This window comes from Bos javanicus, chromosome 18 (genome assembly GCF_032452875.1).
Source record: "Bos javanicus breed banteng chromosome 18, ARS-OSU_banteng_1.0, whole genome shotgun sequence".
Lineage (NCBI taxonomy): Eukaryota > Metazoa > Chordata > Mammalia > Artiodactyla > Bovidae > Bos > Bos javanicus.
The window spans coordinates 65,043,009-66,159,363 of record NC_083885.1 but is presented as its reverse complement, the minus strand read 5'-3'; the positions used below and the strand labels follow the sequence as shown (position 1 = coordinate 66,159,363).

At 44.8% G+C, this 1,116,355-nt stretch overlaps 43 protein-coding genes, 4 long non-coding RNA genes, 4 other non-coding genes and 7 pseudogenes across 114 annotated transcripts; 31 read left to right on the top strand and 27 right to left on the bottom strand.

Moving 5' to 3' along the window:
• The first annotated feature begins 12,642 nt into the window (after window positions 1–12,642).
• Window positions 12,643–16,856, top strand: A1BG (alpha-1-B glycoprotein). Its single transcript, XM_061386599.1, has 8 exons — window positions 12,643–12,800; window positions 12,873–12,908; window positions 12,993–13,271; window positions 13,900–14,172; window positions 14,396–14,692; window positions 15,138–15,434; window positions 16,063–16,350; window positions 16,680–16,856. Exons 1-8 carry the CDS (start codon window positions 12,767–12,769, stop codon window positions 16,685–16,687), a joined length of 1,512 nt encoding a protein of 503 aa, XP_061242583.1. The 5' UTR covers window positions 12,643–12,766; the 3' UTR covers window positions 16,688–16,856.
• Window positions 16,857–21,227: 4,371 nt separating this feature from the next.
• ZSCAN22 (zinc finger and SCAN domain containing 22) lies at window positions 21,228–21,858 on the bottom strand. The gene is given in 3 exon segments (XM_061385878.1): window positions 21,228–21,283; window positions 21,286–21,339; window positions 21,342–21,858. Coding segments are annotated over 3 exon segments (627 nt in total).
• Window positions 21,859–44,081: 22,223 nt separating this feature from the next.
• On the bottom strand, window positions 44,082–55,807 carry LOC133229815 (zinc finger protein 8-like). 4 transcript variants are annotated; one of them, XM_061386580.1, is made up of 5 exons: window positions 55,599–55,800; window positions 50,280–50,406; window positions 49,892–49,987; window positions 49,584–49,652; window positions 44,082–45,700 (listed from the first exon to the last, which is right to left on the bottom strand). In XM_061386580.1, the coding sequence occupies exons 1-5, from the start codon at window positions 55,662–55,664 to the stop codon at window positions 44,346–44,348; spliced, it is 1,713 nt and encodes a 570-aa protein (XP_061242564.1). In that variant the 5' UTR covers window positions 55,665–55,800; the 3' UTR covers window positions 44,082–44,345. The 4 variants fall into 4 exon arrangements, with proteins under 4 accessions (XP_061242564.1, XP_061242565.1, XP_061242566.1 ...); XM_061386581.1 differs by lacking the exons at window positions 49,584–49,652; window positions 50,280–50,406 and adding an exon at window positions 49,150–49,294 and having other exon boundaries at window positions 55,599–55,807; XM_061386582.1 differs by lacking the exon at window positions 49,584–49,652.
• A 7,346-nt stretch (window positions 55,808–63,153) lies between these two features.
• Window positions 63,154–73,630, bottom strand: LOC133229827 (zinc finger protein 544-like). Its single transcript, XM_061386614.1, has 4 exons — window positions 73,422–73,630; window positions 71,184–71,275; window positions 66,368–66,474; window positions 63,154–65,954 (listed from the first exon to the last, which is right to left on the bottom strand). The coding sequence occupies exons 2-4, from the start codon at window positions 71,214–71,216 to the stop codon at window positions 65,633–65,635; spliced, it is 462 nt and encodes a 153-aa protein (XP_061242598.1). The 5' UTR covers window positions 71,217–71,275; window positions 73,422–73,630; the 3' UTR covers window positions 63,154–65,632.
• Window positions 73,631–73,811: 181 nt separating this feature from the next.
• LOC133229828 (uncharacterized) lies at window positions 73,812–81,876 on the top strand. 2 transcript variants are annotated; one of them, XR_009730649.1, is made up of 2 exons: window positions 73,812–81,430; window positions 81,554–81,876. It is a non-coding gene; the product is annotated as an uncharacterized LOC133229828 (long non-coding RNA). The 2 variants fall into 2 exon arrangements; XR_009730648.1 differs by having other exon boundaries at window positions 81,523–81,876.
• A 2,835-nt stretch (window positions 81,877–84,711) lies between these two features.
• On the bottom strand, window positions 84,712–108,594 carry ZNF274 (zinc finger protein 274). Its single transcript, XM_061386559.1, has 8 exons — window positions 107,697–108,594; window positions 107,206–107,281; window positions 106,349–106,475; window positions 105,517–105,612; window positions 90,322–90,804; window positions 87,475–87,560; window positions 86,430–86,556; window positions 84,712–86,024 (listed from the first exon to the last, which is right to left on the bottom strand). The coding sequence occupies exons 1-8, from the start codon at window positions 107,948–107,950 to the stop codon at window positions 85,114–85,116; spliced, it is 2,160 nt and encodes a 719-aa protein (XP_061242543.1). The 5' UTR covers window positions 107,951–108,594; the 3' UTR covers window positions 84,712–85,113.
• LOC133231239 (U6 spliceosomal RNA) lies at window positions 100,253–100,354 on the bottom strand. The gene has a single exon (XR_009731111.1). It is a non-coding gene; the product is annotated as a U6 spliceosomal RNA (small nuclear RNA).
• Window positions 108,595–121,912: 13,318 nt separating the features above from the next.
• ZNF329 (zinc finger protein 329) lies at window positions 121,913–135,160 on the top strand. Of its 9 annotated transcripts, none has more exons than XM_061386589.1 (4): window positions 121,939–122,004; window positions 124,507–124,654; window positions 125,314–125,444; window positions 132,568–135,160. In XM_061386589.1, the coding sequence occupies exon 4, from the start codon at window positions 132,588–132,590 to the stop codon at window positions 134,202–134,204; it is 1,617 nt and encodes a 538-aa protein (XP_061242573.1). In that variant the 5' UTR covers window positions 121,939–122,004; window positions 124,507–124,654; window positions 125,314–125,444; window positions 132,568–132,587; the 3' UTR covers window positions 134,205–135,160. The 9 variants fall into 9 exon arrangements, with proteins under 9 accessions (XP_061242576.1, XP_061242573.1, XP_061242569.1 ...); XM_061386585.1 differs by having other exon boundaries at window positions 121,959–122,233; XM_061386588.1 differs by having other exon boundaries at window positions 121,988–122,004; window positions 124,464–124,654.
• A 9,451-nt stretch (window positions 135,161–144,611) lies between these two features.
• On the bottom strand, window positions 144,612–158,302 carry LOC133229809 (zinc finger protein 135). 4 transcript variants are annotated; one of them, XM_061386564.1, is made up of 6 exons: window positions 153,765–153,851; window positions 153,417–153,514; window positions 152,473–152,626; window positions 148,631–148,757; window positions 147,792–147,887; window positions 144,612–147,018 (listed from the first exon to the last, which is right to left on the bottom strand). In XM_061386564.1, exons 4-6 carry the CDS (start codon window positions 148,662–148,664, stop codon window positions 145,301–145,303), a joined length of 1,848 nt encoding a protein of 615 aa, XP_061242548.1. In that variant the 5' UTR covers window positions 148,665–148,757; window positions 152,473–152,626; window positions 153,417–153,514; window positions 153,765–153,851; the 3' UTR covers window positions 144,612–145,300. The 4 variants fall into 4 exon arrangements, with proteins under 4 accessions (XP_061242548.1, XP_061242546.1, XP_061242547.1 ...); XM_061386562.1 differs by lacking the exons at window positions 152,473–152,626; window positions 153,417–153,514 and adding an exon at window positions 157,161–158,300 and having other exon boundaries at window positions 153,765–153,849; XM_061386563.1 differs by lacking the exons at window positions 147,792–147,887; window positions 152,473–152,626; window positions 153,417–153,514 and adding an exon at window positions 157,161–158,302 and having other exon boundaries at window positions 153,765–153,849.
• Window positions 158,303–166,369: 8,067 nt separating this feature from the next.
• On the top strand, window positions 166,370–191,318 carry LOC133229803 (zinc finger protein 606). Of its 5 annotated transcripts, none has more exons than XM_061386553.1 (8): window positions 166,370–166,803; window positions 167,844–167,953; window positions 168,708–168,764; window positions 169,233–169,321; window positions 179,833–179,959; window positions 180,188–180,286; window positions 184,727–184,844; window positions 191,263–191,318. In XM_061386553.1, the coding sequence occupies exons 2-8, from the start codon at window positions 167,923–167,925 to the stop codon at window positions 191,300–191,302; spliced, it is 561 nt and encodes a 186-aa protein (XP_061242537.1). In that variant the 5' UTR covers window positions 166,370–166,803; window positions 167,844–167,922; the 3' UTR covers window positions 191,303–191,318. The 5 variants fall into 5 exon arrangements, with proteins under 5 accessions (XP_061242537.1, XP_061242539.1, XP_061242538.1 ...); XM_061386555.1 differs by lacking the exon at window positions 184,727–184,844 and adding an exon at window positions 181,603–181,669 and having other exon boundaries at window positions 191,263–191,293; XM_061386554.1 differs by lacking the exon at window positions 191,263–191,318 and adding an exon at window positions 181,603–181,669 and having other exon boundaries at window positions 184,727–184,815.
• On the bottom strand, window positions 175,789–175,895 carry LOC133231220 (U6 spliceosomal RNA). Its single transcript, XR_009731095.1, has one exon. It is a non-coding gene; the product is annotated as a U6 spliceosomal RNA (small nuclear RNA).
• On the top strand, window positions 191,263–204,460 carry C18H19orf18 (chromosome 18 C19orf18 homolog). 3 transcript variants are annotated; one of them, XM_061386603.1, is made up of 8 exons: window positions 191,263–191,318; window positions 192,968–193,054; window positions 195,064–195,162; window positions 195,749–195,787; window positions 198,766–198,849; window positions 200,177–200,279; window positions 203,202–203,368; window positions 204,083–204,460. In XM_061386603.1, the coding sequence occupies exons 1-8, from the start codon at window positions 191,312–191,314 to the stop codon at window positions 204,229–204,231; spliced, it is 735 nt and encodes a 244-aa protein (XP_061242587.1). In that variant the 5' UTR covers window positions 191,263–191,311; the 3' UTR covers window positions 204,232–204,460. The 3 variants fall into 3 exon arrangements, with proteins under 3 accessions (XP_061242587.1, XP_061242589.1, XP_061242588.1); XM_061386605.1 differs by lacking the exons at window positions 191,263–191,318; window positions 192,968–193,054 and adding an exon at window positions 193,061–194,940 and having other exon boundaries at window positions 204,113–204,460; XM_061386604.1 differs by lacking the exons at window positions 191,263–191,318; window positions 192,968–193,054 and adding an exon at window positions 193,061–194,940.
• A 9,246-nt stretch (window positions 204,461–213,706) lies between these two features.
• On the top strand, window positions 213,707–230,879 carry LOC133229832 (uncharacterized). Its single transcript, XR_009730653.1, has 3 exons — window positions 213,707–214,182; window positions 216,392–216,824; window positions 230,645–230,879. It is a non-coding gene; the product is annotated as an uncharacterized LOC133229832 (long non-coding RNA).
• Window positions 230,880–234,930: 4,051 nt separating this feature from the next.
• Window positions 234,931–245,243, bottom strand: LOC133229512 (L-aminoadipate-semialdehyde dehydrogenase-phosphopantetheinyl transferase-like; annotated as a pseudogene).
• A 9,439-nt stretch (window positions 245,244–254,682) lies between these two features.
• LOC133229831 (uncharacterized) lies at window positions 254,683–257,582 on the bottom strand. Its single transcript, XR_009730652.1, has 2 exons — window positions 257,494–257,582; window positions 254,683–255,064 (listed from the first exon to the last, which is right to left on the bottom strand). It is a non-coding gene; the product is annotated as an uncharacterized LOC133229831 (long non-coding RNA).
• Window positions 257,583–259,210: 1,628 nt separating this feature from the next.
• Window positions 259,211–264,528, bottom strand: LOC133229817 (zinc finger protein 154-like; annotated as a pseudogene).
• A 9,709-nt stretch (window positions 264,529–274,237) lies between these two features.
• On the bottom strand, window positions 274,238–292,990 carry LOC133229802 (zinc finger protein 850-like). Of its 3 annotated transcripts, none has more exons than XM_061386547.1 (3): window positions 289,432–292,990; window positions 287,984–288,110; window positions 274,238–279,077 (listed from the first exon to the last, which is right to left on the bottom strand). In XM_061386547.1, the coding sequence occupies exons 1-3, from the start codon at window positions 289,462–289,464 to the stop codon at window positions 276,754–276,756; spliced, it is 2,484 nt and encodes an 827-aa protein (XP_061242531.1). In that variant the 5' UTR covers window positions 289,465–292,990; the 3' UTR covers window positions 274,238–276,753. The 3 variants fall into 3 exon arrangements, with proteins under 3 accessions (XP_061242531.1, XP_061242532.1, XP_061242533.1); XM_061386548.1 differs by lacking the exon at window positions 289,432–292,990 and adding an exon at window positions 285,623–287,533 and having other exon boundaries at window positions 287,984–288,069; XM_061386549.1 differs by lacking the exon at window positions 287,984–288,110 and having other exon boundaries at window positions 289,432–289,513.
• A 103-nt stretch (window positions 292,991–293,093) lies between these two features.
• Window positions 293,094–324,016, bottom strand: LOC133229810 (zinc finger protein 256-like). Of its 3 annotated transcripts, none has more exons than XM_061386566.1 (3): window positions 323,552–323,987; window positions 303,776–303,902; window positions 293,094–299,140 (listed from the first exon to the last, which is right to left on the bottom strand). In XM_061386566.1, the coding sequence occupies exons 1-3, from the start codon at window positions 323,585–323,587 to the stop codon at window positions 297,330–297,332; spliced, it is 1,974 nt and encodes a 657-aa protein (XP_061242550.1). In that variant the 5' UTR covers window positions 323,588–323,987; the 3' UTR covers window positions 293,094–297,329. The 3 variants fall into 3 exon arrangements, with proteins under 3 accessions (XP_061242550.1, XP_061242551.1, XP_061242552.1); XM_061386567.1 differs by lacking the exon at window positions 323,552–323,987 and adding an exon at window positions 307,603–314,592; XM_061386568.1 differs by lacking the exons at window positions 293,094–299,140; window positions 303,776–303,902 and adding exons at window positions 313,310–318,492; window positions 320,030–320,156 and having other exon boundaries at window positions 323,552–324,016.
• LOC133229826 (large ribosomal subunit protein P1-like) lies at window positions 314,722–315,173 on the top strand (annotated as a pseudogene).
• On the top strand, window positions 323,289–325,802 carry LOC133229830 (uncharacterized). Its single transcript, XR_009730651.1, has 2 exons — window positions 323,289–323,477; window positions 324,770–325,802. It is a non-coding gene; the product is annotated as an uncharacterized LOC133229830 (long non-coding RNA).
• An 8,273-nt stretch (window positions 325,803–334,075) lies between these two features.
• On the bottom strand, window positions 334,076–352,004 carry LOC133229800 (zinc finger protein 585A-like). Its single transcript, XM_061386545.1, has 3 exons — window positions 351,544–352,004; window positions 346,179–346,305; window positions 334,076–338,947 (listed from the first exon to the last, which is right to left on the bottom strand). Exons 1-3 carry the CDS (start codon window positions 351,574–351,576, stop codon window positions 336,189–336,191), a joined length of 2,919 nt encoding a protein of 972 aa, XP_061242529.1. The 5' UTR covers window positions 351,577–352,004; the 3' UTR covers window positions 334,076–336,188.
• A 43,495-nt stretch (window positions 352,005–395,499) lies between these two features.
• On the top strand, window positions 395,500–483,335 carry LOC133229746 (zinc finger protein 850-like). 6 transcript variants are annotated; one of them, XR_009730635.1, is made up of 5 exons: window positions 395,500–395,796; window positions 397,591–397,720; window positions 453,039–453,350; window positions 454,153–454,191; window positions 462,543–462,857. XR_009730635.1 is itself a non-coding variant. In XM_061386462.1 (5 exons), the coding sequence occupies exons 1-5, from the start codon at window positions 395,764–395,766 to the stop codon at window positions 483,333–483,335; spliced, it is 648 nt and encodes a 215-aa protein (XP_061242446.1). In that variant the 5' UTR covers window positions 395,514–395,763. The 6 variants fall into 6 exon arrangements, 4 of the variants coding, with proteins under 4 accessions (XP_061242443.1, XP_061242446.1, XP_061242444.1 ...); XR_009730634.1 differs by having other exon boundaries at window positions 395,501–395,796; window positions 453,039–453,240; XM_061386462.1 differs by lacking the exons at window positions 453,039–453,350; window positions 454,153–454,191 and adding exons at window positions 464,418–464,697; window positions 483,250–483,335 and having other exon boundaries at window positions 395,514–395,796; window positions 462,543–462,661.
• Window positions 455,308–880,971, top strand: LOC133229775 (uncharacterized). Its single transcript, XM_061386521.1, has 2 exons — window positions 455,308–455,322; window positions 875,333–880,971. Exon 2 carries the CDS (start codon window positions 879,263–879,265, stop codon window positions 880,523–880,525), a length of 1,263 nt encoding a protein of 420 aa, XP_061242505.1. The 5' UTR covers window positions 455,308–455,322; window positions 875,333–879,262; the 3' UTR covers window positions 880,526–880,971.
• Window positions 471,723–472,186, bottom strand: LOC133229787 (histone H3.3C-like). The gene has a single exon (XM_061386536.1). The coding sequence runs from the start codon at window positions 472,169–472,171 to the stop codon at window positions 471,761–471,763; it is 411 nt and encodes a 136-aa protein (XP_061242520.1). The 5' UTR covers window positions 472,172–472,186; the 3' UTR covers window positions 471,723–471,760.
• Window positions 489,227–498,604, top strand: LOC133229768 (zinc finger protein 501-like). The gene is made up of 3 exons (XM_061386508.1): window positions 489,227–489,317; window positions 495,353–495,479; window positions 495,962–498,604. The coding sequence occupies exons 1-3, from the start codon at window positions 489,285–489,287 to the stop codon at window positions 497,260–497,262; spliced, it is 1,461 nt and encodes a 486-aa protein (XP_061242492.1). The 5' UTR covers window positions 489,227–489,284; the 3' UTR covers window positions 497,263–498,604.
• Window positions 522,389–526,615, bottom strand: LOC133229766 (zinc finger protein 154-like). Its single transcript, XM_061386503.1, has 3 exons — window positions 526,311–526,615; window positions 524,908–525,034; window positions 522,389–523,803 (listed from the first exon to the last, which is right to left on the bottom strand). The coding sequence occupies exons 1-3, from the start codon at window positions 526,341–526,343 to the stop codon at window positions 522,479–522,481; spliced, it is 1,485 nt and encodes a 494-aa protein (XP_061242487.1). The 5' UTR covers window positions 526,344–526,615; the 3' UTR covers window positions 522,389–522,478.
• Window positions 537,876–538,488, top strand: LOC133229786 (large ribosomal subunit protein uL22-like; annotated as a pseudogene).
• On the top strand, window positions 538,841–539,626 carry LOC133229788 (succinate dehydrogenase assembly factor 3, mitochondrial-like). Its single transcript, XM_061386537.1, has one exon. The coding sequence runs from the start codon at window positions 538,887–538,889 to the stop codon at window positions 539,262–539,264; it is 378 nt and encodes a 125-aa protein (XP_061242521.1). The 5' UTR covers window positions 538,841–538,886; the 3' UTR covers window positions 539,265–539,626.
• On the bottom strand, window positions 545,140–548,088 carry LOC133229776 (zinc finger protein 551-like; annotated as a pseudogene).
• Window positions 561,994–563,459, bottom strand: ZSCAN4 (zinc finger and SCAN domain containing 4). The gene is made up of 3 exons (XM_061385876.1): window positions 563,073–563,459; window positions 562,784–562,949; window positions 561,994–562,691 (listed from the first exon to the last, which is right to left on the bottom strand). Exons 1-3 carry the CDS (start codon window positions 563,457–563,459, stop codon window positions 561,994–561,996), a joined length of 1,251 nt encoding a protein of 416 aa, XP_061241860.1.
• Window positions 577,402–586,983, bottom strand: LOC133229761 (zinc finger protein 211-like). Of its 2 annotated transcripts, none has more exons than XM_061386487.1 (4): window positions 586,900–586,983; window positions 586,447–586,485; window positions 585,507–585,633; window positions 577,402–581,302 (listed from the first exon to the last, which is right to left on the bottom strand). In XM_061386487.1, the coding sequence occupies exons 2-4, from the start codon at window positions 586,477–586,479 to the stop codon at window positions 579,855–579,857; spliced, it is 1,608 nt and encodes a 535-aa protein (XP_061242471.1). In that variant the 5' UTR covers window positions 586,480–586,485; window positions 586,900–586,983; the 3' UTR covers window positions 577,402–579,854. The 2 variants fall into 2 exon arrangements, with proteins under 2 accessions (XP_061242471.1, XP_061242472.1); XM_061386488.1 differs by lacking the exon at window positions 586,900–586,983 and adding an exon at window positions 586,791–586,871.
• LOC133231183 (zinc finger protein 211-like) lies at window positions 612,369–619,951 on the top strand. 3 transcript variants are annotated; one of them, XM_061389481.1, is made up of 3 exons: window positions 612,369–612,743; window positions 614,626–614,752; window positions 616,743–619,951. In XM_061389481.1, exons 1-3 carry the CDS (start codon window positions 612,708–612,710, stop codon window positions 618,119–618,121), a joined length of 1,542 nt encoding a protein of 513 aa, XP_061245465.1. In that variant the 5' UTR covers window positions 612,369–612,707; the 3' UTR covers window positions 618,122–619,951. The 3 variants fall into 3 exon arrangements, with proteins under 3 accessions (XP_061245465.1, XP_061245467.1, XP_061245466.1); XM_061389483.1 differs by having other exon boundaries at window positions 612,657–612,743; window positions 614,631–614,752; XM_061389482.1 differs by lacking the exon at window positions 612,369–612,743 and adding an exon at window positions 612,750–613,821.
• On the bottom strand, window positions 627,426–639,325 carry LOC133231184 (zinc finger protein 211-like). The gene is made up of 3 exons (XM_061389484.1): window positions 639,053–639,325; window positions 636,432–636,558; window positions 627,426–629,158 (listed from the first exon to the last, which is right to left on the bottom strand). The coding sequence occupies exons 1-3, from the start codon at window positions 639,083–639,085 to the stop codon at window positions 627,534–627,536; spliced, it is 1,785 nt and encodes a 594-aa protein (XP_061245468.1). The 5' UTR covers window positions 639,086–639,325; the 3' UTR covers window positions 627,426–627,533.
• LOC133231181 (zinc finger protein 211-like) lies at window positions 662,328–672,332 on the top strand. Its single transcript, XM_061389477.1, has 3 exons — window positions 662,328–662,865; window positions 663,999–664,125; window positions 667,605–672,332. The coding sequence occupies exons 1-3, from the start codon at window positions 662,833–662,835 to the stop codon at window positions 669,074–669,076; spliced, it is 1,632 nt and encodes a 543-aa protein (XP_061245461.1). The 5' UTR covers window positions 662,328–662,832; the 3' UTR covers window positions 669,077–672,332.
• Window positions 673,841–701,643, top strand: LOC133231178 (zinc finger protein OZF-like). 3 transcript variants are annotated; one of them, XM_061389474.1, is made up of 3 exons: window positions 673,841–674,215; window positions 675,312–675,438; window positions 685,669–689,889. In XM_061389474.1, exons 1-3 carry the CDS (start codon window positions 674,183–674,185, stop codon window positions 685,740–685,742), a joined length of 234 nt encoding a protein of 77 aa, XP_061245458.1. In that variant the 5' UTR covers window positions 673,841–674,182; the 3' UTR covers window positions 685,743–689,889. The 3 variants fall into 3 exon arrangements, with proteins under 3 accessions (XP_061245458.1, XP_061245456.1, XP_061245457.1); XM_061389472.1 differs by lacking the exon at window positions 685,669–689,889 and adding an exon at window positions 698,141–701,643 and having other exon boundaries at window positions 673,868–674,215; XM_061389473.1 differs by lacking the exons at window positions 675,312–675,438; window positions 685,669–689,889 and adding an exon at window positions 698,141–701,643 and having other exon boundaries at window positions 674,134–674,215.
• On the top strand, window positions 707,445–715,551 carry LOC133231180 (zinc finger protein OZF-like). Its single transcript, XM_061389475.1, has 2 exons — window positions 707,445–707,533; window positions 711,207–715,551. Exon 2 carries the CDS (start codon window positions 711,326–711,328, stop codon window positions 713,021–713,023), a length of 1,698 nt encoding a protein of 565 aa, XP_061245459.1. The 5' UTR covers window positions 707,445–707,533; window positions 711,207–711,325; the 3' UTR covers window positions 713,024–715,551.
• LOC133231182 (zinc finger protein 211-like) lies at window positions 718,727–732,282 on the top strand. 3 transcript variants are annotated; one of them, XM_061389479.1, is made up of 4 exons: window positions 718,727–719,097; window positions 720,210–720,336; window positions 720,574–720,790; window positions 728,082–732,282. In XM_061389479.1, exons 2-4 carry the CDS (start codon window positions 720,229–720,231, stop codon window positions 728,930–728,932), a joined length of 1,176 nt encoding a protein of 391 aa, XP_061245463.1. In that variant the 5' UTR covers window positions 718,727–719,097; window positions 720,210–720,228; the 3' UTR covers window positions 728,933–732,282. The 3 variants fall into 3 exon arrangements, with proteins under 3 accessions (XP_061245463.1, XP_061245462.1, XP_061245464.1); XM_061389478.1 differs by having other exon boundaries at window positions 718,727–720,336; XM_061389480.1 differs by having other exon boundaries at window positions 718,728–720,790.
• LOC133231177 (protein LLP homolog) lies at window positions 736,744–737,235 on the bottom strand (annotated as a pseudogene).
• On the top strand, window positions 737,188–739,924 carry LOC133231176 (zinc finger protein OZF-like). The gene has a single exon (XM_061389471.1). The coding sequence runs from the start codon at window positions 737,958–737,960 to the stop codon at window positions 739,689–739,691; it is 1,734 nt and encodes a 577-aa protein (XP_061245455.1). The 5' UTR covers window positions 737,188–737,957; the 3' UTR covers window positions 739,692–739,924.
• Window positions 753,989–768,091, bottom strand: LOC133231174 (vomeronasal type-1 receptor 1). Its single transcript, XM_061389469.1, has one exon. It carries the CDS (start codon window positions 757,902–757,904, stop codon window positions 756,960–756,962), a length of 945 nt encoding a protein of 314 aa, XP_061245453.1. The 5' UTR covers window positions 757,905–768,091; the 3' UTR covers window positions 753,989–756,959.
• LOC133231175 (zinc finger protein 530-like) lies at window positions 785,466–807,144 on the bottom strand. The gene is given in 6 exon segments (XM_061389470.1): window positions 785,466–786,895; window positions 802,792–803,085; window positions 803,087–804,016; window positions 804,018–804,105; window positions 806,024–806,150; window positions 806,619–807,144. Coding segments are annotated over 6 exon segments (2,565 nt in total). The 5' UTR covers window positions 807,018–807,144; the 3' UTR covers window positions 785,466–786,168.
• On the bottom strand, window positions 812,332–814,559 carry LOC133229510 (zinc finger and SCAN domain-containing protein 4-like). Its single transcript, XM_061385875.1, has 3 exons — window positions 814,164–814,559; window positions 813,122–813,278; window positions 812,332–813,029 (listed from the first exon to the last, which is right to left on the bottom strand). Exons 1-3 carry the CDS (start codon window positions 814,557–814,559, stop codon window positions 812,332–812,334), a joined length of 1,251 nt encoding a protein of 416 aa, XP_061241859.1.
• LOC133231237 (U6 spliceosomal RNA) lies at window positions 820,007–820,113 on the bottom strand. Its single transcript, XR_009731109.1, has one exon. It is a non-coding gene; the product is annotated as a U6 spliceosomal RNA (small nuclear RNA).
• Window positions 867,944–874,916, top strand: ZNF416 (zinc finger protein 416). Its single transcript, XM_061386470.1, has 4 exons — window positions 867,944–868,206; window positions 868,775–868,813; window positions 869,227–869,353; window positions 872,240–874,916. Exons 1-4 carry the CDS (start codon window positions 868,174–868,176, stop codon window positions 873,808–873,810), a joined length of 1,770 nt encoding a protein of 589 aa, XP_061242454.1. The 5' UTR covers window positions 867,944–868,173; the 3' UTR covers window positions 873,811–874,916.
• A 7,556-nt stretch (window positions 880,972–888,527) lies between the features above and the next one.
• On the top strand, window positions 888,528–888,599 carry TRNAE-UUC (transfer RNA glutamic acid (anticodon UUC)). Its single transcript has one exon. It is a non-coding gene; the product is annotated as a tRNA-Glu (tRNA).
• A 4,673-nt stretch (window positions 888,600–893,272) lies between these two features.
• On the bottom strand, window positions 893,273–901,612 carry LOC133229756 (zinc finger protein OZF-like). The gene is made up of 4 exons (XM_061386475.1): window positions 901,321–901,612; window positions 898,629–898,667; window positions 897,641–897,767; window positions 893,273–896,390 (listed from the first exon to the last, which is right to left on the bottom strand). Exons 1-4 carry the CDS (start codon window positions 901,351–901,353, stop codon window positions 894,916–894,918), a joined length of 1,674 nt encoding a protein of 557 aa, XP_061242459.1. The 5' UTR covers window positions 901,354–901,612; the 3' UTR covers window positions 893,273–894,915.
• Window positions 901,613–909,612: 8,000 nt separating this feature from the next.
• LOC133229759 (zinc finger protein 550-like) lies at window positions 909,613–931,764 on the top strand. 8 transcript variants are annotated; one of them, XR_009730639.1, is made up of 5 exons: window positions 909,745–912,613; window positions 913,415–913,510; window positions 921,921–927,342; window positions 927,819–927,854; window positions 929,772–931,764. XR_009730639.1 is itself a non-coding variant. In XM_061386486.1 (4 exons), the coding sequence occupies exons 1-4, from the start codon at window positions 909,712–909,714 to the stop codon at window positions 922,925–922,927; spliced, it is 1,257 nt and encodes a 418-aa protein (XP_061242470.1). In that variant the 5' UTR covers window positions 909,613–909,711; the 3' UTR covers window positions 922,928–931,764. The 8 variants fall into 8 exon arrangements, 4 of the variants coding, with proteins under 4 accessions (XP_061242470.1, XP_061242468.1, XP_061242469.1 ...); XM_061386486.1 differs by adding an exon at window positions 909,613–909,738 and having other exon boundaries at window positions 912,487–912,613; window positions 921,921–931,764; XM_061386484.1 differs by adding an exon at window positions 909,651–909,738 and having other exon boundaries at window positions 911,936–912,613; window positions 921,921–931,764.
• Window positions 931,765–931,847: 83 nt separating this feature from the next.
• LOC133229779 (zinc finger protein 552-like) lies at window positions 931,848–944,501 on the top strand. The gene is made up of 3 exons (XM_061386524.1): window positions 931,848–937,877; window positions 938,840–938,966; window positions 940,954–944,501. Exons 1-3 carry the CDS (start codon window positions 937,857–937,859, stop codon window positions 941,769–941,771), a joined length of 966 nt encoding a protein of 321 aa, XP_061242508.1. The 5' UTR covers window positions 931,848–937,856; the 3' UTR covers window positions 941,772–944,501.
• Window positions 944,502–948,355: 3,854 nt separating this feature from the next.
• Window positions 948,356–961,627, top strand: LOC133229762 (zinc finger protein 550-like). The gene is made up of 4 exons (XM_061386490.1): window positions 948,356–949,174; window positions 952,622–952,748; window positions 953,636–953,731; window positions 957,755–961,627. Exons 1-4 carry the CDS (start codon window positions 948,854–948,856, stop codon window positions 958,786–958,788), a joined length of 1,578 nt encoding a protein of 525 aa, XP_061242474.1. The 5' UTR covers window positions 948,356–948,853; the 3' UTR covers window positions 958,789–961,627.
• Window positions 961,628–971,707: 10,080 nt separating this feature from the next.
• Window positions 971,708–978,890, bottom strand: LOC133229767 (zinc finger protein 773-like). Of its 2 annotated transcripts, none has more exons than XM_061386506.1 (5): window positions 978,801–978,890; window positions 977,032–977,070; window positions 975,156–975,282; window positions 974,595–974,693; window positions 971,708–973,308 (listed from the first exon to the last, which is right to left on the bottom strand). In XM_061386506.1, exons 1-5 carry the CDS (start codon window positions 978,888–978,890, stop codon window positions 972,197–972,199), a joined length of 1,467 nt encoding a protein of 488 aa, XP_061242490.1. In that variant the 3' UTR covers window positions 971,708–972,196. The 2 variants fall into 2 exon arrangements, with proteins under 2 accessions (XP_061242490.1, XP_061242491.1); XM_061386507.1 differs by lacking the exon at window positions 978,801–978,890 and adding an exon at window positions 978,709–978,795.
• Window positions 978,891–979,263: 373 nt separating this feature from the next.
• ZNF772 (zinc finger protein 772) lies at window positions 979,264–1,002,146 on the top strand. 3 transcript variants are annotated; one of them, XM_061386517.1, is made up of 3 exons: window positions 979,264–979,449; window positions 990,423–990,549; window positions 991,814–1,002,146. In XM_061386517.1, the coding sequence occupies exons 1-3, from the start codon at window positions 979,432–979,434 to the stop codon at window positions 992,959–992,961; spliced, it is 1,293 nt and encodes a 430-aa protein (XP_061242501.1). In that variant the 5' UTR covers window positions 979,264–979,431; the 3' UTR covers window positions 992,962–1,002,146. The 3 variants fall into 3 exon arrangements, with proteins under 3 accessions (XP_061242501.1, XP_061242500.1, XP_061242502.1); XM_061386516.1 differs by lacking the exon at window positions 979,264–979,449 and adding an exon at window positions 986,200–987,209; XM_061386518.1 differs by lacking the exons at window positions 979,264–979,449; window positions 990,423–990,549 and adding an exon at window positions 990,571–991,179.
• Window positions 1,002,147–1,011,329: 9,183 nt separating this feature from the next.
• LOC133229758 (zinc finger protein 548-like) lies at window positions 1,011,330–1,019,334 on the top strand. Its single transcript, XM_061386482.1, has 4 exons — window positions 1,011,330–1,011,421; window positions 1,011,489–1,012,441; window positions 1,015,654–1,015,780; window positions 1,016,934–1,019,334. Exons 2-4 carry the CDS (start codon window positions 1,012,427–1,012,429, stop codon window positions 1,018,400–1,018,402), a joined length of 1,611 nt encoding a protein of 536 aa, XP_061242466.1. The 5' UTR covers window positions 1,011,330–1,011,421; window positions 1,011,489–1,012,426; the 3' UTR covers window positions 1,018,403–1,019,334.
• A 3,483-nt stretch (window positions 1,019,335–1,022,817) lies between these two features.
• Window positions 1,022,818–1,035,672, top strand: LOC133229783 (zinc finger protein 304-like). The gene has a single exon (XM_061386531.1). It carries the CDS (start codon window positions 1,027,482–1,027,484, stop codon window positions 1,028,166–1,028,168), a length of 687 nt encoding a protein of 228 aa, XP_061242515.1. The 5' UTR covers window positions 1,022,818–1,027,481; the 3' UTR covers window positions 1,028,169–1,035,672.
• On the bottom strand, window positions 1,035,665–1,044,399 carry LOC133229757 (zinc finger protein 501-like). Of its 5 annotated transcripts, none has more exons than XM_061386478.1 (4): window positions 1,044,120–1,044,398; window positions 1,040,303–1,040,341; window positions 1,038,417–1,038,543; window positions 1,035,665–1,037,098 (listed from the first exon to the last, which is right to left on the bottom strand). In XM_061386478.1, the coding sequence occupies exons 1-4, from the start codon at window positions 1,044,132–1,044,134 to the stop codon at window positions 1,035,711–1,035,713; spliced, it is 1,569 nt and encodes a 522-aa protein (XP_061242462.1). In that variant the 5' UTR covers window positions 1,044,135–1,044,398; the 3' UTR covers window positions 1,035,665–1,035,710. The 5 variants fall into 5 exon arrangements, with proteins under 5 accessions (XP_061242462.1, XP_061242464.1, XP_061242460.1 ...); XM_061386480.1 differs by lacking the exons at window positions 1,040,303–1,040,341; window positions 1,044,120–1,044,398 and adding exons at window positions 1,037,289–1,037,887; window positions 1,040,136–1,040,221; XM_061386476.1 differs by lacking the exons at window positions 1,040,303–1,040,341; window positions 1,044,120–1,044,398 and adding exons at window positions 1,037,289–1,037,409; window positions 1,040,136–1,040,221.
• A 10,741-nt stretch (window positions 1,044,400–1,055,140) lies between these two features.
• Window positions 1,055,141–1,065,343, top strand: LOC133229754 (zinc finger protein 548-like). Its single transcript, XM_061386472.1, has 4 exons — window positions 1,055,141–1,055,401; window positions 1,057,182–1,057,223; window positions 1,059,970–1,060,096; window positions 1,061,719–1,065,343. The coding sequence occupies exons 2-4, from the start codon at window positions 1,057,188–1,057,190 to the stop codon at window positions 1,063,299–1,063,301; spliced, it is 1,746 nt and encodes a 581-aa protein (XP_061242456.1). The 5' UTR covers window positions 1,055,141–1,055,401; window positions 1,057,182–1,057,187; the 3' UTR covers window positions 1,063,302–1,065,343.
• A 2,517-nt stretch (window positions 1,065,344–1,067,860) lies between these two features.
• Window positions 1,067,861–1,080,012, top strand: LOC133229782 (zinc finger protein 154-like; annotated as a pseudogene).
• On the top strand, window positions 1,079,946–1,087,593 carry LOC133229770 (zinc finger protein 239-like). Of its 7 annotated transcripts, none has more exons than XM_061386513.1 (4): window positions 1,079,946–1,080,012; window positions 1,082,585–1,082,623; window positions 1,084,195–1,084,321; window positions 1,085,614–1,087,593. In XM_061386513.1, the coding sequence occupies exons 2-4, from the start codon at window positions 1,082,609–1,082,611 to the stop codon at window positions 1,086,783–1,086,785; spliced, it is 1,314 nt and encodes a 437-aa protein (XP_061242497.1). In that variant the 5' UTR covers window positions 1,079,946–1,080,012; window positions 1,082,585–1,082,608; the 3' UTR covers window positions 1,086,786–1,087,593. The 7 variants fall into 7 exon arrangements, with proteins under 7 accessions (XP_061242497.1, XP_061242493.1, XP_061242499.1 ...); XM_061386509.1 differs by having other exon boundaries at window positions 1,079,950–1,080,012; window positions 1,080,793–1,082,623; XM_061386512.1 differs by having other exon boundaries at window positions 1,080,012–1,080,967.
• A 1,997-nt stretch (window positions 1,087,594–1,089,590) lies between these two features.
• On the top strand, window positions 1,089,591–1,104,160 carry LOC133229764 (zinc finger protein 776-like). 7 transcript variants are annotated; one of them, XM_061386501.1, is made up of 4 exons: window positions 1,089,591–1,090,448; window positions 1,091,926–1,092,023; window positions 1,094,206–1,094,353; window positions 1,102,040–1,104,160. In XM_061386501.1, exon 4 carries the CDS (start codon window positions 1,102,159–1,102,161, stop codon window positions 1,103,209–1,103,211), a length of 1,053 nt encoding a protein of 350 aa, XP_061242485.1. In that variant the 5' UTR covers window positions 1,089,591–1,090,448; window positions 1,091,926–1,092,023; window positions 1,094,206–1,094,353; window positions 1,102,040–1,102,158; the 3' UTR covers window positions 1,103,212–1,104,160. The 7 variants fall into 7 exon arrangements, with proteins under 7 accessions (XP_061242485.1, XP_061242486.1, XP_061242483.1 ...); XM_061386499.1 differs by lacking the exons at window positions 1,089,591–1,090,448; window positions 1,091,926–1,092,023; window positions 1,094,206–1,094,353 and adding exons at window positions 1,094,975–1,096,818; window positions 1,098,857–1,098,927; window positions 1,100,667–1,100,793; XM_061386500.1 differs by lacking the exons at window positions 1,089,591–1,090,448; window positions 1,091,926–1,092,023; window positions 1,094,206–1,094,353 and adding exons at window positions 1,096,826–1,097,145; window positions 1,098,857–1,098,927; window positions 1,100,667–1,100,793.
• Window positions 1,104,161–1,116,355: the final 12,195 nt, after the last annotated feature.

Below are 1,116,355 nucleotides of genomic sequence, written 5' to 3'. Positions count from 1 at the left end.
GGATCTAGTTCCTTGACCAGGGATCCAACCCTGGACCCCTGCCTTGGGAGCACAGAGTCTTAGCCACTGGACCACCAGGGAAGTCCTCCTGGCCACCTCTTAATCGAGGTCAGCCTTGGGAAACCCCTTCCTAATCCCAGGTAGGCATTAGGAATCTAGGAATCAGACCATTTGCTCTTCAGAACAACTTGATTAGGTAGTCATGGAGGCCCAGAGAGGTGCAGTAACTCACCCAGGGTCACACAGCAAAAGGGGGCAGAGCTGGAATTCTAAGCTGGTTGCCCCAGAACCTGACCTCTCCTCCCTCAGCTGGCCTCTCCACTTCTTTGCATCATGTCTGCCCCAGTGCCAGGGAGCCCAGCACCTACAAAGTGCCCAATAAATATGTGTCCAATGAACAAATGAGTCCAATCAACTCTAGGCCTTTCCACTGGATCTGGCATGATTCAGAGAGGGTCTCTTTCTGCCCCCTAAGCTCCTCCCTTATTAAAGAAAAGGTTCATGAACCAGTAACCATATACTTACCAAGGAAGGATGGTCTCTTTGATTTCAAACCTGCTCAAAGGAACAAATGAATGTGAACAAACAAGCATATTTATCATTCCTCTAACTCCTGCAGGACTATTAGTCTTCCTGCCACCCGCCCACCACCACCCCCCACACATACACAACACCCGCACCCATCTCCTTGGCAGAGAGCAAGTTGATCTTTCCCACTGCCCTGGCCACTGAGCATCAGTCTGGGCTCACAGGGATGGGTGGCTTGTCCAGGATGCTTGTTATAGGACTAGAGCTCAAGGCAAGGGAGGTGCCTGGACCAGCGCACCTGCTAGGTGGGCTAGTCTAAGCCCAATCCCCGTCTTCAATTTGCTTAGTTGTAAATCAGGACCACATGTTCAGGGTGGCTCTTCGGAATGAGGGCCAGAAGGGGCAACGGGACAGAAAGTGCAGGGCTGGGATGGCGATGCCCGAGCAGCTGCAAACCTGTCTCCTCATTTGGCAGCACTTGGGATGGAGAAGAGAGGGGAGGAAGAACTTAGGACAGGGTATTAATAGGGGCTCTCAGAGGCTTGGATGAAGGATAAGTCCAGAAACACATTTCGAACATCCAAATGTCCAGAGTTAGTGGGTACAGGATCTCAAATTTTGGAGGCCAGATGTATGAGTTCATAAGTCTCACAGATACAGACACTAGCGGCTGCGATCTGGAGATGCAGGGCACAAATTCGGAGAGAAAGGGGGACCGGGACTCGAAGAGGGGAAACCAACGCCTTAACTGGGCGAGAAACGGATACATGGATTTGGGCGGTGGGATCCAATGGCAGAACTGGGGTAGAATCTGGCATCCGGACTCGTCGGAACTAGAGGCGGGAACTTAAGTTAGGCCGGAGCAGGAGGACCCGGCCGTGGGGATTTCGCGGCGGAGCGGGGTGGGGGGGGGGCGGTCTAAGGACACAGTTCAAACATTCGAGGGAACGCTCGGGCCTGCCTGTCCTGCGAGTGGACCCGACTAACAGCCGGGACCCACACCGAAAGCCCCGCCCTCCCCTGGGCACGACCAATCACTAGCGTAGAAGTGATTGTCAGCTGTGTGACGCCACATGTCTCCAAGGCGATGGCGAATCGCAGGAAGGCTCCAGCTTTACGCGGACGCTGGACTACTTACCGCCGCCTTCAGAGAGGGGCTGGGCTCGGAAAAGGTGGTGGTCGCCAAGGTAACCGGGAGGCCTGGCCAAGCCCGGAGACGATCGCCGGCTCCTCTCTCGCCGGGTGCTCAGCCGCTGAACGCCGAGAGGGGGGCGGTAGCGCCTGGGTGCTGCCCTGGGGTGGGCTGGGGGTCGTGCCCTTAAGCCCGTAGGGGATAGGGCGGGGTCACGGAGCCGGGGTGAGGGATTGGGGCAGATCAGCCCCCGGTCGTGGGCCGTGGATACGAGTCTGGCTGCATGGGTCGAGCCCAGGATGCGTGGCTTTCTTGTCTGGGCCTCGGTTTTCCCATCTGTGAAGTGGGGATGTAACTGGTGATAGAAGTAAAACCCAATGCTGCAAAAAACAATATTGCATAAGAACCTGGAACATTAGGTCCATGAATCAAGGCAAATTGGAAGTGGTCAAACAGGAGATGGCAAGCGTGAACATCGACATTTTAGGAATCAGTGAACTAAAATGGACTGGAATGGATGACTTTAACTCAGATGAACATTATATCTACTACTGTGGGCAAGAATCCCTTAGAAGAAATGGAGTAGCCATCCTAGTCAACAATAGTCTGAAATGCAGTACTTGGGTACAATCTCAAAAACGACAGAATGACCTCTGTTTCCGAGGCAAACCATACAATATCACAGTGATCCAAGTCTATGCCCCAACCAGTAATGCTGAAGAAGCTGAAGTTGAGCGGTTCTATGAAGACCTACAAGACCTAAAACTAACACCCCCAAAAATGTCCTTTTCGTGATAGGGGACTGGAATGCAAAAGTAGGAAGTCAAGGGATACCTGGAGTAACAGGTAAATTTGGCCTTGGAGTACAGAATGAAGCAGGGCAAAGGCTAACAGTTTTGCCAAGAGAAAGCACTGACATCCTCTTCCAAAAACACAAGAGAAGACTGCACGTGGGCATCACCAGATGGTCAATTCTGAAATCAGATTGATTATATTCTTTGCAGCCAAAGAAGGAGAAGCTCTACACATTCAGCAAAAACAAGACCGGGAGCTGACTGTGGCTCAGATCATGAACTCCTTATTGCCAAATTCAGACTTAAATTGAAGAAAGTAGGGAAAACCACTAGACCATTCAGGTATGACCTAAATCAAATCCCGTACACTTATACAATGGAAGTGACAAATAGATTCAAGGGATTAGATCTGATAGAGTGCCTGATGAACTATGGATGGAGGTTCATGACATTGTACAGGAGGCAGTGATCAAAACCATCCCCAAGAAAAAGAAATGGAAAAAGGCAAAATGGTTCTCTGAGGAGGCCTTACAAATAGCTGAGAAAAGAGAAGCTAAAGGCAAAGGAGAAAAGCAAAGATATAACCGTTTGAATGCACAGTTCCAAAGAATAGCAAGGAGAGATAAGAACGCCTTCCTCAGTGATCAGTGCAAAGAAATAGAGGAAAACAACAGAATGGGAAAGACTAGAGATCTCTTCAAGAAAATTAATGATACCCAGGGAACATTTCATGCAAAGATGGGCAAAATAAAGGACAGAAATGGTTTGGACCTAACAGAAGCAGAAGATATTAAAAGGAGGTGGCAAGAATACACAGAAGAACTATACAAAAAAGATCTTCACGACCCAGATGATCACGATGGCACGATCACTCACCTAGAGCCAGACATCCTGGAATGGAAGTCATGTGGGCCTTAGGAAGCATCACTACGAACAAAGCTAGTGAGGGTGATGGAATTCCAGGTGAGCTATTTCAAATCCTGAAAGATGATGCTGTGAAAGTGCTGCACTCAATATGCCAGAAAATTTGGAAAACTCAGCAGTGCCCACAGGACTGGAAAAGGTCAGTGTTCACACCAATCCCAAAGAAAGGCAATGCCAAAGAATGTTCAAACTACTGCACAATTTCAGGCATCTCATACGCTAGCAAAGTATGCTCAAAACTTTCCAAGCGAGGCTTCAACAGTATGTGAACCATGAACTTCCAGATATTCAAGCTGGATTTAGAAAAGGCAGAGGAACCAGAAATCAAATTGCCAACATCCGTTAGATCATGGAAAAAGGAAGAGTTCCAGAAAAACATCTACTTCTGCTTTATTAACTAAGCCAAAGCCTTTGTGTGGATCACAATAAACTGTGGAAAATTCTTAAAGAGATGGGAATATCAGAACACCGTACCTGTCTCCTGAGAAATCTGTATGCAGGTCAAAAAGCAACAGTTAGAACTAAACATGGAACAACAGAAAGTGAAAGTGAAGTCGCTCAGTCGTGTCTGACTCTTTTCGACCTCTTAGACTGTAGCCTACCAGGCTCCTCTGTCCATGTGATTTTCCAGGCAATAGTACTGGAGTGGACTGACATTTCCTTCTCCAGGAGATCTTCCCAACCTAGGGCTTGAACCCGCGTCTCCCGCATTGTAGACAGATGCTTTACCGTCTGAGCCACCAGGGAAGTCCAACAGGCTGGTTCCAAATAGGGCAAGGAGTACATCAAGGTTGTGTATTGCCACCCTGCTTATTTAACTTATATGCGTGTGCTTCCTCTGTCACTCGGCTCACTGCAAAACAAATGGGGGATGAAGTTTTCCCTTTTTAACTTTTCCTAAAGGTGAAAATCCTCTTCAAAGATTCTTTCATTTAGCAAAAATAGATTCTAATGTAGAACTTTCTTCACAGCTAAGTGGAATAAAGCAAACTTCTTAAGAGTGGATGATACATATATTGGGGTGCTTTGCTACTCAATCGTAGATAACTGCCCAGGTGTTAGGACAAGTGGGCCACTGAAATGTTGTAAAAGCAAAAATGGGATGCCTTCCAATTTCCTAATACCTACTTGTTGGAGAAGAGATGGAAAAGTTATGATCACAGAGGTATAAAGAGATGGCCCACAGCCCCAGACCCACCCAGAGTCAGCTACAGGGAGCTACAGGGAGCTGAGCGCCAGAAATACTTTCCCTGTGAGCTCTGTTTTGCATCCTTTGTTTCCACTGGGCAACTTCAGTGTGGAGTTTCAGGTCCCTCAGGGGTCTGCGTGGAGCTGAATGGGGAGGGACAGGCCAGAGGCCCCCGCTCATTCCTGCGGCTGCGTGACTCTGCCCTGTTTCTGTCATCACACCTCCTCTGCTGACTGGCTTTCCACCTTCCCTCTTACATGGAGCATTGTGACCACATTTAGGGCCCTCCCAGATGATTCAGGACACTCTCCCTATCTCCTGATCGCTTATCAGATCTGCAAAGTCCTCTTTGCCATATGAGGTGGCACACTCACAGGCTCTGGGGATTAGTATGTGGATCTAGTTGCGGTCCGTTATTCTGCTGACCTCACGTACACATTGCACTTTCCACGCTGGTCAGCAGCAGGTCCATTGCGGGGCTGGCACAGCCACCAAATGACAAGTACTGGGTGTGGCTTGTCAGATGGGCTGTCTGGGAGGATGTTCAGGACAGCTGGTGAAGAGGGTGGGTCTGAGGAAGGCAGAGGTCAGCACAGGGCCAGGTGTCACAGGGGTGAGAGAGGACAGTGGAGGGGAGGGGAGAAACCAAGCCTAGAGAGGCCAGGAGTTCTTTCTTGACCACTTACTTCAATCCACTGAACCAGCTGCCTTCAGCTCCTGCTTTTTTCTTTTTTTGTTTGCTAATTCGAGCAGCTTGTGGATATTAGTTCCCCAGCCAGGGATTGAACCCATGCCTGCTGCAATGGAAGTATGGAGTCCTAACCACTGGACTGCCAGGGAAGGCCCTGAAACTCCTTTCTTTATGTCTTTCCCCTTTTTACTGCTTTCAAGACTCTTAAGGAAATCTGGCCAAGTCATCCAGAATCCCTCAGTCACTGAAGTTTGCTTTTCCCCTCATAGGAACGGCCAACCTCTCCATTCCTCAGCTCTTCCATGTCCTGCAAGGAGGACTCCTGAGTTGGAGGCTGGCCCTGGGATGGATGCTTGGACACCAAGTGCCCTGAGCAGGCTGATGCCCCACGAGCTGTCCTGGGACCTCAGGCGAGGCCGAGGTGGAGCCTGGGCCCCCAGCAGACAGAGCTGAGAGGCCCCCTCCTGCGTCGGGGTGGGTGGTAGGTGGCAGGACAGCTTGCCCAGGGCACAGGCTCCCTGAGCACAGGCTCCCAGGGCTGGGGCCCGGTGTGAGCCCTGGTCCAGGAGCCTGATATTTCAAGGGACCTCATGCGGGAGCCCCAGTCCCACTTCAGTTCCCAGTGTGACCAGGGGTCCTGCCCCTAAAAACCCCCTATAGCCCACCAGGGCACTCAAGTACTTCTCGGGTGCTGTTCCCAGCATAAGCCCTAGGGGGCAGGGGGTGGGACAGGAGGTCATCTTAGGCAACCAGTTTCTGTAAAGCAGACCCTGCAGCCAACCCCAGAGCAACAAGTCCCTCACACAGGTGCCCACGTCCACCCTCCAGGACTGCCCAACAGCAACAGGGCCTTTGGGAGGTGGGCCTGAGGCAGCAGATAATTCACTCCAGGGAGTGGCCCTTTCTGTGCACCCAGAGCAGGAGGTCCTTTTGCAAGAAGGAGAAGCTCCTTCAGCAGCAGTGCACCCACAGGCTTGAGAGGTCCCGGTTCTGTAAGCCTTTTGAGCCCTGGGAGACCCAGCAGTGAGAAGCCCCAGGGAGTGCACAAGAGTCTTCAGCTAGTGCTGGGGCCTGCCCACACCCCGGGGGCACCCACGCACCTTCCCTCCTCTGCAGCCACCCTAGCAAGGCCTTCCTGTTCCACCAGGGTAGGCACGCGGGCAAGCGGCCCTCCGCGTGCCGGTCAGCCACCGCTCCAACATCACGGTGTGGTGACCCCCACCAACAGCTTCAAGCAAGCCCTGACACTGCCGCTGGGCAGGGAGACAGGCCTCACTGAAGCAGGGCATTCTATGTCCAGACACCCACAAGGATGGAGAAGGGGACACACAGTGGGAGCAGACCGTCGGGGCCGCTGAGTGCCACATGGGGGCCACATCGGTCGACATCATCACGTGTGTCCGTGTGGTTGTGGCTCAGGAGTCCCGGGAAGGGCGGGCACCGACGCGGGTTACATAGTGGGCTGGGGGCCTAACCGGCACATCCCGCCCAGCAGAGCGAGCAGGCTCAGCGTCACCTGTGCGGCCCCGGGGCTCGCGGCTCTGGAACGCGGCTGCACATACTAGAATCTGCCCCAGAGCTCTGACACGCAGATGCTCGAGCCCCGCTCCGAGATTCTGATTTCACCTCTGGGAGCGACCTGCTCACCCGGACGTTTCAGAGCAGCCCGGGTGTTTCCACCTGCGACCCATCCACGCCTTTCCCAGTCCGTATGTCCCAGAAGTCAGACAGGGTACAAGGACTATTAAGCATCGTCCTGGCCAGTCACCAGCTTCTCCCGGGCCAGGTGCGCCCGGGAGTCCCAGGTCCCAGACGCCATCTCCTTGGCGACGACGCAGGCTCACTCCTTGCGGGAGCCCGTTACCACGGCAACCGGAGTCCTTGGGCGGACGGAGAGCCAAGCGCTGCAGGACTACACTTCCCAGCAGCCCCCGCGAGCGGGGCGTACCAGACGGCTCAGCGTGTCAAGAATCGGCCGGCAATGCCGGAGACTCAGAGACGGGGATCGAGAAGATCCCCTGGAGGAGGGCACGGCAGCCCGCTCCAGTGTTCTTGCCTGGAGAATCCTATGGACAGAGGAGCCTGCGGGCTGCGGTCCATGGGTCCGCAAAGAGTCGGACACCACTGAAGGGACTGAGCGCGCACCCGCGGGGGCGGGGGTCCCGCCCGTCCTCGCAGCCGCGCCCCTCTTCAGAGCCGTGGCCCGGAGCAGGAGGGTGGAAGGCTCCGCGCTGCGAGCGGGCGGGGACGCGGGGACCCACGCCGGCCACCCCGGCGAGTAACGGGCATCTCGCGCGTTCCCGCGACCCCAGCCTGCAAGCGGGGCGCCCAGGCGTCCGCCACCCCGGCTCCCACCCCAGCGCCGCACGCGGGGTCCCGGCGGGGCGGACCGGCGCACTTCCGGTCCGCGGGCTCCGGCCCGGGCGGGCACCGCTGTCGGCCGTTCAGTTCCGGGCGGGCCTGTCCGTTGTGTTTCTGGCTCCGGCTCCCGCGTCCCGGTCGTGGAGGCCGAGGCCCGGGCGGCTGCACCACCGGGAGGACGGGCGTGGGAGGGAGTTGGCGGCACGCAGACTGCGCTCCTCCCGCCCTGCTGTGCGTCCTGCTCCGCCCTTCCGCCGGGTGCAGGGACAGACGCTAGGGTTCTCCCGGGCCCTCGGTGGGGGTGCGGTTGGCTTAAGATAAGAGGTGGTGGAGCCGCCCCCGGCCTGCCCTCCGCGCTTCAAAGCTGCCTCTGTTGATTTCCAGGAAAATCTTATCAGCCTCAGGGGTCGTGTCCAGGTGCTGAGGACGCTGAGCCTCGCTCACCTCCTTCCCACGGAAGCTGGCGTGCGGTCTGCAGGACGCGGCCCGGGAGACATTGGCCCCCCCAGCCTCCCTGCGGGCCCGAAGGTCCTTGAGCCCAAATCTCATTCACCGGCAGCCAGTTAGGAAGGCTGGGCCAGCCCGCAGCGTGGAGGTCGTGGTCTCCCAGGGCAGACGGGAGGTTACTGTCAGACACCTGGAACAATTGCAGTTCGGGGTCAGGGACGGGCTCCCGGCTGCCCTCGCCAAGCGCAGCCCCAGATCCTGGGTCCGTGGCTGGCAGGTGGTCAAGTACAGGAGAGGTGGCTCGATGATGCAGCCTCGGAGCAGGGCAGCAGAGGCAGAGACATAGCCACGCTCTGCAGCTTCCATCTGCCAGCTCTAGTGCTGGGATGTGCAGAGGAGCCACTTGTGGGGGCAGGGTGTCTGGAGGCGCCCTCAGCCCTGCCTCCTGTGAGTCCACGGCTCCTTCCTGCAAGATGGGGCTGCAGCTTCCAGGTACCACCCCATCACCCGCGACCCTCTGTCTGGCACTGAGCAGTCATCGGAGGGCATCACTGGGGGTCAGGAGAGGCCCCCTCCCCAGGCAACCCACCCATCCCATCGAGGGTGCTGGGCTGGTCTCCGCACGTGTGGCTACAACTGACTGGGCAGCTTGAAACAACAGGACTTGATTCAGTTCTACAGGCCAGGCGTCTGAAATCAAGGTGTTGGCAGGCACAGCCTCCGAAGGCTCGGCACTCCTGTGGGGTCCCCTTCTCTGTGAGGGGCCGGGTTCACACTTGGGTTGCAGCTGTACAAAGAGAAGGGGTGGCAGGGTCCCCACATCAGCACTCATGGCTCCCTTGTGCGTGGGGACCCCAGATCCTCGCCTGCTGGCGTCCCTGGGCTGGCCCCGTTAGTAGGGGTCCTGGCAGCCACCCCAGCAGCTCTGCAGCTGGTCCCCTGCAGGGTCAGCCTGGCTTCTTGGAGGCAGACCAAGGAAATCTGTTAAACCTGCAGAGGCAGAGACTCAAGCGAGGCTGGGGAGGTAGCAGCCTGGGCCTGCCCTGCAGACCACCCCCTGCCCCACCGACCCCTGCCAGAGAGTAAGGCCGACCCCTGTGGGAGGCAGATGCTGAATGAGGTGGGCAGTGGTGGGAGCCAGTGCCCCCTGGGTGTGGAGCCAGGGCTCCAGGGTCCGACAAACTGAGCCGCACATCCTGCCGGAGTCAGGCCTCGTGGAGTCACAGCTCCTCATCTGTGGTGACTGAAGTGCCCTGCACTTGGCCTCCACAGGGCAATAATGGGCCCTGCGCCCCAGCATGCTGCCCATTATTCCCAGCAGGTGTCTCCATCTTCCCACAAAGCATTTTCTTCTTGAAGCGAGTGGATTAAGAGACACCTGGTTGAAGAGAAGTCTGTGCCCTGGGGAGAATGCTGTCAGATCAGATCAGATCAGTCGCTCAGTCATGTCCGACTCTTTGCGACCCCATGAATCGAAGAACGCCAGGCCTCCCTGTCCATCACCAACTCCCGGAGTTCACTGAGACTCACGTCCATCAAGTCAGTGATGCCATCCAGCCATCTCATCCTCTGTCGTCCCCTTCTCCTCTTGCCCCTAATCCCTCCCAGCATCAGAGTCTTTTCCAATGAGTCAGCTCTTGACATGAGGTGGCCAAAGTACTGGAGTTTCAGCTTTAGCATCATTCCTTCCAAAGAAATCCCAGGGGTGATCTCCTTGCAGTCCAAGGGACTCTCAAGAGTTTTCTCCAACACCATAGTTCAAAAGCATCAATTCTTTGGCGCTCAGCCTTCTTCACAGTCCAACTCTCACATCCATACATGACCACTGGAAAAACCATAGCCTTGACTAGACGAACCTTTGTTGGCAAAGTAATGTCTCTGCTTTTCAATATGCTATCTAGGTTGGTCATAACTTTCCTTCCAAGGAGTAAGCGTCTTTTAATTTCATGGCTGCAGTCACCATCTGGAGTGATTTTGGAGCCCAGAAAAATAAAGTCTGACACTGTTTCCACTGTTTCCCCATCTATTTCCCATGAAGTGATGGGACCGGATGCCATGATCTTCGTTTTCTGAATGTTGAGCTTTAAGCCACCTTTTTCACTCTCCACTTTCTGTCAACCCTGCGTTAATCTTCTGATGTAAAAACTGCTTGGTGTGTAGTCAGCTTGACCATGGACAAAAAGCTGATGTTTTATTTTACCTAACAATTCCCAAGACCTTGTTTTTATTATAAAAATATCGCTTAAACACATATGCACTCACCTCCTGTCAATGCAGTCTTGTCCCTGTGGCGGGGCTTGGATGACTTCTGGATGTTGGTGGGTGGGCTGGCCCCAGCCACCTCAAGTGGACACCCCAGCATGCCAAAGGCAAGAACACCTTATGCCCTGAGTGCCTTCTGGTTTTGAGATGCAATTCACAGAACATAATTGAACCATTTCAAAGTGTACAATTCAGGTTGGTTTTTGTTTTTGTTATATTTTTTAGTTCATGTATTTTCTGTGCTGTGTGATTGTCATCATCACTAATTCCAGTACATTTCCACACTCCAAAATGAAACTCTGCTTATTAAGCCATCACTCCCCTTTGTTCCTCCCCTCAGCCCCTAGCAACCACTAATTCACTTTGGATCTGCTTGTTCTAGATTTTTCATATAAATGGAATCATACAATATGTGGCCTTTTGGTGTCTGGCTTCTTTCCCTGACCGTGGTATTTTCTGTGGTCTGACCATGTACCAGTATTTCATTCCTTTTTATTGCTGAGTAATATTCCATCCTATGGGTAGACCACAATTCATTTAGCCATTCATCAGTTGATGGACATTTGGGTTGTTTCCACCTTTTGGCGGTTAGGGAAAATTCTGCAGTGAACATTAGTGTACAAGTGTTTGCTTGAACGCCTGTTTTCACTTCTCTCACGTAGGACTGGACGTGTGGTGTACTGTTTGACCACTGTGGGCACGTCCAGGCAGCCATCCACAGCGGCTGGCTGCACTGTTTTCCATTCCCAGCTGCCACATGAGGGTGCATTCTGCACTTGCCTTTCCCCGGCCAGCTCTTCCCGCCCATCTGTCCTCGGCAGGGCAGACTCTGTGTGGGCCGGGTGCTGGATGCCTGAGCAGTTAAGCCGCAGCGGGTGACACACAACAGGGCCTGCCGCCCACCGCTCTGCCCATCCTGGCGTATGAGTGACGCCTTTTGGAACCTGCGGCTGGTCTACTTACTTGCACAACAGGCTTCAAATTCTAGAGAAACACCTCCCTTGACCTCCCCCAGGAGTCACAGCTGCTGACCCCAGCTCTGTCAGCCTGGGCTGGCGTCCACTGTGGGTCAGGTTGTTCCCACCTGCTGCTGAGCCAGCGCACCTGGCTCCCCACAGCCCCATTCTCAGCATCTCAGGTGGACAGGCAGCATGGCGGCCAGCCCACGTCCCACCTGGGATGAGCATCCTCGGACTCCAGCCCACGAGCTCTGGGAAAGCAGAGCTTCTCGTCACATCCTCCCATGTGGTGACAGGTGATCATCAGGGCCCTGGGGACAGTTTGGCATGGGGCATGGCATGCCAGTATTCACCATCACCCCAATATCCTCACGCCTGCTTGGAGAAGGGGCTCCCAGCACCCATTCTTCAGTCTCAAGCTCCAGCTGGCTAATTTGTCAGGTGGAGAAACCGAGGGACAATGTGGTGAGTTGCCACAGAGCACGGGAGGCACTGGATTTCCAAGGAATTACCCGATCAATGCCACCAATGGGGGGAGAGGCCTTCACCTCCCTGGGTTGAAGGCCAGGCCCACACAGGCCCAGAGGGGACGGGAGATTGTGCAATGGCCACGTGTGTGTGTGATGAGTGTGTGTGATGTGCGACCTGTGTGAGAACCTCAGGTCCTGCCTGTCTGTATGGCCTCCTCGTTTCTCTGGGGAATGCCTCAGACCAGTTACTTGCCGAACGCAGGACCAGACGGGACGCTCTTACTCGGGGCCTTCAGCTTCCGGATTCCGACAAGCAGTCCCTGATGAGCACAGCAATTGCAGCTCCTGTGGCCCCTCACTGTCCGCAGGCCGCACCTTCCTCTGCAATCTCACCTTTAACCAATTCACCGTGGCTGATTTCCACTCAAAAACCTTTTCCCCAGAGCTCTGACCACTGATTCATCTCTGCGGCTGTAGTTGAGATTTTTTGTTTAGTCTCTAAGTTGTGTTGGCTCTTTGGGACCCTATGGATTATAGCCCTCCAGGCTCCTCTGTCTGTGGAATTTCCCAGGTGAGAATACTGGAGTGGGTTACCATTCCCTTTTCCAGGGGAGCTTCCTGACTCAGGGATTGAACCCGTCTCCTGTTTGGCAGGCAGGTTTTTTGTGGTTGGGATATCCAAGGGAAAAATAACCTGCCTGTGAGGGCTGCCAGCGGGATCCTGAAAAGAAGCCATGTCCAGTCTTTCTGACATGTCTGGGGCAAAACGTGTAACCTGACAGCCGCTAGTCCCCAGACAACTGCGTGTGAGTGATTTGCAAAACTGACCGGAAGGCAGCAAACCCATTCAGCTGGTTATTGACTGTTGCTGTGGCTGAGCCTCTGGGGGTCAAGGTTCGCCCTTTGCCCCTGGAGCCCAGCTTTCCGGGAAGGGCGCGGGGGTGAGCCCCGCCGCCCCGGCTGCACCTTATAACCCCACAGACAGCCCTGAGGCTGCGGGACGTGGACCATGTCTGCTTGGGCAGCCCTCCTGCTGCTCTGGGGTGAGGCTGGGTCCTGGGGTGGCCGGGGGCTGGGGGGAACGGCAGTGAGGCCTAACAGCTGGGTCTCTGCAGGTCTGTCCCTGAGCCCGGTGACTGAGCAGGCGACGTGTGAGTGGGCCAGCCTGGGCACGGAGGGTGCTGCGGGGTGAGCCCGAGGGTGGGTGCCCGGCTCTGACTGCCTCCCCTACGCAGTCTTTGACCCCAGGCCATCCCTGTGGGCCGAGGCCGGCTCACCGCTGGCACCCTGGGCCGATGTGACGCTGACCTGCCAGAGCCCACTGCCGACCCAGGAGTTTCAGCTCCTCAAGGATGGCGTGGGCCAGGAACCGGTGCACCTGGAGTCCCCTGCCCATGAGCACAGGTTCCCGCTGGGACCAGTGACCAGCACCACCCGGGGCCTCTACCGCTGCAGCTACAAGGGCAACAACGATTGGATCAGCCCAAGCAACCTGGTGGAAGTGACGGGAGCAGGTGAGTGTGGTCCACGGCCTGGAGGCAGGAGGCGGGCTGCTGGGGAGGCTCCTCTGCTCACGCCTCACCCTCCCTGTGCTCTTGCTGCCGCTCCAGAGCAGCTGGTGGCCTCGGACAGTTCTGGTGCTGTCTCTGAGCCCAGTGTCCCCATCTGTTAAATGAGGGTGACTGGGCTTCCCTGGCGGCTCAGTAGTAAAGAATCCACCTGCCAGTGCAGGAGAGGCCAGTTCAATCCCTGGGTCGGGAAGACCCCCTGGAGGAGGGCATGGCAACCCGCTCCAGTATCCTTGCCTGGGGAATCCCACTGTCAGAGAAGCCTGGCGGGCTACAGTCCGTGGGGTGCCAAACAACTGGACAGACTTAGTGACTGAACAAAAAGAGGGTGATGTTTTCACCAACCCTAGAAGGCTGTGAGAATAAATGATTGAATCCCCAGGAAGCTGCGGGCAGGCTGGCCCCATGCCTTCCACTTGTATTCCCGGCTCACTCCCCCATCGAGACGTCCATCTTGGCTCCCTCACACTGTCAGGAGCTCGGAGGTCCAGCTCGGGCTGGGCCCCCATGTCTCCCAGCTCAGGCAGAGTTACCCAAGACCCCTGTCCCGCTGTGACCCCTGCCCCATCTGCAGAGCCCCTGCCCCCACCCTCGATCTCAACCAGTCCCGTGTCCTGGATCACACCCGGCCTGAACACCACACTGCTGTGCCTCTCGGGACTTCGAGGTGTGACTTTCCTGCTGAGGCTGGAAGGAGAGGACCAGTTTCTGGAGGTGGCTGAGGCCCCAGAGGCCACGCAAGCCACCTTCCCGGTCCACCGGGCTGGGAACTACAGCTGCAGCTACCGCACCCACGCGGCAGGCACCCCCTCGGAGCCCAGTGCCACAGTGACCATAGAGGAGCTAGGTGAGTGGGTGGGCCAGCCCAGAGGGCTTCCTGGGGGAGGAGGCTCCTGGAGGACGAGAAACTACCCTGGACCCTGAGCAGCCCCACCCAGGACGGCTGTGGGAAGCAGCGGCCTGCCTGGGGAGCTGCGTCGGAACCCACCACAGGCAGGCTGTTCCTGGGACAGAGGTCTGGGGGCTGGGCGCCCCCAGCGGCCTCCCCAGTGACACACCCCTCCCTGCAGACCCGCCGCCGGCGCCCACGCTGACAGTGGACAGGGAGTCGGCCCAGGTCCTGAGGCCGGGCTCGTCTGCCTCGCTCACCTGCGTGGCGCCCCTGAGCGGCGTGGACTTCCAGCTGCGGCGGGGCGCGGAGGAGCAGCTGGTACCCCGGGCCAGCACCAGTCCGGACCGCGTCTTCTTCCGGCTGAGCGCGCTGGCCGCAGGCGACGGCAGCGGCTACACCTGCCGCTACCGGCTGCGCAGCGAGCTGGCGGCCTGGTCCCGGGACAGTGCGCCGGCTGAGCTGGTGCTGAGCGACGGTGAGCCTGCGGGACGAGACCGCGGGGCTGCGAGGGCTGCGAGAGCCCGGACGGAGCCCGGACGCGGCCCTGCCCGTGCCCGGGGCGCGCTCTCCCCCGCGAGCCTAAGGCGAGGAGCGCAGGGCCGGCCCCGGTGGGCCCTGAGGCCGCTGTGGAGGGAGCCAAGGGGGGGCTGCAGGACCCCTAAGGACTCGGGCCAGGGGCGTAAAGCTCAGGAGAGGTCGTCGGGGGCTCGGGGGTGCTCCTTCCACAAAACGCGCGCGCACCCGGTTTTCCTGAGCTTACTAGTGCGGAGAGCGTAGGAATGTCCGCGTCCGGCGAGGACCGGGCCGGGTCGGGAGGAAGGCTCGGGGGTGGTCCCCGCCGGCTTCCCGGGAGGGAGCAAGGCGGATCTTTCTGGGGGAGGATCCGGTTTGTGCGCCAGCCTCCCGCGCGCTCCCCGCAGGGACGCTCCCCGCGCCGGAGCTGTCGGCCGAACCCGCGATCCTGAGCCCCACGCCGGGCGCGCTGGTGCAGCTGCGGTGCCGGGCACCGCGCGCCGGCGTGCGCTTCGCCCTGGTGCGCAAGGACGCCGGCGGGCGCCAGGTGCAGCGCGTCCTGAGCCCCGCGGGCCCCGAGGCCCAATTCGAGCTGCGCGGCGTCTCGGCGGTGGACTCGGGCAACTACAGCTGCGTCTACGTGGACACGTCGCCGCCCTTCGCGGGCTCCAAGCCTAGCGCGACCCTGGAGCTGCGCGTGGACGGTGAGCTGCGGGCACGGCGGCCCGGAGCCCCCTTCTACCCGGGCGCCTGTCCCGGGATACGACGGGAGGCGCCCAGGGCCTGAGGGGGTGGGGTCGGCCTCCAGGGCCCCGGGGCGCCCCGCCTGGTGGCCTGTCTGCCGCCGCCGTGAGCGCCGGGCAGGTGGGGCGCTTTGGTGGAGATCGTGGAGGGCGGATCCAGTTTTTAGGGTTCAGACTCCTAACCGCTCTGCACTGGCTCGTGCGCCACGCGCCTGTCGGTGGTCGTCAGATTAGGATCCCGGCCCTCCTGGAGCCCAGGTGCCTACGCGGAGGGTCCAGGTGTAATTCTCGCCGAGCCCCCCCGGCCCTGGGTCTGTGTGCTCCTCGGATTTCAGCGTCCGGGACTCCTGGCCGCACAGGTCCCACCTCTGGGCCGCTGCCCCGGCTGTGCCCTTCGCAGGAACCCCACTCCGCTGGGCGGGTGGCGTTTTCCTCCTGGGCGCTGTGTGCCCGTGATGGGGACCCCTGGGGGGCTCAGACCTCATGGCAGGTCTGGGGGGTGGGGCGGGGAGGCCCGCCGGCTACAGCGCAGTGCCCAGGGTCGGAGGCGGGGCGAGGAGCCTCACTTGACCTCCCGCCGCTCGCCCAGGGCCTCTGCCCAGGCCGCAGCTCCGGGCCCTGTGGACTGGGGCCTTGACTCCGGGCCGCGATGCCGTCCTGCGCTGCGAGGCCGAGGTGCCCGACGTCTCCTTCCTGCTGCTGCGCGCGGGCGAAGAGGAGCCCTTGGCGGTGGCTTGGTCCACCCACGGCTCCGCGGACCTGGTGCTGACCTCCGTGGGGCCCCAGCACGCCGGCACATACAGCTGCCGCTACCGCACCGGCGGGCCCCGCTCCTTGCTGTCGGAGCTCAGCGACCCGGTGGAGCTCCGGGTGGCAGGTGAATTGAAGCCCCAGGAGGAGGGGGTTGCGATCCAGGTCTTTGCCCCGACGGTACTCTCCTCCAGGGCTGCGCTTTCATGCGCCCTTCCAGGGCTGACATTGGCTGGTGGGCCTAGACTGCTGGGTGTGTGTGTGCGTGTGTGTGTGTGTCGGGGGACTGCAAGGCAGGGCGGGGTGTGGTCACGAGCACCTGTAGGGGGCGGTGGGGGCATGTTTCCTCGCGGGCAGCTGACCAGTCCCCGCCCTGCTGAGGCCCCAACGAGGCCCGCCCTGACTCATCAGGGAGGACGCAGGGAGCCTCCATCTCTTTTGTCCCACTTGGTCCAGGAAGCTGACCCAGTGGCCGACTCGGGTGCTGATGGTATCCTCGGGAAGTCCTTTCTCCAGCCTGCCTCCGATGCCTTGTGCTGCAGCGGGAAGCTGGAGTTCTCCCTGGGAGCAGGGGGAATGGCCGCCTCTCCCTGGTCCATCCCAGGAACTAATAAATGTGCAGACAGCCTTTAAGACGTGTCTCTGGCCCATGGTGGTCCAGGTGCGGGGGGCGGGAGCCCCCGGGCTGGGATCCTGAGTCCTGAAGGTGGGTGGGCTCTGGGATGGATCCTGAGGGTGGAGGCCCCTTCTCTTGCTTTCTCCCATTAAGCTTCCTCCTGCTCCCCAGTCCCCTCCGCCCAACCCTCGCAGGTGTGGGAGGCAGCTGAAGCTCCGGACCTCCTTGACTGGATGGGAGGCGGTTCAGAGGCTGCATTTTGCAGCTCTCTTCCCGGCTCAGCGGCCACCAGGTGGCGATGCGGGGCTGTGTCCCGCGCCAAGGCCGGGTTGCCCACCCCGCAGCCCAAGGCCGCGGGAGGGGAGGGGTCCTCTCTGCTCTTCCCCACGGTCCCCGAACCGGACCCCTCCTGGACCACTGACCGGCCCTAGCCTGGCCCTCCAGGTGCTGACATACATCAGTTGTGAGTAAGGCTAGCATTATCAACTAATGCTTGCTGCTGCTGCTAACTCGCTTCAGTCGTGTCCGACTCTGTGCGACCCCATAGACGGCAGCCCACTACGCTCCCCCGTCCCTGGGATTCTTCAGGCAAGAACACTGGAGTGGGTTGCCATTTCCTTCTCCAGTGCATGAAAGTGAAAAGTCAAAGTGAAGTCGCTCAGTCGTGTCCAACTGTTCTCGACCCCATGGACTGCAGCCTACCAGGCTCCTCCGTCCATGGGATTTTCCAGGCAAGAGTACTGGAGTGGGGTGCCATCGCCTTCTCCAATCAACTAATGCTTGGTGAACTGTTTTTGCAAGAAATTTGCCTATTTCTTGAACGGAGAGGTCTGATTGACTGGCACAGAATTGCTCATAGCACAGCTGTAGTCTTCTCATGCCTGCAGGGTCTATAGGGATGCCACTTCTTTCATGACTGATGCTGTGTCCCTTCTCCCTCTCTGTCTAGCTGGAGGTTTATCAATTGTATTTATCTTTATATTTATCTTTATCAAAGAACAGATTACCTTTTGAGAGTGCTCATTTTGGTACTCTTTTCTATTTTGTGATTCACTACTTGTGTCATTCCCTTCCTTCTACTTAATTCTGAATTAATTTCTTTTTCATTTTCTTCAGGTGGGAACTTAGACCATTCACTTTTGGGGGTAAACATTAGTAACAGCTTAAAATCAGACTTCAAAAGCTTTATCTTAGTTTAAATCATGGGAAATTACTTATTTCTGGATAAACAAAGTTTGACCTTTGGCAGCTTCATCCATTACATCCAGTTGGTTGATGACATTGGTCAGTTCTTTTGTATCCTTACTGGTTTTCTGTTTTGTTCTGTTGATTCTAGTGAGAGGGGTGTTGAAGTCTCCAATTATAATTTGTGAATTTAAAATCTATTATTTTCTTTCAGCTCTATCAGTTTTTATTTCCTGTTATTTTAAGGCTTTGTTGTTAAATGCATACATTATTTGGAACTGTTATGTCTTTTTGGTGAATTGTCTCTTTATCACTATGTAAGTTCTCTCTTTGTTCCTAGTAATTTTCCTTGTTCTTAAGTCTACTTGGTTTGATACTTATATAGCCATTGCAGCATTTTTTGATGTGGAGATTTCATAATACATATCTTTCCCCACTCTTTTACCTTAAGCTTACCTATATAATTACATTTATTTTTTAAATATGTATTTATTTGGCTGCACTGGGTCTTAGTTGGGACCTGAGGGTCTTTGTTGCGTCATGCAGGATCTTCCCCTGGGACACATGAACTCTAGTTGTGGCTCAGCGGCTTCGGAGCACGTGGGCTCAGTAGTTGTGGTACTCAGTTTCTACGCAGCATGTGGGATCTAGTTCCCTGACCAGGGATCAAACCCGTCACCTGGATTGCAAGGTGGATTCTTAACCACTGGACCACCGGGGAAGTCCCTATATCATCACATTGAAAGTTAAGTTTCTTATTTTCTTTTTTAAAAAAATTCATTCTGGCAAATTCTTTTAATTGGTATGTTTAGATCACTTGTATGTAACAATGTATAAGCTTACGGTTTGGTCTGCCTTTTTCTTTCCTGTTTGCTCCTTTTGTTATCTGTCAGTTTTCCCTTTCCTGCTTTCTTTTGGGTTGTTTCTCAGCTTCCTTTTTAACTCATCTGAGTTTCTGATCATCTGTTTCAGTTCATTTTAGTCACTCAGTCGTGTCCGACTCTTTGCGACCCCCATGGACTGCAGCATGCCAGGCTGCCCTGTCCATCACCAACTCCTAGAGCTTGCTCAAATTCATGTCCATCGAGTCGGTGCTGCCATCCAACCCCCTCATCCTCTGTCATCCCCTTCTGTCTTCAGTCTTTCCCAGCATCAGGGTCTTTTCCAATGAGTCAGTTCACATCAGGTGGCCAAAATATTGGAGCTTCAGCATCAGTCATTCCAATGAATTCTCTTTGTATAGTCTTTTTAAAAGATTTCTCTTGGGATTACAGTATGCATACTTAACTCTTTGCAGTCTACTTAGAATTAATACTTTACCATTTAAATGGGATGTAAGACCTTAATAAAGATTCATTTCTTCCCCTGAACTCCTTCTCCTTTGGATAAACAAAGTAGATACACATCTCACAACAAAGTGGGTATGATAGTGCTCTGAGTGCTGGGGTGGGGAGGAGATTCAGCTCCTCAGTGAAAGAGAGCAGGAGGGTGAGTCAGATGCCAGCAGTCAGGGCCAGTGCTCAGAGCCTGCATCAGGTGCTGCACAAGGCGGGTCTCATCATCCCCTCTCCTGACCGAGCTGGTCACTAAGTCACTTCTCCTGGTCAGGGAAGTCACTTACCTGGGGTCCCCAAGGCGTCCTGATGTTAGGTTCATGTCTTTTCCACTCCCTGCAGCCTGCTGGGGGCCTAAGGGCAGGGGGACATGCATCTCTCGCCTCTCAGTCTTTCCTCACGTCCTGTCAGTTCCTCAGCATCTGAGCCTCAGCCATGCTGTGTCTAGGTACATCTAGGACTCTCTGAGACACTACAAGATCTCCGTCTCCCTGGGTCTCAGCCTTCCTGCTCTTAACCTCACTCGTCAGAGGTCTTTGTTTACTCATGACACAGAAGGAATGAATTCCAGACAGAGGGAGAAACACAGGGAGAGATGGTATAGATGACCAGTACACAATACACAACTGTATGGTGGGGGGTCAGGTTCACACGCCATAGAGTCATCAGAGAAACACATGAAAGAAGGCTGATGCCTTGACAGGAACTTGTAACCCATTCAGGAAGCTTTGCTGTAGAAGGTGACACAGTGGAGAGCTTCCCATGACTGTAGAGACACGATCATATTCGGGTTGTGGGAAGAGCCTGCTGGAGGCCCGTGTGGAGAAGGAAACAACCGTGTGTGTGTATGTGAGGAGTGTATGTAAGTGGCATGTGTGTGTGGTGTGTGTGTTGGTTTGTGTGTGGTGTATGTGGTGTGGGGGAAATGTGTTTATATATAGTGTGCATGTGTATATATGCGTGTGGTGTGTGATATATGTATGTGCTGTGTGTATATGCGTGTGCTGTGTGTGATATATGTATGTGCTGTGTATATGTATGTGGTGTGTGTGATACATGTATGTGCTGTGTGTATATGCGTGTGGTGTGTGTGATACATGTATGTGCTGTGTGTATATGTATGTGCTGTGTGTATATGCGTGTGGTGTGTGTGTGTGTGATGAAGGCAGGAAGGAGTTAGGAAGGAGACCCCCTGCTGGAATCCCGCGAACAGGGGATGTGGGCCCGCAGAAGGTAATGACGGTGAAGATGGAGTAGTGAGGTAAAACCAACAGCCTGACGACTGGTGGGCCGTGCACGGAGTGGGCAGGGAAAAATGGATGCTGTGCAGGGACAAGAGCACCCTCAGGGCGGGGAAAATGCCAGAGAGGCTGAGGGTCGGAGAGGGTCTCGTGGAAAAGGCAGCTCCCAGGCTGGCCTCGGAGTCGGACTTGAGCAGGCGGAGAGAACAGTGTGTGTGAAGAAGTAGGTGGGCGCGGGCAGGCCCCAGTTACACAGGAGAGGGGCGGGCAAGGAGGGCAGCCACGCGGGCGTGTGAAGACGAGCCTCCCGCCCGAGCACCTGGGGGCCCCTGAGTCCTGAGAGCAGCGCGACCTGGGCTGTCCCGGCTTCAAGGATCAACGCACCCCCTGGATTCAGCTGTCCTGAGACGGCCCTGAGTGGGGAACGGAGGGCTTCTGGAAGCTTCGCCGGCTGGCCTGAAGAGCCTCCCTCCGCGTCCCTGAATGAAGTGCTGTCCCCCAGCAGCCCCAGATTCTGCCCGTAAGCCCCTTGTCGTTTCGGGGACGCCCCAGTCCCCAGTCCAGCGTCCTGGCTCTTCTGGAATTCAGGTTCCTCGCCAGCGCTGCGCCGCGGCGGGAGGCGCGCTCGTCACTGGAGGACGCTGACGTGGAGGCGCAGGTGAAGCATGAGGGCTGAGCTGCGGGGAAGGCTTTCCCGCAGTCGTCGCACCGGTAGGGCTTCTCGCCTGTGTGCACGCGCTGTGCTCCGGGAGGGAGGAGCTCTGCGCGAAGGCCTTGGGGCACTCCCGGCACTGGTAGGGCTTCTCCCCGGAGGGCACCCGCAGGTGCCGCACCAGAGCTGAGCAGTTGCTGAAGGCTTTCCCGCAGGCGCCGCACTCACAGGGCTTCTCGCCGGTGTGCATGCGCTGGTGCTGGGTCAGATGCGTGCTCTGGCTGAAGGCCTGGCCACACGCGTCGCACGTGTAGGGCCGCTTGCCCGTGTGCGTCCGCCGGTGCTGGCTCAGGTGGGTGAGCCGGCCGAAGGCCTTGCCACACTCCATGCAATCGTGGGGCTTGGCCCCCGTGTGCATCACCTGGTGCTGTGCCATGTGTGCGCTCCGGCCGAAGGCTTTCCCACACTCGCTGCAGGTGTAGGGCATCTTGCGGGCCTGGCTCTTCTGGTGGGCCTCCGAGGGGCTCCGGAGGCTCTTCCCCCACTCTCCACACGTCGGGGGGGTTCCTCCCCGAGCACGTGCCTGGAGGCTCTGTCCCACAACCATCCGGCGGATCCCATCTTTCCTCAGAAGGAGTCTTCTCTCAGGAGGTGAGGTCTGGCCGCACGTGGGGGCTATCCCCCAAGGCACCAGCTTCACAGCTGGGCTGGGCTAGGCGAGCGTCCTTGTGAGGCCCTGAAGTTTTCCTGAAATCCATGTGGTGGGAGACAGACTGGGCCCACGTTTCCCCTGAGAGTCTGGCCTGCCTCTCTGGGCCGCCCTGGGATTCACAGTCACCACCAAAGGCGGCTCCCGAGGGAGTCCCTCCTTCCAGAGTTTCCGCGGCCCTGTCCCAGGGCTCCGACTCCTCCGAACCACTCCGCTTATAGCTGGTGTCTGTGAGCTCAGATCCCAGCGCCCAGCCTGCAACAGTTCAAACCACAGAGTCACCACTTTTCTCATACCAGGCCTCCCTAACTCTGCCGGGCCCTGGCCTCACCCTGAAAGGGAAGCTGTGGGCCACTCCTGACATTTGGTCCCCTCTCCAAAGAAAAGTTTCTCACTTGGTGTCTTGGATGGTGTCCTCCAACACCATCAACCACCTGCGTCACACACACAGACGGCCAATGGGCACATGAAAGGGTGCTCATCATCGCTAATTACGAGAGAAATGCAAATCAGAAGTGAGATACCACTTCATGCTGCTCAGAATGGCCATCATCAAAAAAGTCTACAAACAATAAATGTTGGAGAGGGTGTGTAGTGGGAATATAAATTGACTTGGCCAATATGGAGAACAGTATGACAGTTCCTCAAAACACTAAAAATAGTGTTTGCCATATGACCCAGCAATCCCACTCCTAGGCATATAATCAGACAAAACTCTAATTTGAAAAGGCACCCCTGTTCATATTGTATTTACAACAGCCAAGACATGGAAGCAACCTAAATGTCCACTGGCAGATGAATGGATAAAGATGTGGTATATATACACAATGGAATATTACTCAGCCATGAAAAGAATGAAATAAAACCATGTGAAACAACATGGATGGGACTAGAGATTATCATACGAAGTGAAGTAAGTCAAGAAGAGAAAAATAAGTATCGCATGATATCACTTATATGTTGAATCTAAAATATGACACAGGGACTTCCCTGGGGGTCCAGGGGTTAAGACTCCCTAGTTCCACTGCAGGGGGCGCGGGTTCAATCCCTGGCCAGGGAACTGAGACCCTGCATGGCACATGTCGCAGCCAAAAAAAAAAAAAAAGACAAAAATGAACTTACCTACGAAATAGAAACAGACTCACAGACCACAGACATAGAGAACAGACTTGTGGTGGCCACGGGGCGGAGGGGTGGGGCTGGACTGAGTTTGGGGTTAGCAGATGCAGACTAGTATGTATAGGATGGATAAACAAGGTCCTACTGTACAGCACAGGGACTATATTCAATGCCCTTGAATAAGACACAATGGAAAAGAATATGAAAAAGAATGTATATGTGTGCATAACTGAATCATTTTGCTAAACAGCAGAAATTAACACAGCATTGTAAACCAATATATTAAAAACCCTGTTATAGGTTTCTAGTCACCCCTCACTCACTACCTCCCTCTCAAACCCTCCATTCTTTAAGGCTCCTGATTTTGTCTCAAATATCAGAAGGAAATCCCCAGGGTTGAACTGATCTGAGAGAGCCAGACGCCTGAGGACATGCTTCCGGGGCTGGCTCGAGCTCCATCCCACCCCCTCATTCCCTGCTGCTTGGACCTGGACAAATCTGCAGAGGCTCAGTAAAGACTGGTTGGGTGAGGGAATCAATCCAAGCTGCAGGAGACTTGCCCTTGAAGCCCAGGCAGATACCTGGGGCTGTGGGTGGTGGGTGATGCCCACCTGGCCTCCCTGAGCCACCTTGGAACCCAAGGCCCACTCTTCATAACCTGCTGGGAAGGCAGTGCACACCTAAGGGGCAGCTGCAAGCTGGCCTGTGAATGGGGTAGGAGCGTGCCTCAACTGACCTGCTCTTGACGGGTGTGTACGGTCTGAGGACGCTTGACTGGGCATTGTTTGCTGGACATATTCCAGGAAGGGGGTGGCTGGAATAACTGTCGGTTAGGTCCACAGTAGTGCTCTAGCTCTGCCGCTGGCCAGCTCCAAGGGTTGGGCAGTCTTGCCCTCATTTGGGCCTCAGTTTCCTCATCTGGAAGACGGGGTACTATACTGCTTGCCTCTCAGGGCTGCTGGCCATCATCAGGCTCTTGTTCTATGCTAGGCTCCAACTACCCCGGCTGATCTAGGGAGTTTGAAGCGGGGACAGCGTCGGCGAGGATCAGGATACAATAGCTTCAATTAGATATTAATTAGCGATGTAAAGAGTAATAGAATAAGGATAGCTCAGTAGGAAAATTCAGTGGAGAAAAGAGGCTGAGTAACTTGGTTACACAGGAGACCAATAAAACTTCAAGACAAGAAGCTTGCACCACTTACATAGGCTGCAGGCGTCCTTCCATTCTCCTGAAGGAGAGGAGACACTTAGGCCTCCCCGGTCGGATCTTAGAAGCCCAGGCATAATTAGTAAGCTTGGTGGGTTCCGCACTCCACATGGAGACTCAGCCAGAGTTTGAGAGAGAGAACGACATGGGGAGACCAGTATTTCGAGAAACTGATCCCAATTCTTTATTTTCCATGGCCTACTTTTATACACTGAGATGTTATGCAAAAGTCACGTGGGGTCAGCAGTCCTGACTTTTATCAAAGTCAGGTGCTTCATACAAATGTATACAGAGGTCTTAGAGGTGTTACATCATCTTCTGGCCAGGGGGCCCTGCTGACAATTTATGACCCTCTCCTTGTGACAGCGGTCAGTCAACCAGGACACTTATTTCTCCAGGGGTGATTATTCTTAAAAAAGACTCTACCTTCCGAAGGTACCAGATAAAGTTACATTCCTATAGGGTGAGGGTGTACTGGGTTTTAATTAAGGAAAGAATTTACTTAGCCTAAGGTCTAACGTGATTAATATCAAAGGTTAATACTTATTTCTTCTATATATTCATTAATGTGTGTAAAGGCAGGGAATGTGGAGACTTAGCAACAAACATTGGCTCAACAAATGAAAAACCCTTCAGCAATACAATTTCTAATCAGCCCACTATACTTATACTAATGGTTTTCTAACTTTTCTAAGGAACCTGTTTTTAGAAGGTTTAAAGCATCTCGTGCCTCTCACGGTTGGGAGGCTGTGAGCAATCACATGTGGGTTTACATAGGCTGCAGGCGTCCTTCCTGTCAGGCAGGCTAGAGAACCTTCAGAGGAGTTTGTAGGTTGAAACACTCCTATCACACCCAAGAATTATTATTAACTGAAGCTCTAAGTTAACTCCTTCTCCGAAAGAGGTGGTGGGGGACAACCCCCTGTAAAGTCAGAGGTGTAGGTAAGAGCACAAAGTAGTAAAGTAGGCAGGCTCTGGTTATGGGGGTAGATGCTCGAGGATTTCCAGGGGGACTCCTGAGGCTCGATCCCGCCTTTGTGTATGTCGAGCCTCCTTCGTCATGACCTTTGCCATGGGCGGAGTACCTCACGCTGGCCCCCAACAAGTGGGTAACTTCCATTGCCTCGTGTAAGCTTCATTCTGCTCTCAGAAAGAGGCACTTTGACCACTGTGTTCCAGGCAAGGAAATGCACGCCCAACTGAGGGGAGGTCTTGAGTAACTGGTACAGGACCACATGATTAACACAGAGAGGTTGAGTAACTTTTACAATATCACACAGCTAGCTAGTGGCCAAGTCCGGATTTCAGCTCTAGAATCTTCTCCCCCTTTAAGCCCACTGTGCGTGCATGCTAAGTCGCTTCAGCCCTGTACAACTTTTTTGCAGCCCTATGGACTGTAGCCCACCAGGCTCCACTGTCCATGGGATTATTCCAGGCAAGAACACTGGAGCAGCTAGCCATGCCATCCTCCAGGGCATCTTACCAACCCAGGGATAGAACCCTGCCTCTCATTTTTCCTGCTTTGGCAGGTGAGTTCTTTACCACTAGTGCCACCTGGGAAATCCCTAAGCCCACTCAGTTCAGTTCAGTTCAGTCACTCAGTCATATCCGACTCTTTGCGACCCCATGAAACGCAGCACGCCAGGCCTCCCTGTCCATCACCAATTCCCGGAGTTCACTCAGACTCACGTCCATCGAGTCAGTGATGCCATCCAGCCATCTCATCCTCTGTCGTCCCCTTCTCCTCCTGCCCCCAATCCCTCCCAGCATCAGAGTCTTTTCCAATGAGTCAACTCTTCGCATGACGTGGCCAAAGTACTGGAGTTTCAGCTTTAGCATCATTCCCTCCAAAGAAATCCCAGGGCTGACCTCCTTCAGAATGGACTGGTTGGATCTCCTTGCAGTACAAGGGACTCTCAAAAGTCTTCTCCAACACCACAGTTCAAAAGCATCAATTCTTCGGCGCTCAGCTTTCTTCACAGTCCAACTCTCACATCCATACATGACCACTGGAAAAACCATAGCCTTGACTAGACAGACCTTTGTTGGCAAAGTAAAGTCTCTGCTTTTCAATATGCTATCTAGGTTGGTCATAACTTTTCTTCCAAGGAGTAAGCGTCTTTTAATTTTATGGCTGCAATCACCATCTGCAGTGATTTTGGAGCCCCAAAAAATAAAGTCTGACACTGTTTCCACTGTTTCCCCATCTATTTCCCATGAAGTGATGGGACCAGATACCATGACCTTCGTTTTCTGAATGTTGAACTTTAAGCCAACATTTTCACTCTCCACTTTCACTTTCATCAACACAAGAGAAGACTCTACACATGGACATCACCAGATGGTCAACACCAAAATCAGATTGATTATAATCTTTGCAGCCAAAGACGGAGAAGCTCTTTAGAGTCAACAAAAACAAGACCAGGAGCTGACTGTGGCTCAGATCATTAACTCCTTATTGCCAAATTCAGACTGAAATTGAAGAAAGTAGGGAAAACCACTAGACCATTCAGGTATGACCTAAATCAAATCCCTTATGATTATACAGTCGAAGTGAGAAATAGATTTAAGGGACTGGATCTGATAGAGTGCCTGATGAACTATGGACGGAGGTTCGTGACATTGTACAGGAGACGGGGATCGAGACCATCCCCATGGAAAAGAAATGCAAAAAAGCAAAATGGCTGTCTGAGGAGGCCTTACAAATAGCTGTGAAAAGAATAGAAGCAAAAAGCAAAGGAGAAAAGGAAAGATATAAACATCTGAATGCAGAGTTCCAAAGAATAGCAAGGAGAGATAAGAGAGCCTTCCTCAGCGATCAATGCAAAGAAATAGAGGAAAGACTAGAATGGGAAAGACTAGAGATCTCTTTGAGAAAATTAGAGATACCAAGGGAACATTTCATGCAAAGATGGGCTCGATAAAGGACAGAAATGGTATGGACCTAACAGAAGCAGAAGATATTAAGAAGACGTGGCAAGAATACACAGAACTGTACAAAAAAGATCTTCACGACCAAGATAATCACGATGGTGTGATCACTCACCTAAAGCCAGACATGCTGGAATGTGAAGTCAAGTGGGCCTTAGGAAGCATCACTATCAACAAAGCTAGTGGAGGTGATGGAATTCCAGTTGAGCTATTTCAAATCCTGAAAGATGATGCTGTGAAAGTGTTGCACTCAATATGCCAGCAAATTTGAAAAATTCAGCAGTGGCCACAGGACTGGAAAAGGTCCGTTTTCATTCCAGTCCCAAAGAAAGGCAATGCCAAAGAATGCTCAAACTACCACACAATTGCACTCATCTCACATGCTAGTAAAGTAATGCTCAAAATTCTCCAAGCCAGGCTTCAGCAATACATGAACCGTGAACTTCCAGATGTTCAAGCTGGTTTTAGAAAAGGCAGAGGAACCAGAGATCAAATTGCCAACATCCACTGGATCATGGAAAAAGCAAGAGAGTTCCAGAAAAACATCTATTTCTGCTTTATTGCCTATGCCAAAGCCTTTGACTGTGTGGATCACAATAAACTGTGGAAACTTCTGAAAGAGATGGGAATACCAGACCACCTGACTTGCCTCTTGAGAAACCTATATGCAGGTCAGGAAGCAACAGTTAGAACTGGACATGGAACAACAGACTGGTTCCAAATAGGAAAAGGAGTACGTCAAGGCTGTATATTATCACCCTGCTTATTTCACTTCTATGCAGAGTACATCATGAGAAACGCTGGGCTGGAAGAAGCACAAGCTAGAATCAAGATTGCTGGGAGAAATATCAATAACCTCAGATATGCAGATGACACCACCCTTATGGCAGAAAGTGAAGAGGAACTAAAAAGCCTCTTGATGACAGTGAAAGTGGAGAATGAAAATGTTGGCTTAAAGTTCAACATTCAGAAAACTAAGATCATGGCATCTGGTCCCATCACTTCATGGGAAATAGATGGGGAAACAGTGGAAACAGTGTCAGACTTTATTTTTGGGGGCTCCAAAATCACTGCAGATGGTGATTGCAGCCATGAAATTAAAAGACACTTACTCCTGGGAAGGAAAGTTATGACCAACCTAGATAGCATATTGAAAAGCAGAGACATTACTTTGCCAACAAAGGTCCGTCTAGTCAAGGCTATGGTTTTTCCAGTGGTCATGTATGGACGTGGGAGTTGGACTGTGAAGAAAGCTGAGCGCCGAAGAATTGATGCTTTTGAACTGTGGTGTTGGAGAAGACTTTTGAGAGTCCCTTGGACTGCAAGGAGTTCCAACCAGTCCATCATAAAGGAGATCAGTCCTGGGTGTTCACCAAAGGACTGATGCTAAAGCTGAAACTCCGATACTTTGGCCACCTCATGTGAAGAGTTGACTCATTGGAAAAGACTCTGATGCTGGGAGGGGTTGGGGGCAGGAGGAGAAGGGGACGACAGAGGATGAGATGGCTGTATGGCATCACTGACTCAATGCACGTGAGTTTGGGTGAACTCCGGGATTTGGTGATGGACAGGGAGGCCTGGCGTGCTGCAATTCATGGGGTAGAAAAGAGTCGGATACAACTGAGTGATTGAACTGAACTGAAAGAATCCCCATACCCATTAGCAGTCACTCCCTATTCCTGATGCCCCACCCCTGGACACCCACTCATCTGCGTCCTGCATCTGTAGATGTGTGTTCTGTATATTTTGTCTAAATGGTCCCTTTGCATTTCCTGACCACTGGTTGGCACACCAGGGACACCCTAATCCAAGGCATCCTTCACTTTACCCAACCAAGACCCACGTCACCTGTCAAGTGCTGGGCTTTGGCCTGTGGGTGGCACTGGTGGCCTTCACATATTTGGGTCTAGTTGGCATTCCTGTGGTCTTCTGTCCCACTTCTGTTTGCAAAGGCACAGCCCCCAAAATCATAACAATAAACCGTGTCTGCAGAGCTCCATTTGCACACCAGGCACTTACTGACCCTGGTCAGTTCATCTAGACTGCCAACTCTGCCTGTGACCTTCTCCTTTTTTGCACCAACAGGAGGCTTTCTCTTTGGCAGCTCCTGCTTCCGACCCTTCAGTCCTGCCCTCCCCACCAAGTCCAATTCCACATCGCTGATGTCTCATGGTACTTCCCTTTTTACCTCCCTGCCTCCAAGCGAAACTTGCCTCTCACCAGTAAAAGGAACCTGATTTTTCTGGTTCCTGTTTTATCATTTCTGTGAACTGTCATGCCCTTTTTCCTATTTTACACGTGGGTGGAGTTAGCTCTGCTAACTTGGCCTGGCTCCTGTCTAGAGAGGCTGTATTTGTTTCCTATTGCTACTGTAATCACAGCATGCAGTGGCTCATAACAACAAATCTATTATATTTCTGGAGGTCAGAATCCCCAGATGGGTCTCACTGGGCAAAAATCACCATGTTGGCAGGGCTGGTTTCCTCTAGAGGCCATAAGGAAGAAATCCATCTCATTGCCTCTTCCACCTTCCGGAGGCTACCTGCATTCCTTGTTCTGTGTCCCTGTCTTTCCTTCATCACTCCTTCTCTGGCTTGAACCTATCTCCTGCATCTCTTCTTCACTTATGTGGACCCTTGTGATTACATTGGACCCGCCTGTAATCCAGGATACTCTTCCCTTCTATGAATCTGCCTTTAGTGCAGTAGATGCAGGAGACCTGGGTTCCTTCCTTGAGGCAAGAAGATCCCCTGGTGGAAGAAATGGCAATGTGCCCCAGTGTTCTTGCCAGGAAAATCCCATGGACAGAGGAGCCTGGCGGGCTATAGTCCATATGGTTGCAAAGAGTCAGACACGGCTCAGCACGTACCCACACACGCATCCCTCTATCCAGCTGATCATGATGCCCTTTGCATCTCCATGTCCACGTGTTTGTTGTGCTCAGTCATTTCAGTCGTGTCCGACTCTTTGCAACCCCATGGACTGTAGCCTGCCAGGCTCCTCTGTCCACAGGATTCTCCAGGTGAGAATACTGGAGTGGGTTGCCATTTCCTCCTCCAGGGGATCTTCCCAACCCAGTGACCAAACCAGTGTCTCTTGCATCTCCTGCATTGGCAGGTGGTGTTTTTTTTTGTTTTGTTTTGTTTTTTACGACTGCCACCTGGGAATCTCCATGTCCAGTGAGTGGGAAGAAAAGTTGTGCCCACTTAGATATAGACACACACTTAGGCTCACACAGACATACAGACCCACATAAAGACACGCAGACACACAAATACACAACTAGCATCCAGGATATATAAAGAACTCTTACAACAACAACAAAACCCTTAAGTAACCCAGTTTAAAAGTGGGGAGGACATTCCCTAGCAGGCCAGTGGTTAAGCACTTCGTTTCCACTGCTAGGGTGGGGGTGGGGGAGCAGGGTTAGAACCCTGGCTGGGAAACTAAGATCCTGCAAGCCACCCAATGCAGACATATAAATATAATACAAATGGGTAAAGAAAACATGCAAATGGATGCTCAACATCCTTTGTATTCAGGGAAATACAAATCAAAGCCACAATGTGATGCCACTTCACATCCGCGAGGATGGCTGCCACCAGAAAGGTAACTAGCGCTGGTGAGGATGTGGAGAGACGGACACTCTCATACCAGGCCGGTGGAGATGTAAAACGAAGCAGGCCCTATGGAAAACAGGTTAGCAGTTCCACAAAAAGTTAAACATAGTTATCTTGTGACCCAGAAATTCCGGGGCTTCACAGGTGGCACAGTGGTACAGTGGTTAAGAATCCACCTGCCAGTGCAGGAGATGCAAAGATGAGTCCAATACCTGATCAATAAGTTCCCCTGAAGTAGGAAATGGCAACTTGTCCCAGTATTCTTGACTGGAAAATTCCATGGAGAGAGAAAGAAGCCTGGGGGGCTACAGCCCATGGGGTCACAAAGAGTCAGACACGACTGAGTGACTGAGAACATACACACCACCAATTCCAAGAGAAATGAAAGCACAAAATATTATACAGAAATATTCACAATAACACTGTTCATTAAAGAGGTAAGGGAGGAGCCAGGGTATAGAGAGGTATGTTTCATTTTCTGGGTGGGGGGTGGGGGGAAACACAACTTCTGATATAGTTGAACATCAAAAGGTTACTGCCAATCACAAAGATCAGACACTTCAAGTTAATTTTAATGCTTTTCCGTGTATGATTCCGGAGTCGGGGCTCATTGAAATTATTCCTTAGATAGGTATCTTAAGTATCCAGGGCCAGTATCCAAAGCACAGAGTGCTTCCTGTTTTTCTCCATCCTGAATTCCCTTCATGGCACAGCACCTGGAAGCAGCTGCACTGACGAGAGCTGATGCTGTGGACAGGAAACCAGAAGCTGGGCTGATGGAGGAGCAGGAAGGAGACAGGTTTGATCGTCCCGGGCTCCCCATGGAATGATGAGACATGAGTCTGGAAAAGGCGGGCCACAGTGGGGAGAGCAGGGGCTTCAAGGTTGGCTTGAGTCAGAATTTAGCTTGGTGGTCATAGGGAAGCCCTGAGGAAAGCTGTGCGGGAGTGAAGGGCTCATGCCTGTGATGGAAACACATGCATGGCTCTCAGTAGGCATTTCAACATCCGGATGGAACAAGGGCTGCCCGTTCCCACACTGCCTTTGCCGCGAGGTGGTCAAACGGACCAACTTCTTCTTAAGGCGGAACCCAATCCTCGCGTCATCTCCCGGTCTCAGGGCGGCGTTTATTCCAGCACCGCAGGGAACACATCTGGGTGTCTGCTTAGTCGCTCTGCGGCCTTTGGGATCTTCCCAGATCAGGGATCAAACTCGTGTCTCCTGCACTGACAGGCGGATTTTTTTTTTTTTTTTTTTTTTTTACCACTGAGCCACCAGGGAAGCTCAGAAAATATTTTCAATGAGAAAAGCCATACACAAAAAGAGCACATATTATATGACACCATTTACAGGAAATGTCCAGAGCAGAGACAGAAAGTAGGTTAACGTTTTCCAGGGGCTGAAGAATAAATGAACTGGGAGTGATGGCTAAGGGGTTCAGAGCATAGACCCACAGCCGCGAGGGCACACCTGCATCCACAGGTGGTTCACACAAGCGGGGTCGCACCTGGATACACACCTGAGGTCTCACCTGCCGGCACAGCACAGCTGGCTTCCCCGCCCCCTGGCACGCCCTGCGCCCCCTTCTGTCTCCCCAGTCCCACAGCCCTGGTGGGCTGCTGTCTATGGGGTCACACAGAGTCGGACACGACTGCAGTGACTTAGCAGCAGCAGTTCAGTTCAGTTCAGTTGCTCAGTCATATCTGACTCTTTGCGACTCCATGAATTGCAGCACGCCAGGCCTCCCTGTCCATCACCAATTCCCAGAGTTCACTCAGACTCATGTCCATTGAGTCAGTGATGCCATCCAGCCATCTCATCCTCTGTCATCCCCTTCTCCTCCAACCCCCAATCCCCCCCAGTATCAGTCTTTTCCAATGAGTCAACTCTTCACATGAGGTGGCCAAAGTATTGGAGTTTCAGCTTTAGCATCATTCTTCCAAAGAACACCCAGGACTGACCTCCTTTAGATTGGACTGGTTGGATCTCCTTGCAGTCCAAGGGACTCTCAAGAGTCTTCTCCAACACCACAGTTCAAAAGCATCAATACTTCAGAGCTCAGCTTTCTTCACAGTTCAACTCTCACATCCATACATGACTACTGGGCAAACCTCCACAGTTATTCAGCCTGCCTGTGAGGTTCACAACAATTTTCCCAGCCCTGTGATCATCAATGATTTCAAATTTGCCAATGTAATAATGCTTCATCATCACAATTAGAAACCTGATGATGACTTTGGAGCAGCGTATAATTCAGTTCAGTTCAGTTCAGTCACTCAGTTGTGTACGACTCTTTGCAACCCCATGAATCGCAGCATGCCAGGCCTCCCTGTCCATCACCAATTCCCAGAGTTCACTCAGACTCATGTCCATCGAGTCAGTGATGCCATCCAGCCATCTCATCCTCTGTCGTCCCCTTCTCCTCCAACCCCCAATCCCCCCCAGTATCAGTCTTTTACAATGAGTCAACTCTTCGCATGAGGTGGCCAAAGTATTGGAGTTTCAGCTTCAGCATCAGTCCTTCCAATGAACACCCAGGACGGATCTCCTTTAGAATGGACTGGTTGGATCTCCTTGCAGTCCAAGGGACTCTCAAGAGTGTTCTCCAACACCACAGTTCAAAAGCATCAATTCTTCAGAGCTCAGCTTTCTTCACAGTCCAGCTCTCACATCCATACATGACCACTGGAAAAAGCATAGCCTTGACTAGACGGACCTTAGTTGGCAAAGTAATGTCTCTGCTTTTCAATATGCTATTTAGGTTGGTCATAACTTTTCTTCCAAGGAGTAAGCGTCTTTTAATTTTATGGCTGCAATCACCATCTGCAGTGATTTTGGAGCCCCCCAAAATAAAGTCTGACACTGTTTCCACTGTTTCCCCATCTATTTCCCATGAAGTGATGGGACCAGATGCCATGATCTTCACCTCTGAATGTTAAGCTTTAAGCCAACCATTTCACTCTTCACTTTCACTTTCATCAAGAGGCTTTTTAGTTCCTCTTCACTTTCTGCCATAAGGGTGGTGTCATCTGCATGTCTGAGGTTATTGATATTTCTTCCGGCAATCTTGATTCCAGCTTGTGCTTCTTCCAGCCCAGCGTTTCTCATGATGTACTCTGCATAGAAGTGAAATAAGCAGGGTGATAATATACAGCCTTGACGTACTCCTTTCCCTATTTGGAACCAGTCTGTTGTTCCATGTCCAGTTCTAACTGTTGCTTCCTAACTTGCATATAGGTTTCTCAAGAGGCAGGTCAGGTGGTCTGGTATTCTCATCTCTTTCAGAAGTTTCCACAGTTTATTGTGATCCACACAGTCAAAGGCTTTGGCATAGGCAATAAAGCAGAAATAGATGTTTTTTCTGGCACTCTCTTGCATTTTCCATGATCCAGCGGATGTTGGCAATTTGATCTCTGGTTCCGCTGCCTTTTCTAAAACCAGCTTGAACACCTGGAAGTTCACGGTTCATGTATTGCTGAAGCCTGGCTTGGAGAATTTTGAGCATTACTTTACTAGCGTGTGAGATGAGTGCAATTGTGTGGTAGTTTGAGCATTCTTTGGCATTGCCTTTCTTTGGGACTGGAATGAAAACTGACCTTTTTAAGGAATCTCCACACTGTTCTCCATAGTGGCTGTACTAGTTTGCATTCCCACCAACAGTGTAAGAGGGTTCCCTTTTCTCCACACCCTCTCCAGCACTTATTATTTGTAGACTTTTGGATCGCAGCCATTCTGACTGGTGTGAAATGGTACCTCATAGTGGTTTTGATTTGCATTTCTCTGATAATGAGTGATGTTGAGCATCTTTTCATGTGTTTGTTAGCCATCTGTATGTCTTCTTTGGAGAAATGTCTATTTAGTTCTTTGGCCCATTTTTTGATTGGGTCATTTATTTTTCTGGAGTTGAGCTGTAGGAGTTGCTTGTATATTTTTGAGATTAGTTGTTTGTCAGTTGCTTCATTTGCTATTATTTTCTCCCATTCTGAAGTCTGTCTTTTCACCTTGCTAATAGTTTCCTTTGATGTGCAGAAGCTTTTAAGGTTAATTAGGTCCCATTTGTTTATTTTTGCTTTTATTTCCAATATTCTGGGAGGTGGGTCATAGAGGATCCTGCTGTGATGTATGTCAAAAACTGGAAATAGAACTGCCTTATGATCCAGCAATCCCACTGCTGGGCATACACACTGAGGAAACCAGAAGGGAAAGAGACACGTGTACCCCAATGTTCATCGCAGCACTGTTTATAATAGCCAGGACATGGAAGCAACCTAGATGTCCATCAGCAGATGAATGGATAAGAAAGCAGTGGTACATATACACAATGGAGTATTACTCAGCCATTAAAAAGAATACATTTGAATCAGTTCTAATGAGGTGGATGAAACTGGAGCCTATTATACAGAGTGAAGTAAGCCAGAAGGAAAAACATAAATACAGTATACTAACGCATATATATGGAATTTAGAAAGATGGTAACAATAACCTGGTGTACGAGACAGCAAAAGAGACACTGATGTATAGAACAGTCTTATGGACTCTGTGGGAGAGGGAGAGGGTGGGAAGATTTGGGAGAGTGACATTGAAACATGTAGAATATCTTGTAAGAAACGAGTTGCCAGTCCAGGTTCGATGCGCGATACTGGATGCTTGGGGCTGGTGCACTGGGACGACCCAGAGGGATGGTGTGGGGAGGGAGGAGGGAGGAGGGTTCAGGATGGGGAACACATGTATGCCTGTGGCGGATTCATTTTGATATTTGGCAAAACTAATACAATTACGTAAAGTTAAAAAAAAAAAAAAGAATCTATCAAAGAATAAAAAAAAAAGAAAAGAAAAGAAAAGAAAACTGACCTTTTATAGTCCTGTGGCCACTGCTGAATTTTCCAAATTTGCTGGCATATTGAGTGCAACACTTTCACAGCATCATCTTTCAGGATTTGAAATAGCTCAACTGGAATTCCATCACCTCCACTAGCTTTGTTGATAGTGATGCTTCCTAAGGCCCACTTGACTTCACATTCCAGCATGTCTGGCTTTAGGTGAGTGATCACACCATCGTGATTATCTTGGTCGTGAAGATCTTTTTTGTATAGTTCTTCTGTGTATTCTTGCCACCTCTTCTTAATATCTTCTGCTTCTGTTAGGTCCATACCATTTCTGTCCTTTATCAAGCCCATCTTTGCATGAAATATTCCCTTGGTATCTCTAATTTTCTTGAAGAGATCTCTAGTCTTTCCCATTCTGTTGTTTTCCTCTCTTTCTTTGCACTGATCGCTGAGGAAGGCTTTTTTTTTTTTTTTTTTTTTGAGGAAGGCTTTCTTATCTCTTCTTGCTATTCTTTGGAACTCTGCATTCAGATGCTTATATCTTTCCCTTTCTCCTTTGCTTTTTGCTTCTATTCTTTTCACAGCTATTTGTAAGGCCTCCTCAGACAGCCATTTTGCTTTTTTGCATTTCTTTTCCATGGGGATGGTCTTGATCCCCGTCTCCTGTACAATGTCACGAACCTCCGTCCACAGTTCATCAGGCACTCTTATCTATCAGATCTAGGCCCTTAAATCTATTTCTCACTTCCACTGTATAATCATAAGGGATTTGATTTAGGTCATATATGAATGGTCTAGTGGTTTTCCCTACTTTCTTCAATTTCAGTCTGAATTTGGCAATAAGGAGTTCATGATCTGAGCCACTGTCAGCTCCTGGTCTTGTTTTTGTTGACTCTAAAGAGCTTCTCCATCTTTGGCTGCAAAGAATATAATCAATATGATTTTGGTGTTGACCATCTGGTAATGTCCATGTGTAGATTCTTGTGTTGTTGGAAGGGGGTGTTTGCTATGACCAGTGTATTTTCTTGGCAAAACTGTTTGTCTTTACCCTGCTTCATTCCGTATTCCAAGGACAAATTTGCCTGTTACTCCAGGTGTTTCTTGACTTCCTACTTTTGCATTCCAGTCCCCTATAATGAAAAGGACATCTTTTTTGGGTGTTAGTTCTAAAAGATCTTGTAGGTCCTCATAGAACCGTTCAACTTCAGCTTCTTCAGCATTACTGGTTGGGGCATAGACTTGGATTACTGTGATATTGAATGGTTTGCCTTGGAATTGAACAGAGATCATCCTGTCGTTTTTGAGATTGCATCCAAGTACTGCCTTTCGGCCTCTTTTGTTGACCACGATGGCTACTCCATTTCTTCTAAGGGATTCCTGCCCGGAGTAGTAGATATAATGGTCATCAGAGTTACATTCACCCATGCCAGTCCATTTCAGTTCGCTGATTCCTAGAATGTCAACGTTCACTCTTGCCATCTCCTGTTTGACCAATTCCAATTTGCCTTGATTCATGGACCTGACATTCCAGGCTCCTATGCAATATTGCTCTTTACAGCATTGGACCTTGCTTCTATCACCAGTCACATCCACAATTGGGTACTGTTTTTGCTTTGGCTCCATTCCTTCATTCTTTGTGGAGTTATTTCTCCACTGATATCCAGTAGCATATTGGACACCTACTGACCTGGGGAGTTCCTCTTTCAGTATCCTACCATTTTGCCTTTTCATACTGTTCATAGGGTTCTCAAGGCAAGAATACTGAAGCGGTTTGCCATTCCCTTCTCCAGTGGACCACATTCTGTCAGGCCTCTCCACCATGACCTGCCCGTCTTTGGTGGCCCCATGGGCATGGCTTAGTTTCATTGAGTTAGACAAGGCTGTGGTCCTAGTGTGATTAGATTGACTAGTTTTCTGAGTATGGTTTCAGTGTGTTTGCCCTCTGATGCCCTCTTGCAACACCTACCATCTTACTTGGGTTTCTCTTACCTTGGACGTGGGGTATCTCCACGAGATATCCAATGATAGTCTAATTAGCACCGGGCATTTACCTCTTTTCCTCTTTGTTGATACTCTTGAGAATATCAGCTAGGACATTCACGTGCACCATTCTGGCAGCACAGAAAGATGGCAGAAAGGACGGGAGGCGCAAGCGTGTGGCATTCTCTGTGTCCTTTTAGCTATACTGCATATATATATTTTTTCCTCTTCCTCTTGGCCCATATACAAGTATTAACAAAAGGAATTTTTAATGTATCGAGCTATGGGGAAGTCATTCTGGGTTATAAATGATTTATCTTGATATTTATGCTAACTAAAACAGCCCACTTACAGCCTGTCATACATACACTCTCTGCTTTTATCACCAAAGAAAAGGGTGCACTGACCAGAACTAATGTCCATGTTAAAAATAAAGATTAGGAGAAGGATATGGCAACCCACTACGGTATTGTTACCTGGAAAAGTCCATAGACAGAGGAGCCTGCTGGGCTGCAGTCTATGGGGTGACATGTCTGAGCATGTGTGCATGAGGGTGGAGCGAGATGAGTTGGTAGCAATAAACTGGTAGAACTAAAAAAAAGATTAAATGCCTTGCTTCTTGGGACACCAATGCTGGTCCTCCTTCAACAATAAGGCTCCCTTCCCAGGTGCCAAGGCCATCCTGACTCATTGTTGATCTGGTGGTTTTTTGTTTTGAAACCTTGAAGGAATGTATCCTTGAGTTGTGTGATGTTTTTTGTTCTGACAAGACATAAAACTGCACTGAAACCATGCTTCAATGGAGCAGTTTCTCAGAGTTATCTGAGATGCTGTCTCCCAGGCTATAGTCCTCAGTTTGGCTCAAACAAAAATTTTTTTTTTCTATTCGTACTGTAGATTGGTTTATTGATTGGAAATGTGTGTGCAACAACTAGCTGGCAGGAAACTTCATAGGGCCTAGGATATCTTATTCTCAATTGGTACTGTTGCCTCAACACACACATGTACAAGGTCAGTCATGTTTGACTCCTTGTGATCTCTTGGGCTGTAGCCTGCCAGGCTCCTCTGTCCATGGGATTATCCCGGCAAGCATACTGGAGTGGGTTGCCATGCCCTCCTCCAGGGGATCTTCCCAATCCAGGGATCGAACCCACATCTCTTCTATATGACAAAGGTGGATTCTTTACCATTGTATCATATAAAACAGATGTGACCAAGACACACAGTCATGTGGACATTTAAGAAGGGGGAGACAGTGAACAATGAAACAAACTCAAACTTAGTTTAATTTGAAAGAACTAAGGTTTTGTTTAAATTTATTCTTTGAACTGGTAATATTTTTACATGTTTCAAAATTCCAAAAATATCAAAAGATATAGAGTGAAAATTATTCCTCATCTTCCCCCTCCCTCCAATTCTCCTCCCCAAAAGCAAGCAGTATGTCTGGTAACCTTGTACCCTTCAGATTCAGTGTGTTTGTGTATGTGTAAGCAATGGCTTCCTCTTTACACAAATGGAAACCTATCATACAGTTTTATACCTTTTCATAGACAATGTATCTTGGTGCTCTTTTCCATACACGTTCATAAAGACAGTCCTCATTTCAAGGGCTGTGTAACAGCCAGCCAGTCCACCAGAAATCACTTAGCTAGTCCCATGTGGTGGACACCAAGGCTGATTCTAAATGTTCACTTTCTGAAATCAATATCATAGTAAAAACTACACAAGCACAGTTTGTGCGGGTAGAAATGTATCTGTAGGATTCATTTCCAGCAAATGGCTTGCTGGGACAAAGTTTGCTGTAATTTAGATAGCAACCAACAAAGTAACCTTCACAGAGGCTGTATCAATTCATATCCCCTAAGAAATGTATATGAATCCCTTCGCCCCCTTTTAGATAAAAGTGAAAGTTTAGGTAAGATGGTGGGTGGAGATCACATGGCTACAACCCTCCTGAATGTTAATTTAAAAATCCATCTTCACAGGAAAATGTTCAAAATATAGTAAGAAGCACATTACAAGAGAACTTTGTAAACAAAAGATAACTATACATATTTTTGCTGTGTATAAGATTTAATGTTCACTCTATGTATACACACATGTATATTTCAAAAAAAGTTACAAAGAAAATTAACAAAATCTTAAGGTAATGAACAGCCCTGGATGGTGGAAGTATGAGGAACTGAATTTTAAATAAGACTTCATACTTTTGTGTATTTTACTTTTGTGCATTTTCCAGGTTTTGCTACAAAGATTTTGCATTACTTTGATAAACTGATAAAATGATACACTTTCTCTAGTTTACAGCAATTTCCCCTGAGGAGTTTCTTATCTGACTTGGTTTCAAAGTATCTGTAAAGAAATTAGTAGGAATATGATGCCTAGAAAAGGTGACCCGAAATGAGAAACGGAAAATTCCAAAAGAGCTGCACTGCATGGAGAGGGCCGCAATCGCTGATGGTGACAAGCTTGTTCCCAGCTTAACAGACAAGGTGACTGGAGCCTAAGCCCGCCCAGTGCCCACTCTAAGAACTGTGGAGACACGACCCTTCTGCAGCTGCCACTGTGTGGGCCGTGGCGGAGGGGACGGGGCAGTCGCAGGCCTGGCTTCTGAGCTGTCCAGTTACCGCGGGGTCTCCCCGAGTCAGAGCACGCTAGTGGTGGGGGCATTCCAAGTCTGCACCCCCACACCAACGATGGGGCCGTCACAAATGGAGGGCACTAGTGACCAGGCTTCTCCCGGTCATCCTGCGTCAGTGGCAGCAGTGGGAAGGAAATGGAACAAAGAAGACAGCCAAGCTGCTTACGCAGTAAAATCAACAGGGTGTCTATTGGTATCTTTTGGATTGAGGGATGGGATGGCAGGTGGCAACAATCCTCGAGAAAGGAAGCAGGGAAGGAGGCACAGGTTTGGGATGGAAAGTGGCATTTCCCTCTGGGTAGGCGGTTTCCAGAGTTTGCCAGGCATCCAGGGGCAGCTGCTGTTCCAGCCTGAAGTTGCGAGACCAGGACCTGGGAGTGAGCAGCACATAGCCACGGTGTTGACTGGGACATCTTGGGAGTGTGTAGAGCTCAAGATGCGCCTCTGGGACAGCAGCCCAGGGGCCCCAGGAGTTGAGGAGGGGAGGGCAAAAGGCCCCTTGAGAGGTAGAAGGGATCTGGGCAAGCACAGTGCTCCAGCATGCCAGGGGACCGAGGACTGTGGGGGGCCTGGTCGGCAAGCGGGACAAGCCAGGCGTTGAAGAGGCGGTGGTGCCTGACCCAAAGAGGGAGCGCTGCAGATTCCTCAAGAAAGAGACTGGGGAGAAAGGCGGCTGGCGCTGCCAGCTGCCCACCATTAACCTCTTCTGAGGCTTTTTCTCAGGTATAGTCTCAACCACGGAGGTTAGAGAAGCTAAGCGATTCAGTCTTGGCCAGCAAGACATGGAGGCATTGGATGAAAGCTTCTGGGAGAGTCGTTTTTTGAAACCTCACAGGTGATGAGTACTGGCTGCCTTTTCCCCTCCTCCAGTCCTGATGATGGTGGGTGCATCGGCTGAGGCTGCAGTGGTCTCCCTGTGACCATGAGGGACAGGCTGGGAGAGAAGCCACTGCCTCTGATGGCGCAGAGCCACTGAAGACACAGCCTTCAAGCAAAGTCTGATCGGTTTAAGCCACTGTTAATGGGGTGCTGACTTCAAATGCTGCCTCCAACTCCTAGCTGTGCAACCCTGGGAAGGTTATGTTTGTCCTGTGCCAGATTTTCCTTATACATAAAATGGCGCCACCTCACAGAGGTGTGAGTCACTGCCTGTCTGAAAACATACCTCTTCTGAGCCACGTAAATAGGTTATTTGCTAAGAATGAAATGGAAGGTGGTGGAGGCCAAGGCATGACAACAGAGGCGCTGTGATAATGAGTTGATGGAGAAGTCCACGAGACAAGCCCAGAGAGTGACAGGGTGGCAGAGACAAACCCGAGGCTGCGAGGCATCCTGAGGAACCTCTGGAGATGAGCTGCAAGCCTGGCTCTGCTACTGTGGAAACCCTGCTGGGTGTGACACTCAAGCATCCAAAGAACAGAACTGGACAAAGGAAAGTTCTGACAGGTCCTGAAACTCACCCATCACATCTCAGCAGTGAGTTCTGATGGTTGGACACTCTGACACTGTGCTTAGAACAGCCGCTGTACCCTTCCAGAATACTTCTTCCATTCAACTCGACGCTCTGACAATCCAGTATTCCTTCTGGGGGATATTTTTCTGGAACGATTTCTACAAGCTGACCTGTGCCATGGCCAATTTTCCTTCCTTCCAATTGTTGATGTTTATGTTTTGTATTTAACTTCGATAGGATGCAACCACAGTGGGAACAGCAAACAAACAAGAAAGGCAATTGTGCTGTGTAAGTGGAGCACACAACACAGCATCCCAGAGGGATGGGCATTTCACTCTTTCATTCTAGGTTAGAAAGCAGGCGGATTAAATCCTTAGTTTTTGCATCCTTTCTGCTGAGATACCAAGGAGCACACCTTTGAACACAATGTTCTTCTTTATAACAAGAACAGCATAGACAAAGATCAGAAGGCTTTGATTTCCTCAGGAGTAAACTTGGAAGAGAGCAAGATGAGCCAGGCGAAGTTTCCAATTGTGGACATGAAAATGGTCATATTACAATGTACTGCATCATATATAAATAAGCCATTTTCTCAGACGTCTTGCTTTTCTGGACATTGACAGCTGAAAGAAAGGTCTTCTGAAGGTCAGCAGAGACCCCAGCAAGATGGTAAGCTGTGCTTGAGATGGGGCAGATAAACTTAGAGAACAAAACAGAGTCATATCATTCACAAAGGGCCCTCAGCATAGTCCAGTGGGTCTGATGGGCAGGCTTGGGATAGGGACAAAATTTAGGTTATCCTGTTGTTTCCCCCAACATATAAAAGACTAAAAAAGAAAAAGAGGGGAGACCTATAGATTAAAAGAGACCTAAGTCAAGCAAATGCACGGTGTGATTTTTCTTTAGAGCATGATTAGAACAAACCAAACAGAAAACAAAACAAAATTTATAAGGAAACCAGGAATATCCACTAGATATTTGATGACATAGTAATTAGTTATTTCTGCTTAGATGGTAATATAGTTTTACTCGAGATTTAATGAAATTAATAATTTTTCCTGCTTCATCACAGACATTCTTAAGTGAAACCACCCCCCCACCCCACTCCCTTTACTGCAGTGCCAGGGAAGGAAAAATATGAACAGCGACCTCAGGGCAACTTCCCTGATTCTCACTGAGACTCTGGCAGTGTTACCCAGTGTTGGATTTGCACTATCAGTGCAAACATCAGTGTAAACATCAACTTAGTGAAAAAGGCAAATGATAGCTCAGAATGACTATAAAAATGGTTTTTGTCATCACGTGCCAACATGATTTTACATATATATATATATATAAGTCCATGCTTTATAGAGATATTAAAAAAATTTGATAAAATGACAAGATTTCTGGTGCTGATGTAAAAATAATCCTATGGCAACAGGGGTGCCATTTTGAAAATGTATCAGCACATGGAATGTCCAAAATAAAATGCTAAAATTACTCAGAAAAGTAAGTGGATTCTCTTCCCTCACACCAACTACAAATGTTGCAAAACAGTGGAAAAGAATTACTAAAAGAAAATGTGTACATGCTCAAGATAGCATTTGTTAAAATCAAATGTACAAGGCTGTTAACACAGCCCTGATTAACCAATTTCCAGAGTCAGGAAAGCCGGCTCTTATGCTGGGCGAGGGTTCTCCACCTCACGGCCAGGTGGCTCTTTGGTGATGGGGTTTTGCAGGATGCTCAGCAGCATCCTCGACTTCCTCCAGAGGATGCCACCGCCCTCCTCCGCCAGTCATGACAACCAAAATGTGTCCAAACATCACCAAGTATCTCCTGGGGGAACAAAGCCACTCTGAGTGAGTCCCTCCATCACAGGCAACATTGCCAATCTAAGGCCATGGTTTCTAACTGGAGCTGTGACACCCCCAGGGAAAGCTGTGGAATTTCACGGGGGAATCCTTTGTCCCTTGATTTGGGCATGAGTGTGGCTGCCATGCCTGCTCTAATGACTCTAAAGTGCAGAAATGGATCCCAGCGGCCATGGATGTATGTCTGAAACTCCTTTCTATAATATATGAACTGCGACTTGGGTTGACTCCACATATAAATTAATTCCTGCATGTTTAGAATTTAAACAAAACCTTCCAGTAACGCAGCTGCATTTGTTTTGTGCAAACCTTTCCCAAGCCTTAGTCACCACTTTGGGATATCACACCCACACAGGCCTCTCATGTTTCTGTGGGTAACACCACACCCCATGCACCAGATGGCAAGCCATAAGCAACGCCCCAAGTCTCCAGGCACGATGGTCGCCACCACAGGGAAAGACAGCAACTCAGCCGACGTTACCTACTGACCGTTTCTTTTGCTTTAATTATCCTTTACAAAACGGGGACATGTATGGGTTTCTCAACATTACACACGTGTGTAGGTTCCATTACCTCTGAATTCATTTGCGAGTACTGGGTTTGAGACTCAGGAGAATCAGTGATCTCAGGTGTTTGCAAGCACCACCGCCTTAGGAAATCTGAGGGCGTTTCTACCCTCAGCCCCCTTCCAGAAATACACCTTGTGGACGTACCACATTTCTGTACCTGTCATCCGCCGCGTTCCTTCCCTACGTGGACTCCCTGATGTCAAACAGCACGGACGTGCTCATGGCGGGCTCTTCCACCCCAATAACGCGCACCGGGTTCTTTTCCTGCATGATCTCGTGGAGGTCAAACAGCGCCAGTGCCCTGCCGGCGGGCGGCCCCGCCTTCGTCCCGCCCCCGGGGCTCTCCTCCGGGGGTCCGAGCGGGCGCCGCCCGAGGTGCGCGCCGCGGCTGCGGACCTGCGGGCGCCGGCGGCCCCGGCCCCGGGGCTGCTCTCGGGTGTGCGTGATCTGGTGGCGGATGAGGTGCGAGCTCTGCGTGAAACCCTTGCCGCACTGGCTGCACCGGAAGGGCCTGTCGCTGCGCGGCGGGCCCTCGCCCGGGCTCAGGGGCTCGGGCCAGGAGGGCGCGGGCGCGAAGAGCAACCTCTGGCGGCAGTCGTAGGGCCCGTCGCCCGCATGCTTACGCTGGTGCTGTGCCAGCGACGAGCTGTGCCTGAAGCCCTTGCCGCAGCGGCTGCACTCGTAGGGCCGCTCAGCCGTGTGCGTCCGCAGGTGCAAGAACAGGCAAGTGGTCCGCGAGAAGGCCTTGCCGCACACGCTGCAGGCGAACGGCTTCTCGCCGGTGTGCGTGCGCCGGTGGCGGCCCAGTGACGAGTTCTGGTTGAAGGCGCGCCCGCAGTCCTGGCAGGCGTAGGGCTTCTCGCCCGTGTGGATGCGCCGGTGCACCGTGAGGTGCGTGCTGTGGCAGAAAGACTTGCCGCATTCGGCGCATTTGTAGGGCTTGTGGCCCGTGTGGATGCGCTCGTGCTGCACCAGCGACGAGTTCTGGCTGAAGGCCTTGCCGCATTCCTTGCACGCGTAGGGCCGCTCGCCTGTATGGATGCGCCGGTGCACCGTGAGGTGCGCGTTGTGGTTGAAGGACTTCCCGCAGTCCGCACACTTGTAGGGCTTGTCGGGCGCCTGGCCGCGCGCCAGCTCCGCCTCCGGAACGGGACGCGCCACAGTGGAAGCCTCGCCGCCGTCGTGGCGGCTGCGCGGCTGCGGTCCCGGGGAGCCCGTCTCCTCACGTGCGGCGTCAGGGCTCCGCTCCGAGCTCGGACCCCGAGATTCCGGCACACACGCACGCTCCACCCTGGAGACCTCTGGGAGCCGACCGAGGCTCTCCCCAAGTCTGAGACTTCCGTCCTGAACCAGGACTTCCTTGAGTGGCCAATGACCCTGGTCCTGCTCGGGCCCCCTGACCCAGCCCGCCCGTTCCCAGTCTTCCCCCGACGAAGTGGGACACAGCGCCTCCCCCAGGAAGCCTTCCTGCCCCTTCTCCTCAGGAAGGCCCTGCTCCCAGGCTGGTGGTTGACCCTCCAGTGCAGCTTCCTGGCCTGAAAGAAAACCAAAGAGCTGTGAGGGGCTGATGGACACACCCTAGGTCGGTGTCCAACCTCCCAGTTCTGCTCACGTTGACCGCAGTGCTCTGTCTGCAAACAAAGCTTCCCTCACTCATTCTTTCAACAAAAACTTTTTGAGCACCCGCCATGGGCCAGATACTGGCCTAGATCAGGAGCTGGCCAAAGACAACCCCCAAGCTAACCACGCTAACGGGCGGACTCTGAAGCGGTCAGGTCTCTCTTGTCAGTCACAGAGGGTCTGCTGGCAGGCGATTCTGCAGGTGACACGTAGTCCACTCATCAGCTGGCTTTAAAAACCTTAGCACTGGGAGATGATGCTGGGTTAGCTGGGCGACGAGCAATCCCCTCAAGCTTTACAAACAGGAGGAGGAGGTAGAAGGGACAGGCTGGGCAGGGGGCCTGAGCCAGGGAAGCAGAGCCAGCTGTCAGCCTGCAAGGACAGGGGGACTTCTGTCCAAGGACCACGTGGCTGGACTCTGCCAACAGCCTGCCCGCATGGAGGCACAGCCTTTCTGAGCCTCCCAGGAAGTCTGCCGCCTCCACTGCCCGCCCACCGATACCCTGCCTTTGGCCTTGTGGGGGCCGCGGCAATGAACCAGTTGGGTCGGACAGAACCGAGAAGTAACACGTTGCCTTAAACCTCTGTGTTTGTGGTAATCTGCTACAGTGATGATAGAAAACAAACACAGAGACTGAACACTGCCCACAAAGCCTAAAATACTGTCTGGCCTGAGGTGCTGGGGATAAAGCAGTGACTCCGAAGGACAGAAAGCCCTGCTGGGGAGGCAGACACAAAGCACAGAAGGAGCAGGCTCAGGGGGACGAGGAGCTGTTTCAAACCCAGGTGTGACAGGTCAGATCCCATGTGGAGGTGCCCTCTCACCTGTGGGACACCTTGCGAGGAGCAGCCCCTGGTCCTGGATCCTCCAGAGGCCGAAGTGCCCCTCAGGCAGGCAAGGTGCTCCCTCCTCCCAGCACAGTGATGCACACTCTACCAACTGACCACACACGCAGCCCCTGCACATACCTATTCCTGGGAAGGCAGGGCGGCTTCCGGAGGCTGCGGGGGTGGGTTTCCTGGAGGCTCCAGCCTGCAGAGGCGCCCGCGGGCCTTGGCCCTTCCCCTCACCTCCAGAGCCAGCAGCGCAGCATCGGGCAATTCCCCTCTGACATCTCCCGTCCTCATCCTGCCCCCCTCACAAGAGGGCTGCTGTGAGGTCACAGGCTGGCCCAGCAATCCAACAGCTGGGCTAGGGGATTAGGACGTGGACGTCTTCGGGGCCAGCGGGCCTGCCCACCCCCAGCTTGAACCTCCTGACCTGCTGCAATTCTGGCCATAGCACACTCTGTGTTCATGCACTCAGGGCCCACCTCACCACATCAGAATGTCCACACGCAGCTCAGAGCTGACAGGAAGCAGGTTCTCAAACCTGCCTCAGATCCGAGGCAGTGCGGGAGCACTGACCGGGGAGAGGAACTGGAGGGGCTCAGGCTGGCCAGGCAGCTGGTGCGTCTCCTCACCTCCAGACCCCAGACTGGGCTCCATGCACAGCACCCAGCGGGTCTTCTAAAACACCAGTCAGCCCTCACAAAAGCTTGTACAGGAACGTTCACAGTAGCGCTATCCAGTAGAACCAAGGAGAAACAACCCAATGTGGTCCACCAACCAAATGTGGTCCATCCACACAATGGAATGTGATTCAGTGACGGAAGGAATGAACTACGGAGACAAAGTACAGCATGACTGAACCTTGAAAGCCTGATGCTCCTTGGAAGAAGCCAGACATACACAAACTATCACGTACTAAAGTAAGTTACAAGGGCATTCTGTACGACAGAGGGTATTCACCCAATATTTTATAGCTGTGAGAGGAGCAGAGCCTTTAAAAACTGTGAATCACTACACTGTATACCTGTATTTATTTAAGATGTTATACATCAACTACATTTCAAGAAAAAATAAAAGCTAGACACCAAAGGCCATGTTATAAGATTCCACTTAAATGGAATATCCAGAATATGCAAATTCCCTGATAGAAAGTGGATTAGTGACTGCCAGGGCTGGGTGGGATGAGGTGATGAGCGACTACTGTCATTTAATGAGAAATATGTATGTGGTCTTCATCCCTGGGCCCCAGCACACAGCTCCTAAAACCCTTGCAATTTCCTTAGTGAGAGGGGTTAGGACTGTCTTTTGTTAATTGTAATAAATTCCCCTCAACCATGAGTTCATGCTGAGAGGCGACTCTTGATGGGCCCTCAACAGCTTCAAGATGGGATGCTTCAGCCCCTCTCCCCTGACACTTGCCTGTTCATTTATATCCTTTACACTAGCATTTACAAAACACAATAAATGTAAGCAGTGATTTCCTGAGTTCTGTGGGCTGTTACAGCACACTACTGAACCTAAGGGGGGCGCGTGGGAAGCCCTGGTTTACAGCCAGTCAGTCCGAAGGATGGGAGGCCGACTTGTGACCCATGTCTGAAGAGGGGCCAGCCTAATAGGACTGCGTTCCTAAGCTGTGAGGTCTGCACCAACTCCAGGCAGGGCGGGTCAGAATTGGACTGAACTGTTGCGACACCCATCTCGTGCCTCAAGAGTTGGACAATCGGTGGTTGATGTGGAAAAAACCCACATATTTGGCATCAAGAGTGTTCTACGGGTAGAAACAAACCGGAGCACCTCTAGTGGGTGATTCTGGGGGGCTGCAACGTTCTGGACTACACAGTGGTGATGGGTGTACAATCCGCGAACATGCTCGAAACCAGAGGACCGTACACTTCAGATGGGTCAATTTTATGGCAAGCTTGGGACCGGGCAGCCAGAAGGGAGCTGGCCAGGTGGATGAGAGTTACCTCAGAGACTGGGGAAAGGAAGGCTACTGTCTGGGACTGAAAATACACAGGCTCCACACCCAGAGGAGACAGCGTACTTGGCAGTCCCGTCCCAGGTGGGGGCCACACCGTGTGTGGAGGGACCACGGACTCCCTGCGGATGGTGTCAGAGGGGAGCGGACTGTGGGTCTAGCTGCTTACGTTTCCCATGGCCAGAGCCCACTTCCTTCAAAATGTAGTCAGGGTACCAACACATCGGCCCAGGGACTGACGACAATCTAACCCCACCCCAGCCTTCGAGCAGCTGGGGCGTCCCCCTCCTCAACAACATCTGGAGCTGGAGAAAGGGGACAAATATGACTGGTGCCACTCTTCCCAGCTCCCTCAGCCCTCGCACGGAGCACGGATGTGGCGTCCAAAGCTGCTGCAGCCGCACCCAGCCCGGAGAAGGGCCAGAAGAATTGGGACCACCAGCCTGGGCGGCGCGGGAATGCTGAGCCAGCACCGGCACGATCCCCCCAGCTCTGCTTCGTGAGGGGCCTGCCGCTCCCATGCTGACAGCGCTGGGCCAGCCGTCAGGTACTCACGGCTCCCACGAGAACAGAAGCGCGTACGGCACAAGTGCACAGACTGTGGACGTGCAAGAATGAAATGGAGGTGAAGGGCAGGTTCACACTCAGAAATTATCCCATGGGACAGACACACCACATGCTGCTGGGAAAAGAGGAAGTGCTGGACTCTGGCCACTCGAGCAGAGCCAGTATCTCTGAGCTCAGAGAAAGGGGGGCATGAGTGAGGGGACCCCAGAGCACTGGGAGCACTGCAGGCAGGGGGTGAAGGACGGGGCCCAAGCCCCTGTGGAGAAAGGGCTCCAGGGCGGCCGAGGCAGCTGTCCCAGAAGGACAGCTTGAGGCCTTGAGGCCTGTCCCTTGAGCTTGTCCCTTGAGGCCGGCCTCTGGCTTGGTCGGGGAACTTGGATTTGGGGGCACTGCCCTGAACCAAACTGGGAAGAGAGACTCACTGTGGCTTAGGGCAAACACCTGCTTTCTCCTGGGAGCTTGGGTCTTGGTCTGTGCCAGGTGGAGGATGCCTGCAAGACCAGCCCCCAATCAGCCCCTGGCCCAGAGCCTACATGAGCCTGCCTAGTAGCCAACACCTCTCACGAACTGTCACAGCGCACTGCCGGGGGACTGAGGGGGTCCAGGCGGGGCTCTGGCCCCCCTGACTGGCCTCTTCCCTTTGCTGACTTTCCTCTGGGGACCCCAACACATCACCCCTTCCAAGGGGCACAGCTGCTCCTATCAGGGCTCCCACTCGGTGGGCTCTCACCTGGACGGCAGCCCTGGGGAAGTCCTTTCTCCGCCACCCACAGCTCAGCCCCTTGCTCCAGCTGGGAGATGACGTCTGGTTTGGGAAGCTCAGGCCCTGGAAACAGAGAAAGACAAAGGTGGTGTGGGTCTGCTCTGGAGAAGATGAGAACCAGTCCAGGCTCCAGACTGAGACTCCTGACCCTCAGGGGCCGGGGTGCCTCATAAGGTTCTGCATCCGGACACACAAGGGCAGAGTCTATAACCCATGTGTCCCGCAGGAGTGCAAAATCAAGCTCCGTGATCTCCAGCCCGAGGTCAAGTCATCACACGAGAAGCCCGGCAACCCATAACCCATGAAGAGTAAGTCAGCGCAGGAATCTGGTCAGCAGCAGGGGAAGCGGCCTCACCCACAGAGAGCAGGTGCCCAAAGGTCTCCAGCATCACGTCTCGGTACAGGGTCCTCTGGGCCGGGCCCAGCTGCCCCCACTCCTCCTGGGTGAAGTCCACAGCCACGTCCCGGAAAGTCACCGGCTCCTGAAACATCACACATGCTGCATCACCCGGACTGTCCCCATCGGTGTCTTCAGGATTAGGAGGAGGGGTGGGAAAGGTGAAGACAAGCAGGCCAGTGGCCAGGGAGTGCGTCCCGAGCAACGCGAGTCAGGTTTCCTGGGCCCTGCTGGGCTCCCGCCTGGGGTGGGCTGTCGGCCAGGATGCAAGAAGGCATCCGGGCAAGAACAAAGCCAACCAACCCACAACCAACCTTGGACAGGCGCAGGTGCTGACAGAGACCAGTCTAAACTGCTGACTTGCAGATTTGTGGGCTAAAGAAACAGTGACTGTTGTGTCTAAGCCCCCAAATTTTGGGATAGTCTGTTATGCAACAACGGCTAACTGACACACTAAAAAATCCTCAGAGTCAAAGCAAGGCTTATCCTCCTCCCCGAAAAGAGGGGTGTGCAGTTGGAGTTAGAAATTCACTGGCCTTCAGAGACTGGGCAGGCTCACAAGTGACTGAAGTGGGTTCGTGTAAGGGCCTGTAAGGGTACTTAACTTATGAGAGGTGGCACAGGAAGTGATGGTAACATGTGCCCTGTCTGAAGCGGCAGCTCGGACTCAGAACCAATTGACTGTGGCAAAATACAGGCCTCACGTGGTCAGAATGCCCAGTCTCTGGTGAGAAACTGAAAATTAGGCCACATTTTATGAGGGAAAAACTTGTAGTTCCATGTAAAAGAATAAAGTTAAGTCTCCTATCTCACGCCATATATAAAATTTAACTCAAATGGATCAAAGGCATAAATATAAGAGTTAAAACTATTAACCTCTTAGAAGAAAACATATGGCTAAATTTTTATAACTGTGTCTGACAAAGGATTCTTAGCTATAACAGCAAAAGAACAAGCAATAAAGTAAAAAAAATAAGTAAACTGGACTTCATAAAAATTAAAACCTTTTTTGTTTCTAAGGGACATTAACAGGAAAGTGAAAAGATACTCGTATGATGGGATGTGATGATTGCAGATCATCTCTCTCATAAGTGACTTGTATTCCGAAGATATAGAGAACTCTTAAGAATCAATAATGAAAAAAAAAAAAAAAGACTCAATAATGAAGACAATCCAATAAATAAGCAAAGACTCTAAATAGGTATTTCTTCAAGAAGATATAAAAGAAAATAAACAATCAGCTAATAAGCACCTGAAAAGATGCTCAAGGTCATTCGCCACCAGGGAAATGCAAGTCAAAATCACATACAAAAGACTTCAATTTTCAAGTGGTATTTCCTTTAAGAAAAACACAATTACATTTTTAAATATTTAAGAAATTACAGTACAGGTGGCATGTGGTTCGACCAAAAATTATGCAGCAAATTTACAGAACCCTTTGGTTGCGACCAAGGTCTCTGCTCCTGTCCCCGCACCCTCACCTCTCACTCTGACGGTCCTCCAGCCCTGAAAACACGGTCGCTGTGCCTCCGGCCGCCATTACCTGCTCTGCACGCGGCGCCAGTGACAGTGCTGGGCCCGCTGCGGGCTGTCTAGGCCACAGACCTCTCAGCGGCATCACAGGAGTCCCGCATGTCTCCTCCTGGCATCCCAGCAGAAGCCCGCTCCTCGCTGTCTTTGAACCTCCCCGCTGCTTCACCGCAGACCCCTGCAGCCCTCCTCCTGGTCTCCTGCTCTGCACTGTGGGCCCAGCGGGATGGGTTTTGTCAGACCTGCTCCCTCCATACATCCTCCCGGAGCTGAGCAGGCCAGCACCCAGTCACTGGACTCCACCGTTAGCTAGCTCTCGGTGTCTCTTACTCCCACGCGGCAATGCCTGAATGTATTTTTCAAACCCATGCCACTCCTGCTTAAAGCATTCAAATAGCTCCTTCCTTTCGATAAAGGATGACCCCCTTTAGCCTGGCTATGGGTAGCTGAAAAATGGCCCCTAAAGATATTCAGGTCCTAGTTCTTGGAACCTGTGAATATTATCATAAATGGCAAAAGGGACTCTGTGGATGTGTTAATCGAGTCCCTTAATGGGTTTTAAACCCATTTTAAACCTTTAATGGGTTTTAAAAATAGGGAGATTATCCTGGAATATCCAGGTGGTCCTTAAATTCAATCACAAATGTCCTTCTGAAGGGAAGGTATTGGGAGACTGAACTACAGGAGGCAGAAGATAATATGACCACTAAAGCAAAATGAAAGTGGACAAAGGCCCATGAGCCAAAAAATGCAACGTCTATGGCTCTAATAGCTGAAAAAGGCAATGCGAGACCAGCGGAGAGCCTTAACAGGAAAGGTGCAGCTGCCCACGCCTGATCTCAGTTCAGGGAAAGTGATTTCAGACTCCTGACCTCTGGAACCCTAAGAATCAACATATTAATATATATTTCAAACCATCACGTTTGTAATAATCTGTCATGGCAGCCAAAGGATGCTAACACACTGGACCTCAAAGCCCCCTGCTTCCAACCCTCGCCTCCTGTGGTGGCAGGCCTCCAAGATGGACCCCAGTGATCCCCAGCCCCTGTGTAGCCTCCTCCTATACTGAGCAGATCTGACTTATGTAACTGATACGATAATTCAGAGAGTGAATTCTGAGCCCAGGTCACAAGACACTGTGGCTTCCACCGAGCCCTCTCTTGGATCATTCCCTTTGTGGGAAGCTGGGCGCCATGTTGTAAGAACGCCCAGACGGCTCCAGAGAGAGTCCCACATCAGAAGGAACAGAGGCCTCCTAACAACTCTCATGAATGAGCCATCCGGAAGGGGGATCCTCCAGCCCCAGTCAAGTCTCAGGTGACAGCAGTCCAGGCTGACATCTTGACTGTCATGAACCCAGGCCAGAACCACCAGCAGTTATTACAGGACTCCTGTCATCAGCAACTGAGGTAATACTGATTGTTGTTTTAGGCCACTATGTTTTCATCATTTGTTGCACAGCAACAGATAACAAACACACTCTCAAGCCTCTCACTGCTGACAGATTCTCTCCTTGACCGAACTTTAGTCTGGCTCGCAACCTCTTCCCAAATAAGCTTTGACCTTTGGGCTTCTGCATCCATTTCTGCATCATTCAGTTTTACCGAAATTCTGGTCCCATTGGTTTCTTGGGTCCCATTGGTCCCAAGAATCCTACCCTCCATATCTGATCACTCTTGATATCTTTTCAAAGTCCTCATCCCCCACAGCCCTCCAAGTAACATCCCATCATTTGGCCTGATTCAGCAAGAACCCTGTTTTAGGTCAGTTTAGCAAGATATGCAGATGACACCACTCTAATGGCAGAAAGTAAAGGGGAACTAAGGAGTCTCTTGATGAGGGTGAAAGAGGAGAGTGAAAAAGCTGACTTAAAACTCAACATTCGGAAAACTAAGATCATGGCATCTGGTCCCACCACTTCATGGCAAACAGATGGGGAAACAATGGAAATGGTGACAGACTTTATTTTCTTGGGCTCCAAAATCACTGCAGAGGGTAACTGCAACCATGAAATTTTTAAAAGATGCTTGCTCCCTCAAAGGAAAGCTATGACAAACCTAGACAGCATATTAAAAAGCAGAGACATCACTTTGTCCATATAGTTAAAGTGAAAGTATTAGTCACTCAGCCATGTCCAATTCTTTGTGACCCCATGGACTGTAGCCCACCAGGCTCCTCTGTCTGGAATTTTCTTGAATTCTCTTGAGAATTCCTCTTGCCTGGATCAGGCAAGAATACTGGAGCGGGTTGCCATTTCCTTCTCCAGGGGATCTTCCCCACTCAGAGATGGAACCTGGATCTCCTGCATTGCGAACAGACATGCAGTCGTGTATGTCATGTATGGATGTACAGCTGGACCATAAAGAAGGCTGAGCGCCAAAGAACTGATGCTTTCGAATTGCGGTGCTGGAGAAGACTCTTGAGAGTCCCATGGACTGCAAGGAGACCTAACCAGTCATCCTAAAGGAAACCAACCCTGAATATTCATTGGAAGAACTGATACTGAAGCTCCCAATACTTTGGCCACCTGATGTGAAGAGCCAACTCAGTGGAAAAGACCCTGATGCTGTGAAAGATTGAACGCAGGAGCAGAAGGGGATGACAGAGGATGAGATAGTTGGATGGCATCGCCAACTCAATGGACATGAGTTTGAGCAAACTCTGGGAGATAGTGAAGGACAGGGAAGTCTGGCATGCTGCAGTCCATGAGGTCGCACAGTCAGACAACAACCAAAAATTACCTCTACCCCCACTATAAAAAATACCCACATTTGCTTGTTGTATTCACAGTTGAGCCCAGTTCTATACTGAAGTCTCTTTCCCCCTACTGCAACTGTCCCCAAAGAAAACCTGTTTTTACTGCTTTAACTATGGCCCAGCTCTGATACTCTTTGACACTGCTCACTCCCTGCCCCTTCTCCGGGATCCACAGCAAAAGCAAACAAAAACGTGGTTGCATCTCCTACACATTTGCAACAGTCTCCGAACACTGTGCACACCTAGGATTATCAACAGTCTCACTTTGCATACCAAATCTGAAATAAATGCAAAAGCCGGTAGGCAAGGACAGAAGGACAGAAAGTCTGGAACTTAAGGAATTATATACATTTCTTTTGGTTCCTGCCACGTGGAGTCAGCACGGTATGGAGAACACGGGCAGCAGCCACTTTGTCTAGAAGGGCCGGAGCTTTCAAACAGGCGCCTTCCCAGATGCCCTTGGAGACTGCTCTGAACTGAGTCCCCGACAGCCCGGCAGGGGTCAGACCCTAATAGTCGCTCCCGCCCCAATAACGCGGTGTGTCCTTACCCGGGAGGCGGTGCCCGGGGTTTCGGGGAGCGGGACTCTGGGTGGGTGTCGGTTGACTCCGCACGTTGAAGCATCTCTACTACAGTTTCTAAGACCCATCCTCACGGTGGACGGCCTTCGGGGCGGGGGAGGGGGGCAGGATATCGGCGGGGGGCCAGCCTGATGCTCGGGAACGAACCCAAGTCCTTTCCCTGAACGGAAAGGCCGGAGGACTCGCGGAGCACGCGCACTCGGGGACGGGAAAGCCCGGGTTCGAACCAGACGCCACCCCTCACCAGCTGGGCATGTCAGCGTACCCCAACCTTGGCTTCAGTCTCCCCGTCTGTCCAGGGGATAAGGCCCGACCCTGCCCACCGTGCGCTGTGAGGGCTAAAGGGGTAATACCCGGCCCGAAGCCCGCTGCCATCGTTGTTATTGTTGCTATTATTGTTCTGCCGTACCTGGAGCCGTTCTACCGGCGGCCCCATAGCCATCACCAGTGCCGCCGCTTCCTCCTCGGGGTCCATCCTAGGCTGACAGGTAGAGGACTGGTGCCCGAGGCGACCCTGAACACGAGAGCCGTCCCCGACACAAGAACCTCAAGACTCACAGCCCGCTGGACAATGGCGGCCGCGCTGGGGACGCCGAAACTACAGATCCCAGAAGGCCGTGCGGCACGCCGCAGCCCCGGCCAATGAAAGCTTTCGTTCGTCGAGCCTTCAACCAATGGGAGCCCGTTGGCTTCGGGCCAATGGGAGCTTCCTCCCTGTTGCCCTGAGGCCAATGGGCGCCTCCATCCTCCGGCCTCCAGGCACCGCAGGCGCTCACCGCAGAGAGCCGCGGGCCTGAGTGGGCGGGGTTCCTCTGCCCATTGCTGTAGTGCTGCGGGTCGTCGTCGTGGGGGAAGTCCTTCTCCCAGTCCAGCCGTTCCGCAGCCTTCGCCTTCGCAGCCCTGTCTCCAAATGCCAGTCTGCGCCCCGGGTCCCCTCCTCCAAATACAGTCTGCGCCCCGTGGCCCCTCTTTCAAATGCCAATCTGCGCCCCGCGGCCCCCATTCCGAATGCCAATCTGCGCCCCGCGGCCCTTCTTTCAAATGCCAATCTGCGCCCTGCGGCCCCTCTTTCAAGTGCTGTTTGTGCCCCGCTGCCCGCCTTCCAAATGCCAGTCGGCAACCTGGATTGCCACAGCCCTTGAAATCCGGGGTCTGCTCTTCCTAGCCGGCAACACAGAGGAGGAGGCCTGGGGCTTTCCTAGTTTCTTTCTGGATTGTATACTGTCGTTGTGCTCAAAATATTTCTATGCTTCAGAATAACACGAACGTTTAAACGTTTGTCACTGGAACCATTTTGAGGAGCCGTTGCCCAGAGCGGGCACCGCTCGAGATCTGAAAGCTGATCTTGTTCTGTTTCTCGATTGGTGGTGTTTCCCTTGCCATGGGTCATGTCTGTGAGTTTGTTAGAGTCTGTTAAAAAATTACTAGAAAAGAAGGAAAAAGCAGATGTTCACCGGGATGCAATCAAATAAGAATATTTACTTGACCATTTACTGTATGCTAGGAACCAGGCATAGCAAGCAGAGAACAGAGGTACTTGCCTGCCCTCACAGTGGTGCTGGTGTAGTGGGGAGAGACAGACAATAAAGCACAAACATGGCAAAGGGGTGAACAGTCACGGTCACTGCGGGGATGGGGCAGCCGGCCTCCAAGGGGCCTGAAGTTTCCACACTCTCTCCTGCTCCTCTCTTTTCTGCCCTTGAATCTCCGCTCCTCCAGTGACCCCTCTGCTCTTTACTGGGCATCCCCCCTGCAACCCTATCTGGGGCCCAACCCCACAAGGTCTGCAGTACCAGGAGGAGCACGTGGTCAAGCATCTTCCTTCACCACAGCAGGTGCCTGTGGAAACCACAAATCAGGCAGCCTCCAAGGAGACCAAATCTGGCCTCTGTCAGGAACCCAGCAAAATTTCCTGGCAGTATCCCTTTCTCTACAGTCACGGACTGATGAAAGGTTAGATAGCATCACCGACTCAATGGACATGAATTTGAGCAAACACTGGGAGATAGTGGAGGATGGAGGAGACTGCCGGGCTGCGATCCATGGGGTTGCAGAGTCGGACATGACTGGGTGACTGAATAGTCACTGACTTTTCTCCTGGTGCTGCTGAATCTTGGATGCATGATGTTTTCCTATTACTTTGACTGTTTCTTTTCTATTACTTGTAGTTTTGTTTTCTTCTTGATTATAAGTGTTAATTTCTCAATGGTGTCCAACTCTTTGCCCCCTGGGGATGGTAGCCTGCCAGGTTCCTCTGTCAATGGAATTCTCCAGACGAGGATACTAGAGTGAGTAACCATTCATTTCCAGGGGATCTTCCTGACCCAAGGATCAATCCCAGGCCTCTTGCATTACAGGCAGATTCTTTACCATCTAAGCCACTAGAGAAGCCCTGATTTTAATATAGGGTTTTGTCTATTGAAGTAGTTCTCAAAGTGTGGACTAGGGACAACCTGGGAGATTCCTGAGATCCTTTCTATGAGTCAGTGAGTTCCAAGCTAAGTTCATAATAATACTTCCCCCCCATTCCCATTTCTCACAAATGTATGGTAGAGGTTTTTTTTTAAGCTTCTGAATGAACAATATTGGGACAGACTGAAGGTGTCAGACAAAGCTGGATACTGGTTAACTTGGTGAAAACAGACTTTATTTAGTAACTGCTGACAGAAGAGGCAATAACTGAGCTCCATTTGAATGTGTTCAGAGGTGATTGGGCTTTCTTTAAAAAAGTAATTTTGTTTATGGCTGTGCTGAGTCTTCCTTGCTATGAGGTCTTTTCTCTAGTTGCGGTGGGCAGGGGCTGCTCTTTGTTGGGTGAGCAAGGTCCTCATTGCCGTAGCTTCTCTTCTTCCAGAGCACAGGCTACAGGCGTGAGGGCTTCAGGAGTTGCGGCCTCTGGGCTCTAGACCGCAGGTTCAGTAGTTGTGATGGGGGCTTAGTTACCCCACAGCATAGAGGATCTTCCTGGGCCAGGGACTGAACACGTGTTTCCTTCTTTGGCAGGCGGACTCTTTACCACTGAGCTACCAGTGAAGCCAAGACTGGGCAGTTGAAAGGGAGAATGAGGGAATCAGAAGGGGGAGTGTAGGGGCTCACATGAAAAATTATAAAGGGTTGTTCAGTGTAAATGTGATTAGGTCAGCTGCATCAGATGCTGGGCATTCTTGAAGTTAGGATTCTGTCCTCCTGGAGACTGGAGAGAGAGGCCCCGTCCTTCCTGGTGGTTGCATTTCTAAGGAGTGGCCTTCAGGTCCTTGAGAAAGACACTTCAGAGTTAAAGGAGATACAAATGCATTTGAAAGGGGCAGAGAAAGGTTCAAAACTGCAAGCCCTTTTTTGTCAGTGCTCTAAGGTGACTCAATGGTAAAGAATCTGCCTGCCAGCGCAGGAGACACGAGTTTGACCCTTGGGTGAGGAAGATGCCCTGGAGTAGGAAATGGCAAACCACTCCAGTATTCTTGCCTGGGAAATCCCATGGACAGAGGAGACTGATGGGCTTCAGTCCATAGGGTCGCAGAGTCGGATATGACTGAGCATACAAGCATGCTAAGAAAGGGAAGTCAGGAGACTATTCTCAGGTGATGGCTGGAAAAAAACTGTAAATTCTCCTAGCAGAATTTCTCAAGAAGACATAATAACGAGAGGTTGGGATCTTCCTAGCAATATAACGTTATGCCGCTAGAAGTCATGGTAGACTTTGGTTGTCTCTTAATACAAGCATTTGGACTGAGTTCTCTCTCCCCACACCCCTCGGCACTGGGAGGCTTGTGGGATTTTTAGTTCCCCGTTAGGGATCAAACCCGGGCCCTTGGCAGGGAGAGCATGGAGTCCTACCACTGGACTGCCAGGGAATTTCCTGGACTGAGTTCTTACTTGCTGAGAGTTCTGCAATTCTCAAAGGCATAAATCATTATGGAAATCCAGTTGCCTTCAGTCAGGCCAAACATTAAAGAGATTTGCAAAAATAAAAAGCAGTTTCCTACCTTGCTAGCTGGGTGACCTTAAGCAGGTTTTTGCACCTCTCTGAGCCTCAGATACCTCAATTGTAATGTTAGCTACCTCAAAGGATTGTGATGAGGGTTAAATAAATTAATGATACATACAAAGTACTTAACATTAGCCTAGCACAAAGTCAGTGCTTGATATATAATACTTGCTCCTGGCACAGAGCAGTTGACATGTAGTACTGCTACGGGGTGTATGTGTGTGATACATGAGGTGTGGTGGTGACTGGGATCCCCCACGCTGCCAGGTAAAGGCTCCTGCCGAGAGGTGGCCAGATGGAGAATCCTCCAGTGTGGATGGATGAAGAGGCCATTTTCCAGAGGGGATGGCTGGATGGGGGCCTCAGTGTGCAGTGAGCACAAGGTGGTCCCTCCTCACTAACTCTGAGCCCAGCATTATGAGGAGGGTTTCCACATGTGCAGGAGACACAGAAGCCACCCTTGAGTTATCTACATCTCCCCCACCTCCAGCTAGAGGGCTTTTTCCACATGTCCTATGTCTGAGAACAGAATAGGGCATGGCTCGGTGTTATGAGAGAAGCTTCATTTCTCCTCCAGAGATGAAGGGGAAATATCATGATGCGGCGGCACCCAAGAGTTCTGCTGATAAACTCAACCTGGACATCATTCAGAATGCTTAGTGTTAACACACATATTTGCATTTTATATTCAGGGTGTCTATAGGAGGAAAAACCACTGCTAAGCCTGGAGCAGCGCAAATGAGATTTACATCTACGTGATGGAATCACTGCTGAGGAATGTCCGCCGGGTCAGGGATGGAACGCGTGTCTCCTGCATTGCAAGGTGGATTCTTAACTGGTCCACCAGGGACGCCCCCAGAACTGCAGTTTAAACAGTTTAGTGGAACAGATACTATAAATACTGCTAGCTGTAGTCATGTTTAAAGAGACAGAACAGCTTGAGAAAAATGGATTGACACAGCAGGCCTGAGGCTGCAAGTTTTAGGAGATCCTGTGTGCAAGCCTGAGCTTCCCAGGTGGTGCCAGTGATAAAGAACCCACCCTCCAACGCAGGAGATGTAAGAGATGTGGGTTCAATCCCTGGGTTGGGAAGATCCCTTGGAGGAGGGCACGGCAACCCACTCCAGTGTTCTTGCCTAGAGAATCCTGTGGACAGAGAAGCCTGGTGGGCTTCAGTCCGTGGGGTCTCAGAGTCAGACATGGTTGAGAGACTCAGCACACATGCAGCACATGTGCCAGCCTGATCTCTAGCTGGCATCTGGGAACTTGGCCTTTAGTGTTGTCTGTACTGTGCCTAGGAGAAGGCAATGGCACCCCACTCCAGGACTCTTGCCTGGAAAATCCCATGGACGGAGGAGCCTGGTAGGCTGCAGTCCATGGGGTCGCTAGGAGTCGGACACGACTGAGTGACTTCACTTTGACTTTTCACTTTCATGCATTGGAGAAGGAAATGACAACCCACTCCAGTGTTCTTGCTCGGAGAATCCCATGGACAGAGGAGCCTGGTGGGCTGCCGTCTATGGCGTCGCATAGAGTTGGACACGACTGAAGCGACTTAGCAGCAGCAGCAGCAGCAGTACTGTGCCTAGACTGCGGAAACAATTTCATTCACACTGAGCATCTGCTGGCCTCCTGGGGGTCTGGATTGTGGTACTTGCTGGGCAGGTGTCTGCTTACCTGGTGCCTGCTGTGCTTTGTATGATCCTTCATGGGAAGCACAATGTTGAGAGCTGCACACGGATTCACCCAGACTTCGCCTGCCTTTTCCCTTATGATCCAACTGCCTGCATCCCTGTAACACCACTGCTGTAAATCTCAGCCATGAGTGCAACTATATGCTGAGTCTCATGAATTCCTCTAGAAAGTTTCCTCATGTGGGAATGGCCTTGTGGACCCGCAACAGTTCCACTGCTGGTTGTATCAAAAACATATTCAGCAATATTTTGATATCTCTCTGTTTAAAAGCAGGAAGAATGGACTTCTGTTAGAAGGAGCCCCTGGGTCATATGTAACACAGGTGTGGTGTTTTGGTTTGTGTTAGTTTCTCAGTCGTGTCTGACTCTTTGCTGCCCCATGGACTGTGGTCTGCCAGGCTCCTCTGTCCATGGAACTCTCCAGGCAAGAATACTGAAGTAGGTTGCCGTTTCCTTCTTGAGGGGATCTTCCAAACAAGGGATGGAACCTGGGTCTACTGTGTTTGTGTGCTCAGTCGCTAAGTCGCGTCTGACTCTTTGCAATCCCACGGACTGTAGCCCACCAGGCTCAGACTATGTCCATGGGATTTCCTAGGCAAGAATACTGGAGTGGGTTGCCATTCCTTCTTATATTTAGGGGATTTAAAAAAATAAGCCACAAACATAAGTGAAACCAACAAAAATGAAATAGATACATGGATATACAATTGTGAGATTACTCTTTACAATGTTAAAATGGGTCCAGGGACCTCTCTGATGGCCCAGTGCCTAAGACTCTCAATGTAGAAGGCCTGGGTTCGATCCCTGGTTGGGGAACTAGATCCCATATGCCACAATTAAAATTTTGCATGCCACAACTTAGAAAAAATAAAGACCCCAAATGAATATCAAAGATCTCACCTGATAAAACTAAAATCTGGTGCAGTCAAGTAATTAACTAATTAAAAAGACTGGCCCAGCAAGCTGTAATTCTAGCACTTCCTTTCATGTGTGTCTTATGCATGTTCCAATTTGGAACCACTGGTCTCTGGGTATGAGAACCATCTGGGAAGAAAGGTCTCAGGTTCCTATTTCAAGTGAGCCCGCTTCCTGGCCCCTGAAGTGTCTGCTTTGATTTATGAAAGGGTGAAACACTTCCCACAACAGGACCTGAAGCACTCATGTGTACACAGCAGCTGCTGTCCTTCCATTCGTTCCCGCCCCCCACAGGCATCCTTGTGTGATTCCCAGAGGGTGAGACAGAGGAGCTTGGTGTGCTAAAGACCATGGGGTGGCAAAGAGTCCGACAAGACTTAGCAACTAAATAACAACGTGAGAAGGCAAAGATGAAAGCATCCCCAGATGGGTGGGGCTGGTTAATGGCACACTTTGCTTTGGGATGAAAAGGGAAGAACTAACAATGATGACGAAGGTCCTTGGAGTGGCAAAATAAGGAAGCCCTTGTTCTGAAGCACAATACAGCAGATTCTCTAGTCCCTCAGAATTGTTTTCCCCGTTGTCAGAACATAACTCATTCTCTACTCTTTTTTTTTTTGCTGTTTTTTGCTGGCCCACAGCCAGATACTTAAGAGGAGAAAATCTGGAGTTTCACAGACAGTCCTTCAATGAACCCAACTTTCCTGCTCCCCCTGTGAGTCTACAGCTCTGCTGGGGTGGCTGTGACTTCCACTGCTGCAGCCCCTCTTTACAAGTTCCTGACTTCAACCTTTCCCACTCTGCACCTCTGGGTGCTGTCACCTCACTCAACCTGCAATTAACAGCCTCCCCTACTTGCTTCACCATTGTGGATTTACATTTCAGCCTTTTTTATGGAAGGCTTCCCAGGTGGCTCAGTGGTTATAAAAAACAGACAAACAAACCTGCCTGCCAAAGCAGGAGCCATGGGTTTGATCCCTAGGTCAGGAAGATCCACTGCAGAAGGAAATGGCAACTCACTCCTGTAGTCTTGCCTGGAAAATCCCATGGACAGAGGAGCTTGGTGGGTTACATTCCACAGGGTTGCAGAGTCTGATGCAACTAAGCACACACATATATATTGTTTTTTAATATGTTGCTGAGTTGATCTTAATCAACCATCTGCGCACAAATTTTTATGTGCTGTAACATTTTCAATACATACTGTTTTTGGTCCTATTTTCACTTCATTTGATATTTTTCATATTGCTCTGGACTCACTTAGTCAACCTAACTCAGCAAGAAAGTTAGAGCATAACGGAGTCCTTGGAAAACTGAGTCTACTTTTAACTCCAATAAAAACCATTTTACAAAACTTCCCATCCTTAGTATTCCTTCAATTTGTGTTTTTTATTGCTGGTTTACACCGAACATCAGTTCGGTCAGTTCAGTCGCTCAGTCGTGTCCGACTCTTTGTGACCCCATGAATTGCAGCACACCAGGCCTCCCTGTCCGTCACCAACTCCTGGAGTTCACTCAAATTCATGTCCATCAAGTCAGTGATGCCATTCAGCCATCTCATCCACTGTCATCCCCTTCTCCTCCTGCCCCTAATCCCTCCCAGCATCAGGGTCTTTTCCAGTGAGTCAGCTCTTCGCATCAGGTGGCCAAAGTATTGGAGTTTCAGCCTCAGCATCAGTCCTTCCAATGAACACCCAGGACTGATCTTCTTTAAGATGGACTGGTTGGATCTCCTTGCAGTCCAAGGGACTCTCAAGAGTCTTCCCCAACACTACAGTTCAAAAGCATCAATTCTTCGGCGCTCAGCTTTCTTCACAGTCCAACTCTCAGCCATACCTGACCACTGGAAAAACCATAGCCTTGACTAGACGGAACTTTGTTGGCAAAGTAATGTCTCTGCTTTTCAATATGCTATCTAGGTTGGTCATAACTTTCCTTCCAAGGAGTAAACATCTTGTAATTTCATGGCTGCAATCACCATCTGCAGTGATTTTGGAGCCCAAAAAAATAAAGTCTGAGACTGTTTCTACTGTTTCCCCATCTATTTGCCATGAAGTGATGGGACCAGATGCCATCTTAGTTTTCTGAATGTTGAGCTTTAAGCCAACTTTTTCACTCTCCTCTTTCACTTTCATCAAGAGGCTTTTTAGTTTCTCTTCACTTTCTGTCATAAGGGTGGTGTCATCTGCATATCTGAGGTTATTGATATTTCTCCTGGCAACTGAACATGGCTGGCCCCAAATTTCATCTCTAACACCATCTTCCTCATGTAATGGTTTCTTCTTAGGTGGAATGTTTGGAGCTCTGTATCAAGAGTATTTTTCGGTTCACTATCATTTCCAGGAATGTGTTACTGGGACAATGTCTGATTGAGACTGGTTGGCTGTTTGGACTACAAAAGATTATCTGGCGGGTACAGCTCCAGTCTGTGTTTTCTAATTCCTGCTGAGAGCTCTGACAATGTTTTTCATCAGTGGTTATATTCATAGCTTCTCACCTAACTGCAGAAGTAAATGTATTTTAGTGTACAAACAAGTCCTTCATGCTGCTTTTGGAAACTGTGGGCTCCTGAGTTTTACTGCTAGAGATTCTGATTTAGTAAGCTGAGGGTAAGCTTGGTAATGTGCAGTTCAACACAGACACTCCAAGCAATTCTGATGCCTGCAGTCATTAGACTACAGTGACAGTCATACCTTGGTCATCTGATGTCTAGTAAAGAAAGTCTGGCATCTTGACTATTTTTCATCTTGACTATTCACAGGGTTTCTTCCCTATAAGTCTTCTCATGTTGGAAAAAGGATGTATTATAACTGAAAGCTTTCCCACACTCATTACATTCATAGGGTCTCTCCAGTATGGTTTCTCTGATGCCTAGTAAGTTGACACCACTGGCTAAAGGCCTTTTCACAATGTTTACATTCATAGGGTTTTTCCCCAGCATGTATTCTCTCATGTTTTGTAAGGGTTGATCAATCATTGAAGGTCTTCCCACAGTCAATGCACTCATAGGGCTTTTCTCCAGTATGTGTTCTCTGATGTTCAATAAGGTGTGACCTCTGACTAAAGGCCTTAACACACGTTACACTGACAGGGCTTCTCCCCAGTGTGCATTCTCTGATGCACAGAGTGGAGCCCTTTGGCTGAGAGCTTTTCCACAGTGACTGCATCATAAGGTTTCTTTCCAGCACGTGTTCGTTGATGCACAAGCTGAGTTTGCTGCCGAAAAGCCTTCCCACAGTCACTACACTCATACGGTTTCTCTCCAGAATGAACTCTCTAAGGTGAAAGAAGGTAAGAGCTCCCAGTGAAGCCTCTCCCACACTGATGACATTCAAATGGTTTCTCTCCAGTATGAGTTCTCTGATATTCAATAAGGTGAGAGATCCCAGTGTAGGCTTTATCACATTGATTGCATTTATATGGCTTCTCTCCAGTGTGAATTCACAGGTGCCTAAGAAGTTGAGTGCTTCAAATGAAGGACTTACCACACTATATTCATATTCATAGGGTTATATTCATAGGATTTCTCTCCATGTGAGTCCATTTATGTGTGACAAAGTCAGAGCTCTGACTGAAGGACTTTCCACAATGAGCGTACTCATAAGCTTTAAGGCAGTGTGAATTATTTGATGTACAAAAACGTTAGAGTTCCACCTGAAAGATTTTCCACAGTCATGACATTTATATGGTTTTTCTCCAGTGTGAGTTCATTGATGCCTAACAAGTTTGGAACTCTGGGTGAAGGATTTCCCACACTGATTACATTCATTGGGTTTTTCTCCCATGTGAGTTTTCTGGTGTACAACAAGGTCATAGCTCTGCCTGAAAGACTTTCCACATTGAGTACACTCATAGGGCTTTTCTCCAGAGTGTTCTCTGGTGTACAAGCTTAGAGCAACAGCTGAAAGATCTTGCACGCTGATTACATTCATGTCTTCTTTCCAGTCTAAATGATGTCACAGTAAGTAAAAGATGAGGCCATGTGGAGGCATCACAGTCCTCCTCATATATGAGTAGTGCCTCTCCAGGATGACTTAGTTCAGTCTGTACAAGGCATTTGTCACAATTGAACTGACTCTCCAAATGCGTTGGCTTGTGTTCATTAAGCGACAAGCTATGATTAATGTTTCCATAGTTCTGACCATCTTTGCTGTTCTCTGCTGAAAAAATTCTATTAAGAAAACGAAAGGAGGAACCATAGTTGAAACAGTCAATATTGACAGTATAATCATAAGGCTTTTTATTTCCTGTTTCAAAATCTGCAAGTTTATTCAAGTAAATAATCTGCCAGAAGGCTCTAGCACTTTGATGATCTTCACAGGGCTTCAGATCAGCTCAGTCTTTTTAATGAAAACTGAGTTCTGTTTCAACTTTTTATGCTGTGAGTTAACCTTATAGAAATATGTTCTTGTAGGTAATGTCGGAGGTAGGAGGCTTAAACTCAGATAATTTTCCTAAGCTCAGGCTCACAACTCCCACCTTGAGCAAAACATCTCTCTGAGGTGAGTACTGTTTGATTCAGCGTCCTACTGGTTCTTCCCTAGCTGGTCCTGCCAAAGGTGCATTTCTCCTAATGACACCAACCTGGGGCCCTCCTCCTGAACATGGTGTTTCTTTTCCATGTGATAAGATGGCCCTTCCACAGCAATATCCTCTTCAGACACTGACTCCTTCAAGTGTAGTCTTCCAGTCTGAAAGAAATCTAAATGGCCTGAATTACTAGAGAAGCATTAGAAGGGGAGGGTGGGATAAAACAGACCACCAAGTATAAGAGATATATCTCTGGATCTGTTTCTAATCTATGGACTGTAATTTCATGCAGAATGTGAAATGGAGGGATGGCTCAGCAAACAGGAAATCAGTGTGTGTGTAAGTCCCTCAGTCGTGTCTGACTCTTTGCGACCCCATGCACTGTGGCCCACCAGGCTCCTCTGTCTATGGATTCTCCAGACAAGAATACTGGAATGGGTAGCCATTCCCTTCTCCCTGGGATCTTCCCAACCCAGGGATTGAACCCATGTCTCCTGCATTGCAAGCAGATTCTTTACAATCTGAGCCAACAGGGATGCCCAGGGATTATCTGGGTGGGCCCCAAATGTTATCACAACTGTCCTTATAAGAAGGAGGCAGAATGAGACTTGATACACACAAAGAAGACAATCTGAACACAGAGCAGAGACATGAAGGTGCTGGCCTGAAAGACTGAAGTGATGTGGCCACTGAGCAAGGAATCCCCCTAGCCACTAGAACCTGGAAGGAAAAAAGGAACAGCTTTTCCAATGAAGCCTCCAGAGGGAGAATGGCCTGTGCGCACTGATTTCAGCCCAATGACGCTGATTGTGACTTCTAGCCTCAGAGCTGTGAGAGAATCATCTATATTGTTTTAAGTTACCCAGCTGGTAATCTGTTGGAGAAGTCACAGGAAACAAGGTCCTAACATGTGCCTCAACCTTATGACTCACACTCAGTCTATTTCCTGGTGCTGGATCTTAAAACGAGATCTGGCTGTTCTGTCCATGGTATTTTCTAGGCAAGAATACTGGAGGGGATCCTCCTCCAGGGGATCGTCCCAACCCAGGGATCAAACTCAAGTCTCCTGCATTGCAGGAAGATTCTTTACTGCTGAGCCATCGGTTCAGCTCAGTTCAGTTCAGTCGCTCAGTCATGTCTGACTCTTTGCAACTCCATGAATCGAAGCACGCCAGGCCTCCCTGTCCATCACCAACTCCCAGAGTTTACTTGGACTCACATCCATCGAGTCAGTGATGCCATCCAGCCATCTCATCCTCTGTCGTCCCCTTCTCCTCCTGCCCCCAATCCCTCCCAGCATCAGAGTCTTTTCCAATGAGTCAACTCTTTGAATGAGGTGGCCAAAGTACTGGAGTTTCAGCTTTAGCATCACTCCTTCCAAAGAAATCCCAGGGCTGATCTCCTTCAGAATGGACAGGTTGGATCTCCTTGCAGGCCAAGGGACTCTCAAGAGTCTTCCCCAACACTACAGTTCAAAAGCATCAATTCTTCGGCGCTCAGCTTTCTTCACAGTCCAACTCTCACATCCATACCTGACCACTGGAAAAACCATAGCCTTGACTAGACGGACCTTTGTTGGCAAAGTAATGTCTCTGCTTTTCAATATGTTATCTAGATTGGTCATAACTTTTCTTCCAAGGAGTAAGCATCTTTTAATTTCATGGCTGCAGTCGCCATTGGTAGTAGGCCTCTAATAAAGAGTGCAATGGGCTCCCAGCTCAGGACACTCAACTGAGTCCTCCAAGATTCCCCCTTCACTTGTCACTCTGCCCACACAACTGCCCTTTTTAGGTGGGTAGCCACCCACACCCAGTAATATTAAGTCCTCTCTCCAGGTTCCCATCCCTTTCTCCCATACCTGCCAAGGAGACAAGCATCCTCCATTTGGCAAAGTATGCGTTCCAGGAGGATGTTTTCCTTGTGCTAAACACAGACCTTCTTTCCCTCTTGGGGAAAGCCCTAATCTCTGCCCAACACTCCCACAACCACACTGTCCTCCTTCCCAAGACCCTGCTGTGTTCCTTTGGGGTGCTGCCTTGGAATCTCTGATGAGACGAAGTTTTCAAATGAAACAATAGCCTCATGAAGGGGAGTGAAAGAGTATCTGGGGATGAAGGGGAGGAAAGGAATCTTTGCGTGGCTAAGCTATGTCTAAGATATGTCTGGCTGCTGAAAAAATGGGCAAAGGAGGTAAAAATTCTACAGCAGTATCTGCATCAGAATCTTGAAATAAGGAAGACAGGCTGTGTGGGTCAGCCAGAAAGTAACATCTAGGGTAGAAGAGAAGAAAGACACTGCTGGTAAACTGAATTCAGAATGATGTCATTTGAGTGCCAAGGGTAAGTAAAAGTAGGTAAGACTTCCAAGTTAGAAACAAGAGAGGCTGCAGACATGACAGTTATAGGGTAAGAAGGAGCAGGAACACATGGGATAAATCCAACACCGCTAGGCTGGCAGAAGGTGGTGTGATAGACATAGATGCTGCTTATTGTTAAGTGAAAGCAGTCTCTCAGAAAGGACCAAGTACTGCATGATTCCAACTATAGGACATTCTAGAAACGTAAACTTATAGAGACAGTAAATTAATCAGTGGTTTCCAGGAGTTAGGGTGGAGGGAGGGATGAACAGGTGGAGCACAGAGGATTCTTAGGGTAGTGGAACTACTCTACACTACACCAGTGGATATATAACATCACATATTTGTCGAAACCCACAAAATGTACAACACCAGAGTGAATCTAATGTGAACTATTGACCTCTGATGGTAATCATTAATTGATGTAAGATCATCATTTGTAACAAATGTACCACTGAATGCAAGATATTAATAATAGGGGAAACTGCATGGGGAGGGTTGGCATAGAGAAACCCTGTACTTTCTGTAAGGATGAAACTGGCTCTAAAAAATAAAGTTTATCAGTTAAAACAAAACCACACAAAAAATCAGAAGCAGCCCAATTAGTCGGGGAGATGACCATGTTCTAAAATAGACTGTGGTGATAAATACACAAGCTGCAACTATATTAAGAACCTTTGCATGCTTTATACAGATGAACTGTATGGTATGAGAATTGTTTTATTTCCATATAGCTGCAGGAGAAAAAAAAAATTCCAATTAGGCTGACATGCAGGGTAGGTGGTGGGCCTATGGGATGAGGGGAGGTGGGAAAGCAGGTCCAGGAATGGTGATTTAATAGGAATCCTTCTGGAAGGCATGGATTCTTACCACACCTTGGGATCATTTTGAAGTCATGAAAATGTCCAATGTGGAAGATGGGTGGACACCCAAATGGCAGAGCAAAGACCAGCAGGAAGGGGAGGCCTGAGGAGCTGGCACCCTGGATGGAAGCTATGATGAGGGGCTGGAGGAAAACAGGGGGCATGAGGACCTGGGAATGAGACATGGTAGCAGAGGAGTTAAGACCAAAGGGAGATGGGGACAGAAGTGAACTCGTGTGTGAGACACATGTTGACAACAGCAACAAGTATCCTCTGTGGGTGGGCTGGGCAGAGACAGCCTGACATGGATGAGAACGTGGCTGCCATGTTGGACATGAGGTAGCAGCAGAGAACACGTGAGCAAAATTCCTGCAAGCGGCCTCTCTGCTCCTTGGACTTTAACTGTTGAGCCGCTGGCTTGTTCTCACCTTGGGGAGGTCCCTGCCCCACTCTCCATTGGTCCTTCCCTTGCTCCAGCTAGGAGATCACATTTAGTTTTGAGAGCAGAAGTCCTGGTCAATGGAGGAAAAACAGAGGGCTTGGTCTTCTGCTGGGAGACAGGTCGAGCTCTCACCCCTGGGGTCAGATGTGGATGGACTAGGAGGGGCCCCCATCCTCCCAAGTAGACTCCCCACACCCTGAACCACAAGCCACAGACTTGCCCTGGAGGAGGGATAAGCAGCAATACCCAGACCTGCATCTCAAAGGGACCCACTTCCAGCACCTTCTGGGCCAGTCCAGGCATGCCTGAAATGAGCCACGCCCTGCGTCTGGTGATGGGTAGCGACTGCCTTAACCAGGGAGACCAGGCGACTGCATGTCTCAAGAACCACCTCACGGTACACTGTCCTCTGGGCCAGGTCCACATGTCCCCACTTCACCCATGTGAAGGTCACAGCCACGTCCTTGAAGCTCAGGGTTGGCTGAAACATCACTGGTATTACCATGGAGCCCTGCTTTCTTGATGAGGAAGTTGGGAATAGGACAGCACAGGGGAGGGAGAACCCCTTGCTCAGATCAGACTCGGACCCAGGTCCAAGGTGTTTTCATTTTTCTCTGGGTATCTCCTCTGCTGCTAGTTGCATCGGTGATCCTGATTTTCTGCTTTGGGAACAACGGGGACCCCTCTTGGAGATCTTCACCCCCATCTTCTGTACAATATCAGATTGGAAACCAGCCAAAGAGGATGCTCTAAATCAAGGGTCAGCACAGCCATGAGACAAATCAGGGATGTGGTGTGTTTCTAGGAAGCTAATGCCATGAGCTCAATTGCTTCCTCATGAAACCACATGTGAGCCATCTAAGGGTGCCTTTGGCGCTTTACAGGCACACTCTCAGCTGCCCTCCTGAGTGGTCTGCGGTAAGGGTCAATGGGCCAGAGTGGCTGCCTGTTTCTGGAGGCTCAGCTCTACTCGCCCTCAAGGGTCCACTGAGCAAACACCATGAAGAAGTCTGAAGAGACCTGGCTCAGAGACCCAGGTTTGGGGAATGCCTGGCTCATTCATGTGGGAGCCCGTGCACTTCACCCCAAGGCACAGGGCAGCATTGCAAGAACTCTAATGTGTGCTGACCTGAGGATGTGGGTGTTATTCCTGGATGCATTCTACAGCCATGGAGACTAAGGCAATGAGAACAAAGGTCTCCAACTCACCTGTGATGGGATCTGCTGAAAATATGCCTCCATTTCCTCCTCATATCTGGTGATGCTGTTGTGAAGAAGGCAGAGGTCCTCAGAAAGCAGGGCTGGGGTTGGGGGGACAATTAGGGGTTTAGCCCCTACCTCAGTGCCTCCACACTCCCAAGTCCACCCCCATGCCCAAAGGCGAGAGCAACCAGTGCCAGCTGAAGACTATACCCTGGGGAGTGAAGGGCAGGGAGGCGGGGCTCTGACCACATGATCTCCCTGTTCAAGGCTCTGAGGTCAGCCAAGGCGGCTAAACTCTCTCACTGAAGAGGGCCAGTCTGCCTAGCTCTGGGCCTGGGCTGTCATAGGCTCAAGGTAAATGTCTTGAGGCATGTGCTGGGGTGTCTGAACCATGAACCCAAAGACACACAACAGTACCTCAACAGTCAAATAAAGGAGGGGCCAGTTTTTCCTGTCATCTCAAGATACTAAATAGAGAGAAATGGAGGCAGTGTCAAAACAATTGATTGTACAATTAAAAAAAAATCTCAGTGAAACATCAGCCGGTTTCTAAAAATCGAGGTGGGGGAAGGGGACAAGGAGCATGTGAAAATTCCCAGGAAGACAACTAAGGGCACTCTGTGAGCGGGTATCAAACTTCTGGACCTGCTGGGATGCTGCCCAACTGGCCAGAAGCCATACCTATTATCCCGTTTCCCTTAATGCTGCTATTGCTTCCCATACTCTGCTTAGCTTATCCCAAACCCTTCCCCATGTTTGACTCTCTCTCACTCTGTGTACCAAAAGCACACCTATGCTGCACGCTTCCAGGCGAGCACACACACACACACACACACACACACACACACACACTTGTGTACACCACACCTAAGAAGACCGCTCAAGGCTCTATGTGAAGCTGTATTGTTCTGACATTCCTGTCCCTCCATGGGCAATCTACTACACGTGTTCATTTTCACCCTCGGGTCCTCTTCTTCCTTGTTGGAGACACCCAGGGCGAGGGCTGGGAACACCTCCCCTCCACAGCCAGACTGCCTGCTTTCAAAGTCCTACCTCCACCACTTGCCTCTGGAGGACCCTGAAAGGCCTCCTCAGCCTCTCGGGGCCTCATCTGCAGAAGTCTGGGAGGAGAGCAGGCCTGCTTTTTGGTGCTGCTGTGATGATTACAAGAGTTGCATTTACAGAGTTTAACACTCGTGCTGACACACAGTAGGGGCCACAGCAGATTTAACTCTATTGATTACACCTGGACATAAAACTCCTTTCCCTCGTGCTAGACCTCTTTCTAGAGGCCTCTCTTTCTCCTTCTCTTCCTAGTTTCTTTTTTTCCTGCCAGTGAGGGGGTGGGGCTTTCAAGTACTGCCCCCAGGCCTTAAGTCCAGCCCAGACCTCCCTCCCAGGCTCCCTACCATTGCCATTCTCTCCTCCATATCCAGCCACGCCTCTAAAGACTTGATGAAATAAAAATCGTATTTCATGGCAAGACAAAAACATTTAAACAGAAACTTTCGCGTTGCTCATTCGGGCCTCCTCCCTCCCATTAGTGTGCATGGTGCATCCGCATTAACCATACCTGCTTAGGGGACAGACAGACTTCCTTCGTTCTAAGGGGCCACAATGACCCACTACCCACTTTGTACTGCAGGGCTGGATTCTATCAACTGTCAATTCCTCATCTGACACATGGCCCTTTGTCTCAAAAAGTATATAACTGTGCTTTGACCTCCAGGGTGGAACAATCCTCAGAGCTTTCTGAAAAGCTGCTTCCTGAGTTATATAACCCAAAGGCTTGAATAAAATGTCCCATTTCTTTCTTAGAGCCATTATTGATTAATTTCTTCGTCCACAGACTCAACACAGCTGATAGCGTCCAGGGTTCCCTCATCCCTTGCACTGCGACCTCCATCCCGGCTCCCCACTAGAACCGGAAACTCAAGAGTCCTCCTCACACTTTCTACTCCCTCGGCACTGCCCCTCCACTGAGCCATCCACCGCCGGATTCTACTCTTTACTGAGGCTCTGAAACCCAAAGCCCAGCCCTCGCGCACCCGGCAATTCTGTGGCCCGCTCTCCACACCTCCAGGCACGTTCACCCCTCCAGCCCCTGCTCACACCGGTCTCTCCACCTGGGCCAGCATCACCAAACACAACCAACACGGGCCCCCAACACCCAGGTCCGGAGTCGCCGGTGCCTTTTGCTCTGCCAAGACTGCCCGTAATTCTCTGTCCACCAGGACAACGTACACTTTCTCTTCAAGCTGAGTTCGAAACCCGCGTACCAGTGGAAGAACTGTGTCCACGTACTGAGCTCGGGAGGCCTGTGGGGCACCGGGGCGCCTCCGCGCGGCTTCCCGGGCCAGTTCCGGAAGTGCGCCCGCTCGGCGCGAGGAACTACAAGTCCCAGGAAGTCGCGCGCCGGTGGCGGTTTTTCTCGCTCAGGTGGCAGTTTCTCCAGTTGCCGCGGCAGACGTTACTCCTCGCGGCGGCAGCATAGTGGCCTTTGGCGTCTGGGTGTGGAAGTCGGGAGAGACCACCTGCCGAGGAGCACGGAAGACGTTTTCACAGAGCCCGCTAGAGCAGGGGAGTCTGCCGCAGCGGGTGTTTGCGAAAGGCTCAAAGGCCGGCCGAGGAGAGGGAGGGCCTCGGGTGTGATCTGAGTGTAGAGTATGCAAGTTGGAGGCCGGCAGCTAGCAGTGCGTCATCCTGTGTGATGGCTTAGGGAAGCTTGTTTGGCTTTCTCCAGTTGGTCCTAAGTGGGACAGGGGCAAAAAATAGGGAAGCTGGCAGTTAGTGAGCAAGTCCTGGCTGCTTTGGACCTGCTGCTACAGAGATCGTGGGTCAGAGGGTTCTGTTTTATGTGGTCTGACCACTGTGTGCACGCACATTCAGCCTCACTGCCTTGTGGGGCTGAGACCACAGACCTGCTATCCCGCCCTGGCTTCAAGGTGGGAGAGACCACAGGAAACCTTCCTAGGGCGGCCTTCTGGCGGAAACCACTCTGGCTCTTCATGAAAGACGTTATCTGTGATAAGCTCTTCGCTGAATACTTTCAATATTTAGACGTCACTTAAAACTTAACTAATTTATAATTTATGCAAAGTACTTTCATGGTTCCAACATGAAAACTACAGACACAAAAGTGTACTAAAAGAAGCCTAGCCTCTTTGGCTTCTCATCCCTGTATCCCTGTCCTCTCCCATTGGTAATTATAAGTTTTGGATTATCCTTCCGTTTAAAAAGTGTAAGCAATACATTCTGTAAGTGTATCCCACACTCTTCCTTGGGTAAAAGCTTCACTACTATACATAGTGTTGTGACACACTTCATTGTTTTCCACCTAAGCGTTTGGTGAGAGATTGTTCTCTGGCAAATGCCAGGGCACCATTGTGTGTCAGGACTGTAGTTCTTCCACCAGCCCGCTACTGATGACACATAAGCTGTATTGAGTGTTTTACAGACGGTGCTGCAGTGGGTATTCCTGTGCCAACATCGTTTTGCATTTGTGCCAGTGTGAATTTAGAATAGATCTCTAGAAGTGGGATGTTGGGTCAAAGGTAAGTGTGTTTTTAATTTTGCCTAATTCTTGACCTTTGGAGTTACACCTGTTTCAGTTCAGTTCAGTGCAGTCGCTCAGTCGTGTCCGACTCTTTGTGACCCCATGAATCACAGCATACCAGGCCTGCCTGTCCATCACCAACTCCTGGAGTTCACTCAAACTCATGTCCATCGAGTCAGTGATGCCGTCCAGCCATCTCATCCTCTATCGTCCCCTTCTCCTCCTGCCCCCAATCCCTCCCAGCATCAGAGTCTTTTCAAATGAGGCAACTCTTCGCATGAGGTGGCCAAAGTATCGGAGTTTCAGCTTTAGCATCATTCCCTCCAAAGAAATCCCAGGGCTGATCTCCTTCAGAATGGACTGGTTGGATTTCCTTGCAGTCCAAGGGACTCTCAAAAGTCTTCTCCAACACCACAGTTCAAAAGCATCAATTCTTCGGCGCTCAGCGTTCTTCACAGTCCAACTCTCACATCCATACATGACCACTGGAAAAACCATAGCCTTGACTAGATGGACCTTTGTTGGCAAAGTAATGTCTCTGCTTTTCAATATGCTATTTAGGTTGGTCATAACTTTCCTTCCAAGGAGTAAACATCTTGTAATTTCATGGCTGCAATCACCATCTGCAGTGATTTTGGAGCCCCCCAAAATAAAGTCTGACACTGTTTCCACTGTTTCCCCATCTATTTGCCATGAAGTGATGGGACCAGATGCCATGATCTTCGTTTTCTGATTATTGAGCTTTAAGCCAACTTTTTCACTCTCCTCTTTTACTTTCATCAAGAGGCTTTTTAGTTCCTCTTCACTTTCTGCCATAAGGGTGGTGTCATCTGCGTTTCTGAGATTATTGATATTTCTCCCGGCAATCTTGATTCCAGCTTGTGCTTCTTCCAGCTCAGCATTTCTCATGATGTACTCTGCATATAAGTGAAATAAGCAGGGTGACAATATACAGCCTTGATGTACTCCTTTTCCTATTTGGAACCAGTCGGTTGTTCCATGACCAGTTCTAACTGTTGTGTCCTGATCTGCATATAGGTTTCTCAAGAGGCGGGTCAGGTGGTCTGGTATTCCCATCTCTTTTAGAATTTTCCAGTTTATTGTGATCCACACAGTCAAAGGCTTTGACATAGTCAATAAAGCAGAAATAGATGTTTTTCTGGCACTCTCTTGCTTTTTCCATGATCCAGCAGGTGTTGGCAATTTGATCCTCTGCCTTTTCTAAAACCAGCTTGAACATCTGGAAGTTCACAGTTCACGTATTGCTGAAGCCTGGCTTGGAGAATTTTGAGCATTACTTTACTAGCATGTGAGATGAGTGCAATTGTGTGGTAGTTTGAGCATTTTGGGGCATTGCCTTTCTTTGGCATTGGAATGAACACTGACCTTTTCCAATCCTGTGGCCACTGCTGAATTTTCCAAATTTGCTGGCATATTGAGTGCAGCACTTTCACAGAATCATCTTCCAGGATTTGAAATAGCTCAACTATTTCAAATAGTGAGGAATTCCATCACCTGACTAGCTTTGTTCATAGTGATGCTTTCTAAGGCCCACTTGACTTCACATTCCAGGATGTCTGGTTCTAGGTGAGTGATCACACCATCATGATTGTCTGGGTCGTGAAGATCTTTTTGTACAGTTCTTCTGTGTATTCTTGCCACCTCTTCTTAATATCTTCTGCTTCTGTTAGATCCATTCCATTTCTGTCCTTTATCAAGCCCATCTTTGCGTGAAATGTTCCTTGGATCTCTAATTTTCTTGAAGAGATCTCTAGTCTTTCCCATTCTGTTTTCCTCTATTTCTTTGCACTGATTGCTGAGGAAGGCTTTCTTATCTCTCTTTGCTATTCTTTGGAACTCTGCATTCAGATGCTTATATCTTTCCTTTTCTCCTTTGCTAGAAGGCAATGGCATCCCACTCCAGCACTCTTGCCTGGAAAATCCCATGGACGGAGGAGCCTGGTGGGCTGCAGTCCACGCGGTCGTGAAGAGTTGGACACGACTGAGTGACTTCACTTTCCCTTTCTCTTCTTTTCACAGCTATTTGTAAGGCCTCCTCAGACAGCCATTTTGCTTTTTTGCATTTCTTTTCCATGGGGATGGTCTTGATCCCTGTCTCCTGTACAATGTCACGAAGCTCCGTCCATAGTTCATCAGGCAGTCTATAAGATCTAGTTCCTTAAATCTATTTCTCACTTCCACTGTATAATCATAAGGGATTTGATTTAGGTCATACCTGAATAGTCTAATGGTTTTCCCTACTTTCTTCAATTTACATCTGAATTTGGCAATAAGGAGCTCATGATCTGAGCCACAGTCAGCTCCCAGTCTTGTTTTTGCTGAGTGTATAGAGCTTCTCCATCTTTGGCTGCAAAGAATATAATCTATCTGATTTCGGTGTTGACCATCTGGTGATGTCCATATGTAGAGTCTTCTCTTGTGTTGTTGGAAGAGGGTGTTTGCTATGACCAGTGCGTTCTCTTGGCAAACCTCAATTAGCCTTTGCCCTGCCTCATTCCGTATTCCAGGGCCAAATTTGCCTGTTACTCCAGGTGTTTCTTGACTTCCTACTTTTGCATTCCAGTCCCCCATAATGAAAAGGACATCTTTTTTGGGTGTTAGTTCTAAAAGGTCTTGTAGGTCTTCATAGAACCGTTCAATTTCAGCTTCTTCAGCATTACTGGTTGGGGCATAGACTTGGATTACTGTCATATTGAATGGTTTGCCTTGGAAATGAACAGAGATCATTCTGTCGTTTTTGAGATTGCACCCACCTGTTTGCATCCCAGCAAATCACTGCAGATGGTGACTGCAGCCATGAAATTAAAAGGTGCTTGCTCCTTGGGAGAAAAGTTATGACCAACCTAGACAGCATATTAAAAAGCAGAGACATTACTTTGCCAACAAATGTCCATCTAGTCAAAGCTTTGGTTTTTCCAGTAGTCATGTATGGATGTGAGAGTTGGACTATAAAGAAAGCTGAGCGCCGAAGAATTGATACTTTTGAACTGTGGTGTTGGAGAAGACTCTTGAGAGTCCCTTGGACTGCAAGGAGTTCCAACCAGTCCATCCTAAAGGAAACCAGTCTTGGATATTCATTGGAAGGACTGATGCTGAACCTGAAACTCCAATACTTTGGCCACCTGATTCGAAGAACTGACTCATTGGAAAAGACCCTGATGCTAGGAAGATTGAAGGCGGGAGGAGAAGGGGTGACAGAGGATGAGATGGTTTGATGGCATCACCGACTCAATGGACATGAATTTGAATAAGCTCTGGGAGTTGGTGATGGACAGGGAAGCCTGGCGTACTGCAGTCCATGGGGTTGCAAAGAGTCGGACTCGATTGAGCAACTGAACTGAACTGAACAGTGTTTGGTAGGGCCTGTTCCTCACAGTCTCATCAGCTGGTTATGGCATCATAGTTTTGAATCTTTATCTGATAGGTAAAAAGTGTTATTTCAAAATAGTTCTAATTTTCATTCCCCTAATGAGAATTTTTCTAGTTATGAGCATTTTTAATATATTTAAGAAGCATTTTTTTGTTTTGTGATCTATTCATATTGTAGCCATTTTTTAGTAGGTTTGTTGATCTTTTATTTTACCTTTGAAAGTTCCTTACTGGTAATAATAACTTTGCAAATTGCAATTTTTGACAGCTTGTAATCTGTTCATGTTAACAGTGTTGTGGGGTTTTTCTTCCCCAACAATTGGTTTTCTTCCCCAATAAATAGAAACATTTATTTTTACACTATCAAATTTATCAGTATTTTCCTTTATTGCCCTTGGATTTTGATTCATGGGTAGTAAATATTCTCAAGTTTTGGGGAAATTCACCCATGTTTCTCCTAGTGCTTGTATGTCATATTTTACATTTAAATCTTTAATCCACTCAGAATTCATCCTAGTATGAAGTGTGAGGAATGGATTTCATTTTCTCTTTTGCAGGTATACTAAGTATATGTGTATATGGTATACTAAGTAGTTTAGCTAAAGTCTACTTTTTCCTCACTGAGGTGCCCCTTTTATCACTTACTTTACACATGCAGTTAAATCTATTTCTGAATTTTCTTTTCTCTTGAATTGGTCTGTCTACTCATGTGCCAGTACTACAACTTTAAAATTATAGATGCTTCATAATATGGTTTACTATCTAGTAGAGTTGGCCCTCCCACATTACCTTTCATCTTCAGGGTGTTTCTGGCTTTTCTCTCTTGTTTATTATTTAGCCCTTATAAACTGACAGGTGTTGAAAGAGGAGCTAGTAATGACAGTAATAAGAATAGTAATAGCTTAAGATTTTGCCGACTACCAGCCTGGTAAAGCACACACGTGTATTGATTCAGTACTCCTCTTCAGATCAGATCAGTCACTCAGTCGTGTCTGACTCTTTGCGACCCCATGAATCGCAGCACGCCAGGCCTCCCTGTCCATCACCAACTCCTGGAGTTCACTGACACTCACGTCCATCGAGTCGGTGATGCCATCCATCCATCTCATCCTTTGTCGTCCCCTTCTCTTGCCCCCAAACCCTCCCAGCATCAGAGTCTTTTCCAATGAGTCAACTCTTCGCATCAGGTGGCCAAAGTACTGCAGTTTCAGCTTCAGCATCATTCCTTCCAAAGAAATCCCAGGGCTGATCTCCTTTAGAATGGACTGGTTGGATCTCCTTGCAGTCCAAGGGACTCTCAAGAGTCTTCTCCAACACCATAGTTCAAAAGCATCAATTCTTCGGCGCTCAGCCTTCTTCTCACATCCATACATAACCACTGGAAAAACCATAGCCTTGACTAGACAGACCTTTGTTGGCAAAGTAATGTCTCTGCTTTTGAATATGCTATCTAGGTTGGTCATAACTTTCCTTCCAAGGAGTAAGCATCTTTTAATTTCATGGCTGCAGTCACCATCTGCAGTGATTTTGGAGCCCCCCAAATAAAGTCTGACACTGTTTCCACTGTTTCCCCATCTATTTCCCATGAAGTGATGGGACTGGATGCCATGATCTTAGTTTTATGAATGTTGAGCTTTAAGCCAACTTTTTCACCCTCCTCTTTCACTTTCATCAAGAGGCTTTTTAGTTCCTCTTCACTTTCTGCCATAAGGGTGGTGTCATCTGCATATCTGAGGTTATTGATATTTTTATTATTGAATGGAAGGGGAAAGAAAGATAATAACTTAAAAAATTATTTGAATTTTGTTTTTTATAAATAAATAGAAACGTAAGTACGTTTGCAGGCAAAGAAGAAACTACAGCCAAATGAAAGTTCTGTCACACGGCAAGATTAGTCTGATATTAAAATATGAGTAGTAAAATACGAGTACTCCTCTTAGCAACCCTATATTAACTTCCGCTTGGAACAGATAGGAAAACCGAGGCACAAAGAGGTTAAGTAATTAACTTGAGTGGCAAAACTGGTACGCAAAACCCAAGATTTTGAATCCAGGGCATCTTGCTGCAGAGCTCCCCCCTCCCCAAATATATGCCAGTTCTAGACCAGACTCACTTGGAAATCTGAGATTCCCTTCACTCCTGGTTTGGTCTTGGCCATGTCTTCTCTTCTCTGGAAGATCAATTTTCTCATTGTTGCCAGGGGAGCCCTCAAAGTTGGGGTGTCAAAGCTGAGTGTTGGTGTCACTGGCAGGAACCACTCTGCCTCACATGATGAGTGGAGCTTGTAGGCAGAAACCCAGCACCCCACCCAGGAACAGATGGAACACTGCTGAACAGCTCTCCTACCAACCGGACCCTGCAGGCTTGGGTGTGCTCATAATTCCAGGAACAATCATTGCTCTGTTGGGCAGCGCCTCACACAACTCCAGGGGGTGTCCCTCCCATGCAGAACACTGCTCTCATCTCTTTCTTTCCCATTTTGTGAGTTTTTAGCTTTTCTTTCTCTTGGTGTCATGAAAGGAACTCCTGCCTTTGGCTGTTCCCACTGAAAAGGCAGCAGGGATATTCTCTGCCACTTGATAACCTGCTTTATCAGAGGATTACCTCTCAGAGGTAAGGAGACTTGTCAGCTACCTGTTGCTGCATCCCGTGTGAGTAAATGTTAATTAACCTCTAAGTACGATCTCTAATTCTGTCTCATCACCAGTGTGGCCCTGATGATACACTTCTGTTAAGATGTTAACAGCGCTGCCTGTGAGAATGCCCACCCTGAGACCCAGCCCTGTATTCCTGGAAACAGCAGCAGTGGAAGAAGCCTCTGCTTTTGTGCTCCTGGAAATATCTTCTTTGCTAGATGTCCTATATAAACAGTTTGAAAGTGGGCACCTCACACCAACTTAACACCTAAGATGCACCTTGGAGTAGTGCCAAGTGAACCTGGCAGAGGGCTTCTTGTTCCTGAGAGCTTGATTTCAACAAACAGTAGGATCCAATAGGGAAGCAGCTTTTGGACCCATTACAGAGGTGGGAACAAATGCCATTCTCTTTAAGAAGTTACATTGCTGGTGTCAGAAGAATCATCAAGCAGGCACTCCCATCTCTGAAGAGCTCTGGTTAATTTCTAATGTAGATGCACACTGCACATTAGGGAGAGGAGGTACAAACAATTTTAGGTTTAACTTTTTCTTGTTCCTTCCTAAAATACAGATTGTCTTTCATTAAGTGAAAGCAGCAAACAGTGACCACCAGGAAAACCATAGCCAGCTCGTGGAATGGATCCCAAGCTTGTTTCATGTCAGACACTCAGGTGAGATACACTCACTCAGGAGATGGGCAATGGTTAAAGCTGTTCCCTCCTGAGACAGGCTGGGACCTGAACCCTGGGATCCTTTGCTGCAGTGCCTGCACCTGGACAAATGGTCTCTCTCAGCAACAAAAAACTAAGAAGCTAAAAGGGACTACAACTAGCTGTGTGCCTACACAGTTGGGGCACGTTATCAATGAAGAGATACAAAAAGACCAAAATGAGCAGAAGCAGGGTACTGGCATGCACCCTGTACACAGTGCCACCCAGGGGGTGGGCAGACCACCTAAGTGACCCCTCCACCCCAACTCCTGGACACACCTCTGCTCTCTTGCCACATAAGGAACCAGCTGTCTCCTCCTCAGGAAGCCAGCAAAGGAAGCTGTTACTTGTTTTCCCTCCCCTGAGCTGCAGCGCGAATCCCAATAAAGCCTTGCCTGAATTTCTTATCTGGTCTCTTATCTGGAACTTTCACTTCTGTGATGAGATTCTTCAATGGATTTCAAGTCCCCTCCAGAGGAACTACTGGGTACTCTTAATGGTAAATTCCTGGAACCTAAGAATGATAGGAGGTGTGGCTGTCACACACTTTTTACTTACCAGAAGCCAGGTACACTTAGCTTCTCAGTTCCTTATCCTGGTTCTTCCTGATATCCTCAGACAAAGGAGGAGATAGTCCACACGATTCTAATTTTGTTCTGTTTTTTAAAAATGTGTTAATTATCATAGGAGCATTTAAATATTTTTAAATGGGACCAATCAACTATTTAGCCATTCCACTTTTATTCTCATCCATATGCAAACATTTTTTTTTAAACATGACAGCATGACCGTGTACATAATGTATTTTTCACTTCATATAATTACAGAATCTGCATAAACATTAGAAACTACAGAATCCACATAAAACAGATTAGAAACTATGCAAATATTCCCAAACGGAAAAATATCTAAGTGAAAAAGAACATTGATATTATAAGTAAAAAACATTGACACTACATTTTAATCAACTGTTTCCATTTTTAATCATCTAAGGAAACATTTACCCACATCAGAGCCTATTCTGTTGTCCTTGTTCCTTCTCAAATCTAGGCCTCAGTGGTACTAAGAACACTGTCTAGTTGATCACCTTTAGTAGATTGTCTTTTAAGGAGTCCTATAAAAGTAGAGGAGCAGAGATTGACCATATGTCATTACACTAAAAACTGTTAATGGTTTTCTTCAAGGATGAGTTCTCTGATATGCAACAAGGGAAGAGCACCAAGTGAAAGCATTTCTCCACTGATTGTATGCAGAAGGTTTCTTTCACTATGAATTCTCTGGTGTTCCATAACTCAGATGGTCTGCTGAAGGCTTTTTCATGTTACATTCATGTGGTTTTTCCCCCTATATATGAATTTTCTGATTCACAATAAGATAAAAATCTCCATCTAAAGATTTCCCACATTGGTTACATTTACAGAGATTCTCTCCAATATGGATTCTTTGATGTCCAATAAGGTGAGAATTCCATTGGGAATACTTTTCCCATGACATTTATGAAGTTTTCCTCCAGTGTGAGTTCTCTGAAGTAACACTTCAAAGTGAGAACTCCAACTGAAGCATTTCCCAACTGATTACACTTTCCCATTGAAGAGAAAGGCTTCTTTCTCTTCAGTGTGAGTTCTTTGATGTGAAGTTACATCAGAGCTCTGAAGGAAAGATTTCTTATATTAATTGTACTCATTAAGACTTCTCTCCATTCTTTGATAGACATTAAAATAAATGACTGAAAGACTTCCCACATTGATTGCAAAAGAACAGTTTTTCCTCAGTATGAGTTTTCTGATGCCTAATTAGTTGATAATTCCCACAGAAAGCCTCCCACATTCATGGCATTCATGGAGCCTTTCTGTAGTACAAATTATGTAATGTCAACAGGTAGGAGCACCAGGTGAAAGACTTCCCACCATTGATCACATTATGCAGTTTTTCTTAGATATGAGAACTCCACTTAATAGATTTACCACACTAATCTTGTCAGTCTCCAGTATGAGTTAAGTCCTATAATTCTAGACATAAACACACACCTCCAATTTTTAGTGTCCTTTGAGGGATTGTTTCAAATTTGACACTAACCTCCAGTAGGTCTTGACATACACAAATATCATGAACAATGCTGGAAGTGGCAATTGTGAATGAAGAGCAAGGAGAAGGAAGACCATATAATTTGGTGGATGAAGATCCTGAGGAATTGGTCATCCATTAGCTCATTCTATACTCTGAAAAAGTTCCACTCTCATACACCAAAGTCCTTATTTGACCCTTATTAGAGCCCTGAAAAATTGCTTTAATCCTGTTTCACCTTTACCTTCTATTTTCCGTTGGCCATATTTTTCCAATGACAATCTAAGCCGCTAGGGGCTGGAAGATGATTCTCACGTGGCCTTTGAATTCTTTCCTGTAGGCATTCAAGGCCTGCTTGTTGAGCAAATAACTAAATATATGTAGATCTCTTGGCTCTGCTGCTCACCGGTTCTGTCCCCACAAATAGGAAGAAGACTGCCAACCTGGGAAGGTTATTGTGCACACCAAGAAGATACTGAAGCCACTTGGGAGCTGTCTTGGTTGTCTAGATGGTTGGCATTCATTAAATTCCAGCTCCAAAAGAACAGCTGTAATGGTGGTTGTTTCTATGTTCTGTGATCTGTGGATATGAGACAGAAGAAAACCAGATCTTAGCTTCTCCATTTTCTCCAGCCTTCAGCTGACACAATGTAATAAATCCCGCATCATTTTATGCTATATTAAGTGTGAACTCTTACATTCACATCAGAGATGAGGTGTCTCTGGCCTTCCGAAGCAGTCAACTTATGACATGAAGTTACCCACAGCCTGAAATCTTTCCCAACTGAGCCTTTATTACTTTCACGTTTCCTTTAGTGAGAGAGTGGTGAGTACAGAGGCTCCTGCCATGAGACTAGGGCACTGCCTGCCCTCCTGGTGGCATCATCCACCATTCCCTGGTTGATCATCCTCTAGCTCACCATCCAGGCTGCTCATATAATCCTGACAGATGTCCATTCATCTGAAGGAGGTTCATGCAACACCCGCCCTCCTACCTGCTGATCATGCTCCCAGAGCATTTCCTTCACCTGCCTCCCCACACACTCCCCTTATGCACTCTGGGACAAATTCCCACATCCACCCAGGGCCCAACCTTTTGTTTTAACATTGCTTCTTTTAACTAAGTCATTAGTGAAAAGATGTTTAAATAGGTGGAAAAAAACACACAGAGACCCTACTACAGAAATATATAGTTTATTTATCCAAGTTCTCTTTCGACCCTTGTCCATATGCATAAATACCTTACCACAAACATCAGTGCACAGACTTCTTGGTATGTTTTTTTAAACGTACGTTACAAGCATTTTCAGGTTTCACTAGTTATTACTTTTAACAACCAATGAACAAACAAATTAGAACGGCAAATCAACTGAGCAAACACCTAGGAGCGACTGATGTATTCATTAGCAGTAACTCCCCACTGGTTTTCTTAGTGCAGGGCGGTGTTCCTGGTCGTCCTTGGGTCTTGAGAATTTCATCACCAGAGACTTTCATCATATCCGAATCCCAACCAGGTTTCCTCAGGTGACACTGCTGCAACGGTGACGCCTCCTCAAACGGCTTGAGAGCTGGGAGGTAGGCTATTTCTTCTTGCATTTCACCCTGCTGTGCGTTTTCTGGTGCCCTATCAGGTGCGAGCTCTGCGTGAAGGCCTTTCCGCACTTGCTACAGGAGTAGGGGCGCTCGCCGGTGTGAGTCCTCTGATGCCGGATGAGATGGGAGCTCTGGCGGAAGGCTTTGCCGCAGTCCGGACACGGGTAGGGCTTGGCCCCGGTGTGGGTCCGCAGGTGCTGGGAGATGGCCGAGCGGTCGTTGAAAGTCCTCCCGCACTCGTGACACACGAAGGGTCTCTCCCCAGTGTGAACCCTCTGGTGCTGCCTGAGGGAGGAGCTCTGCACGAACGCCTTCCCGCAGTCCCGACACACATAGGGCTTCTCTCCCGTGTGGATCTTCTTGTGCACCGAGAAGTACCTGGGATTCCGGAACGTCTTCCCGCATTCGCTGCACCGGCACACCTGGCTCCCTTTGTGAATTCGCGTGAAGGTGATCTGCGGGGCGTTCCGGGCGCAGGGCCTCCTGCCCCCGTCGCCGCCGCTCTCCACAGCCTTCCCGGCGCCGCCGCGCTTTGGAGGAAGCTTTACGCATGCGCCGCGTGTCCCCCTTTTAAGCCAGGGGTCGCGCTTGCGCAAGCGCTTTCTAGGAACAGCTTTCTGAAGGGAGACGCGGCCGCGGTCCGGGCCTGTGCTCGCCTGGGGTTGGGGGCTGTCCCCGGGCGGCTGCGGGGGGAGGGTATTTTCCGAAGCGAGTGTCACCGGTTTCCGCGCTGTGTCCCAGACTCCCGGGGCCCCGGCCTCCAGAGCCTCTCCTGAGGTGGAGGGCCGGGCGTCATCCGCCGAGGACCCCTCCTCCTCCTTCAGGGGGCAGGCGGGCCCCTCCTCAGGAGGTCCAGGCTGTGGCGTTAACTGCTTGCTGTCCAGGGTCGTCTCCCACCCTGAAAGAAACCCAGACGTGTGGACCGCGTTGAGAAAGTGCTGAAACGGGGCGATAATACGACATAATCAGATATCCAGAAGCTTCCTCCCGCCCCAAGTGCAGCCACGCAGGCTGGGGAGGGATACCGAAGCACTGAAGCAGCAGAGCTCAGCAGATGGCTGAGCGTCTGGGTTCTCATATCCCCTTGGAGTTTGGACAGCAAATCAGTCCTTCACTGGACCCGAGGCTGCCTCTGTCCACACCTTGCCTGCCCTTCTAGGTCTACAGCGTCAGCTAAAGGCCTGGAGGCTGCAGGGGACTCTTGAAGGCACATATAGGCCTTGCGCTGGGCCCAGAGGAGGTATAAGCCTGGACTTACAGCCTCTGGGGCATCCCAGTCCTGGGGACGGTGGCGGGGCCTTACCCACAGACACCAGGTGTCCGAAGGTCTCCAGCATCACGTCGTGGTACTCAGTGCGCTGTGTTGGGTCCAGCAGCCCCCACTCCTCCGTGCTGAAGTCCACAGCCACGTCCAGGAAGGTCACTGGATCCTGCAACGTCACACACGTGTCTCAGCAGGAAGTTCAGAGTCCTTGGTAGGTACACGAGAGGCTGGCAGGGACATTCCAACAGAGCTCACTGTGCTGGCACTCCCCAGCTTTGGGGGTTTACTGGGAAACACTGCCTGGGGCCTGTAAGAGGTCTAGTGAGTGTGTTCTGATGAAACCAGAGTCTGGGGCCCAGACTGGAGTTCCTTCACAAGGACTACAAGTGCCACAGACTGCTTCCTTTTCCCCACGACTTCCCACAGGGGACTACCCCTCGGGTTGCCTCGGGGTGGGGCAGCAGACCAGCTGCAGTATGGTCAGTCCTTTCGAGATGCTGACCAGGACTCTGGGAGTAAGAGGTCTTCCACTGCCCTAACCCAGATGGGAAGCACACTGCCCACAAGGGGCAGAGCCTGCTTGAGAAGCAAGAGGCTGGAACACCTGAATACAGCCATACCTGCCTGTACGAAGCCTGAAGCCTGCCTCAGACCAGTCGTTACACGAGACCACTTCTGTGCTCAAGCCAGGTGTCAGCCCTGACCAAGGCCATATACACACCATCACCGGCCACTTTCTGAGCCTCGACAGTCAGTAAGACAGGACCAGTCCTATTTTGTCTACAACCTGGCTCTGGTTATTTTGAAGCAAATACCAGGCTTTGTTTTAAACACCATAAACACCCAAGTCTGTGTTTCCAGAGAATGAAGTCTCTTTTGTTTTAACTGAGATCCAGCAGTCATCTGCATGCCAGGGCTCAAGGCTGCCTGCCTCTCACTTGGCCCTTCTTCTTCTTCCGTCCAGATTTCCTGACTCCAGGTCAGTGTGCCCCATCATGGTCTCCAATGACATTATGGACACTGGAGGGCAGACCTGCCGGGGAAGTCAGGACCAGAGAAGGAAAGTGCAGCACTCCCCACTCACCTCAGGCAGTGCCTTCACGGGCCAGGTAGCTGTGTCCTGCTGAGCTGCGGGAGGGAGGGGGCCGGGGGCGCCCTGGGTGGGCAGTGCTGGGAAGAGATGTCAGCACAGGGTTAGCAGGGCAAGGGCAGCCCACCTCTGGCTCTGGGATGCCTGGGGCCGGCACACACCTGCAGCTCATCCCATCAGTCCTTTCTTTGACCTGTACCCAAATCCCACTTTTGTGACCACAGGGCACTGGCGTCCCTCCTGCTGGCCCCTCTCCCTGCCTCTCCAAGGACTGTTCTGGAAGCAGGCCCTCCACTGAGGCAGCCGAGTCACCGCCACATCACCTCAGCAGCTGGCTTCACACCTTCTCCCCAAACACAGAGACCCACTGCTGGCCTCCGAGTCCTCCCTCCCTCTGTCCCCCCTCCCCACGAACGGTGGGACTTTCTCTGGCTGCCAGGACCAGACTCATTCTCTCAAACGTATCTTGATGCATTTTACCAAGTTTCTTCCACCTTAGAAAACAGCTCTGCCCAGCTCTGTGATGCTTTGACGTGACTCTCCCCATGTGTCCCCACACGATCCTTAGGCTTCTATAATGATGATGCGCTCCCCCCGCGCCCCCGCCCCCGCCACTATCACGGGGACACATGGTATGACCCAGGCTGGGCCGCCAGGCTGTTGCTTCCTCCTGGCCAAAATGACTGCCTCAGGGACAAACCCCGGCCCCCAGCCAGCCAATGAGAGCCGAAGAGGCAACTGCTGGAACATACAGGAAAGAGAAACCCCATGCTGGGAGCCCTATATGGAGACACTGTGCATTTGCGTGCAGCTCCCAGAGGAATGATATAGCAGACGACAAGCCCTGAAGATGTCTGGACTGCTGGGTCTAGCCATGCCCGAACCTGAATCACTCTGGACATTTTCAGTAAATTGTATTTCTCCCTTGAACCACTCTGTGCAAGGGTTCACAGCAGTCACACCCAAGTTCAACAGAATGCTGACCAAAAATGCAGGGTTCCTTGGAAAGCCTATTCCATTGTCTTCTGTAATACTAATTGGTTTCATTTGCCCCCGTGGTGTGACATGGACTCACTGACTTTCATCTCATGAGCTTGACAACCGTCTTCCTGGCACCTGTATTAGCTCCCTGGTTTAACAAGCTGCCATGACAGTGGCTCAAAATAACACGAATTTGCTGTGTTACAGTTATGGAGATAAGAAGTTTGATACAAACTCAAGGGGCTAAATCAAAGTGCTCCCAGGGCTGTATTCCTTCTGGAGACTTAGGGAGAATGTATTCCTTGCTCCTTCCAGTTCCCGGAGGCTCGCTGCCCATGACACTTTCCTTGTAGCACCCCTGCTTCAGCTGTCACATCTACTCTGACTCTGACCCTCCTGCCTGTCTTCCTTAGGATCCTTGCAATGACCTTGGGTCCTTCCAAATAATCCAGGTTAACCTGTCCATCTCTAGATCCTTAACGTTATCACACATGTGAAGTCCCTTGTCCCTTTCACCATGTGAGGTTCACAGGGTTCTAATGTGGATATCTTTGGGACCCTCAGCCTGCTGACCACAGCACCCCAGACTCGGTGCACGTGAAGAGACCACTCCTGCGGCTGCCAGCCCTGCTCTCTGCCCACACCTGTTTCTCCAGGAAGCCCTGTTCTCTGGATGCCACTCTCCAGGCTCAGATTCCCTCCCTCCTCCTCAAGCATCAGTCAGTCAGTCAACCATTCACTCACTCAAGAAGCATCTTTTGAGTACCGGTCATGGACACAGAAAATGGAGGTGAGCCAACAGGTGTCTGTGCTCTATAGAACTTAGCCTAATGAAAATCAAGTCTCATCAAGGCTGGATCCCCAGTACATCCCAAACTTGTACCATCTCCCTGGCCCACTGCTGCCGTCACCACTCTACCCACTGCTGTCAGATGCATGTTCACTTGTCAGACTCCCATCTTTCTTGCTAGGTTGGAGGCTTGTTGACCTCACGAGTCCATGAATCCTGTCTCAGTCATCACATTATTCACAGCCCCCAATGAGTGTGTGATGTTAGAAGCCCCTTCAGAAATACAGACACACACACCTGTGTGACTGAAGTGGACGCAGCAGGGATCCCAGGGCAAACATGAAGCACATTGTCTGCTGGCCTCCATCAGACATGTGTGGAGGGCTCAGTAAAGAACGCAGTGCCAGGGTGGGAGGGAGGTTCTAGAGGGAGGGGACATATGGATACTTATGGCTGATTTACATTGTTGTACAGCAGAAACTAACATAGCACTGTAAAGCAATTATCTTCCAATTTTAAAAAAAGGGACGCAGTGCCAGGCCCCACCCAAGAGTTTCAGCAGCTTTGAGGTAGGGCCTGAGGCCTTCCATTTCCACAAACAGGTCCAGGGATGAGGCCATTCTCAAAGTTCTTTGATCTAGTGGTAGTGACAGGTATGTCAGCAAGGAAACATCTAAAGTAGGGGTCCCCATTCCTGGGTTGCAGACAGGTACCAGCCCAAGGCCTGTTAGGAACCAGGCCACACAGCAGGAGGTGAGTGGTGGGTAAGACAGCAAAGCTCCATCAGCTGATCCCCATGGTTTCCATTACAGCCCGAACCACACCCTCCACGCCTGTCTAAGGAAAAACTGTCTTTCACAACATTCCTTGGTGCCAAAAAGGTTGGGGACTGATGATCTAAAACTGATTCCCCAAATGGGGTCGGGGAAGGGGAGGAAGCAGATGCCCTTGGCCTAGATGGAGTGGGCGCCACCCTTCTGCCACCCGTCAGGAAGGCTGGGTTCTTTTGCTCCCACCCTCGAGACACCCTCCCAGGAACAGCCATCTCCCCACCCTTCCATGGAACTCACTTTCCTCCTCAGAGATCCAGGTCACGTCCTCCACCAGGGCCACTGCCTGCCGGCAGTCCACTGGGTGCTGCGACTCCACCCATAGCCGCAGCTTCTCAGGCAGTGCGCCCAGGAACTGCTCCAGCACCAGCAGCTCCAGCATCTGGTCCTTGGAGTGCGCCTCGGGCCGCAGCCACTGGCAGCAGAGCTCCCGGAGTTGGGCCAGCGCCTCGCGGGGACCAGCCACCTCCTCAAAGTGGAAACCCCGGAACCTCTGCCGAGCCATCTCAGGATCAGCCGTAGGCTTATCCAGATGTTGAGGGGGCTCCCTGAGAACCTCTGGGCTCAGGCCCTCATCTTCAGCATACAGAGCCCGGATCTGGGCATTCCGGGGAACAGCCACCTCCTGGTTCAGGGTGAGGACTTCAACCACCTCGATGTTCATCAGGGGATTCCCAGCAGGAAAAGGATCCAACTGAGGTTCCAACTGAGCCTCAGGACACTCTGAAAGTTGAAAACAGAGCAAGACAGATGGGCAAAAAAATGCATGAAAAGTTTCGAAATGTTGTTAGCCACCAGGAAAATACAAGTCAAAAACCACTGTGAAATATCACTTCCCAGTCTCTAGGATGGCTATTATCAAGGATGGGTGGTAACAGCTGTTGGTGAGGATGTGGAAAACCTAGAACTCTTGCACACAGTAGTAGGAATACAGAATGCTACACTACTTTGCAAAACAGTCTGGTAGCTCCTCAACAAGTTACACATAGAGTTATATCATGATACACGGGTTTCAATCCAAAAGAATTCAAAACACATGTCAACACAAAAACTTGTACAAGAACGTTCACAGCAGCATTATTCAAAATTGCCAAAAAAGGAAAACAAACACCCATCAAATGATAAATGAATAAACAAAATAAGATCTATCCATATGATACATTTGTCTTTGGCAATAAAAAGGAATGAAGTTTTGATACATACTACAGCATGAATGAACCTTGACAACATTATGCTAAGTGAAAGAAACCAGACACAAAAGGCCACATATGTATGGTTCTATTTATATGAAATGTCCAAAATTAACAAATACAGAGAGACAGAAAGTAGAGTGGTTTCCAGGAGAAAGGAGAGATGAGGGGTTGGGGGGTGACGGCTTCTTTAGGATATAGAAACTATTTTGAAATGAGATCATACTGATGGTTGCACAACCTTGTGAATATAATAAAAACCACTGAACTGTTACTTTCAAAGGGTGAACTTTATGATATATAAATTATTTCTTAACACAGAATAACAACAACAACAAAAAAACCCCAAGAGACAACAAGAACTGTGTCGCTATATATGCCTGCCCATGAGGCGAACTGAACCTGATCCCACCTCCATGGGGGCCAAGAATGAAAATATCTGGGAAAGACAGGGGTGCTGGGTCTTGGCATAGAGTCCAGAGAGCATTTGCTAAACAGAATTCCAGGATGGCCCTGAAATGCTAAGGAACACGCACAAAGTAACAGGAAACAAGAGAGTTCTCTACAACTCCAAGAATAAATGCTAATTCTGAATGAGTTAAAGATTCAAAAAATAAGTTTAAAAAGGTGAATAACACAGATTATGATTTACTTTCAATTAGACTTGTTTTATAAAGACAGAAATGGCATAGCTGATATCCAGAGCAAACCCGTACTTTCACCGTTGCTATTTTAAGTATAAGTGGTTAAGCACAGCTCTACTTGGAAAGGAATTTATAGATGAACTCAAAGCCTAACAATGGATGCCTAGGAACTTTACCAGATGAATCTGCATATATCCGGGAGCCATCCAGAGGTGAAAACACAACTTCTGTGATACCCAGAGAATGAACACACAGACAATGGCCAGCCAAAATGAAAGTGAAAGTGAAGTCACTCAGTCATGTCCAACTCTTTGGGACCCCATGGACTGAAGCCTGCCAGGCTCCTCCATCCACGGATTTTCCAGGCAAGAATACTGGAGTGGGTTGCCATTTCCTTCTCCAGGGGATCTTCCAGGCCCAGTGATCAAACCTGGGTCTCTGGCAAGAGCCACCAGGCTCAGTGGTAGAGTCCGAGTCCACCTGCCAATGCAGGAGACATGGGATCCATCCCTGATCCGGGAAGATCCCACAGGCTGTGGAGCAACTAAGCCTCTGTGTCACAAATAATTAGCCTGTGCTCTAGAGCCAAGGAGTCACAACTACTGAGTCCACGTCCTACAGCCCCAGCTCCACAATGAGAAGCCCGAGCACCACAACAGAGAGTAGACCCCACTCTCCGCCCCTAGAGAAAGGCCAGAGCAGCAACAGCAAAATAAAAGTATTAAAAAAAAAAAAAAATGCTGGCTGAGGGGCCCAGTGGACAAAGCATTTACCTCAATTGGACTCATCAGTACAGCCATCCCAGCCGAGTCGGTAGGCGGAGGGGCCCCAGGAGGGCAGCTCCCGTTCCAGCCCGGAGACAGATTCTGGCCGAATGGAGCCCACGCTGAGCCTCTGATCCACCTCAGAACAGCTGTACCAGTGCCTACCCCACTTGCTATACCTCAGCGCAGCCCAGGGTTCCCAAGATCCCCACCATGCAACTGATTTGAGTACACAAAGAGTTCACAATGGACGCCTAGGAACTTTACCATACTAATCTACTTATGAGCAGGGAGCCAGCCAGAGATGAAGACGTGACTTCTGTGATACCCAGAGAATGAATACACAGATAAAGGAAAGCCAGTATAAGACAACAGAACTCGGAACTACAACTTCTGTGGCAACAAGCCCAGCTCTCAGGACTTGGTTGATAACTTCCAGTTTTTCTTTCTGACCCCCAAGCCAATACTCTCCAATCAGAACCTTCTCTTTTTTTTCACCATGATCTTCCCCCTCCCAATCTGCTTTACTCTCAGTTCAGTTAGTAAAGAATCTGCCAGCAATGCAGGAGATCCTGATTCAATTCCTGGGTCAGGAATATCCCCCGAAGAAGCGATAGGCTACCCACTCCAGTATTCTTGGGCTTCCCTTGTGGCTCAGCTGGTAAAGAATCCACCTGCAATGTGGGAGACCTGGGTTCGATCCCTGGGTTGGGAAGATTCCCCTGGAGAAAGGAAAGGCTACCCACTCCAGTATTCTGGCCTTGAGATTTCCATGGACTGTATAGACTCATTGGGTCGCAAAGAGTCGGACACAACTGAGAGACCTTCACTTCACTTCAAACACAAAGGATGGTGGTTGACCTCCCCTGCTAGGTTCAACTCTTGAGTAATAGCCTCTGCATGTCCTCTTTTGAGCGGGCTTTATTTCCACAACACTCACTTCCAGGGCAATGTGGTAAATGATGGAGTAAAACTGGAAGACACAGGGAGTATTCAAACACAGGTCAAGAAAATTGTGAAAGATCCCCTTGTGAGCATTATAAAATTCGTACGTTGATTTTAGGGGGACTATGACAACATTGGAATGTTCCTGTCACATGCAGTAAAAAGCAGAACAGGAAATTACTGTTGAAAACGAGTCCCCCTAAAAACGACTTCCCTACCGAGTTTACGCTTAACCTCTATTATCCAAAACTGTATCCCCTTTCTTGTCCCCTCTGACTTCAATTCCGGAATCCACCAGTGTCAGACGACCAAAACTGCTGTGATCGATAGCATCGTACTTTAATACAAACTGAAGCTGTCTGTCCAGGGCAAGATGAGCTAACAGATCCTGGAGCCATGGATCACCTGGCCAGAGACGTCGTGATAAGTCATCTCCAACTGTGCGACGCTATGGAGCCTACCAGGCTCCTCTGTCCATGGGGGTTCTCCAGGCAAGAATACTGGAGCAGGTTGCCAAAAAACAGGATTAAGAAATGTCCAGAAAAAAAAAAAAAATTATTAACCCCAGCCTCTCCAATCTTTCCCTTTAAAACACTCCTAGGATTTGTCTCCACATAATAAACCTTTACTTTGCTGCAAACTCCCGCTGTTGGAGTTTGGCTTTCTATGCCTGGCGCACACGAGGTCAGTTATATTACTGTGGAGTAACTGCAGCTGCTTAAAGAAAAAAAATCTGAAAGCGACTAGGAGTAGCGGCTGCTTGTTCGCTGTCTCCGTGCTTTCCCTTGCCGTCTGTGGCCACCCAAGCACCTGCCGCCTATGTCGCCGCGCACTTAGCTGCGGCGGCTGCGGAGCTGGTTTTGGTAGAGCCCGTGCCCATACCAGACGACTGTGTACGAAGTGCGCCCGACCCCTCCTCCCAAGGGTGAAGAATTTAGATGCCCACGCTCCCTTCACAACCGCACCAGCTCCTCTCCAAGTTCTAGGAGCTTAGGACCGCGACTTCCGGCCTGGACGGAAATGCGTCATGCTCCCGCCGCACTACAACTCCCAGGAGCCTCCAAGTCGTGCGACTTCCGGCGCCGCCATGTTGAGGCTTTGGGTTTCTCTGAGGCCTTTGGCAGGATTGCGGCTCACTCGCCTCTCACCTCTTCCTTTCGCGTTCCCTTTCCCGGTCTCCCTGGGTCAGTGCGGCGGAGCCTCCATACACACCTTCCCGAGCTGCAAGTCTGTCTTGTTGGGTGACGTTGGGTGTCGGGAGCGCGGCCACTTTGCTCGAGAGTAACGAGCACCTGGATTCCCGACCCATTTTCCTCCCCCGCTCCCACATTCTTTCCTTGTCTCCTTTGGGCTTTTTTGTCCTCCTTTCTCCGAATTTTCTGATTACACACCTCGACTGGGCAGCGGCCTCCACGGACCTCACGGGTTTTGCCCGTTGCTGGCGCGTAGTGAGTCAGCTCGGAGTCACGAGTCGCCCGGTGCCAGCTGGGGCCGCTCATCCAGACTGGCCTTGGGCGCTCCAGGGTTGAAAAACAGCTCCTGGGCCACGCTGTCACGTAATGGCCGCTGCCCGGTCACTCCTTTCCTACTTTTAAAGGATTTTTTCCTTGATGAAAATCATGACAGACATTTGACCTTCCATTTCCAAACCCTTCCCCCAACTTCCTCTCAAATAAGGCTTTGAGTTAGCTTCATGTGGATGCTTGCCTGCCTTAGTTCATACCTGCGTTATCTTGAACATTTTTTTAGTTCCCTTCCTGTTCCTCAGGATTCTGGAGGCTTATTCCCGCCTCGATGGACATGAGTTGAGTAAGCTCTGGGAGTTGGTGATGGAAGGGAAGCCTGGCGTGCTGTAGTCCATGGGGTCGCAAAGCGTGGGACCCGACTGAACGACTGAACTGAACTGATTCCCGCCTCCCCGCCCAGTCATTCTTGACTTGAAAGCACAGTTTTTTTCTTTTAATTACAGCTCTTAAGGCTTGGAATTTCTCTCTGAGGATAACAAGGTGGGGCTCCCTAGGGGCTCCGTGCTGGGCCACAAGCACCATTTTGAGCAATAATCATGCATGACACTTAAAAACCTTAATTCTCCAGATTGCTTAATAGCTTTTTACTTTATGAAATTTCCGTGTTTTATTCCTTGGTTAATCAGAGGAATTTTTATTTAGTGCTTTCTCCCTTAAAAAAAATTTTTTTTTTTTTGGTATTCTACTTCATTCTCTCTAACCTCACCCCTTCTTTAATCTGGGCCATATATTTACTTCCTCCTTATCGTTGTGGGCACCAGGGTGTTTTCCTTTGTTGCTGAATCCAGTGTATCCGCCCTCTCTCTGCTGTAGCAACCCTTCAGGTGGACACTGGTTATGCAGTTATCATAAACACCTACTGGATGCTGTGCAGTACCTGAAATGGCCGCGGGTAAGTGTCACTCCAGGCACCTCAGTCCTCTGTCTCATCTCAGGAACAACTCCCCAATCCCTCTAAAGGGAACCCTCAATGCTGTCTGTATTGGCCCCACTTGACAGAAAAATGAAAGCTCTGTGTAGGCTGAACCTGGATCCACACCTCACTCAGGCGGGGCTGACTAACCTACCCATCTGCCTTGGGAGCTGCATAAAATGATTCCTCAGCCACAAATCCCAAGTGCTGGCTTTCAATCCACCAGCTGAAAAACCCCCGGGGGTGGGGGGTGGGGTAGGATTGGGGAATTTAGTCCCTGCCACCTGCAATTCCCTATCTAGCTAGGGGGCTATTTTACAAACTCACTGAGCCTTTGGGCAAGGGGCTTAATCCTTCTGGGCCTCAGTTTCCCCACCCTAAGTGAATAGGGACCTCAAGGCAGGTACTGGGGAGTTGTAAAGGCTGATGGCAGTCGTTGTTTTCTTCTCTCATGCTCTCTCTGCTACCTTCAGGTAAGCTGTCTGTCTCACAGTGCCCAGTTTTCTAGTGAAAGCTTTGCTACAAGACCACAAAAATAATAGTAACTAATTACAATGTCCTTCTGTGAGCTTGTTGAGGGTGCAGGGGCAGCTCCCCTCATCCCTGTTGCACCTTCCCTTTGTCTAGGATGCCCTCAGCTCATCCTGTCTCGTCCTTTCCCCATTTCTTACTCCTCAGCTCTGGACATCTTGCTACATCACCTTCTAAACGTGTCTCCCCTCACTGGCCTGCTGAGGCTGCTAACTGGGTCTCATGCATTGGAAACTCCTAAGCCAAGCCCAGAGGAGGATGTGCCAAAGCTGTTGATGATCATTACACAGTCGGCCTTCAAATCAGTAACAGCAGCTACCATTTCATGAAACCCTCCAAGGACCTACCTGGGCTTTTACAACACCCCAGCCCCATTAAGCAAGTGACCAACTTTTACACAGATCCACGCTGGGAGAGGCTAAGAATCTGCAGAAGGGAGCACCTGGGAACCAAACCCTGTTCTTTCATGCCTTTTATACCAAAGAGGGCTTCACATAGCTACAATCTTTTCCTCAAATGTGCCCAAGAGTGTCTCATCCAGAAGTCACTGCACTTGCTACCTGCCTGCCAGGTGATGTCTTTCCTAACATCTCTGCTTCTCCTTCCCCATCCAGCTCTCAGGTCAGATGTCATCTAGGAGCTATCTTCCCACCCAGTTCTGAACTAGTATTGCCCAGCCATGCTTCCCCATTCCTGTATCTTCCCCATATATATACTCTATATTGTTTCATTTTTCTTCATACCATTGATTGCCACCTTTAAGTATCTGGCTCATTAATTTCTCTCTCCACCCTCTCTAGAACAGCACTGCTCAGTGGAACATTCTTTGGTGAAGGGAATATTCCAGATCTGCACTGTCCAATGTAGTAGCCATTAGCTGCAAGTGACCAGTGAACATTGGAAAGGCCAGCACAACTAAGGAACTGAACTGGTAAGTTTGTTTTAGTAGGTTTACATTTACTCAGCAACACAGGCTAGTAGCTTCTCTGGAATGAGTGTAAGCCCAGTGAGACAGGGGCCTTTCCACCCTGTTTATCATGGTGACCCTTCCCTATAACAGGACTTGGCATTTTGGCAGGTTTGTTCAGGAAGTATTTGTTGACACAGCAGAGCTTCTAAGTGCTTTGATGAACAGTGCACCAAGACATTGGGCCTTTCAAAGGCTTATGCTTGCCCATATTTCAAATTTCAGGAAATCTCATTGGTACTGAAATTGTGTCCATCTGTAAGTTATCATGGGAAGACAGCCGCTGCTGCAAAGTTCCCATCTTGTACTTGGGAGCCTAAGCAGGTCATGGGGTAAGAGGACCTTGGTTTAAACCCCCACCTGCTTCTTCCCAGACAGGCCAGGTCAGGGACTTGCCTTCATGCTCCCACAGGATGAATGGGGCTGTGGAGTTTCTCTGGGGCTGCTGGCTGGAATAATTATAGGACTTAAGAAAGGGACTTCATGCACTTCTAGCCTTTTAACCCCTCAAAAGAAGTCAGTGTTTTTACATACTTAAGTCTTACATGGCCCTCTAACATAACCTTCTCCAAATAGAGCCTGCTCATTCCTTACCAATTTATTCTTAGGTTCCATTTCAAAAAAGTATCAATAACAAAGTCTTTCCTCTATGTTGAAGTGGTTATTTCTGCTTTAAGCCACAAGTATTAAGTTTCTGTATTTTATACTCTGTTGTAAGTGCTCAACTCTATTTCAGAGGATACTTTTTTTTTAAACACATTATCTAAAAATAGATAAAATAGGTGTTCATTATTACAAGCTACAGATATTTTCTCCTTTTCATATTTTTCTCATTTTGTGCTTTAGTGAGAACAATGCTATGTATAGGTTGCAGAAAGAACCTGTTAACAAAGCACCTAGTGTTCTGTCATTGAGTAGCTCATGTTCTGTGGAAACCTATCTTTTAATAGGAAGCTAGAAAATATTCACTGCCTGGGTTAATACAGAGATACAACTAATTATCTACTTTGTTCTTAAGAAAAAGTTGGTTTTAACATTTCTCTTGGGCCAACTTTACACTTTTCCAGAAATCTTTCCATCTTATTGTTTGTTCATTCCTGTACTTAACAAATACTTACTGAGCACCTATGCTATGTCAGGAGCTGGTGACACAGCATGAAGATGACAGTCTTCCATTTTATGAGCATAGTTACTGGCAGGACCTCTGAAAGTGGAAGGTCACCCTCCCACCCAATTTCCTTCTCTGGAGACAATCACATCCTATAGTTTCTATATTCTCCCAATGGTAACAATTGGTATATTAATACCTGGTGTATGTTTGCATGTATATTTTTAAGTGGGAAAAAAAGACATTGGTATCCTGTATGTCTGTACACCTTTATATACATTAAGGTGGACTTCCCTGGTGGCTCAGATGGTGAATCTGCCTGCGATGCAGGAGACCCAGGTTTGATCCCTGGGTTGGCAAGATCCCCTGTTGAAAGGAATGGCTACCCGCTCCAGTATTCTTGGCTGGAGAATTCCATGGACAGAGGAGCCTGGCAGGCTACAGTCCATGGGTTGCAGTCGGACAGGAGTGACTAACACTTTCACTTCACACGTTCACGTTATCTATGTTAAAAGGTATATATTTGTAAGAAACAAATATCTCTTGGTGATTGTTTCATATCAGTACATAAAGCTGGCTTATTCTTCATTCTTTGGCCATACCACATGGCAAGGGGATCTTAGTTCCCCAACCAGGGACTGAACCCACACCCCTTGCAATGGAAGAGCTGAGTCTTAACCACTGGACCATCAGGGAAGTCCCTAGCAGGCTTATTCTTTGACAGTTGTTTAAAACACTATAATGGGAACATGTATTGCTGAATATCTACATAGTTTCTTTTCTCTGTATAGGTTTTTAACTTGCCACTTATTTATTCTTATCTATCCAGAAAATGGGCTCTTTTTTTCTTCTTCATTTCTGACTTACTACTGCTTTTATCTTATTTTTCCTCAGGACTCTTAGTTTTTTTTCTCCTCAAAAAAAGGTTTGAGTCCAATGCTTAGTTCATTTACTTTCCTTCTTTTTCAGTTAATAGTTTAAGCACTTCGGGTCTTGAAATTACTCCGGAGACTGTACCTAGACACTAGGGAAAGTGGTCCTCAGATAATAGGATTAAGGTTACATGGGTCCTAGAGAGCAAATGGATGGTAACAGAGAACATGAAGTATTCTTGAATAAAGACTGCACAGTATGTGACCACACCGTGATAGGCTGGATTCCTGCCAAAACATGTTTGATAGCCATTCAAGGTTATAGACTTTTGACCTTGTCCCCAGGAATGTGACCACTTCAAAGTTCTTTGTAGCACTATTTTAAGATTTCTTTTATCATCCTCTTGGAGCCTGGCCTAGTCTTCAGACTCTCCTGTTTGAAGATTTCCTCATCTCTTGTAATTTTTCCAACTGTTTATTCACTCAACGGTTTCCTGAGCTGTAACGTCAGTTATTTCCTAGCAACTGGGGACATGTGAAGGAAACTGAAATAAGGATGCCGGGCTCACTCGTGCTACTTAACATTTGTTCTAGATTTTCAGATAAGATAATAGAATCCAAATTGGAGAAACAGAACCTGTTTTACTATATATTCATACAGTTGACCCTTCACATCTGTCTATACTTCACAATTTTATTGTATTTTTTTAAAGTAGCATGGAGGGCTTCACGAATGGCCTGTTATCCTTGCACAGGGGCCATGCTAATCCTGTGTTGTTCCAATTTTAGTGTGCATGCTGCCGAAGCAAGCACTGTACTGCACCATTTTATATAAAGGACTTGAGCATCTAGATTTTGGTATCTGTAGGAGTCCTAAAACAATCCCCCATGGATATCAAGGGATAGCTGTCCTAATGTGATCAAGGTTTTAGAGTTTGTCTTTCTTATGACAATCTGGTGTAAAAACAGAATGAGACATTTCATTTGTACTATTCCGTGTGGGTCTCTTCAGTCTGTTTTTCTGTTCTGTCAAACAAGGGGAGAGCTAAGATGAATGATCTGCCTGCACAGATTACATTGAGAATCTGCTCTCATATGAGTCCTCTGATGCTGAACACAATGAGGACTCCTACTGAAGGGCTTCTGGTCAGTGGGTTCTGTGACTCCTCATGCCTAACATTGATTACATTCTCAGACACTCTTCAATATCTACTTCTATGATATTGAAAACAGCTATTTATGAAACCTCTCCGCAGCAACTATTTCCCTGTGATTTCAGAGTTCTCAGATACAATGATTTGATGTAAGAACTTTTCCAAACAGAATACAACTGGAATTTTTTGTCTAGTATGAATTCTCTCAAATCAGGCTATAAGCATTTCCTGCTATGATTCCTGGGATTTCTTCCGTTTGAGTTCTCATATTGAAAAACACATGATGAAAAGGACTTCCTCCATTTGAGGTTTTTCCATGTGAGTCTCCTCTGTAAGCTGAGCTAAAACTAGGTTTTCTCACACTAAACATATTTACTCTTGTTCCTGAAAGAATTATCCTTTGTATAAAACGAATAATTTCCTACATCCCCCACATGTTGATTTTATAGCCCATGTGAGTCCTCTCAGGCTACACAAAAAATCTTGAGAAGAATTTCCTTCTATTCCTCTCAACAATACAATCTTCTTGTACTAGCCTTTTTTTCCTACTAATGTCTATACTAATTTGAGTTGCCACATTCATATTTGCAGGGCTCTTTTGCTTAAATTCTTGACAAACCAAAAAAAATGTAACTGTCCTGCAAGCTTTCCTACAATCATGACCTTCAAAATAGTGTCTTTATTCCATTGCATTGTCCCTAATGTTTGAATCTATATAGATTATGTCTCAAGATATTCCACCCAAGCCACACATATGGTAGGTAATACTTTCTTGAAAGAACATTGAGTGAGAAGGCTTAAGATGTGAGTGCCATCAAATATTTCTCCACACTTATCTTCACAGCATCTTTTCAAATTAGTGCCTTCTTGAAGATTAATTCCATGTCTTAAGCATTTACCCAGGTTCCTTTCTACTTCAGCCACTGTCTGTGCTGCCATTTTTGCTGTCATGGAGAACTAAGACACATGCAAACTGGGCTGTATTAGTGAGGCCTAGCTTTTGTTCAGTTCGTTCTCTGCCTTGAGGAGAGGCACAGCTACATTAGCGCTGGGAGAAAGGGACCACTGAAGGAGATATTCTCTTAACAGTAAGCAGGCCATTCCAAACACCTCAGACTCCCATGTTTTTATGCACTGCCTGGACCTCAGACAGGGGCATGCCACTGGCTTCACAGACCTTTACATGGGTGTGACCTTTACTAAGACCTTTACTAAGTCGCCTCCTATTCATACTCCATTAATAGAACCAGTCAGGACATGGTACAGTTGCAAAAATATGTGAATTTAGGTGGAAGCTATTAGGTAGTTCTTTGTATGATTCATCTGTTTGCTTAAAATTATTTCAACATAAAAAGAAAAGCCAAAGAAAACATATTTCCACCCTTCAAAAGTCTTGGCCTTTACCAGACTTCCATGTCACTGACCAATGCCAAAAAGTCCAGAGTAGTGGTACCTCTGTTTTCAGTTCAGTCGCTCAGCTGTATCCGACTGCGACCCCATGGACTGCAGCACGCCGAGCTTCCCTGTCCATCACCAATTCCTGGAGCTTACTCAAACTCATGTCCATTGAATCGGTGATGCCATCCAACCATCTCATCTCTGTTACTGTATTTTAAAAATGAGATACTGATACATTTTAAAAGTGTGCATGAAAAATGCATATAAATACATACATTACAAGGAACAGTCACAAGAAATCCCTTGAAGCCTTCACCTGTGAGCAGTTCTTTGTAGCTTCCTTTCCGTGCCCTCCTGGTCAGTTACTCAACTGGCCGCATTGGATCCACCTCACATAGAGAGGAGCCAGCTTCTCCCAGCCCTGTTGGTACTCTCTTGGGGGCAGATATTAACCACCTCTTCCCTATCTGCTACCACCGCAGCCCCCCGCCTGCTGGCGTCTGTGCCCTTCTGTCCTCAGAGAGCTGTAAAAAGCACAGCACACACCTACTCAAGGAAGATCAAACCCCCCTGACAGTGGAGGCCCCAAACTTAACTCGCCTATCAGTACACCTCAGTTACTTCCTTCCAGCCTAATAGGTGACTTTCCATTCCCAGAATGTGCCACCCTTGCCCCATTCTCAGGGTAACCCCAGTGGCGTTTCTGCACCAGGAAACGAAGCTCTTCGCTTCTATTCTTGCCCGTCACTGCCGACTTTCTGTTCTATAGGCATTGGCTTAAAATCTTCGCCCTGCAGTGTCCCCTGACGCCACCTCTAGAGTAATTCCCTGTTGCTCCCTGCTTTACACCATGTTCTTTTTCTTCTCTGTCCATACCACTAGTTAACTGGCCTTTACCCAGTTAGATCTGTGTAGCGTGTTGGTAGAAGGTGCTCCTCTGTTAGACGGAGGAGTCTACAATCAAAGGGATTACACTAGGTCTTTGGCTTACTACCAAGTACATACTTTCTCTTTTTTATATTGCATAGGACACAAGGGGCCTTCTACAAATATTTCTAAGGTCAGGGGGAGACAGTGGAGAAAAAACATCACATAAAGGATTCTTTGTGACGAAGCATAAACATGTTAGGCACCTATCACCCCAGGCCTAGCTTGTAACACAGGATCTTTTGTTCTAGGACACCACCCCTGAAAAGCCAGCCTTTCTGACGTGCAGAACCATAAGTGCCCAATGACCCCCATGGCAGCTAGATTCAGGAAACTGCTAGATCATCCAGAGGTGCATGGCTGGAAGGTCGTCATCACCAAAGATGCAGGCCAGGTACAGATTTCACAGCTGGACACTGAAAGTTCCAGGTAGTTCCAGAGCCACTTGCATTAAAGCACAGAGAACAAAGGGGAACACAAGAAGTTCTCCTTACAAAGCCAGCACACTCTGATACAGAAGTGTCCAAAAATAACAAGCATAAAGAAAACCATCCACCTCCCCAATATAATTTATGAACACTGATGCAGAAATCCTAAAAGTTAATAGACATCAGGATATTACAACAGGGGCACATCTATAATTATGTCACTGTTAACTGTTCAAATCAGAAAATCTCCATGATCACCTTGGAGGGCTTTGGAGGGGGAAAATTGGGGCTCTTACTAATTTTCATTTACTAGAAAGGGTGAGATGACTGTTCCTTTATCCAGATAAAAAGTGATACGAATCAAAGCAGAATCCAGAAACTTTCCCTTTTAAGTTAGAGACCAGATACTTAAAATCATCACATTCTCAGCCCAGTGTTTTGGAAGCAGTAGCTGTGAGGAATGTAATTACCTCCTCACCTACCTTGAATGCAAAAGAAATAAAATAATAATACTTTATACTTGCCAATAATATGACTCCGTACTAAGAAAATTAATGATAACCTAAGAAAACTGTTACAAATAAGAATTTAGCAGCAGGATAGGTTCATCTGCAGCAACTACGCAGGACTGCAAGGGAGGAGTAACCTGAGCAGATAAGATAGCAATGGAGGGAATGCCCAACCGCACGTGGAAAGCCTGCCCCTTGTACACCTGAGCCGGAAGGTGACAGACCAGTTCTGATCAAATTTCTGAATGAAGTTAAATGTAATATACATCCTAACAGCATTTTCTCAATGAATCCTGACAAGCTGATGGTAGGTATTCATCTGGTTGAGAACAAATAATAGGTTTTTTTAATTAAAAAATAAAAGAGGGCCTACCGTTTATCCAAGATTGTTATAAAGCTACAGTAAGTACAGTAATACGGTGTTTACTAAGATACCGACAGAGATCAAGGCACCATAAGGGGCCAAGAAGGCCTGCATGCAACAAACAGTGACTATGAGAGGATATAGATGGTGTTCCAATAATCAGAAAACGGCATTGAAAAAACTTGTGCCCCACACCAATTACACAAGGAACCCAGTACACGAAACAGCTAAACAAAACCCAAAAGTACCAGAATAAAGTATTTGTACAATCTGCCCATGGATGGCATGAAACCTAGATTAGGAATAAAGACAGATCTGAAAGAAAAAAATCTGAAATCATAAAACTTTATGGAGACTAAATAAAGGTAGGAGATAGATATTGGACTGTTAACCTGCAGTGTTACTATCCGTAATATATAGTAGGGTCCTCCCCACCACCACACACACAAGACAAACCAACAGAGGAAAAAAAAAGGAAAATAGAAAAACTCACAAAAGCAAAAGTACAAATAATCTGTAAACTTAGAAACCAAACTGAATATATCTTTTCCTATCAGATCTGTAACCCTTAAAAACAGGACTATAAGTCACCATCTATCTTACGCAGCTATATGTATTTTAAAGGAACTTAAGACAACAACTTGTTGCTACCAAATTTTTTCACTTACATCTTGGTTGATTCTACATTCTATTTCTAGAAATGCTATCTACACAAAAAACCCAACTTGATTGTGCAAAAAACTGTATGCAAGGATTTTTTTTTTTTTGCAACCACTTGAATGTCCATCAAGAGAAAAAAGTAAAAGTCAAGTCTACACTGCATGTGTGAATGAATGATGCAAATCTGTCTCCACTGAGTATGGTCACCCCCCACCAAAACATAAACTTACATAAAATCTGGCCAAAGCCACACACCAGTTACTGGAGATTACAGAAGGGAAGGGCAGTAGACCATGAGTGAAGCAGGGTGAGGACGCCCCTACTGCCAACCTGGCACCAGCAAGAGGTTCCCATTCAGCCAAGCAGTGCCCCCCTGACTGAAGCCAAGGAAAATGCAGAGCTTGATTCAGCATGTTTGCAGCTACTCCTCACAACACCCCACTAGGGGTTTTCCCCATCCACCTCCTTTGCTAAGACACTAGTTCCTGCCTAACCAGGACTCCCACACCAGGACTCCCATGTGCCTGGTTCTCACCTGAAAAGGTGTCTTGAGGAATTCCTCTCTCCACCGACCACAGCTCTTCCTCTTCCTCTAACTGAGATACCACATCTGGCTTGGAAAGCTGATGTTCTGCCCAAGGGAAAAGAGACAGTGCTTGGGGGTCTGTGTTCGGGAGAAAGTACTTTCCTGCTGTAGCAATTCTGTCCCTGTGTTCTCCCTGGTAGAAACGGCTTCTGGTCTAGGGCAGTGTTGCTAACTTCACCCATCCCCTTTGCCATCTGCTTCCTTTTCTGGGTTCTCTTGACTGTAAAGGAGGTAGTGGGACTTGGTTCTGGTCAGTAAAACACTAAGGGAAGTTTGTCAGCTGGGGGCTTATTGCATTTTTGTTTGTTTGTAAAGTGTGCCAGCTATAGAAAGAGAACTAGTCAGGGCTGCCCTGGCTTTACTTTCTGCCTTAAACTTGGATGGACATAATGCTTGGCATCAGTCAGGCCCATGCTAACCTAAGAATGACAACTTCACGCTAACCATGCAGAGATGGAAGGGAGCAAGGCCTTTGATGATACACCTGAGCTGTCAGACACTGACACCACGTTCTGGAATTCTTGTTACAAAAATAGTAAGCATCCATCAGCAGTTGGAAACATCCCTGATAGGCCCACATCCCTGGTATTGAACACCTCTGAGGGGTGGACTACGTAAAGTTTCAAAAGTTATTTGTAAAGTTGCCCTTTCCCTCAGGCTCCAGGGCCTTGACCCTTGAACTCAGATCCCTGCAGACTGAGCCAAAGCAGACACACACTTCAAAGGCACCACATTCGGGCTGCAAAGCACAAATCTTTATTGACACAGAGGCCATCCTTACCCACTGAGACCAGGTTCCTGTAGTTCTCCAGCATCACCTCCCTGTACAGGGACTTCTGTTCGAGGTCCAGCTTTCCCCACTCATCTGGGGTAAAACCCAAGGCCACATCTTCAAAGGTCACTGGTTCCTAAAACCCACAGGTGCCTGTTCAGCTAGGGCCTGTTGTCACCCATGCTGACAGGAGGAGGAGGAGGAGGGTGACTGACCACATGTAGGCACAATTAACAAGGTGACTCGAGCATTCCAGATATCTCATCACGAGTTCCTGAATTTGAAACAGCAAACCCAAGCTTGATCCCATCAGGTCACAGCAAGTAGGACAACCCATGAGGTCAGAAAACATTGTTCATTCTCTGAAAACCTTTCCACTTCTTAGTAACCTGAGGATTCCAACAGTGATATCAGGTGTATCCTTTCTCCTACGGAATTCCGTGAGCTAAATCACCACACTTCAGCCTTTAGCCTCCATCCACTGGCTATTCTGCTGCTACCTTCACCTATCAGGGCTTCATGCCCATCTCGCGCTTCACCCAGTGACTAAGCTTTAATTCCAAAGTACTACTGAAAGCTAAGTGAAGCCTGATTTCTGCTTACACCTGCCAATGGCTTTCCCCGCTCCGTTTAAAAGATAAATTAGAATCCCCCGCGATTTGTCCTCTATTTGCTCCCTTGGAAAGCTAAGCAACTTGCTATCCCTCTGCCCACTAGGGTCTCTCCTCCTACAGTCCCCCACCCCTTACCTAGATGCAAGGGGGCCTGGAGGCACCCCAGGGAACGCGTGTGCCTGCATCACCCCTCCACCCCCGCTCCCAAATCCAGCGGTAGACTCTGAAATTTATCAAGAAACCTCTACTCACACGGAACCAATCCGTCGGAAGCCCGGAGGCCATAACTTCCTCTTCCTCAACGAGTCCCGTGGGAGTAGGCAGAGTCCTAAGAAGGTCGAATTTGGGAGGTGGAAGGGGCGTGAGGGTTAGATCAAGGCCCCCGCCCCCTCGGCCCAATCTACAGGAAATGACAGATCTAACTCCAACCTCGGAAAATGCTCTAAAAAGTCGTCTCCACCTGTTCTCAAACACCCAGAGGGGCAATTTCCCAACCTCCTCACCCAGATGGAGTCGGCGCCTTACCCAGCCCGCAAGCGCCCGGATGGGGTTGCCCCGCCTCGCGCCCCTATGGGCCCCGAGTCCCCGATTCACTGCCCTAAAGGCCCCACGGCGGAAGGACGGCAGACGAGGCTGGCTCTGGGCTCCTGCGATTGGCGGGGTAGGGGCCGCAACTGGGTGCTCCCCGCGGAGCAGCCCTGGAACACAGCCCCCGACGGGCGCAGGTTTCGCGCCACACTCACCCTGCGCGCGCGCGCCACACAATGGCGCCTGTCAGCCCCCAGCGAACTGCGTCAGTGCGTCCATTTGGACTACGACTCCCAGAAACCCCCGCGGCGCGGCGCACCCCACGTTGTGGGCGGCGGAGATCTTGGCGGCCAACTCGGGGCGGTAGGCGAAGCCCCGGGCGCGGAAAGAGTGCCCTTGGTGATCCCGCTGGACAGGAGGAGGCCTTCGAGGGGCAAGTCGGTCCGCTGGTGGGTCCCAGCACCTGCATGGGCGGCGACGCAGGCTGAGAGGGAGGCTCGCCAAGCCTCGAGGGCTGCAACGCGTGGGACGAATGGGAAATGGAGAAAGGGAAGGCATGGGAGGGGCAGGGCCGGAAGTGCTGAGGGGCGGGGCGAGCTTCTGACACCAAACGTAGAGAGAGGAGGGGCGGGCCGGAAGTGCCTTGAGGCAGCGGTAAAGTTGGTCCCCTTAGGCTCAGCAGTCAAGAGTTGGCCTGCAGTGCAAAAGATACAGAAGACGCGAGTTCGATCCCTCGGTCGGCAAAATCGCCTGGCGCGGGAAATGGCAGCTCACTTCAGTATTCTTGCCTGAAAAATTCCATGGACAGAGGAGCCTGATGGACTTCAGGCCAAAGGTTCCCATACAGCTGAGCACAAAGTCCTGCTAAGTTTCGGGAAAGAGGATACTATGTGTGTGTTCACACCTAAGGGAGAGGAAAAGGGGTCGGGTTGGGCCGGTGGGACGTGTTCTGAAAGCGGGACTGAAATCCTCCCGAGCTCCTGGGAGGAAAAGAGGTAAAGGGCCTGCCGTGAATTGTGCGGGTGTTAGTCGCTCATCGTGTCCAGCTCTTTGCGACCCCATGGACGGTAGCCCGCCAGGCTCCTCTGTCCGTGGGATTTCCCAGGGAAGAATACCGGAATGGGTTGCCCGGGGATCCAGGGGATCATCCCGACCCAGAGATGGAATCCGGGTAGATTCTTTATGGTTTGAGCCACCAGGGAAATGTGCAGAGGGTGAGGCTACATGTCCTGCAGGCCCAGGGAGGGGAATGGGGTCAGGACTAACTATCTACTCAAGTTGTGAAGAGAAGGGCAGAGCAAGTGGAACCCAGGCAGCAGAGTGGAGGGAGGATTGTCCACGGGTAAATCAGAGCTGGACGGAGGTTAAAGCAATGGAAGTAGATTTTGTTCAATAAACTTGCAACGGGGGAAGCGGGAGACTCCAGTGTAGAACAGCTCATTTCTGAATACAACTAGAGTAAGTGGGGATTTATGGCCTAGGAGTAAGGGGAGCCGTACCAGTGGGTAGAAAATGAGGAGAAGGAGACATCCTGTCTGGGGGATTCTAGCTGGACAAAGCTAATAGACTGTTTTAAGGAAGGCAGGCCAGGGTGATGATGTATCACTTGGGAGAGAGTAGGGGTGAGGAATTTGATCAGATATCAAGAGTAGGGGAGTCTTCATAAACTGACTTGGGATTCTTGCTCAAATGGGATTCTATGAGGAAGTACAGGTATGGGCCTTATGGGGAGAAGGTTCAGAGTAACTTTGCTAACGTTTGGCTGAGCAGAGAATCAGGGAGTTGGTGTGGTGTGGGGTGGACAGGAAGGCTCCTCTGCCCCGGGTCCTCATCTGTGAGCCAGGTGTCCATGTCTAGGAAATGGAAGAAGTCTTTGCCTGCCCAGGACCGGGTGTGTGCACCTCTTCCTTGAGCCCAGTCCACACTCATCTTTATTTGGAGCCCAGAACAAAATAGTCTCATGTCTTCCTCAAAGTCCAGTATCTGGTGTCCTTCCATCTTCCTGAGGTTCCAGGGCCCAGACTCTGATGTCCTCTCTCCTTCTTGGTGCTTGGGACTCTCCTGAGACCCAGGGCCCAGTGCATCCTCTCTCCACTTGGTAGCAGGTTTCAGTGGCCTTATGCCTCTGTTTGAGTCATCCTGTCCATTGCATGCTATGCTTGTTCCAGCAGTTATACATTTCTGTGGCCACTGTGGAGAATATTCACAGGTGCGCTGCACATTGTTCATCTTATTTGTTGCAGTTAAGACAGTGTGTCTGTTGACTTGTGCATATTAGCATTGAGTCACTAACTATGCATTTCCCTGAATTTTTCTTGGCTGTTATAGCTAAAACAGCATCCCCATTCATTAAATAACTCAAGCCTCTTTCTCATATTTTCACTTAAAAAAATGGTGTTCTATAGCCATGGGTAGTAGGACAAGGCAATTAGCCGTATTGTTTTCTTCTGGTTATGACTAGGGATCCTTCTAGTAGTTTACGGTCAATTTGATGGAGGCTTGAACATCTTAAGGAATTGGGCCTTCTTGGAAGTTCTTTCAGTTCTTTCTGTTTGTATACTATAGAGTAAAAACATGATTTTAGGTTAAAACGTGATCTTAAGTATATTATTTAAGATTGATTCATGAAACTCACTTTAGTACAATGTTTAATAATAAATTGCATGGGGTTTTTTTGCCATTTAGCAAATTAAGAATGCTGTTTAATTTGCTGTAACTTGATTACATTAAAAACATTTTTGGGGGGGTTTCCTGGTGGTTCAGTGGTTAAGAATCTGCCTGCCAGTGCAGGGGACGCAGGTTTGACCCCTGGTCCGGGAAGATCCCAAGTGCCGCGGAGAAACTGAGCCCACGTGCCACACTACTGAAGCCTGCTTGCCTAGTGCCTGTGCTCCACAACAAGAGAGGACGCTGCAGTGAGAAGCCGACTCACTGCAGCTGGAGAAAGCCTGTGCACAGCAGCGAAGGCCCAGCGCAGCCAAAGATGAAGAAGTAAATGAGCACATTTTTGGATGAATGTTAACTGTTACGTATGTAAAATGTCAAAAATGTTATGCATCCTACCTAGATGTCCATCAGCAGACGAATGGATAAGAAAGCTGTGGTACATATACACAATGGAATATTACTCAGCTATTAAAAAGAATGCATTTGAATCAGTTCTAATGAGGTGGATGAAATGGGAGCCTATTACACAGAGTGAAGTAAGTCAGAAAAACACCAATACAGTATATTAATGCATACATATGGAATTTAGAAAGATGGTAACGATGACCCTATATGCGAGACAGTGAAAGAGACACAGATGTAAAGAGCAGACTTTTGGACTCTGTGGGAGAAGGCGAGGGTGGGATGATTTGAGAGAATAGCATTGAAACATGTATATTACCATATGTGAAATAGATCGCCAGTCCAGGTTCGATGCATGAGACAGGGTTCTCAGGGCTGGTGCACTGGGATGACCCTGAGGGATGGGATGGGGAGGGAGGTGGGAGCGGGGTTCAGGATGGGGAACACATGTGTTCATGGCTGATTCATGTCAATGTATGGCAAAACCCACCACAATATTGTAATTAGCCTCCAATTAAAAAAAAAAATGTTATGCATCCTGTTTGCATACAGGGCCCTAACCCCTTGTTCAAAACCTTCAGAGCCAGAAGTATTTTGGAATTCATAAGCATTTGAATTTTAGCAGTATAGGAAGGTGAACACACCATATCACATGTGACATCCCCAACAGGTCTGGGGCAGCATCTGGGTGTATCTGTAGCAAAATATATAAGGGGTCACACTAAATTGGAGAAAAACTGTAAATAGCTGTGTTGTGCTCAGTCACTTCAGTCGTGTTTGACTCTTTGTGATCCTATGGACTGTAACCCACCAGGCTCCTTTGTCCATGGGGTTCTCCAGGCAAGAATACTGGAGAGAAGTTGACGGTTCTTCCTCCAGGGGATTGTCCCAACCCAGGGATCAAACCCGTGTCTCCTGCATTGCAGGAAGATTCTTTACGCACTGAGCTACCTGGGAAGCCCTACACAGCCTTGTCATTTCAGCTAAATTTTGCAGATGCATAATAGGGGAAGAAACTTTCTTCATTAGAAAAGGTTTTAGAATTGCAGAAAAGGCATTGTGGATCATTTATGAAAACAGCTAGATAAGCAATAATAGTTTCATTCAATTGCAGGGTTTAATTTGCACTTCATCTCTCTTTGTATACTTTATATAGTTTAACAAGCATGTTTACTGAGATACTGAATTGTTGAAATAGTATTCTTTCATATGCTTTTAAAATCAACAGTGTCCTATTGGTTGAATAAGAGATATGAAACTATATATTGACCAAATCACTATAGCAGCTGGTGGCATTCAGTCCACTCAACAATGGACCTGTGATTTGGTCTCCACTCATCATTATTGTCTTATTTCATCACACAGAACATCTCAGAGTGTTTCATGTGAAGGGGAACATGTGTTTAAAACTCATTTAAAAAAAGAAGAGGAAGAAAGATGTATGTTTTGTCTTTAAAACATGAGCATCTAGGACACTTCTCAGAACTCCTCAGAGCTTGAAACTTCAGCTTGGAGAAGCAGGAATAAATCAATCAGCACATTAACTGTAAATTATTAGTGTCATAACTGGTTCCCCAAACAGACTTTGGGGTCGTGACTACTACACATTTGTTCTATGCCTGTTCTCCCCAAGATAAAGGGTGAGTTCAAAATCAAGATAATCCAGACTGGGTGTAGCACATGGAGGAAAGGTAAAGAGTCTGAGGTCTGAGCAGAGACAGACCACATGCAGCTTCCAGAAGTGATCTGTTTCAAAGAGGAGTGTGGGAAGTCCACAGAAACTGGACAAACCAGTAAGTCGGGTTTGGTATCCCTTTCAATAGCTTTGTACCCTGTATCCTATAGGGTGTGTTTGGCCGTAAATGAAAATTTAGCTATCATAAACACCGTTTGCTCAAAAATGAATGTCCTGGGATTGGTTAAGCTGCCAGTGTCACCCAGGACCAGACTCTTAACTTTCTCTGTTGCTCTCATCAGTGTAGGAGTGTGTCACCCTTCCTGGCCACTGGAGGGTAGACAAAGAATAAGCCAACAACCTGCTTACTGCTAGTCCTTTTGTTATTCAGTTTCTCAGTCATGTCCAACTCTTGCAACCCCATGGACTGCAGCATACCAGGCTCCTCTGTGCATCACCAACTCCCGGAGCTTGCTCAAGCTCATGTCTATCGAGTCAGTGATGCCATCCAGCCATCTCATCCTCTGTTGTCCCCTTCTCCTCCTGCCATCAATCTTTCCCAGCATCAGGGCCTTTTCCAGGGAGTCAGCTCTTTGCATTAGGTGGCCAAAATATTGAAGCTTCGGCTTCAGCATCGGTCCTTCTAATGAATATTCAGGGATGATTTCCTTCAAGATTGACTGGTTTGGTCTTGCAGTCCAAGGGACTCTTGAGTCTTCTCCAGCACCACAGTTTGAAATCATCAGTTCTTCAGCACTCAGCCTTCTTTATGGTTCTGAATACCACCAATTTCTACATTTCTCTTTACCTTAGGAAATTGACCTTTTCCTCTCCCATGAAATCTGACCTTTCTTCATTCTCTTGCCTGTTCACTCTTCTGTTCAATAGCCATGGATTGATGTACACATCCAAAACAGAAGATGATATCTGCTCTCAGCAACCTTAAGTTTAAGATTTCCTGGTGTTCTTATTATCACAAGTAAGATAGGAAACAGATCTAAGGGCTGTAACTACTGGAGAAGAAAATATAAAAATGCTTTAACAAATAGGCAACAATAGAATACTTGGGCTTCCCATGTAATACTGGTAAAGAATCTGCCAGCCAATGTAGGAAATGTAAGAGGCTTGGGTTCAATCTCTGGGTCAGGAAGATCCCCTGGAGGAGGAAATGGTAACCATTCCAGTGTTCTTGGCCTGGAAAATTCCACAGACAGAGAAGCCCAGTGGGCTACAGTCCAAGGGGCTGCAAAGAGTCGGACACAACTGAGCATCTGAGCACAACATTATTGTATATACAAAATCCAATTGGAAATTAAAAAAAACAAGATTTCAGTAAATGAGGCAATAAAGAAATAAAGGTACGTGAATCAACACACATGTAACATACAAAATCTTTACAAACAAATATATTGAAAAGGAGATTCACAGATGAAGCATAAAGACAGATGTCTAGGATTAATTTGTTGGGAAATGCAAGGAATCTACAGGAAGATACGTTTCTGGAAAGAATTACAAGTAAAATTGTATAAATGAAGATGAATATCGTGCTCCAGGTTGGGAAGGCCAACTATAAGTCGCAGACCATCACTGGGCTCAATACAAGAGCAAGTGGGATTACAGGACCACAGTGGGCGCCTGGTCCCTGGACTTGGCTCTATGCTTCTTTCCTCTTGAAAATGTGATGGAACTCACCACCATCCTCACTGGGAAACTACTTGGATTCAAACTCATTTTCTCTAAGAAATGCCCCCAAAAGTACAAGTGCCAAAAAATTCGTTTCTTTCCTGTAAATTTAGACTTCAAAGCCATCAACAGCATGCGGTAATAATCGTGTAACTGTTCTTGTGTGTGTGGTGCTGGCTGCAGGGGTTTCATCTTTTCAGCAAGTTGGCACAATTTTTTCAAATTGAAGAGTGTGGCTTTTTTCAAGCACTTTTTTTTTCCCCATCCAGAGAGGACTCCTGTAACCCACTATGAAGACTCAGGGGGATACTGCACGCACGTCTGCGTGTGTAACTTGATGAATCCCCCATATGCCCTTGGTCCCGTGTACTAGCACATCGTATCCTTGGAGCCTGCAATATCTATCTGTGTCCTCTGTAGCCCCTTGGCAGTGCCTCTGAGACTGCAGCTGAGGTAGCTTGGCCCATCTTGCTTACCACAGTGAGTCTTTGCTCCTTGTGGTGTGTCCACCTCCTGAGAAAGGACTTTGAATCGGGTAAGCAAGGGTCAGCCTGAGCCTGTACAACCTGATTACCTGGGATGACTTCTTCTAGGAGTCCCTAAGGGGCTTCCCAGGTGGCGCTAGTGGTAAAGAATCCACTTGCCAGAGCAGGAGATGTAAGAGTTCAATCCCTGGGTCGGGGAGTTCCCCTGGCATGGGAAATGGCAACTCATTCTTGCCTGGGAAATTCCCTGGACAGATGAGCCTGGTGGGCTAGTCCATGGGGCTGCAAAGGGTCGGACACAACTCAGCACAGCGGCAGGAGCCAAGTCTATGGCTGAATTGGCTCAGCATGACTAAATGAGATTGCAGAGCAGAAGTTGGTTGGGAACAAGAAAGAATTATTGTGCAAGATGGGTGTTTTTTTTTGGCCACAAGTTGCAGAATGTGCCACCATACATTATCTTACATCACATGCATTTCAGAGGCAAGAGCTCCCGGGGTGGTTGCAGGCACTCTCCATCACCTGCTCATCACTCCTCAGTATATTGTCTTGGTTTTTCCAGAGGTTCCTGTCCTCATGGTCTCAAGGTGGTTGTTTCATGCATCGCTTGAAGCATACAACGTTTGGCTGAAGATATTGGCACCAGGGAGTGTTTGTTTCCTTTGACACTGTAACAAATTGCCACAAATTTTGTGGCTTGAAACAGCAAAAATGTATCATCCCACAGCTGTGAAGATCAGAAGGGAAATAGACGTTTCCGGGCAAAATAAACATGTTGGCAGTGCTGCCTTCTTTGGAGTCTCTAGGGGAGAACCAGTTTCGTCGCCTTTTCCAGCTTCTAGAGACTTCCTGCCAGTGGTGTATCATCTACGAGTCTCTCTCTGACTCTGACCTCTGTTTCATCATCACATTGCCTCCACTGACTCTGATTCTCCTGCTTCTTTTCTTTTTTTTTTTTTTGAAGAATTGGAGGGTTCTTACTTTTTTTCTGTATTTGCTGTGTTAGGTCTTAGTTGCCACATGCGGGATCTTCCTTCCATCATTCAGGATCTTTCACTGCAGTGTACAGATTCTCAACTGTGGCATGCAGGCACTGGAGCACGTGTGCTTCAGAAGCTGTGATTTGTCGGCTTCGTTGCTCCGCACCGTGTACGATCTTAGTTCCCCAACCAAGGATCAAACCTGCATTCCCTGCATTGACAGGCAGATTCTTAACCACTAGACCACCAGGGAAGCCCCTCTCCTGCTGCTTCTTAAACAAGGACAACTGCGATTACATCGGCCCCAAGATAATCTTCTCTCAAAGCCATAAAACTTAATTGCACCTGCAAAGAGCTCTTTGCCCTGTAATGAAACAGTCACTGGCTCCAGGTATTAGGATGCGAACAGCTTTGAGGAGCTATTCCTTGCCAACCACAAGGAAGGAATTCATTATCTTCTCGAGCCCTCTTTCCATAGACTTTCTCAGGCCCTGTTGGCTAGGGTTGATGCACGTATCCATGTCCTGCCTCTGATAAAAGCTGGAAAAGGGTGGCTCACATGTTGGCATCTGGAGCTGACTCTTCTCAGTGGTGGGCACAAAAGTCAGCTTGGGGGAAACTCATCGGCCCCAGAACCCTCTCCTCCAGTTGGGTTGTAGGGCCATGTGCCCCTGGAGAGCAGCTGGTGCTGGAAAATGCCGGACTTGCTAGCAGCAGAGGTCTGGACCACATCTTGTCCATTGTAAATAATGCTGCAATGAACATAGGGCTGCATGTGTCTTTTCAAATTAGTGCTTTTATTTTCTTCGGATAAATACCCAGAAATAGACTTTATGTTTTATTTATTTTTTTGTCCATGCCAGGTGGCTTATGGGATATTAGTTTCCCAACCAGGGATTGAACCCGGACCACGGCAGTGAAAGCACTGAATCCTAACCAGTGGACCACCAGGAAATTCCCTGATTTAATTTTTTGAGGCACGTCCACACTTTCACTTTTCACTTTCATGCATTGGAGGAGGAAATGGCAACCCACTCCAGTGTTCTTGCCTGGAGAATCCCAGGGACGGGGGGGCCTGGTGGGCTGCTGTCTATGGGGTCGCACAGAGTCGGACACGACTGAAGCGACTTAGCAGCCACACTGTTTTCCACAGTGCCTACACTGATTTACATTCCCAGCCACGGTGGATGAGTGTTCCCTTTTCTCCACGTCTTTGCCAGCACTTAACTATTTGTTGTCTTTCTGATGACGGTCATTCTGACAAGTGTGAGATGACATCTTGTGGCTCTGATTTTCACGTCCCTGGTGACTCATGATGCTGAACATCTTTTCAGGTGCCTGTTGACCATCTGTTTGTCTTTGGATAAATGTCTATTCAAATCCTCTGCCCTTTTTAGTTTGCGTTTTCCTTTTTAAAATTGTGTTTATTTACTTGTTTTTGGCTGCACTGGGTCTTCTCTGGGGCACAAGGGCTTCTCTCTCGTGTGGCCTGTGGGCTGCAGAGCACATGGGTATGTCTGTTTAGTCCTGCCTGGACACTGGCTGTGCCCCTGGAAACACGAAGATGCAGACAACTCTTTATGATTCCTCTCTTAAACTTAGTAATAGAATGCCATTTGTGAAACATTCGTGAGTTAGTATAAAACTCTGTAATTTGATGTGACAGGACTATGCAAGAAAGAAATGGATGGCATATTTTTCAGCTCTCTTCTGTGATTAGTATAAAATTGTACATATATTAATCCCTGTGATACTAAAAGATCAATGATCTTTGCATGACACTTCAATTTGATGGTTCTCTGGCTTTTATATGATACAAAAAATAGGGTGTTGCCACTGATAACATTTACATTTTATTATCTATAGCATCATTTCTATGAGACATTGTCCCTGAGGCTTAGACCCTAAGTCCCACTAAATGATGTTTCTACAGCAAATCAAGGGCATATATGGGGCATAACTGCTCATACTTCATCGTCTGTGACTATGGGGAGCTACAGGTGCAGTCATATTACATTCAGGGCTTCCATAGTGGCTCAATGGTAAATAATCCACCTGCCAATGAAGGAGACTCGGGTTTGATCCCTGGATCAGGAAGATCCCTGGAGGAGAAAATGGCAACTGGCTCCAGTATTCTTGCCTGGATAATCAAATGGACAGAGGAGCCTGGCTACAATCCATGGGGTCACAAAGAGTCAAACATGACTTAGTGATTAAACAACAACAACAGCCTATTTATGGGTCAAAGATAACTTGTGGATTCTGCCTTGTTTTTGGTTTCTTTATGTTGGCACATCGAATGAAATTCCAAGCAACAGCTTTTCCATATTGATTATGTTCAGTGAGTTTCTCTAATCTCTGAGTTTCCTGGTGTCAAACAACATGAAAGCCGTAATCAAAAGTCAGCCAACCTTGCCTCTATTCTGTTCTCCAGTATGAGTCCTCTTGTGTTGCATAAAGGGAGAACACCTCCCGAAGATTCTTCTACGCTGTGTACTTGTATAGGGTTTTCCCAGTATGAGTCCTCTGATGTCGTATCATAGTGCTGAGCTATGTTTAAAGCCTTTCCCACAATGCATATATCCATAGGTTTCTCTCCAGTGTGTTTGCTGTGATGTTGACTAAAGGAGAATAGCATGAAACTTTTCCTTGATGAGTATGTTGTAGGGTTTCTTTACAGAACCTTGTAGCATAGAGCAGTCACTCCTTGAAAATAATTTCTTGAATTCACTGCAAATATGAAATGTCTCATAAGTATAACTTCTCTCATGCACAGTAATGGATAGTTTGTGCCTGTATATTTATAGGATTTTTCTCCTGTATAAGTTCTAAAATGTACTGATAGGCAATCTTTCTCCTACACTCAGATATTTGTAAGATGTGTCTCCTGAGAGAATTTGTTCATGGTTTTAAGGCCGAGCTCTATTCATATTTCTGTAGTCTCGATATATTTGTATGATCCCTCTTGAGTATGACTTCTCTGATGTCACTGAATAGAGGAAGAAGGACGGACAGTCCTAATTAACTTTTCCCCCAAGTGTATTATTCTTGCTCCCGTTGTCTTGAAACAGTGTTTCCTCAAGGGCCATGTATTCCACCTCTCTCTCCTGGTTCTCCTACAGCTGCTTTAAGTGAGTCTTGTTCCTAGTCTCTGCCAAACGTGGAGGGATGTAGTTCATCCTTTACGAATCTTTCTGTTTTCAAGCAGCACATGATTCTAGGAGAAATGCTCTGCTTTCTGGTTAACTCTTTGCTTTTGAATTGGGTTTCCCGACCTGGAAAAAAAAGTGTAAGTGCTCAGTGCTCAGTCGTGTCTGACTTTTTGTGACCCTATGGACTATAGCCCACCAGGCTCCTCTGTCCATGGGATTTCCCAGGCAAGAATACTGGAGTAGGTTGCCACTTCCTCCTCCAGGGGGTCTTCCTGACTCAGGGATTCAACCCACGTCTCTTGTGTGTCTCCTGCATTGGCAGGTGGATTCTTTACCACTGCACCACCCATATGCAAATATAGACATTTATGTATAAAGAAAGTTGAGTGCTGAAGAATTGGTACTTTTGAACTGTGGTGTTGGAGAAGACTCTTGAGAGGCCCTTTGACTGCAAGGAGATCAAACCAGTCTATCCTAAAGGAAATCAGTCCTGAATATTCATTGGAAGGACTGATGCTGAAGCTGAAACTCCAATACTTTGGCCACCTGATGCGAAGAACTGACTCATTGGAAAAGACCCTGATGCTGGGAAAGATTGAAGGCAGGAGGAGAAGGGGACCACAGAGGATGAGATGGTTGGATGGCATCACCAATTCGATGGACATGAGTTTGAGTAAGCTCTGGGAGTTGGTGATGAACAGGGAAGCTTGATGTGCTGCAGTCCATGGGGTCGCAGAGTCAGACATGACTGAGCGACTGAACTGAACTGATGTATATTACACACACACACACACACACATATATATATATGTCACATATATATGCCTCCTTCCCACCTGCACAGGGATACTTTGCAAGTCACTAGCAACACGTCAGGACATGTAACCCTTCTTCAGGAAAGGCGGTGAGAATTTGGGACCAACAATCAACTGACTAGTGTTCAGCCAATGAATGTTCACTAAGCACCTAGTGTGTGCCAGGTAGAGTAAAGACTTAGAAGAAGGAAAGAGCTGAGCATGTATCTGGTGGAAACATACTCCGGGCAAGGGGGAAGAGCATGTGCAAAGGCCCTGAGGTGGAAGTGTACTGTGCATGTGAGCACCAGGGAGAGGACCGGTGTGGCTGGAGCTGAGGCAGAGAGAAAGATGTGGATGATGAGCTCAGAAAGGCAACTGAGCTGACCTGGCCACCTGTCAGGCTAAGTATGGTCTTTCCCCACTGAGAGAGCGGCAGCCCTTGAAAATTTTGAGCAAAGGAGGCAGGGGGCAGGAGAACCCTCTGGCTGCTATGGGTAAATTGAGTTGGGAAAAAGGACAGCAGGGAGGCTGATGACAGGATCACTGTAAGAGATGCTGGCTGTCAGGCAGGCAGAGACGGGTGCATTCTAGGTAGGGGTCGACATGATGCTGGCAGGACATGCTGTCCAGTCACAGGTAGGATATGAGTTAGGGGAATCCAGACACCAGTGAAGACTTGGCCTGCACCAGGCAAAGAGTGGAAACGCTAGGAACCCAGACAGGCAGTACTGTGAGAGGAGTTGGAGTTGAGGGTAGCACTGGCATTTGGTTTGGCACCAAACTTACGGTTACCAAAGGGGGAAGAGAGGGAGGCAGGGATGATTTAGGAATATGGGATTAGCAGATTCAAACTACAATATATAAAATAGATAAGCAACAGGATCTACTGTATAGCACAGGGAACTATAGTTAGTATCTTATAATAACCTATTGAGGGAAGGAATCTGAAAAAAATAACCGAATCACTTTGGTTTTCACCTGAAACTAAGGGCGTCCCAGATGGAGCCAGTAGTAAAGAACCCGCCGGCCAATGCGGGAGACCCGGAAGCCTAGCCAGCGGGCGCTCTTCATCCCCCTTCTGATGTCTCCGTCAGAAGCTTTCTCTGTCCTTCACGGTAATAAAACTTCTGCCACACGAAGTCTGACTGTCTGAAGCCTGGTCCCTGGTCCCGAAGCTAAATCTTTATCTTCGGATATCACGAATCCAACATTGTTCACCGTAAACTATCATCTTGATCCCTGAGTCAGATGCCCTGGAGGAGGGCATGGCGACCCACTCCAGTATTCTTGCTCAGAGAATCCCATGGACAGAGGAGCCTGGCAAGCTACAGTCCATGGGGTTGCAAAGAGTCGAACACAAATGAAGTGACTCAGCAGGCACGCACACCTGAAACTAAGGCAATATTGTAAATAAATTGTATTTCAATTTAAAAAAACCCTACGATCACCAATATGAAGGCAAAAAGGTATAAATATTGGGCGAGATTCTTTGAGAATTGTTTCCTTAACCTTGACTTTGGCTGTGTAGGGATTGAGCCTGGTCTCCTAGGCCTCCCAGACATGTCCTGCTTGGGCTTACTCTGAGGATCCCCCGGCCACACACATTCATGCTGGAAGTATGGCAATTTATTATTTTTTGTATATACATGAATGATTTGTTTTTGGATTGTTTTATATACATACACAAAACTGCGACCTTTTCAAAGCATACTTTCTAACTGCTTGTTATATTATTTTTTTATGGTGATTTTTCCACAACACATACGTTCATTCGCAGTCCTAATCCATCAAAAAATCCTTAACTAATTGTCACATCAAATCCAAAAATGTGTAGCTTCTGTTTAGATTTCTAAGTAAATAACTGTACTGTTAATTGATACTGAGTTGCCCTTATCTGAATTTGAACATATTTTTCTTAAAAACAACAAAGAAGGGATGGCATAGAATTATTTCGGCAATCTATGCAGTACACAAAGGAGATCAGCCCTGGGTGTTCTTTGGAAGGAATGATGCTAAAGCTGAAACTCCAGTACTTTGGCCACCTCATGCGAAGAGTTGCCTCATTGGAAAAGACTCTGATGCTGGGAGGGATTGGGGGCAGGAGGAGAAGGGGACGACAGAGGATGAGATGGCTGGATGGCATCACTGATTCGATGGACGTGAGTCTGAGTGAACTCCGGGAGATGGTGATGGACAGGGAGGCCTGGTGTGCTGCGATTCATGGGGTCGCAAAGAGTCGGACACGACTGAGCGACTGAACTGAACTGATGCAGTACACAAAAATAGGGCTGCACAATAATGATGTCCTCGGATGAAAGCCGTAGGCGAAAATAAATGTCGGCGAACCCACACTGATCGCCATAAATAACTGAATTAGTAGATGCGGCGAAAGGACATCTCTGCCCCAATGCACTTCTCTGAAGCCCCGGGCTAGAGGCGAAGGCTGGGCGCCGGGCGGGCAGAGGGAGCCCGGAACCCTGGGGCCGACCCCAGCCCAGGGAGCGGGGACCGGACCCGTCGCGGGCCCGCCCTGGCGCGGGTAGGAAGCGAAAGGCGCGGTTCTGTACGCGGGGCGGGCGGGGTCCGCGGAGCCCCGGGACGCGCACTTCCGGTCTCGCCGCGCGCACGCTCATTCGCAGGAACATGGCCGCCGCCGTGGCCGGCGTTGCCGACCTGCCGGGGGTGAGTTCGCCGCGCCGCTCGTTCTTTAGCGCCGCGGCTTCCCCTCGAGGGTGGGGTGTCTGTGGCGGGGGCGGTGTCTGCTGGGCTCGAGTGGCTCAAGAGCGACGCGTCGGCCGGCGGCAGTGAGGACGCCCGCGTGTATGTAGATGCCCCTCTCCTGGGGGTGAGGACGCCCCCTCCTTCTGCAAGTGAGGATGCCCCCCGGCGGGTGTGGACGCCCCCTCTCCTGGTGAGAACGCCCTAGCCATTTCCATCGCATGGCCCGGCGGTTCCGCGCTCGTGAGGAGCCAGCCGGCCCTTCGGCAGGGACCGTTTTGCCCCTGCCTGCTAGGTGTCCGAGCCCGGCTGCTGGGCGACCCCCAGGTCTGCCGCCCTTCTCCTGCCAGGTGTCGGGCGAGCCGGTGTGGGCATCGGTAGGTGTCTGGCCAAGGTGGCCCCATCGCGCCCACGGACTGTGCGGTTTCCGACCGCCCGGCGGACCAGCAGGTGTCAGATCACCTGTATTTTACCACCTAAGAGCTGCAAAATCAGGTCTTGGGGGTTCTCAGTGAAAACCGCTTTTCCCCACCTGTTAGTGGCCTTTTCACTTTCCTCTTCCTTGAATTTTTTTTTTGTAATATTTGTTTGTTTGGCTGCTCTGGGTCTTAGTTGTGGCATGTGGAATCTAGTTCCCTGACCAGGGCTCACACCTGAGCGCCCTGCTTGGGGAGAGTGAAGTCTTAGCCACTGGGCCACCAGGGAAGTCCTCTTTCTTGGTTTAGTGGTTCCTTTCCTTAGCTCTTCTTCACCCAGTAGGTTAGGGTAAGTTTTTCTACATATAGTGAGGTTGAGTTACTCGTACGTCCCCATACTAATCCATTAACACCTGCTCTGCTTGCTGTATGCTCTGTATTTGTTCCCTTTGTCCACCCTTTAACCATCCAGCAATCATTTTGTGTTGTTGCGCAGTTGCTAAGTCGTGTCTGACTGCGACCCCATGGACTACATGGCACCAGGCTTCCCTGTCCTTCACTGTCTCCCTGAGTTTGCTCAAAAATCTTTTGGGGATACATTCAAAATAAATGACAGATTATCATTATTACTTACCCCCTCAAACACCTCACTGTGCTTAACATCAGTTAGAGTTCAGTATTGCTCTTTACATTTTTGAGGGAAAACTGACTTACAGTGAAATGCACCACTGGATGAGTTGTGACAAATGTAATTCAAACTTTTGTCCAAATTACCATTACCCCAAAAGATCCTTTCAGTTCAGTCAGTCGTGTCTGACTCTTTGCCACCCCATGGCCTGCAGCACACCAGGCTTCCCTGTCCATCACCAACTCCAGGAGCTTGCTCAAACTCATGTCCATCGAGTCAGGAATGCCATCCAGCCACTTCAGCCTCTGTTGTCCCCTTCTCCTCCTGCCCTCTATCTTTCCCAGCGTAAGGGTCTTTTCCAGTGAGTCATTTCTTTGCATCAGGTGGCTAAAGTATTGGAACTTCAGCTTCAGTGTCAGGCCTTCCAATGAATACTCTGTACTGATTTCCTTCAGGATGGACTGGTTGGATCTCCTTGCAGTCCAAGGGACTCTCTCAAGAATCTTCTCCAAAACCACAGTTCAAAAGCATCAGTTCTTCAGTGCTCAGCTTTCTTTATAGTCCAGCTCTCGTATCCATACATGACTACTGGAAAAACCATAGCTTTGACTATATGGACCTTTGTCGGCAAAGTAATGTCTCTGCTTTTTAATATACTGTCTAGGTTGATCATAGCTTTTCTTTCAAGGAGCAAGCGTCTTTTAATTTCATGGCTGCACTCACTGTCCACAGTGATTTTGGAGCCCAAGAAAATTAAGTCTGTCACTGTTTCCATTGTTTCCCCATCTATTTTCCATGAAGTGATGGAACCAGATGCTGTGATCTTAGTATCTTGAATGTTGAGTTTTAAGCCAGCTTTTTCACTCTCCTCTTTCACTTTCATGAAGAGGCTCTTTAGTTCCTCTTCACTTTCTGCCATAAGGGTGGTGTCATTTTCGTATCTGAGATTATTGATATTTCTCCTGGCAGTCTTGATTCCAGCTTGTGCTTCATCCAGCCCGACATTTCACATGATGTACTCTGCATATAAGTTAAATAAACAGGGTGACAATATACAGCCTTGACATACTTCTTTATCTTTTGTCAATTTAAAAAAAAAAATTAAGGACTTGGGCTTGTAAAAATATGTTTGAACACCAGGCTTTTTTAGTTTTTTTCAACCCACAGCCAGTAACTTTTCTCCCTTCTATTGCTTGTTTCTCTTCCTCCTACCCAACTTTTTTTTTGAAAAGTATTACACTTACAGAAGTGTTGCAGGAATAGTTCAATGAACACTTGTAAAACCATCCAGATTATCAAGTTATTAACACTTTGCCTCATTAGCTTACCTTTCTTTTTGCCCTGCCTCAAACACACATATTGTGCTGTGCTGTGCTTAGTCCCTCGGTCATTTCTGACTCTTTGCAACCCCGTGGACTGTAGCCCGCCAGAGTCCTCTGTCTATGGCGATTCTCCAGGCAAGAATATTGGAGTGGGTTGCCATGCCCTCCTCCAGGGGATCTTCCCAGCCTAGAGATGGAACCCACGTCTGCGTCATTGCAGGTGGATTCTTTACTGTCTGAGCCACCAGGTAAGCCCCAAACACATAAAGACACACTCTTTTGTGCATTTTACAGACAACCCAAGAAGATAAAAGGTGTGTTACTCACAGGATGAGACTTATTTTGTGAGAGCAGGGCAGGCTTCCTAAAGTGATCCAGAAAAATCAAGAGAGACCACAAAAAAACTTGCTAGGCTTTATTTATTTATTAGTGAGAAGCTTGTGGGATCAATTAAGGATTGAACTCCAGGTCCTCGGCATTGAAAGTGCAGAGTCCTACTCACTGGACCATAATTGAAGTCTTTCTTTGGGCTTTTATAGTGAGTAGAGAATGGAATTGGGATGATGGTGGCCTTGCATTGATTGAGGCTTGGATGGTTTGAACTTCCTGCCAACTGCAAGGAGAAAGCACTTTGGTTCTGTCTCTCCTTTTTCAGGCTTTCTTGTTTGTTTGCCTAGTTTGCAGAAGGAGAAGGGGCAGTAGGTGGTGATGAGGACGGGAGTTGAAAGCTGCCAGCAGTTAGTCATCAAAAATGAAGTCAGACTGTTAATCACAATTGGTAATCAGATGGGTAACTTTATTAGGACAGGGCTAACATTAGTGGCAAACAGTTGATTTTTGTTAAAGAATGTATCCTTTGAACAAGTAAACATTTGAGCAAGTAAACGTTACCATGTTTGGTCCACAGAGATGTCAAGAACCATGCAGATGGCATCAGACAGCTGCAGTTTAGCAACCGCTGATGTTAAACATCCAGTCGTCGGGATTAAATGAATTCTTCTGCAGGGTCATAGAGACTGGGGGAAAAGCCCTTCAGAGGTGAGTACCTGGGAATGGAATTCTCCATAAACTTTATTTATTTTTTACTTTACACTATTGTATGGAATTCTCCATAAGCTTTAAATTTCAAGGTACCAGAAACATGCCAAGTGGAGTCTGGACCAGTAATTCTGACTCCCAACAGTTTCAGTACCTGCTTTTTTTTTTTTTCTTTAATAATTGTGTTAAAGTATAATTCACATACCATATAATACACCCTCTTAAGATGCACAGTTCAGTGCTTTCTGGTAAATTCACTGAGTTGTACATCCATTACCAATACCAGTTTTAGAATATTTTCATCATCCTCTGACAGGAAATGCGCATTAGCACTAGCTCTCACTCCCATTTGCTCTATTCCTCTCAGGCCTAGGCAATTACTACCCTGATTTCCGCCTCTGAATTTGCTATTCTAGACATTTCACATTGATGGTCATACAATGTGTAATCTGTTGTTCTGGCGTCTTTCACTTAACAGTGTTTTCTAGGTTCATCCACATGGTAACATGTGTTGGTACTTGGTTCATTTTTATAGATGAATAATATTCCATTGTATGAATATATTAAATTTTTTATCCATCCATCAGATGATAGCCATCTAAGTTGCTTTCATAGAATAATGCTTCTGTGAACATTCACATACAAATTTTGTGGGGGTTTTTTTGTGGACATATGTCTTCATTTCTCTTAGATAACCTAGGAGTGGAACTAATTGTAGCCATCCTCGGGGGTGTGAAATGGTATCTCGATGTGGTTTTGATTTATAATTCCCGATAGTTAGTGGAAGGAATTGGGGGCAGGAGGAGAAGGGGACGACAGAGGATGAGGTGGCTGGATGGCATCACCGACTCGATGGACATGAGTTTGGGTAAACTCCGGGAGTTGATGATGGACAGGGAGGCCTGGCGTGCTGTGATTCATGGGGTTGCAAAGAGTTGGACACGACTGAGCGACTGAACTGAACTGAACTGAACTGGTGGTTAGTGATATTAAGCTTCTTTTCATTGTGCTTATTGGCTGTTTGTTTATCTTCTTTGTAACACTATGTGGACCCTTTGCCCATTTATGAAATGGGTTATTGATCTTTTTATTATTGAATTGTAAGTATAGTTTATTCTGGATACCAGTGCCTTATCAGGTATATGATTTTCACATATTTGATCCAGTCTCATGGATTGTGTTTTTAACTTTGTTATAACATTCTTTGAAGCACAAGCAGTTTTAATTTTGATTAGTCCATTTCATCTCCTGTGTCACTGTGCTTTTGGTGTTATATTTAGGTTTCTGAAGATTTATGCCTGTGTTTTTCTTTTAAGAGTTTTGTGGTTTTAGCTTGTATATTTATGCTTATGATGCATTTTGACTTAATTTTTCTGTAATGTTCACTCTTTAAGATCGATAGTTGCAATGTGCCTTTTACCATCCTGAAAAGAATTCTATGGATAATATTAAATATCCGTACAATTTTAAAAAGTAAATGTAAAGAATCAATAAAAGGCATTTGTATTTAAAAATGTATTTCTGTGTTTAAATGCTTGGCACAGCTACCTAAAGACATAGGAAGATACCTGGTGCTGGAGATTATCAGTTCAGTTCAGTTCAGTCGCTCAGTCATGTCCAACTCTTTGCAACCCCATGAATCGCAGCACGCCAGGCCTCCCTGTCCATCACCATCTCCCGGAGTTCACTCAAACTCACATCCATCGAGTCGGTGATGCCATCCAGCCATCTCATCCTCTGTCGTCCCCTTCTCCTCCTGCCCCCAATCCCTCCCAGCATCAGAGTCTTTTCCAATGAGTCAACTCTTCACATGAGGTGGCCAAGGACTGGAGTTTCAGCTTTAGCATCAGTCCTTCCAAAGAACACCCAGGACCGATCTCCTTTAGAATGGACTGGTTGGATTTCCTTGCAGCCCAAGGGACTCTCAAGAGTCTTCTCCAACACCACAGTTCAAAAGCATCAATTCTTCGGCGCTCAGCTGGGAGATTATAGGTTTGAATTAAGAGAAATAGGACAGTCAGAACTCATTGTCCTCAGTGAAACTGAATGAGGGGAGGTGTGACTGGATCCTGCTGGAACATGAATGTTGTGGGTGGGTCCAGACCAGGTGTATTAAATAGGAATGGAAGAACGTACCTTGGTGGAAGCAGGTTCTAAGCACTTAATTCAGTTGAGGCAACCCAGGCTGTTTGGATGATCTGGGGTGACAGGTGTGGGATCCATCACCCCCTCTGCTGTGACCTGCAGCAACATCAGGATGATTTATTGCAGAAAACAGTTCTCCAGACAGAGCTGAAGTCTCAGCATGTGCTGGGGCAGCATTCCGTGTAAAAAACCTTTAAGACCACCTTATTTGGTGGCCATGGGAAAGAGAAGGCTAGGGGAAATTAGTCATGCTGGGGCTCCAGAGAAGTGGTTGTGAATATCTGAGGTCAGGTCAGAGGAAGAGTGTATGTGTGTGAAGGAAACAGAGAACTCCCCACATTTGTGAAGAGCATGAGGATGAATTTTTTACCACGTAATTTTTATATCATTGTACTGCCAAAAATAGCAATACACAGATATGTATGAGGGTAATCATAGATTTTAAAAACAACCTTAATTAATGAAATTCAGTTCAGTTCCTTCATTAATTACCCTAATTTAATACTGTTGCCCTGAAGTCTGTTCTAATGTCCTCCTATATACTTGAGATAATTTGTTCTGTTTGCAGTAACCACCAGGGCACTTCCCACCACCTCAGGGATTGAACCCAGGCCCATGGCAGTTAAAGCACTGAGTCCTAACCACTGAACTGCCAGGGAACTCCCAGTTATTGTCTGTTTTTCTTTTAATATTGGCCACACTGGTAGGTGTAAAGTGGCATCTCACTGTGGTTTTGATTAGCATTTCCCTAATGACCAGTGATGTTGAGCATCTTTTCATGTGCTTACTGGCCATCTGTTGGTCGTCTTTGGAGAAATATCCATTCAGATCCTTTGCCTATTTAAAAAATTTGGGTTGTCCTGTTATTATTGAGCTATCAGAATTTTTTTAATACCTTCTACAAGTCCTTTATCAGATTCATGCATTGTAAATATTTCCTCTGATTTGGTAGCTTGTCTTTTTACTTGCTTAGAGATATGTAAATCTCATTTCAATAAAAGAAGTATTTATTATAGATAAAATGGACACTGCTTTTGCTCCTCAAGGCCTGTGGCCTTCCACACTTCCAAAACAGTCATGATCACAGCTTTGTTAGGCATGTTGCCAGGGCATTTTAATATTTTTACTTCGAGAATATTTTGTGTGTCAAAAGTTTCACTAAGTGGTATCATCTTATATATGATGACTTACATATCTGACTTACCTCTTTCTTTTAAGTGCACACATTCATCCTCCCCTTCACACATGTAGGGAGATGCTCTCCATCTCTTGTTTCCACAGGACAGCTGTAGGATGCCCAGGCTCCAGTCTAATCAGAAGGCCAATTTGGAAACATGCAGCCTTAAAATATTTTATCAGTTTATTGACATACGGTAAAGGGGTCTGTTGCTTTAATCTGAGAGCATTTTGATCATGAGTCTGGGTGAGATTTGTTCAGATTACTTTCTGAATTTATTGAGATGGGGTGTAGGGAGTGTCTTCTGTGTTGATCTGAAAATGTGGGGAATCATATCAGTTCAGTTCAGTCCCTCGGTTGTGTCCAGCTCTTTGCAACCCCATGAACCACAGCACACCAGGCCTCCCTGTCCATCACCAGCTCCTGGAGTTTACCCAAACTCATGTCCATTGAGTCGGTGATGCCATCTAACCATCTCATCCTCTGTCGTCCCCTTCTCCTCCTGCCTTCAATCTTTCCCAACATCAGGGTCTTTTCAAATGAGTCAGCACTTCACATCAGGTGGCCAAAATATTGGAGTTTCAGCTTCAACATCAGTCCTTCCAATGAACACCCAGGACTGATTTCCTTTAGGATGGACTGGTTGGATCTCCTTGCAGTCCAAGGGACTCTCAAGAGTCTTTTCCAACACCACAGTTCTAAGCATCAATTCTTTGGCATTCAGGTTTCTTTATAGTCCAACTCTCACATCCATACATGACTGCTGGAAAAACCATAGCCTTGACTAGACGGACCTTTGTTGACCAAGTAATGTCTCTGCTTTTTAATATGCTGTCTAGGTTGATCATAACTTTTCTTCCAAGGAGTAAGCATCTTTTAATTTCATGGCTGCAATCACCATCTGAAGTGATTTTGGAGCCCCCAAAAATAAAGTCAGCCACTGTTTCCCTATCTAATTGCCATGAAGTGATGGGACCGGATGCCATGATCTTAGTTTTCTGAATGTTAAGCTTTAAGCCAACTTTTTCAGTCTCCTCTTGGGTGTAGGGGGTGTCTTCTGTGTTGATCTGAAAATGTGGGGAATCGTATCAGTAGATATTCTAATATTTCATAGTCCTTGCTTTCCTGGGATAAATCCAATGTTGCCGTTTTGGTAACTTTCTTCTCTTTCTTAATTAAATCCCCCTTAATTAAAGCTGAATATCACCTTGTATGCCTTCTTATTTTTTAATGATTATTCTTGTCAAAAATGATTTCATTAGTTGTTTCATGTAACAGACTTTTGGTTTTCTTCATATTCTTGGATGTTTCCTTGTTTTTGGCTTCTGTAATTTTTGCCTTTACCTTTATTATCTCCTTCTTACCACCTTCTGTTGGTTTCCTGTGTAGCTTCTTAAATTTGAACAATGATCTCACTACCTTTCAGCCTTCTCTTTAAAATACAAGCATTGGGGAATTCTTTGGAGGTCTGGTGATTAGGACTCTGCGCTTCGTTGCTGAGGGCACAGGTGCAGTCCCTGGTCGGGGAGCTAAGATCCACAAGCAGTGCTGCTGCCGCTGCTGCTGAATCGCTTCAGTCGTGTCCGACTCTGTGCGACCCCGTAGACGGCAGCCCACCAGGCTCCCCGTCCCCGGGATTCTCCAGCCAAGAACACTGGAGTGGGTTGCCATTTCCTTCTCCAATGCGTGAAAGTGAAAAGTGAAAGGGAAGTCGCTCAGTTGTGTCCAACTCTTCTTAACCCATGGACTGCAGCCCACCAGGCTCCCCGTCCCTGGGATTCTCCAGCCAAGAACACTGGAGTGGGTGGCCATTTCCTTCTCCAATGCAGGAAAGTGAAAAGTGAAAGTGAAGTCGCTCAGTCGTGTCTGACTCTTAGCAACCCCATGGACTGCAGCCCACCAGGCTCCTCCGTCCATGGGATTTTCCAGGCAAGAGTCCTGGAATGGGCTGCCATTGCCTTCTCCGTGCAAGCAGTGCAGCTCGGCCACAAACAAACAAATAAAAAAACCCAGCTCAGCCCTCTCCCCAGATGCCCAGCATTAAAGACCAACATCTTCTGCCGAGGAACTACTTTAGCTGCATCTTCCTTTGCCACGTGTTTTGAGCTGTGTCATCATCATCGGTGGTTCTGTTCTCTGTTTTCTAAGTCAGTGCTTGCTAATTTTCATCAGGATTTCTATTTGATCTATGAATTACTGAGAAACAAGTTTTCACTCTTCCAAATAAAGAGCGTTTTAAAAAACTTAATTATTTTCTTTGTATTTGATGCTCATTCTGTTACTGTATTTTTTTTCTCCCTTAACTTTAAACTTTTCATTTTGTACTGGAGCATAGCTGATTACCAGTGTTGTGGTGTAATAATTTCACGTGAACAGCCAAGGGACTCAGCTGCACATACACATGTATCCAGTCCACCCCAAGCCCTGCTCCCACCCAGGCCGCCACATCTCCTGTTACTGGTGTTTAACTTGACTGCATCTGTAGTCAAAAGACTGTGGTCTGGCCTTTGTTGAACCTGTTCTTTGGCCGGGTTTATGGCCAGTGTAGCATATGTTCCACTTGTGGGAAGCCTTGGGCTCTGATTGTTGGCAGTGGTCCTTCATGCAGCTGTGTGGCCAGGCTGACTAATTACATTCTCATGCGTGTCTGTATTCAGTCTTTCTGTATTTCCATTTCGGAAGGAGGCTTGTTGAACCCACCCAGTATGGTTATATTTGCTGACCTTGTTGTGTGTTTGCAGGCAAAATGTTAATGTAGACTGTGACAGAGCCCTGTTGTCATCTTTGAGGTTTGTTGTTGGTTAGCAAAGAACCAACAGTCTCTGTTTGGAGAGCGTGTGTCTGCTCAAACCTTTGGTTTTGTCTTCTGTGTTGCTTTGCTTTTGGTGTCTGTTACAAACACATTTTTTTAATGCAGTCTGACACAGTGTCTTTATCTTACCCATCAAAGTCATTTACATTTATTGTTATTGGTGATGTCCTATTTTATAGTTTCTATTCTAATGTGTCCTTTCTGAACTTTTACCCTTACCACCTTCTTCTGGATCAATCTGGGTTTTTTGTTTGTCTTTATTTTTTCCTCCTCTAATAGGATTTTTCTGTTGCAACACTGTTGACCTTCGGGTCTGGTCACTGTTGTGAAGGGCTGTCTTGTGTTTTCAAGGGTGTTCAGCAACATCCTTAGTTTCCAGTAGCATCTGCTCCCCAGTCGTGTCAACCAGAACTGTCCCCACATGGTGCCTGGTGTCTTTTGGGGGTTGAGAACCACTGCTTTGTGGACTTGGAAGTTTTACAGGGAGGTTGATGACAGATCTCGGAATGTCAGGTTTCAGGAAAGTAGGCTCATGCTGTGTCCAGTCCATAAAGGCAGAGCTCTGACCACAGAGGTGGTTGAGGACTGCCTGTTCAGTGCTGATGTAAGACCATTGTTGGGTGTTGCTCTGGAGTATGTGCTGACCACTGGTGGGGAGGGGTCATGAGGACGAGCACAGAGTGGCTGAGATGGTGCTCCCGTGTGAGCCGTGACATGGCCCCTGGTCTCCCTTGTCTGAGACTAGTCCTCTTAGTGACCATCACCCCCAGCACCATTCCTCCTGTCTGGTCTCTGGGAAGAGGGAAATGCCACATGGTTCTTCTTGAACTTGCTCTTGGCTCCATCCTTGACTTTCACTGTTCATATATGAATTTCAAAAAGAAAACAAGTGAAAAGACACAAACACACACCTGGCCTGTCACCGTTTTTCATTCCTCTTCTAGACTCAGCTTCGTGGACTTAAGTCTTTTTCACTCTTTACTTTCCAGCCCGGGACAGAAGATTGAAAATGACAGCTTGGAATGTGCCTGAGGAAGGACTGTCCTGCGACGTGGAGATGGAGGCATTCACGAGAGAGGCTCCTCGCCTTTGCACTCCAGGGGCCAGCTGGGACTCTGAGAACCCAGAGGGACGTTCGAGGCGATCAGCCTTAACTCAGGAGGAGCCAGGGGCCCGGGAGGCAGCTCCTGAACATCCTGGGTTTAGGAAGCATTTGAGCGTGAGCGCAGATCTTCCACAAGGTCAGAGAGTTCCTGCGACAAACGGTTTCCGTGTAGGTGGCTCAGATGTTAAAAGTCTGGATTGTGACCCAGCTTCACATAATGGTCAGAAGAGCTACACAGCTAAGAGAGCGGGTGACAGGGACTCCTGTGGGAAAGCCTTCGGCCATTCCGTGGAAGTGACTCAGTGTGGGAGAACTCAGACCCGAGAGACGCCTTATAGATGCCCTGACAGTGTTAGGCCTCTCAGCCACTTTACTCCCCTTGGCCAACAGAAAATCTTGACACGAGGGAAGAGACTGTATGAAGGCGAGGACTTTGGGGGCCTTTTTACCCTGAGTCCATCTCTTAGTGAAAGCAGGAGGAGCAGCCCTGGAGAGAAGTTGTATAAATGTACCGAGTGCGGCAAGTGCTTCAAGCGAAACTCTTCTCTTGTCTTGCATCACCGAACTCACACTGGGGAGAAGCCTTACACTTGTAATGAGTGTGGAAAGTCCTTCAGCAAGAACTACAACCTAATTGTGCACCAAAGAATCCATACAGGAGAGAAGCCCTACAAGTGCAGTAAATGCGGGAAGGCCTTCAGTGACGGGTCAGCTCTGACACAACACCAGAGAATTCACACCGGGGAGAAACCTTATGAGTGTCCGGAATGTGGGAAAACCTTCAACCGAAATTCGTCCCTGATCCTCCATCAGAGGACTCACACGGGGGAGAAGCCATACCGCTGTAACGAGTGTGGGAAGCCTTTTACAGACATCTCCCACCTCACCGTGCACCTCAGGATCCACACTGGCGAGAAGCCCTATGAATGCAGCAGATGCGGAAAGGCCTTCCGGGACGGCTCATACCTCACCCAGCACGAGAGGACTCACACTGGAGAGAAGCCCTTTGAGTGCACAGAATGCGGGAAGTCCTTCAACCGCAATTCCCACCTCATCGTGCATCAAAAGATTCACTCGGGGGAGAAGCCCTTCGAGTGCAAAGAGTGCGGGAAGACGTTCATCGAGAGCGCGTACCTCATCCGGCACCAGAGGATTCACACTGGCGAGAAGCCCTACGGCTGCGACCAGTGCCAGAAGCTGTTCCGGAACATCGCTGGCCTCATCCGGCACCAGAGGACTCACACGGGCGAGAAGCCCTACGAGTGTAATCAGTGCGGCCGGGCCTTCAGGGACAGCTCCTGTCTGACCAAGCACAGGAGGATCCACACCAGGGAGACGCCATACCGGTGCCCAGAGTGCGGCAAGTCCTTCCGGCAGAACTCTCACCTGGCGGTGCACCAGAGACTCCACAGCAGGGAGGGCCCCGGCCACTGTCCGCAGTGTGGGAAGACGTTCCGGAGAGGCTCCGCCCTCGCCCGACACCAGCGCTCACACCCCGGCGAGCAGCCCGTGGGCGTTTAGTGAAATGGGCCGCACTCTCCCGACTGGCTCTCAGACACCTTCGTGGGCGAGGAGGGTCTCCAGGGGTGGCTCCTCCCTGGCAGGGGAAGGCACTTCTCTGAGCCCTGCAGTGAACCGACAGATGTGAGGTGTTCCTGAGCCGCACTGTTCGGGCTGTAGGTTCGGGAACTCCTGAGGAGAATACAGGACGGTGATAGACACGGTGGAGTCGTCATGGATGGGCCCGCCTGTACCGCGTGTGACGGTGCACGTACGTGACGACGCACACGCTGGAGTAAAGCCTGCGCTCCCCTGGAGAAGCCACCCGCCCGAACGTTGGGATCCTGGGACCGCAAGGCTCTTCTGGAATCAGAGTGAGGAGTCCTTGACAGGGAGTTTGCCTCCCAGTCAGTAGGCAGACTCCTCCTAGAGCCCAGTGAGGGAGACTTCTGGCTGGGGCCCTTACGTGCTTTATCTGTATCAGCAAAAGCCTACACACTGCTACACCCTGCAACGACGGCAGAGTTACAGCAGATCACTGTTTGAGTGGATTCCCATGTTGCTGTCCTGCCAGGTGCTGTGGACTCGTTTCAGCAGGGGCAGATGGGTGAGGAAGTTGCTTGTGAATGAACAATGACGTTTCTTCTAAGAGGAGACTGAGTGGATTCCTCCAAGAGGGAAGGGGCTGCTGCTGAGAAACGCGAGGCATCGCTTTAGTTGCTGAGCCAAGCAAACAGAACACACTGAGTTGTCGTGTTTGTGTTGTCACCCGCATTGTTCATCTGGGACACAGGACTTGTGCAGCCGTGCCGAATCATAACGATAAAGATTTTGTTTTGTATTGAAAATACTTACAATATGGCTAGCAACTGAGCATAAAAGAGATTTGCATTGCTGCAGCCATGTAAAGGCACGCACACATACAGATGTAGGTTGGAAGTTGATCACAGAGAAATAAACGTGGTTTTTCTAAGGGACTGTTGACTGTGTGTGATTTTTCCTCCATCACAAATCATGTGTTGTTGTTTCAATAATTTGTTGAGGAGTGAAAAGGTGGGGTTTTTTTGGACCTTTTTCAGACCAGAAGTGCCTGGGTCAGGGTCTCAGGGCAGTTTATGTAAGAATGGACGGGGGAATGGAGGAGGGGTATCCAGGGGAAACCCCTGCCCCCCATGGACGGGAGTGTCCAGGCAGAATCTGTTCTGGGCATGAGGATAATTTCTCTCTTCAGAATCTGGATGATGAGAGGGTGTTCCCGTGGAGGATGGGAGGAGCAGGCCACAGAGAGGTCCAGGAGGACCTGGGGCCTCCCTCCTAGGCTGAGCAGCACTGACTGTGGCCTGCTGCCACTGGTCAGCGTGGCCTCAGAGCCCTGGGTGGTTCCTGTAGGGGGAGGCCACTGAAGTAATTAAGGCTGTGAGATGATAAATCTGCATTATATTAAGCTGCTAGGTTTGTGGTAAAAGAGCTGACTCATTGGAAAAGCCCCTGATGCTGGGAAAGATTGAAGGCAGGAGGAGAAGGGGACCACAGAGGATGAGATGGTTGGATGGCATCACCGACTCAATGGACATGAGTTTGAGCAAGCTCTGGGAGATGGTGATGGACAGGGAGGCCTGGCGAGCTGCAGTCCATGGGGTCACAAAGAGTCGGACACAACTTGGCAACTGAACAACAAAGCCGTGAGATCCAAGGTCCTCAACTTCGCCTTCTCCCAGCCTCTCCGGCTCCAGACCCTGTTCTTCTGGAACAGAGGTACGTCGTGGAGGAGATCAGAGAGGCCGAGCTCACAGAGGCCGAGTGGAAGCCGGAGGGCCCTCTCCTGGCCGCTCCCAGGCCCGTCCACCCTGGCTTGTCAGCATCTCCCCCCATCATCAGTGCACCCCCAGCCGCCCCAGGGAGGCCAGAGGAGGAGCAGGGTGGGTACCCAGGCCTCCACCTCCCCGGGAAATGGGGATGAGCTTGGTCCTGAGCTGAGGCTGGAGGTGGGGGAATTGGAGCTCCCCGAGATCGGGGAGGGGCTCTGACGCAAGCCCTCCCATCGCCTCCTGGGAGGTCCTGCCAAGTGGCCCCTGACCACACGCTGCCCCCCAACCCACTGTGGCCACTGCAGCCTCCTCTCTGCCCCTCTGGCCATGCCCAGTGTGCTCTTGCTCCCCTCCACACCCTTCCTGCTGCGTGTGCCTTCCTTGGCTTCCCGATCCCACCAGCCAGAACTCCCGATCTCATCTCCTGCCTGGCTTTTGTCGATGTCTGTCTGCCCTGTTGTGGCCCTGCCACCCTGAGCGCAGGCGCGGAGCCCGTGTGCGGTGGTGGAGGGACAGAAGAGCCTCTGGGGACTAAAGGACTGGTCCTCGGCGCAGGTGGTGGGCAGTGTCTGGGGGCCACTTCGGGTGTCCATCCTGGCATCTAAAAGTGAGAGGCTGGGGTGCCGTGCAGCACCCTGCGTGCCCAGGACGGGCCTGGCCCCAAGAAGGTCGGCAAGCTGCGGCCGCGGAGCCCTGGGCCGGGCCGGGAAACGGGGCCCCTGGGCAGAACCAGGACGGTGCTCCCCAAGCATCTCACTGTGGGCCTGACGCAGAGGGGCCGGCCTCTCTGGATCAGGAGCCTCAGTTGTGGCTGCACCGCTGTTTCAGGAGCTGAAGTCTCCAGAGGTACCTTCGTACAGGGGAGGGCGGGGTGGGGGACCAGCGAGGCCCCGCTGGAGAAAGATCCTCAGACTCCACCGCTGTGGGCGAGACCTGCCTCTGCAGCATCCCTGCTCACCCTCCCCCTCCCTGCTGGTCTCAGGAATCCTGACCCCACGGGGTCTTCAGTTGGGACCCCACCCTGTTTTAAAGACATGCTATATGTATTTGACATTGAACACGTTTCCCAAGGTCCTCGGTAGAGATCTCCACTTTGACCTCACTCATCCGCCCACCACCTGTCCTTCCCAAACGCTGGCCGCTGCAGTGATCTCCTGCCGTGTACTAAAACCACCCCAAAGCGTAGTCACTTAAGGACAGCAGTGTTAGGTACTATCCTTCTGTGGACTGACTGGGTCAGCCGGGCAGCCCTTCTGCTGGGCTGTGTCACTTGGAGGCTTGAGTCAGGCTGGCGTGTCCTGGGTGGCCTCACTCACCCCCTGGCAGTTGGCATTGGCCCTTGGCGCAGAGCTCAGCTGAAGCTGTCAGCCTGGGTTCTTGTTCATGTTGCTTCACTGCCTCACGGTGTGGCAGGCAGCTGGGTTCAGGAGGGAGCACTCTAGGAGGGTAGGCACTGTGACATGGCAGCCCTGTCCAGTGTTCTTGCCTGAATAATCGCATGGGCAGAGGAGCCTAGTGAGCTACAGTCTACAGGATCACAAAGAGTCGGACAGGACTGAGCGACCAACACAGCAAGTACTGTTGTACGGGTGCTTATCAAGCCTTTGCATCATGTGTGCTAATGTCCAGTAGGCTATATAGGTCACGTGGCCAAGCCACTGTGCGTGCGTGTGTGTGTGCGTGTGTGTGTGTGTAGGGGGTGGGCTCGGGCGTAGCAGGGGTGTACCCAAGGGCATGAATCACAGGAGACGGGCATCGTTGGGGCCTCCAGCGTAACACTAGTTACAACGTGGGTGCGTCTGGCCCTCCTGGTGACAGTCCCAGCTCAGACAGCCCATTGCCAGCGTCAGCTCGCAGTCCGGGCTGACTGGCCCGGCTCTCACGGCAGTAGGAGCCCTTCCGCTTGTGCTTTTGGGCCAGCACTGAATCATCTGGCCGCTTTAGCGATAAGGTGGGTGGGGAGCGAGGGTCTTTCAGGCAGCCACGAGCTCAGGGACTCAGAGATGGGAAAGCAGACGGGACCACCCTGTCCCGCGCCATGGCCCTCAGCAACTGATCCTGCCTGAGTCCACAGCTCCCTCAGTTCGTCGATGATGGCATGCCCTTGCCCACTCCTCCCTGCTTGCCCAGACCCTCCATCCTCACCCATACCTGCTCCCGCAGCCATCTCCTTCTCTGAGCCCCATGAGTCAGGTCCATTCACGTGACCTTGTTTCAGGCAGCAGGAAGCGGCGGGAAAGCAAAGACAGCATGTGAGACGTTCACGAGAGAACTTCTCATTTGCTCCTTGGGGGCACTGCCATGTGGGACGAAAGCCAGCTGCAGAAGTTTATGGATCCTCCGGAGGGGTACCAGGCCTTCTCACCATAGCCCGCAGCTGTCAGTCATCCAGGAGCCAGCCAGGAGAGTGGCGTAGCTGGGGAGAGCCCTACTGCCTGTCACCCCAGGCACCCCGCAGCAAGACTGGGGAAGAAACAGGCCTCACGTGGAGGGTGTGGGTGGGCAGGGCCCCAGGGTGTCTCCAGCAGGAGCAGCCGCCAGCAATGCCACACGAAGAAGGTGCCTGCTGTGGCCAGGCAGGACCAGGGCACTTCAAGCCATCTGCTGCCCTGCAGTACGTGAACCTGGGTGGGGGTCGGGGGTCCCAAGGGAAGCCAGGGGCCTGCAGGCCCTGTGGGGAGACCTGGCGGGGGGGACCTGCCATTTCACGGATCATCTCAAGAGCCACAGCAGGAAGCTCTAGGTGAGCAGGGCTGCTGGAAACTTCCACTTCAGCCTGGCCCTGGCCGGGCACCAGGAGACCATGAGAAGGAGTCTGTGCGTCTGAGAGGGCCCTGGGCCTCACCAGGCTGCACGTGGAGCCCGGACCAGCAGAGGCTTGGCAGGTCCCAGAACACGTGGAAGGTGACGTTTGCCCTGTTCACTCTGAGGCAGAGATGAGCCACTTCGCTGTACGTGCGGGCACGGAGGACAGCTGCCTGCCTGAATGTTCCGAATCACACATCAGGTTCCTTCCAAACCCTTCTGTGGTTTCCTGTGGTGTCTGTGTGGGTGTAAGTCCGCCCGTTTTCTAAATGAGCTAATGTGGCTAAAGCAGGTAGAACCCTGGAAGGGCTGCGAGGAAGCCCTCATCTTGCAAACAGAGCTAAAGAGGGCTGACCCTTGAACACAAGCCGTCAAGAATGAACAGACTCTGCTTTCTTCTATGCCCACTTCAGCACCACCCACACATTGGAACATTGGTCTCTGTGCAAAGTGTATAATTGCCTTAAAGTGCGTCATCTGCCAGCTCTTTCTCCAAGTCAGCCTTGTTTCTGTTCCTCTTGGTAGAACTTCTGAAGGCTGTTGTTCAAGCAGAAATCTTGCCAGCTGTTTTGGCCTTTTCATAAGCACGTGATGTCACATTCATGTCTGAATACTCAGTAGCATACTATTTTAGTTTAACTCACATGTCTTTATAGGTATGGAGTGGCTTATAAAGATCACAAAAACACTCAGAGCCTAGTAATGGAGTGTTTTCAAACCACGTTTCAGCTCATTAGTGAGTTGTGAAATCAAACCAGCAGGTGACCACCGACATTACAAAGTAATGACATAGAATAAAAAAGTCAAAATTCATAACATAGTAAAGGCAAATACTGTTTTATGAAACTTTTCAGCCATATATCTAAATATGAAAACTGGATGCCATGTAAAATGTGTATTTTACTTGGTAGGGAGTGGGGAGGATTGTGATTAAAAAAAAAACGAAAACACAAGTAAAGGCTGATGAGCTCTGTCTGCATGAACAAGGGGAACTTAACTCCTTGGGCTGCATAAGGTGACATTTTGATTTCTGCCTTTAGTCTCAGATTGTAGTATTGTTCTTTTTTTTTTTTTCGCCTGAGATAAACTTAACTGCTTTCTATAGATACCATTGCCTATTTCTGTCAGTTTTGGGGCAGGAAGTCTGTTGTTCAGTTGCTAAGTCATGTCTGACTCTTTGCAACCCCACGGACACCAGCATGCCAGACCTGTCTGTCCTTCACTAGCTCCCAGAGTTGGCTCAAACTCATGTCCATTGAGTCGGTGATGCCACCCAACCATCTCATCCTCTGTCACCCCTTTGTCCTGCCTTCAATCTTTCCCAGCATCAGGGTCTTTTTCAGTGAGTCAGCTCTTCACATCAGGTGGCCAAAATATTAGGGATTCAACTTCAACATCAACCTTCCAATGTATATTCAGGGTTGATTTCCTTTAGGATTGACTGGTTTGATCTTTCTGTCCAAGGGACTCTCAGGAGTCTTCTCCAGCACCATAGTTCTGTTGTAATCATGCCCAAATCACAGGGGCTTCATATAATCAAGGATTTATTGCCTCATTCACATCCCTGTCTTGTAGTTGTTGCTGCTGCTTGAGTGTCAGTGGGTTCACACGGAGTGTCAGAGTTTGTTTAGTCCCTAAGTCATGTCTGACTCTGCAAACCCCGTGGACTGTAGCCCACCAGGCTCCTCTGTCCATGGGATTTCCCAGCAAGAATACTGGAGTGGCTTGCCATTTCCTTCTCCAGGGGTTCTTCCCAACTCAGGGATTGAACCTGTGTTTCCTGCATTGGCAGGCAGATTCTTCACCACTGAGCCACCAGGTAAGCCTGTTGTGTCAGAGGGTGCCTATGTTCAAAGGGACGGGGGAGGTAAAATCACATAAAAGGCAACCTGGCAAGATGGGAATGAATTCCAATGTGCTTAAGTACCTTCTGTTATGGATGAGTCATGTGCTGCCATGCTCTGCCTCCCCAGTTCATGTGTTGAAGCCCTAACCCATAATTTAGAGGTAGGGCCTTTAGGGAGATAATTAAGGTTAAATGAGGTCATACAGGTGGGGCCTACTTCCATAGGACTGGTGGCCTCACAAGAAGTAGAAGAAAAAGCAAAGATTACTCTCTCTTGCCAAGTGTGCACAGAGGAAGTTAGAGAAAACGGTCTCACCAGAAACCAACCCTGACAGCACCTTGATCTTGGACTTTCAGCCTCTGTAACTCTGTAACTCCATAACTTGGACTTCCAGCTTCCAGCAATAAATTTCTGTTGTTTAAGCCAGCTGACCTGTTTGTTATGGCAGCCCAAGCAGACTAATACATGCCCCCATAATTGCCTGAGTTGATGAGCTTAGTAAATCAGTGTCAATCAGTGCAAATACTTGGAACACAAACAGCCCCATTGCTTAAGACTTACTTTGACACTTGTGTTTCTTGAAATGTAAAGACATGATGATTTTTCCAAAGAGTTAGTGAGGAGTGACTTCCCTGGTCGTCCAGTGATTAACACTCTGAGATTCCAATGCATAGGGCACGGGTCTGACCCCAGGTGGGGAACGAAAGTCCACAAACTGTGTGGCACGGCCAAAAATAATTTTTTTTTAAACAGTTAGTTGGGAGGTGGTGGGGCAGGGGAAGGAGAAAGCTGTATACATTGAGGCTGAAATCCTTCCTGGACCTATGTGGGATACTAAAAACAAAATAACTAGGATGTTCATTTACATGGAGTTAAATACCCCATTACAGAGGAACTAGGACTTGAATTTTGGTAGGGTCATTCGAAGGAATAATAAGCATAATGATAATTAAGAAGACTGTGGGAACACGGAAAAATGTATTTCTAAGCACTGCTTAGTAAGTAAATTATAAATATTTATTTTGTTGTAACTATAAAACAGTGAATGTGGTCAAATCATAGCAGAGAAAGTGTAAAACTTAAAATAGTTTTTTGGAGTCATGGAATTTTGGTTATATTTGTTTTGCTTTTAATTGTCTTGAATATTATTTACTGGGCTTCTATAAAATTTACTTTCCACTATTTTGAAAAAACTTCTCCCAATCATGGAAAACTTAAAAAAAAAAAAAAAGAAGAAGAAATATTTTCTCATGTTCCCAGAACATAGGAACTATTACTTTTGACTTTTGAGTGTATAGATGACTCGTTTTTCTGTGTACAATATTTGGTATGTATGTCTTCAGTGCATATATAAAATATATGAGCATCATCACTATAAATGTCTCTCAAGTATCTTGAGTCAGGGATCAGTCCAGATTCATTGGATTCGAGGCTCACACGACTGAGGAGTGCCTCTTTGGGAGGAAAAATTTTAAATTGCCAAGATGAAATTAGGTATTAGACCTTGGAAGGGGGGCAGGAGTTAGTGAATGACCTTGGAGTATGGCTTCTTTCACTTTTGTGACAAATCCATGAAACCCGAGCCTCGAAATATAACTTAACCCAGGACTCTCTCAGCCAACCAGCACCTGAGTGCATAGACAGGACAGTTTGCAGAAGTCTCAGTGATATCTACTAGCTCTCCAGCTCCAGCCTCTGGATGACAAAAAAAAAACTCTCTTGAGAATTGTGCTACTGAGAGGGCACACAAAACTGAGACAACTCTCCGAGAACAACGCTGCCAGTGCCCCAGCCCCGCCGGAAGCAGCCTACCCGGCAGTGTGGGTAAAGGGCCGTGGCTTCTGCAGGGGCGGTTCCGGTTTCCCCGTAGTGGAGATTTCTGAAAGGGAGACTGGGGCAGATTAATCTTCCCGTTTTGTTGTTTTTTAACCAAATTTGTTCTCAGTGATTCATTTCCCTTCACGTTTGGATGTGAGGTAAGACCCTCAGCACAGACGCCTAATGCCTGAGCCAACTCACTTTTCCCCTGATATTAACAAATGGGGACATTTGGCGATATTTTTCTCTTTGTAGAATCAAATCATCCATTGGTTTGTTTCACCATGTCTTGGACAGGATGGTAATAGTAGGGGAACAGCAAACACATCCTAAATTTCTTTGAAAAGAAAGGAAGTCTTCAGAAAATGATGGAGGCATGTCACAGGGATGCCAGGAACTTTCCTGAAGGGACTCTCATTGGCCACTTCTGGGACAACGTAAGCACCAAAAAGACTAAGAACAGCAATGCCATAAAACAGGTGTTCACCAAGGCATCAGGGCAAATCTCTGAAAAAACTGACAAACCACAAGTGCAGAGGCTCCTCATGTGAGCCCCCTCCCAACTCCCAATCCACCATACACAATAATCCAGATGTTAATATCTCTGGCCAGTTTTCACTTTGTCTCCTTTCTATTCTGACTACTTTGTTTCTGATCTTCCCAGCACATCTGATTTCTTTGAGGACAAGAAACTGCACAAAGATAGAAGCACAGGGAAACAGCAGAGGATACATGGGAGGAAAAAGACACCTGGCCAAAGGATCAAGGCTCTTGAGCTGCCCTGTTCAGTACAGCTACTGGCTGGCTATGTGTGGCAAAAGAGCACTTGAAACATGGTCACAGCAAATTAATATGTACTGCAGATGTCAAACACACTGGATCTCAAAGACACAGTATACTGAAAAAGCACATTATCTCATTAGTGCCTTTTTATATTAACATGTCAAAGTGGCAACATTTGTGATATATGGGAAAAATAGTAAATTAGTTTCACCTGTGTCCTCTTGCTTTTTAAACTGGACTACTACAATATATTTAATTTACATCTCTGGCTTACGTTGTTTCAATTGGGGAGTGTTGCTATGCACTACGTATTGATTCATAAGTGGTTTTTATCAATTTTTAAAAATACTTATTTGGTTATGTCGGGTCTTAGTTGCAGCATGCAGGATTAGCTGTTCCAAGGCATGTGGGATCTTAGTTCCCCAACCAGGGATCAAACTTGCATCCCCTGCAATGCAAGGTGGATTCTTAACCACTGGACTGCCAGGGAAATCCCCTTAAATGGTTTTCAAATGGCTCAAATTAATTCCATAAAGAAGAGGCATTCCACAAGGGTACTGAAGAACAGTATTGAAGACCATTTGCAAACATGGTCCCCTCCAATGGAGAAATTTCAAGTTAACTGGAAACATATTCCAGCATTGTGATTTGAAAAATCAAACTGATTGATATAACCCTAACTGATGGTTAGTTACCAAAATTAGCCAATGCCATTTACACTTGGGTTCTAATGAGGGTGACAAGTCACTGTCTAAGGATCATGGTTGTCAGGGCAACTGCTGTTAGTGGATTCAGGGTTCAGTGAAATACTATAGACTCCCTTCTAGTTGAATTTTATAAAAACAAAATCTTAATAAACACTAGGATAAAGAGTCAATTAAAAAAAAACAGCTCAAAAAAGATTAACTTGTACATTTCTCAAGAGATAAATCTTGCAAAACATAAGCTCCCAACGTGGATGTGCACTTGCCCATGAGATGGTGGCTCTGTTGTTGTTTAGTTGCTAAGTTATGTTTGACCCTTTTACAACCCCATGCACTGTAGCCTGCCAGGCTCCTCTCTTCATGGGATTGGGATCTCTCAGGCAAGAATACTGGAGTGGGTTGCCATTTCCTTCTCCAGGAGAGCTGGGAGGCCCCAAGATGATGACTTAACAAAGATAAAACCTTTTTGTGAAACAGCAACATCTGCATTTCTAATGCCTTTGAGTCTGGTAGAAAATTTTATAGCAAGAACAAAGCAGTAAAAGCCATCTCAGAATCTGCAAGATTCTGTGGAAGGGGCTCTACCTTTCAAGTCTTCCTATACAAATCCTTTCAGTTCCATTACGTATAAAAATTAACTTATTGCCACATAATGCATACAACTATTTTAAAATCTGTTTATAGTACATGGATAATTATCATATGGCATTCACATTTGTGAGGCTGGTGGCCATGTACCTTGTTCAAACAATTACACACAAATCAGAAAATTTTGTGCTAAGATATTTGAATATTTATGATTCCATAAAAACGCCACTGTCATGTCTGGAACATTCTGCCGTATTGGTTTTAGCAAATATGAAAGTCAACTTGCACTTTTCATAAGCACCTGAAGAATGTCATGTGCAATAATGACAAGTTCTGACTGCATCTGATTCTTTTATATGAAAGGCATTTGCTGAGTTTCTCACCACTTTGAAAATGTCTGGTTTAGAATATGGTGACTTCTTAGAAGCCACCCCATGTCCATTACATTTTTTCCATTTCTCCCTTTTGTAGGTTCTATAGTGAAGCATTGGTGGGCACTCATGGCTGGAGGTTCTCAACAGTGATTAACTTCACACTTCCCTACTGTCTGCATGACTGGCTATCTGGGATGGATGACCCAGAGCTTGCTGTTCCCACAATCATTTCTGTAAATGTCAACTCTGTGTGGGAGTCTTAGGGTGTGTTGAGCACAAAGGCTTGTTTACAGTGTACTGTTTATCAGGAGTATGACTGGGTCAAATGGAGTAAGTGATGTGCTATGGCTTAAGGCGTTGCTGGGTCCCAGCACACACACCAGAGTAGGCCTACCCAGTATGAGTTCTCTGGTGCTTGATAAAGGAGGAGCTGTGTGTGAAGGCCTTCCCACAGTCCCTGCACTCATATGGCTTCTCTCCCGTGTGGATCCTCTGGTGCTGAGTGAGGTGGGTGCGCTGCCTGAAGGACTTCCCACAGTCCTGGCAGTCATAGGGCTTTTCCCCAGTGTGCGTCCTCTCGTGTTGGCTGAGTGACGAGCTGTGGCTGAAGGACTTTCCACACTCATTGCACCCATAGGGTTTTTCCTTGGTGTGAATCCTCTGGTGTTCTATGAGGAGGGAGCTCTGGCTGAAGGCTCTGCCACACTGATTACACTCATAGGGCTTCTCTCCCGTGTGGATCCGCTGGTGTTGAATGAGTGGAGCAAGCTGGCTGAAGGCTTTGCCACACTCGTTACACTCATAGGGCTTCTCCCCAGTGTGGATCCGCTGGTGTTTGGTCAGGGATGAGCTGTGGCTGAAGGCCTTGCCACAGTCACTACACTCGTAGGGCTTCTCCCCCGTGTGGGTTCTCTGATGCTGAGTGAGGTGTGTGCTCTGCCGGAAGGCCTTCCCACACTGACTGCACGCATAGGGTTTCTCGCCTGTGTGCGTTCGCTCGTGCTGGCTAAGCGATGAGCTGTGACTGAAGGCTTTCCCACACTCGTTGCACCCGTAGGGCTTCTCTCCTGTGTGGATCCTCCGATGCTCAGTCAGGAGTGTGCTCTGGCTGAAAGCCCTCCCGCACTCACTGCACTCATAAGGCCGCTCACCCGTGTGTATCCTCTGATGCTGAATCAGTGGTGTGATCTGGGTGAAGGCTTTTCCACATGCCTGGCACTCGTAGGGCTTCTCCCCAGTGTGGATCCGCTGGTGTTTCGTCAGGGATGAACTGTGGCTGAAGGCCTTGCCACACTCTCCACACTGGTACGGCTTCTCCCCGGTGTGGATTCGCAGGTGCTGGGTGAGATGGATGCTCTGTCGGAAGGCCTTCCCACACTGACTGCACGTGTAGGGCTTCTCACCTGTGTGTGTCCGCTCATGTTGGCTGAAGGACGATCTAAAGCTGAAGGATTTCCCACACTCGCTGCACTCATAGGGTTTCTCACCTGTGTGAGTCCTCTGGTGCTGGATCAGTGGGGCAATTTGGTTGAAGGTCCTCCCACACTGAGCACACTTGTAAGGCTTCTCACCAGTGTGGATCCGCTGGTGTTTGGTAAGTGCCGAGCTGTTTCGAAAGCCTTTTCCACATTCAGGACATTCATAAGGCCTCTCTCCTGTGTGTGTTCTGTGGTGTTCAATGAGTGCTAAGCTGTGACTAAAGGCCTTTCCACATTCCTGACATCCATAGGGCTTCTCTTTTGCACAGGTTTTCTGTTGAGCATTTGAGTCTGGATTCTCCCTTTGTCCATGTGTCCCCCACGTTGGGGCACCCTGCCTTTCAGGAGTCATTGGTTGAGTTGGGAGATCTGGCCTCAAACTCAAGTTTTCCCCACACCCATCCCCTTGCTGATGCTCTTCTGTCAGTGTCTTTACAAGTGTGCAGGCTGCCTGTACCACACAGCTATCTGACTTCTCAGGGCCCTGTTCCCTGTGGCCTGCAGCATCTTCATCCTTAGAGTGCCACAGACTTTCCTGTAGGAACCTTTCTACCAGGGCACTGTTGGGTATTTCTTCAGTTACACCTTGATTTTCAGTTGATAGCTTGCTTTGGGGTCTGGTTTCCAAATCTGTAAGAAGCAGAGAAATGGAAATGTCCCCTAATCCTGGTTCTGAAGGAAGTCTGTGTGTGTGTTGTGGCGGGGGGGGGGAGGGGGGGGATGGTGAGTGGACAGAAGAATAAAACTCATAGTTCTGAAAGGTCCAGGGCACAGGCAGCTTTGTCCATTAAAAAGTACATTTTTACAAGTCAGGGAAGGACACACTGAGAATAATCATGGGTGGGGCACTGGTGTAGGGGGTGTGGATGGGGTGTTCAGGGGAGTACAGAGAATGAGGGCAGGAGAGGATGCTGAGGAGAAAGCACGCATCCAGGGAAACTATCAACAGATGTCCTGGGCCTGGAGTACCCCTGGCCCAGAGCACAGCTCAATGGCTGTGTTGAAGGAAGAAACAAATGCATTTCCTCCTCCTCCCTTCTGGCCCTGGGATCTGACTGTCTCTGTACAGCCATGACCTCAGTGCCTGACATCCCCACCCTGACACCAGACTTGCTTAAAAGTATGATGTGGGCACCTTTCCCATTTGTTACACTCCAGTGAAAAGTTATATAGAAAAGCTCAAGCAAGATGTGGTTGGCAGAACAGAGACTCCCAAACATATCCATGTCCTCATCCTGGAGACTTTGAATTTGAGGTTACCCTTCTCACAGCAGAACAGGTGCTTGGTGAATGTTCCCTGAGAGACTGAGTTGTCAATTTGCTCTGAAGAACCAAGGGTGGGTATGGAGAGAGAAGCTGGGGGGTGAACAGGCTCCCCCCAGACTGCAGGGCTTTCATCTCACCTGGGCACACACCTCGGGGGCCTCCCTTGTCCGCTGCCCACAGCTCTGCCTCCTGCTCCAGCAAGGAGATGACATCCGGCTTTGGGAGCCAGTGTCCTGCTCAGAGGGAGACCCACGCAGTGAACATCTGTGTCCTAGGAGCCTCCCTAACCCTCTGCCCACACCTTCAGTCTTCCAAGACCACGTGTCTGGGGTTCTGGAAGGACATGGTTGTTGTAACAGCTTCTGCCCTTCCTTAGAGGCCCCTTCCCCCCACTCAGTCCCTGACCCCATCCCTAGCCCCAGGGTAGCCAATCAGAGCTCTGCTTCTTCCTTTGCCTCGCGGCAACAATGACCAGCATGGAGGGGACCTGGCTGCCAAACCAAGACAACCTAGGGGCCTTCTATGGGCGCCCGGGACACAGACCCTGTCTCTCCTGCTGGTCTCAAGCCCAGGAGAGGCACACTGTTAGCTGTCTCATCACCTTCAGGGGGCCCATCTGTGAATAGAGGATGAAAGAGGCATGGGGGGAGGAGGGGGTTCCCAACAGCACCAAAGGCAGATCCAAGTCTGCCCTGGGATTCTGCAGTCACAGGACCGATATGTCCCTTTTAACCCAGGACTTCCTGCTTCTGGTATTGTTCACTCAGATCTGTATTTGCAACCAAAACGCTATAACTGATGTTACCTACACAATCGGGTACCTACACAACCTACACACCTAAGACAATCGGGTCCCTGAAGCCTAAGACACAGCCCAGATATCTCCATTTAAGGCCTAGATGTACGCCCACTTTTATCCCAGGAAAATGAGAACCTGTGCTGGGGGCAGATCGTCAGGGCATGGGGGTGGCCTCACCCACAGAGACCAGGAGCCCGAAGGTCTCCAGCATCACATCTCGGTACAGGGTCCTCTGGGCCGGCTCCAGATGCCCCCACTCCTCCTGGGTGAAGTCCACGACCACATCCTCAAAAGTCACTTGGTCCTGAAACATCACACACATGCATCCTCAGAGTCCCCAGTGTGACTGTCGGGAGCGAGCAGCTGGCAAACAGGGGCCTCGGCCACGTAGGTGAGAGGATCAGGGGATTTGGGTCAGGTTTCCCTTGGGCGGCCAGGAGCCCTGCTGGAGGAGAGACTCTTGAGATGAAAAAATGAGGAGTAACAGTGAAGAGGATGCTGGTCCTGACATACTGGGGTCACAGGAAGGGTGCTGGCGTGGGTGTCCCTCAGGGAGAAGGCAGGGAAGCAGCACCTAGAAAACTGTCAGGCTGTTTCCCTGCCTCACCCTTTGGCCAAAATCACATCTGAGGGGTCCGTGGTGTATACAGAATGAAACAAAGCCCTCTTTAAGAGATAAGAGGGTCCAAGCTGCCAGAAGCCCATTTTCCAGAGACTGGGAGAACGTTAAGTATCTTGCCCAAAGGTATAAAGCTAGTAAGCAGCAAGTCCAAGGGTGGAATCTGGGAGATTTTATTAAGAATCTGTTTACCGTGCAAATTAAATTCAAGTACATGAAGATCCATGCATTAGTGGAATGTCAGTGTGGTAGTGGGAGCATTTCAAAGCAATGGGGAACACTGGGGCAACTAGCCCTTTGGGGGAAAAACAGTAGATCTCTACCTCATACCATAAATAAATTCGAGAAATCTTAAAGAGATGAATATTGAAAAAGGAAAAAGTTGGAAAAGTATAGACCATTAATTTAATAAATGGGTGGCAGAGAAAGTCTTCACAAATAAAACAGAAGTTAGAAAGAAGAAAAATGAGTTTGGTAGGAAGAACTGTGTCTCTACCATCCCAGGATTACATAGCAAGGAGGAATTAGGATGGCAGATGGAATTAAGGTTGCTAGTCTGCTGACCTTCAGAGAAGGCAATGGCACCCCACTCCAGTACTCTTGCCTGGAAAATCCCATGGACGGAGGAGCCTGGTGGGCTGCAGTCCATGGGGTCGCTAAGAGTCGGACACGACTGAGCGACTTCACTTTCACTTTTCATTTTCATGCATTGGAGAAGGAAATGGCAACCCACTCTGGTGTTCTTGCCTGGAGAATCCCAGGGATGGGGGAGCCTGGTGGGCTGCCGTCTGTGGGGTTGCACAGAGTCAGACACGACTGAAGTGATTTAGCAGCAGTAGCAGCAGCAGTCTGCTGACCTTAAAATAAGGAGGTTATCCTGGAATATCCTAGTGAGCCCAGTGTAATCACAAGGGTCTTTCAATGAGGAAGAGGCTGAAGAGTCAGCCTCACAGTAATGGTATGTGAGGAAGACTCAAATGGCTGAAGCTGTCTTAGAAGATGGAAGGGGCCAGGAGCCAAGGAATGTGGGAGGTATCTAGAAGCTGGAAAAGGGAAGGCAGCAGATTCTCTCCTAGAGCTGCCAGAAGCAACACAGCCCTGCGGACACCTTGACTTCAGCCTAAGGAGACGTATTTCAGACTTCTGGTCTCCAGAAGTATAAAACAATAAATTTGTGTGGTTTTAAGCCACTAAGTTTGTTGGGATTTGTTACAGAATCAACAGGAAAATGATACATTCAGCAATCAAAATTCATGATTTCTAGATGACAGTGTTTACAAGCCACAAGGACCATAACAGCAGAATGAATATTTGCAACATAAATGGACGGAAAAGGATGACTGGCCAGCACACGCAAAGAGCTGACAGATCAGTAGCAAAAGGCAAACAACAGGACAGAGAGTCCAGCCCTTCTGAGAAGGGGGTGGCTGAGTACCCAGGCATGGGTTACTTGCACAACGGACAGGATTTTAAACATACATACAGCAGTTATGCTGGCAATTCCACTTCCCATCCCCCAAGAACCTCGCTCCCTTGCTGCACTGTCTATACGTGACAGACAACTGGTAACAGCCTAGACACCTGTCATGTGGGAGCAGCCAAAGTTGGTGTCTGGAAAGCCTGCAGCCGTGCACAAGATGGGGGCACTGACACGCACAGCTGGGGAATAACCTTCCAGGTGGAAAAATCCCAGGCGGGGGACATCACCAGCACAGTGCTATTTATGTGAAACAAAACAGAGTTCTAGTTCCTACTTGTCTGGAAACGTGTATATTAGCACCGGAAAGTGAGGAGCAGAGAGCGACAACAGCGGCAGCTTTGGACGGAAGCCTAGGAGGCTTGAGAACAAGGGGCTTTCTAAGTCTGCCTGGCACTTTCGCAAGGAGAAGATCATTATGGGACTGTGTGGTCTTAAAAAGCAGCCAACCATGGAAGACACCAGAGTTCTGACACACCAAGAACTTTAGATTTCTGAACCTTAAAAAAAAATTCAGAGCAAACATGCAGATGGTGCTGAGAGATGCACATGGATCGCTCACTTAATAGCCCCAGCCATGGGTGATCACATCCAGCCACTGTTCACCCAAGGAGGACGACAATGGAGTCGCCCAAAACCACCCGGAGAGAGGGTGGAGCCAGGATTTGACCTTAGGAAGTCTGGGTCCATCGATTGCCTGTTGGCCATGGGGCTAAGCCAATTCCCTGAAAGACAAGTGAGAGAAAAGCAGGCTCCAGAGGTCGGAATGGGAGTTCTGGGCCTGGGGGGTAGGCAGGGGACTCGCACCCTCCTATCTGGTTCCTCCTTGGACAAACAAGAACCCCTGAGATGTCACAGCAGAATCGACTGAGGGAGCCCCAGAGGGGCTGCGAACCCCACGCCTCAGGTGGACCATCCACTGGTGTCCATATGTGCAGGCACCAGGCTGCACACTCACAAAACCTACACAGTGCATAAACAATGCCTGAACACAAAGAGGAACTCTGGAGAGAAAGAGCAATGGAGAGTGGCCAGAAAAATGAAATGGTGGGGATATCCAGGGGCAGGACCCCCGTACTGCATGATCCAGGAATCCTACTCCTGGGTATGTATCTGAAGAAAACAAACAACAGTAATTCTAAAAGACATATGCACCCCAGTGTTCACAGCAGCAGTATTTACAATTGCCAAGATTAGATGAGGAAGTAACCCAAGTGTCCATCAGCAGATGAACCAGTAAAGAAGACTCGGTACACACGTGCACACCTACACTCACTGGAATGCTGCCCAACCGTAAAAATGAAATTTTGCCATTTACCACAACATGGATGGACCTGAAGAGTATTATGTTTAGTGAAACAAGCCAGAAAAAGATAAATACTGATCATTCTCTCACATACGCAGTCTAAAAATAAACCAGTGAACAAACAAAACAACAACAGACTCACAAGTGAGAATAAGGCCAGTTTCTTCCGTGATCAGGTGGGGAATTTATGCTTTTTTTCATAAGGCGCATGAGGTTTGGGCACTCACATTCTCCACAACAAGATTTTCACATCACTGAAGCAAGTATTACGGATGGCCAGAGTGGAGGGTGGAGTTAAGGACTTGGCCACGTGGAGGGGTGGTCAGGGACACAAGGCCGCCCACTTCCTGGACCCTGGTCTCCCGGCAGAATCCTCCTCTGCTAGAGATTCTCCCACCAGAACGGCCTGGTGGGGCGAGGGTGGGGTGGTGATGTGAAGACTGGCGGTGCATCCACTTGGTGGAGATTCCAACCCCAGCCCCAGGTGTCTTTGCACTACACTCCGCCCCTCTGGCTTCATCTGCAATTTGCTGGAAGCTCCCTGAGAAGGCTATTGGGAGGAATGAGGGAAGTCACAGGAAGTGTGCCCAGGACTCGGCACATAGTGGTTGCTTTACCTGCAGACCCAGCTTCAAATTATGCTGAGGGCAGGGCGGGGTGGTTTTCTTTTCTCTCACCAACCCTTCCTACTTGCTCCACACTTTCAAGAGTCATTAGATCTTGCTCAGTTATCTGCAGTCCTACTGAGCACAGGTCTGGACACTGCAGAGGCTGTGGAGACAAGACACACACACAGACACACACACACACACACACACGCGCGCGCGCGCTCTCTCTCTCTCTCTGCCTCCTGCTGCTGTGCGCTAGCTGCTGGGTTGGGGAGGGAGCAAAAATGCAAACTCCAGAAGGGCTCGGTGTTCTGGGGAAAGCGGGAGGGATGCTGCTGCAGCAGCACCAGAGGGACCTGGAGGAAGAGGCACGAAGGAGCAGGACGTGCACGGGGCCCTGGGGCCTCAGGCGTCAATGCTCAGGCCTAGCTCGACCGCTCCCAGCTGCGTCACTTGCCCCCGTGCCTTGGTCCCTCCTCATCCCGCCTCGTGGGACTGATGTAGAGGTCGAACCCAGTGAAACTTGTCCAGCACTGACCAGTGTTCAGAACACTCAGTCTTCACCCATTTTCCGTGTGCCTACTGTGTGTCACTCCTTTGCACATGGTAAAAATGGCCAGAATTGCTTCCTAAGGCCTTGGGCCCCTGCAGCTGGCTTAGGAGACCTGGCTCTCCATCTTCCTGCCACATGTGTGCCTGGTCTTCACATTAAGTTCCCACCCCCAGGCCTCTGCTCCTGTTGTCCCCTCCACCTGCAGCATTCTGCCTGTGGGCTTGACCCCACCCTCTCCCTTCCTGCAGGTCTCTGCCTGGGGGCCACGCCTCACGGAGGCCTTCTGACGCCCAAGCCCACCCTCTTTGGGGGCTTATTTCCCTGCCCAACACATGGTACATTTACATTCCTCACGAGCTCTGTGAGCCGCAGGGTGGAGATTTCCTGTCTGTTTCCGCACCTGCAGTACCTGGAACAGTGCCTGCTCGCGAGCAGTGCTCAGCACACGTTGGCCAAGTGACTGGAGGGAGTGTGAGCTGGGAGAACAGACTCTGAGCCCTGTGTTGAGAAAGTTCCAGGCCCGTCAGTGGGATGGATGACCGATGTCTGCCAGGGTGGCACAGGGCAGGGGTGGGGCAGGGGGACCCAGCTGGTCTTCTCGGAGTGGCAAGCTAAGATGTGGAGGGATGTGGAGCTGATGAAAGCACAGGCCGGGCTGGGGACAGGGTGAGGGCAGAGGCCCTGAGCGCAGAACGAGCCTGGTGGGGACGACGGGTGGAGCCTGAGGGCCGGGTGGCACTGTACTCACCGGGTCCCCGGCAGTGAGGAGCCCAGCGGTCATTCCCTCCTCCTCGGGCCTTTCGCAGGAACAGTCAGCTCCTCTGTAGGCAGTTCTGGAGGGAAAGGGGATATGAGAGACTGGGCAAGTGACAAGTGACCCAGGCCCCGAAAGGGCTGTGTCACGTAGAAGGAACTCCGTGCCCAGGTGGGATGCAATAGGATTGCCACCTCAGCGTGGCATTTCTTGAGCTCCTGCTGTGAGCCTGATGCTATTCCAGGTGCTGCTGAAGGAAGACCTCATTCCAGACAGGGAGACTGACGGCCAGAGGGTCAAGGGGCGCAGCCCAGGTCGCACGGATGATGCCCAGGGTGATAACTCTGTTACTATGCAGAAGGCAGAGACCCCAGGCAGTACTGGGTCTCTGGCACTCTTTGGCATGCCTGTTTCTACAAAAGGATTTTCCTCTTATAAAATGAGGGTGGTGACCCAGGACGGAGCTTACGAGAATTAAAATGTAAAAAGGCGGGGTTCCCTGGTGGGCTAGTGGTTAGGATTCTGGGCTTTTACTGCCGTGGCCTGGAGTTTAATTCATGGTTGGGGAACTGAGATTCCATGAGCCATGCAGTGCAGCTAAATAAATAAGTAAGTAAACAAAATGTGAAAGGAGCTGAACATAGAGCTCAGCAAGCAGCAGAACACAGAGGAAGGTGACTGCTGTTGGGGGAAAGCTAATGGCTTCAGTGAGCATCTGTTTAGCATCTGCTACATGCACAGCCTTATTCGCAGTGATTTACAAGCTCATCCCTGGCTGATTGCCAAATGAAACTCAGGCCAAAGGCAGCATGTGTTTCCCTTATCTCTGGACTGTCCCTTAAGGACCCTGCCTATGCACCCGATTCTGCCCCAGCCACTCTGCCCATTTGTTTTCATTGTAGTTTCCTAGATGGGAGTTAACATATTCAGTGATATTTTATGGCTTATCATCCTCTCCCTGACTCTCCTGTGGCATCCAGGGCGGAGACAATGTTGGGGATATAGGACAGGGCCTGGCACCCAGGACATGTAAACACTTGCTTGTTGAAATAATGAAGGAACCTGGATGGTGCCCGGAATGCACCTGATGCTCAATAAGATTTTAATTTGTCTGTTTCCTGGGTCCCGTGTGGTTAAGATCAAAATTCATTGCTTTGGGTCTCCTTTACCTTTATTCTTTATGCAAAGAAATAGAGGAAAACAACAGAATGGGAAAGATTAGAGATCTTTTCAAGAAAATTAGAGATACCAAGGGAATATTTCATGCAAAGATGGGCTTGATAAAGGACAGAAATGGTATGGATCTAACAGAGGCAGAAGATATTAAGAAGAGGTGGCAAGAATACACAGAAGAACTGTACAAAAAAGATCTTCACAACCCAGATAATCACGGTGGTGTGATCACTCATCTAGAGCCAGACATCCTGGAATGTGAAGTCAAGTGGGCCTTAGAAAGCATCACTACGAACAAAGCTAGTGGAGGTGATGGGATTCCAGTTGAGCTATTTAAATCCTGAAAGATGATTCTGCGAAAGTGCTGCACTCAATATGCCAGCAAATTTGGAAAACTCAGCAATGGCCACAAGACTGGAAAAGGTCAGTTTTCATTCCAATCCCAAAGAAAGGCAATGCCAAAGAATGCTCAAACTACCACACAATTGCACTCATCTCACACGCTAGTAAAGTAATGCTCAAAATTCTCCAAGCCAGGCTTCAGCACTACGTGAACCGTGAACTTCCAGATGTTCAAGCTGGTTTTAGAAAAGGCAGAGGAACCAGAGACCAAATTGCCAACATCCGCTGCATCATGGAAAAAGCAAGAGAGTTCCAGAAAAACATCTATTTCTGCTTTATTGACTATGCCAAAGCCTTTGACTGTGTGGATCACAATAAACTGTGGAAACTTCTGAAAGAGATGGGAATACCAGACCACCTGACCTGCCTCTTGAGAAACCTATATGCAGGTCAGGAAGCAACAGTTAGAACTGGACATGGAACAACAGACTGGCTCCAAATAGGAAAAGGAGTACGTCAAGGCTGTATATTGTCACCCTGCTTATATCACTTATATGCAGAGTACATCATGAGAAACGCGGGGCTGGAAGAAGCACAAGCTGGAATCAAGATTGCCAGAAGAAATATCAATAACCTCAGATATGCAGATGACACCACCCTTATGGCAGAAAGTGAAGATGAACTAAAAAGCCTCTTAATGACAGTGAAAGAGGAGAGTGAAAAAGTTGGCTTAAAACTCAACATTCAGAAAACGAAGATCATGGCATCTGGTCCCATCACTTCATGGGAAATAGATGGGAAAACAGAGGAAACAGTGTCAGACTTTATTTTTCTGGGCTCCAAAATCACTGCAGATGGTGACTGTAGCCATGAAATTAAGACGCTTACTCCTTGGGAGGAAAGTTATGACCAACCTAGATAGCATATTCAAAAGCAGAGACATTACTTTGCCAACAAAGGTCCGTCTAGTCAAGGCTATGGCTTTTCCAGTCGTCATGTATGGACGTGAGTGTTGGCCTGTGAAGAAGGCTGAGCGCCGAAGAATTGATGCTTTTGAACTGTGGTGTTGGAGAAGACTCTTGAGAGTCCCTTGTACTGCAAGGAGATCCAACCAGTCCATTCTAAAGGAGATCAGCCCTGGGATTTCTTTGGAAGGAATGATGCTAAAGCTGAAACTCCAGTACTTCCTTGGCCACCTTATGCGAAGAGTTGACTCATTGGAAAAGACTCTGATGCTGGGAGGGATTGGGGGCAGGAGGAGAAGGGGACGACAGAGGATGAGATGGCTTGATGGCATCACTGACTCGATGGACGTGAGTCTGAGTGAACTCCGGGAGTTGGTGATGGACAGGGAGGCCTGGCGTGCTGCGATTCATGGGGTCGCAAAGAGTCGGACACGACTGAGCGACTGAACTGAACTACCTTTATTCTTTACGGACAGAAGCCCCTCAAGAAAGCGAGGTTCCAGAGCTGACATGGTGGGGCTTCGTCCTTCCCCACCTCCAAACGTGGGAGGTCTCGCCCAGTCCGGGGAGGAATGCAGGTCAGGCTGGCTCCAGGCTCTGAGGAGTCAGGCCAGCTAATCTCTATGACTACGCTCCTGAAGCCAAAGACCTCAATCCCTTCCACCAAAGTCGTGACCCAATCCCCGCCCCAACTCCTCCCCTCGGACACTGACACCCGTCTCGAATCGGGCCCCGCCCACTCGGCCCAGGCCACACCGCCCACAGCGAGCCAAACTAGGCCGAAGCAGTAAAAGGCATGCGACACAGGCGCGCGCGGCTACATACACACCCTGGCCGGAGTCCCAAGGAAGACCCTGGACCCGCGCTCCGCCCGGCCTCCCGTACCCCGGCCAACCCAAACCTCACTTACCGCCGGACTGTAGGACAAAGGCTGAGGCTGCCACGGAGCGCATTGCGCCTGCGCACCGACGCTGAACTACACCTCCCAGAGGGCGGCGCGCGCCTCTGAGCGTCTTACGCTCGCCACGCCCCCTCCTGGGTGGCTGAGGTTGAGGGGCTCTGAATCTTGGCTCCGCCTTATTTTCCACCCAGGAATCCTCTCGTTCCGCACTCCTTGGAGGAGTGGCAGGACGAAGGCCACGCCCGCTGCTGGCCGAGATTGCGCCTAGCTGGACGGGCGCCGAACTACAACTCCCAGAGGGTGGTGCTCTCACCTCCGGTCGTTTCTCAGCTCGTCCCACCCCTCCTGGGACGGAGGCTGAGATGTTCGAACCCCTCTGAGCCTCACTCCTAGGACTGGAGCGGGAGGTTGCGACCGCGTTGCTCTGGGAGTGCGCCTGCGCGGAGGGCGCGGACCCGCATCGCCCAGGGCCACTCGCGGTTTCCCTGGGCGTCTATTCCCGCCCGTGGGATTCCTCTGGTACCTGAATTCGAGTCCTAACACCTCTGTGTCCCTATCATAAATATTCCGTGCCGCCGCTGCGGTGAGGCGCCTTGTGATTGTAGCCCGGCGCTCAGTAGGTGCCAGTATTTAGTACAGGGTTATAAGAAACATGGATATTTGAAAACTGCTTTACGCACTGCTTCGTAATGGTCAGAACTGTGCGTTTCAATAGCAGCATCAGTTCAGTTCAGTCGCTCAGTCGTATCCGACTCTTTGCGACGCCATGAATTGCAGCAAGCCAGGCCTCCCTGTCCATCACCAACTCCCGGAGTTTGCCCAAATTCACGTCCATCGAGTTGGTGATTCCATCCAGCCATCTCATCCTCTGTCGTCCCCTTCTCCTCCTGCCCCCAATCCCTCCCAGCATCAGTCTTTTCCAATGAGTCAACTCTTCGCATGAGGTGGAGTTTCAGCTTTAGCGTCAGTCCTTCCAAAGAACACCGAGGACTGATCTTTAAAATGGACTGGTTGGATCTCCTTGCAGTCCAAAGGACTCTCAACAGTCTTCTCCAACACCACACTTCAAAAGCATCAATTATTCAGCGCTCAGGTTTCTTCACAGTCCAACCCTCACACCCATACATGGCCACAAAAAACCATAGCCTTGACTAGACAGACCTTTGTTGGCAAAGTAATGTCTCTGCTTTTGAATATGCTATCTAGGATGGTCATAACTTTCCTTCCAAGGAGAAAGCGTCTTTTAGTTTCATGGCTGCAATCACCATCTGCAGTGATTTTAGAGCCCCCAAAATAAAGTCTGACACTGTTTCCTCTGTTTCCCCATCTACTTACCATGAAATGATGGGTCCAGATGCCATGATCTTCATTTTCTGAATCTTGAGCTTTAAGCCAACTTTTTCACTCTCCTCTTTCACTGTCATTAAGAGACTTTTTAGTTCCTCTTCACTTTCTGCCATAAGGGTGGTGTCATCTGCATATCTGAGGTTATTGAATTTCTCCCGGCAATCTTGATTCCAGCTTGTGCTTCTTCCAGCCCAGCGTTTCTCATGATGTACTCTGCATATAAGTGAAATAAGCAGGGTGACAATATACAGCCTTGACGTACTCCTTTTCCTATTTGGAGCCAGTCTGTTGTTCCATGTCCAGTTCTAACTGTTGCTTCCTGACCTGCATATAGGTTTCTCAAGAGGCAGGTCAGGTGGTCTGGTATTCCCATCTCTTTCAGAAGTTTCCACAGTTTATTGTGATCCACACAGTCAAAGGCTTTGGCATAGTCAATAAAGCAGAAATAGATGTTTTTCTGGAACTCTCTTGCTTTTTCCATGATGCAGCGGATGTTGGCAATTTGGTCTCTGGTTCCTCTGCCTTTTCTAAAACCAGCTTGGACATCTGAAAGTTCATGGTTCACGTAGTGCTGAAGCCTGGCTTGGAGAATTTTGAGCATTACTTTACTAGCGTGTGAGATGAGTGCAATTGTGTGGTAGTTTGAGCATTCTTTGGCATTGCCTTTCTTTGGGATTGGAATGAAAACTGACCTTTTCCAGTCTTGTGGCCATTGCTGAGTTTTCCAAATTTGCTGGCATATTGAGTGCAGCACTTTCACAGCATCATCTTTCAGGATTTGAAATAGCTCAACTGGAATTCCATCACCTCCACTAGCTTTGTTCGTAGTGATGCTTTCTAAGGCCCACTTGACTTCACATTCCAGAATGTCTGGCTCTAGATGAGTGATCACACCATCGTGATTATCTGGGTTGTGAAGATCTTTTTGTACAGTTCTTCTGTGTATTCTTGCTACCTCTTCTTAATATCTTCTGCTTCTGTTAGGTCCATACCATTTCTGTCCTTTACCGAGCCCATTTTTGCATGAAATATTCCCTTGGTATCTCTAATTTTCTTGAAGAGATCTCTAGTCTTTCCCATTCTGTTGTTTTCCTCTATTTCTTTGCATTGATTGCTGAGGAAGGCTTTCTTATCTCTCCTTGCTATTCTTTGGAACTCTGCATTCAGATGCTTATATCTTTCCTTTTCTCCTTTGCTTTTCACTTCTCTTCTTTTCACAGCTATTTGTAAGGCCTCCCCAGACAGCCATTTTGATCTGATAGATAGAATGCCTGATGAACTATGGACAGAGGTTCGTGACATTGTACAGGAGACAGGGATCAAGACCATCCCCATGGAAAAGAAATGCAATAGCAGCATAGTATTCATAGTATTCACCCAGGTCGGAGAAGGCGATGGCACCCCACTCCAGTACTCTTGCCTGGAAAATCCCATGGACGGAGGAGCCTGGTAGGCTGCAGTCCCTGGGATCGCTACGAGTAGTACACGACTGAGTGACTTCACTTTCACTTTTCATTTTCATGCATTGGAGAAGGATATGGCAACCCACTCCAGTGATCTTGCCTGGAGAATCCCAGGGACAGAGAAGCCTTGTGGGCTGACGTCTATGGAGTCACACAGAGCAGGGACACGACTGAAGGGTCTTAGCAGCAGCAGCAGCATTCACCCAGGTGGCGCTAGTGGTAAAGAACGTGCCTGACAATGCAAGAGTCGCGGGTTTGATCCCTGGGTGGGGAAGATCCTTTGGAGCAGGAAATGGCAACCCACTCCAGTATTCTTGTCAGAAGAATGCCTTGGACAGAGAAACCTGGGGGGCTACAGTCCAGGGACCCGCAAAGAATGGGACAGGACTGAAGCGATTTAGCACCTGCACATAGTATGCAAAGCTTCAGTGGCTTTGTTGGCTCAGTTCAGTCGCTCAGTCGTGTCCGACTCTTTGCAACCCCATGAATCGCAGCACGCCAGGCCTCCCTGTCCATCACCAACTCCCAGAGTTCACCCAGACTCACGTCCATCGAGTCAGTGATGCCATCCAGCCATCTCATTCTCTGTCGTCCCCTTCTCCTCCTGCCCCCAATCCCTCCCAGCATCAGAGTCTTTTCCAATGAGTCAACTCTTCGCATGAGGTGGCCAAAGTACTGGAGTGGCTCAGTGGTAAAGAATCCGCCTGCAATGCAAGAGATGCGGGTTTGATCCCTGGGTGGCGAAGACCCCTTGGAGTAGGAAACTGCAACCCACTCCAATATTCTTGCCTGGAAAATTCCACTAACGGAGGAGCCTGGCAGGCAACAGTCCGTGGGGTTGCAAAGAGTCAGATGCCACTGAGCATGAGTACATTAAAAATTGACGTCCACACACATGACTGAATTCGCCATATGGTGAACACTGATAGAGGCCAACCAGGTGGCATGCTCAGGGTACAGCAGCCAAGTGTACAAGGTGAGACTGTTCACCATTCCCCTACTTGAGCTGGACTTATTTTCAGTAATGCCTGTGAACATCCAGTGGAGCAAGAATCTAACCAAGGCTGAGACACCTGCCTTTTTCCTTTTAAGAGGGATTGATTGATTCAGATAAGTTGGGGCTTGCATGATGGATCTGAAGCTGAGAAAAAGTTTCAAGCCAAGGGCATCTTTTCTTTTGGAAAAACTCTGATGCTGAAAACAGCAGACAATAAGAATTCTTATGTTAGGGAAAAATATAGCTGGTGACATCTTTTTTTACACATAACAGGTGAAAGATTTGGCTGGTTCACACATGAGTGAAAGATTTCAAATCTAGTAAGCCTTATAACAGTGGTTGTTATGAAATGTGTCTGATCGGAATGCTCTCATGATGCAAGCTCTAGTTTTTCTTTTAAGGTGTTATTTAGAGACTATAAAGGATCATATTTGTGATTGTCATACTGAAAACTACTCTTCTGTCTGAAGTAAGAAAGCTTTAAAGTGTTCATAAAATGTCAATTACCATTTCCCTCACCTGCAAATCCAAATGAAAAATAAGACTGTTTTCCTTTTTCTTTCATAAAATGTGTACCCCTTTTCTCCCCAGTTTCCTTTTACCCGATCAAAAGGCATGAAAACTTCCCATGTGGCACTAGTGGTAAAGAACCCATCTGCCAATGCAGGAGATATGAGAGACGTGGTTTCAGCCCCTGGGTTGGGAAGACCGCCTGAAGGAGAAAATAGCAACCCACTCCACTATTCTTGTCTGGAAAATCCCATGGAGAAAGGAGCCTGGCAAGCTACAGTCTATGGGGTCACAGAGTCAGTCACGACTGAAGCAACTTAGCATAAACTCACTCATGACGACATCTTTGCTTAAAAAAATTGTTTCTGGCTGTGCTGGGTTTTCATTGCTGTGCGAGCTTTCCTCTAGTTGCAGTGCATGGGCTTCCTATCATGGTGGCTTCTTTTGTGGAGCATGGACTCTAGGGTGTTGTTTTAATGAGTATTTTTCAATGAACTTAAGTGGCCATCAAAAGTCCAAAGGATAAACAAATTGTGGTATAGTCATTCAATGGGAAACTATACAGCAGCGAAAATAAATGAAATTGAGTCTCACATATCAAAAAGGATAAATTTTTGGACTCTCCTGGAGGTCTAGTGCTTAGGAATCCATGCTTCCACTGCAGGGGGCTGGGTTTAGTCCCTGGTTGGGGAACTAAGATTCCGACAGGTAACCTGGCAAAACAAACAACAGCAACAAAAAACCCTACACAAAGCCAAAAGGATAAATCTTGTAATGATAAATTTATGGAGCAAAAAATGCAAGTTGTAGGTGAAATTCGATGCTTTTATATGAATGCAAAAAGTGCTTTGTATTGTTATGAAACAACACATTGTAAACTTTCAGGAAACACATGGCGTGATTCACATCTCATTCAGGACAGTGGCTCCCCTGGAAGAAGGGGGCTTTCTATTCCAGAGGGGAATGTTTTTCAATAGCTACGTTGTGTCCGACTCTTTGTGACCCCATGGACTGCAGCATGCCAGGCTTCCTTGTCCTTCACTATTTCCTGGAGTTTGCTCAAGTTGGTGATTGTATCCAACCATCTCATCCTCTATCTCCTTCTCTTTCTACCCTCAATCTTTCCCAGAATCAGAGTCTTTTCCAATGAAGAGAGGGGAACAAAGGGGTTTAGGCCTGTAGGTTGATGTTCTTTTTCATTTTTTTTATTCAGCTTAGGAGTCTTTTCACAGGTTTCATTGAATCTCTTACAAATTTTTGTCTTACATATTTTTCTTAAAAGAAAAAGGAGCAGACATCTAACATTAAATTCCAGGGACAGGAGAAATTGGATGCTGAATGTTGAACTGGTGGCAAAGCAGACCTGTGAAAGGGGAGCCTCTGCATGGTCACCAGCTATAGAGAAACATCTTGACTTTCACCTGGGGGCAAGGAGGGGTACTCAGAATCCCAAGTGCTGACCTTTGTGACTTTTAGAATATTAGCTGGAGAAAATGAGTTAATCCTAGGGTTTGAGAGCATGAGGTATTACATTGGTGCAAATGTACTTGCAGTTTCGGACCATGAATTTTAAATCATTATACTGGGCTCAAAACATCTTTATTAATCCAAATAGGAAACATTACAATCAAGATTTTGCCAATGAGAAAAGTTTGCTTATTCTTATAATATAAAAATCTGCACTTTAGGAGTCAATGCACTCTTGGAAAGCATTTTCTGCATCCTGCTGTTTGTGGAAGTGGTTTTCCTGCAAAAAGTTCTCAAGATGCTTGAAGAAGGGGTAGCTGATTGGCCAGACGTCAGGTGAATACAAATGATGGGGCAAAACTCTGTAGCCCAATTCATTCAATTTTTGAAGCCTTGGTTATCTCATGTTTGGTCAGACAACTGAACCTTTTCTGTTGACTAATGCCGGCTACAGGTGTTGCAGTTTTTGGTGTGTTTCATACATTTGCTGAGCATACTTCTCAGATGTAATGATTTCACCAGGATTCAGAAAGCTGTAGTGGATCAGGCCAACAGTAGACCACCAAATAGTGACCATGACCCTTTTTTGGTGCAAGTTTGCCTTTGGGAAGTGCTTTGGGGCTTTTCAGTCCAACCATTGAGCTGGTCATTGCTGGTTATCATATAAAATCCACTTTTCATTGCATGTCACAATCCAATCAAGAAATGGTTCACTGTTGCACAGAATAAGAGGACACTACAAAACAACATTTTTTTTTTTTTTTTGGTCAGCTCATGAGGCATCCACTGATGGATGTTTTTCACATTTCCAATTTGCTCCAAATGCCAAACAACCATAGAATGGTTGACGTTGAGTTCTTTGGCAACGTCTCATGTAGTTGTAAAGAATCAGCTTCGATGATGCTCTCAGTTGGTGTCAACTTCTTTTTTTTTTTTTTGGTGTCAACTTCTGATGGCCAGCCACTACACTCATCTTCAAAGCCCTGTCTCCTTTGCGAAACTTCTTGAACCACCATTGTATGTTCATTAGCAGTTCCTGGGCCAGATGCATTGTTGATGTTGCGAGTTGTCTCCGCTGCTTTATGATCCATTTTGAACTCAAATAAAAAAATTTCTGGAATTTGCTTTTTGTCTAACATCATTTCCACTGTTGTTGTTGTTCAGTTGCAAAGTTGTGTCAAACATTTTGCGACATCATGGACTACAGCATGCCAGGCTTCCCTGTCTTTCACTATCTCCTGGAGTTTGGTCAAACTTACATTCATTGAGTTGGTGACGCCATCCAACCATCTCATCCTCTGTTACCCTCTTCTCTTCCTGCCCTAAATCTTTCTCAGTCTAAAATAAATATAAAATCAACAGCAAGTAATATCATTACCAAAAAAAAATGAGAAATGTGCATTCAAATTATATATAACATAACCACATTTATTTAGAATGTATTCCAATATCAATATTTGAGCAAACTCCAGGAAAAAGTGAAGGACAGGGGAGCCAGGCGTGCTGCAGTCCATGGGATTGCAAAGAGTCAGACTCGACTTAGCAACTGAACAAAACAACAAAAACAGTATCAAATGGCAAATTTGAACAAGCAAAAACTGCAATTGCTTTTGCACCAAACTAATAACTTCGAGTCTAGATGACTTGTACTGGTTATTTTATTGTTGGTGACCCTACAACTCAGCTCATAAAATGCCCTGCTGCTGCTGCTAAGTCGCTTCAGTTGTGTCCGAGTCTGTGCAACCCCATAGATGGCAGCCCACCAGGCTCCCCCGTCCCTGGGATTCTCCAGGCAAGAATACTGGAGTGGGTTGCCATTTCCTCCTCCAATGCATGAAAGTGAAAAGTGAAAGTGAAGTCCGTCCAACTCGTAGTGACCCCAGGGACTGCAGCCTACCAGGCTCCTCCGTCCGTGGGATTTTCCAGGCAAGAGTATTGGAGTGGGGTGCCATTGCCTTCTCCGATAAAATGCCCTACTTTTTCCAAATAAGGTGTCCTTGACTCACCCTCCCTTTACTTTTCATTTTCATCTGGCTATGACGAAATGGAACCAGATGGAGCCCTTCACTTGCCATGGGGTGATCACATTTTGGACATCTCTCAGAGGGAGCATGTCCACGGAGAGCATAGATTCTACTACCGCTCTGGTCTTTTCCCATTCAGAAACCTCAGTAACAGCTCAGACACAGCCCAGACTTCTGTAACAGAGGCATCCAAAACGGCTGTGTGGCCCAGTCTTGGCCACCCCATCACTCAGAGAGAGCAGGGCACCATCCAGCAAGCTCCCGTAACCAAAATAGGAGGGGGCCTGGACAAAAGGGAAGCAGTTTCATCACACACGTGTAACACATTCTCCACTCACCCTTGGTAAACAGCTCTGCGTTGAGAGGCCTTCTCCACGCCTTGTTCTCCATATTAGGGGCTGGACTGCAGTCCATGATGCACAAACTTGAACCCCCTGCCTGTTGGCGCTACCCTTAAAATACTAACCTGTCCACAATCTGACCACTGATCCCCATTCACCTTGATTATTGCATTGGTTCAAAAGTCATCACGGTCCTTCCCTCACCCTCTTGAGCCTATTCTCCTCACAAAAGCCAGAGTGAGTGATCCTTTAATGAGGCCAGGGCCTGTGGCTCCTCTGCTCAGACCCATGCCCTGGCTCACAGCAGAGCCTTTCTGATGCCCCCAGGCTCTCTCCAACCCGTCACTCACTCTGACTATCTTGCTGCTGCTGCTGCTGCTAAGTCACTTCAGTCGTGTCCGACTCTGTGTGACCCCATGGATGGCAGCCCACCAGGCTCCCCTGTCGTGGGATTCTCCAGGCAAGAACACTGGAGTGGGTTGCTATTTCCTTCTCCAGACCATCTTACTGTTGTTGCAACTAAACAATAGAAACGTGGGTGGACAAATTAACAGGCGAGGCGAATGGGGAGGAAAGAGTAGGGGCCAGGAGGGCCAGAATCCTCTGGGCAAGGGTTCCTCCTAACTCCTTTCCTGGGAAGGAGGCCTTGGTTCAGCAGACTCAAATTCTATTCGTAACAAGGGGTAGGGCTTCATACGTGAGCCGAAGCTCAAAATTAGGTTCCTTGACCGAAAAGGGTACATAACAGCCCTTCCCTTACAACTCTTCAACTACTGAATGAAAAGGAAAGCGCTTCAACAGACTTCAACGAAGTTACCACAAAGTGCGGCTACCGTGAGCTGCCATTTTACGGACAGGCAAACTGAGGCTCGCCGGGCGGCGATTTACCGAGCTTCCCCACCCCCTTGCCGGCGCGGTCCGCGTCTAGGACGGTATAGCCCACCTCGTCAAGGCCTCGGACACTGCTGTCCCAGTAAATCCCTAGGAGGCGGAACTTGTAACAAGTGCCGCTTCAGGACTTGGCCAAGAACGCGCTTCCGGTCCAACCGGAAGCGCGCCCCTGGAACTACCACTCCCAGTAGCCCACGCGACGCGTCCCCGTCGAGGCAGGGGGAGAGGCCGCCATTGTCCGCGGCTGAAGTGAAGCGGTCGCCCGGGCGGTGGGGTTATTACTGTTGCCGCTGCCGCCGGCCCGGAGGATAGGGAGAACGGGCGGGGAGAGCTGGCGCCTACACTTGCGCCTGGCTCGCCTCCAGGGCAGGTCCCTTGGCCCGCCTCTGGCTTCGCGGAGGCGCTGGATCGACTGGGAGGGCCCGGGTGAGCCCCGCGCGTCGGGCCTTTGTCCCCCGGGCGGGAACCCTAAGCTCACGGCCGAGCCGGGACGAATGTGACCGCAACAAAAGCCGAACGCCCTCGGCGAAGCGAGCGCGAGCTTGTCTAGCTGCCCGCTGAGAGCAGGGGTCACCGGCCAGCAGGGGTGGGAGGCCGGCGGCTGCGATCCAGGTGAGGTCCGCCGTTACCGGGACGGGCTGTGAGCCTCGCACCCACAGCGGGAGTGCGGAGGAAGTCTGGGATGAGAGGCCAGAAGGCAGGTGGCGAGGACGCCTCCGAGGCCGTCCTTAGGAGTCCACCTTGTCTTTCCCGACGGGCGTTTCTCGTGAGAACCCGTTCTCATTTGTCATAGAGGGAAGTCAAAAGTGACCTGGGAACAGCCCGGGCCTCCTTTAAAGGTGCAGTGACCGGATGACTTGGTCAAGTTGCAAACAAGCGTGCAGAATATTTAGTGTGCCAACTTGGAGTTCGGGCGCAGATCCAGGTGCTCCCGGTGCCCATTGGGCGTTCCAGTGCTTTATACACGCTCCCAGGAATTCGCAGAGCTCTGCCAGTTGGCGTTGGTGCCCTCCGAGAGGTCGCAGAACTTGCATAAAAGTCTAGAATTTAGGGGGTTGGGTTGGTGTGGCCTCCAAATCTGGTTTTCTGTTGGCCCCTGCACCAAGAGACAGATTTTTTTTTCCTACCTAAGATTTACATAACTTAAAATTAACTATTTTAACGTACAAGTCCGTGGTTTTCTTGTGCGTTCAGAGCGTTTTGCAGTTATCACCACTATATAATTCCAGAACATTTTCATCACCCCTCCCCCCCGCAAAAAAAACAAAACAAAACCAACCCACCCTGAACCATTAAGCTGCCACTCGCCCGTTCTTCCCTCCCCTCAGCTCTAGGCAACTACTTACATATGAATATTGTAGGTAGGTTTTACAACAACTTTTGTTAAATCAATAGAAAAGCTACCTCTTCGTTGTCAGTACCCGTCTCATGAGAACTGTTAACAAATTTCTCCCCCCTCATCCTGGACCATGCCCTTTTTTCAGCTAACCCGAGTCATTCTTCATTTTTCTTCAGGAATTTGTTTTTGACTTGTAAATTGTTTTCTTTCAGTGCTCTGTAGAAGTCTTTTATTGTTTTTGTGGATGTGTTCTCCTTATACCCACAGTCTTTGAGAAAAACCATTTTTTGTCTTTTCCTACTTTTGTTATTAGTTGGGTTTTGCAGTTGGTTTTCAATAATCACCCAAATCCACTGCTCCTCGGCGAGCTTCTGGTGGATTAATCCTGCAAGATGGCTGCCATCAACCCGTGGGGTTCATGGGGTGAGTACAAATCCTGTTTCATCTGGGCTTCCCTAGTGGTGACCTGCTGTAGCTAGGGGTCAGAGCTGTAGAGGGCCTAAGGGTTTTTGGGATTGGAGGGGGTCTCTTTATCTTGGTACAGAATTAGAACTGAGTGAGGTTGTTTTGTTTTTTAATTGGTTGTTTGTATAAAAGATAATGTAATTTTCCTGTGTTTTATAGTTCTCTCCTGAGAAGTCTCATTAGTTCTAAGAGATTTTTCTGGTGATTTGTGGAATTTCTTGGAAGACAGTCATCTACAACCAAAATTTCTATACCATCCTCATGTTTTTTACTTGTTTTATTGTTTTTCACTGTATAGCGTTGGTTTATAATTTAAGAACAACATTAAATGGTGTCAGTAGTGTGTTTTATTTTTAAGTGACATTTCATGTATCTGTCATTAAAGACATCAAAAGACCAGTAATGTTTCTTAAAAATTAAATGATGTTCAATTTTATCAGATACTTCTCCAGCCACTTAAGGAGTTACGTTCTTAATTGTTCAGTAGCTGTATCATATCAATAAATTTCCTGAAAGTGACCCACTTGTGCATTTTTGCTATAAATCTAGCTTATGTTTTTTTTTCCCCCCACACGTCCTTGGGCTCTATTTATGGAATTTTGTTGTGCACATTAGTGAGATAGGTCTCCTTTTCCATCTTGTTGCCTTTAGTCACTAGGATCAGTGTCACAGTCCTTTCCTTTCCTTGTCCTAACCTGACCCTCTGGTGTAGGTATCCTTATGGACCAATCCTGGGGAATGACGACTGTTGACCCGTGGGCCTCCTGGGGTGAGTCAAGACCCTGTTTCTTCATCAGACACATTGGTTACTATGTGGTGGTCTCTCCCATCAGTAACCTGCCATTGCTGGAAATCAGAGCTGGTGGGGAGAGAGGAGAGGGTCTGGTCCAGATCCGTCTCTTGGTAGAGCTGGAACAGGGAAGGATCTGAACACATCACTGAGGAATCTAGCGATGAAATTTCCAGAGCAGGATGCATGTGTAGCCATTTAGGGCTCAGACCCAGAAAGGCTGTGAACAGGCACTTTCGCTACGACAGTGCCTCAGGACAACAGGGGATGGGTCGTGTGTTTAGATTTATTGTTTAACTTCTCTGGATCCCACTGCCTTCATCTGTAATGTGAGGAAGTGGATCTTTTCCCTTGCCCAAATGGGACGGACAGGGTCTGGAAGTAGTACTCAGCTGGGCCACTTCTGGCAGAGAGAGCTGCCTCTGTGACTTGACTTTCCTCCCCCAGCTCTGTGCCCTCAGGACTCTACCTGGCAAATGGAGGAGACCGCCGAAGAGAGGAGGAGGGCCCCAGGGCTCCCAACAGCCCAGGCCCAGGTGAGATGGGGCTTCTCCTTTTATCTGACGGGTTGCCTTCTTCCTAAGGTGTTGAGGGTGTCCCTGACCATCCCAGTTGATACGGCTCCTCAATTTACCACAGCTAAGGTTTGGATAGAGAAGGAATCAGCCAGAAGTTTATTGATTTTTGAGCATGGGTAGGGAGAACTCAGTTTTCCATGACTTGGAGCCTCACTGTCAACCAGCCTGTTCAGAGTCCTTGAGCCCCAGCTGTGCTGTGGGCTGTTTGGTAGATAAGGGTCAGTCCCTTTTGGCAAGCAGTCCCCTCTCCCTTTTCCCTTCCACCTTCCCCATGTATTCAGTGCCTGACTCACATTGGTCCTATTTGCTGAGCTCTGTGCTTAGGGAGGGGAACAAGGTCAATTGTGAGCCCCCATCCTTAGGAGCTCGCAGCCCCCTTTCCAGGGTGGTTTAGTCAGCTCCTGAGGCCTCACCATCTGCCTGGTGCTGTACATGTGATTCAGGACACAGGCCTGAGGTGCTTAGAAAGGCCCTGATCCCTGGAGGAGCTGAGCACAACGGATGCCTTGGAGGTGGGACAGAGTCTGCATAGAGGCCATGTGCCACAGCTGGGGTCCTTTTGTTGTGGAGAGGGAGGCTGCCTGGAAGATAGGATGCACCTGAGCCAAGAGGTGAAGGAGACACATCAGCCAGATGGGCATAGCCTGGTGAGAGAAACCTGCCTTCTCTAGCACCATGGGGACACACTGCATGGCCAGCATCTGGGTGAAGGCTGACCATAATTTGATTTTAGGCCAAGAAGGCCAGGAAAAACCTTGCTGTATCCTGAATGCCTGCCACAGAGTTGGAGCTCCATCCTGGTTGTAGTAAGGAGCCGCAGAAGTGTTGGGAGCAAGAAGCACCAGGGTCTAATATGTAGCTGGAAGGATGTTCCTGGCAGGGGAGTGAAGAGAAAGGGACTGGAAAGCAGGCTGGCGAATCAGGCTTCAGTCTGATCGGCACCTGGAAGCAAGATCTGATATGTATAAGGGAGGTGAAGCAGGAGGACTTTGTGATTATTTGGGTACAAGATTGGCTCCTTAGAGAAACAGAGCAGCAGAGTTGATGTTGGAGAGGTGTCATCCCCCTCCTCCCCTCTTGCCAAGCCTCCTTATTGGAGGCAGCCACTTAAGAACTTTTCTATAACTGTTTTGTGAAAATATTATTCACATACCATAAAGTTCAACCTCTTAAAGTGTGTAGTTCTGTGGATTTTTTAGTATATTGGCTGCAGAACTGCAGCCATCACCAGTATCTAGAATTTTCATCACTCCAGAAAGAAACCTTATACATATTAGTAGTTACTCCCTGTTTTCCCAACTCCCAGCTCCTGGTAACCACTAATTTACTTCTCTCTGTGTTTGCCCATCGTGGACATTTGATATAAAGGGAACCATATAATATATGGCCTTTTGTGTCTGCTTCTGTCACTTAGCATGTTTTGACAGGTTATCGATGTGATTATCATTTATCAATTTTTTCCTTTCTCATGACACAGAAATAGCCATTTTTAACTTACTGTTTCAGTTTTTTAGAAGTGTGTTGGTCGCTCAATTGTATCCAACTCTTTGCAACCCCATGGACTGTAGCCTGCCAGGCTCCTCTGTCCCTGGAATTCTCCAGGAGATAGTACTGGAGTGGTTAGCCATTCCCTTCTCCAGGGGATTTTCCCAATCTAGGGATCAAACCCAGGTCTCTGGCATTGCAGAGACAAATTCTTTACTGTCTCAGCCACCAGAGAAGGGTTACTTTTAAATGAGAGATTTTTATTTTAATTCTTTGAATTTAGGTGTATCCTAATGATTTTCTACTATGAAAGACAAAAATAGTTCCATTACTATATTTAGGTTTTTCATTCCTAAGTCACAATAATGAATCAAGCAAATGGGAGATACTATGATATAAAAATGTTAATAACATCTTTGCCTAACTTTGTGTCTCCCACCAACTTAAAAAAAAAAATGAACAAAACCTCCCACAGTTTAAAAGCTGACTGGTGAAGTTTGTCATAAGTGTGCTGTCCCCACATGGCAGCGCTGCTGTCTCTGGGAGGCAAGGCCTGAATCGTGTGATGCAGCGTGGTGGTTGTCTGGCATCAAAAGTTGAGTGACTGATGTTTGCTGCTGTTACAGTGTGCAGTCATTTTTAGATTCTGTAACATAATCAGTAGTGAAGCTAGACTAGGTTGAAAGATGGGCCCTGGATCAGTTGCTTGGGAATAGAAGTTAGCTGCAGTGAAATGCTATGAAGTTCTAATAACCACTGTGCTGCACTTAGCTGGCAATATTTGTGAGGGTTTCTGAGAATTATTAGAGTTAATGCCAAGAAAATAAAATGGAGAATTCAAATAACACCACCCTCCAGTGTCTGAAGAGTTGTAATTTATGAGCACATACTCCTGGCCCTCTCTCTACACTCACTTTGGATCTTTCCCTCTGGGAAACTCAAGCCTTGAATATGTGAGTTTTGTATTAAGTGAGGTTTTCAGAAACACAGACAAGAGCCCATTCCACCTCTGTTGTTCCCTCCAAATTAAATATTTATTGAAATAAAGTATTCACCTGGTGAAAACATCAAATGGCTGTCATCCCTTGTTATCGGTATAGTCTGATTTTAGAAACATATTGGTTAGTGAAGTTTTAGCTAGTGGGAGTCCAGATCCCATTATTCTGATGAACAGGGAAAATAATAATATTCCAGCCCATTAAAAAACCCCAGCCAGCCACTCCAAATGTGGAAACTCTTAAACCCCTCCTTAACAATCCACCAAAGTTTTCTGCACAATAAACTTGCATATAAGACATCAGTTAATGGAATACTCTGCCCCCATCATTGATTGTCTCAAGGATGAACACACTCTAGTTACATTTTCCTTTTCTGCGAAGAGCTTGCCCTAAAACAGTAATAAATCATGAAGTTTTGAAGATGCCGAAGAGTCCATCTGAATTTCTCTAGGTTCCATGAAGGGGCCAGTGGTCAGAGAATTCAGGTAATGGCAGGAACAATCAGATGAGATACCGCCAGGCAAACAGCTGAGACCCAGCTCATCATGCCCTGCGTCCTCCCATGGTTTAGAGTGTGGCTGGTGTATCAAATTTCATAAAGTGCCTTAGAATGTCTAGATAAACGCTTATGCTACTGCTGCTAAGTCACTTTGGTCATGTCCGACTCTGTGTGACCCCATAGACGGCAGCCCACCAGGCTCCCCTGTCCCTGGGATTCTCCAGGCAAGAACACTGGAGTGGGTTGCCATTTCCTTCTCCAGTGCGTGAAAGTGAAGTCGCTCAGTCGTGTCCGACTCTTAGCGACCCCATGGACTGCAGCCTACCAGGCTCCTCCTTCCATGGGATTTTCCAGGCAAGAGTCCTAGAGTGGGGTGCCATTGCCTTCTCCGATAAACGCTTATACATGTATGCAAAGCCATCTGTCCAAAAATGTTTACAAAAATTTGGGTGAAATATCTTTGCAATTCATCATGGCAGATAATAATTTGGAAGATGGGAATTCAGGTAAGGGTTACCTGAGAATTGGAAGGGCTCACTCCTACCTAGAGGTGGGCCCTTCTCTGCCCTGTCCCCTTGCTCCTGAGCATTAGATAACAGTGACACTCCTCTCCCAGCCCCACCTCTTCTCCACAGCTGGTGAGGCTAGGTGCCTGTCTCCTGCCATCTCTTCCTTCTGTTTCATCACCAGCCTCAGTTTCGCATTTTCCTTTGTGTCCCTAAGGCCTCCGTGAATTGTGGGCCCTGATGTTGGGGCATGTTCTGCTGGGGGTCTTTTTTTCTTTCTATTTAGCAGACCATGGATCCTTCAGTTTTAATGACATCTCTCAACTCTGGAAATATGTTTTATTTAGATTTTTTTGACAAATTCTATAGCTATAGAAAAATATAAAAAGTGATAAGCTAGACAGGGTCCCTCCCATCACTCCAAATGAACAATTGTTAATGTTTTGCTGTATTTGCTTTGCTTTCTTTTTTAGTCCCCAATTACATTCTTCTCCCACCCTTCCTGAGAACAGCCACTTACAGCGAGTCCATTTTCATACTATGTAGATAGTATGATACATGTAGATAATAAACTGTAGATATAAGGTAATAAATAATCGTATACTTTTTAACAAGGCTTTATACATGTTTTCTTTACACCTTTCAAGGTCAATTTTGAGGTCCCTCCATTTGAGTGTAAAGATCAGGTGCATTTCTTTTTGCCCCATCAAAGACATGCACTCTATATTCATCTGTTCTGTGGATAGGCTTATAAGTCCTCCCTCCCTCTACCATTTTTCCTATTTCAAACAAAGCTGTGTGGACATTACAGTTTTACTTGTATGCACATGTAAGTTTATCTAGGCATACTCCTGGAAGCAGAATTTTGCTAAGTTTTAGGCATATGTGTTGTCAGTATGACCTGTGCTGCCACATGGCTCTGAAAGAGCAAAGCCCCTTCTCAGTCTCCCCACTCTGAGGGAAGGTGTCTGTTTCCATCTTTGCTGCCACTTGACAGTATTAATATTGGGTCTTTTAATTTTTGCTTACCTTGAAACCAAGGAAGTGTATTACTTGAATTTGCATGTCCTTGATTGTTTGTGGGGTTGAATATCTTTGCATGTAGTTACTGGTCATCTGTATGGCTTTCTCTCTCTGTCTCACTCCCATGTCTAGATTTCTGTAGATTCTGTTGATATATAAGCATTTCATGCTTTCTGGATCCTGAATCCTTGCTGTGTATGGATTATCTTCTCCCAGTCTGTAGCTTGTCTTAACTTTCAGTTCAGTTCAGTTGCTCAGTCGTGTCCAGCTCTTTGCGACCCCATGGACTGCAGCACGCCAGGCCTCCCTGTCCATCACCAACTCCCGGAGTTTACCCAAACTTACGTCCATTGAGTCGGTGATGCCATCTAACCATTTCATCCTCTGTTGTCCCCTTCTCCTCCTGCCTTCAACCTTTCCCAGTATCAGGGTCTTTTCAAATGAGTCAGCTCTTCGCATCAGGTGGCCAAAGTATTGGTGATTCAGCTTCAACATCAGTCCTTCCAATGAACACCCAGGACTGATCTCCTTTAGGATGGACTGGTTGGATCTCCTTGCAGTCCAAGGGACTCTCAAGAGTCTTCTCCAACACCACAGTTCAAAAGCATCAATTCTTCGGCGCTCAGCTTTCTTCATAGTCCAACTCTCACATCCATACATGACTACTGGAAAAACCATAGCCTTGACTAGACGGAACTTTGTTGACAAAGTAATGGCTCTGCTTTTCAATATGCTGTCTAGGTTGGTCATAACTTTCCTTCCAAGGAGTAAGCGTCTTTTAGTTTCATGGCTGCAATCACCATCTGCAGTGATTTTGGAACCCCCCAAAATAAAGTCTGTCACTGTTTCCACTGTTTCCCCATCTATTTGCCATGAAGTGATGGGACTGTATGCCATGATCTTCGTTTTCTGAATGTTGAGCTTTAAGCCAACTTTTTCACTCTCCTCTTTAACTTTATGATGTCTTTTATCAGGGGAATGTTTTTTGGTATATTTTTGTCAGATGTATCTGTTTTTGCTTATGGCTAGCATTTTATGTAAAGAAGTCCTTTATTTTAAAACAAAATCCCTTCCTGTCCTCCTTTATATTGCTTTCCTGAGGTTATTTATATGACCTCCTGACCTGATTGCTGTGTTTTCTGTCTCTTCGTATTCTGTAGATTCTTGTACTCCAAGCCTCTTGTATCATCCTGTCGTGTTTTATACTGAAACTTTCCAATCTGGGGATTAGAATTTCAGATCATTGAAAGTTCTATGTGACTACAGCCTGGATTCTCTGTCCCCTTGGCTGCTAAATTCAGTCTCCACCTGTGCAGATGTTTCTCCTGTGTTCAGGGGCCCTCCGATCTGTTTGTGTTTACCAGAGAACTGTGTGACTGTGCAGCTGAGCAGCTTTGGTTCTTGACCTCACTGCCTCCTTGTCTCTCTTCTGTCTCTCCTGACAAGTCTCATTCTAAACTGCATGGACCTGGGTGGGCCACGATCACCAGGTCAGTTCTGCCTGCAGTTTCCTGGGTATACAGCTGACTGTCAGGTCATCCACAGACCCCCTCCTCTCTGCCTGTTTTGGGCTGAAGGGGGTCTCAACTCCAGGGCGGTCACTCACCTGGGCAACCTGAGAACCTCTGACACGCTTTCCCATCAGATAGAGTGGCTGGCAGGGGGGAGGGGCAACTGGCAAAGGTGACCTGAGTACAGGCCTTTAAGCCTGATTTTCACTCCTGACTTCAGTGGCATTTAAACCCAGAGCCCGGAGCCTCTCCTGGGGTGCTGCTTCCACTGCAGCCCCTTCTCACGTGCAGAGTAGGTCTCTGGTGTTTCATTGGTCAGCCACACTCCTGCTCCCGATCTTACAGGAATGTGTGGACCACCACATGCTGATGGCTTCTTTTCTTCACTGGCTTTTCTTTTTTTTAAAATATGGAATGCTTCACGAATTTGCATGTCATCCTTACACAGGGGCCATGCTAATCTTCTCTGTATCGTTCCAATTTTAGTATATGTGCTGCCGAAGCGAGCACCACTGGCTTTTCTTTAAAACTAGGTGGTTTTGGGGACTTTGGTTAGTTGGTCCAGTGACTGAGACTGTGCTCCCAGTGCTGGGGTCCCAGGTTCAATCCCTGGTCAGGGAACTAGATCCCACATGCTGCAACTAAGACCTGGCACAATCAAATAAATAAAAATAAATATTAAATATTTATTAATTTAAAATATTAAATATTAAATAAAATAAATATTTAAAAATCACCTATTTTTAAACCTGTTAGTTTCCTGTGGTGCTATAACAGATTACCACAAACAATGACTTAGAGCAACATGAATTTATTCTCTTGTTCTGGAGCTCTAAGTCTAGAATGGGACTACAGGGCTCTTATCTTCCTGGAGGCTCAGGGGAGAATTGGCTCCCTTGCTTTTACTCAGTTCTGGAGGCATCTGCATTTCTTGGCTCATGGGCCTTTCCTCCATTGTGCATCACTCTGAACTCTGCTTCCATTGTCTTATTTTCTCTGATGCAGACCCTCTTGCCTCCTTCACTTGTAAGCACCATTGTGATTACATTGAGCCCACCTGGATAATCCAAGATAATCTCCCCATCTCGGCATCCTTAATGTAATCACATCTCTGTAACTGTGACATCTTTCGTCATGTTGAGGTAACGGTCATTAGGATGTGGACGTCTTTGGCAGGACCATTATTCAGCTGACCACAGACAGCCACATTCATCAGCCTTAGCAAATGTCACCTTTCAGCTTTCTGCCTTTGCATCTATTTGGATACCTTAAAAAAATATAGATCCTATGATAGGCCATAATGGAAAAGAGTGTTTTTTTTAAATGTATATATATGTATAACCGAGTCAATTTGCTGTACAACAGTTATAAACAACATTGGAAATCAACTATATGTCAATAAAAATTTAAAAAAATAAGTTTTTTTTTAAAAGTTGAGTGTTAGGAAAAAATGTATTTTATAGCAAAGCTCAGATATTACATTGTTTCACCCATGTTTGTATCTGAGACATACCCACCTTTTAGGAAATGAACACAATACCTTTATCACACCCAACAAAATTAACAGTAACTTATTACTTAGTACCAAGCCTGCATTCACTTTTCCCCACTTGTCCCCAAGATATCTTTTGCAGTTGGTTTACTCAGATCAGGATCCAAGCAGGGATGGCACATTGCATGTATTTCATATGCTGATGAAACCAGGTCGCCTGCCTTATTGGTTTGCCTAATTTTGCCCTTGTGATGTCCTCAGATGAGTGCCTTCATCCTGCTGTCTCCTGTAGATGGATAATTGAGCTAGAGGCTAGAGCAGTTACAGGCCTTGTATTTTGGGCAAGAGTCCTTGACAGGTGGTGCCGAGCCCCTCCTGTGTTGCATCAGTGGCACAAGTCGTCTGTTGCCCCATTTCCAGACGACGTGATGGATTAGTGGGTGCAGGTGCAGCCGGCCTGATCCCTCCATCGTAAATTTCCACGTCTGCTTTTCACCTGTAGTTTGGCAGTCATCACTGATCATTCCCAGAGTGCCAGGGTCCACTGTTTTATTCGGGGTTGCGAATTCTTTCTAGTGATTTTCTTCCTTCTGTCTCTGTTAAAGGTGGTTGTTACTTTCTAAGTATTTGTGTGGGGATCTGCTGGGGTCTTTGAAGGAGTGGGAGATGAACTTGTGGCTCATTCCACCTGCTTGACTGTTGCCAGGGTGTGGGCTTGGACATTGGTAACTGTTGAACTTCGACGCCATGTAAGTAGTGCCACCTTCCAGGGAGATAGCATCCTAAGAGCACCCTGGGCAGGAAGCATGGCCTCCTGCCTGGGCCCCCTGTTTTGGCGAAAGCTTTCACTTTCATGTCAGATTCAAAGGATTTGTTAACAAAATAAGCCACTCGCTATATACAAATAAGTAATACAGATATTTGTCAGAGAATTATCTTACTTTCAATATACTAACATTAAAAGAGAAATAGAGTGGAGGATACATCACTAAATTGGGTTTTGACCAACATCCAGACTTAAACAGTGCTGCGAAGTCACAAGTCACAGCACATCCGGAGTCCCATCTGGGAAAAGGTTCCAGGCAGCGCATCCACTCTGTGGGTGAGACTTCAGAGACTGCAGTTCAGGTTCCTGCTTATAATCCCAGGACGGAGGCAAACTGAGATCATCATCGATATGTGACCGAACTGCAAGCCTTGTTTCATGTTCATGCTGTTTGTTTTGTCTTGTAAAACTTGGAATGTTGCTGGGGCTTGGGGTTTGGTTGGAGCTTGGTTGGCCAGGCCCCCTTTAGGGGCGCAAGGACCTCAAGATTCCTCCCTCATTTTATCTAAGGTGTTGCAAGTCTTGCACTCAGCACGCAGTTACTCCCAGTCAGGGCACTGTCCACACAGGTTAGAAGCAAGGTCAGAGACCTGTACTGCTTTGTCTCTGAAGCCTAAACAAGACTATTTTTTAAAAATTTCCCTAACACCCCTGAGTGTATCACTCTGGAAGTGCAGTGAGTTTATGCTTTGTGCACACTTAGGTTTTGTGCACTTCTCTACCTGAATGTCACATTTAAGTAAAAATGTTTACATTACCCAAAAATGTAGAGGCAGCTGCCATTAAGAAAACTGAGGCCTGGGCAGGTCTTCAAGAGGAAAACCCATTGTCATTGAGGAGTCCGAGTTTTGGGAGGGTTTCACCATAGGAGGTTGTGATCAGCAGTTGTAAATGTTTTTTGAAGTAAGAGAATCACTGGAGCAGAAGCAATTCTGTGTTTCAAGCCAGTTGTGTGAAAGGGGTGAGGGGAGCAGTTCAGACCAGTAGAGAAATCTATACTGAAGACCCAGCATGAGAGCTGGCCCTCATCAGAGATGACAGGCTTGGTTTATGAGCCATGACCCACAGGGATGGAAGGAAGGCGGCTGTATGTGGTTGGAAGAGAAGTGTTTAATAGGCTTTGTAGAGGTTCACCAGATGCTATGAGGGGAAGCACACCGCACACGTGTCCATTCAGTGGGTATTTGTCTTGAGGGAATTCTGTGCTGACCTGGAGGAGAGGACCATAGTGGATAGACAGGCCAAGAGAGAGGCCTCAACAGGAGCAGGGGCTGTGGGGTTTGTAGCACACGTCCCACAACACACAGCTCACTCCCCACCGCCCTCATGAGGGAAGACATGCCCCTGCCCCACGCTGGAAGTGCCCAGATACCTGAGACTCACTTTGATGGCTTCAAAGGACTGTGCAGGATGCATTTGTTGCAAAAATCAGACATCCTTTAATTTTTCTAGTGGGTATTCCTGGTTGTTTTTCTTAAAAACGTCAGTTTGAACTTTTTAGAACTCAAAGTGCTTTGATAGCAACTGTTAGTGGTTCTCCTTGGCTTGGACAGCTCTGCTCAGTCCTGGCCCACCCCACCTCCAGTGCTTGGGAGGCTGTCCTCAGAAACAGTCTGGGAGTGGAAACTTCTCTCTGTGCCCAGGAAGGCAGCCTCTGAATGTTTAGAGAGCCCTTCCAGGTCCTGGATCCACTTGTGGAGCAGATGTCAGCCCCAGGCTCTCTGCTCTGTGGTCAGGGCTCATGCTCTGCGTCCATCCTGGTCCTGGTTTTAGTCTTGGTCTCACTAAGTGTCTGCAGCTCTGGAAACGCAGGAAGAACTGTCCAGATACTACCCAGTGTTACTAGAACTGAGCAAGACTTGGGAGAGAGCTGCTCATTTTTATTGTGGTTACTGTGAGCCCAGGTATCCACTTGTCTAAGAGTACATTTCAAATGCAGGGCCCTGGCTGGCTCCCAGTGAGACCTTATCCACATCAGTCAGAATATTGAATACATTCAGGGCAATTCCTCTATGTTCTGTCTCCTCCCCAACGCTGTCAGCCCTACTCCCTCCCCAGAAAACACTAGATGGAATGGGGGGCAGGGAGAGGCGTCTCCAGGTTGAAGAGGAACATGTCTGGTCTTTTAGGAACCAGTGACCTTCAATGATGTGGCTGTGGACTTCACACAAGAGGAGTGGGGGCAGCTGGACCTTGTTCAGAGGACCCTGTACCGTGACGTGATGCTGGAGACCTATGGGCACCTGCTGTCTGTAGGTAAGCTGCTGGCTGGCTGAATAAATGAAGCTGTCCTTGCAATACCCTCTGCTGCTCCCTGTTTACCATCTTACATGAGCCTCAGGAGGGCCGAGGTGATCATGAGCCCTGAGGTTCAAGGATGGAGTCCCTACTGATCATAAAGTATGAAGTGAAGTCACTCATGGAAAGAGTAGGGGAAGGAGGGTTACATGACTACACAAGTCCATGTTTTTCCTCTTCATGTAGGGAATCAGATCACCAAGCCTGAGGTCATCTCCCTGTTGGAGCAAGGAGAAGAGCCATGGTCAATGGAACCAGCATATCCTCTTCAAGGCACTTGTCCAGGTGAGAGCAGGCCCCAGGTGGGAGTGAGGAACCTTCCTCCAAGCCCTACTTTTTGAGAAAAGGGCTGAGGCCATGAAGAGTTCACTTCCTCAGAAAGCATCACAGTTCCTTCCAAGAAGCTTCATCCCTTGTACTATTTTCAGAGCAAAAATGCCCACCTTCTTAACAAGGTAGCAATTTTTGTATCCTGCAGTTTCCCTCCTTACCTCTCATATTATCTGCTGTCCCTTTTGTCTAAAAAGACTTCTCATTCAGTTACCTGCTTTTTAATTTTTTATTGCAAAACTTGTATCCTTGTAGTCACAGACTCTGCTTTCCAAAAAAAAAAAAAAGTATCAAAAAGTGATTGTTTAATACAGATAATGTATCTACATGATTTAAAAACTCAAAGCTATATAAAATGGGTAAGTGAAAGGAAGTTTCATTTATACTTATTCACACTGTTCTTATCCTCCAAAGAGACACACAGAAACACACACAGGTAACCCCTTTCCTTTTACTATAAATTTTTGGTTATTTTACTAGTGGTTGTCCTGGGAATTATAATTAACATCTTAATTTGCAGCAGTTTAGTTTGGATTTTATGTAATTGTCTTTTAAATCAGATAGGAAACAAATAAAAATGCAGTTATACAGTCTTGGATTTTCCCAAGTAGTTACCTTTATTGGTGGTCTGTATTTTGAGTTATTGTCTTTTCATTTCAGTCTGAAGAACTCCTTTTAGCGTTTCTCATAGGGCAGCTTTACTAGCAAACTCTTACCTTTTGTTTTATCAGGGAAGGTCTTGATTTCTCTATTTTTGAATGATAGTTTTGCCAGGTATAGGATTCGTGGTTGACACATTTCTTCTTTCTGTCCTCCCTGGTTTCTGATGAGAAATAAGCTGTTAATCTTGTTGAGGATCCCTTGTGTGTGATGACTTGCTTCTCTCTTGTTGCTTTCTTTGACTTTTGAAAATTTAACTACAGTGTATATATATGTGGCCTTCTAGATTCCCAGGAATATGTTAGAACTTTTCAAAGCTCCTATGCATATCTCACTCCTCAGCTTTTCCTTTCATTTTTTGGTTAGTATATCGTTTGCCCCAACTATTTTGCATCATCTCGGACAGTAATTAAAAAAAAAAAAAAGACTTCTTAAAACTTGGCCTGGAAATGTTTGACAGATCCCTACTTCCTGGAAGCTTTTAGCACTGTGCAAGTTCCCACAAGTCTTTCAAGTGGGATCTTTCTGGGAATCACCAAACAGCTCAGATAATGACTATTCTTTGGGAGTGAGGCTTTGAAAAAGCTCTAGCTTTGTTCTGTTTCCTCCAGCACCAGAAATATGGGATGTTATTTTCCAAGGCTACTGCTGAGTTGAGGAGTCAGAGATGGGATTAGGGTAAGTTAAAATGCTACAAATCTGTTACTATCAAAATTAACTTATTCTCCTTGAATAAACTCTCTCTGGGTCACTGCACAGCTTTGGTTAAGCATATAGACACAATAGTTACTTTTCACCTTTCCAAAGGTGAAATACAGTACACATTGTTCTGTATTTTGTTATTTTTAATTTAACAATATACTGTGCTCTCTCTTGAGTCCTAAAGGTGGACATCTTCCTGTCCACTCTAACGAAGTGGGCTTTTGTGGGGTCTTACCTGTTGCCCCCATCTGGATCTGAAAGCCTGTACCAAGGCGTCATAATTTCCGGTAGCTTTTATGTGCTGACCTTTCTGAGTAATCATCCTGAGCCCTGTGGTTCCACCAGCTCCAGCTTTACACTTCTGCCTTCTTGCAGATCATCTCAGCTGTCTCCTTGATACTGATAGAACCAGGAATCTCACTTTCCCTTCTGGCTGGTGTCCCCGTCTTCCTGATGTGTATTCCTTGTTCAGCCTTCTGTGAATCCCCGGAGCTGGAAATGGGAAGGTCATCCTGACTCCCTGTTCTTTCCTCTCTAAGAAGGAATCTCTCTTCTCATCCAGCTCAAGTTGCTGAGTAAATTTTATTTGTTATGAGCCTCTCAGGTGGTATTTCTAGATTTACATCCCTGAAGTCTTCCATTATGAGGCCTCTGCCAGTAAATCTACAATGACTTGGATTACCTTTTAAATAACTGACTCAATTTCAAGACCTTCCTATTTTCTCTATTTTCTTTTTCTCTCGTTATTTCCTGCCTAATTCCTGGAGTTTACTCAGCTGGCATCCTTAAGGATGTGTGATGCCTTTGCTCATCACAGCTTGCATGCCTTTGCTCATCACAGCTTGCTTCTGCTTGTGCCATTCTGGCAGTCTGTATTTGAGCCATGCTCGAAGGCTGAGCTCATGTCGTTTCTTGTGGGTGAAACCTTCCTGGATGGCTTCTGTCATGCTGATCTCCTTTTCTGGCCTCCCACCTGCTTAGCATCTACAGCCCCACAGTCACAGTGATGTATAGTGTTTCGATTGTCCTTTCATCACAGAGATTATAATTTACAGGTGAAAGATATGCTCAGGCCACAAATACTGGTTGTAAAGCTGGTCAGAAATTGTTTGGTCAGTGACTTGGTCAGCTACCATTTAAAAAAGTTTTTTTACTGGGAAAATTCAAAAGCTATTTGAAGATCATTCCCAGACTTCTGGGGCTTCCCTGGTGGCTCAGCAGGTAAAGAACCTGCCTGCCAATGCAGGAGATGCAAATTTGATCCCTGGGTCGGGAAGATCCCCTGGAGGCGGAAGTGCAACCCACCCCAGTGTACTTGCCTGGGAAATCCCATGTACAGAGCAACCTGGTAGTCCATGGGGTCACAAAAAATTGGACACAACTGAGCACAAAGAGGGACTCTCTAACTTCTAGGAGTGAAGCTTAAAATTGATAATAAATGCCAGTTCTTTAGCAGAGTAGAATCTCTCTCTCTTGTAATGGACTTGGGTAGTAAAAGGGGAAAATAGTATATAGTGAAGAAAGCATAAAAACCTGAAGAAAACCAGGGTCTAGGTCCATATTGGGTTCCTGTAGCTTTTAGACACTGTGGTATGTTGAATAATGATCCCCTCCTCCCTCCACAAAATGTCCACATCCAAAGCTGAATATGGTGCTTTATGTGGCAAAAGTGGCTTTTCAGATGTGAGTTAAACTAGGAATCTTTTGAGATGCAAAGATTATCTTGGATTGTCCAGATGGACCCATTGTAATCATGAGACCCTTATAAGAGTGAGTATCAGAGACACCGATATGATTGACAGAAGTAGAGATAGGAATAATATACTTTGAAGATAGAAAGAGGAACTACAAGTCACAGAATGCAGGCAGCTTTTTAAAGCTGGGAAAAGCAAGGATATGGATTCTCCCCCAGAGCTTCTGAGGGAAAGCTATTCTGATTTTAGCCCAGTGAAAGCCGTTTATAGCCTCTGACTTTCAGACTGTGAGATGGGTGATTTGTTATAGCAGCAATAGGAAACTAGGAGACACCCTTCCGTTGCTGGAGGACTGATAACTCAGGGTGATGATAGGTGGCTTCCACGTATTGAATTTGCCAGACATTTTGTTGGTTTTACAATCTCATTTAGTCTTTGGAAAACTCACCTAAGGAGAGTGGCAGAGCCAGTAATTAAATACAGATTATCAGACTGTAACTCCTGTACCTTTTTCATTGCAGTATTCTGTCTTTCAAGTCTGTCTCTTCTGCCATCACTCTACAAATTATTCTGCAGTGTTAAAAGAACTTTAGGAGTATCCTTAAACTTTGTGATTTTTGCCCTTTGGGCAGATGGTTTTGTGTTACTGAGTGAACTCTGTGGAACAGGAAATAAGGCTTGACGCCTTGTTGGTGATACTTTCACTTAACACCCCTCCTTTTTTTGGTAGGTGTCAAAATAGGAGAGCAATAGGACATTATAACATAGAAATTAATTGACATGCTTTAATAATTTAAATATTAGTTGCTGAGGGGCTGCTTGTTCATATGTCTTTTGCTTAACCAGTTGTTATTTTTTCACCTTAGTAGTATTGAATGTGTCAGGATCCTCCAGACAACACCACCCCCCCTCCACCAAGTTCAGTAATTCTCTGGAAGTACACACTGGACTCAGAAGGCATTAAACTCAGGGTAGTGGATTGTTACAGTGAAATAATACACAGCAGCCTCAGCAGAGGGTAAGGTGTGTGGCGCCAAGTCCAGAGGAAACCAAGTGCAGGTTTTCAGTAGTCACTTGTTCTGGTCCTCCTTTACACGGGGAATGTCCCTAAATGGGTTTATTCATATTCATTACGCGTTGTGTGTTCTATTTAACTACTTACGCTCACTCTTTACTATTTTCCTCTTTCTTGTTATGACGTTTCTCTGGGTTACCAGTCTATTTGGAAACAAGTTCACAGTTGCCTTTTCAATAACATGGACAATAAATCTTACCTCGTCCACCCTACTCTTAGAATTTGTTTCTCTATACTCTCATGGACTTTTTCTATTTATTTCAGAATGGATGAAAAATCTTGAAAGCAAAGCATTGATCCCAACACAGAGCATACTTGAGGAGGAACAGTCCCATAGCATGAAGTTGGAGAGATACATATGGGATGATCCTTGGTTCTCCAGGTTAGAAGTTTTGGGATGTAAAGACCAATTAGAAATGTATCACGTGAACCAGAGTACAGCTATGAGGCAGATGGTCTTCATGCAAAAGCAGATACTATCTCAAAGAGGCTCTGAGTTCTGTGAACTTGGAGCAGGGTGTAGCCAGAGCTTAAACATTGTTCCATCTCAGAAAGTTTCTCAAGTAGAACATTTCTATAAGCCTGATGTAAATGCTGAAAGTTGGAGATGTAACTCAGCCATAATGTATACTGATAAGATTACCTGTGAAAATAATGAGTATGACAAAGCCTTCTACCAGTCCATGCAGCCTGTTCACCCTGCAAGGGTACAAACTGGAGATAATCTTTTAAAATGTACTGATACTGTTAAATCTTTCAATCATATACTGCATTTTGGTGATCATATGGGAATGCATACAGGAGAAAAACTCTATGAATATAAGGAATGCCATCAAATCTTTAACCAGAGCCCATCATTTAATGATCATCCGGGAATTCATATTGGAGGAAACCAGTATGATTACAAAGAATATGAAAACATCTTTTACTTTTCATCCTTTATGGAACATCAAAAAATTGGTACTGTAGAGAAAGCATATAAATACAACGAATGGGAGAAAGTCTTTGGGTATGACTCCTTCCTTACACAACATACAAGCACTTACGCTACAGAGAAGCCTTATGAATATAATGAATGTGGAACATCTTTCATCTGGAGTTCTTACCTTATCCAACATAAGAAAACTCATACTGGAGATAAACCCTATGAATGTGATAAATGTGGAAAGGTTTTTAGGAATCGTTCAGCCCTTACTAAACATGAACGGACTCACACTGGAATAAAACCTTATGAATGTAATAAATGTGGAAAAGCCTTCAGCTGGAATTCTCATCTTATTGTACATAAGAGAATTCATACAGGAGAGAAACCTTATGTATGTAATGAATGTGGGAAGTCTTTCAACTGGAACTCCCATCTTATTGGGCATCAGAGAACTCATACTGGAGAGAAACCTTTTGAATGTACTGAATGTGGGAAATCTTTCAGCTGGAGCTCCCATCTGATTGCCCATATGAGAATGCATACTGGAGAGAAGCCCTTTAAATGTGATGAATGTGAAAAAGCTTTTAGGGATTACTCAGCCCTTAGTAAACATGAAAGAACTCACTCGGGAGCAAAACCATATAAATGTACTGAATGTGGAAAATCCTTCAGCTGGAGCTCCCACCTTATTGCCCATCAGAGAACTCATACAGGAGAGAAACCCTATAACTGTCAGGAATGTGGCAAAGCATTCAGAGAACGTTCAGCCCTAACTAAACATGAAATAATTCATTCTGGGATTAAGCCCTATGAATGCAATAAATGTGGAAAATCCTGTAGCCAAATGGCTCACCTTGTTAGACATCAAAGAACTCATACTGGAGAAAAGCCCTATGAATGCAATAAATGTGGAAAATCCTTCAGCCAGAGCTGTCACCTTGTTGCTCATCGGAGAATCCACACTGGTGAGAAACCCTACAAATGTAATCAATGTGAAAGATCCTTTAACTGTAGCTCTCATCTTATTGCTCACCGGAGAACTCATACTGGAGAGAAACCATACAGATGTAACGAGTGTGGAAAAGCATTTAATGAGAGTTCTTCCCTTATTGTACATCTGAGAAACCATACTGGAGAAAAACCCTACAAATGTAATCATTGTGAGAAAGCTTTCTGTAAGAATTCTTCTCTTATTATTCATCAGAGAATGCATAGTGGAGAGAAACGCTTTATATGCAACAACTGCGGAAAAGCCTTTACTGGTCACTCAGCCCTCCTCCAACACCAGAGAATTCATAGTGAAGAGAAACTCTGTGAATTGAATTGATGAGGTTTTTATTTTATTGTACACTTGATAACACACTGAAAAAACCCTATAAGTATAATCAAGCGGGGAAATTTTAATAAGAGTTTAGTAAGACTTCTCCCCCTATTAATCAGTAGAAATTATCTTTGTAGAAGAAACCTGTGAATGAAAAGAATAAGTAAAAGCCTTCCACAGTTATGTAGCCCTTGCTTAAAATCAAATAAGTACAATGAAGAGAACTCGAGACTCCCCTCATGGTTCACCAGGAATCCTACTTGAGCAACATGAACATAGGGAATGAAACGGCTATTAGTGAGATCTCTACTGTTTGTGGCTCAGAGTGCATTGTTATGGAAAAAACTTTATCCTAGAAAAGTATTTTCAACTGGAAATACACTGTTTTGCATCCAGCTGGAGTACTGAATGGAAGCCTTACAATAACATTTGTGCATCATTATGGAAACACAGATTGTGCTATTGTAAGAGGAGGGTCTGGGTGCCCTTTAAGAATAGAATATGGAATACTAAACCTGAATTTAAGAAAAGAATAGTATTGAGTGGGATATTTACTGTTGATCAAGATTAGCCTTAGGAAAGAGTAGTAAATGAGATTACTAATGATGGAAAGGTTACTGTGCAGAAGTATGAGACTGATGTTCTTGGAACACAAGGTGATACTTCCTAACCCAGTGTGTCAGTGTCCATGGTTTACTTATGACTGCAGTTGGACAATTAGTTTGTAATCTGTTCTAGGCAATCACATAAGTTATAATTATGGACACTGAGTCAGAACGCATAACATAAAGGAATAAAAAGGACACGAAACTGTATATACATATCCACTAGAACATCTGAATAGTGTATTTGCATAAGGACTGGAAATACTCATGGGTAAATTAACCTAATAAGATTTTAAGTTTTACAAACACATACAGCACTTACTGTGTACTAGACTTTTTTTTAAATGCTTTTCAGATATTAACTTATTCAGTCCCCTTAATTCTATAAGATAGGAACTATTATTATCTCAATTTTACAAGTGGGGAAACTGAGGCACAGATCATAAGAAACCTACCTAAGGACACACAACTAGTTAGGAGTAGAGAGATTGACTCCAGAGTTCATGTTTATAACCACTGTGTTACGCTGCCTCTGCAGTGATTTTTTTTTTCCCCTTAATGTGTTTTTAAAAATTTTCTTCACTGTTTTTATAGTAGATATTTGGTAATAAAAATCAAATTCCTAAACAATGAGAAAGTTATCTGGCTCTTTGCCTGTGGAATTTCTGGTAATATGAGAGCAAAGCTCCCTTTGAAATATGAAGTCTAGATTGGATGTTGAGGATCACTGCATTTTCTGGGCTCTGGTTTCCCAAGAATTTCACCACCTCCATCCCTGAAGATTATAGTCGACCAGGGGCTGGAGGACTCGCTGGAGGTTTGGGCAAATCAGAGGAATGCCCCTTGATGGGTTTAGAATTACCCTTCATGAGGCAGAGGGCAAGAAACACCTCTGCACAGGAAATCCCCGTTTCTCAAGGTCTCCCTGGGATGCAGTGTTTCCTTATCTTCTCTAGATGAATAGATTGCTTGATAGTAGGGAGGACTCAGAAGGGAAGAGAGATCATCAATCATCTCATAAAGTGAGGAAGTTTCTCTGCTCAGAGTGGAAAGAGGGGGTAAGATGAATAGGAGGACTTGGGTGGTATTTCTTTGGTTCACAAATATTTCCTGTGTTCCCCTAAAGTTGGGCCATTATTTGGGACCAACAATCCTTCCTGGATAGGTTTCAACGGTATTGGTTAGAAATCCAGGGTACAGAAAGTTCATCTAGTTCTCTAGGGGTCCATGACGCTCCAAGGGGTGAGAAGCAGTCACCTGCTGGTATTGTGGGATGCTGTGTTCACTATCTGATGCCTATAGCTGGTGCTTATATAGGTGGTATCTGATCCTACCTTAATGTATAGTTAACCCAATAAATGTTGCAGGGGTAAATTAATTGGATTTCTCATGTGATTTGTGCAAAGATCATTGAAGAGTCTAGAGCTATCAGCATTATCTCTGTAAGAGAAAGCAATCTAATGTATCAAAGAGTTGTACTGCCAATATATGGGAATTGTATTCTAATACCCAAAGAAATACACTTGGAGTGAACCCAGATTCTCTTGATTTAGTGACTCCAGAGGGTTTTGGAAGTCATATACAATATTCCACATGCATCCTCCTAAGTTCTTCTGTAACTATATTACCAAGCCTAATATTTTTTAAAAAGTATTTCTCTTTAAAAATTTTGTTTATTCATTTGGCTGCGGCAGGTCTTAGTTGCGGCATGCAGGATCTTGTTTAGTTGTGACATGTGAGAGCTAGTTCCCTGACCAGGGATCGAACCCAGGCCTCCTGCATTGGGAGCATGGAATCTTAGCCACTGGGCCACTGGACCACTTTAGGAGGTCCCCAAAAAATATTTCTAAAAGGGCCTCCTGGACTTCTAAAGGGTTGTTCTAAAAGGATCCCAGTCTTGTGTTTCCTCCTAGGAGGATTCCCTATCTCCCTACCACCTATCATACAGCCTCATGTGTCCAGGACTCCCAGGTCCCCTCTTACCTCCCTTATTCTCACCAAAACATGGCTCAGTTCATTGCCCTTTTGATACCCCTGCTTCACTCTTGCCCAGCTCTGAAACCTTCTGGGCCCGGTGGGAAGTCTCCATTCATCCATCATCTGCTGAAACACGAGTCTCCTCTTTGCACAGCACCTCTCAAGATCCTTGCAGGGAGTGGCTGCTTTCTCCCCTGCTCTTCACTCGTTGTTCTCCCTTTTTGTTCTCTCGCCCTTGGATTGTTCTCCCTCCCTTTTCTCTAAAACAGTGCTGACTCTTGGAAGATCAGACTGTCATATCACTCCTGCTGCTTTGTTGCAGTCACCTTATGAATGGTTCGCTTGTCTGCAAAGATTTCTACTCTTGCAGTATTGCATCTAAGACCACCCCCATCATACTCCCAGTCCCACTATCCGTGTAGACGACCTTCCCATGTCCTGACCTCACAGCTTTTCAACCTCTCTGCTAGTGGTTTTGCCTCCCACCCAGCCTGCAAGACACTGCCATTGTCGTCCCTAGGACCATTCCATTACCAGTGGCTAGGACCTGCCCACCATCTGCTTCAAGTATCTTTTCCTATGCTAGTTGGCTATTTAGTACCAAGATTCCAACAATCCCTTGACTGAAGCTTCCTTCTGGGTTGCTCCCAGCAGATGACTTTGCTTCCTGTTTCCTGAGTGAATAGGAGCCACCAGCAGAGGCCTTCCATTGTAGGTCTCCACCTCCTCTACTCACTTTCGGTAACATCCGTGCCTTCCCACTGGTGCCTTTATACAAACTGACTGTGTTGGCGCCAGAGCCTGTTCCGTGTCCACTGCCTCAGGACATTGTTCCTGCAAGTTTCCCTTATCTCTTGTATCATCAGGTTTTCTATATATACTGAGTTATCCCCATTGATGTGCAAACATACTTTAAAAAAAGAAAACCCTCTAGCTCCTGTATCAGTCTCTGCCTCGTTACAGAATTTCTCAAAGGTGGTCTCTTTTTGCTGTCTTCATTTCCCTTCCATTCTTTCTTCTGCTCAGCCATTCAGTTGCGTCTGTCTCTGTGAACACATGGACTGTTGCCCACCAGTCTCCTCTGTCCATGGAATTTCCCAGGCAGGAATACTGGAGTGGGTTGTCATTTCCTCCTCCAGGGGATCTTCCCGACGCAGGGATTGAACTGACGTTTCCTGTGTCTCCTGCCTTGGCAGGCAGATTCTTTACCGCTGAGGCACTGGGGAAGCCATTCTTTCTTGAACTCACTCCAAAACCTACCTTGCTGCCACATGTCCTCCACATTGCTGAATCCAGGGGTCAGCTCTGTTTTCTTCCTTGACTTTAGCAGCAGCATCTCAAGTTCTCAGGTGATGGTCCTCTCCTCCCTGAAGTACGCTCACCTGGCTTTGGGGCTCGACCCTGCCCCTCTGGCCTGCACTTCAGGTCCCCTTTGTGTTTCCTCCCCACTTCCCGTCTGCTCACACTACCTTGGCCTCACCCAGTCTTGGGGCTCTGTGAACACCACAGGTATGCTGCCGAATCTCCCTTTACGTCTACAGTTTGGTGAGTTTTGGAAAAAACGTCCATGTCCTTGTAACCACCACTACAGTAAAACTAGAGAGTTTTTTCCCTTCTCCAGAAAGTTCCCCATGTCTCTTCACAGTTAATCCCCACCACAACCATAAGACCTGGGCAGCCACATGTCTGTTTTGTGAATATACATTAGAACTGTCTTTTAGAGTTTTCTAAAGGTAGAATTGTACAGTGTTCTATTTGTATCCTACATTTGTATCCAGATACTTTGGCTCAGCATGATTTTGAAGGCTCCTCCACGTTGTAGTGTGTGTCAGTAGCTTGCTTTCCGTTATGTGGATGAGCCACAGCGGTCATTCTGTTCACCTGTAGATGAACATTACCTTGAGCCCAGCTCTGGGCCAGTGTAAATACAGCTGCTCTGGATGTTCTTTTTCAGTGTTATTTGTGTGTGCAGGTTTTCATTTATCTTGGGTAAAACCCTAGCAGTGGAGTAGCTGAGTCATATGGTAAGTATATGATTAACTTCATAAGCTACTTCTATGGGCCTTTTCATCTGATGTCTTTATTCTGTTTTACATTCTGGGAAATTTATCTCTTCTTTTGTTAAGATTTCATGTATGTATTTAAATTTTTTCTCTTTTTAAGATTCCTATTATTAACACTTAGATGTTAGCACGTTTGTGTCTGTTGTCAATATGTCTTACCTTTGCTTTCATGTTCTCTAATTCCTTTTTCTTTCTTTCCTCTGGACATTTCTTGTTTGCTATGCTAGTTTGCTAATTTGTTTCTCAGCTGTCTATTTGCTACTTAATTCCTCTAATTGTATCTTCATTTCAACAACTGTTTTACATATCTAGTATTTCCTCTTGGTTATCTTTTATATGTTATTAGTCTCATTCCCTATTGTTAATGTCATGCCTTATCTCTCTAAATGTATGTTACTACTTTAAAATTTTGGTCCATCTGTTCTAATATATGTGCCTCTGATAGAATCTGTAATCCAGTGTGCTGTTTTTCTTTTGGAAATAAGTATGCTTAGAAACTTGCTTATTTCCTTGGCCAGTGAGCACATTTATTTCTCTTGTTTTCATCAGCTACTTGTTTTTATGCATACATGGGACGGGATCAGATCCTGGTCCCTATGAACCCCAGTGAGTTCAGGGTTGGGAGGATGGATCCTGGGATGGGGAGGTGAAGGCACCAGAAAGCTAGTCGGTGACTTCTTACCTCCCAAGGTAACTCTGAAGTGTGATCCGCAAGCCCGGGGCTTCGTAGAGTCAGGGTGGAAGAACACGTGCCTGGTGTCACGGAGCCTCTGCCTGTTTCTCAGCTACTCCCAAGCACGAGTTACTGCCCAGCCTTGACTCCAGCCCTCAGCGACCTGGACCGGGGCTGTTCATGGCCGTGTTGATGCTGGACCATGCAGCCAGCACGCTTTCCTCACTCCCACTTCACCGCCCTGTCTTCACTGGCTGCATTGCACGCGTCTCTACTTGACATCACCTCGTACATTTTCTCCTTTCTTACTGTCCACTCTGTCTCCCGATGCCACACACCAGGCTCTGTGCTCCCTGGGGACCTCATTGGTCCCAGTCTGCCGTGTCTGAGGTGCCCAGCATGGCACTCTGGCTCTGGAAGTGCTTGGGACACCCGCAGGTTGTCAGTTGTGCTTCTTGACCTCCTCATCTGGATCTCCTGACTGTGGAGATGTGGGGGGACTGAAGGGGTGCGGCACAGGGAGAAGGGCGCTGAGGTCTCAGCAGATGGTCACGAAGCCGTATATGTGGGAGAAGGCCTGGTCAGAAGGCTCAGCCATATGATGGGGTCCAGGGTGGATGGATATCAAGGAGGCAGTTACAAGAATTGGTCAGAATTACCAATATCCTTTTAAATGTGCTGGAACTGAATGACACTTTTAAGACAATGACCATTATCAAAATGTGTAATTTCTTAATTTGAAGAATAAGTGTTTAAATTCTTAAAAAAAACAAAACAGCAATTAACTCAGAAGCAACAAGGCAGCCTTGCCTTGTGGACAGAGGAGAGAAGGGCCTGGGGATGTGTGCAGTGCTGGGCACTCCCAGCAACACAGTCTCAGTCAGGAGAGCCAGGGCTCATGCCAGCCTCCCCCGCAGAAGCTGTTCTTTCTGCCCGGACAGGGAGTGCCCTCCCTTGTGACATCACAAAGACGACACCCCTCTGCAGGTGGAGCGAGCATGGCAGTTACGGGCAGCGCCCTGCTCAAGGTGGGTCCTCACAGTGGGAGGAACTGGTAAAGGGTCTGGAGAAGTCCTAGTGCCCTAAAGAAAGAGGGTCCCAGTGGAGAAACGGGGGCCCTGATGAGATTTTCCACCAGAAGCCACTAAGTTTGGTCTTGTTCCCCAAACTTCTTATCCTGACAGTTACCTGGGGGCATCTTAAAAATACAGGCCCCTCCCCCTGGCCCCAGAAATAATGTATTTTCAACCAGGCTCTGGAGGTTCTTGTCCTGGGAGCAGACGTTCAGTGGGACATGACACGGTTTATAACTCAAAAGGGAGGAAGCCAGCTTGGCTTGAGGTCACTGTGGGTCCGCTTTGGGCAGGACCCACGCAAAGTGCGGGGGACTCGTAACTTGGCCCCGTGTCGCGACAGCATAGAGGAGGGTGGTGGCCTAGGCTTCGTCTGGCCTAGAGGGGCCACTCAAAGGGCTCTGGGATACAGGTGGTACGAAACCTGGAGATACGGGCTGACGGTGTAGAAATTTACCTCCAGGTTCCTACAAAACACACAGTTAATTCCGTCCAGTATTTGGTGTTCGGGAAACCTGGACTGGGAGCCAGATGTTCACAGACCTAGGGGGAAGGACTGGGCAAGGCAGCAGTGAGCACAGGGAGATCGATACCCTAGGCCAGTCCCCAGGGACCTTGACAGTCCTAAGTCCAGTCTAAACAGTGCCCACAGGCAGGCCAACAGGAAGCTCAAAAGAGATGGGTTTGATTGGAGGCAGTTGTGAGACTGGGATTTAGAGCATGGGAGCTGCATCCTTACCAGGCTCATCCCGGGGGCACAGCAGAATGGGGGGAAGCCAGGTTGGGTGTTGAAAGAACAGAACAAGACCCTCTTGGTAGTTCACAGCAGGAGGAGGTCTTGGGGGGCGGGGTCCCAGCCTTGTCATCCCCCAGACATTTAGGAGGGGCAGCTGCCCTCTGGGCTGCAGCACAGGTGGAGTCGGCTCCTGGTCCTCGGGGCTGTGTAAGCATCAAGAGGTGTCCGGTCTGTTCTTACTATCATTGGTGGGAGGGATGAAAGCCTATTTCGAGTATCATGTGAACTACCGGATGGGCAGAGGACAAGTCCCGGGGACAGCCATCTACACCATCTCATTGTTCAATCCCCTTTCTACATGCTGAGATGATTCAATTAATCTCTCCCTTAAAGAAACTTTTGGAGACAGCCACTTGGGTCTAGGCTTCTGGATGCCTAGAGGTTGGAGGCATACCAAATTGCTTTTTTTCAAAGATTACACTCTCACATTTTACATCCAGAACTAACGCTCAGGGCCAACCCAGTTTTTTAGCTTTGTGTGGATTATTGAGCCATCGCTGTTACCCTGTGAAGTGGGCATTCTTTCCTCCTCCTGTTTTACTGATGAAACTGAAGCTCAGAGGGGTTAAGTAACTTGAAGAAACTCAAACATCTAGGAAGCTGGGGTAAGCATTAGAATGGGCCTACAGAGCCCTGCTGTCTCCGTTTGCTTCTGGTGAGGTGTCGCATTGAATTATAATTGATTCCCTTCTGTCTCCTCAAGAGTCAGGACACTCTGAGGGTCTTACTCACTCCCAACACACCCTCTCATTCTGTTAGTCTCCCCATTGGCTGACTTCGTTCCATCAAAGAATTCCATGTGGCAACATGAGCTGACCTCACACTGGTGGCTCCCAGTCAGAACTGAGACATTCTGTAGGGAGAAGAGCTCCTTAGTTTCTCAGAGAAATATAGGGCAGATGGTGGACAGCAGCTAAATACTTCCTTACACCCACACGATAACAAACTAGCAGTTTTGGAATGATGGACAAGGTTCAAAGTTCTTTTGCTGTTTTATTTTTGTTTTTAATGGAGTGCCCACTTCATCTGAGTGTGCCTTATGCAGGTGAGTTCCAACCACTCCGACAGACAACAGGCTGAATGGGTTGCCTCAACCATTGCTTTCACTCATTTCAGGGGAAGTAAAACGGGGTGATTACACCTCACTGCTGTAGGTTTTCTTTTCCAGATTATTTTCCCTTAGAAAGACGCCCAAATGTCACCAAACAACCCATACAGTTCGGTAAGCAATTTCATTTAGCCCATGGAGCTATCCCAAGACCCAGAGGTGAGTCATTGTTACTACTCGGTCAGTGAAATGGGAACTGTACTCTGTGGTCCTCCTAGCTGCTATTCAGTGTGTCTTTTCTTCTGTATTGTTAGTAGCGTGATCCATAAAATAATAAGATTAGATAGACATTGATTGGAAACTGGGTCCTGTGTGGTTCTCTCTGTAAGCTGGGCGATGGCAGGGCTGTCACTGTCGGGCCCTCCCAGCACCACCTCTCTGAGCTGATGATAGCACCGCACTTTCAGCTCCGCACCAAGTTTCTCTAGGTCCTCTGCTTGAGAGGAGGGTTCCCAGCTTGCACGACCGCAGAAGCGGACCAGGACCCAGATGCACTGTGTTGCTGACAGTCCATATGCATCAGAGGAAACGCTGGCTGTGAACAGAGCACCATGCTTTTGCAGACTAAGCCCCATGCATCTACTCGGCATTGGAGTAAACTTGCTAAGAACATTTACCATCTCAGCAATTAATATTTGGAAACTACATGTCATGCCCTTTCATCTAATACCAAGTTATATTGTAATTTTCCTAAATGTATCCTAAACCTCTCTCTCCTCTCTGATCCCCTTCAATGGCCATCTAGCTCCGAGTACCACACCCATGCAGCCCCCAGCGAGCACTGGTAAGTCGGGATCTGGGGGTGCATGTGGGATCCATAAATACCTGCAGAGCTCTTGTATCATATGGCTCCTCCAGGAGGGCGTCCCATGACGCTCATAACTAACCTGTACAGCTCCCCCCTGCCCTGTGCAAATTAGAAAAAGGCACGCCTTGCCTTCCACGGCTGGGTTAGTAACCATGTTGCTAGGGACAGATTAGAAAATAGCACAGATGTCAAAGTGTCAGGAAATATAGAAAAAAAAATCACAATTAATACATCTGTCTATCCCAAAGACATTCTTTATTACTCTTCCTAAAGCTCAGCTATGGGCTTCCTAGGTGGCTCAGTGTAAAGAACCTGCCAATGCAGGAGTCATAAGAGACGCACGTTTGATCCCTGGGTTGGGGAGATCCCCTGGAGGCGGGTGTGGCAACCCACTCCAGTATTCTTGGCTAGAGAACCCCATTGACAGAGGAACCTGGCTGGTCGCAGTCCATGGGGTCGCAAAGAGTTGGACACGACTGAGCAACTGAGTGCGCATACACATGTACACAGCTCAGCTATAGTGTTTCATTTCCCCATTCACTTCACCACCCCCAAAGTCCAGAGAAGGAAGCTGGATCAAAGTGTTGGAAGGCCCACATTCTAGTCTTGACATGAACTATCAACACTAACCTCTTGTGAGGTGGCCCTAGAGGTTTGCTGAGACCTCTGCCATCCCTGAGCTTTCAGTCCCAAGGGTAATTTCTGATAGAGACAGAAGACAAAATTGTTCGTCTAGTTGAATCACTGGAAGACTCCAATTTTCTCTTGTAACTCTAAGCTCTCAGTTACATGGAAAGATGCCTACCTCATAAAAAGGAAAATACACCTTGAAAATACACTCTAATTCCAGTTTTCAGCTATTATGTTGAAGATGGGTGAAATATCTCATAATAAACTGTACCGGCAAAGGAATAGGGAAATTTAATGTCCCGTCTTGTGCGTAAGCCAGGAATAAGTGCAGCTTCTACAGAGGGCAATTTGGGAGTTCTTATGAGAAGAATGCATTCACTTTTGACCCACAGTTTTGAAATACACCCAGGATTTGTTTTAATCAGGTATGATAAGACCCACAGACTCGGAAATGATCATCGTGAAGGAGGAAGGTTATACACACAGAATCCTAGAAACAGCAGGCAGGGCGCACCGTGCCAACCCATGTGGGGAAGTACCAGCCTTGTTAGGAGGCAGGGGGCAGAAAGGGCAGAAAGAGGAGAGTGTGACCCAGAGCTGCTGTTACCATCTGGGGGAAGGGATGCGTGAGGCAGGGTAGGTACATGGAGTAGGTTTAGTGTTGCCTTTGTTGTCATTCAGTCGCTCAGTCGTGTCTGACTGTTTGCGACCCCATGCACTGCAGCACGCCAGGCCTCCCTGTCCTTCGCTATCTCCCAGAGTTTGCTCAAACTCACGTCCATCAAGTCAGTGATACCATCCAACCATCTCATCCTCTGTCACCCCCTTCTCCTCCCACCTTCAATCTTTCCCAGCATCAGGGTCTTTTCCTGATGAGAGTCGGCTCTTCTCATCAGGTGGCCAGAGTATTGGAACTTCAGCTTCAGCATCAGTCCTTCCAATGAATATTCAGGATTGATTTCCTTTAGGATGGACTAGTGTTGAATAGTTTGAATAATTTTGGTGGACTCTGGGCTACAGGAGTGGCTATAAAAAAAATAGTGTACCCAGCCGTTCTGTTTCTAGGGAATTTTATTTACGCTGGTCCATTTTCCTAGTCCACTTACCCTCCCCCTTTGCTTGGTGACTTTCTCCTCTGTTTTTCTCATTCCACAAACACCCCCACCATATCTACCCCAACCTTGCTCTTGGAGGATGGCCTTGTTCCTACCATCACTGACAAGCACTTGAGCGAGCGTCTGCATCGCCCTAACTAGCAGTTGAATAACACTTTCTCATCTTTCCTCCGGGCCAGGTCAAGGCTGACCCTTCACCTGTGCACCAACTTCCATCCCCTCAGGCCAACTCGGGCCACTGGTCGATTCTTTCTCCCTTTCCAGTAGCATCACAATTTAAAGTGTGGTCCCTGTGCTCATGAGATCATGATGTCAATTTTCCTGTATTAAAAAGCAAAACCTGTCTCCCAACCCCTCAGCTCCTTCTGGGAGATGCCTTCATTTCTATTCCCGCCATGACAGCAAAACTCTTCAGAAAATTTTCAAAACTTTTGCTGTCTGTAATCCCTTTCCTTCTGTTCTCTCATGAAGCTCTGTCAGTTATGCACATGGGTAATATAACTTTTGACTAGGTCTCCAATGACCTTCCCATTGCCAAGTCCAATGCCCAGTTTTCAGTAGTCACGGTTTTGAAACCATCTGTAACCCATATCCCCCACATCAGTATTTCATTATGAAAACCTGAAAATGTACAGAAAAATCGAGAGAATCATTAAATGAACATCCGCGTATTCATTGGAAGGACTGATGCTGAAGCTGAACCTCCAATACTTCGGCCACCTGATGCAAAGAACTTACTCATTTAAAAAGACCCTGATGCTGGGAAGGATTGAAGATGGGAGGAGATGGGGACGTCAGAGCATGAGATGGTTGGATGGCATCACCGACTCAATGGGCATGAGTTTGAGTAAGCTCCGGGGGTTGGTGATGGACAGGGAATCTTGGCGTGCTGCAGTCCATGAGGTTGCAAAGAGTCGGACACAACTGAGCGCGTGAACTGAAAGCTTAAGCATTTAATCTGTGAGCATTTTCATAGTCCAGGTTCTTTTCTTCATGTCAAGCTGACTTCACGTTGAGGTGCCAGTCTCAAAGAGTTTCTCAGCTCAGTTGTTGAGCCAGGGGAGGGAAAGAAAGGGAGGGAGTGCTCCGTGTGAGACGAGGAGGAGCACCTCAGTTTGTCAGATTTCACAAACGGTTGAGTAATGTACTTAGTCGCGCCTTTGTTCAGTTTGTACCCGTAGTAGCTCTGTTTGTTTATTTTCATTTCAGATGAAGAGAAGAGTGAGCCTGCGAGGACCACCCTTGGTTTTATAGGATATTCCGTGGGCCTAAACACCAATCCCTGGAATGCAGGTTTGTGGGATTAGATCTCGAATTGCCCTGTAATAGCCTGTTTTATTTAAAAACAGCACTGTACAACCTAAGACTATCTGGCAACACTTGAGTTGTAAAACTAAGGCCACTCTCCTTTCAGCTATATCAGTGGCAGTCTCTGCTATACATCAGGGACCAGTCTCATAAGAAATGGCTTTGGCCAAAGACAGGAGACAGATGAAAAAAAGGAGTCAGGGTTTAGGTGGGAATTCAAATTATACTTGTTCACACAGGCTGTGCAATCTAGCTTGCATGGTTTTCTTGTAAATTAAGAATTTTTATTTTTAATGTTATTTCTGATTTTCTCTCCTATTCCCCTAAAACAATATGATTAACAAATATATTAACTGATACATGTATATGTGCTAGGTCGCTTCAGATCAGATCAGATCAGATCAGATCAGTTGCTCAGTGGTGTCCGACTCTTTGCGACCCCATGAATCACAGCACGCCAGGCCTCCCTGTCCATCACCGTCTCCCGGAGTTCACTCAGACTCTCGTCCATCGAGTCAGTGATGCCATCCAGCCGTCTCATCCTCTGTCGTCCCCTTCTCCTCCTGCCCCCAATCCCTCCCAGCATCAGAGTCTTTTCCAGTGAGTCAACTCTTCGCATGAAGTGGCCAAAGTACTGGAGTTTCAGCTTTAGCATCATTCCTTGCAAAGAAATCCCAGGGCTTATCTTCAGAATGGACTGGTTGGATCTCCTTGCAGTCCAAGGGACTCTCAAGAGTCTTCTCCAACACCACAGTTCAAAAGCATCAATTCTTCGGCGCTCCGCCTTCTTCACAGTCCAACTCTCACATCCATACATGACCACAGGAAAAACCATAGCCTTGACTAGATGTGTCTAATTCTATGCGACCCTGTGGACTGTAGCCTGCCAGGCTTCTCTGTCCATGGGATTCTCCAGGCAAGAATATTGGAGTGGGTTGTCATGCCCTCCTCCAGGGTATCTTCCCAATCCAAGGATTGAACTCAAGTTTCTTTATGTCTCCTACATTGCCAGGTGGGTGCTTTACCACTAGCACCACCTACGAAAGTCGCTTAGTCAGCGACTGACTAAGTCGCTAAGTCTGACTCTTTGCGACCCCATGGACTATGCAGTCCATGGAATTCTCCAGGCCAGAATACTGGAGTGGGTAGCCTTTCCCTTCTCCAGGGGATCTTCTCAATCCAGGAATTGAACCAGGGTCTCCTGTATTGCAGGTGGATTTTTTACCAACTGAGTTATCAAGGAAGCCCTAATAACTGATAGTCACAGCTAAAAATGAGAGTTTATGAAAACTTCTTTTCTTTCTATTTTTAGCATGGATTCCTCATAGACCTGCTCTTGTTAAAGTAATTACAATTGCGTGTATAGCCCTCACTATTGCCCTGATATTTGGGACCACTATTTCCTACGTGATATAGTAAGTCTATGCTAAGTAATCTTTACCATCCTTTAGTAAGACATACAGGTAACTAGATTATTTCATGGTAGTAATGTTAATAATGGTGATAATGTTGATAATTCTTATAATCACTGAGTAATTATAGTCATTACAAGTTTTCAGCGTTTTTCAGAATATGGCCTATATTCATGGTGGATCATGACATAAATGAAAAATATAAAAAGAAACATGGTGAAACATTAAAAAAAATAAAAGTTACGAATAAATAACAAAAAACAGGACAGAATGAATACAATTTAGTAAAATGGAAATGCTGATTTTCAACTTTTCAGACTGAAGATTGTGAAGTAAAACTTATCTCTTACTGTGGTTCATGATAAAAAATGTTCTGAGATGCTGGCATCCTTTCATAATGTGATTTTCTAGAGTGAACTTGATGCTTTGGAAAAAAATCTTAATAGAGCAAAGCAGAAAAGTGACCATTGTCTCTTTCACTAGAAACTTATCATCAGTGTGGTTGGGGTGATAGTAGCATTTAGGGAAGACACTTCATCTTGTTTACACAAATAAAGCTTGTGGCGAAGCTCAGTTTATGTGATCATCTTGAAATTAGTATCAGACAAAAGCAAGCCACTCTGTGACATCATGTGACTGTGATCAGGAGCAGCACGTTGATTCCTATTCTAGGATTTAGTTCCAGGATTCCATTATCTCCTATCAGAAACATCTTGAGGAAGTACTAAATTCTTCATTAGGATTAAATGTGCACATGGGCAATACATTGCCACGTATGGAATATCTTTTAAGGTAACCATATTAGGACTACCTTGAAGTATGTCAAATGAAGGAAAATTAAAGGTGAAATTAATGAGTGAGTGTCACCAGCATGTTTGGTTCTGGATTTTCTAATCTGACGATCTCCTTTGACTCAATTTATGGAACTTCAATTTCAGTTTATTTCATTAGTATAGACAAAGATGTTAACAAATATGAAGATTCCTAAAATAACTCACTAAAATATTTCATCCTGAACTCTTAGTGACCAATTAAGTTACTGAACTAATGTCAACGTTTACAGCTTTTAAGTTTGTGTTACCCATAGTGACATTTTAAAACCTGAGGCAAAAGGGAAAATATGTGCCCCAGAGTACATGTTTGTATGTAATTTTTAGCCATTAATTTTTTCCAGAAGTATATTTTGGATATATATCGATGAGGGACTTCCCTGGTGGTTCAGTGGTTAAGACTCTGTGCTCCCAATGCAGGGGACCTGAGTTTGATCCCTGGTCAGGGAACTAGATCCCACAAGCCACAACTAAACATCCTACGTGCCACAGTGAAGACCCAGTGCAGCCAAGTAAAATAAATGAATGAATACGAAAAGCGAAAATATATTAGTGAGTTTTATTTCATTTAAACCAGGAAAGTAAAATTATAATAGATTTTGTTTCTGGTATAAATTATTTAAACTTAAAATAATGCCGTGAGTTTTGATATAGGGCTTTTCAATTTTTAAAATATATTCTCAACTACTTTAATGTTTTAGAAAAGAAGAACCATAAAATAATACATAAAAGCGTGTATATAGGGACTCAACATTTTCCCTTTTGACTCAGGCTCTCATGCAGTTCATCACAGTGCTGATGGAGCCTGTTTTTTAAATTTTGATATTTGGTTTATTATGGATTTTTCCAGTTTTTTTCCTTTTTTTTTTTTTTTAACCTATATTGCATTGCCTGTGGGATCTTAGTTCCCCAACCAGGAATTGAATCTGGGCCCTTGGCGGTGGAAACACCGAGTCCCAACCGCTGGACGGCCAGAGAATTCACTCATTTCAGTTTTTAAAAATATTGAGTCAAAATATTTATCATCATCACTGAGTTTTTTGGCACCCCCTTAAATTTTGCACATGAAGTGAGCACCTCATTCTCCTCACCCAAATCCTGTTCCTGTCCCAGTTTCCTGATTATCTGCAGCAGTGTTTACAGTCAGATCAGTTCTTCTGCTGCACAGCATGATTCTGGAACGTTACCCCTACACCCCTTCCTCCATCTCAGCTCCTTAGAACACAGTTAAGCTGACCCTAAAATGATTTATTATTACATGTAGTGTTGCTCAGTTGTGTCCAACCTTGCAACCCCATGGACTGTAGCCTGCAGGGCTCCTCTGCCCATGGAATTCTCCAGGCAAGAATACTGGAGTGTGTAGCCATTCCCTTCTCTAGGGGATCTTCCTGACCTAGGGATCTAACCCAGGTCTCCTACATTACAGGCAGATTCTTTGCCATCTGAGCCACCCCAGAAGCCCATGAGCCAAACAATTAAGAAGGTACATATGTTACAAAAAATTAAACACTGTATTATCCATTTCCACTTCACACAGAAATATCTGTTCAATGATCCACTTCCAAGTTGGATCTAGGTGAGGTGAACAAGGCGCTCACTTCAGGTGCAAAATCTAAGGCAGTGCAAAAACTTGGTAGTCAAGATAAATAATCATATAGTATTTTCTTAATCTAAATTAATGCATTCATAACCCCATGATGAACATTTTAAATACAGGATCAGTAACAGTGCCAGGCCAAAAAATATTGGAGATTGAGCAAAAGGGAAAAACAACAGTCCCTATGCTATCTTCATTTAAAACATTGACACTTTGTTCAAAGCCTATTTCTGCCTCCTTCCCCATGTATTAGTACCACCACGAACTAGTGACTGCTTTTCAGTCGGAAAACCACAGGACTAAGGATTAAGACCTGATGATTTACTGTGAAAATTATGCTTTTCAAATTTATCTATTTGGGGAATTCTTGTGGTGGTCCAGTGGTTAAGACTCTGCGCTCCCATTGCAGGGGGCACAGTTTGATCCCTGGTCGGGGAGCTAAGATTCTGCAAGCCCCAGGGCACAGCCTTCCCCCAAATTATGTGTTTTGTTCTCCAGTCGACTGGTCGAGGCTGAGGAAAAGCAACAACTTGCATCACTTTATAAAAATATCAAGATCCCATCGTTAGGAGATGAAGAGGAATTCTTTGAGGATGAGGGCCAGGATGAGTCCACGTACCTCCTTCCGGAGAATGAGAGGGAACTGGAAACTTTCATTCATTCAGGTAGGGGGTCAACCAGTTTATCTTGTCAGATCGAGTTGCAGGAAAGCTGAGCTGACAATAATGGTTTGGTTTTCTCAAAAGCAAAGCTAAGTGGGAGGTAAGAAAGATGAATATTTCTAGCCACACCGGCAAGAGTGAACCATTCTCAGTTACACAGAGGGGCAAACAGCTGTGTGGGTGCTTGGTTCCTTTTGCAAGGCAATTCCAAGGATTGAAAAGAGAGTTCAGGAAACAAAACCTTTCCTGGACTAAATATTTTCCTTACCCATACTTATTAATGTTGCATTATTCTTGAGTTTTGAACGCAGACAGTCAGATGCCTTCCTACACCGTCTGCCTCAGCGTGATATGGAAATGGGATCCAAGCCCACAAAACAGGTTACTACCCCTGGGTCAGAGACCCCTGCTGAGAGTTGCCCACCACCCCTGCCAGTTCTTTGTGAGGAGATAACAGCATATATGCTCATGCGGGCAGGCATGCTAAGTTGCTTAAGTTTTAAAAACAAGTATAGTTGATTTACAATATTGTACATTTTTAAAACTGGGAATTTACAAAGCTTGAGTACAGAAAGTGGGGAAATAATTTCAAAGTGCAGTTTTCCTTATCAGGCAAATAACATTCAGTATAGCCTAAAAATTCCATTGTTCCTTCCTTTATTTTTCCATATCTTTCCTCACTTCTTTTGTCTCCATTTATAATTCCTCATTTATTAGTATCTCAGCAACATGATGTCTACATTTTAGTTATTAGATCAAAAAGGAGAAAACGTTTTGAAAAGCAGAGATTGAATGCAGCACAAAACTTAATAAAGGAAGTGAAAGTAAAGGATCCTGTACATCCTGCAAAAGCGGGGAGTCCGTGAAAGCAAGTGACGGAGATGCAGGACGTGCTAGCCAGTGCGGAGGAACACCCGCGGGAGGACAGATGGCTGAGGACGTGGGCCTGACTTCCTTCTGGAGAACCTTGTACAGAAGCACCCTGAATGATGACGACTAGACATGAGAGCAGAAAATAAATTCACATGATGCAGCAGTTCCTGCTTCCTAGCTCTCATAGTTTTATGAATAAATATAACTTAATTGGAAGAGAAATCTGACTTTTAAGTGTGAAAGAGAAATTGTCAGGATTTTCTTTTCTCACTCCTAACCAGTAATTTCTTGGGGCAAGCCTCCCAGACCATGCCAGGGAACCACTTTCATGAAATAAAGCTTCCCCAGTGACATTATCTGTCAATTCCAGTAACTTGCTTCCATTTTACTATGAGGAGAGTAAGAATGTCAAAATGAATATGATACTAGATTAAGATACAATAACCTTTGTTTTTAAGGATCTGGGACCTGGTGAGGGAAATAAGCCTGCAGGCAAAGAGCTGAAAACATTGTCAGATGTATTGTAAGCTAGGAGTCACCGAGAGCTGTGAGAAACATGAAAAGAGGCAAGATTTAATCTGAACAGGACTGTTGATTTGGGAAACAGTCTGATGGTTCCTCCAGAAGTTAAATATAGAAGCACTCCATGACCCAGCAACTCCACTCCTAGGTATATATCTGAAAGAATTGAAAATACATGTACCTGCACACAAGAGAAAGCTGTATACACATTCATAGCAGCATTATTCATAAGAGCAAAAAGGTGGAAACACCACTTACATCCATCAGCTGATACATAGGTGAACAAAATGTCTCCCTGTACAGTGGGATGTTGTTAAGCTGGACAAAAGGAGTACCCACACATACTCCAACACAGACGATCCTTGAAAACATTATGCATAACTTAAAGAGATTAGACACAAAAGGTCACACATCATATGATCCTGTTTATATGAAATACCCAGACTAGGCAAATCCATAGAGGGTGAAAGGAGATAAGTGGTTTTAGGTGCTGGGGGTGGGGAGAAAATGGAAAAATGGTTTGCGGGTATGAGTATTCTTTTGAAGGTAATGAAAATTTTTACCAAAAGAATTTAGTGTAACTGGACAAGGCTGGTACCAAACCCAAGTTCAGCTGCTCACTGCTGCAAAGGCCAATACTCAAGACGCAAGAGTTATATTGGATTTACAATATTACACTAATTTCTGCTGCACAGCAAAGTGACTCAGATATATGGATTTAAGTTGGGCCACTGCAACGAAAGTGTTGAGTCCTACCAGGACTGAACTACCAGGGAAATCCCTGGACTACTTTTTATCAGGTATCAAGGATATGAGAAGAGCATAAATTGTCTCAGGCAGACATGTCTTAGCAAAAACCAGGGTGGCAGGCAGAAGTCTGAGACGGCCCCTGGAAATCCTGCTCCCTGGTGTACGCAGCTGCGTGTACACACCTGCCATTGAGTGTGGGTCTTCGAATATGACGGATGTCAGTCTTGGGGTTAGGCCACGGTGATGGGACTGTCACTCTTAACCACTACATTAAACCATCTCTCCAAGTCTTTATGGACTTTATTCTTTAGCCCACCACTCCTCTGTTTATGGAATTCTCCAGGCTAGAGTGGGTGGCTGTTTCTTTCTCCAGGGGATCTTCCCTGGAGATCTTTCCCGATCCAGGGATTGAACCGCATCTCTTACGTCTCCTGCACTGGCAGGCAGGCTCTTTACCACTAGGGCTATCTGGGAAGCCACAACCCATGCAGGGAAAGACCTTTGCTGATTAACCCGCTGTGAAGGCTTCAGGCTTTCTCAGATTTTTTCTGGACATGCATCTTCCCTGGTGTGTGGGTATGAGTGTTTCCCCCCCATACTGCCGTACACAGTATGCTGCGTTAAATATCTTAATTTCCCTAAAGTCTCACTCCCCCACACTCCTGATTTTTCTCAGGGCATTAAACATTCTATTGCGTTCCTCTGCCCTAGTCTTTTTATCCCCAGACGTGGCAGGACTGCAGTCTCCCTGCTGCTCTCCCGAGGTTTGGAGTCTACCAGGGGTCTTACTGGCCTCCATCCTGACTTTCAGACTATCGCCACCGTTGTCGTTAGCACTGAGGCAAGCGATGCAGAAACCAGACTGCTGGCCAGCCTTCGGACAAGCCAGAATGTTGCAGTTAAGTGCCATGCTTTTCATTCCTTTCCCACAGTAGGATTGAGAATACGGCAGCCTCCACCTCACTCCGCTGTGCCTGGGAGGAGGGCCTGGAGCCGTTGAAAATGCCCTCAAGATTATCTTTTTTTCCGTTAGCTTTTGGACTCACGGCATGTGACATCTTAGTTCCCTTACAGAGATCAAACCTCTGCCCCCTGCACTGGAAGTGCGAAGTCTTAGCATTGGACTTCTGGGACATCCCCCCAATTTATCATTTTGATTTGTGGGATTTTTTTCGTTAGGGTGCTTGCTTAGTTTCTGCAGATCCTTCACTGGTTTCTACAGTACTTGAAAAACTATTTTGACCAGCGTGATGTTGTTAGAGTTTTTAGGGGGAACAAGGACCTATAATTTCCTACTCTGCTATTTACCGATGCCCCTCTGATTCAAGTTTGACCCTTTTTTATTTTTTTAGAACTCTTTTCCTTTTTAATAGTTAGTTTTATTTATTTGGCTGCTCCAGGTCTTGGCTGCAGCATGTGGGATCTTTGGTCTTTGTTGCGGCATGCAGACCGTATTTAAAAGCTTACATTTCTCACTGCTGTCTGGTGCCGCTCTACCCATAAATCCAGGATCAAAATATACACATGCCTTTAAATGTTCTCCATAATCTGTCCTGTTACATTTTTTAATAATGTAGGTCTTTCTAAAAAATTAATTTATTTTTTACTGGACTGGGTCTTCATTACTGCACACAGGCTTTCTGTAACTGCACTGAGCAAGGGCTATTCTCTGTTGCAGTGTGTAGGCTTCTCATCGCTGTGGCCTCTTGTGGAGCATGGGTTCTAGGTGCGTGGGCTTCTCAGTAGTGGTGGCACAGAGGCCCAGGTGCTCCTCAGCAAGTGAAATCTTCCCTGAACAGGTATAAAACCTGGGTTCCCTGCATCGGCAAGAGAATTCTTAACTACTGTACCACCAGGGGAGTCCCGTTCTGTTACGTTTGTGACAAATTTTACGTCTCTATACCAACATCCAGTGTTTGTTTCTGTTGACTTAAAAAACATGCACAACGTGGAAGTTGTGTATCAAGTTTTATTTGGGGCAAAACGAGGACTGTAACCTGGGAGACAGCATTTCAGAGAGCGCTGCGAAACTGCTCCAGAGAGGCAGAGGGGAGAGTCAGTACATATGTACTTCTGGTGAAGGGGGAGTACATGCAATCAGGCATATTTTTTGCAAAAGTTTTCTGCTAGTCTCATCAAGGTTAGTACTAGTCACAGGGAACAGTCGTCACAATGAAGGGTTTTGGTGGTTTTCTAGATATGAGGAGATATAAGAACTGGGCTCATAAAACTGGCTCCTGAAAACGTCTATCTGAAGACCTATCCTGCTAATTTTCCCCGAGCAGAGTGCCTCATTTCTGCTCTCCACCTTGAACTCCTTTCTGGGAGATGTTGAAAGTCAGCAGCTGCAGAGCACACGAGTTAATCCTTGTAGAGGTAGATAGCAATTGCCAATTTGTAATTGGCATTTTTTTACTCTAGATTTATGTCTCAATTTCTTGCAGAGCAATTACTCCAAATTTACATAAATTACTTTTGTCAATTTATGATCATTGTCATACGATTGTTAAAGATAATTTCTTGAATTTCAAAACATGGTTGAATTTTTATAATTTTGACGCTTGAATTGCACATGATATTTATGAGTCTTCTCTACTAGTGGACACACCTTTTGTGATTCTATGGAGGACAGGTACGTTATATCTATAGCTTCTGCGAGAATCTGAATCTGTTTAGCCTCTGAGAGCATGCTGAACTTCCTGGAGTCCAAACTAATAAATAGGTCGCCAAACACCTAAGAGTTTTGGTTGCTGACAGGACGCTCCAGTAATCTGAGTACAACCTCTTTAAGAAGGAGTGAAGTCCCGCCTCTGCCTGGAAACCCAAAAGCACCATTTCCCAGGAGAGCTTTGCCTCCTTTACTGGAGGATGATTCAGTTCAGTTCAGTTCAGTCGCTCAGTCGTGTTTCTACCCTTTGCGACCCCATGGACTGCAGCACACCAGGCCTCCCTGTCCATTGCCAACTCCCAGAGTTTACTCAAATGCACGTCCATTGAGTCAGTGATGCCATCCAGCCATCTCATCCTCTGTCATCCCCTTCTCCTCCTGCCTTCAATCTTTCCCAGCATCAGGGTCTTTTCAAATGAGTCAGCTCTTCTCATCAGGTGGTCAAAGTATTGGAGTTTCACTTCAGCATCAGTCCTTCTAGTAAATATTCAGGATTGATCTCCTTCAGAATGGACTGGTTGGATCTCCTCGCAGTCCAAGGGACTCTCAAGAGTCTTCTCCAACACCACAGTTCAAAAGCATCAATTCTTCGGCGCTCAGCTTTCTTTACAGTCCAACTCTCACATCCATACGTGACCACTGGAAAAACCATAGCCTTGACTAGATGGACCTTTGTTGGCAAAGTAATGTTTCTGCTTTTTAATAAGCTGTCTAGGTTGGTCATAGCTTTCCTTCCAAGGAGCAAGGGTCTTAGGACCAATTCGCAAGGCCGGGACTTCTGATTTCCCTCTCGTGGCTGACGTTATAACTGCCTTAGGTCTGTTTGGGCACCGGTGCCTAAGGCTTTGGACAGACGTGAGGGACGTTCTGGTCTGAGAAGACGCGCTGTCCCCACTGCACCGAGGCGGATCTGAGGCTCCCACGTGGCCCGGCGTCCCCCTCGCCTGGCCCGGGATGGGGATGGCCGCACCGAGCCCCGCCCTGCTCCGCCCTTCACGAACTCCGATGGCAGCCGGCGCTGCCGGGCCGTCTCAGGTAAACGCGCGTCCCGCGGACCCGCGCCGCCCTCGCCCCACCAGACACTGAAGCCCGGAGCGCGGGGCCGCAGCCCGGCCCGGGATCCAGGGCGGGGTGGGGCGGGGGGAGGCGGCGGTGGGTGGCCGTAGGTGTCGTAGGCGTGAGGCCGAAAGCGCAGCGTCTGTGCGCAAGTGCGGGATGGGATCTCGCGCTCGACTTTTCCGTGAAGCAGAGAGAACTGTCTGTACTGCTTTGCCCGGCGCAGGGAGACGCAGTGGGGACGTGCCCTGAAACAGTGCGTCCCAACCCCCGGGCTGTCAGTGGGGAGTTACTGGGTTCAGGGGGGCAGTTAGGACCAGGGCGTGTGTGCTGGGCCTGCGTTTCTTCAATCTGGCCTCGTCGGCTTCCTGATCGTCTCAGAAGAATGCTTCCTCATCGTCTCAGAAGAATGCTTCCTCAAGTGCTTAGCGTTTTCTATTTGTTGGTTGTTTTAGTTCTGCAGTGGAAATCAAGATATCGTCGTGTGTATCCCTTGACCGACAGACAAGAAGCTGGGGATGGGGAAAGGCTTCCGTGCCCAGGAGCCGCAGGGCGTTCTGTTGCAGTTTCAGGTGGGCACCTGTTTCTGAGAGCATTGTGGCAACTGGGGGAGGGTGACAGGCAGAGGGACACCTGATAAAAGGCGAAGTGAGCATTGAGGGTCAGAGGTTAAAGGGCTGCCAGACACCTCAGGGCCGTGCAGGAGTACACGGAAACACGAACGCGTCCAACCCCCGGCCATAGACTCATCACGTTCTCCACCTTTCCGGGGCTGCTTGTGGAACCAACACAGTAGAAGGTGTCCCATTCCCGCCCTGGGGCGTGACACTGAACCACGTGTTCTCTGGGGCAGGCCACCTGTGGGCTGTGACTTGAGTGAGGGAGAGGTGGACAGAGGAAGGTTCTACAAGGGGGCAGCAAGTGAAACACAGAAGCGGAGGAGAGCCATGTGTGTCTGAGACCCACAGGAGGTTCTGTGTGACTGAGTCTGAGGCAGGGAACAGAGCCAGGCGGGGAGAGCTTCATAGACAGTTTTGGGGCTGCGACTGCTAGTGGAAGACATGGGATGTCTGGTGTGATATCAAATCATGGCGAACTGTGTACAGCATGGTGTGGGTGTCGTCTGCTAGATTGGCACATAGGCCCATTATGGGTAACCTTAACGTGGGGGGTGAAAAATACAATGGCTCAGATATCCTGAATACAAGTTGCCCTCCCCACTCTGTTCCTACAGGTAAGCTCTCCTAGCCAGATACTCCCCCTCTTTTTTTCTTTTTTAATCAAGAAGACGAGAGCAGTTCCTGTTTCTCTCTTTGTAGCAGGTTTCAGTTTCTACCAATCCATGGAATTTTGCAAAAAGCCTATCACATCCTCCCATCGAAACCAAGGAACACTTCTCTTGACACTACAAAGCTTACGTTCCGCAGTCCGTGGCGGTTTACTCTTTTCTGTTCTATCAAACTGGGGGTCAGATTATTTGTAAACTAACTTAGTTAGTGAAAGTGAAAGTCAGTCAGTCGTGTCTGACTGTTCAAGACCTCTTGGACTATACTGTCCCTGGGATTCTCCAGGGCAGAATACTGGAGTTGGTAGCTGTTCCCTTCTCCGGGGGATCTTCCCAACCCAAGGATTAAACCCAGGTCTCCTGCATTGCAGGTGGATTCTTTACCAGCTGAGCCACAGGGGAAGCCTACTCTTTCTGAAATACAACCTCCATGTGGTCTTGTGTGGTGTGGTGTGTCCTCCTTTCTTAGGCTCTGCATCTATGTGATTTATAAACGTCTATCTGTGTCATATGTTCAGTGTCACGTATTTGGCTGTCTCCATAACTATACACTGGGAATTCCACCCGCAACAGTGGAGTGAAGAGATGCCAATTAAGGTACAAGTAACATGGGGAGACCAGGGACGTGCCTACGGTGTGAACCCTCAGGTGGTGGTAGCCATGGCATGCGGCTGTGGAATCTAGAGAAGTGAGGGATATGCACTGGAAAGAGTGGTGCATCCTTAGAGAGTGTACCTTATGGCTCTAGGATCTGGTATTGAGCCCTTGGTAATATGAGGGTAAAATGAGCAGCTGGATCCTTCTATGCCAGCGCATGGCTTAGATACACAGTTGACCCTTGAACGACGAGAGGTTAGGAGCACCAACCCTCTGCACACTCTAAAATCCACATGAAATTTACATTCTGACCCTCTGTGTCTGTAGCTCCATATCTGCTGACTCAACCAACCTGTACACAGCTCATGAAGTAGTATTTATTTACTGAAAAAAATTCAAGCATGAGTGGACGCTTGCAGTTCAAACCTGTGTTATCCAAGGTTCACCTGTATGTTTTTTCACCTTCCTCTTGTGGATGTCTGGATCCAGTGATTCACGGGCGCATGAAGGCACAAGGCATCAGTGGTGTCAAGGTCTAGTTTCTCAGAACCCTGAGTTAGGGAGTTTGCGCGGAGGTTGGGCATGGAATAGACGTGTGGGGGAAGAGACTGTGGCTCTGAAGTGGACTGTTCTGTGATGCTTCTGTCACCATCTTGGCAGGGTAATGTGACCTCTGAGGATGTGGCCATGTGCTTCTCTTTGGAGGAATGGAATCTGCTTGATAAGGCTCAGTGATCCATATACCATGATGTGATGCTGGAGAACTTGGCACTTGTAACCCCCTGGATAAGGCCCTCAAACCTACCCCATACTCAGAGTCAATCTCTGCCCGCAAATCTTAGCTAGTTCTAGCATCAACTCTAAATTCCAAAGTCTCATCTAAGTATCATTTAAATCAGATGTGAGTGAGACTTGAAATACAGCTTATCCTTCAACAGATTTGTCTCCAGCTGAGAATCTGTATAACCGAACAGGTTGTATGCTTCCAGAATATAATAATGGGACAGGCATGGGATAGACATTCCCATGTCAGAAGGAAGCAATTCCCATTCTAAAGGGAAGGAAGAAAGGAGTGATAGGTACCAGATAAGTCCAAAACTTACTGGGGCAAGTTTGTTTGAACTTTAAGCCTTAAGAATGCTCCTCAGTGGTTCAGTTTCTGCCCTCCAGGCCCACTGGGAGCAGTCCCACCTCTGTGCCCTCCTGGGTTGGAGTCTCATGACTGCAGCTCTCCCAGACTGGCAGTGTGAGCTGGTGGCTCTGTTGGTCTTGGGTCCAGGCCCCACAGCTCTGGAAATCCCATCTTAATAACTGCACACATAATTTTCCATTTTGCTAAAACACTTTACATCTGCTGTATAATCCAGATTAGCAAAATCTGAAAGCTGCAAGAAAATAGTGTGCTGATTTCTGTACAATCTACAAAACTCCCACCGCTGATCAGGGACCAGGCGCCACCGGGAGAATGTACAGGGCAGCGCGGGGTCGGCACAGTGTTCTGCAAATGGCACAAAAGGCCCCTCGGGAAGCCAGGCCCCGTTCCGTTCAAAGCGCCTCTGAGAACGCTCCCTCCGCAGTCCCGCACGTGGGACTCAGGTCAGTGGCCCGAACTGACGGGCCTCCTCTAAAAACTGAGGGGCCTCGGCGGGCATCTGCCGCTCCTGCCACCGGGCCAGGTCCGACCGCCACCTTCCTCCCCTGCTCTGGCACCCCTGTTCCCGAAGCCCCTGCCTGCGACCTGGGCAGGGAGAGGGTGGGGCTCAGGCAGCGCCCAGCTCGCGGCCTGCGCTCTGCGGGGAGCCTGCGCACACCCGGGAGCGCCGGCGTGGACACGTGTTCTGTCGGGGTCTCCCTCCGGATTCCAAACCAACCCTCCACCCCGGCACCCACCCCCACCAAACTGGGCCGGAAATAGTGCATATTCTACACCACACCGGTGTGTGTGCGGGTGTAAACGACTGTTTTGTCCCAAGAGTTAAAGTCCTGCAGTCAGGCTACTCTGTCTGAATAGCTTATTAAAAGATAGGTCGGCTTCAGGCTGGGAGGAGCTGTGGGCTCTGCGGTGCAGCCAGCCGCCTGGGCCGGGAAGATTCACAGTACAGAGCCCGGCGGCCGTGAGGCAGGACGTCCTCTCAGAGATCCGGGAGAGGCCGTCACGACGGAGCTGGCCCTGCGGAGCGGGGACCCCGTGGCCACCTCCACCCAGTTCTCCTGGAGGGCCCTGACCACCGCTGTCCTGCACGTTGCTATGTGAACCAGACCTGCATGATGACGCCAGTCAGCAAAGCCCCAGCAGAGGAGGGGCAGGTACCCAAGGCAAGAGAGGCGATCCGATGTCGGAGCACAGCTGGCCTAGGGGAAGCTGGGGCAAGGGGGACAGTCGGGCTCCAGAGAGCGGGGCTGGGCCGGGCGCTCACTGGTCTGGTCCCGTCTGGGCGGGGCCGGGTGGGAGGCTGCGGCCGGGCCACACCCGCAGCTCGCACGGAGCTCGGCGCTCTGGGGTGGGGGCGCAGCAGGCCAGCCTGGGGCCTACGGGCTGCACGCCTGCGGCGGGCTGGGGTCTGCGGGGCGGGGCCTCACCCCAGAGGCTCTCACACACGTAATTTTTAAGTCATTGAACACCAGCCACTCTGTCGCGGTTGCATTTTCCTGAGCCTAAACTCAGAGCCTAAACTCAGTGTTCTACATAACACACCCATGTCAGCAAACGCCCAGGTCTCCTGAGCGTTTTCCCCAGAGCAAGGACTTATAGACCCTTTCTGTCTCACAGTGGCAGTGTATTTAGCCTCCTGAGTCTGCCTCTGATCTGTGATCTTTAGAGGACCAATTCTGCTAAGTAGACCATTCTCAACCTGTCCCCACGTCTTTAGTCCTCAGAACAATCTCACTGATTGTTCTGGGTTTGTCCCACACACACTTTTCTACAGGTTACCCCTTCTCACCGGAGTCAACATGCACTTCACCAGCATTTCTTTCTTTCAGGTTGTCGGTGTGTAGCGAGGATAAGGAAGCATCTGAGCCGAGCGTTTCTGCCTGTCATGCCACAGGACAGGACCCTCAAAGCAGGTCTGTTTCCCCAGAAGGCACACCTGTGTGAGGTGTGTGGGCCCGTGTCGAGAGACAGTTTGCACTTGGTTGAACACCAGGAAATACAGCACAGGCAGAAACTGCACACGTGTGGGGCCTGTGGAAATCGATTTCATCTCGTGGAAAACCTGTATCAGCAGCACAGGTGGCATGTTGGCGAGAAACACTGCAAAAGCAGCACGAACAGAGCCTTGTTTTTGAAGAGTCGCAAATTCCAAGCGTCAGGGAAATCTTTTACCTTTAAGGAGGTCGGGAAGGACTTCCTGGGCAGCTCAGGACATCTTCAGCAACAGGCCCCTCACACCAGGGAGAAGCCAAACAGCAGAGGAGAGTGTGCGGTGGCCTTCCACACTGTAAAAAGTCACTGACTGGAGAGCGTGAGAGCTTGGAGCCCCAAACACATACTTGTTCAGCACCAGAGAGTCCTCACGAGGGAAAAATCTTACAGGTGCAGTAAAAGTACTGTATCTTCAGGGAGTATTTGAGAGTTCACACTAGAGAAAAGCCTTGTGTGTGGGGGGAATGTGGAAAATCTTTTAGACAAAGCTCTGGCCTCTTTCAACGCCAGAAAGTTCACACTGGAGTAAGACCTCATGAGTGTGATGAATGTAGAAAATTATTTAGCGATCATTATGCATCAGAAAGTTCCTCCTGGTTAAAAGCCATATGATTGCAGTGAATGTGGGAAAATCTTTAGCTATAAGTCTGACCTCATAACTCACCAGAGAATTCTTACTAGAACAAAGCTTTATGAATGCATTGAATGTCGGAAATATTTTAGCCAGAGTTCTCACATCATTATACAGCAAGGAGTTCACACTGAAGAAAGGCCTTATGAGTGCAGTGAATGGGAAGTTCTTTACTTCCTTCAGCCACCTGTTCCAACACCACAGAGTTCACACTTGTTTAAGATCTCATGTGATGAATGTGTACCAGCTTGTTCAACCTCTTTAAACATCAAAAAGTTCACACTGGAGAAAGGCCATATGGAAGGTCCTTTAGCTGCAAATCTTACCTCATTTCACACTATAGAGTTCACACTGGGGCAAAGCCTTATGACTGTGAGCAATGTGGGAAATCATTTAGCCATAGCTTGACACTGTTTCAGCACTGGAGAATTCACACTGGAGAAAGGCCTTATGAGTGTAGCGAGTGTCAGAGCCTTCAGTGACATTTCTAACCTCATTAAGCATTGAAGAGGTCACACTGGAGAAAGACCTTATGGATGTAGAATATGGGAAGTCTTTTAGCCAGAGCTCTAACCTCATTAATCACCAGAAAGTTCACATTAGAGAAAGACCCTAGAGTTTAGCGAATGGAGGTCTTTTACCTTTAACCCTAGTCTGCCAAAGTACCAGAATGTTCACAAGGCATAAAGGCCGTTATATAATATTGGTCAGTCTGTTGTAGACTGAATTGTGCCCCTCAAAATTTGTACGTGCAAGCACTAACACCCAATGGAACTTTTTAGGTGTCACCTATAAGGAGATGGGTGATTAAGACAAATGAGGGCATGAGAATGGCCTCCTAGTGTGACTTGTGTCCTTATAAGAAGACCAGACACCAGGAGGTGCTTGCTTGTCTCCGTAGAGGACAGGGCCATTTAATGACACAGCAATCCTGATGGCACCTTGGCCTTAGACTTCCAGCCTCTAGAAATATGAGAACGTACATCCCATGAAGCCATCTAATCAGGGGTTTTGTTGTGGCAACCTGAGAAGAGACAAAGATGCAGAGAAGGTACCGCATTATATCCTGTCAACTCCGTAATGCTACAGTAGACATGGATAACTTCAAGAACATATATATAATAGTAAAGCATAGTAAATTAGGAAGTTACAAATTTTAAGAGTTTGTTTAAAAAAAAAAGCAAAACAGCTTTATTGAAGTCCAATTAGTTGTCATTCACAATAGTCATTTTTTGTAATTCACTGAGTTAATAGATGCACAACCATTGTTTCTAGGGGAAATAACAGAATTAATTTCCTGAGAGCCTCTAGTCACAAAATTGTTGTCCACTAGTCAGTAAATAACATTGTTTTCCTGTTTTGTTTTTTTTTTTTAAGCAGCTCATTTACTATATACTGTTGATTTGTTAACACTGAAAGCATGGCCATCAACAGTGGTTCATGACTGAACGACTCTAACCTATCACGTATTTTCTTTACGGCACATTCTTTGTGCTTAGGAACACCAGGCGGCACGTAGGCACCAGGCTTGGAGGCCTGTTTGGACCACAGAATCACCGAGAAAAAGCATAAATGGGCACCAAAGACATCATGGGAAGAGTGCTTGTTTCCAGTACGAGAGCTGAAATGAGAAGGCAGAGCATCACTGGTGACTCAGATGTTTTTGTGTGTCTGTACATCTGTGAGGTGCCTCCCCTGTGGCTGAGTGCTACGAATTTGCCGGCGATGCAAGCCATGAGGGTTCGATCTTGGATCAGGAAGATCCCCTGGAAAAGGAAATGGCAACCCACTCCAGTATTGTTGCCTGGGAAATCCCACAGACAGAGGAGCCTGGCCGGGGAAATCCCATGGACAGAGGTGCTTGGTGGGCTACAGTTGATGGGGTTGCAAAGAGTCAGACACAGCTGAATGTCTGTGAACGCATGTAAAAATGTAAGTATTGATTTGAGGGGTTTCCACAGTTTTGGCAAGTAGGCAAGTTTACAAACACTGAATCTGTGAAAAGATGAGGACTACTAATTGTGTTACCATAAATTATGCACATGTGAAAGTGAAGTCGCTCAGTCATGTCCAACTCTTTGCGACCCCATGGACTGTAGCCTACCAGGCTCCTCTGTCCATGGGATTGTTTAAAGACATACTTAGGCTGAAACTTGGAATTCACCGTTTTGTGGACTCACCAAGATTTTGTGAGGATTTTGCCAGAGTCGTGGGTGTTTCATTCGGCCGAGTGCATGTGATCAGTCCTTTGTGGAAGTCACCAGACCGGGGGTGGGTTGCCAGTGTCACCGGGTTTTGGATGACAGTTGGATGAATGGAGGAAGGTTGTAATTTCTGAGGGCACAGCAAGTACAGGAAATGCAGGACTATGGGTATCTGAGATCACACTCGGTTCTCTGTGACAGCATATAGAGTGATTTGAGGCTGCCATCACTAAGGGGAATTGTGGGAGTCTGTGGTCAGCCTGGCTCCTGTGGAATTTGTTAGTGATATTCTGGCTGCTGTCTGTCAAGTTGTAAGTTTTCAAATTAAGGCCAATAGACATGGTGCCCAGATCTGCTGAAACAAGGATGCCCTCGAATGGCTGTAGTGCATTTCCCTCCACACTCTTCTCACAGGTAATATCTCCTAACCTTACAACCCTTTTCATCAAAGGGAACAGGCGCAGTTCCTGTTTATCTGTTTGTAGTGAGTTTCAGTTCCCTACAAACGTGCAGAGTCATTTAAACAAGCCAGTCACGTCCTCCGGGAGGCGGGGCATCCAACCCTCTTGATCCCACAAAGACTGCATCCCAGACCGCGTGGTTGGCCACCCTCCAGAGTGCAGCCTGCTGGTGGCCTTGCGTGCCATCTCCCACATGTTAACGTGGGATCAGTAAAGGGCTGGTGATTGCATCTGGCCACCGCCAGGTGTCACGTGTCTGGCCACATGCTGAGGGAATTGCACTGTCACCAGTGGGGTTACGGGCAAGTGACTGAAACACCAGTGTCGGGAGGGCAGTGAGACGCCAGGGGCATGGGTCGCGGTGGCCCTGGGCGCGGGGCCTGGCGCACGTCTGCTGATCTGCCTTGGGGTTACATGGCCGTGGCCACACCGCGGGGCTGTCCTGTGGAAGTCGCACTTCTCTCTCCACCCAGAGCTTAGATGCCTCCTGCTGCCAAGGGCTTTACCCAGTGAAGAGACAGGGGCACCAGGCCTGGTTTTCCTCCGTGTTGAGGAGTGTGGGAAGAGGATGGGGTCGGTGTTGGCGGGGAGGTGGAGAGTGGATCGTGGCTCCATGGGCGTGTAGCTTTTGTGGTTTCGTCTGTCATAGTCATAGCAGGATGGCCTGACCTTCGAAGACGTGGCCGTGCATTTTTCCTGGGAGGAGTAAGGTCTCCTTGAGAGGCTCAGGGATGCTGGTCCTGCGATGTGATGCTGGAGAACTGGGCACTCCCACCTCCCTGGGTGAGAACCTCAGGTCCACCATGTCTCCCCCTTTCCTCAGTGGCAGCACGGTCCTCCCGTCGGCCACGAGGGAAGGCACAGGGCCTCCGCCTCATTTACTGCTCCTGGTCTGTGTGCATCTCCTATTCCCCATCTGGCCTAACAGCTGGCAGAAGTGGGTGTTGCATGGAGGCCCTGGCACGCCGGGCAGTACGTACCTGCGCTTCGGTCCGGGTGCTTTGCTCTCCTTGCGTACAGCAGGTGGGACTATTGGGACATCCTTCCAGGTTAAATCAGAGGCCAGAGTCAGGCCTAAAACCTTTCAGCAGACTTACTAGGTTCCTTAGAAGATCGGCTTAGTCTCCATGTTGGGCTCAGTTGGTTAGAGAGAAGGGCACATACACTCTGATCGTCCTTCGCCATTTGTCACTTTCCCTGATCCTGGGCGAGAGGAAGCTCCCCTACTACGGAGGGACTGGCTTGCCCTCCTGGGGTAACGGAGGGTATGAAAGGTTTCAGGGAAGTGGGATTTGGGGTCAGTTGGAGGGGTCCAGAGGAGTAGGTGGCTCTGGAGAGGCTGCTGGCTCCTGAGGAGCAGGGGAGGCCGGTTTCCCCATTGAGGGTTGGGGAGCTTCGAAGGGGATCACCTTAGATGTCAGGAGTGTTTTCTGGTTCCCCAGGCCTCTAATTACAAAAGCCACGTAGGGTTGGACTTGGGGAAAGGATCTTGAAGACTTGAACGTAGGGAACCTAGGTCCGTTTTCTCCTCTTGTGATGGTAAAGACCCCATTGCAAGGTGATACTGTAATTTAGAGACCCATTTTCAGGCCATTTCCTCTCCATCCTCCCAGCTTCCATAAAGGACAGGCAGCATTACAATAAACTTTAAGTGTTTCCTTTCTTAGCCCAACTGTTTTTAAGAACTTCCAGTTCTTAAGGATACACTCCAGAGGTGTTTCTTCTGGCTTAGAAGGGGATCCTCCCATGCTGAACCCGCAACTGGACTCTCCTAGAATGGAATCCGGTGTCCGGGAAACGTTTACCAGGGGGCTTTGACCTGAAGGGGTCAGAGCACTGTCCAAATTCCCTCTGAACCTAATGGGTTTTTACATTTTCTTTGTTCCTGGTTGCACTTGGCCTTTGATGCTGCAGGAGGGTTTTCTGTAGCTGCAGGGAGCGCAGGCTTCTCCTCACTGTGGTGTGCAGGCTTCTCGTTGCAGTGCCTTCTTTTTTGGGGGCGCACAGGCATCGGGGTGCGTGGCTTCTGTAGTTGAGGCACACGGGCTTAGTTGCTCCGCAGCACGTGGAATCTACTTGGACCAGAGATCGAACCTGTGTCTTCTGCTTTGGCTGGTGGATTCTTAAACCACCAGACCACCTGGGAAGTCCCCCCAGTAGGATTTTGAGCATCCTCTACTCTCCCGTTGTCTAACCAGATATCTCTGGTTGACCCAGGCCTTTCACTGGTCCCTAGTGGGTGGGGACAGGGACGTTTGCACACTGCCAGGGCATTGCCAGGACTCTCCCTGAGGAGGCTCTGTTGTGTATAAAGGGTAGAGCCAACAGCAAGTTTCCCTACCCTGGGGTGTATTCCTCGCGACTGAGCGTCTATAAAGATTATAACGTGGGCTTCTGGGCAGCGGCCAGCCCAGGAGACTGGAGTGAAAGGCATTCAACGGATGCAGAGAGGAACCCCTGGAGAAAGTAGAGTTGGGCACTGTGGAAGGCAGCGTGGGGTTCAAGACCCGAGGGCCAGGAGATGAAGGTGTTCCTTAGACTCCTTGGACACTGTGTGAGGTGAGGGACTAGGCAGCAGGAGACGCCCGGAGTCCTCTCCCTGTGCGGTGGCTGTGATAAAACGGGACAGCCTCATGATTGCTTCTGACACAAGCAACGGCAAGTTCGGACAGTTTCCCAGGCAGTGTAACCCTCCAAATGAACCTAATTAGTTTAGGGTCTCTCTTTGAGATGCTCCAGGGCCCTTTGAAGCACCCCAAAGTCAACTGGAATTCAGAAGAACTTTAAATAGAACCTGATATTTGGGAAGTCTGTCCAATGTTCTTTTAAAAGTTTTGAAACACCCGGTCAGAGAGAATCATACCCAAAAGATTGAAAGCAGGGCCTGGAACAGATGTGGGTACATGTCCACACTCTGAGCATCGTGAATCAGAACAACCAAGCGGTGGAAGCCACCTGAGCGTTCACCGATGGATGAGTGGATGGACCATGTGTGGTCTGCACACAAAGGAGTGCCATTTAGCCTTCACAAGTAAGGGAATGCTGGTGCTTGCTATAGCACGTACCAACCTCAAAGGCATGGTCAGTGAAATAGCCCTGTCACGAGAGGACAAACGTGGTAAGTTTCCATATACAGGAGGCATCCAGAGACGTGCAGCTCAAAGGCACAAAGGAGACTGAGGGGGATTTGTGTTCGGAGTACAGCGTTTCAACAGTGAAAATGGGAAAGATCTGGACGTGGGTGCTGAGGATGTTTATACAACAGCATGCGTGTGGCTGATACCACAGGACTGTGTACATAAAATGGTTCAGATGGTAAGTGCGATGTCTGTTTAGTCACAAACAGTTAATGAAGCACTGATGCCTGTTACCGTAAGAAAGGGCCACCCAGAGCCCGCTCATCGGGTGCACTTTCAGTCCATCAAGGCTGTGACAAGGAGGGAAAGTATCTGTCTGTGGTCCCAGAGAAAGAAACACGGATCAGAATGGGAAAGACATTTCTCTAGAACTGGGGCAACTGGTGGAAGTGGACGTGGCTTTGTGGATTGGATTATAATGTAGAAACCAAAATAATGTCCTCACTTGGAGGTCACGTGCCACTTCCCTGGCAGAGGGTTTCTGCTTTGTGTAAAACAGGGCTGAATTCTGTGTGAGATGCAAATGGGAGCCCATTCTACTGCTGTGGACAATTTTCTAGAGTTCAGAAGTTACGTACATTTCTTTTCAAAACAACCACGTCAACGAAGAGCCAGAAATTAGAGAAGACGTCAAAACTTGTTTCAGAGGCCAAGCCCCACCCAGGCCGCTCCCCCAGAGTGGTACGCGGTTTACGACTGTAGGACGGCGTGGGTTCGAAGGGCGTGGTGTGTCTTGGTGTTCTGGATGACCTGGCTGTTGCAGAAACAGTGGTGTGCTAATTGTAGATTTCCGTGTGCAACTACCAAAAGCAGCAATAGTATGTGAAGCTTCATGATACAAAAATCAGTACACAAATACCAGTTGTGTTCCTACACACTAATTAGCATCAGAGAGAAAGAAAACCATCTCACAGTAAGGTCAAGAGGACATAGGCCTGGGAATAAATGTAACCCAAGAAGTAAATAAATGACTTGCCCGGAGAGGACCTCTCCTGCTGGCTTGGGGAGGTCGGCTCGCATCCGATGGGAGTGTCCGGGCCGTGTGGGCCTCGCTGCTCACTTTGGGCTGGTCGGTTCTGATGCAGACTCTGGCTTTTGTGAATTGCCCAAGGCGGGTGGTGGCAGGGCTGAGGAGAGCTGGCAAACCACCTTCCTCGTGACCTAAAGCTCCGTGCCCTGAGGGGCGGCCCCCTGCAGCACCACTGCACGCCAGGGGGTCTTACTGAGCAAGGCTCCCCTTCTGGGGCCTGGCATGTTGGAGGGGGAGGGTGGGCACCACGTGAGCAGCCCCACTTGGGGGTCAAGTCTCTCCTGAGCTTTCCTGGGGAACTACCCTCCGTCACGGGGAGGGGAGACGTTCCGAGACCCTTGAGGAAAGGAGGGGTCGCGAGGAAGCTGGAGGAAGCCCCCCGCCACCCGCACCGCGCCTCCTGTTGCACAACCTGCCCCGTCCTAGCCTCACGCAGCGCGCACTGGGGCCGCTGAGCCTCCTAGAAGGTCCCGAGAGTGAGGGTGGCCCAGTGGCCACCCCTCCCTTCGTGTCTGGCAGGTGGAAGAACCACCTCTTGCCATTCGGGAAGTGCGTCTCAGGTTTTGTGGACTGAGCCCTGTGCCCCAGTTCTGCTCAAGAGCCACGGGAACGAGCTGTCTGCCCTGGTGCCTGCGCTCGCCCTGACACCCAGCAAGAACTCAGGGGCGCCCGCAGCACTGTCTGCAGGCGGTCGCCGTCTGTGGCCGCCTCCCCCGGCCCCAGAGGCAGCATCACCCCACCTTGCCTCACCTTGCTCTCCCAGGGGTCCCTCCCAGAAGGTCCCGAGGAAACCTAGCCACCCTCTGCGTGGACAAAGCCCTGCATTTTCCCGAAGCCAAAGCACCGGCCGGTCCTGAGGAGACCTAATGCCCGTCCGCTGCGCCCTGGGCCAAGCCTGCGGCCTGAAGACACGGTCGGCCCTGGGAAGAAGCAGCTTGTCGCCCTCTGCGGGCCAACTGGGAGAATGCAGGCCACGCCCGCTCCCACTGCAGAGCGGCCGGGGTCTTTCCTGCCCGTCGTGCTCGAGGCACAACACTCTGGAAATAAACGGGTCGAGGCCACTATCCCAGGACTTGTGCAACCTAACTACAGGGCAATTAGGAACCACAAAAGGAATGTAGGAACAGACTTTACAACTCAAACCAAAAGACACTCCAAGTTGTCTAAAGGCAAATTTAAAATATAAAACTTTTAAAATTATAGAAGAAAATCGACATGGCTGTGGCTTTTGTCATGTAGACCACAAACTTTTATTTCCAACACATCACATGAAAATCCACAGAAAAGGGGAAAAAATAGCAAACTTTATAAAACTGAAAATTGTACTGGTGAAATCACTTATCCAGAAAGTCAAAACCCAGGCCAGAAATGAAGAAAAAATATTTGCAAACTACACATGTGACAAAGAACTTGTACCTGCATAATATAAAGTGCTATGAAACAAGCAGCTACGTTAAAAAATGGGTACCAGGAGCTTATTTAACTAATATGCAGAGTACATCATGTAAAATGCTGGGCTGGATGAAACTCAAGCCGGAATCAAGATTGCCAGAATAAAATTATCTCATACGCAGATGACACCACCCTTATGGCAGAAAGCAGAGAGAAACTAAAGAGCCTCTTGATGAAGGTAGAAGAGGAGAGTGAAAATGCTGGCTTAAAACTCAGCATTCAGAAAGCTAAGATCATGTCATCCGATCCCATCACTTCATGGCAAACAGATGGGGAAACAGTGGAAACATTGACAGACTTGTTTTCTTGGGCTCCAAAATCACTGTGGATGGTGACTGCAGCCATGAAATTAAAAGATGCTTGTTCCTTGGAAGAAAAGCTATGACCAACCTAGACAATATATTAAAAAGCAGAGACATCTGCTGACAAAGGTCGGTATAGTCAAAGCTGTGGTTTTTCCAGTAGTCATGTATGGATGTGAGAGTTGGACCACAAGGAAGCCTGAATTGATGCTTTCAAACTGTGGTGCTGAAGAAGACTCTTGAGTCCCTTGGACTGCAAGGAGATCCAATCAGTCCATCCTAAAGGAGATCAGTCCTGGGTGTTCATTGGAAAGACTGATGCTGAAGCTGAAGCTCCAATACTTAGGCCACCTGATTCGAACGAAGAACTGACTCACTGGAAAAGATCCTGATGCTGGGGAAGATTGAAGGCAGGAGGAGAAGGGGACGACAGAGGATGAGATGGTTGGATGGCATCACCGACCAGCTGTGTCCTGAAGGTCAGGATGGACGTGGGGCTGCAGCCCTGGTCTGTCTTCTAAGTATGTTAACTGGCCTACAAGTGGGAAACGATTTCTGTTTTCTGTAACTGAGCCCCTGGTGGGCGAGGATCGGCTGACCCGGGCAGCGTGACCCAGCTGGCCAGCCCTTCCCAGGTGTGCCTGCTTGAGGCCCTGGTTCCAGGCAGGAGGGCGCCAGCAGCGGTACCAGACATCACCTTCTCTGCCATCAGAGGCCGCAGCGCTGGGCTGGCGAGAGGGAATGAGGGGCCGTGGCGTGTCAGGGGGTCGCCTGCACGGGGCTCTGCTGGGCCTTCTGCAGGAGTTGCTAGGCTGCCACTTGATAAGGAAGAGGTTGTGTTGCTGGTACCTGCTGTTGGAAGTCTTCCCAGGCAGAGGTGAGGAAGCAAAAACACAGGCAGTGGGAGCAGGGCAGAGGAGTAACTCAGGTAAGAAGATGGAAAGCTTCCAGAAGAGCCCCTGGGGTCAGCACCATCCTGCCTGGCCTGCACAGCCAACTCGGCAAGCGTGCTGCCGCTGGGGTGGTTCCAGGCCCCTTCCTCCAGCCTCTGAGGTCTTTGCTCACATTCAGGTGTCTTAGCTGGGAAGGCTGGAGGAGGCTCAGGAGCCACCAGCCTGGGGGTCAGCCAGCGTTCACTTAGAGATGCCTCCATGGGTCCCCCAGCTTCGCACTGCAGACCCTCCTTGGCAGTGGGGTGGGAGGGCAGCAGGGCTGCTGGCTGCGTCAGTCCTCACCCTTGGCCACGTTCAGAGCTGTCCGTCCGTGTAGCAGGCGTCCTGATTTTCACCCGTGTAACCGGTGGGTTGTTAATTAGCAACGTGAACGATGACATTAAATGTCCTCTTCAGTTGGCTGAGATGTTACACCACGTGTACCGGTGTGAGAACCTGGGGAGGCCTGTGCAGCCCGTACCCCTAGGGACAGGCTTCAGACTTGACCCCTCAGCATTTTGCCATCCAGACACTGCTTCAGGATTTGGGGGGATCCCAGTGCTGACTCCAAGGGTTCTGTAATCCACCCTCCATCTTCCTTTACTGAGACCCACACTTCTAGGATCCTACAGAGCAGGGTCTGTGTGGCTGCTCTATGGCTTCTCTAACAAATGATCACAAGCTGGGTGGGTTAAAACAACAGGAGTTTATCCTTCCTCAGTCCTGGAGACCAGACACCTGAGATCAAGGTGGAGCAGGGTTGAGGTCCCTCCAGAGGCTCCAGGATGGGATCCTTCCTGCCTTTTCCAGCTTCAGGGGCTCCAGGGGTCCCTGGGCTTGTGGCCCCTCCCTCCCGTCTCTGCCTCTGTCTTCACGTGGCTTCTCCTCTGTCTTTCCTCATTTGTCTCATAAGGAACTGGTCAGTTGGATTGAGGGCCACCTTAACCGGAGATGACCTCACCTTGAGATCCTTAACTACATCTACAGAGACGTTTCCCCAGACAACGGCCCTGTTTTATGTGTTCTGGGGGGACTCAGCTTTTGGGGCCACGATTCAGCCCATTATCCATGTGTAAAATAACCCTCATTTTAGGAGATCACCGCAGCCCCATATAGACCAGCACAGATAGCTGTCATGTGGGTGGGCATCTGGGGAGAAGGAGGACCTGGGAAATACCAAGGCCTGGCTTCATCAGACATGATATCTCCCACCGTGGGGCCCGTGAGAACAGCCACCCCATCCTGTCCGTGGAAAGGAGCCCGGTGTCGAGTCCAGCAGGGCTTACCTTGCAAAGCTGGCTCTCCTAGGTGGCACCGTCAAAACCACCAGGTAGCCACTGGCTTATGATCATGAGGGCAGAGGCTCTCCCCTCGTGTGTCTGCCCTTCCCATTCCCACAGTGAGGAGCCTGGCTCCCACCATCTGCCCTCTGTGTGTCGCTTCTTTCCGGATTACATGTGCACAGGTTTCGGTGCTCTTAGCTACTGCGCTCTGGAAAGAACCCTGTAAAATAAAGCCCACTGTCTATGAAAGGTCCATTTTGCCTTTAGTCTATAGATTCTGTTCAAGAGGCCTATTTTGAGTCCAAATCCTTTATCAGACACAAGTTTTGCAAACATTTTTCTCCCCGTTTGTAGTTTATCTTTTGATTTCCTGAATAAGGTCTTTCAGAGTAGACATCTTTAATTTTTAAAGTCCACAATATTTTTTGTGGACTGACTTTTTGTGTGCTAAACCCAAGATCATGTCGATTTTCTGTGTTTATGTCTTTAAATTAATTGTTCCTTGACTATTTTGGAGAAGTTTTGGGATCCTTGGCTCTGTTTCAGTTTGAATTTCCACACTTTAATGGACCTAGTAGAACTGCCCTCAGGGGTGTGGGGTCCCCACTCAGCTGTGAGGGCAGCTCGGTCTGCACGTGCTTACTGGCTGGCAGGGAACGCACAGCTCCCCTCCCTGACCCACCAGGGCATTGAAGCTCTGCCCATGCACCTGGCTCCCGCTGTCAGTGGACAGAAGCCTGGTCTCCTTCGTACCTGCTGGGGCTTTGGCTTCTGGAACACTCGTGGCTGAGTCCATGCTGAAAGCCTGGGACCTTTGGGACAACATGGGGTCAAGTCCACACTAATGGGAGTCTGGTCTCCTCAGGACCCTCTGGGGCTTTGGCTTTGGGACATTGTGGGATTCAGTTCAGGCTGATAGGAGTCTTGTTTCCTCAGGACCTGCTGGGGCTTCAGCTTTGGGACATTGTGGGGTTCAGTTCAGGAAGACAGGGAGTCTGGTCTCCTCAGGACCTGCTCAGGTTTTGGCTTTGGCACATTGTGGGGTCCAGTTCATGGTGACAGGAGCCTGGCCCTTCAGGACCCACTGGGGCTTCAGCTTTGGGACATTGTGGGGTTCAGTGAAGGCTGATGGGAGTCTGGTCTCCTCAGGATTTGCGGAGAAGAGGTGCCATTGAAAGAGAAGGTGAGGAAATTGCGGAGAGAGTTTCTGTGTGTGGCTGATGCTGAGTGTGTCTCTCTTCAGAGAACTCAGGACTGGAAAAGTTTGATGTGGAAAGTCGTGGGTTTTTAGTTTTTGTCTGTAGTATAGGATGGTGACTACCCTGGTGGCTCAGACGGTAAAGCGTCTGTCTACAATGTGGGAGCCCTGGGTTGGGAAGATCCCCTGGAGAAGGAAATGGCAACCCACTCCAGTACTATTGCCTGGAAAATCCCATGGACAGAGGAGCCTGGTAGGCTACAGTCTATGGGGTCGCAAAGAGTCGGACACGACTGAGCGACCTCACTTCACTTTCACTGCGGGACGGTGTCCAGTGTTGTGTGTGGTGTCCATCCCCCAGCACTGTTTATTGAGAGGACTGGCCCTTCCCCAGTGTATTTACTTAGGTCCTCTCTTGTGAACTGACTGACCATGGGCCTGTAGGTTTATTTCTGGGCTCTCGTCTCTGCCTGTTTCTGTGTCAATTCCACACGTCTTGTGGTGTCATTAGCTGCTTAATGTGGGTTGAAGTCAAGGGGAAAGATGCCACCAGCCTCTTCTCATTTCTCAGCGTCACTTCGGCTCTTCCGGGTCCTTTGTGGCTCCATGCAAATGTTAAGATTGTTTCTGTGGGAAATGTCACTGAAATACTGGTAGTCATTGCATGTGTATGTGGCTTTGGGTAGAATAGATATTTTAACAACATTTTCACTCATGAGCATGGGATAGCGTGCCATTTTTTTGTGTCTGCTCAGTTTCTTTGATCAATGTCTTAGCGTTTTCAGTGTGCGGCCCTTTTAAGTCCCTGGTTAAATTTATTCCTAGTTTTTGGGGGACACAATTGTAAATGGTTTTTTTTTTTAGTTTCTCTTTCTGATACTTCATTATTAGTGTAGAGAATGACAAATGATCCTGCAGTTTTACTGAACTCATTTTTAGTTCTGGCATTTTTTGGTGGTACTATGTGGAAAACTAGAATTCAGAAATCCCACAGTTTCAGCTACATCAGGGTCATCCTCAGCACCCAAGACATGGCTACTAATATACTCTTCCCATGGTGCCTTTTTATACTATGCGGACTTCTACAAGGGCAATTAGCATCACTACTTTGGGTGAATTTGAATTGGGTAAGTAAGTCTTGGCCTCTATTAGCAGTGTTTGATGTCATCTCTGATTTTCTGGCATGTTACTGACATGTATTGAAAAGTAACTTATTTCCTAGTCAATTTCAAATATTTAAACTTTAAATAGCAGTACAAAGTTTGCTACACTCATACCAGGCACTACAGTGTGTTTTACCCAAAACAGGGCCTCTCTCCCTGCACATAACTCCAAAATGAGGGATAATTATGCTTTCCACATTGCAATCCTATCCACAAGACCACTTCAACTTTCGCCAGGTGCCCCCAACTTTGTGCAAAGGCCTTTCTCCATTCTAATGCAATTTTCTTTTCTGGAACCATCCCTGGGGTTTTCCTCACGTTAAAAGTCTTCATGGATTTAAAGTGTACAAGATGCATATGGTCTGGGTGGCTTTTCTGTAGGGCTTTTTCACTGAGGATAATTTCAGTGTGTTCCCTTGCACCATGTAGCAAGAGCTTTTCATTGTGATTAAGACATACAACATTTATCATTTGAATCATATGAACTATACACTTCTATACCATTAATTACATTCACATTGTTGTAAAAATATTATTGCCATTCATCTCTAGAATCTTTTCATTTTCCTGAAGTGAAACTGTAACCATTAAACACTCAGCACCCTCAATCCCTGGCAACCTAGAATGAGGCTTATCTGGATGTCTCATACTAGTGGAACGATAACCTTTGTCTTTTTGTGTCTGGTTTGTTTCAATTAGGATATTGACTTCCAGGTTTATCCACATGGAAGCCTGTGTGAGAATTACTTTAAAGGTTGAATTGTGTTCTATTTTGTTCATTACTACATTATGTTTATCCATTCATCTGCTGAAGGACACATGTTTTGATTTCACCTTTTGGCTGCTGTGAATATGGGGTACAAATACCTGTTCCAGTCCTTGCTTTTAAATATTTGCGGGCACAGCCTGGAGTGGAATTGAGGGATTCTTCCATCCAAGTACTAACCAGGTCAGACCCTGCTTAGCTTAAGAGGTCAGTCGAGATCAGGTGTGATCAGGGTGGCATGGCCGTAGGCAAATCCAGGCGTTATACATTAACTTCATGTTTCAGTGTTTGAGGACCCCACCCACTGATGTCCACAGATTCTGCTCCTTATATGGTAAAATAACACACCTAATGGATCTACCCTACTTTCCTTTTCCCATAACCCAATGATGGGCGTTTTGATTCTTCTTTCAGAGGGGCATCAAGAACAGCACTGCTGTGAATGTTGGTATACAAGTTTTATTTCAACATTTATTTAAATTTCTTTGGGTATATATGTAAGAGCAGACTTTTTGAAACTGATGATAACTGCATTTTTATATTTTTTATAAGATGCCAAAGTTTTACGTAAGTAGATTGAGCCATATCACATTTCGACAACTAACATTTAAAAGTTCCAATTTCTATACATTGTTGCCAAAAATTATCTTTATTTTTAATATAACAATTTTAAAGTATGTGAAGGTTGTGGTTTTAAGTTCCATATTGATGGCGACTCCTGTTATAGTCAGGTCTGAGAGACGAACAGAATCAGGTCAGAATGAGGACCAGAGCTGGGAATCAGTGAGGAGCAGAGCCGGGCCATACCGACGAGTGGAGCAGGGCCTCAGGGAAGAACAGCTGGGCCTCTGTGAGGAGCGGAGACTTGCCTCAGAGAAGCAGAGTCAGGCTTCAAGGAGGAGAGCGGAACCTCAGTGAGAAGTGAGCCAGGCCTCAGTGTGGAGTGGGGCGGAGCAGGGCCTCAGAGTAGCAAAGTCTGGACTCAGAGGGGCAGAGCCGAACCTCAGTGAGAAGCAAGCCAGGCCTCAGAGAAGCAAAGGTGGGCCTAAGCGAGGAGCAGAGCGAGGACTCAGTGAAGGCCGGAGGCGAGCCTTAGGACCAGACCGGGCCTCGGTGAGGAGCAGAGCCGGGCCTCATTGTGGAGCGGAGCCGGGCTGAAGACAGGCGAAGTTGGGCCTCAGGGAGGAGCAGAGGTGAGCCTCTGTAACATGTGACCTGGGCCTCAGGGAGGACCTGAGCCGAACCTTCCTGAGTAGCGGAGACGGGACTCGGTGAAGCAGTCAGGCCGCAGGGAGAAGCAGGTGAAAGGTAGTGAGAAGCGAGCCTGGCCTCTGTGAGGCCCGGGCCTCAGTGCTGAGGGAGGTGGGTCCCAGTGAGGAGCGGATAGGAGCCTCGGTGGAGAGCGGAGCCGGTTCTCAGTCCCTAGAGGAGCCAGGCCTCAGGGAAGTAAATTCAGGCCTCAGGGAGGAGGATAACAGAACCTCAGTGAGAAGTGAGCCAGGTTCTGTGTGGAGTGGAGCAGGCCTCAGTGCAGAATGGAGCCTTGCCTCAGAGAAGCAAAGTCTGGCATCGAGGAGGACCAGAGCTGGGCCTCAGAGAAGCAAAGTCAGGTCTCAGGGAGGATCAGAGGTGAACCGTGGTGAGAAGTGAGCCAGGCCTCAGTGAGGAGAGGAGCTGGGCCTTGTTGAGGACCAGAGCCAGTGTTAGGGCTCTCAAGGGGCTCATAGCTGTAGTTAAAATATGGCCCATGGTGGTGACCTGACAAACAAGGGGTGGAATCATGGTGGCCACGTTGCCCTGACGGCCTCCTGTTTTTTCCTTAAGGCGATACCCTGTTTTTCCCTGCTGGTGCCAGTTCCTCAAGACTACATGACCACCCGACCATGAGACCCCTTTGACTATGTGACCACAGGACTCCAGCTGTGGGCTAAGGATAAACCCCTCTGGGGCACAATTTCCCATCGATACGGTATAAGAAGGGTTGGCTGTAACAAGAGAGCACTGGTTTCTCTCTAAAACCACTTTCTTTCTTCCTATAATAAATATTTCTCTGCCTGACTGTCCGGCTCACTCTCTTTTTCTCCATGCTCGCCTTACAGCCAGGACTCAGAGTAGCAAAGTCAGGCCTCAGGAAGAGAATGGAACCTCAGTGAGAAGCGAGCCAGAACTCACTGAGGTTGTAGCCATGCCCCGGTGTGGAGTGGAGCCTGGCCTCAGTGAGGTCCAGAGCCGGGACTCAGAGCAGTTAAGTCAATCCTCAGGAAGAGGGAGAAGAGAACCTCAGTGAGAAGCAAGCTGGGCTCAGTGAGAACCCTAGCCAGACCCCAGTGTGGGTGGAGCCAGTCCTCAGTCAGAGAGAAGCTGGGTCTCACTGAGGAGCAGAGCCAGACCTGAGAGAGGACTCGAGTCCAGTCTCTATGTGGAGTGCAGCTGCGCCTCAGTGTAGAATGGAGTCTTGCCTCAGAGAACCAAATTCCGTCCTCAAGGAGGACCAGAGCTGGGCCTGAGTGAAGAGTGGAGGTGAACCTTCACTCTCAGTGAAGGAACGTTGGGCTTCAGTGAGGAGGGTAGCTGAACCACAGTGAGGCCCAGAGCAGGACTCAGTGCTGGAGCTGAACCACAGTGAGGCCCAGAGCAGGACTCAGTGCTAGAGCTGAATCTCAGTGAGGCCCAGAGCAGGGACTCAGTGCTGGAGCTGAATCTCAGTGAGGCCCAGAGCAGGACTCAGTGCTGGAGCTGAATCTCAGTGAGGGGCAGAGCAGGGACTCAGGACTGGAGCCAGGCCCCGGTGCGGAGCAGAGCCAGGCCTTCCTGAGGAGTGGCGCTGGCCCCAAGTGAGGAGGGGAGCCTGGCCTCAGAGTAGCAGTCAGGCCTCACGGAGGTGAACCAAACCTCAGTTAGAAGCAAGCCAAATCTCTGTGAGGACCAGAGCCAGGGCTCACTAAGGACCTGAGCGTGGACTGGAGCTGTGCTTCACTGAGGACGATACCGTGGCCTCCCCGAGAACCACAGCCAGGCCCATTGCAGGGTGGAGCTGTGCGGCGGTGCTGAGCGGAGCCAGGCCTCTGCAGGAGGAGCTGGGTCTCACTGAGGACTGGAGCCGAGCCTCACGGAGGAGCGGAGCCTGGCCTCAGTGCAGACCCTACCCGGGCCCCAGAGCACATCACAGGACCGGAGTGGAACCTCAGTGAGGACGGGAGACAGGCCTCAGTGGGGACCAGAGCCGGTCCTCACTGTGGACTGGAGCTGGTTCTCAGTGGAGAGCAGAGCCAGGCCTCAGAGGAGCAAAGTCATGCCTCAAGGAGGAGCACAGCTGAACTGCAGTGAGAAGACAGCCTGGCCTCTGTGGGGACCGTAACCAGGCCCGTGTGGAGCAGAGCTGTCCTCACCGAGGAGGGAGCCGGACCTCAGGGAGCAAGGGAGGCACACCTGATTGCGCAGTGGGGCCAGGCCTCACCGAGGACCACAGCCAGGCCCAGTGAGGGGCAGAGCCTTGCCGGGTCTCAGTGTGGAGAGGACCTGGAGTGCTGAGCTGAGCCGAGACTCAGGCAGGGTGCAGCTGGACTTCAGTGAGGAGCAGAGCCAGCTCTCAGCGTTGAGGTCCGGAGCCAGGCCTCTGTGTGGACCAGAGCCGGGACGTATGAGTACCGGAACCGGGACTCAGAGTAGCAAAGTCAGGCCTGAGAGAGGTGGAGAATGGAGCGTCAGTGAGAAGTGAGCTGGGCCTCACTGATCACCAGATCTGGACCCCCGTGTGGCACGGAACCAGGCCTCAGTGCGGGGCCCCACTGAAGACTGGAGTTAGGCCCTAGTGGGGAGCAGAGCCATGTCTTAGTGTGAAGCAGACCCGAGCCTCAGTGAGCTCTGGGGCTGGGCCTCTGTGCAGACCGGAGCCGGGGCTCAGAATAGCAAAGTCAAGCCTCAGGGATGAGAAGGGAACTTCAGTGAGAAGCGAGCCGGGCTCTGTGAGGAGCACAGCCGAGTCTCACTGAGGACGGAGCCTCAGGTTTTTCTCCCAGGGGCCCCTCCCAGCAGGTCCTGAGGAAATCTAGTTACTAGTTATCCTCCACATGTATACAGCCCCGCATTTTCCCAAAGCTAAAAACTGGCCTGCCCTGCGGAGACCTAATGCCTGTCCGCAGTGCTCAGGGCCAAGCCTGTGGCCTGAACACGCAGGTCCCGCCCTGGGAAGGGAAGGGGCTTGTCGCCCTCTGCGGGCCAACTGGGAGAATGCAGGCCGCACCCGCTCCCACTGCAGAGCAGGCCGAGGTCTCTCCTGCCATCCTGCTCAAAGCACTACACTACGGAAATTCAAACGCGTCGAAGCCAGGATCCCAGCACTTCTACAACCCCAACTTCAGGACAATGAGCAAACACGTGGCCCAAAACCTATCTAGGAACACACTTCAGGGCTCACACCAAAAGGCATCCAGGTTGTCCCCAGGCGATTTTAAAATCTACATCACTAAAGAAAAATTTGGACAGGATGCCCCGGAGGAAGATCGATAGAGCCACAGGTCAGGTAGATCATGAGTTCTGGTTGGGAACACACACGTAATTTATTACACACACAGAAAGTCCTGCATGGTGAAAAACCTCCTTCCAAAGACTAAGAGCTAAGCCACAAAGTGGGGAAAAAATGTATTCCCCATCACACCAGATGAATTTTTACTCACATTAGGCTACAAACCAGAAAGCAAACAACTATATTCAAAATGAGTACTGATCTGAAGAGAGCCCTCTCCTCAAAAGATAAAAAGGTAACAAAAAGTGGACAGGAATATGATCCACATGGCATTAGCCAAGGGAATGGCAAATTACAAAAGAAGACAGCGTTACACACCACTTACAAGTGCCACCTCCTTGGGAAGGTCAATTCGGATTACTGGAGCATGAGAGGGAGCAGGAACTCTACTTTCTCGAGTCTGGGACACCTGTAAAGGGTCCTCCAGTCAACCACAGGCAGCCTTTTCAAAGCCAAACAAGTCTCACCCCTGCAGACCAGCCATCAGGCCAACAAGCATTCACACAATTGTATTCCCAATCGGTGTCCAAAGAAAAACAAGAGAGCTCTTTTGCGTGGAGGCTCTGCTGCTGCTGCTGCTAAGTCACTTCAGTCATGTCCGACTCTGTGTGACCCCATAGATGGCAGCCCACCAGGCTCTGCCGTCCCTGGGATTCTCCAGGCAAGAACACTGGAGTGGGCTGCCGTTTCCTTCTCCAATGCATGAAAGCGAAAAGTGAAAGGGAAGTCGCTTAGTCGTGTCTGACTCTAGGGACCCCATGGACTGCAGCCCACCAGGCTCCTCCGTCCATGGGATTTTCCAGGCGAGAGCACTGGAGTGGGTGCCATTGCCTTCTCCAGCCTGGAGGCTCTACTACTCCTCAAAACCTTAAAAAAATCGAGGAGGTCCTCAGTGCATATGCACCAGTCAGGGGCATGGGATGAGAGTACATGCACTGAAGGAAAGCAGAAAATCACACCCCACAATATGAAACTACAACACAGTGCACTCCTCTAAAGCAACTGGAAAAAAAAGTCACATTTGAAGGCTGACGCCTTGAAATTTCAAATATGCATCCCACACCCACAAGAATAAAACACCATGATATTGGCATGAAGATGTACCTTTTGAAGATGATTGGAATTGAAAGGATATTCCAGGAATATACTCATGGGTCGAAAAAGAGGCATCAAGACACTCGAGGAAGCGACAGACATGTGTCCATTCCTTTAACAGCAAACTGGAGAGACCTGCTCCATTAAAGCGCCATCAGTCTAAGATGAAACCCAGAAAGCGAAACACCACAACCCACCCCCCGCCAAAAAAAAAAAAAAAACCCAAAACACACCTCCTTCCGCACCACACACAAGGCTAACTCAAAGTCAGAATTTTCTCCCCTAGCGTTCTTGTGCTGGTTGTGGGCATTTGGACCTCCTCCCTTCTCCTGCCGGCAGCCCCCAGCCAGCAGCATCTCCCCACAGTTTCCTCAAGTTTTCCTCCCAGGGAGGCGCCTCCCAGCAGGTCCTGAGGAAGCTTAGCTGCCTTCCCAAAGGACAGACTCCTGCATTTTCCCAAAGCCAAAGCACTGGCCTGCCCCGAGGAGACCTAACGCCTGTCAGCTGTGCCCTGGACCAAGCCTGCGGCCCAAACACGCGGGTCCCGCCCTGGGAAGAGGGGCGGCTTGTCGCCCTCTGCCGGCCAACTGGGAGAATGCAGGCCGCACCCGCTCCCACGCAGAGCAGGCCGAGTCGTCTCAGAGTGGTGATGGATCTATGGCAGTGAAAGGACCGTCACCCTAAGAAAAAACCTGGAAAACGGAATATCACAACTGTGAAAACCAAAACCAGAACAGGGCTCCTTCCACGCCATGCACAGGACTCACTCCAAGTCAGAATTTTCCTCCCCCAGCTCTTCCTCTGCTGGGCCCTCCAGGACGGACCTCCCTTATCCTGCAGGCAGCCCCCAGCAGGCAGCATCCCCCGCGCTGTTTCCTCATCGCTTTTCTCCCTGGGGGCCCCTCCCAGCAGGACCTGAGGAAACCCAGCCCCCTGCGAGTGGACAGAGCCCTGCATTTTCCCGGAGCCAAAGCACTGGCCGGTCCTGAGGAGAACTAATGTCTGGCAGCTGGGCCCCGGGCAAAGGCTGAGGCCAGAACTCAGGTCCAGCGCCCTTGGGTGGGTGGGGTCGGGTAGGGCTGGGTGGGACGGGGAGGCGGGGTTTTCGCCCTCTGCGGGCCAACTGGGAGAATGCAGGCTGCGGCCACATGTCAGCCGTGCAGGCAGACATCTCTCCGTCAGTCCTGCTGGGTGCTACATTCTGGAAATTCAAACGGGTCGAGGCCACTATCCCAGGACTTTGGTAACCCTAACTACAGGGCAATGAGCAAACATGTCCCCCCAAAGCAACCTAGGCGCACGCTTCAAGGCCCACACCAAAAGGCATTCCAGATTTCCCCAAGGCAACTTTGAAATCTACAGCAGTATGGAAAAAAATCAGACATGATCACCTAGAGGAACATCCACAAGGCCACGGGCCTGGTCAGGCAGATCATGAGCTCTGACTGGCAACACACATCACCAAGTCCTTTCACACGCTGGAAACAAAACTTAATAGCACACACTTTATTAAACGCACATACACAAATCCTGCAGGTCAAAAAAACCTATTTTCCAATCCTAGGTGCTAAGCTGGACAGAGGGGCCTGGGGGGCTACAGTTGATGGGGCTGCAGAGTCTGACACAACTGAGCAACTGAGCAGAAAAGCCACGAAGTGGGAGGAAAAAGTACTCCCCAACACACTAATGAGGAATTTTTACTGGCATTATACTAAGAACCACAGGCAAATCTACACTCGAAATGAGTGCAGGGCTTCCGCTGTGGTTCAGTTGTAAAGAATAGGCCTGCCAATGCAGGAGACAGGGGATTGATCCCCGGTCCAGGGAGATCCCACATGCCAAGGAACGACCAAGCCCGAGCGCCGCACTATTGAACCTGTGCTCTAGAGCTTGGGAGCCGCAAATACTGAACCCATGTGCCGAAACAACTTAAGCCCACTTGCCCTAGAGCCCAGTCCCGTGACAACAAAAGTCACTGCACTGAGAGCTGTGCAGGGCAACCAGAGTGTGGCCCCCATTTGCTGCAATGATCAGAAGCCACCTGGCAATGAAGACCCAACACAGCCAAAAATAAAAAAACTAGTCATAAAAATAAAGTTCCTTTTTTGTTTAAAAAATGAGGAATTTTTAGTCATATTAGACTAAGAACCATGAAGGAAAGAGTTACATTCAAAATGAGTACTAATCTGAAGAGGCCTCTGGCCTCCAAAGATAAACAGGTAACTAGCAAGTGGACAGAAAAATGATCCACATGGTATCACCCGAGGGAAAGGGAAATGAACAGCATCACACACCTCTTACAACTGCCTCCCTCCTCCAGAAAGGGTGGTTCTGATTACAGGGCAACAGCAAGCACCTCTCCTTTCTTGCTGCTGGGACACCCCTAACAGCCCCTCGAGATACCTTTTAGCAGCATTTTCCAAAACCAAACCAACCAAACCCTGCAGACCAGCCATCAGGCCACCAGGCATTCACACCATTGCTTTCCCAACCTGTATCCTAAGAGAAACAAGGATGCTCTTTTGCACGAAGGCTCTACCCATACTTTCTGAACCTTAAAAAGTTCAGCAGGTCTTCAGTGCTTGCGTGCATCAGACAAGGGGAGCAGCGAATGGTATATCCCAATGAATAGGATCAGATGATGACACCCCACAATATGTAACTCCAACACACCCACCTCTCTAAAGCAATTGTAAAATAGTCACATTTGAAGGCTCTTGCAATTTCAAGTGTGCATCCCACATTCACAGTAAATAAAACACTGTGATACTGGCATGAGGATGTACCTCTCTGGAGATAACTGGAATATAAAGGGCATCCCAGAATTATGCCCATGGGTTAAAAAACAGGTGTGGAGACAGCCCAGGAAGCATCAGACACATATGTGGTCTATTCCTTTAATACCAAGCTGCCAGGGACCTGCTTAGATAAAACCCCATCACCCTAAGCTAAAACCCCAAAAGCTGAACATCACAACCCCCCCCCCAAAAAAAAACAGGCTCCTTCCACACAAGACTAACTCAAAGTCAGAATTTTCTCCCCCAGCTTTCCTGTGCTGGGGATGGGCATTCAAACCTCCTCCCTTTCTCCTGCCGGCAGCCCCCAGCAGGCAGCATTTCCTCCCCCTACTCCGCAGTTTCCTCAAGTTTCCTTGCAGGGTGGCCCCTGCGCCAAAGCACTGGCCTGTGCTGAGGAGACCTAAGGCCTGTCGCCTGTGCCCTGGGCCAAACCTAAGGCCAGAAGACACAGGTCCCAGCCTGGGAAGAGAGGAGGGTTGTCGCCCTCTGCGGGCCGACTCACGAACTCCTTATTGCCAAATTCAGACTTAAAGAAAGTAGGGAAAACCACTAGACCATTCAGGTGTGACCTAAATCAAATCCCTTATGATTATACAGTGGAAGTGACAAATAAATTAAAGAGATTAGATATGATAGACGGAGTGCTTGAAGAACTATGGACAGAGGTTTGTGACATTGTATAGGAGGCTGTGATCAAGACCATCCCCAAGAAAAAGAAATGCAAAAAGGCAAAATGGCTGTCTGAGGAGACCTTACAAATAGCTGTGAAAAGAAGAGAAGCGAAAGGCAAAGGAAAAAAGGAAAGATACAAGTTTTGAATGCAGAGTTCCAAAGAATAGCAAGGAGAGATAAGAAAGCTTTCCTCAGCGATCAATGCAAAGAAATAGAGGAAAACAACAGAATGGGAAAGACTAGAGATCTCTTCAAGAAAATCAGAGATCCCAAGGGAACTTTTCATGCAAAGATGGGCAAAATAAAGGACAGAATGGTATGGACCTAACAGAGGCAGAAGATAATTAGAAGAGGTGGCAAGAATACACAGAACTGTACAAAAAAGATCTTGATGACCCAGATAATCACGATGGTGTGTGAAGTCAAGTGGGCCTTAGGAAGTATCATTATGAACAAAGGTAGTGGAGGTGATAGAATTCCAGGTAAGCTATTTCAAATCCTAAAAGATGATGCTGTAAAGTGCTGTACTCAATATGCCAGCACATTTGGAAAAGTCAGCAATGGCCACAGGACTGGAAAAGGTCAGTTTTCATTCCCATCCCAAAGAAAGGCAATGCCAAAGAATGTTCAAACTACTGCACAATTGCACTCATCTCACATACTAGCAAAGTAATGCTCAAAATTCTCCAAGCCAGGCTTCAACAGTACATGAACCAATAACTTCCAGATGTTCAAGCTGGTTTTAGAAAAGGTAGAGGAACCAGAGATCAAATTGCCAACATCTGCTGGATCATAGAAAAAGCAAGAGAGTTCCATAAAAACATCTAATTCTGCTTTATTGACTATGCCAAAGCCTTTGACTGTGTAGATCACAACAAACTGTGAAAAATTCTTCAAGAGATGGGAATACCAGATCACCTTACCTGCTTCCTGAGAAATGTGTTTGCAGGTCAAGAAGCAACAGTTAGAACTGGACATGGAACAACAGATTTGTTCCAAATAGGCAAAGGAGTACATCAAGGTTGTATATTGTAACCCTGCTTATTTAACTTACATGCAGAGTGTATCATGCGAAATGCTGGACTGGATGAAGCACAAGCTGGAATCAAGATTGCTGGGAGAAATATCAATAACCTCAGATGCAGATGACACCACTCTCATGGCAGAAAGTGAAGAAGAACTAAAGAGTCTCTTGATAAAAGTGAAAGAGGAGAGTGAAAAAGTCGGATTAAAATTCAACATTCAGAAAACTAAGATCATAGTATCTGGTCCCATCACTTCATGGCAAGTAGATAGGGAAACAGTAACAGACTTTGAGAGTCCCTTGGACTGCAAGGAGATCCAACCAGTCCATCCTAAAGGAGATCAGTCCTGAATATTCATCGCAAGGACTGATGTTGAAGCTGAAACTCCAATACTTTGGCCACCTGATGCAAAGAACTGACTCATTGGAAAAGACCCTGATGCTGGGAAAGATTAAAGGCAGGAAGAAAAGGGGACAACAGAGAATGAAATGGTTGGATGGCATCACCGACTTGTTGAATATGAGTTTGCGTAAGCTTCAGAAGTTCATGATGGACAGGGAAGCCTGGTGTGCTACAGTCCATGGGGTCACCAAGAGTCAGACACGACTGAGCAACAGAACTGAACTGCAGGCCAACTGAGAGAATGCAGGCCGCACACGCTCCCACCGCAGGGCAGGCCGCAGTCGCTCCTGCTAGTCTGGCTCAAGGCACTGCACTCTGGAAATTCAAACAGGTCGAGGTCACTATCCCGGGACTTCTATAGTCCTAACTATAGGGCAATGATCGAAAACATGCCTCCAAACCAATGTAGGTGCTTACTTCAGGGCTCATACCCAAAGGCACTCCTGGTTATCTCCAAGCAATTTTCCAAACCACAGCAGTATATAATAAATTAGGTCACTCAAAGGAACATCCATGCAGCCATGGGTCTGGTCAGGGACATTACGAGCTCTGATTGGAAACACACATCACCAAAAGCCTTCCCAGAGGGAAAATAAAACAAAATTACACACAATTTTTTAAACAGGAAAAAAAGATTCCTGTAGGTTAAGAAACCTCTTTTTATTATATATATATATTTAATTTTTTTATGTCTGAACGTAGAGTTTTGGGTTTAATTAGCAATAAGTACACAGAAACCTACGCAAACAAAATTAATTATTAAGTCAAGGAACTAAAAAGGCAGAACAGGGTAAGAGCAACACATCACTTAGCGGTACAGTGTTACATAAGCTCAGTCGTGCATACATCCTTAATCACAGTCAGTAATGAAGACGCTGAATTACATACACCGGGAACGGGGAGCAGGAAGAGAAAGTGTAATGGCTGGGAAGCAGCAGAACAAAGTTTTATATTAGAAATTAAAGAAATGCCTCAAACTAGAAACAGGTAAAGCAATATAAGCATGCTCTTTAGAGATACAGTAATAAATAACAACAAAAAAAAATCAGTGAAACAGCTCACTCTGGGGACAGGAAATAGGAGGTGGTCAAGGGAATGGTAATTTTTATTAGAAAAAACAATTTTTATAGACCTACTTGAGTCTAAACTATGTGTATTTATTTGATTCTGACTATGTGAATCACTACAGATGGTGACTGCAGCCATGAAATTAAAAGACGCTTTCTCCTTGGAAGGAAAGTTATGACCAACCTAGATAGCATATTCAAAAGCATAGACATTACTTTGCCAACAAAGGTCTGTCTAGTCAAGGCTATGGTTTTCCAGTGGTCATGTATGGATGTGAGAGTTGGACTGTGAAGAAGGCTGAGCACCGAAGAATTGATGCTTTTGAACTGTGGTATTGGAGAAGACTCTTGAGAGTCCCTTGGACTGCAAGGAGATCCAACCAGTCCATTCTGAAGGAGATCAGCCCTGGGATTTCTTTGGAGGGAATGATGCTAAAGCTGAAACTCCAGTACTTTGGCCACCTCATGCGAAGAGTTGACTCATTGGGAAAGACTCTGATGCTGGGAGGGATTGGGGGCAGGAGGAGAAGGGGATGACAGAGGATGAGATGGCTGGATGGCATCACCGACTCGATGGACGTGAGTCTGAGTGAACTCCGGGAGTTGGTGATGGACAGGGAGGCCTGGCGTGCTGCAGTTCATGGGGTCGCAAAGAGTCGGACACGACTGAGCGGCTGATCTGATCTGATCTCATCTGATGTGAACTCTTAAGACAACAGATCTCCACCCACTGCCCGCCCCCGCCCCACCCCCGGAAACGCAGCATGGTGCCTGATCCATAAAAGTTCAGAAATGTTATAACAAGACAGACGGTGGCATTTTCATATCACGATTACACTCATGCTACGGATAACAATGCTTCCTCTGCTACAAATGCTACTTGATCCTTTTATAACAAGTTATTTACTTAATGCTTGGAATATCTGTGCAGGCTTAATGAAGTAAAAAGTAAAATGTTCAAAATTTTTCTTGTACTTAAGCAAAATACCTAATTTTATATAATTTAAACACAACTTTTCACTTTAGTAATAGAAACAATGAAACTATTTCACTTCTGACATTTAACAATTATTAATATAAGACTTCAAACTCCCCAAGACATGCACTACAGCCATAGAATAGATTCTGTCATCAAAATGATGGTCTTGCATCTTACGTTTGTTTGCACTTTGAGTCTTATTTACCAGAATAAAAACAGGTTAAGACAATGAACAGGCAGTTCATACCAAAAGAATACAAACAGCCAATAACACTGCCATAGCAGCCTCGTTTGTAATGAAAGAAACACACTTTTAAAATATAAGGTACCATTTTTAATCTATATTGGCAAAGATTAAATTTTTTTTAAAAGATCCTATCTACAGATGACAAATCTGTAGGTTGATGGGGGGTGGGAGTGGTGAGAGAATGATCAAACATATAACACTAACTGGAAATATAAATTATGCAGCCTTTTTGGAGAAAAATTTGGCAATACTTATTGAGGCTCTAAATATATTTAATTCCTTTGGACATAATTAAACATGTAGTTCAAAATGTGGCTACAAGGATATTCAATAAACCACTGCTTACAGTAAAAACTGCAGACATTCAAAATGCCTAGCAGACAGGACAGAATGAGTCAGCTGTGGCACACCTTCCTCACGGCAGGCAGTGGGCCTCCCCTAGGTATCACTCCCCCAGACTCTGCCTTAGGCTTCTTCCTTACCAAAAGTAGTTCCCTTTCCACAGAAGCCAAGAGTGTCAAGTTCAGCTTTCTCAGTGACCTGACCGGGGTCACCAGAAACTTTGCAGAAATTTTCTGGGGGCTCTTAAGAAGAAAAAACCTTCCTCACTAACAAAACTGAGATGTGAGAAGCAAAACAGCCTTTTCTTTCAGATGCATGAGGGAGACCAGCCTAGAGAAAAACAAATAAGCTAAGAAGGAGGCAAAAAAAAAAAAAAGGCCCTAATGACAACTTTAAATTGTTTGTTATGTGACACAATAAATGTCCTTGGTTACTAAGTCAATTAGAGTTGAACTGTATTACCTCTGGTCAATTGCATCTTGATAGTAGCTGGAAAAGAGAATACTTAAGCAGCACTAAAAGTTATGCTACACCAGCATAGTTATGGGCCTCAGATGTAGAGTCAACAGAAAAATTAAATATAGTTCAGTTCAGTTCAGTCACTCAGTCATGTCTGACTCTTTGCCACCCCATGAATCGCAGCACACCAGGCCTCCCTGTCCATCACCAACTCCCAGAGTTCACTCAGACTCACGTCCATCGAGTCGGTGATGCCATCCAGCCATCTCATCCTCTGTCGTCCCCTTCTCCTCCTGCCCCCAATCCCTCCCAGCATCAGAGTCTTTTCCAATGAGTCAACTCTTCGCATGAGGTGGCCAAAGTACTGGAGTTTCAGCTTTAGCATCATTCCCTCCAAAGAAATCCCAGGGCTGACCTCCTTCAGAATGGACTGGTTGGATCTCCTTGCAGTCCAAGGGACTCTCAAGAGTCTTCTCCAATACCACAGTTCAAAAGCATCAATTCTTCGGCGCTCAGCCTTCTTCACAGTCCAACTCTCACATCCATACATGACCACAGGAAAAACCATAGCCTTGACTAGACGAACCTTTATTGGCAAAGTAATGTCTCTGCTTTTGAATATGCTATCTAGGTTGGTCATAACTTTCCTTCCAAGGAGTAAGCGTCTTTTAATTTCATGGCTGCAGAGAAAAATTAAATATAGTATGTTCTATTAAAAAAAAAGAGTAAGTATATTAATAGGGAATCATTCGCCAAGAAAAAGATCTGGGAAGATACTCCATGTTTTAAGGATAGGTACCTCTAAAATAGTGATCTCTGAAAAATAGGAATTTGAACATTCTCTATTTTGTGTATTCCGTTTTATCACTTTAAGACTCTACCATCGATTTCTATATTTTTTTTAAAATCAAATCCAATGTGATTTTGGGGAGGAAAAAGAGGCAAACATGTATTCTAAGCACCTATCTTGATCTGGGAGTCTGCCTTTTAATAGGAAAAGTTGTTTCTTCTTTTTAAAAATGTTTTGTGACATAAAATTTGATACTCTCAGGCATTTATTTTTTAGTGAATACAGAAGACTACAGTTTTCACTTCCCTTGTTACTCAGAAAATCATTTCATGAGTTAGTACCATTTCTTATTGAAATCTCTTCTGTAAAGCAAAAACAGTCCCAAAATGAAGGCTCTTCGGGGGTCACAGGAACTGCAGATGATATTAAATCATTAAAGGTGAGAATAGTAAACTGCCTCTGGGTTGCTTTAGAACCATCTTGAGATGTAACATTCTGATGTCTAGATCCACTGGGTTTCCTAATGAGAGAGTCATTTCCTAGGCAGGTTGATAAGGAGTCTAGGGGACCCAAAGAAGAGACAGGCCTGGAATTCTCAAGGAGGAAGAAAGGACAAACTTTTTTCCTTCTCTACATTCCTTAGGATTATATAACAATCATGTATCCTGCCTGAGGACAGTCTCTGGATTAAACCTTCTGGCTAATTCTGCTATCTTAAAATGTAAATTATGGAGTAGGTCTAGTGAGGTCTTTACAACCTTGACATTCTTTGGATTCATTGGAGAGTATATAATTTCATTGCTAACACTAGCAAGTGGGTACTTTTTCTGCCCCCTTCTGATGCCTATGTCAGAAGCTTTCTCTATCTCCTTTATACTTTAATATATCTTTATTACACAAAAGCTCTGAGCGATCAAGCCTCGTCTCTGGCCCCGGATTGAATTCTTCTCCTCTGGGGGCCAAGAACCCCAGTGTCTTCGCGTGATTCAACAACAACCTTTCACTAAGAGCTGCTGCTGCTGCTGCTAAGTCGCTTCAGTCGTGTCCGACTCTGTGCGACCCCATAGACGGCAGCCCACTAGGCTCCCCCGTCCCTGGGATTCTCCAGGCAAGAACACTGGGGTGGGTTGCCATTTCCTTCTCCAATGCATGAAAGTGAAAAGTGAAAGGGAAGTTGCTCAGTCGTGTCCAACTCTTCGCGACCCCATGAACTGCAGCCTACCAGGCTCCTCTGCCCTTGGGATTTTCCAGGCAAGAGTACTGGAGTGGGTTGCCATTGCCTTCTCCTTCCTAAGAGCTACTGCAACAAAATGGTGCTCATCTCTTTTGCTTTCCTCAAATGCCCATTCTTTTTCTTCTTCTCCATCCAAAAATAAAAGTGTTTCTTTATAAACTTGGCCTATACCCAGGTTTAACGGGGATATATCGAATTCAAGCCATTGCAATTCAAATCCTAATCCAACACCTATTGCTTTTATGAAGCTTTCTTTCAGTGCCCAATTCCTATAAAACATATCCAGCTGAGTCCATTCATCCTTAAAGCTTCTGATTGTTTCCCATTCTTCGTTGGTAAACTTTCTTTTCATAATATGAAAAAATTCTGGAATTGAACCACGACCTGGAAAACTAGTCTTCATTATATCAATTCCAACTTGTAGCTCAGATTCTGCAGCAAGTACAGCATAGTTTCCTTGATGAGAGATGTTAAAGTTGAAATTGGGGTAAGGATTCAATGAGTCTTTTGCAAGAACTGGTTTTCCTTTTGCAGTTCTTTGCAAACGAATATTATCCCAAGGTATATTCAATTTCTCTGCAACTAATTTCCTTATCATCAAACGACCAGCCAGGGCGGCCTTAGGTCCCGGGCGAAGACGAACTGGCTGATGCGTTCCTTCCCCGGCTGGATCGATCGCACCGCTAGCAGCCATTCGGCGCGGCTGGGCAGCCACGTGCCGCAGGGGAAGGCCCAGCGCAGGCCCTCCACCGCGGCAGCACGCAGAGCCGCCGGCCGAGGAGAACCATCCCCCGAAGGCCTCGCCGCCGCCCGGGCTGGATGGCGCGGACCGGGGCGGAGACCCTCCCAGCTGCTCCGGCCGTGCGGGGGGCGGGGCGCCGCGTGCGTCCACAGGACCTAGGTCACGGGGGCAAGAAACCTTTTTAAATCTCAGGAGCTAATCCAGACGTGAGAGGAAAAAGTATTCCCCACCACACACCTGATGAGGAATTTTCATTCCTATTAGACTGAGAACCAGAAAGTAAAACCTACGTTCAAAATGGGTACCGGGCTTCCCTGGTGGCTCAGCGGTAAAGAATCCACCTGCCAACACAGGAGACATGGGTTCAATTTCTGGTCCAGGGAGATCCCACATGCCTTTGAGGAACTAAACTCGTGTGCTGAAATGAGAGGAGGGGAAAAAAAAAAAAAAGGATACGTTTAGAGAAACCAGAAAGCAACACAGACACAGACATATGTGGTTACGTTACTTCTGACCAAGCTCCATGGACCTATGGCAGTGAGAGGACCATCACCCTAGGGAAAAACCTGGAAAACGGAAGAAAACCCCCTTGAAAAAAGAAACGAAATGAAGCAGGGCACTTTCCACACCGCACCCAAGACGAATTCAAAGTCAGAATTTTCCTCCCCCAGCTCTTCCTCTGCTGGGTCCTCCTAGACGGACCTCCCTTCTCCTGCAGGCATCCCCCAGCTGGCAGCATCTCCCCACTTTTTCCTCAGCTTTTTCTCCCAGGTGGAACCTTCCCAGCAGGTCCTCAGGAAACATGACTACCCTCCCTGAAGACAGTGTCTGGCATGTTCCCGACCCCAAAGCATTGGCTCTGAGGAGACCTAATGCCTGTCACTGTTTCCACTGTTTCCCCATCTATTTCCCATAAAGTGGTGGGACCAGATGCCATGATCTTCGTTTTCTGAATATTGAGCTTTAAGCCAACCTTTTTACTCTCCTCTTTCACTCTCATCAAGAGGCTTTTGAGTTCCTCTTCACTTTCTGCCATAAGGGTGGTGTCATCTGCATATCTGAGGTTATTGATATTTCTCCCAGCAATCTTGATTCCAGCTTGTGTTTCTTCCAGTCCAGCGTTTCTCATGATGTACTCTGCATAGAAGTTAAATAAGCAGGGTGACAATATACAGCCTTGACGTACTCCTTGTCCTATTTGGAACCAGTCTGTTGTTCCATGTCCAGTTCTAACTATTGCTCCCTGACCTGCATACAGATTTCTCAAGAAGCAGGTCAGGGGGTCTGGTATTCCCATCTCTTTCAGAATTTTCCACAGTTTATTGTGATCCACACAGTCAAAGGCTTTGGCATAGTCAATAAAGCAGAAATAGATGTTTTTCTGGAACTATCTCGCTTTTTCCATGATCCAGCAGATGCTGGCAATTTGATCTCTGGTTTGTCTGCCTTTTCTAAAACCAGCTTGAACATCTGGAAGTTCATGGTTCACGTATTGCTGAAGCCTGGCTTGGAGAATTTTGAGCATTACTAGCGCGTGAGATGAGTGCAATTGTGCGATAGTTTGAGCATTCTTTGGCATTGCCTTTATTTGGGATTGGAATGAAAACTGACCTTTTCCAGTCCTATGGCCACTGCTGAATTCTCCAAATTTGCTGGCATATTGAATGTAGCACTTTCACAGCATCATCTTTCAGGATTTGCAATAGCTCAACTGGAATTCCATCACCTCCACTAGCTTTGACTTTATGTTTATGGGCTCCAAAATCACTGCAGATGGTGACTGTAGCCATGAAATTAAAAGACGCTTACTCCTTGGAAGGAAAGTTATGACCAATCTAGATAGCATATTCAAAAGCAGAGACATTACTTTGTCAACAAAGGTCCGTCTAGTCAAGGCTATGGTTTTTCCTGTGGTCATGTATGGATGTGAGAGTTGGACGCCAAAGAATTGATGCTTTTGAATTGTGGTGTTGGAGATGACTCTTGAGAGTCCCTTGGACTGCAAGGAGATCCAACCAGTCCATTCTAAAGGAGATCAGCCTGGGTGTTCTTTGGAAGGAATGATGCTAAAGCTGAAACTCCAGTACTTTGGCCCACTCATGCAAAGAGTTGACTCATTGGAAAAGACTCTGATGCCGGGAGGGATTGGGGGCAGAAGGGGACGACAGAGGATGAGATGGCTGGATGGCATCACCGACTCGATGGACGTGAGTTTAAGTGGACTCCGGGAGATGGTGATGGACAGGGAGGCCTGGCGTGCTTTGATTCATGGGGTCGCAAAGAGTAGGACACGACTGAGCGACTGAACTGGAATGCCTGTCAGCTGCGCCCTGGACCAAGCCTGTGGCCTGAACACTCAGGTCCCGCCCTGGGAAGAAGCAGCTTGTCGCCCTCTGCGGGCCAACTGGGAGAATGCAGGCCGCACCCGCTCCCACTGCAGAGCGGGCGGAGGTCTCTCCTGCCATCCTGCTCAAGGCACAACACTCTGGAAATAAACGAGTCTCGGCCACTATCCCAGGACTTCTGCAACCTAACTACAGGGCAATGACGGAAAATGTACAGCAAATCATGCCCCAAATCAATCTAGGCACACACTTCAGGGGTCATACCAAAAGGCATCCAGACTGTCCCCAGGCAATTGTGAAATCTACAGCCTTACAGAAAAAATTAGACATGACCCCACAGAGGAACACTGACACAGCCATGTGTCTCATCATGGTGATCAGGAGCTCTGATTGGCACCACACATCACCAAAAGCCCTCACACATGGGAAACAAAACAACACAATTTATTAAATACACACACACAAATCCTGCAGGGTAAGAAACCTTCTGAAGCCCAAGAGCTAAGCCGCAGAGTGGGAGGAAAAAAGTAAAAAAGTTACTCACCACACACCTGATGAGAAAGTTTTACTAAAATTGTACTAAGAACCATAAAGCAAACACCTACGTTCAAAGTGAATACCGGGCTTTGTGGCTCAGTGGTAAAAAAAATCCACCCACCAATTCAACTCCTTGGAGCTCCTTCCACACCACACACAAGACGAACTCGATCAGCATTTTCCTCGCTCAGCTTTTCCTCTGCTGGCTCCTTTCAGACAGACCTCCTCCCTTTTTCCTGCAGACAGCCCCCAGCAGGCAGCATCCCCCTACTTTTCCCTCAGTTTTTCTCCCACAGGGTCCCCTCCCAGCAGGTCCTGAGGAAACCTAGCTACCTTCTGAGTGGACAGAGGGCTGCATTCTTCCCAAACCAAAGCACTGCCTGGTCGTGAGGAAACCTAACGCCTGTCAGCTGTGCCCTGGACCAAGCCTGTGGGCATAAGACACAGGTCTCGCCTTGGGAAGAGAGGCAGGTTGTCGCCCTCTGCGGGCCAACTGGGAGAATGCAGGCCCACCTGCTCCCACTGCAATGCAGGCTGAGGTTTCTCCTGCCAGTCCTGCTTAACACACTAGCCTCTGGAAATTCAAACATGTCGAGGCCAATATCCCAGGACTTCCCTGGTGGTCAGTGGTAGAGAATTCACCTGTCAATGCAGCTGACACAGGTTCTATCCCTGAGTCAGGAAGATCCCCTCGAGAGGGAAATGGCAACCCACTTCAGTATTCTTGCCTGGGAAATCCCATGGACTTAAGGAACCTGGTGGGCTACAGTCCATGGGGTCGCAGTGAGTAGGACACGGCTTAGTGACTAAACAACAACTGGCACCATAAATATAGGGCAATGAGCAAACATGTGTCCGAAAACCAATCTAAACACAGTTCGGGACTCACACCAAAAGGCACTCCATCTTGGCCTCAGCCAACTTTAAAATGTGCACAACTATATAGAAAATTAGAGAGGATCCCACAGAGAAACAGTGACATGGCCATGGGTCTTTTCAGACAGAGCACGAGCTCTGATTTGTAACACGTTATAAGAAGGCCTCACACATGAGAAGAAAAATCAATTAAATGCACTTTATTTTAAAAAAATAAAGTCAAAATCCTCTTGGGTGAAAAACCTCCTTCTGAAGGCCAAAAGTTAAGCCACAAAGTGGGAAGAAAAAATATTGGCTAAACACACACCAGATAAGAAAATTTTACTCACATTAATAAAGAGGTAAAAACCAAACAGCTACATTCAAATGATTAACGATCTACAGCCAGGTGAGTGGGCCTGATTTTGTCTGTCTGTGGGTTTTGTATTCTGTGCAGTTGGTAGTGATGAAGCCTTAGCCTGTTTGCTAAGTTGCTTCAGTTGTGTCGATTCTTTGTGAACCCACAGACTGTAGCCTGCCAGGCTCCTCTGTCCATGGGATTCTGCAGGCGAGAATACTAGAGTCGGTTACCATTTCCTCCTCCAGGGATCTTCCCGACCCAGGGATTGAACCCGCGCCTCTTAAGTCTCCCGCGTTGGCGGGTGGGTTCCTTACCACTAGCACCACCTGGGAAGAATGTTTGGCAGGTGTGAAAGAGCCTGTGGCATTCATGCCTTGGACTGAAGTAAGTTCAGGGAACTGGCTCCAGTGCCCGGCCATCATTCTCAGACAGTGAAGAGCACAATCGGGCACCCACCCGGCAGTAACATGTTTCAGCTGGCTGTCGTGGAGAGAATCAAGTGGAAGCGTAAAGTCTGGACACAGAGTCCTGTCTGGAGACTCCTGGGACATGCCTGTAACAGGTGGCGGAGGCCTGCTCCAGTGGGATTGTTGTGACTCTCAGCGATTTGGAAGAGGCAGCTACAGGAACTGAAGAGGCAGAATCAAGGAACAGGAGTCAGCTATAGGAGGGAAGGCAACCCGTATGATATTCAGATTTCTGGCTGAGACAAATGGACTTAACGCTGCACCAACTAGCACCTTGGAGGGAGTCAGCCTACAAAACAGGTGCACAGAGACAACAAACAGGTCAGTGACGAGTGTCAGACACGGTGTGAAAGCCCTGTTGGAATACACTTCTGCTTGCCTGAATGCTGACTCCTGACCATTCTGGCCAACCCAGTTTTATATATCACATCTCATCAATTTTAAGACACACATTTGTTTTCACATCTCCAAAATCAGCATGTTTTTAATTGAATGTGTAACATGATTTAGTTGGCTGTGTATTTTTTCAGTGGTACATATAATCATGATTCTTCTGAAAATGGGATGAAATCTTGCTTTTGATGAAATACAATTATGTCTATCAACCTTAAAAGGAAACAATACATGAGTGTGCTTATGACTTAAATTTTACCTTATTCTAAAAAGATCTGAAGTTACACACTCCCTGATTTTGACACAGAATAGAGAACCCAGAAATAAATCCATGTACTTATGATTAATTAATCTACAACAGAAGAAACAAGAATATACAATGGAGAAATTCTTCAATAAATGGTGCAGCAAAAACTGGACAGCTACATGTAAAAGAATGAAATTAGGACATTCTCTATGGCCATATACAAAAATAAACTCAAAATGCATTAAAGACCTAAGTGTAAGACCAGAAACCATAAAACTCCCAGAGGAACACATAGGCAGAACATTCTTTGACATAAATCATCGTGATATTTTTTGGATCTGTCCCTAAAACAAATGAAATAAAAGTAAAAACAAACGGACTTAATTAAAAAACACCTGCACAGCAAAGAAAGCAAAAAAAAAAAAAGACTGAATGGAAAAAATATATGCAAATGATGTGACTGTTAAGGGGTTATATATATAGTAGTCGTTCAATCATGTCCAACTCTTTGTGATCCCATGGACTGTAACCTACCAGGCTCCTCCATCCATGGAATTTTCCAGGCAAGAGTACTGGAGTGGGTTGCCATTTCCTTCTCCAGGGGATCTTCCCAAACCAGGGATTGAACCCAAGTATCCCACATTGCAAGCAGATGCTTTACCATCTGAACCACCAAAATAAGGGGTTAATAGCCAACATAAACAGCTTATATAACTCAATGTCAGTGGAATAGTCCAAATAAAAAATGGGCAGAGAATTGAATACACATTTTTTTCCCCAAAGGAAATGCATATGGTTAACATGCACGAGAAAAGATGTTTCACATCACTAATCATCAGGGAAATGCATGCCTGTCAGAATGATTACCATCCAGAAGAACACAAATAACAAACACTGGAGAGGATGTAGGGAAGAGGGGACTTGTGTGCACTGCTGTTAGGAATGCAAACAGGTGCATACCCTGAGGGAAAAAGCATGCAGCTTCCTCAAAAACTAATACTAGAACTACTATATGACTCAGCATTCCACTCCTGGGTATATGTGCAAAAACAGAAAAAACCACTTTGAAAAAAAGATGTATACATTGAAAAAACACATGCACCGCAATGTTCATAGCAACATTTATTTATAATTACTAAGATAAAGTGTCCATCAACTGATGAACTGATATATATTCACACACTCACAAGGAAAATGGAGTTCCACTCAGTCATAAAAAAAATCGATGAAATTTTGCCATTTAGAGACACACGGATGAACTCAGAGGGTTTACACTAAGTGAAACGAGTCAACTAGAGAAAGACGAATACTGTATGATTCCACTTATACGTGGGATCTAAAAAATACAACAAATGATAGTGAATGAAGTTTTAAGAAGAAGCAGATTCACAGATATGGAGAACAAACTAGTGGTTACCAGTGGGGAGAGGGAGGAGGGGTAAGAAAAGTGGGGAAGGGACTAGCGGTAGCAGATAAAGAGGCAGAGACTATTAAATACAAAATAAAGCTGTGTGCTTGGTCATCCATTTGTGTCCGACTCTGTGGCTCCCCTGTCCATTGGATTTTCCAGGCAAGAATACTGGAGCAGATTGCCATTTCCTACTCCAGGGGAACTTCTTGACCCAGGGATCAAATCCTGCATTGGCAGATGGATTCTTTACCACTGCACCGCCTGGAAAGTCCATAAAATAAGCCCATAAAATAAGCTAGAAGGATACATTGTACATGGTAAATACAGCATATATTTTGTAATAAGTAAATGAAGTATAATCTTAAGAGTGTTAATTACTATACACCTGTAATTTCTATAATATACATCAACTAAACTTCAATTAAAAAAAAAATACTGTCAGTGTGATTTCACTGTTGATGGGAGTTGGAGAGTTACCAGGAGCCCAACAATATATTCTATTTCCACCTTAGAGATAGTGTAGCTGCAATTAACCTCAAGAACACAGTAATAGAACTAAATATGATTAAGGAGTTGGAAGTTTTAATATTTGATTTTAAAAGTTGAATGTATAGGTATAATTGACAAGTTATTATTGACACACTTATTAATAAGTAATTTTTGATGCATTGATGCATGTTCAAAATCCCCAAACCAATTTTCCTCCTGCTTTTTAAAATTTATCCTACTCAGCATATAAAATTAATGATACAATGACATATTGTATATTTTGTTATGACTACTTTCAAATATATACCAAAAAAAGAGACTATTATGAAGCTAGATGAACCAATCATGCATCATTTTGTGGCCATTCTTTGCTTTTTTAAATGGGCTTATTTGCTCCATGGCATGTGGGATCCTTCTGGATCAAGACTAGAACCTGTGTCTCCTGCATTGACAGCAGGATTCTTCACCACTGAGCCTCCAGGGAGGCCTTCATGGCCATTCTTATTTCATCTATCCCATTTACACCAGCGGTCTAGTTTGCCAATTTCTTACCTATTCACAAACTTGCTTTTTAGGGGTTTCAGAGACCCAAGGTCAACAGAAGTCTGAAAATATTAAATGGAAAATTCCAGAAATGAAACAATTCACGAGTTTTAAATTGCAAGCCTTTCTGCATAAGCAATCTTTCACCACCCTCTTCATCTCTCCCACATGAATATACATTTGTCTGGTAACCCACACAGGCATTCTATCATCTCACAGTGTCACAGAAGAGGTGCGTACAGTAGTATATATTTTGAGAGACCACATTCACTTAACAAATACATAATTATTTGGCTGTGCTGGGTCTTAGTTGCGGCACTTGAGATCTAGTTTCCTGACCAGGGATCAAACCCAGCACCCCTGCATTGGGATCTAGGGGTTCCAGGGAAGTCCCTAAGTTTTATTACAGTTATTGTTAAAATTAATCTTTATCACAGGTACATATGTATAAGGGAAAACAGTGCATGTAGGGCTTGGTTTCAGGCATCCACTTGGAGGTCTTGGGATGTTACCTGCTGCAGATAAGGGGGGCCCAGTAGTAGTTCCACATACAGCGTCATTTAATGCATAATCTCTACAGAACTGACTTTTTTATTTATTAATAAACTATTTTTTTTAATTTTATTTTATTTTTAAACTTTACAATATTGTATTAGTTTTGCCAAATATCAAAATGAATCTGCCACAGGTATACCTGTGTTCCCCATCCTGAACCCTCCTCCCTCCTCCCTCCCCATACCCTCCCTCTGGGTCGTCCCAGTGCACCAGCCCCAAGCATCCAGTATCGTGCATCGAACCTGGACTGGCGACTCGTTTCATACATGATATTATACAGGTTTCAATGCCATTCTCCCAAATCTCCCCACCCTCTCCCTCTCCCACAGAGTCCATAAGACTGATCTATACATCTGTGTCTCTTTTGCTGTCTCGTACACTGGGTTATTGTTACCATCTTTCTAAATTCCATATATATGTGTTAGTATACTGTATTGGTGTTTTTCTTTCTGGCTTACTTCACTCTGTATAATAGATTCCAGTTTCATCCATCTCATTAGAACTGATTCAAATGTATTCTTTTTAATGGCTGAGTAATACTCCATTGTGTATATGTACCATAGCTTTCTTATCCATTCATCTGCTGATGGACATCTAGGTTGCTTCCATGTCCTGGCTATTATAAACAGTGCTGCGATGAACATTGGGGTACACGTGTCTCTTTCCCTTCTGGTTTCCTCAGTGTGTATGCCCAGCAGTGGGATTGCTGGATCATAAGGCAGTTCTATTTCCAGTTTTTTAAGGAATCTCCACACTGTTCTCCATAGTGGCTGTACTAGTTTGCATTCCCACCAACAGTGTAAGAGGGTTCCCTTTTCTCCACACCCTCTCCAGCATTTATTGCTTGTAGACTTATGGATCGCAGAGAACTGCCTTTTTAAAAAGGTATTTTTATAACTCAATAATCATAAAAATATAAGTATTTTATCAATGCTGAATTGTCTCAAAAATGTTTCTTAACTCAGATTAGTTGCAATCAGAATCCAAAATATATTTCAAAAGCGTTCATTAGCTGTCTCTCACAGATCTCTTAACACATGGGGTTACCTTGTAAAATTCTCATTTCTTACAGTTTGTTGTCATTAGTTCATCTGAATTTGGCGTATTCTAGATGTGTCTCTGATACTGTTGAACTGACCACCCTTCCCCCATATATCCTGTACACTAGATGCTGATGAGATGGGTGATGAGGTTTGATCCCTGTGGAGAGGTGCATGATGATGACTGTTAGGGAAATGAAAACAAAATTTCTCCCAATCAAGAAATCTTTTCCACAAGGTAATAAAGAGACAAAATAAATTTTATTGTTAAAATAAGTATTAAAGGATTACAGTGCATCACAGGCAATCCACTAGGAAATTGTAAAGACAGGAAAAAAATCTAACTCCCCTAATCCTCAAGAAAGAGGAGCTGACAATACCGTTTGTCACACAGCGTCCTAATTTTACCTGGTAATGGGGTGACTGTGTAGTTTACTGGTTTTATCTAGAGGAAACACAGACTTCTCATCTCTGTAACTGAAGGTAGTTTTTAAAGTTGGAGCACAGCATCCACTAAGATGAGACTCCTATCTTCCTACCTGAACTGACTGGTGAGCTATTTCCCTGTCTGCAGTGGGAGGAGACAGGTCCCAGGTTCTTGAGAAAGACATCTGAGTCCTAAAACTGGGGAAAAAAAAAAAAAAAAAGACCAGATGAAAAAAGGCCTTCTTAGAAGTCTTTAAAGACATGCATTTTAAAAAGATGAGACGGTTCCTACAAATTTTCTAAGGTAAATGTTCTGAGAGGAAGGAAATCTCATTCCCCATTTTCAACAAGAAGTAAATCTCTTGTTTTTTATTTATTTATTTTTGGCTGGGCTGAGTCTTCGTTGCTGCGAGGACTTTTCTCAAGTTGCACCAAACCGGGGCTTTTCTTCACTGCAGTGTACTTCTCTTATTGCGAAGCCTGGGCTCTAGGGCATGTGGGCTTCAGTAGCTGTGGTGTGTGGGTTCAGCAGTTGCGGCACATGGGCTTAACTGCTCCTCAGCATGTGGGATTTCTTGGAGTAGGGGTAAAACCAGGGTCTCCTGCATTGGCAGGTAGATTCTTTACCACTGATCCACCAGGGAAGTTCAATCTCTTGTCTTTTTAAGTGTGTATCTGTGGAATAAAATAATTTGTATGTGACCATCTGGAAACACGAACAGTGTGATTGTGTTTTGGTACCACACCATGACACAGCTTGGATACAAACATTTCACGTCCTGGATATGACCTGCCTCCATGTATCTAGGGACAGTGTGACAGTGTGGGGCACTGTCATCCCATTGTATGTGAAAGGTGCGAGATGTACAAGATGGGCCAGGCCTCATCTAGTCCATTCAGGGACGGGGGTCAACTTCAGTTCCCTACGAGGGAACAGGGATGTTCTTAAGGAATGTTCATTGTCAGTCACTGGTTTGCTTTTTACCTAGAAGGTGGTGAGAACTAAATTCACCAGCTGGAGGGGGTGAGAGAAGTGCCATGGGGACAGGGACTGGTGAAGGTTACAGTGGACATTCTTAGTCCTGAGCCTCTCTTCCAGGGTCCACAACAGTGACAGTGATCACTGGGTGACAGCTGAGTAGCGGGGCACTGATTGCAGGAGACACCCCGAGGCGACGTGAGGAGGCAGACCAACAGCCTTAGGATGACTCACATAGCGGGGCACTGATTGGAGGAGACACCCCGAGGCGACGTGAGGAGGAAGACCAACAGCCTTGGGATGACTCACATAGCGGGGCACTGATTGGAGACACCCCGAGGAGACGTGAGGAGGAAGACCAACAGCCTTGGGATGACTCACATGCGGCAGCAAGGGCCAGTCATGTGTTTGGGGTGACACCTGGGGAAGATGCTCAGACCATGTGGGAGGAAAGACCACATAAAGACAGAGGAGGAGGACAGCCATTTGCAAGCCTCCAAAAAAACCAGGGTTAACCCCTTGATCTCACACTTTGACCCTCCAGAAATGTGAGGAAGTAATCTGGTGCTTAAAACTCCCAGACCGTGGGGCCTTGTTTAGGCCACCTGAGCACATCACCACAGCGACCAGCAGCAGCTGGAGAGAATCTACAGGGCCCCAGGGGAGGCTGAGAGGGACCCTGAGAGGGGCCCGAGGGAACAAAGAGGAGAGGTTTCTTGGGATGGAACCAGGTCAGAGGGGATGGGGGATACAGTGGGTGAGCCTGGGATTGACGTCTGCACCCCACCTCCGCCAGGCTCACAGCAAGAGAAGCCCCTCTAGTCTCACTCATGACGTTTTCCCAGTGCAAAAGGGGGCTAATGACGGGGCTGCCTTGGGGGCTCTTAGAGGACAGATAGGGCCGGGCCTAGAAGGAGGCCCCCAAGGGGGCAGCTGTGAGTCGAGAGCCTGCAGAGAGGTGGTGGGGCCCACAGGGAGGCTACAGGGACAGCAGAGAGTTCCAGGAGCCAAGGGGCTCCGGCCAGTCAGGGAGCTCTTCCCAAAGTAGCTGGGATCCCTACTGTGGGTCCCACTTGGAGGCTGCACCTGCGTTTTCAGCAGACAGATAGCTACCCAGCTGAGACTCTTCTGCCTAGGGGTTCAGGTCTCTGCTCTGCCTCGTCCCAGCAGCAAGGCTGCCTGCTGGTTCTGGAGCCTCACTTTCCCTGTCTGTGGAATGGGGCCACTATAAAATAACAACAGACTCACAAATATATAGAATAGACCTGAGATTGCCAGGGCAGAGTAGGGGGAGGAGAGGGAAGGGCTGGGAATATGTGCTTAGCAGAGGCCATCTATTGTATATAGGATATATAAACGAGGTACTACTGTATAGCACAGGGAACTATATTGAATATCCTCAGACAAACCACAATGGAAAGGAAAGTGAAAAAGAATGTATGTATTACTGAGCCACTTTGCTGTACAAAAGAAATAAACACGGCATTGTAATCAGCTATACTTCAGTAAAATATTTTAAAAATAGTGGAGGCCACTCAAACAAAACCAGAGACAAAATCCTAGAGGACAGAAGTCAGCAACAAAGGACACCCTTTGCTGAAACTAGAACTTCTACCAAGGCAGGTGGCTTAAGTACAGGAAGACTCACCACCATGATCTGGGATCACCAAGGAGATGAAAAGCTCAACGGGGTCTTCTAGGCACCTGACTTGAATCCAAGGCAGTGTTAGAGTCGGTAAGGGCTTATGCAGGTCTGCATCCTGTATCCTGCTTCTGACACCACGTAATGCCAACCAAAAAACAACACAGGAGGCTGCAAGTAAGAAAAGAGTTTATTTGGAGTTTTAAGAACTGCAATTCAGGAGACACAGAATCAGGTAATTCCAAAAGAGTGTTCCGGGAGAAGAGACTCGGGGGCTTACAAAGACAGAAGGCCATGAGTTTCTTCAAGTTGCCTTGTGAGAACTGTGACTGAGTCTGATGCAATTTAGGAAATATTTGTCCTTAAGCAATTAGGAGTTTTTTATCTACCAAAAGGTAGATAGGCAATCATGAGTTACTTTAGGGTAAAGGTTTGATAAGCATCCTGAGTTCCTGGCAGATGTTCTAGGTGGCTTCATTAGGACAACAAGTCGTCAAAAGATCAGATTCCATCCAGGCTAAGAGGTGCGTAAATCACACTTCCGTAATAGTCTCTGCACCATTTTAGAAAGCCCTGCTCAATATAGACTCCGTTTTGATTTTCCTTTCACAATAGTAACCCCAATGGCTGAATAAATTTAGGAAGAACCACGTGTGACAAGTGGTGCTGTCAAATTCTTGACTTTTTTTTTGGTTTGTTTTCTGAGCCTATTTCTTACCTTTCAAGTAGACCTACTTCAATGGTTTTAGGATAAGGAATCAGAGCTCCTCTGTCCATGGAATTTTCCAGGCAAGAATACTGGAGTAGGTTGCCATTTCCTCCTCCAGGGGATCAAACCCATGTCTCTTGTGTCTCCTGAACTGGCAGGGGGATTCTTTACCACTGTGCCACCTAGGAAGCCCAGAAAACATCACTACAGAGGAAACACAATATACTGGTGTGCTGTCAACTCTCAAACTCCACGTTCAATGATATCACATTAGAAGTTTTAAATTGACAGCGGTGGGAATATTCATATTGGGGAAACTGCAAACAATGTAATTCTTGGCTTGATTATGGGGAATATGTTAGCAATACAGATTAAACTTAAAATATGCTGTATGGGGCCACTGCACTATATACAGCAGAAAAAAAATTAGAAAATAGGATTTCAGAATTCAAAAATAATTATTTCTTATGGCCAGGAATTACATCCCTAAAGAATGAAGTTTCAAATTAAGTCTTTGTTGTTTCACTATCTTGCTAATAAAAAAAGAAACAGTCAAAATTATTTCTATAAAAATGGACGAAAATTACCAAGAGGACATACACTAGTGGGAAATTGAAAAAATGAAAAAATGCTCCACATCATAAACATCTGAGGAATGCAATGAAAACAGCAGTGAGACAACATTACACATTTATTGTAAAAGTCAAAAGTTTAAAAAGACTAAACAGATTGGCAAGGATATGGAAGAACTGGAAGTTCCAAACTCTTCTATAAGAATACAAAACGAAACAGTCATATTAGATTACAGTATGTGCTGATGTGCTCAGTTGTTGCTGACTCTTTGTGGCTCCATGGACTGAAGCCCACCAGGTTCCTCTGACCGTGGAATTCTCCAGGCAAGAATATTGGGGTGGGCTGCCTTTTCCTTCTCCAGGGGATCTTCCTGACCCAGGAATTGAACCCAAGGCTCCTGCATTGCAGGCAGATTCTTTACCACTGTGCCACCTGGGAAGCCATGGAGAGATTAAATCACCCTCTATTTGGCTGTCCACCAACTCCAGTCACAGTACAGTCCACAGATGGAGAGAGGGCCAGCTGGCCAAGTCAGAGCAGAGCAGGCAGCTCCAGTGTCTACAAGGAATTCAGTTTCACCTGCTACATCAAGGGTGACCCAAGGCTCTGCCGGGGTAATGAAAATGGATCAAGAGGGATCTATATCCAGGCAGGCACTCAGGACTCATCAGTCAGTGTGTGGGCTGATCCAACTTACTCATCCAACTTATTCACAAAGAACTGGGGTTGGCCGGGGTTACCCCTTGGGTGTCCCCCAGGAGGGCTCTCAAGACATCCAGTGTCCCCCTTTCTGACAGAAGCACATTGGTTAAGGCCCAAGTGGCGTCTTGGGGGTCTGCCCAGCTTTCTCAGTCCTTCAAGGTCCCTTCAAGGTTGTGGCTGAATCAAAACAGCCAAGAGCTGCATTTTCTTTATTAGTCTCTTATCCTTATTGGCCTCCTCCATCAAGTCTTGATAGTTACAGACCTCGAAGGCCTCCTCTACCAAGGTTGATGATAGGGTTTGGGGCCCAGCTTAAGCTTTTGTAATTTTCTACAGATATCAGGAGTAGCCTGCATGATAAAATGCATGGCAAATAGTGTTCTCCCCTCTGTGGACTCAGGGTCTGTACAGATATAATTCCTTAATGCCTCTCATCACCTAGCTCAGGAAGACTGCTGGGTTTTCATCTTTTTCTTGTGTAACCTCTCCTATCTTAACATAGTATAATGTTCTTTAAAAAGTCATACATTCACTAAGCCTGTAACTCAGGCATCGCAGCCTGAAGTACAGGAAAATACAGGAAAAGTGAAACATAACCATGTGAAGAACTTTTACTGTATTCAAATGTCTGCAGCAGCTTTACTTGCAACAGTCAAAAACTGGGAACTCAAATATGGATAAACAGATGAATGGACAAAGAGTATATCCACAGAATATATTTCTCATCAATATAAAAAAACAAACTACTCACTGATAAATATTTCACATAAGGGTACCTGAGAGGAAAAGCATAAACACTTCATGATTCTAATCATACAAAATTTTAGACAATTAAAACTTATCTAAAGAAAAACAAACCAATGGTTGACTAGAGGTCAGAGTAACATCAAAAAAGGAAACAAGGTAAAAATGAAAGTAGATTTTTTTTTATGGATGTGATGATGGTTTCACGGATTTATATAAATGTCAAAACTTATCAAAGTGTGCATTTTAACTACGTGCATTTTACTGCAAGTATTTTTAGGTTATTAAAACTTAAAAATATATTCAAAATACAAATCTAGATTTCTTACTGTTTAAATAAAATCCCCGATATTGACTTCACCACTTCCTGCCTCATGCTTTGGGAGGGGCAGTTGGCCTCAGTGGTCAAAAATATAAGCAACAAAGACTGTTCCCAACGTGACTCAACAGGAATATTGTCACAATGTCTGTTACTCACTGAAAGATATCCCTTCTCTCTATCCTCAATTTTCTATCTGGACAGAAATGGCCTTGAGGAGGATAGCTCAGAAAGATTACAGAAACCACAAAACTTTCAGATTATTTTCTCCTGTAATACTCTCTGCTAATACAAGATGCACAATTTAGGAGGCCTGAGAATTCTGTACATATTCATCCTTCACAGCCACAATGACTGGGATACTGTGGAGGCTCTTTTAAATGGGCACATCCAACCAGTCTGTAATAGTGTCCTACTCCCACTATTAACTTAGTGCTTTCTGTAACAATTACCATTCCCACTATAACCTTACAGCCAGTGATACCACCTACAGAATTCTGCATGTGACAGCACACGGCTCCACTGCAGGGCCTGAGAGTGTGTTCCTCACCAGTGTGCACACACAAGGCAATATCTCCCGTGAACAAGACAACTTCATGCTATTTTCAGAAGCACTGAAGGTTGCCACAATGACTACTCCTTCCTTAGATGGACCTCTGAACCCAGAAAATACACATTCAGGCCACCGATTAGAACCAGAAAGCTCTGCAGTCTTTCCTTGGAAGCCTTGGGCAACAGGCAGAGTCCTCTGGGCCCCAAATGGGTCATGTCAGTGACTTAACTCATCAAAGCAACAAGAAGGAAATGAGTGCTGCTCAGGGTTCTCACAATCCCTCCCATGAATGGGAAAAATCAAGGTTCCTTCCCTGAACACCCTGGGGTGGCTGAATGCTGTACACTGTGAATACCTGCCAGGTGGGAGAAATGAAATGGCTTTGGCTACAGAAACTGTCAGCAACAGAAGTCTGGCAAGAGGCCAGGTTAAAAAGTACAATATAGCTCCCACACACCTGGGATATTTGCAGATGTTTGGATGTATGATGTTCAATTCAGATGGTACCACCAGGAGAGATCTCGAGTGTAGATCCACTGAAAAAGGAAACTCTACAATCCTACACATGTAAGGTGTTTTTTCCTTCTGAAATCTGTGGTTCCAAAGAGTCAAGACTTTGGGTTAATGGCCTTATCACTTTCATTGCATTCATAAGGCCTTGATCCAGTGTTTTAAGAGACTGGAGTTGTAGGTAAACAACTCAGCAGGAAAAAAAAAAAGAACTCAGCAGATCCCCCAAATTGTAAGGCCTTTTCCCAGTGTGAATTCTCCGATGTGTGATGAGGTTAGAGCTTTGGCTAAACGATTTCTCACATTCACTGCATTTATAAGGCCTTTCTCCAGTATGCACTCTCCGATGAGTAGTGAGGTTGGACATGTATCTAAAGGATTTCTCACACTGATTGCACTTGTAAGGCCTTTCTCCAGTGTGAACTCTCTGATGTTGAAGGAGGACAACATTTTGGTGAAATGATTTCCCACATTCACTGCACTCATAAGGTCTTTTTTCCAGTGTGAACTCTCCAATGCTGATGGAGTGAAGAGCTTTTCTTAAAGGATTTCCCACATTAACTGCAGTCATAAGCCATTTCTCCTGTGTGAAATCTCTGGTGTGTAATGAGGTTGGAGATATCTAAAGGATTTCCCACATTCACCACATTCATAAGGCCTTTCTCCACTATGAACTCTCCGATGCTGAAGGAGTGCAAAGCTTTGCTGAAAAGATTTCCTACATTCGCTGCACTCATAAGGACTTTCTCCAGTGTGAACCCTCAGATGTTGAAGGAGCACAGAGTTTTGGGAAAATGATTTCCCACATTCACCACATTCATAAGGTCTTTTCCCAGTATGAACACTCTGATGGTGAATGAGGCTGTAGCTTTTGCTAAAAGATTTCCCACATTCTTTACACTCTTAAGACCTTTTTCCAGTGTGAACTCTCCGATGCTGAATGAGGTTTGAGCTTTGGCTAAAAGATTTGCCACATTTGTTGCACTCATAAGGCCCTTCTCCAGTGTGAACGCTCTGATGTCTAATGAAATGGGAGTTTTGTTAAATGATTTTCCACATTCAGTGCACATGTAACATCTTTCTCTAGTGAGGACTCTCTGGTGCTGAACAACTGCATGTTTGCCACTCAAAGTTTTTGTGTAGTCTCCCCAATTATAATGATTTTTTCCCCTTAGAAAGGGAGCCTCACACTCGGTTTCACTATGTGACTTTTGCCAGGTGTGTGTGGCCTCTTGGTGAAGAAATCCTGAGTTGCCCAGGAAGTCCTTCCCAATATTCCCAAGGGTAAAAGGCTTCATTGATACATAGAATTTGCAGCTGCTCACAACCAAGGCTCTCCTCACATCACTTCTCAATGGTTTCTCTCCAATATGTGGCTTTTGGTGCTGATGAAGGTTTACTCTAAAATAGAATGGTTTCTCACATACCCCATTCACGCGGAGTTCCTGCCCACATTGTGTTTCCTGGTACTCAGCCAAGTGAAAAATGTCACTTGAGATCAGGCCACACATCTCATAGAGGTTGGCCTTCTGGGAGAGACAGACCTGCCTTAACAATCTTGATCTGTGAGCATCCTTGATCAGAAATACTCTGTTCAGAAAATGCCTCCTTATCCTCTTCTCCATGCCAACAACCCGAAAGCAGAGAAATGCTGGTGACATACACATTGACTTTGTGCAAAGAAAAAGGCCCATTACAAATGTGGGTATCATAAACCCTGGAATGAATCAATGGGATTGTTTGCAAGACAAGGTGGTTACGTTCAAGTTAAGGATGGGGCTGCTTAGCAGCACTGGGCTTTTAAAGATTACAGAATGGGGGAGTCCTAACAAAGTAAAGGACACAACCATGGAGAATAACACAAGAAGAGGCAGAGTCTACAGCACATTCTGCAAACAATTTTCAGTAGGACCTTGACTAGTAGTGACACATGAATACTATGCAGTAAGTTATATTCAGGCTCAGGAAATTCCAACTGTAACAGAGCAGCTGGTGTTGAAGGATTAAAGATGTACACACTTTATGACATAAAAGGTATAGGCTGATGTTGGACAGCACTGCAGAAGAAGCAGTGTGAAAAAGCACTGAGGAATGGAGTCCAGGGAGGTAAGAATTAGCCCTAAGTCGGAAATAAGAAATGACAAGTAACAGTGTTGAGAAGGTGGCTAACCGAAGAATGGGGAAGTACAGGGAGAAATGAGGTATGGCCACCATTGTGATTGGCACCCAAAGGCTAGTCAGAGAAAAGCTTTCTGGTATGATCTGTATATAGCCCTAACATTACACCCTCCCCCAGGGGTCACTTATTAGGACCAGACTATGTCCGAGTTCCATGTGCTGTAGTTGGAGTCCTTTCTATTCTGTGAACCTCTCCACTTCATCCTCTTGATGAACAACTATGAAGAACCTGGATGATTCAAAGACTATGGTAAAGACAGGACAGAAAAGTAGCCAGCACTGGCCAAAAATAACTCAGCACATGACAGAGCACAAGACATAAAATTAAATATTATAAAAAGAACTTCAGAGGAGTATCTTGCAAGAATAGCCCATGCTCCATATAAAAGGAGCAGATCAATGATGGCAATTTCTGGAACAAGCAAGAATGAGGAAATGTTAGCTACAGAAAGGAAACAGAACCTGGGGTACACTGGTACCTTGGATCTGGAAAATTCACCTGGCTATGGAGAGGGTAAACAAGGTGGAAAGACTCCTGACTCTGGATCCATCCCTGCGAGGCAAGGGGTAGCAGGTCTTGGATCTATCAAGGAGAAAAGAGGGCAGTGCTCAATGCTCAGTCCTACCAGCCACAACACCTACTCAGGGAACTGAGAAAGGAAGCAGTGCCCAGGGTCCTGACATGACAAGGGAGACTTGCCAATGGAAAAAGAGAAAGGGCCAAGACTAGCTCAGGGCACAGGCGTGGGTTTAAGGTTCTTACCCAGGGAGCTTTAAGTGCAAAGTTCTCCAGTATCTCATCATGATACAGGCGTTTCTGAGACTCGTCAAGGAGACCCCATTCCTCCCAGGAAAAGTTCACAGCCACATCTTCAAAAGTCACACTACCCTGTCATAGTCGGGAAAGATGAAATCACAAACAAGCCGCTCTCAAGACGACCTACAATCCACTCCCCCGTACGTCTATTCTATGACCATCCTCCTCCCAATCTCCCCAGTCAGAGGAGAAACTAGGCCCTGGTGCCATTGTGTCCCTACAGGCCCACTGATTATGGGGTCCAGCCATCAGCGACAAGAGACAGGTGCACAAACAGATACTTAAACTGTGGGCCTGACATGGAGGAATCCAACACTCCTGCCAGGCAATAACCCTGATACGGTCAAGGTCATGTAAGTCACAATACCAGGGACCTGGGACCATCAGACACACACCCTCTCCATGTACACATCACTCTCTAGATTGCACATCCCTCTTATCTCCAGACACCACAGTCATGTGCCCTCAGCCAGCACCACCTCACCATCCCGCTCTATAAGCCTGTCCTTGGCCTCCCCTGATGTTGAACTACGTTGATCACATCCTTTTCCCTCCACTGGTGAGGAGGGGATTCCTGCCTCGAGTTGTAGTGATGACCAAACATAGGACAACTAACACTGGACAGATGCTATCAGTAGCATCTTATTAATCCTATATATTCACAGCTAGAATAGGAGGACACCACACACCACACAGGGATACATGGTGTTACACTCTGGAGAAGAGTGGACAACCCAGAGCTGTGGGATGTAAGCTTTATAGTACCAAGAAGGTAAGGTGCCCGTGCTCTCCAAAGGAGGATGCAATTTTCTTTTCTAAATAACCCCAAAGGGCTGGCTGACAGGGCACTGAAACCCACTGCGAAGGGATAAGCAGGAACTATACCTCATCCCCTTTATGAAAAGGGTAGTTTAGTTAAGGAGACCCTATCCACTGGAGCAGAGCAAGGTGGGGAACTGGTGCTCGGGTCATTTGAGGTCCTGCCAGTTTTAACACATGTCCAGGCAGCATATAATACTGGGACTTAATTTTAGGACTTATACCACAATTTAGCAGACAGCAACCAGAGTTATGTTTGGCAAATTCATACAGGATCCAGTAATTCCCTAGACCTCTCATGGCTCCTAGTAGCAGTGGCAGTGCCCAAATCTTCTATTAAAGGCCTCCCTGACAGGATCCATTTCTTACCTGAGACTCAACCACACACAATCGTCTGTTCGTTTCCAACATCCGTGGCCCTACGCTATTTTGAGGCTGTACCTGCTGTCCCCTTACCTGTCACAACCTTCTTCTGTCCACCTAACTCTCATTCAAAGCCTAGCCCATTGGTGGTGTACCTCAGGCCTACTGATGCTCACAAATGACCACATTTCCCCCTGATCTTACTCTCCGGGCTGAATGAAACAGGCCAGAGCACCCCGGAGTCATCAATATGATGTCTCTGCATCTTTTTCCTTTGAACAGCTTTTGAAAACATTTTAACTTCCGACGTGTATTCTGCACTTTCTTCCTTAAAACTCCCCATGGCTTCTAGGGTTCTCACAGTAATGAACAACTTGCACTCGACTAGTCCAGGCCTAACAGCTGCCTCGTGTTGTTTATTCCCTGCAGACAATAGACGGACCCCAGGATGCCCGAATCCACCCAGCTAAGTTCCACGTCGAAGCCTCTGCAGTTGCGGGTGCCTCTGCCTGTCACTCTCTCCCAAGCGCCAGCAAACTGTCAGACGCAAGACCCCACTCACGACTGCCTCACCGTCCTGGACCCGGGGCCGGGACTGTGGGAGCGCAAACAGGCGTCTGGCGCTTGGGCTTTAGTGTCTGGTGGGCTGAGGGCGGTGGGGGCTCAGCCTATTTCAGGTGAACAGTGAAGGGACTCAGCCATACATATGTTAGGGGAAGCACACTGACTGAAACCGTCCACCCTGGCCAGGCACCATAGTAACCATTTGCATGAGTTATTTTCTGACAGGACATCCTGATAAGGAATTTGGAACTCATAAGCCACCACCAACCGGAAGAGCTGGGGAAAGGTCTCAAGGAGACATCGCGTGTCCGTGAACTTCCCGGAATCCCTCTTGCTAGCATCCATCTTGGCCGATCGATGCGTGCGGCACCGCGAAAGACTCTGAATTAGAATGGTTGTCCAAAGACCACCCGGAAGCTAATCCCATCACCATAAAACCCGAGGCTGAGAGGCACGCGGCAGAGCAGTTCTCCTGGGTCCCCTTACCCTACTGCTCTCCACCCGGGTGCCCTTTCCTGGGCACATGTGTACAATTCATTTCCGAGTGTTAGACAAGAGCCCAGTTTCAGGCCCTGGAAGGGGTCCGCCTTCCTGCAACAGGAGGACGAGCGTTTACCTGAGGCGGGTCCCTCAGTGCCTCCGCCGCCATCGGACTTCTAGGCGCAGGGGGGCCGGAGCGCTGGGGAGGCAGGGGATGCCCGCGCCGCGGTCCTGCTCCTGGGCCTGGCGCGGGGCACCCGGGAGGCGCTGAACCTCGGGCCCGCCTCTGTGCAGCCCAGACAGCACCTCCTCCCGGACCTCCTCAATCGCGTCACCTCCGTCCCAACCTAGCGTTCTGGACCTGGCACAAGCTTGGGACAGTTAAAATGGCCGCCTGGAGGCGGAGTCAGGAGGTCCCGCCCCGACCCTTTGTGCCCAAACGGAAACTCCATCTCCCTTAGCCTATACGCAAGGAATTCTGAGTCATGTAGCTTCCTTTTCCAGGTGAAAATGCTGAGCTGCTCCGCGAGGAGGCTGGGGAAATTGTGCGCAAACTATCTAAGGCTAAAGAAAGAGAAGGTATCAAGCATTTCCCTTTGAAGAATATGCAGAAGTTTTCTCTGGTGGCTCAGATGGTAAAGAATCTGCCTACAATGCAGGAGACCTGGGTCGGAAAGATCCCCTGGAGAAAGGAATGGCTACCCACTCCAGGATTCTTGCCTGGGAAATCTCCTGGACAGAGGAACCCAGTCCATGGGGTTGCAAAGACATGGGCACGGCTGAGCGACTAACTCTTTGACTTTCATGCAGAAAGAGTGCTCAGTCGTACTTGACTCTGCTGCCCCATGGACTGTAGCCCGCCAGGCTGCTCTGTCCATGGGGTTTTTCTAGGCGAGAATACTGGTATGGGTAGCCATTTCCTACTTCAGGGAATCTTCCTGACCCAGAGATCAAACCCGTGTCTCCCCCATTGGCAGGCAGATTCTTTACCACTGACCCACCAGGGAAGCCCCACCAATCAATTACTTCAATCCAATTAGCTGCAGCGGACAGTGGCACAAAAGAGAAAAGTACAGTGGGGGAAAAAAGATATTGGATGGAAAAAACCCTGATAACAATTGAACCCACTACGTCCTAGTAAAAGTAATGGGTCTGCACCTGCCTGGCAGACCAGGGGATAAGAGTGTGCGGTTGCAACAGAGGGACCACAGGTTCGACCCATGGTGGGGGAACTAAGGTTTCATAAAACGAAAAAATCAAAGAAAGAAATGGAACATTTTACTCAGGCCAAATAGGATTATAACCCAGGAACATGCTCTCAGAAAACTCTAAGAACTGTTACGCTTGTTAAAGATCAAAGCATTATGTAGGTTTTTGCGACAAAAGGCTACTTTAAATGCCATACATAATTGGCTAAATCCAGTTCTGTAAGTACAGAGTGGTAGGTTATCATGATCACTTACACCATCAAGGGAGCATGTTATCTTTCCTAAAACAATAATTTATTTACATTTTTGCCAATGCTGGGTCTTCCCTGCTACTTGGGCTTTTCTCTAGTTGCGGCCGGCAGGTGCTACTCTCCAGTTCTGGTGTGCAGGCTTCTCATTGCGGTAGCCTCTCCTGATGTGGAACATGGGCTCTAGGGCACAGGGACTTCAGTAGTTGTGCGGCACGTTTATTCAGTAGTGTGGCTCCTGGGCTCTAGAGCACAGGCTCAACAGTTGTGCTTATGGGCTTAGTTGCTCTGAGGCATGTGGGATCTTCCTGGATCACAGATGGAATCCTTGTCTCCTGCATTAGCAGGAGGATTCTTTACCAGTGAGCCACCAAGGAAGCCCAGACACGTTATCTTTTAAGGCGTTGTCTTGTTGGTGCTAGGAAAATGTTGGCTCTTTATGGGTTAAGCAGGTATTTCTGCCAATGGGGAGTTTTGGGGGGTGCATAATGCAGATATATGATATACAGTAGAGGGGAAGGGAAGGCCAAAGAACAGAAAAAATTTTTCATAGAAAATTTTCATATAATTTAATATGAAGTTTATTTCTTGACTTGCCTTAGAATACAAATTTTTAGTGCATCAGTCATTAACTTTGAAAAACACAGACACTCAGACTTCAGGGCATCTGTTGATGTTGCAGTCAAAAGCTTCAGCCCATGGGATTTCCCTGGCAGTCCAGTGGTTAAGACTCCACACTTCCAATTCAGGGGGTGCAGAATCAATCCCTAGTCAGGAAACTAAGATCCCACGATCCCACATGCCGCTTGGTGCAACCAAAAGAAAAAAAAAAAACAACAACTCAGCCCTGCCTATGGAGCACTGTGACCAGAGATCAATGGCCCGGGCTGTAATTATATACATTTATTGGAAGCAATGGAGAACATGTTAAAGCTATCAAAGAAATGCAATTATATTAGAAAACATGGAAAATTATCCCAAAGGACCTAGTTACACCATCATATATATGACAAATGGGGCTTCCCAGGTGGCACTAGTGGTAAAGAATCCGCCTGCCAGTGCAAGAGATGTTAAGAGATGCGGGTTTGATCCCTGAGTGAGGAAGATCCCCTGGAGAAGGAAATGGCAACCCACTCCAGTATTCTTTCCTGGGAAATCCCATCGACAGAAGAGCCTGGCCAGCTATTGTCCACAGGGTCACAAAGAGTCGGTCATGACTGAAGTGACTTAGCACACACACACACATATGACAAATACAACACAAGGATGTAAGACAAATTTTTGAAATAAAAGAGAACTAAGATGCATAAGTAAATATAAAATGGGAGTATGTTGCTTATGATTTAAAGATAATGATTATGAAAAATAAATTTTATAAAAAGCAGAAACATTGAATTTTAAGTTATTGGTATTCGTTAGTGTGAAATGTTAATGCACTTGTCATAATAAAAGACAATTTGTACTTTATAGACATATTCAAAAGATTTATAAGAGTGGTGATGTGTCTGGCATTTTCAATGCTATAATATTAGGAATATATATATTTTGAGAAAATGAAGAAGTACATCTTCATACTCAAAGCTGACCCATATATAACTAAGAATCATTTAAAATATTATAATTAACAAGAAATTATGGGCATGCATATATGCAATAAAATTAAAAATCAATATTAATTTTTAAGATGCTTTCTTCTATTTTATAATTTAAATGCAGTGTTACTGAAACAAACAAAAATTTGAAAAACATGAGACTAAGAAATGTGATGGAAAAATTGAAAAAAAGTCAAAACCTTTGAAATTAAACAGAAATTATGAAAACCACTTCTAAATGATAATAGATATAAACCAAGTTTCTATATAAGAAGGCTATTATGAATAAAAATACTGAGAGGTCACTTAACTTTATGTATTGGAAAGAAAATACTATTGTTGCAGACCTTATTAGTTAAAGTTTACTTAAAGAAATGTTTATTACAATAAACTAAATATATCCAATAACTTATTCTGGAAGAGAAAACCATAGTGAGTTAATAGTACATAGCAGAGTGCCTGGGAATACTGACTTGTACATGCTGAATAATTTATTGATGCATACATGTATTAAACTTGATTATCAATTTAGAGATAAAATATATAATGCAATAAAATATTAAAGTGGATTGAAAACTGAGATGGAAAACATTTTCTTGAATTGGAAAATAATTTAATCAAATCTATACATGAAAAATCATACCTGAATGATTGAGTAGAAATTTTCTCAGTGATTATTTTGATTTATGTAGCATTTTATAAAGTTGAACAAAATTAGGAAATTGGCAGGACAATAAATATGCCAAGAAATTAGAGTAAGAGAAGTATAAAAAGGAAAGAAATCTCACTCTCCACAAATGGATTGAAAGATCCCTATCAGTGTGTGATCAGGGTATGATTTGTTAGAATAAGCCATCTCATGACTGCTAGAAACCTACTGATTCACCATTGAATCATCAGAGATCTTTCCAGAGAGAAGAGAGCAAAATATTAACAATAATGAAGATATTATATATATATATAGAGAGAGACATGATATCATACTTAGATAACCTTTAGCTTTGAGATTCTTTATATCCCTGATTATCTGGTTATCTGTATCTTACAATCTTATTCACGTTGCATGACCTGCTCTCACTAAAAAAATCTGACAAGAAATTTTAACACTGGCACTCATCAGAAGCATCTTAGTAAAACTCTCCTACAGATTCCATTTTCAAATGATGCTCCCAAAAGGTAAACAATGCATATCCAACAATTGATACAAAGCCTTTAGAATGGACATTGTGAGGTTCAATGTGCTTGGTCAGCAATAAGAGCAAATACAATCCAGAGAGTTTGCTGAGGAAATTACTAGGTAGCCTTAAGGTAAGTGCAATAGATAAGGTGGCACCATGCCTCTTGGTTCCTCAGAATGCATCCCTTCTCTGTCACTTTGAATTTTCTGAGACATACTCTAATTCTTTTAAGAATATGACATGGATCTGTGGATATTGGCTACTCACCAAATTTATACTTCTCAGGATAGCTGAAATGTCAGCATCTGTGTAGCAGTAAAAAGTGGGCACCCAACAAGAGATAAAAGTTAATTCCATGATCTCACCTACTTGCTTGGAAGTGTTTATCATTTTACCTATAAAAGGAATCGTTGTCACTGCAAGAGTACATGAGAGTATCTCAGGAAAATAGCTGTAGAGTGAGCAAATTACAGTTATTAATGCTAATTAATTGGGTCATCCATTGGGCACTGTTGAAACCACTAGAAGAGAAAAAGGATTTGTGAATCCTGAAAAAAGTTTAAGTTTAATGGGTGCTAAATGAAGGACATTGAGTCCTAAATTTGAGAGAATTGAGTCCATGATTATGCTAGAAACATGGCTACCATGAAGATCTTATTTCCACAAAATGTGAATCCTTTCCATTTATGACATCTCTGAGGAAAACTAACTTGAAGAAAAATAGACCAGAAAGGGGAAGAAGAGTAGAAGGAAAGCCACATCATGTTTTGTTCTATTGGTAATCATTTATTAAACATCTCATCTGCCTAAGAGGCTCATCTAGATAATGAGTTATATACATCAGCAACCAAAGACATGTGTTTTCATGCAGCCTTGCTTTGCTAAGGACAGGATGTTTGAATTCAAGGAACACAGTTTTATCAGTGCCTGCAACAAACCCAACACCTTGTCTGTGCTTAGGGAAACTTGGCTGTGACCACTGTTGTAATTCTCTTTTAAATGACCTACCTTTTATTTTTCTTATGTAGACTGTATCTTAAAAAGAATATTTGTATCTGTTTGCTATTTGGGGAAACCAGTTTGATTTGCAACAAGTGGAAGTTTAACATGAAAAATGAAATCGAAATAATGAAGTCCCAGGGACCTCATGGGGTACGCTCAAGGCTGCTCCCTGTGTTAAAGAGGGACATTAGTTTCAAGTCTGTGTTTGGATGCCCCCTCCAAAAAAAATGGGGGATATTAGTAACAGTGGGTAAATGGAGATCTAGCACTATAATGCAGCAAAACTTTCTTGAGACAGCAGCAAGGGAAAGAGCAGGGAAAAAGGATCAGCAGCTTTCTCAGCATCCAGCCACACCACTTGATGTTGTATCTGTGCACACTCTAAAAAATGATCTCCTCAGGCTGCACAAGACTGTGGTCCAGGCCTTAGAAATAAGCAACAATGGTGTAGCACTGCAGAGCCCATTTCAACTGGGATTGTATGGTTTGGGAAGATACCCTTGGTGAACTGATAGCAAATGGCTTCCAAGAAGTACTGTCTGAATCACCCTATTCTCTGACACACCTATCATCCACGGCCCTGCAAACTTGGAACACGAGCAGGCTGGGCCAGTCAGCTCCTCTTCTGTGGAATCTGGAACAAGGACCTCAGACATGGCCAGAGCTTGCTGGGCACTCCAGTGAGGATTCATGTTAAGGAGTGTGTTTTTTTAAAAAAAGATTCTTGGTGTGGACACATAGAGGTTAAAAGAGAGGATGAGGGTTCAGAACATATGCAGAGTGCAGGGAAGAAGGTTGGTGTGTGCCAATGGTCTTCTCAACCAGTCAGTCTTCTCAACCTGCTCCAACAGGCAGTAGGTCCATGAATGGAGCAGAGGCAAGCTGCTACCCAGTGAGACCAAGAGCACAGATTCCCATTATCATTTACTGGTACCAGGTCCTCTGGACTGTCTCTGCTCTTCCAAGCTGAAGGTTACAAACACCTGAGAAAGTTAAACCTCCTACCTGGTTGTTAGATGATGTCAGAGGCTGTCAGTCAACCGCTGAGGGTGGAGACCCAGCTCAGAATCACTGATTCTTGAAGGTTGAGCTCTCTGCTGTGCTCAAATGGAAGATGTGGCCTTGGGGTATAAGCAGTTGCAGCTGAGAGAAAAGCCTCCAGTGGGGGAAGCTACTGGCGGTGACAGACAAGGGTATTACAGTGAGAACTACAAGGGCAGATGGTACATGGGTACCTTGCTGTGTTGATGATTCCAACAAAGCTAAAGGCAGCTGGGACTCCTTGGAAATCTCTGTGTGTCTGCCTCAGGCTGAGGGCTTCATGTACCGAGGTAAATAGATTAAACATCTCAAGTTTTGGAGCTAGACTGAGGGGTATGAATCCATCTTGACTCAGGTACTTCTCCACTGTGTGACTTTGGGGAACCCACTTCATTGTTTCGACCCTGGATTTTGCCAGGAGTAAAACAATAGTTCCTACTTTCTCAGTTGTGAGAATTAAAGAGAATATGTTTATAAAGCAAACCCTGGAATCTTGGCACTCAGTGTGACACTCACTTAAGTACTCAGTGTTTTGTTACTTCTATTGATTCTCACAGGGACGAAGGTAAGCACCTTCTTTACCTCCAGGTCAGTCAGCAAATAGGCTCAGGAAGCTCTAGTGAGTTGCCTAGAGATTCCCAGGAGGGGAACCCATACTGAGATACCAGCCCTCTGCAGCCTCTGCCTCCTTCAGGTGAGTGTGTCAGTGGCTTATGAGAAGCCCCATTTCTTTCTCAAATGCACTCGGCGCCAGTGGGGCTCAGGGACTTTAGGGGAAATGAGGGGTACCTGGCCAGGCTAGTGGGGAGGTCCAGTGAGATTGTGGGTACAGTCACGGGGCAGCAGATGGGTGCTCCAGCTCAACCTCCCACGGTTCATGGGTAGAGCCACACCTTACACCTGTCTTACAAGGGGTAACTGAGGCCCAGAGGTGGGGAATCATTTGCCTGTGAGTCATAATGATGTTTTGTGATCAGGATTCAAACCCAGGCTGCCTGATCCAGGGCTTGGGGAGTCTGATTACTGCCCTATTTCCAGCCCAGCTGGGCTCTGAGATTCTTCATTCTGATGCCATCTTGTTCCCCTTCCTCTAGAGTTCTGCTCCAACCCAAACCCCATGATGATAAATCAGGAAACTGGTCAAACACTATTAAGCAAGGGTTTGCGGTTTTATTAAATGCTTGGACTTTAGAAAGTGATGGAGAGTACATTAGTAACACAGATTAAAAGTGAATGATATATGTGTCCGTTACAGTGCACATAGCATAAAAAAAGTGAAAAAATTATAACACATTATTCCATTATTAAAATACTCCATAAATTAAAAAGTCACAAAATGAGTGAAATTCCAGTATGACTTGGCTGTTTCACTGTTCTTTTGTGAAAGGAATAAAATAGCCAAAACTCATAGACTAGGCGGCAAATATGAACATTCCACTAAAGATACAGAGATAGCAAATACATATCTGAAAAATGATCATGAATCCTTAGCGAAATGCAAACAAAACAACAGTGAGATAGTATGACGAACTTATCAGAAGGGTTAAAATTAAGAATAACTGATCAGAAGAAAAATAAAAATTAAAAAAATTAAGATAAACATATTCCTAATAAAATCACTAATATCCTGGAAGTTTATCCTCTACCCCATTTATGGAGAAAGATATATATATGTACAATATATTAAAGTGACAGCTTCCTTAAGAGGAAAAAAAAAAAGACTGACCAAATGAAGTATTCTCTAGGATAAAAGAGGAAATGGACCTTTCAAACACTGCTGGTAAGAATGAAAAACACAAAAATTCCCAGGCAATCCAGTGGTTAGGACTCCAGGTGTTCACTGCTCAGGGACCAGGTTCAATCCCTGACTGGGAAATTACGATCCCACAGCCATACAATGTGACCAAAAATGGAAGAACAGGTATAATTAGTTCAGATCAAAATTTGATAATTTAACACCCACCTATCTTATGATTCACACTTTGCACTCTGAGTTATTGAAGTAAAGACAAATGAAACATATACCCACATAAAGAATTATATACAAATGTTTTACCAGCTTTCTTTTTCAATAGTCAAAAATTAGAAAAACTTCAAATGTTCATAAACAAAAGAATGGATAATAGTGGTATATTGAAAAACAAGAATATTTCTTAGAAAAAAAGTATGAGCTGCTCATACATTATTGATGACTCTTCAAGTATTTAGGCAACTTAAATAAAAGCAGGAGAAAGAGTAACTTCCCATCATATGAATTCTAGAAAATGCAAAAGTTATCTGTTATAATGGAACATAAATCAATGGTTACATGGAGGGTTGTGAAGGGCAAGGAAAGAGAGTATAAAAGGTCGTGAGATAAATACACAGTAACATAGTCATTACCATGACTATGATGATGGTTTTACTTCCATACATATGTCAGAACTCATCAAACAGCGTTTGAAATGGTTCACGATTAAAAAACAACAACAACAACAAAAAACAAACCTCTATGTCCAACTTTCTGGAAAGTAGGTTTGGCAATTCTATATTCATTCCACTTTCTCAGGCCCTTTGTGGATCAGTTTTACCTCAAAGACAGCAAATAGATTGTGCAATGAATGACTTTCCACCTGAGTCAATAGGAATGTGGCCTGGGTCACAAATACATTTGTGGATGAGATTCTCCTTTTTTCTATATTTATTCTTTTTTGCCTGCCTCACTCTTGGTAGGACCTGGGGAAGAAATTCCCCTCAGCCCTAATGACATCCCCTGTGAACAAGGGAAAATATTTATGCTGCTCCCAGAAGCAGTTATGTTGTCACAGCTGACCCCTCCTCAGTGGGATCTAAGGCTCCTGAAACTCATCATAGCATCCAGGCCTGAAATGAGGACAAGAAAGTCCTGCAGCCTTTCACAGGAGGCTATGGGCAGAAATGCAAATTTGGCAAAAAATAGCAAGCCAATTTCTGCCTCTGTATTATCTACTCTGAAGCACAGAAAATTTGATACACCTATGAAGGCTGCAAACATCTTCATGCTTGTACAGCCCAATTTTGTTTATAAAGCAGATGACATGGTAAATGGAATGTCCAAGATTAAGGAGGACTTAAACAGTAAAGTATTTGTTATTGTAGAAACCAAAGCAATGGTCAGGCAGATCTGCCAGCAGTGGCTGGCAATTCTTAATTGGTGACTCGGAAGCTAGAAAAATTCATCACTAGTATCTTCAGAACAACATGTCCCTGAAAATGGAGGTCCTTCTCTGCAAGCTGCCAGATGAACTCTTGATGTTCTCTGGGCCAATATTGCATCAGGGCCATGCAAAAGCTGCTCAGAAAGGGAATGAAGACATCCCAAGGGTTTATTTAGGCTAATCCTAATTTCCTCCAACAAATGAGAGAACAGAGTACGCTTCCCTGAGCGTGTTGGGGTAGTGACTGATGCATACTGTGGAGACCTGCCAGGTTAGAGGTGAAATGCATATGGCAATAGACACTGGAAGTGATGTAAATCTATCAAGAGCAGATTAGTGTGCAACACAGTTACATGTACTTCCCACATAAGTGAAATTATGATGAAGATTCTCTTTACTCTTGGTGTTTGGATTTATGAGGCAATTAGTGTCTCACAGTTTGGTCCAGTGTCATTACACTGAACAATGAAACTATATATTTCTTATACATCTAAGGCCTTTTCCCAGTGTGAATTCTCTGATGCTGAGAGAGGTTAGATTTTCGGCTAAAAGACTTCCCACATTTGAGGCAGTCATACGGCTTTTCTCCTGTGTGAACTCTCTGATGATAATGAAGGGTGGAACGAGAGGTGAAAGATTTCCCACATTCACTGCATTCATAAGGCCTTTCTCCTGTGTGAACTCGCCGGTGAATAATGAGGTGAATTCTTTGGGTAAAGGATTTCCCACAGTCACTACATTCATGAGGCCTTTCTCCTGTGTGAACTCTCCGATGTCGAACGAGTATCGAGCTATTGGTAAAAGATTTCCCACAGTCACTGCACTTATAAGGCCGTTCTCCAGTGTGAACTCTCTGATGATAGCCAAGGGCAGAAACAGAAGTAAAAGACTTCTCACATTCACTGCACTCATAAGGCCTTTCTCCAGTGTGAACTCTCCGGTGTTTAGAGAGGTATGAATTCTGGCTAAAGGATCTCCCACAATCCGTACATTCATAAGGCTTTTCTCCAGTGTGAACCCTCTGGTGTTGATTCAACTGGGAACTATCCCTAAAAGATTTCCCACATTCACTGCAGTCAAAAGGCCTTTCTCCTGTGTGAACTCTCTGATGACAACGGAGGGCAGAGTTAGAGGTAAAAGACTTCTCACATTCGCTGCACTCATAAGGCCTTTCTCCAATGTGAATTTTCTGATGATAACGAAGGGCAGAGCCAGAGGTAAAACATTTTCCACATTCGCTGCACTCATAAGGCCTCTCTCCTGTGTGAACTCTCTGGTGTATGTTGAGATGATTTCTTTGGGTAAAGGATTTCCCACACTCATTGCATTCATAAGGCCTTTCTCCTGTGTGAACTCGACGGTGTCGGATGAGTATTGGTCCATTGGTAAAGGATTTCCCACAGTCTGTGCACTCATAAGGTTTTTCTCCTGTGTGAACTCTCTGATGATAACAGAGGGCAGAACCAGAGGTAAAAGATTTACCACATTCATTACATTCAAAAGGCCTTTCTCCAGTGTGAACTCTCTGGTGTTGAGACAGGTAAGATTTATGGCTAAAGGATTTCCCACATTCACTGCACTCATAAGGCCTTTCTCCTGTGTGAATTCTTCGGTGTATAATGAGGTGATTTATTTGGGTAAAAGACTTCCCACAATCAGTACACTCATATGGCCTTTCTCCTGTGTGAATTCTCTGATGATAACGCAGGCCAGAGCTAGAGGTAAAAGACTTCCCACATTCCCCACATTTATGAGTCTTTTCTCCAGTGTGAACTCTCTGATGATAATGGAGGGCAGAGTTAGAAGTAAAAGATTTCCCACACTCATTGCACTCATAAGGCCTTTCTCCTGTATGAACCCTCCAGTGTTCAATTACATCTGATTTTCGTTTAAAGGACTTCCTACACTCAGTGCATTCATAACTGATTTCTCCAGTGTGAACTGTCCGTTGTTGAATAAAGATGGAGCTATGGCCAGAAGACTGTGCACAATGATAGCACACATGGCAATTTTCTCCAGTGTTACTCCTCTGAGGATAAATGAGGACGAATTCTTGGCTAAAGGATTTCCCACATTTGCTGCACTTGTACTGCCTTGCCCCAGTATGAATTCTTCGATGTTGAATGAGGGCTGAGCTTCCTCTGAAAGATTTTCCACAGTCACCACACTCATAAAGCCTGTCACCAGTGTGGGCTTTCTGGTGCACAATAAATGAGGATTTATACTTGAATTTTTTCCCACATTTACTGCACACAAAACGTTGTCTTTCAGGGCAGGCACTGTGGTCCTGAACAAGTGTGTGTTTGGGACTGAAGGCTTTCTTGCATTCTCCCCTGGGACAATGACTTTTTTTGCTTTGTAAATTTTCCATGCAGTGGGTGACTGTATTTGGCTTCTCCCCAGTGTGACTGGCCTGTTGCTTCAGATGTTCTGAGGTGCTTCTGAAGTCATCCTCAACTTCCTTGCTGGTTAGAGGCTCTCCTGACACATGGAAATGGGAGCTCTTCACAAATGAAGATCTGTCCACGCTGATTATGGGTGGTTTTTCTTGCTTGTGCGGCTCCTGGTGCTGCCGAAGGTCTGTACTGAAAGAAAATCCTTTTGCACATGCCCTACACTTCAGTAATTTCTTGCTGTGTTGTGTTCCCTGCTGCTCAGCCAAATGGAAAATGCCTCTCAAGACTGGACCACACACTTCACAGGGGTGAGTCTTCTGAGAAGAGGAAGGTTCCTTGGAAGTCGTGGCCTGTGACACTGCCACAGAAACACTCTGTTCAAAGGAAGTCTCAACTTTCTCCTCTCCACTCCAGAAGCCTGAATGGAAAGAAATGCTGATGAGGTACACATTCACTTTATTGGAAGGCGCAACTCTTTGCACAAACATGCAAATGAAACAAAAAAAGACCTTGCATGTAACAATGAAGACCCCATGAGCCACAATTAAGACCCCATATGGGGCGTCCTTTGTGGCTCACTAGTAAAGAGTCCACCTGCCAATAGGAGACACAGGTTTGATCCCTGGTCTGGGAAGATCCCACATGCTGCAGAGGAACTAAGCCCATGTGTGCCACAGCTACTAAGCCTGTGCTCTAGAGTCCAGGAGCTGCAACTGGTGAACCCATGAGCCACAACCGCTGAAGCCCATGCACCTAGAGCTCATACTCTACAATGAGAAGCCTTTGCATTGCAATGAGAACAGCCCCCACTCACCACAACTAGAGAAAAAGACCACGCAGCAAGACAGATCCACCACATCAAAAATAAATAGAAAAATACCTATTTTTCAAAAGCAGGGATTAAATAAAACAAGCAGGGTAATCATACTATGTCAGATGAGATACTCTTTAAGTAAATAATTGTCACAAGAGACAGAGGAGGTCATTACGTAACGATAAAGCAATCAATTCATCAAGAGGATAAAAATTACAAATACATATGTGATATTGGAGCACCTAAATATATAAAGCCAATACTAACAAATCTGAAGGAAGAAATAGATAGCTGCAATAATATTAAGGGTTCAATATCCCACTCTGGGTAAGAAAACATTGGACTTGAACTGCACCTAAGACCAAACAGACCTAATAGACATGTACAAAAGATGCTATCCAATTATAGCAGAATACACATTCTTCTCGAGTGCTTGTATCATTCTCTAGGAGACATGACATGTTGGGTCAAAAATCAAATACTAAAAAATTCACAAAGATAAAAATCGTATCAAGTATCTTTTAAAACTACAATGGTATGAAACTAGAAATCATTAATAAGAAGAAACCTGGAAAATTAACAAATATTGGAATTTAAGTGACACGGTCCTGAATGACCTATGGGTTAAAAAGAAGTTAAAAAAAAATATATAGACAACTGAAAATGAAAACATAACACACCAAAATTTGTGGGATGCAGCAAAAGCAATTGTAAGAGGATTGTGTAGAGCAATACATGCCTACATTAAGAATAAAAGAACGATCTCAAATAAACAACGTATGCTTATACCTCAAGACACGAGAAAAAGAACTACGATTAAAATTATCAGAAATAAGCAAATAACAAAGATCAGAGCAAAAAAATGAAATGGAGACTAGGAATATGATAGGAAACATCAATGAAACTAACAGGGTTTTTTTTTGTTTGTTTGTTTTGGGCCACACCATGCGGCTTGAAGAATCTTAGTTCCCTGACCAAGGATCAAACCTGGGTCTCCTGGAATGAAAGTACAGAGTCCTAACCACTGGACACCAGGGAATTCCCACGAGTCAGTTTCTTAGAAGACATAAGGCCTTTAGTTAGATTGACAGGCCTTTAGTTAGATTATGAAGAGCGAAGACTCAAAGTCAGAAATAGAAGAGGAGATATCACAACTCATACTGCAGGAATACAATCAATCAGAAGAAACTACAATGAACATTTTTTCACCAACAAATTAGATAACCTAAAGAAATGAATAACATTCCTATAAACATAAAACCAACCAAAAATAAATCATGAAGAAATAGAAAATCTGAACAGATCTGTAACTGGTAAGGAGACGTAATCACTAATAAAAAAAATCTCCCAACAAAGCAAAGTTCAGGACTAGACAGAATCACTGAGAAATCCACTTAATATTTAAAGACTTAATATTAATCCTGCAAAAGTCTTCCAAAAACTTGAAGCAGGAACACTTCCAAGTTCATTTTATGAGAACAGCATTACTCTGATATCAAAACTACTTAAGCATAACACAAGAGAAGAAAATTATAGGACAATATCCCTGATAAACATAGATACAAAACTCTTCAACAAAATACTTGCAAATCAAATCCAACAGCACATTAAAAAGATCATACATCACAATCAAGGAGGATTTATCCTGGGGATGCTAAGATGGTTAAACATCATGTACAACATAAAAAAATGTGACAAACACATTATCAGAATGGAAGATAAAAACCATAATCATATCTATACATGCTGAAAAAGCATTTGATAAAGTTAAATATCTTTTCAAGATAAAAACTATCAACAAGTTAGATATAGAAGGAATGTACCTCAACACATCTGATATGCCTGCAGCTAACATCACATTCAGGGCTTCTCAGGTGGCCCAGTGGTAAAGAATCTGCCTGCCAAGCAGGAAACAGTTTTCATGCCTGAATCAGGAAGAGTCCCTGAAGAAGGAAATGGCAACCTACCCCAGTATTCTTGCCTGGGAAATCTCAAGGACAGAGGAGCCTGGTGGGCTACAGTCCATGGGGTCACAAAAGAGTGAGACACAAATCAATGACTAAACAACAACAACAACAACATTATATTCAACACTCAAAAGCTAAAAAGGTTTTCCTCTAACATCAGCAACAAGACGAGGATGCCCATCACTTCTGTTTTTATTCAACACAGTACAGGAAGCCCTAGCCAGAGTAAGTAGGGAAGAAAAAGAAAGAAAAGGCATTCAAACCAGAATTGATGTCACTGTTCAGTTGTTAAGTCCCATCCAACTCTGGGCCACCTCTGGGACTTCAACACACCAGGCTTCCCCATCCTTCACTATCTCCCCGAATTTGCTCAAACTCATGTCCAAAAAGTTGGTGATGACATCCAACCAGCTCATTTTCTGTTGCGCCGTTCTCCTCTTGCCCTCAATCCTCCCCAGCATCAGGGTCTTTGCCAATGGGTTGGTTCTTTGCACCAGGTAGCCTAAGTACCAGAGCTTCAGCTTCAGCATCAGTCTTTCCAATGAACATTCAGGGTTGATTTCTTTTAGGACTAACTAGTTTGATTTCCTTGCAGTCCAACTGACTCTCAAGAGTCTTCTCCAGCACCACAATTGGAAAGCATCAATTCTTCGGTGCTCAGCCTTCTTTAGGGTCCAACTCTCACATCTATACATGACTACTGGAAAAACCATAGCTTAGACTGTGCGGACCTTTGTCGGCAAAGTGATGTTTCTACTTTCTAATATGCTGTCTAGGTTTGTAATAAAGCTGTTCTTCCAGGAAGCAAGGGTCTTTAAATTTCATGGCCGCAGTCACCATTTGCAGTGATTTTGGAGCCCAAGAAAACAAAGTCTGTCACTGTTTACATTGTTTTCCCATCTATTTGCCATGAAGTGATAGGACCAGATGCCATGATCTTAGCTTTCTATTCGAGTTTTAAGCCAGCTTTTTCATTGTCCTCTTTCAACTTCATCAAGAGGTTCCTCTTCACTTTCTGCCCTTAGGGTGGTATTATCCGCATATCTGATGTTGCTGATATTTCTGCTGGCAATCCTGATTCCAGCCAGTGATTCATCCAGTCTGGAATTTTGCATGAGATACTCTGCATATATGTCAAATAAAGAGAGTGACAGTATACAGCCTCATCATACTCCTTTCCCAATTTTGAACCAGTCTATTGTTGCATGTCTGGTTCTAATTGTTGCTTTTTGACCTGAATACAGGTTTCTCAGGAGAAAGGTAAGGTGGTCTGGTACTCCCATCTCTTTAAGAATTTCCTAGACTTTGTTGTGATTCACATAGTCAAAGGCTTTAGCATAGTCAATGAATCAGAAGTAGATGTTTTTCTGGAATTCCCTTACTTTCTCTACGATCCAATGAATGTTGGCAAGTTGACCTCTGGTTCCTCTGGCTTTTGTAAATCCAACTTGTACATCTATAAGTTCTCAGTTCACATACTGTTGAAGCCTAGCTTGAAGGATTTTGACCATTACCTTGCTAGTGTGTGAAATAAGCACAGTTGTACAGTAGTTTGAACATTCTCTGGCATTGTCCTTCTTTAGGACAGGAATAAAAACTGACTTTTGCCAGTCCTGGGGCCATTGCTGAGCGTTCCAAATTTGCTGGCATATTGAGTCCAGCACTTTAACAGCAAGAATAGAAGAAGCAAAACTGTTTGTAGGTAGCACAGTCTCATATTTAGAAACCCCACAATTCTACTCTACCAAATGAATTCAGTAAAGTTGCAGGGCCAAAAAAAAAAAAACCCAATATACAAATTGGTTACAGTTACATTTATATACACGAATGTAAAAACTGTCTGAAAAGAAAATTAAGAAAACAACCTTATTTTAAATAGAATCAAAAACAAAATATTCAGGAATAAATTTAACCTAGGAGTTGAGAAATTTATATTCTGAAAATTATATGACAATGATGAAAGAAAGTGGAGAAGACATAAATACATGAAAAGATATCCAGTGTTCTAGGATTTCAAGAATTAATATTGTTAATTTTACCAAGAGCAATTTACAGATAGAAAACAATCCATATCAAAATTCCAAAGACATTTCTGCAGAAACAAACAATCCTAAAATTCATAGGGAACCACAAAAAATTCGAAATAGCAAAAGCAATCTTGACAACGAAGGACAAGCGAGAGGCATCATACTTCCTGATTTCAGAGTAGTACAAAGCTACAGTAATCGACATATTATGTTACTGGCATAAAAGAAGACACATAGACCAATGGAACAGAATAGTGAGCCCAAACTCTAATGGCAGAAAGTGAAGAAGAACTAAAGAGCCTCTTGATGAGAGTCAAAGCGGAAAGTGAAAAGTTAGGTTAAAACTCAACATTCAAAAAACTAAGATCATGGCATTTGGTCCCATCACTTCATGGCAAATCAAAGGGGGAAAATGTGGAAGTGGTGACAGATTTTATTTTCTTGGACTCCAAAATCACTGCAGATTGTGACTGCAGCCATGAAATTAAAAGACACTTATTCCCTGAATGGAAAGTTATAACAAACCTAGATAGCATATTAATTAAAAAGCAGAGACATCACTTGGCCAACAAAGGTCTGTATCGTCAAAGCTACATTTTTTGCAGCAGTCATGTATGGATATGAGAACTGGACCATAAAGAAGGCTGCGTGCCAAAGAATTGATGCTTTGGAACTGTGATGCTGCAGAAGACTCTTGAGAGTCAGATGGACTGCAAGGAGAGGAAAATGGTCACTCCTAAAGGAAATCAACCCTGAATATTCAATGGGGAGACCCATGTTGAAGCTCCAATACTCTGGTTATCTGATTCAAAGAGCTGGCTCATTGGAAAAGACGCTGATGTTGGGAAAGGCTGAAAGCAGGAGGAGGAGGAGGCAACAGAGGAGGAGATAGTTGGGTGGTATCACCAACTCAATGGACATGAGTTTGAGCAAACTCCCGGAGACAGTGGAGGACAGAGGAGCCTGGTGTGCTACAGTCCACTGGGTCGCAGAGTCAGACACAACTTAGTGACTGAACAACAACACAAGATCAAGCCAGGCATAACGTTCCCTAAGTCAAAGCCTAAGGGAGTCAATCCCTAACCCTCTCCAATTCTGTGATGACTGAGAGAAGTGAGAAGCTGGAAAAAAAAAAAAAAGTTTGATGCTAGCTCAGGTTAGTTCATGAGGTTCAAGGAAAGAAACTGTCTGCATAACACAGAAGCACAAGGTGAAGCAGCAAATGCTGATGTAGAAGCTGTACCAAAGTTATCCAAAAGATCTAGCTAAGCTAATGAATAAACACTGCGACACTAAACAACAGATTTTGAATGTAGATAAAACAGTCTTATGCTGGAAGAAGATGTCATCTAGGACTTTCACAGTGAGAGAGAAGTCAATGCCTGGCTTCAAAGGATAAGCTAAACTCTCTCGTTAGGGGCTAATGCAGCTGGTGACTAGATGTTGAAGCCAATGCTCTTTGATCATTCTGAACATCTTGGGCCCTTAAGCATTATGCTAGATTTACTCTTCATATACTCTATAAACGGGACAACAAAGCCCGGACGACAGCGCATATATTTATAATATGGTTTACTGAAGAATTTAAGACTACTGTTGAGACCTACTGCTCTGAAAAAAAGATTGTTTTCAAAATATTACTGTTCACTGAAAATGTACCCAGTCGCCCAAGAGCTCTGATGGAGATGTACATTAATGTTGTTTCCATGCCTAGTATGACAACATCCATTCTGAGGACATGGATCAAGTAGACTAGACTGCCAACCTTAAGAAATACATTTCATAAGGCTATAGACACCATAGATAAGAATTCCTCTAATTGTTGTTGTTGTTTAGTCTCTAAGTCACATCTGACTCTTTTTTGACCCCCGTGGACTGTAGCCTACCAGGCTCCTCTTTCCATGGGATTTCCCAGGCAAGAATACTAGAGTGAGTTGCCATTTCCTTTTCCCGGGGATCTTCCCAATCCAGGGATCAAACCCATGTCTCCTACGTTGGCACTTGGAATCTTTACCACTGAGCACTTGGGAAGGCCTGATTCCTCTCATATATCCAGGTCAAGTACATTGAAAACCTTCTGGAAAGGATTCATCATTCTAGATGCCATTAAGAATATTTATGAACCATGGGAAAAGATCAACATATCAACACTAACAGGATCTGGAGAAAAGTTGATTGAAGACCACTCTCATGGGTGACTTTGAGGGGTTCAAGACTTCAGTGAAGGAAGTAACTGTAGATGTGGTGGAAAATACAAGAGAACTAGAATTAGAATGGAGCTAGAAGAGAACTGAATTGCTGCAATCTCAGAACAAAACTTTAACAGATGAGAAAAGAAAATGACTTCTTGAGATGGAGTATACTGGTGAAAGTGCTGTGAAGAATGTTGGAACGATAATAAAGGATTTAGAATATTACATAAACTTAGTTGATAAAGCAGCAATAGGGTTTGACAAGATTGATTCCAACCTTGAAACAATTTCTACTGTGTGCAAAATGCTATCAAACAGCATTCCATACTACAGAGAAATCATTCATGAAAGGAAGAGTCCATTCATGTGAGAAATTTCATCGTCTTATGTGAAAACATTGCCATAGCCACCCCAGCCTTCAGCAACCTGATTAATCAGCACCTCGATCAGTCAAAATTAAGGGAAGACCCTCCATGAGCAAAAAGATACAGCTCAGAAGACAGTTAAGATTTTTCTAGCAATGAAGACTTCTCTTTAACTAAAGTATATTTGTTGTCATTTTATATATAATGCTATTGCACACTTAGGCTACTGCACAGCGTGAATGTAACACTTACATTCACTGGGAAACAAAACTTTGTCACTTGCTTTAGGGTCATACTCACTTTTTATTGTGGTGGTCTGGAACCAAACCTGCAATATCTGTGAGGTGTGCCTTGCCTGTATCTATACACGAATAAATGGATAGTCTGGTATTTATACACACTGGAGTTATCACTCAGCCAAAAAAGGAAAGCATGCATTGCTGAACCTGGAGGGCTTAACACAAAGTAAAATAAGCCAGAGAAAAACAAATACTGTATGACTGAATGAATGAAAGTCGCTCAGTCATGTCTGATTCTTTGTGACCCCATGGACCACAGCCCACCAGACTCCTCTGTCCATGGAATTCTCCAGGCAAGAATATTGGAGTGGGTAGCCATTTCCTTCTCCAGGGGATCTTTCCAACCCAGGGATCGAACCCAGGGCTCCTGCATTGCAGACAGATTCTTTACCATCTGAGCCACGAGGGAAGCCCAAATACTGTATGGTATCACTTATATATGGAATCTTGAAAAAGAGAGTTGAAAGCACAGAAACAAAGAATGGGGGCTCAGGTCTACAGAAAATGGTGGTTGGTTATAAGGTGAATAAGCTCTGGGGATCTAATATAGCACAGAGACTATAGTTAATAATGCTCAATTGTACACTTCAAATGTGTGAAGAGAGTAGATCTAAGTGTTCTCACACATATGAAAAAGGTAAATAGATCAGGAAACGGATATGTTAATTAACTTTATTATAGCCCTCATTTCATAATACGTGTGTATATATATAAAATCATAACACTGTATACATTTTTTTTTTTTTGGCTGTCTTCATTCATGACACCATCTGTCATGAATGAGATAGATGAAACCATAAGCATTCTCTGAGAACCCACAATTCAGTTCACATCTTCACATCTATTCCAGTCATCCTCCCCCAGAGTTCACCACCTCAAGGTTTGTGGGATCTTAGTTCCCCAAACAGGAATTGAACCCAGGCCACAGCAACGAAAGAACTAATCCTAATAACAGGACCATCAGGGAACTCCCTGTACACTTAAAATGTATACAGTACTGTTAATTATAACGCAATAAGAGAAAAGCAAAAAAGAAATCTAAACACTACAGACAGAACCATAAAGGATATCCTTGAAAAACAGCCCATGACCCAGGTTATGACCATGACAATGCCTTCAACTCTTGGCATACAGAGACATGAGGAAATGTAAGATAATAAAAGGGAACAAAACCAGGAACACAGAAGCGCCATGGATCTGGATACACCACCTGGTCAGGTAAAAGGGAAGGAAGATGCAATCCATTAGCCTCACTGCAAGATTGCTGACTTCAAATATATCCATATGAGGGTTGAGTACAGAAATCCCTATGCTTATTCAATTATTAGTATTGAAATAGTTTCAATACTATATATATTTCATATATATATATAGATATTTCAATAATATATCAGTATCTCATTTAATTCTTACAATGACCCTGTAAAGGAAAACAGTAATATTATTTCCTTCTATTTGGAAATAATAATTGGGGCTACAAGGCGAGACAAGGGCAGTGCAAACAACCCAGCCCTACCTATCAAAACAACTAACCAGAAAGCCGAGGAAACAAACAGTGCCCAAGGTGCATGTGTTTGAACAGAGCACCCCTTGAGGAAAGGAGGGTGAGGCAAGATCCAGAGCCTAGCCCAGGTCAGTCTGGGGAGGGTGACAGTCTTACCCAGTGAGGATATAAGTGCATAGTTCTCCACCATCACATCATGGTACAGGCGTCTCTGAGCCGCATCAAGGAGCTTCCATTCCTTCCAACTAAAGGACAGGGCAACGTCCTCAAAGGTCACACCACCCTGTCATGAATGAGATAGCTGAAACCATAAACATTCTCTCTCTGAAAACCCACAATCCATCTCACACATCTATTCCAGTCATCTTCCCCCATAGTTCGTCCACTCAGGGTCTGGTGCCAGTGATGCCTGATGTCTCTTCACTGTCCCGTTAATCACTGTTGAGCCCTCAGCCACAAAAGGCGGTGCCCAGGAGGGATAAACTCCACCTAAACTCTGGGCCTGGCTTACAGGGCCCCATCCCTCCCACCAGGTAATTCCCCTGAGGACTCCCACATTGTGCCTCTAGGACACAGCCAGCCAAACATGGTCTCATTGTTACCCTTAAGTCCCCAGCACCAGGGCCTGTGGGCCCTCAATTCGCACTTCCTGTTGATGTGCACATCAGCTGACCAAAACTCCTTCACATCTTCAGACCCCACAGTTGCACTCTCGCAGCTCTCCCACCACCCTGCCCCACATCACAGGCATCTCTGTGGACTCACCCATGTACCTGGAATATGACATCCAGAGCATGCTTAACAAAATCAAACATGATCTAGTATTATCCCAGAACTCTGAGGGCTCCCACACCCAGAGAAGTCCTGAATGCTGTTTTGAAGCACTGCCTACTTTCCCTCTGAACTTTGTTTCAGTATTAGCCACCCAGAACCAGAGAGGGGCTGGGACATCCTCTCCTGCTTTAGGTAGGTTCCATATGTGCCTTTTCAACCTTCGGGACCTGGGGGGAAAGGAAGGCAACCATGGCTGGGCTCAATGTGTATCAGCTCGCCTGTATCCCCACCTGGCACTGGAACCTAGTGACGTCAACCTAACTAACCTCTGCGCTTCAGTCCTCAGTGCTGCCTCTTATCAGACCCTGAGACCTTAGACGAAGACTCAACTTCCTGTGCCTTTCTCTGTCACCCCATTCCAGTACGTTCCTTCTCGGAGTAGGTTTTTGAAAACTTTTAAAGCCCTGACAGTGTTCCTTGTCCATTCAAAACTCTCCATGGTTCCCAAGTCCCTCAGAATAAAGGAACAACCTCTCTCTGCCAGGCCAGGCCTGATTTCACCTCACACTCTTGTTTACTGCACATGTAAGGCGGACCCAGGTTTCCCCATCCTCCTGCCTCAGTCCGACCTCCAAGCCTCTGCGCCTGGGGGTCCGTCCGCCTGTGACCCTCTCCCACGAGCCATCACACTGTCAGACACAGGGCCCCACCCACGACCGCCCCACCGTCCTAGATCCCGCGGCTGCGGGCGCTTGAGCTGGAGCCTCGCGCTCGGAGCTTTAGTGTCTGGTGGGGTGAGGGCGGTGCAGGCCCGGAGATCGAGCGTTTACCTGAGGCGGGTCCCTCAGCGCCGCCGCCGCCATCGGACTCTGGCCGGAGCGGGTCCGGAAGCGGCCTGAGAACTCGGGCACAGCAGGGCCTCTCCTGGGCCTAGAGCGGGTCACCCCGGGCGGCGTCGCCGAGTCTCAGATGTGGCTCTGTGCAGCGGGTACAGGCTCTCCTCTCGGACCCTCTTGGTGCGGCGACCTAGATCCCGACACAACGGTCTGCAGCCGGAAAGGACCCAACGGGCGCGAAAAAATCACTGCCCCAACGACGACGCCGGAAGTCCCTCCCCAAAGCGAGACGCTGGCGCAGGAATCCCTCGCTCTGATTGGTCTTTGCCTCTTAATTGAAGCTTCTCGGCATGCCCTCTTCTGGGTTTCTCGCTCTAGAGGCGCAGTGAACGGAGTTATTGTTCATCTGAAGCATTGGTTTTGCAACCCCCTGAGGGACCGTGGCATCCACTCCCAGGTGGCACAGTGGTAAACAATCGGCCAACCAGTGCAGGCTTCGATCCCTGGGTCGGGAAGATCCCCTGGAGACGGAAAGGGCAACCCACTCCAGTTATTCTTGCCTGGGAAATCCCATGTACAGAGGGGCCTGGCGCGGACTACAGTCCAAGGAGTCGCGAAGAGTCGGAGGCGACTGAGCACACACGTAAGCTAAAACGACTAGGGAGGAACGCTGGACTGCTGCTGCTGCTAAGTCGCTTCAGTCGTGTCCGACTCTGTGCGACCCCATAGACGGCAGCCCACCAGGCTCCCCCGTCCCTGGGATTCTCCAGCCAAGAACACTGGAGTGGGTTGCCATTTCCTTCTCCAATGCATGAAAGTGAAAAGTGAAAGGGAAGTCGCTCAGTCGTGTGCGATTCTGCGCGACCCCACGGACTGCAGCCCACCAGGCTCCTCCATCCATGGGATTTTCCAGGCAAAAGTACTGGAGTTGGGTGCCATTGCCTTCTTCGAAGGAGGAACGCTGGACAGTGGTTCTTATACCTCAAAGGAGGGAGAGGCTTTGCTTGTTGGCGAAAAGATACTATTTCAGACTCCATGAAACAGCCAGCTCATATGTGTGTGCTCATTCGCTTCAGTCGTGTCCGGCTCTGCGACCCCGTGGACTGTAACCCGCCAGACTCCTCTGTCCATGGCATTCTCCAGGCAAGAATACTGGACTGGGTAGCCATGCCCTTCTCCAGGGGATCTTCCTGATCCAGGGATCGAACTCTTGTCTCAGGGTTCAAACCACCTGCATTGGCAGGTGGATTCTTTACCACTAGCGCCACCACCTGGGAAGCACCAATATACAAGATGATTTATCCTAGATAATCCAATCACTTAGTGAGTCCCTAGTTGGCTCCAGAGGCCAAAAATGAGATTTTTGACTCAGAGGCTGAATCCTGCCTTTTCACTTCAGAGGCAGAATCCCAAGTGGTGCATGCTCTTACCAGGGTGCACCAAAGTTACGGACACGGGTTTCTCTGACAGGACAAGGGAAGGACAGGGAAGCCTGGCAAGCCGCAGCCCATAGAGTTGCAAGGAGTTGGACACAACTGGGCGACTGAACCACCACTGGATGCATGAGTGACGGATGGTGGGGTACTACTGGCTAAGTTGGAGAGCCTGTGGATCCCCACGAACTGCGCTGCCTCCCTCAGAAGCCTCCAGGGGCAGATCTGCCAGGAACTCTGGGCAGGGCCTAGCCTTTGGTGATTTTAGAGGGAGAAGCAAGGATTCAGCGCAGAGGGTCCTTTGTGCCTCTCCACAATGGGCAGACACATGCTAGGCGTCTCCTGCGGCCCCTGTACCATCCCAGCCTCCCCAACTGACATTTTGGATCTGGCACTCTCTACTGTGCTCCTCCATCACCACTGTACCCGTATTCCTCCTCCTGAGATACAACCTTAGATCACAGGTGTCCCCACAGACTTGATACATGTCCCTCCTAAGGTATAGAGCGAAGAGTGCATGCCCCAGGCCCCTGCCCTGTACATTCCCACCCCAGTTCTTGAGACCCTGCCCCAACCAGGAGTGAGTAGTGGCCCTGAAGTCCAAGTGTCTGGAAAAGCAGCCAAACGTGGTGAGATCCACAGAAGGTAAAAGCAGTTGCAAATAGCCAACAGTTACAGAAAGGGAGAGATAAAGAGTTTTGGAGAGTTTGGTGTAAGAAGCCCTTGCAAAGTAACCAGTGAGTCAGACGGGGCAACTCAGAATAGCATGACCACTCAGATACCCTGACGCTAAAAAGGTCAGGCCAGTGAGGGTTTCCAGGGATGCTCCAGTGTGTTCAGGGACACGCCTACCCTCTGGTCAGTAAGTCTGTCTTTGAGGCCTCTGAGCCTCAGTCAGGTCATGGTGCCCTGAGCTGTGGCCTGCCTGCCTTGTAAAGTCTCCTCCTGCACATGTGCAGTTTTCCACCAAAAGCCTGGTGGAACTTGGGTAGAATTTTTCGGCTCCACAGGACTTCCCTGGCAGTCCAGTGGCTTCACACTTCCAGGACAGTTAGGCCCTACTCTATAGCACAAGGAACTCTGCTCAATGTCATATGGCAGCCTGGATGGGAGGGGAGTTTGGGGGAGCATGGATACATGTATACTGTATGGCTGAGTCCCTTCACTGTTCACATGAAACTATCACAACATTCTTAATCAGCTATACTCTACTACAAAATAGAAAGTTCAAAAAAATAAAAGACTCTATGCTTCCATGCAGGGGGTGCGGGTTCCATCCCTGGTTAGGAAACTAAGATCCCACAGGCCACATGGCACAGCCAAATACAAACACATATACACACAAAGAAAGTTTCAGCTCCTTCTCTGACCACATTCCAAATTAGTGGTGATTGGGAAACACTATAAAGTAAGACTACATTTGTTGTATTATTGAATACCTGGGTTTAAGTAATGGAGGTCACGTTTATAAGGCAGACTGACCTTAAATATGTGTGGGGTGTGGTCATGACATTGTGCATAACTCAGAAAATTTGAAGAAAAATGAGGAAATATCCTACCTGTGTTAAAAACAATGATTCCATATGGCAAATGTTACTCATTTAAGAAAGAGTAAAATTCCACATGTCTTTGCTGTTTCAGTGTCTTATTTGTAAATGAATTGGGAAACTGTCATAATGCATATTAAAAAATAGCAAATAAGAAGTGAAACAGCACAGAAACAGATATACAGGTGGCAAAGACTTGCAAAGTGCTCAAAACCACAAATCATTAAAAAATGCAATTAAAGTCACACTGAGATAGCACTCTGTATGTGCATGCTCAGTCACTCAGTCATGTCCAACTCTTTGTGACCACTGGACTGCAGCCCACCAATCTCCATTGTCCATGGGATTCTCTAGGCAAGAATACTGGCATGGGTTGCCATTTCCTCCTCCAGGGGATCCTCCCAACCTAGGGATCAAACTCGTGTTTCCTGAATTGCAGGTGGATTCTTTACCACTAGGCCGCTGGGGAAGCCTCGAGATAGCACTATTCAGTTTTTAAAAAGGGCTGCTATAAATCATATCAAGCATTAGCAGGGATGTAGAAGAAGCATACTGCTAGTTAATATGCCAAAAAAAAAAGTACAATCATTTTAGATCTATCCTGTAACTCAGACATCCCAGTTTAAGTTACTGACACAAAATCAAAGAAACACACATCCATGTAAACTAACACAAATGTTTGTAACAGGTTTACTTCCAATAGTCACAGCCTAGAAATAACCTGAAGAACCATAAAGAGATGGATAAGTAAATCAACAGTGGCATATCCAAAGATAAGAATATTACTCAGGGAAAAAAAGAGATACCCATATCTCAAAGTAATTACAAAACAAACAAAACCAGGAAAAAAAAAAAAAAGAACAGCTTAGTCCCATGACATAAGAAAATGCAAAGGTTATCTATTATAAGGGAGAGTAAACAGTTACCTGGAGAGGTGGGAAAGCAAGAAGAGATGATAAAAAGACATGAGGTAAATACACCATGACAGATCTGGTCATTATCAAGAGTAGGATGATGTTTTCAGAGGTCTGTACACATGTCAAAATTTGTAAAACTGTATATTTTACTTATAAGCTGTTAATTACATGAAAATTGTATCCTTATAAAGCTTTAAAAACTGGCTCAAGAAAAAAAAACAACAAAAAGCCCATGTCCACTCTTTACGGAAAACAGGCTAAGAAGTCCTGTACTGACTCCAGCACCTTTCTCCTTATGCCCTCTGGAAGCTCAGTCTTGTCTGAGTAGCAGCAAATACAGGGAGCTACGAACACTTCTATCCATCAGGAGGAGTGCCACACTAGCCAAGAGCCACATCCTCGGAATATGAAACCTCTTCCCTTTTTTCCTCCCTGCATGGTAAGGGCCTTGAGGTGAACATCACTGAGAGGCTACAGCGATCCTCAAAGCCTGACTAATTTCCCTGACAGCATCCTTAGCTACGTAAGACAGGCGTGCCCACAAGTCCTGAGGTTTGCAGGATCTGTGATCTTGCAGAGTCACAGAAACATTGCTGGCTACACTTTTGCTTTATTTTGGCGACGCTTTGAGGTTTAAGGGATTTTAGTTCCCCAACCAGGGATTGAACCAGGGCCCTTGGCAGTGAAATCGTGTAAGTCCTAACCACTGGACCACCAGGGAATTCCCTCTAGCTACATTTTTAGAAGAGGTACATTTCATCTAATTGGCTGCAGTCTTCTACACTATATACCAGAGTTTCCATACTTATTATGGTTCCCCTTACAACTGTTCTGTATCTATCAGGGTTCTCTTACAACCAATGACAACCAGTGGATTGTGGCCATCAAGGAATGTGGATCTTTGTAGACCTCGGGAAGACATTCTGACAACAGTGGTGGGAATCTCTGTGATCTTAACTCCAAGTAAGAGAAAAAAATGATGTGGTTCTCAGAACCACTCCCCTTCCTTAAGAGTCATCTGAGACTCATAAAAAATATAGCATACAGGCTCCAAATGAAGAGAAAGTCCTTCAGTCTTTCCTAGGAGGCTCTGGGCAGTAATGCAAATTTGGTCAAAACCACAAAGTTATTTCCTGCCAAGATGCTGCCCCTCCTCAGGTACAGCATGTAAGATCTATAAAAATTTCTCCCCTCCTTCCTGCCTGTAGACTAGAAATCTGTACTAGTTTCTAAACTACCCTACACAGGAACAGAACTGTCAAGATTAAGGAAGACTTCAAGGGTAAGGCCTTTAGTTACTGTTCAAAGCAATGTGTAGCTGAGCTCTGGAGTCCATGACTTGCAAGCTGGACATACTCATCACAAGTATCACATGACACCAACATGTCCCTTAAAACTGTCGTCTTTTTTGGAGCAGTACCAGCAAACTCAAATGACGTTCTATGGATCAGTGTTGGGTTAGGTCTATGCCCAACACTGTAGAGGACGGAAAGACCCCCTAGGGCTCAGGTAACTCCTGATTTGGCCAATACATGGGAGGACAGAGTTCAATTTCCCTGAGCACCCTATGTGGACTGCGAGGTGGTAGGTGTGAGATGGCCTTGACCACAGAGATGGCTTAAATTGAAGAAAGTAGGGAAAACCACTAGACCATTCAGGTATGACCTAAATAAAACCCCTTATTATTACACAGTGGAAGTGAGAAATAGATTTAAGGGACTAGATCTGATAGGTAAGACTGCCTGATGAACTATGGTCGGAGGTTCCTGACACTGTACAGGAGACAGGGATCAAGACCATCCCCATGGAAAAGAAATGCAAAAAAGCAAAATGGCTGTCTGGGGAGACCTTACAAATAGCTGTGAAAAGAAAATAAGCGAAAAGCAAAGGAGAAAAGGAAAGATATAAACATCTGAATGCAGAGTTCCAAAGAATAGCAAGGAGAGATAAGAAAGCCTTCCTCAGTGATCAATGCAAAGAAATAGAGGAAAACAACAGAATGGGAAAGACTAGAGATCTCTTCAAGAAAATTAGAGATACCAAGGGAACATTTCATGCAAAGATGGGCTCGATAAAGGACAGAAATTGTATGGACCTAACAGAAGCAGAAGATATTAAGAAGAAATGGCAAGAATACACAGAAGAATTGTACTAAAAAGATCTTCACGACCAAGATAATCACGATGGTGTGATCACTCACCTAGAGCCAGACATCCTGGAACGGGAAGTCAAGTGGGCCTTAGAAAGCATCACTACAAACAAAGCTAGTGGTGATGGAATTCCAGTTGAGCTATTTCAAATCCTGAAAGATGATGCTGTGAAAGTGCTGCACTCAATATGCCAGCAAATTTGGAAAACTCAGCAGTGGCCACAGGACTGGAAAAGGTCAGTTTTCATTCTAATCCCAAAGAAAGGCAATGCCAAAGAATGCTCAAACTACCACACAATTGCACTCATCTCACATGCTAGTAAAGTAATGCTCAAAATTCTCCAAGCCAGGCTTCAGCAATATGTGAACTGTGAACTTCTAGATGTTCAAGCTGGTTTTAGAAAAGGCAGAGAAACCAGAGATCAAATTGCCAACATCTGCTGGATCATGAAAAAACGAAGAGAATTCCAGAAAAACACCTATTTCTGCTTTATTGACTATGCCAAAGCCTTTGACTGTGTGGATCACAATAAACTGCGGAAAATTCTGAGAGATGGGAATACCAGACCACCCGACCTGCCTGTTGAGAAACCTGTATGTAGGTCAGGAAGCAACAGTTAGAACTGGACATGGATCAACAGACTGGTTCCAAATAGGAAAAGGAGTACGTCAAGGCTGTATACTGTCACCCTGCTTATTTAACCTATATGCAGAGGACATCATGAGAAACACTGGGCTGGAAGAAGCACACGCTGGAATCAAGATTGCTGGGAGAAATATCAATAACCTCAGATATGCAGATGACACCACCCTTATGGCAGAAAGTGAAGAGGAACTCAAAAGCCTCTTGATGAAAGTGAAAGAAGAGAGTAAAAAAGTTGGCCTAAAGCTCAACATTCAGAAAATTAAGATCATGGCATCTGGTCCCATCACTTCATGGCAAATAGATGGGGAAACAGTGGAAACAGTGTCAGACTTTTATTTTTTGGGGCTCCAAAATCACTGCGGATGGTGACTGCAGCCATGAAATTACAAGATGCTTACTCCTTGGAAGGAAAGTTATGACCAACCTAGACAGCATATTCAAAAGCAGAGACATTACTTTGCCAACAAAGGTCCATCTAGTCAAGGCTATGGTTTTTCCTGTGGTCATGTATGGATGTGAGAGTTGGACTGTGAAGAAAGCTGAGCACCGAAGAATTGATGCTTTTGAACTGTGGTGTTGGAGAAGACTCTTCAGAGTCCCTTGGGCTGCAAGGAAATCCAACCAGTCCATTCTAAAGGAGATCAGTCCTGGGTGTTCTTTGGAAGGAATAATGCTAAAGCTGAAACTCCAACACTTTGGCCACCTTGTGTGAAGAGTTGACTCATTGGAAAAGACTCTGATGCTGGGAGGATCGGGGGCAGGAGGAGAAGGGGACAGAGGATGAGATGGCTGGATGGCATCACCGACTCAATGGACATGGGTTTGGGTGGACTCCGGGAGTTGGTAATGGACAGGGAGGCCTGGTGTGCTGCAATTCATGGGGTCGCAAAGAGTCGGACATGACTGAGCAACTTAACTGAACAGAGATGGCAGTGACATAAATGTGGCAAGAACTCTGGATAGGTTGGAGAGTGCAACACAGTCACACAGGCTTCACACATAACCAGGGCTTCTCTCACTGTTTATGCACAGATGGATGAAAGTCAATTAAGACAGATTGGCTCCTCAGAAAGTTTCCTCCAGTGCCCATAAACTGAATGCTGAAACCACATTTCCTGCCTATCTACGCCTTTGTGTGAACTCTGATGTTAAAAGGGGTTAGATTTTTCCTACAAAAGATATTCCACATTCAGTGCACTCTTAAGGCCTTTCTCCAATATGACCTTTCTGATGACAACGCAATTTGGATGTGGTAATAAAAGATTTTCCGCATTCACTGCACACGTAAGGTCTTTCTCCAGTGTGAACTCTCTGATGATAATGGAGAGTGGAACTACAAGTAAAAGATTTACCACATTCACTGCACTCATAAGGCCTTTCTCCTGTGTGAATTCTCTGGTGTATTATGAGGTTATTTCTTTGGATAAAGGATTTCCCACATTCACTACACTCATATGGTCTTTCTCCAGAATGAACTCTTTGATGATAATGGAGGTCAGACCTAGAGATAAAAGATTTCCCACATTCACTGCACTCATAGGGTCTTTCTCCAGTGTGAGCTCTCTGATGATAACGAAGGCTGGAGCTAAAGGTAAAAGATTTCCCACATTCATTGCACACATAAGGCCTTTCTCCTGTGTGAATTCGCTGGTGTAAGATGAGGTTATTTCTTCGATTAAAGGACTTCCCACATTCACTGCACTCAAAAGGCCTTTCTCCGGTGTGGACTCTCCAGTGTTGAATGAGTGTCCACCTATTGTTAAAAGACTTCCCACATTCAGTGCACTTAAAAGGCTTTTCACCAGTGTGGGCTTTCTGGTGTTGATTCAATTGGGATCCATACTTAAACAATTTCCCACACTCAGTACACTCATAAGGCCTTTCTCCTGTGTGAACTCTCTGATGTTGAATGAGAACCCACCTATTGTTAAAAGATTTTCCACATTCACTACATTCATAAGGCCTTTCTCCAGTGTGAACTCTTTGATGATAATGGAGGTTAGAGCTAGTGGTAAAAGTCTTCCCACATTGACTGCATGCATAAGGCCGTTCTCCTGTGTGAGATCTCTGATGATACCTGAGGGCAGGCCTAGAGACAAAAGATTTCTCACAGTCACTACACTCATAAGGCCTTTCTCCTGTGTGAGATCTCTGATGGTAAGTGAGGGCTGAGCTAGAGGTAAAAGATTTCGAACATTCACTACAAACATAACTGTTTTCTCCACTGTGCCATGTGTGGGGAGAAATGAGGACAGATTTGTGGCTTAAGAATTTCCCACATTTGCTGCACTTGTACTGCATTGCCCCAGTCTGAATGCTTTGATGTTGACACAGGGATGAGCTTTGCCTGAAGGATTTTCCAGATTCACCACACACATGAATCCATTCTCCAGCGTGGACTCTCTGGTGCACAACAAATGAGGATTTGTACCTGAATGCTTTCCCACATTCACTGCACACAAAACAAGGTCTGCCAGTGCGGACACCCTCGTCCTGAACAAGTGTACGTGGGGGACTAAGGGCTTTCTTGCATTCTTCCCATGTGTGATGACTTTTCCTGCCATTTGAGGTTGACTCGCACTGGGTGACTATGTTTGGCTTCTTCACAGCTTGTTGCTGCAGGTGAACCATGATGGTCAGGAAGTCCTTTTCAAAATCCCTGCAGGTAAATGGCTTCTGTGACACATGGAAGCTGCAGCTCTTCACAAACGAGGCCTTGTCCACACTGCTTCTGAGGGTTTTCTCTCCCATGTGCAGCTCTGGGTGCTGCTGAAAGTTTGCACTAAAACAGAACTGTTTCACACACGCTCCACACCTCAACAGTTTCTGGATGTGTTGTGTTTCCTGGTGCTCAGCCAAGTGGAAAACTTTTTTCAAGACTGGACCACAAGTCTCACAGGGGTGGATCTTCTGGGAAGACAAAGCTGCCTTTGAAGTCCTAGCCTGTGACACTCCTAGAGAAGTGATCTGTTCAGAAGGTGCCTCTGCTTTCTCTGTTCCACAGCAGCAACCTGAACAGAAAGAAATGCAGGTGAAGTACATATTGACTACAGGGAAGGGTCAAGCTCATCACAAATTTGCATCTGCATCAACAACAAAACAGCCAGAAAACAATAAACAGTGGCCACGATTTCCCTGGAGATCCAGTGGTTAAAACTTCACCTTCCAATACAGGGAGTGTGGGTTCAATCCCTGGTAGGGGAGCTAATATCCCACATGCCTCTGTCAAAAAACCAAAACAGAAAACAGAAACAATACTGTAACAAATTCAATAAAGACTTTAAAAATAGTCCACATCAAAATCTTAAAACAAAAACAGCAATCAAATTAGACCGAATTTTATGTTGTCAAAAAAAGACTCACACATCAGTACTAAGGACACACAGAGCTCAAAATGAAGGCAACATAAAGATATTCCATGCAAATGGAAAACTGGAAGTCAGCATAAATACTGTATAGCTTCAGACAAAACAAACATTAAGTGAAAAACTGCCACAAAAGACAAATGATATGATATCATGATATAATGATAAAAGAGTTAATCAAGGGTCTATAACAATAGTTAGTGTATATGCATTGAACATCGTAGCATGAAAATGTATGCATCAAATGTTAACCAATCTAAAAGCAGGAATAACAACCCAATAACAAGGGATGTCATAGAACTTTCCTGGTGGTCTGGTGGTTAGGAATTTACCTTGCCATGCAGGGGACAGGGGTTTGATCCCTAGTAAGGTAATTAAGATCTCACATGCTACAGAGCTACTAAGCTGGCATGCTACAATTTCTGAGCCCATGAGTTCCAGAGCCAGCTCACCACAGTGCAGGGCCTGTGTGCTGTGAATACTGAAGCCCATGCGCCACAACTAGGGAGTCCATGTACCTCAACAAAAGATTTCAAGTGATGAAACAAAAAAGATCCTGTGTATTGCAACTAAGACCTGACACAGTCAAACAAATAAATAAAATTAGGGAGGAAAAAAAAAAGAGCTAGAGATTTCAATATTCTCCTTTCAACAATAGGTAGATCATCCATACAGACATTCAGTAAAAAAACTTTGCACTTGAAAATATACTTTAGATCAAATGGACATATACAAAATATAACGTCCAACTGCAGCAGAATACACATTCTCCTCAACTGCATACAGAACACTGCCCAGAGCAGATCATATGCTATAGGTTATAAAACCAGGTCTAACAAATTTAAGCAGATTGAAATAATATAAAGTATCTTTGCTGACCACAATGGATTGAAGCAAAAAATCAGTAACAAGGAGGAAACTGGGAAAATTCACAAATATGTGGAAATTAAACAACAGAATCATGAAAAAATAATGGATCTCAGAAGAAACCAAAAAATACCTTAGCAGTTCAAAGAGGGAAATTTAGAGCAATAACTGCTTACTGTAGGCATATATAGGGAAATAAAAATCCTGGCTTCACAGGTGACTTCTACCAAACATTCAAAAAAGATTAAATACCTACCCTTTTCAAACTCTTTCAAAATATTGGCGAAAGGAATGCTTCCTAGCTCATTTTACAATGGCAACATCACCAGATACCAAAACCAGATGAAGACAACACAGACAAAATTATAGGACAGCATCTCTGATAAACACAGATGCAAAAATCCTGAACAAAATATTAACTCTGAATTAAGTGGGTAAAGAAGGAACATACCTCAACATAATAAAAGCCATAGATGGAAAATCCTTCAGCTGACATCAAGCTCAATGGTGAAATGTCAAAAGCTATCCCTCTAAAATCAGGAACAAGAAAAGGATGTCCACGATCTCCACTCTTATTCGATGTAGTATCGAAAGTCCTAGCAAAGAGCAGTCAGGCAAGGGGGAAAAAAAAAAAAAGGAAAAAAAAAACGCATCCAAAATGGAAAGGCAGAAGTAAAACTTTCACTATTTGCAGATATCATGGTTTTACACATAGAAAACTCGAAGGACTCCACCAATAATCTATTAGAAATAACCAACAAAGTTGCAGGGTACAAAATCAACATACAAAAAGCAGTTCAATTTCTAAACTTGAACAGTGAGCTAGCAAAAAATTAAAACAATGCCATTTATAATTCCAACAAAAAGAATAAAATACCTAGGAATATTTAACCAAGAAGGATGAAGACCTATACATGAAAAACTATAAGACATTGTTGAAAGATTGAAAAAGATACAAATGGAAAGAAATTACGTGCTCACTGACTGGATGAATTAACAGTATTAAATTTAAATAAAAAAAAAACAACTTGAAAAAAAATAAAATAAAATGTCCATACTACCTAAAGCAATCTACAGATTGAATGCAATCTCAATCGAAATCCCAAGGACATTTTCCACAGAAATAGAACAAAAAATCTGACAATTTATATATAAAACCACAAAACTTAGCAAGTAGTCAAAGGATTATTATAAAATAAACAAAAAACCTCAAGAAAACAAAGCTAGGGGAATTCCCTAGAGATCTGATGGTTAGGACTCAGCGCTTTCACTGCAATGACCCTGGTTCAATCCCTGGTCAAGGAACTAAGTTGACCTGCTTGCTGCAACTAGAGAAAGTCCAAATGCAGTAATGAAGACTCAGCACAGCCAAAAATAAACGAATCTTTAAAAAAAATTTAACCACCCCTCCCCCACCCCCGCACAGGGTGGTCCAGTGGTTAAGAACCCAACTGCCAATGCATGGGACACAAGTTTGATCTCTGGTGCAGAAAGATTCCATATGCTGAAGGGTGACTGAGCCCATGCGCCACAACTAGTGAAGCCCACTTGCCCTAGAGCCTGTGCTCCACAGCAGAAGAAGACACTGCAATCAGAAGCCTATGCATCTTTGAATCAGTTCCAATGAGGTGGATGAAACTGGAGTCTATTATACAGAGTGAAGTAAGTCACAAAGAAAAACACCAATACAGTATATTAACACATATATATGGAGTTTAGAAAGATGGTAACGATGACCCTATATGCGAGACAGCAAAAGAGACACAGATGTAAAGAACAGACTGCTGGACTCCATGGGAGAAGGCGAGGGTAGGATGATTTGAGAGAATAGCATTGAAACATGTATATTATATGTGAAACAGATCGCCAGTCCAGGTTTGATGCATGAGACAGGGTACTCACGGCTGGTGCACTGGGATGACCCTGAGGGATGGGATGGGGAGGGAGGTGGGAGGGGGGTTCAGGAAGAAGAACACATGTACACCCATGGCTGATTCATGTCAATGTATGGCAAAACCCACTACAATATTGTAAAATAATTAGCCGCCAATTAAAAAAAAAAAGAAGCCCACGCATCACAACTAGAGTAGCCCCCACTGATCTCAACTAGAGAAACCTCACACACAGCAACAAAAACTCAGAGCAGCCAAAAATAATTTCTTTTTAAAATGAGGGGTAACATGCTAGCAAGGACACACAGAAAAGGGAACCATTGCACATGGTTGCAAATAATGTACATTAACGTAGTCATGGAAAATACCACAAATATTCATCAAAATATTGAAAGCAGAACTACCATATTATCAAACACACCAACTTCTGGGTATATATCCCAAGGAACAAAACCAGTATCTTCATGAAACAGGTGCATGTGCATATTCATTGCAGGATTATTCAAAAGAGCCAAGATACAGAAACATTTTAAAGTGTTCATTACTGGATGAAGTGATAAAATATGGTACACACACAAACATGTACCAACTTTCCCATGATTATGTGTGCAGGAATATTCAGACAAGAAAAAGGAAAAACTGCCACTTGCAACAAGCATGGGCCTAGAGGACATTATGCTAAATGAAACAAGCCACAGAGAGAAGAACAAACAGTTTATTAAATATAGAATCTTTAAAAGTCAAACTTAGAGAAGCATAAAGTAGAATGCCAAATATTGAGAGCTAGAAAAACGGGGAGATGGTCAAAAACATTTCGTTATGAGTAAGTTCTAAGAACCAAATGTGCAGAATAGTGACTACAGTCATTAATATTGTATTGTATAATTGAAATTTGCTAACAAATCCTAAGTATTCTCACACACACAAAAGAAAAAAGGTTATGTCTGGTGATAGGTGTGTTAATAAAGTTCATGGTGATAATTGTTTCATTATATATATATCAAATCATTACATCATATATATTAGGTACATACAATTTTATCAGTTATATCTCAATAAAGTTGGGATGACAGGACGAAATGGCAACAAGAGGTCTAAACGTCATGAAAAGAGCTATACAGGAGAGAGGTCAAGAGTAGCCAATGCTCACGTAAGTAGTCACCATGACAACGGCTGCAATTCCATAAACAGGCAGAAACAGAATTGTCAGCTAAAGGAGGGGCAACCGCATGGATCTGGACACACTGACCCATTCAGGGAAAGGGCAAGAAAGCTGCACCCAAAGGCCTTACTGCAAGACTATGAACCACAAACCCTTCCCTGTGACAGTTCAGTATAGCAGGTATTAGGGCTGTAGGGGAGAAAAAAGGGCAGTGCAAACACCCCAGCCCTATTAACCACAACTACCCAGAACACTGGGGAAGCAAGCAGTGCCTACACCATGTGAGGACAGAGCACCTTCTGGGGCGTGAGGCAGGATACAGAGGCCAGCCCAGGTCAGTAGGGAGGCTGAAGGTCTTACCCAGTGAGGATATAAGTGCATAGTTCTCCAGCATCACATCCAGATACAGGCGTCTCTGAGCCTCATCAAGGAGCCTCCATTCCTCCCAGGAGAAGTACACAGCAACATCTGGAAACGTCACACTACCCTGTGGTGAAGGGGACAAATGAAACCTTGAACGTTCTCTAAGAATCCACAACACATCTCTCCAAACACCTATGCCATTCCCATCCTCCACTGGTGCCACTGATGCCTTCTCTCTCTTCACCACCTGCTTTACTCACTGTGTTCAGCCCTCAGCAGTAACTGGGCGGGGGGCAGTACTACAAGGCTTCTCCAGAATTGTGTGCACACAGATGCCATCTAAACTCTGGGTTTGGCCTGCAATGTCCTGTCCCTCCAAATAAGCAATTCCCCTAGAGTCTCCCAAATTATGGGAATCCAGACACAGCCAAAGATAAGCTCATGCTTCACCTGTAAATACTCAACAGGTCATCAGTTCACACTTCCTCTCAATGGGCACATCATTCTGTAGGTAGCACTTCTCTCACAATTTCAGACTCTACAGTTACACTTCCACAGCACTGCCATCTCCCTGCACCACACCACAGAATTCTTCCTGAACATACATGCACACCTGGTGCTTGCCATCCAGAGGATGCTTGAGAATTTAAAGAAGATTCACTACAACCCCAGTCCTCTGATGGATCTGACACCAGACTAAGCCACACATGCTGCTTAGATCTTGCCACCTGCTGCCAGTCCTTCCTTCAATATTCCCCACCCTAAAACCACATATGATTTTCACATTCCCATAACTCTCTTCAACTTCTTTACTGCCAGCTTTGCCCTTTCAACAACCACAACACGCCTCTCTCCACTCAACCTTTGTAAAAAAAATCCAGCCCTAAAAATCTCCCCTCCAGTCACAGTGACGCACAAATGACATCTGCTCCAAACCTTATCCGCTAGCAAGACTAAAACATCCCAGACCCTGTCAAAGTTCATTGCAACATTCTGGAGAAGCCATATAGTACTAAATGAGAAGCAGCCCCAGCCTTACTGCCTTCTTTTTTTTATTTTTATTTTTTTTCTTACTGCCTTCTTGTCTCAATTACTCCTGGGTCTCCTCAGCCATATCTCAGACTCCATTCATCCCACTGAAGCCTTGGCCGCCTGCCAAGCTGACGTCTCTTACACGGGTCCCACGGCCACTTCTCACTTCACTTGGGTTTGCAATGCCCTACAAACCCTGAGCAAAAGTACTACTCCTTAGCACACACCCTAGTCTTTCTGACCTACTAATACCACGGCCACTATAACCTGCATTCCCTTCCTAAATGTGATCCACAGCTCCACTTGTATCCACACAATGGTCATCACTTTTGAAAATTTCCATTCCTGAACATGTCCCCCAGTTTTCCATTCCTGCCTAGTCAACTGCCCACGTTGCCTACGCTCAGTCTTCTCGGAAACACTTCAGACTCTTCAGAGAGCCAAAACAAACTCATATTTCCAAGGAAAATTAACCTGCTGCTAAGGTCCCCATCCAGTTGCTGGGTCTTCTACCCCTTTGTCCACTAGGGCCAAAGCCCGAGTCACGCCTCACAACTGCCTGTCTCTTATCACCAACAACACCCACAATTGTGTTTGTCCCTTTGTATGAGAGCAGGGTGAGAACAGCCCTTAGCAGGCAGCCATGGCTGTGCCTCATTACTTTGCGCTCTGTAACTAGGCAACAAGTCTTGCTCAGCCACCGGTCAGTGCCTCAGAGGACCCTCCCCACAAGCAACCAACTGTCAATGAGTGACCTTTAGGGAAGTGATTCAGTCAAGGGTCAGTGGTGTGGTGATCATCAGTTGCCGAGTGAGCCAGGATGCAGATTCAGGCCTTCTTCTGGAGGCCCTCCAGCGCAACCAGGCTTGGGCCAGTGGGTCACCTGGAGAGTCCAGGAAACAGGCTGGGGATTATGTCCTGCAGGGCTTCAGCGCCCTCATAAGGCCCTCTACTAGCCGTGGCCCAGGCCGTGAGGCAGTAGTGAACCTCTCTCCCATCCTTGTCTCTGAGATGTAACAGCAGTTGCCGTTACATGGTTTGCAGTCTGTGAGAACTGGTTTCCCACTTTGGGCAGTCGGAAGAGCCCGAGTTGGATTATAAAGAAAGCTGAGGGCTGAAGAGTTGATGCTTTTGTACTGTGGTGTTGGGAGAAGACTCTTGAGAGTCCCTTAGATAACAAGATCAAACCAGTAAATCCTAAAGGAAATCAGTCCTGAAGATTCGTTGGAAGGACTGATGCTGAAGCTGAAACTCCAATGCTTTGGCCACCTGATGCGAAGAACTGACTCATTGGAAAAGACCCTGATGCTGGAAAGACTGAAGGCAGGAGGAGAAGGGGACGACAGAGGATGAGATGGCTGGATGGCATCACCGACTCAATGGACATGAATTTGAGTAAGCTCTGGGAGTTGGTGATGAACAGAGAAGCCTGGCATGCTGCAATCCATGGGGTCGCAAAGAGTCAGATAGGACTGAGTGACTGGGCTGAACTGAGACTGAGGGCCAGTTGGGTCGGGTGCCTGGCTCCCTCAGGGATGACAGCGGGGCAAGTCTGGGGACCTGGCCTTGAAGGAGCTCCCAACTGCAATCTGCCTCCTCTTAGCTAGGACTGAGACATTGGAGGGTTAAAGTTGTGCCTCGGGACTTTGCCCTTTCTTGTCAGGACAGAGAATAACATTCATCTGGTAGAGACTTATAGGAACATCCTTATCTGACCATGAACTGATAGCAAGAACAAAGGATCTGACATGAGAAATTTACAAAAACTAACCACACCCACACTTCATCTTTTGCTTTTAAAGGGCCTTGCTGAAAGCTTTCAGTAACTTTGGGGCTCTTAGGGCATGAGCCACCCATCTCATTGTACAAACCTGTAATAAACCTCTGTTCGAAACTCTGTTTTAATATTGATGGGCCTGACTGTGTGTAGGGCACAAGGACTTGCAATTTCAGTAACACCTTCTCAAAAAATGGATCCAGAATTCAACCACTTTTCACACATCCAAGGTAGTCACTCTGGCCCATCAATACACACCCAGGCTATTACAATTAATACCTCTGTGCTTCCTGTCTCCTTCCTCCCTCTCCTACTTTTTTTTTTTTCTTGCCAGTCAGAGGGAGCCTATTTTGGTCTGCATGCAATCACTTCCCGCTTACGATTCAAACCCTCTATTATCTATGAGATAAATGGTCTTTTCTTTTTTCTGGCCACACGGTGGGACTTGTGAGATCTTAGTTCCCCAACCAGGGGTTGAACCGGGGCCCTCGGCCAAGAGAGGTGGAATCCTAACCACTGAGCTGCCAGGAAATTTCCATAAATGGCCAACCTTTCTCGCAGCAGCACTGCAACCTTCACTGGCCCAGCTGCAACTTGCTCCTAGCAGAAACTGCTAGGAGGATGGAGAATTGCTATACCTTAGTCCCTGGTCTGGAGAAGGCAATGGCATCCCACTCCGGTACTTTTGCCTAGAAAATCCCATGGACGGAGGAGCCTGGTGGGCTGCCGTCTATGGGGTCGCACAGAGTCGGACACGACTGAAGCGACTTAGCAGCAGCGGCAGCAGCAGCAGCCCTCGTCAGGACCACCTCCAAATCTCTGCGCCCGCAGCTCCTCCGCCCGTCACTCTCCCCCACGCGCATTCACAGACTGTCAGACACAGAGCCCCACCCAAGTCGGCCTCACCGGCCTGGATCCCGGGCACGTGGGCAGGCGCCCCCCACCCCCTCGACGCTCGGGGCTTTAGTGTCTGGTGGGGTGAGGGCGGGGAAGGCCCAGGGGGCCCAGCGTTTACCTGAGGCGGGTCCCCTAGTGCCGCCGCCATCGGACTCGGCGGGCGGAGCGGGCCCGGAGCAGCTGGAGTACCCCGCCCGGGGGGCCCTCCGGATCTTGGCGCGGCGCACCCTGGGCGGTGTCACCGAGCCTCACACCCGCCTCTCTGCAGCGGGTACCTTCTCAGTCTCATCCCCGCTTCCCAGGACGAGTAACCGAAGCGCTTGAATTAGGAAAAAGCTCTAGCACTTTCAAAATGACGCTCATAGCGTCGCAGCCGGAAGTCCCGCCCAGACATTATTGCCTCACAGGAAAATGCGGCTTTGTCTTAATTGGCTGATCGTCGCAGCCACCCATCGCACAGCCGCCTGGGTAATGTATTTCCTACAGATATACGAACCAAGATCCCGTTTGAGTTATCCCTGACGTCCAGGAGAAAAGTCGAAGCTACACTGTGAGATTTGCTAAAATAACAACCTAAGTCCAGAGACTGAGGTGGGGCGTTCCTTCTTAAAGAGAATGCACTCAGATGTTTGAGGATTACTATCTGTAACTGATCACCCAAGTGTTTGGAGACATTTTTTTTTTTTCAAAGTCTTCGAAGCTCAGAGTGTTCCTAGAGTCTAAGAGCACCTTTCCAGATGCTCTCAAATGTATCAATCCAAATGCATCCTGGAACTACCCAGGCGGTCCAGTGATTAAGATTCCTCCCTTCCAAGGCAGGAGGCGTGGTTCAATATCTGATAAGGGAACTAAGATCCCACAAGCATCCCAGCACGTCCAAACAAACAAAAAAAAACCAAGTGACCTATGCAGAGTCACTTAGACACAGAATGGAGACACTGGAAACTGAAGCTAATAGACAATAGTGCACTGTTCATCTGTGTTTGATATAGACAAATACACAAAAGTGTAGATAAGGAAAAGGATGCTGAGCCACTTTGAGGAAGGAATAAAAAGATAGGTCTCTGACAATGATTCCCAAGACAACAGAAATCCTGCCTTTATAGTTGCTGGGAGAAATATCATAACCTCAGATACGCAGATGACACCACCCTTATGGCAGAAAGCGAAGCAGAACTAAAGAGCCTCTTGATGAAAGAGGAGAGTGAAAAAGTTGGCTTAAAGCTCAACATTCAGAAAACTAAGATCATGGCATCCCGTCCCATCCCTTCATGGGAAACAGATGGGGAAAGAGTGGAAACAGAGGCAGATTTTATTTTGGGGGGCTCCAAAATCACTGCAGATGATGACTGCAGCCATGAAATTAAAAGACGCTTACTCCTTGGAAGGAAAGTTATGACCAACCTAGACAGCATATTCAAAAGCAGAGACATTACTTTGCCAACAAAGGTCCATCTAGTCAAGGCTATGGTTTTTCCAGTAGTCATGTATGGATGTGAGAGTTGAACTATAAAGAAAGCTGAGCGCCGAAGAATTGATGCTTTTGAACTGTGGTGCTGGAAAAGACTCTTGAGAGTCCCTTGGACTGCAAGGAGATCCAACCAGTCCATCCTAAAGGAGATCAGTCCTGAATATTCACTGGAAGGGCTGATGTTGAAGCTGAAGTTCCAATACTTTGGCCCCCTAACGTGAACAGCTGACTCATTTGAAAAGACCCTGGTGCTGGGAAAGACTGAAGGCGGGAAGAGAAGGAGACGACAGAAGATGAGATGGTTGGATGGCAACACTGACTCAATGGACATGAGTTTGGGTAAACTCCAGGAGTTGGTGATGGACAGGGAGGCCTGGTGTGCTGTAGTCCATGGGGTCACAAAGAGTCAGACACAACTGAGTGACTGAATTGAACTGACTCTGTCCAATTCATTGAGCAATACTTTCATCTATTTAATATATATTACCTCATATCCTCACATATATTCAGTTCCTTTCTGAATCTGTTGTCAATCTCAAAAAAGAGAAGAACAAAACAAACGCCATTTTGACATGTGACAATGGCTGCAGCGTTTTGCAATATTCCAGCACTATTTGCTATTTCATGGTCAGTCTTGTTTCATCTACCCCATGCACCTTAGTATATTATTTCACCTGTAAAGGGGATGACAGAGCATGAGATGGTTGGATGGCATCACCGACTCAATGGACATGAGTTTGGGCAAACTCCAGGAGTTGGTGATGGATAGGGAGGCCTGGCATGCTGTGGTTCATGGGGTCACAAAGAGTCAGACACGACTGAGCGAATGAACTGAAATGAATCCCAGACAGCATGTATTTTAATGTATAAACTCTTCAGATTGTTTTTAAAATGTAAGGGTTTTGGGGACTTCCCCGGTGGAGCAGTGGTTAAGAATCTACCTACCAATGCAGGAGACACGGGTTCGATCCCTGGTCTGGGAAGATCCCACGTGCCTCAGCGCAACTAAACCTGTGTGCCACAACTACTGAGCTCACATTCTGCAACTACTGCATAATGTCTTTGTACCGCAAGATCTAAGTTGTTGTTTAGTCACAAAGTCGTGTCTGACTCTTTTGATACCTCGTGGAACGTAGCCCACCAGGCTACTCTGTCCATGGGATTTCCCAGGCAAGAATAGTGGAATGGGTTGCTATTTCCTTCTCTGGGGGATCTTCCCAACCCAAGTCCCTTGCATCACGTTAGGATCCTTTACCACTGAGCCACCAGGGAAGCCCAAGATGTAAGGTTCTGTTGTTGTTGCTGTTTAGTCACTAAGCCAGGCTCCTCTGTCCGTGGGTTTTTTTCTGGCAAGAAAACAGAAATAATGACAGATGCCATTCATCATAAGCACAAACTAGGTGTAAAACATCTGATGAACTGTGGTCCATTTTGTTTCTCTGGGAAGAAAGCATTGTCCTTACACCCCTTACATAGCCCAGGACAAAGAGAAACAGCCACACCAGCACTCCAGTGAATTTTACCTAAAGTCTCTGGGAAAATTCTCTGAAGATATTTTTTTTTAATGTTTGCAATGATTATTTTTTGGTGATTTACTAAATGTCAAGTGTTGGGAAGAATATTCCAGAGAGAGAAAAGTACACATGAAGGACAAGTATGTGGAAGGGTGTGAGCACTCAGGAAGCTGAGATAAAGGGTGGAAAGAGAATGAAGGGTACTTCACATTAAGATGCTGAACTGAGCAGACACAATTATTTGTGGAAATATTAACAAGTTAGCTGACCCATAAACCCAGTGGAGTATATTCATAAATTTCAAATCTTTAGATACTAAATTTTAGTCTTCTATAAATGACAATAGTGTGATAATATTTTTCCATGGTAGAAAATGTAGTTTCTGTTTTAAAATTAAAATTATGAAGTGTTCTTTGTTCAAAAAGTCATCCTGGTATGGCTACTGTAGAAACTTTTAAAAATATAAATTATAAATATCCATATACATAAATCAAATGCTTAAAGACACTTCAAATTATGCAAAAGCTCTGACAGTCTCCTGTTTCTTCTCACCTGGTAACCCATAAGTGGAAAATATTAAAAATTATACTTTTTAAACTTTTGAGAAAACAACTTTGAGCAAGATTGTGTTTACTAATGTGAAGTGCTGACTCCATCCAAACCATTAGAACCTAATGTTTATCGTTCCTTTACTAGCTTAGTATAATTTCTTACATTTTCTAGTGTCCTTTTAAAAACCTTTTTAAAGGGGGGAGGTTGTATTATTTTTAATCTTTAAAGTCTACAAGATTCATTAATCTTCAAATCCTTTTCAGGAAAGGTCTAAGAGATTTTCCAACCAATGTTGTTTTTCTTGTCTCAGTCAGAAGTTGCCTGGACTGTGTGCGCACAGAAGAGAAATGAATGTTCTAATAAACTTTCTTTTCCAACCTGGGATTTAGGAAGTCTTTGACAATGCCAGAGATCTGAACACAACCATGCTGAATGTACATGGAAGGTTTCCTCCATGTGGAAATTGCAAATTCAGGGGACACTGAGTGGCATTTCCCTGGTGGTCCAGTGGTTAAGACTGTGCTTCCACTGTAGGGGGCACAGGTTTGATCCCTGGTCAAGGAACTAAGATTTGGCAAGCCATATGGTTCAGCACACACACACACACACACACACACACACACACACACACACACAAAGGACACCGAGCTACTTCCACCTAAATCCTGCCCCTTTAAGTAACACAAAAGGGGCAGGGTTTAGGTGGTTTCACCAGTGAGAAAGCTTTAACTTATTCATAAATTATCTATAGCTAAGTCCCCCAGATGTTCAAGCTGGTTTTAGAAAAGGCAGAGGAACCAGAGATCAAATTGCCAACATCCGCTGGATCATGGAAAAAGCAAGAGAGTTCCAGAAAAACATCTATTTCTGCTTTATTGACTATGCCAAAGCCTTTGACTGTGTGGATCACAATCAACTGTGGAAAATTCTGAGAGATGGGAATACCAGACCACCTGACCTGCCTCTTGAGAAACCTATATGCAGGTCAGGAAGCAACAGTTAGAACTGGACATGGATCAACAGACTGGTTCCAAATAGGAAAAGGAGTACATCAAGGCTGTATATTGTCACCCTGCTTATTTCACTTACATGCAGAGTACATCATGAGAAATGCTGGGCTGGAAGAAGCACAAGCTGGAATCAAGATTGCCAGGAGAAATATCAATAACCTCAGATATGCAGATGACACCACCCTTATGGCAGAAAGTGAAGAGGAACTAAAAAGCCTCTTGATGGAAGTGAAAGTGGAGAGTGAAAAAGCTGGCTTAAAGCTCAACATTCAGAAAATTAAGATCATGGCATCTGGTCCCATCACTTCATGGCAAACAGATGGGGAAACAGTGGTAACAGTGTCAGACTTTATTTTTTTTGGGCTCCAAAATCACTGCCGATGGTGACTGCAGCCATGAAATTACAAGACACTTACTCCTTGGAAGGAAAGTTATGACCAACCTAGATAGCATATTCAAAAGCAGAGACATTACTTTGCCAACAAAGGTCCGTCTAGTCAAGGCTATGGTTTTTCCTGTGGTCATGTATGGATGTGAGAGTTGGACTGTGAAGAAAGCTGAGCGCTGAAGAATTGATACTTTTGAACTGTGGTGTTGGAGAAGACTCTTGAGAGTCTCTTGGGCTGCAAGGAAATCCAACCAGTCCATTCTAAAGGAGATCAGTCCTGGGTGTTCTTTGGAAGGACTGATGTTAAAGCTGAAACTCCAGTCCTTGGCCACCTCATGCGAAGAGTTGACTCATTGGAAAAGACTCTGATGCTGGGAGGGATTGGGGGCAGGAGGAGAAGGGGACGACAGAGGATGAGATGGCTGGATGGCATCACTGACTCGATGGACATGAGTTTGAGTGAACTCCTGGAGTTGGTGATGGACAGGGAGGCCTGGTGTGCTGCAATTCATGGAGCTGCAAAGAGTCGGACACGACTGAGTGACTGAACTGAAGTCCCCCTAAGTGGTTCCTACAGTATTGTTTACTCACAAGGAAAAGAAAATTCTGATTAACCAATGGACCACTTTCCATATATGGTGTGATGAGGCTTCCAGATGCAATTTAGACTAACAATGCCTCCTTTAAAGATGTTAGTTAAGGGTATCTCCTTAGATCCATTTGTTGCTAAAATGTCAATAACCTAAAATGGAAAATGAAATACAACAAACTAAATGTATAAAATGAATACTTGTATAATCACATAGTCAAAAACTATTTCAAATCAATTTATAACATAGAATTTTGACTACACTTACTTACACTTGTGGAAATAAAGATGGCCAACCAAATGAGAACACTCAAAGCCTATTTATTCAGAGCTACAAATCATGGCTTGAAAACGTTGAGTATCTAGATTTAAGAATTAATCAAGAAACAAGGTCAGGGAACTATATTGAATACTCTGTGTGATAAATCATAGTAGAAAAGAATATTTTTTAAAAAAGAACATATATATGCATATAACTGAGTCACCGTGCTGTACAGCATAGATTGGCACATGCTATAATAAAAAAAGTTTTAAGTGATCAAGAATATTAATGATTAAACTTTAAAAGTATATGCTGTATGTGGCTACTGCATTGTGTACAGTACACAAAGTGTTTATGAAATACTCCATTAAAAAAACAATTATTTTTATGCCAGAGAGGTCACATCACTGAAAAATAAATAAAATTCCAACATAAGTTTTTGCTGTTTCACTATCTTTTTTGTTAGGAAAAAAACAGAAACTTCAAAAAAAAATTTTTTTTAATATTTAATTTTTTTGTGGTTGCAGCTTGTAGCAGAGACTGAACCTGAGCCCTCAGCAGTGAAAGTGCCAAGCCCTAACTACTGAATTGCTAGGAAATCCCCCCAAAATTCAATAGGAATGCAGGGGTGACATTGCATTCAGTGGGGACAGCACATCCTCACTATCCTCATTTTCCTGCGCAGCAACACATCTGAAGTGAAATCACATAGACACTACAAAACCACTGATGATTTTTTCATCTCACAACAGCTTCCCTATACAAGATACATAGTTCTGAATGCCATGACAATTTCTGCACTGGCTCATCCTTCACAGCTAATAGCTGGAATATTGTGGAGTCCCCTTCAATATAGACACATTTCCACAAACTTGTGGTAGCCTTTCCCCCTCCCTACAAATTCAGTGTTCCTTTAACAGATGATTCCCCCTGTCTGTACGACTGTATAATCTATGCTGCCACTATCTGGAATTCTACATATGAGGATACATGGCTCCACTGCAGGACCTAGGGAACAGACTTCTCTTACTAACTGGATGCAATCCATGATCCCTGGGAAGAAGAAAATTTTCTTGCCTTAGGAAGCAGCAAAGGTATCACAACTGCCCGTCTGAAGACTGACATCTGAACCAACAAAATACCAATGCATCCAGGCTACCAATAAGAACCACAAATCCCTGCAGTCTTTTCTTGGAGGCCCTGAGCAGCAATGCCAACTAGGACAAAACTAGAGAGAGGTACATTCACAGCATACTGTTCCCTCTGAGGCAGAGAGTGTGCAATTCCACAAAAAAGCTTCTCAACCCTGATTGCTGCTAGAACCCAGCTGTTTTCAAGTCACCACAGTGAATAAAATCCCAAGATTGAAGGAACTTAGAGTAAGGTCTTGCTTTATCCTCCTCTGCTGCTAAGGTGCTTGGTTCTTCCGAGGAAGCGAAGGCCATTTTGGGATGAGGCCCTCACTTCATCCAGTGACTAGCACCATGCCTGGCAGCCCCCACCTAGCATTTGCCCTCACCATGGCCTCAATCTCAGAGCTCACCTGCATCTACTCTGCCCTCATTCTGCATGGTCATGGAGGATAAAATCAATGCCCTCATTAAAAGGCAGTCAGTGTAAATGTTGAGCCTTTCTGGCCAGGCTTGTTTGCAAAGGCTTTGGCCACTGTCAACATCGGGAGCCTCATCTGCAACCTGGGGGCTGGTGGACCTGCCATGGCAGCTGGTGCTGCACCAGCAGGAGGTCTTGCCCCATCTATCACTGCTGCCCCAGCTGAGGAGAAGAAAGGAGAAACAAAGAAAGAAGAATCTGAAGAATCTGATGATGACATGGGCTTTGGTCTTTTTGACTAAACCTCTTTAGTAACATTCAATAAAAATCTGAGCTGTTAAAAAAAAAAAAAGAGTAAGGCCTTCATTTTCCACACAAACCAGTACAATGGGACACAGACTATTCCTGGGCTTGAGGCAGGAAGAGGAGGAAAATCTCATCACAGGAGTCACAACAGACACTGAGAAAAGTAGGCTCAGTTTGCAAGTCACCAGCAGAGTAGTCTAGGACAAAAACTGGTCGACTCAGAGATGTAACCCATCAAAGGAATTAGAAAGGAATGAGTGCTCAGATTTATCACGAAGGCTCCCATAAATGGGACAACATCAAAATGTTCTTCCTTGGACTCAGGGTGGTTCAAAAATGTACATCATGAGCACCTGCCAGTCGTGAAATGGCTTTTGCTATGGAACTGGCAATGACATAAATCTGGCAAGGGCTCTGGGCAGGTTAAGAAATGCACTGAAGCTCCCATAAACCTGGAATATTAGTGGTTTGATGTCAGGAGCTGCATTAGGCATTGCTGACAAAATGGAGGCACGGCCCTAACCCCCTTCCCTTTGTCCCATAGGCATGGACCCGGAATGGAGGAGTTAGGCTTTGTGATTCTGACTTGTTTTTTCCTTCCCTAGGCTGAGTTGACTGAAGAGAATATTAAGGTGCTTATTGTTTTTGAGAGGAGCGTGAAAAGGCATAAAGCCTTCTGCAGCTGTGCTCAAAGAATAATTCATAAAGTTAATCACTGACATTTGTTCAAGGACTTTTACAAAAAAGTGTTCCAGAGTGAGCACACAGGCCACAGCTTGAAGCCATGGGAGGGATTGCTATCTGAAGCCCATTTGTGAGAAAAGTGTTTATGGCAAAGGAGTTTGCTGAATTTAGGGCTTAGGAATAATTAAAATAATTAGAAGCTAAAGATTTAAGGATTGCTGAAATGTTAGCATATTCTACTATAGCTTACAGAAATTAGGGACTTTAGAGATATTATTAGCTAGAAGCCCTTTCTAAGAAATATTTCTAAGAAATAGTGAGCTTAGGATACTAGGGGCCAACAGGACTTAGAAAGATAAGAATTAAACTGAGGAATGTGGTATGCAGCCCAGACATTAGCATGAATTACAGTGTTTTCACAAGGACACATAAGAAGAAGTTGATAAGAGAATCACTGAGGAAGGAGCTCCTTTTGAGGGGCAACAATGATTTTTGGAGAAAAATAAATCTGGGTCAATGGGAACTAAAAATATCAAACCTCTGACCTAATGCTTTTGTAAAAGTATAAAAGAGAATCATAAGCTTGAAATAAACAGGAAGTCCAAGAAAAATGAGAGGCTGCCTCAGTTTCTCGCCCACACCGCTCACCCCTTTAGGTTGAATCCCTGGCTGCTGGAGATGGACTCCGGCAGTTTATTGCATGTATGAGGTCAACAGAGGCAGACAACACCCTCATAAGGGATCTCCACAGTGTTATACTGACCAGTAATTCATCCCTGCACAACCCTTTTTTCTGAACTTTGTGGTATTCAATGAAATAAGAGTGAAGCCTGTGAACTCTCCAGTATGTCATGAGGCTAGAGTTTTGGCTAAAAAAACAACTTCCCACATTAGTCACATCTGCAAGGCTATTATCCAGTGTGAACATTATGGTGTTCTATGAGACTAGAGCTGTAGGTAAAGGAATTCAAACCTTTTCTACAATATAATGCCTTTCTGCAGTATGAACACTCCTGTGTTTAATGAACCTGAAGCTTTTTGCAAAGTATTTCTGACACTCATGGCACTCACACGGCTTTGATCCAATGTGAGTTCTCTGATTTTGAAAAACAGCTTGGGCTAACCAGCTTCTCAAATTTTCTTTACTTGTAAGATTTTTTCCCAGTGAACTCTCTGATGTCAAAGGAGTGAAGAACTTTGGGAAAACGCTTTCCCACACTTGCTGCACTCATAAGGCCTTTCTCCAGTGTGAATTCTCCTGTGTTTAATGAAGGTGGAATTATCAGCAAAGGATTTCCCATAATCAGTGCACTTATAAGGCCTTGAACCAGTGTGAAGTCTCTGATGCTGATGAAGGGCAGAACGTTGACTGAAAGTTTTCCCACATTCACTGCACTCATAAGGTCTTTCTCCAGTGTGGATTTTCTGGTGTTGAAGGAGCATAGAGTTTTGGCTAAATGATTTCCCACATTCATTGCATTTATATGGCCTTTCCCCGGTGTGAACTCTCTGGTGTATAATGAGGTAGGACTTCTTGCCAAAGAATTTCTTACATTCCCCACACTCAAATGGCCTTTCTCTAGTGTGAACTCTTTGAAGGTTGAGATGGGACTTATTGCTAAATAATTTCCCACACTTATAAGGTCTTTCTCTAGTGTGAATTCTCCAATGTTGAATAAGGTTGGGCTTTTGTCTAAACGATTTTCCACACTCTCCACATTCATAAGGCCTTTCTCCAGTGTGAACTCTCCAATGTCGAAGGAGTGAAGAACTTTGGGAAAACGCTTTCCCACATTTACTGCACTCATAAGGCCTTTCTCCAGTGTGAATTCTCCAATGTCGAAGGAGTGAAGAATTTTGGGAAAACGCTTTCCCACATTTACTGCATTCATAAGGCCTTTCTCCAGTGTGAATTCTTCTGTGTTTAATGAAGGTGGAATTATCAGCAAAGGATTTCCCACAATCAGTGCACTTATAAGGCCTTGAACCAGTGTGAAGTCTCTGATGCTGATGAAGGGCAGAACGTTGATTGAAAGTTTTCCCGCATTCACTGCACTCATAAGGTCTTTCTCCAGTGTGGATTCTCTGATGTTGAAGGAGCATAGAGTTTTGGCTAAATGATTTCCCGCATTCATTGCATTTATATGGCCTTTCCCTGGTGTGAACTCTCTGGTGTACAATGAGGTGTGACTTCTTGGTAACTTCTCCCCAGTTAGGATAAGTTTTTCCCCTCTGAAAGGCTGTCTCACACTCAGTTCTGTTTGACCTCTCCCAGGTGTTAGTAGCCCATTGCTGGAGAAACTGAGACCTGGTCAAGAAGTCCTTCTCAACCACCCTGAAGACTAATGACTTTCCTGACACATGGAATTTGCAGTTCTTCACAAATGAAGTTCTATCCACATCTCTTCTGAAGAGTTTCTCCCCTATGCACTGCTTCTGATGCTGATGAAGGTTTGTGCTGACATACAACTGTTTCCTAGACCTATGTAATTTTAGCTTTGAATGTATTGCTTGACATTCATCAAAGTACAGAAAGTCTCTCAATATTTGGACACATAGTTCACAGGGGTGGGCCTCTTTGGAGGATAGATCTGCCTTGGGAGTCCTGATCTGTGACATTCTTTGAAAAGAAACATTTTGCTCAAAAGAAGTCTTCTTGTTCTCCACTTCATGGCAACAACCTAAAAGCAAGAAATGTTGGTGAAGCACATGTTGACTTTAGTGGGGCAGGGGGAGCCCACACACCAGTGTGTGTCTGACAAACTCATGAATGAGTCCATGTGATTATTTACAAGAACAGGGAGTTGGCTTCTTGATGACATTATCATGAGCAATACTGGGCTATAAAGGCCACAGGATGGGGGAAGACCACATGAGAAAAAAGATAACCATGTGATGTGTCATAGAGAAGAAAAGCAGGGTGAAAAATTACTCAATTGTTGACAGTTAAAATATCAGTTACAGGGACTTCCTTGGTGATCAAGTGGTAAAGAATCTGCGTTCCAATGCAGAGGACATGGGTTTGATCCCTAGTTGGAAAACTAAGATCCCACAAGCCACAGGCAACCAAGCCCATGAGCTGCAACCTAGAGAAGCCCATGTGCCACAATGAAGACCCAGTGTAGCCATTAACAAAAAAAAAAAAAAAAAGGAAAAAATATATAAATTAGTTACAAACAACTGTCAGCAGGACTGTGTCTGCTGGTAACACATGACTGCAATGTAGATGAGTATTTCCAGGGCCAAGAAAAAAGAACTGCAAAAAAGTAGATTTTGGTCAGGAACATTTTAAGAATGGGTATGTTTGATTATAGAAAGTATATGGGCCAATGTTACAGAATGAACAGATAAAGCAGGGAGGAAACTGGGTGATACAGGAGTTCAGAGATATAAGGATTAGGTTGGACTACAAGTAGAAGAACCACAATGCAGAATTAAGTCAGCAATATTAAGAATGGAGGGGAAAAAAAAGGAGAAAAAAGTTGTGGTCACTGGAAATAGCCATCAAAATTCAAGTCGAACAGAACAAATTCCTGGTATCACTTGAACTAGCATCATGCACTCCCATAGGGTGCTACTGTACAGCAGCCCTTTGAGCCTACTTGGTTGAGTTGGAATTCATATCCAGCTTGTGGACAAATAAGAGCTCCCCACTCCACTTCCAAAATGAACAAGTGTATGGGACCTGGATGATGCAAATACAAGGGGAAAGACACCACATAGGAGCAGCTGACCCATATTCATCATATCATAAACCAGAGGAAAACATTTAAATACTATTAAGAGAACTTTTGAAAGGTTCTTGCAAGAAGTGCATGCTCTACACCATAGAATTAATTCCCAGCAAAGGCAGTTACATGGAAATGTTTATGAGAAGAAAGAAGTAGAACCTGAGGAGCACAGATTACTTGCATCTAGATGTCACGCAGTAGGAAGAGGGCAAGTATGGTGGAATATATTAGGCTGAATGGAAGATTCCTGACCCTGGATCCTTCCAGGGGAGGCTGCAGGGTAGCAGATGTGGGGCCTCTTCAAGGAAAACGGATGGCAGTGCAAATACCTCAGCCCAACCAACCACAGAACCAACCTAGAGTACTGGAAAAAAAAAAAAAAAAGGCAGTGACCATGGTCCTGACATGAGAAGGACAAGCTTGTCTCTGGGGAAAAGGAAAGCGCAGATACTACCTCAGGTCATGAGGAAAAGTTTGAAGTTCTTACCCAGGGAGGTTATAAGTGCCAAGTTCTCCAGCATCACATCACGGTACAGGCATCTTTGAGTCTCATCAAGGAGACCCCATTCCTCCCAGGAAAAGGTCACAGCTACATCTTCAAAGTTCACACTGACCTGCCATGATGGTGATAGATGAAACAACAAAGAGTACACCTCTGAAGAGTTGCAGTCCATTTCCCCACACATCTACCCTTTGACTGTCTATCACCCAGCCCTTCCAATTCAGAGAACAATCACACCCTGGCACCTTGGTGTGGTTGTCTTCCCACAGGCTCACTGATCACTATGTATAACCACCAGGAACAAGAGGCAGGTGGATGAACATATATCTCAACTATAGGCCTGGCATAGAGGGATCCACCCCCTGCTGACAAGCAATTTCCCCTGGTAAGGGCATTGCCCTGGACATGTTCGCACCATCAGACATGCTCTCTCTTCAAGCACACATCACTCCTTGGGTTGCACATCCTCAGTCGCTGTATCCCACAGCCATACATGACCATGGCCACCAAAACCTCACTCTCCCACACCACAGACATCTCCTTACCCTTCCCACACCTTATCTGTATTTAAATCACTCTCTCCTAATCCCAGCATAGGGCTATGATGGTGACCTAACACATGACATCTGAGACTGGACAAATGCAACTAACGGTAACTTTTTAATCACATAAATTCACCACTCACCACAAAGGCCCACAGGGAGCAGTACTCAAAAAACCCCAGCACAATCAGGGTCTGTGCGAAGGAATCTTTGTGGGATGAAGGGGTTGGGATACTCCAAGGAGGATGTGACTACGTTATTTGAATAATTCTGAGGGCTAGTGCTACCTAGAAGTATCTGGTTTCCTTTGTAAAAATGGTTGTTAGGCTGAGACATTATCCATAGGTGAGGAGAGGAACTTGCACTCAGGTCATTTGAAGGCACCCAAGTTTCACCAAATGTCAAAGAAGCACATCACATTGAACTTAGTTAGGCTTTATACCACAACTTGGCAGGCAGTATCCACAATACAAATGGCAAAGTCAAACAGAACCCAATATGACCACAGAACTCTCAACAATTCCCAATGGCAGTATCAGAAATCATCTATAAAGGCCTTACTGCATGACTCTGATCCTTGTCTCCGATTTAAAACAACAGAACCGTGTGTGGATCTCAGATACACATAGTCCCATGGTACTTCTGTACTGTCCTTGATGTAAGTCAGCAATGACAACCTTTCTCTGTTCCCTTACCCTCATTCAAACTCCAGCCCCATTACTCGCCTACCCCAAGCCCAGTGATTCTTACAGATGACTTTATTGCTCGTGGCCATATAACTAGGTTGAATGAAACACGCCAGGTATCACCGAAGTTCTCACAAAACTTGGTGAGCTGATAAAGTGGTAAAGAAGTACCAGTTCTGGCCTGAGTGTCATATGGATGAATTACCCCTTGCTTCTTCATCCACCTCGTGTTAACTCTTCTCTTGGAAGCTTTGGCTGCCTGCCAGACTATCCTGTCTCATACATCAAAACTTCTTGGCCATTTACTTATGTTTATGAAGTAAATGACACCATCACGTATGGAAGCAAGTAAGAAACCCAATCGTCTGCCCCCTTCTTCCATACCTCTTCCCTAAAAGATCTGCCACCACAGCCTGAAGCTTGCCTCTTCCAAATGTTGAGACACAGGTCATTCAGTATGGTCTACACTGTAGTTACATTTTGGATGTCTCTAACCAGAATCACTCTCAAGAATTCCAAACTTGTATGTCAGATGTTCATTTGATGCCTCCACTCATTGGTGTCTAAAATATCTGACTCTTAACATGGTTAAAACAAAGCTCTGAATAAACACACTGAATATTACACCTAGTACCAACCTGCTTATCTCTACTGACGCAGCTTCCAAATCTACAGCTGCAAAGCCAGGGGTCATCTCAGGTACCTGCGTTTCATTCCCTCACCACCCACTTTACAAAATCTAGCTGCCTCCTCTAAAAACATGCAGCTAGGGACTTGCCTGGTGGTCCAGTTATTAACACACTGTGCTTCCAGCACAGGCGGAACATGCAAGATCACAGATTGGGGAACTAAGATCCCACATGCTGCATGGGATGGCAAAAAATAAAAACAAAAACACGCAGCCAGAATACAGCCACATTTTCCAAGGCATGTCCCTGCTCCATTAACCCTCACCTGGACTATGGTAGTACCCTCCACAATGATGGCCCTTCTTCCTCTCTCAAGCCCACAGTTTGTTTTCCACTCTAAAGCCAAATGAAGCTTTAATCACATCACCTCCATCCCACAACCGAAACTTTTAATTTCCTCTAGAACACAAAAATTGACATCTCAGGCAGTTGTTCCTCTCCTGACTCCAACCCACCTGCTATTTAGTCCTACCTAAAAGAGACGAGACCTGTGGGTCCTGAATATTCCTGAGCTCAGTTTTACCTCTAGGCATTTGCACATCTTGGGTTAGGTTGACCTTACGCACGTTTACCGTGACTGCCAGAAATGGGAACACCTCTCCATATAACCTCTAGCATGGACTCAGGACGGTAGGTTTGACGTTTTTCAGGAACCTCGGATTCAAGGAGGGGATAAAGGACATTAAGCGTCTCCTGTGTGAGTGTGTGCTAAGTTGCTTCAGCCATGCCTGACACTCTGAAACCCCATGGACTGTAGCCTAACAGGATCCTCTGTCCATGGGATTCTCCAGGCAAGGATACTGGAGTGGGTTGCCATGCCCTCCTCCAGGGGATCTTCCCAACCCAGGGATAAAACCCGTGTCTCCTATATCTCCTACATTGCAGGTAGAGTCTTTACGCTGAGCCACCAGGGAAGCCCATTAAGTATCTCGGGGCGACAACAAGTCCAGGGAACATGGGGGTGAGAGCAGGCCAGTGAGGCAATGGGACACCCCCTACTTTCCTGTTCAGGTTCCATAAGCACTTCTTTAACCCTGAGAATTGTGTGAAGAGGAAGGAATGCATCCAATGTGGGATTCCACCGTTCACCGTCTGCACTCCTGCCTGGCCCTGGAAGCCAGCTGACCTCAGGCTGGCGGATTAACCTCTGGGCCTCAATGCTCAGTGCTGCGTCTTACCAGCTGTGGGGCCCTGAACGAAGATTCAACCTCCCAGGACCTCAATGTCCTCATCAACCCTCTCCACCCCGTTTTTCCCCTTAAACAGCTCTTGGGGATTACATCCCGTTAATGCACTAACCCGGGGCTGACTGCGCTAACACTCTTATTTCCGGCAAGCCGAAGGCTGATGCTAGGTCACGGAATTCCCCCGCCTCAGTCCGCCCTCCAAGCCTCTGCACCTACCGGTCCCTCCGAATGTCCCCATTTCCCATGCGTCATGACGCTGTCTGTGAGACGCAGGGCCCCACCCAGCACCGCCTGACCATCCTGGAGCCCAGGGCCAGGGCTGCGCGCAGGTGAGCCCCCGCCCCGTGGGGCTTTAGTGTTTGATGGGATGAGGGCGGGGCGGGCCCGCAGGACGAGCGTTTACCTGAGGCTGCTCCCTCAGAGCCGCCGCCGTCGCCATCGGACTCTGGGGGTAGCAGGGCTAGGAGAGGCGGGGAGACCCGGGAGCGGCGGACCCCGGGCGGTGCCGCCGAGGTTCAGACCCGTCTCTGTGCAGCAACGACAGCGCCTCCTCTCGGACCTTCCTGTTCTGGTCACTCGGGTCCTGACAGCCCTCTCACACCGAACAGGACCAGCGGACTTAAAATGTCCGCCTCGAGGAGGCGGCCAGAAGTCCCGCCCCTTAGTGTTGTGCCCCAGCGGAAATAGCTTTTTTCCTGCGCCATCATTGCCTCAGCAGCGTCGCCTTCGACGCTGGGCACTCTGGGTCTTGTAGTTCCCAGGTGCCAGGAGAAGAGGCCTGCGTCCGCCTCGTAAGGCGCCAGGAAATGACCTCTCCCAAGCCACGCCAGAGCAGTGACTCGCCGCCTTTAAAGGGGCCAAACACCAATTGGTAGGGATGCGTTCTGCAACTGATCGCCAAGGAATCCATGCCATGAATTAAGATGACACATCTTTCCCAGAACGCCAAGGGCGCCAATGCAAATTCGCACGAAATATTTTGTTAATTTTATTTTGAGTATCTGTAAATGTTTTTGGTTATAAGGCAAATATTTTTAAAAGGTTTCCTTTATGCCCTTAGGATTCTCATTTGTGGAATTGTAATTTCTTTTGGATACTAATCTTAAATATAGCAAACTTGTGGAAGTGTCGTAAATATGCCAGATACTCATGTTATTTTTTGAAACTCTTCTATGTAGATAATCATATTTTCAGATAGGCTTGAAAGTGAAAGAAAGTGAAAGTCGCTCAGTCGTGTCGGACTTTTTGCGACCACATGGACTATACTGTCCATAGAATTTTCCAGACCAGAATACTGGAGTGGGTAGCCTTTCCCTTCTCTAGGGAATCTTCCCAACCCAGGGATTGAGACCAGGTCTCCCGCATTGCAAGCGGATTCTTTGATTCACCAGCTGAGCCACCAGGGAAGCCCAAGTGGGTTTTCAATTATTTAAATTCTTTAATGTCTGTGTTAAGGTACCAGTTAGAATGTATAGTATATTTGATCTAGCACCAATAGTGAGAGCCTTGTTTGCTTGCTAATTTTAAACAAAGCGCTCTTATTTTATTACTAGAATGCTAATTTACTGTAGTGTTTTCTTTGGTACATTTTGACTAATTATATATATATTTCTCTGTATAGTTGTGTTGTTTTCTAACATGAATGGATCTGTTAGGGGAAGCACACTGATTGAAACCGCCCACCCTGGCCAGGCACCACAGGAGCCATTTGCATGAGTTGTATTGACAGGAGGTCCTGGTAAAGAACACAGAACTAAATAAATAAGCCTCCACCAACCAGAAGAGTTCGGGAAAGGTCAAAAGGAGACACCACAGGTCCGACCACCTCCCAGAATCCTTTTCTCTGGCATCCATCTTGGCTGAACAAGGCACGCGCCACCAGGAAGGACTCTGAGTCAGAATGATCAGCTAAGGACAACCCAGAAGCTAATCCCATCTGCATAAAACCGGAGACTGCAAGTCATGCAGCAGAGCAGTTCTCCTGGGTTCCCTTACCCTACTGCTCTCCACCCAGGTGCCCTTTCCCAATAAAATCTCTTGCTTTGTCAGCACATGTGTCTCCTCGGACAATTCATTTCCGAGTGTTAGACAAGAGCCTAGTTTCGGGCCCTGGAAAGGGTCCCCCTTCCTGCAACAGATTTATTTTTCTGTACCTATTAATATAAACATGTTTTATAATTCATTAGTATTATGTCGAATCTGTTAATGTATTTCTAATACTAAACCATTCTTGAGTTACTGAGATGCTTTCAACTTGTATTACATTCTGGAAACACAGCTGAATTTAATAAGTTTTATGAGACTGTTATTCTAGCACCATAAAATTAGTTGAGGAACATGAATCTCTGCAAGATTTAGAATAAGCTTAGATTCCTCGTTTCAGTGAATGATTCATGTGACTCCCTTCCTATGAATCAGGGTCTTTCTACAAATCTGTCAGATATCAAGTATCAGCAAGTATCAAAGAGATTTGGTATTTGTTAGTTTGATCAAGAAAGACATGCGTTTTAGGGAGGTTCAAGAGGGAGATGACATATGTATAACTATCAGGCATATGTATATGGCTGATTCATGTTGATGTATGGCAGAAACCAACACAATATTGTAAAGCAATTATCCTTCAATTAAAAATAAACCTTAAATAAAGAAAGACATGTCTAGGAGGTTGACTTATTGTTTTATTTTGTTATTTATTTTTTAATAAGATTTGCTGCTGCTGTTGCTAAGTCGCTTCAGTCGTGTTTGATTCTGTGCGACCCCATGGACTGCAGCCTACCAGGGTCCTCCACCCATGGGATTTTTCAGGCAAGAGCACTGGAGTGGGTTGCCATTGCCTTCTCCTAATAAGATTTATTGAGTTATAATATAAAACTGTAATGCATCAATGTGTACATCTTGCTGATCTGACGTATGTACACCATGTGAAACCATTCCTTCATCTAGTTAATTAATACATCATCACCTCATATAGTCATCGTGTGTATGAGAGAACATTTATGTTACACTCTTTGCATATATCAATTATAAAGTATGGTTTTATCAACATTATTCATGGTGTTTTACATTAGATCCTCAGACCTTAGTCATTTTATACCTGGAAGTTTGCTCCCTTTCACCAACCTCTCCCTATTTCTTCCACCCCGCCTCACACCAGTAACAACACTTATACTCTTTATTTCTATGAGTTTGACTTTTTAAGATTTTGTATAAAAGTGATACCACAGAGTATTCGTCTTTCTGTTCCACTTCTTTTACTTAACACAATGCATTGAAGGTCCGTTGATGTTGTCAGAAATAGCAAGAGTTCCTTCATTCTCATGGCTAGGTTGTTGTTCAGTCACTGTCATGTTCAACTCTTTGCAGACCCATGGACTGCAGGCTTCCCAGTCTTCCACTATCTCCCAGAGTTTGCTCAAACTCATCTCCATTGAGTTGGTGATGCTATCCAACCATCCCATCCTCTGTCACCCCCTTCTCCTCCTGCCCTTAATCCTTCCCAGCATCAGGATCTTTCCCAATGAGTCTGCTCTTCACATCAGGTGGCCAAAGTATTCGAACTTCAGGATTAGCATCAGTCCATCCAATAATATTGAGGGTTGATTTCCTTTAGGGTTGACTGGTTTGATCTCCTTGCAGTCCAAGGAACTCTGAAGAGTCTTCTCTAGCTCTGTATCTGGAATTGTTGGATACTAGGTTAGTTCTATTTTGTGTGTGTGTGTGTGTGTGAAAACTCAACTCTTTACCATAGTGGCTGCACTAATTTACATTCCCAGAATTGATGCACAAAAATTTCCCATTTCTCAACATCCTCTCTAAAACTTATTATCCTTTGTTTGATGATAGCCTTTCTAATGTGTGTGATGATATCTCATTACAATTTTGTGTATTTAGTAATTCTGAACACATTTCCATGTACTTGTTGCCCATTTGTAGGCTCTCATTGGAAAACATGTTTATATAGTTCCACTGTTCATATTTTAATTGGATTATTTATTTACTTTGCTATTAAGTTGTATGAGTTCTTCTTATATTTTACTTATTAACCACTTATCAGATGTATGATTTGCAAATATTTCCTGCTATTCTGTACATTCCCTTTTCATTTTGTTGATAGTTTTGGTTTCCTGTGCTGTGCAGATGCTTTTTTAGATTGATGTAGTCCCACTTGTTTATTAATATTTTTCTTTTATTAGTTGCTTTTGGTGTTAATCCCCCAAAAAATCAATGCCAAGGCAAAAAACAAGGAGCTTTCACTCTATGTTTTCTTCTAGAAGCTTTATAATTCCAGGTTATGTGTTCAAATTTTACATCCATTCTGAGTTGATTTTTGTGTGTGGTGTAAGATAGGGATCCAGTTCCACTCTTTTGTATGTGTCTCTCCAGTTTTCCCCAAAACCATTTTTAGAAAAGACAATCCTTTCCTCATTGTCTGTTCTTGATGGCTTTGATGTAAGCAGATTCACCATATGTGGACCTATTCATTTCTGGGCTATATACTCTGTTCCATTGGCCTACATACCTACCTCTATTCCAATGATGGATTTAAAAGCTTAATTGTAAACCCACATACTATACTGGGAGTATAACTGTGTGTTTCTAAATTTCTATACACTTTGTAAACATTTATTGGGGTTAAATTCCAGGTGGTAAAGAATCTGCCTGTCAAGGCAGGAAATACAAGAGGTTCGGGTTGGATCCTTAGGTAGGGAAGACCCCCTGGAGGAGAAAATGGCACCGCACTCTAGTATTCTTGCCTGAAAAATTCCATGGGCAGAGGAGCCTGGTGAGTTACAGTCCATGAGGCCCCAAAGAGTTGGACCTGACTAAGCAACCAGGCACTTCACAATAAGCTGTAATGAGGCTGTGTCCTTCCTATTCCTCCATTTACAGAATCTTTACAATAGAGTCAAGGGTATATTTCAGTAAAGCACAAAGACTTGAATGATTTCCAACTAGTGAAGTAGTTCACCAACTAACTTTTGCCCCCACTAGTCATAAAGTCGTTTCTAACCCAGCCATAACTGAATAAATTTATGATGAAACATTTTCCTAAGCCACTTCAGTAGTGTCCAACTCTTTATGACACTGTAGACTTTAGCCTGCCAGCCTTCTCTGTCGATGGGAGTCTCCAGGCAAGAATACTGGAGTAGGTTGTCATGTCATACTTAAGATCCCCTAGGTCAGGGGATCTTCCTGACCTAGGGATTGAACCCGCATCTCCTATGTCTCCTGCATTGGCGGGTGGGTTCTTTACCACTAATGCCACCTGGGAAGCATTAATATAACATTATTAATGTTAATGTATAATGAAATATTAATATAACATTATTATTTTGTCTGATGACAGATAACTAAGGGACACTGTTAAGCAATGAATCCATAGTAAATAAAGAGGTTTATTTACTACATATTTACCATGTGACATGACCACACCAATGTCACAAAATCAGAAATAAGTCCTGTCTTGGTTTGCTAATTTGTCTTTTCCAATTATTTCATTTCTTTCACTTCTATCCCAGTATGCATTTTTTCTTTCTTTCTTTCTTTTTTTTTTTTGGCCAAGCCATGGGCATGCAGGATTTTAGTTCTCCCACCAAAGACTGAACCCGGGGCCCCAGAAGTGGAAAGGTGGAGTCCTAACTCCTGGATTGCCAGGGAATTCCATGATTCATATTCTATTGCCCCTGTGGCAAATTGTTACAAATTTAGAAGATTAAGACCGTTTCTGTAGATAATACTTAGGATCTTGGTTTTCTACCTACCCTGGAAATCTCTTGTATTTAGTCTTTTGCTGTTCAAAGTGACTATGAGATAGTTGGATTGTTGGATTAATATCTACCATGCTGTGTTGTGCTCAGTCACTCAGTCACATCTAATTCTTTGCCACCCCATGGACTGTAGCATATTTGTTACTAATTTGTATTCATTGCCCTTTTCCTTTGTTTAAAGTAAATTCTTTCTTTTTTTTAAATTTATGTTTGGTGTGCTGGGTCTTTGTTGCTGCATGACCTTTTTCTCTAGTAATGGCAAGCAGAGGCTACTTTCTGGTTGCAGTGTGTGGGCTTCTCATTGCACTGGCTTCTCTTGTTGTGGAGCACAGGCTCTAGGTTGCACAGGCTTAAGTAGTTGAAGTGCATAGGTTCAGTAGTTGTTGTTCCCGGGCTGTACAGCACAGGCTCCATAGTTGTGGCACACGGGCTTAGTTGCTCTGTGGCATGAGGGATCCTCCTGGACCAGTGATCTCCTGCATTGGCAGGCAGATTCTTTACCACTGAGCTACCAGGGAAGTCCCTTTATTCCAATTTTTGTTTTCTACTCTTTTCCTGCTTTTGTGGCTTTCATTATTTTATGATTCCATTCTATCTTGTTAGCATATCAGGTTATACTTCTTTGCACTGATAAAGAACCTGCCTGCCAATTCAGGAGATACAAGAGACATGGGTTTGACCCCTGGATCAGGAAGATCCCCTGGAGGAGGGCATGGCAATACATTCCATTCTTCTAGCCTGAGGAATCCCATGGACAGAGGAGCCTGGTGGGCTACAGTCCATAGAGTTGCAAAGTCAGACATGACTGAAGCATCTTAGCACATGGACAATACAGTTTGAAGTAAACATTGACAACTAAACCAAGTCCACTTTCAAATAATATTCTCCATTTCACAGATAGTGTACCTCATAATACAACAATCCCAGTTCTTCCCTCTAGTCCCTTGAATTAAGGTCATTCATTCTACTTACAATCAAATCCTTTACGATTATACAGTGGAAGTGACAGATAGATTGAAGGGATTAGATCTGATAGAGTGCCTGAAGAACTATGAACGGAGGTTTATAACACTGTATAGGAGGCAGTGATCAAAACCATACCCAAGAAAAAGAAATGCAAAAAGGCAAAATAGTTGTCTGAGGAGGCCTTAAAAATAGCTGAGAAAAGAAGAGATGTGAAAGGCAAAGGAGTAAAGGAAAGATATACCCATCTGAATGCAGAGTTCCAAAGAATAGCAAGGAGAGATAAGAAAACCTTAAGTGAACAATACAAAGAAATAGAGAAAAACAACAGAATGGGAAAGAATAGAGAACTCTTCAAGAAAATTAGAGATACCAGGGGAAATTTTCATGCAAAGATGGGCACAATAATGGACAGAAACAGTATGGACCTAACAGAAGAAGGTATTAAGAAGAGGTAGCAAGAATACAGAGAAAAACCATACAAAAAAGATCTTAATGACCCAGATAACCATGATGGTGTGATCACTAACCTAGAGCCAGACATCTTGGAATGTGAAGTCAAGGGGGCCTTAGCAAGAATCACTATGAACAAAGCTAATGGAGATGAAGGAATTCCAGCTGAGCTATTTCAAGTCCTTAAACACAATGCTTTGAAAGTGCTACACTCAATATGCCAATAAATATGGAAAACTCACCAGTGGCCACAGGGCTGGAAAAGGTCAGTTTTCATCCCCACCCCAAAGAAAGACAGTGCCAAAGAATGTTCAGCTACTGAACAATTGTATTCATTTCTCATGCTAGCAAAATAATGATCAAAATTCTCCAAGCTGGGCTTCAACACTGTGTGAACCAAGAACTTCCAGATGCTCAAGCTGGATTTAGAAGAGACAGAGGAACCAGAGATCAAATTGCCAACATCTAGTTGGATCATAGAAAAGGCAAGAGAATTCCAGAAAAACATCTACTTCTGCTTCATTGACTACACTAAAGCCTTTGGCAGTATGGATCACAACAAATTGTGGGAAATTCTTAAAGAGATGGGAACACTAGACCACCTTACCTGCCTCCTGAGAAATCTGTATGCAGGTCAAGAAGCAACAGTTAGAACCAGACATGGAACAGACTGGTTCAAAATTGGGAAAGGAGCACATCAAGGCTGAATATTGTCACCTGGCTTATTTAATTTCCATGCAGAGTACATCATGGAAAATGCTGGGCTGGATTGAGCACAAGCTGGAGTCAAGATTGCAAGGAGAAATATCAATAACCTCAGCTATGCAGATGACACCACCCTTATGGCAGAAAGCAAAGAGGAACTAAAGAGCTTTTTAACATAGGTGAAAGAGGAGAGTGAAAAAGCTGGCTTAAAACTCAACATTCAAAAAGCAAAGATCATGGCATCAGGTCCCATCACTTCATGGCAAATAGATGGGGAAACAATGGAAATATTGACAGATTTTATTTTCTTGGACTCCACAAAATCACTACAGATGGTGACTGCAGCTGTGAAATTAAATGATGCTTACTCCTTAGAAGAAAAGCTATGACAAACTTAGACAGCATATTAAAAAGCAGAGACATTACTTTGCCAACAAAGGTCCATCTAGTCAAAGCAATGGTTTTTCCAGTAGTCATGTATAGATGTAAGAGTTGGAGTATAAAGAAAGCTGAGTGACAAAGAATTGATGCTTTTGAACTATGGTGTTGGAGAAGACTCTTGAGAGTCCCTTGGATGGCAAAGAGATCCAACCAGTCCACCTGAAAGGAAATCAGTCCTGAATATTCACTGGAAGAACTGGTGCTGAAGCTGAAACTCCAATATTTAGGCCACCTGATACAAAAAGCTGACTCATTAGAAAAGACCCTGATGCTAGAAAAGATTGATAGCAGGAGGAGAAGGGGACGACAGAGGATGAGATGATTGGATAGCATCACCAACTCAATGGACGAGTTTGAGCAAGCTCTGGTGAAGATGGTAAAGGACAGGGAAGCTTGGCATATTGCAATCCGACCAGTGAGTTGGACACACTGAGCGACTAAACAATTGTACTTACATAGAAGCATACATATACAGGATATGCATACACATAAGCATACATAATAGAATGTGTTGGTATTAGTATTTCAAACAAATTGTTATCAGATCAATTAAGAATGAGAAAAATAACTTTACCTTTATTCCTTCTTCAGTGCTCTTCTTTAACTGGACTTTTTGACCTATACAATTTTGCTCATCTCTAATGAAATTTACACATTTCTTACAAGGCAGAAGCTATGGTCTGAATGTTTGAGTTAGTCCTCCAAAAGTTGTGTGTTGAAAGAACAGTCCCAAAGGTGCTAGTGGGGTCTTTAAGAGATTAGGAGTGGGGTCTTAAGAGATGTTTCCGTTATAGGGTGATGGAGTCCTCGGAAGTGGTATTAATGCCTTTATAAGAAGCCCCAGAGAGACCCCTAACTCTATCACATGTGGACACAGCAAGAAAGCACCAACTAAGATCCAGGAAGTGGGGTGCCATCAGAAAACTCATCCATTCTGGTATCTTGATCTGGTACTCCACAGCCTCCAACTTAATAAGAAATATTCATTGAAAACAAAAAACAAACAAACAAAAACAACTAACAAGGTTGTGGTATTTTGTTATAACACCCCAAATGAACCAAGATGGTAGTCTTACTGGGAAAAAAAATTCCGTTTTTATTTCTCTTTATTTTTTTAAACTATTTTACATTGGAGTATAGCTGATTATCTTTAAAAGGCTTTGCTTTCCCTGCACAATTTTTGAAGATTATTTATTATTGGTTACAGTGGGTCTTTGTTACTGTACACAGGCTTTCTCTAGTTGAAGCCAGTGGGGGCTACTCTAGTTGCTGTGGGGCAGCGTTCTCATTATGGAGGCTTCTTGTGTTGCAGAGCACAAGCTCTAAAGCGTTCAGGCTTCAGTAGTTGTGGCCCGTGGACTTACCTGCCCCTGGCATGTGTAATCTTCCCAGACCAGGGATAGAACTTATGTCCCCTCCATTGACAGGCAGATTCCCAAACACTGGACAACCAGGGAAGTCCCCCTTAACTTTTTTTTTTTTTTTTGAGGTGGTGGCTGTGGTGGCGGTCTTTGTTGCTTCGTGCTTTCTCTAAGTTGCAGTAAGCAGGGGCTGCTCTCTATTTGTGGTGAGAGAGCTCCTCATTAGTTTCTCTTGTTCTGGAGAACAGGCTTAGTTTCCCTGTGGCATATGGGATCTTCCAGGACCAGGGAATCCACCCCATGCCACCTGCATTGTAAGACCAATTTCACCCAATCTGAAATTGGTGAATTGTTAACCACTGTACCACAAGAAGTCACTGAAATATTTTATTTCCTTTAATTTCAAAATGATGTCTACATGTAGTTTTTAATCTTTAATCCTTGATTTCCTGGAGTTTCGAACTGATGGCTACATGTCGTTTTTTACCATTTATCCTGCTTAGTACTAAAGTTCCTGATTTGTGCTTTCTTGTCTGACATTAATTTCTTCCTTAATGATGTAGCTTGGACAACCTAATCAATACCAAGATTGAGTCTCCACTTTGCTCCAAAGACTGAAACTCTTGATTCGTGCCTCAGAGGCTAAGCCTTGGTTTTTTGCCTCATCGAGGAAATCTTTGGCGTTTACACCATACATGTTGGGCACAAGGTGGGGCCTGCCAGCAGATCAACAAGACTGCATCCTGCCCTCACTGTCCTGCATTGCTCAGGAACCTCCAAGGGCAAGAGGGATCTGTGACTTTGGGCAGTGCATCACCTTAGGGATAAGCCGTGGTAACCTCACCCCAAGAGAATTGGTTACTCAGCCTGAATGGTCCTACCAAAATTCCCTTAGTGGGTGCCAACACACCTAGGTTTCTCCTGGGTCCCCATTACCACCACTACCTTCCTGCCACCTCCTGCTCTGCACCATACCTGGCTCACCCCTTTCCCTCTCCTGAGATGCCACCTCCAATCAAACATGGCCAGTGGTTTGGAGAATGTGGGCCTTGGACAAAAAGGCCACACCAGGTTCTGTTGGGGAACTTCCTGTGCTCTAGATTTCCTGAGAAGTCTCACCAGGGATGGAGAGACCCACAGTAGCCCAATCAACCAACTGGAGCCTTTGAAAAACATCCCAAGTGTTGGTGAACTTCACGTAGGGAAAATACCTGATGCCATGAGTTATTAATTACAGAGAAAGATGACAAGAACCTTGAAGAGAGCATTTAGAGTGTAAGAAGCCCATATCAGGAGATGGTGAGACAGGGAAGCCTAGTGTCCTGCACTTCATGGGGTTTTGGAGTTGGACACGACTGAGTGACTGAACAACATAAGAAACTGGATGCTAAGTTTAGTTTTCCACCGAACACCCAGAGGACCCAAGCAGAATTTATCAGCTGCTTCCCTGAGTACATCCCACTTTCACAACCTAAGAATTTTTAAAATTGGCAAAAGCTACAAAGCAGGGCTAGGTTTATTGTTTCACTGAATGCCTAGACTTAAGTGATGGGAACAGGGATGATACATATTAAAAAAGGCAAATGATACAATCAGCAATTATACAGAAGATATACAGCTGGTAAACAGCACATTAAAAATGCTCAAAATCATGAATCTCTAGGGAAATGTAGTAAAACCAATTGAAAGCTCACTGAGATAGCACTACTCACTTATTAAAAGGACTGATATTAATGACTGGTACAGATGTTGAGAAACTGGAACTCCTACAATGCAGATGGAAATGCAAAGGGGAACAGTCATTTTAAATGAGTTTCTTAGTTTCATCAGGTGTTAAAATTTATCTACCAAAGTGACCCAGACATTCCCCTGAGTTATCAATAAAAGGAACATACATCCACATAAAGAACTGACACAAGTGTTTACAGCAGCTTTATTTTCAAGAATGAAAACCTAGAAATAACCTAAACGCTAAGAAAAAGATGAATGGATAAACAGTTGTACATCTAAATATAAGAACGCTACTCACCAAAAACTAAAGAGATGAGATATTTATATATATCATGGATGAATCTGAAACAATTATGAAACAAAGGAAAACAAAAATAGTAAGCCATTTATGACTCCAATCAGATAAATTCAAGAAAATGCACATATTATCTATTCTAAGGGAAAGTGCACCAATGGTTATTGGAAAGGTGGGAAGGGCAAGGAGAGATAAACATACCATTAACAGATATGGGCATTATTAGGACTCAAGAGGTTCATACCTAGGTGAAAACTTGCTTCAGCATCAGTCCTTCCAGTTAATATTCAAGATTGGATCTCCTTGCTGTAAAAGGACTTTCAGGAGTCTTCTCTAGCACCACATTTCGAAGTCATCAATTCCTTGGCATTCTGCCTTCTTTATGGTCCAGCTCTCACAACCGTAGTGTTCACTGGGGACACCATAGCCTTGGCTATACAAATCTTTGTCGGCAGAGCAATGTCTCTGATTTTCAGGACACCATCTAGATTTGTCATTGGTTTCCCGCCAAGAAACAATGGTCTGACTTCATGGCTGAAGTTTGGTGCATGTAAATTATACTTTGATATAGCTTTAAAGATTGGCTCAAAATGAAAAAAACCTTTATGTCCTACTCTTTTTGGAAAAAAAAGGTTCTGCAACTGTATGCTGAACCCACCAACACACTCCTCATGTTCTCTGGAGATCAGTCTTCTATCAGTGGTAGCGAAGATGGGGTTAGGGTTTCTGCCTGAGTCAGCAGGAATGCTGCCTAGATCACAAGAGTCACATCCCCTTTTCCTTTCCTGCCTCTGCAGTAAGGTCCTTAAAGTAAAATTCACTAGAATCAGCAGATAAACTGATACTGCACAGTCAATGTCATATAAACATCAGGATGCACTTTAAGGAGAGGCACATTCCATCAAGTTGCCTGCAATTTCCCCCCACTCCCTATTAAACCAGAGTTTCTGTACCAATTGTGGTTTCCCTTGGACCCAGTTGTCATACAAATAATGAGATTGTACAAATAATGAGATTAGCTCAAAGATTTGTGGACATCAGGAAACACATCAGGTTCTTTTAGACTTGGAGAATACATACTTTTCAACAGTGCCTCAATACCCTATAATCTTTAATCTGAATAAGGAATAAAGATTCATGCTGCTCTCAGAAACACTTGAAATGAGATTCAATTCAGACCAATGGCCCCTCAATTTCCTCCAGTGTCCCTAAACTCAACAAGGAAATTGCACATTCACTGCACATTTATGACTTCCTGTAGGGTAAACTCTCAAATGTTCAAAGTGATTTGCTCGTAAAAGATTTCCTATATTTAGTGCATTCCTAAGGCCTTTCTCCAGTGTGAGCTTTCTTATGACAGTGCAGTTTAGTGGTGTTAATAAAAGATTTCCCACATTCACTACATTTAAAAGGCCTTTCTCCACGGTGAACTTTCTGATGGTAATAGAGGCTGTTGCCACGAGTGAAAGATTTCCCACATTCACTGCACTTATAAGGCCTTTCTCCAGTGTGAGCTCTCTGGTGTATAATGAGATGATTTCTCTGGACAAAGGTTTTCCCACAATCACCACACTCATAAGGCCTTTCTCCAGTGTGAGCACTCTGATGATAACAGAGGCCAGATTTGCTGCTAAAGGATCTCCCACATTCACTGCACTCATAAGGCTTTTCTCCAGTGTGACTTCTCAGATGTATACGGAGCTGGTAACTAGTGGTAAAAGATTTCCCACATTTGGTGCATTTGTAAGGCCTTTCTCCAGTATGAACTTTAAGATGACAACGAAGGTAGTAATTAAGGGTATAAGATTTCCCACATTCACTGCACTCAAAAGGCTTTTCTCCAGTGTGGGCTCTCTGATGAACACGGAGGAGGTAATTAGTAATAAAAGATTTTCCACATTCAATGCATTTGTAAGGCTTTTCTCCAGCGTGAGTTTTCTTATGATAGTACAAGGCAGAGTTAAAGTTAAAAGATTTTCCACATTCCCTGCATTCATAACGCCTTTCACCTTTGTGAATACTCTGGTGTTCAATAAACCTACACTTACTATTATAAGATTTCCCACACTCAGTACACACATAAGCACTTTTCCCTGTGTGAACTCTTTGGTGTTCAATTAAGGTACTCCTAAAGAGAAAGGATTTCCCACATTCACTACACTCAAAAGGCCTTTCCCTTGCATGTGATTTCTGATGACACTTGAGGGCCGACCTATACATGAAAGATTTTCCACATTCACTGCACTCATAAGGTCTTTCTCCAGAATGAACTCTCTGATGATTACGGAGAGAACTGATAGTCGTAAATGATTTCTTGCATTCATTGCACCTTACATAAGACCTGTCTCCAGAATGAATCCCCTGATGATAACGAAAGTTGAATTTAGAGGTAAAAGATTTCCCACACTCACCGCACCTATATGGCCATTCACTAGAATGAATTCTCTGATGGTAATGAAAAACAACAGGATTAAAAAAAGATTTCCCACATTCACTGCACTCAATAGGCCTTTCAGTGTGAGTGCCTTCATGAAGACGGAGACTAGTGCTACTGGCAAAAGATTTTCCACACTCACCACACGCATAAGGCCTTTCTTCAGTGTGAACTCTCTGATGACGATGGAGATGGGAGTTAGTAAGAAAAGATTTCCCACATTCATTGCACTTATAAGGCCTTGCTCCTGCATGAGATCTCTGATGATATCTGAGGGAAGGCCTAGAGGTAAAAGATTTCTCACATTCACTGCACTTGTAAGGTCTTTCTCCTGTGTGAGATCTATTATGACAAATGAATGAGGATCTAGACATAAAAGATTTCCCACATTCACTGCATTTGTAAGGCCTTTCTCCAGTATGAGATCTCTGATGATATTGGAGAGCACCGGTAGAGGTAAAAGATTTCCCACATTCATAACATTTATAAGGCTTTTCTCCTGTGTGAGATCTCCGATGATATTGGAAAGAATTGGTAGAGGTAAAAGATTTCCCACATTCATAGCATTTATAAGGCTTTTCTCCTGTGTGAGATCTCTGATGATTACGGAGTTTGAAGTTAGAGGTGAAGCATTTTCCACATTCACTGCATTTATAAGGCCTTTCTCCAGTGTGAGATCTCTGATGAGATCGGAGGATGCGGTTAGTGGTAAAGGATTTCCCACATTCACTGCAGTCATAAGGTCTTTCTCCTGTGTGAGATCTCTGATGATAAATGAGGGCAGAGCTACATGTAAAAGATTTCACACAGTCACTACACCTATAAGGACGTTCTCCAGAAAATACTCTCTTATGTCCAATGAACACAAAGCTGTCATAAAAAGACTCTGCACAGTCACTGCACACAGAACTATTCTCTCCATTGTGCAATCTCTGGGGAGAAACGAGGACTGATTTGTGGCTTAAGGATTTCCCACATTTGCTGCACTTCTCTGATCCTGAACGAATATAAATTTTTTGATCCTGACTAATAGTTGAGTTTTGTCTAAAAGATTTGCCACTTTTGATAAACAAATGAAGTCTTTCCCCAGGATGAACTCTCTGGTGGATAATAAACGTTGATTTGTACCTGAATGTTTTCCCGCATTCCCTGCACACAAAACATGGCCTTTCAGTGTAGACACTCCAGTCCTGAACAAGTGTGTGTTCAGAGCTGAAGGCTTTCTCGCAATTTCCGGAGGTATGATTTCTGCTTGGTGAAGTTGATCTGCACTGGGTGACTGTATTCAGCTTCTCCACAGTATAAGTGGCCTGCAGATATCCCACGCTGGCCAGAATTTTCCCAGAAGTAAGAGGCTTCCCTGACACATGGAATCTGGGGCTCTTAAAAGATAAAGCCTCATGGACACAGCTTCTCAAAGACATATAAAATTTTTTTGCACACGCCCCACACCTCAACAGTTTTTGGCTGTATTGTGTTCCCTGCTGCTCCACCAACTGGAAAACATATCTCAAGACTGTACTACACTTCTCACAGGGATGGGTCTTCTGAGAAAATGGAGTTGCTGTGGGAGATCCAGTCCATGAGACTCCTATAGGAACAGTTTTTTCACAGGGTGTCTCCCCACCTTCTGCTCCACAGCAGCAACCTGAATGCAAAGAAACACTAGTGAAGTGCACGTTGACTTCATAGGGAGGGAGCTAGTTCACCATAAATGTATAGCCATTTCATATAAGAATGACCTTCAAAGAAATGGGATACTTTTAAAGACTAGGGAGTTGGAAATCAGTTTAAGCAGCAGCTGCTGTGCATTACTGGGACTGAAACTGGTGGAGATCTCAACAAGAAAAGGATACAAAAATAGAGTGTGACACAAGGAAAAGAAGCAGGGTCTAGTGCTTGTTTCTCTGCCCACAGCTTCCTGTAGGACCTTTTCTACTACTGATGTGAAGCTCAGTAGAAGGGTGTATTCACAGCCACGAAAACAGAATCACAAATCATTTGCTTTTCAAGGTCAATTTAAGGATATATTCTCACCTCACAGCATGATGCACGATGGGCAAAGTTCAGAGAGTAATAGAGAAAGCGTGGTAAGAGAAAGAGGTAAGATGTTGAGTCCAGAGAGGTGGAGCTGATCCCTGTGCTGGAAGTCATAGCAGAAATGACAAAGTAACAGAAATGACAGGTCAGCAAAAAGTCAACAGCGGAGGAGTAAAGGTAGAAATGGGGTGTGGTCACTGGCAATAGTACCAAAGTTTTCATTGAACAAAGACAGTTTCCTGGTATATTTTTAACAATGCCCTGATGTCACAGTCTCCCCAGCTATAATTCAGCAGGACCAGGCCCACTAAGCTCACCATGCCATAGCTAGAGTCATGTCCATCCCATTATGCACAAAGGATTCCTTTCCCTAAGAAAGTCATAACCGCAATTACTGGGTACATGGAGCACTGAAGGAAAAAAAAAAAAAAAGAAACACAGAAAGGCTAGTAGTGTTCCAGAGCAACTCAGCATTACAGCAGACCCAGGAAAGAGCACAAGTTGAGTGACATCAATAAAATAGTAGAATAGGAGATACCACCCTTCACTACCAATGAAAAATAAACAGCTATCCATGAAGGACATTAATCAGCCTTGGAAGACACAAGAGTCCAGTGAAGAACGGACTCTTATATTCATGTATGGAAGTGAGAGTTGAGCCATAAAGAAGGCTGAGTGCCAAAGAACTGACGCTTTTGAATTGTGTTGGAGAATACTCTTGAGAATATTGTGGACTGCAAGAAGATCCAACTAGTCAATCCTAAAGGAAATCAACCCTGAATACTCATTGGAAGGACTGATGCTAAAGCTGAAGTTCTAATACTTTGGCCACCTGATACGAAGAGCCAACTCACTGGAAAAGACCCTGATGATGGGGAAAATTGAAGGCAAAAGGAGAAAGGGGCAGCAGAAGATAAGATGGTTAGATAGCATCACTGGCTCAATGGACATGAATTTGAGCAAACTCCGGAAGACAGTGAAAGACAGATGAGTCTGCAGTGCTGCAGTCCAGGAGGTTGTAAAGAGTAGGACACAACCTAACTGTTGAACACCACCACCACCACTACAGTGAAACATAATAAAAGGAAGAAACACACAGAAAGGATCACTGGAAAGTGTCTTAAAAGAGACATCTGGAAATGACTAGGAAATGAGGGCTGGGCTGCCACTGACCTATTTCTCTCAGCCACAGGGCAGGGGCCACTGCAGTCCCAGTGGCCTCTGCTGCAGAAGACATAGCTGCCTGCTCTACAGAGGACACTGGAACTTTTGCCACTGAATTATCTGACACTCATGGTCAGAGTGGATACCCTGGTGAGTATGAAGCTACTGGTTAACACCCTCGGCAGGAGCTGTTGTGCTGATTCAGAAGCAGGGCTGCCACACCCCCTAAACCTGTGCCAGCATTTCAGACCCTGACTCTACCACTACACCATGTACTTCTGTGTCTCAGGCACTAGAAACAACTTTGCTATAGACATGCCAGTTTGACAGAACCACAGCCACTGTCTACATGTGCAGCCAGGCAGATTCCATGGCTGCTCCCTGCACAGCCACATATCTCAAACAAAAGCCAAGGCTGCTGAGGCTATCCAATCACCCAGACCCCAGAACCACTGTCACTCCAAAAGTGCCTGTATACAACACCCCAAGTCTGTGGATCCTCAACAGATGCACACACCTCAGACACCAGTGCTACTACAACCAATCAGGTACCCAACAGTCGATAGGGCACCAAGAAGGATCCCCTTGGTGACAAAGTCCTCTGGGAGAAAAAGAGATCAGGAGTTTGCTAGCAGCCTTCTCCACCACTTTGGACACCCTCAGCTTTGCTGATTGAGGAATCTTGATTATCTTTACTGACACTGACTTCAGGTGAAGAAGCTGCACAGAGAACAACCTAATTGGGTCTTCCACAGAGCCAGAATGGCCACAGCCCAAACTTGAACCCACCACAGATTGAGATCTTCCCACACCAAAAACTGTAATGTGAAGCCTGGAAGAAATGACTAAACCATCAAATCAGCGTAAAGAAATGCAAGGCTACAGGAAACACACAAAAAATCAAAGAAACATGAAACCAATACAGAAATACCATAATTTATCAGAAACCACACTCAAGGAAATGGAGACCTACAAAGGGTCAAAGAGTTCAAAATAATTGTTTGACCACAGTTCAGTGAAGCAACAACAAAGCAACAATTCAACAAAGTAAGGTAAACAATATATAAACAAAACAAGTTGTTTAACAAAGAGACAAAAATGAAAAAGCAGGTCTTCACTGGTGGCTCGGTCAGTAAAGATTCTGCCTCCAATGCGAGAGACCTGGGTTCAGTCCCTGGGTTGGGAAGATCCCATGGAGAAGGAAATGGCAACCCACTCCAGTATTCTTGCCTGGAGAATTCCGTGGACAGAGGAGCTTGGTGGGCTACAGTTCATGGGGTCGTAAAGAGTCGGACACAACTAAGTGACTAACGATACCGGCACTCACTGAACTCATGAAGGTTGGCTGAGAGGAACAGGACTGAAGAATCGCCCCACACTTTCAACCAGTGATACTGGAGGTTCTGGTATGCCCACTCTCCAAAAAGGCCCATAGATGTGAAGAATCAACAGATAAATTGATAAGTGAATATGTGGGAAATCCCTATCACATCATTGATGGGATTCTTAATATGATATAACAGGGAGCTAAGACATATCAAAATAAGAAATGGAACAATACAAGATCATTACATATATTTATAATCAAACACTTTCATGCAGACACAAAACAACTATATCCTCTTAATACCAGTAGAGTGTCAACTAATACATGGGAAAGGCTGTTTTTACATTGACTGTCCTTATTGCACTGATCCTTTAGCAGAATTATTCTACTTGGTCTCCAAAAGAAAACAATCTACTATGCCGAAATAGCACAAACAACTTATGCTTTTACAGTCTGCTCTTACCTATTACCAGAACAGTTTATGTATTCTTACACCTTTGGACTTATATGGGTATTAAAAACTTGAAAAACTAAAGTTATGAGAACCAAGATGGTATATATATGAAGTATACGCCTTCAGTTCAATTCAGTCACTCAGTCATGTTTGACTCTGTGACCCCATAGACTGCAGCATGTCAGGCTTCCCTGTCCATCATGAACTCCCGGAGCCTGTTCAAATTCGTGTCCATTGAGTCAGTGATGCCATCCAACTACCCCATCCTCTGTCATCCCCTTCTCCTCCTGCCTTTAGTCTTTTCCAGAATCGGGGTCTTTTCCAGTGAGTCAGTTCTTTGCACCAGGTGGCCAAAGTATTGGAGCTTCAGCTTCAGCATCAGTCCTTCCAATGAATATTCAGGACTGATTTCCCTTAGGATTGACTGGTTTGATCCCCTTGCAGTCCAAGGGACTCTTTTAAGAGTCTTCTCCAACACCACAGTTTAAAAGCATCCATTCTTCAGTGCTCAGCTTTCCTTATGGTCCAACTCTCACATCCACACATGACTCCTGGAAAAACCATAGCTTTGACTAGATGCACCTTTGTTAGCAAAGTAAGGTCTCTGCTTTTTAATACGCTGTCTAGGTTGGTCATAGCTTCGCAAGCGTCTTTTAATTTCATGGCTGCAGTCATCATTTGCAGTGATTTTGGAGCCGCAAAAAATAAAGTCTGTCACTGTTTCTAGTTTCCCCATCTATTTGCCATGAAGTGATGGGACCTGATGCTATGATCTTTGTTTTTTGAATGCTGAGTTTTAAGCCATCTTTTCACTCTCCTCTTTCACTTTCATAAAGAGGCTCCTCAGTTCCTCTTCTCTTTCTGCTATAATGGTGGTATATCATCTGCATATCTGAAGTTACTGATATTTCTCCCGGCGATCTTGATTCCAGCTTGTGTTTCATCCATCCTGGTATTTTGCATGATGTAATCTGCATAGAAGTTAAATAAGCGGAGTGACAGAATACAGCCTTGATGTGCTCCTTTTCCAACTTGGAACCAGTCCGTTGTTCCATGTCTGGTTTTAACTGTTGCTTCTTGACCTGCATACAGATTTCTCAGGAGGCAGGTAAGGAGGTCTGGGTTCCCATCTCTTGAAGAATTTTTCACAGTTTGTTGTGATCCACACAGTTAAAGGTTTTGGCATAGTCAATGAAGCAAAAGTAGATGTTTTTCTGGAATTCTCTAGCTTTTTCTATGATCCAACAGATGTTGGCAATTTGATCTATGCTTCCTCTGCCTTTCTTAAATCCAGCTTGAACATCTGGAAGTTCATGTACTGTTCAAGCCTTGCTTGGAGAATTTTCAGCATTACTTTGCTAGGGTGTGAGATGAGTGCAATTGTGCAGTAGTTTGAACATTCTTTGGCATTGCCTTTCTTTGGGACTGGAATGAAAATTGACCTTTTCCAGTCCTGTGGCCACTGCTGAGTTTTCCAGATTTGTTAGCATGTTGAATGCAGCACTTTCACAGCATCATCTTTCAGAATTTGAAATAGCCCAACTGGAATTCCATCACCTCCATTAGCTTTGTTCATAGTGATGCTTTCTAAGGCCCACTTGACTTCACATTCCAGGATGTCTGGCTCTAGGTGAGTGATCACACCATCGTGGTTACCTGGGTCATGAAGATCTTTCTTGTATAGTTCTTTCGTGTATTCTTGCCACCTTTTCTTAATATCTTCTGCTTCTGTTAGGTCCACGTCATTTCTGTCCTTTATTGAGCCCATCTTTGCATGAAATGTTCCCTTGGTATCTCTAATTTTCTTGAAGAGAGATCTCTAGTCTTTCCCGTTCTATTGTTTTCCTCTGTTTCTTTGTAATGTATATCCCTTAGGCATCTATTTTTAACTAAGTGAAAACTAGATGGAAATATGGGAGACCCAGTTGATTTGCAGGAAAGATAATTAAGTTTCTATCAAAAAATTATGACTATGGGCTTAAACTTTTATTGTCTTTTTGTGCTGTCTTTGTGTTTTGAATGTTCAAACATATAACTGGTGTATTAGAAGAGTATAAATATCTGTTGAAAAGGGGTAGTATCAATAATCTGATGATATTATCAATCTTTTTGGGGGGAGTAATTGTTTCCCAATGTTGTGTTAATTTCTACTGTACAACAAAGTAAATTAGCCATATGTATACGAATATCCCCTCCCTGTTGAGCCTCCCTATTTCTTACCTTGTTTAACTAAAATTCAGTCACTTGGAATTCTGTTTAGATTGAAAGTCCTTGGTACATTCTTATGTTATGGCTATTGAAAATCATTCCAAAGCAGCTACACTGGAATATAATTAAGAAATGCTCTGACTAGTCTGAGAAAACCATACAATAAAAATGGAAATTTCACGTACTTGCAAAAACTCTGAGTTGATAAAATTACCTTCATCTGTTGGGCATTATGTTTACCTTAGTAATACAATCATGACACTCATTTAAAAGAAACAAACAAGAGCTTCCCTGGTGGTCCAGTCTTTAAGAGTCCACCTGTCAAAGATCCCTGGTCCAGGAAGATTATACATGGCCTGTAGCAACTGAGCCCCTGCACAACTACTGAGCCCATGCTCCTGGAGTCTGTGCTCCACAAGAAAAGAAACCACTGCAACGAGAAGCCTACACACCACAAGGAAGAGCAGTCCCCGCTCACTGCAACAAAGACCCGCATGGCCAAACTAACCAAATAAAAATGTGTTTTAAAAAAGAAAGCAAACAAACAAATGGACCCAAACAGAAGTTCTGCTGCTGAAGAATACAATGAAATAAAGCACAATGAAGACAGTACCAATAGCCAAATTTTATTAAGCAAAATAAGTCTAGGAACTTGAAAACAGGTGTTCTAATTATCCAGTGAGGAGAAAAGAGAGACAAAGATGAAGTGAAGAAAGCATACACGGATTATGAAACAAAAAGCAAAACACTATTTGTATTTTCAGAGTCCTGGAAAGAGCAGACAGAGAGAAAGGGGTAGCAAGCACATTTAAAGAAACAATGATTGAAAACTTTCTAACTAGAGAGAAAAGAGTACACATCCAGATACATGAGGCTCACAGGTTCAATCAAAAACTTCATTGAAGCATATTATAATAAAATGGTCAAAAAGCAATTACAGCAAATGCCCTGGAGGTCCAGTAGTTAGGACTGGGCACTTTCACTGCTGGGGCCTAAGTTCAATCCCTGGCCAGGGAACTAAGATCCCAAAGCCTCAAGGTGTGAGGTGTGTCTGGGAGCAGTGGGTCGAGGAGGGGCCGGGTATTACATACTAGTCATAAAAAGAATGAAATAATGCTATTTGCAGCAACATGGATGAACCTAGAAGTTATCATACTAAGTGAAGTAAGTCAGAGAAAAACAAATATATGTGATGTCACTTATATGTAGAATCTAAAAAAAAAAAAGTACGAATGAACTTTATTTACAAAATATACACAGACTCAGATAAAACAAACTCATGTTTACCAAATCAGAAGTGAGGGAGGGATAAACTGGGAGTATGGGATTAACAGATGCACACTACCATGTATACAATAAACAATGATGTACTGTATAGCACAGGGAACCATATTCAATAACTTACAGTAAACTATTTAATGGAAAAGAACTGAAAACACATGGATGTATACATATATATGTATAACCAAATCACTTGCCCTATGAGAGTTTAGTACAGCAAAGATTGGGGTTGGAGAGAAAAGAGGGCAGTGCCAACACCCCAGCCTTCTACCTACCCCAACTATACAGAAAACTGGGGAAACCAGCAGTGCCTATACCACGTGAGGCCAGAGCACCTCCTTCAGAAAGGTGGGATGAGGCAGGATACAGAGCCCAGCTCAGGTCACTGGGGAGGTTGAGTCTTACCCAGTGAGGATATAAGTGTGTAGTTCTCCAGCATCACATCCAGATACAGGAGTCTCTGAGTCTCATCAAGGAGTCTCCATTCCCTCTGGGAGAAGCGCACAGCAATATCTGGAAAGGTCACACCACCCTGTCATGAAGGGGACAGATGAAAGCTTGAACATTATCCCTCTGAGAACCCACAATCCATGTCTGCACAAATCTATTCCAGATATTCTCCACCAGAGCTCCCAACCTGAGGGAAGATGCCAGGCCCTGGTGCAACAGAGGCCACTGTCTCCTCACAGCCCATTAACCACTGTGTTCAGCCCTCAGCAGTCACTAGGTGGAAGGGGTGGTGGTGCACACAGATGCCATCTGAACTCTGGGCTTGGCCTGCAATCTCACCACCTGCCACCAGTCCTTCCTTCCATATTTGCCATCCTAAAACCAGACGTGAATTTCACATCCCCACAGCTTTCTTCAACTTCTTTACTGCCAGCTTTGCCCTTTCAACCACCACACTTGTCTCTCCACTCAACCTTTGTAAAAAACCCAGCCCTAAAAATCTCCCCACAAGACATCACTTCAGTTCAGTTCAGTCGTTCAGTCGTGTCCAGCTCTTCACGACCTCATGGACTACAGCACACCAGGCTTTACTGTCCATCACCAACTCCCAGAGTGGACTCAACTCATGTCCTTTGAGTTGGTGATGCCATCCAACCATCTCATCCTCTGTCATCCCCTTCTCCTCCCACCTCAATCTTTTCCAGCATCAGGGTCTTTTCCAGTCAGTCAGTTCTTCGCATCAGGTGGCCAAAGCATTGGATTTTCAGTATCAGTCCCTCCAATGAATAGTCAGGACTGATTTCTTTAAGGATTAACTGGTTTTATCTCCTTGTAGTCCAAGGAACTCTCAAGAGTCTTCTCCAACACCACAGTTCAAAAGCATCAGTTCTTCATTGCTCAGCTTTCTTTATAGCCCAACTCTCACATCCATACATGACTACTGGAAAAACTATAGCCTTGACTAGATCGACCTTTGTTGGCAAAGTAATGTCTCTGCTTTTTGATATGCTGTCTAGGTTGGTCATAGCTTTCCTTCCAAGGGGCAAGCATCTTTTAATTTCATGGCTGCAGTCACCATCTGCAGTGATTTTGGAGTCCAAGAAAATAAAGTCTGTCACTGTTTCCATTGTTTCCCCATCTATTTGGCATGAAGTGATGGGACTGGATGCCATGATCTTAGTTTTCTGAACGTTGAGTTTTAAGCCAGATGTAGTGACTCATAAATGACATCTGCCCCAGACCTTATCCACTAGCAAGACTAAAACATCCCAGATCTCATCAAAATTCATCACAAAATCCTGAAGAAGCCATATAGTATTAAATAAGCAGTAGCCCCAGCCTCACTGCCTTCTTGTCTCAATTACTCCTGGGTCTCCTCAGCCATTTTTCCTCCACTCATCCCACAAACGTATCCAGGCCCTGAGCAAAAGAACCACTTCTCAGGACACACCCATCTTTCTGACCAACTAATATCATGCCTACTATAACCTGCATCCCCTCCTAAATGTGATCCACAGCTCCACGCTGCTCCACACAACGGTCATCACTTTTGAGAATTTCCATTCCTGAACACCTTCCCAGTTTTCCAGACCTGCCTAGTCAACTGCCCACTTGTTGCCTACACTCAGTCTTCTCTGAAACATCTCAGACTCTTAACAGAGCGAAAACAAACATAATATTTCCAAGGAAAATTAATCTGCTGTTAAGGTCCCCATCCAGTTGATGGGCCTTCCATCCCTTCATCTACTAGGGTCAAAACCCTGAAGGTCATCCATCGCTACTTCCTTTCTGTCACCAACAAGACCCCAAATTTGGCTTGGCCTGTCTCCAAAAATGGATCCAGAATTCCTGAGACATTGAGGGCAGTCCCTCTGGTCCATGAATACTCAATTCAGTTCAGTTCAGTCGCTCAGTCGTGTCTGACTCTTTTCGACCCCATGAATCGCAGCACGCCAGGCCTCCCTGTCCATCACCAACTCCCAGAGTTCACTGAGACTCACGTCCATCGAGTCAGTGATGCCATCCAGCCATCTCATCCTCTGTCGTCCCCTTCTCCTCCTGCCCCCAATCCCTCCCAGCATCAGGGTCTTTTCCAATGAGTCAACTCTTGGCATGAGGTGGCCAAAGTACTGGAGTTTCAGCTTTAGCATCATTCCTTCCAAAGAAATCCCAGGCTGATTTCCTTCAGAATGGACTGGTTGGATCTCCTTGCAGTCCAAGGGACTCTCAAGAGTCTTCTCCAACACCACAGTTCAAAAGCATCAATTATTCAGCGCTCAGCCTTCTTCACAGTCCAACTCTCACATCCATACATGACCACAGGAAAAGCCATAGCCTTGACTAGACGGACCTTTGTTGGTAAAGTAATGTCTCTGCTTTTGAATATGCTATCTAGGTTGGTCACAACTTTCCTTCCAAGGAGTAAGCGTCTTGTAATTTCATGGCTGCAGTCACCATCTGCAGTGGTTTTGGAGCCCAAAAAAATGACGTCTGACACTGTTTCCACTGTTTTCCCATCTATCTCCCTTGAAGTGATGGGACCAGATGCCATGATCTTCATTTTCTGAATGTTGAGCTTTAAGCCAACTTTTTCACTCTCCACTTTCACTTTCATCAAGAGGCTTTTTTAGTTCCTCTTCACTTTCTGCCACAAGGGTGGTGTCATCTGCATATCTGAGGTTATTGATATTTCTCCTGGCAATCTTGATTCCAGCTTGTGCTTCTTCCAGCCCAGCATTTCTCATGATGTACTCTGCATATAAGTGAAATAAGCAGGGTGACAATATACAGCCTTGACGTACTCCTTTTCCTATTTGGAACCAGTCTGTTGTTCCATGTCCAGTTCTAACTGTTAGGCTACCGCAATTAATCATTCCATGCCTCCTGCTACCCCTCCCCTGTTTACTTCTATAGTCTGTTCTCTTCTCTGCAACTAGTTGGAGTGTCTTTTGATTTCGATAAGACTACCTCCTACCTGCAATTCAAACCTCTCATTACTTGTATAACAAATTGCCAATTTCTCAGGCAGCAACACTGCAAGCCTGACTCTGGCCTCACCACATCTGGCTTCTAAAGGAAAACAGAGAAGTTGTACCAGGATTCCGGCTAGTCTGACCTACAAGCCTCTGCATTTCGGGGTCCCTCTGTCTGTCACGCTCTCCCACTACCCACCATGTGGTCAGAAATGACCTGATGACCGCTTCACCATCCTGAATCCTGGGGCCTGAGCTGCAGGCAAGTGAGGATGGGCCCCAGACTTAAGTGTCTGGTGCAGTGTGGCCTTCCCAAGGTGGCAACAGTGGTAAAGAATCACCCTGCTCAGGGCTGGTGCACTAGGATGACCTGAGGGGTGGGATGGGGAGGGAGGTGGGAGGGAGGATTCAGGATGGGGGACACATGTACACATGTACATGATTCATGTGAATGTATGGCAAAAACCATTACAATATTGTAAAGTAATTAGCCTCCAATTAAAATAGATAAATATTTTAAAATGTGTTGTAAGTCAGAAAGCCTTTTCTATGTCTGAAGCTTGGAACTGAAAAAAAAAAATGTATTAAATATAGCCTCTTGCTTTCCTTCCTTAGAACAACACCACGGAGTAAGAGGCAGACTGCTTGAGGTTAAGTTCTAGGGTACTGTACACCAGCTATGAGTCTCTACAACATGCTTAATAGTGAAGTGAAGTCGCTCAGTCGTGTCCAACTCTTTGCAACCCGTGGACTGTAGCCCACCAAGCTCCTCTGTCTATGGGATTCTCCAGGCAAGAATACTGGAGTGGGTTGCCATTTCCTTCTCCAGGGGATCTTCCCGATCCAGGGATCAAACCCAGGTCTCCCACATTGCAGGTAGACGCTTTAACCTCTGCGCCACCAAGGAAGCCCTTAAATACAAGAATACAGTCTCTCAGAAAACCTCCTATAGAGACACAGAACCTCAGATCCAAGTACTAACATCAAAGATTTCAAAGGGAGGAAAGGAAGCCAGGTTGAAAGAAGAAGGGGGAGGAGGCGGGAGAGGGGGCGAAAGGGGTGGCCTTACAGACGTCTCCTGCCACCTACAGATACCCAGGCGTTATGGAACTTTTCCCTGGGCCTCCAGAGAAGGGAGGACTGGAACTCAGCCCTACCACAAATCAGACCAGACCAGAACCAGAATTTGAGTTCTCTGCCAAGAGGAGGTGATCAGTCTCCAATCCTCAGCTCAGGCTGAGGGCCCTTCGACCAGATTCTTGCGTCCAGGACCGGGAGACTAGAAAAACGGTGAAGGATAGGAAGGGTTAAGGAGAGGAAAGAGAGAGGGAAGGGGAGAGAGTGCTAAAGTTTCCTTCTCTATAAAACAGTTATCACCTACTTCACACGATTACTATTAAGATTAAATAACATATATTGAGGGTTTAAAACAGTTCTTGGTAAGCACTGTGTGTTTACTGTTATTTTTGTGACCGTTGTTACTATCATTGCTATTTACATATTCTAGTCCCTCTGCTCTGGAGAAGGCGATGGCACCCAACTCCAGTACTCTTGCCTGGAAAATCCCATGGACGGAGGAGCCTGGTAGGCTGCAGTCCATGGGGTCACAAAGAGTCGGACACGCCTGAGCAATTTCACTTTCACTTTTCACTTTCATGCATTGGAGAAGGAAATGGCAACCCACTCCAGTGTTCTTGCCTGGAGAATCCCAGGAACGGGGGAGCCTGGTGGGCTGCCATCTATGGGGTCGCAGAGTCGGACACGACTGAAGTGACTTTGCAGCAGCAGCAGCAGTCCCTCCGCTCAGGATGTATTTTCTTTCTTACTTCACTCGGCAAAATACTTCTCATTTTTCTAAACCTGACTCAAAAAAACTGTCCTGAACTTTTAAAACAATGTCCTTTTTCAGTGCTATCTTAACAACCTTTATATGTATAGTTATTAACAAAATTACCCTGAAATTATCTATTTGAGTGTCATACGCCTGTACACACTTGCCTCCTTCCTCCCGCCTAAATTCCTGAAGAACAGCGTCCCTTCTTCATTTGTTCCCTAGAACTGATGCACAACTTATGTATTAGGGATCCACATCCACCCACCCATCCCCTCCCCCTCCAAAAAAAGAACCCGCCTGCTAATGCAAGAGACACAGGAGACGCGGGTTCGATCCCTGTGTCGGGTCCCGGGAGTAGGGCATGACAACCCCCTCCAGTATTCCTGCTTGGAGAATCCATGGACAGAGGACATGGAGGGCTACGGTCCATATGGTCGCAAAGAGTCGGACACGACTGAAGCGACTTAGCACGCACGGGGCGAGGGCGGTGAGGGCCGGGAGGAAGAGCGTTTACCTGAGGTGGGTCCCGCAGCGCCGCCGTAGCCATCGGACTCTGCCTTGCGAGGGACGGGAGTGTCGGTCCTTACCCCGGGTCTGGTGCCTCCTCTCAGACCCTCCCGTCCCCGACCAGCGAGCCAACAGGAGAGACGCCAAAAAAAGGGGCAACCAGGCTGGCTAGGCGAGTGTGGCCTTCTCTTCTCACCATTCCATGAGGACAACCATACCCAACGGAGCACAGCGGTTTCCCGGTAGCCTACCCTGCAGCAAAGGATGTTCTAAGCAAATTGAGCGCTAGGCGAGGAGACCGGAAATCCCTCCCCTGACGCATGCTCACTGGGGGAAAGTCTTCATCCTCATCCCTCATTGGTTCAACGCTGGTGTCGCTCTGCCTAGGCTCTTCCTGGTAGTGTGTTCTGGGTGCTCTGGAGACCCCATGAAAGGCTGTTTGCCATCCTTAACTTGCAGAGCATTTCCTGTCAGCTCCCCGGAAGAATGCGGGGAAATGGTTCTCCTCCCCAGAGGGAGGAGCTTTGCTCCTTAAAGATGTGAAGAGACATTAATTTAGACTCCTCCCAAGCTCATCCTGCTCTCAGAGGACAAGTCTAATAGACTTTTCCAAATTCTGTTACTGTGGGCAGGCAACGTTGCCCACATTCCTGATCCCATTCTAGTTCTTAAAGAAACAAAGCCACAGCCACTGCTGCTGTTCCCCAAAGGTGTTCCCTGAGGGGAAATCAGGATGCAGCCAGGCAGGAAGCATTCTGTGCCTGGGACAATGAGCGTTAATAGTTAAGATGCATATCTAAGGACTAATGTTAAGAAGCCCAGATTCTTGCATCCTCTCATATACAGAAGAAAAGCACTAAAATCATTAACTTGAGTTGTCTAGTCTTTGTGATTATCAGTGATCCTTTAATGGTCAACTGCCTGTTTTTTCCAGGAAAAAAAAAAAAAACCACAAAAAACAAAAACGCCTTCTCTATATCCCAGCTTCTCCCTTACCTCTATGGAGCAGTTCCTCAGAGCTGTGTGAGAGATTGTTACTAGAGTTAAAATTGTGAGTAACATCCCTGAATAGAACAACTTGCAACTTTTAGGTTGTGTCTTCCGCTTCAATCCACAACTGAGGTATGAGGGACATCGTTCAATAGAGCCATTCAGGCATAAATGAATCCATGGGTTGCTAGAAAATTGGTTATTGCTCTTAAATGTTTGTAGCCTCAAGCATTAGAGTCACTTTTGTGAGTTTCAATGTGAATTGCTAGGAACAACGGAAAAGATCCCTTTCAGGTCCTGACTGGCAAGAAAAAAAATCAACTGGGTAAATTTAAAAAGTTTAATTGTCTTTATTGATTGGTTCACTAATTAAGCATCAACCCTTCTAGCGAGCAGGGGGGAATTCTGAAGGGCTACAGAGAGGAAAACGTTTTTTTAAAATAGGAAAAGAAAGTCATTAATAAATAGGATGCTTTCAGGCTTAGATAACCTACCTATGGAGAATGGAAGGGGTCTAGGTGCCAGATTACCTCATCTTCCTTTGAGGGGGTTGGAGAGGGCCTCATGTGACATATTACTTCATTGGTAACAATAAGAAAATTATTTTTTTTTTCAAACTTTAGACTTTTTATTTTGTTTTAGGGTATAACTGATTAACAATGTTGTGGTAGTTTCAGGTGAACAGTGAAGGGACTCAGCCATACTTACGTTAGGGGAAGCACACTGATTGAAACCGCCCACCCTGGCCAGGCACCATAGTAACCATTTGCATGAGTTGTTTTATGACCGGAGATCCTGATAAGGAATACGGAACTAATAAGCCACCACCAACCGGAAGAGTTCAGGAAAGGTTGAAAGGAGACAGTACGTGTCCGTCCACTTCCCAGAATCCCTCTCGCTAGCATCCATCTTGAGCAATGAGTGCACCACCAGGAAAGACTGAATTAGAATGATTGTCCAAAGACCACCTGGAAACTAATCCCATCACCATAAAACCCGAGACTGCGCGCCATGTGGCAGAGCAGCTCTCCTGGGTTCCCTTACCCTACTGCTCTCCACCCGGGTGCCCTTTCCCAATAAAATCTCTTGCTTTGTCAGCACATGTGTCTCCTTGGACAATTCATTTCCGGGTGTTAGACGAGAGCCCAGTTTTGGGCCCTGGAAGGGGTCCTCCTTCCTGCAACACATATACTTGTATCCATTTCCCCTCAAAACTCCTCCCATTGAGGCTGGCACATAACACTGAGTAGAGTTCCATGTGCTATACAGTAGTATTAGGGGAAGCATGCTGACTGAAACCGCCCACCCTGATTAGGCAGTTTGGTAACCATTCGCATGAGTTGTTTTATGACAGGAGATCCTGGTAAGGAATATGCAACTAATAAGCCACCAACAACCAGAAGGGTTCAGGAAAGATCAAAAGGAGACACTGCGTGTCCGTCCACTTCCCAGAATCCCTCTCGCTAGCATCCATCTTGGCTGAGCGATGCATGCACCCCCAGAAAAGACTGAATTAGAATGATTGGCCAAAGATAACCTGGAAACTAATTCCATCACCATAAGACCAGAGAGTGTGCGCCATGTGGCAGAGCAGTTCTCCTGGGTTCCCTTACCTACTGCTCTTCACCTGGGTGCCCTTTCCCAATAACATCTCTTGCTTTGTTAGCACATGTGTCTCCTTGAACAATTCATTTCCGAGTGTTAGACAAGAGCCCAATTTTGGGCCTTGGAAGGGGTCCCCCTTCCTGCAACAATAGGTCCTCATTTCAACCAGAAAATTCTTAACTGATTAGTTAAGGCTACATTTCCAGAGAAAGTTGAAGCGTTGATTAGGTTAGGTATTAAGGCCCGGTTTGGTGTCATGGCCTATCATAAGTAACTTCATATTAAGCCTGTGGTTTTCTTGTGAACAGATGGTGGGTCACAGAAGCAGAACCAGGTCTGCTTCTGGTCCTACACAAAACCTCTCTCTTGCCTGTACAATTAGGAATTTTCTCAGTCATTGAGGAACACTTTTATCTATTGTAATACTTTCTATTCATATCCCCAGATACATGCAGTTCCTCTGAGCAATCAAACAAAAAGCAACTAGACTGAAGTTGTTTTGGGCACTACATAGAAGCTTTGATTTTCAGTTGGAGTGCATGTGCAAAAGGGAGCATCTGAACCCTGAAATAAAAGGGTTTCTGAACCCATGGATCTCATCTTCTAGGTAGTGATCATTATTTCTGCAAGCCTTGGTGTAACATTTTGTATGTGAAGTTGAGATTATCTCAGAAAAACTGTCACAAAATATGCATTTCAGAAAGTAGTTAATAATGTTTATGTAGTTCTTTAAAGATAGTAGCGGGGCTTCCCTATTATTGGCTCAGTGGTAAAGAACCCTCCTGCCACTGCAGGAGACTTCGGTTGTATCCTGGGCTTAGGAAAATACCCTGGAGAAAGAAGTGGCAACCCACTCCAGTATTCTTGCCTGGGAAATCCCATGAACAGAGGATCCTGAGGACAGGCCACAGGGTCACAGAAGAGTCAGATACGACTTAGTAAACAACAACAAAGATAGTAGCAGAAAGAGCTCCAAGGACACATCAGTAAAGGCTGAAAAAACTTAAGACCTCAAGGTTTGGAGAGGCTCTGTGAAGTCAGGAAATACAGAATCAAGTTAAGCATGTAACTGTCGTAAACTTTGTTCATTGTGTGAATTTTGTCTCCAAAACGTGATTCTTCTTCATCCCTGAAAACATGGAGCAATACTACTTTGCAGTGAGAGCTAAAGAGGACATTAAGAGTATTTGGAATAGTAAAATTAAGAGGGAAACTGAGGTATCATGTGTCGTGGTCTGGGCACGGGTTGGAAAAGAATTTCCAGACAGGAGACAGGATGAGAGGAAAATAAAGTGTATTAGAGTGGGAGGCGCTGTTAGAATAGTGGGCCAGGTCTAGGGAGAACCGACGTTGAACGTCCTTAGTCCAATTTTATACCCAGGGTACAAGGAGTGGGATAGGGATCTTGCAGGTCATTTGCTGATTGGATGAGGCACATATACTGAGCTGGGGGCGGGGGAGGGGGGAGGAGGGGTGGGGAATAAGGCAAATACCTTCTCCCTATGAGTAGGAGGGGAAATGGGTTATGCTGCTGCTGCTAAGTCGCTTCAGTCGTGTCTGACTCTGTGCGACCCCATAGACGGCAGCCCACCAGGCTCCCCCGTCCCTGGGATTCTCCAGGCAAGAACACTGGAATGGGTTGCCATTTCCTTCTCCAATGCATGAAGGTGAAAAGTGAAAGTGAAGTCGCTCAGTTGTGTCCGACCCTCAGCGACCCCATGGACTGCAGCCTTCCAGGCTCCTCCATCCATAGGATTTTCTAGGCAGGAGTACTGGAGTGGGGTGCCATTGCCTTTTCTGAAACGGGTTATACTTTTCCATTAATAGTTACAACATGGGGGAGGGAAGGACAATAAGGGTCTGGTTTTTCCATTCCTGCACTCCAAGACCCTCCTTGGTTATCTGCTCTTTCATCATGTTTACTCACTGCTCTAACAGATGATCATTGAGCACACGCTTGAGTTTCAGGAACTTTTTCTAGGTGCATGGGAGAAATTCAGGCACAGGAGAAACAAAGAGCCCTGCTTTGGTGCAGCTTCTATTATGTGTAAAGAAAACAACAAGAAACATAAAATAAGAGATACTAAATTACATAGTATGTTAGAATATGGTAGGTGCAATGGAAACAGGTGGTTTTGCTGAGCAGAAAGGATGGGATGTAATAGCACAGGAAACAGTAAGTCCTCCTTAATAAGAGCACCACTGAGCAAGGATAAGCCCTGTGGGTTTTTATGTCATTGTTGTCTGTTAAAAGATAAGTGTCCTACATTAAGATTTTGAAGAGAGCATTTGAGTAAACATCAATTCAAACTGGACAGCCCCAACCTAACTAATGGAAAGGATTTTGGAGAGCAGTAAGGGAAGCAAAGTAAGGAAATAATACCAATGGTTGTAGCTTAAGGGACAGCCTCATTTGGGAAAGTCTAAGGGGGTGTTTGTGATTGGTTGTTCTTAAGTTTCTATTTCTCTCCTTGGAGACATTTATAAGAATTTACTCTGGCTCAAGTTTTGTTTTGCTTACAAGGCAGTTGAAGCATTGGAACCAACTCCGTTTGATAGCTTTCTTGTTTAATTACACTTCCAAGCAAAAGAAGCAAATGGCTACATAGCTTCAGTGTGGGGGGCTCACGCAGTGGTCCTTGGCAGTAGAGGTCTGGTCCTTTTTTTTTTTTTTTTAGGTCTGGTCCTTTTAGACTTGAGCCCGCTTGGATCACTGCAGAGACTGGGGGTGGAGGAGGGGATGTCCATTAGAAACCTTAACTCTGCTGCTCTCTGAGTCTGCAGATCAACAGCCCCATGGTCCAGGGTTAGGAGGGAGGCAGCCTGGCCTTCCTTGAACTTCTCACAGTTTCCTCTCTGTGAAGGAGTCCTTTGGGCCTAGAAAAGAAAACAACAGTTTCAAGGCCCTTGCTGAATCATCTAACTTCGGAGAAAACAAAACAGAACTTTAGGTCCCAACCTGATGCTCCAGGCCGGTTGCACCTATCTGGGACTTATCACCCCCTGTCCAGAAACCTTCCACCCCCTCCACCTGCCCAGGAGACTTCTCACCCCCTGCCCAACTACAAACTGCCCAAACTCCATCTCAACTAAAAAATACCCAAAACGTCCCACCTGATTAACGTTTCCCTTATTGCTTCCACAAGCCTCCCTGCAAAATGGAGCCTCCCTGATCCCTCTCCGCGCTCAGCCTGGTCGTTAGACCGACTGTCGCCCCTCCTTGCCTGAATAAAGGTAACCTATTCTGTTGAGCATTACTTTACTAGCATGTGAGATGAGTGCAACTGTGTGGTAGTTTGAGCATTCTTTGGCATTGCCTTTCTTTGGGATCCGAATGAAAACTGACCTTTTCCAGTCCTGTGGCCACTGCTGAGTTTTCCAAATTTGCTGGCATATTGAGTGCAGCACTTTCACAGCATCATCTTTCAGGATTTAGAATAGCTCAACTGGAATTCCATCACCTCCGCTAGCTTTGTTTATAGTGATGCTTTCTAAGGCCCACTTGACTTCCCATTCCAGGATGTCTGACTCTAGGTGAGTGATCACACCATCGTGATTATCTGGGTCGTGAAGATCTTTTTGTACAGTTCTTCTGTGTATTCTTGCCATTTCTTCTTAATATCTTCTGCTTCTGTTAGGTCCATACCATTTCTGTCCTTTATCAAGCCCATCTTTGCATGAAATATTCCCTTGGTATCTCTAATTTTCTTGAAGAGATCTCTAGTCTTTCCCATTCTGTTGTTTTCCTCTATGTCTTTGCATTGATCACTGAGGAAGGCTTTCTTATCTCTTCTTGCTATTCTTTGGAACTCTGCATTCAGATGCTTATATCTTTGCTTTTCTTCTTTGCTTTTCACTTCTCTTCCTTTCACAGCTATTTGTAAGGCCTCCCCAGACAGCCATTTTGCTTTTTCACATTTCTTTTCCATGGGGATGGTCTTGATCCCTGTCTCCTGTACAATGTCACGAACCTCATTCCATAGTTCATCAGGCCCTCTATCTATCAGATCTACTCCCTTAAATCTATTTCTCACTTGCACTGTATAATCATAAGGGATTTGATTTAGGTCATACCTGAATGGTCTAGTGGTCTTCCCTACTTTCTTCAATTTAAGTCTGAATTTGTGAATAAGGAGTTCATGATCTGAGGCACAGTCAGCTCCTGGTCTTGTTTTTGTTGACTGTATAGAGCTTCTCCATCTTTGGCTGCAAAGAATATAATCAATCTGATTTCGGTGTTGAACATCTGGTGATGTCCATGTGTAGAGTCTTCTCTTGTGTTGACGGAAGACAGTGTTTGCTATGACCGGTGCATTTTCTTGGCAAAACTCTATTAGTCTTTGCCCTGCTTCATTCCGTATTCCAAGGCCAAATTTGCCTGTTACTCCAGGTGTCTCTTGACTTCCTACTTTTGCATTCCAGTCCCCTATAATGAAAAGGACATCTTTTGGGGGCGTTAGTTCTAAAAGGTCTTGTAGGTCTTCATAGAACCATTCAACTTCAGCTTCTTCAGCGTTACTGGTTGGGGCATAGACTTGGATTACTGTGATATTGAATGGTTGGCCTTGGAAACGAACAGAGATCATTCTGTCGTTTTTGAGATTGCATCCAAGTACTGCATTTTGGACTCTTTTGTTGACCATGATGGCTACTCCATTTCTTCTGAAGGATTCCTGCCCGCAGTAGTAGATATAATGGTCATCTGAGTTACATTCACCCATTCCAGTCCATTTCAGTTCGCTGATTCCTAGAATGTTGACATTCACTCTTGCCATCTCTTGTTTGACCACTTCCAATTTGCCTTGATTCATGGACCTGACATTCCAGGTTCCTATGCAATATTGATCTTTACAGCATCGGACCTTGCTTCTATCACCAGTCACATCCACAGCTGGGTATTGTTTTTGCTTTGGCTCCATCCTTTCATTCTTTCTGGAGTTATTTCTCCACTGATCTCCAGTAGCATATTGGGCACCTACTGACCTGGGGAGTTCCTCTTTCAGTATCCTATAATTTTGTCTTTTCATACTGTTCATGGGGTTCTCAAGGCAAGAATACTGAAGTAGTTTGCCATTCCCTTCTCCAGTGGACCACATTCTGTCAGATCTCTCCACCATGACCCGCCTGTCTTGGGTTGCCCCACGGGCAGGGCTTAGTTTCATTGAGTTAGACAAGGCTGTGGTCCTAGTGTGATTAGATTGACTAGTTTTCTGTGAGTATAGTTTCAGTGTCTGCCCTCTGATGCCCTCTTGCAACACCTACCGTCTTACTTGGGTTTCTCTTACCTTGGGCATGGGGTATCTCTTCACGGCTGCTCCAGCAAAGTGCAGCCAATGCTCCTTACCTTGTACAAGGGGTATCTCCTCACCACCGCCCTTCCTGACCTTTAACGTGGGATAGCTCCTCTAGGCCCTCCTGTGCCCGAGCAGCCACCGTTTCTTGGACGAGGGGTTGGTCCTCCTGGCTGCCGCCCCTGGTCTCAGGCGTGGGGTTGGTCCTCCCGGCTGCCGCCCTGGCCTCGTGTGTGGGGTAGCTCCTCCTGGCAGCCGCCCCTGGCCTCGGACGTGGGGTAGCTCTAGGCAATGCCAAAGAATGCTCAAACTACCGCACAATTGCACTCATCTCACATGCTAGTAAAGTAATGCTCAAAATTCTCCAAGCCAGGCTTCAGCAGTACGGGAACTGTGAACTTCCTGATGTTCAAGCTGGTTTTAGAAAAGGCAGAGGAACCAGAGATCAAATTGCCAACATCCGCTGGATCATGGAAAAAGCAAGAGAGTTCCAGAAAAACATCTATTTCTGCTCTATTGACTATGCCAAAGCCTTTGACTGTGGGGATCACAATCAACTGTGGAAAATTCTGAAAGAGATGGGAATACCAGAACACCTGACCTGCCTCTTGAGAAATCTGTATGCAGGTCAGGAAGCAACAGTTAGAACTGGACATGGAACAACAGACTGGTTCCAAATAGGAAAAGGAGTACGTCAAGGCTGCATATTGTCACCCTGTTTATTTAACTTATATGCAGAATACATCATGAGAAATGCTGGACTGGAAGAAGCACAAGCTGGAATCAAGATTGCCAGGAGAAATATCAATAACCTCAGATATGCAGATGACACCACCCTTATGGCAGAAAGTGAAGAGGAACTAAAAAGCCTCTTGATGAAAGTGAAAGTGGAGAGTGAAAAAGTTGGCTTAAAGCTCAATATTCAGAAAATTTAAATCATGGCATTCGGTCCCATCACTTCAAGGGAAATAGATGGGGAAACAGTGGAAACAGTGTCAGGCTTTGTTTTGGGGGGCTCGAAAATCACTGCAGATGATGACTGCAGCCATGAAATTACAAGACGCTTACTCCTTGGAAGGAAAGTTATGTCCAACCTAGATAGCATATTCAAGAGCAGAGACATTACTTTGCCAACAAAGGTCCGTCTAGTCAAGGCTATGGTTTTTCCTGTGGTCATGTATGGATGTGAGAGTTGGACTGTGAAGAAGGCTGAGCGCTGAATAATTGATGCTTTTGAACTGTGGTGTTGGAGAAGACTCTTGAGAGTCCCTTGGACTGCAAGGAGATCCAACCAGTCCATTCTGAAGGAGATCAGCCTGGGATTTCTTTGGAAGGAATGATGCTAAAGCTGAAACTCCAGTACTTTGGCCACCTCATGGGAAGAGTTGATTCATTGGAAAAGAGTCTGATGCTGGGAGGGATTGGGGGCAGGAGGAGAAGGGGACGACAGAGGATGAGATAGCTGGATGGCATCACTGACTCGATGGACGTGAGTCTGAGTGAATTCCGGGAGTTGGTGATGGACAAGGAGGCCTGGTGTTCTGCGATTCATGGGGTCACAAAGAGTCGGACACGACTGAGCAACTGAACTGACCTCTGTTGAGGTTGTCTTTCCTCTTTCTCCCTTGGCCCGAACTATACCTTACACTCTGTATGTCAGCATCACTTAAGGACCCATTAGAAAAGCTAGTTCTCAGTCCAACACTCAGACACCTTGGGAGCAAGGTCCATGTATCAGTGTTTTAAGAAGACTTCAGGTGATACAGATGCATATGTTAAAAAGAATAGGCCCAAAATAGAGTCATTTACTCCTTATGGCAGTAAACCATGACTTAGTGCAGTTTTGGCCTTCTGAAGAAACTTAATCAACGACTCCAGAATTTTCTGGCTGGCAGCCATGAGGTAATCTGTCACTAATGCCCTCTCCATCCCCCACAGGAAGAAGAGCAATCTACCTGATAAAACCTCCACCATTCCTTTCCTCCCATCCCACCCCCAAGATACTGTCTCTAAAGTAATCTTTTTCTTTTGCTAATATCCTTGCCCCACCCTTCTTCTCGAGTTCCTTTTTGTACAACCCATCAGAGTATCCTTTTAGTTGGGTCATGATTGCCTTATAAAACCAATTAGCTCTCCAAAAAAATATTCTGTTTATTAACACAAGTAATAATATGACAGGAGGGAAAGGGGCAGGGCACAACTTTTGAAAGAATGACATAGCCTAAGTGATCCAACATAAACCGATTAGAATCAAAAGGGACCAAGATGGCAGACAAGACTAGAACTTGATCCTCGATCAGCAAGGGAAATGGCACATGCAGAGGTGCCATGACAGTTCCAGGGCACCGTTAAAAGACCAAGGAGTGGGCAGTGGCCCATAGCCTAGAAATCTCCTTCCCTTCCCAAAATAGGTGGAATAATCCTCCTGATCATTAGCATATGAAATTATCCAGTTTATAAAAACTAACCAGATCACATTTTTGAGGCTACACTGCACTCTGCTATGGCCCATACTCTGTCTGAGGAGTGTGCTTCTCTCTGAATCTGAATAAATCCACTTCTTACCTATCACTTTGTTTCTCACTGAATTCTCTCTGGGAGGAGACATCAAGAACCTGAGCTCCATTAAGTCCTGGAACCAGATTCCATGGGTTTTGGCTGGGTTCGAGTCCCAGCCACGTGGGTTCAAGTCCCAGTCTGTGGCAAATGGTTTCAATAAGATATTCCATTCTCACACTGTGTTTCCTGTGGCCAGGGTGCCTGAGCTTCCTGTCAGTAGCATAAATCTACTCTGTGCTTACTCCCTCAGTCTTGTCCAACTCTTTACAACCCTTTGAATTGTAGCCTGCCAGGTTCCTCCGTCCATGGGATTTTTCAGGCAAGAATACTGGAGTGAGTTGCCATTTCCTCTTCCAGGGGATCTTCTCCACCCAGGGATCGAACCTGGGTCTTCTGGGTCTCTTGCATTGCAGGTGTATTTTTTAACCGCTGAGCCATCAGGGAAGCCCAAACCTCCTCTATAGCTGCAGAATTTCAGAACTGTGGTTGCAAAAGCTTATTAGTGCACATTTGTTATCTTAATTTAAAAAGCTTAATTTCAAGAAGGCAGAATGGAAGGACCTTGAACTTACCTCCTCTCAGAAACACACCAAAATCACAACTAATTGCCGAACAACTATGGATAAAAAACTGCAACCTACAGAAAAAGACCTACAGCTAAAGGCATAAGGAAGAAACCACAATGAGATGTAATTATATTCCAATTAAATAAATAAAAAAAATAACGTGTAGGGGTTTCCCTGGCAGTGGTTAAGACTTTGTGCTTTCATTCACAGGAGACAAGAGTTTGATCACTGGCTGGGAACCTAGGATCCTGAATGCCCAGCTGCACAATTAAAAAAAAAAATGAAGTGTAGAATGTCGAGTTTGGATTATTACTGCTTTATAAAAAAGTGAAAAACCTCTAGTCATTATACTCGGTACAGGAAAACAATGTTTGCAATAAAATATCTTTTGCCCTAGACTAAAGGCAGAGGAACCAGAGGTCAAATTGCCAACATCCACTGGATCATGGAAAAAGCAACAGAGTTCCAGAAAAACATCTACTTCTGCTTTATTGACTATGCCAAAACCTTTGACTCTGTGGATCACAATAACCTGTGGAAAATTCTAAAAGAGATGGGAATACCAGACCACCTGACCTGCCTCTTGAGAAATCTGTATGCAGGTCAGGAAGCAACAGTTAAAACTGGACATGGAACAACAGACTGGTTCCAAATAGGAAAAGGAGTACGTCAAGGCTGTATATTATCACCCTGCTTATTTCGCTTATATGCAGAGTACATCATGAGAAACGCTGGACTGGAAGAAGCACAAGCTGGAATCAAGATTGCCAGGAGAAATATCAATAACCTCAGATATGCAGATGACACCACCCTTATGGCAGAAAGTGAAGAGGAACTAAAAAGCCTCTTGATGAAAGTGAAAGTGGAGAGTGAAAATGTTGGCTTAAAGCTCAACATTCAGAAAACGAAGATCATGGCATCTGGTCCCATCACTTCATGGGAAATAGATGGGGAAATAGTGAAAACAGTGTCAGACTTTATTTTCGGGGGCTCCAAAATCACTCCAGATGGTGACTGCAGCCATGAAATTACAAGACGCTTACTCCTTGGAAGGAAAGTTATGACCAACCTAGATAGCATATTCAAAAGCAGAGACATTACTTTGCCAACAAAGGTCCGTCTAGTCAAGGCTATGGTTTTTCCAGTGGTCATGTATGGATGTGAGAGTTGGACTGTGAAGAAGGCTGAGCGCCGAAGAATTGATGCTTTTGTTCTTTTTTTTTTTTTTCAACAAATGTCTTTTATTTATTAATAAAAAGGAAAACATCAGTCAACATCCATTTCAAAATAAGCAACTGGTATTAATAGTCATTAAAGAAGATACACAAGTGGCAAATAAACAGGAAAAAAGTGCTTGACATCATGAAACATCAGAGAACTACAGTTAAAAAACTACAGTGAGATGCCATTACACCCCACCAAGACAGCTGAAATTAAACAGAGTGACAATACTGAGTATCGGCAGGATGGGGAAGAACAGGAGCTCTCATATACTGTTGATGGGAACACAGAAGGATCCAACCAGTTTAGATCACAATTTGGCAGTTTGCAATTCACATATTCTGAGGTACTGGCACAAGAGAACTAAAACACATATTCATAAAAGAATTGTATGCTTATGTTCATTGGAACTTTATTTCTAACAACACCAAACTGGAAACAACCCAACTGCACATTAGCAGATGGATGGATAAACATAAATCCTAGACAACGCAAACTAAGTTACTGTTGAAGGTAGTGGCATTCTATAGGCTTGGGAAGGACAACGAGAGATTGTAAAAGGACACGAGGTAAATCAAGGTTGTGTTCATCATCGTGATTCTGATGGTTTTATGACTTTATATTATAGCAAAACTTTTCAAACTATATACCTTAAATATGTATACTGTATGTCAATTATGCCTCAATAAAATTTCTTTTAAAAATGGTTCAAAATTAAAAAAAACAAAACAAAACCCAGACTTCCCACTCTTTCTGGAAACCAGAAGGTTTAACAACTCAATACTGCTGTTGCTAAGTCGCTTCAGTCGTGTCCGACTCTGTGCGACTTCATTGACGGCAGCCCACCAGGCTCTGGCGTCCCTGGGATTCTCCAGGCAAGAACACTGAAGTGGGTTGCCATTTCCTTCTCCATTGCATGAAAGTGAAAAGTGAAAGTGAAGTCGCTCAGTCGTGCCTGGCTCTTAGCGACCCCATGGATTGCAGCCTACCAGGCTCCTCTGTCCATGGGATTTTCCAGGCAAGAGTACTGGAGTGGGTTGCCATTGCCTTCTCTGAATTGATGCTTTTGAACTGTGGTGTTGGAGAAGACTCTTGAGAGTCCCTTGGGCTGCAAGGAGATCCAACCAGTCCATTCTGAAGGAGATCAGTCCTGCGTGTTCCTTGGAAGGAATGATGCTAAAGCTGAAACTCCAGGACTTAGGCCACCTCATGCAAAGAGTTTACTCATTGGAAAAGACTCTGATACTGGGAGGGATTGGGAGCATCAGGAGACGGGGACGACAGAGGATGAAATGGCTGGATGGCATCACTGACTCGATGCACGTTAGTTTGAGTGAACTCTGGGAGATGGTGATGGATAGGGAGGCCTGGCGTGGTGCAGTTCATGGGGTCGCGAAGAGTCGGAAACGACTGAGCTACTGAACTGAACTGAACTGAATGGCTGTATGTGTGTTTGTGTGTTCAACATGCCCCTACACACAGTATTTCTCTTAGTACAGGAAAGTCATTCTTTACCCGAGTGCACTGTAATTTTCTCCATTAACCATGAATCATGGATTACCCACTTGCACAGAGGGGCGCTTGGCCCTTACTTGCACAGACCGCCGCCTAGAGGCGCCCAAGGTGGGAGCGATGTGCGCTGGTCCAGAGTTCCCGGCGCGCCGGTGGGCGGAGGGCGGAGAGTCAGCAGATGGTGAGGACGGGGCTGAGACTCTCAAGGGCTTCCCCAGACAAGAGTGAGCCCGAACTCTGGGCAGGACATTGCCTTTGGGCTGCGCCGTAGAAAATTCGACCCAGAAGAAGGGAGAACTTAGCTTGGAAGGGCCTCCCTATTAATAAATCGCCTTGGCAGGGCCCGGACACTCCTGTGTGTCGCCCGGGTCCCCGCGCCACCCCTGTTCTCCCACCCATCAAAGGACTCAACCTGACTCTGCGCCCGCCTGACTCACACCTTCCTGCTGCTGCTGCTGCTGCTGCTGCTGTCCTCCTGCAGGTCCCCTCTAAGATGCGATCTCCAGTCAGATGTGGCCCAGGGGCTGGGAGCAGGAGGGCCTCAGAGGAAAAGGGCCTCATCACGTTCCCCTGGGAACCTTCTCCCTGGGCTCCTGCAGGACCTTCCACCGGGTGTCTCCGGGCACCAGCCCTCCTGAGAAACCTCACCAGGGACCAGGAGGCCCACAAGGACCCCCTCCCATCAATTCAGGTGTCTGGGAAAGCAGCCCCAAATGGTGTTGAGGTCCATGGAGGGTAGCTACCTGTTAAAGACCATCAGTCAGTAATTACAGAAAGGGATAGATGAAAAGAACGCTGAAGAAAGATGTTCAGAGGGTGAGAAGCCCGTACAATGAGCCTGGTAAATGCAGGGACTGTGGCTGTGTTGGGGACCTTTCCAGCCCTCCAGTCTCTCCCAACCCTCTTCCCACTGTCCCTTTGGGGGAGGTGGCATATGTGTTCCAGCACCAGATGGCTGCTAATGTGAGGCCACTCTGGGTTTCTGCTGATCCTCAAACCTGTTCAGGGAGAGCTCTCACCTCTGGCTGGTCAGGATGTTCTTTCCAGCTGGTAAGGCTTCCGGAACCTCTGAACAGCTCACAGCCCCAGATGCTGATATCTGCCCAGCCTTGTAAAGTCTCCTCCTGCACATGCTAAACTTAGTTTTCTACCAAACATTCAGGGATGCCAAATAGAATTTTTCAGCTCCTTCTTTGAACACAGCCCATTTTTGGTGAGATAAATTATACCTTGGAAACTTGCTAGATTTATGGTATTACTGAATACTTGGATGTAAGATGGTGATGGTTAATAATGCAGACTGAACGTAAACATGTAATCTTCTCTGGTGGCTCAGTGATGAAGAATCTGCTTGCCAATGCAGGAGAGCCAGGTTTGATCCCTGGGCTCGGAAGATCCCCTGGAGAAAGAAATGACCCATTCAAGTAGCCTTGCCTAGGAAATCTCATGGACAGATGAGCCTGACAGGCTGCAGTCCATGGGGTTGCAAAGAGTCTGACACGACTGAGCATGCACACATATCCAGAAAATGAAACAGTTCTCAGCAATAAAAAGAATGAACTACTAGTATAAGGCTTATTGATGACTCTCGAAACAAGACAGCATCATGATGAGTTCATGGGAAAAAAGTAAACACTTTATGATTCCAATCAAATAAAAATCTAGAAAATGCATGCTAATCTACTGTAGAGAAAGGAAGTTGATGGTTGCTGAGAGGGTCAGAAAATGCAGGGAGAGAGACTATAAAAATGCATGAGGTAGGGCTTCCCTGGTGGTTCAAGGGTCAAGAATCTGCCTCCCAATGCAAGGGACACAGGTTTGATCTTTGGTCTGGGAAGACACCACATGCCAAAGCACAACTAAGCCTGCGCACCACGACTACTAAGCCAGCATTCTAGAGCCGTGAGCCGCAACTACTGAAGCCCACACGCCTAGATCCTGGGCTCCACAATGAGAAACACCTCTGCAATGAGAAGTCCATGCACCACAGCTGGAGAGTAGCCCCCACGCTCTGAAACTGAAGAAGGCCATCCTGTGGCAACAAAGATCCAGCACAGCCAAAAGTAAAAGAAAAAAATCGGTTTTTAAAAAGTGCGTGAGGTAAACGTGCAAGCGACAGGCATTATGATCATAGTTTACAGGTCCCTATGTACGGTAAAACTTCTCAAACTGTAAATTTTTTTTTTCAAAACTGTAAAGTTTAAACATGCACACTTTAATTCCTATCAATTATATTTTAACAGCCCTTTAAAAGTAGTTCAAAATAGAAACCTAAATCTCCCACTCTTTTCAGAAAATAAGCTTTGGTCAGTTTTCATTCCAATCCCAAAGAAAGGCAATGCCAAGAAATGCTCAAACTACTGCACAATTGCACTCATCTCACACGCTAGTAAAGTAATGCTCAAAATTCTCCAAGCCAGGCTTCAGCAATACGGGAACTGTGAACTTCCTGATGTTCAAGCTGGTTTTAGAAAAGGCAGAGGAACCAGAGATCAAATTGTCAACATCCGCTGGATCATGGAAAAAGCAAGAGAGTTCCAGAAAAACATCTATTTCTGCTTTATTGACTATGCCAAAACCTTTGACTGTGTGGATCACAATCAACTGTGGAAAATTCTGAAAGAGATGGGAATACCAGACCACCTGACCTGCCTCTTGAGAAACCTGTATGCAGGTCAGGAAGCAACAGTTAGAACTGGACATGGAACAACAGACTGGTTCCAAATAGGAAAAGGAGTTCATCAAGGCTGTATATTGTCACCCTGCTTATTTCGCTTATATGCAGAGTACATCATGAGGAACGCTGGACTGGAAGAAGCACAAGCTGGAATCAAGATTGCCAGGAGAAATATCAATAACGTCAGATATGCAGATGACACCACCCTTATGGCAGAAAGTGAAGAGGAACTAAAAAGCCTCTTGATGGAAGTGAAAGAGGAGAGTGAAAAAGTTGGCTTAAAGCTCAACATTCAGAAAACAAAGATCATGGCATCTGGTCCCATCACTTCATGGGAAATAGATGGGGAAACAGTGGAAACAGTGTCAGACTTTATTTTTCTGGGCTCCAAAACCACTGCAGATGGTGACTGCAGCGATGAAATTAAAAGACGCTTACTCCTTGGAAGGAAAGTTATGTCCAACCTAGATAGCATATTCAAAAGCAGAGACATTACTTTGCCAACAAAGGTCCGTCTAGTCAAGACTATGGTTTTTCCTGTGGTCATGTATGGATGTGAGAGTCGGACTGTGAAGAAAGCTGAGTGCCAAAGAATTGATGCTTTTGAACTGTGGTGTTGGAGAAGACTCTTGAGAGTCCCTTGGACTGCAAGGAGATCCAACCAGTCCATTCTGAAGGAGATCAGCCCTGGGATTTCTTTGGAAGGAATGATGCTAAAGCTGAAACTCCAGTACTTTGGCCACCTCATGGGAAGAGTTGACTCATTGGAAAAGACTCTGATGCTGGGAGGGATTGGGGGCAGGAGGAGAAGGGGATGACAGAGGATGAGATGGCTGGATGGCATCACTGACTCGATGGACGTGACTCTGAGTGAGCTCTGGGAGTTGGTGATAGACAGGGAGGCCTGGCGTGCTGCAATTCATGGGGTCGCAAAGAGTCAGACACGACCGAGCGACTGAACTGAACTGATCTGAACCCTATATTGACTCTCTATAACCTCTCCTCCTAGCCAGGTCAGTCTCATGTCCATTGCTTGAAGCAATGAAGGGTGTTTTCACTTGTATCAACACGAATGCTGGCTGGACTGGGCCACGGAATCCATACACCTGGACTATGAGATCTCCCTTCTCTTTATTCTTGTTTTCCTACCTGCACAGCAATAGCCTTATGAGAATCCAACATTTTTTAGATGATTTTATCTCACAGTGCCCTCTGTCACACTTTCTGTGGATCTGAAGGTTGAAGAATTTCTGTGCATAATGGTCTTGCACAGCCATAGCCACTAGAACATCTGTGGACACACTTTCCTCTTTTTTTATTCATTTTTAAGAGGTTACTTGTTGTCAGCTGTGCCGGGCCTTCGTGCTGTGCAGTCGGCTCCGGTGTGATGTGCATGTGTGGGTTCTCACTGCACTGGCTTCCCTCGTGGTGGATCAAGGGCTCTAGGGTGTGGGCTCAGTACTTGCAGCTCCTGGGCTCTAGCACACAGGCTCAGTAGCTGTTGCATGTGGACTTAGTTGCTCCAAGGCACATGAGATCTTCCCAGACCAGGGGTCAAACCGATGCCTCCTGCATTGGCAGCAGATTCTTTACCACTGAGCCACCAGGGAAGCCCTGTGGACACACTTTTAGAATAGGTACACACCGTTAGGATGGCTGAAGCCTCCTCTACTCTCTATTAATCCAGCCTTCTGGATTACTAATTATGGTCCCCCCATCCCTTAGTGTTACCAGTGAATTCTGTATTTCAGGGCAGGAAATTCCTTTGCAGGATCTGGGGGAGGTTCCACTCTTTCAGCCTGAGCATGATGTGATGTCAACAGAACAAGCAAAATATTCATGGTGCTTCCAGAAGCATTGGAGGTTGTGGCAACTGCTCCCTCTTCTGAGTGATTTTTAAAGTAATTTCTTCATTTTTGGCTGTGCCAGGTCTTCCTTGACGCATGGGCATTTCTCTAATTGTCGAGAGCAGGGGCTACTCTCTAGCTGCAGTGTGTGAGCTTCTTATCACAGCGGCTTTTCTTGTTGTGGAGCATGGGCTCTAGAGCCCAGGCTCAGTAGCTGTGGCACAGGGGTTTAGTTGCTCTGAAGCGGGTGGGATCTTCCAGGATCAGGAATCGAACCCGCATTTCCTGCATTGGCAGACGGGTTCTTTACCATTGAGCCACCAGTGAAGTCACAGGTGACTTCTGAACCCACAAAATATTCTGGTATTGAGACCACAAATTAGAACCATGAAGCCCAGACATGTGCCCTACTGCTTGTATTTATCTGCTAGAGCAGCTATAACAAAGCACCACAGACTGGGTGGCTTCAACAAAAGAAATTTCTTTTCCCACAAATTTAGAGTCAAGAAATCTGAACTTGTTTTAGCTTCAGTTCCTTCTGAGCCCTTTCTCTTTGGCTGGTAGATAGTGGTCTTCTCCTTAGCTTGATTCTGTGCACATCTGTATCGAGATTTTCAATAACTTTCAGATCATGCCACTGAACTTGGTAAGAAATTAAATTCTAGTGGAAGCCCTAAAGGCTTTATAAAACTGTTACCAAAAGATCAAGGATTAGTTACATGGGAACCAATGAACTGATGAATACAGACATAATTTTATGGGTTTGTTTGAAGTATTGGAGAAGGCAATGGCACCCCACTTCAGTAATCTTGCCTGGAAAATCCCATGGACGGAGGAGCCTGGTAGGCTGCAGTCCATGGGGTCGCTAAGAGTCGGACACGACTGAACGACTTCACTTTCACTTTTTACTTTCATGCATTGGAGAAGGAAATGGCAACCCACTCCAGTGTTCTTGCCTGGAGAATCCCAGGAACGGGGGAGCCTGGTGGGCTGCCATCTATGGGGTCGCACAGAGTCGGGGACACGACTGAAGCGACTTAGCAGCAGCAGCAGCAGCAGTCTGAAGTATTACTGGCTTTTAATCTGTATTTCCCAGATAAAAGGAAATATTTACCTTTAAGCTAATAGTGATTTAAAGCAACTTGATAAATCTTTTATCTCTAGCTGATCCCGCCAAAATTTGGAAACTCTTAGTGAATCTTCTTATTTCCATGGCATTATGGTTACTTCCTTGGTGACTCAGATGCTGAAGAATCCACCCGCAATGCAGAAGACTCAGGTTCGATCCCTGGGTTAGGAAGATCCCCTGGAAATGGGAATGGCTACCCACTCTAGTATTCTTGCCTGGGAAATCCCATGGACAGAGGAGCCTGGCGGGCTACAGTCCATAAGGTCACAAAGAGACACGATTTAGCGGCAGAGCACACGCCTACGCACTCTGCTTTCAGGATTGACTGGTAAGTGTCGCCACCTCCTGGCAAGTTCAGGAATCACATGATATTGGTTACCTTGACAAGACAGGGGTTCCCCCTTCGTGGATCACAGCCTTGTTGCGGTGAAGGGCTCGCATAACTCAACGAAGCTACAAGCCATGCAGTGCAGGGCCACCCAAGACAGAGGGGACATAGTGAAGAGTTCTGACAAAATCTGGTCAGCTGGAGGAAGATTAGCCCCACCCCACCCCAAGGTCGGAAAGTGTCCAATATGCTACCTGGGAAGATCAGATCAGTTCAGTCGCTCAGTCGTGTCTGACTCTTTGCGACCCCATGAATCGCAGCATGCCAGGCCTCCCTGTCCATCACCAACTCCCAGAGTTCACTGAGACTCACGTCCATCGAGTCAGTGATGCCATCCAGCCATCTCATCCTCTGTCGTCCCCTTCTCCTCTGGCCCCCAATCCCTCCCAGCATCAGAGTCTTTTCCAATGAGTCAACTCTTCCCATGAGGTGGCCAAAGTACTGGAGTTTCAGCTTTAGCATCATTCCTTCCAAAGAAATCCCAGGCTGATTTCCTTCAGAATGGACTGGTTGGATCTCCTTGCAGTCCAAGGGACTCTCAAGAGTCTTCTCCAACACCACAGTTCAAAAGCATCAATTCTTTGGCACTCAGCTTTCTTCCCAGTCCAACTCTCACATCCATACATGACCACAGGAAAAACCATAGCCTTGACTAGACGAACCCTTGTTGGCAAAGTAATGTCTCTGCTTTTGAATATGCTATCTAGGTTGGTCATAACTTTCCTTCCAAGGAGTAAGCGTCTTTTAATTTCATGGCTGCAGTCACCATCTGCAGTGATTTTGGAGCCCAGAAAAATGAAGTCTGACACTGTTTCCATTGTTTCCCCATCTATTTTCCATGAAGTGATGGGACCAGATGCCATGATCTTCGTTTTCTGAATATTGAGCTTTAAGCCAACTTTTTCACTCTCCACTTTCACTTCCATCAAGAGGCTTTTTAGTTCCTCTTCACTTTCTGCCATAAGGGTGGTGTCATCTGCATATCTGAGGTTATTGATATTTCTCCCGGCAATCTTGATTCCAGTTTGTGCTTCTTCCAGTCCAGCGTTTCTCATGATGTACTCTGCATACAAGTTAAATAAGCAGGGTGACAATATACAGCCTTGATGAACTCCTTTTCCTATTTGGAACCAGTCTGTTGTTCCATGTCCAGTTCTAACTGTTGCTTCCTGACCTGCATACAGATTTCTCAAGAGGCAGATCAGGTGTTCTGGTATTCCCATCTCTTTCAGAATTTTCCACAGTTGATTGTGATCCACACAGTCAAAGGCTTTGGCATAGTCAATAAATCAGAAATAGATGTTTTTCTGGAACTCTCTTGCCTATTCCATGATCCAGCGGATGTTGGCAATTTGATCTCTGGTTCCTCTGCCTTTTCTAAAACCAGCTTGAACATCAGGAAGTTCACGGTTCACATTTGCTGAAGCCTGGCTTGGAGAATTTGAGCCTTACTTTACTGGCATGTGAGATGAGTGCAATTGTGCAGTAGTTTGAGCATTCTTTGGCATTGCCTTTCTTTGGGATTGGAATGAAAACTGACCTTCTCCAGTCCTGTAAGGTAATTACTAATAGCTCCAGAAAGAATCAAGTGGCTGGGCCAAAGGGGAAAGGATGCTCAGCTGTGGATGTGACTGGTGGTGAAAATAGAGTCCAATGCTGTAAAGACAGCATCCCTGACAACGCACATGAGTTTGAGCAAACCTAGGGAAATAGGGAAGGGCATGGGAGCTTGGCATGCTGAAGCCCATGGGGTCACAAAGAGTTGGACACAACTTAGCATCTGAACAACAAATAGAGGAATTCATTCAACTGTTTAGATAGATATCTGACATCAGTCCCTTGGTATGGTTTCCCTTGCCTTGAGAGGCCTCTTAGAAGTTCAATCTGGAGGAGGCAGTCGTAAGATGGTGGAGGAATAGGATGGGGAGACCACTTTCTCCCCCACAAATTCATCAAAAAAACATTTAAACCCTGAGTAAAATCCACAAAACAACTTCTGAATGCCAGCAGAGGACATCAGACACCCAGAAAAGCAGCCCAATGTCTTCGAAAGGAGATGTTTTATCAACAGTGCTGTATAGAAGGAGAAGTCTTGAGACTACTGTAAAAATAAGACTGAAAACCAGAAGCAGGAGGCTTAAGTCCAAATCCTGAGTATATCATAGAACACTTGACTCCAGAGAACGTTAAGCGATAGGAGCTCATCAAATGCCTCCATACCTACACTGAAACCAAGCACCACCCAAGGGCCAACAAGTTCCAGAGCAAGACATACCATGCAAATTCTCCAGCAACACAGGAACACAACCCTGAGCTTCAATATACAGGCTGCCCAAAGTTACTCCAAATCCACTGACATCTCATAACTCGTTACTAGAAACTTCATTGCACTCCAGAGAGAAGAAATCCAGCTCCACCCACCAGAACACCGCAACAAGCTTCCCTAACCAAGAAACCTTGCCACCGATACAACCCCATCCACAGCGAGGAAACTCCATAATAAAGAGAAATCCACAAACTGCCAGAATACAGAAAGGCCACCCCATACTCAGCAATACAAACAAGATGAAGAGACAGAGGAATATTCAGCAGGTAAAGGAACAGGATAAATGTCCACCAAACCAAACAAAAGAGGAAGAGATAGGGAATCTACCTGATAAAGAATTCCGAATAATGATAGTGAAAATGATCCAAAATCTTGAAATAAAAATGGAATCACAGATAAATAGCCTGGAGGCAAGGATTGAGAGGATGCAAGAAAGGTTTAACAAGGACCTAGAAGAAATAAAAAAGAATCAATATATAATGAATAATGCAATAAATGAGATCAAAAACACTCTGGAGGCAACAAATAGTAGAATAACGGAGGCAGAAGATAGGATTAGTGAAATAGAAGATAGAATGGTAGAAATAAATGAATCAGAGAGGAAAAAAGAAAAACGAATTAAAAGAAATGAGGACAATCTCAGAGACCTCCAGGACAATATTAAACACCACAACATTCAAGTCATAAGAGTCCCAGAAGAAGAAGACAAAAAGAAAGACCATGAGAAAATACTTGAGGAGATAATAGTTGAAAACTTCCCTAAAATGGGGAAGGAAATAATCACTCAAGTCCAAGAAACCCAGAAAGTCCCAAACAGGATAAACCCAAGGCGAAACACCCCAAGACACATATTAATCAAATTAACAAAGATCAAACACAAAGAACAGATATTAAAAGCAGCAAGGGAAAAACAACAAATAACACACAAGGGGATTCCCATAAGGATAACAGCTGATCGTTCAGTAGAAACTCTTCAGGCCAGGAGAGAATGGCAAGACATAGTTAAAGTGATGAAAGAAAATAACCTACAGCCCAGATTACTGTACACAGCAAGGATCTCATTCAAATATGAAGGAGAAATCAAAAGCTTTTCAGACAAGCAAAAGCTGAGAAAATTCAGCACCACCAAACCAGCTCTCCAACAAATGCTAAAGGATATTCTCTAGACAGGAGACACAAAAATGGTGTGTAAACTCGAACCCAAAGCAATAAAGTAAATGGCAACGGGATCATACTTATCAATAATTACCTTAAACGTAAATGGGTTGAATGCCCCAACCAAAAGACAAAGACTGGCTGAATGGATACAAAAACAAGACCCCTATATATGTTGTCTACAAGAGACCCACCTCAAAACAGGGGACACATACAGACTGAAAGTGAAGGGCTGGAAAAAGATATTCCATGCAAATAGAGATCAAAAGAAAGCAGGAGTAGCAATACTCATATCAGATAAAATAGACTTTAAAACAAAGTCTGTAAAAAGAGACACAGAAGGACGCTACATAACGATCAAAGGATCAATCCAAGAAGATATAACAATTATAAATATATATGCACCCAACATAGGAGCACCGCAATATGTAAGACAAATGCTAACAGTATGAAAGGGGAAATTAACAATAACACAACAATAGTGGGAGACGTTAATACCCCACTCACACCTATGGATAGATCAACTAAACAGAAAATTAACAAAGAAACACAAACTTTAAATGATACAATAGACCAGTTAGACCTAATTGATATCTATAGGACATTTCACCCCAAAACAATGAATTTCACCTTTTTCTCAAGCGCACATTGAAACTTCTCCAGGATAGATCACATCCTGGGCCTTAAATCTAGCCTTGGTAAATTCAAAAAAATGGAAACCATTCCAAGCATCTTTTCTGACCACAATGCAGTAAGATTAGATCTCAATTACAGGAGAAGAACTATTAAAAATTCCAACATATGGAGGCTGAACAACATGCTGCTGAATAAGCAACAAATCACAGAAGAAATCAAAAAAGAAATCAAAATGTGTATAGAAATGAATGAAAATGAAAACACAACAACCCAAAACCTATGGGACACTGTAAAAGCAGTGCTAAGGGGAAAGTTCATTGCAATACAGGCATACCTCAAGAAACAAGAAAAAAGTCCAATAAATAACCTAACTCTACACCTAAAGCAACTAGAAAAGGAAGAATTGAAGAACCCCAGGGTTAGTAGAAGGAAAGAAATCTTAAAAATTAGGGCAGAAATAAATGCAAAAGAAACAAAGGAGACCATAGCAAAAATCAACATAGCCAAAGCTGGTTCTTTGAAAGGATAAATAAAATTGACAAACCATTAGTCAGACTCATCAAGAAACAAAAGGAGAAAAATCAAATCAATAAAATTAGAAATGAAAATGGAGAGATCACAACAGACAACACACAAATACAAAGGATCATAAGAGACTACTATCAGCAATTATATGCCAATAAAATGGACAACGTGGAAGAAATGGACAAATTCTTAGAAAAGTACAACTTTCCAAAACTGGACCAGGAAGAAATAGAAAATCTTAACAGACCCATCACAAGCACGGAAATTGAATCTGTAATCAGAAATCTTCCAGCAGATAAAAGCCCAGGTCCAGACGGCTTCACAGATGAATTCTACCAAAAATTTAGAGAAGAGCTGACACCTATCCTACTCAAACTCTTCCAGAAAATTGCAGAGGAAGGTAAACTTCCAAACTCATTCTATGAGGCCACCATCACCCTAATAACAAAACCTGACAAAGATGCCACAAAAAAAGAAAACTACAGGCCAATATCACTGATGAACATAGATGCAAAAATCCTTAATAAAATTCTAGCAATCAGAATCCAACAACACATTAAAAAGATCATACACCATGATCAAGTGGGCTTTATCCCAGGGATGCAAGGATTCTTCAATATCCGCAAATCAATCAATGTAATACACCACATTAACAAATTGAAAAATAAAAGCCATATGATTATCTCAATAGATGCAGAGAAAGCCTTTGATAAAATTCAACATCCTTTTATGATAAAAACTCTCCAGAAACAGGAATAGAAGGAACATACCTCAACATAATAAAAGCTATATATGACAAACCCACAGCAAACGTTATCCTCAATGGTGAAAAATTGAAAGCACTTCCCCTAAAGTCAGGAACAAGACAAGGGTGCCCACTCTCACCACTACTATTCAACATAGTTTTGGAAGTTTTGGCCACAGCAATCAGGGCAGAAAAAGAAATAAAAGGAATCCAAATTAGAAAAGAAGAAGTAAAACTCTCATTGTTTGCAGATGACATGATCCTCTACATAGAAAACCCTACAGAATCCACCAAAAATTACTAGAGCTAATCAATGAATATAGTAAAGTTGCAGAATATAAAATCAACACACAGAAATCCCTTGCATTCCTGTACACTAATAATGAGAAAATAGATAAGTTAAGGAAACAATTCCATTCACCATTGCAATGAAAAGAATAAAATACTTAGGAATATACCTACCTAAAGAAACTAAAGACCTATATACAGAAAACTATAAAACACTGGTGAAAGAAATCAAAGAGGACACTAATAGATGGAGAAATATACCATGTTCATGGATCAGAAGAATCAATATAGTGAAAATGAGTATACTACCCAAAGCAATCTATAGATTCAATGCAATCCCTATCAAGCTACCAACGGTATTTTTCACACAGAGCTAGAACAAATAATCTCACAATTTGTATGGAAATACAAAAAACCTCAAATAAGCAAAGCAATCTTGAGAAAGAAGAATGGAACTGGAGGAATCAACCTGCCTGACTTCAGGCTCTACTACAAAGCCACAGTCATCAAGACAGTATGGTACTGGCACAAAGACAGAAATATAGATCAATGGAACAAAATAGAAAGCCCAGAGATAAATCCACACACCTATGGACACCTTATCTTTGACAAAGGAGGCAAGAATATACAATGGATTAAAGACAATCTCTTTAACAAGTGGTGCTGGGAACACTGGTCAACCACTTGTAAAAGAATGAAACTAGAACACTTTCTAACACCATACACAAAAATAAACTCAAACTGGATTAAAGATTTAAACATAAGACCAGAAACTATAAAACTCCTAGAGGAGAACATAGGCAAAACACTCTCCGACATACATCACAGCAGGATCCTCTATGACCCACCTCCCAGAATATTGGAAATAAAAGCAAAAATAAACAAATGGGATCTAATTAAAATTAAAAGCTTCTGCACAACAAAAGAAACTATAAGCAAGGTGAAAAGACAGCTTTCAGAATGGGAGAAAATAATAGCAAATGAAGCAACTGACAAACAACTAATCTCAAAAACATACAAGCAACTCCTGCAGCTCAATTCCAGAAAAATAAACGACCCAATCAAAAAATGGGCCAAAGAACTAAATAGACATTTCTCCAAAGAAGACATACAGATGGCTAACAAACACATGAAAAGATGCTCAACACCACTCATTATCAGAGAAATGCAAATCAAAGCCACAATGAGGTACCATTTCATGCCAGTCAGAATGGCTGCGATCCAAAAGTCTACAAGCAATAAATGCTGGAGAGGATGTGGAGAAAAGGAAACCCTCTTACACTGTTGGTGGAAATGCAAACTAGTATAGCCACTATAGAGAACAGTGTGGAGATTCCTTTAAAAACTGGAAATAGATCTGCCATACAACCCAGCAATCCCACTGCTGGGCATACACACCGAGGAAACCAGAACTGAAAGAGACACGTGTACCCCAATGTTCATCACAGCACTGCTTATAATAGCCAGGACATGGAAGCAACCTAGATGTCCATCAGCAGATGAATGGATAAGAAAGCTGTGGTACATATACACAATGAAATATTACTCAGCCATTAAAAAGAATACATTTGAATCAGTTCTAATGAGGTGGATGAAACTGGAGCTGATTATACAGAGTGAAGTAAGCCAGAAAGAAAAACACCAATACAGTATACTAACACATATATATGGAATTTAGAAAGATGGTAATGACAGCCCTGTATGTGAGACAGCAAAAGAGACACAGATGTATAGAACAGTCTTTTGGACTCTGTGGGAGAGGGAAGCGGGGGATGATTTGGGAGAATGGCATTAAAACATGTATAATATCATATAAGAAACGAATCGCCAGTCCAGGTTCGATGCAGGATACAGGAAGCTTGAGGCTGGTGCACTGGGATGACCCAGAGGGATGGTATGGGGAGGAAGGTGGGAGCGGGGTTCAGGATGTGGAACACGTGTACACCCGTGGCAGATGCATGTTGATGTATGGCAAAACCAATACAATATTATAAAGTAAATAAATAAATAATAATAAAAAAATATATATAACATTAAAAAAATAAAAGAAATCCAACCAAAAATACAGACTCAATTTTATTTTTCAACTCCATGGACAACAACTATTAACTGACACAGTGAGAAACACAGTTCGTGTGATCTGTTACACAATAGAACTGATGCAAAGGGATATTATCACTTCGAAATAAGTGGCACCTTAGATCTCTCTTGGGCAAAGAGAACAGAAGGGTGTAAGGCTAAGGCTAGATAGAATTTCTAGAAAGACATAATAAACAATGTAAGCCAACAGCAAAATACTCTTGGTCTTCCTTTGGGGAAGTGAGCTACTATTCCAGTAAACAGAATTGCTGTCAGAGAGGTGGTTATATAGCTGCTCATGTCCTCCTGTCATAGACCCCAAGAAATAAAATTGAGAAATAAAATTGAGTCTGTATTTTTGGTTGGATTTCTATGGCACCATTGAATCAAACGTGTTTATTCTCTCTTCTTTCCAAAAAAAAAAAAAATGTTGCTATTTATTTTCCATTGTCAAGAAACAACAAGCTTGGAAGTTGTAATCTTCACTCTGTCTGAAGTGTAATGTGGCAAGACAGGCCAGATTAAGGAAGTCAGCTTCTGTGACATGAGTCATGTAACTGAGGTCCTGTCCTGCCTCTGGTGACTTTGGCTGATGTCTGCTTCTCTTCAAAGGGATTCCTAGGAGAAAACCACCCATGGATTGTTTATCTAGGGAAAAACACAGATAAGGCATAGACATTTAATCTTTGTTAATCAAGACAGAGGCAGAAATACCTTTCTTCCTATACCCATTCTAAGCCCATTTTCTTGAAAGAGCAGTTAACGTTTACTTGGGGCTACTCTCCAGTTATGGTGAGCGGGGCTACAAAAAAAAATAAATAAATAAAAGAAGAAGTTCAATCTGAGGGACTTCCTAGGCGATCCAGCAATTAAAACGACTCTGGGCTTCCACTGCAGGTGTGTGGGTTCAATGACTGATGGGAGAACTAAGATTCTGCATGTCCTTTGGCATGGCCAAAGAATAATAATAATAATAAAGCATAGCATATGATATAAAAAGACAAAGAAAATGCAGAATTACCTTGGGGGGTCAGAGACCTCCAGGCAGTTTCCCAGACTGTTATCCACACAGGGTTGTGATGCACTTCCAGATTAAGCCATGGATATCTGGGTGGTGACTCCTGGCTTTCAGAAGCCTCAAGTCAGAAGATATCAGCAGAGACTTTTATGCCTTTCTGGTAACAGTCAAGCCAGACTGCCTAACCATTACCATCAGTAATCAAATTGACCTTAGTGTTGTCACAGGATTTTAGGCCACGCTGTGTGGCCCAACCAGGCATCAAACCTGTGACCACCAAATTGAAAGCGTTGAGTCTTAACCACTGGACTGCCAGGGAAGTCACTGTCATAGGATTTTTTAACATTAAACAATACCGGGGTCCAGCCCCGGTTGGATCCAGGGATATCCTCAGCAGGACGGCGTTGGCGAAAGGACAGCAAAGGGGAGAGACAGAGGCTTGACCTGACTGGGTTACGTGGGAAACCAATAAAGTTCGTGACACCGAACTTGCTCTGACCACGGAGGCCGCAGGCGCCCTCTCGAATAGCTGAAGGTACCCCACCTTAGGCACCTTCTCGAGTGAGTCTTAGAAGCCCAGGCAAGTAAGTGGTCTCAGAGAGCCCCCACGCTCCAAATCAGTCATCCTGAAGGAAGAACAGAGAAGAAAACGAGAGAAAAGGAAGCAAGAACTACACGGGGAGACCAAGCCTGATGAGCAAGGCCCATAGCTTTATTTTCAAAGGTATATATAAGCTCTATATACCTTAAGTTGTGCATAGAGGATAATAGGGGGTGTAAAATCATGCAAAGTCAGCAGTCTTTGATCCTTATCTATCCTATACAAATGCTTTAGGTGATTTACATCATCTTCTGGCCAGAAGGCCTATTAACATTTTACGACTGTTCCGATAAAGGTTAGTTAACCAGAAAACTTGTTTTTTTTAAGAGTAATTATTTTAAAGTTTGGCAGCATCCTTCGAAAGTGTTAGATAAAGTTGCATTTATTACCTTAAGGGTCTAAAGTTGTTAATACCAAGGCCACTACTTATTTTTTCTATATACCAACTATATTAATTAATATACTCCCAAGGACACAATACAGGGGATGTGGCAACTTGGCAGCAAGCATTGGCTCAACAATGAAATCTTCTACTAGTTCTATTCTGATGATTTCTAACTCCCAGAGAGGCTCTATACTATTTGAATATCTTAAGCTTCCCGTGCCTCTCGCGGTTGGGAGGCTGTAAACAGTCGTATGCGTAGCTGTAGGAGTCCGGGTAAACCTGGCACATCTTTGGCACTCGGGAGTCTTTATGGTCCAACTTTGGTCTTTGGGAAAAGGCTTTCCTGCTTCCCTGGTGGTGAAGAATCTGCCTTCCAATGCAGTAGATATGGGTTCGATCCCTGGGTTGGGAAGATCCCCTGGAGGAGAACATAGCAACCCACTCCAATATTCTTGTCTGGGAAACTCCATGGTCCATGGGGTTGCAAAGAGTCAGACACAGCTTAGTGACTAAAGAACAACAAAGGCTTTCCTGTGTCTGCTGTACTCATAGGCACTGCCAGGAATTCTCAAGTGCACAGTAAGCTGGGAGCATTGGCTAAGAGATCTCCCACATTCCCTGCACTCTCACGGTTCTTCTCCAGTATGAGTCCTCTGGTGGAGAGCAAGCATGCATTTGCAGTTGAATTCTTCCCGTAGTCACTGCAAACATAAGCTCTTGCTCCCATGTGAACCTTCCAGTGCTGAGTAAGGTTCGGCCTTTGAGCAAAGGCCTTCCCACACCTGCTACACTCATAAAGCTTTTCTCCAGAATGAACCTTCTGGTGCTGAATGAGTTTAGAGATGCAACTGAAGGCTTTCCCACATTTCCTGCACTTGTAGTCACTGTGTGGACTTGCCAGTGTACATTAAGGTGGGAGCTTTGGTTGAAGGTCTTCCCACATTCGCTGCACTCATAGGGCTTTTCTCCAGTGTGAGTTCTCTGGTGCAGAATCAGTGTGTGTTTGCAGTTGAACACTTTCCCACATTCACTGCACATGTATGGCCTTGCTCCTGTGTGAACCTCCTGGTGTTGAATGAGGTCTGACTTGCTGCTAAAGAATTTTCTGCAGGTATTGCACCGAAAGAGCCTTTCTCTGTGTGAACTCGCCTGTGTTCAAGTAGGCCAGAGACCTGTCTGAAAAATTTCATGCATTCATTGCATTTGTAAGGCCTTTCACCGGTGTGTATGGTCTGATGTTTGAAAAGGTCACAGATTTGGCTGAAGAATTTCCCACACTTGCTGCACACATGAGGTCTCTCTCCAGTGTGGATTCTCTGGTGTCAAGCAAGTGTGTTTCTAGGTGAATGCTTTCCCATATTCACTGCATTTTTTAATCTTCTGTCCAGTACCAAGGGCTCCCCCACACCTAGTGCTCATGTGGGGGCTTCATTCTGTCATGAGACACCCAGTGCTGAAGGTCAGAGGTGGCTGGCATGTGCATTCTGCCTTCACCGCATTCATAGATCTGCTCCATCACACAGATTCTGTAGCTTTTCAGAGTCCCTGGTCTCATCCTTCCTGAAGAATTTCTCTCCATTGTGCTGTGGAGAATTTCTCTCCACTGTGTTTCTGGTGCTGATGGAGGTCTGCACTGAACCAGAACTGTCTCCCATAGGCCTCACACTTGTGTGGCTTCTGCCTGGCCTTCCCCTCCTGGTTATTCAGTAGGATGAAAGATGTCTTTTGATACTGGGCCAGACATGTCATATGGCTGGGTCTTCAGACCTGCCACAGGAGTCCTAAATGGTGACATTCCTTCTAAAGAAACAGTCTGCTCGGAGGAAGCAGCCTCAGCCTCCACTCCATGGCAATGATCTGCAACCAGCGGAGTGCCCGATGAGACACATGTTGACTTTCAGGGAGGGGACAACCCCACCATGAACATATCTGACACACCCAGGGTAAGTCCATGGGACTATTCACAGGAGAGTGAGGTGGGACAGGTTGGGGAAGGGGTTGCTGTGCAGTGTGGGGCCTCTGAATGTCACAGAGTGGGGGAGGCCTCCTGACAGCAAGGACATGAGCACAGGGTTCAACAAACAGCTTCCAGGAGGAGGTTGGTTATTGGGGAAGGTGAGTGCTAGGGAGAAAGGCATGTCCAGGTCCAGAAAACTCCAGTTACAAGTGAGTAGCTGGTGTTCAAAGATGACTGAAGCATATGTGCACCTCTCATGAGACATGCACTGCAGGCCAATGCTGTAGACGAATGCAGACTGAGCAGTAAGGAGTACTGGGTGCAAGGGAGATGCTAGGGTCCAGAAGTCAGACTAGAAGTAAGTCACAGTGCCCAGAATATGGGGAAGAATAGGTAGATTTGCTGTGTGGCCACGTGTGTGCATGCTCAGTCACTTCAGTCATGTCCAACTATTTGTGACCCCATGGACTACAGCCCACCAGGCTCCTCTGTCCATGGGACTTCCTAGGCAAGAATACTGGAGTGGGTTGCCATGCCCTTTTCTTGGCAATCTTCCCAACCCAGGGATTAAACCTGTGTCTCCTGCAGTGCAAGTGGATTTTTTAAATGCAGAGCTACCTACATAAGACTTGAAATCAAACACTGGCAAAAACAGTTGATATTTCTGTATTTGAACCCAACTTTGACATCCCACTCTTCTCTGTGTCCACACACCACGTTCCATATGAGGCTCTTTCTCTGTGACTGGAGTCATCTCCACCTGGGCAGGCATCCAGGGCTCCTCCCTCTGCTCCGGCTACATGAGGAAGTGTGATCTGGTGGGTATGATTCCTAAGGGAAACCCAGGACAGGTGAGTACAGGCTCAGAGGAACCCATCTTGTGACAGACTACCAGTTAAAAAATAATAATTATCACTGGGACTTTCTGATGGTCCAGTGGTTAAGACTCTGCGCTTCCAATGCAGGGGCTCAGGTTTGATCCCTGGTGGGGGAACTAAGATCCCACATGCTGCACTGCATGCTCAAAATAATAATAATAATTATGAAAAGAACTGTGAAGGAACCATCCAGAGTCTCCATTAAGTAGTGACTATATGAGTGCTTGAAACTCTGATAGGATGGAGTTTCAGAAAAATGTCACCTGGAGCAAGGGGCCAGAACCTTGGGCACAGAGGTGTCATAACCCTGGACAGATTCATCAGCCCAGAAAGCAACTATAATTAATGGGCTCCACTGGGCCGACCATGCCTTGTGATCCCTTAAACCTCGGCTTGTGTGGCTTTGGGGCTGCTCAGTAAGAAGTGAGGACATGCCACAGAGCTCAGCCCTGGCATCTCCTCCAGGAGACACAGCAAGAAAGCAATGTGGGAAGGACAGGGTGGACCCTGGGGAAAAGGAAAAAAGAGATGGGGTTGGTGTGAGGGCCTTACCCAGGGAGGCTAAAAGTGCCAAGATCTCCAGCATCACATTCCCATACAGGAGCCTCTGGGCCTCACCAAGGAGCCTCCATTCTTCCAGGGAGAAGCACACCAACACATCCTCAGACGGGACACAAGGTCCATGAGAATTACCTCCACTGAGCATCCCCACGCTGCCCACCCGTAGCAATGTCCTGCTCCCTCATGTCCCCAGGTTGCCAGGTCACAGGAGTACCAGGCACTGGCACCGCTGGACCTCGCTGTCTCCTGACCACCCCCAGCGAGCACTGTATCAGCCCACAGCAACGATGAGTGGGTTGGGAGATAGATGCCATCTAAAGTCCATGCCTGGGCTTTCCTGGTGGCTCAGTGGTAAAGGAGCCACCTGCCAATGCAGGAGACAGAGATTCCATCCCTAATCCAGGAAGAGCCCACATGCCATGGAGCAATTAAGCCCTGTGCCACAACTACTGAAGCCCTTGTGCTCAGAGTCAATGCTCTGTAACAAGAGAAGACACTGCAACGAGAAGCCCTTGTGCCACAACTAGAGAAAGCCCAAGTGTCAGTGAAGACCCAACACAGCCAAACAAACAAGTAAAATTAAAAAAAAAAAGAGTCTGTGCCTGGCCCAGTTCCCCTTGGGAACCCTGTAACATACTTCCTGGACATAATTCCTAAATCTGGGCTCACTCTTTCTACTTACGGCTCCAATGACAGGCACCATCAGTTAACACTCCCTCCTCGCGTGCACTTTGCTCTTCAGATTGTGTCTCCCTCACATCTTGAGCTACCTACCCCCAGGCTTCTGTCCTGCACCACAGATGTCACACTGGGCTCCCCACAGGTCACCCTGCACACAGCATGGAGAGAGCACTTGGCAATGCAACCAGGCTGCCATCTTGTTGCAAACCTCCAATGGCCCCCACTGCCAAAGCCCCCATTCCTGGTCTAAAGGCCCTGCAAGCTGGTCCTTTCCTTTCTTCAAGTCCCAGGTACCCAGAACCTCATGCACCCCTCAGTTGCTCTCAGCCCTCTTCCATTTCTCAGTGTACATTGTGTTAGTTTCCCTATCACTGCCGGAACAGGTGGCTTAAATCAACACAAGTTTATCATCTTACATCTGGAGGGTGTAAATCCAAAATGGGCAAAGGCTCCAGGAATTAGAAAATGGAGGTCATTGTGCTGTTTATCACACACATGTTGTCCCCACAATGGTCACAATATTTCTACACCTGATTCTCTGAATATTAACTTGACAACAGACTTCCCCATGTCACTGGCTGGCATTTGCATCCTTTCAGCAGCTAAACCAAGAAGTTTGGGTTCTCTCACCTCGACTTTCCTCTCTCATAATCCACTCCAGAAAATAAAGCCAGCTTTAGTAAAAGTACAGCTTGAATGCCATGGAGCAGCTAAGCCTGTGTGACACACCTACGGAGCCTGTGCTTTAGAGCCCTAGCTCTGCAGCAACAGCTCTGCAGTGAGAAGCCCATGCACCTCAACTAGAGAGTAGCTCCACAGTAATGAAGACCCAGTGGAGTCAAAAGCAGATAAATAGAGTTAAAGTCACAGCCTAGAACCACAACTTCTTGTACCACTTTCACAGCAATCACCCCAGTGCAGCCCACCGACATTCATTCAGATGACTGCGATAGTCTCTGCCTCTGTGGTGTGACCACATATAAAACCAAAATTCTCAATGAGCGTATGGTTGCCAGGGGGCAAGGGAGAGTTAGGGAGTTTGGGATGGACACGTACATACTGAGACATTTTAAATGGATAACCAACAAAGACCTACTGTACTGCTCAATGTTATGTGGCAGCTTGGATGGGAGGGGAGCTGGGGGAGAATGTATACATGGATACATGGAGAATGTATGTATGTATGGCTAGATCCCTTTGCTGTTCACCTGAAACTATCACAACATTGTTAATTGGCTATGAAAAAGTGAAAGTGAAAGTGTTAATCACTCAGTCGTGTCTGATTCTTTGTGACCCCATTGACTATAGCCTGCCAGGCTCCTCTGTCCGTGGGATTCTCCCGGCAAGAATACTGAAGTGGATTGCCATTCCCTCCTCCAGGGAATCTTCCCGACGCAGGAATCGAACCTGAGTCTCCTGCATTAACATGCGGGTTCTTTACTGTCTGAGTCACCAGGAAAGCCCCTAACTGTTTATATCCCAATACAAAAAAACTTCAAAAAAAAAAACAAAAAAAAAAACAAACCTAAAATTCTGGTCTATAACCTCTGCAGAAACTGAAACTAATTTATAGCCACTTCCAAATTAGGGTTCAATCAGCCCTCTTCCTCACTTGCCTGTGAACCTCAGCTTCAGGGATGTGAAGGTGCCCAACTCCCTTGTTATTACCAAGCTCTGAATAGGTGGCCTTCATTTATCTTGTGTGGATGGGCTTGCTTTATTCCCACACCTGCCCTGGCTCCAACTCCACCATGGCTCTGCCTCCTTTACGGTGTGTTCTCTATGCTGCCAGAGGCAGCCTGCTGAGACTTGCACCAAATTTCCCAGAGCTCCTGTCATCCTCAGAGTAGAGGTCAAGACTCTCAGCCAGCCATTTCAGGCCTGAACTCTGTCCCTCTGTTGTCTACCCCCCAAAAGGAAAGAGACTAATGGTTCATTGTACACTCACAGCTCAGCCTCACCTCCAAGCACCTGAACATGCCTGGGATGCCTTTGATCCCTCACTTCTCTGGGTTCTGTGGGAATCTCTCCATGTAACTATGGCTTTGATTGAACCTGTCTCCTCAGGGAGGGCTTCCCAGGTGGTTCAGTGGTAAAGAATTCACTTGCCAATGCAGATGACATGGGTTTGACCCCTGGGTTGGGGAGATCCCCTGGAGAAGGAAATGACAAGCAATTCCAGTATTCTTGCTGGAAAATCCCATGGACAGAGGAGCCTGGTGGGCTACAGTCCATGAGGTCACAAAGAATCAGACACGGCTGAGCATGTCTCGCCCTAGGACAGAGGTGCTAGTCTCTTCTCCAGCATTCTGCACCCCCAGAGATGAGATGGGACTCTGGAAGCTCTGGTCCAAAGTGAATTGCTCACAGGAAAAGGCCACTGTCCTGGGCCATGACTGGCAGAGAGGTGAAACACTGTGGCATCGAGAATTCTGGGTATTGTAGGCCCCAGTTTGCCTCCAGTCGCAGAAGGGAAGCCCCTGGTCAGAAGGTGGGAGCAAACAAATCATTTATGGAGAGCCTCCTGTCTTCTTAGCCTGCCAGTTGCTCCTAAACCTCAGGCTGCATATCACACCTCAGAATCTCTGTAACCATATGAGGCTGGTACCAAACCCAAGTTCAACTTCTTGCCACTGGAAAAAGCAGACAAACGTTGGTGGGAAAGGAAAAGTTGCTTTATTTAGGAGACCAGCAGTCTGGGAAGACGGTGGACTAATGTCCTAAGACCATCTCCAAGCTGCCGGTTAAGAGACAAAGGATTTAAAGGCTGTGTGAGGAAGTGGGCTGCAGCATGTGTGATCTGCTTGTGCTCAATTCTCAGATTTGTTGGCTTCAAGGTGAAATTTCAACAGGCCTGGGTCCATCTGCTTGTGGTCAGCAGTTTTCCCTTGGTGAGGGTCTGCTTCCTGTAAAATCTCCAGCAGGCATTCCATATCCTGAGTGAGACACGCTGATGTGGGCTGTTTTGGAGGTTCACAGACTGAAAAGACCAGCCTCTGAATTTTGGACCCAAGGCCAGCAGCTTCACCTCCATGATGTGGAATGAAAATTGAAGATAAAACCTCTCTTGCAGACCTCTGTGAAGTTGCTTAAATATTCCTCAAACACACATGTCCATTCACTAAAACAGGACCATATCTTGGTGAGGTTGTGTTATTAAGTGCTTAAGCCAGTGCATGGTACACAATTAGTACTGGCTACATGGTCCTCATCATCAGGGACCTGGGCTCCCAGGCACCTGTGTGCTGGGAGGCGAGGCAAGGCTGCCTACGTGCAGTTCTGGGCAATGCCTATCAAAATCCACACACACACACCATGGACCTGTGAGGAGCCTTAACAGGAATGATTTAAAATTATATAGGGTGGCAGTGTGTACAATCTGTGCCATTTAAAATTCATTTAGGAAAAAAATAATCACACATACAGAAGGATGTCATCAATTTCAGGTAGCCAGTTGCATTAGGGGTATGTTCTTCTAGGCAAGATGATTCAAGATTTATAGTTTAAGAAATATTTTCCCTCAGGAGTATATTTTTTTGAAACAGACAAGAGCAATTTTTAACTGCACCCCAAGGCATGTGAGCTACTAGTTCTCCAGCCAGAGATCAAAGCCACGCCCCTGCATCAGAAGTGTGGGTCCTAACCACAGCATAGGGTGGCAGCATAATTTTTCTATATCTTACTTTCAAATTCACAACCTTTGAACTTACACTAGAACCAATCATGTGTTTGGCTTCAAATTGGCAATGCAACCTACCACATGGTACCCAGTGTCTGACTTCAGGGCCTGTAACCCCATTATTGATTATGGTACATTAGCCAGAAAGCCTCACTTCTCTAAGCCTCTGTTTGCTCTTTTCTGAAAGCGGGAAACAACAGTATTCATAGCACATGGTTGTTGGGATTATTACCTGGAGAATTACATGCCATCCTCTAGTCATTCTCCCAACAGTACTTCGAACCTTTCACATTGGAAGACCAGGAAATGACTCCTGACCATCCATACTCTCTTGAGTTGATTCAGAGGCTTTCAGGTGCTCGCTTCCTCCAGGAACCAGAACCTCACCCCCCACCAGCCTCCCTGCCCCTACTGTCCTCAGGTAAACTGGCCTTAGGTGGATATGGGTAGTAAATGAAAGCTCAGCTTTAATTCCCATGACTCAAGCTTACCAGGTTCAGTCTTCAACAGGACACCATCACTTGATACTGGAGTCCAAAGTGAGCACAAAACTCTCAGATGAGGAAAAAGTGAAATCAAATTCTATGAGAAGATTTGCTCCGTTTATTTAGGTCGTCTTTAATTTCTCTGAGTGTCAGGGGACGTTCAGCTTTAAGGAATGCAATATGTTGCACCCTTCTTTGTGTGCCGTTTCTCAAGGATTCTCTATTCCTTATCAGTTCCTATTCTGGGACGAGTAGAGCTGCATGCAGTTCTCAGGACTGACATCATGGGAACGAGTACCTGCTTGGATTCCTTCCTGTAACTCCCTTCAGTGACTCTTTTCAGTGTCAGCGACCTTGTATGTATTAGACTATCCATTTTGTTGCAACTGATGGAATTTCATTCTTTGTAATAGCTGATAATCATTTTACTAAAAGATATATAAGCCTACATTTCTGCTAATAAAATACCTTTGCTCCACTAGAGACCTGGGTCCCCCGCGTCCTTCTTTCTGTCTTCATTCTCTTCAGAGCATGGAAGCCTGCCGAGCTCACTTTCTCGCCCAGGCTTTCAAGACCTCCTTGAGAGGATGCCCTGTGCCTTCGTGAGCGGTACAAGTCCTGTGCATGGGCTTTGTTGGTTTTCTACGTAACCTGAGAGATATTGCTCTCTCTCTCTCCTGTTCCCTTCTTTTTCGTTGACTCCAGTCAACCAGGCCCCAGTCTGTAAAGAAGACCACATCTGAGCAGAAGTATTTTTCTGGATTTCAGCTAAGCTTTGAAGTTTTCAGTAATACTGAAAAAGGTAATTTTGTAGTTTTCAATAAAATAACTGAGGAATGAATATAATCAAAGAATTTGCATATATTTAATTATATTTATTCCTAAGTATTTTACTTTTTATGCTATAGATTTAGAAATTTTAATTATTCAATTGTTTTCTACGTATTACTAATATATAGAACACAGTTCATTTACATCTATAACCCTCTGTCTACCATATACACACGTGTATTTACAATTATATATAAAAAGAACTGTACACAGGACTTTGCTACATTCAACTATGCTAGTGAGTTTTCTGCACCAAATGATATGTGGTTTTTCTTCTTTAACCTGTTAATATGGTGGATAACATTCCTTGTTTTTCTCATATTAAATAAGTCCAACACCACTAAAAGAAATCTCTCTGGCTATGGTAGAAAATTCCTTTTATACATTGCTGAATTTTATTTGCTAATACTGTCTTAATGATATTTATATTTATTTTCATGAGATATGTGTATGCTCAGTTGCATTCGATTATTTGACTGTAGTCTGCCAGGCTTTATTTTCATGAGGTTGGTTCTAAAAATTTCAGATGTTTTAGAGTGTTCTTTACATTCTGTGTTCTCTAAAGAGTGCTGTATTTGGTATTCAGTTCTCATATGTCAATGGGTTTATCTTATCATATGCCTGATAATCACCTCAATTCCTTCTTCCACTGATTGCTCTTATTTTTGTTATTTAGGTTGGAGTTGTATTTCTTGTTCTAATTAATACAGTTTCCTTGTAGGTCCTGTGTGCTCATCCTTTGGCGGTTTTAGACACTGGAGATATAGTCTTTTACTCTTTACATTTTAACTTTCATGAGCTTTGTGGAATAGAAACCTGCAATTCTAAAATAAATTATTCATCAATTTTCCACACAAAATATTTTGGTTTTTAGTGATACATTTAAATTGTTCTTGGGACTTCCCCAGCAGTCCAGTGGTTAAGATATCAGACTTCCAACATAGGGGGCATGGGTTTGGTTTCTGGTCAGTGAACTAGGTCTCACATGCCATGTGGTACAGTAAAAAAAGAAAAAAAAAAGTTAAAAAAACTATTGTTGCCCGTTTAAAAGAGCTGTGCTCCTAATTTATCTTCTGCTGGTTTCCTTATTTCTTTTGCTTCCCTGGTGGCTCAGGTGGTAAAGATTCCGCCACAACGCAGGAGACCTGGGTCCGATCCCTGGGTCTAGAAGATTCCTTGGAGAAGAAAATGGCACCCACTCCAGTATTCTTGCTTGGAGAATCCCATGGACAGAGGAGCCTGGCAGGCTGGGACAGTCTATGGAGTTGCAAAGAGTCAGACACAACTGAGCGACTAACACACAATTTCTCTTACTCTTTGATACTTAATAGTTCTTATTTTAAAACTTACTGAAATTTACCTTATGCCCCCAGAGTTTTATTTAGCTTGGAGGAATGTACTATGTGTACCTGAAAAGAATGTATATTCTGTTGTAGACTGAAGTAATGTCTTACATATATTTACTGAATCAGGATAGCTGCTGATATTGGTCATGTCTTCTGTATCCTTATTATTTTCCTGCCTATTCTATTAATTATTGAGAGGAAAGAATTTTGAAAGCCTATTCTTAGGTACAAATATACTTAGCATTTATTTATTTATGGCCATTCGGCTTGCAAGATATTAGTTTGACCAGAGATCAAACCTGTGACCCTTGCAGTAAAAGCACAGAATTCTAACCACTGGAGTACCAGAAATCCCCAATTTAGCATTTTTAAATCTTTTTGATTAAATTACTTGTTTAATATTATAAAATTGCCATATGTTTTCTTTGGTCATATTATTTTTCCTTAAGTTTTTCTTATATTAAAATAACTTCTCCAACACTCTTTTGGTTAGTGTTTGCATATTATTTCATTCCATTCCTTTTCACTTAAATTTATATTTGTAATTAAGGATTATTTATTATAGGTTGCATGGAGTTTGCCCAAGAATTTAATCATATGAAAAATCTCTCCCTATGATTTAAATATATGAGATATTTAAAGCAAAAAACTGAAAAATAATTGTAGGAACAAAAGTATAACTTATTCATTCACATCTATCTTCTTAGAGATAAATCAAACAAAGAATAAGCATATAGATGGTATTAGTAATATAACATTCAGAAGATACACATTTATCTTGATTTTACACTGTTGAACGTTTGAAAAATCACATTCACTAAGGCAAAAATGAAGCCACGATATAGGATGACAAGGTTTCTGAATTCTCTATGAACATATCCATATTTGTTTACTACAGCAGTGCAGTAATAAGATTTATAACAAGAAATACATATTTGGCCTTTGTCCAGGTTTCCAGCACAGAACTCATAAAACCTTAGGTCTTTCCTAAGGGAGGAGCCAAATCAAAAACAACACCCATTTGTGGATGTGACTGGTGATGGAAGTAAGTCCAATGCTGTAAAGAGCAATATTGCATAGGAACCTGGAATGTTAGGTCCATGAATCAATGCAAACTGGAAGTGGTCAAACAGGAGATAGCAAGAGTGAACATAGACATTTTAAGAATCAGGGAACTAAAATGGACTAGAGTGAGTGAATTTAACTCAAATGACCATTACATCTCCTACTGTGGGCAAGAAACCCTTAGAGGAAATGGAGTAGGCATCCAATTTCCTGAAAAACAACTCTGGCAAACATCTTAATTGTTTAGGCTGTAATGCTTGAATGACATGAAGGCATTTTACAGCTCATTTATTTATTAAGCAAGTTATAGTTTAATGGGCTTCTCAGGTGGTGCTTCTCAGGCGGTAAAGAATCCACTTACAGTGGATTCACTTACAGTGCAGGAGAGGCAAGAGAGGCGGGTTCAATCCCTGGGCGGAGAAGATGGCCTAGAGTAGGAAATGGCAACCCATTCCAGTATTCTTGCCTAGAAAATTCCATGGACAGAAGAGTCTGGTGACTGCAGTCCATGAGGCTGCAAAGAGTCAGACACGACTGCAATGGAGCACATGGTTTAATAGATCTAACTGATGACTCCTCTCAAGTTTCAATAGTAGTTATGTGTTTTGTGCTTGTCTCAAGCTATTGATAACCAATGTCTCCTTTGCCTGTATCAACAGTGATTGTCCTACCCAGCAAGGAACACTCTTTTTAAAAATCCATATTATATACCTTATTCCTCAATATTCTTTTGCCCAATCATTCCAGGGCCAGGCTCCAGGCAACTAGATATCACTCCTGTACACCAAATCTTTCACCTGAGTTATTCGACTTTATTGTTTTTGTTTAGTTACTAAATGGTGTCCAACTCTTTGTGCCCCATGGGCTGTACCTGCATGGCTCCTCTGTCCATGAGATTTCCCAGGCAAGAATATTAGAATGGGTTGCCATTTCCTATTGAAATAGCCAATCTTAAGCTGTTTGCTCTGCCCTTGCCTTGCCTTTTCCTTGAGACCCTGTAAAGTATCTGGCCTAGACTTTTCCTCCCTTCTGAATGTAAGTTAAATAAGCAGGGTGACAATATATAGCTTTGTCATACTCTTTTCCCAATTTTGAACCATTCCATTGTTCCATGTCTGGTTCTAACTGTTGCTTCTCGACCTGCACACAGGTATCTCAGGAGGCAGGTAAAGTGGTCTAGTATTCCCATCTCTTTAAGAATTTTCCAGTTTGTTGTGATCCACACAGTCAAAGGCTTTAGTGTAGTAAATAAAGCAGAAATAGATGTTTTTCTGGAATTCCCTTGCTTTTTCTATGATCCAATGGATGACAGCAATTTGATCTCTGGCTTCTCTGTCTTTTCTAAATCCAACTAGAACATCTCGAAGTTCTTGGTTCACATACTGTTGAAGTCTAGCTTAAAAGATGTTTAGCATTACCTTGCTAGCTTGTGAAATGAATGCAACTGTGTGGTAGTTTTAACACTCTTTGAATTGCCTTTCTTTGGGATTGGAATGAAAACTGACCTTTTTTAGTACTGTGGCCACTGCTGAGCTTTCCAAATTTGCTGGCATATTGAGCGTAGCACTAACAGCGTCATCTTTTAGGATTTCAAATAGCTCAGCTGGAATTCCAGCACCTTAATAGATTTGTGAGCATCTCAAATTTTATTTCCTGGGAGCAGGCTGATCTTCATGGAGTATGAAATTACATCCTTCTCCTGCAGTTCACAAGAAGTAAAGCCCCTCAGGCCATCTAGGTAGGATTATCACTTTCACATATTCCCCAGAGTAGTGCATGGATGGAAAATTCTTTAAGAGATGGGAATACCAGACCACCTTACCTGCCTCCTGAGAAATCTGTATGCAGGTCAAGAAGCAACAGTTAGAACTGGACATGGAACAACAAACTGGTTCCAAATTGGGAAAGGAGTACATTAAAGCCGTATATTGTCACCCTGCTTATTTAACTTATATGCAGAAAACATCATGTGAAATGCTGGACTGGATGAAGCACAAGCTAGAATCAATATTTCCAGGAGAAATATCAATAACCTCATATACGCAGATGACACCACCCTTATGGCAGAAAGTGAAGAGGAACTAAAAAACCTCTTGATGAAAGTGAAAGAGGAGAGTGAAAAAGCTGGCTTAAAATTCAGCAGTCAAATAACTAAGATCATAGCATCCAGTCCCATCACTTCATGGTAAATAGATGGAGAAACAGTGGAAACAGTAACAGACTTTATTTTCTTGGGTTTCGAAATCACTGCAGATGGTGACTGCAGCCATGAAATTAAAACACGCTTGCTCCTTGGAAGAAAAGCTATGACCAACCTAAACAGCATGTTGAAAAGCAGAGACATTACTTTACCAACAAAAGTCCGTCTAGTCAAAGCTATGGTTTTTCCAGTAGTCATATATGGATCTGAGATTTGGACCATAAAGAAAGTTGAGCATCAAAGAATGGATGCTTTTGAACTGTGGTGTTGGAGAAGACTCTTTAAGAGTCCCTTGGACTGCAAGGAGGTCCAACCAGTTAATCCTAAAGGAAATCAGTCCTGAATATTCATTGGAAGAACTGATGCTGAAACTCCAACATTTTGGCCACCTGATGCAAAGAATTGGTTCACTGGAAAAGACCCTAATACTGGGAAAGATTGAAGGAGTGAGAAGGGGACGACAGAGGATGAGCTGGTTGGATGGCATCAGTGACTGAATGGACATGAGTTTGAGCAAGCTCCAGGAGTTGGTGATGGACATGGAAGCCTGGCGTGCTGCAGTCCATGGGGTCGCAGAGACTCTACACCCCTGAGCGACTGAACTGAACTGCTGCTCTGATAGTCAATTCCGTCAACACCCTTTCCCAGAGGCCTCTAGAGCCCTAGAAACTACATTATCCAGAAGGTTGTGTGCCCAGTTGAGCCAATGACAGGACAGCATAAAGGTATTTCCGGGTCTATGGCTCTCTTTGGGGCGGGACTTCCGGCGTCCTCCTCCTGGCGGCCATTTATATTACTTTCCTGTGTGTTGTCGCTCGGGGCGCTACGTTGGGAATGAGGTGACTGAATTAAGACGGTCCAAGAGGCAGCGCACAGAGGCGGGTCTCAAGTTCAGCGACGCCGTCAGGGGACCCCCGCGCTAGGCCCCCAATCGCGCCCTCTGTGCCCGCTTCCCGCCTCCTCTCCCGCCGCTCGCGGTCCTGCTCTGGCCACAGAGTCCGATGGCGGCGGCGGCGCTGAGGGATCCGCCTCAGGTAAACGCTGGTCCCCTGGGCCCTTACCATTCTCATCCCAGCAGACGCTAAAGCCCGAAGTGCGTGGCGCCTGCTCACGTGCCTGAAGCCCGGCCCTGGGGTCCAGGCGGCTGAGGCGGTCGTGGGTGGGGCCCTGTGTCTGACAGTGTGATGGAGCATGGCAGGGTGACAGGCGGAGGAACCTGCCTGCGCAAAGGCTTAGAGGTCGGATATAGGCGAGAAGGTCCAGGAAAAGTGGCGTGGATCTGGTGTCTGCAGGGAACAGAATGTGGTGAAGTGGAGTCGCTCAGTCGTGTCCGACTCTTTGCGAACCCATGGACTGCAGCCTAAGAGGCTCCTCTGTCCGTGGGATTTTCCAGGCGAGAATACTGGAGTGGGTTGCCATTTCCTTCTCCAGGGGATCTTCCCGACCCAGGGATCGAACACAGGTCTCCCACGTTGTAGGCAGACGCTTTACCATCTGAGCCACCGGGGTGGTTGAGTGGTCTTGATCTAGGGTGGGTCTACCTGCCGTGGACTGAAGCGGGGTGACTGGGTGGGTAGGCTTCAGTTCCTGGCCAGGGATTGAGGCAGGTTGGTCGTGGTGTGAACACGGAATCCTAGTCACTAGACCAGTGGTCAGTGACAAGGCCCTGGCCCTTCAGTTTTGCAGGGAAAAAAAATTCCCACAAAGAGGGGAAGCCGTGAAACAGAGTATTTATTAGGAGGAGAAAATAGTACAGTACCTTTTGGATAGACCCACCAGCGGACTCAGGGAGAGTTGTGCTGTGGTGCTTTGAGTCGCTTTTGTGGGGCATTTATTTCTTGTTTCCTTTGGCCAGTCATCTTGCTTTGCTTGGTTTTGAGTCGGTATTTGGTTTATCTCAGGATTTTCCTGCGTGTAAGCGCATCTTTTAGCCAAGATGAATTCCAGTGAAAAGGCTTATTGGGTAGTTGACATCACCTACTTTGAGGTGACGCCCCTTCCCTTTCCAAAAAGGCTTTCTGTGCTGACTTCCAAGGAGCCTTTCTGTTCATGTGTAGTGGGGAGGTCTCCTTAACTTCAGGAATGGAAAATATGTGGTTTCTTATGTTTTATGTGGGCAGGGCCCAGCCTCCATCATCCTGCCCCAGACCTACTCAAATGTGAGTTTCATTTGTGGTGTCTAGAACAGACACCACGTGAACCAGGATTCCAAAGAAGGGTGAAGTGAACCAGGATTCCAAAGAAGGGTGAAGGAGAGAAGGGTTTTGGCTGCTGAGGGGACAGGGAGTCCAACACAAAAGGGGAAGTGAGTCATGGGCATCTGTAATCACATGTGCTTCTCGGTGGCTCAAATTGAAGCAGGAATCAATAAAGGTATAAAAAGGGCCTTCAAAGCAGTTTTCCACAAGTGCAGTTGTGGGAGTGCATCTGTGGAGTAAAGGTGTGAGAGGGTACGTGGAGAGGAAGTGCTGGCTCATGGCCCCAGCGTCCTGTTACTGGGGACTGAAAGGTGAAGCCTGAGCCCAGGTTTGGTTGTGTATGTGAGTCACAACCTAGAGACTCCAGGGGAGTTGATTGACAGAATGGATGGGACCCTACAGGCCAGGACGAAAGCTTGGATGGCATGTCTATGCAGTCCATCCCAACGTTGGTGAGGACTCAACACAGTGAATAAAGGGACCCTGAGGGAAAAGGTGGGCACCAGTGACACCTAGGTCTGGAATTCCTGTTCGGTGGAGAGCTTTGGAAGAGGATGAGGGTGGGATAGATGTGTGATGAGGCGGATTATGCGATCCTAGAATGTTCATAGTTTACTCTGTCTCTCATAGAAGTGCAGTGTGACCTTTGAGGATGTGGCTGTGTACTTCTCCTGGGAGGAATGGAGACTCCTTGCTGAGGCCCAGAGAAGCGTGTACCTCGATGTGATGCTGGAGAACTATGCACTTATAGCCTCACTGGGTAAGACTCTCATAGCCTTCCCAGTGACCTGGACTAGGCTCTGTCCCATCTCACCCCCCTTTCCTCAGGGGGTGCTCTGTTCTTCTACATGTGGACAGTGAGCACTGCTTGTTTCCCAAGCTTTCTGAGTTGCTGTGATAGCTAGCTAGGACTGGGTTGTTTGCACTGCCCTCTTCTTTCCCCTGCAATACCAACCCGAGTACCTGTTGTCAGAATGCTGTTAGGAAAAAGATTCCAAGTCAGCAGTATTACAGTAAACTTAATGGATTCTACCTTACTTGCCCTCTCTCTATCCGGGTCAGTGTGTCTAGATCCTTGTCAACTCTGTCCCTTCTTTTATGCTGAGTTGTGCAGCTTGTGGGATCTTAGTTTACTGACCAGGGACTAAATCAGGGCCCTGGCAGTGAAGCTTGGAGTCCTGGTCACTGGACTGCTAGGGAACTCACTTGATCCCTTCTTTTTAGCTAACATGTCTTTGTGCCTGCTTGTGCTGAACCATGAGCTACTTCTCAGTGTCCTCCAAGGTTGGTAGTGTTTAGATTTGCTTTCTCTTTTTTCCCCAGCCTTGTCCAGATATAAAATTGTATATCTTGATGTGGTAAAGTTTTGACTTGGTGTATGAATACAGTATGAAATAATTGTCACAGTGAAATTAGTTAAACATCTATCACCTCATTAAGTTACATTATTGTTGTTACTGTTGTTATACAACATCATTTTTTGTTAATATTTATTTAGGCTGTTCCAGGTCTTAGTTGTGGCACTCAGGATCTTTGATCTTCGTTGCAGCATGCAGGCTCTTTCTCTGTGTCATTTGTGATCTGATTCCCTGACCAGGGATTGAACCCAGGCCTCCTGCTTTGGGATGGCAGAGTCTTAGCCACTGAACCACCAGGGAAGTCCCAGCATCATTGTTAACTATAGTCACCATGCTTTATATTACATCCTCAGAACTTACTAATCTTATAACTGAACATTTGTACCTTTTGACTAAAATCTCCCTATTTTCCATATTCCCCAGCTCCTACCATTTTACTCTGTTTCTATGATTTTCCCTTATTTAGTTTTTAAAAATTACAACCATAGTGGACAAAGATTGTTTCCTTTAAATCTGTGCCCTCACCAATCTCTGCTCTTTTTTTCCTTTTCTTTTTTTTCCCCTGCTCTTTTTTGACAGTAGCCATCTTATCAGGTAGATTTCCCTAAAGTTTAGATGGTAAAGAATCTCCCTGCAGTGCAGTTTGATCCCTGGGTTGGGAAGATCCTCTGGAGAAGGGAATGGCAATCCACTCCAGTATTCTTGCCTGGAGAATCCCATGGACAGAGGAGCCTGGAGGGCTACAATCCATAGGATCACAAAGAGCCGGACACGACTGAGCAGCTACTACTGCATCTTACCAGATGTGAGGTATTATCTCATTGTGGTTTTGATTTGCATTTTCCTGATGGTTAGTGATGGCACCCCACTCCAGTACTCTTGCCTGGAGAATCCCATGGACGGAGGAGCCTGGTGGGCTGCAGTCCATGGGGTCGCTAAGAGTCAAACGTGACTGAGCGACTTCACTTTCACTTTTCACTTTCATGCACTGGGGAAGGAAATGGCAACCCACTCCAGTGTTCTTGCCTGGAGAATCCCAGGGACAGCGGAGCCTGGTGGGCTGCCATCTATGGGGTCGCACAGAGTCGGACATGACTGAAGCGACTTAGCAGCAGCAGATGGTTAGTGAGATAGTTAGTGAGGAGGAATATTTTTTCATGTACCTTTTAGCCATTTGTAGATCTTCTTTGATAAAATGTCAGTTCAAGTCCTTTGCTCGCTTAAAAGATTTTTTTTTTTATCTTATTTATTTTTAACTCGTGGGTGTGCTTAGTCACTCAGTTGTGTCCGACTCTTTGAGACCCCATGGACTGTAGCATGCCGGGCTCCTCTATGCGTGGGATTCTCCAGGCAAGAATACTGGAGTGGGTTGCCATGTCCTTCTCCAGGGAGTGTTCCCAACTCAAGGATCAAAACCAGGTCTCCTGCATTGCAGGCAGGTTCTTTACCGTTTGAGCTACCAGGGAAGCCTACTTTTAGCTTAATTTTAATTAACTTATTTATTTTTGGCTGCACTGGATCTGTGTTGCCGCATGCAGGCAAGTGGAGGCTACTCTCTAGTTGCAGTGCACAGGTTCTCAGTAGTGGCTTCTATTCTTTTGGCTCATGGGCTCTAGAGCACAGTCTCATTAGTTGCCAGCTCATGGGCCTAGTTGCCTCAAGGCTTGTGGAATCTTCCTGGACCAAGGATTGAACCCATATCTCCTATAATTGGTAGGTGGATTCTTAACCACTGGACCACCAGGGAAGTTCCTTTTCTCACTTTTTAAACAGATTGTTCTTTTCCTGTTGAATTGTAGAGAACCTTATATATTGAATACTTCAGATATTAAAATATAAATTTCACCAATGAAATCTATCTGATCATGGCCTATTTTTGTTGTTGAAGATTACTGATTCAATTTCCTTATTGGTATTGATCTATTAAATTTTTCTATTTATGATTAAGAATTGATAGGTTGTATGTTTCCAGGAATATATCTGTTTCTTCTAGGTACAGCTGTGTGTAACAGCTCCTAGTAATCTTTTATGATTCTTTGGTCCTGTTTTATTTCTCTGTTAATTTATATGAGATAAAGTCTAGACAAAGGTTTGTCAATTTTATTTATCTTTTTATTTAGTTATTTATTTTTGGCTCTGCTGGGTCTTTGTTGCTGCGCGGGCTTTTCTCTAGTAGTGGAGAGTAAGGACTACACTCTAGTTTGCGGTGCTTGGGTTCTCATTGTGGCGGCTTATCTTGTGGAGCACAGGCTCTAGGGCACAAGGTCTTTAGTAGGTGGAGCACGTGGGCTTAGCTGTTCCATGGCATGTGGGATCTACCTGGATCAGAGATTGAAACCATGTCTCCTGCATTGACAGGTAAATTCTTTACCACTAAGCCACTAGGGAAGCGCCTATCTTTGAACAAAACCAGCTCTTAGTATTGTTAATCTTTTTTATCATCTTTGTAGTTTCTATTTCATTTATTGCTGCTCTGATCTTTTTTTTTTTTTTTGACTTGGCCATGCTGTGCAGCATGTGGGAACCTTAGTCTTAATTCCCCTTCCAGGGAAGGAGCCTGCACACCCTGCACTGGAAGCATGAACTCCTAACCATCGCATCTCTAAGGAATTCTGCTTTGCTGTCTTCGTTTCCTTTGTTTTGATAACTTTGATCTTAGTTTTCTTTTTCTAGTTCCTGGAGGTGTAAAATTTGGTTATTTATTTGAGATCTTTCTTTTTTCTTAATGGTGGCATTTATTGCTCTAATCTTTTCTCTTAAAACTGCCTTTGCACATTTCATATGTTTTGTTTCTATTTTTCTTTTTCTCAAGGTATGTTTCATTTTCCTTTTGATTTTTCCTTTTACTGATTAATTGGCCAAGAGCATATTGTTTAATGTTCGCATGTCTGAATTTTGAAGCTTTCCTCCTATTGCCGGTTTCTAGTGTTATCCATTGTGTTAGGAAAAGTTACTTCATATGGTTTCAGTCTTCTGAAATTTGTTAAGACTTGTTTGACATAATATATAATCTATCCTAGAGAATATTCTATATGCACTTGAGAAGAGAATGTATTCTGCTCTAATAGGATGGAATGTTCTATGCACATCTGTTACATCCATTTGGACTGAAGTATTCAATTCAAATAACTTTCTATCTGGATATCCACCTATGTTGAAAGGGGGATATTGCAGTTCCCTATAAATATCTTCGAAGGAAAGTTATGACCAACCTAGATAGCATATTCAAAAGCAGAGACATTACTTTGCCAACAAAGGTCCGTCTAGTCAAGGCTGTGGTTTTTCCAGTGGTTGTGTATGGATGTGAGAGTTGGACTGTGAAGAAGGCTGAGCGCCAAAGAACTGATGCTTTTGAACTGTGATGTTGGAGAAGACTCTTGAGAGTCTCTTGGACTGCAAGGAGATCCAACCAGTCCATCCTGGAGATCAGTCCTGGGTGTTCATTGGAAGGACTGATGCTGAAGCTGAAACTTCAATACTTTGACCACCTCATGCGAGGAGTTGACCCTTTGGAAAAGACCCTGATGCTGGGAGGGATTGGGGGCAGGAGGAGAAGGGGACGACAGAGGATGAGATGGCTGGATGGCATCACCGACTCGATGTACATGAGTTTGGGTAAACTCCGGGAGTTGGTGATGGACAGGGAGGCCTGGCATGCTGCAATTCATGGGGTTGCAAAGAGTTGGACATGACTGAGCGACTGAACTGAACTGAACTGAACTGATAAATATCCTGTTGCTGAGACTTCCCTGGTGCCCAGTGGTTAAGATTCTATACTTCCACTGCAGGGAGCACAGTTCGGTTCCTTGTTGGAGAACTAGGATCCTGCCTGCCATGCAGCAGCCCGCCCCTTCCCCCCCCAACTCCAATTTTCTCTTGCTGTCTTTTCTGCCTTCAGAGCTGGTCATATTTGCTTAATTTTTAAGTTATGATGTGTAGGTATCATATGTGTGTGTATGTGTGGTTATAATTGTTACATCCTCATGATGACTAACTCTTTTATTATTATATAATGACCTTTGTCTCTTGTGACATTTTTTTATTTAAAGTCTATTTTGTCTCACTTAAGTATAGCTTATCCTTTTCTCTTCTGATTTCCATTTATGTGGAGTATCTCTTTCAATTTCTTCACCTTCAGCCTGTGTGTGTCCTTAAAGCTGAAGTTACTCTGTTGTAGGCAGCATAGAGTTGAGTCTTGTTTTTTTTTTTTTTTTTTCTGTTCAACCACGTTGTATCATTTGATTGGACCTACTGTTGTCACCTATTATTGCCCCCCTATTTTGCAGGTTTTTTCCTTCCTTTCTTGCTATCTTTATGATTTTCTGTGGAAATGGACTTTTAAAAATATTTATTTATTTAGCTGTGTTGGGTCTTAGTTGCAGCATGCAGGATCTTCGTTGAATTGGGTAGGATCTTTTGTTGTGATGCATGGGCTCTGTAGTTCTGGTGCATGGACTTAGTTGCTCCGAGGCATACAAGATCTTGGTTCCTTGACCAGGGATCGAACCTGCATCCCTTGCATTGCCAGGCGGATTATTAACCACCTGGGAAGACCCTATGGTAAGATACTTTTATTCCTTACTCCTGTCTTTTGTGTCTATAGGTTTTTGACTTGTGGTTACCATAAGCTTATATAAAACATCTTAAAACATTCTGTTTTATGCTGATAATACTGTAAATTCAATCCCATACAAAATGTCTACTCTTATACTTCCCCTACACATATATTTTGTTTTTGATGTCACAATTTACATCTTTTTATATTGTATATTGTGTAACCATCAACAAGTTATTGTCGGTATTCAGTTCAGTTCAGTCACTCAGTGATGTCCAACTCTTTGCGACCCCATGAATCGCAGCACGCCAGGTCTCCCTGTCCATTACCAACTCCTGGAGTTCACTCAAACTCATGTCCGTCGAGTCGGTGATGCCATCCAGCCATCTCTGTCGTCCCCTTTTCCTCCTGCCCCCAATCGCTCCCAGAATCAGAGTCTTTTCCAATGAGTCAACTCTTCCCATGAGGTGGCCAAAGTACTGGAGTTTCAGCTTTAACATCATTCCTTCCAAAGAACACTCAGGGCTGATCTCCTTTAGAATGGACTGGTTGGATCTCCTTGCAGTTCAAGGGACTCTCAAGAGTCTTCTCCAACACCACAGTTCAAAAGCATCAATTCTTCGGTGCTCAGCTTTCTTCACAGTCCAACTCTCACATCCATACATGACCACTGGAAAAATCATATCCTTGACTAGACGGACCTTTGTTGGCAAAGTAATGTCTCTGCTTGTCAATATGCTATTTAGGTTGGTCATAACTTTTCTTCCAAGGAGTAAGCGTCTTTTAATTTCATGGCTGCAGTCACCATCTGCAGTGATTTTGGAGCCCCCCAAAATAAAGTCTGACACTGTTTCCACTGTTTCCCCATAGTTGCTTTTAATACTGTTATTCTTTATCTTTTATGTTTGAGTTGAGTGATTAAGGCAGTTTTACAGTATTAGAGTGTTCTGAATTTGACTGTATACTTATTTTTACCAGTGTGTTTTATGTTTTAATATGTTTTCATGTTACTGTTAGCATATTTTTATTCAGCTTGAAGAAGACTTTGTTAGACTTCCTCATTTTTGATAGGGTTAGGTCAAGTGGTGATGAACTTCCTCAGTTTTCATTTGTCTAAGAAAGTCTTCCTTATTACTGAAGAATAGCATTGCTGGTAAAATATTCTTGGTTTGCAGTACCCCCACCCCTTCCCCTTTGGCATTTAGAACACATCTCACTGTGACTGTATGCAGTGTTTTAGCTAAGAAAACCACTTGTATCTTTATGAGGGTTCCCTTTTGTGATGACTTTCTTTTTTCTTGCAACTTTCAAAATAATTTGTCATCACTTTGAGTTTTATATTAATGTGCCTTGCTGAAGTCCTCTGTTTGGGGACTTACAAGCCTCATGTACTCGAACGTCCATTGCTTTTCCCAGATTTGGAAAGTTTTCATTCATTACTTCTTTAAATAAACTTTCTGCCCCTTCCTCATGCTCTCTTCCTTCTAGGGCTACCATTCAGTTCAATTCAGTTCAGTCACTCAGTCCTGTCTGACTCTTGGGACCCCATGAACCGCGGCATGCCAGGCCTCCCTGTCCGTCACCAACTCCCAGAGTCCACCCTAACCCATGTCCATTGAGTCAGTGATGCCATCCAGCCATCTCATACTCTGTCGTCCCCTTCTCTTCCTGCCCTCAATCTTTCCCAGCATCAGGGTCTTTTCAAATGAGTCAGCTCTTCACATCAGATGGCCAAAGTATTGGAGTTTCAGCTTTAGCATCAGTCCTTCCAATGAACACCCAGGACTGATATTCTTTAGGATGGACTGGTTGGATCTCCTTGCAGTCCAAGGGACTCTCAAGAGTCTTCTCCAGCACCACAGTTCAAAAGCATCAGTTCTTCAGCACTCAGCTTTCTTCACAGACTAACTCTCAAATCCCTACATGACCACTGGAAAACCATAGCCTTGCCTAGACGGACTTTTAGACAAAGTAATGTCTCTGCATTTTAATATGCTGTCTAGGTTGGTCATAACTTTGCTTCCAAGGAGTAAGCATCTTTTAATTTCATGGCTGCAATCACAATCTGCAGTGATTTTGGAGCCCAGAAAAATAAAGTCTGACACTGTTTCCACTGTTTCCCCATCTATTTCCCATGAAGTGATGGGACCAGGTGCCGTGATCTTAGTTTTCTGAATGTTGAGCTTTAAGCCAACTTTTTCACTCTCCTCTTTCACTTGTACCAAGAGGTTCTTTAGTTTTTCTTCACTTTCTGCCATAAAGGTGGTGTCATCTGCAGGTCTGAGGTTATTGATATTTCTCCCGGCAATCTTGATTCCACCTTGTGTTTCCTCCAGTCCAGCGTTTCTCATGATGTGCTATGCATATAAGTTAAATAAGCAGGGTGACAATATACAGCCTTGACGAACTCCTTTTCCTATTTGGAACCAGTCTGTTGTTCCATGTCCAATTCTAACTGTTGCTTCCTGACCTGCATCCAGATTTCTCAAGAGGCAGGTCAGGTGATCTGGTATTCCCATCTCTTTCAGAATTCTCCATTATACAAATATTATTTTGTTTAACAGTGTCCCATGATTCATGTAGACTTTTTTCTTTACTCTTTTTAGTTGTTTTATCTTTTTTCTCCTTTGACTGCATAATTTCAAAGACCTACTTTCCATTTCACAATCATTGTTTTGATTGATCAAATTAGCTATTAATGCTCTACATTTCATTCATCATACTCTTCACCATAATTTCTGTTTGGTTATTTTTCATATTTTTCTGAATCTCTGTTTAAAACCTTATTTTACTTGCATATCATTTTCCTTATTTTGTTGAATTGTCTGTCTGTGTTTTCTCATAGTTTACTGAGCTGCATTAAAACAATAATTGTGAGACTTAGAGAATGAACTTACGGTTCCTGGGTGGGGAAAATGGGGCAAAGGGATAGTTACGAAGTTTGGGATCTACTTGTATGCTGCTGCTGCTGCTAAGTCACTTCAGTCTTGTCTGACTCCGTGCGACCCCATAGACGGCAGCCCACCAGGCTCCCCTGTCCCTGGGATTCTCCAGGCAAGAACACTAGAATGGGTTGCCATTCCCTTCTCCAATGCATGAAAGTGAAAAGTGAAAGGGAAGTCTCTCAGTCATGTCCGACTCTTAGCGACCCCATGGACTGCAGCCTACCAGGCTCCTCTGCCATGGGATTTTCCAGGCAAGAGTACTGGAGTGGGGTGCCATTGCCTTCTCCGTTACTTGTATACAATGCTATATTTAAAATGGATAACCACAAGGGCCTATTGTAGAGCACAGGGAACTTTCCTCAGTGTTATGTGGCAGCCTGAATGAGAGGGAGCTTAGGGAAGAATAGATACATTGTATATGATTGGCTGAGTCCCTTTGCTCTCCACCTGAAACTGTCACAACATTGTTAATCAGCTATACTCTATACTCCAATATAAAATAAAAAATAAAAAAAATATTATTGTGAGAGACTTCCCTGGCAGGCCAGTAGTTAAGACTCTGTGCTTTCATTGCTGGGGGCATGGATTCCATCCTTGCTTGGGGAACTAAAAGCTTGCATGCCTTGTGGCCTGGTCAGATTATACTACAAAGCTGCAGTCATCAAGACGGTATGGTACTGGCACAAAAACAGAAATATAGACCAATGGAACAAGATAGAAAGCCCGGAAATAAACCCATGCACTTATTGGTACCTTAATTTTGACAAAGGAGGCAAGAATATACAATGGAGCAGAGACAGTCTCTTCAATAAGTAGTGCTTGGAAAACTGGACAGGTACATATAAAAGAATGAAAGTAGAACACTTCCTGACAGCATACATAAAGATAAACTCAAAATGGATTAAAGACCTAAAGGTAAGACCAGAAAATATAAAACTCTTAGAGGAAAACATAACACTCAATGACATAAATCAAAGCAACATCCTCTATGACCCAAGTCCTAGAATGATGGAAATGAAAACAAAAGTAAGCAAGTGGGACCTAATTAAACCTAAAAGCTTTTGCACAGCAAAGGAGACTATAAACAAGGTGAAAAGACAGTCCTCAGAGTGGAAGAAAATAATAACAAATGAAACAACTGACAAAAGATTAATTTCCAAAATATGTAGGCAGCTCATACAATTCAATACCAGAAAAACAACTCAATCAAAAAGTGGGAAAAAGACCTAAACAGACATTTCTCCAAAGAAGACCTACAGATGGCTAATAAACACATGAAAAGATGCTCAACATCACTCATTAATAGAGAAATGCAAATCAGAACTACAATGAGATATCACCTCACACTGGTCAGAATGGCCATCATTGAAAAGTGTACAAACAGTAAATGCTGGAGAGGGTGTGGAGAAAAGGGAACCCTCTTGCACTGTTGGTGGGAATGTAAATTGATACAGCCACTATGGAAGATGGTATGGAGATTTCTTAAAAAACTAGGAATAAAACTACCTTATTACCCAGCAATCCCACTGCTAGGCTTATACCCCGAGGAAACTAAAATTGAAAAAGACACATGTACCCCAACGTTCATGCAGCACTATTTACAATACCTAGAACATGGAAGCAATCTAGATGTCCATCAACAAATGCATGAATAAAGAAATTGTGGTATATATAGACAATGGACTATTATCCAGACATAAAAAAGAGTACATTTGAGTCATTTCTAATGAGGTGGATGAACCTAGAGCCTATTATAAAGAGTGAGATAAGTCAGAAAGAGAAAGATAAATATTGTATACTAACACATACGGAATCTAGAAAGATGGTAATGAATTTATTTTCAGAGCAGCAGTGGAGAAACAGACATAGAGAACAGACTTATGGACACGGGGAGAAGGGAGGAGAGGGTAAGATGTATGGAGAGAGTAACATGGAAATTTACATTCCCATATGTAAAATAGGTAGCCAATGGGAATTTTCTGTATGTCTCAGGGAACTCAAACAGGGGCTCTGTATGAGTGGGATCCCACCTAATGGGGTGGGACAGGGAGGGAGGTGGGAGGGGGAAGGTTCAAGAGCCAGGGAGCATATGCATATGCATACCTATGGTTTATTCATGTTAAGGCTAGAAAACAACAAAACTCTGTAAAGCAGTTATCCTTCAAATAAAAAATAAATAAATTTTTTAAAGGTTAAAAAAAATAACTATTATAATTTTTTTTTTGACAGCTTGTAGATCTCCATTTCTTTGAGGCAACTGATTATTGTTCCTTCAGGGGTGTCATGTTTCCTCGATTATTGTGTTTGTGTTTCCTGAAGCCTTATGTTGATCAGTACATTCATGGAGCAGTCATTTCTTTCAGGCTTTACGTAAGGTTTTGGTGGTCAAGATCCTCACCTTTGGGTGTGAGTGTGGTAGCTTGATGGACAGTGGCTGCTGCACCCACAACAAAGCCCAGTGGCTTTGTGTTTGCAGCTCTGTCACCTGAGGTCAGTGTCAGCACAGACTGCAGGGTCCTCAGTAGCTAAAGCCGTGGGTGTCCACAGTAATAGAGAAGACTGCTAGGGCTCTCCTGATTTCTTTCTCCCATGGGATATGTTTTGACTGAGGGGGTCCCCCTTAATGTGGAGTTTGGCTCTTAGAGGGGGAATGCTTCATAGTGGTGATGGCATTGGTGTCTGATGTGTGGATTCTGTGGAGCAGATATAGATCTGGACTCTAGGATGTGAATAGATGCAAGGCAGTAGCACTTCTAGGGTCCCAGTTACTGAATAGTCTGTCTCAGTGTTGACTTTGCTTTGTGAGATGCAGTGGCACCCTGAGCAGTGGTGGAGCCTTGACCAGAGTATGGGTACACAGAGAGACAGTGTCTTTGGGGTCTGAAGAACTAACTCACCCACAGTGGCCATGAATCTGGCGCCTGAGACATTCAGGTGACAGGCATGGAGTCAGGTTATAGAATATGAACATCTGTGGTTCAGGTGGGGCTCAAGGGTTTGGGGTGTGTGCAGGATTTATGGGGATGGAAGCTGTGGTTCTGAAATAGAGTAATAGCTGTTTTTGTGGGGACAGGGATGGTTCAGGATATTATTCTCTTGCAGGTGCCTCATGGTGGTGGCTATTAGTTACCTTAGTGTGAGAGCTTCCAGTGCCCTCTGCAGAGCAGGCAGCTGGGGTTCACACCTGTAAACACTTGCCTTCCTCTGCTCTGCAAAGTTTGCGGTCTGCAAGTGTGCCAGGGCCTGTTGAGGTTCTCTGAGGTAAAAGCTACTGGGATCCTTTGCAGTGCAGGCCATTGGGAATGTGACAGCAGCTACCATTTGGCTGATGCACTTAGTTCCCACCCTTCATCTTATTTCCTGTCCATCTTCACGTGTCTGTTAAGGTAATATGTTCAGTGATCGTTTTCGTGTTGTTCTTTTTCAATTTCCTCTGTGTTGCTGCAGTATCTTAATTGGATTCCTGACTTGTCCAAGGGCAACTTTTGTTTGCTTTTGTGTATTTTTTGTTGGTGGTGAAGGCTCGTGTCCTCTGCTGTTTTGCTGACATCACTCTCCTGGATCTTTTCTCTGCATCTGTTATGTGCTGAGTTGCTTTGTGATGATACAAGCTGTTCATCTGTCCTGTTTTTCCTTTAGGATTTTTATCCTGCATGTCCTATGTAGTTGCTTAACTAGTGCTTATAGATGTCCCAGGATTGACATGACTCCAGTCATGGTGAGGTGGGCTCAGAGGGGGCCTGGTTCTGGTGAATGGCAGCTGAGGAGAGTATGACATCAGGCTGTGTTCAGATCATAGCAGGAACCTGTCTTTGTTCAACCAGGGTTTAGTTGCCATTTCCAGTGCATGGCCATACTACTTCTATCTTTTCTTTTCACTGTTAACACTTGACTGACTTGTCAGTTGTACTGCTTGTCATTCCTACTGTGACTTCAGCCCAGGGATAATCTGGACTGATTATTTGGACTCCACATCTCTGGACTTCACTACTCTCTGGACTCCACATCTCTCCTATTTCTCTCACTACCCTTTCTGTAGTACTCACCAACATTGATTATGCTATGATATGTTCACATTTCCCTGAATTGACTTCTAATAGCAGCTGATATGTTGCTGTGGGATTTTAATGAGCTTAGATGACCTTTTCTACCCAGTCTCAGTAGAAAAGTCCTGCAGGAAGCCACTGGAAGAGAAGTGAGTCATAGACCCTGCCTCTCTTCCTTATGTCCTATCCTGTATTTGTTTTTTTCTCCTGATGAGGTCTCCGCTATTGTGTGACCTTGAGGCTCAGTAATGCACAACAGTTGGCTGTTCTTCCAACTGAATTCCAAGTTCTGTATCTTGAAAAGCATCTCATAGACTCATATCTGGATTAGATAGGTACACTAGTGATGAGCTGGACCCTTCTCTATAGTCAATATGTACTTGACCTGCATTTCTTTCTGTTCAGGTTGCTGCTGTGGAACAGAGAAAGCAGAGGCACCTTCTGAACAGATCACTTCTCTAGGAGTGTCACAGGCTAGGACTTCAAAGGCAGCTTTGTCTTCCCAGAAGATCCACCCCTGTGAGACTTGTGGTCCAGTCTTGAAAAAAGTTTTCCACTTGGCTGAGCACCAGGAAACACAACACACCCAGAAAATGTTGAGGTGTGGAGTATGTGTGAAACAGTTTTGTTCTAGTGCAAATTTTCAGCAGCACCAGGAACACATGGGAGAGAAAACCCTCAGAAGTAGTGTGGATGAGGCCAAGTTTTTCAAGAGCTGCAGATTCCTTGTGTTACAGAAGCCATTTACCTGCAGGGAGTTTGAAAAGGACTTCCCAACCATTATGGGACACCTGCAGCAACAGACCACTCATACTGTGGAGAAGCCAAACAAAGTCACCCAGTGTGAGTCAACTTTACAGAGCAGAAGTCGTCACACCTCAGGAGAATGCAGGAAAGCCCTCAGCCCCAAACACACACTTGTTCAGGATCAGGGTGTCCATACTGGAATACCTTGTTTTGTGTGCAGTGAATGTGGGAAAGCATTCAGGTACAAATCTTCATTTGTTGTGCACCAGAGAGTGCACGCTGGAAAAAACCTTCATGTGTGTGGTGAATGTGGGAAATCCTTTAGGCGAAGCTCAATTCTTTATAAACATCGAAGAATTCATACTGGGGCAAGGCAATACAAGTGCAGCAAATGTGGGAAATCCTTAAGTCACAAATCTGTCCTCATTTCTCCCCACCCATGGTGCAATGGAGAAAAGAATTATGTGTGCAGTGAGTGTTCGAAATCTTTTAGCCATAGCTCAGTATTCATTCCACACAGGAGAGTTCAAACTGGAGAACGGCCTTATAAGTGTAGTGACTGTGTGAAATCTTTTACTTCAATGTCTGCACTCTGTTATCATCAGAGATCCCACACTGGAGAACGACCTTACATATGCAGTGATTGTGGAAAATCTTTTATCTCTAGCTCTGACCTCCGTTATCATCAGAGAGTTCATTCTGGAGAAAGGCCCCATGAGTGCAGTGAATGTGGGAAATCTTTTATCACTCGTACTGCTCTCCGTTATCATCACAGAGTTCACACTGGAGAAAGGCCTTACGAGTGTAGTGAATGTGGGAAATCCTTTACCCGAAAAAATAACCTTATTATACATTTAAGAGTTCACTCAGGAGAAAGGCCTTATGAGTGTAGTGAATGTGGGAAATCTTTTACTTTTAGCTCTAGTCTTCGTTATCATCACAGAGTCCACACTGGAGAAAGACCGTATGAGTGCACTGAATGTGGGAAGTCTTTTAACAATAGGTGGACGCTCATTCGACACCAGAGAATTCACACAGGAGAAAAGCCTTATATGTGCAATAAATGTGGGAAATCTTTTTCCTGTAGCTCCACCCTCCAGTATCATGAGCGAGGTCACCTTGGGGAAAGGCCTTACGGGTGTGATGAATGTGGGAGATCTTTTACTACTAGCTCTGCCCTCCGTTATCATCAGAGAATTCACACAGGAGAAAGGCCTTATGAGTGCAATGAATGTGGGAAATCTTTTATCTCAAAGTCTGATCTCCATTATCATCAAAGGGTTCATTCTGGAGAAAGGCCTTATGAGTGTAGTGAATGTGGGAAATCCTTTATCCGAAGGAATAACCTGCTTTTACACCAGAGAGTTCACACAGGAGAAAGGCCTTACAAGTGTAGTGAATGCGGGAAATCTTTTAACAATAGATGGACACTCATTCAACACCAGAGAGTTCATACAGGAGAAAAGCCTTATGTGTGCAGTGAATGTGGGAAATCATTTACCTCCAGCTCCACGCTATGTTATCATCAGAGAGTTCATGCAGGAAAAAGGCCTTATGAATGCAGTGAATGTGGGAAATCTTTTACCTCTAGTTCTACCCTCCGTTACCATCAGAGAGTTCACACAGGAGAAAGACCTTATGAGTGCAGTGAGTGTGGGAAATCTTTTACTTTTAGTGCCAGCCTCCGTTATCATCACAGAGTGCACACTGGAGAAAGGCCTTATGAGTGCAATGAATGTGGGAAATCCTTTAAGGATAGATCGCAATTCAATAAACACCGGAGAGCTCACACTGGAGAAAGACCTTATGAGTGTGCTGAATGTGGGAAATCTTTTAGCCAAAAATCTTCCCTCTCAACACACCAGAAAATTCATAATAGAGAACGGTCTTATGAGTGTAGTGCATGTGGGAAATCTTTCACCTCTATCTCTGGCCTTGGTTATCATCAGAGAGTTCACAGGGGAGAAAAGCCTTATCGGTGCAACGAATGTGGGAAGTCCTTTACCAATAGCTCTATACTGATTCGACACCAGAGGGTTCACACAGGAGAGAGACCTTATGTGTGCAGTGAATGTGGGAAATCTTTTACTAGTAGTGCCACCCTTTCTTATCATCAGAGAGTTCATGCAGGCAAAAGGCCTTATGAATGCAGCAAATGTGGGAAATCTTTTACCTCCAGTTCTACCCTTCGTTATCATCAGAGAGTTCATGCAGGAGATAGGCCTTATGAGTGCAGTGAATGTGGGAAATCTTTTATCTCTAGCTCCAAACTCCGTTACCATCAGAGAGTTCACACAGGAGAAAGGCCTTACGTGTGCAGTGAATGTGGGAAATCCTTTAGAGACAGTTCCCAGTTTAGTCAACACCGGAGAGGTCACACTGGGGAAAGACCTTATGAGTGTAGAGAATGTGGGAAATTTTTTATGCGAAAATCTACCCTTTCTCAACATCAGAGAGTTCACACTAGAGAAAGACCTTAGATGTTTAGAGAATGTGCAGTTTTCTTGTTCAGTGTAAGGATACCAAAGGAAGCTGAGGATCCATCTGTCTGAATTAGCTCCCAGACATGTGCATAGCTATTGGTAATCATGAGGAAAGATTCCTCATGATTTTGTGGGAAATATGTGGCTATGTTGCAGTCTCTAACCTCTCCAGGGTTCTGCCCACATATATGTCACTCCCATCTCTGTGGTCAAAGCCATTTCACATCTAGCACTTGGCAGGTCCACCCAGTGTGCTCAGGGAGACTTACTGTGTCCTCCCATATTTTAGCCAAGTTAAGAGTCACTTGAGGCCTACGGTGCCGACTTTCACTCCTCCATGACTATCTTGGACATGGACCTGGTCAGTGTCAGTCCAGAAACTATCAGAAGTTCAGCTGGAAGCTTGCAGAGAATAGCAGCAGGGATGTGTTGATTTCATGTGATACTAGTAATAAGGTTTTACGGCTTCCAAATGATGAATAAATACTTGCTACAGGTTGCTTTGGCTCATACAATACTCGAGACCTTCTAAGCTCTTAAGTCCTCTTTCATCTTGGACTTTCTATTTACTGTGCAGGTGGTTCACAGATTTGTGCTGTGTAAGCATAAAGGGGAGAACAGTTTTTAGGGGCCTCAAAGTTTCTGTCTGAGGGAGGACGGTATGTTGACAATAGCTTGCCAGTTATGACCAGGTCTGCCTTGCAGCTGCAGCTTCCTAGAAAAGATTGCGGGGATTTCTGGTTTTCACTTGAAGCCTGGAGGCTTTGTTTTAGGAGTCTCCCAGGTGACACTGAGAAGCAGGCAGATGTGAGAATCTCAAGTGCTTCTGAGCATAACATTAATTTTTTTCCCTTACTAAACGGAGAGATCCCAGGGTGTTTCAGCACTGTGGAGGGAAATCTTCTCCAGGTCTGCAGAGAGCCATGTTCCCTGATTAGTGTAACTGGTTGTAATACCACTGGGTCCATAACTGGTGCAGAAACACTGATTTGTAGGGAGAGGAGAACTGCAGCCAACTAGTGCAATGTGCTGCTTCTAAACGTGCATCCACAAATGTCCATGTGTAAGTGATAGTCCCTCTGTATTGTTCATCTCAAGGCTATTACCACATGGACTGGAAGAAAAAAGGGGGTCTAGTCCCTGGCTGTCGGAGAAGGCAATGGCAACCCACTCCGGTCTTCTTGCTTGGAAAATCCCATGGATGGAGGAGCCTGGTAGGCTGCAGTCCATGGGGTCGCTAAGAGTCAGACACGACTGAGCGACTTCACTTTCACTTTTCATGCATTGGAGCAAGAAATGGCAGCCCACTCCAGTGTTCTTGTCTGGACAGGGATAGGGGAGCCTGGTGGGCTGCCATCTATGGGGTCGCACAGAGTTGGGCACGACTGAAGCGACTTAGCAGCAGCAGCAGCAGCAGCAGCAGTCCCTGGCTGTGGCTCTTGTGACCCAGACAGCATTCCCATTGACTTTCAGTGGAAATATTCTCTATTACTCACCATATTTGTTGGCACTGATGCAAGTTTGACAACCACCCCCGCCCCCCAGGGCATAAAGAGAGAGATGGAGTGTATGGTTGCCATACCTCTCTGTCAAAAAGACTGGGGCATAGAGATCTTTAAGTTGAGCTATTTTTTAAAGCTTTACTAAGGTATAATATCTCTGGCTTTCCTGATGGCTCAGCAGTAAAGAATCTGCATGCAGTGCAGGAGATACAGGAGGCCAGGGTTCGATCCCTGGGTTGGGAAGATCCCCTGGAAGAGGAAATGGCAACCCACTAGAGTATTCTTGCCTGGAAAATTCCATGGACAGAGGAACCCCGCGGGCTATGGTCTGGGTCACAAAGGGTCAGATACGACTGAACTACAAACACACACACACACACACAATGTACAATTTACATTTGCTAAACCGAGTGTATTTAAGGTACAACTTGACAAGTTTTGACACAGGTGTGAACCTCTGAGACTATCACATAGTCCTGATAGTGACCATATCTGTCATGGTGTATTTACCTCATTTGTTCTATAGTCTCCTTGCCTTTCTCACCTTTCCAAGTAACCATTGATTTACTTTCCTTAAAATAGATAACTTGCATTTTCTTGAGTTGATATTATTGGAATCATATGCTATTTACCATATTTTTCTTTTCTTTATATATCGTAATTACTTTGAGATTCATCAGTGATATATAGTGCTTTTTGTTTTTTGACTGACAAAAATACGACATTTTTCAATATGCCACGGTTAGTTTATCCATTCTCTTTATGGATATTTGACTTGTTTCTAGAATTTGACTTCTGAAAATAAAGCTAGTATAAAAATTGCGTTAGTTCTTTTTATGAACATGTATTTATCTTTTGTCAGTAACTTAGAATGCAGTGTATGAGCCACGGCTATTTTATTCTTGTTGGCTGCAGTGGGTTTTTATTGCAGGCCGAGGCCTTAGTTGCCCTGCCACATGTGGAATCTTAGTTCCCTGACCAGGGCTTTAACCCCAACCCCTGCCTTGGAAGGAGGATTCTTAAACACCGGACCACCAGGGAAGTCCCACGACAGCTTTACTTTTGAAGAAGCTAATATTGTGATCTAAAATGATTGTGCCTTTTGCATCTTACCAGCAATATATTGAGAATTCCACCTCTCCCATATTCTGAATACTTGGTTTATTGATTGCTTTAATTTTAGCTTTTTTTTTTTTTAAAGAAGTATATCACTTTTTTTGTTTTAATAGAGTTTCTGTAAGGATTTATGATGAGCAGTTTTTCAGATGTTCACTTCCTATCTATGTATCTTTGTTAAAATGTCTGCTTAAATCTTTATTGGCCTTTGGCTATTTTCCTTTAACAAATAGGACAATGAAACCATAACGATGTATATTGGAATTTCACTCATTTTTTAATATTGTGAGTGATTTTGCTTTATGGAGTAACTTTTCAATACTGGCAGAATTTTCTAACCTAAAAGGTTTTTTTTTTTTTTTTCAGTGTTCACAATGCAGTGGATACTTAGACATATGCTTTTAAATTTTACCTGCACTGTTAACACATTCTCTATCATATTCTTGATTTTAGTCACTTAAGAATACAATAAAACCTTGCTTTATAGTGCTTATGCTTTTTCTTGGTTCTGTCACTATAGAAGTTGGTGGATTGGAGATGGGGACAAGGTTTCATCAGGATGGACTGGTCTTTACTTTGAGTTCCAAAGCCTGGTTGGGAGGGAATGGAGATCAGTGGTCAGACTCCTCAAGTCCTCATCCAGGCTACCTGGGTTTAAATTCTGTATCCCTGATCACGGACCCACAGGCAAACACTGTTTCCCAAGCCCTTTTCCTTTTATGTAAAATGGAGATTAGGATCTGCCCTGCCTCTGGTCCACCGAAAGATGTGAAGAGAGGAGCTGTCCATTCCCATGCAGCTCCCTCTACAGGTGAGATCCTGGTGCCAGGAAACTTTAGCTCCCCCTGATATCCTCAGACCTCTCTATCCCCAGGTGCATGCATTTCAGAAATAAATGGAGCTTCTCATAATTCCTGACCTGGGTCAGCCCGAATGGACTTATCTGCATCAAGGAGGGGGTTGCTGGTTACTGAGGTCTCAGTGTGGATTTGCCAGTGGGAAATAATCTGGGAAACTTGCTAAAGCTTCCTGAGCCTCATTTGGCTGATTTTGACATTGAGGTGTTAACTTTGGCCCTGGGAGGATCAATAAAAATAACACAACACTGAGCATTTACACCAAAATTCCAGGCTTCATATTTTGAACTTGTACGTGCCATTTATTTAAAAAATGTTATATAAAATATTTTTGTAACTCTCCTTTTCTCAATTCTCTTATTGTACTTAATTAATTTATTCTTTGTATTAGTTATATCCTTATCTTGTTGCATTTTATAGAGTGCCATGTAAATTAATATAAATGCCATGTAAATATACTGTGAAATTTTATTCAGACTATATGTGTTCATGGTTATAGCTTATTTTTCCTGAATCCATTGACTCTTGAGATTGAGAGCACACTCACCAGTTGATGGATTACCACAGAAGCATTTTGATTCTTTTTCACCTGTACTGGGAGATCGTTTCTCTCTATTTGCCCTAGCTGGTAAACTAATTCTCTTCAGATCCTCTTTAACCAAATTTCATTTATTATGCTGAAATGTGAAATGACCGATTCTATTACAATATGTTTTTTCTTTCCCCTGAAAGTCAATGCAAGTTTTGCTTATTTAAAAATAAAATTTTAATCTAAGATCATATAAACAACAAATAACTGCTTAGAAAGACAGAAAATATACTTATTTCAATCAATATTCATTTGATTGTACTGGAGAGGTTCCACATAAGCTTTTTAAAAAATTCAGTGAAATGTGACTGATGAAAGTATGTGATAAAGTAATAAGTATTGTAATGGTGTATCATATATTCAGAGTAAGTATTCTATAGTCAGAGTGTTTTGGAAACATTTTAAATTATCAGGCCACCTTAATTCTGGCTGGTTATAGGTAAATTTTGAAATCAAAATGAATTTTTCACGAATTATTGTATAGCATTTGAATAGTTTTCACAAAAACTGCCTGTTACAAAATATTGCCCAATGTTTTATGGATACTTAAAATACATTTTTTTTGTTTGTTTTATACAAGTAATTTTTGTCATTTGAATGTTTTTGTATTTTGTTGCAGCAGTGAAAGCTCAGAATCCTAACCACTAGGCCACCAGGGAACTCTGTATTTTTATTTACAAAAGTCAGAAGTATATTTTATGGCCTGAAATTGGGGCTTAGCTTTGTAATGACTTGCACACCTTAGTTTATTTGAAAACAATTTTTTTTTACATTTTTATTATAAAAGCTACAGGTGTACAGTATAGTGAGTCATAAATTTAAAGATTATACTCCATTTATAGTTATTATGAAATATTGGCTATATTCTCCATATTGTACAGTATATCCTCGTAGTTTATTTTATACCTAATTTTTTGTACCCAAGCTACAGATGCACTTGTGGCACCCACTCTCCTCTCTCTGATTTACTATTGGCATTATCACCATGTTCAGGATTCCTCCTACTAATACTAATAGAACCTCCCCCTGGTCCACAGACTGTCCACCAAATTTTGTAGATGTGTCCATCCAGAGATCCTCCCCATAGTTCCAGACCTGTGTATCCGGCTACGTGCTAAGTAACTCCATTCTTTTGTTTTCTGAAATATACCCCCAAAAGGAAACTGCTGATACACCAATGAGAATTATTACCACTACGGAACACCCAACATGTTGATGGAGCTTCTGTCCTTCTACCTCCCAACACCAAAAAGCTTGGTGTCAAAACCTGACACCCACCTTACTTTCTCTCACAATCAGAAAAACCAGGCTGTCTTGTTTTTAAAAGTGATTCCAAAGTTCGCATCTTCCACAACCACAACAATGGGTCACACTAACGCTCACCCCTCACTCCTGTATTTCCCACTTCCTCCTTATCTAATGGAAATGTCTGTCCCTGCCTGTTTCAGTATTACATTTCCTTAGCATGAAACCTTTGGTTTCACAGCTGGAGAGCAATTTTGCCTCAGGGTTAATTGTGCATTAGGTCTCAGTCATATCTGAGTTAGATGATATGTAGATGAGTCTTTGAACTTTCTAATATAACATTAAAACTTACTATAAAATTAGACACTTTTTCTTTCATGTATCCTTTCTTGTTCATTGAAGAATGTAAGCTGCATGAAAAAAGAATAGGTTTTCATCTGTCATGGTTTCCATACACCTAAAACAGTGCCTGACACTGTATTTTGTATAATGAAAATTTACTAGAGCCGTGAATAAACATGATACTCCAAATTCTTGTTCACATTTACTAGTTTTGGCTACTTAAAAAAAATAAAGTTAATTAAGATTTTTTTATTCACTTATTTTGGTTGCAGTGGGTCTTCCTTGCTGTGCACTGGCTTTCTCTAGTTTCAGCGAGCAGCAGCTTCTCTTGTTGCAGAGCAGAGGCGCAATAATTGTGGCACACTGGCCTACTTGCCCCGAGGCATGTAGAAATCTTCCCAGACCAGGCAGGGGTGGAATCCATGTCCCCTGCTGTGGCAGGCGGATTCTTATTAATGTACCATCAGGGAAGTCCTAGTTTAGCTAATCTTAACGTCCACGTCAATTCTTTCTCCAAGTTGGTATTAATGTTTTCAAGAATAAAAGCACTATTGAAAATTCTCTGATGTTTTCAACATCACTTGCTGTATCCGCAGGGCGGTATCTGCTACTGTCTTTGAGTAACAACACACACATTAATAACTTTCTGAAACTTGCATGTCAAAACTTTCTGATATTATCTCATTTCCCTGTAAAGAAGTGTGCCTGCAGTCACTGGAAAATGATAGTCACTTACCAGCAGGGACACGAGATCATAAGCTTAAGATGCCTTCTTTTATATAAGTGTTCAGATACTCCCTTCCATATGTGCTGCGACTCTAAAAGTTGCAGCTACTGACCCATACCAAAATAACATTAGTTCTGTTGCTTTCAGTTTGAGATGGATATCTGTTCACTAAAAGGAATTGAGTTTATGTTAGGAAGTGGAATAAGAGATAATATATGGATGAAAGTGTTTCTCAGTGGATAGAACACAATCCCTGGTTCTGTAGGAAAGAAAGAAGCTTTATTGTGGAACCGGAAGTAAAACTCCTGCTTGACCACCTAATTTAGAATATCCATCTTCTTTCCCCCAGTCATGACCCTGTACAGACTGTTTTGCTCATAGCCAATCATAATACAACACAGAAAACTGACTACAGCTTCAGTACATGAATTTAAAGAACAATTATATAATGTGTCCAGCTACTTGCTGACTCATTTCTGAATGGCTCTAGAATAATATCGGAGAAAGCAATGGCAACCCACTCCAGTACTCTTGCCTAGAAAATCCAATGGACGGAGGAGCCTGGTGGGCTGCAGTCCATGGGGTCGCTGAGTGTCGGACACGACTGAGCGACTTCACTTTCACTTTTCACTTTCATGCATTGGAGAAGGAAACGGCAACCCACTCCAGTGTTCTTGCCTGGAGAATCCCAGGGACGGGGGAGCCTGATGGGCTGCTGTCTATGGGGGTCGCACAGAGTCAGACACGACTGAAGTGACTTAGCAGCAGCAGCAGAATAATATGGCCATTGAGAGGCCATTTAGAGGACATCCTGGACGGTGAAGTCAAGTGGGCCTTAGGAAACATCACTCCGAACAAAGCTAATGGAGGTGATGGAATTCCAGTTGAGCTATTTCAAATTTTAAAAGATGATGCTGGTAAAGTGCTGCAGTCAATATGCCAGCAAATTTGGAAAACTCAGCAGTGGCCACAGGACTGGAAAAGGTCAGTTTTAATCCCAGTCCCAGAGAAAGGCAATGCCAAAGAGCACAGTTGCACTCATCTCACATGCTAGCAAAGTAATGCTCAAAGTTCTCCAAGCCAGGCTTCAACAGCATGTGAACCGTGAACTTCCAGATGTTCAAGCTGGATTCTGAAAAGGCAAAAGTCAGAAGAACCAGAGATCAAATTGCCAACATCCATTGGATCATCAAAAAAGCAAGAGAGTTCCAGAAAAATATCTGCTTTATTGGCTATGCCAAAGCCTTTGACTGTGTAGATCACAACAAACTGTGGAAAATTCTTCAAGAGATGGGAATACCAGACCACCTGACCTGCCTCTTGAGAAATCTGTATGCAGGTCAGGAAGCAACAGTTAGAACTGGACATGGAAAAACAGACTGGTTCTAAATAGGAAAAGGAGTTCGTCAAGGCTGTATATTGTCACCCTGCTTATTTAACTTATATGCAGAGTACATCATGAGAAATGCTGGGCTGGATGAAGCACAAGCTGGAATCAAAATTGCTGGGAAAAATATCAATAACCTCAGATACAGATGACACCACCCTTATGGCAGAAAGTGAAGAACTAAAGAGCCTCTTGATGAAAGTGAAAGAGGAGAGTGAAAAAGTTGGCTTAAATCTCAACGTTCAGAAAACTAAGATCATGGCATCTGGTCCCATCACTTCATGGCAAATAGATCGGGAAACCTTGGAAACAGTGAGAGACTTTATTTGGGGGGGCTCTAAAATCACTGCAGTTGGTGACTGTAGCTATGAAATTAAATGACGCTTGCTCCTTGGAAGAAGAGTTATGACCAACCTAGACAGCATATTAAAAGCAGAGACATTACTTTGCCAACAAAGGTCTGTTTAGTCAAAGCTATGGTTTTTCCAGTAGTCAGGTATAGATGTGAGAGTTGGACCATAAAGAAGGCGAAGTGCCAAAGAATTGATGCTTTTAAACTCTGCTGTTGGAGAAAACTCTTGAGAGTCCCTTGGACTTCAAGGAGATCCAACCAGTCAATCCTAAAGGAGATCAGTTCTGAATATTCATTGGAAGGACTGATGCTGAAACTGAAACTTCAGTACTCTGGCCACATGATATGAAGAACTGACTCATTGGAAAAGACCCTGATGCTGGAAAAGATTAAGGCAGGAGAAGGGGATGACAGAGGCTGAGATGTTTGGATGGCATCACCAACTCAATGGTCATGAGTTTGTGCAAGCTCCGGGAGTTGGTGATGGACAGGGAAGCCTGGTGTGCTGCAGTCCATGGGGTTGCAAAGAGTCTGACACGACTGAGCGACTGATCTGAACTTGCTGACTCATATCTGAATGGCTCTAGAATAATATGGCCATTTAGAAGAATGACATTTGAGTGCATCTTATTGACTTAAAAAAATTGTACAAGTGAGAGTTGCAAGTTAAGTTTTATTTGGGGGCTAAATTAGGACTGACCCCCAGGAAACAGCACCTCAGATAACTCTGAGAAAGTGCTCCGAAGAGGTGGGGGTAAGGTTAGTGTACATGTGATTTTGGTGAAGGGAGAGTACATGCAATCAAGCGCATATTTTTCTGAGAAGGTTTCTGCTAGTTTCGGGAAACTTTCTGAGAGTCACGAGAAAACAGTCATCACCATGAAGGATTTTAGTGCCTTTCTAGGTATGAGGAGATATAAGAATTGGGCTCATCATCTGAAGACCTGTCCTGCAAGTTTGCTGCCCCCGTTCCACGCCCCACCCCCCCGCCCCCCCTGCCGCAAGCATAGAATGCTTCATTTCTGCTTTCCACTCAGAACCACTTTCAGAGGGTGTTGAAGTCAACAGCTGGAGCAGCACATGATTTAATCCTTGTAGAGGGAGGCGGCAAGCACCATGGCAAGTGCCAATCTGTAGTTGACAGTCTCAATATTTTTATCTTCTGGGAGCTGAGTGAGCTTCAGGAATTCTGAAATTTTGTCACTTTGCTGCATTTAACAAGAAACAGAACCCTTCCTTCCTCAAGGTAAGATGACTGCTTTCCAGCATCCTTCCGGGTGCCAGTTGGCACAAGTTATGGTTGGTCAGAAAGGAGAACACACTTTCCGGCAATCGCTAAAGCCCTGAGAACAATACTACAGGGAAGATCCTGCGCCCAGGAAGGAAGATCCACATGAATGCATTTCCGGGGAAATTCTTCACACTGGGCCCATTGGGGCGGGAGTTCCGGTATCTTGCTTGTGGCGGCCATTTTAAACTGCTGTGAGTGTCCTGGTTGGGGGCCGCAGATTCCTCACCGGGTGACCCGATCTAAAAGTGCGAGAGCAGGCGGTGTCCCCGCACCACATAGTGGGCTCTGAGGTTCTGCAACGATGACCAGTACCCTGCGCCAAGCCGAGGAGAGGAAAGTCCTTGCCCGCGTTCCCCGGCCGCTCCTGCCAGTCTGATGGCGGTGGCGGTGCTAAGGGATCCACCTCAGGTAAAGGCTGGCCCGCAGGGCTCTCAGCGCCCTCACTCCACCAGACACTAAAGCCCCGAGTGCAGGGCGCCTGCTCCTGTGCCCGCAGCCCAGGCCCCGGGCTCCAGGACGGTGAGGCGGTCGTGGGTGGTCCCTGTGTCTGACCGACAGTGTGGTGACGCGTGGGAGAGGGTGATGGGCACAGGCTGACCGACAGTGTGATGACGCGTGGGAGAGGGTGATGGGCACAGGTACCTGTAGGTGCAGAGACGTGGAGGTCGAACTGAGGCGGGTAGGTGTGGGGAACCTGGATTCCAACTGATGTCTGCAGGAACCCGAGTTGAGGGAGTGTACCTGAACTGGCAGAGAGGTTTCTTTTTCTGCTTGACCTGGAGGCGGTGGAGGCTAGTGGACAGAAGAGGGACACTTATGTGTTAGGGGTTTGTTGTTCTTGTTTTTACACTGCATGGGGTCTTCGTTTCTGCCCACTGGGCTCTTCCTTGCTGCTGGAGGGCTTTCTCTAGTTGCAGAGGGTGCGAGGTGGCTTCACTTGTTGGCAGAACTCCGGCTGTAGCTGGAGTGAGTAGTTGTGGTGCAGGGACTTAGTTGCTCTGCGCCATGTGATATCTTCCCAGACCAGGGATCAAACCTGTGTCCCCTGCATTGGCAGACAGATTCTTTACTACTGAGCTGCCAGAGAAATCCCATATGTGTTAGGGTTTTAAAGGTCACCAAAATCCAGTTCAGAGAGGAAACAGATTGGAGGTGGTTGACGAACAGGTTGTGGCAAAGAGAAGTAGCACCATTTTCCAAGGTCAGGGATCTGATAAGAGGCTGCTCTGAGGACTGAAACACAGAGGTTATTAAGTTAACCCCAAGTCCAGGTTCAAGGCCTGGTGGGGATCCAGGGGAGTCCTGCATACTTGGGAGTCCAGCCACAGTTGTCTTCCTCATCCCCCAGGTTCTGAAGGTTGGAAAAGTACTTAGGGATCTTACACAAGGCAGGAGATGATGTCCCAGTCCCTCACTGATATTGACACCACCCATAGAGAGTGGTCAGCTGATAAAGAGTCTGCCTGCAATGCGGGAGACCTGGGTTTGATCCCTGGGTTGGGAAGATCCCTGGAGAAGGGAAGGGTTACCCACTCCAGTGTTCTGGCCTGGAGAATTCCTTGGATCATACAGTCCATGGGGTCGCAAAGAGTCGGACACCACTGAGCAACTTTCACTTTCACTTTATAGAGTGTCAGGGTATTGTGTCCAGAGACTTGCCTTGATATAATCTCAGCTGTTGAATGTGAGGGCCATGAATCCAGCTCTGGGTCCTGACTGCAGAACAAAGGTAACATACACATATTTTGTTTCCTGATGACTAAACTGGTATGGAACGTTTTCCCAGGAACAGATCAAATCAGATCAGATCAGTTGCTCAGTTGTGTCTGACTCTTTGCCACCCCATGAATCGCAGCACGCCAGGCCTCCCTGTCCATCACCAACTCCCGGAGTTCACTTAGACTCACGTCCATCGAGTCAGTGATGCCATCCAGCCATCTCATCCTCTGTCGTCCCCTTCTCCTCCTGCCCCCAATCCCTCCCAGCATCAGAATCTTTTCCGATGAGTCAACTCTTCCCATGAGGTAGCCAAAGTACTGGAGTTTCAGCTTTAGCATCATTCCTTCCAAAGAAATCCCAGGGCTGATCTCCTTCAGAATGGACTGGTTGGATCTCCTTGCAGTCCAAGGGACTCTCAAGAGTCTTCTCCAACACCACAGTTCAAAAGCATCAATTCTTCGGCACTGAGCCTTCTTCACAGTCCAACTCTCACATCCATACACAACCAAAGGAAAAACCAGAGCCTTGACTAGACGGACCTTTGTTGGCAAAGTAATGTCTCTGCTTTTGAATATGCTATCTAGGTTGGTCATAACTTTCCTTCCAAGGAGTAAGCGTCTCTTAATTTCATGGCTGCAGTCACCATCTGTAGTGATTTTGGAGCCCAGAAAAATAAAGTCTGACACTGTTTCCACTGTTTCCCCATCTATTTCCCATGAAGTGATGGGACCAGATGCCATGATCTTCGTTTTCTGAATGTTGAGCTTTAAGCCAACTTTTTCACTCTCCACTTTCACTTCCATCAAGAGGCTTTTTAGTTCCTCTTCACTTTCTGCCATAAGGGTGGTGTCATCTGCAAATCTGAGGTTATTGATATTTCTCCTGGCAATCTTGATTCCAGCTTGTGTTTCTTCCAGTCCAGCGTTTCTCATGATGTACTCTGCATATAAGTTAAATAAGCAGGGTGACAATATACAGCCTTGACGTACTCCTTGTCCTATTTGGAACCAGTCTGTTGTTCCATGTCCAGTTCTAACTGTTGCTTCCTGACCTGCATACAGATTTCTCAAGAGGCAGATCAGGTGTTCTGGTATTCCCATCTCTTTCAGAATTTTCCACAGTTGATTGTGATCCACACAGTCAAAGGCTTTGGCATAGTCAATAAAGCAGAAATAGATGCTTTTCTGGAACTCTCTTGCTTTTTCCATGATCCAGCGGATGTTGGCAATTTGATTTCTGGTTCCTCTGCCTTTTCTAAAACCAGCTTGAACATCAGGAAGTTCACGGTTTACATAATGCTGAAGCCTGGCTTGGAGAATTTTGAGCATTACTTTACTAGTGTGTGAGATGAGTGCAATTGTGAGGTCGTTTGAGCATTCTTTGGCATTGCCTTTCTTTGGGATTGGAATGAAAACTGACCTTTTCCAGTCCTGTGGCCACTGCTGAGTTTTCCAAATTTGCTGGCATATTGAGTGCAGCACTTTCACAGCATCATCTTTCAGGATTTGGAATAGCTCAACTGGAATTCCATCACCTCCACTAGCTTTGTTCATAGTGATGCTTTCTAAGGCCCACTTGACTTCCCATTCCAGGATGTCTGACTCTAGGTCAGTGATCACACCATCGTGATTATCTGGGTCGTGAAGATCTTTTTTGTACAGTTCTTCTGTATATTCTTGCCATTTCTTCTTAATATCTTCTGCTTCTGTTAGGTCCATACCATTTCTGTCCTTTATCGAGCTCATCTTTGCATGAAATGTTCTTTGGTATCTCTGATTTTCTTGAAGAGATCCCTAGTCTTTCCTCTGTTTGTTTTCCTCTATGTTGTTTTCCTCTATTTCTTTGCATTGATCGCTGAAGAAGGCTTTCTTATCTCTTCTTGCTATTCTTTGGAACTCTGCATTCAGATGTTTATATCTTTCCTTTTCTCCTTTGCTTTTTGCTTCTCTTTTTTTCACAGCTATTTGTAAGGCCTCCCCAGACAGCCATTTTGCTTTTTTGCATTTCTTTTCCATGGGGATGGTCTTGATCCCTGTCTCCTGTACAGTGTCACGAACCTCTATCCATAGTTCATCAGGCACTCTATCTATCAGATCTAGGCCCTTAAATCTATTTCTCACTTGCACTGTATAATCATAAGGGATTTGATTTAGGTCATACCTGAATGGTCTAGTGGTCTTCCCTACTTTCTTCAATTCAAGTCTGAATTTGGCAATGAGTTCATGGTCTGAGCCACAGTCAGCTCCTGGTCTTGTTTTTGCTGACTGTATAGAGCTTCTCCATCTTTGGCTGCAAAGAATATAATTAATCTGATTTCGGTGTTGACCATCTGGTGATGTCCATGTGTAGAGTCTTCTCTTGTGTTGTTGGAAGAGGATGTTTGCTATGACCAGTGCATTTTCTTGGCAAAACTCTATTAGTCTTTGCCCTGCTTCATTCCGTATTCCAAGGCCAAATTTGCCTGTTACTCCAGGTGTTTCTTGACTTCCTACTTTTGCATTCCAGTCCCCTATAATGAAAAGCACATCTTTTTTGGGGTGTTAGTTCTAAAAGGTCTTGTAGGTCTTCATAGTCCCGTTCAACTTCAGCTTCTTCAGCGTTACTGGTTGGGGCATAGACTTGGATTACTGTGATATTGAATGGTTTGCCTTGGAAACAAACAGAGATCATTCTGTCGTTTTTGAGATTGCATCCAAGTACTGCATTTCTGACTCTTTTGTTGACCATGATGGCCACTCCATTTCTTCTGAGGGATTCCTGCCCGCAGTAGTAGATATAATGGTCATCTGAGTTACATTCACCCATTCCAGTCCATTTCAGTTCGCTGATTCCTAGAATGTCGACATTCACTCTTGCCATCTCTTATTTGACCACTTCCAATTTGCCTTGATTCATGGACCTGACATTCCATGTTCCTATGCAATATTGCCCTTACAGCATCGGACCTTGCTTCTATCACCAGTCACATCCACAGCTGGGTATTGTTTTTGCTTTGGCTCCATCCCTTCATTCTTTCTGGAGTTATTTCTCTACTGATCTCCAGTAGCATATTGGGCACCTACTGACCTGGGGAGTTTCTCTTTCAGTATCCTATCATTTTGCCTTTTCATACTGTTCATGGGGTTCTCAAGGCAAGAATACTGAAGTGGTTTGCCATTCCAGCATGTGCAAATACTTGGAGGTGTGTCTGAACTGGTAGCAGGGTACAGCAGGTCTTTAAGAACAAACAGCAGGGGATCTGGTAATCAGGTCTTTATTTTGTAAAAAATTATATTTGGTTGTGCTGGGTGTTTATTGCTGTAAGTGGGCTTTCTTTAGTTGTGGCAAGTGGGGTTTACTCTTTCTTGAGGTGATCGGTCTTCTCATTGTGGTGGCTTCTCTCGTTGCAGAGCTGGGGCACTGGGACTAGCAGGCTTCAGTAGTTGTGGAGCATGGCCTTAGTTTCTCCATGGCTTGTAGTACTCTTCCCGGACCAGGAATGAAATTTGTGACCCCTGCATTGGCAGACGGATTCTTAACCACTGTACCACCTGAACTTGTCACAGCATTGTTAATCAGCCATACTCCAATAGTAAATAAAAAGCTTGAAATATTGAGGAAATATGTGTGTGTGTGTGTGTGTGTGTGTATGTGTGTGTGGCTTGGGAGGCAGAGAAATAATTGAAACAAATTGGCATTGAGGCCAGTGCTCCTGCTAACTTAATATTATCCAGATTCACCAGAATTGTGCAGTGAGCCTTGATGGAGCCGAGAGTATTTTCGTCTTGTTGGAGGATAAGGTCTGTGGTAAATGTAGTCAAGAGTCATCATGTCGCAGGGAGACTGTAAGGGCTGGGATTTTAAGGAAGGTTGAGTAGACGGTTGTGACTGTTGAGGGGACAGATGATGAGTGTATCACAGAACTGGAAGAGTGTCATGGGTGTGTGTGATTCACGTGTTGCATTATACATGGCTAGTATTGAATCAGGGATCAGAAGCAGGTAGAGAGGCCTGCAAAGCAGCATGTGGGACTGTCCCTTGCACTGAGATTCATCAGAGGTCTGGGGTGGTCGTGGACAGTTTTAGAGTGTCAAGCAGTCTCTGGAGGCTATACGTTGGGTGTATGAATGAGTCCAGGGTGAATCCTGTATTATAGAGCAGGAAGGTGGTGGAACGGTGGGAGTGTAACCCCACACGGTGGGAGTGAGGAATGATGGTGTTAGAGACAGTCTATAAAAGGATGTGCGCATGCACAGGTACTGTGAGCTGATGGCCCCACAGGCCTGGTATTCAGGACTTGATAGTGAGGCGTGAGCCCAGGTTTGTCTGTGTGTTGTACAGACAACAGGGGAGACTCCAGGGGAATTGCTTGATGGGAGGGGTGGGGCTCTGCTAGCCAGGCCCAGAGCTTACATGGCATTATTGTGTATTATTGCTGAGGGCTGACTTCAGTGATGTATGTGACCCAAGGATGACCCAAGGCTGCATTAGCAGCCCCAGGTCCGGGTGTCTCCTCTGAGGTGAGGAGTTTGGGAGGAGAGGATGCCAGTGGGGTAGATGTGTGTGGCAATGGACTGTGAGTTCTCAGAACATTGTTTCCTCTGTCCCTATGTTGACAGGACAGTTTAAGCTTTAAAGACATTGCTGTGTATTTCTCCTCGGAGGAATGGAGGCTCCTTGATGAGGCTGAGAGATGCCTGTACCTCAGTGTGATCCTGGAAAACTTTGCACTCGTTTCTTCACTGAGTAAGACTCTCAAAGCCTTTCCAGATACCTAGAGTGAGCTCTGTATCCTGGCACACCCCCCTTTTCCATAGGGGTGCTCTGCCTTCTGACAGGTGGACGTCCAGCAGTGCTTGTTTTCCCAGCTTTCTGGGTAGTTGCTATGGAAGTTGTGGCTGGGTTGTTTGCACTCCCTCTTTTCTATACTGAATCCTCACGGGGAAGAATTGGAGGTCTGTAGTCTTGGAGTGGGAGAAAGCAATGGCACCCCACTCCAGTGCTCTTGCCTGGAAAATCCATGGATGGAGGAGCCTGGTAGGCTGCATTCCATGGGGTCGCTAAAAGTCAGACATGACTGAGCGACTTCACTTTCACTTTTCACTTTCATGCATTGGAGAAGGAAATGGCAACCCACTCCAGTGTTCTTGCCTGGAGAATCCCAGGAACGGGGAAGCCTGGCGGGCTGCCGTCTATGGGGTCGCACAGAGTCGGACACGACTGAAGCGACTTAGCAGCAGCAGCAGCAGCAGTCTTGCAGTGAGTTTAATGGACTGCACCATCTTGTAACTGAAGATTTGTCCCTTTTGAGCAACAACTTCTGTTTCTGTGAGTTAAACGTGTTTTGCTTTTCTGTTTTAAATTCTACATGAGTGATACCATACATAATTTGGCATAATGTCCTTCTGGTTCATCCATGTATATGGGAGGACTTCCTTTTTTTTATGGCTGAATAATTTTTCAGATGTGCATGTGTATGTGTGAGTATATTACACCTTGTTTATCTGTTCATACACGGATGAACACTTAGGTTGTTTCCACATCTTGTGTATTGTCTGTCCATAATGCTGCTGCAAACAGAAGACTGCAGATTATGTTTTCCCCATTTGATTTCATTTCTTTGGGCTATATTCCAAGAAATGGGATTGCTGGATCGTATGGTAGTTCTATTTCGAACTTCTGAGGAACGTCCATACTGTCTATCCATAAAGTCTATACCAATTTATCTTCCCACCAAGGGTTCCCTTATCTCTGTACTTTTGCCAGCACTCATCTCTTCGATGATAGCCATCCTGACAGTTTTGTAATAATATCTCGTTGTGGCTTGGATTTACATTTCCCTGGTGATTAGTGAGAAAGAACAGTTTTTCATGTACTTGTTAGCCATTTGTATATAACGTCTAATCAGATCCTCTGTTCATATTTTAATAAGATTATTCTGTTTTTGCTGATTTGATTATGTTATGTGTTTAAAGTATCACCACCTTACTAGGTTCATGGCTTGCAAATAATTTTCTGCAATTCTGTAGATTACATTTTCATTTTGTTCATTTTTTTTTTTGCTCTGCAGAAGCTTTTCAGGTTGATGTAGTTTCACCTCTAATTTTTTTTTCCACTGTACTTTCATGTAATATTAAAAAAAAAAAAAAGAATCATTGCCAAGACCACTGCCAAATAGCTTATTCCTTGCTTTTGCCTCCAAGCAAGTCTACACTTTCAGGTCTTAGGTTTAACTCTTTAATTCACTCTGAGTTAATTACTGTTAATGGGTTCAGTTTCACTGTTTTTTTTTGAATATTTGTTGATTTATCTGGATGCATCAAGTCTTAGTTGCTGCGCACAGAATCTTCACTGTGTCGTGAGGGGTCTTCCGTTGCAGTGCACAGACTGTCCAGTTGTGCCGCACAGACTGGAGCACATGGGCTCAGGCTTAGTTGCTTCACAGCATATGGGGTCGTAGGCAGTGAATCTGCTTCCTCTGCCTTGCAAGGTGGATTCGTAACCTCTGAGCTACCAGGGAAGTCCCAGTTTCATTGTTTTGCGTGTGGAGATCCACTTTTCTCAACACCTTTTATTGAAGAGACTGCCCATTGTGTGTTATTTGCACCCTTGTCAAAGATTAGTTGACCATATATGTTTCGGACTTTTTCCTGGGTTCTTTATTCTGCTCCATTCCTTTGTGTGTCTGTTTTTATGACAGTGAAATACTATTTTGATTACTTTAGCTTTGCAGTGTATTTTGAAATCAGGAAGTTTCATATCTTGAGATTTGATCTTCTTGCTCAAGATTGCTTTAGCTCTTTGAGGTCATTTGTCGCTCTATATGAACTTTAGGATTCATCTTCTATTTCTGTGAAAAATTGTAATTTTGATAGGAATTGCATTGAATCTGTATATTGCATAGGGTAGCATGGATACTGTAATGCTATTAATTATTCCAGTACAAGGACATGAGTTATCTTTTCATTTATTTGTGTCACTTTCTTTTATCAGTGTCTTATAGTTTTCAGTGTTCAAATCTTTTTGGTTAAATTTATTCATATGTATTTCATTGTTTTTGATATTACATATGTAATTGCTGCCCTAGTTTTTATTCAGATATCTTATTGTTTTTAGAGATGCAACTGATTTTTACATATTGATTTTTGTATCCTGCGACTTTACTGAATTTGTTTAATAGTTGTAACAGTTTTAAGGGGGAGCCTTTAGGATCCTCTGAATATAAGATCTTGTCTTCTTCAGGCACAGTTTTGCTCCTTTGTGATTTTATTATTAGTTTTTTCTCATGAACTGGTGATCTGAGCAGGCCTTCCAGAACAATATTGAATAGAAACGAACATAATAGGCATCCTTTTCTTGTTCCTTGAAGAGGCAGTCTCTTCATTAATAGGTGTTGAGAAAGCTTTTAGGTTTTAAATTTTGAGTGTGGGGGCTTGCCTGGTGGTCCAGGGGCTCAGACTCTGCTTCCAATGCAGGAAGCTCAGGTTCAATCCCTGGACAGGGAACTAGATCCCACGTGCCGCAACTAAGATCCAGAGTGACCAAAATAATAAAGAAATATTAAAAAAATAAAAATAAATATACATTTTGAGTGTGATGTTGTGTGTATGTGTGCTCAGTCAGGTCTGACTCTTGGTGACCCCATGGACTGTAACCCACCAGGCTCCTCTGTCCATGGGATTTCCCAGGCAAGAATATGATGTCAGCATGGACTTTATATGTGTTTATCATATTGAGTTACATTCCTTCTACACACCAAGTGTTAAGAGTTTTTGACAGGTAAATGTGCTCTATTTTGTTAAGGGATTTTTCTGCATTTATTGAGATGATCATATGATTTGTATCCTTCATTCTATTATGTGTCATGTTTATTGATTTGTATATGAAAAACTATCCTTGTATCCCAGGAGTAAATCACAGTTGATGATGGTGTAAGATTTTTAATACACTGTTGAGTTTGGTTTGCTATTTTCTGTTGGAGATTTTTTTCTTCTATGTTTATCAAGGATGTTGGCATATAGTTTTTTTTTTTTTTTTGTAATTTCCATAACTTTCTTTGCTATTGACATATATTTCTAGCCTGGGAAAGTGAGTTTGGAAGTATTTCTTCAGTGGTTTGGAAGAGTTGAGGAAGGATTGACATTAGTTTTTAAAATCATGGTAGAATTTACCAGTGACTCTGTATTTTTCTTTGTTGGGACAGTCATTATAAATTATTTTTTAAAAATTGAAGTATAGTTGGTTTACAATATTATATCAGTACCAGGGTAAGACACAGTGACTCAATATTCTTATTAATTGGGAAATTCTCTGATGGTCCACTGGTTAGAACTGTATGCTTCCATTGCAGGAGGCATGGGTTTGATCTCTGGTTGTCAAACTAAGATCATGCATGCCATGCAGCATAGCCAAAACATTTTTTTATAAGTTATACTAAATTTAACATTATTATAAAACGGTGGCTATATTTCCCTGTGCTGTAAAATATATCTTTGTGGCTTAGTTTGTTGGGAGATAATTGATTAATGATTCAGTTTCTTAACTTGTTACTGATTTATTCAGATTTCTTTTTCTTCAAGTTTTATTGTTGCTGGGTTGTCTGTTTCAAAGAATTTATTCATTTTTTTCTAGTTTTTCCTGTTGGCAGTTAATTGTTTGCGGCCTTACTGAGTCTTCGTTGCTTGTCACAGGCTTTCTCTAGTTGTGGCGCGGGGGCCTGCTCTTCATTTCAGTATGTGGGCTTCTCATGGTGAGGGATTCTCTTGTTGCAGAGCACAGGCTGCAAGTGCTGGGGCTTCAGTAGTTGCCGTGGGTGGGCTCAGAACTTGCAGCACGTGGGCCCTGGAGCTCGCAGGCCTAGTAGTTGTGGTGCATGGGCTTAGTTGCTCCTCAGCGTGTGGAATCTTCCACATCTTCGTGGCCCAGCGATCAAATCTATGTTCCCTGCATTGGCAGGTGGATTCGTAACACCTGGACCACCAAGGATGTCCTGGCATTTAATTGTTGATCGTAGTTTTTTATGGTCTTTGTGTGTCTGCAGTATCAGTTGTAGTATCTCCTTTTTCATTTCTGATTTCATTTACTTGAATCTTTTCTTTTCGTGCAGCTAAAGGTTTGTCCATTTTGATTCTTTTCAAAAACCAACTCTTAGCTTTGTTAATCTTCCCATTGTATTTTTAGTCTGTATTTTATTTATTTCTGCTCTAATGTTTGTTATTTCTTTCCTTCTAGATTTGAGTTTGTTTTTTTTAAGTTGTGGCATATTTTGATTCCATTTTATTATGGTAGGCTGCAGTCCGTGGGGTCGCTATGAGTCGGACACGACTAAGCGACTTCACTTTCACTTTTCACTTTCCTGCATTGGAGAAGGAAATGGCAACCCACTCCAGTGTTCTTGCCTGGAGAATCCCAGGGACGGGGAGCCTGGTGGGCTGCCGTCTATGGGGTCACACAGAGTCGGACACGACTGAAGTGACTTAGCAGCAGCAAGATAATCTTTTCTTATTTTTTTTTTTTCCCTTCAACACATTCAGGAATGTATTCGTTAATGGCCATATGTCTTTTTTAACGTCCATATATTTTTGAGCTTTCCAGCATTCACAATGATAGTATTATGCTATTGGGGACTTCCAGGTGGTGCAGTGGTAAAGAATCTATCTGCCAATGCAGGAGATTAGGGAGATGTGGATTTGATCCCTGGGTTGGGAGGATCCTGTGGAGTAGGAAATGGTAACCTGCTCTTGGTGTTCTTGCCTGAAAAATTCCATGGACAGAGAATCCTGGTGGGCTACAGTCTATAGAGTCACAAATAGTCAGACATGACTGAGCAACTGAGCACGTTACGTTACTGATTTTTAGTTTCCAACCCTTATGGATGGATAAAATTCTTGACATGATTTAAGTCTTCTTAAAAGTGTAAAGACTTGTTTTGTGACCTAATATATGATCTCTCTTAAAGAGAATGTTCTGTGTCCATTGAGAAGAATGTATTCTGTTGTAGTTGATTGGGATATTCTGTGTGTTTGTTAGGCTCAGGTGGTCTAAAGATTCATTCAGTATTTTGTCAGTGCTTGAGCTAAGGTGCCATTAAATATTTCCTTATCGATTTTCTATTTGGTTAATCTACCCATATTCTTGAAAGATGGGTATTGGAGTCTGCTAATGTTATTTCATTGTTGTCTTTTCTGCCTTCCAGTTTCTTGATATTTGCCTTATACATTTAAATGCTCTGATGTTAGATACATACTACTTATAATATGTTCTGCCCTCTTGATGAGTCAACACCTTTATCTTTATTTAATGATTTTTTGTCTATTGTGATAGATTTTGACTTAAAGTTTATTTTGTTTGGCTTAAGTGTGGATTATTTATAAGTATAAGCTAGTGTTTTGTTTCCATTTGTATGGAGGTTTTTTTTTTCCCTTCAATTTCTTCTCTTTCAGCCTATTTGTGTTCTTAAAGCTGAAGTAAGTCTCTTGAAGCCTTTATCCTCAGGCACTGTGTGTCTTTTAAAATTTCTTTGGTTTTTACTTTGCCAGGTCTGTGTGGCTGCAGGTGAGCTTTTGCTAGTTGCAGTGAGCTGGGACTACTCTTTGTTGCAGTGGACGGGCTTCTCATTGCAGTGACTTCTCTTATTGTGGAGCATGGGCTGAAATGAGTCTCTTGAGGGCTTTATTGTCAGCCACCGTGTCTTTTGAATGGAGAGGACTTGCCTGGCAGTCCTGAATGTCCACTGTAGGGGGTGCAGGTTCTATCCCTGGTCAGGGAACTAAGATTGTGCATATAGTGTGACCAAGAATTAAAAAGCAGACAAACCAAAAAGCACAAAAAAGAGAATGGAGAAAATTTTGTCAGGACTTTACAATTGCCAACTCGTTAATTTTTGTATGACTGACTTGTAGTTCCTTTGGTGTTTCCATCATTTCTTCTTTCTTTCTTTCTTTCTTTAATGTTTAATTGGAGGATACTTGCTTTATAATATTGTGTTAGTTTCTGCCTACATCAACATGAATCAGCCATAGGTATACATATGCCCCCACCCTTTTGAACCTCCCTTCCACCTCTCACCCCATCCCATCCCTCTAAGTTGTCACAGAACCCAGTTCCCTGTGTCATACAGCACATTCCCACTGGTTATCTGTTTCATATATGATAGTGCATATTTTTCAGTGTTACTCTTTGAGTTCACCCTCCTTCTCCTTCTCTGCTGTGTCCACAAGTTGTTTTCTGTCTGTGTCTCCATTGCTGCTCTCAAATAGGTTCATCAGTATCGTCTTTCTAGAGTCCATGTATATGTGTTAATATATGGTATTTTTCTCTGAATGACTTCGTTTTGTATAATAGGTTCTAGGTTCATCTGCCTCATTAGAACTGACTCAAATGTGTAGCTTTTTATGGCTGAATAATATTCCATTGTATATATGTACCACAACTTCTTTATCTATTCATCTGCTGATGGACATCTAGGTTTGCTTCCATGTCCTAGCTATCGTAAATTGTGCTGCAATGAACATTGGGATACATGTGTCCTTTTCAATTATTGTTTCTTCAGGAACAAAACAAGGGTGCCCACTCTCACTACTATTCTTTGTCACTTCTTGTGGTACTTCCACAATGTGAATATTATTTTCCTGGATAACATCCCATAATTTACTTCAATAGGCTTTCTTCAGTCTTTCTTCCCTGTGGTTGGATGGTTTGAAATCACCTGACTCAAAGTCACAGGTATTTCTCCTGCTTGATCAAGTGACTGTTCCCTATTGTATTTTTCATTTCATTTATTGTATTCTTCAGCTACAGAGTTTAATTCCTTTATCTTCCTTCTATTTCAGATCTTTTTTTTTTTTTTTCCCACACCACATCACATGCAGAATCTTAATTTCTTGACCAGGGATCAAACCTGTACCTCCTGCAGTGGAAGCACAAAGCCCTAACCATTGGACAGCCCGGGAATTCCAAATCTGTTAATTTGCTTGTGTGTGTGTGTGTGTTTTTCCTGCTTTCATTGAGTTTCTGTCTGTGTTCTCTTGGAGCTGGCTGAGTTTCCTTCAAGTATTTATTTTGAATTCTTTGTCTAGTTATTTATAGATATGCATTTTTGGGGGTTCACTTGCTGTAAAGTTATGCTCCTTTGGTAATGTCATGTTTCCTTGATATTTCATGTTTCTTATAGCCTTTTGGTCATCTTTTTGCATCTGATGGATAAGTCACATCTGAATTTACAGGCTGGTTTTGGTGAGGAAAGACCTTAACTTGGACTGATTGCAAAGTCACTGGCTAGGTGGGGGTGCCAGTTTGGGCTGTCAGGAGGGACTGGCCATATGATGGCTCTGCAACTTTGTCAGCTGGGGTCAGGGGCACCAAAGACTGTAGGGGTTCTGAGTAGACAAGGCTGCAAGATGAACTCATAAGTACCTTTTCTGGCAAGTCTGGGGAGGGTGTGACATCAGGACTGTGTTCAGGTCACATAAGGAATGTTTCTCATTTAATCGGGAGTTTTTGGGTTTTTGCTAGTGTCACATCCCTTGTCTATTTTTCTTGTCCTGTTGTTAGTACTTGGCTGAGTAGTCAGTTTTACTCCACTGTTATATCTACTCTGACTTCAGCCCAGGTATAAGCCTCATCTCTCTGGATTTCATATCTCGGTCCTTTCTCTCATACTTCCTCCTCTCTTGCTCTGCACCTTTGGTTCACATGTGCTATGAGGTGTCCATTCATCCTTAAATTGGCCTTGAACAGCAGCTGGGTTTCTCCTGGGTTTGGACATTTGCTTCTACACGGTCTCATGTCATTTCAGAATAGGTCCTGCAGGAATCCTCTGGCACATGAGCAAGCTCTACAGTGTGCTGCTCAACTGTGTTGCGCCATATTCTTATGTCCTTCCCCTGGTTAAGGATACCATTCTTTTGCCTTAGAGGCAAGTCATGCCAAGTAGTGGAATGCTGCTTCCCCAGTGGAATTTCAGATCTTTCTGGAAAACCATCCTGCAGACTCACCCCTGGATATGACTCATTACCTTTATGAAGGTATTGCTCCCTCCTCAGAAAGTTGACATGTTTATTTGCATTAATTTCATCACAGGTGTGTGTGTGTGTGTGTGTGTGTGTGTGTGTTTGTATGTGTGTGTGTTTTCAGGTTGCTGCTGTGGAGGAGAGGATTCAGAGGCACCCTTTATTTTTTTTTTTTTTTCTTTTTTGTTTTCCAGCTTTATTGATATATGATTGACATACAACATTTTTTAAGTTTTAGATGTACAACATGATCATTTGATACATGTATATACTGTAAAATGTTACAATTGGTTAACAAATCTTTCACTTCACATAATTACCATTTTCTGTTGTTGCATCCATCTTTTTTTTTTTTTTTCTCATTGCCTCTTTGTTCAAGCCTTTCTTTATTCAAAATCAGCTGTCCCAAATGATTCGGCATTTATGGAATAAACAAATTTAAGTTTACGCAGCAGCCTAGTGAGCATTTAAGACTTATGTTACATGAAAAAAATGTACATTTCTAAATTAAAAAGTTAACTATGTATACTTAATAACATTACATACAATTAATATAAAGGCTACAGAAGGCTTTAGGAAGCTGAAAGTCTAAACAAGTTTTAGCAGGTGAATCAGCTGATTTCACATTACAATTCTAATCAAATTATCCAACTACTGCTACTGCTAAGTCGCTTCAGTCGTGTCTGACTCTGTGCGACCCCAGAGACGGCAGCCCAGCAGGCTCCCCTGTCCCTGGGATTCTCCAGGCAAGAACACTGGAGTGGATTGCCATTTCCTTCTCCACAGAGGCACCCTTTAAACATAACATTTGTACAGGCATGTCAAAGGCCAGGACTCCTAAGGCACTTTCGTTTTCCCAGAAGAATCGCATCTGTGAGAAGTGTAGTCTGGTCTTGAGACGCATTTTTCACTTGGCAGAATCGCATCTGTGAGAAGTGTAGTCTGGTCTTGAGACGTATTTTTCACTTGGCAGAGCGTGAAGAAACACAACACAGCCAGAAAGTGACTGGGTATAAAATACACATGGCACAGTTCCATTTTGGCGCAGACCTCCAAAACTCCAGAAGCAGTTCATGGAAAGAAACCCTGTGGAAATGATGTAGACAGGGTCTTGTTTGTGAAGCACTGCAAACTCCGTATGTCAGAAAAGCCCTCTTCCTGTGAGAAAGTTAGGAGACTTTCTGGCCACTTCAGGACATCTCCAGCAACAGTCCACTCCCACCAGGGAGAAGCCAGACAATATTGTCTAGTGTGAACAAACTTTACAAAGCAGAGAAAGTCATGACAGCCTGGGAGAACACAAGAAAGCCCTGAACCCCAAACACACACTTGTTCAAGACAAGAGTGTCCACACTGGAAGACATTGTTTTGTGTGCAGTGAATGTAGGAAAACGTTCAAATACAAATCCTTATTTGTGTGCACCAGAGAGTCCACACTAGAAAAAGACTCCCTGTGTGTGGTGAATGTGGAAAATCATTCAGGCGAACCTCAACCCTCAATCTGCATCAAAGAACTCATCCTGGGGCAAGGCAGTACAAGTGCAGCAAATGTGGGAATTTCTTTAGCCAAAACTTCGTCCTCATTTATCCCTGGAGAAGTCGTATTGGGGAAATTACTTGTGTTGTGAGTGTGCACAGTCTTTTAGTTGTAGATGCATCTTAGTTTGACAGTCAGTAGTTCTCAATGGAAAAAGGCACTGTGCGTGTACCCAGTGTTGGATAGCTTTTAAATGAAAATGTTATCTCCTTGTACACTGGAGAGTTCACATAAGAGAAAGGCCTTAATTTTGCAGTGAATGTGGGAAATCATTTACCAATAGCTCGGTTCTCATCCTATACCAGCGACTACATAAGGGGGAAAGAAGGCCTTTTGCATGTGGTGAACGTGGGAAATCTTTTGCCAATAACTTGATACTCACTCTCCACCAGAGAGTTCACACAGGAAAAGGGCCTTATGAGTGTAGTGAGTGTTGGAAATCATTTAGTATCAATCTTACCTCATTCAACACTGCAAGGTTCATAGTGGAAAAAGGCCTTAGGAATGCAGTGAATGTGGGAAATCTTTTACCTCTAGTTCTACCCTCTGTTATCATCAGAGAGTTCACACAGGAGAAAGGCCTTATGAGTGCAGGGAGTGCGGAAAATGTTTTATGTTCAATTCTGCCCTGTGTTATCATCATAAGATTCATGCTGGAGATAGGCCTTATGAGTGTGCTGTATGTGGGAAATGTTTTTCTTCTGGTTCCACCTCTGCTGTCATCAGACTTCACACAGGAGAAAGGCCTTATGTGTGCAGTGAATGTGGGAAATTCTTTATCCAAAGATATTACCTTGTTATACACTAGAGAGTTCACACAGGAGAAAAGCCTTATCAGTGTACTGAATGCAAGAAATCTTTTACCACTAAGAGGAGCCTTATTTATAATTGGGGAAATCACACTGGAGAAAGGCCTTATGAGTGCCATGAATGCGGGGAATCCTTTAAGCAACAGTCTTCTCTTATTGAACACTGTAGACCTCACTCTGGGCAAAAGCCTTATAAATGTAGTGAATGTAGGAAATCTTTTGCATCTAGGTAGGGTTTCTGTTATCACCTGAGCGTTCATATGGGATTGAGGCTGTATGAGTGCAGTGAATGTGGGAATCTTTTGCCTCTAGTTCTACTCTTCATGAGTATCAGAGAATTCACACACACAAAAGACCTTATGAATGCACTGAATGTGAGAAATCGTTTAAGAAAGAGTCTCCTCTCATTGAACACTGTAGACTTCACCCTGGAGAAAACCCTTATAAATGTAGTGAACATGGGAAATCTTTTGCATCTAGGTGGGGTTTCTGTTATCATCCACAAGTTCACACTGGATAAAGGAAGTATGAATGCAGTGAAATCTTTTCCCAAAAGCTCTGCAGTCCTTCAACATCAGTGTTCACAGACGTGAAAGGTCTTTATGTGTGTTGCGAATGTGGGAAAACCTTTACCTCTAGTTCCACCATTTGTTCTCAACAGAGAGATCACAAGAAAAGTTTTATTCATGACAGGAGTTTGGGAAGTTTTTTCCTAAAGAATTTGCCTCATTATATGTGATAGAGTTTACAGTGGAGAAAGGTCTTCAATGTGCAAGAGAATGTGCAGTTTTCCTTTTCAGGATAATGACACTGGAAAAAAATGAGAAGCTGTCCATCTGAATTCAGTCTCCTACTTCCAGCTGTCTGCAAGGGGATATACCCGTTAAGTTGCCGTTTTGCAGGAAGCATCTGCGGCTATTTGCACTTCCTGACCTGTGTGCGGCTCTTCCTGGATTTGTGTCGCTGCCACTTCTCCATTTTACCTCTGTCACCTGGCAGGGCTACACAGTGCCTCAGTCACCAGCCCAGTGTGCTCAGAGAAGCTGGCCTCTGTTCTTCCATGTGTTAGAGTCCAGTCCTTATGAATTCAGCTGACAAAGTGTACAGAGAAGGGCCACCTTCTTCACGGACATGTTCTCACACGATTTATTTTTCTAGCTAGCAAGTCACCAGCCCAGGCTGCGCGCCACACATTGTTTTGGTTTGTGCAATATGGATGCCTTATTGTTTAAGGACTGTTTTATTTTTGAGTATTCTATGTACTGCAAGAGGTTTTCTACAAGGAGGTTTGGGCTCCGCAGGCATGAAGGGTGAATGGTTTTTAGGGGCCACAGGGAAGATAGTGTGATGGCAAAATATTGGCTTGCCAGTTTTGGCCAAATTTGCATTGGTGCCAGTGAAGTCGTAGGAAAGAGGGCAAGGCATTCTGGTCCTTGTTTGAAGCCTCTATGTGTTTTAGGAAACTCAGACATCACTCTGGGGAGGGGTGAGATCTGATAATCTCAAGTTCTTGGAGCAGCGTGAAGTTTTCCCCCTGTTCATAAGGGATATCACAGGAGGTGTCAGCACTGTTGAGGGGAATCTCCTGTCTAGGTCTTGCAAAGAGCATGTGCCCTGATGTCCACAATTCTGTGAGTGACAGTCACTGGTTGTAAGACTACAGGGGCCAGGGGAAACCGAAACTGCTGCAGAAACTGGATTATTAAGGAGTAGAAGAGACAGAAGCCAACTCAGTGGGATGTGGCTCTTCCAAAAGTGCATCCACAGGTGTGTTTGTGACAATGGCTGATGTGCAGGATAAGTGTGTACACAAATCTCGGGACCTCCAGCCACGTTTTTCTTAACCACTGGACCACCAGGGAAGCCCCAAGGACCTCCAGGCATGTGTTTGTTGTGTAGCTGAGGTCACTGTGAGAGAAGATAATTGGAAAGTTTTGCAGATTTTTGTAACCTCTCTTTAATGTTCACCTCAAGGCCAGTGCTGCATAGGCAGGAAGTGGAAGGTAGAGAAAAGTAGTCCAGGGATGTGTCTCTTGTGACCCAGTGAGCATTCCTGTTAACTGAAGTGGAAATATCCTCTATTACTCACTAGTATTTGCTGCCACTGAGGAGAGATGACCCCCAGAGGTCATGACTAGAAAGATGGTGGAGTCAGAATATGTAGGGTAAGGGAGTTAGAGAAGGCAAGGTTCGGAAAAAGAACAAGACCGGTGCTTTACAAGAACAGATCACCTTTAATGAGGCAAGAAGGGGCAGCAGTCAGATTAGTGAGCTGCTGCACTAACCCAAGAAAAGAGTGAGTTATATATAGGAATATATATGGAAATCTACTGTCTTAAGGGGGCCTGTTTTTCTCCAGGGTTGTTCGGAGTAGTTATCTCTTAAATGGCTGGGTCAAGGAATTCTGGAGATCGCCCTGAGGCTGGGCCCGCTAGGAGCTGGGTGTAATTAACCTTAATGTCCATTTTTTCCTTCAGGTGAGAGAGTTCTTTGTTTTGCATAGAATGGTGGGGAGGAGCAGGAGGGGAGTTTTAATTCCAGGCTATTTTGGGCAGTGTAACTTTCCTTCATTCCAGACCCTAAGGAATATATATACATGGAGAAAGAGAGGTGGGTGTCGTTAATGTTCAGGGCTTCTTCGTACTGATAAATGAGGGTCAGGGGTCTGTGGTCTGGGAGGAAGGAAGTCTCAGGCCCGTAGTATTAATTCTCTTATTTTAGCCGTCAGGGTCTTGAGCAAAAGAACAGTCTTGACTTGTCTTGGGAAATTGCTCGGATTTGGTCTTGGAGGAATCCCTGGAAAAGATTCAACAAACAAGGTCCAAAGGTGAGTAGGAGGGTATAAAAATGAGTGGTCCGAGAAGGGGTAAACCCCAAGGCGTGCAGTTACAATCTGTTAACCGTGACTGCCAGGAGTTGCTTAGTCTCTGGAGGATGCGTGAGGCTCAATCTGGGTAAGGTTTTTTGCAGCTCCTTGGACAATACCCAACTGGTTGGCCTAGAAACAGCAGGATTCTTCTAGAAAAAGGCACAGCCCTCCCTTGTCTGCAGTGAGTAGATCTAATGGCCGCCAAGGAATTGAGTTGATTTTGGATAGTTATTAGGCCTTGAGCTATTTCCTGGAGGCTGTCTGATAGGTCTTGAGATAGTGTCTGGTAGTTTTGGATGGAGGTGGTTAAGCCGGCGGTTCCTGTTCCAATTCCAGCCACTATTTCCAGTCCTACTGAGAGGGGAATGAAATGAATGGCGTGTTTTATTCGCTTGTGGATGAGAGGAAGAGGCAAGGGTTGGTCATTGGGGGCTATTAAAATGTTTGGACTGGAGTATACCAGGGTGCAGGTCCTGGAGCAGTTAGTAGGTAGACAGAGGTATGTAGATGTCCCACACAGGAAAAACAGGCCAGATGTCGTAGTACAGCAGCTGAAGTCGAGGCAAAGAGGACTTGAGGGGGGTTTGATCGTTCGTTCAAGGACACTCAGAGACCCCACTAAGGTGGCCCCAACAACAGGAGAGGAGGAGGAGTATGCAGAGAGAAACCGCCCTGTAAAGGTTAAAGAGTGTCCTGTAGGACCAGAAACAAATACAGCCTTCCCAGTGGCAAAGAGTAAGGTGGAGATATGGTTGCACATGCAGTTAGGGATTGTGCCCGCAGGTTGGTTGTATGAACTGTTTCAGTAATTTCTGGATGTGCAAAAAGGAGCTGGTTGTAACAGTGTTACTCTCTGGGCGATAGGGCCTCCTATTGGAGGTTTTCCATTGAAGGAGGGGAGTTCGGTGAGTAAAGATTCTAAGAGTATGTCTGAATTTCGGATTTGGTCACTAGTGTGAAGATATTTAAGATATGAGACGACTAAAGGCTCCCCATGGTATGAGTGGTGTAGGGACATGTTACCTGTGGTCCAGTCAAGGATGGATGTGGAGAGGGCTAAATCTCCCAGGGGAGTTACAGATAGACGTATCCAGCAGTCAGTTGTGGGTTAGAAGCCTTGAGAAGGGTATGGGTTAAATTAAGGGTCTGGAATAGATAGTTGAGGTTAGGATTTTGAAGGAGCTCGTGGGTCAGAGGAAGAAGGGAGGATAAGAAGATGATGTTGAACAACATTTGGGGAAGTGAGTATAAGATAGATTACTATGGAAAAGAATTGGATTTCAAAGGGGTGGAAGTTGTAAAGGGTCCCCTGCAGCCACAGGGTGAAGATGTAATCTTCAACATGTTCGAACGTGGATCCTTGAGGACTCAAGACCCAGATATCTGCCAGAAGTTGTTCCAGGAATAATTGCAGCTGTGAAACCAACAGGCTCATCCATCGCCAGCTGGGGCCGGAAGCCGTGAGAACTTTAGAGTTGTAGGGCCTGTATGAGAAACTTGATAAGTATTAGTCTGGCAAGCATTTTCATCATTGGGCTGCATAACCTTTTTTTAACTGAGTGATGTGTACCCAAGAGGTGATTTCTTTTAATTTTGCAGTGGTAGGGGTCAGCAGAATTATCATGTAGGGACCTTGCCATTTTGGGGTTAGATCTGAGTGGGACTGAGTTGTCATATAAACTTTGTCTCCAAATGAAGGTATGAGTATGGACGATTAGGATGTGGTCAAGGGAGTAAGTCATCCATATGTTGCCAAAGGGCATCTCGTATCTGGGCAAGTAAAGGAAAAGGAAGGTGGGATGGCAGTCTGGGACTGTCCTGGGAGTGGGGAAGACCCAAAGGTACTATGGGCCTCCCATACATGGCCTCAAATGGACTGATGTTTAAGGGTTTTTTTTTTTTTTTTTTAGTAAGGCCCAGACCTTTAAGAGGGCTAAAGGGAGGAGTTTAGTCCAGTCTTGATGAAATTCAATTGTTAATTTGGTCAGTTTCTTTTAGGGCTCAGTTAGCTCTCTCAACCTTACCGGAAGACCAGGGATGATAAGGAATGTGAAACCTCTAAGGAACTTGAAGGGTTCATGCAATATTTTGGGTGATTTGGGATGTGAAATGGGGCCCGTTGTCAGACTGGAGGGAGGAAGGCATTCCAAACCTGGGGAGGATTTCAGGAAGAATAAGGCAAGCCACAGTAGGGACTCGTTTGTTAGTAGTCGGGAAAGCTTCGATCCATTCAGAAAATGTATCTACGACGAGACTAGGAGAAGTTTAACCCTTTTTATGGGTGGCATGTGGGTGAAATCTACCTGCCAGTCTTGTGCAGGAAGATGTTAGCAAATTTGGTGGGTGGGGAAAGGAGGGAGGTGAATGTTAGAATTAGGATTTGTCCACTGACAGATGGTACAAATTTGGGTCAGATTATTTAAATAAGTTGCATTGTCCTTAGCTCAATAAAGTTCTGAAGGAAAGCCTTAAGTATTAAGTACTTTTGCAGAGGGGTGGAAAAGGGAATGTAAATATGAAAGTAATGTGTGGATGTTAGGCTCGTCAGTTTGGGCTATAGTAAAAACAGGACTAACAGAGGCGGCCTGCCTCTTTGCTTTGTGATCTGCTATATTGTTATAAAAGGAGATATGACCATGTCGCTGATGTCCCCAGCAGTGTATTACAGCAGCTTGTTTTGGGAGCTGAGCCACATGGAGGAGTTCAGAAATAAAAGAAGCATTGAGAATAGGTGTGCCTTTCTGAGTGAGGAATCCCCTGTCCCTCCAGATTATAACGTTAGAATGTAATATGTTATAGACATATTTGGAATCAGTGAAAATGTTTAGCTTTTGGTCTTTGGCTAGGGTCAAGGCTTGTGTAAGAGCTATCAGTTCAGCCTGTTGTGAGGATGTGTGAGCTGGGAGTGTGGCTCACTTGATGAGGCAAGGGGGAATACCTTTGCCAGGCCGTCCCTGGACTACAGCGTATCCAGCCCCAAACGGGGCTTACGTCTGGGCACTGCCGTCTGTGAACCAGGATGGGACTTTGGGGTCAGTAAGGGGCTGATCAGTTATATGTTCAAAGGGATTAAGTGTCATATCTAAGGTCTGAACACAATCATGAGATAGGTGTCCTGCTTCTGGATCTGGTGTAGGGAGTAAGCTAGCAGGATTGAGGTTTACAAGGCATAAAAGAAAGGGATGGGTCGAGGAGGTGTACGTGGAGGATCTGTAGTCGAGCAAGGGGCAGAGAAAGGAAAGCCTGATGAGAGAGCAAATCTTTGAAGGAATGAGGTGAGCATACATTTAGAGGAGCATTTCGGGTTAGGGTGGTTAACAAGAGGGTGGTTGCAGCTAAGGCCTGGAGACAGGGTGGCCATCCGAGTGTGATGGGATCGAGTTGTTTAGATAAGTGAGCTAGAAGGCCCCATATGCCCCCGCTTTTTTGGCACAGAATCCCTGAGGCATGTCCTTGTCGAGAATGTACAAAAAGGAAAAAAGGCTTGGTGTAATCAGGGAAGTAAAGAAAAGGGGCCTGTAATAAATGTTTGGTAAGAGTTTGTATGGGGGTGTGGAGAGAGGTGGGGGCCAGTAAGTGTTCATCTAAGTTTCCTCGAGTAGCTTGGTAGAGAGGTTTTGCATGGAGGGCAAAATTTGGGACCCATATTTGGAAGAAGTTTAATAGACCTAATAGGGAAAGAAGTTCCCTCTTGGTTTGGGGCCTGGAGGTCTGTGTCAAAACATGAAATCTCTAAGCTGGGATTTGGACGTGGGAGTGAGAAGCAATCCCATGTAATTGATGCTGGTGGAAGCAATTTGTGCTTTGGAGAGTGAGACTCTCTAGCCCCAGTTGCCTGGGGCATTTAATACTGTCTCAGTGTGGACTACACAGTCACGGAGAGAGGAACTACATAACAATAAATCATCTACATGTTGGAGTAAGGTCGTAGAGCCTAAGTCTAAAGTTTGTAAGTCTCTTTGGAGGGCTTGACCGAAAAAATGAGGGCTATCGCTAAACCCTTGTGGTAAAACAGTCCGAGTTAACTGTTGAGATTGATATGTGTCTGGGTCCGTCCAGGTGAAGGCAAATAGGGCTGTGAGGAGTGGTGTAGGGGTATAGTCAGGAAAGCATCTCTGAGGCCCAGTACCGTGAAGTAGGCTGTGTCAGGGGGATATGTGAGAGAAGGGCGCAGGGATTAGTGACCGCGGAGTGTACGGTATTATGGCCTCAGTAATCTTGCAAAGATCTTGAACTAGACGCCAGGAGTGGGGTCCCTCTTTGACTGCCAGTTTAGGAGTATTATGAGGAGAACAGATAGGTTGCAAAAGGCCGGCTTTGAGCAGTTGGGAGATTATTGGTTTAAGTCCTTGTCGGGATTCTGTGGGCAGGGTATACTGAGTTTGGGTTATCACCTGAGAGGGACTTTTAAGAAAAACCTGTACCGGGGAATGGTGTCGGGCTACCGATGGGGCTTCAGTGTCCCAGATCTGAGGATCTGTTGGGGAAAGGTCGGGGGGCAGGTTTTGGGAGTGAAGGCTGGCCACGAGTTCGGGTGCCACTTGGATTCAAAGAACTGATATGGGATCTAAGAACGGGAGGTTTATAGAAGTTTGCAGCTTAGCCAGAAGATCACGTCCCATCAATGCCGTTGGGCATTGAGGAACTACTATAAAAGAATGTGTTAGTGTTGTTTTGCCAAAGGAACAAAGGAGAGGAAGGTTATTTGGGGATAAAAAGGGATGCCTGAGACCCCTTTGACGGCCACTTCTGAAGGTTGGAGAGGGCCCTTAAAGGAGGTTAAAAGTGAAGAGGCCGCTCCAGTGTCTGTTAGGAACAAGACTTTGTGTCTGGCCACCGTGCCAATTAACCGAAGCTCCAAGTCCGTCTGTACGGGGCGACTTGGGGTCTGGAGCTTGGGCTTTTCACTGGAATAACTCAGGCACAATTGGATCATCTCTCACCTCATCCGAGGAACCATGGTCTGGGATGCCAGGGCCCCCCTGAGTCTGGTTCCCAGCCCATTGTTGTTGGGCCTGGGGTGGACCCCGAGATTTGGTGGGTATTGCCTGAGGACAATCCATTTTCCAGTGGCCCCATTGTTTGCAGCTGAGGCAGGGTTTGGTGGGTGGCCGGGATTGGGGCAGGACTTAGCACAGTGTCCCGTTTGGTTGCATCTGAAGCAGGGGCCTAGAGGGTTAGGTCCCATACTTGTGGGCTGAGGTTGATGGGCCAAAGGGGTTGAATTTTTTTCTTGGCTAGCTGCAGCGAATAAAGCATATTTGACCTTCTTTCCTTTTCTTTTTCTTTTTTCGCTTCTTCCTCCCCATTGTTGAAAACTTAAAAGGCTGTTTCTAGGAGATTTCACTGAGGGGTTTTGGGGCCCTTCTCTAACTGGCATAGTTTTCGGTGAATATTGGGGGCTGACTGGCTTATGAACTGGACGTGTAGGTACAGAAGTCCAGCGAGGGTGGAAATAGTGTATTTTTGGACTGCCTCACCTCAGTAAGCTGTGAAAGAGGGCAGGATTTTCATCTTTTTCTTGAGTCACTTCCCTAATCTTATGTAGTTAACATGAATGTGAGAGCTTTTTAGCATTAACAGTGCGGGAGACCTGGATTCAATCCCTGGGTCAGGAAGATCCCCTGGAGAAGGAAATGGCAACCCACTCCAGTATTCTTGCCTGGAGAATCCCATGGACGGAGGAGCCTGGTGGGCTACAGTCCACGGGGTCACAGAGTGAGACACGACTGAGTGACTTCACTTCAGTTTCTAGTAAACAGGTGATCATGTGAGGCAGGTACAGGATGTCGGCATCGCCCGCTTGATATGTCTACCGTGGCTCAGTTAAAGGGACTGTATCATCAGCCACCGGGTTAGTCCTATCTTGGTTATGGAGCTGATCAGCATGAGCCCAGTCTGCCTGCCAGATCCATTCCTTTTCATCGGAGTCAAAGTGGCATTTAGGATGTAATAAGATCCTTCCAGGTTAAATGATATGCTTGGCTAAGGCCAGGGAATTCCTTCCTATATCTAGTAGGATTTTCTGAAAAGGATCCCAATTTTTCTTCAACTTGGCTTATATCAGAAATTGAGAAAGGCGCATGAACCCGTGTAGGGCCATCTGGTCCCACTACCTCTCTGAGAGGAAACCTGTTTGCTTTGGGTCCTGGCTGATTGGGGGCCGGGGGGTGGGGGGCGGAGGGTAGAAATCTCTTTTGGGGTTTTGGAGTCATCGCTTCCTGTTTTGGAGGAGGAAAGGCTAGAGGGTGGGGTCTTGTGTCCGGAAGCCTCGTCTCCAGGGTGATAGGAAGGAGGCTTATCTGCTGGGTCAAAATCGGGGGCTGAGGGTTTAGTGGGCCTTTTATGGGCTTTAGATTTGGATTCTTTTTTAGTGGAGTGGGAGAGAGAGCAGAGGGGGATTTGATAGGTAGAACAGTCATTGCAGAGAGAAGGACAGCTTTTAAGGTCCCAGAAGGCTTGAATATAGGGGACCTCCAACCATTTGCCATTCCGTTTGAGGAAGTTTGTGAGATCTGATAAAATATTGAAATCAAAAGTCCCAAACTCAGGCCTGTGGTTTTGGTTATCCAGTTTGTGTTAAGGCCAAATTTGAGTGCAAAGTGACTCGCGTTTATCAACCTTGAGATTGGTCAAGAGTAGAGGTTTGAGGTTTCGTTTTACGCAGGCCAAGGGAGAGTTCCGCAGGACGGATTGGCTTGACCCCATAGCAAATGGCTATCAACTGTCTGATTAAGAGAAAAGGTCGTCACCTAATCTTTTGACCCAGCAGAGAGAAGGAGGGAGGGGCATCCCCCAGGTACCTTCCCCAGAGGGCCTTTTGGCCGGAGGGTTCCCCGGGAACCCGGAAAGGACGATAGTCTATGGCGCCCTAGAGTACCGTCCGAGCTTCCCTGGGCTACTGGATCAGGCAAGGATTTATGGTGGATGGAGGGAGGTTGAATGGCAAAAGGCCTCTGTCCTGGAGTTGGTCAGTCTCACGGAAAAGAAAGTATAGAGAAAAGAGGAAGAGAGAGAGAGGCCAATATTCCTTGGGGTATGTGGAAAACCAATAAATCCCTTAGACAGGACTTGTACCACTCATGAAGGCACAGGGTGTCCTCTCAAGGAGGTCTTGAAAGCCCGGGCGGGAAAGTGAGCTTGGCAGGCTTCCATGCTCCGAAGAGGTGGAAAAAGAGAAGGAACCTCAACCTCCCAATGAAAAAGAACTAGACCAGCACTTTACAGGAACAGACCACATTTAATGAGGCGAGAAGGGGCAGCAATCAGATTAGTGAGCTGCTGCACTAACCCAAGAAAAGAGTAACTATATATAGGTATATATGTGGAAATCTATCTTAAGGGGGCCTGTTCTTCTCCAAGATTGTTCAGAGTAGTTATCTCTTAAACAGCTGGGTCAAGGAATTCTGCAGATCGGCCAGAGGCTGGGACCGGCTGGGCCTCATCAACCTTAATGTCCATTTTTTTCTTCGAGTGAGAGAGTTCTTTGCATAGAATAGTGGGGAGGACCCGGAGGTGAGTTTTAACTCCAGGCTATTTTGAGCCTTGTAACTTTCCTTCAGTATAGGGTTGCCAAATCTGTTTTCAAAGAAAGGAGGATGTACATCTCAGTGTTTTGTTTTGTTTTTTTTAAGCTTTATATAGGTATAATTTACATGTAGTAAGGTGTACATATTTAAAATGAAATATTGAGACTTTCCTGGTGGTACAGTGGATAAGAACCCACCTGCCAATTCAGGGAACACAGATTCAATCCGTGGTCGAGCAAGATTTCACACACCTCGAGGCAGCTGAGCCTGTACACCACAACTACTATTTGCTTTCCTTTATAATAGATACCTTTACATTTTCTAGAATTTATATGATGGAATCCTTAAGTGTTGCTTTTTCCCTATAATTATTTTATGTGATGTTATATTTGTAATATAGATGTTACATGAATGGTTCATCCCCCTCCTTTTTCTTGGTTCAATCCTCTTTAGATATACTGCTATTTAACCATTCACTTGTTCATGACAAACCTAGGCAGCATATTCAAAAGCAGAGACATTACTTTGCCAACAAAGGTCCATTTAGTCAAAGCTATGGTTTTTCTAGTAGTCATGTACTGATGTGAGAGTCGGACCATAAAGAAAGCTGAGTGCTGAAGAATTGATGCTTTTGAACTGTGGTGTTGGAGAAGACTCTTGAGAGTCCCTTGGACTGCAAGGACATCAAACCAGTCAATCCTAAAGGAAATCAGTCCTCAATAGTAATTGGAAGGACTGATACTGAAACTCCAATACTTCAGTCACCTGATGCGAAGAACTGACTGACTGGAAAAGACCCTGATGCTGGGAAAGATTGAAGGCAGGAGGAAAAGGGGACAATAGGGGATGAGATGGGTGGATGGCATCACCGACTCAATGCACATGAGTTTGAGCAAGCTCTGGGAGTTGGTGATGGACAGGGAAGCTTGGCATGCTGCAGTCCATGGGGTCACAAAGAGTCAGACACGACTGAGTGACTGAAATGAACAGAAACATTCACTTGTTTATGTGCATTTTGGATATTTCCAGATTTTGACTGTAGAAAATAAGTTGGTGCAAACATTTGTATACAGTTTTTATAAGGATATTTATTTCTTTTATTTTTTGGTCAAAGAATATTGCTGTGTCTGAATCATGAGGCCTGTGACTATTTAGCTTTTGAAGAAGCTAACAATTTGTGACCTAGTAATTGTGTTTTTTTACATTCTTTCCAGCACTGTATGAGGGTTCCGGTTTCTCCACATCCTAGTGAATACTTTATTTGGTCAGTCGTTAGTAATTTTAGCCCTTTTAGTAAGTTTATCATGCTGTCTTGCTGGTTTGTTTTTTTTTTTTCCCTTTAAGAATTCATGATTAGCATTTTTTTTTTTCATATATTTGGTCTCTTTTTTCATTTGCTCTATCTTATAAAATACCCACTTTTGTCTTCTGCCTACTTTATGAACTTTCGCTATTTTCGTTTCGTTTTTTCTTTTTTTTTTTTTTTAACAAGTAGGACAAAGATGTACATTGAAGAGTCATCCATCTTCACTGGTTGAATAATGTGATTGTTAAGATTTGCTTTCAGTGGTGGAAGACTGTGTCCTGAGCTTTTTCAGGTTTTGTTATGCATAATGGGACACATGTACCATACATTTTTAAGATTAATATACCCTGGGAATTTCCTAACGGTCTAGCAGTTAGGACTTTGCTCTTTCACTGTCTGAGGCCCAGGTTCAGTCCCTAGTTAGGGAACTAAGATCTCACAAGCCACATGCCACACGGCCCAAGCAGGGGAAAGTAAAGATTAATCCGCCATAATATGTCGTTCGTCAATTTCTAAAGTCCAGACTGAATAATAAACCCTTGCTTTGTAGTGTTTGCCCATTTTCCTGTTCCATATGGGTGATGGTGGGTTGGAGCAGGACCGTTAGATGGATTAAGTGCCATCAGGATGGACAGTACATCTCAAAAGCCCAGTGTGGAGGGAAATAGGACGGCAGGGGTCAGTCTCTCCAAGCCTGGGTCAGGCAGCCTGGGTTTGCAGCCTAGTTGTTGGGTTCACACCCTGGGTCCCATTGCCTTGACTCACAGAGAAATGACAGTCACCCACCCTCTACCCTCCCTGACCCCCTGTAAACAGAGGGGTCCTGTCCCCTGGTCTTCAGAGGAGGAGAAGGGCCGAGTCGCCCGTTCCCATTAGGAGGGTGTGGCAGTGGTGACACACTGAGCCCAGCCACCCTGCGCTCCTCCTGACGCTCACAGTCCAAGCTGATCCATGAAGCCACGCTTCGGGAGGCCAGTGCTACAGGACACTAGGGTATCAGAATGGGTTTTTCACCTGAGAATCTTCAGGTGACTTATTGGAGCTCCTTCAGGCTCAGTTCCTGACTGGGATTTGCAGGCAAATGAGAGCATTTAACTTGTTCTTCGTGAGAATCAATAAAAAGAGACTGGGACTTGACCGTGCAGGAGACACGGGTTCCATCCTGGTAGAGGATCTAAGATCTCATGTGCTTCCGGACAAGCCCACGCATTGCAACTGAAGAGCCAACATGCTGCAACTAAGATCAGACACAGTCAAATACATAAATATTTTAAAAAGCACCCCTAACTCAAAGACCCCGCGGGAGTGGATTTGAGTCTTGTCCCCCACTCCCTTGCTGGGTGCCCTGCAATAAATTTTGTACTTTCTTTCATCGCCACCAGGTGGCGCTAGATCGGCTTTGTGGAGCCAGTGGACAAGTTCCGTTTAGTAACACAAACACTTCGGTGATCCACTGCAGACTGATCCCACAGATTCTAGTGTGGCTCCTTTATGAAGAAGAAAAGCCGCGTCTCTGTCCTTAGAACTGGAGTCATCGTTTCCCAGCGACGCTCACTGGGGAGCTTAGCCTTTTCTCTTTCTCCTCAAAGTCTCGTAGGGAGAGCCTTTGCCATTGACTTGCTCGTGTGTTCGAACTACATTACCCGGGATGTTCAGAGTAAAGGGCAGCATGGATAACGAATGAATTACCAGGAAACAGGCAATTTCCGTTCAAAGCACACCTCGTTGGGGCGGGACTTCCGGCCTCCTCCCTAAGGCGGCCGTTTCAACTGCTCTAGGTCCGTTCAGGTCCGGAGGCCTGTTAGGACTGGGCGATGGGACCGAGAACGTTCGATGGGAGGGACTGTCGTCGCTGCACAGAGACGGGTCTGAGCTTCGGAGACGCCGCCTGGGGACCGCCTCGCCCGAGTCTCCCCGCCGTTCCTGGGCCCGCCACGCCCAGAGTCGCTGGAGGCGGCGGCGCTGAGGGACCAGCCTCAGGTAAACGTCGTCCTTCGGGCGCGCACTGCCCTCACCCCACCGGACACGAAAGCCCCGAGTGCGAGGCTCCTGCTCACGTGCCCGCAGCCCAGGCCCCGGGCTCCAGGACGGTGAGGCGGTCGTGGGTGGTCCCTGTGTGTGATGGACTGTGTGATGGGGCGTGGGACAGGGTGATGGGCAGAGGGACCCGCAGCTGCAGAGGCTTGGAGGTCGGACTGTGGCGGGAGGATTCAGGAAACCTGGGTGCATCTGATGTCTGCAGGACCCAGACAATGAGAAGCGGAGTCATGCCCGGACTGTCAGGCTGACAGTCTTTGTATCTTTATTGTCGGGACCTAAGAAGGTGTGGGGAGAAGGACATGGCAACCCACTCCAGTATTCTTGCCTAGAGAATCCCATGGACAGAGGAGCCTGGTGGGCTGTTGTCCATGGGGCCACACAGAGTCGGACACGACTAAAGCGACTTAGCATGCATGCATTGGAGAAGGAAATGGCAACCCACTCCAGTATTCTTGCCTGGAGAATCCCAGGGACAGAGGAGCCTGGTGGGCTGCCTTCTGTGGGGTCGCACAGAGTCAGACACGACTGAAGCGACTTAGCAGCAGCAGCAAGAAGGTGTGGAGAGTTTTGAACAAAAAGGGGAACAGGATTTACATTTGCTTTTAAAATGTTTCCCAAGGCTATTCAAAGGAAAAACAGATTTGAGGGGAGTGATGAGAACGCTGAGGCACTAGAAGGTTGAATCTTGTTCAAGGTCACACTGCTGGTAAGGATCGACAAAGTGCACCGAGGTCAGACGACCAAATTGAGGTCACCTGGCTTGGGCTAGGCAAGGATGCATATGGGGTGACATGAGCCTCAACCTTTCTGTCCCCGCTGTTACATTTTTCTAAGGTCTGTCTCTTTCCACAGAGTCCCAAGGCTGCAGAAGTACTTATAGAAACAAAACGGGTATGTAGAGGGTCCTAGTTCCTTTCTGGCTCTAACCCTCACTCACATGTTTTCTGGTTTGTGGAATCCAGGAACTCTTAGGTGCCACCTTCCTAATCCTTGGCTCTGGGCACCCTTGAGAAACCCCATGCCCAGAGTCTTAAGTCCATATTAGAGGTTATATGGTTATATTTCCATTTCTGGCAACCATCGTAAAGTAGTGTGGAAAGTTAACCCAGGAGCTGGTACCACCATGTGCAAATACTTAGTATTAAAATTAAGGTGGGAAAAAAAATAATAAAATTAAGGTGGGGGTGTTGAGGAAGCACAGGTATCCTTATCTGGTATGAACATGAAATATAGGATGAATACCTGAGAAATTGAGCATCTATTCTGGAGTTATTGGGTGGTTTCAATCAGAGGAGGGAGGTGATATTATCAAGGTCTTCAAAAGCTATCTCTGACTGTATGTAGAGTGGGAAACAGACTGTGGGAGTGAGAGGAGTGAGGCAAATCCCGGTAGAGGCTACTGACATAGTCTAGCTGAGAGTTAATGGGCCAGAGTTGTGGTTTAGTAGATGAGGTTGAAGTCTGGATGCATGTTCTAAAAAGGGGCAACTAGATTTTCTATTTTGGATGGTGAGAAGTGAAACAGAGAAACCAGAGATAACCCCAGGGTGTTTGGTCTTAACAGCTGTAGGGATGGAAGCTCCAACCGAGATGAGGAAGTTGATAGTGTGAGTAATAATCACTGGGTTTATCAGAAGCTTTGTTTTGACCATATTAAGAATCTGAGGTATTTCAGGGACCAGTAAGTGGAGGCATCAAATTGGCAGCTGGACTCACAAATTGGGAAATCGAAAGAGGGATTCAAGTGGAGATATCCAAAATGTGGTAGCTACTATGTGGACCCAAGTGAGTGACCTGTGGTCACATTTAGGAGGTATAATCTTCATGTTACAGTCGTAACGCTGTTCAGGGAATGGGAAGTGGAGGATAGAGGCTGAGCACTGGGGCTCTTGCTTGAGTACCTGAGGGATGGTATTGGGTTTCTTGGTGGCTCAGATGGTAAAGAATCTTCAGTGCAGGAGACCTGGGTTCGACCCCTGGGTCAGGGAGATCCCCTGGAGAAGGGAATGGCAACCCACTCCAGTATCCTTACCTGGAGAATTCCACGGACAGGAGCCTGGCAGGCTACAGTACATAGGGTTGCAGAGTCAGGCACAACTGAACAGCTATCGCTTTCACTTTTCAAATGCAGTTGAGGGAGGTATGTGGCCATAAAGGTAGGGTGTATCAGACATGAGAGCCTGGTAAGTGGCCAAGGCTTCCAAGAGAAGAGTAGATATGAGTTGGGTGCCAAGGCATAGCAGTGATTGAGGCAGGATGACATGCAGACCGGAGCTATTGCTTATTCACTTCACTAGGGACTCAGCAGTATTTTGTGAGGACTTTAATGGGGCCTGGAATGATCCATTCAGCCTGGTGGATATGGACAGAGGCAAATATGGTCATTTGTGATAATTAGCGGGATTGGGGTGACTTGAATGAGGGTTAGCTGGACAGAGAAGGCTGTCATTGCTGAAGGACAGCGAGAGCTGCACAGAAATGGAAGCGGGCCATGGGCATCCAAGGTTGACTGGTGGGTTTGTGTGGCTTAGTCTTAGGCAAGGAGCAGCCATACAGGAAGAGAGGCCATAGAAAGCTTAGATGTTTCCACCCTCAATGGGTGCTGTGGGAGGTCTATGCTAGTATTGAATCCTGTCTGAATTTGCTGAGCAAACCTGTGTGCTTTCTGCAAAGTTGTATGTTAAGACCTTAAATGAAGGGCTTCCTGGTGGTCAAGTGGTTAAGAATCCACCTGCCAATGCAGGGGACACAGGTTCGATCCCTGGTCTGGGAGGATCCCTCGTGCCACAAGGCAACCAAGCAGTGCACCACAACCACTGAGCCCATGCTCTAGAGCCACGAGCTGCAACTGCTGACCCCTGTGCGTCACACTTCTGAGAGGAGTGGGGTCAAACTGATGAGGCTCACGGACAGTTGTACCTTGATGCTGGAGGACCTTGAACTTAAAACCTCCCTGGGTGAGGTCCTCACACCCACCTCTGTGCCAGATGTATTCCCTGCTCTCTCTTTTCACCCTAGAGCCTGGTCTGCCCTTCCTACATCAGAACCACAGACAGTGCATCCTTCCCCAAGTCCCTAAGTAGGTGCTGGGGTTGGTTGGATAAGGTGTGTGCACTGCCCTCTTCTCTCCTTGAAAAGCCCCAACTTCTGCTTTCATGAAGCCTCACAAAGAATGATTCAGGGTCAGCCATCTACTGGTCACTGTAATGGATTCTATTTTGCTTGTCCTCTGCCTGACCTGGTGACTTTGTCCAGATCTAAAGCACTCTAGTACCCTAGATCCTATTTCTGTCTTCTAGCTGACATTTCCTCATGCCTGCCTGTGCCAGGATTTGCCATCATTGACATGTTTACTAATTACGTGGACCATGGTCTTTTCTTGCAAGACTCTCTGAAGTTTTCTGTAATAGTTTTCTTTCCTGTGTACTACTGTGTGCTGAGCTATTCTGGCCTAGTACTGGCTACACTTTGTAATGTCTTTCTCTAAGTAATTGCATCACATGGATGCCATGTGTATTTGCTCATCCCTGGAGTAGAATGGAGTGCATTCAGTGGTTCACAAATGACTGTTCATCCAGTCACAGCAAAATGCATCAGGAGGCTTCTGGTCTTAAATGGCACCTGGGGGAGGGCATGACATAAAGCCTGTGTTTTATAGAAGAAGCTTACTGTGTTTGATTAGTATTTTGTGCCAATTCTAGCAGCTACACCTCATTTCTGGTGTTGCTTCCCAATTCCTGACATTTTGATGACTTGTCTATTCTACTCGTCTGTTCTACTCTCACATACCATACAGGACTAATCCTCACCTCTCTTGACTCTCACCTGCTTTTCTTACTGCTCCTTCTGCAGTGCTCTCCAATGTTGACTTTTACATATTGTGTCATGAGGTGTGCACCTATCTTTGAATAGTCCTTGAACACAGACTATTCTATTGCAATTGGATATTCTTGGTCCTGGACTTACCCTTCTACTCTAGTGGTCATGTGTCACAGCAAACAGAGCCCTCTGGAAATTACTTACAGATAAACTGGTTGTAGGCCCTGTTCTTCTCCAAATACCCCATCCCATAGCTGTGTCCTTCACCTTGCAAGGCCTTCCCCATTCTGTGCTCTTTATTTCCTAGTACAGCAAAGCGGCCTGACCCTTAGCCTGCATCACCTCCCTGGTCCTGCGGACAATCCCATAGACTTACCTTGAGTTGTGTTCAGGTGGCCCTCTCCAACCATGTACTGTGTTATCTAGCATCATCTACAAGAGTGCATTATAGAAATGTACGTGGCTCTGCAATGTGAAGAGGCAACAGAGGTTTTCAGAAGGCAGATGGAAGAGCGTAAAACAGAAATACAATGGCATTATAAATTTTAAGTTTCGTAACTGTGTCTAAACACACATCCATTCTTCTGGATTCCACTAAATAGTATGAAGAACACAGAGAGAGAGAGAGAGAGAGAGAGAATGTCTGACATCTAGAACCTGTCTTGACTTCAGCTCAGTAACACTTCCTCATTTTGCCAGAAGTACATCCATATGGAGAAGATTCCAAGTCTGGAAGCCACTCTAGATGGTTCATCACTTTCCTGTGTTCCCTTTTCATGGAGCCTGAGTACAAGGTCACTGCATACATTTAGTAAATTATTTCTGACCAGGTGTGATCTTGGATCAGAGATCGAGAACAAACATGTGGGGTAAAACAGGGAAGAGAAGAGGGACAGAGAGGGGAAATGAGAGAGATGCATTATGGTAGAAATGACACATAAATATCAGGAAGTGGCACAATTCTGAAAATGAGAGACTGTTAAGAGTTATATAGTTTTTGAACATGGAAACACTAATGTATAATATTTTGGGTCAATTAATTCTTAAGGTGTAGAGAATGAGAAGCAGTTCATCAAAAAGAATAAGAAGCAAGCTATAAAGAGTGAAACTATGGTCTAGACTCATGAAAATCCAGCTTCTTAGACAGATGGGAAGGGATGATAAGTCTTCAACAATGAAAATAAAAAATTGACATAACTGAAAGTAAGTAACTGAGGGAAAATACATTTTCTAACACATTTGAAGTGAGATAGTTCTCAAAGGAGAGTAGTCAAAATAGAACTCGAATAAAGGTTTATTTTGCTAAGTCAACAAACTGTCTGCCTTGCTGTCAAGAGAATTGATAGAAGCAGTGTTTGCAAGCAGAGTGGATTCATAAAGAGAGGAAAGTTTCTTCAAAAACAGCAGCATCAGGAACAGCCTGACATTGCTGTGTTGCATGTTGGGGTGTTACTCTATGACTCTATGAATCCCAGTCCATGTGGGCTATAAAACTGGCACTCCCCCTCCATCAGGATATCTGAGGTTCTGTTACTCTACAGAAGAGAAGGCAGGGCTATGCCCTGTGGATCTGAATGTGACTAGACCTCTCTCACACCTTCCTTCTAGAATTATGAGCTTATATCCTAAAACTCTTCTTAGATTCAGTGTACACTTGGATGACAATATTGCACCTTCCTTTCATAAATATGAGATGTCTCTTCCATTTATTTAGTTTTTCTTTGGTATCTTTTATCAGAATTCGGTAGTTTTCTCCATATAGCTCTTGTATATGTTTTGTTAGATTTGTACCTGAGTATTTAATTTTGGGGGATGCTAATGTAAATGGTAATATATTTTAAATTTTAAATTCCATTCATTCACTGCTGACATATAGCAACAACCTTGCTATAATTTCTTACTGGATTGAGAATTTTTGTTGTTGTTGATTCTTTCAGGTATTATACATAGAGACTTTCTTATCACTTGTTTACAGAGACAGTTTTATTTCTCCCTTCCCAATCTATACCTTTTCATTTTATTTTCTTGTCTTACTGAATTAGCTAGGACTTCCAGGACAATGCTGAAAAGCAATGGGTAGCAAGACATACTTGCCTTGTTCCTGATTTTCGTGGAAAAGCTTTGAACTTCTCACAAGTAAGATTAAGCAGCAGTTTGCTTCTAAGTATATCTGATCATCTCTGCTTTTGTTTATTTGAAATTAAATGCATCATTTTGAGTAAGATCTTTATTTCACAACCTGATACTTATTATGCTATGTTTATTATGTCTATTTATTGTATTTTTGTAGATTTTCTTCAAATGTTGGATTTTCTCAAATGTTTTTTCTGCATCTATGATATGATCATGTGGTTTTTCTTCTTTTAGCCTGTTGATGTGATTGTTGTTTTTCAGTTGCTCAGTTGTGTCCGACTCTTTGCAGCCCCATGGACTGCAGCACGCCAGGCTTCCCTGTCCTTCACCATCTCCCAGAGCTTGCTCAAACTCATGTCCATTAAGTCGGTGATGCCATCTAATCATCTTGTCCTCTGTCATCCCCTTTGCCTACCTTCAATCTTTCCCAGCATCAGGGTCTTTTCTAATGAGTCAGCTCTTTGTATCAGGTGGCCAAAGTTAATTTGTATTTAAATATTAAACTAGCCTTGCATACCTAGGATAATTCCATTTGGTTGTGGTGAATAATTCTTTTTACACATTGTTGGATTTGCTTCTGTGCTCATGAGAGATATTGGTCCGTAGTTTCCTTGTAATGTCATTGTCTGGTTTTGGTATTAGAGTGATATTGGCCTCGTAGAATGAGTCAGGGAGTATTTCCTCTGCACTTTTCATCTGGAAGAGATTGTAGATAACTGGTATAATATCTTCCTTAAATATTTGGTAAAATTCACTAGTGAATCTCTTTGGGCCTGGTGCTTTCTTCTTTGGAAGGTTAGTAATTATTGATGCAGTTCTTCACTAGAAAGTAAGAATAGACAATCTGAATAAGCCTGTATCATTTAAAGAAATTAATAAATGCTGTAAAAACATTTGAGAAAATCGAACACCCATGCTCTCCTGTTTTCCATTTCATTGGTTTCTATTCTAATTTTTATTTCTTTTTCTGTTTTGGATTTAATTTGCATTTCTTTTTAGAGTTTTCTAGGATGGAAGTTCAGACTAATGATTTTGTATATTCTTTTTATGCTGTAAATTTTCCTCTAGGCACTGCTTTCTCTGCAACCCACAAGTTTTGGTAAATTGTTTTCATTTAGTTTCAAGCAGTTTGAAATTTCTCTTGAGATTTCTCCTGACTCATAAGTGTCCTTGAATTATTTAAAACTATGTTTTTTTCAGCTCCATGTATTTTGGGATTTTCCAGCTATCTTTATCTTTTTGATTTCTACTTTAATTCCATTGTTGTCTGAGATCAGACATTGTGTGATTTCTATTCTTTTAAGTTTGTTAAGGTATATTTTATAGCCCAGAAAATGTGGTAGTGCATATTCCATGTGAGCTTGAGAAGAATATGCAATCTGCTCTTTTTTGATGAAGTAGTCTTGTAGATATCAATTATATTAAATTGATTGAAGGTGCTTTGAGTTTAAATATGTCCTTAACTGATTTTCTGCCTGCTGGAGCTGTCCCTTTCTGGTAGAGGGATGTTGAAGTCTCCCAAATATAATAATGGATTCATTTATTTCTGTTCATCTGGAGCTCTAGGTCCACTTTCACTCTCACAAAGCACAGTTAATTCCTTCTCATAGTTTCCCTCTGAATTCCTCTATATTCTAGCCACAGCAGGAGATTGTCAAGTAGAGAATTTCTTCTCCCACTTCAGATCTGCCTGACTTCCACTTCTGTTTCAGCCAGAACAAGTTCTCTACGTTAAGAACTCATGTGATTACATTAGGCCAACCTGAATAATCTCTGTTTTCAAGTCAAACAATTAGCTACTTGAATTACATCTGCAAAGTTCTTTTATCTTGTAACATAACGTACTCAGGGGAGTAACTTCAGGGGTCAGAGCCACAGCCATCAAAACTCTGGTAGTCGTAGTCTTTTTTCCTAACTCACTTCTGGTGTTTTATAACACGTTTAAATTTTTGTCTTCTCAACCTAAGCCTGAAATTATTTGTATTATATAAATCTACTCACAGTTTATCCACACATCTCAGTCATGGGACAAATATCCATATAGAACTGCAACTACCATTGTTTGGCACAAGTTGACTTAAATTCCAGGTTTTCCATGTTCAATACAGTGCTTAGATTAAGCAGTAGTTTGCTTCTAAGTACATCTGATTATCTCTACTTTTGTTTATTTGAAATTAAGTGCATCATTTTGAGTAAAGTCTTTATTTCGCTTATTTACTTTGATTTTGTGGACTAATCTTTTGCTCTTCTCATGATATTAACTTGGGGGCTTACTCTCTGAGTCTGTGAAGAATTGATACTGATGCTGCCTTTGTGTGTAGGTGTTACTTCTGCCCTCCTGACAGGGACCTCACTTGGACAGACCTATCACATAAGCCTAGAATCTACCCAGTATTCTACATGATGAATACTCAGACAGTGGTGCTTTACATTTCCACACAAAGGCCTGCACATATACAAAAGCCAAGTTTATAACTGTACAGCGTGATTGTTTACTGTTCAGTGTTGTGGTGTTCTAAGGTAGGAACTGTTGTGGAAACATAGTTTTAAATAAAGTGTCCTGCTAACCCAGAAGACTTCTTCACATAAAAAGAAGAGAGAGAAAACTTTTTTTTTTTTTTTCCTGTTGAAGAAGCATTGAGGCAGAATGTGATATGCATTACAGGCAGTCTAGTAAGGAGATCATGAAGTCAGTAAGGAACCTCATCCTTTTATGTGACCATGCAGTACAATGTGTTACATACATGTTCTTGAGATAAATGAGAACTAGTTCTCCAGTAAGAGGATTTGACAGTACCATTTTTTTTGTATCATTCATGCTAAATTACCTTGTAATTGGAGTGACCATTGGTGTTTGCCAAGTGTCTTTATCTAAAGAAAAATACATTTCTTATACCTTTATGACAGGAGGTAGTTTTATAAATTAGAGCCTGGCACCTGCTGAAGTCAGGCTCCTCTCCTATAGAAACTGGAAGATAAGGGCACGCTCTTATGTAATGATTGAATTTAAAAGAGCAATCTCTCAGGTCCTGGAGCAAAAGGTATCCAGAATGCAAATCTGGCAAAAGGCTTATATAGCTTTTAAAAATATATCATAATGGGCAAAGGAAGAAAAGACAAGTTTTCTTAAGTAAATGCCTTAAGAAAAAGTGGATGATCGGTGATGAAACTCTCCTTTTGCCTCAGAGGATTTATTTTCCTTTTTTAAAAATTTTAACAGTAAGTTACAAAATTTACTGTTAATTTGAACTTTAAGCTGATCTCCAAAAAATTTATTTGCATTTTCTAAGCATATTGGCTGGGTGAAGTTGCTTTCAAATGGAGAAGAAGAAGTCCTAAAAATTTACTGACTTCTGGAAGCTTTAGAAGACTGGAAGAACTGAAGGGATGTCAAGAATTCTGTGTGTGGGTATGTGTACGTAAGATAAAGCCAGGAAAGTATGTGATAACTTCTGACAGGTTTTGATGGAAACACCAAAGGAGAGAGATTTTCCAGAAGAGACATGATGTGTCACTGTGTATTCATGTAGGAGAAATGATAAGATTCCTTAAAAAATTCAATTAAAACAAATTGATTTTATTAAAAATTATTTTTAACCCTTTTAGTTTTAAGTATTAAATAAGTATTTTTAATATAAGTAATGTTTAGCAAAATTTGACAGCCATTAGCACCTAAAAGGAGAAGGCAGTGTCTTCAGAATAATTATTCTGGTCACATGCTCAGCTTAATTGTATCTCTTCTCAGACATCACTGCTAAAACTTCTCTAAGATTTTCACATTTTTAACCATCTACTGATACTCCTCTGAGACATTTCAGACACAATCTCTGAATCACTACATAGTCATTAATAGCTTTCTGTAATTTGAATTTTATAACTTTTTTCAGGTAATAGTTCCTCATGCAGAGCAGTTTCTGTAATCCAGGGGAAATGATAACGACTTCCCAGTGATGAGATCATAGTTTCAGTTACTCTGTGCAGTTCGGGGTTCAGAACACCTTTTTCATACATGCTCCATCTGTGAATACCACACCTGTTAATCTGTATGAAATCTGCATGTCTTTCATTGTTCTATTTTTGAGAAATTGTCAGACTATCCAAAAAGAAACTAAATGATAAAAATATTATATGCTTGCTAAATTGGACACAATAACTTACTATGCTGTTAGAAGTATTTTCTGAAGTGACTATAGAGATCCACCTTTGTACTCCCTCTGACCTACCTGGAGTGTTTTTTCTCTTCTTCCTGACCAAACATACAGAGACTGATCAAACTGAGTCTAACACTTCATAGTGTATAGATTTAATTGCAACATGGTAATGTTTATTTTTCATTATTAGTTTATTTTTATTGAAGTATAGTTGTTTTACACCTGGAACTAATCCAGGTATATAACATAGTGATTCAGTATTTTTATAGATTATACTCCATTTAAATTTATTAAAGACAAGGCTTCCCTGGTGGTCTAGTGATTAAGAATCCTAGAAGGCAATGGCAACCCACTCCAGTACTCTTGCCTGGAAAATCCCATGGATGGCGGAGCCTGGTAGGCTGCAGTCCATGGGGTCGCTGAGGGTCGGACACGACTGAGGGACTTCACTTTCACTTTTCACTTTCATGCATTGGAGAAGGAAATGGCAACCCACTCCAGTGTTCTTGCCTGGAGAATCCCAGGGACGGGGGAGCCTGGTGGGCTGCCGTCTATGGGGTCGCACAGAGTTGGACACGACTGAAGTGACTTAGCAGCAGTAGCAGCATGAAATGTTTATTAGCTTCTGCTACCAGCGGACACATTTTGTATCTGAAGGACTAGGAATGGTATGTGTACTTGGTTCTGTGTCCTCTGAGAACTTCAGAAGCGGTACAGGTAGCCTCAGGCAGCATGATGAAGTTCACAGAAACTTGGGTGAATGTCTTCAGACAACACAACATCCCCTAGAAGTCCTGAGATCTGCCCTTTTAAGAACGAACAAGAGGCTTCTAAGTCCTTGGATGGGTGAACTCCATTTCCCAGCGCCCCTCGGGTCTAAACTTGTCAGGGTGCAAAGGGGTGGGGTGAATTACCCCCAAGCGTGAGAACTACATTACCCAGAATACTCTGCTGAGCAGCCTAGCTGAGCCAATGAAGGCTCAGAACAGAGGCGTTTCCGTGCGTGTCTCCTAGCGAGGGGCGGGGCTTCCGGCGTCCTCCTCCGGGCGGTCATTTTGGCTGCTCGGGTGTGTTCGTCCGGATAGAAGTTCCGGAGCCGTGAGACGGGGCCGACGGGACAGGACCGAGAAAGCGTCAGAGGAGTCCCGCTGCACAGAAGCGAGTCTGAGGTTCGGCCGCAGCACCGCGAGAGATGATTCGCACCAGGGCCGGTTTAAGACCCGCCGGCCCGCTCCCGGACCCACTCCGCCCAAAGGCCTGGATGGCTGCGGCCGCTCGGAGGGACCCGCCGCAGGTAAGCGCTTGTCCTCGGGCCCTCCCCGCCCTCACCCCACCAGACACTAACGCCTGGAGTGCCCTCGTCCCTGCAGCCCAGCCCCCGGTGTCCGGGACGGTGAGGCGTTAGTACACGTGCTCTTGTTTCTGACAGTGGTTGTGAATAAACATTTCAGTTTTCCAGTTTAATCTTACTATCTGGGGTGTGATTAGATGAGGGAGAGGGATACAGGCAGAGGAACCGGGATGTACCAAGGCCTGGAGCTGCGACTGAGCTCTGGGAATTCGGGAAATCTGGGCTCCGTTGTGCCTGGCGAGGAACAAAGTTTGAGGCGGAGTTACTCCTAGAATAGCAGGCTGAGGGCTCTGCATATATTCTCAGGAATTCTAAGAGCTGTGGGAAATTTTAAACCAAACTACGTTAGGTTTTCAAAAGTCTTCCAAAAGCTGTTTAACAGCCATTGGATAACCAGACCGAGGAAGAGGATGAAGACGTTGGGGCACCAGGAGGTTGGATCTTTGTTCAAGCACACAGAGCTAGTAAGGTGAGACACTGAGGCACATAAGTTAGGCATTCAGCCCAAGGGCCAGGCGTGCGCGCATAGCGGCCTGAACCCCGTGAAACCTGACATTGTATTCATTCATCTGTAGCCTGTGTCTTAAAACATGACTGCAGAAACGTTTGCGGGATCTCTATAGGTATGTGTAGTGTGTCCCAGACTGCTATTGTTCCCTTCCCCAACCCATATATTCTCTGCATTGCGGTGACCCGGGATTCTTTTTATACATTGCTTATTTATGGCTGTGCTGGGTCTTCCTTGCTGCGCAGGCATTTCTCTAGCTGCCCTGAGTGGGGGCTACTCTTTCCGAGGTGTATGGGTTTTTCATTGTGGTGATTTCTCTTGTGGAGCATGGGTTCAGTAGCTGTGGTGCATTGTCTTAGTTACTCTCGCAGCTTGTGAATCTTCTCAGACCGGGGATCGAACCTGTGTCCACTGCTCTTGCAGGCAGATTCTCATCCCCTGCACCACCAGGGAAGTTCCTGCCGTGGAATTCTTTAAGGACCTAAACCTAGGGTCCTGAGTCTACCAAAGATGGTATAGAAGTGCTTGCATTTCTGGCACCTAATGTAAGTGGGTGTGGAAATGTTATCCAAGTACCAGGACGTGAAAGTGCTTAGAGGTGGAGCTGAGGTGGGATCATTAAGATCTTTCCATTAGGTGGGAAGAAGGAGCAAGAGAACAGAGTTCAGTACTGGAACGGCTGCCTAAGAAATTGGGTATCTGTTCTGGAGGTGATAGGAAGTTTGAATCAGAAGAGGGGGAATGACCTTGCCTAGCTCCATTTATAGGAGAAGGAAATGGCAACCCACTCCAGTGTTCTTGCCTGGAGAATCCCAGGGACAGGGGAGCCTGGTGGGCTGCCGTCTATGGGGTCACGGAGTTGGACACGACTGAAGCAACTTAGCAGCAGCAGCTCCGTTCATTTATTTATGTTGGGGGGTCGGGTGGTGCTTCTCATTGCAGTGGCTTCTTGTGGCAGAGTGTGGGCTCGGGGGCGAGTGGGCTTCAGTAGTTGTGGCACACGGGCTCAATAGCTGTGCCTCTGGGTTAGTCGCTCTGCAGCATGTGGAACCCTCCTGACCCAGGGATCGAACCCCAGATCCTGCATTGGCAGGTGGACTCTTTAACACAGCCTCCAGGGAAGCCCGTACCTACCTCTAAACAGTCTCCGTATGGCTGCACAGTGGAGACTAGATTGTGAGACTGAGGGAAGAGAAAGGAAAACCAGTGTGGAGGCTCCTACAGTAGTCCACTTGAGGGTTTATGGAACAGAGTGGTAGCTTGGAAGTGGCTGGATTCTGGATATGTTTTTATTATGAGTTAACTGGGTTTTCCAGTGGGGAAGGAAAGTGTCTTTTTCTGCATGGTTGGTTATAACAAAGTACCGTAAACTAGATAACTTATAAACACCAGGAGTTTTTTTTCTAGAGGCTGGAAGTCCAAGATCAGGGTGCCTGCATGGTCAGGTTCTGTGTCTGGTGAGGGCCTGCTTCCTGGTTCCTAGAAGCCATGTTCTGTGTCCTTATGTGGTGATGAGCAGAGAGGAGCAAGCTCTCCTGTCTTTTATAAGGGTGACAGTCTCTCCCTTGTGGGGCCTACCTTCATGGTCTCATCTAATTTCCTCCCAAAGGTTCTCACTTCTAATACCATAAAATTGGGAGGTTCTGTGTCAGGTATGAATTCTGGGGGGAAATAAACATTCACTCTCTAACAGAGAGTGAAACAGATAGATCTAGGTGTTTTTTTTTTTTTTTTAACATATTTGTGTGATTGACTTACATTAGTTTCAGTTGTACAATATAGTAACTAGATACTTACATACATTACAAAATGACAGGAAACATTCTGTTACTGTGTGTTACCATACAGAGTTACTACAGTATTATTGACTATATTCCCTACGCTGTACTCGGGGTCCCCAGCCTGTGGGCTGCGGACTGCTACCTCTTGTCAGATGTGCAGCATCAGTAGATTAGAAATAAAGTGCGCAATCAATGTACTGTGCATCAGTCAGCCCGAAACCAGCCTCCCCTGGTCTGTGAAAAATTGTCTTCCATGGAACCAGTCCCTGGTGCCAGAAAGGTGGGGGATCACTGCTTACATCCTTGACTTATTTGTTTTATAGCTGGAAGTTTGTTTTGCAGTTACCATGAAGCTTTTTTGTTTGTTTGTTTGCATGTGATCTTTGTTGTGTCATGAAGGCTCGTTTGATGTGGCGCAGAGAGTCTAGTTGTGGCGCTTGGGCTTGGGAGCATGCAGGCTTCAGTAGTTGCTGCTCGCAGGCTCAGTTGCTCTGCAGCATGTGGGATTCTGGTTTGCCACCAAGGGATCGAACCCGAGTGCCTTGCACTGCCAGGCAGATTCTTAACCACTGGGCTGCCAGGGAAGTCCCTACCATGAGGTCTTTATATATGTATATATGTACATACATATAACATAAAAATATATTTTTTATATGTTTTAAATTGCTGGTTTCTTCATGTCACATGTGTTTCCAATAGCCTACATTTGTACTCTCCACTTCTCATAATTGCTGGTTTTGATACCATATTTGTGTGTGGGTGATTTCCTACCTTGACTGTATGTGAGCTTTTACCAGTGAGCTTTCCCATTTTTAATTTTCTTGTTTCTAGTTGTGGCCTTTTCCTTCTAGAGAAGTTCCTTTGGCATATGTGCTAAAGCTGGCTTGGTGGTGCTGAATTCTCTTAGCTTTTGCTTGTCTGTAAAGCTTTTGACTTCTTGGTCGAATCTGAACGAGAGCCTTGCTGGGTAGAGTATTCTTGGTTGGAGGTTTTTAGCTTTTCTGCCTTGTAGAGTTTCTGCTGGAAAATCAGCTGATAACCTTATGGGAATTCCTTTGTATATACTTACTGCTTTTCCCTTGTTCCTTTTTTTTTGTTCTGGGCACACTGAGCAGCTCTCGGGTCTTAGTTCCCTGACTACACATTAAACCCGGGTCACAGCTGAGAAAGCACAGAGTCCTAACCACTGGACTGCCAGGGAATTCCCAAGTTCTGTATATTTTAGTGATGTATTTATGATTATATGTGCTGTCAAGATATGCAAAATTGTACATTAGACAGAGTACATTTTACAGTATATACTATAGAAAATTAAGACAAATCCCAGAGACTTTTATTATTTTAAATAGAGTTGTCATGAAAGGACTCTAATAAAAAGACATTAGGACTGGTGGTCTAGTGGTTAAGAATCCATCTTCCAACGCAGGGGATGCAGCTTTGATCCCTGGTAAGGGAACTAAGATTCCGCATGCCCCAGGACAAGTATGCCCACGTGCCACAACCAGAGAGGCCTGCGTGCTGCAGTGAACAGCCCACACACCTCAACTAGGGCCTGATGCAGCCACATAAGCAAATCTTAAAAATAAAAAAGATGTTAGACCACGTAGTCAAGTGGCTAAGCTTCCGAGCTCCCAATGCCAGGGGCCTAGTCAGGGAACTGTCAGGCAGATTACCTCACTAGTGCTGACCAGGAAATACCAGGTTGACTGATTTAAGATTTGGTTTCTGGGGAAGGCTGAAACTGAACTTAGGTAGTGTTGGTTTGGTGAGTAAAGCTCAGTTCGTGACTCCGTTTTGGGCTAGTTGTCTCCTGTTTTTTTTTTTTAAACAATTCTTTAAATTTTTATTTTAGATTGAGGTATAATTGATGAAAAATGTATTACTGTCAGGTGTACAGCATAGTGGCTCAGTTATACATATATATGTATCCGTTCTTCTTCAGATTCTTATCCCTTATATGTTATTACAGAATATTGAGTAGAGCTCTTGTGCTATACAGTAGGTCCTTGTTGGTTATCTGTTTTATTTATTTGTGTGTGTGTGTGTGTGTGTGTGTGTGTGTGTGTGTTCAGTTGTGTCTGACTCTTTGTGACTCTATGGACTGTAGCCCACCAGGCTGCTCTGTCCATGGAATTTTCCAGGCAAGAATACTGGAGTGGGTTGCCATTCCCTTCTCTTTATTTATAGTAGTGGATATGTTAATCCCAAACTCCCAATTTATCTACCCACCACCTTTCCCCTTTGATAACCATGATCCTTTTCAAAGTCTAATCTGTTTCTATTTTGTAAATAAGTTTCTTTGTAAAGATTTGTATCATCTTTTTAAGATTCTGCATATTAGTGATATCATATGATATTTGTCTTGCTTCCCTTAGTATAATACTCTCTATTATTTCATTCTCTTTTATGGTTGAGTAATCTTCTATTATATATATGTATATGTCTGTGTGTGTGTGGCGTGTATGTGTGTGTATATGCCACACCTTTATCCATTTCTCTGTCGATGGATATTTAAGTTGCTTCTATGCTTGGCTGTTGTAAACAGTGCTGCAGTAAACATTGGGGTGCATGGGTGCATGGATTTTTCTTGCTTGCTTTCTCTTCCTTCCTCCCTACTATCCTCCCTTCCTCTCTCCCCGGCTTGCAGGATTTCAGTTCCCTCCAGGAATTGAACCGGGCCCAGAGCAGTTAAGCCCAGAATCCTAACCACTAGGCCACTTAAGGAACTTTCTTAAGTGGCATGTATCTTTTCAAATTACAGTTTTCTCCTGTTAATATGTCCAGGAGTGGGTTTTCAAAACAACTTTAAGGAGAATACGTTTTGTGAAACACAAGTAGTTTTCCCAAATTTACAGTCTTTAGATTTGACATCCACAGTATTAGGGCTGTTGGAGATATTTCATTTTTCTTGAACACAAACTACAGTTCAATTTTAAATGGATGCAATATCATCTCCATGGTGTATCATAGCAGTTTGCAGCAGACGTTGTAATTCTTATTTGTAACTGAAACTCTCCTTATACCACAACCACCAATTAGGGGAGTGGAATTGGATCCTACCCCAGTGACTGTAGGCACAGTTTCATGCGCTCGTCACTCACTGCCTGTAGCATATGCTGGCTTAGAGAGAAAATTTTCAAAATCACTGGCTAGGGTCTCAGATAGGTTCTCTGCTCTTTAGAGATGTGAAGTCTTGGGTTGATCATCACTGCTCTAAGATGTCACTGTTCCCAATTGGCTAAAAAGATTCCACATGGAGATTTCCTTTTTAGCCTTACCACCTTCACTTAGCTGAGGAACATTCAGAAAATCTAGGACATCTTCCCCTGAACTGTCTTAGTAATTATAAATATCTCAGTACTTTGAGGTCAGAGAGCTCACGTCCGTCATTTAAAACTTCCAGAACCCCGTTCACCTGAGCCCCTGTGCACACGTTGTCCCCGGACCAGCAGCTTTCCCATTTCCTGGTGTTTTCCTCTCCAGATTGCAGTTCTTGGCTCAGTCTCTTTATTAAACTTTCAGCAGGGCCAGCAAATCTTAATTGTTACTTCATTAAGTTCCCTGGTATGACTCCCTTCTCTGTTGATATTCAGCTCCTGCCACCCACAGGAAGAGCAGAGCTCACCATGTGAAAACAGTTTCTGCTTCCTGACCTAAAACAAATCAGTTTAACTCAAATGCCAGCTAAGAGCCATGCCCTCATGTCTCAATTTGTCTGCAGACTGGTTCTTGATCAAATCTCATGACTGGTGACCTGTTACTGCTGTCTCTTTCAGTCTCTTTTTGAACTAACTTTATAAATACTTATTCCTTCTAAAAATAGTTTTTTCTCTCTTAGTGATCCAGTGCATTTCTTGTTCTACTGTTTCTGTCATCTTTTACAACTGAACTTTTGTTTTATTTATTTTTAATATTTAATTTATTTTTCTGTGTCTGGTCTTAGTTTTGGCATGAAAACTCTCAGTTCCCAACATGTGGTATCCAGTTTCCAGATCAGGATTGAACCCGGACTCCCTGCATTGGAAGCGTGTAGTCTTAGCCACTGGACCACCAGGAAATCCCCAGAACTGAACTCTTAAAGAGCATTGTTTTTTTCTCTCTCCTGATTACGTCAACAATATAGCTCTACTTTTTCAAGTTTCGTGTATTAGCCTCACAGCTCATTGTCACTAACAAAGTCCTAAATCCAATGGTAACTTGAAGATTTTGTTTAAATTTCCTCTCCGAAGCTCTTGCCGCAGTTGACATTTTTATTCTTTTTCACTATGCTAGACCTTCATTGCTGCGGGCTTTCTCTAGTTGCAGTTCACAGACTTCTTGTTGCGTGGCTTCTCTCTCTCTTTTTTTTTTTTTTTGCAGTCAATAAGAAATTTACTTGTTTTAAAAAAATCCAAATGCTGGCATTGTCCAGAAAAATTCAACAGGTTTATTTATAATTGTTATAAAGTTGAACTGCTGAAACTTGTTGACTGAAACATTTTGACTTTCATTAATGCTTTACGTCCCCACATTTATATTAAAAATTCACACACAAATGAAAATGGAAAAACTGCCAATACCTGATTTCTGTCCCCTATTTTCCACTTGCAATCATATATTTAGGTACCTTTTGACCCCATGGAAAAAAAATATCTAACGTTCAGAACTACTAATAACAGGAAGAAGAGAATTTTTTTTTTTTTTTAAAGAATGAAATGTTTCCCGTTATAGTGGATTCTTAAGCACGTTCTCCACGTATGCGGCGTGCTAGCTGGATGTCTTTTGGCATAATTGTTACACGTTTGGCATGGATAGCACACAGGTTGGTGTCTTCAAAAAGGCCAACCACATAGGCCTCATTTGCCTCCTGCAAAGCACCAATAGCTGCACTCTGGAAGCGCAGATCTGTTTTGAAGTCCTGAGCAATTTCCCGCACCAGACGCTGGAAGGGAAGTTTGCGAATCAGAAGTTCAGTGGACTTCTGATAACGTCTAATTTCACGGAGTGCCACAGTACCAGGCCTGTAACAATGAGGTTTCTTCACCCCTCCAGTAGAGGGCGCACTCTTCCGAGTGGCTTTTGTAGCAAGTTGCTTCCTCGGTGTTTTACCACCTGTCAATTTGCGGGCAGTCTGCTTTGTACAAGCCATGGTATAGAGACCTCCTTACTTACCCTCCTTCTCCTTCGGCTGGAGCTCGGCGAGCTGGAGGCGGCACTGGCGTTGGAGAGTGATGGCGGCGCGGCGGCGGCTGCGAACACCAGGGGCTCCTCTTGTTGTGGTGCACAGGCTTAGTTGTTCCATGGCATGTGCGATCTTCCCAGACCAGGGGTCGAACCAGTGTCCCCTCCATTGCGGTGCTAGTCACATGACCCGGAAATACCATGACAGGTATTTGGGGTACGTGTATCCTTTAGAACAGTGGTTTTCTCCAGGTACTTGCCCAGGAGTGGGATTGCTGGATCATATTGTAAGGAACCTCCATACTGTTTCCCAAAGTGGCTGTACCAATCTTATCAGGTTGGCAAAAAGTTCATTGGGGTTTTGCTGTAATATCTTACAGAAAACCCAGACAAACTTTTTGGCTAACATATACATTCCCACCAACAGTGTAGGAGGCTTCAATAACAGTCTGACCTGATGGTAATACAAGTGAAAACTTGGTGAGAACTATGAAATAATCCACATAGTTGGGTCTTCTCTTCCCTACTTTGCACCTCTACTGGCACGACTGACTATATTTCTCTGTCTTACTTCTCCTGAGGTTGAAGGGATTTAGTATTTTTAACTTTGCTAAGGAAAACTGATGAACAGTAAAATAATACTGGGGCCTCCCAGGTAGCTCAGTAGGTTAAGAATCTGCCTGCAGTGCAGGAGACACAGGAGGTGCGGGTTCGATCCATGGGTCAGGAAGATCCCCCGAAGGAGAGCATGGCAGCCCACTCCAGTATTCTTGCCTGGAGAATCTCGTGGACAGAGGAGCCTGCCCAGCTACAGTCTATAGGGTCACAAAGAGTCGCACAGGGTATTCGAAGCGGGGACGGCGTTGGCGACTTATTTAAATATTAATTAGAGATATAAAGAGTAATAGAATGAGGATAGCTCAGCAGGAAAATTCAGTGGAGAAAAGAGGCTGAGTAGCTTGGTTTATGCGGGAGACCAATAAAACTTCAAGACAAGAAGCTTGCATCACTTACGTAGGCCACAGGCGTCCTTCCGTTCTCCCGAAGGAGAGGAGACACTGAGGCCTCCCCGGTCAGATCTTAGAAGCCCAGGCATAATTAGTAAGCATGGCGGGCTCCGCGCTCCAGATGGAGACTCAGCCAGAGTTTGAGAGAGAGAGAGACATGGGGAGACCAGTCTTTCGAGGAACTGATCCCAATTCTTTATTTTCCAAAGTCTGTTTTTATACACTGAGATATTATACAAAAGTCACGTGGGGACAGCAGTCCTGACTTTTATTAAAGTCAGGTGCTTCACACAAATGTATACAGAGGTCTTAGGGGTGTTGCATCATCTTCTGGCCAGGGGGGCCTGCTGACAATTTATGACCCTCTCCTTGTGACAGCGGTCAGTCAACCAGAACACTTATTTCTCCAAGGCTGATTATTCTTAAAACAGACGCCACCCAAATAAAGTTACATTCCTATAGGGTGAGGGTGTAGTGGGTTTTAATTAAGGAAAGAATTTACTTAGCCTAAGGTCTAACGTGATTTATATCAAAGGTTAATACTTATTTTTTCTATATATTCATTAATGTGTGTAAGGGCAGGGGATATGGAGACTTAGCAGTAAACATTGGCTCAACAAATGAAAAACCCTTCACCAACACAATTTCTAATCAGCCCACTATACTTATACTAATAGTTTTCTAACTTCTCTAAAGAACCTGTTTTTAGAAGGTTTAAAGCATCTCGAGCCTCTCACGGTTGGGAGGCTGTGAGCAATCACATGTGGCCAGACAAGCCTGTCAGGCAGGCTAGAGAACCTTCAGAGGAGTTTGTAGGTTGAAACACTCCTGTCACGCCCAGGAATTATTATTAACTGGAGCTCTAAGTTAATTCCTTCTCTGAAAGAGGTGGTGGGGGACAGCCCCCCGTAAAGTCAGAGGTATAGGTGAGAGCACAAAGTAGTAAAGTAGGCAGGCTCTGGTTATGGGGGTAGATGCTCGAGGATTTCCAGGGGGACTCCTGAGGCTCGATCCCGCCTTTGCGTATGTCGAGCCTCCTTCCTCATGACCTTTGCCACGGGCAGAGTGCCTCCTGCTGACTCCGCGCATACTGGTATCAACATGACAGGTTTTGAGCTATGATACACTTCAGAATAAAAGGGTAGTATATAGCAAATGGAAAACAAGCTCAACATGTTTGATTATTAATATAAAAATTTTGTAAGTAAGATTCAGTTCAGTTGCTCAGTCAGGTCCCACTCTTTGTGACCTCATGAATTGCAGCACGCCAGGCCTCCCTGTCCATCACCAACTCCCGGAGTTCACTCAAACTCATGTCCATCAAGTCAGTGATGCCATCCAACCATCTCATCCTCTGTCGTCCCCTTCTCCTCCTGCCCCGAATCCCTCCCAGCATCAGAGTCTTTTCCAATAAGTCAACTCTTCAAATGAGGTGGCCAAGGTATTGGAGTTTCAGCTTCAGCATCAGTCCTTCCAAAGAACACCCAGGACTGATCTCCTTTAGAATGGACTGGTTGGATCTCCTTGCAGTCCAAGGGACTCTCCAACACCACAGTTCAAAAGCATCAATTCTTCAGCGCTCAGCTTTCTTCACAGTCCAACTCTCACATCCATACATGACCACTGGAAAAATCATATCCTTGACTAGACGGGCCTTTGTTGGCAAAGTAATGTCTCTGCTTTTGAATATGCTGTCTAGGTTGGTCGTAACTTTCCTTCCAAGGAGTAAGCCTCTTTTAATTTCATGGCTGCAGTCACCATCCGCAGTGATTTTGGAGCCCCCAAAAATAAAGTCTGACACTGTTTCCACTGTTTTCCCCATCTATTTCCCATGAAGGGATGGGACCAGATGCCATGATCTTCGTTTTCTGAATGTTGAGCTTTAACTTTTTCACTCTCCACTTTCACTTTCATCAAGAGGCTTTTGAGTTCCTCTTCACTTTCTGCCATAAAGGTGGTGTCATCTGCATATCTGAGGTTATTGATATTTCTCCCAGCAATCTTGATTCCAGCTTGTGCTTCTTCCAGTCCAGCGTTTCTCATGATGTACTCTGCATATAAGTGAAATAAGCAGGGTGACAATATACAGCCTTGATGTACTCCTTTTCCTATTTGGAACCAGTCTGTTGTTCCATGTCCAGTTCTAACTGTTGCTTCCTGACCTGCATACAGGTTTCTCAAGAGGCAGGTCAGGTGGTCTGGTATTCCCATCTCTTTCAGAATTTCCCACAGTTGATTGTAATCCACACAGTCAAAGGCTTTGGCATAGTCAATAAAGCAGAAATAGATGTTTTTCTGGAACTCTCTTGCTTTTTCCATGATCCAGCGGATGTTGGCAATTTGATTTCTGGTTCCTCTGCCTTTTCTAAAACCAGCTTGAACATCTGGAAGTTCAGAGTTCACGTATTGCTGAAGCCTGGCTTGGAGAATTTTGAGCATTACTTTACTAGTGTGTGAGGTGAGTGCAATACAGAATCTTAAAATCTCCTGGAAAAGTGGACACGGTAATAGGAAAAAAGAAAAAAACCCACAAGAAGTCATCATATAGCAACAAATGAACTGACTCACAGCCAAAATCATTTCATTTATAATCCTGCTCTATTTCCCTCAGCAATTGCTTATCTTAAGGCAAACTCCAAAAGCCATATCATTACATCTATAAAAATTCAAATAAGGGAATTCCCTGGTGGCCCGGGGGTTAGGACTCCATGATTTCACTGCTGAGGGTGTGGGTTCAGTTCCTGGTCAGGGAGCTAAGATCCTGCAAGCCATGAGATAACACGTAAGTGTATGTAATAGGCTAGGACTTTTTTTTGTTTCTTTAATTATAGTATCTTTATCATGCTGCTGCTGCTGCTAAGTCACTTCAGTTGTGTCCGACTCCGTGCGACCCCAGAGACGGCAGCCTACCAGGCTTCTCTGTCCCTGGGATTCTCCAGGCAAGAAAACCGGAATGGATTGCCATTTCCTTCTCCAATGCAGCAGAGTGAAAATTGAAAGTAAAGTTGCTCAGTCATGTCCGACTCTTCACGATCCCTACTCTGTCCGTGGGATTTTTCAGGCAAGAGTACTGGAGTGGGGTGCCACTGCCTTCTCTAATCTTTATCATATGTAACTATAAACAGTTTCTCCGTATTATGCAGTACCAAACAGTATTCAAATTTTCCTGGGTATTTCATTTTTAATATTTATGTTATTTCTCTAGTTTTGGCTGTGACAGGCCTTAGTTTCAGCGTGCAGGCTGTTCATCACAGACTTTCCTTTAGTTGTGGTGCGAGGGCTCAGTAGATGCAGCGCCTGGGCTTACTTCCCCTGTGGCATGTGGGTTCTTAGTTTCCTCAAACCTAGGTTCCCTGTTTGGGAAGGTAGTCCTTTTCTTTTTTATTTTTTGAAAGAAGGCATATTTTAACTACTGGACCGCCAGGGAAGTCTCTAGTTTTTTTTTTGTTTTTTTTTTTTTTAATATTTATTTATTTGGCTTCACTGGGTCTTGTGGCATGTAGGATCTAGTTCCTTGACTAGGGATTGAACCTGAGGCTCAAGCAGGGAAGTCCTGCCAATGATGATTCTTGCCTGTACCATCAATATAGGTGATGGTTCTACCCTCCCGTTTCCTTTATTAGGTGGAATATGTTTTTTACAAATAAGAAAGTTATGAGAGTAGAAGTTCAGATAGAAAAAGATACAAAAATATCTTGTTTTATTTCTCCTTTCACAGTGTGATGATTCGGTCCTTTGCCTTTTTCCAAAATGAGGTTTTGAGGGTTTTTTTTCATAGTAGTAGTAATAATAAATGTAAAGGAGTTTTACAGATTTTTACTTTGTAGATACAGTTGACCCTTAAACTGCAGGAGTTATGCGTGTCAATCCCCTACACAATCACAGATTTGCGTATAACTTTTGATTCTCCCAAACATAATTACTAATAGTCTACTCTTGACCAGCATATATATTTTATTTTATATGTATTTTATACTTACAGGTAGAGAAAGGAAAATGCTCTTGAGAAAATCATAAAGAAAAGAAAATACATTTATAGTATTGTACCATATTTATGCATAGCCACCAGGCACATGAAAAGATGTTCAACATTGTTAATTAGAGAAATGCAAATCAAAACCACAGTGATATCACTTCACAGCTGTCAGATGGCTGTCATCAAAAATACCACAAATAACAAGGATGTGAAAAAAGAGAGAGAGCCCTCCTACTCTGTTAGCGGGAATGTAAATTGGTACAGCCGCTGTGAATAGGAATATGGAGGTTCCTTAAAAGAACTAAAACTAGAACTACCATCAGATCAGATCAGATCAGATCAGTCACTCAAACGTGTCCAACTCTTTGCGACCCCATGAATCGCAGCACGCCAGGCCTCCCTGTCCATCACCAACTCCCAGAGTTCACTCAGACTCACGTCCATCGAGTCAGTGATGACACCCAGCTATCTCATCCTCTGTCGTCCCCTTCTCCTCTTGCCCCCAATCCCTCCCAGCATCAGAATCTTTTCCGATGAGTCAACTCTTCCCATGAGGTGGCCAAAGTACTGGAGTTTCAGCTTTAGCATCATTCCTTCCAAAGAAATCCCAGGGCTGATCTCCTTCAGAATGGACTGGTTGGATCTCCTTGCAGTCCAAGGGACTCTCAAGAGTCTTCTCCAACACCACAGTTCAAAAGCATCAATTCTTCGGCGCTCAGCCTTCTTCACAGTCGAACTCTCACATCCATACATGACCACAGAAAAAACCATAGCCTTGACTAGACGAACCTTTGTTAGCAAAGTAATGTCTCTGCTTTTGAATATGCTATCTAGGTTGGTCATAACTTTCCTTCCCAGGAGTAAGCGTCTTTTAATTTCATGGCTGCAGTCACCATCTGCAGTGATTTTGGAGCCCCAAAAATAAAGTCTGACACTGTTTCCACTGTTTCCCCATCTATTTCCCATGAAGGGATGGGATCAGATGCCATGATCTTTGTTTTCTGAATGTTGAGCTTTAAGCCAACTTTTTCACTCTCCTCTTTCACTTTCATCAAGAGGCTTTTGAGTTCCTCTTCACTTTCTGCCATAAGGGTGGTGTCATCTGCATATCTGAGGTTATTGATATTTCTCCCAGCAATCTTGATTCCAGCTTGTGTTTCTTCCAGTTCAGCGTTTCTCATGATGTACTCTGCATATAAGTTAAATAAACAGGGTGACAATATACAGCCTTGACATACTCCTTTTCCTATTTGGAACCAGTCTGTTGTTCATGTCCAGTTCTAACTGTTGCTTCCTGACCTGCATACAAATTTCTCAAGAGGCAGATCAGGTGGTCTGGTATTCCCATCTCTTTCAGAATTTTCCACAGTTGATTGTGATCCACACAAGCAAAGGCTTAGGATTCAGTATTTCCACCCCTGGGTATTTATTTAAAAAAAAAAAAAACCCATTGATTTGAAAAGATACATGCACCCCAGTGTTCATAGCAGCATTATTTACAATAGCCAAGAAATATATGGGAGGAACCTATGATGATCAACAGATGAATGAATAAAGATGTGGGATATCTATCGATAAATGCATATATCTTTTATGTATTTATTATATATACTGTGTGCATATATTTAATGGAATAAAATACTACGCAGCCATCAAAGGAATGAAATTTTTCCATATGCAACGTGGGTGGACTTGGAGGGTATTATGCTTAGTGAAATAATTCAAAGAGAAAGACAAATACTGTATGATATCACTTTTATGTGGGATCTAAACAAAACAAACTGGTGACGATAACAAAAAGAAACACTCACGATGTAGAGAGCAACTCGTGGTTACTAGGGAGGAACAGGGCCTGACAGCAGTAGCACACGGGAGGTACCAACTACTGGGTGTGAGATAAGCTGCGGCATACGTTGTACAGAGTGTAGTCGATGTGTTACAGCTGTAAATCAAGTGGAAACTTTAAAAGTGGCGATCTCTATGTTGTACACCTGAAACTTACATAATGTTGTAAGTCAACTCTACCTTAATTAAAAATAAGATAACGTGAAAAAACTCCTATTTACACATATTCATGTGTTAATAATGAAGCAGCAATATGATTGGTCCATGGTAGCCTAGCTTATACGCTAATGAATGGTTGGTTATAAGAGTTTTTACTGACTTTCATGTTTTATTCATGGTTATCCTTAAATAAAGGGTGAGCATGTACAAATTAAAGCATAGGATTAAAAAATGGTAATAGATTTCTGGTTTAATTAATAAGATTTGCTGCAATGGATTTGAGATTTTTTGTCAAAATATGTTCAAATGAATTAAGCTTAATAAGAACTTTTTAGTTTGATATTGTTTTATTGTCATCATGACCAGTTTTACCTCATTAACGTTTTTATTTATGGCTGCATTGGCTAACAGAGATGTATTCCTTCATGTGATCATTTATTCAGAAAACATTTTATCATGACATCCTATTTAAGTAGTTACTTTGCTTATGTTGTGGTTGCTAGTTTTTGTTGCGGATCATTCCAGTTCAAGAATGGGAACTATTTATAAAGACATGGCAACTCCTAACATTGAAAATGTCTGAATTGCCCTTTTTTGTAGCAGGTATTATGACTAAAGGGCTTATTCTGTTTTCTTCATTTCATTTTCTTTTTTAAATTTATTTGTAATTGGAGGATAATTGGTTTACAATATTGTGTTCATTTCTGCCATACATCAACGTGGATCAGCCAGCTTCTGTCTGACTTTTTAAATTTTTTCATTTCTCAAAAAATGTTTCTGTATGGCACCAATTCTTCTTCCACTGTTTGTGTTTGCTCTAGTTTCAGTGCCCATATCATATAAGTCTCCATCTTATAAAAGAAGTCAAAAGCAGTCTTGAGTAATCAGAACCCTTCTGCTGGATTGTCTAAGGTCATTTTGTTTTCTGGCACTGGTGCATCATATTCCTCTAGCACGGGTTCAGAAGCACTCATCTCCATCAAGTTGTCTTCTGTTCATTCCTCTGGTATGGGGTCAGTTAGCTCTTGAATTTCTCCAAGATCCATATCGTGAAACCCTTCACCTTCTTACCTGCTCCCCTCCCCCGGCCACCATACATACAGTCTCTCTCATGATTTTCTTGACTGCCTTTGTTTTAAATCCTATGAAGTCATCTGGACACATTTTTCTCCAGTAGGAATTTATTGTTTCAGACTTTATAGCTTTCACAGCTTTTTCTATAACAAGAGCATCTTAAGTAGTATAATCCTTCCTGACTTCTGTGGTGATTTCTTGATCAGAATTCTCGTCCATCGTAGCACTGATAATCTTTCCATAGAGTGCTGTATGTCATGGGCCTTACAAGAACTGTAAAAGGCAGTCCCTTACTTGCAAGATACTGATTTCAGAGACAAAGCAGCAACGGAACCAATTCAGAAAAATGGTTCTTCTTGTCTAGGCCTTCTTGTATAACCAAAGACTGGTGTTTATATTTTCCCAGGGGTTAGCAGCTTTGTAATCGGGAGTCCTGATTATCAACCAGACTGCATTTGTACAACATGGTCAGAGGGTTTGGCATAGTCGATAAAGCAGAGGTAGATGTTTTTCTGGAACTCTTTTGTTTTTTCTGTGATCCAACAGATGTTGGCAATTTGATTTTTGGTTCCTCTACCTTTTCTAAATCCAGCTTGAACATCAAGAAGTTCTCATTTCATGTACCGTTGAAGCCTGGCTTGGAGAATTTTGAGCATTACTTTGCTAGTGTGTGAGCTAAGTGCAATTGTGCAGTAGTTTGAACATTCTCTGGCATTAACTTTCTTTGGGATTGGCATGAAAATTGACCTTTTCCAGTCCTGTGGCCGCTGCTGAATTTTCTAAATTTGCTGGCATATTGAGTACAGCACTTTCACAGTATCATCTTTTAGGATTTGAAATAGCTCAACTGGAATTCCATCACTTCTGCTAGCTTTGTTCATACTGATGCTGCCTAAGGCCCACTTGGCTTTGCATTCCAGGATGTCTGGCTCTAGGTGAGTGATCACACCATCGTGATTATCTGGGTCATGAAGATCTTTTCTGTCCAATTCTTCTGTGTTTTCTTGCCATCTCTTAATATCTTCTGCTTCTGTTAGGTCCATACCATTTATGTCCTTTATTGTGCCCATCTTTGCTGAAATGTTCCCTTGGTATCTCTAATTTTCTTGAGAGATCTCTAGTCTCTCCCATTCTGTTGTTTTCCTCTGTTGCTTTGCATTGATTGCTGAGGAAGGCTTTCTTATCTGTCCTTGCTGTTCTTTGGAACTCTGCATTCAGTTGCGTATATCTTTCCTCTCCTCCTTTGCCTTTTGCTTCTCTTTTCTCAGCTATTTGTAAGGCCTCGTCAGACAACCATTTTGCCTTTTTGCATTTCTTTTTCTTGGAGATGGTCTTGATCACTGCCTCCTATACAATATCACGAACCTCCGTCCATAGTTCTTCAGGTACTCCGTCTATCAGATCTAATCCCTTGAATCTATTTGTCACTTCCACTGTATAATCGTAAGGGATTTTATTTAGGTCATACGTAAATGGTCTAGTGGTTTTCCCTACTTTCTTCGATTTAAGTCTGAGTTTGGCAATAAGGAGTTCATGATCTGAGCCACAGTCAGCTCCCGGTCTTGTTTTTGCTGACTGTATAGAGCTTCTCCATCTTCTCCTGCAAAGAATATAATCAGTATGATTTTGGTATTGACCATCTGGTGATGTCCCTGTGTAGAATCTTCTCTTGTGTTGTTGGAAGAGGGTGTTTGTGATGACCAGTGCGTTCTCTTGGCAAAGCTCTGTTAGCCTTTGCCCTGCTTCATTTTATACTCCAAGGCCAAACTTGCCTGCATCCCTTGACTTCCTACTTTTGTATTCCAGTCCCCTATGATGAAAAGGACATATTTTTTTGGTGGGTGGTAGAATTAGCCTATCCTTTTCTGCCTTAAATCCTGGTGCTCACTTCTCCTCTTTACTAATAAATGTTCTTTGTAGTATTGCTATATGATATTCTTAAATATATAGTAAGAATGTACATATTTTTACTGTTGATATTCTTACTTGTAAGAGTAGGTAAGAATATGTATTAGATATTTTTATTAAGATATCTGTCTTAAGATATTCTGAATATGGCATTCTTTTTCTGGAATGTAAATTATGGTCTGAAGGCTCAGCAGTAGAGAAAATTTATTGATCATGTCCACGACTACCTAATGCTTATTATGAGGATGCAGCATGATTTATTTAGTCTCTCTTTATTATTAGTCACTGAGAGACTAATAATCCAGGTTGATTATTCTTTGTTACTATGAAACAGTCTATACCAAATAGCTTTGTTATTACAAAAGATTGCTCTTATTATTAAATTAAAGTGATTTGTTATGTGACCAAGGTAATTCTCTGGTATTAGAATTACCCACTATCTTTGTCACCGGATTCCTCTGATTCAAATAAAATCAGTCTCTAACATACTTTCTAAATTGATGGAGTAGTTTCTACTAACTTTAATTTGGCTATTATCTTCACTCAGACTGGGTTGGGATCCTTGGAAATTCCTCACTATAACTTTGTAATTCCAATTTGGGCATGAGATGAGACCTCTTTGGATCACTTGGTCTTTGCTAACAAGTTGGTCCTTTCTCTAAAGGGATCATGTGGTGGCAGCTTTTGGATTGAATGAAGCTGGATGTAAACACATCTTCTATTTACATAGAAAGAATATGGGACTTTCTCCCAGCATGACTTGCCTCCTGAGTAGTTTCTAGGCCATTAAGCTTTGTATGCACACCTCTTTGGGATCAAAGTCTTAGCTCCATCCACTGACTACTCTGAGTTCTCCTGTTTCCTAGACTGGATCCTGAAACTCCTGGTGTAGATTGACATTCCTGTTAGCGTGGTGAGGAGCAAAAACAGCAATATGGGGTGTGGGTATGTGTGTACATCTCCCTGGGGCTTTCCAGGTAGACTGAGAGGAAGGATTGTCGGCGGCTGTGATACTGATGTGGTGTGTTTGGGCCTTGTCGTCTGGGCTGATGCCTCCGTTGTCTTTGTTCTTTGCAGGTACAAGCAGTAAGTCCAGTACATTCTCAGCAGTAGACTTCCTTCTGGACCTGCCTATGAAGTCAGAGCCACGTGTACCATCCTGATCCTGGTAAGCATGTTTGGCTTTTTCTTCCTTATTCACTTCTATCTTTGTCCTTTGGATGACTCTGGTTGTAAACCCAGGCCACTGGCAGATGAAAACCTTTCTTGTGTCTTTATGTTTCTCAACATTTTGTCACTTTTTGCTGATTAGCATTGACCGCTGTGTCTATGTTCTGCTTTGTCTGCTGGGTAGGGAGAACATCTTTTTCCAAAGATGTGGGCTCAGAAAGTTCCCCCTAGGATATTCAGTCATGTATTTAATATAAACTTTCCTTTTATGTTTATAATCTCGTGAACTATTCCAGTTAATCTGTTGGGAATTTTACATTCACTGTTGAATAACAGTTGAAGCCATTCAGTAGTTGTAGGCTACACAAGAATCTGTTGCAGGAAGGGAGACCCTTTCCATGGCCTAAGAGTGGGCTCTTGTCTGACACTCAGAAATGAATTGTCTGAGGAGACACATGTGCAGGAGACTTTATTGGGAAGGGGCGCCCTGACTGAGAGCAGGAGGGCGAGGAAACCCAGGGGGACTGCTCTGCCACGTGGCTCACAGTCTCAGGTGTTCTGGTGATGGGGTTAGCTTCTGGTGTGGCTCCTGCCAGTCATCTCACCTGGCCCATAGCCTGACTCGGGGGCCTTCCTGGTGACACGAACATCTCTCAGCTGAGGTGGGTTCCAGTGAGAAGGTCTTTGGAGGGTTGGTCATCTCCTCCCTCTTTTGCCCTTCCCTGAGTCTCCCAGTTAGTTTTCGGGTTAGTTTTGTCCTGCAGTACATGTTCTTTTTTGAGACTTCCTTTTGTGAGACAACTCAGGCAAGCGCGCCTGGCCAGGGCGGGTGGATTTGGTCAACAGTTCCCTAGCAAAAACTGTTTTGTAAATAATTATTCAGAGATGTTGCTCTGAAGTTAAATAACATACGACTTTTTCAGATTTGGGGAGTTTGATGGTTGAAATCCAGTGCCGCTTTGAACTTTTTTAATAACCCCAGTTTTCTAATCATTAAGGAAAGAGCCCTGAATCTACTGCATTGTCTTTTTTTGGTAATTGGAGGGTGATTACTTTACAGTGTCAGGATGGTTTCTGCTGTACAACAAAGTGAGTCAGCCATACGAATACATACATCCCCCCACCCCCCAAGTCATCATGGAGCACCGAGCTGAGCTCTCTGTGGTGTGTCACAGGTTCCCACTAGCTCTCTGTTTTATACACGTAGTGTATTGATGTCAAATGTAATCTCCCAATTCATCCGATCTCTCCCCTTCCCCTCCCCTCATGTCCATTCGTCCATTCTCTGTGTCTGCATCTCTTATTTGTGCCCTGGCAGTAGGAGAAGGCAATGGCACCCCACTCCAGTCCTCTTGCCTGGAAAATCCCATGGATGGAGGAGCCTGGTGGGATGCAGTCCATGGGGTCGCTGAGAGTCGGACACGACTGAGGGACTTCACTTTCACTTTTCACTTTCATGCATTGGAGAAGGAAATGGCAACCCACTCCAGTGTTCTTGCCTGGAGAATCCCAGGGACGGGGGAGCCTGGTGGGCTGCCGTCTATGGGGTTGCACGGAGTCGGACACGACTGAAGCGACTTAGCAGCAGCAGCAGCAGTAGGTTCACCTGTACCATTTTCTAGATTCCACATACTTACGATGATTGTCTTTCTCCTTCTGACTTCACTCAGCAGACTGTAGGTCCACCTACATCTCTACAGGTGACCCAGTTTTGTTCCTTTTTATGGCTGAGTACTCTATTGTGTGCGTATTTTCCTTCTCCAATACACATAACACCTTTATCCATTCATCTGTTGATGGACATCTATAGGTTGTTTCCATGTCCTGAATATTGTAAATAGTGCTTCAATGAACATTATCTTACACACACACACATATATATATATATATATATATCTCTTTTTGAATTAAGGTTTTTTCCAGAGCATATGCCCAGGATTGCTTGGTCATAATGGTAGTTCTATTTTTAATTTTTCAAGGAACCTCCATACTGTTCTCCATAGTGACTATATCAATTTACACTCCCACTAACAGTGCAGGAGGGTTCCCTTTTCATCACATTCTCTCCAGCACTTAATGCTTGAGGATTTCTTGATGAAGGCCTTTGTGATTGATGTGAGGTGATACCTCATTGTAGTTTTGATTTTCATTTCACTAATAATTAGTGATGTGGAGTATTTTTCCATGTGCCTCTTGGCCATCTGTATGTTTTCTTTCAAGAAATGTCTATTTAGTTCTTCTGCCCATTTGTTTGACTTTTGATATTGAGCTGCATGAGCTGTTTATATGTTTTGGTTTGTTTTAACTTTTTATGTCTTCATGTGAGGCCCCAGTTGCAGCACATGGAGTCTTCATTGCATCGTGCTGGATCTTTTGATGTGGCACGTGGGCTTAGTGCTTGTGGCACTGGGCTTAGTTGCTCTGCAGCATGTGGGGTCTTAGTTCCCCGACTGAGGATTGAACCCACGTCCCCTCCATTTCAAGGCAGATTCTTAACCACTGGCCCATCAGGGAAGTCCCTATTTGTGTATTTTGGAGACTAGTCCTTCGCTGCTTTGTTTGCAAGTATTTTATCCCATTCTGAGGGATATCTTTTCTTGTTTGTGGTTTCCTTTACTGTGGAAAAGCTTGTAAATTTAATTAGATCCCATTTATTTATTTTTGTTTTTATTTTCATTACTGTGTGAGGTGCTTCAAAAAAGGTCTTGCTGTGATTTATGTCAAAGAGTGTTTTCCCTAAGTTTTCCTCTAAGAGTCTTTTAGAAGCTAGTATTACATTTTAGATCTTTAATCCATTTTAAGTTTATTTTTGAGTATCGTGTTAGGTAGTGTTTTTCTTGTTTTTTTTTTTTAAAAGGTAGTGTTTTAATTTCATTCTGTCCAGTTTTCCCGGCCCTACTTATAGAAGAGACTTCTTTTCTCCGGTATGTGTTCTTGCCTCCCTTGTCATAGACTAGATGGCCCATAGACGTGTGGGTTTGTCACTGGGCTTTCTGTCATGTACCATCCATCTGTATTTTTTTTGTTCCAGTGCCGTGGTGTCTTGGTTACTATAGCTTTGTAGTACAGTCTGAGGGCGGGGAGCCTGATCCTTACAGCTCCGTTTTTCTTTGTAGTTTGCTGTAGCTCTTGGGAGTCTTCTTGCTTTCCATACAAATGGTAAATTTTTTTGTTCTAATTTTGTGAAAAATGCTGGTGGTCATGTGATAGGGATTGCATTGAATCTGTGGATTGCTTTGTGTACTTTAGTAATTTTCACAATATTGACTCTTCCCATCCAAGAACTTGATATCTCTCTCCATCTCTTTGTGTCATCTTTGATTTCTTTCATCAGTATGTTATAGATTTCTGAGTACAGGTCTTTTACCTCCTTAGGTATGTTTATCCCTAGGTATTTTATTCTTTTTCTTCCTATGGTAAATGAGGTTATTTCCTTAATTTCTCTTTCTGCTCTTTTGTTGTTAGTGCATAGGAATGCAAGAGCTTTCTGTGCATTACTTTTGTATCCTGCAACTTTAAGATTCATTGATGAGCTCTAGTAGTTTTCTGGTTTCATCTGTAGGGTTTTCTGTGTCTAGTACATCGTTTGCAAACAGTGACACTTTTACTTCCTCTTTTCCAATTAGTATTTCTTTGCTTTTTCTTTTTTTGAGTGCTGTGTCTAGGACTTCCAAGTCTGTGCTGAGTAGTAGTGGTGAGCGTGGACATCATTACCTTGTGCCTACTCTTAGCAGAAGTGCTTTCGGCTTTTCACCATTGAAAATGATGTTTGCTGTGGGTTTGCTTTATACAGCCTTTATTATGTTGAGGTAGATTCCTTTTGTGCTTATTTTCTGGAAAAGTTTTTTTTTAAACCATGACTGGGTGTTGAATTTTGTTAGAATCTTTTTCTGCATCTACTGAGATGATCATCTGATTTTTAATTTATTAATATAGTGTATACATTGATTGATTTGTGTATATTCTTTAATTGCATCCCAGTTTTTCCTTGCATCCCTGGGATAAATCCCACTCAGTCAAGCTGTATGATCCTTTTAATGTGTTGTTGGATTCTGTTTGCTCATATTTTGTTGAAGATTTTTGCATTTATGTTCATCAGTGACATTGGTCTATAATTTTTTATATGTGGTATTCTTTTCTGGTTTTGGTGTCAGAGTGATGACTTTCATAGGACAAGTATGGGCATATTCCCCTCTCTGCAGTTTTTGTTAAGAGTTTGATAGAATTTACCTGTGAAGCCACCTGATCCTGGACTTTGTTGGAAGATTTTTAATTATACCTTCTATTGAATTACATGTTGTTTGATCTGTTCATATTCTCTAATTCTTTCTGATTCAATCTTGGAAAGTTATACCTTTCCAAGAATTCGTCCATTTCTTCATGCTGTCCATTTTATCCTCATAGAGTTGCTTGCAGTAGTTTTTATGATCCTTTGTATTCCTACAGTGTCAGTTTTAATTTCTCTTTTTTCATGTCAAATTTTATTGATTTGAGTCCTCTTCCCCCCACCACCTCTTTTTTGGTAAATCTGGCTAAAGGTTTATCAATTTTATTTATCTTCTCAGACAATCAACTTTTAGTTTTATTGATCTTTGCTGTTGTTTTCTTTGTTGCTATTTCTCACATTTCTGCCTTGGTCTTTATGATTTCTTTTTCTAATTTTAAAAATTTTTGTCTGTACTGGGTCTTTGTTGCTGCATGAACTTTTTCCCTAGTTGTGGCAAGCAGAGGCTGCTCTCTAGTTGCAGTGTGTGGGCTCCTCATTGCTGTGCTTTCTTCTGTTGGAGCGTGAGCTCTGGGCATGCAGGCTTCAGTAGTTGCAGCACGTGGGCTCAGTAGTTGCGGCTTCTGGGCTCCTGAGCGTACAGGCTCAGCAGCTGTGGAACACAGGCTTTGTTGCTCTGCAGCATGTGGGGTCTTCCCGTGTCTTTTGAATTGGCAAGCAGGTTCTTTACCACTGAGCCACCTGGGAAGCCCCCAAAATTTCTTTTTTTATACTAACTTGAGGGGGACTGTTCTTTCTCTAGTCACTTTAGGTGTAAGGTTTGGCAGTTTTGAGATATTTCTTCTTGTTTCTTGAAGCTAGGTTGAATCACTGAGACAGCATTACCACTTATTAAAAAGGCAGACGGAACTTCCCTGGTGGCACAGTGGGTAAGAACCCACCTGCCAGTGCACGGGATGTAAGTTCAGTCTCTGCTTCAGGAAGATCCCACACGCTGTTAGAGCCACTAAGCCCATGCACAGCAACAAGAGAAGCCCCTGCAATGAGAAGCCCGTGCAGAGCAGCTAGAGAGTGGTCCCCGCTCTCTGCAGCTAGGGAAAGCCCGTACACAACAACCAAGACCCACACAAGCAAAAGTAGAAAATTAATTAAAAAATACATTCAGTTAGTAGCTAAAAGACTGTTGTTATTTAGTCACTAAGTCGTGTCTGACTCGTTTGTGACCTCATGGACTGTAGCCCACCAAGCTTCTCTGTCCGTGGGATTTCCCAGGCAAGAAAGCCATTTCCTTCTCCAGGGGATCTTCCCAACCTAGGGATCGAGCTCACATCTTCTGTATCTCCTGCACTATGGGCAGAGTCTATACATGCAGGCAGAGTTTTAATTCACTGCTTAAATCACTGTTTTATTTATTTAATTCAGTGTTTTATTCACTGCTGTGAGAACCACAGTGCCCAGAGGACCCCGAGCCAACACAGGCACATCAGCGTGGAACCAATGAAGGTCCAGGAGAGGGGCATTTCTGTGTGTACCATCGTGTTGGGACAGGACTTCCAGCATCCTCCTAGTGGCGATCTGTTTCCTACTCAGAGGTTCCAGAACACTGGGTCTGTTCCAAGGTGACCCAGACTGAGAAGGAGACGTGAGCAAGAAAAACCATTGTGCCTGCTTCACAGGGACAGATCTGAAGCGCTAGGCTGCTCCACCTCGGAGTCCGATGGCGGCGGCGACATTGAGGGACCCGCATCAGGTAACCCTCGTCCTCTGGGCCCTCACCCCAGCAGACACTGAAGCCCAGAGTGTGGGGCACCTGCTCACATACCTGCAGCCTTGGGATCCAGGATGTTGAGGTGGTCATAGGTCGGGCCCTGTATCTGACAGACAGTGATGGCGTGTGGGAGAGGGTGATGGGCAGAGGGCGCCACAAGTATAGCGGCTTGGAGGTTGGACTGAGCTGGGAGCATTCAGGAAACCTGTTTCTTTAGGGAACAGTGAATTAAAATTAAATGGCACCTGGATCGGCAGGCTCAGGGGTTATTTCTTCATTCTGAAATCCCTGGGGACTATTGGAGAATTTCAGCAAAGGAGAAATGTGAAGTTTCCCAGGAGGTCTTTAGATGAAAAACAAGCTTAAGAGGGTTGATAACAGTGAAGTACAGGGAGACTGAGTCCTGTGGCTGAGGACTGAGTCTCCCAGGGTTTAGGCAGCTGGAGGGCTCTCTGCTCCGGGGTGAGCAGAGCAGAGCCCATGAAGCTCCACCCTGGTCGCCCGCCTCCACTTCGTCTACCTCATCGTTCCCACAACAGCTGAAGCACCTTTGGAACCTTCACAGTAAGGCAGGGTTCCCAGGGCTCACTGATGGCAGCCCTATCCATGTGGTGTCAGGGCCCTGGAGAAGCATCAGGACAAGGCTGGAGGTTACTATATGGAAGTGTTCCTCATTCCAGAGATCAGTAAACTGAAGTGGTCTCGGGCATACCTACCAGTATGTCCAAGATGCTTGAAGGTGAAGCCGGCCTGGCAGTATTCAGGGAAATGTCAGTCTCCTTCTGATGAGAACAGAGCAGGGAGGTAGGACTCAGACCTGGAATATGGGTGTTGATTTTGGAGGTGGTAGGAATAAGGGGAGATTTGGACCATAAGATGGAGGTGACCTTTCCTTACCCTGCCCAGCATGTTCCATTTTAGGTGGGAGGGTGAGAGGAGGCTGCCACACTAGTTCAGGTGGGATGTGTGTAAGACACAATTGTGGAGGTGAAGTTGTTGGATCTTTGTTCACTTACTGAATTATGTCCGACTCTTTGCAACCCCGTGACTGCAGCACACAATGTTTCCCTGTCCTTCACTGTCTCCTGGAGCTTGCTCAAACTCATGTCCATGGAGTTGGTGATGCTGTCCAACCATCTCCTCTCTGTCACCCTCTTCTGTTGCCTTTCCCAGCCTCGGGGTCTTTTCTAATGAGTTGACTCTTCACAGAAGAGGCCAAAGTGTTGGAGCTTCAGCTTCAGCATCAGTCCTTCCATTGAATATTCAGGGCTGATTTCCTGATTCCTTCAAACCAGGGATGGACTGGTTTGATCTCCTTGCAGTCCAAGCGACTCGCGAGTCTTCTCCAACACCAAAGTTTGAAAGTATCAATTCTTTGGCACTCAGCCTTCTTTATGGTCCAGTTCTCAAATGACTACTGGAAAAACCATAGCTTTAGCTCTGTCTGTTGGCAAACTGATGTCTCTCCTTTTACATATACTGCCTAGGTTTTACATATACTGCCTAGGTTTTTCATAGTTTTTCATAGCTTTTCTTCAAAGGAGGAAGCAAGCATCTTTTGATTTCATGCCTGCAGTCACTGTCTGCATTGATTTTGAAGCCTAAGAAAACAAAATCTCTGTTTCCATTGTTTTCCAATCTATTTGCCATAAAGTGATGGGACCAGATGCTATGATCTTTGTTTCTTGAATGTTGAGTTTTAAGCCAGCTTTTTCACTCTCCTCTTTCATTTTCATCAAGAGGCTCTTCAGTTCCTCTTTGCTTTTTGCCGTCAGGATGGTATCATCTGTATATCTGAGGTTATTGATATTTCTCCTGGCAAGCTTGATTCCAGGTTGTGCTTCATCCAGCCCAACACTTCACATGATGTATTCTGTATATAAGTTAAATAAGCAGGGTGACAATATACAGCCTTGACTCCTTCCCCAGTTTTTTTTGTTGTTGTTGTTGTTTTTTAATTTCATTTGGCTGCATCTGGTCTTTGCTGTTGTAGTGAATCGGCTCAGGCTTAGTTACTCCAAGGCATGTCAGCATATGGGATCTTAGTTCCCTGACCAGGGGTCAAACTGCATCCTTTGCATTGCAAGGCAGATTCTTAACCTCTGGATTACCAGGGAAGTCCCCCTTTCCCAGTTTTGAAGCAGTCTGTTGTTCCATGTCCGGTTTAAACTGTTCCTTCTTGACCTGAATACAGATTTCTCCGGAGGCAGGTAAGGTGGTCTGGTATTCCCATCTCTTGAAGAATTTTCCAGTTTGTTGTGATTCACACAAAGGTGTTAGCGTAGTCCATGAAGCAGAAGTAGATTTTTTTTTTTTTTAATTCCCTTGCCTTTTTTATGATCCAACAGATGTTGGCAATTTGATCTCTGGTTCCCCTGCCTTTTCTAAATCCAACTTGTACATCTGGAAACTCTCAGTTCACATACTGCACTGAGTGCAAATTGTACAGTATTCGAATGTTCTTTGGAAGTACCTTTCTTTGGTATTGGAATGAAAACTGACCTTTTCCAGTCCTGTGGCCACTGCTGAGTTTTCCAAACAAATTTACTGGAATATTGAGTGCAGCACTTTCACAGCATCATTTTTAGGATTTGAAACAGCCCAGCTGGAATGCCATCACCCCCACTAGCTTTGTTCGTAGTGATGCTTCTCTCAAAGGTCCACTTGACTTTGCCTTCCAGGATGTCTGGCTCGAGGTGAATGATCACACCATCGTGGTTATCTGGGTCATTAAGATCTTTCTTACATAGTCCTTCTGTGTATTCTTGCCACGTCTTAGTCTCTTCTGCTTTTGTTTGATCCATAGCATTTTCTGTCCTTTATTGTGCCCATCCTTGCATGAATTGTTCCCTTGGTATATCTAATTTTGGTGAAGAGTTCTCTCTAGTCTTCCCCATTCTGTTGTTTTCCTCTGTTTCATTGAAGGTTTTCTTATCTCTCCTTGCTGTTTCTCTGGAGTTCTGCATTCAGTAGGGTAAATCTTTCTTTTCTCCTTTGTCTTTTGCTTGTTTTCTCAGCTATTTATTTGTAAGGCCTCTTCACATATGACTCCTAAGGTTTTTGTCTTTACAGCTGAACATGGGGGTCTCCATTCACAGGGCTGGAGCAGTCAGTGAAGGGAGTGGGAACAATTTCCAGTGAGGATAGCGGGAGTTTTGTTTTGGGCCATGTTTAAGAGCCTGATGTGTTTCAGAAAATATAGAATGGAGGTATCCAGTTAGTTGGAGGTTATAAAAATGTAGAAATCTGAAACAGTTCAGCATTAGAGCCACATAGGTGGTGACCACTGGGTGGAAGGAGCTCAGTGTCACATTTAGGAAAGGGAATTCTCACCCTTGGTAATGTTACTCTCAGGTCAGAAAGAACAGGTCATTCTGCATCTCTTTCTGGGGCACCTGGTTGGAGGAGATGGCATTTGTGGGAGGAAGGGACAGTCTAACAAGTGGCCAAGACTCCCAAGGGAAGAGTGGACTGTGGTGAATGCAGAGGCCCAGGAATAATTGGGGCAAAGGGACCCTGAGACTGGAGCTGCTCTTGTTCAGCATTTTCTTGACTCACAAGAACTTTGTGGTGATCTTTCATGGAGCCTGATGTATTTCACTCACACTGCTTGATGAGTTTAGAGGTGAATGGGAACATTTGTGTCCATGTAATGAGAAGAATTACATTCCCTGAAGTTTTTAAGTTGAAGTGTTAACCCCCAGGACCTCAGAATGGGACTGTATCTGGAGGTGGGATTTTTAAAGAGGTAATTAAGTTAAAGTGAGGTTATTAGTACGAACCACTAGTGTCTTTGTAGTAAGAGGAAGTTAGGACTCGGGTATGGGAAGACTGTGGGAACTCACATGGAAAGTACCAGTGAATTTTAATCCTTAATAAGCCAAAGATTGAGACTGCAAATGCTTCAGTAATGGTAGTAGGAAAGAGAAGGGCTCTGATAGTCGGGTGCATCAGTGCATGCGTGCTCGGCTGTGTCTGGCTCATTGCAGCCCCATCCACTGTAGACACAAGGTTCCTTTATCCTTGGGCTTTCCCAGGCAGTATTTACAGTTGGTCGTCATTCCCTTCTCCAGGGGATCTTACCAGACCAGGGATCAAACCCATGTCTCCTGCATTGGCGGGCAGGTTCTTTACCATTGAGCCACCAGGGAACCCCAAAGGGGAAAGTGCAAACAAATTGGGAAGAGGGCTATGGTATATTTTAAGATCCATGCATGGTTCTGGGTGCCTGAGACTGAAGCACAGATCAGAGGCAGACAAGGCAGGGGGCCTGGATTTTAGGCTGCCTCAGATGGTTGGACTTCCCTGGCTCAGACGGTAAAAGCATCTGCCTACAATGAGGGAGACCTGGGTTCGATCCCTGAATTGGGGAGATCCCCTGGAGAAGGAAATGGCAACCCACTCCAGTATTCTTGTCTGGAAAATCCCATGGACAGAGAAGCCTGGTAGGCTACAGTCTGTGGGGTCACAAAGAGTCAGACACGACTGAGTGACTTCACTTTCAGGTGGTTGGGTCTTGCACAGGGCTGTAGCAGTAGGGGGTTCTCTTTATCGAGGCCTCTTAAGCTGTGTGATGAGTCAGAGAGACAGTTGGGACAGCTGTGCCTGCAGATGAGAGATGTGCACGTGGAGAGGTAGTGGGAGCTGATGATTCCACATCCTCAGCATTGGACTGACAAGTGCAGGTTGAGCCCATGTGATTGTACCTGGGAGGTGCCCTCTGGGTTCCCCAAGGATGGGGCCTGGCTGGCAGGGGTTAGACACCCCCAGCGAGGCCTTGCACTTGGATGGTAGCTATTGGCCCACCTGCCTTTTACAGCTGAGGACTGGATACAGTGATTCATGGGACCTGAAGAGAGAGTGCTATTAGTGGCACCAGGTCCTGGGCAAACGCGGTCATTTGTAAGAGTCACAAGGCCTGGGGTGGTCCACTACATGGGGCTGAGCTTTGAATGTGGCTTGGGTGAACAGAAGAAAGTTGTGATGACTGAGAGTGCAGCCCAGAAGTGGAGAGGGCCACGTGTGTCTGAGAGCAGACATGTTCTGAATGCAGAGTCTGAGGCAAGGACCTGCCCCTAAGTAATGAGGTCTCCAGAGAAAGATCTGGAGCTGCTGCAGCTCAGGAAGTCATGAGAAGTCCCTGGGAGTATTTGAATCCTGTTTGAATTGTCAAAGTATACTCTGGATGTTTTTTGCCAGGTTGTGGTGTAAGCCTAAAATTAAAGATTAAAGCCAGTGTTATTTAAGTGCTGTATTGTGAAACCATGAGGACTTCAAATGGCCTGAGTGCTGGTTCTTCTCACTCTGCTCCTACACATAAGGTCTCCTAATCCAACAGTCTTCTTTCTCACAGGGATTAAATGGACTTTCTGCTCATCCCTTCTCAGGTGGTTTCAGTTCCCTGCCTGCCCCTGGAGGATCATTGTTCACTCTTTCCATTCATGTAGCTCCACTCTGGCTCTGTGAGTGTGTGGTCTCCTCATCTCCCAGACTGAGTAGATGATTAATACGTTGCTGTTGATCTCATCTGACCAACATTAGGTCTCCTGTGTTTGGTCATCTCTATAACCATAGGACATGATCCCATCCTCCCCCCTGGGGTAAAGTAGGAGATGATTGAACTACCATAATTTATAGGGACACCAGAGAGGCACTTAAGCTGTGGGGTGGTCAGATGGTGGCCTGGGACATGTGGCTGTGGTGTCTAGAGATGTGAGGGATGTACCATATTAAGAAGGATGTGCATTTGCAGAAGGAGTAAGTCTCAGGGCCCCAGTGGGAGACGTACATGATTTGCCCACAAGTTAGGGACATTGCCTGGCAGCTGTGCCATGTCTTTTTGCCTGTGTGCCTCCTCTTGGTGACTTCTGGCCCCAGTGATCAGTGGGGCCATTTGCAGACAGTGGGTCTGGTTTCATCTCCCGAGTTGGAGAGAGGGTGGGCATAGGTCGATGTGTCAGTGATGGGTTGTGGTCTTTGGGAGAGTTTGTGATTTCATCTTTCCCCCATCATGGCAGGGCAGTGTGACCTTTGAAGATGTGGTTGTGTACTTCTCCTGGGAGGAGTGGGGTCTCCTGGATGAGAATCAGAGATGCCTGTACCACGATGTGATGCTGGAGAACTTTGCGCTTGTGACCTCACTGGGTAAGGCCCTCACACCTACCCCAGTACCTTGTACTCAGCTCTGCTCACTTCAGACACAGGTGCTGCCTCCTTTCCCCAGTTGCCTGGCTGGTAGGCACTAGGGTCAACAGGGCTGGGCTAAGCTACCTCTTCATGAGCCTGCCACCTCTAATTGTGCTGCCAAAAAATCCAACCAGTGTCCCAGGCTGCTGTTCATGAAACTCTCACATAGCGCTGAAATGTCACTCAGCCAAGGCTCTCATGAAGGGTGTTGGCAGAGCACTTGAACTGGATGTTTCTTTCTTTTCTGCACCTCTCCCCTTTACATTCTTTATCTTATGAGGCCTTCCTAATTCTTAAGACTTTCAGAGCCTCAATACTGCACATCAACCTCATATTGAGAACAATCCAATGGGCTGTGCTGAGTCTCACACAGAATTGTGTAGAGGCTGCCCCCTCCACCACAGACGACAGGCATCTCACCCGCACGTCTGTGCTTTCAGGTTGTTGGTATGGAATGGAGGAGGCAGTGGCATTTTCTGTGGAGAGTGTTCCTGTAGAACAAACATCACGGGGCAAGACTGTAGTTCCATGCCCATCCATTGAGAAGACCCAGCCCTGTGAGGGGTGTGTCAGGGCCAGGAGAGATGATCTACAGCTGCCTGAGCACCAAGGCCTGCATCCTGAGCAAAACTCACAGCCCGGTGAGGAGTATGAGAAGCAACCAAGGTTCAGCCCTGGCCTCCACCCAGAGCCCAGCAATGAGAAGCCATCCAGAAGGGACACAGACAAGGCATGTGTGAGAAGTTACAGATTTCACATATCAGCAAAGCCCTTCACTTGTGAGGAAGTGGGCAAGGATTTCCTGGCTATGCTGAACCTCCTCCAGCATCAGGCCACACTCAAAGGGACAAAGCCACAGAGCAGCTTTCAGTGTGCAGAGCCCTTTCTTGGTGGAAAAAGTCAGTACAAGTGCAGTGAGTATGAGAAACTGTTTAGCTGTGAATACACACTTTTTCAGAATCAGCAGATTCTCACTAGAAAAAACTATCAGGACTGTGATGACTGTGAGAAACCTTTTAACCAAAGTTCCCTCCTTATCAATTGCCAGAGACCTGATAACACAGGAGCAAGGCCTTATGAGTGCAGCGAATGTGGGAAGTCCTTTAGCCAAAGCTACAGACTCATTCAACACCACAGAAGTCACACTGCAGCACGGCCTTATAAGTGCAATGAATGTGGGAAAGCCTTTAGCTACAAACTAAGACTTGTGCAGCACCTACAGATTCACAGTAAAGTGAGGCCTTATGAGTGTGGTGAGTGTGGGAAATCCTTCAGCTACAGCTCTACTCTCATTAAACACCAGAGAGTTCACACTGGAGCCAGGCCTTATAAGTGTGGTGAGTGCGGGAATTCCTTTAGCCAAAGCTCCAATCTTATTCAACACCAGAAGATCCACAGTGGGGCAAGGCCTTATAAATGCACTGAATGTGGAAAATCTTTCAGTTACAAATGCAAACTTGTGCAGCACCTGCGCATTCACACTGGAGAGAGGCCTTATGAGTGTGGGGAATGTGGGAAATCCTTTAGCCACAGTTCCACCCTCAATCAACACCAGAGAATTCACACTGGAGCCAGACCTTACAAGTGTGATGAATGTGAGAAATCCTTCAGCCAAAAGTCCAATCTCATTCAGCACCGGAGAGTTCACACAGGAGAAAAGCCTTATGAATGTGGGGAATGTGGGAAATCCTTTAGTCAAAGCTCCCACATCATTCAACACAGAAAACTGCACACCAGATAACCTCACGAATGCAATGACTGTGAGAACACCAGTCACAGCCAGTGTCTGTATTCAACTAGAAAATTATGCAGCACATTTGGGGAAACCATCTTAAAGGTCTAAGCCCAACAGGGAACATGGTTTCTTGGTGAAGGGGCCATCTCCTAGAAGTTGAGCATTATACAGCTGAACATACACAGCAGAAACATTCCCTTTGCGTTTGTAGGTTGGTGGGAAGCTTTTAGGAGCCTTTCTGCATATTTCACTGCTGGCTCTGTTTCCTCAGTTACATCCCTTCTGGTTTCTGTAGCAGAAGCCTCACCCCTACCAGCCAGTAGTTTCCAGGTTCCAACACTTTTTATCAGTCCTGGCAGTTTGATCAGGGGAGGGAGATGTCTCATCTCTGTCCCATTCTCTACAGAACAGTATGAATAATTTTCAGGGGTACTTCATATTCCTTCCCCTCTGACAAATTAGGGCTCAATCCAATTTTAGCAAAGTGTGGGTAACATTGACAGCAATAGGCTTACCATCTTCCCCTAGAGGTCCAGCTTGCATAGCTGCCAAAAGTCTCCTGGGAAAGAGAGAGGGCTTTTAGTAAAGGGCCCTAATTTATGGCTTGGATGCAAGGAATATGGGGACCCAGAGGTCACCTGTAAGAAGCACCTCTGGTGCTTCTGTGAGAAGCATAGAAATCAGTTCCCTTTTCCCCAGTATTACACATAATGCTGAGCACTGTTGTGGAGAAGCTCCAGGTACTGCAGAAATCATGTGCCTTCAGGTCTCGAGCTGGGTTTTCTGGTGTTACTGAACGATTTCAAGGGTGAAGCCAGAAACTTGACACAGAAATGCTGGGTGTGGTTGTGTGCACTGGAGGAGGCTGTGGCAATGAAAGGACGTGCCTGCTGTAAAGGCACCTCCACAAATGTCCCAGTGACTGGTGTGTTAGATGCGTGAGTACACTCCGCTTATGTATTCTTCCTTCAGTTGCGGTCATTGTCAGAGCAAATAAAGCTTTGCTTATTCTCATCACCTCTGGCCTTTTCACCTTAAGCATCATGCTGCACAGACAATGACAGACGGGGATGAAGCTGGAGCCCAGGGATATAGCTTTTGTGACCAGTTTCCTGCTGACTCAAAAACAGTCTTTACCAGTATATTTTTTTCCTTGATGGAGGGCCTGCCAGGGAAAGGCAGGTTTCTAAAGCTCTGGTTATGGGGAAAAAAAAAAAAGACTAGGAAAATTTCTACATAAAACAAATTTCTACAAAGTTTTATTGAAATATAATTGATTAAAATTGTACAATATGATACTGTTTACTTGTACACCCATAAAACTATTAAAAAACATATCTACAACAAATAGTTTGCTTGTTCCCTTTCATTTTTTTTTTTTAGCCACACTGCATAGCTTCTGGGATATCTCAAGTCAACCAGAGGTTGATCTGGGGCTGTGGCAGTGAAGCCCAGGTTTCTAGCCTCTAGGCTACCAGGAAACTCACTTGTACCCTTTTAAAAACTCTCCCTTCTGCCCTTTATAGTCGCTGTTGATTTTACTCTTTCACAGTAAATTAGCTTGTTTTATAAAATTTTATATAGTTGGAATCATTAAACTGTTTACTTTTTAATGGATATTGTGCTTTCTTCCGTGTGCAGTTCACAGTGCTGCTTATGTAAGGACCTTCATTTCTCAGCAGAGTGTTCCTCTATAGAGGCACCGTTTGTTTACCCACTTAATTGCACATTGGCTTGTTCCCAGTTTTGGCTGTTACAAATAAAGCCTTATGTTATAACCGCTGGAAAGGAGTGGGTGACGGGAGCTTCAGCTTTCTGAAGCTTTCACTCTGCCTTCATCTAGCTCACTAGGCCCACTATAATAGTGGATTGTAACACCTAACATCTCGGGACCACTCTAAGATAAAGAATCTTCATTGCTCCAGGTAACTTACACACAAAATACAGTACTGAGGTATCCCAAGCTGCTTGCAAAACACATCTTTAGAAGCTTCTATGTTTCATAAGTTTCATCCATCATTCCAGTAGAATTTACCACATTCTAGATGTGGTTCGTTTGGTCTCTCTGAAGCTGTTTAAACATACTGACTGCACCCAGGCCCCGTGCTTGTAAGCTGGGTGTTCTGAAACATACTGGCTGCACCCAGGCCCCGTGCTTGTAAGCTGGCTGTTCTGGAAGTTGCTGATGGTTTGTCCGTTTTGCTCTCCCCCACTCAGCATAGCCTGGAAAACATTCAAGTGCTTGTATGTGCCCCAGTGTAAGAAACCCTTCCTTCCAGTCTCCTGCACCCTAATACACCCTTGAGCTCTGTAAACCTACTCAGGACAAGTGAAAACCATGAAACCCTAGAGACCACCACCCTTGGAAACTAATAAAGGCAGAGCTTCAAGTCTGTGTTCCCTTCCTTTCCCTCACCACCTCACTGTGGCATGCCCCCAGGACACCCTCCACAGGCTCTCAGTAATGTCTTGTTCCTCAAGTTTCGGATCAGATTTTGTTGATGTTCTTCCTACGGTTATAGTAAGAACCACAAGCACTGCGGTGCAGGGGGAATGGCATTAGGACTCGATGAAGTTACAAGGTCTTCCAGTGAGTGCCTGGGGCATCCCAGCTGAGAGCATCCATCACTGCTACCAATGGCTGGGACCTACAGCACATGGTTAGTCGGCCAAAAAGTGCAGTCAGTTTTCTGCATAACATCTTCATAGCAAAACCTAGACAAATTTTTGTGCCAATTCAATATTACTAGCTCTTTAAAGGAGTAGGGAGAGAAAAATCCTGGTATTTTCGTGTGGTATTAAAAAGTACCTACAAGTTACTTCGCTATAAATAATCACTAATTACAATGTGAATTAAGACTTGGATGATGTCCCTGCACAACATTATCACAGTAAAAAGTCAAAACTTGTAAATTTTTGCCAGACATACTAAGTGAAACACCAAGGGAAAGAGAGTTGAGTGCTGGTTTTGGCAAGACTTTTAAGGTCACTGTAGTAATAAGGTGAATCCCGCCTAAGAATGGAAGAACTGCTTATGGACTCTATTGAAGTAAGTCACTTGTTTGGGAAAGTTGGAATTTTGACAACGAAATTAAGAAATAATCCCTTGTACATCACAACAATTTGGGAAGGATACAGAAATAAGACAGAGCTTAAACTCCAGCAAAGTACTTAAATGGGGAGGAAGGGGATTCGGGAAGAAAACACTTCTGCTTTGAAGTGGCCTGGGGACTTAACTTGCTTGAGCTGCACCAGGTGTCAGTTGCAGCACAGGGGGAATCTTCGATCTTTGCTGTGGCGTGCAGGATCTTTAGTTGCAGTATATGGGATCTCAGTTCCCTGACCAAATGTCAAACCCTGGCCCTCTGCATTGGGAGCATGACATCTTAGCCAGTGGACGACCGGGAAGTCCCCACTCAAAACTTACTAACTTCCACAACAGGGGGAAAAAAGCCAATTTAAACCAGCCAAATTAGAGAACATTCTCTAATGTTCAAACGAGCCAGTTGGAACATTAGAGAATGCCTTTGCTGCTTTTGAATGCATCTGTTAGAATCACCTGGCTTCCAGGTGGCACTGGAGGTACAGCACCCACCTGACAACAAAGGAGACGTGAGATGTAGGTTCCATCCCTGGGTCATGTCATGAAGAGCCCCTGTGGGAGGGCAGGGCAACCCACTGCAGTATTCTTGCCTGGAGAATCCCAGGGACAGAGGAGACTGGTACGCTACACAATCCATGAATTTGCAAAGAGTCAGACACGACTGAAGTGACTTTGCACACACGCACACTAGTCACCACTGTGTGCCACGCATTAGTCCAAGCGTGTGGTGCACAGGAGACAAAAAGCGAGGAGGCCTTTGTGGTTAATAGGTGAGGAGGGATTCTGACCTCACACCTTGGGCTCCAGCTGCCTGCGTCCTGCAGTCCCCTCTGTGTGACTGTGTCCCTGCTGCTGCTGAGAGGCTTGGGAGGCCAGGCTGGCCGCTCCCAGTGCCGCGTGCCCAGGTTCACTCCACGCTTCCAGGGAGCAGCTCCAGCCCATGGGGTGTCCTCACTGGGCTCACTTGGCGTCCTGTGCTTCCTCCTCCCACGAGGCTGGGCCCCTGCACACCTGGAGAGCTACAGGAAGCAGGAGGGGTGGGCACTGGCCTCCCTCGCCCCATGACCTGGCCACTGTGTGCCCTGGCCACCTTGACCTTGGCTCACCGTGCCTGCTGTGTTCCTGGCTGGCTGGCCTCCCCTGGACTGTGTCCTTCGGTGATCTCTTCTGCCAGCATGATTTGGTTTTTCTCCACAGTGACCTCTTTAGATCACATGCATTGGCCCTGCTCTGTAGGGCCTCCTTTCTGACAATAAAGTGTGGACCCTGAGGTGGGGGGGCGGGGTGCGGGGAGTCAGGAAGACAGAGAATGAAGAAAAGAAATTAATAGGATGAAAACTTCCAAGGAGAAAGAGTAGTTTCGTGTAATAAATAGTGCAGGGGGTTGGGTTATAAGTCATATAAACTAAAAACGGGTAAGAGCACACTCCAGTCTAGATGTGATGAAAGGGCAGGCATGAGATTCAGGGGATGAAAGGAGAGGAAACACCACTGGAACATGTCTGAGGCCAGAGTACACTCTCAGTACTTGGGGGGAGAGTCTCAGGGCAGTGCAGAGGCGTCTCCAGGCCACAGGTAAGACTCGGTCCCTTCAAGGACTCAGGTAGGTGGGGACACACCGCCAGGGGAGGGGGCACGCCCTAGTGCCCACGCAGTGAGTTGCGTTCCTCATCAATGCACCAGCAGCCCCCTCACCAAATATCAAGACAAGTTTTGTGGGCAGAGGACCCCCTCACCGGCACATCCCCAGCGGATGCCAAAACAGGTGCAAAGAGGCCCAGCTCAGCGCTCACAGGGTTTGAAACCCGCGTACGCAGCACCGTCTCAGGAGCGAACCAAACAGCCCATGGGGCTCCGGGGGGGGCGGGTGGGGGGGGGTGGTCACTGCCTCCCCGGAGACACGGGGCCCAGGAGACCCAGCGCCCGGAGTCGTGGCTGCGGGGGACGGAGTCCACAGGCCGGGACCAGGTGGATCTGCAGCCCGGCTCGCCCCGGCCTCCCAGCCAGGCCTGGCCTGATTCCCACCTCTGGTCCCGGGAGACCCTCTCCCGCTCCCCGCGCCGGCCGGAGGGGCTCCGGTGGAGGCTGGTCGATCGGCCGGGCAGCCCCACACCCAGGCCTGGACTGAGGGGCCGGTCTCGGCCTCCGCCCCCAGAACCTGCCGGCACAGCCTCCGGAGAGAGGAGGCGGCCCACCGCCCAGCAACAACCAGCCGATTCCGCCTGCCCCGGCGGCCTCCCAGGCTTCGGTTCCGAGCCCGAGTCAGGGCGGCCGCCACGGTGAAAGCACCAGATACTACCTAGACCGGTGGTCGGTGACAAGTGTCCCAACCCTTCCGCTTTCAGAGAAGAATGCCAGCAAAGACAGAAAGTAGTGAGTATTTACTAAAGAGGAGAGTACAGGGCGCGTGGATAAACACTCCGGCCGACTGAGGGAAAGGGAGTCACTGAGTCGAAGCCTCGCGGCAGTTTTACTTAGTCGGGGCATTTCTTCCGGGTCTCCTTCGGCGGGTCATTTTGATTTGCCTGGTTCACAGGCCGTATTTGGTGCATCTCAGGACTCTCCTGGATGTGCGCACTCGTCTTAGCCAAGACGGGTTCCAGCGAAGAGGCCCGTGGGTAGCCTGGCATTAGTTAACATCACTCCCCTTTGACCTCCGAGGAGACTTTCTGTGCACATGTGGTCAGACAGGTCTCCTGAGAAATGTGTGGTCTGGGCAGGGCCCAGCCTCCTCCCTAAATTGTCCTGCTATTCTCAACTTGGAGTTTCAGTCCACAGGGAGTGAATCTCCAGTGCTCACCTGGGACCCACCACCTCCTGCCTCATTACCGCCTGAACCACCCCCTTCCCCATTGTCCATGGGAAATTCTCTTCCATAGAACCAGTCCCTGGTGCCACGAAGGTTGGGGGCCGCGGCTGCAGAGGGAAAGGACGATATAAAAGAGGCTTCAGGTGGCGCCCGACAACCGGCAGGAACGTCAATGGGACAGACCCAGATCCTGGGGCAGCGGGAGCGCACCGTGGGCAACGGGGATCCCTGGCCTCCTCCAAGCCCACCTCTGAGCCTGGACCCTCAGGCGGGCTGCCCAGAGTGAGACCAGAGAGTTCCCAGGCTCCCCAAAGGGCTTAAATAAACTCTGCAGCAGGCAATGTACAGCTAAAAGCTTCCAAGGGGGCTTCCCTGGTCGTCTAGTGGTAGAGTCTGCCTGCCAGTGCAGAGGGCAAGGCTTGGACTCCTGGTCCAGGAAGACACCACAGGGCAACTAAGCACAATGAGGCACCAACTACTGACCAGATGTGCTGCAAATACTGAAGCCCCCTTGGCCGGAGCTCATGCTCTGCAACAAGCCACGGCATTGAGAAGCCTGCACTCTAGCATGAAGGGTAACAAGGATCCATCACAGCCAGAAAGTAAAATAAAAATAAATAAATAGATCCTTATTAAAAAAAAAAAAAGCATATAAGGATGCAGAGACAACAATGGATTAATGGTTTCGTTTGTGGGAAGGTGAGGTTTGTTTACTTTGGCAGAGCCACGTGGCTTGCAGGATCTTAGTTTCCCAAGCAGGAACTGAATCTGGGTCTTCAGCAGTAAGACACCGCATCCTAACCACTGAACCACCGGGGACTTCCTGGATGAATGTCTGAATTCCATCATTTTGAGCAGAGGCCTTTTTCGGTTGTGCTGGCTCCCTTGCTGCACACAAGGTTTCTCCAGTTGTAGCTCTAGTTGTAGTTTTCCACTTTAGAGGGAAAAAAAAATCCCAAGAGAAAAACTGGGGATCTAGAGTCAGTTGTGCATGCGTGCTAAGTCACTTCAGTCATGTCCAACTCTTTGCAACCCTATAGAATGTAAGCCACCAGGCTTCTCTGTCCATAGGATTCTCCAGGCAAAAATACTGGAGTGGGTTGCCATTTCCTCCTTCAGGGGATCTTCCTGACCCAGGGATAGAACCTGTGTCTCCTGTGACTCCTGCATCACAGGCAGATTCTTTACCACTGAGCCACCGGAGAAGCCCAGGGTCAGGTACAGTGATTTTAAAATTTGACACCAGAAGTGTGATCCATGAAAAGAAATGGAGACACTGAAAGTTGTCAAAATTAAAAACCTACGCTCTGAAGCACCTTGTGAAGAGGATGAAAGGACCAAGCACAGAGGCCAGGAGAGAAAACATGTGCAAACCACGCGTCAGATACGAATATGAAAAATTCTCAAAACATCATGGTGTTAGCTTTTAAAAAAATCCAAATATAAAATAGACAAAATACACATAATATATTTTACCCAAGAGAAGGAGATACCATTAAATGGCAAATATGCATATGGAAAGCTATGAGGCATTTCCTAGGAATGCAAATGGAAATCATAGGGATATACCTAGGCAGATCCCTCAGAACGCCTCAAAGAAAATACAGAACAGTAGCAAAATGGTGAGGAGGTCAAGGGAAAATCAATCATTCATCCTAGCAGTGATGTAAAGTGGTACAGCCACTGTGGAAAACAGTGGTGGTTTACAAACACAAACAACAAAAAACTTTCCAAGTACCATACAATCCAGAAACTCAACTCCAGTCAAATTAAAATAGACCATGTAGTAAATGATTGACTCAGCAGGTCCACAGTGTTCAAAACCTGCACATTCCAAAGGAAACTCTGGCCTTGCCTGGCTCCCAGGAAGCCCTTGGAATACCTGATGAGGGTTCTTGTATAGTTGAGGCTTGCAGGGCCTTTGGCCATGGGCCATGGGGTAGCAGTTTCACCTGCAGGAAGTCAGCTTTGTGGGATCATGTGAGTTCTTCTAGGGAGTGAGGCATCAAATAAGAGGGTGGTCTGGAGGAGCTCCCCCAATCTCTCCCCAACAAATAACATTTATCTCCCCCAAAATCTCGAACTTGCATGGCCTTAGCATCTCTTGTTCATCAGAGTGCCAAACTGGAAACAACATGGATTCCTTCAAGGAATGAGTGGTTAAATAAATTAGTTGGTGGCAGGGGTAGCTGTGAAGTCAAGTGGGCCTTAGGAAGAATTACTAGGAACAAATCTAGTGGAGGTGACGGAATTCCAGGTGAGCTATTGAAAATCCTAAAGGATGCTGCTATATTAAGTGCTACACTCAATACTGTCAGCCAAGAGCCGGACACAACTTAGTGGCTGAACAACACCAGGGGTAGCTGAGGAACTAGAAGTGTTTGGAGATACAAATGGAAGGAAGAAGGGACAGGACTGGGCAATGGGTTGTCCGTGTCATGTGGAAATACAGGATGAGGGAACGCTTCCAGGGTCTAGAACAGTCACTGGGTGAAGAGTGGTGGAATCCATTCAGACACGGCACAGTCTGTGGCCCATCCAGGGTGAGAAAGAACAGGGTTTTCGTGCTGCACCACTTTTAATATGTCGTTTCTATGAGGCATCCAAGTCAGAAAACCAAGCAGATGGTCGTATAGCTAATTCTGGAAGGAGATAAGATCTGGGGGTTATAATGCCTTAAAACAAACTAGATCACTAAGGCTATGTTTTAAATCATTTTGGTTATGGACTTTAGGATCCAGGGTGGAACACTTCCAGTTTTAACGTTGAGGTGGAGGAGATTATGCTGGCAAGCAGTGCTATGGAGGAGCATCAAGAAAGGCAGCAGTGAAAGAAGCCTCTGGCATCAGGAGCCCAAGAAACCAAGGCTGGCGAGCCCCTTTCCCTACTGCTCTGAAGGAAACCAGGACACTTCACCCCAAAGTCTCCCCCACACTTCGGTACATCAATTTTTTTTTGGTTGTTAGTTTTTAAAGATTAATTTATTTATATTTAAGGCTGTGCTGGATCTTCGTTGCTGTGCGTGGGCTTTCTCCCATTGCGGTGAGCATGGCTGCTCTTCATTGGGGTCACAGTCTTCTCACTGCGGTGGTTTATCCCGTTTCAGAGCCTGGGCTCGGGGCTCACTGGTTCTAGAGCACAGGCTCAGTAGCTGCAGCACATGGGCTCCGCTGCTCCACAGCAAGTGGGGTCTTCCCAGACCAGGGACCCACCCCACGTTGGTGGGTTCCCCCGCGTTGGCGGGCGGACTCTCTCGCCTGGACCAGCAGGAAAGCCCCGGCACAGCGATTATTTTGAATTCCAGGCAGTTACGATGCAGCGGGTGTGAGGAAGACGCTCTGACTCTAAAGCTCCCATGTGAAATGCACCCTCCCTTTCCCCAGAGGAAGACACTTTAAACACCAGAGATAGGAAACAGGGTTGTCAAAGGGAGAACTGGGGACTGAGCAGTCTGCGCTCAGTTTAACAAACCTTGTTAATCTCATCCTTATCTTCTATTTCTTCACCATGAAATACCCACAGCCCAAATCCCTTTTCCTTCTCAATTTTTCACAAATTGATCCTTTGACTAAAAGGTGTAGAAGCTTCCTGTTCTTGGTATACTTGGGTCTTCATTCTTTCATGAATGCTCCCATGGACACATAAACATTTAATAAAATATGCATGCCCTACTCCTGTTAATCTGCCTTTTGTCAGTTTCAACTTTGGGCCCAGCCATAGACACTAAGAGGGGAGAGAATTTTTCCTTCCCTACGGCTGTTAGGAAGTCCAGTACAATGGTAGATGGCAAGTGAGCACTGTAATGTTCACCAAATGAGTCTCTGGTGCCAATGGCAAGAGAGAGCAGTGTTGGGAGCGATATGGGGATGTTAGGTGAACATACTGAAAGCATGTGTGTTGAAAGAAGTGTTCACAAAAGGTCGATTCTGTATCACATTTTTTAAAGAGGAGTTTAGGTTCACAGTAAAATTAGAATAGAGAGTCCAGAATGCCCTGCCCCCCTCTGCCACTGCGGGTCCTTGCCTAACTCCACTCCCCACAAACAAGAGCCAGAGAGAGAGACTCAGAGCCTTCTCCTCTGCCACTCTTCTACGAATAATTCCACGCCAGTGAGCTGTCTGTAAGCATCAGAATTCACTTTTTTAAATAGAAGATTCTTTTTTTTTTTACGTATTTCTTTTTATTTATTTACTTGGCCGTGTCGGGTCTTACTTGTGGCATGTGGGATCTAGTTCCCCGACAAGGGATTGAACCTGGAACCTGGGGCTCCTGCATTGGGAGCATGGAATCTTAGTCACTGGACCATCAAGCAAAGAGAGGGAAAGTGAAGGTTACGCTACGCTACGCTAAGTCGCTTCAGTCGTGTCCGACTCTGTGCGACCCCATAGACGGCAGCCCACCAGGCTCCCCCGTCCCTGGGATTCTCCAGGCAAGAACACTGGAGTGGGTTGCCATTTCCTTCTCCAATGCATGAAAGTGCAAAGTGAAAGTGAAGTCGCTCAGTCGTGTCTGACTCTTAGCGACCCCCTGGACTGTAGCCCACCAGGCTCCTCCGTTCATGGGATTTTCCAGGCAAGAGTACTGGAGTGGGGTGCCATTGCCTTCTCCGAAGTGAAGGTTAGAAAAACATGAAGATTAGTTATAGATACTGGGACTCCAGCACACGGGACTGACTAACTCTAAGGTCAGACTCTAAGGGACTGACTTTGAAAGATTTCTGAATGTGTGTGGTCGATTTGACATGCAGGTCGTTTTGAATTTACACTACCATCTAGCCACTTCTGAATGTCACACACTCCCTCCTCCCCACTGAAAAGGAAGATGGATAAACATGACTGAACCCCACAAATGGCACCACTGAATGAAGATGGGTGCTGTCTTTGTGCCAACTGTGACTCTGAGTTGTGATACCAGGGCGTTTTATTTTATATTTTTATGCTGAGCTACACAGCTTGTGTGATCTTAGTTCCCCGACCAGGGATTGAACCTGGCCCCTGGTGGGGAAAATGTTGAAACCTAACCACTGAACCACCAGGGAATTCCCACTAGGGCTGTTTTAAAGATTGATTTAATAGTTTTAACACAAGGAGAATGTAAACGTACTTCATGCCACTTATAAATAGCAAAATAATGTTATGTGATACATATTTTTAACTACAATTCAAAACAAAACACCATCTCCCTGACTCGGACTAAGGGAGTTTCTGGGTCTGCTGGAGAGGGTCATAGGCAGTGTGGAAAACCAGGGTCAGCAATTCAAAATATTTTCTTCTTCATAAGGTGAATAAAAATTATAAATGATAGCAGTTGTAGGTGCTGTAATTTAAGAAGGAAAAGGCAGGGATTCATTTGAGCATTTAAAAGCATAACCTGGGCTTCCCAGATTATGTGGCTTTCTGTAAAGAATTCTCCTGCCAATGCAGGAGCCACAGGAGACTCAGGTTTGATCCCTGGGTTGGGAAGATTCCCTGGAGAAGGAAATGACAACCCACTGCAGTATTCTTGCCCGGGAAACTCCATGGACAGAGGAGTCTGTGGGGTCACAGTCAGACTCGACCGAGCATGCACACACTGTACAAGAACGGTCTGTTTTATAGTCGGTGGCATCTTAGCTTTGGTTTAAAAAACAAAAAGACAGTTGAGCCAGTGCACAGTCTTACCAATTATTACATAATCTAAAGTACTGTAAATGTTGGAAAGTCAAGTTTCAGTGACTACGACAAAATATAAGTAGTGGACTTGACCTAGTCTGAAGGCTCAAGAAAAGATACCTTGAGAAAAACTTCCTATATATTGAGTGTTGGGCAGAGTATTCCAGTGAGAGAGAAAAGCTGGTATTGGGAAGCTGAGTGAACATTCAGGAAAGATAGAGGGGCTGGGACAGAATGAAGGATGCTTCATGTTCAGACACTGAACTAAGGAAATAGAATAATTTGTGGAAATAATAACTTAGTTGACCCATAAATTCAATGTATGTAATTTATAAATCTGAAATCATTAGAAACTAAATCTTAAGTCTTATTAAACTACAATACTGTGATTACATACTTTTAAACATGGTGATAAAATCAGCAAAAGGTAATTCCATTTGTCAAATAAAATTATTAAATCAATTTAATTTGTTCAGAAAGTCAATATAATGAGAAACTTTAAAAATACATAATTTGTAAACATCTGCATACATAAACAAATGTTTAAAGACTCCTGAAAGCAAATTTTGTTGAGTTTCCTACTTCTTCTTATCTGGTAACCTGAAAGTCAAGGCTATTATTCAAAATCACATTCTAACAATTTTTCCTTCAAAAATATCTTTCACTAAGAATTTATGTAGCAATATAAAGAGCCTGCCCAAAAAACACTGTAAACTGTAAGTCAATAAAGGATAAATAAAAAAATAAAGAGCCTAATCTTCGTAAAGCATTAGAAGATTAATGGTAAAAATAAATAAATAAATAAAATTTTTTTTAAAGATTAATGGTTATCTTTCTTTCATCCTATGTTAGGACACTTCCCCCCCGCCCCCCGCCCCCGATATCATCAACACGTCCTTTTCAAAAGTTTTCTTTTCTTTTCAACTGAGTTTTGTTAACCTACAAATATATTTCAAGTGAGGTCTAGCAGACTTTTTCAAATCATAGTTTGCATCTCTTGGGCCAGTTAAAAGGTGAGAGTGACTGTATGTGCGCAGGAGAAGAATGATCTAACAGACTTTCCTTTTCCCACCTGGAATCTGAGAAGGCTGACAATGCCAGAGATTTGAACGACCAGACTCAACATCCATTCTCTGAGAATGTGTCTCCTCCACAAGAAACTGCAAATTCAGGACACACTGAAGTACTTCCGCCAACTCAGAGCACTGTAGAGGGAAGCAAAGGAGTGGCTGAGGGGGATACAAACAGGACAAAGAGGGACAGGCTTTAGATAGACTCCCCAGTGAGGGGTTGTACACTTGTAACATCGTGGTTCCCCAAGTGAGCCCTGCAATGCTTTCAATTTTCAGGACAAAAAGAAGTAAAAATCTGATTACCCAATGGCCCTCTCTCTACACTTTGGTATGAATAGGCTCCCAAATACCACATAGACTCTCAGGGCTTTTCTTAGGCAGATCCATCAGTGGCTAGAATGTCAAATATACTCCGTGTTTCTGGGTGTGTGAAAAACAAATTAAACAGAAGGAGCTTAATTCTCCCTGTAGAAAATGTGGGGATTCTCCCTGCCTTTTGTCAGAGCATTTAGCTTAGAGCTAAATCTAAGCACTTCCTCATCTCTTTAAAAGGGATCACTTTGAAGACTAGATGGGACTTTTGTCCGTTGGGCTTTTTTGTTTTTCCTTTTCATGAGTTTCTTAAGAAACTAGGAACCATTTCTTTAAAATGGAAACATCTTGAGAGCCAGTTTTTGAAATGTAAACATCGAGGGAGCCCGCTAGCTTGCCTCTCTCCAGGTTTCTGCGGGAGGGTAAGGGACTAACTTCGGTGGGTGCCTCGCTCCAATATGAAAAAAAACAACTCCTGTCACAGGGATGAAAGTAGCTTGTCTTTCCTCTAGATAAAGCCAATAAGCGAGGGCGACAGACGGCCACCCCGCTTACCAGGGACACTTGGGACACACTGGGTGCCATGTCAACACGAAAACACAGGCAGAACTCAAGGCGAAGCATTTACTTGTGATCAAAGAATTGCCGTTCAAGGCACACCAGATTTGCAGAGCAACCTAACTCAAATAGGTTTCATTTGAAGCAAGTGAAAGTCAGGAGTTTTTAAAGGCAAAAAGGGGGACGTCTACATAATTCCAAGTATTTTGATTGGCGTTGGCGGCAGAAAGCTACTCTTGGCTAAACGTGTTTGGTCGCTAAATATCACTAAGCAAAAGTCTGTTCCTGGAGCAAGGTACTTTTGCAGAGCTCTTGAAAATACTTGTGGTTTGACCCTGTCCAAAAGTTCACAGTTCACGGGGTGAGGACATGCATAAGAATCAATTCTTTAATGGTCCCTAGGCTCCATTTAAAAACTCACTGACTTGAGCAACTCATTTTATTTCATCTTTCATGGTGCCATCAAGTCCTCTTACTTGTTATACCTATCTTGAAAACAAGTATATAATGGGTTCTATGTGCCTGTGTATATAAGAGAGTGAGGGGATTTTTTTTTTTTTTTCCTGTCTTTGCAATTTCTTAGAGTTTGCTTGTGATGTACATCACACTCTGGTTTAATACTGATCCAATAATATGGTATAATGAGAAATTTATTTGGTTTTTGCTCACAGATCCTGGCAGAGGTCCTAAAATCCTTGGAACTTCCTGATAGATAGGATTACCTTTTGTCACTAATACGAGGCTCCCTTAAATTGAAGAAAGTAGGGAAAGCCACTAGACCATTCAGGTATGACCTAAATCAAACCCCTTATGATTATACAGTGGAAGTGAGAAATAGATTTAAGGGCCTAGATCTGATAGACTGCCTGATGAACTATGGATGGAGGTTCGTGACACTGTACAGGAGACAGGGATCAAGACCATCCCCATGGAAAAGAAATGCAAAAAAGCAAAATGGCTGTCTGGAGAGGCCTTACAAATAGCTGTGAAAAGAAGAGAAGCGAAAAGCAAAGAAGAAAAGGAAAGATATAAGCATCTGAATGCAGAGTTCCAAAGAATAGCAAGAAGAGATAAGAAAGCCTTTTTCAGCGATCAATGCAAAGAAATAGAGGAAAACAACAGAATGGGAAAGACTAGAGATCTCTTCAAGAAAATTAGAGATACTAAGGGAATATTTCATGCAAAGATGGGATCGATAAAGGACAGAAATGGTATGGACCTAACAGAAGCAGAAGATATTAAGAAGAAATGGCAAGAATACACAGAACTGTACAAAAAAGATATTCACGACCCAGATAATCATGGTGGTGTGATCACTGACCTAGAGCCAGACATCCTGGAATGTGAAGTCAAGTGGGCCTTAGAAAGCATCACTACGAACAAAGCTAGTGGAGGTGATGGAATTCCAGTTGAGCTATTCCAAATCCTGAAAGATGATGCTGTGAAAGTGCTGCACTCAATATGCCAGCAAATTTGGAAAACTCAGCAGTGGCCACAGGACTGGAAAAGGTCAGTTTTCATTCCAATTCCAAAGAAAGGCAATGCCAAAGAATGCTCAAACGACCGCACAATTGCTCTCATCTCACACGCTAGTAAAGTAATGCTCAAAATTCTCCAAGCCAGGCTTCAGCAATATGTGAACCGTGAACTTCCAGATATTCAAGCTGGTTTTAGAAAAGGCAGAGGAACCAGAGATCAAATTGCCAACATCCGCTGGATCATGGAAAAAGCAAGAGAGTTCCAGAAAAACATTTATTTCTGCTTTATTGACTATGCCAAAGCCTTTGACTGTGTGGATCACAATAAACTGTGGAAAATTCTGAAAGAGATGGGAATACCAGACCACCTGATCTGCCTCTTGAGAAACTTGTATGCAGGTCAGGAAGCAACAGTTAGAACTGGACATGGAACAACAGATGGGTTCCAAATAGGAAAAGGAGTTCGTCAAGGCTGTATATTGTCACCCTGCTTATTTAACTTATATGCAGAGTACATCATGAGAAACGCTGGGCTGGAAGAAGCACAAGCTGGAATCAAGATTACTGGGAGAAATATCAATAACCTCAGATATGCAGATGACACCACCCTTATGGCAGAAAGTGAAGAGGAACTAAAAAGCCTCTTGATGAAAGTGAAAATGGAGAGTGAAAAAGTTGGCTTAAAGCTCAACATTCAGAAAACGAAGATCGTGGCATCTGGTCCCATCCCTTCATGGGAAATAGATGGGGAAACAGTGGAAACAGTGTCAGACTTTATTTTGGGGGCTCCAAAATCACTGCAGATGGTGACTACAGCCATGACATTAAAAGACACTTACTCCTTGGAAGGAAAGTTATGACCAACCTAGATAGCATATTCAAAAGCAGAGGCATTACTTTGCCAACAAAGGTCCGTCTAGTCAAGGCTATGGTTTTTCCTGTGGTCATGTATGGATGTGAGAGTTGGACTGTGAAGAAGGCTGAGCACCGAAGAATTGATGCTTTTGAACTGTGGTGTTGGAGAAGACTCTTGAGAGTCCCTTGGACTGCAAGGAGATCCAACCAGTCCATTCTGAAGGAGATCAGCCCTGGGATTTCTTTGGAAGGAATGATGCTGAAGCTGAAACTCCAGGACTTTGGCCACCTCATGCGAAGAGTTGACTCATTGGAAGACTCTGATGCTGGGAGGGATTGGGGGCAGGAGGAGAAGGGGACGACAGAGGATGAGATGGCTGGATGGCATCACTGACTCGATGGACGTGAGTCTGGGTGAACTCCGGGAGTTGGTTATGGACAGGGAGGCCTAGCGTGCTGCGATTCATGGGGTCGCAAAGAGTCGGACACGACTGAGCGACTGAACTGAACTGAACTTTGAGCACAAGTGAATTAAAGCTTCTAGAGGTGATTTAGGGTGGGGCTCCTGCATAGCCCCACCCACTGACCTCCAGGAAGGGAGTGTGAGGAGACCCTCATTTCTGGATGAAAAGGCTGTACACATGCCTGAACGAGATTTAAGGAGTTTCCAAGTCTGTAAACATGCTGTGCCCAGCGTGGACAGGAGGACTGTGCCTATGCTCCAGACCCTTCTAGACTTCACCCTGTAGACTTCTTCATCTGCCTTTTAAATTTAAGTACGTGCTTCCCTGAATTGTGAGCCCCTCTAACAAAATAACACCCCAGAAGAGGGACATGGAAACCTCAGAATTATAACCAGTCGATCAGAAGCAGAGTTAACACTCTGGACTTTTGAAAGGTACCTGAAGTTGAGGCTCACGGAAAAGACCCTGATGCTGGGAAAGACTGAAGGCAGGAGGAGAAGGGGACATTAGAGGATGAGATGATTGGATAGCATCACCGACTCGATGGACTTGAGTTTGAGCAAGCTCTGGAAATTGGTGATGGGCAGAGAAGCCTGGCATGCTGCAGTCCATGGGGTCGAAAAGAGTCAGGCATGACTGAGCGACTGAACTGAACTGAAGTTGGGGCAGTCTCCTGGGACTGAGCCCTTAACCTGTGGGATCTAATGCTATCTCCAGGGAGATAATGTCAGAATTTCTTACTTGGTGAGATTAGAAAGACACACATTGCAAATAGTAACCAAAGTGTTTTCTGTCCCTAATACCATTATGGACAGGATCTTTGGCATGGAAGATTTTGTTTCTATTTTTCCAAAAGCCACCATCAAAATCTGTTTACTAGGAGGAAACCTCACTCACTGGTATCTAGAGTACAGGAAATATGAGGTAAGGAAGGGTGACCACTTAAACATCAGACATTCAATAAGCCACATCTAGCATATGACAAACAACTCAGCGACTTCAACAAAAATAAGAAAAAAAGGTAGGTGGAAGACTTATGAGACAGCTACTGAAAGACATAAGGATCCATTCTCGATCTTAACTGCAATTAATCTGATTTAGGAAAACACATACATACTTTTGAGATAACTGAGAAAACTGAGCAGCACTCCACTCCAGTACTCTTGCCTGGAAAATCCCATGGAGGAGGAGCCTGGTGGGCTGCCGTCTATGGGTCGCTAAGAGTCCAACACAACTGAGCAACTTCACTTTCATGCATTGGAGAAGGAAATGGCAACCCACTCCAGGGTTCTTGCCTGGAGAATCCCAGGGACGGGGGAGCCTGGTGGGCTGCAGTCCATGGGGTCGCTAGGAGTCAGACACGACTGAGCGACTTCACTTTCACTCTTCAATTTCACGCACTGGAGAAGGAAATGGCAACCACTCCAGGGTTCTTGCCTGGAGAATCCCAGGGATGGGGGAGCCTGGTGGGCTGCTGTCTATGGGGTCTCACCGAGTCGGACACAACTGAAGTGACTTAGCAGAGCAGCAGCAGTAATATATTTAAAATATTTTTTGTGTTATGGCTATTGGGTTTATAAATAGCCCTCACATTTTAAAAATGAATTCTCAAGAAGTTATGCATTAAATGGTGTAATGTCTGAGATCATACGTTAAACAATCCACCAGTGTACATGAAGATGGATGAAACAAGAATGTTCATTGAATGACAAATAACGGAAGACTGGGGAAGTGTTTGGTTTCATAATAGTCTTTTCCATTTTTGTATATATTTGAAAATAACAAAAGACAGAATGTGTCTTAGTCTGTTCTGGCTGTCATACCAAAATATCACTGACTGGCTGGTTTATAAACAACAGATAATTATTTCTCACAGCACTGGAGGCTGGAAATCAGAGCTCAGGATGCTCAGCATGGTCAGGGTAGGGTTCACTTCATGGCTGTTGATTTCTTAATCTATCCCCACAAGGTGGAAGGGGTTAGGGATCTCTCTGGAGCCTCTTATGAGGCACTAACCCATTCACAAGGGGTCCATTCTCATGATTTAAGCACCTCCAAAAAGCCCAACCTCCTAATACCATCACCTTTGTGGGTTAGGATTTCAACAAGTAAATGTGAAGGGAACACATTCAGATTGTAGCAGTGTTGCTGTAACAGAAATTTAATATGTTCAGAAAGAACAACAACCAAAAAAACATAGGGAAAAAAAAAAGGGAAAGAGGGAACCTCTGGTTTCTGGTCAAGCATATAACAAGCTGGATTTCTCCACTCCATCCTAACAAGCAAAAGGCTAAATAGACTGAAAGAATAAACAATTCTTCTCAGATTTCTAAGTGTGGTCACAGGGCAAGCCACTGTCTCCCAATTGGAGGACTGACAGGGAAACAGAATCATGACTCACTGACTCAGAAACCAACAAGCTGAAACCACTGTGTGAACCAATGCCAGGATAGGGAAACTGGAACTGTAATTGACAAATTCCTGGAGGCTCAGAGGGGCCAAGTCTGAGAAACAAAAACTCAGGGGAACCAAATCATGGGGAAAAAACCCACACTTCTATTGACATTTTTATCTCCGAGAATGATCTTGGCCAGGAGAGAGTTAAAGGAACCATATTCAACTAGTTCAAAGCATTTCGTTTTTTACACAAAGTGTGCTCCAGGAGAAACTTTTAAAGCAGAGCCTTAGGTTTTATCAGAGCCTAAGTGACCTGGGAGAAGGAAAATGCCCAACTCCAGACACCTTGTTCCACGTAAAGCAGAAAGGCAAATACACTGAGACCTATGTGTCAATTTAAATTAGTTTTTTAACTTAAAACTTTAAACCACAAACAAAACTTCCTATGTTTGGGAACTTTTAAGAAATCATTCCTAAAATTAAAAAAAAAAAAAGAAATCATTCCTAAGGATTCCATAGGTTAATGAAGAAGTTATAATGCAAAAAGATATACTGATAACTAATCATAGGACTACAGAACACTTCCCCTCTCCCCACACCTTAAAATCACCTGTTGACTGTAGTTCCACTTACTGAGTACATGATAGCTAGTAAGAAAAAAGTGTAAGGCATAAGGAATTTTTTTTTTCAAAGTTTGAAGAGAAAAAAGAAAAGTCTGAACAGAGCAAGTATCAGAATCAGACTCAAGACAAGTCAGACATGTGGAATTATGAGACCAGGAATTTAAAACAATTAATATGTTTAGCACTCTTCTGGATAAAGTAGACAAATAACTGAGATGGAAATTCTACCACAGAACCAAGAAGAAATGATAAAGATAAAAAATTCTGTAACAAAAGTAAATGCTTTAGATAAGCTTATTTGTAGACTGGACATAGTGAAGAAAAGATTCTGACTTGAGGGTATCTCAATAGAAACCACCAGAACTGGGGGTGGGACAAAACAGGATACTCAACTGTAGGACAACTACAAAAGCTGTAAATTATGGGTAACAGGAATAGGAAAAGATAAAGCAACAGAGAAAACTGAATTAGTAATTAATAACTTCCTGAAACAGAATACAACATACTAAAATGGGTTCACTGGTGTATTCCAGTAAATGTTTAAGGAAGAAATTATACAAATTCTCTACAATCTCTTTCAGAGGACAGAAACAGAAGGGATAATTCCTAACTCATTCTCAGAGACTAGTGTTACCATAATACCCAAACACAAGATACCAGAAGAAAATTTCAGACCAATATCATTCATGAGCATTGATGCAAAAATTCTTCACAATGAGTACCATTACACATCTATTAAAATCCAAAGTCTATGACACTGAAACACCAAATGCTGGTGAGGGTGTGGAACAACAGGAACTCATTCATTCACTGCTGGGAAGAACAGTATGTCCACCTTGGAAGACACTTGGCAGTTTCTTAGAAAACAAACAGACTCTTACCAGCAATAGGGCTCCTCAGTATCTACCCGAAGGAGTCTAAAACTTATGTTCACACAACAAACACCTGTACACGACTGTTTACATTAGCTTTATTCATAATTGCCAAAACCTGGACGCAACCAAGATGTCCCCTTCAGAAGTGTTTGGATAAATGGTGGTATATCGAGACAATGGAACATCACTCAGTTTTAAAAAGAAATGCACTATCAAGCCATGATGGAGGAATCTTTTTCATTTGTTTTACGGAGGAAACTTAAAATGCACATTAGCAAGTGAAAACAGTCATCTGAAAAAGCCGTATACTGTGTGACTCCAACTATACGGCATTCTGGGAAAGGCTAAACTATGGAGATGTAAAATAAGATCACCGGTTCCCAGGCAATGTGGGGAGGGATGAACACACAGAATAGAGGGATTTCAGGGCAGTGAAACCACTCTGTGTGATCCTATAGTGATGCACTGGCTGTCGTTCAGAAACGAAGTTGTGTCCAGTCCTTTGCAACCCCACACCCCGCCAAGCGCCTCTGTCCATGGGATTTCCCGGGCAAGAATACTGACTAGAGTGGGTTGCCATTTCCTCCTCTAGGGGATCTTCCCAACCCATGGAATGAATCCATGTCTCCTGTATTGGCAGGCAGATTCTTTACTACTGAGCCACCAATTATAAATGTATTCAAACTCAAATTATAAATTTGTTCAAATATATTGAAACTCAGAATATACATCACACACAGTAAACCCTCATACGAACTATACAAACACTGGGGGACAGAAATGAATCAGTGAAGGCTCGTCAGTTGTAACAGAAGGCCCACTCTGGCGGGGGATGTTGACAATGGAGGTGATGCATGTGCAGCGGCAGACACTTTCCTCTTAATTTTGTTATGAACCTAAAATTGCTCTAAAAAATAAAAACTTTAAATAAAACAGTTAAAACTGTGAAATGAAAAAACACAAAACATTGGACCAAGGGGTTACTAAGCCTGGGTTTAATTCCAAGTCTGCTATTAACTAGCTCTCCAAGTCACGCACTTCCCCTTTCTGGGCCCTAATTTACTGATCTGCTGAAGAAGGAAAGTGGGAATGGTGATATCCAAGGCCTCTTCCTGTTCTAATTTTCTATGTTAATGCTATTTTTTCTATTTTAAAGTTACAAATGACCTCGAAATCTGTGTAGGATTTTGTGTATCAGTTCAGTTGCTCAGTCGTGTCCAACTCTTTGCGACCCCATGAATTGCAGCACGCCAGGCCTCCCTGTCCATCACCAACTCCCAGAGTTCAGCCAAACTCATGTCCATCGAGTCAGTGATGCCATCTAGCCATCTCATCCTCTGTCGTCCCCTTCTCCTCCTGTCCTCAATCCCTCCCAGCATCAGAGTCTTTTCCAATGAGTCAACTCTTCGCATGAGGTGGCCAAAGTACTGGAGTTTCAGCTGTAGCATCATTCCTTCCAAAGAACACCAGATAAAATAAAATGGAATAATATGGCCACATAAACACGAAAAATGATAGCTATTAAAATAAAAACAAGATTAGGAAGCGACGAGTTTGCTTATGTTTAAAATATCCATTTTGACATTTACATTCATAGTTTCAAAACTCAGTTTCTTCCTGGCCTTATACATTTATCCTCACCACACAAATTTAACAGCACATACTCTACCCTTTGTAATGGCTGCTTTCAAATATACCCAAAAACAGAAGACTACTGGGAAGTAACGTCTGTCATTATTTACCCTATACTACACAGCTTGCAGGATCGTAGTTCCCCAACCAGGGATCAAACCCAAGCCCTATGCAGTGGAAGCCTGGAGTCCTAACCACTGGATTGACAGGGAATTCCCTATTTATCCTTTTATGGCTCTTATTTTATCTATCCCCATGCAGTTAGTGGTTTATTTATAATCACAGACACCATGTCATTTCACACATAACCTCTTTAGGAGGTGTTTCTAAAACGTAAAGATCCTTATATAATTCCATTAATTTGTTGCATAAAATCAAAATATTTATAAGTGCTAAATTGTGTAATTACCATACTGCAATCATTACTTAATGTAGACTGCAGTCTGGATACAAAATTTATCTTAGGCAACAAGTAGGTGTGTCTTGCAAGTTTTTTAACCTCTATGTACCACTCACCTTTAAGAAAAAAAAATGCTGAGAACTTTGGCTGTAAACTGTTGTATTCAGGGTAAACTGATTAGTTCAGTTACTCTTAGTGGGCAGTGGGTAGGGTAAGTTCTCCTAGAGTAGAAGTATCTACTGGAATTTCCTTGGAGGCTTTCTTTTGGCCAGGCCATGCAGCTTGCGGGAATCTTAGTTCCCCAACCAGGATTGAACACATAGCCCCAGCAGTGGAAGTGCCGAGACTTAGCCACTGGATGGCCAGGGAAATCCCCCACTTACCATTTTCTTTTAATCATATTATTCACTTGCCATTTGTTGTTAGAATTTGCCATGATCCAGATTTGGCTTATTGAGTCTTTTGAACTGTTTAACGTGTTGACCCTTCTTCTGTATCTCCTACACACCAACTATGCTCAACATCATGAAATGTAAGGGAAATGAAACTAAAACCAAAGTGCTCTAATACTATATACATTTACTCAAAGAGTCAAATGTTTAAAAGCAAATCATATTCACTTTAGCAAGGATATGAGAGAATTGGAACTCGCACTAAAGGTGGGAATACAAAAGGGAGCAATCATTTTAAAAGACAGTTTGGTGTTTCTGGAAAAGTTACATATTTACCTACACTCTGGTTCAGGTATTGCATTTTGAGGTATCAGCATGAGAAAAAGGAAACGATTCAATATGAAGAACTGTATCCAACTTCTATACGGCTTTTATTTGTAACAGCCAAAACCAGAAATAATTAAAATACCCATAAACAGATGAATAAATAAATTGAGGCAAGTGATAGAACATAATTCTCAATAATATAAAAAGAACTACTCATATAGGCACCACTGATGAACTGCAAAATAAACATGTCATGTAAAGGTACCCAAAGGGGGGGGGGGGAGACTAAACACTTTATGACTTCAATCATATAAAATCCTAGAAAATGCAAACTCATCTGCTATAATGAAAAGCAAATTAATGGCTGCTTGGAGGACAAAGAGATTCAAGGTAAGTATGGCATGACAAACTATCATGATTGTTTGATGGTTTCATGGGTTTACATAACTGTAAAAAATCACCAAATTGTACAGTTTAAATAGGAACAGGATTTCCTCATTTAGAACATCAGGTTCGGCAACCATACTGACTCAATGGACAGGTTCAGGACTTGCCTCAGGGGCAGCAAAAACAGGTGAGCAATTTTTGAGGTGGAAACCTCATTCAACATGGATACTGGATGGGTCACAAATCTCACAGAGCTGACTAAGGAGCTCTCTCCTCTCTATCCTTGTTCTGTCTGCACAACAATGGCCTTAGATGAACAGCCCAGAAAGGCAGAGGCATCCACAAAACCTTTATTTTATTTTCCTTGACAAGGCCCTAAGTTGTACAGATAAAAAGTTTCAAAAGTTCTGAGAATTTCCATACCTGCTTATCCTCCAAAGCCATAGTGGTTAAACATTTTGAGTGACCTTTTGAAAGGGGCACATTCTAATCAGTATGCTGCAGTCTCCTCCACTATTAATCCAGTGTTTATATAATCTTAAAATCACTGCTGTTACTCTACAGAATTCAGGACATCAGGCACGGGGCTCCACTGCAGGACCTGGGGAACAGATTTCCCTCAACAGTGCTGAGCAAGGTGCAATATCGCCTGTGAACAAGAGAACAAGTGTATGTCGCTCTCAGAAGCACTGAGAGTAGTCACAGCAATCAGAAACGGCCCCCTCCTCAGTTTGAACTCTGAACCTGAAAAATATCATGGCATACAACTTATAAATTAGGACCACGAAGGTGGTCCTTGAAGGTGGTCCTTTTCCTTGAAGGCTTTGAGCAGCAATGCAACCTAGGCCACAACTGGAGAGGCATATTCTGCCATCATACTGTCTCCATTGAGGCACACAATTTGGGATCCTCATCAGAGTATTTCATCTCTTCAGGCTAGCAAACCCAATTAACAACAAACCACCCCATACAGTGAAGGAACTCCTAAGATAAATGGTGGCTTAAACAGTAAGACCTTTACCATTCTAGAAACAAGAGCAAGGGGAAACTGACTGTTTCCTGGGTTGATGTCTTGGAAGCTAGAAAATCCCATCACTAGAGTCTCATGAGACCAATAATATCCCTGAAAAGTGTAGTCCATCTTTTCAAATCACCAGCAGAGTCCTTTAGGCCAAAAGTGGGTAAGACCCACGCTTTAATTCATGAAGGAGGGAAAAAAACTGGGAAAGACTTAAGTGCTCAAGCTGCTCATGAATCATCCCATAAATGGGTCAGAACTGGGGTTTCCTTCCCTGAACACACTAGGCTGGGTGAATGTGGCACACAGTAGAAATGTGCCTGTGGTTAGGGGTGATATGATTTCTGCTACAGAACTGGCAGTGACATCCATCTGGCAAGGGTTCTGGAGAGGTTAAAAAGCGCAACACAGTTCCCACATACCTGAAGTTAAGTGGATGTCTGGATGAATGAGGTTTAAAACAGGCAAACGGCATCTTCATAAGGGATTTCCTCCAGTGTTGTTGCACTCAACAAAGAAATCATATATACCTGCACATTGAAGATAGTGCTCCCATTTGCAATTGTGGTATTCAGTGAAATACATTCTTCAGCTGAAGGCTTTCTCACATTTGCTGAACTTATAAGGCCTTTCTCCACTGAATTCTCTGGAGTATACTGAAGCCAGACTTCAGCTACATGATTTTCCATGTCTGCCATACTCAAAAGGCGTTCATCCAATGTGACATTATGCTGTTTTAGGAGCCTAAAGATTAATTTCCCACATACAAATACACACAAAGCATGTCTCTGACATAAACATTCTAGTGGTCGCTGAAGCTGGACCTATGGGTAAATGATTGCCCCAATTCACTGCACTTATCAGGCCTTTAACAAGTGTGAACTCTTCGGTGTTTAATAAGGCTAGAGCTATGGCTAAAAGATTTCCCACATTCACTACACTCATAAGGCCTTTCTCCAGTATGAATTCTCCTGTGTTTAATGAGGCTGGAGTTTTGAGTAAAAGATTTCCCACATTCGCTACACTCATAAGGCCTTGATCCCGTGTGAACTCTCTGGTGTTTTAAGAGACTGGAGCTGTAAGTAAAGAATTTCCCACATTCATTGCACTCATAAGGCCTTTCTCCAGTGTGAACTCTCCGATGCTGCAGAAGTGCAGAGCTTTGGCTAAAAGATTTCCCACATTCACTGCACTTGTAAGGCCTTTCTCCACTATGAACTCTACGGTGTTCAATGAGGCTGGAGTTTTGGGTAAAGGACTTTCCACATTCATTGCACTCATAGGGCCTTGATCCAGAGTGAACTCTCTGGTGTTTTATGAGACTGGAGTGGTACGTAAAGAATTTTCCACATTCACTGCACTCATAAGGCCTTTCTCCAGTGTGAACACTCCGGTGTTGAAGGAGTGCAGAGCTTTCGCTAAAGGACTTCCCACATTCACTACACTCATACGGCCTTTCTCCAGTATGAATTCTCCGATGTTTAATAAGGTTGGATTTGTTGCTAAATAATTTTCCACATTCATCACACTCATGAGGTCTTGCTCCAGTGTGAACTCTCCGATGCTGAATGAGGCTAGAGCTCTGTCTAAAGGATTTCCCACATTCCCCACACTCATAAGGCTTTTCTCCTGTGTGAACTCTCCAATGGTCATTGAGGCTGTAGCTTTTGCTAAAAGATTTCCCACATTCATTACATGTGTAGCATTTTTCTCTAGTGAGGACTCTCTGATGCTGAGAAAGTATATGTCTGCAACTGAAGTCTTCAGTGCATTCTCCAGGGCTGTAATGAGTTTTCCCCCTGTGAAAGGCTGCTCCACACTCAGTTCTCCTGTTTGACTTATCCCTGGTCTGTGTGGACTCCCCACAAGAAAGTGACTTCCCCAACACAAAAAGTCTGCAGTTGGTCATAAATGAGGCTTTGCCCATCTTGCTTCTGAGGTATTTCTCTCCAGTGTGCTGCTTGCGGGGCTGATACTTTACACTGAAATACAAGTGTTTCTCCCATGCCCCAATATCATACAGTTTCTGCCTCTGATGCTCAGTCAAGTGCAAAACGTCTCCCAAGTCCAGGTCACAAAAATGGGCCTTCTGGGAGAACATGCCTGCCTTGGGAATCCTGACCTGTGACATTCCATGTACAGAAATGTTCTGTTCAGAAGATGCCTCTTCATCCTCTGCTCCATGCCAACAACCTGAAAGCAAGTAACGCTGGTGAAGTGCGCACTGACTTAGGTGGGAAGGGGTAGCTGCTACACAAGTTCAGTCTAATAAACCCAAGAACCTGTCCATGCGATTGTTTGCAGGAACAAAGAGTTGGTTCTGGTTGAGGATGGGGCTGCTTAGAACTACTGGGCTATCAAGATCAGAGAATGGAGTGACCTTATGAGGTGAAGGGCACAACCATGTGGTGGACACAAAGCAGAGACACAGGGTCTGCAATTCATTGCTCAACAACAAACCTTCAAAAGGAACTTGTCTGCTGGTGACACATGAACACTGTAGAAAAAGGCTGTGTCACACACACATTCAAAAGAATAAAAATTAAATAATTTTTAAAAAGCTGTGTCAAGACCCAAGAAAATACAACTGTATCAGGACACCTGGTGTTGCAGGACTATTTAAGAATGTGTGCACACCTCATGAAACAATACACAGAGGCCACTGTGGAAAGCACTGCAGACGCAGTGGTGAGAAAAGTCCAGAAATGTGAGGTTAACCACAGGTTGGAAGTAAGAGTATAAGCGAAAAGCAAATGAACCAGCGAAGTGTCACGAAAGGGGAGGAAGGAAAACACAAATCAAGTGTGGCCACTGGGATCAAATTTTAGTCAACACAATGGGTTTCTGTTGCAGTCTGAATACAGCACTGTCATCACGTCCTTTATGTGCTACGATGCAGGGCCAGGCTCCATCTGAGCCATCTCGCTTGATTCATATACATCCTGTGAAATTCTGTGGGCTCTCCAACCTGATTCCACTCTCTCAGCAATCAAATACACGGCACTCTGATGACACAATAACCAAAGAAATTCAAAATCCATGATAAACCATGATGGAAAAGAATAATGAAAAGAACTAAAAAAATAGTAAGAGTACAAGTCGACAAGAAGGCTAGTGTTGGGTATGCTAAAGGAAGGAGAGCACAGTGCGCAAATCTCAGCCCACCCAACCTTAGCACCAACTCAGGGAACTGGGGAAAGGAGCAGTGTCCAGGGTCCTGATGTGAGGATAGAATGCTCCTGGGAAAAAAAAGGGCAGAGGCAGTTCAAGGAACAGAGATGAGTTTGACAGTCATACCCAAGGAGATTATAAGTGCCAAGTTCTCCAGCATCACATTGTGGTACAGGCGTCTCTGAGCATCATCAAGGAGACTCCATTCCTCCCAGGAGAAGTACACAGCCACATCCTCAAAGGTCACACTGCCCTGGCAAGATGGGGACAGAGGAAATCATAAATAGCCCCCTTCTCAACGACAACTATCCACTCCCCCCACCCACACACATCATCATCATCCACATGCCCATCTTCTTCCCAAACTCTCCAACTCAGAGAAGAAACCAGGCCCTGGCACTACTAATGCCACTGTCTTCAAATGGTCCCACTTATCACTGGAACCAGTCATCTATAGGAAGAGGTGGGTAGGTGGGTATCAAAGTTGTGGACCTGGCATGGAGGGATCCACACACTCGTGCCAGGATATTCCACTTATGTGGCCAAGGTCACATAAGTCTCAATTCCAGGACCCTGGTGTCATCAAGGATATTCCCTTTTCAGGTATGCATTATCTGTGAGACTGGATCAAACAGCGACATGCCTACAATCACCACCTCCTCACTGTCCCACACTCCAGACTTCTAGACTTGTGTATTTAGCTGCTCAATTAATGCCAGAAACATCTCAGAAGTTTCTAATATCTCTGGAGAATATTATTATTGCCAACTTCCTCATGTCAGTTAATAGAGCTGCCATTACCACACCTGCTCAAAACAAAACAAGAGGAATATACCTGAATCCTGTTTTACTCCCTCATGGTTCACATCAGAAAATACAACGTGGGACTTCCCTGGTGGTGCAGAGGCTAAGACTCCAAGCTCCCAAAGCAGTGGACCTGGGGTAAGAGTTTGCATGCTGCGACTAAAGATTCCTCATGCCACAACTAAAATCCTGCACGCACAATGAAGACTGAAGACCTTTCACACCTGTTTATGATGGCTGTCAAAAACAAAAATCCCTCCATATAACCCTGGCCGTGGGGTTTCTCCAGGGCTTCCAGATCCCAAACTGGGAACAAGGCAGCAATAGATCTCAAGAAACCACAATCCAGAGAACATGTGGCTGGTGGTCAGGGCCAGTGAAGAAATGGGACACCCTCCCAACAGCACTTGGCGTGCTGGCTCCAAAACGTGCCTCTGTAGCCGTAGGAAATGTGGAAAACGCCAACTCTTGAGGGATGACTCTATGGCGGGGTTCGATGGGCTCAGGCCTCCCGATACCCGTGCCTGGCCCTGAAGGCTGGGACGCTGGTACCCATTCAATCTCGGTGCCGCAGCCGTCGGTTCGCCCTTTAACAGGTGCCTGTCACCCTCGCCCACGCGCCATCACGCTGTCAGAAACAGGGTCCCACCCACGACCGCCTCACCGTCCTAAACCCTGGGTTTTTAGTGTCTGGTGGGGTCAGGGCTCGGAGAACCAGCGTTTACCTGAAGCGGGTTCTTCGGGGCTGCCGCTGCCATCGGACTCTGGGGGCGGAGCGGGGCCAGGAGAGGAGAGAGCACACGGGCGAGGCGGTCCCGATCCGAGGCCTGGGGTGGGGCACCCCGGCGGCGGCGGCGAGCCTGAGACTTGCCTCTGTGCAGCGGGGCCAGAAGCTCTTTCTCGGACTTCCTAAATTCCGTCACCTCAGGATTGGCCCAGAATTCCCGAACCTTTCACACCGGGTAAACAAAACCGCGAACAGCTAACATGGCCCCGAGCGGAGGAAGCAGGAAGTCCCTCCCTCACGTTACGCGGCCTCCTCGTTCTAAGCTCTCATTGGGTAACATAGTTGCCGCTCGACTCTGAACATTCTGGGTAATGTAGTCCCCATGGATCCACAGAGAGCTGGGTCTGGGCGTCTTGAGAGGTTGGCCAGGAGGGGAGTTTGGAAAGTGGCACATCCAGGTGAGCTTCGCCCCCTGTTTAAAGGGATCATGACCGTATTTCTGCCAAGTGTTCTCTGCAGCTGGTCACACCAGTGTTTGGAGACGTGTTTCAGACTCGGTGAAGCTCAGCATGCTCCCAGAGGCCAAATACTATTTTTTGGCCTCAACCACCACCCCCTCCCCTCCGACATAGATGGGGAAACAATGGAAACAGTGCCTGACTTTATTTTTCTGGGCTCCAACATCACTGCAGATGGTGATTGCAGCCATGAAATTAAAAGACGCTTACTCCGTGGAAGGAAAGTTATGAGCAACCTAGACAGCATATTAAAAAGCAGAGATATTACTTTGCCAATAATGTCCGTCTAGTCAAGGCTATGGTTTTTCCAGTGGTCACGTATGGATGTGACAGTTGGACTATAAAGAAAGCTGAGCACCAAAGAATTGATGTTTTTTAACTGTGGTGTTGGAGAAGACTCTTGAGAGTCCCTTGGACTGCAAGGAGATCTAACCAGTCCATCCGAAAGGAGATCAGTCCTGGGTGTTCATTGAAAGGACTGATGTTGAAGCTGAAACTGCAATACTTTGGCCACCTGATGCGAGGAGCTGACTCATTTGAAAAGACCTTGATGCTGGGAAAGATTGAGGGCAGGAGAAGGGGATGACAGAGGATGAGATGGCTGGATGGCATCATCGACTAGATGGACATGGGTTTGGGTGGACTCTGGGAGTTGGTGATGGACAGGAAGGCCTGGCGTGCTGCGATTCATGGGCTCGCAAAGAGTTGGACATAACTGAGCAACTGAACTGAACTTAACCCCCATCAAGGCTACAGATAAAAATAAAAAGATTATTTGTAGAGTCTTTCAGACATAAAACATGTCCACTGTTCAGTTCAGTTCAGTTCAGTCACCCAGGCCTGTCCGACTTTTTGCGACCCCATGAATCGCAGCACACCAGGCCTCCCTGTCCATCACCAACTCCCGGAGTTCACTCAAACTCATGTCCATCTAGTCGGTGATGCCATCCAACCATCTCATCCTCTGTTGTCCCCTTCTCCTCCTGCCCCCAAACCCTCCCAGCATCAGAGTCTTTTCCAATGAGTCAACTATTTGCATGAGGTGGCCAAACTACTGGAATTTCAGCTTTAGCATCATTCCTTCCAGAGAACACCCAGGGCTGATCTCCTTCAGAATGGACTGGTTGGATCTCCTCGCAGTCCAAGGGACTCTCAAGAGTCTTCTCCAACACCACAGTTCAAAAGCATCAAGTCTTTGGTGCTCAGCTTTCTTCACAGTCCAACTCTCACATCCATACATGACCACTGGAAAAACCATAGCCTTGACTAGACGGACCTTTGTTGGCAAAGTAATGTCTCTGCTTTTGAATATGCTATCTAGGTTGGTCATAACTTTACTTCCAAGGAGTAATCGTCTTTTAATTTCATGGCTGCAATCACCATCTGCAGTTAGCAGGAGCTAATAACCTTTATCTTATTTCAATTCAAATACATTGACCCCAAAGCATAAAGTCAGTTTTCAGTTTTCCAGTCTATGTACATTTGGTGAGGGACAAAATACTCCAGACTACCTTCTGTTCTGTCATGGGAAGAGAAGTGGGCGACAGAGGATGAGATGATTGGATGGCATCACCAACTCATGAGTTTGAGCAAATGCTGGGAAATAGTGAAGGAAAAGGAAGCCTGGCGTGCTGCAGTTCATGGGGTTGCGAAGAGTCAGGCAGGACTTAGTGACTGAAAAACAACAGCAACAAAGTTCAGATTATGGAGGTAAAACTGTTAGGGGGTCAGACAAGGGATGGTGGAGACTGTGCACTAGGTTTTTCTGTATGAGTGCCTGGTTTGGGGCTTTACAAACACACTGAGGCAGGTAAGTGGCCTTGAAAGGAATGTGTTGCGGACAGGATAGTGTGGCAGGTGGCCAAGCTTCCAAGGGGAGAATAGGCATTAGATGGATGTGTGAATGCAGAAACAAAAGGTTATTGAAGCAAGATATCACTCAGAATGGGACTGGTGCTTATTCAGCATTTCAAGCACTTACCAGGATTCTGTGAGGACTTGGGATCTGGGGTGCTTTCCTCAGCCTGGAGACTAAAGTCTAGGGCAAACCTGGTTATTTATGAGAGTCATGAGGCCTGGTGTGTTCCATTAAATGGGATTCAATTTTCAATGTGGGTAGAAGAAAGTTGTGATGGCTGGGAGTGCAGCCCAATAGTGGAGAGGGCCACATGTGTCTGAGACCAGATGTGTTCTGAATGGCAAAGTCTGAGGCAAGGAACTGCCCCGCGTACTGAGGACTCCATAGAAAGACTTGGGGCTGCTGCAGCTCAGGGAGTCATAAGAAGTCCCTGGAACCACTCAATCAGGTCTGAATTGGCAAAGCGTACTCAGGATGTTTTTGCCAGGTTGTGATATAAGGCCTAAAATTAAGGCTGGTATTACAGTGCTGTGTTGTGAAACCATGAGGACCTCAACGGCCTGAGTGCTGGTTCTCCTCACTCTGCTCTTGCATACAAGGTCTCCTAACTCAACAGTCTTCTTTCTCACAGGGATTAAGTGGAGTTCCTGCTCATCCCTTCTCAGGCAGTTTCAATTCCCTACCTGCCCTGGAGATATTCAGGTAAGCCAACAGCACCCTCCCATGGAATCAGGAGATATCCCTTCCTACCAACATTAAAGAAGCTGATCTCACAAACACTACTTGTTCACTCTTCTGAGAGCGCAACTCTGATGTAGCCCTGTGTGTGTGTGTGTGTGTGTGTGTGTGTGTGTGTGTGTGATTTCCTCCACACTTGTTCATCACCAGAGAGTTCTCGCCAGAGAAAGATATCACATGTGCAGTGAATGTGGGAGATCATTTAGCCAAGCCTCATTAGACACTGGTGAAAAAGTGTTAAGAGTACAACCAACGTGGGTGACCTTTTAGCCAAAGCTACAGCCTCAGTAACCACTGGAAAGTTCACACTGGAGAAGGACCTTATGAGTGTGGGGAATATGAGAAATTGTTTATAAAGATCCAACCTCATGAAACACCAGAGTTCACACTGGAGAAAAAGCCTTTTAAGTGCAGTGAATGTGGGAAATCTTTTAGTCAAAACAGCAGCCTTGTTCTATATCTGAAAACTATACTGGAGAAAGGCCTTACATATGAGGGAATTGTTTAGTCAAAGATCTAACCTCCTGAAACACCAGAGGATTTACACTGGAGAAAGGCCTTATGAATGCAGTGAATGTGGAAAATCCTTTAGGGGAAGCATCAATGACTGTAAGAGTTCACACTGGGGAAAGACTTAAGTGTGACCAGTGTGAGAAATCCTTCAGCCAAAGCTCTAACCTCACTTGACACCAGAGAGTTCACATTGGATTGGACCTTATGAGTGTGTTAAATGTGAGGAAGCCATAATCCAAAGGACTTACCTGCTTGCTTACAAAACTCACACAGGAGATTCAACTCAGATGTGCAGAAAATGTCGTATTTCCTCCTTCAGTAAAACAACACTCAAGGACATGCCTCTTGAAGGCATCATCTGCCTGAACTGAACCTCTTACATCAACATAAAATTCAGGGATGTGGGAGGTGCATAGCACACCTTAACCAACCCAGCCCCCTTTTTTTTTTTTTTGGCCACACCATGAGGCCAGAGGGATCTCAGTTCCCCAACCAGGGATCGAATACCTTCTCCCTGCTGTGGAAGTGTGGAGTCTAACTGCTGGACCCCCAGGGAAGTCCCAGTTAACCTACCCAGGTTTCTGTGGTATCATCTCTACCACCTAGCAGGTGCCCAGACTGTGCATCATTCACCCACCCCAGTGTGTTGGGAACAGGAAATCGCAGTGTTCCCCCATTCCCTTGGGGACTTCCTGAGAGGCTGGAATACTTTCTTTTCTGATTAATTTGGACAGGGACTTGACACAGCTGTGATGCAAAGGACTCCATCTGAGTTCTGCTGGTGACCTGAAAAGATGGAGTACCTTTTGGCGGGGGGGATATTGTTGGTTTCACATGGCTTTCATGTTGGAATATCCAGCCTCCAAAGCACTGACCCAGGAGCAGCCTGCCTCCAATGTTCTGGTTTTCTGTTATAACAAAGGCCTTATGGTTTCAGTCACCTTTAATCTTGAGTGTTCTATTCACTTTATGGGGTAGTTTGAAAACAAGTAGATTCTGCCCAAATACAAGAAGCAGATTTCATGGGACGCTAACCCTTGTGTACCTCATGGGGGTGGTGGGAGCTGGAATGGTAGCAGTTCTCATGGCAGTTTGGGCCTGCTTTGCCTTGCTTTGAGCCAGAATGCTAGAATTTTTTGTGACAGAGTATATCCTAAGGAGGGAGAGTGTGACAACCTCAAGTACTTCTGGAAAAAGCATGAAATTCTGTCTTCTCCACAGGAGATACTGCTCAGCACTGGTGAGGGAAGTCTGTTCCCTGGGTCCTAGAGGGGAGCCATGTGCCCTGATGGCCACAATTCTGTATATCTGGGAGTGCGTGTCACTGGTTGAAAGATTACAGGGGGAATTATAGTCATTCAGAGAGCATGGGAGACTACAGCAGATTGGTTGGAATGCTCGTCTTTTAAAGGGGCATCCACAGTGCTCCAGGGGCCATGGCTGTGAAGGATGAGCAGCTGCACAAATTCTCAGAACCTCCAGAATTGTATGTCTTGTGTAGCTGAGGGCCTCGTCAGAAAATATCTAATGGTCTTAGGGATTCCTGTAGCTTCTCTGGGCTGTACACCCCAAGGCCATTGCTGCTCAGACAGGGAAACAACAAGTTGATGGAAGATCTCTTAGCCCAATGACTAAGGGGTTTTTGTGACCCAGCCTGCATTCCTTCCTACTGACTCAATTGTAAATGGTCTTCACTGCTCACCAATGTTTGCTACTATTGAGGCAAGGTGCTGATCTCAGGGCATTACAAGGGATATGGTGGTGTCAACAGAGGTTTGCTAGCTTTATTTTTCTAAAAGAGTAAGAATTCTTGTTTGTTAAAGCTTTTTAGGTATAGTTAATAAACAATTGTGTCCATATTTGAACTGTACCATTTGATAAATTTTGACATTCATATAAACCTATGAAACCATCAAACAATCATGATAATTAACTTATGCATTACACAGTATTTACCTCATGTCTTTTAGTAATCTCTGTCTGCCCTCCCCGGCCTTCCAGACAAACATTGATTTACTTTATAATAACATACTCTGCATTTTCTATAACTTCTTATGAATGGAATTACATAAAACGGTTAGTCTTTTTTCCCCTTGGTGTCCTCCTCATGCAGTGTGTTTATTTTGAGATTCATCAATGGTTCTGATGTGGGTAGTTCAGTTTTATGTTGTTGAGGAGTATGATGTTCTTTGCATATACCAATATTTGTTTATTCTTTCATTTGTTTTTTGGATATATGAATAGTTTCTGGTTTTTGGCTCTATCAAACAAAATTGCTATGGACATCTCAGTACAATTCTTCAATATGGATATATTTCATTTCTCTTGTCTAATACCTTAGAGTGTGATGCCTGAGTTATAGGATAATAAACATATAACTTTTCAAGAAACATCAAACTGTGAACTAAAACGTGTTTCCTTTTGTATTTCTGTCAGCAGTGACAGACTGGTTCTTCCATATCTTTGCCAACAGTTGGGTATGGCTGGACTTTTTAAGTTTTGGCCCTTTTAATAAATGTGTATAATAATATCTCACTGTAGTTTTAGCCCCACTTCCCTGATGTTTCATGATGTTAAGCATTTTTCTTTTGCTCATTTGCCACCTTTATGTCTATTAAAATGTTCATATATTTTGCCTGTTTTTCAAAAATGAGTTTTGGCTATTTTTGTTTTCATTAGCCAGTAAGAAGATAGCGAAACAATAAAGACTTATGTTGGAACTTTGTTCATTCTTCTTTACTAAGGAGTAATTGTTTTTACTATTCTGGAATTCTGGAAGATATCTCCCCCAACTTTTTTTTTTTTTTTGGGTACAATTACCTCATATAACTTACAGTTAATTTTAACTTTTGTCTGAATTTTGAATATATTCTCCATTACTTTAAGTCAAAATATTCAATAATAAAATAAAGGGAAGTTCCCTGGTGGTCCAGTGGTTAGGACTCTGGGCTTTCTCTATTGTGGCCCAGGTTCAATCCCTGGTCGGGGAACTGAGATCCTGCAAGCTGCCCTGAAACAACAACAACAACAAAACAGAACAGAACCCCAAACAAAACAAAAAATAACCCCAGAGCAGTAAGGCAAGCCACGGTTTGTAGTGTTGCCAGTGTCTCTGGTGTCCCTCTGAAAAGAAGCATGGGGGCGGTTATGGACTGAAGTGTATGCCCCAAAATTCATGTGTCTAAGTCTTAACATCCAGTACCTCAGAATGTCCTTGTACCTGGAAGTAGTCTTTAAAAAAGCTTAAATAAAGCCACGAGGGTGGATCCTAATCCAATGTGACTGGGGTCCTTAAAAAAGAAAGAAGGTAGGAAAATGAGGAAGGTAGGACAGACACACAGAGGGAAGACCGCATGAAGACAGAGAGAGAAGACGGCCATCTACAAGCCAAGGAGCGCCATCCCAGAGGAGTCGATGCTGTTAACTCCTTGATCTCGGACTTCTAGCCTCCATATCTGTGAGAAAATAAATTCCTGTTTAAGCTTCCCAGTTTCAGGCACTTTGTTATGGCAACTTTTGCAAACTATTAGAGGGGCCATCAGCATCCCGGAAGGAGAGGGTCTGAGGCACCCCAGGGAGTAGGGAGGCTGAGGACACTCAGAGGAGCCAGAGGGAACTGGGAGGGGTTCCCCTGGGGTGGAAACAGGCCCGGAGGGAAGGCGGGGACCCTGGGCTAGACTCCCTGAGATGCTGGGCTGTGGGCTTGATTCTGGGATCCCCGCGCACCAAGGGAGGGGTCACAACAAAAGATGCTCCCTTTAAGCCCCTGCCCCAGTATGAAGTGGGGAGAGGGAGCAGACTTGCCTTGGGGGTTGCTGGACGATGGTTAAAAGCTCCTGGGGGTGGGCGGTGGGGGCAGTGGAGGCAAGTGGAGCAGGGAAAGTCCAGGGAGTTACTCAGCGGGGTCACTGTTCACAACTAAAGGAAAGACGCAGAGTTTCACACAATCGAAAGGCCACTCAAATAGGGGACCCCAAACAGGATTCGCAGAGAGCCTCCAAGTGCGGGTTTCCCGCGGAGGCACAATCTTGTTCCTTACACATATCCTGCTCTCTCTGGGAAGCATGAACCACATTCCAGATGGTGGCATGAGATCTGGAGTCTCTGCCTGAACCAGGAATTTACCACGTACTGTATCACTTACCATCATCTATATGAGTGCATTATAAGGGCTTCCCTGGTGGCTCAGTGGTTAAGAATCCACCTGCCAGAGCGAGAGACACCGGTTCCATCCCTGATCCGGGAAGATCCCATATGTCGCAGAGCAACTGAGCCCTTGAGCCACAACTATTGAGCCTGTGCTCTAGAGCCCGGGAGTGCCAACAAGAGAAGCCAGGTCAACGAGAAGCCTGTGCACCACAACGAGAGCGTAGCCCCTGCTCCCTGCAACCAGAGAATGAAGAGCCGTCACAGTCATAAACAAACAATGAGGGAAAGCCGAAAACATTATAAAATTTAAAAAAAGAAAAAAGTGCACTATACAAATGTCCCTAGCTCTGCAATGTGAAGAGACAACATGCTGTTTCCAGAGGGCACCTGGCAGAGCAGAGAGAAGACAGGAACATGGTCTGAAATCACACTACAAAGATTCAGTTTCATAACTATATCAAAACTCGAACAACTTTAATCTTGAGGAGTCCACTAAATAATCAAAGAAACAGATATGGTATGACTGACATCCAGGATCTTGTCCTGAACTTAGTGAGAAACATTTCCTCATCATTTGCCAGGAATAAATTCACAGGAAGAGTCTGAATATTGGAACACACTCCAGATGGCACATCATCCTCCTATGTTCATTTTTGTGGAAGTTTAACACAAGGTTAGTATCTGTGACCAGACTATGGGTCAGGGAGCTAGTGAGGAAATACACAGTGCAAAGCATGAGCAAGTGACCAAATGGACACATTAGAACGGAAGAAGAGAGAGAATTGTTTTCGAAACCACAAATAATGAAGAGGAGAGGGAAGTGGTGTAATTCTCCTAGTGTTACAGATGTGACTTTTGAGTATGGAAAGCTTACAAGAAGCTTACAAAATAATTTCTTCAAGCTATAGAAAATTCATCGGAAAGGATGGAGGAGAGGGCGGAGCTATGAAGAGAAAGGAAAATCTAAATACAAGAAAATCTGAATTCAGAGACGGATGAGACAGTAGGAAACATCTTCAACAATGACAATTAAGGCTGACATAACCACAGGTTGGGAATTGAATGGAAGTTAATTTTCTAACAAAACTGTAATGAGATAGATTTCAAAAGAGAGGAATCAGAATAAAATTCCAATGAAGGTTTGTTTTTCTAAGCTAGTAAGCTTAGTCTGTCAGCCGTGACATCAAGAGGGTGAGTAGGAGCAGTGTGCGAGAGCAGTGTGTGAGAGCAGTGGATTCACGAAGAAAATATTTTCAGAGAGTAGTGGCAGAAACTACAGCCTGGTACTGCCGTGTTCCATGCTGGGTGTTACTCTCTGAATCTCAGTCCATTTGGGCTATAAGCCTGGCACCACCAACCCCATCAGGACATCCGAAGTTCGATTCCTGTATAGAAGAGATGGCAGAGCTACATGCTAGGGATCTGAATATAAGTGACTAGAACCCTCCTTCACCTTCCTTCTACAATCATGAGCTTATGTCCTAAAACTCTTCTTAGAGTCAAAGGACATGAATGATAATTAGTTAACAATCAGTTTTCTTCATTTAGATTTCAATCTTGATTATTTTAATGGTTCTGCCTACTGTGAAGAGTTAGGAATAAGCAGTGAGATTTCCCCCCTCACCGCAACACCCCACAATCTAAAGGAGGAGAATGTAGACTGTGAGTGGCTCACATACGACATTGGGTGTTCCCATCACACGTCTGTCCAACAATCTATGACTGCAGTAATGTAAGCACTCCACTCATCTCACAGGTCCCTGGCATGCTTTACACGCACCAGAGTGTGTGGTCTGTGTTTGCCACACGTCTTCTCTCTTGTGGACGTGGTATGCACAGGTCTGGTTCCAGGCAGTGAGAAGCATCAGCATTCCATACCTGAATAGGCTGGTGTCTCCAGAGCGTTCATGGAGCACCCTCAAGTTGTGCTGAGGTGCGTATCACACATCCAACCCACTGTGTTCCACAGAAGTGTGCTGCGGATTTCTGAGCGTGACGCGGTGTCACCAGCTGTGGTACCATGTGGCATACGAGGTGGAAGCAGAGGACACACGGCACTTACTGGTTTGTCATCATCACAACACTGTCCTCTGGAAAAGACCTCAGGCAATATCTACTGTACTAACGGGGAAATATGGGGGAAGGGTGAACAGATTAAACAGAACAGAAAGTTGAGATGTAATTGACATACATTATATTACTTCAGGTGTACAATGTGATGATTAAATATTTGTATATGACAGTCATTTTGTGAATTTAGTGAAATCCCACATTTTGTTGACTGGGATTCCAGTAGCAACTGGCCTAACTCTGGTGCATGTGTTCATTGGTGAAGCTGAGTTAGTAGAAATTTCAAAAGCCTGTATCCCCGAACATTTAGAATATTTTAAGCATGCAGAGAACATCATGAGAAACACTGGGCTGGAAGAAGCACAGGCTGGAATCAAGATTGCCGGGAGAAATATCAGTAATGTCAGATATGCAGATGACATCACCCTTATGGCAGAAAGTGAAGAGGAACTAAAAAGCCTCTTGATGAAAGTGAAAGTGGAGAGTGAAAAGGTTGGCCTAAAGCTCAACATTCAGAAAATTAAGATCATGGCATCTGGTCCCATCACTTCATGGCAAATAAATGGGGAAACAGTGGAAATAGTGTCAGACTTTATTTTTGGGAGCTCCAAAATCACTCCAGATGGTGACTGCAGCCATGAAATTAAAAGACACTTACTCCTTGGAAGGAAAGTTATGACCAACCTAGACAGCATATTCAAAAGCAGAGACATTACTTTGCCAACAAAGGTCTGTCTAGTCAAGGCTATAGTTTTTCCTGTGGTCATGTATGGATGTGAGCACCGAAGAATTGATGCTTTTGAACTGTGGTGTTGGAGAAGACTCTTGAGAGTCCCTTGGACTGCAAGGAGATCCAACCAGTCCATTCTAAAGGAGATCAGCCCTGGGTGTTCTTTGAAAGGAATGATGCCAAAGCTGAAACTCCAGTACTTTGGCCACCTCATGAGAAGAGTTGACTCATTGGAAAAGACTCTGATGCTGGGAAGGGTTGGGGCAGGAGGAGAAGGGGACGACAGAGGATGAGATGGCTGGATGGCATCACCAACTCGATGGACATGAGTTTGAGTGAACTCCGGGAGATGGTGATGGACAGGGAGGCCAGGCATGCTGCCATTCATGGGGTCGCAAAGAGTCGGACACGACTGAGCGACTGAACTGAACCGAACTGAAGCATCCTGTATCAAGAGGGATTGCCCAGACCGTCTTTGATGATCCTGAAAAGAATTATGAGAAAATAATTGCTAGCCTTCAAACTGAAGCTGAAAAGGCTGATTTACAGTTAAAAGAGCTAAAAGTATGAAGACTGTGTGCCAAACTATTAAAGTTATGAATTCTTATATTTTTAGAAATGCATGCTGAAGAGGTTATACACTGGTATATCTGGGATTATAAAGTAAATGTAACCCGTTAATCTGCTGCTGCTGCTAAGTCGCTTCAGTCATGTCTGACTCTGTGTGACCCCATAGACGGCAGCCCACCAGGCTCCCCTGTCCCTGGGATTCTCCAGGCAAGAACACTGGAGTGGGTTGCCATTTCCTTCTCCGATGCAGGAAAGTGAAAAGTGAAAGTGAAGTTGCTCAGTCGTGTCCGACTCCTAGCGACCCCATGGTCTGTAGCCTACCAGGCTCCTCCATCCATGGGATTTTCCAGGCAAGAGGACTGGAGTGGGGTGCCATTGCCTTCTCCAATGAAGATAAAGAACACCATGAAAATGATACATCATGCTTTTTTCCCAGTAAGCGGCCTGAGGTGACCCCTAAAAATGGTGCGCTATTCACTTGACCCAGAAAACCCCACAAAATCATGCAAACCAAGAGGTTCAAATCTTTGTGTTCACTTTAAGAACACTCGTAAAACTGCCCAGGCCATAAAGGGTATGCATATCCGAAAAGCCACCAAGTAGCCGCAGGATGTCACTTTAAAGAAGCAATGTGTGCCATTCTGTCTTACAGTGGTGGAGTTGGTAGGTGTGCAAAGGCCAAACAGTGGGGCTGGATGCAGGGTCGGTGGCCCAAGAGAGTGCTGAATTTTTACTACACGTGCTCAAAAATGCGGAGAGTCGTGCTGAACTTAAGGGCTTAGATGTAGATTCTCTGGTCATTGAGCACATCCAAGTGAACAAAGCCCCCAAGATGCGGCGCAGGACTTACAGAGCTCATGGTCGGATCAACCCCTACATGAGCTCTCTCTGCCACATCGAGATGATCCTTACTGAAAAAGAACAGACTGTTCCTAAACCAGAAGAGGAGGTTGCACAGGAGAAAAAGACATCCCAGAAGAAACTGAAGAAACAAACACTTATGGCCCGGGAATAAATGCCGCAAAAAAAAAATGCAAATAAAAGTGAAAAAATAGAAAATGATACATCATGATGAAGACTGGAAAGTGTTCATGGGGTTTCATAGCAAAGTATTTATGGATATATGTGAAAAGAGCCATTATAAAAGGTAGAATATGTGTGTATAATTTTATACACATATAAAGATAAACGGAAAGATAAACGGAAATAGGCAGGAGAAAATCTGGTTTCAGGGATGCAAGCATGTATGGAAATACCAAAATATGTTTTATTTTTTCAAATTTATTTATTTAAATTGGATAATTACTTATCAATATTGTAATGGGTTTTGCCATACATCAGTACAAAGTGTACACTTTAAATACGTACAGTTCAGAAGCGGGCGCTGACCTTCTGCGCAGGCGCGGGCTGGGGTCCACGCGCGGCATTATGTCTGCTCTGCATGTCTCGCGTGTCCGGGCCTTGTATCGGCGCATTTTGCTGCTGCACCGGGTTCTGTCCCCAGACCTCAAAGACCTTGGCGACCAGTACGTGAAGGACGAATTTAGGAGACACAAGACCGCTGGTTCTAAAGAGGCCGAGCGATTCCTGCAGGAATGGGAGGCATATGCAGCAGTGCTGTGGCAACAAGCTAATGAAAGCAGACAAATTTCAACTGAAAAAGTGTGTTTTGGAATCTCCCTACCAGAAGAAAAACTTAATGACTTTGGTGATGAACAGATTGGACAGTTGCAGGAACTGATGCAAGAAGCCACTAAACCCAACAGGCAATTTAATATTACTGAGTCTAGGGAACCGAAGCTTTAGTCTATATAATACAGTTTCAAAAAGCATTTCAAGTTCAGAGCCCTTTAACTAATTGGTTTCTAAAATTTGTTTCTTAAGCTTTTAGGTTTTGAGAATGCCTGGTGTTAATGAAATATTCTTTTATTTGGGGATATTTTGAATGTTGTAATATACAGATCAGGATCATGAGTGGATGAAACTGCATTTATTGAAGTAGTAACAGTTCCTGGATAGGATTTGTGTTTTGGACTACATAAGAAAGAATGGTTGTAAACTGGACAAGCTTGTGAAATTTTCCCCAAAATTTTATATGTAAATTTGTTTTAATGCTATTCATGTTTAAGCATTAATCTTGTGGCTCTAGCTGTATCAGATAAGTATATCATGATAGATACAGAATTCCAAGGTCATTATTTAATTCCTATTTGCATGGAGTACTTTTTTCTATCCTCTCACTTTCAGTGTCCCTAGATCTGAGGTGGGTCTCTCATAGACAGCATTTGTGGGGATCTTGTTTTTGTATCCATTCAGCCAGTCTGTTTTTTGGTTGGAGCATTTAATCCATTAAGATTTAAGGTAATTATCAACATGTATGTTCTTACTGCCATTTTGTTAATTATTTTGAATTTGTTTTTGTAGGTCTTTTTTTTTTCTTTTGGTTTAAGGTTACCATAAAGTTTTAATATAGCAGTCTAAAAAAAAATGTACAGTTCAAGCTAATCTTATATATATATATGTGTGTGTGTATAGCTGTTCAGTCACTAAGTCATACCCAACTCTTTGTGACTCCACGGACGGCAGCACGCCAGGGTCCTCTGTCCTCTACTGTCTTCTGGAGTTTGCTCACACACACACACACACGCCTAATTTGCCATGCTTTGCAGCCTGCAGGATCTTAACTCCCTGAGCAAACACTGAATCCAGGCCTACATCAGTGAAACTGCCAAGTCCTCATCACTGCACTGCTAGAAAATTCCCAAAGTCAATTTAAATCAAACGATTTTTAAAAAGCAAGTATTTAAAACATGACACTTTCTAATCACTTGACTCTTGTTATTATCTGTTTCTTTGAGGTTATTTGTGGCTACTGTATCAGCATGTTGGAAATAACTAATAATGTGCTACTGAAATAGCTTACCAACTTCATGTTCAGTGACACCATTTTGGCAGTTTGAAATTGACCATGACAATATGTATATACCATGACAGGAATATTTACACCAGAGAAATTAACACAAAGACTACAAACCTGGGACTTATTTAATGTATTACTGAATATTTAGTCTTAAGAATGTAGTGGAAAATGTGTTAATGCAGATTAAATATAAAAGTATATGGTGCATGTGGACTTTAGGTGGTGCACAGGGCAAAAAATTGAGGACAAATAGTTTCCTTCCAGTATTCAAAAACAACTGTACCATAAGATAAAGAAGTCACGTTGCTGAAGGAAGAGTGGAATTCCAACATGTGTCTTTGTTTCTACACTGTCTTATTTGTTAAAATAATAAGTAAACACATAAAAAGAAAGTAGTCAAAAGTTATAAGTAGTCTTTTTACCAAAGAAAATAAACAGAGGGCAAATAAATGCATGAAAAAATGCCCAACATCATGAATTCTTAGGAAAATGGAAATAAAACCAAAGAGCTACAACCACACACTCATTTTAACACCTAAAATTTTAAAAGATCAACTATATCAAGCATTGGCTATGTTGTACAGGAACTGAAATTCTCATACACAGTTGGTAGAAAGACAAAAAGGAACGAACGCTTTAGATCAGAGTGGGCAGATGTAAAAATGTTAAACATCTACCTACACAAGTAACAGTCTGGGAAATACTACATATTCATACAAAGAACAAATTCAAGTATTTAAAGCAGTTTTATTTGTAATACTCCGAACCTGGAAATAACCCAATGTCCATACACAGATGAATGGATAAATAAGGTGGTTATCCAAAGAATAGAAGACCACTCAGCAATTAAAAAAAAAAAAAAAAACTACTTATATAAGCATCATTGTTGAATCACAAAATAATCATGCAGCATGAAGTAAATCAGTTTTTTTTAAAAAAGGATATACATCTTATGGTGCCTATTTGCTATGCTATGCCAGGCTAAGTCGCTTCAGTCGTGTCCGACTCTGTGCAACCCCATAGACGGCAGCCCACCAGGCTCCCCCGTCCCTGGGATTCTCCCGGCAAGAACACTGGAATGGGTTGCCATTTCCTTCTCCAGTGCATGAAAGTGCAAAGTGAAAGTGAAGTCACTCAGTCGTGTCCGACTCTCAGCGACCCCATGGACTGCAGCCTACCAGGCTCCTCCGTCCATGGGATTTTCCAGGCAAGAGTACTGGAGTGGGGTGCCATTGCCTTCTCCGATGGTGCCTATTTAAAATTACAGAAATAACAAACTAACCTATTATAGAGGAAAATAAGTAAATGAATCAATGGTTATCTGTAGGGCTGAGGAGAGTAGGGAATGAAATTCCAAAAGGGCATGAGGTAAATATGTGAGTTAAATTAACTTTAATGATTGTGATGATGGTTTCACAGCTTTACAGAAATGTCAAAGTTTATCAAATCTTACCCATTAGGTAAGTGCACTTTGTAGTACGTCAGTTACACAATCCGTGTTGTTCAAGGGTTACCTTACCGTTTGCTAAATCTTAATAAAGCCTTAAAAAGTGGTTCCAAATAAAAGCCTAGATGTCCCACTTCTCCTGGTTAATTAGGTTGGGAACCCCGTATGGTCTCTACCATCTCTCTCCTTATGCCCTGGGAAGCAGCCTTGCCTCAGTGGCAGCAAATATTGGCAAGCAATATTGCCACTTGAATCAACAGAACTGCTGGCTGGGTCACAAAAGACATATCCTTGGACAACAGGATTGCCCTTCTATCTTTGTTTTCCTACCAGTAGAGCAGTGGCCTTGAGGGGACAGCACAGAACTGCTATAGGAGCCCACAAATCTCACCTATAGGAAATACAGTTACAGAGGTCCCAAGAATTTCTTACAGGGGTCCCAAGAATTTCTTACACATTGATCCCACAGTATATGGTCACTGGAACATTTGTGGATGAACTTTCAGAAGAGGCATATTCTGTCTAATTTACTGCAGTCTTCTCAACTCCCGAATAATTCAGTGTTTCTGCACCAATGAAACCAACCCCCTTTAAAACTGAGTTCCCCTGCCAAATTTATGGTTAACATCTCTACTCAAAATTGTATTCCTTTTCTTGTCCTGTCCCTGTTCCACCCAGGATTGAGGACTATCAAATAAAAGCAGGACCCCATGGGTCCTCCTGGGCACAAAAGTTCCTCCATGTCCCTTGTTTGTTAGTATTGATAGAAAAAGGCTTTAGTTTCCAAGGCTTTCTCTGAGTTCCAAAGAACAGATTCAAGCAGCTCCTAATTAAGGAAGTGGGGGAAAAGAGAAACAAAGGAAAAGCAGTCAAGAAAGAAGAGTAATGACAGCTTAAACAATGCTGCCATTGCTGCTGTTTAGTCTCTAAGTCCTGTCTAACTCTTTTGCGACCCCATGGACTGTAGCCCACCAGGCTCCACTGTCCATGAAATTCTCCAATCAGGAATACTGGAGTGGGTTGCCATTTCCTTCTCCAGGGGATCTTCCCGACCCAGGGATCAAACTCATATCTCCTGCTTGGCAGGTGGATTCTTTACCACTGAGCCCCCTGGGAAGCCCATCATAAACAACAGCCCAGCAATAAAACAGAGTCTTAGTTCCTCCTCAAGGGATACATAGAACAATCTGACACATACTTTTGAGCTGTTCTGTAGAAACCAAGACCCCCACCCAGGTGGAAGATAGTGACTACATGCTGACCATAAGCACACAGACCCCAGGCTGGTTGAAACTAGCAGGTTGATGATTAAGAAAACCCAAACATCACCCTGTTAACTCAATACAAGCAATCAGAAGAAAGTCCATGAGAAGCAACACTCAAACCAGATGTTTCCTTTAAAAACTCTTCCCTGAAATCCACTGGGGAGTTCAGGTATTTTGAACATTAGCTGCCCATTCTCCTTGCTTCTGTATGTGCGTGCTCAGTCCCTTCAGTCATGTCTGCCTCTTTGCAATTCTATGGACTGTATCCCACCAGGCTCCTCTGTCCATGGTATTCTCTGGGCAAGAGAATTTCCTCCTCCAGGGATCGAACCTGCGTCTTCTGCACTGCAGGTGGATTCTTTACCACTGAGCCACCTGGGATGCCCTGTCCTTGCTTAGTGCCCTGCAATAAATGCTATGCTTCATTTCACCACAACCTGGAGTCAGTAGACTGGCTGTGCTACACCTGGGCAAGTGGACTTGAGTTTGGCTGAGTAACACCAATAATGATTCTACCTGATTCTTATAGTCTAACAATAAATGACACTAGCCTATTAAACGGAGAAGGCAATGGCAACCCACTCCAGTACTCTTGCCTGGAAAATCCCATGGATGGATGAGCCTGGTAGGCTGCAGTCCATAGGGTCGCTAGGAGTCTATGACCGAGCGACTGAGCGACTTCACTTTCACTTTTCACTTTCATGCATTGGAGAAGGAAATGGCAACCCACTCCAGTGTTCTTGCCTGGAGAATCCCAGGGACGGGGAGCCTGGTGGGCTGCCGTCTCTGGGGTCGCACAGAGTCGGACATGACTGAAGCAACTTAGCAGCAGCAGCAGCAGCCTATTAAAATTTGCACATCATGGCACAAAACCTGGGGAAAAGCCCCCCTCAGTGGGGCTAGGAAGTATGTAAACAAGGGAATAAAATTTTCATGTTGCTCACAGAAGCACTGGGGGTCCTCAAAACAAAGGCCTCCTCTTTAGGGTGACTTCCAACCTCTCCAAAAATCCTGGCAGCATCCACCAATTAGGACCACAAGGCCCTGCAGTCTTTCTTGCAAGGCCTTGGGGAGCAATGCAAATTAGACCACAGCTGTACAAAGAGCTGTTTATTTCCTGCCATAATAAGGTCCTAGAAAGCACAGTAAGTTTGGGATTCTCACAAAATCTGTTCTCTCCTACCTGCTCATCGATCATAATTCTGCTTCCAAATCCCTGTGGATGAGAGAATAGACCTGCCAAAATTAAAGTTGCAAGAGTGGGCCTTTACAAAAGATCACAATCCAGAGCAATGTGCAGCAAGCAGTTCCCAGGTTAGTAAATTAGAACCTGGAAAAATTCATTACAAGTATGACATAAGAACAATAATGTCCCTTGCCGGGAGCCAGCATGGGAGATCCCACCCATGACAAGGTCATGCGGAGGAGATCTGACAGGCAAAGTGGATCAGGACTCGAGGGACTCCCTGGACCTGCTGGAGCATCTACCCCGAAACCAAAGTCTGTCTGTCTACTGTTTACTATTTATGCCTTTCACCAACTCTTCTGACATTAACAGGGGGCTATCCCCGACCACCTTTCTCTGAAAAAGATCAACTTAAGGCTCTAGTTAACGTCTTCTGGGCATGAAAGGAGTATTTCAATTCAAACTTCTGTTGGCATTCTAGCTTGCCTGGCAGGTTTGTCCACACCCTTGCAACTAACACACATGACTGTTCACAACTTCCCAAACATGAAATGCACGGGAAGCCTAAAGCATTCTAAAAGTCCTAATGGGCATAGAGCCCTTTGAGGGGTGAAAAATTATTAGATAATACTGGTGAACGGCTTCATTGTTGAGCCAGTGCTTGCTGCCAAGTCTCCATATCCCTTACCCATTGTGTGCCTGGGAGTGCATTAGTTAATATAGTCAGAATGTAGAAAAACAAGTAGTAGCCTTGACAATAGCAACATAAGACCTTTGAATTAATAAGTTCTTTCTTTGTTTTAACCCACTGCACCTTTGCTCCATAAGAATGTAACTTTATTTAGTACTTTTGGAGGGTGACACTGATTGGAAAAATAAAAAGAAAACACTTCAAAGGAAAAACAAGTTTTCTGGTTGACCAACCTTTATCAGAAAAGGGTCATAAAATGTTAATAGGCCTCCGAGCCAGAAGATAATGAAAAGACGCTTGTAAGTGGACAGGTATGCAGAAAACATCCTGGTTTCGATAAGGGTTAAACAGATGTATTGTTGAGCTGACTCTGCATAACTCTACATCTTTCACTTCTGGAAATGTGTAACTCAAGGTATAAAAGCTCTTTTTGAAAATAAAGCTGCAGACCCTGTTCCACCTAAGCTTGGTCTCTCCATGTCATTTTTTCTTTCTTTCTTTCTCTCTCTTTTTTTTTCAGGTTGATCCCCTGGAGCACAGAGGCTCTCTGAGTTCACTTTTCTGCCCGGGCTTCTAAGACCCAATCGAGAAAGTGCTCTGCGTTTCACTCCATTGAGGGGCCGCCTGTGGCCTCCATGAACAGAGCAAGTCCTGTGTCAGGGGCTTTATTGGCTTTCTGTGTAAACCAAGGAATATCAGCCTCTTTCTCTTTTCTTTGTTTTCTCTCTCGCCAACGCCGTTCATCCTGAGGGTATCCCTGGATCCTGCTGGGGCTGGACCCCAGTAGTCCCTGAAAAATGTAGTTCTTCTTAGAAAGCTGAGTATAGGTCCTTTGGACTAAAACTGGGTCAGATCCATTCCCTGAAAAATCAGAAAGGAATGGTAATCTGGCTAAGGACCTGGGATATTTATAACTTCCTCAAGCAAATGCGAGAACACAGAGGTCAGTTTTCCTGAGACTATTGGAGTGGTGACTGATCTAGAGAGGTGAAATGGCTTCAGTCAGAAACTGAGTGTGACATAAATCTAACAGCTCTGGGCAGGTTAGAAAGTACAATGCATTTCCTTAAAGTTGCAGATGTAACCGAAACTTATGAGGAATCTTGCATGATATATGCTTGAATTAGAGAGGTTTAAATTCAGGTAAATGGCTCTCACACAGGCTCCTCCAGTGTTGTTATCCTGAATGAGGAAATAAAACATTCCCTGAACATTTAAGACTTTTTTCCAGTGTGAACTCTCTGGTGTCTAAGGAGGCTAGATTTCCAGCTAAAGGATTTTTCACAGTCACTGCACTTATAAGGCCTCTCACCAGTGTGACCTCTCTGGTGTTGAATGAGGCTATCACTTCGGCTAAAGGATTTACCACATTCGTTACACTCATATGGCTTTCCTCCAGTGTGGACTCTCTGGTGTTGAATAAGGCTAGCATTTTGGCTAAATGATTTTCCACGTTCATTACACTCATATGGCTTTTCTCCAGAATGAATTCTCTGGTGGTGAATAAGGCCAGAGTGTTGTCTAAAAGATTTTCTACATTCACTGCACTTACAAGGTCTTGTGCCAGAATGAATTCTCTGATGTTGAATGAGCTCAGATTTTCAGGTAAAGGATTTTCCACATTCAGTGCACTCAAAAGGTCTTTCTCCAGTGTGAACTCTCTGATGTTCAATGAAGACAAATTTGTGACTAAAGGATTTTCCACAAACACTGCACTCATATGGTCTTTCACCAGTATGAACACTCCAGTGCTGAATGAGGTTAGACAACTTTTAAAGGACTTTCCACATTCACTGCACACATAAGGCCTTTCTCCACTGTGAATTCTCTGGTGTTGAATGAGGTCATATTTGTAGCTAAAAGATTTCCCACATTCACTGCATTCATAAGGCCTTTCCCCATTGTGAACTCTGGTGCCAGAAAAGGCTAGAGCTGTGTCTAAAAGTCTTCCCACATTTGGTGCATTCATGAGGTCTTTCTTTAGTGTGAACTCTCTGGTGTTCAATGAGCTTGGATTTGTAGCAGAATAATTTCGTACCTTCACCACACTTAGAATGAATTCCTCCAGTAAGTTGTCTCTGTCGGTGAATGAGTTTGGATTTGTGACTGAAGACTTTTCTGCATTCACAAGTCCTTTCTCCAGTGTGAATTCTCTGGTGTTTTGTAAGACTAAAGTTGTGGGTAAATAATTTTCCACATTCTCTGCATCCAGAAGGCTTTGTACCACTGTGAATTCTCTGGTGTTTAACAAGGCCAGAGATTTGGCTAAAGAATTTCCCACATTCACCACACTCATATGGCCTTTGTCCAGTGTGAATTTGCTGGTGCTGAACAAGTCTGTAGTTGCAGTTGAAGCCTTTACTGCATTTGTTACACTGATAAAGTCTTTCTTTAGAGCAGACACTTTGATCTTGAACAAGATTGTGGTTGTGGCTGTCAACTTTTTCACACTCACCCCACTTGTAATGACTTTTTTCAGTGAAAGGCCTGCCCACTCTTGCTGCCAGTCTGTGATTCCTCATTGTTGATTGTTGCCTGGTGCTGGAGAAGGCCCAAGGTGGCTGGGCAGTCCTCCCCAACTCCCCTATCGGTGAAAGGCTTCCCTGACACAAAGAGGTGGCAGCTCCTCACAAATGAGACCCTCTCCACATCTCTTTCCCAGGGCTTCTCTCCACTGTCATCCCTGTGCTGCCAGTGAAAGTCTGCACTGGAACAGAAGTGTCTCAAACATGTACCCCCCAGTCTGGTTTCTGAAAAGAGTATACTGTTCAGTGCTCAGCTTGGTGTAAAATATCTTTTAAAATGGGGACACACATCTCACAGGGGTGGATCTTCTGGATGGATGGACCTGCCTTGGAAACCCCGACCTGTGACTCTGCTTCTACAGATAAACTCTGCTCAGAAGGGGCCTCTTCATCTTCTGTTCCATGGCAATAACCTGAAAGCAGAGAAATGCTGAGGAAATGCATGTTGACTTTGGTGGGAGAGGAAAGACCCATTATAAAGGTGTGTCAGACACAACTGAGAATGAATCATGGGTTTTTTCTAAAAACAGGGAGCTGGGGGCAAACTGAGGAAGTGGTTGCTTGGCAGCAGTGGGCAGGCCTGTGAAGATCATAGAATAGGGGAGACCTAACCAGACAAAGGACACACATGGCATGGAGGCAAGGTCTCCAACTCTTTTCTCTGCCAAAAACTTTCTGCTGTGGGGAAAGCTGGTTGTGTCCTGCCCTGGTAAAATTCAACTGGAACTGAGTGACCAGGATTCAAGGGCTATTTAAGGATATGTGCACACCTCATGATACACATGCAGGTCAATGTGGGAGAACACTGCAGAGGGAGCAGTGCAGAGGAACAGGTGATCCATGGAAGCTACAAAGGCGAAAGTGGTCAGGAACCGGAAGTCACAGATGAAATGACAAGACAGCAAAGTGTCAGGTATGGGGAAAAGGCAGAAATGAGGTATGGCCAAAGGCACTGCTGGACACAGGGCAGGTTCCTGATTCGATCTGAAAACAGCCATGATGTCATGTCCTCCCCCAGCTGCCACGCCCCAGGCCCAGGAGGCTCTCTGCTGAGACCATCTCACCATGTCTAGTCTGAAAGAACTAGGATTCTCTCTGTACCCTCCACTGTGTAACTACTCAGAAGCTTAATACTTCAAGTCTTATAAAAGATTGTAGCATCAATGAGTGGCTAGCACTGGCTTTGAGCAACTAGGCATTGACAGTATTCAGTAAAGAAAACATTACAAAGAACAACTGAAGGAGAGTTTTCCAAGAACAGCCCATGGTTCATGTAAGTAATGACCATGACCTGGCACAAGCAGTCACAAAGAACTCTTAGCTAGGAGAAGGGGGAAGAACTGGAGACCAGGTGTCGGGAGCCGCATTAGGCATTACTGACAAAATGGAGGCACGGCCCCGACCCCCTCTCATCATCCTGCAGGCATGGTCCCAGGATAAAGGAGTTAGGTCTTGTGATTCTGACTTGTTTTTTCCTTTCTTTGGTTGAGTTGGCTGGAAAGAATGTTAAGGTGCTTATTGTTCTTGAGAGAAGCATGAGAAAGCACAAAGCCTTCTGCAGTTGTGCCCAGAAAATAATCCATAAAGTAAGCATTGACATTTGTTCAAGGATCTTTACAAAGAATGTTCCAGGATGAGCATGTAGGCCTCAGCTTGAGGCCATGGGAAGGATTGTTATCTGAGACCTGTTTGTGGGGGGAATGTTTATGACAAAGGAAGTTTGCTGAGCTTAGAGTTTAGAAATAATTAAGAATAGCTAGAAGCTTTTTTAGGAGATAGTGAGCTTAGGATACTAGGGGCAAGCAGGATTTAGAAAGATAAGAAATAAACTGAGGGATATGGTATGCAACCCAGATATAAGCATGAATTACAATGTAATTCTGGTTGAAGGGCAACAATGATTTATGAAGATAATAAATCTGGGTCAGGGGGAGCTGAAAATGTCAAACCTCTGACCTAATGCTTTTGTCAAAGTATAAAAGAAAACCTGATGCTTGAAATAAACATGCAGTTCCACACCTTGAGTCAGAGGCTGCATCATTCTCCGCTGACACCGCTCATCTCTTCAGGCTGATTCCCTGGCTGCTGGAGCTGGACTCCGGCAGCCGAGGATCTGGATGTAGTCACTCCACCAGGGAGACGGCAAGCAGGATGGGATTTATTAGGTGGCCTGCTAGACTCCTGACTCCCAGACCCATCTCTGCACTTCTGTAGGCAACAGGTGTTAAGGCTGATTGGGGAGTCCATTGCTCAGAGCACTACACACAGCTCAGTGCTGGCATCCACAGCACATCTGACAAGAAAGCGGAGGAAGTCAGGAGAGCCTGTGGTCCAGCTGTGGGAAAGACAATGCTAATTCATGGGAAAACAGGAAAACAGGACATCTCAGAACACGAGGAAGGGTGTGAAGGTCTTACCCAGGGATGCTACAAGTGCAAAGTTTTCCAGCATCACACTGTAGTACAGGAGTCTCTGAGCCTCATCCAGGAGCCCCCACTCCTCCTGGGAGAAGTCAATGGCCACATCCTCAAATTTCATACCCTGTCATAATGGAGATAGTTCATTCCACCATCAGCTTCTCTCCTAGGATTCCAAGTTCACTGTGCCACGTTCCCCCTGCCCTGTCCCCTCCCTACCCCCCTCCCCAATTTATCCTCTGCTCACTTTACTTCTCAAGAATTCAGAGGAGATATCCTTGATGCCATTAGAGTCACTCTCCTTATAGTCTCACTGAAACTGTATTTTCCCACATCAACAGGCAGATGAGCAGAGAGGTGACATCTGACCTCTGGGTCTGGGATGTAGGGCACATGACCTCATCAATAAGGTGAGTGTAACGAACATAGGTTAGGGAGATAGGCTAGTCACAGGGAGGGTGTAATGATCTGACACTGGTCCTTCCTTCACCCTTATATCCCCACAACAGGGTCCTGGGGCCGTTAGTTCACACTACCTCTTCATATGCACATCATTCTTTGTTTTTTGTTTTGTTTTTAATCAGTGTAGGAAATTTTATTATTCAAGATTCCAGGCTCCTGGCCCACCTTGCAAGCAGGATTTTTTTTTTTCCTTTCTTTAAAAAAAAAAAACGTTTTCGTTAACTTATTTAATTGGAGGCTAATTACTTTACAATATTGTAGTGGTTTTTGCCATACATTGACATGAATCAGTCATGAGTGTACATGTGTTCCCCATCCTGAACCCCCTTCCCACCTCCCTCCCCAGCACATAATTCCTTGAACTACACTTTGCTCCCACAGCTGTATGCTGCAACTTCAAAGGTCACACAGCCTTGCCATGATGGGGATAGTTCATTTCATGACCACCTTTCTCCATCGGATTCTAATTTCACTACCTTCCCAGTCCATCACCTGCTTAGCCTGTCCCTTCCCCGCGATGGTGAAGATTTCCAAGCTGAGGTGGCACTGATACCCACTGTCTCATCATGGTCCTACTGATCACTGTGTCAACCCTCAACAATAGGCAGATGGGCAGATAGATGTCACCTAAGCTCTGGATTTGGCACATGGAGCCTCACTCTTTTCAGGCAATTCCCTGTGTGTTCCCCGGATTTTCTCCCAGACATCACCAAAAATGGGCTCTCACCCTTCACTCTTAGGCCAATACCAAGGCCCTGGAGCCACGAGATCAAGTTCGCTGTCCATGTGTACAGCACTCTGCCCACCACAACTCTCTCACAACTGCACTCCCATAGCCGCAGGCCCCTCCTGCTTTATGCCATAATCATCTCCTTGGCATCTCCATTCGTAACTCAGCATATGTGATCTATACAATGCTTGCCAAGTTCAAACATGATCAAGTTCTACCTGAGACAGTAAAGGTCCCCACTGACAAAGGCAGCCTAGAGTCCTACTGTGAAAGCCTCCTTCCTTGACTGCCCCTTGCTTCAACCTCATCTACTGAGAACCACATCAGCTCACAACCACACAAGTGGCCGCCTCCACTTGTGTTGCATTTGATGAACCCTCACCAGTCACAGCTTTCCTCTCACCACCTAACCCTCATTCAAGGCCCAGCACCTGCCCTTTGCACCATCTGTGAGTTTTCCAGATGACTATTTTTGTCTCAGATCTGATCTGGTAGCCAGACTAGAACACCCCAAGTCCCACCAAGGGTTACCACAAAATCCTGGTGAATTGGTAGAGCACCAGCTTCTTTGAAATACTCCTGATGATGCCTCTGCATCCAGCTCACATCCACTGATCCCTCAGAGACCTTGGTTGCATGCCAAACCATTTGCCCTCACAACCCTCTCTGTGACCACCTCCCTCACCTGTGCAGCGACACACACCTCCCATAACCAGGGGTTCAAGCAAGAAATCTAGTCCTCAGACCTTCCCTCTTCTTCCTGGGCTATTATTACCATTATCATCCTGACCAGGATTTCCTATAATCTACAACTCCTCTCTTGTCTACACACTCTCTACTACCTTTTGGATAAGCCTGCATCCCAAACTCCTCCTCAGAGTTCCATATGCCCACAAACTGTCCTCTGAAACATCTCATACCCTTAAGAGGCCAAGAATAAAACTTCTGATATCCCCAATGAAGATAACCATGTCTATGGACTTCCCCATCTCAGTTGGTGGAGGCTTCAGATGCAAAAACCAAACTTTCACTTGACCCATGACTCCTACCTCTCCTCTCAACCTCAAAATCAGAAAATCCAAGTTGCCATACCTAAAACCCCAATCCAGAATCCAGCCACTTCTCCCACGGCCACCACCCTAGTCCAGCAACCAGTAGCCTCACCCAGACTATAGCAGTATTCTTCTTGCCCTTCTGATCACCACCCTGAGGCCAGTAGTGTTCTCAATGCTGCAGCAACACAGAGCGTGTTGTGACCTGGGGCAGATCACCTGTCTCCACTGCTCCAAATCTCTCAATGCTCCCAACACCTTCAGAAAGTATCAGTCGTTCAGTCATGTCCCACTCTTTACAACCCCATGGACTATAGCCCATCAGGCTCCTCTGTCCATGGAATTCTCCCGGCAAGAATACTGGAGTGGGTTGCCATTTCCTACCCAAAGGGATCTTCTCGACCCAGGGATCTTCCCGACCCAGGGTTCCAATCCCCGGTCTTCTGCATTGCAGGCCAGATTTCTTTACTGTCTGAGCCACCACCTCCAGAGGAGACATCCAGTTCTCACAAGGCAGTTCCAGAACTACCTCCTGCTCCGCTGCTCCCAGTCCCATGAGAAAGAAAAGATACCTGCAGATCCCTGAACCGTCTCTACGCCTCTTCCAGGACTTTGTACTTTCTAGTATTTATGCCTAAGCTGGTACTTTCCTTATCTCATTCGACTGGTCGCCAACAATGGAAACCACTCTATATAACTCTAGGCCTGGAATGTGTTCATGGTCCCCAAGCCCAAGGCCCAGAAGAGCAGCAGATCAATACCAGGATGCTAATAGCGTTCAGAGACCATAAGAGTGGGGTAAGGACTAAGGAGAGCCTGAAATAAACTGCAGGAAGAATTATCACTAAGTGATTCCACGGTACAGAAATCTGTGGGAAAAGGGAGGTCATTTGAGAATTGGAGACAACCACGGCCAGCATCCTTAGCTCAGGACGCTTAGTACCCTTGGCGAGCCCAGGACCCAGATGAGCTTGAAGTGTCTGAGCCCCCACACTGTCTGTCAGACACAAGGCTCCAGCCACGACGGCCCCAACATCCCGGACCCTGGAGTCTGGGCTGCAGGCACTTGGGGATTTAGTGTCTGGTGTGGCGAGGGTGGTGGGAGGACGAACGTTTCGTTTACCTGTGGTGGGTCCCTTAGCGTCGCCACCACCGCCATCGGACTCTGTATGGAGCAGAGTCTATAAGGAGCAGAGATCTGGATCTCTGCCTGTTTTGGGTCACCCCAAGGTACGCCGCCTGGTGGCTCAGCTGGTAAAGAATCCGGCCTGCAACGTGGGAACTTAAGAGACAGAATCCAACACCGCAAAAAAGAGTTAACAAAATCTTTCCACTCCTCAAAGCCTGTTCCAGCTGGCCCTCCCTTGGTTGCTCTCTTTCTTGAGACCATTCACTTCAGTTCAGTCACTCAGTCGTGTCCGACTCTTTGCGACCCCATGAATCGCAGCACGCCAGGCCTCCCTGTCCATCACCAACTCCTGGAGTTCACTCAGACTCACGTCCATCGAGTCAGTGATGCCATCCAGCCATCTCATCCTCTGTCGTCCCCTTCTCCTCCTGCCTCCAATCCCTCCCAGCATCAGAGTCTTTTCCAATGAGTCAACTCTTCGCATGAGGTGGCCAAAGTACTGGAGTTTCAGCTTTAGCATCATTCCTTCCAAAGAAATCCCAGGGCTGAGCTCCTTCAGAATGGACTGGTTGGATCTCCTTGCAGTCCAAGGAACTCTCAAGAGTCTTCTCCAACACCACAGTTCAAAAGCATCAAGTCTTTGGCGCTCAGCTTTCTTCACAGTCCAACTCTCACATCCATACATGACCACTGGAAAAACCATAGCCTTGACTAGATGGACCTTTGTTGGCAAAGTAATGTCTCTGCTTTTCAATGTGCTATCTAGGTTGGTCATAACTTTTCTTCCAAGGAGTAAGCGTCTTTTAATTTCATGGCTGCAGTCACCATCTGGAGTGATTTTGGAGCTGCCAAAAATAAAGTCTGACACTGTTTCCACTGTTTCCCCATCTATTTCCCATGAAGTGATGGGATCAGATGTCATGATCTTCGTTTTCTGAATGTTTAGTTTTAAGCCAACTTTTTCATTCTCCACTTTCACTTTCATCAAGAGGCTTTTTAGTTCCTCTTCACTTTCTGCCATAAGGGTGGTGTCATCTGCATATCTGAGGTTATTGATATTTCTCCCAGCAATCTTGATTCCAGCTTGTGCTTCTTCCAGCCCAGTGTTTCTCATGATGTACTCTGCATATAAGTTAAATAAGCAGGGTGACAATATACAGCCTTGACGTACTCCTTTCCCTATTTGGAACCAGTCTGTTGTTCCATGTCCAGTTCTAACTGTTGCTTCCTGACCTGCATACAAATTTCTCAAGAGGCAGGTCAGGTGGTCTGGTATTCCCATCTCTTGAAGAATTTTCCACAGTTTATTGTGATCCACACAGTCAAAGGCTTTGGCATAGTCAATAAAGCAGAAATAGATGTTTTTCTGGAACTCTCTTGCTTTTTTGATGATCCAGCGGATGCTGGCAATTTGGTCTCTGGTTCCTCTGCCTTTTCTAAAACCAGCTTGAACAACTGGAAGTTCAGGGTTCACGTATTGCTGAAGCCTGGCTTGGAGAATTTTGAGCATTACTTTACTATCCTGTGAGATGAGTGCAATTGTCTAGTAGTTTGAGCATTCTTTGGCATTGCCTTTCTTTGGGATTGGAATGAAAACTGACCTTTTCCAGTCCTGTGGCCACTGCTGAGTTTTCCAAATTTGCTGGCATATTGAGTGCAGCACTTTCACAGCATCATCTTTCAGGATTTGAAATAGCTCAACTGGAATTCCATCACCTCCACTAGTTTTGTTCATAGTGATGCTTTCTAAGGCTCACTTGACTTCACATTCCAGGATGTCTGGCTCTAGGTCAATGATCACACCATCGTGATTATCTGGGTCGTGAAGATCTTTTTTTGTACAGTTCTTCTGTGTATTCTTGCCACCTTTTCTTAATATCTTCTGCTTCTTTTAGGTCCATACCATTTCTGTCCTTTATCAAGCCCATCTTTGCATGAAATGTTCCCTTGGTATCTCTAATTTTCTTGAAGAGATCTCTAGTCTTTCCCATTCTGTTGTTTTCCTCTATTTCTTTGCATTGATCGCTGAGGAAGGCTTTCTTATGTCTTCTTGGGACCATTAGTACTTATTATCTTACTCCTCTTATTTGGACCCTGTTTCTTCAATCTCTTTCAAAGGTTTCTCCAAGATCGGATTTGGGCCATCTCTTGAGACCAGGTCAAGACCATTCTTGAGAGCCTCACCTCGACACCAGAAAAAGGGGACCCTGGGCCCTAGTACAAACCTCTGTTTCAGACCCAGAGCTCTGGCCCCGACCCAGCACGAAGTAGCCAGAGAGATACAGCGCCCTTTCCCCCCATCTTTTTATGACTTCAGGGTCTGGAGTGAAGGAGTCCTCGGGCCTAGAAAAGAAGATAACGACCTCAAGGGCCCTTGCTGAACTACCTGACTTCGGGGATGACAAAACTGAATTTTAAGTCCCACTCCGATACTCTGGGCAGATTGCATCAGCCCGGGACTCTCCACCTCCTGGACCCCCCACCCCCTGCCTCTGTTCATCCACAAACTGCCATCTCAGCTAAAGATTACCCAGAATGCCCCACCTGACTAAATCTTCCCATATAGCTTCTGCAAAACCTCCCCTTAAATATGAAGCCTCCCTGATTCCTCACGTGCTCAGCCTGGTCGTTAGACCGACAGTCGCCCCTCCTTGCCTGAATAAAGGTAACCTGTTTTCGTTGAAGTCGTCTTCCTTTCTTCATTGCTTCGCCTTGAATTATACCTTACAGCCTGGGCTGCGGTCACTGGGGGATTTAGTCTGGTGTGGCGAGGGCGGTGACTCCTCGGAGGACGAACGTTTCGTTTACCTGTGGTGGGTCCCTCAGCATCGCCGCAACCGCTGAAGCGGAGCGGAGTCTGTAAGGCGGGGAGATATGGATCTCTGCCTGTTTTGGGTCGCCCTGAGGTATGCCACCTGGTGGCTCAGCTGGTAAAGAATCCAGCCTGCAATGTGGGAGACCTGGGTTCCATCCTTGGGTTGGGAAGATCCCCTGGAGAAGGGAACGGCTATCCACTCCAGTATTCTGGCCTGGAGAATTCCATGGACTATAGAGTCCATGGGGTCGCAGAGTCGGATACGACTGAACGACTTTCACTTTCACGAGGTGTGCCGCCGCCAAGTCTTGGACCGGCCTCTGTGGAAGCCGCCAGCTCCTTCTTTTTTAGGATCCCTGGCTCTGAAACTCTAAGCTGGCAATCTGACCTGCGTGAGTGCGTGCTTAGTCGCTTCAGTCGTGTCCGACTCTCTGCGACCCTATGGGCCATGGCCTGCAGGCTCCTCTGTCCATGGGATTCCCCAGGAAAGAATAATGAAGTGGATTATCATTTCCTTTTCCAAATCTGACCTCAAACAATCCAAAACGACCGCCACAAGGAGGACGCCGGAAGTCCCGCCCCCACGCCAAGCACACGCAGGGAAATACTTCAGTCCTGGGCTTTAATTGGCTCAACTCCGCCACCTTCCGGCACATTGCCCTCTGGTTACTGTAGTTTCCACATCTGTGCAAGCTAGAGTTAGGGAAACCTGACTGGCAGCCACCTGAGAGAGGAAAAGTTCTCCGCATCACGGAGAAATATGGCCATTAGTTTGTAATAACTTTAAAAGAAGTTCACCCTATAAAAATATTGTCATGAGACTTCGCTGGCGGTCCAGTGGTTAAGACTCCATGCTTTCGCTACAGGGGTCATAGGTTTTGTAGAAGCTGTGTGTGCAGAAACTCCCAGACTTCCCCAGCGCCCAGCTGTAAAGAATCCGTCCGCAAATGCGGGGACGCGGATTCGATCCATGGTTCTGGAAGATCCCACATGCAGCGGAGCAACTAAGCTTGGGCACCACAACTTCTGAGCCCGTACTGTAGAACCCACTCACGTAACTAGAGAAAACATAGTCGCAGCAAGGAAAACCTAGCACAGACAAAATAATAAGTAAAATAAATACACACAGAAACTCCCCAAATGTGCTAATCTGGACTCACAGCAGAGTCTCCACCTCAGCCGAATGCACAGGAGGTGACCAGCGGGAGCCCACCTTTGTATTGCTGAACTCTACCTATAACCACTGGGATTGGAGCTGGTGGAGGCCCTGCACTCTTTCTGTTTATAATTTCCGTACCTGTATGGTGCCAAGTGGAGAAGGCAATGGCACCCCACTTCCAGGCAGTACTCTTGCCTGGAAAATCCCATCGACGGAGGAGCCTGGTAGGCTGCAGTCCATGGGGTCGCTCAGAGTCGGACACGACTGAGCGACTCACTTTCACTTTTCACTTTCATGCATTGGAGAAGGAAATGACAGCCCACTCCAGTGTTCTTGCCTGGAGAATCCCAGGGACAGAAGAGCCTAGTGGGCTGTCGTCTGTGGGGTCGCACAGAGTCGGACACGACTGAAGTGACTTAGCAGCATGGTGCCAAGTGGAGTCGGACAGGCAACTGGTTTGTCAAGATGTGTCGACTGCGCATTTAACCTGCAAAACCTAACCGTGTTGCCTAAGTAGAGGAGGGAGAGAAAAAGTCTTTTTTGGAAAAAAAAATTTTTATTTATCTTACTTGCTGACTCCAATAAACTGTACTCAGAGAACAGGTATTAAAATCAGACTAGTCACAATACTAAGCATTTCGGAAGACGTGGACATCCAAGATTTTTTATAATGCTAATGATGTGGTAATGGATAAAAATCTATTTGAAAATGTTTGCCTCCAGGAATCAGAGAAATACTTGTGTTTTTCCTTTACTCTTACACTGCTACCATACTCAACACTATTTTTTTCTTATTGAAGTATAGTTGATTTACTATATTATATTAGTTTCAGGTGTGACTCAATACAGTGGTATTGCAATATTTTTATAGATTATATTTCATTTAAAGTTATCACAAAACAGTGGCTATATTTTCCTATGCTGTACAATATATCCTGGTTGCTTATTTATTTTTCACATAGTAGTTTGATCTATGCATCTTTCCCCCTATCTTTTTCCTCCCTCTTTCCCTCTTCCCACTATAAGCACTAGTTTCCTCTCTATACGTCTTTTTTGTCATATACATTCTCTTAATTCAGCTTTAGACTCCACACATGATTGATAGCAGAGTATCTTTCGCTGATTTATTTCACTAAGCATAACACTCTCTAGGCCCATCCATATTGTTGTAAATGGCAAAAACTCATTCTTTTTATGGCTGAATATTTCATATATATATATGGGCTTCCCAAATGGCTCCGCAGGTAAAGAATGAGCCTGCAGGTCAGGAGACACAGGAGACATGGGTTTGATCCTTGGGTCAGGAAGATCCCCTGGAGTAGGAAATGGCAACCCACTCCAGTATTGTTGCCTGGGAAATCCCATGGACAGAGGAGCCTGGTGGGCTACAGTCCATGGAGTTGCAGAGTCCAACACAAATACACACACACACACACATATGCATACATACCACAGGCTTCCTTGGTGCCTCAGCAGTAAAGAATCCACCTGCAATGCAGAAGATGTGGGTTCAAACCCTGGGTCAGGATGATCCTCTGGAGAAGGAAATGCCAACCCACTCCAGTATTTTTGCCTGGAAAATCCCATGGACAGTGAAGCCTGCTGGGCTATGGTCCATGGGGTTGCAAAACATCTGATAAGACTGAGTGACCAAACAACAACAAATATATCCCATGTCTTCTTTATCCATTCATGTGTTGATGACACTTAGGAGGCTTCCATGTCTTGATTATCATAAACAGTGTTGCTATGAAAACTGGTGTGCCTGTATCTTTTTTTTTTTTTTTTCATTTACTCTTATTTTTGGCTGTGCTGGGTCTTCGTTGCTTCTTGCAGGCTTTCTCTCATTGCAGAGAATGGGGTCTACCTTCTAGCTGAGGTGCCCAGGCTTCTCACTGTGGTGGCTTCTCTTGTTGCAGAGCACAGACTCTAGAGTGCTGGCTCCGTAATTGTGGTGCACCGAGTTAATTGCCCTGTGGCATGTGGGATCTCCCCAGATCAGGAGTTGAACCAGTGTCCTTTGCATTGCAAGGCAGATTCTTAACCACTAAACCACCAGGGAAATCACAGGTGTTTTTTTCGAGTAACCACACTCAACACTTCTGATACCACAAGTGTGATTTGTTTTCTCACACCAACCAGTTCTCTGTGACACCACCTGGGTGTCTTTCTGACACTAACTTTACCTAGTGCAAATCCCTCAGGTCAAGATCTCAGTCCCACAAGACTGGCTCGCACTTCAGAGGCCAGTTGCAGTGGTTCCCCCATTACCCACAAATTCTGTCCGATGTGGTTGCAAATCAGTTTCCTCTGATCACTCTCCTTGAATTTGATTATTTGCTAGAACAGTTCCCAGAAGTCAGGGAAACGCTTACTTAACCAGTTTACTATATTGTAAGTGAAAGTGAAAGTGAAGTTGCTCAGTCGTGTCCAACTCTTTGTGACCCCATGGACTGTAGCCCACCAGGTTCCTCTGACCATGGGATTTCCCAGGCAAGAATACTGGAGTGGGTTGCCATTTCCTTCTCCAGGGAATTTTCCCGACCCAGGGATCGAACCTGGGTCTCCGGCATTGCGGAAGGGAAATGCCAAACGATACAGATGAACTTTCAGATGAAGAGGTACAGAGAGATTGGGAAGGGTCTTTGAGCTCAGGAGCTTCTATCCCTGTAGAGTTGGGACCTGCCACCCTCCTGGCAAGAACACATGGATGTGTTCTTTAGCTGGGAAGAACTCCAAGTCCTGAACTTAAAAGGCAGGATTCATGATTAACTCCAGTCCCTCTCCACTTCCAGAAGGATGGCGGAGTGGAGCTAAATGTTTCAAGTTTCTAATCATGGTTTGCTCTTTCCAGTGATGAGCCCCCATCCTGAAGCCATCCAGGAACCCACCAAGCATCACCTCACTAAGAGATGAAAAGACACTCCTTTCATCCTAGAAATTTCAAAGCATTAATTGCTTCTGTATCGGGAGCCAGAGTCTAAAACCAAAGAGCAGAACAGAAGATGCTCCTTGTGTTTTTATCTCTTAGGAAAATACGAGAGGTTTCAGAGCTCTGTTCTGGGGAACTGGGCAGACTCCAATACACGTATTTTTGCTATGTTTCATAGCCCATCTCCCAGAGGTCTTTCCAAAGAAAAGCCTTCTTTAATACCAAGATTTTCAAGAATATTCACAGTAGCAAAACACCTGGAAACAGCCCAAGCAAGAAGATGGATAGGACTTCCCTGGTGGTGCAGTGGATAAGAACCTGCCTGCCAATGCAGGGAACACAGGTTCTATCTCTGGTCCAAGAAGAGCTCACATGCCAAGGGAAAACTAAACCTGTGCCACAACTACTGAGCCTGTGCTCCGCAGCAAGAGAGGCCAACACGGTGAGAAGCCTTTGCACCACAAGGAAAATGCTCCCGCTTAATGAACCTAGAAAGCCCATGTGCAGAAACCAAAACCCAGCACAACCAAAAAATAGATAATTTAAGAAAATAGTTATTCTTTTAAAAAAAAAAAGTTATTCTAAAACTTGCCTTCAGAGATGGCAATGCTTTTTATTTCTTAAAGGAGGGCTTCTCTACATTTATCTGGAGCATCTCCACATTATCTGCACTCAGGTAGTTCTCCCTTCTGTGGAAGCATCAAGGGAATCAGAGAGGTGTCAGATTTACCCAGCAGAACGCCCCATTACAGAATTCAGGCATTTCTACGTGGCACCTTCCAGTTTCTCAGTGAAACTGAACCCTAATTTCCTACTGGATACCAGTTCACAAATGTATTCCAAGTAACTGGCATGTATGTCTTTGCCTTGGCTGTACACAGAATCCACTTTTTCCAAAGTGAACTTTCAAACTGATTCTGTGAGTAAGCGCGCTCACACCCGCAAGCTCCATCTACTGGAAGAAATAAATGGAACACGTTGGACTTTTCTGGCATTTGTTAATAAAACTGCATCCTGCAACTTTCAGCACCAGTTTTATTTAGGTCCAGTTTACCTATCAAATTTTAAGCCACTGAATTTAAGAAATGACTATATATTTTTTAAATATAAAGGGTTCCTTTCTTTGGTTAGGCTTCTTTTCTGAGTTTCCATCTCTGCTCACCTTTTTTAGGTGCCTGTGGCTGCACTAGAGGTAAAGAGCGTGAGTGGAGGACGGGAGAGCAGGCAGGGAAAGTCTGACAGGACCACTGCGAGCCGGTGTTTTTGTCCTGGGCTTGGAACTCACTGTCTTCTCACATAAGGCACATGTCTAAAGTTTAAAGAATAAACACCAATATAACACATCCATTCATTTGTGAAACATTCATTGGTTATTTGAAATGTTCCAGACACTTTTCTAGGCAACCAAGGTACTTAAGTGAACAAAATGGAGAAATCCCCTGCCCTCTGTAAACCTGCATTTTAGGAGAGTGAAACGATAAATGGAAAATACAATTAGAAAATTCTACTTAACATTTTTTAAATTTCTTTCTTTTTCTTTTTCTATTTTTTTATTTGTACTTTTTTTGGGCTGCATTGTGCAGTATTTGGGATCTTAGTTCCCTGACCAGGGATGGAACCCATGCCCTCTAGTGGAAGCACAGAGTCCAAACCACTGGACTGTCAGGAAAGCCAACACTTTTTTTCTTTTTTCTGTTAATTATTTTTATAAAGTATATTCTAAATAGAGAAATACTATGGAAATACACATATTCACATGCATATTTGTGTCCATTACATTGGGGCTGTAGCCGAGGAAGCTTAATTTAGTGTGGAGCACTTTTGAGGGTAGTTTTCTGGTGAAACCTAAGATGGCGGTGGTAGGTGGAGGACTGGCGGAAACGTCTCTGGCAGAGGGAACACTCATAGGGCTTCTCTCCCGTGTGGGTTCTCTCGTGAGTCCGAAGGTTGGTTTTGTGGGTGAAGGCCATTTCACATGTGCTGCACACAAAGGGCTTCTCTCCTGTATGAATCCTCTGATGCACATGGAGGTCTGATGCCTGGAAGAAGCCTTTGCCACACTCGGCACAAATATATGTTCTCTCATTATTGTGTCTTTTCTGGTGAACTCTGAACCGAGAGGAATACCTGAAGGTCTTGGGACATCTCTCACATCTGTATCCTTCTGGGGCTCTGAGGGATCTTTCCTGGTGTTCCCCACGTGCAGAAGTCCCCTCAGAGCTCTGGAGGGTAGAAACAGGCTCAGGGGTGACCTGGTCTGGTTCCACTTCCATGAGGACATCTTGAGAGGAGGGTCCTTTCAGGGATCCATCCTGGGGCCTGGAGGGGCCTGGGCCTGCTCCTCTTCTGGAGTTTCGTGGATTCTCCAGAGAAACACCTCCTTCTTCCAGCCTCAGATGATTCTCTTCTTGGACAATGATTAGGGAAGGTATCTGATTGCTTGGACTAGTAATACTGTCACTTTTCACAGAAATGTTGCCATCATTTTCTTTACCTTCATTTCCTGTAGGAGGCGAAAAAGTGACTCAGTGAAGTTGCACCCAAGAAAGAGCCCACATGGGCCACCCCTCTGGGACCTGGGCTCTGCCCACTCACTTTGTCCTGTTTCCAGGGACGTATCTTGAGGAGTCCAGGAGAGTGTCCCCGCATTCTCTCTTGTTGGGGTTCCTGCCGGTAACTGTTTTGTCAAGTGAATGATGACTTGTCTTAAAGGCATATTCTCACAAAAGAGGGCTTCCCGTCCCTGCATGTGAACATGGACCTGCGAATGGAGCCTGGTTACTGTCTGTAATAACTCCTCTTTCTCTACTTCCAGGCAACTCCAACAGACTGCTTATTTCTGACACGCCCACGCCCCTCACCCTGTGCTTAGAACCCTACTTACCAAGCCGGGCACCTCCATGCCGTCATCTGTCAGGTCCTCCATGAGTTTCTCCAGGTTTCTGCCACTAGCTTTCCATTTCTCCTGTAAAGTGGACCTGTCACTGCAGTTCCCACTGATCATAAATTGTTCCAGGACCAGATGAGAAATTATTTCATCCTTGCTGTGTTTTTCTGGCTGCAGCCATGAGTGAAATAAATGATAGAGTCTTTGCAGTTCGTGTCTTGCACTTAAATTATTGCTGTCTCGAAGTAAGTTGAGCTGAGTGCTGGGGAACTCAGGGATCCCCTCTTCCTCCTGGATGGCAGATCCTTGGGTGGGTGAATTTTCTGACCCAGGACCCCTCCTGGATGGTTCACCTTCAAAGGAGATTCTGAGGTCTGAAGACATTCTTCACAAGAATTCTCAAAGAGCTGCAACTTGAGGGATTCAGTCCCCACTGATTTGTTTCTCAGGCAATCTCTTTCAACAACCGGTGGATGTTTAAGGACTGCAAAGCTAGAGACAGAAGAAATATGTAGTTAAATACAACACTGTCATAGTTGAAAAGAAACAATCAAAATCCAGGTTCAACTGAGTTCATGGACCAATTCTGCTAGACATTTAGTGAATAAATTAATGGAGAAAATGGCAACATTATTAGTAATCCCAGAAATGTAAAATAAAACTACAACAAGCTACAAAATCACTACCTCCCAGAAGCACTAGAATAAATAGTTAGCTGTGGCATGGATTGGAGGACCTGGAGTGACCTCTCAATCACTGCTGGTGAGAACTCACATTGGAAATGCTTTGATTAGTATGTAATAAATCTGTATTTATGCATTCCCTGTGACTCATCAGTTTTACTTCTCTGCCTGTACTCAACAGAAAAAATATATTCATGTGCATCACAGACATATACAAGAATGTTTATATCAACATAATTCATAATATTTCCATGCTGTAAATAATCTAAGTGTCCAGCATTAAATGGGACAGATTACAGTTAGTTGATGTCAAGGCATATTTGATAGACTGAGAAGAAATGAACTTCTTTATGCAACAACATAGAATAACCACAAAACACAGTGTTAAATGAAATAATTCAGGCACTAAACTATGCATTTTTTTTCTTCTCATTCATGTTCATTGAAAAACATTTAAGTATTATCAATATTATTTAGGATGTTGATTACATTCTTGGAAACACTGGTAGATCCTGGAATAAGTACTTATGGAGGACTCCATCCCAGTTTGCCTGGGACTAAAGAGCGGGTTCCTGGGATACTGAACTTCCAGTTTTAGTGAGCGACAGTCTACCTGTTGATCTCGGAGGGAGTTATACAGGAATGTTTCTCTGCCAAAATCCACCAAACCATATACTTTCACTTTTCTTTCTTTTTTTTTTTTTTTAATGTGCATTACTGTTCAATAAAAACATTCAACTTAACTTAAAATAATAAGGGGGGGGTGGGCTTCCCTGGTGGTACAGTGGATAAGAACCCCCTGTCAATGCAGGGGACACGGGTTCGATCCATGGTCCAGGAAGATTCTACATGCCACGGAGCAATGAAGCCTGGGTACCATGACTACTGAGCCTGTGTGCTGCAACTACTGAAGGCTGTGAGCCTAGAGCCTGTCTTCCGCCACAGAATAACCCACCACAATGAGAAGCCCGTGCACCGCAACTAGAGAAAGTCCACACAGAGCAACAAAGACCCAGTGCAACCAAAAACTAAAAATAAACAAATAAATAAATAGTTTTTAAAAAGATTTAAACAGTGAATGGGGGACCTTCCTTGGTAGTCCAGTGACTAAGGCTCAACACTCTCAATGCAGGGTGTCTGGGTTCCATCCCTGGTCAGGGAACAAGATCCTCCTGCTGGATTCCATCCCTGGTCAGGGAACAAGATCCTCCTGAATACCACAACTAAGACCCAGTGTGGCCAAAAAAGAAAGCAAAACAATTATTTTAAAATAATAGAAGTGAAGTGAAGTCGCTCAGTCATGTTTGACTCTTTGCGACCCCATGGACTGTAGCTTACCAGGCTCCTCTGTCCATGGAATTTTCCAGGCAAAATACTGGAGTGGATTGCCATTTCCTTCTCCAGGGGATCTTCCCAACCCAGGGATCGAACCCAGGTCTCCTGCATTGTAGACAGACGCTTTGTCATCTGAGCCACCAGGTAAGTCCTAAAATAATAAATGGAGTCTTAAATAATAATTGGAATTGACTGAACTGAATGAAGGCAATGATCCAGTATCAATACAAAGATATTCCTTCAGTCATTACAAGAAAACAAACTATTACCAAAAAAAGGACAATAAAGTGAATGAAATAGGCAGGCTGGAATCCATCCACATGATCATCTTGTGCTGGAAACTCCTACAGCAGACACAAGAGTCTGCAGACCCAGCCCGCTACACCCTGTGTCAGCTCGATGATACATTCCTTCAAAAATTTTCCCTTTACTTTCACCTCTCCCTTTTTCCATCAACAATTATCCTTCCTTATGAAAAATATTTGTCCTTGCTTCACCGATATTATCAAAGTAATCATTTTATATTGCTCTGTCTCTAATGCCTGTCCTTTTCCATTGGAGTGTAAGATTCCGAGGTGAAGCTTGCATTGCTCAATACTGATTTGTAACTGTAAAACATATGATCTGGGCAACCATAGTCACAGGCTTCCCTGGTGGCTCAGAGGTGAAGAAACTGCCTGCCAAGCTGGAGACTCAAATTTGATCCCAGGGTCAACAAGATCCTGTGGAGAAGGGCATGGCAACCCACTCCAGTATTCTTGCCTGAGAAATTCCATGGAGAGAGGAGCCTGGCGAGCTATATAGTCCATGGGGTCGCAGAGAGTCAGACATGACTGAATGACTAAACGACAAGAACTATAGGCACACCCCTTGGGATGTCAAACAAAAGATTTAATCCTCTTACTATATTATTGTTCTGATGTTTTCTTTTATTTTTCTATACGATTGACATTTCAAAGACTATTCATTTATTTTTTTGGCTCCGCCATGGGTCTTGGAATTGAACCTATGCCTTCAGCAGTAAAAGTGCAGAGTGTTAACCACTGGACTACCAGGGAAGTCTCTGGATTTGAGGTTTTTTTTTTTTTTTTTTTTTGTAAAGTAAATTCATGCCACAAGATCGGAAAGTGGGGGTGTTTGTTGGGATTAATATGTGGGCTTCCAAATACCTAATTAATTTCTGTTAACTGATATCATGCTTTGTGTCAACCTAACCTAGTGATCTGATCAGATTAGCCACCCTGATCTCATCAATGAATGAGGCAAAGATAATTCTAGGAAAAACCCTATAGGAGAACACTAAACACATCTCTGCCCTCCCCCTAATCAGGGCTTCTGGCTCAGTGATAAAGGATCTGCCTGCCAATGCAGGAGACAGAAGAGATTTGGGTTCTATCCTTGGGTTGGGAAGATCCCCTGGAGAAGAAAATGGTGACCCACTCCAATATTCTTGTTTGGAGAATTCCATGGACAGAGGAACCTGGTAAGCTACAGAAGACTAGGTCTCAAAAGAGCTGGATAGGACTCAGTGTGTCTAAACAACAACGATCCACTTATCACACCTGTTCAGTCAGCCTTTTTAAAATGCTAATCTGCTCAGGTCAGACTCCACTGCTCCACTTAAAATTCCCTCTGTGGCTCCCCTTGCCCTCAGTGAAAAGCACCAAGTCCTTCCTGGTTCCACCAGGCTCTGCTTCTGCTTGTCCTTACCCTCCCTCCCCACCTTAGGTGTATCGGCTGCTTATCTGTATCCACGTTCATGGGTTTCCATTGTTTTTTTTTTTTCTCGGTGTAATAACCCTGGGACTCTGTATGAGTTCTCTCTTTTTTTTTTTTTTTTTGCCATGTGGCATGTGGGATCTTAGTTCCCCAACCAGGGATCAAACCCACACTCCATGCATTGGAAGCTTCGAGTCTTTACTACTGGGTGGCCAGAGAAGTCCCATGTGATCTCCTGTGGACTTCTCCAGGCATACACAGACCACATGGTCACATCTGCAGACATGCACTCAGTTTCACACAAGCAAGGCTGCAGAGCAGCATCATGGCTGAGACTTGGGATTCGAAACTGTCATATTTAGACAATTGTTGGAATACGAAATTGTCGTATTTTCATCACAAGACAAAGAAAGGTAATGATGTATGCTGATGGATGCTAACTAGACTTACTGTGGTGATTATTTCCCAACGCATGCAAATATCATGTCATATGTAGTATGTCTGAAACTAATACAATATATATGGCAATTATATCTCAAGAGAAAACAAAACACAACAACCCTTCCCCCACCCCATATTACCATTGTTTTTAATCTGGAGCCTGGCATTTCCAAGCTGTGTGACCCCCATACATGATGCCATCAGGCCTCCGTCCTTGTCATGGGGGTTCTGATTTCTAAGGACACCCAGCTCAGAATTGCCACAAGAGCCAACATAATTACTACATGTGAAGCACACGGAGTATTCACTGGCACATGGCAAGCACAAAGCAAAAGTCTGCTAAGTAACTGACACACACCCTTTCACTTTCAGCCCTACCCTCACCTCAATTGGCCAGGAACCTCCACTTCATCCGGACCTCCAGGGGGCTTCCCTGAGAGTTCAGCAGTAGAGAATTTGCCTGCCAATACAAGAGCCTTGGGTTTGATCTGAGTCACAAGGATCCTCTGGAGAAGGAAACGGCAACCCACTCCAGTATTCTTGCCTGGAGAACCCCATAGACAGAGGAACCTGGCAGGCTACAGTCATGGGGTCGCAAAGAGTTGGACATGATTTAGTGACTGAAAAAAATTAAAAACCATGCCAGACACAGATTTTCCTAGGAGAAGTTGGCCTCAGTCGGGCCAGATTTTGAACAGCCTGATCCTTGTTCCGACAGGCTATCCCCCACGCCTGGGAGGTATCCATGTCTTTGTATCTAGGGATTTTCTCCCCAGAGTTTTGCGTACAAACACAGGGCAGCGCGCGGGCGCGCACGCGCGCACACACACACACACACACACACACACACACACACACGAAATGGCAAACTCTCCTTTTGTTCAGGAAACTCACCTCCCCCAGAAGACTGAACTCCACGCTGGGAGACCCTGAGCTGAAGGCTGAGGACTCTTCCCTGTGTGACTCCCCTTCTCAACTGAGTTCATCTGATGTGCCCTCCCAAGGCTCCTCCCTTTTATAGGATCAAGGGACAGTAATGCATTTAAAGGCCTGATTGGATGGTGTGCCTGTTGATGGGATCTTCACTGGAAGCTTCATTAGCGGCATCTCTCAGCTTTCCAGTACAGTATTACATACCAGCCCTTGGCCTGGGGCAATAGGCCACAGTCCAACACATATTTCTGCAGTGAAATGCAACAACACTTGCACTGAAGAGGGGATAGAAAGTATAATCTCAGGTGTGTTCTGGTCAGGTTCTGTCATCATTATTGTTTAGTCTCCAAGTCGTGTCTGACTCTTTTGTGACCCCGTGGACTGTACCCCGCCATGCTCTTCTGCTTTGGGATTTCTCAGGCAAGAATACTGGAGTGGGTTGCCATTTCCTTCTCCAGGGCATCTTCCCAACCCAGGAATCGAACCCTGGTCTCGTGCATTGGCACGTGGATTCTTTACCAGTGAGCCACCTGGGAAGTCCCATAGTTTTGTCACAAATGAGTCTTATACAAACTTAACACCTTCTGATTTTCCAAAATTTGTGGATTCCAAGTGAAGCAGGGAATAAGGCTAATATTCCCTCCTTCTGGGAATTCCCTGGGGGTCCAGTAGTTAAGACTTGGCACTTGCACTGGTGAGGGCCACAAGAAGTAAGATACAGCAAGCCGTGAGGCTGCCCCAAAACAAAAACAGGCAAAGAAAAAGTCTCTCCTCCTGTGCTGGCGAGTCAGACGGTGCCCCTAGGATCCCAAAGGAACGGTTCCCAGTCCAGCAAAAGAATCACAGGACTGGAAACAAAGGTCATTTAGTGGGAAGGGAAAAGCAGTGCTTATTTGAGGTAAAGAAAGTTTGATGGACTTGTGGGGAGTGAGGAGAGGGAAGGGGTTTAAATAGGGACTGGTGCCTGGTCTGAAAATCTGGTGGGGGTGTGTTGTGTGCTCACTCCGGGGGAAGGCCGGAGGAAGGGATTTCAGGAAAACCCAGCACTTTTTTCTGACTAGTGGAGTGAGTGACCCCCTGGAAGATGAGAGGAGAGTTAGGGAAGCAGACGGAGAGCTTTCTGAGAGAAGGGATTTTTGGAGTAGTCCTAATATTATCTTCTTTCAACTTATATCCAGAATCCATTACTCCTCCAGCCCCATTATCCCTCCCTCGGATTAATGAGGTCAGCTCCTGACTGACTTCTCCCACCAGTCTTTTTTGTTGTCGGAGAAGGGGTGGGTGGGGGTGCCGTTACGCAGCTTGTGGGATGTTAGTTCCCCAACCAGGGACTGAACCCAGGGTCATAGCAGGGAAAGCTGGAGTCCCAACCTTTGGACCTCCAGGGAATACTGCCACCACCGCTCCCCCCCCACCACCACCACGAGTCTTTCTATTCCTGAAGCAGTCATCAGAGGGACACTTAAAAAAAACATTTTTAAAAATTTTATTTGTTTTTCCACACCACGGGACATGCAGGATCTTAGTTCTCCAAGCAGGGCTCAGTCCCGACCCCCCTGCTCAGAATCTTAACCTCTGGACTGCCTGCCAGGGATTAAGTCCGGAGCTGTTGTTATGTCTGGACATGTCCCTTGCCTGTGGAAGCTCCCAGTGGCTCAGACTGCCTCTTGTAAAGAACTTCTCCACTTCCCTGAGCCTCGCAGTTCTATACAATTCCATAAAAATGAATGATCAGCAATGTGGAATTAACACAAAAACAAAGCCACACAAAATGCAAGCTCGTTTATACGATCAGATTCAATGGACCTAAAATACCTGTCAACTCACCCTTAGCATTTATACGCTGTTTCTGGGCTTGCCTCGCCCCAGGCAGGAGAGTGTGGCAACACCACAGTGTAGAGACCGGTGTGCTGACCGTGGCCCAGAGGCCCTGCTGACCCAGCTCTGGGGTCCTAGGCATCTCAGCTCCTCCTCGTGCTCCTTTGCTTCCTCCGCACCGCCCTCGTTGATGCTGCTGTTCCCAGAACCCCGAGGCTTCACCCGCATTTTATCCCCCTTCCCTCTGTCTCTGGGGGAAGAACCCTGGAGTTCTCTTCGAATCTCTCCAGGTCTTTTTTCAAACATCTGCTTCTCAGTAAGAACTGACCTGGACCCGTTTTCTACAACTCAGCGCGTCCCCACCCCCTCCCTAGTCAGTCTCTATTTACCCTCTCAGCTTTTCCTCCACAGCACTGATCTCCATCAAACACTATATTCTCCTTACTTGTCTTGTTTATTGCCTGTCAGTCCCCATTGATAGAAATTTTTTTTCTGTTTTGTTCGGCTCTGTTATCTCCAGTGATTCACACAGAGCTGGCATTTGGCAGGTCTCATTAATGATATGTCAGTTTGAAATGAATATTCCAGGTGTGAGAGAGTGTGGCCTTGTTGCAGGAAGACGGACCCCTTCCAGGGCCCGAAACTGGGCTGTTGTCTAACACTCGGAAATGAATTGTCCGAGGAGACACGTGTGCTGACAAAGCAAGAGATTTTATTGGGAAAGGCCACCCGGGTGGAGAGCAGTAGGGTAAGGGAACCCAGGAGAGCTGCTCTGCCGCGTGCCTCGCAGTCTCGGGTTTTATGGTGATGGGATTAGTTTCCGGTGGTCTTCGGCCAATCATTCTAGTTCAGAGTCTTTCCTGGTGGCGCACGCATCGCTCAGCCAAGATGGATGCTAGCGAGAGGGATTCTGGGAAGTGGACGGACACACGGTGTCTCCTTTAGACCTTTCCCCAACTCTTCCGGTTGGTGGTGGCTTATTAGTTCCGTGTTCCTTTTCAGGATCTCCTGTCATAAAATAACTCATGGAAATGGTTACTATGGTGCCTGGCCAGTGTGGGCGGTTTCAGTCAGTGTGCTTCCCCTAATAGCCTGACCTAGGTGGCCGCTGCAGGAAAGGCAGAGTCAGACTCATGGACTTGGTTTATGGAATGGGGACCTCAAGACAGTTTCAGGTGCGGAAGAGATGGTCATCTTGGGAGGGCTGCTGATCACACCCCAAAACTTCAGAGAGAAACACAGATGACAGCAACTAGCAGAGTCCTGTTGGGAACTGAGGTCACCTCAGACTTGTCCGGATAAGAGTCCTAAGCTGCAGGGAGGAGGAGTTAGAGCAGAGCAATTTCTGGGGAACTTCCTGCTGGTCCAGTGGTTAAGAATCCACATGCCAGTGCAAGGGACACGGGCTCCATCCCTGACCAGGGAATTAACTTTCCACATGCCCTGGAGCAACTAAGTCCACAGGCTGCAACCACTGAAGGATGGGCGCTCAAGACCTATGTGCCGCAACTGAGACCCGACACAGCCAAGTAGTTTTAAAATGTTCAAAAGGAAAGAAAAGTGGCTTCACGCTCATTTCAGCAGCACATGAGCTCATTTCAGCATGGCCCCTGGGCAAGGATAACATGCACATTTGGGAAGCATTCCATATGTTGTGCCCTTCCCCACTGTCATGAAACCCTTTGCTAATTCACAGATACACACACACACACACACACACAAACACACACACACGGTTTCAGTTACATGGCGTTGGGATACTCCATGACTTCCTGTATTGACTTTGAAGAGAGGTCAGGCTGATGAACTGTCCTGGCTTTTCAGGCCAGGCCCTCTCATCCCACAGACTTTGAGGATGCCAGCTCAGAAGACGCCTCTACCCTGGCCAAGTTAAGGTTAAAACAGATGAATCTGGTGGCCTATTGTGGTGAAAGCTGGACTCCCTTCCCTGCCCTGCCTAGTCATTTCACATACATGTGTCCTCCAAGGCCTGAACTTGGTCTTTCCTCCACACACACACACAGAGCAACTCATACATCCAGGGGGAAATAACTAGACATGGAAGAAGAATGGCAGCCTCACAGAAGTCATAGTAAGTAACATATGCTATACGGAATGAAGAACTGGAAGAAAAGTATAAAGAAATGAAATTAAGAGGAAAAAGTAAGCCAGAAGTTGAGGAGAGAAAAAGCCACAAGACCAAGAATATATGCTTTTTAAAAATAGGAAAAATGTTGGTTATAGACAACATTGATAAAGAAAGGACTGAATAGAATACAAAGGAGGATGCATGGGTGTGTGTGTGTGTCCTGTCGCTCAGTCGTGTACAACCCCTTGGACTGTAGCCTGCCAGGCTCCTCTGTCCATGAGATTGCCCAGGCAAGAATATTGGAGCGGGTTGCCATTTAGTCCTCCAGGGGATCTTCCCTAAACTAGGGATCAAACCGACATCTCCTGTGTCTCCTATGTTGGCTGGTGCGTTCTTAACTGCTGCACCGCCTGGGAAGCCCGCATGGGATGGGGGTATTTAAAGAATGAATCAGTGAGTCCGACAGAGAAGGCGATGGCACCCACTCCAGTGCTCTTGCCTGGAAAATCCCATGAGCGGGGGAGCCTGGTGGGCTGCAGTCCATGGGGTCACTAAGTCAGACACGACTGAGCGACCTCACTTTCACTTTCATGCATTGGAGAAGAAAATGGCAACCCACTCCAGTGTTCTTGCCTGGAGAATCCCAGGGACGGGGGAGCCTGGTGGGCTGCCGTCTATGGGGTCGCATAGAGTCGGACACAACTGAAGCGACTTAGCAGCAGCAGCAGCAGGAGACTGAAATAGAAAGCATAAAAGAACAAAGTTTGTGATCCACCTGGGGGGAGGGATTTTCTCTGCTTTATGCCTCCAAAACAGTGGCTAACACTTATTACTATTAACTAGTTGTGGTACTGAACCCACCCTCTAAGCCCTCTAGACTGCTGCAGCTACTGAAGCCTGCTCACCCTGGAGCCTGTGCTCTGCAAGAGAAACCACTGCAATGAGCTCACGCACTGCAACTGGAGTAGCCCCGCTCTCCACAACTAGAGAAAGGCCGTGCACAGCAACAAAGACACAGCGCAGACGAAAATAGATACGTAAATAAATACTAGCTGTGGGATACATAAAGAAAATGGAAGTAGACGCGCCAAGATCTGGATCCCTCCCCAAGAGAGCGGAAAATACGTGCTGATCAGGCAGGAGACGTGGGACTGTGTGGGTGAGGGCAGGGTTCGGCAGTCTAAGTCAGGTGTGGACATGATCCTGAAGTTGCTGGACTCTGAAGCATTGGGAGGAGGTGGCCGAAGTTCAGGGATGAGGCAGGCTGATAGCCGTGGGAGAGTCAGGGAACAAGATCGAGGCACAGATGACCTGGCCGGGGGTACCATGAGGATGTTATGTGAGGCCGTACAAAGGCTGGTAGGACTGGGGAAAAGGCCAGAAAGCAAGAAAGCAAGAGTCCTGGGAAGTCTCTGGAGGACCAGTGGTTGGGACTCTGAGCTCTCACTGCTGAGGGAATGGGTTCAATTCCTGGTCAGGGAACTCAAATCTCTCTCTCTTTCACACACACACATACATTAAAATCTCTCTCTCTTTCACACACACACACACAAAAGGCAAGACTCCTCATCAGCAAATGGTGCAGCTCATTGAACTTGAGGATGTGGCAGTGTTTTTCGCATCTCCCAATGTGTGAATGCTCAGTTGTGTCTGACTCTTTGCAACCCCATGGACTGCAGCCTGCCAGGCTCCTCTGTCCTTGGGATTTCCCAGGTTGCCATTTCCTCCTCCAAGGGATCTTTCTGACTTAGGGATTGAACCCGCATCTCCTGCATTGGCAGGCGGATTCTTTACCATTGAGCCACCTGCGAAGCCTTCTTCCGTCTCCCAGTGGCCCTTAGTCTGGAGCCATTTAGTCTAGCTCAGAGATTGTTACCAACTCAGCTTGTTGGATTTTCCTAACCAATAGAAATCAATAAAAACCCAGATGAGAAATTCAGGCAAGGCTTTATTGGAACTCGTGCCACAGAACAACAGAGCAAGCGCAAAGAGCAGGCGTCCTTGCTGGCTTCTGGAGGAGGGGCGAGCAGGTCCGTTAAACGCGGCGAGGGCAGGGGCAGATCAGAGGTCTGCCTGCCCCTCTGTGGAGGTACTGTGTGCAGGGATCATGTGTGGTACTTTTTGTAATTTTGCTTTTGCTCCCGGCAGGCAGGCACCTCAAAGGTGGCCGTTGGCTTTGGGCGTTTCATATTTTATTGTTTATAATTTGCCCCAACTGCCCATGCATGGAGTTATTTTTAGTCTCTTAAAGCGTCTTTGTATCTGCCGTTCAAGGAGACGTTTGTCCAGGTACAAGCACTGCAGCAAAGGGTCTCAGGTCCTACATCCCAGCCTGTCTCCAGGTGAGGAGGAAATCTTCAGTTCTATCACCCAGGGTGGCCCCTCAGAACTGGGCAGCTGAGGGCCAGATCCCAGGCCTCCATTTTCGTGTCAGATGTGAGCATCCACTCTCAGTAGGCTTTTAGTCTCCGGCAGTTGTGGATCCACACGACGCACACACCCATACTCACTGTAACGCTTTGAGACTGATGTTTCCCCCTTGTGTCAGTAGTTCATTTCTTCGTATTGATGGGGAGTATCCCACTGGTGAATACAACACTTTCTTAACCATCCATCTGTAGATGGACATTTCTTTTTGCTACCTAGTGTAGGTTTTGAAGAATAAAGTTCCTGGAAATGCGAGAATTGCTGTTTAGTCACTAACTTAGGTTTGCCTCTTTGGGGACCCCGTGGACTGTAGCCTGCCAGGCTCCTCTGCCCATGGGATTCTCCAGGCAGACGAATTCTTTATCGCTGGGCCACTAGGAAGCCCAAATGTGCGAATTCATACAAGTATTTCTGTGGACACAGCGTTTCTATTTCTCTTGTAATTACAGTGAGGAATAAGTGGATGATTAACTTTATCAACTGCCAGTGTTTCAAGATTTTTACTACTTTGCATTCCTACCAGCAATGTATGAGAGTTCTGCTTTTCTTTGTATCTTCAACACCTGGCTATTGTCAGTCTTTTAATGCTACCCATGAAAATGAGTGTGCAGAGGGGCCTGACTGTGGTTTTCACTCATATTTCCTTAAACAATAATACTGACACTATTTTCATGTGCTACAATTCATATAGAACCCTCCTGCAAAGCAGGAGACACAGATTTGATCCCTGGGCCGGGAAGATCCTCTGGAAAAGGAAATAGCAACCCACTCCAGTATTTTTGCCCGGGAAATCCCATGGACAGAGGAGCCTGGCTAGCTACATTTATGGGGTTGCCAAAGAGTCGGACCTGAGTGACTAAACAACACATATAACAGTATTGACCTACAAAGACTGAATGGCACGTTCATTTGAGTTACATGAGGTATAGGGGCCTCAATGGACGGGATCAATGTATTGTAATCCACCATAAGATGCTTTCCCTCCCAGGATACTTAACATCTACGGTGGTGTCTCAGATGTAAACAAAATTGGTTACTTCTCACTTTATGCTAATGAACCTCATTTTTATATAAAAGATTATTTTTTGTTTTGTCTTCCACATGATTTCTGGTCTTTTCTCATGTAATTGACCAAACTGTGTGACTTTTGCCTACTAACTCCTTTTGCTATTTTGTGCTTAAAGTTATTTGGAAAAGATCATGTAACACTTATGAGGATAAATCTGACACAAATATTTTCCTTCCCATCTGTATAAGTATGAAATGAATTAATTCCTGTTGTGAATCCTTTCAGTGACATTTGGCTCACTTACAGCAGCACCTGTTTTCACTCTCTGGATCTGACCTCCTGGCTGGCTGATTTCCATAGTGCTATTTTAGCCCGTGCCAGAAGGTGGCACTCGTGGTAAAGAACTTGCCCGCCAATGCAGGACACAGAAGAGTTGCAGGGTCAATCCCTGGATTGGGAAGATTCCATGCAGAAAAGCACCTGCCACCTCCAACATTCTTGCATGGAGAATTCCATGGACATAGGAACCTGGTGGGCTACAGCCCACAGGGCCGCAAAGAGCGGGACATGACTGAAGTGACTTAGCACACACAGATGCCTGCATACAGCTGCATGATTGTAGCTTGTGAAACATGCCCTTCAAGACCCAGCCCTGAAATAGGCAACTATTTTCTTCCCAAAACATCAACATTAATTATATTTGTGATTACAGTATTTACCAAATATAGACAATTGATGTGAGAAAGAGAGAGATACAGTCTTCGATAACTCCTAGTCTATATGCATTGGATAACTTCAGAAATTAGTGCCTAGAATTTGCTCCTCTGTTAAGCGGGTGGTAGTATTGAGAATGTCTAGAGCTAAAAACACTTTAAATTGTAACTACGCTCCCTCTGATTGCTTTTAAATGTACTGAAATCCCCCAACCACTTATAGAACCTCAATTATTCTGAATTATGGTGGAATATTCACGGCTTTTCCCTCAGCAAGAACACAGACACAAACTATCAAAGGGTTCTTACTGAAAACAGTTTGGTTTTGACTCCAAAATAAAATGCTAGAAATTACATCTCAACTTCCTTTTTGTTTTGCTTCTCAACTTTTAATATGCATTTTTCTATTTTGCCTGCATTGCACAGCATTCAGGATCTTAATTCCCCAACCAAAGATGGAACCTGTCCCCTTCAATGGAGGTGTGGAGCTCTAACCACTAGACTGCTAGGGAATTCCCAATAAGCATTCTTTCTGACCTCTTATGTGAAAAACGTTTTCAAAGTTTGGTTTTTTGTTTTTTCCTCAACAATTGCCTGTACTTGAAGTATCTTGCATGCTCTGCTTTTTTCTTCTTGAATAATTGAGATAGTGAACTGAATAATTTAACTGAGTGTCACTAATATTAACTGAATAAGTGTCATTAATATATCAATAGATGGTCTTTTGTTTCCAATGAAAATTTTGGTTTCAGGGGTGTTTTAAGTGTGTATCAAAACATCAAAATGTACACCTTAAACACATGCAGTGTGTATGTTCAGTCAATTATACTTTTATGAAACAAATATTCAAAACTTGTCACTTCCTAATAATTTTACTATGTTTTACTATTATCTGAGTCCTACAGATTATTGTAGTCCCTGGAGTTAGAATCATGGACTTCTAGCAACTCTTCCCAACTCCATGTTCAGTGAAACCATGTTGGCAGTTTGATATTGGCTAAAGTGAGAGTATTTATATAAAGGAAATTGGCAAACACTACAAACCAAGACTTAATTATGTTTTTGAAAGCCTAGGCTTAAGAATATATAAACAATGCAGATTAAACTTATAAAAGTATATGGTGTATGTGGTAATTACATTGTACAGAATGCATAAAAATTAAGGAACAAAAATGAGCTGATTATTTATTAATAAAAAGGTAAATAATCACAACATGAAAAAGTAAAATGAGGGGGAAAAAAAGTAAAACAAGTATAGATATAAACAGATATTTCACCAAGAAGATATACAGATGGCAAATAAACACATTAAAAAAAATGTTCAACACCATGAATCCTTATGGAGATGTAACTAAAATTAGTGTTTCCTTACTAAAAGGGTAAATTCAAAAGACTGACCGTATCAAGTACTGGCAAAAATGTGGAGGCATTTTACATAAACCTGGTGGGTATATAAAAGCAAACAATGACTTAAGGTCACCATTTAGCTGTTTTGTAAGTTAAACATTCACCTATTCTGACTCAGGTATTACACTCTGGGTTATTAACACAAGCCAAGTGAAAATACATACATAAAGAATTACACAAAACTGTTCTATCAGCTTTACTTAGAAGAGTCAAAACTGGGAGTAACCCAAATTCCCTTAACCAGACGAATGAATAAACAAATGGAATAAGCATAGAAAAGATACTTAGTTCAGCAATAAAAAGAATGAACTATTTTTATATAAATAATTGAAGAATCTCAAAATAATTATGAACCATGAATAAAATCAGAAAAAAGTAAACACTTTAAGAATAAAATCATATCTAATTCTAGAACACACAAAACAATCTATTGGAAGGTAAATCAATGATGGCCATAACTTACATTATTGTGATTATGATGAGGTTTTCTTGGTTTACATGTAAACTTTAAATTGCATACTTCAAACAGACACAGAATATTGCATGATAACTAGAATAAAAATTTATAAAATGGTTCAAAGGCAAAATATAAATATCCCACTCTCCAGAAAATCCGGCTTGGCAATCCTATATTGCCTCTCTTTCCTGATGACCTTGGAGGGGCAGCCTTGCCTTAGTGGTAGCAAATACTGATGAGTAATAGATTCCTTCTCACCTGAGTTAACAGGAAGGCTGGCTAGTCACAGAGCCACACTGTGGACTAAGGGTTCTCCTTTCTCTGTTTGTTTCTCTGCCTGTGGCAAGGGGCTTTGGCTGAACACCCCAGAGAGGCTATAGGAATCCAGAAAACCAATAGCTTATTTTCTTTGACAATGACCTCAGCCACAAAAGACACACATGCCTGGAGGCTGGCAATTTCTGGGCATCTGTGCATACTGATACTGCACAGTCACTGGCGCATCTGTTGATATAACTGGAGAAAGGGCACACTCCACCTACTTCACTGCAGTGTCCTCTGCTCCAGGGTACTTTACCAAGAGGGTTCCCCCCAGCCCTGTAGTCTTACAGTGGCACTATCTAGTGAACTCTGGGGATCAGGGATGTGGTTCTTTCATAGGTTAACTGCTAAGCATTATGTGATATTCACTATGAATAACAATTCATGTTCCCAGAAGTACTAGAGGTTGTCACAACTTCCTGGCTTCCCAGGGTGTTTTCTGAGCCCACAAAAACAAAACAACAACAAAAAAAACCCCTAATACACAGTCCACAAATCAGGATCCCAAAGCTCTGCAGTCTTTCCTAGGAGACTTTGGGTAATAATGTATTTACATTGTGCCGAAACTAGAAAGAGAGCTCTATTTTTCATTCATACTGACATGTGAAGCAAACAGTGTACCTGACCCCCATGAAATCTGTGCCACCCTCAATGCTGGTAGAGCCTAGCTGTCTTCAGATCACCTCACACAGTGAATAGAACCCCCAGACCAAAAGGGGCTTAATATTAATACCTTTATTATTGCAAAGTGCAAAGTAACATGAGGCATGCAATTCCCAGCTTGGTTCCTCCAGTTCCTCCACACTTGGAGGTTGAGAAAATCCAATTGAAGTGTCACTAGAAACTAACATGTCCCTGAAAGTGCAGGCCTTTCTGTCAAGTCACCAAAAGAATTCAGACTGGGTCCACTGGGCCCCAACTGAATGAGGTTCACACCCTACTGTGGAAATGAGAAGGGAAAGAGGATGCCATAAGAGCTAAGACTACTCATTATTTCCATCCCCTAAGGGGATGGGACAGAGGTCAGCTTACCTAAGCATGTTGGGAGGTAATTTTTGTACACTGTGGACCTGCCAGGTGATAGAGATGAAAATGAATTCTGCCACAGAACTGGCAGTGACATAAAGCTGGTGAGGGTCCTGGGAGGTAAGAAACTATAACACAACTCCTAAGAGATTCTCACATACCTGGAACTTTAGGGGAATGCCCCTACTGAAGATTTTCTGATATAAGAGCTTTAATTCAGGTAGATGGCTCCCTCACAACCTCTTTCCTCCAGTGTAATTATACTAGAAGTAACTGCATCTGCTGGCACATCTAAGGCCTTTCACTAGGGTGAAGTCTCTAGTATTAAATGAGGCCGTATTAGCAGCTAACAGACTGCCCACATTCACTGCACTCTTAAGATATATTTCATTGTGAACTCTCTAATGCTGAATGAGGCTGGAACTTTGGCTAAAGGATTTTCCACTGTCCCCAGACTCATGAGATCTTTCTCCAGGGTGAATTTTCTGGTGTTCATTGAGGTTAGATTTGCAATTAAAAGATTTCCCACGTTCTTTTCTCTGATGAGGCCGTTCTCCAGTGTGACCTTTTCGGTGGTAAATGAGGCTAAATTTTCGGCTAAAAGATTTCCCACATTCATGACATTCATAAGGCCTCTCTCCAGTATGAATTCTCTGATGTTGAATGAGGATGGATCTTTGAGTAAAAGATTGTCCACATTCTGCACAATCATAAGGCCTTTCTCCAGAGTGAACTCTCAGGTGGTTAATGAGGTTAGATTTGCAGCTAAAGGATTTTGTACATTCCTGACACTCGTAAGGCCTCTCTCCAGTGTGAACTCTCAGGTGGATAATGAGGTTAGATTTGCAGCTAAATGATTTTCCACATTCCCTACACTCATAAGGCCTTTCTCCTGTGTGGATTTTCTGATGTGAACTGAGGCTAGAGCTTTGCTTAAAGGATTTCCCACATTTACTGCACTCATAAGGTCTTTCTCCTGTATGAAGTCTCCTGTGATGAATGAGGGTGGAGCTTCGGCTAAAGGATTTTCCACATTCACCACACTGATGAAGCCGTTCTCCACTGTGACCTTTCTGATGTTGAACAAGGTTGGATCTTTGACTAAAAGATTTTCCACATTCTTTGTACTCATAAGGTTTTTCTCCAGTGTGAACTTTCCTGTGGGTCTTCAGGCTGTTGCTTCGGGTAAAGGATTTTCCACATTCATGGCATTCATAAGGCCGTTCTCCAGTGTGGACTTTCTGGTGCTGAATGAGGTTCCACCTTCGGGTAGAGGTTCTTCCACATTTGCTGCACTCGTAAAGCCCTTCTCTAGTGAGGACTCGGTCCTCAACAAGTGTGTCTGTGCAGTTGAGGATTGTTTTGCCTTCTCCCCAGTTCTGATGCCTTTCCCCACTGTGAAAGACAGCCTCACACTCATTACTGTTGTTTGAGTTCTCATTAGTGTGAGTGACCGGTTGATGGAAAAATCCCATGCTGGCTAAGTCGTCTTTCCTTATTCCCTCAGAGAAAAAGGATTCCCCTGACAGATGGGTTCTGCAGCTCTTTATAATCAAGGCTGTGTCCACAGAAGTTCTGATGGGTATTTCTCTAATGTGTTGTCCCTGGTATTGCTGAAGGTTGGCAGCAATATAGAATCGATTCCCACACGTGTTCGGTTTCTGCCCCAGATGTGCTTCCTGATGCTCAGGCAAGTGAAAATTATCTCTCAAGACTGGGCCACACTTCTCAAAGGGCTGGCCCTTCTGGGGACGTGAATCTGCCTTGAGCGTCTTGATCTGTGACACTCCTTCTACAGAAACGCTTTTCTCAGAAGGTGCGCCCTTATCTTCTGCTCCGTGCCAACAGCCTGAAATTAAAGAAGCGATGGTGAAGCACACATTAACCTTTTTGAGAAGGCATCACAAAAGGAACTTGATACATCAAAGAATCAGTCCATGAAACTGTTTTCAGAAAAGGAAGTTGGGGTCACCTTAAAAAAGCAACTTCTGTACACCACTCAGTCTCTAAGGTCACAGAACGGTACAGGCCTCAATAGGCACCGGACACAAAGAGAGGCCAGGGGAAGGGCACGTGCTACGGATCATTCTCTGTCAGTGGCCTTATTTGGGGCCATGACACCTGGCATGTGGGAGAGGCCCAGGGGAAGGGCACGTGCTACGGATCATTCTCTGTCAGTGGCCTTATTTGGGGCCATGACACCTGGCATGTGGGAGAGGCCCAGGGGAAGGGCACGTGCTACGGATCATTCTCTGTCAGTGGCCTTATTTGGGGCCATGACACCTGGCATGTGGGAGAGGCCCAGGGGAAGGGCACGTGCTACGGATCATTCTCTGTCAGTGGCCTTATTTGGGGCCATGACACCTGGCATGTGGGATGCAGGGTTGAATCAGTGCCCCCTGTAGTGGAAGCACAGGGTCTTAACCACTGGGCCACCAGGGAAGGCATGTCGATAGCTTTCAGCAGGATTATACCTGCTGATGACATGTGATGCTGTGCAGAAGTCTATTTCAGGTCCAGAAAAATCTGACTGGAACAAAGGTTAACAGGTGTTTAAGGATTTTTACATAGGTGCATACTTCAGAACACTACAAAGGGGTAAAGCGCTGAGGAGGGAACAGTGTGAGGAATGAGTAAGGTAAGCAGTCCAGACAAGCAGACAGTAGCTCTCAGCTGGAGTCAGAATAAAAACGACTAATAGAAATGACAAGTCAGTAAAGTGTCAAAAATGGAGAAGGAAAGATGGAGGTGAGCTTGGCCACTGGCAATGGCACCAAAACAGAAGTAAAACAAGAGAGATTCTTGATACAACTTCAACCAAGCCCTGAAGTCATGTCCTCTCCCATCTGCTATTCATCTGGGTCAGGTGCCCTCTGGGCCCATCTTGTGGAGAGTGGAATCATATGCATCCTGGGAAGCACAAAAGACTCTTCCCCTAGCCCCAGCTGAGCTATCGTATGAGAGCTGGATGATACAACTCCAAAGGGAAGGACAGGACAAGTCAGCAGCCAATACTAGCCCAAAAAACTCAGGACACAACAGATCACAGAAAGCATATTTCAAATATTACAAATAGTACCTATGGACACAACAAAAGAGTGTCAGAGTAGTAAAGATGGCAGAGTAGTAAGATGCAGGAGTAAGTAAGCAGGAAGATGGCAGAGTAGTAGAACCAGGTGTTTTCCCACCTAGACAACAACTACAGTGGTAGAATCAGTCTGATGTAACCACTTTGTAATGCAAAATTGCTTTATGTCATATGGAGCTCTTACTATTACTCTGACATTAAAAAAAAAAAGCACGCAAAGACACTAAAAGAAACCTACAGGGGAATATATTTGATGATAATCAGTGCAAAATTAATCAATAAAATACTAGCAAACTGTATTCAGCAGCACAATAAAAGATGGTATGCCACAAACAACTGGGAGTTACGTCTAGAATGCCAGGATGACTCAACATACAAAGTTTGATCAATGTAAAATATATCACTTTAACAGAAAGGAAAAAAATGTTACCATCTCAGTCAATGTACCAAACACATCTGACAAAATTTAACACCCTTTTATGATGAAAATACTCAACTATGAAACTATGAATAGAAGGAAACTAGCCTAACATAACAGAAGCAAAAAATTAAAAACCCACAGTAAATATCAAACTCAATAGTAAAAGACTGAAAACTATTTTTCCAAGATCACAAATAAGAAAATGCCAGCTTCCAACACTACTATTCAACGTACTATTAGAAATTCTAGACAGACCAATTAGGCAAGAAAGACAAAAGTCATCCAAAAGAGAAAAGAAGGAAGAAATCACCACATCTCATGAAATCTTAAAGATTCCACCACAAAACTGTTAGAATAAATTAAGTTAGCAAAGAAAGAGAATATAAAATGGAAAAAAAAATCAGTTATATTTCTACACACTAACAAGCAACAGGAAACTAAGAAAACAATTCCACAAATAAAAGTATTTGTCAAAAGAATAAATTACCAAATTTAACCAAGGAGGTAAGATTTGTTCATTAAAAATTACAAAACATAGCTAAAAGAATTACAGACAATAAATGGAAAAACTTCTATGTTCATGGATTGGAACACTTAATATTGAAGATGTCAAAACTATCCAAAAAAAAAAAAAAACCAACTATTCACAACATCTACATGTTCAATGCAATCCTATCAAAAATCCAGTGAGAATTTCTGTGGTAATAGAAAAATTCTTCCTAAAATTCATATGGAATCTCAAGGGACATGAAGTAGCCAAAACAAACTTGAAAAAAGAACAAAGTTGGAGGAGTCACACATTTAAATATCAAATACCACTGTAAAGCTACAGTAATCAAAACAGCGTGATACTGGAATCCAGGCAGACATATAGACCAATGAAAGAGAATAAAGAGCTAAAAAATAAGCTTGCTCACATAAGTTCAAACAGTTTTCAAAAAGAAGGCCAATACCATTCGAAAAGGAAAAACAGACTTTTCAACACATGATGCCGGGAAAATTGAATATCTACATGCATGAGAATGAAGCTGCATATGGTACATAAATTAGTTCAAAATGGATCAAAGATCTAACTGAACAGTGACAACCACAGAACTCTTAAAAGAAAACATAATGGAAAAGCTTCAAGACAACTGCATTTAGCAATGATTTCTTACATATGACATCAAAAGCACAAGCAACAAAAGAAAAACAAACTGGACTTCATCAAAACGAAAAATTTTGGTACATCAAGGATGCGATGAACATAACGAGGCAACTCACAGAATGGGAGAAAATATTTGCAAGTCACATACCCAATGAAGGGTTAACACTCAAAGAGAGAATTCCTAAAACTCAACAACAAAAATCAATCAACTTGATTAAAAAATTCTCAAAAGACTTTTTGAAGAGACATTTCTCCAAAGAAGATAAGTAAACAATAAGCCCATGAAAAGATGCTCAACATCATTAGTCATTAGAAAAATGCAAATCAAAACACAATGAGATACCACTTCACACTAATAATGATTATTACTCAAAAAAAGAAAAAAGAAGTGTATGCAAGAAGAGGAGAAATTGGTACCTTTGTGCAGCTGCTATGGAAAACACTATGGTGATTTTTCAAAAAAATTAGAAAAAAAAAAACCATCACAGATACAGAAATTCTTGTTGTGGGTATGTGTATACCTAAAAGAATTGAAGCAAGGACACTAAAAGGAATCTGCACACCTATGCCATAACACCACGATTCAGGAGAAACAAAAGGCAGAAGCACCCAACTGTCCACTGATGGAATACTGAGTAAACAAAAATCTGTACATACAATATTATTTAGTCATAAAAAGGAAAGAAATTCTGACACATGCTACAACATTGACAAACCTTTACCATATTATGCTAAGTAAGCCAAACATCAAAGGAGAACTACTGTCTGATTCTACCTACGTGAAACACTCAGTCAAATTCATAGATACAGAAAGTAGAATGGTGGCTGTCGATGGATGGAAGACGTCAGTGATTAATGGGTATGGAGTTTCAGTTGGATGATGAAAAAATTCTATGGATGCAGGACTGTGATGGCTGCACAATGAGAATGGACTAAATGCCATTTAGTCCATTAGGCAAATGTTTTGTATATTTTGCAACAACAAAAATAAAGTAAAAAAAAACAACACCTAACCAAAGGATCTGTAAGAGGTACTTACATTTGTGTAAGCAGTGACTATGTAAGTGACTACACTTCCAACACAGTCAGAAACAAATGTGAGCTATAGGAATGAAGGGTGTATACTAGGGTGCTATGGTGCTGGAGAGTCACCCAGCGAGGCAGACGGCAAGACATGGGGGTCCTTTAGGCTGACAAAACAACAGTGATACCAAACTCTTCCCTGGGAGGCTTTGGGGCAGTAGGTGCTGTGGTGACACGGATGAGAAGGAGGCGAGCACTCAGCCCAGCCCTTGTAAACACAGCACAAATCCAGGCAACCAGGGACACACCTGCCCCTGGAGAAAAGAGAAGCACAGAGCTTGGCCCAGGGCACAGGGGCAGGTAGAAGAGCTTACCCAGTGAGGATGTAAGTGCAAAGTTCTCCAGCATCACATCGTGGTACAGGCATCTCTGAGCCTCATCAAGGAGAGCCCATTCCTCCCAGGAGAAGTACACAGCCACATCCTCAAAGGTCACACTGCCCTGCCAGGACACAGACAGATGAGACCATCAACTGCCTCACTCCTGAAGACCCACAAGCCACCTCCTCGCACATCTACGCGATCTCCATCTTCCTCCTAAGAGCTCAGAAGAGATTCCCGACCTTGGTGCCATAGCTGCCTGCTCTCTCCTCACTCTCCCACTAACTGCTCTGTTCATGCTGCTGTCCACTCTGCAACCAGTGGAGCCTGTAAAGACCCAGAAGAAATCACCTCCCTCATCTGATCCACACCTCCCACTGCCTTCAGAAAAGATGCTCAACTTCACAGACAGTCATTCCAGGTCTGACTGCTGCTCCCCACAGCCAGTTTATTTTGCCAGGAAGGAAGACCTGCAATTCCCTGAACCAGCTTAGTCTCACCTCCAAGCACTTCCTGTTTTTGCGACAAGCTTCCACATCTCCTTCTATTGGTGGCCTGAAATGGGAACCCTTTCATATAACACTTAAACTGGACTCAGGACCCTGAGCTAGGATTTCCCAAGATCTCCATACCCAAGGGCTGGGAAAATGCCAGGTGACAAGTTTCATGACAACCCAAATTTGGAGAAAATTAGAGGGCTTTCCTGGTGGCTCAGACAGTAAAGAATCTGCCTCTGATGCGGAAGATCTGGTTTCGATCCCCGGATCGGGAAGATCCCCCGGAGAACGGAATGGCAACCCATTTCGATATTCCTGCCTGGAGAATTCCATGGACAGAGGAGCCTGTCGGGCTACAGTCCATGGGGTCGCAAAGGGTCGGACACGACTGAGCGACTAACACAGGGTTGCGACCAATGAGGGTAACCTCCACTTACCCGATTAGGTTCTAAAAGCACCTCTGCAGCCATGGAAACCTGTGGGAAGAGGAAGGTCTTAGAGGGATGTGATCCTAGCAATTTTCCAGGGGCTCAGGCCTCCACTGCACACCTGGCGGCACCCGAACCAAGTACCTGGGGCCGAGCGTCTAACCTCTGTACTGACTTTCAGCAGCTGTGTGTCCTGTTCCCTGCAGACATCAAATGGGCTCCCGGGTTCCCGGTCCTCCCGCCTCAGTCGGACCTTCAAGCCTCTGCACCTGGGGGTCCCTCAGCCTGTCACCCTCTCCCATGCGCCATCACACTGTCCGTCAGACACAGGGCCCCACACACGACCGCCTCACCGCCTGTATCCCGGGGCCGGGGCTGCGGGCACGTGAGGATGCTTCCCACACTCTGAGCTTTAGTGTCCGGTGGGTCGAGAGCGATGCGGGCCCGAAGGACAGCGTTTACCCGAAGCAGGTCGCTCAGGGCAACCGCCGCAACGAAGCCGCTGGGCCTGGTAAATCCTGGCCCGGACTGACCCGGCAGCAGCGTCTCCAGGCCGCCCCGCAGGCGGCGACGTGCCCGACTTTAGAACCGCCTCCAGTCACTGGGTACAAAGCCTCTTCTCGCGCCTTCTGTTACTTCAAGCCCGATTCTACACACTGGGTCCTACCCAGGTAACAACCGAAAAGACCGCAACGAAGATACCGGAAGTCCCGCCTCACCATGTCCCAGAAATGCTGAAATTCTGGGCGCTCATTGGATAATCTTAGCTGCCTCTCAACGCGTGGCTTTCTGGGTAATGGAGTTCCCGCTGCCACACAGGCCGGCTGGAGGGGCGTGTTTGCTTGAATCTCCCCTGGAAAGGCATCAAGCAATCTCCTGGGCGGCTGAGAGCAGACCGCCCTGTTTTTCTAGGTCGGGGATAGGCTTCGCTTCCTCTTAAAGGGGCGAAGGCCAATTTCTGCAGAGACCGAAGTGCATTTCGAAAGCCTTAATGAGATCGATAGTGATCTCTTTAAGTGCTTAGATAATTCAGATTCCATGCGGTCGCCTCTAGTGAACATACAATGGTAGATACAAGAGTCCTTGGAATGCATGCAGACTGAGGAGTTTAAATCATTTTTGTGAGCTTTAATGAGTTTTGGCTGGGACTTCAAAGGGGGAAAAAAAAAATCACCTGGACCATAGCAGACAAGATAGAGGAGGCCTACCGGATGTCTCTGAGGAAGGTGGACATCGTGGGACCCGGGCTTCTCCTTCTTGTTAGTCAATGTGCAGAACTCTGAGAAACACCTTCTGATCCATAAAACATTCAACTATTTTAGCTGAAAAACATAACACTGTTTTACACAGGCACATAATTTTTTTGTAATAAAGAGTTAACAGTCATGTACGAAATGCCACATAAGCTATTTTCTGTTAAAAATCTATTAGAGAGGGCTTCCCAGATGGTTCAGTGGTAAAAAATCCTCCTGTCAATGCAGGACACATCGGTTCAATCTGTGGTTCAGGAAGATCCCACATGTTGGAAAAGCAACTAACCCTGTGCGCTACAGCTATTGAGTCTCTGCTCTAGAGCCCAGGATTGAGTGCACTCGCTGCAACTACTGAAGCCTGAGCGCCCTAGAGCTGGTGCGCAGCAACAGGAAAAACCGCTGCAATGAGAAGCCCCTGCACTGCTATGAAGAGTACCCCAGCTCCCTTGATGCAATTAGAGAAAGGCCTGGGCAGCAGCGAAGACCCAGCACACCCCAAAATAAATAAAAGATGTTTGCTCCTTGGAAGAAAAGCTATGACAAACTTAGACAGTGTATTAAAAAGCAGAGAAATCACTTTGCCAACAAAGGTCCATATAGTTAAAGCTATAGTTTTCCAGTAGTCATGTATGGATGTGAGAGTTGAAGCATAAAGAAAGCTGAATGCCTAAGAATTGATGCTTTCGAACTCTGGTGTTGGAGAAGACTCTTGAGAGTCCCTTCGACTGCAAGGAGATCAAACGAGTCAATCCTAAAGAAAATCAACCCTGAATATTCATTGGAAGGACTGATGCTGAAGCTGAAGCTCCAACACTTTGGCCACCTAATGCGAAGAGCCGACTCATTGGAAAAGACCCTGATGCTAGGAAAGAATGAAAATAAAAGGAGAAGGGAGCAACAAAGGATGAGATGGTTGAATGACATTGCTGAATAGACATGAGTTTGAGTAATCTGTGGGAGATACTGAAGGACATGGATGCCTGGAGTGCTTCAGTCCATGGGGTCACGAAGAGTCAGACACAACTTAGCAACTGAACGACAACAATAAAAAGAAAACATAACTTAAAAAAAGAATCTATTAGAGGGACATGTGTGGGTTACAGATTAAGTGAGAAGGCTGTGTGCAGCTATTTAAATTTGCAGCTCATGATTCATTTATGTGATTTATTACACTTTGTATATGCTTAGTCACCTCTGACTCTTCGCCACCATTTGGACTGTAGCCCACCAGGCTCCTCTGTCCATGGAATTTTTCAGGCAAGAATACTGGAATGGGTTGCCATTTCCTTTTCCAGCAAATTTTCCTGACCCAGGGATCAAATCTGCATCTCCAGTACCTTCCGCACTGCAGGCAGATTCTTTACCAGCTGAGCCAAATGGGGAACCCTGATTACGGATTAACCACCCTAATTACTCATTTATTCCATAATCCCCTCAAATTGAATATATGATTATTTCCTTGGTCTGAATGTGACAAAGATTACAGCCTTGCAGCAATGATAGAATTTTACAAATAATTCATTAAAGACTCCACTTAACACATGTTCCCCAGCCAAAAATAAAACAAAACCAGTTGTGCACTTATAAACACCACCATCACATAGACCTCAGGAGTCTATGAAGTAGGAGATTTACCTTCTTCATTTTAAAACTCACCAGGGCCTGTGTCCTGAAGTTTTTAGAAGGTAGGCTATGAGGGTGTTTTTAATGAAGATAAAGTGAGAGAAATTCAGACAATATAACTGAGAAGAGAGAAGATGACAGGCTTCCTTGTCAGGAGCCGCGTTAGGCATTACTGACAAAATGGAGGCACGGCCCTCAGCCCCCTCTCCTCATTCCACAGGCACAGACCCAGGATTAAGGAGTTAGGCCTTGTAATTCTGACTTGTCTTTCCCTCTCCTCAACTGAGTTGACTGAAAAGGAATATTAAGGTGCTTATTGTTCTTGAGAAGAGAATGAGAAGGCACAAAGCCTTCTGCAGCTGGGCTCAGAAAATAATTCATAAAGTTAATCATTGACATTTGTTCACGGGCTTTTACAAAAGAGTGCTCCAGGATGAGCATATAGGCCATAGCTTGAGGCCATGGGAGGGACTGCTATTTGAAGCCTATTTGTGAGGAGAATGTTTATGGCAAAGGAGTTTGGATTGAACCCGGGTCCCCCACATTGTAGACAGATGCTTAACCATCTGAGCCACCAGGGAAGTCTGAATTTAGGGCTTAGAAATAATTAAAACAGTTAGAAGTTAAAGATTTAAGGAATGTTGTAAAGTTATCATATTTTACTATAGCTTATAGAAGTTAGGGCAAAGACTAACAGAGTTTAGCCAAGAAAATGCACTGGTCATAGCAAACACCCTCTTCCAACAACACAAGAGAAGACTCTACACATGGACATCACCAGATGGTCAACACCAAAATCAGACTGATTATATTCTTTGCAGCCAAAGATGGAGAAGCTCTATACAGTCAACAAAAACAAGGCCAGGAGCTGACTGTGGCTCAGATAATGAACTCCTTATTGCCAAGTTCAGACTGAAATTGAAGAAAGTAGGGAAAACCACTTGACCATGGAGGTATGACCCAAATCAAATCCCTTATGATTATACAGTGGAAGTGAGAAATACATTTAAGGGACTAGATCTGATAGATAGAGTGCCTGATGAACTATGGAATGAGGTTCGTGATATTGTACAGGAGACAGGGATCAAGACCATCCCTGTGGAAAAGAAATGCAAAAAAGCAAAATAGCTGTCTGGGGAGGCCTTACAAATAGCTGTGAAAAGAAGAGAAGCAAAAAGCAAAGGAGAAAAGGAAAGATATAAGCATCTGAATGCAGAGTTCCAAAGAATAGCAAGAAGAGATAAGAAAGCCTTTCTCAGCAATCAATGCAAAGAAATAGAGGAAAACAACAGAATGGGAAAGACTAGAGATCTCTTCAAGAAAATTAGAGATACCAAGGGAACATTTCATGCAAAGATGGGCTTGATAAAGGACAGAAATGGTATGGACCTAACAGAAGCAGAAGACATTAAGAAAAGGTGGCAAGAATACACAGAAGAACTGTACAAAAAAAGATCTTCACGACCCAGATAATCACGATGGTGTGATCACTGACCTAGAGCCAGACATTCTGGAATGGGAAGTCAAGTGGGCCTTAGAAAGCATCACTACAAACAAAGCTAGTGGAGGTGATGGAATTCCAGTTGAGCTATTTCAAATCCTGAAAGATGATGCTGTGAAAGTGCTGCACTCAATATGCCAGCAAATTTTGAAAACTCAGCAGTGGCCACCGGACTGGAAAAGGTCAGTTTTCATTCCAATCCCAAAGAAAGGCAATGCCAAAGAATGCTCAAACTACCGCACAATTGCACTCATCTCACACGCTAGTAAAATAATGCTCAAAATCCTCCAAGCCAGGCTTCAGCAATACGTGAACCGTGAACTTCCCGATGTTCAAGCTGGTTTTAGAAAAGGCAGAGGAACCAGAGACCAAATTGCCAACATCCACTGGATCATGGAAAAAGCGAGAGAGTTCCAGAAAAACATCTATTTCTGCTTTATTGACTATGCCAAAGCCTTTGACTGTGTGGATCACAATAACCTGTGGAAAATTCTGAAAGAGATGGGAATACCAGACCACCTGACCTGCCTCTTGAGAAATTTGTATGCAGGTCAGGAAGCAACAGTTAGAACTGGACATGGAACAATAGACTGGCTCCAAATAGGGAAAGGAGTACGTCAAGGCTGTATATTGTCACCCTGCTTATTTAACTTATATGCAGAGTACATCATGAGAAACGCTGGGCTGGAAGAAGCACAAGCTGGAATCAAGATTGCCAGGAGAAATATCAATAACCTCAGATATGCAGATGACACCACCCTTATGGCAGAAAGTGAAGAGGAACTCAAAAGCCTCTTGATGAAAGTGAAAGAGGAGAGTGAAAAAGTTGGCTTAAAACTCAACATTTAGAAAATGAAGATCATGGCATCTGGTCCCATCCCTTCATGGGAAATAGATGGGGAAACAGTGGAAACAGTGTCAGACTTTATTTTGGGGGGCTCCAAAATCACTGCAGATGGTGACTGCAGCCATGAAATTAAAGGACGCTTACTCCTTGGAAGAAAAGTTATGACCAACCTAGATAGCATATTGAAAAGCAGAGACATTACTTTGCCAACAAAGGTCCATCTAGTCAAGGCTATGGTTTTTCCAGTGGTCATGTATGGATGTGAGAGTTGGACTGTGAAGAAAGCTGAGCGCCGAAGAACTGATGCCTTTGAACTGTGGTGTTGGAGAAGACTCTTGAGAGTCCCTTGGACTGCAAGGAGATCCAACCAGTCCATTCTGAAGGAGATCAGTCCTGGGATTTCTTTGGAAGGAATAATGCTAAAGCTGAAACTCCAGTACTTTGGCCACCTCATGCGAAGAGTTGACTCATTGGAAAAGACTCTGATGCTGGGAGGGATTGGGGTCAGGAGGAGAAGGGGATGACAGAGGATGAGATGGCTGGATGGCATCACTGACTCGATGGACGTGTCTGAGTGAACTCCGGGAGTTGGTGATGGACAGGGAGGCCTGGCATGCTGTGATTCATGGGGTCGCAAAGCGTCGGACACGACTGAGTGACTGAACTGAACTGATAGAAGTTAGGAATTTTTAGAGACACTATAGCTAGAAGCCTTTTTAAGAGATAGTGAGCTCAAGATGTTAGGGGCAAACAGGATTTAGGAAGATAAGTAGTAAACTGAGGAATGTAGCATGAGTTACAATGTAATCACAAGTTATATATACATTAGAGGAGGTAGATAATAGACGATAAGACTGATTCCGAGAGAATCACTGAAGCAGGAACTCTGTTTGGAGAGCAACAGTGATTTATGGAGACAACAAAACTGGGTCATTGGGAACTGAATATATCAAACCTCTGACCTGATGCTTTTGTAAAAGTATAAAAGAGAATCATAAGCTTGAAATAAACAGGCAGTCCAAAAGAGAAATGAGAGGCTGCCTCATTTCTCTTGCCGACACCGTTCATCTTTTCAGGGTGAATCCCTGGTTGCTGGAGTTGGACTCCTGCACTTCCTGAATGAGGTGGAATAGCATGATGACATGTCTCTGGTTCCCTTAGTAAATATATTTTTCTGTTTGAATATGCTTGTGCCTGTATGTCTATCTCTCTGCCTACCATCTATGTATATCTATCTACCTATTTAAAATTTACATGTATTAGGGAGCCTGACAATCTGGGCATCACTGAAGGTACTGATCATTGTGGCCCCTAAAGTCCTGCAGTACCTCGGAAGTAATAATGACTCATCATGTCTCCTGATCATAGAGGTCTGTGGAGATGAATCAATAAGAAATTTAGTGTCTCCATTCACAGAGAGTGGGGGTAAGTTGTCTATAGTCTATCTAATAGCCTTTGGAACAGTTAACTGATTTTGTAATACATGCTTTCTAAGAACCTGAAACTTATCTGAAATTAAGAGCTACCTAAAAACTTGGATTTGTTTCAAGGACAGTGACTGTTGATACAGAGTGTTCAGGTGGGCAAACGGGACATACACATCTAAGATAAAGGCTTGGGATTCCATGATCTCAGCTCCTTGCTGGGAAGTGATTATCACTCCACCTGTAATTGCAGTAACAATGACTGCAAAGAGAATAGAAGTTATCTGTGACAAACATTTGGACTTCTGTAAAGCACTGAAAGAGAATCACTAAAAATGACTAATACAGATATCCACCAGAAATGGCAGGAACAGATGTGGGAGAATAATTCCAGTGGGATGTGAGGAAAGGACCCTGAGATCTGACAGTGAGAGAGGGGAGCCCATCAAGACTCAATCCAGGGACTTACCTGATGGTTCAGCAGCTAAGAAGTGGCCCAGGTTCAATACCTGATCAGAAAACTAGATCCCACATGCGACAACTAAGACCCCATGCAGCCAAATACATACGTACATGCAGGATTCCTTACGAGTCTGAAGTCTTTGTTTTAACATATGATTCCTCCTCACAGGTACTCATTTTTCATAAACATTTTTAATGTGTAATTTCAATTCATACATACATGTCAATGTACAGACATATACAAGTAAACATACAAAACTAACACATATATTTTTACTTTAAAACTCACCAGTTCATGTGCATATATGAATGTGTATGATTACATGTATATACATGCACAAAAGTGAAGTCAAAGTGGTAGTCCCTCAGTCATATCTGACTCTGTGACCCCATAAACTGTATTCCGCCCACTCCTTTTCCCCAGGAAAGAATATTGGAGTGAGTAGCCATTCTCTTCTCCAGGGTATCTTCCCAACCCAGGGATCGAACCCAGGTCTCCTCATTGCAGGCAGATTCTTTTCCATCTGAGCCATGAGGGAAGCCCATAGGTGTATGTATATATATATATATATTTTTTTTTTTTTTCCTTCCTCTCACTCAGAAAAAGAAAGATAACCTCACTTAACATTCTGCTACTCTTTACTAAACAGTATCAGTACTTTCTGGACCTGCATCGATAGAGAGAATGCGGCACAAACACATCCACAGCTGACGAGTGTCCCATCAAGAAGATACACCATAATTAATCCAATCAATTTCCCATTGATTGAAACAATTATATATTTTCCTCGTGTTATTTTTTCTTGATATTGACTCAAAGTCATGAGATGTAATGTACAGCATGGTGAGTATAATTAATAACAATGTATTGGGCTTCCCTGGTGGCAGAGTGGTAGAGGTTCTGCCTGCCAATCCAGGGGGCCAGGGTTCGATCCCTGGTCCAGGAAGACTCATCATGCTGCCAAGCCTTTGCACCACAACTACTGAAACCTGTGCTCGGAAACAAGAGAAGCCGCAGCAGTGAGAAACCTGTGCACCGAAACTAGAGAGTAGCCCTTGCTCACTGCAACTAGAGAAAGTCTATGTAAAGCAACGAAGACCCAGTGCAGCCAATAAAAAAAAAAAAAAGTATTGTGTATTTGAAAGTGCTTAGAGAGTAGATCTTAAACTTTCTTATTACAAGGAAAAAGTTGTGGGGACTTCTCTGGTGGTCCAGACGTTAAGGCTCTGCACTCCCCATGCAGGGGCCTGGGTTGATCCCTGGTTAAGGAACTAGATCTTACATGCCACAACCAAGAGTTCAAATGCTGTAACTAAAGATCACACACGTCACGAGTAAGACCCGACACAGCCAAATAAATGAATAAAAAAGAAAAAAGTGTAAACATATACCATGATATACATTAACTAGACATATTGTGATCATTGTGCAATACATTCAAATATAAAAAATCACAAGCTGGAATCAAGACTTCTGGGAGAAATATCAATAACCTTAGACACGCAGATGATATCACTCTAATGGCAGAAAGTGAAGAGGAACTAAAGAGCCTCTTGATGAGGGTGAAAGAGAAGCGTGAACAAGCTGGCGTGAAACTCAGCATTCAAAAAAACTAAGATCATGGATGGCACCAATCCCATCACTTCATGGCGAACAGAAGGGGAAGAAGTAGAAGCAGTGACCAATTTTATTTTCTTGGGCTCCAAAATCACTGTGGATGGTGACTGCTGCCATGAAATGAAAAGACGCTTGCTCCCTGGAAGAAAAGCTCTGACAAACCCAGACAGCATGTTAAAAAGCAGAGGCATCACTTTGCCAACAAAGGCCCTTATAGTCAAAGCTGTGGTTTTTCCAGGAGTCACATACAGATGTGAGAGCTGGACCCTAAAGAAGGCTGAGGGCTGAAGAACGGATGCTTCAAATTGTGGTGCTGGAGAAGACTCTTAAGAATTCCTAGGACTGCCAGGAGATGAAACTAGTCAATCCTAAAGGAAACCAACTCTGAATACTCATTGGAAAGACTGATGCTTAAGTTGAAGCTCTAACACTTTGGCCACCTGATGCCAAGAGCTGACTCACTGGAAAAACCCTCATGCTGATAAAGACTGAAGGCAAAAGGAGAAGAGGTGGCAGAGGATGAGATGGTTAGCTAGCATCACCAAACTCAATGAACATGAATTTGAGCAAACTGTGGGAGATAGTGGAGGACAGAGGAGCCTGGCATGCTGTAGTCCATGAGATCACAAAGAGTTGGACACAATTTGGCGGCTGAACAACAACAACAACAACGACAAATCTGGAATACATAAATCTCTAGAGACAGAATGCAGATTGTTGGTTGCCAGTGGGTAGGGTGGGTGTGCGAGTAATTGAGAGAAACTGTCTAATGGGTAAGAGGTTTTACTTTGGAGTGATGGAAGTGTTTTGAACTCTGTAGAGGTGGTTGTTCCACCACATTGTGCGTGCACCTAAAGCCACTGAATCTGAAACCAAGTGGGACTCTGGGGCTCCCAGACACAGAGGCCTTTCTGTCCCCCATTTCTTGTAGGCAAGACTCCAGCCATTATGATGTTCACTGAGTTCCAAAAGGTGGTTCCAAACAGTTGCTAATAAGGGAGGAGCAGCCAAGACTGAAGGCAACAGAAGAGGGTGGCAGAAGATAAGGTGATTAGATAGCATCACTGACTCAATGGACACGAGTTTCAGCAAACTCTGGGAGATAGTGAAGGACAGCAGAGCCTGGGGTGCTGTGGTCCATGGAGTCACGGAGAGTTGGCCAGAACTTAGTGACTGAAAAACAACAGCCAAGAAATCACCTGAGGCAAGATTAAAGGGATCAGAGAAGCTCATCAAGATTAGGAGAAGGTAGACTCAGGGAGTGGGGGATGGACATGTATACCTGTATTTAAAACGGAGAACCAACAAGGATCTACTGTAGAGCACAGGGAACTCTGCTCCAAGTTATGAGGCAGCCTGGATGGGAGGGGAGTTTGGGGTAGAATGGATACATGTATGTGAATGACTAAGTCCTTTTACTGCTCACCAGAAACTGTCACAACATAGTTAATTGGCTATCAGTTCAGTTCAGTCGCTCAGTCGTTTGCGACTCTTTGCGACCCCATGGACTGCAGCACGCCAGGCGTCCCTGTCCATCACCAACTCCGGAAGGAGTTTGCTAAAAACTCATGTCCGTAGCGTCAGTGATGCCATCCAACCATCTCATCCTCTGTCATCCCCTTCTCCTCCTGCCTCCAATCTTTCCCAGCATCAGGGTCTTTTCCAATGAGTCATTAAAATATATATATGGAATCTAGAAAAATGTACTGGTGAATGTATCTGCAGGGCAGGAATAGAGAAGCAGATGTAGAAAACAGACTTGTGGACACAGCAGGGGAAGGAGAGAGTGGGACACATTGAGAGAGAACTGAAACATATACATTATCATATGTAAAACGGATAGCCAGTGAGAAGTCGCCGTGTAAGACAGGGATCTCAGCCTGGTGCTCCATGTAGCTTAGAGGGGTGAGGTGGGATGCGGGATGGGAGGAAGGCTCAAGAAGGAGGGGATATATATATACTTATGGATGATCCAAGTCCTTGTACAGCAAAAACCAACACAACATTGTAAAGCCATTATCCTCCAATTTAAAAAAATGTAGGAGACCCCACCATCTGAGACCCTGCCCACACCCTAGTTTTGTCAAAGACCCCAACTTGATTCACTGTTGGAAAAACCCTCATCAAGTTCTCTGGAGTTGAGACACATAGTTTTTCGAGAAAGAAGCCTATCCTTTTCTAATTCACCCAGAACTCTGTCTCCAGGATTTTTTTTTTTTTTTTTAATTTCTTTTTGGCAAGTATGAAGGAGCCTCCATACTCGTCTGAGAATAAAGTAACAACGTGGGAAACCCAGTTGAAACCAAGAAAGTAAAGCCCTGATGGATAACGAGGGCATCTTTTATTGAAAAAGTTGTATCGAAGTATATATATGTACTAAGTCACCCAGACTGATGAGAGTCATGGAACAAAAGTCAAAGTGGCCTTTTCTCTACATTTAAATAAACACATCCGAGCATTTAGGCTGAAACCTCACTCCAAGCCCCCAGGAGAAGAATATAACCGCCCTCGGCTACAAGGTTTTCCGTGACGGCTGCAACCTCCGGGTACTGGCGTGGAGCTGCCCCGGCCGCCCCGAGGTCCCAGCCGGGCGCACTCCGCCCGCTCCGAGGGCCAACGCCCCAGACCGCCCTCCGCCGCCCAGGCTCACCTCGGCGCACGCCGCGCCCCGCGCCCTGCGGACCCCAGCGCCCTGCGACCAGCTGGAAAGGGAGGAAGACCTGGAGCAGGAGGGCCCGAGGCCGAGGACCCAGCGCCCCGACCCCGGCGCAGCCATCGACCAGGACCCTTGCGTCAACGCAGGGAGCCGCCACACGACGGTCGCGCGGGGAACGCAGACCCGAGAAACACAGCCGGGAGTGTGAGCTGGAGCCAAGTGCAGCAGCTGCAGCAGCCCCGGTGCTCCGCTCCTCCGCTGGCGCCCCAGGATTTGACACCTGTGTATTTGTTAATTTGGTAACAAACTTTATTTTAGAAAGGTTAATTTAATATTATGTGAATTTTAATAAATTACCAAAAAAAATTAGGAGATGCCTTGTGATAACCTATATGCCTCTTTTGTTCTCAAAAATGTGATAATCTGGTAACATTCGTGTGTGCTTGGGTGCTATGTGGCTCAGTCATGTTGGGCTCTTTGAGACCCTATGAACTGTAGCGCACCAGGCCCCTTGGTTCATGAGATTCTCCAGGCAAGAACACTGGAGCGGGGCGCCATTTCCTTTCCCGGGGGATCGACCCCATGTCTCCTACTTCCCCTGCAGTGCCACGCGGGTCCTTTACCACTAGTGCCGCAGTAATTCACTGGATGTTAAGTCATTTCATGGAGACGATTTTTCTTCCTCTGGTTTGCAACTTGCACACTGGGCTGATTTCCATCACTTATCTTGCTGTGCTGCGTAGTGAACCCATTTGAATTTATAAATCCTAAAATTTTGAAAAAGTTATTTAATCTTTTAAAAAATTTTTTCTTTTTTATATTGGGTTCACTTCAGCTTCTCTAGTGGCTCAGACCATAAAGAATCTGCCTGCAATGCAGAAGGTTTCCATTTCTGGGTTGGGAGGATCCCCTGGAGAAGGAAATGGCAACCCACTCCAGTATGCTTGCCTGGGGAATTCCATTGATAGAGGAGCCTGGTGGGCTACAGTTCAGTGGGATTGAAAAAGAGTCGGACACGACTGAGTGACTCAGCATATATACAAGTCTGTCTAGAACAATCCTACTTATTTATTTTACTTTTTGGTCACACCACACAGCATCTTAGTTCCTCAATTAGGCATTGAACCCAAACTCCCTATGGTGGAAGCCCAGAGCCCTAACCTCTGAACCACAAGGGATTTCCCCTACGAATCCTGCATTTTGAAAAGCAATGAAAAATATGAAGTAAACAAGACTTTCAATACTCAAAAAATGAAGATCATGGCATCTGGTCCCATTAAATCATGGTAAATAGATGGGGAAACAATGGAAACGGTGATAGACTTTATTTTCTTGGCCTCCAAAATCACTGCAGATGGTGACTGCAGCCATGAAATTGAAAGACGCTTACTCCTTGGAAGAAAAGCAATGACCAATCTAGACAGTATATTAAAAAGCAGAGACATTACTTTGCCAACAAAGGTCCGTCTAGTCATAGCTATGGTTTTCCCAGTAGTCATGTATGGATGTGAGAGTTGGACCATAAAGAAAGCTGAGTGGCAGAGAGTTGATGCTTTTGAACTGTGGTGGTGAAGACTCTTGAGAGTCCCTTGGACTGCAAGGAGATCCAACCAGTCAATCCTAAAGGAAATCAGTCCTAAGTATTCATTGGAAGGACTGATGCTGAAGCTTAAGCTCCAAAACTTTGGCCACCTTATGCAAAGAACTGACTCACTGGAAAAGACCCTGATGCTGGGAAAGATTGAAGGCAGGAGGAGAAGGGGATGACAGAGGATGAGATGGTTGGATGGCATCACTGACTCTATGGACATGAGTTTGAACAAGCTCCAGGAGTTGGTGATGGACAGGGAAGCCTGGTATGCTGCAGTCCATTGGGCCTAAAAGAGTCGGACAACTGAGCGACTGAACTGAAATGAACGGAAACAACTCTTAAGTGATAGAAACTAAAAGCAAATAAAATGTATTTTTCTTGAGTGAAGATATATTCTTCAATCAAAAGAGCACTAATTTTTATTACAGATATGTTTTTCAAGCCTTCTCTAATGAATATTTTCAAATATATATGACATTACATAGAATAAAAAGATGCAGGCTCAACAACTGATTATCAGTGCAAGAGCATGAAGCCTGTCCATATAAGATGGTCCTCTCTATTTCTGAACTACTTCACAGCAAATGTCAAATGTATAATTTCATGCACACACAATTCAGTATGTATCTTCAAAACATAGATATCACTTGACTATGGGAACTGAATATTTTTATCACACATGCACAAGATGTATAATTCACACTTATTAAATATTCAGAAAGGATACAGGTTTTCTAATTACTACATACAAATTTTATACTAGATTTTCTTTAAAAAGGTTCCAAACAGATTAGAGTACCCACAGATTATAATTCCAATTGTTCTTATGAAGAAAAACCAGATCATTTGTTAAGGTAACTTCCCATCATCTGTTTTTGGCATTCCAGTGATATTCTTTCTCTTACCCTTCTAAAATTTTTCCAGTAAATGTGCATTTACACTAGAAATTTGATGAAATTCAAGTTCAGTTTATTTTCAAGGATAGTTCAGAAGCAGTGCCATATACTATCTTGCTAGAGAAATTAAAATACATTTGTATATTATCAATTTATACATGGATATGTGTATATATGCATGTGCTCAGTTGTGTCTGACTCTGCAACCCCATGGACTGTGGTTCTCCAGGCTCCTCTATCCATGGGATTTCCCAGGCAAGAATACTGGAGTGGATTGCCACTTCTTACTCCAGGGGATCTTCCCATCCCAGGGATCAAACTCTCGTGCCTCCTACATACGTGTATATATAAAGCATAAAATATGCTACATGGGAAAAACAACAGTTGAGACAGTATGTAACAAAAGATGAGTGAACCTGAAGCTGTAGGCATGGAAAACATGAGAAAAGAGGCACAGAAAGGGAGATGGACAAAGCTAGTGGCAGAAGCTGAGCTCTCTGTATATTCATTCTACTAACTTTTGAGAGTTTGATATTGAAACTCCAACTAAAAATCTTAATGTATCTATTAAAAAATTGGAATATATAGTGCAACTATATGTAATCTTGTTCTGTATTTTTCAAGTCTCCTGTAAATGTGTTATATCTTCATAATTTAAAAAATAAAAAGAATTAAATACAAGAGAGAGAAGGTGCCCTTTCCAGAGGTCAAGGAAAACTTCCTTGTCTCCATGTGCACAGGAGTGCTCCTTAAAAAAGGTCAAAAAGGGAGGGCTGAACCCCATAAGTGAGGGCGTGCATCCACAGGTCTCTGTAGTGGGATCCATCTTAACAAAAAGTTTTGCACCTATGTTGAGGGGGCGGTCCTAAGACTGGTCAGGTCTGAAAAAGGAAACAAGCTGATTGACCAAAAGTAAACGAAGACCTTTGGCAGTCTACAGTCCACGGGTCGAAAAGAGTAGGACATGGCAGCAAAAACACACAAAGACTCAGAAGGACTGTCCTATATCGTGGATTTAAATCACCTCTTGGTACGCCTCCCTGGCTGTGTATTTCTGCCTTGCTTCTGACTCAAATAAATTGCTTCTCTATGTGCTCTTCCATACATTATGTTGTGTCTCTAATAATACATTTTATTCCTGTTTTTTTTTTTAATAGATTTTGCCTCCTTGAAACATTCCTCATTTCAAAGGCGGGCGGTGGGGGGGGGAGGTGGGGTGCAGGAAGGGGGAAGAACCAGGGACACTTGATTCTAGCCTGTAGCCCCTGGTAGTCTGGCTTTCATCCAGGCTACCCAGGCTCAATTCCTGGGCAGGGAAGTAAGATCTCTCTTCAGGACCGCGCACTGCTGTCTCCCTAAGATCATACTCTTTTCTGTAAAATAGTTTTGTTTTCTGGGGTCACAGCACACGTGTATCTTACATATTTAGGCAAGATGTTTTCTGAGAGAACTAGAGACAGATTTTCAACCTGGTTCTCCAACCCTGGCGATGCACAACATCTTTCTCCTACCAGTTATATCATCTTTGAGTGTTTTTTTTTTTTTTTTTAAATTTCTTGACTGTTCACCACAGCATGTGGGATCTTACCTCCTCGACCAGGGATCAAATCCACGCCCGCTGCAGTGGAAGTTCAGCACCCTACCCATTGAAACACCAGGGAAGCCCCTGTTTCATCTCTTTGTAATCCTCTCTCCCCTTTTCCCTGAACACACACCCTGAACCGGCTTCACTTGAACAGCTTCCCACCACCGGCACGTGAAGAGCAGTAAGATGAAGGTGATCTCCCAGACACTAAGCAGGCACCTGATGTCTGAATGGCAGGTGCTCATATATGCATTTCTTACGGTGGGAAAGGATATTGAGCTGAAGGAAGTCTGTAGTAATAAAGTCTTTGCCTTTCTCTCATCAACAGAGCCTGTTTATATTATTTTGCCATTTGGAGAAACCAGAGCCTTTCTGTCTCATCGACAGGCATTTAATTCATTTATAAAAGCAAATATTGCTACAGATTATGCAAAGGAATCCTGCTGTGGGAAATCGCAAACCACTCCGGTATCAGGAGATGCCAGAGTATCCCATGGATACATGCATGGAGAATCCCGTGGACTATGATCCATGGGGTTGCAAAGAGTGGAAAAAATTGAGCCACTTAACAACAATGCAAATTAATAATCAAGGAATTAAAAAAATTAAAATATAAAGTTGGCTTATCAGTTGATTATATTTTTAAATGCCTTGCTGTTGTCACTCAGCCTTCTAAACTTCTAAATCTTGCCAAGCAACACATTTTCTCTCTCTCACCCTTCCTCCCTCCCTCTTACTGCCCCCACATTTATCTAGTGTGTGTATGTGTGAGTGTGTGTGTGTGTGCACGTGCACACACATTCAGTCGCCAAGTTGCATCCAACTCTTAGTGAACCCATAGACCATAGTCCACTAGGATTCTCGGTCCTTGGAATTTCCCAAGCAAGCATACTGGAGTGGGTTGCCATTTCCTTCTCCAGGGGATCTTCCCAACCCAGAGATGGAACCCTCCTTCTTTGCAGGTAGATTCTTTACCATTAGAGCCACCTGTGGCTTAAGGAAACTATTAATTCCCTCACCATGTCTGCTGCTGCTGCTAAGTCGCTTCAATCGTGTCCGACTCTGTGCGACCCAATGACGGCAGCCCACCAGGCTCCCCCGTCCCTGGGATTGTCCAGGCAAGAGCACTGGAGTGGGTTGCCATTTCCTCCTCCAATGCATGGAAGTGAAAAGTGAAAGGGAAGTCGCTCAGTCGTGTCCGACCCTCAGCGACCCCATGGACTGCAGCCTTCCAGGTTCCTCCGTCCATGGGATTTTCCAGGCAAGAGCACTGGAGTGGGGTGCCATCGCCGTCTCCGTCACCATGTCTACTGACCTGTTCTGTAATTTAGGTTCATTTTATGATTTGTCTTCAAAAGGATTCCCAAGTCTTTGCCCTTGCCCTTTCTCTTGCTTTAATGTCCAGTTCTATGACTTAATTTTTGTTATATCTGATATTCCACATCCAAGGACCACACAGGTTTATTGCTACTGGGGTCAACATTTTTACTTGCCCAAAAATGAGATCTATTTTTATTTGAAAAATTTGACTGGATTACAGTTTAACACTGAAACTTCTCATGACCGATGTGTGATTGTTCATGAAGAGTCAGTTTCTGCCTGCTGAATATTGATGCTGAATGCCTTCTTTATTTCAGATACATAATTGATAATGTAATGGTAAGTACTGAAATAGATAACACAAAATAAATTCTTGTTTCTATAAATGTCTCGGAGAAGGCAATGGCACCCCACTCCAGTACTCTTGCTTGGAAAATCCCATGGATGGAGGAGCCTGGAAGGCTGCATTCCATGGGGTTGCTAAAAGTCAGACATGACTGAGCGAATTCACTTTCACTTTTCACTTTCATGCATTGGAGAAGGAAATGGCAACCCACTCCAGTGTTCTTGCTTGGAGAATCCCAGGAGTGAGGGAGACTGGTGGGCTGCCGTCTATGGGGTTGCACAGAGTCGGACACGACTGAAGCGAATTAGCAGCCGCATAAATGTCTATTAAATTCCTTTAAACGAAAATTGAAGATTCTTAAGAAATGTCACGAAGTAAAGTGGGTAATAAATTATACAAGTGTAAATATATAAAATCTGAGTATTCTCTGTTTAAATTTTGAACAATTTTAAATGTTCAGACTGTTATGAAAAACTATCAATTTTTAGGTTATTTATGGTTTGGTTAATTATGGCTTATGATAGGGAGGGTGAGAATGTAAAACTCCTATTAGAGGAATTTGACCAACAATAAAATTTGGGTAACTTAAAATATGCTATAGTTAAAAATAACAGAATATCATTTCAATTTAATTATATTTGTGATAATTTGTGAAACAAACATATTTGATAAACTTTCACTTTTTCTGACTATTGAGTCTTCATAGCTAGTATTTTTACATCATTTTTGCAACTGATATATCTTAGTACTGAGTAATTATCAACAGTTTTTTACATTCCATGTTTTTACATACTTTGTTCTGGTTTAATTTTAGTTTCATTTTCACAAAATAAAATGACCTGTCATCTGTGCCATATGTAGTCATTATTCCCTTCTTATCCATAAATATGTAAAATAGGCACGATTATCTGAGTTAGGGTATTTGCTGCCACTTATTTTTAGTTTGTTTGTTTTTTTTTTTTTTTAGGTTTTTAAAGCTCTTAATGTGTCAGGCCAATGTTTACCTTCACTTTATCAATGAAGTTTCAAAAATCTTAATGTTATATATACCATTATTTTCCCAAGTATTTCACATTAACTTTATGTGTATATATGTTAGTGTGTGATTGTGTGTACATGTTTCTGTAAACATCCTGCTACATTTCAATGAACTAACAGATTTCTAATAAGTAAACGCTGTTGCTTTTATTTTGTGAGGGCTAATATCTGTTTTATCATTGTGAGGACTAATTTTCTTCATTACATCATTTAAACTTTTAATTTTTAAATATTACCTTGATATTACTGAAGAAATATGAGCTATGTTACCATTTGATTTACTTATGTACTAAAAATATGTATTTAGTATGTATTTAAATATGTATGTATGTAAATATGTGTTTAAAATTGAATTGTTAGCAGTAGTCAGTTTCCTTTTTCAGTATCCAGTGTATCAGTTCAGTTCAGTTCAGTTGCTCAGTTGTGTTGACTCTTTGCAACCCTGTGGACTGCAGCACGCCAAGCTTCCCTGTCTATCACCAACTCCCGGAGCCTGCTCAGACTCATGTTCATTGAGTCAGTGGTGCAATCCAACCATCTTACCCTCTATTATCCCCTTCTCCTCCTGCCTTCAATCTTTCCCAGCATTAGGGTCTTTTCCAATGAGTCAGTTCTTCGCATCAGGTGGCCATAGTATTGGAGTTTCAGCTTCAGCATCAGTCCTTCCAATGAATATTCAGGACTGATTTCCTTTAGGATTGACTCCTTTGATCTCTTTGCAGTCCAAGGGACCCTCAAGAGTTTTCTGAAACACCACAGTTAAGAGTATCAATTCATTGGTGCTAAGCTTTCTTTATGGTCCATCTCCCAGAACTTGCTCAGACTCATGTTCATTGAGTCAGTGATGCCATCTAACCATCTCATCCTCTGTCTTCTTCTCCTCCTGCCTTCAATCTTTCCCAGGACAGGGTCTTTTCTAATGAGGCAGTTCTTCACATCAGGTGGTGAAAGCATTGGAGCTCCAGCTTCAGCATCAGTCCTTCCAATGAATATTCAGGACTGATTTCCTTTAGGATAGACTGGTTTGATCTTACAGTCCAAGGGAACTCTCAAGAGTCTTCTCCAACACCACAGTTCAAAAGCACTGATTCTTCAGGGCTCAGCTTTCTTTATAGTTTCTCACATGAGAGTCTTTATAACTCTAATATCCATACATGACTACCGGGCAAACCATAGCTTTGGCTAGATGGATTTTTGTCAGCAAAGTAATCTCTCTGCTTTTTAATATGGTGTCCAGGTTGGTCATCGCTTTTCTTCCAAGGAGCAAGCATCTTTTAATTTCATGGCTGCAGTCATCATCTGCAGTGATTTTGGGGCCCAAGAAAATAAAAGTATGTCACTGTTTCCATTTAACAGAGTAAACAGTTAAAGATTTTAAAAGTTGTTTATCTGATTCCAAGGTCATTAACCTGGTTATCAGAAGCTCTGATTGGCAGCTTTGAGTGAATGGGTGAGTGGTATTCACTCAGTTGAGTCTGACTCTTTGTGACCCCATGGACTGCTGCCCACCAGGCTCCTCTGTTTATGGAACACTCCAGGCAAGAACACTGGAGTGGGTAGCCATTCCCTTCTCCAGGGGATCTTCCCAACCCAGGGATCAAACCCGTATGCCTGCATTGCAGATGGATTCTTTACCATCTGGGCCACCAGGGAAGCCAACTGGCAGCTTGAGATTTCTTGACTAAAAGCCTAACTTAAATGATTATGTTTCAGACATTCTTTCAGTAATGAAGAAGTTCTCAGTGAAAATTTAGCAACTATTCTATTTGGTGCTTATTAAAAAAATATTTTGAATTAAAATTTTTTCTCTCTCTCCTCAATTTGATTACCCTGAAGTGGTCTGTACTGGAAGAACAGGAGAAACTACTCATATTTCCATCTATCTTTGAGTTTTTAGAATAACTATATATATTTTTTAAAGATGACTTCCCTCTGGTCCAGTGGTTAAGACTCTGTGCTTCCAGTACAGGGGTAGGAGTTTGATACCTAAGTTTGATACCTAGTTGGGGAACTAAGATCCTGAGAGCCATGTGGAGTGGCCAAAAATATATATACATATACTGAAGGTGACTTATACATTGATGAAATGATCTTCATTCAATTCATGGCTGTAGGAAGAAATGTCATGTGAATGGTGCATTGTTTATTCAAATACTCCCTTATATGAACACTTGGATGGAGTCCACCAGAAGACCTTCATTAATAACCACATACTCTTAAATCCATTTAAAGTAAAATACTCTGACTTGAATAGGGGCATTATTATAGGGCTTCCATGGTGGCTCAGGGGTAAAGATTCTGTCTGCCAAATCACGAAACACAAGAGATTCGAGTTCAATCCCTGGGTCAGGAAGATCCCCTGCAGAAGGAACTGGTACCTGCTCCAGTATTCTTGCCTGGGAAATCCCATGGACAGAGGAGCCTGGCGGGCTACAGTCCACAGGGTCCCAAAAGAGTCAGACATGATTTAGCGACTAAAGTAAGAAAATGTGCTACCAAAAGAAAGTCCTGTGCTCTGTTCAGCAGTAGATACAGCCAAGCAGAAGGAAGTGACACATTTGAGTTCACTTATCTTTCTAGGATTTCTTCATTTATTTCTATCTCAAATTAAAATCAATCTCTCCTAGATATTTCAGATGTGAAAGAAGGACAAGCCAAGCAGGATATGGAAATTATCTTCCTCACTCAGACTGGAGCTGGGATCCTGGGGAACTCCTCTCTCCTCTGTCTTTATAACTTCACTTTGTTGACAGGACACAAGTTGAGATCCACAGATCAGACTGTCAACCAACTGGCCTTAGGCAACAACTTGGCTTTCTTTTTCAGAGAGGTCCCCCAGACGATGACAGCTTTTGGATGGAAATAATTACTTGATGATGATGGATGTAAACTTTTCTTCTATTTTCACAGAGTGGCCAGAGGGGTTTCTCTCAGCACTCCCTGTCTTCTGAGTGGCTTCCAGGCCATGACATTTTGCCCTAAAACAACTTTGTAGGTGGACTTCGGAATTCAGTCTCCAAAGTGCACTGATTTCTGTAGTTTCCTTTTCTGGATACTCTTGGTATACATCTGCATTCCTATTAGAGTAGGTGGCCCAAGAAACGCAAAACAGTAAGTGTAAAAACGATTATGGATATTGTTCCTCACTCACACCAGACAAATTTATCAGCTTCTTACATGCAGTTATATTATCTTCCACTGATGTTGTATGTTTGGGCTTCATGAGCTGGACTAATAGGAACATGGTCCTTACTCTACACAGGCACAAGCTACAGACTCTCACCCAGATTTTCCCATGAGGCCAGAGCCTCAGGTACTATCCTGATCCTAGTAAGCACCTTTGTCTTCTTTATTGTCCCTCTTCCATTGTGACCCTTTGCAATACACTGATTGTGAATCCAAATCGGTGGCTGATGGACACCACTGTGTTAACACCATCGTGTTTCCCTGCTTTCAGCGCCTTTGTGTTCATTAGCAGTGACATCGTGTCTCTAAGTTCTTCCTTGATCTCTACACGAGGGAAAAAAAGTTCCCTAATCTAGCTTACCAGCTATAACTATACTCATTTCTTCTGTTAGGTCAATTGTCAATTTGTATTTTTAACTTTTTAAATTAGATAATTAACCGTGCAAATTATTCTGCTAGAATTACTGATATAATGGTAAATAAAAAAACTCTTGTTAAGTGAGCAAACAACTCTATACCCAAATTACAAATTACGTTTTAAGAAATAAACACATAACATATATATATTATGTGTATATATATACACACACACACACACATACACACAGGCAAACTCAGATAGATGCATCTGTGTAGACAGAATTTTTAAAAAGTTACCGTTGCATAAACATTGTTTTTTTTCATAAGATAGAATAATCAGATTTTTCACTTTGTTAAACAAGAAACAACAGCCTCTAAGCAGAGTCATTCGTGTTAAAACCAAGACTTGATCTGTATCATAACTGCAGTTACAACCTTCCCCAGAAATGTAATCATACAGCGTTAGCAAGGAATTTTCTGGTCAGTATCAACGGGATCATCTGTCACGTGGACCCTCTCCATTTCTCAAAGGAAGATATGGTAACCTATCTAAAAAGAACTTTTCTCCAAAGAGAAATAACATGTGAAATAGTTCCTTTTCCTATTTATGACTTTTTTTAATTTATTTTTTTATTGAAGGATAATTGCTTTACAGAATCTTGTTGCTTTCTGTCAAACCTCAACCTGAATCAGTCATAGGTATACATATATCCTTTTGAATGTCCCTTTTGAACTTCCCTCAAATCTCCCTCCCCATGCCAACCCTCTAGGCCAATACAGAGCCCCTTTGTTTCTTAGCCAAACAGCAAATTCCCCTTGGCTATCTATTTCACATATGCTACACATGGACACCACCAGATGGTCAACACCGAAATCAGATATTCTTCGCAGCCAAAGATGGAGAAGCTCTGTACAGTCAGCAAAAACAAGACCAGGAGCTGACTGTGGCTCAGATCATGAACTCCTTGTCAAATTCAGACTTAAACTGAAGAAAGTAGGGAAAACCACTAGACCATTTATATATGACCTAAATCAATCCCTTATGATTATACAGTGGAAGTGAGAAATAGATTTATGGGACTAGATCTGATAGACAGAGTGCCTGATGAACTATGGATGGAGGTTCGTGACATTGTATAGGAGACAGGGATCAAGACCATCCCCATGGAAAAGAAATGCGAAAAAGCAAAATGGCTGGCTGAGGAGGCCTTACAGATAGCTGTGAAAAGAAGAGAAGCGAAAAGCAAAGGAGAAAAGGAAAGATATAAGCATCTGAATGCAGAGTTCCAAAGAATAGCAAGGAGAGATAAGAAAGCCTTCCTCAGTGATCAATGCAAAGAAATAGAGGAAAACAACAGAATGGGAAAGACTAGAGATCTCTTCAAGAAAATTAGAGATACATTTCATCCAAAGATGGGTTTGATAAAGGACAGAAATGGTATGGACCTAACAGAAGCAGAAGATATTAAGAAGAGGTGGCAAGAATACACAGAAGAACTGTACAAACAAGATCTTCGCGACCCAGATAATCATGATGGTGTGATCACTCATCTAGAGCCAGACATCCCGGAATGTGAAGTCAAGTGGGCCTTAGAAAGCATCACTACAAACAAAGCTAGTGGAGGTGATGGAATTCCAGTTGAGCTATTTCAAATCCTGAAAGATGATGCTGTGAAAGTGCTGCACTCAATATGCCAGCAAATTTGGAAAACTCAGCAGTGGCCACAGGACTGGAAAAGGTCAGTTTTCATTCCAATCCCAAAGAAAGGCAATGCCAAAGAATGCTCAAACGACCGCACAATTGCACTCATCTCACATGCTAGTAAAATAATGCTTAAAATTCTCCAAGCCAGGCTTCAGCAATATGTGAACTTCCAGACGTTCAAGCTGGTTTTAGAAAAGGCAAAGGAACCAGAGATCAAATTGCCAACATTCGCTGGATCATGGAAAAAGCAAGAGAGTTCCAGAAAAACATCTGCTTTATTGACTATGCCAAAACCTTTGACTGTGTGGATCACAATAACCTGTGGAAAATTCTGAAAGAGATGGGAATACCAGACCCCCTTACCTGCCTCTTGAGAAACCTATATGCAGGTCAGGAAGCAACAGTTAGAACTGGACATGGAACAACAGACTGGCTCCAAATAGGAAAAGGAGTACATCAAGGCTGTATATTGTCACCCTGCTTATTTAACTTATATGCAGAGTACATCATGAGAAACGCTGGGCTGGAAGAAGCACAAGCTGGAATCAAGATTGCCGGGAGAAATATCAATAACCTCAGATATGCAAATGACACCACCCTTATGGCAGAAAGTCAAGAGGAACTAAAAAGCCTCTTGATGAAAGTGAAAGTGGAGAGTGAAAAAGTTGGCTTAAAGCTCAACATTCAGAAAACTAATATCATGGCATCTGGTCCCATCACTTCATGGGAAATAGATGGGGAAACAGTGGAAACAGTGTCAGACTTTATTTTGGGGGGCTCCAAAATCACTGCAGATGGTGATTGCAGCCATGACATTAAAAGACGCTTACTCCTTGGAAGGAAAGTTATGACCAACCTAGATAGCATATTCAAAAGCAGAGACATTACTTTGCCAACAAGGGTCTGTCTAGTCAAGGCTATGGTTTTTCCTGTGGTCATGTATGGATGTGAGAGTTGGACTGTGAAGAAGGCTGAGCGCCAAAGAACTGATGCTTTTGAACTGTGGTGTTGGAGAAGACTCTTGAGAGTCCGTTGGACTGCAAGGAGATCCAACCAGTCCATCCTAAAGGACATCAGTCCTGGGTGTTCATTGAAAGGACTGATGCTGAAGGTGAAACTCCAGTACTTTGGCCACCTCATGCGAAGAGTTGACTCATTGGAAAAGACTCTGATGCTGGGAAGGGTTGGGGCAGGAGGAGAAGGGGACGACAGAGGATGAAATGGGTGGATGACATCACCGTTTCGATGGACATGAGTTTGGGTAAACTCCGAGAGTTGGTGATGGAAAGGGAGGCCTGGTTTGCTGGGAATCATGGGGTTGCAAAGAGTCGGACACGACTGAGCGACTGAACTTAACTGAATGTAAGTTTCCTTGTTATTCATTTCATCCATCTCACCATCTCCTCCCCTCTTCCCATGTCCACAAGTTTTATGATGTCTTTGTGCTGCCTTAAAGAAACATTTCTGTTTCTGTGGCACTTTGGAGCTCCTCTGAACTTGCTTGACTGACACTTTCAGATTCATGAATCATTTAATAAAGCCATTTAGAAATTTTATTTATTTATTTTTGGGTCCACGGTTCTTCCTTGCTGTGCCTAGGCTTTCTTTAGTTTAGTTGCTGCGGGGCGGCAGAGGGGTAGGGGGTGGTGTAACACTCTAGTTGTGGGGTGAGGGCTGCTTATTGCAGTGGCTTCTTTTGTTATGGTGCACAGGCCCTAGGTTGGAAGTCTTCAGTAGCTACTGTACAGGGGCTCAGTTGCCCCCGGCACATGGAATCTTATCAGACCAGCAAGGGAACCCATGTCCCCTGCCCTGGAAGGTGGATTCTTGACCATTGCACCACCAGGGAAGTCCAAATCGTTTAGATTTTTAACACATACTCAGTTGAATTTTGTTTTTCAACAACTTTCTATTTTCTAGATGTACAGAGAGTAGTACTCCTTAATAATAGCAAAGGTGATATTTCATGAGAAACTGCCAACCATATATTAAAAAAAGAATGTGCATGTATAAAAGATTTGCGTTTCTTAAGATACAGTAATTTCATGTTTAATGGATAAAACGATGTTTCTGAGTTCTGCACAATCACTGACTAAGAGGAAGGCGAGGCCCAGATCCCACCACGTCCATCTTCGTCAGAGCTGCCCAATATGCCTCCTCTATCCTGTATCCTATGGTACAAATGATTTTTTTTCCCTTTAAAGTCCCAGACAAAACTCACTAAAGTTCACAAAAATGACTTAAACGCCTCAGTCTGAGTACAATTAAAGGACAGTATGATAGTATATCATCGCTGTCATCTATCAGGGCATGTTCACTACAGACAGCTGCATGGAATCTAAATTATTATCCAAACACTTTGAGATCAATAGCTTTGAAGGCTTTCTAAATGCTCTTCGAATTCCCCAGAAATTGTCCTTAGCCCCTTGAAGAGGAAACGAAGCTTCTAGCCTACCTGGAAGAACAGGGAGGTCAGTTTTGAGCAGCCTAGAGGATTGCCTGACCCTGGGAGATTCGAGCAGAATCTCTCAGGCTGCAGGCTGGCGCCTGCCCGAACTGCATTATCCAGAAAGCTACGCGTTGAGCAGCAGCGGAGCGCACCCAATGAACATCCAGAATTCCGACATTTCCGGCGGGTGGGTGGGCTCACTGGGTGAAGGCGGGACTTCCTGTGTCTCCTTAGCGGTTCTTTGAGCGGTTTTCGAGGTCCGAAGGATCGGGGTTGAGGTGACAGAGGAGGCGGGAGAAGACGCTTTGCCCCAGGGACTAGAGGCGGTCCTACAGTCGGGCACATCGCTACCTACAGGGCGGCCTGGAGACGTTGGTGCTGGGTTAGCGCCTCTCCGCGCACTGGGTCCGATGGCGGCGGCGGCGGCGCTGAGGGACACTCCTCAGGTAAACGCTGATCCGTCCGGCCCTCATCGGCTTCATCCTAACAGACGCTAAAGCCCCGAACCTGCTCAGGTGCCCGCAGCTCAGACCCGGGTATCCAGGACAGCGATGCGGTGGTGGGTGGGGCCTTCTATTTGACAGATAGTACGGTGGCGCCTGGTAGAGGGCGATGGCGGAGGGATGCGCAGGCGCAGAGATGTGGCGGTCCGACTGAGGCAGGAGAATTCGGGGAAACTGGGGTCCATCTGATGGCTGCAGGGAACAGTGTGTGTATGCTGTCGCATCTGCAGTGGCGGACTGAGGAGTTGTACCTTCCTTTTTGAGGCCTTTGAAGCCATGGAAAATTTAAAAAAGTTTTTTTTAATTGGAGGATAATTGCTTTACAGAATTTTGTTGTTTTCTGTCAAACCTCAGCATGAATCAGCCATAGATATACACCTGATATGAAGAACTGACTCATTTGAAAAGACCCTGATGCTGGGAAAGACTGAAGGCGGGAGGAGAAGGGGACGACAGAGGATGAGATGGTTGGATGGCATCACTGGCTCAATGGACATGAGTTTGAGTAAACTCGGGGAGTTGGTGATGGACAGGGAAGCCTGGTGTGCTGCAGTCCATGGGGTCGCAAAGAGTCGGATATGACTGAGCGACTGAACTGAATTAAACTGATACATATATTCGGTCCTCTTTGAACCTCCCTCTCCATCCCACCTCTCCAGGTTGATACAGAGCCCCTGTTTGAGTTTCCTGAGTCATACAGCAAATTTGGAGCCATAGAAAATTGTGAGGCAAAGAAACGTGACGTGTTAGGTTTGCAAAATCACCAAAGTCTGTTCAATGAAAGAACTAATTGTAGGGATGCTGAGGACATTGAAGCAGATGGAGTTTAGGTTTTTTTTCCAAGGACACACAATTGCTGAGAGTGAATAGAGGTTAGACACTCGTGGAACCTGGTTCAGATGCCACCAGGTGTGCAGGGAAGGTCTCAGTCCCTGGAAAATTGCCAGGATCACATCCCTCTAAGACTTAGCACTTCCCACAGGTTTCCATGGCTGCGAAGGTGCTTTTCGAATATCATCGGGTAAGTGGAGATTACCCTCACTAGTCGCAACCCTGTGTTAGTCTCTCAGTCGTGTTTGCAACCCCATGGACTATAGCCTGCCAGGCTCCTCTGTCCATGGATTTCTCCAGGCAAGAATACTGGAGTGGATGCCATTCTCTTCTCCAGGGGATCTTCCCAACCTGGGGATCAAACCCAAGTCTCCTGCATGAGAGGCAGATTCTTTACCATCTGAGCCACCAGGGAAGCCTTCTAATTTTCTCCAAATTTGGGTTGTTATGAAACGTGTCACCTGGCATTTTCCCAGCCCTTGGGTGTGCGGACCTTGGAGAATCCTAGCTCAGTCCTAAGTCCGGTCTAAGTGTTATATGAAAGGGTTCCCCTTTCAGGCCACCAATAGAAAGAGATGTGGAAGCTTGTCACAAAAACAGGAAGTGCTTGGAGGTGAGGCTAAGTTGGTTCAGAGAATTGCAGGTCTCCTTCCTTCCTGGCAAGAATAAACTGGCTGTGGGGAGCAGCAGTCAGACCTGGAATGACTGTCTGTGAAGTTGGGCATCTATTCTGGAGGCAGTGGGAGGTGTGGATCAGATGAGAGAGGTGATTTCTTGAGTCTTTACAGGCTCCACTGGTTGCAGAGTGGACAGCAGCATGAACAGAGCAGTTAGTGGGAGAGTGAGGAGAGAGCAGGCAGCTATGGCACCAAGGTCGGGAATCTCTTCTGAGCTCTTAGGAGGAAGATGGAGATGGCGTAGGTGTGCGAGGAGGTGGCTTGTGGGTCTTTAGAAGAGAGGCAGTTGATGGTCTCATCTGTCTGTGTCCTGGCAGGGCAGTGTGACCTTTGAGGATGTGGCTGTGTACTTCTCCTGGGAGGAATGGGCTCTCCTTGATGAGGCTCAGAGATGCCTGTACCACGATGTGATGCTGGAGAACTTTGCACTTACATCCTCACTGGGTAAGCTCTTCTACCTGCCCCTGTGCCCTGGGCCAAGCTCTGTGCTTCTCTTTTCTCCAGGGGCAGGTGTGTCCCTAGTGGCCTGGATTTGTGCTGTGTTTACAAGGGCTGGGCTGAGTGCTCGCCTCCTTCTCATCCGTGTCACCACAGCACCTACTGCCCCAAAGCCTCCCAGGGAAGAGTTTGGTATCACTGTTGTTTTGTCAGCCTAAAGGACCCCCATGTCTTGCCGTCTGCCTCGCTGGGTGACTCTCCAGCACCATAGCACCCTAGTATAACACCCTTCATTCCTATAGCTCACATTTGTTTCTGACTGTGCTGGAAGTGTAGTCACTTACATAGTCACTGCTTACACAAATGTTATTGACAGACCCTTAGTTCAGGTTCTTTTTGCTTTATTTCACTTGGGACATGTACACAAAACATTTACCAGTTTCTTTTTTTTTTTTTTTGCCACGCTGCTGCCCTCAAAATCTTAGTTCCCCAACCGCAGCATGCCTTGACCACTGGACCACCAGGGAATTCCCACAGATATTTAATTTGTATCCTCTTCATTTGCTGAATTCATTTATTCTAGAAGTGTTGTGGTGCAATCTTCACAATTTCATGAGCTGTGGATGCCTTTTGTCTTTTTTCTTAAGGCTCCGTGTAGAACTTCCAATACTATGATGAATACTAGTGGTAGAAGCTGGCATCATTTTCTTGTTTCTGATCTTGGGGTATTTCTGACATTTGGAGGACAGACTCCTTATTGCCCATCCTGACTCCTAGAAGCTATTCTTGGAACATGTACAAGGTCCCCACCCCAAGGGCTCAGAGGTAGGGAGTGGAAGGATGAATACTATTACCATGCTAAGAGCTGAAAGGGACAAAATTAAAGCAGTTGAGCATTGCAAAAGAGTTGCATTAGACTAATTCTACTGGTGTAGTTGTCCAGAAGAGAAATCAGATTCCTGGTTCTTACTACTGTGCTATCTTCCCTTCAGCTATGGCCTTAGGAATTTTTTGGTAATATTTAATAGCATTCTGGTGGTCTCCTGTGTTCTGAGTTGTCTGGGCCTGTTTTGGCTACTGACTTGTCCTGTCATTCCCTTATGATTTTAGTTCTCTTGGGTACATGCAGATCTTCAGGTGGGGCTACAGAAAAAGTCCTCTGAGCTTCACAGAATGGACATGACTCCATTCTCAACAAGATGGGCTCATAGCAGGCCTGACCCAGATGAATGGAAGTTGACAGAGGACATGACTTCAGGTCTTGGTTGAAATCATACCAGGAACCTATCCTGTTTTACTTCTGTATTGGTGCCATTGCCAGTAGCCACACCTCACTCCTTTCCCTTCTCAATTCTCGACACTTTGCGGACTTGTCATTTCTATTAGTCATTTCCACTCTGATTCCAGCTGACAGCTATTCTCCACCTCTCTACACTGCTCACCTCACTCATTCCTCACACTGTTCCCTACTCAGACTTTGTCGTGTTCTAAAGAGTGCAGGTATCTAATAATCCTTAAATACTGTGACCTTTGTTCCAGTCAGATTTTTCTGGGACTGGACTGGACTTCTGACAGCATCACACGTCATCAGCAGATATAATCCTGCTAAAATCTATTGACAGATCTTCCTCAGTGGTCCAGTGGTTAAGACTCTGTTGTTGCACTGCAGAGGGCACTGTTTCAATCCCTGTTTGGGGAACTCTCATCCCACATGCCAGGTGGCATGGCCGCAAAAAATGAAAAGCTGTTGACAGAAAAATGAGTTACAGCACAAACCTTTCTGATAGGCCTTTCCTCATGTCCTGTGCCCAGTGAGACCTGCAGCATTCCGTGACCTTAGGGACTCAGTGGTGCACAGCAGTTGCTTCCTCAAGCTGAGTTTTCCTGAAAGCAATTTCATGAGCTGATCCTTTGATGTGTTGAGTTACATTTGTGATGGTTTTGCCTCTTCTCAATAAGGTTAACATGTACTTCACCATCACTTCTTTAATTTCAGGCTATTGGCATGGAGTAGAAGATAAGGAAGCACCTTCTGAACAAAGCATTTGTATAGGAGTGTCACAGATCAGGACTCTCAAGGTAGATTCATCTCCCCACAAGGGCCAGCCCTTTGAGATGTGTGGCCCAGTCTTGAGAGACATTTTGCACTTTCCTGAGCACCAGGAAACACATCTTGGGCAGAAACCATACACATGTGGAAATCGATTCTATATCTCTGCCAACCTTCAGCAATACCAGGAGCAACACATTGGAGAGATACCCATCAGAAGTTCTGTGGACACAGCCTTGATTATAAACAGATGCACAACCCATGTGTCAGGGAAACCCACTGTCTATGGGGAGATTGGGAACGACTTCTTAGTCAATGTGGGATTTTTCCATCACACTGAGGAGAAGCCAAACAATAGTAATGAGTGTGAAGCTGTCTCTCACAATGGAAAAAGGCATGAGAACTGGGGAGAAGGCAACAAAGCCCTCAACTGCACAGACACACTTGTTGAGGACCAACGAGTCCTCACTAGAGAAGGGCTTTATGAGTGCAGCAAATGTGGAAAAGCCTGTACTCGAAGATGTAACCTCATTCAGCACCAGAAAGTCCACACTGGAGAACGGCCTTATGAATGCCATGAATGTGGAAAATTGTTTACCTACCTCTCCAGTTTCATTATACACCAGAGGGTTCACAGTGGAGAAAGACCTTATGAATGCAGCGAATGTGGGAAATCTTTTAGCCAAAGCTATAGCCTCAACAGCCATAGGAAAGTTCACACAGGAGAAAAACCTTATGAGTGCAGGGAATGTGGGAAGTCTTTTAGTCAAAGATCTAATCTCATTCAGCATCAGAGAGTTCACACTGGAGAAAGGCCTTATGAGTGCAGTGAATGTGGGAAATCTTTTAGCCAAAACTTTAGCCTCATTTACCACCGGAGAGTTCACACTGGAGAAAGGCCTCATCAGTGCAGTGAATGTGGAAAATCCTTTAGCCGAAGCTCTAGCCTCATTCACCACAGAAGACTTCATACTGGAGAGAGGCCTTATGAGTGCAGTAAATGCGGGAAATCCTTTAAGCAAAGCTCCAGCTTTAGCTCACATCGGAAAGTCCACACAGGAGAAAGGCCTTATGAGTGTGGGGACTGCGGAAAATCATTTAGCCATAGCTCCAACCTCAAGAATCACTGGAGGGTTCACACTGGAGAAAGGCCTGTTGAGTGCAGTGAATGTGGGAAATCATTTAGCTGTAAATCTAACCTTGTTAAACACCTGAGAGTTCACACTGGAGAAAGGCCTTATGAGTGTGGGGAATGTGGAAAATCATTTAGCCAAAGTTCCAGCCTCATTCAGCACCAGAGAGTTCACATTGGAAAAAGGTCCTGAGTGCAGTGAATGTTGGAAAAAACTTTTCAGCTACAAATATGACCTCATTCAACCCCAGAGATGTCACACCAGTGAAAGGCCTTAGATATGCTGGGATGTGCAGTTTCCTTCTAGTATATTTACACTGGAAAAGTTGTGACTGGGCCATCTAATGCATCTGAAAATCTGCACTGGGGAGATTCCCCTTAAGTTTCAGGTATGTAGGAATCTTTAAGAAGCTGTGCTTCACTTTATTAGGGGCTTCCCTTGTGGCTCAATTGCCTGCCAGGCGCTTTCCAGCTTTATGTCACTGCCAGTTTCATTTCTATCACCTGGCAGGTCCACCCAGTGTGGAAACTACCTCCCAGTATGCTCAGGGAAGCTGACTTCTGTCCCATCCCTTTCTGTGGAGGGAAGTAGTGAGTAGTCTTAGCTCTTATGGCATCCTCATTCCTTGCTCATTTCTAAAGTAGGGCATGGACCTCACTCAATTTGGGCCCAGTGGACCCAGTTTCAGTTCTGTTGGTGACTTGCCAGCCAGGACTACATTTTCAGGGACATGTTAGTTTCTGGTGACACTTCTGATTTCCCCAGCTTCCAAGTCACCAAGCTGAGAACTTCATGCCTTGTATTCCTTTGCATTTTGCAATAATAAAGGCGTTAATGTTTCAGCCCTCTTTGGTCTGGGGCTTCTGTTCACTTTATATGAGGTGATTGGAAGAAAACGGGGCTCTAGCAGCGTTAATGATGGCACAGCTTTCATGGGGGTCCTGTGCTTTGTGTGCCTCACCTCAGTATGATTGAAGGATGTAGCTCTCTTTGTGGGGTTGGCCTAATGTAAATACATTGTTGCTCAAGGTCTCCTCAGAAAGACCGCAAGGCTCTGGGGTCCTGATTTGTGGACTGTATCAGGGTTTTTTTTGTGGGCTCAGAAAACATCTGAGGAGTCATGAAGTTGTGACAACCTCCAGTGCTTCTGGAAACATGAATTGTTATTCACAGTGAATGATCACATAATGCTCAGCAGTTAACCTATAAAAGAACCACATGTCCTGACCCCAGCATTCACTAGATGGTTCCACTGTAAGACTACAGGGCTGGAGGGAACCATGTTCGTCAAGTAACCCTGGAGCGGAGGAGACTGCAGTGAGGTAGGTGGAGTGTGTCCTGACATGGCATCAGCAGATGCTCCAGTGACTGTGACTGTGCAGTATCAGCGTGCACAGATGCTTGAACATCTAGAATGTTCAGCCAAAGGCCGTTGCCACAGAGGCAGATAAACAGAGAAAGATGCCTTCATCCACAGTGTGGTTCTGTGATCAGCCAGCATTCCTGTTAACTCAGGTGGGAAGAAATCTATTCTCATCAGGATTTGCTGCCACTAAGACAAGGGTGCTTCTCCAAGGTCATCAGAAAAGAGAGGCAATATAGGATTGTGAGACATGAGGAGTTTCCATTTTGGTTTTGGTTGTTCTTTGAGGCTTCCAGGATCATAGTTCCCTCACCAGTGACCGAACCCTGGGCCATGACAGTGAAAGTGCCAATTCCTAGCCACTGGACCACTAGGGATTTCTCAACATCTGATTTCCTAAAAAGTGTGACAGACCTAGGTTTTTTGAGTCATTTTGTAAATTTTTATTCAGGTGTAGCTGACATTGATATAGTGTATCTATTTGAAGTGCAGAATCTAAACATTTTGAGATTCTTAAGTGATAATATATAAGTAGTTCATTCTTTATTGCTGAGTAGTATCGTTTCTAGTTACATTGTTTGTTCATCCATTCATCTGGTTATGGTCATTTGGGTTATTTCTACTGTGGGTTATTGTAAATAAAGGTGCTAGAACGTTTATATGTAAAGCTGTATGTATGGATGGATTTTCAGTTACACTGTGTTAGTAATTCAAAGTATAAAGCCTGAGTCATAGAATAGGTGAATGTTTAACTTATGAAACTGACAAACTACGATCTACATTTATAGATTGTTTTTACATACCCACCAGGAGCATGTAAAATGCTTCCACATTCTGGCCAATACTTGGTATGGTCAGTCTTTTGAATTTCCTTAAATTTTTAATTTAAGGAAGTAGTCGTTTTAATTACATCTCCCTAAGGAATCATACGGAGAAGGCAATGGCACCCCACTCCAGTACTCTTGGCCTGGAAAATTCCATGGATGAAGGAGCCTGGTAGGCTGCAGTCCATGGGGTCACAAAGAGTTTGACACGACTGAATGACTTCGCTTTCACTTTTCACTTTCATGTGTTGGAGAAGTAAATGGCAACCCACTCCAGTGTTCTTGCCTGGAGAATCCCAGGGACGGGGAGCCTGGTGGGCTGCCGTCTCTGGGGTCGCACAGAGTCGTACACGACTGAAGCGACTTAGCAGCAGCAAAGAATTATGATGTTGATCTTTCTTTTTCCACATGGTTTATTTGCCATCTGTATGTCTTCTTGGTAAAATATCTGTTTATATCTTTCACCTATTTTTCTTTTCATTAACAAATAAATAGCTCCTTTTTATCCTCATTTTTTGTGTGTGCTATATACAATGTAATTACCACATGTACCATGTAGTTTAAATTTAATCTGCACTATCCACATATTTTTAAATCTAGACTTTCAGTAATATAACGAAGTCCAGGCTTGTAGTGTTTTCCAGTTTTCCGAATACAAATATTCTTAGCATGGCCAATTTCAAACTAACAACATGGTGTCACTGAACATGGAGTTGGGAAAAGTTGATAGAGGTACATCATTCCAACTCAATCATACTGATCCAGTAGCAACAAATGATACAAATGATAATGAGACTTGATAACAGCAGAATCTAACACAACACCGTAAAGCAATTATCTTTAACTAAAGTATTTTAGTTAAACTAAAATATTTTAACCATCCCTCCCCCCAAAAATAGTAAAATTACTATGAAGTGGCAAGTTCTGAACATTTGTGTAAGGTGTAACCCCTGGGTGGAGGAAATGGCAACCCACTCCAGTATTCTTGCCTGAAAAATCCCGTGGACAGAGGAGTCTGGCAGGCTACCATCCAGGGGCTTGTAAAGAGTTGGATACGACTGAACACACACATAAAGTATACCTGACTGAATATACAGAGTGCATGTATTTAGGATGTACATTTTTATATTTTAATACATACTTTTACCCAGAAAATCATTATTTTCATTGGAAACAAAAGATAATCTATAATGCCCTAACTCAGTTAATTTAAATACTTCAATACTTTAAAACATAAACAGAGCAAGAAAGATATTTAAAATAAAGGCAATTCTTGAGGAGGGGGGAAACAACTGAACTTTGAGGATGTTTTCCTCAGAAAGGATCAAAAGAATGCACATTAATTAACATTGAGATGCAGGAATTCCCCCGTGGTCCAGGGGCTGAGGTGCCATGCTCCCATGTAGAGGACCCAGGTTCGACCCCTGAACAGGGAACTAGATCCCATATGCCACAACTGAGACCAAGCACTGCCAATAAAATTAGTTAATTAAAGAAAAATGAGATGCAGTTTCCAGCAGTTTATTTTGGAGTCAAAACTTTACTCTTTTCAGTGTGAGTGCTCTGGAAGTTTGTGTCTTTGCTCTTTGTTGACAGAAAGTTAATGAGTAAACCATAATTTATAATGATTAGAGCTCTGTGTTTGGGAATTTCAATAAATTTGAAAACAAAGGAGCATACTTACAGTTTGTTATGCTCTAGCATTCTCAGTATTATCATCTGTATTTAAGAGGAGCAAATTTTATCCCGTAATTTGTAGTTATCCAGTACATTTAAACTAGGACTGTTTTCTGTCACATTTCAGGTTCCATATTTCATACATTCTATAACAACATGTCCGTAGCACTAAAGTTTTGGGAAGAAAATAGCTGCCCATTTTTCACAGTTCCAGGGTTAGGCTTTTTTTCCTGACCACACTGTGACCCCTGCTTTGGGAGCTTGCAAACTTAATCACTGAACCACCAATTTTTGCAGGCATCTGGCAGGGGCTAAAACAGCACTATGGGAATGAATCAAACATCCAGGAGGTCAAATCGATGGAGTGAGAAAAGACGTATGTAAAAGAAAAGACGTATGTAATTAAGTGAATCTGAATGTTTCTGGAAGGATCTACAGCCATAAATGTGTTTTCTTTCAGATTTATACAAGTGGGTTGGAAACTGTTTGTGTTAAATCTATCCTCATATCTATTTTTTTTTAAACTTTACAATATTGTATTAGTTTTGCCAAATATCGAAATGAATCCACCACAGGTATACCTGTGTTCCCCATCCTGAACCCTCCTCCCTCCTCCCTCCCCATACCCTCCCTCTGGGTCGTCCCAGTGCACCAGCCCCAAGCATCCAGTATCGTGCATCGAACCTGGACTGGCGACTCGTTTCATACATGATATTATACATGTTTCAATGCCATTCTCCCTCCTCATATCTATTCTTGCCTGGAGAATTCCATGGATAGAAGAGCCTGGCAGGCTATAGTCCATAGGGTTACAAAGAGTTGGACACAACTGAGTGACTTAACACTTTCACATGTATGTACATGAACAGGAAATAACTAGTCAGCAAAATAGTAATAATTTAATTAATTAAATGAGAAAATAGAAAGGCCAGAAGTAATTTTGAAGATGTATCAAAAAGATATGTCGGGACTTGCCTGTTGGTCCATGGTTAGAATCTGCCTTCAATGTAGAGGATGTAGGTTCGATTCGTGGGAGGGGAACTAAGATCCTACATGCCGTGGCACAACTACGCCCCCACCCACCTCAACTATAGTGCTGCAAACTAGAGCCCACACGTGCTCTGGAGCCTGAATCCCCCAAGGAAGATCCCGTGTGCCACAACAGAACCCAACACAGCCAAGATTGAATGTTTTTTCAAGATATATGTTTAACATACAAATCATGTTCATTAACTTGAAGTGAGAAGTAACCAATTTTGTTTACATCTGAGACACTATCATAGATAGATACTAAGTGTCCTAGGAGGAACAGCGTCTCATGGTGACTTAGCATCGTGACCAGCATCTCCCTGGCTCCATCCACTGAGATCCCTATAGCTCACTCATAATTGAAATGAACGTGCTATTCAATCTTCATATGCCTATTTCAGGAGCCTCTCCTTCACCTACATAGGAACTCAGTACACTACACCTTTACTTAGTTGTCCATGGGATACCTCAAAGGTTCAGGTATCACATACAACCTCACTGGACAAGAACTTCATTGGACCCATCTGTGCTCAGACACCCAAGTCCATACTTCATTGACACCCAAGTCCAGCTTCATTGACGACATACCCTGTGAGGGGATTTGCAAGACACTTGTGCAAGACATACATTCATCGTTGTGCTTACAGACAAGAGATGGGCTACGGCCCCACACATTTCAGCGTCATGCCAGCACAGTAAATTTCTTAGCTCCATCCAGTGTTTGTACAGGCTACTCTATTGCTGATGTGATTAAAGGGCAACTTCTGATTTTGTCAGTTTCCATCAGTCTCAGAGCGGCCAAACCTATTGGATCTTTCTGACTTTTAGAGGCAATATATTCTGCATTGACGACTAAGGCTTATTTATGCAGTCACTCAAAAATCATCCCACTTTTGGGGACTTTATGAGAGAAAAGTCCTAGTCAGTTCAGATGGCCAACCATTCAACAGATACTTTTTTTTGGCTGTGCCACACAGCATGCAGGATCTTCGTTCCTTGGACCAGGGATCAAACCTGTGCTCCCTGCATTGAGTACATGGAGTCTTAACCACTGGACCGTGAGGAAAATTCCTAATAGGCACTTATTTTGGTGCCTCCTGGAGACTCCTTGGTCGAAGCTCTGCACACACCTCCTATGCTCTGTAGTCTCTGGGCCCATGATGGCAGTGAGCTACTCAGGGTCTTCTGGTACAAAGTGTTGTCTGTTTCAACGTCGTGACATGCCATGTGAGCAACAACTGCCGGATGCTTACTCAACCCTCTTGTAAAGGAAGACTTTCCCAGGACCTGAGCCTGTGACACTCTGTATCCAGTTACCTTATTTCCTCGGTTATTAAAGCAACACAACACCCAGGAAACTCAGTGGGACAGCAAGGCCTTGATACATGACAGAGCTGTTCCTGAAGCTCTGGTGTTTCCCACTTGCAGGAAGAGGTGGCCTTGGTCCTCAGTCTCTTGTCAAAGGTCACAGTACTGAAGGACAGCAGTCCTCTCCTTGATGCTTGGCTACTTGGGCATACACTTGGGATCGACCATAAGACTCTTGGGGGAGTCCTTTGGACTGCAAAGAGATCAAACCAGTCAATCCTAAAGGAAATGAACCCTGAATATTCACTGGAAGGGCTGATGCTGAAGCTCCAATACTTTGGCCATTTGATGCAAAGAGCTGACTCACTGGAAAAGACCCTCATGCTGGGAAAGATTGAAGACAAGAGGAGAATGGGGGGTGCAGAGGATGAGATGGTTAGATGGCATTACCAACTCAATGAATATGAATTTGAGCACACTGGGAGAACGTGGAGGACAGAGGAAGCTGGCATGGGGTGGCAAAGAGTGGAAAATGACTTGGTGACTGAACAAGTTAACAATGAGAGATCGCACACTTTATTTACAGTAATGCCACCAGTACACGTGTACATGTGATGGAGCTCTCTGGAGGGCTCCATTCAGAAAATTTTGGATACAGTTCCTCAGTCATGTCTGACAGATACTCTGTCAGATATTAGATGCAGATGTTATTTGGATTTTCTTAACTGGATGCTATTGTGTGGGTGTCATGATCTGGACTAGTGGGTACAAGATCTCTGTCCTTCACAGGCACAAGCAGCAGGTCCAACACATTCACAGCAACAGAATTTCCCCAGACCTTCCCATGATGCCAGAGCCACACACGTCATCCTGGTCCTGGTGAGCTTCTTCGACTTTTAACTCTGTCTTCCATTTCTACTCTTTCTGTTGCAATGATTGTAAATCCAGGCCAGTGACTGATGGACTCTGTGTTACTAGCTTCCTTCATGTTTCCCAGCTTCCAGCTCCTTTGTGCAGTGACACTTGTTTCTCTAAGTTCTTTGTCTTCTGCACCAGAGAAAAATGCTTTTCCTACTTTTGTTAAACATCTGTAAGTTTTCTCTCATTTTGGCATTTGGATCACTTTTTTTTTTTTTTGCTTTTTAAAATTAATTTTTATTCTTTTAAAATAGGTGACTATCATGTGCAATAAGTCACCTATTTTAAAAGAATAAAAATTAATTTTTTAATTATTAATTCTGCTACATCCTGGGGTAAAATGGTAAGTATATCCCTGCCTTCAATTGCTAAGAGAAAAACTTAAGTTTACGGTAATTAACCTAATTATGCTTCATCATCTAGTAGGATGTCCTGGCAAAATGGAAAGAAACATTAAACTGAGAGATACAATTTGTTACCATGTGCTTGTTTGCACCACAGGGACACGATCTGCTTTGCTCCCCCACCAGACACCTCCTGTTCAGGAATGCTTATGAAATGAAGGGAATTCATCTCAGGTAGGCCACTGGCTCATAATAGCTACAAGCCTGCAAGCCCTTACTGGCATTTTTATTTCTAGTCCCCATGCCCTTATCAATGGCCAGAGAGGTCATGGCCAAAGTGACATGGCAGATGTGGTTAAGCAGCCAAGTGACTATTTCATTCTCATATAGCAAAATATACTAGCTTCTCATGTGATACTCAAATGTGTCCTGCTTCTGTGTGAAAGCAAACTGAACAATCAAGAGCCACACATCCTCCACATGGCTGAACACCCCTGGAGGCAATGTTTCTCTTTCTTCATCATCACAGCACCAAACACCAAGCAACCAGAGGCCACCCCTATAGCATGAAGTCCAAAATTATTCAAAGCAAGCAATCCTAGTTGTTTACCCCACTCTGCCAGGCCTTTCCCACAGAACCGCAACACAGACAGTGTTCTGAACACTCCCCACTCCTGCCTTGTCTCATGACTACCCTGATAACTTTCCCATGTGTTTCCAGGATTTGTGAGCATCACTGTTTTCCTTTTTTCTTGTAGCCACACCTGACTGACCATTTTCATAAATAATACAAATCACTTTCATAGATACTCCCTTTATTAAACGTCTGGTGGTTTGTACCATCCAGAAAATACAATCTTAACAATTCTGTGGAAAATTCACCTTTTTTTAATTACAGTAGATTTACAATATTATATTAGTTTCAGGTGTACAGCACAGTGATTCAGTATTTTACAGATTATACTCTACCAAATGTTATTATACAATGATGACTATAATTCTTTATCTGATACAATATAAATTTGTTGCTGTTTTATAAATAAGAGTTTTTAATTTCTTAATCCCATACACATAATTTGTCCCATCACACTTCTGTCTCTCCTCTGATAACTATTAGTTTGTTTTCTGTACCTGTGTAGTTGCTAAGTCGTGTCCAGCTCTTTGAGACCCCATGGACTGTAGCCTGCCAGGCTCCCCTGTCCATGGGATTCTCCAGGCAAGAATACTGGACTGGGTTGCCATTTCCTCCTCCAGAGGGTCATCCTGACCCAGGATTGAACCCACATCTCCTGCACTGGCAGGCAGGTTCTTTATCAGTGAGCCACCAGTTAAACCCCTAAACCTGAGGGGTTTTTTTTGCTTGTTTCTGTTTTGCATGTGTATTCTTTTGTATTGTTTTTAAGTTGCACATAAGAGATATCATACAGTATCATACAAGTCTCTTCTCCACTCTTGGCTGCCCTAAACCCAGTGCAATGCTGTGGCATGGAGGTGCTGGAACAGAGCATTACCAGGTAGATAACGGGATCATTCATTTACAGGAAAACCATGAATGCTGCTTTCCAGTGGATAGTCATGACCACTGAGCACGGAGTGCAGTGTATGAGCAAGACTCCTGAGGAGCGGGGCAGGGACAGAGGATGGATTAGGTATTCTTTGAGTTCCCAAAGCTGGGTTGGAAGGGAAAGAGGATCACAGTGACCAGACTCCCCTTGTCCTGAAAACAGGCAACCTGATACTGAATCCCAAGTATCTGTCCATTGCTGGGAGAGAAAACACACCCTCTGTGCCTCAAATCCCTCCCTAGAAATGGTCCATTTGCTGCCTGGTGACTGTAGTTATGTCCTCCCACGCTGTTACTATCCCAACTCCAACGCTAGTGCTCTCCTCATTAGCTGCATTCGTGAGGCCCCTTCTCCAGTGTGAACTCTCTGATAACCAAATAGATCTGATCTTACTATTAACATTCCCCACATTCACTGCACTCAAAAGGCCTTTCTCCAGTGTGAATTCTCTGATGATTAAGACCCACATTCACTGCACTCAAAAGGCCTTTCTCCAGTGTGAATTCTCTGATGATTAAGAAGACTGGACTTATTAATAAAAGATTTCCTGCATTCACTGCACTCATAAAGTTTTTCTCAATGGTGAACTCTCTGATGATACTGAAGGCCATAGCTAGCAGTAAAAGATTTCCCACATTCACTGCACTCATAAGGTTTTTCTCCACTGTGAACTCTCTGGTGATACCGAAGGCTAGAGCTAGCAGTAAAAGATTTCCCACATTCACTGCACTCATAAGGTTTTTCTCCACTGTGAACTCTCTGGTGATACCGAAGGCCATAGCTAGCAGTAAAAGATTTCCCACATTCACTGCACTCATAAGGCCTTTCTCCATTGTGAACTCTCTGATGACGAAGAAGGCTCGAACTGCTAGTAAAACATTTTCCACATTCACTGCACTTATAAGGCCTTTCTTCAGTGTGAACTCTCTGATGATTGCGAAGGCTCAACCTAACAATGAAAGATTTCCCACATTCACTGCACTCATGAGGCCTTTCTCCACTGTGAATTCTCTGATGATACCAAAGGCTAGAGCTAGCAGTAAAAGATTTCCCACATTCACTGCACTCATAGGGCTTTTCTCCAGTGTGGATTTTCCTATTGGAACTGAGGTGGTGCATTTGATTAAAGGATGTCCCATAGTCACTGCCTTTATACAGCTCTTCCCTGTTGTGAACTTTCTGATGATATCGGATGCCAGCCAGAGTTATAAAAGATTTCCCACATACATTACAGGTATAAGGCCTTTCTCCTTTGTGAATTCTCTGATGTCTATGGAAATTGGAGTTGTTGATAAAAGATTTCCCACATTCATTGCACTTATAAGGCCTTTCTCCAGTGTGAATTCTTTGATGTACATAGAAAGAGGATTGATGGGTAAAACATTTTCCACATTGAGTGCATTCATATGGCCTTTCTCCGGTATGAATTCTCTGATGTCCAATGAAACGGTTCTTATAGATAAAAGATTTATCACATTCCTTGCACTGATAAGGCCTTTCTCCAGTGTGGATTCGCCTATGAATCCTGAGATACTTTCTTTGGCCAAAGGATTTCCCACATTCAGTGCACTCAGAAGACCTTCCTCTAATATGACCTTTCTGGTGCTGAACATGGTTACTTTGGTGAGTGCCGCCTGTGAACTCACAAGACTGTTCACTAGTGAGGATTCTCTCATCTTGAACAAGTATGTCTGTGCGGCTGGAAGCTTTCTTGCCTTCTCCCGAGCTCTGATGACTTTTTCCACTGTGAAAAACAACTTCACACTCCTTACTGTTGTTTTGTTGATTCCTGGTGTTTTTGGCCTGTGGCTGAACTCCCAGGTTGGCCACGAATTCCTTCCCAATCTCATTGTATGGGGAGAGACTTCCTGATGCATGAATTGTGCAGCTCTTCAAAAATGAGAGTTTCCCCATAATATATTGTAAAAGAGTCTCTCTCGTGTGCTGCTTCTGGTGCTGCTGAATGTCTGCAGTGAAACAGAACTGTTTTCCATGTGCCCCACATGTGTTTGCTTTCTGTCCACTATTTGTTCCCTGCTCTTCAGTCAAGTGCAAAATGTTTCTCAAGACCAGGATGCATATCTTACAGGGCTGGACCTTCTCAGCAGATGAATCTGTCCTGGGACTCCCAATCTGTGACACTCCTGCAGATTTGCTCTGTTCAAAAGGTGTCTCTTCATCCCCAACTCCAGGCCAAGAACCTGAAAACAATAGTGAAGTCCATATTGAGTTTAGTACAGGGAAATGCCACCGTTAAAACTGTACATCTGACACTTGAAAGAACAGGTCCACAAGACTGTGTTCAGGAAGTGGAGTTAGGGTCAGACTGAGGAAGCAGCTGCTCTGTGTTACAGGGCTTTAAGGTTACAGAACAGATGAGGTCTCAGCAAACACAGGACACAAGGACTGGGTATGGAGCAAGGGTGAAACGCCTTTTCTACAGTTCACTCTTATCAATAGCTTCTGCCTGGACCACAACTGCTGGTGACCTTTTCTCTGCAGAACTGTATGTCCAGGCCTCAGAAAATCTGACTGGAACAGGTACCTGGTGTTTAAGGAATATTAAGGGATCCTCCTGTGTTTCAGGACATAAACAGTGTCAGAAAATACTCTGGAGGAAACACTGTGAAGACCAATGAAATAAACGGTTTAGAGAGGTGGTAGGGAATTAATCCCAGGCTGGAGTCAGAATAAAAATGAGAAGTAGGACTTCCCTGGTGCCACAGTGGGTAAGAATCCACCTGCCAATGGAGGGGACGTGGATTCGAGGCTGGGTCTACAACGATTTCACATGCTGTGGAGCAACCAATACCATGCACAGCTACTGAGTCTGTGTGCTACAACTACTGAAGCTTGCAGGCCTAGAGCCCATGCTCTGCAATGAGAGAAGCTACCACAATGAGAAGCCCGCATACCACAATAAAGAGTAGCCCCCACTCGCCACAACTATAGAAAGCCCTTGCAAAGCAATGAAGATCCAACCAAAAATAAAATAAATGGATAAATAAATAATGAGAAGTAGAACAAAGTGTAAGTTGCTAGTGTCAAGAATGGAGAAAAGACTATAGAAATGACTTGTGGCCACTGGCAATCACATTAAAAGCACTAGTCAAACATGATAGGTTCCTGGAATGACTTGAACACACAACTGACATGAAGCTATCCCAGCTGCCATTCAACTTGGCCAGACTACCTGAGAGTGCTTTGTGCTGAGACCAGAGTCATGTCCATCCTGCAAATCATGAAGGACTGTCCACTCTCAGTTCAACAACTACATGGAAGGCAAATGATACAACTCTTAATAGAAGAGCAGGTCAGGTGAGTGGCCAACACCAGCCCAGAAGAACTCAGCACACAAAAAGGGACAATATTTAAACACTGCAAAAAGCAGCTCTGATGGACTGAGCCTGTGCTCTAGAGCCTGGGAGCCACAACTACTTAGCCCATGTGCCACAATTACTGAAGCTTACATACCCTTGAGCCCGTGCTCTGCAACAAAAGAAGCCAGAGCAATGAGAAGCCCATGCACTACTAGAGCATAGCCCCTGCTCACAACAACTAGAGAAAAGTATGTATCAACAAGGACCCCGCACAGACAATAAATGAATAATAATTTAAAAAATCATAAAAGACAACCGCTTATATTGTGGAATTTAAGTCATGGTGCACCCCCAAGGAAAGGCACACTGAAAAGCCTGTCAGTTTACATCTCATGTCAATATACAGGAAAGAGACACTCTAAAAACATCAAAAACAAGAACCCCCCACCCCGCAAACCCTGGTTAATGGCAAGCACAGTATCTTCAGAGTTACAACCATAAGATGCCAATGTTCAGTTTTCAACAACAAAAACTCACAAGGCATACAAAGAAGGAAAGGACAATAACAATCAACAGCTGTTGTACCTTATGAAAAGGTACAAAAAGAATAGATGGTAACCATACTTAGTTGTTCACTCATGTCCAACTCTTTGCAACCCTATGTCCATGGGGATTCTCCAGGCAAGAATACTGGAGTGGGTTGCCACGCTCTCCTCCAGGGAATCTTTTCAACCCAGGGATCGAACCCAGGTCTCCCACATTGCAGGTGGATTCTTTACTGTCTGGGCCACCAGTAGAGCCCATAGTGACTAGAAAAAGATTTGTCTGAAAAAGATGTTCAAACTGGTAAACAAATGAACCAAAAGAAATTTTTAAAAGCTGCCTCAACAAAATGGAACTAACAATAAAAGATACAGCAAGTTGTTTTGCTTTGTGTTTTTGTTTTTTTTTTTGATAGTAAGTATTAAAAAAAAAAAAAGAAATTTGGGAGCTGAAAAGTACAATTGCTGAAGTGAAAAAAAAATCACTAGAGAAATCCAATGCAGAAAAACATCCCAGATTTGAGGCAAGATATGAATGTAAACATCCAAGAACATAAATGAACTTCAAGCAGAATAAACGAGAAGACCCACATCATGGCACATTATAATCAAACTGCTGAAACAGAGAATCTTGAAATCAGTGAGAGAAGTGACTCATCACAGACAAGGGGTCCCAAACAATATCATTAGCAGATTTCTTATGGGAAATCTGAGAAGACCAGAAGACAGTGGGCTGATATGTTCAGATGGCTGAAGGAAAAAAACCTGCCAACCAAGATTCTTTCAAAAATGAAGGCGAAATTAGCATATTTAGGTAAATTAGAAATTAGTATATCTAGGTAAATAAAAGATGAGGAAGTTCAAGAAATGCTAAAGGGAGTCCTTCAGGTTGAACCGAAAAGACACTAATGTGTAAAATGATACAGATAAAGCTGTATAGAAGCAGAAAAAAAATTTTTTTGGCCTGCCAGCACGGCTCTCAGTATTTTAGTTCCAGACCATGGACTGAACCCAGGCCCATGGCAGTGAGACTGCAGAGTCCTAACCACTGGACCACTAGGGAATTCCCAGAAATTTTTTTGATGTTACTGATGGTAAACTGGTATAAATTAAAATTAGTATGCTCTAGCTTTAGGATATTAAATGTAATTCCCATGGTAAATACAAAAAAATAAAGAAAAAGTTTTATTATGCACACAAAGGAAATGAAAAGGGAATTAAGATATTTCACTACCCCCCCCCCAAATCAACTAAATACAAAAGGAGAAAATAACAAAAAGTAAGGAATGACAAAGCTCCAAGGCGTATATAGAAAACAAAGAGCAAGATGAAAAAAATAACCTCTCATCAATAACTGCTCTAAAGTGAATAGATTAACCTCTCAGAGCAAAACACAGACTGGCAGAATAGATTCAAAAAAACCATCCAGGAAACTCCCTGGCAGTCCAGTGGTTAGGATTCAGCAGTTTCACTGCTGAGGGCATGGGTTCAATCCCTGGTCACAGGAGGAAGAATTCACAGGCTGTGTGGCACAATCCAAGACGACAGCAACAACTGCATGCTGTCGACAAAACACAAGTGGAAACTGAAAGGTAGGTAAAGATACTTCATGCAAATAGTAACAAAAAGCACACAGGAGTAGCTATAAATCATACCAAACAATAAGGATTTTAAATCTAAAGACTACGAAGGACATATATTTTGGGAAGATTCAATGTAAGATGATGCAATAAGTATAAATAGTCACGCACTCAATAGTAGATCACTGAAATACATGAAGCAAAAACTGACAATCAAGAGGAGAAACAGACAGTTCTACCTTAATATTTGGAAATTTCCATACTCTACTCTGGATAGGAACAATAGATTTAATTAGATAAAGTTTATACCAACTATCCTCTCTAACCACAACAGAATGAAGATCCATAACATAACATATGGAAAACTGAAATATCTACAAAATTCTGGAAATAAATAGGTTCAAGAAAATAATCACAAGGGAAATCAGAGAATATTTAATAGACCAATGTAAACAAAACACCACATACTAAAACTACAGGATGCAGCAAAGGCAGTACTAAGGAGAACATTTACAGCAATAAATGCTTATATTAAAAAAATAAATATCATAATCTTTACAACTTGATGAACTACAAAAAAAAAAAACCCACACACATTAAATAGACAAAGCATTCTGAAAAAGAAAATGATAAAGATCAGACAAATAAAATAGCCAGAACATTCTGTTCTTCTTAATAAGGTAACTGACAAGAAAAACAAGTGCTCAATTCCAGCCCTCTCTACACATGGCTGTCCCACCTAATGGGAGGAAAATAAATTGAAAGTAACTTGTGAAGTTCATAGTCCAGACACACAAGCTCATTAAAAGACTGATAAGTAAACATACTATGAATCCTTCCAGTACTGTGGAGGCTTCCCTTCTCCACATCTTACCAACACATGAATAAAGGCCTATCTATAGTGGTTCCTCTTACTCCATACATCATGCCAGTTATCAAGAAAAAATTACACAGCATACTAAATAGTGAAAAGCAATCTGAAGAGACAAAGGAAACTTCAAAACCAGAATCAGCTATCACAAAGATGTTGTAATTATCACACTTGAAATACGAAACAAGTATGATATATATGCTGATTAATGTTTGGTAGAGTTGGGAGTTTGTGATGGACAAGAAGTCTGGCACGCTGCAGTCCACAGGGTCGCAAAGAGTTGGACATTTGAGAAATGGAAATTCAAAGAAAGAACTCAAAATTCTAGAAGTCAAAAAGACTATAACATACATGAAGAATGAATATGATGCGCTTATTGATACACTGGACACAGCTGAGGAAAGCATCTCTGTGCTTGATGTGTAGAAACTTCCAAAACTGAAAAGCAAAGAGAAAAATGAAAGAAAGAAATGCAAATCAAAACTACAATGAGGTACCACCTCACACCAGGCAGAATGCCATTATTAAGAAGTCTACAGGGGCTTCCCTGGTGGTCCAATGGCTAAGACTCCATGCTCCCTTGCTTACCAAAAAAAAAAAAAAAACCAGAAAAGAAAACTTCATGCTCCCAATGCAGGGGGCCCAGATCCTATCCCTGGTCAGGGAATTAAGATTCCACAAGCTCGAGATAAGAGTTTGCATGTAGCACCTAAAAGCTCCCAGGTGTTCCAATTAAGACCCAGAATAGCCAAATAAATACTTACATACACACATATTAAAAACAAAAGTCTACAAATAACAAATGCTGTTGGGCAGCCATTATGAAAAACAGTATAGATGTTCCTCAAAAAGTTAAAAGTAATGTTGCCATTATGATCCAGCAGTTTAACTCCTGGGCATATATCCAGTCAAAAATTTTAATTCAAAAAGATATAGACTCCTATGTTCACAGCAGTCAAGTCAGGCTCATGAGGATAAAAACAGAGAACACAAATTAATAATAACACAGACAAAAAATTCAAAATAAAACATCACTGTGGATACCATGGAGATTAAAATAATAATAATGAAAAATATGACTAATCTCTAACCCCATGAATTTGATCACCTAGATGCTGCTAAGCTGCTGCTAAGTCGCTTCAGTCGTGTCCAACTCTGTGCGGCTGCAGCCCACTAGGCTCCCCCATCCCTGGGATTCTCCAGGCAAGAATACTGAAGTGGGTTGCCATTTCCTTCTCCATCTTGCATCTCCTAGATGCAAGGGATCAATTCCCTGAAAGATAGTCTACCAAAACCCACACAATAGATAATCTGAACAGGTCTGCGTCAATTAAAGAAAATGAATCAGGGAGCCTCACTGGGGTTCCAATGGTTAAGCTCTGTGCTTCCACTGCATGGGGCATGCATTCAATTCTTGGTCAGGGCCTAAGATTTTTCTTTTTTTTAAGATTTTTCATGCTATGCAGTGTGGCCAAAAAGAAAATTCTTCCAAACATGTAATGAGAGAATGTATTATACAATTCTCTACAATCTCTTTCAGAAGACAGAAACAAAGGAAACAGCTCCTAACTCATTATTTGAGACCAGTATTACTTTAATACCAAACCAAAAACATTAAAAGAAAACTATAGAATTATATCTCTCATGAACACAGACACAAAAAATTTAACAACTTTTAAAAATCGATTAAAAAACTATATAAAAAGAATTATATACCATGACCAACTGGGCAATTGAAACTGGTTTAACATTTGAAAGTCAGTTAACATAACACCTATCAATACTTAAAATACATATTGATTGGTATCCAGTTATATAAGTTCTTATATTTTGGAATATTTACCCCTTAAATATATGGCTTGCAAATATTTTCTCCCATTAGGTAGGTTACCCTTTGATTTTGTTGATAGTTTCTTTTGCTGTTTAGAAGCTTTTTAATTAGGAAAAGATATACTCATTGGGAAGGAAGGAAAATTGTCTTCACTCTCAAATGACATGATCAGGTACGTTAGAAACCCCAAATATAGACACCCTGCCAAAAATATCCTAGAACAAAAAGTAATTACAGGCCACTCTTGCCTTCTGAGATGGCCCACATTCTGGGTGTATGTCTCTAAATAAGCCTTCTTTCACTAAAAAACAACAAAGTTTTCAGGATACAAAGTTACAATATAAAAACCAATCACTGACCTACATACCAGCCCCACAAAAAACTGAAATTTGAGGCTAAAAACTAAATACCATGTACATTAGTACAAAAAAAGAGAAAAAGTGATATTTAGTTATAAATCTACCAAGACATGTACAAAAGGCAAAAGCTTCAAAATGCTGGATTTGGGCATGATTTCTCGTCTATGACAACAAAAGCCCAGGCAACAAAAGAATAAATGAGATCCTGAACCTTAAAAAAAAAAAAGAACATTTTGTTTGTTTGTTTCATACCTTTAACTTAATGTCATCTGTCAATTATACCTCAAAAAGGTATAGGGGAAAAGGAAAAAACTGACCTATTGTACATCACAGGGAACTATAAACATAGTAAAAAGGCAACCACAGAGTACAAGGAATTAATATCCAGAATATATGGATGAAGTCTAGAACTCAACAACTAAAAAAAACCAATCTGATGAAAAAAATAGGAAAAGGACCTGAATAGATATTTTTGAAAGATATACACAGGAATTCCCTGACAGTAGAGTGGTTAAGACTCTACATATTCACAGCCATTAGGCCCAGGTTCAATCCCTGGTCGGAGAACTAAGATCCCAGAAGTCAACATGGCTTGGACCAAAAAAAAAAAAAAAAAGATATACAAATGGCCAATAAGCACACCATAAGGGAAATGCAATGGAAATGGTAAAGATATACCACTACACATCCATTAGATGGTAGTCATCAAAAGACAAAAAATAAAGCTGCAGGCACGTATGTAGGAAAACTACATACATGTAGGAACCTTGGAAAAGGTTGTGGGAAGAATTGCTCACCATCTGTTTAGTAGTGCCCATGTCAGTGACAACACTCTTCTGTACAGACAGGCAAAATAAATATCAGATACATGGTAACCATGGTCCACATGTAAGAAAGACAGAGCTGTCCCTGGGGAAAAGAAGAAAGGCAGAGCCTAGCTCAAGAGGATAGAGGAGGGAGTGGGGCCTTACCCAGCATGCATACAAGTGCAAAGTTTTCCAACATGACATCAAGGTACAGTTGTATCTGAGCCTCATCAAGAAGACACCATTCTTCCTGGGAGAAGTACACGGCCACATCCTCAAAGGTCACATGGCTCTGGTGTAACAGGGACAAATAAAATCATGAACAGTCTCACACTTTCCATCTTCTCACACATCTCCTCTACTGTCGAATCTGATGGAGTCTCCTGATACCTGGGGAAGAAAAACTCCCTCCTCTGATCTGAACTTCCTGTTGCCTTTGGAACACACAGGCATTTAATTTCAAGCTGAAATTCTGCTCTTCCCTGTTGTTTATTCCCACCAGAAAAAAAAGACCCCCACTTACCTTAACCAGCTTAGCCTTACCTCAAAGCACTTCAACATACTGGTATGGGTTTCAATGTTCCATAATTCCTCCATAGAACCAGTGTGCACTCACTACCCCAGGCACAGGGTTGCCAAGGTCCCCAAACCGAAATGTTGGGAGAATGGCAGGTTAAGAGCCCCAAGACCCTCCTCAAATACAGAAAATGTGTGCGTGACAGTGTGAACAAGTAAGGGACTGGGACAACCTCCATTTACTAAATGTTCTTCTGCAGCTGTGGGAATCTGTGGGAACATGCAGACCACAGAGGAAAGTGACCAGGGCAGTGCTCCAAGGACTCAGGACTTGCCAGGGCAGCTGCCTGGTACCACAGCCCAATAACCTCAGGCTGACTGGCTAACATCTACTGTATGACTTCATCCTCACTACTACCCTTTATCAGCTGTGAGCTCTGAGAAGCCATACTTTCCATTGCTCAAGTCCTCATCAACCCCTACAGACTTTTCTTCCACTGAACAGGCCTTGGAGAGCTTTTATTTATTTATTTATTTATTTTGGAGAACTTTTAAAAGCCCACAGATCATATGCTTCCTTTACTCAAAACTCTCCAGCGTTCCCAGTGCCCTGAGAAGAAAGGTACAACCTCTCATCTGCCATTCCACGTGCAGCCTGGCCTCAAACTTTGTTTTTTGAAGAAACACGATGGACTCCAGGTTCCCCAATGTTCCTGGTTCAGTTGCATCTCCAAGCCTCACCCACACCACATTACACCTGTGGTCAGAAACAGGGACACCACCCCTGAAGGCCTCACTGCGCCTTGGGCCAGGCACATGAGATAAAGTGTGAAAAATGGGACACTTCCTGCCATATAGGTAAACAAAAAAGATGCCACAGCGATCAGCGATTGCAGCCCTCCAGTGTGAGCCAGTGAGCCCTAGGAATTCAGGAAGAATACTTGCCATTTAGCAGCCAGCAGACTACAGTCACTCCTATGCTGAGTCCCGAGAAACTCAGGATATGAAAACACAGGATACTGGCCCCAGATAGCCGAGGTGCATATCAAAGGAGTTGTGGAGCCCTATATCGAGATGATAGGACAATATCTCCATGATTAGCCAAGCTCCAGGGCAACCATTGTCATGTTCATTCTGTTCCTAACCAGCCAGCTCCAGCCTCCATATGACATAATACACAGAATCCTGACTATTGACCTAACATCACCCCTCTCCACAGGAATTTTCTTTTCCTTGAGGCTATAAAAATAGTCGGCAAGCCCTTGAGCCACCCGCTGTTCTAACAGTCTCCTGGTGGCTCTCCCTGGTCAGTTAGGGAGTCCGCCCTCTGTCTTTGCAGCACCCCTCTCTACCTCTCCCCTTTGTTCTCAATAAATTCGCTCTAGTCTAAAATGCCTTATCTCTGGAAATTCTTTTTCAACTACAGCTCAGACTGCCACGACAGAAATGATTTCAGTGAGCCCAGACTCACATCTTTCCATACACAGAAAAGTGCTTAATTCCTTAACTTGGGTTATCTGACTTTCCTTAACAATAATCTATTGATGTTCAAACACCTGCCCTTTGTTGCAAAACTTATATATACGCTGGCTTTGTTAGGGGAAGCACACTGAAACCGCCTGCCCTGGCCAGGTACCGTAGTAACTATTTGCATGCGTTGTTTTACAACAGGAGGTCCTGGTAAGGAACACTGGAACTAATAAGCCACCACCAACACAGAGTTCTGGAAAGGTAAAAAAGTGACACCAGGTGTCCCAACACCTTCCAGAATCATCCTCACTGGCATCCATCTTGGCTGAACAAGGTGTGCACCACCCGGAAGGACTCTTGAGTCAGAAAGATTGGCTAAAGACAACCAAAGCTAATCCCGTCCCCATAAAACTCCAGACTGCAACCCACGTGGCAGAGCAGTTCTCCTGGGTTCCCTTACCCTACTGCTGTCCGACCAGAGCCCCTTCCCAATAAAATCTCTTGCTTTGCCAGCACAAGTGTCTCCTCGAACAATTCACTTCCCAGTGTTAGAGCCCACTTTCGGGTCCTGGAGGGGGTCCCCCTTCCTGTAAGAGTTTCTCCCTTCACCTCCCAGGGTTCCTTGAGAAGTTTCTTGGGCTGGAAATCCTAAAAATCCCCACGGAATAAAACACAACTCAACTTCTGAGTTGCACGTTTTTTAAGGCCACAAACAACGTGAGCAGGAAGCTGCTCACCTGGGGTGTTCTCATTCTGGTGGGGAAACGGGCAGCGGAGAACCCAGAACTCACTGCACTTACCTGACCGGGGTCCTTCAGGGCAGGCACCGCCATCAGAGCTTCTTTCCACAGAGCGGTGCGGCGACCCTCCACTGGTCAGGTCGGACTTGGCGCGGACACACCCTGCAGGCGGCAGTGTCCCCAGCTCTTACGCCGTCCCCTATGCAGTGCCTTCGAAGACGCCCCTTGCGCTCTCTCGGCCTGCAACAGGCCTCCCGACACCGCACGCTCAGACCTTCCGTCCGGCTCCACAGACTTGAGAGGAATCAAAATGTCCGCCAGGAAGACACCTGAAGCCCCTCCCCGGAAACGCTCCTTTTCTGTATTTTCATTGGATAAACGTCACTGCTCCGTGACGCAACACTTCTGGGTAATGTAGTTCTAAGGCCTCAAGGAAGCATGGTCCACACCTGAAACACTGGGGCAGAAAAAGCCAAGATGAATTGCCAGGAGAGCTGAGAAGTGACCTCTAGGGCTGGAGAAGGAATTCATCCTTCCTAAGGGAGAGGGGGAACCATTAGAACATGTAGCCTTTTTGTCGTTAGGCACAGATTTGATTGCGTTGAAACTGTGGATCTGGTCAGAAACTCTGCAGTGAGATGTTGGGAGGTAGGTGAGGGGCCAAAGGCAGAAGTGGAGGTTTTGTTCGTACTGCACAAGGTTTTAGACTTCGCCATTGGCGGGGAATAACCATGCGGAATCCGACCTGGTCGCCCTACTGTCACCACCGGGGTCCCTGCAGAGGCTCCGATGGCAGCAGTTGAGCTGACGCCCCCACCACAGGTAAATGCTGCGTGCTCAGGGTTCTCCCCTGCCTGTGTCAGCACCATAATATGAATGCCTCGAGTGAGAGGCGCCTGCTCACATTGCTTTATTTTGCACCATTGGTCCAGGACAGTGAGGCCTTCAGGAATGGTGTCCCTATTTCTGAGCACCACTGTGCTGTGTGGGTGAGGCTTGGAGATGGAACTGCAGCAGGAACATCTGGAATCCTGAGTCCATCCTGCTTCTGCAAGTCACATTTGAGGCCAGGCTGCACATGGAGTGGCAGATGAGAGGTTGTACTTTTTTTCTCAGGGCCATGGGAGTGGAGGAGAGTTTTGAGTAGAGGAAGAACACAGTCTAAGTTAGGTGTTTAAAAACTCTGGAAAACCTGTTCAGTGGAAGAAAAGTCTATAAGAGGTGATGAGGAATTTGAGGGAGAGGGAAGTGGCTTTTTCAAGGTCACAACTGATAAGCAATAGCACTGAGGACAGAGGCATAGAGGAGATGTTAGCCAGTCGACCTGAGGTTGTTGCCAGAATCTTGGCTCTGGGCACCAATGCCAAACAGGAATACTGAGTTATGGCAGTGTCAGCTACAAATTGGCACTTGCAAGAGCATTTGGTGGGCTTCACTGGTGGTGCTAGTGGTAAAGAACCTGCTGGCCAATGCAGGAGATGCAAGGGACAAACGTTTGGTCTCTGGGTGAGAAAGATTCCCTAGAGGAGGAAATGGCAACCCATTCAAGTATTCTTGGCCAGAAAATCCCATGGACAGAAAAGTCTGGCAGACTACGGTCCATAGGATCACAAAGAATCAGACACGACTGTAGAGACTTAGCTTGCATGCACAAGAGCATTTGCCAGCGATTGAACAGCAACAACAAAAGCATTTGCCTTCTGCCTCTGCAGAGACTGGACCCTGTGCTGCTCTAGGCCCAGCTTCAACACCCCCTGAGGGGAATTCAGGGTAGACAGTGAGGCACTTTGTGCTCCAGGGAAACTGGTGGAACAGGTCTTTTAGATAGCTGGATATTTTGTGGAACTGATTTCATGATCCCAATCCTAGCATCTCTTCATATCTAGAAAAACACTAAATCCCTTCATGGTGACGTCAGTTCCTCATGACTAGCAGAAAACCTTTCCTAAGTGCCAGATTGTATGGAACTCACCCTTCACCAAAATCTTATATATTGACCTTCTGCCACTGCCTTTTTGGAGCATTCTCTCAGGGCTATTTGAAGCGCTGTTTCCAAGGCTGCAGTCCTCATTTTGCCCCAAATAAAGTTTAACGTGTGACTCTCAACATTGTGCATCTTTTTAGTTCATGGAGGAGAAAGAGTGGCTTTATTACTTTTCCAGGCAAAAGGGGAACACAGTACCTAGCACTTAAAGAACTGTGTACCCCTGCTTCCTGGTGAGTAGAGAAAGATTATGTAGCCAGATGGGCTTCCCAGGAGGCACAGTGGTAAAGAATCCACCTGCCAATGCAGGGGATGCAAGAGACACAGGTTCAATCCCCGGGTTGGGAAGATCCCCTGGAGAAGGAAATAGCAACCCATTCCACTATTCTTGACTGGAAAATCCATGGACAGAGGGGCCTAACATGCTATAGTCCATGAGGTCACAAAGAGTCGGATGTGATTGAGCACGCACGCATGTAGTCAGGCAGATATATGTAGTAAGGATCAAGGCAGTAACAGTCTTGTATTCTTTCTTCCACAAAGTTTCAAAAGGGTAGTAGGGTTGCTGACAGGATTAGGATGTGTATAGGATCTTAGGTGATCCGGTCTCCTAATCTTGATGAGATTCTCTGGTTCTTTGATCTTGTTTCAAGTGGTTTCTTTGCTGTTCCTCTTTTGATTAACAACTGTTCTGTTATATGGAAATGAGAGAAGGTCATGGAGACTGGAGTCTTGACTATAAGAAATGGAGGACAAAAAGGCCTCTGTGCCCAGGAGTCCCACAGGGCCCTTCTCAGCATCAAGGTTACCTGGCTCTGGTGTCAGGCAGCGGTCCCGGCAAGTCCTAGTCCCTGGAGCATGACGCTGGTCACTTTCTTCCATGGCTTGCCTGTTCCCACAGACTCCCAGGAGTGGAGAAACACCTTTGATAGGTGGAGGGTGTCCCAGTACCTCACTTGTTCTCACCCCCATGCACACATTCTCTATATTTGAGAAGGGTCTTGGGGCTCTTCACCTGGCATTCTCCCAGACCCTTGGAGAACCACATGATAAGGGTCTCGATTGAGTGCAGGCCAGGTTGTTGCCATTTCCACCACCACTGGAAGGAAGTGTGGAATCAGTACCAGTATATCCCATTTTAAGGTGACAGTTAGCTGGTTTAGGTAAGTGCAGGTCTCTCTTTCTTGCTCTTTTTTTTTTTTTTCCTGGTGGAAGAAAAACAGCAGGGAAGAGCAGGATTTACGCTTGAAATGAGGAGGCATTGGGAGCTAAAGCTCAGAGGAGGGAGGTTTCTCACCCCAGGTTTTAAGAAGCTCCATCTGGTAAGCATCCTGGAATGTGAAGTCAAGTGGGCCTTAGAAAGCATCACTACGAACAAAGCTAGTGGAGGTGATGGAATTCCAGTTGAGCTATTTCAAATCCTGAAAGATGATGCTGTGAAAGTGCTGCACTCAATATGCCAGCAAATTTGGAAAACTCAGCAGTGGCCACAGGACTGGAAAAGGTCAGTTTTCATTCCAATCACAAAGAAAGGCAATGCCAAAGAATGCTCAAACTACCGCACAATTGCACTCATCTCACACGCTAGTAAAGTAATGCTCAAAATTCTCCAAGCCAGACTTCCGCAATATGTGAACCGTGAACTTCCCGATGTTCAAGCTGGTTTTAGAAAAGGCAGAGGAACCAGAGATCAAATTGCCAATACGCGTTGGATCATCGAAAAAGGAAGAAAGTTTCAGAAAAACATCTATTTCTGCTTTATTGACTATGCCAAAGCCTTTGACTGTGTGGATCACAATAAACTGTGGAAAATTCTGAAAGAGATGGGAATACCAGACCACCTGACCTGCCTCTTGAGAAATTTGAATGCATGTCAGGAAGCAACAGAACTGGACATGGAACAACAGACTGGTTCCAAATAGGAAAAGGAGTACACCAAGGCTGCATATTGTCACCCTGTTTATTTAATTTTATGCAGAGTACATCATGAGAAACTCTGGGCTGGAAGAAACACAAGCTGGAATCAAGATTGCTGAGAGAAATATCAATAAACTCAGATATGCAAATGACACCACCCTTATGGCAGAAAGTGAAGAGGAACTCAAAAGCCTCTTGATGAAAGTGAAAGAGGAGAGTGAAAAAGTTGGCTTAAAACTCAACATTCAGAAAACGAAGATCATGGCATCCGGTCCCATCACTTCATGGGAAATAGGTGGGGAAACAGTGGAAACAGTGTCAGACTTTATTTTTGGGGGCTCCAAAAATCACTGCAGATGGTGACTGCAGCCATGAAATTAAAAGACGCTTACTCCTTGGAAGGAAAGTTATGACCAACCTAGATAGCATATTGAAAAGCAGAGACATTACTTTGCCAAAAAAGGTCCGTCTAGTCAAGGCTATGGTTTTTCCAGTGGTCATGTATGGATGTGAGAATTGGACTGTGAAGAAGGCTGAGCGCCGAAGAATTGATGCTTTTGAACTGTGGTGTTGGAGAAGACTCTTGAGAGTCCCTTGGACTGCAAAGAGATCCAACAAATCCATTCTGAAGGAGATCAGCCCTGGGATTTCTTTGGAAGGAATGATGCTAAAGCTGAAACTCCAGTATTTTGGCCACCTCATGCGAAGAGTTGACTCATTGGAAAAGACTCTGATGCTGGGAGGGATTGGGGGCAGGAGGAGAAGGGGATGACAGAGGATGAGATGGCTGGTTGGCATCACCGACTCGATGGACATGAGTCTGAGTGAACTCTGGGAGATGGTGATGGACAGGGAGGCCTGGCGTGCTGCAATTCATGGCGTCGGGAAGGGTCGGACACGACTGAGCACCTGAACTGAACTGATCTGCTAGGGCAGTAGAGGAGATGTACTGGAAGATGGAAAGTGGATTTTCAGAAGTGAGACTGTTCATGGTTTTATTTGTTCCTGTTATGTCAGAGCAGTGTGACCTTTGAGAATGGGCCATGTACTTGTCCTGGGAAGAATGGTATCCTCTTGATGAGGCTTAGAAACACCTGTACCTTGATGTCATTCTGGAAAAACTTACACTTGTATATATGTTGCATACAATCTGCACACCTACCTCTGTCCTCTGAGCTGGGCTCTGCCTTTCTCCTTTTCCCCAAGGGCGGTTCCATCCTTCTCACATCTGGACCATGGGCACCACTTTCTTAAAGAGCTGACTTATGTACTGGGGTTAGTATGGCTATGGAGTTGCATCCCTACTGAGAGGGTAACAGGCAGCCAGGGAGCTCCAAACGGAGGAAATAGGCTGCAAGTGTCAGACATTTTTTATCTCTTTTAAGCGGCAGGAGGAAGCAAACCAGTGTTATATATTTTCCACTTCTCTATACAAATTTGAAAAAAGGTTTCTTAAAATTCTGTGTTGCCAGAATGACACTTGGTTCCACCTGAACTTAACTTTTCTCAAAACTTGAGCTAAGCAATGCACTTTTCTTATGGAAATGTTTGTCTTAAGCTCTGTTAATGTACTGTGTATTTACCCTAGACTCTGTCTTCAAGTCGGTTCCCCAAAGGCTCTGAACCGACTTGACAAAGCATCATGCTATACTCATACGTTGTTCTCCTAACCTATGTTAATGAAACTTATATATGTATGGAAATCTGCCTTTCTTCAAGATTCATACCGATCGTTCTGTGGCCCGGGATGACTCACCTGGTGCCCACATTATCTCAAAACGCATGTTGTGGGTGAGGGGCCTGGTGGCATTCTCTGAGTTTTGAGACATTTCCTTTCTTTAGTTAGCAGGCTGCTAGTAACTATATAGATCAGATCAGATCTGGAAACTACAACAGAAGGGTAAGACCCGCTCTGGACAGGGGAATCCTGAAGATCACATAGCCCTGGGATTTCTTTGGAAGGAATGATGCTAAAGCTGAAACTCCTGTACTTTGGCCACCTCATGCGAAGAGTTGACTCATTGGAAAAGACTCTGATGCTGGGAGGGATTGGGGGCAGGAGAAGAAGGGGACAAAAGAGGATGAGATGGCTGGATAGCATCACTAACTCGATGGACGTGAGTCTGGGTGAACTCCGGGAGTTGGTGATGGACAGGGAGTCCTGGCGTGCTGCGATTCATGGGGTCGCGGAGTCGGACACGACTGAGCCACTGAACTGAACTGAACTGAAGAGAAAACATACTCTAATCTAATCACCCCTGCCTCCGGACAGGTCATAAATTCTTTCTGTATCTATGGGAGTGTAACCGCAGGCTTATGGATTATTAACTGTTTGAACACCTAACACTTGATAACACTTGAATAATGGGGTTATTGTGATTGTATTTATCCTTCCTTTGTTTTATGTAAGTTTCAAGGAAATTGGGGTGGTGTATTTGGTGGTGTGATCTTCTTTTCCTTGTTCTTAAGGATGGTCTTAGTCTCTCGAGGGTCAGCGGGGTCCCTCTGTGCAGTCCACTCAGCGTTTTTGGGTCTGCGTGGTATGTTCTCTTCACCCTCGTATGGTGGATCCAAGGGACAATACCTGCAACTTTAGCTGCAGTAGGGGTAGTTAAAATAACATAAGGGTCCTTTCACCAAGGGGCTAGCAAATCATGTTTCCAATCTTTGACCCATACTTGATCACCAAGCGTAAACTCATGAATCTCTTCCTCAAGGGGAAACAGCACCCTTTCTTGTACAAACTTAGTTACTCGATTTATTACCTTACTCAGTTCCATCTGCTGTGAAATCCTATTCCCCCTTCAGATCAGATCAGATCAGTCACTCAGTCGTGTCCGACTCTTTACGACCCCATGAATCGCAGCACGCCAGGCCTCCCTGTCCATCACCAACTCCCGGAGTTCACTCAGACTCAAGTCCATCGAGTCAGTGATGCCATCCAGCCATCTCATCCTCTGTCGTCCCCTTCTCCTCTTGCCCCCAATCCTTCCCAGCATCAGAGTCTTTTCCAATGAGTCAACTCTTCACATGAGGTGGCCAAAGTACTGGAGTTTCAGCTTTGGCATCATTCCTTCCAAAGAAATCCCAGGGCTGATCTCCTTCAGAATGGACTGGTTGGATCTCTTTGCAGTCCAAGGGACTCTCAAGAGTCTTCTCCAACACCACAGTTCAAAAGCATCAATTCTTCGGTGCTTAGCCTTCTTCATAGTCCAACTCTCACATCCATACATGACCACTGGAAAAACCATAGCCTTGACTAGATGGACCTTTGTTGGCAAAGTAATGTCTCTGCTTTTCAATATGCTATCTAGGTTGGTCATAACTTTCCTTCCAAGGAGTAAGCGTCTTTTAATTTCATGGCTGCAGTCACCATCTGCAGTGATTTTGGAGCCCAGAAAAATAAAGTCTGGCACTGTTTCCACTGCTTCCCCATCTATTTCCCATGAAGTGATGGGACCGGATGCCATGATCTTCGTTTTCTGAATGCTGAGCTTTAAGCCAACTTTTTCACTCTCCTCTTTCACTTTCATCAAGAGGCTTTTGAGTTCCTCTTCACTTTCTGCCATAAAGGTGGTGTCATCTGCATATCTGAGGTTATTGATATTTCTCCCAGCAGTCTTGATTCCCAGCTTGTGCTTCTTCCAGCCCAGCGTTTCTCATGATGTACTCTGCATATAAGTTAAATAAACAGGGTGACAATATACAGCCTTGACGTACTCCTTTCCCTATTTGGAACCAGTCTGTTGTTCCATGTCCAGTTCTAACTGTTGCTCCCTGACCTGCATACAGGTTTCTCAAGAGGCAGGTCAGGTGGTCTGGTATTCCCATCTCTTGAAGAATTCTCCACAGTTTATTGTGATCCACACAGTCAAAGGCTTTGGCATAGTCAATAAAGCAGAAATAGATGTTTTCCTGGAACTCTCTTGATTTTTCCATGATCCAGCGGATGTTGGCAATTTGATCTCTGGTTCCTCTGCCTTTTCTAAAACCAGCTTGAACATCGGGAAGTTCATGGTTCACATATTGCTGAAGCCTGGCTTGGAGAATTTTGAGCATTACTTTACTAGCGTGTGAGATGAGTGCAATTGTGTGGTAGTTTGAGCATTCTTTGGCATTGCCTTTCTTTGGGATTGGAATGAAAACTGACCTTTTCCAGTCCTGTGGCCACTGCTGAGTTTTCCAAATTTGGTGGCATATTGAGTGCAGCACTTTCACAGCATCATCTTTCAGGATTTGGAATAGCTCAACTGGAATTCTATCACCTCCACTAGCTTTGTTTGTAGTGATGCTTTCTAAGGCCCACTTGACTTCACATTCCAGGATGTCTGGCTCTAGGTCAGTGATCACACCATCGTGATTATCTGGGTTAGGGGCGGCGGCCGGGAGGAGCAACCCCACATCCAAGGAGCCGTGGCTGCGGGCGCGCAGGAGGGCCTAGACGAGCTATCCCACGTTGAAGGTCAGGAAGGGCGGCGGTGAGGAGATACCCCTCGTCCAAGGTAAGAGAAACCCAAGTAAGATGGTAGATGTTGCAAGAGGGCATCAGAGGCCAAACACACTGAAGCCATACTTACAGAAAACTAGTCAATCTGATCACACTAGGACCACAGCCTTGTCTAACTCAGTGAAACTAAGCCATGCCCGTGGGGCAACCCAAGATGGGCGGGTCATGGTGGAGAGATCTGACAGAATGTGGTCCACTGGAGAAGGGAATAGCAAACCAGTTCAGTATTCTTGCCTTGAGAACCCCATGAACAGTATGAACCCCATGAACAGTATTCCCCCTTACCTGAGGCAAATTTGTTGACACCTGTTTTATTATGGGAGAGGGCCTCCCATACACAATTTCCTACAGAGAAGAGCCATGGGACTGTGGGGTCGTCCCACTGAGTCTGAGCAGAGCCGTCAGAGGCAAGTCCACCCAGGAGCAGTCAGTCTCTATGATCCACTTGGAGAGTCTCTTTAATGTCCGGTTGGTTCATTCTACCATCTCAGAACTCTGGGCCTATAGGCAGTGTGCAGTTTCCATTTGATGTTTAAAGTTTTGCTTACTTGTTGTACTAAATCAGCTACAAAAGCCGGGTCATTGTCTGAACCAATGCTGGTAGGAAGTTCAAATCTGGGAACTATTTCCCTAAGCAGGCACCGGGCTACTTCTGATGCTCTTTCAGTCCAGGTAGGAAAAGCTTCTGCCCATCCCGAGAACGCACATACCGTGACCAGCAGGTAACGTAGTGTCGGTGAGGTTTCATTTCAGTGAAGTCCACTCCCAGGTGTTCAAAGGGCAGCGTGCCTTTCCACTGAATCCCCGGAGGTTTTTGTCTGAATACCCGAGAGGCAGCATTAACCTGTGAGCGGGCAGCATGGCCTAGGTGGGTCGCTTGGTGTGTTTGGCTTACCAGAGTGGGTGCCAGCTCCTCTGGTACCAATAATTTGCCACTTGGCAATTCCCACCATCCCTTTTCAGTCTTGATGGCCCCTTCCGCTTTGGCTAACCTGACAGCCGTTGTCCTTGTTTTATGAGGCTAGTGCCATCAGTATATAGGACCCAACTAGGGTGTGGAACCTTGTGTCCTTTAAAACGAACCCCAGATACCTGACCTCCTCCTTGCAGATCTGGGCCTTCTTCTTCGACACCCGGGAACCTGCTTCCATCAGCAGCTGGGGCGGTGCTTTTGTCCCTTCCCAGCATTTTCCCTTGGTCTCAGCAGCCAGCAGCAGGTCATCTCCATACTGTAGGAGCCAACATCCATATTCTTCTGGATGGAATAAGTTCAGGTCAGAAGCCAAGGCATCCCCAAAGATGGCTGGGAAGTTCTTAAACCCTTGTGGGGGAGTCCAGATGAGCTGTTGCTTGGTGCCCCCAACTGGATCTTCCCATTCAAAGGCAAAGAAGGGCTGTGACGCTGGGGCGAGGCGTACGCAGAAGAAGGCATCCTTGAGATCTAGGCGAGTATAAACTTTAGTCCTCAGCGGGAGGAGGCTAAGGAAGGTACAGGGATTTGGAACAGTGGGGTGTAAAGTCACAGTAGCCTGGTTGACTAGCCTGAGATCCTGTACAGGCCTATAGTCCTGTCCTCCTTCCTTTTTGACTGGCAGGATCAGCGTATTCCAAGACGACTGGCTCTAATAGAATGCCCGCTTGTTTCAATCTATTGATGTGGGGCAGTATGCTGGCCCAGGCCTCTATCGGTATCAGGTTCTGGCATTTTCTGACCGGGATGGTGCCTGGTTTGATTTCTATTATCACTGGGGCTTGATGTTTAGCCAGCCTGGAGGGAGGAGGTGGGGATTGTCTTCCGCCCAGACCTCAGGGAATAATTGAATTAGCTCGCTCTCATGCTCTTCTGGCCCACCAGTTCTTCCTTCAGAGGCTCATGCAACCTTCACTTATGTTGGGGTGATATTGAGAGAGAGAGAGCAAATAAGTCATAGTGTCCATCCGGAAGGTGGGCCTCTCCTCAGGGGAGAAAGTCACTTGTGCTCCTAGTTCGGAGAGCAAGTCTCTTCCCAACAGGGGTACTGGGCACTCAGGACTTGGTGCCCCCATCTGACATTTTCTGGGCTGGCAAAAAGATTTAGTCATGTCTTCTCCCGATACTCAGTTACAGCGGTAGTCTTTTTGGACAGTGGTGCCACAGATTTTGTTACTACCGACAGTTCTGCTCCTGTATCCACCATGAAGTCAATGTTTCGGTCCCCCACTTTTAAGGTTACCATGGGTTCTCGGGGACCTGATATCTCTGAGCCCCGGCAGCCCTATTTAATTTCCAAGTCAGCAAGCCCCACCACTGCGGGAGCTTCCTCTTCCTTCCTTGCCTTAGAGCATTCATTCTTCCAGTGGCCAAAAGCTTGGCACCAGGCACACTGGTTTGGCTGTAACGGGACCCGAGACCTCCGTTGGGACCGGTTGAAGGACTGTCCTGTCCCTGGGGCAGATGAGGTTTTCTGGAGAGCCCGAGATAGACTTTCCCAGAGCAGCAGCTAGCACTGCAAATCTCTTGTCTGTTCTCTTTCGTTCCCTCCGGCTCTCTGGCAGAGCGCAGTCTCTGCTTAATTCCAACGTCTCCCTCCCCTTCTTGTCAGTGCTCACCAGGAGAGGCGGGTATAGCTTGGGCGGTTTGGCTGGAGCCGGATCCTGGAAGTGTTGGCCAGAGGCTTCTGTCACCGGGATCGGAGCCTGCCGAGGTGGCGGCTCTACGACCTCAGGGAGAGCTGGCGGAGGAGCAGTGGCTGCTGCAGGACTTCACCTGGCCCTGGATGGGGCATTAAGGCGGCCTCCGGTCCTGGTGGAGCACTGGAAGGCAGGCGCATCATTATCCAGTATGGGGAAGGGATCAGGTCGTCCCCGTCCAAATCCTGTAGAATTTCCTTTTTTATTATCAATTTTTGTGCCATTAATATTTTTCCCTTTCCCTTCTGGATACAGAACCTTGTCCAAGTAGGAGGGCCTTGAGCTAACCCGAGCCATGAGTCAATATATGGATGTTGATCCAAGTGTCCTGGCTGTCCTGTGACTACTGTATAGGCTGCTTCCACTATTTGTAAGTTCATGGTGTTCTCTGGTGGCCGTCCTACTCCCACAGGGGGCCATTCAACCCCACAGAGTATGTGGAGGTGGTTAGGCTTCATCTTCACCCCATAGTCTCCTCCGAATCCCTTCTTTAAATTTTTAATCATGCGCTCCTATACAGTTGCCTTAGATTCATTTCCTTCCATCCTGCTTACCTTCACAGACCTTCTTCTACTTTTCCTTTTCGTTCTGTCTACGAAGTTCTCAGTACCCTATGCACTTCCGATATTTCCACTCAATGACACTTAAATTGCCATTCTGCCTCCTTCCTAATTGGGGTGAGAAGGGCCTTACCTGCCAGATCCCAGAAGGAGAAGGGGGATAGGCATGCCTTCACATGCCGGTCAGGACAGTCGAACCAGAATACCACCACGTGATCCAAGACTGTTTCTCCCTTAAAGTCCGTTCTGCCTTGGTGGGCTTGATCAGGTGCGGATGTAAACACAGATGGGTTAAATATCCCATGTCCCAGGCCATCTCTGGGAAAGCCAATTCATACTCACTTATTTAATCCCCCTCCTTCTAGCCTAACAATTCCAAGGGGATCAAGAATTTCAGGGCAGACGGGACACCTCCTGGGGGAGGGCAGAATACGAGCATACAAGGACCAGTTTCCTATCCTAAAAATCCCCTGGCGATCGCTGGTAATAATTTTCCCTGAGACAGCGTGGACACAACTCCTAGATGACCTTCACAAATTTCCTTCCTAAACCTAGCACGCTCGTCGACCTATGTACCAAGCGATCGCTGCTTCCTGCCTATTCCAGGCCCCTGTGGGTCCGTGCCCCTTCTAGTCCCTCCCAGGGGGTGATCAGGCCCCCTCTTCCACCCTGCCAGGTGGGTTCCTCCTCACCTGAGCGCTCAGTTCCCTTGATGCCGTTCACTACCTGCCAAAGAGAAGAAACGGGGCGTTGAAAGGCTGAATTCTTCTAGAGGGGCGAGGGGCCTTCCCTCCTCTAGGAGATTCAAGCCACAAAGCCTCAGGGTGGCCTCAAATGAGACCTGTCTCCTCAAAGTGAGGAGTTTCCCAGCCCATGCACCAAATGTTGTAGCCACGCGTTCCGGGAAAGAAACTCACTCAGAAGGACAATGCAGATAGTGGAGTGCAGTTATTACACCGGCGGGTCCATAGCAGAGTCTCCTCTTAGCCAAGGACCCCGACCAGCATTTGCGAAAGTCTTTTATACCCCATGTGTTCGTGTCTGAACCCACCACTCCAAATTCCTTGAGACTCACATAAACCAAGGAAAATACAATCCCAATAACCCCATGATTCACGTGCTATGTGCTCATGTGCTCAAACAGTCAAACAGTTAGCCAATAATCAATAAACCTGAGGTTACACTCTGATAGATACAGAAAACTTATGGCCTGTCTGGAGGAAGGGGTGATTAGTGCATGTTTTCTCTTAGGCGATGAGTAACCTAGATGCGATCTTCAAGGTTCCCCTGTCTGGAGGGGGTCTTATCCTTCTGTTGTTGTTTCCATAGGCACTAAACACAGAGTTCAGAGCCCATTGGAAAGGTGGCCGAGCGTGATCAGCATGAACAGGCCTAAGATGGAGTCCAGGCCCTGTGAATTCCTTCTTCATTAGTAGTTTGCATCCTATCTTGTTTTCATGTTTACAGTGAACAGAATTTTTTTATTTTGTCAGTCATATTAAAGAACCAACATTTGGGAGGCTTTGTTGATTTTTCTCTGTTGATTTTTAAGTATTTTTTTTCTTCTTCCTTTGGATTTAGTTTTCTCCTATTGTGATTTCATAAGGTAGAAGCACAGCTAATTGATTTTAGGTCTTTTCTGATATCTGCATTCAGTGCTACAAATTGCTAGAATGCTAGATTTCTAATCTAAAAAATAGATATGCAACAAGTGACAAAGGTTTACTGTATAGCACAGGGAAGTATAGTCAATAGCTTGTAATAACTTATAATGGAAAATAATTGCAAAATAATGTATGTATATATCTATAACGGAATCATCTTGCTGCATGCTTGAAACATTGTAAGTCAACTGTACTTACAATGTTTTCGGGAATTCCCTGCTGGTCCAGTGGTTAAATTATATATATATTAAGAAAAAAGAAGAAAAAAATATAGATAAATTGCCTTATCAACACTGCTTTCACTGTATTTTGAAGTGTTGAAATACTTAAAAATTTATCTCAAAATTTCTTCTTTGGGGAATTCCTCTTTGACTCATGTTTTATTTGAAAGTATATTGTTTAATTCTCAGTATTTTGGGATTTTTTCCAGCTATCTTTGTGTTACTGATTTCTAGTGTTAATTCCTCTGTGCTCTGAGAAAAGACATTCCATGATTTCTGTTGTTTCAAAGTTGTTAAAGGTACGTTTTCTGGGTTAGGATGTGGTCTGTCTTGTGAATGTTATATATGGCAGCATGAGAAGACTATGTGTTGTTTTTGGATGGAGTAAACTAGTAGTCTATAGGTGTCCATATATCCAGTTATATCAAACACAACTGAGCAACTGAACTGAAATCCACTATCACGTAACACTTTGCGGCTTCCTGGGTGATTTGAATACCTTATAATTTTTAAAACTCCTAATTGCTTTCTCTCTTCTTTTTTATTATTTTTCTCAATTGTCCCTCTGCTTCCACAGAGGATTGGTTCCAGGAGCCCCTGCCTATACTGAAATCATTGGATGCTAAAGTCCCATAGTCAGCTCTCCGATTCTGAAGTTTTTGCATTTATGATTCTTCCAAGTATAGATCCTGTAGTCATCTGTATTTATTGAAAAATATCCATGTTAAAAAAAAATCCATATATGAGTGGGTCCAAGCAGTTCTAATCCAGTTAGGTCCAGGATTAACTGTACTGTATGATTATTCTAGGAGAAGGCAATGGCACCCCACTCCAGTATTCTTGCCTGGAAAATCCCATGGATGGAGGAGCCTGGTAGGCTGAAGTCCATGGGGTCGCTAAGAGTCGGATACGACTGAGCAATTTAACTTTCACTTTACTTTCATGCATTGGAGAAGGAAATGGCAACCCACTCCAGTGTTCTTGCCTGGAGAATCCCAGGGACCGGGGAGCCTAGTGGGCTGCCGTCTATGGGGTCGCACAGAGTTGGACACGACTGAAGCGACTTAGCAGCAGTAGCAGCATGATTATTCTAACATGTTGAATATTTAAAATAATATCAACAACACCAAACTTAGATACAGACTAACAATTGATGCTTGCCAAAGAGGGGGAAGGTCCATTGATAAGTGAAGGGTGTGAGAAATTATAGATTTCTACTTATAAGATGAATGAATTTTTTAACGTAATGCACAGCATGATGACTCATTAACAAAACTGTATCTTATATTTAATTAATTATTTATTTAGATGAGTTGCTTGTGGGATCTAGTTCCCTGACAAAGGATCGAATCCTCATCCTCTGTAGTGTAAGTGTAGAGTCCTAACCTCTGGACTGCCAGGAAAGTCCAAAAACCATACTGTATATTCAGAAGTTTCTAAGAGAGTGGTTCTTAAAAGTTGTCATCATGGGAAAAAAGTTGTAACTCTGGTAACTAAAGTTAATTTGTTAGTTAGTGCAGTGTATATGCAGTGCTTAGTCGCTCAGTTGTGTCCAACTCTTTGTGACCCGAAGGACAGTAGCCTGCCAGGCTCCTCTGTCCATGGAATTCTCCAGGCAAGAATACTGGAGTAGGTAGCCATTCCCTTCTCCAGTAAATCTTCCTGACATAGGGGTTGAACCCAGGTCTCTTGCATTGCAGGCAGATTCTTTACCATCTGAGCCATCAGGGAAGCCAAGATCAAATCATGTTATACAGTTTGAAGATATACAGTGTTCCATTGCAGTTATATGTCAGTGAAATTTTTTAATTCTCTGAGGCTCTTACTTTCTCTATGAAACCCAGATTTTTAAAAAAGTATTTATTTTTATTTATTTTGGCTGCACAGGGTCTTAGTTGGAATATGTGGGATCTAGTTCCCTGACCAGGCAGGGATTGACCCCAGGCCCCCTGCATTGGGAACATGGAGTCTTAGCCACTGGACCACCAGGGAAGTCTGAAGCCCAGATTTTTAGTTGATGTCATTTTTCATCTGTCTAAAGGATTTCCTCTACTATATTCCCACCATTTTTCTGTGTCTAAGAAAGTGTTTCACCATCACTCTTAAAGATTAATGTTACGGATATTAAACTCTAGATTGGGGATGTCCACCCTCCCCAAACCCCATCATAATCACCACACCCACTGTACTTTAAATATTTTAACTCCATACCATTCTTATTTGCCTGATTTCTGAGGAGAATTCAAATGTCATTGTTTTTGTTGCTTCTCTAAAAGCCATTTATTCCTGTGGCTTCCTTGAGGATTCTTTTTTATTTCCTGCATTTGAATGTGATATACTTACCTGTAGTTTTTTTTATTTCAATCTGTCCGGTGGTTTGTGAGCTTTGTGGATCTATGGGTTGGTATCTAACATTAATTGGATTAAAATTTCTTCATCATTATTGCCTCAATAATTTCTTCTATTCTTTTTTCTTTTTCTCTTTGACATGTTTCCATATGTGTATGTTAAACCTTTTGCAATTTTCCCACAGGTCTTGAATGTTCTGGTGTTTTTCATTTTATTTTCTATCATTTTTTTGTTTGCTTTTTAGTTTTGGAAGTTTCTACTAAGAGAAAATCAAGCTGAAACATCCTTTTCTCGGTTGTGTTCAGCCTATGAATAATATGTGCATCACAGTCATTCTTCATTTCAGTTACAGTGTACTTGACTGTAGCTTTGTTTTTTGGTTCCTCTGTTAGAATTCTCACTTCTCAACTTACATTGTCCTTCTGGTATGGTATGCTGTTTTCTTTATTCTTTAGCAGAGGTTAATTAGCTTATTCATAATTATTTCATATTCCCAATGTGATCATCTTAACCTCCATGTGATATCTGATTCTGGTTATGAATCTTTATCTCTTCAACCTCTGTTTTGTGGGACACTGCAGATATTCAGTAGGCTCAATAGTTGCAAAAGTGTTAGATAAATTAGACTCTGTTAGTACAATTATTCGGAGAAGGCAATGGCAACCCACTCCAGTACTCTTGCCTGGAAAATCCCATGGATGGAGGAGCCTGGTGGGCTGCAGTCCATGCGGTCGCTAGGAGTCGGATACGACTGAGCGACTTCACTTTCACTTTTCACTTTCATGCACTGGAGAAGGAAATGGCAACCCACTCCAGTGTTCTTGCCTGGAGAATCCCAGGGACGGGGAGCCTGGTGGGCTGCCGTCTCTGGGGTCGCACAGAGTCGGACACGACTGAAGCGACTTAGCAGCAGCAGTACAATTATTAATACGTTTTGGTGGAGATAGATTCCCAAAATTCCTAAATTCTATCCACTGTCCATCCCTTTCCCTGGATCCACTGGATTTTTTTAATGTAATATTTAAATGCCATATATTGTGTTACTGAGTTCCTCTGGGCCAGTGTTACCATTCACCCATCTTGACTGAGTTAGAAGTTGTATAGTTTGTGTCCTGTGTAGTCTTTCAGCTTGCAATGGAGAGTCCTTGGGGCTTCATGGTATGGACATCATTCTGGTCTCAACATAAAGTGCTCAGAGGTACCCTGGGGAAATAAACGGCAGCTGGGTGAGGGCTTGATATCAGGTCTGTGTTCATACCAGATAGAATGCCTTTCTTCCTTTGGACAAGTGTCATGGTGCCATCGTCAGTGGCTACAAATCATTTCTCTCATCTTTGTCTATTCTTGACCTTTTGTCAATTTGTCATTTCTACTACTTCCCAGTTTTCCCAGTTTCACTGCAGCCTACGATTCTTGCAGGTGCTTCCTCAATTTGACTCCAAGCCTATTTCCGAACATACTCCTGGGCAGTGGTTCTTTCACGTGTCCGACATGGATTTGTGATGTCATCCTTCCCTCCAAAAAAGTCAACAAGGACTTCTTTACCACTTCTTTGTTTTCAGGTTCTTGGCATGGAGTTCAGGATAAGGAGACACCTTTTGAACAGAGCGAATTGCAGAAGGAGTCTCACAGATGAGGACATCCAGCACAGGTTTGTCTCCTGAGAAGGTCTAGCTCTGTAAGATGTGCATTCTAGTCTTGAGAGACATTTTGCATTTGGCTGAAGAACAAGGAACAAACAGCAGGCAGGAAACTGCTGTATGTGTATGTGGGTCATGTGGGAAATAATTCTGTTTCACTGCCAACATTCAGCAGCACCAGAAGCAGCATGTTGGGGAGAAATCCTGCCGATATGGTATGGGCAGACCCACATTTAAAAATATATATTTATTTATTTATTTGGCTGTGCTGGGTCTTAGTTATGACACTTTGTATCTTTTAGTTGAAGCACATTTTACCAAAGCTGGGAGCTCAGTAGCCATAGGAAAATCCACACTGCAGAAAAGCCATATCAGTTCAAGGAATATGATAAATCTTTTACCAGTGAGTACTCTTTCATTGAACATCAGAGAACTCATACTGGAGAAAGGCCTTATGAGTGTAAAGTATGTGGGAAATCATACACTTTTCTGCCTGGTTTTCATTATCATCAGGGCATTTACAGGAGAGAAAGGCTATATAAGCCTGGAGAATTTAGGACATCCTTTACCAAATCCACCACCTCAGTTCCCATAGGAAAATCCATCTTGGAGAAATTTACGAGTGCAGTGAATGTGGGAAATGTCTTATTGGTAGTTCAAATCTTCATTGTCATCAGAGAGTTCACACTGGAGAAAGACCTTATGAATGCAGTGAATGCAGGAAATCTTTTATTAGTAAATCCAGTCTCTTTGTTCATCAGAGATTTCACATTGGAGAAAGAACCTTATGAATATCCCAAATATGGCTGGCTGTGACTTTGAAGGAGTTTAAGGCTCTTCAGTTCAGTTCAGTCACTCAGTCATGTTCTGCTCTTTGTGACCCCATGAATTGCAGCACGCCAGGCCTCCCTGTCCATCACCAACTCCTGGAGTCCACCCAAACCCACGTCCATGGAGTCAGTGATGCCATCCAACCATCTCATCCTCTGTCATTCCCTTCTCCTCCTGCCCTCAATCTTTCCCAGCATCAAGGTCTTTTCCAATGAGTCAGCTCTTCGCATCAGGTGGCCAAAATATTGGAATTTCAGCTTCAACATCAGTCTTTCCAATGAACACCCAGGACTGATGTCCTTTAGGATGGACTGGTTGTTAGAAGGTGCAAAGAATCTCTGCATCAAATGGACTCTTTCTAGAGAGGAAGCACAGAGACACAGTATCATCTGTTTGTGATCTCAGCGATCTTGGCACAATGGATATGGATCTGGGATTCAGTGTTGCCTGGTTCAGGATTTGGGGGGTCTGGTCATTTCACTCCTCTGCTGCCTCTCCCCACCGCTAAGTTTGGGGACTAAAAGAACACCTCCATCTTAACGCTTCAGCACTCCCACTCCCCACCGCATAAGCCCTGCCTGTACCATAGCCAAACCAATGCTGTGAGGGACTTACACAAGTGCTCACTACTGCCAGACCTTTCATGAGAGTGGTTCCTCTACACTGCATGTATACACTGACTTCTACCCCTCAGCGCAAGGACTCTGTCTCCTGTGTCCTGACCATGAATTACACACATCTTCCTGCCTTACCACCAGGGACTCCAGCTTCATTTCCACCCATGCATGTCACCCTCCTGCTTGGGAAGTTCCTCACAGGGACAGCAGCACTAAGCCAGGCATTCCAGACTGGGTCATTGGTATCACCCCAGACTTCTTCACCACCATATGCAATGTTTGGTTTCTAAGGTCCTTTCCATCTTCATATACAGACTTCAGCATATTCCTAGTTGTTGCTGATTAGTCTCTCAGTCATGTCCAACTCTTTGTGACCCATGGACTGCAGCACACCAGGCTTCCCTGTCCTCCACCATCTCCTTGAGCTTACTCAAACTCATGTCCATTAAGTCGGTGATGCCATCCAATCATCTTGTCCTCTGTCATCCCTTCTCCTCCTGCCTTCAATCTTTCCCAGCATCAGAGTCTTTTCTAATGATTTGGCTCTTCACATCAGGTGGCCAGAGTATTAGAACTTAAGGTTCAGCATCAGTCCTTCCAATGAATATTCAGGACTGATTCTTTTAAGATTGACTGGTTTGATTAGCATGCCCCTATTACTCCATTATTTAGTTGACCCACTGATGGTTCTAGTTAATGTGAGGGACAATGAAGGAATAAGAGCATCCACTGTGGTTCCCACATGGACTGGTTCCCAGGTTCTTCCTCCTGTCCTCGTTACTGATCTTCTCACTGCTCCTCCCATCCCCACACCCTTCCATAAATGTAAGAATGCAAGTCACCAAATGATTGTTAGGCAACAAGTACTTGCCTACCCATTTTGGGACCCACACTAGACCAAGCTATCTTTTTTCTTTATTTTTAATATTTACTTTTAATTGGAGGATAATCGCTTTACAATGTTTTGCTCGTTCTGCCATATAACAATGTGAATCATCCACAAGTATAAATATGTCCCCTCCCTCTTGAATCCGCATCCCATCCGCACACCCAGTTCCACCCCTCTAAATTGTCACAAAGCACTGGGTTGAGCCCCCAGTTCTATATAGAACTTTCCCAATAGCTATCTGCTTTATGTATGGTAGAGGGTGTTTCAGTCCTATTCACTCCATTTTTCATACCCTCTCCTTCCTCCAGTGTTTCCATAAATTTCTGTCTGTGTCTCTATTCCTGTATATGCATTAATATATGACATTAATGTATATGTATATGCATTAATGTATATACATGTATACATTATATGCATTAATATATGACATTTTTTTCCTGACTTCACTCTGTATAATGGGCTTTAGGTTCATCCACCTCACTAGAACTGACTCGAATTGATTCCTTATTTTTTTTTTTTTTGAAAAATTTTTTGAATTGATTCCTTATTACAGCTGAGTAATATTCCATTATATACATGTACCACAACTTCTTTATTCATTCATCTGTCAGGGGACATATAGTTTGCATCCATGTCCTAGCTATTGTAAATAGTATGCAATGAACACTGGGGTCCATGTTTCTTTTTGAATTATGGTTTTCTCAGGGTCTATGGTGGGAATATACATGGATATCACCATTATGCAGAACAGAATGGAGATTTCTTAAAAAGCTAACAACTACCATATGACCCAGAAATCCAGCCTATCTTAAACTCTAAGACTGAATGCATGCTGACACCTCCAATGAAGACTGTAAGATAGCAGTATGAAATCATTATGATTTTAATTGCATTTCTCAGGATTTTGGATGTTGAGTGTTGTTGGTTTTTAATGTCTCTTTTCCTGTGTGTCTTGTTTGGGTATCTTTCTGTTCCTATCTTTTTGCCTACTTTTATTTTGTGGGATTTCCCCATTTTCCCTTTTTGTGACAAATAGGCGAGCAGGGAAACAACAGAGATATCCGTGATATTTCACTTATTCTTCAATAATGTGAGTGTTTCCTGCATGGAATTTGAATTTGGAATACTGAGAGAACATGTTCTCATGTTTTCCTCAATTTCTTTACTACACATAATGCAATAATCAAATACATTATACACATTTAAGATAAATGTATACTATTAACATAAGCTACCTCAATCTTAAGTGCAGACATTCAGTTACAAAGTAAATCCTTTTTTATATTATAGCATTTGCCAATTTCCATGAGTGTAAATACTTCCATAGCCAATGTCGGACTGCAAACATAATGTCACTGAACATGGAGTTGGGAAGCATTGCCAGTAGTGCACCACTGGATACTTTCCCCTCTTACAGGTTCAGTAGCCAAAAATAACTTTTAAGAATGCTACCATAGTTGAATGATCATATGGCGACAGGTTTTGCATATTTTAAAACTCGTTTTATGGTTGTGCAGTAGACTTAAATTTTACGTATTTAATAAGTAAATGTCAATATTCTGATACTTTGTGTATACCCCTCAAACCAGTTTCTACCTGCCATTTTAATTCATCCTCAACATTAAAATTACTGATGTAAGAGCATATTCCACTTTTTACAATATGTAATTTTATTTATTTGTGATGGTGCTGGGTCTTCATTGTTGCACAGGCTTCTTCTAGTTGTGGAGAGTGAGGGGTACTCTCTGGTTGTGGTGCATGGGCATCTCATTGCAGTGTGCTAGAGCAGGGCTCTAGGGCACTAGGGCTTCAAGAGTTTTTGCATATGTGCTTAGTAGTTTTGGGTCCCAGGCTCTAGACCATAGGCTCAATAGCTGTGACCTGTGGTATTTCCTGGACCAAGGATTGAACCCTTGTCTCCTGCGTTGGCAGGTGCAGTCTTTACCACTGAGCCACGAGGGAAGCCCACTACTTTTGTGATGACTGTTTCCAAATGTTTATATAAATGGCATGACTATTGCATCCTACCCCTTTGTGAGGTCATTTATCATATCATGTATTTTGTGTGTGTGTTTTGGTAACATCATGGCATCTGGATTGTGAGCAGTTCAAGAAACAGAATGTCCCAGTCCTAGGTTCTATGTGGTGGACTGGTTGGAGGCACAGTGGGACAGACAGAAAAGTTGCAGGAGCCTGAACCCTGTTTAGTAGGAGTTTGCTTGCTCACTCCTGGCCCTTGAGCCTGGCAGAGTGAGGTCTGCTTTATCAGCTGCTGGTTTCCAGTGAGCAGGTTCACATACACCCCAGCCAAGGAGAAGACATGCTCTGGCTCCGCTGACTCCATGCCCCAACATGTTGCTGGACCTGGTGCAGTCAAGACCAGGGTAAGGACTCGATTTTTGGGTGCAAAGGGCAGAGCCCAGGTTGGGCTGCGGTGGCGATTGTTGGCAGTTACTCCATGGGTGCATGAGGAGCAGCCCACATTTCTGACAGCTGCTTAGCCACAGTTTACCCACCCCAGCATACCTACAGAGAAACCACCCTGGCCCTGCCTCCTCCCTGTGGAACTGTGCCAGGCAGGGCTGGAGTGGCAGAAACTGGAGACACTGATCAGCTGTGAGAGACAAAGGGGTCTAGTCTTAAAGTCAGGATAACATATTAATAATCGTTCAGCCTGAATAGCAAATACAGAGCCCAGAGACAAGGACGAAGACATCACAAGGTCCAGGAGAGACACATCACCGTGGTCAGACACAGCAGGCAGGATGTGGCGGTAGGCTTTTTTTTTTTTTTTTACTGGGGAGGATAGGGAGGTTACTTGCTTTAGAGGGAATTGAGGTGAGGTTGGCTCGTCAGTTGACAGGGAAACCAGGAAAAAAGCAGGCCACTTACAGTCTCTGAGAAACTCAATGTGAAGCAGTTACTATCTAATGACAAAAACAAGGACTATCCGGGGCTAGAGCAAGAAGGTAGGTATTGACATATGAGGCTTTATTATTAAGTGAAAGTTCAGGCAGGTGAGTAGGGTATAGGTGAATCAGACTGGTGGGGCAGGGGATGTACAAAGAGGAAGAATACAGCCATTTTGGGTGTCCTGATTATCCATCATTGTTTCTCACTTAGGTGCACACCATCACTGACTATGCAGGCACGACAGCCTTTTCTGGGGGACGAAAATAAGTGTTTTCTCTCTTGTTCAGCTGTAGCAGGCCTGCCCAGTATCAACTGTCAACATTCCCAGTCAGAATCCTGTAGTCTTTTTTTCTTTTCCCTGACCATAATTTACAGATGTCTTGAGCACTTCAGGTTGCATGCATTTCAAGAGCAATAAGATAATGTTTTCTTACTTCCAGTTACCAATGGCTGTCAGCTACATTATCCGTACACTTCAGAGATCAGTATCATTAAAGACTTAAATTCTCTGAAGCACTCTCCCCCTATTTCGTCATCGACTCCCCATCTCTTTAATGAGGACGGAGGCCCCCGACACGTGATTTCCCAGCGCTCCTCGCGGTGCTGCTTGGCTTGCCTCCTTGCACTTCCAGTGTGGCGCCATGCCTTGAGGCCTTGGCACTACATTACCCAGAAGAACTTGCGCTAAGGTGAGGCAGCTGCTAAGTCGCTTCAGTCGTGTCGACGCTGCGCGACTCCACAGACGGCAGCTCACCAGGCTCCCCCGTCCCTGGGATTCTCCAGGCGAGAACACTGCAGTGGGTTGAGCCCTTGAAAATTCAGAAGATGCGCGTTTCCTGGATCCGGCAGTGTGACTTCCGGCGCGTTTATTTCGACGTTGTGTTTGTTGTCGAGACCGTGGGGCTGGGGAAAAGCTCACGAGTGAGGAGTTTGCTGGGCAGGGAGGGGCCTTAGGCGGAAGCGGAGTCTTCGTGCACACTGCACAGGGTCTGTGCTTAGTGTCACCTGCGGCGAGTTATCGTGCGGAAACCGACCTGGTCGCTCTACTTTGGGAGCTCCGCTCGGCCCACAGGCTCGGATGGCGGCGGCTTCGCTGCCGGTGCCACCTCAGGTAAACGCTCTGCCCTGCCCCCTTTCCCGTCCAAATATGAAGGCCCCGTGCGAGAGCGCCTGCTCAGGCCGCTGTATCTCAGGGCCCTCTCCCACGACAGGCGGCCTTCGGGGTGGTGTCCTTATTTCCGAGGACCTGTGCAATGTGTGAGTGAGGCTTTGAGATGCACCTGAAGAAGGAATGTTGGGGAACCTGAGGTCCGTCCAGCTTCTGTGAGGAACAACGTTTGCGGGCAGGCTTCACCTGGAGTGGCAAATGAGAGGTTGTCATTTCCTGCTTGGACCTTCTGGAAGCGGTGAAGAGTTTTGAGCACAGGACGGACGTCATCTGAATTGGGGTTTTTAAAATTAGGCTTCGAAACTGTTTAGTGAAAGAAAAGTCTGTTGGTTTGTGATGATTAATTTGAGGCAGAGGGAATTTCTGGCTTTTCCTTGCTCACAACTCATAAAGAGGTAGTACTAAGGATGGAGTCACGAAGGAGACCTTAGCCAGCCACCGTGCCATTACCAGGGCTCTGGTCCCAGGCAGAAGTCCTGGGAAAGTTTGAGCCCCTGGAACATCACCCAGGTCACCTTCCTCCGTGGTCTGCCCGTTCCCACAGATTCCCAGGTCTGCAGAAGCACTTTTGGTAAATGGAGGTTGTCCCTGTCCCTCAATTATTCTCAAGCCCATACACGCATTCTTTGTATTTGACAAGGGTCTTAAGGCTCTTCACCTGCCATTCACCTAGACCCTTGGTTTGGGAACCCTGGAGAACCCCATGTTCAGGGTCCTGAATGCAGGCCGGGGTCTGTTGAGGTGGTTCCTATTTTCCATCATCAATGGAAGGAAGTGTGGAACTGGTCACTTTTAATGTGAGGCTGAACTGGTTTAGGTAAGTGCAGGGTTTTTTGTTTTTTTTTTTCTCCTGGTGGGAATAAACAGTAGGGAAGAGCTGGATTTTGGCTTCAAAGGACTACCTGTGTTTTCCGGAGCCAATGGGAAGGTCAGATCAAAGGAGGGAGGTTTTTTTTTAACTCCAGGTTTCAGGGGGCCCCATCTGACTGGGCAGTGGGGGAGATGTGCGAAGAAGTTGGATGGTGGTTTTTTGGGAGTGAGTTTGTTCATTGTTTTATTTGTCCCTATTGTACCAGGGCAGTGTGACCTTTGAGGATGTGGCTGTGTACTTCTCCTGGAATGAATGGTGTCTTCTTGATGAGGTTCAAATACGCCTGTACCTTGATGTCATGCTGGAGAACTTTGCACTTGTGTGCATGCTGGGTAAGGCCTACACGCTCACCTCGCTCCTCTGAGCTAGGCTCTGCCTTTTTCCTTTTCCCCTGGGGTAGGTATGTCCTTCTCACATACGGACCATGGGCACTACTTTCTCAAAATGCTGAGTTATGTCTGTGGTTAGTATAGCTAGGAAGAGTGCAACCTCAGCGCCAGAACACCTGTATCCCCAAATTTGCAGCTGAGGATTCAGGGTCAGTAGTCTTTTCGTTTTTTTGTTTTTATAATTTTATTAAAATATTCTGTTCAGTTCTCAACTTTATGTTAATTTTTGCTGCACAGCATAGCTTCTAAGTTTTTTTAATACACACACATACACACAGATATATATATATATATATTCCTTATTCATTTCCCTTACAATTTATCACAGGTACTGAATATAATTTCCTGTAGTATGACATCAAGACCTTGTTTATCCATGCTGTGTTTACTAGTTTGCGTCTGCCAATCCTATACTCCCAATCCTTCCCTCACTTACCTCCCTCCCACTTGGCAGACACAAGTTTGTTCTCTATTCCTGAGTCTGTTTCTGTTTTCTGTATGTTTATATGTAGATATGTAGTGTCATATTTCAGATTCCATAAAGAACTGAAATCAAATGGTATTTGTCTTTCTCTTTCTGACTTACATCATTTGCAAATATTTTCTCCCAGTTTTTAGGTTGTCTTTTTTGGTTGCTTTTATTTTGTTTTTAGAATTTTTTTTTTTTTTAATTTTTTGGTTGCATTGGGTCTTTGTTGCTGGGAGGATTTTCTCTAGTTGTGGTGAGCAAGGTTTACAGGTTGGTTCAGTACTTGTGGCCTGAGAGTTTAGTTGCCCTGTGGCATGTGGAATCTTCCCGGACCAGGGATCTTACCTGTATCCCCTGCAGGTAGGTTGTTACCCACTGGACTGCCAGAGAATTCTTGATATGGATTCTGTTTATTGATGTTTGAATGTTACATTATCCTTGTGTACCTTGCAATAATCCCAGTTGATCATGGTATGTAATTTTTTTTTTTACAGTTTTTGATTCAATTTACTGGTATTTCATAGCATGTAGATCTTTTAGTTGAGGCATGTGAACTCTTAGATGCAGCATGTGATATCTAGTTCCCTGACCAGGGATGGAATCTGGGCCCCTTGCTTTGAGAGTTAGGAGTCTTAGCCAATGGACCACCAAGGATGTCCCTTCTCTTTCATTTTTTTCCCCTTTTCTTTCATTTTTGATATTATTAATTTGTGTACTGCCTCATTTTCACAGACTGACTAGAATCCTTTTTATATTATTGGCCATTTTAAATAACAAGGTTTTTTGGAGCTTTGTTGATTTTTCTATATAGTAGTTTCATAAGGTAAAAGCACAGATAATTGATTTTAGGTCTCCTTTTGCAATATGTTCATTCAGTGCTATAAATTGCCTTATAAGCACTGCTTTCACTTATTTTGAAAAGTGTTGTGTTTATTTGAAAATACTTAAAAAAGTTTTCTTCAGTTCAGTTCAGTCGCTCAGTCATATCCCACTCTTTGCGACCCATGAATCACAGCACGCCAGGCCTCTCTGTCCATCACCAACTCCAGGAGTTTACCCAGACTAATGTCCATTGAGTTGGTGATACCATCTCATCCTCTGTCGTCCCCTTCTCCTCCTGCTTTCAGTCTTTCCCAGCATCAGGGTCTATTCAAATGAGTCAACTCTTCACATCAGGTGGCCAAAGTATTGGAGTTTCACCTTCAATATGAGTCCTTCCAATGAACACACAGGACTGATCTCCTTTAGGATGGACTGGTTGGATCTCCTTGCAGTCCAAGGGACTCTCAAGAGTCTTCTCCAACACCACAGTTCAAAAGCATCAATTCTTCAGTGCTCAGCTTTCTTTATAGTCCAACTCTCTCATCCATACATGACTACTGGAAAAACCATAGCCTTGACTAGACGGACCTTTGTTGGCAAAGTAATGTCTCTGCTTTTTAATATGCTGTCTAGATTGATCATAACTTCCCTTCCAAGAAGTAAGCGTCTTTTAATTTCATGGCTGCAGTCACCATCTGCAGTGATTTTGGAAAAATAAAGTCAGCCACTGTTGCCACTGTTTCCCCATCTGTTTGCCATGAAGTGATGGGACCAGGTGCCATGATCTTAGTTTTCTGAATGTTGAGCTTTAAGCCAACTTTTTCACTCTCCTCTTTCACTCTCATCAAGAGGTTCTTTAGTTCTTCTTCGCTTTCTGCCATACGGGTGGTGTCATCTGCATATCTGAGGTTATGGATATTTCTCCTGGAAATCTTGATTCCAGCTTGTGCTTCTTCCAGCCCAGCATTTCTCATGATGTACTCTGCATATAAGTTAAATAAGCAGGGTGACAATATACAGCCTTGACGTACTCCTTTTCCTGTTTGGAACCAGTCTGTTGTTCCATGTCCAGTTCTAACTAAAAGTTTTCTAAAATTTCTTTTTGGGGACTTCTTCTTTGACCCATGTTTTATTTGAAATGTATAGTTTAATTCTCAAAATTTTGGGATTTTTTTTTTTCAGCTATCTTTGTGTTACATATTTTTTCTTTTTGAAAGTCGCTCAGTCATGTCCAACTCTTTGCAGCCCCATGGACTATACAGTCCATGGAATTCTCCAGGCCAGAATACTGGAGTGGGTAGCCTTTCCCTTTTCCAGTGGATCTTCCCAACTGTGTTACTGATTTTTGTTATAATTCCGCTGCGCTCTGAGAAAAGACATTGTATGATTTCAGTTGTTTCAAATTTGTTAAGGTGTGTTTTCTGACCTAGGATGTGGTCTATCTTGTGAATGTTATATGTCAGCATGAATAGACTATTGTGCTGATTTTGGATGGAGTATACTAGTAGTCTTTAGGTGTCCTTACATCCAGTTGATTGATGATGGCACTTTTCAGTTGAACAGCATCTTTACAGATTTTCTGTTTGCTGAATGTGGTCATTTCTGGTAGAGCAGTTTTGAATGAAGTCTCCAACTATTATAGTCTTCAACTATTATATCTGTTTCTACTTGTAGGTCTGTTTTGCCTCACGTTTAAATATTCTGTTGTTAGGCACATAAATGTTAAGGATTATTTTGAAATCTGAAAAATTGACCCCTTTATCATTGTGTAATTCTCTTTATCCCTGATGACTTTGTTTATGTTAAGTCAGCTTTGATATTAATATAGTAACTTTTTTTTTTTTTAATCTTTTCCTCTTTTTTTTTTTTGGCTGTGAGACATGTAGGATCTTAGTTCCATGGGCAGGGATTGAACTTACACTCCCTGCATTGGCAGTGCACTGTCTTAACCACTTGGCTGTGAGAGCCACATCCAGTCCTTGTGTCCTGGGCATAGTGAGACCAGCTGCTTCTTCAGTTTAATCCCAGTTCATGTCCTGAACACGATTCCATGGACTGCCTCTTTCATGTATCAGATGTACAGTTGTAATGATGTTATTCCCTCCAATAAAGTCAAACTGTTTGTTTTCAGGTTCTTGTCATGGAGTCCAGCATGCAGAGACATGTTCTGAACAGAATGTATTTGCAGAGGGAGCATCACAGATTAGGACTCTCGGGGCAGAATTGTCTCCTGAGAATACCCAGCCCTGTAAGATATGTGTCCCAGTCTTGAGAGACATTTTACATTTAGCTGAAGAGCAAGGAACAAATAGGGAGCAGAAAGAATACACGTGTGGGACATGTGGGAAACAATTCTATTTTACTGCCAATGTCCAGCAGCACACTGGAGTGAAATTCTGCCAGTGTCATATGGGAAGATCTGCATATTTGAAAAGCTGTACGATCCATGCAGCAAGGAATCTGTCTACCAACATGGAGATTGGGAATGACTTCCTGGCCAACATGGGAGTTCAGAAACCAGCCACTAATACCAGGATGCCACGAAACAACAGTAAGGAGTATGATGCTGTTTTTCACAGTGGGAAAAGTCATCAGAGCTGGGGAGAAGACAAGATAGTCTCCAACCCCACAGACATACTTGTTCAGGATGAAGAAGCCCTCACTGGTGAAGGATATTGTGAGTTCAGCAAATGTAGGGAAGCCTGCATCCAAAGAAATAGCCTTATTCAGCACGAGGAAGTTCATGCCAGAGAAAGGTCTTATGAATGCAGCCATTCTGGGAAATTTTTTGCCCACAAATCTGGCTTCCTTGCAGGTCAGAGATTTAACTCTGGAGGAACACTATATGCCTGTCCTGAATGTGGAAAGTCATTTAGCCAAAGGAGGTACCTCAGAATCCATAGAAAAATCCACACTGGAGAAAAGCCTTATAAATGCAAGGAATGTGGTAAATCTTTCATCCAAAAGGGGCGGTTAATTGACCATCAGAGAGTTCACACTGGCGAACGGCCTTATGAATGCAGTGAATGTGGAAAGTCTTTTGTTGCTCTCCGTGGCCTCCAGTATCATCAGAGAGTTCACAGTGGCGAGAGGCCCTATGGGTGCAGTGAATGTGGGAAATCTTTTATCGCTAAATCTGACCTCCATTATCATCAGCGAGTTCATTCTGGAGAAAGGCCTTATGAATGCAGTGAATGTGGGAAATGTTACATTGATAAGAGAGGTCTTCAGTATCATCAGAGAGTTCACAGTGGAGAAAGGCCCTATGAGTGCAGTGAATGTGGGAAATGTTTTATTTTTTCAAGTGGTCTCCGGTACCATCAGAGAGTTCACAGCGGAGAAAGGCCCTATCAGTGCAGTGAATGTGGGAAATCTTTTATTGTTAAGAGAGGCCTCCAGAATCATCAGAGCGTTCACAGTGGAGAAAGACCTTATGAGTGCATTGAATGTGGAAAATGTTTTATTGATAGGTCACGTCTTCATCGGCATCAGAGGGTTCACAGTGGAGAAAAGCCTTATGAGTGCAGAGAATGTGGGAAATGTTTTACTGATAGGTCAGGCCTTCATCGTCATCAGAGAGTTCACACTTCTGAAAGGGCTTAAATGTTGGTAATCCTTTAGCCAGAGACAGCTTCCACATATCCCTAGGAAAATCCACACTGGAGAAAAGTCTTTCGAGTGCAATGAATATAATAAATCTTTTTTCCAAAACTGGAACATAATTGTACATCACAGAGTTCATGGTGGAAAAAGGCCTTACGCCTGCACCGAATGTTGAAAATCCTTTAGCTGAAGGAAGTACCTCAGTACCCATAGCAAAATCCATAGTGGAGAAGAGCCTTATCAGTACAAGAAATATGATAAATCTTTTACCTGTAAGTACTGTTTCATTGGACATCAGAGAATTCATACTTTGCTGCTGCTGCTGCTGCTAAGTCGCTTCAGTCATGTCCGACTCTGTGCAACCCCATAGACGGCGGCTCACCAGGCTCCTCTGTCCCTGGGATCCTCCAGGCAAGAATACTGGAGTGGGTTGCCATTTCCTTCTCCCATGCATGAAAGTGAAAAGTGAAAGTGAAGTCGCTCAGGTGTGCCCGACTCTTAGCGACCCCATGGACTGCAGCCTACCAGGCTTCTCCATCCATGGGATTTTCCAGGCAAGAGTACTGGAGTGGGGTGCCATTGCCTTCTCCATTCATACTTTAGAAAGGCCTTATTAGTGTAATGTATGTGGTGAGTCTTATATATTCTGTCTGGCTTCCATTATCAGGGCAGTCACAGAAGAGAAACACTGTATATGTGCAGTGAATATAGGCCATCCTTTAACCAAGCCCACCAACTGAGTTCCTTTAGGAAAATCCACACTAGAGAAAACCCTTCGGAGTGCAAGGAATGTGGTCAATCATTTTCCTGAAAGTGCCACTTGATTAGCCATCAAGTAGCTCACACTAGAGAAAGGGCTTTATGGGTATCACAATACGGCTGGCAGTGAAATTGAGGGATCTGAGGTAGTAAGAAGGTGGGACGTACCTATGCCGCAAACGGACACTTTCTAGAGGAAACTGAAGCACAGAGATGCTGTATCATGTTTGTGATCTCTTTGCAATGGATACGGATCTGGGATTTAATTCCAGGTTACCTGTTTCAAGATTTAGGGAGTCTGGTCATTTTACCCCCTCCTGCTCCCTCCAGGTTTGGATACTGAGATAACACCTTGTCCGTCCTAACATTTCTGCACCCCTCATCCCCTGCCTGATGAGCCCTGCTTATACCCTAGCCTCACGCTGATTATCTTTTTTCTGAAAACCAGCATTGATGACTTTCCTGTAGATTGTTCCATTTAGCTACTCAACCAAACCAGTGCTGTGATTCAGTTTTTATTATTGCTATTTGAGAAAGAAGGGGCGTCCATCTCAGAGAGGTAGAGGGCTTTTCATAAGGGCTCTCTCGTGAGAGTGGTTCCTCTTCACTGCACATATACGCTGGCGGCTTTGCTGCTGCTCAGAGCAGGGACTCTCCTGTGTTCCGACCACACCTGATGCCTGCATCACCACCAGGGGTTCCAGCTTCATTTCCACCTATGTGCAGTTCTGCAAACACTCTCCCCTTGGGAAGTTCTTCACAGGACAGCAGCACTAAGCCAGAGACTCCAGCCTCGCTCGCTGGGTCACTGCATTTTACACTGGCGTCACCACTTCAGGCTGTGCCTGTTGTCCCATTATGTAGTTGACCCACTCGTGTTCTAGGCAGTGTGAGGAACACTGAAGAACTAAGTATCCTCTGTGGTCCTCACATAGCCTGGTCTCCAGCGTTCTTCCGCTTAACCTCTGCGTGTCCTGCCACTGCTCCTCCTACCCCCACTCACTTTGAAAAATGGAAGTTGCCCAGTAATGATTGTTAATCAGTAAGAACTTGCCCCCCTCCCCCATCATTAGGAAGCAGAGTTGACGAACATTTCTAAAAAATATTTTTGTTTAGAAACTTTCTTTACAGTATGTTGGTTTCTTTCATACAGTGACATGAATCAGCCATAAGTATACATATGTATCCTTCCTCTTGACCACTCCCCCACTCCATCCCACCTCTCTAGGTTGTCAGAGAGCACTGAGTTGAGCTCCCTGTGTTGCACAGCAACTTCTCACTAGCTATTTTACACGTGGTAGTTGTATATTTCAATGATACTCTGAATTCCTCTCACCCTCTCCTTCACCTGCTGTGTCCATAAATCTCTTCTCTGTGTCTCTATTTCTGTTCTCTCCCTGCAAATAAGTTAATCAGTACCGTGTTTCTAGATTCCATATGTGTGCATAAGTAAACTATAATTTGTTGTCCTTTTTTGACTTTGTATAATGGGCTTTTAAGTTCATCCACCTCACTAGAACTGACACATTGATTACTTTTTATGGCTGCCTAATACTCTATACCGCAACTTCTTTATCCATTCATCTGACAGTGGGTATCTTGGTTCCTTCCATGTCCTAGCTATTTTAATATTGCTGCAGTGAACATTGGAACACATATGTTTTTGAATTACGGTTTTCTCAGGGTATATGGTGAGAGTGGAAATTGATATAAACATTATGGAGAACAGTATGTAGATTTCTTAAAAACTAGGAATAAAGCTACCATATGACCCAAAATTTGAACCTATGTTAAAATCTAAGACTGGATACATGCTGATACCTCCAATGATGACCATGTAACAGCAGTGTGAAATCATGATTTTAATTGCGTTTGTCAGGATCCTTGAGGTTGAGTGTTGTTTCTTAATATCTCTTTACCTATGTGTCTTGTTTGGTTCTTATCTCTTGTCTTCTTTTATTTCCCCATTTTCTCTTTTTTTGATAAATACGAGAGCAGGTAAACAAGAAAGACATCTGTGAGAGTTCACCCATTAGCCAGTAATGTCAATGACGTCTGCACAGAATTTGGAATACTGAAAGAATATGTTCTCAGGTTTTCCTCAATTTCTTTAGTATGCATGATGTAATGACCAGATACATTATACACATTTAAGATAAATCTGAATTTTTAACCTATGCTACTTCTGTCTTAAGTGCAGACATTAAGTTACAAAGTAAGTTAAGGCCTATTTTATAATGTTTGCTGATTTCTGTGGGTGTAAATACTCCCATAAACAGTGTCAGATTGCCAGCATAATGTCACTTAACCTGGAGTTGGGGACCTTTGCCAGTAGCCCACTATTGTGTAACTCCCCCTTTACAAGTTCAGTATTTCTACATATAATTTTAAGAATTTTACATTACTTGAATGCTTATAAAATGATAGGTTTTGGATATTTGTTTTAAACATTTCATGGATGTATAGTTGACTTAAAATAAATTTTACTTATTTAAAATGTGCGTTTTGATACTTATGTACACCCCTTGAAGCAGTGTCCTCCTACCATTTTTAATTCATCCTCAGCATTAAAATTACTGATGCAAGAGCATATTCTACTTTTTAAAATATATAATTGTATTTACCTACTTATTTTTGACTGTGCTAGATATTTATTCCTGTGCAGTCTTTTCTCTAGTTGCGGAGAGTGGTGGTTTCTCTTGTTGCACACTATGGGCTCCAGGTCATGGGCTTTGGTCATTGTTCCCAGGCTCTAGAGCGCAGGCTCACTAGTAGTGGTGCATGGGCTTAGTTGCTCTGGGGGTATGTGGGATCTTTCTAGACCAGGCATCAATCGAATCTGCGTCTCTTGCATTGGCAGGTGGGTTCTTTACCACTGAGCCTTGAGTGCAGCCCACCACTTTTGTGAGACTATTTTCAAATGTTTATATAAATGGAATGACTATTGGGTCCTTCCCCAATGTTATATCATCTATCTTACCATGCACATTTTTTTGTGTTTTTGTAGCATCATGTACTTCTGTGTTTTTCAAATTTATAATCCCAGATATGTCATTGAATACATAACTTCTTAGAATGCATTTGTAAACTAAGAGAGCCCTTATGTAACGCCAGTAACATTATTGCACATGAAAATATTCTAAATATTGCTGCATGTTAGCCCAACAGGGGACACAGTGTGACAGAGTTTGAATGCTGACCACCCTTCATTGTGGCCTGGATCTACAAACTCATGTACCACAGCACAAAGGGAAATGAGAAATAAGACCTTATTGGGAAAATACAGTGGGAATTGCAGACCCAGGGCCAGAGAAACACACAAACACTCCAGAGAGATGTTGGGACAGGCATGTGAGATGGATGCCCAAAGTTCTGGGCTTGTTACAATATGGATGAAAGATTGAGTTCAATGTTAAAGTAAAGACAGTTGAGAATTTATAGCCAAGAAGAAATGTTAGGGGACAGTGGATGGAAAAACACTGGCATGAAACACCATAAGGGCTGTTCTTTGCAAGCCAACTTGAGACTCTTGCCATAGAAATCAAATAGTAAGCATAGGAAATAGGTGTTTGATTAGATATCAATATAGGAGTTATACTTGCTAAGTTGTCTTATCTCTTGTTAGCTTCATCAAGCCTGTTAAATATCAACTTTCTGCATTCCCATTCAGGGTATTGTAGACTTTTTTCTTAAATGACTTCAACACTTCAAGCTGCATGCATTTCAAGAGCAATAGGATAATGTATGTTTACTTCCAGTTACCAACGGATGTAAAATAGGGTTGGCTTCAAGAAGTCTGAGATTAAGTCTATAATACTTCAGTGATCAGTAGCATTAAAGACTTAAAATGCTCTGAAGCACCCTATTTCCGTTCCCTCATGGGGCCCCCATCCTCTTTAGAATTGTGGAACCACTCTCCTCCACCTCAGGTGATTTCTCTGCGATCCTCTTGGTGCCGGGAGTGGGGGGGGAGGCGGGGGGGACTTTTTTTCTTGGGGCTTCCAGAGTGGGGCGCAATTGCTCAAGGCGTATGCACTACATTACCCAGAAGATTTTACGCTGAGGCCTTCAGCCAATGAAAATCCAAAGGCGATGCATTTCCTAGAGGCGGAACATCCGGTAGTGGGACTTCCGGTGTTTCGGTGGCTGACATTTTGGTCGCTGCTGAGACTGTGGAGCTAGGCAGAAACTCCCGAGTGTGCTGTTGGAGAGGGAGATGAGGGGCTGAGGCGTAGTTGGAAGCTTTGTTCGTACTACGCAGGGTTGCAGACGTCGCCGTAGGCCGAGAATAACCGTGCCGAGTCCGACTCGGTTGTTCGAGTGTTGTCGCTCCGCCCACAGGCTACGATGGCGGCGGCTGCGCTGTCGGCCCCACATCAGGTAAACGCTTCGTGCTCCGGGTTCTCCCCTGCCCATTTCCTTACTGAAATACTGATGCCCAGAGTTAGAAGCCTGCTCAGGTCGCTTTATCTCAGGCCCCTGGTTCAGAACCTGCAGGCCTTCGGAGGTGGTGTCTTTATTTCTGAAGACAAGTGTAATGTGCGGGAGAGGCTTGGATGCAGCTGAAGCAGGATCGTTGGAATCTATAGTCCATCCTGTTTCTGTGAGGAGCTAAGTTTGAGGCCAGGCTGCAGCTCGAGTACTAGGTGAGAAGTTGTACTGTACCTTTCTTCTTAGGGCCTTGGGAGCCGTGGAGCTTTGAGCAAAGGAAGGGCACGATCTAGTCGAGCTTTTAAAAGTTCTCCAAAGACTGTTCAGTGGAAGAAAAGTCTGTAGCGGGTGATGAGTACTTTGAGCAGAGGGAAGTTGCGGCTTTTTCACGGTAGCATCTGGTAAACACGGAGGAGAGGTTAGCCAGTCAGCTGAGGCTCCCTGGCCCTGGTACCAGGCAGTGGCCCTGGCATGTCCTGAGTCCCTGGAGCACGGCCCTGGTCACTCTCCTCCGTGGCCTTCGTGTTCCCGCAGATTCCCAGGGCTGCAGAAGCACTTTTAGTAAATGGAAGTTGTTCCAGTCCCTCACTTGTTATCACTCCCAGGCGCTAATTCTCTGTATTTGAGTAAGGTCTTGGGGGCTCTTTACCTGCCATCCTACCAGTTTTTTGGTTTGGGGACCTTGGGAACCCCATGCCTGGGTTATTGAGTGCAGGCCTGTTCTATGGAGGAAGTATGGCACATTACTCCTGGAACCCGTGTCAGTCCATGGAAGTGCTTTGAGGTGAAGCTGAGCTGGTTTAGGTAAGTGCAGGTCTCCTTATTTTCTGGTGGGAATAAGCAGCAGGGAAGAGCAGGATTTCAGCTTCAGATGACTGCCTGTGTATTCTGGGGGCAATGGAAAGTTCAGATCAGAGGAGGGAGATGTGCTTCCCGTTGTTTCTAGGGGGTTACATCTTACTGGGCTGGGAGATATGTGGCAAAATAGATGGTGGCTTTTCAGGAGTGAGACTGTTCATGGTTTTATTTGTTCGTGTTATACCAGGGCAGTGTGACCTTTGAGGATGTGGCCATGTACTTCTCCTGGGAGGAATGGTGTCTTCTTGATGAGGCTCAGATACAGCTGTACCTGGATGTCATGCTGGAGAACTTTGCGCTTGTATGCATGCTGGGTAAGGCCTGCACACCCACCTCTATCCTCTGAGCCAGGCTCTCTTTCTCCTTTCCCCCAAGAACAGCTCTTTACTCCTCACATCACTGCTTTCTGCAAGTGCTGAGTTATGTGCTGTGGTTAGTGTGTCTATGGAGAGTGCATCCCTACTCCTTAGTGCCGAACACCTGTAGTCCCAGATTACAGCTGAGGATTCAGGGTCAGTGGTCTTTTTGTTTTGTATTTAATTTTATTGAATTATTGTTGATTTACAATTTTGATTCCTGTTGTACATTAGATTCTGCTAGTTATCCATTTTAAATACAGCGGTACATGTCAGTCACAAACTCTCTAACTATCCATGCCCTTCTCCTTTCCCTTCTGGCAACAGCAAGTTCATTGTCTAAATCCTTGAGTCTGGTTCTGTTTCCTAAATAAGTGTGTATGTATCAGTTTCTTGTTTTTTTTTTTAATTTCATTTAAGCGATATTATATTTATCTTTCTTGCCTGAGGTCCTTTCTCAGTGACCTGGTTTAAAGAAGCCCTTCCCCAACACATACACACATTAGGCACTCTCTGGGATGTTATCCTGTTCCTAAAAGCACCTTTGAGGTGTCCTGGTTTGTTTGCTTACATGTTTATGATCTACCAAGAGTGCTTTTATACCTGCTTCACAGCTGTGTTCACAGCCTGGGAAAGAGTGCCTACTGTATAGAAGGTGCTCAATGTAATCCGGCACATTAACTGGTTGAATCGCTTTTCCAGTAAAGAGAAATATGATGTTTCTTCCCACAGAATACTTTGTTTTGGTTGGTTTGAATCTATTCTAGTTTTCCTAAGTTTTTATTTTGTAATGGGTTATAGCCGATTAACAATGTTTGATAGTTTCAGGTGAACAGGGAAAGGACTGGGCCATCCACGTACAGGTATCTGTTATCCCCCAAACTTCCCTCCCATCCGGGCTGCCTCATAACATTGAGCAGAGTTCCATGTGCTGTATAGTAGGCCCTCGTTGGTTATTTATTTTAAATACAGGAGTGTGCACATGTCCACCCCAAATGCCCTAACTGTCCCTTCTTCTAGTCCTTCCTCCTGGCAGCCATTCTCTGACTCTCTTTCTGTTTTGCAACTTCATTTGTATCGTTTCTTTTTAGATTCTCCATATAAGGTGTGTCATAACTATTTCTCCTTCTCTTTCTGACTTAACTTCTCTCAGTATTGACAATCTCTAGGTCCATCCATGTTGTTGCAAATGGCATTATTTCATTTGTTTTAGTGGCTGAGAACTATTCCATGGTATATAAGCACCACATCTTCTTCATCTATTCATCTGTCGACAGACATTTAGGTTGCTTCCATTTCTTGGCTATTGTAAACATTACTGCAAGGAATATTGGGGTGCATGTATCCCAAACTATGTTTTTCTCTGTAGACATGCCCAGGAATGGGATGGGTGGATCATAAGGTAACTCTTATTTCTCTTGTTTTAAGAGCCTCTGTAGTGTTTTCCATAGTGGCTGTACCAATTTACGTTCTCACCCACAGTGTAAGGGGTTTCCTTTTTCTCCGCATCCTCTCCCAAATCTGTTATTTGTAGACTTTAAAAAAATTAGTTAATTGATTTACTTATTTTAATTTTGGCTACCCTGGGTCTTCGTTGCTTTGCTGGGTCTTTTCTCTAGTTGTGGAGAGAGGGGTCTCCTCTCTAGTTGAGGTGTCTTCTCTTGTTGCGGACCATGGGCTGTAGCCCCGCAGGCTTCAGTAGTTGCGGCTTGTGGGCTCTAGAGCACAGAGCTAGTAGTTGTGGTGCACAGGCCTAGTTGCTCCGTGGCACGTGGGATTTTCCTGGATCATGGATTGAACCAGTATCCCTTGTATTGCAAGGTGGATTCTTAACCACTGGACTATAAGGAAAAACCATATTTGTGGACATTTACTGATGGCCGTTCTGTCCGGTATGATGTGGTACCTCATTGTATAATAGTTTTGGTTTGCATTTCTGTGATGATTAGTGATGATGGGTACCTTTTCATGTGCCTATTGGCCATCTGAATTTTTTTTTCTTTGGAGAAATGTCTAAAAAACCCAACCCAGAAGAAAGGTCTTTTGGGTTGTTTTTTTTTTTGTTATCAATTGTACTCCTCTTTATATATTTTGGAAATTAAGCCCTTGTTAGTCACATTATTTGCAGTAGTTTGTCTTTTTGTTTTGTTGTGCTGTGCAAAAGCCTTTGTTTGATTTTGTTGTTGATCACTCAGTTCAGTTCAGTTCAGTCGCTCAGTCGTGTCCGACTCTTTGCGACCCCATGAATCGCAGCACGCCAGGCCTCCCTGTCCATCACCAACTCCCGGAGTTCACTCAGACTCACGTCCATCGAGTCAGTGATGCCATCCAGCTATCTCATCCTCTGTCGTCCCCTTCTCCTCCTGCCCCCAATCCCTCCCAGCATCAGAGTCTTTTCCAATGAGTCAACTCTTCGCATGAGGTGACTGGAGTTTCAGCTTTAGCATCATTCCTTCCAAAGAAATCCCAGGGCTGATCTCCTTCAGAATGGACTGGTTGGATCTCCTTGCAGTCCAAGGGACTCTCAAGAGTCTTCTCCAACAGCACAGTTCAGAAGCATCAATTCTTCAGCACTCAGACTTCTTCACAGTCTAACTCTCACATCCATACATAACCACAGGAAAAACCATAGCCTTGACCAGACGGACCTTTGTTGATCATTCAGTCGTGTCCAATTGTTTGCGACCCTATGAACTGCATGCTAGGCTTCCCTGTCCTTCACCATCTCCTGGAGTTTGCTTATGTCCAGTGACTTAATGGTACCATCCAACCATCTCATCCTCTGTTACTCTCTTCTCCTCCTGCCCTCATTCTTTCTCAGGATCAGGGTCTTTTCCAGTGAGTTGGCTTTTCGCATCAGGTGGTGAGCGCATTGGAGCTTCAGCTTCAGCATCAGTCCTTCCAATGAATATTCAGGGTTGATTCCTTTTAGGATTGACTAGTTTGATCTTTTTGCTGTCTAAGGGACTCTCAAGAGTCTTCTCCAGTGCCACAGTTTGAAAGCATCAAGTCTTAAGTGCTAAGCCTTCCTTATGGTCCAAGTCTCACATCCATACATGACTGTGGGAACACCCATACATGACTATGTTTGATCAGGTCCCTTTTGTTTTTGCTGATATTTCTCTTGCCTTGAGAAACTGTCAAGGTCAGTAGTCTTCCATCAGCCTGATTTATTTCTCCTTGTTTGCCGTCTTTTTGGCTAAGTGACTTTCCAAGTGAATGGTACCGAAGTTTTACTCCATTCCTATACTTGACATTTTCTTGTGTGTGCCTGACTCTGCAACAGTGTTGTCACTGACATGGTTACTACTGAAACAGACCATGAGATGTTTCTGCAAGATCTTTTTTCAAGGTTCCAATTTCTTTATATCCATGCCAGCATCTGTTATTTTCTGTTCTTTTGTTTTGGTCTCCCCAAGGGGCATGCAGGGTGTTATTCCCCTGAGAAGTGATAGCCAGGGATTGAATATCTGCCACCTGTATTGGCAGTATGCAGTCTTTTTTTTTTTTTTTTAATATTAGGGAATTGGAGGTGTGAGTGCAAGGTTTTTCTATTTGTGTTTTGTTTTTTATTTATAGTATTTATTCATTTGGCTGCCCTGGGTCTTAGTTGTGGCACTTCAGGTCGTCGCTCTTCAGTCTTCGTTGCAGCATGTGGCATCTTTAGTTACAGCATGTGAACTCTTAGTTGTGGTGTGTGGGATCTAGTTCCCTGACCTGGGATGGAACCCGGGGCCTCTGCACTGGGAGCCTAGAGTTTCAGCAACTGGACCACCAGGGAAGTCCTTGTTGTTTTCTTTTCTTTTAATCATTGCCGTCCTAATGGATGTGAAATGGTATATTTTCCCATTCTGGTTACATTCCCTCATGGTGTGCTTATTGGTCATTTGTATATCTTTAAAAAATATCTACCCAAGTCCTTTTTTAATTTGTTAATCTGGTTGGCTTTTTAGTTGTTGTTGAATTACAAATTTATCCATAGATTCTGAATATCAATCCTTTACAATTTATTTATTGGGTTGCGCTGGGTCTTCGTTGCTGTGCACAGGCTTCTCTTTAGGGTGGCTTCTCTTTTGTCACGTGAAAGAGGCTCTCTCAGTCTCCAGTGCACAGGCCTCAGTGGTTGCAGCACCAGGGCGCCAGAGTTGCCATGGGGGCTCTTGGATGTGTGGGCTTCAGTAGTTGTGGCACACAGGCTTATTTACTTACGTGTGGAATCTTCCCAGACCAAGGCGCGAACCTGTGTCCCCTGCATCGGCAGGTGGATTCTTATCCACGGTGCTATCAGAGAAGTCTGATATTAATCCGTTTTTGTATTTGTGTTTTGGAAATGCTTTCTCCCAACCTATGGTTTCTTTTTTACTGTGTTTATAGTGTCCTTTGATGTACAAAACTTTATTTTTTTCTCTTTTCTGCACAGCTTTCTTGAGGTACTATTGACACATGATACTGTATAAGTTAAAGGTTTGCAACCACAATTGTTCCTTTTTATGAGGCCCAGTTTGTCTTGTTTGTTTTTCCTACGAATTCGTAATCTTATCTCCTAAGTTTAGATCTTTGGTATGCTTTGAGTGAATTTTTGTGTATGGTGTTAGATAAGGTTTATTTTCATTGTTGTACATGTGGGTATCCAGTTTTCCTAGCATCGTTTGTTGAGAAGACTGTCTTTATTGAATGGTAATGGTCCTCTTGTTAGTAAGTATTGGATTTTGTATTTGAGGGTTGATGTTTAGACTCATTAGTCTCTGTTTTATTCCGTTAGAATATATATCTGTTTTTATGTCAGTAGCACACTGTTTTGCTTTCTCTAGCTTTGTAAGAATTTCAGATTCATGTGTTGTGGTCCTTAAACTTTGTTCTTTTTAAATAAAATGTTTATTTGTTTAGCTGTGTATTTATTTTGGCTGCGTTGGGTCTTAGTTGCATCATGTGGGATTTTTGCCTCATGTGGAATCTTTTGTTGCAGCATATGGGCTCTTTACTTGTGGATCACAGGTTCAGTAGTTGTGGCTTTTGGGCTTAGTTGTTCCAGGGCATGTGAAATCTTAGTCCCCCAGATAGGAATCTAATCCAAGTCCCCTGCATTGCCAGGAGGATTCTTAACCATTGAACCCCCAGCATTAACATCTGGAAGTTCACAGTTCACGTACTGTTGAAGCCTGGCTTAGAGAATTTTGAGCATTACTTGCTAGCGTGTGAGATGAGTGCATTTGTGTGGTAGTTTGAGCATTCTTTGGCATTGCCTTTCTTTGGGATTGGAATGAAAACTGACCTTTTCCAGTCCTGTGGCCACTGCTGAGTTTTATAAATTTGTTGGCATATTGAATGCAGCACTTTCACAGCATCATCTTTTATGATTTGAAATAGGTCAGCTAGAATTCTGTCGCCTCCACTAGCTTTGTTCGTAGTGATGCTTCCTAAGGCCCACTTGACTTCACATTCCAGGATGTCTGGTTCTAGGTGAGTGATCACACCATCATGGTTATCTGGGTCATGAAAATCTTTTTGTACAGTTCTGTGTTTTCTTGCCACTTCTGTTTAATATCTTCTGCTTCTTTTAGGTTTATACCATTTCTGTCCTTTATTGAGCCCATCTTTGCATGAAATATTCCCTTGGTATCTTTAATTTTCTTGAAGAGATCTCTAGTCTTTCCCATTCTATTGTTTTCCTCTATTTCTTTGCATTGATCACTGAGGAAGGCTTTCTTATCTCTCTGTGCTGTTCTTTGGAATGCTGCATTCAAATAGTTGTCTTTCCTTTTCTCCTTTGCCTTTAGCATCTCTTCTTTTTTCAGCTATTTGTAAGGCCTCCTCAGACAACCATTTTGCTTTTGTACATTTCTTTTTCTTGGGGATGGTCTTGATCACTGCCTCCTGTACAGTGTCACAAACCTCTCTCCATAGTTCATCAGGCACTCTGTCTATCAGATCCAATCCCTTGAATCTATTTGTTACTTCCACTATATAATCATAAGGGATTTGATTTAGGTCATACCTGAATGGTCTAGTGGTTCATTTCCAAGGCAGACCATTCAATATCACAGTAATCCAAGCCTATGCCCCAATCAGTAATGCTGAAGAAGCTGAATTTGAATGGTTCCATGAAGACCTACAAGATCTTCTAGAACTAACACCCAAAAAAGGTGTCCTTTTCATTATAGGGGACTGGAATGCAAAAGTAGGAAGTCAAGAGATATCTGGAGTAACAGGCAAATTTGGCTTTGGAGTACAAAATGAAGCAGGGCAAAGGCTAACAGAGTTTTGCCAAGAGAACGCACTGGTCATAGCAAACACCCTGTTCCAACAATACAAGAGACCACTCTACACATGGACATTACCAGATGGTCAATACTGAAATCAGATTGATTATATTTTCTGCAGCCAAAGATGGAGAAGCTCTATACAGCCAGCAAAAACAAGACCGGGAGCTGACTGTGGCTCAGGTCATGAACTCCTTATTGCCAAATTCAGACTGAAATTGCAGAAAGTAGGGAAAACCACTAGACCATTCAAGTATAACCTAAATCAGTTTATTTATATTCTCTTAATAACTTCCTGGGTATTTGATTGGGATTACATTGAATTGATCTGGAGAAGGAAATGGCAACCCACTCCAGTACCCTTGCCTGGAAAATCCCATGGACGCAGAAGCCTGGTAGGCTACAGTCTGTGGGGTCACAAAGAGTCGGACACGACTGAGTGACTTCACTTTCGCTTTCACTTTCACATTGAATTGATAGGTGAAGGTGGGCATAACTGACATCTTGACAAAAGTGGAATGTGAAATATCTTTGACACTTTTGGAATGTGAAATATCTTTCCATTTATTTAGTTCTTTGATTTCTTCATCAGAGTTTTTATCATTTCCCTCATGTAGATTTGTACGTGTCTTTTAGATTATAACTATTTCTTCCTTTCTCTCTCCATTCTTTCAAGGGGTGTTAATGTACATGGTATTGTGTTTTGGGGGGACTTCTCAGGTGGTGCTAGTGGTAAAGAACCTGCCTGCCAGTGCAGGAGATGTTAGAGATTCTGGGATAATCCCCTGGAGAAGGAAATGGCAGCCCACTCCAGTATTGCCTGGAGAATCCCATGGGCAGACGAGCCTGGCAGTTTATGGCCCATAGGGTAACAAAGAAGTCAGATACGACTGAAGTAACTTAGCACATTGTGTTTTTAATTTCAAACTTCACTTGTTTATTGTTGATGTATAGGAAAGTAATAATTGACTTTTGTATACTATTCTTGTATCCTGAAACCTTGCTGTAATTGCTTTTGAATTCCAGGATTTGTGTGTGTGTGTGTGTGTGTGTGTGTGTGTGTTTTGTTTTTATATAGCTGGTTATGCCATCTGAGAATGAAGGCAGTATTATTCTTTCACTCCTTATCAGTATAACTTTTATATAACTCTGTTTTCTCAGTGCATTAGTATGACTTACAAAGTCATACTTGAATTCTTCATCTTAGTAGGAAGGTTTTTAGTTTTTGTCTAGGAAGTATGATGATACCAGTAGGGTTTCATTTTGATTGTGAAGTTAAAGAAGTTTTCTATTTTTAGATAGCTAGGAGAGGGAGATTTTGATCATGAATGGGTATTGGATTTGGCCAGATCCTTTGTTTTTTTGTTTTTTTTTTTTTTTGCATCCCTTGATGAGATCATGTATTGGTGGGTGCTTTTGTTTGTTTTTTGGACATGCCACAGCTTGCAGTGTCTTAGTTCCCTGACTGGGGATTGAACCCCAGCTGAAGCAGTGACAGTGCTGAGTCCTAAGCACTAGACTACTAGGGAATTCCTGCATGTTCATATTTAAAGTGGGGTTTTTGGAGGGAATATGTACTTGACTCCTCTTTCTGAATTCACTCTGATAATATCTTTTTTCATTGGTGTATTGAGACTATCAATGTTTAATATAGTCATATAGTTAAATAAATATCTAATGAAGTTGTTACCATTTTCTACCATTGCCTTTCTTCTTTTTCCTATGTTTGTTGTCCAGTCTTTTTCATTTGTTAATGGAGAATTTTGCATGATTGCATCTTCTCTTCTCTGTTAGCGTATCGTGCATACTTTTTTCCTTTCATTTTTCTTTAATGTAATTGCGCTGGAGTTTGCACTATGTATTTACATCTGATTGTAGTCCACTTTCATATGACCCTGTATGGCTCCCTTGGTAGTTTGAATGCTTTATAGTTTTAAAAAATTCCTAACTGCTTTCTCTGCTCCATTTTATAATTGTTCTCATTTGTTTTAATGTTATGTAAACATACATATATGGGTGTTTTAAGAAAATGCGTAATGGGGTACACAGTTGCTGTTGTTCTTTAGAATACATATGTATGGGAAGCAGCTATATGAAAAGATGCTCAGTATCATAAATGGTTGGGAAAATGCAAATCAGAAGCACAATGGGATACCACCTCATACATGTTACAATGTCTGTTATAAAAAGGACAAAAAAATAAATGTTGGTAAACTGGTAGAGAAAACGGACGCCTTGTGCACTGTTGGTAAAAGCAAAAGTGTTAGTCACTCAGTCAGGTCTGACTCTGCGACACCATGGACTGTAGCCCTCCAGGCTCCTCTACCCATGGAATCCTCCAGGCCCGACTGCTGGAGTGGGCAGCCTTTCCATTCTCCAGGGGCTCTTCCCAACCCTGGAGTTAAACCCGGGTCTCCTGCATTGCAGGCAGATTCTTTACTTTCTGTGGGTAGGAATGTACTTTATTGCAACCACTGTAGTAAAGATTATGGAGACTGATTACAGAATTAAAAAAGGAACTTACATATCGTCCATCAAGTCCACCTTTGTGTATTTATGCAGAGGGAGTAAAATCATCGTTTCAAAAAGGTATCTGTGCCTTATGTCTATTGTAGCTTATTTACAATATTCAAGAGATGGAAACAACCTAAGTGTCCATTGATAGATGAGTGGATAACAAAAATGAAATATATATGGGATATTATTCAGTATTATATAACCATAAAAAAGATGCCTGTATTGCCATTTGCAGTAGCATAAATTGACCTGGAGAGCATTATGCTAAGTGAAATAAATCAGGGAAAGACAAATCCAGTTGTCCCACTGTGTCCACTGAGGATTGGATCCAGGATCCTCTAAATATACTGAAGTCTAGAGGCCCGTAGTCAGTCCTCTGATTCTGAAGTTTTCCCATTTGTGGATTCATCCAGCTACACAGAGCATATAATTCTGTGTGTATTTATTGAAAAGTGTTCCTGTAAAAGTGGACCCAAGCATTCAGAACTCAGGTTGTTCCACATTTACCTGTACTGGATGGTTATGCTTACATGTTGAATCTTTAAAACAATAACACCAACACCAAACAGATACAGACAAAGGATTAGTGACTGCTAGACCAGAGCAAGGTGGGCAGATAAAATGAATGAAAAATGTCAGAAGTTACACACTTCTAATTATGAGGTGAGTAAGTCCTGGGGATGTAAGGCATAGCATAGTGACTCTAATTAACATGACTGTGTTGAATATTTAGAAAGTTCCCAAAGAGGGCATCCCTGGTGGTCTCCTGGTTAAGAATCCACCTGGCAATGCAGGAGACGGGGGTTTGATCCCTGGTACAGCATTGCTGCACACGTGCTGTGGAGCAACTAAGCCCGTGTGCAGCAGTTACTGAGTCTGCCTGTTGCAACTACTGAAGCATTCCTGCCTTAGAGCTTGTGCTCTGCCACAGAAGAAACTATTGCAATAAGAAGCCCATCCAACACAACTAGAGACTAGCCCCTGCTTGCCGAAACTAGAGAAAGCCTGAGACCAGCAACAACCACCAAGTGATCATAAAAGGGTAAATAAATAAAAAGAAAATATCAAAAGAGTAGATCTTAAAAGTGCTCATCACAAGAAAAAAAAATCACAGATTTTCTGAGGCTTGGAGATCTGCTTCCTTACAGTGTCACAGGTTGAGGAGATGTGTTCCTGGTAAAAGCCATTGACAGAGGAGTGAATTGTAGAAGACGCCTTTCTCCGTGGGCCACATCCAGTCCTTCTGTCCTGCGCTTGGTGAGAGCAGCTGCTTCTCAGTTTTATCCCAACTCCATTTCCTGAACACAGTCCTGTAGAGTGATTCTTTCATGTGTCAGATATAGAATTGTGATGGTGTTCCCTTCCTCCAGTAAAGTCAACGTGAACTTCACTGTCACTTCTTTGTTTTCAGGTACTTGGCGTGGAGTTCAGGATGAGGAGACACCTTCTGAACAGAGCGAATCTGTAGAAGGAGTGTCAGATTAGGACTCCCAGGGCAGGTTTGTCTCCTGAGAAGGTCCAGCTTTGTAAGATGTGCATCCCAGTTTTGAGAGACATTTTGCACTTGGCTGAAGAGCAAGGAACAAATAGTGGGCAGAAAGCATACACATGTGGGTCATGTGGGAAACAGTTCTATTTCACTGCAAACATTCAGCAGCAGCAGAAGCAGCACATTGGAGAGAACCCCTTATGCTGTATCATGGAGAGACCCTCATTTTTGAAGAACTGTACAGTTCTTGCATCAGGGAATCTCTCTACCTTCATGGAACTTGGGAATGAATTCATGGCAAATATGGGAGCTCAGCCATAGGCCACTAATACCAGGAAGAAACTGAACAATAGTAAGGAATGTGAAGCTATTTTTCACAGTGGGAAAAGTCATCAGAGCTGGGGAGAAGGCAAGATATCCTCCAGCCACACAGACATATTTGTTCAGGATGGGCGAGTCCTCACTAGTGAAGGGTTTTGTAAGTTCAATACATGTGAGAAAGGCAGCACCCAAAGAAATACCCTCATTCATCATCAGAAAGTTCATGCTAGAGAAAGGCGTTATGAATGCAGCCATTGTGGAAAATTGTTTAGCCACAAATCCCGTTTCCTAGCACATCAGAGATTTAACTGTGGAGGGATGCTTTATGACTGCAGTGAATGTGGAAAATCCTTTAGCCAAAGGAAATACCTCATTGCCCATAGAAAAATCCACACTGGAGAAAAGCCTTATGAGTGCGAGGAATGTAATAAATCTTTTATCCAAAAGTGGAACTTAATGGAACATCAGAGAGTTCACACTGGAGAAAAGCCTTATCAGTGCAACCAACGTGGAAAATTTTTTGCCCGCAAATCCGATTTCCTTGCACATGAAAGACTTCACACTGGAGAAAACCCTTATGAGTGCAGCAAATGTGGCAAAGCTCTTACTACTAGCTCTGGTCTCTATTATCATCTGAGAGTTCACACTGGAGAAAGGCCTTATGAGTGCAGTGAATGTGGAAAGTCATTCACTACTTGGTCCATCCTTTCTAATCATCGGAGAGTTCACAGTGGAGAAAGACCTTTCGAGTGCAGTTCCTGTGGGAAATTCTTTAGCCGGAATGAACAGCTAAGTGCGCATATGAATGTTCACACTGGAGAAAAGCCTTATGAGTGCAATAAATGTGGGAAGTCTTTTACAAGTAGATCGAACCTTTGTAATCACTGGAGAGTTCACAATGAAGTAAGGGATTTTGAAGGCAGTGAATGTGGGGAATTCTTTCGCCAAAAGGCACGTCTCAATGCCCATAAGAAGTTTCATGCTGGAGAACAGGCTTATGAGTGTAATAAATGTGAGAAATCTTTAACTGCTAGGCTGAACCACCAGTGTCCCCAGAGAGTTGACACTGGAGAAAAGCCTTTTAATTGCAATGAATGTGGAAAATGTTTTACTAGTAGCTCGAGCCTTTTTCGTCATCAGAGAGTTCACAGTGGAGAAAGGCCTTATGAATGCAATGAATGGGGGAAATCTTTTATTGCTAGGTTGAGCCTTGGTGATCATCAGAGAGTTCACACGGGAGAAAGGCCCTATAAGTGCAGTGAATGTGGAAAACGTTTTACTAGTAGTTTGAGCCTTCTTCGTCATCAGAGTTCACAGTGGAGAAAGGCCTTATGAGTGCAGTGAATGTGGGAAATCTTTTGTTGCTGTGAATGGCCTCTGGTATCATCAGAGAGTTCACAGTGGAGAACAACCTTATGAGTGCAGTGAATGTGGGAAATCTTTTACTGCTGGGTGGAGCCTTCGTGATCATCAGAGAGTTCACACTGGAGAAAGGCCTTATAAGTACAGTGAATGTGGCCAGTCTTTTACTAGTCAAACCAGTCTCTGTGATCATCACAAACTTCACACTGGAGAAAGGCCTTTTGTGTGCAGTGAATGTGGGAAAGCCTTTAAGCAAAGGCAGCTCCTCCGCACACATTGGAAAATCCACCCTGGAGAAGAGCCTTATGAGTGCAAGGAATGCGGTAAATCTTTCAACCGAAGTTGCTGCTTGATTAAACATCAGCGAGGTCACACTGAAGAAAGGGCTTTATAAATACTGCAAGTATGGCTGGCAATGATGTCAAAGAAGTTTGAGGTGGTGACAGAGTGGGCAGAACCTATGAAGCAAATGGACCCTTTCCTAGAGCAGAAACTGAGGCACAGAGATGCCGTGTCATCTGTTTATGGTCCCCGTTGAAGGGATAAGGATCTGAGATTGAATGCCACGTTGCCTGGTTCAGGCATTTGGAGAATCTGGTGACCTCATTCCTCCCCTGCTCTATGCATGCCCACCAGGTTTGAGGACTGAAAGAACACCTTGTCCATCCTGACACTTCTGCTCCCTCTGCCCCCACCCCATGAGCTGTGCTTACATCCCAACCCATGCTGATGGTCAGGATTATCTTTTCTTTGGAATCAGCATTGATTACTTTTCTGTGGATGACTCCATTTATCTACCCATCCAAACCAATGCTATGACTCAGTTTTTATCATTGTCCTTTGAGAAAGAAGAGCTGTCCAGCTCAGAGAGGCAGAGGGATTTCCACAGGAGCTCACTACTGCCACACCTTTCATGAGAGTGGTTACACTGCACATGTCCACTGGCTTTTCTTTTGCCGCTCAGAGCAGGGACTCCAGTTCCCATATCCTGACCATGAGCTCTGCATACCTGACAGCTCCATCACCACAAGGGGATGCAGCCTCATTTCCATGTGTGCACATCTCCCACTAACACCCTCCCACTTGGGAAGTTCTTCACAGAAGAGCAGCGCTAAGCTAGGGACTCTGGACCAACTCATTGGCATTTCCCCAGATCTGACACTGGCCTCACCGCTCTCTGCAGTGATTGGTTTCCCAAGTCCTGTTCATCATCTTTACATACCCACCTCAAGATGTCCCTGTTCCCATTACGTGGTTGACCTGCTAACTGTTTTGGGCAGTGTGAGGGACACTGAAGGCCTGAGAATGTCCAGTGTGGCCCTCACATGGTGTAGTCTCTAAAGCTCTTCTTCCTTTACCCCTTTACTCATCTCCTCACTTTTCCTTCTACCCTTCCAGAAACATGTTACCTAGCAAAATAATGATTATTTATTAGTGTGAGTTTGTCCTCACTTTCTGAGACCCACACTTGATCAACCTGGCTTTAAAACTAACAGGAATGCAAGGTGACCCCTCCCACGAAGACCAAAACCTCTGTATTAAAGAATTGTGATGATTTTAATTACATTTTTCTCAGATTATTTATTTACTTAACTGTGCCATGTGGCATGTGGGATCTTAGTTCCCCCAACCAGCAATCTAAATGTCTTGTGATGTGGACACGGGGAGTCCTAGCCACTGGACTGCTGGTGATTCTCTTTTTCAGGATTCTTGATGTTTTTGTTTTTCACATGTCTGTCTTTTACCTGTGTGTCTTGTTTCATTAGATTTCTATTCGTACTTTTGCCAACTTCTGTTTTGTGAGATTAGGCTATTTTCTCTTATTTTGACATTAGGAAAGCAAGGAAATAACAAAGACGTGTTAGATTTCACTCATTCATGAATGTGAGTGGCTTTTTTTCCTGCATGGAATTATAATCCAGAATACTGAAAGTTTGTGTTCTCTATTTTTATACAATGTATAATATAATGGCCTTATACATGATACATGTTTTGGATAAGTTTCTTTTATTAATATATGTTACCTTCAGATATAATTACACAGTAAATCAATCCCTGTTTTGTAGTGCTTGCCAATTTCCCTGGTGAAAATATTCACACCATTACCAGTGTCAAATTGTGAACGTAATGTCACTGAAATGGAGTTGGGAAGCATTGCCTGTAACCCACCATTGTATGCTTTGCCCCTTACAGGCCCAGTAGCTGCAAAATGTTTTAGGAGTGTACCTAGTAAACCATAGTACAGTGATTACGAATACATTTTTCTAATTTGTTTGAAAAATCACTTACTGGTTGTATAGTTGACTTAAATTTTGTATATGTACATTTAAACATTTTTGTGTACATCCTTAAAATCAGTTTCCTTCTGCCATGTTAAATTCATCTTCAACATTATAGTTACTGATAAAGGGCCTACTCTACTCTAGTAATCACTGTTTTCAAATATATATGTAAATGGAATGACTGTTGGGCCCTTCCTGTATATTATCATCATTTATCATAATTACACACATTTTTATTTGTGTATCATGATTTACCTAGTCATTTTTAAGTTTTGTAATCGCAGGTTTCACATCTTTTCGCATCATACATAACTTCTTAGAATGCTTTTCAAAAATAAACCTTTTCGTAATGCCAGCAATGTATTACACGAGAATGTATTCTAAGTATCAGTGTTTATCCGCACAACCTGGGGGCAGTGTAACAAAAGGTCGAATGCTCACACCTTTGATGCAGCCTGGATCTGCTAACTCATGTACCATAGCACAAAGGATGTGGGACAGAAGGGAGACCTTGCTGGGGAAATACAGTGGGACGTGCTGACCCCGCACAGCAGGTGTGGGTACAGAATTCACAAGCGGTGAATTTTTGGTTAGCCAGGCATGTGATACTGATGCTCAAAATTGTGGTGTGTGGACCAGACACAGTCACACTGTTCTCATAGATCCCTTATGATCAGGTAAGTGCAGACGGGATTAGAAAGACAATCTCCCACGTCACTTCAGGTTTGATGCACTGATTGTGTTCAGATTAGGGACAGAGTCACAATTGTGTTACCAGCTAGAGATTCACATCTGTGAGCAGCTTTGTTTAGCAGAGAACTTCGGTTTGGGTTTTTGAAGCTTTATGGGAGGTGTCGTCATTCCTTGAGCCCTTAGCACTTGGACTAAAGTTTGTCAAGGTTCAGTCCCCAGAAGATGTGGGTAAGTTCTTGCTGATTATCTTGCTAAATAGCAATCATTTGGTGATTTATATTTTTCTGGTGGGTAGGAGGAGCAGTGGGGTGATGGGTGAGGGGATTAGGAGGAAGAGCCTTGGAGACAGGGAGAGGTCCACTTTGGACATTCCTAGTCTTTCAAGTGGGGAGAAGACAGTGGCAGCCCACTCCAGTACTCTTGCCTGGAAAATCCCATGGACGGAGGAGCCTGGTGGGCTGCAATCCATGGGGTTGCTAGGAGTCGGACATGACTGAGCGACTTCACTTTCACCTTTCACTTTCATGCATTGGAGGAGGAAATGGCAACCCACTCCAGTGTTCTTGCCTGGAGAATCCCAGGGACGGGGGAGCCTGATGGGTTGCCATCTATGGGGTTGCACAGAGTCGGACACGACTGAAGCAACTTAGCAGCAGCAGCAGTCTTTCAAGGTCCCTCACAGTGCTCAGAATAGTGACCGGGACAGTTTGGGCAAGATGTATCCTGAATTGGGTTCATGAAAAAGATGGGCAGAACCTTGGAAAGAAATCACTGCATACTGCATGTGGTGGAGGCCATTGTCACATCTGGGGTGACACTGAAGACCATGGGTGGCTTGCTGGTTTGGTGCCCCTGTTACTTTGCACAGCATCACAAAAGGGAACGTGTTTGCAAGGAGATATGAACCGGGGAAGGTGGAGCTGGAGGCCCAGTGAAGATGTAGACACCAGAGTAGGTAGTTCATGGTTGTGACACAGTTGATGGTGTGCATATTAGGAAGTGCAGAAGAGAAGCCAGTGCATCTGTTTGGTGTAGTGTAAGCACTCGTCAAAGGCCTGGCAGCTGTGTGTCCTTGTGGAAGCTATTCAGCTGAGATGCAGACCCGTCCCTCCACAAATTTGAAGAATAATTACAGATTCTGAGCCCAGGGAAGTTTGCATAGATAAATGGGATCATTCACATTAAAATTATGAGTGTTTGTTCCCACTGAAAAGGTGTGTCCATTAGCATGGGGCTGTGGTATGACTAGGGCTGTTGTGGGGAGGGAGACAGGACATGTATGTGGTGTTCTTTGAGTCTCCAGTTGGATAGGGTGGACATGGGGTACAGAGACAAGACTTCAGTAAATGTGAAGAAATTATGATCTAAAGATTGGAACAGTCACTAGCTGAGGCCAGGGCAAGAAGGTAGTCCTTGACTGATTAGGCCTTATGATAAAGATGAAAAATCAGCCGCGTGAGTAGGTATAGTTGAATCGGACTGGTTGGGCAGGCGATGTTCAGCGAGCAAGAGAACAGCCATTCACTGTGGCCGGATTACACATCGGTGTTTCTCAGTGAGTTGGGCACAGACTCTGCAGGCAAGAGAGCCTTTTCTGGATGTACAAAAGCAGTGTTTTCCCTCTTGCTCACCTGCACTAGGCGTGCCCAGTGTCTCCCTTCCAGATACCCAGTCAGGGTGCTTTTTTTTTTTTTTTTTTTTTAAGGCAAGGCTTTGTTGGGACTTAAGCTGCAGCACCAGAGAATAAAAACATGTAACAGGTTCCTTTGCTTGGTCTCAGAGGGGCCCTTTCTGACATTTTTATTGTCCTTGAGCAAAGCTTGCAAAATGAATTCAAACTTTTTTTTTCCTTCTTTTTTTTGACTGGGAGAAGGGGCTTGCTGCATCGTATTTCCTGGAATACCCATTGAACCCAGCCGCATGGCAGCCGCAAACATAGTAAATCCTAGTCACTGAACCACCAGGGAGTTCCCCCAAATAGCTACCACTTCAGGCTGTATGCATTTCAAGAGCAATTGTTCAGTCTCTAAGTGGTGTCAAAGTTTTTGACCCCATGGACTGCGGCATGCCAGGCTTTCCTGTCCTTCACCATCTCCTGGAGCTTGCTCAAACTCATGTCCATCAAGTCGGTGATGCTATCCAACCATCTCATCCTCTGTCATCTCCTGCTTTCAGTCTTTCTCAGCATCAGGAATCTTTTCCAGTGAGTTGACTTTTCGCATAAGGTGGCCAAAGTATTGGAGCTTCAGCTTCAGTATCAGTCCTTCCAGTGAATACTCAGGGTTGATTTCAAGATCAATAGGATAATGTTTGTTTGCTTCCAATTACCAGCGGCGGATGTCAGCTTGGGTTGGCTTTAAGGAATGAGGCCATGTGCAGACACTTCAGTGGTCAATAGCATTAGAGACAAATGGTCTTAAGCCCTTCCTCTGGTCCAGAATCTTCTACCCGCCTAAGAAGGATGAAGCCCTTCCCCCACACAGGCAGTTTCTCAGTGCTCCTCCCCTCAGCAGTTTAGCTTTTCTTGTTGGTCTTCTAGTGTGGGGTGCCATTTCTTGAGACCATGACACTACATTTTCCAGAAGACCATGTGTTATGACGGCGTTCAACCAATGAAAATGCAGAGTCTGGACATTCCTTGGAGGCCAAGTATCCGCAGTAGACGTCTGGTCTCTTCTTGGCAGGCGTTTTGATTGCTGTAGAGATTGTGGAACTGGTTGGAAGTCTTTGTGTCTCATGTTCGTGCATGTCTGCTGTAGAGTAAAGTGACTCGGTTACATGTATATATATTCTTTTTCTTTTCTTTTCCCTTATGGTGCGTCAGAAGATACACAATATAGTTCTCTGTGCTATAGAGTAGGACCTTGTGCTTTATTCATCCCATATATACTAGTTTGCACTCCCAATCTTTCCCTTGCTCAGCTGTCTCCCACTTGGAAATCTAAGTCTATTCTCTGTGTCTGTGAGTCTGTTTCTTAGATGTATTCATTTATGTGATATTTTAGATTCCATATATAAATGAAACATGGTATTTTTCTTTCTATTTCTGACTTGCTTTACTTAGGATGATGATGTCTTAAGTCCATGCATGTTGCAGCAAACGGCATTATGTAATTGTTTTTTATGAACTCAATAATGTTCTATCGCATACATGTACCCTATTGTCTTTATGCCTTCATCTGTTAATGGATATTTAGGTTATTTCCATGTTTTGGCTTTGAAATTTTTTCTTCCTGTTTTTTCTGCAGTTTTATAATGTCTGTTGATGTACAAAAGTTTTTTAGTTTTTTCTTTTTTTCCTCCAACTTTCTTGAGGTTCAGTTGACACATTATATGATGTAATTTAAGGTATAAAGTGGTAATTGTTCTTTTTTTTTTCAAGTCCAGTTTGTCTATTTTTTATTTTGTCGATTTTGCCTTTATTGTCATAGGCAAGAATTTATGGCTGAATCCAACATTTTGAAAGTTTTCCCTTTTTTTTCCCATAAGAATTTTGTAATTTTAGCTCTTACATTTTAGTCTTTGATATATTTAGAATGCCTTTTTGTATATGGTATAAGACTCTTAACTTCATTCTTGTATATGTGGCTATCCGGTTTTTCCAACATTATTTGGTAAAAAGCCTCTCTTTATTGAATGGTAATGGTCTTACTGTCAGTAATTATTGGATCATATATATGAGGGTTGATATTTACAATCTGAAGTCTCCATTCTATTTCATTGGAGTGGATATATGTCTTTATGCTATTAGCATGCTGTTTTGGTTACTATAACTTTGTAATATGGTGTGAAATAAGCCTTAGGTGCCTTTCATGAATCCCACTTGGTCATGATGTATAATCATGTTTATATAGTTTTCAAATCAATTTACTGACGCTTTGTGGTTTGCATTTATGTTCATCAGAGATACTAGCGTATACTTTTTCTTTACGTTTTTGGTTTGGTATTAGAGTAATGTTGGCCTCACAGAATTAGATAGGAAGCAGTCTCTCTGCTGCTGTCTTCTGAAAGGAGTTGTAGAGAATTGTATCTTCCTGAAATGTTTGTCATATTTCACCAGTTAACCAATCTGGGCCAATTACATTCTGTTTTGGAAGGTTATTCCTTATTGATTCAGTTACATTAACAGGTGTATACATATTTAGATTGTGAATTGTTGTGTGGGTTGTGATAGACTGTATATTTCAAAAAATTAATCTATTTCATTTATATTATCACATTTATGGTCTTGGAAATGCCCATATATTTCATTATGCGTTTAATGTGCATTGTCTCTGTAGTGGTTTTCCTCTTTGTTTTTTTCATTCTTTCTTCTTCTTTTTTTGGCTGTGCTTCGAGGCATGTGAAATCTTCATTTCCAAAGCAGGGATCAAACTGTCCCCTGGAGTGGAAGTACAGAGGCTTTACCACTGGAACACTGAGGAAGTCCTCTTTTATTTTTGATACTAATAATTTATGCCCTGTCTTGTTTTTGTGATTAACCTGACTAGAATCTTTTTTATTTTATTGGTCATTTTAAGGAACCAACTTTGGCTTTGTTGATTTTTATCTTGATTTTTAAAAATTATTTCTTCCTTTGGATTTTATTTTCTCTTTTTCTAGTTTCCTAAAGTGATTGCTTTTAGATCTTAATTCTTTCTAACATATACATTCAGTGCTATAAATTGCCCTGTAACCACTGCTTTCACCATATGCATATTATTTTGAGAAGTGCTGTGTTTATTTCAAGATACTTAAAATCTTACCTTGAGATTTCTTCTTTGATCCATGTTTTCTTTGGGTTGTTTAATTTCTTCTCATTGTGCGATTTGCCAGTTATCTTTCTGTAACTGGTTCTAGTGTAATTCCACCATACTCTGAGAACAAACATTTTCTGATTTCTGTTGTTTCAGACTTGTTAAGGTGTGGTTTTTTGGCCCATGGTGTGCTCGTCTTGTAAATTTTCCATGTCAGCTTAAGGTTATTCTGCTGTTGGATGGAGTAGACCAGTAGTCTGTAGAAGTCCATATATCCAGTTGGCTGTGCTGGGTCTTCATTGCTGTGCAGGCTTTCCTCTAGTTGCAGCAGGAGGGGGTACTCTCTAGCTGTGATGCACGGCCTTCTCATTGCGGTGGCTTTTCTTGTTCAGAGTACAGGCTCTCAAGTGTTCAGGCTTCAGGAGTTGTGGCTCCTAGGCTCTAGAACACAGGCTGTGTAGTTGTGGCACACGGACTTAGTTGCACTGTGGCACGTGGGATCTTCCCACACCAGGGATTGAACCTGTGTCTCCTGAGCTGGCTGATGGATTCTTTACCACTGAGCCACCAGGGAAGCCTCTGGTAGATATTAATATAGTTAATAGTACTTTTTATTGTTTTGAGTTCTGTTAATCTCTATCGTTTTTCTTTAATGCATAATCAGGTTTTATTTAAAATGCATTTTGTTGTTTTAAATTTCATTTACTTAAAGATTTATTTTGGCTGTTTGGTCTTCTTTGTGGTGTACAGGCTCTGGAGTGTGCAGAGTTAGTAGTTGCGGAATGTGGGCTTAGTTGCTCCGTGGCATGTGGGATTTTAGGTTCCTGACCATGGATTGAAACAGTGTCCCCTGAATTGCAACGCTGATTCTTTACCACTGGACCCCCAGGGGAGTCCTAAAGCGGGTTTCTTAGACAACATATGGTTGAGTCCTGTTTCTGAATCCACCCTGATAATCTCTCCTTTAATTGGTACACTGAGACTATCAATATTTAGTATATTGATATAGTTTGATAAATACTTAACATGTTTGTTACCATTTTCTAAAATTGCCCTTGTTCTGCATTCCTGTGTTAGTCTACCACTCCTTCTTTTTTGGTGTTAATTGAGCATTTTGTATGATTTTATTATCTCTCCTTTGTTAGCTTACCAGCTATATTTGCTTCCCTCCATTTTTAAATTTAGTGGTTCTAAATTTGTGTTATGTATTAACAACTGATTTAAGATCACTTCCATATAATCCTATATGATTTCATGGGTAGTTTGAATAAATATATATTTGTGTCTTGTGGAATCTTAGTTCCCCTACCAGGGATCGAACCTGGGCTTCTGGCAGTGAAAAATGTGGGATTGTAACCACTGGGCCACCAGGGAATTCCTATGTAATTTAAAAATATCCTGAGGTGAGGTTCCATGGTTGCCTACTGGATAGGATTCCATTTTTTCGCTACTGTGGACCAGTTCACCCCAGCTGTTATCTGTTAGATATGAAAAGATATTTTTCGAAAGGAGACATGCTAATGGGAACCTTGTACATAAAAAAATGCTCAATATTACAAATGGTAGGGGAAATGCAAGTCAAAATGACAGATAACTACATCATACGTTATAATGTCTGTTATGAAAAACACAAGAAATAATGTTGGTAAAGATGTGGTGAAAAGGAACCCCTTGTGCATTTCGTGTTGATCCTTTGTTAAAATTCCAATCTCTCTGCTTATATTTTCCTTCTAGTTTCAATGCTGTCTGCCCTATCCATTAGTAGACATTAATTAGCTTATTAATCATAATTGTTTAAAATTATCAACATGATCATTCCAGTATATCTGTAGTATTTGATTGTAGTTTTGAAGCTTTGTCTCTTCAAGCTCTGTTTTATGGGACACTGCAGAGCTTCAGTAGGCTCAATAGTTGCAAAAGAGTTATATCAGTTAGATTCTGCCAGAGCAGTTATGTTTATGTGGGGAGATGAAGTCTTAAAAAGTTTGTACTCCATCCACCATACATCCTTTCCTCTGGTTCCAATAGAGATTATTTATTCATTTACTCATTTTAACTTCTTATTTTATATTATAGTTTGGTTGATTTATAACGTTGTGTTAGTTTCAGGACTTTTTTTTTAGTATTTAAAGATTATTTAAATGTTTTATTTGTAGTATTTGATGTCATGTATTGTGTACTGAGTTCCTCTGAGCCACTTTTACTGTTCTTTTGTCCTAACTCTGTTAGGACTTGCATCATTTTGACTCTTGTAACTGGGAATGGAGAGTCCTTGGGCCTTATGGAATGGACATGACTCTGGTCTCTGCAAAAGAGCTTGGAGATTCTCTGGGCCCAGATGAATGTCAGGTGGGGAGGGACTTGTTATAGGTCTTTGTTCGTCATACCAGGAACATATGACTTCCATCATTTGACTAGTGTTGTGGTGCTATTGCCAGTGGCTACAAATGACTTCTCTTGTCTTTCTCTATTCTTGACATTCTGCCAACTTGTCATTTCTACTACTTTACATTCTTAGTCTGACTCCAGCCTAGGATTCATCTCCTACCACCTGTGTAAACCTCATGTGGTCTTCACATTGTTTTCCCTCTGTTACTTGGTGGCAAAATTGTTTATGTCCTCAAACATGCATGTATGCTTTACTGTTTGTTGAACTCCAGCTGCATGTTGCAGCCAGATTTTCAGTGGCATGGATGAACAGTATACTTCTCCACAGTGTCACAGGTCACCAGAGGATGTAGTCCTGGTAAACCCATTGAGAGAGGAGTGCCTTTCACCTTGGGTCACATCCAATCCTTGTGTCCTGGACATGGAGTGAGCACCTGCTTCCTCAGTTTGACCCCGGCTTCATATGCTGGACGTGATTCCATGGACCTGTGTACGCTTTCTGCTCCCAGCTTGTCCCCACTGCTTCTTTCATGTGGCAAATATACAGTTGTCGTGATATCATTCCCTCCAATAAAGTCAACCAGAACTTCACCATCACTTGTTTGTTTTCAGGTTCTTGGCGTGGAGTCCAGGATAAAGAGACACCATCTGAAGAAATCAAACCTGCAGGGGTGTTACAGTTTTGCACTCCCAGGGCAGGTTTGTCTCCTGAGAAGACCCAACCCTGTGCGATGTGCATCCCAGTCTTGAGAGACATTTTGCACTTGGCTGAAGAGCAAGGAACAAATGGGGAGCAGAAAGCATACACATGTGCGGCCTGTGGGAAGGAGTTCTATTTCACTGCTAACATTCAGCAGCACCAGAAGCAGCACGTTAGAGAGAATCCTTTCCTATGTAATACTGAGCGACCCTCATTTTTAAAGACCTGCACAGTTCACTCAGCAGGGAATTTCTCTACCTACATGGAGATTGGGAATGACTTCATGGCCAGCATGGGAGTTCAGCCACAGGCCACTAATACTGGGAAGAAACTGAACAACAGTACCGAGTGTGAGGTTGTTTTTCACAGTGGAGAAAGTCATCACAGTTTGGGAGAAGGTCAGATAGTTTCCAGCCACACAGACATTCTTGTAGAGCATGAGAGAGTCCTCATTAGTGAGGCAGTTTGTGAGGTAAACAAATGTGAGAAAGCTGGCACCCAAAGAAGTAACCTCATTCAGCATGTGCAAGTTCACACTGGAGAAAAGTCTTACCAATGCAGCCGATGTGAAGAATTTTTTAGCCACAAATCCCAAATCCTTTCACATCAGAGCTTTAATTGTGGAGGAATGCTTTATGACTGCAGTGAATGTGGGAAATCCTTTAGCCGAAGGAAATACCTCATTTCCCATAGGAGAATCCACACTGGAGAAAAACCTTATGAGTGCAAGGAATGTAATAAATCCTTCAGACGAAAGGGGAACTTAATTGAACATCAGAGAGTTCACACTAGAGAAAAACCTTATCAGTGCAAACAGTGTGGAAAATTTTTTGCCCGCAAATCCATTTTCCTTGCACATGAAAGAATTCACACTGGAGAAAACCCTTATGAGTGCAACAAATGTGGGAAAGCTCTTACTACTATCTCTAGTTTCTATTATCATCTGAGAGTTCACACGGGAGAACGGCCTTATGAGTGCAATGAATGTGGGAAATCTTTCACTACTTTGTCAACTCTTTCTAATCATCAGAGAGTTCACAGTGGAGAAAGACCTTTTAAGTGTAGTGAATGTGAAAAATTCTTTAGCCGAAAGGAACATCTCAGTGCCCATATGAATGTTCACACTGGAGAAAAGCCTTATGAGTGCAATAAATGTGGGAAATCTTTTACGAGTAGGTCAAACCTTTGTAATCATTGGAGAGTTCACATTGGAGAAAGGCCTTTTAAGTGCAGTGAATGTGGGAAATGTTTTACTAGTAGCTCAAGCTTTCTTCGTCATCAGCGAGTTCACACTGGAGAAAGGCCTTACGAATGCAGTGAATGTGGAAAATCTTTTGTTGCTTCGAGTGGCCTCCGGTATCATCAGAGAGTTCACAATGGAGAAAGACCTTATGAGTGCAGTGAATGTGGGAAAAATTTTACTGCTAGGTCGACCCTTCGTGATCATCAAAGAGTTCACACTGGAGAAAAGCCTTATAAGTGCAGTGAATGTGGTAAGTATTTTACTAGTAGGTCGAGCCTTCTACGTCATCAGAGAGTTCACACAGAAGAAAGGCCTTATGAGTGCAGTCAATGTGGGCGATCTTTTACTACTCAGACATACCTCTATGATCATCACAGAGTTCACATTGGAAAAGGCCTATGAGTGCAATGAATGTTGGGAAAACCTTTAAGAAAAGACAGTTCCTCCTCATCCATTGGAAAATCCACATTGGATAAAAGCCTTTTGAGTGCAAGGAATGTGTTAAATCTTTCATCTGTTGGTGCCAGTTGATTAAACAACAGAATTCACACTAGAGAAAGGGCTTTGTGAATATTGCAAATATTGCTGACAGTGATGTTGAAGAAGTTTGAGGTGGTAACAGAGCATGAAGAACCTGTGCAGCAAATGGACTCTTTCTGAAGAGTAAACTGAGGCACAGAGACTGTATCATCTGTTTGTGATCTCCTTGGAATGGATAGGCATCTGGGATTCAATGCCAGGTTGCCAGGTTTAGGATTTAGGGAATCTGATCACTTCTCTCCTGCTCCCCACCCTCTTCTGCCCCCCAACACACCAGGTTTGAAGACTGAAAGAACACTTTGTCCATTGTGACCCCCCACCCTAGGAGCCCAGCTTATACCCCAGCCTCATGCTGATTGGACAGGATTGTCTTCTCTGCCATCCAGCATTGATGCCTTACATGTGAATGACCACATTATCTACCCAACTAAACCAATGCTTTGGTTCAATAATTATTATTTCCATTTGTGAAAGAAGGGGTGTCTAGTTCAGAGATTTAGAGGGACTTACACAGGAGCTCACTACTGCCACACCTTTCATGAGAGTAGTTGCTCTACGCTGCAAATGCTTCTCTTCTGCCCCTTAGAGCAGGGACTCCATTTCCTGTGTCCTGACCATGAGCTACACAGACCTGAAGCCTGGATTAACCCCAGGGACTCCAGCTTCATTTCCACCCATGCACATCTTTCACTAACAACCTCCCACTTGGAAGTTTCTCAGGGACAGCGGCATTAAGCCAGGGACTCTGGACTGGCTGATTGGTATTGCCCTAGGTTTGGAACTGGCTCTACCACCATAAGCAGTGATTGGTTTCCAAGGTTCTGTCTACCTTTATGTAGCCACCTCAAGATGTCCTTGTTGCCCTGTTATATGATTGACCACTCGTTGTTCTGGGCAGTGGGAAAGACACTGAAGGCCTGAGAATGTCCAGTGTGTTCCTCACATGGCGTGGTCTCCAAGATTCTTCTTCCTTTACCCCTTTACCCATATTCTCACTTTTCCTCCCACCCCTCCAGAAAAATGTAGCTCAGAAGAATAATGGTTGTTTATTAGTATGAACTTGCCCTCCCTCCCTGATAGCCTAACTTAAAAACTAGCCCTGAATGCAGACTGACCTCTTCCATGAAGACTAAAACCTCTGTGTAAAAAAATCATTATGATTTTAGTTGCCTTTTTTTCTCAGGACTTTTCTTCCCCTTCACTGTGCCATGTGGCTGTGGGATCTTAGTTTCCCTGTCCAGGAATCTAAAATGTGCCCTATGATATGGACATATGGAATCTTAGCCACTAGACTGCTGGGGAATTCCCTTTCACTGGATTCTTAATGTTAATTTTTGTTTTTCATGTGTCTGTTTTTCGCCTGTGTGTTCTATTTGGGAAATTTTCTATTCATATTTTGGCCTACTTTTGTTTTCTGAGATTTGTGTGTTCTCTTTTTTTGACAAGAAGGAAAGCAAAGAAACATCAAAGACATCTGTTAGATTTCACTCATTCAGCAATAATGTGTGTGACTTTTTTTCTGCATGGAATCGTAATTCATAGTACTGAAAGTATATGTTCTAAAAGTTTATACTGTGGGTAATATAATGGCCACATGCATTATACATGTTTTCAATAAATCTGTTTTATTCACATTTGTTACCTTAGTCTTAAGGCCAGACATTTAATTGCACAGTAAATCAAGCCCTGTTTTGTAGTGTTTGCCAGTTTCTTTGGTGTTAATATTCCCATCCTTGCCAGTGTCAAATCGTGAACATAATGTCACTGAAATGGAGTTGAAAAGAATTGCCAGTCGCCCACCATGTATTCTTTTTCCCCCTTAAAGGTCCAGTATCTGGAAAATATTGTAGGAATGTAGCTAATAAATCATACTAGAATGATTATTGATAGATTTTGCTGAATTGTTTTAAAAATCATTTCATTTAAATCGAGTTCATTTAAATTTTATGTATTTAAGATGTACATTGGACATACTTGTGTACATCCTTCAAACCAGTTTCCTCTTGGATTTTAAATTTACCTTCAACATTATCATTACTGATGCAAGAGTATAGTCTACTTTAGTAATGACTATTTTCAAATATATATATATATATATAAATGGAATGACTGATGGACTCTTCCTGTATCTTATACCATTTATCATATTTATACACATGATCACTTTTTGTGTTTGTGTATCAGGATTTACCTAGTCGTTCTTAAGTTTTATAATCTCAGGTATCATGTTTTTCAATACGTAACTTCTTGGAGTGCATTTCTAAAATGAAGCTTTTTCATAACTCCAGTAACTAACACAAGAAAGGATTCTAAATATCAGTGTATATCAGCACAGCCTGGGACACAGTGTGACAGAGTTTGAATGCTCACACCCTTTGACGCAGCCTTGATCTACAAACTCATGTAGCATAGAACGAAGGACATATGACAGAAGTGAGACCTTGTTGGAGAAATACAGTGGGACATGCTGACCCTGCACAGCAGATGTGGGTACAGAATTCACAAACACTCCAGGGAGATTTGGGGCCGGGCATGTGATACAGATGGCCCACGTTGTGGTGTGTGGGCCTCACCCACTCTCACAGTTCTTGTGGATCCCGTGTAATAAGGTGAGTGCAGACAGGCTTGCAAAGAACAAGTTCTGACGTCACCACAAGTTTGATGGTGCACTGATCGTGTTCAGTTGAGGGACTGGGTCACAAGTGTTATACAGGTGAAGATTCACACCTGTGAACAGCTTTGTTTCACGAGAACTTGGCGTTGGGTTTTACAGGCATTATGGGAGGTGTCATTCTTCAGCCCTTAGCATTTGGACTAAAGTTTGTCAAGGATGGGTCCCCAGAAGATGTTGGCACTTTGCTTTTGGTTATCTTGATAACTAATAATCATTTGGTGATTTACATTTTTCTGCTGGGTAGGAGGAGCAGTGGGGTGATGAGTGAAGTGGTTAGGAAGAACAGCTGGTGCAGAACAAGAAGACCTTAGGATTAAGAGGGAAGGCCAGTCCTGTGTGTAGGATATAGTTGATTAAGACTTGGGCCAGGGGATGTTCAGAGAGCTAAAGAACAGCTTATTTGGATGGCCTGATTATACATCGGTATTTTTCACCAAGTTGGGCACAGTCACAAACCACAGGCAAGAAAGCCTTTTCTGGGGGGACCACAAGTAGTGCTCTGCCCCTTGTCTACCCGCTCAGGCCTGCTCAGTATCTCTTCTGTATTCAGGGTCCTGGCTTCCCCCCACCCCGCCCTCAGACTAGGAAGAAAACGAATAACAGGTTCCCGTGCTGGCTCTTTGAGGGGCCCTGTCTGACGTTTTTAGTGTCCCTGGCCAAAGGTTACAAAATGACTTTTTCCCCTGGCTGCACAAAGGCATTTACTAGATGTTATTTTTTTGGACCAGCTCTTTAACCCAGACACATGGTGGGAAACACCAAGTCCTAATTACTGAACCACCAAGGAATTCCCCAAAATGGCTTTAACACTTCAGGCTGCATGCCTTTCAGAAGCATTAGGATAATATTCATTTGCTTCCAGTTTCCACTGGATGTCAACTTGGGTTGACTTTTAGGTGTCTGAGACCATTTGCAAACACTTCAGTGATCGGTATCATTAAAGACCAATGTTCTTAAGCCCTTCCTCCTGCCCTGGATCCTCTGCCTGCCTAAGGATTGAGCACCTCTGTCACAACAGGTAGTTTTTCAGCTCTCCTACCTCAGTGGTTTTCCTTTTCATTCCTCCAGTGTTGTTGTTCAGTCACTCAGTCGTGTTCAAGTCTTTGCGACCCCATGGACTGCAGCACGCTAGGCTTCCTTGTCCTTCACCATCTGTCACGTCCACTGAGTCAGTGATGCCATCCAACCATCTCATCCTCTCGTCCCCTTATCCTCCTGCCTTCAATCTTTCTCAGCATCAGGGTCTTTTCTAATTAGTCGATTCTTTGCATCAGGTGGCCAAAGTATTGGAGCTTCAGCATCAGTCCTTCTAATGAATATTTAGGATTGACTGGTTGGATCTCCTTGCGGTCCAAGGGACTCTCAAGAGTCTTCTCCAACACCACAGTTCAAAAGCATCAGTTCTTTGATGTTCAACCTTCTTTAGTGGTCCAACTCTCACATCCATACATGACTACTGGAAAAACCATAGCTTTGACTAAGTTGCTCCAAAGCATGTGGGATTAGTTCCCTGATCATGGATTGAACCAGTGTCCTCTGTATTGTAAGACAGATTCTTAACCACTGGGCCATCAGGTAAGTCCTAAAGTGGGTTTCTTGAAGACAACATACGGTTAAGTTCTGCTTCTGGATCCATTCTGAAATCTCTTTTAATTGATGTACTGAGACTATCCATGTTTAGTATATTGGTGTATACTTGGATTAATATTTAATACTGTATTGATAGTATACTTGGATTAATATCTAATATATTTCTTGCCATTTTCTAAAATTGCCCTTTGTTGAGGTCCTTTAATGGACTGGAACCTGGTGGTCCAGAGTCGACCGATAAGAAAGTAAAGGAGAGAAAGAGGCTGGTATTCCTTGGTTTACGCAGAAAGCCAATAAAGCCCCTGCATGGGGCTTGCTCTGTACACGAAGGCCTCAGGCACCCTCTCGATGGGGTGAAGGTGCAGAGCGCCTTCTCAAGAGGGTCTTAGAAGCCCGGGCAGTAAAGTGAACTCAGAGAGCCTCTGCGCTCCAGGGGATTAGCCTGAAAAAAGAGAGAGAGGGAGAGGGAGAGAGGGGGAGAAAGACACAGGGACCAGAGTTCTGATGGAGCAAAGGTGTTTTAATTAACATGGTATGGATATATATACTATTTTACAAGGTAGTTATTCTCAGCAAAGATAAAGATTAAATTCCAGACTTACAAAAATAGGCGATCCATATTAAAGAGAGAGAGAGAGTTGTAAACAATCACTTTTACTGTATGGTTCACAAGAAGGAAGAGGGTACTTATCACCATATAGAAACACTAATGAAGGAAATGCCTGGATTCCTCAGCCCCCGGGAGAGGCTTGCCTCTCCTCTTAATTCCCGATTATTCAGGAATTATAAGGAACAGAGAATTCCTGACAGATCTGAAACAGCACACAGGAAGCCTCGTGTTAAATGCTTCCTGACAGTTCCCCCTATTTTATTATATTTGTAAAAAAGGTCTTGACCAAATGAGTTTTGTTAGTATTAACCAACCTTATAGAAAGGAGACGGTAAACAACAAATATAATTATCAAGATAATCACCAAAGTTACAGTTCCAGACCTGATACTGATAATTTGTTCAGCTAAAGTTTCCAAATTAGGGGAAGAGGGCAGATTTTTAGAAAAAGTTTTAAAGATTTTCTTTTGCAGTAATTGTACATTCAGAGAGGCATTATCATGTATATTTTGTAAATGAAATTTGATTTATTCCCAGTTACAGGCAGGTGCAGAGCACCTTCTCAAGAGGGTCTTAGAAGCCCGGGCAGGAAAGTGAACTCAGAGAGCCTCTGTGCTTCAGGGGGTCAGCCTGAAAAAGAGAGGGAGAAAGAAAGAAAGACACGGGGACCAGAGCTCTGATGGAGCAAAGGTGTTTTAACATGGTGTGGGCATATATACTGTCTTACAAGATACTTATTCTCAGCAAAGATAAAGATTAAAATTCCAGACTTACAAAACATAGGCAATCCATATTAGAGAGAGAGTTGTAAACAATCACTTTTACTGTTTGGTTCACAAGAAGAAAGAGGGTACTTATCACCATAGTCGCTAGTAGCTCAGTCGTGTCTGACTCTTTGCGACCAGGCTCCTTCGTCCATGGGATTTTCCAGGCAAGAGTGCTGGAGTGGATTGCCATTTCCTTCTCCAGGGGATCTTCCCGACCCAGGAATCAAACCCGGGTCTCCCACATTGCAGGCAGGCGCTTTACCGTCTTAGCCACCAGGGAAGCCCCTAGTTATCACCGTATAGAAACACTAATGAAGGAAATGCCTGGATTCCTCAGCCCCCGGGAGAGGCTTGCCTCTCCTGTTAATTCCTCAGGAATTAATAAGGAACAGAATTCCTGACAGATCCAAAGCAGCACACAGCAAGCCTCGTGTTCAGTGCTTCCTGACAGCACTTGTTCTGTTTTTTCGTTCTCATTTTCTGGCTGCGCTGGGTCTTGGCTGCTGCCTGGACTCTCTGCTTGCTGAGAGAGCAGACTGCTCTCTGGTTGTGCAGGCTTCTCATTGCCGTGGCTTCCCTTGTGAAGCTTGGTTCTGTGGTGCACTGACTTCAGTAGCTGCTGCCTCGGGGCTCTGAAGCACAGGCTCAGTAGTTGTGGTGCACGGACTTAGTTGCTCTGTGGCATGTGGGATCTTCTGGGATCAAGGATTGAACCCATGTCTCCTGCATTGACGGGCAGATTCTTTACCACTGAGCCACCAGGGAAAAAACCCTACCCTTATTCTCTGTTCCTTTGTTAATCTACCACTCTCTTTTTTGTGGTGTTAATCAAGCGGTTGTGTGATTTTATTTTCTCTCCTTTGTTAGCTCATCAGCTCTATTTGCTTCCATTTTTTAATTTAATTGTGCTAAAATTTGCATTATGTACTTATAAATGATATGAGTGCTTCCTTATGCTATATGGTTTCATGGGTAGTTTGAAAATATATATATATTTCTATATAATACACAGATACAATACATATATATACACGTATGATCCTGTGGTTTTTAATTGAAAAGTATTCATGTATAAGTGGACCCAAGTATTTTAGAACCCGTGTTCCAGGTTTACCTGTACTGAATGATTATGCTTACATGTTGAATCTTTAAACCAACACCAACACCACCACCAATCAGATACAGACAAAGGATTAGTGATTGCCAGATCAAGGTAAGGAGTGTAGATGAAATGAGTGAAGGATGTCAGAAGTTAAACACTTCTAGTTTATAAGGTAAATCCTGAGGATGTAGTGCACAGCCTAGTGACTCTAGTTAACAAGACTCTGTTTTATATTTAGAAGTTTCCTGAGAGCATTCCTGGTGGTCTAGTTAAGAATCTGCCTGCCAACGCAGGAACAGGGGTTCGCTCCCTGGTGCAAGCAGATCCCATATGCTGTGGAGCAGCTAAGTTCATGCACTGCAACTGCGGAGTCTGCCTGTTGCAACTACTGAAGCATTCCTGCCTTAGAGCCTGTGCTCTGCAACAAGAAAAGACACTGCAGTAAGAAGCCCGCACATTTCAACTAGAGAGTGGCCCCTGTTTGCTGAAACTAGAGAAAGCCTGAGATTGCAATGACGAACAAGAGAAGCCATAAATAAATAAAGAAAAGAAAAAAGAAATTGCCAAAGGAGTAGATCGTAAAAGTTCTCCTCACACACACACACACAAAATGCAGTCAGAGTTTCTGAGTTCTGGAAGTACACTTCCTTACCCTATCACAGGTCCAGGAAGTGTGTTCCTGGTTAAAACAACAACAACAACAACAAAACCATTGACAGAGGAGTGAACTGTAGAAGCCGCCTTTCACCTTCAGCCACCTCCAGTCCTGTCCTGCGCTTGGTGAGATCAGATGCTTCTCAGTTTTACCGCAACTAATTTCCAGAACACAGTCCTGTGGAGTGGTTCTTTCACTTGTCAGAATTCATGGCTGAATCCAAGATTTTTAAAGTTTTCCCTGTTTTTTCCCCTAAGAATTGTGTAACTTCAGCTCTTACATTTTGACCTTTGATACATTTTGAATGCCTTTTTGTATATGGTATTAGGTAGGACTCTAACTTCATTCTTGTACATGTGGCTATTCAGTTTTTACAACACTATTTGTTGATGAATCTATTGAATAGTAATGGTCAGTAATTATTGGATCATATATTATGAGGGTTGATCTTTATAATCTGAAGTCTATTTCACTGGAGTAGATATCTGTCTTTATGCTATTAGCATGCTGTTTTGGTTCCTATAACTTTTAATATGGTGTGAAATAAATGCTAGGTGCCTTTCATGAATCCCACATGGTCATGATATGTAATTCTGTTTGTATAATTTTTGAATCAGTTTACTGATGCTTTGTGATTTTGCCTTTATGTTCATGAGAGATATTGGTGTATATTTTTTCTGCATGTTTTTGGTTTGGTATTAGAGTAATGTTGGCCTCACAGAATTAGTTAGGAAGCAGTCCTTCTGTTTCTGTCTTCTGAAAGGAATTGTAGAGAATTGTATATCTTCCTAAAATGTTTGTCATATTTCACCAGTTAACCAATCTGGGCAAGTTGCATTCTGTTTTGGAAGATTACTCCTTATTGATTCAGTTACTTTAACAGATGTATACCTATTTAGATTGTGTATTGTTGTGTGGGTTTTGGTAGACTGTATTTTTCAAAAAACTGGTCCATTTCATTTAGGTTATCACATTTATTGTCTTGGAGATGCCTGTATATTTCATTATACCATTTAATGTCCATTCCGTGTGGTGGTTTTTCCTCTTTAATTCTTTCTCTTTGTCTCTCTTTTTTTTCTTTTGGCTGTGAGATGTTTGTTTCCAAACCAGGGATCAAACTGTCCCCTGCAATGGAAATACAGAGACTTTACCATTGGAACTGGGGAAGTCCTTTTTTATTTTTAATATTAGTAATTTATGTCTTGTCTTGTTTTTTGTGATTACCCTAATGAGAATATTTTTTATTTTATTGGTCATTTTAAGGAACCAGTTTACTTTGTTTGTCTTTGTTATTTTTCTTTGTTGATTTATTAAATGATATCTTTTCTTCCTCCTTTAGATTTAATTTTCTCTTTTTTCTAGTTTTCTAAGGTGATTGCCTTTAGATTTTTTTTTAATATATGCATTCAGTACTATAAATTGCTGTATAACCATTGCTTTCACTGCATACACATATTTTGAGAAGTGTTGTGTTTGTTTCGAGATACTTAAAAATTTACCTTGAGATTTCTTGTTTGCTCCATGTTTTATTTGGGTTGTTTGACTTTTCATTGTTCTGCGATTTTTCAGCTATCTTTCTGTTACTGGTTCTAGTGTGATTCCACCGTGATCTGAGAACAGACATTGTCTGATTTTTGTTGTTTCAAATTTGTTAAGGTGTGTTTTTCTGGCCCAGCATGTGCTCTGTTTTATAAATTTTCCATGTCAGCTTAAGACTACTCTGCTGTTAGATGGACTAGACTTGTAGTCTGTAGGTGTCCAGATACCCAGTTAACTGTGCTGGGTCTTCATTGCTGTTCAGGCTTTTCTCTAGTTGCAGCGACTGGGGGCTACTCGCCAGTTATGGTACACAGACTTCTGGTTTGGTGGCTTTTTTTTTGAGCACAGGCTCTCAAGCATTTGGTCTTCGGTAGTTGCGGCTCCTGGGCTCGAGAGCACGGTCAGGTAGTTGGGGCACATGGACTTAGTTGCCCTGTGGGCGTGCGGTCTTCCTGGACCCGGGACTGAACCTGTTTGTCCTACGGTGGCTCTTTACCACTGAGCCACCTGGGGAGCCTCCCGTTAGATGTGAATATAGTTACTAACATTTTTATTTTGAATTCTGTTAATCGCTCTCTAATGTTACATGCATGTTTTTATTTAAAGTGGGTTTTGTTGTTTTAAAATTTTATTTGTTCAAATATGTTTTTAGTCCATACTGGGTCTTCATTATGGTGCACAGGCTCTGGAGTGTGCAGAGTTGTTAATTGTGGCCTACAGGCTTAGTTGCTGTGGCATGTGGGTTCCTGACCATGGATTGAACCAGTGTCTCCTGTGTTGCACTTTGAATAGTTAACTGCTGGACCACCAGGGAAGTCCTGTAGTATGTTTCTCAGAGACAACATATCGCTGAATCCTGTTTATGGATCCACCCTGATGATCTTTCTCTTAATTGGTACACTGAGACTGTCGATGTTTAGTATATTGATATAGTTTGATAAATATCTAATGTATTTGTTATCATTTTATAAAATTATCCTTGTTCTTTGTTCCTGTGTTAGTCTGCCGTTCTTTTTTTTTTTTTTTTTGTATTAATAGAGCATTTTGTATGATTTTGTTTTCTTTCCTTTCTTAACTTGCCACCATTTGCTTCTCTTCATTTTTTTATTTAGTTGTGCTAAAGTTTGTGTTATGTTTTCAGAATTGATTGAAGACCACTTCTATATAACATTATATGACTTTATGGATAGTTTGATATATATATATATATTTCCATCTTGTAATGTCTTAGTTCCCTGACTAGGGATCAGACCTGGGTCCCTGGCAGTAAAAGTGTGATGTCATAACTGCTGGCCCACCAAGGAATTCCTTAATAATTAAAAAAAAATCATAACTGAAGTTCCATGGTTGCTTAGTTCAATAGGACTCTAGGCTTTCATTGCCATGGACCAGTTTGAACAAGGTATTATCTGTTAGATCTGAAAAGATATTTTTCTGAATGAGTCATGCAAATAGGAACCTTGTATATAAAAAAAAAGTTCAGTATCACAAATGGTCAGAAAATGCCAATCAAAATGACAGTGAGATACCATGTCACACCTGTTCTAATGTCTGTTATGAAAAAGACAAGAAATAATGTTGGTTAAGATGTGGTGAAAAGAAACCCCTTGTGCACTCTTGGGAGGTGTGTACATTGTTGTCATCACTATGGAGTAGATCATGGAGAATCCTTACAACATTAAATAAGGAACTACAGTATGATCCAGCAATTCCAACTCTGTATTTATCCACAGGGAGTGAAATCACTGTATCAAAAAGGTATCTGTACCCCATGTTTATTGTTGCATTTTTAACACTATCCAAGTGATAGAAACAAGCTGAGTGTTCATTGATGGATGAATGGATAACAAATATCTGGAATATATGGAATATTATTCAGCCCTAAAAAAGAAGGCCGTTTTGCCATTTGCAACATTTGTGTTTGCTTTACTATTTCTTGAACACCAGCTACCTGTTCCACCCAGATGTTCAGATATACAGGATGTATGGTATACTTCTGCACAGGTCACCAGAGGATGTGGTCCTGGTAAAAGCCATTGACAGAGGAGTGAATTATACAGCATGCCTTTCACCTTGGGTCACATCCAGTCACGTGTCATATGCTTGGTGAGATCAGCTGCTTCCTCAATATGACTCCAACTTCATATCCTGAACACGATTCCGTGGACTTCTTCTTTCATGTACCAAATGTAAAATTGTGATGGTGTCATTCACTCCAATAAAGTCAACCAGATCTTTACCATCACTTGTTTGTTTCAGGTTCTTGGCATGGAGTCCAGGATGAAGAGACACCATCTGAACAGAGCAAATCTGCAAGAGTGTCACAGTTTTGCACTCCCAGGGCATGTTTGTCACCTGAGAAGACCCAACCTTGTAAGATGTGCATCCCAATCTTGAGAGACATTTTGCACTTGGCTGAAGAGCAAGGAACAAATGGGGAGCAGAAAGTATACACATGTGGGGCATGTGGGAAAGAATTCTATTTTACTGCAAACATTCAACAGCGCCAGAAGCAGCACGTTAGAGAGAATCGTTTCCTATGTAATACTGAGCGACCCTCATTTTTGAAGACCTGCACAGTGCACCCAGCAGGGAATTTCTCTACCTACATGGAGATTGGGAATGACTTCATGGCCAGCATGGGAGTTCAGCCACAGGCCACTAATACTGGGAAGAAACTGAACAACAGTACCGAGTGTGAGGTTGTTTTTCACAGTGGAGAAAGTCATCACAGTTTGGGAGAAGGTAAGATAGTTTCCAGCCACACAGACATTCTTGTAGCACATGAGAGAGTCCTCATTAGTGAGGCAGTTTGTGAGGTAAACAAATGTGAGAAAGCTGGCACCCAAAGAAGTAACCTCATTCAGCATGTGCAAGTTCACACTGGAGAAAAGTCTTATAAATGCAGCCAATGTGGAAAATTTTTTGCCTATAAATCCAGTTGCCTTGCACATCAGAGAGTTCACACTGGAGAACGGCCTTATGAGTGCCCTGAATGCGGGAAATCTCTTGCTAATAGGTCGACCCTCTCTTATCACCTGAGACTTCACACTGGAGAAAAGCCTTTTAAGTGCAGTGAATGTGGGAAATCTTTTCCTGCTAGGTCAAGCCTTTGTCATCATCAGAGAGTTCACACTGGAGAAAAGCCTTGTGAGTGCAGTGAATGTGGTAAATTGTTCAGCCGGAACGAGCATCTCAGAGACCATAAGAACATTCACTCTGGAGAAAAGCCTTTTGGGTGCAATAAATGTGAGAAATCTTTCACTAGTAGCTCCAGTCTTCGTCATCATCAGAGAGTTCATGCTGAAGAAAGGTCTTATGAGTGCAATAAATGTTGGAAATCTTTTACCAGTAGGTCCGGCCTTCGTTATCATCAGAGAGTTCACACTGGAGAAAGGCCTTATGAGTGCAGTGAGTGTGCAAAATCATTCACAACTCAGTCAACCCTTTCTAATCATCAGAGAATTCACAGTGGAGAAAGACCTTTTAAGTGCAGTGCATGTGGCAAATTTTTTAGCCAAAAGGTACACCTTAGTACCCATATGAATGTTCACACTGGAGAAAAGCCTTATGAGTGCAATAAATGTGGGAAATCTTTTACAAGTAGGTCAAAACTTTGTACTCATTGGAAAGTTCACATTGGAGAAAGGCCTTTTAAGTGCAGTGAATGTGGGAAATGTTTTACTAGTACCTCAAGCCTTCTTTGTCATCAGAGAGTTCACAATGGAGAAAACCCTTATGAGTGCAGTGAATGTGGAATATCTTTTGTTGGTTCAAGTAGCCTCCGGTATCATCAGAGAGTTCACAATGGAGAAAAACCTTATGAGTGCAGTGAATGTGGGAAAAATTTTACTGCTCGGTGGACGCTTCGTGATCATCAGAGAGTTCACACTGGAGAAAGGCCTTATAAGTGCAGTGAATGTGGGAAGTATTTTTCTAATAGCTCGAGCCTTCTTCGTCATCATAGAGTTCACACTGGAGAAAGACCTTATAAGTGCACTGAATGTGGCCGATCTTTTACTACTCAAACACATCTCTATGATCATCACAGAGTTCACACTGGAAAAGGCCTATGAGTGCAGTGAATGTGGGAAACCTGTTAAGCAAAACAGTGCTTCTTCATCCATTGGAAAGTTCATACTAGAGAAAAGTCTCGTAAGTGCCAGGAATATGTTAAATCTTTCATCTGAAGGTGCTACATGGTTAAATAACAGCGAGGTCACACTGGAGAAACAGCTTTATGAATATTGCAAGTATTTCTGGCAGTGATGTTGAAGAAGTTTGAGGTAGTAACAGTGGGAAGAACCTCTGGAGGAAATGGACCCTTTTTAGAGAGGAAACTGAGGCACAGAGATGCTGGATCACCTGTTAGTGATCTCCTTAGGATGGATAGGGATCTGGGATTCCATGCCAGGCTGCCTGGTATAGTTTTAGGTGAGTCTGCTCACCGTTCACCCCAGGTTTGGGGACTTGAAGAACATCTTGTCCATCCCGACCCTTCTGCCACCCTGCCACACACATACACACACACACACCACCCCAGGAGCCCTGCTTATACCCCAGCCTCATGCAGTGATTGGTTTCCAAGGTCCTGTCCATCTTCTTTATATACCACCTCAAGATGTCCCTGTTGCCCTGTTTTATGGTTGACCGGTTCACTGTTTGGGGCAGTGTGAGGTACACGGAAGGCCTGAGAATGTCCAGTGTGGCCCTCATATGGCATGGTCTCCAAGGCTCTTTTCCTTTACCCCTTTAACCATAGCCTCTCTTCTCCCGCCCCTCCAGAGAAATGTAACTCGTGATTATATGTAAGAACTTGTCCTCCTTCCCTGGGTCCACACTTGATCAACCTAGCTTAAAAGCTAACACTGAAATCAGGGTTGATTCTTCCCATGAAGACTAAAACCTCTGTATAAAAAAATCATCATTATTTAATTGCACTTTTCTCAGGATTTTTTTGACTGTGCCACGTGCCTATGGAATCCCCCTGTCCAGAAATCTAAACCGTGCCCCGTGATGTGGACGTGTGGAATCCTCATCACTAGACTGCTGGCAAATTCCCTACTCAGGATTCTTGATGTTCAGTTTTTGTTTTTCATTTGTGTGTTTTTCACCTGTGTGTTCAGTCCGGTAAAATTTCAATTCATATTTTTGCCTATCTTTGTCTTCTGAGATTTGGCTATTTTCTCTTATTTGACAAGAAGGAAAGCAAAGAAACAACAAAGTTATCTGTTAAATTTCACCAATAATATGAGTGACCTTTTTCCTGCATGGAATTCTTGTTCAGAATATTGGGAGTTTGTATTCTCAATGTTTATACTATTTGTAGTGTAATTGCCACATACATCATATGTTTTTGATAAGTCTGCTTTATTAACATATGTTACCTATTCTTAAGTTCAGACATTTAATTACACTGTAATTAAATCAAGCCCCGTTTTGTAGTGTTTGCTAATTTCCCTGGTGTAAATGTTCATACCATTACCAGTGTCAAATTGTGAACATAATGTCACTGAAATGAAGTTGGGAAGCATTGCCAGTAGCTCACCATTGTATGGTTTTTCCCCTTTACAGTCCCAGTAGCCGCAAAATATTTTAGGAATGTAGCTAGTAAACCATAGTAAAATGATTATGGACAGTTTTTGCTAAATTGTTTTTTAAATAGTTTATTGAATGTATATTTGATTTAAGTTTTACATATTTAGAATGTACATTTAGACATACTTGTGTACATCCTTCAAACCAGTTTTCTTCTGCCATTTAAAATTTATCTTCAACATTGTAATCACTGACTGGTTCAAGAGTATATTCTATTTTAGTAATCAGTGAGTCAGTCAGTTCAGTTGCTCAGTCGTGTCCGACTCTTTGCGACCCCATGAACAGTGTCAGACTTTATTTTGGGGGGCTCCAAAATCACTGCAGATGGTGACTGCAGCCATGAAATTAAAAGACGCTTACTCCTTGGAAGGAAAGTTATGACCAACCTAGATAGCATATTCAAAAGCAGAGACATTACTTTGCCAACAAAGGTCTGTCTAGTCAAGGCTATGGTTTTTCCAGTGGTCATGTATGGATGTGAGAGTTGGACTGTGAAGAAAGCTGAGCGCCGAAGAATTGATGCTTTTGAACTGGACTTTTGAGAGGACTCTTGAGAGTCCCTTGGACTGCAAAGAGATCCAACCAGTCCATTCTGAAGGAGATCAGCCCTGAGTGTTCTTTGGAAGGAATGATGCTAAAGCTGAAACTCCAGTACTTTGGCCACCTCATGTGAAGAGTTGACTCATTGGAAAAGACCCTGATGCTGGGAGGGATTGGGGGCAGGAGGACTAGGGGACAGCAGAGGATGAGATGGCTAGATGGCACCACCGACTCGATGGATGTGAGTTTGAGTGAACTCCGGGAGTTGGTGATGGACAGGGAGGCCTGGCGTGCTGCAGTTCATGGGGTCGCGAAGAGTTGGACACGACTGAGCGACTGAACTGAACTGAACTGATCATGATTTACTTAGTCATGTTTAAGCTTTATAATCGCAGGTATCATGTCTTTCGATTCATAACTTGTTAGAATGCATTTCTAAAATAAAAGAAGCCTTTTCGTAACTCCAGGAAGTAGCAGCAGAAGAATTTTAAACATCAGTGTATCAGCACAACCTGGGATACAGTGTGGCTGAGTTGGAATGCTCGCACCCCCTCGATGCAGCCTTGATCTGCTAACTCATGTGCCATAGCACAACGGATGTGTGACAGAAGGGAGGCCTTGCTGGGGAAATACAGTGGGATGTGCTGACCCCACACAGCAGGTGTGGGTACAGAATTCACAAACACTCCAAGGAGATTTGGGGGCCAGCCATGTGATACAGATGCGCCACATTGTGGTGTGTGGGCCACACACACTCACACAGTTCTTGTGGATCCCGTGTGATAGATAAGGTGAGTGCAGACAGGCTTGCAAAGAACAAGCTCTTCCACATCACTGCAATTTTGATGATGCACTGATGGTGTTTAGTTGAAGGACTGGGTCACAAGTGTTATACAGGTGAAGATTCACACCTGTGAGCAGCTTTGTTTCACAAGAACTTGGGGTTGGGTTTTACAGGCATTATGGGAGGCATCATTCTTCAGCCCTTAGCATTTGGACTAAAGTTTGTCAAGGATGGGTCCCCAGAAAGATGTTGGCACTTTCCTGCTGGTTATATTCCTAATTAATAATCATTTGTAGAGTTATGTTTTTCTACTGGGTAGGAAGAGCAGTGGGGTGATGGGTGAGGGCATTAGGAAGAAGAGTTTTGGAGATAGGGAGAGAGCCACAGTGGTGACTCCTAGTCCTTCAGAGTCACTCAAAACACTCGGGATAGTCACCAGGAGAGTGGACACAGGCACATCTTGAATTAGGTTCATGAGAAAGATGGGCGGCATATGGTTGTGGGCAGTGTCGTGTCTCCAGGGACACTGAAGACAGTGTGGGGCGAGCATGTTTGTTGCTGCTGTCCCTTTGAACAACTTCAGAAAAGGGAAGGTGTCTGCTATGAAATGCAAACTGGGTGCCGTGGAGCTGGAGTCCCTGGTGGAGATGCAGACAGCGGTGTGGGTAGTTCATGGCTGTGCCACAGCTGATGGAGTCCACGCAGGGAAGTGCAGAAGAGAAGCAGTACACCTGTGCAGTGTAGAGGACGCCCTCATCAGAGGCTGGCATCTGGGTGCCCTTGTGGGAATTCCTTAACCTAAGGTGCAGACCCCTCTCTCCACAAATTGGAAGAACAATAAATTCTGAGCACAGGGCAGTTCAGGTAGATAAATGGGGTCATTCACATGACAGCCATCAATATTTGTTCCCAGTGAAAAGAAAGGGATGTCCATCAGCATGGGGTTGTGGTATGACTAGGGCTCTTTTGGGGAGGGAGACAGAGGGTGTCAGGATGCCCAAGATGTTCTTTGAGTTCCAGAGTGGATTGGATAGGACAAGGAGTGCAGTGATCAGATTCCCTATGGCATGAACCGGGTAACCTGGGATGGATTCCCAGATTCTCTTCCGTTGCTGGGGGATTACAAGTAGCAGGCAGTCGCTCGCTGTGCCTGCTCCTCACTAGAAGTGGTCCGTTTCGTGCATGACTGACATTTGCATCCTACTACCTTACCACCTCACACTCCTCCAACCCCGTTCCTCTCTGTGACCTTTCTGTCTCCTCCATCTAACACCCTCACGCCTCCCCTGGTGCTCCAGTGGTGGCGGCAAGCCTCCTTGACTGTTGGAGACACAGTGGGATAGGTTGGAGGAGCCTGGACTCTGTTTAGTAGGAGTGAGTGTGTTCCCTCCTGGCCGGGAAGCCATGCAGAATGAGGTCTGCTTCAGCAGCTGCTGGTGTCCGATGAGCAGGCTCACTAGACACCCCAGCCATAGAGAAGTGCTCTCGCTCCGCAAATTCCATGACCCAGCATGTTGCTGCACCTGGGGCAGTCCCCACCCCAGCATACCTGCAGAGAGACCACCCTGGCCCCGCCTCCTCCCTGCCCAGTGGTGCCACAGCAGGGTGGGAGTGCGGAGGCTGGCAATGCTGATCAGCTCTGAGAGACCAGGTGGTCTAGTCCTAGGGGCAAGATAATATAATTGCGCATCCCAAAGACCAAAGAAAGGGCCTGGAGACATCAATGGTTGAATGGTTTGGGGGTCTTAACTCAGCCAAAGCAAGGTCCAGGAGAGACAGCCCTGTGGTCCAGACATAGCAAGCAGGATGTGGTAGCAGTGTTTTACTCCAGAGATGACCGGGTTTAGAGAGGATTGTGACGCAACTGGTTCATGAGTTCGAGAAACCAGCAGAGGAGTATGCCGTTCCCAGCCTCCTTGTCACACTGTCAACGTCAAGTTATTATCCAAAGATTAGAACAATCACAAACGGGCCATATCAAGAGGGTGGTCATTACTGATTAGGGCTTAGCATTGAGCGGGAAGGTCCTTCTCGTGAGGGGGGACTAGTTGAATAAGACTAACTGGGCCGAGGGATGTTCAGAGAGCTCGTTTGGGTGGCCTGATTATACATCAGTGTTTCTTGTTTTCTTCAGATCAGTGAGAAAAACGAGCAACAGTTTCCCTCGCTTGCTCCCTGAGGGGACCTGTCGGACATTTTTAGTGTCCTGACCAAAGCTAACAAAATGACGTTCTCCCCCGGCTGCACAAAGGCTCTTGGTGGATCTTCGTTTGGACCAGCGGTTGAACCCAGACCCATGGCTGAGAACACACCAATTGCTAAACATTGAACCACCAGGGAATTCTGTAAAATAACACTTAAGGCTGCATGGCTTTCAACAGAAACCGGATAATGTTTATTTGCTTCCAGTTTCTGCTGGATGTCGGCTTGAGTTGGCTTTAAGGAGTCTGGTGTATGTATGCTAAGTCGCTTCAGTCCTGTCCGACTCTCTGTGACCCTGTGGACTGTAGCCCTCCAGGCTCCTCTGTCTATGGGATTCTCCAGACAAGAATACTGGAGTGGGGAGCCATTCCCTTCTCCAGGGTGTCTTCCGGACCCAGGGATCGAACCTGAGTCTCCTACAACTTCTGCATTTTTTAACCACTGAGCCACTGGGGAAGTAACCTGAGACCCTGTGGAAACACCTCAGTGATCAGAAGCATTCGAGACAAATTCTCTTAAGCCCTTCCTCCCTCATTGGATCCTCCGCCCACCTAAGAAGGATGAAACACCTCCCCACAACAGGTAGGATTTCGGCGATCCTCCCCTAGCGGTTTCGCTTTTCTTCCCAGTTTTCCTGTGTGTGGGGTGGGGGTGGGGGGGCCGGGGGGGCAGGGTTCCCTTGCTTGAGGCCTCGGCCCTACATTACCCAGAAGACCTTGCGCTAAGGCTACGGTCATCCAATGAACGTGCAGAAGCGGGGCGTTCCCTGGAGATGGAACATCCGCTAGTGGGACTCCGGGTGTATTCCCGGCGGACGTTTTGATTGCTGTAGAGTCTGTGGCCGGTCAGAAGTCCTGGTGTCTGGTGTTGGGAGCAAGGTGAAGGGCCAAGAAGGAAGCGGAGGCTCTGTGCTCGCTGGACAGTAGCGGGTCTTAGGGTCTGGCACGCCGCCGGCTTCGGGGAATAACCCGGCGGAATCCAAGAGTCCTTGAAATGTCTCCTGCTGCGCTGAGGGAACCAGCTGAGGTAAAGGCCGCGTGCTCCGGCTTCTTCCCTGGCCGATTCCCCACCCGAATATGAACTCCCCGAGTGAGAGGCTGCTGGTCCAGTGCAGTGAGGCCTTCAGGAGCGGTGTCCCTATTTCTGATGACCAGTGTTATGAGGTGTGAGTGAGACTTGGAAATGCAACCGAAGTGGGAACACTGGGGAACCTGGAGTCCATCCTGTTTCTGTGGGGGACGAGGATTGAGGCCATGCTGCACCTGAAGTGGTAGATGAGAGTTGGGACGTTTTTTCTTAGGGCCCTGGCCGTGGTGGAGAGTTTTGAGCACCGGAAGGACACGGTCTGGGTCAGGCTTTTAAATACTCTCTGAAACCCGTTGACTGGAAGAACGGAGTGTAGGGAGAGATAAGGACTTTGAGGCGGAGCGAAGTCGTGGGTTTTCCTTGGGCACAGCTGTGAAACGGGGAATCACTGGGGGCAATGTCACGGAGGAGACGTTAGCCAGCCACCTGGCTCTGGTACGGCCAGAGGGCCAGGGAACGCCTGAGCCGCTGGATCACCTCCAGGGTCACTTTCCTCCTTGGCGGGCCAGTTTCACAGATTGCTAGGGCTGCAGAAGCACTTTTGGTAAGTGGAGCTTTTCCCAGTCCCTCACTTACTCTAACCCCACCCCCGCCTCCGCCCGCCACACACACACACACACACACACATTCTCTGCATTTGAGGTGCATTTAAGGGGCTCTTCACCTGCTATTCTGCCACTCTTCAGTTTGGGGACTTTGGAGAACTATATTCTCGGGGTCATGAGAGCTGACTGGTTCTCTGGAGACGGTGTGGAAGTTTCTTCTCGAATTGGTACCAGTACATGGAAGGGCTTTGAGGTGAGTCTGAGCTGGTTTAGGTCAATGCAGGTCTCATCGTTTTCTGGTGTGGGTGAACAACAGCAAAGAGCAGGATGTCAGCTTCAAATGACTGCCTGTGTTTTCTGAAGGTTCAGGTCAAAGGAGGAAGGTTCTTGCACCCAGGTCTTTGGATGCTCCATCTGACTGGGCAGTGGGGGAGATGTGTGGGAAGATGAGTGGTGGGTTTTCAAGAATGAGACTGTTGATGGTTTTATTTGTCCATGTTATACCAGGGTAGGGTGACCTTTGTGGATGTGGCTGTGTACTTCTCCTGGGAGGAATGGTGTCTTCTTGATGAGGTTCAGATACACCTGTACCTTGATGTCATGCTGGAGAACTTTGCACTTGTGTGCATGCTGGGTAAGGCCTGCACACTCATCTCCCTCCTCTGAGCTAGGCTCTGCCTTTCTCCTTTTTCCCAGGGACAGCTCTGTCCTTGTGACAACTGGACAGTGGACTCTGTTTTCAATTTATTACTTTATTTCTTGGCTTCTTCTTCCTTGGGTCTTAGTTGTGGCAGGTGGTATATTTGTTGTTGCAAGGAGGTTCTTTCCTTGAGGCATGCAGTCTTCTAATTTCGGCGTGTTCGGACTCCAGAGCTCTCGGGCTTACTTGCCCTTCACTGTGGGAGCTAGTCCCCAGACCCGGAATTCAACCCATGTGCCCTGTATGCAAGACGGATTCGGACTGCTGGACCACCAGGGAGTCCCCGCTACTTTCTTGCTAAATTGTTGGTTATGTGTTGAGATTATTATGGCAGAGGCAGAGTACATCCCAACACTGGTAGCTCCAAAGTTGCTGCTAAGGATTCAAGGTCAGTAGTCTTTGTTATTTTTAAGTTGATTGCAATATTGTGCTCAATACAATCTTTAATTTGTGTTAAATTCTCCTGTACAGGGAAGTGACTCAGTTACACATACATACATACATATATATATATTCTTTTTCTTTTCCCTTATGGTATATCACAAGATATTGATTACAGTTCCTGTGTTATCGAGTAGGACCTTGTGCTTTATCCATCCTGTATGTACTGCTTTGCATCTGCTAATCTCGAACTCCCAATACTTCCCTCACCCACCTGCCTCCTGCTTGGAAATCACAAGTCTGTTCTCTATGTCTGTAAGTCTGTTTCCTAGATGTGTTCCTTTGTCATATTTTAGAGTCCACATATAAATGATACCATATGGTATTTTTGTTTTTACTTCTTACTCATTTCACTTTTAGAATGGTAATGTCTAGGTCCATGCATGATGCTGCAAATGCCATTATTTCTTTTTTTATGGCTCAGTAATACTACATTGTGTGTATGTACCACATTTTTATCCATTTATCTTAAGTTATTTCCATGTCTTACCTCAGGTTATTTCCGTGTCTTAGGATATTTAGGTTACTTCCATGTCTTGGCTAATGTGAATAGGGCTGCTATGAACATTTGGGTGAATGTATCTTTTCAAATTATAGTTTGTTCTGGGTATATTGCCAGAAGTGGAATTGCTGGATTATATGACAACTAGTGTGTTTTTTGAGGAACCTCCATACATTTTTCCATAATGGCTGCATTAATTTACATTCCTACAAACAGTGTAAGAGACTTCCCTTTTCTCCACACCATCATCAACACTTGTTAATTGTAGACTTTTTAATTTTAGCCATTCTGACAGTTTTTCGGTGGTACCTAGTTGTAGTTTTGATTTGCATTTCACTGAGAATTAGCAGTGACCGAGCGTCGTTTCATGTCTGTATTGGCCATCTGTGTGTGTCCTTTGGACAAAAGCCTGTTTCCGTCTCCTGCCCTTTTTCCCCGTGCGTTGCTTGCTTTTTGTCACTGAGTTGTGTTGCTGTTTATATGCCTTGGAAATGAAGCCCTTATCAATTGCGTCATTCCCAGGCATTTGCTTCCAGTTAGTATGTCCTCTTCATTTTGTTTTGGGTGTCCTTTGTTGTGCAGATGAATGCTTGTAAGTGTGATTAGGTCCAGTTTGTTTAGTTTGCCTTTATTTCTGTTTCCTTGGGAGACTGTCAGGGTTAGTAGTTTTACTGTCCAACTGATCGATCCCTCCTTGCTTCCCCTCTCCTTGTGTGAGTATCTGTTTAAATGCGTGGTGTGCATGTTTTGCTCCATTCCTGTACCTGACATGTTTTTGTTGCTGACTAAACAACACACTGTGGTCACTGACGTGGTCAGTACTGAAACAGACCTTGAGACGTTTATGCAAAACTTTCTCAAGGTTCTGATTTCTCTATATCTGCACTGGCATTTGCTATTTTGTGTAACTTTTTTGATTTTTTTCCCCTAACAGTGTGTTTACTGGCCATTTGTTTATCTTTAGAAAAATATCTATTCAACTCCTTTTTCCATTTCTTAATCAGGGTTTTTTTGTGTTTTTTTTTTTTTAATTTTGGTTGTTGTAGACTACTATTCTTGGAGAAGGCAATGGCACCCCACTCCAGTACTCTTGCCTGGAAAATCCCATGGGCGGAGGAGCCTGATAGGCTGCAGTCCATGGGGTCGCTAAGAGTCAGACATGACTGAGCGACTTCACTTTCACTTTTCACTTTCATGCATTGGAGAAGGAAATGGCAACCCACTCCAGTGTTCTTGCCTGGAGAATCCCAGGGACTGGAGCCTGGTGGGCTGCCGTCTATGGCGTCGCATAGAGTTGGACATGACTGAAGTGAACTTAGCAGCAGCAGACTGCTATTCTACAACGTGTGTTCTACAACATGCATTCTTTTTGGTATACATGTTTTTGAAATGTTTTCTCCCGATTTTTTCTGTGATGTTTATAGTGTCTGTTAATGTACAAGTTTTTCAGTTTTTTTGTTTTTGTTCCAGCTTTCTTGAGGTACAGTTGACACATTATGTAATATAAGTTGGGCTGTCCTGATGGCTCAGTGGTAAAGTGGAGAAGGAAATGTCAACCCACTCTAGTATTCTTGCCTGGAGAATCCCATGGACAAAGGAGCCTGGTGGGCTACAGTCCGTGGGATCGCAAAAAGTTGGACACAACTGAGCAACTAACACACACAAACACACACACAATAGTAAATAATCCACCTGCAATGCAGGAGCCACAGGAGACATATACCTGAGTCAGAAAGATCCCCTGGAGGAGGGCATAGCAACCCAATCTGGTATTCTTTCCTGGAGAATTTCATGGACAGAGGAGCTTGGCAGGCTACAGTCCATAGGGTCACATGGAGTCAGACATGACTGAAGCGACTTGGCACACAGGCACGTGATACAAGTTAACATATAAAATGGAAATTATTCATTGCTTTGAAGCCCAGCTTGACTACTTTTTCTTTTGTTGATTTTGCCTTTATTGTCATAGGCAAGGAATCATGGCTGAATCCAACATTTTGAAACTTTTCCCTTTTTTTGTCCCACCTCAGAATTTTGTAATTTTAGCGACCTCATGAACTGTCACCTGCCAGGCTCCTCTGTCCATGGAATTCTCCAGACCAGACTGGAGTGGGTAGCCAGCCATTCCCTTCTCTAGGGGATCTTCCCAGCCCAGGTATCAAACCCAGTTCTTACCGACTGAGCCACCAGGGAAGCCCAAGAATACTGGAGTGGGTAGTCTATCCCTTCTCCAGGGGATCCTCCCGACCTAGGAGTCGAACCAGGGTCTCCTACATTATGGGCAGATTCTTTACCAACTGAGCTACCAGGGAAGCCCGTATGGTATTAAGTAAGACACTAACTTCATTCTTGTACACGTGGGTATCCAGTTTTAACAACTCTATTTGTTGAAAAGAAAGTGAAAGTGAAGTCGCTCAGTCGTGTCCTACTCTTTGCGACCCCAAGGACTGTAGCCTACCAGGCTTCTCTGTCCACGGGATTTTCCAGGCAAGAATACTGGAGTGGGTTGCCATTTCCTTCTCTAGGAGATCTTCCCGACCCAGGGATTGAACCCGGGTCTCCCTCATTGTAGGCAGACTCTTTACTGTCTGAGCCATCAGGGAAGTACCTAACAACCTATTTGTTGAAAAAACTGTCCTCATTGAATGGTATTGGTCTTGTCAGTAATTATTGGATCACACGTTATGAGGGTTGATATATAGGATCTCAAGTCTCTGTTGTGTTTCACTGGAGTATATATCTGTCTTTATGTTATTAGTGTGCTGTAGTTAGCGTAATAATGTATGAAATACGTCTTACATACCATTCCTTAACCCCACTTGGTCATGATGTATAATTCTTTTTATGTAGTTTTTGAGTCAATTCAGTGATACTTTGTATTTTTGCATCTGTGTTCGTGAGAGATATTGGTGTATACTTTATTCTTCGTGTCTTTGGTTTGGTGTTAATGTTGACCTCACAGAATTAGTTAGGAGCAGTCCTTTTGTTTCTGTCTTCTGAAAGCCATTGTAGAGAATTGTGTATCTTCCTGAAGTGTTTGTCATATTTCATCAGTTAACCAATCTGGGCCAGTGGAATTCTGTTTTGGAAGGTTATTCCTTATTGATTCAGCTACTTTAACAGATGTATACATATTTAGAATATACGTACTTCTGTGGGTTTTGGTAGACTGTATTTTTCAAGAAACTGACCATTTCATTTAGGTTATCACATTTATGATCTTGGAGATTCCCGTTTATTTCATTATTATCCTTTAATGTCCATTTTAAGGAACCAGCTTTGACTTTGTTGGTTTTTCTTTGTCGATTTTTAAAGTTATTTCTTTTCTTCTTCCTTTGGATTTAATTTTCTCCTTTTCTAGTTTCCTAAGATGATTGCTATTAGACCTTTTTTCTTTTCTAATACATGCATTCGATGCTATATATTGCCCTAAAACACTGCCTTCACTGCATACACATATTTCAAGAAGTGTGTTTATTTCAAAATACTTAAAAATTAACCTTGATGTTTCTTCTTTGACCCATGTTTTATTTTGATTAATTTCTCAGTACTGTGTGATTTTCCAACTATCTTTTTGTTATTGGTTCTAGTGTAATTTCACTATGCTCTGAGAACAGACATTGTATGATTTCTGTTGTTTGAAATTTACTAGGGTGTGTTTTCTGGCCTGTGATGTGCTCTGTCTTGTGAATGTTTCATGTCAGATTGAGCTTCCCTGGTGGCTCAGAGGTTAAAGCATCTGCCTGGAATTCAGGAGACCTGGGTTCGATCCCTGGGTCAGGAAGATCCCCTGGAGAAGGAAATGGCAACCCTCTCCAGTACTCTTGCCTGGAGAATCCCATGGAGGGAGGAGCCTTGTAGGCTACCGTCCATGGGGTCGCAAAGAGTCGGACACGACTGAGCGACTTCACTTTCTTTCACTTAAGACTATTCTGCTCTTAGATGGAGTAGACTGGTAGTCTATAGAAGTCCATATATCCTGTCAATTGATGCTTTGCAGAAGTTGACTCCTTTGTCACTGTGTCATTTTCTTTATTCATGATAGCCTTGCTTAGGTGAAATCTGGTTGGCTATTTGTTTATTTTGCTGGGTCTTTACTGATGTACATACGTCACTCTAGTTGCGGCAAGTGGAGTTACTCTAGTTGAGGTGCTTGGGCTTCTCACTGTGGTGGCGTCTCTTGTCGAGGAGCACAGGCTTTAGAACATTTGTGCTTCAGTAGGTGCAGCTCCTGGGCTCTAGAGCACAGGCTCACTAGTTGTGACTCACAGGCTTAGTTGCCTCACCCCATGTGGCAGCTTCCCAGACCAAGGATTGAACCCAAGTCTTCTGCATTGGCAGGCGGAATCTTTACCCCTGAGCCACCGGGGAAGCCCTGCCCTTGTTCTTTGTTCATTTGTTACTCTACCACTCTTTCTTTCTGTGGTGTTAATTGAGCATTTTGTATGATTTTATTTTCTCACCTTTATTAGCTTATCAGCCCTATTTGCTTCTTCTTTTTTTTTTTAATTTAGTTATGATAAAATTTGATTATATGTTTAGAAATGATTTAAGACTCCTCCCATATAATGCTATATGGCTTCGTGGGTAGTTTATGTATATATACATATATATGTATATATACATAATTTCCCCCCCGCTCCGTCAGTTTTGCGGGATCTTAGTCCCTGACCAGGCATTGAACCTGGGTCCCTGGCAGTGAAAGTGCAGGGTCCTGGCCCTGAAATACCAGGGAATTCCTACCTCATAATTTTTAAATATCCTTACTGAAGTTCTGTGGTTGCCTAGTGGATAGGATTCTGGGCTTTCACTGCTATGGACCAGTTCAAACAAGCTAGTATCTGTTAGAGCTGAGAAGACATTTCTCCAAATAAGACATGCAAATGAAAACCTTGTACATAAAAAAAGCTCAATGTCACTAATGGCCTGGAAGATGCAAAATTAAAATGGCATTGAGATACCACCTCACACCTGTTATAATGTCTGTTAGGAAAAGACAAGAAATAATGCTGAGGAAGATGTGACCTAAGGGGGCATCTTGTGCACACTTGGGGTAAATGTACGCTGTTGCAGACACTGTAGAATAGAGCATGGAGAATCCCTACAATACTAACTAAGGAACTACAGTATGATCCAGCAATTCCAACTCTGTGTATTTATCCAGAGGGAGTGAAATCATCCCATCAAAAAGATACCTGTACTCCATGTTTATTGTGGCATTATTTTACCCTATCCAAGAGATGGAAACGAAGGCAGTCTTGCCATTTGCAACCACATAGAAGGGCCTTGAGGGCATAATGCTGAGTGAAATAGGTCAGAGAAAGACAAACAGTTCTTCCTGTTTCCTCAGAGCTTTGGTCCCAGCATACATGCTTACACTGATATCTGCGAATGCTGAAATTCTGTAGTCACACCACTGATTCTGAAATTTTCACACTTGTAGATTCATCTAACTACAGATAGTGTAATGCCGTGTAAATTTATTGAAAAACAGCCATGTACGAGGGGACCCAATCTTTTGTAATCCATGTTCTTCTGTGTTTATCTGTAGTATGCGATTATATATATACAATGAATCTTTAAAACAATAACACCAAACTCTGATATAGACAAAGGATTAGCGATTGCCAGAATGAGGAAGTTAGGGTAGGTGAAATGTCTGAAGGGTGTTGGAAGTTACAGACTTCTACTTTTAAAGTGTATAAATCCTGAGGATGTAATGTACAGCATAGTGGTTGTAGTTAACTAGATTGCAGTTAGGACGTGTATCATTTGTAACCCATGTTGTTATTCAACTGGGAATGAGAGTCCTTTGGGCTTCACAGGATGAACATGACTCTAGTCTCAGCAAAAGAGCTTGGAGATTCTCTGACCAAGATGAATGGCAAGTGGGAAAGGGCTTGATATCAGGTCTGTGTTCAAGTCATACCAGGAAGATATGACTTCCATCCTTTGACTAGTGTTGTAGTGGCTACAAATGACTTCTCTTGTCTTTCTCTATTCCTGACATTCTGCCAACGTGTCGTTTATGCTACTTCCCGTTTTTAGTCTGACTCTAGCCTGGGTTTCATTGTCTCTCTCCTCTATAAACCACTTATCTCATGTGGGCTTCACACTTGTTTTCCTTGTGGTACTTATTGACAAAATTTTTTATGTCCTTAAACATGCATGTATGCTTTACTGTTTCTTGAACACCAGCCACTTGTTGCAGCCAGATTTTCTGGGGCACTCATGTTCAGTATACTTCTGCACAGTGTCCCCAGCCAGTGGCAGATATGGTCTTGGAAAAAGCCATTAACAGAGGAGTGAATTGTAGAGCACGCCTTTCACCTTGGGTCACATCTAGTCCTTATGTCCTGTGCTTGATGAGAACAGCTGCTTTCTCAATTTGACTCCAATTTCATGTCCTGAACATGATTGTGTGGACTGCTTCTTTCATGTGGCAGATGTACAAGTGTGATGGTGTCATTCCCTTCAGGGCTTCCCTGATGGCTCAGATGGTAAAGCGTCTGCCTGCAGTGCAGGAGACCTGGGTTCGATCCCTGGGTCAGGAAGATCCCCTGGAGAAGGAAATGGCAACCCACTCAAGCAATCTTGCCTGGAAAATCCCATGGTCAGAGTAGCCTGATAGGTTACAGTCCATGGGGTCTCAAAGAATCGGACACGACTACAAGACTTGCCTTCATTCCCTTCAAGAAAGTTAACCAGAACTTCACCATCACTTGTTTGTTTTCAGGTTCTTGGCGTGGAGTCCGGAATGAAGAGACACCTTCTGAACAGAGAGAATCTGCAGAAGGAGTCTCACAGATTAGGACCCCAAGGGCCATTTTGTCCCCTGAAAAGGCCCAGCCCTGTAAGATATCTGTCCCAGTCTTGAGAGGCATTTTGCATCTGGCTGAAGAGGAAGGAACAAATAGGACACAGAAAGCCTACTCATGTAGGGCATGTGGGAAAGAATTCTATTTTCCTGCAAACATTCAACAGCACCAGAAGCAATACATTAGAGAGAAACCCTTTCAGTATGATATGGTGAGATCCTCATTTTTGAAAAGCTGGACAATCCATGCAGCATGGAATCTCTCTACCAACATGGAGATTGTGAATGACTTCAAGGCCAACGTGGTAAGGTTTAACATGGTTAAGCCACAGGCCAGTAATACCAGGAAGAAACTGAACAACAGTAAGGAGTGTGAAGCTATTTTGCACAGTGACAAAAGCGATCAGAACTGGGGAGCAGGCAAGATGGCTTGCAGCCACACAGACACACTTGTTCAGGATGAGAGAATTCTCACTACTGAAGAGTCTCGTGAGCCCAACACAGTTAGGGATGCCAGCACCCGAAGAAACAGTGTCACTCAGCACCAGAAAGTCCACGCCGGGAAGGGCCTTCTGAATGCAGCCACTGCGGAAAATATTTTACCCTCAAGTCCGGTTTCCCTGCATATCAGAGATTTAACTGTGGAGGAACGTTTTATGATTGTACTGAATGTGGGAAATCCTTTAGCCGAAGGAAATACCTCGTTGCCCGTAGAAAAATCCACACTGGAGAAAAGCCTTTTGCGTGCAAGGAATGTGATAAATCTTTGACCCGAAAGGGCAAATTAATTGAACATCAGAGAGTTCACACTGGAGAAAAGCCTTATCAGTGCAACCAATGTGGAAAGTTTCTTGTCAGCAAATCTAGTTTGTCTGTACATCAGAGAGTTCATAGTGGGGAAAGGCCTTATAAATGCAATGAATGTGGGAAATCTTTTATTACTAGGTCTGCCCTCTATTCTCACCTGAAAGTTCACACTGGAGAAAGGCCTTTTGAGTGCACTGAATGTGGGAAATCTTTTACCAGTAAGTGGATCCTTTGTAATCATCAGAGAATACACAGTGGAAAAAGACCTTTGGAGTGCAGTGAATGTGGGAAATTCTTTAGCCGAAACGAACAACTCAGTGCCCGTAGGAATGTTCACAGTGGAGAAAATCCATATGACTGTAGTAAATGTGGGAAATCTTTTCCTGCTAGGTCAAGCCTTTGTCATCATCAGAGAGTTCACGTTGGAGAAAAGCCTTCTGAGTGCAGTGAATGTGGAAAATCCTTTAATGATAGGTCAGGCCTTCGTCGTCATCAGAGAGATCACACTATTGAAGGGACTTTTGCATGAAGTAAATCTGGGTAATCCTTTAGCCAGAGACATTTTCTGCATATCCACGAGAAAATCCTCATTGGAGAAAAGCCTTTGAGTGGAGGAATGTGATAAATCTTTCACCGACAAATTCCACTTGTTTCAACATCTGAAAGTTTCATGCTGTATGGGGCCTTGTGAGTATATCAAATATATATGGTACTGACATGGGCAGAGTTTGAGGTGGTAACAGCATGGGAAGTTCTTGTGCAGTCACTATGCAGCAAGTGGCCCCTTTCTAGGGAGGAAACTGAGCATAGAAATTATGTGTCATCTATTTGTGATCTCCCAGCAATGGACATGGATATGGATTCAGTGCCAGGCTGCCTTGTTCAGGACATGGGCAGTCTGTTCACCTCAGTCCTCTTCCACCTACCCTGTCGATTTTGAGGACTAAAAGAATACCTTATCCATCCTCATACTTCTGCCCTGCTCCAGCCCCACCAGAATATCTCTGCTCATACCCCAGTCCCATTCTGATGAACAGTAGTTTCTTTTCTGTGGCATTCAACATTACTGCCGTTTGAGGTGTCTAGCTTAGAGAGGTAAAGGGACTTCCATAACAGCTCACTATTGCCAGACCATTCATATGTGTGATTCTTCTATACTGCATACGTCCACTAGCTTCTCTTTGTCCCTAGGAGCAGGGACTGTCCACACCCGACACGTGCATCTTTACCAGGGCTCCAAGCTCTACCTCTCCCAGTGTATATCTCCTTCCTGCAAACATCCTCCTGGTTGATAAATTCTTAGGAACGGCAGCACTAAACCAGGCAGCCTGGAAAGGATCATTGACCTTGTTTCCCCATCACGTGGTTTACCTGCTCACCATTCTGGACAGTGTGAGGGACAGTGAATGACTAAGAATGTCTTCTGTGGCCCTCACAAGGCCTGGTCTCCAAGGCTCCTCTTCCTAACCCCTTTACCCATCACCTCACTGCTCTTCCCACCCCTCCAGAAAAATGTAACTCACTAAAATGGTGATTGTTAATTAGCAAGAACTTGCCCTCCCCCATCTTGGAACCCACACTTGACCTACCTATCTTAAAAACTAAGACTGAATGCAGGCCAAACCCTCCAATGAAGACTGTAAAACCTCACTTAGAATTAGAATTTAAATCTAATTTCCTTCAGAATTATTAATGTTGAGCCCCCCCCCCACCCCCACCCCATGTGTCTGTTTTTCACCTGTATCTCTTGTTTGGTTAAATTTCTGTTCTTTTGTGTACTTTATTTTGTATGATTTGGCCATTTTCTCTTTCCTTAACAAATATGGGATTGGGGAAACAAAGACTTTGGTGACATTTCATTCAGTCACCAATAATGTGAATGACTTCTGCATGGAATTGTAATTTAGAGTACTAAAAGAGTGTTTTCTTCATTTTTTTTTAAACTATGCGTAATACAATGGCCCCATACATTATAAAGGGTTTAAATAAATCTGCCTTGTTAACATATGCTACCTCAGTCTTAAGTCCAGACATTGAATCATATAGTAAATTAAGCCGTGATTTGTAGTGTTTGCCAATTTTCCTGGTGTATATACTCTCATCGTAGCCAATAGTCACATTGCGAACATAATGTCCCTGAACCTGGAGCTGGGAAGCATTGCCAGTAGCCCACCATTGTGTGTGTTTTTTTTCTACCAGACAGATACAGCCCCTTAAGAATGTAGCTAATAAAGCCATAGTAGAATGATTTTTTAAAATTTATTTTTGTCTGCGCTGCCTTCCTTGCCCGCAGGCTTTCTCCAGTTGCATTCAGTGGGGCTACTCTTGCTGCTGTGTGCAGGCTTCTCACTGCAGTGGCGTCTCTTGTTGGAGCGCGGTCTCTGGAGAACGTGGCCTTCGGTTTTGCAGCTCGCAGGGCCTAGCACGCACGGGCTTCAGTAGCTGTGGCCCACGTGCTCTAGAGGGCTGGCTCGGCAGTCTTTGTGCACGGGCTTAGTTTCCCCATGGCGTGTGGGATCTTACCAGACTAGGAATTGAACTTACGTCTCCTGCATTGGCAAGCAGATTCTTAACCACTAGACCACCAGGGAAGCCCCAGGCTGATTTTTTAAAGAGATAGGTTTTACGTATTTGTTTAAAAAAATCATTTAATGAATGTGGAGTTCTTGCAATAAACTGCACATAATTTACAACGTACATTTTAACTTTGTGATACTTGTGTATACCTCTGAAAATTGTTTCCTCCTGCCAGTTTTAATTCATTCTCAACATTAACGTTACTGATACAAGAGCATATTCTACTTTTGTAATGACTGTTTTCAAATGTATATATAAATGGAATAACAGTTGGATCCTACCCGTCTTACCTCAGTTTATTATATCTAAATTTTGAGACACAGAATTGGCAGGCCTGCTTCTGACCCCGTGATAGGTATGTGGGTAGTTGAATTTTTCATGGCCTTGTTTTCCTTCAGCCTGCCAAGATTAGATGAGACTTTATAGGAAGACTTGTCGGGTGGTCATGTGTATTTGTAGCATCTGTAGCTGTAGGTGTTTGAGTCGCCTATGCAACATTAGTTGTTCTTCGAATAGAAATTCAAAACATGCTCTTGAACATCACTTGATGAAAATTAAGTCCTTTTCCAAGGAAGTTTACAGCTATCAAAAAGTATTTACCCACTACTTTGAATGTTTATTTCAAACCAGTTACTGTAATAGTTGATATATTTGGATTTAAATATATCTTATTTTTGTGGATTTCTTTTCCTACCCCTTGTTATTTATCTTCTCATTAAAACAATTTTAAATTTTATTAGTTGTTTCAAGTTCAGTTTGTTTATTAAACTAAAAAAATTAACACATTATAGCACAGTTATAAATATTTCTAGACATTACAAGGAGTATCAAGTATTGATTCATTTGTTCCATAGGAATATGTGTTCTTCCAGCTCTGCATAAGAATTCTTTCATTCTAAATCTCTAAGCAAATATTGTTCATACTTTACACAGTTAATGACATGTGTGTCAAGATTCAGATGTATTTCTCAAATCATCATTCCTTTCTATCATCAGTGATTCTTTAACTGGAATTATAGTCCCTTTTCCACTGCCTTTAAGTAGAACCTTAGCTTCCCTTTATATGTGTTAATTTTGTATTAATTTTCTCACTTCCAATCATTTTGTTGCATCCATTTTTGAATGACAAGTTTGTTGACATGGTTGCTGTATATAGAAATTATTGTTTGTGATTTTCTTTTCTGCTGTAGGCATAGTTCCATTGTGTCCCATTCCGTAACTATCTATAGGAAGGGATGGCGAGAAGTAACATCATTTTGTTTACATACTTGTCTCAGCGTAGATTAAGAACAGAGGGGCTACCATTTAACTTGAGACCTAATAAGTGGAGGTGGTTTACAGTTGTCCCAGTAAAGAGGGCTGAAAGTGCTGAATGTGTAGGTGAAATAATAAATGAGTGTCTGGTGATCAAACTGAGGGATTGTAGTAGAAACTGGGTAAGTGCTCTCCAATCCAGTTTTCTCTTTTTCTGAATACCCAGCTTCACTTTTGCTTGAGTTGAATGGTATAAATGTGTTTTACACAAAAGAAAATGGGCAGAAATGATTGTGAAGTTGCGTCAGAACATGGTTAGGTCCGAAAATTAAACTAAAAGTTAAATTAAATTAAAATTAAACAGGAGAAAGGCATATAAATGTTACTGAGTTTTTACATGTACATCAGCGCCTTCACAGGAGAATGAAAACCTGAAGAACTGACAAGAGTGTCAAGGTTTGTTTTATACATTTAGACCAAAAAAATTAACTGTTTTAAAAATGACAAAAACTAGGGGTTTTGGCTATAGGTAGTAAATTGGTGCAGAGAAGACAATGGCAACCCACTCCAGTACTCTTGCCTGGAAAATCCCATGGGCGGAGGAGCCTGGTAGGCTGCAGTCCATGGGGTCGCTAAGAGTCGGACATGACTGAGCGACTTCGCTTTCCCTTTTCACTTTCATGCATTGGAGAAGGAAATGGCAACCCACTCCAGTGTTCTTGCCTGGAGAATCCCAGGGACAGGCGAGCCTGGTGGGCGGCCGTCTATGGGGTCGCACAGAGTCGGACATGACTGAAGCGACTTAGCAGCAGCAGCAGTAAATTGGTGAAAAAGTAACAAGGTATGTTAATACAGTTTTCTCCAGTGTGAATTCTCTGTCTCTAGTGGTTAGAATGTACCCACTGGTACAGAGAAGGACCTTTCACCTGGGAGATTTGTCTACTTTCAGGGAAGCAAGATGTGGGGGTGATGGGAGGAAGGAATAGGGGTAAGTCAGAGTGAACTTCCCTAATTCACTGGTCTTTTTCACCTCTTTGAGGTATGCCAAGGGGCCAATTTTTCAGGTACTGTGTCCTGAATTCAACAAGGTCAACAAGAAAAAGGGTTAGGAAAGACACCCCACCCCCTACAATACACACACCTACCGAGGCAGCACACAGCCTGTCCTCCTGTGAGTTGATTCTTCCAGGGAAGTGCAGAGATCCCACCAGTTACACTGTAAGGGGTTGTGACCCCCTCTACTCTCTTCCCTGGTGGCTCAGAGGTTAAAGGGTCTGCCTCCAATGCGGGAGACCCAGGTTCGATCCCTGGGTGGGGAAGACCCCCTGGAGAAGGAAATGGTAACCCACTCCAGTATTCTTGCCTGGAGAATCCCGTGGACAGAGGAGCCTGGTAGGCCACAGTCCATAGGGTCGCAAAGAGTCGAACACGACTGAGCGACTTCACCTCACCTCACCTCTACTCTCTTACAAGTGATTTTCTTTCTTTCCCCTCTATATTTTGGCCCTGATGTGGGATCTTAGTCCCCTCACCAGGGATTGAACCTATGCCCTCTGCAGTGGAAGTGTGGAGTCTTAACCACTGGACCACCAGGGAAGTCCCCCAAGTGATTTTCATCTGTTCGCTTCTGTAACTGTTGACTGTTGGTTTCCAACAGCTCTTCGCCTTCTTGGGTTTCCCCACTTCTTGGGTTGCTTTTTCAGACACCCCTGAATTGGAGAAGACCTGAACAGGGGTTTGGGGTCACTGTGGGCCTCTTGGTTCCTGTCTGGGCTTTTCAGGTAGACCAGAGCCCAAGGATTGTAGGGGGAACCCTACAAGGGTTAGTCCGCTGAAACTCTTCCTGCTCCCCTCTTCCACATGGAGCTTGATGAGGACTTGTCCTCCCTGGCCCCCCTCCCCTCTCAGAGCGGATGATGAGAAAGGAGGTGAGCCAGGTGGGGTACAGAGTCTGGAATGGGGCCACCACAGACTCCCGGAGACATCTGGAGTTGGTGGTGTCCCAGGAGGGCTATTTAGGAAGGACCCCTAGACTGAGAACCCTCCCTCATCCCATAGGCGGTATCCCCCACCCTCACTCAGGCTGTGGAATAGTGACTGGATCCTAGACACAAAATTCAGAGTGTTTGCCCTAAGCTGAGCCCTGCATTTTCACCACTGTGGCCCTGGTTCCCGCCCAAGTGTGCACCCCCAGGTCACAGCATTGCATACACCCCTCCAATCGGGTCCAGAGGCTGCACCAAGAAGAGCAAGAAAGAAAAGGAGCTTTGCCCACTTTCGAGGGGCTCAGTTCTCCCTGGGACTTCCCGGATTCCAGAGTCCCAGTATGGGGAGCCAGCCTCAGGGCTGTGCCCTCTGCACTCTAGCATCCTCTGGAAGCTCCCCCAGGATAGGAAGCCACCTAATCAGGTGGCCCTGATCTCATCTTCCTGGATTCCTGGGGACACCATGGCCTTGAACCATGCCCCTCTCCCACCTCTCCTCATCTTTAGGCACTTGATCTCTGTCCTGAGGCAGAGACAGCTTGGAGAAGGACAGAAAGGGGCCTGACTTGCACAGAGAGTTCCCTGGGGACCTGCAGGCAGTTTCTTTGCCCTGGAGGAGGGACCCTGCAGGGACCGAGGTGCCAGTGGTGGCCCAGAGCCAGACCGTGTGGAGCATACAGACAAGGGACAATAAGCAGGCCCTAAAGGAAGAAGGCAACTTGATAAATGAAGTACATAGATGTCTTACGCACACGCATACACATACATATCTGTATACCAAGTATGACTCTACTTTTATGAGAGAGAAAAAAAAAACTTGTATCTGAATATGTATGTCTAGTTGAGGGGTGCAGCCCTGTGCAGAAAGTAAAACCATGCTGCAGGAACCCTCCTGCTCTGTTGGTGGCAATGTACACTGGTATAACCATAATGAGGAACAGCATGGGGGTCTTTAAAGAACTATGTTTACAACCACCCTATGATCCACTAACCCCAATCCTCAGCATGTATTACAGAGAAAACCATAATTCGAAAAGATACTTGCACCCCATTCCCATTGTTCATTACAGAGCTATTTACAATAGCCAGGACATGGGAGCAACCTAAATGTCCATCGACAGAAGAGTAGATAAAGAACATGTGGTATACATATAATGGAATATTACTCAGCCATTAAGAATAATGAAATAATGCCATTGGCAGCATTATGCGTTGTCATATTGAGTGAAGTAAGTCAGAGAAAGACAAGTATATGATACCAATTATATGTGAGGCCTTGGTACAGATGAACTTATTTACAAAGCAGAAATAGTCATGATGTAGAAAACATGTTTATGGTTACCAGGGTGGGAAGCAGGGGAGAAACTGGGAGATTGGGATTAACATATACACAGTATTAAATATAAAATAGATAGCTAATAAGAACTCATTGTGTAGCACAGGGAACTTTATTCAGTATTCTGTAATAACCTGTATGAAGGTTATAGTTGATTTATAAGTTATACATATATACACTTTTTATATGTATAACTTATAAATCAACTATACTCCAATAAAAATTTAAAAACAAAAAATACACCATGGTGCAAGCTTTGTGTTTTTCTTTTTAAGATTTATTTATTAATTTTTTGGCTGGTCATTGTTGTTGCACATGGTCTTTCTCTAGGAGAAGAGCAGGGTCTACTCTTCATTGCAGTGTGAGGGCTTCTCATGGTGGCTCTCTTGTTGCCAAGCACAGGCTGTAGGGCTCAAGGGCTTCAGTACTTGTGGGTTGCAGTCTGTAGAGTGTGGGCATGTAGCATCTTCTCAGACCAGGGATTAAATGAGGGTTCCATGTATTGCAAGGTGGATTCTTTTTTTTTGTTTTGTTTTGTTTTGTTTTCAAATAAAATATTTTATTCAAGTTACCAAATTTGGGGAGTTATGTTGGGCTTGAAGAAAAAGGCCAAGTTAAAAAATGGAAATAAACTTTTCATATGGTGGAAGCTGAAACCCATGTATACATTCTAATCAAAGATTTGTCTCATGTTGCATTTTTCAAGTTTTTAGAGTCTACCAGGTCAAACCCTTTGCTGCCTTCATGGCTTTTACTTTGCTTTTTCCCTTCTTTCTCTCTCGCTTTGCTTTCAGCCTTTTCCTTTGCCTCTGGTTCATCCATATGGGGTACTGCCCATGCTGGTCTAGAAGAGTCTTTTTGTTTCTCTTAATATCAGTCTCCATTTTCATGTCATCTGTTTCATCCTTCACCACACACTGCGTTTTCTCTTGACAATGTTTGGGTTCCACCACAGTTGCTATCTCTTGAACGTCTTTCATTAAAACATCACCATCTATTTTAAGAATACTTTTAAGTCTGCTGAGCTCCTTTGGGGCATTCTTTTTTCTCTTTTCAGCACGCATCTTCCTTTTCACTTACTCCATAAACTTTTAGCCATATTTTACCTGCAAAAACCCAGGAATTCAAATAATGCACGATGCTCAAGCCACCTGAATTCCTGCAAGGTGGATTCTTAACCACTGGGCCATCAGGAATGCCCCAAACTTTGTTTTTGTTCCTGAGACTTTTCACTTTCTTTTTCACAAGTTTGTATATTGAGGTACACCTTTATTAACAGTCACCATTTTCATATTTCATTCATTTGAAATTGCAGTGTATATTGAAGAATAGGGCTTCCCTGGTGGCTCAGACTGTAAAGAATCTGCCTGCCAATGGAGAAGACCCGGGTTTGATCCCTGGGTTGGGAAGATCTCCTGGAGAAGGGAGTAGCAACTCACTCCGGTATTCTTTCCTGGAAAATTCCATGGGCAGAGGAGCCTGGCAGGCTACAGTTCATAGGGTTGCAAAGAGTCAGACACGACTGAAGCAACTGAGTGCACACACAGATTGAAAAACCTTACAGTTGCCCAGCTTCAAGACCAAAGAGCCCAGAGACAACAGTGGTTTAATGGACAGGGGATCTTACCCAAAGCAAGGTCCTGAAGAGATACACCTACCATGGTCCACAGACAGCAGGCAGGATGTGGCAGCAGTCTTTTTTTTTTTTTTTAACTGGGAATGAGAGGGAGGTTACCTGCTTTAGGTATATAGGGATTGACGTGAGGTTGACTCATTGGTTCCTCAGTTTGACTCCGACTCCATATCCTGAACACAATTCTATGGACTGCTGCTTTCATGTGTCATGTACAATTGTGTGTCATTCCCTCCAATAAAGTGAACAAGAACTTCACCATCACTTCTGTGTTTTCAGGTTTTTGGTGTGGAACCCAGGATGGAGATACACCTTCTGAACAGAGCAAATCTGCAGAAGGAGTGTCACAAATTAGCACTCCCAGGGTAGGTTCATCTTCTGAGAATGTCCAGTCCTGTAAGATATGTACCCCAGTTTTGAGAGACATTTCACATTTGACTGAAGAGCAAAGAAATATTAATAAAAGTGGACAGAAAGCATACACATGTGGGACATGTGGGAAACAATTCTTTTTCACTGCAAATATTCAACAGCACCAGATGCAGCACACTGAACAGAAATCCTTCCAGTTTGGTATGGGGAGCCCCACATTTTTGAAGAGCTGCATGATGCATGGAAGAGAAAATCTCTCTCCCAAAATGGAGATAGCGAACAACTTTGTGGCCAGCATGGAACTTCAGCAACAGGACACTAGTACCAGGGAGAAACAAAACAACAATAAGGAGTGTGAAGCTGTTTTTCACAGTGGAAAAAGTCATCAGAGCTGGAAAGAAGGCAAGATAGTCTCCAGCCACATAGACATACTTGTTGAGGATGAGGGAGTCCTCACTAGTGAAGGGTTTTGTGAGTTCAGCAAACATAGGAAAGCCAGCACCCAAAAACTTAACCTTATTCACCAGAAAGTTCACACTGAGGAAGGGCCTTATGAATGCAGCCAATGTGGAAAATTTTTTAGCCACAGATTCCGTTTCCTTGCCCATCAGAGAGTTCGCTGTGTAGCAAGGCTTTATAACTGCAATGAATGTGGGAAATCCTTTAGCCGAAGGAAGAACCTCACTGCCCATAGGAAAATCCACAGTGGTGAAAATGCTTATGAATGCAAGCAATGTAATAAATCTTTCACCCAAAAGTTCAACTTAATTGAACATCAGAGAGTTCACACTGGAGAAAAACCTTATCAATGCAGCCAATGTGGAAAATCTTTTGCCCATAAATCCAGTTGTCTTGCACATCAAAGAGTTCACACTGGAGAAAGGCCTTATGAGTGCAGTGAATGTGGGAAATCTCTTACTAATAGGTCATCCCTCTCTTATCATCTGAGACTTCACACTGGAGAAAAGCCATATGAGTGCAATGAATGTGGGAAATGTTTTACTACTAGATCTATGCTTTGTAATCATCAGAGAGTACACAGTGGAGAAAGACCTTTTGAATGCAGCGAATGTGGGAAATTCTTTAGTCGAAATGAGCAACTCAGTGACCATAAGAATGTTCACACTGGAGAAAAGCCTTATGAGTGCAATAAATGTGAGAAATCTTTTACTAGTAGCTCCAGTCTTCGACATCATCAGAGAGTTCACACTGGAGAAAAGTCTTATGAGTGCAATAAATGTTGGAAATCTTTTACTGGTAGCTCCAGCCTTCGTTATCATCGGAGAGTTCACACTGGAGAAAGGCCTTACAAGTGCAGTGAATGTGGCAAATCTTTTGCTGCTAGGACTGGGCTCCGTCATCATGAGAGAGTTCACAGTGGAGAAAGGCCTTACGAGTGCTGTCAATGTGGGAAATTATTTTCTGGTATTTCCAGCCTTCATTATCATTGCAGAGTTCACAGTGGAGAAAGACCTTATGAGTGCAGTGAATGTGGGAAATCTTTTATTGATAAGTCAAGCCTTCGTCATCATCAGAGAGTTCATATTGGAGAAAGATCTCTTTGAGTGCAGTGAATTTGGGGAATCATTTACTCAAATACAGCTCCATATCCATAGGAAAATTCACATTGCAGAAAAACTTTATGAGAGCCGCTGCTGCTAAGTCGCTTCAGTCGTTTCCGACTCTGTGCGACCCCATAGATGGCAGCCCACCAGGCTCCCCTGTCCCTGGGATTCTCCAGGTAAGAACACTGGAGTGGGTTGCCAGTTCCTTTTCCAATGCATGAAAGTGAAAAGTGAAAGTGACGTCGCTCAGTCGGGTCCGACTGTTTGCGACCCCATGGACTGCAGCCTACCAGGCTCCTCCGTCCATGTGATTTTCCAGGCAAGAGTACTGGAGTGGGGTGCCATTGCCTTCTCCAGTAAGAGAGCTAGGATTGTGATAAGGCTTATCCAAAGGTGCCACTTGAGTAAATACCAGAGAGTTCACATGGGAGAAAGGGCCTTGTGAATATAGCAGATGTGGACAGCAGTGATGGAGGAGTTTGAGGTGGTAACAGTGGGAAAAACTGATGTAGTTACTGTGCATCAAATGGATCCTCTCTTTTGTGGAAACTGAGACAAAGAGAGGATGCATCATTTGCGTGTGATCTCCCAGCAATGAACGGGGATCTGGGATTCAGCGTCAGGTTGCCTGGTTCAGGGTTTGAAGAGTCTGGTCACTTCACTCCTTACCCCTCGCCCAGCCCCACCCTCAGGTTTGGGGACTAAAGAACACCTTGATTATCCTCATATTTCTTCCCTCCTTAATCCTCCTGCCCCATGAGTCCTGCTCATACCCCAGCCCCATACTGATGGACAGGAGTATCTTTTTCTCTGGCATCCAACATTGATGCCTTTCACCTAAATGACATTTATCTACCCAACAAAACTAATGCTGTGATTCTATTATTATTTGCCATTTGTGAAAGAAGGGGTGTCCAGCTTAGGCAGAGGAACTTCCACAAGAGCTCACTACTGCCAGACCTTTCATGAGAGCAGTTCCTCTACACTGCACATGTCAACTGGCATCTCTTCTGCCCCTCAGAGCAGGGCCTCCATTTGCTGTAAACTACTCACATGAACTCCCCACACCTGACATCTTTATTTCCACCAGGGCCCCCCAGTGCACATCTTCCTATAAACACTCCTGTTTGGGAAGTTCTTCACTGGGACAGCAGCACTAAGGCAGGCCCTCCGGACTGGGTCATGGGTGTCAACCCAGCCTTGGCACTGCTTTCACCGCCATATGCAGTGATTGGTTTCAGATATCCTGTTTATCTTTTCATATCCTCACATCAAGTGTCCATGTTGCCCTGTTATGCAGTTGACCCACTCACTGTTCTGGGAATTATGAGGGACTCTGACAGACTATTTGTGGCCCTCACATGGCCTGGTGCACAAGGCTCTTCCTAACCCCTTTACTCCTTGTCTCACTGCTTTCTACCACCACTTCCTGAAAAATGTTAAGTCACCAGCTAATGATTGTTAATTAACAAGAATTTACCCACCTCTTTTGGGACCTACACTTCAGCAGCCTAGCTTAAAAACTAAGACTGAATGCATGCAGACACCTCCAATGAAGACTGTAAAACCCACTGTGAAATCATTTTAATTGCATTTCTTTCAGGATTCTTGCGGAGAAGGCGATGGCACCCCATTCCAGTACTCTTGCCTGGAAAATCCCATGAATGGAGGAGCCTGGTGGGCTGCAGTCCATGGGGTCATGAAGAGTCGGACACGACTGAGCAACTTCACTCTCACTTTTCACTTTCATGCATTGGAGAAGGAAATGGCAACCCACCCCAGTGTTCTGGCCTGGAGAATCCCAGGGACGGGGGAGCCTGGTGGGCTGCCATCTATGGGTCGCACAGAGTCGGACACGACTGAAGCGACTTAGCAGCAGCAGCAGCAGCAGCAGGATTCTTGATTTGAGTTTTGTTTCTTTTTCATGTGTCTATTTCTTTTTTTCTTAACTTGTGCATCTTGTTTGGATGAATTTCTATTTGTATATTTTGTCTTCCTTTATTTTGTTAGATTTGGGTATTTTTTCTCTTGACAAGTAGATCAGCCAAACATCAAAGACATATGTGAGATTTCACCCATTCACCAATGGTGACCAAAGTCAGTGACTTCTTTTCTCAATGTAATTGTAATCTGGAATACTGAAAGAATATGTTCTCTATTTTTTCTCAATTTTATACTTTGCATAGTGCAATGGCCATATACATTATACACGTTTAGGATAAATCTGAATTATTAACATATGCTATCTCAGTCTTAAGTCCAGACTTTCAGTTACATAGTAGATTAGTCTCTGCTTTGTAGTGCCTGCCAATATCTGTGGTGTAAATATTCCCACCATAGCCAAAGTCAAGTTGCCAACATAATGTCACTGGAATTGGGAAACATTGTCAATAGCCCACCATTGTCTTCTTTATTTACCATTACAGATATAGTAGCCACAGATAATTTTAAGAATGTAGTTCATAAACCATAGCAGAATGATTATAAAAAGAAAAGTTTTGTATATTTGATTTTAAAATGGTGTCATGGATGTGGAGTTGACTTACAATAAATTGCATGTATTTAAAGTGTACAACATATTTTTTTTGTATTTGTGTGATGTATAATTCTAGATATGTCATTAAATAACTTCTTAGAATACATTTTTCATTAAAAAAATTTTTTTTTGCTGTAGTTGGTCTTTTTTGCTGCTCATGGGCTTTTTTTAGTTGTGGCACAGAGAGCAGACCCTCTAGCAGAAGTGCTTGTGCTTCTCCTTTTGGAGGCTTCTCTTGTGGAGCACAGGCTCTAGGCACGTGGGCTTCAGGAATTGCTGCAAATAGGCTGAGTAGTTGCATCCCTCTGGCTCTAGAGCGCTGCTGGATCAGTAGTTGTGGTGCAAGGGCTTAGTTTCGTCCCAGACTAGGGATGCAGCCTGTGTCTCTTGCAGTGCAAAGAGGTTTGGTAACCACAGGAAGAGCCTTTTCTAGGGGAACGTTTCCCTCTTGTGCAATTGCTTCAGGCCTGTGCAAAATCTCCACATTCCCAGTGAGGGTTCTGACTTATTTTGGTCCCTGACCAAAACTGACAAAATGACTTTAACTCTCCATTTCAGAAGAAGTGGGATAATGTTATTTGTTTCCTGCCACCAGTGGATTTACACGTAGGTTGGCTTCAAGGCGTCTGAGATCATGTCCAAAGTCTTCAATAAGTAACGTTAGATTCTTCAGTCAGTTCAGTCGCTCAGTCGTATCTGAATCTTTGCAACTCCATGAATCAAAGCACACCAGGCCTCCCTGTCCAACACCAATTCCCGGAGTTCACTGAGACTCACGTCCATCGACTCAGTGATGCCATCCAGCCATCTCATCCTCTGTCGTCCCCTTCTCCTCCTGCCTCCAATCCCTCCCAGCATCCGAGTCTTTTCCAATGAGTCAACTCTTCGCATGAGGTGGCCAAAGTACTGGAGTTTCAGCTTTAGCATCATTCCTTCCAAAGAAATCCCAGGGCTTATCTCCTTCAGAATGGACTGGTTGGATCTCCTTGCAGTCCAAGGGACTCTCAAGACTCTTCTCCAACACCACAGTTCAAAAGCATCAATTCTTTGGCGCTCAGCCTTCTTCACAGTCCAACTCTCACATCCATACATGACCACTGGAAAACACAGATTCTTAGATTCTTAAGTGTTCTGAATACGCCTTGTCCCCGTGGGTCCCCGCCCCCTTAAGAAGGCTAGAGTCCCTCCTCAGCACTAAGGTCGTTTCCCAGTGCTCCTGGGGGTGCTGCTTAGCTTTTTCGAATTTGCTTCTTGTGTGGGGCATCCTTCCTTGAGACTTTTGCACTTCATTTTCCAGAAGGATTTCTGATCAAGGGCAGAGATGTTCACCCACTGAAAATTGAGTCAGAGGGCTTTTCCCTGATTGCAAACCCTCTGGAGAGGGAATTCCGGTTTCTAAGTAGCGGCCGTTTTGGTTACGGTGAGGTTTGTGGAGCTGGTCGGAAGGTCTGGCTTGTGGTGTTGGGTGCGGGCTTGCGGGACAAGAGGAGGGTCTTTCTCTCTGGGGGTCAGGGATACCGCCGCCTGCGGGGAGTTTCCGTGCAGAGTGAGACCTGGTAGCTCGACCGTCACCGCCTCACTCCGCCCAGAAGTTACGATGGCGGCGCCCGCGCTGAGGGACCCGTCGCCTCAGGTAAGCGAGGCGTGCTCCGGGGTCTCCCCGGCCTGTTTCCACAGAGTTAAGAATGCCAGGGGTGAGAGGCGCCTGTCCACGTCACTCTACCCCCAGACCCTTGGCCCGGTGAGACCTTCAGGGGTCGTTTCTCTTTTTCCATGTGAGTGAGGCTTGGAGATGCAACTGAAGCTGAACCATTCAGGGAACCGGAGTCCAGCTTATTTCTGCCAGGAAGAAAGCTTGAGGCCAGGCCGCACCTGGAGGGGTGGGTGAGAGGTTGTACCTTCCTTCTTATGGCGCTGGGAGCGGTGGAGGGTTTGAGCACAGGATGGACGTCACCTGAATTAGGCTTTTAAAAACACTCCATGGCAGAAGCCAGCAGGATGTTGAAGCAATTATCCTCCCATTAAAAGTAAATTTAAAAAGTACTCCAGAGCTTGTTCAGTGGAAGCACGGACTTCAGGGGATGATGAGGTCACTGAGGCAGAGGGAGGACGTGACTCTTCCTGTCACTACTGGTAATAGATAGACAGAACTGGGAACAGAGGCACAGAGGAGTGGCTTGCCAGTCCGCCCGAGGTTCCCTGGCTTCTGGTACCTGGCAGAGGTCCAGTTGTGAGAAGAACTGAGCTGTCCTCAGGGAAAAGGAGAGGAGCCTGGCTCAGAGGATAGGGGTGGGCGGGCAGGCCTTATCCAGCGTGCGGGAAAGTGCGTGAGGCTCTGACACACTGCCATGGTCGCTGCCCTCCGCAGCCTGCCTTTTCTTACACATTCGAGGCTGAAGAAGCACTTTGGGCGAGTGGAGGTCGTTCCAATCCCTCACTTATTCTCACCCTCATGCACACATTCTCTGTTTTTGAGGCGGGTCTTGGGGCTCTTCCCCTGACATTCTCCCAACCCTTTGTTTTTGGGACCCAGGAGAACCCCATACTCAGGGACCTGAGCGCAAGTCAGGTTCTCAGAAGGGGGTTCCCATTTCCTTCCACCCATGGTCCTGGATCCCATACCAGTATGTGGATGTTCTGTGAGCTGAGGACTAGCTGGTTTAGGTTAAGTGCAGGTATCCTTCCTTTTCAGTGGGAATAAAGAGCAGGGAAGAGCAGGATTTAGGCTTGAAATGACTGCCTGTGTATCTTGGAAGCAATGAGAGGTTCACATCAGAAAACAGAAGCTTTCCCAAAAGACATAGGCTGGCTGAGCAGATGAAAACATGTGCATGTATGCACTTCCACGTAACCACATCACTCTGCTTCAGTTCAGTGCAGTTGCTCAGTTGTGTCCAGCTCTTTGCAATCCCATGGACCTCAGCACACCAGACCTCCCTGTTCATCACCAACTGCTGGAGTTTACTCAAACTCATGCCCATTGAGTCGGTGATGTCATCCAACCATCTCATCCTCTGTAGCCCCTTCTCCCACCTTCAATCTTTCCCAGCATCCGGGTCTTTTCCAGTGAGTCAGTTTTTCGCATCAGGTGGCCAAAGTTTTGGAGTTTCAGCTTCAGCATCAGTCCTTCCAATGAACATTCAGGACTGATTTCCTTTAGGATTGACTGGTTGGATCTCCCTGCTGTTACTCTGCTTGAACTACCCACCCCCCCAATTGTATGTAATTATTTTATATTGTTGGGTTAATCAGGTTAGGCTTGTCATCGTCTTTTATTTTTGTCTATTGAATATGAAAACTGATAAACATCTATTTTACTGTTGTGGGAGAAGAAAAGGTTTTCTTCCCAGGTCTAAGGTGGCTCCACCTGATTGGGCAGTAGTGCAGATGTGTGGCAGGTTAGATGGTGGGTTCTTAGGAGTGAGACTGTTCATGGTTTTATTCGTCCCTGTTCTACCAGGGCAGTGTGACCTCTGAGGATGTGGCTGTGTACTTCTCCCAGGAGGAATGATGTCTTCTTGAAAAGGCTCAGAAACACCTGTACCTTGATGTCATGCTAGAGAACTTTACACTTGTATGCATGCTGGGTAAGACCCTCACACCCAACCCTATCCTCTTAGCTAGGCTCTGCCTTTCTGCTTTTTCCCAAGGGCAGCTGTGTCCTTCTCACGTGTGGACTATGGGCAACTACTTTCTTAAATTCCTTGGTCATGTGCGGCAGTCACTACGGTTAGGCAGAGTGCATCCCTACTCCTCAGTGCCATGACACCTGAAGCCCCAAAGTCTTGCGGGGAACCATTCAGTTTCAGTAGTCTTACAACCCCAAGGCCCTTTCCCAAGATTCCAATGTCTCTGTATCCATGGTGGCACCTGTCAAGCACTGCAGTCAGCAGTGAGTAAAATTCCTATTGCTCCGCACCTTTCCCAGCATTTGGTGTTGTGAATGTTTGGATTTTGGCCATTCTTACCAGTATGTAACAGTGTGTATTTTTTCAGTTGAATTTGCATTTCCTTGCTTCTTTGTATATTTAGTTATTTTTCATCTGTATATCTTCTTTTAACATAGTGTCTGTTAAGGGAGTTTTCTCATTTAGTATTTGGGTTTTTGTTTTCTTAGTAAATTTTAAGTGTGTTTTTTTTTTAACATTTATGTCCATTTTGAGTTAATTTTGTTGTGAAGGGTATAAGGTTTGTGTCTAGGTTGATTTTTTGACATGTGATGTTTAGTTGTCCTAGTGCCACTTATTACAAAAACTTCCTTTTTCTCCATTATATTGTGCTTGCTCATCTGTCAAAGGTCAGTTGAGTGTATTTTGGGTTTATTTCTGGGCTCTCAATACAGTTCATTAATCAATTTCTCTATCCTTTAAACAATCCCATATTGGCTTGATTACTTTAGATACTAAGTCTTGAAGTTGAGTAGGATCAGTCTGCCAGCCTTGTTCTTCAGTAGTGTGCTGTTCATTCTGGGACTTTTGTGTCTCTGTATAAACTTTGGGATCAATTTATTTAAATCCACAAAATAACTTGCTGGGATTTTGATTTTGATTGCATTGAATTTATAGATGACGTTGGGCAGAACTGACATCTTGATAGTGGGTCTTCCTATTTATGAACATAAAATATCTATTTATTTAGTTCTTTGATTTCTTTATTAGTGTTTGTTTTTTGTCCACACTGCTCAGCTTGAGGGATTTTAGTTCCCTGACCTGGTATCCAACCCAGGCCAACTACTTCAGTGAAAGCATGGAGTGGTAACCACGAACCACCAAGGAATTTCTGATTTCTTTATCAGAGTTTTATTGTTTCCCCTCATGTATATCTTGTCATGCATATCTTGGTAGATTTATAACTTAGTATTTCTCCCCCCCCCGCCCTTTGACGGGGTGCTATGTACATGGTTTTTAATTTCAAATTCATTTGTTCATTGATGGTATTGACATGATTGGTTTTTGTATATTAACCTTGTATCCTGACACCTTGCTATAAATTGCTTCTTTGGTCCAGGATTTTTTTTTTTTTTAATCTACTTTTTTGTTTTTTTATGTAACTAGTCATGTCATCTGAGAATGAAGAGACATTTATTCCTTCCTGATCAGTATAACCTTCTCTCATTGCCTTTGTTTTGACTTCCAGTATAAAATTGAAAGGGAGTTGTAAAAGGGAACATCCTTGCCTTCTTCATTGTAGAGGGAGAGTTTCTAGTTTTTCTCTTGTAATTGTGATAGCAGGTGGAGGATGTTATTTAGATCATCAGTTTGAATATATTTTTCTGTTTTTAGGTTATTATGAGATTTTTATCATGAATGACTGTTGTATTTTGTCAGAATAGGTGAGATGATGAGTTTTTGTTTGTTTGTTTTTTCAGTTATTTCACTGCACTGGGTCTTAGTTGTGGTATGTGGGATCTTTGGCTGCAGCTTCAAACTTAGTTGAGGCTTGTTGGATTTAGTTCCCGGACCAGAGATTGCACCCAAGGCCCCTGCCTGGGAGTATGGAGTCTTAGCTACTGGGCCACCAGGGAAGTCCCCAAGAGTTGGTTTTTAACCTGCTGATGACATGGATTATATTAGTTTTTAAATGTTAAATCAGCATTGCATTCCTTGGATCCTTTTCAGGTGGTCACAGCGTATAATTCTTTTCCAACAGTTTTTGAAACAGTTTACTGGTAACTATGTTGGGATTGTTGCAACTATGTTCTTGAGAGGTATTGATCAATAGTTTTCTTGTAATGTCTTTGTTTTGGTATTTTCTCATGAAATTGGTGTGGAACTATTTCCTGGTTTTTGTTTTCTGAAAACAATTAGAGAATTGAATAATCTCTTTTTTAATGTTTGTCAGATTTGACTAGTGAAGCAATCTGGGCAAATGGCATTCCCAGAAAATTTGGAAGTGTATTCATCATTGAGTCAGTTTCTTTAACAGATGTAGACCCATTCAAACCATCTATTCTTGGTAACTTTGCTTACATGAACTCTGTTTTGATACTAATACAGTTATTATTTTTGACTGTTCAGTATGTGGGATTGTGGGACTCAGTATGCAGGAATCTGATGTGGGATCAAACACATGTTCCCTGCAATGGGGGCGGGCTGTCTTAACCACTGGACCACCAGGGAAGTCCCTACGCCTGCTTGTGGCATTTAAAGTGGGTTTCTTGGAGACAGCGTATAACTGAGTCCTGTTTTTTGATCCAGTCTGATAATCTTTCTTTTAATTGGTGCATTGAGCCTATCAATGTTTAATATAGTGATATAATTGGATAAACATCTAACATATTTGTTACCATTTTCTTTTCATTGCCCTTGTTCTTCCTATTTAATCTTCCAGTCTGCTTTTTGTAGTTTTAATGAAGCATTTTGTATGATCCTTTCTCTCTCCTTTGTTAGCATATCAGCTATCCTTGTTCCTTTTCATTTTTAATGTATTTGCACTAGAGTTTCCAATATTTATTTAAAACTAATTCAAGTCCACTTTCAGGTGACACTTTATGGCTTCATGGGTAGTTTAAATAGCTTATAATTTTAAAAAATACTAATTGTTTTCTCTCCATTATATTGTTGTTCTCATTTGTTTTAGTTTTATATAAACATACATATATGAGTGTGTTTGAAAATGCATGATGGAGTACATTGTTGCTGGGTTTTTGTTTTGTTTTTGTTTGTATAAACTGTTATCTGTTAAATTGGAATACACAGCTTTTTGGAATAGATACAAAAATGGGAATCTTCTGCATGAAAAGATGCTCAGTATCAATAATGGTCGTGGAAATGCAAGTCAATATCACAATGAGATACCACCTCACACCTGTTATTATATCTGTTATGAAAAAGACAAGAAATACATATTGGTGAAGATGTGGAAAAACGGGACCCCTTGTGCAATGGTGGTGGGACTGTATATTGTTGCAGCCCCTGTGGAAAGGAGCATGAAGAATCCTTATAAAACTAAAAACAGTACTATCATATAATCAGCAGTTCCATCACTGTGTATTTATCCAAAGGGATTGAAATCATCATCATCTCAAAAAGATGTACCCCATGTTTACTGCTGCATTATTTATAATCTCCAAGACTTAGAAACAACCTACATGTCCATTGATAGATGACTGGATGACAATCGTGTCATATATATGGAATACTATTCAGTTTTATTCAACCATAAAAATAGAAGGAAAATTTCCCATTTACAACAATGTGATTGGATTTTGAGGGCAGTGTGCTAAAGTGAAATAAGTCAGAGAGAGAAAGACAAATCCAGTGGTCAATCCTCAGTTTCCACAGAGGATTGGCTCCAGGATCCCATGCATATACTGAAATCTGTGGATGCTTAGGTCCTTTCTGAAGTTTCCCAGTTGTGGATTCATTCAACTAAAGATCATTTAGTGTTCTATTTACTGAAAAATATCCCTGTATGAGTGAATCCAAGCAGTTCTAACCATGGTGTTCAAGAATCGTAAAAAATTGTAAAAAAAAGTAAAATAAAAATCGTAAAAAATCGTAAAATACATAAAATTAAAAAATCAACACCACCACCAAACTCAGATGCAGACAACAGATTAGTGATTGCCAGAAGAGAAGATAGGTAGATAAAATGAGTGAAGGATATCAGAAGTTACAGACTTCTAGTTGAAAGATGATTAAGACTTGTGGATGTAATTCACAGCTTAATGACTTTAGTTAACAAAACTGAATTGTATATTTAGAAGTTTCTAAGTAGAAGTTGGCTAGGCTGTGGAAGATTTGGAACCCTTGTGGTATTGCTGGTGGAAATGTAAAATGGTGGAGCTGCTATGGAAAATGGTATGACAAAATCTTAAAAAATTAAACATAGATTTAACATATAACTCAGCAATTTCACTTTTAAGCATATACTCCAAACATTTTAAAGCAAGGACATGAAGATACATTTGTACAGCCATGTTCATGGCAGCGTTATTCACCATAGCCACAGGTCAAAACAACCCAAATGTCCATCAACCACTGAATGGATAAACAGGTGTTGTATACATACACTGGAATATTATTCAACTTTAAAAAGGAAGGAAATTTTGATACCTGCCACAACATGGGTGAATCCTGTGAACAACATAAATGTACTCTATACTTTTAAAGAATGTACTTAGAGATGGCTAAAGCAGCAAATTTATGGATGTTTTTAAAAAATAGTAAGTTCAGTTGGTTCAGTTCAGTCGCTCAGTCGTGTCCGACTCTTTGCAACCCCATGAATCGCAGCACACCAGGCCTCCCTGTTCATCACCAACTCCCGGAGTTCACTCAGACTCACATCCATCGAGTCAGTGATGCCATCCAGCCATCTCATCCTCTGTCATCCCCTTCTCCTCCTGCCCCCAATCCCTCCCAGCATCAGAGTCTTTTCCAATGAGTCAACTCTTCGCGTGAGGTGGCCAAAGCACTGGAGTTTCAGCTTTAGCATCATTCCTTCCAAAGAAATCCCAGGGCTGATCTCCTTCAGAATGGACTGGTTGGATCTCCTTGCAGTCCAAGGGACTCTCAAGAGTCTTCTCCAACACCACAGTTCAAAAGCATCAATTCTTTGGCGCTCAGCCTTCTTCACAGTCCAACTCTCACATCCATACATGACCACAGGAAAAACCATAGCCTTGACTAGACGAGCCTTTGTTGGCAAAGTAATGTCTCTGCTTTTGAATATGCTATCTAGGTTGGATATAACTTTCCTTCCAAGGAGTAAGCGTCTTTTAATTTCATGGCTGTAGTCACCATCTGCAGTGATTTTGGAGTCCCAAAAGATAAAGTCTGACACTGTTTCCACTGTTTCCCCATCTATTTCCCATGAAGTGATGGGACCAGATGCCATGATCTTCATTTTCTGAATGTTGAGCTTTAAGCCAACTTTTTCACTCTCCACTTTCACTTTCATCAAGAGGTTTTTTAGTTCCTCTTCACTTTCTGCCATAAGGGTGGTGTCATCTGAATATCTGAGGTTATTGATATTTCTCCCGGCAATCTTGATTCCAGCTTGTGTTTCTTCCAGTCCAGCGTTTCTCATGATGTACTCTGCATATAAATTAAATAAGCAGGATGACAATATACAGCCTTGACGTACTCCTTTTCCTATTTGGAACCAGTCTGTTGTTCCATGTCCAGTTCTAACTGTTCACATATTGCTGAAGCCTGGCTTGGAGAATTTTGAGCATGACTTTACTAGCGTGTGAGATGAGTGCAATTGTGCAGTAGTTTGAGCATTCTTTGGCATTGCCTTTCTTTGGGATTGGAATGGAAACGGACTTTTTCCAGTCCTGTGGCCACTGCTGAGTTTTCCAAATTTGCTGGCAAATTGAGTGCAGCACTTTCACAGCATCATCTTTCCAGATTTGAAATAGCAAAAATAGTAAAGGTGAGCTAATTCTGCCCACAGGATTAACACTTCAAGAAATGATATTGGTGTAAATAAACTGATGTGTTTTTTAAAATTTGGTTGCTTCTTACGTGCCTTTTAAGCATTTAAGAAAATGTGATATTTAATAAAAATGCTTGGTCCTTTGCATATCTACCAGTTTTGCATCTGCAGAGTCAAGCAACCATGGATCAAAAATATTAAAAAATCCCAGAAAGTTCCAGAAAGTAAGACTGGTATCCTCTGTGGATTTTGGAACCAATTTCAATCAATTATTAAGTGCCTGGGTAGCCTTGAGTCCATCCATTTATAAATTTGAAATTTCCTGAGAAAGCTGAGACCCCTCTGTTCATGATTGGGTCCAGGCTGCTGCACGAGCCTGGCTGGCCTTTCCCCTGTTTACAGGGAGTGTATGTGAGTCTGCTGAGACTTAAAAAAGGAGCATCTACATTTTCCACCAATATTTCCATTCCAGCCATGGCTCTTTACTTCCTCCCGCTTTCCCCTCTGGCAGATTCTTCTTGTACCAAACAGAGTACTCCTCCCCACTACACTCTCAATTTAGTTCTGCCCTTCAGCACATCCCTCTTCAGGATTCATCTGACAGTAAAACCTGCTCTCGTGATCTGAGCACAAGGCTTGATTCTGGTCCAGGCCTCAGGGTCCCTCCTCAAACTCCAGACCTGGAATCCAGTTGCTTATGTGCCACCTCCACTTTGGGGCATCTCAAAATCCCCATATCCAAAATCCAACTGATAATCTGCCCTGAATCCTGTTTCTCCCACCAAATTCCCCATCTCCATTCTCCTAGATGTTTGGGCAAAAAATCTGAGGGGTTATTTACTTCGATCATTAAGATCCATCAAGAACCTGCATTAATCTCCAGGCTACCGCCACTTCTAGAACTGTCCACCGCCAGAACTGTCCTCCTGTGCCTCCTCACTGGTTTTCCCCCCTCCACTTTCATCATGCCTTGTCCCACCCAGTCTGCTCGCCCTGAGCAACATCTCAAATACTTTGAAAACCACGGCTCAGAGTCCCTGCTGTCTTCCAACGTCCATGATTCCCAGGAGCCCCCGACTGAAGACCCAGCTGCTTGGACTGCCCAAGTGTGCCTCCTTTCACACTGCTTCCTGCGGACACGAGAGGGAACCCAGGTTTCCAGAATGGTCTTGGCTCGTGTGTGCCTCCAAGGCTTTGAATATGTGTGTCCGTCTGCCTGTAACACTCTTCCACATTTCATCATCCCTGTCAGAACTGGGGACCCTATGCCTATAACTGCCCCGCTGTTCTGGAAATAGGAGCATGCACTGCTATAGCCAGAGCTGGAGACCCTTCGTTTTTAAGTAGGGTTAAGGTTGAGAGTCTGGCGAACCGACATTCACCTGGGCCTGGGCCTTCAGCGTGGCCATGGGAAGGTGTGGGCGGAGCAGTGCCAGGGCTACGCGGGAGATGAGAGGTAGCCCTGAGCAGGACACGGTGGAGACACTACGGCAGCGCCCACACTGAATGTCAGACCCACCACTGTGCAGTGGGGACCTCGAACCTCCGATCCAGCGAACGGTATCAAAAACAGTCATAATAACCGCTATGTGCCAGATGCCGGAAGTCCCACCCCGACACGTTGCACGCTCTCGGAGCGACTCTTCTGGTTGTTAGCTCATCCCCCACGCAGTCTGCGACCTACTGAACCCGTCATTCTGGGAAATGTTTCCATCATGGCGGCATCTGCAGGGATGGTTGGCCCATTCTGATATCCGGAAATTAGCTAAGTGGTATTGTGGGCAGGCAAGGATGAAATACATTAAAGATAAGAGCAAAGCCTATGGTTAATGGAGTAAAAGAAGAGGCCTTAAACTCAGGACTCTCAACATAAAAGCGGAGACATGATTACAGTCAAAATGTTAAAAGAGCGTTGGCACAGCGCTTAGTTTTTGTTCTATTACATGTTTTGTCTATATGACTACCTCTGTGAAAATCTTGGAGAGAACTTTTAACTGCACTGAATCTTAGTTGTGTCATGTGGGATCTAGGTCTAGCAATGGAACCCGGTCCCCTGCAGTGGAAGCACAGTGGCCTAACCACTAGTCAGCCAGGGAAGTCCCAGTGCCATTCTAAATATTAGTGGAGATTAATGATTTCCTCAGGAGGCACCTGACTCAGATCAACCAACCCCTTTACTTCTTGGGCAGAGGAATCCTCAGCTCCCAGTGCCTTCTCCTGCCAGCCCCTCCATTTACACCACAATTTCTTGCACTGTATCTCTGACCATGACCACTTCCCCTTGCTGCTGCTACTGCTAAGTCACTTCAGTCGTGTCTGACTCTGTGCGACCCCGTGGACGGTAGCCCACCAGGCTCCCCGTCCCTGGGATGCTCCAGGCAAGAACACTGGAGTGGGTTGCCAGTTCCTTTTCCAATGCATGAAAGTGAAAAGTGAAAGTGAAGTCCCTCAGTTGGGTCTGACTGTTTGCGACCCCATGGACTGCAGCCTACCAGGCTCCTCCGTCCATGGGAGTTTCCAGGCAAGAGTACTGGAGTGGGTCGCCATTGCCTTCTCCCTTCTTCCCCTTAGTTACACCCAAATATCAAGAATCTTTGCATGAACTTTACTAAATCATCATCTTTCACCCTCCCACAGCACCACTGCTAGGCCCACAAACTTCCCCTGAGACATAAACCAAGACTGATTGTAGATCTCACAATTTTAATGTACTTTACAGCTCTACCAAGATAATATCACTGATCCCCCAAATTACAGATGTTTTCTTGGCTAATGCCATAAAAAAACAGCAAACCTAATTATGGGCCGACCTGTAAAAACTCCTTTTATCTGGACTTAGGGTCCTTCTCTGGACTTCCCTGGTGGCTCAGATGGTAAAGCATCTGTCTACAATGAGGGAGACCAGGGTTTGAGCCCTGGGTTGGGAAGATCCCCTGGAGAAGGAAATGGCAACCCACTCCAGTACTATTGCCTGGAAAATCCCATGGACAGAGGAGCCTGCTAGGCTACAGTCTATGGGGTCACAAAGAGTCAGACATGACTGAGTGACTCACTGACTCTCTAATGGGTACTTTCTTAGATTCTGTATCTGTCAGTTTGGCAGAGACTAATCACAGGGCCAACCTCAGAGCTAGAGTTGTGTTCCTATTGCAAATAGCCTCCCTGGAGCACACCATTCAAGTGTAGATTCAGGGCTCTGCCACCTGCCACTTACACACAAGGGAATGTTTCTCCTGTCCTAAATCAACCCAGGGCCAGGAACTAGATGACTAGGGAAAGGGCTATTTACCCTAAAACCTGTGGAAATCATTCAAACCAGCCAACCTTAAGCTTTTTACCCAGCCCTGCCTTGCCTTTCCTGCAGAAACCCCAACAAAGCCTGTGTTCTAGGAATCCCCATTCTTTCCCCTATTTCTCCCTTCCAATTACCCTGGTCACCAAATATGGGGATATGTTATTAGAAACGGAAAGGACCAAATGAATAGAAATGATGGACCAAACTTAATGTGTTGTGGACACAATATTAGTAATTGCACAAGTGTCAAGAATGCGTGAATTCTTCAAACTTTCTGAAAACTGCATAAACTGATACAAAGGAGGATTAAGTACGTCGATGTTAATGGGATTTGTGAGAAAGCTTATATTTAAAAAAACTATTAGCCTAATTTAAGACAGTAAAGATTCCTATTGCAAGCCAATTGACAAGAGGTGGACTCTCTTCTGAGTTATCAATACAAGGTTCAAGAAAGTTGTATTAAAAATAAAAGAATGAAAAAATATAGAAGAATGGTTAACATAAAAACAAAAACCGGTATCATTTTTTTCAGGTTAACATTTAATAGAGATTACTGTTTATAACTGACTGGAAAAGGAAAGGGGGCTACAGAGGATGATTGTTGGATGGCATCACCGACTCAATGGACATGAGTTTCAACAGACTGGGAGATAGTGAAGGACAGGGAGGCTTGGCATGCTGCAGTCCATGGGGTTGCAAAGAGTCAGACATGACTAAGTAACTGAACATCATTGCTTATAAATTTGACCTATGACATGCAAATTAACAATTCCTGTATAAGACACTCTGGAGAAGGAAATGGCAATCCACTCCAGTATTCTTGCCTGGAGAATTCCATGGACAGAGGAGCCTGGCGGGCTACAGTTCAATGGGGTTGCAAAAGAGTGGGACACAACTGAGTGACTAACACACACACACAAAGACACTACTGCACAGCCCACTGGCAGTGCCCACCAGGCCTGCTCTAGGACATGACTTCTGCTTCTGTTCTTCACTTACTCCATATCCTGTGCTTGAGGAGAGCATGTGAAATGCTGCTCTGATACTTCAGTGAGTGTTTGTCTTTATACTGGTGCCCTTGCCTACTGCATATATCGCTTACATCAGCAATTTAACGGGCTCTGCAGGGCTGGAAAAACCATGCGTTCAGGAGGCCTGTGCAGTTGGTAACAGACCAGTTACATGCCTTATGAAGGTAGTCGGGAGACAGATCTGTAGGTTTGCTTCTCCACACTCTGATACCGTGAGCTAATGGGAATAAGGTCTATGGGGTCTTAGTGTGCTAATGGGCTTCCCAGGTGGCTCAGTGGGTAAAGAAACTGCCTACAATGCAGGGGACCCCAGAGACATTGGTTCGATTCCTTGGTTGGGAAGATCCCCTGGAGGAGGGCATGGCAACCCACTCCAGTATTCTTGTCTGGAGAATCACATGGACAGAGGAGCCTGGCTGGCTACAGTCCATAGGTTGCAAAGAGTTGGACACGACTGAAGTGACTGAGCACAGCATATTGCTTTTAAATGTTAAAAAAGTACTGTAAAATAAATGATAGTTTTCTCACAAACTTTAAAATAAACAAAGGAAATCATTGAACATGTGTATATTAACTTTATAAAACAACAGTAAAATAGATTTGATAATTTTGGAATTAAGTAAGATTAAAGACTCATAATTTTGGTATGTAATAAATGCTATTGGCAGTTGAATGTAGATATTTACACATGTGTGTACATTATATCTAGACTTCATTAAAATTGCTGGGATTTCCAATTACAAAAGATTGAGTAAGACTTTAAAAAATAGAGCACACTCAATTATCCAGAGATAAACAGACCTTTTAAAAAAATAAGCTATTAGTATTTAAAGTCAGAATATTTTGAAATTATTTGAGTGAAAACAGCTGATAAAAATAAGTTTTAATTATTTAAATACTTAATGTTGGCCATTAGAAACAGATAATATATTTCCTTTTAGGGTTAATTAATACCCAACACTTAAGAGGTCCCCAAAATATTCACAAATGTTGAGATAAATATTTGAATGCCACTGAGAACAGACTCATAGAACAACAATCACATTAGCAAACAGTGTTTTCCTTGCCCTACAGGCAAAGCAGAACTGAGAGATACGCGTGTCCTTGATAATGAGCACAAAGGGGCTGAATGCTGGAAAACATGTGGCCAAAAGGACAGAGGTGTTCACCATCCACTGCCCTGGGTTTGCAACTAGAGTCATCCAAATTGTCAAAATGATGTAGACTGTATAGAATGTAACAAAGGAGCTTACCAGGACCAGGACAGTGCGTGTGGCTCTGCCCTCACAGGAAGGTCTGGGGGAGACTCGGTGGCTGCAAATGCGTTGGATTCGCCGTTTGTGTCTGCACAGGAAAAGAACTATAGAGCCACTGGCCCAGACCATAAAACCTAAACTCAGAATATCAAGGAAAAAGTACATGACTGTGTATAGTGAGCCCAGAGAACCCTCTGTCATATACCAAGAACAGTACCCGTAATTATTTCTCGTACTGAAGTTCTTCTCATTCAGTGGACCCTTTACTATGATAAGAATACAAGAATTTATCAAGATATGCCCAATCCAGCAGAGGAAACAGCAGAAGGCAATGAATCTTAGAGCTCTCATCTGGAGTTCCATCCACCTCCAGATACTGGGCTTGAGCTTAAGGGCCTGGAAGCCATTGAAGAGGCAGGTGGTGCTAAAGGAAACTCCCGTGGCTACTCTGTGGAAATAGAAGACAAGTTTACATCCAGTGTCATCCAGGAAATACCTCCATCCGAAAGCTGCCAGTGTCTGTGGTATGCCTTTAGAGAAAAGAACTGTGGCATTGGCGATGACCAGTTGCATGAGGATTGGGTCTATGGGCCTCAAATTATGTCCAGTGAGCAAAGTGAAGTTATAAAGACAAAAGAGGGAGATGTTTCCCATGAGGCCAATTCCTGTCTGAATGAGGAATATAGTCCCCATTTCCAAGCTGGCAGAAAACATCACATCAGTGCCTAGAGGGCGCTGGTTTTACTGAAGTTAGAGGAATGAAGAGTGAAAAGGATGAAAAGAAGTGTGTCATAATCACCATGTCCCTCAATTTTCAATATTAAGCCTGCATCTCATATAATCTCACGTTAAGTGGGCACTTAGAATTTTTGCTCATGTGTGCAAAGGCAATGGAAATGAAGACTACGATCATGAAGTCATCTGCTGCATGAGTGGAAGTGGCCAAACGCACAACAGGAAACTCTGAGGCTGCAGAGATGTGTGAGGGAGTTATCTGTGCACTGATACAGATCTTCCGCCACAATACACTCTGAGAAGAAAAATGTAAGATATAAAACACGTGTATGTTTCCAATTTTTTCTTTTTAAGAAAGTAGAGGAATATGAATCGAGGCAAAGATTTCACAGGATAGAAGGATAAACTAGGCTTCATGAAGTAGTTTTACACATATAAATATGTCACATAATTGTTGAAAAATATTAATCAAAATTAGATATCAAGATTCAAATAAAAAATTTTCCCTGGTTGTCCATCAACATGATGTTCTATGTGTACTTGTAAAAAACATCAGAAGTTACACAGAGGCATATATGAAAATAAAAGTATCTATAAGGTATATTAAACATTTGTCCATACTCACATTTTGCCAGTTATTTGGCATTAATTATTAGAAACACATGCAAAGTGTATTAATATAATTGGCAAATAAGACTTTCATCATAAGGCAAAAGAATATACAAATATTTTAAATGAAAACTCAAAATTCTACACATTTTCAAAGAAATAAGGCATGTATTAATAGTACATAATTTTAAGACATGTTCCAACCACCCCCCTCCCCAACTGAGTCTGTCTAGACACTGAACAAGTCTATGGTTAGCAAATGTAAGCTTTTGAATGGATAAACAAGGTCCTACTGTATAGCAAAAAGAACTATATTCAGTATCCTATGATAAATCATAATGGAAAAGAATAAATAAATATATATATTTGCAGTACAGCAGTGATTAGCATTGTAAATCAACTATACTTCAACTTTAAAAAAGTCTATGGTAACAACCATCTAAAATACCAAGATTATGATATCTAAAGCCGTTTCTTGCTAATAGCGAAATATCTTGGAGAAACATAATGCTTCTGGTGTGGGGCAGAAAACATCCGACCTGTCCCTATAACGTCTTGTCAAACACAATAGTTAGCCATATGTTTCTTTAAATCATTGTCCCTGACACTGGAGATGAAATGAACCTTACTTTTCTCTAAATAAAAGTTAACTTTCATCCAAGAACAGAACTTTAAAGGCATATTAAGACAGATTGCGTTTAACCCAACATACTCTCTCCCCCGACCCCAAAACAAAACACAGACACCAGATGTCAGCTCAGCTGCTGGGAGCTCATCTCTATCTTTTTTTTTGGCCGTTTGCCTGTAGCATGAAACCTTGACAGTGAAAACTGTGTTGAGTCAGAGACAAAGGAGAAAGAGAGATGTCAGGCGGTCTCAACACAGGTGAATGAGGGTAGCACTATGCTGAGGGTATCCTGAAAAAACCCTGTCCTGCCTGCTGTATAGCACAGGGAACTCAGTGTTCTGTAATAAACGAAATGGGAAAGAATCTGCAAAGTATATGTATATGTATAACCGAATCACTTTGCCGTACACTTGAAACTAACACACTGTAAATTAACTATACTTCAATATGAAATAAAAACATTTAAAAATCTGTCCTGAGTGTGTATGCATTACAGGTGTGTGTATACTTTTATATTCCAACCCCCTGAAACAGAATTTTTTTTCCATATGGACGACTGAATTTTCTAATGAAGCTGGTCTCAAAATCTGACACTTACCTGAAGCACACTGCTGCTCACCTGACTGGTATTTCCCGTCAGCACAGTAGACGCCTGGGCCGCAACTGCGCAGGTGTGAGAAGGGGCATCTCAACTCTGAAATAAGGCTTTGTGTTTCTATGACCTCATCTCCTTGTTGGGAAGTGATTACCATGTCACCTGTAATAGCGGTGACAAGGTCTGCAAAGGGAATGGTGAGTCTCTGTGAAAACCATCTGTGAAGTGTGCACATAAGCAAAGCGATTAAGGTGAGAGAGGCATCTAACAGAAATGGCAGAAACAGAGGAGTGAAACCACTTGTTCAAAACGAACAATAATCCCAGTGGAAGTTAAATGGAGGACATCAAGGTCCCGTAAGTGGGAGAAGTTGTACACATGGCTGTGTGAAATTTGTAGTCCCTGTTTTAGTCTTGTCTTCAAAATACAATTGTTGTTTTTATGCCTGAGACTCTAGGGTAGTCAAAATGAAGGGAAGACAGAGAGTGGTTCTAACAGATAGGAATATCACAGAGACACCGAGTGCTTCAAGAAACATTCATTCTATAGCTTATGTGGGTCACACCCGTTCCTGGGGTGCAGAGGATAGGTCAGCACACAAACCATTACAATGATTTTGCCACCTTGAAATTTTTATCCTGGTTGAGGGAAACAGACCATAAGTGAGGCACTCAAGTTATTACGCTGTACATTATTATATGCTGATGGGTTGTATGCAAAAGAGAAAAGGACAGGAGCATAGTAAAACACAAGAATAGGCGTGGGTCACAAAACTGAAATGGATGTTTGTAGTAGGACTCAGACTGATGATGCTATTTTAGAAAATGCTTTAGTAATGGAAATCAACCCGAAATATTCATTGGAATGACTGATGCTGAAATTGAAGCTCCAATACTTTGGCCACCTGATGTGAAGAGCCAACTCACTGGAAAAGACCCTGATGCTGGGAAAGATTGAAGGCAGGAGGAGAAGGTGGTGACAGAGGATGAGAGGGTTGGATGGCATCACCGACTCAATGGACATGAGTTTGAGTAAACTCCGGGAGATGGTGAAGGACAGGGGGGCCTGGCGTGCTGCAGTCCACGGGGTCGCAAAGACTTGGACACAGATGAGTGACAGAGCAAGATGAGAAAAAACAGGGTAGCTTCTTCCTTTGCCGTTCTCTCTCTGTACATATGTGCATGTACTCAGTCGCTTCAGTCATGCCCAACTCTTTGCAACCCTATGGACTGTAGCCTGCCAGGCTTCTCTGTCCATGGGATTCTCCAGGCCAAGAATACTGGAGCAGCTTGCCATGCCCTCCTCCAGGGGATCTTCCCGACCCACGGATGGAATCTGCATCTCCTGCATTGCAGCTAGATTCTTTACCTACTGCTGAACCACTGGCGAACCCTCTATGTGACACAGGGATAATTCTTTCATCCCTGAACTTGGGTGAAATATTTTAATAATGGACCTTTATTTTTGATGTCTGTGGTAGGGTTTTGTTCTTAATACTTTTTAGAAGTTTAAGGAAGTTTCCTTCTAATTCTAGTTTGTTTTAAAAATTTCAAGAAAGGTTGAAATTGCATAAATATTTAATTCACTTAGGTTGATTATATAAAAGATCTCATTTCTTACTAAGCAGTGAAACACATGAAACAATTTTTCCATTTAAAAAATTTTGACACAATTTCCAACTTACAGGAAAGCCACAAGAATTTTAAAAATATATACTTGTGAACACTTTTTCCAAATTTAATAATTATCTTTTGCTGCATTTACTTCTTTTTTCTTTCACCAAACACACATCGTGTATGTATGTGTACGTATATGTTTATATATACATATATATATCTTCTGAACAACTAGCATATAATTTAAATTTTTCCTATATACCAATGAGTACTTCAGTGCATAATTCCTTTAGACTTAGAGAACTTCTTATACATAATCAGAGTTCTGTAATAAAATCAGGAATTTCAATATTGACACAATACTATTATTTAAACAACATACATATTACATTATCATTTGTTCCAATATTCCTCTTCATATTTTTCTTTCTGTAGGACCAAATGAAATTAATGCATTACATTTAGTTTCCACGTTTCTTTATAAAAGTCCTTTCACAAAACAGTTCCTCAGCCTTCAACTGAGTTCCTTGGACTTGTCGTTTTTTACGTGACAGGCCCTCTAGTTTGAAACTTTCCCCTCTATTTCTCTAATGTTTTCAACTTATCTGAATAAGTTTCTAGATATTTTGCAGGGAAAATGTCTCTCACAGTTTTGTATAGGAGAAAGATGTTCGTATTTTTCAAAACTGATTATTTTTGTCACTTAAATTTTGTCAGGCTTCTAGACTTTAAACATAATACTTTCCCCATTATATTTAATAATTAATTAGGAGATATTTTGAAAACATATAAATATCCTGATCAATGACAAATTTCTATCACTAGTTTTAAAAACAACTGAGTACTTTCTAACTCTCAGTCTATATATTTTACCTGACCCTAACTGACCTCCCATTTCCTCTACTAATCATTCATAAAGTTTCATTCATTTATTCACATACACATGAATTTGTGGATTCTTAAATATTTAATTTTTTTTTCTCATTGCTCCTTTAGGACAATTTCTTATTGTCCAGTCAGTACAGTGCAGTCACTCAGTCATGTCTAACTCTTTGCAACCCCGTGACTGCAGCACACCAGTCCTCCCTGTCCATCATCAACTCTTGGGAGTTTACTCAAACTCATATCCATTGAGTCGGTGATGCCATCTAACCATCTCATCCTGTCGTCCCCTTCTCCTCCTGCCTTCAGTCTTCCCCAGCATCAGGGTCTTTTCCAATGATTCAGCTCTTCACATCAGAAGAGCTTCATATCAACTCCAATATTTGGCCAAAATATTGCAGTTTCAGCTTTAGCATCAGTCCTTCCAATGAACATTCAGGACTGATTTCCTTTAGGATGGACTGGTTGGATCTCCTTGGAGTCCAAGGGACTCTTAAGAGTCTTCTCCAATGCCACAGTTCAGAAGCATCCATTCTTCGGCGCTCAGCTTTCTTTATAGTCCAACTCTCACATCCATACGTGACTATGGAAAAAGCGTAGCCCTGACTAGATGCGCCTTTGTTGGCAATGTCTCTGCTTTTGAATATGCTGTCTAGGCTGGTCATAACTTTTCTTCCAAGGAGCAAACATCTTTTAATTTCATGGCTGCACTCACCATCTGCAGTGATTTTGGAGGCCCCCAAAATAAAGTCTCTCACTGTTTCCATTGCTTCCCCATCTATTTGCCATGAAATGATGGTACCAGATGCCATGATCTTAGTTTTCTGAATGTTGAGTTTTAAGCCAACTTTTTCCACTCTCCTCTTTCCCTTTCATTGAGAGGCTCTTTAGTTCTTCTCTTTCTGCCATAAGGATGTTGTCATCTGCATATCTGAGGTTATTGATATTTCTCCCAGCAATCTTGATTCCAGCTTGTGCTTCATCCAGCCTGGCATTTCCCATGATGTACTCTGCATATAAGTGAAATAAGCAGGGTGACAATATACAGCCTTGACGTATTCCTTTCCCGATTTGGAACCAGTCTGTTGTTCCATGTCCCATTCTAACTGTTGCGTCCTGACCTGCATACAGATTTCTCAGGAGGCAGGTCAGGTGGTCTGGTATTCCCATCTCTTTCAGAATTTTTCAAAGTTTGTTGTGATCCACACAGTCAAAGGCTTTGGCATAGTCCATAAAGCAGAAATTGATGTTATTATGGCACTCTCTTGCATTTTCGATGACCCAGCGGATGTTGGCAATTTGGTCTCAGGTTCGTCTGCCTTTTCTAATCGAGCTTGAACATGGAAGTTCACGGTTCACGTACTGCTGTTCACGTATTATCCATTGTTGTCAGTGATAATCTTCCCCAAGTGCCCTTGCCATTCCGCATTCCCAAATCAGCGACTGTGGATTCTGCCAATGTTTGGTGTCATCAGTGTTTATTTTATGCTTTCCTCTGCACTTGGAATGATCTGTCATTAAGGTTTTAATTTTCATTTCCCTTATGACTGATAGAGTGAAAACACTTGAACATTGTGTGTGAAACATATAATGCACTTGCTTCAACATAAAATTTCACGATTTGTTCATTGTACTCAGAATATGTGAATTACTGTTCATTCAGGAACCATAACCAAAGTATTCATTGGTCCAAGGGTTTAATGTTCCCAATTTAGTCTCAAAACATTAAAAAGAAAATGTGTACACATGGAGAGAAAATATTTATAAAACCAAGATAAAGGAATCTTCACTCATAAAGAATATGAACTAATTCCTTAGAAAATCTATCTCAAACTTGACTGTAAAATTATTCCCTTGAGATCAGAAATCAAAAGAAGACGGCCACTCTCTGCACTGATACCACATGGTGCTGGAGGTCCTACTGGAGGTCTTGCCTCACACAGTAAAGCAAGACGACAAATACGTAAGAGCCCTCAAAACTCCAGCTCTTCCCACAGATGCCATCTTGGCTGTGAGTTCTGCTGGGGACACTCTTTACTATTTCAACCCACCCTAGTCCACTGTCCTACTCCTGTTCTGTTTTCCATAAATAGAAATACAATGCAAGCTAGTAACTGAGGTGCTCTGTTGATTGTATGTTTCTAGCAACTACAGTTTAAGTTCCATAAGGAGAATTTGAAGTTTTGGATACTGATATAAGGCAAAAAAAAAAGTCCTTGATCCACAGAAGAGATACAATAAATATTTGCTGAAACACAGTATTCCCATTGACTTATACCAACCTGGAAACTCCCTTTGCTCTACTAACACTATTTCTGCTTTCAACTTCAGAAAACTTCCTGCACTTTGGGAAACAATCAAACGATTTTTGTGTCAAAACTCTCCTGATGGTTCGACATCCATTGGAGTCACGTGCTCACCTCCATTACCTTACTTGGATCTCTGTGTCCTCTGCTTAGCTGCCCTTGAGATTGTTTTCCACTTTCATTTTTCCTAGTTAAGCTGTTCCCCAGCTACTTCTGTAACTCCCACTGGAAATTTTTAGTTGGAAATTAATAGTTTCCAGTAATACACACAAGTCACAAATGCTTTCCACAGTGTCCACTCCCCTTGCAGGTACTGTCACTGCAATTACAGGTGAAGCGATAATCACTCCCCATCAGGGGGATGACATCATGAAATCAAAATCTTTTCCCTCGGGCTAAAATATCCACTTCCCACTTCTGCACAGATGCTACCCCTGCAACGCAGAGTCCTGACAGCAAATTCCCATCAAGTAAGTAACACTTGTCTTCAGATAACTTTCACATTCTTAGAAGGAAAATATCTCAGGAAATCTAACAATGCCTATTTGGGCTAAAATATTTATGTCTTCTGAGTTTGAAACAAAAGTATTTTTATATTCATGTATGTTGAAAGTTTGTTTGCTGAGAAAATGAAGTATATTACCACCATTATCCACCTCTCCCCTCCCAATTTGAGCCTGCTCTGAAGTCATCTCTCCCTCAGCGAGATTTCACTAACTGAAATATGAGGGGAAAGAGTTATACCATAAAGTCTTATTTCTATAAATCTTATATGAAATACACCCCAAATTGGAGGGGTTTTGTAAAAGAGGTAAAAGTGGGTGAGGAGACCATACATATATACATATGTAAATCTCAGAGTATTCAGGTTTTCAACATCTTTCAGAGTTTAGGTTAGCATAAAGAATTACCAGTTGTCAAATTAACAAGTCCTGGGGATGTAATATACAGCATGATGACTATAGTTTTTCAGTCGCTAAGTCACGTCCAACTCGGCAACCCCATGGACTGTAGTCTGTCAGGCTCCACTGTCCATGGCGTTCTCCCAGCAAGAATACTGGAGTGGGTTGACATTTCCTTCTCAAATAGTTAATAATAATACTATATTTGAAAGTTGCTAACAGTAGATCCTCAGTCCATAGTTCATCAGGCACTCTATCTATCAGATCTAGGCCCTTAAATCTATTTCTCACTTCCACTGTATAATCATAAGGGATTTGATTTAGGTCATACCCTAATGGTCTAGTAGTTTTCCCTACTTTCTTCAATTTAAGTCTCAATTTGGCAATAAGGAGTTCATGATCTGAGCCACAGTCAGCTCCCAGTCTTGTTTTTGCTGACTGTATAGAGCTTCTCCATCTTTGGCTGCAAAAGAATATAATCAGTCTGATTTCAGTGTTGACCAAGGCTATGCTATGGTTTTTCCAGTAGTCATGTATGGATGTGAGAGTTGGACTGTGAAGAAAGCTGAGCACCGAAGAATTGATGCTTTTGAACTGTGGTGTTGGAGAAGACTCTAGCAACCTAGATGTCCATCAGCAGATGAATGGATAAGAAAGCTGTGGTACATATACACAATGGAGTATTACTCAGCCATTAAAAAGAATACATTTGAATCAGTTCTAATGAGGTGGATGAAACTGGAGCCTATTATACAGAGTGAAGTAAGCCAGAAAGAAAAACACCAATACAGTATACTAACGCATATATATGGAATTTATAAAGATGGTAACAATAACCCTGTATACGAGACAGCAAAAGAGACACTGATGTATAGAACAGTCTTTTGGACTCTGTGGGAGAGGGAGAGGGTGGGATGATTTGGGAGAATGGCATTGAAATATGTATAATATCATATATAAAACGAGTCGCCAGTCCAGGTTCGATGCACAATACTGGATGCTTGGGGCTGGTGCACTGGGATGACCCAGAGGGATGGTATGGGGAGGGAGGAGGGAGGAGGGTTCAGGATGGGGAACACATGTACACCTGTGGCGGATTCATTTTGATATATGGCAAAACCAATACAATATTGTAAAGTTAAAAAATTAAAAAAAAAAAAAAGTCCCTTGGACTGCAAGGAGATCCAACCAGTCCATTCTGAAGGAGATCAGCCCTGGGATTTCTTTGGAAGGAATGATGCTAAAGCTGAAACTCCAATATTTTGGCCACCTCATGCCAAGAGTTGACTCATTGGAAAAGACTCTGATGCTGGGAGGGATTGGGGGCAGGAGGAGAAGGGGACGACAGAGGATGAGATGGCTGGATGGCATCACTGACTCGATGGACGCGAGCCTGAGTGAACTCCGGGAGTTGGTGATGGACAGGGAGGCCTGGCGTGCTGCAATTCATGGGGTCGCAAAGAGTTGGACACGACTGAGCGATTGAACTGAACTGAACAGTAGATCGTAAAAGTTCTTATCACAAGAAAATTGTGATTATGTGTGTTGATGGATGTTAACTAGACTCACTGTGGTGATCATTTCCCTATACATGTGAATGAATCACGCTGTACACCTGAAACTAGTGTGATGCCACATGTCAGTTATGTCAATTTACACAAAGAACTGTTAGTTGTAAACATGCTTAATTTATTATGGTTTGTCATAGCAAGTGAAAGGTAAAACTTCTTTCAGAGGAATTTGATCCAAAATAATGTATGTTATAGTTGAAAATAATAGAATGTCACCTCAAATTCATTTGTGTTTTTCTGATGATTTGTGAGCCATATGTTAAAAGTTTTACTTTTTCTAAGGACTGCCCCTTCATACATATTAGCAGCATTTCTTGGTCGTTTTTTTAACTGTATAGTGTCAACACTGAGGTGATTACTGATACTTTTTTATGTCCTACTATATTCTATTCTAATTAATATTTTAATAAATATTTTAGTTATACTAATTTTAATGCGTGGCCTGTTCCTTCTGCCTTCATTATTACATTTTAATGAAATAGTCTTTTGTCTGTGGCATATACAGTATTGATGTACTCTATCAAAGATTATAAAACTATAGTCAGTATTTTATCTATGACATTGGTTATTTATCATTTTAGGTCCTGTAGTTTATTATTTCTTTAGGTCCTGTTTTGAAAGCTCTCTAAGGTGTGAGATAAAAATATACCTCTAATTTCAACCTCTATTCTTCTAATACTGTGTGACAAAGTGAAATACGTAATTCCCCAACTAATTAAAGATACTGCAGTCATAGGGCTGCAAAGAGTCAGACATACTGAAGCAATTTGGCAGGCACATGTGGACCTTAGCTTCCTGACCATGGATCAGATTCATAGCCTCTGCATTGGAAGGTGAAGTCTCAACCACTGGACCACCAGGGAAGACTTTGCCTTTGTTAGGGAAAAATTCTTTTCATTGCAAGTTTCAAATCTTATTAATTTTTTTAAACTATTTTTAAGTTGCAGGGAAAATTTAGAAAAATTTTCGCTTGAATGATATTAAACCATATATTTACATAAATGAAGGTTCCCACATAGCTTAGTCAGTAAAGCATCTGCCCGCAATGCAGGAGACCAGGGTTGGGAAGTTCCCCTGCAGAAGGAAATGGCAACCCACTCCAGTATTCTTGCCTGGAGAATTCCATTGACAGAGGAGCCTGGCAGGCTACAGTTCAATGGGATCGAAAAAGAGTTGGACACGACTTAGCACTACCTTTACATAAATGAAATGATTTGCAATATTTTAACTCTTTTAGTCTACAGTGTACCTCTACTGATGTTCATTTTGTCCTGAAGTCAATATATAAAATTAGTCCTTACTTTTGTTTCAATATCCCTTTATCAATTTATAGAATAAATACTCTCTTCCTTAACTTCCTGAAAACTTAACCACTTACTTAAGCTAAAGTAATCCCAGATGTTTGGGGAAATTTCCTTGCTTGATGGTCTGAGAAAATATTCCAGGCACCTTTTATTTTACTTTTTTTCTTTTTTTTTTTTAAGATACATGTTTTCTTTCAGTAAGGAACTGTTTTTGTGAACACAGTTGTATAATGGGAATTGGAGTTGGTCAAAGTCTGTAGATATGTTCAATGGAATGGTATACAATATATATTTATGCTTCAGATAAAATACAGCTCAAGTTAATGATAATTCTTTCAAACAAATGTAAAAGTATAAAATTTTCTCTTAAACTCTTTGCAGTTTTGTTTTTTCTTAGTTTCATTTCAGTTGAGTTCAGTCGTTCAGTCTTGTCTGACGCTTTGCGAACCCCATGGACTGCAGCACACCAGGCCTCCCTGTCCATCACCAACTCCCGGAGTTTACTCAAATTCATGTCCATTGAGTCGGTGATGCCATCCAACCATCTCATCCTCTGTCATCCCCTTTTCCTCACACCTTCAATCTTTCCCAGCATCAGGGTCTTTTCAAATGAGTCAGTTCTCCGCATCAGGTGGCCAAAATATTGGAGTTTCAGCTTCAACATCAGTCCATCCAATGAATATTCAGGACTGATTTCCTCTAGGACGGACTGGCTGGATCTCCTTGGAGCCCAAGGGACTTTCAAGAGTCGTCTCCATCACTACAGTTCAAAAGCATCCATTCTTCGGCACTCAGCTTTCTTTATAGTCCAACTCTCACATCCATACATGACCACTGGAAAAACCATAGCCTTGACTAGATGGACCTTTTTGGCAAAATAACGTCTCTGCTTTTTAATATGCTGTCTAGGTTGGTCATAACTTTCCTTCCAAGGAGTAAGCGTCTTTTAATTGCATGGCTGCAATCACCATCTGCAGTGATTTTGGAGCCCCCCTCCCTCCCCAAAATAAAGTCTGCCACTATTTCCACTGTTTCCCCAATCTCTTTGCCATGAAGTGATGGGACTGGATGCCATGATCTTAATTTTCTGAATGTTGAGCTTTAAGCCAACTTTTTCACTCTCCATTTTCACTTTCATCAAGAGGCTCTTAGTTCCTCTTCACTTTCTGCCATAAGGGTGGTGTCATCTGCATATCTGAGGTTATTCATATTTTCCCCAGCAATCTTGATTCCAGCCTGTGCTTCATCCAGTCCAGCGTTTCTCATGATGTACTCTGCATATAAGTTAAATAAGCAGGGTGACAATATACAGCCTTGACGAACTCCTTTTCCTATTTGGAACCAGTCTGTTGTTCCATGTCCAGTTCTAACTGTTGCTTCCTGACCTGCATACAGATTTCTCAAGAGGCAGGTCAGGTGGTCTGGTATTCCCATCTCTTTCAGAATTTTCCACAGTTTGTTGTGATCCACACATCAAAGGCTTTGGCATGGTCAATAAAGCAGATTTTGCAATTAGTATTTTAAGATAGTTGGAAATTTCTTAGTTTAGAGGAAGCCACATTTTCCAACTATCATAAAATATTAATTTCAAAATATTTATATCCCTGTTTTTATTAATATGGTCATAGGAAATTTTAACATCTTTGAAGGTATTTTTACTTTGATATATAGTTCAGTTGAAATATGTAGTCCAGCCGTGACCCTACAGTGGTTAGTACTCTGTAGTGTGAAATATACAGACCAAACTTCTTTTTCTTTTTGCTGCACCGAGAGCTTGCAGGTTCTTAGTTTTCTGACCAGGGCTTGAACTGGGGTCCCAGCAGTGAAAGCACTGAGTCCTAACTGCTGGACCACCAGGGAATTCTCCACCAACTTTTTTTAATGACATGTTTTTATTGCTGTATTTGCTGTGATTTTTTAGCACAGTCAGGGTGTCCCTGCAGGACCCCCACCCCAACCCAGCCCCACCCCTGCAGCCCACGTTAGAGTATGAGGGAAGCCTTTCTAGGACTCCCTTGGCTATCTCAGATTGGACATGACACAGATGTGGGCTAAGTGAAGCTGCTTCAAGGAAGAATTCAGTCATAGAAAGTTCCTCAGCCTTCAGTTCGAAGGCCCCCAAGCTTTTCTTTAAGTATTTATTTGACTGAACCAGGTCTTAGCTGCAGCACACAAGATCTTTCGTTGCAGCCTGTGAACTCTTAGTTGCAGTATGTGGATCTAGTTCCCTGACCAGGACTTGAGCCTGGGCCTCCTGCACTGGGGGCATGGAGTCTTTAGCCACTTGGCTACCGGAGAAGAGCCCTCAAACATTCTTTAAGTTAAAGTCTTACCTTGTACAGATAGGACACATACCTATTACATAATATAATGAGCCACATATGTTTTATTATAGATTTGCCTTTGAATTTTAGGAATGTTTTAAATCCATTTTAGGTGAAACAAATTTTAGTTTTTAAAACTGTAACACAAGATCAATTCATATATATCTAGCTTTCATTTCTGCCCTTCCAGCTTCTTCTTCCTATGCATTGCTATGTCATTCAACTTAATATGGGTTTGGGGTTTGTTCTTCCGTGGATTTTTAAAGCAGTTTAATACACATACATGTGAGTGTTCATATTCATTTGGAAGCCTAAGAAAGTTGCAGCATACTATGCCTTCTCTTCCCCATCTCTTCTTTTACTTAAAAACTATATTCTGGAAATAATTTCATATACATGTATAGAGAGGTTTCTCATTCAGTTTTAGAGATGTCAGTATTCTATTGTGTGAATGGTGCATTATTTATTTAAACATCCTTTTTTAGTTGGATATTTGTTTACAACATGGGACTCTAATTAATAGGCTTTTAATCCATAAACACATATGAATGCCTGTTTAAAGTCAGAAAAGTGTATTGCTGCTGCTGCTGCTGCTAAGTCAATTCAGTCGTGTCCGACTCTGTGCGACCCCATAGACGGTGGCCCACCAGGCTCCCCGTCCCTGGGATTCTCCAGGCAAGAACACTGGAGTGGGTTGCCATTTCCTTCTCCAATGCATGAAAGTGAAAAGTGAAAGTGAAAAGTGAAAGTGAAAAGTGAAAGTGAAAAGTGAAAGTGAAGTCGCTCAGTTGTGTCCGACTCCTAGCGGCCCCATGGACGGCAGCCCACCAGGCCCCTCCATCCATGGGATTTTCCAGGCAAGAGTACTGGAGTGGGGTGCCATAGTGTATTGCTAAGAGAAGAGAAAAATGTGTTAGGTTTAGGCTGGGCAGATGAAAGTAACACATTGTTGCTTGTTTTTCTACCATTTTGGGACTCAAACTCGGCATCTCCTAGGTACTGATGTAATGGGCTCTTCCAGTTTGAAAATGGGGATTACCTTCCTCACTCAGACTGGAGCTGGGATCCTGGGAAACTCTTCCTGGCTCTGTTTTTATAACTTCACTTTACTCAGCAGAAACAAGCTGAGACTCACAGACCCGATTCTCCATTGGCTGTTCTTAGCCAACAACTTGGTCCTTTTCTCCAGAGGGATCTCACAAACCATGGCAGATTTGGGGTTAAAATATTTCTTGGATGTGGCTGGATGTAAGCTTGTCATCTATGTACAGAGTGGCTAGAGGGGTGTCACTTAGCACCACCTGCCTCCTCAACGTTTTCCAGGCCATTAAGCTGTGTTCCAGGACCTCAAGGTGGATGAAGCATAAAGTGAGATCCCAGAAGTACCTTCATTTCTGCTGTGTACTCTGCTGGCTCCTGTATATCTTGGTAAAGGTCTTTATTCTAAAGAGAGTCATCAGACCAAGAAACAGCAAAAACATTAGTGCAAAAAAAAAAAGTTACAGATATTGTTTGTCACTCAGATCAGAAAGATTTATGGTCACACAACATGCCATCCTAGTTTTTTCCTTTGATGTTACATGTCTGGGCCTCTTTGTATGGACTGGTGGCTCCATGGTCATTGTCCTGATCAGGCACAAGCAGCGAGCTCAGCACATTCACAGCAGCAGACTTTCCCCCAGACCTTCCAACGAGGCCAGAGCCACACGTACCCTCCTGGTCCTGGTAAGCTTCTTTGTCTTCTTTTATTCTCTCTCTTGCATTTCAGCTCTTTCCATTAACCTTACTGTGTCACCAAGCCAGTGGCTGGTGAGCATTTCTGTGTTCCTGGCTTCATGCTTTCCAACATTCAGTCCCTTTTTCCTTATGACCAGTGATAACCAGATCTGTCAACTCTTCTCTGATTTCTGGGCCAAAATTTCATTTATTGCTAATCTGGTTAAACAGCTATAACTATGTTGATTTTTGCAGTTGGATACATAATTAGTTTTGAAAAAATTTAATGAATAAAGGTTATTGTCAGATGCTAAGAATCCTGCTAGGAATCTGGTGAATAAAACCAAATACATTTCTGCTTTCCTAGAATTTCTAGTATTACCAGAAACTGAAATCATATACTCAGTTATACTGAACTTACTTCATTTACTGATGCTTCTTTGTCATGAATGGAGACTCTTGGGAAAGTTTTGAGGAAGTAAAAAGGAGCAAATTAGCAAATTTTGTGATAAAGACTGATATTATGTGCTTATTTTTCGTATAGTTAACCTGAAAATTTATGAATTTTTTTGTATCTTTACAAAATGAATTTTTTAAAGCATATTTGTATCCAGTAGTTTCAGATAGAGAAAAATCACCTGAAAAGACCCTTTAACTGCAAGTCACAGTAGCCCTCAGAGATCTCATGAAATCGGCCATATCTGCTGTTGATATACAGTGAGGAGGACCATGCTGGAATGTGAAACAATAAATATACATTATGACTGGTTCTGACACATACTATAAAACTAGTCATGAATTCTAATCCTTCTTGTAAAAATAATGACAGTACAATTTAGCTTTAATTAGATGGCCCACATTAGCAGCTCTGATTATTAGAAATCAGTAAAATATTCGGAAGATCCCCTGGAGAAGGAAAAGGCTACCCAGTCCAGTATTCTGGCCTGAAGAATTCCATGGACTATAGCGGGTCTCAGAGTTGGACACGACTGAGTGACTTTCATTTTCCCTTTAATTCAATTTAATATGTCTATCATAAGAGTTACATTTTTACCATCTTTAATTTCAGTTGATATTTTGTCTTAATTGTTCTGAAAAAGTGAATCACTAATTTTTGTAAGATCAAATTTTGTTACTTAGAATCTTTTTTTTTTATGATCAGGTAATGCAAATTAATGGTAAAATGTTTAGCATAAAACATTACATTTCTTCTTTTTTCTAGATTTTCTCTCTCTCTTTGTTTTTGTTTTTTGGCTATGTGGCTTGTAGGATCTTATTTTCCAGACTAGGGGTCAAACCCATGCCCCCAGCAGTGGAAACACAGAGTCTTAACCACCAGATTGCCAGGGAACTCCCTCTTTTTTCTAGTATTAAAGCAAAAAACTATCTTCTTTGCAATTATCTAATTATTATCTGCTTGTTATTTAAGGCAAGTTTTTCTGAGGCTTTTCATATGTCTATGTAAAAACCAAAATGCCTGTGTCTTTTTCATGATAGATCAGATATCTCATATAAGTGTTTTGAAATTAGTTACATAATGTCTTGAATTTCATTTCCTGGAAATACACAACCTATAATCTTTCGTACCAACACTGTGAGCTTAAGTCATCTCCTTATTACAGAGCTATCTTATAATTTTTTCTTAAATCACAGTGGTCTTCAAAACTGAATATGTATCAGGAAAAAAAGTTTGTGAATATCTATGAAACCCATATTCTGGGCTCCCAACTCTAGTGTTTCTGACTGAGTACAGAAGAATTTACATTTCTAATAAAATTTACAGAGCATACTATGATACTAGTCCAAGGAATTATTTTGTGAACCATTAATCTAATTTTTATTAAAGTGCACATAATATCTATGAGTTTTTGTGCCCTAACTTATGCTTTATTACAACAATTTTTTTTTCATTTTTATCAACCCAGTTCTTTCCAGATTTACCACAAGGAAAGGAGTCCATATCTTTCATATAATGCTGGTTTAAAATCTTTACACTTAGAAAACAAAAACTCACCAACAAAAGTGACCTTAGTGAAAATAGTGGAGAAGGAAATTTGAAATCTCTATCCTGCCACTTAAGCAAAGATTACGCCTATGAAAACTCTCAGAATCAGCTTTCTCAGGAATCTGAAATCTAATTTTAAAACTTACAATCACCAAAGGAGTATTAAATGAACAAAGAAGTTGCCAAATGATGGAAAATATTGCAGCCTGTTAACTTACTGCCTACCATCCCCAACTCCCCTACCACCTCATGGGCTTGGTTGTGTATTAGTGGGCCTTATGGATCTTATTCTCAAAGACTTATAGTCTTGAGCTTTAGCATGTCTGATGGTGGCATGGGCCATCAGCTAAGGGACCTGTCTCTGTTCTGTCCACCTCACATTAGTTCCCAGAGCTGCAGTGGCTTTCTGAGGGACATCAGCCAAAAGCACTAAAGATAAATATCTCAGTTGTTTCTTTGAAAAGATAACAAAATTGATAAGCCTCTAACTAGAAAGATAATGGTATCTGGTCCCATCACTTCATGGCAAATAGATGGGGAAACAATGGAAACAGTGGCTGACTTTATTTTTCTGGGCTCCAAAATCACTGCAGATGGTGACTGCAGCCATCAAATCAAAAGATGCTTACTCCTTGGAAGGAAAGTTATGACCAACCTACACAGCATATTCAAAAGCAGAGACATTACTTTGCCAACAAAGGTCCATCTAGTCAAAGCTTTGGTTTTTCCAGTGGTCATGTATGGATGTGAGTTGGACTATAAAGAAAGCTGAGCGCCAAAGAATTGATGCTTTTGAACTGTGGTGTTGGAGAAGCCTCTTGAGAGTCGCTTGAACAGCAAGGAGATCCAACCAGTCCATCCTAAAGGAAATCAGTCCTGAATATTCATTGGAAGGACTGATGCTGAAGCTGAAACTCCAATACTTTGGCCACCTGATGCAGAGAATTAATTCATTTGAAAAGACCCTGATGCTGGGAAAGACTGAAGGCAGGAAGAGAAGGGGACGACAGAGGATGAGATGGTTGGATGGTATCACCGACTCAGTTTGAGTAAGCTCTGGGAGTTGGTAATGGACAGGGAGGCCTGGCGTGCTGCAGTCCATGGTTTCGCAAAGAGTCAGACACGACTGAGTGACTGAACTGAGACTGATTAGGAAAAAAAGAGTGCAGGCTCAAATTACTAAAATCAGAGATGAAAGAGGGTTGTTATTACTGATCTGGCAGAAATAATCAGGATCAGAAGGCAACACTATGAATAAGTACACTCCAACAAGTCAGATAACAGATTAAATGAACAGATTTCTAGAAACACATAAAATATCAAAACCAACTCAAGAAGTAGAAAATCTGAATAAATCTGTAACAAAGACACTAAAATAGTAATACAAAAACTACTACAAAGAAAATCCCAGGGTCAAATGGCTTCTCTGGTGAATTCTAACAAACATTTGAAGAGGAAATAACACTAATCTCTCTCAAATTGTTCAAAGAAAAAGAAAAGAGATGGATAGGACACTTCATAACTCAGTCTACAAGGCCAGTAATACCTTATACCAAAAACAAAGACATCACAAGAAAAGAATACTTCAGAACAATATCCTTTATGAATAAAAATACAAAATGCTAATAAACCAAATCCATCAGTGTGGTTCAATTTACAGAAATCAATCAACATAACACATGTTGATAGAATGGAGGGAAAAAAAAAACAAATCAAGGCAATTGATGCAGAAAAGTTTTGATGAATTCAACATCCTTTCATAATGATAAAAATACTCAACATGCTAGGATTACCTCATAAAGTGCATTATGAAAATCTCATAGATAACCATACTCAATGATGAAAGACTAAAAGATTTTCCCCTTAACCAAGAATACTACAAGAAGAAACCTAAAACTTTCACCACTTCTATTCCACATTGTACTGAAACATCTAACTGGAGCAATTACTTAAGCAAGAAAAAGAAATAAAAGGCAACCAAATTGTATAGGAGAAGCAAAACTCTCTTTGCAGATGACATAATCTTACAGGTATACAATGTCAAAGAATATACACACACATAATTAGAACAATAAATGAATTAATGGAATTGTAGGATATAAGACCAATACACAAATATTATGTTTCCAGACATCGGAAATCTGAAAAAGAAATTATAAAAACAATTCCACTTACAATAGCTTCAAAAAGAATAAAACACATAGCAATAAGTGTAACCACAAAGGAGAATGGCAGGGATGGGCACAGTAGGTAAAGGGCACTACGAGGAACACACTTCCAGTTTTAACATAAGTAAGTCACAGGGATGTAATACACAAAATATGGAGCGGAGTCAATAATACTGCAACACCCTTGTATGTGACAGATGGTAACTAGCTGATGGTGATCATCTTGTAATATATGTAAATACTGAATCCCTATGTTTTATATCTGAACTAAACATCTCGCATGCTGCAACAAAGGTTGAAGATCCCTCATGCCACTATGAAGACTTGGCAGAGCCAAATGAATAAGTAAACATTAAAAAAAAAAAAAACACTCACAGAATACCTCAACAGCTCTGTCACCACACATAATCTTAGACAAGACCTTCTCTGTATCCACCTTTCTCCGGGAGCAGAGGTATAACATTGCTTTTAGTACTTTTTTGGTTCTGGTGGCAACTTACTCCTCATTTGCAAATTTTACTTTCAAATGAAAATCAGCTGGCACCCCTCATTAGCACCCTCAGCAACTCTTCCACTGTAAAAGTTTTGGCAACCTCTTCTCACATATCCTGGAACTTTCTGAACAACTCGTGATGACTAGAAGTTGCTCAAAGGCTTCTAATGCAAGGAACTGCCCCCTCTTGGTTCCATGCTCTACACTATTAAAAAAAAAGAAGAAGAAGAAACAACTAATGACTGGTTGATGACTAATGATTGATGCATTTGAAGTGTGGTGTTGGAGAAAACTCTTGAGAGTCCCTTCGACTGCAACGAGATCCAACCAGTCCATCCTAAAGGAAATCAGTCCTGAATATTCATTGGAAGGACTAATGCTGAAGCTGAAACTCCCAATACGTTGGCCACCTGATGCAAAGAATGGACTCATTGGAAAAGACCCTGATGCTGGGAAAGATTGAAGATGGGAGGAGAAGGGACAACAGAGGAAGAGCTGGTTGGATGGTATCACCGACTCAATGGACGTGGGTTTGAGCAAGCTCCAGTAGTTGGTGATGGACAGGGAAGTCTGGTGTGCTGCAGTCCATGGGGTTGCAAAGAGTCAGACATGCCTGAGTGACTGAACTGAACTGACTGAATGACTGGTTACAGAAATTGTGATCTTGAAAATAGAGGCTCTCATAAACCCTGAGTTCATGACCCTCCATACCGCAGTACCAATTATGCTTTTAGTCAAGGAAATAGCACCCCACCTGCTCAGAATGGATACCTAGGCCTCCATAAAACAGGGTGAAGACAAGCCTGGGACTCCTAGCAAACTATTACGACCCCTGCAGGAGGAGTGCTTTACCCTGTGCTCAGTCTCTTCCCAGAACTTGGTGCTGGAGAGGTCATGACGTGCTCTGGACGCAAGGCTACCTGGAGAGCCCCTTGGGATTTACTAAGCGATAGACAATTCCTAGACTGCATCAGTGGCACGGCTGACCATCAGTGCACGGTCACTGTTCTGCATCCCTTAGCCAGGATGCCCCTGGTAAAGGATGGGAGAGAAAGGTCAATACAGCCGACCACACTTCAGGCAGTTATCTCAGCACTGGATGCCCTGGCGCACCTTCACGTTATCAGAAAAAACTGTCCCCTTCAAGCTAAAGGACTCTGGGAATCTCCTGACTCACACATATCCAAGCGTACATACATCAAAAAATCACTCATGAGGAACTCCCTGGCAGTTCTGCTGTGGGTGCAGGTTTGATCCCTGGTCAGGGAAATAAGATCCAACATGCTGTACAGTGTGGCACAAACAAAAACCCACTCACGTCTCTACATATACTAAGCCTCGCCATAATACTCCTTATATCTTTTGGAGTTACAGACATTATTGATAGTAACCAGGACGTACATTTCACGTCGCACAATAACACAATGCGGGCTCTTGGGAAAGACATCAATAAAACTCTCATGTTCCTATAGACCCCAAACAGCTGTTTTAACTGACAGACTCAGTCGTCTCCTCAAGCAGCCCCTTTTAAAATTCTAGTCTAGCGAACACACCTCTGAGAGTCTCTACTTTGCTCCAGGCCCTTCGGGTGGCTTACACCTCACACCAACGTTAGCAATTTTTCCATTGTCTTCTCCTACATTTAAAGGGAGGTGTGTCTCACCTTCAAGTACATGAGGCCCTTTAATTATGTCTCTTATAAGTTTTGGTCCTGCCCCCATTCGACAAGGGCTGGAGGTAAGACGGTGGGTGCATACAATCCTGAGACCCTTTATCCATAGATTATCACATGGACTCACCAGCTACTCATTTGATAGGGCACCCATTTGAGCTAAACATCTACCACAAAAACAAAATTTTGATGCAGCAATTCCACTTCTGGGTATTTATCTGAAGGAAACAAAACATTTAACTCAAAAAGATATGCACCTCCATGCTCACTGTGGCATTATTTACCACAGTCAAGAAAGCAACCAAAAGGTCCGTCTAGATGAGTATTAAAGAAAAAGAAGCGTATATAATACATATAAATGGAATATTAGTCATAAAAAGATGAAAATCTGGCCATTTTCAACGTGAACCTTGAGGGCATTATGCTAAGTGACATAAGCCAAAGAAAGAATATAACTTATAATACTGTATTGTATATATGAAAGGTATTAAGTAGGTCTTAAAATTTTCATCACAAGAAAAAAATTGTAACTATGTACAGTGATAGATGTTAACTAGTCACACTGTGATCACTGTGCAATATATACGAATATAGAATCGTGTACACCTGAAACAAAAATAATATTACGTGAATTATGCCTCAATGTAAAAGAACTCACATATCTTTAAATTTTATAAGTTGAATAGCATTGGTGACTGAAATCCACATGATGAAATTTTGTTTGCAAACAGATAACAGAAAAACCAAGCATGTTTCATTAATTTTATCCAAAGAAGGTGAGGGCTGGGGTGATTATTTCCTGCACTGGTTTGAAAGGACAGTGTGGATAAAAAGTTCTGTGCACAGTTGAGGCAAAAGCCAGCGTGTTGGTAAATCACCCAACATGCATTAGTGAGCGGGTTTCCACCTGGAAAACTGGTGCTCAGTCACACTGAGAACCCGCTGTTTGCCATGCAGAACAGGTCCAAATCTTGGAAAGGGGAAATTCTGTAGCATAAATTGTGATGCTTCTCTGATTTCCTCACTGCATCTGAAATTGCTGAAATGCAAGTCTGTGTGCCTCCCACACAGTGAGGCCAAATAATATCAAAACTTTGGACCATGGAACAGAGGAAAGTTTACTGCAGAGCCATGCAAGGAGATAGGTGGCTCATACCTTAAAACCCCAAAAGCTCTCAGCAAAGCCCTCTTCTAGGAAAGGTGAGGGAGGGGTGTGGTTAGTTGTTACAAACTTCTTGGCCTCAGCTCCTTTGTTTCTGAGGTTAGGTCATGGCCAGGAAACAATTTTCCTGTAAATCTCTACCAAACGAACGTTATTCTCTATTCTGACAAGAAAGGGCAAGGTCCCAAGGCACAAGTTTCACCCTCCGAGGTCCCAGTCCGGCTAAGAGGAGGCAGATCGCAGCTGGTGGCTCCCTCATGACAAAGTACCCAGATCCTGCCCAGCTGTCACCACCGAGGGAGCCTGGCACCCAGGCCTCAACCGGCCCTCTGGCTTCCCAAGACGCCCTTTGCGGGGGGTGGGGGAGGGGTGCGGCAGGTCCCACAGACTGCAACTCAGGCAGAGAGCCATTGCTGTTAGGTCTCAGAGGTGACCTGGGCCCCTCAGCTCTCCAGATGGCTCAAGCCCAGTTGAGCTGGAGGGCCCGGGGTAGAAGGCCAGCGCCCACTTCTTACCTTACTCCACCAGAGGCCCACCATTCCGCTGGCAGTTGGCTGAAAATGGCTCACTGATGGTGGCTCATCGACAGTTGGTTGCTTGTGGGCGGCTCCATGGAGACATCAACTAACGGCTGAGCAGGACCGCTAACAGTCTCCTAGTAACAGTTGCCTGGCATAGGGTGCGGCAATAACGCTGCACAGCGACTGCCCCAGCTAAAGGGCTGACTGGGCCGCCCTCTGTTATACATTTAGCTACAGAAGGGAGAACTATCGGACTAAGCATAACATCCGCTGTGAGAAGAAACCTATAACCCATCCTCTTTCCTGGACTGTGTCGCACCAAAACTTGAGTCACGGACATCAGGGACAAAATGTAAATTGGCCAACACAGGGGCATTAACGAAAACGAAACTTAACGTAACACAGCTGCAGGACTTTCCAGTTCTCAGAAATCAGCGGAGAATGTCAGCCAACCTTCAAACTCCCAAGTCTGGTCACACCATCTCTGGATCTCCCTGTTTCCCTTTCTCAGCTACCCTGGTCCAAATATAAAAGATGACTAGGCAATCAATCAGCTGAAGTTTTAACTCCCGCATTTATCCTGCAAGAATCCCTTAGTCTGTAAGCAACTCAGAACTCGTTACTCCGATATCTGTGAGTTTCCTGACTTGCAGACTGAAACTCAGCAATAAACTTATCTTTCTTCTTTGCTTTACTTACTGTGCAGGCTGGGTTTTTAACAATTATACCCAGGTGCTTTGCTACTGTGAACATTGCTGTACATGTCATCTTGTACACGAGCTTCTTTTTAGAAAAATCTGAGGTGGGAATATATCTTTCAGGGTGGTTTTACTAATTATCACACCATCAGTAAGTAACGGCAAGACCCCTGAATGTCCACGTCTTCTGCAACACTCAGTGCGGCATCCTGTCCACTTTAATTCCCAAACCTTGGAAAACGTTTATTGGAGTGAGCAAGCAAGACTAGGGATTAATACAGACCTCTCCCCTCCCACCCATGCATTGCCAATATGCTTGGAGTTTTCAGGAGAAATAAATTCTTGACAGATTTCCCTGACGCATTAAATGCCTGTCAGATCCTGCTGGACATCATGTCCTGTAAAAATCCTAAATATGCAAAGGAAGCGTCAGGCCCCAACCCATCTCCGCATATCCGTGACTACATCCAGAATTCACGGATACAAAGGCTTTCCGGTGAACTTTCTTGTGCAAAAGTCCTTGCACACGTATTTACAACGCACTTAGCGTGTTAAACTCCCAGGAATGAGAAAGAGAACAGGACAATATGACAACTACCGCCTGCACGCACCGCTGATACAGGAAACGACGCGCTCCGTGACAGCTTGTCTCGCGAGATGACAAGGTCTCGCGGAGGATGTGAGCCCTCCCACCACGGAACGTAGCGAATCCCGGCTTGAGGTGGGGTGGGGTGGGGCCTGCGGCTCCCGGAATCCGCTTCTGCCTGGAAACTAAGTTTCCCGCTGGAATGGATTCTCCCTGTGTCGCTGGGCCTTACATTAACTACATTCCCATCTCACATCTTCACTTGTAAGATTATATTATATATTGAGGGGACTTCTCTGGCGGTCCAGTGGTTAAGGTTAAAGGAGACTCCACGCTCCCAATGCAGGGGGCCCGGTTCGATCCCTGGTTGGGGAAGATCCAATGTCGCTAGCGCGACATCCCCCACACCCTCTAAAAAGGGGCATCTTCATCTCTATTTCAAATTATGACAGGGTTTTTAATTTCCTAAAATTTTGTTTAGGATATTCTGTGTCCATGTTCATGTAGGTGTTGGTCTTCAGTTCTAATTTTGGTATCAAGTTAATCTCCTAAAACTAGTTGAGAAGAGTTCCATCCTTTGAAAAAAAATGATTTGAGTAGAATTGGAATTACTTCTTCCTTAAATGTCTAGAAGAATTCACTAGTGAAGTCATCTTGGCACAAAGTCATAATGGGAAAATTTTAAACTGCCAATTTAGTGTCTGTAATAGAGGCCACTTCAGAGTACTCATTCTTCCTCAGTGAACCTGAGTTGTTGAGTATTTCAAGAAATTTTTTGGTCAGTTTCTAGTTTTTGTAGAGTTGTTGGAAAGAGTTGCTAATATCGTATACTCCCTGGAGCCCTGCCTGGGAACTGTCTTCCTTGCTAGAACTCAGGCTGAAGGACGCAGCTCCTATAGCAGATTTGAGGTCAGGGCCCAGGGCACAAGGGGCCAGGAGGGGACGTGTCAAAGGGCATCAGAGGCTCTACCCTTCTTTCCTGTATCCTGTGGACTCACTTTTCTGCGTTACCAACACTGGCCTGAGGTAGGCCCCTGTTCATCCCTGGTCAGGGAATTAAGATCCTGCGTGCTGCGTGGCAAGTCCGCCCCGCCCCTGCAAAATTAACTAATTTTTGTTGTGATTTGTTTTTCAACCCAAACATAGTTTGTTTTGCCCAACTTTTTATTGGGCCAACCCTGAGAGAGAGGAAACCCACTGCTGTGAGATGACTGGAGTGGCGCAGCTGCTACATAAATCAAGGTTTTGTTTCATTTTAAATAAAAATGGAAAAATCACATATAACCTGGACTTCCCTGGTAGTCCATTGGTTAAGACTGCACTTCCAGTGCAAGGGACATGGGTTCAATCCCTGGTCAAGGAACTAAGATTTCACGCGGGGCAGCCAAAAATCACATTTAATTCTTTTTTGGTCACACCATGCAGCATGGGAAATCTTTATAATTCTTTGAATGTTTTTACTGCATCTAGTGCTATCCCATCTTTCATTCCTTATATTGGTAATTTTTTTTCCCTGATCAATCTACCTAGAGATCCATCAATTATATTGATCCAGTCAAAAGACAGCTTCGGAGTTCACTGTTTTTCTATATTTTAATTATTTTATTAATTTCTGTTCTTTATTCTTTCCTCTTGCCTACCTTGGTTTTAATTATGTTTATTTCTAATAGTGTCTTAACTTGGATATTAAATATTTTAGTTCTTCCCTTACTTTCAAAATACTTAAATCTATACCTTTTCTTCTAATCTCAGCAATAACAAATCTTGATATATTAGGTTTCACTCCACTTGATTCAAAATATTATCTAATTTCTCAGGGTCTTCCCTGATGGTCCAGTAGTTAAGATCCTGCATTCCCAATGCAAGAGGGCATAGGTTCAATCCCTGGTCAGGGAACTAAAATCTTGCATGGTACGTGGCATAGCCAAAAAAAAAGAAAAAAATTGTTTTAACTTCCAAATATGTTAAACCAGGGAGTTTTTCTAGCAGTGTTCTTTCATGAATTCTAGTTTAATTCTCCTGTGCTTAGAGTATATATCTTAATGGTTTTAATTTTATATTTATTGATATTTTTATGGCCTAGAATATTGTTTATTTTTGTGAAAATTCTTTGTGGCCCTTAAAGTTCTCTAAATGTTAATAAGGCAAAAGGTGGCAGCTAGATTAGTCCCCACAAACTGAGTGGCTTAAACACTATTTTATGCTCTCATAACTGTGGAAGCTAGAGGTCTGAAATTAAGATGTTAGTAAGGCCATGTTTCTTCTGATCTAGAGGATTCCTTGACCTTCCTATCTTCTGATGGTTGCTGTCTGCTTTTTAAACAAATAGGGAAATGTCTCAGCTCTTCTCCTTTCCTTCCTGTTTTTTCTTTCTTGTTATGCTCTTGCTTCTGGCCTTCCAAACACATGTATGCTAGATCATGTGGCGTTTTCCTACAAGTCACTATTGCTGTTATTTTTTCAGTATGTGATTTATTTTGCATAATTTCTATATCTTTAAATTCACTGATTTTTTTCCTTCCATATTATCTCATCTGCTTTTCATATTACACAGCACTTTTCTACTTTCTGGCTGTGCCCTGCAGCATGCGAGATGTCAGTTCCACCAGGGACCGCAGTGAAAGCCTGGAATCCTAACCACTGGCCACCAGGGAATCAGCGTCGTCTTTCCTCAGTTCTTTGCTCCTCCCCTTTCTCTGTACCCCTCATCTCTAGCTCCCTCCTCTCCTTACTATGCCACCTGAATCCTAGTCACACTGGCCTCATGTACCCTGAGCTGTGTCTCTAGATGGACAAATCACAGTGCTCTACTCCTGTTTCCCTTCTGGAAAGCCAAGTGTCCCAGGAGCTACTTCTGATTTTCCTAAGACTCACTGAACAGTTGGAAACAAAGATAAAGAAAACTGGCCAGAAAACAGGAAACAAATAAACAAGGGTCTTTGCCAGGTGCAAAAAAAAGGAAAGCTAGAGAATGAAACTGTCACAAACTGTCACGTCAGAGCTTTTTTTCTGATGAGAAAACTTCAGCATTTGCCCAAGTATGGGCCTCTTGTTCCTGGGGAATCATTCAAAATGCCCAGAAAAGAAAATGTCTTCCCTAGAATTCACCCTGAATTAGGTATACATTGGTACTACACACACCTGTCTCTCACAAACACCCCCATATATCACCACCTGAGGATGTCCACGAATTCTAGGTTCAACTGGACTACCTTCTCTCACTCTAGACTTAATATAGCTACACTTATTTCAGTGTTTCCTCTATGACACAGGATGATGGAGTGACTTTGCAGCAGGGCCAGGATTTGAGGCACTGGAGACTTGGGCATAGGGGCCTGCAGAAGCAGGGAGATGCCAGCTGCGGCCCGAGGCAGAGTAGTGGGTGTGAGAAGTAATCTTGGCCACCAGGGCAGAGGGGTCAGAACCCTTGATTCTGCAGGAGAGTTGGGTGTAGGCAGAGGGTGTGGAGCCATTAGGTGAGACGGTGGAAGCAAAGCACTCAAGCCATTCTACTCCAAAATACACTGCAGACTGTTCCAACAGCAGCCTCCTCAAGTTAACGTCTGGACCTTCTAATACTCTGAAATCCAGACAAAATCAGGCCCACAAAGCCCTGAATTTTCACCTGTTAAGCTTTTGTCAGCAATGCGAAGTGTTCTTTGCCAACCTGCTGTTCCACTTGAGGCACCCAAAGTTGAAAGCCCCTACAAACACTGTTTACCTCCTCAGTTTGGCAGAGCCTAATAGTTTCCAAACCACTCCAATAAAAAGAACCTCCATGGTTAAAGGTGGTTTAAATAATAAGGTATTTATTATCACACAAACCAGAGCAACATGAGGCAAATAATTATCCAGGTTGGGTGACTTGGAGCTGGAAAAATGTTACAAGAATCACATGAGAGTGAAACCAACAATGTCCATGAAGAAAGTAAACCTTCTCTGTTACCAGAACACAGCTCAGATCCTCTTGGCTCAAGATGGGTCATGCCCACACCTTTGCCAGTCAGAGGGGAGCAAACAAGGACCCCCATTTAACTCAGGTTTCCATTTACTTATTTATGGCCACACGGCTTGTGGGATTTTATTTCCTCAACAAGTGATTGAACCCAGGCCCTCAGAAGGAGCATAGAGTTCTAACCATTGGACCACCAGGGAATTCTGGAACTCAGGTTTCCTACAATTCCCTCCAGGGACTAGAGAGAGACTACAAAGTTCTGCCTCCCCTGAGGATATTAGAGTAACTAAGCTGGTAGAGTTGAGATGTTTTCAGCCACAGGCATCGATCCTAAAAAACTCAGCAAGGGACCCGAGCAGGTCTGAAAGTGCAACATAGCTTCTGAAAGCTTCCCCTGTACATGGCGTTCATAAACTCTCTCTCAACTGGCACTGTCTAGACATACACGGTTCAACACATGATTTGACGTCTCCCTCTCTACAGGAAGTCACAGAGCTCTTCCCGTGAGTCCTGCTGTGTTAAAAGCACTCCTAAAGCCTTCCTGCAGCATGAACCTTCTGGTGCCTAATGAGGTGGGAGCTTAAGCTATATGATTTCCCACACTCATTGCATTCATATGGCCTCTCTCCAGTGTGAACTTTTTGGTGCCGAACAAGGTGGGAGGTTCTGATGAAATCTTTCCCGCATTTGCTGCACACAAAAGGCCTTTCACCTGTGTGAACTCTCTGGTGTGCAATAAAGTCAGAGCTTCGACTAAAGAATTTCCCACATTCAATGCACTCGAAAGGCCTTGCCTCAGTATGAATTCTCTGGTGTTTAATGAGGGTGTATTTGTGGCCAAAGGATTTTCCACAGTCACTGCAAACATAAGGATTTTCTCCAGTATGGATACTCTCATGCTGAACAAGTGTGGATTTGTGTCTGAAGACTTTCCCACAATCATTGCACTTGTAAGGCCTTGCTCCATTGTGAACTCTCTGGTGTACAATTAGGTTGGAGTGATGGCTAAAGTATTTGCCACACTCACCACACTTATAAGGCATCTCTCCGGTGTGAACTCTCTTGTGCTGAGTAAGGTTGTCTTTGCGGCTAAAGGCTTTTCCACATTCACTGCACTCGTAAGGCTTTTCTCCTGTATGGATTCTCTGGTGCTGGACAAGTGTGGCTTTGCGGCTGAAAGCTTTCCCACATTCACTGCACTCGTAAGGCTTTTCTCCAGTGTGGATTCTCTGGTGCTGAATGAGCGTGTCCTTGCGGCTGAAAGCTTTCCCACATTCAATGCACTTGTAATGCATCTGTCCAATGTGCAAAGCCAGCCCACTCTTAGGACTCCGTGTCTTCCTCTTGCTGGGGGTAGCCTTTTGCTGGTGACTACCCAAACTGGCCTGGAATTTCTTCTGCTCCTCCTTATATGCAAAGGGCTTCTCTGACAGCAGAGGTTCTTCACAAGCTCTATAGTTAGTAACAAATGATGTCTTGCCTTTGTCACCTCTTAGGAGTTTCTCTACATCGTACAGCTTCTGAGGCTGGTCAAAGTTCGCACTGAACCAGAATTGCCTCCCACACGCCCCACATGTGTAAGGTTTCAGTCCATGGCGTGTTTCTTTGTGTTCGTCCAGGTGCAAAACATCTTTCAAGATTGGGCCACATAAGTTACAAGGATGAGCCATCTGAGTCAATGAATCTGCCTTGGAAGTATGAATGTGTGACACTGCTACAGAAACACTCTGCTCAGAAGCTGCCTCTTCCTTGTCCACTCCGTGCCAACAACCTGAAAGCAGAAAATTGTCACTGAACAGCATGTTGACTTCAGTGGGAGTGGACACCCTCATCACAAATGTGTCCCCAGCACAGCCATGACTGAGTCCATAGAGTTGTTGCCAAGACAATAGATTTAGGGTCAGGTTAAAGAAAGCTGCTGTGCAGTAATGGACTCTCTATGGGTCACAGGATAGGGAAGGCTTCACAACAGCAAAGACGTAGGGATGGGGTGTGGCTCAGGGAGACGAGGCAGGCAAGATCTCCAACTCACAACAAGCAAATGACTTTCAGAAGGGCCTTGGCACGACTGAGAGGGGACCACTGTCCAGAAATATGTGTCTAGGCCCAGAAAATCTGACCTAAAATAAGTAATTGGTATTCAAAAACTATTCTAAGGATATGCTTATGTCTCAAGACACATGAACACTGTCCAAAAGAGAAAGTACCACAGAGGAAGCAGTAGAGAACACTGGTGAGTGGGGTGGGCAGCCCTGGGCCACAGATCAGAATAGAAGTGACAAGTAAAGTGTCCAGAATGGGGAGGAAAAGAGAAATAAGGTATGGCCTGTAGCCTGGGCACCAAACAGTAGTGGGCACAGGACAGGTTTCTAGTGCTATGTGAACCCATCCTTGAAGTTACACTCCTTCCAGGCTCCCACCCACCAGGACCTGTCCAAGCTCCTTCTGTTGTGACTTGAGTTATTACCTCTCAGAGCTGAGTCACAACCTCTCAGTTCTACAGAGGATTTAGAACACACTAGTCACAGAGGAAAGACAAGGCAAGTGAGAAGGAAAGCACTGGCCAGGGGAGTCCACCCATGGGTGAGAAAAAGAAAACTAAATATTACAAAATGAATGTCTTAAAGCAACAACCCAGTGGGCCCCACAAGCAGTGACTGACTATATTTCACGACAGAGGTGTGCCCAAAGGAATGACAATTAAAGGAAGTGAACATAATCTGGAGCACGTGAACGTGAAAGTCGCTCAGTCGCGTCCAACTCTTTGCAACCCCATGGACTATACAATCCGTGGAATTCTCTAAGCCGGAGTAGTGAAATGGATAGCTGTTCCCTTCTCAAGGGATCTTCCCCACCCAGGGATCGAACCTAGGACTCCCGTATCGCAGGTGGGTTCTTTACTAGCTGGGCCACCAGGGAAGCACAGAGGTGCCCTAAATGAAAACAGAGCCACCGCCCAGGGAGAGGCCGGGTGGGGTAGTATCCACTAGGTTGACCACGGGATTCTCAACCTTCCCGGCAATTTTGGGCAACAGAAGCTGGGAAGAAATAGGGAATTCCCTGGTGGTCAAGTGGTTAGAAGTCCACAGTCTCGGTGCCAGAGGGCGCAGGTTAGCACAGGGAATGGAGAAGGCAGCACACACAGTCGAGCCCTGGCACCCAGACGATCTATGTGAGGGAGCGCCCCTGGTCCAGTTACAGGAAGGAAATCACAACCTCTAGGGGGAAAAGGGGAAGGGGAGAACATGTAAAACTGGGAGATGCAAGGCCTTACCCAGGAAAACCGTGAGAGCAAAGCACAGAAGGCACTGCACCATGATGTGAGTGTCTCAGAGCCTTATCAAGAAGCCCCATTGCTCCCAGGAAAAATACACAGATCCTCAAGGTCAAGTGCTCCTGCATGAAGTGGACAACTGAGTAAAAGGGCAGCCTCTCCCAGGGTTCCTGGCCTACCTGCCATTCACTTTCCTCCCAGGCTCCCCAACTCAAAGCAAGACAGCAGGCCCTGGGTAACTGACACCTCCTCTCTCATTTCCCATCAACCATCCTGTCCAGCCTAGAGCAAGTAAGCGGACAGGCACTGTATAGTCTGGGCCTGGCAAGAAGGGACCAACCCTTCACTAGTTCCCATGGAATCCAGGGATGATGCCCCTCATACACAAATCTGAGCTTCGCATTCCTTCTAGAGCCCTCAGTACCAAAGCCCCCAGGCCGTGACTTCAGATTGCACCTCAAAGGGCATGTCACTCTTTAGACCACACTTCCATGTTACCTAAGAAGGCTTACAACACAAGTACCTCCCTTGTGTAAACCTGCACACAGCATCCAGAGAATGCTTGGTCACTGCATCCAGGATCACCTCTGGCCCCGACTGCCATAGGTATATCCAAACACAGCTTTAAATTCTTCCTTCCTAAATTCACCTTCAACAGTCCAGAGCCACGTGCAGATTATCAGATAAAGCCAACCCTTTCCCACCTTGCTACAGCATGTTTGGGATACTATACCCTCATCAATCACAGGGTTCACACTTACACTAAGTCCTCCTTCAAAGCCCACACCCGCTGGCCTTCCACCCAAGGACACCCAAGCTCTGTCAGCTGACCCAATTTAGCCCTGAACTAACCCATCAGCTTGACTGAAACTTGCCAGTGCCCACAAAGGTCACAAAAACCTGAGAAGCACAGGGACAGGGGAAGAAGCACTGACTTTGGTCTCACTTTCACCTCATCTCCTTTACTGCTTTACCCCAGCATTCATCTCATGTCCACTTTCTCCCTAGAAAACTTCCTCAACGGCCACATCCCATTTTCCTTACTCACCATGGACACTAGTCTCCCTTTTCTTGCCTTGAAGGTAACTCTTCCTTCCACTCCACTGTCCCCACCTCCTTTCCAGACCCTCATGACATAAAGGTTCTCTCTCTAAACCTGATACACGACTCTACCCTAGTCAGTTACTGGCTGTCATGTTGTGAATGTCTCCAACTTGAATCCCACCTCTGAACTCCATACCCATGGGTCCAGCTGTCCACTTGATACCTCAATTCAGATGTCTTTGGAACATCGCAGATTCAACATGATCAAAACCTAACCCCTGATACTACCTCTGAAAGTTACTCTCACCAGCAACTTCACAAATTCAATTGAGGCTTTTTTTCCCCCTTACATCTTCTCAGGCAAAAAAAATTGTGGAGTCATCTGTGACTCTTCCCCTTCTTTCTCACACCTTCCACATCAGAAAATCTGGTTGGTTCTACTTTTAAAAAACAAAACAAAACCCACCAGAATCCAAGCACTTGTCTCTCATCTCTGTAGTCACCACTCTGGCCCAGCCATCATCAACAGTCCCCTTTCCTATACCCCCATAGTCTTTTCTTCACTGTACAGCCAGAGATATCCTGTTAAGGACAAAATCGGATCACTCTCTTCTCTGCTCCAAACTTTTCATAGCTCCCACCACTTTCAAAATAGAAGCCCAGCTCCAAAGGTTCCCAGTCCAGAGCTGAATCCTGTCCCCTGTTTTCTGATCACCAAACATAATGGAGACCTTAAGTTCCCTGAACACAACCTGTTCAGTCTTAAGTGATGTATCTGCACAGGCTGGTTCCCATGCCTGGGACACTGTTCCACACTTCACCGCATTGCTTGCTGGAAATGGAAACCCTTTGACATAATTCCAGACCAGTTTTCAGAGCACAAGACCTCTGGGGCCACAAGGGTCTGCAAACCCAATGGCAGGCAGAAGGGTAGGTTAGACTTCCCAAGACCCCACTATTTGCCATATAGGTCACCAAGACCATGGAGGGGTGGGCTAGGCTGACAGGACTGGCACACTTTGCACTCATTTATGCAGCGATAATAATCACTTCTGTCACTACAGCAGCCTGGTAGGAAGAAGGATCTGGGAATGCTAGGTTACTCCACTGGGGTCTCACAGACTTAACTGTTTGCCTCATCCCTGCTCTGCCCTTTGGTGAGAATGATTTCAAGTTGTCTAACTTTAGATACTCAGACCTTAGTGCTGCCTCCTACCAGCTATGTGACCATAACCCAAGCTCTCTGTATTCTCATGTATAAAGCAGGGATAATGACGATATCCACCTAATAGGGCTGTTTGTATCAGATGTGTTGTTGCTGCTGCTGCTAAGCCGCTTCAGTCATGTCCGACTCTGTGCAACCCCATGGACCGCAGCCTACCAGGCTTCTCCGACCATGGGATTCTCCAGGCAAGAACACTGGAGTGGGTTGCCATTTCCTTCTCCAATGCATGAAATCGGAAAGTGAAAGTGAAGTCGCTCAGTCGTCTCCGACTCTTAGTGATCCCATGGACTGCAGCCTACCAGGCTCCTCCATCCATGGGATTTTCCAGGCAACAGAACTGGAGTGGGGTGCCATTGCCTTCTCCCTCAGATGTTAGTACACACCAATTTAGTAGACATCAACCTTGGAATTAACTTTTACTGCATATGCTTAACAGTTTGCATATTTTCAGTGCAAATGAAGTAATAGGTTCTGAGTTTTTAAAACCTTTAATTTATAACTGTCTACTTACGTATACTTGCCAAGTATACACTAGGTCCTCTCACCAAGCCAATCTGCCAGGTATGTATCGGTGAGCATGCTGTTGGCTCTTCACCTCTTCTCACCTGAGGAGCTGGGGAACTGATGTACCAGTGCCCTGAGATAGGGTGAGGCTGATCCACTAGCCTGGCTGACTTCTCCTCTGTGCCACGGAGGGGCATGCTGAGTCCACAGGGTGGCAAATTTATAGCACCTCACACCTTGCTCTCCAACTCAGGTCAGGTCCTAACACCCTATGGCCCTCTCCTTCTGCTTACACCAGCCAGAACCCGTTCCAAGACTTCTCCTTTCTGGAGGAAACCTCAGGGATGCCCCCCTCTTCTTCCCTGTACTCTAATGTCTCGCCTCAGGGACCACATAAAGTAACATCCTTAACATTCTCCCGCTAAATCTCATCGCCAGGCTTTGACCTGAGGCCTCATTCCTCAGAGGTCTCCAGCCTAGCTTGCTCTGCATAACTCTGGACCAGCACTACCAGATGCCCCTGTGACGCCTCCACTGTGAGACACTATGGATTTATCATGTCCATGTCCCTGCCATGTTCTTATCTGCCCCCAAGAATGGTACTCCCTGTTCCAATCTACCCACTTTGATTCTTTCAGATATTCAGGAGAAAAACAAAACAAAACTTGGGTAGTCTTTCACACTCTTTTTTCACTTAGTCATATTTGACGCAGCAGAAAAATCTTAGTTCTATCTTTAAAATCTCTCCAGAATGTAACGACTTATCCACTCCCAACCCTTCCTGCCACTGTTCTGGAACAGCCTCCACACATTCCTGGAATTTACAGTCTCCTTACCGGTGTGCCTGCCTCCATCCTCGTCACCTCCATCCCACCCTAGTTTGTCTTCCCCTAAGCTTTGGCATCCTTTTAAAAACTTCTGGTCAGATCATATCCCTGCAGGGCTGAGGACGTTGTACTTGTACTCGCCTCACCTCCACTCCAGGAACGGCTACCACTCACCCCCTCTGCTCCCCGAGGATGTGAACACCCACGTTCCCCGAAGGCTCCCGGCTCAGTCGCAGTCCCGAGGCGTTGCTCCTGCTAGTCCCTGGGCGGGTAACACTCTTCCACGCCCCAACACAAAAGCCGTCAGAAATGGTGGCTCCACCCACAAACGCCCCGGACCCTAGATCACAAAGACCTCGATAAACACCACTCATTCAGGGTCCCACGATTCTGAGGTGGGGGTCGCCACGCGCCAAGATCCGGGGAACGCAGCACCCACCTACACGGGTCCACTGCTGCCGCCGCCGTCAGTCAGGACCACAGAGTCCGGAGGGATCTCACGTCGGACCGCGCACCGCTGTCGGTCGGCGTGGTGGCGGAAGCCTCGCGAGAGTTGCCACCGCCGAGCCTCTTTGCAGCGAGAACAGTGTCTCCTCCCGCGCCTTCTCGCTTTCTGTCACCTCTAAACTGGACCACAGATGCCGAGGCTCTACTCAGACAGGTCGACCTAGGACCGATAAGATGTCCGCCGCGAGAAAGACGCCGGAAGTCCCTCCCAGACGACCTCGCACGTACAGAAACACCGTTTAGCAGTGCCGCTCTGTGGCGCAGAGGCATCTGGTTAATGTAGTTTCCGCTGAGACAACCGTTGCAGCAATTCGAAGACGCCCTTGCGGCCTTGGCTCCGAGGATGGGGAGGGGCTTCACTCTTTAGAAGCCCGCACACAGCTACCATGTAGGGATACCTACCATCTGTAGGGATGGAAGAAACGTTTAGAAATGTCTTCTCAGATTTTCCCCAAAGCTCTAAATTCAGTTCAGTTCAGTCCCTCAGTCATGTCCGACTCTTTGCGACCCCATGAATCACAGCAGGCCAGGCCTCCCTGTCCATCACCACCAACTCCCCGAGTTCACTCAAACTCATGTCCATCGAGTTAGTGATGCCATCCAACCATCTCATCCTCTGTCTTCCCCATCTCCTCCTGCCCCCAATCCCTCCCAGCATCAGGGTCTTTTCCAATCAGTCATCTCATCGCATGAGGTGGCCAAATTATTGGAGTTTCAGCTTTAGCATCAGTCCTGCCAATGAACACCCAGGACTGATCTCCTTTAGGATGGACTGGTTGGATCTCCTTGCAGTCCAAGGGACTCTCAAGAGTCTTCTCCAACACCACAGTTCAAAAGCATCCATTCTTCGGCGCTCAGCTCTCTTCACAGTCCAACTCTCACATCCATACATGACCACTGGAAAAACCATAGCCTTGACTAGATGGACCTTTGTTGACAAAGTAATGTCTCTGCTTTTCAATATGCAATCTAGGTTGGTCATAACTTTCCTTCCAAGGAGTAAGCGTCTTTGAATTTCATGGCCATAATCACCATCTGCAGTGATTTTGGAGCTCCCAAAAATAAAGTCTGACACTGTTTCCATTGTTTCCCCATCTATTTCCCATGAAGTGATGGGACCAGATGCCATGATCTTCGTTTTCTGAATGTTGAGCTTTAAGCCAACTTTTTCACCCTCCTCTTTCACTTTCATCAAGAGGCTTTTTAGTTCCTCTTCACTTTCTGCCATAAGGGTGGTGTCATCTGCATATCTGAGGTTATTGATATTTCTCCCAGCAATCTTGATTCCAGCGTGTACTTCTTCCCGCCCAGCGTTTCTCACGATGTACTCTGCTTATAAGTTAAATAAGCAGGGTGACAATATACAGCCTTGACATACTCCTTTCCCAACCTGGAACCGGTCTGTTGTTTCATGTCCAGTTCTAACTGTTGCTTCCTGACCTGCATTCAGGTTTCTCAAGAGGCAGGTCAGGTGGTCTGGTATTCCCATCTCTTTCAGAATTTTCCACAGTTTATTGTGATCCACACAGTCAAAAGGCTTTGGCATAGTCAATAAAGCAGAAATAGATGTTTTTCTGGAACTCTCTTGCTTTTTCAATGATCCAGCCAAATGTCACTGAGTCCAGTCACACTCCATTCATATTTCCTTTTTTCAAAAACACAGATGGAAGCCTTAAGTGGTTTTTGTGAGTTTCAGCTGTGTTAGGGATAAGAGAGACTTATCACTGAAGGCTCAGATGATGGTTAGCATTTTTATAAAAAATAAAGTATCTTTTAAATAAAAAGTATGCCAATACTTTAAATAAAGCAGTCCTTTTTTTTTTTAATTATTATAGTGCTATTGCACACAATAGGCTACAGTATAAACATAACTTTTATTTTAGTTGGGAGACCAAAAAATTATGTGACTTTCTTCCACTTCTCCGAATGTGAGAAATCTTTTAACCAAAGCTCCAGCCTCATTCAACACCAAAGAGTTCACACAGGAGCAAGGCCTTATGAGTGCATGGAATGTGGGAAATCCTTTAGAAAAAGATTTAGATTCACTCTACATTGGAGAATTCACACTATAGAAAAACCTTATCAATGCAGTTGAATGTGGAAAATCATTTAGCCAAAACTACAACCTCATTCAGCACCGTAAACTTCACATTAGATGAAGGCCTCAAGAGTACAGCCAACATGAGAAAGCCTTCAGTTAACAATATGCTCTGACTGAACACCAAAATCTCAATTCAGACCTTAAGTTTTGGGAATTCTGCTTATGTGGGGAAAAAAAAGCTTTCTGCATGACAAAATCTACATGAGGTAATGGCCTTTGACCTTCAAGGAATGTGTTCTCTGCTCAGTGTGATAGCACTAGAGAGCCTCTATGAGGATACATCTGCCATGGGTTCCAGGTATGTGAAGAATCTTCAGGAGCTGTGTTTTATATTTTACCTGCTCAGGACCCTTGCCATAATTAAGTCACTGCCAGGTTTTATGGCAGAAGTCATCTCACCTTTGCCACCAGACAGATCCTCATAGAATATCAGTCACTACAGCATCCTCAGAGAAGATAGATGTCTGTCTATCTACAAAGCCAGCAGTAAAGAGGAAGGGGTAACAGATGGAGGCAGAAAAGTTGGGTGAAGCCAGGAACTAAAAGTCAGAGTTAAAATGACAAGTTGGCCAAGTATAAAGAATGAGGGAAAAGATGTAAACGAGGTGTGGTACCCAGCAATGGTTCCAAAACACTAGTCTAAACAGGTTCCTGGTAAGATGTGAACTCTGATGTCATGTTCTCACCCCGCCCAGCCCAGGCCTCTGTATTCCATCTTGCCATGGTAGGACTGATATCCATTCTGTGAGACATCCAGGTCTCCCCTGCAACCCATGCTGAGCAACTACATGGAACCTAGAAAACTAAAGTCCTGAGGGAAAGGCAAGACAGATAAGTGGCCAGTACCCGTCCAGAGAAACTTATCACATGACCGATCACAGAAAAGAAAGCTAAATGTTACTAAAGAACCTCAGACGAGGGTATCAGGAAAATAGCTCATTGTGCACCTAAGTCGGAGAAGGCAATGACACCCCACTCCAGTCCTCTTGCCTGGAAAATCCCATGGATGGAGGAGCTTGGTGGGCCGCAGTCCATGGGGTCGCTAAGAGTTGGACAAGACTCAGCGACTTTGCTTTCACTTTTCAGTTTCCTGCATCGGAGAAGCCAATGGCAACCCACTCCAGTGTTCTTGCCTGGAGAACCTCAGGGACGGGGGAGCCTCGTGGGCTGCCGTCTATGGGGTCGCACAGAGTCGGGCATGACTGAAGCGACTTAGCAGTGCACCTAAGTAGTGCCCACCTCAGTGATGGCAATTCTCAGCACAGGCAAGTATGAAAGAACTGTGAGAAGAAGGGAGCCAAACCAAGCAATCATGGGTCTGCAAAGTGATCCAACCACGGAAAGGACAAACAAGATGGGATCCATTCAGCTTCCTACTAGGCTTCAGGACAGCAGGTATTGACGCTCCAAGGAGAGAAAAGGGTAGAGCAAACAACTCAGCCCTGGCACCAATAGTATCTACCCAAGGAACTAGGGAAAAAGAGTAATCCCCATGGTTTGCATGCAGGAAGGGCAGAGCAGCCCCTAAGGAAAAGCAGAAAGGCAAAGTCTAGCCCAGGTCACAGAGGGTGATTGTGCAGGCCTTACCCAGTGAGGATATAAGTGCAAAGACCTGCAGCATCACGCCACGGTACTGGCGCCTCTGAGCCTCATTAAGGAGGCTCCATTCCTCCCAGGAAAATACACAGTCACGTCCTCCAGAGTCACATTGCCCTGTCACGATGGGGACAGATGAAACTGCCGGTCCTCTCTCCTGAGGATCCACAATCCATCCCACACACATCTACTGCACACCCAGGTTTCTCTTGGGCTCTCCACCTCAGATGAGACACCAGAACCTGAAGCCACCGGTACTGCCCTCCACTCATGGTTCCACTCATCACTGTGCCCCGCCCTCAACAACTACACACAGGAAGGCAAAGAGATGCCATCAGAGATGCTCAGACACAGAATTGCAGGACTCAATCCCTTCCTGCCAGGGCTTCCCTGGTGGCTCAGCTGGCAAAGAATCCCCCTACAATGCAGGAGACCCAGGTTTGATCCCTGGGTCAGGAACACTGCCTAGAGAGGGAAATGGTAACCCTCTCCAATATTCTTGCCTGGAAAATCCCATGGACAGAGGAGCCTGGCAGGCTACAGACCATGGGGTTGCAAAGAGTCAGACGTGACTGAGCAACTAAACATCCCTTCCTGCCAGGCAATTCCCGTGGGATCTTCCATATCATGCCTCACAACACCCAACCCTTATATATCCTAGGGCCCAGGAGCCATCAATTCATGCTTCCTACCTCCACATGTACCTCTCTCACATCTCCAGACCCCCACAGCTGCATCCCTGCAGCCACTGCCAACTCCTTGTCCCACACCACAGTCATCTCCCTGGACTCACCCCAGAGAATAGGGCAAAACCAAACAGTATCCAGTTCTACCCATGACCTCTCATGGATCCCAACACCATTTGAAAACCTCTTACCTGTCCCTAATTCTTGCTTTAACATTAGTCATACTGAATCATATGTGAATTTTAGATACCTATCACTCTCTACCTAGATAGCATATTCGAAAGCAGAGACATTACTTTGCCAACAAAGGTCCGTCTAGTCAAGCCTATGGTTTTTCCAGTAGTCATGTATGGATGTGAGAGTCGGACTGTGAAGAAGGCTCAGTGCCAAAGAATTGATGCTTTTGAACTGCGGTGTTGGAGAAGACTCTTGAGAGTCCCTTGGACCTCAAGGAGATCCAACCAGTCCATTCTGAAGGAGCTCAGCCCTGGGATTTCTTTGGAAGGAATGATGCTAAAGCTGAAACTCCAGTACTTTGGCCACCTCATGTGAAGAGTTGACTCATTGGAAACGACTCTGATGCTGGGAGGGATTGAGGGCAGGAGGAAAAGGGGACAACAGAGGATGAGATGGCTGGATGGCATCACCGACTCGATGGACATGAGTTTGAGTGAACTCCGGGAGTTGGTGATGGACAGGGAGGCCTGGCGTGCTGCGATTCATGGGGTCGCAAAGACTTGGACACGACTGAGTGACTGAACTGAACTGAACTCTCTACCAGGCTTACCAGGTGGTTCAGTGGTAAAGAATCCACCTGCCAAGAACGAGACACAGGCTCAGTCCTTTGTTGAAGAGACCCTGGAGTAGAAAATAGCAACTGCCCCAGTACACCTGCCTGGAAAATTCCATGGACAGAGGAGCCTGGAGGGCTACGGTTCATGGGGTTGCAAAGAGTCAGAAGCAATTGAGTTCACACACACATGCTGAACTGCACCCCAGATTCCCAGACTTTTCTGTCCAGCTGCCTACCTGAGGCCACCACTCATTTGTTCTCTGAAAAAAAAAAAAAAAACTCAGAATGGAAACCCAGCCAAAAACAAAAACTCCTGATATCTCCAAGGAAAATCACTCTTACTACTGAACATCTCATCTCAAAGTTAGTGAAGCTTCCAGGCTTTCAGTCGCAAGACCAAAGCTTTACCATCAACCCTGACTCTTAGCTTTCTCTCTCTCACCCTCAAAATCAGAAAATCTGGGCAGCCTATCTCAAATAATGAATCCAGAATCCAACCACTTATTCCACCTCCACAGCCACTACTCTGGCCCACGACCATGCATCAAGACTTCTGCAGTAGCCTCCTCCCTGGTCAGCCTTCCTCCCCCCAAAGTCTGTTCTCCACTCTGTAACCCGATCAAGCCTGGAAGTAAGGTTATCTCCCTCCTCTGTTCCAAATCTGTGTTACTTCCACAGCAGATGCCCGACTTCACAGGCAACCACATTACAAGACTGACTCCTCTCCCCCTGCTCTCTGTTCCTAAAAGAAAGATCTGTGCCCTGTTCACAGCTGTGGCCACCCAACCAAGCACTTGCACGTGCTGGTAGGTGTTCCCGAGATAGTCTTGTACACCTTTTCCCATTGGTGGCAGAAAGAGCAATTCCTCCAGAAAACCCTTTGGCCTGAACTCAGAATGAGTCTAGATGATCTCTCCCAGGTCCCCAGACCCAAGGGCTTGGAAAATGGCAGACAAAGAGTCCTAGGACACCACAATCTCAGGTTCTATGAATGAGATCCAAACCAGCGAGGGCCTGGGATACCCTCCACTTCTCTGTGTAGGTTCCATTAAGTGATTCTTCAGCCATGGGGATCTGTGAGTAGAAGCAAGCCATAGAGGTGCATTCCAAGGGATTCAAACCTCCCCTATACCTCTCACCAACCCTGGAGACCAGATAACCTCGGGTTAAAAGACTAAACTGTGTGCTTCAGTCAGCAGAGCTGCCTCTTTGCAGCTTTGCTGGACAAGGACTCAGCCTCCCTGCACCTCACTGCCGGCATCACTCCCATTTCAGTCTGTTCTCTGAGTAGCTCTTGGAAAACTTTCAAAATCCTAAATCAGACTGTGTCTTTCTTCTCTTCACAACTCTCCATGGCTCAATGGGTTCTCAGAAGTGAAAGTGAAATTGTTAACTGCTCAGTCCTGTACAACTCTTTGTGACCCCACAGACTGTAGCCTGCCAGGCTCCCCCTCCATGGAATTCTCCAGGCAAGAATACTAGAGTGGGTTGCCATTCCCTTATCTGATGAATCTTTCCCACCCAGGAATTGAACCCAGGTCTCCCACATTGCAGGCGGATTCTTTACTGTCTGAGCCCACAAAACTCTCAGCTTGACAGTCTAGGCGAGACTCCACCTCACACTTTCTGCTCTAGGCAGGTACAAGACAGATCCCAGTTTTTTCGAATTCTCCCACCACAGTCCAACCTCCAAGCCTCTTCGCCTGTGGGTCCCTTTCCCACTAGCCATCACAGTCCATCAGACACAGCCCATCAGTCCATCCCACGCCTTGCAGTCCGTTAGTCCACACACAACCACCTCACGTCCTGGACCCCACTTCTTGGGCTGCGGGCACATGAGCAGGCGCCTTGGACTAAAGAGGAACTGAAGAGCCTCTTGATGAAAGTGAAAGAGGAGAGTGAAAAAGCTGGCTTAAAACTCAACATTCAAAAAACTAAGATCATGGTATCCAGTCCCATTCCTTCATGGCAAGCAGATGGGGAAACAATGGAAACAGTGAAAGACTTTACTTTCTTGGGCTCCAAAATCACTGCAGGCAGGGACTGCCGCCATGAAATGAAAAGACGCTTGCTCCCTGGAAGAAAAGCTCTGACAAACCCAGACAGCATGTTAAAAAGCAGAGGCATCACTTTGCCAACAAAGGCCCTTATAGTCAGAGCTGTGGTTTTTCCAGGAGTCAGGTATGGATGTGAGTTGGATCACAAAGAAGGCTGAGAGCTGAAGAATGGATGCTTTTGAACTGTGGTGTTGGAGAAGTCTCTTCAGAGTCCCTGGGACTGCAAAATCAAAGCAGTCAATCCTAAAGGAAATCAACCCTGACTATGCATTGCAAAGACTGTTCCTGAAGCTGAAGTGCCAATATTTTGGCCACCTGATGTGAAAAGCCTACTCATTGGAAAAGACCCTGATGCTGGGAAAGATAGAAGGCAGGAGGAGAAGGGGACGACAGAGGATGAGATGGTCAGATGCCATCACTGACTCTATGGACGTAAGTTTGAGCAAGCTCCAGGAGATGGTGAAGGGCAGGGAAGCCTGGCATTGCAGTCCATGGGGTCGCAAAGATTTGGACGTGACTGAGTGACTGTACAACAAGAAAACACTAGAAATAACTCAAATATCAATAAAATAGATGAATGAACAGTCAATTATACATGGAAGAGAAAAGTACTGAAAAATAAGAATGTTCCTATAAGGAACATTTAATGAATTAATGAACAATTAATTTATATTTAATGAACAATTCATTAAATGAACGTTTAATGAATGATTAATCAATCACAAAGTAACTATATAGGATCGATGAAATCAGAAAAAGATGTAAACATTTCATGATCAATCATAAAATTCTAAAAATGCAATCTATTGTAAAGGAATGTACATAAGTGGCTGTCTGTCCAGCCAGGGCGAGTCAGGAGACTCTAAAACAGCATAAGGAAGACATGCAGGTGACAGGCATACTCATTACCATAATAATGGTTTCACAAGTGCATACAGGTAAAACTTCTCAAACTGTACACTCTGAATACGTACGAGTTATTCCATACCTTCACAGAGGTTTAAAAACTGCTTCCATAATAAAAATCCAAATAAAAATCTAAATGCCCGATTCTTCAGAAAATGACTCCACTATCTCGATTCTCAAGACTTGAGGTGCCATCTCTTCTCAGTGGCAGGAAATACTGGCAAACAATGAAGGCCATCTCCTACTGAGTCAAGAGGACTGCTGACTGGATCACAAAACCACATTCTGGACACAGTACGTCTCCACACTGCTTCTGCTGCCTGTATAGCAATGGCCTTGAGGTGAACAGCTCAGAAAGCCTAGCAGAATCCCCCCAACCCCTTATTTTGTCTGCCAATGACTTCACAACATAAACATACCTAAGGTCCTGAGATTTCTGGACATACTCATCCTGTAGTCACTCACTGGAACATGTGTGGCTGTATCTTTAGAAGAGGTACCTTCTTCCACACAGCTTGCTGCAGTCTCCTCCCCTCTCTAGTAACCGATGTTTCCATACCAACTGTGGTCTCCCCTGCCCCTGCAGTCTTCCAACCATGGACACTAGCCTACAGAATTCTTGGTATCAGGGTACATGGCTCCTTTGTAGGAGAACTGGGATTAAGATTCCCCTCAGCAGAGCTCGACATTGTGCATTATCCCCTTTAAGTAAGGAAAAACAAATTCATGTTGTCTCCAGTAATAGAATCCACAGACCTCTGGCATCCAGGCAGAAAATTATAATACAAGGCAGTCTTTCCTAGGAGGCCTTGGCAGCAATGCAAACTACTACAAAACAAGAATGCCATATTCAGCCATCTCAGGCACCTGGAGTTTGGATCTCCACTACAAAAGTAATTTATCCGTCAGGTTGACAGTCCTATTGTGCTTTCAAACTATTCCACACAGTGAAGAGCATTTCCAAGACTAAGGTGCTGAAACAATAAGGCCTTTATTATCATACAGATCAGAGTAACATGCAATAGGCAGTTTCTGGGTCAGTGACTGGAAAGCCGGAAAGCCCCATCACAAGCACTACACGAGGTCAACTGTGTCCTAGAAAAGCTAGTTCTCTGCCAGGACCCAGACGGCAGTCGGAGCCAACACACGCTCAGGGCCAGGCCCTGACTTGTCAGAAGAAAGGGAAAGAAGACTCCTTAAGGGCTGACGAGAGTCATCACCTCCTCCAACACATGGGAGAGTACAGAGGCCAGTTGCTCTGAACACACCAGGGTGGTGACTGATGCCAACCATCAGGACACGCCAGATGCTACAGGTGAGATGGTTTCTGGCCAAGAAACTGGCAGTGAACCTGGCAGGTCACACGTGCTTCCCACACAACCGTGAAATTTCCAGTGAATCAATCTCCAGTCTGTGGACAGCCCAAGACGAGATTTAACTTAGGTGGATGGTTCCTCAGACACTTACCTCCACCACATCTATACTAAGGAAGGAGAAAGCATACATTCAATGTGTATACAAGGCCTTTCCCCAGTGTGAATTCTTTGGTGTTGACTGACATTAGATTTGCAGCTAAAGGATTTTCTACATTCACTGCACATGAGCTCTCCTGTGTCGAAGGAGACTAGAGTACTGAGTAAAAGATTTCTTACATTCACTGCACTTATAAGGCCTTGCTTCAGTGTGCACTGTTTGGTGTCGAATGAGATGGGTTTTGCGGCTAAAGGATTTTCCACATTCACTGCATTCATAAGGCTTTTCTCCAATGTGAACCCTTTGGTGTTGAATGAGGACAGATTTCTGACTAAAGAATTTCCCACACCCACTGCACTCATAAGGCTTTTCTCCAGTGTGAACTCTTTGGTGTTGAACAAGGAGAGATTTCTCACTAATAGATTTTCCACATTCAAGTCATTCATAAGGTCTAACCAGTGTGAACTCTCCAGTGTCAAATGAGATGGGTTTTACAGATAAATGATTTCCCACATTCACCACACTCATAAGGCCTTGCTCCAGTGTGAGCTCTTTTGTGTCGAAGGAGGACAAAACTTTGGTTAAACATCTTCCCACATTCACTGCATTTATAAGGCCTTTCATTAGTGTGAACTCTCTGGTGTTTAATGAGGATGGATTTCTGGATAGTCCCACATTCACTGCACTCATAAGGCCTTTCTCCAGTGTGAACTCTTTGGTGTTGAATGAGATCAGATTTCTGGCCAAATGATCTCCCACAGTCACTGTACTCATAAGGCTTTGCTCCAGTGTGAACTCTCCAGTGTCAAATGAGGTGGGTTTTACGGCTAAAGATTTTTCCACATTCACTACACTCATTAGGCCTCTCTCCAATGTGAATTTGACGGTGCTGAACAAATCTGTATCTGCATTTGTCACACTCATCAAGACCCTCTCCAGTGCAAACTCTCTGGTGGTGAAGTGTATGAGTGTTGCCAAAAACTTTCTTGTATTCAGTCCACTTCAGATGACTTTCTCCATTGTTCAAGGCCTCCTCACACTCAATGCTGCTGGGTGGCTTCTCACCATTGAGAGTGGCCTCGTGCTGAGGAAGGCCCAAGGTAGCTAGGAAGTCCTTTCCACTCTCCTCACTAGGGACAGGCTTCCCTAACACATAGAATATGCAGCTCGTCACAATCGAGGCCCTGTTCATGTCCATTTTAAAGACTTTCTCTCCACTGCCATGCTCTTGGTACTGGGGAAGGTTTGGGTTCAACCAGAAGCCTTTGGACCACCCACCAAAGTATGGTGTCTACCCAGGATATGCTGCCTGAAACTCAGTCAGCTGCAAAGTATCTTTCAAGACTGGGATACATTTCTCACAGAGATTAATCTTCCGGGTGGATGGACTGAGAAGTCCTGACCTATGACTCTCCTACAGAAAGGCTCTGCTCAGAAGGTATCACCTCATCCTCCTCCATTTCACACCAACAACCTGAAAGCAGAGTAACACTAATAATGTGCATGCGAGCTTCAGTGGGAAATGGAAGTCCCACAAAAAGGCATGTCACACACATACATTCAAGCCAGAGAATGAAGTCATGTAAGTGTTTTCAGGATGAGGTACTGATTTGAAGGGAGGGCTGTTCTGCAGGGACATGCCTCTAAAGATCACAGAAGGGAGACTTTCCAGAACAAAGGGCATAAATATGAATGCCACATGAGGAGGAGAGGCAGGATCAATGAATCACTCCTCTGCCAACAACCTTCAGCAAGATATTGTCAGCTGAGAACATGTCCATTCTATGAAGAAGGATGGCAGTGTCCAGGCCCATGGAAATACAACTGGAACTGAGCAACTGGGTTCAAGGACTATTTAAGAATATGCACACACCTCATTTTACAGACATACCTCATTATCACTGCACTTTGCTCTATTGCCTTTTGTAGATACATTTTTTTTACCAATTGGAGATCTGTAGCAATGCTAAGTTCAGCAAGTCTATGGGTGCCAATTTCCCTATAGCATTTGCTCACTTCGTGTCTCTGTGTCACATTCTGGTAATTCTCACAGTCTTTCAAACTATTTCAATATTATTTTAGTTGTTATGGTGCTCTGTGAATCAATGATCTTTGATGTGACAACTATGAGTCACTGAAGGCTCAAACAATGGTTAGGATTTTTTGGCAAAAAAGTACTTTTTAATTAAGGTAGGTGTATTGTTTTTTAGACATTATTTTATTGCACACAATATACTAAGGGATGGTATAACTTCTATATGCACTGGGAAACAAAAAATAATGTGTGATTCACTTTATTGCAGTGATCTGGAAACGAATCCACAATATCTCTGAAATATGTCTGTTAAGTGTAAGTCGCTGTGGGAGAACTACAGAGGGTGCAGTGGAGACAAAAGTGATGCATGCAGATCAGAAAGGCAGGGCCAGTCAGAAACTGAAATGACAAATCAAGAAAGTGTCAAGATGCAGAAGCAAGTGTTGAGATGATCTGTGTCCAGTGTGACTCGCAACAAAACTCTGGTGGACACACAGTAGGTTCCTAGTATGATTTAAACACAATCTCATTTTCATGCCCTCACCTCCTTTGACACTCACTAGGGCCAGGCCTTCTTTGAGATTATCTTGCCCTGTTCACACTGTAAAGCAATCAGGGCTCCCCCAACATTCCCCATTTCCATAACTACACGAGACCTGAATGAAACAAGTCCTTAGGGAAAGACAGGAAATGTCAGCACTGGTCCAGAGCAACTCAAGAAACAAAAGACCACAGGAGAGGAAAGAATATTGCAACAAAATCTCAAAACAGGGTCTTTCAAGAAAAACCTCCATATAGATAGCGACCATGACAAGGTCTAGAATTCCTGATATAGACAGTCACAAGGAAGTCTTAAAATTAAAAGTTCTCATCATAAGGGGGAAAAAAAAAATGCAAATCTGTATGGTGATGGATGTTAACCAGACTTGCTGTTGAGAGCATTCTGCAGTATACACAAACATCAAATCTTTATGTCATATACCTGAAACTAATATGCCCTATGTCAGTTATATCTTAATTTAAAAAAAAAAAAAAAGAGGAAAAGAGAAGAATCTGGGTCACAGGGTGTCATAGATATGGACAGTCATCCAGTCAAGGAGAAGGCAGGAAATGTGAGCTCTATTAGGCTGACTGCCAGACTGACTCCCAGACACTTCCCTGCATGCCTCAGGGTAGCAGATGTTGGGGCTGCACACAGCTCAGCACTGACACCCACAGCACATATGCCAGGAAGGGGGGAAGGAAGCAGAGACCATGGTCCAGCTGTGGAATGGACAGAGCTGTCTCCTGGAGAGAGGGAAAGATGGGAAAAGACAGAGGTCAGTTGACGACACTGGGAGGAATATGAAGGCCTTACCCAGGGACGTTGTAAGTGCAAAGTTCTCCAGCATCACATCACAATACAGGAACCTCTGTGTCTCATTAAGGAGCCTCCACTCATCCTGGGAGAAGTAAATGGCCACATCTTCAAAGGTCACACAGGCCTGCCATGATGGGGACAATTCGTTCCATGATCAGCTTCTTTCACAGGACCCCAAGTTCATCCACCCACCAATCAAACCCTGCTCACCCACCTCCCTATTTCCCATCTCAGAGGAGATACCAGGCCTGGTGGCTCTGATGTGCACATTCTTCTCATGGCCCCTTTGATTACTTTGTCCACCCACAGCAACAGGCAGGTGGGCAGACAGATGATCCCTAAGCTCTGGGTCTGGCATGCAGGGACTTTCAGCTTCCAGAAATGAAAGTATTTTAACTCCAAACTTCCCACTAACAGGTGGGGTCCCTCCACCTGTCACCCTCTCCCAGGAGCCATCAGTCAGTCACAAGATCCCCCCCACAGCCACCTCACCGTTCTGGCCCCCGGCGCCTGAGCTGCCGGCACGTGAACACTCGGGGCTTTAGTGGCTGGTGGGATGAGGGCGGTGCGGGCCCTGAGTACCAGCGTTTACCTGAGGCGGGCCTCTCAGCGCCGCCGCCGCCATCGGACTCTGTGGGCGGAGCGGGGGCAGGAGAGGCGGGGGGACGCGGGAAGAGCGGTTCCTCTCCTGGGCGTCGGGTGGCAGGAGTCTGCCCTCGGACTGTCTCGATCTGCACTCGCCGCTCCGGAACCTGAGACTGGGCGATAGCACCCAAGAGCCTACAAAACGACCGCCACCTGGAAAATGCCGGAAGTCCCGCCCCAACGCGATGCTCACATAGGAAGTGCACTTCTCCTGAGTTCTGATTGGCTTAACGCCGAAGGCGAGCGGGGCAGAATGCTCTGGGTAATGTAGTTCTTCCGGCTTTATGCCTGACCTAGAAGCGCAGCTTACCAGGACCTCCAGGTAAACTCTCAAGGTGAGGGCCATAAGTGCAAAGAAGATTCCGGAACCCTGAGATAAAGGTTTGGGATATCAGCCTTTCTCTTTAAACAGTCTTGAAGCTGTGGAGTTCTGCTGGGAAAAAGACTTCTGAAAGGACACATATATCTGGAAGGCTGTGATCCAAGGCCGTTTTTGCTGAATATAAATAAGCCCAGTCTCCGGAACCAGAGGGAGCACACAGCTCTTCTTAAAAATGTGTGCTTGAAATGAATTCTAAATATCTAGGCAAAAGATGTGCTCATGTGTACAGAGCAAAGAACAACAACGCAACACCTGATGGAAAACAACAAAACCAGAATAATCTGGGGGAAAATATCTCGTGTTCACAGAGACAGTGGTATGATTTGTTCCAAATTCCTAAGCAACCTTCTTGCTAACACCAGTGGACATAGAATCTGTGTGATACTATACACCTCAAGGATTTAAATCTATTCAAACTTAAATAAATAAAAGTGTGGAAAGAACAACCAAAAAGAAAAAAAATTGGGGTCATCAGAATCTGATCTCTTTGATGAGAAGTGATTACTGTCATGGTCTGGGTGCGGGTTGGAAAAGAATTTCCAAACAGGAGACAGAATGAGCGGGAAATAAAGTTTATTAGAATGTGAGACTGTTACAACAGCAGGCCAGCTCAAGGGAAAACTGACGTTGAACAGGGGTTCTTAGTCCACTTTTATGTCCAGGGTACAAGGAGTGGGATAGGGGTCTTGCAGGTCATTTGCTGATTGGGTGAGGCGTGTATATGTGGGGGAAGAGTAGGGCAAATACCTTCTCTTTATGGGGTAGGAGGGGAGACAGGTTATACTGTTCTGTTAACAGTTACAACATGGGGGAGGGTGGACGATACAGGTCTGGTTTTTCCATTCCTGCATTCCAAGACCCTCCTTGGTTTTATCTGCTCTTTCGTCCTTGGGTCAAAACAATTATCATTCCTACTGTCACTGCAAAGATTGCATCTGCGTGGGGAGTGGAGATGATTCCAGAAAAGGTTGTGAAATGCAAGTCACTGAAAGCTGTTAATGTAGTTTTTTCAGAAATAGTGGCTGGATAGCTCTGGCAACATATCTGCAGAGGATTAAAAACAAAAGTTAAGATCTCAAAGAAAACTGAACAGGATGAGAACAGACAGTTATCTGAGCAGTGGCTATGTGGAAATTTTTGCCACTCAGGATTTTGTCTTAGAAATTTGATTATTTTTCCTTTCTTTAAAACATTAATACTTTGAAGTACAGTTTTAAGACCTTTAAAGTAGCCTTTAAACAGTAAAAACTTAAAATGGATAGGAAACTGGGGTCATGTTTATTCGATTCTTTAATAAAGTAAACGTTTAACAAAAAATTAAATGTTCAATGAGTACCTACTGATTTTCAAGCTGTATTGTAGTTTTGTATTTACATAAAGATTTTGCCACATTCCACACAGCCGTAAAGCCTTTCTGCAGTGTGAACTTCCGAGTGGTCACTGAGATGGGAGTTTGGGTATCAGATTTACCCTATTCACTACCCTACAAATAAGGTCTTTCCCAGTGTGTACTGCCTAGAGCTGAACACCTGAGCACTTGCTGTAAAAGCTTTCTTACATTTGCTAGACTTGTAAAGCCTTTTCCCAGTGCAGACTCTGATTTGATGATCAAGAACGTCTCTGTGGCCAGAAAGAAGTGACCTGATTGGGCGCTTCTTATTCTTAGGACACAGATGGGGGTAAGGTAGGGTGAGGACATGGAGAACCCTGAATTACATGAGGAGGGTCGCTCAACACGGTGACTGCCATCCCAGGTGTGCATTGAGTGGGATCCCTAAGGGGAGGAGGAGAAGTACAGGATCCAAGCACATTTGTTATTCACCATCGTTGACCTTCAGATATGTCGCTGTGAAGTTGGGGTGGGGGTGACATTTGCATTCGAGCCTTCCTGGGGCCAGACACCACATTCTTGAAGCTGTGATGGAGTGTACAGACCCAGCAACAGACAATGACCGCCACCTGTGTGATGCTGGATGTTCTGCCCCAAGCCTATGGTCCAGACACTCCGGATTACCCAGAGTTCCCACTGCTCTATAGGCTTTGGCAAGGGGCGTGCTGCGTCAGTCACAGGGAACAGGTGTACACCGGCCCCACTAGGGACAATGGGCATGAGATTGAGAAACTCCGGGAGACAGTGAAGGACAGGGAAACCTGGCGTGCTGCAGTCCGTGGGGTTGCAAGAGTCAGGCACCACTGAGCGATGACAATAGGGACAACGGGAAGTGGTGCGGCCAACTTCTGGGAGCAGAGGAAGAGCTTCAGTGCAGTTCAGTGCAGTCGCTCGTCGTGTCCGACTCTTTGCGACCCCGTGAATAGCAGCACGTCAGGCCTCCCTGTCCATCACCAACTCCCGGAGTTCACTCAGACTCACGTCCATCGAGTCGGTGATGCCATCCAGCCATCTCATCCTCTGTCGTCCCCTTCTCCTCCTGCCCCCAATCCCTCCCAGCATCAGGGTATTTTCCAACGAGTCAACTCTTCGCATGAGGTGGCCAAAGTATTGGAGTTTCAGCTTCAGCATCAGTCCTTCCAATGAACACCCAGGACTGATCTCCTTTAGGAGGAAGAACTTAACTCCTTTTAAAAGAGGCCAAAGGCTGATTTCTGGGAATCTTGTCTGTAGATCACCAGAATGTTGAGAAAGAAATCACTTCAGCCTCCATCAAGCGCAGCTACTTCTGTTTGGGACTAAAAATAACTGCTTGCCTGCACAGGTAGGGTAAGCCTCACAGAGCAGGAAGGGCACAGCCCTTAGCAGTAGCTGTTGTTGTGCTTCATTACTTTGCACCCTGCTACTAGGCAACAGGTCTTGCTCAGCCATTGCCCAGTGCCTCAGTGGGCCCTGCCCACAAGCAACCAACTGTCAATGAGCAACCTGGTAGTTGTCCTGCTCAGCTATTGGTCAGCACCTCAGTGGGCCCTGCCCACAGGTAACTGTCAATGAGGGACCACTGGGGAAATGATTCAGTCAAAGGTCCATGATGTGGTGGTCATTAAGTGGAGAGTGAGGTAAGAAGCAGATTCAGACCTTCTCCTGGAGGCCCTCCAGCTCACCCACATTGGGCCAGTGGGTGAGCTGGAGAGCCCAGGGAACAGACTGAGATCTACATCCTGAGAGCACCAGAGCCCTTACTAAGGCCCTCCACTAGCTGTGGCCCAGCCCTTGAAGCAGCTGTGAACCTCTCCCCCATCCCTTTCTCTGTAACCTAATAGCAGTGGCTGTCTGTGTGAGTTGCTGTCTGTGTGAGTTGCTGTCTGTAAGACCTGGTCTTCCACTTTGGGCAGCCTGAGGAGACAGAGGGCCAGTTGGGTTGGATGCCTGGCTTCCTCAGGGATGACAGCTGGGCAGGATATGGAAACCTGGTCCTGAAGGAGCTGCCAAGTGAGATCTGCCTCCTCTTAGCTAGGACTGGGACATTGGAGGGTGAAAGTTGTGCCTTGGGACTTTGCCAGGACAGATAATAACATCCATTTGGTAGAGACTTACAGGAACATCGTTACCTGACCATGACCGGACCTCAAGAACAAAGGATCTGACACTGAGAAGTCTTCAACAGCCAACTGAAAGCTTTTAGTAACTTTGGGGTTTTTAGGGCATGAGCCACCCATCTCTGTATGAATCTGTAATAAACCTTTCTCTGTTTCAGACTCTGTTTAGTATTGATGGACCTCACTCTGTGTCAGGCACATGGACTTGCTATTTTGGTAACAATTTATGGCACCCCCAGATAAGACCTCTGTGCCCATGGTAGATTGATCCGGGCCAGGGACAGCCCCTTCCCAAGTTCCCAGAAATTGCTCCAGGGAACTGGGAGGGATTCTCCCTGCCAGGTACCAGCCACTCAAGGGATGAGACTGTTTGGAGCAGAGAAATGTCCAGAGCTATGGACCACGTTTCGTGTCACCTGGGGTAAGTCACTCAAGGTTGCCCAGGCTGGGAATTCTCTCCAGTCCAAAAAACCCAATTGCCACTTAAAAAAATTTTTTTATGAAGTCCAGTTTATTTTTCTATTGCTGTTTTTGCTTTTGGCGTCTTATCTAAAATACCATGACCTAATCCAAGGTCATGAACATTTATTTGTTTTCTTTTAAGAGCTTTAGAGTTAAGCTCTTACATTTAGGTCTTTGATCCATTTCAAGTTAATTTTTGTATCTGGGGTTAGGTTGGGGGTCCAATTTCATTCTTTTGCATTTGGATTTTTTACTGATTTGACTGTGCTGAATCTTCATTGCTCCATGGGCTTTTTCCACAGTTGCAGTGACTGGGGGCCACGCTAGCTGTGGTGCACGGATTTCTAACTGTGATTGCCTCTCCCGCTGTGGAGCGTAGCCTCTAGAGCACTCAGGCTTCAGTAGTCCCAGCACGCCAGTCCAGTAGTTGCAGCTCCAGGGCTTATAATACAGGCGAATAGTTGTGGCACAGGGACTTTGTTGCCCTGCAGCGTGTGGGATCCTCCTGTATCAGGAATCCGACCTGTGTCTCCTGCATTGGCAGGCTCACTTTCCACCACGGAACCACCAGAGAGGTCCCCAACTGCCATTTTTGAAGAGCCTGGAGCAAAAGCAGAGGGTCAGGAGCAAAAGTAGGGTGCTGAGCCCCACCTTGGGGAGCAAGCAAACAAGGGAACCTATAATTTGTTTTCACTCCCCTCTGCTGCAGCAGGGACCTCAAAAAAGCCTTACCTGAATTTCTTTTCTGGCCTCTGATCAGTTTCTGTTGATTGAGAAAGGAGGCCAAGAACCCTGGTTGGTAACAAAGCCATTTTATTGAGCTTCAGGGGAAGGTCGAGGCCTGGGAGGGCAATAAGATCTGATGTCCTCAGCGGGACCCAAATCTCCCCAGATTCACAGTTGCTGAAAAGTTGAAGCCCACAAGATGAGGGGTGTGGACAGAGAACAGGGTAGCAGGCAGCAGTGGTCCTCAGTGGACCACTCTGAGCTGGTGATCGCGTGTTCTGGCATGGGAACTCACTGTCTTCTCGTGTGGGGCTAAATTTTAAAAATAACACCAATCTTAAAGATAAATTAATGTACTAAACAGATATTTACTAGTTGTTGGAAATGTGTCAGCTATTTCAAAGCACCTGAGATAAGTTAGTGAAAAAAAACTGAGAAAATACTTGTCTTTCTTAAACTTACATTCGGGTGGTGTGAGACAATGGGAATAACATGAGAAAATTATAAAGTATATTCCAAATGGAGAAATACTATGGAAATACACATATTCACATGCATATTTGTGTCCATTACATTGGGGCTGTAGCCGAGGAAGCTTAATTTAGTGTGGAGCACTTTTGAGGGTAGTTTTCTGGTGAAACCTAAGATGGCGGTGGTAGGTGGAGGACTGGCGGAAGCGTCTCTGGCAGAGGGAACACTCATAGGGCTTCTCTCCTGTGTGGGTTCTCTCATGAGCCTGAAGGTTGGTTTTGTGGGTGAAGGCCATTTCACATGTGCTGCACACAAAGGGCTTCTCTCCTGTATGAATCCTCTGATGCACGTGGAGGTCTGATGCCTGGAAGAAGCCTTTGCCACACTCGGCACAAATATATGTTCTCTCATTATTGTGTCTTTTCTGGTGAACTCTGAACCGAGAGGAATACCTGAAGGTCTTGGGACATCTCTCACATCTGTATACTTCTGGGGCTCTGAGGGATCTTTCCTGGTGTTTCCCACGTGCAGAAGTCCCCTCAGAGCTCTGGAGGGTAGAAACAGGCTCAGGGGTGACCTGGTCTGGTTCCACTTCCATGAGGACATCTTGAGAGGAGGGTCCTTTCAGGGATCCATCCTGGGGCCTGGAGGGGCCTGGGCCTGCTCCTCTTCTGGAGTTTCGTGGATTCTCCAGAGAAACACCTCCTTCTTCCAGCCTCAGATGATTCTCTTCTTGGACAATGATTAGGGAAGGTATCTGATTGCTTGGACTAGTAATACTGTCACTTTTCACAGAAATGTTGCCATCATGTTCTTTACCTTCATTTCCTGTAGGAGGCGAAAAAGTGACTCCGTGAAGTTGCACCCAAGAAAGAGCCCACATGGGCCACCCCTCTGGGACCTGGGCTCTGCCCACTCACTTTGTCCTGTTTCCAGGGATGTATCTTGCACAGTCCAGGATGGAGTTCCCATGTTCACCCCTCCTGTTGACAACTGATTGGTTAGATGAAAGATGATTTCTTTTAAGGACATATTTTCTGAAAAGAGGGCTTCCTGCCCCTGCATGTGGACATGGACCTATTAAAAAAAAAAAAAAAGGCATGATTATTTATCTACTATGTGATAAAACCGGTTTTGGAAAACCCACCTCAGTCAGGCTTTCCCAATATCTTTGTACTGTGGGCTCCCATACCTCTTTGTCCTGCCCTTATTTCTGCCTGTATCAAATTTCATGGTAATTTCTTTTTTAGTGTGTCTTCCATGATGAAAAAAGATGAATACTGCGAGTCCCTTGGACTTAAGGAGAAAGGAGATCAAAGTAGTCAATCCTAAAGGAAATCAACCCTGAATATTCATTGGAAAGATTAAAGCTGAAGCTGAAACTCCAGTACTTTGGCCACTTGATGCAAAGAGCTAACTCATTAGGAAAGACCTTGATGCTGGAGAAGATTGAGGGCAAACGGAAAAGGGGGTGACAGAGGATAAGATGGTTGGATGGCATCACCGACTCAGTGGACATGGATTTGAGTAAACTCCAGGGGATAGTGGAGGGAGGGAAGCCTGGCGTGCTGCAGCCCATGGGGTCACACAGAGTCGGACACAACTGAGTGAACCATAACAAGGCTTTCTGAAGGAAGAACCAGCTCTTGTCAAGGCATTTCTCATCCTGAGGTTTCTACCCAATTGACATTTTCTCAGTGGGGTCCTCTTAGCACTTCACCTATGAAAATCAATTACTCTAATTAATATGTTGGCTCCCATATGCCTCACTGAATAAACATATAAAATGTTGATTCTTGCTTACTTGGAATAGTAAGTATTTGTCTGAGGAAGAGTGATCTGACTAATAATTGGTCTACAGTAACCCTTCTTTCTCTTCTTCCAGGCATCAACAACTGAATGTATTGTTTATTCCTTACTCCTTTCTGCCCCTCATCCCAGAGGTCAGAACACTCTACATACCAAATCAGGTAGCTTTATGCAGTCATCATGCAGGTCTTCTGTGAATTTCTCCAGGTCTCCACCACTTGCTTTCCATTTCTCTTTCAAAGTAGACTTTTCACTGCAGTGCTTATTGATCATAAATTGTTCCAGGGCAAGTTGAAAAATAATTTCATGCTTGCTGTGTTTTTCTGGCTGCAGCCATAAGTGAAATGACTTATAGAGTCTTTGCAGTTCCTGCCTTGCACGTGAGTTATTACCATTTTGCAATAAGCCGGGCTGAGTGTTCTGCAACTGAGAGATATCCTCTGCTGTTTGCAGAGTGGGTCCTCGACTGGGGATAAAGTCTGTATTTGCTGACTTTGGGTCCTCCTTGGATGGTTCATGCTGAAATGATGCTCTGAAACCTAAATCCATTCTTGGCAATGTTTCTTATAGATTCAGCTGCCAGGATTTAGTTCATGACATCTTTTGTTTCTGGAGATCTGCTTTAAAACAACATCAGGACATGTATAAATAATATTTTATAAGTTTTCTTATTTCTTATTTTCTTATCTCACTATTTAGGTAACAATCAAATGTTGCATGAATGCTGCATACGTTGATACTGTTGGATGCTTAAAGATCACACAATAGAAACAGGAGATTTGTATCTAATTATATACATCACCAGTATAATTAAAAAAGAAAGAGAGAGCATACATTTCAGGCTCAGATAACTTCATAGGTAAATTTTGAGAAACTTAAGAAAGTAATAACTCTAATAATACACAAATTCTCACAGAGCATAGGGAAAGAGGAGACATTCCTATTTTAATTAACGACCCTTCCTGATCATGAAACTTTACAAACGCATTAAAGTAAGGGTGACTGCTGTCTAGCAACTCGTACGAGTATAGATGTGAAAACCCTCAACTAAATGTCTGCAAACGAAACCAAGTCATGTGTAAAGAAAGCATATTATGTGTGGATGAAGTCTATGTTCTGCATGCATTTTGGGTTAAATTTCAAAAAGCCATGTAATTTGCCACATTAATAGAACTGAAAGAACATACTACCACATAAGCAGATACATTGAATGTGTTTAATAAAAGTCAGTACTCAATCCTAAGAAAGACACTTGCTAAGCTAGGAATAGAAGGAAACTTTCATTGTGATAAATAATTACAAAATAACTACAACAAAAATTACTCTTAAAAGTACAACAAAAATTGTTCTTAAAAGTTTTATTCTTGGGATTGAGAGATGGAAGTCCGTTGTCAACTCTATACAACATATGGCTGGTACCCAGCCAGTTAAATAAGATCTGAAAATGTATCAAGGACTTCCCTGGTTGTCCAGTGGTTAGGACTCTGTGCTTCCACTGCAGGGATGTGGACTCCATCCCTGGTCAGAGAGCTAAGATTGCATATGCCACATGGCATGGCCAAAAACAGTTAAAATTTTAAAAATGTAAAAAAGAAAATGTATCAACTATTATTTATAGACAGCAGGATTTTGTTTGGGAAAAAAACCCTAAATATCTACAAATATTAGACTAGATGAATTTAACAAGGTGCCTTTTACAAGGTCAATATTCCAAAAGCAATTTTTATAAGAGAAACAAAATTAAAGTAATAACTTTATCATAATTTCCAACATTAAATACCTATGAACAAATCTAATGTAAGGTATGCAAGTTATCTGTAGATAACTACAAGATAATAAAGGTATGAAGAGAAAAGCCATGTTTATGAATTGATTGAAAGGCTCAATATTATTGGAAATGGAAGTTCTCTCTGGATGGATTGTATAGTCAATGAATTTTCAAGGAAAATCCAGAAGATGTGTGTGTGTGAGAGAGAGAGAAAATTGACAGAGCAATTCTAAATGACATGTAGCAAAAGGCCAAATAATAGACAGGGTATTTCTGAAGAATAAATTTGGAGGGAGACTTCCTGGTGGTCCAGTGGCCAAGACTCGGCGCTCCCAATGTAGGGGGCCTGGGTTCAATCCCTGGTCAGGAAACTTAGATCCCACATGCTGCAAATAAGACCCAGTGCAGCCAAACACATAATAAATAAATAAAAATAAATATTAAAAAATAAGCTTGGAGGATTTACACAATCAGATAATAAAATGCTATTGAAATTATAATAAAGATGGTGTCATAGTGCCACAAAAATAGAAAATAGAGCAACATAACAGAATAGTGTCCCAATACAGAGTGACATATATTCAGTCACTTGATTTATGGAAGACATAAGACCGGCTCAATGTAATTAAAGTGTCAGTTGCTCAGTCCCATCTGACTCTTTGCAACTCCATGGACTGTAACCAGTCAGGCTCTTCTGTCCATGGAATTCTCCAGGCAAGAACACTAGAGTGGGTAGCCATTTCCTTGTCCAGGGGATGTTCCCAGAGGATTGAAACTGGTCTCCTGCATTGTATGCAGATTCTTAACCATCTGAGCCACCAGGGAAGCCACCAGTTAAAAAAGGCAATGATCTGTATAAAGTATGTTCTTTTAATTACTGTAGGAAGGTAAAATACTAGGAAAAAATAGAGAAAAGTGAACCAAATAGAAGCAATAGGATGGAATCCATACACTTTATTTCTCTGTGCTGAAAACTACATCAGGCACAGACATCTGTCTGGCTACCCCAGCCACGTCACTGCGACACAGTTCAATGATACAGCACTTAGGAAAATCTCCCTCATCACATTTACTGTTTTGTTTTTCCCTCTGAAGTTACTCTTCCTCGTGAACAGCATTTGTCTCTGCTTCACTGTGTTTATCAAAGTTACAACTTTATTATGGTCTATCTGTGTTTCTAATCCCTGCCCTTTCCCACCTGTGTGTGGAAGCAAGTACAGACGGCACTATAGTTAATAATACAGAATTACATATTTGAAAGTTGCTAAGAAAGTAAATATTTGTAATTTTTAATTTTTTGAGAGTAAATCTTAAATGTTCTCATCATAAGAAAAATTTTCACAACTATATATGGTAATGATATTAATGACTTATTTTAGTGATTTTAATTAGCCATGAAAATAAGCTTTTTATTTAAAAAGTCATGAAATTAAAAGATGCTTGCCCCTTGGAAGAAAAGCTATGACCAACCTAGACAGCATATTAAAAAGCAGAGACATTACTTTGCCAACAAAGGTCCATCTAGTCAAGGCTATGGTTTTTCCAGTAGTCACACATGGATTTGAGAGTTGGACCATAAAGAAAGCTGACCACCAAATAATTGATGCTTTTGAACTGTGGTGTTGGAAAAGACTCTTGGAGAGTCCCTTGGACTGCAAGGAGATTCAACCAATCAATCCTAAAGGAAATCAGTTCTGAATATTCATTGGAAGGACTGATGCTGAAGCTGAAGCTTCAATACTTTGGCCACTTAATGTGAACTGACTTATTGAAAAGACCCTGATGCTGGGAAAGGTTGAAGGCAGGAGGATAAGGGGATGACAGAGGATGAGATGGTTGGATGGCATCACTGACTTGACGGACATAAATTTGAGCAAACTCTTGGAATTGGTGATGGACAGGGAAGTCTGGCATCCTATAGTCTATGGGTTACAGAGTAGGACACAGCTGAGCAACTGAACTGAACTGATTTTAGTGACTATTTCACAATATTATAAATATCAAATCATTATATTATACATCTGAAAGTTTATTTGTTTGATGTTTTGCTTGTATTTTTTTTGCACTGCTTGGCCCTTGGAAGTAAAAGCGTGGAGTCCTAACCACTGAACTTCCAGGGAATTCCCCATTTGAAACTAATATAATGTCATGTATCAATTATACCTCATTAAAAAATGATTAAGTCCATCTTGTATATAATTTGCCTATTTTTGCGTCCTTTTCAATTTTCTATATGGTCAGTAATTCAAGGATTCATATATATATACATATATTTTTTTTTTTCCAATTTTATACCATAAAACAAAAGGGCTTGGTGGGAGTATGATAGCTAAGTCGCTTCAGTCATGTCCGACTCTGTGCGACCCCATGGATGGCAGCCCACCAGGCTCCCCCGTCCCTGGGATTCTCCAGGCAAGAACACTGGAGTGGGCTGCCATTTCCTTCTCCAATGCATGAAAGTGAAAAGTGAAAGTGAAGTCGCTCAGTCGTGTCTGACCCTCAGCGACCCCATGGACTGCAGCCTACCAGGCTTCTCCGTCCATGGGATTTTCCAGGCAAGAGCACTGGAGGGGGGTGCCATTGCCTTCTCTGAGTATGATAGGCGCACAGAAAACAAATTGTTTTCTGTTGCATACCTGCGTGCTAAGTCGTTTTGTGTCCAACTTTTTTTGACCCCATAGATTGTAGCCCGATAGGCTCCTCTGTCCATGGGATTTTCCAGGTGAGAATACTGGAATGGGTTGCCATTTCCTCCTCCAGGGCATCTTCCCCACCCAGGGATCAAATCTCTTACATCTCCTGCATTGGCAGGCAGATTCTTTGCCACTAATGCCACCTGGGAAGCCCTGGTTTCTGTTAGTTGATGATATTTCACATTTGGTGTCAACCTCATCAAGCAGTCTGATCAGATCAACTGCCTTGATCTCATCAATAAAAAAGCAAAGATAAATCCAGAAGGACCCCATAGGAGAAAATTTAATACATTCTTTCCTTTTCTTAATGCATTTATCACATACTGGCAGATGGCCCTACATAATGCTAATCCTCTAAGGACACCCCGTTTTACCATTCTTTTCCCTCACGGAAAAATATCAAATCCTTCCTAGCAGCACAGGGCCTCGCTGGAGCATGCATTCCCCTGACCCACATCTTAGGTGCTCTGGGTGGTTCTCCATATCCAAGTTCACTGGCCTTTTATTATTTTTATGTAGATCCCACGGTTTCTCCATCTGGGTCTCCCCACAAGTTCTTTCAGCACAACCCCAGGCACATACGGACAATCTGGTCACACGTGCAGACATGCACTCAATCCCACAGGGACACCGTGGGGCATTGAGGTTAAGACCTTGGAATTTGGGGCTTCTCTGGTGGTCCAGTTAAGAATCTGCCTTGCAATGAAGGGGACACAGGATCAATCCCTGCTCCGGGAAGTAAGATCCTGCATGCCCCAAAGTGTGCCAGAGTGGGGAAGGGAAGAAAAAGAAAGAAAGAAGTGGCTTCAATCAGACTAGGTCTTTAAACAGAGTTCATAACATTAAACCCTCTGAGGCCAGAGAAGTTGTCAAAAAAAACATCCTCTAAGCTTGGAAAAGTGGGCTTCCCATGTGGCTCAGTGGTAAAGAATCTGCTGGCCAATGCAGGAACTACAGGCAATGCAGGTTCCACCCCAGGGTGAGGAAGATCCCCTGGAGGAGGAAATGGCAACCCACTCCAGTATTCTTGCCTGGAGAATCCCACGGTCAGGAGAGCCTGGCTGCAGTCCATGGGGTCACAAAGAGCTGTACACGACTGAGTGCCTGTACCTGAAAGCTTGGAAAAGCCGGTACCTATGAATTTTCCCCACATACGAATGCACTGAGCTTTGGCTAGAGTACAAAGTTTAAAGTTTTCCCTTTGTCCAGGAAACTCACCTCCTCCGGAAGACTGAACCTCAAGCTGGGTGATCCTGGGCTGACAGCTGAGGACTCTTTGCCGTGTGACCTGCTCTCTGAACTGGGTTCACCTGGTCTGCCCTCCCAAAGCTCCTCCCTTTTATAGGGCCTGGGACAGTAATGCATTCAAAGACATGATTGGATAAAACTTGCCTGCTGATTCAATCTTTGGAATTTTCACCCAGCTCCAGCTTTCTATAGTTAAACCAACTAATATTTCTGCAGTGAAGTGTAACAACACACACACTAATTGGAGGTACAAAGCTTAGTCTCGTGTTCTGATCAAGTTTTCTTTTTTTAATATAGAATATTTCATAAATATGCCTATAGTCCTTACTCAGGGGCCATGCTACCCATCTCTGTATCATTCCAATTTTAGTACCTGTGTTGCCTCAGTGAGTACTGATCAGGTCTTGTTCTAAGTGGGTGTAATAGAAACTTTTTTTAAAAATGCATCTATTTATTTTCGGCTCTGCTGGGTCTTTATTGCGATGCCCTGGCTTCTCACTGTGGTGGCTTTTCTCGTGCCCCACAGACCTCAGTAGCTGCAGCACGCGGGCTTAGTTGCTCCGTGGCATGTGGGATCTTCCCGGATCAGGGAGCAAACTGGTGTCTCCAGCATTGGCAGGTTTGCTACCCATTGTGCCACCAGGGAAACCCCTTTGGTACCACTTGCTAATTTTCCAGGGCTTGTGGATCGTGAGTGAGCCAGAGAACAAGGTTAATATTCTTTCCTTCTGTGCTAGTCTGGGGCTTGTGAGTCAGAGGGTTGCCCCAGGACCCGACAGGAAAGATTCCTAGTCCACCAAAGTTGCAGGGGCTGATACTAAGATCATTTCAGTGGGAAGAGAGAGAGCATTGATTATTTTACATTGACAAAGTACATCATTTAAGAGACTGAATGTGAGGACTGAGTGTGAAGTTGGAGTTTAAATGTTTTAAGGCTCCTGGTTTAAAAATTGGCTGTTGGCAGGGTTGTGTACTGAGTAGGAAGAAAGGGCTCCCCCAGGTCCCACGTGCTTCAACCAAGAGTTCTCATGCTGCAACTAAAGATCCCACACACCTCAATGAAGACTGAAGATCTCATGTGACATGACCATGACCTGGTCAGCCAAATAAATAGCCTTTAAAAAAGAAAGAAAAGAAAGGCAACAGGAGGAGATTCTTTGGAACTCCCCACCTCCATTTCCCAAGTCAGGTGGAGTGAGTGACCACCCCATATAAGATGAGGGAGAGTAAGAGTGTGGAAAACAAAACAAGAGGATTGTATTTGACAAGAAAGGACCCAGTGCAGCAGCCTGGTCATCATCTGTTCTCTTCTTTCAGTTGGATCCAGGATCAAACCACTTTTCACCCTTCCACTGCCAGGACCCTCAATCCTGTCAACTAAAATTCAATTAACAATCAAGAAGACAGTGGAAACTTTTATTCAAGTCAAACTGAAGGTTATAACCCAGAAGACAGGCTTTCAGAATCTCTGAGAACTGTTGCACCTGTTAGAAGTAGAAGGCACAGTCATATACATTTTTGAGACAAATGACCGTACATCAAAGTGACCTACAGACATTTTACATAAACTTCACTAATGCTACAGGGTCCAGGTCAGCGCATGTACAAGGCAAGCAACAAGTTCCTAAGACTCCTACAGAGTTGGGAAACAACGCTGATCCTTTAAGACGGGAGTCCCCAGGCTCCAGGATCTAATGCTTGGTGATCTGAGGTGGAGCTGATGTAATAATAATAGAAATAAAGTGCACAATAAATATAATGTACTTGAATCATCCTGCAACCATCCCCTGTACCCCATTCCATGGAAAAAATAGTTTTCCACAAAACTTGTCCCTGGAGGACTTCCCTGGTTTTCCAGTGGCTAAGACTCTGTGCTCCCAATGCAGGGGGCCCAGGTTCAATCCCTGGCTGGAGAATTAAGATCCCACATGCTGTGCAACGTGGCCAAAAAAATTAAAAAAAAAAAAAACTTGTCCCTGCTGCCAGAAAGGTTGTGGACTGATGTTTAAGAAATAACTGTGGGGACTTCCCTGGTGGGCCAGTGACTGCGACTTTATGCTCCAAATGCAGGGGGGTCTAGGTTCAATTCCTGGTCAGGGAACTAGATCCCACACCCCACAACTAAAACTCAGCACAACCAAATAAATTTTATATATTGTGCAACTTCCTTGGCCGTCTGGTGGTTAAGATACTGCGCTTCCACTGCAGAGGGCATGAGTTCGATCTCTGGTCAGGGATCTAAGAGCCCATAGGCCGCGTGGCCAAACCAAAAAAAAGGTTATGTCGCTAGTGTCAGAAGAAAGAAAAAAAAATCTTTTTATGGTTCATCAGGAATTCCCTCCTGTGAGGAAATCTGGTTAATGAATAACACAGATGCTCACAAAAGGGGGAGAGGCGAGGCCCAAACAAACACACAGAGAATTTTATGCTTAAGTTGCCTTGTCTTACCCTCAAATATAAATTTTGTGTCATCAGTCCATCCTCTGTCTCTTGGCTTGCTGAAGTCAGCTCCTGACCGGCCTCTTCTTTTCGCCAGGCTTCAGTCTATTCTTAAAGTGGCCACTAGAGGGAGCCTGTTCTACAGTCCTCCAGTCCTGGTGCGGCTCCACCTTGATTTAGCAGAACTTCCCAAACTGGGAGGGCAAGGACCTGCCACCCACATCCCACCCCAACCCTCCTTCCCGCCTGCCTGAACACACTTTCTTCTTCTTCTTTTTTTTCTTTAAAGGGTAAGTAACCTCAGATAATCATTGAGAAAGAGAATCAGAGCCATCGCTGACACCCACTCTGGGTAGGCTTGGCAACTTCTAGTAATTCTAGATAGGGAAACAATGGAACTAGTGACAGACTTCATTTTCTTGGTCTCCAAAACGACTGCAGATGGTGACTGCAGCCATGAAATTAAAAGACTCTTACTCCTTGGAAGAAAAGCTGTAACCAACCTAGAGAGCATATTAAAAAGCAGAGACATCTCTTTGACGACAAAGGTCTGTCTAGTCTAAGCTATGGTTTTTCCAGTAGTCATGTATGGATGTGAGAGTTGGACCATAAAGAAAGCTGAGCACCGAAGAATGGATGCTTTTGAACTGGGATGTTGGAGAAGACTCTTGAGAGTCCCTTGGACTGCAAGGAGATCCAACCAGTCCATCCTAAAGGAAATCAGTTCTGAATATTCATTGGAAGGACTGATGCTGAAGCTGAAAATCCAATATTTTGGCCACCTGATGAGAAGAGGTGACTCATTTGAAAAGACCCTGATGCTGGGAAAGATTGAAGGTGGGAGGAGAAGGGGACAACAGAGGATGAGATGAGTGGATGGCATCACCAACTCAATGGACATGAGTTTGAGCAAGCTCTGGGAGTTGGTGATGGACAGGGAAGCATGGTGTGCTGCAGTCCATGGGATCGCAAAGAGTCAGACACGACTGAGCGACTGAACTGAGCTGATTGATTTATTTATTTTTGGCTGTGCTGGGACTTCCGTTGCTGCCCAGTGCTTTCTCTAGTTGCAGTGCGGGGATCGGGGTGGGGCTTCTCATTCTGGTGGCTTCTCATTCCGGTGGCTTCTCTCATTTCCTGCTCACCGCAGCGAATAATAGCCCCAACTGGCCACAACTAGAGAAAGCCTGCGCAGTAACAAAGACCCAGTGGAACCAAAAATATACACGTTTTTAAAGTGTCTTTGTCTTCCAGAGATAGTCACTGAAGTATTTAGGGATGCAGTGGTACGACTTCTGGGATTAGTTTTAACAGGAGAAAGTTTGCAAAGGTGACAGGGTAGGATTATACATAAAATGAGTTTCTCTGTGAATTGGTTCTGTCTATGGTTGTGATGGATTCACACAGTTACTCCATCCTTTGCAATTTTGCAGATGTTTGGTAGATTTCATAACATTTAAAATATTTCAGTAATTACCAGATGTTGACTGTTTTCTCCTACAGTTTTATTCTTTTGTTCTCTAAAGCACCATCTATGACTTAAACAACGTTGCAAGCTGTAAATCTGCTTAAAACATTGAATCACTCCCATTTTTTTTATTGTTAATAGGTCTGTGCCATGATCCGTGTTTTAAAAGCCTGTACTTTTATATATTAAATCTACTAGGTTTTAATTTTTGTGTTTATGTACAAGCACATAAATATATGTATTTATTTTAATGACATGAAGTAGAGTTTTAGTTCTCTTTTTCCAATAGTGCTCATATTTTAAAAATTCATTTTCACTCAACCATTACATTCCTAATATTTTGCATATTATACATCTAACTAATTTCCTACTTATGTCTCAGTCTCTTCAGTTCTCTGTCTCTCTTACCTTCACTACCCACACCAATACTTCGTGTTATTTACTCTTGAATACAGAAGCTTGTTAGGTTACACTCCAGAGTTGCAAAGAGTTGGACATGACTGAGCGACTTCACTTTCACATATTCAATATTACTGACTTTAATACATGATTCTCTACTAAATACATTACATTTGAAATTTTAAAACGTATAGTAGAACTGTATCTCCCATTAAATATGATTTTACTTATTGGACTTCTTGTTTTTTTGTCTATGTCATGTGGCTTGTGGGGATCTTAAGCTGGGGGTTCAGCCAGCAATTGAACCTGGGCCACTGCAGTGAAAGCACTGGCTCCTAACCACTGGACTGCCAGGAAATTCCTATTTGTCTTCTTTTTATCAGGTGTTTAGAAATGTTAGCATTTACACTGTAAAAATCATACCATTCTAGCTGATTGAATTTTTATTATATTCAAGTTTCCCACAAAGGACTATGTTTTATCTTTATGTTTATTTAGATCTACTTTTAAGTTCTTTAGTTTTTTTCAATGTTTCCACATATTTACTTAATTCTATGGTTGAACAGATTTTCATAAGGTGTTTTTCTTCATATTTTCAAAGATAATATTCTCTCTAGAGAGAAGATCTAAATTTTTTAAAAATTTGCATTTGAGGACTTCCCTAGTGATCCAGTGGTTAAAATTCCATGCTTCTACTGCAAAGGCCATGTTGAGGAACTAAGATCCATGTTATGGCCAAAACATTAAAAAAAAAACAAAAAATCTTGCATTTGTGTATAGTCTAAACTCATTAATATGAATAGAAAATAATTTTACTCTAGAATATATATACAACTGAATTATATACCAGTATTAAAACTGAATTCATGTATGCCCATAAATATATTCATGGTAATAATTTGTCTTTTCGATTGAGTATGCCAGATATCTAATGCTTAAGTAGTGGTTTCCAGCACTGCGATTAGACTTCTACACAATTTTAAACTGCTACTGAAGATATAACCATAGCATACCAGAAAAAAAGAAAGGACAAAATTACTATGTTTGAGTTTTTTAGAAAATATGTATTGTACATTAGATTATCGCCTTAGTACACTGCATGATTATTCATTACCAAGGTCAGGAAGGGAGAGATCACATACTTCACCTATATCAAGCACATCATTTATTGCCTGCATATGGTTTCAGCTATAATTTTTGTAATCCTTAAAACTGAGAATCTTTCAAACAGCCGTCTGGATCCGATGACTTGGTTTTGTTGTTGTTCAGTCGCTAAGTCATGTCTTTGTAACCCCATGGGCTGCAGCACACGAGGCTTTCCTGTCCTTCACCATCTCCTGGAGTTTGCTCAAATTCACGTCCACTGAGCTGGTGATGTTATCGAAACTTCTCATCCTCTGTTGCCCCTTTTTCCTTCTGCCTTCAATCTTTCCCAGCATCAGGGTCTTTTCCAATGAGTGGACTCTTTGCATCAGGTGGTAACACGAGTTAAAAAATGGCCAGTGGTTGGAACCACAGCCACTCGGGTGGGTCTTGAGACTTTCCAGGTTATACCTTTGCCTGCCTGGTTGACAGGACTGGTGTTCCCTGAGACTTCTTAAATACTTCACAGGTAAATTGTTCCCAAGCTCTTTCTGTAATTTTCAATAGAAACCATTATCATCAATAGTAATTGCTTTCAGTGATTTGAACAATGCACAAATATTTTTTCAAGATAATCTCAACTCCCTCTGAAAGTATTGCCAATGAAATGACAGGCGACGGGATAATCACTTCCCAATAAGGAGATGACATCATGGTATTCCAAACCTTTATCTTGGGTCCATTTGCCCCTTTCCACAGCTGCACAGATGCTGTCTGGGAACACACAGTCCTGCCTGCCAATGGTATTTGGTAAGGGTCTATTTTTTAGGTAAGTGTCAGATTCACAAGATAATTATATTACAGATAATTCAGTTTAAAACACCAATATACATCAAGTTCTCTCTCTCATGTTTCCTGGGATTGGAACACAAATATACCTTTGTATACAGTGAGGAATTATGTTTCCTGCACACATTTGATGGCATTCCTCCCCCTCTGCCCACTCCTCTGCTGTCTGATATCTCTCCTCTTTCCTCTCATTTTCAGCTTCTATGAAATCTTCCTTCATGTTTCTTTGAGTAAAGACGCTGAACCTCACAGCATTCACTCTCAAGACTTCACACTGCAGGCAAGTGCCCAGCAACTAGATAATGATGCTGATCTCCCAGCTCTGAGTGATGAGTTACCTGAGGCCTGAGTGAGAGGGTGGAATACATCTTTCATTTTGTTGTATCTTCTTGTTAGCCTGTGGTGCTGAATAGTGTCTTTAATAATGTGATTCTACAATTTTGGTCATCAACATGTTAACATTTATCTCTTATTTAGAAAACTGAAAGTCTTGTCATTCTCCTTTTAAGGAAATAAAATGTTTATTTAAAAAAAAACCCAAAATATGCTTAATTTTTGTGGGGTTTGAAAAAAAAAAGGATAATCAAAGACTTCAATACCTTAAGATCATCATATTATCATGGTATGTAATGTAACCGGATGCTAAGTGCCTCGATGTTCACCTGTGATTAATCTTTGCTCTGTCCACTCTCTAAAATGTGTGTTTATTAATTTAAAATGATAATAATACTAATCAAATAAAATTCTGACTAAAGAGTTTGTTTGATGGTCGTTTTCAAATCCTTCTCTAGGAGAACCGGAGTCACTTTATTTTAGGGCCTCCTTTTGTTACTCAAAATCTTGCAATTAAGGAAATACCATGATCCTTTACTGTCATGTATTGCTGGAGGTTTTAATAGCTGGAATGAGTAATAACCACAGCAAATTCCAGATTTATGGAATCCTGGTTTTTCTATGTAAACAAATTTTTATTAACTGGCATGTTCTATCTCCTTACTTGTTTTTTAAAAATGTATTTTTTAAAATTTTATATTATTTTTAAACTTTACAATATTGTATTAGTTTTGCCAAATATCAAAATGAATCCGCCACAGGTATACCTGTGTTCCCCATCCTGAACCCTCCTCTCTCCTCCCTCCCCATACCATCCCTCTGGGTCGTCCTGGTGCACCAGCCCCAAGCATCCAGTATTGTGCATCGAACCTGGACTGGTGACTCATTTCATACATGATATTATACATGTTTCAGTGCCATTCTCCCAAATCTCCCCACCCTCTCCCTCTCCCACAGAGTCCATAAGACTGATCTATGCATCAGTGTCTCTTTTGCTGTCTCGTACACCGGGTTATTGTTACCATCTTTCTAAATTCCATATATATGTGTTAGTATACTGTATTGGTGTTTTTCCTTCTGGCTTACTTCACTCTGTATAATAGGTTCCAGTTTCATCCACCTCATTAGAACTGATTCAAATGTATTCTTTTTAATGGCTGAGTAATACTCCATTGTGTATATGTACCACGGCTTTCTTATCCATTCATCTGCTGATGGACATCTAGGTTGCTTCCATGTCCTGGCTATTATAAACAGTGCTGCGATGAACATTGGGGTACACGTGTCTCTTTCCCTTCTGGTTTCCTCAGTGTGTATGCCCAGCAGTGGGATTGCTGGATCATAAGGCAGTTCTATTTCCAGTTTTTTAAGGAATCTCCACACTGTTCTCCATAGTGGCTGTACTAGGTTTGCATTCCCACCAACAGTGTAAGAGAGTTCCCTTTTCTCCACACCCTCTCCAGCATTTATTGCTTGTAGACTTTTGGATCGCAGCCATTCTGACTGGTGTGAAATGGTACCTCACAGTGGTTTTGATTTGCATTTCTCTGATAATGAGTGATGTTGAGCATCTTTTCATGTGTTTGTTAGCCATCTGTATGTCTTCTTTGGAGAAATGTCTATTTAGTTCTTTGGCCCATTTTTTGATTGGGTCATTTATTTTTCTGGAGGATAATTACTTCAAATATTGTGTTGATTTCTGGCATACAACAACATGAATCAGCCGTAAGTTCTTTCTACCTGTGTTATATTCAATTTTTTGATGTCTCTTCCTAAAGATTCTCAAATCTTTGCCTTTCTCATAATTTACTTCACTGTCCTAATGTTATTACATGTTTTTATTCAATTAGTTGTAGCCAAATTTCCTCTTTTCAGTCTTAAATATTTTCTAAGTGATAAAATTTTAATTGTAAAACTACAAATTTTATTATGAAAAATTTCACAAATCAAGATGTGTATAAATTTAAGGTGAATATTCAGTCTGACACCCCCTACCCTTCTCCTTTCCACCTTCTTACCTCAGATAAGTAGCCCTGCTTCACTTAGTGAATGTTTAGACTCAGTCACTAAGATTTCTTTTAGACAACATCTGCTGATTTATGGCTGAGTGACTCATTCTCTGTATGTCTTATAAAACATACTAATCATGTCCAGGGATGTGAATGGACATCAGTAATGAGATATGTTCGTGTCCTACTCACCCCTCCACCTGGTGGCTGAGTGACTCATTCTCTGTATGTCTTATAAAACATACTAATCATGTCCAAGGGTCGTGAATGGACATCAGTAATGAGATATGTCCATGTCCTACTTATCCCTCCACCTGGCCGGATTTCTTCATCACTAGTATCGTAGTTTATTTACTGAGGCATGTCCTCACACTTTATTTTATTGTATTTTATTTTTTCCGCTAGAGACCGAGGAAGGGAATACACCACGCACCACCCCGCAACTCGACCCCTAGGCCTCGGATGGCGGCGGATTGGAAACCCCAACCACAGCCACTCTCACACTTTAATACAAAATGCTTTATTTCCGTTCCTGAGATATGACTGAAATATATTTTACACAGCATTTAATTGACTTAATCCTAAACTGCACAGTCATTTTGGAGACAAGGTGAAAAAACAAATTTTATAAATATGTAGAATTTTATATTGATAAAACGTATAGAATTTTATGTGTTCAGCATGCTAAATGAAGTTTTTAATTTAAATGTGTGCTTGCTTTGTATCCTTTGATACATTCCATCAGATGAAGATACAGGAAGGAACGTGGGAGAGGTGCAGGGAAAAAGAGCTTATTATACTCACAGGTCCGAGAGAGACAGTCACTGGTGGCTAGAGGAGGCCACAAGCAGAGAGGTCACCCAGGGAGAGGGCACAACCAAATAGATGGGGAGGAGAGAGAGAAAGGGGGATGGATCTGTGGGCCAGTGCCAGGGAGAGCGCACAGCACAGGGTGAAAGATGGGATCTCACTGGAAGGTCTGAATGCTCTGCGGGCACAGGAGGGCAGGGCACGAAGGACAGCTGGTGGCAGTGGCCAGCTTTCACACGGGCGCCCCTGGGCACTCTGCTGGGGTGTTCACACCCTGTCTGTGGGAATGTTCAGGCAGCAGGAGAATATGGAGTTTTAAAATTTACAATATAGAAAATAGTAAAATTTGTTTGCAATTTTTAAATTATACAATTTAACATTTTTACAGTCTTTAAATTAAAAAAATTTTTTTATATATTTTTTTGTTGCACTGTCTAGCATCTGAGATATTTCCCAACTGGGTAATGAACCTGTGCTCCCTGCGCTGGAAGCTCAGACTCTTAACCACTGGATCACCATGAAAGTCCAAGCCCATCTTTTACAAACTTCAAAGTCTAAATCATATTTGATTAGGATTTTGATAGAGGATTTTTGATAGAAAAGATACATTATGTAATTCTTTATTAGAGGACATTAACCCTAAAATGAAATTCCAACACTCACGTGGGTATGTGAAACATTCAGTGTCCTTTTCAATATACTTTGGCTTATGAGAAAATGATAGTTTATAATGTGTGATTTCTTTTTTAAAAATTGCTTATTCATATACAGTTTCCCAAAAAAGCACTGAGGCTATAATCACCTCTTGGTGTTCTACATATCTAAATGTTTTCATTTTATGTTTTCGCTTTAGGAATCATTCAGCACAAGATATTATAAAAGTGAAAAACTTCTAATTTTTATCAGTATGAAGACGAAAAAATATTTAAATCCTCAGGTTTTGTACACGCTTAGTAATACTTTGCCCAGGCAACATCATGAGGATACACTGCAGTACTTTTCCCTAAGGTATTAACAGTTCCTTATATATAGATCTAGTATTTATTTTTTTCTCTAAGGTTAAAGTTGGAAATATAGCTCTAATGTCCTAATTAAATCTCCAGAGATTTTCATATTCTCTGTTAAATAAGTAATTTCTCTAAACTAATTAATGAACTTTTATCATATATAAACTTCATAGACTTCAGTTTAGTTCAGTTCAGTCACTCAGTCGTGTCTGATTCTTTGAGACCCCATGGACTGCAGCACGCCAGGCCTCCCTGTCCATCACCAACTCCCAGAGTTTACCCAAACTCATGTCCGTTGAGTCACTGATGCCATCCAGCCATCTCATCCTCTGTCATCCCTTCTCCTCCCACCTTCAATCTTTCCCAGCATCAGGGTCTTTTCAAATGAGTCAGCTCTTCACATCAGGTGGCCAAAGGATTGGAGTTTCAGCTTCAGCATCAGTCCTTCTAATGAACACTCTGGACTGATCTCCTTTAGGATGGACTGGTTAGATCTCCTTGCAGTCCAAGGGACTCTCAAGAGTCTTCTCCAACACCACAGTTCAAAAGCATCAAATCTTCGGCGCTCAGCTTTCTTCACAGTGCAACTCTCACATCCATACGTGTGGATGGAAAAACCATAGCCTTGATGAGACAGACCTTTGTTGACAAAGGAATGTCTCTTCTTTTTAATATGCTGTCTAGGTTGGTCATAACTTTCCTTCCAAAGAGTAAGCGTCTTTTAATTTCATGGCCGCAGTCACCATCAGCAGTGATTTTGGAACCCCCCAAAATAAAGTCAGCCACTGTTTCCACTGTTTCCCCATCTATCTGCCATGAAGTGATGGGACCAGATGCCATGATCTTCGTTTTCTGAATGTTGAGCTTTAAGCCAACTTTTCCACTCTCCTCTTTCACTGTCATCACGAACGTCTTTAGTTCTTCGTTTTCTGCCATAAGGGTGGTGTCATCTGCATATCTGAGGTTATTGATATTTCTCCTGCCAATATTGATTCCAGCTTGTGCTTCATCCAGTCCAGCGTTTCTCATGATGTACTCTGCGTATAAGTTAAATAAGCAGGGTGACAATATACAGCCTTGACGTACTCCTTTTCCTATTTGGAACCAGTATGTTGTTCTATGTCCCATTCTAACTGTTGCTTCCTGGCCTGCATACAGATTTCTCAAGAGGCAGGTCAGGTGGTCTGGTATTCCCATATCCTTCAGAATTTTCCACAGTTGGTTGTGGTCTACACAGTCAAAGGCTTGGGCATAATCAATAAAGCAGAAATAGATGTTTTTCTGGAACTCTCTTGCTTTTTCCATGATCCGGTGGATGTTGGCAATTTGATCTCTGGTTCCTCTGCCTTTTCTAAAACCAGCTTGAACATCTGGAAGTTCACCATTCACATATTGCTGAAGCCTGGCTTGGAGAATTTTGAGCATTACTTTACTAGCATGTGAGATGAGTGCAATTGTGCAGTAGTTTGAGCATTCTTTGGCATTGCCTTTCTTTGGGATTGGAATGAAAACTGACCTTTTGCAGTCCTGTGGCCACTGCTGAGTTTTCCAAATTTGTTGGCATATTGAGTGCAGCACTTTCACACTTATCGTATTAATATTTACAAATATAAACTTGCAAGCTCCATGCTCTATTCTGTTTTTGGTTTTGGCCAGTAGAAACCTGTAATTATTATTCTATTTTATACATAGTAAGGCAAGTTCATTTTGTTAAACTTTTTTTTTTTTTTTACAAAATTTGTGTTATTTTGATATTAGTATTCCATTTTCATTGGAATTTTATTCATACTTCTCAGTGTGAACTGAATTATTAATATTGGGAAAATAGCCATTCTGGACAACAATTTTCTCTGCTGTTACTTAAAATGAATCCTATGATTTAAATATAGTTATAGGTTTTCATTCAGTGTTTTCTGCACATCACTTAATTTTAATATTTTTTTTAAAATTTCATTTATGTATTTTTGCTTATACATTTAAGGAGACTCTTGCTACAAAAGGAAAAAAATTGGCTATCTTGATTTGTGACTATTCTAAATTATATTGCCAATTCTACTAATGATTCCATTATTTCTCAAGTGTAAAATGATTTCAGTTCTTGATCATGGAAATGGAAATTATCACACAACAGTTATTCTGACTTTAATGAAATGAGCATGCCAGGAAGACAGTGACTCAATAACATACTGTCCAGCATAGTGGACTTGTGTCTTCACAATTTGAAAATATCCTTGTATTTCATCATCCAATAATAGAAACATTAATGCATCTGGAAGAAGGAGTTGTCCTCATGGGGAAGTCTCTCCCAACATGTTGAATTTACTTTTTATTATTTAATTTGCATCTCTGTGTATTTTCCCACGGTGAATAATGTTTTTATGTCCATCCACAGGACCCACTCCAGTACTCCTGCCTGGAAAATCCCATGGACGGAGGAGCCTGGTAGGCTGCAGTCCATGGGGTCGCTAAGAGTCAGACACGACTGAGCAACTTCACTTTGACTTTTCACTTTCCTGCATTGGAGAAGGAAATGGCAACCCACTCCAGTGTTCTTGCTTGGAGAATCCCAGGGACGGGGGAGCCTGGTGGGCTGCCGTCTATGGGGTCGCACAGAGTCGGACACGACTGAAGCGACTTAGCAGCAGCAGCAGCACAGGTCTTATCCAAAACAGTTCAATTTTATGTTCAGCACTAAGATTTCTTCCTGTGAAATGTAGTATGTACAGTTACTACAAGAGAAATGGTTGATATTCACCCTTTATTAGTTTTCTGAATAATGAGCTGTTTCCTTAACCTCTTCCAACTTTAACTTTTGTAGTTATTTTTATTACACTTATAGGCATTTGGTTTATATGCGTCCATTTTGGGGAGTTACTACAGTACGAAAATCATGCAGGAGCAGCTTCTTAAGGTGGAATCAGTGACATCAGTGTTCTATTTACTTGTTTTCTGTCTATGATAAGTAGCTTCACAATTAACTGTTGGAAAATTCCTGTCCTAAGTATGAAATAAACATTTCCCCCTCCCCTCAAAAATCTCTTTACTTATACTGGGACATATATTGAATCCATAAACTGGGTGCTAGAATTAGGCATTGTTGTAGGGTTGTCCAAAATTTTCAGCTTTTTTTTCAATGGAAAGTAAAATCAAATACATATCAATTTAAAGCCTAATAATACTTGTGTTAGTACTGTGTGCTGTCATCATTTGTCAATTTTAACTTTATTCAAATTCTTTGGTTTTATATTTGCATTTATTCCATTTCCCATAATTCCTCTTTCCCAATGATATTAACATATTTGATTCCAACTACCAATACATTATAGTAAACTGTACAGACAGTACATAAGCTGGCTTTGTCACTAGTCTGGCCTTCATAGTTTCCTTGTAGGGGTATACAGTCAAATTCTGTATTTTCAATTACTTGAAGTATTTCCTTTACATATAGAGGCCACTAGTCAATTTTTTTTTAACTTGTGAATTTAATGTCTTTAAAACATTTCCTTTGCTCTGCTGCTGCTAAGTCACTTCAGTCGTGTCCAACTCTGTGCGACCCCATAGACGGCAGCCCACCAGGCTCCACTGTCCCTGGGATTCTCCAGGCAAGAACACTGGAGTGGGTTGCCATTTCCTTCTCCAACGCATGAAAGTGGAAAGTGAAAGTGAAGTTGCTCAGTCGTGTCCGACTCTTAGTGACCCCATGGACTGCAGCCCACCAGGCTCCTCCATCCGTGGGATTTGCCAGGCAAGAGTACTGGAGTGGGGTGCCATTGCCTTCTCCTTCCTTTGCTCTAATATCTTTTAATAATTAGGTGAAATATGTACACTTCTACAAATCAAACAGTCTAACCAGTTTTTTTTTTCCTTCAAAGTCTAGCTTGAGGACTTCCCTGGTCGTTCTGTGGTTAGGAATCCACCTGTCAAAGCAGCGGGCACAGATTCAGTCCCTGGCGCAAGAAGATCCCAGTGCCACGGACCAACTAAGTCTGTGCACGGCCACTACTGAATCCCTCTTGCCAAGAGCCTGTGCCCCTCAACAAGAAAAGCCATGGCAACGAGAAGCCCTGCACTGCACCACAGTGAAGACTCAGCACAGCCAAAATCAATACATACAAAGTTAATATTTTTAAAACACATTTGGTGAATGAGAAAAAAAAGTCTAGCTTTAAATGCCTCCCCTCCCTATATAAATATGTGTTCTGTGCCTGTATATTCATTTCTACCCATATCTGGGAAAACTCCAGCCCATTCTACACAGAGTTTCGTACCCAGCTTTTCAATGCAAAATGCATCCAGGTCATAACTGTAGATAAGAGGGTACATACCTTCTTCACTCAATTTACACATGTACAAAACTCTGTTGCACAGATATGCCATACAGATAATGCTTGCACACAAATCACGTTTCCACGTAGAACCAGATCATCATGGGTAAAGTCTGCACCCATGAGCACATACTTGACGCTCATTTAAATTGCGAAAATATGTATTAGGCTTAACACTGGAGGATACTCGGCATGGAGGTGGTGGTAACTTTTCTTTTTCTTTCTGGAACTAACCATTCCTCTGGTTCCAACTATTAATAAAATCAATGTCCCATAGATACTAATATGATGGCTTCTTCAAAATGGGAAATGGGAATCATCTTAGTTACTCAGATGGGACTGGGAATCCTTGGGAACTCATTCCTCTTTTGTCTTTATAACTTCACTTTGCTCACGGGACGCAAGGTGAGACCCACAGACTTGATTCTCAATCAACTCGTCTTAGCCAACTCCTTGGTGCTTTTCTCTAGAGGGACCCCTCATACAATGGCAACTTTTGGATCCAGGAATTTCCTGAACGAGGCTGGATGTAAATTTCTCTTCTATTTTCAAAGAGTGGCCAGAGGGATTTGCCTTAACATGACCTCCCTCCTCAGTGGCTTCCAAGCCATTAGGCTTTGCCCCCATTTCTCTAGGTGGCTGGAGCTCAGAATGAGATCATCAACGTTTATTGGCTTCTGTGTCTTCCTTTCCTGGATCCTCCACCTTCTGGTAAATAGTTCTATTATTCTGTACATCACTAGTCCAACACACAATGAAAGCTATAGTATAAAAGTAAATTATGGATACTGTTCCTCACTGGATGCAGCCAGAAATGTAAGGTTTGTATGTCCGGCCATATTCTTCACAATGGACTTTATATATTTGAGTCTCATGGTCTGGACTAGTGGCTCCATGGTGGTTTTCCTGCTCAGGCACAAGCAGCGAGTCCAACACATTCACAGCAACAGCCATTCTTCCAGAGCTTGTGCTGAGGCGAGAGCCACATCTACCATCTTGATCCTTGCGAGCTCCTTTTGCTCATTGTACTCACGGTCTGCTCTTTTGTCCATTTGGATGAGTCTAGTTGCTATTCCGGGCCACTGGCTGGTAGACACCTCTATATTTTTGTCTTTATGTTTCCCAACAGTTAGCCCCTTTGTGCCTATTTGCAGTAATATTCGTGTCACTTATAAGACACTTTTGTCATCTTGGAGGTGAGGAAAATACTTTTTGCTAATTTGGCTGTGACCATTTGACTCTATTCTCCATAGAAAACTCAATTTCTTTCCCTCATTTGTTAATATTTAGTTTACTAACAATTTTCAGACTGCTTTGCACAGTTTTCCCCTGTAGTTTATCCTGAATCTCATAGCGCTATGATTGGAAACGATGCGCGATATGATTTCAATGTTCTTAAATTTACTGAGTATCACTTTGTGTCCCAGCATGTAGTCAATACTGGAAAATGTTGCACGTGCATATAAGAAGGTGTATTTTGTTGCTTTGGGATAGAATGCTCAATAAATATCAATTAGGTGCACCTCGTGTAAAGTGTCATTAAAAGCATATGTTTCCTTATTGATTTTCTGCCTGGGTGATCTGCTCATTGATGAAAGTGGGGTGATAAACAACCCCCATTATTATTGGATTAATGTCAAGTTCTCCCTTTATGGCTGTTCAGTTCAGTTCAGTTGCTCAGTCGTGTCCGACTCTTTGTGACCCCATGAACCGCAGCACACGAGGCCTCCTTGTCCATCACCAACTCCCAGAGTTTACCCAAACTCATGTCCATTGAGTCGGTGATGCCATCCAACCGTCTTACCCACTAGTATTCACCTTATATATTGAGGTTCCCCTATGTAGGGTGCATCTACATTTACAATTGTTATAGATTCTTGAATTGAACCCTTAGTCATTATGTAGTGCCCTGCTTTGTCTCTATACCAGTCTTTACTTTAAATTCTATTTTGACTGGCATGAATATTGCTACTCCAGCTTTCCTTTAATTTTTATTTGTGTGAAATACTTTTTTCCATCCCATCACTTTCAGTCTGTGTGCTTCCCTAGATCCAATGTGGGTCTCGAAGACAGCATATATATGGGTCTTGTTTCTGTATCCATTCAACTAGTCTATGTGTTTTCATTGGATCATTAAATCCCCTTACAGTTAAGGTATTTATAAATATGTTATTATTGCCACAATTTTCAGATTATTCATAAAAAGAGTATATTGTATGTAGATGGAAACAATTATGTCCTAAATGTTTATCCGTATAAGAGGTCTAATATTGTTGGTGAATATTTATACCATCAAACTAGCCGTGCTAGCTTCAACAACAGAAAAGTTCATGAAGTTTTGAAGTAGTCTAACAGGAAGATTTTGGGGGGAATTTGGACAAAAATCTCTCACTTTGCAGTTTTTTTTGGTATGTGTATATATAGCTTTGAATTATATATAACAAGAAATTGCCATTTTAATACTTTTCAAGTATACAATTAAGTGGCAATAAATATATCTGCAATGTTTTGCATCTACCACCACTAGCTTGAAAAAAATCATCAAGCCAGATGGGAAAATACATACCCATAAAGCAATAATTCCCCATCTCCCTCTTGATCCAGGCTCAGGAAATCTCTGATCTACTTTCAGTTGGTAAGATGTTCCTTGTAAGTGGCATCATACATTATTTTTCCTTTTATGTCTTGCTTTAATTGTTTAGGCTGTTTTCAAGGTTTACCATACTGCAGCATGTGTCAGAACTTCAGTGCTTTTTATTACTGAATGATATCCCAGAGTATGAAGGTACCGCGTGTTAGAAATCCATTCATGTGTTAATGGACACTTGAGTTGTTTCCACTTTTGGCTGTCATAAACAACGCTGCTATGAACTCTGGTGCACAAGAATGTGTGTGCGTCTGGGCTTTCAATTCTTTCAGGTGTATCCCCAGCAATGGGGGCCCAGAGGAGAGGATCTTTGTGGGAACATAACAGCACAGAAGAGAAATTTCAGCTCATCACTGGAGGAAAAAAAAAAAAAAAAGAATATTGAGCACATTGAAGAGAGTATGAGAATCAGTTTGACTCTCCTGTCAACCCACCCCATACCAAGTTCCAAGAGAGGCCTTCTCAGTTGCAATTTCTCCTTAGTGGAGAAGGAGAGTGTGTGAGGAAGTGCCTGATCCCCCAGCTGCTCAGGATGCTCAGTTCTCATTCCAAGACTGCTCATGTTTCTCTCATCTTAGAGTGTTAAAGTGTGAGCTGCAAGATTAAGCGGTGGGGAGTGTCTGAGAGAACAGCTCAGGACAGAACATATAAAAAGGGACTCAAGGACTTCCCTGGTGGCCCAGTGGTTAACACTCCACACTTCCAGTGCAGGGTGCATGGGTCCAATCCTGGTCGGGGAACGAAGATCCCACATGCCCAAGGTGGCAAGGTCAGACGTGTTTCATTAAAAGTCACTCAGATCCCCCTAAGCATGATTCAACCCCATCTCACATAAGATTTCTAGGTCAAATGTTACATTTCTACTTCTGTGTGCACTACACCATGCTCACCACCAAAAATTTAAAATCCATTTATCACACACTGTGGACCCCTTTTACCCATCTCTCCCTCCCACCCCACCTCTTCCCTTCTGGTAATTGCAGATCTGTTCTCTGTCTATGCATTTTTGTTTTTGTTTGGTGTGTTAATTTTTTTTTCCCATTCCATATGTGAGATGAATCTTAGTTTATTGTCTTTCTACATCCGAATTATTTCACTTAGTACAAAACCCTCAAAGTCATCCATGTTATCACAGATGACAATATTTCATATTTCTTATGCTGCTAAGTCTCTTCAGTCGTGTCTGACTCTGTGCGACCCCGTAGACGGCAGCCCAACAGGCTCCCCCGTCCCTGGGGTTCTCCAGGCAAGAACACTGGAGTAGGTTGCTATTTCCTTCTCCAATGAAGGAAAATGAAAAGTGAAAGTGAAGTCGCTCAGTCGTGCCGACTCTTCGCAACCCCATGGACTGCAGCCCACCAGGCTCCTCCGTCCATGGGGTTTTCCAGGCAAGAGTACTGGAGTGGAGTGCCATCGCCTTCTCCGTCATATGTCTTATGGCTTACTATTAATAGTGTTCCATTGTGTTCACGGTCTATCGTGTTTCCATACAACCCTAACTTTTTAACAAAGAATTTATGTAATCTTGCAGAGGGGGTTGCCTGTAGAAGCCCCCACCCCAAGTTTGTAGTCTGGCAGAACACCATTCAAGTACCTCTTGGATCAGTGCCACCCCTGCCACAGTCCTAACCAATGCCAAATTAACATCTCTTTATTTCAATCAGGTCTCTGTTCATGAAAATTTTTTTAACATGCCTCACCTCTTTAAAATATTTGCTGAATTATCATCTTCCCTATCTCCTAGGTTGTAGTCCTCAGTTCGGCTTGAATAAAATTGTTTCCTATTCCTAATGTGTGCTGTGTATGCTAAGTCACGTCAGTCATGTCTGACTCTTTGCAACCCTATGGATTGTAACCTGCCAAGCTCCACTGTCCTTGGGTTTCTCCAGCCAAGAATACTCGAGCGAATTGCCATTTCCTTCTCCAGGAGATCTTCCTAACCCACGGATCAAATCTGCATCTCTTATGTCTTCTTCATTGGTAGCCGGTTCTTCACCATGGGCACCAGTGGTTATTTCTGTTGACACGAGATAATGAGACGACAGCATTGTTTTTTTACTTATTAGATCTCAGTTTTTCTGTCTTGCTCCATGTTCTATGAGTCTTTAAAAAAATATTTCATAGGAAAATAGTTCACGAGGTATTTCAGCAATTTTTAATAGAAAACTCTATAATCAATAATAATTGCTTTCAATGAATTGTACAATCTGCAACTATTTTTCAAAGATAATTTCAACTCCCTCTGAAAGTATTGTCACTGAAATGACAGGTGGCAGGATAATCACTTCCCAGTAAGGAGATGACATCACGGTATTCCAAACCTTTATCTTGGTTGGGCTCAGATGCCCTTTCCACATCTGCACAGATGTTGTCTGGGAGCACACAGTCCTGATTGAGAATGTTACTTGGTAAGTGTCTCTTTTATAGTCAAGGCTCAGATTCACAGGATAACCATAGCACAGAAAATTCAGTTTAAAACACCAATATAAATCAGCTTCTCTCTCATGTTTCCGGGGGTTGGAACACAAGTATACCTCTGTATCCAGCGAGGAATTATGCTTCCTGCACACATTTGATGCATTCCTCCTCTACCCACTCCTCTGCTGCCTGATGTCTCTCCCCTTTCCTCGCATTTTCAGTTTCTATGAAATCTTCCTTCATGTTTCTTTGACTAAAGATGCCGAAGCTCTCACCATCCACTAAAGACTTCAGTCAGCAGGCAAGTGCCCAGCAACTGGATAACAATGCTGATCTCCCAGCTCTGAGTAGTGAATTGCCTGAGGTCTGACTGAGAGGATGGAATACAGTTGGTTTTGTTGTATTTTCTTGTTAGCCTGTGTGGTAAAGGGAGGGGGGGGTCTTTATAATAGAGTTGTCTCATCAGCTAGAGTGCTCACATTTATCTCCTGTTTAGAGAACTGAAAGCTTTATCATTCTTCATGTAAGGAAATGAAGTCTTTATCTTAAAAGAAATTATCTCTAATGATTGTAGGGTTTGGACAAAAAAGATGAATGAAAGCATTCACTATCTTAGGATAGTAACATTACCCTGACATGTAATGTGACTGTTCCAGGAAAGTGGATCCCTTCCAGGACCTAAAACTGGGCTCTTGTCTAACATTCAGAGATGAATTGTCCCAGGAGACACATATGCTGACAAAGCAAGAGATTTTATTGGGAAAGGGTGCCCGGGTGGAGAGCAGTAGGGTAAGGGAACCCAGGAGAACCACTCTGTTGCATGGCTCACAGTCTCAGGTTTCATGGTGATGGGATTAGTTTCCCAGTTGTCTTTAGCCAATCCATCTAACTCAGAGTCCTTCCTGCTGGTGTGCGCCTTGTTCAGCCAAGATGGATGTCAGCAAGAAGGACTCTGGAACGTGGTCAGACATGCGGTGTCTCCTTTTGACCTTTCCAGAACTCTTCCAGTTGGTGGTGGCTTATTAGTTCCATGTTCCTCATCAGGACCTCCTGTCATAAAAGAACTCCTGCAAATGGTTACTATGGTGCCTTGCCAGGGTGGGGGATTTTGATCAGTGTGCTTCCCCGAACATAACCAGATATTAAAATATCTTGCTGTTTACATTCTGCGAATAGTTTATTGCTCTGCCTATGATGTATGTCGATCAGTCTAAAAAGATAAGAATAAAAACAGTAAAATAAAATTCTGATCGGAGAACTTCATTGATAGCCAGGTCCACGTGCTTCTCTCTGAGAATAGGAGGAACTTAATTTGGTGCCTCCCTTTGTTACCCAAAACCCTATGATCAGGGAAGTATCATGGTCCTTTATTGTAATGTATTGCTGAATTCTTTAAGAGCTGGAGTGAAACAGAAACTTCCATATGCATAGCATCCTGGCTTTCTAGTTAAACAAATTTTTATTAATCTGTTTACCGTGTCTTCTTACCTGTTTTACTTTTAAATTAACTTCTGATGTCTCTTCCTAAAGCTTCCTAACATGGTCCCAAGGCAATTCCATATTGTTATTCCATTATGCCCAATTTTCTCCTTTCTATCTCAAGGGCTTCACAAATGATAAAATTTTAATTGTAGAACTATACATTTGATTGTGAAAACTTTTACAAATCAATTCATGGATAAATTTCACTCTGACACCCCCTACCCTGCCCCTGTCCACCTTCTCACCTCATATAGGTAAGCTTGCTTCCCTCAGTGAGTATAGTTCTGGCGAATTTATACTCAGTCACTAAGATTTCTCTTAAATCACAATTGCTCCTGTATGGCAGAGTGAATTCATCTTCTGAGTCTCTTACACTAAAACATACTAATCAGTGTCCAAGGAATACGAATGGACTTCAGTGATGATATATGGAAGTCTCCTACTCACACCTCAACCCACCAGATTTTTTCTTCAAAAATGTTGTAGTTTGTTTACCAAGGCATGTCCTCCTACCTTAATACAAATTGTTCTCATTATTTCAGTTATTGAAATTTGATTGAAATATATTTTACATAGCATTTGATTTACCTAATCCAGAAAACTAAGATCATGGCATCTGGTCCCATCACTTCATGGGAAATAGATGGGGAAACAATGGAAACAGTGTCAGACTTTATTTTGGGGGGCTCCAAAATCACTGCAGATGGTGATTGCAGCCAAGAAATTAAAAGACGCTTACTCCTTGGAAGGAAAGCTATGACCAACCTAGATTGCATATTAAAAAGCAGAGACATTACTTTGCCAACAAAGGTCCGTCTAGTCAAGGCTATGGTTTTTCCAGTGGTCATGTATGGATGTGAGAGTTGGACTGTGAAGAAAGCTGAGCACTGAAGAATTGATGCTTTTGAACTGTGGTGTTGGAGAAGACTCTTGAGAGTCCCTTGGACTGCAAGGAGATCCAACCAGTCCATTCTGAAGGAGGTCAGTCCTGGGTGTTCATTGGAAGGACTGATGCTAAAGCTGAAACTCCAGTACTTTGGCCACCTCATGAGAAGTGTTGACTCATTGGAAAAGACCCTGATGCTGGGAGGGATTGAGGGCAGGAGGAGAAGGGGACGACAGAGGATGAGATGGTTGGATGGCATCACCGACTCGATGGACATGAGTTTGAGTGAACTCCAGGAGTTGATGATGGACAGGGAGGCTTGGCGTGCTGCGATTCATGGGGTCACAAAGAGTCGGACACGACTGAGTGACTGAACTGAACTGAACTGAAACTGCACAGTCATTTTGGATACAAGATTGGAAAAATAGATAAAATTTTATGTGTTCAGCACACTAAATAATTTTCAAAAAGACTTAAATTTGTGTTTGACATGTATCCTTTTATATGCTCTGTCAGAAGCAGCTACAGGATGGAACAAAGGAGAGGCCCAGGACAACAAAGTTTTCTCTACTCACAGGGACAGTCACATAAGGAGGCCACAGGGGAGAGCTCAGCCAGGCAGTGGGCTCCGTGAAGTAGGTGGGCAGGAGAGGGGAAGAAGGGGCGGATGATGTGAGGGCCAGTGCCTGTCCTGCGGTTCTGTGAGAGCACAGACCAAAGCGTGAAGGGGGATCTCACTGGCCACTCTGAGTGCCCCGTGTCACAGTGAGGAGAGGCGAAGACAGCAACTGGTGGCAGGGCCAGCCTTCCTGCTGGTGCACCTGGCCGTCTTGGGGGGACGTTTACACCCTGTCTGTGAGGATGTTCAGGCAGCAGGAAAGTATGACGTTTTAAAATTTACAATAGAGACAACCAGGTTTAGGGTGTTTTTTTTAATTTTTAATTTTTTTGTTGCACTGCACAGCATATGGAATATTCACTGGACTGACAGGGACGTCCGAGCCATTTTTTTTTTGTTTGTTTTTACAAACTCCAAAGTTTAAATCATATTTGACTAGGATCTTGATAGAAAAGATAGATTCTGTAAATCTTTATTAGAGGACTTGGCCCTAAAATGAAATTTCAGCATTCATATGTGTATATATGAATCATTCGGTGCCCTTTTCAATATAATTTGGCCTTTTTTGGTGTTTATGAGAAAATCATATTTTATAATGTGTGATTTCTATAAATTGCTTATTCTTATCTAGTTCCCCCAAAAGCACTGAGGTTATAATCACCTCGTGGTTTTCTATATATTTAAATATTTTTTCATTGAACTTTTAAAAATAAGTGATTGCTGTTTTATTAATGAGTGATAAATTATTCCTATATGATTTTGTTGACTCTTCCTTATTTGAACTCAATCTGGGTGAAGATGGTTGGTGGCTTCTCGCCAGCGAGGGTGGGAGGACAGGCCCGCTGCTCCTGCAGAAGCAGGGCCGTGTACTTTGGCTGCTCCCAGGGCTGCTGCGCCAGGCGCTGCCCCAGGGGAGCCCCATGAGGGCCGCCTGGTTTCCTGAGCACCACCCTACCCCACAGGTGCCCCAGCAGGAAGTCCCCCACCCACCCCCCTGGGCCCAGAAGTGTCTGAGGCCGAGGTCAGGCTGGGGAGCAGTCCCTGAAGGCCCTGGGCGTTGCTGGGGACTCCCGCAGCTGGGCACCAGGGTTCAATGGCATTAAATAGTTTCATAGAGCCTTATATTCTTTGTTTTAGGAATCTTTCAGCACAGGATAATGTAAAAATGAAAAAAGTTATAGTTTTTATAAATACAAATGTGCAAAAAATGTTTTAAATCCTGAAGTTTAGTACATGTGTAGTAATACTTTGCCCAGGCAACATTATGAGGATATATTGCAATATTTTTACCTAAGACATTAACAATTCCTTATCTGCAGATCTAGTATTTATTTTTTCTCGAAGATTAAAGTTGGAAATATAGCTCTAATGTCCTAATTAAATCTAATACCATATATTAAATAAGTAATTGCTCTAATATAATTCATGAATTTTTATCAAATACAAAATTCTATATAGACTTACCATATAAATACCTGCAAACATAGATAACTTGCAAGCTCCTTGCTCTGTTCTGCTTTTTTCTATTGTCAGTGGCAATGTGTAATTATTATCCTACTTTATGTAAGGCAAGTTCATTTTGTTAAACTAAATTTTTTTTCTACAAAATTTGTGTTTTGCTATTAGTATTCAGTTTTCTTTTTTTTAATAATTTGTATTTTTAGTTTTGGCTGTGGTGGGTTTCATGGCTGAGCGTGGGCTTTCTCTAGTTGTGGAGAGTGGCGGCTACTCTCTAGCTGCAGGTCACAAGTCTCTCACTGTGGAGCGTGGGCTCAGTAGCTGTGGCACACAGGCTTAGTTGCCCCATCATATGTGGAATCTTCCTGGACTGGGGATCGAACCTGTGTCCCCTGCATTGGCAGGCAGATCCTTAACCTCTGGACCACCAGGGAAGTCCTAGTATTCAACTTTCATCAGAATTTTATTCAGTAACATAATTTTTAGTGAGAACTGAATTAGTCACTGAACTATTTAGTGAGAACTGAATTATGGTCAACACCAAAATCAGATTGATTATATTCTTTCTTTGCAGGCAAAGATGGAGAAGTCAGCAAAAACAAGATCGGGAGCTGGCTGTGGCTCAGATCATGAGCTCCTTATTGCTAAATTCAGACTGAAATTGAAGAAAGTAGGGAAAACCACTTCTTCGCTTCCGGGTCCGTTGCCAGCTGCACACGCGCAAAACATATATATCAATATATCAATAGGAACATATATATCAATAATTACTTTAAATGTAAATGGATTATATGCTCCAACCAAAAGACACAGACTGGCTAAATGGATACAAAAAAGACCCATATATATGCTGTCTACAAGAAACCCACTTCAGACCTTAAGACACATGCAGACTGAAAGTGAGAGGATGGAAAAATATATTCCATGCAAATGGGAAGCAAAAGAAAGCTGGAATAGCAATCCTAATATCAGACAACATAGACCTTAAAATAAAGAAGATTACAAGAGATAAGAAAGAACACTCCATAATGATCAAGGGATCAATCCAAGAGAAACACATAATAATTGTAAGTATCTATGCACCCAACACAGGAACACCTCAATACATAAGAAAAACACTAACAGGCATAAAAGGAGAAACTAACAGTAACACAAAAATAGTAGGAGACTTCAACACCCCACTCACATGAATGGATAGATCATCAAAACAGAAAATTAATAAGGAAACACAAGTCTTAAGTGATACGTTAGATGAGATGGCTCTCACTGATATCTTCAGGACATTCCATCCAAATGCAGAAGAATACACCTTCTTTTCAAGTACACATGGAACATTCTCCAGGATGGACCACATCTTGGGTCACAAATCAAACCTCAGTAAATTTAAGAAAATTGAAATCGTATCAAGCGTCTTCTCCGACCACAATGCTATCAGACTAGATATCAATTACAAGAAAAAAACTGCAAGAAACACAAACACATGGAGATTAAACAACACGTTTCTAAATAACCAACAGGTTATTAAAGAAGTCAAAAGGGAAATAAAAAAAATTCTAGCATCAAATGACAATGAGAACACGAGAACTCAAAACCTATCAGTTCAGTTCAGTTCAGTACAGTTGCTCAGTCGTGTCTGACTCTTTGCGACCCCATGAGCTGCAGCATGCCAGGCCTCCCTGTCTATCACCAACTCCCAGAGTCCACCCAAACCCATGTCCATTGAGTCGGTGATGCCATCCAACCATCTCAACCTCTGTCGTCCCCTTCTCCTCCTGCCCTCAATCTTTCCCAGCATCAAGGTCTTTTCCAATGAGTCAGCTCTTCGCATCAGGTGGCCAAAGTATTAGAGTTTCAGCTTCAACATCAGTCCTTCCAATGAACACCCAGGACTGATCTCCTTTAGGATGGACTGGTTGGATCTCCTTGCAGTCCAAGGGACTCTCAAGAGTCTTCTCCAACACCACAGTTCAAAAGCAACCATTCTTCTGCACTCAGCTTTCTTTATAGTCTGACTCTCACATCCATACGTGACCTCAGGAAAAACCATAGCCTTGACTAGATGGACCTTTGTTGGCAAAGTAATGTCTCTGCTTTTGAATACGCTATCTAGGTTGGTCATAACTTTTCTTCCAAGGAGTAAGCATCTTTTAGTTTCTTGGCTGCAATCACCATCTGCAGTGATTTTGGACCCCAGAAAAATAAAGTCGGCCACTATTTCCCCATCTATTTGCCATGAAGTGATGGGACCAGATGCCATGATCCTCGTTTTCTGAATGTTGAGCTTTAAGCCAACCTTTTTCACTCTCCTCTTTCACTTTCATCAAGACTCTTTAGTTCTTCTTTACTTTCTGCCATAAGGGTGGTGTCATCTGCATATCTGAGGTTATTGATATTTCTCCCAGCAATCTTGATTCCAGCTTGTGCTTCTTCCAGCCCAGTGTTTCTAACGATGTACTCTGCATGTAAGTTAAATAAGTAGGGTGACAATATACAGCCTTGACGTACTCCTTTTCTTATTTGGAACCAGTCTGTTGTTCCACGTCCAGTTCTAACTGTTGCTTCCTGACCTGCATACAGATTTCTCAAGAGGCAGGTCAGGTGGTCTGGTATTCCCATCTCTTTCAGAATTTTCCACAGTTGATTGTGATCCACACAGTCAAAGGCTTTGGCATAGTCAATAAAGCAGAAATAGATGTTTTTCTGGAACTCTCTTGCTTTTTTGATGATCCAGTGGATGTTGGCAATTTGGTCTCTGGTTCCTCTGCCTTTTCTAAAACCAGCTTGAACATCTGGAACTTCACGGTTCACGTATTGCTGAAGCCTGGCTTGGAGAATTTTAAGCATTACTTTACTAGCATGTGAGATGAGTGCATTGTGTGGTAGTTTGAGCATTCTTTGGTATTGCCTTTCTTTGGGATTGGAATGAAAACTGACTTTTTCCAGGCCTGTGGCCACTGCTGAGTTTTCCAAATTTGCTGACATATTGAGTGCAGCACTTTCACAGCATCAACTTTCAGGATTTGAAATAGCTCAACTGGAATTCCATCACCTCCACTAGCTTTGTTGATAGTGATGCTTCCTAAGGCCCACTTGACTTCACATTTCAGGATGTCTGGCTCTAGGTGAGTGGTCACACCATTGTGATTATCTGGGTCGTGAAGATCTTGTTTGTACAGTTCTTCTGTGTATTCTTGCCACCTCTTCTTAATATCTTCTGCTTCTGTTAGGTCCCTACCGTTTCTGTCCTTTATTGAGCCCATCTTTGCATGAAGTGTTCCCTTGGTATCTCTAATTTTCTTGAAGGATCTCTAGTCTTTCCCATTCTGTTGTTTTCCTCTATTTCTTTGCATTGATCGCTGAGGAAGGCTTTCTTATCTCTCCTTGCTATTCTTTGGAACTCTGCATTCAAATGGGTATATCTTTCCTTTTCTCCTTTGCTTTTCATTTCCCTTCTTTCACAGCTATTTGTAAGGCGTCTTCTGACAGCCATTTTGCTTTTTTGCATTTCTCTTTCTTGGGGATGGTCTTGATTCCTGTGTCCTGTACAATGTCACAAACCTCCATTCATAGTTCATCAGACACTCTATCAGATCTAGTCCCTTAAATCTATTTCTCACTTCCACTATATAGTCATAAGGGATTTGATTTATGTCATACCTGAATGGTCTAGTGGTTTTCTCCACTTTCAGTCTGAATTTGGCAGTAAGGCTTTCATGATCTGAGCCACAGTCAGTACCTGGTCTTGTTTTAGCTGACTGTATAGCGCTTCTCCATCTTTGGCTGCAAAGAATATAATCAATCTGATTTCGATGTCGACCATCTGGTGATGTCCACGTGTAGAGTCTTCTCTTGTGTTGTTGGAAAAGGGTGTTGCTATGACCAGTGTGTTCTCTTGGCAGAACTCTATTAGCCTTTGCTAATAGAGTTGTGTATTCCAAGGCCAAATTTGCCTGTTACTCCAGGTATTTCTTGACTTCCTACTTTTGCATTCCAGTCCCCTATAATGAAAAGGACATCTTTTTTGGGTGTTAGTTCTTGAAGGTCTTGTAGGTCTTCATAGAACTGTTCAACTTCAGCTTCTTTAGTGTTACTGGTCGTGGCATAGACTTGGATTACTGTAATATTGAATGGTTTGCCTTGGAAACGTACAGAGATCATTCTGTCGTTTTTGAGACTGCATCCAAGTAAAACCTATGGGATACAGCAAAAGGAGTTCTAAGAGGGAAGTTTAAGCAATACAATTATACCTCAAGAAACAAGAAAAACATCCAATAGATATCCTAACTTTGCACCTAAAGCAACTGGAAAAAGAAGAAGAAAAAAAATTAGTAGAAGGAAAGAAATCATAAAGATCCTAGCAGAAATTAATGAAAAAGAAATGAAAGAAAGAATAGTAAAGATTAATAAAACTAAAAGCTGGTTCTTTGAGAAGATGAGCAAAGTTGACAAACCCTTAGCCAGACTCATCAAGGAAAAAAGAGAGAAAACTCAAATCAACAGAATTAGAAATGAAAAAGGAGAGATTACAACAGACAATGTAGAAATACAAAGGCTAATAAGAGACTATTATGAACAACTATATGGCAATAAAATAGACAACCTGGAAGAAATGGACAGATGCTTAGAAAAGTTCAATCTTCCAAGATTGAACCAGGAAGAAATAGAAATTGTGAACAACCCAATTACAAGCACTGAAATTTAAGCTGTGATAAAAAGTCTTCCAAAAAACAAAAGCCCAGGGCCAGATGGCTTCACCAGAGAATTCTATCAAACATTTAGAGAAGAACTAATGCCTATCCTTCTAAAACTCTTTCAAAAAATGTCAGAAGAAGGAACACTTCCAAATTCATTCTGTGAGTAAATGAATTTGATCTATTCATTTGATACCAAAAGCAGACAAAGACAACACAGAAAAAGAAAACTACAGGCCAATATCACTGATGAACATAGATGCAAAAATCCTCACCAAAATTCTAGCAAACAGAATTCACCAACACATCAAAAAGCTCATACACCATAATCAAGTTTGGTTTATTCCAAGGATGAAAGGATTCTTCAATATACAGAAATCAATCAATGTGATACACCATATTAACAAATTGAAAGATAAAAACCACATGATCATCTCAGTAGATATAGAAAAAGCCTTGGACAAAATTCAGCACTTATTTATGATTAAAACTCTTCCAAAAAAATGGGCATAGGAGGAACCTACCTCAACATAATAAAGTCCATATATGATAAGTCTACAGCAAACATTATTCTCAATGGCAAAAAACTGAAAGCATTCCCCATAAGATGAGGAACAAGACAAGGGTGTCCACTTTCACCAGTATTACATAATTCTGGAAGTCCTAGCTACAGCAATCAGAGAAGAAAAAGAAAGAAAATGAATCCAGATTGGAAAATAAGAAGTAAAGCTCTCACTGTTTGCAGATGACATGATACTGTACATAGAAAACCCTAAAGAAAGTATCAGAAAATTACAAGAGCTAATCAGTGAATTTAGCAAAGTTGCAGGCTACAAAAGCAATACACAGAAATCATTTGCATTTCTATATCCTAACAATGAAAAATCAATAAGAGCAATTAAGGAATCAACCCCATTCCCCATTGCAACAAAAAGAATTAAATATCTAGGAATAAACCTACATAAGGAGACAAAAGAACTGTACACGGAAAATTATAAGACACTAATGAAGGAAATCAAAGATGACATAAACAGATGGAGAAATATTCCACGTTCCTGAGTAGGAAGAATCAATATTGTGGAAAATGACAACACTACCAAGTGTAATCTACAGATGCGGTGTGATCCCTATCAAATTATCAATGGCAGTTTTCACAGAACTAGAACAAAAAAAGAATCACAGTTCATATGGAAACACAAAAGACCATGAATAGCCAAAGCAGTCTTGAGGAAGAATAGAGCTGGAGGAATCAAGCTTCCTGACTTCAGGTTATATTACAAAGCTACAGTCATCAAGACAGAATGGTACTGGCACAAAAACAGAAATTTAGACCAATGGAACAAGACAGAAAGCCCAGAAATAAACGCATGCACCTTTGGGTACCTTATTGTTGACAAAGGAGGCAAGAATATACAACGGGACAAAGACAGCCTCCTCAATAAATGGTGCTGGGAGAACTGGACAGCTACATGTAAAAGAATGAAATCAGAACACTTCCTAACACCATACACAAAGATAAACTCAAAATGGATTCAAGACCTAAATGTAAGACCAGAAGCTGTAAAACTCTTAGAGGAAAACATAGGAAGAACACTGGATGACATAAATCAAAACGAGATCCTGTATAACCCATCTCCTAGAGTAATGGAAATAAAAATAAAAGTAAACAAGTGGGACCTGATTAAACTTAAAAGTTTTTGCACAGCAAAGGAAACTATAAGCAAGGTGAAAAGACGACCCTCAGAATGGGAGGAAATAGTAGCAAATGAAACAACTGACAGAGGATTAATTTCCAAAATATACAAGCAGCCCATACAACTCAATACCAGAAAAACAAACAACCCAATCAAAAAATCGGGAAAAAAACCCAAACATACATTTCTCCAAAGAAGACATACAGATGGCTAACAAACACATGAAAAGATGCTCAACATCGCTCATTATTAGAGAAATGCAAATCAAAACTGCAATGAGATATATCACCTCACACGGGTCAGAATGGCCCTCATCAAAAAGTCTACAAACTATAAATGCTGGAAAGGATGTGGAGAACTGTTGGTGGGAATGTAGATTGATACAACCACTATGGAAGATGGTATGGAGTTTCCTTAAAAAACTAGGAATTAAAAAAACCACCATAGGACCCAGTAATCCCACTCCTAGGCATATACCCTGAGGAAACCAAAATTGAAAGAGACACATGTATCCCATTGCTTATTGCAGCTATTGCTAGTTACAATAGCTAGAACATGGAAGCAACCCAGACATCCATCGACAGATGAACGGATAAGGAAACTGTGGTACATATATACAATGGAATATCACTCAGCCATAAAAGGGAATGCATTTGAGTCAGTTCTAATGAGGTGGATGAACCTAGAACCTATTATACAGAGTGAAGTGAGCCAGAAAGAGAAAGATAACTACTGTATTCTAAGACATATATACAGGATCTAGAAAAATGGTACTGAAGAATTTATTTACAGGGCAACAATGGAGAAACAGACATAGAGAATAGGCTTATGGACATGGGGAGAGGGGAGGAGAGGGTGAGACGTATGGAAAGAGTAATATGGAAACTTACATTACCATATGTAAAATAGACAGCCAAGAAGAATTTGCTGTATGGCTCAGGAAACTCAAAGAGGGGCTCTGTATCAACCTAGAGGGGTGGGATGGTGAGGGAAACGGGAGGAAGGTTCAAAAGAGAGGGGATATATGTATACCTATGGCTGATTCTTGTTGAGGTTTGACAGAAAACAGGAAAATTCTGTAAAGCAATTATCCTTCAATAAAAAATAAATTAATCTTTTTTTTAAGTTCATGAAGGTTTGAAGTACTCTAACAGGAAAATTTTGGGGGGAATTTGGACAAAAATCTCTCACTTTGCAGCTTTTTTGGTGTGTGTATATATAGTGTTTAATTATATACAACAAGAAATTTGCTATTTTACTACAAGTATACAATTAAGTGGCATTAAATATAATTGAAACCTTTTGCATCTACCACCACTAGCTTGAGAAAAAGATCAAGCCAAATGGAAAATACATACCCATAAAGCAATTACTGCCCCATCTTCCCTTGGTTCAGGCTCAGGAAAATCTCTAATCTACTTTCAGTTGGTGCAAGTTTGTCTATTAAAGATATTTCTTTTTTTTTTTTTCTTCCAATTTTATTTTATTTTTAAACTTTACATAATTGTATTAGTTTTGCCAAATATCAAAATGAATCCGCCACAGGTATACATGTGTTCCCCATCCCGAACCCTCCTCCCTCCTCCCTCCCCATACCATCCCTCTGGGCCGTCCCAGTGCACCAGCCCCAAGCATCCAGCATCATGCATCGAACCTGGACTGGCAACTCGTTTCCTACATGATATTTTACATGTTTCATTGCCTATTAAAGATATTTCTGATAAGAGGCATCATACATTATCTTTCCTTTTATGTCTTGCTTTAATTGTTTAGGCTGTTTTCAAGGTTTATCATATTGCAGCTTGTGTCAGAACTACACTGCTTTTTATTACCAAATGATATTCCATTGTATGTATGTACCACATGTTAGAAATCCATTCATGTGCCAATGGACACTTGAGTTGTTTACACTTTTTGGCTATCATAAATGACACTGTTATGAACACTGGTGAACAGGAATGTGTTTGAATCTGGGCTTTCAATTCTTTCAGGTGTATCCCCAGCAATGAGGTTCCAGCTCTGGAGCCTGGAGTGACCCATGAACCAGCTCCAGCCTATCTTGGCTGCTATTAGGAGCCCCTGGAAAACGTTGATTTAGAGAAACACCCATGGAGGAGAGGGTCTTTGTGGGAACATAACAGTCCAGAAGGGAAATTCCAGCTCATCACTGGAGAAAAGAAAAATGAACACTGAGCACATTGAAGAGAGTAAGAGAATCAGTTTGACTCTCCTGTCAACCCACCCCTTAAGTAGTACAACCAAGTTCCAAGAGAGGCCTTCTCAGTTGCAATTTCTCCTGTAGGGGGGAGGAGAGCATGTGAGGAAGTGCCTGCTCCCCCAGCTGCTCAGGATGCTCAGTTCTTATTCCAAGGAGGCTCATGTCTCTCTCATCTTAATCAGAGTGTTAAGGTGTGAAGCTACAAGATTAAGGGCTGGGGAGTGTCTGGGAGAACAGCTCAGGACAGAACATATAAAAAGGGACTCAAGGATTTCCCTGGGGGTCCAGTGGTTAACACTCCACACTTCAAAAGCAGGGTGCATGGGTCCAATCCTGGTCAGGGAACTAAGATCCCACATGCCACGGGCAGCAAGGACAATTTCAATAAAAGCCCTCATATCCCCCATCTTACATAACATTTCTATGTAAAATGTTATATTTCTACTTCTGTGTGCACTACACCATGCTCACCACCAAAATTTAAAATCCATTTATCACACACTGTGGATCCCTTTTACCCATCTCTCCCTCCCACCCCACCTCTTCCCTTCTGGTAATTGCTAATCTGTTCTCTGTCTATGCATTTTTGTTTTTCTTTGGTGTGTTAATTTATTTTTTTTCCCATTCCATATGTGAGAAGAATCTTATTTTATTGTCTTTCTCCATCTGAATTATTTCACTTAGTACAAAATCCTCAAGGTCATCCAAGTCATCACAAGTGACAATATTTCAAATTTTTATGGCTTAGTATTAGCAGTATTCCATTGTGTGTGTGGCTTTTCAGAGTCTATTGTGTTTCCATACAATCCTAGTGTTTTTTTTTTTTTTTAACAAAGAACTTATACAACCTTGCAGGGGGGGTTTGCCTGTAGAAGCCCCCACCCCAAGTTTGTAGTCTGGCAGAACACCATTCAAGTACCTCTTGGATCAGTGCCACCCCTGCCACAGTCCTAATCAACCCCAAATAAACATCTCTTTATTTCAATCAGGTCTCTGTTCGTGAAAATTTTGGTTAGCACTCCTCACCTCCTTAGAATATTTGCTGAACTATCGTCTTCCCTATCTCCTAAGTTGTAGTCCTCAGTTCGGCTTGAATAAAACTGTTTCCTGTTCCTACTGTGTGCTGTGTGTGCTAAGTCACTTCAGTCATGTCCCACTCTTTGCAACTCTCTGGACTGTAGCCTGCCAGGCTCCACGGTCCTTGGGATTCTCCAGGCAAGAATGAGCGGATTGCCATTTCCTTCTCGAGGGGATCTTCCCAACCCATGGATCAAATCTGCGTCTCTTATGTCTCCTTCACTGGTAGCCAGTTCTTCACCAGGGGCACCAGTGATTATTTCTGTTGACACTAGATAATGAGACAACAGCATTGTTTTTCACTTGTTAGATCTCAGTTTTTCTGTCCTGCTCCATGTTGCGTGAGTCTTTAAAAAATATTTCACAGGAAAATTGTTCCCAAGGTATTTCTGTAATTTTCAATAGAAACATTATAATCAATATTAATTGCTTTCAATGAGTTGTACAATCTGCAACTATTTTTCAAAGATAATTTCAACTCCCTCTGAAAGTATTGTCACTGAAATGACAGGTGGCAGGATAATCACTTCCCAGTAAGGAGATGACATCACAGTATTCCAAACCTTTATCTTGGTTGGGCTCAGATGCCCTTTCCACATCTGCACAGATGTTGTCTGGGAGCACACAGTCCTGATTGAGAATGTTATTTGGTAAGTGTCTCTTTTATAGTCAAGGGTCAGATTCACAGGATAACCATAGCACAGAAAATTCAGTTTAAAACACCAATATAAATCAGCTTCTCTCTCATGTTTCCGGGGGTTGGAACACAAGTATACCTCTGTATCCAGCGAGGAATTATGCTTCCTGCACACATTTGATGCATTCCTCCTCTACCCACTCCTCTGCTGCCTGATGTCTCTCCCCTTTCCTCACATTTTCAGTTTCTATGAAATCTTCCTTCATGTTTCTTTGACTAAAGATGCCGAAGCTCTCACCATCCACTAAAGACTTCACTCAGCAGGCAAGTGCCCAGCAACTGGATAACAATGCTGATCTCCCAGCTCTGAGTAGTGAATTGCCTGAGGTCTGACTGAGAGGATGGAATGCACAGGTGGTTTTGTTGTATTTTCTTGTTAGCCTGTGTGGTAAAGGGGGGGTCTTTATAATAGAGTTCTCTCATCAGCTAGAGTGCTCACATTTATCTCCTGTTTAGAGAACTGAAAGCTTTATCATTCTTCATGTAAGGAAATGAAGTCTTTATCTTAAAAGAAATTCTCTCTAATGATTGTGGGGTTTGGACAAAAAAAGATGAATGAAAGCGTTCACTATCTTAGGATAGTAATATTACCCTAACATGTAATGTGACTGTTCCAGGAAGGGGGACCACTTCCAGGACCTGAAACTGGGCTCTTGTCTAACACTCGGAAATGAATTGTCCCAGGAGACACATATGCTGACAAAGCAAGAGATTTCATTGGGAAAGGGTGCCCGGGTGGAGAGCAGGAGGGTAAGGGAACCCAGGAGAACCGCTCTGTCGCATGGCTCACAGGCTCAGGTTTCATGGTGATGGGATTAGTTTCCCGGTTGTCTTTAGCCAATCCATCTAACTCAGAGTCCTTCCTGCTGGTGTGCGCCTTGTTCAGCCAAGATGGATGTCAGCAAGAAGGACTCTGGAACGTGGTCAGACATGTGGTGTCTCCTTTTGACCTGGCCGTCTTGGGGGGACGTTTACACCCTGTCTGTGAGGATGTTCAGGCAGCAGGAAAGTATGAAGTTTTAAAATTTACAATAGAGACAGCCAGGTTTAGGGTGTTTTTTTTAATTTTTCTTCTTTTTTTTTGTTGCACTGCACAGCGTATGGAATATTCACTGGACTGACAGGGACGTCCGAGCCATTTTTTTTGTTTGTTTGTTTTTACAAACTCCAAAGTTTAAATCATATTTGACTAGGATCTTGATAGAAAAGATAGATTCTGTAATTCTTTATTAGAGGACTTGACCCTAAAATGAAATTTCAGCATTTATATGTGTATATATGAATCATTCCATGTCCTTTTCAATATAATTTGGCTTTTTTTGGTGTTTATGGAAGATCATATTTTATAATGTGTGATTTCTAGAAGTTGGTTATTCTTATCTAGTTCCCCCCAAAAGCACTGAGGTTATAATCACCTCTCGGTGTCCTACATATTTAAATATTTTCATTGAGCTTTTATTTGTATTGAATAAGTAGTTGCTGTTTTACTAACGAGTGATAAATTATTCCTATATGATTTTGTTGACTCTTTCTTATTTGAAATCAATCTGGAATTGAGATGGTTAACGGCATCTCACCAGCAAGGGTGGGAGGACAGGCCCGCTGCTCCTGGAGAAGCAGGGCCCTGTACTTTGGTTGCTCCCAGGGTTGCTGCGCCAGGCGCTGCCCCAGGGTGAGACCAGGAGGGTGGCCTGGTTTTCGGAGCAGCCCCACACCCCATAGGTGCCCCAGCAGGAGGTCCCCCACCCGTCCCCCTGGGCCCAGAAGTGCCTGAGGCCGAGGTCAGGCCGGGGAGCAGCCCCTGAAAGCCCTGGGCATCGCTGGGCACCTGGGCACCAGGGGCCACCTGCATTAAATGTTTTCATTGAGCTTTATTTTCTTTGCTTTAGGAATTTTTCAGCACAGGATATTATAAAAGTGAAATAAGTTATAATTTTTATAAACACAAATATGCGAAAAATATTTTAAATCCTCAGGTTTGGTACATGTGTAGTAACACTTTGTCCAGGCAACATTGTGAGGATATATTGCAACATTTTTACCTAAGACAGTAAAAATTTCTTATATGCAGATCTAGTATTTATTTTTTTCTCTGAGATTAAAGTTGGAAATATAGCTCTAATGTCCTAATTAAATCTAATACCATATATTAAATAAGTAATTGCTCTAATATAATTCATGAACTTTTATCATATATAAATTTCTATATAGACTTACCATATGCTGCTATTGCTAAGTCACTTCAGTCATGTCGGACTCTGTGTGACCCCATAGACGGCAGCCCACCAGGCTCCCCGGTCCCTGGGATTCTCCAGGCAAGAACACTGGAGTGGGTTGCCATTTCCTTCTCCAATGCATGAAAGTGAAAAGTGAAAGTGAAGTCGCTCAGTCATGTCCGACTTTTAGCGACCCCATGGACTGCAGCCCACCAGGCTCCTCTGTCCATGGGATTTTCCAGGCAAGAGTACTGGAGTGGGGTGCCATTGCCTTCTCCGGACTTACCATATAAATAGCTGCAAACCATAGACAACATGCAAGCTCCTTGTTCTGTTCTGCTTTTTTCTATTGTCAGTGGCAATGTGTAATTATTACCATACTTTATGTAAGGCAAGTTCACTTTGCTAAACTAAATTTTTTTTTTACAAAATTTGTGTTGTTTTGATATTAGTATTCAATTTTCATTGGAATTTGTATTCAGTAACATATTTCTTAGTTACTGTAGGAGAAATGCTTGATATTTACCCTTAATAAGTTTTCTGAACAATGAACTGTTTCCTTAAGCTCTTCTAGCATTAACTTTTGCAATTAATTTTATATCATTTAGAGATATTTAGTTTACCTGAGTCCACTTTTTAGAGTTACTACTGTATGAAAACTGTGCAAAAGTAGCTTCTTTAGTGGAATTTGGTGACATCTGAGTTCTATTTCCCTCCATCCTGTGTATGACAAGCAGTTTCAGGATTGTCTTGGAAAGTTCCTGTCCTAAGGGTTAAGTAAGCTTGCTTTTCCCCCTCCCCTCAAGACATTGTGTTTACTTATACTGGGACATATATTGAGTCCATAAACTGGGTGTTAGAGTTAGGCATTGTTGTAGGGTTGTCCAAAATTTCCAGATTCTTTTGAATAGGAAGTGAAATGAAATACATGTCAGTTTAAAATCTAATACTGTATGTGTATTTCCTGTTACCAAATGTCAATTTTAACTTTTATTCAAATTCGTTGGCTTTTTATTGGCATTTATTTTGTTGTTGTTCAGTCACTCAGTTGTGTCTGAATCTTTGTGGCCCCTTGGACTGCAGCACGCCAGCTTCCTTGTCCTTCATCATTTCCTGGAGCTTGTTCAAACTCGTGTCCATCGGTTCAGTGATACCGTCCAACCATCTCCTTCTCTTTCACCCCTTTCTCCTCCTGCCTTCAATCTTTCCCAGCATCAGGGTCTTTTCCAATGACTTGGCTCTTCACATCAGGTGGCCAAAGTATTGGAGCTTCAGCCTCAACATCCGTCCCTCCAGTGAATATTTAGCATTGATTTCCTTTCGGATCATCTGGTTTGATCTCCTTGCAGCCCAAGGGAATCTCAAGATTCTTCTCCAACACCACAGTTTAAAAGCACCAATTCTTCAGTGCTCAGCCTTCTTTATGGTCCAACTTTCACATCCATACATGACTATGGGAAAAACCATAGCTTTGACTATAGGGACCTTTGTCGGCAAAGATTTTATCTCCCATAAATACTTGTTCCCATTGATACTAAGTATTTGATTCCGAGATATTCTGCCACTACATTATAGTGAAGTATAGAGGTAATATGTAATGTTTATTTGCAAGTAGTTTTACCTTCATACTATCTCCTTAAGGATATACAGTCAAACTTTTGTATTTTCAAGTCACTTGAGGTGTTACCCTTACACATAGAGACCACAATTCATTTTTTTAAATTTGTAAACTTAGTGTCTTTAAAACATCTACTTTGCTTTAATCGGAGAAGGCAATGGCACCCCACTCCAGTACTTTTGCCTGGAAAATCCCATGGATGGAGGAGCCTGGTGGGCTGCAATCCATGGGGTCGCTAGAGTCGGACATGACTGAGCGACTTCACTTTCACTTTTCACTTTCCTGCACTGGAGAAGGAAATGGCAACCCACTCCAGTGTTCTTCCCTGGAGAATCCCAGGGACGGAGAAGCCTGGTGGGCTGCCGTCTATGGGGTCGCACAGAGTCGGACACGACGGAAGCGACGCAGCAGCACTTTGCTTTAATATTGTTTTATAACTATGTGAAATATGCACACTTGTACAAACAAAACATTCTAACCAATTTTTTTTTTCCGTCAACGTCTAGCTTTAGGATTTGCCTGGTGGTCCAGTGGTTATGATCCACCTGCCAGTGTCGGGGACACAGGTACAATCTCTGGTCCAGGAAGATCCCAATGCTGTGGAGTAACTAAGCCCATACAACTACTGAATCCCACAACCTAAACCTGTTCTCCTCAAGAAGAGAAGACACTACAGTGAGAAACCCCTGGGCCACAATTAAGACCCAGTGCAGCCAAAAATAAAAAAATTAAAAAAAAAAAAAAACTTCTGGTGAATGAGAAAAAAAGGTCTAGCTTTAAATTCTCCCCTACTCTATACAAATACATGTTCCTTGTCTGTATAGTCATTACTCCATACACTTGGGAATACTCAAGTACACTCTACACACAGTTTTGTACCCAGTTTTTCAATGCATCCGGGTCATAACTATAGATAAGAGGGGTAGAGAACCTTTTCACTCAAACATGTACAAAACTCCATTGCTCATTCAGGGCCTAATGTATTCACCCATATCCTAGAAATAGACATTACACATTACCAAGTAGAACCAGGATCTTCAGGAGTAAAATCTCCACCCATAAACAGATATTTGATGCTCATCTAAACTGGGAAAGGATGTATCAGCCTTAGCATTGGAGAATACTGGGCATGGTGGTGGTGGGAATAGATTTGTTTTTTTGTTGTTGTTGAGCTACTCATTTCTCAGGTTCCAACTAAAATAAGTGTCCCATAGATACCAATATGATGGCTTATTCAAAGTGGGAAATGGGAATTGTGTTAGTCATTCAGATGGGAGCGGGGTTCCTTGGGAACTCATTCCTCCTTTGTCTTTATAACTTCATTCTGCTCAGTGGATGCAAGGTGAGACCCACAGACTTGATTCTCAATCAACTCGTCTTAGCCAACTCCTTGGTGCTTTTGTCCAGAGGGATCCCTCATACAATGGCAACTTTTGGATCCAGGAATTTCCTGAACGAGGCTGGATGTAAATTTCTCTTCTATTTTCAAAGAGTGGTCAGAGGGATTTGCCTTAACATGACCTGCCTCCTCAGTGGCTTCCAAGCCATTAGGCTTTGTTCCCATTTCTCTAGGCGGCTGGAGCTCAGTAAGAGATCACCAAAGTGTATTGCATTCTGCTGCTTCCTTTGCTGGATCCTGAATCTTTTAATAAATGTCTGTATTCCTTTCCATGTGACTAGTCCAACTCACAATGAAAACCTTAGTGTAAAGGTGAACTATGGATACTGTTCCACATTGAGTCCAAACAGAAATTTAAGGCTTGTATATCCGGCCATATTCTTCACAATAGACTTTATATGTTTGAGTCTTCTAGTCTGGACTAGTGGCACAATGGTGGTTTTCCTGCTCAGGCACAAGCAGCGAGTCCAACACATTCACGGCAACAGCCATTCTTCCAGAGCTTGTGCTGAGGCGAGAGCCACATCTACCATCTTGATCCTTGCGAGCTCCTTTTGCTCATTGTACTCACTGTCTGCTTTTTTGTCCATTTGGATGAGTCTAGTTGCTATTCCAGGCCAGTGGCTGGTAGACATCTCTATATTTTTGTCTATGTGTTTCCCAACAGTCAGCCCCTTTGTGCTTATTTGCAGTGATACTCGTGTTACTCATAATATATTTACTTCATCTTCTAGGCAAGGAAAACACTTTTTGCTAATTTGGCTGTAACCAGTTGACTCTATTCTCTACAGAAAATTCAATTTCTTTCCCTCATCTGTTTATATTTAGTATACTAAAATTTTTCATACTGCACTTCCCAGTTTTTTCCCTGAATTTTATTTTGAAGCTTCTAGCACTAGAATTGGAAATTATGCTCGATATGTTTTCAATGTTTTTAAAATTACTCAGTATCAATTTGTGTTCCAGCATGTGGTCCATACTAGAAAATGTTCCACGTGCATATGAGAAGGTGTGATTTGTTGCTTTTGGATAAAATGCTCAATAAATATCAATGAAGTACACCTGGTCTAATGTGTCATTAAAAGTATATGTTTCCTTATTGATTTTCTGTCTGGATGATCTGCCCATTGATGAAAGTGGGGTGATAAACAACCCCCATTATTACTGCATTAATGTCAAGTTCTCCCTTTATGGCTGTTAGTATTCACCTTGTATATTGAGGTCCTCCTATATTGGTGCATCTATATTTACAATTGTTATATATTCTTAAATTGATCCCTTAGTAATTATGTAGTGCCCTCCTTGGTCTCTATACCAGTCTTTAATTTAAATTCTATTTTGTCTGATATCAATATTGCTACTCCAGCTTTTTTTTTAGTTTTCATTTGTGTGGAATACTTTTTTCCATCCCATCACTTTCAGCCTATGTGTACATCCTTAGATCTAATGTGTGTCTCATAGACAGCATATATATGGGTCTTGTTTCTGTATCCATTCAACTAGTCTACGTGTTTTGGTTGGAACATTAAATCCACTTACATTTAATGTATTTATTGGTATGTCTGTTATTATTGCAACAATTTTCGGATTATTTATAAAAGAGTATATTTTATGCAGATGGAACCAGTTAGGTCCTAAATGTTTATGTGTGTAAGAGGTCTAATATTGTTGGTGAATATTTATACACTCAAAACTAGCTGTGCTCGCTTCATAAACAGAAAAGTTCATGAAGAAGGGAGAAAAAGATGGCAGAGGAGTAGGTGGACATGGAGTACATCTCTCTCCATGGATACATGAGAAATACACCTTCAGACACAGATGTGCAGGCAGAACACCAGCTGAGAGCAGACAAGAGTACTTGACCAGTGGAAAAGACTATACAGAACCATGCAAAACTTGGTAGGACAAAAGTACTAGGCAGGGAAACAGAGGTGTTAGTAGGACTTGACCTGCCCTTGGCAGGTGGGGAACTGAGGCAGGGGTCTGATCCCCACAGCGGGGCAATTGTCTGAGTCAGAGGACAAACATTTAAGGTTGAGAGTGAAACACCTAAATTTAAGGTTTAGGTGAGCACCTAAATGGAATGAGAATCAGACAGTCCTTGCCACAGCCATACATACACCAGGCAGGAACGCGGGTCTCCTGGAAGGGACAGAGATTGGGAGCTGAAGTTTAGGGATCGTGGAGCAATCCCAGAGTGAGGGCTGCTGCTGACTGTGGAAAGACAGGTCGAGGGGATGTGAGGGAAGAGATCGTGGTGGGAAATGCTTGGTGGGCTACCTGGAAACAAGGCGATACTGCTGAGTCATGCGTAGGGGGTGGAGCCATCACCATAGCCTCTCTCCACACACCAGCATCAGCAGCTGAACAATGGAGAGGCTGTCCCATCAAACGTCTGACGCACTGAACTACAGAGTAGGACCCCACCCAGGGTGCCCCTTTAAGTGCCTAATGCACCGATTTACAGAGTAGGACCCCAGTCAGGGCATCCCCTCTATGTGCCTGACGCACCCAACAACAGAGAAGGACCCCAGGCAAGGAAGCCCTCTAAGTGCCTGAATGGGCAGAGTTATAGAGAAAGATTGGCCAAAGAGGCCTTCTGATCGCCAGCTACAAGAGGCTTGAAAAAGACTCTGATAGGGCCATAACTTCTGCCACGGAGGCAGTCCGTGTCCCTGAACACTTGGCGCCACCAGAGTCCCCACAAGCCAAGCACTGCCACCACCTTCATGCTCAACTCTCACTGGGGCAGAGCTGCCACAGGCAGGAAAAAAAAAAAAAAAAAAGCCTTGTATTTATGCACTTCAGTAGTGTCACGCGAGTGTATGTTCCTCGGTTCTTTGTCTCATCACAACAAAGATTTGGAGTGATGGACATTAAAGCCCCCTCAGCGTGTCACAGCTCTCAGGTCTTGGATAGACCATGATATAGCTCTCAGGTCTTGAAAGGACCATGTTATAGCTCTTAGACAAATCAGTGTTACAGCTCAGTGTTACAGTTCTATTTTATTTAGAAGATAGCAGGAAAATCCATCTCTGAGGCGTGAGGGCACGTGGATCCAAAGACGAGAAGAGTGCCCCAGCGCGCGGGAGAGAGAGAGCTAGCTTTGGCTCCTCTTTTTATACGTTTTTCTCTCCCTGGGCCTGTCCTATGTAAATTGGGCCAGCCAGGAGTGTTGTTTGTTTTACCTGAGGCCCTCACTCCAGTCCTCGGACCTTCCTTTGTTCTATTTTCGCGGGCTTTTCCCTTCCTTGTCTTTTAGCCACCAGCATTTTGGACTCCTTTTCCCTATTCTACCTACCTAACAAGAGTGTGCAACTCTTTGTGACCCTGTAGACTGGCCTGCCAGGCTTCTCTGTCAGAGAGGGGGGTTCTACAGGCAGGAATACTGAGCATATTGGCCAATATTGGTTGACATATCCATCTAGAGCACTGTATTTCCTGCTGCCCTAGCCGCCAACCTTCCTGAGTACGTGGTGCTGCCAGAAACACTGCCACCCTAGCAGCTGCACCACTTCCACACTTGGCCTTCACAGGGGCAAACCCAAGCCCTTCAGGGCAGCCTCAGAAGCTAAACCCCAGGGGATAACCCACATGCAGAGGTGAAAATAAAACCACAATTGAAACCCAGGGGCAGTGTGGCTACGGAAGAAGATTCAAAACCTTCTGACAAGCTGTACAAGCTGCGGATTAAATCCACACGATCAATTAGGCAGACTCTGTATCTATGACATATATAAAAGGACATTAAGAGCTCCCACAAAAGAAAACACAGTAGCTCTGATAGCTGTGGTCATTGGAGGCAAGAACACACAGGAGTAGGACCAGATTAGAATCTGAGCTGCCCCCACAGCAGGTCCAGAGATAACAGAGTGTTGGAGGGCATCCTAGGGAGGTAAGGTGGACTGTGATTCCCAGAACTGGAAATGACTCTGACAGCAGTGACTCAATAAAAACATTTATTATTCTTATTTTTTGACTGGATGATCTGCCCACTGATGAAAGTGAAGTGATAAACAACCCCCATTATTATTGTGTTAATGTCAATTTCTCCCTTAATAGCTGTTAGCGTTCACCTTATATATTGAGGTCCTCCAATGTTGGGTGCATCTATATTTACCATTGTTATATATTCTTGAATTGATCCCTTATCATTAGGTAGTGCCTTCTTTTATCTCTATTTCAGTCTTTAAAGTCTGTTTTGTCTGATGTGAACATTGCTACTCCAGCTTTCTTTTAATTTCCATTTGTGTGGAACACTTTTTTCCATCCCATCACTTTCAGTCTATATGCATCCCTAGATCTGATTTTTCTCTCGTAGACAGTATATATATGGGTCTTGTTTCCATTCTACACTGAATCCAGAAAGAATTAGAAGGTTTATATTCGTGGCTGTATTCTTCACAATAGACTTTACATGTTCAGGTCTCATGGTCTAGGCTAGTGGCTCCATGGTTGTTTTCCTGCACAATCACAAGCAGTGAGTCCAACACATTCACAGCAACTTCCAGAGCTTCTGCCACATCTACCATCTTTGTCCTTGTGAACTCCTTTTTCATCATTTACTCACTGTCTTCTCTTCTGTCCATTTGGATGAGTCTATTTGCTATTCCGGGCCAGTGGCTGGTAGATACCTCTATATTTTTGTCTTTATGTTTCCCAACAATCAGCCCCTTTGTGCTTATTTGCAGCGATACTCATATCACTCGTAATATATTTGCTTCATCTTCTAGGCAAGGAAAACCCTTTTTGCTAATTTGACTGTGACCACTTGACTCTATTCTCTATAGGATTTCAAATTATTTCCCCTTAACTATTAATATTTGGTTGACTAATATTTTTCAGATTCTTGATATGAAAGCAAATTCTATGTTGATAAGAACAACTAGGTCCTAAAATTCATATTCCAATAAAAGGCCTAATATTGTGGGTGAATATTTATACAATCAATCTAGCTGTTCTAACTTCATCAAAAAACAAAAAGTTCATGAAATTTGATATAGTGTAACAGTAAAATTGAACTTAAGAATTTGGACAAAAATCTCTCACTTAGCAGTTTTTTGGTGTGTGTGTATATACAGTGGTAAATTATATATGACAAGCACTTTGCCACTTTAATTTTCAAATATATAATTCAGTGGCACTAAATACATCTACAGTGTTTGGTATCTACTACCACTAAATTAAAAAAAATCAAACAAAATGTAAAATATGTTAATACTCATTCCCCTCTGTGGCCAACCCCTGGAAACCTCTAGTCTACTTTCAGTCTGTACAATTTGGCTATTCTAGTTATTTCTTATAAGTAAATTTGTATACTATCTTTTTATGTCTGGTTTTAATCATGTATTACATTTTGAAGGTTCATCATGTTGTGGCATGTATCAGAACTTCATTCCTTTTTATAACTGGATAATACTACACAGTATGAATGAACCACATTTTTAAACGCCATTCATATGTTAATGTACATTTAAGCTATTTCTGCCTTTTCCCTATCTCGAATAATGCTGCTATGAACATTGCTGCCCACAGATGTGTTTGAGTCCCTGCTTTCAATTCTTCGGGTGTATACCTAGGAGTGGAATTGCTGAACCCAGTGGCATTTCTGTGTTGTTTATGGGGAGCTGTGGAACTGGTTTTCATATTATTAAACTCGTTCTCACATTGCATCATTTTATATTCCCATCAGCAATGGGCAGTTGTTCCAATTTCTCCACAGCCTCATCAATACTTATTTCCCCTCTTTCCCTGGTAGATGTAGACTGGTATCGCAAGGTTTTAATTGGAATTTCCCTAGTGAACAGTGACGTTGACATATTAAGTAATTCAATCCTGTTTTTCATAATCCGTTTCCTCCCTATTTCCCCCTCTCTTCTGACCTCTCATCAGTGTACAAACGTGGACTGATACATACTTTCCTAACAGGAAAACTCTCTTCTGTCCACTACCTCCTCAAAGTGTTATCTATTTCCTGAGGCTCCCTGGCTCCTCTTCCCCACTGCCCATCCCAATCAGGTTAAATTCCTTCTTTCACAATCTCCCTTCCACTCCCCAAAGTCAGGGAGAGCCATCTTTCTTCCTGGAATAAACTGCATATTGCATACAGCAAAATCGATCTCCAACAGGATATGGGTACATCCCATTAGGAACAGAGGTAGTATATAATGTGACTTGAGCCTGTCATTTTGGGATTTTCTGCCCCGCTTTCAGCTCAGAAAACAATGTCCTTAACTCCAGTAAGTCTCTTTGAAGGCGCTTCTACTTCAAACCACATTTCTTCCAGGCTTTAAATTATTTGCAAGTTTCATGCTATACTCTGAATTTCCAAGTAGTCAGAGCTCAGGGCAGAGGATGGTTGCATTCCTGTATGGGCCTGACAGAAAATGGGATGCCAGCAAGGAAGATGTCTCAGAAATCTGCATGGGGCCACCAGGGTGTCTGGAATAAAACTAAACTGTGCCTGGTCAGGGTGACACTTCAAAAGGAGGCAGAAATTATTGCTTTTAGGGCTGAGAACTGACTGGAGGATGATCTGGCAATATTAGACCCACCAGAGTAGGGACACCTCCCTGAACACCTTAGGTATGGTCGGTGGAGACCCCAGAGAGGCTTCACTAAGGAGTAACAGGGTGGCATATATATATATATATGGACAGTAAAGAATCCGTCGGCAATGCAGGAGACCTAGGTTCGACCCCTGGTTTGGGAAGATTTCCTTGAGGAAGGCATGGCAACCCACTCCAGTATTCTTGCCTGGAGAAGCCCACGGACAGAGGAGCCTGGTGGGCTACACTTCATGGGGTCGCAAAGAGTCGGACACGACTGAGCGACTAAGCACAGCACCCTAAGTCACACAACACTGCTGAAGCAGGTGGAGGGGTCAGGAGGAAATGAGAGCAGCCCTGGCTCCCTGCATTTAGGTTTTGACGGTGTCCTACTGCCCCACAAGGGTTTCCCTACTTCCTGAATTCTCTTCAGGTACTTTATTATTTTCTCGTTAAATAACGGGAGGAATTATACTTTAACAGAATCCTCTATTGAACCGTATTGCTTTTCCAGACACCCCGACTTTGGGAAAATGTGCAGGTGAGGGAGATGAGGAGGACCACGGGCCGCCCACCCCGTCCACGGCTGGCCTCCCTCAGAAGGCCCCGGGCCCAGGCGCAGGCAGGTCTAGGGCCCTCCCAGCGCTCTACGCCGGGGGTAGGTTCTGGCCCAGGCTGTCCCTGCTATCGTTCCAAGGGAATCTAGTTAGTTCTTTTCTCCGGAAACAGACGCACTTGAAGGTAGGGAAGCCACTTGTGATCTGAGGTTGCATCCTGAAGAGGGCACCGTCGCCTAGACACAGTGGCGGCGGGAGGAGAGACAGGCTGGAACTTCAGACCCCATGGTGCCCACTGCCCGTGGGCTGACAGTAACTAAGGCAGAGAGCAGCGGGGCGCAGGAGCCCAACGAGACCCCCGGGGGGAATGGGCACTTTCCTCCCTGGCCCGAGTCTGCGTTCCTTTTCACCCAAGGGCTGAATTCCGACTTCCAGGAGCAGCTGCCAGGGGGCGCCCGCGGAGCCCCGCTAGCTGCCTTGGAGGCGTTCCGAGTGAGAGAGCGCAGAGCGGCTGGGACGCCCCGAGGGCCTCCAGGCACCGCAGAGGCTCCTCGGTTCTTCACGCTCTTCCTGGGAAGGTTCAGCCTGGAGCCCCCAGAAGGTTTCCCCCGGCCCCTCTGGGCTTCAGGCACGGGCTCTCCTGTGACGAAGGTCCGCACCCCTCCCCGCCCCTCTCAGAGGTCAAGCCCAGACCCCGGCCGCCGGCGACCAGTCCACGCGGCTCTCCGAGGACCGAGTCCACCCCCGCCCCCCGAAGCCCCTGGCAGTCTCAACTTTTCGCCTATGAAGCCAAATCCCGATCTTTTCCAGGGTAGCCCCCAGGTGGCGCAGCCAAACCCGCCGCCAACCCTGATCCTGTCAGATCACGAGCCTGTTTTGCCGTCAGGGGTCGGAGAAGGGTGGGAACGGCTCCCACTCCGGGGAGAGACTCAGGACGCTTCACAAAAGATGCAATGGGGTCTCCCCTCAACCCCCGCTCCCGGGGAGACCTCCCACGTAGCTCAGACCACCCGGCTCCGCGTAGGGGGTCCAGATGTGAGGTCGAAGCGTCGCCAGCCCCTCACCCGGACAGTTCCCGGGAGAGCCTCCGTTCAGGCCCACAGGGAGACCGCCACCCCTCCGGGACTCCGCGGTCTCGGGGTGGGCGCCAGCTTCCGTGGCTGGTGGCGCCGTGGGAACTACGTTACCCACAATGCCGGATGTCGGGCCCAAGGCATGTAGCCAATGAACGCTCGGAATCAGCGCGTTTCCGCGACCCGAGGATCTGGGCGGGACTTCCGGCGCCTCTGTGGCGGCAGTACGGTGATTGCTCAGTGTACAGCTGCCCTCGGAGACCTTTTGGAGCGTGGACGGAGCCTGGGGGATGAACAGAGCGAGGAGCCTCTAGGGGAGAGGTTGTCCCCACAGCCCAGCGACGAGTCTGCAGGGCTGCGGCGGTAGATGATAATTGTACACAAGTTCCGTCTCTGTCGCCTGTCACTTAAAACCCCGCTGCTTTCAGACTCCGATGGCGGCCGCCGCGCTGAGGGACCCGCCTCAGGTAAACGCTCGACCTCCGGGCCCTCACCGTCCTCACCCCACCAGACACTAAAGCCCTGAGTGCGGAGCGCCTACTCGCGTGCCCTCAGCCCGGACCCCCGAGTCCAGGATGGTGAGGCGGTCGTGGGTGGGGCCCTGTGTTTTACAGACAGTGTGATGACGCGTGGGAGAGGGTGACAGGCGGAGGGACAGGTTTATGTAAATTCGCGGAGAATCTTTCCCGTTTGGAATGGAAAGGGGAGGAGTTTTTCTCTCAGGACGCTGGAAGCCATGGAGGGATGTGAATACAAGAGGTGTGAGTTAGGCTTTTCAAGTTTTCCAGAAGTTGCTTTTTGAACAGACTGCAAAGGGGATGAAAACACCGAGGTACAGGGAGGTTGACTCTTTATCCAAGATCACACAGTTTAAGAGCACTGAGGTCTCAGAGATAATGAGATACTCATTATACTCAGAGATAATGCAGTTATCTCAGGTCACCTTGCTTCGGGGCTACACAGAAGTAGAGGGAGGCCTGAGCCTACTGAGCCTGCCATGGTTACATGCCTGTAATGACCTCCCTCTTCCCACAGACTCCCATGAGGACAGAGGTGCTTAGGGACTCTTCAAAGGTGAGCAGAGGATGTTCCAGGCCCTCAATGGTCCTGACACCACCCTTTGTCTCTGAAATTCTTCCAGACCGTGCAACTGGGCACCCTGAAGAAACCCAAAGCCCACATTCGGTTATCTCTGGGAGACACAATTCAGGAGTCCAAGGGGAATTACCTGACAAAAGGGTGGATGTCCTAACGCCAGGCTCAGAGTTTAGATGATGTCTCCCTGCCCACATGCCTGTAGTTGGTGAATAGACCGTGATCCTGATACCATAAGAGGAGAGCATGGTACCTGTGGCCCCAAGGCCTGATACTTCCTTCAAGGTGGGGACACTGGGAGGAGAGTTAGCAGGGGATGGATGTCTGGGTGAAGGAACTTGGAATCCTAGGAGAGAAATTGATCATGGAATGATCTGTCCCCCTCATGGCAGGCCTGTGTGACCTTTGAGGACGTGGCCATTTACTTCTCCCAGGAGGAGTGGGGGCTCCTTGATGAAGTTCAGAGACACCTGTACTGCAAGGTGATGCTAGAGAACTTTGCACTGACAGCCTCGATGGGTAAGGCCCTCACCCCAGTGTACTGATCTGGGTCGTACTTTCTGTCCCCCAGAGGCAGCTCTGCTCTTTCCATAGTCAGACTATGGGCTCTGTTTACTTCCCCACTTTCTTGGCATATGTGGTGTGGGTGCCAGTGCTGAGCCGAGTGCACTGCCCCAAGTAGTTCTAAGTCTGTTGCCCAAGCTTGCAGGTGAGGATCTGGGATGTAGGAATTTGGCAGTCAGGCTAAAACAAGGCATCTTACCTTGTTTACCTCACCCTGGCAGGATGAATATCCCAGGTGTCATGACACCTGGTGTCCCAAGTCCTGATTCAATAATTTTAACAATAGGCATATAATATTTGACAAACTGTATATATGATATATAATTTTTAGTGATGTTATATATGGAGTCCTGATGGATGGGATCACAGCATTCAGTTCAGTTCAGTTCTGTTGCTCAGTCATGTCCGACTCTTTGCGACCTGATGAATCACAGCACGCCAGGACTCCCTGTCCATCACCAACTCCTGGAGTTCACTCAAACTCATGTCCACCGAGTCGGTGATGCCATCCAGCCATTTCATCCTCTGTCATCCCCTTCACTTCCTGCCCCCAATGCCTCCCAGCATCAGGGTCTTTTCCAATGAGTCAACTCTTCACATGAGGTGGCCAAAGTATTGGAGTTTCAGCTTCAGCATCAGTCCTTCCAATGAACACCCAGGACTAATCTCCTTTAGGATGGACTGGTTGGATCTTGTTGCAGTCCAAGGGACTCTCAAGAGTCTTCTCCAACACCACAGTTCAAAAGCATCAATTCTTCGGTGCTCAGCTTTCTTCACAGTCCAACTCTCACATCCATACATGACCACTGGAAAAACTATAGCCTTGACTAGACAGATCTTTGTTGGCAAAGTAATATCTCTGCTTTTCAATATACTATCTAGGTTGGTCATAACTTTTCTTCCAAGATAAGCGTCTTTTAATTTCATGGCCGCAGTCACCATCTGCAGTGATTTTGGAGCCCCAAAATAAAGTCTGACACTGTTTCCAGTTTCCCCATCTATTTCCCATGAAGTGATGGGACCAGATGCCATGATCTTTGTTTTCTGAATGCTGAGCTTTAAGCCAACTTTTTCACTCTCCTCTTTCACTTTCATCAAGAGGCTTTTTAGTTCCTCTTCACTTTCTGCCATAAGGGTGGTGTCATCTGCATATCTGAGGTTATTGGTATTTCTCCCGGCAATCTTGATTCCAGCTTCTGCTTCTTCCACCCCAGTATTTCTCATGATGTACTCTGCATATAAGTGAAATAAGCAGGGTGACAATATTCAGCCTTGGCATGCTCCTTTTCCTATTTGGAACCAGTCTGTTGTTCCATGTCCAGTTCTAACTGTTGCTTCCTGACCTGCATATAGGTTTCTCAAAAGGCAGGTCAGGTGGCCTGGTATTCCCATCTCTTTCAGAATTTTCCACAGTTTATTGTGATCCACACAGTCAAAGGCTTTGGCATAGTCAATAAAGCAGAAATAGATGTTTTTCTGGAACTCTCTTGCTTTTTCCATGATCCAGCGGATGTTGGCAATTTGATCTCTGGTTTCTCTGCCTTTTCTAAAACCAACTTGAACATCTGGAAGTTCATGGTTCATGTATTGCTGAAGCCTGGCTTGGAGAATTTTGAGTGTTACTTTACTAGTGTGTGTGATAAGTGCAATTGTGCAGTACTTTGAGCATTCTTTGGCATTGCCTTTCTTTGGGATTGGGATGAAAACTGACCTTTTCCAGTCTTGTGGCCACGAGTTCTAGTAATCCAACATGAGTCACCTTTTCTTTCTTGCTTGCTTTCTTGTTGCACCTCTAGTTCCTGCAGGTTGGAGCTGCTCTCTAGTTGTACTGGATGGCATTTCCTTGTGGTGGCTTCTCTTGTTATGGAGCACAGGCTCTAGGGCATGCATGCTTCAGGTGTTGTGTACATGGGCTCTCTATTTGTGGCACACAGGCTCAGTGATTGTCATGCACAGGCTTAGTTGCCCAGTGGCATGTGGGATCTTAGTTCCAAGACCAGGGATTGACCCCACGTCCCCTGCATTGCAAGACAGATTCGTAACCACCAGACCACCAGAGAGGTCCCTAGCCTGTGATTTTCTTGTGTTGTAGTGTTCTTCTTTGGCTTTGGTATAAGGGTGATACTGGCTTTATAAAATGTGTTCCCTCCTCTTCAGTGTTTGTGTTTTGTTTTGTTTTGTTTTGAGCGTTGGTATTAAATGTAATGTTTCCACTTTCGTTTATAATTTTGAGTCCTCTCTCTCTTTTTTTATTACTCTAGAAGGTTTGTCAATTTTATCTTTTCAAAAACTTCTTAGTTTTCATCTTTTCTATTGTCTTTCTAGTCTCTATTTTATTTCCACTTTAATCTTTATTATTTCCCTCCTTCTGCTAACACTGAGTTCAGTTTGTTCTTCTTTTTTAATCTTTGAACTGTGAAGGTAGGGTTATTTTAAGGTTTTTCTTAGTGTATGTATCTGCTAAAACCTTCCCTTTTAGAACTACTTTTGCTGGGTCCCATAAGTTTTTTATCATATTTTGGTCAGAAAAGAGATTTGATATGATTTCAATTTCCTTAAATTGGTGAAGACTTGTTTTATAGCCTGCTCTATGATCTAATCTGGGGGATTATCCCTGCATTCTTGAGTAGTGTGTATTTTGCTGCTGGTTGATGAAATGTTCTGTATATGTCTGTTAGGTCTATTTGATTTATAGTGTTTAAGTCCAGTGTTTCTCTGGCCATGAAGGTTTCTTAAGATATCTAAATGTTGTATTATACAGAAAGTTAAAAGAAAAACAAAACATGATGAATACTCTCCTACCATAATCAGCATAATTCACAAATATTTCTCTTCTTTCAGTTTGTTTGCATGAAACACAGACTAAGGAGACACCTTCTGAGCAAAACGTTTCTCTAGAAGCTTTGTCACAGGTCAGGACTCCAAAGGTAGGTCCATTCACCGAGAATGCTCACCCCTGTGAGAAATGTGTCCCAATCCTGAAAGACATTTTGTACCCTGCTGATCTACCGGGGCAGAAACCATACTTTACTGGGGCATCTGCAAACCTACAACAGCTTCAGAAGCATTTCACTACAGAGAAAAGTGATGTGGATAAGGCAGCATTTGTAAAAAGCTGCATAGTCCAGGTGTCAGGGAATCCCTTCACCTGTAGGAAGGTTGGAATGGACTTACCAGGTACAGTGGGTCTCCTCCAGCACCAGATCACTTCCAATGGTGAGAAACCCAACAAAATCACCAAGTTTGGGGAGACTTTTAATGGTAGAAAAAGTCATTACAAATTGCGTGAATGTGGGAAAGCTACCAGCCACAAACACAATCTTATTTACCACCTAAGAGTCTCTGCTAGAAAAAGAGTTTATGAGTTTAGCAAATATGGGAAAGCCATGCACTGTAAGTACTCACTTGTTCAGCTCCAGAGAGTCCGCACTGGAGAAAGGTCTTATGAGTGCAGTGAATGTGGAAAATCTTTTAGGCAACGAGCCACTCTTATTATACACCAGAGAGTTCACACTGGAGAAAGGCCTTATAAATGTGGTGAATGTGGAAAGTCCTTCAGTCAGTGCTCCAATCTTATTGAACACTGCAGAATTCACAGTGGAGAGAGGCCTTTTGAGTGTGAGGAATGTGGGAAAACCTTTGGGTGCAAATCCAATCTTGTTCGGCACCGGAGAACCCACACTGGAGAAAAGCCTTATGAATGCAGCGAATGTGGGAAATTCTTTAGACAAAGCTTCACCTTGGTTCAACATCGGAGAATTCACACCACAGCAAGGCCTTATGTTTGTGTCCAGTGTGGGAAATCCTTTAGCCAAAGAGCCACTCTCATTCGACACCAGCGAGTTCACACTACTGAAAGGCCTTATGAGTGTGGGGAATGTGGGAAAGCTTTTGGATCCAAATCCAAACTTGAGCGACACAACAGAAGTCACACTGGAGAAAAGCCTTATGAGTGTGCTGAATGTGAAAAATCTTTCAGACAGAGTTACAGCCTCGTTGAACACCAGCGTATTCACAGTAGAACAAGGCCTTTTGAGTGTAGCCAGTGTGGGAAGTCCTTTAGCAGAAGAGCCATCTTCACTAAACACCAGAGAATTCACACTGGAGAAAGGCCTTATAAATGTGGTGAATGTGGGAAATCCTTTAGCCGAAGCACAAGCCTTATTCAGCACTGCAGTATTCACACTGGAGCCAGGCCTTATGAATGTGGGCAGTGTGGGAAATCCTTTAGGCAAAAGTCTGTTCTCATTCAACACCAGGTAGTTCACACTGGAGAAAGGCCTTACGAATGCAGTAAATGTGGCAAATCCTTTAGTCAACGTTCCAGCCTCAATCTCCACCGAAAATTTCACACTGTGGAGTGGCTCCATGAATGCAGGAAATATGGGAAATCCTTTACTCCAAACAGCTAACATTGTTTAGCACCAAGTAATGGTGACTTCATCCATGAAGTTAAAAGACGCTTACTCCTTGGAAGAAAAGTTATGAGCAACCTAGATAGCATATTGAAAAGCAGAGACATTACTTTGCCAACAAAGGTCCGTCTAGTCAAGGCTATGGTTTTTCCAGTGGTCATGTATGGATGCGAGAGTTGGACTGTGAAGAAAGCTGAGCACCGAAGAATTGATGCTTTTGAACTGTGGTGTTGGAGAAGACTCTTGAGAGTCCCTTGGACTTCAAAGAGATCCAACCAGTCCATTCTGAAGGAGATCAGCCCTGGGATTTCTTTGGAAGGAATGATGCTAAAGCTGAAACTCCAATACTTTGGCCACCTCATGCGAAGAGTTGACTCATTGGAAAAGACTCTGATGCTGGGAGGGATTGGGGGCAGGAGGAGAAGGAGACGACAGAGGATGAGGTGGCTGGATGGCATCACTGACTCGATGGACGTAAGTCTGGGTGAACTCCGGGAGTTGGTGATGGACAGGGAGGCCTGGCGTGCTGTGATTCATGGGGTCACAAAGAGACACGACTGAGCGACTGAACTGAACTGAATCCACACTTTGAGAAAGATCTTAGAGCTGAAGAGTGTGCTCCCTCCTTTTTCATTATAACAGCACTAGACAGCTTTTGTAAGGGAGCCATCTGCCTGAAATTGAACCTCATACTTGCAAACATCTAATGACTTGAAATTCTCAATGAGTTCCAGGTGTCTGTGAGGCTTACAGGAGCTACATTCCATGTTCTAAACTCCCCAGGGCCGTCATCAGAGTTACATCACTGCCAGTTTCTCTGGTAGAACCCATCTCACCTCTTCCTTGTACAGTATTTCATTAGTCACTCTGATTTGCTGACACAAGGGTGATGTCGGTGTGCCCTCATGTTCCCTGGAGGAAATCTTGAGTAGTATGTGCCCTTACATTTTCCTATTTCAATTGATTAAGTATGAGTTTGACCTTCGAATTCATTGGTTTCACTTGATATTTGTGGTTGGTTTTCCTGCCTCCAGGTCACCAGTTTGGAATTGCCCCCTATTTCTCTGGTTTGTGCAGCAATAAAGGTCTTATTGTTTAATCTACCTTTGATCTTGGGGTTGTATTCACTGTGGAGGTGGGTGGAAAACAGAAGTGGCCTGTTTGTTTGAAAGGATGGACAGCTTTCATGGGTGCTCAGCTTTATGTGCCTCAGCAGGGATGATATAATGATAGGAGAGTATAATTTTATTCCAGTTTTAACCTAATATGAATTCCTCCTCAAGGTCTCTTAGGAACTAAAGCAGTGTTTTGTTTAGTTCCTAAATGTGTGACCTGGAATATATGACCTAATGTGTGATCTGGAAGCTTACATATTGTGTGACCAATAGGTTCCCCCTGGGGCTTCCTAGGTGGCGCAGTGGTGAAGAACCTGCCTGCCAATGCAGGAGACACAAGAGATGCAGGTTCAATCCCTGGATTGGGAAGATCCCCTGAAGTAGGAAATGGCAACCCACTCCAGTATTCTTGCCTGGGAAATCCCGTGGACAGAAGAGCCTGGCGGGCTATAGCCCATGGTGTCACAAAGTCAGACACAACTGATTGACTAGGCAACACAGCATATGTAGGTTACCCTGAGGAATGGTCACTCGTTCCAGCAAGCTCCAGGGCCTTTGGGAATGTCATGAATTTGTTTTCATATTCCCAGAGGGTATCCCTTAATGCTTAGCACTGTTGAGGGGAAGCGTTCCACCAGGTTCTACAAAGGAGCCAAATGTCCTGGAGTTCATAATTCTGTGGACTAGTATCCCTCCTCAGACATCAGGATCCAGGTTTCAACCTTAATTGGTACTGAAATTCTGTTGTTGAGTCACTAAATCATGCCCCACTCTTTTGCGACCCCATGGATTGTAGCCTGACAGGCCCCTCTGCCCGTGGGATTTCCCTGGCAAGAATATTGGGTTCCCATTTCCCCCTCCAGGGGATCCTCCCAACCCAGGAATTGAACCTGAGTCAATTATGTCTCCTGCATTGTCAGACAGATTCTTTACCACTGAGCCACCAGGGAACCCCCTGAAATTGTGGGTGTGATTAATAATCAGTGGAGGCGCCTGCATCAAATTAAATGGAATGTGCCTCTTCTCATGTGCATCCATAAATCTCCCAGTGACTATGGCTGTGTGGAATCACAGCCCTTCCAGAGCTGTGTATCTCCTGTAGCTGAATTTATTGTTGGCAACGTAATCTAAAGGTTTTGTGAATCCCCATTGTCTTTCTGGGCTGGCCACCTCCAGGTCATTGCTGTACAGACAGGGAAATGAGAACAGAGAATGGAGATCCTGCTGTCCAGTAATGTGGCTTTTCTGGTCCATCCAGTGGTCCTGTTGTCCCAGACTGGAACAGCCTCTGTTGCTTGCCAGTATTTCCTGCACTGGTTCAGAGCTACCCTTCTCCAGGAATGGGGAAAAATAGGGTGGAGTTAGTATTGAGTTGAGAGAAGGCAATGGCAACCCACTCCAGTACTCTTGCCTGGAAAATCCCATGGACAGAGGAGCCTGGTAGGCTGCAATCCATGGGGTCGCTAAGAGCCAGGCACGACTGAGCGACTTCACTTTCACTTTTCACTTTCATGCAATGGAGAAGGAAATGGCAACCCACTTCAGTGTTCTTGCCTGGAGAATCCCAGGGACGCCAGAGCCTGGTGGGCTGCCGTCAATGAAGTCGCACAGAGTCGGACACGACTGAAGCGACTTAGCAACAGCAGTATTGAGTTGTTAAACCTGGTTTCCAGAAAGAGTGGGAAGTCTGGGTTTTGTTTTGTTTTTTTTTTTTTTAATTTTGAACCATTTTTAAAAGAAATTTTATTGAGGCATAATTGACATACAGTATACATATTTAAGGTATATAGTTTGAAAAGTTTTGCTATAATATAAAGTCATAAAACCATCAGAATCACGATGATGAACACAACCTTGATTTACCTCATTTCCTTTTACAATCTCTCGTTGTCCTTCCCAAGCCTATAGAATGCCACTACCTTCAACAGTAACTTAGTTTGCGTTGTCTAGGATTTATGTTTATCCATCCATCTGCTAATGTGCAGTTGGGTTGTTTCCAGTTTGGTGTTGTTAGAAATAAAGTTCCAATGAACATAAGCATACAATTCTCTTATGAACATGTGTTTTAGTTCTCTTGTGCCAGTACCTCAGAATATGTGAATTGCAAACTGCCAAATTGTGATCTAAACTGGTTGGATCCTTCTGTGTTCCCATCAACAGTATATGAGAGCTCCTGTTCTTCCCCATCCTGCCGATACTCAGTATTGTCACTCTGTTTAATTTCAGCTGTCTTGGTGGGGTGTAATGGCATCTCACTGTAGTTTTTTAACTGTAGTTCTCTGATGTTTCATGATGTCAAGCACTTTTTTCCTGTTTATTTGCCACTTGTATATCTTCTTTAATGACTATTAATACCAGTTGCTTATTTTGAAATGGATGTTGACTGATGTTTTCCTTTTTATTAATAAATAAAAGACATTTGTCGAACAAAGATGTGCTGGAACTTCACTTACTCTTCCGCAGTGATGTGTCATCTTTACTAAAAGGAAATACTGTTTTTGATGCTATTGAGCGAGTCATTTCCTAGGCAGGTTGATAGGGAGTCTAGGGGTCCCCAAGGAGAGAGGGGTCTGGAATTCTCAAGGAGGAAGAAAGGACAAACTTTTTTTCTTTCTCCACATTCCTTAGGATTATATAACAATCATGTATCCTGCCTAAGGACAGTCTCTGGATTAAACCTTCTGTTATCTTAAAATGTAAATTATGGGAGTAGACCTGGTTTTTACAAGGATGTATCCTGCCTGAGGACAGTGTTATCTTAAAATGTAAATTATTGTCTGATGAGGTCTTTACAACCTCCAGACATTCTTTGGGTTATATAACTTCATTGTTAACACTAGCAAGCGGGTACTCTTTCTGCCCCCTTCTGATGCCTATGTCAGAAGCTTTCTCTGTCTCCTTTATACTTTAATAAAACTTTATTCCACAAAAGCTTTGAGCAGTCAAGCCTCATCTCTGGCCCCGGATTGAATTCTTCTCTTTGGGGGCCAAGAATCCCAGTGTCTTCACGTGATTCAACAACAACCTTTCATCTTGGGGGCTCATCCGGGATCCTTCAGGACAAGGTAAGGATGCTTGGAGCTTTAGTTCTTTGTTCTCTTAGCGAACACGTTTTCTGCTGTGCTTTACGAACTCTACCGTGTGCTTGTGTGAATGAATGGCATGCCCTGCGTGAAGCAAGTAAGGAGCCCTGCTCTGCGGTTCCACGGTGATCTCATACGGCTTATGGCAGAAACCTGTCGGGGCGTTATACCGACCTGCCAATGCCAAAGGCACCCAATATCTCCTTCGGGAACCGACCAGAAATGGGCAAAGCGTGTGGACCGAACTCTCCTTTTTCGGTCTCTTTGACCATTTCATAACTCCTTGGGAATTAGAAGTACTAACCTAATCTATCGGATCATAGACTTTCAAGGGACTTGTGATCTATACTGTTACTGTGTACTGCAGCTTAGGTCCCAAACTTGGACTGGTATTCAAGAAAGCGCCTAGCCTCGCTAGGAATCGAAAGTTCAGAAACTAGATGGAGCTCTAGCTCCAAGAACATCTCTGAGGTTAAAGGTTACTCAGATTGGGACTGCGATGGGTTTTTTTTTTTTTCTTTGGTAACGCAGGCTTTTAGTGGATCAGAGGAGGCTGTTATACTGGTGTGGTGATGCTTGGAAAGAACATCTCAGTTTTATGTTCCTGTCGGTCTTATTGTAGTCAGGAAATACTCAGGGTCATTCACAGGCACTCAGGTGATGAATGTTTCCCCTAGTAGTCTTAGCTTGGGAGGCATTCTGGAAGGTTACTCTGATTCACCCCTGGTGACATCAGAGGCAAGCAAGGTGAAGAGCTGGACGTCAAGTAGGGGTGCTATCAAGTCTACCCCTGGTACATCCCCACCCCATCTTGGTGGTAGAACTGGGAGGGACGTGGACTGCGCCTGCGTCGGTAAGGGACAGACTAAGTCAGACCAGGAAGGAAAAGCTTTTGGTGTAACGTCTGTCTACACCCCCATCTAGAGCAGGGAGGGATGCCTCCAGTAGAAAAAATGGCGCTGGTCGCTTTTTTTTCTCTCTTACAGATGGGAGCTAACAATTCCAGCCTCACTCCTTTGAACTGTATCCTGAAAAACTGGGATAGATTTTAATCCCCAGGGCTTAAAGAAGACACACCTGGTCTTCCTATGTGATACTGCATGGCTATGGTATCCATTGGAGGATGGCGAACGGTGGCCAGTTGGAGGGTCTCTTAAGTATAATACTGTTGTACAATTAGACCGGTTCTGTAAAGAACAAGGGAAATGTGTAGAAGTAGCATATGTGTTGCCCTTTTTCTCTCTGCAAAACATGCCCGACTTATGTCTTAAGGGTATAGATTTGGGCGTGAAACCTTCAGCTCCCTCCTGTCCTCTTACTTTGCCCCCGTACCTGGAAATCCAAACTGAGATTCAGACTGCCCACATGGAGGGGGAGGTCCAAACATCTCCTGTCTCAGTACGACCTCAGACTACTCTGGTTTCAGTAGAAACTCAGACCATCGAAGTAAGAGATGAGATGGAGGACAGGAGACAAAAAGAAAAACAGGTTTTTCCAATCTATCCCTGGGATCATATGCGCAGAGCAGCCAGAGAGACTGAGGAACAGCCACACAAGCTGTTGCCTCTTTATGAAACACCCACCAGGAGAAATAATCAGTCTGTGAGAGTTAATAAGCCTTTTTCTTGTCAAGAAATACAAAGAATCAAGGAGGATCTGGGAGACTATTTAGAGGACCCAGAAAAATATATTAGAGCTTTTAAAGGTGTTACTCTGCTTTATGACCTCACTTGGAAGGATGTGATGTATATCTTGGGACAAACGCTGACTCCCGAGTCAAAGACTCGAGTTTTGGGAAAAGCGGTTGCTTATGGAGATGAATGGCTTGGTAATGAATCAGTAGGGAAGAGGGAGAACGAGATAGCGACCCTCCCTACTGGGAATCAGGCGGTCCCAACTATAGAACCAGACTGGGACTACAACACAGCTAAAGGAAGATGGGATCAGAGTCATTTTGTTAGATGTATCCTTGAAGGACTTAGGCAGGTGCATTCTAAGCCTTTAAACTATGGCAAATTGGCAGACATAGAACAGGAGGAGAAGGAAGCTCCTGGTAAATTCCTAGATAGACTGAGAGAAGGCCTTCGCAGATTCACTGAGATTGATCCCGAAAATGAAGAGGGAAAAGTGATCTTAAAGGATAGATTTCTCACTCAGTCGGCTCCAGATATCCGCCGTAAGCTATTAAAACGGGCGTGTAGACCAAATCAGTCTTTAGATACTCTGTTACAACTGGCTCAGACAGTCTATTATGGTAGGGAATACGAGGAAAAGAAAGAAAGGCAAAAAAAGACAAAGGAAAAGGCGGAAGCCTTCGCCATGGCTATGAAAAACGTTCTTAAACAGCCTGAGAAAAATGCCCAGAGGGGCCCAGGTGAAAAGGGATGGGCTAGCTATTACTGTGGAAAGGAGGGGCACCTCAAGCGGGATTGCCCTCAGGCATCTAAGCCGCCCCCGGCTCCGTGTCCGGTCTGCAAAGGACCATACTGGAAGAGACTACTCCCAGAGGTGTAGGTCTCCGGGGTTGGACTCTCAAGACAATCAGGACTGAAGGTGCCCAGGGGTCCCCACACAAGCTCCCATCCTAATAACACCTGAGGAACCCCGGGTATTAATAATTGTGGGGTGCCAATCCGTCGATTTCCTTTTAGATACTGGGGCAAAACTTATTCTGTGCTTACTGAAGTCCCTGGCCCACTTTCTTCCCAATCCGCTTCCGTAATGGGACTGTCTGGACGAGCCAAAAGGTATTATTTCAGTTATTCTTTATCTTGCAACTGGGATTCTGTGCTGTTTTCACACGAGTTTCTGACTGTGCCAGAATCTCCCTCACCCCTTTTGGGAAGGGATATACTGAGCAAGGTCCATGCCTCTGTTTTCATGAATATGGAGCCCTCCCTTTCTCTCCCTTTAGTTGAACAAAATGTAAATCCTAGAGTATGGGCTGATGGAAAACCTGTGGGTCGAGCACAAAATGCTATTCCTGTAGTTATTAAGCTCAAAGACCCGCATGTATTCCCACATAAGAAGCAGTATCCATTGAAACCTGAGGTTAAGGAAGGGTTAAAACCCATCATCGAAAATTTAAAGGAGCAGGGACTATTAATTCCCTGTAACAGTCCTTGCAACGCTACTATTTTGGGTATAAAGAAATCGAATGGTAAATGGAGACTAGTTCAAGATTTACAAATAATAAATGAGGCTGTAGTTCCTTTACACCCCGTGGTGCCTAATCCTTATACTCTATTGTCTGAAATTCCTGAAAGGGCCAAATATTTCTCAGTAATTCATTTTAAGGATGCCTTCTATTCAGTGCCTTTGGCGGAAGAAAGTCAATTTCTATTTGCTTTTGAAGATCCTACACAGCTAGCTTCTCAGTTAACCTGGACAGTTTTGCCTCAGGGATTTTGTGACAGTCCTCACTTGTTTGGACAAAGTTTGTCACGGGATCTACAAAACTTTAATAGCTCTGAAGCAGTGGTGTTACAATATGTAAATGATATTTTGCTCTGTGCTGAGACAGGAAACTTGTTCGCGAGCCTCAGAAGATTTCTTAAACTTGCTGGCAGGCTGTGGTTACAAGGCATCAAGAGAAAAGGCTCAGCTTTGTCAACAGTTACATATCTGGGCCTAATCATATCAGAAGGGAGTAGGGCCATAGGCCCTGAGAGAATTAAACCTATACTAAATCATCCCCTACCTATGACTTTAAGACAATTGAGAGGATTTTGGGGAATCACAGGTTACTGTCGCATTTGGATTCCGGGCTATTGGGAACTTGCCCGGCCTTTATATAAACTTATAGCTGAAACTCAGCAGGCCCAAACCAACAAACTGATTTGGTCTCCAGAAACTCAAAAGGCTTTTAAGGTTCTTCAGACTGCTCTCCTGCAAGCTCCAGCTCTGAGCTTGCCCACAGGCTCAGAATTTAATTTGTTTGTCACTGAAAGAAAAGATGTGGCATTGGGAGTTTTGACACAACCCCGAGGGCCTCACCAGCAACCTATTGCTTATCTAAGCAGAGAATTAGATGTAGTTTCACGTGGGTGGCCCCACTGCCTAAGAGTAATTGGGGCAGCGGCCTTATTAGCACCTGAAGCTTTAAAAATAATTAATGGATGAAACCTTACTGTACTGACTTCTCATGATGTGAGTGGGATATTAAATTCTAAGTTTAATATTTGGATGACAGACAGTAGGCTTAAGTATCAGTCATTGTTGTTAGAAGGACCAGTAACTAAGCTTAAAGTTTGTGGAAATTTAAATCCTGCCACTTTCCTTCCTGAGAAGGAAAATGAAACACTTGATCACGATTGTTGTCAATTCCTAACTTTAAACTATGCAGCTCGGGAGGATGTCCAGATTTGGAAATCTACATCAGCAGGTTTCACGGTGTTCCTTGAAGTCTTAAAAAGTGAAAGTGAAAGTCGATCAGTCCTGTATGACTCTTTGCGACCCCATGGACTGTAACCTGCCAGACTCCACTGTCCATGGAATTCTCCAGGCCAGAATCCTGGAGTGGGTAGCCTTTCCCTTCTCCAGGGAATCTTCCCAACCCGGGGATCGAATCCAAGTTCCCGCATTGCAGGCAGATTCTTTGCCAGCTGAGCCACCAGGGAAGCCCAAGAATACTGGAGTGAGTAGACTATCCCTTCTCCAGGGGATCTTCCCGACCCCAGGAATCGAACAGGGGTTTCAGACATTGCAGGTGGATTCTTTACCAGCTGAGCTACCGTGGTGTCCTGAGAGCGGTCAATTTCAGGGGTTCACGGTATCCTAACTCCGTTGCTTAAACATTCCCATGATAGGGAAGCGGCAAGGAGGCCGCAGAAATGCCGGGACCCGCCCGCCACCCTTCTATCACCGCAAAGGTTTCCGTGACGTAGGGGCTCATTCATAAAACGCTGTTATAAACTTAGGCGCCGGCGACTGGTTCTTGCCAACCGCACTGCGAGCAGCCCAGCCGTGGGCGGAAAGACAGAGACCGCCCGCCGCCCCCGGGCTCCGCCCCCGAATTCCTCCGGCCTGTCACCACGTGGCGTCCTCCTGCTTCGCCTGCGCCGGCGGGACCAAGACAGTCTCTCTTGATGCCGTTCCCTGGCTGACTTCCACCGCGGGCTCTCCAGACCACGCTCAGGAAGGTTGGGCTAGAGGGGCCGGCAGCTTGGGGGTCACTCCTTCGCTGGGAAGGGAGGCTTCTCGGAGCGCTGGACGTGCTGGAGGCGCGCGCACTGTTGTCCCAGTGAGAACGGTCCCTTCCTCGCGCCGGCTCTTTCTGAGCGCTTCGGCCCTTGGCTCGGTGGCTGGTGTCCGACGAGAGCCGATCAAACGGGTGCCAAACGGACTCCTCACTGGAGGCCGGCTCCCCGAGGGGACAGCAGAAAGCGGTCGTCCTCTCCCCGACGGCCCCCCGGAGCAGGCCGGAGGGGCGGGTGTGGGAAGTTCATTGATAAAAAGCGAGTTCCTTCAGGTGACTCTAGGGGGCTCCTGTATCAGTGCAGAAGTCGGGGTATGCTTATAAACAACCCCTGCGACTGTGTTCCTAGTATTCCCTCACTATCCCTGGCTCGAAAGAAGGCCGATGACTCAGCTGGTAAAGAATCCGCCTGCGGATGCAGGAGACACAGAGGAAGTTTCCATCCGTGGGTCGGTAGGATGCACTGAAAGAAAAAATGGCAACCCACTCTAGTATTCTTGCCTGAAGCATCCCATGGACAGAGGAGCCTGACCGGCTACAGTCTATGGAGACCAGCACCTGGGGGTGGGGGTCCCCTAGATGAGTGCTATTACTGGGGAACAGGGCAGTGTACACAGGTAACAGTCATGAGGGGATTTCATTGGTGGGTTGGAATACCACTAGGTCACAGGGGGAGATAAGGGAAGCTTGAATTGGGGCCACAGCTGCATCGCTCTTGTGTATCTGGTCACCCGGGCGGGGTTCCTACAGCCAGTCTGCGGGAACGCTGAGGCAGAATATTTAACTTAAATATTTTATAATACAAACATACATTACCATATGTAAAATAGACAGCCACTGGGAATTTGCTTTATGACTTAGAGAACTCAAACCTGTGTTCTGTGACAACCTAGAGGGGTGAGATAGGATGGAAGGAGGGAAGTTCAAGCCAGAGGGGCCATACGTATACCTATGGCCGATTCATGTTGATGTATGGCAGAAACCAACACAATATTGTAAAGCAATTATCCTTCAATTAAAAATAAATTTAAAAAATTTAAAAGTTTATGTTACAAGGGTCTTAAAAGACAAGACGCAGAAAACACAACAGGGACGCCTTCAGGAACATTCCATGCCTCGCCTGCTTCACTAGAGCCTCTGCAGTTCCTCCGCCAGCTCTTCTCCAGACCTCGGGGCCCCAGGGTCCTCTGGAGACACCTTTCTCCCGGAGGGATGCTGAAAAAGAACTACCCAGAAGCCTCTGCTACGTTTGGGAGCGCCAGGCTGATGACGTCAATGAAAGGGGCGTTGCCGGCTCGCGTGGTCTGAGGCCGGACTTCCTGCGCCGCCAGAGCAGGGTTTTCCTTTCGAGGCTGGTGTCCCCGCACTCGCTAGGATCTGTAAACGGGATTTGGGTTGCTATTTCCACTCCAGGGGACCTTCCTGACTCAAGGGTCGAACCCGCGACTCCTGCATTGGTAAGCGAATTCTTTTTTGTCAGTGATTGGGACGCGGTGTAAAAGGGAGAGGAAGTGTCTTCTAGAATCCCCCTGACACCATGCCGCTGGTGTGGAAGGACTCGTAGGGCAAAGCGCACACCCCACAGTCCGGAGACCGTTCTGTATGTCTCAGCCACACTCCTTCCCAAGTATAGGACCTTGAGCAACTTTCCCTGCTGCCCTTGGCTTTTATATTAAAGTTCCTCCAACTGGATTGAAAGAACTAGAAAACGCGCATGAGCTACCTGACGTGTATTCCCGTGTTCAGTGCGGTCCAGGGAGCATCACTCTGGCTCTCTTTTCATGGAGGTGCCTCCTGAGCCCATGTTGATGGCAGAGGCTCATCCCTGGGGGAATCTGACCCTTGGGCTTCCGTGTCCTGTATCCTCTATAAAGATAAGGAGTGGGATGGGGAAGAACAGCAGTTGTCTGCAGCACTTTGGGGATTGCTGTTCTACTAGGACAGAGGTGTAAGGACAGTCCAGGAGCCCAGGCCAAGGAATTTACCTTTCAGTTTACAGCCAGTGAATCTAGCTTCCCCTTGACAGTCGTAAATCTATCTTCCTGTTTGTGGTTTGGTTGTATTTGACAAGTGAGTCTGTTCAAATGGTCAGGTATGATGGTGTACAGGAATGTGGGTCCTTTTGGACATAAAAACAAAAGAGGTCCTGCAAAAGAGGGTAACTGCATATCCATCGCCCTGAGTGCCCTCATCATAGTCTTGATCACTGTCAGAACTTGTCTTATTTGTTACTTTCCCACCCACTTGACGCCCTTCCTCACTTTATGTCAGAATCACTCCCATCCGCTGTCCCGAGAGAGGCTTTCCCGGTGCCCAGTCACAAGTAGACAGTTACCTCAGTCGTCTCTGTTTTCTTGAGTTCGGAACCTTTAGGTCCTCTGACATGGCTGTTGTTTAGTCACTCAGTCGTGTCCTACTCTTTGCGACCCCACGGGCTGCAGCACGTCAGGCTTCCCTGGCTATCATCAACTCCCGGAGCTTGTTCAAACTCATATCCATCAAGTCGGTGGTGCCATCCAACCATCTCATTCTCTCATTGCCTTCTCCTCCTGCCTTCAGTCTTTCCCAGCATCTGACATGGTGGTGCCCATTTATTTAGTTGCTTGTTTAGGATCTCTTTCCAGTTCCAGAGTGTGAGCACCTGTTGCTGCTCTCTGCTAAGACATAGAGCAGCTGAGCCTGTAAAAGGTGCTCAACAAATGGTTGAGTGAATGAATGGGTCTCCCACTCAGGTGCTCAGGTCACACTTACATAGTCTTTCTCCCAACTATGGCCCACAGGGCTATACTAGCTCTGCCCCTTGCTTACCTCCACACTTCTCCCCCTTCTGTTCTTCCCTTGCTCACTGCATTCATTCCTGCCCAGTGTACAGCCTTTGCTCTTGCATTTCATTTTGTCTGATTCCAGATCTCTGCAGGGCTGTCTCTCCCCTCTCCCTGTGCCTCAGTGTCTCCTCTTAGGATAGTCTTTTCCTGGCCATTTTCCTTCTGGCTGAGATACCCCTGGCTCCCACCTGCCCATCTTCTGGAAACTCTCTGCCATCTTTTGCTGAATGTTCAAATCTCACATCCTTCCTTAAATTTGAGGTTGTAACTGACTTTCTTTCCCTTCCTTCTTCTCTCCCTCTCTCCCCTCCCCCCTTTTTTTCTTTTTTTCCTGCAAGGCATGTGGAATCTTAGTTCCCCAAGCAGGGACCAAACCTGTGGCCTCTAGTGGAAGCATGGAGTCCTAACCACTGGACCATCAGGGAATTCCCTGTGGCTGACTTGCTGGAGCTGCCTGGACCTCAGGCCTCTGCCTGAGACACAGAGTTGATGATGGCCTTTACCTCGTGTGCCGAGTGGGGGGATTAGTAAAAGTCAAAAAGGACATGGCACACTTCACTGTGCCAGCCCTCCCGCATCTGGTGTGTGAACATGTTATTTTCTCTTTAGTTCTCAGAATCACGGCACAGTGGGAATGAGCATAGTGTTGATAGTGACACTGATGCTTGGAGAAATGAAAAGATGTTGTGTCTACGGTCACACTGCCAGCGTCAGACTTCAGACTCTTCATTTGAACCCTGGATCTCTGGCCCAGAGCAAGGGATCTGCAGTCACTTGAATGTCAGCGTGTGAAGCCCTCCGCCTGGGCAGGTGCTCAGACAGGGTGAGGGCAGCTCCGGTGTTGTCGCTGCTGTGGCCATTGTTGGAGTTACGTCTTGAGCATTTTTCCCAGAGCACTTCCCTCTGCCCCCAGACCTCGTGGAACACCACTGCTGTGTCCTCTCCCGTGGCCTCCTGCACCTGAGGCTTTCCTCTCAGCCACAACTGCTTTATGTCCCAAGGCTGCATCTGCTTCCCCCTGAACCCAGCACAGAACTTGGCCATCAGAGGCCTCATGATTCAGGCCTGGGTCTCTGCACCTTCACCAGCACCACGGTGACAGGCACCAATGTTGCTGTGTTTGACTCTCCAGGTGGTGGTGACCTTCAAGGATGTGACCGTGACCTTTACCCCGGAGGAGTGGGGACAACTTGACCTAGACCAGAGGACCTTGTTCCGGGAGGTGATGCTGGAGACCTGCGGGCTCCTGGTCTCCCTGGATACGTGCTCAGCTCTTAGACCTTTGGGGACCCCAGGCTCCTCCTGGTTTCTGGCTGATCAGAAGGTCACAGGAGTCACCTTTCCTGCTCCCCACGGGCCCTGCAGTTTGCTTGCCCCTCCTCCTCCTGCCTGATCTGTGTATGTAGCAGGGATCAGAGGGATAGAAGCAGTGTCCCTCTGAACACCAGCCCTCATCCCAGTGCTCAGCACCCTCAGGCTCAGTCTGAGGTCCCTGTTCTTGACTCCTCTGCTGGGAAGCTGACTGACCCAACACGTGGTGGGGTCACGTGTCCTCACAGCTCAGTTAGCAGGGCTATTCTCAGAAGGGGGTGGGGGTCAGGCAGATCTTCATGGCATTTGTCATCAGTGCCACAAGGGATCTCCCTGACCAGCACAGTCTCAGCAGAGAGGCCCCCTGGTTGGCATGACCCTTACATGGTCCGGGGGCCCTGGTGGGTTGCGTGGGACAGTCCTTGGAGGGCCAGGAAGAGCTTTCTCAGGAGGCTGTATATGCTCGGAATCATCAAATGACAGCTCAGACTCTTTGTCCCCTAACGTGGAAGCAAGTGGCAGACACGTGAGTGGCACCACTGACAGTTAACCACAGTGAGGCACGAGGGGACACTTTTGCTTTCCGTCCCCACGAAGCGCTGATTGTGTAGAGGTCTTCGTTCTAATGGGAGTTGTGCTTCTACTGCTGCAAAAGAACGACTCCGTTGTCCTGGAAGGTGACCCTGCCCATCAGCCACTTTGTGCTCCTCAGACTTCTGAATCAACAGGGAGAGAGTGACTGTGTTGGCTCCGGTGGTTCAGTCTGATACCAGGAGCAAATTGGACTCTATTTCCCACTGCTACTTGCACAAAGGAAGTGTGTCTGGAATGCAGAGGCCCCTGAAGGTGTCTTATTGTGACCCATGATTAAGGTCAATGAGAACTATAACAGCCTTATTTAGGCAGGACAACTCATAGCCCAGACCCTTCAGGAAGGAATGATTGGTCACCTACTAGGGAATAAAAAAGGAATATGTGAAGTGGTACTGAGAACCAAAGGATTTGGAATGGGTTGCAGAAGAGATACATACTAGTTGTGGGTTTTTGACCATATAGAAATGAGGATAGTAACCTGTAATGTCATAAGTATTTCTTCCTTCTTTTGCCATGAATATGTGTGTATGTTCAATATCTTTCTCTTCCTTCTTTCATCCCCTTATATAACAAAAGTAGTGTTGGGTAGTTCCTGATAGTTCAGTGGTTAGGATTCTGCATTTTCCCTGCAGTGACCCAGGTTCAATCCCTGGTTAGGGAACTAATCCTGTAAGTCACCTAGTTCAGTTCAGTTCAGTTCAGTCACTCAGTCATGTCCGACTCTTTGCGACCCCATGAATCGCAGCATGCCAGGCCTCCCTGTCCATCACCATCTCCCGGAGTTCACCCAAACTCACATCCATTGAGTCGGTGATGCCATCCAGCCATCTCATCCTCTGTCGTCCCCTTTTCCTCCTGCCCGCAATCCCTCGCAGCATCAGAGTCTTTTCCAGTGAGTCAACTCTTCACATGAGGCGGCCAAAGTACTGGAGTTTCAGCTTTAGCATCATTCCTTCCTAGTACAGCCAAAAAAAACCCCAAAAAGCTGACTTAACATCTTAATATTTATTCACTATATATCATTAAATTTACACTATTTCCTTCTGTTTTTTTTTTCTTTTTTTTTTATTCTTCCAATTTTATTTTTAAACTTTACATAATTGTATTAGTTTTGCCAAATATCAAAATGAATCCGCCACAGGTATACATGTGTTCCCCATCCCGAACCCTCCTCCCTCCTCCCTCCCCATTATTTCCTTCTGTTTTATGCTTTGGTATTTTGGCCACTAGGCATGTGGAATCTTAGCTTCCTGATCATGCATTGAACCCACATCATTGGAAGGTGAAGTCTTAACCACTGGACCACCAGGGAAGTCCCCATATATCATAGTATTTGGTTGTAGCATATCAAGCAGAAGAGTGACCATCACCCAAGGAATCTGCATCCTTTCTGTAGAAAATGTTAGTGTATTTTCTGTCGTACATAGGATAGTTGTATCATGTTAGGTGGAAGTATGACCTTGTTGTCTTTATTTGGAGGATAGGAATGGTTTGAGTTTCTGTGGATGCCAAATTGTCAAGAGCTGGACTTGTGATGATTAATTTTATATTCAACTTGACTAGGGTGTATGACATCTAGATGTTATTCAAACACCAGTCTAGCTTTTGCTGTGAAACTTTTTTTTTTTTTTTTATGGACTGCACCTAATATTTTTTATTTATAATTTTTAAATTCATAGATCAAACACATATTCAAAAAGTATGACTTCAACTTAATGGCATATTGTCCCTTAAGTAAGTAGGGGGGAAAAAAGAAAGTAGAAAAGTAAGGCAAATTAAACAAGACTTGGATTCAGTAGCATACTGAAAATTTTAGTAAAACTAGACATCTATTTAATATTGAGATGTAGGTTATAGTCACCATAACGAGGCAATAAAAAGAAATAAAATTACTCCAAGTTAAGGGTAAAATAAAATTGATCTAATTGATCTAGCTGGGCTGGAAGAAGCAAACGCTGGAATCAAGATTGCTGGGAGAAATATCAATAACCTCAGATATGCAGATGACACCACCCTTATGGCAGAAAGTGAAGAACTAAAGAGGCTCTTGATGAAACTGAAAGAGGAGAGTGAAAAGGTTGGCTTAAAGCTCAACATTCAGAAAACTAAGATCATGGCATCTGGTCCCGTCACTTCATGGCAAATAGATGGGGAAACAGTGTCAGACTTTATGGGCTCCAAAATCACTGCAGATGGTGACTGCAGCCATCAAATTAAAAGACACTCCTTGGAAGAAAAGTTATGACCAACCTAGACAGCATATTAAAAAGCAGAGACATTACTTTGTCAACAAAGCTCCATTTAGCCAAGGCTATGGTTTTTCCAGTAGTCCTGTATGGATGTGAGAGTTGGACTATAAAGAAAGCTGAGCGCTGAGGAATTGATGCTTTTGAACTGTGGTGTTGGAGAAGACTCTTGAGAGTCCCTTGGACTGCACAGAGATCCACCCAGTCCATCCTAAAGGAAATTAGTCCTGAGTGTTCATTGGAAGGACTCATGTTGAAGCTGAAACTCTAATACTTTGGCCACCTGATGCGAAGAGCTGACTCATTTGAAAAGACCCTGATGCTGGGAAAGATTGAGGGCAGGAGGAGAAGGGGATGACAGAGGGTGAGATGGTTGGATGCCATCACTGACCCAATGGAGATGAGATTGGGTAAACTCTGGGAGTTGGTGACGGACAGGGAGGCCTGGCATGCTGTAGTTCATGGGGTCAGCAAAGAGTTGGACATGACTGAGTGACTGAACTGAAAATTGATCTATGGAGAAAATTTTATGGGGTCTACCAAAAAAACAAAAACAAAAACAAAAACATATACAGTGGAATACAGAAAGTGAAAGTGAATACTATTCAGCCATCAAACACGATGAAAAACTTCCATTCGCAACACCATGGATAGACTTGGAGAGTATTATGCTCAGCGAAGTAAGTCAGACTCAGAAAGACAAATTCAGTAGGACAGCACTTATTTGTGGATTTTCTTTTTTGGCCATGCTGCATGGCCTAGGGGAATCTTTGTTCACCGGTCAGGGTTTGAACCTGTGCCCCCTGCAGTGGCAGTGTAACATCTCAACCACTGGACTGCCAGGAAAGTTCCCAGGATATATTCTTAAGTGAAAAACTATAGTCTAGAGCAGTGTACAAAGTATACCATATTTTTTGAGTCATGTAGAAGTAAAAATATATAGGACGGAGATTTAACAATTTGGAAAGACAGGAATGTAAGTTATCACATTTTCTTATGTTATAGTTTTGAGTTTGTAGAAATTTAAGTGTTTTCTATAATGTTTAAACAGCATTCAATCAAAATAGAATTTAAAACTCCATAAAATCAATAGTAAAATTGAAGAAAAAGTGAGAGAGACTGTATATTATATTGATGGCACATCTAGGACAAAGAAAAGTGGCTTTAAACCTGGAGGAGGGACTTCCTTGGCAGTCCAGTGGTTAAGACTCTGACTTTCACTGTAGAGGGCATTGGTCTGATCCCTGGTCAGGTAACTTAAGACCCTATGTGCCATGTGGTGTGGCCAAGAAATAAAAATAAAAGCCCTGAGGAATAAACACACACACACTTGAGTACAAATCTAACTAGGGGAATCTGAATAAGTTCAGGGGATAGTAACCAAGTCAAACCATTGTGGTGTCATAACACAGTCTTACTGTTAGGGAAACTGGGTAAAGCACACACAGGGTCTCAGCTTGTGAATCACTGATTTTCTCCATAAGTATTTCAGTTTAAAAATCCAAGGGAGGAGGAATTCCCTCATGGTCCAGTGGTTAGGGCTCTGCTTTCATTCATTTGAATCAACCCCTTTTTAAAATTTTATAATTTATTATTTTTGTTGTGCTGGGTCTAGTCAAGGCTATGGTTTTTCCGGTGGTCATGTATGGATGTGAGAGTTGGACTGTGAAGAAGGCTGAGTGCCGAGGAATTGATGCTTTTGAACTGTGGTGTTGGAGAAGACTCTTGAGAGTCCCTTGGACTGCAAGGAGGTCCAACCAGTCCATTCTGAAGGAGATCAGCCCTGGGATTTCTTTGGAAGGAATGATGCTAAAGCTGAAACTCCAGTACTTTGGCCACCTCAGGCAAAGACTTGACTCATTGGAAAGAACTCTGATGCTGGGAGGGATTGGGAGCAGGAGGAGAAGGGGACGACAGAGGATGAGATGGCTGGATGGCATCACTGACTCAATGGAGGTGAATCTGAGTGAACTCCGGGAGTTGGTGATGGACAGGGAGGCCTGGCGTGCTGCGGTTCATGGGGTTGCAAAGAGTCAGACACGACTGAGTGACTGAACTGAACTGAACCTCAGTAAGTAAAATTTAAAGAACAGTTAATCTTGGGTTTCCTGAGATAAACATCTTCTAAGAATCAGATACCTGAAATGAAGAGATACTTACCAAATTTGTTTGCTCCCAGGACAAGGTCTGCCATGGCAACCTCTGTGCATCTGCAGTGAGGGCACATAAGCCTGAGATAAAGGTTTAGACCCCCTATGATGTGATCTGGCCCTGGCAAAGTGATCACCTGTAAGTGCACCAACAGTTGTTTGTGTAGGGCATGGAGACAAATTCTGAAAAATGGGGCTTGTAACTACCAAGAGTTATGGAAAATGCTTCGTGTGATAGATATCTGTCATCAGTGGAAGAAATTGATGGTGGGAAACTGGTTTTTGAAATAATCAAAATCCCACGGGAATGTATGGGGAAAAAACCCCTGAGTTCTAATCAGTGAGGGAAGGAAAATGCCTACTGGGGATTTTTTAATTGATTTAAAGGCTTTTTGCAAAACATGATTTCTTCCCATAACTCAGCACTGAGGGCAGGGAAACTGAAGGAAAAAGCAGAGTGAGGAGAGTTAGAAAGCATATTCACAGTTGTATAAATGAGTAAGTATGTATTTTCAATTTGTTCTATATTTCAAGACATTAATATATATCCTAGGAGTTTCAGACATGTTTCTAGAAATATGGAATATGTCAATGCACAACATTTAAATACATATTTCCCTGCTGGAATTTAGTATTTGATAGAAAAATACAATAAGCAGTTCTTCTATTTAAGTTGCATAGTGTCATAGAAGGTGATAGTTCCTAAGGAAGTAAGGGCAGCAAATGGGTGACAAAAAAATAAATAAGTAAGGAGTTTATGGTGAGTCCAGTCATTAAATTGAGTGTCCATATCTGGACCACTAGTGAAGATGAAAACTAAGGACATACTATGGATGGTTTATTTCCTCATTTCCAATTGCTTCGTATTTATTATTTTGCTTTATAGTGAAATTGGAACTCCAGGATAATGCTGAATTGAGAACAATGAGCAGCTGTCCTTCTTTTATGCTAATAGGAATATTTTAATAATGGTTCAAAAATACAGTATTTATAATAATTTTTGTAGGTGTTATTTATAAAATAATTAAGAAGGATTGCTTCTGTCTGCAGTTTGATATCTCTCTCGGTGTACTAGCACTGAACAATTCACAAAGAAAATTTAATTCCCATTCACAGTATTACCAGATTTAGAAAACACATATGCAAGACCAATAGAAAGAAATCTAAAAAACTGTTAACAAAAATTAAGATCTAAATAGAAGGAAATGTATCATGTTTATGGATTAAGACGGACACTCAGTATTTCTTCCTAAATTGAAAATTAAGGAAATGTTCTGATGGTCCACTGGTTTAGAACTCTTGTGTTTTCACTGCCATTGCCTCGGTTGAGGCACTCTAGATCCTGTAAGCCACACAGCATGGCCAAAAATCAAAAATAAAAACAAATCAATGCAATCCCAGTCAAATTCCTAGTAGGATTTTTGTACTGTATAAACTAGAAGGTGGATTCTAAACTTCATATGAAAAGCAAAGATCCAAGAATGGCTATGAAGAATTTGAAGAATAAAAAAGGGAAGTCAAAGGAGTACACAACCTTGATTTCAAGACATATTATGAAAACAAATGAGTCAATACATGAAAATACTGATATAAATAAAGTAGGTAAATGCAACAGAATAGAAATTCCAAAAATAAACATACATAAATGATTGACCTTCAATGAAGTACTAAAGCAATTCGGGGGAAAGGTATAATCTTTAAATTACTATCATGGCAGGAATTGGGTGTCCATATTTTAAAAAATAATCTCCACAATAAACTGAAAATAATTCCCTTACATCAGTAAAATCCCCAAACCATAAAAGTTACAGGAGGAAGCAAGAGAAAAAGTAAAGAGAATAAATGAACAAATTAGACCACAATAAAATTAAAAACTTTTTCTCTGGATAAGCGATTGAAAAGACAAAACCAATTCTTGAAGATTGTATTGCTAAGTATTTCCATTAGAGTACCTTAATCAGTAAGCAATGACAAAATGTCAAAACTCAGTAATTAGAACAAGTTGTATGAACAGAAATTTCAAGAATGATATGTGGTTGGAGATCAACACATGGAAGACCACTTGGCATCATATCATTAGAGAAATGCAAATTAAAATCACTTGGTCCCACTATGCGACTATGGTGTCACTAAAACGGGAAAGCCTGAACATACCAACTAAGAATGTAAAGAACAGGAACTTGGCTTATGGTACTTCTGATGAGACTATAAAAGGACACCACCACTTTTAGAAGAGTTGGACTGACCCTACATGAGTTTAACATTCACTTACTCTATGACAAGGAGTTGTGCTACTAGATATTAACTCAAGTGAAGGAAAGCATGAGTCCAGAAGGCATTTCTCCAGTGTGAACATTGGTGGCGCAGTGGTAAAGAGTCCGCCTGCCAATGCAAGAGGCATGGGTTCAATCCCTTGGGCCGGAAGATCCCATGGAGTAGGAAATGGCAACCCAATCCAATAGTCTTGTCTGGAGAGTCCCATGGACAGAGGACCCTGGCAGGCTATAGTTCACAGGGTTGCAAAGAGTTGGACATGATACAGTGACTGAATGTGCACGCGCGCGCACACACACACATTGGATCATGACCTTGGAGCTGTGTACAAAGAACTACACGCATAAGGCCTTTCTCCACTGTGGGTTCTCTGGTGGACAATTAGACTTGTTTTGTAACTGTAAGGCTTCCCACACTCATTGCACTGAAAAGGCTTCACTCCAGTGTGGATCCTCTGATGGACAATAAGACTTGTTTTGTTACTGTAGGGCTTCCCACATTCACTGCACTGGAAAGGCTTTGCTCTAGTGTGGACGTTTTGGTGGCTAATTAGTGTGTTCTTTAGCTTGAAGGCTTTCCCACATTCATTGCACACATAGGGTCTTTCTCCAGTGTGGATTCTCTGGTGCTCATCGAGTGTGATTTTCCTCTTGAACCCTTTCCCACATTCACTGCACTCATAACGCCTCTGTGAGGTGTGAACATTCTGGTGTTTGTTGAGGGCAAAGCTGCTCATAAACAAATTCCCACATTTCTTACAGGCATAAACTTTTTCTCCACTGTGGATTCTCTGGTGGACAATAAGACTCTTTTTGTTGACATAAGCTTTCCCACACTCACCACACATATAAGGCCTTTCTCCAGTGTGAGTTCTCTGGTGGATAATAAGACTTGTTTTGTAACTAAAGGACTTCCCACATTCAGTGCACTTAAAAGGCTTTTCTCCAGTGTGGATTCTCTGGTGCACAAGGAGTTTATTTCTGTACAGGAAGAGCTTCCCACATTCACTGCACTTATGAGGTTTCTCTCCAGTGTGGACTTTTTGGTGCTGGACAAGTGAATCCTTGCGGGCATAGGCTTTCCCACATTCCTGACACTCATAGGGTCTTTCTCCAGTGTGGACTCTTTGGTGCTGAACAAGCTTACATTTGTAGATGAAGACTTTCCCACATTTACCGCAATCGAAAGGCTTTTCTCCTGTGTGCACTCTCCGATGATGAGAGAGACCCCCCCGGAGTCTAAAGAATTTCCCGCAGTCATTGCACTTGTATGGTTTTTCTCCAGTGTGAACTCTCAGGTGCTCTGTGAATTTGTACTTCTTGCTGAAGCCTTTGCCACATTCGCTGCACTTGTAATGCCCCTGCCCAGGGTGAGAGCCCCCCCTGCTCTGCCTGCGTCTGTCTGGATGCTCTCCATCGTGGGAGGGCTGGTGTTGGAGAAAGCCAAGGCTACCGAGGAGATCCTGCTCAACCGCTCCACATGTGAACACAGTGTCAGGTACAAAGATCTTGCAGCTTGTCACGAGCAAGGCCCCGCTCTCATCCCTCCTGAGCCGCTTCTCTGCACTTGGCTGTGTCTGGCACTGCTGCAAGTGAGAAGTGAGCATTTTCCCAGAAGCCCCAGAAGAGGGCAGGGTTTTCTCCACCAGGGCACACATGTCAGTGGGAGTGACAGCCTTCAGGATAGATGAGTCCACCTGTGGATTCCTGTCTCGTGTCACTTGTTCTACAGAAACACATTGGTCAGAACGGGCCTCTTCCGTATCTCCTCCACGCCAACACCCTGAAACCATAAAAAGTGCTGATAAAGTGTATGGAGACTCTGGTGGGGAAGGACACATGTAGGAATGAGCCCATGGGTTTGTGTTCAAAACAAGGTAGGAAGGGTGAAGTGGTAGAAGGGGATACTGTGCATTTCTCGGCCCCTGGTGGTCACAGAAATAGAAATGTTTCAAACCAAGGAGAACACGGGATATGGAGCTATGCCAGGAGGAGACACTGGAGCAACTCAGTCCTTGGCCAGTGGCAGTCAGCAGGGTTTTCTGGTGGAGACAAGTGTCAGCTCTGTAGAACATGTGTCCTAATCCAGGAAAATGCAATTATACCTGTTTGCCTGGTGTTCAAAAACCATACAAGTAAACATGCAACTTTAAAAATACATTAAACATATAAGATATGCTAAACACATAATACTGGAGAACGTTTCAAAGAGAGAGGGAACGGAGATGTGGAGGACACTGAGGGAGAAGTCACAGTGAGAGGACAAGTGGGCCGAGTGTCGAAACAGGGAGGAAAAGAAAGAAAAGAGCGTGACCATGAGGAATCGGGCACTAAAACCCTAGTGAGCAAAGGGCATTTCCCTGTAGGATAGAAATGACCTATGATGTGCAGTCCTGCAGCCCCTGCGCACCAGGCCCAGGATCCAGGAACCCTCTTCCAGTGACTAGAGAAGTGTCCACCTCATCAGGCACCCAGGGCCACCTCCATCCCCAGGTCAGGGTGGGTGCCTATGGGACTTACTAGATCAAAGGCCTGAAGGGAAAATGGGGCCGTTATGAGAAACACTGGCCTAGGGTCAATCAACCAATGACAGACCTCAGAAAAAAAAAAATATATATATATATATACATATATATAGTACTAGAACCTTAAGTAGTCTCCTGCAAATAACCTAGTGTTGACCATAAATGCTGACCACATGTCTCTAATTCCTGAGACAGGCAGTACACACAAAAACGGTTAAAACCTGTGATACAGATCTTCCACTCAGCAGAACAGTCAACACACAAGTGATGGCAAAGCAAACTGCAAGTGGACAGTTCACAAGCCTCCAAGACCAAACTCTTCTGTGAAAGGCATCAGGGCATGTGATACAGGACTAGACATGCAGAGGTTGGGGCACAAAGCTCAAACGCCAGGAAGCCAGGGAAGGAAGCAGTCAGTGTCCACGGCCCAGCCTGGGGAGGCTGGAGTGAGCCAAGCAGAGAGCAGGGCCGAGCCCAGCACAGCGGTGTGTGTGGATGCAGTTCTTACCCAGGGAGGCTATCAGGGACAGGTTCTCCAGCATGACATCATAGTACAGGAGTCTCTGAGCCTCGCCGAGGAGCCCCCACTCCTCCTGGGAGAAGGACACCGCCACATCCTCAAAGGTCACATGGCCCTGTCAGGAGGGGGACACGAGTTCACAGCGGCCTCTGTAACCAAAACACCCTCCCCACCCACCCCAAGCTTCATGGCACCAACACTGTGACCTCAGGGCCTGGAATCTGACATGGCCCCCCTGCTGTCCACCTGCTCAGGAGTATCTTCACACCTGGACCCCGCCCCCACCTGATCTCCAGATGTGTGTCTAGTTGTACACCTGACACCTCCCGTGAGACACCCCTGCCACATCTCACACTCAGCACGAGGATACGTAATTCTGGACAGTCCTTCTCATCACTCCTACTTTTTGTTGGCTGCACCAGCTCTTATTTGGGGCATGTGGGATCTAGTTCCCCGACCAGGGATCGAACCCTGGGCCCCCTACATTGGGAGCGCAGAGTTTTAGCCGCTAGGCCACCAAGGAAGTCCCATCACTCCTACTTCTCACTTCCCGTCTCAGACACAGTGTCCCTACTCTCACCTAAAGGCAAACGTCATGGTGTCATGTCAGACGACTGTCTCTCACCCTGCACAGCAGAAAATCATCCAGCTCCTCAGGCTGCCACCCCAGGAAAGGCTCTGCTGTCTTTATCCACCCACGTTCTGGGTCCTGCAGTTTGCTGGACACGCCCCACTTGGTCTCACCTCCAGGCACACGGACAGGCTGGCTCCTGTCCCAGGAACATCTCACCACCTCACCTTCTCCAGTGGATACAGGAGACCACCTCAGTACCACTTCACGGGTCCTGTGCCTGAGGTGACCCCAGGGCCAGAACTAAAGCCCAACAACCCCAGGACAACTGTGTCTCCTGTATCTGTGTGTCAATACCAGGGGTGGGATGACGTCAGGAGAGGTACTGGGGCTTCTTCCACTTACCTGTCCAGGGACCGTAAAGGTTGCTGCTACCATGGGAACCTGTAAAAAGAGGGAGGATCTGAGATCAGGGTCATCTTGGTGAGGATGGAAAGGCGGAGCTGTGTCCTCCCTTCCCTTTCCTGCAGATGAGTCATCTCAGGCTGACCTCTGACCTCAGAGCTATAACCTGACAACTCAGATAGTCTTTGATAAAGACTCAACCTCCTTGAGTCTCAGTGTCTTCAGGTGTAAAAGGGCAACACTTAAGAGGTCTATCTCCTAATGTGTAAACATCAAATGCATTATTAACCTCTCCCAGGCTAAGATTCACTATGACATAACACAGGATTAAGATTTCTATAATTTTTTTTTTTTAAATCAGGATTTCCTTACATGTCTTTCAAGGCTTTCTGAGACAAAGTATCTCTTTTCCACCACCAATTATTTGATTTCATGATAGAATTCACTCCTATTATTACACTCCCTAAAATACGTGACCATAAGTTTAAGAGCTCAGTCCCATAAATTGCCCTCTTCTGAGAAGCCAGTTCCAATCCCTGGCCCCCAGGCTACCGGTACTTCTGTCCCACCAGCTACAAATTCAGGGATTCCCCTGAATCCATCAGTACTTATAATTTGATAAAATAACACATGAAAGCTAGGAAAACACTTTTCTTCCTTCTGGATTACTGTAATGGATATAACTTAGAACAGCGCAATGGAAGGGATGTGTAGGTCTAGGTAGTGGGGGTGCAGGGCAGGAAGGGGTTTTAGGCCCTTTGAGTACATGCCACCCTCCCAGGATTTCCATCATTTCAAGGTGTTCCGCGATCTTGAGGCTCCTTGAATTTCATTCCTCAGCAATTTTTATACATAATCTCCAGTTCCCCTCTGATTCTTGGGAACTTCCACATGGGGCTGAGAATTTAACCTTCTATTCTTCCTGGTGACCAGTCCAATCCTAAGTCACCTCAATTATAAATAAACGCCTGTGCGAAACAGGGGCAAGTTGTAACAAAGACTAGTCCTAAAGCTAGGAAATTCCAAGGAGGCCAAGATAAAACCTAAACATATGTATATTATTATAGCACGGATATTCATTCTCATTTTAAACAGTTAGTACTTGCTTACACAAGATTAACTTGTTAAATCTATACATTTTTAACCTTGTAGTTTCCTGGAAGAGCTGAGGCACCTGTGCCCTTGACTGAACCTAAGACTGACTGGTCAGCATCACCCAATTTTTGTGGCTCCAAAAGGAACAGTCAGTCAGCTGGCTGAGTATTCATCACAGTCAATGTACACAACCTCACCCCTCCTTTTCCACCTCCTACCCACCCTTGCTTTCTTAGAAAGCCCTAGAGCCTCAGGATCCTCCCATTTTCAGGCAGCATCTGAAAGTCCTACCCACTCTGCTCTCCAGCCCCACCAATTCTTTCATCTCAGGTCCCCTTTCACCGGAAAGTGAAAAGATTTTCCCACCTAAATTTGAGATCCAGACTTAGGTGTCACCACAAGGACATCCTTGAGCCAGTGACCTCCTCCCTCGATTCCAGACTATAGATTCTACCAGCCTCTACATTACCTCAATTTTGGAATCTCAGAAATAGCAGGTCTCAAATTCAATTTTTCTTCTCCCCCTAAAACTGACTTCTCACATCAGTGCGGTCTCAGGTCGTAAAGAAAACCTTTACTGTCCTTTACTCTGTCTTTAGCTCAGAGCCATATTTACTTCACCAGGCAATCGTGCCAAATACCTGTAAGGCTTATTAGGAATATTATGTGTTACGTTCCTTTGGGGGAAAAAATCAATAATTAATAAACAGAAACCTCAATGAGAGTTGGCACACCAGAAGGGGGAGCCCTCACTGACCAGAGACAAGAATGGTATTCCAAAGGAAGAAGAGGCTCCTCTTTCCTGGAAAGGACTCAGCCAATGAAAAGCCATGCGCTCTTTGGTGCCTACGACCCTTTTAACTTCCCTTTGTAATCTCTATAAAAGTGTTAGCTCCCCCATAGTCACATACCCCAATTGCAATTCCCCAAATGATCCTGGAAAAAAAAAAAAATTTAAGCCCATTTTTGTGTGCTAAATACAGGGCAGGCTATTTGTTTCAGGTCAGCAACTTCCATACCCACCACTCAAGTCCATACAACACCTTATTCTTCGGTTTCTAACTCAGAAGCCTCCCCCAGGTCTCCCCGCCTCCACTCTCATCTTCTCCTCCCCAATCTGTACTCCTCGGAGCTGGCTTTGAAATACTTTAAAACTCAAATGTCTTCCTAATTTATTCGCAACCCTCCATGCCTCCCAGAATGCTGTCGGCCCAACTGACCCAGACGATTGACTCTTTATATGCCCGGTCCCTGCAGTTCAGTTCAGTTCAGTTGCTCAGTCCTGTCCGACTCTTTGTAACCCCATGAATCTCTGCACGCCAGGCCTCTCTGTCCATCACCAACTCCCGGAGTTCACTCAGACTCTGCAGAGAGGACTCCAACCCCAAGTTTCCCTAATGCTCTGGCTCGTGTGCCCCTCCAAGGATCAGCACGTGCCGGGCCCACGGCCTTTAACACTCCACACTTCAGCACACAGCGTGTCAGAAATGGGACCGCCACACACGCAGGCCTAAAGTTCTGCAGACGGGCCTAAGCCGCGGCGCCGTGAGCAGGAGACCCTCATGGGGGCTTGAGGATCCGGGGACAGAAGTGTCACCTGGGCCGGGTCCTGCAGCGCGTCGGTTGCCATAGGACCCTGTGGGCGCAGTGGTGCCAGCAGACGCGCGGGATAATGGCGGAGACTTGGGCCGAAAATCCTGAAAGTGTCCTGAAATCCGCTCACTCCTGTGCACTGTGGACGGCGCCCCTTGGGTTCTTCCCAGTTTCTCTAAGGCCGGCTGCACCCAGTTATCTAGAGTCTCCGGTTTTGCAGTCGGCAGCAAAAGCCGTCAAACGACCGCCATCAAAAAGACGCCGGAAATCCCACCCCTTCCTATTTCACAATCCCGGAAGAGCCCGAGTTTGGGGGGCTTCATTGGTGCGGAGATCAGGGCTGACCGGCGCGTGGTCTTCTGGGTAGTGTAGTTCCCTCGCTTCCGGTTTGAGTTACAAAACCCTCCGGGTCTCGCCTTACCATATTCTGACGAAAGTACAGATTAAAAAGTAGACCTAAGAAAGTCTCTAGGTATCATCTTTAGAAAATTCTGATTTAACTACCATTTCTCAGCTAAAAGTTAATACAGGTTTAGCAAACAAGCGTTTCCCTCATGAAAAGACTGAGAGTAGCCACAGTCCTCAGTTTCTATTGCTTTTTATGAAAATCTTGGAGAAATTTTAAAGTAAGTAAAATCAAGTCAGTATGATTTGAAGGGAAAAAAATTTAAAGGGAATTATATGAAACAAAATATCTCGGTGTTTTTCATTACTGGCGAACAGGAAAACCATATGGTCAGATAATAAAGTCTGTAACGGGTGCTGTGGACCTAAATAAACCCCAGAGGCAATAATGTTGCCCAACACGTTTACATAGGATCAAAGAGTTACAATTGCGAACACATTCAAATAGCCGCACTAAAGGTGTCCTGATAGGGAATAAACGTCAGGAGCTTTTAAAGGCAAAGAGAGGTTTGTATCACAAAGAATTTTAATTGCAGCTGGACTCAGAAGCTAGAGTATGGTAGCCTAACAGGGTAGAACGGGGTTGAGTGCCAAGGCCGTCACTAGAGGAAGATGTAAGCCCTTTATTGTGGCAAGTTTCAGGCATCTTTCTGAGTCCTTGGAATATTTACCCTTTGGACCTGGTCAAAGTTCATAGTTTTACCTGGTAGGGAGGTGCAAAGGGTGCACTAATTAACATGTTCAGTTCAGTTCAGTCACTCAGTCGTGTCCAACTCTTTGCAACCCCATGGACTGCAGCACACCAGGCTTCCCTGTCCATCACTAACTCCCAGAGCTTGCTCAAACCCATGTCCATCGAGTTGGTGATGCCATCCAACCATCTCATCCTTTGTTGACCCCTTCTCCTATTACCTTCAATCTTTCCCAGCATCAGGGTCTTTTCAAATGAATCAGCTCTTTGCATCAGGTGGCCCAAGTATTGGAGTCTGAACTTCAACATCAGTCCTTCCAATGAATATTCAGGACTGATCTCCTTTAGGATGGAATGGTTGGATCTCCTTGCAGTCCAAGGGACTCTCAAGAGTCTTCTCCAATACCACAGCTCAAAAGCACCAATTCTTCAAAGAAAGCGCTCAGCTTTCTTTATGGTCCAACTCTCTCATCCATACATGACTACTGGAAAAACCAGAGCTTTGACTAGATGGACCGTTGTTGACAAAGTAATGTCTTTGCTTTTTAATATGCTGTTTAGGTTCGTCATAACTTTTCTTCCAAGGAGCAAGCATCTTCTAATTCCATGCTGCAGTCACCATCTGCCGTGATTTTGGAGCCCCCCAAAATAAAGTCTGTCACTATTTCCCCATCTATTTGCCATGGAGTGATGGGACCAGATGCCATGATCTTAGTTTTCTGAACATTGAGTTTTAAGCCAAATTTTTCACTCTCCTCTTTCACTTTCATCAAGAGGCTCTTTAGTTCTTCACTTTCTGCCATAAGGGTGGTGTCATCTGCATATCTGAGGTTATTGATATTTCTCCCAGTAATCTTGATTCCAGCCTGTGCTTCATCCATTCCAGCATTTCTCATGGTGTACTCTGCATATAAGTTAAATAAGCAGGATGACAATATACAGCCTTGACATACTCCTTTCCGAATTTGGAACCACTCGGTTGTTCCATGTCCAGTTCTAACTCTTCTTGACCTGCATACAGGTTTTGCAGGAGGCATGTCAGATGGTCTAGTATTCCCATCTCTTTAAGAATTTTCCACAGTGTGTTGTGATCTACACAGTCAAAGGCTTTGGCATAGTCAAGAAACCAGAGGTCAAGAATAAAGCAGTGGCCACAGGACTGGAAAAGGTCAGTTTTCATTCCAATCCCAAAGAAAAGCAATGCCAATGAATGCTCAAACTACTGCACAATTGCACTCACCTCACACGCTAGCAAAGTAATGCTCAAAGTTATCCAAGCCAGGCTTCAACTGTACATGAACCCTAAAATTCCAGATGTTCAAGCTGGATTTAGAAAAGGCAGAGGAACCAGAGATCAAATTGCCAACATCCGTTGGATCATTGAAAAAGCAAGAGAGTTTCAGAAAACCATCTACTTCTGCTTTATTGACTATGCCAAAGCCTTTGATTGTGTGGATCACAACAAACTGTGAAATTAATGTTAGTTAATTAGTTAACTAACCAGCTCCATGTTAGTGTTAGTCACTCGGTCGTGTGTGACTCTTTGCAACCCCATGGACTGTAGCCTGCCAGGCTCCTCTGTCCATGGGATTCTCCAGGCAAGAATACTGGAGTGGGTTGCCATGCGCTACTCCAGGGAGCTCCATGTTAATCTCTACCCAACCCCCCGTTTTTTTGTTTGTTTGTTTTTGTTTTTGTTTTTTTGCCTAATTGCCCTGTATGCAGGATCCTAGCTCCCCAACCAAGGATCAAACCCTTGCCCTCTGTACTGGGAGCATGGAGTCTTAACCACTGGACAACCAAGGAAATCCTAGATAAAAGATATTCTTGATTGCTGTATTTGGTTGCATTGTTTCACATATTATACTTTAAATTCACTTACAAATGGTTGTCAAGTCAGAGACCTCTATCAACTAAATTTCATTAGGTTGAGAGGCCACAGAGCCCTACCCCTGGAAAGCAGCATAGAATTCATCCCTCAGGAAGCCTCAGTGATTCAAGATTGGGACTCTCTCCACCTTTCCCAGTGAGCAATAGATTTCAGTATCAGTATCAGTTCAGTCCCTCAGTCGTGTCTGACTCTTTGCGACCCCATGAGTCGCAGCACGCCAGGCCTCCCTGTCCATCACCAGCTCCCAGAGTCCACCCAAACCCATGTCCATCGAGTCAGTGATGCCATCCAACCATCTCATCCTCTGTCGTCCCCTTCTCCTCCTGCCCTCAATCTTTCCCAGCATCAGGGTCTTTTCAAATGAGTTGGCTCTTTGCATTAGGTAGCCAAAGTATTGGAGTTTCAGCTTCACCATCAGTCCTTCCAATGAACACCCAGGACTTATCTCTTTTAGGGTGGACTGGTTGGATCTCCTTGCAGTCCAAGGGACTGTCAAGAGTCTTCTCCAACACCACAGTTCAAAAGCATCAATTCTTTGGCGCTCAGCTTTCTTCACAGTCCAACTCTCACATCCATACATGACCACTGGAAAAACCATAGCCTTGACTAGACGGACCTTTGTTGACAAAGTAATGTCTCTGCTTTTTAACATACTGTCTAGGTTGGTCATAACTCTCCTCCTAAGGAGTAAGCATCTTTTAATTTGATGGCTGCAGTCACCATCTGCAATGATTTTGGAGCCCAGAAAAATAAAGTCAGCCACTGTTTCCACTGTTTCCCTATATATTTGCCACGAAGTGATGGGACCAGATGCCATGATCTTCGTTGTCTGAATGTTGAGCTTTAAGCCAACTTTTTTTCACTTTCATCAAGAGGCTTTTTAGTTCCTCTTCACTTTCTGCCATAAGGGTGGTGTCATCTGCATATCTGAGGTTACTGATGTTTGTCCCGGCAATCTTGACTCCAGCTTGTGCTTCATCCAGCCCAGCGTTTCTCATGATGTACTCTGCATATAAGTTAAATAAGCAGGGTGACAATATACAGCCTTGATGTACTCCTTTTCCTATTTGTAACCAGTCTATTTTTCCATGTCCATTTCTAACTGTTGCTTTCAATCTCATATAAAACCTCAAGATCAACTGGCTGACTCTGGCTCTCAAGCCATTGATGACCTTAAAGAACATGACTGGGTTGTGATGGAAGATTCTAAACTCCCAGTCTTATTTGGTAAGAACCTCTATGCCATGTGGACAACCCAAAGCTCTCTCCTTGGCTGCACCTTTTCCCTCTTTCCTCGCTGATGTCAACTACAAATTGGCACTTGCCAAGAGCATTTGCCAGAGACGAGGAACAACAACAACAAAGGCATTTACCATCTGCCTTCCCTGGTGATTCAGATGGTAAAGAATCTGCCTGAAATGCAGGAGACCCAGGTTTAATCTCTGGGTGGGGAAGATCCCCCTGGAGAAGGAAATGGCAACCCACTCCAGTATTCTTGCCTGGAGAATTCCATGGACAGAGGAGCCTGATGGGCTACAGTTTCAGTTCAGTTCAGTTCAGTCACTCAGTTGTGTCCAACTCTTTGTGACTGCATGGACTGCAGCATGCCAGTCTTCCCTGTCCAGCATCAACTCCCAGTTCAGTTCAGTTCAGTTCATTTGCCCAGTCGTGTCTGACTCTTTGCGACCCCATGAATCACAGCATGCCAGGCCTCCCTGTCCATCACCAACTCCAGGAGTTCACCCAGACTCACGTCCATCGAGTCAGTGATGCCATCCAGCCATCTCATCCTCTGGCGTCCCATTCTTCTCCTGCCCCCAATCCCTCCCAGCATCAGAGTCTTTTCCAATGAGTCGACTCTTCGCATGAGGTGGCCACAGTACTGGAGTTTCAGTTTCAGCATCATTCCCTTCAAAGAAATCCCAGGGCTGATCTCCTTCAGAATGGACTGGTTGGATCTCCTTGTAGTCCAAGGGACTCTCAAGAGTCTTCTCCAACACCACAGTTCAGAAGCATCAATTCTTCGGCACTCAGCCTTCTTCACAGTCCAACTCTCACATCCATACATGACCACTGGAAAAACCATAGCCTTGACTAGATGGACCTTTGTTGGCAAAGTAATCAACTCCCAGAGCTTGCTCAAACTCACGTCTATCGAGTCGGTGATGCTATCCAACTGTAACAGGAGGGAAAGGGGCAGGCAGGGCACAAATTTTAAAAGAATGACATAGCCCAAGGACACAACATAAACGTATCTGACTCTTTGCGACCCCATGGACTGTAGCCTATCAGGCTCCTCCTTCCATGAGATTTTCCAGGCAAGAGTGTTGGAGTAGATTGCCATTTCCTTCTCCAGGGGATCTTCCCCACCCAGGGATCAAACCCTGGTCTCCCACATTGCAGGCAGATGCTTTACCGGTCTGAGCCACCAGGGAGCCCTCAACATAAACCGATTAGAATCAAATGGGACCAAGATTTCAGACAAGATTAGACCTTGATCCTCAATCAGCAAGTGAAATGACACACCCAGAGGTGCCACACGAGTGTTCCAAGGCACTGTCAAAAGACCAAGGAGTGAGTGGTGGCCCAAATCCTGGAAATCTCCACCCCTTCCCAAAAATAGTTGGAATAATCTTCCTACTCATTAACATGTGAAATTATCAAGCCTATAAAAACTAACCACGCCACATTTCAGGACCACACTCACCCTCTGCGATGGCCCACACTCTGTCTGTGGAGTGTGCTTCTCTCTGAATCTGAATAAATCCACTTCTTACCTATCACTTTGTCATCACTGAATTCTTTCTGTCATGAGACATCAAGAACCTGAGCTTCATTAGATCCTGAAACCAGCTACAGTGGGTTTTGGCTGGGTTTGAGTCCCAGCCACATGGGTTTGAATCTCAAGCAAGGTTTTGGCTGGGTTTGAGTCCTAGCCACGTGGGTTCAAGTACCAAACTGGGTTTTGGCTGGGTTCAAGTCCCAATCTGAGGTAAATGAACTCACAATCATCTCATCCTCTGTTGGCCCCTTCTCCTGCCTTCAGTCTTTCCCAGTACCAGGGTCTTTTCCAGTGAGTCAGTTCTTCACATCAGTGGCCAAAGTATTGGTGTTACCGCTTCAGCATCAGTGCTTCCAATGAATATTCAGAACTGAATTTCCTTTAGGATGGACCGATTGGATCTCCTTGCTGTCCAAGGGGCTCTCAAGAGTCTTCCCCAGCACTACAGCTCAAAAGCATCAATTCTCCAGCACTCAGCCTTCTTTATGGTCCAACTCTTACATCCATACATGACTACTGGAAAAACCATGGCTTTGGCTATAATGGAGCTTTGTTGGCAAAGTAATGTCTCTGCTTTATAATATGCTGTCTAGTTTGAGCATAGCTTTTCTTCCAAGGAGCAAGCATCTTTTAATTTCATGGCTGCAGTCACTATCTGCAGTAATTTTGGAGACCAAGAAAATAAACCCTCTCACTGTTTCCACTGTTTCCCCATCTATTTGCCATGAAGTGACAGGACCGGATGCCATGGTCTTAGCTTTTTGAATGTTGAGTTTTAAGCCAGCTTTTTCACCCTCCACTTAGTGAAAGCACAGGTGGAGCACAGGTTCTAGGCACTTTCTTCGGTAACTGCAGCTTGAGGACTCTAGAGCACAGGCTCAGTAGTTGTGGTGCACTGGCTTGGTTGTCTTGCGCATGTGGAATTTTCTCAGATTAGGGATCGCACCCATGTCCCCTGCATTGACAAGTGGATTCTTAAATACTGGATCACCAGGGAAGTGGGGATAAGTTGCCCCCTTTGCACACATGCTCAGACTGTGATCATGCGGTCAATGTCCTAGTAGGAAACAGCATTTAGTAAGTTGCTCTTCTCTTCAGATGTCTCGTTGTTTGTTTTTTTTTTTTTTTTTAATTGTATCTGTCCCAATCCATTTGAAACTAGTTTAGGTCGCCTGCCCACGCCCTCGGTGGCACTTTCGGCAGGGCTCATGCATAGTGCCCTGCTTTTGCTGCAGACACCTCAGAAGAGATACCTGGGTGTTTGGTTTTTTGGCATCTTACTGTTTATAACTTGTCCTAACTTCACATGTACACAGTTATTTTTAGTCCCCTATAGCTTCTTTGTGGGCTTCCCTGATGGCTCAGTGGGTAAGGAATCTGCTTGCAATTCAGGATACAGCAGAAGACTCAGGTTGGAACCCTGGGTGGGGAAGATCTTCTGGAGAAATAAATGGCAACCCACTCCAGTATTCTATCTGGAGAATTCCATGGACAGAGGAGCCTGATGGGCCACAGTCCATGGGGTCACAAGAGTCAGACATGGCTGAAGCAACTGAGCTCTCACACACATGATATCCTGGGAGCCCGCTCAACTTAGTAGAAGGAAAGCCCAGAGACAAAGAGGGCCCCTAGACAACCACCGTTATTGTTGGATCCTGAGGGCTACAGGCAAATGCCATGAAGGGACTTCACTGGTGCACTGGAATGTCACTCGTCACAAGCGAGAACAAGAAGGGAAGCTAGTTCCGGGAGCCACGGCCTCATCACTCTGCTGTACCCTGAATGAGGGTGTACCCTGAGTGGCGTGCCTGAGCTCAGTCATCACTTGAGCGGGGTGCTCACAGACTGTGGGGATGGTGAAGCAGCAGAACACAAAGTTTAAAAAATTTACAGTAAGTACGTCCACTTGCTTAGAAACATGCAATGCCTCGTCTCCTTGGTTGGAGTCTCTGTAGGCCCTTTGCCCGCTTCAGTCTCCAGGCCTTTGGGCCATTGGCTCCCAGAAGGAGTGGATTCCTCTTCCCGGCAGAGAAAGCAATGGCACCCCACTCCAGTGCTCTTGCCTGGAAAATCCCATGGACGGAGGAGCCTGGTAGGCTGCAGTCCATGGGGTCGCTCAGAGTCGGACACGACTGAGCGACTTCCCTTTCACTTTTCACTTTCATGCACTGGAGAAGGAAATGGCAACCCACTCCAGTGCTCTTGCCTGGAAAATCCCATGGACAGAGGAGCCTGGTAGGCTGCAGTCCATGGGGTCGCTCAGAGTCGGACACGACTGAAGCGATTTAGCAGCAGCCCCTTCACGGACGGAAGCAGGACTACATTACCCAGAAGGCTATGCTCTACGGGGGCTGGGAGGGACGCGAGGATAATATCACAGAAGGGGGCGTTGCCGGTCCGCGTTTTCTGGGGCAGGACTTCCTGCGTCGCCAGGGAGGCTGTCGGTTGTTGATGGGGAGGTTTTGTCTGTCTTTGGAGACTGTTTCCCGGGCTTTGGGGACGGAGCGGCGAGGACAGCAAGGCAGGCCCACGTACGCCTCTGTGCGACCTGGCGGAGGGTCAGCTAAGCCGTCTGGCCCCGCCGCTCGCCGGCGTCGTCGCGGGATCCTGCACTCCCCGCGGTGCCATGGCGGCGCTCTTGACCCCGGCGCAGGTGAGTGGACGACGCGCACCCGTTCGGACCTACCCACGTGGCCCGGGCGCACTGCGGTGCTGGACGGCGGTGTCCTGTGTCTCGTCGCCTTGTCCTCTGCAGGACACTGTCTCGGAGCCTCGGGAGAGGGTCGCTTGTGCTCCGTGTGGGAGCCCAGGTTAGGGCCTCCGTACGGTGGATCCTATTTCTGTCAGTCACTGGGACGCCGAGTAAAAGGGAGAGAGGTGCCTTCTAGAATTCCTCCCTCCAAGCCCACTCCAGTGGCGTGGAAGGACCCGCAGGGCGGAGCGCAGGCCGCACAGTCCCGAGACTTTTCTGCGTGATGAGGCCGCGCCCCTTCCCGAGTCTAGGACCTTGAGTAACTTTCGTTGCTGCCCTTGACTTTTTTTTTTTTTTTCGGCTGAGTCGTGAGGCATGTGAGATCCTAGTTCCTCGAGCAGGGATCGAACTGGTGTCCCCTGAATAGGGGATTATTAACCACTGGCCCGCCAGGATAGTTCCTGTGCTTGGCTTTTACATTAAAGTTCCTCCACCTGGGATTAGGGAACTGGAAAAGGCACGTGGATGACATGTATTCCCAAGTGCCCAGCGTGGTCCAGGGAGCATCACTCTGGCTCTCTTTTCATGGAGGTGCCTCCTGAGCCCGTGTTGATGGCAGAGGCTCATCCCTGGGGGAATCTGATCCTTGGCTTCCCTGTCCTGTATCCTCTATAAAGATAAGGGCTGGGCTGGGGAAGAGGCAGCAGTAGCCTGCGGCAGTTTGGGGATTGCTGCTCTGCTAGGACAGAAAAGGTGTCAGGACCAGCTGGGAGCCCAAAAGGCCAAGGAATTTACCTTTAAGCTTCCCGGGTGGCTCTAGAACCTGCTTGCTAGTGCAGGAGATGTAAGGGATGTAGGTTCAATCCTCAGGTTGGGAAGATCCCTTGGAAGAGGGCATGGCAACCCACTCTAGTATTCTGGCCTAGAGAATCCCATGGACAGCAGAGCCTGGCAGGCTACAGTCCACAGGGTCTCACAGAGTCGCTCTAAGCCTGACAAAGGACACACACACTTCAGAAGTGGCAGTTGGGTTTTGGTTGGTTTACAGCCAGAGTGAGTCCTTTCAAATGGTCAGATATGATGGTGTACAGGAATGTGGGGTTCCTTTGGACATAAAAGCACACGAGGTCCTGGGTAACTGCATAGCCATTGCCCTGAGTGCCCTCTTCACAGTCCTGATCACTGTCAGGACTCGTCCTATTTGTTAATTTCCCATCCACTTGGTTCCCTTCTTTATTTCAGACTCAGTCCCGTCGGCTGTCCTGAGAGAGGCTCTCCCTGGTGCCCAGTCACAAGCAGGCGGTCACCTTCTCAACCTTCCGGCTCGGTTTCCTTGAGTTTGGAAGCCTTTGGTCCCTCTGACATTGTTGTTCATTTATTTAGTTGTTCCTTTAACATCTGTTTCAGCCCTAGAACTCGAGCACCTGTAGTGCTCTCTGCCAAGACCTGGAATGGCCCAGGCTTATAACAGGTGCTCAGGAAATGGTGGAATGAACGAGCCTCCCACTCAGGTGCTCTCAGCACACCTACGATAAATACAGTCTCTGCCCTGGCCCACACGGCTGTACTGGATCTGCCCTGTGGGCTCCTCCATGCTTCTCCCCCTTCCGTTCTTCCCTTGCTCACTGCACTCATTTCTGCCTGGTGTGCAGCTTTTGCCCTTGCGTTTCCCTTTGTCTGGGGCCCTGATCCCAGATCTCTCCCCTCTCCTTGTGCCTCGTCTCTCCTCTTAGGATAGTCCTTTCCTGGCCATTTTCCTTCTGGCTGAGGTACCCCTGGCTCCCACCTGCCCATCTTCTGGTAACTCTCTGCTTTCTTTTGCTGGATGGATGTTCAGTTCCCAGTTCTGTTCCTTTTTTTTTTACCATGCAACATGGCTTGTGGGATCTTAGTTCCGCAACCAACAATCGAACCCTGGGCTTTGGCAGTGAAAGCATGGAGTCCTAACCACTGGGCCACCAGGGCATTTCCCTACTTCTGTAACTTAAATCTGAGGTTATGGGTGACTTTCTAGGGCTCCCTGGACCTAGAGATCTGGCTGAGACAGGGAGGTGATGATAACCTTTCCCTCGAGGGCTGTGGGGGGATTAGTAAAGTCACAAAGGACGTGGAGCGCTTCACTGTGCCGGTCCTCCCGCATCTGTTATTATCTCTTTAGTTCTCAGAATCACGGCACAGTGGGAATGAGCATAGTGTTGATGGTGACACTGATGCTTGGAGAAATGATAAGATGTTGTGCCTACGGTCACACTGCCAGCAAGTGTCAGACTTCAGACTCTTCATCTGAACCCCGGATCTCTGGCCCAGAGCAAGGGATCTGCAGTCACTTGAATGTCAGCGTGTGAAGCCCTCCGCCTGGGCAGGCGCTCAGACAGGGTGAGGGCAGCTCCGGTGCTGTCGCTGCTGTGGCCATTGTTGGAGTTACGTCTCGAGCATTTTTCCCAGAGCACTTCCCTCTGCCCCCAGACCTCGTGGAACACCACTGTCTGTGTCCTCTCCCGTGGCCTTCTGCACCTGAGGCTTTCCTCTCAGCCACAACTGCTTTATGTCCCAAGGCTGCATCTGCTTCCCCCTGAACCCAGCACAGAACTTGGCCATCAGAGGCCTCATGATTCAGGCCTGGGTCTCTGCACCTTCACCAGCACCACGGTGACAGGCCTGATCCCACCCAAGTGCACATCACCAGTGCTGCTGTGTTTGACTCTCCAGGTGGTGGTGACCTTCAAGGATGTGGCCGTGACCTTTACCCCGGAGGAGTGGGGACAACTTGACCTAGACCAGAGGACCTTGTTCCGGGAGGTGATGCTGGAGACCTGCGGGCTCCTGGTCTCCCTGGGTACGTGCTCAGCTCTTAGACCTGTGGGGACCCCAGGCTCCTCCTGGTTTCTGGCTGATCAGAAGGTCACAGGAGTCATCTTTCCTGCTCCCCACGGGCCCTGCAGTTTGCTGGCCCCTCCTCCTCCTGCCTGATCTGTGTATGTAGCAGGGATCAGAGGGATAGAAGCAGTGTCCCTCTGAACACCAGCCCTCGTCCCAGCGCTCAGCACCCTCAGGCTCAGTCTGAGGTCGGTCCCTGTTCTTGACTCCTCTGCTGGGAAGCTGATTGCCCCAACCTGGTGGGGTCACACGTCCCCACAGTTAGCAGGGCTGTTCTCTGAAGAGAAGGTGAGTCAGGCAGGCCCTCCATAGCATTTGACATCACTGCCACCCGGGACTTGAGAACTATTGATGCCTCGATGTGACCCTGAGCAATTTTGTTTCTTTTGGTTTAAGGTTGGGCTTAGGCATCCTTGGGTGGTTCTGAAGCACAGGGTGACTTAGAGGAATCATGAAAGACGTTCCGGAAGGAGCGTCCCCTTCCCAGGGTCCTGTCCTGTGCCCCTGCGTGGGGCCGGCTTCCAGTGATGACGTTCAAGGGCACAGGTGTTGTGCAGACAGACAACCCCACCCTCTACGGCAGTGGCAGCCCTGGAGTGGTGTGTGCGCCCTTGGTTCCAGGTCACAGATCAACACTTTATTTACTTTGGGAGCAGCTACATTCGTGGTCTTCCTTTTCCTGTCACAGAGTCCCAGACAGGGTGGAGGTTTTCATTCTTCTCATCAAACACCTGTATCCTGTTTCTTGCTCCATCCACAGGGCATCCAATTCCCAAACCAGAGCTGATCCACCTGCTGGAACACGGGCAGAAGCTGTGGACAGGAACCAGAGGCCTCCCGCATAGCACCAGCCCAGGTAGGAGCTGGTAGCTGCTGGCCAGTTTGGCTCATGGCAACCTTCAGAACGTGCGGGGACCGGTGCCTCTGAGCTGCCATGTGAAGCCCTTCATGGGGTCTGGAGGTTTCTCTCACATTGAGGTTTAGTGTGCGTCAGCTGGCCAGCTCGGGACCACACCATTGTTTAGAGATCCAGACACCGCCTCCTCCTTATTTTTTTCTTCTTTAATTTTCTCTATTAAATTGAGTACAGTTGATTTCCAGTGTTGTGCTAGTTATGCTGTACAGCAAAGTGACTCAGTTACACACATCTGTATATTCTTTCTTTATATTCTTTTCCACTATGGTTTATCCCAGAACATCCGATATAGTTCGCGGTGTTACAGTAGGACTTGTTGCTTATCCATCCTATATGTAATAGTTTGCATCTGCTGATCCCAAACTCCCAGTCTTCCCCCTCATCACTGCCCCACTTGGCAACAACAAGTCTGTTCTCCACGTCTGTGAATCTTTCTGTTTCATAGACAAGTTCTTTTGTGTCGTATAGTTAGATTTCACATATAAGCGATACCATACGGCATTTGTTTTTCTCTGTCTGACTTATTTCACTAAAGCATAAGATCAACACGGTTCCATCTGTGTTCCTGCAAATGGCATAATTTCATCCTTTTTACGGCTGAGTAATATTCCGCTGTATTTAAGCAGCACGTCGTCATCCATTCATCAGCCGATGGACATCAGGCTGCTTCCGTGTCTTGGCTGTTGTGAGCAGTGCCGCTGTGAACACGGTGGGTGTGTCTGACAGCCTGCAGTGAGCGGTGGACATGGGGGTGTGTCTGACAGCCTGCGGCGAGCGATGTCACATTCACGATCTCCAAAGAGTTAGCTTCAGGACCAGGGACCAGGCTTGATCACTCAAAAGCTTTTGTGTAGCAGAGTTTTATTAAAATGAAAAACTGCCAGAGAAAGCTTCTGACGTAGAGATATCAGAAGCGGGACAGTGAGTGGCCCTCTTGCCAGTCTTAGCAAGAGAGCTATATACTTTTTAATTGGTTATTACAGTGAATCAAAAGAATGTCTCATCTCATTCAAAATTGGTGGAGAAATCAAAAGCTTTTCAGACAAGCAAAAGTTAGAATTCAGTGCCACCAAACCAGCTTTACAACAAATACTAAAGGGACTTATATAGTAAGAAATACAAGAGAAGAAAAAGATCTGCAAAAGAATGTCTCAAGGTTGTAAAGATCTTCCTAGACCCGCTCCCACAATTTGCATTTTAAGATGACAGGATTCAGATCAGATCAGATCAGTCGCTCAGTTGTGTCCAACTCTTTGCGACCCCATGAATCGCAGCACGCCAGGCCTCCCTGTCCATCACCAACTCCCAGAGTTCACGGAGACTCACGTCCATTGAGTCAGTGGTGCCATCCAGCCATCTCATCCTCTGTCGTCCCCTTCTCCTCCTGCCCCCAATCCCTCCCAGCATCAGAGTCTTTTCTAATGAGTCAACTCTTTGCATGAGGTGGCCAAAGTGCTGGAGTTTCAGCTTCAGCATCATTCCTTCCAAAGAAATCCCAGGGGTGATCTCCTTCAGAATGGACTGGTTGGATCTCCTTGCAGTCCAAGGGACTCTCAAGAGTCTTCTCCAACACCACAGTTCAAAGGCATCAATTCTTCTGCACTCAGCCTTCTTCACAGTCCAACTCTCACATCCATACATGACCACAGGAAAAACCATAGCCTTGACTAGACGAACCTTTGTTGGCAAAGTAATGTCTCTGCTTTTGAATATGCTATCTAGGTTGGTCATAACTTTCCTTCCAAGGACTAAGTGTCTTTTAATTTCATGGCTGCAGTCACCATCTGTAGTGATTTTGGAGCCCAGAAAAATAAAGTCTGACACTGTTTCCACTGTTTCCCCATCTATTTCCCATGAAGTGATGGGACCAGATGCCATGATCTTCGTTTTCTGAATGTTGAGCTGTAAGCCAACTTTTTCACTCTCCACTTTCCCATTCATCAAGAGTCTTTTTAGTTCCTCTTCACTTTCTGCCATAAGGGTGGTGTCATCTGCATATCTGAGGTTATTGATATTTCTCCCAGCAATCTTGATTCCAGCTTGTGTTTCTTCCAGTCCAGCGTTTCTCATGATGTACTCTGCATGTAAGTTAAATAAGCAGGGTGACAATATACAGCCTTGACATACTCCTTTTCCTATTTGGAACCAGTCTGTTGTTCCATGTCCAGTTCTAACTGTTGCTTCCTGAGCTGCATACAAATTTCTCAAGAGGCAGATCAGGTGGTCTGGTATTCCCATCTCTCTCAGAATTTTCCACAGTTTCTTGTGATCCACACAGTCAAAGGCTTTGGCATAGTCAATAAAGCAGAAATAGATGTTTTTCTGGAACTCTCTTGCTTTTTCTATGATCCAGCGAATGTTGGCAATTTGGTCTCTGGTTCCTGTGCCTTTTCTAAAACCAGCTTGAACATCGGGAAGTTCACGGTTCACATATTGCTGAAGTCTGGCTCGGAGAATTTTGAGCATTACTTTACTAGCAAGTGAGATGAATGCAATTGTGTGGTCGTTTGAGCATTCTTTGGCATTGCCTTTCTTTGGGACTGGAATGAAAACTGACCTTTTCCAGTCCTGTGGCCACTGCTGAGTTTTCCAAATTTGCTGGCATATTGAGTGCAGCACTTTCACAGCATCATCTTTCAGGATTTGGAATAGCTCAACTGGAATTCTATCACCTCCACTAGCTTTGTTCGTAGTGATGCTTTCTAAGGCCCACTTGACTTCACATTCCAGGATGTCTGACTCTAGGTCAGTGATCACACCATCGTGATTATCTGGGTCGTGAAGATCTTTTTTGTACAGTTCTTCTGTGTATTCTTGTCATCTCTTCTTAATATCTTCTGCTTCTGTTAGAATTAGACTAACAATAGACTAACAATAGAACTAATGACAGGATTAGAACTAACAATAGAAAGATCTTTAGTTCAGTTCAGTCACTCAGTCGTCTCTGACTCTTTTCGACCCCATGAATCGCAGCACGCCAGGCCTCCCTGTCCATCACCAACTCCCGGAGTTCACTCACACTCATGTCCATCGAGTCAGTAATGTCATCCAGCCGTCTCATCCTCTGTCGTCCCCTTCTCCTCCTGCCCCCAATCCCTCCCAGCATCAGGGTCTTTTCCAATGAGTCAACTCTTCGCATGAGGTGGCCACAGTATTGGAGTTTCAGCTTTAGCATCATTCCTTCCAAAGAACACCCAGGGCTGATCTCCTTTAGAATGGACTGGTTGGATCTCCTTGCAGTCCAAGGGACTCTCAAGAGTCTTCTCCAACACCACAGTTGAAAAGCATCAATTCTTCGGTGCTCAGCTTTCTTCACAGTCCAACTCTCACATCCATACATGACCACTGGAAAAACCATAGCCTTGACTAGACAGACCTTTGTTGGCAAAGTAATGTCTCTGCTTTTGAATATGCTATCTAGGTTGGTCATAACTTTTCTTCCAAGGAGTAAGCGTCTTTTAATTTCATGGCTGCAGTAGGCATCTGCAGTGATTTTGGAGCCCCCAAAAATAAAGTCTGACACTGTTTCCACTGTTTCCCCATCTATTTCCCATGAAGTGTTGGGACCAGATGCCATGATCTTCACTTTCTGAATGTTGAGCTTTAAGCCAACTTTTTCACTCTCCTTTTTCACTTTCATCAAGAGGCTTTTTAGTTCCTCTTCACTTTGTGCCATAATCCATAATATACATTTTAAGATAACAGGATTAGTCAGAAGGTTTTCAAGAAGGAGAAACTCTCCTCAAGCAGAATACATTGTTGTTATACAATCGTTAGTACAGAGTTGAAGCTGAGTTGTTTAGTTGTGTTAAAGAAAAACGTTTTATATGACTAAGACTAAGGAATGTAGAAAAGTTTGTCCTTTTCTCCTCCTTGAGAACTCCACACCCCTATCTCCTCCTCAGGTACCCCAGAGTTCTTATCAGCCTACCTAAAAATTGACTCTCTCATGTCTTTTCAAACTAGAGTTTTGTCTGGATATGTGCCCAGGAGGGGGATTTCAGCTTCACTTTTTTTTTTTTCAGCTTTGCTTTTTAATGTACATATAAAGTGAAGTATCCTTTACTGCACCTAAAATTTAGAATATTTCCAGGACTGTGGCCGGTTCTGGGTCCCCATCCTTGTCAGTAGCTGCTCCTATGGCGGTCCCCACTGTTGACACTGTCATTGTGGATAGATTTTCTTTTTTTTTTTTTTTTTTCCTTTGGTGCATGGGCCGGGAATGTGGATAGATTTTCTTTGTTTCTTTCTGAGGATGGGAGTGGGTGCCTTGAACAGCAGTTTCGTTTCTCGAGGCTGGGTGTCACCAAGGTTGGTTTCTTCTGAGGCTTCTTTGTTTGGCGTGTAGAACAAGATGGCTTGTCCTGGATGGTGGAGTTGCTGTTATCCTAACTGCCCCCTAAAGCAATGAGGATACTGACATTAGACTGCTTCAGAGAATCAGAGCCAAAAGAGATATGTGTCCATTGAGATCTATTCTATTGATCTGGCTTCATATGATTGTGAGAGCTAAGAGATTTTGAAATCTGCAGGGCAGGCCAGAAAGCTGGGAGAGTAGATGCTTGCAGCCTTAAGTCTGGAGGCAGAATTCCTTCCCTCCTAGGGCATCTCAGTCTTTTCTCTCTCTCTTTTTTTAAAAGAATTTATGTATTTTTAATTGGAGGATAATTGCTTTACAATGTTGTGTTGGCTTCCGCCATACATTAACATGTATCAGCCATTGGCACACATACCTCTCCTCCCTCTTGGCCTTCCCTCCTACCTCCCACCCCTGTCTTTGCTCTTCAGTTCAGTTCAGTTCAGTCGCTCAGTTGTGTCTGACTCTTTGCGACCCCATGAATCGCAGCACACCAGGCCTCCCTGTCCATCACCAACTCCCGGAGTTCACTCAGACTCACGTCCATCGAGTCAGTGATGCCATCCCGCCATCTCATCCTCTGTCGTCCCCTTCTCCTCCTGCCCTCAATCTCTCCCAGCATCAGGGTCTTTTCCAATGAGTCAACTCTTCGAGTGAGGTGGCCAAAGTACTGGAGTTTCAGCTTCAGCATCATTCCCTCCAAAGAAATCCCAGGGCTGATCTCCTTCAGAATGGACTGGTTGGATCTCCTTGCAGTCCAAGGGACTCTCAAGAGTCTTCTCCAACACCACAGTTCAAAAGCATCAATTCTTCGGCGCTCAGCCTTCTTCACAGTCCAATTCTCACATCCATACATGACCACTGGAAAACCATAGCCTTGACTAGACAGACCTTTGTTGGCAAAGTAATGTCTCTGCTTTTGAATATGCTATCTAGGTTGGTCATAACTTTCCTTCCAAGGAGTAAGCATCTTTTAATTTCATCGCTGCAATCACCATCTGCAGTGATTTTGGAGCCCTAAAAAATAAAGTCTGACACTGTTTCCACTGTTTCCCCATCTATTTCCCATGAAGTGATGGGACCGGATGCCATAATCTTCATTTTCTGAATGTTGAGCTTGAAGCCAACTTTTTCACTCTCCTCTTTCACTTTCATCAAGAGGCTTTTTACTTCCTCTTCACTTTCTGCCATAAGGGTGGTGTCATCTGCATATCTGAGGTTATTGATATTTCTTCCGGCAATCTTGATTCCAGCTTGTGTTTCTTCCAGTCCAGCGTTTCTCATGATGTACTCTGCATAGAAGTTAAATAAGCAGGGTGACAATATACAGCCTTGACGTACTCCTTTTCCTATTTGGAACCATTCTGTTGTTCCATGTCCAGTTCTAACTGTTGCTCCCTGACCTGCATACAGATTTCTCAAGAGGCAGGTCAGGGGGTCTGGTATTCCCATCTCTTTCAGAATTTTCCACAGTTGATTGTGATCCACACAGTCAAAGGCTTTGGCATAGTCAATAAAGCAGAAATAGATGTTTTTCTGGAACTCTCTTGCTTTTTCCATGATCCAGCGGATGTTGGCAATTTGGTCTCTGGTTCCTCTGCCTTTTCTAAAACCAGCTTGAACATCAGGAGGTTCATGGTTCACGTATTGCTGAAGCCTGGCTTGGAGAATTTTGAGCATTACTTTACTAGCATGTGAGATGAGTGCAATTGTATGGTAGTTTGAGCATTCTTTGGCATTGCCTGTCTTTGGGATTGGAAGGCTACTAATTAATGGATTTGGCCCAACATATGAAGGGGAACCTGCTTTTCTCAAAGTCTGAGAATTTCACTGTCAGTAGTACCTAAAAAGTACCTTCACAGCAGCATGCCAAATGGTATTTGGACAAAGAGCTCGGCACAACCATCAGGCCAACTTGATGTACAAAGTTAACCACCGAAAACACTCATACGGCACCAAGAGCTGTGCCAAGAGCTTTGCAGGCATTTTCTCATTTAACCCTCACGACAGCTGGAGAAACAGTCTTCTCGTCTCTCAGGTGAGAAAATTGTAACTTAGAGAAGAGAGAAGGGACTTCCCTGGCAGGCCAGTGGCGAGAGCTGTGTGCTTCCACTGCAGGCGGCAAGGGTTTGATCCCTGGTCAGGGAACTAACATCCCACAAACCACACCTGGACCCGAGGCATTCTGACTCCAGAGCCCTTCCTGCTGACACCACATTAATGCCCCTTAGCAGTGGAAAATTGTGTTTCCTACCATTTGGCCTGGTGTGTCCCTCTGCCCCTTCTGAGATTTTCACTGTCTCCTTCCTGTAACCGCCCCTGTAGTGTTGCCTTCATCAGGCTTCTCTTGCTGTTTTCTTTTTCTAACTCTTTTTTTCCTTTTGGTGACATCACAAAGGCTTGTGGGATCTCCAGAGATTGAACCTAGTCCTCAGCAGTGAGGACATGGAGCCGTAATCACTGGGCCGCCAGGGAATTCTTTCTCTCTTTTTTTTAGGCACTGTTTTCAGTGTTCTGTGTATCAACCACTTGTTTTAGTTCTTGTTAACTCGATAAATCGTGTCTGACTCTTTGTGACCCCATGGACTGTAGCCCGCTGGGCTCCTCTGTCCGTGGGATTCTCCAGGCAAGAATACTGGAGTGGGTTTCCATTTCCTTCTCCAGGGGATCTTCCTGACCCAGGGATCGAACCCATTTCTCTTGCATTAGCAGATGGATTCTTTACCACTGAGCCACCAGGGAAGCATCAGCTACTTAGACAACACTTATTACCTCCCAGGTCATCTTCTCGGCACCTGTTTTTAAAAATCGGAGTAGAGTTGATTTACACCGTCGTGGTAGTTTCAGATATACAGCAAAGTGATTGAGTTATACACACGTATATATGCTTTTTCAGATTCTCTTCCTGTATTGGGTATTGCAAGATATTGAGTATAATCCCTGTGTTATACAGGAGGTCTTTGTTGTTTATCTATTTCATATATAGTAGTGCGTATCAAGTAATCCCAGACTCGTATATATCCTTCCCTCCTCACCCTTTCCCCTTTGGTAACCATAGTTGTTTTCTGTCTGTGGGTCTGTTTCTGTTTTGTAAATAAGTTGAATTTGTATCTTTTGGGTTTTTTTTAGGTTCCACATATAAGTGATATGATATTTATCTTTCTGTGTCTGACTTACTTCACTTAGTATGATCGTCTCTAGGTTCATCCATGTTGCTGTAAATGCTTTCATTCTTTTTTTATGGCTGAGTAACATTCCATTTTCTTATAATTCTTAAGCAGTCTCTAGGGGTGAGTCTACTCACACTTACTCTTCTATTTCAACCCAGTACCCATCCTTCTTTCTGGCAACTCCAGTGTCTGCATTAGGACCCAGCTTACAGGCTTCCCAGGTGGCACAGTGGTAAAGACTCTGCCTGCCAGTATAGGAGACACAGGAGATGTAGGTTCGACCCCTGAGTCAGGAAGACCCCCTGGAGAAGGAAATGGCAACTTACTTCAGTATTCTTGCCTGGGAAATCCCATGGACAGAGGAGCTTGGTGGGCTACAGTCCATGGGGGTCATAAAGAGTCAGCCATGACCAAGCATGCACGCCCGCCCGCACGCACGCGCGCACACACACACACACACCACGTCTCAGGGAAGATGGGCTATTTCTTCCCAGCGTCGCAAGGTGGCATATTTCTGCACTCTCACAGAACCAAGGCGTCAATCCTCGGGGCACATGCTCTCCAGACAGTGTTATTGAAACTGTCCTCCCTCCCTTGCTCCAGGTCCTCTGTCTCGCAGCCCAGCTTGCCCTTGGCCCACCCCTTTTGTGCTGTCAGGTACAAGGATCGTAAAAGGTGATTGGAAATCTAGGTTATGTTGGCGTAAAGCTACAGCGGGTGTCGGGGGTGCTGCTCTCATCCTCGTTTGTCCACTGAAGTGTTGCTTTAGTTCCTTCCCTGTTGCAGCACTAAAATCCGCCTTCATGTATCGGCTTCTTTCCAGGTGACAGACCAAAATGTCAGCCCAGAGACTCAAGCAGTTCTCAGCCAGTTTTATCTGAGGAAGCCTTGCTCCAGGGAAGCCTGACTCTGGGATCTTCCTGGGACTCCAGGTTGGGGCGAGCCGGGGCTCCACAAGGGCTCTTGGAAACGCGGAGAGTTCCAGAGACGCCAGAGATGGATGCTGGCAAGGAGGCGCATCCGGGGAAGGTGAGCCTTGAGGATGACGGTTTAGGGGCAGGTGATGGTCTGCACTTAGGGGCGTTCCAGAAGAGCGTCTCTCGGGGGGATGTTCTCCATGAACGTGACCCACAGCGACCTGGAAAAGGCCCCCCCAGCCATCACCTCTACAAGTGCAAGCAGTGCGGGAAGGCTTTCAACAGGAAATGGTACCTCGTGCGCCACCAGCGGATTCACACGGGCATGAAGCCCTATGAGTGCAACGCGTGTGGGAAAGCCTTCAGCCAGAGCTCCACGCTGATCCGCCACTACCTCATCCACACCGGGGAGAAGCCATTCCAGTGCGGCGAGTGCGGCAAGGCCTTCAAGCGCAGGTCCTACCTCCGGCAGCACCAGCCGGCGCACACCGGGGAGAAGCCCTACACGTGCAGCCAGTGCCGCAAGGCCTTCACCCACCGCTCCACCTTCATCCGCCACCATCGGACCCACTCCGGCGAAAAACCCTTCGAGTGCAAGGACTGTGAGAAGGCGTTCAGCAGCCGAGCGCACCTCATCCAGCACTACGTCATCCACACTGGGGAGAAGCCCTACGAGTGCGCGGAGTGCGCCAAGGCCTTCCGCTGCAGCTCGGAGCTGCAGCAGCACCAGCGCGTCCACACCGGCGAGAAGCCCTACAGCTGCACCCAGTGCGGCAAGGCCTTCCACCGGAGCACCTACCTCCTGCAGCACTCGGTCATCCATACGCCGGAGACGCCGTTCAAGTGCGCCCAGTGCGGCAAGGCCTTCAAGCGCAGGTCACACCTCCTGCAGCACCGGAGGGTCCACACTTGAGAAGGCGGCCTTCACGCGCCGCTCGCCCGTGGTCTCTAAGGACGAGGTCCAGGCTGGAGGGAAAAGTTCTTCCCAGCAGAGAACGCTGGAGAAGGCTTTTTGGGCCCCTCTTCAAACCCACAGGCGGTCACATGGGAGAGACGCCTGTGAACGCAGTAAATATCCGGAGCCTTCAGCCCCCGTCGTGGGAGGATTCAGGCTGTAGAGAAACTCAGTGAGAAGCCTGGGCACCCGTGGGCCCCCCTCTGTCACCTTCAGAGCACACACCAGGAAGAGACAGCCTGCAGATAACCTGAGCCAAAGAGAAGGGTCTCCTTCCACCTGAGGTGGTGTAGTGAAGAGGCACCACGCAATCATTGCCTTGAGAAAACCTTCTGTGTCAGGTCATCCACCACGCGTGACGCTAGAGCCACGTCAGAACCTCACAGAGCTCGGGCTTTTCCTGTGACGAAGCATAGAGGGGACAAACTCAGGGGCGTTTTCAGGTACAGCAACCTCCAGCCCCAGGGCTCCCTTGGGTTTGCACTTAAGAGGCAATCTCAGCATTATGTTGAAAAGGAAAATAACAAGGCAACTCCCATGTGGTCCAGGGGTTGCGATTCTGTGCTCTCACTGCTCAGGGCCTGGATTCAATCCCTGGTCAGGGAACTAAGATTCTGCAAGCCCCACAGTGTGGCCAAAAAGAAAAATAGCAAGGAGGTGGAGGGGATGAAAAGGAAGACTATAAACATGAAAAGTGGAAGTGTTCGTCACTTAGTCATGTCAGACTCTTTGTGACCTCATGGGCTTCTCTGTCCATAGAATTCTCCAGACAAGAATACTAGAGTAGGTGGCCATTCCCTTCTCCAAGGGACCTTCCTGATCCAGGGATTGAACCCAGATCTCCTGCATTGCAGGCAGATTCTTCTCATCTGAGCCACCAGGGAATCACAAACAAACAACAAAAGTCCCTTTGCAAGTTCTTTCACACTTTCCTGCCAAGGCTGCTGCTGTTTTTGGTCAGTTCTATTTTTGAGGGGCAGTACTTGGGAGAGAAAAAGGTTGCAGCCCTTTATTTTTATATGTTCACTGCTGTTCCCAGCCATTAGGCACTTAATTATTTGTGAGAAATATGAAGGCTTGAGTCATGAGCTACTTGAAGGAGTAAGAAATTGGAATACTAAAAATATCATTCAGTTCAGTTCAGTCGCTCAGTCATGTCCGACTCTTTGCAACCCCATGAATCGCAGCACACCAGGCCTCCCTGTCCATCACCAATTCCTGGAGTTCACTCAGACTCACATCCATTGAGTTGGTGATGCCATCCAGCCATCTCATCCTCTGTCGTCCCCTTCTCCTGCCCCCAATCCCTCCCAGCATCAGAGTCTTTTCCAAGGAGTCAACTCTTCGCATGAGGTGGCTAAAGTACTGGAGTTTCAGCTTTAGCATCATTCCTTCCAAAGAACACCCAGGACCAATCTTCAGAATGGACTGGTTGGATCTCCTTGCAGGCCAAGGGACTCTCAAGAGTCTTCTCCAACACCACAGTTCAAAAGCATCAATTCTTCAGTGCTCAGCTTTCTTCACAGTCCAACTCTCACATCCATACATGACCACTGGAAAAACCATAGCCTTGAGTAGACGGACCTCTGTTGGCAAAGTAATGTCTCCGCTTTTGAATATGCTATCTAGGTTGGTCATAACTTTCCTTCCAAGGAGTAAGTGTCTTTTAATTTCATGGCTGCAATCACCATCTGCAGTGATTTTGGAGCCCCAAAAAATAAAGTCTGACACTGTTTCCACTGTTTCCCCATCTATTTGCCATGAAGTGATGGAATCAGATGTCATGATCTTCATTTTCTGAATGTTGAGCTTTAAGCCAACTTTTTCACTCTCTTTCACTTTCATCAAGAGTCTTTTGAGTTCCTCTTCACTTTCTGCCATAAGGGTGGTGTCATATGCATATCTGAGGTTATTTATATTTCTCCCAGCAATCTTGATTCCAGCTTGTGCTTCTTCCAGTCCAGCGTTTCTCATGATGTACTCTGCATAGAAGTTAAATAAGCAGGGTGACAATATACAGCCTTGACGTACTCCTTTTCCTATTTGGAACCAGTCTGTTGTTCCATGTCCAGTCCTAACTGTTGCTTCCTGACCTGCATATAGGTTTCTCAAGAGGCAGGTCAGGTGGTCTGGTATTCCCATCTCTTTCAGAATTTTCCACAGTTGATTGTGATCCACACAGTCAAAGGCTTTGGCATAGTCAATAAAGCAGAAGTAGATGTTTTTCTGGAACTCTCTTGCTTTTTCTGTGATCCAGCGGATGTTGGCAATTTGATCTCTGGTTCCTCTGCCTTTTCTAAAACCAGCTTGAATAACTGGAAGTTCACGGTTCATGTGTTGCTGAAGCCTGGCTTGGAGAATTTTGAGCATTACTTTACTAGCGTGTGAGATGAGTGCATTATGCGGTAGTTTGAGCATTCTTTGGCATTGCCTTTCTTTGGGATTGGAATGAAAACGGACCTTTTGCAGTCCTGTGGCCACTGCTGAGTTTTCTAAATTTGCTGGCATATTGAATGCAGCACTTTCACAGCATCATCTTTCAGGATTTGAAGTAGCTCCACTGGAATTCCATCACCTCCACTAGCTTTGTTCGTAGTGATGCTTTCTAAGGCCCACTTGACTTCCCATTCCAGGATGTCTGGCTCTAGGTCAGTGATCACATCATCGTGATTATCTTGGTTGTGACGATCTTGTTTGTACAGTTCTTCTGTGTATTCTTGCCACCTCTTTTTAATATCTTCTGCTTCTGTTAGGTGCATACCATTTCTGTCCTTTATCGAGCCCATCTTTGCATGAAATGTTCCCTTGGTATCTCTAATTTTCTTGAAGAGATCTCTAGTCTTTCCCATTCTGTTGTTTTCCTCTATTTCTTTGCATTGATCGCTGAGGAAGGCTTTCTTATCTCTTCTTGCTATTCTTTGGAACTCTGCATTCAGATGTTTATATCTTTCCTTTTCTCCTTTGCTTTTCGCTTCTCTTCTTTTCACAGCTGTTTGTAAGGCCTCCCCAGACAGCCATTTTGCTTTTTTGCATTTCTTTTCCATGGGGATGGTCCTAATCCCTGTCTCCTGTACAATGTCACAAACCTCAGTCCATAGTTCATCAGGCACTCTATCTATCAGATCTAGTCCCTTAAATCTATTTCTCATTTCCACTGTATAATCATAAGGGATTTGATTTAGGTCATACCTAAATGGTCTAGTGGTTTTCCCTACTTTCTTCAATTTAAGTCTGAATTTGGCAATAAGGAATTCATGATCTGAGCCACAGTCAGCTCCTGGTCTTGTTTTTGCTGATTGTATAGAGCTTCTCCATTTTTGGCTGCAAAGAATATAATCAATCTGATTTCGGTGTTGACCATCTGGTCATGTCAGTGTTTATAATGTATATTTAAGGAGAAAATGGTCCGCATAAGGATCACCACATTAAATCTGCACCCAAAAGGCTTTTGAATTTTTTTTTCTAATAAATATACTTGTTTGTCTGGTTCTAAATGCCCAATACTCTCACTCTTCTTATGTTTTTAAGTTTAAAAATAAGTACATTTATTAACATGCACACATTTTGCAAAAATAGCAACAGCTAGTGTATTTAGGGAAATTCACTCCAAAATTCATCAAACCTCAATGAAAGGAAGTTGCATGCAAATCAGTTACTCAAGGCTGTTAGTAGACTGCATTTTCAGTCTTCACCAGGGTCTTTTTAAAGATATTTAGCAATGTGGAAAATAAATTGATCCACATCACTTAGGGGCTTTATTTTTATTGGAATATAGTTGATTTTCAATGTTGTGTTTCAGATGTACAGAAAAGTGATTTAATTATTCATATACATACATTCATTCTTTTTCAGATTATTTTTCCTTGCAGGTTATTACAAAATATTGAGTATAGCTCCTTGTAGTATACAGTAGGTTGTTCTTGGCTATCTATTTTATATATAGTAGTTTGTGTATCTTAATCCTAATCACACAATTTATCTTCCCTCCCCCAACTCTCACTCTTTAAAAAAAAAAATTGTATTTATTTATTTATTTTTAATTGGCGGATGATTGCTTTACAATATTGTGTCTGTTTCTACCATACATCAGCATGAACTAGCCGTAGGTATACATGTGTCCCCTCCCTCTTGAAGCTTTCTCCCGCTTCCTACTGCGTCGCTCTTTCTTGATTCCATTCTCAGGTGGGTTTTTTTTAATCATTCTTTTTTCACTTAGATGCCTGAATCACTGTTCTGGGCACTTGAAAGGCATCATTGAACCAAAAAAGTTGAAAAAAAAAATCTTGCCCTGCAGAGGTAACATAAACAGCATGATAAACTGTGTAAAAAACTGGATGGTCATAAGTATTACTGAAGGAAAAAACTGGAGCAGGGTAAGTTGAACCATACACACCAAGCTATGAGGGGATAAGGACAGGTCATAAGTGTATCAAATAAAGTTGGGACATCTTCAGGAAGGTGGCTTTTATACAAAGACTTGGAAGAGAAGGCACAGGCTCTGTGGGTATCAGGAGAAATTTTCTCCACATAGAGGGAATGTCCAGTTCAAGGGTTTTATGGCTGGAATATATCCTGGAATGTTTGAGGCATATCAGGGAGGTCATGCAGCTGAATCAGTGATGAAGAGGGAATAACAGGAGATTATTTCAGAGAGGTTTGGGGTTCTGTTTGCAGGCAAACACTGCATAACACTATGAGGGTCTTGGCTTTGACTCTAAATGAAGTGGGGAGACATTGCAGGATTTGAAACAGAAATGGCTTCATCTGCAACGTCTTTGAAGGGCCACACTGCCTGATGTATTGAGTGTGGTTTGTCGGTGTGTTTGTTTTCTTTATTGTCTCTTGACAGCAAGGTGATCGTCCTGTACAGGTGTGACCTTCTGAGGTGAGTACTAGTGTTTTCCTCTTTCTGCTGTTTCAGGCTCTCTAATCCTGGGGAGAGGACCAGACATTTCCAAGTCCCCTCTCTGCAGCTTTCTACGGAAAGAGTGAAAGAGTTAGTCTCTCAGTCATGTCTGACTCTCTGCGACCCCATGGACTGTAGTCCACCAGGCTCCTCTGTCCATGGGATTCTCCAGGCAAGAACACTGGAGTGGGTAGCCATTCCCTTCTCCAGGGGAATCTTCCTGATCCAGGGATCAAATCCGGGTCTCCTGCACTGCAGGCAGATTCTATACCATCTGAGCCATTCAGTAAAATAAAACACATCTGAGTTAAGATGACTATAAAGGGGAAGGAGTCTCCTTGTCCAGTCTTGTTTGTGTGAAGTTTTTTTTTGTTGTTGTTTGTTTGTTTTTTAATAGAAGTGCCAGGGATGTTAGGTGAGTCCAGATGTAAACATGTAGGTATGTTTATGTGGGTTTCACAGTTGGAACCATGAACTCACTTCTTTGCTCTGGCATTGGATGTGAGTGCTTAAAATTTGTCCTGAAGGGTTTTTTTAATCAGTACTAACTTAAAAATTGAGCCATACAAGGACTACCTTGGCAGTCCAGTGGTTAAGGTTCTACACTTCTACTGCAGGGGGCACAGACAATTTCCAACATCAGTAGACTTCACATTAGGACTAAGATGGATGGTAACATTCTAGCACATATTTCAAGGTGAGAGAAGACAGTTTATGTCTTCCTTTTTAATGCAAATATATATATATACATATATATTTTTTTCTCATATAGAATTAAGTAGTTCCCATGGAGTACTGCTGAAGGACAGAGAAGATACCAATTATATTTCTTTAGTCCCTGATCTTAAGAGAAATATAACATCATGTATATGGTATATGTTGTCGAATTTTTTTATAGATTAGATGTTTAAGGAAATCCAGTCTATATTTTGCTTTTAAAAAATGGGTGAATTAGCATCAAGTTATACTTTATGCATCTTTTGAATTGATTATATGATATTTTTTTTAAATTTTTCATATAGCTTCAAACTTAGAAAAGTTGCAAGAATAGCAAAAGACATTCTTGCATAAATTTTACCCAGGTTAAACAAGTATCTGTTTGGCACCTTTTTCTTGATCATTGTCTCCACGTACACACTATTGTGTATTTCTGAGCAATTTGCGTTTAATTTGGAAGTATTTTGCCTACAAGTGAATACTTCAATGTATGTTATACCTAAGAGTACATTTTATGTTAGAGTAGTATCATAATCAGGAAGTTCAATATTGGTAAAATACTAATTAAGAAAAAAATTTGGGCCATGTTAAATGGCTTGTAGGATCCTAGTTACCCAACCAGGGCTCAGACCTGTGCCCCCTGCAGTGGAGTCACACAGTCCTAACCACTGCACCACCAGGGACTTCCAATACTATTATCTAATCCATAGTCCATATTCAAATGTCATCATTCATCCCAGTATTGTCCCTTAGCATTTTTCCTGGTCTGTGACCAAATTCAAAATTGCATGTTACATTTAGTTATCATTACCCTCTGCATTCCTTTAATGAAACAGTTTATCAGTGTTTCACTGAGTTCCTTAGACTTGATTATCTGGACAAATATAGGTCATTTATTTTGTAAAATTTCCTTTTATTTTTCTGATGTTCCCTAATGATTGTATTTCATCTCTGTATTATTTAACAGAGAAACCACAGGAGTGATATGTTATATTTCACAGTACTTCTTATCAGGAGGCATGTGGTGTCCATGCCTCTCAATGTTTATATTCATTTTAGGCACTTATTTAAGTTTGTGTTCTTGACTTTAGAATTACTATTTTCCTTTCCAATAAATATTCAGAAGATATTTTGAAACTTTGTAAATACACTGATCCATATCAATATTTCATCCCTTAGTTTTAGCCACCGCTGATGACTTTCAGATTCCATCAGTTTTCTTATTTATTTATTTGACGGCACTGGGTCTTAGTTGTGACATGCAGCATATGGAATCTAGTTCCTTGACCAGGGGTTGAACCCAGGCACCCTGCATTGGGAGCACAGAGTATTAGCCACTGGATCACCGGAGAAGTCTTCCTTCAATTTTCCATAGTCGTTGGCATTCTACTTTGAAATTCAGCTTCCCAAGCGAGTTGCCCGTTAATCTGTATCAATATCAGTGGATTTTTAAATATTTAAGTCATTATTAAGCAGGTTAAAGTCTAGCACTGTCATTTGGTTTGAAACTTAAAATTTCCCAGAGTTAAGTCCATGGGGTTTCCTTCATGCTGGCTGGTTTGTCTCATTTTCATGTCAATATCATATTTTGTGCACTTAGCTGTGGTACAAAAGATATTAACAGTTTTATCCTGCAAGTTGCCTTTCTCCGCAAGGAATCTATTTGTATAGATTTATATGGTCTGATGGTGATTGCAGCCATGAAATTAAAAGACGCTTACTCCTTGAAAGGAAAGTTATGACCAACCTAGATAGCATATTCAAAAGCAGAGATATTACTTTGCAATAAACGTCCGTCTAGTCAAGGCTATGGTTTTTCCAGTGGTCATGTATAGGTGTGAGAGTTGGACTGTGAAGAAAGCTGAGCGCTGAAGAATTGATGCTTTTGAACTGTGATGTTGGAGAAGACTCTTGAGAGTCCCTTGGCCTGCAAGGAGATCCAACCTGTCCATCCTAAAGGAGATCAGTCCTGGGTGTCCTTTGGAAGGACTGATGCTAAAGCAGAAACTCCAGTACTTTGGCCACCTGATGTGAAGAGTTGACTCATTAGAAAAGACCCTGATGCTGGGAGGGATTGGGGGCAGGAGGAGAAGGGGACGACAGAGGATGAGATGGCTGGATGGCATCACTGACTCAATGCACATGAGTTTGGGTGAACTCCGGGAGTTGGTGATGGACAGGGAGGCTTGGAGTGCTGCAATTCATGGGGTGGCAAAGAGTCGGACACGACTGAGTGACTGAACTGAACTGATATGGTCTGAATTTTCAAACTTAAGTTTTACATTCCATTCTTGAAACTCTTCCTTCTTTTTTGATGCTTTTGACAGGTATAGCAAGGCTACTTAGAAATACCTGACGTGTTTTCTGATTGGTACACGGGTTTATGCGGTGCATATATCAATGGAAGTTTGCACAAAGGAACAAAGGTTTAAAGTAACAGTAGTGAGAGTGAACGTCGGCTTTCCTTGGTTTGGGGAAATGATGAAAAGTGAAAGTGAAAGTTGCTCAGTTGTGTCTGACTCTTTGTGACCCCATGGACTATACAGTCCCTGAAATTCTCCAGGCCAGAATACTGGAATGGGTAGCTATTCCCTTCTCCAGGGGATCTTCCCGACCCAGGAATCGAACTGGGGTCTCCTGCATTGCAGGCAGATTCTTTACCACCTGAGCTATGTAGTACTAAATGCTTTTTGCAAAATAATTTTAATAGATAACCTAACGAAGGTTTATGATATTTATTAATTTCTGTAATGTTACCGACATTAGATAATATCAGACTTACTTAGGTGTCATCAATCTGATTGGTTGCCTTTTCCTTTTCCTAATGAAAAATAAAATAATTTTTTTTTAATGTTCATGTGTTTTGTAATTCTGATCTCAAGTGGCATACGAGAATTTTGTCTTTGAAGATTTTCAGTCTTTTCCTCGTTAATTTGTAGTACTTGTTGAATTTACTTATTTATATATTAAAAAATTTATAGATAGCTCAGTATCTTAAGTGTTTTCTTGTTTCAGTTTTTATGTGGTTTTTTTTAAGCCTGCTATTTTCATATAGTTTGTGTATATACTGTGAAAACATTTATATTTGCTTTGAAAACTGTAAGGCATGACAACTCAGTAATGTTCGGAAATGTGAAATAAAGTGGACTCATTTATGTCAAAGGGCTTTTAACCTGGATTTAGGGTGTTTTTTTTTTTTTTTTTTTTAATTCTACCAGTTTATTGCTACCAACCCAATCTCCTTCCACCCTCATGCATGCGTTCTCAGTCATTTAACCCCATGAACTGCAGTCCGCCAGGCTCCTCTGTACTGGAGTGGGTTGCCATTTCCTTCTCCATAGGAGGCTTTTAATTGTGGGTCTCCTGTACCTCCCCATCTTGTGAAACCATGAACTTTTGATCTGGACCAACCTGCAAATATTCCAAGGACTCTGCAAGAACGTCTGCAACTTATCCCACAGGTTACCTCCCTCTAGGGACAGCCATAGCACTCAAGCCTTTTCTTCCAAGACTAGCTTTTGCCTCCAACTCCAATTAAAATCCTTTGTAATGTGAACCTCTTTTTGTCTTTAAAAGCTCCTTTTACTCCCTAGACAACATCTTTTTTTTATTGCTATTGATACTTTAATGTGCCTGCATGCTCAATCCCCTCCACTCTTTGGGAACAGCGGGCCAAGCTCCTTTCTCCCTGGGATTTCCCAGACGAGAACACTGGAGTGGGTGGCCATTTCCTCCTCCAGGGAATCTTCCTGACCCAGGGATCGAACGCGAGTCTCTTGAATCTCCTACACTGGCGGGCAGATTCTCACTGCCCCACCTGGGAGCCCTGATACTTTAATGTGCACCGAGTTGCAATTCTTTGATCACAAGTGAATGTGCTGTGGTTGATTATTACCTCGGGTTTACTTAGGCAGACGGTATCCACTATAGAGTTCTGTTATCTAGTTTCATGTATTTTTTTAGACAATAATACAGAATTGCCTTTTTTATCCCAAAATCTTATTTCCTTACTTGCAAATGCTTCCAAGATTTTCATAAAAAACAAACAACGACTCTGGCTACTCAGTCTTTAGGCAACTGGAATGCATTTTTTCTAATCTTGTATCATATTTTATGTTGAGAAATGAGAGTTAGATCAGAATTTTTAAAAGATTATACATACAGGCTTTGCTGGGTCTATTTTGATGTGTTTTTAAGAGGTTCTTCCGGCGGATTTGACCAATTAGTGCCCTGCAGCGAGGGGGAGGGTCTGGTCCACACAGCAATCCCTGGACGCAGGGGAACTACATTGTCCAGAAGTCTGTGCGCGGCCTGGTACTCAACTGGGGCTTTTCCGGGAATGTGAACTAGGAGGAGGCGGGACTTCGGGCGTCTTTCTGATGGTCGTTTGACCGTTTTTGCTGCTGTCTGCAGGATCCAGGGCTCTAAATCACTGGGTGGAGCCGAGCCTAAAGAAACTGGCAAGATCCCGAGGGTCGCCGTCCACATTGCACAGGAGTGAACGGGTTGCGGAACCACTTTCAGGATTTTCGGCCCAGGTTTTCCCTGCTGCACCGAATGGGTCCTATGGCAACCGACGCGCGGCAGGACCCGGCCCAGGTGACTGTTCGTCCCCGGATCCTCAAGCCCCCATGAGGGTCACCTGCCCAGGGCACCGCGGTTCAGTCCCCTGAGTGCAGAACTTTAGGCGTGCGTGTGTGGCGGTCCCATTTCTGACACGCTGTGTGATGAAATGTGGCGTGTTAAAGGCCTTGGGCCCGGCACGTGCTGATCCTTGGAGGCGCACACGAACCAGAGCATTAGGGAAACTTGGGGTTGGAGTCCTCTCTGCAGGGACAGGACATTAAGGAGAAGTCAACCATCTGGGTCAGCTGGGCCGACAGTCCGCATTCTGGGAACCATGGAGGGCTGTGAACAAGTCGGGAAGATGCTCGACTTTTAAAGTATTTCAGAGGAGGACTGACTGGGGAGGAGGTGATGAGGTGGAGACTGGGAAACCTGGGAGAGGCTTCTGCGTTAGACTCCAGAGAGTCGAGTGGTTTCCGGACGACACTAGTGACTTTGGAAGTTGCCGGCCTGAAACAATTTGACTGCCCCATTTCTTTTGTAAAGATGTCTCCCCGCTCAGGAGCATCAGGGATTTGCAGTTGGGGTGTGCCGCTATTACAGCAGGCAGGTCACTAGGTATGAGCGGAGAAATGGGGGCAGGGGCGCCTGCGTCTTGTAAATAGCAGGGATCCAAAGGCAGAGGAAAGCAGTAACTTCCAGCCTGATAGGAAATCACAGATCTTGGGTGGTAAGTGTCTGGGTAGCAGACAAAGAAAGGAGGAGAAAGGTGGGAATCTCCTGTGTCCAAAGGTAACTTTGCTCATGATGCCCTCAATTCGGTAAGATTAGCCGGACAGATGAAGAAGTACCCATCAGGCACGGACGTCGTAACACTTCTGATCGAAGCTAAGCAAGGACAAAAATCCCTTCTCCCCTTGGAAACGGTGCTGGATTAAAATCCAGGAATCTGACCCCCGGACTTCTCCTTCCTCGCGAGCATTCCACCTCTTCATTTCTATCCCCCTCATAACTGCCTTGCCTGAGAAACCGGGGACGCCAGGTTTTCACCTGTCTCTCCTCTCCCGCTGAGAGCATAACCTTGCTTAAATAGACTCTCACTTTACTTTCTTAACCTCTCTATTTGTCTCTAAATTCTTTCGCTGTGAAGAAAGAATTTTAAATTCAAGGGCAATACAACCGTCCTGAGCTAACACTCTATGTAGATTAAAGAAGGAAGTTAGATGGGCTGTAGTCACCAATGAGTCCATGGCTTTTCATTGTCTGAGTCCTTTCCAGGAAAGAAGAGACTCTTCTTTTGAATACCATTACTGTCTCAGGCCAGCAAGGGCTCCCACCTCCAGTGGGCCAACCCTAATTGAAGTTTCTGTTAATTAATTTTTTTCAAACTTTTTATTTTGTATTGAGATATAAACAATTAACAATGTTGTGTGTTTATTAATTTTTAATAAATGAATTAAATAATAAAAGGAATATGAATGATATTAATTAAAATATAGGCATTAATTATATTATTTATAAGGAACAACAGACTAGTTCCAAATAGGAAAAGGAGTACGTCAAGGCTGTATATTGTCACCCTGCTTATTTAACTTATATGTAGAGTACATCATGAGAAACGCTGGGCTGGAAGAAGCACAAGTGAAATCAAGATTGCCGGGAGAAATATCAATAACCTCAGATATGCAGATGACACCACCCTTATGGCACAAAGTGAAGAGGAACTAAAAAGCCTCTTGATGAAAGTGAAAGTGGAGAGTGAAAAAGTTGGCTTAAAGCTCAACATTCAGAAAATGAAGATCATGGCATCTGGTCCCATCACTTCATGGCAAATAGATGGGGAAACAGTGTCAGATTTTATTTTTGGGGCTCCAAAATCACTGCAAGTGGTGATTGCAGCCATGAAATTAAAAGACACTTACTCCTTGGAAGGAAAGTTATGACCAACCTAGATAGCATATTCAAAAGCAGAGACATTACTTTGCCAACAAAGGTCCTTCTAGTCAAGGCTATGATTTTTCCTGTGGTCATGTATGGCTGTGAGAGTTGGACTGTGAAGAAAGCTGAGCACCGAAGAATTGATGCTTTTGAACTGTGGTGTTGGAGAAGACTCTTGAAAGTCCCTTGGACTGCAATGAGATCCAACCAGTCCATCCTAAAGGAGATCAGTCCTGGGTGTTCATTGGAAGGACTGATGCTGAAGCTGAAACTCCAATACTTTGGCCACCTCATGCAAAGAGTTGACTCATTGGAAAAGACCCTGATGCTGGGAGAGATTGGGGGCAGGAGGAGAAGAGGATGACAGAGGATGAGATGGCTGGATGACATCACTGACTCGATGGACGTGAGTCTCAGTGAACTCTGGGAGTTGGTGATGGACAGGGAGGCCTGGCGTGCTGCGATTCATGGGATCGCAAAGAGTCAGACACGACTGAGTGACTGAACTGAACTAAACTGAAGGAATATAAATAATTGTATCATAAAACCTTAAAGATAATTGGCAGGATTTCCTGGTGCAGTAAATGTGGCTCTGAGTAAAGGACAGTAAAGGTTTTCTTTTGGCTGAGCATCTGTAAGACCTGAGACCACACTGATGTGAGAAGTCAGTTTTAGGGAGATAGTAAAAGTTGAATTAGGGATGTGCTGTTTCTTAGATTCGGAAGTTGAGGTAACATAGGGGTTGCTGAAATTTATAGTTTAGAATTGAGGGAGGAGGTCACTGGCTGAAGGATGTCCATGTAGTGATAGCCTAAGTGCTGGACTCCAGCCATGTCTGGATCTCAAATTTAGGAGGGAAAGTCTTGTCACTTTTCAATGAAAGGGAACCTGAGATGAAAGAGAGAGCTAGGGCTGGAGAGCAGAGAGTGGGACTTTCTGAGGTTGCCAGATGGGAGGGTCCTGTGTCTCCAGAGCTTTCTGGGGGAAGCAGGGTATAAGCAGTAAGGAACCTTGACTGGGGTGGAGATGGAGAAGGAGCCGGGCGGTTGTGTGCACTGACTGCTGTGAACACTCAGACAACTTCTGTTCCTTGTGGTGCCAGAACAATTGGGCCATACTGACCAGTGAGTCAAGCTCAGATTCAGTCAAAGCACAGACGCCTCAGGTCTTTCAGGAAACCACACGGTTAAAAATGTATAGATTTAACAAGTTAATCTTGTGTAGGCAAATAATAACTGCTGAAAATGACAATCTCTGTCTGTGTATAATCTTACATATATATTTAACGTAGTTTTTGTCTTGGGCTCTTCACATAGATCTCTGAACCCCGTGGAATTTCCTAGGAGTTTAGGACTTTTTTTGTTATTCACAAGTAGCCCCCTTTTCACTCAGGAGTTTTTATGATGAGATGGCTTAGGGTGGGTCTCCTAGGTAGCCTTAGCATGGTATCGGTCACCAGAAAAACCAAGCAATTAGTGTAAACCCCCATCCCCACCCTAGGGCCTCCCAAGGATCAGAAGGAAACTAGATTAGGTATAAAAACTGCTGAAGAATGAAATGAAGTTTCCTTCAGATTGGTGAACACATTGAAATGGTGGAGGTCCTAGGATGGTGGCATGTACTGAAAGGACCTGGAAACCCCCTGCTTCCCTTCACCCACCCCCACCCCGCCTTCCCCACCTAGCCTTCTCTTCCACTGGGCTGTTTCTAAGTTGTATGCATTACAGTGAACCAGAAGAAAGGAAAGTGATTTCTTTACTTTCGTGGGTCATTTTATCAAATTATCAAAACTGAGGAGGGGTTCATGGGAATCCTTGAATTTGTAGGCAAGTGGAACAGAAGTACTGGTAGCCTGGGAACCACAGGTCAGAACTGGCCTCTCTAAAAGGGGATAGTCCAGTGAGACTGAGCCCTTAAACCTTCAAATTTTGTCCCTAACCTCTGGATGCCAGAATACGATTAATGTAGGGCACCCAGTTGGTATCATGGAATCTGATCATTGGTGGTAGAAAAGATATCATATATTTGGTGTCAGATAGGAAATTATATGGAGAAGGCAATGGCAACCCACTCCAGTACTCTTGCCTGGAAAATCCCATGGAAGGAGGAGCCCGGTAGGCTTCAGTCCATGGGGTTACGAAGAGTCAGACACGACTGAGCAACTTCACTTTCACTTTTCACTTTCATGCATTGGAGAAGGAAATGGCAACCCACTCCAGTGTTCTTGCCTGGAGAATCCCAGGGACAGGGGAGCCTGGTGGGCTGCCGTCTCTGGGGTCGCACAGAGTCGGACACGACTGAAGTAACTTAGCAGCAGCAGGAAATCATAGAAGGAATCTCATAAACTTCAAGGTGTTGATTAAATGTCAGATTTATATAATGACTTAAAAGACATGTAAGAAGTATCAAATTTTCAAAAACATTTGTGAATGTGTTAATCCTGTGTTCTGTTATAGCTCAGTGATAGCCCAGACATACAGTAACAATGCATCTGATGCCTACAGTAACATCATGAGATAAGCACCATAAATGTTGCCATTTTACACATGAAGACACGGAAACTGAAGGAAGTTGAATCTTTGTCGAAGGCTATCTGAGTTGTCAGGTGATTGCTCTGAAGCCTGAGGGTGTAGGGTCAGAGCCTGAAGTGACTCATGTCCAGGAAAGGGAAGGGAGGACACAGCTCCGCCTTTCCATGCTCACCAAGATGACCCTGATCTCAGATCCTCCCTCTTTTCACAGGTTCCCACGGTACCAGCAATGTTTATGGTTCCTGGACAGGTAAGTGGAAGAAGTCGCAGTACCTCCCCAGACGTCATCCCACCGCTGGTCCTGACACACAGATACAGGAGACTCAGTTGGCCTGGGGTTGTTGGGCCTTAGTCCTGGCTCTGGGTCACCTCAGGCACAGGACCCTCTTTAGACTGGCCAATTCTGGTCTCTGGTTCCCAGGCTACCAGTACTTCTGTCCCACTTGCCTACAAATTCAGGGATTCCCATGAACCCCCTCCTCAGTTTTGATTGTTGTACTGAGGTGGTCTCCTGTGTCCAGTGGAGAAGGTGAGGTGGTGAGATGTTCCTGGGACAGGAGCCAGCCTGTCCGTGTTCCTGGAGGTGAGACCAAGTGGGGCGTGTCCAGCAAACTGCAGGACCCAGGACGTGGGTGGATAAAGACAGCAGAGCCTTTCCTGGGGTGGCAGCCTGAGGAGCTGGATGATTTTCTGCTGTGCAGGGTGAGAGACAGTCGTCTGACATGACACCATGATGTTTGCCTTTAGGTGAGAGTAGGGACACTGTGTCTGAGACGGGAAGTGAGAAGTAGGAGTGATGGGACTTCCTTGGTGGCCTAGCGGCTAAAACTCTGCGCTCCCAATGTAGGGGGCCCAGGGTTCGATCCCTGGTCGGGGAACTAGATCCCACATGCCCCAAATAAGAGCTGGTGCAGCCAACAAAAAGTAGGAGTGATGAGAAGGACTGTCCAGAATTACATATCCTCGTGCTGAGTCTGAGATGTGGCAGGGGTGTCTCACAAGAGGTGTCAGGTGTACAACTAGACACACATCTGGAGATCAGGTGGGGGCGGGGTCCAGGTGTGAAGATACTCCTGAGCAGGTGGACAGCAGGTGGACCATGTCAGATTCCAGGCCCTGAGGTCACAGTGTTGGTGTCATGAAGCTTGGGGTAGGTGGGGAGGGTGTTTTGGTTACAGAGGCCGCTGTGAACTCGTGTCCCCCTCCTGACAGGGCCATGTGACCTTTGAGGATGTGGCGGTGTCCTTCTCCCAGGAGGAGTGGGGGCTCCTCGGTGAGGCTCAGAGACTCCTATACTATGACGTCATGCTGGAGAACCTGTCCCTGATAGCCTCCCTGGGTAAGAACTGCATCCACACACACCGCTGTGCTGGGCTCGGCCCTGCTCTCTGCTTGGCTCACTCCAGCCTCCCCAGGCTGGGCTGTGGACGCTGACTGCTTCCTTCCCTGGTTTCCTGGCATTTGAGCTGTGTCCCCCACTCATAGGTGTTCAGTCTGTGTCACACGCCCTGAAGCCTTTCACAGAAGGGTTTGCTCTTGGAGGCTTGTTGCCTGCTTGTCCACTTCTTTGCTTTGCCAGTACTTGGTGTATTGACTGTTCTGCTGGGTGGAAGATCTGTGTCACGGGTTCTAACCTTTTTTTGTGCAGCACCTGCCTCAGTGATAACAGACACTTACGTGGTCAGCATTTGTGGTCAACACTAGGTTATTTTTTCAAGACTCTCCTCAAGGTTCTCCTAATAAAAGTTTTTTTCCTGAAGTCTGTCGCTTTCCTGAAGTTGGGTCACTCTGGGCTGGTGTCTTTGACTGCCCAGTTTGATCTGGTAGGTTCATCAGGCCTTTGATCTGGTAGGTTCCACCTTCACCCATCCTGAGCTGAGGGGCAGAGGCAGCCCTGGGTGCCTGACGAGGTAGACATCTGTCTGGTCATAGGAAGAGGGTTAACAGGATCTAGGGCCTGGTGAGCAGGAGCTGTAGGAAGGCACGATGTCACTGATGAGTTCTAACCCTGCAGGAACAGGTCTTTCCGCCATGACTGGGTTAGTCTTTAGCTTATCCTGGCTGCACCTCGTTTCTATCTTCCCCATTTTGACACTTCCCCCTTCTGTCTATTTCTCTGAGTTCATACCCCTGTCCTTTTCTACCCCAGTGTCACCTGCGTCTCTCCTTTCCCTCCCTCCCTGAAATCTTCTCCAATAGCAGTCTGGTCTTTTTTGCTAGTTTTTGTGTTTGTTCACTGGTTTTTGCCACACTGCTGGCATGTGGGGTCTTAGTTCCCCAACCAGGGGTGGAACCCCCTCCCACTCCAGCATTGGATGGTGGATTCTTTACCACCAGATCACTGGGGAAGTCCCAGTAGTTGATTCTTTTTTAATTTTAATTGGAAGATATTACTTTACAATATTGTGATGCCTCCACCATACGTCAACATGAATTGGCAATAGGCATGCGTATGTCCCCTCCTTCTTGAACCCCTCCTCCCACCTTCCTCCCCACCCCATCCCTCCAGGTTGTCACAGAGCACCGGCTTTGGTCATACAGCAAATTTCCATTGGCTCTCTATTTAACATATGGTAATGTATGTTTCAATGCTATTCTCTCAAGTCATCCCACTTTCTCCTTCTTCCACTGTTTCCAAATGTCTGCTGTTTCTGTCTCTGTCTGTTTTGCTACCCTGCACTGTTTACAATAGCTAGCATGTGGGACAACCTAGATGTCCATTGGCAGATGAATGGATAAGGAAGTTGTGGTACATACATATAATGGAATACTGCTCACCTATAAAAGGAACATACTTGAATTAGTTCTAATGAGGTGGATGAACCTGGAACCTATTACACAGAGTGAAGTAAGTCAGAAAGAGAAAAACAAATATATTAATGTGTGTATATATATGTGTGTATGTATATATATATATTTGAAATCTATAAAGACAGTACCAGTAGTCCATTCTTAGTGTATCTTGGGAGGTGCACATTCTTATATAGTCCTCAAACACTGAGTAGTCAGGTGTGAATGCATTTTCCTGAAGTGGGACACATTCTACCTAGTACACTTGTCACCACCCCAAAATCCTGCTGAGCACCACTAGCAGAAGAGTGGGTAGTTCCTCTTAGCACAGCACCATATCCCGGCATCCTGTCTTTTTCCCTCTTCTCTGATCACAGAGGCCTAGTATTCGCAGTAGCCCCTTCTGCCACATGTCTGCCTCCCTTTTTTGAATCATTTGCCGTGGACTTACTCTCTGGTGTCATACAGAAATCTGCAAATGGGTTTCTGTCCGACAAAAGTCTCCACACTATCAGTACTTTTTGTCTTCCTTTCAGGTTGTTGGCAGGGAGGAAAAGCTGAGAAGGCCATTTCCAAACAGTGTGTCTCTGTAGAGCAGGTGACACAGGACAGAAGCCCACAGCCAGACCCTTCTATCTTGAAGACTCTCGCCTCCAGTGTGTGTGCCCTGGTAGAGAGAGACGTTCTCTACCTGGCTGACACTGTGCTCAGGCGCAGAGAGATTGAGAAGACTTTCCTCGGCAGCCTGGGCTTTCTCCAGCACCATTCTTCCCACGATGGAGAGCATCCATGCAGAAGCAGGCAGAGGAGAGAGGCCCCCCCCGCTCTGGGCAGGGCCATTACAGGTGCAGCAAATGTGGCAAAGCCTTCAGGAAGAAGTACAAATTCACGGAGCAGTGGAGAGTTCACACTGGAGAAAAACCGTATTTGTGCAGTGACTGCGGGAAGTTCTTTAGACAGAGCTCCAGTCTTATTCACCATCGGAAAGTTCACACAGGAGAAAGGCCGTATGAGTGCTGTGACTGTGGGAAGGTCTTTGTCCACAAATATAAACTTTTTGAACACCAGAGAACCCACACTGGAAAAAGACCCTATGAGTGTAATGAATGTGGGAAAGCCTTTGCCCGCAAGGATTCACTTGTCCAGCATCAAAAAATCCACACTGGAGAGAATCCTTGTAAGTGCAGTGAGTGTGGGAAGTGCTTCCTGTACAGAAATAACCTTCTTGCTCACCAAAGGATCCATCCTGGAGAAAAGCCTTATGGGTGTAGCAAATGTGGTCTTTCATCTTCAAAATAAGGCTGCTTTATCACCAGCGAGTCCACACTGGAGAAAAACCTTTCATGTGCAGTGAATGTGGGAAAACCTATGTCTACAAAGGAAGTCTTGTGTGCATAAGAGAATTCATACTTTGGAGAAGGCATATGGGTGTAACAAATGTGGGAAACTGTTTACAACCAGCTTTGCCCTCAACAGACATGAGAATATTCACACTGCACGAAGGCGTTACCAGTGCACCGAATGTGGGAAAGCTCTCAATGGCAAAGTTAAACTCGATGAGCACCAGAGAACCCATGCTGGAGAAAGACCCTCTAAGTGTAACAAATGTGAGAAAGCCTTCATGCGCAAGGCTACACTTGTTCAGCACCAAAAAGCCCACCCTGGAGTAAAGCCTTTTAAATGCAGTGAATGTGGGAGGCCCTTCACTTACAAAACAAGTCTTGTTGTCCACCAGAGAACTCACACTAGATGAAAGCCTCATAAGCATGGTTCTTTGTAGGCAGCTCCAAGTTCATAAAAAACAGGAAAGTTCACACTTGGGAAGTGCCCTTCTGAATTTAGACTTGCCTTCATTCGAGTTAACATCTGGTAACACAGCTCCTGTGTTACGAGTAGGTGGGTGTGCAACTTTTGTAGAGTCACTCAACCTTTTCTAAAGTGGTTAAATCTTTACAGTCTCACTGGAAGCACTAGAATCCGAGTTTCTGTTCTTTCCATTCTTGCCAACACTTGGTGTGTTTGGGCTTTCTCATTTCTGTGATATCATAGCTGTATCCAATGATTTGAAGTAGCATTTTCCTAATGACATGATGCTGAGTCATTTTCCATGTGTTAATTTCCACGCATATATCATTGAAATTGCTGTTCATATGATTTACCCTCCTAACTACTGACTTAATCTTTCTTCATGGATTATTGATTAAGGTACTCTGCTGGAAATATTTACCAGTATTCCACCACACTTGGTCGTCTCAGTTCAGTCACATTTCCAGAGAAAGAGTTTTGTTTTGTTTTGTTTGTTTATTTGTTTATTTATTTTTGGCCATGCTGCTGGGCATGAGGGATCTTAGTTCCCCAACCAAGGATCAAACCTGTGCCTCCAGCAGTGGGAGCACAGAGTGCTAACCACTGTACCACCTGAGAATTCCCAAGACGCTTTAATTTTAGTGTAGTTTAATTTGTCCATTTATTCTTTTACTGATTATTCTTTTTGTATTGTAAATAAGAAATGTTTCCCAAATTTAAAGACAGAATTTTTCCTGTATTTCCTTCTGTAACTTTTAAATTTAGATATCTTAATATTAATGAGCCATACTCAGTTGATTTGGAAAGTTATTTTTTTTAATATGGATACCCAATTGCTGCAGTGATATTGATTTAAATAGTATAGCTTATTTCTTGAATTGCTTTCGTATCTTCGTGGAAGGTCAATCATGTATGTATATGTCTATTTCTGCACTTTCTCTTCAGTTGCATTTATCCACTTTATTTATGCCAATACTTTCATGTGTTGAATAATTTATTTTTAACAATCATATGTCTTGATCTCAAGGTTGTATACTCCTTGGACTTTCTTTATCCAAGTTATTATGGCCATTCTTGGTCCTTTGCCGTTCTGTACGAAGTTTGTTTCGCCGCTCAGCGTATGGGATCTTAGTTCTCTGAGGAGGAATTGAACCTGTACCCTTGGCAGTGGAAGTGCAGAGTTCTAACCACTGCATCACCAGGGAATTCCCCCATATAAAGTTTAGAATCCACTTTTCAATTTGTGCATAACAAAAATTCCCACTAGAATTTTGATTGGAATTGCATTTAATCTTCAGTATGGTGAAAGTGAAAGAGGAAAGTGAAAAAGTTGGCTTAAAGCTCAACATTCAGAAAACGAAGATCATGGCATCTGGTCCCATCACTTCATGGGAAATAGATGGGGAAACAGTGGAAACAGTGTCAGATTTTATTTTTGGGGTTTCCAAAATCACTGCAGATGTGAAATTAAAAGACACTTGCTCCTTGGAAGGAAAGTTATGACCAACCTAGATAGCATATTCAAAAACAGAGACATTACTTTGCCAACAAAGGTCCGTCTAGTCAAGGCTGTGGTTTTTCCAGTGGTCATGTATGGATGTTCGAGTTGGACTGTGAAGAAAGCTGAGCACCGAAGAATTGATGCTTTTGAACTGTGGTGTTGGAGAAGACTCTTGAGAGTCCCTTGGATTGCAAGGAGATCCAACCAGTCCATCCTAAAGGAGATCAGCCCTGGGTGTTCTTTGGAAGGACTGATGCTGAAGCTGAAACTCCAATACTTTGGCCACCTCATGTGAAGAGTTGACTCATTGGAAAAGACTTTGATGCTGGGAGGGATTGGGAGCAGGAGGAAAAGGGGACGACAGAGGATGAGATGGCTGGATGGCATCAGCAACTCGATGGACGTGAGTCTGGGTGAACTCTAGGAGTTGGTGATGGACAGGGAGGCCTGGTGTGCTGCAATTCATGGGGTTGCAAAGAGTCGGACACGACTGAGTGACTGAACTGAACTGATGGTGGTGCAGTGGTAAAGAATCTGCCTGCCAATGCAGGGGACCTAAGAGACTTGGGTTCCATCCCTGGGTTGCGAATATCCCCTGGAGAAGGAAATTGCAACTCTCTCCACTATTCTTGCCTGGGAAATCCCATGGACAGAAGAGCATTTTGTGCTACAGTCCATGGGGTCACAAAGAGTCAAACAACTGAGCACACACACATATAGAAGAAAGACTGTGTCCCAATCTATAAACATAATATACCTTTTTATTCAGATCTTTAATTTTGTTAGCTGTGTTTTTTAGTTTTCCCTTTGTAGATCTTAAATGTTTCCAGGTATTTTCTACATGTGATGATATTGAATGGAAAAATCTTCAATTTGTGGATTGTTCATATCTATTACACTTAGATATCAAAGTAAGGATAGAAGTGATCCTTCTTGTTTGTGTGTGTGTGTGTGTGTGTGTGTGTTTTCCCCCCTTGGTTTTTCTCTTTTTTTTTTTGGACAGCTTGTGAAATCTCAGTTCCCAACCAGGGATTGAACCCAGGCCACAGCAGTGAAAGTGCTAATCACTAGGCAACCAGGGACCTCCCTAGGTAGTGATCTTTCTTAATCTTACAAATAAATAATATCTACATAAAGCTATTAGAAAGACTACCTTTGAACCATTGTTAGAATATCCCCATTAGAATAAAAGGAGGACAGTGGGTTCTAGTGTCATCCTGGAGTTCCAGTTTCATTCAGTAAGGCAAAATGACTGCAGCAATTGGAAAGGATGAAATAAATCACCTAAAATACGCCCTCAGTTTCCATCTTCACTAGAAGTCCAAATATGGACACTCAGTTTAGTGCCTCAACCCATCATAAACTCCTAATTTTTTCATCATCCATTTTTTGCCCTTCTTAACTTCCTTAGGACCCATCACCATCCATTATACTATGCAACTTAATGTCGTAGATGAGCTGCTTATTATATTTTCTAACAAATACAGAGTAAGTTCCAGTAGGAAAATATGTGTTTACATCCATATTCCTAGGTGCATGTCTGAAACACCAACACATATCAATGTCTTGAAATAGATAAGATGAAAACACACAGTTCATGTTCATTTGCACAACTGTGGATATACTTGCTAACTCTTACCCCGCTTTTTCCTCTAACTCTTACCCCGCTTTTTCCTCTATGTTTCTAGAAACTTGTCCATTTCTTCTAGGTTGTTGAATTTATTGGCTTATGACTGTTCATAGTATTTTCTTAGGATTTTTTGTTTGTTTTTCTATAGTATCAGTTGTTACTTCTCTTTGATTTCTTATTTTGTTTATCTGGGTTGTCTCTCTTCTTTTTGGTGAGCCTGACTAGAGGTTTTTGATTTTGTTTATCCTTTCAAAAAATTATCTCCTGGTCTTATGAACCTTGTCTTTGAAAAAAAAAAAAACACCTGTTTTATTTATTTCTTTCACATTTATAATTTTCTTCCTTCTGCTGACTTTGGGTTTTGCTCCCCTCCCCCCTAATTTTAGGTGGTTGGTTCGGTTGATCTTTTGAGATTTTGTTTGTTTCTGGAGGAAGGCCTATATCACTATGAACTTCCCTCTTAGAACTGCTTTTGCTGCATCCAGTAGATTTTTATAAGGCTGTGTTTTCATTTTCATATTTCTTGAGGTATTTTCTGATTCCCTGCCTGATTTCATCATTGACCCATAGGTTTTTTAGTAGCATTTTGCTTAGTCTCCATGTAATTGTTTTTTTTTTTTCCTCATTTTTATTTCTGTGATTGATTTTCTGAGTTTATACTATCATGCTCAGAAAAGATGCTTTAAATTTCTGTCCTCTCAAATTTATCGAGGCTTGTTTTGTGAGATTGTGTGTAGTCTATACTAGAGAATGTTCCATGCACACTTGAAAAGAATATATATTCTGGTTCTTTAAAAAAAAAAACAAAAAAAAAAAACCCAGGAAAAGAAAGTCCAGGATTGGACTGCTTCACAGAGGAGTTTTACTAAACATATAAAGAAGAGCTAATATGACTTCTCAAACTGTTCCAAAAAACTAAAGAGGATGAAACACACTTAAATTTATTCTACAATGTCATTCACTATTGCCCTGATACCAAAACCAAAGACACTATAAAAAAGAAAAAGAAAATTAAAAGTAGGGACAGGGGACAAATTTTGATCCTGAGTGTTGCTTGAGGTTGATATCTTAATGCATGGTTTGACTGCATGACTTGTGGTTTTGTCCTGTCTTTGAAAAACAACTCAGTATTTTGTTAGAAACAGGGTAGGACCAGATTTAGTCTGAATCTGTAGCTATACATTGCAGGCAGTTTTCCTGGCCTTTGCTTATATTCTTATGGAAGAGAAACCTAATATCACTGACATGATTCACATGATTGATATCTTAGGTTTGACCAAATATATTCTGCCTAAGGTTGGGTTTTGCAGAAGCAGAACCTGACCAGAGTTCAACGACATATGATTTATCTAGGGGAAATTAATATGAGAAGTTTAATGACTGAGTACAAGGAAAGGAAAAGAGCTGGCAAGGGTGCAGCCTGATATGAAATCTCTTATCTGAAATCTATGTTTCGGAGATCAGGAATGTGAATGGTAGGTACCACATGTTTATTCCACCTTAAGGAAAAGGAGCATCTTTTTGTAGCTCCAGACAATCCTTTAATATTTCCCAGATATCCCGCTGTTTATTTTTTCTAAAACATTAAACTTACCTGTAGCTGCACGAATCCAGGTATGTGACATTTTACTTGGTATTATTTCTGTACATTAATTTCTTCTCTTGGGGAGTCTGGATTGCATAGCTCTGGTTATTCTTTAAAAATCAGCCCATCAAAGAGTAAAACATCTCACTTGTTTTGCCAAAAAAGAGTCAGGGCTTCCCTGGAGGCTCTGGAGTGGTAAAAATCCACCTGCCAAAAAAAAAGAATCTGCCTGCCAGTGAAGGAGACATGGGTTTGACCCCTAACCTGGGAATACTCCACAAGCCATGGAGCAACTAAGCCCGTACACCACAACTGCTGGGCCTATGCTCCCCAACAAGAGAAGCCACTGCAGTGAGAAGCCTGCACACCTCAGCTAGAGAGCAGCCCTACTCACCAAAACTGGAGGAAAGCCCACACAGCAGTGAAGACCCAGCATAGCCAAAAATAAGTAAATAAATAAAGTCATTTTAAAAAAGCAGAATATCAGAGTCCTATATTCAAATGCCTACAGTTTGCCTCACTTGGGTGTTTGATAGATTCTAAGATAAAATATGTTCAAAAGCGAATTTTAAATATTTCCTTCTAACCTCCTCTTTTAAATATTTCCTTCTAACCTCCTCCATCTACACCACACCACCCTTCCCATCTCAATGACTGATAAATCTATCCTTCCAGCTTAGATAGAAACCTTGAGTCATCTTTTTTTATTGTAGTGTGAGGCTGACTAGGAGATGGAGAAGCCATGTTTTGATCTGATGACATGAAGCTGTGTAAGCACAACCACGTGCAAATCTTCAGTAATAAAGACACTATATAATGAAAACGTGGCATCTTAGAGTGAATTTTCATTGAATAAAGACGAATGTACAGAATGAAGTGATTGTGCATAATCTTGCTACCAGACTGAAACTGGTGGGGAATCACCTTTCACAATCTCAGAGATAATTTCAAATCATTTGGCAAATAGTATTGCCATTACACTAGACTGAAATTCAAAACAAAACAAAACAAAAAACATTATGTTTATCTGAGTTCAGGAGGCCACTCTGTACACATTTCTACCACTGCAGGAAATGTCTTGCAGAAAATGAAATTTGGTAAATCTCCTTTTCAAATAGATCTCAGGTGTCACACCACTAAAAGAAATAAACATGCCTTGTAATGTGCAGTGAGAAATACTATATTGATATAACAAGGTGGGCTGGATAGGAATACAATCAGTGAGTATAGAGGCAGGGAAAACGTGTTTTCTGAGGGAGAGAGAGACAGCATCTTGGCCACATGATTCAAGGCTGCCTAATATCTCCGTCTTCCTGTCTTTGAAGTCTTTTCACTGTGTTCCATCACAGGTGTTGAAGTTCACAGAATGACCCTCAGGCTTCTGTCTCCCTGTGACTGAAGAGCAGCAAGATAACGTTTATCAGGTCCAATCTTTGAGTGGATGCACCTTTTTTTCCCCCTGCTGCACCACACGTGGGATCTTAGTTCCTTGATCAGGGACACAGCCGAGCCCTCTGCACTGGGAGCACGGTGGCTCAGGATTTTGCACCACCAGGGAAATCCCTGAATTTGCTTTCACTCTGCTTATCATGGTCCAGCGTATCCCTCTGAGATTTTAGCCTCCTGGCACATGAAATAACACGTTTAAGAATATTCCTTAGCTGCGGAAGATACTACACGGAAACGGGGTGGTGGCCGTTTAAGACGCCAAGAGCCGCTTCCTCCCCCGCCACCCCTCTCCTCCCCGCCCGCCGCCGCCCGGAGCCCGAGGATGTCCTCTTCCAGAGCCCTTTCCGCGGGTACTTAGAATCCTCGACAGAAATTCCCAGAGTCGCGCCCTTCGCGGTACCAGGCTGCGTTGCGTGGCCGTATTACCCAGGCGGCTCTGCGGCAAGAGGCGGTTGCTCTGGACCAATGATTGCGCACGACCGGGACCCCGCGCTGCACGAGACTTCCGGCGGCGCCCGCGGCGGGGCCTCGTCGCCTCCGCCGGAGTTGTGCTTGGCTTCGCAGGCGCGTCGGAGCCTGTCCGCGTTCGCGAGGCTGGAGCAGAGCGAGCGGGGAAGAGCCTTCCTCCCCGCGCTGCCCAGTGGAGTCGAGGGTGGGCGCGGTGGGGAGTTGCGGCGGAGCACAGTTAAGCCCTCGGAGCCCTCCGTGATTCCCCACCTTGCGTGGCCGGGGGACCCTGCGCAGGGCACCATGGCGGCCCTGGCGGCAGAGACCTACCTGGCACCGGTGAGTGGATGGCCCCTTCGGCCCTTTGAACGCCCCGCCACGTCGTCCCAGCGCCTCCATAGAGAGGAAGCTGTTGTCCAGGGTCTCTTCGCTTCCCCTAACTCTGGGGCTTGTGGAGGCTGGTCAGTCAGTCCCAGCCGAGTGTCCTAAATCCAGGCCGGGGTTGATATGGATGGGTTCCCAGTGCAGTTGATCTGTGCAGCGGTGTCCCAAGCCCATGAACCACTAGATGAAAATGCTGGAGGTGAGGCTCAGCGGCGTTAAGTTGTGACTCGCATAGCCTGTTGGAAACCGTGGAGAAAGATCTGGAATGGCGGACTGAAGGAAGGGTCCACTTCTTAGGTTGGCGGGCACCATGGAGGATTTGGAGGCAAGGAGGGAAGGAAGCTGATCCAGATTTTAATAAGTTTCCTCTGCGAGTCGAGTGGAGTCGCCAGCGAAGGACAGGGCTCCCTGTAACCCCCACACGTACGTGGAACCCTCTGTGCCATCCTCCATGTGTGTTGCAGGTGTGCAGAACGAACTTTAGAGCCCGCATCCTGGGTTCAGCGCCAGGGTCTGTCCCTGCCCACTAATGGGGAAGGTTGCTAGGTCCTGACTCCACAGTTTCCTGTGCTGTGAAATGGGGTTAATCCCAGCATATTCTTTCTGCGTTCTGGTGAGAGATGAGTAGGGCAGGGTGTGAAAACCACTGAATGCAGCACAGTGCACCCAGAGACGCTCAGGAAATGCTAGTTATGGCTCTTCCGTTACTCTGATTTCTAGGGTCGAAGGAGGTCTTTTTCCCTAGGCTTGTCCTAACGGCAGTGCTAGAGAAATGGGCTGTCTCAGACCGTCTCTGTCTCTGGACCACCTGAATGGAGCGCTTTGAGGAAAGCACTCAAGCAACAGGATGGAGACTTCAGTGTGTGTTGTGTCTGTGTCCCTCCCAGGGCTGTGACCTTGAGCAGGTCTCATCGCTGCCCTTGTCTCCCATCCCTGCCCTTGTCTCCCATCCCTTGGGGTTAATGAGGATATTAACATTTCCTTCTCCTGGCTTATGGTGATCAAAGAGAGTGTTGCCCAGGATCCAGCCAGGTAGCACCGCTCCAGACAATTCAGGAGCAGAGCCCCTTGTCCTAGAATGATCTTAGGGACACCCCACCCCCGCCGGGGAATCAGGTCTTGGGGTTCCCCTGGTCTCAGGCTGTGTCCAGGTGAGGCCTGCAGGAAGAAGGAGAGCCTGGGGACAGATGCACAGTGTGTGCAGCATTTTTAGAGTCAGGATAGTCAGTCGTGGCAGACCTCGTTCGCTCCTGTGTCCCCATGGACTGCCGGCCGCCAGGCACCTCTGTCCATGGCATTCTCCAGGCAAAAATCCTGGGATGGGGTGCCATTTCCCACCCCAGGGGATCTTCTCGACCCAGGGTTTGAGCTCGCGTCTTGCGTCTCCTGAGTTGGCAGGCAGGTTCTTTACCACTAGCGCCACCTCACTGCTCCTCTGCTAGGGGGATCCTGGGGTGGGCTGGGAGCCAGGAAGGTCACTGGATTCATCTTGGCAATTGCCATCTGCTTATGCAAAACTAGCTTGCCATTTTCAGCAGCAAATTCATCCTTCTGTTAAAGACATTTCCTTTCATGTGAAAAGTGAGGTGATTAAAGATAGGGTGGTGGGGCCTTGTGGGAGCCTTTGAATGTCAACACGCAGCAGGTCCCAGGATTCTCTCCAGCGTGTGACACTGTTTGCTCTTGTCACAGCCCCAGTCACCGCCAGTAATTGTCTTGTGTATTTGCTGTTTGTTTGTGTGGCCCTTCCTCAGAGAGGGCTTCTCACATTTGCTCCCAAACTATGCGCTTCCCTGATCCCTGATAGCTCAGTTGGTAAAGAATCTGCCTGCGATGCAGGAGACCCCGGCTCGATTCCTGGGTTAGGAAGATCCCCTAGAGAAGGGACAGGCTACCCACTCCAGTATTCTTGGGCTTCCATTGTGACTCAGCTGGTAGAGAATCTGCCCACAATGCGGGAGACCTGGGTTCGATCTCTGGGTTGGGAATATCCCCTGGAGAAGGGAAAGGCTACCCACTCCAGTATTCTGGCCTGGAGAATTCCATGGACTGTGTAGTCCAAGGGGTTGCAAAGAGTCGGACATGACTGAGCGACTTTCACTTTCACTTTCTCTAATCTTCCCACTCTGTTTTCTTTTTTTTTTTTTTTAATAGTTTTATTTATTTTTGGCTGTTCTGGGTCTTTGTTGCTGCACAGGCTTTTTCTGCTTGCGGTGAGCCGGAGCTACTCTTTTTTGTGGTGTGCAGGCTTCTTATTGCAAAGGCTTCTGTTGTTGCAGAGCCCAGACTCCAGGCGCTGGGACCTCTGTAGTTTAAGCACATGAGCTCAGTAGTTGCAGCTCCTGGGCTCTAGAGCACAGACTGAGTGTGATGCCTGGGCCTAGTTGTTCTGAGGCATGTGGGATCCTCTTGGACCAGGGATCAAACGGGTGTTTCCCGCATTGGTAGGTGGATTTTTTTACCACTGAACCATGAGGGAAGCCGCCCCTCTGCCCCCCACTCCGTTTTCTCATCATCAGAATCCTTAGAGCCAGCTGATGTTGTCTTGCTCAGTTATTCAGTTGCTTATTGAGAATCTGTGAATCCCTGTTTGCTGCTTTATCCCTGGGCCTGGAACAGGGCCGGCCCTATATGTAATGAGCTCACTAGCTGCTTGTGAGCTGGTGGGCACTCATGACCCTTGGAATCAGTTCAGACCCCAGCATGGCCCCCTGCAGTTGTCCCTCCGACACCCTCCGTGTGGAGTGTGTGTCCCCTTCCCCTCCATCCTTCCCCAGCTCACTGCCCTCCAGCTGCACCGTCCTCCACTCGCCAGACTCTTACCGACTTCCCAGCCTTTGCCCTCGCAGTCCTCCCCGCTCAGGATGGCCTCCAGTTCATCCCTGTGCATTGCTCAGATCTTTGCTCAAATACCACCTCTTCTTTGAAGCAGTCCTGATCTTTCTAGTTCCAGCTAAAGTACTACCTGCACCCATTTGCTTGGGATCTAGCTTTTTTGTGCAGAGCTGGGTGCTGGTTGAGATTTTCCAGGGCCTTAGAGGGGCAAAGAGGAGAAATTATCATTAAAAACAATGGTCATAGCGGGCTTTCACGGGGCCCTTGGTTTGCTCTGAGGGACTTTTGTTACCTTTCATCTCCTTCGATCCCCACCTCTTCAAAGTTAGGTTCTGTTATTTTCCAGAATGCTTTATAGACGAGAAACTTGAGGCTCAGAAGTGTTACCTGCACCAGGTTACGCAGCTCTCAAGTTAGTTGAAACTCACACCTTGTCCGTCCGCCACCAGAAGCTGTGCTCCCAAGTACAGCAGGCTGGAAAGGCCTGAGGTGAACACCTGAAGTAAGCAGGCTCTGATCCCACCCAACACCCCAAAGCGCATGATGCTACTCTGTTTGACTTGCCAGGCACCAGTGATCCTCAAGGATGTGGTTGTGACCTTCACCCGGCAGGAGTGGAAATTACTGGACCTGACTCAGAGGACCCTGTACCAGGAGGTGGTGCTGGAGACCTCCAGGCTCCTGGTCTCACTGGGTAAGTTGCTCTTCACCTCCGTGGTGGCAGGGGTGGGAGTTCTGCAGCCTCCTTCTGGGTTCCATCCTCTCGAGGCCTGGATGGTGGAGCCACCCCCCCCCCCCCACCCCCAACCAATCTTCCTCGCCATGTTCTGGGCTTGCTTCCTCCCACTTGCTCTCCCTTTGTCTCCAACATGGATGGTTGAGCAAGAAGCCTGGTCCTCCTGGCGGGAGGAAGTGGGGCTCCTGGGAGCAGGGTGTCCTGAGGACCTGTCCCCAGGACCTGGGAGAATCCACAGGCAGATTCGCACCCTGGCTCTGGGTCTCACCCTGACTTCTCTCTGTGAGTCTGCTCGGGTCACTGTCTTTTCACAACAGCATTGGGTAGGAGTGGGCACCTCAGTGCTTCTCTCTGAGACCCTCAGATTTCTTATCTCTACTCTTTTCAGCGTGTCTATGTCATGCCCTTTCTGTGAAGGTGTTTTTATGACAGAAAGTGACCTCTTGCCCCAGCACTCAGCAGGGGCTCCGCCTGAGGCCCCTGTAAAAGATTCCCATGATAGGGATCTGAGACCTGATTTGAACTGGCCTGTGGTGAGAATCCGGCATCACCTGGTGAGACACATGGACTTAGATTAATCAGAGAACGTCTATGGGAAGAGTGGGTGTCTTTTCCAGGGGTCCCGTGGCTGCACGTGCGCAGGTTTTGGATTCTACAGGATGGAGGCTGTTGTGTAGACGTTGCCCGAGGCTGGTGTTTGTGCCTTGGTTTCAGGACCCGGGGCAGCACTTTTTGTCATGCGTGGGAGTGCCGTTATTCTGAGACCTTCCACCCTAAAAACCACACTCGAGAGAGAGTCTTCATAGTCTTTACAAAACACCTTTGTTCTGTATCTCCACAAACAGGGTATCCCGTTTCCAAAACAGAGCTAACCTGCCTCTTGCATCCTGGACGAGAGCTACGGATGGTGAAGAGAGCACTTTCCCCAAGCACTTCCCCAGGTGGATTGCCAAGATCCAGGCAGCGGTGCTCACTGCAGACTGGGAGGGACTGTTGCCTCTGAAATTCTGGGGAAGCTTCTTATTGAGACCTCTCTGGGGATGCAAGTTACACCCAGAAGTTGAAAAGGCCAGAACCAGCTTTGAACAATCATTAGATCCCTTGTGCAGCCCTGCCCAGGTCTTGTTCATTATATGCAAACAATCTAGTTCTTATCCCTTATATACCCCACATCATTCCTGACTCCATCCCCTTCCTGAATGACACCCCGGTCCACCTCTCTCATCATCTCTTGTCTGCATGATACTGCACACCCCATGATCGCTGCACTTCTGCTCTGTCTCCTACACCAACTCTCCCAGCCACTCACCTCACCTCAAACCCTCACCACTCTCCACCTGCTGACCTCAGCCTATGAGAAAATTCATGTTGGAAATAAAGACTGCTTGCTTCTCTTTCCCTTCACTCAATCCTTTCAGACTCATCTGCATCTGATTGCCACTTGAAGCCTTTCTTCTCATTTCCCTCTGTCCTTCCCATGACAAATTCCTGAATTAGAAACATCTCCCACCTTCTTGGGCATTCTTATCATCTCTTATCCTCCGCCCCCTGCCCCCACTCCCTGAGCTCTAGAATGGCCTCTGATCAGTGTGACTATCTGTACAACCAGCTTCTCAGAGGCTGTTTGTAGAAGAAAGGCCTACATTACACTTCCATTCACCCCCCTTATTCTTTTTGTTTTTTTAAACTGAAGTTTAATTTACACATATCAGTGTTCATGACTCTTAAGGCCTTAGCTTGATGAATTTTGACACATGAATAAATCCAAATAACTACCATCAGGTCAAGATCCTGACCTTAGGAGGCTCCTGCAGGCCTTCTTAGTCCATACGACCTCTTACAAACATAACCACCAGTACAACAAGGAATTTTTACTATTTATGAGTAGGTGAAACAGAACTTCATAGTGTGTTTTCCTCTTATCTCCTTATTGATCATCGGGATGTCTGTGAGATTCATTCAGTTCAGTTCAGTTGCTTAGTCTCTTTGGGACCCCATGGACTGCAGCACGCCAGGCCTCCCTGTCCATCACCAATGCCCAGAGTTTACTCAAACTCATGTCCATCGAGTCGATGATGTCATCCAAGCATCTCATCGTCTGTCATCCCCTTCTCCTCCCACCTTCAATCTTTCCCAGCATCAGGGTCTTTTCAGATGAGTCAATTCTTCACATCAGATGGCCAAAGTATTAGAGTTTCAGCTTCAGCATCAGTCCTTCCAATGAATATTCAGGACTGATTTCCTTTAGGATGAACTGGTTGGATCTCCTTGCAGTCCAAGGGACTCTCAAGAGTTTTCTCCAACACCACAATTCAAAGGCATAAATTCTTCGGTGCTAAGCTTTCTTTATAGTCCAACTCTCACATGCATACATGACCACAGGAAAAACCATAGCCTTGACTAGACGGACCTTTGTTGGCAAAGTAACATCTCTGCTTTTTAATATGCTATCTAGGTTGGTCATAACTTTTCTTCCAAGGAGCAAGCATCTTTTAATTTCATGGCTGCAGTCACTGTCTGCAGTGGTTTTGGAGCCCAAAAAATAAAGTCTGACACTGTTTCCACTGTTTCCCCATCTATCTGCCATGAAGTGATGGGATCAGATGCCATGATCTTCGTTTTCTGAATGTTGAGCTTTAAGCCAACTTTTTCACTCTCCTCTTTCACTTTTATCAAGAGGCTCTTTCATTCTTTTTCACTTTCTGCCATAAGGGTGGTGTCATCTGCATATCTGAGATTATTGATATTTCTCCTAGCAACCTTTATTCCATCTTGTGCTTCTTCCAGCCCAGCGTTTCTCATGATGTACTCTGCACATAAGTTAAATAAGCAGGGTGACAATATACAGCCTCTACCTACTCCTTTCCCAACTTGGAACCAGTCTGTTGTTCCATGTCCAGTTCTAACTGTTGCTTCCTGACCTGCATACAGATTTCTCAAGAGGCCAGTCAGATGGCCTGGTATTCCCATCCCTTTAAGAATTTTCCAGAGTTTGTTGTAATCCACACAGTCAAAGGCTTTGGCATAGTCAACAAAGCAGAAATAGATGTTTTTTTCTGGAACTCTCTTGCTTTTTTGATGATCCAGTAGATGTTGGCAATTTGATCTCTGGTTCCTCTGCCTTTTCTAAATCCAGCTTGAACATCTGGAAGTTCACAGTTCACGTACTGTTGAAGCCTGGCTTGGAGAATTTTGAGCATTACTTTACTAACGTGAGATGAGTGCAATTGTGCAGTAGTTTGAGCATTCTTTGGCATTGCCTTTCTTTGGGACTGGAATGAAAACTGACCTTTTCCAGTCCTGTGGCCGCTGCTGAGTTTTCCAAAGTTTGCTTGCATATTGAATGCAGCACTTTCACAGCATCATCGTTCAGGTTTTGAAATAGCTCAACTGGAATTTCATCACCTCCACTAGCTTTGTTCAAAGTGATGCTTCCTAAAGCCCACTTGACTTCAAGTTTCAAGATGTCTGGCTCTAGGTGAGTGATCATACCATCGTGATTATCTGGGTCATGAAGATCTTTTTTGTATAGTTCTTCTGTGTATTCTTGCCACCTCTTCTTAACATCTTCTGTTTCTGTTAGGTCCATACCATTTCTGTCCTTTATTGTGCCCATCTTCCCTGGTGGCTCAGACGGTAAAAGCGTCTGCCTGCAATGTGGGAGACCTGGGTTCAATCCCTGGGTTGGGAAAATCCCCTGGAGAAGGAAATGGCAACCCACTCCAGTATTCTTGCCTGGAGAATCCCATGGATGGAAGAGCCTGATGGGTTACAGCCCATGGGGTCGCAGAGTCGGACACGACTGAGCGACTTCACTTTTTCTTTCTTTGCATGAAATGTTCCCTCAGTATCTCTAAATTTTCTTGAAGAGATCTCTAGTCTTTCCCTTTCTATTATTTTCATCTGTTTCTTTGCACTGATCACTGAGGAAGGCTTTCTTATCTCTCCTTGCTGTTCTTTGGAACTCTGCATTCAAATGGGTATATTTTTCCTTTTCTCCTTTGCCTTTAGCTTCTCTTCTTTTCACAGCTATTTGTAAGCCCTCCTCAGACAGCCATTTTGCTTTTTTGCATTTCTTTTTCTTGGGGATGATCTTGATCCCTGTCTCCTGTACAATGTCACAAACCTCCGTCCGTAGTTCATCAGGCACTCTATCTCTCAGATCTAATCTCTTGAATCTATTTGTCACTTCCACTGTATAATCGTAAGGGATTTGATTTAGGTTAAGTCAAATTCATGTGGTTGCAGTTGCTTGGAGTGTGATGCTTTCATACTGTATAATATCTCATTGTAGTAATATGTTAAAGTTTATGTTATTTCTTCTCCTGTTGATGAACATCAGTAGTTGTCATTCAGTCGCTCAGTCGTGTCTGACCCTTTGCAACCCCATGGACTGCAGCACACCAGGCTCCTCTGTCCTTCAATGTCTCCCGGAGTTTGTTCAGATTCATGTCTGTTGAATCGGTGGTGCTATCTAACCATCTCATCCTCTGCCACCCCATTCTCCCATTGCCTTCAATCTTTCCCAATAGTAGGGTCTTTTTCAATGAGTTGGCTCTTCGCATCAGGTGACCAAAGCATTTTTTTTTTAACATTATAAACATAACCACTATGAGCAGTTATGTTGGGTGTATACCCAGAATTGGGTTGACTCAGACATGGGATAGGTGTATCTTTAACTTGAAGAAAAAGCACCCAACAGTTTCCAGTGTGGTTGGCCTTCTGGCACTCCACCAGCCACATGTGAGTTCCCACTGCTCCCCACTCTGTCAGTGCTTGGTGTTCTGTCATTACGCTCTGTGGCACTTTAGAGGAGGTTCTCAGGACCATATACCTCCAGCCAAACCACAGGAGGGTATCAGGGGTTAACATTTCCATCTTCCTCTTCCTGCTTGCTTGGCGATTTTGTTTCTTCTGTGTTGGCATTACTAATAGGCCTCATTTGTATATTGGATTCCCTTCAGATGACAAAGCGAAAACCAAGACCACAGAGACTGCTGCTTCTCAGCAAGCCTTGTTCAAGGGACACTTACTTCAGAGGTCACTGACTCAGGAAGTCTGCTGTGCTTCTCCGTTGGGGCAAGCTCGGGAACTGGAAGGAGTGTCAGAAAAGCAGGGAGGGCATTTGAAGACAGGAACAGTCCTTCGCAAGGAAACCCTCCCTGGAAACAGGATCCCTGAATGTGGTGATCTGGGGAGAGGCGATAGTTTGGGCTCAAAAGATTTACAAGATCAAGTCTCCTCAGGAGATGCTTCTCATGCGTGTGAGTCGTGTGTTTCAAGGGCAGACCCACTGTTTCATGGAGGGAAGAATTCCTACGAATGCAAGGAATGTGGGAAAGGGTTTGTCAAGAATCGCTTCCTTCTTCGACATCAGCGGATTCACACTAGAGTAAAACTCTATAAATGCAGAAAATGTAGGAAGACGTTTCTCAAGAAAGCAGACCTCACTCTACACTACAGCTTTCACACTAGGGAGAAACTCTATGAGTGCGGTGAGTGTGGGAGAGCCTTCAGCCGCAAGTCTCACCTCACGGAGCACCAGCGGATTCACACTGGAGAAAAGCCTTTCATGTGCGCTGAGTGTGGCAAAGCCTTTAGCCGCAGGTCACACCTCACAGAGCACCAGCGGAGTCACACTGGAGAGAAGCCATATGTGTGCAGTGAGTGTGGAAAGGCCTTCGCCCACCACTCTGACTTCATTCGGCATAATAGAACCCACACTGGGGAGAAACCCTTTGAGTGCAAAGAGTGTGGGAAAGCCTTTAGTGAAAGCTCTTCTGTAACTCGCCACATGAGGTGTCACTCTAGGGAGAAGCCCTATGAGTGCAGTGAGTGTGGAAAAACCTACAGCTACAGCTCAACCCTCACCACCCATCAAAAGATTCATAGTGGAGTGAAATCCTACACATGTATGAGATGTGGCAAAGCCTTTTACAAGAAGACTGGGCTCAGTCAGCATCAGAGAACTCATATCGGGAAGAGTTCTTTAAAGTAACTATTGTGGTGAATAGTTTGGCCAGAAGAAAAGTGTTCTTTGGCATCTGAGACTATGTACCCAAGTAACCCCCTATGTCCCCTCATGTGCTCAGTTTTGCTGTGATTGTGTGTTGCCTGTAGCTGTAGCTGTAGCTGTAGCTAACCTCATCTTTCATCCCTGTTGCTGCACACAGTGTCCTGGGTTATGGAGATGGGTGACTGGGACATGAGTCTTGTGACTCGTGTCTAGAATGGGAAACAGACATGATAACACACAGGTGAGGTATGCCAGTGTTGTTGCTGTGATAGTAACATGCCTGCAATCCCCATCCAGCATAATGAAGAACAAGGTCAAAACTGGCATGGAGGCCAGATGTGATCAGGAGTCATCATCCAGTGGCTGCGAGCTTGGACTCTGGACAGTTGGGATGCCAACGTTCCTGAGCTGTGCCTATCACCATCTGGATGACCTTAGTCATGTCACTTCCGCACAAGTCTGTCTGCATGTCTGTGAAAGTAGAAAGATGTCTGTTAAACTGTAATGCGTGGGAAGAGGAACAGAAAGTATACAGGGATGATATGCAGACTGTGAGGTATGGAAGAGCCTCAGCCATGTTTGAAGATGGAGAAGAGCACTTGCAAAGGGAACAGCATGCGCCAAGATCCTGAGGTGGGCCAGAGCCGGGACTGTCAGAGGAAACAGGTGGTGGGCAGTGAGATGGAGGGGCAGGACATCATGAGAAATGTGGATTGTATTGCAGCTGCTCTGGGAGCTGAGGAAGGGACTCACAGCACAGTGGGATGGTGTCATTTGTCTCTAAGCCTCCCTTTGGCTGCTGTGTGGAGCATGGACTGAGGAAAAGAACTGATGTTGGAGAGAGGGAGGAGGCCACTACAGTCCAGGAGGACGTTGACAGTGGACTGGCCCAGGGTGGTGGCTTTGGAGATGACCTGGGACACGTGAGGAGGCAGAGTTGATGGGACATGTGCATAGTTTGGATGTTGGGGTGAGTCTCCGGGAATGACTTTACCCCTTCAGTCCTGACAGAGCCCTCTGCATCCATAGGAAATGTGACCCATGGCTTGACAGTGTGTTCCAGTTTCTTAGTCACAAGTTTCACAGTTCGCAGTTTCACAAGTGTGAGTGAGGCTGAAGGTCCTTTTCTGGGATACACAAAAGTCAGAAAGACTTGTTGTAGTTCATCCTGGTAGTTTGGGCAGTTGAGTTTTCCATGACCCAGGAAGGGTCCTGGCCCTGCTCAGATTACATGACTTTGGGCGGGAGGGTGCGTCGAGCAGTGATGAGATTTCCGTCACCTGGGCCACCGTTCTCAGCTGTGCTACTTAGTGGTGCCCGTGACTCAGACCAGCTCAGGGAACTTTGGGTTCTTGGTCTCCTCCCTTGTAAACTTGGAGTTGAATTAGCCGTTGGAACCTTCATTATTTATGAAACAAGTGTGTTGGCCAACATGCCTCCCCAGGTTGTGAGGTTGAAGGATAGTGTTGTAAAGAGACTGCCATTCGGCTGGGTATGTGGATGCGCTTCAAAGTTGGCTGCTGTTACTCACAAGTTCCCTCTCCACGCCATTCTCTTCCTTCCTCACCAGGAGATGTGCTGCTGGTAATTTCCTGATGGCTTTTCAGCAGGTTTTAGTTCTTAAGAAGCTTGATCATGGGCTCTAGTGACATTCAGCATAAGGTCTTGGTTCTCCATCAGCCAAATTTCTATTTCTCTGAATAGAAATTCAAAACCTGCCTTTAAAAATCTCTTGTGAAGGGAATTTTGAGCTGCCCAAAAGTGCTGACTGCTAATTTAATTTACCCCATATTTATTTAATGTTATAGTTGATATGCATAATTTGAGTTTAAATATGCACTCTTATTTTTTGGATTTTTTTGCATCACTTGTTCTTTTTCTCCCCTTTAAATTTTCTATTAATTACTTATAGGTTTTCTTTATTCTAGTTGGAAAGCATATTCTCTAATTGTGTTTGTTATTGTTTAAGATTTATAAGCACTTATTAAAAACAGTAGAGCACAGAATTATAAGTACTTTTTCTTCTTCGCTACTAAGACACTTAACAGTTTATCTGTATCTTAGTCTATGTGTTGAGACCTTGTATGTTAATTTCATCATTCTAACTCCACAAGGAAACATCATTCATGTTTAACACAAATTATGAGCAGTTGCATCCATCTACGCAGGCATTTACCCTCTTGGATCTTCATTGTTTCTATCATTGCAGGTCTTCCATCTGAGATCAGTTTCCAAATCCTTAAATATAAACTTTAGGATTTCATTTTTGTGTATTAATTTTCTATTCAATTTCCCATATGGAGTTCAAAACAGTCATACTCTTCTTTTTTTGGCTATGTCCTGTGGCGCGTGGGGTCTTAGTTCCCTGACCAGCATTCAAACCCGTGCTCCCTGCATTGGGAGCGAGGACTCAAGCACTGGAGCACCAGGGAAGCGCCTACTCATACTTTCTCTTAAAAGGCAACTTTGCTGTGTATATAGAAATCTACACTGGCAGCCTCGTTCTTCAGCAGGTCCTTCAGTGGGCCCTGCCACCGACTCCAGAACTATAATAATACTGGGAATGCGTGCCAACCTACTTTGTTTATTGCCTTGTTGTCTTAGTTTAGGTTAAGAACAGAGGAATGGGGTTTGAGGTTTTCAACCCGAAAGTAATAAATAGTGCTGAATATGTAGGGGGGATAATGAAATCCATTATCCCAGTGACTGAACTGATGAATTATACTAGAAACTGGGTAGATGGTCTCCTATCCAACTGTTTCTTTATCAACACACAGCTTATCTTCCATGGACCATGTCAATGAGTTTCGGACAATGGCATACGGGCAGAAGCGATTGTGAAATTGTCTCTTCACGGCATCATCTCATGTTTGCTTCTCTGCTGGGATGTCCTTGTGGGTGTGTGATTGCTGTTCTGACACACCCCAGGATTTAGTGCTGTCTTGGGAGCTGCAGGTTCAGGCTATCCATGGACTGACCATGTACAGGCAGTTTTAGCAAATTCCTTGGTGATGCTGATGTTACCAGCGTGGGAACCACTGAGTAAAATCATCATTTAATGTTAGTTCACAAAGACAGTGTAAGCAACTTATCTTTCTAGTACCATTTTTGGGTTGGTTTGTTTGTTTTTAGTTTTTTGCTCTGTTGGATACTCGTCAGCCATGAACCAACCGTTCACTCTCAGAAACAGACATTGACAGAATATCAAATTATCAGCTGCTCCCCTACCTCATACACTAGGCATTGTGTGTGCCTGCTCAGTCATGTCCAACTTTTTGCAACTCCGTGGACTGTAACCTACCAAGCTCCTCTGATTATGGGATTTTCCAAATGAGAATGGAGTGGGTTGCCATTTCCTCCTCCAGGGGATCCTGCCAACCCAAGGATCAAACCTGTATCTCCTGCACTGCAAGTGGATTCTTCACTGCTGTGCCATAGTCTAGTACCTACATTTAAATCCCCAACTGGGAATGGAACCCGGGTCCTAAGCAGTGAAAGCACCAAGTCTTAAACACAAGACCACCGAGGAGTACCCTTCCCCATGATTTTTAGTAGCATATTTTTCCTGAGGGTGTGACAGACTTAAGAAGCTTGCCAAGGGCTTCACAAACAGGGGTCTCCGATTCAATATCTCTTGTGGATGGCTTTGCCCAACATGGCCACAGAAATCTAGAGTGGTCATCTTTGGAATCACACAGCATTGTTTTCCAGGGTCTCGCAGGGTTGTTTGGCCTTCGCTGTGGAGAATGGGAAGGGTGGGATGCAAGACAGAAACTACATTACCCAACGGGCTGTGCTTGTGCGTGGGCGGCGGGACACTCGTCCAATGACGACCCAGGACAGAGCTGGACCCTCCCGCGGAGGTGGAGGCCGGACTTCCGATGACGTGACGGAGGCTGATGGGGGTCAGTGCCTCTCCTTGGTGGAGACCCGAGTCCAGACCGGGGGCTGTTTCCCGGGTAGCTATTAGGGATCAAATAAGGAAGGAAGGGAACGAGAATTGGACCCTACTCTGCGCCTTTGTGCAAGCCCCCCGCCTGGCTGTGCGTTCTTCGGGCTCTGCTCCAGCCCTCCTTCCTTCTGGCGCACTTGTCCTTCTGTGCCTTTTACACGTGGGGAGCCGAGGCTCCTAGTGCGGGTCAGCCAAGCTCACGCCTGACCAGGGCCGGATGACTAGGGAATCCACTAAGCTTGAAGGACCCGCCGGGCTCCCTGCTCCGTTCACGGGGTCCGCTGGCGACGGTCAGCTGGGCCGGACACAGGTGAGTGGGTGGCCTTTAGGCCGCCAGCTCCTGGAACCGTGGTCCTATTAGCCTCGGGATATGACATAGAGGATGCTGTTGTCCTAGGACTTTCCCCCTTCCACGCTCTCTGCCCTGGAATTTGGGGTACCCAGAGATGAGTCATTCTTGGCCCATGGCTCTTAATTGAGTAGGGGATTGTGTGAAACACGTCCATTTTGGGAACCCAGTAGGATGAGGTAAGGGTTTCAAGAACTAGCATGTGCGTATGCTTCGATGTGGCACTGGACTGGGGATGTTCTTGAAACCCTAAGTGTACTTTATGTTTTGGGGGACCTGAGACCAGGTAGGCAGAAATCAGCCACGGAATGGCAAATGAGGAGCTGGGCCTTGTGAGGGCTGTGGGAGCCAGAGAAAGTTAGAGCTGAGAGAGGTGCCCTAACTCAGCTCTTAATAGTGATGCCTAAAGCTCAGCTTTTCTGTTCACCTGTGTGAATTGAATCGCAGAGAAAGAGTTTTGGATGAAGTAGAAGGAGGACACAGCATGTTCCCTCTAAACAGTGTGTCCCTACTTGAAGAAGATAGTTGAAAGTTTTGTAGTAATTGTTCAAAGAGGGCGTGATCAGCATCAAACATTCTTCTGAATGATTGGTGGTGAGGTAAGTAGGAGTTTGCATCATCAACCTTCAGGTCCAGCTGGTCTGGGGTCTACATGCTTGTGGGCAGCATACCTTCTTAATCATTAATTTCTCCCACCTGGAGGGGGTTTCAGTATCTACAAAATACCTCAAAGATATTGTTATATGTATCCCATGGTGGGGAAACTGGACCTTCCCCCAAGGCTGCTCTTGACTGTTTCTCCCTGGTCTCACATCCCCTCCCTTCCCTAATTAACCACTGCTTGGAATTGTTACCTGCCCCTTGGAGCTCAGGTAAGGTCACAGAGGCTGAATGAAGGCTATTTCCTGTAACCAAAGAAATGAGGGACACCGAAAGGCTCTGCGCCCAGGAGCCCCACAGGGCCCTGCTTTTATCAACAGGCTTCTCTGGTCACTGAGCAGCCTGGGGGTGAGGGCCGATTGTTTCCCTAGTGTTCAGTCAGGCGTATTTTCCTCTGGTCAAATCCAGTGATGCACATTTTATTATTTTTACTTTCTTGTGGATTTAATTTGCTGTATATTTTTTCACCTTTATTCATTAGGACTGTGGTTGTGGTGGTGGTTTAATCGCTAAGTCGTGTCCGACTCTTTGTGACCCCATGGACTGTAGCCCACTAGGCTCGTCTGTCCATGGGATTTCCCAGGCAAGAATACTGGAGTGGGTTGCCATACCCTTCTCCAGGGGATCTTTCCGAACCAGAAACCGAACCCAGGTCTCCTTCATTGCAGGCAGTCTCTTTACTGACTGAGCCACCAGGAAATAGTTCTGTAATTATTTTGTGTGCTTGTTACATTTTTGTATCAGTTAGGCTCATCTCTTAAAATGAGTTGAGAAGCATTCGTTCCTCGTATTTTCTGAAAAGACATGTTATTGTGGTATTATTTACTCTTTAAATGTTTTGTAGAATTTGCCAGTGAAACTATTTAGGTCCTTAATATTTCTCAGTGGTGTATGATGATTTTTTTAATAGTTTTTGAACATATTTTTATTCAGTTTACTTCTAAATACATAGTTTGATGCTATTATAAAAGATATCTTTTTTTTTCAATTTCCAAACAGTCATTACTAGTATCAGAAACAAGTCATTTTTGTATATTGGCCTTTGATCCTGTGACCTCGCTGAACTCAATCATTCTCAATCATTTGATCTAGTAGCTTTTTAGTGAATGAGTTGTAATTTTCAACATAATCATGTCTTACTTGAATAGAAGTTTTGGTTCTACCTTTACAATCTTTTTTTTTTTTTTAGTATTTTTTATTTCACTCTGCCGGTTCTTAGTTGGCAGCATGTGAGCTATTAGTTGTGGCATGTCGGATCTAGTTCTCTGACCAGGGATTGAACCCTGGCCCCCTGCTTTGGGAGCAGAGTCTTAGCCACTGGACCACAAAGGAACTCCCTAACTTTACAATCTTTAGGCCTTTTTTTTTTTTTCCCTTCATGTTACAAACACAGATCTTTAGTACCAATACAATGTTAAGTAGAAGTGATGAGCATAGACACATTTGCATTACTCCCAATATCAGGCCAAAAGCATTAGGCTTTCAACATCAAATGTGTTAGCTGTGTTGTTTTTTTTTTTTTTTCATAGATGGACTACATCAGGAAGTTCCCATCTAATCCTAATTTGCTGAGAATTTTTATCATTTACTGGTTTTGAATTCTGTGACATGCTTCCACTACATGTTTGAGACCATTGTTTTTTAGTTTAATTAAGATAGATAACAGGTTCAGTTGTTAAATCATCTTTGCATTCTTGATAAACAGCACCAGGTTATGATTTATGTGTTTACATATGTATATGGCTGGATTCAGTTTGCTATGCTCATGTGGGTGCTAGTCGCTTTTTTTTCTTTTTATTTTATATTGAAGTATTCGTTGATTATTGAAGTTTGGCTTCCCAGGTGGTGCCAATGGTAAAGAAGCTGCCCGCCAGTGCAGGAGACATAAGAGACATGGGTTCTATCTCTGAGTCGACAGGATCCCCTGAAGGAGGCAATGGCAACCCACTCCAGTATCTTTGCCTGGAGAATCTCATGGACAGAGAAGCCTAGAGAGCTACAGTCCATGGGATAGCACTGAGTCGGACACGACTGAAGCCACTTAGCACACACATTAGCTGATTAACAGTTGTAACATTCACTTAACTATTAATAGTTGGGAAGTGTTTGAATCTTCTTTTAGAAGAATTTCTATACAATTGCTATTGTTTCCTCTTTAAGAAAACAAGAATATCAGTCCCACAACCAGAAATGTGTTCCACTGGAGAAGGGAATGGCAAACCACTTCAGTATTCTTGCCTTGAGAACCCCATGAACAGTATGAAAAGGCAAAAAGATAGGACACTGAAAGATGAACTCCCCAGGTCGGTAGGTGCCAATTATGCTACTGGAGATCAATGGAGAAATAACTCCAGAAAGAATGAAGAGATGGAGTCAAAGCAAAAACAACACCCAGTTGTGGATGTGGCTGGTGATAGAAGCAAAGTCCGCTGCTGTAAAGAGCAATATTGCATAGGAACCTGGAATGTTAGTTCCATGAATCAAGGCAAACTGGAAGTGGTCAAACAGGAGATGGCAAGAGTGAACGTCAATGTTTTAGGAATCAGCAAACCAAAATGGACTAGAATGGGTGAATTTAACTCAGCTGACGATTATATATGCTACTGTGGGCAAGAATCCCTTAGAAGAAATGGAGTAGCCATCATAGTCAACAAGAGTCTGAAATGCAGTATTTGGATGCAATCTAAAAAATGACAGAATGATCTCTGTTTTTGTTTCCAAGGCAAACCATTCAATATCACAGTAATCCAAGTCTATGCCCCAACCAGTAATGTTGAAGAAGCTGAAGCTGAACGGTTCTATGAAGACCTACAACAGCTTCTAGAACTAACACCCCCCAAAAGATGTCCTTTTCATTATAGGGGACTGGAATGCAAAAGCAGGGAGTAACAGGCATATTTGGCCTTGGAGTACAGAATGAAGTAGGGCAAAAGCTAATAGAGTTTTGCCAAGAGAATGCACTGGTCATAGCAAACACCCTCTTCCAGTAACACAAGAGAAGATTCTATACATGGACATCACATGTATAGATGTATAGATGTATAGATGGTCAATAGCGAAATCAGATTGATTATATTCTTTGCAGCCAAAGATGGAGAAAATCTATACAATCAGCAAAAACAAGACAGGAAGCTGACTGTGGCTCAGATCAGGAACTCCTTATTGCCAAATTCAGACTTAAATTGAAGAAAGTAGGGAAAACCACGAGGCCATTCAGGTATGATCTAAATCAAACCCCTTAGGATTATACAGTGGAACTGACAAATAGATTCAAGGGATTAGATCTGATACACAAGTGCCTGAAGAGCTATGGACGGAAGTTCGTGACATTGTACAACAGACAGGAATCAAGAACATCCCCAAGAAAAAGAAATGCAAAAAAGCAAAATTATTGTCTGAGTATGCCTTACAAATAGCTGTGAAAAGAAGAGAAGTGAAAAGGAAAGGAGAAAAGGAAAGATATACCCATTTGGATGAAGAGTTCCAGAGAATAACAAGGAGAGATAAAGCCTTCTTCAGTGCTGAGTGTAAAGAAATAGAGGAAAACAATAGAATGGGAATGACTAGTGATCTCTTCAAGAATATTAGAGATACCAGGGGAACATTTCATGCAAAGATGGGCTCAATAAAGGACAGAAATTGTATGGACAGAACATATTAACAGAAGCAGAAGATATTAAGAAAGAGGTGGCAACAATACATAGAAGAACTATTCAAAAAAGATCTTCATGACCCAGATAATCAAAATGGTGTGATCACTCACCTAGAGCCAGATATCCTGGAATGTGAAGTCAACTGGGCCTTAGGAAGCATCACTACGAACAAAGCTAGTGGAGGTGATGGAATTCCAGTTGAGCTATTTCAAATCCTAAAAGATGATGCTGTGAAAGTGCTGCACTCAATATGCCAGCAAATTTGGAAAACTCAGCAGTGGCCACAGGACTGGAAAAAGTCAGTTTTCATTCCAGTCCCAAAGAAAGGCAATGCCAAAGAATGCTCAAACTACTGCACAATTGCACTCATCTCACACGCTAGTAAAGTAATGCTCAAAATTCTCCAAGCCAGGCTTCAACAGTATGTGAACTGTGAACTTCCAGATGTTCAAGCTGGATTTAGAAAAAGCAGAGGAACTAGAGATCAAATCACCAACATCTGTTGGATCATAGAAAAAGCAAGAGAGTTCCAGAATTCTTTATTGATTATGCCAAAGCCTTTAACTGTGTGAACCACAATAAACTCTGGGAAATTCTTAAAGAGATGGGATTACCAGACCACCTGACCTGCTTCTTGAGAAATCTGTATGTGGTCAGGAAGCAACAGTTAGAACTGGACATGGAACAACAGACTGGTTCCAAACAGGAAAAGGACTATGTCAAGGCTGTATATTGTCACCCTGCTTATTTAACTTATATGCAGAGTACATCATGAGAAACACTGGGCTGGATGAAGCACAAGCTAGAATCAAGATTGCTGGGAGAAATATCAATAACCTCAGGTATGCAGATGACACCACCCTTATGGCAGAAAGCGAAGAAGAACTAAAGAGCCTCTTGATGAAAGAGGAGAGTGAAAAAGCTGGCTTAAAACTCAACATTCAGAAAACTAAGATCATGGCGTCTGGTCCCAGCACTTCATGGCAAATAGATGGGGAAACAGTGGAAACAAACTTTATTTTGGGGGGCTCCAAAATCACTGCAGATGGTGATTGCAGGCATGAAATTAAAAGACGCTTGGTCTTTGAAGTGAAAGGTTGTTGCTGAACGAAAAGACACCGGGATTCTTGGCCTCTGTGGGAGAAGAATTCAGTCCGGGGCTAGAGACGAGGCTTGATCACTCAGAGCTTTTGTGTAATAAAGTTTTATTAAAGTATAAAGGAGACAGAGAAAGCTTCTGACATAGGCATCAGAAGGGGGCAGAAAAAGTGCCCCCCTCTAGTCTTCAGCTGGATGTTATATAGTCACTAGCAGTCTGTTAATGAAAGAAAGGAATATCTTAAAACTCAGAATGGCACCAGGCCCCTCACCCATAAGATGCATTTTGGGATAATCTTGGCACCAGATGATTCATCCCAGGCCATAAAATGATTGACTTGAATCTTGTAGAAGGGCAGAATACCATACAAATAGTTTTGTTTACATAGATTGCTGCTGCTACTGCTGCTAAGTCGCTTCAGTCGTGTCCGACTCTGCGACCCAATGGACGGCAGCCCACCAGGCTTCCCCGTCCCTGGGATTCTCCAGGCAAGAACACTGGAGTGGGTTGCCATTTCCTTCTCCAATGCATGAAAGTGAAAAGTGAAAGTGAAGTCGCTCAGTCGTTTCCGACTCTAGCGACCCCATGGACTGCAGCCTACCAGGCTCCTCCGTCCATGGGATTTTCTAGGCAAAAGTACTGGGGTGGGTTGCCATTGCCTTCTCTGTTACATAGATTAGGGGAACAATATCTGAGTATAACATACTGGTTTGTCAAGTAGGTTCTGAGCCATCAGGCGCAACCATCTGAAGACAGAGTCTGGGGTAAATGCACAGTACATTAACATAGCTTAAGACAAACATTTCCATAAGAAAAATGCATTGGTTAACTTGAGGTTTGAGAATAGTTAACTTCAGGTGAAACCAGGTGTCATTATGGCAACACAGTATTTTAAGAGAAACCTCCTTTTAAATTTGTATAGAGAAGGAAAAAAATATCGCTAGTTTGTTTCCTCCTGCCGCTTTGTTTCCTCCTGCCGCTTAAGAGAGAGATAAAAATGTCTGACACTTGCAGCCTATTTCCTCCATTTGGAGACACCTGGCCTTCCTGCCTGTTACCCTCTCAGAAGGAAAGTTATGACCAACCTGGTAGCTCAGATGTTAAAGCGTCTGCCTGCAATGCGGGAGACCTGGGTTCGATCCCTGGGTCGGGAAGATTCCCCTGGAGAAGGAAATGGTAACCCACTCCAGTATTCTTGCCTGGAGAATCCTATGGATGGAGGAGCCTGGTGGGCTACAGTCCACGGGGTTGCAAAGAGTCGGACAGGACTGAGCAACTTCACTTTCACTTTCAGACAGCATATTAAAGAGCAGAGACATTACTCTGCCAACAAAGGTCCGCCTAGTTAAAGCTATGGTTTTTCCAGTAGTTATGAATGGATGTGAGAGTTGGACTATAAAGAAAGCTGAGCACTGAAGAATTGATGCTTTTGAACTGTGGTGTTGGAGAAGACTTTTGAGAGTCCCTTGGACTGCAAGGAGATCCAACCAGTCCATCCTATAGGAGATCAGTCCTGAATATTCACTGGAAGCACTAATGCTGAAGCTGAAACTCCAATACTTTGGCCACCTGATGTGAAGAATTGACTCATTGGAAAAGACCCTGATGCTGGGAAAGATTGAGGGCAGGAGGAGAAGGGGACGACAGAGGATGAGATGGCCGGATGGCATCACCGACTCGATGGACATGAGGTTGAGTAAACTCCAGGAGCTGGTGATGGACAGGGAGGCCTGGCATGCTGCAGTCCATGGGGTCACAAAGAGTCGAACACGACTGAGTGACTGAATTGAACTTAACTGAACCACAAATAACTGAAATTGTCTAACAACTCAAATGAGCAGGAAACAGAATTTCCTTTAAACACTCCAGGAAACAAAACAAAACAAAACAAAACACAACCTTGGTAACAACTTGAGTTTAGCCCAGTCGGACCCATCCGTGTCTTACTGGATATACGATCTACAGAACCATAATATAATGAATTGGTGTTGTTTAAGCCATTGGTTTGTGGTTATCTGTCAGTACAGCAATAGAGAGCTACTGCATCATTATTCTTTGACTATTTCTTTAGTTTTTGTTTTGTTTTTTTTTTTTTTTGGCTGTACTGCCCATGTAGGAGTCCTAGTTCCCCAAGCAAGGATCAAACCCTGTCCCATGCATTGGAGTGCAGAATCTTCGCCACTGTGAAGGAGTCTTTTGGGCCTAGAAAAGAAGACAACAGTCTCAAAGGCCCTTACTGAATCATCTGACTTTGGAGAAAACAAAACTGAACTTTAGGTCCCGCCCTGATGCTCCAGGCCGGTTGCATCTATCTGGGACTTCTGGGACTTATCACCCCCTGTCCAGAAACCTTCCACCCGCTACACCTGCCCAGAACTTATCACCCCCTGCCCAACTACAAATGCCATCTCAACTAAAGCATACCCAAAACATCCCGCCTGATTAACGTTTCCCTTATCGCTTCCACAAACCTCCCTGTAAATATGGAGCCTCCCTGATCCCTGTCAGCGTTCATCCTGGTCGTTAGGCTGATTGTTATCCCTCCTTGCCTGAATAAAGGTAACCTACTGCTGTTGAGGTCGTCTTTCCTTTTTCTGCCTCGGCCCGAACTATACCTTACACACTGGACCACAAGGGGAGTCCCAAGTACTTCTTTACTTTCTAAGGCAAGGATATTTCCTTGGCTTATGTTAAACTTTTCCAGCTCTAACCTAGAAGTGGCCTCTTATCTAAGGAGTTCTGATTCTTTTTACTGAAATACTGTATTCATAAGCCAATAACTGGACATTAAAGATGTTCACAGCTGCTGGAATATGTCTGCATTCTAGGCTGTCACTGAATAGATAGGGGTATGTTCATACGTAAACATTTCTACATACACTGAACTTCTTTGTCTGTGTTTAAATTAACAAAGATTTCACAAGATTTAGATATTTAAAAGGGCTCTTAGGGTTCCAATAGCATACCCAGGTAAGGTTTTTTTTTTTTTTACAGGCAATGATAAAGTACCATAAGAGAAAAAGAGCACAATACGAAAAGTACAACCAATAAAAGACAAATGGATAAGTTGTATTTCATGAAAATTAAGAAATTCTACTCTAGGGAAGATACTGTTAAGGAAACCAAAGCCACAGACTTAGAGGAAAGATTGGTTAAGTATATATCAAATGAGTCATTTGCATCCAGAATATATTAAGAAATTGCAAGACAGTTCTTTTAATAGTAGGCAAAAAACTTTGATCAGATAATTCACTAAAGAAAACATATGATGGCAAATACACAGGGAGAAATACTGAACACCAAGTCATCAGGGAAGTGCAAATTTAAATCACAATGAAATACTACTAGACATTCCTTAGAACGGCTAAAAATATATGGCCAATATTTTACATACGAAACTCAGCAAAGATACGAAGAAACTGGAAAACACACTCCAGGAAATGTGAAATGGCATAACTATTTAGAATACAAGGTGGCAAATTCCTAAAAAGTTAAATATTTGCATCAGCTTCCAGCATGACAGTGTGAGGAGCTTTGCAGGCCTGCTTCCCAGGGAAATGGGTGAAAATTATAAAAACATCATTTAAAGCCTCTGGAAATGATCTGAAGGATATACAGCAAATGAAGAAACATTTATTTAAGAAAATCTAATACTCAGGTAGAAAAGCAAGGGTCAGTCACAGTTGAACCTTGCAAGACTTTTCTCCACTGTGAACTTTCTGGTGCTGTATAAGGTTGAAACGCTGGCTAAATGATTTCCCACAACTGCTGCACTCATAAGGCATTTCTCCAGTGTGAATCCTCCGATGCTTAACAAGGCTGGAGCTGTGGCGGAAAAATTTCCCACACTCCCTGCACCCATAAGGTCTTGCTCCAGTGTGAACTCTCTGGTGTTTAACAAGGCTAGAATTCTCACTAAAGAATCTTCCACATTCATTGCACTTAAAAGGCTTTTCTCCAGTGTGAACTTTTCGGTGTTGCACAAGGCTGGAGCTTTGGCTAAAAAATTTCCCACATTCGCTGCATTCATAAGGCCTTTCTCCAGTGTGAACTCTCCAGTGATTAATAAGGCTTGACTTGTGGCTATAGAATTTCCCACATTCGCTGCACTTATAAGGTCTTTCTCCAGTGTGAACTCTCTGATGCTTCATGAGGCTTGAGTTAAAGCTAAAGAACTTCCCACATTCGCTGCACTCATAAGGCCTTACTCCAGTGTGGATTCTGTGATGCTGAACAAGTGTGGAATTGTGCCTGAAGGCTTTTCCACATTCACTGCATTTAAAAGGCTTTTCTCCAGTGTGGACTCTCCGGTGTTGAATGAGGTCAGCATTGCGGCTAAAGGATTTTCCACATTCACTACACCCGTAAGGCCTTTCACCAGTGTGAACTATTTGGTGTATAAAAAGGTTGGATTTATGGCTGAATAATTTCCCACATTCACTGCATTCATAAGGCTTTTCTCCCGTGTGTAGTCTCTGGTGCTGAACAAGTAAGTATTTCTGACCAAAGGCTTTCCCACACTCACTACACCTGTAATGCCTTTTCCCAGGGGGAACGCCCTCCCCACTTTTGGTGCTCCTATATGGCTCCCCTCCTCTAGGAGCCGCCTGAGGCTTGGGAAGACCAGAGCTTCCTGGGGAGACCTTCCCGTTCCCCTCATGCTCTTCTCTGGTTGAAGGTTTCTCTCCAGAGTTCGGGTCCTGGTGCTGGTGAAGGTTTGCTCTGTCGGCTTCTACACAACCACTCTGCTCGGAAGGGGCCTCGTCAGCCTCTGCTCCGCACCAACAACCTGCAGGTGCAGAAACGCCGATGAAGTGTCTGTGGAGTGTGTGGACTTTGGCGGGACAGGGCAGCACCCTCGCGCACGTCTGACACGGGCAGTAAGGGGTTGCTGGGGCCCTTCTCAGGTGTCGCCTTTGTCGCAACTTGCCTTCAGCGGCAAAACCCAAATCTTCCAGTGACCTTTAGCATCGCCACAGCTTAGGCGGCAAGTGTCACCCATTACAGTGAGCATTGCTAAGGCTGTTGAGATACCACAGCATCAACTGTACTGTGACCTGTGACGCGCCCTATTTCCAGCTGTGTCAGCATCCCAACACACGGGCTGGAGCTCCCTGCCCAGGCGCACTGGTGTAAGGAGGCTGGTCCCCCGCACAAGCAGCCCTTCTTGTCCTCCCCTGAGTGTGACCTAGTTATGTCCAAACGCACCCATAAAATCCCATCGTGCCTTTTCCAGTACTCTCCCTGTTGGGAAGCCCGGTACAAAATAGCCGATTGGAGGAAGTCCTTGGGAAAATGGCGAAGGGCCAGAAATACCCCGGCTTGATGTGCCCGGGCAGAAAAACATCTCCTGCCTTTGGTTATGCCCGGCGCCAATATTTAATAATAAACATTAAGGATGTTGCTTGAGAAAACGGGTTATGGGATAAGCTCATGCGTCACTTATAGCACGCTGTCCTTGAAATATTTTTACTGATTAGGTGTTAACCCTGTACGCGCTCTGCTGGCTGTATACTCTAAGCTCTTTGTTCCTACTTCTATAAAAAGGCTTGACTGCAGAAATAAACTTGTCAGGCCTTGCAAGAGACTGTCCGACTGTCCTTTCAGGTTCGTCGCTTCCAAGTCCCGGGGAGAAAATCCCCAACACTCCCCACCAACAAAGGCACCTGCTGACAGGTCCTCACCCTCTGCTTCCCCCTGCTTGTTGGAGCCCACTCTCTCCAGTGTGACTCCCGCCTCCCCCCTCGGCAGGTAGGGACTACCTCTTCAGACCTGTGAGCACAATCAACTTTGTTTTTTTTCCTTAGGCTCTCCTGTGTTTCCTCTCATGGCCACAGCTGACTGGCCATGTCATAAAACAGTAGAAAATGAGGCCAATGTCAGCGAGCACTGCAGAGTGGAAGAGAGGGTAGGTGACAGCCCTGGCAGCTGAGAAGTGGTCAGCTGAGGGAAAAAAGATGGAAATCAGCCTTAGCCCCTTGTCTGACACCAAAACATCAGGGCCTCCTGGGGAGACTCCTGGTGCGAACTCATCCCTGGGTTCACCCCCACGCTCCGCCACCTCCCTCCAAGTACCTGCTGGTGTGGCTGTGGTTGAGACTCCCCCAGTAGGCACGCAGGGCTCCCCCCGCTGCTCCAGCTGAGTCATGGCATGGGTCCTGGACGGTGTGAGTCCTACAGAAGGAACAAGGCAGGAGGGTCAAAGTGACCCACTCCTCAGCAGCCCACAGGAACTAAGGCTGAGTGTAACCAACAAGAAGGTGGGGAAAAGATGCTGCAGAAACATCCCGGTCAAGCAGTGGCCAGGTCAGCGCCTCAGTTCCTCACACAGGCAGATCCCACATCAGCCAAAAGAGGAGGGCCCAAGTTGGGTGTTGGACTGCCGTGGATCTCTTTGGCATCACCAGGTCAGGGAGAGGCCAGTAGCATAGGACCCATCTGATCGCAACACTTGGGATCCCCAAACCCATTCCTGCACAACCATGGAGCAGCTTGGGGACAGAAGTGGGTGCACCCGGGCTTGGCTGTTATACCTACTCTAGGACACAAGAAAGGATGCAGTACCCACAGACCAGCTTTGGGAGGGATGGACCTGCCCTTGGAGAGGGGAGGAGCTGTAGGGGGCAAGGACCTTACCGAGAGACGCCATCAGTGAGAAGGTCTCCAGCATCACCCCACAGTACAGGAGCCTCTGGGCCTCATCAAGGAGCCCCCACTCCTCCCAGGAGAAGTAGACAGCCACGTCCTCAAAGGTCACTTGGCCCTGCCATGATGGGGATGGTTCCGTTTACATGCAGCCTTCTTTCCTGGGACTCTAACCCTCCTCCCGCGCTCCCCACCTCAGTGGAAATACCAGGCCCTGGTGCTGCTGATGCCTGCCCTCCTGGCCACGCCAGCAATCACCATGTTCTGCTCTCAGCAACAGCAGGTGGGGGACAGGTGTCGCCTGAGCTCTGGTGCTGACCTACAGAGCCTCACCCTTCTGCAAGACAATTCACCCAGGATCCTTCAGACTGGGGTTCCCAAGAACACCCAAAATTGAGTCCCCTTCTCCTTTCACCCCAGTACAAGGGCCTGGGGCCATCAGCTGGCACTCTCTCCCAACATGCGTATTGTTCTTCACACCGCACGTCCCTCATGGCCCTGACCCTACTTGGCCCTTACCCTGGTTTCATCCTCAGCACCTTGAAACCTGGAGTAGATCTCAGGTACACTCAGCCCTCTTCCACTCTGTTACAAAGCAGTCCCCTGACCAGTCTCAGCACCTCTGACACTTGTTCAAAGCCCAGGTCCACTTGTCACACATCATGCCCACCAACAGTCCCAGGGGACCCCGTGTGCCTTTGTGCTGACCTCCAGGTCCTCACAGCCATAAGAACAAGAGCCCGGGGAACCCACAGCTGGATGAATCAGCAGTAGCACCAGCTTTGCTCTCATCTCCCTGCCTGGTCTCCACCTACATCTCAGGTCCACTCCCCATGGAAATCCGGCCTCCAGCCAGACCCTCCTCACCCCTCCAACGCCTCCCCACCATGACCATTACACTCCCCTCATGTGTTTCTATGAAACCCAGCACCCCATCCAGCAAGAGACCCAGTCCTCAGCCCCACACTCCTCTCCCTTGTTACCTAATGCACTGCCACAGGACGTGAAAGTGCCCCCTGCCAAATCTGATCACAGCTCCATCCTGGCCCACACACCATCCACACTGGGTGAATCCAATCTGAACCCTTCACCTGAACTCCAGGCTGTGTGTCCAGGTGCCCAGGGGAGGAATCTGCTCGAGGATTTCTGGGTTCAACAGCCAGAATCTAACTCTTGCCACCAACTTGGACGTGGTGGCACTTCCCTCCTTCTAGCTACTGAGGTCAAACATCTCAGAATCACCTGACTCTTCCTCTTTTCTCTCCCAACCTTCCACATCAGATAGCCTGCTCAGACCTACACGGAAGAACAAACACACACTCCCAACACGTTGCCCACCTCCACTGCCACTACTCTGGCCCATCTACCACCACACTCACCTGGGCTATTGTAGTAGCCTCCTCCCTGGGCTCCCTACACTCGACTGACTGCTTATTAAGCCTGGCTCAGATCAGTTCCTTTTTCTGCTCTAAACCTCCTGTGGCTCCCACCACCCTCTGAATTGAGGCACACCTCTGCAGACCACCATTCCAGGTCTAACTTCTGCTTCTTGCTGTTTCCACCACAAATGAGGGGGACCTAAGTTTGCTATGCATTCCCAGCTCAACGTCATCTCTAATATGTTCCAACAATCACTGTGAATGGACTCTCTTCTAGGCTTCATGCCACTGGCTGCCAGAAATGGGAACCAAACCATATGATTCCTGGTCTGCACTCAGGGACCTGATCTTGGATGACCACCTTCCAGGGATCTTAGATGGCAGGGTGAGGAGCATAGCAGGTAAAACGAGTCCCAGGATGCTACGATCCTGGAGCCCAGGCAAGTGGGAGGTGAAAAGGGTAAGGATCTAGGACACCTATCACTTACCTCTTCATGGTCTGGAAGCCACTCCGCAGCCACAGCAACCTATGGAAAAGCCAGGCCATGAGAAGCAGGCAATAATATTGGGCCCCAACGGCTCAACCAAGGTACCTCAGTCCTCGGTGATGCATGCCTCTTAACAGCTGTGTAATCTTGGACAAATACTCAACCTCCCTGTGAAGTGCTGTGATCTGTCAAATGTGGATAATAATGGTGTCCACCCAAGAGGGCTATTGTTTGCTCATTTCTATCAAGTTCTAACTATCGACTCTCACTGTCCTCATAAGTGATGCTTCTGTCAGCATTTCCCGGTTGGTATTAAAAATGTACTTTTTAAACATGCCTTTTAACTAAGAAAATACAATATTGAAGATGTTTGATTTAATCAAACGCTTAGCAGGATATTGATATTTCAACTAATTATTATATGTTAGCTTGTTAAAGCTGCATTGTCTTAACTGCCTATGTGTGTATGTATATACATACATATGTACATATGTATAGATGTATTTTCACCAGTTAGTGTTAAATGAGTATTTCATAAACTCACAAGATAAGAAACTGGGGGATTAGGCTTGAGAAAACTGAGTAGCTACTAGTCCAATTGGCAACTGGCTGCCTGGTATACACCCTCCTGGAGGGAAGCCTGCTAGAGGCCCTGCCACTGGAGCAGCGACTCATGCCTTCTGTCCTAAAAGCTGGGGGAACTTAGGCATCAAAGGAGACGCCCTATTAGCCTACCTGAGTGTTCTTTTTCTCCACGAGGGGAAAAGAGGGCCTGCTGAGCCTGGAGTGGCAAATCTACACCGCTGACCATCTCAGTCTCCAGCCCAGACCTGGGTCCACTAACCATTCTTCCACACCAGCCAGAAACACTTTGGAGCACAGGAATTCACACCTCTGGAGGTGGCCCACCCTCCAGGCTCATCTGAAATAAAAACTTTAACACTCTTGCTTCTAAATACAAGCCCCAGTCCATGCCACGGACCAGGCCACCCCCCACCATCCCTTGGATATCTCCAGCCCAGATCCCTCCCTGGAACTCCGGAACCCCTCAGGTGAGCAAGTTGCCCATGCGACACCTCCACTCTGGGAAACCTCAGGGTTACCACGTCCAAAATCCAACTCCCAATCTTTTCCCTGAAACCTGCTCCCTGCAAACCAAAAAACAGGTTCGTCCTTCCTTCCCTACATTTTCACAGCCACAGCCGGTGCAGCAGGAAATCCTGTCTGTCCCGCTTTTAAAGCCTGTGAGAGACCTGATCATTTCTCCCCTGTCTGGCCACCAGCGACTACAGTCCAGAGCCCACCAGCGCTCCATGGTATTTACTTCGTCACAGGTCTTCCAGTCTCCGCTCACACTCTCATCACCCCTACCCCTGTCTCTTTTTCCCTGCGAAGACTTTGGACAATTTTGACACACAGATTGAGCCTCTCCTCTTCACAAGCCTCCCTGGCCACTGGCGGCCGCACAGTGAAGGCCCAGCTGCTGCGGCTGCCTTGTCCCATGTGACTCATCCTCTCATGCGGTTGCGTGCAGACTCCAGACAAATCTCAAGTTTGAGACTCTCAGTTCAGTTCAAGGCTTTGATCGTGCCGGTCCCGAGGCCTGTAACCCTTTCCGAAGCCCCATCATACTGGCTGACAGAAATACGGCCTCTCACCCACGATCTCCTTACTGACCTGGACCCAGGGGCCTGAGCAGGGGACGATCAAGGGGACCTTTATCATCTAGCGGGGCGACGGCGGTGAGAGACCGGAGGACGAACATTTACCTCAGGCGGGACTTTCAGAGCGGCCGCTGCCATCGGACTCTGTGGGCGGAGCAGGGCCAGGAGCTGTGGACCAGGTCGGGCCCCACGCATCCCTGTCCCGGAATCGGAATCAGGTGATTCCCGGGCGCCGCTGCTGAACGTCAGACCCGCATTAGTGCTGAGAAGAGAACGTTAGCCTCCTCTCGCGCCTTCCCGCTCCCGTCACCCCAGTCCAACACCAGCTTCCCGGAGCCTCTCATCCAGCACACAGACCCAAGAGACCCCCGAAAACGACCGCCCCCACTCGAAGGCGGAAGTCCCGCCCCGCGGATTCCAATGGGGAAATATCTGCGCTGTCGTCTGAGCACCATCCCCGCAGGAAGCAGCGCCTGCTGGGTAATGTAGTTCACTTGCCGCCAAACCTGCAGGAAGTGGACCGGTAATAGGGCGGGGCTGGGCGCAGCCGTCTGCTCGGGCCAGTTACCGCATAGCCCTTACCTCATAACCGTTACCGCGAGACAGCTGTGGGGACCGTTAGTTCCAGACCTAGGTAAGGCGGTTAGAGGTCCTGCTGGGCCAACCGGCCAGGTGCTGGTCCTCTGGTGGAGAGTGTGGCAGAGGGTGGCTTTCTCCCGGGGACGCTCCAGGACTCATGGCCTTGTGGCTGCAGGTGAGCTGAGGGGCACTGTTAGGGGGAGGCAGGGGCCGTGTCCTGCGGAGCTCCAGAGCCCTTGCCACCGTGGGCCACTGGTCTTGAGTGGTACCTAGGTCCTGAGGCAACGGGGAACCTCTCTGCCATCCCTGCCTTCGTGACCTGGTGTCAACAGCAGTGTGCATGGGTTGCAGTCCGCAGGACCCTGGGACGCAGGTACACTCCACTCCCGTTGGGGCATCTGAGGAGCCTGAGGGCTAGCTGGGTCCTGGGCACCTGGCTCCCTCAATGATGATAGCTGTGCTGAGTCTGGGGACCTGACCTTGAGTGGACTGCCTGCTAAAACCTGCCTCTTTTGCCCAGCCTGGGCACTGGCAGGAGGACCCAGGTTGGGCGCAGGATGAATGTTCCCTAACAGGATTATGGGCCCGAGCAGGAACTCTCTGCTCATCAGCCAGGACCTAGACCTTGGAGGGTGAAAGTTGTGCCCTGGGCTCTTGCCCTTTCTTGTCATAACAGAGAATAACATTCATTTGATGTACGTTTATAGAAACATCATTTGATCATGACTTGATCTCAAGAACGAGTGATCTGAAACCAAAATTTTGCAACAACTGTCAGGTTGGTTTATTTCTCTTCCTCAATTCTTGTCTCATCACAACAAAATTTGGAGCAATGGACCGAAAGGTGTAGGACAAGTTACAGCCTGGTTCAGGCTCAGAGAGATTTTTTTATTAGTTTCACACTCCCAAAGGAGTCCTCCTCATCCTTCCAGTCAAGCCCTCTTGGCTTTCCCCTTTTATACTTCCAGTCTTCTCCTTTTTAGGCATCAGTGAACTAAAATGGACTGGAATGGACAAACTTAATTCAGATGACCATTATATCTACTGCTGTGGGAAAGAAGCCCTTAAAAGAAATGGAGTAGCCCTTATAGTCAACAAAAGAGTTTGAAATGCAGCACTTGGGTGCAATCTCAAAAATGAAAGAATGATCTTGGTTCATTTTCAAGGCAAACCATTCAGTATCACAGAATCCAAGTCTATGCCCCAACCACTAATGCCGAAGAAGCTGAAGTTGAATGGTTCTATGAAGGCCTACGACACCTAGCTGCTTCTGCTAAGTCACTTCAGTCGTGGCCGACTCTGTGTGCCCCCATAGACGGCAGCCACCAGCCTCCCCCATCCCTGGGATTCTCCAGGCAAGAACACTGGAGTGGGTTGCCATTTCCTTCTAGAACTAACACACAAAAAAATGTCCTTTTCATCATAGGGGACTGGAATGCAAAAATAGGAAGTCAAGAGGTACCTGGAGTAACAGGCAAATTTGGCCTTGGAGTACAAAATGAAACAGGGCAAAGGCTAACAGCTTTCCCAAGAGAACACATTGGTCATAGCAAACACCCTCTTCCAACAACACAAGAGATGACTCTACACATGGACATCACCAGATGGTCAATACCAAAATCAGATTGATTATATTCTTTGCAGCCATAGATGGAGAAGCTCTATACAGTCAGCAAAGACAAGACTGGAAGCTGACTGTGGCTCAGATCAAGAATTCCTTATTGCCAAATTGAGACTTAAATTGAAGAAAGTATGGAAAACCACTAGGCCATTCAAGTATGACCTAAGTCAAATCCCTTACCATTATACAGTGGAAGTGACAAATATATTCAAGGAATTAGATCTGATAGAGTGCCTGAAGAACTATGGACGGGGGTTTGTAACATTGTACAGGAGTCAGTGATCAAAACCATCCCCAAGAAAAATAAATGAAAAAAGGCAAAATTATTGCCTGAGGAGGACTTACATACAGCTGAGAAAAGAAGATAAGCTAAAGGCAAAGGAGAAAAGGAAAAATACACCCATTTCAGTGCAGAGTTCCAAAGAATAGCAAGGAGAGATAAGAAAGACTTCGTTAAGTGAATAATGCAAAGAAATAGAGGAAAACAATAGAATGGGAAGACTAGAGAACTCTTCAAGAAAATTAGAGATACCAAGGCAACATTTTCATGCAAAGAAGGGCACAACGAAGGACATAAACAGTATGGACCTAACAGAAGTGGAAGACATTAAGGAGAGGTGGCAAGAATACACAGAACTATGCCAAAAAAAAAAAAAGTCTTAATGACCCAGATAACCGTGATGGTGTGATCAATCACCTAGAGCCAGACATCCTGGAATGCAAAGTCAAGTAGGCCTTAGGAAGCATCACTACAAACAAAGCTAGTGGAGGTGAAGGAATTCCAGTTCAGTTCAGTTCAGTCACTCAGTCATGTCCAACTCTTTGCGACCCCATGGACTGCAGCAAGGCAGGCCTCCCTGTCCATCACCAAATCCCAGAGTTTATTCAAACTCTCATCCTTTGAGTCAGTGATGCCATCCAACCATCTCATCCTCTGTTGTCCCCTTATCCTCCTGCCCTCAATCTTTCCCAGCATCAGGGTCTTTTCAAAGTTGAACTATTTCAAATCTTAAAAGATGATGCTGTGAAAGTGCTACACTCAATATGCCAGCAAATTTGGAAAACTCAGCAGTGGCCACAGGACATAAAGAGGTCAGTTTTTAATCCAATCCCAAAGAAGGGCAATGCCAAAGAATGTTCAAACTACCACAAAATTGCACTTATTTCACATGCTAGCAAAGTAATGCTCAAAATTCTCCAAGCTAGACTTCAACAGTGTGTGAAGTGAGAACTCCCAGATGTTCAAGCTGGATTTAGTAAAGGCAGAGGAATGAGAGATCAAATTGCCAACATCTGTTGGATCATAGAAAAAGCAAGAGAATTCCAGAAAAACATGTACTTCTGCTTCACTGACTATGCTAAAGCCTTTGACCGTGTGGATCACAACAGACTGTGGAAAATTCTTAAAAGATGGGAATACCAGACCATCTTACCTGCCTCCTGAGAAACCTGTATGAAGGTGAAGAACCAATAGAACCAGACAAGGAACATCAGACTGGTTCCAAATTGGGAAAGGAGTACATCAAGGCTGTATATTGTCCCCCCCCCCCCGCCCCCGTTTATTTAATTTATATAAAGAGTACAAGATGTGAAATGCCAGGCTGGATGAAGCACAAGCTGGAATCAAGGTTGACAGGAGAAATATCAATAACCTCAGATATGTAAATGACACCACTCTATAGCAGAAAGCAAAGAGGAACTAAAGAGCCTCTTGATGAAAGTGAAAGAAGAAAGTGAAAAAGCTGGCTTGAAACTCAACATTCAAAAAATTAAGATCATGGCATCTGGTCCCATCACTTCATGGCAAATAGATGAGTTGATAACGGAAGGACTGATGTTGAAGCTGAAACTCCAGTACTTTCGCCACCTGATGCAAAGAGCTGACTCATTTGAAAAGACCCTGATGCTGAGAAAGATTGAAGGCAGGAGGAGAAGGGGACGATAGAGGATGAGATGGTTGGATGGCATCACCGACTCAATGGACATGAGTTTGGGCCCAGGAGTTGGTGATGGACAGGGAGGCCTGGCGTGCTGCGGTCCATGGGGTCGCAGAGCCAGACACGACTGAGCAACTGACCGAACTGAACTGAACAATGGAAACAGTGACAGACTTTATTTTTCGGGGGCTCCAGAATCACTGCAGTTGATGACTGCAGCCATGAAATTAAACGACACTTTCTCCTTGGAACAAAGGCTGAGAACAACAACAACTCCTCCTTTTGGTTATGTCCTGTGCAATGTAGGGCTTGTACCTACCACAAATCAATGAAAGGGAATACAAATGGACATACACTCAAGGCTGATTAGCAATTATAAATTATATATAAGCAGGCTAAGTTGTTTATATCTGCCCATAATTCCACCTATGATAATTAGATGTAGAATATTCATAAACCCTGTATCAGCTCCTAACTGCCTAACTGGCCAAGGTTAGAGAGAGCTCCTGTGGTCATTTTTTATCCACTGTGTGCCTAGGGGACATATGTAGCAGTTGAAAAGTCTCTGCAGTTATTTTGTAGCATATATGTGAGCTCTCCTGGGTGTGTCTGGGATGGAGTTTAGAGATCAGCTTGCATCCCTTTCAGCCAGGCCTCCCCTCAACGCTCATGTCTTTCTACCCAATACAACTAACCACACCCCTCCCTCTCTTTTCAGTTTTCCTTAAAACTTTTAGAGAGTCTGGGGTTTGGGGTATGAGGAATCCATCTCCTTACCTGTCTCTGCAGTGAACCTTTCACTGCTCCAAACTCCTACGTTTTGGTACAATTTGGCCTCACTGTTAGTGGGTCACACAGACTTGCACTGAGTAACGGAGCTGCAGAGATGACGGTGGAGTAGTAGTGAGGGGCTCTGCCAGACGGTCATCCAGAGAGCATCCTTATTGTAGATGGGCTTGCATTTCAATGTCCCTGCGCAGCTGGTGCTCCAGTCTTTCATTCTCCTGAAGCACTTAAAGAGGATCTTGAGAACCACAAGAAAGTGGTTTCCTTAGAGTGAACCAATTATATGTTACCAAGTTTCCTTTGCCAGTGCGATGCCCAATATCAAAAACTTGGTGATGAAGCAAAGACTGAATGTAGGCGATGACATAGTCAAAGATCCCAAAAAACAAAAGCAAACCAAAAACCACATCAGCACATGCACTACTCAATATGGCCTTGGCACCTAGCAAAGGAATTTTATCATCAAAGGAGTACTAGCTTTGGCATCCCAGGAAGGGGAGATGTTTTTATCTTTATCTCAAAAATGGACAGTCTTTACTTCTGGTCGGTGTGTTTTTTTCTTTAAAACTAATGCAGATGTGCAGTGCACATTTGATAAGCCACACACAGGCAGTTTTGGTTAGCCTAAAGTTCAAGTTAATTATTGTATAAGCCAAAATGACTTTCCCATACCTTCAGTCAGTTCGGTCCAGTTGCTCAGTTGTGTCTCTTTGCAATCCCATGAATTGCAGCACACCAGGCCTCCCAAAGAAAGGCAGTGCCAAAGAATGCTCAAACTACCGCACAATTGCACTAATCTCACACACTAGTAAAGTAGTGCTCAAAATTCTCCAAGCCAGGCTTCAGCAATATGTGAACCATGAAATTCCAGTTGCTCAAGCTGGTTTTAGAAAAGGACCAAATTGCCAACATCCGCTGGATCATAGAAAAAGCAAGAGAGTTCCAGAAAAACATCTATTTCTGCTTTATTGACTATACCAAAGCCTTTGCCTGTTTGGATCACAAAAAACTGTGGAAAATTCTGAAAGATGGGAATACCAGACCACCTGATCTGCTTCTTGAGAAATTTGTATGCAGGTCAGGAAGCAACAGTTAGAACTGGACGTGGAACAACAGACTGGTTCCAAATAGGAAAAGGAGTACATCAAGGCTGTATATTGTCACCCTGCTTATTTAACTTATATGCAGAGGACATCATGAGAAACGCTGGACTGGAAGAAACACAAGCTGGAATCAAGATTGCCAGGAGAAATATCAATAACCTCAGATATGCAGATGACACCACCCTTATGGCAGAAAGTGAAGAGAACTAAAAAACCTCTTGATGAAGGTGAAAGAGAGTGAAAAAGGTGGCTTAAAACTCAACATTCAGAAAACGAAGATCATGGCATCTGGTCCCATCACTTCATGGGAAATAGATGGGGAAACAGTGGAAACAGTGTCAGACTTTATTTTGGGGGGCTCCAAAATCACCATAGATGGTGACTGCAGCCATGAAATTAAAAGACACCTACTCCTTGGAAGAAAAGTTATGACCAACCTAGATAGCATATTCAAAAGCAGAGACATTACTTTGCCAACGAAGGTCCGTTTGGTCAAGGCTATGGTTTTTCCAGTGGTCATGTATGGCTGTGAGAGTTGGACTGTGAAGAAAGCTGAACGCTGAAGAATTGATGCTTTTGAACTGTGGTGTTGGAGAAGACTCTTAAGAGTCCCTTGGACTGCAAGGAGATCCAACCAGTCCATTCTGAAGGAGATCAGCCCTGGGCTTTCTTTGGAAGGAATGATGCTAAAGCTGAAACTCCAATACTTTGGCCACCTCACGCGACGAGTTGACTCATTGGAAAAGACTCTGATTCCTGCTGGGAGGGATTGAGGGTAGGAGGAGAAGGGGACGACAGAGGATGAGATGGCTGGATGACATCACTGACTCGATGGACTTGAGTCTGAGTGAACTCCGGGAGTTTGTGATGTACAGGGAGGCCTGGCGTGCTCCGATTCATGGGGTTATGAAGAGTCGGACACGACTGAGTAACTGAACTGAACTGAACTGAGGCCTCCCTGTCCATCACCAACTCCCGGAGTTCACTCAAACTCATGTCCATCTAGTCAGTGATGCCATCCAGCCATCTCATCCTCTGTCATCCCCTTATCCTCCTGCCCTCAATCCCTCCCAGCATCAGTCTTTTCCAATGAGTCAACTCTGCACATCAGGTGGCCAAAGTACTGGAGTTTCAGCTTTAGCATAAGTCCTTCCAAAGAAATCCCAGGGTTGATCTCCTTCAGAATGTCCTGGTTGGATCTCCTTGCAGTCCAAGGGACTCTCAAGAGTCTTCTCCAGCACGACAGTTCAAAGCATCAGTTTTTTGGCTCTCAGCTTTCTTCACAGTCCAACTCTCACATCCATACATGACCACAGGAAAAACCATAGCCTTGACTAGACAGACCTTTGTTGGCAAAGTAATGTCTCTGCTTTTGAATATGCTATCTAGATTGGTCATAATTTTCCTCCCAAGGAGTAAGCATCTTTTAATTTCATGGCTGCAGTCACCATCTATGGTGATTTTGGAGCCCAAAAATAAAGTCTGACACTGTTTCCACTGTTTCCCCATCTATTTCCCATGAAGTGATGGGACCAGATGCCATGATCTTCGTTTTCTGAATGTTGAGCTTTAAGCCAACTTTTTCACTCTGCCCTTTCACTCTCATCAAGAGGCTTTTCAGTTCCTCTTCACTTTCTACCATAAGGGTGGTGTCATCTGCATATCTGAGGTTATTGATATTTCTCCCGGCAATCTTGATTCCAGCGTGTGCTTCTTCCAGCCCAGCATTTCATATGATGTACTCTGCATATAAGTTAAACAAACAGGGTGACAATATACAGCCTTGACGTACTCCTTATTTGGAACCAGTCTGTTGTTCCACGTCCAGTTCTAACTGTTGCTTCCTGACCTGCATATAGGTTTCTCAAGAAGGTCAGGTGGTCTGGTATTCCCATCTCTTTCAGAATTTTCCACAGTTTATTGTGATCCACACAGTCAAAGGCTTTGGTATAGTCAATAAAGCAGAAATAGATGTTTTTCTGGAACTCTTGCTTTTTCCATGATCCAAAACTCAGCCTAATCCTCAAACTTAAATCTTTTCTAGGCGGCGTTAGGTAGGTAGCTCCACTTGTGACCTGCAGGTGGCGCCAATGCCCCCACTTCATCGTTGGTGCTGTGGTAACTACATTACCCAGGAGCCTCGGCAGCTCTGGGCCAATGAGGCCCCACGGAAGGGGAATTTCCGTTCATAGGGACGATGCCTGGGTGGGACTTCCTGTTCCCGTTTTGGGCGGACATATTGTTTGCTTTCGGATTAGTCCACCAGATCCGTATCCAGAAGGCTACGTCACACACTGGGTGACGCGATGGGGAAAACGTGAGAGGCGTTGTTGCCCTAAACAGAGGCGGACCTGAGGATTGGTAGTGGCACTGATCGGGTGACCCGGCCGCCGGAGCCCAGGACCTAGCACCTGTCGCTCTGCAGCCACTCGCCTTCCCCAGTCCGCAGGTGCCGATGGCGGCCGCGGTGCTGACGGACCCGGCGCAGGTGGGTGCTGCGCCCCCGGGTCCTCCCTCGACCTCCGTCTCTGAATCCTGAAGCCTCGAATGAGGGAAGCCTCAGAGCCCCGCAGCTCTGGGCCCTGTGTCCCGACCGTAGGGGCGCTCTTGGGCGGACTTTTCTTACAGCCCGGGTGATGGGATGACAGGACGTTACAGAAGTTGGGGCCGGAATGTGCAGAGCATTTGGGAAACCTCGAGTCTGAGTCTTTGGTGTCTGAAAAGATCAGAGGGTCTGAGCCGCTGTGCCTTCGTTCTGAAGGTGATGGGAGCACGGAAGGTTCTAAACAGACCGTATCTGATGGTTTATGTAGACTGTCCAGGTGTGAAGAAACTTGACGTGAGAGAGAGGACAGTGGAGCATAGAAATGTTGAGAGATGGTCCAAGGCCACGCAGTTGTTAGATGGCCTAGTGGACTGGGGCACACAGGGTAGACTCAGCTCCAGGTCCTTATGGCCGAGCAGCAGCAGGAGAGAGGCCCGAGGCTCTCTTAGGGCTAGATCGTGGTTGCTTCTCTCTCAGTTTCCCTGTATCTACAGTTTCCCCAATCTCAGAAGTAATTGTGGGATTTATACAGTGAGACAAGGATGTCCAGTCTCTCATCAATTACACCTTCACCTTCACCCATCAGGGCCCCAGGATTGTGGTTTCATAGAACGCGTTACCTTGTACTCTCGCAGCTCTTGAGTCTGAGGACTCCTGAGAAACACCAACCTCAGAGTTCTCAGTCCAGTCCAGGGGTTATAATGCAGGACACTGACTCCTGGTGACCATTGAAATAAGGCGTGGCAGTTTGTTCCAGGCACAGGAACCAGCATACCTGATGGTGAGATTGAATTCGGAATTAAAAAAAAAAAACTACAGATCATCACCAAGTCTGGTAGCAGGAGTCAGGCCTGAAATGGCCAACTGAGAAGCCAGGCCTCTGTTCTGAGGGTGGTGTAGCCATGGCAGATGTGGAGCAGAGGAGCGAGGTGATCTGATCTGGGTTTTCACAGCTTCCCTGTAGACGCCATGTTTGATCCCTGGGCTGGGAAGATCCCTTGGAGAAGGAAATGGCAATCCACTCCAGTGTTCTTGCCTGGGAAATCCCATGGACAGAGGAGCCTGGCGGGCTACCATCCATGCGGTCGCAAAGAGTTGGGCACAGCTTAGTGACTAAACAGCAACAAAGACGATTCTGAATTCCAAGTGGAGAACAGGCTATGTGGTGAGGGTTGAGGGAATTAGGATAGAGGTGAGGAGAAGGACGGGAGAAGGCTGCTTCTGTATTCCAGGCGAGTTAGAATAAATGGTTGGGCCAGAGGGGTCGCTGTGTAGACGGGAGAAGTGATTGGGTCAGATTTTCTGTGTAAGAAAGAGACAGCCCCAAGGTGTTAGGCCATATCAGTCAGAAGGGTAGAAGCGCCATCAGCTGACGTGGGCAAGTTAGTGGTAGAAGGAACTCTGCATATGGGTATCAGTAGTTTATTTGTGGCCACGTGGAGAGTCTGAGATGTGCCAGAGAACCCTTGAGATATCCAATGAGCTGCTGGACACGGGGCTGAAGTTATATGGAGGGGTTCAGGAGAGAGACATCCAAAAAGTAGAAGATGGCATGTACACAGGTTTACAAGGGGGAAACTCCAGCACCACAACAGTACCGTCCTGCCGCGTCTGGCACAGAGGGTGAGAAAGACCTGATACAGTGAGCATGTGAGGAAAAAACAGACACATACAATTTGGCAAGCGGGGAGTCAGGGGACCCTCCTGCGCTCCATGACAGGAAGACAAAATGGCTCCTTTCAGCCCGCACTTTTATTGGCAGAAGTCACATGAGATCATTAGGGAATAGCTATACTGGGGAGTTTGATCAGCGCACCGTAAAGAGGGAGTAAAGTTATGGTTCTGCTGTTGATTAGAAATATCTTGTTTTGTTTCCATGGGGACGGACTCAGGGGCAGGCAGTGAAGCGCAGCAGAGAGCACGTCCCACCCGAAGAATGTCCGTTTGGCATACTTACTAGGACAGTCAAGAGAGTGCAGTTTGCCGCACCCTGGAGTCATGAGGCAAGGTGCTGGTCTCTGCTCCAGGCTGCAACACCCTCCTGCAGTCTCCCGGAAATGGTTTCCTGGTAACGGTTACTCAGTAACAGGTGCCTGCAAATGGCTGTGCGCCAGCTCCGCACCTAACCTGTTGATTTCCTCAAGGTTTGGCGGCATGTGAACTACATTACCCAGCAGGCTCTGCTCTCTGGGGGCCAGTTAATGAGCTAGGAAGATGATGGTGGAAGCCAATAACTGGGTAAGCGGCCAGAGTTGTGATCAGATCAGATCAGATCAGATCAGTCGCTCGGTCGTGCCCGACTCTTTGCAACCCCATGAATCGCAGCACGCCAGGCTTCCCTGTCCATCACCAACTCCCGGAGTTCACTGAGACTCACGTCCATCGAGTCAGCGATGCCATCCAGCCATCTCATCCTCTGTCGTCCCCTTCTCCTCCTGCTCCCAATCCCTCCCAGCATCAGAGTTCTTTCCAATGAGTCAACTCTTCGCCTGAGGTGGCCAAAGTACTGGAGTTTCAGCTTTAGCATCATTCCTTCCAAAGAAATCCCAGGGCTGATCTCCTTCAGAATGGACGGGTTGGATCTCCTTGCAGTCCAAGGGACTCTCAAGAGTCTTCTCCAACACCACAGTTCAAAAGCATCAAGTCTTCAGTGCTCAGCCTTCTTCACAGTCCAACTCTCACATCCATACATGACCACAGGAAAAACCATAGCCTTGACTGTACGGACCTTTGTTGGCAAAGTAGAGTGATCTAGAAGAGCAATGTGCATGTGGAAAAGGAGTGTGAATTGATGGCACTTGGGCCCTGATTTGAGGGGCTTAAGGAATAAAGATGAGCCTAACTTTGGTTGTCTGGTAATCATGATTTTAGCAACTTTCAAAGAACTGGCTGGAAGGAGGTGGGTGGAGGTCTCGTACGCCATACCAGCCCCAGAGTTTAGACAGGGCTTTCTGCCCCACCTGCCTGTTGTTGCTGTGGGTGGACACAGTGACCAACGGGACCCTGAGGAGAGAGCAGACATGTATGGCACCTGGTGCTGGTGTTTGCTCTGAGCTGAGGAGCTGGGTGGGAAGGAATGGTCAGGGGAGTTCTGTGGCGGCAGATGGGATCCTTGGGAAGGAGACTGCTCACAGACTGCTCTCCCCATTGTGGCAGGGGAATGTGACCTTTGAGGACGTGTTCGTGTCCTTCTCCCAGGAGGAGTGGGGGCTCCTTGATGAGGCTCAGAGGCTCCTGTACCGCGAAGTGATGCTGGAGAACTTTGCACTGATGGCCTCACTGGGTAAGGCCCTCTTGTCCCCTGCAGTGCCTGGACTAGGCTCTCCCCCTTCCCTGTTTCCTGAATCAGAACCATAGGCAGTACCACCACCGCCCTGGTTCCCTGGAGTAGGTACCATGGGTGCCAGGTGTGAACTGTGGGCTCTAGCACTTCTGGTTTCTGAGTGCTCCCACGACCTGCTGCCCTGAAGGCTTGCATGGAGGAATGCAGGCGTGAAGTGTCCAGTTGTTACCCAGTGGATCATGTCTGGTTTGTCCTCTCCCTGACTGGGTGCCTCTGTCCAGATTCATGGCACTCCTGTGCCCCAGATTGTGTCCCCTTCCTCTAGCTGACATTTCTCATAGCCTACCTGTATCAGGAATCCCAAGGACCCAGTACAATCACTACTTGTTGGGACCACTAGGCTATTCCTGCAAGACAATACTTCAGAGATATTTTCATATTTAGGTTTCTTTTCTGAAGGGTGGGTCACCCACACCTGGCCATTTACCTGTCCTGTCTTTTCCTTAAGATATGCATCTTCCATGTCCCATGGGGTTTCCCCACAGGAGCTGGGCAGGGAACCCTGGGTCTCTGACTGGGCTGACACAATTCCAGCCCTGACCAGAGAGGCTCAGAGTGCAGGTGGCCCTGGTGAGTGGGAGCTGGGGAAACTGTGATGTCAGGCTGGATTCTGGTCACTCTCCAGCCTCTCAGTGCCCACAGTGGTTTAAGTGCCAAGGCCACTGCCCACACTTCATTCCTGTCTTTACTGCCCTGTTTACCCACTTACCTTTTATGCTGTGACCTTTGGCCTTTGGCAGTTCCTCACCTCTGCCCACATCTCAGCTGTTCCTCTCCACTGCTTCCTCTGTACTGCTCTCCAACACTGGCTTATATGCTCTGTGTGTCATGAGAGGTGCACGTCCTTCAGATAATTCTTAAATACCAGCTATTCTATTCATTTGTAGCTGTTTAGTAAACACACTCTTCTGCATGTCTCCCCAGCCGCCAAGGCCTTCTACAATGCATTTGTGGATAATTTCATTGGGGACCCTGGCTCTTTCTGGGCTGTTCATCAGATCTGTGTCCTCTCCCCATCAAAGCCACTTCCAACCTGTGACCTTTAGATGCCAAAGACTGTGGAGCAGCCCTTTACTCAACTTGCACCCTGACCTTTTGTCCTGATGGCAGACCTCAGTCTTAGTTTTGATAAATGCACATTTGTAATAACTGCCCCTTCCCACCAGTGTCACTGTGTACTTTACCAGCATTTGTCTGCTTTCAGGTTGTTGGCATGGAATGGAGGACGATGAGATCCGTTTTGAGCAGAGCATTTCTGTAAAAAGAGTGTCTAAGGGCATGATTCCTAAGACGATTCCATCTTCCCAGAAGGCTCACCCCTGTGAGACATGTGGCCCGATCTTGAGAGATGTTCTGCACATGGCTGAGCACCAGGAAACACGTCCTGGGCAGAAACCATACTTGTGTGTAGCATGTGGGAAACAGCTGTGGTTCAGTGCAAACTTCCCCCTCCACAGTCAGCACAGTGGAGAGAAACCCCACAGGAGGGACGTGCACGGGGCCCTTCTTGTGAGCAGCTGCCCTGTCCAGTCGTCGGAGACACCTTTTACCACCGGGGAGGGTTGTGAGGACTTCCCAACCAGCTCAAGCATGTTTCAGCAGCATTACCCTCTTAGCAAGTGGAAGCCACAGAGTGACACCCACTGTGCAGAGGTCTTTCACAGTGGACAGAAGCATTATGAGTGCAGCGAATGTGGGAAGGCCTTCAGCCGCAAAGACTCACTTGTTCAGCACCAGAGAGTCCACACTGGAGAGAGGCCTTACAAGTGCAGCGAATGTGGGAAAACCTTTAGCCGCAAACCCATACTTGCACAGCACCAGAGGATCCACACTGGAGAGATGCCTTATGAGTGTGGCATATGTGGGAAAGTTTTTAATCATAGCTCTAATCTCATTGTACACCAGAGAGTCCACACTGGAGCACGGCCTTACAAGTGCAGCGAATGTGGGAAAGCCTACAGTCACAAATCCACGCTTGTTCAGCACGAGAGTATCCACACTGGAGAAAGACCTTATGAGTGCAGCGAATGTGGGAAATACTTTGGCCACAAATACAGACTCATTAAGCACTGGAGTGTTCATACCGGGGCACGGCCTTATGAGTGCATTGCATGTGGGAAGTTTTTCAGCCAAAGCTCCGATCTTATTGCCCACCAGAGAGTTCACAATGGTGAGAAGCCGTATGTGTGCAGTGAGTGTGGAAAAGCCTTTAGCCACAAACATGTGCTTATGCAGCACCTTAGAATCCACACTGGAGAAAGGCCGTATAAATGCAGTGAGTGTGGGAAAGCCTTCAGGCAAAGGGCTTCCCTCATCAGACATTGGAAGGTTCACGCTGGAGAAAGGCCTTAGGAGAGCAGGCAATACTCTGTCTTATTCAACATAGTGAGTGACACCAGAGAGAGGCTCCGAGAGGAGCCTTCGTGAATAGCTATAAGCTAGAAGATGAGCCTCGTGTTTGAACTCCCACCCTGAGGAGATTCTTCTGTGTACCAGCTCTGTGGGAAGCGTTCTGGGGCAGTATTGTACTTCATAACATGCCTTGGCCACTGTGGAAGGTCTCTGCTTGCTTGCCAAAAGCATGTCACTGCCAGTGTCTGAAAGAAGCCATACATCTGTGCAACAGCAGGGCCCCATATTGTGCGTATGTCACCCCAGATGCTTTGGTGGGCAAAATCTCTGCTCTTCCTGTCTTCCCTATAGGGCACCATCGGTAGCCTGACACTATTGATGATCCTCACTCCTTCCTGCTCCCTACTGGTGGAAGCATGGGTGTGACCCATTTTCGGTCAGAAGAATGCAACTTAGTTCTGCTGGTTGCCTGCAGAGATGTCCATGTTTCAGACTGTTGGTCTCTTGTGAGCCTCGTGATGAGTTTGACCAGCCCCCAAGTCACCTGACCTGGAAATTGTCTGCCTCATATTGTTCTGGTTTTGCAACACATGCCTTAGTTTCTAAGCTATCTTTTCTCCTGGGAATTTTGTTCACTCTGTGGGTTGAGTTGAGAACAGAATTGGGCTTGCCAGCCTGAAAGAATGAACAGCTTGTGTGAGAAGGCCGACTGTTGAGTCTCAGTGGTATTTGCAGAAGGATAAAGAAAGAACAGCTCTTATTCTAGTTTCAGCCTAATTTACATTACTGCTCAAGACCTCCTGGGAAGGAGTACCAGGCTTTGCAGGCCTAATTGTGTGTCCTGTATGTTGAGATGATTTGTGTGACAAAGGTCTTCTTGAGCAGGTTGTCAACCTCTGATGTATGTGGGAACATCATGAATTGGGTCCCTTGTTCCTAGGGAATGTTTCAGAACTTGATTCCCTGGGACCTGCCTGCATCCCTGACATTATTTAGGAGGGTAATATTTGGTAGGCAGATGTCACTGTCACCTACAAGGACAAGTTCAGTTCAGTTCAGCCGCTCAGTCATGTCCGACTCTGCAACCCCATGAATTTCAGCACGCCAGGCCTCCCTGTCCATCACCAACTCTCAGAGTTCACTCAGACTCAAGTCCATCGAATCAGTGATGCCATCCAGCCATCTCATCCTCTGTCGTCCCCTTCTCCTGCCCCCAATCCCTCCCAGCATCAGAGTCTTTTCCAATGAGTCAACTCTTCGCATGAGGTGGCCAAAGTACTGGAGTTTCAGCCTTAGCATCATTCCTTCCAAAGAACACCCAGGGCTGATCTCCTTCAGAATGGACTGGTTGGATCTCCTTGCAGTCCAAGGGACTCTCAAGAGTCTTCTCCAACACCACAGTTGAAAAGCATCAATTCTTTAGTGCTCAGCTTTCTACACAGGCCAACTCTCACATCCATACATGACCAGTGGAAAAACCATAGCCTTGACTAGACGGACCTTTGTTGGCAAAGTAATGTCTCTGCTTTTCAATATGCTATCTAGGTTGGTCATAACTTTTCTTCCAAGAAGTAACCGTCTTTTAATTTCATGGCTGCAGTCACCATCTGCAGTGATTTTGGAGCCCCAAAAATAAAGTCTGACACTGTTTCCACTGTTTCCCCATCTATTTCCCATGAAGTGATGGGACCAGATGCCATGATCTTCATTTTCTGAATGTTGAGCTTTAAGCCAACTTTTTCACTCTCCACTTTCACTTTCATCAAGGGGCTTTTCAGTTCCTCTTCACTTTCTGCCATAAGGGTGGTGACATCTGCATATCTGAGGTTATTGATATTTCTCCCAGCAATCCTGATTCCTGCGTGTGCTTCTTCCAGCCCAGCCTTTCTCATGATGTACTCTGCATATAAGTTAAATAAGCAGGGTGACAATATCCAGCCTTGACATATTCCTTTTCCTATTTGGAACCAGTCTGTTGTTCCATGTCCAGTTCTAACTTTTGCTTCCTGACCTGCATATAGGTTTCTCAAGAGGCAGATCAGGTGGTCTGGTATTCCCACCTCTTTCAGAATTTTCCACAGTTTATTGTGATCCACACAGTCAAAGACTTTGGCATAGTCAATAAAGCAGAAATAGATGTTTTTCTGGAACTCTTGCTTTTTCTATGATCCAGCGGATGTTGGCAATTTGATCTCTGCTTCCTCTGCCTTTTCTAAAACCAGCTTGAGCATCTGGAAGTTCACAGTTCACGTGTTGCTGAAGCCTGGCTTGGATAATTTTGAGCATTACTTTACTAGCGTGTGAGATGAGTGCAATTGTGCGGTAGTTTGAGCATTCTTTGGCATTGCCTTTCTTTGGGATTGGAATGAAAACTGACCTTTTCCAGTCCTGTGGCCACTGCTGAGTTTCCAAATTTGCTGGCATATTGAGTGCAGCACTTTCACAGCATCATCTTTCGGGATTTGAAGTAGCTCAACTGGAATTCCATCACCTCCACTAGCTTTGTTCGTAGTGATGCTTTCTAAGGCCCACTTGACTTCCCATTCCAGGATGTCTGGCTCTAGGTCAGTGATCACACCATCGTGATTATCTTGGTCGTGAAGATCTTTTTTGTACAGTTCTTCTGTGTATTCTTGCCACCTCTTCTTAATATCTTCTGCTTCTGTTAGGTCCTTACCATTTCTGTCCTTTATCGAGCCCATCTTTGCATGAAATGCTCCCTTGGTATCTCTAATTTTCTTGAAGAGATCTCTAGTCTTTCCCATTCTGTTGTTTTCTTTCTATTTCTTTGCATTGATCGCTGAGGAAGGCTTTCTTATCTCTTCTTGCTATTCTTTGGAAGTCTGCATTCAGATGCTTATATCTTTCCTTTTCTCCTTTGCTTTTCGCTTCTCTTCTTTTCACAGCTATTTGTAAGGCCTTCCCAGACAGCCATTTTTTGCCTTTTTGCATTTCTTTTGTACGGGGATGGTCTTGATCCCTTTCTCCTGTACAATGTCACGAACCTCTCTCCATAGTTCATCAGGCACTCTTATCAGATCTAGCCCCTCAAATCTATTTCTCACTTCCACTGTATAATCATAAGGGATTTGATTTAGATCATACCTGAATGGTCTAGTGGTTTTCCCTACCTTCTTCAATTTCAGTCTGAATTTGGCAATAAGGAGCTCATGAGTATAGAATAACTTAAAATGTATTTTTATGGTTCTAGCTTTTTAAACTCTGCATAATTATTTTGTGATTTATCAATGTTCTGTGTATCAGTTCATTCTTTTTCATCCATACTTTTACTTACAGTATTCCACTTTAGAGAAGTAGTTCCAAAGCAAGTGACCCAGGAGAGAACTCACAAGGACAAAGCTATACTTTCTGTTATGACCTTAACCTGGAGGTGATGTGCCACCGCTTCTGACTTACTCTATGGATAATACAGACTAATGCTGGTACATGGTGCAAGGGGACTCACTTTACAACAGTAAGATGCAACGTGGGAGGTATTTGGGGGAGCATTTCTTGGATACTGGTGACCACAGTCATGGTTTTTCTTTTTTTACCTTTGTGTATAGCCTTTTAAGGGAGAAGGCAATGGCACCCCACTCCAGTACTGTTGCCTGGAAAATCCCATGGACGGAGGAGCCTGGTGGGCTGCAGTCCATGGGGTCGCAAAGAGTCAGACACGACTGAGCGACTTCACTTTCACTTTCCACTTTCATGCATTGGAGGAGGAAATGGCAACCCACTCCAGTGTTCTGGCCCGGAGAATCCCACAGACGGAGAAGCCTGGTAGGCTGCAGTCCATGGGGTCGCACAGAGTTGGACATGACTGAAGCGACTTAGCAAAGCCTTTTAATGAGGAATTATATTGACTGATTTAAAAAGTTAAACTAACCTTGCATTTCTGAGGTAAATCCCATTTGATCATGATGCACTACTCTTTTTATGCATGGTTCAATTTTATACACTGGTTTTCTTTTCTTGTTGAAGATTTTTGTATCTATGCTCATGAGAGCTGTTAGTCTCTCTCTCTTTTTTTTTTTTTTTGGCTCTGATATTTTTAATGCTTGGGTTTGGTTGCTATCAGCGTAATGTTGGGTTTACAGAATAAGTTGGTTAAGTATCCCCTGCTCTTTAATTTTCTGGACAAGTTTGTGAAGAATTGACAGTGTTTCTTTCTTGTTTGATAGAATTCACCAGTGAAGTATGTAGGCCGGGAGTCTATTTTGTGGGAAAGTTTCTAACTGTAAAATTCCATAGTGAACCTGTGCTATGCTTAGTCGCTCAGTCGTGTCCGACTCTCCCTCTGGAGACCATCAGGTTCCTCTGTCCAGGGGATTTTCCAGGCACGAATACTGGAGTGGGTTGCCATTTCCTGCTCCAGAGGATCTTCCCAACCCAGGGACTGAACTTGCCTCTCTTAGTAGTGTAGTGAAGTGGCTCAGTCTTGTCCGACTCTTTGCGACCCCATGGACTGTAGCCTACCAGGCCCTCCGCCATGGGATTTTCCAGGCAAGAGTACTGGAGTGGGTTGCCGTTTTCTTCTCCAGGGGATCTTGCCTCTCTTGCGTCTCCTGAATTGGCAGGCAGATTGCTTACCACTAACGCCACTTGGGAAACCATAGTGGACCTAGGTTTATAGAATTTACCCCCTCCCCCCGCCCCCCCCCCACACACCTATACAATCAGTGAGCTTTGGTAGTTTGTATCTCTCGTGGAGTTTTTTAAATAGTCAAAATTTTCAAGCTATTGTCTTATTTTAGTACCTGTAGAATCTGTAGTGGTGCCTCATCTCTTATTCTTATACTGATAATGTCTGTATTTTTTTTCTTTACCAGCAGTTTATCAGCTTTATTGATCTTCTTCGAGCACTTGACTTCACTGATTTTTCTGTTTTGTTTTCCCTCATTTTGACTTTACTGTTACCTTTTGCTTTTATTATCTTTCATTTCTCTTCTGCTACATTTTAGCATAGAAGCTGAGTTCCTTCATTTGAAACCTTTGGGTTTTTTGCTAGTATAGTTGCTGAATACTAAGAACCACCCTGTAACAACTACTTTAATTACCTCCCACAAAACTTAATATGTTGTATTTTCATTTAAGTTATTTTAAACCTTTTCCAGTTTTGTTTTAAATTTCTTCTGACACATGGTTCTTTTAGAAGTATGTTATTTGGGCTTTTCTTTTTGGTAATTGATTTCTAATTTAATTCATTATAGTCAAAGTATACATATTATGACTTGAATTATTTTCATTTATAGGTATTTGATTTATGGCCCAGAATATGGGTTATCCTGCGTTTCACGTTAACTTGAAATGAATGTATATTGTTTTCTTGTTTGGTGGAGAGTTTCTACAAATGTCATCTCAAGTTAATGTAATTAATAATGTCTAAGTTTTCTGTGTCCTTACTCATGGGATGGGCACTGCTCTGTCAATTATTTGAATGGGGTTGTTGACATCTCTGACTCTAAAAGTGGATTTTCCTATTTTTCTGTTTAGTTCTATCATGTTTTCCTTTGTGCTATTTATTTTTATTCTATTTTTATTTTTCTATTTGCTTTGTGCCTTTTTATTAGGTGAATAAACGTTTCCTACTGTTATGTCCACTTAATGAGCAGACTTCTTTAGCATTAATAAAAGGCCTTCTTGGGACTTCCCTGGTGGTCCAGTGGTTAAGACTCTGTGGAAGTACCGTGTGCTAGCCGATTGTGCCACTGGAGCATTAGACTCTGTACTCCCAATGCCTGGGGCCTGGGTTCAGTCCCTGGTCAGGGAATAGATCCCCCATGCCACAACCAAGGCCTGGGGTCCTCTTTATCTATAGTGATATTCTTTGCCCTAAAATCCACCTTGTCACACACTTAACATTGTGTAGTTTTGATTCAATACTCATTTTGCCTTTTTGAGTGAGTGAAGGTCGCTTAGTCACGCCCGACTTTTTGCGACCCCATGGACTATACAGTCCATGGAATTCTCCAGGCCAGAATACTGGAGTGGGTAGCCATTCCCTTCTCCAGGGATCTTCCCAACCCAGGGATCAAACCCAGGTCTCCCGCATTGCAGGCAGATTCTTTACTAGTTGAGCCACAAGGGAAGCCCTTTGCCTTTTTGGGTACTGAAAATACCTGCTTTTCAGTAGATATTCTTTATATATTTTTAAGGTTTTTTTTAATGTGGACTGTTTTTTAAAAGTCTTTATTAATTTGTTACAATATTGTTTCTGTTGTATGTTTTGTTTTTTTTTCTTTGACCATGAGGCATGTGGGATCTTAGCTCCCTGACCGGGGTTCAAACCTGCACCCCCTTCATTGGAAGGCGAAGTCTCAACCACTGGACCGCCAGAGAAGTCCCAGAGATATTCTCGATATTTTACATGCTTAAGTTCCTTAGAAAGAGTATGATCTTTGGGGATCTTGATTCCAAACATTTTTAGGTGGAATTATTGCAGCAATCATTTTAAGGCTATTTTCTCACCCTCTGCTGAGACACAAGTCATTCTGTATTTTCTACCGTATGCTTCCTAAGGTTTCTGATTTAAACTGATTGGAACAGGTGCTATTCTGTTCTCTACATTATCCTTGGAAATTGTTTCATTGAATCCTTTTGGGTGTTTCTTTACTCAACCTCTGGTCCTTCCCTACCTATATATACAGATTTGTACTGAGCTGAACACTTGAAGATGACCCTCTGTAGGTCTGTCTTTTGTCCTGTGCTCTGTTGAACTCCAGACACCTTAGCAGGCCCAGGTTGTAAGTTCTTTCTCATATCAGGATGATTTTGGGGGTCTCCCTGGTCTCAGCACTTTTGTATTAGAGCCTGGGAACTTCCTTTCATGGAAACCTGAGATGGCCATGGGGCTCGTATCATTTATTTGCTCTCTCTGATAGGTTACTGGTATTTTTTCCAGTATATTAAGAATCAATTTCATGTACTTTATTTTTTTTTTCAAGAAAATGTATGAATCGTCCTAAAGCAGATACTTTGAATAAATTAGTAGAATTGATAAAACCTCCAATTACATCAGGAAAAAGAAAAAAAAAGAAATCACGTGTTTATAAATATAAGCAAGGAAAGAAGGTATAGCACTAGATATCTTTGAGACATAATGGATAATGTGTGATTGTTTTCTATTTTGACTGTGCCATGTGGCATGTGGGATCTTAGTTCCCTAAGAGCAAAACCAGGTAATGAAATATATCAGGGTGTGAGTGTAGATGCAAAAAAAAAAAAAAAAATCCTTAACAAAATTTTAGAGAATTAAATGTGTGTATTTATATATGGCATATTTTGAATTGTTAAGCCAGTTTTATACTCCTGATAATGATTACAACCTAGTGAGATTGATCATGAATATAAGGTTGGTTTAGGGGCTTCCCGGGTGACTCAGCGGTTAAGAATCTGCCTGCAATGTAGGAAACACGGGTTCAATCCCTAGGTCGTGAAGATCCCCTGGAGGAGGGCATGGCAACCCCCTCCAGTATTCTTGCCCAGAGAATCCCATGGACAGAGGAGCCTGGCAGGCTACAGTCCAAGGGTTGCAAAGAGTCAGACATGACTGAAGCGACTTAGCACGCATGCACACAACATTGGTTTAACAATTGAACATATATTAATTTAATCCGTATTAACTAGAAGGCATGGTATAATGATTATATCTGGTCTTTGTCCCAGGTTCCTGTCACAGAGCTTGAGAAATCATGAAATTCCTGGTATGATAGGAGTCTTTCTGGTGCTGATGGAGTGACTCTTGATAAGCCCCTAGAAAGTTTGAGGATGAAGACTGGTTACCAGAAAGACCAAGTGTATGATTAAAAGTTTGAAACTGAGCCAGACAGACCTGTGGGGAGAGAAGTGGATCTAGATGTTTTGTTCCGGCATGTGACCATGATTTAATCAGTTGTGTCTGTGTAATCAAATTCTGATCCAAACACTGGATGGACAAGACTGGATGGGGCTTCTGGTTGGTGAATATATTGATGTGCAGGAGAGTGGTATGTCTGTATTCCCCAGAGATAGGTCATGGAAACTTCACACCTGGGACCTGCCCATACCTTTCCCTTGCATTCATTCCATTGGCTGTTCCTGAGCTGTATTCTTGATAACAAAACTGGAATCATAGGTATAGCACTCTTAGTAAGTACTCTGAGCCATTCTAGCCAATTCTTGAACCTGAGGGGATCATGAGAACTCCTGAAATTATAGCCAGCTGGCCAGAAGTGCAGTTGGGCCCTGTGACTTGAAACTCCTTTCTGAAGTGAGGAGGACTTTCTTGTGGAGGACTGAACCCTTAAAGATGTGGAGACCGACACAAACTCTGGGTAGTTAGTGTCAGAAAATTGATGTCAGAACCAATATATGGTAGCGTTAGAGACCGAAAGCTGACATTACATTTAATGGGGAAAGTTTGGGTGTTTTCCCCCAATACCAGGAATAAGGAGGAATGTCCACTCTCACAGTTTCTATGTAATGTTGCACTGAGAGTCTGTTCTGGTGACACAGGAAAATTAAAGAGAATAAATGATGTGCACATTGTAAAGGAAGACCCAAAGTAGCCATTATTCACAGATGACATGATTATTTATTTAGAAAACCCTTTACTATATATTAAAAAAAAAATAAGATCTAATTGATTAGTCAAGGTTACAGGATAAAAAGTCAATATACAACAAATGTTTGGAAGTTGAAAAACTATACTGCTTATTGTAGCATCAATATATGAAATATATAGGAATTTACGAAAGAAAATACATTCAACAACTACAAAGCAAATTCACAAAACTTCACTGAGACATAACCATGTTTCTGGACCTAAGGACTTAATATTTTAATTTATTCTCCTGTAATTGTGCTGTTGGTTCATACAGCTATCAAATGTCCAGTGACTTTGGTAGAAATTGACAAAATGATTCTAAAATTCATGTGAAAATTCAAAAAACCTAAAATATTCAAATTTTGGAAAGAACACGAATTTTAAAGGTTTTAGTCTGATTTTAAGAATCAAATATAGAATTGTTAGCTTTACTAACAAAAGTGTAATATTGATGAAAGGATAGACAATAAAAATATATAGACCACAGAAACAGATCCACACCTGCACTGTCTATTTTCAATAAAATTGCCAACAATGTTTTCAACAAAATGCTCTAAGACAACATCCATATGAAAAATAAAGTGACAGAAACCATCAACATCTCATCATTGAGTAATTAATCTGAAGTTCATAACCTTGAATGCCTGAAACACAAACTATACATCTCATAGGAGATATGGATGAGGAGCACTCTTTGAACATGGGTTAAACAAAGACTTTTTTACCAGACATAAAAACCAAAACCGAAAAAAATAATAAATTGAGACTTCAGATCAGATCAGTCGCTCAGTCGTGTCCGACTCTTTGTGATTCCATGAATCGTAGCACGCCAGGCCTCCCTGTCCATCACCAACTCCCGGAGTTCACTGAGACTCACGTCCATCGAGTCCGTGATACCATCCAGCCATCTCATCCTCTGTCGTCCCCTTCTCCTCGTGCCCCCAATCCCTCCCAGCATCAGAGTCTTTTCCAATGAGTCAACTCTTCGCATGAGGTGGCCAAAGTACTGGAGTTTCAGCTTTAGCATCATTCCTTCCAAAGAAAGCCCAGGGCTGATCTCCTTCAGAATGGACTGGTTGGATCTCCTTGCAGTCCAAGGGACTCTCAAGAGTCTTCTCCAACACCACAGTTCAAAAGCATCAATTCTTCGGCACTCAGCCTTCTTCACAGTCCAATTCTCACATCCATACATGACCACAGGAAAAACCATAGCCTTGACTAGACGAACCTTTGTTGACAAAGTAATGTCTCTGTTTTTGAATATGCTATCTAGGTTGGTCATAACTTTCTTTTCAAGGAGTAAGCGTCCTTTAATTTCATGGCTGCAGTCACCATCTGCAGTGATTTTGGAGCCCAGAAAAATAAAGTCTGACACTGTTTCCACCGTTTCCTCATCTATTTCCCATGAAGTGATGGAACCGGATGCCATGATCTTCGTTGTCTGAATGTTGAGCTTTAGGCCAACTTTTTCGCTCTCCACTTTCACTTTCATCAAGAGACTTTTTAGTTCCTCTTCACTTTCTGCCATAAGGGTGGTGACATCTGCATATCTGAGGTTATTGATATTTCTCCCGGCTTACTCAAAATTAAAATATTTGCTATTAAAAAGACCCATTTGTGAAAGTTTCAGGAATGCCCTGGCAGTCCACTGGGTAAGACTCAGTGTTTTCATTGGGGTGGCCTGGGTTCAATCCCTGATTGGGGAACTAAAATCCTACAAGCCATACGGTGGGGACAGAAAAAGGAAAGAAGAAAGTTTAAAGTATAAACTAAACTTCATCTGATTAATAACTGGGGTCCAGAATTTTAAAATAACCTTTACAAGAATAAGGAAAACCGATTTTTTAAAAATAAAATTTTTGAATACATGTTTCACTAAAGAAGATAACATGAATATGGGACTTTCCTGGCGGTCCAGTGGTTCAGTGCAGTCGATCAGTCGTGTCCAACTCTTTGCAACCCCATGGACTGCAGCCCACCAGTCTTCCCTGTCCATCAGCAACTCCCAGAGCCTACTCAAACTAATGTCCATGGAGTCAGTGATGCCATCCAACCATCTCTTCCTCTGTCACCCCCTTCTCTCGCCTTCAATCTTTCCCAGCATCAGGGTATTTTCCACTGAGTCGGTTCTTTACATCAGGTGGCGAAAGTATTGGAGTTTCAGCTTCAGCATCAGTCCTTCCAATGAATATTCAGGACTGATTTCCTTTAGGATTAACTGGTGTGATCTCCTTGCTGTCCAAGGGACTCTCAAGAGTCTTCTCCAACACCACAGTTCAAAAGCATCAATTCTTCGGCGCTCAGCCTTCTTCACAGTCCAACTCTCACATCCAGACATGACCACAGGAAAAACTATAGCCTTGAGTAGACGGATCTTTGTTGGCAAAGTAATGTCTCTGCTTTTGAATATGCTATCTAGGTTGGTCATAACTAAGGAGTAAGCGTCCTTTAATTTCATGGCTGCAGTCACCATCTGCAGTGATTTTGGAGCCCCCCAAAATAAAGTCTGACACTGTTTCCACTGTTTCCCCATCTATTTCCCATGAAGTGATGGGACCGGATGCCATGATCTTCGTTTTCTGAATGTTGAGCTTTAGGCCAACTTTTTCGCTCTCCACTTTCACTTTCATCAAGAGGCTTTTTAGTTCCTCTTCACTTTCTGCCATAAGGGTGGTGTCATCTGCATATCTGAGGTCATTGATATTTGTCCCAGCAATCTTGATTCCAGCTTGTGTTTCTTCCAGTCCAGCATTTCTCATGATGTACTCTGCATAGAAGTTAAATAAGCAGGGTGATAATATACAGCCTTGACGTACTCCTTTTCCTGTTTGGAACCAGTCTGTTGTTCCATGTCCAGTTCTAATTGTTGCTTCCTGACCTGCATACGGATTTCTCAAGAGGCAGGTCAGGTGGTCTGGTATTCCCATCTCTTTCAGAATTTTCCGCAGTGTATTGTGATCCACACAGTCAAAGGCTTTGGCATAGTCAATAAAGCAGAAATAGATGTTTTTCTGGCACTCTCTTGCCTTTTCCATGATCCAGCGGATGTTGGCAATTTGATCTCTGGTTCCTCTGCCTTTTCTAAAACCAGCTTGAACATCAGGAAGTTCACGGTTCACATATTGCGGAAGCCTGGGTTGGAAAAATTTGAACATTACTTTACTAGCATGTGAGATGAGTGCAATTGTGCGGTAGTTTGAGCATTCTTTGGCATTGTCTTTCTTTGGGATTGGAATGAAAACTGACCTTTTCCAGTCCTGTGGCCACTGCTGAGTTTTCCAAATTTGCTGGCATATTGAGTGCAGTACTTTCACAGCATCATCTTTCAGGATTTGAAATAGCTCAACTGGAATTCCATCACCTCCATTAGCTTTTTTTGTAGTGATGCTTTCTAAGGCCCACTTGACTTCCCATTCCAGGATGTCTGGCTCTAGGTCAGTGATCACACCATCGTGATTATCTTGGTCGTGAAGATCTTTTTTGTACAGTTCTTCTGTGTATTCTTGCCACCTCTTCTTGATATCTTCTGATGAACTATGGAATGAGGTTCGTGACATTGTACAGGAGACAGGGATCAAGACCATCCCCATGGAAAAGAAATGCAAAAAAGCAAAATGGCTGTCTGGGGAGGCCTTACAAATAGCTGTGAAGAGAAGAGAAGTGAAAAGCAAAGGAGAAAAGGAAAGATATAAACATCTGAATGCAGAGTTCCAAAGAATAGCAAGAAGAGATAAGAAAGCCTTCCTCAGCAATCAATGCAAAGAAATAGAGGGAAACAACAGAGTGGGAAAGACTAGAGATCTCTTCAAGAAAATTAGAGATACCAAGGGAACATTTCATGCAAAGATGGGCTCGATAAAGGACAGAAATGGTATGGACCTAACAGAAGCAGAAGATAACAAGAAGAGGTGGCAAGAATACACAGAAGAACTGTACAAAAAAGATCTTCATGACCCAGATAGAGCAATATTGCATAGGAACCTGGAATGTCAGGTCCATGAATCAAGGCAAATTGGAAATGGTCAAACAAGAGATGGCAAGAGTGAATGTCGACATTCTAGGAATCAGCGAACTGAAATGGACTGGAATGGGTGAATTTAACTCAGATGACCATTATATCTACTACTGCAGGCAGGAATCCCTTAGAAGAAATGGAGTAGCCATCATGGTCAACAAAAGAGTCTGAAATGCAGTACTTGGATGCAATCTCAAAAACGACAGAATGATCTCTGTTCATTTCCAAGCCAAACCATTCAATATCACAGTAATCCAAGTCTATGCCCCAGTCAGTAACGCTGAAGAAGCTGAAGTTGGGCGGTTCTATGAAGACCTACAAGACCTTTTAGAAGTAACACCCAAAAGAGATGTCCTTTGCATTATAGGGGACTGGAATGCAAAAGTAGGAAGTCAAGAAACACCTGGAGTAACAGGCAAATTTGGCCTTGGAATACGGAATGAAGCAGGGCAAAGGCTAATAGAGTGTTGCCAAGAAAATGCACTGGTCATAGCAAACACGCTCTTCCAACAACACAAGAGAAGACTCTACACACGGACATCACCAGATGGTCAACACCAAAATCAGATTGATTATATTTTTTGCAGCCAAAGATGGAGAAGCTCTATACAGTCAGCAAAAACAAGACCAGGAGCTGACTGTGGCTCAGATCATGAATTCCTTATTACCAAATTCAGACTTAAATTGAAGAAAGTAGAGAAAACCACTAGACCATTCAGGTATGACCTAAATCAAATCCCTTATGATTATACAGTGGAAGTGAGAAATAGATTTAAGGGCCTAGATCTCATAGATAGAGTGCCTGATGAACTACGGAATGAGTCCAGTGGTTAAGATTCCCCAATTCCAATGAAGGGGGTAAGGGTTCAACCTCTGGTTTGGGAACTAAGATCCCAAATGCTGCACAATGCAACAACAACAAAAAGTATTAAGCATGTGAAAACATGATCAATATCATTCATCACTAAGAAAAGTGCAAATTACACACAAGACACCAAAGCATTGTTCAGAGCAGTGGAACTCACATTACTGGGGGAATGCAAAATGTTAAAACCCACTTTTAAAAACTCGTAATTTCTATAAAATGACAGATGCACTTATCATGTGATACAGCCATGTAATCTGTAGGTATATTGCCAAGAGGAATTTAAAAAGCTGTGTCCACAGAAATGCTTGTACTTTACTGTTCACAGCAACAGCAGCTTTTTTGATTCGAGCCAATAGCTAGGGGGAAAAGATTCTGCAAATGCACATGCATAAATGACCTGGCAATAGTACTAGTTTGCTAGGCCTGTCATCATAAAATGCCACAAACTGGCCAAACAATACATATCCTCTCATAGTTCTGGCGGCCAGAAGTCCAAGATCAAGATGCTGTTAGGTGCCTCTGCGGCCTCCTTGGTTTGCAGATAGCCGCTGTCTTGTATCCTTCCTCCGGAGTCCTCTGCAGGGGATGGGCTCAGCTGCAGTGCAGGAGGCCAGTGGAGCAGGCAGGAACTCCTTTGACTGTTTTCCTTTATTTCTGCATTTTTGCACTTCTCTGATTAATCTTATTCTTTGGCTAAGGTTTTTGCACAGACAAAATGCAGGTAGAAGACATGGGGCCAGTGGAGGAAGGACCATAGGACCCTGTTCTGTTTCACAATCCTTGAGTGTAGACCATTGTATTGTGTTCAGGGCTCATTTTCCCAGGGAGTTTCTCCCTCTGGAGAGTTTATCTATGGTCTCACATGTGGTCCATCTTTTTTTCTTTTTTTTTTTTAATGGATGGGATGAGACTGCTTTTTATTTTTATTTTTTGGCTGTGCCAGGTCTTTGTTGCTGCGTGGGCTTTTCTCTGGTTGTGGCAAGCAGGGGCTACACTCTAGTTGTGGTGTGTGGGCTTCTCACTGCGGTGGCTTCTCCTATTGCAGAGTATGGGCTATAGAACAAGCGGGCTTCAGTGGTTACAGCACGTGGGCTTACTAGTTGCAGTTCCTGGGCTTTAGACACAAGCTCAATAGTTGCGGTGCTCAGCATGTGGGATCTTCCTGGACCAGAGATCAAACCTGCAACTACTGCATTGGTAGGGAGATTCTTCACCACTGAACCATGAGGGAAGCCCTCCAGTGGTCCATCTTGATCTTTGGCTTGTTCCAGTTGGGAGTCCCCTGAGGGTCGCTGAATCTGCGATAAGACATCTTCAAACGAGGCCAGGTGAGAAGGCAAGGTGGTCTCAGGTTTTGTGTTGCCCCCTGAAGGGAATACAATATATAAAAAGGCTTCTATGTGATGGCAACATAGAAGAAAAATCTTATTGGGGAAAGGGATTTCGAGTGCAGCAAATACCAGAAAACCTCCATTAGAAAGTCCCATCTCATTTATCGCCAGAGAATCCACATTGCAGACAGAATGAGTGCTGTGGGGAACTCTTTAGATATAACCACATTAAACAGAATCCACAGTGGTAAAGACTATGTGAAAGGGTCTGTGCTAGTGTATGCCACAGGGAACTATATTAAATATCTTGAAATGACATAAAATGAAAAAATATATATATGGAATCGCTTTGCTGTACACCTGAAACATTGTAAATCAATTATAATTTTTTAAGAAATAAAAGACGTTATGAGTTCAGAAGTTATGGTAAATTAGGTACAATGATAAAGTCCTAGATTGCTGAGAGAAATATTGACAATCTCAGATATGCAGATGACACCAGTTTAATGGCAGAAAGTGGGGAAAATGGCAGAAAGAGGAACTAAGAAACCTCTAGATGAGGGTGAAAGAGGAGAGTGAAAAAGCTGGCTTAAAACTCAACATTCAAAAAACTATGATCACGGAATCTGGTCCCATCACTTGATGGCAAATAGAAGGGGAAAAAGTGGAAGCAGTGGCAAGTTTTATTTTCTTAGACTCCAAAATCACTGAGGATGGTGACTGTAGCCATGAAATTAAAAACCACTTTCTCCTTGGAAGAAAAACTATGACAAACCTAGGCATCATATTAAAAAGCAGAGACATCAGTTTGCCAACAAAGGTGTGTATTGTCAGAGCTATGGTTTTTCAAGTAGTCATATATGGATGTGAGAGTTGGACCATAAAGAAGGTTGAGCACCAAAGAATTCATGCTTCCGAACTGTGGTGCTGGAGAAACCTCTTGAGAATCCCTTGGACAGCAAGGAGATCAAACCAGTCAATCATAAAGAAATCAATCCTGAGTATTCATTGGAAAGACTGATGCTGAAGCTGAAATGCCAATACTTTGGCCAACTGATGGGAAGAGCTAACTCGTTGGGAAAGACACATACTGGGAAAGATTGAAGGCAAAAGGAGAAGGAGGCGAGAGGATGAGATGGTTGGATAGCATCATTGACTCAATGGACATAAATTTGAACAAACTCCAGGTAATAGTGGAGGATAGAGCCTGACATGCTGCAGTCTATGGAGTTGCAAAGAGTCCGACACGACTTAGCAACTGAACAAAAACCACAACCAATTCTTAACACTGGAAAAACTCCTATGAGTTATGTTGGAATGGGCCTTCTGTGTACAGTGAACATGGAATGTTGTTTTGGTAGAGCTATCTACAAGGGCTTCTCTTGTGGCTCAGCTGGTAAAGAATCTGCCTGCAATGCAGGAGACCTCGGTTCAATTCCTGGGTGGAGAAGATCTGCTGAAGAAGGGATAGGCTACCCACTCCAGTATTCTGGCCTGGAGAATTCCATGGACTGTATAGTCCATGGGGTCTCAAAGAGTTGGGCATGACTGAGTGACTTTCACTTTGCACTTTCCCACTCATTAGACATCGAGTTCACACCAGAGGATGGCCTTCTGAGTTCAAGTGAATGTTAAGATTCTTAATGGATTAGTGTGTTTAAAGTTCACATATGTGTGCAACTAATCTCCAGAATTAGTTTCAACTTGCATAAATGGAACTCTATATGCATTAAACAGCCTCTAAGACATCAGTGTAGTTGTATTTGAAAAATAACAAGATAGCTGATAGCTAAGAGTGGAGGCAGACTGTCATGCTATGTTGTAACCACTGGGGTGTGTAGGGCTGGGACCTTGCTGTGTTCCACAGAGTCTGAAATAACAGGAATGGAATGTGTGTGTGCTCTGCTGCTGCTAAGTCACTTCAGTCGTGTCCAACTCTGTGCGACCCCATAGACAGCAGCCCACCAGGCTCCCCCGTCCCTGTGATTCTCCAGCTGTGTTCAAATCTGTGCTATCCCATGGATTATAGCCCACAATGCTCTTCTGTCCAAAGGATTCTCCAGGCAAGAATACTGAAGTGGGTTGCCATTTTCTCCTCCAAGGGATCTTCCCAACCCAGCGATCAAACTTGTGCCTCCTCTGTCTCCTGCATTGGCAGGTGGATTCTTTACCACTGCGCCACCGGGAAGTGACAGAAATAACAGAGCCCTAACGAGAAGATGCTAGTAGTGAAGAACCCGCCTGTCAGTGCAGGAGACATAAAAGACATGGGTCTGATCCCTGGGTCAGCAGGATCCCCTGGAGAAGAGCATGGAAACTCATTCCAGTATTCTTGCCTGGAGAATCCCATGGATGGAGGAGTCTGGTGGGCTACAGTTCATAGGGTCACAAAGAGTTGGACATGACTGAGGTGACGTAGCATGCAACCTTTCTCAGCTTATCCAAGTGCGTGCATATGTGCTAAGTTGCTTCAGTCGTGTCCGACTCTTTGCGACCCTATGGACTGGAGGCCACCAGGCTCCTCTAGACTACCAGGCTCCTCTGTCCATGGGATTCTCCAGGCGGGAATAATTTTCCCGACCCAGTGATCCCAACCCAGATCTCTTCTGTCTTTCTTGCATTGGCAGACTGGTTCTTTACCACTTGTGCCACCTGGGAGTTCAGTTCAGTCACTCAGTCATGTCAGACTCTTTGCGACCCCATGGACTGCAGCATGCCAGGCCTCCCTGTCCATCACCAACTCCCGGAGCTTGCTCAAACTCATGTTCATCAAATCGGTGATACCATCCAACCATCTCATTGTCTGTCCCATTCTCCTCCTGCCTTCAATCTTTCCCAGCATCAGGGTCTTTCCCAATGAGTCTGTTCTTCACATCAGGTGTCCTAAGTATTGTAGCTTCAGCTTCAGCATCAGTTCTTCCAATGAATATTCAGGACTGATTTCCTTAAGGATGGACTGGTTGGATCTCCTTGCTGTCCAAGGGACTCTCAAGAGTCTTCTCCAACACCACAGTTTAAAAGCATCAGTTCTTCAGCGCTCAACTTTCTTTATGTTCCAACTCTCTCATCCATACATGACTACTGGAAAACCGTAGCCTTGACTAGATGGATCTTTGTTGGCAAAGTAATGTCTCTGCTTTTTAATATGCTGTCTAGATTGGTCGTTACTTTTCTTCCAAGAGCAAGCGTCTTAATTTTATGGCTGCAGTCATGATCTGCAGTGATTTCAGAGCCCAAGAAAATAAAATCCATCACTGTTTCCACCGTTTCTCCATCTATTTGCCATGAAGTGATGGGACCAGATGCCATGATCTTTCTTTTTTGAAAGTTGAGTTTTAAGCCAGCTTTTTCACTCTCCTCTTTCACCCTCATCTAGAGGCTGTTTAGTTCCTCTTCACTTTCTGCCATAAGGGTGGTGTCACTTGCATATCTGAGGTTATTGATATTTCTCCTGGCAATCTTGATTTCAGTTTGTGCTTCATCCAGCCTGGCATTTCTCATGATGGACTCTGCATATAAGCTAAATAAACAGGGTGATAATATACGGCCTTGATGTTCTCCTTTCCACATTTTGAACCAGTCTGTTGGCCCATGTCTGGTTCTAACTGTTGCTCCTTGACCTGTATACAGATTTCTCAGGAGGCAGGTAAAGTGGTCTGGTATTCCCATCTTTTAAGAATTTTCCATAGTCTGTTGTAATCCACACAAAGGCTTTAGCAAAGTCAGTGAATCAGAAGTAGATGTTTTTCCGTAATTCTCTTGCTTTTTCTATGATCCAACTGATGTTGGCAATTTGACTCTGGTTCCTCTGCTTTTTCTAAATCCAGCTTGAACATCTGGAAGTTTACAGTTCATGTACTGTTGAAGCCTAGCATGGAGAATTTTGAGCATTAATTTGCTAGCATGTGAAATGAGTGCAGTTGGGGTAGTTTGAACATTTTTTGGTACTGCCCTTCTTTGTGATTGGAATGAAAACTGACCTTTTCCAGTCCTGTGGCCACTGTTGAGTTTTCTGTATTTGCTGGCACATTGAGTACAGCACTTTAACAGTATCCTCTTAGGATTATAAATAGTTCAGCTGGAATTCCATCACTTCCACCAGCTTTGTTCTAGTGATGCTTCCTAAGGCCCACTTGACTTCACCCTCCAAGATGTCTGGCTCTAGGTGAGAGATCACACCATTATGGTTATCTAGGTCATAAGATCTCTTTTGTATAGTTCCTCTGCGTATTCGTTCCACCTCTTCTTAACATCTTAAGAGCCTGGGAACTCCGTTTCCCAGCGCACCAGAGGGACTCTAGGCAACTCTGAGAGTTGATAGGCGTTGCGGCAGCGGAAACTACATTACCCAGAAGTCTCTACAGTGCCAAGCGGTGTAGGCTGAGCCAAAAAAAGCTTAAGAGAGCCTGCATACGTGCGTACACATTGCCTGGGGGCGGGACTTCCGGCGTTTGCCTTGTAGTCTATGAGCTGCTGTCCTGCTGCTCACTTATTCAGGGGTTTTCAGTCGCGTGGTGGGCACCGAAGAGACGGAGCGGAAAGCGAGAGGAGATGCGTTGGCCCCGCTGCCCAGTGGCGGTGTGAGGCCCCCTGAGCCCGTAGTTGACGGCAGTGCCCTCGGTCCGTCCTCGCTCTTCCCATGACCGGCGACCGAAGCCGCGGCGATGACGCCGGCTCAGGTGGGTTCTCCGTCTCCCGGCCCCCACCCGGCCTGACTCCAGCCTCCGAGTCCCAGATCCGGACGGAGTGGCCCTGTCAGCCATAGAGTCCAGAACTGAGGGCAGCCTTGTGAGGGGTCGCCCTTCAGCCAGTGGACAGGGGTGAGGGAGAGAGTTCCCTCGGGGGGCGACGGTGCACGGCTTGCAGATGCTCACGAGTCCGGAGCATTGAGAAAACTTGGGGTCACTTTTTTCGGGGACAGAGGGAAACGAGCTGTCTCACCTGAAAGGACATTCTAAGCGGATGGGAATCGTGGAAGGTTGCGAAGGGAGTGAGGAAGACAGGACCTGTGATATTGTGATTTAGAAGCAATATAGATGTGTTCATGCGGATGATCATAATGTATTTCCCTTCTGTATTTGGTCTTGATCCACAGTTGTAGACTCACAACTGCCAGGACACTTGGAATTCCCTAAGTGTTGAGAGTGATTGTGTCTTGTAATGAGAGTGAGCTGACTTGTGGAAGCACCTCAGGATGGGAGCTGATTACCAGGAGAACCAATTTTAGGTTTTGAGGGCTGCCTGTTTCACTCCCACCTCACGCCCCTTCAAGGAGAGGAGAGGGCCTGGACGTTGAATCTGGCTCCCATAGCTAATTATTATTATTATTTTAAAAATAGTTTTCTATATTTTTGGCAGTTTGGGGTCTTCCTTGCTGCCCACTGGGCTTTCTGTAGTTGCGGCGGGGGCGGGGGTGGGGGTGGGAACTACTGTTCCGTGCACAGGCTTCTCAGCTGCAGTAGCTTCTCCTATTGGGAGCACGAGCTCTAGGGCTGTTCAGTACTTGCCACACGTGGGCTCAGTAGTTGTGGTTCCCAGGCTCTAGAGTGCAGGCTCAGTACTTGTACCACAGGGCCTTAGTTCCTCCGAGGCCTGTGGGGTCTTCCCAGATCAGGGATGGAACCTGCGTTTCCCTGCATTGGCAGTCAGATTTATTACCATTGACCCACCAGGGAAGCCCCCAAAGACAATTACTGAATCAGTCATGCCTGTACAATGAAGCCATTAAAAAACCCCAAAAGGCCAGGGTTCGGAGAGCTTCTGGGTTGGGAAGATAGGGAGGTGCTGTTGAGGTGAAGTTCCAGAAAATGTGGAAGCTCCTTCCACCTGGCTGTTCTTGAGCTGTGAGCTTTTATAATCAACCAGTAATCTAGTAAGTTAAGTGTTCTTTTCATTTCTGGGACCTGTACTAGCAGTTTATTCAAACCCAAGGCAGGGGTCTTGGGAATGTGTGATTTATACCCTGTGGGTCAGAAGCTCAAGTGAGCGCCTGGGCTTAGGACTGAATCTAAAGTGCTAGGAGCAGTTTTGTGGGGCAAAACCCTTAATCTGTGGAATATTAACTGTTTCCGGGTACATAGTGTCAGAATGAAGTTTAATTTTTGAGCGCTCTGCTGCTGCCTGAGGATTGCTTGGTTTTGTGTGGGGTGCCCTCCCCGCACCCCATTGGCACTGGATCCAGGAACTGGATGAGGTATGGAGGCAGGGAGGCTGGTGAGGAGGACGTGTCAAAGAATTCAGGAGAATTGTGACAGGAATTTGGATCGAATTGGCAGAATTTCTTGCTGCAACACAATGGCTGTGAGTAGAGAATAGAAGACCACTCCAAACTTTTTCCCCCTGAACATTTAAGGAATGGTGATGAGGAAGTCTGTCCAGTGAATGGGATTCAGGGAGGAGAAGATCATGAGTTGCATTTGGACATGGTTATTCTGAGACATTTTGAGATGGAGATGTTAGAAGATGGAGACATCTTGTGGTAGAGGAGTATAAAGGTCTGGAGGATTGGGAAGGTCGCTGGTCTGGTCCTTTCTGAGGGGTGTACTGTGTGGACTGGACCACATTGTAGCCAGGGTGTACTGTGTGGACTGAAGGAAGAGAGTCTTAGGTTGTTGTTTCACATTGTCTCCATGGTGAGGTGTGCAAGGCCTGAGACTGGGGGTGAGGGCACGGATGGGTGTAGGAGGGAGCAGGCCTGCTATCGGATGGATTCTGACCTGTGTGTAGAAGGATCCATCCAGGTGGACTCAGGAGCTGACCTGGGAAGGAGGTTGAGTGGTGAGTTGGTGTAGATTCTCCCCACTGCAGGCTTCGCAGGCCCTCAAAACCACTCCCTGTAGAACACGGCAGAGGTCACCTGGGCTACTGGAGCAGCCGGTCCCAGACCAGGGTACTACCTCATCTCCTCAAGCCCTCAGAGCAAGAGGGGTGGTGCGCTGTCCAGCCCAGGGCTCCCTGAAGCTCCCTCCAGGCTACTGTGTTACAGGCAGGCTCAAAAGGACTAGTAGCTGATTCGCTTGCTCAGCGCCTTCCTGCACCTCATTAACTTAAGAGTACATGACACAGTTACTGACTTAAACACGAATGAACCGATATCCCTCTAAATACACACATGTAGGTAGGCCATTAGAAATGAACATATTGAATTAGTTAAATTTATCCAGACACTTGATCGTTGGTTTGCATGATAATATACATTTACGTATTTGCTTACAATGTGAAATTTTACTTCTCACATCTTCTTAAAACCTTAAAAAGTAGGAGAAACACACACCCAAATTTCAAAACTACCAGTTCACTTCCACTGAAAGTGCACACAAAACCCTTGATTGTGTGGATGGTACCACTGACACATAGTGTGTACTTCTTATGTTTGGTATCAGTCTCAGCCCTCTGAATTGAAACCATCCTTATTCCCATTTTACAGGTGGAGACACTGAGGCCCTTGTGCCTTCTAAAATACTGACTTGGTGTGTGCGAGTTCGATAAGGAGGTGGTTCAGACCATGGAGGGGTTCCCAGGTGGCTCAGTGTAAAAGAATCCACCTGCCAAATCAGGAGACACAAGAGACGCGGGTTCCATACCAGGGGTGGGAAAATCCCCTGGAGGTGGGCACGACAACCTATTCCAGTATTCCTGCCTGGAGAACGCCATGGGCAGAGGAGCCTGGCAGGCTGCAGTCCATGGGTCACAAAGAGTAGGACACAAGCACTGAGTAACTGAGTGCTCATACATGTCAGACCAGAGACTCCAAATGGTAGGGAGATGTAAACGCATTTGGTGGTTAGTTTGGCCCTGGACTTGGTGGGTGAAGAGTAGGCCAATGCAAAATGGAAGGAAATACAGCACATGCAGCTGCTTATGGGGTGAACTATCTTAATTTTTGTTACAGGGCCTTGTGGTCTTTGAGGACGTGGCCATATATTTCTCCCAGGAGGAGTGGGGGCTTCTTGATGAGGCTCAGAGACTCCTGTACTGCCAAGTGATGGTGCAGAACGTTGCACTTCTGTCCTCCGTGGGTAAGGCCCCCTGCCCACCGCAGCGTCCTGGGCCGGGCTGTGCTCCTCGTCACTTTCTAGGGCTGCCTCTGACCTTCCCACAATTGGTTCTCATTCTGTAGGTTGTTTTTTCGTTTCATTTATGGTTTCCTCTGCTGTGCAAAAGCTTGTAAATTTGAATAAGTCCCATTTCTTGATTTTTGTTTTTATTCCTGTCGCATTGGGAGACTGACCTAAGAAAACATTGGTCTGATTTATGTCAGAGAATGTTTTGCCTATGTTCTCTTCTAGGAGTTTTATGGCGTCACGGCTTATGTTTAAGTCCATAACCATTTTAAGTGAGCTTCGTGTCCGGTGAGAGGGGCTGCCCTACTTCATTGATCCACTACTGGACTGTTCAGACCTGCTTTGCCCTTGTTCTGATCCCTTTAGAGCGTGGGATTTCCTACAGCGGGCCCCATCCCTCTCCCAGCCTTTCCTCTGAGTGCTCTCTTCAGGCCCAGGTGGTTGCTTACCCTGAGCAATAGGAGGGCCCTGGGTGCCTGACAGGGTGGACGTTATTTCCGTAAGGTCAGGAGAGGCTCGAGCGCATAGCCCTGGTACGTGGGGGTGAGGAAATGGTGAGACATCAGAGCTGGGGTCCTGTCACACCGGGCGTGTGTCCTATATCCAGCAGTGTGTGGTTCCAGAGTCCACACTTCACTTCCTCCTTTTCTTTCCCGTTGATTTTTTGACTCTTCACTCCTGGCCCTGGCTCTCATCCATTCCTCTCCACTGCTCCTTTTGCAGTGTTCTCAACATAACCTCCATTTAAAGTGGTGGAACATGTGCATGCATCCTTAAATACTCCTTGTCGCCCAACTGCCATGTTGCATTTAGACATTTGGGGTCTGGACAGAGCCTTCTACACATTGCTCACCAGTTACCAGTAGCCAGGCCTTGTTGAAGTGAGCTGTAGACCTTCCTCCCCTCCCTGCACCATACCCCTTCCTCCTGTCCTGGCCTGTCAGTTGTCTGGGCTCTGCCCTCGGATGAGCCTCCCAGGCTCCACTCTGCACCCCAGGCCTTCCTCACATGGGCTCTAGTCCCAGGCCTCTGCAATCCCACAGACTTATTGCTGGGCCGGTATGAGACACACTGATGGGCCCACCTTTATTAGCATCTCTCCTTCCAGGTTGCCGGCATGCCACCCAGGATGAGGAGGCCCTTTCAGAGCAGCATGATGTGGCTGCAAGGTCACAGGTCAAGACTCCAAAGCCAGGCCCATGCATCCAGAAGCCTCACCCCTCTAAGACATGCAGCCCACTCTTGAAAGACACCTTATGCCTGGCTGGGCACGGTGGGACACAGCCTGAGGAGGAGGTGTCCGTATGTGGGGAGAGTCCTTCCCAGCATCCAAAGGAGCCACGTCAAAGGAGACTCCCTGGATGGGGTGAGGGGAAGACTTGCTGTGTGAAGAATGACAGTGTTCACGTGACAGATGAGACCTGGCCATGTCGGGAGAGAGGGCAGGAGTTCCTAGCCCAATCCAGCACTCTCCAGCACCAGACCCCTCACACAGAAGGGAAACTGCACAGCAACATGGAGGGCAGGGCAGCCTCTGAAAGTGGGCAGGATGATGACAAGTGCAGTGAATGTGGGAAGACCTTTAGCCAAGAACACACAATTGTTGAGCACCAGAAAAACCTTTGCTGTGAAAGCGGGAAGACCTTCATCAGAAAGTTCCACCTGGTTCAGCAGCAGAAAACTGACACTGAGACAAGACTCTCTGAGCAGCTTGGATGTGGAAGGTTCTCTGCACAAAAGTCTGGCTTCACTGCACACCATCGAGTTCACACTAGGTTAGTGCCTTATGAGTGCAGCCAGTGTGGGAAGTGCGTTAAGGACAGCTTCACACTCACTGTTCATCAGAGAGTTCACACGGGAGAAAAGCCATATAAATGCAGCAAATGTGGGAAATTCTTTAGGTACAGCTTCACGCTCAGAAGACATCAGGGAGTTCACATTGGAGAAAAAACATATGAGTGCAGCGTGTGCAAGAAATTTTTTGTAGACAGCTCCAGGCTCATTATTCATCAGAGAGTTCACACTCGGGGAAGGCGTTTTGAATGCAGCAAATGTGGGAAATTCTTTAGGTACCACTTCACACTTGAGAGGCATCAGAAAGCGCACACTGGAGAAAGGCCTTATGAGTGCGGCATATGCGGGAAACTCTTTAGGCATAACTCAAATCACATCAGGCATCGGAGAAATCACACTGGAGAAAGACCTTATGAATGCAGTGTATGTGGTAGACTCTTCAGTCAAAACTCCCACCTCATTCGGCACCAAAACGTCCACACCAGAGAAAAAACTTATGAATGTAGCAAATGCGGGAAGTTCTTTGTGGACAGCTCCACCCTCATTATTCATCAAAGAGTCCACACTGGAGAAAAGCCTTATGAGTGCAGAGAATGTGGGAAAGTCTTCAGGTACAACTCCAGCCTCATTAAACATCGGCGAGTTCACACTGGGGAAAGGCCTTATGAATGCGTCAGCTGTGGGAGAGGCTTTAGCCAAAACTCCCACCTCCTTCGACACCAAGAAGTTCACACTAAAGAGTACTGCAAACAGGGGAAGACTTCAAAGCAAAGTCTGATCTGATTTAGCGCTGGGATGGACTGCTATCTAGGTGTTTAAAATCTTTTTTTAATTGTTGTGAAGTACATGTAACATAGAATTTACAGTCAACCATATTTAAGTGTAAGTTCAGTAGTAATTCATTGTGCACAAATATTCAAAAGTCTTTTCATCTTATAAAAGTAAACCCATCAGACAGCAATTCTTCGTCCCCTCTCTTACTGACTGACAACAACTATTCTGCTTTCCGTGTATGAATTATTCTCACTGTGTAACTTATATAAGAGTCGTCAAGTTATTATTCTTTTGTGGCTGGCTTATTTAACTGACTGTAATGTTCTTAGGGTTCCTCTATGTTCTGGAATGTGTCCGAATTGCATTCCTTTTTTGAGTAATGCTCCATCTTCTGTACATCCTACTTTTTCTGTTTCCTTTCATCATTGGGCACTTGAGTTGCTTTCCCTATTTGGCTGTTGTACATAATGCTGTTATAAATATAATGGCATAAATATTTATTTGGACCCTGCTTTCAGTCCTTTTAAGGTATATTCCCAGACAGAGTTTTTGGATCATTTAGTAATTCAATATTTACATTTTTTGAGGAACTGAAGGGCTGTTTTCCATGGTAGTTGGGCTGTTTTACATTGATACAGCTTGAGGTTTCCCATTTCTCTACACCCTCAGCAATGTTTTTATTTTCTTCTTGTTTTATTTTTTATTACACTAAGGGACATGAGGTGATATTTCATTGTGATTTTGATTTGCATTTAATGATGTTGAATAGTTTTTCATCTGCTTGTTGGCTGTTTGTATTAGTCCTTTGAGAAAATGTCTCTTCTAATCCATTGCCCATTTTTTAATGTGGTTATTATGGTCATTGTTATTGTTATTTAGATGGTAGAGTTCTTATATATTCTGTGTATTAAGTTGTTATTAAATAGTTTGCAAATATTTTCCTCCACTCTGAGGGTTGTCTTTTCACTGGGTCTACTTAGTAATTTTTTTTTTGCACAGAAATTTTAAATATTAGTGTAGTCTAGTTCATTTCTGTTAATGTTGCCTGTGCCTTTGTTATCATGTCCAAGAAATTATCACAAATCCACTGTCATGAAGCCTTTTTCTTATGTTTTCTTCTCCGAGTACTATGCTTTTAAACCTTAATATTTAGGTCTTTCATCCACTCGGTGTTCCTTTCTCTTTTTTTGGCCACACCACACGGCTTGTAGGATATCAGCTCCCAACTAGGGACTGAACCTGGGCTGCAACAGTTTTGTTAAAAACCAAGGAAAACAGATTTCTGTGCTGTCTTGCTTTCTCTGCTTCTCTTGTGGCTCAGCTGGTAAAGAATCCACCTGCAATGTGGGAGACCAAGGTTCAATCCCTGGGTTGGGAAGATCCCCTGGAGAAGAGAAAGGCTACCCACTCAAGTATTCTGGCGTGGAGAATTCCATGGACTGTATAGTCCATGAGGTCGCAAAGAGTTGGACACAACTGAGTGACTTTCACTTTCACTTGCTGTATCTGGAGTATTGCCAGCCTTTTGAGCCCTTTGGTAAGAATATGTGCCCCACCCCCTTGATTGGTTAGTGTGGACATCACCTAGCTTTGCCAGAGGACTGGATCTGGCTTTGCTGGCAGTTTTCAGAGGTTTCCCTTGTTCAGGGTCATTAGTGATTGTCTCCTGATAGTCTTCACAGATTTTTCCAGCCTCCATTTTATCCGCTCCTCAAACTCCAGGCTAACCTTCCTGGTTCTTGCAATAAAGGTTTTTTTTTTTTTTTTTTTTTTAAATTGAAGTATAGTTCATTTACAATGTTGGGTTAATTACTGCTGTACAGCAAAGTGACTAATTATACATATATATTCTTTTTTAAAAATATCCTTTTCCAATATGGTTTATAATAGGGTATTAAGTAGAGTTCCCTGTACTTTACAGTAGGATCTTGTTGTTTATCCATGCTATGTATAAAAGTTTACATCTGCTAATCCTAACTTCCTATTCCATTCCTCCCCTCAGTCTTATTGTTCAAGCTATCTTTACTCTTTAACTTTTTGTGACCTAAAGGAAATAGCAGGAGGACAACGAACAGCTCTCAGTGTAAACCTGGCCTACTTGTATTGCTTCGTGAGACTTTCTAGGAAAATCTGAAGGGCCCCTGCACCAGGATCTCATGCCCTAGACATGAAAATTATTTGTGGATCCACAGTCACTTGGGGCAGATGGTTTGCAAACAGCAGTATTTGGCAGTAGCCTGAGTTGGGGCCCTTGAATTTAGTGAATGTCCCATGGCAAAACTGAGAGCTGTCTTCTGAGATCCACCATAGGAGTGTGTCCTGAAGAAAAAACTCATGTAGGTACATGTCCATGGACTTAAGATCTAAGGCCTAGGGGTGGGAACCATATTGTGTACAGAAACAGTGACTGGGTTAATAGGGACTGGGGGAGATTGCAGCAATGTAGAATCGATAAAGTGAAGTCGCTCAGTCGTGTCCAACTCTTTGCGACCCCATGGACTGTAGCCCACCAGGCTCCTTTGTCCATGGGATTTCCAGGCAAGAGTACTGGAGTGGGTTGCCATTTCCTTCTCCAGGGCATCTTTCTGACCCAGGGTTCGAACCCAGGTCTCCTGCATTGCAGGCAGATGCTTTACCATCTGAGCCACCAGGGAAGCCCTTTAGAATGGATAAGCCCCTTCTAAACGGGCATGTGTTTCAGCAACTGGCTAAGTGGGAAGAGAGTGTACAGAATGAAGGACCTACAGTCCAGTCCATGGAAATCTGGGTGCATCCCCTTTAAGAAATCTGAAAGCCACAAGGCTTCCTGTGTAGCTCAGACAGTAAAGACTCTGCCTGCAATGCAGGAGACCTGGGTTTGATTACTGGGTTGGGAAGATCCTCTAGAGAAGGAAATGGCAACCCACTCCAGTATTCTTGCCTGGAGAATCCCCATGGACAGAGGAGCCTGGCGGGCTACAGTCCACGGGGTCGCAAGAGTCAGACACGACTTAGAGATTAAACCACCACCACCACCACAGTCCAGTCCATGGAAATCTGGGTGCATCCCCTTTAAGAAACCTGAAACCCTGCCCGCGCCTCAGAGCCCAAGGATCCTCCTCTCCAGCAACTCTTCTGTGGTGTGGGGGAACATTTTCCGGATCTGGGGAGCACCGCCCCTTACCTGGACCTGGGACCCAGTGAACTGCTTTACCCAGAAGGCACTGCGCCGCACCTGTCACCGGATCACTGAAGACACAGGCACTTCCGTTCTGGAGGACGATGTCTGGGCGGGTCTGTTGATGTGCACCGCGGATGACATTTTGTAAATACGGATGTGTTTACTTGGTGGGGAGCTTGGAAACGTTTGACCAGCCCCAGATCTGGGAGGTGGGAAGCCTGCCCCTTCTGCTTCTCTTGAGGCGGGCACGAGGCAATTTCACTCCACGTGCCCATTCTGCAGCAATAAAGATTCAACTGCAGAATGGTATTATTAATATAGAGACTCGTTTGGAGGTTTGGAGGCCGTTTTTCTCCATTCCCCAACTGATCAAAAGGCCAGGCACTACTACAATAGAATTTAACTCTCTTCTTTTTTAACCCTTCGATTTTGAAGAATTTCCAGTTCTTAAGGATACAATCCAAAGGCGCTTCTTCTGGCTTAGAAGGGGATCCACCCGTGTTGAATAACCTGCAACTGAGAACTGAGGGTCACAGTGTTGCCACAGGTCGCCATGGAAATAGGGGCGCGTTGCCTTTACCAATAGGTCTGGCGCTTCAGACCACAGTTCCTCCCCGGCCTTTCCGCCTCACACGCCTCTGCAAGTATCAGGCAGAACCAGAAACGTGCCCTTTCCATGGGTGGATTAGGCGCACAAACTCCTTTACCTCGAGGCCTCTGCCCAGCGCGTCCGCACTGTGGCCCCACTGGTGGCCGCCCAGACGATGGGCGTTTCCGGAGGCCCTTGCAGGCGGAGGCGGGATTTCTGGCGTCGCGGTTGTGACGTGGATTCCGGGATTCCACGTGGAATCCGCGTGGTGCCCAGGATTCTGGAGTGCCTGTGTAGGCTGGGAGTCCTCACTGGGGTCCGCTTTGGGGAGGCTCTGGAGAGGCGAACAGAGGACAGAAGAAAAGATGGGACTTCTGTCCGCTTGGTTATTACGAAACATGGTTGCTGTCGTGGACGGGCCCCTGTCGCGGAGCTGTCGCCTGGGGCTGCGCTCCTTCGGAGGCCTTCGCGACCGCCCTCTGTCCCTGTCCGCTTCGGATGCAGCAGCCTAAGCTTCCGCGCCTTTGACCAGGAGGAGGCTGGGGCTCGGAGCTCCACCGTCCTCTCGGGCTCACCACACCCAGGGGAGTGCGCGGGTTCCGCCGGCTTTTCAACCCGGTTCTGCTCACAGGACCCACGGCGGCTGCCGCGCGCATGGACCGGGCTCAGGTGAGTGGAGAGTCCTCAAGCCTTCCCGACTCAGGTGTGGGGGCTGCTGTGTTCTCAGGCTTTCCGACCTTGGCCTTCGTCGCTCCCTTCTCTTGAGTATGAAGGCGGTGGAGGGCGGTCGGTCAGTGACGGTGAACACGTGGCAAGGAACCCCTTCCCAGGGTTGACCGGATGAGGTGCGAAATGGTTTGCAGGGCTTAGGAGCCCCAGGTACAAACACTTGGAGGTGAGGCTGAATTAGGCACTTTCTGGAAACGGCAGGTATCCGCGGTTATGTGTGCTGAGAACAGAGAGCACGCAGTCAGGAGGCCGAACTGGTATGGCAGCCTGGGGAGCTGGACCTCAGTTCTGACAGTGATGAGAACCACAGAAGGTTTATAACACAGAAGAGAGGTGATCTGACGTCGGTGTTGACAGGCTCCCTCTAAGTAGAGTGGAAAGCCTGGGGAAGCCTGAGGGTGGCAGGGAGACCAGGCGGGATTTACTGCCATAGCCCAGGTGTATTGATGGTGGGGCCAAAAGTGGACGTTACAGAGTGTATGGATTTTGGATGTTTTTAAACTAGGGCCGGTGGAGATTTTGATGAGAAGTAGTGATGTTCTGGGACTCTTCACCTGTCCCTCCCTCTGTGCTTGAGTCTGGGGGCCTTACAGTAGGAGTCCTTTTCTAGCCCAGCACCCCGAATCTAAGCCAAGAGTTATATGAAGAGGTTCCTGCTTTGGGCAGCCAGTAGGAGGAGTGGAAGGGTGTATTAGACTCAGGAACCGCTTGCACAAGTGCTTAAGGGGTTAAGATTGAGTTGTGAGTCATCAAGAAACCACAGGTCTTAATTCTGTCTGCTGAAAAAAAGGCCAGAAGTTGGGCAACAATAGCAGGCTGAGGAGCTGGGCTTCTGTTTTGAAGGTGATGAAAGACATGAACTTCCGGGATGCCTCAGTGGTAAAGATTGCACCTGCAGTGTAGAAGATGCAAGAGACAGGTTTGCTCCCTGGGTCAGGAAGATCCCCTGGAGGAGGGAATGGCAACCCATTCCCGTGGTCTTGCCTGGGAAATCCCATAGAGAAACCAGGAGGGCTGCAGTCCTTGGGGTCCCAAAGAGGCAGACTGACTAAGTGAGCATGTAGCAGGCACAAAAGACACGGCAGATTTGGAAGAGAAGAGAGATGCTCTGAATCAAAACAGGCTCCCTCTGGCTGCTGTCTGGTTGAGAATGGAGTGTGGGCGTGAGGGAGGAGGCTACTGCACTGGTCCACAGAAGTGCTGATGGTGGCAAAGAAAGTCCCAACCGGGCACTGAGGACTGGGTGTGTTGTTCAGGCACTGGGGTAGCAGTGGAGCCTGTCATAAACACAAAGGAGTTCTTCCGGACACTGTGCAGAGTGGTTTCAGGGGTGGGGTGTGATTTGGAAGTGTAGACTGGAAAGTTTTTAGTCTTAATGGAGGGGGACCCCAGATATGAGGAAGGTGTGGTTCAGAGTGGTGTACCTGGTGGGAGGAGCATGGACTGATGGCCTTAAAATTGTTCCTGGGAGGCATGGTCAGGAGGATGCCCGCGGGAGAGTGCTTGGTGCCCTTCCTGCCGGACCTATGGCTTACATAGTCTCTGTCTGCCCGCCTTCCTGATTTTGCTCTGGGCTGCCCACGGTGATCAGAGAGACAGGAGAGGGCACCAGGAGTGGTGTCACGGCTGAGTATCGCCTCCGAGTTGGGAGGCTGGGGAGCAGAGGAGCAGGGGGTGGGAGGTGAGTGGGGGCCTGGAGAGTCCTGTTGTGTGTGGGCTCAGCTGTCCCCATCGTGGCAGGGTGGTGTGACCTTCGAGGATGTGTTCGTGTACTTCTCCCGGGAGGAGTGGGAGCTGCTGGAGGAAGCTCAGAGGCTCCTGTACCGCGATGTGATGCTGGAGAACTTCGCACACGTGGCCGCCTTGGGTGAGTCCCTGTTTCAGTTACCTATTGGTACATGTCAAACTGCTCCAAAAGTGAGTGATGTAAAACAGTAAAAAGGCCTTATGGAAGTTTCAGTGTGTCAGGAACTCGTCACACCTCACCTGGTGCTTTTGGCTCAGGGTCTGCCATGAGGCTTCTCTCAAGCTCCCAGCCGAACTGTTCTCATCTGAAGGCCATTCTCGGGAGGATCTCAGTCACAAACTCACTCATGTTTTATGTTTCCAAGAGGTCGTTTCTTGTGGCTTGTTGGACTGTAAGGCTGTTAGTCAGAGGCCCCCTGGCTTCCTTGTTACCCTAGCCTTTCTGTAGCGCATCTCAAAGCAGTGAAGGAACCTTCTTTCTGAGCAGAGAGAATGTCCAGGACGGTAGCTTGTCTTTTTGTAACCTGACCTGGAAACAGTGATCCCATCATTTTTCTCTGTTCTGTTCTTAGAAATGGGTCAGTCAGTGCAGCCTCTGGTCAAGGGAAGTGGCTCGTGCAAGGGCAAGAACACCAGGTGACAGGTCTTCCTGGGTCATCGGAGAGGCCGCCTGCCACAGGCCCACATGCCTGCTGCAGTGTCCTTGGGTTCGGTTTTTCCCTGGTGCCCTGGGGGCAGCTCTTCCTGTCCTGCCAAATCAGGGGCTCTTCCCCCTCCCGTCTTGGTTCCCAGGGTAGGGGCTGTGGGTGCCCAGGGCTGTGAATAGTGTCCCCTCGCTGAGCAGTCCCGACACCTGCTGCCCAAAGCCTTTCTGGATGAGGTTAAGCGTTCAGGGCTCTCGAGTTGGCTTCACAGATTGTCCCGGGCTTGGGCCCTTCTAGACCCATAATGTGTCTGTGTCTGTGTTCTGCCCCCACCCCCTGGCTGACAGTTCTCGGGGACGGACTTTGCCAGAAATTGTCGCTATTGACATGTCACTGCTTATGGAGGGCATAGGGGTGCTCTGCCAAGTCCTCCTATGTGGTTTTTGTCTTTTTAATGTTAACCTTCTCTTCTCTCTGAGCTGGGTCTATCTGGGCCACTCACCTGTGCTATGTTTGTTTTTTGGTTTTTGTTTTTACAACTTCCGCCTTCCAGATCCCATGTAGGTGCCCAGTGGCAGAGAGGCAGAGAGCCCCGGGTGCCTGTGGGTGGACCTGTCTCCAGCCACACTGACAGCCCAGAGCAGGGGAGCTGAGAGAGAGCCATCTGAGGGTTGGGCTCACATCATACCGTCAGCCTGCTTTGTGTTCACCGGTGTTTTCTTGCCAAGGCCCATAGCAGTGCTCACTTCTCCCTTTCCTCACCATGCTTGGCACTTGACGTTGTTCTCCTGTCTTCCATCCCTTGGCTGTTTTCCCACCTCTCTGGCCTCCATGTATGCCACTCATTCTCCTCTGCTTACCCCACAACGCTCTGCCACATTGGCTGCATTAATGTGTCATGAGCTGTGTTCATATCCATATGTAGTCCTGAAGAGCCAGCTACTTACTTGCAATCAGATTTTCCTGGGCCTGGACAGAGCCTTCTGACAAATGAGCCAAGCTCACCTGACACCAACAGCTGCTGCTGCTGCTAAGTCGCTTCCGTCGTGACCAACTCTGTGCGACCCCATAGACGGCAGCCCACCAGGCTCCCGTCCCTGGGATTCTCCAGGCAAGAACACTGGAGTGGGTTGCCATTTCCTTCGCCAATGCATGAAAGTGAAAAGTGAAAGGGAAGTCGCTCAGTTGCGTCTAACTCTTACCGACCCCATGGACTACAGCCCACCAGGCTCCTCCATCTGTGGGATTTTCCAGGCAAGAGTACTGTTTAAACCCTGTTTAAACTGTTTAGACCCTGTTTAAACCCTTCTTAGAGGAGTGAGTTGGAGACCTCGCCTCTGCTTCCAGTACTGTTCACCATCATTGTGTCTTTACTCATCACTGGGAGTCCTCCATACCTTCCAAGGCCCAGGACTGACAATGGGCCCTTCCTCACTGATCCTGGCCCCTCATCCTGCCAGAGGCCCGTGGACTCACTCACTGGTGTGTCGCACACTCGGAGGTGATGGACTTGCTGCTTCTTACTGAAGTCAGCATGTCCTTCACTAGCAGCTCTTTGCTTTCAGGTTATTGATGTGAAGCAGACAATGAGGAGGCCCCTTCTGAGCAGAGTGTGTTTATGGAATTAGTGTCAGAGTTCAGGACTCTTGGGTCCTGTCCACTTATCCAGAAAGCTCACCCATGTGAGACAGGTGACCTGCTCTTGAAAGCAGGTCATTTCAACACCTGGATGAACACCAGGGTCATGCCCTTCACTGCACCTGTACACTTGTGACCCCTGTGGGCGAGGATTCCTGTTGAGTGAAAACTTTCATCAGCACCAGAAACCACATAGTGGTAAGAATCCTGTCAGTAGAATGATAATGTGGCCTCATGTATGAAGAGCTGTCCGTGAGTTAGGGAGACCTTTTATTGCGGGATGTGCAAGTAAAAGACTAGACTTTGGGCGACACCAGGGAGACAGTGATGAACTGATGCGCTGACAGTGAGAAGGCCTTCCTGAGCGCCTTCACTCTCAACAACCAGATAACTCAGGCTGAAGTGCGAGCCTGTAGGTGCCTGCCATGTGGAGATCTGTCCAAGGAGAAATCCGCTCTTATTCATCACAGAAAACTTCATGGTGGGGAAACATCACATGTGTGCAAGGAGTGTGGAGAGGCCTTCATTCACCTGTCTCACCTAAAGACCCACCAGAAATTTCACACTGGCAAAAGACAATATATGTGCAGTGGATGTGGAGAAGCTTACAACAGAAGCTTGCACCTTGTTCAGAACCAGAGAACTCACACCGGGGAAAGACCTTATGAGTGCAATGAATGCAGAAAACCCTTTGGTTGTAAAAGCACACTTGTTCAGCACCAGCGTGTTCACACTGGCGAAAGGCCTTATGACTGCACTGAATGTAGAAAAGCCTACAGCAGAAGCTCCCACCTTGTGCAGCACCAGAGAATCCACACCGGGGCGAGGCCTTATGAGTGCATTGAATGTGGAAAATCCTTTAGCCCTAACTCCAGCCTCATTAAACAAAGGAGAGTCCACACAGGAGCAAAGTCTTATTTGTGCAGCAAATGTGGGAAGGCTTTTGGCTACAAAGACACACTTGAGCAGCACCAGATAATTCACACTGGTGCACGGCCTTATGAGTGCAGCGAGTGTGGGAGGGTCTTTGGCTGTAAACACATGCTTGTGCAGCACTGGAAAATCCACACTGGAGAAAGGCTTTATGAGTGCAATGACTGTGGAAAACTCTTTAGCCATAGCTCCAACTTCATTGTGCACCAGAGAATTCACACTGGAGCAAAGCCTTATGAATGCAGTGAATGTGGGAAATGCTTTAGCCACAACTCCATCCTCATTCTACAAAAGACACATCACAGTAGAACAAGGCCTTATGTGCGTAGTGAATGAAGAAAAGCTTACATTAGTAGCTCCCACCTTGTTCAACACAAGAAAGTTCACACTGGAGCGAGACCTTATGAGTGCAATGAATGTGGGAAATTCTTTAGCCACAACTCCATCCTCATTCTACACCAGAGAGTTCACACTGGAGAAAAGCCTTATGTGTGCAGTGAATGGAGGAAGGCCTATAGCAGAAGCTCCCATCTTGTTCAGCACCAGAAAGCTCACCCTGGAGAAGGACCTCATGAATACCACAGTTTTGGTGACCCTTTAGCTGCATCTCTTAAACTTGTTTAATGCCCAGAAACTTCAACTGGAGAAAGGTCTTATGAATGCAGTCAATGCACTGTGTCCCTTTTGAAGATTACAGGACTCACAGCGGCAAAGGTGGGAATCATCTTGGTACAGAGACACTGAGATAATGCAGTGGGGATGACTGAGGCTCGTGAGGATGGGTGTCTGCTCTTAAGGCAGCGTCTCTATATGTCCCTGCGATTTTGGCTCTATGGCATGAAAGTATACAGAAATTCTCAGGACCTTCACACCTCTGAGTCTCCTGTGGTCAACACACTGTCTCAGTAAATAAAGGTTTGTGGATTCCTGTACCTCCCTAGGCTGTTTACATCTGGCCATCACTGCACAGGCAGGAACCCCAGCAGTGACAGAAGAGAGAACCAGGGCTCAGGCTTCTCTGACCAGCCAACATTCCTAGTGACTGAAGTGGACGTGGCCTTCATTGCTCTGCAGTTTTTGCTGATCCTGAGGCAGGGCTTATGCTCCTAAGTTATGTGGAGAGGGATATGGTAGAACTAGAACAGTTGGCAGATGGGACTTTCCAAGAAGAACGGTAAATATGGATATTTATGGGGAATATTTAGTTCCTAACATCTTTACTGAGGTATGGTGACATGAAATCAATATATGTTAAATATAAAATGTGTTAGGTTTCAGCATGTGTATATACTGATGAGACCAGACATCAAGATAATGGAGATATCCACCACAGCCAAGAGATTCCTTGTGTCTCTTTATACTGTTTCTTGCCCATTCCTTTCTAACCCCCATCCCACAATTCACAAGTAATAGCAAGCATTTTATAGTATTTTATATAAACAGAATCATGTGGTACATATTTTCTGGGGAGTGGGGACTCTGGCTTTTTCACCAGCCATGACTACTTTGAGACTGATCCACTTTGCCACAGGTATCAATTATTCATTTGTATTGTTGAATATTCGTCCACTGTATGGATATACCACGATTGTCTTTTATCCATTTGCCAGTTAGTGGATATTTGGGTTGTTTCCAGTTTTCACAGATAAAACTGCTGTGACGATGTGTGTATAAATTATTACTGAATCACCTTCCATTGTATGGTTGTACCACAGTTTATCCATTCACTGAGGGATATCTTGATTGCTTCCAAGTTTTGGCACTATGGCTAAACCTGCATTATGCATTGTTTTGTGTGGGTATACACTTCAGTTCATTGGGGTTCAAGCCTCAGAGCATGATTTGCTGGGTCACATAGTAAGGGAATATTTAGTTTTATAGAAAACTGCCTTCTAAAGTGGCTGTATCATATTGCATTCCCACCAACAGTAGGTGAGAGTTCCTGTTGCTCCATGTTCTTGTCAGTATTTGATGTTGTCAATGTTTTGGGTTTTGCCGTTCAAGTAGGTATGCTGTAATAGTATATTGTTGTTTCTTTCATTTGCAATTCTCTAATGGCATATGATGAATATCTTCATATTCTTTTAACAGCGTCTTTTGCTGAACAGAAATTTTAAACTTTAGTCAAGTCCAAATTACTCAGTGTTTCTTCCATGGATTGTATTTTGGTGTTGGATTTAACACATCATTGCCTAACCCAAGGTCTGTGTCCCCTGTATTACCGTCTATGTGTTTTATTACTGTTTTGTATTTAGGCTCATTATCCATTTTGAGAAAATATTTGTGAAAAGTGCGAGGTCTGTGTCTAGATCACGTGTTTTGTTTTGTTTTCCCCATGCTGTGCAGCTTGTAGGATCTTAGTTCCCAAACCAGGGATTTTAACCCACATCCCCTGCAGTGGAAGCAGGGAGTCCTCACCACTGGATCATGTTTTTAAGCCCCATTTGTTGAAAAAGACTATCCTTTCTCCATTTCTTTGCCTTTGCTCCCTTTTCAAAGATCAGTTTACTGTATTAGTGTGGATCTATTTCTGTGGTTTCTGTTCCAGTTTTTTCCACTTAGTGAGATAATCATCATGTGGCTGTGGTTTTTTTTTATTTTTTCCTTGTCTTTTATTTAAATGGTGCATGCGTGCTAAGTCGCTTCAGTCATGTCTGACTCTGTACAACCTGTGGACTGTAGCCTGCCAGACTCCTCTGTCCATGGGAACTAATCTTGCATTTCCTGCAAGAAATCCCACATGATCATCTTGCATAATCCATTGTATATATTGCTGAGTCGGTTTTCTGATATTTTGTTAGTGTATTGTATAGATAGATGAATGGTCATGGGTTTATAGGTTTGCTTTTCTCCGACTTTGGTATCAGAGTAATTCTGATGTCAAAGAAGAATGGTTTCCTCCTCCTTTATTTTCTGGAGGAGTTTTGAAGGATGAGTGATACTTCTGTTTTTAATGCTTGCTGCAATTCCTTAGTGAAGGCACCTAAGCCTGGAATTTCCTTGTGGGAAGACTTTCAATAAAAATACAGTCAAGTAATTTTTTCAATTTTGTTCTCTTGAACGGCTTTGGAGTATAGTTGATTAAGAATATTCTGTTAGTTTCAGGTGGACAGCAGAGTGATTTGGTTATACATATACATGTATGTATTCTTTTTCAAATGATTTTTCCATCTAGGTTATTTCAGTGTTTTGAATATATATACTATATATAGTAGGTCCTTGTAGGTTGTCTATTTTAAATACAGCACTGTGTACATGTCAATCAACTCAATAATCTCTCGCATCCCCCCCACCACCACCCCCCATTTGTTCTCTTAAGTTTGTGCATCTGTTTCTGTTTTGTAAATGTTTGTGTGTTTTTTAATCATCCCCTTATGACAACTTCAACTTCTTTAGTCAGTAGTGTCTTCACTCTTGGTTTTGTTGTCTTTTCAGTCAACCTACAGTTTTGTCAATTTTGAAAGAACCAACATTTTACTTCATTGACTTTTTTAAAGTTTTGTTTCAATATTTTGTTCTAATTTTACCATTTCCTTTCTTATCTTTGCTTTAGGGTTTGGTCTTATTTTCCAGGTTTCTCAATAAGGAAGGTTAGGTTATTGACATCAAATAAACTGTAAATAAAGCTATACATTTCCTTTAAATTTTTCCCTTGTAATTAGGATATTGGGCAGTGTATAGTTTAATAAGTCTCTTCCTATTAAATTTGCAGGGATGGTACCAGAGTGGGAAGAATGCTTATGATTTTTCAGTCCAAGTATTTATGGCTGAAATGGGGAAAATCTGGGTTATCTGAAATACCTTCCACTGTCAGGAAGAGATTGAGCTAAGCTGTTGGTGATTGATGTAGCATTATCCTCCATGTCTACCAGAATTTGATGAGGATGACCATGTACAGTCAACTCATCTTGAGTACTAAAGGGTATGGCAGGCTATTGGGCACTTTCCCGTCCTCAGGGCACCCCGTTTTGAGGTATATTCTTTGTGTCAGCTTTTCTTCATAAGATAGGAAAATCTTTCTCCAGTGTTCAGTCTATTTATTTGCAAGTGTTCTTGTCAATAGGCAGTTGGTTGGGATGTGGGCTCCTTAGCCTCTGCTCATCATCTGCAGGGACACGTTTCTTTGGATCCTGTCTTACAAATGTGCTAGTCTGTCCTGAAAACCTACAGCTTACACATATTTTTGTTTCGCTGATTAAATTGCAATCAATTTTTCTTTTTTTCCCTGGTGGCTCAGAGGTTAAAGCGTCTGCCTCCAATGCGGGAGGCCCGGGTTTGATCCCTGGGTTGGGAAGATCCTGTGGAGAAGAAGGAAATGGTAACCCACTCCAGTACTCTTGCCTGGAGAATCCGGTCGATGGAGAAGCCTGGTAGGCTACAGTCCATGGGGTCGCAGAGTCGGACACGACTGAGCGACTTCACCTTCACCTTCACCTCAGGTCTGGATTTTAGGAGCCTTAGACTTCCTTTCCTGACCTTTCTATGACCCTCAGGGTTTTCATGGAAAGAGAACCCCCTGTTGATCCTGATCAGTTCCCAACCAGCTTTTGTCACCTTATCACACAAGCTTAGCGTCTTATGTTCCAACCAACATGTATACAAGTTGTATAAATTAGATGACCTTAGATGTACCCTAAAGAATTCTAAATTTTTAAATAACTACTGCTGGTCTTACTTGGATTGAAGAGAATCTTTAGTTATATGTTTTAATTCAGCTCAGGTCCAAGGTTTAAATTCTACAATTTTCTGCATGTGACTCACAGCTGGGGTCGATCTTCAGAGGTAACTGGCATTTGGAGCTTTAAGAGAATTGTTGGGAAAAGGTAGTGAAACTGTGTGTGCATGCTAAGTTGCTTCAGTAGTGTCTGGCCTTATGGACTGTAGCCCACTAGGCTCCTCTGTCCATGGGAATTCCCCAGTCAAGAATACTGGAGCGGGTTGCCATGCCCTCTAGGGGATCTTCCCGACACAGGGATCAAACCCATGTCTCCTGCATTGGCAGGCGGGTTTTTTACCACTAGCGCCACCTCAGAAACTAGTTCCCCTGTTGAGTTTAACCTCCCTATCCAAAAATCTATCCCTTTTCTTTTCTCCTCTTACCTAAATCCTGTGCTAAATTCCAAATTAATAATACTTGAATATTACAAAAAGTCATTAACAATGATTATGTAGTTAGTGAAATTGGGAAAAATATATCGTTCTAGAGAAACTTATTTGTTATAGAGGAAATAAAAAGTTAAACTTAAGATCTCAATGGCTACAGTTTATTACAGTGAAAAGGATACAGATGAAGACTAGCAAAGGAAGATGGCATAATGTGACAGACTCCAAGAGGAACCACGTTGGCAGGTTCCAGTTGCCCCCTCACTTAAGTCTTGGTGTCTCCATTTCTGGCTTGTGCGCCTCTGGAAACGTTACCTGGTTTGGTAACAACCTCATATTCACAGCTGGAAATTGCCACAGTTTGGAGTATTTGTATCAGGAAAATTGGCAGACACTACAATCAGGAGTCAATTTGCTGTTTTATAAATTTTTGAGACTTTAGAAAGTAGTGCAGAATGAGTTAATAATGAGGACTATATATGGGGAATACCACAAACATTCATTCCACCCAGCCAAGTTGAACTGAAGAAAAGTCAAGTTCTAACACATTTCTTTTATTGTCTTCTTAGTTATTCACAAAAAAGGAAATATCAGCCAAAATTCACTACCAGATGGTAAATAACTATTATAAATATTTTATCAAAGACATGCACTTGGCAGGTGAACACATTAAAAATGTTCAACCAGATAGACCATCAGGCAATAGTGAGGTAAATACACACTTTGAAAATAGGTAGTATTTAATATTCTGACCATACCGAACAAGTACAGGTGAGGAATATAGGGGAGTTGGAATGCTCCCAATACTGTTGATGGAAATCCAAAAGGGTAATCATTCACTTTAGAATATGAAACCATATATTCATTTAAGAAAATTGATGTACATGTTCACAGTAAACTTTCTGTGATAGCCAAGCTGGAAACAAAGCGCAAAATCCCATTCATCCATTAACAGATAAGTGGATAAACAGTCAACAGGTTAGTATATCCAAACAGTGTATTTTTCAGGAATTAAAAAAATTAACTATCAGGGAATTCCCCAGTGGTCTCTGTGCTTTCACCACTGAGGGCCTGGGTTCAATCCCTGCTTGGGGAACTAAGATCCCAAAACCTTGTGCCATGGCAAAAACAAACAAAAACACAACCATTCATATCTGCAATATGGATAATTCTCAAGGTAATTATGTACCATGAAAGGAAAAGGCAAATACAAAAGTAAACACATTAACATTCCAATGACATTAAAATTCTAGAAAACTAATAGAATGTGAAATAAAGTAAATTGAATCCCAGTTGCCTGGGAACCCAGGGAGATTGCAAAAGGTAGATGTGGGAATAATGGATGTTTGTTATTATGGTGGTTCTGTGATTTTACACATAGTAGAAGTTACCACGCTATACATTTTAAGTATATTCAGTCCACTGCATACCAACTATACAGCTCAATTAAGTTTAAATAAAAATTGGCTTCACATAAAAATCTGAATCTCCTTTTTAGAAAAGTAGAACTCTGGAAACCAACACATTAACTACATCACCTCTCCATGTCTCATGCAAGGCACTGGGTCCCAGTAGCAATGAAGACAGAGGAGCAATGGAAGGTGTTTCCACTTGAGTTCTCCAGGAACTCTGCCTGGGTCCTAAAAAAATCACATGCCTGGACTACAGGATTCTCACTCTCCCTCTCTTTTTCCTCCACAACTGTGCAGCAATGGCCTTGAGATAAACAATCTGCAGATGCTATGAGGATCCTAAAACCTTTACATTATTCAGTCTGACTAACTGGAGGCTCAGGAGGAAGTAGCTCTGTAGATCTGGAGAATTTCTTTAAAAAATCTCCTAAACAACCAGTTACATTTGTGGATGAAACTTTAGAAAAGGCGCATTCCTTCTTTGCTAGTCTCTCAGGAGCTATTAATTCCGAGTGTCTTCTGTACCAAGTATGGTTCCCACTCAATGTCTGTAATCTAACACTCAGCAACACCAGCCTGCCATGTTGTGGACATTATGGTACATGGCTCTGTTCCAGCTGGACCTACAGAACTTCTTCCCTTGACCAGTACTGGGGGGATGATGTGACATCCCATATGAAAATAGAACAGTCATGCTGTTCCAAAAATCACTGGTGGTTCTCATGGCTGCCCTCTCATCTCAGGGTGACCTCTGAAACCAAAAAGTATGACATTCAGATCACAACAAAACCCTGCAGTCTACCCCAGGAGGCCTTGGACAACAATGCAAATTAGACCAAAACTGCAATGAAAACTACTCTCTGCCATGACACTGTCCTCACTGAGGACTACGGAGTTCCCAAACAGGTGACACACAGCTGGAAAAACCCATTCTGAGCATGACATGAAATAATGCCACTGAAGAGGGTAAACAAGCCCCCAGCAGAACGCAGACTGGGTCACCTTGGTCAAAGCCGGTTAAGCCAATGTTCTAGTCAGTTAGACATAAGAGAATAACATCCAAGTGCTCAGGCTACTCAAGCTTTCCTCCATAGAATGCATGAGCACAAAAGTCTACCAACCCTGATCACACTGAGATGACCACCAGTTGGTAGAAGTAAGATGATTTTTACCACAGAAACTCACAGTGACATGAAGTTTGGGAAGGGCCATGGGCAGATTAGAAAGTACAGCATAGCTCCTTAAAAGCTTCCAACGAATCAGGTACCCACAGGTAATCTCCACACTAGGGCTGTGCAGATGGGTGGCATTCAACTTCCAGTTGATGAGTCCCTCACAGAGCCTACTCAGTAAGATGTATTAGCTAAGGAGACAGTTCATTATTTGATTCTCTGCTCATCTCATTTGAAGGTCTTTGCCCAGTATGAACTTTCTGGTGACGAAGGAGGCTAGACCTTCGGCTGAAAGCTTTCTTACACTCACTGCACTCATAGGGTCTATCTGGGCTGTGATGTTTCTGGTGCTCAATCAGAGCGGACCTTTGACTAAAGACTTTCCCACATCTGTTGCACTCGAGAGGCCCTGCTCTGCTGTGAATTTTTCGGTGCTGAGTAAGCTGGGTGCTTTGGCTAAATAATTCTCCGCATTCAGTGCACTCATATGGTCTTTCTCCAGTATGAATTCTCTGGTGTTGAGTGAGGCCAAAGCTTTGGCTAAAAAGTTTTCCGCATTCAGTGCATTTATAAGGCCTTGCTCCAGTGTGAACTCTCTGGTGCTTGATGAGAGTACAGCTTTGGCTAAAAAGTTTTCCACATTCACTACATTCATATGGCCTTTCCCCAGTGTGGATTCTCTGATGTTTAATGAGGCTGGGACTTTGGTTAAAAAATTTCCCACATTCACTGCACTCATAAGGCTTTGTGCCTGTGTGAACCCGCCTGTGTTTAACTAGATTGGAGTTGGATGTAAAGAATTTTCCACATTCATTGCATTTATAAGGCCGTGATCCAGTGTGAATTCTCTGATGTTCATTAAGGCTGGAGCTTTGGCTAAACAATTTCCCACATTCACTACACTCATAAGGCTTTTCTCCAGTGTGAATTCGCCGGTGCCTAGCAAGTGTGGGTCTGTTGCTAAAAGCTTTCCCACATTCCCTGCACTTGAAAGGCCTTTCTCCAGTGTGGACTCTCCGGTGCTGAACAAGTATGTGTTTATAGCTGAAGGTTTTCCCACATTCACTGCATTCATAAGGCCTCTCTCCAGTGTGGACTCTCTGGTGCTCAGCAAGCCTGTACTTGCGGCAGAAGGTTTTCCCACATGCACTGCACTTATAGGGCCTCAGTCCATTGTGAGAGGCCTCCACACACTCAGTGTCCCCTTGTGGAGTGACCTGGTACTGGAGAAGGTCAGAGCTAACAGGGAAATCCTTCCCAGGCTCCTGGCATGGGAAAGACTTCTTCTTGGTTGTATGAACAATACGAGTCTTCATAAAGGCCTTCCCCATGTCTCTTCTAAAGAGTTTCTCTCCACTGTGCTGCTGAAATTTCACACCTGCCCTACACAGTGTCTGGACAGGGTTTACTCCCAGGTCCTCAGTGAGATGCAGACCACCTTCTACATCCAGGTTACCCATCTCCCAGGGATAGGCCTTCTGGATGGACAGGTCTGTCTTTGAAGTAATTATCTGTGGCACTTCTACAGAAGCATTCTGCTCAGAAGTTTTCTCCTTCATCTCTGCTCTCTGCCAACAACCTGAAAGCAAAGAAATGGGGGTGAATTTCATGTAGATCTTGGTAGAAGTAGGGAGCCCCATCACAATACATGTCTGACACAGAAAGAATAAATCCATGGGATTATTTTCAGGACAAGGGAGGTGGGAGCAGGTTAGGAAAGGGCTGCTGTGTGGACAGGGCCTCTACACATCACAAAACGGACAACTCACCAGGCAAGACACAAGGATGGGGTGCAGAACACAGGGAACCAGGGGTCCACAACTCACTCCTCCGGGAACGGTTTTCACCAGGGCCTTGGCTGCTGGGAACACATGTGTGCTGTGTGCAAAGCTGTATTCAGACCCAGGAAAATCCAACTGTTACTGAGTAGCTGGTGTTCAAGGACCGTTTTGAGGATAAGTGCAGGCCTCATGACATGTTAGGTGTAGGCCAATATTGAAAAGCAGAGAAGTGAAGATGGAGAGGACCACCGAGGAGTAGAAGGCAGAGAGGTGGGGGATAATCCTGGGCGCAATGTCAGAGTAGGTATGACGGAAAGAGCAAAGTGTTGGGAATAGGGAGGAGAGAGAGTAATGAGGTTCACAGTCACTGGCCTTGGCACCGAAATAGTGTTGCGCACAGGACACGTTCCTGATATGGTCTGAATCCAGCCATGACATCACTTCCTCCCCCTGATGCCAATCACCAAGGCCAGGCCCACTCTGAGCCCCTCTTGCTGTGCCTGGAGTCATGTCCACTCTGTCCTGTACCCAGGGTTCTCCTCCCAGCTCCAGCGGGACAACAACATAGGACCTAGAAGATGCAAGTCCTAAGGGAAAGACAGGACAGGTGAGTGGTCAGTACTGGCCCACGGGGGCAATTAATTCCAAAATAATCTCAGGAAACAGACACTATCACATAAAAAATCTTTGAGGGGGTATCATAGAAATAGCCAGGTGAACCCCAGAAATAGTGACTATGTTGGGTCCCAACAATTGCTAGTACAGTGAGGGCCAAGGAAATGTCAGCTGGAAGGGGGAAGAGCCTGGAGCACAAATGTGCAGGGGTCTACAGAGTCCTCTCAGCAGGGAGTGGCTGAGAACCCACAGAACTCATTCCAAGTCTTTGGGCTCAGAAAGCCTTCACTAGGAAAACTTCAGAGCCGCTGGCACTGGGGCTACCTGTGAAAGGAGTTGGTCCACACACTCACTCAGCCTTGGCACCCACAGCACAGAGGACAGGGAAGCAATAATAGAGAGGTGCCTACTGTCCAGCTGTGAGACGAATCAACTTGCCTTGGAGAAAAGTGGAAAGTCAGAGACCTGCCCAGGACGCTGGGACAGGGGTGAGGGCCTTACCCAAGGACGCAACCAGTGCAAAGGTCTCCAGCATGACATAGCTGTATAGGCGTCTCTGGGTCTCATCAAGGATCCTCCATTCCTCCTGGGAAAAGTACACAGCCACATCCTCAAAGGTCACAGGGCCCTGTGATGATGGGAACAGAGTGTGCATAAGCAGCCTGTCTCCCCAGGACCCCATAAGTACCCCCAACCTAGTCCAAACTCACTCCGGGGTCATCATCCTCCCCAGCGACCCAACTTAAGAGGGCAGTGGTACCCAAAACTCTTCATGTTTTCTTGAGCACTAGCTCCAACCCCAGGAACAACACGCACATCTGCAGACAGATGTCTTCTACGCTGTGGGCCTGGGATGCAGGGCCTACTCCCTCTCCTGCAAGACAACAGCCTGACAGTTCCCAGGGTGATGCACCCCAGATGCCAGCAACTTAGGCTCATACTCCTCTCTTAACCTCCGGGAATGAGGGCACTGGGACTGCTCACACACCTTCCCCACATCTGTGTCACCCACTGGACCACCTCATACATCTGACCCCCAACACTAGCACCTGGACCACAACACTGTCGTGTCTCCTGTCTCCTCATGCATCTTTCTGCACATGACACCTGAAAACCCATTCAATGCAACAGAATCCCACCAAAGCCCAACTCTCCACTGGCAGCTCACCAGCCCTGTTCTTCCTCACCAGGCCTTGATCCTAGTTCCAACCTCAGTCACAATATGCAGACCTGAAAACCCCTGGTAAGGGTCCATTTCTATACTGCACATTATGTCCCCTTACCAATTCCAATCTTTGTCCACATTCAAAATCCACGCCTACTTGACACACCTTACAGAAATTCACATGACATCCTGTCATAAACTCCCCAAGTTCCACCACAAAAGCCTGGTAACTGCACAGAAAGAGAAGCAAGCACCAGCCTGACTTTGCTATCACTTCATCTCCATTTCTGCTTTCCCTGTGCATCAATTTCACAGCCACTCTCCCATGAAAACCTGGGCCACCTGCTGACCCCCCCACACACCTTCCCGCTGATGACCTTTGTAACAGCCCCCTGTTCCCTTGTCCCATAATTGCATCCTGAAGCCTCCTTGGCCCTCTAGAGCTGCATGTTCAACCACCCATTTGTCTCCTATATTTGAGAGTCATTGGAACATCATCTGAGATTCATCAGGGCCAAAACCCAATTCCTAATATTCTCAGTGAAAACGACTGCTACCACTGACTTCCCTGAATCAGTTAATGCAACTTCCACCCTTCCAGATGCAAAGGGAATAAACTGGTGTTATGTACGACCCCTCCATTTTAGAAAATCTGGTCAGCCCTACTTGTAAAAATCCTGAAGCCAGGTATTTCTCCTACCTCCATATCCACCCCTCTGTCCAGTCACAACCAGTGCTCATCTGGATGACTGCAACAGCTTCCTTGATTATCTCCTCGTCTTTCCCTCCCCTAGTCTGTTCTGCACTCTCCACTTAAGAGGGAGCCTCTTAAAACCTAAGTCAGATCACTCTTCTTCTCTCTTCCAAATACTCCACGGCTGCCGTCACTCTGAACAGACTTCTGAGAGCACAGCTGCTCAGCAAAGCGTCATTCTAGGCCCGACTCTGGCCCTCTTGCTCTCTGTCTTCACCAGACATTAAGAGAGACTCACAAGTCCTAAAACACACTCAGCTCAGTTGCATCCTCAAGCATTTGTGTGGATTTCCCCCAGTACCTAAGACAAGCTTTCACATTTAGGCCACTGGCTGCCAAAAATGTGAATCTCCCCATGGAACCTTTGGCTTGGACTTGGAAACCTGGGCTGAGGGCTTCTCTAGGGTCTCCAGACATTAAGTCCAGGAAAAGTAGCAGCAAAAGACATCCAGGACACCAGACACTCACCAGTGAAGGGTCCATACGCGGTTCTTCTGAATGTGGAACCTGTGGGAAGAGAAGGGCCGTGTAACTTTAATACCCATCAGCAACAGACAAAAGATTAATGAGTGAACCATTCAATATTTCAGGCAGACCTAAGGGAAAACTAAAGCCATGTAAAAGAGGGCAGAAAATGTTATGCAGTTGTGCCAAAAAGTCATGTGGTGCCGGGAGTGAGCTCCGCCCGTGGCAAAGGTCATGAGGAAGGAGGCTGGGCATACGCAAAGGCGGGATGGAGCCTCAGGAGTCCCCCTGGAAATTCTTGAGCATCCACCCCCAAAACCAGAGTCTGCCTACTTTCTGCTTTGTGCTCTCACCTACACCTCTGACTTTACGGGGGGCTGTCCCCCACTACCTCTCTCTGAAAAAGAGTTAACTTACAGCTCCAGTTAATAAAGTTCCTGGGTGTGACAGTGTTTCAACCTACAAACTCCTTTGGAAGTCCTCTAGCCTGCCCGAATAGGTTTTTCCGGCCACATGTGATTGCTCAGAGCCTCCCAACTGTGAGAGCCATGAGATGTTCTAAACTGTCTAAATACAGATTCCTTTGAGCAGTTAAAAGATTGATTAGAAATTGTATTGGTGAAGGGATTTTCACTTCTAGGGTCAATGTTTGCTGCTAAGTTTCCATATCCCTTACCTGCTGTGTCCCTGGCAGTGTATTGATTAATATGATTGGTGTAAGTAGTAGCTTTAATGTTTGTAACCTTGGACCCTTGAGTTAATTCTGTTTCTTGTTACAGCCCACCACACCTTTGCCCTGTAGGAATGCAACTTTATCTAACACTTTTGGAGGGTGGCGCCTGACTAATCACCTTTAGAGAAAAATAAGTTTTCTGAAGAAAGGGTCTTAAAATGTTAACAGGCCTCCAGACCAGAAGATGATGCAAATCACCTAAACTTTTGCATATGATAAGTTTTCAGGAAGAAAGCCTGGCTTGCTGCATGACTCTACCCCTTCCCCCATTATCCTCTATGCATAACTTAAGGTATAAAAATTACTTTGGAAAATAAAGTGCGGGCCTTGTTAACCAAAACTTGGTCTCCCCATCTCACCTTCTGGCTGAATTATTCAGCCTCTTTTCTCCACTGAATTTCCTCACTGAGCTATCCTTATTTAACCACTCTTTATATCCTTAATTAACATTTAATTAAGCAATTGTTTCCTGATCCTCGCCGATGCCGTCCCCGCTTCGAATTCCCTGGATCCACGGGGCTGGACCCCAGCAATGTGGATAACTTGAGAAAAGGTTTTTCAACAGTGGTATAAACAAGTGCAAAGCCTCCCCATCAGAGTCCAGCCTGGTGTGTCTGAGTAGCACCCTCGAGGCTAGTGACTGCAACCCAACGAGCCAGAAGAGTAAGGGACTGTATTGGTGAGGAAACGCTGGTGGCAGGTCACACAGCACTATTATAACACTGAGCCACAAATATCAAACTTACTCCATTTTACGTTAGGTCTGTTTCTGACACTCCCTTTTGAGTCCCTTTTCTGTTTTCCTCCTGCCAATAATACATTTTTCTCTTCCTATCACTTGTGGCTGGCTCTAACAGCTGACCAGTTCTTATATGTCCTTTTCAAATTTTATTCTGGTTATATTAAAAGTTATTGTTGTATATAAAATTCCAGTTTACATAATCCAGATTAAATTCTGGTTTGAAATTATTATAACATTATATAGTATAATTCAAGAACAGGTATTTTTCCCATTTATCCATATTCTTTGATGTTAAAACTTTTCCATAAATATTCAGACAGATTATCTGTAATTTCTTACATGCTCTTCTCTCCTGTAGTAGAGAACAGAACCACCATGTACTGACTATGCATGAAAATGAATCTGATAAAGGGGTTGTTCCTTAAATCAGAGGAAAAGTGCTTTGCCTCCAGCATCTGGTGATGACTGGACCTCATTTTGGACTCTTTAAACTTAAGAGAAAGCATATAAGCGATAGGACCTGACCTCTTGTCATCCTCATTATAGAAACATGGAAATATCTTCTGGAGTTCTTAACGTCCTGTTATGGTTTTGAAGCATTATAATTTTTTATCCTTATAATGATAAGGATAATGATAATATAATGATATTATATATATTATATATAATGATATATCCTTATAATGATAAGGCCAAAGCCCACGTAAGACAGGTATTTAATAAAATATTTCAATAATTTTCCCTTACAAGATCACCAGAGGAAAACTATTTAACAGTGAAATAAATATTACTGGAAAAGCACAATCTTTTAAAATACTAAAACAGTCTATGTGTGTGTGTAGACTGTAAAACAAAAGTTTATATAAGGCATAAGTGTGTATCAAAATATAACTATGAAACAGTTTGATAATTTCATTCAAAGAACTAAGTTAAAATTAGTAGTATGGAGGAAAACAAATTCAGTAAGCGGAAATGTTAATTTAAATACAATAAAAATGTTAACATAGAAACTAAACAGATGTGTGCTTAATGTATCTTCCCAGAACACAGGGCAAGTGTGCCTACAGTACCACTATTATAGACGTATCGGACTAAAACAAACACCACCACCATCAACAACAAATACACCGAGGAAAGCCTTCAACAGAAGAATATAAAGACATTTACTTGTATATTCATATCTACAAAAACCACACAGAAAGGAAAATGACTGGCTACTCTGCATGAGGGAGGGTATCCCAATGGACATGAATTTGGGCAAACTCCAGGAGACAATGAAGGACAGGGAAGCCTGGCATGCTGCAGTCCACAGCGTCACAAAGAGTCGGAAACGACTTAGCAACTAAACAACCTAGCATGAGAAACATGGGTAAAGTCACATCGTATTTTGCAAATGAAGAAAAAGACATCGTAATACTTTTTATGATTCCATTCACTAAGTTTTAAAACGAAGGAGCGAAACTAAACTACAGCCGTCGCATATTTCCCACATAGTTGGCAAAACTGTCAAGAAACCATCAGTCGTGTCCGTCTCTTTGGGACCCCATGGACTGCAGCCTACCACGTTCCTCCGGCCATGGGATTTTCCAAGCAAGGGTACTGGAGTGGGTTGCCATTTCCTTCTCCAGAGGATTTTCCCGACCCAGGGAATCGAACCTGGGTCTGCCTCACTGTGGGCAGACACTTCACCGTCTGAGCCACCAGGGAAGCCTTATATGATTCCATTCACTAAGTTTTAAAACGAAGGAGCGAAACTAAACTACAGCCGTCGCATATTTCCCACATAGTTGGCAAGACTATTGAGAAAAGCAAGGAAACCCTTACTTTAAATAACAACAGACAATACCTTAACTTTGGGGGCATGGGTATGTTTTGGGCTTCCCTGGTGGCTCAAATGGTAAAGAATCCGCCTGCAATGTGGGAGACCGGGGTTTAATCCCTGGCTTGAGAAGATTCCCCTGCGAGAGGGCGTGGCAACGCACTCCAGTATTCTTGCCTGGAGAATCCCCATGGACAGAGGAGCTTGGCGGGCTACAGTCCATGCGGTCTCAAGGGCACGACTGAAGCGTCTAAGCACATAGGCGGCTTGCTGGGGTCCTGTTGATAACGCATATTTTTTCTCTCAGGCGGTTAACGTATACTAATTTTAGATCTGCGTATTCAACTGCACGAGTAAGTTCTCTGGTTTTTTCCCCCACGCAGGTCATATTTTAAAATCGGAAAGTCAAGGTTTGGGGGGCACGAATAAATATACACGTAAGACGTTAGTAAGGAGACACTAATAAGAACAAAGATAACTCAGGATAAAAAGAACAGTGGGAGGGCCCGGAGGACGCAGGATTCACCTGAATCGGAACCATCAATGTGGCTGCAGCCAAAGAAGTCCGTTGGCGAAGGCGGGGTCGGGCTCTGCAGACCCCGTCCCGAGACCCCGTCCCGACCCAGAGAGAGAGTCAGGTCGGATGGCGCCCACGCCGAGCCTGAGACTCGCCTCGGAATAGCAGGCACAGCGGCCTTCCAGCTCCCAGGTCTCAGGCCGGCTCAGCGTTAGGAAGTACCCCAACCGTGAACTGATCTGAGTTTACAATATGTCGCCGGGGACCCACACAGGAAGGTCCACCCAGAGACCGTTCTCTAGAACGGAAGTGTCTCTGTCCTGAGTCTTCATTGGTCCATTGTCCTTGGCGCCTCGCGCGGTGCCTTTAGGGTAATGTAGTTCATAGCGCTCCCGTCGCTGGCAAGAGGTAGTGTTCCCCAATTCGGGAGAATTGTCCCGCCTCACCAGTAGGGTTGCAGTGAAGTCCCCAGGCTGCGAAGACTGGGCCAGTTACACGCTTTTTACAGGGGTTGCACCCAGATTTCCATGAAACATAGTCTGTGCTGATGATCACATAGAAGTATAGTAACAGTAATATTTGAGATGTTTGGCCTCTCGTGCCTTCTGAGATGGTCCACTCTGTCTATGGAGTGTGTCTCTCTCTGAATTAGCCTTCTTTTACTTTTTTAAAAAAGAAAGAAAGAAAGAAATTTTGAGACGGTCCGCAAAGCTTCCCAGGTGGTGCTGGTAGTAAAAAAAAAAAAAAAAAAAAATCCACCTGCCAATATGGGAACCCAGGGTTCTATCCCTTATCCCATCTAGGAGGGAAATGGCAACCCACTCCAGTATTCTTTTTTTTTCCCACTCCAGTATTCTTGCCTGGAAAAATCCCATGGACAGAGGAGCCTGCCGGGCTACAGGCCATGGGGTTGCAAAGTCGGAGGTATCTTAGCGACTAAACTACAACAAAACTGGCCAAACTAAGTGGTCACATGATACCAGGTTGTCACTCAGACAAAGTGTATCCATCCATAGCTGGAGTCCAATAAACACTGTCTTATTGTTTTTCATATAAATGTAGCCTAACTTGTTGGCTACAGTTTACGAGTATCTCTGTGTTAGGTCATAGTCAAAAAACCTAAGACTCCAGATAGGGCCATGGTGAACAAGACAGAGGAGGGATGTGGGGCAACTAGAAGCAGGTGGACCATGTACCGTGTCGTTGCTTCCTTCAGAAAAAAACGTAGGTTTAGTGATGGTGTGTCCTATTCAGGAACTGACACATATTTCAGACTCCACATTTTAATACATATCCAGTTCTTTTCTTGGAGAAGGCAATGGCACCCCACTCCAGTACTCTTGCCTGGAAACTCCCATGGATGGAGGAGCCTGGTAGGCTGCAGTCCATGGGGTTGTGGAGAGTCAGACATGACTGAGCGACTTCACTTTCACTTTTCACTTTCATGCATTGGAGAAGGAAATGGTAACCCACTCCAGCGTTCTTGCCTGGAGAATCCCAGGGACGGAGGAGCCTAGTAGGCTGCCATCTATGGGGTCACACAGAGTCGGACAGGACTGAAGTGACTTAGCAGCAGCAGCAGTTCTTGTCTAGAAGCTAAAATCTACCTATCTGAAAAGAAAAGTGACTTATAACATGTCACTTCCTGCCTGGAAAGTGACTCCATGGTTACGGTCATAGCTTATTTGGGACAGGAGCAATTGAACCCTGAGATAAAGCCTTGCAACTTCATGATCCTCTTTCCTTTCTGGGGAGTCAATATAATTTCACCTGCAAGCACAGAGACCATGCATAGAGTTGAGATTACCTCAGGAAAATATCTGTAAATGTTGAAGATGTTGAAACCGATCATCAGTTATTCAAAGTTCTGGCCAAAATACCTCTTAGCCATGTCCACAAAGTTAGGGTCTTAGTGAAGCTTAAAGGGACACTGAAGACTGAGAGTGAGAAAATGAAGCTGAGTATGTAGTGACACAGGAACTTGGCTAGTCTGTGAATCTGGCTCTCTAAATGGTGATTTATTGTTTGTTTATTTATTTAATAAACAATTAATAATAATCTTTGGGTTTTTTTGTATACAAAACAATACCAGCTTGAAGGGAGATGTGGAGAGAGCAGACTGATTTGCCAGAACGCTGAAAGCAAACAGGGAATCCATAGCATCATATTTGTACCCTCGTTGACAAACACTCATTAAATTGCATATTCCATTCCAAGCACTACTTTGGCTGTATAGGCTCAATACCCAACGAGACCAAGAACCTCTTTCTTCTTGAGTCCGACCTTTTGGTCAAAGTGATAAACAGCACAAACTTAATGATAAGATATTCAATTACATAAGACTTATGTGCAATGAGTGTTAACCAAAATTTCAGGAAAAAAAAATACCTGATTGGTAGAAAGAGACATTTATTGGGGGTTTGTTAGGACTGCAGCCTGGAAGACACAGTTTTGAGAAACGTTAGAATCATGTTTCCCTAGACTACAAAATGGAGAAATTTGGGGATGCAAAAAAAAAAAAAAAAAAGGAAGGCCATGATTTTTTCAATAAATTGTGAAAAATTGTAATTGGAGCTGTCATGAAGTAAGGGTGCCAGTAAAGCAAGGATTGATTGGAACTGGAAATGTCTGCATACTTACAAGGGAGAATCTTGAGACTGCGAGGCTATGGGCAGAATTTTTTTTTAACAACTTTATTTTTAAATTTTTGGTTCCACTGGCTCTTCTTTGCTGTGCGTGGGCTTTTCCTAGCTGCAGTGAGCAGGGACTACTCTCCGTTTCAGTGCTTGGGCTTCTCATCGCGGTGGCTTCTCTTGTTGCGGAGCACAGGCTCTACGTGGCGCGGGCTTCTATCCTTGCAGGATGTGGACTCAATAGTTGAGGCGCACCGGCTTAGCTGCTCCCCATAATGTGCGATCTTCCTGGACCAAGGATCAAAGCCCTCTTCCCTGCACTGGCAGGCAGATTCTTATCCACTGAGCCACCAGGCAAGTCCAGTGGCAGAATTTTTAAAACATCTAGTGTCTGCTGTCCAACTGAACTTGCATTTTCTCGTTTGCTTTACAGCAAAGCCAATCTACTAACCGAGTTGTGGTGAATGAGAGTACATTGTTAATTGTGGGACATCAAGTGAGGAGAACAGGCAGCTCTAGCTCAAAAGACCCAGACTTCCTGATGGATTTTAGGCAATGGTGTTTGGAGGCAACATTTGGGTTGAGGGGTGCAGCTTGTGGACTTCCTTCTAACTGGTTGGTGTTGAGATAGCTGGGTGATGTTTTGGGAATATTATTGTAGGCATCAAGTAATCAGCATCCGCCACCTGGGTGGGGGGTTTGTTTTTTGTGTCAGTCGCTCACTCGTGTCTGACTCTGCGACCCCATGGACTGTAGCCTGCCAGGCTCCTCTGTCCATGGGATGCTTCAGGCAAGAATACTGGAGTGGGTAGCCATTCTCTTCTGCAGGGCATCTTCCTGACCCAGGGACTGAACCCAGGTCTCGATCAGGTGGCCAAAGTATTGGAGCTTCAGCATTAGTCCTTCCAATGAATATTCAGGGTTGATTTCCTTCAGGATAGATTGGTTTGGTCTCCTTGCTGTCCAACGGACTCTCAAGAGTCTTCTCCAGCACCACAATTGGAAAGTATTCTGGAGAAGGGAATGGCAAACAACTTCAATATTCTTGCCTCGAGAACCCCATGAACAGTAGCCTTTGCCATAAGTAAGTAAAAAATGTAGCATATACAGAACAGCAATACAGGACAATTGAACCACCAGCGTAGAGCAGTATAGGGCAAGGTACTCTCTTTTAGATATGGTTCCAAAGGAAAGGCAGTGATAAAGACTTCTAATTTTACCATTTATTCAGGAAGAGGGAGAAAAGAAAACTTTGTTTAAGGTTTATCTTATTTGTTTACTTAAATTTTTGGCTGCGGTGTGTCTTCATTGCTCCACCCTGGCTTTCTCTAGTTGCGGTGAGCAGGGGCTGCTCTCTAGTTGCGGTATACCAGCTTCTCACTGTGCTTCTCGCTGCAGTGGCTTCTCTCTTGTTTCAGAGCATGGGCTGTAGAGTGCTCAGGCTCCAGCAGTTGTGACTCAGGGGCTTAGTTGCTCCATGGCATATGGGACCTTCCGGGACTAGGAATCGAACTGGTATCCCTTTGGTTGCAAGGTGGATTCTTAACCTCTGGACCACCAGGGAAGTCCCAAGAAAACTTTTTTTCTTTTAAAAATTTCTAGGGAACTTCTTAGTGGAATTCTAGTGATTAGGACTCCACACTAGCACTGCAGGGGCCACAGGTTCGATCCCTAGTTGGGGAATTAAAATCCTGCAAGCTGTGCCAACGGGTCAGTAAATTTAATAAATAAAATAACTGTGATGGGAGAGTTCTGAACTCTACTAAGTGAATGGTGCATGTCAACTACCCTCCAGGCCCAGTCATGGAGAAGGTTCAAGATCATGTGGGAGAGCCTCCAGCTATTTCTACTGCTCAGGTCGTCAGCACTGGGACTTGTCCCTATATTTGGCCCTCAAGATTATTGGGAGAGGCCCTTGCTGGCCTTTCTGGATTGGCCCCTGTGCCCTGTCTGCTTGATCCAGCAGCCCTGCTGTAGAGGGTCTGGGCTCCTCTTGGCCGAGGATAGAAGGGGGTCAGCATTGCACTTAAAACACTTTAGAGTCAAGAAGGCAACAGTGGAGCTGCATGCAGGGATGGGAGGAAAGTCCCTCCCGACTCCGTTTTATTTCGGGTTCCTGTTAGACTGGTCCATCTTCTATGTTCTTTTCCTAAGGAATTCATCTTATTTTTACTTTTCCTTCATGGAGATTGCTTCCCTGATGGCTCAGATGGTAAAGAATCTGCCTGCATTGCAGGAGACCTGGGTTTGATTCCTGGGCGGGGAAGATCCCCTGGAGAAAGGAATGCCTACCTGCTGGGAGCTGGCATATTGTGTACTAAGTGCATATTGCATACTAAGTGCATATTGCATATTGAGTGCAGCACTTTCCACAGCATCATCTTTCAGGATCTGGAATAGCTCAACTGGAATTCTATCACTGCCTGGAGCCAGCGTGAGGAGCTCCACCCCTGACAAAGGTCATGAGGAAGGAGGCTCGGCATACGCAAAGGCGGGATCGACCCTCAGGAGTCCCCCTGGAATTCTCGAGCATCTACCCCCAAAACCAGAGTCTGCCTACTTTCTGCTTTGTGCTTTCACCTACACCTCTGACTTTACGGGGGGCTGTCCCCCACTACCTCTCTCTGAGAAAAGAGTTAGCTTACAGCTCCAGTTAATAATTCCTGGGTGTGACAGTGTTTCAACATACAAACTCCTTTGGAAGTCCTCTAGCCTGCCTGAATAGGTTTTTCCGGCCACATGTGATTGCTCAGAGCCTCCCAACTGTGAGAGGCATGAGATGTTCTAAACTGTCTAAATACAGATTCCTTTGAGCAGTTGAAAGATTGATTAGAAATTGTATTGGTGAAGGGTTTTTCACTCGTTGGGCCAATGTTTGCTGCTAAGTCTCCATATCCCTTACCTGCTGTGTCCCTGGCAGTGTATTGATTAATATAATTGGTGTAAGTAGTAGCTTTAATGTTTGTAACCTTGGACCCTTGAGTTAATTCTTTTTCTTGTTACAGCCCACCACACCTTTGCCCTATAGGAATGCAACTTTATCTAATGCTTTTGGAGGGTGGCTCCTGACCAATCACCTTTAGAGAAAAATAAGTTTTCTGAAGAAAGGGTCTTAAAATGTTAACAGGCCTCCAGGCCAGAAGATGATGCAAATCACCTAAGCTTTTGCATATGATAAGTTTGCAGGAAGAAAGCCTGGCTTACTGCATGACTCTACCCCTTCCCCCATTATCCTCTATGCATAACTTAAGGTATAAAAACTACTTTGGAAAATAAAGTGCGGGCCTTGTTCACGGAAACTTGGTCTCCCCATCTCACCTTCTGGCTGAATTATTCAGCCTCTTTTCTCCCCTGAATTTCCTCACGAGCTATCCTTATTCTATTACTGTTTATATCCTTAATTAAAGTTTAATTAAACGGTTGTTTCCTGATCCTCGCCGACGCCGTCCCCGCTTCGAATTCCCTGGATCCACCGGGGCTGGACCCCGGCACCTACCCACTCCAGTATTCTTGCCTAGGAAATACCATGGACAGAGGAACCTGGCAGGATGTGGTCCATGGGGTTGCAAAGAGTTGCACATGACTGAGCAACTAACACTTTCACTAACTGAGGTTACTTAATTTTTACAGTGCCTTTGAGACTGAAGAAGCATGGATTACCTAAGTGAACGTGAAAATGTTAGTCACTCAGTCATGTCCAACTCTTTGCGACACCATGGACTGTAGTTTGCCAGGCTCCTCTGTCCACGGAATTCTCCAGACAACAATATGGGAGTAGGTTGCCATTTCCTTCTCCAGGGGATCTTCCCAACCTAGGGATCAAACCCGGGTCTCCTGCATTGCAGGTAGATTCTTTATCATCTGAGCCTAGGTGGATACATCACTAATTCAGCAGGGATTAAAAAAAAAAAAAACACACCACATGTCAGTGTTTGTATGAGGAGTGCTTAGAATATGTAATATTAATATTAAACATGTAATATGTTTGTGAGCCTGCGAAAGCTGACTTGCAAGAGAAATAAGTTATTAGGTTGGCTTTGCCATAAATGAATGCTAAACATACAAATACAGAATCTTAGGAAACAGGAACATTCCTGCACACACAGAGAAGGTGGCAGAGTATGAGATAGAAGCACATCTTGGAGATGAAGCCACAGCTTCAGTTTCATTTTCTGGCTTTTCAGACTTCACTACCTCTAGCTTAAACTTGGCTAAGATTTTAATTTTTTTTTTTACATGTCACAGTTACTCTCACCTAGAATTATTTCTGCTGCCATATATATATATAACTGTATTGATTTGTTTCTGGCTGTGCTGGGTCTTGCTTGCTGCACAGCCTTTTCTCCAGCTGCAGTGAGCCAGGACTACTCTTTAGTTGTGCTGCATAGCTTCCCACTGCGGTGGAGATCAAGTTGGTGGCTTTGCCTTCTGCCTATTCATGAGGAGACTCTCCTTGGGCCTGTCTCTTTCCTGACTCAGGAAGGCCTAGGGGCTACAATTCTTTTTTATAGACAAGAGGCAGGCAAAGGATATGGAGTTGGGCAGAGGAGTCTGTTTCAGGAAAGACCCAGAGGGTCCAGTTCCATTTCAAGTCTACCGGTATCTGAAAAGCGACAACATAGATGATTATAGGAGTGCACACAGAGTATCATTATAATATGCTGTTGTCTCTTTGGATTTGTAGATTTGAGACCCTCCTTCTGTTTCGCAGGAGGGCCGAGAGGAGCTACTCCACGTTCAAGGTCAGGAGGGGCGGCGGTGAGGAGATACCCCTCGTCCAAAGTAAGGAGCAGTGGCTGCGCTTTGCTGAAGCAGCCGGGAAGAGATACCCCACGTCCAAGGTAAGAGAAACCCAAGTAAGACGGTAGATGTTCCGAGAGGGCATCAGAGGGCAGACACACTGAAACCATAATCACAGAAAACTAGTCAATCTAATCACACAGACCACAGCCTTGTCTAAATGAAACTAAGTCATACCATGTGGGGCCACCCACGACGGGCGGTCATGGTGGAGAGGTCTGACAGAATGTGGTCCACTGGAGAAGGGAATGGAAAACCACTTCAGTATTCTTGCCCTGAGAACCCCATGAACAGTATGAAAAGCCAAAATGATAGGATACTGAAAGAGGAACTCCCCAGGTCAGTAGGTGCCCAATATGCTACTGGAGATCAGTGGAGAAATAACTCCAGAAAGAATGAAGGGATGGAGCCAAAGCAAAAACAATACCCAGCTGTGGATGTGACTGGTGATAGAAGCAAGGTCCGATGCTGTAAACAGCAATATTGCATAGGAACCTGGAATGTCAGGTCCATGAATCAAGGCAAATTGGAAGTGGTCAAACAGGAGATGGCAAGAGTGAACGTCTACATTCTAGGAATCAGCGAACTAAAATGAACTGGAATGGGTGAATTTAACTCAGATGACAATTATATCTACTACTGCAGGCAGGAATCCCTTAGAAGAAATGGAGTAGCCATCATGGTCAACAAAAGAGTCTGAAATTCAGTACTTGGATGAAATCTCAAAAATAACAGAATGATATCTGTTCATTTCCAAGGCAAACCATTCAATATCACAGTAATCCAAGTCTATGCCCCAACCAGTAACACTGAAGAAGCTGAAGTTGAACGGTTCTATGCAGACCGACAAGACCTTTTAGAACTAACACCCAAAAAAGATGTCTTTTTCACTATAGGGGACTGGAATGCAAAAGTAGGAAGTCAAGAAACACCTGGAGTAACAGGCAAATTTGGCCTTGGAATACGGAATGAAGCAGGGCGAAGGCTAATAGAGTTTTGCCAAGAAAATGCACTGGTCATAACAAACACGCTCTTCCAACAACACAAGAGAAGACTCTACACATGGACATCACCAGATGGTCAACACCAAAATCAGATTGATTATATTCTTTGCAGCCAAAGATGGAGAAGCTCTATACAGTCAGCAAAAACAAGACCAGGAGCTGACTGTGGCTCAGATCATGAACTCCTTATTGCCAAATTCAGACTTAAATTGAAGAAAGTAGGGAAAACCACTAGACCATTCAGGTATGACCTAAATCAAATCCCTTATGATTGTACAGTGAAAGTGAGAAATAGATTTAAGGGCCTTGATCTGATAGATAGAGTGCCTGATGAACTATGGAATGAGGTTCATGACATTGTACAGGAGACAGGGATCAAGACCATCCCCATGGAAAAGAAATGCAAAAAAGCAAAATGGCTGTCTGGGGAGGCCTTACATATAGCTGTGAAAAGAAGAGAAGTGAAAATCAAAGGAGAAAAGGAAAGATATACCCATCTGAATGCAGAGTTCCAAAGAATAGCAAGAAGAGATAAGAAAGCCTCCCTCAGCGATCAATGCAAAGAAATAGAGGAAAACAACAGAATGGGAAAGACTAGAGATCTCTTCAAGAAAATTAGAGATACCAAGGGAACATTTCATGCAAAGATGAACTCGATAAAGGACAGAAATTGTATGGACCTAACAGAAGCAGAAGATATTAAGAAAAGGTGGCAAGAACACACAGAAGAACTGTACAAAAAAGAACTTCACGACCAAGATAATCAAAATGGTGTGATCACTCACCTAGAGCCAGACATCCTGGAATGGGAAGTCAAGTGGGCCTTAGAAAGCATCACTATGAACAAAGCTAGTGGAGGTGATGCAATTCCAGTTGAGCTATTTCAAATCCTGAAAGATAATGCTGTGAAAGTACTGCACTCAATATGCCAGCAAATTTGGAAAACTCAGCAGTGGCCACAGGACTGGAAAAGGTCAGTTTTCATTCCAATCCCAAAGAAAGGCAATGCCAAAGAATGCTCAAACCACTGCACAATTGCACTCATCTCACACGCTAGTAAAGTAATGCTCAATTGAGCATAATTGAGTAATGCTCAATTCCCCAAGCCAGGCTTCAGCAATACGTGAACCGTGAACTTCCATGTTCAAGCTGGTTTTAGAAAAGGCAGAGGAGCCAGAGATCAAATTGCCAACATCCGCTGGATCACAGAAAAAGCAAGAGAGTTCCAGAAAAATATCTATTTCTGCTTTATTGACTATGCCAAAACCTTTGACTGTGTGGATCACAATAAACTGTGGAAAATTCTGAAAGAGATGGGAATACCAGACCACCTGACCTGCCTCTTGAGAAACCTATATGCAGGTCAGGAAGCAACAGTTAGAATTGAACATGGAACAACGGACGGGTTCCAAATAGGAAAAGGAGTACATCAAGGCTGTATATTGTCACCCTGTTTATTTAACTTATATGCAGAGTACATCATGAGAAACGCTGGGCTGGAAGAAGCACAAGCTGGAATCAAGATTGCCAGGAAAAATATCAATAACCTCGGATATGCAGATGACACCACCATTATGGCAGAAAGTGAAGAGGAACTAAAAAGCCTCTTGATGAAGGTGAAAGAGGAGAGTGAAAAAGTTGGTTTAAAGCTCAACTTTCAGAAAACGAAGATCATGGCATCTGGTCCCATCACTTCATGGGAAATAGATGGGGAAACAGTGGAAACAGTGTCAGACTTTATTTTGGGGTGCTCCAAAATCACTGCAGATGGTGACTGCAGCCATGAAATTAAAAGACGCTTAGTCCTTGGAAGGAAAGTTATGACCAACCTAGATAGCATATTCAAAAGCAGAGACATTACTTTGCCAACAAAGGTCCTTCTAGTCAAGGCTACGGTTTTTCTAGTAATCATGTATGGATGTGAGAGTTGGACTGTGAAGAAAGCTGAGCACCAAAGAATTGATGCTTTTGAACTGTGGTGTTGGAGAAGACTCTTGAGAGTCCCTTGGACTGCTAGGAGATCCAACCAGTCCATTCTGAAGGAGTTCAGCCCTGGGATTTCTTTGGAAGAAATGATGCTGAAGCTGAAACTCCAGTACTTTGGCCACCTCATGCGAAGAGCTGACTCATTGGAAAAGACTCTGATGGTGGGAGGGATTGGGGTCAGGAGGAGAAGGGGACGACAGAGGATGAGATGGCTGGATGGCATCACTGACTCGATGGACTTGAGTCTGAGTGAACTCCGGGAGTTGGTGATGGACAGGGAGGCCTGGCGTGCTGCGACTCATGGGGTCGCAAAGAGTCGGACACGACGAGCGAGTGAACTGAACTGAAACTTTCTGTGAATTTCCTAGACTGCTCTATAGAAATCAGAGTACATCCCTTGTAAAAGCAAGCGAAACCCCGCCCCATCCTTGGAGCCTGAGAACTTGGTTTCCCTCAGCTTGTGGAAAAAAGGGAAGTGAGTTCTGCTTTGACCAGAGGCAAGTGTGGTGGCAGCGGAAACTACATCACCCAGAAGTCTGTACGGTGCCAGGCGGCTGTGACTGAGCCAGTGAAAGCTTAGGAGAGGCGGGCGTATGTGCTTGCGCACTGCGTTGGGGCGGGACTTCCGGCGTTTTCTCTCGTAGTCTCTTGGAGGCTCTTCGGCTGTTCACCAGCTACGGCCTTACCTTAGCCCGCTGGGCGGTGAGGTGACCTAGCGGAAAAGCGGGAGGACACAAGTTGTCTCCGCTATTCAGAATCGGCTCTGAGGCCCTTTGAGCCCGTAGTTGTCGGCGGTGTCCTTCCTGCCCCACTCGCCGCATCTCCTGGCCCAGCTCTTCCCACCGGCCAGTGACCGAGGTCGGCGCAGGTGGGTGCTGTGTCTCCGGGCCCCCACCTGGCCCGACTCCGAGTCCCAGATCCGGACGGAAGGGTGCCCGTTCAGGTCCCTGCCGGTCAGCCCCAGAGTCCAGAACTGAGGGCGGCCTTGTGAGGGGTCGCCCTTCAGCTAGTGGACTGGGCTGAGGGAGAGAGTTCCCTCTTGGGCGACGGTGCAGGGCTTGCAGGTCCTCCCCTAGTCGGCAGCCTTGGGGAAACTTGGGGTCACTTTTTTCTGGGACAGAAGGGAACGGAGTGCCTCACCTGAAATGGCAGCCTGAGCAGGTGCGAGCCATGGAAGGTTGTTGTGAAGGAGGCGGGACTGGGAGAACCGTGTCTAGAGTTAGAAGTTGGGAGAAAAGAATGCGAATGGAGGCAGGAAGAGTGGGAGGTGCTATAGACCCCAGGAGAATTTTGGGAGAGGCTGGGCCAGGGAGGTAGCGGGACATTGGAGATGGGATAAGACTCTGGGTAGGTTTCTTCAGTAGAGTCTACAGGACTTTCTGATGCTCCTTGTGTGGCCAGGAGGATGTGGACTGGCCCAGCATGGCGTGGGAATCAGATTGAGGAGGGGGTCATAAGCTTGTTGCCTGAAATGGGCCCTGGGGTGAGGGAGGGGAGGACTCAGAGTAGGAGGGCAGGACGTGAATGCTGGGTTCCGGCATCCCTCATGCTACTTCCAGGAAAGAGCATACCTGTCTGAGGAGGGATTCTGGCCTGTGTCTTCAGGGTAAAGAGTTTCACGTCTGTGGAGCCTGCTGTGGGTGCTGGAGTGGATTCTCCACTGGCAGGCTCTGCCGACCCTCACTGCCTCCCCGATGGAAGGAGGGAAAGATCAACCAGGCTGGTGGGGCCAGTGGGTCCTAGACCCACCTCACCCCTCACCTCACCCCTCAGGGCAGGAGGGATGAGACTCTGCTTCAGTCAAGGGCTCCCAGCAAGCTCCCTTTTGAGGATTATTTACTGAGTAGGCCTGCTTGCTGAATGGACTAGTAGCTGACCTGCCTGCTCAGCCCCTCCCAATGACTCATTAACTTAAGAATGTATGAAAATTAACCAAGAGTTAATCAATATTCCTCTAAATACACACACAGGCAATTAGAAATAAACCTGTTCACTCAGTTAAATCTTTGTGAACACTTTGTAATTGGCGTGTCGTTGCTTTACCTCTATATATTTGCTTACAAGGTAAAGTTTTATGTATGACATCTTCTGAGATCCTAAAAAAATGTGAAGACCCCAAATTTCAAAACTATACCACTTCAATTGCCTGAAAATACATATAAAACTATTGTTCTTATGGACAGTCATAGCTGATACATGGTAGGTCCTCCTAACATTAGATACCAATATGAGTCTTCTGAGGTTGGAATAATTCTTATCTTCAGTAGAATTTTCTTTTGCCTGAAGTTCAGGGAGGCTCAGTCCTTCTCCAGGGACACCTGGTAAGAGGCAGTACTGTTTGCTGACATGCTCAGTCGTGTCCGACTCTTCGCGACCCCATGGACTATACAGTCCGTGGAATTCTCCAGGCCAGGATACTGGAGTGGGTACCCTTTCCCTTCTCCAGGGGATCTTCCCAACCCAGGAATCAAACTAGGGTCTTCTGTGTTATAGGCGGATTCTTTACCAACTGAGCTGTCAGGGAAGCCTGAGCTTAGACTGACAGGCAGAGGTCCTGTTACACCAGGGCCAGGGAGAGCTGGAGGTCCAACTCTGCTGTAGGATTCTAGCACTGTTGCCCACGTCTCATGAAGTCTTTCTTCCCCCAGGGCCCCATGGCAGTGGTAGAGATGCTCATGAGTCCTGTACAGGTGAGTCGTAATTATCAATCTGATAGTTTTATCATCCTGATATATATGCCCTTGAGGAATGGCAGTGTCGCAAGACTTCTATCCCTATTTTCTGTCTTGCATCTGTAGACCATGTGCTCTCACCATGCCCAGGATCCTATATTTAGTCCTGTGTTATGTATTTGTCAGCAGTTTCATTGCTGACAGCTGATGGGGGAAGGTGTGGCAGGGAGCCCTGGCCACAGGATTTAAAATGTCCAGACAGTTGCTCATGATACTGAGGTGGAATATGCAGGGAACTGTTGGTTCTGTCATATCTGGTGAGAATGGGGTGCTGGGACAGGGGTGCACAGGTATCAGGCCTTGACTGATAGCCTGAGGTCCTGGTTCTCTAACCCTCAGGTTGAGGGCAGGTAGGGAAGGTTTGAAGCAGACCAGGAAGGTGCCGTGTCTCAGATTTTAATAGGCTCCCTGTGACTGCAGAGTAGGAGACAGACTGGGTGTGCATGAAGGCTGGGAGACATGAGGGGAATTTCTGCAATCATCCATGTGCTTGTTTGTGGGGGCTACACCTGAGTGGTGGCCGTGAAGGTAGGGATAGAACTGCCCATGTTTTCTTTGTTTCTTTGTTAATGTTGTTTATATTTTAAATTGAATGTATTTTATCATATTTTATATTTTAAATTTTATATTTATCATGTATTTTAAATACTATATATTTAGGTGGTTTACAATGATGTGTTGTCCATATTTTATGTAATGGAGAATGAGGTACTCAAGGAGGTAGGCTGATAGGAAGAATCAGGGAAGACCCCAGGTTTCTGGCTTCATTAGGAAGGATGGATACCTCATCAGCTAAAATGAGGAAGCAGCTCTAGTTGTAGGGAGAATTTCCAAATGGAATAAGAAGAGTTAGTTTTTGTCCATGTCACAGATGTTCCAGAGATTCCCAAGGGGAGGTATCCCAGAGTTGTCAGGAAGGTGCAATCTCACAAGTGAGATGCAGTGAGGAGGAGCGTGAACAGTTGGCCCTGAGCCCTGGCACTGAGCTTATAAGGACAAGGACAAATCTGAGTTTGTCTGAGGGTCAGCATCTGGGGGAGGGACTGCAGGGAATCACTTTCACACAGAGTCTGGGTTTCACAGGAAGGATCCAAGGTGGAGACAGCCGTGGCATCGGATCCTTGGGTTGGACTAAGCTGCAGGTAATATTTAGGCGGTATCATTTCTGGTTGGTGTTGGGGATGCCATTAGAGGACAAGGAGTGAGGATGAAGGGCCTGAGTAGTAGGTCTCTGGGTTGGATACCTGGTTGGTGGTGATGGGCATCACCAAGACAGATGAGGAAGCAAAGTGTCTGTGTGGCAGCAGGGTGTGGGTGTGAGAAAGTCTTCAGGCCAGTGCAGACAGGAGATGGATGTTGAGGGTGGAAAAGGAATTAGCTGAGAGAGTCTCTAGACCTAGGGTGCAGTGGGAATGTGACTGGAGAGGTCTGTGTGCCTGGGCTTCACGTGAAGAGAGAGAAAGGTGTTGACTGCTTGTGGGACAGTCCTTGCAGTGCAGAAGAGGGAAAGAGCTAAGGGGACATGAGGTCTCATGTAGGTGGGATGGCTAGAGAGGAAGCAAAAAACAGGGCCCTGTGGGGAGAGCTTCTGGGGTGTGCCTCCAGGGCTTGGGGTGGGCCCTGGCCTTAGAGGACTTTGGGGTTCGGGGGCAGGACTGGCTGCGTTAAATGTTGGATGCATTTGCCATTCACTGCCTGGACTCCATGTGCAGAGCGCCCTGTAGGAGGTGAAGGAAGTGCCTGAGGTGTCTGTGGTGGGGTGGGTGTGGTGCTGTCACCATGGAGGGGTCAGAGTTGTCAGGAAGGTGCAGTCCTACAAGTGAGATGCAGTGAGGAGGAGAGTAAACGGTTGCCCTGAACCTTGGCACTGGGCTTATAAAGACAAGGACAAATCTGAGTTTGTTTGAGGGTCAGCATCTGGGAGATGGATCCCAGGGAAATTTTCCAGCAGGAGAGGGGTAGGGTCATGCATGGCAGTCCACAGCCTACATGGTGGTTTGTTTTCTTCTGTGTACTGGACACAGAGATCCATGGTCATGAGGAGAGAGCAGGCACTGATGCCCTTAGGATGTATCTTGAGGGTGGGACATGTGGGAGGAGGCTGAGTGGGGACACATGCATAGGGGGAGGGTGAAGGTCCTGGAGAGGGATGTGCATCAGTGGTTGTACCCAGAGGATATTAACTTGTAGAAGTGAGTGAGTGGTGATGAGTGGTGACACAGAGAGGCCAATGACATTTCAAGCAAGTTTCATGGCTTACATTTCCCGAAAGGAGGCACACTGTGTAACCCAGGGTCATGTGGGGAATCACCATACTTGGTTAGCAGGTGCAAGCACCAGCTTGGGGAAACCAGTGGTCAGAGCCTTTTTTGGATTTTCAGGAGAAATGTGGGGAGGGTTGGACAGAAGGCTTAGGGATGAATAGTTTGGATAATTCTGTGTACCTGGAGTACAGGAGCTGTCTCTAGCTGTCTGGTACCTGGCTCTGGACTGATTTAGGGCAGGGGAAATACTGATCTGGTGAGTGAGAGTTAGTTCAGGAGTTGGTTCAGAGTATGAACTCTGGAAGCAAGGGAGATGTGAACAAATTTGGCCTTAAGTTTAGCCCTGTAATTAATGGATGGCAAATAGATAAATACAGAATCCACAAAACTAAGTTAAAACAGGAAGCTGTTCATGAACCAGACACTTTTGATTTTGGCAGGACTGTGTGTTCTTCGAGGACGTGGCTGTATATTTCTCCCAGGAGGAATGGGGCCTCCTTGATGAAACTCAGAGACACTTGTACCATGCTGTGATGACAGAGAACTTGGCACTCGTGACCTCCCTGGGTAAGCTCTGCACACTCACCCAGTGTTCTGAGCTGCACTCTGTTCTACCCCTTTTCCCAGGGGCAGCTCTGTGCTCCCCACATTGAGAGCTTCCTTTCCTGGTTTCCTGGTACATGTGCTGTTGGTGCTGGGGCTGGACCACGTGTGCGGTGTCACTGTTCTCCCGCAGAGCCCTGTCTCTCCCATTCTGAGAACTTGCACTACAGGGCTCAGAGTCAGAAATCTAAATTTTATCTGAGACCCCCTCTGACCTGGCTTGTCCCTGGTAGGTGATCAGACTAGATGCTTGGACTCTTGTTGCCCCAGGCTTTCCCCTCCTCTTGCTGACATTTCTTTCAGGCACCAACCAAGATACGAATTCTGGGACCATTACTGCTTCTGCAGTCTCTCCTATGAAGCTGTTAGAATTTTAGCATGTCAGATGCCCTGTGTTGAATTTCTGGACGTGTGCTGGCCCCTCCTCTTTCTGTCTTTCCTGTAGGACTGGCGTCTTCCTGATGCCACATCGGTGCTCACCTGGTGCAGGAGGGAGGACCCTGGGTGCCTGATAGTGTGGTCTTACTGCATCTGTGGCAGAAGACACTCAGAATTACCCGAGCTCAGTGTGCGGTCCTGGGAAATGGTGCCATGTCAGAACTGGGGACTTGTTCTGTGTTCACCATGGATTGATGCTATGACCACTGGCCGTACCTCATTTCTTCCTTTTCTTCTCAATTTTTATTTCTTCTGTCAGCCTCCAGCCACACCTTTGTGACCCTCACTTGTCACATGTTCCATATCACTGCTTTATATATAAGATGTCCTGAGGTCTGCATGTATAGATCCTTAAACAGTCTAGAACTTTAGCATCTCCTTTGTATCTGATGTTTCAAGGTCTGGGCACCATCTTTGTCATAGGGCTCACCTGTCACCCATAGCCATGGGTGTGGTGGAGGCCCTTTGCAGAGGACTGATTTGGAGGCCTGCTCTGGTCTGAATGTTTGTGTCTCCACACATTCCATATGTTGGAAACTTCATGCCCAAGGTGACAGTATTAGGAGATGGGGTCTTTGGGGTGATTAGGTCATGAAGGCAGAGCCTTTAAGAATGAGGTTAATGCCCTTTTGAAAGGGGACCCCACTGAGACTTCCCTGGTGGTCCAATGGTTAAGACTTTGCATTTCCTATGCAGAGTGCCTGAGTTAGATTCCTGTTGAAGGAACTAAGCTCCCACATGATATGCAGCTCAGCCCAAAAGATTAAAAGAGAAAAAAGGAGGAGACTGCACAGAGCTTCCAGGCTCCTCCCACCATGTGTGAGGACGCAATGAGAAGTCTGTGACCTAGAAAAATGCATACGGGCTCTGGGTTCCATCCTCTAGAAATGTGAGAAATAAACTTCTGTTCATTACAAGCCAGTCAGCTTATAATTTTATCATAGCATCCCGAATGGACTGAAAGAGTAACTCTTCCTTCAGTCTTTACCTGTTGACAGGACTGTGGGAGCTCCCCAGGTCCATCTCTGCACAGCAGATCTTCTTCTCTCTGGCTCTGATCTTGGGTGTGTGTGACACACATATTTTTGATGGGGCTGTCCTTTCCATCAAAGTCAACATGCACTTTACCAACATCTATCTGGTTACAGGTTGTTGTCATGGAGCCCAGGGTGAGGAGGCCTCTTCTGAGCAAGGTGTTTCTATAGAGACGTCAGAGGTCAGGACTGCAAAGCCAGATCCATCCTCCAGGAAGGCCCAGTCCAGTGACATGTGTGACCTACTCTCCAGAGACCTTTTACCCCTGCCTGAGCATGACAGAATGTACCCTGATGAAGGACTGTACATTTGTGGAGCAGACCTTTTCCAGCACCAGAAGGAGATTAGAGACAAACTTTGCCGAAGGGCTGAGGGGCAGCCTTCATTTGTGACCAACAGCAGTGTTCACACAGGAGAGAGGACCTTGACCTGCAGCAGAGATGGGAAGCCCTTCCTGGGCAGCACAGGCCTTCTGCAGCAGCTGGCCCCTCGTGGTGTGGGGCAGCCACATGGGGACACTGAGTGCCAGGAGGCCTTTGGTCATGAACAAAGTGGTTACAGGTGCACTCAGTGTGGGAAAGCCTTCAGCCGAAAACAGATACTTGTTGAGCACCAAAAAATCCACACTGGAGTAAGGCCTCATGAGTGCAGCATATGCGGGATGGCCTTCATTAGAAAATTTCACCTTGTTCAGCACCAGAGAATCCACACTGGAGAAAGGCCTTTTCGGTGTGGTGAATGTGGGAAATGTTTTAGGTACAACTCCACGCTCGTTAGTCATCAGCGAGTTCACACTGGATTAAGGCCTTATGAGTGCAGCAAATGTGGGGAATTCTTCAAGTACAATGCCAACTTCATGAAACATCAGAGAAAGCACAATGGAGAAAGGCCTTTTGAGTGCAGAGAATGTGGAAAATTCTTTAGGTATAACTATAGACTGATAAGACATGGGAGAGTTCACACTGGAGAAACTCCTTATAAGTGCATTGAATGTGGGAAGTTTTTCAGATACAGCTCCACATTCATTAGACACCAGAGAGTTCATACTGCAGAAAAGCCTTATAAGTGTAATGAATGTGGGAAATTCTTTAGGTACAATTCCACACTCATTAAACACCAGAGAGTTCATACCGGAGAGAGGCCTTACGAGTGCAGTGAATGTGGAAAATTTTTTAGATACACGTCCACCCTCATTAGACATCAGAGAGTTCATACTGTAGAAAGGCCTTATGAGTGCAGCTTGTGTGGGGAATACTTTAAGTACAAATCCAAACTTATTAAACATTGGCAAAATCACACCGGAGAAAGGCCTTATGAGTGCAGTGAATGTGGGAAGGCCTTTAGGTACCACTGCAGACTCATTAGACATAAGAGAGTTCACAGTGGAGAGAGGCCTTATGAGTGCAGTGAATGTGGGAAATTCTTTCGGTACAACTCCAACCTCATTAAACACTGGAGAAATCACACTGGAGAGAGGCCTTATGAGTGCAGAGAATGTGGGAAAGCCTTTAGCCACAAGCATATACTTGTTGAGCATCAGAAAATCCATACTGGAGAAAGACCTTACGAGTGCAGCAGATGTCACAAAGCCTTCATTAGGAAGTCCCACCTTGTTCATCACCAGAAGATTCACACTGAAGACACTATGAGTGCTGTGAATGTGGGGAACTCTTTAGATACAACTCCAACCTCATGAAGCAGAGTTCAGTGGTAGAGACCTTATGAAGGGGCCTGCTGTATAGCACAGGAAACTATATTCAATATCATGTAATAAGTTATAATGGAAAAGAATCTGGGAAAGAATTTTATATATAAACTGAGTCATTTTGATATATGCCTGAAACACTATAAATCAACTATACTTCAGTTAAAAAACAAAATACCATATAAGTACAGAAGCTATAGTAAATGAGGTACTACTCCAGACTCCTAACTCATAGGTGCTGGAGAAGCCCCTATGAGTTATGCTGGGCTATGTTCACTTCCGAGTACAGCAAACATGGAAAGTTGTTTTGGTACAGCTCCCCACTTTAGACATCAAGAGTTCATACCAGAGGCAAACCTTTTCAGTGAATGTAAGTTTTTAGCTTAAACTCCGACCCGATTACACGTCAGTGATTTCACAATGGAGAAAGGCCTTAGTGCAGCAGTTGTGGATACATGTTCTGCCGAAACTTCGACCTCATTCAGCACCAAAAAGTTCACACCAGAGGGAGTATTGCAAATGGGGAAAGATTAGCAAGTTGCTCTAATCTATCCCTGAGAATGTCTTTTTTTGATGGTGTAAAATATATCTAACAATGCTGGGCTTCCCTCGTAGCTCAGCTGGTAATGAATCCACCTGTAATATAGGAGACCCCGATTTGATTCCTGGGTTAGGAAGCTATGCTAGGGAAGGGATAGGCTACCCACTCCAGTATTCTTGGGCTTCCCTGGTGGATCAGCTGGTAAAGAATCTGCCTGCAATGCAGGAGACCTGGGTTCAGTCCCTGGGTTGAGAAAATCCAGTGGAGAAGGGAAAAGCTACTCACTCCAGTATTCTGGCCTGGAGAATTCTATGGACTATATAGTCCATGGGGTCGCAAAAGAGTTGGTCATGACTGAGCGACTTCAGGGCTTCCCTGATAGCTCAGTTGGTAAAGAATCCACCTGCAATGCAGGAGACCCCGGTTCGATTCCTGGGTCAGAAGGATCTGCTGGAGAAGAGATAAGCTACCCATTCTGGCCTGGAGAATTCCATGGACTGTATAGTCCATGAGGCTGCAAAGAGTCAGACACAACTGAGCAACTTTCACTTTCATATGTAACAAAATTTACCCTCTACCTTTTAATGTTCGGTGTAGTGTGTTTAAAAATTAATAGCTAGAAAAAAAAATTAATAGCTAGTTTCCAGAATTCTTTTTCATCTTGCAAAAATGAAACTCTGTACCCCTTAAACAACATCTCTCTCTTCTCCCTCCCTACCCTACCTGTCTACCTGTTTTACATTCTTGTCTATGATAAATTTGATTATTCTGGATACTTTGCATAAGTGTAATCATACATTTTTTTCATCTCTTTGCAGCTGGTTTATTTAGCTTAGAATAATGTCCCCACGTTGAAGCATTTGTCAGCATTTTCTTCTGTCTTGAGAAGGAATCAGAATTGACCTGCCTAAAACATGAGGAAGGGTGCTGATTGTCAATACAAGTTTGTCTGATATGATGACATTTAGAGAAACAAGAGATCCTGATTTTGTATGGAACATATATTAATAGCTTTCCTGAGGTATTGGCATACTCAATTTCATTTATTAAAACTGTAAACTGTATTTTCACATAGGTGTACACAGTGGGACTATCACCAAAGTTGTGATAATGAACATGTCCATTACTTACAGAGTTTCCATTTGCACCAACCCTACCCAAGTTGCCATCTCCAGGTAGACATTGTAGTTTACATTTTCTAGAATTTTATATAAAAGAAATCCTGCAGGTATTCTTATATGAATTTTCACTAAGTTCATAAATATATTTTTTATTATATGTGTGCAAAGGAATGATATCAAATAAAAATAAGCAAGGCTCTCTTATGTATTAGAGGTGCATTGTTTGTAAGCAAGTGTGGGTGGTTTTGTTGTTGTTCTCACTATCACTGAGAAAATGTTATTTAAAGTGGGAACTGAAGTTGAAACTAAACTGAAATTCAGTTTTGTATGAATTTTTTATGAATAAAAAATTTTGAACCTTTTGCATCATACACAGCTTCCACTGACATTTTTCTAGATTTTCTTCTTGACTTTTCTAGTGTCCTTATCCTACATCTTTGTGTCAAAGAAGTTCTTAGGGAATTTTTGCAGTGAAATACACAACATAAACTTTATCATCTCACTATTTTAAGTGTTCAGTTTCATGATATATTGGGATCTCCAGCAAAACAACCCATCAGTGTGTGTGTGTGCATACTCATACACATGCATTTGTGTAGAGACAGAAAAAAGAAATATATACATTTTTTAATTTATTAATTTTATTTGGCTATGCTGGGTTTTCCTTGCTGTGTGTGCTAGTTTTCTCTAATGTGGGATGGTGGTGGGGGAGTGAGGGGGCTACTCTCATTGCAGTACGTGGGCTTCTCATGCAGTGACTTCTGACTGTGGAGCATGAGCTTTAGGCCAGCGGGCTCAGTAGTTGTGGAGTACGGGCTTAGTTGCCCTGTGACGTGTGGAATATACCCAGACCAGGGATCAAGTCCGTATTCCCTGCGTTGGCAGGTGAATTCTTAACCAGTGGACTAGCACAGAAGTCCACCTTCCTGTCTTGCTCATCATGGCCCTGTCTTTAATCTTTACTTGCTTTACCCTGACCTATCACAGTGAAAGTTATAAATTGGATCTAATGCTTAGGCTACGTGTGTTTGCAGAGCAGTAGACCACCTGACCTGCCTCTTGAGAAATCTGTATGCAGGTCAGGAAGCAACAGTTAGAACTGGACATGGAACAACAGACTGGTTCCAAATAGGAAAAGGAGTACGTCAAGGCTGTATATTGTCACCCTGCTTGTTTAACTTATATGCAGAGTACATCATGAGAAACGCTGGGCTGGAAGAAGCACGATCTAGAATCAAAATTGCCGGGAGAAATATCAATAACCTCAGATATGCAGATGACACCACCCTTATGGCAGAAAGTGAAGAGGAACTAAAAAGCCTCTTGATGAAGGTGAAAGAGGAGAGTGAAAAGGTTGGCTTAAAGCTCAACTTTCAGAAAACGAAGATCATGGCATCTGGTCCCATCACTTCATGGCAAACAGATGGGGAAACAGTGGAAACAGTGTCAGACTTTATTTTTGGGGGCTCCAAAATCTGCAGATGGTGATTTCAGCCATGAAATTAAAAGACACTTACTCCTTGGAAGGAAAGTTATGACCAACCTAGATAGCATATTCAAAAGCAGAGACATTACTTTGCCAACAAAGGTCTGTCTAGTCAAGGCTATGGTTTTTCCAGTGGTCATGTATGGATGTGAGAGTTGGACTGTGAAGAAGGCTGAGTGCTGAAGAATTGATGCTTTTGAACTGTGGTGTTGGAGAAGACTCTTGAGAGTCCCTTGGACTGCAAGGAGATCCAACCAGTCCATTCTGAAGGAGATCAGCCCTTGGCTTTCTTTGGAAGAAATGATGCTGAAGCTGAAACTCCAGTTCTTTGGCCACCTGATGCAAAGAGTTGACTCATTGGAAAAGACTCTGATGCTGGGAGGGATTGGGGCAGGAGGAGAACGGGACGACAGAGGATGAGATGGCTGGATGGCATCACTGACTCTATGGACGTGAGTTTGAGTGAACTCCAGGAGTTGGTGATGGACAGGGAGGCCTGGCGTGCTGCGATTCATGGGGTCGCAAAGAGCCAGACACGACTGAGCTACTGAACTGAACTGAACTGAACTGAGGACACCACTTATTAGACCCGCACTGTGGATGGATGCCCTGTGTGTGTGAACGATAGCCTAGTTGTTGTTTGTTCAATCAGTCGTGTCCAACTCTGTAACCCCATGGACTGCAGCATGCCAGGCTTCCCTGTCCTTCAACATCTTCCAGAGCTTGCTCAAACTCGTCCATTGAGTCGGTGATGCCATCCAACCATCTCATCCTCTGTCGTCCCCACGATACAGCCTGGTATCTTGTGCCTATTTGGTTTGGTAGGTTTGGGGACCATCTGAAATATTGTCTCTGTACCTCTCGTGATGCATTGCCTTTCAGACGCGTGAAACCCCGCCCCAGTACTCAGAGCCTAGGGACACCCCTTCCGGCAATCCTCTGAGGTTGAACTTTGCCAGAGTTGGGCAGATAATTAGCCTGTGCTCTAGAGCTGGGGAGCCACAACTACTGAGCCCAAGCCCTAGAGGGGCCCCTTGCCAGGGCCTGGAACTCCGTAAACTACATTACCCGGAAGGCAGTGCGCCGCCTCCTACAGCACAGAACCAATGAAGCATCAGAAGAGAGGCAGTTTGGTTCTAGAGGACCGCGCCTGGGCGGTCCTTCCGGCGTCAACCGCAAGCGACTTCCTGTGAACTCAGTACACATTTGGTGAAATCGGTTCCCTGGTGGGGATCTTGGGAACCCTGTGCCGCCTTGAGGTATAGCGAGCTGGGTAGGCGCTGGTACAGCTGTCCTGAGGCGGATCTGAGGCTCGGCGTGGGCTCCATTCGGCCAGAATGCCCCTCCTTCGCCTACCGACTCGGCTGGAACGGCTGCGTGGATGAGTACGATTGAGGTAAATGCTTTGACCTCTGGACCCCTCGGCCAGCGTTTTGTTTTTTGTATTTTTTTTTAATACTTTTATTTTGCTATTGCTGCGCTGGCCTTTCTCTAAGGGCGGAGAGTGGGGTCTACTGTCTGTTGTGGTGCTCGGGCTTCTCATTGCGGAGCCGGGACTCTAGGGCTTGGGCTCAGTAGTTGTGGCTCCCCGGCTCTAGAGCACAGGCTAATTATTTGTGACACAGAGGGATCTGCAGCATGTGGGATCTTCCCGGATCAGGGATGGAACCCATGCCTCCTGCATGTGGACTCCAATTCTACTGCTGAGCCATTGAGGCAGCCCCCTAGTGGCTCGGACGGTAGAGTTGGCTTGCAGTGCCAGAGACCCAGGTTCAATCGCTAGGTCTGGAAGATCCCAGGGAGAAGGAAATGCCTGGAAAATCCCATGGACGGAGGAGCCTGGCAGTCTACAGTCCATGGGGTGGCAAAGAGTCGGACACGACTGAGTGACTTCACTTTCAACTCTTCATTTTTTAAAAAATGTTTTCTTTTTAGTCATATATTTGGATGCGCCAGGTCTTTGCGGCATGCAGGTTGAGGCATGTGACTGGGATCCTGACCTGGGATCCAACCAGGGACCCCTACATTGGGAGCACAGAGTCCTAGTTACAGGACCACCGGGGAAGTCCCTCAGCCAAGTCTTACCATTCTGTGGGACCTTCGTCCTTAACAGTGTTTTCTTGCAAGTGTCATATATTTCTATTTATTGTTTCCCCAAACGGTTGGTTTACCACATATAGAAATATGAGGTGTGTAGAAAAAATTGCAGAGAACCTCCTGGTAAAGTTGAATAAGCAGCTCTAAAATTAATATTCATTCTCTTCTCAAGCCAAGAAATTCAATATAGGGACTCTCCTGGAGGTCCAGTGGTAAATTGTCCGCCTTGCAATGCAGGGGAGGAGGGTTTGATTCCTTGTCAGAAAATTAGGAGGCTTCCCTGGTGGCTCAGATGGTAAAGAATCTGCAATGTGGAAGGCCCAGGTTTGATTCCTGGGTCGGGAAGATCCCCTGGAGAAGGGCGTGGCAACCCACTCCAGTATTCTTACCTTGAGAATCCCATGGACAGAGGAGCCTGGCAGGCTACTGTCTGTGGGGTTACAAAGAGCCCACACGACTGAAGCAACTTAGCACACATACACACAGGGAGCTAAGATCCCACATGCCTCAGAGCAACTAAGCCCATGAGCCACAGCTACTGAGCCCACATGAGGTAACTCAAGAGTTCCTGAACCACATGAAAAAGATCCTGAATGATGAAGTGAAGATCCCTAGTGTGGCAGTTAAGACCTGATGCAGCCAATTTAAAAGACAAAAAAGAAATGCAGTATAAATAGGATCCCGGAAGCTGCATAAATGTGGGTGTTCTAAAACAATTATCCCATCCCCCAAAAGTTAAAATTTTCTTTCATGGAAGCATTTCCTTGCTTTTCTTGATAAATTTGCCAGCTATGTGGAAATTACTCAAGGACTATGGCTTACCATCACTCCGTTGTTTTAAAACTCTTTTCTGAGTGGAATCACATAAATATAATGTATTTTCTTCATCTGCACAACTTGGCATGAGTTTATCCATGTTTTCATAGCTATTCATTTATTTTCCTTTTTTGTGCAGTATTCTATAGTATGAACATATGAGGACAGGGTCCTTATAAATTCAGCTGTTGAAGCTTCTTTTGTTTTTGTTTTGTTTTGGCATTTATAAACATTGCTATTGTAGATATACCTGCCATGTCTTCTGGGATATACCCAGCACACATTTGTGTAGCGTATATGTTAAAATTGTTATTTCATCTAAATGAATGTTTCCACTTTTTAGTCTTGTTTTATTCCTTGTTACTAATTTTTTTTAATTCCTTGTCACTAATTTTAACTTAGTTCTTTGAATAGCTTGATTACACTTAATCTACCTGTAGTTAATTTTGCTACACACTTATTATGCATTAGGTACATTTACAGTTTTACGTTACACACCCATGTAAAGAGTTTTTGCTTTTTCAGTCATTGTACTCTTCCAATATTTATTATTTATAAGTTATTTAAATCTACTCCAGTACTATTGCCTGGAAAATGCCATGGACAGAGGAGCCTGGTAGGCTACAGTCCATGGGGTCGCAAAGAGTCGGACACGACTGAGCGACTTCACTTTTCACTTTCACTTTAAGTCTTTACTCGGGTGATATCAGAAGAGAAAATGATGAAGATATCTTGTTAAAATATTTGTTATAAGGGGGACAAAGTGAATCATATTAAGGGTAATAAGTTATAAGGCTTTGAATCCATATCAAGATGTTTTAGAATCCAAGAAGATTTACAAATGATCTCTCTGAACATTGGTGGGAAAAAACCCGTATGGATTTATCAAAGAATATGAATAAAAAGTACATGTTCTTCAATTCTGTTGTATAATGTAATAATAACTTCAAATAAGAGTTTAATATATGAATTATGTAAGCTGAAATTTTATATCCAACAATTTTTAACATAACTGTTGGGGGAATGTGTAGTTTCCTCGGTTCTGTCTTGCCACAGCAAAAATTTGAAGCAATGGATGGATCAGCGTTACAGGTTGGGGTTACAGATCCGTTTTATTTGGCAAGCAAAGAAAAATGATCCTCAAGGCTTGAGAGCAGGCCGACCCAAAAAACACGAAGAGAGTAGAAGCCAGCTGTTCAATTTTGGCTCCTTTTTTATATGTTTTTTCTCCTCTCCCTGAGCCTGCCCTATGTAAATTGGGCTAGCCAGGAGGGCTGTTTGCTTTGCCTGAGGTTCTCACTCCCGTCCTCAGACCTTCCTTTGTTCTATTTTCAAAGGCTTTTCCCTTCTTTGTCTTTTAGCCACTACCATTCTGGACTCCTTTTTCCTATTCTAACTACCTATCATAACCAATGGCACCCCACTCCAGTACTCCTGCCTGGAAAATCCCATGGACGCAGGAGCCTGGTGGGCTGCAGTCCATGGGGCTGCTAAGAGTTGTACACAACTGAGCAACTTCACTTTCACTTTTCACTTTCATGCATTGGAGAAGGAAATAGCAACCCACTCCAGTGTTCTTGCCTGGAGAATCTCAGGGACGGGGGAGCCTGGTGGGCCGCCGTCTATGGGGTCTCACAGAGTCGGACACGACTGAAGCGACTTAGCAGCAGCAGCAGCAGCAACATAACCAAAGTAAACTTTGAAAGAGAAGTATAAGAACTCCTGGTCACTTGTTGTGGCCAGCTACAAGTGAGAAGAAGAGGAAAATGTATTATTGACAAGGGAGAAGCAAGAAAATCAAATGGAGGTGTCAGACCTGGACATACAGGAAGACTTAATTTTGATATTTGTAGCCTCGGGTATAATAATGTAATATGACCTGCCACAACCATTTCCTCACCAACATGATTGCTTTCGTTTTGTCTCATTGAACTTCAGTCACACTATCCTCATACATGGTACTCAAACACACTGCACATGACTGATAGACTTTTCACTTGTATCTTCCACTTCTGGAAAGCCTTTTCTCTAGACATCCATATTACTTTATGGAAGAACTCCATAATATTTTCTGTCATCTTTTGCATGCTTTGTTTTATCCTTAAGTATTTCTCTTTGCCTTAAATATAAAATGTTTTATTCATGGCTATTCTTTTTTGACTATGTTGCTGATGGAAATTAAAGTTACATGGCCCTGCTCTTCTCACAGGTTTCACATTCAGCAGAACCTTTTATGGACTCTTCACTGATGAGTGGCAGGTGTTCTGGAATGTTACGCTGCTACTCTTCCTGGACCTGGTGTCTGGAGATCCTAGAGAAACCCTAAGTCCAGAGTTCCAAGTCCAGGCCAGAGGTTATATGGAGGGATTCCCTTTTTGGCAGCCAGTGGACGGAGATGTGGAAAGTTGTCCTAGGTACAGGGGTAATCCGTGCAAATGCTTGAGCCTGTGATGGGGCGGGAGAGCTTTAGGCCGTGTGGGTTCCGTGCAAATGCTTGAGCCTGTGATGGGGCGGGCGTGCTTTAGGACGTGTGGGTCTTCGTTAATGTCTGGTAAGAACAGAGAGCAAGAGGGCCAGAGTCGGGCCTAAACTGCTAGCCTGAGAAGGTGAGTTTCTGTTCTGAGAATGATGGCAGATGTGGAATTTTTGGTACAGAGGGGAAAAGTAATGTGACTTAGGTTTAAAGAGGCTGCCCCTGGCTGCAGAGGACTCAATAGACTGGGGAAGAGGAAGACAGGCAGATAGCAAGGAGGCTATTGTAATCACCCTGATGAGCAGTAGTTGTGCCTAGATCAGAGTGATAGATATGGAAGTAGGAGAAATATTTGGCTCCTGAATTTGTTTTTAAAGTTTAACAGTAGACTAGATTTTATAATGTGGAGTGAGTCACAGATGACTCCAAAGGCTTTTTTCCCTTTACATCTGGAAGGGTGGTAGTGTTATCAGCTGAGATGGGGAAGTCAGCAAGCAGAATCCCTTTCTGTGAGACTGTTAGGAATTGGGTCTTGTGTTGAGTCTCAGATGTTCCAGTGACTCCTGCGTATAGGAGACCAGTGGATGGCTGAACTTGCAGATCTAGAGTGCTGGGGAGTCTTCAGGATGCCATTAGGGGACAAGGGAAGGTGGGGGGCTTTTACAAAGGTCATCAGCAGGAAGATAGGGGGTGGGAAAGTCCAGCATGTGGTCCAGGTATTTATGAGATAGTGCTTATGAAATTGATGCAGAGGAAAAGCAGAAAAGGAGACGAAGTGATGCCAAAGTCAGGCTGCTGCTTATTGACCCTCCTGTGTACTCACTAGGTTTTTGTGGTGGAATTTGGGGAATTTATGATAAAATGTCAGATGAGTTTACCCACGATCTGCCAGCTGGGTGTGGATTTTGAATGATTATTATGTGAACAAAGATTGTAACTTTTGAAGAGACATAATGTGCAGTATGGAAGTGGAAACTGACCAGGGGTATTTAGATCTGAATGTTGTGACTGAGGATAAAGTCAAGAACAAGGTTTAGTGGGGAATCCTTCAGAACAGGGCTAGGGAGCTGCCAGTGGAAAGTGGGTGAACAGTGGGGTTGTGTTGTATTTGTCAGGCACTTTCTGAATGTTCAGGAGATGAGGGGAAGCTGGAGACATGCCAATTTTGTGAACCAGGTGGCAGTGATCAGGGTCAGATATATAGTCCACTGAGTGATATGCTTGTGGGGAAGGTGTGTGAACTAACTTCCTGAGGTACTAGGAGTCTGAGAGAAAGGTGGGCCTAAGTTTCTGTGTGTCTGGGAGACATGATCCTGGGAACTGTGGCTGTTGTTTTACAAGAAAGGGAAGGGGCCCTGCATGCCAGGCCCACCACACAGATAGCCTCTGTCTATCCACCTGCCTGTAGTCACTGAGAACTGTACCTAGTATGCGAGGAAGGATGAAGTGTTTTGGGTACCACTGCCCTCTATGTTAGGAAATGGGAGGATGATGATGCCAGAGTTAGGGTGGGCTGGGGTTGGTTGATTATGGGGTCCTGGGGAGAGAAGCTGCTTATGCACACATCTCTTCCCATCATCACAGGGCCCTGTGACCTTTGAGGACATGGCTGTGTACTTTTCCCAGGAGGAATGGAGGCTCCTTGATGAGGCCTAGAGATGCCTGTACCATGATATCATGCTGGAGACCTTTGTACTGGTTGCATCCTTGGGTAAGGCCCTCACCCTTGTCCCAGCATCCTGGGCAGGTATCTGACTTTCCCCTTTTTTCCAAGCTCAAATCTGTTCTCTTCATAGCTGGACCATGGTTGCCTGTCTGGTACTGCTTCCCTGTCCTCTGTTTTGCAGGTACTAAGGCTGAGTGAGTGTGTGTCCCACCTCCTTTCACAGGTAGTCCCAATACCAGTGGCTCTGAAGTTTTCTCAGTGAAGATTGTCTAAGTCAAAAGACTTGGGATAAATTCACTGGATTCTCAGCCACTCACTGCCAGTTTGACTCAGTTGACCCCTGCATCTCTGTGCTCCAGGTTCTGCCTTGATCCAACTCCATTTCCTGGAGCCTGACTGACCAGGAATTATTGGAACCAATGTGGGACTATCTGTGGGGTCCACTTGGCTGTTGCTGCCAGACTGTCCTGTGGAGACGTCCATTATTGCACAGCACTGGTTTTCTAACCTGCCTGAGCTCCCTTGTCCTCAAAATAGTCCCATGGTTTTATTCCTTCTGTGTCAGACACATATGTGTGATGGGGCTGCCCATTCTACCAAAATCTATGTGAAATTCCTCCTCATATCTCTAGTTTCAGGTTGTTGGCATGGAATAAAGGTCAAGCAGAGAACTTCAGAGCAGCATGTTTCTGTAGAAGTGCCACAGAGAAATACCTCAAAGATAGACCTCTCCACCCAGCCTCTCCCTGGGACATGTGTAGCCTGAATGTAGAAGGTGGTGTGTGTGTAGCTGAGGACATGGGAATAAACCCCGGCCAGACCCTGTGTGGAGCAGGTTTGAAATTTCAGCAGAACAGTGGAGATAAACTCTTTAGAAGAGGCGCGGGTAAGGCCTTTATGAAGACATGCACAGTCCATGCCCTGGGGAAGGCTTTTATGTGCTGTGAGGCTAGGAAGGATTTCCCGGGTATCTCTCGCTATTTCCAGCAGTAGATTGTTTTTTTTTTCATCTTTTATTTTATTTTATTTTTAAACTTCACAACATTGCATCAGTTTTGCCAAACATCGAAATGAATCTGCCACAGGTATACCTGTGTTCCCCATCCCGAACCCTCCTCCCTCCTCCCTCCCCATACCCTCCCCCTGGGTCGTCCCAGTGCACCAGCCCCAAGCATGCAGCACCGTGCTAGATTAAATTGCAAAAGGGCACTGAGTTTTTGGAACTTTCTCATAATGGACAAAGGCAGCATAAATGCCACGAATGTGGGAAAACCTCCCAAAAGGCCAAGCTTGCTCAGCACCAGAGAGTCCACACTGGAGAGAGGCCTTATGAATATGCTGAATGTGGGAAAGCCTTCAGCTATGAATATGTATTTGTTTGGCACTGGAATGTCCACACTAGAGAAAGGCCCTATGGGTGCAGTGAACGTGGGAAAGCTTTTAGTGACAAACATGTACTTGTATGGCACCAGTGAATTCACTGGAGAAAGGCCTTACAAGTGCAGTGAATGTGGGAAATCCTTCTGTTGCAAATACAGACTTACTCAGCCTCAGAGAGTCCATGTCCATACTGGTGAGAGGACTTAGGAGTGCTGCGAATGTGGGAAAACCTTTACCTGTAAACCCATACTTTTTAAGCACCAGGGAATCCACACTGGAGAAAGGCCTTACAAGTGCAGTGAATGTGGGAAAGTCTTTAGATGTAATTCCAGCTTTGCTATATAGAAGAATTCATACAGGAGAAAGGCCTTATGAAGGTAGGGAGTGTGGAAAGCTATTTAGCCAAAGCTCCCAACTTGTTGTACACCAGAGAACTCACACTGGAGGCAAGCCATATGATTGTAGTGAATGTGGGAAAAGCTTCACCCCTAAAAGCAAACTTGTTCAGCACCAGAGAGTTCACACTGGAGAGAAGCCTTATGAATGCAGTGAATGTGGAAAAGTCTTTAGGTTCATATCCAGCCTCAGTAAACATAGAAGAGTTCACACTGGAGAAAGGCCTTACAAGTGTAGTGAATGTGGAAAGTTCTTTAAGCGAAGCTCCCACCTTAAAGTGCACTACAAAATTCATACTTGAGCAAAGACGTATTACGAGTGCAGTGAATGTAGGAAATGTTTTAGCCAAAGCTCTACTCTCATTACGCATCTGAGTTCACACCAGAGAAAAACCACACAAGTGCACTAAATGTGGAGAAGTCTTTAGCCAAAGCACCCAACTTAATTAACACCAAAAAGTTCACACCACAGAAGTGCAGCACCAGCACAGCAAGTGGGGGAATATTTTTTGTCAAATGTGTGCTCTAACTCAGCGCCAGAACCTAACAGCCCATAGAGCAGTGTAGTGAATGTAAAAAAGCTTTGAGCCGAAGGTCTAACCTTGTTTGTCATCAGAACACTCATACTGGAGAAAGGCCTTCAAATGAGATGAGGAGAGAAGAGAATGAGCTGTTGCCTTAGTTAATACATCTTGCTGAACTGGCTCTGTGAGGGACTTCTCAACTGTAAGTTGAATGTCACCTGTGTGCACGGCCCTAATGTGGAGATGGTCTGTGGGTACCCAGTTCCTAGGAAACTTTGAGGAGCTAGGCTGTGACCTCCCAGGGCCCTTGACAGACCTCGTGTCATTGTGACTTTCTTACCTCTACCAAGTGGCAGATCCTCATACTGGGCATCTACCAAGTGGCAGATCCACATACAGTGAGATCAGTGTAGGTAGACCTTTGTGCTCTCCTGTACCCTAGAGGGAAGCATAAGTGGCCTGAGGACTTGGGTGGTGTCACGCTCTTAGGTCCTGTCAACTGCATAGGACACAGCCTAAGCAGCTTTGCCAGTCTGGTTCTGCTGGAAGCTCATAGAGGTTTACATTATTTGGTGGTATTGGATCATTTTATGCTCAGGATGGATTTTCTAGCTCCAAGTCACCCTTTGGGGAACTGCCTCATTTTGCACTACTTTGTGTAAAAATAAAGACTATTGCTTAACACAACATGCGTCTTTGGTGTTGTTCACTTTGAGACTGCTGTTAAGAACCACATTGGACTATCAGGATGAAGAGGAACAAGTTTTGTGGGTGTTCTAAATTTTGTGTACTTCATTGGGAATGATAATGGCAGAGAACAGAATTCAGTCTAGTTTGATCTAATTTACACTGTTGTCCAAGGTCTCCTGGGGTAGACTGCAGGGTTCTGTGGGACTAATGTGACCAGATGTCAGAATTTTGGGTAGGTCTTCAGGTCACCCTGAGATGAGGACAGTTGTGAGCAGCACCAGTGTTTTGTTTTGTTTTGTTTTGTTTTTGGAGCTGCATAAGTTGTCTTTTCACATGAGATGTCACATCATGCCCCCAGTATTGTTTAAGGGAAGAAGGTCCCTAGGCCCAGCCATAGCAGAGCCACATGCCACAATGTCCACAACTTGGGGCTGGTGTTGCTCAGTGTTAACTTACAGACACTGGGTGGGAATCATACTTGTTGCAGAAACAGGCATAGAGTTAATAGGAACTGAGAGACTGGCAAACAAGGAGGGGCACACCTTTTCTAAAGCTGCATCCACAAATGTTCCCATGGCTGTTTATGATAAAGTTTTTGCCAAAATTCTCAGATGTTACAGAACTGGTTTTGGCGTCATATAGCATCTGCAGATTGTTTATCTAAGGCCATTACTGCACAGTGAAGACAGTGGGGAATAACAGCAGAAATCCTGTAGTCCAGGCATGTGATTTTTAGGACCCAGACAGAGTTCCTGGATAACTTTGATTGCTCACCAGTCTTCATTGCTACTCTGACAGAATCCCTCCCATGAGACCAAGAGAGAGAATGGATTTGAGGTGTGATAGCCAGAGTTCTCCTTTTCCAAAAAGATTCCGATTTTTATGTGAAGTCAATTTTTATACAGATTTAATTGAGCTTATGTATAGTTGGTCTGCACTGAATAGAACATCCCTAAATTGTCCAACTTGCTAAGTTTCAACCACGCATGGAACCATCATCATAACAAACATCCATCACTACCTGTAGAGCCCCTATGTGTGTACTGAATGTGACAAAGCTTTGAGCCAAAGGTCTAACCTCATTTGTCACCAGTATGCTCATACTAGAGAAAGGCCTTCAAATGAGATGAGAAGGAAACAAATGAGCTATCTCCTTAGTTAATACATCTTACTGAACTGGTTCTGTAAAGGACTCCTCAACTGTAAGTTGAATGCCATCTGTGTGCACACCCCTAGTGTGGAGATGGCCTGTGGGTACATCTCCAATTCAGTAACTCAATGTTTTCCAGAACTTTAATATCATTGGAGTGTTTAATGTTTACTTTTTTATTTGTCATTTTCTTTCTACATGCATAGTTACTTTAAGAATCATCCAAGTTGCCAATGTGAATAATTTTTTTCTGATAAATATATTATTTGGGTAGACCATCGTTTAACTGTTTATCCATTCATCTGTTAAAGGATGGGGTTTTGTGGTTTGTTTCCAGTTTGCCTGCCACAAGTAAGCAAACAAGTAAATAAAATCCTTTATATGGACACTTGGTTTCATGTTCTAAAATGAATGACTACCCATTTGCATTCCCATTGACAGTGTTCAATTCCCCGTTATTCCTCACCAGTAGTGGTTGGTATGGTTAGTATTTTAAATATTACCTGTTTTAAAAGTATGGAGACTATTATCTGATTGCATTTCCCTACTAATTCATGATGTTGGACTTTTTTTTTTCATTTGCCAGATAATCTGAGAAGACAATAAGTGTGTTGGAACTTCAGTTTTCTTCACTGAATGACTTGGCTAGGTTCTCAGAACATTATTCGCCACTTTATACTCCTAATATTAACATACTTGACATACATAAAAATATTTACTCATTTTTACATAGGACATTTAGCCCCACCCTGCCTCATTTAACTTTTAAATAATTCAAAGTGTATTTCCAGACTTTGACACTTTTTCATAATTTTCATAATTTAATCAAATACAGGAATCTCCTGCTTTCCAAAGTTCAGATTACATCACTTGTGTTTTATACAAGACACATTAGTACATGTTTTTATGAAATCCAAAGAAACTTCCGAAGTATTTTAATCACTTTTATGAAAAAAGCCATAACACCATATTAATGGCTGTTCATTGGGAAAACCGAAGTGGTGTATCAGAATTCTGAGAAAGAAGGGAATATTTCTGCTTTATGACATCTCAGTTTATGAAACATTTCCTAGGAAAGCTGTTCATTGGGATAGCAGGAGCAATCTGTAATTAAGCTCAAGTCACTAAACCGTATTCATTTTCTATGGCTGCTATAATGAATAACCACAAAGTTGATGGTTTCAGACGAAACATGAATTATTTTACTCTTCTGGACGTCAGAAGTCTAAATCACTTTCACAGGGATAAAGTCAAAGTGTGACTAGGGGCTTGGTCTCTCTGGAGGCTCTAGGAATGAATTGTCCTTGCCTTTTCCAAAGTCTAGAGCTGCATTCCTTGTGTTTGACGGCTGAAGACCACTTCCTTCCAAGACCAGCAGTGCAGCATTTCAGTCATCAAATCGCCTTCCTCTACCTGTCTTTTACGAGGAGACCTTGGAGTCCATCTCCGGACAAACATACTTTTGGGGTAATCTCCTCTCCAAATCCCTAATCGAGTTGGCAAAGTCTCTGACCATATAAGGTAACCTAAGTTCCAAAGATGACCCAGTTGTCTTCGGGGAATATTCATCAGCCTGCCGCTTTGAGTCTAAGTCCTTTAAAATGTGTTTGTTTTCAGGTATATTCATTGCAATCATAATGCAAAATATTACTTGTAGGTGTCTATCATAAATGTCTTTGACCTCTAAGTATGTATGACCTCATAATTTTTCCAAAATGTTGACGTCACTAAGTCCTCTACCTGTACCACATTCTCAATTTCAAGTTCTTAAAATTTTAGAATGCTTGATGCCCTGTGTGGCAGGACTCCCTACGCGTGCTGACACCTCCTTTTTCTGTCTTTGAGAAGAGTGGTTTCACGGATATCTGGGTGCGTCCCCTTTAAGAAGTGTGAATCCCGCCAGTAACTCGGAGCCTTGGAAAATTGCTTCCCAGCCACCGACCAGGGTCAGGCGGAACTTTCCTGGCAGTCTGGAGCACCGAACCTAGCCGTGGCAGACAGCGGAGTTAACTACATTTCCCTGAAAACAAAGCGCAGCCCGTGTGGGTCACTGGGCCAATGAAAACCCGGGGCTGAGCCACTTCCGTTCTGTAAGAAGGCGTCTGGGCGGGTCTTCCGGCCGGTCCCGCGGGCGACATTTTTAAACTCCAGCCTGATTTCGTGTGTGGAACTTCAGAATTTGGCCGGCCTGAGGTGAAGGAAGGCAGGAGGGCGCTGTGCCCGCTGCTCTCACGGGGTCTGAGGCTCTGCGCGGCGCCATCCGGCCTGACTCTGACTTGGGACAGAGACAGGCGCCGCGGGCCCAGGCCCCACCTTCGCCCTCAGGCTCAGCTGAGACGGCCGAGCTGACAGATCCGCTTCAGGTAAACGCTGCGCCCTCCGAGCTCTCAGCCAACTCTTCTCATTCTGCGGTATTTTTGTACTTACCTGTGTTCTCTTTCAAGTATCCTGTGTATGTTTTCATTTCTTAACCAAAACCTAGGTTTTTCTAATTTTGAAATATGACCTGCTTGGGAGAAAATAAATGCTTCTGACCTACGTGCAGTTGAAAAACCAGCTGTTATTAATAGCCGTTCAATGCTCAAATCAAGAAATGAGGCACAAGTAGGACCCAAAAGCCGCCGGTGGAGCTCCTTCCAAAACTATTGTCCCGTCTCCCAAATGTTAAGATGTTGTCTTTTGTTTCAAGTGAGCGGGTTTTTTTGTTGTTGTTTGTTTGTTGCTTTCTTGATTGTTTTGCTTCTTACACGTCTCTAGTGGTAGAACGTGCCTGCCCGTGCAGCAGACATAAGTGACGTGGGTTCCATCTCTGGGTCAGGAAGATCCCCTGGAGGAGGAAGTGGCAACCCACTCCAGTATTCTTGCCTGGAGAATCCCATGGACAGAGGAGCCTGGCGCGCTACAGTCCGTAAGGTCGCAAAGAGTCGGACACGACTGAAGCGGCTTAGCGCACACACATAGTTTTGCCAACTGTGTGGAGAATATTCGAGGACCGTAGTTGCCCTTTGCTCAGTTGCTTTAAAACTTTTACAACTGAAATAAAAAAAGTATTAAGTGTTTTTGTTTTTGTTTTCTTTTGGAGAAGATGGTGTGACGTCACCCATTTTTTCGTGTCTATCCGCTAATTTTCTTTACTTTTGCAGTATTATATAGTGAGTGTATAGTCTATGGGGCTTCTGAGGTGGCGCTAGTTGTAAAGAATCCACCTGCCAGTTCAGAAGACACAAGAGAAGCAGGTTCGATCCCTGGATATGGAAGGTCCCCTGGTACCCTATTCCAGTATTCTTGCCTGGAGAATCCCGTGGGTAGAGGAGCCTGGTGGGTAACAGTCCATGGTGTCACAAAGAATCAGACAGGACTGAGTGACTGAGCACATACATTATATGAGTAAGATGTCTTTATAAAATCAGCTGTTGAAGGCTTTTTTGGTCAGCTTTCTTTATTTATAACCATTGCTATTCCAGCCATAACTTCTTTGCCTTCTGTTGTGTGTTAAGGACATATCTGTCTAGCATATATGTTAAAATTATTATTGTATTTAAATGAATATTTCCACCTTTTGATCTTATTTTGCTCCATCTTACTAATTTTAACTTAGTTCTTTGAATGAGATGATTATACTTATTTTTAATGGATCCCGTAGTTGTATTTTCACACTCTCTTTTTGCATTATGCCTACCTAACAGTTCTGCAGTATACAGCCATTTAAGAATTTTTCTTCTCTTTCAGTGATTGTACTCTGCTAATATTTATTTCACCGTGACGTGATGCTCCTCTGGTAGTTTCGGAAGAAAATGATTATTTTGTAAAACACTTGTTTTAAAAGGAGGATTAAATGAATCATTGTAAAAATAAAAACTTATAATGCTGGGAATCCTTACCAAGATACTTAGAACCCAAGAAGGTATTTTCATGTTTATTTAAAGAGGATTGAACAGAGATCAGGTCATATAGGTTCTTTCCTTTGTCTTAAGTTTAAAGAGTCATCAGTGATGTCCAGTTATCTCAAACTGTTGGAAGCCACACACATTTACTCTGATTCTAGCAATAATCCCTTTCTCACAGATTAATTTTCTGGAGCCATTTTCTTCTTGTAATTCTCTCTCTCTGTCTCTCTCGTGTGTGTGTGTGTGTGTGTGTGTGTGTGTGGTTGCAGTGCTTGGCTTGTGGAATCTAGGTTCCCCAACCAGGTATAGAACCCAGGTCCACTGCAGTGAAAGTAGCACATTCTAACCACTGGGCAGCCAGAATTCTGAGATCCATTTTCAAAGCGAAGTCAGTGGTGTTTCCATTCTCTACAACAGGAGAAAAAAGCTTGTAGGAAGTTAATCTGTTTGAACATTTATGGGGGGAAAAACTGGATATATTAAAGAATATCGTTCAAGTATAAGTTTTTTAAAAAATAATCTTTAAGATAACCAAAGTAAAATTAGAAAAGGAGTATAGGAACTCCTGTCCAAATGTTGGGTCCAGCTACAAGCTATGAGAGGAAAAAGTTATTATTGGCAAGGGAGAAATGGAAGAATGGAATCAAATGGCAATGTCAGAAAGAGCTCTGCTTAATTTTTATATGCATGGCTTGGGGCTATAATAGCTCTATATGACCTGCCACAAGCATCTCCTATCTAACCAGGTAGCTTACTCTTTGGATCATTGGGCTCCAGTCGTACTAGCCTCATGGAGCTACTCAGACACATCAGACATGAATCTAATAGAAAGGCTTTGCACTTATTAGTCCCACTTCTAGAAAACCTTTTCTGAAGTCAGACGTATGACCTTATGGCACAACTCCATAACATTTTCTGCCCTCTTTATGATTTAGTTTTCTATTGAGTAATTTGTCTTCACCTGAAATATTGAATAGTTATCTCATTAATCTTTCTTGTCTTTGTTGCTGATGGGAATTAAAGTTACATGGCACTACTCTTCCCACAGGTTCCATGTTCAACAGAACAACTTATGGACTCTTCACTGGTGAGTGTTGGTGTTCTGAAAGATTTTTCTGCTGCTTTTCGTGAACTTGGTGTCTGGACACCCTAGAGAAACCCTGAGTGCAGAATTCCAAGTCCAGGCCAGAGGGTATATGGAAAGATTCCAAATTTGGCAACCAGGGGACTGAAATGTGCAAGATTGTATGTATAGGGGTTACTATGTCCAAATGCTCGAGGATGCAATTGAGATGAGTGTATTTTAGGACTGTTGGGTCTCTGTTTATGCAGTAGGAACAGAGAACAAGGGAACCAGGGTCAGGGCTAGACTGGTAGCCTGATAAGATGAGTTTCTGTTCTGAGACTGATGGCAGAAATGGGATTTTTGTAATAGAAATGAAAAGTGATATTACTTAAGTTTCAAGAGGCTGCCTCTGGGAGCAGAGTGCACAACAGCCTGGTGGAGAGGAAGACAAAGAAACATAGAAGCTGTCTTAATTTTCCAGATGTACATGGCTCTAGCTGCACCAAAGTGGTGTATGTGGAGATATGAAAACTACTTGGTTTCTACTTTTTCTAAGTAAAGGCTGATCAGATTTTCCAATGTGAAGGAATCACATGCTTCCAAAGTTTTTTCCATTTGCATCTGGAAAGGTGGAAGTGCCATCAACTGATTTGGGGAAGTCTGGTAAGAGGACTTTTCAGTGAGAATATTAGGAATTGAGTTTTGGCCCTGTTAAGCCTCAGATGTTGCAGTGGCTCCCAAGTGTAGGAGACAAGTGGATGGCTGAACATGTAGATCTAGAGTAATGGGGAGGCTTTTGGATGCCATTAGGGGACAGAGGAGACACAGACAGACAAAGAAGTGGAGTGGTCATCAGCAAGAAGGGAAGGGGAAGGGGAAGGCCAGTTGGTAAGTCAGCTTTCTGTGGGGAAAAGCTATGATACTGATGTGGAAGAAAAGCAGAAATGAGATAAATTGATAGCAAAGTCATGCTGGTGCTAATTTATTCTCCTCTGACTCACTAGGCTTTTGTGGTAGAACTTGGGAAGCTTGTGACACAATGTCACAGTTTCTTTAGGCTGTGTTAAGTGGGTGTGGATTTTGAATGGGTGTTATATGAGCAAAGATGGTAACTGTTAAAGAGACATAGTGCAGTATGGAAGTGGAATCTGACCAGAGGTATTTAGATTTTGTGTGTTGTGACTGAGATAAAGTCAGGATCAAGGCCTGGTGGGAAAGCCAACTTGGTGGTCCATATGGTGAAGATGGGGGTCAGATGTCTGAGAATGTCCACTGAGTGATATGATATGCATGTAGGGAAGGTGTGTGAACTAATTGACTGAGGGCTCTGTAGTAGGACTTTGAGAAGGGTGGGTTCAAGTTGTTGGTGTCTGGAGTGGATCACCTGGGGACTGTCAGACTGTTGTCTTGCAGGAGAGGAAAGGGGCTCTGCATGCCAGGCCCACAGCCAGAGTTTTGGGTACCACTGCCCTCTAAATTAGGGAGCCAGGGAGGATGATGACACCAGAGTGAATGTGGATTAGGGTTGGGGGTGTTCTTAGGGTCCTAGGGAAAGAGGCTGCTCATGCACACATCTGTTCCCATCATCATAGAGCCCTGTGACCTTTGAGGATGTGGCTGTTTACTTTTCCCAAGAGGAATGGAGGCTCCTTGGTGAGGCCCAGAAATTCCTGTACCGCGATGTCATGCTGGAGACCTTTGCACTGGTTGTGTCCTTGGGTAAGGCCCTCACCCCTATGCCAGCATCCTGGACAGGTCTCTGCCTTTCCCCTTTTCTCTAAGAGCAAGTCTGTTCTGTTCACAGCTAGACAGTGGGCACCTCTGTATTATTTCTTCCCTGTCCTCTGTGTTGTGGGTACCAAGCCTGAGTGAGTGTGTGTTCCACCTCCTTTCACAGGTGGCCCCAATGCCAGTGGCTGAAGTTTTCTCAGCAAAAATTTTCTGGATCATAAGCCTTGGAGTTAGCTTAGTGATTTCCATTCATTTCAGCTTCTCCCTGTCAAGTTGACTCTGTAGACCCTTGTACCTTTGTGCAGCTTCTGCCTCCTTCCTGCTGACATTTCTTTGGGCTTCACTGTTTCAGGAATTGTTGGGACCCAGCATGGTCACCATTTATGGGGTGCATATAGCTATGAGATTCAAAGATTATTTTTATCATTATTTTTTTCTTGAATTCTTTTGAGATTGGTTGTTTTCCCATGGGAAACTGTCTTGTTCTTTTCTTAGAATGTGGATCTTCTAAGTCCCATGTTGTTGTCCAGTTGAAGCTGGGAGGAGAACCTTGGGTATAGGAGAGAGTGGACATGATTCCAAGCACAGGAAGCAGGGCTCAAAATGGGTCTGGTCCTGATGATTGGCATCACAGGGAGCAGTGACGTTGTGGCTGGATTCAGTCAAATTTTGAATATGTCCTGGCCCCAACACTGTTTGTGGTCTAAGACCAGTGACTTGTTATCTCATTTCTGTTTCTTCTCCATTCTTGACACATTCCCCCTGTGATTTCTACCCTGGCTTCCAACCCAGGATTATCCCTCACCTCTTTGGCTTCCACTCCTCATTGTTCCTCAACATCCTCACTCTAATGCTTTCCATTGTTTGCCTATGCTTACTGTGTCATAAAACCTGCACCTCTCCTTAATATAGTCCTGAACACCAGCTACTCAGTGACACAATATCCTGGGCCTTGACATAGCTTTCCACACAGCACACATGTGTCACCAGCAGCCAAGGCCCTGGTGAAAACCATTCCTGTAGGAGTGCATTGTGAACCCCTGGCTCCTCCATTTAATATCCACCCTCTTGTGTCTTTTGCCTGGTGAGTCCTTCCTGTTCTGTGATGTGTAGAAGCCCAGTTCTACAGATTGGGGCTTTTCCTTACCTGCCCACAGCTCCTTGTCCTGAACTAGTCCCATGGATTTATTCTTTCTATGTCAGACACATATGGTGCAAAACATCTGCCTTTTTAAAAACCTTTTCCTACATTAAGTTCACCCGCATTTTTCTGATTTCAGGGTGTTGTCATACAGCAGAGGATGAACAAACACCTTCTGAGCAGAATGTTTCTGTAGAAGTGCCACAGAGAAATACCAAAAAGACAGACCTGTCCAGCCAGAAGGTCTGTCCCTGGGACATGGGTAACCTGGCCTTAGAAGGTGGTTTGTGTGGACCCCAGGTCCTGCGAACAAACCCTGGCCAGACACTGTGTGGGACAGATGTGAAATCCCACCAGCATGGTGGAGAGAAGCTCATGAGAAGAGATTTGGGTAAGGCCTTAATGAGGAACTGCACAGTCCATGCATTGGAGAAGGCTTTTAAGTGCCAAGAGGCGAGGAAGGATTTCCCTGGTACCTCTGACCATGTCCAGCGCCAGGTTAAACCACAAATGATGGAGTTTGTAGCAGAGTTTCACAATGGAGAAAAGCGTTTCAAGTGCAGTGAATGTGGGAAACTCTTCTACCGGAAGTCCAGGCTTGCTCAGCACCATCGAGTCCACACCGGAGAGAAGCCTTATGAATGCGGCGAATGTGGGAAAGTCTTTCGATGCAGCTCCAGCCTTGCTATACATAGAAGGATCCACACAGGGGAAAGGCCTTATGAGTGTAGAGAATGTGGAAAATTCTTTAGGCAACACTCCCAGCTTGTTGTGCACCAGAGAATTCACACTGGAGCCAGACCATATGAGTGCAGTGAATGTGGGAAAACATTTAGTACTAAAACCAAACTTGATCAGCACCGGCGAGTCCACACTGGAGAGAGGCCTTATGAATGTGGAGAATGTGGAAGAACCTACACCTGTAAACGCATGCTTATTCAGCACCAGCTGGTCCACACTGGAGAGTGGCCTCATGAGTGCAGTGAATGTGGGAAAGCATTTAGATACATGGCCAGCCTTGTTATGCATAGAAGAATTCACAGTGGGGAAAGGCCTTATGAGTGTAATGAATGTGGGAAGTCCTTTAGGCAAAGAGCCCACCTTCAAGTCCACAATAGAATTCATACTGGAGCAAAGACTTTTGAGTGCAGTGAATGTGGAAAATGTTTTAGCCAAAATTCTATTCTTACTACACACCAGAGAGTTCACACTGGAGAAAGGCCTTATAAGTGCTGTGATTGTGGGAAATGTTTTAGCCAGAAATCTACTCTCATTAAGCACCTGAATTTACACTGGAGAAAAGTCACCTGAGTGTACCAAATGTGGAGAATTTCTTTAGCTATAGCACCTGAACAAGGAAAAAAAAAGCTGAAAAGTTCACAGCACAGAAAGACCCCACAAGTGCAACAAATATGGAAATATTTTCTGTCACAGGTCAGCTCTGATTGAGCACCAGACCCAGGAGTGCAGAGAATGTAGGAAAGCTTTCAGCTGAAGGTATAACCACATTGGTCACCAAAAAGTTCATACTGGAGAAAGACCTTCAAACCAAATGAAGAGAGAAGCCAATGAGCTGTCTCCTTAATTAATATATCTTACTTAACAGGCTCTATGAGGGCATCATCAGCCAAAAGCTGAATGCCATCCATGTGCACAGCCCTGGTGTGGAGAGGGCCTGTGGATACTTGGTTCTCTGGAAGCTTTAAGGAGCTAAGATCTACTTCCTAACCTGTGCAGCAGCCTTGCCAGACTTCATGTCACTGTGAATTTCTTCCCTCTACCAGATGGCAGATTCCTGTTCTGGTTGTCAGTCCCGAAGTGTGATCAGGGTAGGTAGACCTTTGTGCTCTCCTGTCCCTTAGAGGGAAGCATGTGTAGCCTGAGCACTTGGGTGACGTCATGCTCTTAGATCCTGTCAACTGCCTAGGATATGGCCTAAGCAGCTTTGATCTTGGGCATCCAGTCTGGGTTCTACTGGCAGCTCATAGAGGTTTACTTTGTTTGGTGGTATTGGGTTGTGTCATGTTCAAGATGGATTTTCTAGCTCCAAGTCACCCTTTGGGGAACTGCCTCATTTTGCACTGCTTTGTGTAAAAATAAAGACTATTGTTTAAGACAACATGCATCTTGGGTTTTGTTCACCTTCAGACTGCTGTTAAGAACCAAACTGGACTGTCAAGATGAAGAGTAAAAAAGTTTTATGGGTGTTTCAGACTTCGTATAATACCTCAGTTGGAATATGACAGAGAATAGTGTTCAGTCTAGTTTGGGTCTAATTTGCATTGTCCAAGGGCTCCTGGTATGGACTCCAGGGCTCTGTGGAACTAATGCTGTGACCTGGATGTTAGGATTTTTGATGGGTCCTGAAGGAATTTTTGATGGGTCCCAAGGCCACCTTGAGATGAGGACTGTTAGCAGCAAAGTGATTTTTGGAGCTGTGTGGATTGTTCTCTTTTCACATGGGATATCACATCATCCCCCTAGTACTGTTCAATGGAAGTTCTCTAGGTCCAGCTGGAACACAGCCATGTGCCATAATGTGCATAATGTGGCAGGCTGGTGTTGCTGAGTGTTAGGCTACAGACATTGGGGGGGACCATACTTGGTTCAGAAATGGGGGATTAATAGGAACTGAGAATCTAGCAACAGGAAGGGATACACCTTTTCTAAAAGGGCGTTCATAAATGTTCCCATAACTGTGGCTGTTGATGATAAGGTTTTTGCAGAAATTTTCAGAAGTTACAGCCGTGTTTCTCTTCCTCTTGAGCCTGCAGTCAGTGACTGAAGAATGTAAAGGTTTTGGCATCACATAGCATCTGCAAATCTTAAGGCCATTGCTGCACAGTGAAAGCAGTGGGTAAATGAGAGTGAGAGTCCTGTAGTCCAGGCATGTGAGTTTTAGGACCCAGGCAGAGTTCCTAAATAACTCAAGTGTAAGCACCTTTTTATTGTTCAGCAATCTTCATTTCTACTGTGACAGAATTTCTATGAGACCGGGAGAGGTGGTAGATTTGAGGTGTGGTTGCCAGAGTTCTTTTCCAAAATGGAGATTCAGATTTTTATGTGAAGCCAATTTCTATCCCGATTTGGTTGAGATGTACAGTTGCCATGCTCTGAGCATAACTGCAGCTGAATTACCAAACTTACCAGCTTGGTAAGTTTTAACACTTGCAAAGTCACAGAACTATCATCATAGCAAACATCCATCACTACCATATGTCTCCCAGGATCCCCGGCAACTACTATTGACTGATTTTTCTCTCATTAAATTAGTGTTTTCCAGACTTCTAATATCATTGGTTTTTCTGGTGGCTCAGATGGTAAAGAATCTACCTGCAGTTAGGAAGACCTGAGTTTGATCCCTGGGTTCGGAAGATCCCCTGGAGGAGGACAGGGCAATCCACTCCAGTATTCTTGCCTGGAGAATTCCCATTGAGAGAGGAGCCTGACGGGCTATAGTCCATGGGGTTGCACAGAGTTGAACAGGACTAAGCACAGCAATATCGTTGAAGTCTAAATGATTACTTTTGTAGTTGTCATTTTCTTTCTCCACGTGCAGTTATTTTGAGAATCATCTAAGTTGCCAATGTGAATAACTCATTTTTTCCTGATAAATATACTATTTGATATATTTTCATTGTATTTTTTAATCCATTCATCTCTAAAAATGGGGTTTTGTGGTTTCTAGTTTGCTTGTCACAGATTAGCTTACTGTCATCATACATAAAACCCTTTATATGAACGTCCAGCTTCATATTCTAAAATAATGACTGTACCCACTTGCATTCCCTTCAGTAGTATTCAGTTCCCCTGTATTCCTCACCAGTACTTGGTTGGTATGGTCAGTATTTTAAATATACCTCTTTGAAAACTGTGGAGATGTATCTCCCTATGATCTGATTTCATTTCCCTGCTGATTCATGATGTTGACCATTTTTGTATTTATTGGCAGGTGTATGTCTTCTTTGACATAATGTCTGTTTTCTTATTAGTGACTGAGAATATGATAAATATGTGGGAACTTGACTTTCTTTCAGTGACTGACTTTGCTGAGTGGCATAAATATTTGTACTGACAACATTATTCACCATGTATATTCCTTTTGTGTGTGTGTGTGTGTGTATATTCCTCATTATGAACATACTTCTATTACTTTAGGCCTAGACAGTTCATAAAAAAGGCAACTGACCTTTCCTTGTTGTGTTTGCCAATTTCCTGGCACGAGGCTTCCAACTGTGGGCAGTTTCATGCTGTGTGTGTGTGGTTGCTACTGAACCAGAGGTGCAGCAAGCTAAACGCTGAGATGCCGAGGTTTGCTGGGGGGAATTTTCTTTCACAAGACAGCCACATGAGGACACAGAAGGACAAGTTTCAGAACCACCACCTTCTCGGAGGTGAGGTGCTTGTGATATTTAGGGGATAAAGAGGCAGCCTGCTCTTAGGTGTGGGGACAAGCAATCAGAGAAAAGGTGAGTTAACTGGCGTGTGCATTACATGCTCCGTCACAGATGCATGTTCATAAGTAGGCACTTTGCATGATCTGAGCATGGAATTTTAGCCATCTGATGTCAAAAAGTTACTCATCAGACACCTGGGCAGGCCCAGTTTTAGGGGTTGGTAGTTTTGATCATTTGTAGCCTGCTCAAGAGAAGAGTTGATCCAGGTTCCCAGGAACTTGAGATTCCTTTACTATAGTGACCCATATGTCAGAGGTGTCACCTCTAGGGTATGTTAAGGTGTCACCTCTTGTGATAGCACTTTGGCCATGGGAAACTTGTGTACAACTAAAGAAAGGGATGGGAGGTCCCCAGAGCAAGCTTAATCAGTGAAGGCAGTTTACAGGCAGGAGGGTTTTAACATGCTGTTTTCTTTTCTGTAGTTCTGTAATACAAGCCCAAGAATTTGCTGTTTGTCAGCTTCTGTTCACCCTTGGGGCATGTTTCAAGGCCACCCGATGTGGACGTGGGAAGACAGGTGCAGTAGCACACCTTTGTACTCTATTTCCATTATCAGGTGACTTTAACCTTGAGAACTCAGATAATGTTAAAATGCAGTAAAATAGGAATGGCATGAGTTTTGAATATTTTCACTTGGCCTGCGTAAAGGAAGACATACAGGCCTGAGTTGTGCAACCTCTTCATTCCAAAGAAATGTCTGGCACTGACTTGCCCAACTCCTGGAAGATAACCTCGAAGCACTTGACATATTTGGCTCAATAAGAGTGTCTTTGTTTACCTGGGGCCTTGTGCTGGGCTGAGAAGTTTATGTTAATACTGTACTGGGATACTGGGAGGCTGAGGCTCTCAATACCAGTTTGACATTTGGAGAAGCTAGAGAGTAACAAGTCAGTGACACAGGTGCCCCTTGTCTGTGTGACAGACACTCAGAAAACCTGGACAACACCTAGGCTTGCATGGCGTTCCCTGTTAGCAATACTAGATGTGCATTGCCATATGTCAATGTCAGACTGAAGTGGAGTGGCAGGGGGCAACTGGAAGCTGGCAATGTGATCTCTCTTGGACTCTGTTCTATTGTGCCATCTTTCTTGGCTGATTTTTATCTGTATCCTTCACTGTAATAAGCCATAGGCCTTAATTAAACAGCTTCCATGAGTTCCGTGAGTCCTATGGAATCTGAGGGTGGTCTTGGGCATTCCAGAACATAATTCTGTTTTTAAAGAGCTTTCTTAAGGATAATTGATGTAAAACATTTTAGCAGTGCAGGCTTTGATAAAATTTTTCCAATGCTTATACTTCTCAAGCCAAAAGTTTTCTCATGCCATTTGAGAGTTGTCCCCCTTTTAACTATAAAATACAAACGTGAAAATCCTTTCTGGAATAGATATTTTTCAAACATAACAAAAATGAGAAGGGCCCTGTTTGATGCCCAGTGAACCAATTTGCAATTTTCCACCATTACTGATAATTTCTTGGGTATTGTTCATTCATATTCTCACATTATGGGTCATTTTCACATAGAACACCTAGCCTTGTCCTGTCTCAAAAGACTTATGTTGGTACTTATTTTCACAAAATCGAAAGAAACCTGGAAAGGATTTTAGTTACTTTTATAAAAAAAGCCATTACACTGTATGAATGGAGGTTCTTCCATAAAACTGAAGTGGTGAATCAGAACTTTGAGAAAGAAGGGTATACTCCTGCTTTATGGCATCTCAGTTGATGAAACATTTTCTAGGAAAGCTGTGCTTCAGAATGGCAGGAGCAACCTGTAATTTACATTACTAAATCGTATTCCGTTGTAGGAAAGGAGTTGTAATGAATAAGCTCAAAGTTGATGGTTTCAGACAGCATCTGTTTAATTATTTCATTGTTCTGGAGTCAGAAATCTTAAGTCACTTTCACAGGGGTGAAGTCAAGGTGTTGGTAGGGGCATGGTCTCTATAGAGGCTCTAGTGATCAGAAACGCCATCCTTGCCTTTTCCAAATTCCAGAGCTGCATTCCTTGTGTTTGTTGACTCAAGACCACTTCTTTCATCTTCAAAGAGCAGCAGTGCAGCATTTCAGTCATCAGATCGCCTTCCTCTGCAGAGTACGTCTCCCTCTGCTTGTCTTTTATGAGAAGACCTGTGAGTACACCCCCAGGGCAAACATGAACTTTAGGCCAATCTCATCTCAAAATCCCTAATGGCACTGGCAAAGTCTCTGACCATGTAAGGTAACAGTTAACGAGGTTCAGGGATGAGGACCCAGTTGTCTCTGGGGATATTAATCAGCCTGCCACTTTGGGTCTGAGTCTTTTAAAAACGTGTTTATTTTAAAGTATATTCATTGCAGTCATGATGCAAAACATTCAGTTCCGTTGTTCAGTCATGTCCGACTCTTTGCGACCCCATGAACCACAGCACACCAGGCCTTCCTGTCCATCACCAACTGCCAGAGTCCACCGAAACCCATGTCCATCGAGTCGATGATACCATCCAACCATCATCCTCTGTCGTGCCCTTCTCCTCCTGCCCTCAATCTTTCCCAGCATCAGGGTCTTTCCCAATGAGTCAGCTCTTCGCATCAGGTGGCCATAGTATTGGAGTTTCAGCTTCAACATCAGTCCTTCCAATAAACACCCAGGACTGATCTCCTTTAGGATGGACTGTTTGGATCTCCTTGCAGTCCAAGAGACTCTCAAGAGTCTTCTCCAACACCACAATTCAGAAACATCAATTCTTCAGCTCTCAGCTTTGTTTATAGTCCAAGTCTCACATCCATACATGACCACTGGAAAAACCATAGCCTTGACTACATGGACCTTTGTTGGCAAAGTAATGTCTGTGCTTTTTAATATGCTGTCTAACTGCTAAGTCACTTCAGTCGTGTCCGACTCTTTGCGACCCCGTAGACGGCAGCCCATCAGGCTCCCCCATCCTTGGGATTCTCCAGGCAAGAACACTGGAGTGGGTGGCCATTTCCTTCTCCAATGCATGAAAGTGAAAAGTGAATGGGAAGCCGCTCAGTCATGTCTGACTCTTCGCGATCCCATGGACTGCAGCCTACCAGGCTCCCCTGTCCATGGAATTTTCCAGGCAAGAGTACTGGAGTGGGGTGCCAAATATGCTGTCTAGGTTGGTCATAACTTTCCTTCCAAGGAGTAAGCGTCTTTTAATTTCATTGCTGCCATAAACATTACTTGTTGAATAATTACCTTTAATCTCTAAGTATGTCCTTTTAAAATTTTTTCCAAAATGTTGACATTATTGAGTCCTGTACCTAATTGGGATCTGCCACATTCTCAATTTCATGTTCTTAAGTTCTCAGAATTTTAGAATGCTGGATGCCCTGTGTTTGATCTCTTGCTATGTTTGCTGGCCCCTCCTTTTTCTGTCCTTCACATAGGACTGACCTCCTTCAGGTGCCACATCAGTGGAGCAGTAAGGACCCTGGGTGCGTGATGGTGTGGACATCACTGTATAGGTGGCAGGAGGTGCTTAAAAGTACGTGATGTTGTTGAGAGGTTGCTAGCAAAGTTGTGATGACAGAGCTGGGTGCCTGTCCTGATGCTTTGACCACTGGACACAAATCATTTTTTCCCCATTTTTCTTCTTGTTGCTACACTCCAGTGATGCCTGCGCAGCTTTCACTGGTCACATGTGCTGTTTCCTTGCTCCCTTTACGGTGTTTCACTTTTGACCTCTATGTTAGATGTTATGAAGTCTGTACATATCCTTACAGTCCTTGAAGCGAGGCATTGCTCTTGAGAATCAGGTGTGTCTACATCCGTCAGCAATGCTCAGCACAGCGCTCACTAGTCACCAGTAGCCACATGCGTGTTGAGAACCATTTGGTGAGAACCGACTTGGTGGCCAGCCCACGTCCATCTTTGTCCTTCATTTTTCTTTTTTTTTTTTTCCCTGACACCACATAACTTGTAGGATCTTAGTTCCCTGACTAGAGACTGAACCTACACCCACAACAGTGAAAGCTTGGAGTCCTAATTACCTAATCACTGGACCAGCAGGGACACCCTGCTCCCACCCAGCCTCATTTGTTGTTTGTAGAGAAAGGCTCCAGTTTCCTAGACGTTCCCTGGTTGCAAAGAGCAGTCTTAAGCAGTTCCTAAGCAGAGATTCTAAGAGTCCAGAAAAAAGGAAAAGCAGTCAAGTAAAAAAAGTTATGACACATTGAACAATAAGTCAGTGATAAAGCAATCAGAGGAAGTCTACTGCTTCCCAAAGGGATGTAAACAATAATCTAATGCATGTCCTTGTGGTGTTTTGCAGAAAGAAACCTGTACCCAGGTTGAGGATGATGACTACATGCTGATCACAAGCACACTGGCCTGAGCTTTCCTGGAACCAGAAGGTTGCTGATGAAGATTCTTGAAGCATTGCCTTGTTAACTTAAAGCCAACCAATCAGAAGGAAGTAGGTGAGTGCAAACAGGTTCAGTTCAGTAACACACTAGACTGTTTAAAATATCTGCTAGCTGCAACTTTGCAGTTTCAACATTCTCCCTTGTAACTGTACAGCCATTTCAGACCCAAACCAGTCTTTGCTTTACAAGTACCCTTGACTTCCCTGGTGGTCCAGTGGTTAAGAATCTGGCTGCCAATGAAGGGGACACAGGTTTGCTCCTTGCTCCAGGAAGATTGCAACTAAACACATAAGCTTCAGGGCAACTAAACACATAAGCCACCACTGCTGAGCCCATGCCCTAGAGCTCACGCTCTTCAAGAGAGCCACTGCAGTGAGAAGCCTGCACTCCACAGCTGGAATAGCCCCCACTTTCCACACCTGGAGAAAGCCCACACAGAGCAATGAAGACTCAGCGAAGCCATCAATCAATAAACAGAAGCACTGTTGATTGTTGCCAGCTCCAATTTTAATTCTTGGCAAATAACTTATGGAACCAACTCGGGCCTTTATTTTTTGCCATTATAAGCTTTCTCCATTTTTCAGTTCAAGGTCAAACAATTTAAGTGCTTCTGGCATCTCTGTCTCCTGGGCTGCTGTCCTAACAAGCCCTCAATAAATGCTTGTTGAGTTCAATTAGGTCTTCATTTCTGAAATTTTGGTTAATGCTCAGTACATAAAAGTATTATGTAATTGACTATGTTGTCATTAATTCTTACTGTCCATTGCCTTTAACCTGAATGATAGCCTCATGAAGGCTTTAGTCTTTGACTCTGTGGCCCTTGATGTGTGCCATGCAGCCAAAATAGTACTTGTAATGGGACAGATAATTAATATCTTTTTTTTTTTCAAGAGGGAGTAAATATGATGCTATAGATACTTTGTTTTTAAGTATTCTGGAAAAGCTATTTGCTCTGTTGTCATAGCCCTTCAAGGTGTACTTAAAAATTTTTTTAATACATTAATAATAGATCACATGTTACAAAACTATAATCACAGGTTAGCAGAGTTTCCTAGGTAACTGTGAGCTCTGCTTCATTCCCTCACTTCTCAAAAGTTATTGTGTCTAGGGACCTCGCTGAGATCTAAACATTCACATGGTGAAAAGTGATTTTGACCACTAACTGAGTAATTAAATAATGATTGGTTTCAGCAGTTATAACACTTCACGAATATTTTCAACTCTTCTTGCATTTTTTACTGCACTTGCTGGTGAAATTATATTGTCCCCAGCCAGGAAAGAGGATCTTGTAATCCAATCCTTTATCTCAGGCTCCAGTTGCCCCCTTTGGAAATAAACTAGGACTGAGACTATACAGTCACTGTCTGGGGAGAAAATAGCACGCAGGAAGTCACTTTTCAAACAGGTAGATCTTAGCTGCTGGAAAAGTACTGAATACACATCAAAATGTGAAGTAAGAAATATGTGTCGATTGGACAGTGTCACTTGGTTTACATTTCTTCCGAGGCTACCAGAGACACAGCACGTGGCCTGCTTGCTTCTGGTTACCCCTCACCCCTCCTCTGTCTTGCTTGCTATGGCTCTGTCTTTACTCTCTGCTTCCTTGACCATGGCCAAACACAGTGACACTCATAAATCTAAAGCATGAATCTAAAGCTGCAGCATACAGGTGTTGGTAGAGCAATAAGATACAGTTTGTTAGATGCACTTTGTGTCTGAGTGACAACCTGGTATCGCGTGCCCATTTGCGTTTTAGGTTGGGGAGACATGGGAAATACTGTGTCTGGGTTCCTCTCTCTCTCTCTTTTTTTTTTTTTTTTTGACTGCCTCCGGTCTTAGTAGTGGCATGTGGACTTCGTAGACCATGGACTTAGTTGCCCCTCCGCGTGTGGAATCTTCCAGGACCAAGAATCCAACCCCAGTTTCCCCTGCACTGCAAGGCAGATTCTTTACCACTGGGCCACCAGGGAAGTCCCAATATCTGGGTTCCTCCCTCTGATCAGTACAGACTACATTCCACGGAAATCTATGTCTGTCCCCTTTAAGTAGTGTGTTCCAAGGAAATCTGGGTGCGTCCCCTTTAAGAAGGGTGAACCCCACCAGTATTCTGAGCCTTAGGGAACTGCTTACTGGTTACCCAGAGAGTGAGGCTGAATTTTCCGACTTCGGTAGCACCGCCCCTTGCAGCGCCCTAGAGCGATGTTAACTACATTACCCGGAATGCAAGGCGCGGTGCGTCGGGGTCACTGGGTCAACTGAAAGCGCAGGACTGAGGCACTTCCGTTGTGGAGGACGGCGTCCGGGCGGGTCTTCCGGCGGGATCTGGGAGTCGCTGGGGAAGTTTGGGTCTTAAAGGTCCCCAGATAAAGATGCTGTGCCCGCTGCTCTGAGGAGGGTCTGAGGCTCTGCGTGGCGCCATCTGGCCTGACTCTGACTTGGGTCGGGGACAGCGCCGCCGTGCCCGGGCCCCACCGCCCTCAGACTCTGCCGGGACGGCCGTGCTGACAGATCTGCTTCAGGTAAGCGCTGCCCTCTCCGGGCCCTCCGCCAACTCTTAGCATTCTGCGGCATTTTTGTTCTTATCTGTGTTCTCTTACTAGTGTCCTGTGTGTGTGTGTGTATTTTTTTCCCCCAAACCTCTGTTTTTCTAATTTTGAAAAAACTGCGTGGGAGAAAAAAATTGCTGAGATCTTCCACCTGCAGTTGAAAAAGCAGCTGTTATTAATAGCCATTCACTGGTCAAGTCGAGAAACGAGATACAAGTAGGACCCAAAAGCCGTCTGTGGAGGTCCTTCCAAAACAATTATCCTGTCTCCCAAATGTTATGGTGTTGTCTGATGCTTCAGGTGAGCATCTCTTTACTTTCTTGATAGTTTTGCCAGCTGTGTGGAAAATATTCGACGACTGTAGTTTCCCTTTGCTCAGTTTTAAAACTTCTGGCTGAAATCATATATGTATTATATGTTTTTCTTCACTTACGTAAGATGGTGTGACTTTTCCCATTTTTTTCATAGCTATCCGCTAATTTTTCATTTTTTGTAACTTTGCATAGTGAGTGAGTAAAATGTCTCTAAATCCTGCTATTGAAGGCTTTTTTTCTCTTTCTCTCTCGGCTTTCTGTATTTATAATCATTGCTATTCCAGCCATACCTTCCATGTGTTCTGTTGTGTATAAAGGACATGTTAGTGTGTATTTAAATGAATGTTTCCACTTTTTGATCTTTTGCTCCATGTTATTAATTTTAGCTTAATTCTTTGAATGAGATGATTGTACTTATTAATGGATCCTGTAGTTGTATTTTCATACACTCTCATGCATTACGTAAAGTTAACAGTTTTACAGTATACAGCCACTTGGAGGTTTTCTGCTTTTTTTGGTGATTGTACTCTGCTAGTAATACTTATTTTACTATTAAGTCATCGTCCTCTGATGATATTGAAAGAGAAAATGATTAACATATCTTGTTAAAATATTTGTTTTCAGGGAGACTAAATTAATCATTGTGATGATAGAATGTTATAATGCTTGGAATTCCTATCAAGATGTTTAGAACTCAAGAAGATATTTCCATGTTTATATAATGAGGGTGGAATAAAGATCAGGTCCTATAGGTTTTTTTCTCTGTTTTGGGTTTGAAGAGTCATCAATGATGTCCAGTTATCTCAAGCTGTTGGAGGCCAAGCAGTTTTAGATTCTACCAACAACCCCTTTATCACAGACTAATTTTCTGGTCTCATTTTTTTCTTGTAACTCTGTATTAGTCTGTTTGAAAGTCTTGAATTCTATTATATAATGTTCTAATAATTTTAGATCAGAACTTAGTGTATACCAATTTTTTAAAACAATTTTTAAGATTACCAAAGTAAAATTGGAAAAGGAATCATAAACTGTTCAGAATTTAGGTCAAACTGCAGTAATCTATGAAAAATGTTTTATTGGCAAGGGAGAAAATAGAAGGCAGTCAAATGGAGGTGTCAGAAACAGATATACTTTATTTTGATATATTAATATATTAATACCTGGCTTACGGCTGTAATAGGGGCTTCCCCGGTGGCTCAGCAATGAAGAATCTGCCTGCAATCTAGGAGACGCAGGCTTGATCTCTGAGTAGGGAAGGCCCCTAAGGAGGGCATGGCAGCTGACTCCAGTATTCTTGGCTGGAGAATCCCACGGACAGAGGAGCCTGGAGGGCTAGAGCCCATTGGGTCACAAAGAGTCAGACACGACTGTAGTGACTGAGCACACATACACAGAGCTGTAACAGTTGTATATGAGCTTTCACCAGCATTTCATCTGCAACCCGATACCTCATTCCTCTGGATTATTGAGCTCCAGTCTACTAGACTCATGGATACTACTCAGGCACATCAGACATGACTGATAGGCTTTGCACTTGTTTGTCCCACTCTTGGAAAACCTTTTCTCAAGATATCCACATGACTTTATTGCATAACTCCATAGCTTATCTTTTACATGCTTTCGTTTTCACTTGAGTATTTGTCTTTGCCTTAAATGTTAAATGGTTCACTCATTAATCATCTTTTTTGTCTGTGTAGCTGGTGGAAATTAAAGTTACATTGCCCTGCTTTTTCCACATTCAGCAGAACCACTTATGGACTGTTCACTGGTGAGTGTCAGGGGTCCTAGAAGTGTTTTGCTGCTATTCTTCCTGGACTTGGTGCCTGGAAACTTCAGAAACCCTCAGCCCAGGTTTACAAGTCCAGGTCAGAGATAACCTGAAGAGATTCCCATTTTGGGCAGCCACTGGACTGAGATGTGAAAAGTTGTCTTAAGTTCACGGGGAAGTCCACACAGATGCTTGAGCATGCAGTTGAGGTGGATGTGCTTTAGAATTTGTATGTCTCTGTTAATGTCTGGTAAAAACAGAGCGCAAGGGGACCAGAGTTAGGGTAGACTGGTAGTATGCGAAGATGGGTTTCTGTTCTGAGAATGATAGTGGAAATGGAATTTTTGGAATAGAAAGGAAAAGTGATGTGACTTTGGTTTTAAAAGGCTGCCTCTGGCTGCAGAGTGCACAACCACTTCGGGGAGAGGAAGACAAGGAGATAATCAAAGGACTATCTTAATTTTCCAGATTTGCATTGGTTATAGCTGGATCAAAGTGGTGGATGTGAAGGTAGGAGAAATATTTGGTTTTTAAGTAGAGGCTGACCAGATTTACCAATGTGGAGGGGTCACATGCCTCCAAAGTCTTTTTATTTGCATCTGGAAGAGTGGAAGTGTCATCAGTTGATTTGGGAAAGTCAGTGGTTTTCAGTAAGAATATTAGGAATTGAGTTTCAGCCCTGTTGAGCCTCAGATGTTCCAGTGACTTCCAACTGTAGGAGACAAGTGGATGGCTGAACATGTAGATCTAGAGTGCTGGGGAGGCTTTGGGATGCCATTAGGGGACGGAGGAGGAGACGGGGTACTGTCACAAGACAGACAAGAGGAGTGGTCATCAGCAAGAAGGGAAGGGGAAGTCCGGATAGTAGGTCAGGTTTCTTTGGGGGAATGGCTTTGAAATTGATGCAGAAGGAAAGCAGAAATGGAGATGAAGTGATAGCAAAGTCAGGCTGGTGCATATTTCCCCTCCTGTGACTCACCAGGCTTTTGTGGTGGAACTTGGAAAGTTTGTGACAGGATGTCAGATGAGTTTACTGAAGATGTGTTAAGCAGGTATGTTCATGTAACATCATTTTAAATGGGTGTTATATGAACAAAGATATTAACTGTTGATAAGACATAATGTGCAGGATGGAAGTGTAACTGGACCAGGGGTATCTAGATATGCGTGTTGTGACTGAGGATAAAGTCAGGACCAAGGGCTGGTGGGGAAACCTTCAGAACAGGGCTGGGGAGCTCCCAGTGAAGAGTTGGGATATACTGGGAACCTGTTACATTGACAAGGATTTTCTGTTGCCATGTGCAGAAGGGTATATGAGGAGACAGGAGATATGCCAACTTTGTGGTCCAGGTGGTGATGATGGGGGTCAGATGTCTGAGGTGGTCCACTGAGTGATATGTATGTGGGAAGGTGTCTGAACTAGTTGACCCAGGGCCCTGTTAATAGGGAGGGTGGGTTCAAGTTGCTGGTGTCTGGAGTGGATCACCCTGGGGACTGTCAGGCTGTTGTCTTGCTAGAGAGGGAAGGGGTCCTGCATGCCAGGCCCACAGCCTAGAAGTCATCTGTCTTTAGACCTGTGTGTTGTTGCTGGGGGTTGGAGTTGGTGTTCAAGGAAGCACTTCTCTCTGAATCAGGGACCTGGGGAGGATGATGACCCCAGAGTATGGACTGGGCTTCGGGTACTTACGGGGTCCTGGGGAAAGAGGCTGCTTATGCACACATTGTCCCCATCATCCCAGGGTCCTGTGACCTTTGAGGACGTGGCTGTGTACTTTTCACAAGAGGAATGGAGGCTCATTGATGAGGTCCAGAGACTCCTGTACCACGATGTTATGCTAGAGAACTTCGCACTGGTTGCATCCTTGGGTAAGGCCCTCACCCCTGTCCTGGCATTCTGACCAGATTTCTGCCTTTCCCCTTTCTCCAAAGGCAAGTCTGTTTGTCTTAACAGCTGGACAGTGGGCACCTCTCTCTCAATGCTTACAAGTAGCTCCCATGCCAGCTATTCTGAAATTTTCTCAGTGAAGCTATTATAGGTCAGATGATTTGAATCAGCTCAGTGAGTTCCATTCCTCTCAACCACTGCCTGCTAAGTTGATTCTGTAAGACCTCTGCACCTCTGTGCTCCAGAGTCTTTTCCCTTCCAGCTGACATTTCCTGGGGCTCACTGTTCCAGGAATTGTTGGGATCCAATGTGGTCCCTATTTAGGAAGTACTCTTGGCTGTTTCTGTTAAACCATCATAGAAGATTCTTTGTACTATTATTTTGGACTCCTGGGCCAGTACTGACCACTCACCTGTCCTTTCTTTCTCTTAGCACTTGCATCTTCTAGGTCCCATGTTATTGTCCAGTTGGAGTTGAGTGGAGAATCTGTGTTATATAGGACCCAAAGTGGACGTGATTCTAGTGACAGGAAGAAGGGCTCAAAATGGTCTGGCCCTGGTGATTGGCAGCACAGGGAGGAAATGATATGGCTAGGTTGAAATCAGATTTGAAGCCTCCCCTGGCCCCAACACTGTTTGCAGTCCACGACCAGTGGCTGATTATCTCATTTCTGTTTCTCCTCAGTTCCTGACAGATTCCTTCTGTGATGTCTACTCTAGCTTCCAACCCAGGATTATCTCTCACATCTCTGTCTTCCACTCCTCATTATTCTTCAGCATCCTCACTCTCATGCTTTCCATTTTTCACCTATGCTAATGTGTCACGAGGCCTGCATCTAGCATTGAAATAGTCCTGAACACCAGCTGTTCAGTGACAATCAGAATATCCTGGGCCTGGACATAGCTTTCCACATAGCACACATGTGTCACCAGCAGCCAAGGCCCTGGCGAAAACTGCTCCTGTAGGAGTGTATTGTCTGATTGTGGCTCTTCTGTGCACTACCTCCCATCTTTGTATGTTTGCCTGGTGAATCTTCACTGTTCCGTGACCTGCAGAGGCCCAGTACGGCAGACTGGGGCTTTCCTGTCCTGCCCACAGTGCGTTTTTCCTGTTGGGTTTATTCTTTCTATGTCAGATATAAGTTTGTGATGGGGTTTCCTCTTTTTACATTTTTCTCCATGAAGTTCACTACCAGGTTTTTTTTTTTCTTTCTTTTTTAAATTTCAGGGTGTTGGCATACAGCAGAGGATGAACAGACACCTTCTGAGCAGAATGTTTCTGTAGAAGTGCCACAGAGAAATACCAAAAAGACAGACCTGTCCAGCCAGAAGGTCTGTCCCTGGGACATGGGTAACCTGGCCTTAGAAGGTGGTTTGTGTGGACCCGAGGTCCTGCGAACAAACCCTGGCCAGACACTGTGTGGGACAGATGTGAAATCCCACCAGCACGGTGGAGAGAAACTCATGAGAAGAGATTTGGGTAAGGCCTTAATGAGGAACTGCACAGTCCATGCATTGGAGAAGGCTTTTATGTGCCAGGAGGCGAGGAAGGATTTCCCTGGTACCTCTGACCATGTCCAGCACCAGGTTAAACCACAAATGATGGAGTTTGTAGCAGAGTTTCACAATGGAGAAAAGCGTTTCAAGTGCAATGAATGTGGGAAACTCTTCTACCGGAAGTCCAGGCTTGCTCAGCACCATCGAGTCCACACCGGAGAGAAGCCTTATGAATGCGGCGAATGTGGGAAAGTCTTTCGATGCAGCTCCAGCCTTGCTATACATAGAAGGATTCACACAGGGGAAAGGCCTTATGAGTGCAGAGAATGTGGAAAATTCTTTAGGCAACACTCCCAGCTTGTTGTGCACCAGAGAATTCACACTGGAGCCAGACCATATGAGTGCAGTGAATGTGGGAAAACATTTAGTACTAAAACCAAACTTGATCAGCACTGGAGAGTGCACACCAGAGAGAGGCCTTATGAATGTGAAGAATGTGGGAGAACTTATAACTGTAAACGCATGCTTGATCAACACCAGAGAGTCCACACGGGAGAGTGGCCTTATGAATGCAGTGAGTGTGGGAAAGCCTTTAGGTACTTCTCCAGCCTTTTTATGCATAGGAGAATTCACAGTGGGGAAAGGCCTTATGAGTGTAGTGAATGTGGGAAGTCATTTAGGCAAAAGGCCCACCTTCAAGGCCACCAGAGAATTCACAGTGGAGCAAAGACTTTTGAATGCAGTGAATGCGGGAGATGTTTTAGCCAAAAGTCTGTTCTTACTAAACACCAGAGAGTCCACACTGAAGAAAGACCTTATATGTGTAGTGAATGTGGGAAATGCTTTAGGGATAGAACTAGTCTCATTAAGCACCTGAATTTACACTGGAGAAAAGCTACCTAAATGCACTGAATGTGGAGAAGTCTTAAGCACCTGAAAAGAAAATTTCACACCACAGAAAGGCCTCACAAGTACAGTAGTGTGGAAACGTGTGTGTGTGTGTGTGTGTGTGTGAGTGTGTGTGTGTGTATATGTGTGTGTGGAAACGTGTGAGTGTGTGTGTGAGTGTGTGTGTGTGTGTCTGTGTGTGTGTGTGTGTCTGTGTGTGTGTGGAAACGTGTGTGTGTGTGTGTGTGTGTGTGTGGTCAAAAGTCTACTGCAAGCACCAGAACCATCGTAGCCCAGGTGGAGCCAAGAATACAGAGCGTGTAGGAAAGTTTCCACTGAAGGTCTAACCTCATCTGTCACCACAAAGTTCATAGTTGAGAAAGGCCTTCAAACTAGAGGAGACAGCAAATGAGCTGTGTTCTTAGTGAATACATCTTACTGAACAGGCTCCGTACGGGAATCATCACCTGGAAGTTGAATGCCATCCATCTGCACAGCCCTAGTATGGAGATGGCCTGTGGGCACCTGGTTCATTGGAAGCTTCTCAGAAGCTCAGGTCTACTTCCTAACCTGTGCAGCAGCCTTGCCAGACTTCTGGTCATTGTGAGTTTCTTCTGCCAAGTGACAGATCCTCTTTTGGGCGTCAGTCCCCTCAGTGTCATCAGGGTAGGTAGACCTTTGTGCTCTCCTGTCCCCTGAAGGAAAGCACGTGTAACCTGAGCACTTGGGTGGTGTCATGCTCTTAGATCCTATCAACTGCCTAGGAAAGGAACTAAGCAGCTTTGACCTTGCACATGCACTCTGGGTTCTGATGGCTGCTGACAGAGGTTTACTTTCTTTGGCATTGAGTCATGTCATACTTATGACAGATGTTTCTATCTTCAAGTCACCCTGCTTGACAACTGCTTTTTTCTAAGCAATTCTCTTTTCTTTTAATAAATAAAAACTTTTTTAAGCCACTGCATTTGTGTGTGTTCCTATCTTTGTATTCCTCACTGAGAATAGTATCATGACAGAATAGTGTTCACTCTAGTTTGGGTCTACTTTGCATTGTTGTCCAAGGCCTTCTGGGGTGGACTGCAGGGTTCCTTGAGACTAATGTTGAGACCTGGGTGCGAATTTTAGGTGGGTCCTGAAGTTATCCTGAGATGAGGACAAGTGAGAGCCACCAGTGATTTTTTGGAGCAGCATAAACTGTTCTCGTTCTCACGTGGGATGTCATATCCTGTCCCCAGTATAGTTCAAGGGAAGAAGTTCTGTAGGTGGCAGAGTCATGTGCCATAATATCCACAATGTGGCAGGCTGGTGTTGCTGAGTGTTAGGTTATAAACATTAGCAGGGAATCATACTTCATACTGAAACCATCAGGGCATTAAAAGGGAGTAAGAGATTAGAAAACAGGTATGAAAGGGTCTTTTCTAAAGCTGCATCCAAGAATGTGAATTTGGCTGTTTATAATCAGGGTTTTGCAGAAATTTTTCAGAGCTACAGAGCTGTTTCTCTCCTCCAGAGGTCCCAGTCTGTCAAAGTGATTAAAGGTTTTAGCATCCCATAGTATCTGCAGATTGTGAAGGTGAAAGTTGCTTAGTTGTATCCAACTGTTTGCAGCCCCATGGACTATACAGTCCATGAAATTCTCCAGGCTAGAATACTGGAGTAGATAGCTGTTCCCTTCTCCAGAGGATCTGTCGAACCCAGGTCTTCTGCATTGCAGGCAGATTCTTCCACCAGCTGAGCCACAAGGGAAGCCTTGTTAACGCAGAGCCATTTCTGCACATTCAAGATACTGGGGAAGGCAAGTGAAAATCCTGTAGTCCAGTCATGTGATTTTTTAGGACCCAGGCAGAGTTCCTGGATAGCGCAAGTGGAAACACCTTTCATTGCTCACCAATCTTCATTGCTACTGCAAGGGAGACAGGGAGACAATGAAGATTGTCTCCCTCACATGAGACAAGGAGACGTGATGATGTTAATGTGTGGTTGCCAGAGTGGTACTCAAAAGGAGATTCAGAATCAGTTTCAGGGATTTCCCTAGCAGTCAGGACTCTGCTCTCTCACCTCCAGGAGCCTGAGTTTGATCCCTGGACAGAGAACTAAGACCTTCAAGCCACCCATCTGTGGAAAAAAAAAAAAACTCAGATTTTTATGTGGTGCCAATTTCTATTAAAATTGTGCTGTTTAGTTGGTGTGCATTGAAATGAAAATCCCTACAATATACACCTTGGTAAGTTTTGATATGTGTAAATCCACAAAACTATCATCATTATTACAAATATCCATCACTCCCATATGCACCTTCTAACATCCATTTTAGAAGTCCCAGGCAACTAGTATTGATTTGCTTTTTTCCTATGTAATTTCTAGACAATATCATTGGGGTCTTAATGTTTACTTTTATATCTTTTTAATTTTATTTTTAAACTTTACATAATTGTATTAGTTTTGCCAAATATCAAAATGAATCTGCCACAGGTATACATGTGTTCCCCATCCTGAACCCTCCTCCCTCCTCCCTCCCCATACCATCCCTCTGGGTCGTCCCAGTGCACCAGCCCCAAGCATCCAGTATCGTGCATCGAACCTGGACTGGCATCTCGTTTCATACATGATATTTTCCATGTTTCAATGCCATTCTCCCAAATCTTCCCACCCTCTCCCTCTCCCACAGAGTCCATAAGACTGTTCTATACATCAGTGTCTCTTTTGCTGTCTCGTACACAGGGTTATTGTTACCATCTTTCTAAATTCCATATATATGCGTTAGTATACTGTATTGGTGTTTTTCCTTCTGGCTGGCTTCACTCTGTATAATAGGCTCCAGTTTCATCCACCTCATTAGAACTGATTCAAATGTATTCTTTTTAATGGCTGAGTAATACTCCATTGTGTATATGTACCACGGCTTTCTTATCCATTCATCTGCTGATGGACACCTAGGTTGCTTCCATGTCCTGGCTATTATAAACAGTGCTGCGATGAACATTGGGGTACACGTGTCTCTTTCCCTTCTGGTTTCCTCAGTGTGTATGCCCAGCAGTGGGATTGCTGGATCATAAGGCAGTTCTATTTCCAGTTTTTTAAGGAATCTCCACACTGTTCTCCATAGTGGCTGTACTAGTTTGCATTCCCACCAACAGTGTAAGAAAGTTCCCTTTTCTCCACACCCTCTCCAGCATTTATTATTTGTAGACTTTTGGATCGCAGCCATTCTGACTGGTGTGAAATGGTACCTCATAGTGGTTTTGATCTTTTTTCATGATGCATAATTGCTTGGAGAATGATTTGCTGTTACGAGTAATTCTTTTTTTCCGAAAAATACACTATTTGGATATACCACCTACTGATTGTTTACCTGTCTTTTTTTTTTTTTAATGTATTTTGTTGTGCCTGGTGTTAAATGAGGCACACAGTATATTTAGTTGCACCATGGGACCTGTTAGGTGCATCACGGGGAGTCTAGTTCCCTTATCAGGGTTTGATCTTGGGCTCCCTACACTGGGAGTGTGGCGTCTTAGCTACTAGACACCAGGGAAGTCCCTCCATTAATCTTTAAAAGGGTGGGATTTTGGTTATTATAGATAAACTTAACACGAAGATACACATAAAATTATATGACCATGTGGCTTCATACTCTAAAGTCAATGATTATACCCTATTGCCATCCCATCGATATCGGAGCATTCCAGTTTTCTTGTATTTATCACTAGTAGTTGGTTGGTATGGCCAGTATTTTGAGTATTACCTCGTCAAAAAGGGCTTCCCTGGTGGCTCAGATGGTAAAGCGTCTGTCCGCAATGCGGGAGACCCGGGTTCGATCCCTGGGTTGGGAAGATCCCCTGGAGAAGGAAATGGCAACCCACTCTAGTATTCTTGCCTGGAAAAATCCCATGGACAGAGAAGCCTGGTAAGCTACAGTCCATGAGGTTGCAGACTCGGACATGACTGAGCGACTTCATTTTCACTTTCATTAAAAAGTTTAGAGGTCGACTTCCCTGGTGGTCTGGTGGTTGAGTCAGCTTACCAGTGTATGGAACATGAGTTTGATCCCTCGCCTGGGAAGATTATTCATGTGGGGCAACTAAATACAGTGCACCACTGCTACTGAGGCTCACATGCTCTAGGGCCCACGTGATGCAACTACTGAGCATGTTTGCTGCAACTATTGAAGCTCACGCACCTAGAGCCCATCCTCTGCAACATGAGAAACCCTTACAGCTCAATCAAGAGTGGCCCCTCCTCTCTGAAACTAGAGAAAGACTGTGCAGCAGTGAAGACCCAGTGAAGCCAAAAATAAAATGTAGCTGTATCTCACTATGCTGATTGCAGTTCCCGAATGATTCTTTCTTAACATTCATTTGCCAGGTATGTGTCTATGATATAATGTGAGTCTTTTATTAGTAACTGAGAAAGCAAAAATCTGTTGGAACTTTTCTTCAGTGACTTTGCTGGATGGGATAAATATTTGTGTTCACAATATTATTTACCTAGTCCTCATTATTAACACAGTTTTCATTACTTTATGTCTAGACATGTATTAAAAAATATACCCACCCCACTTTTGATGGTCATATCAATTTCCCTGATATGAGCACTCCAATTGTGGGCAATTTCATGTTATGAATATTAAGTTTTTACTGCAACAGAGGTGGAAGAAACCAAATGCTGACATACAAAGGGTTGCAGGGGAGGAAGTTCATTCACAATGCAGCCAAGCCAGGAGACAGTCTCATATCCACCTTCCTGGAGGCCAGGTGCTTGTGATATTTAGGGGACAAAGAGACAGCGTGTTTTTAGGTGTGGGGACAGGCGATCAGTTAGCAAAAAGGTGAGGTAATTGGTGTGTGCATTACGTTTCTTTGCAGATACAAAAATGGTTTCCCCGAATGGGACACCATCACTGGCTCTGCTGTTTTCTGAGGGAACCAGAAAAACATGGTCCACCGGCTTCTTGTCGCCCCACATCCTTCCTCTGTATTGTTCACCATGACCGTGTCTGGAGTCTTTTCTCTTGACTCTGACCTAATAGAATGCAACTCATAAACTGAGTCTAAAACTTTAGCCTACATCCACTGGAAGAGCAATAACACCATGTCTATCAGATCCCAGCTATGCATGGATGAGATAGATAGCATCACCCGCTCGGTGGACATGAATTTGGGCAACTCGGGGAGACAGTGGAGAACAGAGGAGCCTGGCATGCTGCAGTCCATGCGGTCACAAAAAGTTACAACAGCATAAGTGGATGCACTTTATATCTGAGCGATAAGCTGGTATCATGGACCCACTTGGTTTTGCTGGTTTGGAAGCACCTGAAATATTATGTCTGGCCACCTCTCTGTGATCAGCTAAGACCACGTTCCATGGAAATTTCGGTTCATCCTCTTTAGGAAGCGTGAAACCTCACCCCGGTCCTCAGAGCTTCAGGACTCTTACTCAGCCAGCCTGGTGCTGAGGCGGGACGTTTACCGCAAGTGCGGAGCTTCGCCCCTTGCCAATTCCACAGGACACGAAAAGACGGATCTCTTTCCTCGGCGTCTCTGGACCAATGACGGCTCGGGACAGAGGCACTTCCGTTCTAGCGGACGGGGTGTGGGCGGGCCTTCCGGGATCTACAGGCCAGTTGTTCCCGCGCTACTTCCTGCGCGCCGGTGGGGAGCCGCTGATCGCTGGCCCGCTGAGGTCGGGGACTTGGGAAACGCTGTGCCCGCTGCTTAATTTGATTTGAGATTGGCGTGGGCTGACTGTCTCGGGCCGGGAGGTGCCTTTTTGCTCGGCCGCGTCTTCGCCAACAAACGTCGCTGGCCCCCAGCTCGGCGAAGGTGTAGCCCATTCAGGTAAATGCCGCGTCTTCCTCCCCCAGCTCTCCTCATTCCCCAGCGCTTTTGTTCTTTATCTGGGGTCTCCTGTTGTTTAGTCGTTCAGTCGTGTCCGACTCCTCGTGACCTGGACCGTAGCCCACCAGTCTCCTCTGTCCACGGAATTCTCCGGGCAAGAATACTGGAGTGAGCTGCCTTTCCCTTCTCCAGAACCGGCGTCTCCTGCATTGACAGGCGGATTCTTTACCTCTGAGCCACCTGGGAAGCCCGGAGAAAATAAGATACTGAAATATGAATTAGTGAATATTGGCTTCCCTTGACAGAGGGAGACAAGAGGTATTTTATTTAGGGAACTGAAGGTGCTCGGTGCAACCCTGAGATAGTTTCCATAAGTTTTTATGGAAGATAGTTTCCATGTTTTTAGAGTTGTGTACGAGCAGGATTTTCTTAGGCTGGATTAAATCTAGTTGGGTAAATGGATTTTGTTGGGAAGGGACTAGAACAAGACCGGAGTCTGTTTCTCCCTTCAAAGTTTTCTTGGAATACTGCTTTTGATAACAGCGTGTGCGTTCCTTTGCCTTTAAGTGATCTGTGTTTGCTGTTGAAGTCTTTTTACCTTGGTTAAGTATTTGATAGATTCTAAAATTTCTTTCAACCTCCAGCTAACTTTAAGATGCTTTAGAAGGCCAAGGATTCTCAGACGGAAATATTTTTTATTAATTTGTTAAATTACATGGGGGCGTCCCAGGTGGCTCAGCGGTAAAGAATTCGCCTGCCAATGCAGGAGATGCAGGAGGAGGTGTGGGTTCGATGCCTCGGTCAGGAAGATCCCCTGGAAGAGGGCAAGGAGTTGGACATGACTGAACAAGCTCGAGCATGTACATGCCCAAGTTGTGTGGTTTCTAAAAGTCTAGGGCCTGTGTGCTGTAGCCCACAGGCTCCTCTGTCCTTGGGATTTTCCTGGCCAGAGTACCAGAGTGAGTTGCCATTGCCTTCTCCAGGGAATGTCTTCCCAACCCAGGGATCAAACTGCTGTCTCCCGCATTGGCAGGGCCCTTCTTTACCACTGAGCCACCAGGGGAACTATAGTTATTTTTCTTTGTCCCCCAAAACCTTGGCTCTCTTAATTTTGAAATATGACCTGTGCGGTGGTGGGGAGTGCCAAGAACTTCAATGTGCAGTTGAATAAGCTGTAAAATTAATATCTATTCACTGCTCAGGTCAAAAGTGGTATATACATCGGACCTCAGAAGCTGCCTGTGGGGTTCTTTCAAAACAGCTCTGCCTGTCTTCAGAAAGCTAATGTATTGGTTAATATTTTAAGTAAACATTTCCTTTATTTTATTTGTTAATTGATTTCTTTTTACTGCACTGGGTCTTCTTTACTGCCCAAGGGCTTTGTCTAGTTGTAGAGAGCAGGGGCTGCTCTTCGTTGGGCTGCAAGCTTCTGTTGTTGCAGAGCACGGACTGTAGGTCAAGCAGGCTTCAGTAGCTGCAGCATGTGGAATCTTCTCGGATCAGGGATCGAACCCGTGTCCCCTGCACTGGCAGACGGATTCTTAACCACTGGGTCAACGGGGAAGCCCCTCCTTTCCTTTCTTGCTTCTTCTGCCGATTATGTGGGAACGTCTGACGCTTTTGTTTAGTGTCGCTCTTTTGTTTTAAAACTTCATGAAAATGAATGTTTTATGACTTTTTTCTTTTTTAAAACTTTATGAAAATGAATGTTTTATGACTTTTTTCTTTTGCACAATACGGTTTGACTTTACCCATGTTTTTCATGGCTATGCATTTGTTGCCGGAAGGGGTGAATCAGGAGGTAAGGCGACAGGTCACAGCCTTTAAAAGAACGACATATCCATAGGAGGTGACTAAAACTGGTTAGAACCAAGTGGGTCCAGGATGGCGTAGGATTTGAGTTCCCGGGGACCTTTTGAACCTCGTTAAGTTCTCAGTGGAATACATTAGCATCTAAATGAAACACCACCAGCGCCGTGACAGTTCTAAGGCTAATCATGAAAGGTCAAAAAGTGGGTGGTGGCCAATTCCTGAGAATCCGCGCCACTTCCCCCATAATGGTTGGAATGACTCTCCTACACATTAGCCTGTGACATTACCCAGGGCATAAGAAGCAACCTCATCATATTTTGAGGCCTCTCGCTTTTGAGGTGGCCCACACTCTGTGGAGTGTTTCTCTCTCAGTAAATCTACTTCTTCCCTATCTCTCACCGAATTCTTTTTGTGAGGAGACATCAAAAACCTGCACTTCATTAAGATCTGAGACCAGGTGTGTGATCTCAATTAAAAGTTCCCATGTGGGTTCTGGCCAGTTCAAGTCCTCTATGTGGGTTGCAGGGTCTCAGAGGCACCCCTTCCTAGGCCTGAGAGTGGCCTCTTGTCTAACACTCGGAAATGAATTGTTACAAGGGACACAGGTGCTGACAGAGAAGAGGCTTCATTGGAAAGGGGTGCCTGCGTGGGAAGCAGCAGGGTCAGGGAACCCAGGAGAACGGCCCCACCACGTGGCTCCAGTTTTATGGTAATGTGCTCAGTTTGCGGGTTGTCTCTGGCCCACCTTTCTGACTCAGGGTCCTTCCTGGAGGCACACACACCTCCCCACCAAGATGGATTCCAGTGTGAGGGATTCTGGGAGGTAGGCAGGACGTATCTCTTCCGTCCTCTCAGACCCTCGCGGAATCTCCCAGTTAGTTTTCATAGACTGCACCTCCATCTTTATCAGGACCCCCAGCTGGGAGGCAGCTCAGACAAGTGGTTGTCATTGTGCTTGGCCAAGGCAGGCAGTTTCAGTCAACAGTTCCCTGACACGCGGTTTTTCCTTTCTTGTGCTTTATTCTGTAGGTGTGAATATACGAGTAAAATGTCTTTATAAGTACTCCTGTGGAAAGCTCTTCTGTGTTTATGGATTTGTTTTTTCTTTATTTTTCTTTTCCCTGCTTTCTGTATTTATAAACATTACTGCTGTAGCCATACCTGCCATGTGTTCTGGGGTATATACAGCCTGCATTTTCTAATGTGTGTGTTAAAATTATTGTATTTTAACGTACATTTCCACTTTTTAATTTTGTTTTGCTCTCTCTTACTAGTGTTCACTTAGTTCTATGAATGAAATTATTATATATTATTACCTATGTTTTATCTATTCCATTTGTGGATTTTGATACACACTCATTATACAGTACATAAACTTACAGCTTCACACATACACACGTTTAGAGGGCTTTTACAAATAATGTTGGTTAGAGTAAGCTGATTTACAGTGTTGTGTTGGTTTCAGGTGTACCGGAAGTAAATCACACATACAGACACATGCATCCACTCTTGTAGATTCTTTTCCCGTGTGATTCGTCAGTATTGAGTAGAATTCCTTTGCTGTAAACAGTAAGCTCTTATCAGTCAGCTATTGTACATATAGTTGTTGTTCAGCCGATAAGTTGTGTCCAACTGTTGCAACCCCATGGACTGCAGCACACCAGGCTTCCCTGTCCTTCATTGTCTCCTAGAGTTTGCTCAGATTCATATCCACTGGGTCGATGATGCTATCTAACCCTCTCATCCTCTGCCGTCCTCTTCTCTTGCCTTCCATCTTTCCCAGCATCAGGGTATTTTCCAGTAAGTCAGTTCTTCACGTCAAGTGGCTAAAGTATTGGAGCTTCAGCTTCAGCATCAGTCCTTCCAATGAATATTCAGGACTGATCTCCTTTAGGATGGACTGGCTGGATCTCCTTGCAGTCCAAGGGACTCTCAACAGTCCTCTCAACACCACAGTTCAAAAGCACCAGTTCTTCAGGGCTAATCCTTCTTTATGGTCCAACTCTCCATTCCGTACATGACTACTGGAAAAACCATAGCTTTGACTAGACGGAACTTTGTCGGCAAAATAATGTCTGCATTTTAATATGCTGTCTAGGTTGGTCACAGCTTTCCTTCTAAGGAGCAAGTGTCTTTTAATTTCATGGCTGCATTCACCATCTGCAGTGATTTTGGAGCCCCCAAAATAAAGTCTGTCACTGTTTGCATTGTTTCCCCATCTATTTGCCATGAAGTGATAGGACTGGATGCCATGATCTTAGTTTTTTGAATGATGAGTTTTTAAGCCAGATTTTTTTACTCTCCTCTTTCACCCTCATCAAGAGGCTTTTTAGTTCTTGTCCACTTTCTGCCATTAGAGGGGTATCATCTGCATATTTGAAGTTGTTGATATTTCTCCTGGAAATCTTGATTCCAGCTTGAGCTTCGTCTAGTCTGGCATTTTGCATGATGTACTCTGCATATAAATTAAAAAAACAGGGTGACCTAAATAGACAGCTTCCCTGGTGGCTCAGATGATTAAGAATCTTCCTGTAATGCAGGAGACCCAGGTTCTGTCCCTGGGTCGGGAACACCCCCTAGAGAAGAGAATGGCAACCCACTCCAGTATTCTTGCCTGGAGAATTCTATGGACAGAGGAGCCTGACTGGCTAAAGTCCATGGGGTCACAAAATTGGGCACAACTGGATGACTAATACTTTGACTTTCAAACAGGGTGACAATATACAACCTTGTAATCCTTTCCCAGTTCTGAGCCAGTCCATTGTTCCATGTCCAGTTTTAACTGTTGCTTCTTGACCTGCATATAGGTTTTCTTAGGACGCAGGTAAGGTGGCCTGGTAGTCCCATCTCTCTTAAGAATTTTCCAGTTTGTTGTAATCCACCCAGTTAAAGGCTTTACGGTGGTCTAGGAAGTAAACGTAGATGTTTTTCTGGAATTCTCCTGCTTTCTTTATGATCCAGTGGATGTTAGCAATTTGATCTCTGGTTCCTCTGCCTTTTCTAAACCCAGCTTATGCATATGGAAGTTCTCGGTTCACGTACTGCTGAACACTTGCTTGAAGGATTTTGAGCATGACCTTACTAGCATGTGAAATGAGTGCAATCATGGTAGCTTGTACATTCTTTGGCACTGCCCTGTTTTGGGGATTAGAATGAAAACCGATCTTTTCCAGTCCTGTGGCCATTTCTGACTTTTCCAAATTTGCTGACATACTGAATGCAGCACTTTAACAGATTCATCTTTTGGCGTTTTAAATAGCTCAGCTGGAATTCCTTCACTTCCACTAGCTTTGTCTGTAGGAATGCTTTCTAAGGCCCATTTGACGTCATACTCCAAGATGTCTGGCTCTAGGTGAATGGTCACACCATCGTGGTTATCTGGGTCATTAAGATCTTTTTTATATAGTTCTTCTGTGTATTCTTGTCACCTATTCTTAATCTCTTCTGCTTCTGTTAGGTCCATACATTTCTGTCCTTTATCGAGCCCATCTTTGCATGAACTGTTCCCTTGGTATCTCTAATTTCCTTGAAGAGATCTCTAGTCTTTCCTATTCTATTGTTTTCCTCTATTTCTTTGCACTGGTCACTGAGGAAGGCTTTCCTACCTCTCCTTGCTATTCTTCGGGACTCTGCATTCAGTTGGGTTTATCCTTCTCTTGCTGCATTGCTTTTGCTTCTCTTCTTTGCTCAGCTCTGTGTGAAGTCTCCTTGGACAACCACTTTGCATTCTTGAATTTCTTTTTCTTTGAGGTGGATTTGGTCACTGACTTGTACAGTGTTACGAACCTCTGTCCATTGTTCTTCAGGCACTCTGTCTGTCAGATCTAATCCCTTGAATCTGTTTGTCACTTCCACTGTATAATCGTAAGGGATTTGATTTAGGTCATACCTGAATGGCCTATGGTTTTCCCTGTGTTCTTCAATTTAAGTCTGAATTTTGCAATAAGGAGTTCATGATCTGAGCCACAGTCAGCTCCATGTCTTGTCTTTGCTGACCGTATAAAGCTTCTCCATCTTTGGCTGCAAAGAATATAATCAGTCTGATTTCAGTATGACCATTTGGTGATGTTCATGTGTAGAGTCTTCTCTTGTGTTGTTGGAAGAGGGTTTACTATGACCAGTGCATTCTCTTGGCAAAACTCTGTTAGCCTTTGCCCTGCCTCATTTTGTACTCTAAGGCCATAATTTCCTGTTACTCCAGGTATCTCTTGACTTCCTACTTTTACATTCCAATCTCTTACGAGGAACAGGACCCGTTTTTGGTGTTAGCTCTAGAAGGTCTTTAAGTCTTCATAGAACTGGTCAGCTTCAGCTTCTTCAGCAGTAGTTGGGGCATAAACTTGGATTACTGTGATGTTGAATGGTTTACCTCGGAAAAGAAATGAGATCATTCTGTCGGTTTTGGGGTTGTACCCAAGTACTGGATTTCACACTCTTATTGTTGACTCTGAGGGCTATTCCATTTCTTTTAAGGGCTTCTTGCCCACAGTAGTAGATATAATGGTCATCTGAATTAAATAAATTCCTGTCCATTTGAGTTCACTGATTCCTAAGATGTTGATGTTCACTCTTGCTGTCTCATGCTTGACCACATCCAGTTTACCCTGATTCACAGACCTGACGTTCCAGGTTCCTATGCGGTGGTGTTCTTCACAGCACTGGACTTCACTTTCACCACCACACGGCCACAGCTGGGCACTGTTTCCGCTCTGGCCCAGCCACTCCGTTCTTTCTGGAGCTGTCGGTCGTTGCCCTCTCCTCATCCCCAGTAGCACACTGGACACCTTCCCATCTGGGGGCCCGTCTTCCAGTGTCGTATCTTTTTTGGCCTTTCATCCTGTTCATGGGGTTCTTGTGGCAAGAATACTGTAGTGGTCTACTGTTCTGTCATCCAGTGGACAGTGATCTGTCAGAACTTTCCCTATGACCCATCTGTCTTGGGTGGCCCTGCACGGCATGACTCATAGCTTCGCTGAGTTATACAAACCCCTTCACCATGAATATATATATATATATTCCCTGGTATTTAGCTGGTAAAGAATCTACCTGCAATGCAGGAGACCCTGGTTCGATTCTTGACTTGGGGAAAATCCCTTGGAAGGGAACAGCTACCCACTCCAATATTCTGGCCTGGAGAATTCCATGGACTGTTTTTTCCTTGGGGAATGCAAAGACTCGGACATGAATGAATGGCTTTCACTTCACTTCACCATGACAAGGCTGTGATCCCTGATTTATATATAGTAGTTTGTGTATCTCAATCCCAATTTTTATACTTCTCTGTACCTTCCATCCCTGCTTTCCCCACTAGTAACAAGTTTGTTTTTCACATATGTGGGTCTATTTCTGCTTTGTAAACAAATTTGTTTGTTTGTTTGTTTTCCTTTTTTCACATTTGACATAAAAGGGACATCATATGGCATTTGTTTTTCACTGTTTGACTTACGTCACTCTGCATGACAATCTCTAGGTCAATCCTTGTTGCTACAAATGGTATTACTTTGTTCCTTTTT

Excerpts from the sequence above, each read along its gene's own strand:
- A1BG (XM_061386599.1), top strand. The coding sequence starts at position 12,767 with ATGTCTGCTTGGGCAGCCCTCCTGCTGCTCTGGG. Across the intron at positions 14,693-15,137 it reads TGAGCTGGTGCTGAGCGACG|GGACGCTCCCCGCGCCGGAG; the intron begins GTGAGCCTGCGG and ends CGCTCCCCGCAG. Across the intron at positions 15,435-16,062 it reads CCTGGAGCTGCGCGTGGACG|GGCCTCTGCCCAGGCCGCAG; the intron begins GTGAGCTGCGGG and ends CCGCTCGCCCAG.
- LOC133229815 (XM_061386580.1), bottom strand. The coding sequence starts at position 55,664 with ATGGACCCCGAGGAGGAAGCGGCGGCACTGGTGATGGCTATGGGGCCG. Across the intron at positions 50,407-55,598 it reads CGCCGGTAGAACGGCTCCAG|GAGCCGGTGACTTTCCGGGA; the intron begins GTACGGCAGAAC and ends GTGATGTTTCAG. Across the intron at positions 45,701-49,583 it reads GGTGTTTGCCCTAAGCCACA|GCCAGGAAGCTGCACTGGAG; the intron begins GTGAGTCTCTCT and ends GTTTTCTTTCAG.
- LOC133229827 (XM_061386614.1), bottom strand. The coding sequence starts at position 71,216 with ATGGAGGCATATTTTCAGCAGATCCCATCACAG. Across the intron at positions 66,475-71,183 it reads TTCAGCAGATCCCATCACAG|ACTGGAAGACTACACTTGAA; the intron begins GTGAGTTGGAGA and ends GATTTCTTTCAG. Across the intron at positions 65,955-66,367 it reads GTTCAGGAGGAGGGCCCCAG|AATTTTTTCAGCAGAGAACA; the intron begins GTTGGTGTCATT and ends TTTTCTTAATAG.
- ZNF274 (XM_061386559.1), bottom strand. The coding sequence starts at position 107,950 with ATGCAGGTGCTGGGACCCACCAGCGGACCGACTTGCCCCTCGAAGGCC. Across the intron at positions 87,561-90,321 it reads CTGGATCTCTGAGGAGGAAA|CACTGCCCACCCAGGGCGCC; the intron begins GTGAGTTCCATG and ends ATCTCTTCCCAG. Across the intron at positions 86,025-86,429 it reads CGGACACCTGGTGTCTGTGG|GGTGGGAGACGACCCTGGAC; the intron begins GTAAGGCCCCGC and ends GGTTTCTTTCAG.
- ZNF329 (XM_061386592.1), top strand. The coding sequence starts at position 132,588 with ATGACAGCTTGGAATGTGCCTGAGGAAGGACTGTCCTGCGACGTGGAG.
- LOC133229809 (XM_061386562.1), bottom strand. The coding sequence starts at position 153,797 with ATGACCGCTGGGCTCCTCACTGCCGGGGACCCG. Across the intron at positions 148,758-153,764 it reads TCCTCACTGCCGGGGACCCG|GACCAAGTGACTTTTGAGGA; the intron begins GTGAGTACAGTG and ends GTGATGTTTCAG. Across the intron at positions 147,888-148,630 it reads CGGGCTCCTGGTCTCTGTGG|GACACTGGCTCCCAAAGCCG; the intron begins GTGAGGCCACCC and ends CCCTCTGAGCAG.
- LOC133229803 (XM_061386550.1), top strand. The coding sequence starts at position 167,923 with ATGGCTGCCATCAACCCGTGGGGTTCATGGG. Across the intron at positions 167,954-168,707 it reads CAACCCGTGGGGTTCATGGG|GTATCCTTATGGACCAATCC; the intron begins GTGAGTACAAAT and ends CCTCTGGTGTAG. Across the intron at positions 179,960-180,187 it reads TGGGCACCTGCTGTCTGTAG|GGAATCAGATCACCAAGCCT; the intron begins GTAAGCTGCTGG and ends CTCTTCATGTAG.
- C18H19orf18 (XM_061386603.1), top strand. Across the intron at positions 195,788-198,765 it reads GCAGCCCCCAGCGAGCACTG|ATGAAGAGAAGAGTGAGCCT; the intron begins GTAAGTCGGGAT and ends TTTTCATTTCAG. Across the intron at positions 200,280-203,201 it reads ACTATTTCCTACGTGATATA|TCGACTGGTCGAGGCTGAGG; the intron begins GTAAGTCTATGC and ends TTTGTTCTCCAG.
- LOC133229802 (XM_061386547.1), bottom strand. The coding sequence starts at position 289,464 with ATGGCGGCGGCGGCGCTGAGGGACCCGCCTCAG. Across the intron at positions 288,111-289,431 it reads CGCTGAGGGACCCGCCTCAG|GGTGGTGTGACCTTTGAGGA; the intron begins GTAAACGCTCGA and ends CATTCATGACAG. Across the intron at positions 279,078-287,983 it reads TGCACTTATATCCTCACTGG|GCTTCTGGAGTGGAGAGGAG; the intron begins GTAAGACTGTCA and ends CTTTCCATTCAG.
- LOC133229810 (XM_061386566.1), bottom strand. The coding sequence starts at position 323,587 with ATGGCGACGGCGGCGGCTCTGAGGGAGCAGCCTCAG. Across the intron at positions 303,903-323,551 it reads CTCTGAGGGAGCAGCCTCAG|GGTAGTGTGACGTTTCCAGA; the intron begins GTAAACGCTCGT and ends CCTTCACCACAG. Across the intron at positions 299,141-303,775 it reads TGCACTTATATCCTCACTGG|GTTGCTGCTGTGGAACAGAG; the intron begins GTAAGACCTTCA and ends CTTTCTGTTCAG.
- LOC133229800 (XM_061386545.1), bottom strand. The coding sequence starts at position 351,576 with ATGGCTACGGCGGCGCTGCGGGACCCACCTCAG. Across the intron at positions 346,306-351,543 it reads CGCTGCGGGACCCACCTCAG|GGTGGTGTGACCTTTCCAGA; the intron begins GTAAACGCTCTT and ends CCTTCATGACAG. Across the intron at positions 338,948-346,178 it reads CACACTTATATCCTCACTGG|GTTGCTGCTGTGGAGCAGAA; the intron begins GTAAGACTCAAC and ends CTTTGCATTCAG.
- LOC133229746 (XM_061386459.1), top strand. The coding sequence starts at position 395,764 with ATGGCGGCGGCGGCGCTGAGGGATCCGCCTCAG. Across the intron at positions 395,797-397,590 it reads CGCTGAGGGATCCGCCTCAG|AAGTGCAGTGTGACCTTTGA; the intron begins GTAAACGCTGGT and ends TGTCTCTCATAG. Across the intron at positions 397,721-410,269 it reads TGCACTTATAGCCTCACTGG|GTTGCTGCTGTGGAACAGAG; the intron begins GTAAGACTCTCA and ends CTTTCTGTTCAG.
- LOC133229787 (XM_061386536.1), bottom strand. The coding sequence starts at position 472,171 with ATGGCTTGTACAAAGCAGACTGCCCGCAAATTGACAGGTGGTAAAACA.
- LOC133229768 (XM_061386508.1), top strand. The coding sequence starts at position 489,285 with ATGGCGGCGGCGACATTGAGGGACCCGCATCAG. Across the intron at positions 489,318-495,352 it reads CATTGAGGGACCCGCATCAG|GGCAGTGTGACCTTTGAAGA; the intron begins GTAACCCTCGTC and ends CCATCATGGCAG. Across the intron at positions 495,480-495,961 it reads TGCGCTTGTGACCTCACTGG|GTTGTTGGTATGGAATGGAG; the intron begins GTAAGGCCCTCA and ends CTGTGCTTTCAG.
- LOC133229766 (XM_061386503.1), bottom strand. The coding sequence starts at position 526,343 with ATGGCAGCGGCAGCCCCGAAGAACCCGCTTCAG. Across the intron at positions 525,035-526,310 it reads CCCCGAAGAACCCGCTTCAG|GGCAGTGTGACCTTTGAGGA; the intron begins GTAAACGCTGGT and ends CCATCTTGCCAG. Across the intron at positions 523,804-524,907 it reads GGCACTTATAATCTCCTTGG|GTTGTTGGCATGGAGCAGAG; the intron begins GTATGACTGTCA and ends ACTTGCTTTCAG.
- LOC133229788 (XM_061386537.1), top strand. The coding sequence starts at position 538,887 with ATGTCTGCTCTGCATGTCTCGCGTGTCCGGGCCTTGTATCGGCGCATT.
- ZSCAN4 (XM_061385876.1), bottom strand. The coding sequence starts at position 563,459 with ATGTCTTCAGACCTCAGAATCTCCTTTGAAGGTGAACCATCCAGGAGG. Across the intron at positions 562,950-563,072 it reads GCATGGAGGTGCCCGGCTTG|GTCCATGTTCACATGCAGGG; the intron begins GTAAGTAGGGTT and ends CTCCATTCGCAG. Across the intron at positions 562,692-562,783 it reads GTCCCTGGAAACAGGACAAA|GAAATGAAGGTAAAGAAAAT; the intron begins GTGAGTGGGCAG and ends CGCCTCCTACAG.
- LOC133229761 (XM_061386487.1), bottom strand. The coding sequence starts at position 586,479 with ATGGCTGCAGAGGTGCTTTTAGAACCTAATCGG. Across the intron at positions 585,634-586,446 it reads TGCTTTTAGAACCTAATCGG|GGCAGTGTGACCTTTGAGGA; the intron begins GTAAGTGGAGGT and ends GTGTCCTGGCAG. Across the intron at positions 581,303-585,506 it reads TGCACTTACATCCTCACTGG|GCTGTTGGCACGGAGCAGAA; the intron begins GTAAGCTCTTCT and ends CTTTAATTTCAG.
- LOC133231183 (XM_061389481.1), top strand. The coding sequence starts at position 612,708 with ATGGCGGCGGCGGCGGCGCTGAGGGACACTCCTCAG. Across the intron at positions 612,744-614,625 it reads CGCTGAGGGACACTCCTCAG|GGCAGTGTGACCTTTGAGGA; the intron begins GTAAACGCTGAT and ends GTGTCCTGGCAG. Across the intron at positions 614,753-616,742 it reads TGCACTTACATCCTCACTGG|GCTATTGGCATGGAGTAGAA; the intron begins GTAAGCTCTTCT and ends CTTTAATTTCAG.
- LOC133231184 (XM_061389484.1), bottom strand. The coding sequence starts at position 639,085 with ATGGCGGTGCCTGCCCTGAAGGACCCCGGTCAG. Across the intron at positions 636,559-639,052 it reads CCCTGAAGGACCCCGGTCAG|AGCCATGTGACCTTTGAGGA; the intron begins GTAAGTGCAGTG and ends CTGTTACACCAG. Across the intron at positions 629,159-636,431 it reads TGCACTTGTATGCATGCTGG|GTTCTTGGCCTGGAGTTGGG; the intron begins GTAAGGCCCCAC and ends TATTGTTTTCAG.
- LOC133231181 (XM_061389477.1), top strand. The coding sequence starts at position 662,833 with ATGGCGGCGGCTTCGCTGCCGGTGCCACCTCAG. Across the intron at positions 662,866-663,998 it reads CGCTGCCGGTGCCACCTCAG|GGCAGTGTGACCTTTGAGGA; the intron begins GTAAACGCTCTG and ends CTATTGTACCAG. Across the intron at positions 664,126-667,604 it reads TGCACTTGTGTGCATGCTGG|GTTCTTGTCATGGAGTCCAG; the intron begins GTAAGGCCTACA and ends GTTTGTTTTCAG.
- LOC133231178 (XM_061389472.1), top strand. The coding sequence starts at position 674,183 with ATGGCGGCGGCTGCGCTGTCGGCCCCACATCAG. Across the intron at positions 674,216-675,311 it reads CGCTGTCGGCCCCACATCAG|GGCAGTGTGACCTTTGAGGA; the intron begins GTAAACGCTTCG and ends GTGTTATACCAG. Across the intron at positions 675,439-698,140 it reads TGCGCTTGTATGCATGCTGG|GTTCTTGGCGTGGAGTCCAG; the intron begins GTAAGGCCTGCA and ends GTTTGTTTTCAG.
- LOC133231180 (XM_061389475.1), top strand. The coding sequence starts at position 711,326 with ATGTGCATCCCAATCTTGAGAGACATTTTGCACTTGGCTGAAGAGCAA.
- LOC133231182 (XM_061389479.1), top strand. The coding sequence starts at position 720,229 with ATGTGGCTGTGTACTTCTCCTGGGAGGAATGGTGTCTTCTTGATGAGG. Across the intron at positions 720,337-720,573 it reads TGCACTTGTGTGCATGCTGG|AGCTCTCGGGCTTACTTGCC; the intron begins GTAAGGCCTGCA and ends TTCGGACTCCAG. Across the intron at positions 720,791-728,081 it reads GTTGCTGCTAAGGATTCAAG|GTTCTTGGCGTGGAGTCCGG; the intron begins GTCAGTAGTCTT and ends GTTTGTTTTCAG.
- LOC133231176 (XM_061389471.1), top strand. The coding sequence starts at position 737,958 with ATGTGTCATGTACAATTGTGTGTCATTCCCTCCAATAAAGTGAACAAG.
- LOC133231174 (XM_061389469.1), bottom strand. The coding sequence starts at position 757,904 with ATGTTTTCTGCCAGCTTGGAAATGGGGACTATATTCCTCATTCAGACA.
- LOC133229510 (XM_061385875.1), bottom strand. The coding sequence starts at position 814,559 with ATGGATTTAGGTTTCAGAGCATCATTTCAGCATGAACCATCCAAGGAG. Across the intron at positions 813,279-814,163 it reads GCATAAAGCTACCTGATTTG|GTCCATGTCCACATGCAGGG; the intron begins GTATGTAGAGTG and ends TTTTTTTAATAG. Across the intron at positions 813,030-813,121 it reads ATCCCTGGAAACAGGACAAA|GAAATGAAGGTAAAGAACAT; the intron begins GTGAGTGGGCAG and ends CGCCTCCTACAG.
- ZNF416 (XM_061386470.1), top strand. The coding sequence starts at position 868,174 with ATGGCGGCCGCCGCGCTGAGGGACCCGCCTCAG. Across the intron at positions 868,207-868,774 it reads CGCTGAGGGACCCGCCTCAG|ACTCCCATGAGGACAGAGGT; the intron begins GTAAACGCTCGA and ends CTCTTCCCACAG. Across the intron at positions 869,354-872,239 it reads TGCACTGACAGCCTCGATGG|TTTGTTTGCATGAAACACAG; the intron begins GTAAGGCCCTCA and ends CTCTTCTTTCAG.
- LOC133229775 (XM_061386521.1), top strand. The coding sequence starts at position 879,263 with ATGCCCGACTTATGTCTTAAGGGTATAGATTTGGGCGTGAAACCTTCA.
- LOC133229756 (XM_061386475.1), bottom strand. The coding sequence starts at position 901,353 with ATGGCAACCGACGCGCTGCAGGACCCGGCCCAG. Across the intron at positions 898,668-901,320 it reads CGCTGCAGGACCCGGCCCAG|GTTCCCATGGTAGCAGCAAC; the intron begins GTGACACTTCTG and ends CTCTTTTTACAG. Across the intron at positions 897,768-898,628 it reads CCTTTACGGTCCCTGGACAG|GGCCATGTGACCTTTGAGGA; the intron begins GTAAGTGGAAGA and ends CCCTCCTGACAG.
- LOC133229759 (XM_061386484.1), top strand. The coding sequence starts at position 912,109 with ATGTCAGCGTGTGAAGCCCTCCGCCTGGGCAGGCGCTCAGACAGGGTG. Across the intron at positions 912,614-913,414 it reads CGGGCTCCTGGTCTCCCTGG|GGCATCCAATTCCCAAACCA; the intron begins GTACGTGCTCAG and ends CTCCATCCACAG. Across the intron at positions 913,511-921,920 it reads CCCGCATAGCACCAGCCCAG|GTGACAGACCAAAATGTCAG; the intron begins GTAGGAGCTGGT and ends GCTTCTTTCCAG.
- LOC133229779 (XM_061386524.1), top strand. The coding sequence starts at position 937,857 with ATGTTTATGGTTCCTGGACAG. Across the intron at positions 937,878-938,839 it reads TGTTTATGGTTCCTGGACAG|GGCCATGTGACCTTTGAGGA; the intron begins GTAAGTGGAAGA and ends CCCTCCTGACAG. Across the intron at positions 938,967-940,953 it reads GTCCCTGATAGCCTCCCTGG|GTTGTTGGCAGGGAGGAAAA; the intron begins GTAAGAACTGCA and ends TCTTCCTTTCAG.
- LOC133229762 (XM_061386490.1), top strand. The coding sequence starts at position 948,854 with ATGATTGCGCACGACCGGGACCCCGCGCTGCACGAGACTTCCGGCGGC. Across the intron at positions 952,749-953,635 it reads CAGGCTCCTGGTCTCACTGG|GGTATCCCGTTTCCAAAACA; the intron begins GTAAGTTGCTCT and ends CTCCACAAACAG. Across the intron at positions 953,732-957,754 it reads TTCCCCAAGCACTTCCCCAG|ATGACAAAGCGAAAACCAAG; the intron begins GTGGATTGCCAA and ends GATTCCCTTCAG.
- LOC133229767 (XM_061386506.1), bottom strand. The coding sequence starts at position 978,890 with ATGCGTGGGGCCCGACCTGGTCCACAGCTCCTGGCCCTGCTCCGCCCA. Across the intron at positions 974,694-975,155 it reads CTCACTGATGGCGTCTCTCG|GACTCACACCGTCCAGGACC; the intron begins GTAAGGTCCTTG and ends TTCCTTCTGTAG. Across the intron at positions 973,309-974,594 it reads AACCACAGCCACACCAGCAG|GTTGTTGGTGCGGAGCAGAG; the intron begins GTACTTGGAGGG and ends CTGCACCTGCAG.
- ZNF772 (XM_061386516.1), top strand. The coding sequence starts at position 987,177 with ATGGCGGCCGCGGTGCTGACGGACCCGGCGCAG. Across the intron at positions 987,210-990,422 it reads TGCTGACGGACCCGGCGCAG|GGGAATGTGACCTTTGAGGA; the intron begins GTGGGTGCTGCG and ends CCATTGTGGCAG. Across the intron at positions 990,550-991,813 it reads TGCACTGATGGCCTCACTGG|GTTGTTGGCATGGAATGGAG; the intron begins GTAAGGCCCTCT and ends GTCTGCTTTCAG.
- LOC133229758 (XM_061386482.1), top strand. Across the intron at positions 1,015,781-1,016,933 it reads TGCACTTCTGTCCTCCGTGG|GTTGCCGGCATGCCACCCAG; the intron begins GTAAGGCCCCCT and ends CTCTCCTTCCAG.
- LOC133229783 (XM_061386531.1), top strand. The coding sequence starts at position 1,027,482 with ATGTGCAGTGGATGTGGAGAAGCTTACAACAGAAGCTTGCACCTTGTT.
- LOC133229757 (XM_061386476.1), bottom strand. The coding sequence starts at position 1,038,524 with ATGTGGCTGTGTACTTTTCCCAGGAGGAATGGAGGATCCTTGATGAGA. Across the intron at positions 1,037,410-1,038,416 it reads TGCACTGGTTGCGTCCTTGG|CTTTGCACACAGCACACATG; the intron begins GTAAGGCCCTCA and ends GTCTGAATACAG. Across the intron at positions 1,037,099-1,037,288 it reads CCATCCTTGTGTCTTGCCTG|GTTGTTGGCAGAGAGCAGAG; the intron begins GTGAGTTGTCCG and ends CTTTGCTTTCAG.
- LOC133229754 (XM_061386472.1), top strand. The coding sequence starts at position 1,057,188 with ATGGCAGTGGTAGAGATGCTCATGAGTCCTGTACAG. Across the intron at positions 1,057,224-1,059,969 it reads TGCTCATGAGTCCTGTACAG|GACTGTGTGTTCTTCGAGGA; the intron begins GTGAGTCGTAAT and ends TGATTTTGGCAG. Across the intron at positions 1,060,097-1,061,718 it reads GGCACTCGTGACCTCCCTGG|GTTGTTGTCATGGAGCCCAG; the intron begins GTAAGCTCTGCA and ends ATCTGGTTACAG.
- LOC133229770 (XM_061386509.1), top strand. The coding sequence starts at position 1,082,564 with ATGGCACTACTCTTCCCACAGGTTCCATGTTCAACAGAACAACTTATG. Across the intron at positions 1,082,624-1,084,194 it reads AACTTATGGACTCTTCACTG|AGCCCTGTGACCTTTGAGGA; the intron begins GTGAGTGTTGGT and ends CCATCATCATAG. Across the intron at positions 1,084,322-1,085,613 it reads TGCACTGGTTGTGTCCTTGG|GGTGTTGTCATACAGCAGAG; the intron begins GTAAGGCCCTCA and ends TTCTGATTTCAG.
- LOC133229764 (XM_061386496.1), top strand. The coding sequence starts at position 1,100,463 with ATGCCAGGCCCACAGCCTAGAAGTCATCTGTCTTTAGACCTGTGTGTT. Across the intron at positions 1,100,794-1,102,039 it reads CGCACTGGTTGCATCCTTGG|GGTGTTGGCATACAGCAGAG; the intron begins GTAAGGCCCTCA and ends TTTAAATTTCAG.